The 855,000-nt window shown below is 33.0% G+C and overlaps 57 protein-coding genes, 24 long non-coding RNA genes and 5 pseudogenes across 165 annotated transcripts in view; 42 read left to right on the forward strand and 44 right to left on the reverse strand.

The window, feature by feature from the left end:
* Nucleotides 1–2,032, reverse strand: LOC147907957 (uncharacterized). Its single transcript, XM_087410922.1, has 4 exons — nucleotides 1,834–2,032; nucleotides 812–1,731; nucleotides 238–346; nucleotides 1–165 (listed from the first exon to the last, which is right to left on the reverse strand). Exons 2-4 carry the CDS (start codon nucleotides 1,054–1,056, stop codon nucleotides 133–135), a joined length of 387 nt encoding a protein of 128 aa, XP_087267048.1. The 5' UTR covers nucleotides 1,057–1,731; nucleotides 1,834–2,032; the 3' UTR covers nucleotides 1–132.
* Nucleotides 2,033–2,215: 183 nt separating this feature from the next.
* On the reverse strand, nucleotides 2,216–21,193 carry ave (sterile alpha motif domain-containing protein aveugle). Of its 10 annotated transcripts, none has more exons than XR_015546566.1 (5): nucleotides 21,052–21,193; nucleotides 11,891–12,004; nucleotides 6,154–6,297; nucleotides 4,468–4,715; nucleotides 2,280–2,450 (listed from the first exon to the last, which is right to left on the reverse strand). XR_015546566.1 is itself a non-coding variant. In XM_011070980.2 (3 exons), the coding sequence occupies exons 1-3, from the start codon at nucleotides 21,088–21,090 to the stop codon at nucleotides 2,262–2,264; spliced, it is 342 nt and encodes a 113-aa protein (XP_011069282.2). In that variant the 5' UTR covers nucleotides 21,091–21,193; the 3' UTR covers nucleotides 2,216–2,261. The 10 variants fall into 10 exon arrangements, 2 of the variants coding, with proteins under 2 accessions (XP_011069282.2, XP_087267049.1); XR_015546568.1 differs by having other exon boundaries at nucleotides 4,468–4,727; XR_015546567.1 differs by lacking the exon at nucleotides 4,468–4,715 and having other exon boundaries at nucleotides 2,216–2,450.
* Nucleotides 18,730–21,392, forward strand: LOC147907958 (uncharacterized). The gene is made up of 2 exons (XR_015546569.1): nucleotides 18,730–19,186; nucleotides 21,113–21,392. It is a non-coding gene; the product is annotated as an uncharacterized LOC147907958 (long non-coding RNA).
* Nucleotides 21,393–31,882: 10,490 nt separating this feature from the next.
* LOC147907959 (uncharacterized) lies at nucleotides 31,883–32,633 on the forward strand. The gene is made up of 2 exons (XR_015546715.1): nucleotides 31,883–32,310; nucleotides 32,346–32,633. It is a non-coding gene; the product is annotated as an uncharacterized LOC147907959 (long non-coding RNA).
* Nucleotides 32,634–38,303: 5,670 nt separating this feature from the next.
* hob (bridge-like lipid transfer protein family member hobbit) lies at nucleotides 38,304–47,013 on the forward strand. The gene is made up of 15 exons (XM_011069843.2): nucleotides 38,304–38,640; nucleotides 38,718–38,844; nucleotides 38,914–39,105; nucleotides 39,226–39,477; nucleotides 39,676–39,846; nucleotides 39,914–40,126; nucleotides 40,218–40,485; nucleotides 40,583–40,805; nucleotides 40,895–41,010; nucleotides 41,081–41,401; nucleotides 41,508–44,054; nucleotides 44,204–44,448; nucleotides 44,530–45,586; nucleotides 45,672–45,889; nucleotides 45,981–47,013. Exons 1-15 carry the CDS (start codon nucleotides 38,582–38,584, stop codon nucleotides 46,263–46,265), a joined length of 6,294 nt encoding a protein of 2,097 aa, XP_011068145.1. The 5' UTR covers nucleotides 38,304–38,581; the 3' UTR covers nucleotides 46,266–47,013.
* On the reverse strand, nucleotides 46,781–48,020 carry LOC105154365 (Inositol phosphatase interacting protein). The gene is made up of 2 exons (XM_011069845.2): nucleotides 47,435–48,020; nucleotides 46,781–47,356 (listed from the first exon to the last, which is right to left on the reverse strand). Exons 1-2 carry the CDS (start codon nucleotides 47,726–47,728, stop codon nucleotides 47,003–47,005), a joined length of 648 nt encoding a protein of 215 aa, XP_011068147.1. The 5' UTR covers nucleotides 47,729–48,020; the 3' UTR covers nucleotides 46,781–47,002.
* Nucleotides 48,021–49,909: 1,889 nt separating this feature from the next.
* Nucleotides 49,910–52,198, forward strand: LOC105154366 (corepressor of RBPJ and splicing regulator). The gene is made up of 6 exons (XM_011069846.2): nucleotides 49,910–50,133; nucleotides 50,246–50,340; nucleotides 50,403–50,653; nucleotides 51,139–51,265; nucleotides 51,400–51,531; nucleotides 51,635–52,198. The coding sequence occupies exons 1-6, from the start codon at nucleotides 50,062–50,064 to the stop codon at nucleotides 52,104–52,106; spliced, it is 1,149 nt and encodes a 382-aa protein (XP_011068148.2). The 5' UTR covers nucleotides 49,910–50,061; the 3' UTR covers nucleotides 52,107–52,198.
* Nucleotides 52,199–55,181: 2,983 nt separating this feature from the next.
* LOC105154367 (ribosomal protein S6 kinase beta-1) lies at nucleotides 55,182–57,856 on the reverse strand. Its single transcript, XM_087411029.1, has 4 exons — nucleotides 57,433–57,856; nucleotides 57,168–57,343; nucleotides 57,048–57,088; nucleotides 55,182–56,966 (listed from the first exon to the last, which is right to left on the reverse strand). Exons 2-4 carry the CDS (start codon nucleotides 57,252–57,254, stop codon nucleotides 55,664–55,666), a joined length of 1,431 nt encoding a protein of 476 aa, XP_087267155.1. The 5' UTR covers nucleotides 57,255–57,343; nucleotides 57,433–57,856; the 3' UTR covers nucleotides 55,182–55,663.
* A 6,517-nt stretch (nucleotides 57,857–64,373) lies between these two features.
* Nucleotides 64,374–71,350, forward strand: Dus1 (Dihydrouridine synthase 1). Of its 3 annotated transcripts, none has more exons than XM_011069848.2 (9): nucleotides 64,374–64,645; nucleotides 68,844–69,110; nucleotides 69,517–69,676; nucleotides 69,779–69,974; nucleotides 70,102–70,350; nucleotides 70,446–70,591; nucleotides 70,668–70,747; nucleotides 70,844–71,002; nucleotides 71,139–71,350. In XM_011069848.2, the coding sequence occupies exons 2-9, from the start codon at nucleotides 68,847–68,849 to the stop codon at nucleotides 71,295–71,297; spliced, it is 1,413 nt and encodes a 470-aa protein (XP_011068150.1). In that variant the 5' UTR covers nucleotides 64,374–64,645; nucleotides 68,844–68,846; the 3' UTR covers nucleotides 71,298–71,350. The 3 variants fall into 3 exon arrangements, with proteins under 3 accessions (XP_011068150.1, XP_011068152.1, XP_087266986.1); XM_011069850.2 differs by lacking the exon at nucleotides 64,374–64,645 and adding an exon at nucleotides 67,847–67,981; XM_087410860.1 differs by lacking the exon at nucleotides 64,374–64,645 and having other exon boundaries at nucleotides 67,994–69,110.
* Nucleotides 64,652–67,985, forward strand: LOC105154369 (uncharacterized). The gene has a single exon (XM_011069851.2). It carries the CDS (start codon nucleotides 66,051–66,053, stop codon nucleotides 67,983–67,985), a length of 1,935 nt encoding a protein of 644 aa, XP_011068153.2. The 5' UTR covers nucleotides 64,652–66,050.
* A 52-nt stretch (nucleotides 71,351–71,402) lies between the features above and the next one.
* Cox10 (Cytochrome c oxidase assembly factor 10) lies at nucleotides 71,403–73,975 on the reverse strand. Its single transcript, XM_011069854.2, has 7 exons — nucleotides 73,762–73,975; nucleotides 73,533–73,650; nucleotides 73,208–73,451; nucleotides 72,823–73,018; nucleotides 72,546–72,721; nucleotides 72,162–72,479; nucleotides 71,403–71,823 (listed from the first exon to the last, which is right to left on the reverse strand). The coding sequence occupies exons 2-7, from the start codon at nucleotides 73,608–73,610 to the stop codon at nucleotides 71,600–71,602; spliced, it is 1,236 nt and encodes a 411-aa protein (XP_011068156.1). The 5' UTR covers nucleotides 73,611–73,650; nucleotides 73,762–73,975; the 3' UTR covers nucleotides 71,403–71,599.
* Nucleotides 73,976–84,530: 10,555 nt separating this feature from the next.
* Nucleotides 84,531–119,345, reverse strand: LOC105154370 (G protein-coupled receptor Mth2). The gene is made up of 6 exons (XM_087410859.1): nucleotides 118,820–119,345; nucleotides 107,571–108,739; nucleotides 105,297–105,375; nucleotides 103,538–103,722; nucleotides 94,906–95,071; nucleotides 84,531–86,069 (listed from the first exon to the last, which is right to left on the reverse strand). The coding sequence occupies exons 2-6, from the start codon at nucleotides 108,610–108,612 to the stop codon at nucleotides 85,751–85,753; spliced, it is 1,791 nt and encodes a 596-aa protein (XP_087266985.1). The 5' UTR covers nucleotides 108,613–108,739; nucleotides 118,820–119,345; the 3' UTR covers nucleotides 84,531–85,750.
* LOC147907960 (uncharacterized) lies at nucleotides 87,038–92,067 on the forward strand (annotated as a pseudogene).
* On the forward strand, nucleotides 116,902–118,705 carry LOC147907961 (uncharacterized). 2 transcript variants are annotated; one of them, XR_015546554.1, is made up of 4 exons: nucleotides 116,902–117,255; nucleotides 117,345–117,441; nucleotides 117,581–117,940; nucleotides 118,177–118,705. It is a non-coding gene; the product is annotated as an uncharacterized LOC147907961 (long non-coding RNA). The 2 variants fall into 2 exon arrangements; XR_015546553.1 differs by having other exon boundaries at nucleotides 117,345–117,437.
* Nucleotides 119,346–122,216: 2,871 nt separating the features above from the next.
* LOC147907962 (uncharacterized) lies at nucleotides 122,217–122,837 on the forward strand (annotated as a pseudogene).
* A 773-nt stretch (nucleotides 122,838–123,610) lies between these two features.
* On the reverse strand, nucleotides 123,611–150,001 carry LOC105154409 (G protein-coupled receptor Mth2). 2 transcript variants are annotated; one of them, XM_087410857.1, is made up of 6 exons: nucleotides 149,878–150,001; nucleotides 146,555–147,747; nucleotides 144,320–144,398; nucleotides 137,065–137,249; nucleotides 133,996–134,161; nucleotides 123,611–125,140 (listed from the first exon to the last, which is right to left on the reverse strand). In XM_087410857.1, exons 2-6 carry the CDS (start codon nucleotides 147,618–147,620, stop codon nucleotides 124,819–124,821), a joined length of 1,818 nt encoding a protein of 605 aa, XP_087266983.1. In that variant the 5' UTR covers nucleotides 147,621–147,747; nucleotides 149,878–150,001; the 3' UTR covers nucleotides 123,611–124,818. The 2 variants fall into 2 exon arrangements, with proteins under 2 accessions (XP_087266983.1, XP_087266984.1); XM_087410858.1 differs by having other exon boundaries at nucleotides 149,826–149,922.
* A 13,323-nt stretch (nucleotides 150,002–163,324) lies between these two features.
* Nucleotides 163,325–181,276, forward strand: sxc (O-linked N-acetylglucosamine (GlcNAc) transferase sxc). Of its 2 annotated transcripts, none has more exons than XM_011069856.2 (12): nucleotides 163,325–163,674; nucleotides 167,140–167,290; nucleotides 167,459–167,702; nucleotides 168,040–168,108; nucleotides 172,666–172,862; nucleotides 175,998–176,087; nucleotides 176,231–176,411; nucleotides 176,493–177,095; nucleotides 177,253–177,767; nucleotides 177,920–178,370; nucleotides 178,440–178,816; nucleotides 179,084–181,276. In XM_011069856.2, exons 1-12 carry the CDS (start codon nucleotides 163,572–163,574, stop codon nucleotides 179,274–179,276), a joined length of 3,174 nt encoding a protein of 1,057 aa, XP_011068158.1. In that variant the 5' UTR covers nucleotides 163,325–163,571; the 3' UTR covers nucleotides 179,277–181,276. The 2 variants fall into 2 exon arrangements, with proteins under 2 accessions (XP_011068158.1, XP_011068157.2); XM_011069855.2 differs by lacking the exon at nucleotides 163,325–163,674 and adding an exon at nucleotides 166,193–166,651.
* Nucleotides 181,277–183,680: 2,404 nt separating this feature from the next.
* LOC147907963 (uncharacterized) lies at nucleotides 183,681–186,719 on the reverse strand. Its single transcript, XR_015546809.1, has 2 exons — nucleotides 184,576–186,719; nucleotides 183,681–184,366 (listed from the first exon to the last, which is right to left on the reverse strand). It is a non-coding gene; the product is annotated as an uncharacterized LOC147907963 (long non-coding RNA).
* An 11,780-nt stretch (nucleotides 186,720–198,499) lies between these two features.
* LOC147907964 (uncharacterized) lies at nucleotides 198,500–204,441 on the reverse strand. The gene is made up of 3 exons (XR_015546808.1): nucleotides 199,513–204,441; nucleotides 199,036–199,232; nucleotides 198,500–198,899 (listed from the first exon to the last, which is right to left on the reverse strand). It is a non-coding gene; the product is annotated as an uncharacterized LOC147907964 (long non-coding RNA).
* Nucleotides 204,442–218,131: 13,690 nt separating this feature from the next.
* LOC105154375 (uncharacterized) lies at nucleotides 218,132–224,376 on the forward strand. The gene is made up of 2 exons (XR_847175.2): nucleotides 218,132–223,502; nucleotides 223,666–224,376. It is a non-coding gene; the product is annotated as an uncharacterized LOC105154375 (long non-coding RNA).
* ND-23 (NADH dehydrogenase (ubiquinone) 23 kDa subunit) lies at nucleotides 223,816–225,561 on the reverse strand. Its single transcript, XM_011069857.2, has 4 exons — nucleotides 225,353–225,561; nucleotides 224,712–224,973; nucleotides 224,199–224,391; nucleotides 223,816–224,092 (listed from the first exon to the last, which is right to left on the reverse strand). The coding sequence occupies exons 1-4, from the start codon at nucleotides 225,393–225,395 to the stop codon at nucleotides 223,961–223,963; spliced, it is 630 nt and encodes a 209-aa protein (XP_011068159.1). The 5' UTR covers nucleotides 225,396–225,561; the 3' UTR covers nucleotides 223,816–223,960.
* Nucleotides 225,562–228,415: 2,854 nt separating this feature from the next.
* Nucleotides 228,416–232,015, forward strand: LOC105154376 (deubiquitinase DESI2). 2 transcript variants are annotated; one of them, XM_087411286.1, is made up of 7 exons: nucleotides 228,416–228,798; nucleotides 228,868–229,078; nucleotides 229,657–229,837; nucleotides 230,040–230,112; nucleotides 230,202–230,295; nucleotides 230,372–230,513; nucleotides 230,602–232,015. In XM_087411286.1, exons 3-7 carry the CDS (start codon nucleotides 229,712–229,714, stop codon nucleotides 230,776–230,778), a joined length of 612 nt encoding a protein of 203 aa, XP_087267412.1. In that variant the 5' UTR covers nucleotides 228,416–228,798; nucleotides 228,868–229,078; nucleotides 229,657–229,711; the 3' UTR covers nucleotides 230,779–232,015. The 2 variants fall into 2 exon arrangements, with proteins under 2 accessions (XP_087267412.1, XP_011068161.1); XM_011069859.2 differs by having other exon boundaries at nucleotides 228,416–229,078.
* A 1,735-nt stretch (nucleotides 232,016–233,750) lies between these two features.
* LOC105154410 (lipase 3) lies at nucleotides 233,751–253,750 on the reverse strand. Its single transcript, XM_087411283.1, has 9 exons — nucleotides 251,658–253,750; nucleotides 249,525–249,815; nucleotides 248,163–248,364; nucleotides 245,731–245,845; nucleotides 243,062–243,305; nucleotides 242,705–242,863; nucleotides 241,460–241,544; nucleotides 237,214–237,356; nucleotides 233,751–233,992 (listed from the first exon to the last, which is right to left on the reverse strand). Exons 2-9 carry the CDS (start codon nucleotides 249,717–249,719, stop codon nucleotides 233,843–233,845), a joined length of 1,293 nt encoding a protein of 430 aa, XP_087267409.1. The 5' UTR covers nucleotides 249,720–249,815; nucleotides 251,658–253,750; the 3' UTR covers nucleotides 233,751–233,842.
* Nucleotides 253,751–254,426: 676 nt separating this feature from the next.
* Atg4a (Autophagy-related 4a) lies at nucleotides 254,427–264,359 on the reverse strand. 4 transcript variants are annotated; one of them, XM_011069865.2, is made up of 10 exons: nucleotides 264,203–264,359; nucleotides 261,220–261,346; nucleotides 260,980–261,150; nucleotides 260,334–260,511; nucleotides 258,300–258,379; nucleotides 257,859–258,010; nucleotides 256,092–256,170; nucleotides 255,849–256,003; nucleotides 255,368–255,533; nucleotides 254,427–254,633 (listed from the first exon to the last, which is right to left on the reverse strand). In XM_011069865.2, the coding sequence occupies exons 1-10, from the start codon at nucleotides 264,221–264,223 to the stop codon at nucleotides 254,566–254,568; spliced, it is 1,197 nt and encodes a 398-aa protein (XP_011068167.1). In that variant the 5' UTR covers nucleotides 264,224–264,359; the 3' UTR covers nucleotides 254,427–254,565. The 4 variants fall into 4 exon arrangements, 3 of the variants coding, with proteins under 3 accessions (XP_011068167.1, XP_011068168.1, XP_087267410.1); XM_011069866.2 differs by lacking the exon at nucleotides 264,203–264,359 and adding an exon at nucleotides 261,811–262,174; XM_087411284.1 differs by lacking the exon at nucleotides 264,203–264,359 and adding an exon at nucleotides 261,586–261,778.
* Nucleotides 264,360–264,363: 4 nt separating this feature from the next.
* On the forward strand, nucleotides 264,364–265,091 carry LOC105154412 (uncharacterized). 2 transcript variants are annotated; one of them, XM_011069920.2, is made up of 2 exons: nucleotides 264,364–264,520; nucleotides 264,614–265,091. In XM_011069920.2, exon 2 carries the CDS (start codon nucleotides 264,615–264,617, stop codon nucleotides 265,035–265,037), a length of 423 nt encoding a protein of 140 aa, XP_011068222.1. In that variant the 5' UTR covers nucleotides 264,364–264,520; nucleotide 264,614; the 3' UTR covers nucleotides 265,038–265,091. The 2 variants fall into 2 exon arrangements, with proteins under 2 accessions (XP_011068222.1, XP_087267413.1); XM_087411287.1 differs by having other exon boundaries at nucleotides 264,382–264,520; nucleotides 264,600–265,091.
* arg (arginase) lies at nucleotides 265,051–266,932 on the reverse strand. Its single transcript, XM_087411285.1, has 7 exons — nucleotides 266,798–266,932; nucleotides 266,601–266,673; nucleotides 266,215–266,420; nucleotides 265,978–266,141; nucleotides 265,741–265,856; nucleotides 265,542–265,664; nucleotides 265,051–265,474 (listed from the first exon to the last, which is right to left on the reverse strand). The coding sequence occupies exons 1-7, from the start codon at nucleotides 266,897–266,899 to the stop codon at nucleotides 265,239–265,241; spliced, it is 1,020 nt and encodes a 339-aa protein (XP_087267411.1). The 5' UTR covers nucleotides 266,900–266,932; the 3' UTR covers nucleotides 265,051–265,238.
* LOC147907965 (uncharacterized) lies at nucleotides 266,680–267,191 on the forward strand. The gene is made up of 2 exons (XR_015546707.1): nucleotides 266,680–266,814; nucleotides 266,930–267,191. It is a non-coding gene; the product is annotated as an uncharacterized LOC147907965 (long non-coding RNA).
* A 1,369-nt stretch (nucleotides 267,192–268,560) lies between these two features.
* On the reverse strand, nucleotides 268,561–289,255 carry rempA (intraflagellar transport protein rempA). 7 transcript variants are annotated; one of them, XR_015546701.1, is made up of 15 exons: nucleotides 287,482–289,250; nucleotides 287,065–287,136; nucleotides 282,106–282,623; nucleotides 281,784–282,031; nucleotides 281,219–281,537; nucleotides 278,660–278,879; nucleotides 277,375–277,956; nucleotides 276,948–277,236; nucleotides 276,707–276,836; nucleotides 273,682–274,173; nucleotides 272,890–273,176; nucleotides 272,534–272,810; nucleotides 271,528–272,432; nucleotides 269,670–270,039; nucleotides 268,561–269,283 (listed from the first exon to the last, which is right to left on the reverse strand). XR_015546701.1 is itself a non-coding variant. In XM_087411276.1 (15 exons), the coding sequence occupies exons 4-15, from the start codon at nucleotides 282,367–282,369 to the stop codon at nucleotides 269,727–269,729; spliced, it is 4,326 nt and encodes a 1,441-aa protein (XP_087267402.1). In that variant the 5' UTR covers nucleotides 282,370–282,623; nucleotides 287,065–287,136; nucleotides 287,482–287,675; nucleotides 289,024–289,249; the 3' UTR covers nucleotides 268,561–269,726. The 7 variants fall into 7 exon arrangements, 5 of the variants coding, with proteins under 5 accessions (XP_087267402.1, XP_087267404.1, XP_087267403.1 ...); XR_015546702.1 differs by having other exon boundaries at nucleotides 268,561–269,047; nucleotides 287,482–289,249; XM_087411276.1 differs by having other exon boundaries at nucleotides 268,561–270,039; nucleotides 287,482–287,675; nucleotides 289,024–289,249.
* Nucleotides 270,046–271,356, forward strand: LOC147907966 (uncharacterized). The gene is made up of 2 exons (XR_015546708.1): nucleotides 270,046–270,287; nucleotides 270,350–271,356. It is a non-coding gene; the product is annotated as an uncharacterized LOC147907966 (long non-coding RNA).
* Nucleotides 281,479–282,069, forward strand: LOC147907967 (uncharacterized). Its single transcript, XR_015546706.1, has 2 exons — nucleotides 281,479–281,616; nucleotides 281,807–282,069. It is a non-coding gene; the product is annotated as an uncharacterized LOC147907967 (long non-coding RNA).
* Nucleotides 284,032–301,645, forward strand: not (ubiquitin carboxyl-terminal hydrolase nonstop). The gene is made up of 7 exons (XM_011069860.2): nucleotides 284,032–284,832; nucleotides 293,249–293,381; nucleotides 293,549–293,764; nucleotides 293,958–294,372; nucleotides 294,753–295,181; nucleotides 295,289–295,438; nucleotides 295,583–301,645. Exons 1-7 carry the CDS (start codon nucleotides 284,713–284,715, stop codon nucleotides 295,623–295,625), a joined length of 1,506 nt encoding a protein of 501 aa, XP_011068162.1. The 5' UTR covers nucleotides 284,032–284,712; the 3' UTR covers nucleotides 295,626–301,645.
* A 1,847-nt stretch (nucleotides 301,646–303,492) lies between these two features.
* On the reverse strand, nucleotides 303,493–308,842 carry LOC105154382 (hexosaminidase D). 2 transcript variants are annotated; one of them, XM_011069867.2, is made up of 9 exons: nucleotides 308,719–308,841; nucleotides 308,569–308,623; nucleotides 307,400–307,615; nucleotides 306,921–307,269; nucleotides 306,769–306,843; nucleotides 306,491–306,686; nucleotides 306,134–306,409; nucleotides 305,809–305,895; nucleotides 303,493–305,713 (listed from the first exon to the last, which is right to left on the reverse strand). In XM_011069867.2, exons 1-9 carry the CDS (start codon nucleotides 308,766–308,768, stop codon nucleotides 305,539–305,541), a joined length of 1,479 nt encoding a protein of 492 aa, XP_011068169.1. In that variant the 5' UTR covers nucleotides 308,769–308,841; the 3' UTR covers nucleotides 303,493–305,538. The 2 variants fall into 2 exon arrangements, with proteins under 2 accessions (XP_011068169.1, XP_011068171.1); XM_011069869.2 differs by having other exon boundaries at nucleotides 305,595–305,735; nucleotides 308,719–308,842.
* Nucleotide 308,843: 1 nt separating this feature from the next.
* Nucleotides 308,844–310,417, forward strand: LOC105154383 (uncharacterized). Of its 2 annotated transcripts, none has more exons than XR_015546705.1 (2): nucleotides 308,844–309,345; nucleotides 309,425–310,417. It is a non-coding gene; the product is annotated as an uncharacterized LOC105154383 (long non-coding RNA). The 2 variants fall into 2 exon arrangements; XR_015546704.1 differs by having other exon boundaries at nucleotides 308,846–309,345; nucleotides 309,422–310,417.
* A 2,516-nt stretch (nucleotides 310,418–312,933) lies between these two features.
* LOC105154384 (ejaculatory bulb-specific protein 3) lies at nucleotides 312,934–315,653 on the forward strand. Its single transcript, XM_011069870.2, has 2 exons — nucleotides 312,934–313,217; nucleotides 315,108–315,653. Exons 1-2 carry the CDS (start codon nucleotides 313,031–313,033, stop codon nucleotides 315,278–315,280), a joined length of 360 nt encoding a protein of 119 aa, XP_011068172.1. The 5' UTR covers nucleotides 312,934–313,030; the 3' UTR covers nucleotides 315,281–315,653.
* Nucleotides 315,278–349,594, reverse strand: Cdc10 (cyclin-dependent kinase 10). Of its 2 annotated transcripts, none has more exons than XM_011069875.2 (6): nucleotides 349,507–349,594; nucleotides 329,534–329,688; nucleotides 328,843–329,443; nucleotides 327,500–327,796; nucleotides 327,275–327,408; nucleotides 315,278–315,726 (listed from the first exon to the last, which is right to left on the reverse strand). In XM_011069875.2, exons 1-6 carry the CDS (start codon nucleotides 349,532–349,534, stop codon nucleotides 315,691–315,693), a joined length of 1,251 nt encoding a protein of 416 aa, XP_011068177.1. In that variant the 5' UTR covers nucleotides 349,535–349,594; the 3' UTR covers nucleotides 315,278–315,690. The 2 variants fall into 2 exon arrangements, with proteins under 2 accessions (XP_011068177.1, XP_011068179.1); XM_011069877.2 differs by lacking the exon at nucleotides 349,507–349,594 and adding an exon at nucleotides 329,886–330,043.
* On the forward strand, nucleotides 331,687–358,106 carry Sptz (zinc finger FYVE-type containing 26 spastizin). Of its 5 annotated transcripts, none has more exons than XM_087411269.1 (15): nucleotides 331,687–331,850; nucleotides 332,039–332,310; nucleotides 332,391–332,571; nucleotides 332,645–333,289; nucleotides 333,816–335,135; nucleotides 339,736–339,882; nucleotides 339,952–340,522; nucleotides 343,780–344,027; nucleotides 344,484–345,014; nucleotides 346,545–347,732; nucleotides 347,811–348,320; nucleotides 350,399–350,763; nucleotides 350,853–352,453; nucleotides 352,576–352,829; nucleotides 353,632–354,389. In XM_087411269.1, exons 2-15 carry the CDS (start codon nucleotides 332,141–332,143, stop codon nucleotides 353,797–353,799), a joined length of 7,899 nt encoding a protein of 2,632 aa, XP_087267395.1. In that variant the 5' UTR covers nucleotides 331,687–331,850; nucleotides 332,039–332,140; the 3' UTR covers nucleotides 353,800–354,389. The 5 variants fall into 5 exon arrangements, with proteins under 5 accessions (XP_087267395.1, XP_087267396.1, XP_087267397.1 ...); XM_087411270.1 differs by lacking the exon at nucleotides 331,687–331,850 and adding an exon at nucleotides 354,534–358,106 and having other exon boundaries at nucleotides 331,857–332,310; nucleotides 353,632–353,840; XM_087411271.1 differs by lacking the exon at nucleotides 331,687–331,850 and adding an exon at nucleotides 355,987–358,106 and having other exon boundaries at nucleotides 331,857–332,310; nucleotides 353,632–353,840.
* LOC105154385 (uncharacterized) lies at nucleotides 335,130–349,647 on the reverse strand. 3 transcript variants are annotated; one of them, XM_087411279.1, is made up of 5 exons: nucleotides 349,507–349,647; nucleotides 339,235–339,531; nucleotides 338,525–338,594; nucleotides 337,798–338,409; nucleotides 335,130–337,708 (listed from the first exon to the last, which is right to left on the reverse strand). In XM_087411279.1, exons 1-5 carry the CDS (start codon nucleotides 349,645–349,647, stop codon nucleotides 337,509–337,511), a joined length of 1,320 nt encoding a protein of 439 aa, XP_087267405.1. In that variant the 3' UTR covers nucleotides 335,130–337,508. The 3 variants fall into 3 exon arrangements, with proteins under 3 accessions (XP_087267405.1, XP_087267406.1, XP_087267407.1); XM_087411280.1 differs by lacking the exon at nucleotides 349,507–349,647 and adding an exon at nucleotides 339,618–339,734; XM_087411281.1 differs by lacking the exon at nucleotides 349,507–349,647 and adding an exon at nucleotides 339,613–339,696 and having other exon boundaries at nucleotides 339,235–339,544.
* LOC147907968 (uncharacterized protein C14orf119 homolog) lies at nucleotides 358,052–360,905 on the reverse strand. 2 transcript variants are annotated; one of them, XM_087411289.1, is made up of 2 exons: nucleotides 360,679–360,905; nucleotides 358,052–360,279 (listed from the first exon to the last, which is right to left on the reverse strand). In XM_087411289.1, exon 2 carries the CDS (start codon nucleotides 360,270–360,272, stop codon nucleotides 359,931–359,933), a length of 342 nt encoding a protein of 113 aa, XP_087267415.1. In that variant the 5' UTR covers nucleotides 360,273–360,279; nucleotides 360,679–360,905; the 3' UTR covers nucleotides 358,052–359,930. The 2 variants fall into 2 exon arrangements, with proteins under 2 accessions (XP_087267415.1, XP_087267414.1); XM_087411288.1 differs by lacking the exon at nucleotides 360,679–360,905 and adding an exon at nucleotides 360,366–360,641.
* LOC105154389 (uncharacterized) lies at nucleotides 360,905–361,543 on the reverse strand. The gene is made up of 2 exons (XM_087411290.1): nucleotides 361,161–361,543; nucleotides 360,905–361,061 (listed from the first exon to the last, which is right to left on the reverse strand). Exons 1-2 carry the CDS (start codon nucleotides 361,342–361,344, stop codon nucleotides 360,946–360,948), a joined length of 300 nt encoding a protein of 99 aa, XP_087267416.1. The 5' UTR covers nucleotides 361,345–361,543; the 3' UTR covers nucleotides 360,905–360,945.
* A 1,356-nt stretch (nucleotides 361,544–362,899) lies between these two features.
* Nucleotides 362,900–371,016, forward strand: LOC147907969 (uncharacterized). Its single transcript, XR_015546559.1, has 2 exons — nucleotides 362,900–363,028; nucleotides 370,859–371,016. It is a non-coding gene; the product is annotated as an uncharacterized LOC147907969 (long non-coding RNA).
* Nucleotides 364,129–380,542, reverse strand: LOC105154390 (proteasome activator complex subunit 4B). Of its 5 annotated transcripts, none has more exons than XM_087410917.1 (14): nucleotides 380,438–380,542; nucleotides 379,602–380,196; nucleotides 378,321–378,461; nucleotides 377,693–377,858; nucleotides 377,207–377,605; nucleotides 376,784–376,932; nucleotides 375,055–375,374; nucleotides 373,865–374,864; nucleotides 372,655–372,928; nucleotides 371,385–371,765; nucleotides 370,421–370,987; nucleotides 367,082–368,644; nucleotides 366,751–366,969; nucleotides 364,129–364,864 (listed from the first exon to the last, which is right to left on the reverse strand). In XM_087410917.1, exons 2-14 carry the CDS (start codon nucleotides 379,847–379,849, stop codon nucleotides 364,721–364,723), a joined length of 5,571 nt encoding a protein of 1,856 aa, XP_087267043.1. In that variant the 5' UTR covers nucleotides 379,850–380,196; nucleotides 380,438–380,542; the 3' UTR covers nucleotides 364,129–364,720. The 5 variants fall into 5 exon arrangements, with proteins under 5 accessions (XP_087267043.1, XP_087267041.1, XP_087267042.1 ...); XM_087410915.1 differs by having other exon boundaries at nucleotides 380,294–380,491; XM_087410916.1 differs by having other exon boundaries at nucleotides 380,420–380,450.
* Nucleotides 380,543–382,341: 1,799 nt separating this feature from the next.
* Nucleotides 382,342–383,241, reverse strand: LOC147907970 (uncharacterized). The gene is made up of 2 exons (XR_015546560.1): nucleotides 383,153–383,241; nucleotides 382,342–383,069 (listed from the first exon to the last, which is right to left on the reverse strand). It is a non-coding gene; the product is annotated as an uncharacterized LOC147907970 (long non-coding RNA).
* Nucleotides 383,242–383,415: 174 nt separating this feature from the next.
* Nucleotides 383,416–388,549, forward strand: LOC105154391 (myotubularin-related protein 10-B). 4 transcript variants are annotated; one of them, XM_011069883.2, is made up of 11 exons: nucleotides 383,417–383,703; nucleotides 383,845–384,039; nucleotides 384,140–384,295; nucleotides 384,508–384,632; nucleotides 384,790–384,942; nucleotides 385,055–385,128; nucleotides 385,213–385,359; nucleotides 385,442–385,588; nucleotides 385,743–385,915; nucleotides 386,008–386,178; nucleotides 386,280–388,549. In XM_011069883.2, exons 1-11 carry the CDS (start codon nucleotides 383,641–383,643, stop codon nucleotides 386,757–386,759), a joined length of 1,884 nt encoding a protein of 627 aa, XP_011068185.1. In that variant the 5' UTR covers nucleotides 383,417–383,640; the 3' UTR covers nucleotides 386,760–388,549. The 4 variants fall into 4 exon arrangements, with proteins under 4 accessions (XP_011068184.1, XP_011068185.1, XP_011068183.1 ...); XM_011069882.2 differs by having other exon boundaries at nucleotides 383,416–383,703; nucleotides 385,055–385,359; nucleotides 385,746–385,915; XM_011069881.2 differs by having other exon boundaries at nucleotides 383,418–383,703; nucleotides 385,055–385,359.
* Nucleotides 388,550–393,281: 4,732 nt separating this feature from the next.
* On the forward strand, nucleotides 393,282–395,410 carry jagn (jagunal). The gene is made up of 4 exons (XM_011069885.2): nucleotides 393,282–393,701; nucleotides 394,253–394,394; nucleotides 394,654–394,869; nucleotides 395,044–395,410. Exons 1-4 carry the CDS (start codon nucleotides 393,610–393,612, stop codon nucleotides 395,170–395,172), a joined length of 579 nt encoding a protein of 192 aa, XP_011068187.1. The 5' UTR covers nucleotides 393,282–393,609; the 3' UTR covers nucleotides 395,173–395,410.
* Nucleotides 395,411–395,694: 284 nt separating this feature from the next.
* On the reverse strand, nucleotides 395,695–420,144 carry magu (SPARC related modular calcium binding-like protein magu). The gene is made up of 9 exons (XM_011069886.2): nucleotides 419,462–420,144; nucleotides 415,765–415,924; nucleotides 415,091–415,465; nucleotides 414,683–414,907; nucleotides 404,450–404,536; nucleotides 398,642–398,866; nucleotides 398,379–398,551; nucleotides 396,353–396,518; nucleotides 395,695–396,269 (listed from the first exon to the last, which is right to left on the reverse strand). Exons 1-9 carry the CDS (start codon nucleotides 419,555–419,557, stop codon nucleotides 396,187–396,189), a joined length of 1,590 nt encoding a protein of 529 aa, XP_011068188.2. The 5' UTR covers nucleotides 419,558–420,144; the 3' UTR covers nucleotides 395,695–396,186.
* A 4,998-nt stretch (nucleotides 420,145–425,142) lies between these two features.
* LOC105154395 (hypothetical protein) lies at nucleotides 425,143–428,050 on the reverse strand. Its single transcript, XM_011069887.2, has 4 exons — nucleotides 427,488–428,050; nucleotides 427,204–427,334; nucleotides 426,340–426,550; nucleotides 425,143–425,817 (listed from the first exon to the last, which is right to left on the reverse strand). Exons 1-4 carry the CDS (start codon nucleotides 427,557–427,559, stop codon nucleotides 425,596–425,598), a joined length of 636 nt encoding a protein of 211 aa, XP_011068189.1. The 5' UTR covers nucleotides 427,560–428,050; the 3' UTR covers nucleotides 425,143–425,595.
* A 270-nt stretch (nucleotides 428,051–428,320) lies between these two features.
* Cdk9 (Cyclin-dependent kinase 9) lies at nucleotides 428,321–432,162 on the reverse strand. The gene is made up of 7 exons (XM_011069888.2): nucleotides 431,929–432,162; nucleotides 431,601–431,685; nucleotides 431,306–431,396; nucleotides 430,925–431,091; nucleotides 430,304–430,542; nucleotides 430,058–430,205; nucleotides 428,321–429,509 (listed from the first exon to the last, which is right to left on the reverse strand). Exons 1-7 carry the CDS (start codon nucleotides 432,033–432,035, stop codon nucleotides 429,201–429,203), a joined length of 1,146 nt encoding a protein of 381 aa, XP_011068190.1. The 5' UTR covers nucleotides 432,036–432,162; the 3' UTR covers nucleotides 428,321–429,200.
* Nucleotides 432,163–438,001: 5,839 nt separating this feature from the next.
* On the forward strand, nucleotides 438,002–457,314 carry LOC147907971 (uncharacterized). The gene is made up of 2 exons (XR_015546606.1): nucleotides 438,002–438,155; nucleotides 456,631–457,314. It is a non-coding gene; the product is annotated as an uncharacterized LOC147907971 (long non-coding RNA).
* LOC105154397 (uncharacterized) lies at nucleotides 439,057–441,270 on the reverse strand. Of its 3 annotated transcripts, none has more exons than XM_011069892.2 (6): nucleotides 441,128–441,270; nucleotides 440,493–440,607; nucleotides 440,195–440,414; nucleotides 439,865–440,000; nucleotides 439,555–439,788; nucleotides 439,057–439,219 (listed from the first exon to the last, which is right to left on the reverse strand). In XM_011069892.2, exons 3-6 carry the CDS (start codon nucleotides 440,411–440,413, stop codon nucleotides 439,074–439,076), a joined length of 735 nt encoding a protein of 244 aa, XP_011068194.1. In that variant the 5' UTR covers nucleotide 440,414; nucleotides 440,493–440,607; nucleotides 441,128–441,270; the 3' UTR covers nucleotides 439,057–439,073. The 3 variants fall into 3 exon arrangements, with proteins under 3 accessions (XP_011068194.1, XP_011068193.1, XP_011068192.1); XM_011069891.2 differs by lacking the exon at nucleotides 441,128–441,270 and adding an exon at nucleotides 440,738–441,119; XM_011069890.2 differs by lacking the exon at nucleotides 441,128–441,270 and having other exon boundaries at nucleotides 440,493–441,120.
* A 7,230-nt stretch (nucleotides 457,315–464,544) lies between the features above and the next one.
* Nucleotides 464,545–469,329, forward strand: Wdfy2 (WD repeat and FYVE domain containing 2). The gene is made up of 7 exons (XM_011069895.2): nucleotides 464,545–464,974; nucleotides 465,494–465,635; nucleotides 465,732–465,937; nucleotides 466,034–466,273; nucleotides 466,392–466,530; nucleotides 466,617–466,816; nucleotides 466,920–469,329. Exons 1-7 carry the CDS (start codon nucleotides 464,814–464,816, stop codon nucleotides 467,056–467,058), a joined length of 1,227 nt encoding a protein of 408 aa, XP_011068197.1. The 5' UTR covers nucleotides 464,545–464,813; the 3' UTR covers nucleotides 467,059–469,329.
* On the reverse strand, nucleotides 468,065–470,945 carry LOC147907972 (uncharacterized). The gene is made up of 2 exons (XR_015546820.1): nucleotides 470,299–470,945; nucleotides 468,065–468,792 (listed from the first exon to the last, which is right to left on the reverse strand). It is a non-coding gene; the product is annotated as an uncharacterized LOC147907972 (long non-coding RNA).
* Nucleotides 470,197–496,411, forward strand: ck (unconventional myosin-VIIa ck). 2 transcript variants are annotated; one of them, XM_011069894.2, is made up of 27 exons: nucleotides 470,197–470,268; nucleotides 476,351–476,397; nucleotides 482,235–482,348; nucleotides 482,556–482,702; nucleotides 482,802–482,986; nucleotides 483,287–483,408; nucleotides 483,491–483,747; nucleotides 483,992–484,157; nucleotides 484,285–484,415; nucleotides 484,511–484,906; nucleotides 485,097–485,477; nucleotides 485,566–485,721; nucleotides 485,845–486,438; nucleotides 486,841–487,050; nucleotides 487,243–487,620; nucleotides 487,738–488,778; nucleotides 489,045–489,289; nucleotides 489,904–490,264; nucleotides 490,355–490,473; nucleotides 490,556–490,952; nucleotides 491,105–491,287; nucleotides 491,391–491,592; nucleotides 493,623–493,751; nucleotides 493,852–493,948; nucleotides 494,032–494,129; nucleotides 494,208–494,377; nucleotides 494,554–496,411. In XM_011069894.2, exons 2-27 carry the CDS (start codon nucleotides 476,380–476,382, stop codon nucleotides 494,758–494,760), a joined length of 6,504 nt encoding a protein of 2,167 aa, XP_011068196.1. In that variant the 5' UTR covers nucleotides 470,197–470,268; nucleotides 476,351–476,379; the 3' UTR covers nucleotides 494,761–496,411. The 2 variants fall into 2 exon arrangements, with proteins under 2 accessions (XP_011068196.1, XP_011068195.1); XM_011069893.2 differs by lacking the exon at nucleotides 470,197–470,268 and adding an exon at nucleotides 470,968–471,078.
* On the reverse strand, nucleotides 477,805–482,226 carry LOC147907973 (uncharacterized). The gene is made up of 2 exons (XR_015546824.1): nucleotides 481,367–482,226; nucleotides 477,805–480,981 (listed from the first exon to the last, which is right to left on the reverse strand). It is a non-coding gene; the product is annotated as an uncharacterized LOC147907973 (long non-coding RNA).
* Su(H) (recombining binding protein suppressor of hairless) lies at nucleotides 496,309–502,530 on the reverse strand. Of its 3 annotated transcripts, XM_011069899.2 has the most exons (3): nucleotides 502,320–502,530; nucleotides 501,637–501,690; nucleotides 496,309–499,792 (listed from the first exon to the last, which is right to left on the reverse strand). In XM_011069899.2, the coding sequence occupies exon 3, from the start codon at nucleotides 499,672–499,674 to the stop codon at nucleotides 498,145–498,147; it is 1,530 nt and encodes a 509-aa protein (XP_011068201.2). In that variant the 5' UTR covers nucleotides 499,675–499,792; nucleotides 501,637–501,690; nucleotides 502,320–502,530; the 3' UTR covers nucleotides 496,309–498,144. The 3 variants fall into 3 exon arrangements, with proteins under 3 accessions (XP_011068201.2, XP_011068198.2, XP_011068199.2); XM_011069896.2 differs by lacking the exon at nucleotides 501,637–501,690; XM_011069897.2 differs by lacking the exon at nucleotides 501,637–501,690 and having other exon boundaries at nucleotides 502,269–502,530.
* A 444-nt stretch (nucleotides 502,531–502,974) lies between these two features.
* Nucleotides 502,975–512,191, forward strand: mus201 (rad2 superfamily protein mus201). 4 transcript variants are annotated; one of them, XM_087411594.1, is made up of 11 exons: nucleotides 502,975–503,081; nucleotides 506,459–506,732; nucleotides 507,069–507,288; nucleotides 507,426–507,601; nucleotides 507,855–508,280; nucleotides 508,727–508,943; nucleotides 509,037–510,286; nucleotides 510,374–510,472; nucleotides 510,564–510,777; nucleotides 510,947–511,183; nucleotides 511,274–512,191. In XM_087411594.1, exons 3-11 carry the CDS (start codon nucleotides 507,201–507,203, stop codon nucleotides 511,939–511,941), a joined length of 3,375 nt encoding a protein of 1,124 aa, XP_087267720.1. In that variant the 5' UTR covers nucleotides 502,975–503,081; nucleotides 506,459–506,732; nucleotides 507,069–507,200; the 3' UTR covers nucleotides 511,942–512,191. The 4 variants fall into 4 exon arrangements, with proteins under 4 accessions (XP_087267720.1, XP_087267719.1, XP_011068202.2 ...); XM_087411593.1 differs by lacking the exon at nucleotides 502,975–503,081 and adding an exon at nucleotides 506,256–506,363; XM_011069900.2 differs by lacking the exon at nucleotides 502,975–503,081 and having other exon boundaries at nucleotides 506,353–506,732.
* Nucleotides 504,498–505,956, reverse strand: LOC147907974 (uncharacterized). The gene is made up of 2 exons (XR_015546823.1): nucleotides 505,873–505,956; nucleotides 504,498–504,775 (listed from the first exon to the last, which is right to left on the reverse strand). It is a non-coding gene; the product is annotated as an uncharacterized LOC147907974 (long non-coding RNA).
* On the reverse strand, nucleotides 507,488–508,131 carry LOC147907975 (uncharacterized). 2 transcript variants are annotated; one of them, XR_015546821.1, is made up of 3 exons: nucleotides 508,042–508,131; nucleotides 507,803–507,876; nucleotides 507,488–507,578 (listed from the first exon to the last, which is right to left on the reverse strand). It is a non-coding gene; the product is annotated as an uncharacterized LOC147907975 (long non-coding RNA). The 2 variants fall into 2 exon arrangements; XR_015546822.1 differs by having other exon boundaries at nucleotides 507,790–507,876.
* Nucleotides 512,192–521,273: 9,082 nt separating the features above from the next.
* Nucleotides 521,274–532,801, forward strand: spas (spastin). 2 transcript variants are annotated; one of them, XM_011069904.2, is made up of 7 exons: nucleotides 521,277–522,283; nucleotides 522,428–522,598; nucleotides 523,987–524,259; nucleotides 525,427–525,782; nucleotides 526,526–526,857; nucleotides 527,561–527,871; nucleotides 528,225–532,801. In XM_011069904.2, the coding sequence occupies exons 1-7, from the start codon at nucleotides 521,737–521,739 to the stop codon at nucleotides 528,386–528,388; spliced, it is 2,154 nt and encodes a 717-aa protein (XP_011068206.1). In that variant the 5' UTR covers nucleotides 521,277–521,736; the 3' UTR covers nucleotides 528,389–532,801. The 2 variants fall into 2 exon arrangements, with proteins under 2 accessions (XP_011068209.1, XP_011068206.1); XM_011069907.2 differs by lacking the exon at nucleotides 523,987–524,259 and having other exon boundaries at nucleotides 521,274–522,283.
* Nucleotides 532,802–532,988: 187 nt separating this feature from the next.
* Nucleotides 532,989–538,501, reverse strand: Rox8 (TIA1 cytotoxic granule associated RNA binding protein Rox8). The gene is made up of 3 exons (XM_011069902.2): nucleotides 537,230–538,501; nucleotides 536,791–537,087; nucleotides 532,989–536,182 (listed from the first exon to the last, which is right to left on the reverse strand). Exons 1-3 carry the CDS (start codon nucleotides 537,815–537,817, stop codon nucleotides 535,886–535,888), a joined length of 1,182 nt encoding a protein of 393 aa, XP_011068204.1. The 5' UTR covers nucleotides 537,818–538,501; the 3' UTR covers nucleotides 532,989–535,885.
* Nucleotides 538,502–545,976: 7,475 nt separating this feature from the next.
* On the forward strand, nucleotides 545,977–547,918 carry LOC147907976 (uncharacterized). Its single transcript, XM_087411082.1, has 4 exons — nucleotides 545,977–546,392; nucleotides 546,469–546,808; nucleotides 546,966–547,514; nucleotides 547,634–547,918. The coding sequence occupies exons 1-4, from the start codon at nucleotides 545,977–545,979 to the stop codon at nucleotides 547,916–547,918; spliced, it is 1,590 nt and encodes a 529-aa protein (XP_087267208.1).
* Nucleotides 547,919–552,341: 4,423 nt separating this feature from the next.
* Naa40 (N-alpha-acetyltransferase 40) lies at nucleotides 552,342–564,113 on the forward strand. 5 transcript variants are annotated; one of them, XM_087410899.1, is made up of 4 exons: nucleotides 552,342–552,639; nucleotides 552,723–553,111; nucleotides 560,153–560,311; nucleotides 560,824–561,204. In XM_087410899.1, the coding sequence occupies exons 1-4, from the start codon at nucleotides 552,634–552,636 to the stop codon at nucleotides 560,861–560,863; spliced, it is 594 nt and encodes a 197-aa protein (XP_087267025.1). In that variant the 5' UTR covers nucleotides 552,342–552,633; the 3' UTR covers nucleotides 560,864–561,204. The 5 variants fall into 5 exon arrangements, with proteins under 5 accessions (XP_087267025.1, XP_011068217.1, XP_011068218.1 ...); XM_011069915.2 differs by having other exon boundaries at nucleotides 560,894–561,204; XM_011069916.2 differs by lacking the exon at nucleotides 560,824–561,204 and adding an exon at nucleotides 562,205–564,113 and having other exon boundaries at nucleotides 552,343–552,639.
* On the reverse strand, nucleotides 552,922–554,461 carry LOC147907977 (uncharacterized). The gene is made up of 2 exons (XR_015546557.1): nucleotides 553,275–554,461; nucleotides 552,922–553,140 (listed from the first exon to the last, which is right to left on the reverse strand). It is a non-coding gene; the product is annotated as an uncharacterized LOC147907977 (long non-coding RNA).
* On the reverse strand, nucleotides 562,719–584,779 carry alpha-Man-IIa (alpha-mannosidase 2). Its single transcript, XM_011069912.2, has 7 exons — nucleotides 583,937–584,779; nucleotides 568,696–570,050; nucleotides 568,275–568,613; nucleotides 567,691–567,999; nucleotides 566,981–567,512; nucleotides 566,720–566,872; nucleotides 562,719–563,714 (listed from the first exon to the last, which is right to left on the reverse strand). Exons 1-7 carry the CDS (start codon nucleotides 584,063–584,065, stop codon nucleotides 563,133–563,135), a joined length of 3,399 nt encoding a protein of 1,132 aa, XP_011068214.1. The 5' UTR covers nucleotides 584,066–584,779; the 3' UTR covers nucleotides 562,719–563,132.
* Nucleotides 584,780–586,627: 1,848 nt separating this feature from the next.
* PCID2 (PCI domain-containing protein 2) lies at nucleotides 586,628–589,519 on the forward strand. 2 transcript variants are annotated; one of them, XM_011069909.2, is made up of 5 exons: nucleotides 586,628–586,821; nucleotides 586,903–586,944; nucleotides 588,159–588,280; nucleotides 588,359–588,840; nucleotides 588,936–589,519. In XM_011069909.2, the coding sequence occupies exons 1-5, from the start codon at nucleotides 586,801–586,803 to the stop codon at nucleotides 589,451–589,453; spliced, it is 1,185 nt and encodes a 394-aa protein (XP_011068211.1). In that variant the 5' UTR covers nucleotides 586,628–586,800; the 3' UTR covers nucleotides 589,454–589,519. The 2 variants fall into 2 exon arrangements, with proteins under 2 accessions (XP_011068211.1, XP_011068213.1); XM_011069911.2 differs by lacking the exons at nucleotides 586,628–586,821; nucleotides 586,903–586,944 and having other exon boundaries at nucleotides 588,159–588,263.
* Nucleotides 589,520–589,640: 121 nt separating this feature from the next.
* On the reverse strand, nucleotides 589,641–590,796 carry LOC147907978 (uncharacterized). The gene is made up of 2 exons (XR_015546647.1): nucleotides 590,605–590,796; nucleotides 589,641–590,514 (listed from the first exon to the last, which is right to left on the reverse strand). It is a non-coding gene; the product is annotated as an uncharacterized LOC147907978 (long non-coding RNA).
* Nucleotides 590,797–591,636: 840 nt separating this feature from the next.
* Nucleotides 591,637–650,082, forward strand: Git (ARF GTPase-activating protein GIT1). Of its 6 annotated transcripts, none has more exons than XM_087411358.1 (15): nucleotides 591,639–592,094; nucleotides 592,360–592,493; nucleotides 592,593–592,705; nucleotides 592,932–593,118; nucleotides 593,241–593,371; nucleotides 593,443–593,632; nucleotides 593,715–593,787; nucleotides 594,048–594,242; nucleotides 594,338–594,504; nucleotides 595,240–595,410; nucleotides 595,511–595,687; nucleotides 599,986–600,216; nucleotides 600,292–600,423; nucleotides 616,459–616,532; nucleotides 649,811–649,977. In XM_087411358.1, the coding sequence occupies exons 1-14, from the start codon at nucleotides 592,037–592,039 to the stop codon at nucleotides 616,486–616,488; spliced, it is 1,989 nt and encodes a 662-aa protein (XP_087267484.1). In that variant the 5' UTR covers nucleotides 591,639–592,036; the 3' UTR covers nucleotides 616,489–616,532; nucleotides 649,811–649,977. The 6 variants fall into 6 exon arrangements, with proteins under 6 accessions (XP_087267482.1, XP_087267483.1, XP_087267484.1 ...); XM_087411355.1 differs by lacking the exon at nucleotides 616,459–616,532 and having other exon boundaries at nucleotides 591,642–591,847; nucleotides 592,008–592,094; nucleotides 649,811–650,082; XM_087411356.1 differs by lacking the exons at nucleotides 616,459–616,532; nucleotides 649,811–649,977 and adding an exon at nucleotides 620,976–622,276 and having other exon boundaries at nucleotides 591,637–592,094.
* On the forward strand, nucleotides 621,684–622,588 carry LOC147907979 (uncharacterized; annotated as a pseudogene).
* On the reverse strand, nucleotides 623,351–624,449 carry LOC147907980 (uncharacterized; annotated as a pseudogene).
* Nucleotides 635,197–670,120, reverse strand: Eps-15 (Epidermal growth factor receptor pathway substrate 15). Of its 5 annotated transcripts, none has more exons than XM_011051018.2 (14): nucleotides 669,702–670,120; nucleotides 669,128–669,172; nucleotides 668,600–668,833; nucleotides 668,257–668,529; nucleotides 665,527–665,751; nucleotides 665,279–665,439; nucleotides 665,042–665,201; nucleotides 659,660–659,905; nucleotides 658,880–658,942; nucleotides 654,145–654,488; nucleotides 652,848–653,025; nucleotides 652,274–652,390; nucleotides 651,715–652,020; nucleotides 635,197–639,740 (listed from the first exon to the last, which is right to left on the reverse strand). In XM_011051018.2, exons 1-14 carry the CDS (start codon nucleotides 669,726–669,728, stop codon nucleotides 639,000–639,002), a joined length of 3,120 nt encoding a protein of 1,039 aa, XP_011049320.2. In that variant the 5' UTR covers nucleotides 669,729–670,120; the 3' UTR covers nucleotides 635,197–638,999. The 5 variants fall into 5 exon arrangements, with proteins under 5 accessions (XP_011049320.2, XP_087267476.1, XP_087267479.1 ...); XM_087411350.1 differs by lacking the exon at nucleotides 669,702–670,120 and adding an exon at nucleotides 669,398–669,677; XM_087411353.1 differs by lacking the exon at nucleotides 669,702–670,120 and adding an exon at nucleotides 669,385–669,677.
* LOC105143038 (uncharacterized) lies at nucleotides 659,929–665,028 on the forward strand. Of its 2 annotated transcripts, none has more exons than XM_087411368.1 (8): nucleotides 659,929–661,529; nucleotides 661,755–661,938; nucleotides 662,012–662,183; nucleotides 662,503–662,845; nucleotides 662,916–663,106; nucleotides 663,470–663,651; nucleotides 663,736–663,891; nucleotides 663,967–665,028. In XM_087411368.1, exons 1-8 carry the CDS (start codon nucleotides 661,385–661,387, stop codon nucleotides 664,136–664,138), a joined length of 1,545 nt encoding a protein of 514 aa, XP_087267494.1. In that variant the 5' UTR covers nucleotides 659,929–661,384; the 3' UTR covers nucleotides 664,139–665,028. The 2 variants fall into 2 exon arrangements, with proteins under 2 accessions (XP_087267494.1, XP_011049313.1); XM_011051011.2 differs by having other exon boundaries at nucleotides 659,933–661,529; nucleotides 663,042–663,106.
* A 4,230-nt stretch (nucleotides 670,121–674,350) lies between the features above and the next one.
* Nucleotides 674,351–675,995, forward strand: mRpS16 (mitochondrial ribosomal protein S16). Its single transcript, XM_011051010.2, is given in 3 exon segments — nucleotides 674,351–674,614; nucleotides 675,637–675,863; nucleotides 675,865–675,995. Coding segments are annotated over 3 exon segments (381 nt in total). The 5' UTR covers nucleotides 674,351–674,491; the 3' UTR covers nucleotides 675,896–675,995.
* LOC147907981 (uncharacterized) lies at nucleotides 675,930–677,345 on the reverse strand. Of its 2 annotated transcripts, none has more exons than XR_015546694.1 (2): nucleotides 676,744–677,345; nucleotides 675,930–676,611 (listed from the first exon to the last, which is right to left on the reverse strand). It is a non-coding gene; the product is annotated as an uncharacterized LOC147907981 (long non-coding RNA). The 2 variants fall into 2 exon arrangements; XR_015546695.1 differs by having other exon boundaries at nucleotides 676,653–677,345.
* A 327-nt stretch (nucleotides 677,346–677,672) lies between these two features.
* On the reverse strand, nucleotides 677,673–680,289 carry LOC105143043 (uncharacterized). Of its 2 annotated transcripts, XR_015546719.1 has the most exons (5): nucleotides 680,153–680,289; nucleotides 679,752–680,074; nucleotides 679,522–679,650; nucleotides 679,019–679,433; nucleotides 677,673–678,916 (listed from the first exon to the last, which is right to left on the reverse strand). XR_015546719.1 is itself a non-coding variant. In XM_087411372.1 (4 exons), exons 1-4 carry the CDS (start codon nucleotides 680,287–680,289, stop codon nucleotides 679,201–679,203), a joined length of 822 nt encoding a protein of 273 aa, XP_087267498.1. In that variant the 3' UTR covers nucleotides 677,673–679,200. The 2 variants fall into 2 exon arrangements, 1 of the variants encoding a protein (XP_087267498.1); XM_087411372.1 differs by having other exon boundaries at nucleotides 677,673–679,433.
* Nucleotides 680,290–682,730: 2,441 nt separating this feature from the next.
* On the forward strand, nucleotides 682,731–685,349 carry LOC105143036 (pre-mRNA-splicing factor RBM22). The gene is made up of 3 exons (XM_011051009.2): nucleotides 682,731–682,915; nucleotides 683,024–683,077; nucleotides 684,103–685,349. The coding sequence occupies exons 1-3, from the start codon at nucleotides 682,862–682,864 to the stop codon at nucleotides 685,270–685,272; spliced, it is 1,278 nt and encodes a 425-aa protein (XP_011049311.1). The 5' UTR covers nucleotides 682,731–682,861; the 3' UTR covers nucleotides 685,273–685,349.
* Nucleotides 685,350–685,485: 136 nt separating this feature from the next.
* Nucleotides 685,486–724,008, forward strand: BBS5 (Bardet-Biedl syndrome 5 protein). 4 transcript variants are annotated; one of them, XM_087411369.1, is made up of 8 exons: nucleotides 685,486–685,720; nucleotides 685,814–685,962; nucleotides 689,018–689,067; nucleotides 699,256–699,383; nucleotides 699,461–699,596; nucleotides 702,199–702,300; nucleotides 722,417–722,608; nucleotides 723,194–724,008. In XM_087411369.1, the coding sequence occupies exons 2-8, from the start codon at nucleotides 685,818–685,820 to the stop codon at nucleotides 723,407–723,409; spliced, it is 969 nt and encodes a 322-aa protein (XP_087267495.1). In that variant the 5' UTR covers nucleotides 685,486–685,720; nucleotides 685,814–685,817; the 3' UTR covers nucleotides 723,410–724,008. The 4 variants fall into 4 exon arrangements, with proteins under 4 accessions (XP_087267495.1, XP_011049310.1, XP_087267497.1 ...); XM_011051008.2 differs by having other exon boundaries at nucleotides 685,486–685,592; XM_087411371.1 differs by lacking the exon at nucleotides 685,486–685,720 and adding an exon at nucleotides 687,308–687,369 and having other exon boundaries at nucleotides 685,834–685,962.
* Nucleotides 691,149–699,249, reverse strand: LOC147907982 (uncharacterized). The gene is made up of 2 exons (XR_015546720.1): nucleotides 698,782–699,249; nucleotides 691,149–698,684 (listed from the first exon to the last, which is right to left on the reverse strand). It is a non-coding gene; the product is annotated as an uncharacterized LOC147907982 (long non-coding RNA).
* adp (WD and tetratricopeptide repeats 1) lies at nucleotides 723,933–734,477 on the reverse strand. 8 transcript variants are annotated; one of them, XM_087411361.1, is made up of 16 exons: nucleotides 734,285–734,475; nucleotides 733,874–733,960; nucleotides 733,637–733,737; nucleotides 733,410–733,527; nucleotides 733,190–733,320; nucleotides 732,993–733,104; nucleotides 732,359–732,742; nucleotides 731,928–732,048; nucleotides 731,640–731,810; nucleotides 731,419–731,546; nucleotides 730,996–731,123; nucleotides 730,818–730,898; nucleotides 730,404–730,546; nucleotides 729,332–729,479; nucleotides 729,024–729,216; nucleotides 723,933–724,461 (listed from the first exon to the last, which is right to left on the reverse strand). In XM_087411361.1, exons 4-16 carry the CDS (start codon nucleotides 733,473–733,475, stop codon nucleotides 724,255–724,257), a joined length of 2,013 nt encoding a protein of 670 aa, XP_087267487.1. In that variant the 5' UTR covers nucleotides 733,476–733,527; nucleotides 733,637–733,737; nucleotides 733,874–733,960; nucleotides 734,285–734,475; the 3' UTR covers nucleotides 723,933–724,254. The 8 variants fall into 8 exon arrangements, with proteins under 8 accessions (XP_087267487.1, XP_087267489.1, XP_087267490.1 ...); XM_087411363.1 differs by having other exon boundaries at nucleotides 733,874–733,973; XM_087411364.1 differs by lacking the exon at nucleotides 733,874–733,960 and having other exon boundaries at nucleotides 734,339–734,475.
* LOC147907983 (uncharacterized) lies at nucleotides 727,359–729,013 on the forward strand. The gene is made up of 2 exons (XR_015546721.1): nucleotides 727,359–727,442; nucleotides 727,947–729,013. It is a non-coding gene; the product is annotated as an uncharacterized LOC147907983 (long non-coding RNA).
* Nucleotides 734,478–746,030: 11,553 nt separating the features above from the next.
* On the forward strand, nucleotides 746,031–752,566 carry LOC105143034 (hypothetical protein). Of its 4 annotated transcripts, XR_015546757.1 has the most exons (7): nucleotides 746,031–746,319; nucleotides 747,477–747,610; nucleotides 747,684–748,470; nucleotides 748,557–749,212; nucleotides 750,317–750,426; nucleotides 752,122–752,239; nucleotides 752,316–752,397. XR_015546757.1 is itself a non-coding variant. In XM_011051005.2 (6 exons), exons 2-6 carry the CDS (start codon nucleotides 747,481–747,483, stop codon nucleotides 752,530–752,532), a joined length of 1,908 nt encoding a protein of 635 aa, XP_011049307.1. In that variant the 5' UTR covers nucleotides 746,038–746,319; nucleotide 747,480; the 3' UTR covers nucleotides 752,533–752,566. The 4 variants fall into 4 exon arrangements, 3 of the variants coding, with proteins under 3 accessions (XP_011049307.1, XP_011049306.1, XP_087267591.1); XM_011051005.2 differs by lacking the exon at nucleotides 750,317–750,426 and having other exon boundaries at nucleotides 746,038–746,319; nucleotides 747,480–747,610; nucleotides 752,316–752,566; XM_011051004.2 differs by lacking the exon at nucleotides 750,317–750,426 and having other exon boundaries at nucleotides 746,039–746,319; nucleotides 752,316–752,566.
* A 6,982-nt stretch (nucleotides 752,567–759,548) lies between these two features.
* Nucleotides 759,549–760,595, reverse strand: LOC147907984 (uncharacterized). Its single transcript, XM_087411083.1, has one exon. It carries the CDS (start codon nucleotides 760,593–760,595, stop codon nucleotides 759,549–759,551), a length of 1,047 nt encoding a protein of 348 aa, XP_087267209.1.
* Nucleotides 760,596–774,062: 13,467 nt separating this feature from the next.
* LOC105143033 (uncharacterized) lies at nucleotides 774,063–776,881 on the forward strand. The gene is made up of 2 exons (XR_845648.2): nucleotides 774,063–775,886; nucleotides 776,069–776,881. It is a non-coding gene; the product is annotated as an uncharacterized LOC105143033 (long non-coding RNA).
* A 493-nt stretch (nucleotides 776,882–777,374) lies between these two features.
* Nucleotides 777,375–781,493, forward strand: LOC147907985 (uncharacterized). The gene is made up of 2 exons (XR_015546758.1): nucleotides 777,375–778,029; nucleotides 778,196–781,493. It is a non-coding gene; the product is annotated as an uncharacterized LOC147907985 (long non-coding RNA).
* Nucleotides 781,494–781,981: 488 nt separating this feature from the next.
* On the reverse strand, nucleotides 781,982–798,707 carry LOC105143032 (uncharacterized). 2 transcript variants are annotated; one of them, XM_011051003.2, is made up of 3 exons: nucleotides 798,517–798,707; nucleotides 798,242–798,400; nucleotides 781,982–784,249 (listed from the first exon to the last, which is right to left on the reverse strand). In XM_011051003.2, the coding sequence occupies exon 3, from the start codon at nucleotides 784,220–784,222 to the stop codon at nucleotides 783,308–783,310; it is 915 nt and encodes a 304-aa protein (XP_011049305.1). In that variant the 5' UTR covers nucleotides 784,223–784,249; nucleotides 798,242–798,400; nucleotides 798,517–798,707; the 3' UTR covers nucleotides 781,982–783,307. The 2 variants fall into 2 exon arrangements, with proteins under 2 accessions (XP_011049305.1, XP_087267592.1); XM_087411466.1 differs by lacking the exon at nucleotides 798,517–798,707 and having other exon boundaries at nucleotides 798,242–798,509.
* Nucleotides 798,708–800,540: 1,833 nt separating this feature from the next.
* Nucleotides 800,541–802,024, reverse strand: LOC105143031 (uncharacterized; annotated as a pseudogene). The gene is made up of 6 exons (XR_015546628.1): nucleotides 802,000–802,024; nucleotides 801,741–801,870; nucleotides 801,480–801,529; nucleotides 801,388–801,397; nucleotides 801,002–801,205; nucleotides 800,541–800,868 (listed from the first exon to the last, which is right to left on the reverse strand). The product of XR_015546628.1 is annotated as an uncharacterized LOC105143031 (transcript).
* A 7,439-nt stretch (nucleotides 802,025–809,463) lies between these two features.
* The window catches only part of Brf (Brf RNA polymerase III subunit), a 61,849-nt gene continuing 16,312 nt past the window's right edge, over nucleotides 809,464–855,000 (reverse strand). Inside the window, exons 6-15 of the mRNA XM_011051002.2 lie at nucleotides 827,153–827,302; nucleotides 826,953–827,046; nucleotides 826,691–826,823; nucleotides 826,192–826,288; nucleotides 822,425–822,580; nucleotides 822,268–822,347; nucleotides 811,560–811,791; nucleotides 811,340–811,487; nucleotides 809,816–810,006; nucleotides 809,464–809,691 (exon numbers count right to left, since the gene is read on the reverse strand). Coding sequence (XP_011049304.1) covers nucleotides 809,564–809,691; nucleotides 809,816–810,006; nucleotides 811,340–811,487; nucleotides 811,560–811,791; nucleotides 822,268–822,347; nucleotides 822,425–822,580; nucleotides 826,192–826,288; nucleotides 826,691–826,823; nucleotides 826,953–827,046; nucleotides 827,153–827,302 — 1,409 coding nt within the window. The 3' untranslated portion in view covers nucleotides 809,464–809,563. The remainder of the gene's footprint in view (nucleotides 809,692–809,815; nucleotides 810,007–811,339; nucleotides 811,488–811,559; nucleotides 811,792–822,267; nucleotides 822,348–822,424; nucleotides 822,581–826,191; nucleotides 826,289–826,690; nucleotides 826,824–826,952; nucleotides 827,047–827,152; nucleotides 827,303–855,000) is intronic.
* The window catches only part of lute (BTB/POZ domain containing protein 3 lute), a 23,292-nt gene continuing 6,893 nt past the window's right edge, over nucleotides 838,602–855,000 (forward strand). The window contains exons 1-4 of the mRNA XM_011051001.2: nucleotides 838,602–838,857; nucleotides 845,790–846,074; nucleotides 846,152–846,299; nucleotides 849,803–850,019. Of these exons, the coding sequence (XP_011049303.1) occupies nucleotides 838,761–838,857; nucleotides 845,790–846,074; nucleotides 846,152–846,299; nucleotides 849,803–850,019 (747 nt within the window). The 5' untranslated portion in view covers nucleotides 838,602–838,760. The remainder of the gene's footprint in view (nucleotides 838,858–845,789; nucleotides 846,075–846,151; nucleotides 846,300–849,802; nucleotides 850,020–855,000) is intronic.

The raw sequence follows: 855,000 nt of genomic DNA on the forward strand, positions 1-855,000 counted from the left end.
TTTTATTTAAAGTTTCATTACAGTAACTATTTTTATTTTTAGATGTTTATACATATATACATACATTTCTATGTTTCTCATAAAATTCTTTGTCGACGTATACTTCAAGACAGATGATGCATTTGTATACAGTCATAATCGGATCTTTGAACATCTCTGGTGTTTCTGAAAGTATGTAAGGACATGATATAATGCAATTGCTTTTTTTATATATAAATAAATTTTTAACAAAATTACCCATAAATGATGTGTCAATTTAAGATCTGTTGAGAATATTGCGTTGCAATATTTGTAATACTTGGCTATTCTGGAACACTCATCTTCATTATGTTCATTCCAAGTCCAGTTATGTGTAAAAAATTTCCCACATTTATACATTATTACACATTACTTTAACTGTATTTTTTAATATATTGTGTCTTCCACGTTTATGCAGAAATAAATCATATCCATACGAATATTTTGTAAAGTATAATACATAATACAAATCATAATTTTTTCTCATGTATCTTATTATGTACATTAAAATATCGTTCGTTCGCGAAGTAGATTTTGCAAATTTCACAAAACAATAGTTCTCTTGGCGTTTTGAGCGTTTTAAATTGTATCAAAAATTTTTTACTATTTTTTATTTCATCTACATCTGAGTCGAATCTATTATTAATTTGCTTTATTAAGGCCTGTATCAGATTGTTTTCGCTTTCTTTTTCTACAGTATCGATTTCAGCATTATTGCTAAATTATTGTTTCGATATATTTTATAAAAGTGACATTTTGCTTTTCATAACTAATGTTATTAATAGTTTCTTACTCTGTTTTCCAATTATTTTGAATATTCTGCTCATCTGTAATCTCCTGTTCAATATTCTGATAATTCTGAACATTCTTCCTGATTGTATTGATCTCTTGTTCATTTTGATCATTTTGGATATTTGTCATATCTATAAAATCTATAAATTTTTTACAATTTTTTATTTCATTTATACCTACATCAGATCTATTACCAATTTGCTTTATTGAAGCCTGTATCAGATTATTTTCGTTATTTGTTTCCATAATATCGATTTCAATATCTATCGCTAAATTAACTGGTGCTGTTTTTTGATACCTTTAATAAAATCTTGCTTTTCGTAACTAATCTTATTAATAGTCTTTTGATCTGTTTTCCAATTATTTTGGATACTCTTCTCATCTATAATCTCCTGTTTAATATTCTGATCATTCTGAATATTCGCAGCTATAATCTTCCTCTCATTAGTCTGATCATTCTCATCGATAATCTTCTGTTTGTTATTCTGATCAATAATATGTTTACTGCATATTGCAATATTACTGTTATGTCTTAATGTTTTGTGTGTTATTAGCTTATTAGATTGGTCAAAGCTGTCACAGAGTTTACTGTTCCATATGACTATCAAATGTATCTATATCTTGAAAGTTCAAGTCGCATAGATTCACATTCGATCGGGCCGACAATAGCTCGCTTTTTTAGTTCCTTTTTAATGACAATTGCTTGAATTTGATCCAGATATTTTAGGTTTTTCACAAGATGTTATGATGCTATGATCTTCACCTGTATAGCATCTTTCTGCTTTTGATTTTATTGAATTCGTAAAATCGCATCTACTGTTACATTAAGAATCAGTTTACTAATATTTAAATAATTTAAACAATGTCTAAATATTTCATTGGAATATTATCATTGGAAGGTAAATTGTTATTCGGCAAAATCTAAAAATAAGAAAAAAAACAATATTACTATTCGTACATTATGTATAATAAATACGTAAATTTAAAAGTTTAAAAAGCACAAAATATCACATTTTAACTTACAATGATAAACGTTTATTTATTTTTTCAGGAATGTAGTTATCTTTGTGTTCAAATATTGTAATATAATCTGAAGACTTTTCCTCACATAAACGGCATATTTCGAGTTTCTTGTGAAAAAGATTTACATTTTTATCGAAATAATCTATTTTTGTATCCATTTAGTCTATTTTTGTATCTTTAAATAAAATTAACAAATTCTCTGTTTATAAAATAAATTCTATTAAATAAATAAGAATAATAATAAATAAGATCAAATTTAATGTTTTATTCTTATATAAACTATATGATTTTATAAAGAATATTCTTAAAATAAGTATATAATAAATACATTTTTCATATAATACTGTATGTACATATTTTTACATACATATTGTATTACACATACCGTTAAAATATATTTAAAAAATATATCTGTGCAACAATAGGTTTTACATGTTTCGATCAAGGTTCATCATATTATCACGTCGCTCAATGTCCTTAAGCTCTAACATATCTGTTTTAAGATGTAATTTAATAATTTCCCTCCAAATATCCATCCTATGTTGTTCATTATCGATACCAATCCGCCTCAAACTATTTTCATTTATTCTTAACAATGTTTTTCCTGTAATGTCGTGCTTAAAAGATAGAGAAGATTTTTTTTATTTTATGCTAAACATACATTCAATAAAAAATCAATAAAAAAATCTTAATGTATAATTAACGACATAGAATAGGTCCGGTCTTACGAACTTCGATTAAGTTAATCGGTCGATTAGATTTCATTATTGTCAACTGCAAGACTGAAAATATAAGCTAATTTTCTGGCAGCTGTGAAGAAAGATGTGATAATAACAGCACAGATAATAACATCTTTATTAATGGCAATTCTCAATCGTGAAAAAATATTATACGAATCGAGCACGTACTCGGCGCTCCGCCAGAAAATAATGTTTTCAAGTCTTGTAGTTGGCAATATTTAATCGACCGATTAAGGTCACTTGATGCTACAAATTTTCTATAAAAAACTATTCTCCTGCTTAACATTTTCTATAAAAAACTATAGGAACATATGGAATTTGTAAGTATTTATAGTTTTCAATAGTTTCTATAGTAGCGCACGAGAACGACTATACAAATTCTACAGTTATCAATAAGAGTACAATTTTTTATAGTGTTTTACTTATTAAACTCTTATCAAACTTTATAAAGCTATTCTACAATGTGCTCTTTGTTTTCTATTCCTTGTTTTTTACGTTTTGTTTTTTTCTCTTTTGCAACCGTTTTATCAACAATTGTATTTTTTGCTACGTATTTCTTGTTTCGAAGTTCGTTAACTTTTATCTCGGGCGATATAAAACAAAAAACTGGATAAGAAGCAAAAAGACAAGATATAAAAAATAACAAAAGGCAAAAAACAGGAAACAAAAAACACATTGAATGGGCTTTATGGTGTTTCATGTACAGTACCGACCTATAGATTTTCAAATTATGAAAGTTGAAATATACTTTGGGAAACAACTTACTGGCCGTACATTGGCTGACCAATGTATTTCAACAGATTTTCTCTTATAAGTTTTTATGATGAATTTATTAGAAATCAATACTATTCTATGTGGAATTACATGCATCCAGTGGTCTATCGGTAATAATAGGAAATATCTCACTGTAATGCTTATAGTTTTTAATAGATTTTTTTAATTTCTTGGAAACAAAATTATGGTAGGTAATTATTTAGAAGGCACTTCTCACTTTCAATTTCAATGAAATTATTCTCATTCGACGCGTTTTTGCATGAAACGAAAGAATCCGATAAAATGTTATGCCTAGTCCTGTGAACCGAAATATTAAGCATTAAAGTTGACGACTATTAAGAGTAGGAAATCTGTCACACTGACTTAATGCAGCTCTACACGTATTTTAGTCAATATTTATTTAGAATCGTTACATATAAATGTTCGGCGTATCTCAATCATGAATATATAATGTTAACATGAGAACAAAAAATATTTGATTTTTTATTTTTTATATTTACATCATTTTTGCATTTTAGTATCTAATAGGTATGGAATCGAAGTGGAATTCCTGTTGAAAACTCTTGGAAACTATACATTACTTCACATAGAAAACTATTAGAGATAGGAATTTACCGATTCAAAACGCTCATTAAAAGCTATAGAACTTTTTCTATAGTTTTCTACAGTAAAATTTAAACAGGATAATGTTTTGAAGCATTTTTTATTGGACACTTAGTGAAATTCTTTCTTCTGATTGATTAGTCAAATCCAAAGTATTTGTAGCACCAAGTGAACCATCCCAGATAGCAAAGCGTGTCTAAGCAAAATCGCACAAATATGATGCATATTGCTTATGATGCAGGCAACTTGCCTAGATTTGTCTTCAACAATTTCGAATATATCGACATTGTAGCAACATGCAGGCAACAATATGTATACCAGTAATTTAACAACAAGATAGCAGCATCAATGTTATCTGGTGTTGTCGGTAATATGACAGCATTGTATGATGCTGCATATTATTATGGCAACACAATAGCAGTAGTATAAATTTTAATGATGACGACTTTAAAGTTGTAGGCAAATTCCTGGCAAGTTACTACTCAAAGTTATATCGTGAAGGCATCAAGTTGCTCACAAATGAGGATTCAGTTGCTGCAATTTTGGTAGCAACACATGTTTAACAATACTTAGCAAGCAATATGCCAGCAACAAGACGTTGTTCTGGAACACCCTATGTTAATTGAAGTTGATGAGACCGTCCCTTATGCCCATATCAGGACGACACCTATTATGGAAGTCATGAAGTCAGAGAGAAGGAGATCCAATTAGATAGCACGCGAACCGAAGAAGCTGATTTGTGATCCCTAATTAGGAGGAAGTCCACTGAAAGAAATTCTATAATTGCCATTTTAAAGCAATCGTAAAGCCTACAATAAAATTCGTAGTGGTTCGTAGGATTTTAAATCGTAGAATATTAATCAATCATAATCGAATATGAGAAGTATAATTGATTATGATTAGACATGATTTTTTACGACTTATAATTCTATGACTGCTATGACTTCTATTGTAGACTCCTGATATTAGACGTCCCTGGTAAAAAAATGTCTTTGCAAATTTAGCTGCAAATGCCTGAAAAAATTTTTCAGAGATTTTCAATATTCAAAGACTTTCTCAATAAAAGGAATTATTAGATTTCTCTGAAAATTATTTCCATGTGTTTAAAAGTTTCTGAATTTCGTTGAAACTCGGGAATTTATTAATGTTTCTAAAAATAGAATTTTAACGGCTTTTCACTTTTCATAAAGTTTCTACAAATTCTCTGAAAATCATTTCCAAGTGTCTAAAATTCCTGAATTTTATTGAATTTCGGAAATTCAGTGATATTTTTAAAGAGAGAATTTTCATGATTTCTCACTTTTCAGAGACTTTCAGCGAATTCTCCAAAAATCATTTCTAAGTGTCCAAAAATTCCTGAATTTAACTAAATTTTGGAAATTCAGTGACGTCTATTAAGATAGAGTCTTCATGATTTCTCACTTTTTAGAGACTTTCAGGGAATTCTCTAAAAACAATTTCCAAGTGTCTAAAAGTCTTTGAATTTCGTTGAAATTCAAAGACTTTTAGACACTTGGAAATTGTTTGGGATTTCAATGATATCTCTGAAGATAGAATTTTCATAATTTGTCATTTTTCAGAGATTTTTAGCGATTTTTTTGAAAATTGTTAAGGGTCTGAAAGTCCTTGAATTTCGCGGGAATTCAGTAATGTCCCTGAAACTTAAATAGACAATAAATAACATACTCATCAATTAAAGAAGGTGATGTAGTACATAACGCAGAAATCTTCAGAGGTCTCAGGTTCGAATCCCACTAGGTAAGTATTTTTCAAAATAATTTCAGGTAAAATCATTACGCATATCTTGCATGGAACAATTCTTTAAAAAAAAAAAATAAAATTTATAAACCTTACAATATAATTTTTTTTTTCGAGTATCGCAATGAAAATCTCTGAAAATCTCTGACAAATTCTGAAGGTCTATAAATATACTGTAAAAAATTTTACGAAAATCATTAAAAATCACTGAAATATTTTAACAGATCTCTAAAATTACACTGAAAAATTCTTTGAAAAACTCTGCAACATGTCCGAAAATACTAATGTTTTCAGGAAAATTTTCAAACTTTTTCAGAGAACTTTTCGAAGAAATTTTTTCATCAAGTGATATACGTAGAGTCGCTGCATGTATTTGTTGCTCCAATTTGCGATTATAAATCTAAATATCTTTATCTAAATATCTTTCTAAAAATGTAATGCTCACAGATACGACTTTTTTTACTGAATTCTCTTTCGTTGATGTCTCTTGAAGCAATTCCACTGGCATGTCAATTATTGAACATTTTTTCCGTGCGAGTTACAAAAAGATTATTCTTTCTTGAGCATTTTTGCTAGTACATCCACGTATCTAACATGCCATTTTATTATCAATATTACAAATGCTAAATGCACAAATAATATACAGAGATTGAGAAAATTTATGACCAGCAGGATCATGCAAGAGGTAAGACCGATCTGTTCGAATAAGATTAATTGAAAATGGCGCCTGATTATAGAAATTCTTTCTTTTCAGCGGACTCCCTCCCAATTAGAGGTCACAATTCTATTTCAGAGTTTGTGACTCCATAGAGTTTCTGCCTCCTTCTCTCTTATTTCAAGATGGAAATGTTCCGAATGGATTCCAATCGAAATTATTCCGTTTATCTCTAGATATTCCTAGATGAATTATTATGGACAGTCCAATTGTTTCCGAATCGATCGGAAAGTTTCCGGCATCTCAGCATGTTTTTAAAACAAAAAATTTGCATAGAACAGAATTTGTGTAACCCTCTATGTTATCAATATGACAGATTTTCTAATCTGTCAACTTTAAAGCTGACATGAGTCTACAATGAGTCGATAGTCGGTAGTGCCCTTCTAACACGTATTCTAAAATAAGCCATTAATCATAAATCAGAAGTTAGAAGCTGGAAATTGACTAATCATATTCGTCAATTTCCAACTTCTAACTTCTGATTTATGACTAATGACTTATTGTAGAATGGTCATAAGATGGGAAGCAAAGATTGTTGCATAACGCATAATATAATGCATAAGAAAATGCATCAATTAAGATTCTTCGTTTCCTTTCTTTCCATAACATAATGAACTCTGATTGGTTGAATTTCTTATGCTTATGCATTATATATATATATATATATATATATATATATATTATATATTAAATGTATAGAATATATTAAATGTATAGAATATTTTTTCCCAGGAAGACTAGTGGTAATAGCGAACTTTGGATAGTTCTAACACTCAAGAAACCTCTCCTATAAAGTTGAGCTAATGGAATTTTTTATTCTCTTTTGATATCTTAAAATTTTAGGCATGTCTCAAAGTTGTTCATCCGAGACCCAAATTCTCCTATAAAACTGGGCGTAGTTCTTTGTGTGGATATATACTGAATTAATCAATAGCCAACTTGTACGACTAAGACTACCGATTTTTTTAAGATTAATCAAATTTGACTTTATTCCTTCCCATTAATTGAGCTAAACGACTCGCACAACTAATAACTATCCAGCAAACATTTTTTTCCCAAATTGTTGATCCCCAGTCACCAAATTGACTTAAAATTTCAATAGAATGAAGTGTCAAAACCAGAGCCTGTGTCCACAAGGACATGCAATGTAAACCATATCTGAAAAATATATTCTCAAATTGGAGCCAATATCAAAGCAGATTGATAATAGCAATAAGATCACAGATCTACACCAGATCTGTAGTCAAATATGCTGACTACGAAGAATGGCACCAAATACAACCCAAATACAACCTGTGGCCAACAGAATGATATATAAAAAACAGGGTCCGGTAAAATGATCTCCCACATTTTGCACCGCCACTGTCCCCGAACCACTGAAGAAAGGGGGAGCTTAGCGTAGTCGGTTGGTAGCTCGCGCCTTGCCATTTCAGTTGTCGTCATGAATTTGACGGGCGAGCATCGTGCCTTTGTTATCAAAACATTTATGAAAAGTAACGAATCTATGATTACGACGCAAAGAACTTTTCGTACTCACTTCGCGCTTGGTAGACATGCTCCAGTTCCAGATCGCAAAACAATACTGTTGTGGGTTTCAAATTTTAGAGCTACAGGTTCAGCTTTAAAAAGAAAATCAACTGGTAGACACAGAAGTGTTTGGACACCTGAAAATGTTGCAGCTGTAAGAGAAGCAGTTGAACGATCTCCTAGCCGTGTATCGAAAAAAATGATCGCCACTTGGACTCTGTAATTTTTAAAACTCAATAAAAACAAATGGCATAGCATAAATTTTCAGTTAATAAAAATAAAATCTAAATAGCATTTACAATGGCGTTTTTATTAAAGATTAAAATGTGAGAGATCATTTTGCCTGTATAATGATACATATATAATGTTTATATTTGTAAAAGCATAATTTTGACCACGTGAATTAAAATAAATGATGTAAATGATAAATCAAATAATAAATTAATTAGAAATATGTTAAGAAGAGCTACAAATCATAAGAATAAAAATAAAATATAAATAATAAGCAAGATATTAAAAAGCGCTAAAACATATTACAAGAAATTAAAACAAACGGCATTTCGACTTCGATCAGTCATTCTCAATTAGACATGTAATATTTTTAAGTAAAATATTTATATAAACATATTTAAAAAATCAACAGCTAATGATAATTAAAAGATAATTAAATGTGACGGAATACAAACTTTGATGTAAAAAATAATGGCATAATTACATCCCATGGTTATCGCTTTGATATGAAAACGCATCCTGTTGTCTAATTCAAAAAGATCAATTTTTAGCAATGTCATTGTGCGTACGGAGATTACTCGCTATCGTGTTGCAATTACAATAGTTTGATAAAAATATATGAAGTTAAAAAAAAATCAGTAAAAACGATGAAAAACTCAATCTGTTAATATAATAATAGAAAGATGTAAAACAAATGAAGATAACTGATTTTGCTTATTATTTATATTTTATTTTTATTCTTATAGTTCGTAATCCTTTTTAACATATTTCTAATTAACCAAATATAATTCAATTTTATTGCTGAAATATTGTTGTGTATTTTAGAATGTGATATTAATCAATTACACAATGCGACAAAATAAATTATTGGAACGCGATTCCGAATCTGAAGGTTGATTGTGAGAAAATCAATAATTATTGATTAACATCACGCTTTAAAATACATGATAAAGTTATAAAATAGTAAAAAAAATCGTTTGCAGGCCCCATTCGAAAGAGTTTGGGAATCTCTAGAGGATTCCAACTTAATTTGCATATATCTTCTTATAGGACTCCTGGGCGTTTTCTTTTTATGAGAAGCGAGTCTATCTCGTGGCGGGATCGCGTATGACAATGGCAGATTTTGATTAATTTTTGACGACAATTTGCCATAAAGTTAGATTAGTAAGGTTTGCTCAGCTTTTGAACTGTGAACTTATTCACTGTCGTGAACTTACTGTTAAATTATTGTTTGTAAATCTTGCTTGGTTTTTGTTGACATTTGATCTCATGTTTCTTATTTGTCATCAATTTGCTGACAGCTTTGAGTACAACAAAATGTACATTAAATTTGTCTTCAAAACTTGTAGCAAGATTTTAGAAAATTTGTTTGCGATAGGATTTGACTATCTAGGAGCGTATTTAATGGAAGTTTACTAACAGTATTAACAATAACAAAGTATATTTCCTATTTAAAGCGATAAACATAATTTGTTGTCAATATTTGTGATTGCAGAGAAAATTATAGGAGTAGTAAATGCGAAAAATTATAGTTACCTATTTAGGTTGAAACTGATTAAGACTTAAGATTTCCGACTACCGACTATTGTAGAATCAGCATAATAATTAATATCTTGATTCGCAGGGCAAAGCGACACTTTTTTGCCAGATTCGTTTATTTCATATGAAATGCGTCGAATAAGTTTAATTTTATTGAGTTTTGAGGTGCTGTAACTAAATCTAATTACCTCGGAAACGCGACATTCTGACTGCGATTCCATTCATGTGTTTTTGCTATTATGTTTACGAGTGGAATGAGTTTTCCTATTTCTGTAGATCGTAAGCGAAAAGAGAGGAACAGAGGAAATAAATAATAACGATCAATAATGATGCAGCAAAAATAATTAAACTCAATAAAATGTTCGTTTGTATCGGCATGATAGCTAAACACGTGTTAAGGTATATCCATACAACTTGCACGCCGCATAAACGTATGCATAAAAAAATTATCGCATTTTTCTTATAAAGTCACACATAAAATATGATTGGATAAATTTCTTTTTGTGGATATATCTTTAACATATATTTTCGTCAGCAAAATAAAGTAAAATATTTCACCAGCCAGCGTTAACAACAGTAATTGTATTTTAAACGCAATTTTGTAATATGTATGTAGTTACATACTCGTTACATCGTCATTATAATTTATTATTTTACTTCAAATAAATTTTTCTAAAATAATAGTACCACGAGAAGAAATTTCATATAATTACCAAAAGCATGCTGTTTTTATATTGGAAAAAAAATTGCTGTTGCAACAATTGAAATGGTAAAATATGGCATAACATTTTTTATTTGCTGCAGTAGCCAATAAAAACATGCTATGCCATATTTGGCCATCTTTTTTTAAAGAATATGTATAGTGGAAGAAACGATTGGCACATTATCGCTGATTGATTATTATTATTAATTCATTTCGATCGGAATCGACATTTCGACAGCTCGAGAAGTGTTGGAAACTTTCCGATCGATTTGAAAATAATCCGACTGTCTAATAATTCATCTAGAGATAAACGGAATAATTCCAAGGTTGTGTACCGATACGTCTATTAATTCGTTTGGATCTTGCTTATTTCTAGTTTGCTAATTAGGCTATCAAAAATATTCAATAAAGTTCCACTTTTCAACTCACTATTCGCAGCTATGTCACATTTTCATAGTATAAATCGGACATTTTAACTAGGACGATTAAAGTATAGGACTATCTAGCGATATTTCTTATAGACTTACATTGATTGATCATAAAAATCCATTTTGCCCGTTCCTCTCGTTCATTCCAGATCTAGAGAAATACAGGGTGGGCCATCTATTGGTACGTTTTTAAAAATGCGATCAAATGAGCATACATTGATATTTTTTATTAATTTTTTTTTTGTTGTGAAGCTAAAAGTATCCGCGTCAAGAATGAAAAACGATTTCGTTCATGTGGCTCCCTCTACTGGCCTTACAGTATGCCATTCGGTCACCCCAATTATTAATGACATTTTGGACTACCTCGGCGCCAATTTCACTCAAAACAGTCGTAATGTAATGTCATCCACTAACATCCCTTTCTCACGAACTTTCCTCACCAATTTGCGTATAGCTCCTTCGGTGGGTGCTCTATCACGACCCATATTTCTTTTCAAAATTCGTACAGTTTCGGCGACACAGCACTGACTTTGAAAATAAGTTTTTAAAATTTCAAAACGCTCTTCAAGAGAAAACATGTTGTTTCGTGCCGCGGACGGTATGACTAATAAACTGTCAAAATTTCGGGTCTGTAGCTCGTTCGGTGTTGCCATACGACGAAATTCAAAAACGTACCAATAGATGGCCCACCCTGTAGATGGAAAGGCCATTCTGCTTGAAAAGCATAATAGCAAAAACATGAACGGAATCGCGATCGGAAACTCGCCAGTCGGAATTTCGCATTTCTGATTGGAATCGCAAAATTTCTATAATAGGTGCCCAGACGATGGATTAACGATAACGATTAACGGTTGCCCGGTTCCACTTCAACCAATCACGATGTAGCAAGTTCATCGTAATTGGCTGAAATAGAATCGGGCAACCATAATTATCAATCAGTAGTCTGATACTTCCCTTAATAACGCGGCAAATCTATGGAGAAGCAGGATTAAAAGCAAAATTTGGAAAACATATTTATGACAAAGTAAAAAACACTTACATGCAGAAACAGTTCATAGTATAACTGATAATAGTCACTGCAGTGTCGTCTCAACCATTTCTGCACATCTAGTACATTCCATAAATACACCGGACGTGGTCGAGTTGTCTTGCTCTGGAAAATGGAACAATTTACGCATTGGCATAATCGGGCCCTGGAGCTTAGCGACGCCAAAGTACTTCTTTTCGAAAGTTTGGCGGCACCAAGTATATATTATATTGTAGGGATGCATCGAACATTCCGGAAAATATCTGGTATCCGATATTATGCTTGGCGCAAGTTATAATGAAGTACTACGTGAGGCAGTCGTTTGCAATAGAGTTCTTATTGCAAAGATATACTGCTTTTCGCTATAAGATTATTTATTCCCCTTTCCGCTACATGGTGTCAAAAGTGGGATCATTCACGCGGAAGTAAAAATCGTGTGAGACTAGTTTTTGTGAAGAGTGTGAGAAGCAAGGAAAGGGACTTTCTTAAATCACGTACAGACTTGTATCAGAACGCCATTGGGAACTATTCGTCGCCGCGAACATCGGGCTCTCCTGCCAAGGCCACAAGGACTCAATTTTTTATCAAATAAATTATCGCAGTATACTTTCGTGCAGTTCTTTGTATACTATCGTTTGATTCGTTACTTCTTAGTTTGCATTCTCAGCATGAGTGCAGTGGAGTGGTCGAAGGAAAAAATTTTCTTGTTAATTGAAAAATATAGAATATTTAAATGTGTTATGGAACGCAAAGTATCAATTTTTGTTACATACATCTGTCACATCAAAAATTAAACTGAAACTAATAAAAATGGAACATCGTACACAGCGACGTTCGCGATGAGGTTCGTGACAGTTCGCGGCGATGCGGCGGCGATTACAACAAAGGTAGCAACGCGTTTGCGACGGCTTTCGCAACAGCGTTTACGAACGGTCAGATTGACTACATCAGTGAATAGATCATTTAAAACCTTATAACTGTAGGAAACATTTCTTTCGAAAATTCTTAGTTTTCGAGATATTTCACCGCCCCAGGACTTTTACTCACCCTGTATAATGCTTTAATAAACACGTCAGTGTAATAAATACTTGAATTGAATGTGTTATAAATATAGTGTCATAATTCATAAATACAACTTTATACAGCACACTGTGAAACATCATTTAAGATTATAAATATATATAATTATATCCAAATTTAGCGATTCAACAACAGCATTTAATATAATCTTATAAGTACTTAAAATACAAGATTTAACTACGCGCACGCGAACGGTGAGCTCACCATACAGAAGAGAAAATCTAATATGGAGTTATAAACAAAGAAAGAATCAAGAAATAAAAGTGATCTTCCTGATTTTCAATGACTTTTGTGTTTTCATAAAATTATCAAATATTGAAATGACGTTCTCTAAATTAGCATACAATTATTACAATCTAACAGTACATTTATGTAATAATGTATTTATGTAATAAAAAGCCTTACAGGGAGAGAGTGGCAAACTTCATTACCTGACCCAGTTTCCTCTGATTGGACATGATTATCAAAGCTATATAGAACATTCATGGATGCAGAAGTGCGAATAGATTAGAAAAGAATGGAAAAATTATTAAACTTGGAAGTACCTTCCTCTATTGTACATATACGTTAGACTACCAAGGAAAAAGAAAATTTTTTTTTAATCGATCATTTAGCTCAAAAGCTTCCTATTTCATATCAAAAGAATATCCCTAAATTTTTATCAAAAAATATTAAAATTTAGAGACGATTAGACGATTAGAGAAGTAGACGATTTTTAAATCAAAGTTTTGATTTTTTTTTTAATGCAAATAATTTCTTTAATTTGATGCAAAAATAATTCTTAATCTGGATTTCAAATGTGGTACTGTATGTTTTTTTAATCGCTGAACACAATGCAATAATTCATTTAATCCTACGCTATACGCCTTAAGAAATACAGCCCGATTAATGTGAAAAAAATGACCAAATTTCGAGTTCAAGGTCGATTTTAACAAGATCCTAAGCATCCAAATTGTGTCATTTTTTCATGGTGTGCTGCATAAAGTTGTATTTATGACGAACTATGACACTATATTTATAATACATTCAATTCAAGTATTTATTACACTGACGTGTTTATTAAAGCATTATACAGGGTGAGTAAAAGTCCTGAGGCGGTGAAATATCTCAAAAACTTTAAGAATTTTGGAAATCAGGGTTAGCAACGTTACCTCATAAAAATAATTCGTTACCGTTACCGTTCTTTTCCCTAAAAAATAACTCGTTACCATTATTGTTACTCAAAATATGCAAATCGTTACTTTTTTTTTTCTTGACAGTAATAGAATATTATATGTAGATTTTTGCGATAAATATAAAAAAAATGTCAAAATTTTTTAGTAGAGAAATAGAACAAAATATACAATAGTAAACATTGTGCGTTATTTTCATGAATGAAATAGGTACTGTCACATAATGTACTACATGGGCTGAAAGGTCCCGGGATTTTTCAATAGATGGCGCCAGTAGAAAATGAACATGATTCATTTCGAGAGGTTCATCTGTCACTAATTTATGTATGAAGTTTCATGACATTTCGTTCATTCGTTTACAAGCTACAATCATTTAAGTGGCGTTACTTTCGCCTTCGTAAAAAAAAATGGAAAAACAGGAATATCGCATCTTGATCAAACATTGTTTTTTGATGGGAAAAACTTCTGAACAATCATTGAAATGGTTGCAGAAATGTTATCCCACATCTGCTCCTTCGAGAACAACAGTTTATGGTGGTGGTTTAGTGAATTTAAAATGGGTCGTACAAGCACCGAAGACGCATCTTGCTCTGGAAGGCCAAAAGAGGCTACGAATGCGGAAATCGTAAAGCAAGTGCATCGAATCGTTTTGAGTGATCGTAAAGTGAAGTTGCGCGAGTTAACTGAGGCCGTGGGCATCTCAAAAGAACGGGCGGGATACATTTTGCACGATGTTTTGGAGATGAAAAAGCTATTGGCACGATGAGTGCCGCGTTTGCTGACCATCGACCAAAAATAGCAGCGCGTTGATGATTCAACGGTCGGTTTGGCGTTGTTGCAGCGTAATCGAGCGAACTTTTTTCGACGTTTTGTGACGATGAATGAAACGTGGGTCCATTACCATACGCCTGAGTATCCAATAGGCAGTCTGCAGAGTGGCTGAAAAGCCACGAAAGCCGACCAAAGCGGCCAAAAGACCAACGCTCGGCCGGGAAGGTTATGGCCTCCGTTTTTTGGGATGCGCATGGCATAATCTTCATCGATTACCTGCAGAAGGGAAGAACAGTTACGGGAGAGTATTATGCAGCGTTATTGGACAAACTGAACTACGAAATAAAGAAAAAACAGCCCCATATGGCGAAGAAAAAAGTTCTGTACTATCACGATAACGCACCGTCACACACGTCCTTGAAAGCGATGGTCAAATTGGACCAATTACGATTCGAATTGGTTGCTCACCCACCGTATTCTCCAGACTTGGCCCCCAGCGACTATTATCTGTTCCTAAAGCTCAAGCGGTGGCTCCAGGGAAAGAGATTCACATCGAATGAGGAAGTCATCGCGGAAACCGAGGCATGTTTCGAAGGCTTGGACATTTCGTACTACAGAAAGGACATCGAAATGTTGGAAAATCGCTATACCAAGTGTATCGCCCTCGAAAGCAACTATATTGAGAAATAAATATAACTTTGCCCAAAAAACGTTTGTTTTCATTAAAAATGCCGGGATTTTTCAGCCCATGTAGTATACTGCATTTTTTGTAATTTTTATATTTAAATAAATTTATTTTTCGTATTTTAATAAGATATCTTTAAATTATACGTTTAACTCTTAATATATATACAATTTTCATTTACTGTGCTTGATGGATCATTTATGTGTGGTTAATTTCCATAATTTTTCCAAATATTCATAATTTTTACAAAAATTATGAATAGATTCTTATATATTTTTTAATATCTTTAAAACACATTTATGAAGTTGTACATTTAAAAAGGAAGAAAGGATAGAATTATTTAGTCAGGTGCGGTATTTCGAAGAAAAGAAACAAGATACAAACGACTCATCGTGAATACTCTAAGGGTAAAATGATATTATAATAAAAAAATAGTATTATTTGTAATCTGCATTATAAACATATATTTAATTTGTAAGATATGACACAGAAAAAAATTTTATTTTAAGAAATTAAATATATTGTAAAGATTATATATGAGTTAGTCTATACATGTAAACACATACATATATATGTAAACTGTGAATACAATGAAAAAAAGATGTGATCGCGTGATTTAGACAGTCAATCAGACTGTTAATGTTTTATTTCTGTTTTCTAGAGTTATAGTTACACACGATTAAATTTTTACGTAGTTAGAAAAAGTAATGATAAAAGAAACTAGTAAAATCGTTACTGTTACTCCAAAAATGTAATTACGTTACCATGAACATTACTCAGAAAAAAATGTAACGTCGTTACCAAAAAAAGTAACTTGTTATAGTAATGACATTACAAGTAACGCGTTACTTGCCAATCCTGGTATAATGTAATCTTAATGTTAATACTTTTAAGCGATTTTAATATCACGTGCTGTAAGATTGCAAAAGTGTGAATATTTCTGATCCACAATTTGTGAATGTAGTATGATTATCAAATCAAATATCGATTTATCATCTACAGCTTCGAAAAGTGGATATATGTACCCTCAGAAAAGTGGATCTTGCTATACAGTTTACATCCACTTTTTCAGAGGGCAGTAGTGTGCGGCAGTATTTTGTGGTTATAGATTTTGGGCTGTCATGTCCTCTTTCAGGTTTCTCTCTGATAATACGTGCCCAACCCTGACTATCTCCATACTTTTCATGCTCACATTAGTTGCGTTCAGCAGAACATAACAGTTTTGCAACCATTTTATGCATGATATAATAAGAAAGGTAAACCATTCCGGTGGATGCGCAGTAAACTGAAAGGTTATGTCAGCCAATCAGAGTTTGGCCAATTTATCTGATTCAAAATGACCGACAAAGCAGTCAGTCGTGCTGTAAGCATTATACAAGATACAAGTTATTTTGTATTTACTATGAAGACAATTTCGATTGCATTATGCCGACGTAATCATGGAAAGTTAGGGGAAAGTCAGGGAATTTTCCCCGTCCAAATTTGTAGACACTGGAAAATGTATTAATAGAATGAATTCTTTACAAATTTCCTTATATGTAAACCTTTTTTCCTCAAATGCAGAGAAAAAGAAACATAATTCAGGAAATATAATGTTATTTATAGATATTATTTTTTTTCATATGTTTATTTTGTTTTATGAGCTTCGTAACTCGCGCCGAACGAATTGCCGAATCTCTGATTGGTCGAGATTGGTCATTATGCGTACTGGTTCTCCTTTCTTGTTACATCATGGTTTTATGATTGTTTGCTGAGATAGCACTATTCCTCTTGATATAAAAGCATAACTCAGCATCAATCAGCGCGAAGGAAACTTCCAACAGTTAAATAAACTTATATTAACAGCAAAATAAACGTTCTGCTGAACGCAACCATTGCATTGTTGCATGATCATGAGACAGATTTCCTAAATAGTCGTCAACTTTAAGACCCATATTCAAAACGCTTACAATGATGTTAGCGTGCTAACATGTTATAATTTACGTTACGCATACTATAGAATTTTAGAGATAAAATCGCGTTCTGATGAATACAGGCCTAAGGCTTAATATCTCGATTCGCGGAGTAGAACAATACTTTTTTTCTATTAGATTTTTTCGTTTTACACAAAAACGTGTCAAATGAGTTTAATTTCAATATTGGATGCAGAAGCACGACCGCTCTCTCTAAAAGAGCTCTGTTTGGTCTATATTTTTAGATCTAATGGAATATGTCAATCAAATGCAAGAGCTCACTGAGCGCTCACTGAGCAATCGTGCTTCTGAATGTACCTATTGAAAAAGGAATAGAATTAAAGTAAACATTTACGAAAGCTTCTAAGGGTGAAATCACACGGTGCGGAATAGGATTGCGGAATAGAGAATGCGTCATTGAAACAACCACTTAGCGCATTTGATGTTGCGGAATAGCGAGTGCGTTATTGTTCTTGTAATAAACTGTCATATTTTGAGAGGTTAAAATAATTTGATGCTGATTGATATGACGGAATTGCGTAATGTCGAGACGAATGAAGCAAAATGACAAAATCTGAGTGCATAAATATAGATACCAAGATCAAAAAAACAATGATGTATTACATGCGATTTCAGTGTGCCCTTTTCCACACTTTTCCATCACGCCAGTTTTGTGTGCTATATTCACACGATGCGAAAAAAAGATAGTAAATGCGTTAAAGGAGTTCAGAAATTGCTATAAGATTATAAATATTAATTGTAAAATTAATATTTAACATTAAATACTACAACAATGATGATTGTTTTAATTTGAAAAATTATATTTCATTTTAATAAACAAATTATTAACATAAAGTTAGTAGTTTTTAAATTATATTCATACTGGATACATCTTTGACGCATCATGTGAACATAGCACACAAAACTTACATGATGGAAAAGTGCGGAATAGCGCTGATTGGTTATTTTAATTATGAAATTATTTTGGTTATGAACGTATTCTCTATTCCGCAGTCCTATTCCGCACTGTGATTTCACCCCAAGTAAGCAATCAATCTCCGGTAAAATAGTCAAATGTTCAGTGCATGACCTTTGGGCTCTAATGAAATCGAATATTCAAAGAGGATAAAATGATACATCACGCATAGAATCACGCTCCAATACTTAGATGAATAAAAAAAGGTAATTATTTAGAATAGCTGTCTCACCTTCTATTTTAATGAAATTGAGCTTATTCGACTTATTTTCACTCAAAATGAAAGAATGTGGCAGAAAGAATGTGGCGGCGGTCTACTTCGCGAAATAAGTTATTAAGCGTTAGGCTGGATTCATACTGACGTCATATTGACGGAAAAACGGAAAGCGGAAAAGCAGAAGCCAATCAGAACTCGCGAAAAAACAGAAGCAGACAAGCGAAATGTACCGCCTACTACTGCGAGTCCCGATTGGCTTCTGCTTTTCAGCTTTTTCGTCAAGATGTGAACCCGGCCTTAAAGTTCGAGACTTCTGTCATACTGATCGAGGCAAAAGTTCACAATATCTCCGTCACCTCAAATTTTGATAAAAATAGATTCAATCGATGCGTTTATGTATGAAATGAACGAATCTAGCAGATAAAAAATGTCACTCTCCCCCATGAACTGAGATAGTAAGCGTTAAAGTTAATGACTATTGAGGTTAGAAAATCTGTCATAGCTATGAAATACTGCGATGCCAGTATGTGCTGCAGTCTCAAATTTGCTATTTTAAAATAAGTTCTCTGCTCAAAAACACAAATTCACTGCTTCAAAAACAAATTTACTGTTTTCAAAACACAAATAATATAAGAAAATAATTTATGTTTTATAAATAGTAAATTTGTCTTTTTAAAGCAATGAATTTGTTTTTAAAGTAATGACTTTGTTTTTAAAGTAGTAACTTTGTTTTTAAAATAGTAAATTTATTTGTAAAGCAAAGGATTTGTTTAAAAATTGTGAATTTGTGTTTTAGAGCAAAGAACTTGTTTTAAAGTAGCGAATTTGAGACCACCATTGATTGAAACGGTGAAAGGGAGACAATCTGAATATTAATAAATAAAGAAATTAAAATACATACGTGTGTGTGCGTGTGTATGTGTTTATATATATATATATGTATATATGTGTGTATATATATATATATATACATATATATATATACCTAAAGTTATTTTAAATTTATAAAATTAAAACAGTAAATTTAAAGGAAGTATTTAAGAATGAAAGTTCATTAAAGATTGAAAGTTCATTAGTGACACATATAATAACGTCTAATTCTGCTTATAAGCAATGTTTCACTTAAAATCGTATATTATTATATTGACTGTGTTTATTGTAAAAAATAGTTGCGTTTTAACCACTGGACTTATATATATATATATATATATATATATATATATATATATATATCACACTTTAGATTAACGGAGTGTTATCTATATATTCATTTCTCAATTCATATAACAAGAATATATTTTGTTACACAAGGATCAAGTAAATAACACAAAGAAGAAATATATTACACAAATTTCTAAATATGTATCCAATGGCCTGTTTACTTAATTATTGACGATTTAAATTAACAATACTGAGGATGACTTGATATGGAGGTCGAAATGTTTGCATTGTCAGAATAAACGTATATTGAATATTATTTCATTGGCTCATAGCCCTTTTTAAATACTTCCTTTAATTTAAAACAGTAAATTTGTTTTTAAAGCAGTGAATTTAGGTAATTCTTCAGAAGAGCTACTCACCTCCTATTTCGATGAAATTAGGCTCATTTGACACGTTTGCATAAAATGAAAGAATCTGGCAGAAAAAAGTTCGGGACTGCAAAGCAATATTGAGCGTTAAAGTTGATTAAAGTGTTACTATGTAACACGATCATTAATCTGTCATATGGACAGTGGAATGTATAGACTAGTACTTATTAGTTCGGAACGGCTACGCCACCCCAAACAAAAATAACATATTCTACCCGCTTGAGGCCTAATCGCCTAGGTTTTGCAGTCTAGACATGGAATATTGTGTCTGCATGGAATATTTCTAATCCTTGAAGACAGTGAAGTATGAGAATAGTCCTTTTAGAGCGGTCTTTTTACTGTCTGCAACTTCTAGGCAGTTAGACTCCAAGCGGATAGGATAGTTTATTTTGTTTAGCAGCGTAGCCGCTCCAAATCAATAAGCATTACATCTATACACCTTACTGTCCATATGACAGTTTCCTAACCTTAATAGTTGTCAACTTTAACGCTCAATATCTCACTTCGCAGGACAGTCGCGGACTTATTTTCTGCCAGATTCTTTCATTTCACGCAAAAACGCGTCGAATGGATCTAATTTCATCGCACTGTGACCACAATATTTTGCGAAATTTAATATAAATGCAACACTAGCATTATTAGCTGCATATGTCAACAATGTAATTCTGCGAATCTACTTTAAAACACAAATTCACTGCGAAATCCCGTTTATGCAATTTCAATGTTCTTACTTTCGTTCTAATGTTGGGATTAACAACTTCCTCTACCATTGTATGTACTTTACTTTTTTAGTAACATGACATATCGGATAGAAGTGATGCACATTCACCGGATTCAGCCAAAGCCATAGAGAATGGACTGCGCGATTAGCGCGATCCGTGTGTCAAAATGGCCGACAAAAATGAAAAAGAGGGACCGTGGAGGATGACCAATCTCTATCTCTTTCTATTCAACGGCAAAATTTTGATTTTCTAAGTCCCGAACTTAAAAAAGTTTTGAGGAAAGGATGGTGTAAACTGTAAAACGAATGAAAAATTAGAATTGTATCAGTAATATAAGATTTTATTCAAAATATTTTTTTATTAATTTTTAAATATAATAGTTTTTGTATTTTTAGCTCTTATTCTAACCTCTTTCGGAAAGTCACAAGTACTTTCGTGATGTAGACGTACATCAAAAAACATATTTAAAATTTTCTTAGTGACAAATTTTTTATGATTTCTTGTTTAATATTTTCTTTATTTTTTAAAAATATATAAGGAAATTCTCTGTATAGTTTTCTGAATCAATAGTTTTTGACATTTTCTGTTTCATAAATTTGTATTTCTCTTAAAGTACGCCTTGCGATTAAACATATTTTAATTATATCCCCAGCAAACGAGAATGGATTGAAATGAATTGAAATGAATTCAGATTTTCAGAAGTATTGATTCGCGAATGTTAAAATGAATGCTTTTATCCTGAATGCATTTTTATTCATTTATAGGAATTGCATGGAGCATATCTTAAATTTTTTTGAAGTGTCTACTTTTCGCAACATGTGGTCGAGCGTTATTATGCAAAAAAAATGACTTCGCATCGATTGTTGACTATGGATGACTTTTTTTTCATCGACTCGTCACTTAATCGGCATAATTACTGTTGGTAGTGATCAGCTGGAGCGGTTTCATTTGGACGCAAAGGCTCGTATGCAGCATACCCCTCTGGTTTCACCAAATGCAGGGCAAGGGACGTTCTTTGTCTTTCACGTCAAAATCACGTTTCAAAAGCTTTTAATCAAACTCTACATGTTTTTTCCAATGGAGTTTCATCACTATACACTTCAGATAATAAACGATGTATTGCAATTGCGGTTTTCTTGAGATCGAAGTGAAAAAGCACATGTCGGAAAAACAGCTTATCGCAGTTCATTTTCAATCAATTGGAAAATCTCTTTGGTGTTGAGAATCAAAGTTTAACCTGTGAAGATTAAATCACTTTCAGCAATATTTAAACTACAAGACATGCAATTTCATCGTTGAAATTCACTAGCGTTGGATCCAATACCTTTTTATAATAAGCGGCAGGAATTAAGTTAACCGCCTAATAGTATCATAAAGCTTTATTTTTTCTTTCGTTATACTTTGAATTCTTTCTACACATTTCATTACAATCTCTCAATAACAATATATAACAATACTATATAAATACTAATAATCTATAAATACTACTATCAATTATCACTTTTTTAATATATTTTTATTTTTTTATTTTGTGTTGTTGCAAAAGTACATAAGAATATCATTATTTATATTATTATTCTTTTGCATTAAACATTACGATTTTGATATTATCATAGCAATTATAATATTTACATGCATCAATTTTTTTCTGTTTTACTAACTTTACATTTTATATCAGATTTACTTAAACTTAATCGCCGAATTTGCCGTTTTAAAGAAGAAATTTTTTTATTTTTGACAATCATCTTCTTTCTTATATATTGTAAAGGCAAATTATAATAGATTCTGTGGAAGTAGATCTTTTCAAAGGCCGATTCGCCAAACAAATTTGTTTGTTTGAAATTCCACCTTCAATGATTTTGCCAGAACTAAACATAAAAATTCGTATCAACAAGAATTATAAAAATATATACTATATTCTCATAATCAGCAATGAATAATAAAATGAATAAATATTATACCTTTTTATAGCAATGTTCTTAGTAATATATTCAGGCTCAACAGTTGAAGATTCAGTTCTTTCTTCCTATACAAATATATCTGTTACATATAAAAATATAACGAAGCATAAAAGAATATAAAATCTTTTTTCACCATGTTATTATTTCATTCAATAAATTATTACCTGATGTTGGAAGATATATGATGAAGGCTGTCTTTTTTTTTAATAACGTCCTTCCATCGACATCATAGTGAAAGCAGTTTTCTTTAAAATGAACAAATTGTAGCTCAAGCTCCCAAAACTACATTATTAATTCTTATATATGTTCCCATTTTTTCTCTGATTTTCATCGGAAAGAAACCTATAATATTTATTTCATTATTTATTTTATGTTTTCATAAGATAATTATGACTATTTAATCTTTTCACAAATCTAGCTTAATCTCTTTATATTATGTATCTATAAAATGAGGTAAAGTACGGTCCCTCCTAGAATCTTAATAAAAATGTATTCAACGCGTTTTCATTCAAAATAAAAAAATCTGGCAAAAAAACGCGGCGAATCGAATTATTAAAGTTTTTTTAGATTTTAGAAGTTAACATATCTGTCATCTCAATTCGATTATCTGTCATCCCGGTTCTACATTAGTTGCAAGCTGATCGTAAGTTTGTTGCGATAGCCAATCTAAAGCTTGCATTTTGAAATCAATGCTTCATATTGGCTATCGTAACAAAGATCGGCTTTCGATCAGCTTGCAATTAATGTAGAATCGGCTTAATGTATTTATTATTTTGTCCTTTTTTATTATTTGGTGAATAATAAGGACAAATGATATATCATGCGCTACATGTAGCATGTTATATTATATTATATGAACCAAATATCGATTTATCATTTCAGCCTTAAAAACTGGACGATGTACCTTAAGAAAAATGGACATTGCTGTGTAGTTTACCTCCATTTTGTCAGAGGACAGTAATGCGTAACAGCATGTGGGGAATTCTTAATGCCTCACTAGCGCAGCGAGCGTAGTAAGCTTAAAGATTGTGTTGGTAACGAGTTGCCTAGCAGCGTAAAAAAATAATAAAAAAAGAAATATTATATTAACAGATCAATAGAGGTGTTCGTCCTGTACGGTCATATAAAATTGTGCTCGTGAAATAAATATTATATTTATAGTTACAAATTAAGTCTCGATTATTATTTTCTTTATCACATCACACGACAAGCGTGGGCTTGTCAAGAGAACTCTGACTTATCCATTGAGTCACATATTCCCACATTGGTGACCCTGACGCGATTATGTCTCTGGACGCAGAAGCTATCGCGTGCTGCAGAGATCTCATCGCAGAACCCGATATTAATGAACCATACACCAAATTAAAACAGCGTATCATTGATTTTCAGCGTCAGCAGAAAGTCAACTGCGACAATTAATAAAAGGCCAAGTGCTTACGTCAGAGAAACCGTCGCAGATTCTCAGTCGACTTCGTAACTTAAACTCTGACAAACGATGTGACAACGCCGTAATAAAAACTATGTTCTTTGAACATTTATCATCGCACATTAGAAGCATTCTTGCGACTACCGAAAGTACGGATCTGGATAAATTAGCCAAAATGGCGGATAAAATAGTTGAGACCGTGGGTGATTCTGCGCAGTGTGCCGCCGTATCGTCGTCAGAGTCTAAACCATCCGACTTAGAAGCTAGGATCGACGGTCTGGCCGCTGATATTGCTACCCTCGCTGCTGAGGGCAAGTGATACAGCAGATCTCAGACGAGAGACAAGGCAAATAAAAATCGTAAGCATTCCAAAAGCAGAAACTCTCGTGTCTGCTGGCCGCATCGTACTTTTGGGAAACAAGCGCGAGTCTGTAAGGGAAACTGAAAAATTCCCGTGCCCTTGGCCAAAGCCCAATATTTTAACGGACGAAAAGGCGGGGGAATAGAATCGCCTGCCACCGAGGAGACAGGTATGGCAGGCGTCGATTCTTCTGTCCGTCTCCACATCCGCGATCGAGTCACCGGAGAGTTATTCCTTGTAGATACGGGGGCGGAAATTTCGTTGCTTCCCAGCACTTACGCGAAGAACAAAACTCCGACCAATTTCAAACTTTACGCGGCAAACAATACGTGTATAGGAAGATACATATGGGGAGTCGTTCCGAACGCTACATTTAGGGATACGCCCGATCACATGGAATTTCTGCGTAGCATCAGTTCCGTACCCGATTATTGGGGCCGACCTGATTGCACATTATGGTCTCCTTCCGGACCTTAAAAGTCGTAGACTCATCGATTCACAAAATAATGTGTACGTGTCAGGCATTATTAAATCGGTACCACAGCTTACCATTAGCACAATCAAACCCAGTACGAAATTCGCGAGTATCTTATCTGAATTTCCGGAGGTCATCGGTTTCGAACAGGTAACTCCGAATTGCAGTAGCGATGTTCGTCATCATATCATTACCACGGGCCCGCCGGTTGCTGAGCGCCCTAGGCGGTTAAGTCCGGAAAAATTAAAAGTGGCAAAGGCTGAATTTCAACGGCTAGTCAAAGCCGGTATTTGCCGTCCGTCCAGTAGTCCATGGGCAAGTCCCATTCACATGGTACCGAAAAAAGACGGATCATGGAGGATCTGCGGCGATTACCGTCGTCTTAACGCAATTACCGTGCCGGATAAATTTCCCGTACCGCATTTGCACGATTGCTCCTCCAATTTGCGTGAGAAAGTCATTTTTTCTAAGCTAGATCTGTATCAGGCATACAATCAAATTCCAGTGGCGCCGGAAGATATTCCGAAAACGGTTGTCATTACGCCTTTCGGGTTGTTCGAATATAAATTCATGACATTCGGTCTTAGAAACGCGAGTCAAACATTTCAGCGTCAAATCTTCCGCGCTCTAGGCGATCTGGAATTTGTGTTTGCATTCATCGACGACATACTCATAGCGTCGACGTCTCTCTTGAAGAGCACGAAACTCATTTACACATAGTGTTACAGCGATTAAAAAAATTTTATTTACGACTCAATGTAAATAAATGCGAGTTCGGCAAGCAGGAATTAGAATTCCTCGGATTTACGATTAACAGCGAAGGGTGTAAACCAACACTCGATAAAATTCAGGCTATTCGCGAGTTTCCAAGGCCTAACACTATAGTCAAATTGCGTCGTTTTCTTGGGCTTGTCAATTTCTATCGTAAATTACTACATAATGCAGCTATCGTTCAGGCACCATTGAATGAGTACCTTCGCGATTCACGCAAAAAAAAATGACAAACGGCCAATCATATGGACGCCGGTGGCTGAAGAAGCGTTCAATGAGTGCAAGGAGAGTCTGGCCAACGCGACTATACTCTCTCACCCCTCCGACGCAGCCGAGACGCGCCTCGTTTGTGACGCGTCAGAGATTTCGCCATCGGGGCCGCCCTCGAACAACGTTTAGACGATTTGTGGAAACCGCTCGCATTCTTTTCGCGCAAATTAAATTCGGCACAAGAGAACTACAGCGCATACGATCGGGAGCTTACGGCGATCGCCGAGGCAATCAAATATTTTCGATATTTCCTCGAGGGGCGAAATTTCAAAATTGTGACCGATCACAAGCCTCTCATCTACGCGTTTATGCAACTTTCCGAAAAAGCATCACCTCGGCAACAGAGGCAACTTTCGTTCATCTCGCAGTTCACTACGCGTATCGAATACCTATCGGGTAAAGATAATATTGTGGCGAATTCCCTTTCCCGCATCGAAGCCATTCGTTTACCTGTCGAGATCGAACTTAATGAGCTTGCACAGAAACAAGAACAAGACAAGGAACTACGGTCTATTCGCGAATCTCCTGATTTTCCGCTTTCTATGAAGCGAATTCAATGGGGGCCGACGCATACTACACTGTACTGCGAAATGACTGGCGAGGCAATCCGTCCCTATATACCGGCATTTTTACGAGATCGTGTTTTTCATTTATTCCATGACGCGGCTCATCCGGGCCCTAAAGTCACGGATCGGGTAATTCGTCAACGATATGTTGTGGCCCAACATGCATCGCGATATTACAAAATGGTGTAAGAATTGTCTTGACTGTCAGCAGTCAAAAATATCTAGACACGTTCAATTACATCCTGAAAAATTTGTCGCACCCGACGGGCGTTTCGAGCACGTTCATATGGATTTAATAGGTCCCTTGCCTGAGTCGGACGGGTACAGATATTGTGTGACGATGATTGATAGATTTTCGCGTTGGCCAGTAGCAATACCTATGAAAGATATTGAAGCCATTACAGTGGCACGCGCGTTTTATGACAACTGGGTAGCAAATTTTGAAGCACCCAAAACAATAACTACTGATCAAGGTACTCAATTTGAAGCGCAACTGTTTACGGCACTTCTTCAGCTGATCGGCTGTCAACAAATTCGTACCACGGCGTATCATCCCGCTTCGAACGGTATGATTGAGCGGTGGCATAGAAGCTTAAAAGCTGCTATTATGTGTCATGCTAATGAAGGTTGGTCACGAGTACTTTCGACCGTATTATTAGGTCTGCGTACTCATGTCCGCCTTGACATCGGCGCATCGCCTGCGGAATTTGTCTATGGAACGACACTACGCGTCCCCGGAGAATTTATACTGCCGGACGACTTCACTCCTAGTCCGCAAATTTTCATAGAGGAATTCCGCGAGCATATGCGCAAAGTTAAACCAATCTCAATAGAGCATAAGCACAAGAAACGCGCATTCGTATTTAAAAATTTATATTCTTGTTCCCATGTTTTTCTACGGGTGGGCGGTACCAAGAGAGCATTAGACCGTCCTTACACCGGCCCTCACAAGATTATAAATCGTGTTTCGGATCGAGTTTTCGATATTGAAGTTAATGTGCACAGCGCAGTGTATCAGTCGAGAATTTGAAGCCAGCGTATGGCATACGCGATAATTTGTGTAGTGCGATTCTAGAAACAGGGCAAACAGCTAATTCGTCTAGCAACGAGCGACCAACTTTGAGAACGTATGCGCGCCCGAAGAGGAAGGTGACTTTCGCCTTATAATTGTAATAGATCTTCCAAAAATGTAATTAATTTTTGTCAGATACTTTTAAGATATTCTATGACACGTTGTACATATTTTATAAGGTAGACCTAAGTGCCGGATTCGTTGTCACTCGGGGGGGGGGGGGAGTATGTGAGGAATTCTTAATGCCTCACTAGCGCAGCGAGCGTAGTAAGCTTAAAGATTGTGTTGGTAACGAGTTGCCTAGCAGCGTAAAAAAATAATAAAAAAAGAAATATTATATTAACAGATCAATAGAGGTGTTCGTCCTGTACGGTCATATAAAATTGTACTCGTGAAATAAATATTATATTTATAGTTACAAATTAAGTCTCGATTATTATTTTCTTTATCACATCACACGACAAGCGTGGGCTTGTCAAGAGAACTCTGACTTATCCATTGAGTCACATATTCCCACAAGTATTTTGCGGTTACATGTTTTAATAAAAGCTTAAACACAACAGGCACAGGCAACAGGGAATAACGAGCCGTCCAATCAGAGTTTTGGTGTGTAAGTTCGATTGTTACGTCCCAAGGTCCAATCGTTGGTAATTGATACCTGGACAAACCGGGGACCAATGGTGGGTAACAAATCGAGAGTTGCGCGTCCTTTTGGTTAAGAAGAAACCTACGGTAATCCCTTCATGAATCTTGCTGGTGGTTCGGTCCGTGGTGCGGGACACGCGGCTCAGTCTGGACTCCGGTTGGTCAGGCTCCTTGTAGGTGCTCGATGATTGGCCGGTGCTGATTCCGCTCGTTCACACACACGATCTCCAAGTTCAACGATAAACGTATACGCGCGGCGGCGTTTATTGTAAAAGGAGAGGTTTCGTCAGATATTATTATATATACGTACTTATAATTGCTCAAAAGTAATTAGTGTATTTTATAACTTCTGCAGTTGCTACACACATATCCAGACTTATGTTATAACTAATAATTAGATGCGGTTAACTAGGAAGGTTAAATAAGATGTATCTATAATTAGATTGGATTGCTCACGCGAGTAGAATTTAGGAATTAAACTAGAAATCACGATACTCTGGAAGAGACCATTTCTCTTCGACCAGACCTGACCCCGGGAGGTTTTGAACTAACTCCTTAAAACACTCGCTGCTCGCGAGAGAGAGCAAGTCCCGTTTTTAGAACCCAAACGCTTTCAGGAAAAAGGTGCCCCTGCATGCTGGTAGGGCGCGTGAGGTGGGGAGAAGATATCAGGGGCGGTCCCTGCAGTTCTAATGCCCCGTCGGTTATTGAAGTAAGGAAAAATTTGTAATTTGGCCAGGGACATTCCTGGACAAGTTTTATAAGTACCGCTGATGTGACACGATATCATATCCCAGAGTTCTGATTGGATAGCTCGTTATTTCCTGTTGCCTGTGCTTATTATCTATGCCTGTTGTGTTTAAGCCTTAAGGCACTATAATATGAGTCATTGAACTATAAATACACTGGAATGGGCATCGAGGAAAATTCGTGGCCATAATTGATCAGCCGCCATTTTAGTTAGGATAATATTTGAGCGAATCAGAAGAGTTCGCGTACTGTGATCGATGTACTATCGATATATGGAAATCTAAGGTCTGTTTTCTGTGGCTGAATTAGTGTACACTTTTGAAACTTGAAGTGAGATAGATATATGTTTTGTAGCGGATTGCTACATATAATGAGTAAAGATATTGGAGGAAATTCGGATTTGTAAATAACAACTTTTCGTTTATTTAATAGCACATACAATATCTTATCGCGACAGTGTGACTTGATTTGATTCATGTATTCGGACCATTCAAGAACAAGGGAATAAAAATTATACATAGAAGGGGAATTCAGCATGGTATTGTGGGCATACGAGACTCGATTGACGAGTCTGCCTTTCAAGACAAGCCCATTCTTGACGTGACGGAAGGTGTAAAGATCGATCACTTTGCTTGGAATTAGTAACGATGAATTTATTACAGAAGCACGTATATACAGGGTTGGCCATATTCGACAGAAAGATCTGGCAACGCTGTAACTTTTGACAAAGATTGTTAGATCGAGTAACGACATTTCCCATGGTTGAAAAAAAAACATCTTTCCGTCGAATATGGCCAACCCTGTATATGACCGTACAGAACGAGCGCCATGCTCTAATCTTTCTTCCTTTTTTCAAGTACCTTTTTTTTTTTAACGCTGCTTGTAGGCAACTCACCACCTACAAAATCCCTAGCTTCCTCCACTCGCTATGCTAGTGAAGCATTGAGAACATAGTTTTCTACAGTGTGTGGCTATTGGTGCGGCTGCTGTGACCAATATGGCGCCGAGCGTATCTGGGCGCTGGCGATTACCAACTAACGGCGAAGGACAATTGGCGAGAAATCGTTAGGTTGCAAATGAATGCTACTCGCTGATTCTGATTCTTATGCCATAAAGCGGTTTAATAAAAATCTGACTAATTATTTAACAAATATAGATTACAAAAATAGAGACGTGATTGCGTGCGAAAGACGGCTCGGATAACGATATTGCGTTGCTAGGTATAGAAGTTAGTACAACTTGCGAGTTTCAGATTAGATTTTTTTCCATATAGTACTCACTTGGGTCTACATTCCTCTGGTAAGACCCACTCTCCCGCCCCTCCATGGCCAGGGGACATTTTTTTTTTTTTTGCTGGGAATAGAGTAAAAAATGTCGGAAATTAAAAATTTCAAAGATGCTATCTTATAAATCTCGATGGGCCAAATACAAAAGGTGGAATACATTTTTGGCCTAGGGTTCATGGTTTCTAGATAGAGGGCTCTGAAGTCACAAAAAAAAGTCGGAATTTCAAATATTTCGCATTTTTCCCATATAATAGGCCCCGAGAGAAGACGAAAATGGTCAATACAATTTTGTCGTATCTGTCACCGTTTGGGCTGTGGACTTTTTGTAAAGTTGACAAAACATTAAAAGAATCGTTTGAGGGGTCGAGGGTCACCGGAGGGGGGTGGTTATGAGGAACAAAGTTGTTCCTCTCGTTGAGATACATCGATACCCCCACCCACGAAAATTAAATTTCTGGTTTTTGAAAATTTTGAAATTTTTCAGTCCCACTCAAAAATGAAAAAGTGTCTAGACGACGTACAGAGACGAAATAGGCATGTAGGACCAACTTTAAGAATTTGAATTTATTTTTTTTTTTAAATTTTTTTTCAAATTTTTTTTTTCTTCTAAGTCCCACACCCTCCAAAATGAAGGAAAAATGAGAGTGTCTAATAAATCCGTACTATAGAAGTCTATAAAGTTTGGGTTAGGTCTGGAAAAATGGGGATTTTTTTTATTTCCACCATTTATCGATATTTCGGTCTGTTCGGGGACCATCGGGTGTCGATTAGATCGGAGTGACTGGCACGGGGTCAGGGTTACCGTGTTGCGAAGGAATTTTAATTTTTTTTTTTTTTTTTTACGGATTCCAGAAGTACCAGTCATGATCCATGCTCATCAATTGGAATTTTTGGAATATCTACTTCCGTTCCGGAAGTCGCCATTTACTTTTGAACGAAAGGTCCTAGAGCTTTGGAGTCTGAGGCAATGTTGTTCGGTTTAAAAAGCCGCTTTGAGTGCCGTTTGGACCATTCCGGTATCTCTTTTCGTTCAGGCTGTGTACTCTTGGAAGCAGTGTTCTCGGCGAATATTTTCTAACTCCCGTTCAAAAAATAAGAAAAATCGATCAAAATTTGACCATGCCAGACGATTCAGAATGTCGAGAAATGGATTTTGGACCCATGAATTTTGGACAAATTTTTGGAAAATTTGAAAATTTTTTTTTTTTTTTTTTTTTTTTTTCCTAAGTTCCACACATACTGACAAAGAATGACAGTGACGAAAAAATTCAAACTGCAGACATCAAAATTTGGGGAGTTTGGGTTATATCGGAAAGAATTAGGGACTTTTGGTTACATCCACTAGAAATTAGGGTACTTTTTGTTACATCCACTAGAAATTAGGGGACTTTTGGTAACATCCACTAGAAATTTGGGGACTTTTGGAAACATCTACCAGAAATTAGGGCTTTTGGATACATCCACTAGAAGATTGGGGACTTTTGGTTACATCCACTAGAAAATTGGGGACTTTTTGTTAATTCCACTAGAAAATAGGGGATTTTTGGTTACATCCATTTGAAAATTGGGGACTTTTGGTTAGTTCTACTATTTTACTAAGTTTTGGTTAGGTCGAGAACTACGGATTTGGTTAGGTCGGTGAAGTGACTGGCACGGGGTCAGGTCTTCGAAGACAACTCCAAAGGGTTAGGTTGGGTTGGGTTAGGTTAGGTTAGGTTAGGTTAGGTATAGGGGTTAGTACAACTTGCGAATTTGAGATTAGATTTTTTCCATATAGTACTCACTTGGGTCTACCTTCCCCTGGTATTGGTCCCCCCCTCCAGCCCCCCCCTTGGCCTGGGGACTTTTTTTTAGGTGGGGATAGGATCAAAAATGTCGGAATTTGAAAATTTCAAGGATGCTATCTCATAGATCTCGATGAGCCAAACACAAAAGGTGGTATACAATTTTGCCCTAGGATTCACGGTTTCGTAGATAGAGGGCTCTGAAGTCACAAAAAAAATAAAAATGTCGGAATTTCAAAAGTTTCGCATTTTTCCCATATAATAGGCCCTGAGAGAAGACGAAAATGTTCTATACAATTTTGTCGTATCTGTCACCGTTTGGGCTGTGGACTTTTTGTAAAGTTGACAAAACATTAAAAGGGTCGTTTGAGGGGTGGGGGGTCACCGGAGGGGGGTGGTTATGAGGTACAAAGTTGTTCCTCTCGTCGAGATACATCGATACCCCCACCTACGAAAATTAAATTTCTGATTTTTCAAAATTTTGAAATTTTTCAGTCCAACTCAAAAATGAAAGTGTCTCGACAACGTACAGAGCGACGAAATAGGCATGTAGGACAAACTTTAAGAATTTGAATTTTTTTTTTGAAAATTTTTTTTTTTTTTCTATGTCCCACACCCTCCAAAATGAAGGAAAAATGAGTGTCAAATAAATCCGATCTATAGAAGTCTATAAAATTTGGGTTAGGTCTGGAAAAATGGGGATTTTTTTTTTTTTTTTTTATTTCCACCATTTATCGATACTTCGGTCAGTTCGGGGACCATCGGTTAGATCGGACTGACTGGCACGGGATCAGGTTAGGTATAGGGGTTAGTACAACTTGCGAATTTGAGATTAGATTTTTTCCATATAGTACTCACTTGGGTCTACCTTCCCCTGGTATTGCCCCCATCCAGCCACCATTGGCTGGGGACTTGTGTTTAGGTGGGGATAGGATCAAAAAATGTCGGCATTTTGAAAAATTCAAGGAATGATAATCTAATAGATCTCGGGAGCCAAAACACAAAATAGGTGGGTATACCAATGTTGCCCTAGGATGCACGGTTTCGTAGAGATAGAGGGCTCTGAAGTCACAAAAATAAAAAGTCGGAATTCAAAGGTTCGCATTTCCCTATAAAGGCCGAGAGAAGACGAAAATGTATATACAATTGGGGATTCGTCACCGTTGGCTAACCTAACCTAACCTAACCTAACCGAACCTAACCTAACCTACCCTACCCAAACCTAACCTAACCTAACCTAACCTAACCTAACCTAACCTAACCTAACCTAACCTAACCTAACCTAACCTAACCTAACCTAACCTAACCTAACCTAACCTAACCTAACCTAACTAACCTAACCTAACCTAACCTAACCTAACCTAACCTAACTACTACCTAACCTAACCTAACCTAACATAACCTAACCTAACCTAACCTAACCTAACCTAACTAACCTAACCTAACCTAACCTAACCTAACCTACCTAACCTAACCTACCTAACTAAACCTAACCTAACCTAACCTAACCTACCTAACCTAACCTAACCTAACCTAACCTACCCTAACTAACCTAACTAACCTAACCCTAACCTAACCTAACCTAACCTAACCTAACCTAACCTCAACCTAACCTAAACCTAACCTAACCTAACCTAACCTAACCTAACCTAACAACTAACCTACCTACCTAACCAACGCTAAACCTAAACCTAACTAACCTAAACCTAAAACCTAAACCCAACCTCCCTAACCTAAACCTAGCACCTAACCTATAACCCCTAACCTAAACTAACCCTAAACCGAACCCTAACCTAACTAACCCCTAACTAACCCTAACCTAACCTAAACCTAACCTACACCCTAACTAAACCTAACCGAACCTAACCCTAACCTAACAAACCTAAACCACCTAACCTAACCTAAAACCTAACCTAAACCTAAACCTTAACGCTAACCTAACCCCCTAAAACCTAACCTAACCTAAACCATAACCCTAAACCCTAACCTACCTAACCCTAACCTAACCTAACCTAACTAACCTAACCTAACCCTACCACTAACCTAACCCCTTAACCCTACCCAACCCCTAACCTACCTAACCTAACCTTAACCCTAACCCAAACACCCTAACCTAACCTAACCTAAAACCTAACCTAAAACCTAACCCAACCCCCTAACCCCCTACACAACCCTAACCACCCCGACCTAACCAAACTCTAAAACCTACCAACCTCTAAACTAACACCTAACCCTACTAACCTAACCTAACCTAACCTAAAACCGAAACCCTAACCTAACCTAACCTAACCTAACCTAACCCTAACCTAACCTAACCTAACCTAACCTAACCACCTAACCTAACCTAACCTAACCTAACCTAACCTAACCTAAAACCTAACCTAACCTAACCTAACCTAACCTAACCTAACCTAACCTAACCTAACCTAACCTAACCTAACCTAACCTAACCTAACCCTAACCCTAACCTAACCTAACCCTAACCCTAACCTAACCTAACCTAACCTAACCTAACCTAACCTAACCTAACCTAACTTAACCTAACCTAACCTAACCTAACCTAACCTAACCTAACTAACCTAACCTAACCTAACCTAACCTACCTAACCTAACCTAACCTAACCTAACCTAACCTCACCTAACCTCACCTTAACCTAACCTGTCCTCAAAACAGGTTTGTCGACTGCGCGGCGCCGTGCCTGGGCCCGTTGTGTGTCTTGGTGGGCGAGAGAGACAGCCACTGGTTGGGCGACAACCGAGGAGCAGCGGAAAGAAGGTGTGCGTTACCGACTCTGCACGCCTAACTACCCCCAACGCCCAACCTACCGCCCATGGCAGTTGTCTTCGGAGACCTGACCCCGGGCTTCCGGCCACCCTTTTTTCCCAACCGACCCTAACCAAATCCGTAGCTTCCTCGACCATAACCAAAACTTAGGAAACATATGTGCGACCTTAACCCCCAAAAGGTCCCCCAATTTTTCAAATGTGTAAACCAACCATCCCCAATTTTCTCTGGATGTAACCAAAATCTCCTATGTCTCGCGTGGAACTAACTCTCTCCAAATCCCCAATTTTCAATGGGATTACCAAAAATAAAAAATCCCCCTAATTTTCTCCTCGGGACACAAACCAAACCAAAGTCCCCTAATTTCTAGTGGAGTGTAACCAAAAGTCCCTAATTGTCTAGTGGATGTTACGCAAAAGGTCCCCTAATTTCTAGTGGATGTAACCAAAAGGCACCTAATTTCTAGTGGATGTAACCAAAAGTTCCCTAATTCTTTCCGATGAAACCCAAACCCCAAATTTTGGATGTCTTACAGTTTGGATTGTTTTCCGTCACTCGTGTCCATTCCTTTGTCAGTATGTGTGGGAACTATGAAAAAAAAAAAAAAAAAAAAAAAAAAAAAGAATTTGTCCAAAATTCATGGATCCAAAATCCATTTCTCGACATTCTGAGTCGTCTGGCATGGTCAAATTTTGATCGATTTTTCCTATTTTTTGAACGGGTCTTGGAAAATATTCTCCGAAAACCCCACTTTCAAGAGTACACAGCCTGAACGAAAAGAGATAACGGAATAGTCCAAACGGCATTCGAAGCTGCTTTGAAAACCAAACAACATTGTCTCAGACCCTGAAGTTCTAGGACCTTTCGTTCAAAAGAAAATGGCGACTTCCGGAACGGAAGTAGATATTCCAAAAATTCCAACTGATGAACATGGATCAGGACTGGTACTTCTGGAATCCGTAATAAAAAAAAAAAAAAAAAAAAAAAAAAAATTAAACTTCCTTCGCAACACGAAGGAACCTAACCTGATCCCGTGCCAGTCACTCCGATCTAACCGATGGTCCCCGAATTGACCGAAGTATCGATAAATGGTGGAAATAAAAAAAAAATCCTTATTTTTCCAGACCTAACCCAAATTTTATAGACTTCTATAGTTCGAATTTATTTGACACTCATTTTTCCTTCATTTTGGAGGGTGTGGGACATAGAAAAAAAAAAAATATTTTCAATAAAAAAAAAATTCAAATTCTTAAAGTTTGTCTTACATGCCTATTTCGTCGCTCTGTACGTTGTCGAGACACTTTCATTTTTGAGTTGGACTGAAAAATTTCAAAATTTTGAAAAATCAGAAATTTAATTTTCGTAGGTGGGGGTATCGATGTATCTCGACGAGAGGAACAACTTTGTTCCTCATAACCACCCCCCTCCGGTGACCCCGCACCCCTCAAACGACCCTTTTAATGTTTTGTCAACTTTACAAAAAGTCCACAGCCCAAACGGTGACAGATACGACAAAATTGTATAGAACATTTTCGTCTTCTCTCAGGGCCTATTATATGGGAAAAATGCGAAACTTTTGAAATTCCGACATTTTTATTTTTTTTGTGACTTCAGAGCCCTCTATCTACGAAACCGTGAATCCTAGGGCAAAATTGTATACCACCTTTTGTGTTTGGCCCATCGAGATCTATGAGATAGCATCCTTGAAATTTTCAAATTCCGACATTTTTGATCCTATCCCCACCTAAAAAAAAGTCCCCAGGCCAAGGGGGGGGCTGGAGGGGGGGACCAATACCAGGGGAAGGTAGACCCAAGTGAGTACTATATGGAAAAAATCTAATCTCAAATTCGCAAGTTGTACTAACCCCTATACCTAACCGTACATTTTCTAAACATTTTCAACTGTCAATCTCGAGGTTGTAGGCGCAAATTCATCATCATTATGTTGATATTAACACAATAAAAACTTCTTCATATTTTTTTCCAGTTTATTATCAGTATCGTATTGTTAAAGTTAATGCCAAGTTGCTGTGTGCAAAAAAAAAAAACAGTATCGTAAAAGGTTACAAGTTATTTGGCGTGCTAAAAGACGAATAAAAATACGTTTGTCTCGGCCGAATAATCTCTTAAAAAAAAAAAAAAAAAAAAAAAAATACTCAAGCTCATGCGATGATCATATGTGTACTTTCCTATTCCTGAACTGTACTTACACGTATCCTTCACTTTTATGCACAAAACTTCTAAGATAAATAAATGGGTATTAAACTAAAGAACACAAATTGATTATTTACATTCTTTTATTCATAAATAAACTAATTACAACTAAAAAAAAAAAAAAAAAAAAAAAAAAGACATTGGTTTGACATACTTGATTTCATTTTCCCAAATAAAGTACGCAATACAAATGCATAAATTCGAAATAGCCGTTTCGCGTGAAAATACGAATTTGCGGTACTTTATAAATCTAGTGATTTTAGTATGTACTTATACTGTGATAGTCGATTTTTAAGGTAAATTTTCATGAGCTCCTTAAACAGGCTGTTTCTGCGACAAAAAGGATCATGTGATCATATTGATGAATATCAAGTGTCTATTTTGATCATGTAATCCTTTTCGTCGCTGAAACAGCCGGTTTAAGCAGCTCGTGAAAATTTATCTTTATGATTCCTGCACACAGAACGCGGTAACGTCTGCCGCGCGGCGAAAGTTATCGCACTAATAATTCTATGTTCTTAAGTCGTTCTCATCATGCAAAACTTCCAGAAATGATGTAATATTGGGTCATCTAAAAAATATCCGCGGTTTTTTTGTCACTAGATGTGTGTTGATGGTCATATATCTAGTGACAAAGTATCGCGGATACTTTTTAGATGACCCAATATTATTTCCTCCCTGCGGCAAAAGTTGGATTGAATTCAACTTTTGTAGCACGGTGGAAATTATATATCTATTACTTCCGAACAAGCGAGATATTGATTGCTATCGCGCCAACTTCCGTCGCGCGACAAGCGTTTCCGCGTTCTGTATGTAGAAGCCATTACATTTTGGATGTTGGATGACACTCAAGTGGGGAATTCGAACGCACTCTTGATGAGACTGAAATATCGATGAAGTCTTTAGAATTGCTATATTACCGATTGGGTTTATTACTATAATTTGTAAAATGTGCCACCAAACTGACTAAGCTCCAAAGTGTTTTGCTCAAATTTTCATGTCATTCTTTTAATGAAATGGAATGAAAACTCTGTCTGATTCTTTTGGTTAATACGTTGTAAAAATAAATAATATGTAAGCACGAAATATTGAACTACGCCTGCAGAATAATATCGGATAGTTGAATATATTTTTTGTTAGGAAACAATTTGTTTTTAAGTATATATTAAAAGTATGACTGGGTTATTTGCATTCTGCATAGTCTTTTTAACTCTTTATTGTTTCTTTACTCGGTAAGTATTGAAATTTATTGAAAAATAATATTATCTTAGAATGAAGTAGTTGTTCATTACAATTATTTGTTCAACAGAGTGGTACCAAGGCTATTAGCATGGATAGTGAAACGTCGTTATAAAATTCACTTACGAGTAGGCCATATATCTGTACCTTATTTTATCTTCCGTGATGTTAATGTAACTAAAAATGGCTTTACATTGGTGAGTTTTTCAAGTCGCTGTATAAATATGGTACATATAATACGATATGAAAGTTATATTTAATTTTAGCAAATTGAAGAAATAAGCATACGAAGCAGCTTACTTAGTAGTGATGTAGCAAAACTGTTAGCTGTTGTTATGAGGGATGTCAGAATAAATAAGGATATTCCAGTTGGTCCGACGTGTAAGATAAAGCAGTCCAATGAGTTATTAGATTTTAGGAACAAGAAAATACCTCCAATTATAATAAAATGTGTCCAGGTACATGTGCAATACTAAAGTTACAAGTCATATTTTTTATGTATTGTACAATTTAACTCAAACTATATATATATATATATTATATATATACACACATTTATAACTATTAATTCATTTTAGTTTACAGCTGTACATGTAGAAAATATTAATCTATTGGCTCTTGGCAATGGTTGGTTGGCTAATGGGAATGCAGAAAGTTTAAGTTTAGATGGCAGTATTGTACATGGTGCACGTACACTATTGGCATCTGCTTCTATTGTCGGTGGAACTATGAAGCTATTGCGACATGCTTCTGATGCATGTCTCTCTCAAATAACATTCGCTGGAACAGTAGAAGCCACATTTAAAGCTCAAGGAGAGCTTTCGGTTGAGGTATAGCATCGAGCTCTTGTTGCAATATTAAAAAAAATTGATAAAGGAAAAGATTGTTTTTTTTTTATAACAAAAGTTGTCGCTAAAATTATAAATGAAATCTATTTTATGCCTTATGGTAGTAAACAGATTTTTAATAAGTAAATCTGATTATCGAAAGGAATTTTCAAAAGGAATCAAGTGGGATCTCATTTATAGACATTATGTATCGGAGTGACGCAAACTGAAGGATCTGGCGGTGCAGGTCTCATTCAGTTCTTGAGAGATATAAGTTCACCAAGTACTACAGTTTGTACATGCAGCAATGTACATAATAATTCCTCTAATAATAATAACTTAATGACTAGAATAGCACCTATTTTGCCGAAAGTAAGTCTTCTTATTATAAACAGTAACAAATATTATTGTTTATCATGCTATCTCTGTATATTTGTAGGATTTTACTCTGAAAGTCAGTAATTTGTTGATAATAGCTGGTAGAGAGGACAGTAGTATGGTAGGTTTGGAAGGTACCTTACGAAGTCTTCAAGTCCATGCAAAGTTTCAAGCTAGTAGGACGCGATTGAATTTTACTGTAAGCTTGGATGGTTTGTGCATCCGTGGAAAGGTTCCTATTTTAACTCTACATTCACTGTCGATCGATACAAAGGTAAGAATCAACAACACATTCATGTAAAAGTAAATGACATGAGAACAATGATAATTTTTAATCATGTTCGCTCATGCTGTATTTTTTACAGATGGAGGAGAATATTTTGTGTGTTGATATACAACTGAATAATCTTTCAATACTATATGATCATAGAGACTGGGAGTTGTTGCTATACAGTAATGAGAATGACATTTCAAAGCCTGTTAGCAACATGTCATTAAAAGATAGATTACCGAGTTTTGAAATAGCATTAAATACCGAGCTATATGATTCTTCATTGAACGTAAAATTACCGGATGTACAAGAAGCATCTTGTGGCGTGACACATATGAAATTTGTTCTGAACTCATCTACAGGTGGGTCATACTTTTCTCTTTTTATTCTTGCTTAAGTAAATCATGAATTGAATTTAATTAAGTTAATTTTTGCGATTCGCAATTTTTTCTGTAATAGACAAAACCAAAAATCTAAATACAGAATTGGTCGTCGAATCTTTATATTGTGCATTGAATGGCGCCAATAACAATATCTCTGAAACCTCTCATCAATGGGGCAGTCCACTTTCTATTGGAGTATTATTAGCGACAACTCGTAGCAATGCCATAGGAATTGCAGTTGATGCTCTTATAACAGAATGGAGTTTAGAGCTCGCAAAATTTCTTGAGCAAGCTTACAAGTAATAATAAAATAATTTACGTATGCGATATTAATACTGAAAATGAAAAATATAGCGTGCAAGTGAAATAATTATAAAAATAATTGTAGATGTTACAATAAGTATCGACAACCAATGGAAAAAAAGGATACGATATCATGCAATTCTATCCAATTGAATCTTAAAGCAACAAACTGCAATCTATTCTTTATCGCAGAAAATGAGCGTAAGTGTTCAACTAATAATATCACGCCATCACAAAAAGAATTCTTTTTTTGTGTTATACTTATTTCCAGTATCTATAATGATGCGTTTGGATGTGGCGACTGTGGAACAAAACGCAAAGCGATTCGTAGGCGTAGCGGAAGGTATGAGTGCGATAACTCTCAACAAGAACGAGCCAATCATGTGCCAACATGCACAAACTTTAACGCATCCATTTCTGGCAATACGAAAGTGCAAAGCTGCGATTAATTCTGACGCCGTGAACATTAGTCTCGATGGGACTAATTTAGCATGGAGTCCTAATTTACATCTTCGCTTATTGCAATTCTGGGTGGAGTCTGAAGATTTTAGATCTATTGTCAGAAAAGAAATGAGCGTGACTCGTATCGAAGGTAATATCGAAGGTATCGCTAAGAATTAGTCGCGGTCAATGTTTTAGTATAATTACTCTTACAAGTAGCGCGAGACGCACAGTTTCACAGTCAGTTTTTTTTTCAGAAGTGCAGAAAAAGAAACGAGTTATAGATTTACTAGCCACGGGTGGAATCACCGTCTCTATAGATATTTCTACTAAACATTTTTTAATACTGACGTCCGATCAGCTGCGTTGGTCACAGGGCGAATGGAGACTCACCTACGTTCGAGTTACCTTAGACATGGCTGATGTAATTATGATCGAGGGTTTTGAATTGATTAAAATAACCGATAACGCAGAAGTGCGAGCAGAGAGACAAAGCAACGAGGGTTTTATATTGGATTGGAACGAATGCTGGGCAGTGAATATCGATTCCATCAAAATTTGCTTTCCGTATGAGCATCAGTTTACAAACGCGATACAAAATGAATTGCTTAGCATCAGAAAGTGGCTGAAAGAAATTCATTCCTCGAGCATACCTAAACAAGAGAGCTTGCCCTGCGATTTCATCGTCAAAATCAAAGAATGGACGTTCGAGCTTAGCGATGATCCGTTTGAGGTACGTCTGCGCGACAATTACGAGCTACTGGAGGATGAGTACAAAGAGAGCTTGAAACGACAGGCGATGTTGGATACCAAGGTACAGGAACTTTGCCGCGCACACTTATTGCTACCGCAAGGAAAAGTCGAAGAATTATACGCCAGCTTGAATAAGAAAAACGCAGAGATCTATGTGCAGAGATGGAAACAAATGCAACGAGCAGGCCCGGCGAGAACTCGATTATTCGCCTGGACTATGTTGGATTTAGAGATATTAGCGTTAGCCGATCCGTCGATAAATGGTACGGAAAAGGCGGTGAGAGCACTCCGAGAAATGGACTCGGAAACACCTTGGCCCGAGGATGGTCTGGAGTTCAACGCGGTATGGGTCCGCGGTATCAGTCTGAAATGCGCCGAGTGGAAGCTTCAACTTCGCGATTTTCCGCAGCCACTGCTTCTGGTGGAGAACTTGAATATATGGGGCAGATTAGCCGGAGCGGAAGCTTTAGCACCACCGAGAGCGAAGAGGACTGTTAGAATTGAAATCGGCGCGCCATGGGAAGATATAGTGGTGGAAAGAGGAATGACATCTCTCAAGTATTATCACGATCTCAATTGGGACATCGACAAATTCCGATATGCGTTCGGTCCATGCTGGGAGCCGGTGATAGCACAGTGTAATCTCAGTTTCGAGAAAATCCTTCATCCATCGAGAGATCCAAGCCCGCCATTGCCGTTCTGGGATAAAATGCGATTAGCTCTTCATGGTAGACTGACACTCTGCGTAAAACAGTTAACAGTACTGTTGCATGGCTCTCTGGATCCATATAACACCACGGAAGAGATGGAGCTCACATGGACCGGATTGGAGCTTGATTGGACGCAAGGAAAGATCATTATTAAGGGTGATCTCGATGTATATGTGCGTACAGCTAGTAAATACGACGACTGCCGATTACTACATTTGCCTAATGTCAGATTGAGCATTAAATTAGCATGGGTATGCCTAGGTGATCCACGTGATCATCATGCTGCTATACCCTGCGCCCCGGATCGATTGCCCGAATATTCGAGCAATCAGGAACACGATTCGTTTAGGGCATTTCGTTCTCAGAACTTGAATGTCAGCCTCTCATTGGAGACCAAGCCAACTGGCTCACCTACGTTGACTAGTGCGCCAACAGCACTGCTCTATGGCAGCACGTTGAGATGGTTCGAGAATCTGAAATTAATTTTGTCGGGCGCGACGAGACCTACGAGAAAAGGTCCGTTGTTCAAGAACATTCGGCCTAGGAAGAAACAACTTAGCAGACACTACAGGAAAGTTCGGTTGACCTTAGCCTTCCATCGTTTTCACGTCAATTACTGGATGTCGTTCGCCATGCAAAGAGGTTTTGAGGTGACCGGTGGTCGAGTTGCCTGCAGCTCGGAGCACAATCTTGCATTGCATCCAATTGATGATGGCCTGGTTCATCGACCGCGAGCAGAATGGTCCGTCATATATATGAATTGCGAACTGAGCGACGCCGAGATTTGGTTGAAAAGCGCACTACAGGAAGACGAAGTAGAGAGCGCATCGCTGCGTCAGCCGGTCGAGAAGTGTTATTGCTTGAGCGTGGCTCGCGTCAGCTACGGCAGAGAGGCGATGGTTGCTGGGGTGAGTGGTGACACGCCGATTCACAGATTGGTCGTGCACGACCTGCGCGGCGCCTGGACCAAGACCAATCGAGATGTTGCCTTCGCTCTCTTTGACTCCTTCATCAAGACGCAGCAACTGAAAAAGAATCTGTCAACTGCAACACTAAAAGGTTTCCACAGGGATAACAGCTCGATGCTCAATCCGCACAAAAATCGTGCTGGCAGACCGATCGTGGTCGATCAACAAGGTAGTTCCACGCAGGTCGTGACACCGTCGTCCTCCGTGAAGCCACAGCAAGGCGAGGCGGCGGGAATGTTGCAGAGATTGATAGCAGAGGCCACGAACAAGCCAGTGGCTTTCAGCGACGATCTGTCGGTGCAAACTAGAGGACAGCAACTGCGGGGATTAGCGGCGTGTCACCAAGACGATGTCTTGCATAAAAACTGGCTGAGTACGTAGATCTTGTCCTCTGTACGAAAACTCTATCCGTAAATGCTAACAAATGATATTTGTGTGAAACGAAGATTCGTTTGAGACAAGGACAATAATACCTTATAAAAAAAACAAAAGATTTAACAACTAAGACAAAATTCTTTTCAGTTGCTCTAGTAAACAGTCAAGTGCTGTTGAAGGGCATCGAAACCCGGGGATACGTGATTCTCTCAGCAGCCAAAGCGGAAATACTACAGAGAGTACATCATCCAGTTTGGAAGGAGCGATCTCTCGTGCCGAAAACGACTTGGGTCGGCTCGTTAGAATGCATGCAATACTATGCTACTGTAAGCGCAAACATCGACGACAACATTGATGACAATATCATGTGGCTGACATTGGATAACATTCAAGTACGTAGTTAGTACCGGAACGTAAATATTGGTATTGTGCGCAGAGCAAATTGTATTTCACTATATTTCACTGTATTTCAGGAGAAAGATTCTACTATCATAGTCGGTCTACCGGACGTCCCGGCTCTGGTGGGATCTGGTCAGAGTGTCGGTGGTGTAGTCAGTCAGACAGTAGGAGGTGGCGGCGGACCACAGCATCAATTGCAACGTATAGTGTCCCGATGCAAGTGCGAATTCTTTTATGTTGGTTACGGACAGACCTTAGATGTAGGCTCGGTCGACCAAGTGCCAGCTCCGCCTAGAGAAGAAGTCAGCCCGTGGGAAAGGAAGGATCTAACCGCGGCCGACGCGTTTACCTTGATGCATCATGATCTGGATGTGTGCACCAATTCGTTGCAATATGCGATGATCCTGGACATAGTCAACAATTTGCTACTCTATGTGGAACCTAGGCGGAAAGAGGCCTCGGAGAGGTTACAAAGGATGAGATTCCAGTTGCAGCTGCATTCTGTCGAGGATCAAAAGAGACCGATACAACAATTACAAAACACGGTGCGCGGTTTGGTGGCAAAATTGAGACGGTTGGAACGCGAGACGTACTTGGTGCAGAAAGCGTTGGCCGACGAGTCCAGTCCGGAATTACTGACCAAGATGGAACGTTTGGAAGCGAGCGTATTCGAATGTAAGGAACAACTTGGTGCCAAGGCGGAGGAATTGGACGTCATGTTGAGTTGTTACAAGGAAACCACCGCGCCAGCAACGGCATCAACTACGCTTAAAGACAAGCCGGCCGCGGTAGCCAGGGTAGCCGAGATTTGTTTTAAACATGCACAATGGAGGCTAACGGATGCGGACGGTCAGTTGGGTATCGCCGATCTTATTCTGACAAATTTTCTTTACACGAAAACTAGCAAGACCGATGACTCGGTGGAACATTTGCTGGAGCTGGGATACGTTCGGATGACGAATTTATTACCGAATCAGATTTATACGGAAGTACTTGTACCCACGGAGCTGCAGAGCAACATGCCTGTAGACCGACAAAGAGCTCTTCGAGTCTTTTGCAGAGAAAAGGCGCCAGTAGCAGGGATTTCTGTAAAGGAACACTTTGAAATCAATGTAGTGCCTCTTACGATAGGTAAGTAAATATATAACTTGTGTCAAAGACACAATCTATGTGTCACATTATATGTCTGGATCATATTTCTTTTTTCTTCACACAGGTTTAACAAAAAAGTTCTTTAATACAATGCTTAAATTTTGCTTCCCTGAGAGAGATCCGGAAGGCATAGAGGAAGCACCGGCACCACAACGTGATTCATCCTTCTACGTACCCATCGAGAGGAGAGACGATGTAGAGAAAATGAAGGAAAGAGCAGACAAGAACAAATTATTTATATATATTAAAATACCAGAAGTACCTGTTCGAGTATCGTACAAGGTAACATAATTTTGAAATAAAAAAAAATTATATGTTTGTTACTTTTATTCGCCAATTATTTGTAAAAATTTAATACTATTTTTGCATACAGGGAAACAAAGAAAAGAATCTTGAAGATGTACGTGACTTTGCGCTAGTCATACCGACTCTGGAATATCATAATGTGACATGGACATGGCTAGATCTGCTTCTGGCCATGAAGAGCGATTCCAGGCGTGTAATACTAAGCCAAGCCATTAAACAAAAATTGCAAATAAAACCGAGAGGACCACCCGAGGAATCTGTACCACAGGAGGAAGATAAGGCTCGTCTTTTGTTAGGTACCAGACATCTTCCTGGAGACGCGAGAAAAAAAAGCGTGTTTAAATTTAAGTAATTTATGCACCTGATGACTTATGTAACCATAATAATTTATTTGTCACAGTATTGATAAACATTACATTTGCAAACTCATATTTATCATCTAATTAAATTGTACATAATACATCTCAATTTATGGTATGTGTATAATATAAAATATATAACAAATACACGCACACACACACACACACACACATATACGTGGATGTGTATGTATGCATATACATACATATGTATGTATATATAGTCATAAATATTTTGAAATGAAACATCTGCATTTTATCTTTTCCATACATCTATGACAAAAAGAATTGAAAAGATGATACTCATATGAAAAATTTCTTTAAAATATGTACAACAGCTTGCAATTGTTCCTTTTATCATTTTATTTATAATTTTTTTTTCTATTATGTCAATATTTTTTATATATCATAATAATCTTAGCATAGTAATCATCATAATAATCTTAACAATCAAATGTTACTAAGAATTAAAAATTTAGAAAATTTTCTACAGAATAGAGAGAACACGTTGCATAAGTAAGAATTATATTTTATGAAATAAATCTATTTTTGTCTAAATTAGTTTTACATCTTTACACACATACATACATACATACACACATACTCAATATAACAAGAGTTACTTTCTCCATGTTAATGTACAGCTGACTTGACTGAACCAGTAATTCTCTTAGATTATGTACAATGTGGAAGTATACTTTGTTTAATCATCTACAAAATATATACAAAATTAGAGAGTTATTAGTGGTGCCTCTGCATTTTTCTTTGCATGTCTCCATGCATTCAGATCTGCCAAGATTCGCCTGCCATATGCTGTATGAAGCTCACGAAAAGTTATTCTAGTCCTAGGTACGTTCTCAGTCCTACCAGGCGCCGATCTGACACTCTGAGAACGATGATGAGAGTCTGGTCTATTGAACGGATTATGTCGTTGTCTCGGTGGAGCTTTAGGAGATTGTTGAATCGGCGTGGAAGCTGTTTCTTCCTCTACAGAATCCAACTGACGTTGCAATTCTGTCACCATAAGTTTCATATAATCATAACTGGCACATGCCAAAGCCTTCATCCATTGTTCCATAGATTCCTAGATACCACTGTCTATCATTAAAATGCATTTACTTTTAAGTACAAGTGTAAATATAGTATTAGAACATCTGTTTACCTGGGACTCTGCAGCTAAAACATAACTTCTATTATTTGGTCCATGAAAAACTATCTTAAAGCCAAACTGTTCTTCATCCTCTGCCAATTCAATCGTACAACCTTCGAGCACGATCATGCCTACCGGCTCTCTGTCACCACGGCGATCAAAATAGAATAATATATTTCCTTTGAGAACACACCATCGCTTGTGATACCCACGATTTATCTCTCCACGTTTATTCAACCAACCTTCACGATCTACTGGTGTTGCAGAGGTTGCAAACGCTACCATATTCTTCTCATTGATTTTCATGATTTTTATCAACGTACTATCATTCGATCTAGAATTTTCTGCTAGACAGCTGCAGCATGCGATTCAGTCAAATGACTTACATCAAATTGCGTTTAGAACAGTTTAAAACCATGATATATACGAGACATCTTCTTCTTCTTTAATTACATGGCTTGCGCCTCCGTAGAGATGAGTGATTTACATTCGATTATTTTGACATCAAATATTTTTTGGAGAAAAATCAAATTTTTGAACCGATGTTTCATTAACTCGATTATTCCCTAGATGCCAGTTTTTTTGTTCAATGTTACTAGAATTTTTAATACAATAAATTATTTGTGCGCGTATTGGCCGTTGCACAGACGCTTGCATAACGCATAAGGAAATCAACCAATCGAAATTCTTCTTTTCCATGGAATAGGAAGAAAGGAAAGATTCTGATTAGCTGATTCGCTTGTGCATGATGCGTTATGCATTATGTAAAAGCCTGTGCTGTGACTTTAGGATATATCCACACAATTTGCATAACCGCATAAACGTATGCATAAAGAAAATTATCCAATCACATTTTATAGTCTTTATAGGAGAAATGTGATTGGATAATTTTCTTTATGCATACGCTTAGAGTGAAATCACACAGTGCAGAAAACGACTGCGAAATAGAGAATGCATCATAGAAGCAACCAATCAGCGTTCTTCTGTGTTATTCCGAATAGCGCTAATTGGTTGTTTCAATGACGCATTCTCTATTCCGCAGCCCTTTTCCGCACTGTGTGATTTCACCTTTAAGGGTGCGTATGTAGCATGGTAATAAAAAGCTTTGCACAATAAAAGAAACAGAGAACAAAGAACAAAGGTCAATTACAATTTAGTATTCTCCTCAAGTCATTTGTTGGTACTGTAACAAGAGAATACTCGACTATAATTGGTTGGTTCTCACATTCTGATCCGGTTTAAACCTCGGTGGAAACTAGGCCTATGTTCCAAAACTTCTCTCCGAAAAAAATTTTACTCCGAATATATAGTACACGTAATGTATACTATATATAGCATATAAAGTAAAATCTTCGGAGAGGAAGTTTTGGGACGTAGCCCTAGAGAACAATTTAATTAAAAAACTAGTTTACGGCCTAGTTTACATGCTCTTGATAGATGTACTAGTAATTTTCCATTGATTTATCTTAATTTATGTAAATATATACATGATATATGTATTTAATTAATTATTTTGATACATATTGGGTCATCTAAAAAGTATCCGCGGTTTTTTGTCACTAGATGTGTGTTGATGGTCATATATCTAGTGACAAAGTACCGCGGATACTTTTTAGATGATCCAATAACTTTCTATTGAATGACCTTAATTTCAGCGATACGTTAAAACATATACAAGATATGTGTATTTAATTAATTTTTATGATGTATACTGTACCAATTTAGGTACAGTATACATACACAATACAATTTGGATTGTATCATTCTTTAAATATTGGGTTATCTAAAAAGTATCCGCGGTTTTTAGATGACCAATAGAAAGTTACTAATTAGTAACTAATTAGTAACTAATTAGTACTAGTTAAAGTATCAAGTGTACGATGCAAACTAAGCCACTTAATACGCATATTAACTAATAACTTTCTATTAAATTATGTTAATTTTATTTTAGTAATGTATTTAAAGAACAATATATTAAAGTGGTATAATATTGGGGTATAATATATCAAGTACACGATGTAAATTACACTAGTGTTCACTGAAAAAAGAGATTATTGGGTGCATTTAGTACTACAATCGCCCACTAAGCGCTCAGTAAGCTCTTGCATCTGATTGGCATATTCCGTTAGATCTAAAAATATAGACCAAACAGATACGAGAACTTATTGAGCGCTCAGTGAGCGGTTATAGTACTGAATGCACCTATTAATTCCGACTGGAATCCGTTCCAAACATTTCCATAATAAGTGCCCTGACCTTCTTACTTTTTTGGATTTTCCTCTCACCTTTCAAGCTTTACCTCGTTAAATTAAAAAGGATATTTCATGTTCCGTTCAGGTATCGTATTTCGTATGTTTATGTTTGCGCCAAAAAACGAAGTAACCTAACGAATCCGATTGGACTACGCTATATTGCAATTGCCTTTTAAAATGAAGCATGATCAGCGCTTGCAACTTAAGAAAAAAAATTCGTAAAGTCGATGATAGTGATGACCAGTAATGATCGATGGGAACTAGTCAGACCCGTCAGGTCAGACTAGTGCATGATTGTAAATTTCATGTTGTGCATTGAATGTTGAGGATTGCCGTTATTTTTGTAATAAAATTGCTATCTGAAATTGTGAGGAAAAATTTTTAAAGATGGGAAAGGGATTTAATAATTATATGTGTAAAAAGTTTTTTCATCCGGCGTCACGAGACAATTTGAAACGAGTACGAATGTGATCTAACCTCTCTTTATGATAACAGAATATTTTTAATTCTCTTGTCATATATTTGGAAAGGAAAATCATACCCTTTTGTTAAATGTATATTGTTGTATCAGGTATGGATGGCGGAACAACAAGCAGAGGCTTATAAGAAGAAGCAAGAGGAGCTGCGAGTGCAGTATGAGAAGGAGCAAGATCTTCATAATAACAAGTAATTAATTCAAAAATATCGTGTAATGAGCAGTTTTGTTCCTAATGCAAAGTTTTTTTCAGAGCACTACTCAGCAAAGAAAGTAAAGATAAACTTAGTGTCAATTTTATGTATGAACCACCTCCTGGAGCAAAGAAAGAACGGGAGAAGGAAGATAACGAGCCTGAATACAAGTTTGAATGGCAGCGGAAATACAATGCTCCAAGAGAGAGCTACTGCAAAGGGGATAGCGAAATTCGAGATCAACCCTTTGGTATACAAGTGAGGAATGTACGATGTATCAAATGTCATAAATGGGGACACATAAATACAGGTATTTTAAAATTTAATCTAGTAAGATACAAATATGTTTAAACAAATATAATAATATTGCTAATAAAATATTTTTACAATATAACTCTAATAATAAAAATAGCCAGAGATGAGTTCATAATATAGGGTGTTAATAGTAATAAAACTTACTGTGTTAAGCACATTAAATTTTATTACTATTAAAATTTCAAATGAAACTAGTTTCGACTCTAAAAAATTTTGATCACATACTAAAAATAAATTAATCTATCTGCAATGCAACTTCACATATTGAATTTATCAAAACTCTTAGTTGGTATCTTTCAATATCTCCCATTCAATAAAGAATATAATAATCCTTAATTATCCTAAAATTAAGCAAACCATCATGATTTTTCATTAATCAACATTAACTTTAACAAGAAATGTACTAAGATGTGTTACAATTTTTACATTAGAATATTAGATATTGCCAACAGCTAAGAATAAAATGAAAAATATTTTTAGATAAGGAATGCCCATTGTACAGTCAAGCAATGAGTGTTGTAATGGCAAATAATTCGCAGACGCCATCTGCACCAGATACTATGACTCTCGTGCAACAAATGCGAGAGGATGGTCTAGCTCTGAAAAAGTAAATACATGTATTATTTTCATATGTGTTGTGTTATATAATATTTAAATAAGTTTTGTTAAATAAATTATATTAAAAATGAATTAATATTGGTGTATATGAATGCTTTATGCTATTGGCTTTTTATATTATAGATCTGCATTGGATGCACAACAACATTTACGAGTTCCAGAACATGAACATCTTATGGTCTCTGAAGACGAGGAACAGTCAGAATTGTTATTTCTAAAATCTCTGTCAAAGAAAGAAAAGAAAAAATTATTATTGTAAGTTAATTCAACTACATAATGTTGTAGTATCCTCTTACTATTGATAAAGTATATTCGAAAACTGATGATTAAACAGGAAAATTTACTCTTATAATTACAGGAAATTACAGCTTTTAGAAAGGAAAAAACGTAAAAAAGAAAAAAGAAGATTGAAAAAAATAAAAAGCAGTAATAAGAAGCATAGTAGTAATAGCAGTAATAGCAGTAGCAGCAGCAGCAGCAGCAGCAGCAGCAGCAGCAGCAGTAGCAGCAGTAGCAGCAGCAGCAGCAGCAGTAGTAATAGTAGTAATGATAGTAGCAGTGATAGCGATAGTAGTAGTAGCAGTAATATTGATTCGGAAAATTTCCATTCCAAGAAGGACAAAAAAAGAAAGAAAAAAGCCGACTTTAAAGAAGAGAGCATTTACAAGATTTACAAACATAAAAGAAAACGAAGTTGTGACAAGCACAAATACATGTGTAAGAAGATGAATGGCCATGCAAAATATGATAAAAATAAGGATCGTCATAATAGAAAAAAAAAGATTAAATATAGAAATAAGGATAGAACTCATTCAAAACACAATACATAAAAAGTATCATAATTAATCACTTTAACAATACTCGTTAACTGTAAATGTATCATTTATGAAATTAATAATAAAAAAAAACGTTTATTGCTTAATGCATTTTGCAACATAATTTTATATTACCTTTTTAAAATTATTACGGATAGATATGAATATAAATCAATGTTAATATATATCAATGATACGTGCATATTAACAGAATAACTTGAATCAATTACAGTAATTTATTCAATGACAATGAAACATTTCTAATAACAATTTGTAATACAAACATTAATTATATGTTTTATTATAATAGCATGCACTTTATTACAAATCAATGAAGCACTTTAATATATTGGTATTTTAGTTGCGTGATACACACACACACACAATACACATATGTATATATGTATGATGTGTATAATGCAATATATATATGCACATACATATGTCTTTTGCAAATACATATATCATTGGCAATGTATGTGTATGTATATACATATATGTATATACGCATATGCACTCATATGTATGTATATGTATATATATGTATATATGTGTATATATGTATATTACAAATATTAGCTAGATTATTTTCTTATTTTTTTATACGGCACGCATTATTCAAATAAATCATAGATAATATGTGTATAAGTTTTTCTCACTCTATTTCGTTTCTAATACGGCTAGTAACAATCCGTTCTTACATATACATTTTTACATATATAATGTACGAATGTATATTATATACGTAATACTAGCCACGTTAGGCTTTGAACACTTGGGCACTTTGAAATCTGCGTGATTATTCCTTTTGCAAATGGATTACACTTTCAATGTAGTACAATACTATAACTTTGGGAAGTAATCGGATTGGCAGCTATATGTACAATTAATCTATTATATATATATATATATATATATATATATATATATATATATTTGATTATATAAACGCAACAAAACTCGATATATATATATATATATCTGGAGATACTGTAGTGTCTCGGTGCCAAGCTATAGCGCGAGATACGGATGTGCCTCCTTTACGTAAATCGGCGAGTTATACATATACAGGGATGGCATGTATTTGAAAAACATGTATTTGTAAGCAACTGTAATTTGTATTTTATGTTTCAGTAGAGCATACGAAAATATTTTGTAGTTTGTATTTTAAATACTAAGATTGATAATTAATCTTATTATTTGAATTACAAAATATAAAAAACTTTCAATCTTTTAATTTTAAATACAAAATGCGTACGTAATACTTTCACGTGCTCCGCTGAAATACAAAATACAAACTACATTTGTATTGCAAATATTATATTTTAAGTGAAAGTATTTCAAATATAGGGCCCAGCCCTGTACGTATACATGTTCATACTTATGTATGTATAGATAGTTAAAAAGAGAATACACCTATTACATTATTGAAACATTTCACATATTTTTATACTAAAGAGCAATTGTAATGAATTCTATCAGAAAAATGCCATTCCTTAAAGTGCATCATACAGTTGTGCTAAATAGAACACTAGGACCGATTTCATTTTTCATATATATATATATATATACACATGTGTGTGTGTGTGTGTGTGCGCGCGCGCGCGCGCGTGTACATACATATATACAGAATGACAGAATGGAGAAATTTCGTTTTCCTTTCCGATTCTATTGGGTAGACTTTTTGCACATATAAATATAGTTAAATAAACTATGCAGCCAATCAATTATGTCTAATACTATTGACAGAACAAGATAATCGTGGATCTACTCACTTTTATTTACATTTAATTCCTGATGTTCCATCTTATATACAGAGTTCCCATTTTAAAGGATCCACTCAATATCTCGGAAACACTGCATTAAATTAAAAAATGTTTCAGACAAAAGTTTTGTAATTTTGAGGAGAACATAAGATGGTATCATTAGTTTAACTCTGGGTGGCATTGTCAAGGTTACTTTGAATTTTTTTAATGAAATCCTCCCCCCCCCCATTTTTTATTGGATATTCTTGTAACTTACCTCGAGAGTTTTTCAGAACTCTATAATAAAATATTTTTTCATTAAGTACTTTGCGAGTTATAAGTTGAAAGTTACAGTACCGTTAACATTAGCATTACCCAGTGTTCAACTGACGGTTAATATTCCTCTTGAATGTTATTTAGGATCATGACCTGGATAACATTTGTCGAGATCAAGGTCATTGGAGAGAGGTTGTACCTCTTATTTTCATTTTTAAAAATGAATTTTAGTGCAAAAATGAAAATAAAAGGAACAATCTCCAATGACCTTGATCTTGAGTTGACAAGTGTTATTCAGATCATGATCCTAAACAACATTCAAGAAGTTTTAGCCGTCGGTCGGACATCTTGGGTAATGCTAATGCCAGCGGTGCTGTAACTTGCAAGCCTTATAATTCGAAAAGTACTTAATGAAAATAAACTTAATTAAGTGTTTTGGAAAGCTCTCAAGGTAAGCTACAAGAATATCTAATAAAAAAAATGGGTGGTTCTCATTGAATTTAAAAAATTGAAAGTGACCTTGACAACGCCACCCAAGATCAAACCAATGATATCATCTTATGTCCTCCTCGAAGTCAAAACTTTTGTCTGAAATACTTTTCAATTTAATGCAATATTTCTGAGATATTTGATGATGTGGATCCTTTAAAATGGGACATTGTACAAGTGCGAATCATCGTCGTAACATCCAGAATAACATCCGAAATATAGAATTATTCTTAAAAAGTCGGCATTAAAATAAAACGTGTCTCTTACATATGTATACAACATTTGTATATCCATTGCATGGAAAATGAAATTCTCCGACAGTTTAGAAAATTATTTCAATTCGCACATATTCACTCGAAGTGCACAATGTTTTACTTGAAATAAACTGATGTTGCAATCTTCTAAAGCACTAGAAAGAAAAAAAATATTATAGGAAAAATTGCCACGATCTAAAACAAAAAATAAAAGATTTAATCGCACAATGTGATTTTGAAAAGAAAAAGAGAAAAAGAAAAATATTTTCTTCTGTAAGCATTATTTCTAAAGCGTCCGTTAATTTAGAGTTGAATGAATCAATGTATATTGTTCGAAATAGTTTAATACTAGTCAATTACGTTACAATCAACGATATGATTGCGATATCTGTATATTACTATTGCGATATAATCTTTAGATTTGAACTGCATTCTGCTCATAAATATTTTGTAAAGAATGTACTTGCTTTCAATTATTCGCACGTATTTACATAGCAAAAAGACATACACTATTCGCTCCCTGGCATTGCGGAGAAACGTTTGGCTGTCTTTTGAAATTTGTTAGAGATTTAAGAAAAGTTGCACACACAGGCGCAAGCAATATCGCGATATCAGATAAGACTGATCACAAACTCACTGTGCTTATAACTTTTTGCTATACATAATATATTAAATTTGCTAAATATAACTCTGTTTGTCGTCACATAAATGTGAGAATAAACGATACAAACAGATTTATGAGCTATGTTCCTTTCGTCCCCTAATTTGCATTAAAAAGCTAATAATTTGCGCGCAATGGGTCGCAGCACTATAAACGGTTCGGTAATTGGCCGAGATCAACCATTTCGGTATCCTCTATGGTATTAGGTCCCATCATATGTTGCCTGTGTTGTTGTTGTAGATCTAACGATGGGCGCAAATGAACATCCATCGTTCTAGGCGAGGAGAAACCATGTAGACTCGCCGCTGCACCAAAACCCGTATTGTTTAATAGTCCTCTACGCGGGCTCCTAGCATTGACAACTCTTGGCTGTGCATACATTTCCTCCAGGACACTCGGCGCTACATACGTGAAACCCTGAAATATCATGTTTGCAGATTCACTGAGAGTACTCTCAACCGGTGAATCGACTGGCACAGTCGCCGTAAATTGCTCGTCGAATTGAGACGTGTCGTCGGCACTCTTTAGGGACGGCTTGAATGGTGGATCCAACTTCCGAGCAATCACGTCCTGCCAATTTATGTGCTTGAAAAAGTTGTGGTTTTTAATTTGTTCAGCATCCTCCGGACCTGAACCCAATCTTTGAACAACTTGTCTTTTTAAGAGTTTTCGAATGAGATCTCGGGCATCTGGCGTCAGATATTGTGGAAGACTCAGCTTTCCGCGTAAAATTTTTTCGATAGTTTTCCTTCGGTCGTCTCCGGTGAACGGTGGCATTCCTGTAAGCATGTCGAACATCAAAGCGCCTAAACTCCACCAATCTACAGCTTTACCATGACCGCTCCTAGTTAGAATCTCTGGAGCCATGTATTCTATCGTTCCACAGAATGTATGTGTCACTGTGCCTTCTTGTATGTGTTCTTTGCAAAGGCCAAAATCTGTTAGTTTAACATGGCCCTCGGCATCCAGCAAAATGTTCTCTGGCTTCAAGTCCCTATATATTATTCCCTGATTGTGAAGATGTTGTAGGGCCAGGATAATTTCCGACAGATAAAAGCAAGCTGTATCCTCCAAGAAGATACCTTCACGATCAAGGTACGTGAAAAGCTCTCCACCACATAGAAACTCCAAGATAAGATATAATTTACCACCAGTTTGGAAGGCATACATGAGATTTACGATAAATGGATGTTTTACAGCCTCCAAGATATTCCTCTCGGCCTTGGTATGTGCGGTATCTTTCTGATTTCGTATAATAGATGCTTTGCGTAGTACTTTCATAGCAAAGATACTGCCTTTATCCTTTCCAGTGACTTTCCTTACCTGGAAGACCTTTCCATAGCCACCCTCTCCTAAAATCTTACACAATTCAAAATCTTGTGGACCAGCCTTCTCTTGACCAGGATTCACATTTTGCTCAGACAATTGAACCCTCTCCAAGTTGTCGGATCTAAAAAGTAAGCCAATATTTCTGTTCTTTAATAATAATCAACAATATGAAGGAGATTCTATTAAAGAGTGAAATGCTTACTCTAATATAGCGCTTACGGTTGCGGCATGATTATATTCCTCCTAAGAACGAAGGAGAGATCAAATTAAAATATGTTGCTGTTGAATGTAACTTATAGCTTATCAGACACATGCACACTACTTCTCTATTGTCAATCACATCGTCATCTGACTCGTCCTGATTTGCAGCATCTCCATCGTGCAACTCAATATCGAATACTCCCGCCATCCTAGATAGGTCAAATCCACATTCAGGGAAATTCCAAATTAGTTAAGAAGAGCGCATTCAGTTTTTCAACGTGAAATTCTGCATCAAAGCTGGACGAAAATTCGAGTGACATAAGAGCATGTACTAGAATGTACTATAGAAACGTGAGAATCGCCAAGCGTGTTTCGAAAGGACTTACCTCAAACTAATCTGACGTAACGATAAATCGATCGTTTTTACTCAAAATGATTTTTAAAACGATCGCACAAAGCTGAAAAAGGCTCGCCGCCAGATTTTAACTGCGATACACGAGTCTACATATGTAATCGCAAATACACGCATGAACCACAGAGTTATCTATATTACCTATCATTACCTATATGCGAGGTTAATATCATAGTATAAGAATGGTCGCGTTCAGCAGACCTCTTCTTCTTTACTTATTGACTCTCGCCTCCAAAGAAAATGATAGGAGGACGATACGACCAAATCACGTCCAAATTTAGAGACCGAGCGGTTGTGTTGTAAACGGGCACAAAGGATACATTAGTATCTAGCGCGCCAGAGGTAGAGTAGGGTAGCGATCATGTAACTTTTTCCTTAGAGCGGAAATGTGAAAAGTGAAACTTCTTTGAATGTGTGTGTGCATATGTACGAACATAAAAATGTCCATAAAAATTTTCACTTTTCACGTTTTCGCTCTAGTGAAAAAGTCACATCACAGTTACAAGAATGCTCGCACCGGCAACCACGAGACGGAGTGCCGAGCAATTGTTGGATCCGACGTGCGTCGTACGACGCTCTACAATCAATCAAAAAATAGGATTTTGCTTCATATCATCGGTCTAGTTTCCACCGAGGATTTAAACCGAATCAGAATGTAAGAATTAACCAATTACAGTCGAGTATTCCCCTATTACTGTCAAACGACAAAATAAAATTCTGCTTTCTGATTGGTTGCAGAACGTCGTACGACGTACGTCGGATCCAGCATATTAATCCCATTCTACAATTAGTCGTATGTCGATGTCGGCTGTCGTTTGTCATATGACGTATGTCGCACATGAATACGACTTGCTATTCTATAATTAAGTCGTTGATGGAAGTCGGAAGGTCGGAACAAATGTAAAAAATGGATATTGAAAACATTGAATACATTAAATACAATGGATATTGAAAACTTTGAATACAAATAAACATTGAATACATATTCAAATTTATTATTAATTGGATGCAAATTATATTGGATCATCTAAAAAGTATCCGTGGTTTTTTGTCACTAGATGTGTTGACCATCAATACCATCTAGTGACAAAGAACCGTGGATACTTTTTAGATGACCCAATATGATTGTAGAATAATGCAACTCCACTTGCTTGACGACTACTATGCATTGATTTAATTAGTTTTATAATATTGAAAAGGATCAAAACGATGATCGAAACGTATATTATTCAAGTTATTAAACTTGAATAAATTTGTATATACAAATTCACTCAGTATCAGCTCTTATAGGCATTTCTTAAATTTAATACAAAAGAATTAAATTATAAAATATTTTTATATAATAATAATTTTATATAATAACTATTTTTATATAATAATAATGTTAAATAATAATAATTTAACAAATAAAAAATTACTTAACATGTTATACCATAACAGTTTCTCAAATTTGTGGATATTTTTTACCACAGATCTCTTTTTTTGCTAACATTTTTAAAATCCGCATCATTTATCATACAAGTAATAATTTTGGCGAACAAAATCAATAATTATTTCATCTACATTCAGTGATTCTATAATATAATATAAATATATCCATATATCCGTATAAAAATATTTGTTTATTCATACACAAATATTGTCCGAAGGTTATATTTCATCTAGTCGTAGTCGAAAAAGATGGGAATGGACTATCTTCTATTCCGACCACAACTACCGACTTATAACAACTTCATTCGCAGCTGACAATCCAGTGTCCATGCGTATGACACCGACATACGACTGATTGTAGAACGAGTCTAAGCTGATTTTACATTAGTCGCATCGCAGCGTCGCGCGAGTCGCAAGCATTACGGTCCAATCAGAGTCGAACTAGTTTGATGTTTATTGGATCTCAACGCTTGCGACGCTACGATGAGACTAAAGCCGGTTCTACATTAGTTAAAAGCCGATCACAAGTTTGTTGCGACAGCCAATATGAAACGTTGATTTCAAAATGCAAGCTTCAGATTGGTTGTCGCAACAAACTTGCCTTTTGGCTTGCAACTAATGTAGAACCAGCTTTATGGCTCTGCTAAGATTGGAGGAGGGGAGGGGTAAGGGTAGAACATTGCGCGATCATCTCGAGAAGGCGCGAAAAGAGATTCAGAATCAAAACAGTTTATTGCAAGCTTTACTAAAACTAAGAGTGAAATTACACGGTCCAGAATAGGACTGCGGAATATAAAATGCGTTATTGAAGCAACTAATCAGCATTATTCCGCACTTTCCATTACGCAAGTTGTGTGTGCTATATTCACATGATGCGTCAAAGATGTATCCAGCATGAATATAATTCAAAAACTACTAACTTCATGTTAATAATTTGCTTATTAAAATGAAATATAATTTTTCAAATTGTAAAAACAATTATCATTAGTTTTAATGTTTTACAATTAATATTGGGTCATCTAAAAAGTATCCGCGGTACTTTGTCACTAGATATATGACCATCAACACACATCTAGTGACAAAAAACCGGATACTTTTTAGATGACCCAATATTTACAATCTCAATAATTTTTTAAACTACTTTAACGCATTTACTATCATTTTTCCGCATCGTGTGAACATAGCACACAAAATTGGCGTGATGGAAAAGTGTGGAAAAGCGTACACATGAAATCGTACGTAATGCATCATTCTTTTTTTATCTTGTATCTATATTTATGCACTCAAATTTTGTCTTTGCTTCATTCGTCTCGACAATTCCATCATATCAATCAGCATCAAATTATTTTAACCTCTCAAAATACGGTTTATTAGAACAATGACGCATTCGCTTTTTCGCAAATGCGGAATAGGGAATGCGTCGTTGAAACAATCACTCAGCACTGTTCTGAATTGGATATATAATCAACATCTCTCCACTTCACAAGCATTCCCCGCAAACTTAAAAACATAAATTCACTGCTTTGAAAACACAAATTCTCTGCTTCACAAACACAAATTCACTGCTAAAGAATTTGTGTACTCAAAGCAGTGAATTTTTGTTTGTAAAGCAATGAATTTGTGTTTATAAAGCAGTAAATGTGTTTTTAAAGCAGTGAATCTGTGTAATTAATGCAGATCGTATATATAGCGCTATATTGAGTTAGGATGACAGATATCTTAACCTCTAAAATCTCCAACTTAAACGCTTAATAACTCGATTCACGAGATTGACCGCGTTTTTTTGCCAGGTTTTTTCGTTTTGAGTGAAAACATGTCGAATAAATGCATTTTTATTAGATTTTTAAGATTTAAGGTGTGGGGGAGGGAGGTATTCTAAATAATTACCAATAATTGGATACGCGGTTACGCGGCAAATACGTTTTATGGGACTTTACCCTTAAGCCGGCGGCACACAATGCTTGTTTTCCTGCTGGATTGCTAGCTGAATTAAGGTGCTTTTTCATGCGCAGCACGCCGCGGCAGCAAAATGTCACGTGATGCCAATAAACAATTGACGACAACAGAGAAAAATATCAGGACGCTCCTCATCTCGATCTCAGGCCTGTTCTCTCCTCCGAGTTGGTAAACTTTCGTTCTGTTACTGAGCCACACAGCCTTGACGCTATTGGTATCTCTGTTGTGTGTATATGTAGTGAATTTCTTACACAAGTTTTTCATAATTGCTTCCGCTACATTTGTTACGCATGAAAAGGAATAACGGCAACAGCACATGTATTAAAGTTTAATCTCAAATATGTGTCTTTTATTTCCTCAGCTCAAAAATTAATATGGAAAACTTAAAAAGATAAAAACTTGTGATTATATGTAACTGTTAGTGCAGTTACAATTTGGACAATTATCATTTTAGGTAATTATTTAGAATTTAGAATATCCTCATCACTTCAAATCGTAATAAAAATGTATTCGTTGTATGTAACTTATTGTAAATACTCATTGTAAATATACTTAATTTTCATATTTTTTGCAAATATTGCAGATTTTTTCGACTTCTTTTTTCGAATTCTTTGCTGTTCGTTGTTTGTTCGGTTGAACTTCAATGAGATGCGGCAAAATGTATTTTACGTCGGAAGTGCGTCATTTCATGTAAAATTTTTAACCAACGGATTGTTGCCACAGCGTGCTGCTGTTACGTCCCAAGGTCCGTCCGTTGGTAATTGATACCTGGACAAACCGGGGACCAATGGCGGGTAACAAATCGAGAGTTGCGCGTCCTTTCGGTTAAGAAGAAACCTACGGTAATCCCTTCATGAATCTTGCTGGTGGTTCGGTCCGTGGTGCGGGACACGCGGCTCAGTCTGGACTCTGGTTGGTCAGGCTCCTTGTAGGTGCTCGATGATTGGCTGGCGCTGATTCCGCTCGTTCACACACACGATCTCCAAGTTAAACGATAAACATATACGCGCGACGGCGTTTATTGTAAAAGGAGAGGTTTCGTCAAATATTATTATATATACGTACTTATAATTGCTCAAAAGTAATTAGTGTATTTTATAACTTCTGCAGTTGCTACACACATATCCAGACTTATGTTATAACTAATAATTAGATGCGGTTAGGAAGGTTAAATAAGATGTACCTATGATTAGATTGGATTGCTCACGCGAGTAGAATTTAGGAATTAAACTAGAAATCACGATACTCTGGAAGAGACCGTTTCTCTTCGACCAGACTTGACTCCGGGAGGTTTTGAACTAACTCCTTAAAACACTCGCTGCTCGCGAGAGAGAGAAAGTCCCGTTTTTTTGAACCCGTACGCTTTCAGGAAAAAGGTGCCCCTCCATGCTGGTAGGGCGCGTGAGGTGGGGAGAAGATGTCAGGGGCGGTCCCTGCAGTTCTAGTGCCCCGTCGGTTATTGAAGTAAGGAAAAATTTGTAATTTGGCCAGGGACATTCCTGGACAAGTTTTATAAGTACCGCTGACGTGACACTGCACATGAAAAGCTTTAGAATCTTGCCACCGTATTGGCTGTCAGTGCCAGTATGGCAGCCAATATGGTGGCAAGATTTTAATCCAGCTAGCAATCCAGCAGGAAAACAAGCATCGTATGCTGTAAGCATTAATATTATTCGTTTTATCTTTCGAGAGTTGCTCAAGATCGGTCCGAATGAACCCGTACTTAAAATATAGGATTCACACTAAGTATAACATCCGTCATACGACATATGACATTCAGTCCTGATCTACAATCAGTCGGGAGACGTCATATGCATGCGCATAATCTTAATTTTTTGTATCGGCTGTCGATGGCCTAATTTTCAATCAATCAATTACAGTCGAGCATTCCCCTATCGTTCGACTGTAACAGAGGAATACTCGACTGTAGCTGGTTGGTTCTTACATTCTGATCCGGATTAAATCCTCAGTGAAAACTAGGCCGATATCGGCTGCTGAACGTTTGGATTGGGTCCTATCTTTTACGACTAACGACATTCGATAAGCGTCAGCCAACTTGAATGTATACGAGGCCCCATTATTACGATGAATGTTGGACATCGTATGACGGATATCGTACATATGTGCGAATCCTACATTTCGAGTATGCTGGGTTTATTCGGAGCGATCTCGAGCAGCTCCTGAGAGACAAAACAAATAATACTTTTAGTTCGTGCTGCTAGTCTGCTCACCAAATGATTGAAAATGACTGGTTGGATCTATAAGTGCGTTCGGCATTGCAAATCGGAGGCGTCCGTTTGCTCTTTTACGAAAATCGTTCGACAATCTTTCTGCTATATGTCATCTCATCTGCGCTCGGTACTAACATTTCTAGAGCCAATCGAGCTGCTCGATCCATTCCGGATTCAAAGACCGAGCTCGCAGAGCTAATGCAGATTTTCGCGCTTAAATTAAATTCATAACCTGTATATTTACAGGATAATGTATCCAACTGATTCATTAACACATAACGTACATTCATCTCTTTGAATATTTTTACAAATAATGTATTTGAACTGTTATAATGTCTGAGTCTACAAACGCTCAAACAAATGCTCTATCAAATAGAAATTGATGGAGTACATTATGTACAATATTTAACGAGAAAAGTAAGTTTTTAATTCTTTTCCTCTTTCAATGAATTTGAAGTTACGTATTTAAAAACAAAGAATTTGCTAATTAATTCTTAGATCAAAGCTTATGTTGCATATATAGAATGAAATAAAACTGTAAAATCAAACTGTATTAATATTGGGTTATCTAAAAAGTATCCGCGGTTTTTTGTCACTAGATGTGTATTGATGATCATATATCTAGTGACAAAGTACCGCAGATACTTTTTAGATGACCCAATAAATCAAGTGATACAATTTATAAATTGCTGAAATTTATTTTGCAATGTAATATTTTTTTTTAAGAAAACACATTGCATATGAGTCTGCAATATTTATATGATCTATTTTTAGTATATAAGGCTATTATTAATGTCTAGTAAAGCGAAAGAAATTTTTAATTAATAGGGTTTTATTTATTTTATTTATTCATAAAAATAAACAATTTTATTTTATAATCTAACCTTAAAGGATAGTTTACAGCTCTGTAGCGTTCGGAATTAATTCTTGGCACTCGGATTGCTCGAAGATCACGTGATCAAGCTCGCCATCTGCTAGCTCGGCATCTCAGATTTACATTGCCGAACGCATCTTATAAGTTGTTTTCATTTGATCGGCAAGTAGGCTTAGGGTGAAATCACACAGTGGAAAAACGACTGCGGAATAGAGAATGCGTCATAGAAGCAACCAATCAACGTTATTCAACGTTATTTCGAATAGCGCTAATTGGTTGTTAACGCATTCTCTATTCCGCAGTCCTTTTCCGTACCATGCGATTTCACCCTTAGCCGCTTTGTCGATTTGAACGCACTCAATATTTCATCCTCGAGTTCGATCTTCTTCTTTTTATTCCATGAATATAACCAAATCGACTACTGCGCATCGCTCAAGTTATCTCACCTATCTTCTTCTACCATGCTGCCTGCTGTAGCGGACGACAATGATCATCTTCAGATATCTTTCTGAATGTTCCTTTTGAATTTTCATGATAAGTTATAATAAATCGGATAAAGATTGAGAATATGTCGAGAGAAAATCGTGATTGACGTATAATGCAATATTAAATGATATTTAAAACTAATCGATTCGAGGGATGTTGGTGAATTCATTCCATCTGCTGTTTGAAAAGATTGAATTACACAAAGTGAGGTTAGTGATATTTCGTTTTACTCGCATTAAATTTGATCGATATCTAATCGCGTACCCAGGATCACAGGCATTTTATTGGAATTTCGTACAAAATCTTTCTAAATACTTTCCGACCATAATTACGCCAATATTTTTTAACGCAATAATTTTTACTAGGCTAGGCTAGGCTAGGTTAGGTTAGGTTAATTGAAGTTAAGTTAATTGAATCACTCGAGGAGAATAGCGTCGACGTTCTAACGAACGTTTAATAAAAATCAAAATTATTAGATTAGCAGAAAATTAGGCGTAAACGTTTTCGTTTATTCATTAAATTATACATATCTGCAGTTTTCGGTCATTAGGTATCTCGTAGAAATTTCGCGCGAGCGCGAGTGTGCGCGTGCTCGCATTGTTCGTCGCATGCGTGCGCGAGTTCTGAAATGTTCTGAAAACAAAGTACTGGTTTCCGCGGCAACCGCGATTTATCGATTCGCTTAGGCGTCGCCGACAAGGACGGCGAATAGTCACCACTGTCACCAATGTATAGCCACTGCAGCTGCTACAGCACTCCGAGTTCCGCTTGTGGCCAATTAGAATAGTTGTTGCTCTCAAATCCCTATTAGTTTCACGGACGGCAAGTTTCTCGAGGCGATTCGTAAAATGACGAGGATCCGTTCAAGATCGTCTACCGTTAAGAGTGTGTCACGTAATGGAATGGCGAAGGAAACGCGAGGAGAGGAAGAACCTCGTCGAGGTTTACGTTACATTGTTAGAGGAAGAATAACGTTGTGTCGCGCGGAAACCTAATGGCATATCGTTTATCGTGCTTTTCTAAATCGCGAAGACATTACGAGTCGTATTTTATGTATGTATTCGAACTACCTGTACTAAAGCGAACATGGAAATTGTAGGTACAAAGGAAGGAATTGACATGCCCTTTCGGAGAATCGGTAGTGTTAAGAGACTATCATGTTTTTAAGATGATTATAAAAGTAAGGAAATGAATGACAAATGACAAGGAGAAAAAAGAGAGAGAAAGCGAGATAAGATCAAGTTTATAAATTACTATTCATAATGTGAAAACATGATGTGAAAGTGGGTAGGATTATTGGAAGAATATATAACTTGATATATATAAGATGAGAGTAGTGAGAGTATTTAAATGATGTACTGGCTGTTTAATATTAAATAATATTCGATAGAAAAAATGAAGTATAACATAGAGGTATATAGTACATAGGGATAAGGTAGGAGGAGAAGAAGAGAATGTATGTGGGAAAAAGAAGTAAAAAAATTGAAATGAAAAGAAACAAGGAGGGTGATGGAGGATTAAACATGGTAGAAGCAAAAAAGCACGTTTACACAGAAGGGTAAATAAGAGAAAGGAAATAAATGATCGAGTGGAGAAAGAGCGATACTAAGGGGAATGCTAAACGAGAGGTGTGTAAATAATAATAGGATTGGCCGGTGCTGCACCACCTGGCGGGATACGCAGCCAGGATACGTGCCACCGGAGCAGAGGAGATTCCGGCGCGTTCATGGGCTACAGCTGCCACTGCATCCTCAACAGATCGTCGGTTGGGTACTGCTGACTATCGTGTTCGTCGGTACCTTCATTGTGTTGCTGACTCTCAGGACGCCGCCGGTACTGCCCGACCTGCGCTCCGTCCTTTCATCACTGTTTGCCGCGTTGTTTCTGCTGCACCTGTCGAGCCATCTGACAGTGTTGCTGTTAGATCCGGCCGATCCCGAGGTACGCGCACGACCAGTTCGCGCGATCGTACCGGAGTTTGACCGTGCGAAGCATCGACATGTCATCGAGAACGGCCGATGCCACCTTTGCAACATAACGACGCGTGGTCGGCGTACCAAGCACTGTTCCATCTGCAACAAGTGCGTACCGCGTTTCGACCATCACTGCAAATGGTTGAACAATTGCATCGGCGGCCGTAACTATCCGGCATTCCTGGTGTGTCTGACGTCGACGCTCGTCGCCGCGCTCGCGGTTACCGCGCTCGCCCTCGGCGAGCTCGTGCTCGTTAACGCACACTTATTCGTCAACAATAACTGGAACAATAACGGAACATGGGCAAACGCGAGCATGAATAACGGCACGACGCCACCGTTGTTGCCGGTGCCTGACACCGGCTCGCTCGTCCTCGTCACCGTCATCGGTATTCTCTCGGCCATTGCCGCGGTGATGCTCATACACCTCTGCTTCTTTCACGGCTATATCGCCTGCCTCGGTCTCACCACATACGAATATGTGCGCAACAAACGGGAGAGAAACACTGCTACCGCCGCCGACTCTAGAACAACGTCTAGAACAACCTCTGGCCTGGTAGCTGCCGACGAGGAGGATCGCGTCAACCGGATTGGCGCGCGAGGTCTCTATTCTCGCTTCTGCGAGAATGGCCCTTTACGAAAAACTAATACTACCAGCGTGACTACGGACGTGTACGTTTGCTCGACGCATCCCGAGGAAACCCGGAACGACGAAGCAACGGCGAACAGCATTAAGGATGTCTCCTCCAAGACGAGAGGTGGCCGGAATTTTCGTCTTTGTTTCTCTTACGATTCGCGCACCACCGAGACCTCTATTCAGGTCTCTTCCTCGCAGACGACGGAGTTGAGGAATCATATGCGTGACTCGCCGGATACCAAATCATCCTCCACGCCCTCGCCGGTGTCTTGTTGCTTCTCCATCATGAACCATCCCGATGCCGGCAGCAGGCACGATGGAAACGGACGAAAGCGTCGCACCGACAGAGATAATAGAATCGAGCCCACGAAACGATCCTGCGGGACAATGAGAAGAATACAGACCTTTCTGCAGGCTCGTCTGAGGAAAGGCTCGAGACAACGGTTAACGACGACAGGCTCGTCCTCAGCGATCGCTCGTCATTGCGGCAACAAGATCATCCCGCAACCAGGCAGTCCTCCGGACGTCGCACTTGCTTTAACATCAGCCGAACATCAGGCTCGGAATGTCGAAGCACGGAATGTGACGATGGAACTGACGACACCACCGGATTATCCACGTCCACCGGCGAGGCTACCCGCCCTAGATTTTTCCCGCACCGTTCGGAAAGTTAGAAAAGTATCTTCAAACACCACTGATATTTCCGTCTTGGGGCAGATGCCGCCCTCCACGATATCTAAACGAAATCAAACTCACCTTCGCACACGACGGAGCGGGAGTTTTTCCAAGAAGAGACCGCACTTCAAGATCGGCTCGCATGTCGTAACGCAGACCGCTCAACTGTCGCCCATACCGGAGTCGGAGCTTTCGAAACCGGCTACGCCGAGATCGCCGTCGCGATCGAATTCTATATTCGCCTTCCCACCATTACACGAGTAACGTTATCGGCACTGAGCTGTTACTATTTAGGAATTAGGAATATCAAGCCGAACAAGCGATTTAGCAAGAGTCCTCCTCATAATCGAATATATACATTTATCGTATATACGAGTCTGCCTTTTTTTTCTTCTTTTTTTTTTAGAAAATAACATCATTTAATATTATTATTATTAATCAAACTTGTAAATTTAATGTTTTAATAATATATATAATTGTACATTTTAATGTGATACAAAAACTGGCAGATACAACGCAATGTGTTGGAAATAAAATTCGATTTCTTCTTGTGTACAAGATTCATATATACGATGTATTATCGATCAAAAATTTATTCAAGCTTTTTATAATTTTATATGATGAAAACGTCCGAGGGCATCCTGTATAATTGATAATGTGCCATGCCCAACCAATTACACTAATACAAATGCTTTGTCTCGTAAGAAAGAAACAGCCGGATATAACTTGCAAGAAATATCAGTTATAATATCAAGTTAGACATTACAGTTAGACATTATGTAAAGATAAGAAGTTCAATTTTATAGAAATTGAGACCATTTTAACGATCGGCCAAACATAATACCAAGTAGTTGCACGACGCGATTATAGTATAGTATAATAGTTTCAAATCGTACGACGTCAGTTTGTAAATGTGCAATATGGCGCAATTGATGTCACTTTATTGAATTTGTAATGCCAGCAAGTGACATCACATTATTGCATCGTGCATTAACATACGATAAGTTTCCTCACTTCCTTCTAGAGAGAGAGAGGGGGGAAGCTAAATGTATAACTTAGCCCCGAGTCTTGCGTAGTCGCAAATAATAAGTATCGCTCATGCGACCTTCATAATGCGCGCAGATAATGTCCGAGACTGTGGAATCACCTGACAAAGAGGATGCTGTCTCGAAGAAGAGGACTAACGTTTGGGAAGATTTGGGTTCACCGCGTTACATAGTCGCACCAATGGTGGATGCGAGCGAATTGGCATGGAGATTACTCAGCAGGCGACACGGCGCTCAGCTCTGTTACACGCCAATGTTGCACTCCTCTGTATTCTGTCGGGATCCCAAATATAGGCGAGAAGCTCTCGCTAGTACTAGCGAAGATCGTCCATTGATTGTACAGGTCTGCTTGACACAACTATAGGACTGCAATTTCATAGACTATAAAATTAATCCTCGACTAGTTACATGAGATTTTTCGGGATTATATACGTGTGTGTATATATATATATATACACACACACACACACACACACATATACAAAGGAACATTTAACAAAAGAACAAAATTTAAAAATGTAAGGAGGATATAACTCCTCGAAATTTAATTAGAATTCCTCCAAATCTCAAGTATGTGACCAAACAATCGACTGAAATAATGCGCTCGATCCAAGATTCAATAGATGAATAGTTTTAAATAATCTTTCAAACATTTTCGTACAAGTAAATATTTTAAATGCGCAACACTTAAATGAAAGAGAAAAGAACATTTGACATTAAATTTTGTGCAATAGTAATTCGTTTTCCAGTTTTGTGGCAGTGATCCAAACATATTATTGGAAGCTGCACGCTGGGCTGAACCATACTGTGATGCAATTGACATCAATATCGGTTGTCCTCAAGCAATTGCAAAGCGAGGACATTATGGAGCTTTCTTACAAGATGATTGGGACTTGTTAAAGAAAATCGGTATGCATGCATTTTATAATAATTATACACTTGAACAGATCTTCGACTTTCTGATAATGACTTCTACGATAATGTAATATAATAAATCTCTTATGTATGTAGTGTCGACATTAAAGAATGGATTATGCATACCTGTCACTTGTAAATTACGGGTGTTCTCAGAAATTAGTCGTACTGTACGATATGCTTGTATGCTAGAGAATGCAGGTGCTAGCTTACTCACTATCCATGGACGTACAAGAGAACAAAAGGGTCCATTAACTGGATTAGCGTCTTGGAAGCACATTAAAGCAGTAAGGTAATTCCTGTTTTCCATTTCACTTGAAGCATTCATTATACATATATGCTTTTTGCTATTTACAATCGAATCCCTGTATTTTGTGCTTCTCGTTTTTAATGTGTTTTTACTTGATATGCTTCATCAGGGATGCCGTGAAAATTCCTGTGATCGCCAATGGCAACATACAATGTATGCAAGATGTACAGCGGTGCATTGAGGAAATTCAAGTGCAAGGTGTGATGTCAGCGGAAGGGAATCTTTATAATCCGTACATATTTGAGTCTCGTTATCCCGCCTGTTGGGAACCTGCTCTGGAATATCTGGAACTTGCAGAGCAATATCCGGTACCAGCATCGTACATCCGTGGTCATTTATTTAAACTCTTCCACCATGTGTATGTATTGATTTTTCGATCATGTCAACTTATAAATAGCAAAACAATTCTCAAACGTATGCTTATCATACAGCATGCTTTTAACTAGAGAGTAGACTTTGTTTAGCAGAAAATCAAGAAGAAAGAGAAAACTTGGCCACCAACTCCACTTTGGAAGCTTTTAAAAGTGTTGCATATGCCTTGAGGGATCGTTATCTACCATATCATGAAGGACATTTGATATGGCAGACGGGAAAGACAGGTAATGATTTGACGTCTACAGAATATTATTTGCATTTGTTACACGTTCACATTAAAAAATCTTTTGATATTTTTAGATTATAATTTAGAGTTACCACCGTGGTTATGTCAACCTTACGTACGAGAGCCACCACAAGAGTACACACAAAAAATACAGGTAGATGAGTCAAGTACGATTAATTGCGTTTACTGTTAATCTTTCTATTATATTATGATTAAAGAAATGTTCTTTCAAAATAATGATAATTTTCAGGATGGTGCACCTCGGAAACGTGAATATAGAGATGAGGAAGGAAACGAAATATCACGAAAACGTTCAAAAAAGCTTAAGAGGATAGCGCGTAGACCGAATAGAACAACTTCGATTCCTAAAAGAAGTTCAGATCGGTGTCATGCCTGTCCGAATCCTCTGGTTAGTTGGAATATTTTCAGTGTGAACTTTTCTTATCTTACTCTTTAAAAAATTTTCAAAAAAGATAAAAATAAAAGAAAAAATAAAAATACTTTGAACAGAAAAAGTTCTAAATTAGCGTTATTTCAAATTGTAGGGTTTTAAATGTGAATATAAATTGTGTCGTCAATGCTGCAGGAACAAATGTTATATAGAAAATTTAGACTGTGCTGGTCACAGAAATCTAACTAAAACTAGAAGACAGATGGCGAAAGAATTCGAGGCAAAGCGTAAGGAAGTTGAAAATATGACATGACACTATGTATTAAAATATTTTAAATAAAACTAGATATATATAAATGTACATAATTTTGACTGTTCGTTTCTGGTGAATTTTATTATCACCTTCTGTGAGAACACCTGATATTATTTTCGTTTATTTTTTAAATTAATACCAAATACTACAAATCCAATTGAATATATCTACAGTATCTATTTTACACAATATCATATTTTGAAAAGTTAATGAGGTAATATAAGCTTTAAAATCTTCTACCTGAAATTTGACGATATTGTAATAATTTGTACTATTACTGGGACATGTCCAATGGAATAAAACTATACAGAAGAAGTAACGATAGGTGCAGTGAAAATAGTCAGTAAATCATTCTTCTTTGCTGATTCGTTATGAGAAGATTCGACTTTATCTCCCTGTGTGTCTGTGTTAGCCCAATACTTTTTACTCGACAATATCAGCACCATCAACAGAGGTAGGTGAAGTAACGAAAATCGAAATAATCTTCTAGAATTTGCACTATCCGAATGCTTATTAAATGTCCAAGCTAAAATTATGTAAATATCATGTACTTATATAGAAAAAAAAGTGTATACATATATATACGAAATATCTAAAAAGATTGAGATCAAATTTATACAGCATATTGAAATGTGTAAATAGTCAAATCATGTTTTAAGCAATAATTTATTCAAAGAGCTATAAAACTATACAAGTATAGCTTTAATAATTTAATTGGATAAACTATTGTCTTTTTCTTCTTTTCTTTTAATACACTGTAAAAATTTGACTTTAATTTTTAAATACATTGTGTATGTAAATTACATCGCATGTAAATTTTATATAATTAAAAAAAAATATATATATAATAAAAGTGCATTTTACCTAGATACAAAAAAGATGCATTGAGTGGTGTCGAAGCCAATGCAAACCACCAATAGGTTACATCCAATGCAGGAGCTAAATAGCATAGAGCCATTAAAATTACTGTATATCTAACAGTTGTTTTACGACATAAATCTGGATTTATAACAGCCATCATTCGATAGCCAGCTCGTGAATAATCTGGTCTTAAGTTCCATGAAAGAGCATTAAAGTGTGGAAATTGCCACGCATATAAAATAGCAGGCAATATCCAAGCACCTGGCGTCAGTACATTGCCACAACAACCTGCCCACCCCATAAGAGGAGGAATAGCTCCTACTGTAAATAAAATTATAATGCAAGTTTAGTTATAATATTATGATATATGTAAAGATATATACTCACCAACAGAGCCAATCCATGTATTGGCAATACTAACGCGTTTCATGGGAGTATATATAAGCGTATATAAAATAAGATTGCTAGCACCCAGCATTGCTGTGATACCATTTACTTCATGGTACAGTATGGACAATCCAATGATACCAGATACTGCTGCAAATGCTATTGCATGAACAGGCCTGATGATGTATATGTATATATACAATTGTCATTATATTTAGTATCAAGTTACATAAAATTAACTAATTATGTCAAAATAAAAAAGTTTAAAAAAACTCACGTTAAATGACCACGTACTAATACTCGATTTTTTGTTCGTGACATCTGTGCATCAAAAGAAACTTCAAAAAACTGATTAATTGTATTTGCAGTGGCAGAGACTAAGCCTGTTCCTAAAGAACACATTGCAAATGTATAAAGGTCAAATGGTGCAGGAGCTAGTGCATATCCAGCCATAGTTGTTGCTACAACAAGAGCTATAATAAAATAGAATTTTAATTTGGTTAGTAATTTTATATATATATTAAAGTGCTTATGAAACAGTTTGCAATGTATCAAATGTTTTAATTAAAAAAATATGTTTTTCCTAATTATAATTAACTATATTTTAAATTAGTAGTGTAATATGTATGTATGTGTGTGTGTGTGTATACTGATATACATACATGTCAATTTAATCTTTGATAATTTGAGATAATGCTTATGAAGCTTTATATAATCAGTTATTAAAGATGTCCTTTCTGACTTTTCTATTTTACATGGATCTTTTTCAATTTTACATACAACATTTTTCTCAGGAAAAGGAACTAGAGTAGTAAGACCAATTCGTTTGTGACCACCTTTCATAGTTTGTGCTAATTCTTCCATGCTTCCAGTCTTTGTAGATTTTCGTTTTGGAAAGCCAGAACACTAGAATTAAAGTTTTATTTCTTTTTTTTTCTTAAAAATATACAGAGCAATACGTGAGTAAATTTTATCGATGCTACGAACCATGATGACAGAACATTTTGGCACAAAACTGCATGATACGTGCCGACAGTTTCTTAATTGACGAATAATAAATAACATGATTAACTTTAATTTTAATTAATTGTTCATTTCCATTGACCTAAATGTAAAATAAAGTCTAAGTACACGAAAATAACCTAAACTAGTATTATAATATGAGCAGGAAAACATTCGTTTTCGCAATTTTCAGATAATATAATTTCGTACTCACAGACATTTTCATGTGCTAACATGATTCTTATCATTAGTACATATTTATTATTATGTAATTGTACCCAAACTTTCGATACGTTTCAATATTACTGAAAATGAAAAGTGAAGAAACAAACTATGTAATATTAAGCTGACTTTTCATGCGCAGCACGCTACATGCGCTGCAGCAGCAAAATGTCATGTGATTCAAATTTTCGAGAACTGGGCTGCGTTCGGAAACATTAAGGTACGTATTCATGATGTCGCTTATCGCTCATATTTAGCGTCAAACAAGTCACGTGATTTCATATGTCACTTAAAGGAGCATTTTCACGAGCTTGCCAAACTGGCTGTTTCAGCGACAAAAAGATCACGTGACTTTTATCGCAAAACAATTAGAGCGACAATTTTATACATAAAAAAGGGCAAGAAACGTGAGGGTGCGATTACATGGAGCGCGGTACGCGATACGTGGTACAGTAACTAATAGTAACTAACTAGGCAACTAGTTAGAAAACCGCGTACCACGTATCGCTTATTTCTTTCGCTGATATTTAAGTCAAAGTATAAGTTAAAATTAATTTTAATTCAAATTAAATGCGTGCGTTAGAAAGTATCGAGCGCGATACATCAGAGTGAGGAATAACAGCGCGTAAAGACGGCGGGAAAAAGAAGAGATAGGCGTGGGTAAGATAGGAAAGGGCAAAGTAGACAACAGCGTTTATTGACAGGAGATAAATCACAGATAGGTTTGAAAAAAGTGACATTTGACATGCCAGAACAGAAAAGTATAATGGAAAAAGTAAAGGTAGAAGTAAACGAAAAGATTAGGAAGAATTATACAGAAGTGAAGAAAGAAATGAAAGACTTAGTGAAAAGAGAAGTAGCTAGAATAAGATGGGAACATACAAGAAGATGTAAAGAGAGAAATTAAAAAATTTGAGGAGAAATTACAGGAGGTTATGAAAGAATTGGAAACAAAGATTTGTCAGAAAATAATAGGAAAATGGTAGAAAGTTTGGAGGACACAAGAAGCTTAGGCAAGGTAAATAGAGAAAGGAATGATTATGATAGCGAAAGAAGAAGTGTAAGTAGTTTTGGAAGGAAAGGAGGATAGCTCAAGGGTAAGATCTATGATAAGCGAGGGGAATTTAAGCTGCAGGAAGGTAAATGTTTTAAAGAAATGGATTTCAAATAATGAAAAAGAAGAGAGGAAAAAAAATATAATTATAAGAGGAACAGATATACCGAGGGGGATAGAAATATACAGGAAAGAAAGGGGAAAATAGATCAAAAGATTTATAAAAGAAAGATTGGGAGTAGAATGTAACATAGCCTTCTCGAGGATAAATGGAACAGTGATAGTAGTTAGAATAGAAAATGAGGAGGAAAGGAATGAAATAATGAGGAATAAGCAGAAGTTAAAAGGAGGTAGGATTTTTATTGAAAATGATTTGAGTTGGGAGGAAAGAAAAATTCAGGAGAGGATTAATGAATTAAGGACCAGAAAGAGGAAAGAAAAGATATAAAAAGAATATAAAGGATATAAAGGTTGAATTAGATAAAGTAAAAAATAGGTGGAATATGGAAGGCATGGAATGTAATTGAGAGGGAGGATGAAGAAAAGAGGAAGAATAAGGTAGGTAAGAAGACAAGGAAACAGAGACAGATGAAGATGAGAGAGGAGAAGCAAGGGGGATAAGGGCAGGGAATCAAAATCAAGAGCAAAATTTTGCATTAACCAAGAAGAATCAAATAGTAATTTAAAAAGAAGTAAGATAGTTAGAAAAGGAAAGAAACAGAAGTTATGGATAGAAGGAAAAAAGATTAAGAAAGAGTGGGATTAAGCAAACGGGTAAAAAGGAATAAACAGGAAAAATAAAGAAAAATATTATTTTGGAATATAGCAGATGTAGGAGGAAAGAGTTTGCATTTTTGGAGTTATGTCAAAGGATATGATTTCGTGAGTTTATGCGAGGCATGGTTAGACGAAAAAGGTTGGGATTGCAGTTATGCTAGGAAGGGAAGAAAGAGAGGCAAGGCAAACAGTGGTTTTATAATTGAAAAGAGGAAAGGATGAGGGAATAAGGACGATAGATCAATTAGCAAAGAGTGGGAAGGAGTAATCGTATCAGAGTTAATGATTGGTAGGGAAAAGATAGATATAGTCTCAGTATACGGAGAACAAGGAGATAAAAATTTGAATATAAGATTAAGGAAAAGATTAAGGAGGAATATATGGAAGATAAGAATGTAATTATAGGAGATAATTTTAATATTAGAATTGGAGAATTAGGAGGAGAGGATTTAAAGGAATGATAGAAAAGATAGATGTAGCATAAGGTGATAGGAAATGGAAGTAGAGATTTTGAGAAATTGGTAACGGAGGTTGGCACATTCTGAACGGAAGATTAAGAGGCGACTGGGAGGGGGAATATACATATGTACCCTGCTGAAAACAGCCGATTAAAACCGATTAAAACAAAAGTAATCTATATCGATCGGGATTCTTGCATTGCGAATAGGATATTGAAATCGATTAAAAATAAATAAATCGGATTTAATACTCGTATTCATACGGATTATAATTGGATCATATGGATCATATGAATCTGTTCAATCATAAATTCCTCTATTCCATGAATGAAAACGAAATCATATTTAATGCAACCTGAATCCAATTTTGTAATGACCAACAAAAGTAACTGAATTCAAATCGGAATTTTTCCCATTTTGCAGACGATATTGGAATCCATTTTAATGAAACAATAATCCGATTTTCTCGCAACCGGCAAAAGTAATCTTATTTAATCGGAATTTCTCCGATTTTGCAGACGATATTGGAATCAGTTTTGATGTAATGAGAATCTGATTTTGCCGTGATCAGCAAAAAATATTCGATTCAATCGGAATTTCTCCGATTTTTCGGTAAAAATTAAATTGTCAATGTATGTATTTTTATTTATAAAATTTCATTTTCATCGTTACAAATAGATCTAATAGAAACAAAAATTAAATTCTTATTTCTCCAATAAACAAAGAAATGCTAAAATAATTCGACTAAAAGAATCATTTTCAACTTTAATGATTTCAAAATTATTTATATATCCCACTTCTTACAAAGTATGCGATAAAAATACTTAATGTTTAATTATGAACATAATATATATTATTTGGTGGAAACGAGTATAAGTCTTAATACTTTTACCGCGGATACGAAAAAAGTTAATTCTCGTTGCATTAAAACAGATTTCAATATTGCCCGCAAAATCGGAGAAGTTTTGATTGAATCTGATTACTTTTGCTGGTAAGAAGAAAATTTGATTACCTAGTTGTGTATTAAAGATCCTTAGATCCGAGTTTTTATCCTCGTAATCGGAGAACTTCGAATTTAACCGGATTAATGTCGTCTTTCCTAGCAAATAGAATTAAAACCAATTGAATCGGTATTCCTGTAATTGAAATGGATTGAGTCGCTACAAGAAAAATATACAATTCGAATGGATTATTTTGGATTACATATTCATCCGATTAGTCGGATCTGTTTGGATTGATAACAATATGAATTAGAACGTGATGAATTCGGATCGGAAATAATCCGCGAAAGTGATACGAAAACCGATTACGATTCTTCCGGAATTGAAACTCATTATTTTTTCAATCCGAGCGCAGATTGAACCGATTAAAACTGATTACAATTGATTAAAATGGATTACATTTTAATCGATTTTAATCGGTTTTCGGTAGGAGCAAGGTAGCTCGGTAATAAATTATGCGATGGCTAACGATAATATTTGCGATAGAATTGTAGAATTTAGGATCGACGCGAGAGTGGACTCGGACCACATGTCCTGACATTAGAGGAAGGAACTGGGGAAGGATATGGGATTGGAAGAAAATGACGGAAGAGGACTGGAACGAAGAGGATGTGTCAGTATCATCAAGGAAGAAGAAATTATTGTATGGAATAAAGAGACCATAGAAAGCTACAATAAAAACACGGAGGTGATAAATGAAGAGGAAGATATGGATAAAGGCAAGAGAAATAATAAGGAAGAGGTAAAAGCTATGTGAGAGGAATTAAAACAGATTGTGTTCAACAATGTCGTGAAGAAAGTTAAAAAGAAGAAAAGGTATATAGGATACAAGGACTGGTGGGATATTAATTGCTCCAGGAAAAAGAGAGAGGTGAAGAGAATATGTAGGAAATAAAAAAATGGAAAAGAGACGGGAAAGAAATATTTGGAGAAGAGGAAAGAGTTCAGAGAATTATTTGAAGAAATAAAAAGAAAAAAGGGAAGAAGAGGAGCAAGAATTGAAAAAGTTGAAGAGGAAAGCAGACATATGAAAGTATATTAATAGGAAGAGAGGTAAGAAGATATGGAAAGAGAATATTATAAAGAACGAGGACTGGAGGAAATATTTTAAGAAGCTATTGGATAGCACTAAAGTGGATGAAAATAAAGTACAGCAGAGCATCGGTCAGCTTTTTAAGCTAGAGGAAGAAGAAGATAAATAAAGCAGCAAGGGAAAAAGAAGGACTGAAAGCTGAAGAGATTGGAAGAGCGTTACGCAAGATAAAGAAAAAAAAGACGGCAGGAAAGATGCCTATGGAAGCTTGGATATATGCAAGTAAGGGTTTACGGAAGAGGCTAGTGGAACTGCTATAAAAAGTGGAGTACAGGCAAGATATCTCAAATTGGAAGGAAAGTATAATTGTCTCTCTATATAAAAGAGGAAACGACGAGAAGGTAACAAACTACAGAGATACAGTGTACGACGTATAAAATATATGTAGAAGTAATAAGATATAGACTAGAAAAGGAGGTGGAAACCAAAGGTATGATTCCGGAAAGTCAAGTGGGATTTAAAAGAGGAAGATCAACAACGGATAATGTTTTCATACTGACGCATTTGATACAGAGAGAAAGAAATCAGGAACAAGGAAAGAGAAAAAAATATATATAATATTTGCAGATTTAAAAGCTACCTTTGATACGGTGGACAGGAAACTTTGAGAGACTTTTAGAGGCAAGGGTGTAAGTGAATATTTGATAAGGAAGATAGAGAAGATGTATGAGGAAACAGAGATGAGGATAAAGTCGAAGCAAGGCAATGAAAGGAGTAAGGCAGGCAAGGCTGTGTGATGAGTCCATTGTTATTCAATTTATATATTGCGGACATAGATAATGAATTAGAGAAAAGAGGAATAGGAGGAGGGATAGGATATGGTTGTTAGCATATATGCGAATGACTTAGTTTTAGTAGGGAGGCTTATAGGGAGACATTACAGGATATGATGAGCATGTTCAAAAATTTTTTGGAGGGAAGGAAATTGGAACTGTGCACAGAAAAGAATGGTGTCTGGAGGGAGGGGGAGAAAAAAGAAAGAAAATGTGGGAATAAGAAAAGAGAGAAGGTGCAGGAATTTAAATATTTGGGTTTTAATTTAGATAGAAATGGGCAATTATAAAAGAGGCATATTAAAGAAATAAGTAGAAAAGGAAAAATGGTAGCAAGAAAGATACGAGGCTTAGGGGAAGAGCTATGCAGAAATGATTTTAGAAGATGCATGCTATTTAAATATCTGATACAAAGTGTAATGGCATATGGTGTGGAATTATGAGGCTGGAAGAAAAAAGAAGAATTAGAAAAAATAATATTAGACTACGTTAGGTGGATTTTCAACTTAGATTTCTGCACCCCAAAGTATGTAATTATGAGAGAGCTGATAATGAATAACTTCAAAGTAGGATGGGGTTTGAAGGTAAGAAAATATGAGAAAAAGATTAAATCTGGTGTTACATCCAGGCCCTAAGATTCTTTTATTTCGAAGAAAAGAAAGAATTGGGAGGGGGCAACTGACCGCTCTTGTGGCTATCGCTCTGAGGCGGGTGCCACAAGTCGGACGCACTTGATTATGTCGCAAATGTGGATCAACATCGATACGCGATGCTATTATCCAACTTGAGATTGTGCATCAGTCCTCTTTTAAATCAAGGAACTTAATCCTTTTGACCAGAGATTGGATTTTTACGATCTTTGTCGAGACGCAGCGAATCGAAAGGGCGGCGAAATAAATGATAATCACTGTTCTATTGTTTTACAAAGATAATTGGTTACGTAATAATAATATTAAAAACTAAGCTAATATCTTTTTTCTGACGATGTATATATGTGTATGTTTACGTGGAATAAAGTGTTGTGGTCGAAGGGAGGGAGAACCTCGCCGATTCGGCGAGGCTTTCAAGTGATTGAAAAATCTCTTCGAAGGATCTGTTGTCCTTAAAAGGGACGAGAAAGGAAGAATTGCACGCTGTGGAAAGTCTATCAGAGTAGGAGAGTAAGAAGAGGAAGGAAATTCAAAATTCAAGGAAGGGTTTGAAGGTGTATTGCTGGGGAACTATTAATTGGTTTGTCAGAGGTGAGATCTTTCACAGGGACGTCGAGGGAGGATCTCGATATTTTTGGCGTAAATGAGCTCTTTGTAGTTGACGACGGGCTTGAGAGGAGATAAATTGCCCGGTTTGTATCCGCGTAATGATTGGAAAGTTAACTTTTTTGAGTTTCTCGAGCTTTGCCCGTTTTTTGCGTTCTGCTCTGTGTCTGTTCCACCAGACCATCTATTAAAATTTTCTTTCATTAGTACCCATGACGGATAATTAGAAGAACATAGAACGGGAAGATAATTCCGAAGAGAAGGAGGAGAAGAGATAGATTTTTCAGGAATTATGATTTGGTTCTTCAGGAAGAGTAACTGTGAGTTACTTAGGCCGTTTATTGATTAAATAATTGTGAATGCGGTAAAGATGAATTACTTAAAGCGTTTTACCGCTTAAGTAATTCTGAGTAGAGAAAGAGATGAATTACTTGAAGCGTTTTACCGCTTAAATAATTCGGAGTAGAGAAAGAGGTGAACAACTTGAAGCGTTTTACCACTTAAACAACTCGAAGTCGAGAAAGATAGGCAAGGTGCATCTGTGATTAAAGAGAGAAAAAAGGAATGGATCAAGGAGGAAACGAGAGAATATTGACAATCATATAGTCTTGAAATTAAAGTAACATGAGAAAGAGAAAGAAAAAGGAATTTGTTCTGGAAGTAGTGGTGAACGTTAGCGGGAGTCCTCGGTTATGTCTCAATGATGTGGACTGTTGATTTTGATTGGATTGTACTGAGACGAGAACTTGAAATAGTTAAACTTGTTAACTGATTTTGAATGTCACTTATGACTGCTCGAAAGATTCTTTTTACTGACTACGCTTTTCCGAAGGGTCACATATATATATATATCGGGATGTGATGCAATTCGATACTTGGACTTTGAATGGATGATTCATCTCTTTTTCTTTAATTGAGAAAGGTTTCTCAATTATTTCGAAAGAATAGGAGTGATTAATGTGTTTTCGTTTTATATTGGGTCATCTAAAAAATATCCGCGGTTTTTTGTTCAATTTTTGAATGAAATTTTTCTTTATTGAAAATCAATTATATGTTATAATCAAATATATATTGGCCATTATTATCTATAACGTTTTGCCATTTTTCGGGTAATTTCATAATTCCATCCGTGTAGAACTTTTGTGATTTATCAAAAAACTTTTTCAAGTGATTTTCAGCAGCTCTTTTGTCGGTCAATGTTTTTCCATCAAGAGAGTTCTGCAGAGATCGAAACAAATGGTAGTCAGACGGTGCAAGGTCCGGGCTATACGGTGATCAAAACTTCCCAACCAAGCTCCCTCAATTTTTGGCGCGTCATCAAAGATGTGTGTGATCTGGAGTTATCATGATGGAAGACAACACTTTTTCTGTTAATCAATTCGTTTTTCCTTAATCGCTTCCTGTAATCTATCCAGTTGTGAACAGTAAAGCTCTGAATTAATCGTTAGGCCATGTGGTAACACCTCATGATGGACTTCCTTCCAATCCCACTATACACACAACATCACCTTATTTGCCATCAATCCAGGCTTTGAAGTCGTTTGTGATGGTTCGCCGCGCTTATTCCATGATCTTTTACGAACAATATTCTTGTATTTCACTCATTTTTCATCGCCTGTGATGATTTACTTCAGAAATGGGTCGATTTCGTTGCATTTTAGTAGTGTTTCGCTGATGGAAATTCGATCAATCAAATTTCTTTGCGTTAATTCATGTGGCACCCAAACATCGAGTTTCTTTGCGTAGCCAGCCTTTTTCAAATGATTCCAAACTATCATATGATTGATTCTTAGTGCATTGGCTATCTCCTGACAGCTCACATGCCGGTCTTGCTTGACCAGTTGCAAAATTTCATCGACTTTTTCAGTAACTGGTCGACCAGAGCGAGGTCGATCTTTGACATCAAAATTTCCAGAATGAAATCGAACAAACCACTCCTGCGTCCTGCGTTCACTTACAGCATCCGCGCCATAAACTTCACAAATTTGTCGGCATGTTTGTGCTGCGTTTTTGCCTTTTTTGTAGTAAAAAAGCATCACATAGCATATTTCTTCAGATATTTCACTCATTTTCAAATCAATATAACTTTTGACACGATTGATGAATCATCAAACTTTGTTTACAAAAAATGTAACCTAAAATGTCATCTTTCAGACGCGTGTTCGTTTGACATAATCGGATTAGTGTTGCCCGATATATGATCAACACCATCTAGTGACAAAAAACCGCGGATACTTTTTAGATGACCCAATATATGAGTCAGAAAAAGGCTTATCTGTGAGTCTTAGGGCCAATACACGTGTTTTCAATCGAACGCTAATAATTATTTTCCTTTAATTGATGTCTAGTCTTTTATAATAATCAAAAATCAATATTCGATCCGCCATGTTACTGACTTCGCATTTGAGAAAAAAACAGATTTTCTCCACGAAAGAAAAGAATCGTGAAGTCAAAACGTAACACTAGAAACACAGGTAATTTAGTCAGGAAATACTGGGAGGAAAAATAAAGCTATGATTGGAACAATAGATATGGTATGGAGAAAGAAAGTTATTATAATAAGAACGAATGGGGAATTGAATCTAGAGAAGTAATGGGACATGGAAATAAAAGTTTTGAAAAAGATTTAAGTAAGGAAAGAAATTTACAGAGGCAATGGGAAAGGGACAAAATAGATAGGTCAAACTTTATAATAAAAGATATAAAGAGATAAGTATAGAGAATAGGGTACCAAATTATTTGAAGATGGAGAATATGGAATGGAAGAGAGGAGATGAGATAAGAGCATTATTTAAATTAAGATGCGGTAATTTAGAAGAGAAGAATAAATACTGGCTAGGAATAGAGGAGGGAGGATGTCTTTTCTGTTGTGAAAGCGAGGATAATCTGGAGCATTATGTTAAAGAATGTGAGGAGACAAGAGGTAGTTTTGAAGAGTTGGGGAAGGATAAGGAGATTGTAAGGAAATTATGGGGAGAAGATCTGAATGAAAAACTTAAAGGAAAAACGCTAATAAAATTATGGAAGGATGGAGAAAAAGAAGTAATAAAAAGAAGGAGAGAGGAAGGAAAAGACATAAATAGAGACTATTGTAAAGACAAAGATAATGTAAAGACAAAGAATGAGTATTTTGTAAGACTGCAAGGCTATGAGTATGAAATAAGATTGTAGTATAGTATTGTTACGTCCTACAGACGCCAGCTAATAGTCGCAACCATTTCCAGTCCACCTCTGCGTTTCCCCGCATGGAAAAACACATTCATTGTGCATGAATACATTTACACGCGTTTCCAACGAACACACGTCAAATTTGAGAAGTTTATAATGTATAAAACCCTTTATTTTATTATTATTTTGCATTTTATTAATAAATGTAACTTAAGATATTATCCTGTCTTTTATTAACATCACCTCTCGCATTCACTTCCCTCGAATACCTGAGATCGCACGAGGTCCAGTCCCGAGTCAAAAAGATTAAGTTCCTGGACTCGAAAAGTAGGACCGACATTCGCACTGTCCAGCGGAACAGATTTCATAGCGTCCCTTCGGACGTTGACCCATATTCCGGGACTGAAAAGATGCGTACAACTCACAGGTTCGCCTTCGCGCCTGTGAGATTGAGTCTAACCGTCCTTCCACACCCTCTCCATTCTCCCTCATTGTCTCCTTGACCAAATTTTCAAGAGTTTGGACGTAACAGTATATTATAGTTAGTTATAGTCAGTTATAGGTAATTTATTATCTGTTTACAAGTTAAGGAAATGCATTATAATGAGACCAATAGAAAATAAAAAGGGTAGGATGTAGATGGAATATGCAGTTAAAGAAAATAAGAGAAGATAGGGAGGTAAGTACGGGCAGAGAAATATTATGTAGAGCTAAAGGTAAATGAGACATGGAATATGGACAATAATAATAGACTATGATAGGATTGTAATATAGAGATTGTGTATAGGTAAAAGAGAATGTAATAATTTAAGTTTGTAGTTGTAAGATAAATGTAAGAGAGGAATGTAAGTATGAATGAGTACTTTTGTAAACCAAGTCCCCTTCTTGGCTGTATATGCTGAAGTGTAAATAAATTCTATATAATTATGGAGGAAAGGCCCCTATTATGAAATACCGAATTTATTTTGGGCAGATGGTGGAAATCTATGGGCAGAATTTAAAAAATAATAGATCATTTGGAAGGAAATTTAATAAATTTTAAGATAATGTTATAAAATTTAATTCAAATTTTATTTTTTTTTTATAAATTAGAGAAATATAAAAAGTAAGCAAATCGCTAAGTAAAAAAATTGTGCTCCTATGAGATGCCCCGAGATAATAAAACGCAAAGTACATCAATATTATAATTAAAAAATTTTATTTAATGTTTCTAAAATACAAACGAACACAGCCAGTGCGCGCGCAATATAAATATGTGATGCATTGTAAATGAGACCTAGAACTCGTTTTCAGATAGTTGGAACTAAGCATCGCAGAAACAGGCACTCGATGTTCATTCCGATTGTCCTTTTTATTATTGTATAGTAACATTTATACTTCAGCAACAATTTTTACTATGACATAGGAGCATAGGTTATTTCATATTAGAAATACCCTGAATATCTCATATTACCATTTCCTTACGGTTTTACAAAATCAACTTCTGTAATTAAGCAATTCAACGTATCCCGTATTTTTCTATTAGTATCTTACTCTATCACTACACGAAGAATTTATTGCCAACTATTTACTTATTAAATAATTAACAAGATTTAAAGGCTCATCTCAACGAAACTTGAAGACATCCAAATTCTAAAATCTTTTTTTATAACGACTACAGGCATGATCTAATAATTTCCACTAAATTTTCCACTAAATAGTTTTCATTCCAAGAGCAATAAATTCATGGTGCAACCAACAGATAGCGTTTATTAGTTTAGCGGAAACGCCGCTATCTCATATTAAGAAGCGCCCATCTCATAAAAGAAGACTTTCCTCTTTACATATTATATACGTATAATATATATAATTATATACGATTACATATAAAATATGTTCATTTACAGAAGTTATATAAATTTTATATAAAACATTTTTTCCCGAGTATTTATGCATGAAAAATTTTGTACTGTGATGTATTTCATAATAATGTTCGGGCTTTTAAATAAAAAAATCAAATAAAATTCTTCACACGTTAATTGAAAATTATATTTCACATTATTTACATTATATTCACTTATTATTTTACATTTCATTATTTTCACACTTAAAAAAAAAAGAGGAATTATTCGTAATCACATGTTTTTAATTTGAGATAAAATTTGAAACGCATTGTAAAGTGAAAGACAAAGAGAATTGTTAAAATTTGAGACAATCCCTCCTTGTATAATTTTGGTCTTTTTCTAAACCGATCAAAAGATAACGTGAAACAATGTATTCTGATATAGTATATATGTATGTAAGATCTTTGACTGAAGAAATTATGCTGCTAATTAACTGTTAACTCTCATCTATAATAGAATTTTTCCTTTGCATTGCAACCATCAGTAGGACTAATTAAATTTTGCGAGATGATTAGCTGTTAATTAGAGGGACTGATTTGTTGCATGGATATTGATTCGGACAGCGAAGTGGCTGTATTAGAGTTCGAAGCTATACTATCACTTATTGGAATCTTAAATGGACCGCAAGTCTTCCCGCGAAATTGTTTTAATAGCATTTCCTTGATCTTTCTTCTACACACAAATACAACGAAAATGATGAGACCTTGCAAGGCATTTATGATGTCGGTCAGATACCAGAAGTACTCTGGTAGAATATTGGTACCAATCATCCACGCTAGTATCTCCAAAACCCAAGTTATTCCCATCACTATGAATAGTTTCAAGTACATACTAAACCTATGATCAAATATATTTTTGTATTATTTGTAATTGTGACTATAAGATATATTAATAAAATGTATAATATTTTTTAGGGCTATTAAAAATACATGAAAAGAAATGTTTTTATTATTATTAATTTTATACATTCTTAATAACAATAATAGTAAACAATCTTAAGCATCTTAAAAAACAATAAGCTAAATTTTAATCACAGAGAATTTCAAAATTTCTTCTAAGAAATATTTAAGAAATGTAATATTAATTTAAATTTTATATATATATATATATACAGTGACTCGCATTAATATTCGGACATCATGATGCTTTAGAAATTATTACCATCTAAACATAATTTTTGTTGGAGTAAGAAATTTATGGCTTTTGTTTTAAATTGAAAAATTCATTATAGTTATTAGAAATATAAATTTTATTTCTATAATTACTATTTATATGATACAGTTTCGAATATATTAAATTATAGACAGAATTTTGCTTAATTCTTGTATCGCACAAATATTCGGACACTTAACAAGATATAATAATATAAATATCTAAACGAAATGATAATAATTTTAATACTTTGTTGGATAATTTTGTGTAATAACATACTGTAAACGTTTAGATATGTTAGAAATAATTTTTAAATAATCTGGTGTAATGCACGTTCATTCCTCTTTTAAATTTTAATTCTTCTTTTGATCTTATAGGCGTAATCCGAATGTTACGATCTAATAAATTCCATAAATTTTCTATAATTTAAATCTTATGACTGTGGTGGAGGATGTAATACTTTTGGACAGTTATATAATAAATATTCTTACACTATTCGCGATTTATGTTTTGAATCATTGTTTTGATAAAATTTGAAATTACCTCGTATATTTATTATATATTATTAGCACCTTTTATTAAATTATCTTTTAGAATACTTAAATATTTATTTTTATCCAAAATTCCGTCAATGAAAATTAATTCACCCACTCCTTTACTTGAAATACAACCCCAAACCATTAAACTTCCATCGCCGTGTATAGTTGGCTTCAAATTTTTCAATTTGAATTCTTCGTTTGCTTTTCGCCATATCATTTTCCGTCCGTCAGATATGAAAATGTTAAATTTGCTCTCATCAGTGAATATTACATCAGTCCACCATACTTGTTCTTTAGAAATAAATTCCTTGGCGAAAATTAATCTTTTCTTCCGATTCACTTATAAATGGCTTTTTACGAGTAACTCTACCAGCAACTAATCACTTTCTTTTAATACTCTACTGTATCAGGATATATCTTCTTGTTAGTCTCTTTGTATAATTCTGAGGTCAATTTTGTAGCACTTAATCCAGGATTTACTTTTATATTCCTAATAATTTTATGTTGATCCCGTGAGTCAAGTAATTTTGGACATCCTTTCTGAGGTATTGATTCAATGCGATCTTCACGAACATCTTTTTACAATATCTGCTACCGTACTCTTACTCAAATTTATTAATTTACCGATTTCTCGATATAATTTGCCTTTTTCATAATGAAAAATAACAAATTGGCATTTATCAAATGAACTATTTTTGCCTTTATGTCTCATTTTCACTGTTAACTTGTATGATCTTGAGAAAATTAGATTAACTTAATTCAACATGAAATAAATCACATATTTTGTATGACTTATTTCACGGTAAACAAGTAAGGAATAAACAAATTTGATTTCCAGAGGTCAGTAAATATAAAATATAATGAGTGTCCTAATATTTTTGCGATTTTAAAATTAAGGATTTACTTATTTAATTTTTTATATTGAAAACTACATTAGTTAAATAAATTAATTATTAAAATTAATATTTTATACATCTATAATGAGCGTTTCCAATGATTAAAAAACTGTAATTTCTTAATCCTATAAAAACTATACTTCAAAAATAATAGTTTCTCTATTATTATGATGTTGACGAATATTAATGCGAGTCACTGTGTGTGTGTGTGTGTGTGTGTGTGTGTGTGTGTGTGTGTGTGTATATATATACAATATATATACACAAGGTTTTTGGAAATTAGTGATAAGTCTTTCACACAAAGGCAGAATGCTGAGAAGAAAAATCTTCTACCATTTTTCAATTGTCGCAATGATTAACGAGTTATTAACTTATGAAAATAGTCAAATTCGCCCAGCCCATCGCCAAATGCAAGCGCGAACAACTTATCACTAATTTCTAAACGCCCTGTACATATATATATATAAATATAGGACTTCCGGTTAGCAAACGTTAGTGTGAAGATAGTGTGAAGACATATAGCTAATAGAGTAAATATTGATCGAGAAACAGCAAGAAACGAAAAGAAGGGTAAAATAATAAGTGGAGCATAAAAAAAGAAGGTGAGAAAGTGAGAAGGAAAAGAAAGCAAGTAAAGAAAGAAAAACCTGAGGGAATAAAGGAACTTAGAAGTTTCGGGAAAGCTCTTAGGAAAATAGAGCGGACTGGGAAAGAAGGAGGAGCGAAGAATCTACGAAGAGCATTGGTACCGTTAGGTGGTACCAATGCTAAGAAGATCAATAGGTAGTAAAAACAAACCTAAAAAAAAATATGCACAACGTAACAGAAAAAGAAGAGCCCATAATAAAAAGAGAGATTATGGAGGAGATGGAGGAAAATATATGCAAACAGATGAAAGAGATGAACGAAAAGAGATGACAAAATTCGAGCAAATAAGGAAAAAATGGAAAGAAAAAAAATTGGAAATAGAGGAAAGAAGAAAAAATAAGAATAAGGAAGAATACAATATAGAAAACAGGAAGCTGGAACAAAGAATAGAAAAGCTAGAATGGGAGAGAGAAAAGAAAGGTAGAGAGAGGAGAAGAAACAACATTATTATCAGAGGTATAAACAAATGGGATGCAAATAAGATGGAACAACAGGTCTTAGGATTCATTAAAGAAAATTTGAAGGTAGATGTAAGAGTAAGAAAAGCGTTCAAGATACATGATAGGGATAATAAGTGCATATAGTAGCTGAATTGAAAAGCTGGGTAGAAAAAAGAAAGATTATGATTTTAAAAAAGGACTTAAATGCAGGAATATTTATAGATAATGATCTAACAAAAATGGAAAGAGAAATGCAGAAACAATTGAAAGACAAAATAAAAGAGGAGAGAGAGAGAAAGCAAACAATGTGAAGGTAAGCTATGGTAAGATATTTATGAAAGATAAGTGGCTACGTTGGAATAAGAGAGAGAAGAGAATAGAAGAAAACAGAGGAAGAAGAGGAGAAAGAAGAGAATGAGAAAAGGATACGGGTAGTAGAAGTGTGATGGAAAGAAAGATAAGAATCTGTTTCTGGAACATTGCGGGACTATTTAATAAATATGAGAAAACGTGGGAATACCTGGAGGATTTTGACATCGTTGGATTACTTGAGACAAAAGATAGTAGACGAAGATAGGTGGGAAAAGATTAAAAATAGATAGTCGAGGGACCACTGATAGAACCAGCAAAAAAGGCATAAAAAAGAAAGAGTAAAAGGTGGGATAATCATTGCAGTGAGCAACAGAGTAAAGAACGTAAAAATTATGAAACTAAATAAAATTATGGAACTAAATGAACCAGCGATGGAGTGTAAAATAAAGTATAATGAAAATAAATGGAGAATAATTTCAGTGTACAGTTAAAAGATAGAAAAAACAATGGAGTTATTAATGAAACATATTCCAGAAAAAGAGGAAGAGTGTTTGATAATGGGAGGAGATTTAAACGCAAAAACAGATAGTGAAAGAGATTCAGAAGAAAATGAAAAGAGAAGTGAGAGTAGAGAATTCATAGATAACATAATAAACATATAGTAATAAGTAAAATAGAAGAGAGAGGATAAGCGATACTGGATAAAAACTTTGGAGAAAAGGAGGATGGATGTACATAGGGAATAGAAAATTATTTGTTATAGATTATGTGATAGGAAACGAGCAGGAGAAGAGATAAAAAGGGTAGAAGGCAACAGGATGGAATTAGATCACATACCGTTAGAAGTAGAACTGATGGGGCAATTAATCGAGAAAAAAGACAGAAAGAATACGGAAGTGGAAATAAAGAGAAGTGATTGAACGATAGAGGGAGTAAAAAGCTACCAGAGATGAGAAGAATGGAAGAGTACACAAAAGGATATAGAGGGCATCTAGATGGAAATGAAAGAAAAGATTAAAAGTGCAATCAAAAAATATAAGAAGAAGATACTCCCAAATTAGGAAAAAGACAATGGTATAATAAAGAATGGAAAGATTTGAAGATAATAGAATATGGAAAGCAGAAGGAATATCATCAGATTGGAATAAAGGTTTAATCTGTCTTACAAAGAGGAGAAAAAATATACGAGATTAAAAAATACAAAGGAATTACGTTAATGGACATATAAGACGCACAGCATATCTATGCGACTATTCTAAACAAAAGACTTAAAAATGAAACGGATGGAAAGTTGAAGGAAAGACAATTTGGATTCAGAAAGGAAAGAGGATCGATGGATCTGGATGATGAATTACGTGGTCAATAGGGAATTGAGCAGGAAAGAAGATGTTTGCATTTTTTTTGACCTACAAGCTGCATTTGATAATGTAGAAACAGAAAGCAGCTAAATGAAATGATGAAAAAGATGCAGATAGATATCTCAGACTTCGAGTTGTGGAAATGTATAAAGAAACAATAAATGTAGTGAAAATAGGCAACAGGAAATCAGAAGAGTTCTGGAAAAAAAGACCTCAGACAGGAATGTCCGACATCAGACAATATCGGATGTTCAATATCGGATTTGGAGGAAGAAATGGAAAAAAGATAGACAGAAGGAGTACTTTGCTTAAAAATTTCCACTGAAACCGATTGAAAGATTTCTTATGAATTTGAATACCAAATGAGCAACAGCAATCTCCGATTGATTTCTTTCGCAGAAAAGAAGAATCAATTGACAAGTTCCTACAACAATGTAATAAGTCCAAATGGAATTATCCATGATAAAATTTCCAATTAAAAAATAAGATTTAATAGATGTCATACAATCTTTAAAAGATCTTTATATGAAGATCACTTTTAAAATTAATAGGATTTTATTGAGGTTCACATAATGTACTTAAACAAATTTTATTTCGTTTAATGAGATTGAATGGGAAAGCCGCGCAATGACCCCAGATAATATTTATGTTGCATAAGATATCTAAAAGACGTCATTTAATGAATTTATAATAAGAAACACACTTTAATAAGATCTAATGAGAATCTATCAATTTTAAGTGGATACGCGTCCAATAATATTTTATTAGGATTCAATCAATTTTCTTATGCGTTTAATGGGTTTTAATCGGAAAATCGCTTATATATCGAGTTAAATGAAATTCTGTCGGATTTTGTACGCTATAAGTTCAATAAGTTTCAATTGCTTATACCGAATTGAATGGGATTCTATCGGATTTTGCACGCTATATAAATTCAGTTGGTTTTAATTGGAAATTCACTTTTACCGAGTTAAATGGGATTTTATCGAATTACAAGTTCAATGATTAAAATCCGTTTAAAACGTTAAGTTCCGATTAAAACCAATTGAATGCTACAATGGATACCATGTATAATGGGATTCGAGAAGTAAAACAAAAACGAGGAAATGGGGAGAAGAGGAAATAGAAGAAGTTAAAGAAATTAAATATCTAGGATAACTCTGCAGAAAAATAGGGGGACAGAGAAATATACAAGGTGCGTCCCAAAATTTTCCCAACTTTTTCAATAGGGATAGGTCGGGTGGCGCCATCCGTGTGTTCGATTGCGCGTTTGAAAGGTACATCCCTAGCTGACTTCCAGTAAAAATTTCATGACATTTGATTCAGTGGAAACGAAGTTATGGCGTCTCAAGTGTCAGTATGTTGTATACATCGGTACGAGAATGAACTTCGAACAAAGAGCCAATATTAAGTTTTGTTTTAAACTTGGTAAAACATTTACCGAAACCCATAATTTGATGAAACAAGTTTATGGTGATAATTGTGTAGCCCGTGCCAGTGTTTATGAGTGGTATACGCGATTCAAGAACGGTCGTGAGGACATAAATGACGACGCACATACAGGTCGCCCAAAATCGACAATTAACGAAAATTCCATCGAAGTTTTTATGATTCCAAGGGTATTGTGCACAAAGAATTCGTTCCAGCAGGCCAAACAGTTAATGCTGTATTCTATGTAAGCGTTTTGAAGCGTTTGGTGCACCGCATTCGTCGTATTCGGCCAGAATATCGCGAAGGAGGAAGTTGGCGCTTGTTACACGATAATGCGCCATCTCACCGTTCGACACTTGTCACTGATTTTTTGACTAAAAATCACATTTTAACAATCAACCATTCCCCGTATTCGCCTGATATGGCACCTTGTGACTTCTACCTATTCGGCAAAATGCATTTGTCCATGAAAGGAAAGCGGTATGTGGACGTAGAAGACATCCAAAGGGCTTGTACCACTATTCTGAAGGACGTGCCTTTGAACGACATAAAACACTCATTTGAAATGCTTTTAGATCGTGCCAAACGTTGTATCGACGGGGACTACTTTGAATAAACAATTTGAATTTGAAAAAAAAAGTAAACCGTTGTTGTTTTATTTCAAAAGTTGGGAAAATTTTGGGACGCACCTTGTATGTAAAAAAGAAAGATTAAAGAAAATAACAATGGCAATAAGAGAACGTAAAGCATCGGTGAAAAAATTTTCGAAGATGATTTCGAAAGGAGAATAAAGATGTTCAATGCTCTGGTGGACAGTATAGCCCTGTATGGAGCGGAGGTGTGAGGTTGGCAGACTGACAATAAATTAGATGGAATAAAAAGAAAGTACGTGAAATGAATTCTAAAACTGTGTGTTGTTTGTGGATTGGAGAATACCTAATTATATACTAATAGAAGAAACGAAGATAAGTAAAATTAAAATTAAAGCGATCAGAAGAGCAATAAAATATGAAGAAAAAAAATAAGGAACTCAAAGAAAAAACTGATACAAGAATGTGTAAAGATATGTATTGGAAAAGAAGAAGTATGGTTGGAAAAGGACTGTATGGGAAAAAAAGAAAGTAAATGGGAAAAGAAGTGAAGTTCTAGAAAGAGCAGGATTGAGTAAACAGCAAGTAAGAAAGGAAAGAGAAGCAGGGATTCAAAGTATAAAAGAAAACCTTAGAAGAGAAAGAAGAGAGAAAGTAGAAAGATAAATAAAGATAAAAGAATCAAGATATAATAGTGACTGTAAGAACATACGGCCAGAACAAATCTTGTTACCAAGATATTTGAAAAATATAATAGAAGTATAATAGTCAGATATAGATGTGGGAACGAAGCAAAAGGAAATCAACACTGGAGAGAGGAAGAAGAAAGAAGATGCAGAATTTATCAGGCTGCAAAGGAGATTATGATTTATGTACTCAAGGAGTGCAAGGAGATAAAGAATGAGATGCAGATGGAAGAATTTATAAAGGAAGAAGTTACAGGGCTGGATATAATGAGGAAGAGAGATAAAACAAAAAAAGAAGCAGAAAACAGAGAAAAAGGGAATAAGGAAGAAGACCCCTCCTGGATTGTATTTAAAAAATGAGAAAGCAAAGTATGGATTGTAAGTATAGTTTCCGGAGCAATTTCAAGCAATTATATATTTTTATGTTAATAGTCTTATTTTCAGAGCAGTTTCAAACAATGTTGTATAGACAATCTTGAAGTACCAAAACACAAGCAGTTATAGGTTTCTGATAGGTGTGATGTATTTTGCTTCATGTTATTTGACACATATATATTTTTATATTTCATATATTACATATTTTATTACTTTAACTACGAAGCGCCACTATGATCTGAATGTTGAGATGTTGAACTGTTATATATATTCATATAAACGTATTATTTTCAGAAATGATAATTATATCTTTTATATTTATATAGATATACGATTCGAGATGTAGACATGTATAATGTATATATAAAGAATACATAGTCAATAAAATGTAAACCATCCTAAACCATAAGGATTAAAATAAATAATAATAATAATAATAATAATATATACCCGAGAAAAAATATTTTATATGTAATTACATAAAATTTTATATATTGTATATATAATAAAGATATGAATAATTAACATATCAGATTCTGAGAACAATTGTCTTATTATAAATAGAAATAATAAAGCAAATATAATTTGACATGTGTGAGGCTATTTGTAAATGGATATACATGTTTGCTTCTTTCATTAAAACAAATTATACATATATATATGTAATGCAGATAGGTATATATAGAATTAGAAGCATTAATGTATGCTTATATATAACGATTATTATCCTAATAAAATAATTATATTGCCTATATAAGAATGGGAAGTATTGATGATCTGCATATCATGCAGATAATTCTTGTAGTTTTAATTCATTTTTAATAAAATAATTGTTTTTAAATTCTAATATGGTCTTTTTAATTTACATATTATGTTAAATATCGTATGTTTCTAATAATATAATATTAAGAGAAATTTTGAAATGTTCTGTGATTAAAATTTAATTTATTGATTTTTAAAATTGTTTTCAACTGTTTACTATTGTTATTAAATATGTGTAAAAATAATAATAATTTTTTCCTTTAGTATCAGTTAACTATACATCATGCAGTTTTTTGTAAATGCGAGTGCATTGAATAACATTAATTCTTTAGGGCCACTTTGACCAACTCCGCTTAACTTTAATCAATGGTTAGTCTATTGACCAATTGCATCCATCAAGTCAAATGACAAATATGATTGGTCATTCCAATCTAATCATCAATCCAAATTAATCAGAGTTGATTCCCTTAATTGTAATATATACCTCTGCTTATTTTCATCGTGACGCTTGCTCTCCGAATCTCTCAACTCACTAGCTGTATGTATTTTCTGGTGCAGAATCATTAGTGTTGTGCAGATGAAAAAAAAAACGTTACTAACGATAGTAATACTCATGGGTACGTAAAAATATAATGTTTTTGCTTTATTCTCTGAAACAAAAACAAATTCTTTGTATTACACTGCACTAATACATGTGGATGATGTGGAATGTCCATTATTTAAATTAAAAATTGTTGAAAGGAGGATATCAATTTTCGAGGGTTTCGCGACTACTCGGGGATCGATTAATTTCTATGTTTTCTTATACATATTCTCCTTCGTAAAAACCAAAAATAATTATTATAATAACGTTAGACTTAAGGAAAAAATTGGTACATTGAAATGAAATGAATAAAGACATTATTCACTATCAGTTATGTCTCAATGATTTAGAAATTATTTCCAAATTGGATAAAATGTGAATAATATTGCACTACAAAGCGTTAGATTATATTTTTCATTAAAACATTTGTTACAAAAAAATTAATAATGAAAAATATAAAAACTTGAAAATACAATAAAACACATTAATTAGAGCTTCCCAAATTAATAATTTTTTTACGAATCATTTTGTATTTTTAGATTTTATTCATATCGACTGTAATATTGATAACTGGCAACGAAAAAGTTTTCTTATTTAATTTTAATATGCTACGGATTATTTTTGGTTTACGGATTACCTTCTCGGACTCAAACCAGGGTAACTCTGCAAATCCCTTTATCACGCTATATCTCTGGACTGAATACGTATTTTTTAGCTCAAATCATGTGAAGTTTACACCTCAAAGTCAGACGAAGACAGATAAATATGAATCAAATAAATAATATTTTATTTTCAATTAATTACAATGCTTCAAAAAAATTTTATTGGAAAATTCGCAAAAAATAACTACTTTCGATAAAAAATTTAACTCAAATTTTTAAATTTAATGTCCAAGCAAAAACCCATAGGATTTTTTTAGTTGAATCTTTAGACTAACAAAAAAAAATAGTACGATATGAAGCGCTCAAAAAAAGTACAATTATTTAAACTATCGAAAATCAACATTTTTGAAAAATTTATACATATTATTATAAAATGATTATGTGTTTCATTATGTATTTCTCCGTGTCCAGATCCATTCGTGAAATACCAATGTTTCGTTAACCTTGTAATCCCCTTCATCAAGGCGAGCAATAGCCTAATACTGAGTTGTTCCTCCGAGCCGTTCCTTTTATATTGCACTGCGTGAATGGATTAACGAGATTCCCGCTGTCCCTATCTACTATCTAGCGAAATCACTGCCAAGGGAACGGGCTTGGAAAAATTAGCGGGGAAAGAAGACCCTGTTGAGCTTGACTCTAGTCTGGCACTGTAAAGAGACATGAGAGGTGTAGCATAAGTGGGAGATGGTAACATCGCCAGTGAAATATCATTACTTTCATCGTTTCCTTACTTACTCGGTTTGGCGGAGCGCGTGCCCCGAGGGCTTCGTGCCCCGGCGGTGTTCTAGAGCCAAGCGTATCAGAATGGCCTCGGCCAATCGCCGATGATACTCCCGCGTGATCCGATTCGAGGACACTGCCAGGCGGGGAGTTTGACTGGGGCAGTACATCTGTCAAAGATAACGCAGGTGTCCTAAGGCCAGCTTAGCGAGGACAGAAACCTCTCATAGAGCAAAAGGGCAAAAGCTGACTTGATCTCGATGTTCAGTACGCATAGAGACTGCGAAAGCAGTGGGAGAGAAGAAGAGAAATGAGGGGTGTGAGTGGAGGGGGGAGGGTGAAACATGGGGAAAATTGATTGGTCTTCAATAACCGAAAGAATGGTTTCCATATTTTATTTATATTATTATTGTAGCCATTATTTCTATTTAAATTGTTAGGGTGTTTTTTCTCTATAGCTTCTCTATACTTTCTTAGAAAGTAATGTTGGTTATTATGATCGTTTTGTCAAACAGTATTTGATGTCTCGTATAGATATTGTGTTCTGATGTCGACTGCGTGACGTATTTTAGCCTGACATCACGTTAATGTTCTTTTGTCCGTAGGTTCTGCGGTTTTTCCAATGTATACTTGCCCGCAGAAACAAGGTATTGTATTTTGTATACTCCTGCGGAGTTGAGTAGAGGTCTTCGATCTTTAGAATTTTTTAAGATTTGTCCTATCTTTTTGAGTGATTTTTGAAGATAGTTCGAATATTGTGTTTGTTTAATATCCTGCCTATTTGAAGTTTCCTTGACATATGGGAGAATGGATAGGATCCTTTCGTCTGATTATATGTTGATTGTATGTTGTTTGTGATTGTGATTGATCGTTGTTTTATTTACATGTTTATTGATTAATTTGGTTGTCTTTTTTGTTGTGTCCGTTTTTCTATAAGGTTAGTTTTAGATAGTTGAGTTTTGTTTGTAGATGTTCTTTATCAGAGATGGTGAAAGTTCTATGTACAAGTGAGTTGATTGCTGACTGTTTTTGTGCTAGGTAGTGGCACAACTCGGCATATGAATATCTATCTGTGTGTGTTGGTTTTCTGTACACTTGATGGTCTAAGGTATTATCAGATACCTTTCTTAGAGACATCTAAAGAAGGGGAGTTTTCTTCTATGTCTATAGTGAAGTGGATATTTGGATATTGATTGTTGAGGAAAATAAGGAATTTACAGAGTTCGGCTCTGCTGTGTCTCCATATGTATCCTCTACATAACGGAACCAAATATCTGGTTTTTTGAGTGTTTTTCTGAGGGCCTCTTTCTCAAAATGCTCTATGTTGACGATTACAGAAATAGGAGAGCCCATCGCTGCTCCTGAAGTTTGTTCATAAAATTGGTTGTTATAGGAGAAGTAAGTGGTTGTTAAGCAGTGCTCTATTAGCGGAATGAGATCGAAGAGGACTTCATGTGAGGCCTTTATTATGTTTAATGTGTCTTTTAATGGGACTTGTGTGAAAAGAGATTCTATGTCGAAACTTACAAGCAGGTCTGTGGGATGTAGTCGGATCTTTTGGATGAAGTTGAATTGGTTATGTGTGATCCAATTTTTCAGTGAGGGATTGTAGTGTTTGTGCTAGGAAGCGGGATAAGTATGTCAAAGAATGTATGGCGCTGACAATCGGTCTGAGGGAGATGTTTGATTTGTGTACTTTTAGTAATCCGTCTTAATAGGAGAGGATTTGTAGATTTAATGTTGATTTGGTTTTACTAGGAATGTTGCTTTTCTCCACTAAGATTTTTTCTGCGCGATTGTATTAGTTGAATCTTTGTCAAGCTTTTTGTATGCTTTGCCGAGAGAAGATTCTTCATCTTTTTCTTATAGTCTGATGTGTTCATGACAATACTGTCGTGCCTTTGTCGACTAGAAGCACAATAATGTTTGTATTCCTGTTCAGGTCTCGGAGGTGGAGGGGATTTTGCTTTAGAAAGAATATTGGTTACCTGTCTGATGTTATCTGCTTGTTCCGATGAGAGGTAGATAATTGACTCTATTTGGCTGATAATCTCTTCCTTTGGAACCCTAAGTGCCACTGCGAAGTTCAATCCTTTTTCAAGCGCAGATATCGTGTCTCGAGACAGGTCTTTGTTGATAGGTTCTTAACGTTAAGTAAAGAAGATTGTGGATTTTTGTGAGGGACAAGATTTATGTTTCTGTCTTTCAGAGGATTGCGTGAAGGATTGTCTTCATGGCTTGTTCATATGTAATACGATCTAGAATTTGCCAGATGTCATATCGCAACGTGGCGGATAGGAACAGATGGAGTTTAAAGATTTTATGGGAGATTTGGGCTATTTGTGACTTAGTGAAGTGGATGCGTTCTTTGATGAGAATCAGGCTGATTTTATAAATGATTTTTGAATTTGTGAGTTTCTAAGTAGTCCTTAAGTTATAGGATGATGTTATTATTCCTATATTTTAAGAATGCCAAGTTTGATAGTTTCTTGACTAGGAAAGACCTTAGTTTGTTGAAAGTGATTACTATAGCAACGTTACTCTCCCCGTAGAAGTATTTAATAATTTTCTTGAAGCTTTCCCCGATTCTCCCGATTATTGAAGACCGATCAATTTCCTCTCCCCTTCCCTCACAATTCCACCCCCCCCCACCATCACTCCAATAAGCAACATAATATAAAAGGAACGGTCCGGAGGAACAAGATCAGGTTGTCGCCCTGATAAAGTGAAAGACTATGAAAGTTCACGACCCTTTTTGCTTCAACATTGAATAATTGAGTAAAATAAAATCGTCCAGAGATCTATAAAAAAGCAAATTAGAGATAAAGATTCACTCTTTCGATAGCTATGAACCCCATATGTGCGCAATTTTTTAAAAATTAAACAGGAGTTGTAATATAATTATATTATGTTTGTATGGGCTTGGACGCGTGCGGAAGTATAAATACCTATAAATATATATACAATATCTATATGTAAATATATGCAGGATGTTTGATAAGTAACAATAAAACTCTCGATAGCCCTGATGAAAATTTTTCTCAAAATTTTTCATATAATTTTTTAAAATTTCTATATAATTTTATAATTTTCTCATATTTTTTATTACGAATTAGAACATTTATCAGAAAATTTATATCTTTCAAAATTTTCAATATATGTTAATTAATGTATACAAATTATATAATATATATTAATAGAATAATTAATAAAATATCGTATTAGGTGTATAAATAAGTTTCCGCCGTTTTTTATTAAAAATTAAGCATTTATTGTGAAAGAACGATACATAATGTTTTATTGATGTAAGTCAAAATATAAGTGCAAGTTCTTTTTGCGTTTGGCACGAATCTTCATTCAATAATGCTTCCGCATTTTCGTACACTTTCGGCCTTCCGCTACATTCTTTGTCTTCGACGTCAAATTCACCGTTCTTAAATTTTTGAAACCATTCACGACAACTTCTCTCACTTAAGGTAGCCTCACTATATGCTGCTACAAGCAATCGATGAGCCTCAGCTGCAGATTTCTTCAAATTAAAGAAGTAAATCAAAAGTTCCCGCAAATGACGCTTATTCGGCTCAAAACTCGGCATTTTCGCACCAAAAAAAATATATGATGCTGATACAAAATCGCTAGTATTTCAAGGTTATGTTGTTGACAGATGTCCAATCTTACGATATAATGTTTTACATCAGACAATTTTAACCTGCTAGTGGCATCGTCTTTTGTCAAACGGCGGAAACTTATTTGTACACCTAATAAGATTTCTAAGATTTTTTGTAAATATAATTTCTAATGACATGTTATAAAATCTAAAAAATTTCAAAATATTTTTTAAAAGTTATGGAATGAAAAATCTCAAATATTTCAAAATTTACATGTATGAAAAATTCTAAAAGAAGATGTGAACTTTCTGACTATTTTTGAGTATTTCTGAAAAATATTCCAATTCATATAAAAATTCTAAGAAAAATTTTTTCATCAGAGAGGGATAAAGCGGACTAAACTGAGTTGAAAAGTTCTCTACCATTTTGCAATTTTCGCAGTAATTAACGTTTGGAAGACAGGAGGCCTCTTTAGAGACTAGACAGTCGCCACCTTTTTCGCCACTCAACCCTATGACATTGACAAAAAAGTTCTAGTCTTTAAAATAAAAAAGTCGATTAAAAATAGCGTTGTTAAAATATTAAACAAGATATTACTAAAAAACACATTATATCAAAATATTGATTTTATTCCAAAATAGTGGACATATTATTATATAAATAATTTTTTATTCAAGTATTGTCAACTTTACAGAAAAACAGCTAGAGAAAACAATTTTTTATTTTCTTGTCATAAAGCTCTAAGAATTTTTTCAGAAGTTTTTATCAATTTTTAGTACTGCATTTTCTTATTGGCTATTATTTTTCCAACATGAAAAAAATGTAGTATTAAAAAATTCTAAAAAAATTCTCAGAACTCTATAAGAAAAAAATAATTTTTGCTGTTTTTCAATAAAGTTGATAGTACTTGAGTAAACAATTATTGAAAACCAATATTCGGCGATAATTAATATCTTGTTAACTATTGCGAAAATTGTATGTATTGCGAGAATTTTCTCGTTATCAAACAGTGTATATTTATACAATACATATATATATATATATATATACGACGAAGCGCTTTTTCCCCCTCTCTGCGCGCCGCCGCCACTGCCGCTCGAGGGTGGGCAGTCCTACGAATTCGCGCGGCGCGGCTTAACCGCATATTAAACATTTCCTTTTCTAATTCGAAAACTACAGCGAGTATCTCAAAATGATATAAGAATTTTTTGTTCCCTTTGATCCATTCTCCACCCCCAATGTGGCCCCGATTCATCTTAAGAGACACCCTGTATATATATATATATATATATATATATATATATATATATATATGAATTATATATATAAATTATATATTAATATTATAATTATATATAAAATAATCATATAATAATGCCAGACTTAAGGAAAAATTGGTACATTGAAATAAAGTGAATAAAGTGCTTATTCGTATGTAGGCTGCTGGAAAAGTTTCTGCAATCTAATAAGTTTCTTCCAATGGAGCCAACGTTCTATCATATAGTAAAATTAGACGTTTTTAACCTATAATTCAGTTGACAGTTTATACCCAAGCCAATTAGTTTTGTTTGCATAGTATTTTAAAAAATGTTATTTTGTGAGAAAATGGAAATTTCGCGTGAAAATTTTTGGGCAATGATTTTTTACGATTACAAATGTAATCTAACTCCTAAACAATGCATCGATCGACTTCATTTGGCTTTTGGGGATGAAGCATCATCCAATAGGATTGTTTATAATTGGTTTGCCGAATTCCAGCGTGGACGTACCTTTCTTTGTGACGAATTCCTGTCGTCCATCTACGTCTGTCATTGTCACTAATGTTGATGCTGTGTGTGAAATGATTGAGCGAGACCGGCATATGACAATATCGCGAGATTCAGGCATCCTTAGGCATTGACATGAAAGCAATACATACGATTTTGCATGATCACTTGGAGGGTACGGAAATTTTGCAGTCGTTGGATCCCACACAATTTGACTGAAGCTCAAAAACAGGCTCGTGTTAAATGGAGTAAAGAATTGCTCAAGAAATTCAACCGAGGTCGGTCAAATTTGGTCTACAACATCGTTACTGGGGACGAAACACGTATATATTCGTATGAGCCCGAAAGTAAATAATCCACTGTTTGAGTATTTCAAAATAAACCGAAACCAACAAAAGTTGTTCGTTCACGCAGTGCTGCCAAACAAATAATTGCTTGTTTCTTCAGTTATACCAGACATGTGGCAACTGTGGCTTTAGAGGATCGAAGGATTGTAAATACTGATTGGTATACAACAATTTGTTTACCAGAAGTCATAAATGAATTGCGTAAAACAAATCGAAATCGTCGCATCATCCTTCATCATGACAATGCCAGCTGTCACACAGCACGTCAAACCATTGATTTTTTTATCCAGTAAAAATGTCGAATTGATGACTCATTGTCCGTATTCATCTGATTTATCATCTTATGACTTCTTTTTGTTCCCAAACATTAAAAAGAAGATGCGTGATGAGCGATTTGAGTCACCTGAAGCTGTTGAAATATTTCGTACACTGATTTCTGAAGTTACAGCCTCACAGAGTGGAAAAAATGCTTCGAAAATTGGTTCGAGCATATCCAAAAATGTATCGATCTTAAAGGCGAATACTTCGAAAAACAATAAAGCCATTATTTATTTTACATATTTTTTTTCATATTATTTGCAGAAACTTTTCCAGCAGCCTACGTATCATTATAAAATCACTATTAGTTATGCCTTATTAATATATAAATTGATTCCAAATTGAATTAAATGCGAGTAATATTGCACCATAAAACATTAATTATATTTTTCATTAGGACATTTGTTATAAAAAAATTTACAAATTTACATATATATGTATATATTTACATATTTACATATATATATATATATATATATATATATATATATATATATGCATATAAATATGTAAATAGGAGATGTAACTTTATCACTTTCGGACTCAAATTCGAAAAAAAAGAGGGTATCTCATCATTTATCATTGTTTTTTAAATAAGAGAACTTTTTCGTTGCCCATTAACAATATGTTACAGTCGATATAAATCGAATTTAAAAATATGAAATGATTCGTAAAGATGATTAGTTGGAAAGCAATAATTAATGTATTATTGTATTTTCAAGTTTTAATATTTTTCATGAGATTATTAATTTTTTTATAACAAATGTCTTAATGAAAAATATAATCTAATTAATGTTTTATGGTGTAATATTACTCGCATTTATTCCAATTTGGAATCAATTTATATATCAATAAGGCATAACTAATAGTGATTTTATAATGATACGAATAAGCACTTTATTCACTTTATTTCAATGTATCAATTTTTCCTTAAGTTTGGCGTTATTATATGATTATTTTCGATTTCTACAAAAAAAACAATACATAAGAAAACATAAAAATAAAATGATTCCCGAATGGTCGCGAAACTCTTGAAAATTGGTACTCTTTAATCAAGATTTCAGTTAAATATTGATTTTCTGCTAACGTTAATATTTGTCGGTATCACTTACCACCGTACCAAAATCTTTTTTCGCAAATTTCTGGTCGAACCAAATTTTCTGGTAGATTGGGAATATTATCCATAATGGCGCAGAAAATGTTAAGAATGATGGTAACTCCCCATGCATAGCTCGAATATATTATAAGCTTCTTTTTTTCATAATGATTTCCTCCTCTTCGATGCGAACGGAGTTCTCTATAAAATGCGATTTATGTTTAATCAATAACAATTAAATTATTATGCAATATATAATACATGCGTTTGAAAATAAAAATATCTTATCTCTCCTTTTAAAATTAAAGCTTTATAAAATAATCATAAAAACTTACACACAACACGCATATGCCTATAGGCGCATAATATTTTTTAAAACTTATGAAAAGGAGAGCATAAAAACCACAGCACAAGATATTATTTGTGATATTTAATTATCATTACATTAATAAAACATTAGACATTTCGGCCACAATCTGGCCATCTTCAGTAAATTCACAATATTCTTAAAACGCAAAATTACAAATATCTGACATTACTTTTATATGTCTACTACTTAACTTTTTAGATGTCAAACTAATGAGACAAGAAGGAAAAATTATCTTCGATATTTCTAAAAAACCTACTAATTCAGGGAGATATTTAATTTATTTTTCGAATCATCCGTTAGTACATAAAAAGGGGAGTAATCATCGGACAATTAGATAGAATATTACTTTTATCCCATCCAAAATTTCAGGAAAAAAACATCTCTGACTTAATTCACTCTGTGTATGTCTATAATGTATATCTATAATAGTAACTTGTTGTCTCTGTGTATATCTATAATAGTAACTTGTTATTTTTTCTATTCAGTAACGAGTAACTGTAACTTGTTACTTTTAAAAAGTAACTTTCTATTCCCTGGTGAATATTGTGTTGTACATGGTATAACATTACTTCCCAGTGAGAAATGACAATGGAATCGGCTCAATCGACATCAATGTTGATTCGACATTGAAATCATCAAATTCGACATCGATTCGACATCGATTCCAGTGTCATTTCTCACAGGATTGCGTACGCTGATGAAAAAATTTTGCTTAAATTATTCTACGTTTTGGAACATTTCAGCGAAATTGCTGAAAATTTGTCGCAATTTCACTGAAAATTATTTTTTCAGCTAATATATAGAAAAATCTTTGAAATTTCTCTGAAGATAAACTGAAATTTCTTCAAAATTTTGCTGAAATTTTGCTAAAAATAAATTTTTTTTGTTAAAAATCACTGGAATTAAACTAAAATTTTTTAAAACGCTGAAATTTTGCTGAAAAATGTTCTAAAACGTTAAATAATTTCAGTGAAATTTTCTCATCAGAGTATAATCATGATGGAAGTGAAAAAGTGTGGTCACTAGGAGCGGCGCTCTTACACACAATTCAATTGCACACGTCACTCACATTACCCCGTAATAATTTTTCACTGCTTAATGAGATTATATTATTTTAAATTAGTCAATTAGTGATGTAGGCGATTGATATACACCCGTGCTCATTTCTCGAACACATTTTCGTCACATTCTGCGCAGTAATTGGAATCCGCCATTTTATGCACACATACATATTATATAACGAACATGCTCACATATAACAACTGTTAGTTTAAACATCAAGTTTCATTTAAAAAGCGTTTAAAATTAATTAAATTAATTTTACTAATTAAATTAAATTAATTGAATTAATTACATCTTATTATTTCCATCGTGCATATAATATTATATGAAACATATTACTTACCTAACTGTCCACCAAATATCGAAGCATGTTACATTTAGCCAAAAAAAACTTGACAAAAAGAAGAAGTTGAAGATATATGCTGAAAAGATACAATTAAATAATGTGTTAATCATCAAGCATATATTAGAATGACAATTATTTATAGTTTATAATTATGACTATATCTATTTGTGAGATCTTCAAATTAAATGCTTCACTGTATAATTTCTATATTTAAATCAGAAAATTATCTACATGTAGAAATGTGACTCAAACAACACGAAGTCGACTAAAAGTCAACTATAAGTCAACAAACAGTTACTCATGTTGTTTGGGAAGTTATTGAATACGTAATGTATAATTCAATATTTAAATATTTGTTAAATATTATTTTATATTATTTGTTCTTTTAAAAATTTAATAATTTCCATTTTATTGAATTATTAGAAAAACAGAAATACGTATACCTAGACTACTAATTTTATGTATATATATATATATATATATTGTGTATATATATATATATATATATATTGTGTATATATATATATAGAAGCTACACATTATTGTATTATTAGATCATTCCAGGCTTACTTTAAAAGTATCACAACTTAAAAATGTTATTTCTTAGTTATTATTATTATGAATAAATTAGATAAAGATTAATTATCTCTATTAATTATCAAAAGTAAATTAATTTAATGGTTCGTTGCCAAATAGCACTTGTGTCTCTCTCTTAAGATCTTCAACAAAATTATAATCACCTTCTAAAAGAGTAATGTATTTTGAATTATACTATTTTTGTAAATAAAAAGAGAATCTTTTACAAAAAATATTTAGAATCAAGACAGTTTTGATGATCGAAATTTGAAGAAATTGTTTTATTTTGAATTTAATCATTTTTAGAGTTCTAATCAAGGTAAATATAAAAACTGTTTAATAATGTTTTGAGTTATGTCAATTTTGATAAATTATTAGTATTTGTATAATTGTAACAATTCGTATTTATTAAAATTTTATAAGACATCAACATCCTCATAACTTAAAAGGGTATAAACAATAAGAATCTTATTTTAGACCATATATGTGAGAACACAACCAATATGAATTAGAAATTAAATGCCTATACCGGTCAAAGCTGTATCTTTAATGCTTTATATAATTCAATGTGAATTATACACACACACACACACACACACACACACAGAGTATGTGTGTATGCATATATATCAAATTTATAGTTATTCAAATTGCGCGCCGAATTGATTTTCCGGACTGTAATTAAACTACTGTAATAATACCACGAATTAAATTAAATTGACAAGCAATTTTGGTAATTATTTAGTATAGGAGAGCACTCTCCGATGACCTTGATCTTGACATATGTGGTTAAGATCATGATCCCAAGTGACTTTCAAAAAGTTTTAGTTCGCGGTCGTCCTTCGTTAAAAAATTATTAATAAAAAAAGATTTCAAAATTAATTGTGTATTGTATTGTTTCTGCTATACATACTTAAGAAGATTAGAATATTAAATACTATTCTACATAGGTTTTTACTTTCCACGCGAAGCGATTCTCACTCCTCCACTCCCTCCGTGCTTAAGGGGCGCACGACTTTTATAATTGTACTGTTGCACGTGGGTTTCAACATTGTCCTGTCTAGACTCATCCAACTTTTGATACAATAATTAACAACTTTGATTGTTAATAACTTTTTAAAGAAGGACAACCGCGGGTTAAAATCTTTTACAGGTCATGACCTTGATCACATATGTCAAGGTCAAAATCATCGGAGAATGCTCCCCTATACTAAATTACAGCAAATTTTTAATAATTTAATACTCAATTAGGCGTCATATTATAAAGTTGTTAATCTGCTGTAAATTTATACAAAATATTACTTCGGCTGGGAGTAGAATCGGCTAGATCTTTTATATACAAGCGTCCTGAGCCTTTAGACTACCGAGGCAATTTTATACATGTGTATATATATATATATATAATTCACATTGAATTATTTAAAGCATTAAAGATTCAGTTTTGACCGGTATAAGCATTTAATTTTTAAAAAGAATAGTTTTGTTGCGAAAACAAAATAATAAAAATGTCATTTGATCATGTTTTTAAAAATATATTTTCAAAGAAGCTTATTATTGTTTGATTGCATTATATTATTTGATTATTAGTTAATAATTTTCTGTCAAGTTATAAAAAATAGTTTGTCTCCTTTTCTGACACTTAATTTTTTGTGTCATTTTTGAAAAAATGGGACGATATAATTACATATGCTGTACCTAGTGCAACGCAATATTTCATTTCAGCTAATCCAGAAACTTGTTGGCCAGGATATATAATCGCGTATGTGATGAATAATGAACCCACGTGTGCACGCAATGAATAACCATGTATATTCCGGAGTTCTGGCAATATGGAATATACTATGAACGTCAACAGTAGGAACGGCAAAGATAGTAAGTGGCACGCGGATATATATACTGGAAGTCTTGTCTGATCAGTGCAGGCGATCACGTCATATACATTCCGAAATAAAATGGCAAAGCAATAAGATTTTGGTGAAATGAATTCGCCAGTATTCATATACAAAGAGCCATCGGTGAGAAACAAGTATGTATTGGCAGAAACAAGTTTGCGACCACGTTCTTCTGCAATGCATGGATCACGAACAGTCAAAAATAGTTCGTCAAGTATTTCATCCCCGGAATCATTCTTCTGTTTGTTTGGAAAAGCGTACGTATCCTCTCCATGTTCGACGCATTGTCCCTTTACCGTCAAGTTATAACCATAAGGACAACAGAGTTGAATGCAAGTAATGTTATCTTTGCACTCTTCATTTTTAACAAAGATAACTGTTCTGTTGGAATCGTCGCGTTTGTATGATATGGAATTGTTCTTGTCTTCAGTTTTGATGAAATTTTCATTAATTTCTGGTAACGTGAAATTATCGATCTCTATCGAATTCGTACAGAACTCCATAGATGTCTGATTATTGTCTTCATGATTTTTTATTATATACTCACGAGACTCATATCGCATCGAGTCATTCTTGCAATTATTTTTTGTAGAATTAATACAAGATTCATATTGTATTTGATTTTTATTCTTAACAGATTTTTCGTGATTTGCACCGTGTGATTTGCATCGTGTTAGTTCCGCCTCTTCATTTTGATATTTCGTAGAATTTATGAGAAAATCATACTGGACTGTTGAGTTGTCACTTTGCTCATTGTCATTCATAAAATCTTCCTGAAACTCCGAGAACGAAGCAACAAGCAGAAATACAAAAACAAAACAAAGTACAATACTTGGTGAATACATCGTTAAATTATTGAAGCGTCGAATTCACAAAATCAACTTGGTTTTTCTTTGTATTATAAATAAATATTTAGCGTGATATTGTTAATTCTGGAAAGAAGCACAATAACTTCATTCTGCAACGTTTTGTCTGAAAAACAAAAAAAAGAGGTTCTTAGAGTAAGCATGCGAAGTTAGAAAGATCGATGACATCAAATGAAGAAGGTATCTCGCAAAACAAGTACCTTCATGGCCTTTCTTTGATCATGAATAATGACAAAGCGACAAGGAAACTTTCGTCCTTTTAAAGAATTAATTTTATCATTAGAGAAGTCCAACACGATCTCTTTAGAATTGTTATGTAATATGATTCATAAAAAAGTAATACAACTAGAAAGCGATACATTTCGATTTAATAATTAATTAGGAAGGAGAACAGTTTTATTTGTTTAGAGAGATTAATTCCACGTAGGCATTCCACGTACTGCATAGTGATTTTTATCCTAGGCTAATACAAACAAATATCAAAATATATACATATAATGTATAAAGTGACATTAAGATATTCCTGTTGTCGATTGTGTAGCTAGAAGTGAACAGCTTAGTTCACTTCCAGTGATAGATGGAACAAAAGTAGACAGTATTACCACACACCAATTACACCAAAAATTTATAAATTGTGAGCTGTATTGAATATAAATAAATAAAGTAGAATTAAGATTGTTAATACTACTTCTTTCATTACATTTTATATAATGCTGTCGTACTTGAATTATGATCACATCGATTAATATTCATTAATCTATCAAATTTAAGTTCCAGAATGCAAATTTTTTATAAAGTCTTTAGCTAATTTTTTCTGATGTCATTCCATATTTATGATTATTATTCAAGGATTTTATTATTGATCATACGCAGCGTATACACAATAAAAATTGTATAGTATAATTACTTTGCTTCTTTATCCAGTTTTTATTAACCGGTTTATATTAAATAAAGAAATTTATAAGAAAAATATTCTTTCATCTATGATAAACGAAAATCATTTTTTTTCTTCTCATAAAGTTCTAAGAATTTTTTCAGAATTTTTTATCAACTTTTTAGTACTGCATTTTCTTTTTTTTTTACCAACATGAGAAAATATGATATTAAAAAATTTTCAGAAAAATTCTGAAAAAATTCTGAAAAAATTCTCACTTTATGAGAAGAAAATAAATGATTTTCGTCTCTTGCAGTTTTTCTGTAAAGTTGATAGTATTTGAGTAAAAAATTATTCAATATTTGGCAATTTTTTCTAATTAATATCTTGTTAACTATTGTAAAAATTGCAAAATGAGAGAAGAGTTTTCGACTCAGTTTAGTCCTCTCTACCTGCTCATGAAATATTTGGCGATTATTTCCAAACACCCTATATATATATATTATTATATAGAAAGTTATATAATTATATATATTTATGTATTAAATATGTCCATTTATATTACAATTATAATATAATTATGTAAAATTATATATATAATTTTATATAAAATATTTCTTTTTTAAGCAAGAAAAAATTTTTTTTGTGTCATACACTTTTTTCCGACAAATATAAAAATCAGAATTAAACATAACATTTATAATGTTATGATTGATTTTAAGCTAAATACATGATGATGGATAGGATGATAAGTATAATACTATGTTCAATTTCACTTCCGCGATTCACTTCCCGGCAAATGATAGCGCACAAGTGTACTCAGGTAAGTAACAAAACAAGACTACTGAACGACGAGTTGTTACTGCCATTTATGGCGTTAAAGAAAAACAATTTATCGTACTAGGAATTTACGCATGTATATAGTATGTACGTAGTAATGATGAAAAAAGATACTATATGACAAGCTTTTAAAAAGATGGGAGTTTATAGATCAGTTCATAGATAATATTATTATATAAAAATAAATTATACATATAAAGGATCAAATGTATGTAAGATCTTTTACACCATCTAATTTTTTATATCAATTTTCAACTGAACTGCTAGAATCGACTGATAAAAGATATGCACACGTCTGTAGCGTAATTTTGCTTGGCTACAAGGTCATTTATTTAATACTGCATACATATGCATTACATATCTCAGTTGTTTTTCTTGCATGATTATTTTATATAATTTTTTCTATATTGTTTTACATAAAAATGTATAAAACAATTGAGTTATCGAAAGAATAAAATAACTTGGTTTCTGATGTACCGTATCTAATGTTGTAATCTATCTATGTTCATTGTTATCGAATTCTTATCTTAAGAATGTATTATGTCGGATGCAAAATTATAATTGATATTTCATCGCATGATGTTTGGTGTACATGGACAAGGATAAAGGATGGTGCCGTCCAAAATGATATAATAGCTAACGGATATTAGCTAACATATTCATTATCATAATTCTCAGGCTTCTCTTTGATATTAGAATCGTATTTCGAGTAATCGCTACACAAAAAACTTCTCGCATCATGTAAAATCTTTTATTAGTACAAAAATTTTTTAAGTGATTTTAATAATCAATTTAAGGTCAATAATTTAAAAAACGATAATTTTTACAATTAAAGAGCCACCGCAAAAATCGCTCGTTTTCTAGACCTCGATTTTTGAGTCAAAATGATTAGTCATGATAAGACAATAATCGCATAAAATTTTTAAGTTGAGCATATGACTGGTTTGCGAAATATACGGGATCAAAATTGTGCCTATCCTTCGAAAATATTTGATACTATTGTGTTTTTATTGCCCTAATATTCAAATTAAAAAATAGTTACAAATATAAAATCTAAATTCCAAAATTTAAAATAGCGGATCCAGGATGGTGAACACTAATATATTGTAGTTAAATATATTTCATGAATAGTTCTCTTGCTTATAGAGGTCCTTATTACAAATTCTGAAAATAACTCTAAAATCTCGTAAATTCCTCGTAGAAGATCTTCCAGTATTTTTTTAGTCATCCATCCTTTAAAAACCCTAAACCATTCCTTGACTCTTTTTTATAATCTTTTAAAAACAACGGATGTGAACAACGCGTAGCTCTTCGATTTTCACAAAAAAATCTTGTTTTTGGGTATCTGCATCCACCATATTGGATCCGCCATTTTGAATTTTAGAATTCAGATTTTAGATTCATAATCAGCAATCTAAAAGATCCCCGAGAAGCAATATTTGTTCAGATTATTTTGAATTTCGTAATATCGGGCTATATTGGATTCGCTATTTTCAATTTTAGATTTTAGATTTTACGTTCGCAATCAGCAACCCAAAAAACATTAAAATACTATTTTTTAACATGCATATTAAGTCAGTGAAAATACAAATAGTGTCATACTTTCTTAATAGCAACAGGCACCACTTCGACTTCTACATTTCGTAAACTAATCATATACTCAACTTAAAAATTTTATGCGATTATTGTCTCATCATGATTAATCATTTGGCACAATATTTGTTTCAAAATTAGTCCAAAAAACGGAATGAAAAAACCTAATTTTGCGATGATTCTTTTTCTATCTAATATTATTGCTCGTTTTTTAAATTATTGATCTTGAATTGATTATATACACGAGCAAATATTCATATTTTGTTTTGGAATAGGAAAATTTTCCATAATTTCATAATTTTTCGTAATTTTTGTAATTTCTTCTATTTTATTATAATAAAAATTTTTTTAAATTAAAATTAGAACGATTATCTTTTAAAGAACTTTATTTAATCCTATAAATGCTCGATCTTTATTAGAGATAGGATTTTTTATATTAATTACTATTATGTTATTTGTAATATAAAAATATATGTTATTAATTTGTATCGCAAATAATTTCCATACTATAAAAACAAAATATGTTTTCATAGTACTAATAACATAGTAAATATTAGTAGCAATTAATAACATAGTTAATATTAGTAGCAATAGTTAATATTAATAACATATGTTATCATAGTAAATTATTTGCAATACGCAAATTAATGAAAATATTACATACAATATTCTACAGTTATACGCATGAAAATAATAATTCAACAAAGAAAAGATGTCAATAATTGCTTACTGATCTTGTAAATTCGTTATATATTCATGATTAATATTTCTATATCTAAATATAATTATAATATTATTACATATTTTTCTGCATAATTTATATCACGTCTATTATTTGTGAGTATATTTTCATGTCTTGCAAACTATGTCATTATATATTTTAATATATAATGTAAATACTATATTGAAATAATATATTCACAGAAGTATAATTAATGCTACCCGGACACGCCAAGTTTTTTTCTTCACTATAATACATTGATAATTTTAGTCACTTCCAGTCTACCTTATGTGTCTTGCGTAATGAAATACTTGGCTAATTACATTTATTTTATATTCATTTTTTATTAAGAAGAATTTATTCAATATTTTTTTTATACACTTGGCATATATTTTTTCTTTTCTTTAAATACGTGTTACCTGACATCTTGTAAGCAATTAAGTTCAAAACATGATGGGAGAGGGGAGATTGTATAATAAGATCATTACATAAGATCATTACATAAGATTTAAGCCTTAAGCCAAAAGAAATCGATCAATCATAGTTAATTATTCTTCTTATATTCTGAGAGGATCCTCGCTCAGGAGCCTGGCTGAGGTAATATTTTTCGCCATCAATTTCTTATTTTCTTTCTTACTTTGTTTCTAATTTAATTTAGGGAGATTATTAGCGTTTCAGAATGATTGTGTTGAAATCGAATGTTATATTTTGCTCGCAATTATATCTGGAATAAATTGATTTAATAAAAAAATATATAATGTATTATTTGTAACATGCAAAATTTGACCGATCTTGGCGTTCTCTATCGTATTTAAAACTTAGATAATTACTTATTGTAGAAAATCCATAAAGCACAGATTCTTACATAACGTATAACAATAATATGTAAGCTAATTAACTCTTTAAAGCACATATTTCTTTTTACGTAGGATTGAGTTGAAATTTGTTACTCGGGAATTTTCGAGGTAGCTGATTACAAATCTGACGTCAGATTTTCAAAATTTAAAATGGCAGACCGATTTGCAAGAAGTGACCTGATCAGGATGAAACCGGGTACTCGGGGGTTTTCGAAGTCGCTAATTATGAATTTGACCTCAGATTTTCGAAATTAATTAAAAATGGCGGATCCAAAATGATTCGATCTGCCATTTGGAATTTTTTAATTTTGATTTCAGATTCGTAATCAGCGACCCAAAAAAACTTCTCAGACTTTTTTTTCGGCTAATTAGCGATTATTGATTACATACAATCACATTTAAAAGGGATGAATTTTTCAAGTTTATTTATTATTAAAATATTTCGTCAATAATAGGAATGTTTCTACGCCCAGCAAACGAGAATGGATTAAAATGGATTGAAATTTTTTTTTATCCGAATGCGTATTTTATATATAAATAGCGAATACTTTTTTTAGATTTAATTAGATTCAATTGGATTCAATTAGGTTCAATTGGATGCAATTGTATTGAAAAACTGCATTTCCTATTCAAAATTTTGAATTGAACAGTATTCATAATTGTGTGTTGTGCACAGAAAAAGTTAATATTATATTATTTTTATATAGAAATATGCTCCATGCAATTCCCCTAAATGAATAAAATTACATTCAGGATTGAAAAGCATTTATTTTAACATTCATGAATCAATATTTCTGAAAATCTGAACCCAATATTCAATCCATTCTCGTTTGCTGGGCAGTTTTTTTATAACAACTGATGTTCTACAAAACTAATAATGTTCTTTTCATTGTAGTAATATATTAGAAATTTTATAAAAAACATAAAAAACTGAGGTTAAAAAAGTGCCATATATATAGGACACAAAGTCTGCTGTGCCGCAAAGGGAATCACAATCTTTCTTTTCCTCCCATTTCACAGAAAAGAATTTCGATTGGTTGATTCACTTATGCACTCTGCATTATTTTTGCGAGAATCTGTGCTGCGACTAACATATCCACACAAACTTGCATATTATAGCCGCATAGACATATGCATAAGGAAATTTATCCAATCGCATTTCTTCTATAAAGACGCACATAAAATGTAATTGAGTAATTTTCTTAGTGCATACGTTTTTGCAGCTATGCGAGTTTGTGTGGCTACATCCTAAACCATCACACACAAAATGACATAAGCTGTATAACATAAGACTTCTAGATCAATGAACATCTTTTAGTTACGCAAGAAGTGCATAATGTATCATTTTATCTTTCTTTATTATTCTATGAACAGAGATAAATGTTACATATACACTGCATGCGTTTACTCAGAACGCATTCTTAGGGTGAAATCAGACGGTCCGGAATAGGACTGCGGAATACAGAATGCGTCTTTAAAGCAACTAATCAACGCTATTCCACACTTTTTCATCACGCAAGTTTTGTGTGCTATGTTCACATGATGCGTCAAAGATGTATCCAGCGTGAATATAATTTAAAAACTACTAACTTCATGTTAATAATTTGCTTATTAAAATTAAATATAATTTTTCAAATTGTAAAAACAAGTGTCACTAGTGTAGTATTTAATGTGTTTTACAATTAATATTTACAATCTCATAACAATTTTTTAAATTGCTTTGACGGATTTACTATCATTTTTCTGCTTCATTGTGTGAACATAGCGCACAAAACTGGCGTGATGGAAAAGTACGGAAAAAGGTACACTGAAATCGCGTAATGCATCATTATTTTTTTTATCTTGGTATTTATATTTATGCACTCAGATTTTGTCATTTTGCTTCATTCGTCCCGATATTACGCAATTCCATCATATTAATCAGCATCAATTTATTTTAACTTCTCAAAATACGGTTATTACAAGAACAATGACGCACTCGCTATTCCGCAACATCAAATGCGGAATAGCGCTGAGTGATTGTTTCAATGACACATTCTCTATTCCACACTGTGTGATTTCACTCTTACGTAATACGCACTTTTCTTAAATTATGAACGTATTCTCATTTTACAATAATGCAAATGTGTTTCCTCTAAATCTCAATATTTGATTCTTCCCAACAAATATACTTGTTGCAACAGGAGCGGGAGAAATCTTAACTCTTTTGCTCCCTCCCAAGGGATTCTGTATCTTGAAACAAGATGAAAATTACAAAAGTGAACGAATTTACTAGAAAATTAATAATTTCATTGGTCAACATCTAGTAAATTGCTCATTTTTATAATTTTCACCTTGTTTGAAGATACAGAATCGACCTCCAGAATGGTAAGCGCCTAGCTGTCGGATTAAACACATGGTTGTTCATGTCTGGCCGTTCATGTCTGGCCAGAATCGCTGTCATTCCGATGGCGAGAGCTATACTAAATTAGAAGAAGAAGAAGTGCAAATGTTTCCGCGTCTATCTGCATGCAGTAAGAGTTGAATGTGAGAATTATATTGCTAATAGTTGTTGTAGATAAAAAACATTTTCAATATTATCTTATCAGATGTAAATAATATTATATATACATAAATTTCATACGAATCATTTTTTGATAAAATAAATAAGTAACGAGTCTAGATATTTCAAATGGCTTTTCTAGAGACATCCTGCAGTAATAATAAATTCCTATCAATAATAATAAATTCTTTAATTATAATTATTTACATATGTATACATATATGATAAATTTAACATCCACATCACGTCATTATTGCAAAGACTTATTAACGTATTAAAATTAACGTCGAATATACGTCACTTATTAATTGACGTATGACGTCAGTGACCAATTGTAACCAAATATATTGCTTCATAAATATATTGACATCAAAATAACGATAGACTGTTACCTGGGATATCCTTACGGATGTTAGCCTTATTAATATAGAAGTGATTAAGAGTAAAAAAACTGATATTTTATTAATTTTATGATTTATTAGTTTAGTAAACGTGTGCATTTAAAATTTATGCATTTAAAATTCAATTATACTCGATTTTTCTTTAAAATAATTGTTGAAACGTTTCAACCTTTCGCAGTTATCATCTCTGTTGATAACCAAGCTTTAACGATAACACTGAAATCACAATTTTAAGAATATTTTTAATAGTCGATGGCCAAACGGCAAACCCAGCATATACTATAGAAAAGTACAGTGGATGCTAGGTCTACTTAGTTCCAAAATTCATTGCCAGCGCAGAAATTATCTGGCAGTGAACTTTGAAACACAGCCTATATATATCTATGTGACAAATTTCCTAATCTCAATAGATGTTAATTTTAACTCTTAAGGTAAGTGTTCATGGTGTCGCCCGTCGCTCATATTCAGCGACAAACGAATCACGTGATTTCATATATCATTAACCTCGAATGTCGCTCATATAAATGGATTAACAGCACAATAAATTTTTGACGATAATTATATTAATTGTATCGTGTAAAGTGCAAAGTCATAATGTTATATCAAAAACGATATTATGATTGGACCTGTCAAGTTGATGTGATTATGCACAACAAAAATAACGTGAAACTACGGAAAAATAGACTAATAACATCTATATGCATTAATCATCGACGAGATATTATTAAAAACCAACATACCTACGGGAGTTCGCGTCCGTGTGAATATTGAAGTGATTAAAAACTGATAATATTGTACTAATTTTATGATTTATTAGTTTAGTAGATATATTTAAGCATTTAGAACTCGATAATACTTGATTGTTCTTTAATTATGATTTCAGTGTATCGTCAAAGTTTGATTATCAACAGAGGTGATAACTGCAAAGAAAAAATTGTAATTTTTCTGCAATATATAGGATATTACAGCTTTACAAGTAGGTATGCATATTTATTTATGGAATACATTTATGTAATAAAAAAATCATGAATTTAATAATGTATGAGCCGAATATTTATATTAATAATAGCAAATTTATATCAATTGTCGATAATGTAAGCATTTTTTAATTACCTCCAGGTGCTCTTTAGACCCTTTTTATACTGCCAAAAATTTGTCTAGGGTTAATGGTCTTTAATAGTATCTCGTCGGTGCATTAATGAATGTACAAATTTAAAAAATATATATTATATATAAAAAGAAATTTTGAATTGATCCTTTATTTGAAAGATGTAAATATGGATTTAAAAAAACATTGTTACATTATGTATTAATTGAATAAATGATTTATACGTGAACACTCAATGTTTGGCTCTCATAATAATTCTTTGATTAAAAAAAAATTATTAAAAAATTATCAATGAATAACTGTTATATGCTTCCATACACCCATAAGTCGAAATGCTGTTTTCGTCCAAGATCATTTCACATATGCCACAAGTACGTACAACAAATATGTACAATAACCCGGTAAAAATTTTTCATGCATGAATATATATAAATATGTATAAATATATTTAAATACGCATAAATATTCATAAACATGTATAATTATATATGAAATATGTCCATGCGTGTTCATTCTTTTTTCTTTTATAAAATTATTTTTTAGTGTAATAGTAATGTGAAAACATAAAAAATAATTAAAGGGATAATTTTCGCATTGTTTGTTTTAGAAAAAAACAAGTTTGGAAAAATGTAAAAAAATTGTTCGCATGTGAACTTGTCTTTATTGTTTACGGGGCGGAGGATGAAATCACATAGTGCGGAATAGAGAATGCGTCATTGAAACAACCACTCAACGCTATTCTACATTTGATGTTGCGGAATAGCGAGTGCGTCATTGTCCTTGTAATAAACCATCGTATTTTGAGAGGTTAAAATAATTTGATGCTGATTAATATGATGGAATTGCATAATATCGAGACAAATGAAGCAAAATGACAAAATCTGAGTGCATAAATATAAATACTAAGATAAAAAAAAATAATGATGCTTTACGTGCGATTTCAGTGTACCTTTTTCCGCACTTTTCCATCACGCCAGTTTTGTGCGCTATGTTCATACAATGAAGCGGAAAAATGATAGTAAATCCGTCAAAACAATTTAAAAAATTGTTATGAGATTGTAAATATTTGTAAAACACTACACTAGTAACACTTGTTTTTACAATTTGAAAAATTATATTTAATTTTAATAAGCAAATTATTAACATGAAGTTTATAGTTTTTAAATTATATTCACGCTGGATACAGCTTTGACGCATCAACGCCATTGTCGATAGACTTAAACCCGCTTATTTAATAATTCAAGACTCACTACTCCGTCCACTGCGTCCCCGTCTTCAAGTAATATTCCAATGCAATATGAACCAAAAACATATCCTGGTCCAGCAACCAAGCGAAAAACTATTAGACTTAAGGATTAATTCGCGCAATATTATATTAAGCGATCAACAGGCATAAGTTACTTACTGTTTGTTTCATTTAATTTTATTTTCTTTTATTTTTGTTCTAGCGATAATTTAATCAGTATTTCTTTCCTTAACGTTTACGTGGGAGGGGAGTACTGTCGCATTGCAAGCGTTAATTGCGGTGCTCGAGTTAGTTCTTTTTCCCAGCTTTCCTTTCTCTCTCTCTCTCTCTCTCTCTCTCTCTCTCTCTCTCTCTCTCTCTCTCTCTCTGGTGTCACGGAAAAAAAGGGAGGAAAAAAATATATATGATATTTGCGGATTTAAAAGCTGTCTTTGATAAGGTGGACAAGGACAAGACACTTTGGGAGACACTTAGAGGCAAGGGCGCAAGTGAATATTTGGTCAGGAAGATAGAGAAGATGTATGAGGAAACACGGAGATAAAGATAAAGTCAAAGCAAGGATACACGCAACAATTCAGAACAATGAAAGGAATAAGGCAGGGCTGTGTGATGAGTCCATTGTTGTTCAATTTATATATTGCGGACATAGATAATGAATTAGAGAAAAGAGGAATAGGAGGTAGAGGAAGGATAGGATATGGTCGTTAATGGACATGTGCGGATGACTCAGTTTTAGTAGCTTTTAATAGGAAGGCGTTACAGGATATGATGAGCAAAAAATTTTTGGAAGGGAGGAAATTGGAGCTGTGCACAGAAAAGACGAAAATAATGGTGTCTAGAGGAGGAGAAAAAAAAAGAGAAATGAAAATGGGGAAATAAGGAACTAGAAGAGGTACAGGAATTTAAATATTTTGGGTTTCAATTTATTAGGTGTTGGAATTAATTCGTAGCGTTTTTAATGAAAGAATGTTATTTATTTCACATGAGCATTAAAAAATACATTAATGAAAGTACTTCCCATCACTTGTAAAACGCTACGAATTAATTCCAACACCTAATAGATAGAAATGGGGATTATAAAAGAGGCATATTAAAGAAATAAGTAGAAAAGAAAAAATGGTAGCAAGAAAGGTATGGAGCTTAGGGGAAAAAAGCTATACAGAAATGACTTTAGTAGAAGATGGATGCTATTTAAATATCTGATACAAATGTAATGGTATATAGTATGGAATTATGGGGCTGGGAGAAAAAAGGAGTACTAGAAAAGATAATGTTGGATTACATTAGGTAGATTTTCAACTTAGATTTCTGCATCCCAAAATATATAATTATGAGAGAGCTGGTAATGGATAAACTCAAAGTAGGATGCGGTTTGAGTGCAAGAAAATATGAGAAAAAGATTAAATCTGGTGTTACGTCCAGGCCCCAAGATTCTTTTATTTCGAAGGAAAGAAGAAATTGGGAGGGGGCCAACTGACATCGCTCTTGTAGTTATCGCTCTGAGGTGGGTGCCACAGGTCGAACGCACTTGATTATGTCCCAGATGTGAATCAACGTCGATACACGATGCTATTATCCAACTTGAGATTATGCATCCGTCTTTTAGGTCAAGGAACTTAATCCTTTTGACCAGGAATTGAACCTGTACGATCTTTGTCAAGACACAGCGAATCGGAAGGGTGGCGAAATAAATGATAATCACTGTCCTGTTGTTTTAAAAATAATTGGTTACGTAATAATAATACTAAAAACTAAGCTAATATTTAGGTTTTCTGATGATGTATGTATTTGTTTATATGGGGTGTTGAGGTTGAAGGGAAGGAGAACCTTGCCGATTCGGCGAGGCTTTCATGTGATTGGAAAATCTCTTCGAAGAATCTGTTGTCCTCAGAAGGGACGGGAAAGCAAGAGGGAGAAGGAATTGCGGGCTATGGAAAGTCTATCAGAGTAGAAGAGTAAGAAGGGGAAGGAAATTCGAAATTCAAAGAAGGATCTGAAGATGTATTGCTGGGGGAACTATTAGTTGGTTTGTCGGAGGTGAGATCTATCACAGGAACATCGGGGGAAGCTTGATCACGATATTTTTGGTGCAAATGAGCCCTTTTTAGTTGACGACGGGGAGATAAATTTCCGGTCTGTATCGTAATGATCGGGATGTTAGCTTTTTTGAGTTTTTTGAGCTTGGTTTCTTGCGTCCTGCTCTGTGTTTCGTCAGACTATCTATTAAAATTTTTTTCTCGTTAGTGCCCATGATGGATAATTAGAAAAACGTAGAACGGGAAGATAATTCCGAAAAGAAGGAGAAGAAATCGATTTTTCAGGAGTTATTTGGTTCTAGGGAAAGTAACCGTTACTTAAGGCGTTTATTGGTTAAGTAACTGTGAACGCGGTAAAGATAAATTACTTAAAGAGTTTTACCGCTTAAGTAATTCGGAATAGAGAAAGAGATGAATTACTCAAAGCATTTTACCACTTAAATAATTCTGAGTAGAGAAAGAAGTGAACTACTTGAAGCGTTTTACCGCTTAAGTAATTCGAGTAGAAAAAAAGGTGAATTACTTGAAGCGTTTTACCACTTAAGCAATTCGGAGTAGAGAAAGATAGGCAGGGTGCATCTGTGATTAAAGAGAGAAGGAAGGAATGGATCGAAGAATAAGGGAGCGAGAAAATATTGACATTCATATAGCCTTAAAAATTAAAGTAATATGAGAAAGAGAAAGAAAAAGGAATTTGTTTTTATTATTTGCTGGAAATAGAGATGAACGTTAGCGGAAGTCCTCGGTGATGTCTCAGTGGTGTGGACTGTTGACTTTGGTTAGATTGCACTGAGCCAAGAACTTGAAATAGTTAAACTTGTCAAGTGATTTTGAATGTCACTTATGACTGCTTGAAAGATTCTTTTTACTGACTACTTTTCCGAAGGGCCACATATATATATATATATATATATATATATATATATCGGGATGCGATGCAATTCGGTACTTGGACTTTGAATGAGTGATTCATCTTTTTTTTTAAAGGTTTTTCTCAATTATTTGAAAAGAATAGGAGTGATTAATGTGTTTTCGTTTTATATGTGAGTCAAAAAAAGACTTATCTGTGAGTCATAGAGTCAATACACGTGTTTTCAGTCGAATGCTAATAATTATTTTTCTTTAATTGATGTCTAGTCATTTATGATAATCAAAAATCAATATTCGATCCGCCATGCTACTAACTCCGTTATTCGCATTTGAGAAAAAAGCAGAAAAAAGAGAATCGTGGAGTCAAGATGTAACACTGGAAACACGGGTAATTTATTCAGGGAGTGCTGGGAGGAAAAACAAAGCTATGATTGGAAACGATAGATATGGTATATCTATCGTTGCTGCGCGAACGATGTCACGTCACTCACATAACATCGTACAATTTGCACGCGTTATTACCCGCCTATACATATACGCCCCACTGCGGCCTTGTATTCGCGATTATCGGCACACGGACGAGAGAGAAGGTTATTACAATATAATAGGAACGGATGGGGAATTGAATCTAGAGAAGTAATGGGACATGGAAATGAAAGTTTTGAAAAAGATTTAATAAGTAGGGAAAGAGATTTACAGAGGCAATGGGAAAAGGAAAAAATAGATAGGTCAAGGTATAATAAAAGATATAAAGAGATAAGTATGGAGAATAGGATACCAAATTATTTGAGAGTGGAGAATATGGAATGGAAGAGAGGAGATAAGATAAGAGCGTTATTTAAATTAAGATGCGGTAATTTAGAAGAGAAGAATAAATACTAGCTAGGCTAGGAATAAAGAAGGGAGAATGTCTTTTCTGTGGTGAAAGCGAGGATAACCTGGAGCATTATGTTAAAGAATGAGGAGACAAGAGATAGTTTTGAAGAGTTAAGGAAGGATAAGGACGAGATTGTAAGGAAATTATGGGGAGAAAATCTGAATGAACTTAAAGGAAAAACTAATAAAATTATGGAAGGATAGAGAAAAGGAAGAATAAAAAGAAAAGAAAAGAAAGGAGAGAGGAAGGAAAAGATATAAATAGAGACTATTGTAAAGATAAAGATAATGTAAAGACAAGGAATGAATATTTTGTAAGATACTACAAGGCTATGAGTATAAGATAAGATTAAAGAGACAAGATATAATATAGTATATTATAGTTAGTTATAATCAGTTATAGGTAATTTATTATTTATGTACAAGTTAAGGAAATGCGACCAATAGAAAATAAAAAGGATGTAGATGGAATGTGCAGTTAAAGAAAATAATGGAAGATAGGGAGGTAAGTACGGATTATGAGAAATGTTATGTAGAGCTAAAGGTAAATAAGACATGGGATATGGACAATAATAATAGACTATAATAGGGCTGTGATATAGAGATTGTGCATAGGTAAAAGAGAATATATAGTAATAGTTTAAGTTTGTAGTTATAAGATAAATGTGAGAGAGGATTGTAAATGTGAATGAGTATTTTTGTAAACCAAGTCCCCTTCTTGGCTGTATATGCTGAAGTGTAAATAAATTCTATATAATTATAGAGAAAAGGCCCCTATTATGAAATACCGAATTTATTTTGGGCAGATGGTAGAAATCTAAGGGCAGAATTTAAAAAATAATAGATCATTTGGAAGGGAATTTAATAAATTTTAAGATAATGTTATGTAAAATTTAATTCAAATTTTATTTTTTTTATAATTAGAGAAATATAAAAAGTAAGCAAATCGCTAAGTAAAAAAATTGTGCTCCTATGAGATGCCCCGAGATAATAAAACGCAAAGTACATCAATATTATAATTAAAAAATTTTATTTAATGTTTCTAAAATACAAACGAACACAGCCAGTGCGCGCGCAATATAAATATGTGATGCATTGTAAATGAGACCTAGAACTCGTTTTCAGATAGTTGGAACTAAGCATCGCAGAAACAGGCACTCGATGTTCATTCCGATTGTCCTTTTTATTATTGTATAGTAACATTTATACTTCAGCAACAATTTTTACTATGACATAGGAGCATAGGTTATTTCATATTAGAAATACCCTGAATATCTCATATTACCATTTCCTTACGGTTTTACAAAATCAACTTCTGTAATTAAGCAATTCAACGTATCCCATATTTTTCTATTAGTATCTTACTCTATCACTACACGAAGAATTTATTGCTAACTATTTACTTATTAAATAATTAACAAGATTTAAAGGTTCATCTCAACGAAACTTGAAGACATCCAAATTCTAAAATCTTTTTTTACAACGACTACAAGCATGATCTAATAATGAATTTTCCACTAAATAGTTTTCAATCCAAGAGCAATAAATTCATGGTGCAACCAACAGATAGCGTTTGTTAGTTTAGCGGAAACGCCGCTATCCCATATTAAGAAGCTCCCATCTCATAAAAGAAGATTTTCCTCTTTACATATCATATACGTATAATATATATAATTATATACGATTACATATAAAATATGTTCATTTACAGAAGTTATATAAATTTTATATAAAACATTTTTTTCCGAGTATTTATGCATGAAAAATTTTGTACTGTGATGTATTTCATAATAATGTTCGGGCTTTTAAATAAAAAAATCAAATAAAATTCTTCACACGTTAATTAAAAATTATATTTCACATTATTTACATTATATTCACTTATTATTTTACATTTCATTATTTTCACACTTAAAAAAAATGAGGAATTATTCGTAATCACATGTTTTTAATTTGAGATAAAATTTGAAACGCATTTAAAGTGAAAGACAAAGAGAATTGTTAAAATTTAAGACAATCCCTCCTTGTATAATTTTGGTCTTTTTCTAAACCGATCAAAAGATAACGTAAAATAATGTAATCTGATATAGTATATATGTATGTAAGATCTTTGAAGAATTAAATTATGCTGCTAATTAACTGTTAACACTCATCTATAATAGAATTTTCTCTTTGTATTGCAACCAGTAGGATTAATTAAATTTTACGAGATGATTAGCTGTTAATTAGAGGAACTGATTTGTTGCATGGATATTGAACTTCCGGACAGCGAAGTGGCTGTAGTAGTATTCGAAGCTATACTATCACTTATTGGAATCTTAAATGGACCACAAGTCTTCCCGCGAAATTGTTTTAATAGCATTTCCTTGATCTTTCTTCTACACACAAATACAACGAAAATGATGAGACCTTGCAAGGCATTTATGATGTCGGCCAGATACCAGATGTACTTTGGTAGAATATTGGTACCAATCACCCACGCTAGTATCTCCAAAACCCAAGTTATTCCCATCACTATGAATAGCTTCAAGTACATATTAAACCTGTGAGCAAATATATTTTTGTATTGTTTGTAGTTTCAATTGTGATTACAAGATATATTAATAAAATGTATAATATTTTTTAGGGCTAAAAATATTTGTGAAATGTTTTTTTTATTATTATTAGTAATTTTACATGTTCCTAATAACAATAATAGTAAATAATCTTAAAAAACAATAAGCTAAATTTTAATCACAGAGAATTTCAAAATTTCTTCTAAGAAATATTTAAGAAATGCAATATTAACGTTTTATACATATATATATATATATATATATATATATATATATATATACAGTGACTCGCATTAATATTCGGACATCATGATGCTTTAGAAATTATTACCATCTAAACATAATTTTTGTTGGAGTAAGAAATTTATGGCTTTTATTTTAAATTGAAAAATTCATTATAGTGATTAGAAATATAAATTTTATTTTTATAATTACTATTTATATGATATAGTTTCGAATATATTAAATTATAGACAGAATTTTGCTTAATTCTTATATCGCACAAATATTCGGACACTTAACAAGATATAATAATATAAATATCTATAAACGAAATGATAATAATTTTAATACTTTGTTGGATAATTTTGTTTAATAACATACTGCAAACGTTTAGACATGTTAGAAATAATTTTTGTTAAATAATCTGATGTAATGCGCGTCCATTCCTCTTTTAATCGTAATTTTAGTTCTTCTTTTGATTTTGTAGGTGTAATTCAAATGTTATGATCTAATAAATTCCATAAATTTTCTATGGGATTTAAATCTGATGACTGTGGTGGAGGATGTAATACTTTTGGAGAGTTGTATAATAAATATTCTTATACTATTCGCGACTTATGTTTTGAATCATTGTTTTGATAAAATTTGAAACTACCTCGTATATTTATATTATTAGCACTTTTTATTAAATTGTCTTTTAGAATACTTAAATAATTATTTTTATCCAAAATTCCGCCAATGAAAACTAATTCATCCACTCCTTTACTTGAAATACAACCCCAAATCATTAAACTTCCACCGCCGTGTATCATAGTTGGCTTCAAATTTTTCAGCTTGAATTCTTCGCTTGCTTTTCGCCATATCATTTTCCGTCTGTTAGATCCAAAAACATTAAATTTGCTCTCATCAGCGAATATTACATCAGTCCACTATATTTGTTCTTTAGAAATAAATTCCTTAGCGAAAATGAATCTTTTCTTTCGATTCACTTCATTTATGAATGGCTTTTTACGAGCAACTTTACCGTAATCACTTTCTTTTAATGCTCTACGAACTGTATCAGGATATATCTTCTTGTCTCTTCGTATAATTCAATTTTGTAGCAATTAATCCAGAATTTATTTTTATGTTCCCAATAATTTTACGTTGATCCCGTGAATCAAATAATTTTGGACGTCCTTTCTGAGGTATTGATTCAATGTAATTTTCACGATCATCTTTTTACAATATCTGCTACTCTAATTCAAATTTATTAATTTATCGATTTCTCGATATGATTTGCCTTTTTCATAATGAAAAATAACAAGTTGATGTTTATCAACTATTTTTACCTTTATATCCCATTTTCATTGTTAATTTGTGTGATCTTGGGGAAATTAGGTTAACTAAATTCAACATGAAATAAGTCACATATTTTGTATGACTTACTTCACGGTAAATAAGTAAGGAATAAATTAATTTGATTTCCAAGGGTCAATAAATATAAAATATATTGAATGTCTTAATATTTTTGTGATTCTAAAATTAAGAATTAACTTATTTAATATTTATTACATTGAAAATTACAATTAAATAAAGAAAATTATTATTTTTTACATCTATAATGAGCGTTTCCAATGATTAAAAAACCGTAAATTTCTTAATCCTATAAAAACTATATTTCAGAAATAATAGTTTCTCTATTATTATGATGTTGACGAATATTAATGCGAATCACTGCACACACACACACACACACACACACACACACACACACACACACACACACACACACACACACACACACACACACACACACACACACACACACACACACACACACACACACACACACACACACACACACACACACACAGACAGACAGACAGACACAGACACACACACACACAGAGGATTTCCGGTTAGCAAACGATAGTGTGAAGACATACAGCTAACAGAATGAATATTGATCGAGAAACAGCCAGAAACGAAAAGAAGGAAAAAATAAGTGGAGCACAAAAAAAGAAGGTAGGAGAGTTCCGGGAAAAGAAGGCAAATGAAGAAAAAAAATCTGAAGAAAGGAAATTAGAAGTTTCGGGAAAACCTCTAGGTTAGATAGAAAATAGAGCGAATTGGGAAAGGAGGAGGAACGAAGAGTCTACGGCCGTTAGATGGCACCAATGCTAGGAAGATTTATTATTCATTATTATTATTATTCATTAGGTAGTAAAAATAAATCTATAAAAAAAACATGCAGAATGTAACAGGAAAAGAAGAGCCCATGATAAAGAGGGAGATCATGAGAGAAATGGAGGAAAATATATGCAAACGGATAGAATAGATGAACGAAAATATGACAGAACAAATAATATATATATGATCGAACAAATAAAGAAAAAATGGAAAGAAAAAAATTGGAAATAGAGGAAAGAAGAAAAAATAAGAATAAGGAGGAATACAATATAGAAAGGAGGAAGCTGGAACAAAGAATAGAAAAGCTAGAATGGGAGAGAGAAAAGAAAGGTAGAGAGAGGAGAAGAAAAACATCATTATTATAAACAAACAAAATGGAACAGCAAGTATTAGTATTCATTAAAGAAAATTTGAAGGTAGATGTAACAGTAAGAAAAGCGTTCAAGATACATGACAGAGATAATAAGTACACATAGTAACTGAATTGAAAAGCTGGGAAGAAAAAAGAAAGATTATGATTTGAAAAAAGAACTTAAGTGCAGGGATTTATAGATAATGATCTAACAAAAATGGAAAGAGAAATGCAGAAATAATTGAAGAACAAAGCAAAAGAGGAGAGAAAGAAGGAAACAATGGTGAAGGTAAGCTATGGTAAGATATTTGTGAAAGATAAGTGGCTACGTTGGAATAAGAGAGAGAAGAGCATAAGAAAAGGATAAGGGTAGCAGGAGTGTGATGGAAAGAAAGATAAGAATCTGTTTCTAGAACATTGCGGGACTATTTAATAAATGTGAAGAAACGTGGGAATACCTGAAGGATTTTGACATCGTTGGATTACTTGAGACATGGGTAGACGAAGATAGATGGGAAAAGATTAAAAATAGGTTGTCGAGGGACCAGCAAGAAAGGAGCATAAAAAAAGAAGAGCAAAAGGCGGGATAATCACTGCAGTGAACAAGAGAGTAAAGAACGGAGAAGTTATGAAACTAAATAAAGTTATGAAACTAAATGAAGCAGTGATGAAATGTAAAATGGAATATAATGAAAATAAATGGAGAATAATTACAGTGTACAGTTAAGAGATAGAAAAAACAATGGAGTTATTAATGAAACATATTTCAGAAGAAGAGGAAGAGTGTTTAATAGTAGGAGGAGATTTAAACGCAATAATAGGTAACGAAAGAGATTCAGAAGAAAATGAAAAGAAAAGTGAAAGTAGAGAATTCATAGATAACATAATAAACATATATTAATAAGTAAAATAGAAGAAAGGGGATAAGTGATACTGAATAAAAGCTTTGGAGAAAAGAGGGAATGGACGTACATAGGGAAGAGAAGATTATTTGTTATAGATTACGTGATAGGAAACAAGCAAGAGAAGAGATAAAAAGAGTAGAAGGCAACAGGATGGAATTAGATTACATACCATTAGAAGTAGAACTGGTGGGGCAATTAATCGAGAATAAAGACAAGAAGAATACGGAAGTGGAAATAAAGAGAAATGACTGGACGGAAGAGAGGGTAAATAGCTACCAGAGAGAGATGCGAAGAATGGAAGAGTACACAAAAGGATATAGAGGGCATCTTGATGGAAATGAAAGAAAAGATTAAAAGTGCGATCACAAATTATAAGAAGAAGATTACTCCTAAATTAGGAAAAAGAGAATGGTATAATAAAGAATGGAAAGATTTGAAAAGAGAATTAAGAAGAGAACTGAGGGATCTAAAGAAAGAAAGAACTAGCAAGGAGGAATATATGATAAAAAGGAGAAGATATAAAGAATAGTGCGAAGCACAGAAGAAATGAGGAAATAGAAGAAAAAAGGATAAGAAATATAAAAAATAAGGAAGATGTATGGAAATATATTAATAAGTTTAGGAAAAAGAAATCAGAAGGACCAAGCAGGGATATATTATACACATAGACAGCTGGAGGAACCACTTTATGGAGGTAAGAACGGTTTTGCAGCTAGAAAGTGATGAATGCGAAGAAGAAATGATAGATAAAGATAGAAGAAGAGTTTCGAAAGAAGAGTTAATAAAAATGTTGAGAAAATTAAAGAAGGCAAAGGCGCCGGGAGAAGACGAAAGAGAGAATAAATAGAGAATAAGGCGTGGAGGTTTATGTCCAAAGAAATCGGAGAAGAATTCTGGAAGCTGATTAACAGAGTATGGAAAGGAGAAAGAATACCATCAAACTGGAATTAAGGTTTAATCTGTCCTACAAAAGAGGAGAAAAAAACGAGATTAAAAAGTACAAAGGCATTACGTTAATAGACATAGCATATAAGATCTACGCGACTATTCTAAACAAAAAACTTAAAAATGAAACGGATGAAAAGTTGAAGAAAGGACAATTTGGATTCAGAAAGAAAGAGAAGAGGAAAGAGAAACGGAAGAGGAAGGGAAGAGAAACGATGGATACGATCTACATGGTAAATTACGTGATCAATAGGGAATTGAGCAAGAAAGGAGGAAAGATATTTACCTTTTTCGCAAAAAAATTACATTTGATAATGTAGAAACAGAAAACAACTAAATGAAATGAAAAAGATGCAGATAGATAACAATCTGACTTCGAATTATGGAAATGTATAAGGAAACACTAAATGTAGTGAAAATAGGCAATAGGAAATCGGAAGAATTCTGGAAAAAAAGGCTTCAGACAGAGATGTCCACTAAGCACGACACTGTTCAATATGTACATATCGGATTTGGAGGAGGAAATGGAAAAAGGATAGACAGGAGGAGTACCTTGCTCAAAAATTTCCACTGAAACCGATTGAAAAATTTCCTATGAATTTGAATCCGAAATGCGCAACAGCAATCTCCGATTGATTCCCTTCGCAGAAAAGAAGAATCAATTGACAAATTCCCACAATAATGTAATAGGTTCAAATGGAATTATTTATGATACAATTTCAATAAGATTTGATAGGTGGTCATACAATCCATTTTTCTTTATATGAAAAGATCTTTATATGAAGATCACTTTTAAAATTTAATAGGATTTTATTGGGATTCACACACAATGCGCTTAAATTTTATTTCGTTCAATGAGATTGAATGGGAAAGCCGCGCAATGATCCCAGATAACATTTATGTTGCATAAGATATCTAAAAGACGTCTTTTAGACATCTTTTAGATATAATACGCCTAAAAGACGTCTTTTAGATACCTTATGCAACATAATAAATGTTATTTGGGACGTAATGGGATTCTATCGATTTTCATATGATACGTGTATAACGGGTTTTAATTGGAAACGCGTATTAATAAGATTCTATTGGTTTTAATCGGAATATGCTTTTACAGTTTTTTATCGGCTTTCATATTATACGCGTTTAATGGATTTTGATGAGAAATTTTAATGAAAAAAATTTTTTTTTATTTTAACATGGTTTATTACTATTTTTTTATCTTTCTAGTTTAATTTGGGGTTATTTTTTTTGTCTGCATTCTATTTTATTAATTACAATTAATTTTTGAAAACGCATCGCCGCTGAGATTTAAAGATCTATAGAAACCTACAACCTATAATCCTTAAAACGTCTAATACACTAACGCTGAGCTAACGCACGCTTATGATTAAGTCAGCAACCTTAACGTCTTTTACAGTAAGAAGGGTTAATTCAGTTTCACCGACTTTAAGAGATCCAACTATTTCTTTACATGGATTTAATGGGTTTTAGTTACGCACACGCTTTCATAGCATTCTATTGGTTTTAATCGGAAATACACTTTCACAGTTTTTAGGATTCTATCAAGTTTTTTTAATGATATACATTTAACGAATTTTAATAGAAAACACACTTTAATAAAATCTATTGAGAATCTATCGATTTTAAGAGGATACGCGTCCAATAGTATTTTATTAAGATGCAGTCAATTTTCTTATGATATATGCGTTTAATGGATTTTAATTAGAAAATCGCTTATACCGAGTTGAATGAGATTATGCCGGATTTTGTACGTTATAAGTTCAATGAGTTTCAATCGCTTATACCGAATTAAATGGGATTCTATCGGATTTTGTACGCTATATAAATTCATTTGGTTTTAAATTGGAAAATCACTTTTATCGAGTTAAATGGGATTTTATCGAATTACAAGTTCAATGATTAAAACCCGATTAAAACGTTAAGTTCCGATTAAAACCCATTGAACGTGAATGCTACAATGGATGCCATGTATAATGGAATTCGAGAAAGGTAGAAGTAGAAAAAAAATGAGGAAATGGAAGAAGAGGAAATAGAAGCAGTTAAAGAAATTAAATATCTAGGATAACTCTGCAGAAAAATAGGGGAACAGAGAAATATATGTATAAAAGAAAGATTAAAGCAACAATGGCAATAAAGAGAACGTAAAGTGTTGGGGAAAAAATTTTCAATTTCACGATTTCGAAAAGAGAATGAAGATATTCAATACTCTGGTGGAAAGAAGAAGTATGGAAAAGGGCTGTGGGAAAAGAAACGAAGTCCTAGAAAGAGCAAGATTGAGTAAAAAGGGAAAGAGAGGCAGGAAATCAAAGTATAAGAAAAGACCTTATGAAGAGAAAGAAGAGAGACAGTAGAAAGATAAATAAAGATAAAAGAATCAAGATATAATAGCAACTATAAGAACGTACGGCCAGAACAAATCTTGTTACCAAGATATTTGAAAAATAGAAGTATAAAAGTCAGATATAGATGTGGGAACGAAGCAAAAGGAAATCAACACTGGAGAGAGGAAGAAGAAAGAAGATGCAGAATTTATCAGGCTGCAGAGGAAATTATGATTATGTACTCAAGAAGAGCAAGGAGACAAAGAATGGGATGTAGATAGAAGAATTTATAGGGGAAGAAGTTAAAGGATATAATATAATAAGAAAATAGATAAAATAAGAAAAGAAGCAGAAAAGAGAGAAAAAGGAAACAAGAGGAAGAGGACCCCTCCTGGATTGTCACATCGTATAAAAAATCAGAAAGCAAAGTATGGATTCTAAGTATAATTTCCGAAGCAATTCCAAGCAATATTTTATATTTTTATGTTAATAGTCTTATTTTCAGAGCAGTTTCAAACAATGTTGCATAGACAATCTTAAAGTACCAAAACACAAGCAGTTATAGGTATCTGATAGATGTGATGTATTTTGCTTCATGTTATTTGACACATTGTATATTTTTATATTTTATATATATTATATATTTTATTACTTTAAATACGAAGCGCCACTACGATCTTTATGTTGAGATGTTGAATTATTATATATATATTCATATAAACGAATTACTTTCAGAAATGATAATTGTATATTTTATATTTATATAGATATACGATTTGAGATGTAGACATGTATAATGTATATATAAAGAATATATAACCAATAAAATGTAAACTGGAAGCAATCCTAAACCGTAAGGCAAGGATTAAAATTAATAATAATAATAATAATAATATATACCCGAGAAAAAATGTTTTATATATAATTATATAAAATTATATATATATATATATATATATATATATATATATATATATGATAGAGATATGAATAATTAACATATCAGACTCTGAGAACAATTGTCTTATTATAGAAATTATAAAGCAAATATAATTAACATGTGTGAGGCTATTTGTAAATGGATATACATGTCTCTGCTTCTTTCATTAAAATAAATTATATATATATATACAGGGTTGGCCATATTCGACGGAAAGACCTTGAACCCTATTAAATGATTTTTAAAATGAACAGCAAAAAATGTGTTTTTTTCCCATGATTGAAAAAAAAACATCTTTCCGTCGAATATGGCCAACCCTGTATATATATATATATATATATATATTTATATATATATATATATACATGTAATGCAGATAGGTATATATAGAATCAGAAAATTCAGAAGCGTTAATGTATGCTTACATATAACGATCCTAATTTATAAAATAATTATATTGCCTATATAAGAATGGGAAGTATTAGTGATCTATATATCATAATAATTCTTGTAGTTTTAATTAATTTTTAATAAAATAATTGTTTTTAAATTCTAACATGGCTACTGGTCTTTTTAATTTATTAAACATCGTATTTTTTTTATAATATAATATTAAGAAATTTTGAAATTTTCTGTGATTAAAATTTAATTTATTGATTTTTTAAATTATTTTCAACTGTTTACTATTGTTATTAAGTATGTGTAAAAATAATAATAATAATTTTTTCCTTTAGTATCAGTTAACTATACATCATACAGTTTTTTGTAAATGCGAGTGCATTGAATAACATTAATTCTTTAGGGCCACTTTGACCAACTCCGCTTAACTTTAATCAATGATTAGTCTATTGATCAATCGCATCCATCGTTAAGTCAAATGACAAATATAATATGATTGGTCATTCCAATCTAATCGTCAATCCAAATTAATCAGAGTTGATCAAAGCCTTAATTGTAATATATACCTCTGCTTATTTTCATCGTGGCGCTTGCTCTCCGAATCTCTCAGCTCACTAGCTGTATGTATTTTCTGGTGCAGAATTGTTAGTGTTGTGCAGATGAAAAAAAAAACGTTACTAACGATAGTAATACTCATGGGTACGTAAAAATATAATGATTTTGCTATATTCTCTGAAACAAAAACAAATTCTTTGTATTACACTGCACTAATACATGTGGATGATACGTCCATTATTTAAATTAAAAATTGTTGAAAGGAGGATATCAATTTTCGAGGGTTTCGCGACTACTCGGGGATCGATTAATTTCTATGTTTTCTTATATATATTCTCCTTCGTAAAAACCAAAAATAATCATTATAATAACGTTAGACTTAAGGAAAAAATTGGTACATTGAAATGAAATGAATAAAGACATTATTCACTATCAGTTATGTCTCAATGATTTAGAAATTATTTCCAAATTGGATAAAATGTGAATAATATTGCACTACAAAATGTTAGATTATATTTTTCATTAAAACATTTGTTACAAAAAAATTAATAATGAAAAATATAAAAACTTGAAAATATGATAAAACACATTAATTAGAGCTTCCCAAATTAATAATTTTTTTACGAATCATTTTGTATTTTTAGATTTTATTCATATCGACTGTAATATTAATAACTGGCAACGAAAAAGTTTTCTTATTTAATTTTAATAGACCACGGGTTATTTTTGGTTACCTTCCCGGGCTCAAACCAGGGTATATGTACTAGATGGGGTGAAAAGTAACCTCCTTGACCGCCAGAATGCGCCACTACTGCAAAAAAGTTTATGGTGCCTTGTAGTCCGTTCATATTTAGACAGACATGCCAAGTGGCAGTGCGATACTGCCCTTAGTTTTATTTTGAGAGCTGATTGTTGTTGACGTGTTTGCGAAAACGATTTTCGTTCTCTCATAAAACATTATTTTTTGAGAGGCAAAACGGCAAAGGAAACAAAAGAAAAGTTGGATAAATATTATGTGGCTAATACTCCGTCAGATTACACCGTCAAATATTGGTTTCGAGAGTTTCGTGGTGGCCGCAACTCCACTACCGATGAAGTCCGCAGCGGCAGGCCCTCCGATGCGGTTACCGAGGAAAATGTTCGGACTAAAGTCGAAAGCAGACTGAGTCGAAAAGTCTCTGCCATTTTGCAATTTTCGCAATAATTAATATTTAGAGGACAGCAGGCCCCTTTAGAGACTCGACAGTCGTCACCTTTTTCGCCACTCAATGACATTAACTTATGACATTAACAAAAAAGGTCTAGCCTTTAAAATAAAAAAATCGATTAAAAACAGCCGGTTGTTAAAATATTAAACAAGATATGAATTATTAAAGAACACTATTATATCAAAATATTGATTTTATTCCAAAATAGTGGACATATTATTATTTAAATAATTTTTTATTCAAGTATTATCAACTTTACAGAAAAACAACTAGAGAAAACAATTTTTTATCTTCTTGTCATAAAGCTCTAAGAATTTTTTCAGAATTTTTTATCAATTTTTATGCATTTTCTTATTGACAACTATTTTTCCACATAAAAAAATGTAGTATTAAAAAATTCTAAAAAAATTCTCATAACTCTATAAGAAAAAAATAAATAATTTTTGTCACTTGCTGTTTTTCTGTAAAGTTGATAGTACTTAAGTAAACAATTATTGAAAACCAATATTCGGTGATAATTTTTATTATAATAATTAATATCTTGTTAACTATTGCGAGAATTTTCTCGTTATCAAACAGCCTATATTTATACATATATACACACATATATATATGTATATATACGAGGGCAAGGTGAAAAGTAACCGACCTCAATATGAAACATGAACATGAACGCAGTTTTCAGTTAAGTACCAAGTGTTATATATCAAATTACTCGCATTGAAAATATCTATAATTTCTCCTTTGACCACTTTGCTAAACAATTCACAGCTAAAAAGTTATAGCCAAAAAAACCATAAGAAGAAAAAAAGCAAAAAACGAAAATTTAAGAAAAAAAGTACGACTTGTTGTTGAAGATGCCGCCATCGAAGTCAAACTTTTCGGTATATATTCAAGTGTTATATATCATATTGCTCACATTAAAGGCGGCTACAATTTCTGCCTTGACCATTTTTCTCTACAGGTTAACATAGGCTCGGTAGGCTTATAAGTTGCTGCGGCAGATTTGAAAAAAAGCGCTAACATATTTTTTGACTCTAACTTTTTAGCTATGAATTGTTCAGAAAAGTGGTCAAAATATAAATTATAGATATTTTTAATACGAGTAATTTGATATGTAATACTTGGTACTTAACTAAAAACTTTGTACATAGTTCATGTTTTCATGTTGAGGTCAGTTACTTTTCACCTTGCCCTCGTATATATGTGTGTATGTATGTATAAATATAGGCTGTTTATATATATGCGTGTGTATAAATATGTAAATATGTACATAGGAGATGTAACTTTATCACTTTCGGTCCCAAATTCGAATAAAAAAAAAAAGGATATCGTCATTTATCATTGTTTTTTTAAATAAGAAAATTTTTTCGTTGCCAATTAACAATATATTATATTACAGTCGATATAAATCGAATTTAAAATGATTCGTAAAGATGATTAGTTGGAAAGCATTAATTGATGTATTATCGTATTTTCAAATTTTTATATTTTTCATGAGATTATTAATTTTTTTATAACAAGTATCCTAATAAATATATAATCTAATTAATATTTTATGATGCAATATTACTCGCATTTAATCCAATTTGGAATCAATTTATATATCAATAAGGCATAACTAACAGTGATTTTATAATGATACGAATAAGCACTTTATTCACTTTATTTCAATGTATCAATGTATGTTTTTCCTTAAATCTGGCGTTATTATACGATTATTTTCGATTTCTACGAAGAAAAATACATAAGAAAACATAGAAATAAAACAATTCCCGAGTCGCGAAACTCTTGAAAATTGGTACTCTTTAATCAAGATTTCAATTAAATATTAATTTTCTGCTAGCGTTAATATTTGTCGTTATCACTTACCACCGTACCAAAAGCGTTTTTCGCAAATTTCTGGTCGGATCAAATTTTCTGGTAGATTGGGAATATTATCCATAATGGCGCAGAAACCGTTGAGAATGATAGTAACTCCCCATGCATAGCTCGAATATATTATAAGCTTCTTTCTTTCATAATGGTTTCCTCCTCTTCGATGCGAACGGAGTTCTCTATAAAATGCAATTTATGTTTAATCAATAATAATTAAATTATTATCCAATATATAATACATGCGTTTGAAAATAAAAATATTTTATTTCTCTCTTTAAAATTAAAGCTTTGTGAAATAATAATCATAAGAACTTACACACAACACGCACACTTGTATATCCCTATAGGCGCATAATATTATTTAATATCAAGTAATCATATTTTAGACATATTCTCTTACAATATTAAATGTAACATTTTAAGCATTTAAAGCACGATATATTCTTAACTTTGTGAAATCGAAATAAAAAAACTCCATGCATTCTATTTCATTTATTTTTTTGCAATATTCAAATAATTTTTTAAATTTAGATAATTATGAGAATTGATTATAAAGTTTAAAAAATCTTGTCGCGCAGTGGCAACAACAAATGTTTCAATGAACACTATAATTCCTAATGCCCGCACATTGGACGCGAAAACACTTGTCGCACGGCAAATGTGATGAAGTAACTAGTAAGCTTACAGTTCCTAACATTTTCATTGGATACTGCGTTGGATACTCGCATTTTGCGCGCGGCAAGCGTTTCTACGTCCAGTATGCAGAAGCCATAAATTAATGGAAATAATCATATAAAGTATAACAATCATATAAAGTATAATTGATCTATGTTTCCACATGTGACAGCAGTTCAATTACTCAAAATGTTTTTTAACGTCTCTCTATAACAATGCTGCAAGATTTGTAAAATCTTATATGTATCATATATTATAATACAATTCCTAATACATATCATTTGTAGCGATATTACAGTACAATCTGCAATATTGCAACATTTCTGCAATGTTACAAGTTTCTGTACTGTGTGGGTAAGCATGTAATATTACCAGGAGTGAACATATAACCATCCATTAAATTTTTTAAAAATATTATTTAATATTATATAATTTCAGTAAAATATTCTTCAAACGTTACGTTTAATATTCTAGAAATATGTTTAAAATATTATTAATTTAATATAAAATAATATTCCTATACATCACAGAAACTTGCAACATTGCAGATTACGCTGTAATATCGCTATAACAATGTAGAGATCAGGAATTGTAATACATAATACATATTACAGAGCAAGATTTTACAAATCATGCATCATTGTTACAGAGATATTAAAAACATTTTGGTTTTTGAGTAATGAGCTGCTGTCACATATGGAAAGATCAGTTACACGTATAATTGTTATAATTATATAATTGTTAATTATTTCCATTAATTTAGGAATTATAATGTTCGTTGAAACATTTGTTGTCGCCGCCGCGCGATAAGATTTTTCGAACTTTACAATCAACTTTCATAATTTTTTGAAATATTTAAATTTAAAAAATTCTTTAAATATTATAAAGAAAATGAAGTAGAATGCGTAGAGTTTCTTATTATTTCCATTTCATCAGTTAATGTATAAAATAGGCGTAGCTGCATAAAATGTAAAATATATATTTGCGAAAAAGTTTAAAATGTATATAATACATACACGTAAACTTTAAAATATATCTGTACATAAAACATTTGCAATTAAGTATAAAATATAATAATAACTATATAAAACTATATATAAAATTATATATAATATAAAATATATGTTGATTAGTTTTTTCTGCATTTTTTTATTTATATCACGAATTGTCTTTCATATTATATTCAATAATAATAAATAAATTATTTTTAATAATAGTTACGACATTACAGCGCACAGTTATAATATTGCTACGATCTTACAGCGCAATCTTGCTGAAGGCAGACATTTTTATAATGCTATGACATTGCATAGCAAATACATTGCGCAATTTATTTGCAATATTATAACATTGCAATGAGATATATCTGTAATCATTTTGCAATCTTTCTGTGCTGTATGAGTTACGTGCCTATAGGAATAATATATACAGGGTGGGCCATCTATTGGTACGTTTTTGAATTTCGTCGTATGGCAACACCGAACGAGCTACAGACCCGAAATTTTGACAGTTTATTAGTCATACCGTCCGCGGCACGAAACAACATGTTTTCTCTTGAAGAGCGTTTTGAAATTTTAAAAACTTATTTTCAAAGTCAGTGCTGTGTCGCCGAAACTGTACGAATTTTGAAAAGAAATATGGGTCGTGATAGAGCACCCACCGAAGGAGCTATACGCAAATTGGTGAGGAAAGTTCGTGAGAAAGGGATGTTAGTGGATGACATTATATTACGACTGTTTTGAGTGAAATTGGCGCCGAGGTAGTCCAAAATGTCATTAATAATTGGGGTGACCGAATGGCATACTGTAAGGCCAGTAGAGGGAGCCACATGAACGAAATCGTTTTTCATTCTTGACGCGGATACTTTTAGCTTCACAACAAAAAAAAAATTAATAAAAAATATCAATGTATGCTCATTTGATCGCATTTTTAAAAACGTACCAATAGATGGCCCATCCTGTATAAGTCGTAGTAGTCGTAGAGTCTTAAGTCGTAGAAAATTAACCGGAGAAAATCACAGTCGGATATGAAAAGAATAATCGACTATGATTAGTCAATTTTCTACTACAGGGTGGGCCATCTATTGGTACGTTTTTAAAAATGCGATCAAATGAGCATACATTGATATTTTTTATTAATTTTTTTTTTGTTGTGAAGCTAAAAGTATCCGCGTCAAGAATGAAAAACGATTTCGTTCATGTGGCTCCCTCTACTGGCCTTACAGTATGCCATTCGGTCACCCCAATTATTAATGACATTTTGGACTATTGTTTTTCAAAGCTGGAATTGTCTCACACTTTGGGCCACAGCCTCAATATTCTCGGGTGTGCGCACTGTCCGAGCTCTGGGACCACTTCTGTCATCCACTAACATCCCTTTCTCACGAACTTTCCTCACCAATTTGCGTATAGCTCCTTCGGTGGGTGCTCTATCACGACCCATATTTCTTTTCAAAATTCGTACAGTTTCGGCGACACAGCACTGACTTTGAAAATAAGTTTTTAAAATTTCAAAACGCTCTTCAAGAGAAAACATGTTGTTTCGTGCCGCGGACGGTATGACTAATAAACTGTCAAAATTTCGGGTCTGTAGCTCGTTCGGTGTTGCCATACGACGAAATTCAAAAACGTACCAATAGATGGCCCACCCTGTATTGTAAATCCCGCATAAGATTTGAAAGTTACAGTACTGTCAGCATTAGTATTACGCAAGATGTCCAGCTAAAACCTCTTGAATATTATTCAGAATTACGTTCTGGATAATATTTATCAAGATCAAGGCCATTGGAGATTATTCTTCTTATTTTCATTTTTGCACTGAAAATTCATTTTACGTAAATTCCATTGGCCTTGTCTTAACATATGTTATCCAGAACATGATCTTGAACAATATTCAAGAGATTTTAGCCATCAGTCAGACGCCTTGCGTAATGGTAATACCAATGGTATTGTAACTTTCAAGCCTTAACTCGAAAAATACTTAATGAAAAATAACTTTATCAGTGTTTTGAAAAGCTCTTGACACCGCTATTAGATTCTGGCATCAAAAATAGGATATTCCATATATTTTTTTTAAAATCGATGTAACCTTGACCTGATCTTGACAGCGCCACCCAACTAATAAGATCTTTTTGAACTTTATTTTTTTGAATTTTTACCTTTAACGTTTTTTTCGATAACGCTTTTCTGTTACGTCGACATAATAAATTTAAATATTATTTAAATCAAGTATATATGTATATTTAAATATTTGTTGCTGCCGCGTGACAAGATTTTTCAAACTTATAATTAACCCTCATAATTATTTGAATATATGGATTTAAAAAATTCTTTAAATATGGCAAAGAAAGTGAAATAGAATGCATGGAGTTTCTTATTATTTTCATTTCACTAGTTGAATATATACAATATAGGTGTATCTGCATAAAGTGTAAAATATATGTCTACATATGCAAAATTTTAAATATATATATACCTTTAAATATATATATATATATATACCTACGTACAAAAATAGATAAGGGAGAATGAAAGAACTATTTTTTTTCAAAATATGAAACAAAATGTAACCTAGTGTTAAGCAAATATAGTAGCTTTCTTATTTAAGTGTACTCATTTATTGTATATAAGATCTATTATGTGTATAAGATCTTTAACAGAAAAATAATATTTAGTCATTAACAGAGATTTAATCACCACTTTTCATGAACAAGAAATTCAGCTTTTTCAAAACAATGTGGTTTTGAAAAAATCATTATCTGTTTTAAAAGGGCCACTGAATTATATAAGCTTTAATGCATATAAAATTAAAATGTCATCCTTTAAGAAATATTGTTTTAAATATTATTTTAAAAAATTAATAAATATGTGAAAAATGAAAAATATAATATTTCTAATTAAAAACATTTATTGCAAATAGAATAAAAATTTCCCTTATTGCCACATTAAGTATGAACCCAGTCAGAATACAATTTGCATTGATACCTGTCTAAATTACATCAGAATAATATATTAAACATAATAGATGATTGAAAAGAGTGAAATATGAAAGTTGAGTCGTAAAATGTTTCAGTATAGTTTAACCTAGTAGCATCATAATCTAGAATCAAAATGCTGTTTTATAAAAGTACAGAAATACACGAAAATCTATTCACTTATAATAAATATGTACAGGAATGCTTCTCAAAGAAGGAGACTGCATCTAAAAATAATCTTGTATAGAAGTGTTCTGACAGAATCATATATTGATGTATTGACCAAGCGAACGAAAATGACTCGACTGATCATCAGTACGATACATTTAAAAAAAAAATTACTGACATACTAAAATTGCCTGAATTGTACTAAAAAAAAAGTAATATACAAGAAGGGCAAAGAGCCAATAACGTATAAAAGAATTTTAATTTAAATAAGCAAAATTAATACAAAACAATTATAATAAATAAACGTTTCAACTCCAATCGAGTCATTTTCAATGTAATCTTAAAATATATTAGGTGTACAACTTTGCTTCCGCCGTTTTCCTATAGATGGCTTTGGCGGTAAGTGATCGAAATAAATAGATCATAGACGTCATACAATAAACTTGGGCATCTGTCAACATAAGAATTAGAAACATTAGTTTTGTGTCTGCATCATAAAGTTATTCTCGATTGAAAATGTCAGTTTACGAGCCAAATTCTCGTCATTTGCGGGAGGTTTTAATTTTCTGCTTCAATATGAAGAAATCTGCGGCTGAGGCTCATCGAATACTCTCAAATACTTATGGTGAGGTATTAGTGAAACCGCTATTAGTGAAAGAACGTGTCGTAAGTGGTTTCAACGCTTCAAGAATGGTGATTTTGACGTCGAAGACTGGCATAGCCGAAAAGAGAAGGTTTTCGAAGATGCAGAATTGGGGGCATTACTTGATCAAGACTCGTGTCAAAATCAAAAAGAATTGGCACGATCATTGGGAGTGACTGAACAAGCCATTTCAAAAGTCATGGGAATGATTCAGAAGCAAAGAAATTGGATGCCGTACAAGTTGAAGCCGAGAGATGTTGAACGGCGTTTGTTTGCTTGTGAACAGCTGCTTGAAAGGCAAAGACCGAAGAGATTTCTGCATCGCATTGTGACTGGGGATGAAAAATGGGTTCATTACGATAACCCCAAGCGCAGAAAATCATGGGGAGTTCCCAGCCATGCTTCCACGTCGACGGCCAAACCGAATATTCACGGCTCCAAGGTCATGCTCTGTATTTGGTGGAACCAGCTCGGCGTAGTATTATAAGCTGTTAAAACCGACTAAAACAATCACAGGCGATCGAACGCAAATGATGTAGTGATGAATCGAGCATTGAAAGACAAACGGCCTCAATACAACGAGAGACACGATAAAGTGATTTTGCAGCATGACAATGCTCGACCCCATGTTGCGAAGTGATCAAGACATACTTGGAAACGTTGAAATGGGAAGTCCTACCCCACCCGCCGTATTCAGATGTTGCTCCCTCTGACTATCACTTGTTTCGATCAATGGCACACGGCCTGGCTGACCAGTACTTCCGGTCTTATGAAGAAGTAAAAAATTGGATCGATTCGTGGATCGCCTCAAAAGATGACCAGTTTTTTCGACGCAGGATTCGTACGCTGCCCGAAAGATGAAAGAAAGTAGTGGCCAGCGATGGACAATACTTCGAATCATAAATGTATAACCAGTTTTTTACAATAAAGCCTCGAATTTCAGAAAAAAAACGGCGGAAACAAAATTGTACACCTAATGTAAACATCGTTCATCTAAATTAAAAATGCACATGGTCTTACAATATTATTATAATTCCTTAATATCAAATTTTTCATTTTGTGTAGTACAGTGCGAATAATTTTTATCAAGAATTAACAAAGTCATAAGAAAATCCCGGAAAAGTAATCGTGAACAAAAAAATTTCACTGAAAATTTTTCAGCTAATATATTGAAAAATCGCTGAAGTTTTTCTGAAGATAAACTGAAATTTCTTCAAAATTTTGCTGAAATTTTGCTGAAAATAAATTTTTTCAGCTAAAAAAAAAACGGCGTTAAAAATCGCTGAAATTAAAATATTTTTTAAACACTGAAATTTTGTTGAAAAGTGTTCTAAAACGTGAAATAATTTCAGTGAAATTTTCCCACCAGGGTATAATCATGAGTGAAGTGAAAATGTGTGCTCATTGAGAGCGGCGCTCTTACACACAATTCAATTGCACACATCACTCACATTGTCCCGTTCCTAATAATTTTTCACTGCTTCACTAATGAAATTATATTATTTTAACTTAGCCAATTAGTGATGTAGGTGATTGATATGCACCCGTGCTCATTTCTCGAACACATTTTCGTCACGTTCTGCGCAGTAATTGAAATCCGCCATTTTATACTCACATACATAACGACTACTCACATATAGCAACTGTTAGTTTAAACATCAAATTTCATTTAAAAAGCGTTTAAAATTAATTAAATTAATTTAACTAATATTAAATTAAATTAATTAAATTAATTACGAGCACACCTTATTATTTCCACCGTGCATATAATATTATAACATATTACTCACCTAAATGTCCACCAAATATCGAAGCATGTTACATTTAGCCAAAAAAAACTCGACAAAAAGAAGAAGTTGAAGACATATGCTGAAAAGATAAAATTAAATAATGTGTTAATCATCAAGCATATATTAGAATGACAATTGTTTATAGTTTATAATTATTACTATATCTATTTGTGAGATTTTTTTTCTTGATCTACATATCTGCAGCATTGCAAAGTAAAAAAAAGTGAATTTTGTTCAAATTAAATGCTTCACTGTATAATTTCTCTATTTAAATCGGAAAATTATCTACGTGCAAAAATGTGACTCAAACAACACGAAGTCGACTAAAAGTCGACTATAAGTTGACTGAATGTCGACAATAAGTCGACAAACAGTCATTCGTGTTGTTTGTGGGAAGTTATTGTATATGTAATGTATAATTCAAAATTTAAATATTTGTCAAATATTATTTTATATTATTTGTTCTTGTAAAAATTTAATAATTTCCATTTTATTGAATTATTAGAAAAACAGAAATAAGTACACCTAGACTACTAATTTTATATATTATATATAATATAAATAAGCTACATATTATTGCATTATTATATCATTCCAGGCTTACTTTAAAAGTATCACAACTTAAAAAATGTTATTTTTTAGTTATTTATATTATGAATAAATTAGATAAAGATTAATTATCTCTATTAATTATCAAAAGTAAATTAACTTAACAGTTTGTTGCTAAATAGCACTTGTGTCTCTCTCTTAAGATCTTCAAAAAAATTATAATCACCTTCTAAAAGAGTAATATATTTTGAATTGTACTATTTTTATAAATAAAAAGAGAATCTTTTACAAAAAATATTTAGAGTCAAGACAGTTTTAATGATCGAAATTTGAAGAAATTGTTTTATTTTGAATTTAATCATTTTTAGAGCTCTGATCAAGATAAATACGAGTAAAACTGTTTAATAATGTTTTGAGTTATGTCAGTTTTTTGATAAATTATTCGTATTTATATAATTGTAACAATTCGTATTTGTTATAATTTTATAGGACATCAACATCTTCACAACTTAAAAAGGATATAAACAAAAAGACCATATATGTGAGAATACAACCAATATGAGTTAGAAATTAAATGCCTATATTAGAAATTAATGCCCGGTCGAAGCTGGATCTTTAAATAATTCAATGTGAATTATATATATATATATATACACATATATATATATATACATATATATATATATATATATATATATATATATATATATAATTTTCCGAACTTATAAATGTAATTAAACTACTGCAATAATATCACGAATTAAATTAAATTGACAAGCAATTTGGTAATTATTTAGTATAGGAGAGCACTCTCCGATGACCTTGACTTTGACACATATGTGATTAAGGTCATGATCCCAAGTGACCTTCAAAAAGTTTTAGTTCGTGGTCGTCCTTCGTTAAAAAGTTATTAATAAAAAAATATTTCAAAATTAACGTATTTCTGCTATTTAAAAAGAATATTAAATACTATTCTACATAGGTTTTGACTTTCCACGCGAAGCGATTCTCACTCCTCCTCCTCCCTTCCTCCCTGCTTAAGGGCGCACGACTTCTATAATTGTACTGTTGCATGTGGGTGCAACTTTCCTGTCTAGACTCATCCCTTTTTGATAATTAACAACTTTGATTGTTAATAACTTTTTAACATAGGACAACCGCGGGCTAAAATCTTTTGAAGATCATGACCTTGATCACATATGTCAAGGTCAAAATCATCGAAGAGTGCTCCCTATACTAAATAATTACCACAATTTTTTTAAATTTAATGCTCAATCAGGAGTCATATTATAAAGTTGTTAATCTGTTGGAAAACAGTAAATACAAATTTATTGCAAAAAATATTACCTCTGGGAATAGAATCGGGTGGATCTTTTGTATACAAGCGTCCTGAACCTTTAGACTACCGAGGCAATTTTATATATATATAATTCACATTGAATTATTTAATTTTAAAAGAACAGTTTTGTTGCGAAAACAAAATGGTAAAAATGACATTTGATCATGTTTTTAAATATATATTTCAAAGGAGTTTGTTATTGTTTGATTGCATTATATTATTTGATTATTAGTTAATAATTTCCTGTCAAATTATAAAAAATAGTTTGTCTCCTTTTTTGAAACTTAATTTTTTGAGTTGTGTCATTTTTAAAATAATATGGGACGATATAGTTATATATGCTGTACCTAGTGCAACGCAATATTTTAATTCAGCTAATCCAGAAACTTGTTGGCCAGGATATATAATCGCGTATGTGATGAATAATGAACCCACGTGTGCACGCAATGAATAACCATGTATATTCCGGAGTTCTGGCAATATGGAATATACTATGAACGTCAACAGTAGGAACGGCAAAGATAATAAGTGGCACGCGGATATATATACTGGAAGTCTTGTCTGATCAGTGCAGGCGATCACGTCATATACATCCCGAAATAAAATGGCAAAGCAATAAGACTTTGGTGAAATGAATTCGCCAGTATTCATATACAAAGAGCCATCGGTGAGAAACAAGTATGTATTGGCAAAAACAAATCTACGACCACGTCCTTGTGCAACGCATGGATCATGAACAGTCAAAAATAGTTCGTCAGATATTTGAGATGATTCCCCGGAATCATTCTTCTGTTTGTTTGGAAGAGCGTACATGTTTGGAAGAATGTACTTATTTTCTCCATATTTGACGCATCGTCCCTTTATCGTCAAGTTATAACCATAAGGACAACAGAACTGAATGCAAGTAATATTATCTTTGCACTCTTCATTTTTAACAAAGATAGTTTTCATTGTTCTGTTGGAATCATCGTATTTGTATGATATGGAATTGTTCTTGTCTTCAGTTTTGGTGAAATTTTCATTAATTTCTGGTAACGTGAAATTATCGATCTCTGTCGAATTCGTACAGAACTCCATAGCTGCCTGATTATTATCTTCGTGATTTTTTATTATATGTTCACGAGACTCGTATCGCACGGAATCATTCTTGCAATTATTTTTTGTAGAATTAATACAAGATTCATATTGCATTTGATTTTTATTCTTAACAGAATTTTCGTGATTTGCACCGTGTGATTTGCACCGTGTTAGTTCCGTCTCTTCATTTTGATATTTCGTAGAATTTACGAAAAAATCATACTGCACTGTCGAGTTATCGCTTTGCTCATCGCCATTTGTAAAATCTTCCTGAAATTCTGAGAACGAAGCAACAAGCAGAAATGCGAAACAAAGTACAATACTTGGTGAATACATCGTTAAATTATTGAAGCGTCGAATTCACAAAATCAACTTGGTTTTTTTTTGTATTGTAAGTAAATATTTAACGTGATATTGTCAATTCTGGAAAGAAGCACAATAGCTTCATTCTGCAACGTTTTGTCTGAAAAATTAAAAAAAAGAGGTTCTTGGAGTAAGCATGCGAAGTTAGAAAGATCGATGACATCAAATGAAGAAGGTATCTCGCAAAGCAAGTACTTTCATGGCCCTTCTTTGACCATGAATAACGACAGAGTGACAAGAAAACTTTTGTCTTTTTGAATTTTTTAAAGAATTAATTTTATCTCTAGATAGGTCCAACACGATTTCTTTAGAATATGTTATATAAGTAAAATGATTCATAAAAAAGTGTTGCAGCTAGAAAGCGATATATCTCGATTTAATAATTAATTATACGCGAAAGAGAACAGTTGTATTTGTTTAGAGAGATTAATTCCACGTATTACATGGTGGTTTTTATCCTAAGCTAATACAAACAAATATCAAAAATATATACATATAATGTATAAAGTGATATTAAGATATTCCTGTCGAATCGATTGTGTAGCTAGAAGTGAACAGTTTAGTTCACTTCCAGTGATAGATGGAACGAAAGTAGACAGTATTAAACTACACACCAATTACACCGAAAATTTATAAATTATGAGCTGTATTGACTATAAATAAATAAAGTAGAATTAAGATTGAGTTGTTAATATTACTTCTTCCATTACATTTTATATAATGCTGTAGTACTTGAATTATGATAGTCACATCGATTAATATACATTAATCTATTAAATTTAAGTTCCAGGATGCAAATTTTTTATAAAGTCTTTAGCTAATTTTCTCTGTAGTCATTCCATATTTATGACTATTATTCAAGGATTTTATTATCATACGCAGCGTATACACAATAAGAATTGTATAGTATAATTACTTTGCTTCTATATCCGGTTTTTATTAACCGGTTTGTATTAAATAAAGAAATTTATAAGAAAAAACATTCTTTCATCTATACTCTTTTACTTATTTATGTATGTTTACACAATGTCGTAGTTACGTTGTCTAGTTATAATAAAAATAAAGAAAAAACAATTGTCCTATAAGATAAAAGTAATTAATTTAAGTGATACGTGTTATTTGAGAAAAATAAATACAGTTTTTGTATGATAAATGATACGGAGTTGATGAGTAATTTTTATTTAATAAAAAAAACTTTGTAAAAAAGATTTGCATCATTATCATCAAATTAATAACGCAATATATTTACGCAATATATATTATGTCAATATTTATTGAGAATGTCTGGGAAAAAATGTTTTATATGTAATTATATAAAATTATATAAAATTATATATAATTTTATATAGTTGTATATGAATGGACACATTTTATATATAATTATATACAATTGTACATATATATTTATATATGCAGGGTGTCTGGAAATAATCGCCAAATATTTCATGAGCAGATTGAGAGGAGTAAACTGAGTCGAAAAGTCCTCTACCATTTTGCAATTTTCACAATAGTTAACAAAATATTAATTACTAAAAATTGCCAAATATTGGTCTTGAATAATTTTTTACTCAAATACTATCAACTTTACAGAAAAACTGCACAAGACAATAACTATTTAGTTTCTTCTCATAAAGTTCTGAAAAATTGTTCAGAATTTTTTCAGAATTTTTTAATACCGTATTTTCTCATGTTGGTAAAAAAAATGCAGTACTAAAAAGTTGATAAAAAATTCTGAAAAAATTCTTAGAACTTTATGAGAAGAAAATAAATGATTTTTGTCTCTTGCAGCTTTTCTATAAAGTTGATAGTATTTGAGTAAAAAATTATTCAAGACCAATATTTGGCAATTTTTAGTAATTAATATCTTGTTAACTATTGCGAAAATTATAAAATGGTAGAGTACTTTTCGACTCAATTTAGTCCTCTCTATTTGCCCATGAAATATTTGGCAATTATTTCCAGACACCCTGTATATATATTATTATATATAAAGTTATATATAATTGTATATAATTATATATTAAATATGTCCATTTATATACAATTATATATAATTATGTAAAATTATATATAAGTTTATATAAAATATTTTTTTCTTAAGGAAGAAAAAATTTATGTGTCATACATTTTTTTTCGACAAATGTTAAAATCAGAATTAAATGACATTTATAACGTTACGATTGATTTTGAGCTAAATATATGATGATGGATAGGATGATAAGTATAATACTATGTTCAATTTCACTTCCGCGATTCCCGGCAAATGATAGCGCACAAGTGTACTCAAGTAAGTAACAGAACAAGACTACTGAACGACGAGTTGTTACTGCCGTTTACGGCGTTAAAGAAAAACAATTTATCGTACTAGGAATTTACGCATGTATATAGTACTACGTAGTAATGATGAAAAAAGATACTATACCGACCAAGCTTTTAAACATGGGAGTTTATAAATCAGTTTATAGATAATATTATTATATAAAAATAAATTATACACATAAAGGATCATATGTATGTAAGGTCTTTTACATGCACCATCTAATTTTTTATATTATAATATCAATTTTCAACAGAACTACTGGGGGAACTCGACTGATAAAAGATATGCACACGTCTGTAGCGTAATCTTGCTTGGCTACAAGGTCATTTATTTAATGCTGCATACATATGCATTACATATCTCAGTTGTTTTTTTTTTATATGATTATTTTACATAATTTTTTTTACGTTATTTTACATATAAAAATATATTAAGTAAAACAATTGAGTTATTGAAAGAATAAAATAACTTGGTTTCTAATGTATCGTATCTAATATATTCATTGTTATCAAATTCTTATCTTAAGAATATATTATGTCGGATGCAAAATCATAATTGATAATTCAATGCATGATGTTTGGTGTATATGGACAAGAATAAAGGTTGAGTACCAGGTGCCGTCCAAAATGATACAATAGCTAACGGATATTAGCTAACATGTTCATTATCACAATTCTCAGGCTTCTCTCTGATATTAGAATCGTATTTCGAGTAATCGCTACACAAAAAACTTCTCGCATCATGTCAAATTTTTTATTAGTAGAAAAATTTTTTAAATGTTTTCAATAATCAATTTAAGGTCAATAATTTAAAAAACGATAATTTTTACAATTAAAGAGCTACCGCAAAAATCGCTCGTTTTCTAGACTTCAATTTTTGAGCCAAATGATTAGTCATGATAAGACAATAATCGCATAAAATTTTTAAGTTGAGCTGGTTGTGAAATACACGAGATCAAAGTTGTGCCTATCCTTCGAAAATGTTTGATACTATTGTGTTTTTATTACCCTAATATTCAGATTAAAAAATAGTTACAAATATAAAATCTAAATTCCAAAATTCAAAATAGCGGATCCAGGATGGTGAACACTAATATATTGTAGTTAAACATATTTCATGAATAGTTCTTTTGCTTACGGTGTAGAGATCTTTTAAGATCTTATTACAAATTCTATCTGAAAATATTTGAACTCTAAAACCTCGTAAATTCCTCGTAGAAGATCTTCCGGTATTTTTTTACTCATCCATCCTTTAAAAACCGTAAATCATTCCTTGACTCTTTTTTATACTCTTTTAAAAACAACGTGTGTGAACAACGCATAATTCTTCGATTTTCACAAAAAAATCTTGTTTTTGCATATCTGCATCCACCATATCCGCCATTTTGAATTTTGGAATTCAGATTTTAGATTCATAATCAGCAATCTAAAAGCTCCCCGAGAAGCAATATTTGTTCAGATTATTTTGAATTTCGCAATTTCGGGCAGCTATATTGGATTCGTTACTTTCTATTTTTGATTTCAGATTTTAAAATACTTTAAAATACTGTCGGGACTATTTTTTAACATGAATATTAAGTCAGTGAAAATACAAATAGTGTCATACTTTCTCAATAGCGACAGGTACCACTTCGACCTTCTACATTTCGTAAACTAATTATATACTTAACTTAGAAATTTTATTATTGTCTCATTATGATTAATCATTTGGCACAATATTTGCTTCAAAATTAGAAGTTCAAAAAACGGAATAAAAAAATATCTAATTTTGCGATGACTCTTTTTATCTATCTAATAATATTGCTCGTTTTTTCAATTATTGACTTTGAATTGATTATATACAAGAGCAAATACTCATATTGTTTTGGAATAGGAAAATTTTTCATAATTTCATAATTTTTCGTAATTTTTGTAATTTCTTCTATTTTATTGTAATAAAAATTTTTTTTAATTAAAATTCGAACGATTATCTTTTAAAGAACTTTATTTAATCCTATAAATGCTCGATCTTTATCAGAGATAGGATTTTTTTATATTAATTACTACTATTTTATTGTTATTTGTAAAAATATATGTTATTAATTTGTATCGCAAATAATTTCCATATAAAAACAAAACATTTATAGTACTACTAACATATTAGTAGTAATTAATAACATATGTTCATAAAAAGAAGAGCATAAAACCACAGCATAAAATATTCTTTGTGATATTTAATATATAATTACATTAATAAATTTAGATGCTTCGGCCACAATCTGGCCATCTTCAATAAAAATTACAAATATTCATAAAATTTCACAAAATTCACATAAATCTGACATTAAATTCATCGGTCAAAATTTATGCTCTTGAATTCATCTTTTTAACAATCAAAAATAGAATAAAAACTTTAGAAAATAGAATCAATTTAAATAAAAATAGTGATTGTAATAATGAAAACGATTCTAATTCTAATTTAAGAAAAAAAGTTTTTTGTAATATCACATTTAAGCAAAGTATCGGAAAAATTTAATAAATTATCACATAGTCATGGTTTTAATGTTGCTTACAAACCTATAAATAAACTTAATAGATTTATAAAAACAGGAAAAGATCGCTTATGTAAAGAGAACCATTGTGGAGTGGTCTATAAGATAAATTGTCTGGATTGTGAGTCTTCTTATGTTGGCCAAACAAAAAGGAAATTAAAAACTCGAATTAAAGAACATAAGGTTGATATAGGAAGATCCATCTCCGATATATCAGTAGTTTCATGCCACCAAGTGAATGAGATGCATGAATTAGATTGGGATAATACTAAAATTTTAAATACAGAACAATCATTAGTTAAAAGAAGAATTTCTGAAATGATATATATTATATAAAAAGTCAAATAAGTAGTATCAATAAGCAAAGTGACACTGAAGGTTTGCTTGATGTTTATCTTCCTTTTCTAAAGAAAGATCTCTACACACTTAAAAATAATTCTAGAATAATCTAAACTTTTGACACACATATAAAATAGCGGACACGTATTAAGATATGGACAAATAATAATATACAATGTCACGAATTTTCATCTGCGTGAGGAAAGTGCTTAAGATTCATCATTTTGTCTGTAAAACAGGTAACGAATTCTTAATCCTCATCAAATTGATTAAAAAATATTATTGATAATATAATTTTTTTAATTAGAATCTGGAAATTCTTGTTCTACATAATTTGCAATGTGATAATTGGCGCTGCCACCACGTTTTATGATGTACTCTTACAAGAGGAAAGAATACATAGATGAAAATAATAATTCAACAAAGAAGAGATGTTAATAATAGCTTATTGATCTTGTAAATTCGTTATGAATAATATTTCTATATCTAAATATTATCAATATTATTACATATTTTTCTGCATAATTTATATCACGTCTATTATTTGTAAATATATTTTCATGTCCTACAAACTGTCACTATATATTTTAATTTATAATGTTAATACTGTGTTGAAATAATTTATTCATAAAAATACAATTAATGCTATCCGGGCACGCCAAATTTTTTCTTCACTATAATACATTGACAATTTTAATCACTTCCAGTCTATCTTATGTATCTATATATGTCTTGCATAATGAAATACTTGACTAATTACATTTATTTTATATTCGTTTTTTATTAAGAAGAATGTATTCCATATATTTTTTTGGCATATATTTTTTCTTTTCTTTAAATACATGTTACCTGACATCTTGTAAGCAGTTAAGTTCAAAGCATGATGGGGGCTTTCTACAATAAATCATTACCTAAGCTTTAAGTCTTAAGCCAAAAGAAATCCTAGTCAATTATTCTTCTTATATTCAACTGAGAGGATCCTCGCTCAGGATCCTGGCTGAGGTAATATTTTTCGCAATAAATTTCTTACTTTCTTTCTTACTTTGTTTCTAATTTAATTTATTAGCGTGTCAAAATGATTGTGTTGAAATCGAATGTTATCTTGCTCGCAATCATATCTGAAATAAATTAATTTAATAAAAGAATATATAATGTATTATTCGTAACATGCAAAATTTGACCGATCTTGGCGTTTTCTATCGTATTTAAAGTTTAGATAATTACTTATTGTAGAACGTCCATAAAGCATAAATTCTTACATAATGCATAACACATAGTATGTAAGCTTATCAATTCTTTGAAGCACACATTTTTCTTTATGTAGGATTGAGTTGAAATTTGTTACTCGGGGATTGCTGATTACAAATCTGTATCTGACGTCAGATTTTCAAAATTCAAAATGGCGGATCGATTTGCAAAAGGTGACCTGATCAGGATGAACTCGGAGGTTTTCGAAGTCGCTAATTACGAATTTGACCTCAGATTTTCAAATTCAAAATGGCGAATGCAAAATAGCTCGGTCCACCATTTGAAATTTTTTAATTTTGACTTTAGATTCGTAATCAGCGATTTAAAAAACCTCGCAGACTTCACTTTCGGCTAATTAGCTATTAGTCACAATCACATTTATATTGTTAAAAGGAATGAATTTTTCCAGTTTGTTTATTTTTAAATTGAATTGAAATTTTTTTCTATCCAAATGTATATTTTAAATAGCGAATATTTTTTTTTAGATTTAATTTGATTAGATTCAATTGGATACGATTGAAAAACTGCATTTTCTATTCAAAATTTGAAATTGAGCAGTATTCACAATTGTGTTTGTGTGCACAGAAAAAGCTAATATTATTTTTAGATTGAAAGGCATAGAAATGCTCTATGCAATTTCTATAATATAAATAAATAAAAATGCATTCAGAATTGAAAAGCATTCATTTTAACATTCGTGAATTAATATTTTTTCTGAAAATCTGATTCCATTTCAATTCATTTCAATCTATTCTCGTTTACTGGGCAGTTTTTGTTATAACAACTGATGTTCTATAAAACTAATAATGTTCTTTTCATTGTAGTAATATTAGTAATACTAGAAACTGTGTGAAAAGCATAAAAAAATTTAGGTTAAGACGGTATCATATATATAGGACATTGTGCCGCAAAGGGAATCACAATCTTTCTTTTCCTCCCATTTCACAGAAAAGAATTTCAATTGGTCGATTCCCTTATGCACTGTGCATTATGCTTTTTGCGAGACTCTGTGCTGCGACTAACATATCCACAAAAACTTGCCTTTGCTATTATAGCCGCATAGACATATGCATAAGGAAATTTGTCCAATCGCATTTCTTCTATAAAGACGCACATAAAATGTGATTGGGTAATTTTCTTTGTGCATACATTTTTGCGGCTATGCGAGTTTGTGTGGCTACACCCTAAGCCACCACACACAAAATGACGTAGCTGCATAAGCATAAAATAAAACCGCTGGATCAATGAACATTTCTTTTAGTTACTCATGAAGTGCATAATATATCATTTTACCTTTGTTTATTATTCATTGAACAACCGAGACAAATGTTACATATGCACTGCATGCATTTACTCAGAACGCATCCTTAGGGTGAAATCAGACGGTCCAGAATAGGACTGCGGAATACAGAATACGTCATTAAAGCAACCAATCAACGCTATTCCGCACTTTTCCATCACGCAAATTTTGTGCTATGTTCACATGATGCGTCAAAGATGTATCCAGCGTGAATTTAAAAACTATTAACTTCACGTTAATAATTTGCTTATTAAAATTAAATAAAAAAATTTTTCAAATTGCGAAAACAAGTGTCACTAGTATAGTATTTAATGTTTTACAATTAATATTTACAATCTCATAACAATTTTTTTAACTGCTTTAACACATTTAGTATCATTTTTCCGCATCGTGTGAACATAGCACACAAAACTGACATGATGGAAAAGTGCGGAAAAAGGCACACTAAATGCACATAATGCATCATTGTTTTTTTCTGATCTTGGTATCTATATTTATGCAATTGGATTTTATCATTTTGCTTCATTCGTCTCGACATTATGCAATTCCATCAATCAGCATCAATTTATTTTAACCTCAGAATACGACGGTTTATTACAAGAAAAATGACGCATTCGCTCTTTCGCAACATCAAAGCGGAATAGCGCTGAGTAGTTGTTTTAATGACGCATTGTCTATTCCGCAGTCCTATTCCGCACTGTGTGATTTCACCCTTACATAATACGCACTTCTCTTAAATTATGAACGTACTCTCATGACCGACATCTTGCAATAATGCAAACGTGTTTCCTCCTAAATCTCAATGTTTGATTCTTCCCAACAAATATACTTGTTGCAATGGGAGCGAGAGAAATCTTAACTCCTTTGCTCCCTCCCAATAGATCGATTCTGTATCTTGAAACGAGATGAAAATTACAAAAATAAGCGAATTTGCTTAGAATACTAATAATTTCATTGATCAACATCTAGTAAATTTGTTCACTTTTCTAATTTTCACTTTGTTTGAAGATACAGAATCGATCCCCAGGATAGTAGGCGCGCCTGGCTGTCAGATGAACACATCGTTGTCGTTCATATCTGGCCGGAATCGTCGTCATTCCGATGGCGAGAGCCATACTAAATTAGAAGAAGAAGAAATGCTATTTTCATCTATGATTATTTCACATATGTCACAAGTATGTACAATAACCCGGTAAAAAATTTTTCATGCATGAATATATATTAATATGTATAAATATACTTAAATACGCATAAATATTCATAAACATGTATAATTAATATGAAATATGTCTATACGTGTTCATTCTTCTTTCTTTTATAAAATTATTTCTCAGTGTAATAGTAATGAAAACATAAAAAATAATTAAAGGGATAATTTTCTCATTGTTTGTTTTAGAAAAAAACAAGTTTGGAAAAATGTAAAAAAAATTATTCATACATAATTATGTATAATTTTATATATAATTATATGTAAGTAATTTTTTTACATTTCTTTAAACTTGATTTTTTCTAAAAACAAATAGTGCGAAAATAATCTTTTTAATTATATTTAATGTTTTCACATGATTATTATTATTTCTATTACACTAAAAAATAATTTTACAAAAGAAGAAAAAGGATGTATGAATATGTATGGACATATTTCACATATAATTACACATGTTTATGAATATTTATCCGTGTTTATGTATGTTTATACATATTTATGCACGAAAAATTTTTTACCGGGAGCCATCTGAAAATTTCATGAAATTATCGCAAATAACGAATAATATGATAATTTAATAATACAATAATTAAATTGGTATAATGTATTCAGCGATCATAAAGAAAAGTCTGTATAAATAAAATGGAAAATTAAAATAAAAATAGTCAGAGTTAAATGAGGTAAACTTGCACGCAACAAACTTTGTATTGATAAGAAATTTGTATTTATTTATTTATATATGATAACTATTTATGATAACTATTTAGAATGTGGGCCTCACCACGAAATTTGATAAAAACGTATTCATTCAACACGTTTTCATTCAAAATGAAAGAATCTGACAAAAAACGTGGTGCTATGTTTCATGATTATTAAATGTTGAGTTGAGCTATGTTCGACAATATTACCCGAGTGCTCCCGTGTATCATTTTATTCTTGTATTTACACTGGATAATAAGATGTATTTAGACTGGATAATACACGAGATCACACCGGGTGACGTTTACATTTACGCAGCTCTAATAACTATTCAGGTAAAGAATGTGTAAATTATTCAAGTATGCAGTTATGTAAGACGGACATAATGTGTCGATTATAATGTATCAGCGAGCGTACATTATAATCGACACTCTATGTCCGTCTTACATAACTGCGTTCCATTAAATTGTATACATCTTAAATGATTTTTATACTTATAGACGTACTTGTCTGTTTTACTTATATGGACGTAAATTGTTTGAATAATTTACACATGACTTTTGATTTTTTTCCAAGAGATAATGAAAACACACTTGACTGTCCAATCGTATGCGAATAATGTCGAGTTCTATATCAAGACTCACTCGAGCTGTTATTATAAGGAATATACGGGTATTTTCGATAATTAATTTTGTACAGCGATCTTTCTGATAAACTAAATGTCTGAAGAGGGCTCAATCCGATAGCCGAAACTTGTAATGTTTTATATTTGAATTTAAATTGTTTTCTATATTTTTATTTTTCTTTATTTATAATTTATTCTATTTAATTGTGTTACAATTTAAAATGTGTTTGACTTTTACTTTGCCCTTTATTTATTGTTATTTATTTTGTATCCCAGCAAACGAGAATTAAAATGGATTGAAATTTTTTTTCGATCCATATTTTAAATAGCGGATACTTTTTTGGATTTAATTGGATTCAATTGGATTCAATTGGATTGAAAAACTGCATTTTCTATTCAAAATTTTGAATTGAATAGTATTCACAATGTGTGTGTTGTGCACAGAAAAAGCTAATTATTTTTAGATTGAAACGCATAGAGATATGCTCTATTCAATTCCTATAAATGAATAAGGATGCATTCAGAATTGAAAAAGCACAGACATTTGCTTTATGCAATTCCTATAAATAAATAAAAATGCATTCACAATTAAAAAGGATTCATTTTAACATTCATGAATCCGTATGTCTAAAATTTATTTTAATCCATTTCAATCCATTTTCGTTTGCTGGGAGACTAATCATGGCCAAGTGAGATTAGATTATTCAACACTTACCCAATGTTGTCTCATAGTAATGTAAATCGTTTATACTTTATTATATCTGTTAAATGATGATATTTTTATTATATCTATATAATTTTGTTACTACTTTAGCTGGTTGTAATTGAAGTAGAGAATGAATAACACATTTACCAATTGAAAAAGTAGTGTAGTGGATAATTTAGAAGACCCATAATATTAGAGGTCTCAGGTTCTCGAATCCCACTAAGGTGCGTTTTTTAAAATCAATTTGAAGTATAATATTATAGTTAATTTCAGATAATTATTATAAATGTCTTAGGAATAAAATTTGTAACCCTTAAATGTGATTGTTTTTTTTTTTCGAATATTAAACTAGTGTCAGCTCAGATCTAATTCATTTCAATCCATTTAATCCATTTTCATGGATTTAAAGTACACATTAAAAAAATGTTAATCCATTTCAATCCATTCTCGTTTGCTGGCTAATATTCGGGCTATGTTCGGACTTGGTCTGTGTGTGTTCACTTTGATCATTCATTTTACTTCTAATCAAAAAGAAACAAAAAAACGTAGCCAACTTCAGACGTGTCGCCAAGCTGGAAGATTAGGCTTCGCCTCGAACAGTAATTTTCTGCGGAAGTAAGGAATTTTTTTTTACTATAGTATATGCATGTTTACGGTGTGCAACGATCAGTAAAAGTCTCTGCTCCCCGAGAAGACTAAGAATTATAGAAAATTCAAAAGATTATAGAATCTATTAATTTGCATGGTATTGTGACTCTGTACTTGAGTCGGGAAATCAAATAAGGGAAAAACAGAAAAAGAAAAAGAAGAAGAACAGTCAGTGACGATGCGTATATAATATAAGTATGGCAACTTTCGTATTTGAACTTGCCGGTCTTTACTGTTTCGGAGTCTAAGGGTTAAATCACAGTGGAATAGGACTGCGTCATCGAAACAACCATTCAACGCTATTCCGCATTTGATGTGTGGAATAGCGAGTGCGTCATTGTTCTTGTAATAATCATATTTTGAGAAGTTAAAATAAATTGATGCTGATTAATATGATGGAATTGCGTAATATCGGGACGAATGAAGCAAAATGACAAAATCTGAGTGCATAAATATAGATACCAAGATCAAAAAATCAATGGTGCACTACGTGCGATTTCAGTGTGCCCTTTTTCGCACTTTTTCATCACGTCAGTTTTGTGCGCTATGTTCACACAATGAAGCGGAAAAATGATAGTAAATCCGTCAAAGCAATTTAAAAAATTGTTACGAGATTATAAATATTAATTGTAACATTAAATGTGATAATTGTTTTTATAATTTGAAAAATTATATTTAGTGTTAATAAGCAAATTATTAATGAAATTAGTAGTTTTTAAATTATATTCACGCTGGATACATCATAGCACACAAAAAATTTGCGTGATGGAAAAGTGCGGAATAGCGTTGATTGGTTGCTTTGATAACACATTCTGTTCCGCAGTCCTATTCCGGACTGTATGATTTCACCTTAATAATCTTCAGCCAATTTCAGTGTGGCGATTCGGTGATATCGGAGTATGCATTTCCTATAGCAAAAATGAAGTGCTAGCAGTCTATAGTCCATATTCAAAATGCGCTTTTCTTGATAAAAACGCGCTTTTATCTCTAAAATTCTATAATATGCATAACGTAAATTATAGCATGTTAGCGGACTAACATTGTTGTAAGCGCGTTCTTCTGAATACTGACCCATATATTATAGTCAAAGCGCTCTACACACTATAATATGATGTACACTTTTTATATTACTACCGTACAGTTATACCGTACACCGCCATCTCATGGTACAGTAACAATACGATAGCGGTATCTTATGCGGATTGGTGCGGATATCGCTTGGTTATCTAGGTTAGGTTTCGATGGTACGTTATTAAATTTGTGATTTTTTTTTATTATATAAAAGCTTTTATTATATAAATAAGTATGCATACTTTTAATGATATAATATCTTATATATTGTCGAAAAATTACAATTTTTCCTTTGCAATTATCACATCTATTGATAATCAATCTTGGATGATATCATTAAAATCACAGTTTTAAATAAAAATCGAGTGTTATTATGTTTTAAATATATGTACATGTCTACAAAACTAATAAATTATGAAATTAGTATCATATTACTAGTTTATTATTTTTAGGGCCGATTATTTCACCTTTTGATAAATTTTACCTGTAAGGTAAATCTGGCAATCCACGCAGGTGATTGGGTAATCTTGCGACTTATCCAGATGAAATTTACCATAAGGTGCAACAATCGGGCCTTAATCATTTAAATTTTAACAGATCCGTGAATAAATACCGAGAGTCTTTAATAGTATTTGCTCATCGGTGTCAGTGTTTACGTATATTAAACCGGTTCTACATTAGTTGATCGCAAGCTGATCGCAAATTTGTTGCGACAGCCAATATGAAGCGTTGATTTCAAAATGCAAGCTTCAGATTGGCTGTCGCGAAAAACTTGCGATCAGCTTGCAACTACTCAGATAACCAAGTGTGTGATATTCCGCACGATACCCGAACAAAATATCACTACCATACTGACACTGTATTGCCACGAAGTGGCGGTGTACAGCATAACTGTATGGTAGCAGTACAAAAAGTGATAATACTGATATTATAGTACAGCGTATCAACTGTATCTGTACCAAAGACATAGAGAATGGACTGCAAGATCCATGAGTAAAAATGATTGATAAAAGTAAGAGAGAGGAACCATGGAAGATGACTATCTCTGTCTCTTTCCATTCAATGGCATAATGGAAGAGAGAAGGAGAAGGAGATTGGCCGTCTTCCGCGATCTCTTTCTCTCATTATTGTCAACCACATTTGAATACTTAGATAGGGATTGCGCAGTCCATTCTCTATGAGTGCGTTCGGGGAGGCGTTATTCGCGAAGCTGCAGATAGCGCTAACAAACATGATCATGACGTCACTAATGATAGCGTGTTACGTCACAACTACGCACTATCAACGCTATTCTTTCCGAGATAGTATATTGGTAGCGTTAGCGTTTACAGATCCGTGAATGACCCTAGCGTAGCGTTGATAGCGTTTAATTCGTCAAAGTTAGATTAATATTTGACGGGATTCTGTTCTCGAATCGCACCAAACTTTTCTCTCTTAGAATTTCGTAGAGTAAACGTACGTATGTAATGTGTGAATTTCAAATTTTATCATAATGAATGCAATCTCAATTTTAATCTCTGCTGATGGCTTGCCACTAGGCTGGAGTGAACGTAATTCTTGCTTGTGTATCACCTTTTCAAAGTTTCTGCGAAGTTCAACTTGTGTATTTGATTTCATTGTAAATGTGAAAGTCGGTGGTTTCTTGTTAATATCAATTTTTAATTCCTGTATACGGAAAAAAGTTACTATTGCGATTCCAAAAACAGCATTGGTAGCGTTTGCGTCCATAGCGCGAATAATGTCTCCTCGAACACATCTATGTCTTTGATCTGTACTTACTGTTTAGATATATCATGGAACATAACCCGTATCATTTCAATACGGCGTATCATTATCGACAGAAGGGAGACTCTAGTTTAGCGTGGAGATCTCTAGTCGAAGATATACATGATAACTTATACTGCGAAAGTACAGCGTATGATTTTCTAACCTGAAAATAGTCGTTTTAACATTAAAATTAAATAATAGACAGTAACTGATTGGATGTTGCACTTGAATTGCACAAATTTCTATCAGAATCATATAGTATATTGAACAGATGTATCATAGTTATACATCCATGATTATATAGGTGTTCGTGGATCATCGAAGTGATCGCAGCGATTTCCAGACGATTTCAGAAGTCAAGGGTAGTGAATGACGATATGCAACCGGATAGGTGACACTTCGAAGTATCATGAAATTATAGTTTCCGAATTCAGAGAAAAACGTCATTTTTTAAATCATAATTTTATGATGTATATTCTAGAATAAAATATTAATTAATAATAATACTGATTTTAGTAATAAAAATATAAAATTAATTAAGTTTAGTAACATGCATGTACTTAAGGCGTATCAAAAGTACTGTAAGCTTTAAGTTCGCACGTACGTGACAGCCCAGCAAGCGAGAGTGAATTGAAATGAATTAAAATGGAATCAGATTTTCAGAAAAAATATTGATTCACGAATGTTAAAATGAATGCTTTTCTGAATGCATTTTTATTCATTTATAGAAATTGCATGGAGCATATCTCTATGCCTTTCAATCTAAAAATAATATTAGCTTTTTTTGTACACACAAACACAATTGTGAATACTGTTCAATTTCAAATTTTGAGTAGGAAATGCAGTTTTTCAATCCAATTGCATCCAATTGAATCCAATTAGATCCAAAAAAGTATTCGCTATTTAAAATACGCATTCGGATAGAAAAAAATGTCAATCCATTTTAATCCATTCTCGTTTGCTGGAAGATACATGGAAAGTACGCTCACCGTACCGTGAAGATATTTTGCTATCTGTTCTAATGTAGAACCGGCTTTATAGCAAAAATGCATACTAGAGTTATCTAGGCTTCAATTCCTGAACCTCTGAACGTAGCCCATATGTCGATAACGACGATCGACCGAAGATGGCCGAATGTTGCCGAAGACTCTCGAGTGTTTCCACCAAGATTCGCAACTGTCGCCATTGTCGCCATTGTCGCCAACTGTCGCTCATGGAAGATTGGATTCGTAATGGCGCGCGTGTAAAATTTGCGCTAACATGCGTTTCGAGCATATCTGGTATATCAGTCGTACGTTGACGTAAGTGCGTTTGTCGTGTAACTGTCTGTCGTCTGTCAGTCCCAGACGCAATTCCTTGAGTTCGTTGTAACTGCTCGGCTACTCGGCAATTACGTGAGTCGCGCACACATCTGCGGTTCGTCTCTCCTGTGTCTTCGTCCCTGTCTCTCGCCGCGCCGCAGCCATGCAGGCTCAACAGCAACCGCAACAGCAGCAGGGTCACCAGCAGATAGCGGGCACGAGTGTGATACTGAAGATGAACGAGATTCAGCAACTGTCGACTGTCGGTACGTCATTGACACCTTCGTAGATTTTTCGACCTTTCGAAAGATCGAAAAATCTACGTCGCATTTCTGCCCTTGCCTAAAAGAGTTTTAACCTACTCTCTTGTACTCTTGTCCCGATTTCCCGACTTGTCTTTCACCCTCGTTTGCTCTTTACTCTTTATTCTTTTCTATGGTTGCGAAGGGAATATAAAAGCATATGCTGCTCCAACATTTTGTACGTCTCGTCGTAATTTCTATTATTTTATGTCCTTCCCCCTTTCGGAGTTTCAATGTCTGCTTCATTTTCAGTACAGCTATTCGCGCAGTATAACCTGTCTAACAAGTGCAGTTAAAGGAGATAAAAACATATGTATATGCATGCAACACATGAGCGTGTGCATCAGGCGAGCAAGCGAGTAAGCATGTATGTGTGTACATTTGCTACAAGGCGTCTTACTTATCATCTTAATTCAGCGATAAATTCTCCATTTGGATTGATTCCAATTAGAAATTGATTTTCTTAATTGTCAAGATTATCATTTCTGTAAACTCATATTTTAATTATCAGCGCAACTAAATCAATTAAATCAATATATTTTATCAAAACCATTTCTTACATTAAAGAAAAAATATGAAAAATTCTATTTTTATCTTCAAAACTTATTTTTGCAAAAAATTGTTTTAGCTGCTTATAATTCAGAAATTTAAACTATTGAGATTTTGATGTCTTTGAAAGAAGTATAGTTTTCAAGTAAATCAATAAATATATCATTAAAATGAATATATATATATATACATCCTAACTTTAATTGTGTAACATATATATGCCTACATTGCATGCCGAAAAAATATAAGAGAAAGTGCAAGTAAAACGAGCTATTAGATATTGGGAGCAGTTGGAAAAAAAATTTTTTTTAATCATTTTAAATACTATATAACTGTATAACTATTACTAATATTTATAGGATAAGCATGTGTAAGGTTTTTATTATTTGGTCGAAGAGAATTTGATGGGATTTAAACAAAATTATTGGGGTATTTCGTACAAGGTCCATGAATATCATATTGGACAGAAACATCTGTGCTTTTAAACTCCATGTCTTGATTTGAATATCTTTATTAATAAAAGTATAACTCACAAGATATATCACTCTGATATTTGCATTTGTTAAATGCAATAGCATAGTCATGTTATATATGTTTATTTTTCAATTGTATATGTTGTAGCTAGCGATTATGAGTGAGCAAAAAAAAAATGAAATACATTAAAGAAGGATTAAAAAAGTTTAATCTATCGTATTGTAACATGAGATATTGAGGTATAAAAATAATGTCTCTATAAGATATCTTATTCTAATAGCAGTTCTGTTAAAATTTATCTTGTACATATATATATTTTTATTTTTTCATATTTATATTTATTTTTTTCTTTTTTAAGATAAAAAAGCAGGAAAAAAATTTGTTTTTTTTCCAGTTCTAGTAAATATATTTTTATTTTGACCGAACGGGTCAGCAATGTGTAGCAAAGTATTTTCTTCTTGGTTTTTTCACCGGCATCAACATCGCGTCGTCGGTAAGCTTTGCTATCCCTCCTTCTGTAGCGGATCTACCCCTCCTCGCTTCTTCCCCTTTTGTTGAACGCGACAATGGAATATTCCACTGCCTATTCCATCTGCCTTCTGCACAAGGAGGGGAGATCTCCCTTCTCTCTCTCCTTCCTTTTTCGTTGCGATAGCTTCTCCTGCCTTGGTCTCCCAGAACAGGAACGTGTATATCGATTGGTAGTAATGACGATATCAACTCATTTCCAAATAATCCAAATTTAATATTAAAATTTGTATTTCTTGTAGTTTCAATTCAAGTTTCAAGGGAGAGAAATCATTACTTATCGTGGTAGCTTTATTGTTATATTTTTATCTACAAGAGAATAATGTTGTTGCGTACGATGATATACTTCCAAGATGATACGTGTTACATCTATATAGGTGTGGTCGTATATCGGAAAGTCAAAGAGTATATGAAATTAAACTTGCTTCGTTTTGAAGGAAACGGACCTAACCTTTTATAATGAGGGCGACTTTTTGTTTCAGATGAAATCATTGTCGGAAGGTTATTTTTATTTTGGAGAATAATTCTTTTTTTTTCCAAATTAATTTCTCTTTTCATAAAAATCATAAATATCATAGAGAGCAGTCAAGACTTATTTCGAGCTATAATTAAATTAATTTTAAATTAATATAATTAACATAATGTTAATTGCGTTAATTTTTTAAGAAAATATACGAGCACTTTTACTCCATTTTTTATTAAATTAATATTGTAAATTAAATTGTAACTAATTTTATAGCTTTGAATTAGTTCGTTAAGTTTGAAATTATCAACAATTCTTTCTTTAAAGCGTGAAATGAGAAATTGACCTATTGAAGACATATTCGAATGATATACGCCAATATGCGAATATATACGGCCCTGACGTACCTCGCCTTTCCTCTCACCGCGCCGGCCATTTCTCCGTTCTTTCCGTTCGAATCTAACTAAGCGTCAGTCCGCTTAGTCCGCTATAGCATCGACCAATCCCGGACTAGTGAGTACTATGGACAGGAAGGGTAGTCAGGTAGAAGGGTAGAGGGTGAGTTAGAACGAAGCGTACGTGGAGCTCGATGTGGCAAAAGCAAGCGTAAGCGAGCGGAGGAGAATTTATGAATTTATTATTGCCGGAGTGTTGAAAGTGACTTTTTTGGGGCTAAAGTGCGTGAGCAAAGAAGAAAGTTGCTTCTTTCTGTACTCGCATCTCTGCTGTCGAAGATGAGCGTGCACGTTGCGGAGAAAAAGGGCAGCGCGCTCAATGGCATGATCGCGATGATAGACAAGGAGAACGATGACCGGCAGAATGCCGGACAAAACATTATGGTATTCGCGCAGGATTCCCAGAGCAAGGAGCTCATCACCCTAACCGATAATCAAACACCGATCATCAGCGTGACTATAGATACTTATTGTTCGTACACTTCCTGGATATTGCTTTGTCCTCAAAAACCTTTAGGTTCACGTCACGTTTTATAGTCGACGACGATCTGCAAATTCAGTTTAAATTTCCAGATATAATATATATAAATCCGTTCGTTAATAACAGTCCGTTAATTTAATTAGATTATTCTCGGTCATTTTTATGGCGATATTTAAAAAAATGGAAGGAGAGATCATCATTCTCTTTGTATAAGTTTAACCCTTTATCTTAACTTTAGTTCGATTGAGTATTCATTGGAACGTTCTTGAAATATTCTTACATAAAACTAGATACACCTTTCAATGCTATAGTATCTTTACAGCGAAATGCTTATTGAGAGCACAACGGAAGCATTTTCTGTATTTACTGTTAGATTCTGTGATATTAAATAAAGTGAACGAAATGACGACTTAGGAAAATGTTTTTCTTTTTCTGAAATCAAATATTGATTTTGAGTATCGTCTTGCTTTTTCTTTCAGGGTTACTAGAACTTGCTCACAGGGAATACCAGGCGGGAGATTATGAGAACGCTGAAAGACATTGCATGCAGTTATGGCGACAAGAGTCAAACAACACTGGTGTCCTTCTTTTACTTTCCTCCATACATTTCCAATGTAGGAGATTAGAAAAGTAAGAATAATTTCTCTTATCATACATTCAGTTTTTAATTGTAGATATATCATCATAAAAAGAGATGAGCACATATTTTTTTTAATTGTTATATTTTCCATGCGTGTGTATATCTTGACACAAAAGCATATACATGCATATATAAAATCATAATTTTGCACATTTCAGATCAGCACATTACAGCAGCTTAGCGATAAAGCAAAATCCATTATTGGCGGAGGCATATAGCAATTTGGGGAATGTATATAAAGAACGCGGACAGCTACCGGAAGCGCTGGAAAATTATCGTCACGCTGTGAGGCTAAAACCTGACTTCATCGATGGTTACATCAACCTGGCCGCGGCACTTGTGGCAGCTGGCGACATGGAACAAGCCGTTCAAGCCTATGTTACAGCTCTACAATACAATCCCGTGAGAAAATCGACATTACAAATATATACCATTACTATATATAGTTTAGCTATTATTTAAACGAAACACAAATCTGAATGGTTTTTTTCTTCTATCTGCAGCTCTTTTTTTTGAAGCTTCAGAAGACAAAGTTTTTGCTTAAGAAATAAAATCAAGCTTTATTCTTTGTATGACGGAGCTATTACATTAATATAATTTATTTAATATACATTGTAAATTCAGAAATGCGAAACTTACTCATTTAGCCAGCCAATGCTCTCCATTTCATAATATTTTTTTATTTTGAATGTGAGGTATAAGTTATGCGGAAATAATTTACATATTTTGCCTGTTTCAGGATCTTTATTGCGTGCGGAGTGATCTTGGTAATCTTTTGAAAGCATTAGCAAGACTTGATGAAGCCAAGGTATGTTCTGGAATCATTTCCACTAGTTAATAAATTAATCCAACGTGTTACGCACATGTTCGCGAGCGTCTTTACTTCGATCAAGCTATAGACGGCGGAACCATCGAGTAAGGGATAGCACACTTGATTTCTTGAATGAAAAAATTGCTGTACAAGTGTTTTAACTTTGAAAGGATACTTGGTTTATCCTATCTTGAAAATTACATTACCCTCCTTAAATCTTTTGTTCTAATTAGCAGGCAATGTTCCGCCATCCTTGAGTCTTTATTGACATTTCTTGACGGGGTACAAATGCATCGCGCGTATGTGCACGAGCTGCAGCGCTTAGTTCTCCGTGAAATGAGCGGACGGATAAATAAGAATATTCGTTACCACGAGAAGCTTTCAGTCTTTGCCAGGCAATTTGTAAGCGCGGTGCACGATCTTTTATTGTTGAAATTTATAAACTGAGCCGCAACTTTCGAATCTTTGATAGCTATCTTCTATGGAATAACCATGTGAGAAATATTGAGTGCATAATCGCGAGCTCTATAACAGATTGAAGATCGTGTACATTCTTTTATCTGTAACATCGAAAGAACCGCATTTTATGTTGTGAGCAGAATTTAATTTTTCTGAGCGACATTAAACGATGGTTTTTTTAATGTATAAAACCCTAAACAGTATAATAACTTCTAAACCAGATTCCAATCTGAATGCTTTGTAGAAACTTGTGAATTTTTCTTTGTTGAAAATATTTATTACGTTATATCAAAACGATTGGAGACTTGATCGGAAATTCTAAGAAAGGAATAAGATACGAATTTTATAAGTTTTTCTTTTAAATAATTTTGTTTTCTTTTTTTAACACTTGTTACAATGTAACATTTTAAAAGATTTCCTAGAGTCAAGAAAAAAAAAGAAATATCTTATAGTGTTTAGGGGATTATTATCAAAGTAACTGAAGAGAATATTCTTTCTAGCGTTGCGCGTTTTGCAGCAACACCAAGTGCGTTTTGACTATTTTGAGGATTTGTAATGTTGCCACAAATTATAAATTATTTGCCAGTTCCATCTAAGTGGATTTTAATTCCACTAAATCAATATTGATGGTTCTAGCAGCGCGCGAATATGAGCTGATTTTATCTCTTGTTTTGAATATGTATGTTTTGAATGTGCGACTGATTGTTATTACAGCGCACACGCGTTATCACGTGCGTGCTTAATCAACATTTTCATGTGATGACAGAAAGAGAGAGAGAGCGAGAGAATCTATAGTGTGTACGATAATATTGGCGCGAGATCACTTGATCAGTTATTTAAATTAAATGAGAAATTATTGTACAACGCGTTAAATTTACAACGCGATGATATTTCGTCACAGCGACTTTTGACTCTTTAAATTCGAGAACAGATTGTAATAAAAACAGTACTATATCATAAAACTATTACTTCCGAATGCTATCAATACGATCGAATAATAAAAGAAATGTGAAATCGTTAATTTATCATTAATCGGTCAAGTGATCTATTTTGCAGCGCGGCGCGACAACGATCAGTGAGGGTGTACTTATAAATGCACTTGTATTAGTTATGTGTGTGTATACATATATACATTTTTTTTTATTTTTTGATTGCTTCTGGCAAATAGTTTCCGATGTACGATAAACAAATATGATTTATAGATATGCCCTTATTCGATCCTGAAAATGACAGCAAAGCAAATGAGGAAAGCTTCCCGTTACGCTTCCCGCGAATTCCTGAGAACTAGCTAGTACGCTCGTTCGTTTCTTGTCGAGCTCTTCAGCCAACTACCTGCATCGATGAAACAACATAACAAACAACTCTTTCGCATTGTTCATTTTCCACGTAGAGAGATCTGATGATTGATAGAATCCATATAATATGAATGTTTATAAAAAAGAAAGAAATGTAGTCCGTGTTCCGCGATCGTGAGAGACAGGAACTAGCAGCAGTTGACTGATGAGTTCGATTAAGCGTGTCTTTCGCAGGCACGTGAATTATCAACTCGTTTGTGTAAACAATAAACAGAGAGTAGAGAAAAAAGAGATGATAAAACATAAAAGACAAAGATTGAGGCGAAGAGTAATCAGTGAAGAGACATTAACGCAGCTGTCTTATTGTTGTGGATGGGATGATCAACTCTAGGAGGGGATGTGCAGGAGCAATGTGAGGTTGGTCGGTTACCGTGCCGGTTCCTTCGTCAAAGGGTGAATCTGAATCTGGTTATTCAGTAACACACTGTCTCTCGGTCTAAGTTTATTATGAGAGCTTGCAAGCGGTACCTACTGAGTCAACCTACCGAAGGGTACACTGCAGGTAAAGTAATTCCCAAGGCCGGTCTCTAAAACCTTCCAGTTTCTCTCAACTCGTCTTATCCTTCTCAACAAAAAAAAAAAAACAAAAGTCCCTCGTCCTATCCTGTTGGATATCGCAAAATTATTTTACAAAGAAAGAGATAATCGTTACGATACGTTAATTGTTTTTAGATTTGCACATAACGTTCATTATTAGTATTATGCAAGTGTGCTTTTTTTTTATTTCGCTTAAATAAATTTGGAGATTTTATACAAGCAAAACTTTTCAATTTTTAAAACATTTTCATACCAGATTTCATACCATTCTGTATGACGCTATTATGTCATTTATGCCAGATTTATCGTTTGTCCTGCAGCAACGTTACATTCGATGCATTCAATAAAATTACTCTGTTATTGTCAAAGTGAAATTTTAAGACTGATATACTTTCTTTTGCACCGATATATTTATCAGTTATCAATACGAATTTCTTATAAATGTTTTATTATTATAATAGCAAATACGTTTTTGCTAAATAATTGATTTTTTTCATTATATTTCTTCTCTCTAAATAAGCTGTGTTCATTTAATTTAATATGAAATTTATTTATTTATCGGAAAATATAGATTGCTGTAATTGCAATGGTTCTTGTCCATTTATATTACATCGCATATTGCATATCGAGTATAACAAAATTGTACATTTTCCAACCTCCTTTCCTGCTCTTTTTTTTCCCCCTTTAATTCCAGGTTCCGCACCTTACAGAGACCGGTCAACTGTAAATGCCCTCTTATTGTTTAGGTACGGATTACTCTGTTCAATATCAATGCAGCCCACCTCTCGGCACGCGCGATGATTATCCACGCTGAATCCTTAGAGTCGTCATCCTATCGTCGAAAGTCTTTACAATTATTCTTAGTTAAAAATAGAAATCGTTCCTTGTTGAAAAAAACAAAAAGACTTTCGTTAATTGTGAGTTCAGAGACTAAGTCGACTTGATTTTAGCGTACGACTTTCAGCGTGCGGTCGAGTCCATCGGACGCATTTCGGGGATTCTATGTGCACCGAAAGTCGCGCGTTCCAAGATGACGACTCTAGCGCGCACCTTAATACCTTCGGTCCTGGACCTATCTGATTCCCATCCGAGAATGAATTGTTGACTATTCGCGAGGCAACCCTCGTTCATTCTGTTTCCATTCCTTGCCTTTTTCTTGCTCTTATCAATACAAGGAGGGCAAACGTCAAGATTGACAGAAAAGAATTAAAAAATGGAATGAATTACGAAGCTTGTCAATTATTTAAAAAAAAACCATGATATGATATAGCAAAGAAATGAATTTGCGTCCAACATTATGAATTTACATACACTATTTTTACATATATGGCAATTTCGATATGGTGTACTTTTGTTTTCAGGAAATTCATTAAATGATCGTAGTAGAAAACTTATTGGTGTGTTAATGCGTAATTTTAATGTATATGATTTCGTGCAGGTTTCATACTTCTGCAGGCATTTGGTTTGACGTATAATTTTATTTCCCTGGATTATTGTTTTCACAGATATCTGCCTGGATTTTTGCTTCCGCTGATCTTTGATTTCATGATGTATTAAATTTAATTTAAATGTCCTGTGACATATATATATATTTTTTTTAACTCTTTTATTATCTTTAAATTATTGCATTCACATGGATGAACATCGCATTATACAGGATATTGGAAAATGGTTCAGAATTCAAGATGTACTCGCTAAACTAATAGCAGTACAAATTGTTTAATCTACATTAACGAAAGATTCGTACAGGATTTAAAAAAAACAATTTTCGTTAAGTACTTCTAATAAACCTCTAACAATTTTCCTTATCTTCCATTTCTTAAAATCGCTATGATCCTGAAATCTGAAAAAGTAATTCCATCTATCTCACAAGTGCAATTATTCAATCACAAAAACTCATGGAGAGACTCTCGGGCAGCTCCAAAGAGACATCGAAACTATTCAACGTTTGAAGATGGGACGAAGAGATGGCGAGGAAAGGAAACAGAAGTGATATAGAGTGGTAAAAAAAAAAATGTTCTTTTTCGTTCGAGATTATAACGACGAGAGGATGAAGGGAGAGAAAAAGAAAGATGAAAAGGAAGAGAGCGTGTGAAAGAGAGAGAAGCTGCGGCGCGGCGATGGGAGGTCGGGCATACCGCGCGGCGCGCGTCTCTTTGAGTTCGCGAATAAAATTGCTGTAAACTTCATTCTGTTTCTCTAGGCCTGCTATTTAAAGGCGATTGAGACACGGCCGGATTTTGCGGTTGCCTGGAGCAATCTTGGTTGCGTGTTCAATGCGCAAGGAGAAATATGGTTGGCGATACACCATTTCGAAAAAGCAGTTGCCTTGGATCCTAACTTTCTAGATGCTTACATCAACCTTGGAAATGTATTGAAGGAAGCTAGAATTTTTGACAGGTTTGTTTCTGTGCAAATTGATTACTCGTTCTTCTTTTATTTCTTAAATATTATAATATAAATAGTAATAAGTGTAATAAGAGAGTCAAAAGAAGAATAGATAGTCAAATCTGTTAAGAACATGTTTTGCAAAGTATTTGCTACAAATTTTCTCGATAAATGTAAAGTACAGCAGAATCTATTAATATGATAGCAGATTGTCTTGTATTGATGTAAAAATTGAATTTGCCATTTAATATCACGAAATAGCCAGATCATATCGGATACAATCACTTTGCTACAATATTTTGATATTAGAATCATATTTTACTTATGTTGAACAAGAAGTGTTTTTAATCTTATTTTCAAATAATATAAGTAATATATATATATTAATAATGAAACGATTCGATTTTATTCATTTGCAAAGTGATAATTTTTTTTCTATGCTTGTACATTTACTGCTTTACTGTACATTTAATGTATATGAAAAAATATTTGAAAATTAAGTACGACGATTTGCCATAAGTTTACCAAATCGAACTTACAGTATAAAAGTTTTATCTCAATTCACTTGTCGCGATAATTTAAATGACTTTTAGATTTTCGAAGAAAATGATAGACGAAGAAACATTATACGCACAGTGTTGATCAACCAACGTCTTGAAATTCTCGTTGTCGTCGGTTTTAAAGTCTGTGCGAGATTGAAAATGGCTTTAGTTATTCCATTGATGTATCGCATAAAATCATCAATGGCTAGTCAAAAGTCACACAATTTATTTCGAGCAATGTTACTATCTATTGTACTGTTCTCTTTTTTTACGCAAGTTAGAACATGAAGATGTATATATATATATATATATATATATATATATATATATGTATGTATATATATATTTTTTTTTGCGCATTTTTCTGCGCGCGCGCGCGCACACACATTAATTTGCTATGTAATAAAATATTTCATTAGTTTGTTTTTAAAGTTTCCCAATTAGAAAAGAGAAATAATTGAATCATGTGCACTTAAATAAGTATTACGAATTGATATTTTCGTTTGATGCACTTGGAAAGAGAACATAGGTGGATATGGCGCATGAGCTGTCGAGTCAGTACTGAGGATCGATATTTATGTAACATCCTTTTCAAGTTCATCGTCCTCCGTTTGAACGAGAAATTCGAACAATGTACCATTTTTTTTCAAACGCAATTTTTAAATCAGAATATTTCGCGTGATTAACATCGTTGTTTATATTAATTTAGAGAGGAGTTTAGCTATTTTATCGAGATTTTTAATATAGTAAGATAATCTTGGTTTTACAAAGATTTTACTAGAGATATCCATATGTCTGCACGTTTATATTCTTAATTCCCACATTTTTACATGTAAATAGTGATAAAATTTCTTTGTAATACATTCACTTTTTTTAATTACATCTAGTGTCTCTTGACCTATTGATTTTCACCAAGATACGTAATCAAAGAAACAATAGAAATTTTAACATCTTTTGTAACACTTATTTTTTTGCCTACACAACCGACATTATACACACATATCTGTCTTTAGATATTTTAATATTCAGTTATTAGTATATTTTTGTTTTATATATATATATATGTACACGCGACTGAGATTAAGGCAATCATAATAATAAAGTCAATTTTAGCGTTTTTTTTAAATATTTTTTTAACGTTTTTTTCTTATTAATCTATAATAATATATATAAAAGCAAATTGAAATAAAAATGTCCAAAATTAATAGTAATTGATGGATAATAATGGATTCATTGAACGCGGCATTATCTGGCTCCGAGGTTTTCCTCACGCATAAAGTGGGAGAAATTCAAAGACAACTATCGATTCCAAAAGCCGCTCCGCCCCCATTGGAGCCCTTTGCCTCCTCCCATTGTGGGAGGATACGCGTGCCCGTTCAGCTTTCGTTCGCTCGCGAGTTAAACGGCTTTCCTCTGGCTGTTAGCATCTCCCGGCGTTGATCCACCTCCTAGGATCCGCACACCGAAGGATCCGTGCTTGTGTAATTCCTGCTTTAATTCCTGCCACCTAGACATTTATAGATCCTAGGATAAATCGTGAATCCTAGATCCACGTGGATTTAAGGATCTGCGCAGTTGGTGCTGAGTGATTTTTATTTCGATCTCTACGCTTGAATATGAGTGAATTCAAAAGCTGCGTATCCAAGGATCTATACTGATATATCCTTTAATAAATAAATTTTTTAATAGTTTTTACGTGTACATCGAGAATATTGGTGGACCCATGAAAATTATGCTCTCGCGCGCGTCAAAGATATCCAAATTTGTGTATGCAAAAGTTTTCCGTTTAAATCCGTATAGGTATCGGGAAAGCGTGTGTACAATTGTTTTGTACAATTCCTGCAATTTAAAAGAATTGTAGGAAATATTCAAAGAAATTAGGTCCAAGTGAATCTGATGGATATTATCGGAAGGATTCTCTCTTTCTGTGGATCCGCCGCAACATTTTGTGCTTTATGAAAATATCGAGTTCGCTCCAAGCGAACTCGAAAGAAGCTTTGGAAGAATCCTTACTTCCGCGCACCTTGCATGAAGTCACATGCTTTCAAAAATTCCTTTTCCCGAAATTCCTTAGAGTCAAGATTCTCTTGCATCCCTGTCTCTAAAGATTAAGAGATTTCAACGTATCGCGCGTCGTCAAAGATCCTTCCTTCGGATCCGTGGTCTCTTCCTTGGGATCCGCGGATCCAAGACAGCCGGGATGGAGAAGGAATGGACTGCCAGTGCGTGGTCGTCTATACGGTGATCTCGCCTTCGACTACTATCGCGCCCGCGCTTCGCGTTCAAATAGAAGATACTCTCGCGCGACCCTCTACGTCTGGATGCGTCTCCTGGATCAGGCGCTACGTTAAAAGGTTCAGCAGACTCGTCTATAGCGCTGGGAGCTGTATTAAACAACTACTCTCTATAATAATTACGATCGAATCGATAGATATGATCATAAATCATTTTTCTTTTTAATATAATATAGATTATAGATTGTAGAGAGAGAAGTGATGTTCACTTAATATTATTAAGGTCTTTTATAAGCTAAGCCTTTATCAAGCCTTTACTAAGATGATCTCTGAAGTCAACAACATTATTTTTCAATTACCAATTGTTACAGAGCTGTAGCCGCGTATCTCCGCGCGTTAAACCTTAGTCCTAACAATGCAGTCGTACATGGAAATTTGGCGTGCGTTTATTATGAACAAGGGTAAGTTAATGTTTCACATTTATACTTGTAAGGGAAATTTTCGAGGGGGGAGGGGGGGGGGGTAACATAATCTTGATAAAACAAAAAGTCGACGTGTTCCGAGAGAGAAAAAAAAAGTAATCGAAAATTGTGTAATATTATAGACTCATCGATCTGGCCATCGACACATATCGTCGTGCTATTGAATTACAACCCAATTTTCCTGATGCGTACTGCAATCTGGCGAACGCTCTCAAAGAAAAGGGACAAGTGGTCGAAGCGGAAGAATGTTACAATACCGCCCTCCGACTTTGTCCCACACACGCGGATTCTCTTAATAACCTGGTACGAAATTATATCATTTTAAATGTAATGTAAATGCTAGAAGAATAATTAAATAAGTTTATAACGAAATGATTTCTTTAGGCCAACATAAAACGCGAGCAAGGCTACATTGAGGAGGCAACTCGCTTATATCTTAAAGCCCTGGAAGTATTTCCCGAGTTTGCGGCCGCTCATAGCAATCTCGCCTCTGTCTTGCAGCAGCAGGGCAAACTGAATGAGGCATTGATGCATTATAAGGAGGCAATTCGCATACAGCCGACCTTTGCCGATGCTTATTCAAATATGGGAAACACTCTGAAAGAGATGCAAGATATACAAGGCGCTCTGCAATGCTACACTCGGGCTATCCAAATCAATCCGGCCTTTGCTGACGCTCATTCCAATTTGGCATCGATCCATAAAGATTCCGGCAACATTCCCGAAGCGATTCAATCATACAGGACAGCGTTGAAGTTGAAGCCAGACTTTCCAGATGCCTATTGCAATTTGGCGCACTGTTTGCAAATAGTGTGCGATTGGACTGATTACGAAGCCAGGATGAAGAAGTTGGTGTCTATTGTTGCTGAACAGCTAGATAAAAATAGACTACCTAGCGTGCATCCGCATCATTCCATGCTTTATCCTTTATCTCACGAGTTCCGGAAAGCTATTGCTGCTCGACATGCTAATCTTTGCATAGAGAAAGTAAGTCCGCTTATTTATTCAGTAAATCTTTTTTTTTTATAACAATTAATATACTTTATTGATTATTATTAATGATTATTATTCTATTCCGTTTACTACTCTATAAATATTTTCCCTATCGGTAATTATTATGTATGAATAAATCTGTATATTGCAGATTCATGTTCTTCACAAACAACCATATAAATACCCGCGTACAATTAGCACACGATTGAAGATTGGATATGTTTCGTCGGACTTTGGTAATCATCCGACCAGTCACTTGATGCAATCAATACCTGGCTTACACGAGCGTGAGAAAGTCGAGATCTTCTGCTACGCGCTTAGCGCAGATGATGGCACAACCTTTCGTGCGAAGATAGCGCGAGAGACCGAGCATTTTGTCGATCTCTCTCAAATTCCATGCAATGGCAAAGCTGCCGACCGCATTAATGCCGATGGCATCCATATTCTAGTGAACATGAACGGCTATACGAAAGGTGCTAGAAACGAGATCTTCGCTTTGCGACCAGCTCCGATCCAGGTTATGTGGCTAGGTTATCCTGGTACCTCTGGCGCAAGTTTCATGGACTATCTCATTACGGACGAGGTCACTTCGCCGTTGGAGCTCGCCAGTCAATACAGCGAGAAACTCGCCTATATGCCACACACTTATTTCATCGGCGATCATAAGTACGTAAATTTAGTTTTTATTTTTTTGCAAATTTTTTTAATAGATGATAAAGATTATATAAAGATCAAATAGCTGCATTCCTGTAAAATCTCATTTTACAAAAAATTGTATAGCTTGGCCATTTAACAAAATTACACCTATTTATTTTTAGGCAAATGTTTCCTCATCTGAAGGAACGTTTAATCTTAACGGACAAGTTGAATCACAAAGGCAAAGTAGCTGACAACGTTGCGGTAATCAATGCCACGGATCTCTCGCCGATGATTGAGAATACTCTGATAAAAGAGATTCGCGAGGTAGTTGTGCCAGACAAAAAGCAACCCGTTGAAATTTCACTCAAAGTTGCCGAATTACCGACCACTACTCCGATTGAAACGATGATTGCTTCTGGTCAGTGTCAAATGTCTGTGAATGGCGTCGTTGTGCAAAACGGTATGGCCACCACACAGGTGAACAACAAAACTGCTACAGGCGAGGAGGTGCCTCAGAATATTGTGATTACAACCAGGCAACAGTACGGCTTACCAGAGGATGCCGTAGTTTATTGCAACTTCAATCAGTTGTACAAGATCGATCCACTTACTCTTCACATGTGGGCACACGTAAGTAACAACAAAACAATTTCGTGAGACGTAAATTCCACATCAAATTGTCTATAACCTTGATTTTAGATATTGAAACACGTGCCAAATTCCGTGCTGTGGTTGCTACGTTTTCCGGCGGTTGGCGAACCTAATCTTCAAGCAACGGCGCAACAATTGGGTCTGGCGCCCGGCAGAATTCTGTTCAGCAACGTTGCTGCTAAAGAAGAACACGTGAGACGAGGCCAATTGGCCGACGTATGTTTAGACACACCACTTTGCAATGGACACACAACCAGTATGGATGTTTTGTGGACTGGAACGCCGGTAGTTACGCTTCCTGGAGAAACTCTAGCCTCTCGTGTCGCAGCTAGTCAATTAAACACTCTTGGTTGTCCCGAACTAGTAGCGCGAACACGACAGGAATATCAAGATATCTCTATTAGATTGGGTACCGATAGAGAATAGTAAGTATTTTGACATTTGTGACCTGCCTCTTTAAGACATTGTATAATTCTTTTTTTATAGAATTTAACATACATTAAGATTAAAATTAATATAATAAATTTAAGATTCAGTAAAGAATAACGATTCAAAACGGTTTTAACATCTGTATAAAATATTATATATATTGTTGATAAAAATAGTTTACATATATAACTTGAATGATTCATAGCCCTATATTATATTATTTAGTTTATCTAATAATATAATAACTTATTTCTTTGTGCCAGCTTGAAAGCAACAAGAGCTAAAGTTTGGAAGGCTCGATCAGAAAGTCCACTATTTAACTGCAAGCTGTACGCCATGGGCATGGAGATGTTGTACACAAAGATGTGGGAGCGTTACGCGCATGGAGAAAATCCTGATCATGTTTCAGCCCTTGATAAGAACGACAGTCAAAAGTCATCAAGCATTTCTTCTTAAGATATTTGACGATTACTTGAGCTTCAATTTTGCGATTAACGATTTCTCTTCCCCGAAAATTTTAGCATTTGCAATTATGGTTAACATATCTATATTCTCATCGTATATAAATTTCGTATCTCTGCTGAAACTATTTTGTACAATAAATTCACGGAGCTTAAACTAGACAGTAGATATTAATGTATACATTTACACAAGCTTTCTTACGATTCTCGCGCTCTGTACTTTTTTTAAAGATGATTTTCTTAATAACATTTGCGCGTTCGAGAAAAATCAGTTGAATCATATTTCGTAAAAAATTGACAAAATTATGGAAAAGCAATTTGAATTCACACATGTACGAAATTTTTTAAGAAACTGTCAAAAACAGTAACAATAGCAAGTATTAATGAATATTCTTGTCTGTAGAAAAACAATATTTCCAATATCTTATTTTTTATCTATGTTTTTCTGCAAAACATCTGTCTGAATAAAATATCATCAGTGGATTTATTGAATTATCAAAAATTATTTAAAAAATTTAAAATTTGAAATTTAATGACTTCTCAAAAATTTTAAAGAATTGCAACAAAAATTGGCAATTTCGAAAATTTAGACATCAAGAACTTTAAAAGAAGTTAATATGCAAAATTTTCTTTTTAATTTACAAATTTACCGCAAGTTGTACTATTATAAACTGCAATCGAAATCCACTATTGTACATTCTGCTTATATTATTGCAATTCACATAAATATGAACGTGCTATCTCGAGATATCTATCCTCGCTTTCTGTAGGTGACTTTTAATGCAGAGATGTGATTTGTTGAAGAACAAGAATACTTGACAAAGATTAGGCTTAATAGAATTAAACTTCACCATATCGTTCCACTATCGCAAAGGATATAAAGGCATAAAGGCTGCAGAGTTTGTTCTTTGAAATTTAGAGAAATCCTGAAAGATAAAAAGCCAGAAGAAAAGATCGAAAAATGCCAAAGATTTGCAAAATCTTATTAAATTTCAATAAATCAAGAATTGTGAAAGTTCAAGGATCCAATATATATGTAATTTAAACAAGGAACCAGAAATTTCCAAATTCAAAACGTTTTTTCAATCGAGATTTCAAAGACATACAAGTTATAAATTGATCAAGATCGTAAAGATGAAAAAATCGGAAAAATTTATAGAAGAAAGAGAAAGAGGAAGAGGGAGAAAAGAGAGAGAGAGAGAGAGAATGCCAAAAATGAATCTAAAAAACTATAAATCTAGAAATTTTGAATGCAAAGACTGAATATCGAAATAATTTGTTTAGTAATTGACGAATCACGAATTGAATCACGTATGACTTCTATTTTCATAAAATGCTAAAAAGCTTTAAAAAAATTTTTTGGTATTTGATGTCTAATGTCAGTACAATCAAATTTTTGTAAGGATAAAAGTATACACGATACAATTGTTGAAATCATTTCGATATTCATTCGTTGTAGTTAACACGGTTTACCATCTTCAGTATTGGGATTTTCCAAACATTTGAAAAATGATATTACTTATCGGCTACGGACAGCGTAACATAACTGTATTATATCAAACGACTAATGATAATGTTCATGTAAATATTAATAAAGATAATTGTTAATTATTTACGTTAGTCCAATAGCTGATATTGTGCGATTTGTGGTATTGACGAAATGTGTAGAGATAAAAAATATTGGACTATAGCGAATTGTTCTATGTGTAGAAAATAAAAATGATAAACGAAACAGTCTTTTACAGTTTGTGCGTTGACATTGTACATTCTGTGATTTGGAACATTGTGTCGATAGGTCATGCGATGATCTTATGGTAGTCGACAGAAACGTACCTCTCGAAGGACAGTGAGTACTAAGGAATAATTGCATCGTTCTTAATGTAATGATCGCTCAAGTATAACTGTATTATATTTTCAATATGCTCTGAATTTAAATATAATCCCCCCATCGTTGTATTTAATTAATTAAATAAATATGGGTTATGAGAAAAAAAATTACACAGTCAGTGAAGTTTATCACTATTCGAGTAATAGACGAATCACCGAGAGTAGCATTATCAAGGAATGTGCATACTTTATTAGCCATTGAATAATTGTTTTACCGTTTATACATGTACCAAGCAAATTGTTGGCAATATTCTAATAGTTTGTCAGTAAATTTGAAAATATTAAAATTGGCATATTAATTGTATCCACGATAAGTTTGTGTTCTGCTAGCAGAGCATGTAAACACAAGGTGACAGCAGATTACCAGCAGAAACTAGGCAGAATCTGCCATTTCGTAGCTACTTTAATATATATGCTCGATTTCTGCAGCCAGTCTACTACTATATTAGTTTTCAGAATATCTATGATATCTATGATATTCATTATATGAATATTACATTCTGTTGACAAAATTTGAAAAATACGCTTTGCAAAATCTATTTTACAGATTGACTTTGAAATACATGTACATTTTTCAGTGAAACTTGTTTCATAATCCTATCTAGTACCGATTAAAAAATGGCTATACTTTTTTTTCTAAAAGAGGTTGTTGAATTTAAGAAATTCGTGACTTTATGTTCAATAAATGCCTTTAAATAACCAATTAAATTAAAGCAAGTAAAACGTTACTTTTTTGCAGAGAGAAAATCGTATTGGAATCGATTTCTTTCTATAATACCGTCAATTTTAGATAGGTGACGCGCATATTAACCGTACGGTCGCAGATCGCATTTCTCTATCACGTTCAATAACATATCCGCCCACCGTGGCACGGCGTGTACCCCGTCGGGACTATCAGTATCGCTCTTGATAGTCGCTATTTGTTAAACGTCGGTTACGTGGCAGATAAAAGCATTGTAATGCGGGCATTTAGCTTTCATGACGTGCGCTTATCGCGCATTCACATGAAGTCCGTCGAATCGTTTCGCGCCTCATTGCGAGCCAATATACATGGTGTGATAAACTCAAAGAACCCTATAATGTCTTAAAATTTCGAAAATGTTTCGTGAAAAAGATATTTCTGTGGAAAAAAAAACATCATTACAAGGTTTCTAAAATGCCTTTTGTCTCGATTTATAATATTGAATTGAAATATTTAAATAGATTGAAGAAATATAGATACCGAAAAAATTCGCTTATATTTATCATGTATACACACACACACACACACGTGTGTGTGTGTGTGTGTGTGTGTGTGTATAATTCGATTTACAAAGTTGACTTACGAAGTTGAATGAAAATGGATTTTACAAATCAAGATTTACAGCTATATACTTGTTATAATCCACATAATGAGAAAGGAATATTTAATCATTTTGTGCTATTGAACCTTATAACGTAGCGATATGCGAGAAAGTTAATTTATTTCAATGTATAAGTAAATTAATGCAAGAGGAAATGATTCATATGATTTTTCGTTTCTGACATCATGATTCAATATGGCTGCGGTGTGCAGATGAGAGACAGAGTTGGAATCTTAAATGCCAAATTAAAATGACTTAAACGATAATGAATTCCGAAAATAAATTACGCCTTTCCATGGGTCATTCCATATAAACATGCGACATGCGTAAGTCCCTATTTTTGTTTTTGGCGCAGCAGCGGCACTGCGATCGCGTTTCATACGGCCCTTAGGCGCAGTATCGATTGCTGCCACCTTGCGAGGGTGAAACTGGGTCGCAAGTACCCTTCCCACAGGGAACAGTCGCTTGCTTTATTCCATCCTCCCCGTGCATGTCATTTTACATCATTCTCTCGTTCTTATCGGCTCATTGTCAAATTAATTCATGCCGTTGCTGTTGCTTTTAATATTAATGTAATTAATAATAATCAGATATCCTAATATTAATATCCAAATGCATATACACTTCATTCATGACTATGTTCATATATAATATATTTCTGACGTATTCATTTTTTTCCGACACAGTCGTTTTGTTTTTATTCTGACAGAATTTTTTTTTTTTTTGTAATTTGATATGCCATTTTTGTAATTGATTATTTAGGTATGAATGTCAGGGACTCGTCCCAGATCGTAAATAGACTTGAACGAGTTATATGTACCGTATATGTATATACGTGTACTCACGCGCATCCCATTTACTTTACCCTCTTCTCTTTCTAACCTATGTATTTCATTCGCTCCCCTCTACAGTCTCTCCTCTTTCTTTTTATCTTCTTTTATCTTCAATTGTAGTGACAGGCACAACAATTTTCAGAATTAACATCATGCTCAAATTAAATTGATTCATAATTGCACGACAGCTGTATTTCTCGAGATTATGAATTAAAATGTCTATGGTTAGAAATAAAATAATAAAATAAAGTAATAACGAGAATCTGTATGTAATAATAAGCTCTCTATCTAATTAATAAAATGTATGTTTTTTTCCGAGAAAGAAAACGAACCAACTTTTTGTCTCGAACTATGTCATTGGATTTATTATTCTTGACACATTATATTGATTACATCCATACTTCTTATCTCTCTTTCATTTAGCCACGAGTTAAATTATCCATTTCTTGGAATTTCTTGGTCTTCAGTGTCACACGGATGGACTAGTAGACCGTTGGATAGCGAGCGTTTCGCCCCTCTTCCCGGGGGTTAGTTTGCTCGCGTTTGCGTGCCTTGGAAGGTTGCTTGGAGTGGGTGGAGGAAGGGGCATCTTTGACATAAATAATCAGTAGTGGAGCACCACGGTGCCGGTCTGGTTGCCATAGCAACGGCATCGATCGAGGCCTACCAAGAGGTCGAAGCTGAGTACCTTCCTTTTTTTCTTCTTCCCCTTTGCTATCTTACTTCGTAATCCTTCTCTTGCTCTCAATCCGTCCGTTGCGTTGATAGGGTCGGCTAGGCTTCTTCCGCTCTGCTTTCTTAATAATTCGCCTCAGCCGTTTCCGTTTCCTGATTGTCTAGTCTAGCCATCCGGTTATAGGGACGGTACACAAATCTTGGTAAATTTTACCAGCCGCTTTTTTCATGTTACAGGAATATCGTGTCGTACGTGTAATTAATTATACATATATTATACAGATGTGTGATTTGTCTTTTACATATTATTTAAAAAATTGTTAGTATTTGTCGAAAATATTATTCTTCTAAAACAAAAAATAAGATTTAAAAGAATAATGTATTTTAAAAGAATGTTTTTCAATATAATGCCAAAAATTTTTCAAATAAAATGTAAAAACCAAATGTTGAAGAAGGTAATATAATGTTAACAATCTAAAATAATTTGATTTAACTGATTTAACTGACTCACTGAACTAAAATAAAGCAAAATTACATCAATATTGTTAATACTTACTAATCTACGGAAAAATACAACAAATAAATTAAATTGAGAATATCGAAAAGAGTTGTGCTGCAAAAGATTAATGAATATTTCAACTGGAAAGTTTCTCTCGAGGTTTAAAGTGTCTGTAGCTAGAAATATTTCAGACTGAAAACTAGGTTTTGCCTAGTAACCTACTTTATTATATATATTTTCGTATACATCGAATCAATATTTGATTTCATTGGATGTATGTGTGTGTGTGGTGTGTGTGTGTGTGTGTGTGTGTGTGTGCGCGCGCGCGCGCGCGCGCGTGTGTGCATGTGTGTGTGCGCTGTATCTCATCTGCATATTATCAGAAAGAAAGCTTAGAGTTAAATATATTTTATATATTTAAATATATTATATATTTGGATATTTTGAAATGGATTTTGATTTGGATAAAGTTCTCTCTCTCTCTCTCTCTCTCTCTCTTTCTGTCTCTCCTTATACGCTTTACATATCGCATACAAATAATGTTTGCCAGACGTGGGAAAAACGCAGAAAGAACCGCGGAAAGAGTCCGCGTAATCCGCAGCAAGTCCAACGTTCGTGTACGACGTTCGTGACGAAGCATTTCAAGGCTGAGCTGTTGTCCCTCTTGTCCGCCACCTCGTCCCAGTACGTCCACCGTTGGTTTCATCTTCGTCTATTTGCCGTGTAACCCGTCGCGCAGCGGCGGATCTATCCCTATCGCATGACTCCGCAGCGTTACGCAACAGCCTGTGCGCCCGCGCGCGTACACAAGCGTGAGGCGCGAGCGTCGTGAATGCGATGTTGCCGCGCGCACCGCACCGCGGCGCGGCGCGACGCGACGCGGCACGGCGCAACCGAGAAACGTTAGGCGTATACATATATCTATCAAGTATATTCACGTATCACGTATCTACACATATGCGTACATATATACGTAACACGCGCGTACGCTTTGTGACGTAGGGCCTGGTTTGCGACTGAGGTTGGTTATATAGGTAGTGGCCTGGTGGAGAGAATCTAGGTAAAGGCTCAGACCCGACCCGATTTAAAATCTCGATATTTCCGACGTGAGCGCATATACATATATATATATATCTGACAATTTGATAATTATCAAGTGAACGCAGTGTATATAAATCATTATGCGATATTATGCGAGTAACCGACAAGATTTATGATTTATAACGCTAGATCAGCTAAACATTGGATAACTGATATTGGAATAATAAATAAGATTCGAGATTGTAAGTCAGTAGCTATGCGAAATCGCCCACTGCCGCCAAAAAGTTCGTGTTTCACGCACTTTCATTACACTTCCGATGTACTTCCGCATAGCGTTGGACTCTCAAGGAGACTCGTAAATACTGTGCACCTGCAATCGCAAAAATGCACGCAATGTTCGCGTGCCACCGCTCGCGCTCGTTCAGCAAAATAAAGACCAATCGTTGTCCTATCGAACATTATAAACGTATCATCGGTTGTGATCATCAAAGAAAGTTTAGTAAATGTCGCTTGTAATGATAAAAAAATTACATATAGAAGAGAGACAATGGACAACAAACGTGCATATAAAATGAATATAAGAAGAATGAATATTACGACGATTAATTTTGATTTTTTATCAGCATAATACAAGCGATGATGTAAATATGCGACAATTTTTATTTATCAAAGATCTTTATATCTGTCATCTCTATTTAAAAATAAAAATAGGCTAAAGAAAAATAGGCAAAGATAGATCGAATAGATTATAAAAACAGTAGGAAAGAGAATCGGAAAGACGGCGATTCTAGCTCTTTTCATCGTTATACATTTCTCCGACATTCCATTATATTCCTACGGCATTATTTTCCCTGTTCGCACTCTTCCCTATCCCTACTCTTGCGTTTCCTTCGATCTCCTCGACGACGAAGAACAGTCTGACAATGGCTCTTTTTTCCGACAACGTCCGAAGGTCGAAACACGAGACGAGCCGGTATCGAATGGGAGTATAGTACGACGAAGCAAAATGGCGAGCCTAACGTTCACGTAACCGAGGCAGGGGAATCCCTCCACACGTTGGCTAAATCTAGCTCGCAGTTTTTTCTCGAGCGCCCACAAGGCCGGTTAATTATGCTCTCGTCTTTTTGCAACTCGTCGGTTATTATAAAGATCCTCTCTCTTTCTCGATGCATGCTTTGCGCGTGTCTAACTCGCGTGTATTGCGCTATAGGAAAAGATAAGAAGATAAGAAGATTTGCCTTGTTGAACAATTTTGCGATGGATATTTTATCTAATACATCCAGAAAGATGGATAAATAAGACGTGTCTTTCGAATGAAGTTTCACCGTACGATGATAAATGAAGATTTGAGCGATCTCAGTAATCTCACAGAAATTGTGACTTTTGTATTTTGATACTAAGTTCGCCAAATTCTCAAATATCTTACTTATTCGATCGAACGTCGTTCTAAGAAAGAAAGGAGCAATTCTTGCTGTATTAAAAAAGATGTTAATGGATAGTATACTGTATTACTTTGCCAACAAGGAAAGGAAATTCGTGACAAGTTATTCAAATTAAATAGAACGAAGATTTTTGCAAAAAACTACATTAACGAATCACGATACTTGATCTTTATGTTGATATAATAATATCTAAGCACTGTTATAATTTAAAAATTTATATAAATATACTGATGATGATTTAATATAAGATCGAAAAGTCTATCGTCTTATGTACACAAAAATTGTTTAGTATACATTTGCACGTACATCTTGCGAATTAACTTTTTTGCTCCTGTATGTAACTACAATATACAATATTTTTGACTTTGTTCTGAAAGTCATTATATTGTTTTAATTTTATTTAATAAAATATGATCTTCAATAAATGTGCGTTTCTAATCATACGATTGAATATAGCGGATGAGAACTCGCGTACTAAAAAATCATAAGCATCCGTGCTTGCATAACGTACACCGAGTAACAATTACTGAGTAACTATAATTCGCAGTCGGTTATGACGATAAAATAATTGCCGATGTTCTTTTTGCGCTTTACACAAAATGATTATTGACGCATAAGAGTTATAAATATATGCGTAAGCAATAGAAAAGCAGTAAATATTGTATATCAATAAATAAGTATGTGTAAGCCCTAAAGTTTTTAATATAATAATTTTTGTCTCTTCGGCTCTCTATTTAATTTCATATATTTTATATATATTTTATATATATTTTATGTGTGTGTGTGTGTATGTATAATTTCTCCACGGTTTATTTTATAATAAAATATCTACATCTTTTATAATAAAATATTGTAATAAAGAAGATAATAATAAAACTTTATCTTGATAAGTATTCATATTAGCACTATTAAATTATTATGCAAGATAGAAATGTAATAAAAATTAATTACATCATTATATAATAGTAATTTCTTCAATGTAACAAGAATTATATTGTGAATGTGTATTTTATATAAATGATAATTATAGTGCAAACGCATGGTAAGATTAATAAGATGCGACCATTTAACGCGGAAAGGTGTTTTCTTACGCTCGTGCGTAATTACTATTGCTGCTTGTAGTAAACAACTCGCGTGTATAGCAAAAGTATACGATGCTAGACATTTTTAAGAATAATGGAAAAATGTATTTAGATTATTATTTTACAATAAGTTATTATATTTTGCTGCAGAAATATTTTACTATATTTTATTGATCATGCGATTGAATGACACAACGTAATTTACGTTGCTTTATGATAGTTACGACATAGATATACACTATATAAGAGAGTAAGTAGCACGCTGGTGTTTCCTGTATACCGGGTGCCCCACATATTTTAATTATATTTGTTGTTTATAATTTACTACGATTAGTAAAAATAAAAGTGAAGGAGTGAAATTAATGAAAAGAAAAAAAATTGGAAAAAATTAATGTAATATTTATTACAAATAAATATTTGAAGAAATTAATAAAATAATAATTTTGTGAGATTATAGTATAATAAATAATATACAAAAAGAGATAATTTTTCGGTACCTATTATATTTTTGTAGATTCTTGGAGAGTACATATAATTAAAAAAATTATATAAAAAACTACGATTTAGATCGTGAAAATAAAAAATATCTTTATTGGAATTGGCAATAATTCAATAAATTGTAAAACTAGTAAGTATTACAACTATTGAAATTCGTAATAAATTATAAAATTACAAAATAATTTGAATTGAAGACAAAAACTAAAATTATTTCTCTTCAAGATCTATTGATGAAATTCAATGCAATTTTATATTATATATAAATGATAAAATTGTGAATATTCTACTATTCCGCGTTTAATAAGAGGGCCAAAAACAACGAAGAATGTGCGAACAGCGCGCGTGTGCAGTGACACAGATTTACGCCTCCAATCTCTTCTTCCTTCACGTTCCTCCTTTCATCAACCCCTTTGCAAACTGGGCCAATGCATATATACAGATAATTACATAAATTTATCCGTCAAGTTTCTCAGTTTGCAAATTTTCCGACTTTCATCTCGTTCGTTTTTCTATTCTAACATTGGACATTTCTATGCCATGAGAAATGTTAAAGATTTTTTACAGTAGATAGATATTTTTGCAGACTGATTAATTTGAATCTCCTTACACACAAGCTAATGCAGTGTTAATACACGTTATCGAAGGGATAACGTCTTAGAACATTAGAACGTAAGGAAGTTTTCTGAAAATGTCTTTAGAACATCTCACGAAATAATGTGCTGTATGGGAGGAGATTCTTCGACTGCAAAACTAACTAACTTCTTCAACTATCTTCGACTATATCTTGGGATTCTTGTTATATCTTGTTTTCATGAAGCCAAGAACCAATTAGATTAATCATCCAGTACCACATTAGTTATGTCATTGAGCGTGAGAACCAATCTATGATCTTTCCAGGACTCTGAATGTTTTCTTCCTGCTCGGTCGGAACCAGCCAAAAAGGCCGACCGTAAGAAATCAACTTTCAGAGAAGATGGAGGTAACTTGAGGGGCAAGGAAAAAGCAGAATATTGATATTTCCGTTGTTCGAATCTGTATGGCAGGTTTGGTCGAGAGCATGCGCGCAACGTGTGCCCACCTACCCACTCATCTACCTGCCTACTAATCTGCCTGCCTGGTTACCTGTCTACCGGTTTACCTTGGTCCTTTGAATAAGCAGTAGGTAGGTTCTTAAGTACATCTCTTACGTAAGTTAGTTTGCCGCAAATGCCGGATCAGCAAGATTGGAGGAAGAGAGGGGAGAGAAGAGGACGGGAGAAAGGAATGATAGGAAAACAACAAAAAAGAATGAGAAGAATTGATGATTTTCATGACAATCCGTTTATTTTTTTCTCTTCTTTTTAATTAAAAATAATTTCAAAGGATATATATCTTTCTTTTCTGAAGAGGAGAAATATTTTTTTAACTCGCATTTAAATAATTGTTTTGCATTGATAAGAGAGATAATTTGGGCGCGCAGAGATTTAAATTAATTTGTATATCACATTATAGATGCCTTTGAATTATAATTATGTATCGTATTTCGTGTGATTGCTTTCGTGACATAATTATTTCGTGGCATGTTATTTTGCCTTTCACAAGATTTTGATATTTCAATCGTCTATCGAAATGAGAATTAACGCAAATTTCCAAAGTGTATCTGTATTCGCATATCTTTTATAATATTTTACGGAGAATCGGGATGAGGAAACACTTAATCGTTTCCATGTACGATGACCAGTAATTTTCCTACATCATGCGCCATGACGCGCAAATCAGCCCGCTCGTGCGTTCACAATTTCCGGGAAGAGAGGAACGCGAGTGTCGGTCAGTACGCTTCCCGTAGGAGCGGCGCTTGTTGTCCTTGAGTTGTTGTCTTGATCCTCCCCCGACAGTTCTTCTAGCAGAAAGCTTCGTTTCGCAGGGCGTGGTTTAACGATGACCTCAGCGGCCATCTTCGGCCATGGAGTCGTTTGAGAATGGTGGGTGAGGGTGAAAGTCGGGGTGGGCTTTTGGCTGAACAGGACGAATACCGTAAAGGATCGGTAGAACGGAAATGGATGAAAAAGAAGATGCTATCCTCTGTTCTCCTTCCATGTATGTTTTCATTAAAAATATCGGAAGACTCGAATCTTTCTTCTTTTTTTTTTTTGTAAAAGATACTTGAAATATAGGATAAAAGATAATTGTTGTCTTCAAAAAAATATTTATCTTTTTTTTGTTCGAAAAGTATACCATATACATATACGCGCGATCGACCGAAGCAAAGTAATATTGATATTGGCGAATGCGAGGTTGCCGTTGACTCGAGGTTGCCTATGCTTCGAGTAGACTGCCTAATAATTGATATCATCGTCAATTACGCAACCTACTAGTCTATGCACTCACACGCATGCAATAACGATATATTTGTACATACTGAAATTGAATAGAAAAATTATTTTGCGGTAAAAAGAAAAATAATTAATAAGAAATTAATTAAGATTTGCAAATGGCTGTGCGTCCACGCGATTCAATGACAAGAGACAGCATTACGCATTCATTCGCTACAAGCATGCTCCTCTCAATGCTCACTTGATGCCTCGCCATGCGCGTAGCAATCGGCGCGTAACGCTAGGTTGTCTTTGTCACGCGCTTACACCCGTCAGACTTTCCTATTCAATTTAACCTACTTTACTTACTTTACTTATGAGAAATGATACGATTATTTCATTATACGCGCGTACACGCACACGCACGCATACACACGCACGCATGCATGCATGCGTATGTATTGACGATAAATAAATGAATTATGTACTCAGAAAATCGTATCTACTTATTATTAATCATTCACACAAACTTATTATATACTTTCCCATCATTATATTCTATCTTCGTTATTTATATCTTCGCAAAAAATCAGTATTTATTAATATTCAGATGTATGAAATATCCTCATTACGTAATAACCAAGCGACCCAATCTATGTATACATAAAATATGAGTTCTTTTCAGACTTTATGCATTCTACAAAGAAAGGTACGCTGACTTCAGCTCGAGAAATAACCGTGCTGACTTCAGCTGACTAGAGTTCCGTTCATAAACGATGCGTGCCTTTATCCGCTTAGTTTCTTCAAGGCCTAGCTACCCCCCTTTCGCTCTCCTTCTTCTATCCCCTCCAATTGGCAGATTCACTACATGCTCATATCACGGTACCATTTCGCTTCATCGTGACTGCGCTCTCTTTCTCTCTCTCTCTCTCTCTCTCTCTCTGTCTCTCTTTCGCGCGCGCGCGCGCGCGCTTGTATCTTTCATGTCTCTCCTTTTCTTTCTATTCGTTTCATCTTTGTCGTCTCCGTTGACTCCGTTCTTCTCTAACATCATATGCTTCACCTCTATCTCCTCCTTCTTGATCCATGGTCTTTACCGCTGTCTCTCTGCCCCACGAGCCAACTGTTTCGCAATGATGTCATCCGCGCCATTGGCGTCGACTCGGTAATATTTTTGAAAAATTCTTTTATTTGATAATATAATTGGTAATTATTGACCTCTGTCAGATTACGGCTATTTAAATGATATAGAAAGTAAATTTAATGTAAAAAAAGTGCATACTAAAGTTTCATATGGCATAGTATTATAATTAACACTTGAAGAAAAATTTAAAACGGCTGAAAAAAATGACGTTAAAAAAACTTAATCACTGAATAATATAATTGCGAGAATATATTTAATCTCTATTCTGTCAATCGCAGCTGTGAAAACTTGGTTTGTTTAGTTTTTACGGATAGCTAAAGTACTTTCTTGAAATCAAGTATGACGCGATGAAGCAAAACGATGCAATATCAGGGCCAGCGAGTAAAATTAGATAGCGAGGATAGAATCTGAGTACGATATATGATCTGAAATAAAAACGGAAATATTTCGACCATCTATATGAAAGAGTGCAATGTAACGTTGCGTAAGAAAATTGTAATTTTTAACATTTGTCTTACGTTCGCATAATTTCTTCTTTTAATTTGTTAGTATAGATAAATTAAAATCGAAAATTTTTGTATAATTATTAACACAACGTGATACATTATTTTCGCAATAGTCCTGTTACTAAATTTGCTAATATTATAGGAGACTTTTATTCTCCCTTTTTCTCTCTCGTTAATAAGTAGACATAATAATCGAAATCATAATTTTGATAATTTTTGAACAAAGCAAATTTGTCCCATTTTCTTTTCTTCCTTCACTTTTTTTTCTTCCTTTTTGTTTATCCTTTGCCATCCCTAAAATCAATTATTTCCTTTCTGTCACCTAGATCTTATATAATATTTACATCGGCCATATTGCATTATAATGATAAAAATAAGATAATGAATAATAGATTTCTTCATAATTAATTTTCAAAATTTTGTTAATGAAATATATATTGTAAATAGTGTTCAAATATGTCTATTTCTGCGTACAATTCATGGACACCATTGCCTTGCGTAACACATTCAGATACTAGTCAGAGTATGATTAACGCAAAGCGCTACTTTACTCGAATGTAAAATAATACATAGCTATACATGATGTAGCTATACATGATGTTTCTCTTAAAGTATATTTCTGAAAATATATACTCTAAAGAATAAAATTGAACAAGAAGAAATAGTAAGAAGAGTAACAAAACTATATTTTCGCTATTTAAACTTGATAATCTCTTATCAACACCGAAATATCAATATTGAGACTTTAGCTTTTAGTCCATTTCTACGAAATATTCTGTTCCGAGTAACATTTGCATGTATAAGTGTACGTTTAAGAATTAAAATTTTTATTGTAACATGTAAATTACTAGTTTATATGATTTATCGTTCGTTTGATTAACAATTTCTAACATCGCAAGTAATTATTCATTAATAATTGTATTATGCTGAATTGTATTATGCTGAAAAGAATTGGATATATTTGCAATGTTAGTCGTCGATATCATAATTAAAAATTAGATTATCGACTCCAACTCTTAGAACTTTATAGATCTAGAAAAAAAATATTGATATGTCCTTTGTAAATAGTAAGGCTACAAAAATTATAAATATACATGAGTTGCACATGATGCAATTAATATGCGTGTACGAATGCATTTCCAACTAACGGATTCTATTAAAATAATAGCTGAAATAAATATCTGGCTGAATTAAAAAGATTCGATAATATCTTATAGAAAAAATTATTATGTACAAATAAGTGATTTATATAGAAGTATATTAACAATGCGAAAGTTTTATTTATTTTTATAATTTTGCTGGAATACATATATAAAATAGATAATAATTACAAGTTTGAATAGATATATGTCAATACAATTTTTAAAACATTTTAGCTGTAAATAAAGAACTTTGGTAAATAAAAATGGAAATTAAATTTATGATATAAATTAAGAATCATACGTCAGTAAATTCATAAATGTGATAAAAAAAACGAAAAAAAAAACAAAATTTTTAAAAAAGGATATACATATACGTATTGATTGAGATTTCTTAATCGATCGCTGTATAATGAAAAAGAATTAAGTGCGGGAAAAATATGTGAAAACGTCATGTCGATCTAGTTAGTTTCCCGGCCAGTCGGAAAAAAAATCTGCGACAGCCGGTATTTGCAGAGTTACGAAAGTAAGCAGCTTTAGAAAGTATAGTACGCGACAAGGAGGTGAACGGCGACCTAAGCCTGGGATCTTGCGTGATTACAGAGTCCAACAACGTATTTGGACAACACTAACTCCGTATGTAGGCGGAACTTAAATTAAATTACGTAATTTATCAATATTTTAGTTACTTGACATTTAGTACCGCTGATAATAAAAAATAATTTAAAAAATAAATAATTGCATACACGTATATACATATGTCTATATTTTATGTCTATATATGTGTGTGTGTGTGTGTGTGTGTGTGTGTGTGTGTGTGTGTGTGTGTGTGTATCATGTATAATAAAATCCATATGCGTTTCCAAAACTATTAAAAATCATTTTTTCCCAAACACAATAATTTCACTTCAAAAGAAGCCCTCATAAAACGCTTTATAAAATTATGGACGAAATGTAGTGATAGTAAAAAATTCGAAATACATACAATTATGCACTTAAAATAATTTGTAAATTCAAGTATACATACAACATATCGAATGAATCGTAGCATTCCGCAGAACGCACATATTTCAATTTGCTAATGTAAGAATTGCAATATATATCAAATTGAAGCAATGTCGAGAAAAATCACTGAAGTATGGCCGGTACTCTCTCAGTGTTTTCCGTGATCCCAGAGCCTCTAATATTGTCTGTCACAGCTGGGGGAACACGGCTTTCACCGTTGAGTCCGTACTACGTCGAATTGTGAACGTTAAATCGTGAATTCGATAATCTGCGAAACCACGGATCTAAGATTACGGATGGAAGTTAAGAAATAGAAAATTTTCAAAATGAAAGAATAAAGTATACGTGTATTATAGAGTTAAAAAGAATTCAAATATCATCAGAATCAAAGATTTTTAATATTAATTTGATATATCATTATACTTTATCGAGTATTTAAAGATATAAACAACGTGTACAGCAAAATTGAATAAAAAATATAGTATGTTATGTGAAACTAAAGATTTATTAATTCATAAAATAAGAATCTAAAATGAATCTATAAAATTTCAAAGAAATATGTCAATGGAGCAATGAGTTGTTCCATGAGTTGTAAAAGTAATCGATTCCAAGTCGAACGTTCTCGAGTTCGACCCTGGTTCTCATCCTCATGCCTCGATTTTATAATATTGATTGAAGAGTTTGAAAGTTGTGAGTAAAGGGGTATAAATAGTAACCTATTTGTGGCAATGATTACCATATATTCATTTTTTATATATCAGGATCGTGGAATATAGAATTTTGAAGATCCGTGAACTGCAGAAAATAACAATATCGCGAAAACGCGTTTCGAAATAAAGTCTGAATCTTAAAATGTGTTGCGCCTCTAATCACTACTATACTATATTTTAATATCATAAGAAATTAATTTTTTTTATTTCCCTCTATCGAGACTCATATATAGAGTTAAGAATATTCTTTATTATTAAGCGTTCTTTCTTATATAAAAAAAACGAAAGAAAATGACGGTAAAGATTTTGGATCTTAACGATTCAATTTTACCGCGCGTGTCCCAAAAACGGATATACCATTATTTGAGAGAAAGAAAATTAGTTATTTTATGAAATTGTGCTTTGTCGTAGGGCCGATAGGAGAGAGAAAAAGACTGACTGTCGTTTTACATATAAGCCAAGCCAGTTTCTCACCCCCACTGACCCAGCGACCGAGAGTCTGCGCTGTCGCACAAGACAAGAAAAGTAGCTGGGATGAGCCGTTCCGTCCTCCGTTGCTTCCTGCTGCGTTCTTCGATATGTATTCTCTGCAGTCGGCCGCCGTAACAAACGTTAGATCACACACTGGCCCAGCAAGTCGGAGCTACAGCGCGGTCACGTGACAACGACAGTTGCGTCACATAGTTCAGCCCCTCTCGCCGAGTCTCTTGCTGAGTCGACTAAAGAGAGAGAAGGGGCCGCCATCTTTGTCGACCGAGTGAGCGACAATGTGCGAAAATAAGAGAAAGAGAGAACGAGAGAAGGATCGCGAACACACGGCACCAATGATGGACCACCATTTTTTTTTTCATTTTCTTTCCGCCTTTTCCCGTCTGTTACTTTTCTTCGAATTTCTTTTTATTGTAATACACATGCGAAAATAGAAATAAATTTCATCTATAATAGGAGAGTAGAATCTTGCGTGCACATAAAAAATGGAAACATTTTAGAATACGGTCCAAATATTAAAAATTAATTCATAGATTTTATATATATATATATACGATTTGTAAAATGAGAAATTCGCGAAGAAACTCACAAAGTACGAAATGTGAAGCTTAAAAACAACATTAATTGTACTTAAGATTTGCAAAATTGAAAAATTGTAATCGTCAATCAATAATCCGAAAAATGAAGGAAAGCTGTCATTAAAATAGCTTTCAGCCTTTCTCATAATACAGTTCCGAGCATTCGTAAAACAAAATCCACAAAGATAGATTGCTAGATCTCTATTCACTGCACTGCCTGCACTGATTGCGCGATCTTTGAGCGGAAATGTTCGATGATACCAGACTTGCGCGGGAAGTAGAGATGGAAAGAGAGGGGAAAAAAAGAAAGAAAGAGTCCAAAGGTTGCGGTAAATAGGTCAGTCGCAATCAATGGGTCGCGTATTTTTTTTTCCCCTGAGTTCTGCTTTCACAAGCAAAGAGAAGGAGGCAAGTACGGTGATATCTCTCTCTCTCTCTCTCTCTGTTTCTCGCGCGCGTTAAATCTCTCTTCTTTTTTCCCCTTCAATCTTGAGAACAGAATTTCTTTCGTCGACTGACAAATCATCTTGATACTCACACACAGGAAAAAATCAAATCCAAAAATATGTACGAGGTCGAGCGCGTAATCGGCACGATTCAAGTCAAGCACGAGTCTTGCTTCCGGTCACGCCACGCACGCAGAAATTGCGATTCGTGCAACATTACTCGTATAGGCGGCGCCTATTTCTGTTGGTTCCTCTTCTTTTAAAATGGACGTTTGTATCTTTACGACACAATGTTACCTTCTCGGCTTCCCGTTTTTCGATTTACTTTTATTTTTAATTTTTTCTTTAGTATACTAGGTTTTCTTTTCATGATCTTGATTGTTTTTTGAAAATATTAATTCCTCTTGATAATTAGACAAGTAAATAATTAGGCAAGAGTAAAGCCAAACTATAAGAGAGATCCAGCTCTCTCGTTACTAAAATAAAACAGATAAGTTTCGGGAAGCTAGTCTTGGGTACGTATGCTGGTGCAATGTTGATTAAATAGATTCTACTGGATTTCCTTCCAGCGAAGAATCCAGAGAACTCAGTATTAATATCCGCACTTTTTCTTTCGAGTCTTCGAAAAATAGATTTTTGGAAAACTCCAAAGAAAAATACTGTAAATACTCTTCCGTTAGTTTTCTGTCCAAAATGGATGGATGGTGAATCGATTTTCTCGCACGCGTAAAACGGCCATTCGAAAACGTTAGGCGCCGACGGATAGAACTTGTACGGATCAAGACTGACGCGAACGGCGAAACACAACCGAATCCGAGAACGAGCTCTGACGAACGAGAATGCGCTCGAGCGCGTAGCCCGTACCGCACTCTCAGTCTTTACCCCACCATTCACCACGATCGGCCGCATCCGGCGATGACAATGGCGCGCATTCGCAAGAGGACAGTCGCTTGCTACCATTGGTCGGACGCCGTTGCTACTTGGGTCGCCATTGGCTGACAGGCGTACAGACACACGCTAAATGCGCGCGCGAAATGTTGCACACTTGGCGGCTTGCCCGCCTCCCCTTTCTTTCCTTCTTCACTCCCTCTCCGTTCCTATACGGTTCCTAGTGTTCCTATACACGCGCATCGTTATATACGAGAGAGCGCGAGCGCGCTTTTCACATTTTGCACGCGCTCGCGCAATATTTCCATCCTCGGCGAGCTATGTATGGGCGGCGTGTATCAGCGTATATATCGTTAACGCGTGTATATCGTACGTGGACATAGATTCACTCTCGTCAGTACGATTCTATGACAACAGCCGAACAGAAATTGCGAGAAACTGCGAGAAACTGCGAGAAACGGCTGGCCGCCCTGGCCGCGCGAGAACCCGCTACTTATGCCGCTTAGGGTGGGAACGGAAAGAAACAGCGGAAGATCGAGCTGTACGGTTCGCCTTTGGACTCCAAAGGCGGACTGCTGCGAATAGTGCTACGATCCTCTATCTCCTATGGGCCAATCGTATCCTATGCGGCCATGCGTACATTCGAGTCACTAGATTGATTGGTTATGTAAAACTTGTATCGCATCATAGACAAGATTAGATGTTGTATTTACATCCTTTGCAGAATTTTGAAATAGAATACCGACAATCCTCTCTATAAGATTTTCTCTACTTTTATTTTTCAATATATCATATTCGATTTATAATATATTTATATGTATTATCCACCATCGTATATATAATATATCGTACATTTATTGTATATATATATATATATATATATATATATATGTGTGCGTGTAATGCGACGTGATATTTATCAACAAAAAAGTCAATTTTTCCATTTAAATTCTTTCGTATTTTTTTTTCCCCCGTAGTCGTGTATTTTAAAAATCACACTGCTCTTCTCATGAAAAATTTAATATATATATGTATATTCTTTCTGTTTTCTAATCTAATTCATACACATCGTTCGTATCGAATGTGAAAAATTTATTTTAATCACATTCGTTAAATCTGTAACTATAATGGAAAATAAAAATTTTGCATGCTTATTCGTGACGAAATAATTTATAATTTTATTTTATCAATATATGCTTTTCACGTAATGATTCGAGAATAAAAGAAGATAATTTTGCATGTTTTATTTTTTTCTCACCATTCCTATATCTTCCTAAATCCTTTCAATTTATCGCAAAACGCTTGCGATCATTTAATAGCAAAGGCGGTGGCCGAACCTTTGACCCATTTTTCTATCGATCTTGCCTGGTTCTGCATCTAGGGCATCTCGACGGCCGCGGCCCCGGCTGTCGAGATTTCCGCCACTCCCTAAACGTGGAATCCTCATGTTGATCTCTATTTATATTTAAGAATATCTAAATTTTAATTATTCTATGTATAGCAATACGTGTAGCAATTAATCGATAAGAAAAACGATTTCAATATGAATAACGTTTATAATAATTAAAAAGGAAAAGTATTTCCGTAATGAACAGTTAAAGTGTGTGATGTATGTATTATTCTCCTTGAAACTAAATTTACAAAAATAAACTTAATTTAACGTAAAATTCAAAACAAAACTTAACCACATCAAAGATGATTGATAATGAAAATAGTAATACGGTAAAATGTGTACCTATGTCGAAAACATTTGGATATCGTATTACTTTTTGTGATGTTTTTTCTTAAAAATTAATTGTGGAATATGTATTTGGTTTTCCATGATCAACCGTTCCGACAATACGTGTTTTTTTTACTAGACAGAGAGAGAGAGAGAGAGAGAGAGAGAGAGAGAGAGAGAGAGAGAGAAATGCTTTATTATCTCGTGTTATGTAACGCTCAATGGTTGCTGAATGAGCGATGAAGCTAACAAACAATTAACATTATTTAATAATTAAATAATTAAACGAAAGTGACATAAATTGATACTATCTATTCTTATATTCGAACAATTATTTTACGAAAATTTTTGTTAAACTCGATCACTCAATGAATTACTGCAATTGTATGTGTAATCGAATAATCTTACTCTCAGTATATCTGAATTTAAAATAGAAAAAAATATTACTTCTTCTAAATAAATATATTTTAAATATTTATTCTATATTTATCTACTTGCGTGCAAACGCATGTTCGAACATGTATACATATGCACGTACGCATATGTATATAAGCGTATGTATACGTGTAAGCTACATGTCGAATGTGGGATTTATTATCTTGCATATAAATATATACTCACACACACACACACACACACACATATTTACTATATGTAGTATTTATGTGTATGCAATTTACAAAAGAAAAAGAAAAATAAATTTTACATCCGAGTGCAAAAACTTAATAGAATCGAACGTTAACTGTAATGATAGCGAGGCATTCGAAAGGGTTAAGGCGATCTGATAGCGGTAGCGTTTAATCGCGGCATGGTACGATTGGAAGGTGGGAAAAGAGGAAGGGTTAGACTGATCCGTAAAATGTCGGGACTCGCCGACCGTCCTATTTCTGCGCTCGGGAAAGTTCGTGTATCGAAGCGATCGCGCACGAAGCGACAGAGATATAAGTAGGTCGTTCGTAGCCGCACGTGTCGTCCTTGACTCACATAGAGTGACGCGCAGGCGCTCGCTGTTGCCGCATTGCTGGTCGCTAGGGCTCTTTCTTTGTCGTCTCTGCGCGTCGTTACGTGTGTGTGTTGTGTGTGTGTGTGTGTGTGTGTGTGTGTGTGTGTGTGTGTGTGTGTGTGTGTGTGTGTGTGTGTGTGTGTGCGTGCGCGCTCTTTGTACGCTTGGATCGGATATTTGTATGCGTATGTGTGTTCGCGCGCTCGTTTGCGGATGGGAGCTTCCCGTTGCTCGATAGATGCGCGTGCGCGTATATACATATATAGGGTGACTCAAAAAGAATATGTTGCGCGGTAAAAATTTTCTTTTTTTTCTTTTTATTATTCTACTTTTGAAACATATGCGGCTCGAATAATCGTGGAGAATCCAGGAAAGAAGATCTAGTTAGAAGAGTACAGAAAACTTGTGAAAGAAATCTCTTTGAGCATATTAGTAAAATATTATCTTATTAAAATCAAGCTTTTTCGTTATAATTATCTAGCATAACATTTGTGCATGCACACGATAGTCGAGAGAGATTTAAAAAAAGAGAGAGGTTATCAGAGGATAATTTTATTTCCTCTTCCTCGCAAGACAGTGAATGCGATATACTGAACCATGCGTGACGCAACGCTCCAACGTAGTCACGTCGTGACAAAATTAAATTATAATGTTCGATTTTTGTTCTCTTCATATTCTACTATATTTATAACTTATAAACTATTAGTTGCGCGATATTATTACGGAAAAGTTAACGATAATGTAGTCTATAGCGTAGATTTAGATACGACCTTTGCATTCTACCGTATTCTACAGTCGCGAGACTTCACGACGGCAATTTATATCGTTGTCAAGGACATTCTCGCATCACGAAGACCTCAGTATGGAGAATCGGCGGTAGCTTGGCTTGGCTTTGGCATCGTGGCGTGAGTATTGATCGCAGCGGGAACTCAAAGGGGAGGCCACCACGTTGGGCTATTCGAACCCCAATTGGATCACCCTACCTCATGTAGTAGGCAACTAGAGGAGAACACGAGCGAGCACAACCTATTTTTCACTTACATCAGGAATGAGATATTTAAATATACCAGACAAAATATTGAAAAGGGGATTAGAATAAAAAGTGATATTCTATTTTTGCTATAGAATAATGATATGAGATGATTTCGAATTTAGTAACGAATCTAATAAGAGTAGATACGTTAATTTTCAAATATGATTATCCTAATTACAATGATAGATATGTTAAATAACTGAGATTGCGCATTTATATATCTGCAACTCGTTATGACAGTAATGATATCGTTATATTTCGTTGCGTAGCTTTTTTATCATGTATAAAATCTTGCACAACGACAATATAACAATATTATTATCGTAACGAGTTACAGAATACAAGGGCTGTTGCTGTGATATACCGATATAATCAACGTACAGCCCTTGATCAGGCAAAAAGATGTATAATCAACTTTGATGATTAAATTTCACGATTTATATTATTTATAGTGTACATTTCTTAGGTCAAGAATCAAGCCAAGATAGATGCTGTGGAAACTTGACAAAATAGATATATCGTTTTTCTATTAATTATTAATAACTATCTGAAATAATTAAAATTTAGAGTATTAATACTTATTACAGAATAATATTGAGTGAAATTGAAATTAAGATGAAATAAAATCAAAGAAATATAAATGATAAAATATCGGAGTAAATTAAAATAGATAAGAAGCAATAAATTAAAAATGAATTAGTGAAAAAAAAAACAGTAATATATGTATGTCAAATAATATCGAGATTATCGATACAGGAACTAAGAAAATAGTCAACTGTTTTTTCTGAAGTATATTTTTTTTGATGTGTAAAAAATGTAACAACAGTAAATAAACCTATACACAAAAAAATACATACTGCACGCAAATAATTAAATTACTTTTGTTTCAAGTATTGATTTCAAAAGTTCATATATCGCATGTCTATGTAAGTAAGTCTATGTAAATCTATTAGAAGTTCATCACAAAAAAACATCAAATTTAAAATATCTTCTGAATCCCCCTAAAAAGTTTAATACTTCAATCAATTATTAAATTATTAAATTAAATTAAAACAAATTCAATTTGCTTATTATACAAAGTCATTTCTTCGATCAATTTTATCAAATATTCTTCAAAAAAAGATAAATTCTTGTTTGGAGTACATATTAGTAATGAATTTTTTAAAAATTTGTAATATATATATTTTAAGATTATTATCAAAAAAATATTCTTTGTTAAAGATATAACCATTACTCGAAAGAAAGAAATTAAATTTATTGAAAATAAATTCTGTAATCACTTTTCTTACAATTAGCAATAGAATATTTTTCTGTGTACGCAACTCTGTTGCGCCAACTACATATATTACGTTTCATCTCTATATTAAACCTTTAATTACTCATACGACCTTATGATATTTTTCGTTGTCCTTAACACCGCGTACTCTCTATTGTTCTTTCCTACATCTATTACATATTGATATACTTATTATTTTCATTAATGCAGTTACGAAAAATAAGAATAAAAATTAATCGCGAGACTTTATTTATTAAATACAAATATATGCTAAAAGAGTGGAAAAGAGAGGAATTAGTGAACACTCACACACACATGTTCATATACGTATATTGATGCGCGCGCGTACATACATTGTACATACACGATTTGACTTCCTCTTTCATCAAAATCGTCCCATACTAAAGATATATTTTGTCTCTTGGAAATCACACCGTTATGATATTTCATACTTCGGCACGCGGTTACTCGCGCATGGCGACGTTCCTTAGATAAGCACGTTCTTATCTACACGCATGCTTACGTAAGCACACTCGTGCAAATCTTCACATGGATTTGTCCCGTTCACCTCTGCTGTTACTTATCTTTTTTTTTCTTTTCCTCGTATTCTTTCTTTCCTTATCGGTCTTCGCAGTTCTTCCTCGGAGTGTCGTAATCGGAATGCCCGACTCGTCGTGATTTTGTAATACATAATGTTCCCGAACTTTCTGAAGCGAGTTCTTGTTTATTCTTTCTCATCAATTCGATCGAATTTTTTAAAATTAAAGATTAATATTTTTCATATATATTAAGTAATGGGCATTAACAGCTTAAAAAATTTAAATAAATAGAGATAGTATATACTCGGATTCAGACTGTAACAGTATAATATGGAATTTAATTTGTAATTTTTTTTACAAAGAAAGTATCTCAGTTTTGAGATGGATATAATTCATCATTTCTCCGTCGGTAATATAAAATTTTCATCCTTTGTCTACACTTATTGTTAGAGCTTCAAACTTCAATGCAAATTTTTATATTGTTCCTGTATAAAAATTTAAACAAATTCTTACATACTTGCGAAAACTTTAACAGCGAGTTTTAATTATTATAAAAATTGAATTGTATTTTATTTATTTTTTAGATTTTATCAACTAGAATTCGTAAGTACACTGTACAGCCCTTAAAGTTCAACATTACCGGTGGAGGGTTAAGACAAATATAAATCAGATAAACCTGACAAATATTTCGCCAACATTTCCGCAATGTGCATTTTATTCGTATACATGATCTCAATGAAGTTAAAGAAAATATTATGTGCATATGTTTGTATATATTATTGTTATTTCTTCACGAAATTGTTTTGTCTTTTCTTTCATGAATTATTATACAGAAGAAAATGTTATGTACCATTTCCTATTTATATGTTATATTTGAAATAAATATATTCTTTTTTACGATATATATATATATATATATATATAAATCAATTTTAAGAAGCATAAACTAATTACTTTTTAAGATAAATGAGACTTGAGATTTGTTTTACTTAGTATTTTGTTAGACTAACGTGGAAAATACACGTCTTTCTATTCCTATTATTGTATAATACCACGTGTCCTACCCTCATGTGATTAAGGTACTAGAAGCACGTGGGCTTCCACTTTGTCAAGTGCGAAAGAAATAGTCTCGGTAATAAAATAGAGACAAAAGAACATGACAAAATAATTAAAGAAGAAAAAAAAGAGAATGACGAATAAAAATGTTTAAAATAGAATGGAAGAAAACAAATAGGATAACAGGATAAATAGAAAAAATTGATTAATAGATAGAGTGAGAAAAGAATAGTGATATTGATGAAAACAGACAAGAGACAAAATTGAGGCGGGGAGAGAAATGAAAAGAATTGGAACTGAAAGTGATAAAAAGAGAGCGAAAGAAATAAAAAAGATGCGGCGAAGGAAGATGAGTGAACGGAGCAAGTAATGGAAAGAGACATGCCTAGGTACCATAGAGAAGTCGAGGGGAATCATGAAGAAGAGAGAGAGAGAGAGAGAGAGAGAGAGAGTGTGGGAGCAGCAAAGAAGGAAGGAGGGAGTAACAGTGTGTGAGAAGACAGAAGAAAATGGAACGGGAACAGTGAGCTCTTGGTAGGGTCGATAGTTGACCGAGTTGCTGAGAATGTCGGTTGTGTAACAAAGGAGCGAAACGAGTAACGAGAATCCCTGGGGTACATTTGTTGGCTTCTTCGAATGAGACGATAACTCTACTTTCGCACGATAAATCGATTATTATCAAATATTATTAAATATATATATATATATGTATATATATGTGTATACATAAATACATATATATACATATAAAACATGTGTGTGTGTGTGTGTGTGTGTGTGTGTATGCGTGTGTGTGACATATACATATATGTACGTATAATACGAATTTCGAAAAAAATCAATCTATATAAACATACATAAATAAAAAATGCTCAGTCAATAATATTTCTTATGAGTTCATTCAATTTCCAGTTCAAGTTAATTGTGCATCGATTATTTGTCAGACTTGAAACACATTCCTAAACAGGAGTTTATTGAAGCTGGAGTAATATCACAAATTAAATTGATAAGCAATTTAATATTATTGCTTAAATAAGCATTAAAAAACTGTTAACGATTTTATGCTATTAAGTATTATAAAAATCGTAAATAATTTATTGCAAAAAATATTTAACACAATTTGTATAAGTTTAACAAACTTTATATTTAGAATAGCGAGTCATTCAGTACCTGAAATGCCAGTATTATCTAGTAAATAAAAATATGCAGAGATTATGATAATTCTATACTAAGCACATCAATCATCAATAGCGTATACCATAATTGCCATTTGATTCTAAGAAAGTGCGTGATGCTTGATAAACATTATGATTCAGTTCCTTGAAACGATATTGAGCTGGATTATAGTAACTTAATCAATTATATGCTCTTTTGATTATACTTTAATTTTTTGAAAATTATCAATCAATTTCACTAATATTATAAAATTATATTAGGTGTTGGAATTAATTCGTAGCGTTTTTTAATGAAAGAATGTTATTTATTTCACATGAGCATTAAAAAATACATTAATGAAAGTACTTCCCATCACTTGTAAAACGCTACGAATTAATTCCAACACCTAATAAAATATCAAGTAATATTTGAAAAAGTGCATTGTATGTGCCTAGAAATTTTTTTAACGAATTGTTGGCACGAATGACCAGCCGGCTGCACTTGACTCTTCTAAACGCAAAACAAATAGGTGTGGCTGATTCCTATTAATAGCGGACCATTTACGTGACTTTTATTATGAGCGACCGAAGTGCATTCGCACTGAAAAATTTCTCACGTAAATTGTCTATAATTACAATACTATAATTACGAATGTAGATGCGATAAAATTCATCGAACTTGAAGATGCGATTTTATTTTACAATATTTCCTGCACTATTCATTGCATACATATATATATACGCGCGCGCGCATACAATCACATTCCAATTTTATAATAAATATATGTTTTTAATTTCATAATAAACACGACAATAGACAAGAAACAATGACGTAAGATGATCCGTTAAACCTGTATGTTTTTCTAAACTTTCGTAATATTGACATAATTTGAATAAAAAAACTTATATATCCTATTAGATGTCTATGAAGTTTTTAAAGTAAGCGAGTGTATCTATGGAAGAATGGGAAGGAAGAGAATCAAATAAAATCCGGGTGAAGGGCATCGACCTTTCAGCACGTGTCCCACACCACATGTTACATTCGATGAATAGCTACAGCTTTTCCTTTTATCGCTGATTTTACTGCTAGAAATTTTAAGTATTGCTATATATCATTGTTGTGCACCGCCTATATTCTCTAAATGAACGAACAATTTATTTGAAAGTAATAATGCTTAATAAAAAAATTGTCATTACTGGACGCCATTTTCTGATATGTTGTGCGGTTTATTATTATTACCATAAATTTTTCTTCACATAATCTGTTCTGTATTTTGTTTGCCCTTGCTCTATTGATGTGCACAAAGACTAGCACGATGACTGTGACGAGCCTTGAAGTATTGATCAAACAGTATCCTAGCTTCGTGTTTCTATACCGCGTTACGACACAATGCGAACGGAATTGTAGGCGAAAGAGGGATTGTATAAATTACGAAAATTTTCTTTACTTGCATTTAATTTGAAAATGTACTATTTAAAAATACAATATTAGAACATATTATCTCGAAACGATACATCAAGCACTATATTTCACTTATTATATATGTATTATAATTTTCAATTTAGTTTCCTCATTTATTTACTAGGACTTGCATTCTTGTTCTTTTTCATTGAATTGTAATTTCAGTTTTATTTACAATTTTTTACATGTTCTGTGTTCTCTCGTGTTCTATCGTCAAATTGTAAGTAAAATATATTTTATCAGTTTTATATTAAACATTTATCCAATATTGGATATATTAAAATTAATTTTATATTATAATCATTATTTTTCTTACACAGAGAATTCTTTTTTTATATATCATAATTCAGTCTAACAATTATGTTATTAACTAAAAATTATGTTTCAATGATTCAATTCGAATTCGATTCGATTTGATGTAATTGAATATAATGTAATGGAATTATGAACGATAGCACAATATCTTGGCTTTGTGGCATGCGCTGAAATTATTCTAAATCTTTAAACTTATGGCACATACAAGAAAAACACGAAAGCAGTAAGCAAATTGGCCAATCGCAGTAGAGACCGTAAGGCCAGTAGCAAATCCAATGTTACGATTTCCTTACTGCTTACGTCTTACTGCCTTACATTTTTATAAGTATGTGCCATGGGCTTTAGTCGTTGGGTGGTAGGGAGGAACTGCGGTATAAGAGGTTAGTAATCAGAGATATTACTTCAATATACTGACCCATTTGGCAATAATTCTAAAACTGATAGAGGCGGAGCTTTCTCTGGATACAGATTAGGATTTCATACATTTTTACATTCCTAGAGCAATAATAATAATTTCTATAGATTCAAAGTGATTCAATTCAATAATATGCTGGATTTTATTATTTTGTTAGAAAAAAAATATACTATACACACAACTTCAAATAAATATTTATCAATACATTTTGAAATTAGTGTTAATTAAAATTATATGTTACAATTGGAGTTATCAAATTAATTTAAAATATAAAAAATTATTTTTAACGGGTGTCGATTTAAAATATTTAAAATTATATATACGTATGTAGGGTGGCCTATTTAAATCGACCATCTGAAATATCTCGCTTATTTTTGATGATATAAAAAAATGTTTCAAATGAAAGTGGAACTGTTTTGAGGAGGATGTATTTTGGTCATGTTTTTTTTTCTGAGTGGAGGCGCCAAAAAGATGAAGGTTACCTCAACTTTTTTAAACGGAATTGTATAATTTTTTTTACACAATATGATTTCCCTAATTATTCTGCATATAAAAGTATTAAAATAGTGATATCAAAATACCAATAATTTGATATTTTATACTTTATTCTAGCATTTATCGACATAAAATGTTAAATAACTCGTAAACTATTAATTTTTTGATAATTGTACCTTGATACTTTTACGAACAGAATAATGAGATGAATCAGTTGATGGATCAGTTGAAGAAAACAAGTAGATACTTATTTAAAAAATTATCCATTTTGCATATATATTTTTTTAAAGCAAATATGTGTTTTCTTAACATCAATTGATTCATCGTATTATTCTGTTCATAAAAGTATTAAGAATTATCAAGAAATTAATAGTTTACGAGTTATTTAACGTCAATATATGCCGGAATAAAACATAAAATATCTTGTAAACTATCGGTTTTTGATACCTCTACCTTTTAATACTCAGATATCTTAATATGCAGAATAATTAAAGGAATCACATTGTGTAAAAAAAATTATACAATTTCATTTAAGAAAGTGTGGAAGTAACTTTCATATCTTTTTAACGCCTCCTTATAGAAAAAAAACATGACCAAATATTGTATATCCTTTTACAAACAATTCCTTTTATTTGGAACATTTTTTTATATCATCAAAAATAAGTGAGGTATTTCAGATAGTCGATTTAAGTGGAACATCCTGTATAAATGCATCTAAGGGGATCCTAGTGAATCTATTTTATCAATTTTTTTCAAACAAGTATTTTTCTAATTGCCTTTACAGATTAAAAAATCCTTCTCCATTTCTTTTCTCATATAATCCAAACTGGTCGACTTAATGACAAAAACTTAATGAAAAAAAGCAAATTACAGTTTTGTTACCGACTTTTAACGTCGACTCGCAATAATGTTTGCTTTATATACGAATTTTAAGCCTATTCTATAATGTACTCTTTGTTTCCTGTTTCTTGTTTTTTATCTTTCGTTTTTTTCTCCTTTGTAACCGTTTTTTATTAACAATTGTATTTTTTACTACGTATTTCTTGTTTCTTTCGAAGTCCGTTAACTTCTATCTCGGGCGATATAAAACCGGATAAGAAACAAAAAGATAAGATGTAAAAAATAACAAAAGGCAAGAAACAAAAAGCATATTGTAAAACAGGCTTTATACTTCGTACATATAAAACAATCTTGATTTTTGGACTAGAGATATTACATGAACAATCAATATTGAGTATTTAGAATTAAATTTAGATACTTAATACGAAAGATTAAAGATTAAAGTTAGAAAATTTGTATGTATAAGTGCGATATTTATGTAATAGTATACAGGGTGATCCGAAATTCACGAAGTCAGAGTACTGGATATGATACTTTATGCTAAAAGAAATAACTTTTTCCTTTTGCAAAATTGCGTCTAACAGAGAGAAGTTTTTGCAGGAGAACAAGTTGAAGTTATACGAGTAAACGCAAAAATTATTTATCGAATGTAATTTTACCACAGGAAAAAGTTGTTTGTTTTAACATAAAGTATCATGTCCTGTAGTCCGAATTCGTGAATTTCGGATCACCCAGTATAAAGATATGTCGATGTGTCGTATTTTATCGGTAAAACAGCGACCTTATCGGAGTTCGAGTTACACTTTAGGATCTCCTTACGAATATGCTATTTATATATTTCTGTGATTACTCTTTTCATGAAAAAATAAGTTGTGAATAAAACAGTGGCATTTTTATAGTAGAGAGTTTTGCAGTATGTACTGAAAATTGATAGAAACATTTTTTTTAAGTAGCTTTTTTTAAATTTAAACGCATGCATTTATATCTGTAATACGTTCGAAGATTTTGTTAACTCGTCAGGTTTGTTAATACTATTATCAATGTCTACGTGTTCTCTTTTTGCTCTAACTCGCGCTATCTTCTACTGAAACTAGATCACGCGTATCTTTTGGTAAATGTGTCAACCGCCTAGACGCGGACACGGGATCAATACTTACGCCCTGGTTTTACCTCCCATCATCCTCCCTCGCCCACTATCCACAGATCTGCGCCCCCTTACTCCATCTCGTGTTATTCTGCTTCTGTTATAAAGTGGCGTGTTTTAGAGTGGTTTTTTTGTCTGGCGCTTATCGTCAAACGCGTTTGCTCTTGTTCGAGTATTTGCAAGCGACGTTAGATATTTACAAGAAATCTAGCAATGAAGAAGTTTTGAAGTAATCAATGCTTATCAATTACAATATATTCAATTAGAATGATATGACAAGAATGTGAATATTATTTATATATAAGGAAGACATGTATAAATTAAATATTTGTTTTTGTTTTATACACACACACACACGCGCGCGCGTGTGTATATATGTATGAAAGGAGTATCAGGAGCTCTAATCAAAATTAGAACTCGGAAAAGAAACCGAGTAACGTAACATTCGGATACCCGCCCGCGGATCCGTTACCCATGCATACGGATCTGGACCGGTTCCGCGAGTACTCGTAGAACCGTATATGATACGGGTACCCGTGGAATCATGTACAATACTGGTACCCACCTCAATGCGGGTATCCGCTATATGTTACAGATATTTGTGCGTAACTTTGTTAATTTTAAAGATTTGTGTTTTAAAATCATTTGTAGTGATTCTCATTTTATTTGTAGTTAATTAATTTAAATTATATTGTAATCTTTAAAATATTTAACTACAAACGAAAGGGAAATCTCTACAAACGATTTTGAATCAAGATATGTAAATAATTTTTCTTTACCTTAAAGTCGGATGTTAATCATCCTTTTAAAAATCTCTATTTTATTACGAGTTGAACTACAAACAATTGCAAACGAAATATTATAAGGTACCTAAGCCGAATAAGATCCCAGTACTAAATAAAGCTCACTTTTAAATTTATTACTTTAAAACTCGTTTTACGCTTGCAATATATGCTTAAAAGATGTGTCATAGGAAGTAGATAAAAAGAGATTAAAAAATCGGAATTGGTAGCAACACGTTTGTTTAACACAACAAAAACTTGTATGTACGAGCCATTTTTATAATAATCCGGTGTTTTAAAATTACCAGTATACAATGTTTCATAATTTATGATAATTCATTACAATATTATTCAACTTCCTATCTACGGAAAGTAATTAGTAAATCTCTCTCTCAATTTTTTAAAATAAGTATAAGTATTTTTTTTAAACATAACAACGTAACAACGTAAAGGGGATAAATCGGACTTATTTGCAATTTTTGCTCTCTATAAAACGTAAATAAGGTCGGATCGTAAAGTCAAAGGTGCCGTTGACAAGATCATTTAATTCCTTTCATTTTTGCTTTAGACCATTTTAACGTATATCTCACCTATGAACCGAATAATGGAAAATGTAAAAACGCTTTTTCCAGTCCGTTGGTTTCAAATTGGACACTCTTATTTTATGGACTTTTAGATAAAATTTTTTAATATTTTAATGTATTTTTATTAATATTGAATAAAAATGATCAATTTGACAGTCAAAGATAAAAATTTTATTTTATTTGTAGAAAAAAAAATTACTGACAGTTTATATTATTAGAATTGAAATCGATAAAAGTCAATCAATCTCTGAGTCTGATACCTCGTGATATTTTACTGATTTAATTTTTTGGACGAGATCTGGTCGGCCGATCACCAGTACAACAACCAGACCTATAAGTTATCTACTGTACTGATCTACTGTACTGTACTCTACTGTACTCCGATTTGAACACCTCAAAAAAGATACGATTTCGACACAGGTCCTTTCGAACTTTGGAAGAAATTTTACAATAAACCACAAAAGTGATCACAAAACGCTTGAAATTTTTGAATTCTATACTCTTTAATTATCTTAAATCAATTATCTTTCAAATTTTTACATCTTTTTTTTAAATAATGATTTATAAGGATTTCCTTTTTTAAAAATCAATTTTCGCGCGATAATACATATTTGCTGAAAATACATATTTGCATCTATTCCATGAATGTTATGACAGAGAGATCAACTGTCGAACTGCTGTCACGTGTTCGATGTCTTATAAAGACTTTACATTATAAATAGCACACAAATCTGCTTAATTGTATTCATTTAAATTAAAAAGGTCCTATTTACACACACATACGGTCCGATTTAGGCTACTCTTCCTTACTTATTAAATCAGGCCCACTTATGTGATTATTATTATTTGTTTGTTATGTGTAGAGTTTACACAGAAAATAACGATTTTCAATGCTGCTATCCTTTAAGAAGCCAAATTACATTCAAATTGCTAGAAATGTCCAAAGATTAAAGAGTTAATTACAAACAAAATTAAAGATAATTGTAATATTTGAGAGTAGAGTAAGAATTTCTTTTCTATGATTAATAATCATTTTAAAACTAATTTAAAAAGATAATGTTTATTTTTAATTTACTTTTGATTTGGGCCTTATTATATTCATATGCATGTAATAAAACCCAATCAGAGTTAATAAAATTTTGTTTTTATTTATTTACACATATTTTTTAAAAATATACAAAAAATATATTTTACTTTTAAAAATAAACGAAATGAAGATTTCATTCTCACTTAATTTATATATATTTCAATATCTTCATAAATAGAATTTAAAAAAAATAAAATAAATTAAGTGGGCCTCATTCGGCTCAGGTACTATATATTATAGAATATATACATAGAATACAATTATCTATAATAAAAATTATCTATAATAAATTGAAGTTGTTGTTGTAAACTTGGTAGCCGAATCTTAACAAAGTTTTCAATAAAATGAGTATAGTATAAAATATTTCGTTCGCAATTGTTTGTAATTCAATTCATAATAAAATAGAGATTTTTAAAAGAATGACTATCATCTGACTTTAAGGTAAAGAAAAATTATTAATATATCTTAATTCAAAATCGTTTATAAAGATTTTCCTTTCGTTTATGGTTGAATATTTTAAAAGTAACAACATAATTTAAACCAATTAACTACAAACGATTCTAAAACACAAATCTTTAAAATTAACAAAATTACGCACAAATATTTGTAGCATATAGCGGATACCCGCATTGAAGTGGTACACCAGTATTGTACACGATTCCACGAGTACCCGTATCACACACGGTTCCTCGAGTACTCGTATCGCACATACATGGTTCTGCGTGACTCGAATTAACGGATACCCGCGAAATCGGTTTAGATCTATGTGCACGAGTAAGGGAACGAACAGGCGGATATTCGGGTATTCCCCTCATAAAAATACTGACACATATTTCTTGAGGAACAATTTTACGCAAACAGGAAAATATGTTATACAAAATATTTTGATCAGAACTATTTTCCCTTGTATTTATACACATACATTAAATAAAAATTTATAGCTGCATTTTCTTTTTTTATTATCCCAAAAGATAGGACATGTAAAAAATCTCTTTTTTGCCTATCATAAGTACAGTTGCCTTATAAATTCTATATTTGAGTATATTGTGTTTTTCAAGAAAACGCCTATTAATTATAAATATGTAATCGATGTTATTCAATACGCGAAACTGCTAGTTTTCCTAATAAGACTTGCGAGCATTGAAATAAGCATTATATCTTTTAACTTGTATGCAGACAGCTTTTGCAGTGAAATGATCAATATCTTGAAAGAATATAGCATAAATATTCGCAAGAAGATACTCGATTGCAAGCATAATTTCATAACCGTTATTACTTCGCAAAGTTAAGACAAGCATGAGTTTTCACTTTTCAGCGTTGCTGTGATTTTAAAGACATTATTCGTAGATGTTTTTTTGATAAAAGAGAATTTCTTATTTATTGTATATATGCGCATATACTCTCATAAGCTCATTATGGGAAGGGGGGGTGAGAGAGAGAGAGAGAGAGAGAGAGAGAGAGAGAGAGAGAGAGAGAGAAAGAAAGCGTAAATTTATTAAAGCGCCCTGGGAACATCCTCTCAGACGTACAATAATATACATTAGTACCAACTTATTACAGACATATATATTTTTAAAAAATAATGAAAAAAATAAAAATATTAACAATATATATAAGCAAGAAAATTAAAATATTACAATTTAACATTGAAATATTGCAATAGATATTAAAGAATGATTATGAAGGCTATTTATGCGTCCATCTTAAGCAAACCAAGAAAAGTCTAGTGACAATCATTCACCGAGAGAGAGATTTGCATTTAAATAGTATATTCTTAAATCCATCGATTGATTGTGCATCCCTAACATCGAAAGTTCATTCGGAAGTTTAGATGCAGTGAATCCAATCAAAACGAACGTCTACGAAACTCAGTTCTATACTGAGGCAGGGAAAGAAGATTTTCAGCAGCCTTAGTATTTCAGCTTGATTGTGCAGATCTAAAAAGAAGAGAGAGAGAGAGAGAGAGAAAGAGAGAGAGAGAGAGAGAGAGAGAGAGAGAGAGAGAGAGAGAGAGAGAGAGATGTTCCTAAGCAAACATAAGATGATCTTCATTCGAGTGGGTTAACATAAGATAACCCTAATACCGATTAATTCTTTTTTTATCTATTTTATACATTGATAGAAATGAATCTTGATGTAAGATTCTAAAAGATAATAAACATATTAGCATATTAATAGATTTAAAGAGAAAGCAGCCCAAATTGTAAAGTAATATTTGCAAATATAGCAAGTCAAAAGTAACACGGATTATAAATAGGAATAAATATAATCGAGAGAAGTGAATCTTCAATAGCGAGGTCGGATCGATGAGGAACGCTTGACCCAATGACCTGGAACTGCACATACTATATAGTTTACAAAGTGCAACCTGGATCGAAGTGCGCTAGAAATTTGACCAGAATTAAATTTTTTCTATGTGTGAAATATCATGTAAAAATGTTCCTCTGTTTACTTATCACGATAATTACGATTATCATGTTTAAATTATTATTATATTGTAGAATGTTTTTAACGCATGCATTTCACAGACTGTTATCCGATAAATAGTTCAATTTTTTTTTAAACATTGCCTATTTGCTCTGCATCGTTATCATATACATATATGCACATAATAGTACTATGTATTTACACAGTCGTCAGTTTTTTAAATGACAACTGATTGTAACTGTAAGTTGCCACACTCATACATCTCGTTCGTCCACTTTTACCAGCGAGTAAGCGGAAGAACCCCGAAACAGGTCGATGACCCAACTGACGTATGACTTTCGATCTTACTTCACTCGATCAACCTGTCGATCTTAATCATCAAATCCATTTCGTTGTGAGATATAGAATAAATGTAATTTTATTGATAATTCTTACAAATATTCTATTGAAAGTATTGAAAGTATTATTTTATCGAGAGTATTAAATATTTTTTCCACTACTCCCTTTACAAATAAAATCTTTAAAAATAAATCATATAAGTAAAGTAAATTAATACTTGAAAGACAATGATGAACATATTTGAATTATAAAGGAGAGATGATTGTCTGTCGCGATATTGCTTTACATATCAATAATTAATAATATATTTACATAATATATAATTATATTAATTTATATAACACAAAAGTATTATTTTTGCAATAAAGATGTTTCTAATAGGAAAATATTATCTATATTGAGTGATATAGTTTGTAGAGTGATAATGGAAAGTCGTTGAAGTTAAATAACTCTTATTTTGTAATGAAACTGAACAGAATGAAATTAATTGAACATAACTTTATAGAAGAAGCATTATTTTAACTTATAGTGTATAAAAAGAATATACATTTATGGGAATTTTTTCTGTGTTCTTTATTTCGTTTCATTTTGCTCACTCATTACAAAATAATAATTACTTAATTTTAGCAACTTTTTGATTGTTATTCTGTATATAAAATATAATATTGTAAAAAAAATAGCTTTTACAGATATTCCAGCAAATGTTTCCACAAATTAATTCGTCAAGTGAGTATTACAGCGTTATTCACATATAACGCTCGTGCGAAGTTTAGAACGCCATAACTTTTGCTGATTATTAGAAATTTAATTAATTATGCATCATCGTCGTGCGCATATTGCGTGTATAAGCTGATTTTCGATGCAAAAATCCGAATATATAAACCGATTTTAGCATTATATCGATCCAACGTATTTAGTACGTAACAATAAGTATGAAATGTGTAGTGCTAAACCAGCCATATTCTCGATAGTTAATCTTTCAATTGCATAAGAGACTCTCGTTGAACATTCACAGGAACATAAGAGCGGAGGTCGCGAAGCGGTTGCCACATTCGAAAGTGACGGCGGCCTTTTCTACATAACGTCTTTCAATTTGAGAAATCTGTTCGCTACACCAATTTGATTTATACATTATGGCCCGTATTCAGAACGCGCTTTTATCAATAAAAGCGCTTTTATCTCTAAAATTCTATAGTATGCGTAACGTAAATTATAGCGTGTTAGCGCGCTAACATCGTTGTAAGCGCGTTCTGAATACGGGCCTATAAAAACTATAAAAAAGATCGCGATTTCATAAAAATATAATCGTTCAATAAATCGATGACAAGCAATAATTATTTTAATATTTTTTGTTCAAAAATTTTTTTAATTTATTACATTAGTAATACTATTTTTTGTCTCGAATTATATTTTTTTCTTTATCGTGGAAATATATTTCTTACAAATATATATATATATATATATATATATATATATATATATATATATATATATAATATAGGCAAAAAGTCCTTAAGAAAGACCTTAAGAAAGAAAAGGAATAATATTTAACTTTTAATTAATTACATTATTACATACATTATTATATACATATAATTAGTTTCACACGTTAATTCAATTTAACTAACATCACATTTGTGTAAATGAAGTACAACCAATAATTACAAAAACTTGGATGAGGAGAGTATGGATGATGTATAAAAATGAATTTGCAAAAAGGTGATATAATTTAAATATATTTTAAATTAAGTATATAATAGGCAGTGTTTTCCGTTATCTAGATAATTATCTAGATGAAAAAAATGGTTTCGTCTAACAATAAATTATTAAGAATATCGATTATCTTTATCTTATCTTAGAAATAAAAGAAATGTTATCTTTTTCAAATTAACTAAGATTGTAGAAGAGCATTATAAAAAATATCTATATAACTTTTAGTAGTGATGATGATTTTTTTCATGATAAAATAGATAAAAAAAAACTGGTATTAATACAATATACAACAACAGTCATAATTTGAAGCAACATTGAAGTATTTTCGTACTTAGAAGATAAATCTAAGAAATTAGATATTCTTAATGTGTATTTAAATGTGTGTACACACGTTAAAATCTTTTTTTAATATAACACATCATCTTCATCAGTAGAAATAAATAAATTTTTTTTTAACTTAAATCGTTTTACTACCTAATAATTTGGAAACAAAATTATCTTGAAAATTATCTAGATAAAAGTTTTTGGAAAATTTCATCTTTTATCTAGATTGATGTAAAGGTAATCATCTTCATCTTATCCAAGATACATTTTTGTGTAATTTGTCTTACCTATATCTAGATAATTTTTAATTATCTAAGCACAACATTGATAGATATATTTAGATTATTATTATCAAACGATACTACAATTAAAGATTATGATCGATTTGATTCACTTCTCTCTTTCTTTTTCAAGTCGTCGAGAAAATGTCGTAATTTCAAAGAGAAAAGATTTAAATTACACAATGCTATGCAACACGCGATATATACCTGTTTTCTCGTACATCGGCGATCTTTCGAAGGCGCGCACCACTTCGAAAGTTTGGTGAGGGGATAGAGCTAGGCAAAAGAGGACTAGAAGAGAGAACCTAGGTCGACGACCTCCGCACGTGGAGCCGTTCAGAAGTAGGCCACACCGTGACATCATGCAAATGGCAAAATGGCCGCCACTATCAAGAAACACATTTTATAGGAACGCTCTATGTACGCTGCGCGTCCGCTCTTCGGAATAGGCCTGTGTTGGCGCGCACGTTGCGTTGCGTTGCAGTGCGGTCGCGCATGCGTCGTCCACGTTTCAGTTTCTAGCTGTTCGTTTCGTAAAGCGAGTGTGGAGATTGGAGATCGTGGAGATTATACTCGCTGAAACCTAGTGCGCGCATGTTGATATCGCATTGCCGCGCACAATTCGATATATCTAATACTCATAAGTCTTATTCAATATGGCAGCTTATCGATTTACCGATCGATACCGATTGATGTCTCTACATTTTATGCAATAATTTTAATTTATAGCTATTTGGCTTTCGGTGCAAAGTTAATAGATAGAACAAAGCGAATGAACGAGTTCAAGTGACCTCGACCTAATTCCATTTAACTTAATCGATAATTAACATTCCAAGTGATATCCGTGCTATTTTGTTAACACGTGTAGAATTTATTCATTCTATTATTAATAATTTTATTTGACACATAGAAAAGATTAGAGATATAGTCAACATAAATAATGCCATTATAAATACTTTGAAGCAGTATTACGTTATATATAGTATTACGTTGATCTATATTTCTAATCTTTGGTTGGCCAATTCGTAAAATTTTTTCTACTGATTGGTCAATCAAATGCTTCAAAGCATTTGTAATGAGACTTTGACCACACCCTAGTTTAAATAACGAATTATATATTGTATTATTTATTGTACACACACACACACACACACATATATATATATATAATTATGTGTGTATATATTGTATATATTGTATATACATTATATAATAGTTGAAAATTTTGTTCGAAAATAAAATAAAATTTGGTACGGAACGCGATTGAATTAATTATCGATTAAAATAATCGGAATTTGATCGAATTTTTAATCCTTACTCATTCCAAACCATTTATTATTGTTTACCTAAAAAAATATCGAATCTAAATATAAATAATCAATCAAATTAATGGTAAGACATACATGAATAAATAAATGTTTTGTTTCTGTCTATTCTTAGATCTATTTATTCTTTTTTTTCTATCGTGTTTAAAATTGCATATCTCATGAATTGAAATATTTATTTCGCTTAATTGCGAAATGTATTTTGTTATTCATTCGATGTGCATTATATTGTTATTCGATCTTCATTTCCTTTTGCAAAGCATGTAAGGACAACTCGTATTGAATATTAGCGCATTGTAAGCAGATTGTATATACATAGTATTCAAAAATTGTTATATTTAAATATTTATTTAATTGATATGACATCATTAACTAAAAATAAGATATTGAACGTTTCGAAATCATAAATGATTAAAAACATAAATGATTAATAAATTTAGCATCTTTTTAGTGAATTAAACTTCCTATAAATGCTGCTTTGTAACCATGTAATACGTCTAATAGATATTATATGATACAAAATAGTTTGTGAGAGAATTTATAAAATTTATTAAATTACTGTTGAGAAGAAGTCAATTTCAAATCTCAACTAAAATAATCTTTTCACGTATTATATTATCATTGTTAGATCACCTTATATAAATGTATGTAGTGTATAGAAAATCGCGGACACTTTCTTTATTCGGCGCGCGTACATATGCGGGAATGCATTAACGCGGCATGTATGCGTACATATGCACCTGAATCCCATGGGACATTGTAAGACTTGCAGCCGAATTCGACATTACATATCTCAGCGAGAGTTTCAATTCATTATCAGTAATGTAGCATAACGTTTGCATCCTAATTATCATGACAATATGCATGCGTCTCTAAACCTATTCTTAAATTTATACGTAGCTGATTGCAATTTGTAGAAAATATATTTAATTGTGAATATACACGTGATATTTTCACTACTACACAGTTATCACGATTAAACTATAATATTTATTCTGTGAAAATACATTTTTGCGAATAGATTATTCATTTTAATCATTGAAATGTACAATGATTTGAATTGTGTATGAAACTCTTAATACAGACTTTTAGGTTATTCGTGTCCTGCGCATTTCTTTTCTTTGAAATACCAAGAGCACCTGGTCAAATACCGGTCTCTTTTCTATTCCTAAAAAAAAGTTTGACATTCAGAGAACAAGTTTTATGCGTTGTCGGCTTCAATTCGTACATATCCTTTAACTAGAATAACTCCGAAGTTCACCTCTGGGTCAAATGATCCATCGTGTGTATAGAGCGTACATTTTTGTAACTAAAAAAAGTTAAGTTTTATTTTTTTCTTTATTTTCAACTAATGTTCTCGTTTGCGAGAATATTTCGTGAATTATTAAAAAAAAAATTTAACCATAGAACAACATGTTAGTCCTTAATAAACACGATAGTTTTTGGCATTCTTATATCAAATATTGTCTGTAATATTATACAATATTATGTTGTTTATAATGTTTCAAAGAACATTTTTCTAATAAATTAAATTTTTTTAACACAATAACAATAATAAAATACATTGTTTAAAATGTAAATGCAATATATATTTTCAATTTATAGCGATTTATTTATGCATATTAAAAAAGTATTTTCAGATTACTAAATAACTAAATTTTTTAGACAGCCGACACTTGAACTATTTTTTCTTTTATAGTTTAGAATGTGAAATTTAAGATATTGAAACATATATTTCCTTCAAATATTTTTGTTTTAGAGTTTTACATTTTTGTACGAGAAAGTGCATTTTTCTCATTTTGTTAACTATATTTAGTTATAACAATTTATATACAATTTGTTATAAATATACAATTTTACAAATACTTTCTAAAGATGTCAAAATATACATAAAAATCATTTAATAATTTTCATATCCTTGTAAAAGTCCTAAAAATTAATCCAGAACACGAAACGTATGACCGAACGTATGTATAAGAGTGGTCAAAACTAAAATGTGTACTAAGGGTTAAATATTGTTTGATAAACTAAAACAATAAACATTGTTTTGGTTAACGAAAACATGAGTGGTAGGCAAGCCATAACAGGTAGCGGAAATATGTTACTGTCGAAAGCGACTGTAATTACGCATAACGATAGCGCTTACGTAATGCATATTTAAGTCGGTGTCGGTGGCGGTGTTGCAGGAATTCTCAAAGGAAATGGCGCTGTTTTCTGTTGTTGCATGATTTTTCACGAACGACATTGAGATTGCATAATATGCCTTTTGTACTCTTTTACATAAAGTATCAATGCAATAACTTTACAGTATACAATCATTAATAATTTTTCAAATTGAATAAGAAATAACTTTCGTTAGTTCTAATCAAAATATCGATTGTATCTTAAAATGTTATTTTTTATAAAAATTTAATTTTCAACGAATATTAAATTTTTAATTGTTGTAAAATAGATTGACTGGTATTATAAGTTTTTTATAATGATTAATTTGTTATGAAATTATTTTGTTATTTTATTAACATTTACGCAAATCGAAGAAACATTAATGATTCTCATTTAAACAATTTTAAAAATTTATTGTACAACAAAATTTTGAATAAATTGTAACAATAATAAAGAAAAATAACTTATCTTTTGAAAATGTCGATAAAGAAATTAATATTAATAACTGTTTTGCTATTTGTTTGCTTGGTGGTAGCACAAGTCAAACTTAGTTTCTTTACAAGAAAGCCCCAGGAGTCTGTAAAGCCATCTGTTTTATCGACTCGATAGGACTTATACATATACAATTTACGTATCACTGGCCTAATTTCCACCGAGGGTTTAATCCGGATTAGAATGTAAGAACCAACCAACTACAGTCGAGTATTCCCTTGTTACAGTCGAACGATAGGGGAATGCTCGACTGTAGTTGGTTGGTTCTTACATTCTGATCCGAATTAAACTCTCGGTGGAAACTAGGCCACTGACTTCATACTATTTCATACTACTACATCAATATTGTATTTATATACTCGTAGAAATTTTTGTAACGCATTTTCATATCGATTAGGATTGCGATCAAAGATCGGTATTCATAGTCAAAAATCAATATCCAATAAAAGCTTCTTCTCACGTGACGATGCAAAGCAGAGCTCTCATTGGATATTGTTCGTAGCTTATCGTTCATCGCGTCCAATATGTAGTAAGCATTAAGAGTTACTTCGATCAACTCCAATTAACTTTAATCGACGGTTAATCCATTGGAATTGACCAAGCGCATTTGTCAACGACAAATGAGAAAAAACAGAGCTTTTATTGGATAACGCTCGTCGCTCATCACTCATCGCGTCCATGCAGTAGTTAGAGGCCCCGCACAATAAAAGAAATAGGAAACAGAGAATAAGAATTTCAACCTATCAAAAATGTGAATTCCACAATACATGATTTCTGATAGGTTGAAATTCTTATTCTCTGTTTTCTGTTCCTTTTATTGTGCGGAGCTCCTAAATAGTGCAGGTTTAGTGCGATTCAATGGAACATATCGTTAGACCGTTTTATTGATATCCATTTTGACATTTGCGGTTCATTTGATGCTACAGATGCTTCGAAGCATTTTTTGATTGGTCGATTAGTAAAATTCTTTCTTCTGATTTGTCAATCAAAAGCTTGGAAGCAGTTGTAGCGTAAAATGGACTCCACTCTTTATAATACTCCTAAAGATATATATAACTGTGTTTAAACTTAAATTACTTATTTTACAATATTCTGATTCATTTATTTATTTAAAACATTTTTTTAAATTAAATTTTTATATTTCAAGAATTTTAAACGTCAAAATAGCCATGTCATTGCATAGCTATTATTAGAAACATTAAACAATGTCATTATTGTAACGTTAATTACAATAATGTATAATAATTACAATATTATATAACATAATACCAATAATTGAAATTTTCTCTGTTCTCTGCTCCTTGTTTATTGCACTAGTGTAGTTTTCATCTAAACCTAGCACGGCGCTAGTGCACCAGTTTTCCCAGTAGAAAACGCTATTAGAGAGACACCGTCCAATTGCACATACTGTGTTAATCCTTCCACCATAATTCAGACTAATATTCACTTGTTGCAAGATTTTCTGAATGTTTATCGACAAGCATCGATAAACCATTTAGAGAATCCCACTACTGAATAAGTACACGGGTTGCGTTCAGCAGAAAAAGCAGTTTTGCAATTATGTAAAATTCTTTAATACGATTAACCTTAGTTTCTCACTGGATCTAAGTGTATAAACCAATCATATTCACAAATTTTATAACAGTTGTAAAGTTGCTTTTTTTTTGCTGAACGCAGCCATTGTCTTCAACTTTAACGAGTAATATCTCAGAGTATCGATTATGTAACTTTTTCTGTAAAACGTGAAAATTTTTATGTATGTATATATGTATACACAGAAATACATATATTGGGTCATCTAAAAAGTATCCGCGGTATTTCGTCACTAGATATATGACCATCAACACACATCTAGTGACAAAAAACCGCAGATACTTTTTAGATGACCCAATACATACAAAAAAATTTTTATTTTTCAGGCATTTCCATCCTGGGGAAAAGATTACATGATCACTATCCAGTTCTCGGAGCAGAGTTTATTTCTGCCAAATTTTTTTCGTTCTATGCAAAAATACGTCAAATAAGCCTAATTTTACTGATTTTTGAGCTGTGTTAGCTAAACTACATAATTGCCAACTATGTATATCCTTTTATTTAATTTACCTAAACATGTCATATATTCACATATCTAGCAGTAGGGAATTTTCTTTGATATATATTTAATTCCACACTTTTTTACTTAATCATTAAGACTACGTTGTAACACAATAATGTTTAACGATACAAATGATCGGCATGAATATTACTAGCAATTTCGGATTCCCACTTATCTCCATTATTTAAAAGCTTTTCCTTGTTGTACAGCATTTCTTCATGAGTTTCGGTTGAAAATTCAAAGTTAGGACCCTGTGGAATAATTCACTTATTAATAATCCCATTCTTAAGATATATATATATGTATATATATTACTTTTTCCAATAACTCTGCCTCTTTATTAACAATAGTATCTACCTCAACAATGGCATCTACTGGACAAGCTTCCTGACAAAAGCCACAATAAATACATTTCGACATATCAATATCATATCTTGTAGTTCGTCGAGATCCATCTGCTCTTTCTTCTGCTTCAATTGTAATAGCTTGCGCAGGACATATTGCTTCACATAATTTACAAGCAATACACCTTTCTTCCCCAGAAGGATACCTAAAAAATCCTCAAAAATTCAATAAATTTAATATTTAAATATTTTGTATTTGGAAAATCTATTTAATTATGTTTTTCTTTTCTTCATCATATTGTAACATCAACACTAGACCACAAATGTCTTAAAAATTAGTTATCTTATTCTATAATAAGTTATAACATATATTTAATTAGTTATAAGTTATATTTTATTAATTATTATCACATATAAATCATATTAAATTGTCAAAATATTTTTATTTATATATATGTATATATATATATAAATATATATATAAATATTTACAATATATACTTTTGGTTTATATATCTATACGTACCTCCTTAATGCATGTTCTCCTCTAAATCTAGGACTCAAAGGTCCTTTTTCAAAAGGATAATTTATCGTTGCTGGTTCCCTTAATATCTGAGAGACAGCAAGTCCCATTCCTCGAATAATTTCAAGTAAAAACATATGTGTAGTCGCTGCTTCCATAATATCTGTCCAGGTTTTATCTTTTTCTTTGTTTACATAGAAATATTTACTTCGACTCAAACATATGTTTACACCATTAGAAACAATTTTAAGGAATCCTCCTGGTGCTAAAACATTTATAATTCTTAAAATTATAATTATTTCTTATTGAAGATATTAAGAAATCTCTTTATTACAAATTGAACGATTTTGATAATAAATTGGCAGTCTAATTATGTATATTAAAGAAATAAATAAGAAGACATAAAAAATTGTGCTTTGTTCAAGATCAGTTGATGTAGTAATTAAAATAAATTACATAGCATTACATTCAAATAGAGAGACACAAAGAATGCTTTAAGTTAAAGTCATTTATTATTCACTGAATGCCAAAAAAGATAGAGGTTTATGTTGATTTATATTACTAAAGAAAGCAAAATGAGAAAAGAAAAGAATGGAAGAACAATCAAGATCAGCTTCATCACAAAATTCATCTGAATATCATACCGATTTTTCCGGTTCGCGCGATTATCTGTAAAGGGCCCATCATGATCACTCAAATTTTTTAAAAGTTGAAAGGATTGACCATTCACGCTTCGTCAAGAAATTTTCTTAGAGAATATCCATCAGGACCTGCTAACAAAATCAGCTGAGGAACTGTGATAAATTGCGTACATACGTACGCATATATATATATATATATATATATATATATATACTAGTGCGATAATCACAAGGTCTGATCTTTTTAGCTGAATTTCTTGCACGGTTCATTTTTCATCCTTTTCTCTCTTTCTATGTTGGAGAGAAAAAGAGAAAAGACAAAGTGCAAGAACTTTAGCTAAAAAGAACAGACCTACTTTCCATATTGGCTGCGATCGATTTGGACACTTACAATACTTCTATTCTTATTTTACATCTAATGAACGATAAAGATAGAATGATGATTACAAGCTTAAAGCGCGTGAGCATCCAAATCGATCATAGCATTGATAACATCGCAGCTAATACGATGGCAAGATTCTAATCCAGCTAGCAATCCAGTAAGAGAACAAGCATCGTGTGCCACAGACTTGGCCGGGTTCACACATTGACGGAAAAGCGGAAGCCAATCGGAACTCGCAGTAGTAGTAGGCAGTACATTTCGCTTGTCTGCTTCTGTCTTTTCGCGAGTTCTGATTGGCTTTCGCTTTTCCGCTTTCCGCTTTTCCGCTTTCCGTCAAGATGTGAACCCGGCCTTATAACGTTTTCGACCGAGTTTGCACTAACTTGAGTTGGAAAATGCTTCGCTATTGGTTAACGTTACACATCTACCAATAAGAGAGCACAAAACGTCATTACTTCAACTTAGGTACAAAACTCAGTCGGAACAAAAATGTCATTAATAAGGGTGAAACCACACAATGCGAAATAGGACTGCGAAATAAAGAATGCTCAATGTTCTTGTAATAAAGCGTCGTATTTTGAAAGGTTAAAATATTGATTTGATGCTGATTGATATGATAGAATTGAGTAATATCGAGACGAATGAAGCAAAATGAAATAAAATCTGAGTGGATAAATATAGATACCAAGATAAAAAAAAATAATGATGCGTTACGTGCGATTTCAGTCCTTTTCCGTATTTTTCCATTACGCCATTTTACGTGCTATGTTCACACGATGCGGAAAAATGATAGTAAATGCGTTAAAGCAGTTCAAAAAATTGTCATGAAATTGTAAATATTAATTGTAAAACATTAAATACTACAACAATGATAATTGTTTTTACAATTTGAAAAATTATATTTAATTTTAATAAGCAAATTATTGGGTCATCTAAAAAGTATCCGCGGTACTTTGTTTGTACTAGATATATGACCATCAACACACATCTAGTGACAAAAAATACGCGGATACTTTTTAGATGACCCAATATTAACATGAAATTAGTAGTTTTTAAATCATGTTGGATACATCTTTGACGCATCATGTGAATATATATTGGTCCGCTAAATTGAGGCAAAAGCAGAAGTTGCATACCTGTATGTTATCAGTGTATCAGTCATTTACACTGTTTCCAGTTAGAGTCCCTAGAATATCAGAGTCTCTGGTCATGTCCTCAAAATGTCGAATAAAAGTGGTGGGAATATGTTCTTGGTGCTTGCATTTTAAATTTTCATTAGAAGTTGAACGAGACATGAATGGAAATCGGGATTGATTACGTCCACCATGGATGATCCATGTGTCTAATTATGAAAAGCTATATATATATATATACTATTGTATATGTATATACAAGATGTTATTATAAGAAAGTAAGTAAAATAAATTGAAATATATAGTTAATAATAAAAAATTATAAAATTGTTCATTATTACATGCTTTAAAAGAATAAAGCATATATATTGGGTCATCTAAAAAATATCGGTACTTTGTCTGTACTAGATATATGACCATCAACACACATCTAGTGACAAAAAACCGCGGATACTTTTTAGATGACCCAATACAATAAGCCATTAGGTTCACACCTTGATGGAAAAGCGGAAGCCAATCGAAACTCGCAGTAGAGTAGTAGGCGATATATTGGGTCATCTAAAAAGTATCCGCGGTTTTTTGTCACTAGATGTGTGTTGATGGTCATATATCTAGTAACAAAGTACCGCGGATACTTTTTAGATGACCCAATATTTTGCTTGCTGTCCGCGAGTTCTGATTGGCTTCCGCTTTCCATTTTTCCGTCAAGGTGTGAACCCGGCCTTAATCATAAATCAGAAATCAGAAGTTAAAAATTGATCAATCATAGTCGTCAATTTTTAGCTTCTCATAAAATGTAGCTTAGCTAGTCATAAATCAGAAGTTAGAAGTTGGAAATTGACGACTGTGATTGGTCAATTTCCAGCTTATTGTGCGTGTTATGGACCTTCTACAATAAGCCATTAGTCATAAATCAGAAGTCAGGGGATCGATTCTATATCTATATTTTGAAACAAGGTGAAAATTACATAAGTGAGCGAATTTACTAGAATACTAATAATTTCATTGGTCAACATCTAGTAAATTTGCTTATTTGTAATTTTCACCTTAGAGTCGATTCTGTATCTTTAAACAAGATGAAGATTACAAAAGCGAGCAAATTTACTAGGTGTTGACCGATGAAATAAACAATATTCTAATAAATTTGCTCACTTTTATAATTTTCACCTCGTTTCAAGATACAAAATCTCCAGAATCTACCCCCCCAGAGAATCTTGAAATGAGGTAAAAATTACAAAAATGAGCAAATTTAGTAGAATACTGATAATTTCATTGGTCACACCTAGTAAATTTGTTCACTTCTATAATTTTTATTTTATTGTATTTGAGAATACAGAATCGATCCCCAGAAGTTAAAAATTGATGATTGTGATTGGTCAATTTTTAGCTTCTGACTTCTGATTTTTGACTAATGGGTTATTGTATTGTAGAAGGCCCATAACACTATAGGCTGTCTAATTCATACGCGACGCAGACGCAATCGCCATGTTGCCAATCGCTAGTGTGAAGTGTATGATAAGGAAAATATAACTAGATGCTTATAAGCAGAGAGATTTGTAAGTATTTCGATAGATGACGCGGATTGACAAACACATGAACACATTCTTATGTTGAGATATAAGAGACCAAGCAAGAAGCAGCTGCGAGAAGTAACATTCATCTATTTCGAAGAAAAATTATCGCTGGAGAATTGTTTGCAAAATTTTTGACAGCAGCCTATGTTGATCAATGCTGATATTAATCTCATACTATAGTACACAAATTACTTATCTATATAACAACCTTGCAAACTTGCTGTGCATTATTTCAAAGAATTTAATGGGATGTCAGTTGGCCAATAACATATTCCTTATTTATGTTAATCTTATTTGTGTTGAAACGTGGTTAAAGCAGACGGTCGCTCAAATGCAGTGATATCTGATTTTTTTGTAAAGGTGCTTCTTTGTTACTTGAAGAAAATTTTCGAATTTTGACATGGAGTGAATCAACTTTATATGTTACAGTTGTAGAGATGACTGTAATGACACATCAGAACGATGTGCCATATTTAATATAAAGACAATTTGTTTGATATTAAGAAATCAAGAGGGAAAGAGAGAGAGAAAGAAAGAATAACATCCAAACACACAAATAGTAAAACATAGTTTTACAAGAATGGATGTATCTAGCAATTAAACTCAAAGCATTGTACTAGTATCGAGTTTATGTTATAAGGTATTTTGCTTGATGTTTATCGGTGTATACTTGTCATTGTTAATGAAAACAACTCCAAATTGTCCAAAGAATTTGTTGCTAAAAAATTAAAAGAGAGCTACTGTATATATACATACATCCTTTATATTACCTTTGAGGCTTTCACAGATATTTTTGTCAGAGGTGCCAAAGGATTTGTGTATTATGATCCATTGCTAATGCTATTGTTGTATGAACCTTGCCATTTATTTCATCAAGAGCATATTGATATCGGTATCAGTGTACTCCTTGTCCTGATAAAGTGAACAGCGAGGTTTACAAAAGCATTGATAATGGATTGCGACATGGCAATAATTTTCATATCCTTAGTATTATTATACATTTGTAAAAATATTGTATGTAAACATTTGTATGTATAACATTTTCAACACATGTAGAGAATGATCTAAGAATCAATTTTTTTTTAATTTTTATATAACTTATATTTTCATACTATTTACCTTCTTGAACCAATTGTCATATAGCAATTAATTTATATTTTTCTCTGTGAATATTTCTCTGAGACTGTGGAAAAATAAAATTGTATATTTATTTGTTAGGTTTATTAAGACATTAATAGTCAACTTTAATCTGTGGATTAATACAAAGTTTCCAATGATGTTTTCGTCTGGCCTTAACTGTAATCTCTCCTTCCCCAGTTGTTTGGGTTATCCACAAGATAGTGAGGAATTGATCCCAAAAATGGCACGTGAGCCAATCATTCTTAATGTTTATGATATGGTAAGTTACTGCTTTCAGTGTATTGTAAATAAAATGAATATTATTATAAATGGCTTCGTCAAATGATAGTTTTTATAAATTTATTTATGATTAATCGGTTTTCTACAAGAGCCAAACTATTCTATTCATAAAAAGAATATATAATCAGACACTGTTTTTAGATACATTTGATTTAATTTATTATATGTCCTGTTGTATATAGTACTGGATAAATGAATATACTACACCTATTGGTCTTGGTGTATTTCATTCTGGAGTGGAAATATATGGAACAGGTATGTGTTTTATATTTAAGAAAAAACGATTATGTACAATTACTAAAAAACAAAAATTTGATAATATATTAGATATATTTCTGCTGTAGAATATGCATATGGTGGTCATGCTCAACCAAAAAGTGGCATTTTTGAAATTACTCCAAGAGTAGCTGACGAACTAGGCGAACAGTTTAGATACAGGTAAAGTTTTTATAAATCAAGCATATATATTCTCTCAAGTACTATGAAAAATCAATGTGATTCTTTTATTTTATAGACAGTCTGTTCACATTGGATATACAGATTTTACGGAAGAGGATGTTTCAAGAATTATTACAGAATTAGGCAAAGATTTTAGAGGAGACCGTTATCATCTGATGAATAAAAACTGTAATCACTTCAGCAGTCAGTTTACATTGGTACGGTGCTTTCTTTAATAATATCAATGAGCAAATTACGGAATTATTATGGAAAGTATAATGGAAAACTTAATACAATGTATTTTAGATTTTATGTGGACAAGAAATACCTGGTTGGGTAAATCGTCTGGCTTATTTTAGTTCATGTGTACCATTTCTCCAACGTTGTTTGCCAAAGGAATGGTTAACGCCTGATGCTTTACAACATTCTCTAAGTCAAATTAGTCATCACGAAAGTACACCACCATCGGATACTTCGTTGTAACATTTGGCTAACACTATTGAAATGCACGGTCTAAAATGCCGTAGAAGTTATACATTTTAGATAATTAAACATTGTGAAAAGAAATGTTAATTAGGACTGATTATATTGCCAAGATTTGAAAACTTGAGAAACCTGAGAAACTGAACCGTCAAGACAAGGTACAAATTTGATATTGTACACTTGAATGCGACTGCTGATAATTAGTACTGAAAAAAATTGCCTTTGCTGCAGCACGTTGTTTCCTAAGATGGCGATCCACATGGTCGCATGTGTTCTTTGTTAAATAATACAGTCAAGATATGATAGTTACATAATGAATAGATAATTACGCATAAAAATTTAAACCATAATGAGCAGAAAACTCATTTGCCGATAAAAAAGAAACTTGTTATATTAGCAAGATGTGTATATTGAAATAATTTTTTTATAAAAATTCTTATTTCTTATGCTTGTAAAACCATAAAGCAGTATGTTTTAAGATAATATAATGCATGCACATAAATCAGATAAATATATATTATATATAAGATATATTGTATGCAAATGATTTAAATATTTTATGATCTAATTATTAATTTCTATAATTAACTTAAACACGTACACGCACATACTCGTACTTACACAGAGATACGTAAATAAACTTCCGCGTAAGTCTTAATATAGTTAACACTATATATTATTTTTAATCAGCAGAACTTTTCCATATATAAATTTGATTTTATCTCTTGCACCTTCTGTTATGAGCTTTCTACAATAAGCCAATATTTAAGCCATAGCCCGCAAACACAATAGATTAAACCGTAAGAAATTGATCGTTCACAATTGAGTGTGAAAAGAATAATCCATTATAATTGGTCAATTTCTTAAGGCTTAAGACTTATTATACTTACTGTGTTTGTGATTATTACACTTACATGTGCTTAGGATTTAAAGCTTAGATAATAGCTTATCGTAGAGAGCTCATTATATTATCTCTTGATTTATTACTTTAGGGATCGATTGTACACGCGTGACATTTCTATATTCTACATATATGCATTAAATCATTAAATAAATAAAAATTGAAAAATATATTAAAAATAGAGAAACTGCTCTTTTTCGATAGATTAAAAATATAATAAACTCGAATATAATTAATTTATGAGATACATGAACAAATATCTTTAATGAAATTCTAAATAATAAATGTATATTTTTTGTCGAATAAACAATCTTTCTGATTTTAATTTATACAAAATATGTCGAAAATAAATTAACTAACGAATAATGAGAAAGAGGAAATTTTTTTATTAATTTGAAAAAATGGACTTATTAATAAAAGTAATAAAATATCAAGTTTTGAAAAATCACAAATAGATAATAAATTAAATTTTAATTATCAGTTGATATCTTGTTTTAATAGAATTTTAATTTGAAAAATTTAATTAAAAGATATGTAATATTGATTGTAAAAATATGATGAATTGTATTCTTTGTATATATATATATATTAAAGAAATAGCTATTCCAATTTTTTTCTATAAAATTGGATTTAGATGTCGTACAAATTTAAGTTATTTATTTTATAAATTTTCTAAACAAGGCATCTCTTTAAATGAGCATATCTAAATATCAATAATTTAACATGTAATTTTGATAAATTTAAGATTTCTGGTCCAATTCTATCGAATTGTGGCATACATTCAAAGCAAAAAATTACATGTCGAATTACAATTCAATCTCCATTTATAATTTAATGCAGAGATTATAGTGATAGATGAAGAAGTGATAGATTTAATAATATTTTGCGATGCAGATGGATAGCTTTTCGTATATCTTATGTAATGAAAATATCTCTTCTCTTGTGAAAGTATACCTTTATTTAATTTCTTACATACATACATACATACATATTTATATTTATGATTAGAATATAATTAGAATTAGTAATTAAAAAAATGACTTCTTTTTTTCTTGGAGTTTGTAGTATAGTTTTCATTGTATAATGTAAACATATATTTGTAATAATTAAGTAAAAATAAGTATTTGTAATGCATTTAATAGGAAAGGTGCCTAAAGTCTGGATACACTCAAAAAATATCTCATAAACGATGCATTTTAGAAAAAAATATTTCTTACTCTCTTTAAAAGTTGTAAGGCTTAAAAAGACGCATTCAACGATAGTAGTTATTAACAAATGTTATTCAGGACATGATCCTGAACAATATTCCAGAGGTTTTAGCCGTCGGACATCTTGGGTAACGCTAATGCCGACGGTACTGTAATTTTCAAGCCTGATAACTCACAAAGTACTTAATGAAAATGAATTTAATTATAGTGTTTTGAAAAGTTCTTAAGATAAGTTACAAGAATATGTAATGAAAAAGAAGGAGTTCCATTTAAAAAATTCATGTTGACCTTGACCTGACCTTGACAATGCCATCCTGAGTTAAATAACTACTATTATTGAATGTGTTTTTTTAAGTCTTAGAACTTTTGTAAGAAATACTTTATTCTAAAATCGTTTATGAGATATTTGGGTGTATCCAGACTTGACCTACCCTGTATAAAGATGGCAGAATCAAATCGGAGCAACACCTATGCATTATTTGAATAAATATTCTCTTTATTCTTACTTGAAATAATCTCAGAATATAGAAATTTTTATTCGCTTAATAAGCGTTAAAAGTAGCACTGATTTATGATTTCACTTAACAAGACTTAGATAGTGATTTAAAATTGGGATATGCAAGATATGCACCTTTAAAAACATGTACAATCTACATATCATTTAATCATTTATGATTTAAATCAATATTAATTCAATGTTAAACATATTCTTATTTTAATCTTATCACATAGTAATGTTTAACAAAACAATAATTTTATATCAGTTAACAAATTTCATGCAAATTTAAAAAATGTGTATACACACACACACACACACACACACACATACACACACAAATTTTTCTAGCAATTTTCTTCGTTTATCATTTCAAATTATATAGAAGAGAAATTAGGATTTCTCTCCACTTAATTTACATTCGTTAATTAAATTCATTTTATGGATACTTTAGCTAGCTTAAAAGTTTTCTATTAATTCTAATATACGATCGTATAAAAGAGTTTTTCCATTAATTGCCCATATATAATCTGCATGGTTAAAGAATTCATATGGGACTTTTTCGATTAAAAAAACATTTGGTAAGCGTTTGTCAAGTTCAAACACATTCTGAAAATCAAAAATGTAATGAAAGAACAGTATTAATAACGACATAATTTATATTAAGAACAGAAAATAAATTATCTATATAAATCTACTGTTTTCCTTTTTACTTATGTTCCTTTTATTTTGCATTCATTAGATTTTTTATATTGTTAACAATTACGTGATGACCACTTCGTTATATTCATATAAAAAATTTTACCATTTTATAACTAATCTGTGCTTCGCGGGTTTTCTCCATGTCTTGGTCCATTCTTGATGTGCCAACGTTTCGTGGGCCTTGCAGTCCTCTTCATCAGGGCGAGGAGCAGCTGATACTGAGCTGTTCCTCCAGGTCCTTCCTTTTTATGTTACGCTACTTGTCGAGATGGGAGTTTTTTGGTGGTGGAGGGGGGGGGGGGGATTAGAGTGATGGGGGAAAAACAGATGGTGGAATCTTGGTCGGTCTTTGCTGGTCGGGAGGATGGTCTTCCATATCTTACTTATGTTATAGCCATTATCCCTGTTTAGATTGTTAGGGTGTTTTTGTATTTCTATGGCTTCTCTGTATTTTCTTGGGAAGTATGATGTGGTGTTGGTTATCGTGGTTGCTTGGTCAAACAATATTTGATGTCCTGTTTCGACGTTATGTTCTGATAGTGCCGACTGTGTGACGTGTTTCAGTCTGACGTCTCGTTGGTGTTCTTTTATCCGTAGGTTTACCATTCTTCCGGTTTCCCCGATGTATACTTGTCCGCAGGAACACGGTATTCTGTATACTCCTGCGGAACTGAGTGGCGGTCTTGGATCTTTGGGGTTTCTTAAGATTTGTCCTATCTTCTTGGGTGATTTGTAGATAGTTCGGATATTGTGTTTGTTCAATATCCTACCGATCCGGTCTAGTTCCTTTGACGTAAGGGAGAATGGTTAGGGTCCTGTCGTCTGTTTGTGTATTCGGAGCCGTTGTCTTGTTTGTGTATTTGTTGATTATTTTGGTTATGTCTTTTTTGTCGTGTCCGTTATTTTGTAGGGCCTGTTTTAGGTGGTTTATTTCTGTCCGTAGATGTCCTCTGTCGGAGATGGCGAAGGCTCTGTGTACCAGAGAGTTTATTACTGATTGTTTTTGTGCTGGGTGGTGGTGTGACTCAGCATATAAGTATCTGTCCGTGTGTGTTGTTTTTCTGTACACTTGATGCCCTAGGATGCCATTGGCCTCCTTTGACACCAGCACATCTAGGAATGGGAGTTTCCCGTTTTCCTCTATGTCCATGGTGAAATGGATATTGGGGTGTTGTTTGTTGAGGTGGATGAGGAATTTTCGGAGTTCAGATCTGCCGTGTCTCCATATCACAAATGTGTCGTCTACGTACCGGAACCAGACTTCTGGTTTCTTTGGTGCTTTTCTGAGAGACTCTTTCTCGAAGTATTCCATGAAGATGTTAGCGATACGGACTACCAAAAATACACAAACCCAACGTCCCTCTTAGACCAATTGTTAGCATAAAATCCCCGACATTTAACCTATCCCGCTTCCTAGCAAAAACACTACAACCTCTGACTGGAAAAACAGAATCACACATAACTAACTCAATGGACTTCGCCTGGCTTGTTGTTACGTTTAACTGTATCAGCTATTGGCTCCTGTATCTGAGGAACCGGTATATTTTCCAAAGCTAATTCCATATCTGATTCCTCCATCACCATACATAAAATCCAAAAAATCCGACTACAGCCCACAGATCTACTCGTTAGCTTCGACGTAGAATCCCTGTTTACACAAGTCCCAATAAAAGATACGATTAACATAATAAAAACCTCACAAAAAATCTCCTCCGACCTCATGCCACTAATAGAGCACTGCCTAACGACCACGTACTTCTCCTACGACAACCATTTCTACGAACAAACGTCAGGAGCAGCTATGGGCTCTCCGATTTCTCCTGTAATCGCTAACATCTTCATGGAAAGAGGCTCTCAGAAAAGCACCAAAGAAACCAGAAGTCTGGTTCTGGTACGTAGACGACACATTTGTGATATGGAGACACGGCAGATCTGAACTCCGAAAATTCCTCATCCACCTCAACAAACAACACCCCAATATCCGTTTCACCATAGACATAGAGGAAAACGGGAAACTCCCATTCCTAGATGTGCTGGTGTCAAAGGAGGCACCCTAGGGCATCAAGTGTACAGAAAAACAACACATACGGACAGATACTTATATGCTGAATCACATCACCACCCAGCACAAAAACAATCAGTAATAAACTCTCTGGTACACAGAGCCTTCGCCATCTCCGACAGAGGACATCTACGGACAGAAATAAACCACCTAAAACAGGCCCTACAAAATAACGGACACGACAAAAAAGACATAACCAAAATAATCAACAAATACACAAACAAGACAACGGCTCCGAACACACAAACAGACGACAGGACCCTAACCATTCTCCCTTACGTCAAAGGAACTACAGACCGGATCGACAGGATATTGAACAAATACAATATCCGAACTATCTACAAACCACCCAAGAAGATAGGACAAATCTTAAGAAACCCCAAAGATCCAAGACTGCCACTCAGTTCCGCAGGAGTATACAGAATACCGTGTTCCTGCGGACAAGTATACATCGGGGAAACCGGGAGAATGGTAAACCTACGGATAAAAGAACACCAACGAGACGTCAGACTGAAACATGTCACACAGTCGGCACTATCAGAACATAACGTCGAAACGACATCGAATACTGTTTGACCAAGCAACCACGATAACCACATCATACTTCCCAAGAAAATACAGAGAAGCCATAGAAATACAAAAACACCCTAACAATCTAAACAGGGATAATGGCTATAACATAAGTAAGATATGGAAGACCATGCTCCCGACCATCCTCCCGACCAGCAAAGACCGACCAAGATTCCACCATCTATTTTTCCCCCATCACTCTAACCCCACCCCCCCCCCTCCACCACCAAAAAACTCCCATCTCAACAAGTAGCGTAATATAAAAAGGAAGGATCTGGAGGAACAGCTCAGTATCAGGCTGCTCCTCGCCCTGATGAAGTGGACTGCAAGGCCCACGAAACGTTGGCACATCAAGAATGGACCAAGACATGGAGAAAACCCGCGAAGCACAGATTAGTTATATAGAAAGCACCCATGGAAGCATCAAGAAGATTTACCATTTTATGTAAAATTAATATATGAATAAAAATTAAGCGATTAAAAATTAAATTTTTACCTGTTTTGCGGCAACCATATCATTTGCCGCGTAAAATAAAATCATCGGAGCAATAATCTTTTCGAGATCATAACTCGGGGGTGTTTTCTGTTTATATCGTTTATAATTTTCAGCTGTTCCATAATCATAGCTTCGAAAATCATCTGTAACAATCGATATATAAAATATAATCGTAAAAATATGTATTTGAATATGTATTCAAATCTTAAAAGTACATTTGTAAAAAAAGGATTAAATGTATATATGTATATACAGAGTGTCCCATTTTAAAAGATCCACTCAAATATCTCAGAAACGTTAAATCGAAAAGTATTTCAGACAAAAGGGGAACATAAGATCCCAGCAAGCACGAGAATGGATTAAAATGGATTGAAATTTTTTTCTATCCGAATGCGTATTTTATAAATAGTGAATATTTTTTTTGGATTCAATTAAATTCAATTGGATGCAATTGGATTGAAAAACTGCATTTTCTATTCAAAATTTTGAATTGAACACTATTCACAATGCACAGAAAAAGCTAATATTATTTTTAGATTGAAAGGCTAGAAATATGCTCCATGCAATTTTTATAAATAAATAAAAATTCAGGATTGAAAAGCATTCATTTTAACATTCGTGAATCAATATTTCTGAAAATCTGAATCCATTTCAATTCATTTCAATCCATTCTCGTTTGCTGAGATGCTATTATTGATTTGACCTGGGTCACGTTATCAAGGTCAGGACAAGGTCACTTTGAATTTTTTAAATGGAACCCTCAATTTTTCATTGCATATTCTTAGCTTATCTCGAGAGCTTTTTAAAACACTACAATAAAATATTTTTTTCATTAACTTTTCATAGTACTTTGCGAGTTATACATTAAGACTTGAAAGTTACAGCACCGCCGACATTAGCATTACCATCGGCGAGATACTATTAAAGACCCAGCAAACGAGAATGAATTGAAATGAATTGAAATGGATTCAGATTTTCAGAAATATTAATTCACGAATGTTAAAATGAATGCTTTTCAATTCTGAATGCATTTTTATTTATTTATAGGAATTGAATGAAGCATATCTCTATGCCTTTCAATCTTAAAAAATAATATTAGTTTTTTTCTGTGCACACAAACACAATTGTGAATACTGTTCAATTCAAAATTTTGAATAGGAAATGCAGTTTTTCAATCCAATTGCATTTAATTGAATCTAATTGAATCCAATTAAATCCAAAAAAAAGTATTCGCTATTTTTTTTTAAATACGGATACAAAAAAATTTCAATCAATTTAATCCAATCTGGTTTGCTGGGATACACACACATACACACATACCTGCAAACACATCAATTTCATCAGTTTCGCTTAAATATTGTGAGTGATATGTAATTGTTGGATTGCTTTCGTTTTAGCTAGGAAATCTGCGTTCTGTGTGGTGCAATTCTAATAATTTACCCTGTAAACGAGAATGAATTAAAATGGATTGAAATTTTTTTCTATCCGAATTTTAAATAGCAAATACTTTTTTTGGATTTAATTGAATTCAAATGGATGCAATTGGATTGAAAAACTGCATTTCCTATACAAAATTTTGAATTGAACAGTATTCACAATGTACACACACAGAAAAAGCTAATATTATTTTTAGATTGAAAGGCATAGAGATATAATATAATTCCTATAAATGAATAAAAATGCATTCAGGATTAAAAAGCATTCATTTTAACATTTGTGCTAATCAATATTTCTGAAAATCTAAATGCATTTCAATTCATTTCAATCCATTCTCGTTTGTTGGATACTAAAACGCAAGCGATCTAGCAGGAAAACAAGCATCGTGTGTCGCAGTCGTCAATTAAAATATTTTTACAGTATAATATTCGTATCATACAACATTTATATAACTTTATATTTTCTTATTTTTGTATTTTTTTTGTTTGCAGTGCATTACAATTACGAATCTATTTCTTTTAGTTTTATTACATTTAGATTATATATATAAAAAAAATTTTATGTACGTCCAAGAACTTCGATTCTTTCCTTCGGTTACTTTTTTAAAACTTCCAAAAATTCAGATTATTTCGTCTTTACGTCAAATCTAGTTGTAAATGGACGTAAAGTTTAGTTGTTAATCGCGCATGGACTATGAGCATTAATGTAGAAAAGTGATCATTTTTTAGTTTGTGGAAATTTCCAAGGGAAAGAATCGACTTCCTTGACTACAAACGATCTAGAGAGAGAAAGAGAAAGCGGAAAAATAAAGAGCAACTAAAGAAGAAATTCAAATGATGTTACTAAGAAACTTACTTATTTCGTGCATGCGTACTCCATTTTGGCCAACCTTAACATCAAAGGTGCCAATAGAGAGTTGCGCTACTGTATATACTGTATATATATATATATATACTGTGGTATTACCTAAGGTGTCCGATCGACGGCTAAAACTTCTTGAATGTTGTTCATGTCCTAGATTTGTCAAGATTAAAATCATTGGAGGTTGTTCCTCTTATTTTCATTTTTGCACTAAAAATTCATTTTTATGTAAAAATGAAGATAAGAAATACAATTTCCAATGGTTCTTAATCTTGACAAATGATATCCAAGACATGATTCTGGACAACATTCAAGAGGTTTTAGCTGTGGGTCGAACATCTTGGGTGATGCTAATGCTGGCGGTACTACTACTGTAACTTTCAACTTTCAAGCCTTGTAATTCGAAAAATACTTTACGAAAAATAACTTTATTGTAGTGTTTTGAAAAGCTCTTGACACCAACTATTAGATTCTGCAATCAAAAAAAGTGTTTTCATTTAAAAAAATCGTTGTGACCTTGACATAACCTTGACGACGTCCAAGATCAGACTGATTAGATCAGTGAATAGATCTTTTAAAATCTTACAACTTTTGTAGGAAATATTTCTTTCGGAAATGTTAGTTTTTGAGATATTTCACAGGTTCGGGACTTTTTACTCATACACACACATACACACACATACGCACACATAATATATATACTAGTCCATTCAAATCGAACATCTTGAATATTTATTATTTTGGATGATAAAAAAAATGTTTCAAATGAAAGTGGTTTCAAGGGGGATGTATTTTGGTCACGTTGTTTTTTTTTCTAGGTAGAGACTTCAAAAAGAGACGAAGGTCATCTCCACTTTTTAAATGCATTTAATATATAAACATGTCAGAATCAAATCGAAGCTACACCAATACATTATTTGAATAAATATTCTCTCTATTTCTCTTAATTTATTCTTATTTCAAATAATCTCAAAATATAGAGATCATTATTCACTTAATAAGTAGTCACAAGTAGAACGGAATTATGTGATTTTTTTTTTACATAATATGATTCCTCTAATATATTATTCTGCATATAAAAATATTAAGACAGAAATATTAAAAAACCAATAGTTTATGAGATATTTCACACTTTATTTTGATATATTTTGACATAAAACATAAAATATCTTAACTATTACTTTTGGGATTAACTATTACTTCTGTACCCTAATACTTTTATATACAGAATAATAAGATGAATCAATTGGTGTGAAGAAAACACATAGCTGCTTTAAAAAAATATGGCTGCAAAATGGATAATTTTTTAAATAAGCAACTATGTATTTTCTGTACACCAATTGATTCATCTCGTTACTATTGTACGTTTATAAAAGTACTAAGGTACGCACGCGCGATTATCCCAAAATTATTAATTTACAAGTTATTTAACATTTATGTCAATATGTGTCAGAATAAAGTATAAAATATCTCGTAAACGTAAACTATTGATTTTTCGATACTTTTACCTTAATATTTTTATATGCAGGAATAACTAGAGGAATCATATTAAGTAAAAGAATTCATTCCATTAAAAGAAATAAAGTTGACCTTGAAATCTCTGAAACGCGCCTCTGAATAAAAATTATTATCATCATATGATATACCCCTTCATATCGTGCAATTTTATACAAATTTTCCTCTAGACCTTATAGATTCGAAGATATTTTAGATGCTATAAATAGTTATTGGAACACCCTGTGTATATATATATATATATATATATATATATATGCACATATATGTATATATACTATATGTATATACTGTATGCGTGTGTACGCACACAATTATATAAATTAATTTAGATTTTTCAATGATATCTTATTTTAAGTGATGGAAAAGCAATGGAAATTTTTATGCTTCATTTTACATTAAAATATTACTTTATACGAAAGGAAATACTCACTCATATGAGCATTTTGGTAATAATGTCCTAATGTTTGTACAGAAGTACCAGCTGGAAAATAGGAAAGTAAATCTGGCAGAGCTGTCTATAACAGAAATAATTCATTCGGATGAAAATGTCGTAGAATAATTAATAAGAGGAAGAGGACAGGAGAAGTGGATAGTATTTCTTATTTCTCTTTCACAATATAAATTTATATAACTATAAAAAGTTAGAAAATTTATATAATAAAATAAAAGGTATTTATACGCATACATTATCCACATTATATTTGTTTTATGTTTGATGTTTATGTATTACAGAGTCCATTATAAAAGTAATGCGCATTTTCTGGGAAAAATAGATTTATTGATCGTAGCGGTACAAATGCTCAAAATTCTTCAAAATACTCTCCCCCTGAATCAATACACTTGCGGAGACGTGTCTGCCACGCCTGGAAGGCACGCTGAAGCTCCTCGACGGGAATGTTGTATGCTTTTGGATGTTTTCCACGGACTCCCAATGCTTTCCTTTCAGCTCTCTCTTCAGACGGGGAAACAAAAAAAAGTCGCACGGAGCCAAGTCGGGATTGTAAGGGGGCTGGACCACCGGGGTGTTGCTCCGGGCCAGGTAGTTGGCAACGATGAAGGCCGTGTGGCTGGGGGCATTGTCACGGTGGAGCTTGATCGCGGCACAAGCTTTGCGCAGACCTTGCGCATTTGCAGATTCTCCGTCACTATCCCATGTACCGCAAATGTGGACATGTTTAGGGTGTCAGCGATGTACTGGATGCTCAATCGACGGTCGGAACGCAAAACTTCGCACACACGATTCACATTTTCGTCGGTTCTGGCCGTTGTTGGGCGTCCAGAACGGGGTTCGTCGGCGACCTCCTCTCGGCCCTCCTTGAACGCCTTGTGCCACCTCCCAGACTGTGACCTTGAAATGCAGTCGTCCTTGAAGGCCTCTTGAAGCATCTGGAATGTTTCGGTTGCATTCTTTCCAAGTCGCACGCAAAACTTGATGGCGTATCGCTGTTCAAGCGAACGCTCCATCGCGCCGTGTTACAAAGTCGAAAAACACACTTCACGCGGAGGCACGTCTTTCCACTCAGACTGCTCGGAGCAAACTGGCGACCGGCTGCCTTGGAAGGGCAGACCCCCCACCACATTTCCCGACCCATTTTACCCTGCTGCGATGGATATTCGCGTCACAATAAAATCATGCGCATTACTTTCATAATGGACCCTATGTAATAAAACTTACAGTATTGAGTTGTGTTGGATCACGACCAACGATAAAAAACAATATAGTGATGCAAATAAATTGAGTCATTGCATTATCATTACACAATAATCTTGCTATTGTAACAGTCGTTAAAGATTGTGGTAAAATATCATATATTTCACGTTCTCTTAGAACTTCCTGGAACATATAAAAGAAACATTCAAGAGTATTAGCTCAAGAGTAATAACTAACATAATATTTATAATAGCTCATAATAGCTAAACATAATATTTGTAACACATTAATTGATAAAATAAAAATAAATAATTATTTAATTTTCGACTGTATTTTAAACATTACTACTTGCTATAAAAAGTCACAAGTTTTAGCATTTACCTTCACTATTGGAAAACTGTTAAGAATTCTGTTAAATGTAGGTGTCACTTCCATCCAAAAAGCAACTGGAGCCAAACAAATAGCCATTTTTATTTTTATATTGTATTCTGGTTTTGTTGACAGAAGACTGAATAATGAAGTAGTTCCCATCGAATGACCGATATAATATAAATCTTTTTGGTCTGTATAATTAAAAATGTAATTGAACATAGCCGGCAGATCTTTTGTTCCAACTTCGTGAAAACTGAAAATAATAATTATGATAATATATTTTACAAATAATATTTGCTTTCTCCTCTCCTCCTCTTTAAGAAATTCACACAATTAATTTACAGTGAAAAAGAGAGCGATAAAAAATTTATAATCTTGATAAAAATCGGGTAAGAGATCGGGCATATCATGCAAATTTTAAGGAGATACTAGTGCGATGGGAATTACGGTGTATTAAAAATCTTCGAACTGGTTTCACGGATTATAAAATTTTGTTCAAGTAATGTACGTGCAATGCAGTCTTTTCTTTACATACATATGAACTATAAATTTTTTATATTAGGTGTTGGAATTAATTCGTAGCGTTTTACAAGTGATGGGAAGTACTTTCATTAATGTATTTTTTAATGCTCATGTGAAATAAATAACATTCTTTCATTAAAAAACGCTACGAATTAATTCCAACACCTAATAATAAGCAAATGTGTTAACCTCCTGTACGAGCGAAGTAAGTGAAATTTTTAATTTTTTTCGATTTTCTTGTAAAATTGATTGCATCGCACGTTTTTATGCGTATTTTAATTCTGTAAAAGCAAAATTTTGCGATCCGCAAAGCCAATTCGGGCAATTCTCATCACGTTAATATTCCCTTAAAGTTCAAAGAACGTATTGTAAATATTTTTCTTTAGTTTAATATAATGATGTCTACATTGCACATTCCTTTAGAAATTCCTTCTTCCTGACTTCGTATTACTTGATAAATATTCTATTCATTAAAAGTAACAATTACTACAATATAACATTTTGCTTAGTACATATAAAATCATTCATTTTTAGACAGTAAACCGCCTATATGAAATTAACCTTCCACTTTAAAAATTAACATATTTTGAAAATTGTATTGAATTGTGTTAACATTGTGCTAAAATATTACATTTAAATAATAATAATAACAAAAGTTATGACAAAATAATTTTTAAATTTGAATAAAACTAACGTTTACATTCGAATCAGTTACTTAAATAAAATATAGCATAAAATTCCGTATCTCAGTTGTGCTAGCCTAGCACGAAACAGCACAACCTTCAGAATCCTCAATAAAATAATATTAAGAGCACTGTATTTTATTCACGGCCCTTTGCGCTCGTCGTTTTTGTTTATAAATCGGGTTTATAATGTTTCTATGGCTGCGTTCCACTTAACGCTGACATCGTTCGTGGAATCATTTCATTCTTATCATTTATCGAATATTAAACAAGGACAAATGATGCTCACGAGTGTTAAATGGAACGCAGCCCATGTCGATAATATTGTATGTCTGAATTATGCTAGCTTAAGTCAGTACAATCTTCAAATTAGCCTAGGAAAATTAGATTTTTTTGGAGGCAAAATTGCCATAAAAGATTTATTTGAAATGACATGTTATACAACATATGGAATTGCATTCGAGGAAGGCGCTATCAGCGCCATTTATGTAATACTTGTTTCATGTCTAATAGACGATGAAGATAAAATGACACAAATAGCTAATAGCGTCTCCCCGAATGCAGCCTAAAAGTCCTGACCACCAGACTTGGAAAACTTATCAGTTTCAAAAAGCTGATAAAAAATGCAGTTTTTCAAAAATATCTCAGAAAGTATTCATTTTATCAAAACTGAAGACCTTATCAAAAAGAGAGCTGATAAAATTATGTACAATTTTTTTTTTAAGATCGTATGATTAATAGTTTCCGTGATAGAATTTTTTTAAAGAATGTTTTTCATAAAAAGTATTTTATATGTAAAAATCTACTGAACAATCTACTAAATCTCTTGAACAAGAGTGGCCGTACTTCACTCTTTTTTCAAAACAGATTAAATTTTTAGTCTCTTCGAGTCAGATTTCACTTCACGAGATTTAGAGAGTGTATTTTTGGTCATTTCTAAAATGAAATGATTTTTCACACTTTTATCGTAAATATAATATCTTGAATTTAGCTACTTTTACGTGTAAAATATTTCTTATGAAAAACATTAAAAAAATTTTATTATGGAAATTATTGATCGTACGACTTTAAAGAAAGAAAAAAAAAACGAAATTGTCCGTAATTTTATCAGCTTTCTTGGTAATGACCTTTACTTCGCTAAAATGAATACTTTCTGAGATATTTTTGAAAAACCTCATTATTGGGCAGTTTTTTTAAACTGGAAAGTCCTAACCGCTGAACTCAGGACTTTTAATATGTTATATAATATGTCAATTCTAACAACTTCCCGCAAACAAATCTTTTATGATAATTTTGCCTCCAAAACGCAAAAAAAACTTTAATTTTCCTGGGCTAAAATTCCTCGGCAATGATATTAAGAGTACTTTACTCTTGCGCGCAGCTCTTGGCTTTTCTATTTTGATGAATTTTTTAAAAATATCTTTCAAATAATATTTTTTCAAAATAATTTTTAATGTAATATTTTACACCTACCTAAACTGCCAGAATTTGGGATCGTATGTCGTCATATTCACGTGTGATCTACAATAAGAGTTTCCTCTCATATTTCCAAGCCATACATCATATCCTTGATCTGCCAATAAGAATGCTACAACATAAGATAATAATAAATTAATACACTATATATGTAAGATGTGCTAAATTCAACAAAATATGAATATGTATAGTAATTTTTCTAAAAATTAATTTTCCTAAGTGTCAGAAATATCATTATATTTTAAGACTTGTAAAACCTTAATATGCCATGTTTTAATGACTAAACTTTACATTCTATTTAATGAGTTGGAGAAGAGTTTTTGCGGTATTTTGTTAGCTCAAAATAATATATACAATATCCTCATAAAAAGAATAGAATTTTAAAAAATAATTAAAATTTAAATTTTAAAAAAAGATATGATGCTAATGAGAATCAAACACTGTTGTATTTGTATTATCAAATATTACAGAAGATTAAAGAAGTTATCGACACACTGAAGAAGACCAAACCTTGAAACGTCTGTAATTGATGATTGACACACACACACATATATATATATATATATATATATATATATATTAGGTGTTGGAATTAATTCGTAGCGTTTTTTAATGAAAGAATGTTATTTATTTCACATGAGCATTAAAAAATACATTAATGAAAGTACTTCCCATCACTTGTAAAACGCTACGAATTAATTCCAACACCTAATATATAATTCTATATATAATTTCTTACATATAATTCTTTCTATATATAATTCTATATATAATTTTGAATTAACAACATTCCGCAGAGAACTTTTTTTCCAATCCAATAATTCCATTTCTAATCCTTAAATGTCACTCAAGGTCCAAAAGATCCCAAGGCTTTTTCAATTGTATATATATTTTATGATCCCGTTGTAAATTGAATTTCTGACAAATTATTAAATATTAAAAGAAAAGGTAAATATATAGTTTAGGGGAGCCCCTCTCCCCCTCAATGACCTTGATCTTGACATATGTTGTCAAGGTCATGAACCTGAAAGATCTTAAGAAAGTTTTAACCGTCGGACGTCACTCGTTAAAAAGTTATAAACAAAAGAAATTTAAGAAATAACGTCTGTGATATTTCTTTTCCATCATATAAAATAGAAATGTTCTGCTTTAAAGTATATCTTACAATTCACATTGCTTGAAAGACAAATGTTTAAGTGGAATATTGAAACGCTTACTTAAATAGAGAGAGAGAAAGAGAAAGAGAGAGAGAGAGAGAGAGAGAGAGAGAGAGAGGATAAAAAAAGGAAGAAAAGAGACGGGACAACTTACTTATTTCACGTATGCGCACTCTATTTTGGCCAATATAAAATCAAGAGAGTGACGCTACTATATACTGTGGTTAAGTCATGAGGGGATCGATTCCTAATTGGTCAGATTTCGAGTTTCTTTAAACACCGCCATTTGCAGATTCGATGATAGTGAATCTGTGAATTGGTGTGAGGGATGTAGAAGGTGCGAACGCGAAATCGGACTATCAATTGTGAAATTGTGCTGTTTCCGGCCGATACTCGACACCGGCAATGGCGTCCTTCCGCTCTTATGTCTTAACTCTTACCAGAGGAACTCTAGGGATGAGAGTCGCTTTAGGTGAAAGTTATGTGCCCCTAAGCAGAGAAGGAGATGGGGTAAGAGCCAAAATTTTAATTTTATATAGCAGAAATGTGACGTTATTTTTTAAACTTATTTGTTTATAACTTTTAACGAGTGACGTCCGACGGTTAAAACTTTCTCATGGTCACTGAGGGTCACAACATACAATATGTCAAGGTCAAGGTCATTGAGGAGGGGCTTTCCTAAACTACATATTTATTTAAAAAAAAACGGTTTATTTAAAAAGAGTATGCTTTTTAAATTTTAACACTAAATTTTTTTTTAGTATATTTATATTATATATAAAATTTCACTGCAATTACATCTTTTAGAAGCTTTGAAATGTATCCAGACAAATTTTCAAAGCAAAATATTGAAAATTTTAGCAATAATATACACTTTTTCATGCCAATTAATCCCTTTTTCATCCCGCGTGATATCTGCGTGATTTTTTTGACGTGTGGCATTTAAATTAAAAGATAACTAAAGTGCCATTATCTCTTTGCACCTCTTTGAAATCTTACTTATGTGTGAAAAATATATTTATTTTTAACAGTATACAGCTTGCGAGTGTGCTTATATATTAAAATAATCTACTGAATACTATCGCTTTGACATTTTTGTATTAAACAAAATAAATTTTTTTTTAATGTAAGAACATTTATATAAAAACAAAATATTAATAATTTCAAGTTTTGCAAGTAAAATCTTTTTCACAAAAGTGCTGTATGATAAAATTTTAAAACACAGTGTTTTGAATATGTTATGATACGATACATATAATAATAAATACACACCAAGATCTTTACCAGGTCCGCGTAATATCCAGCTATCAGATGAAGCCAAAATACCGTGTTGGATAAAAACAATTTCCTTTTTTCCCTTATTGTTATCCAATAATGGACTTCCAGGTATCCTGTGTATTATCAAATTATAACCATCCTCTGTTGTGACATTATGTTCTTCAGCGGGATAACCATGTCGTTTTACTAAGCCAATCTACGTAAAAGAATAATAAGTAACATTCATAAGATATCATCGTTTCATTTCTGTGATTTGTTTTAAATGTCAAAAAATTTATACAATATTCAGAGACCGTTAGTTTAACAATGATAATTTAAAACGGTCAAGTTGTATATATATATAACTGAAACTATATATAGGGTAACTCCGATATATACGCCGCATCTAACAAAAACTTAATTTATTAAGTATTATTTACTATTTTTAATATAAATGAACTGTATCAGTAAAAACTTTGTACTATCTACTACTATGAAAAAAATATTAAAAATCCGAAATACTTATTTTTCGTTTAAAAAGAACTTTTTAAAATCCTTGCATTTTTGCCGTATATCCCATAGGAATGGGATATATGGCTATTTCTAGGGGGGAGGGTACGTATGGCTCATGAAAAATTTACAAATAATGCTTACAAAAAGACGTAAAATGACACAATAACTTATAAAATATGTTTACAAAGTTTTATTAAGAAATAAAAATGATAAATATGCATATCAAGTAATAGATAATAATAACAATCTTCTTACATATATGCAAGTGTTGTGACATGAGACATGACATATTTCATGTAATGCGTTTATTGCATTTAGTGCACTGAATTCAATCTGCGCATTTTGTATGCTTTGGGCATTTATGCGGATATAAATTCCGCCCGCTAAAAATGCCGCATATCCTAAACAGATGGGATATACGAGACAACAAACTAAACAAGGAATACAAGAGTAAAGTACTATACAACATGCTTTACTATTCCGCTACATTTATCACAAAATAACCACTAAATAACTACTAATCTTTTACGCGCATTAATCATTTTATGTAGATTATAATTTATAATGGCACTACTCACAGTGACTCAACTCATAATACAACTTATAATAATTTCATTAATATTAATAGTAAGAAACTGAAATTATAACACAATACTAGTATAACATAAAGACATGTAACAGTAGAACAGTTGCGGGAAAATTACCCCAACTTCTTCTATTTTTTTCTTTACTTCCGTGGTGTAAATCCCAACGCGACGTATTTGCCGGAGTTACTCTAATATGTTTATCACAGAGCTACAAGAACAAAATGAACTTAATACACATAAGATGCATTTAATATAATTAAAAACAATTTTTACACACGAAATCCAATATTTTTGCGTTATCTATTCTTCTGGTTCGATCCATTCTTCTTACTCTCACTAAACCAGGTTCTTTAGGAAACAGAAAACTTATAAAATCGTTTTGAAGCAGAAAGTTCTGCCAGGATTGTGACTTTCCTTCTGAGAATGTTATAATTATAAACGCAAACAGAATAAATTTTATATTTGATGTCATCGTATCAACTTATTTGCAACTCTAAATTGCAAAGTAGATTGTGAAAAAACTTAATGTTGACTTAAATACTTTTCATGAGGCTTGCTCTTGCGCAGTCTGCAATGAGAAACAGATACGATAAGTATACTAATAACAATAATCAACACTAATTTAAATGTGTTTGCATCGACACTAATTTAACAGAGTTTGTTTTAATTGTAGAACATAATTTTATAATTAAATAAAATTAATAAAAATTTAACAATTAATATTAACAATTTTTATAAATAAAACACATATGCAGTATTATCTCTAGATTTTTACAAATTCTTTAATTAATAATTCTTTAATTAATAATCACTGAAATCAAATTTTACATAAATATAATCCAAAATGGAGTCAGATTTAAAATAAATAAAATATGAGATTCAAAGATTTAACGCACAATATAAATATATATAAAATATAACACGCACGCACGCACACGCACACGCACGCACGCACGCACGCACGCACGCACGCACGCACGCACGCACACACAAAAACACACAGAGAGTTTCTAAAATAACGCCCACTAATCATATAGTGCTATTCCTAATAAAAACCTGTGTTGAAAAGTCCTCTATCATTTTACAATTTTGGCATATTTTTTTTTAATTACCCAATGAGCAAAATGTTTAAAATTGATGATATAAGGACAACTTTAAGATATTTTTAAGTGTTGTTTAAGAAACATTTTCGAAATGTTTCACAAAAAACATTGAAAGAAATCTTAAAATTATCTTATACATCGCGATTTTATTCGTTTATTTGGCAATCTTTAGAAATTAATATCTCCTTAATTATAACTATTGCAAAAATTGCAAATTGGTAGAGGACTTTTCGACTGAATTTTTTATTAGGAATAGCCCTGTATGATTAGTAATCGTTATTTCAGAAACACACGATATATATACATATACTATATGTCTCATAAGTTTTTGCTAAGCGCTTTTGTGTAAATAGAGCGGACTAAACTAAGTCGAAAAATTCTCTATCATTTTGCAATTTTCGCAATAGTTAACAAGATATTAATTACTATAAAATTGCCGAACATTGGTCTTGAATAATTTTTTACTTAAATACTATCAACTTTACAGAAAAACTGCAAGAGACAAAAATCATTAATTTTCTTTAAGAATTTTTTCAGAATTTTTTATCAACTTTTTAATACTGCATTTTCTTATTTTTACCAATATGCGAACATACAGTATTAAACAATTCTGAAAAAATCCTGAAAAAATTTTCAAAACTTTATGAGGAGAAAATAAACAATTTTTGTTTCTCGCTGTTTTTCAGTAAAGTTGATAATATTTGAATAAAAATTATTAAAAATATTCAGCGATTTTTAGTAATTAAAATCTCGTTAACCATTACGAAAATTGCAAAATGGATTTTTCGACTCGGTTTAGTTAGCTCTATCTATATAAAAGCGCTTGAAAAAAATTTATAGGATAATATATATATATATATAATATAATGTATGTAAAATACACTAGTGAAAATGAAAGCTGGAATTGAGAGAAGAGTAGATGAGTTGAATAAACTCCCGAAAATCATTCATAATATGTTATAAGAATATTTTTCATATCCAAAATATTTTAATATATTGTGCTAATATATTGTTAGTTTAAAGTAAGTATTCCATAAAATAGTCTTTTGACGGCCTTATTTTAATAATCTCTCTTTTGTATTTTATATATATCTTTAAATATCTTTCGAAAAATAACTTTGAATACAAGAAAATACCAACAAGTTTTTTCAAATTTTTACAAATCTATAAGCATGCATAATAAAAGATTTATAAACAATCTCCATAAATATTTCAGATTAATTCTACCATTCTCTCGTTTAATACAATTTTTTAATAAAAAATTGATTTAAATTCTGTTTATAACTTATAACAATATATGTATTTACCATTTACAAACTTAAACTTAATGTTAAAATCTTCTTTCCACGTGTTAATTTATCGTCGAAATGTGTAACGCATATATATCGTTATGAAAATTGAAGAAAATTGAAGAAAACTTTAAGTCTTTAGTCGCGTATGACAGACTGAGAAGTCTTAAGTATTACGATAATGATTTACATGCTTATCGCAGTCCACGTACATTCCACAAAGAGTATGCGTCTAGTACAAAAGACAATATAGAACTAACGAAGAATGACCAATTGCGTTCCTCAAAATACATATTCACAATAACGTGTGCAGTGACGAAACTTGAGATTGTCATTCTTCCATTTTTTTTTGTCTTTTCACACACTATTTCAAATATAATTATATAATTATAAATTATATAATTATTTTTCAGAATTTTTTTAAAAATCTTTTTTCTTCACTTTCTATTTCCCTTAATAGAACATTTCAGAATACCAAAATATTTTAATGCAATAATAAAAATTATAACGAATATTATGAATTGCAAAAAATTATCTTTCCTTTTATCAAAAACTTGTATACAAATATTTTGTTCTTACAAGTTTATTCTTACATTCCAATATTAGCGTTACAATTTCTAATTCCGTTATTACATTATAATATTAGGTGTTGGAATTAATTCGTAGCGTTTTTTAATGAAAGAATGTTATTTATTTCACATGAGCATTAAAAAATACATTAATGAAAGTACTTCCCATCACTTGTAAAACGCTACGAATTAATTCCAACACCTAATAATATGTATGTATGTATGTATGTTGTATATATGTATGTATGTATAACACAGTAACTTATCATACATATCACGTTGCCTTTCGAATATAAATAAAAAACCTTGATTATCAAGGACACAAGAAGTATTTCTGTAATCTGATCAATTGACTTTTATCCTTTAATACTTACGTATTAGAAGAGTCAATAGTCATGCACGTGACAACTGTGGAATTTGAACTCATTATTGTCTGACTGAGAGAGATTGTTATTTTTTTTGTGTTATTAACAAACTAAACAAACGAAATGAACAAATAGTTACAAATAGTATTAAGTGTTTTGTTCACTTACCACTACTATCTCAGATTGTGACATCAGAAATGAGAAAATTTTTGCAAAATTTTTGTATATTTATACCTAACAAACGAGAATGGATTGAAATGAATTGAAATGGATTCAGATTTTCAGAAATATTAATTCACGAATGTTAAAATGAATGCTTTTCAATCCTAAATGCATTTTTATTCATTTATAAGAATTGCATGGAGCATATCTCTATGCTTTTCAATCTAAAAATAATATTAGCTTTTTGCACAAAACACACATTGTGAATACTGTTCAATTCAAAATTTTGAATAGGAAATGCAGTTTTTCCATCCAATTGCATCCAATTGAATTTAATTGAATCCAATTAAATCCAATTAAATTAAAAAAAAAAGTATTCGCTATTTAAAATACGCATTCGGATAGAAAAAAATTTCAATCCATTTTAATCCATTCTCGTTTGCTGAATAATATGAAAATGTTTCAATAAAACAACATTTACAACAATCAATAGAACTTACTTGTAAAATATACCGAAAACTATCGTTTTGTTTTGTTAATAATAAATAACTATGTATCTGGAAATGAATTGTATAGCCAAAATGAAATAAATGATTTAATTTCTTCTCAAAATAAAAAGATAGTTTTCACAAATAAAAATATAGTTTTATAAGACTATTCCGTTGGCATTCTTCGGCATAAGTTTATAAGTCTCCTAAATATTATTTTATTAATAATAAGAATCTTATTTTTAGATCGTACATGTGAGAACACAATCGATAAATTAGAAGCGTATACCGGTTGAATTATTTTATTAAAAAATATTTCTATATATAATATTTTAAATATGTATAATTTACAAAAATTTTTATTGCGTAAAATCTTCTCGCTTTTGAGTCACAATCTACTGATATATATGAGCAAACAGGAGTTTATGCCTATTTCCACCAATGTAGATTAACTTTAATTTCAGTTCAACTTACTCTTCGTCTTTTTCTAGTTTTAAAGATTAGAAAAAGACAAAGATTAAGTTAAACCGAGATTAAAGTTAATCTCAGTTAGTAGAAATGAGCATCAATGTATAAATACCTAAAAAATAATTTGAACCATTAAAATTTAAACTGAGTCAGTCTTGAAATAGTTTATGAGAGAAGCTGTTACATTCAATTAAAACACCAATTTTTTTTTAATTTTACAATTTTATTTTTCGTATTTGATTATCTTATAAAATATAAGAAAATAACTAGATCGGATGTCGCCCATACATACAGTTAATTTCTCTTAGAACTTTATATTCTTATATATCTGTAGACTTACAGATATAAAATTATTGCATTTTTTATGTTCATAATTACCTACATTCAAAAACTTAAAAAAATTATTTATTCACTTTTATTTTAGAAATATTATACATGTGTAATCAAATGAAAATGATAAATAATCAATATACCACAGCGATGCAAAATCTTTGTAAAGCATAAACGTATGTATTTATTGATGCTTATTATATCGCGCAAATATAAACTTAAACTTATGTGTGTATATATATATATATGCATATATTTATATGTACAAAATATTTAAATATATATATTATATGCAATTTAATTATTTAATTTTATATATATATATATATATACATATATATATATATATATATATATATATATATGAACACTCGCATATATGTATATATATATATATGAAATACATACATGTAAATTTTTTATTATGCGTTTTAACTTTGCATTACAATTAGTTGAAAATACAAATCGTCTTTAAGAACACCATTGTGTAATATTTAATTGTTATTTCGCATCTTGTTGGAATACTAGATGGATTAGGTGTACGTCAACCAAGCAGTTCAAAGTCTTCATCAGATGTGTCGTATTGACGTTCAATGTGCTCAAAGTCCACAACTGCACAAAGAATTATATTTATATAATAATTGCTTGTAAATAAATTGTATTTTTTATTTACAAATCAATTATCAATAATCTTAAAATTATTTGAGACCAAAAAATATAAAGATATATGTGCATATAAAGTTTCCTATTTTGATATGAATCTAAAGGCAAAATCAAATAATTTTTACATTGTTCATTATACTAATTCACAAAAATATGTATGTAATAACAAATAGAAATATATCACGTCTTCCTATTCCAGTAGAATCTATCTGTTTTCCTTTTTTAATCGATTCTATTTTATGCCAAAATATGTTAGAATAAAATATGAAGTGTCTCATAAACTCTATTAACTTTTTATTTTATCTTAACATTTTTTTTGTATTATATAAAAAAATCATAATTGTATATTTCAAATATAGCATTATTCATGTTTAAAATATTCAATAACCTGTATAATATTCAATCTTTTAAAATATTATACTTTTATTTAAAACATTTTTATTGAAAAACAATTAGAATGTATTATTTTTGAAATAATATTTAAAAATGCTCTATTCTACATACTTTTTGTACAAAAATATTTCATATTTTACTCTTTCTAAGACTATAAGCTGCTGTTTATAACTACAATTATAGCTGCGTTCCATTATTCACTATAAGTATTGAAAACTTATAGTTCACGTTACGTATACTAGATTTTCAGTTACAATAAATAACGGAACACAACCTAGATATGTACTTACAACTAGAAGCTGCTACTGCTTCAGAAACAGCATCATCTGCTGATGACCAGTGTGCTAAACGTTCTGTACACAGTTCGAACAATGGCTGTTTTTCGGGCAAAATTAATTCCTCTTGCATTGATTTACATAGAGACTTAAATTCCTTTTCTGTAGCACAGAAGAAGCACTGGAATTTAATAGATCCATTTTTTATATTAATAAAATATAATCTTCACAGTATATCACATACAATTTATATGCATATGTGTATTTATAAAATATAACAAAAAATGATAACAATCCAATATATATTTCAAATATTCAATATGTTATTATACTTTTAAGATATAATTCTATTTCATATATAATATGTTAAAAATGTTATATTGTACCAATATTCTCTCCCTATCACCTCCCCTCATTCTCTTTCTGTCTCATAGAGCAACTCTTAAATTTTTATCTCTTGTTGACTTTTATAATAAAAGTCAAATCATATACTAACAAGTGCCACAGAAGGATCCATGCCCGTAATAGGAATACGACTAGCTGATTTGCAGTGATATGAAATATCCATCTCAATTTCTTCTTCGCTTATCTTGTCTTCAATACTACCTGATTTCTGAGTGGTATGAGGATCTAGATAGATCACTTCATCTCCTAAAATCAATCATTTTTTTTATGCATTCGTTTTATTGTTATGTCTTTTTCTCTTCGTGAAACGTAAAAATTCATAAAAATTACAAACCCACACAGCCTATAAAATACAGAGCAAGATTTGGTTTCCCTCCAATTACTCCAAGAGATTGTGAGATCTTGAATGATGTCTGAAAAATTTTTTACAAATTTACAATCTATATTTTAGACTTTTACATGTATATATAATAAGTATTATGATTTTATATATATATATATATTAGGTGTTGGAATTAATTCGTAGCGTTTTACAAGTGATGGGAAGTACTTTCATTAATGTATTTTTTAATGCTCATGTGAAATAAATAACATTCTTTCATTAAAAAACGCTACGAATTAATTCCAACACCTAATATATATATATATATATATATATAAAATACAAGATAAGAAAAAAACCAAGGATCTCAAAAGATCTCGAAAAATTTTATTTTGTAGGGTTTCCTACAACTTTTATCTGAAACAGTTTTCTATAAAACTTATATTTTTCGAGTTATTTCGAGGTTTTGGTATTTTTTCTTCACCCTATATATACAGAGTATTCAGCGTAACAGTCGGCATGATTTCTCAAATACTTCTAACAGTCAAAAAAAAAATTAAAAAGTGAATATTCATCTGTTTTACAAGCTACAACATGCGATAAAAGAATTTTAAAAAAAATTTTTTTTTCATAAAAAATAAAAATCTAATAATCTTAAATTTTTTAAATAGCACCATACAATTTTTTTCCATAATATTGTAAGGATCTTCAAGACAAATTTAATCACTACCGAAATGTTACTTTTATTGATTTTACTTTTATTGATTTTATTGATACTTAATATCATATTTGTAACATTATGTGTAACAGCAGTACTTATAATCTCTGACTAGACACAGAACAAACATACATACATGTACTTATTTAATAAAATATGCAATAAAATCAATAAAACATCAATAAAAATGACATTTCGACAGTGATGTGAATTCGTTTTGAAAATTCCTAATATTATGGAAAAAAATTGTATGGTGCTATTTTAAAAAATAAAGATGATTTTGATCTCTTTATGGAAAAAGATTTTTAAAAATTAATAATAATATATCATAAAGTAATATTGTTAAAAAATGTATTTTCTTTCTTAATTTAAATAGAATCTGGAAATTCCGTATGTTTCACACAAAGTCACACTTTGCTTCTTGTAATAAGAAATCCTAAACGTAATAGAAAATACTTCATAAGCGATTGAATATTGTTCAACTTCAATTTCTAGACTTCAACTTATTCTGTTAACTTGTGCCATAGCGATTGTAAAATTGTTTTATTATCTTTTTTGACTAACTTTTATCGTTTAATTTTATGTATTTCTTTATTTTATTAATATCTTGATATTGTTATGTACTGATGATGGTTAAATCTTGACCGAAACATCTACGTTATTACATTATAATTTTAAATATTCCGTTTAAAACATCTAGTGTTGTGGTTGTATACTCCCTATTATTCATATTTTGTATTTTTAAGCCACTTTCAAACAATTTAACAGTTAAAAAATTTTTTTATCGCATGTTGCCTATATAAAATAATTGAATACTCAATCCTTTTTTTTTTAAATACTTTCAATTCTTTTTTTTAACTATTGGAAGTGTCTAAAAAAATCATGCAGACTGTTATGTTGAACATACATATACACTCTATATACATACACACACATCTTGGAATTAGAGTACACATAGTAACATGGTTTTTTTTACAACTATCTGTATCATTGATATATTAGCATTTAAATTTAATATATTTTAAATTTAATATATATTTTATGCATGTAAAAATTCTTACCTTAAGTCCATTAATGTATACAGGATTAATTTCGCTAAGTCCAAGGCGCAGCGGGATTAATAATAACAAAGGTTTCCATTGGCTAGGTGCTCTTAGGGGAATTTCTCCGTCTGCTTCTGCTGTCACACCACCTTCTACTCTACATTGTCTCACTGTATAATCATTAAAATTATAACGTAAAGTATATAATAACTGTTCAATTATAACATATTTAAGTCTCTTTACGTAACAAAACTTTTATGATTAGTTTCAATTTATTTTTTATCTATTTGTTAATTTTGCAAAAAAGTTTAAAAAAATATATGATAGAATTAATACGCTTGATTTTTAATAATAGAGAGAGATTAGAGGCATATTTCTTGTTTAAATATATGCAATTGTAACTTAATGTAACTTATTCTTTGCTATAAAATAATATTAATACAACTAATATATACTTACAAATATCATTAACTATTAACGTATTATCTAATGCAACATGTATAGTGAGAGAGCTCCATTCGTCATATACAATTAATTTTCTAAAAAAAGAAAAATATTGAAAACTTCAATTTATTAAAATAATTCATTGAACTATAAAATATACTTCTCTCATAATATTTTTAATTGAATATAAATTTTTGTGATATTAAAGATATTTAAACATTATAATTTAGATAAGAAAATTACAATTTAGATATATCGGATGTAACAGAGCGACCGTGCCTGAATTATCCGTGAGGATAATTTCTTGAAAAATATACATTTTCTTGAAATGTTTCAGACAAGTTTTTCGACTTTAAGAGGGACATAGGACATGATATCATTAGTATCATTGGCCTTAGGTAGCATTGTCAAGGTCAAGGCAAGGTCACATTTTATGTAAAAATGAAAATAAGAGATATAATCCCCAATAGCTTTGAGCTTAATAAATAAATTGTTTTTACAAGATTCAAGAGGTTTTAGTCATCGGTCGGACACCTTAGGTAATATGCTAATGCTGGTGGTACTACTATAACTTTCAAGCCTTATAACTCGAAATGTACTTAAAAAAAATATTTTATTACAGCCCTGATGGAAAAATGTTGCTGAAATTATTCCACGTTGAAATTATTCTATTTTGGAACATTTTTCAACAAAATTTCAGCATTTTAAAAAAGTTTCAGTTTCAGTTTCAATTTAATTTCAGCGATTTTTAGCTGAAAAATTCATTTTCGACAAAATTTCGGAAAAATTTCAGCAAAATTTTTAGACAAATTTCAGCAAGAATTTCAAAGAAATTTCGGTTGGATTTCAATGATTTTTCAGTATGTTAGCTGAAAAATTCATTTTCAGTCCAGTTTCAGCACATTTTCAGCACATTTCGCTGAAATGTTTCAAAAGGTGGAATAATTTCAGCGAAATTTTTTCACCAGGGAGCGTTTTGAAAAATTCTCGAAGCTAATCATGGAGGATAGAGATCAGAACTTAATGGACGAAGTCGTTAAAAAGTGTCGTCAAAAGTGATCATCTGAATTGGTTCGCTCGAGATGTCGCTTTTCGAAATATCGTTCCATGACATCGTTTTCGCAATTTGCATGGTCATACCAATTTTACATGAATGCTCGATTCTTCATGCAGTTTTAATGATAATTTACATTTTTCTGTTACTATCAGAGCATGATGTCAAAGAATAACGTCTCTATTTTTAGATTATGTGTATTCGATTGTGTGTGCACAAGCGTATATAAATTTTGCGATTCGAACGCCGCCTACTGAGCATTACCAATACCAATTCAGAAACCTGATTTTGACGACATTTTTCAAAGTCTAGTTCGGTCTCCTGGTCTTTATCCTCCATGTAAGCTACAAAAGGCTGTTTTCCAGCTAGGACACAGAGACATTACACTGTGTAAAGTACTTATTGGAACGCAGTTTAGTTTCATAGTGTAACATCAGAATGCATTGCAGTCTATTCTTATAATTATATTTAGTGATACAATAATAGATTTATGATTATTTGGGTTTAAGTTATAATTTTTTCAATTGATTTTTGAAGATCTTATTATCAAAATAAATACCGCTATCAAATAACTTTTTGAAAAGTTGGTAACAGTTAACATATTTTACACGCTCATATTTAGCTTTTTACTGTGTCGAGCAATGTAATACTGTGTCATAGTTGGAATACTTTGTGTAAGACACAGTGTTACACTGTGTCACCTATGTACATTGTTGGAAAACACCCAGAATATAATAATGAAAAATAGGGGGTTCCGTTTAAAAAATTCAATGTAACCTTGAATGTTGCCTTGAACTTGACGATGTCACCTAAAGGCTAACCAATGATCCCAATATTGTCTCCCTTGAAGTGGGAAAGCTTTTATCTGAAACATTTTTCAGAAAATGCATATTTTTCAAGAAATTAGCCTGGTACGATCACTTTGTTACACCTGGTATAAATGCTTTAAAAAATAAAATTTTATTTAATTTAAAAATGCCTGCAATAATACATACTTTAATACTTGTGCAATAGTATTAGGACCAAACCATTGTCCAACTTCCTTTCCTTCAGATGCACCCATCAATGCGATTTGATGGATAGAGAAAGCAGCAGCCCTTTTATCCTCAAAACGCCTTAAAATTTTTAGATATGTGTTATTCTTTGTTTCTGGCATCCATTGCCAATCTTTACCTGTGACATAAGTAAAATGCTATATAATAATTTAATCATTTCTGTAATTATACATGTAGTTTCTTATATTTAATAGGATATACATAACCGAGAAGGTATTTATATATGTAAAAATAAATTTAAAAAATGAAATTTTCTTGAAGAAATCATCGGGAGAAATAATTTTGAGAATTACAAAGGTAATGTTTTTTTTTTCTTAAATGTTCAAACAATCATGGTCTTACAAGTTGTTGAACTTATTTTGACAATAACAAAGGAAGAAAAGAAATTTGATTATACAACATTAAATGTATTATCTATATATTAGGTGTTGGAATTAATTCGTAGCGTTTTTAATGAAAGAATGTTATTTATTTCACATGAGCATTAAAAAATACATTAATGAAAGTACTTCCCATCACTTGTAAAACGCTACGAATTAATTCCAACACCTAATAATAAATATATTGCATGCATTTAAATGATTACCTAAATGTAATGTAATTAAGGCTTGGGCCAGAACCATTTGTCCACATCTCAACATACAACCCCAACCTTTATCAGATGTAAATGTAGAATTGCAGCCTCCAATGGGAACAAATCCTTTGCGATAAGTAAACCATAGTTTGGATCGTATATCCCTGCGTATTGCATCGAGTTCTAAAATTTAAAATCTTACAAACTGTTTCATCAAAAATATTCATATTCTGATCTTCTCATTTATTAGACCTTTTATAGCATTATACTTCCTGCCAAGGATCCAAACTGGCTCATCCGTTGGCGGTATATCTTCTGCTTCATCGGGAACATTTGGAGTAAATAGAGTATCCATTATTACTGTTTTTATAATTAATACCTACAAAACGAAATGTAATTTAAATTAAATAAAAAATACGATTATGTGTACGTGATGAATGCACATGAATAAAACAAATATTTCATATGTAAATTTAAGAATTTAAATATTATTGTTTATACATGAACATGTGATAAATGTCTGAAATAAAATGTTCAATTAGCATTCCAATATTAGTTATCCATTGTTATTAGAACATTCTGTAGATTCACACGCCAAGAGAACATACTATTGCTTACAAAATTTTTATTGTAAAATGCAATAATTAATCTAATAATTTATTTGTGATTAATTTTTCAACTATTCATTAAGTAAAAGATAAGAATAGTCTGATAACATAAACGAAGAAAAGGTTAGGAATCAGAAAATCCGCTTGGGTACAGTATGTATGCGCGCACGGTGTGTGGTGTGTGTAGTGTGTATGCGTGTATATGTGTGTGTAATATATATACACCTTCACGCACCTAGAAATATTGGTCATCGCATTTGCGTTGTCTCTATATGCGAGGTTAAACACGCCATTCAGGACAAAAAAATATTTTGAGTAATAACAAAACACCAATAGTTTATGTCTAATAAATAATGTGGTTAATATGCAAACGAAGGCTGTATTTGACAATAGCGTTTCGAGTTTCCAGATTTCTATTCGAGAGAGAGGTTCTTCCATCTCCTCGACCAATTCAGAAACTATTTCTATAGTTCATGGTGGAATTAATAGGCCTGTTCTTTTTAGCTGAACTTTTGCACCAGTTCATCTTTCTTCCTCTTCTTTCCTCTTAGTGAGAAAAGGAAGAAAGATGAACTGATGCAAAAGTTCAGTTAAAAAAACAGAGAGTGTGTGTGTCGATTCTGTATCTTCAACAAGGTAAAAATTACAAAAGTGAACAAATTTAATGGGTCATCTAAAAAGTATCCGCGGTACTTTGTCACTAGACATCAACACACATCTAGTGACAAAAAACCGCGGATACTTTTTAGATGACCCAATAGTATGTAAAATTATAGTTAATTACAATTAGTGAAATATGATTAACTTTTCAGTTCACATTTTTTTCTCTGAATCAGCTTCAAAGCTGCGTTCGGCAATGCAAATCTGAAGCATCGGAGTGCTCTTTTTCTACAATGTACGTAACGCTATATTATATGCTATAATATAAGAGCCGACGCCTCAAATTTGCATTATCGAATGCAGCTTCAATTGAAATCCTGCAAAGTTACTAATGACTTTTGCAGATTGGACGCGGAAACGCTTGCTGCGCGGTAGCCAATAAGCTTGTAGCTTCTAATGTGTTCATTGGTGCAGGAGCCATAAGCCTGTTAAGTTAACTTAATCAGAGCTTAGTGAAAATGGCCCTTAGGGCGATTGTTACCAATGTCGATTAATTTAATGTACGACTAAGGGTGCCATTACATGAAACGCGGAAGACAAAATTAACTAAACTTTACTAGATTTCCGCGTTTCCGCACGTTCTGTTCTGTCTGTTTTGATCTCCTAACATTAAATGGAGTACAATTTCCGCAGAAAAGCGAATAACGATATAGTAATAAATACACTTTTATATTCATTAAAAAAAAATTGTATTCACTTAATTCATTGCAATTTTTATCAATATGCTTATCGTTTCAGCTTATGTATTGAATACAAGCATTTTAATCAATAAATACCGTTAAAAATTAATAATTTCTAATTCTCCGTTCTCTGCTTTTCCGCTCAAATTGTATTGTATTGGGTCATCTAAAAAGTATCCACGGTTTTTTATCACTAGATGTGTGTTGATGGTCATATATCTAGTGACAAAGTATCCACGGTTTTTTGTCACTAGATGGTGTTGATGGTCAACACATCTAGTGACAAAAAACCGCGGATACTTTTTAGATGACCCAATATTATGAAATCAGAATAGGAAGAACAGAATACGCGGAAACGCAGAAATCTAGTAAAGTTCAGTTAATTTTGTCTTCCGTGTTTCATATAAGGACGCGTTCACATCTTGACGGAAAAGCATCAGAACTCGAGCTGATAGTAAGTAGTACAAAAAGCCGAAATTGTAGATTACTGGCTAAAGTTCTGATTGGCTGCTGCTTTTTCGCTTTTCCGTCAAGGTGTGAACGCGCCTTAATGGCGCCTTAGATCATAGCGGAAATATATGGTGAAACATTATGCATAATGACAATAATGGAAATAACAATACTGGAAATAACCAATCAAATGTTCCCCAATATGCACTTTCCTGCGTATAAGCATAGCGTATTGCGCTGATTATACTGGAATAGCCAATCAAAACCCAAATTCACTCTCCTACTGCGCATCCACGAGTATTTCACCTTATATTCTTTTGTCTGAGACAACCATCAGGGGGTTGATTGTGCATCTTGAAATGAGATAAAAATTATTGTACAAAAATGAGCAAATATACTAGGAAATTCATAATTCAATTGGTTTACTAGAAAATTCATAATTCAACACTTTTGTAATTTTCATCTCATTTCGAAATACACAATCAACTCCCTAAATTCGATTAGGCTAGGGAATTTTTTGAAATGCATCTATGAGTACCATTGGTTGGTTTGGAATTTAAAATCTATCCCCTTACTATTTAATAAATGCGTTTTTGATATAAATATAAAAATATAACAATATAATATAATATTAATAAAATAAAGTAAAAAATAAAATAAATAAAATAAGAAAAATTAAAAAATAATAAAAATAATACATAAAAATAAAGCAATATAATAATACAATATAATAATATATAATATAATACAAAAATATAATATAACTTTTATATTTATTAAAAACTCATTTATTTGGTATAAAAACGCTTTTCAAATAATCGAGATAACACAAAATACCTGAAACGAAAGGAGGCACATGTCCGATCCGCTCGAGTGGTTTCATGGATTAGATTAGGTGACATGCTCACTTTTCTTAAATCCATTCGTGTCACTAAACATTGGAGCATGAATGGAACTGCTCCAACCGCCATCTTATCCGTGATTCAAGTGCTCTTTGAATTAATTTGGAGCATGCGACGCAACAAACCTTAGGCTACTGAATGCACCTATTATTAGATGGACACCGCTTTATGTGTTGAGCTACCGGTTTCAATAGATCTGTTCTTTATCGCTGCACTTTCTGAACTGGTACACTCAGTGCAATAAAAAACTGATGTGAGTTAATGGTTATATTGTCTATAAAACGAGCTAAATTGTTTATAAGGATATATAAAAATATATTTTTTATATCAAGTTATTTTATTCCAGTATGGTATCGAATCAGAAGCTCATGAAAATAGCAAGTTTGGGAGGATTTATAACAGCAAGTACAGGTTATATTTTCTATTATCGTATACAATATGATATTAAAAAAAGTGAGACTTATAAAGATGTTATGAATACCCTACATGCACATAAGAAAGCTGTACCATATCTTGGAGAACCTATATCGTTGGGCCGCATCACTTACGGTGATGGACATCGAATACTTGAACATGAAGATACAAAAATTACACAAAATTACAAATGGTTTAAAGTTCCACTTACAGGTTCTAATACTAAAGGAAAGTTATATTATGAAGTGACATGGAATCGTAAACTTGAAAACACACTTGAAGCATCTAAAATTGAAATTACATTTGATAATATACCTGGAAAAACATTTGTAATAAGACAATGTGAAATAAGTTAAAATTATAACAAACTTGTTTTCGAGAGAAAAATAGATTTGATATTTATGTCAAAATATTTTTAGAGATTTAATTAAATACTATATAAAAAAGTTAGATAATATTGTAAGGATAAATTTAAAATATTTAAAATTGAAAATAACCTGGAGATAATTAAAAAATATTACAATTTTAATATTTTAATAATTCATATAAAATAAAAATTAATGGAAAGTTTGTAAAGGCATGTCAGTAACACCTTCAGGTACTTTCAAACCGCGTCTTGAATAGCCCAAAGCTGCTTGGATAATATGTATGGCTGCTTGTACTGTCATTTTTACATCTTGTTCATTACCAATTTGTGGATTAACTTCTACTAAATCGATAGCATTCAATCTATGTGTTCTAGATATTTCTTCCATAAGATGAATTGCTTCTCTAAGAGACAGTCCTCCACGAACTATATGCAAATATAAGGATTTATAATACTATTTATGCATGCTTGATACAATACATACATTACAAACCTGGTACTCCAGTACTAGGTGCTTCGAGCGGATCTAATGCATCTATATCAAAGCTAACATGTAAAGATCTTGAGTTATGAGAATCTATTTTATTAAGTGCCATATGTAGCACATTGTGAATACCTAAAAACATTAGTATTAAATAGTTATTTAATGTTATATGTAATATAATCAATGTAAAATTGTTTTACAATCGAACCATAACGTTCTATGTCTTCCATTCCATAAGCAGTAATACCAAATTTTTCAATTATTAATCTTTCGTAACGATCTATGGATCTCAAACCAATATAAGCTACATTTCTGATAGATAATCTAAAAAAGTGATATATTGATTAAATTTATTGTTTATATTTGTTTTAATATAATAATTTTAATTCATTTGATATAGCTTAAAAAACAATAACTAATGTTCTGAATATCATAACATTCTTACATTGGCATTTGCCAGTCCATGCCTGGTAAATACGGCCAATAATCAGCTAGTTCCGAAGTCAATAATGCTACGGGCATTCCATGCACATTACCACTTTCACTGGTTTTGTTAGTATTTAAATCTGCATGAGCATCTATCCATATTACTGCCACATCTTGTTTTTCCTATGAAAAAAATGTAATATTTGAATTTAATGAAAATTATTGATTTTTCTATGAAAATATTTCTCTTTTGTACCTTGACATGTCCATCGATTGTACCAATGCTCAAACTGTGATCACCACCGATTGTTAATACTTGCCTACCATCACGTAAAACTTGTCGAATTTGTTCAGATAAGTTATTCATACAACTAGCCACGTGGCCCAAATGTGACATATTTTTTATATCATTCATATTATTTATATTGTAGTGCACGTCGCCATAATCTCGCACATCCAAATCTTTTTTTGTGGAATAAATGTAAATTATGTATACTTATGTTTATACAAAAGATATATATATATATATATATATATATATATGTTGCATATATATATATATATATATATATATATATATATATATGTTGCATATATATATATATATATATATATATATATATATATGTTGCATATATTTACCTAATATTTTCAATTTGTCTATCAGATTTGCTGCTCTGATTGTCTCGGGTCCACGAGCTACTCCTTCTTTTTTCTATAAAATTTACTATTTTTATAACATTCAATACTCTTGTTTATTATACTAATCCTTTATTTAACATATGCACTATTGGATATCGAAACTAAAATTATTCGCTGTTTGGCTATTTTATATTTACCTGGCCTTTATCAAAAGGTACTCCGATTATACCAACTTTTCTACTGTAATAGTGAATACTTAATTTATTAGAAATTATACGAACTTTAGTCAATATATTCATTTTGAAATTTATATCTCTTCTTTGTTACAGTTATTTGTGATTACATATAAAGGAATAATTTGTTCTTTGACCTCTAACTGTAGTCTGATATAGAAATCTTATTGACAACATAGATGGAATAAAAATATCATCAATGATAAATATGAGTATAAGAATGTATACAGGGATACCACAAGAAATAAATTGTAAAATTCCCTGACTTTTCCAGATTTTCTAAATGAAAATGGAAAATTTTCCATGACTAATATAGAATATGTAAATTTTAACATTTAGAATAAAGGATTATAGGAAAGCTAATTTATATTATTAAAACGCAAAAGAAGCTTAATAGCATAGTAAAATTTTGAGTGCAAATTCGAGCCAATAAACAATAAATTAGTATTGGAAAAAGAATGAAGTTATAATGAAAAAAGAGCTGTAATAAAAATACTGAACAAAATATATATAAATTTTAATTATTTCATTAAAAATCGTTCAAAATGCTCGAGTTTTAAACGTATTTGACTATAAACGTCAGATATAATATTCAAAAAATTATATTATTATTTCCCCTGACTTTTCCGGTTTGCCAGGTCTGTTGCAATCCTGGTATATGTACATACATACAGCATACAATTTCAATTTTTTTTGAAAAATTATACATACAATATATAAGATAAATTTTCGCCGGGGATATTTCTAATCTCACGTGTTCTACCTCTTGTAATACACTTGAATTAATTGTATTTAATCGACGTTTGTTTAAAGACTGAAAAGAAAACATTTCGAATGAGAGAGTCCATAAAAGATATTTTCTAATTTCCGAAAATCGGCCAGTGTAACTATAACTCTAGAAAGAAAAATGAGAGTAAACAGTCTCAAAATGGTTAATTATCTCCGAAATTATTTATCCTATGGAAACTGTTTCAGACAAAAACTGTATAGTTTGAAGGGCGATAAATATTCAAGGAAATCTCAATTTTCAATTATATAAGGAGATCGCCCATTTTTAATTATGTAAATTATTATATAAAGTATTAAAGTTGAGTTATCACAACATCAATAAGATATTTTATATTTTATTTTTAAATTTAGTATATAAAATATCTTGTAAAATATTCATTTGGTAACTATATCATGAGATTTTTTTGTATGTATATATACATACATAACATCCATAAAAATGTTCACTTTTCATGTTTCCGTTCTAAAGAAAAAATTACATGATCGCTACTCTGATCATACATTGTTACAGCCTCTTACGTCAGAAGATGCAACAATATATCACGCTTAGCCCTTCTTGAGCCAGAAACTACATTACATCTAGCATCTCTTGCGCCAAAAATTATAACAGTACATTTTCGGGATCGACGATAATGACAACGACGATGAGATATCTTGATATAAAAAAAGTTTCAAATCCGGACTGCGTAATATCTTTGCTCGTAGGATACATACAAAAAAGAAGCACTTTCATTATACAATCAGAGTGCAAGCTATCGATTGAGTCTAGAACTTGATTGATTTAGTTGAGATCTTTGCAACTCGCCAGCTCTTGTAAAGTAATACGGCCGATCTTATGCTATAATGTCGCTGCGCGAGCTCTTAGCGTCTAGACACTACCTGTGTCTTGATATAAATTTAATTAAAAATTATATACAAAATTAAATTAGACTATCATATGAAACGTTTTGTCATGGTATATTTGATAACATTTTCATTAAATACACTGTATTATAACTACACTCACAATTACATTATTCAGGCACTATTTATCTATAAACTTACTGAGCACGGTTTAAAATCGATTTTAATATGAGAATAATCATTTGGAGTAATTTTTACATCATAATAATAAGAAAATAAAGATAAAAAAATTTAGTTTTCTTTACTGATTGAAAATTTATACCTTTTTTTAACATTTATTCTTAACTTTCAGAAATATATTTTCAGAATAAATCTGTTATAATTATAGTATAAAAAAACGTCTAAATAATCAAAAGCAAAAAAGTACTAAATGATTACTCCTGGATCGATTAACGAATAATAAATATACTATATTATATGCTTACCGGGACTTTTTATGTACAAATTTATTAAGCAGTTTAAAGGATACTGGAGTAACGAAATTATGGACACATTATAGCCGTGTAAAAATCTCCGAATGGACTGAGAAATAAAAAATCCTTTTACAAGATTGAAGTAGATGCAAAGTTAGGAGACGGGGCAGTTGATATATATTAAAAGCGAAAGGAAAGTTAAAAATTTACATTTTTTCAATTCATAGAGATGTCACCTGACATAGATGTTTCCCTAATACAAAAGTTCAATAGTTTATATGGACAAATAATATTGCACTATCCACGTGAGCGAATTATCTGAGCTTATGGTACTAAGATTGAAACCTTAAAAAAAAATTTATATTCAATTGCAAATTATAGAGAATAGAATAGTATGTGTTTAAATGAGACAAAGCAATATAATGTAAGAAATGAATTACTTGATATTACGATTATTAACATTGTAAGAAATTTAGAGAAAATAGGCACAACAGAGAAGCTATCAGCATCAGGGCTGTACGTCTCGGTGGCAGAACGGAAGCACAACACGAAAAAAAATTAGGTTTCTCCGAGATTCGAACTGAGATCTGATCTCCTTCATATTTACTATAATATATGAAGGAGATCAGATCTCAGTTCGAATCTCGGAGGAACCTAATTTTTTTTTTCGTGTTGTCGCTTATTTCTTACAATATTTTAAAATTGAAATTTAAGAAGTCTGTACTACTGACATCGATCAAATTCGATCATCACTCCAGCATTCTCTTAAAGTCGATTTTAATGAAGTTTTACTCTCCCAGGAGCTCTTCGATTCCATCATCCTTGTCGGAACTGTCCTGTCGCTGCACTTTCATTTTATAGCCCAATGCTTCTAGAAGATTTATATTAAAGTAGTAAGTCAAATTGATTCCTGGCACTAGACGTTTTAGTTCTTCGATGGTCGCCCAAGCTTTCTCTGTGTCCCCTATATTGGCATAATGCTGTGTAATCGTTGCGAACAGATCGCCGCGACGCACTGACTGTTCTAAATTGGGTCCTTGAGAGTCGAGCAGATGACGAACCTGTTGCATTGCCGTTTCTGTCTCACCTCTATCAAACAATCTGTGTAATGAGAAAAAATAAGATATTTAAATATACAGAATAAATCTATATTCAATTAAAATACAATTCATATATTAGGTATACAATTTTGCTTCCGCCGTTTTCCGATAGAGAGCTTTAGCGATAAGTGGTGATCGAAATAAATAGATCATAGACGTCATACAATAAACTTGGGCATCTGTCAACATAACCCATAGAAATATTAGTTGATTTGTGTCTGCATCATAAAGTTATTCTCGATTGAAAATGTCAGTTTAACCCAAATTCTCGTCATTTGCGGGAGGTTTTAATTTTCTGCTTCAATTTGAAGGAATCTGTGGCTGAGGCTCATCGAATGTTCTCAAATACTTATGGTGAGGCCATTATTAGTGAAAGAACGTGTTGTGAATGGTTTCAACGCTTCAAGAACGGTGATTTTGACGTCGAAGACCGGCATAGCGATGGAAAAGAGAAGGTTTTCGAAGATGCAGAATTGGAGGCATTATTTGATTAAGACTCGTGTCAAAATCAAGAAGAATTGGCACGATCATTGGGAGTGACTCAACAAGACATTTCAAAACGCCTCAAAGTCATGGGAATGATTCAAAAGCAAGGAAATTGGGTGTCGTTCGAATTGAAGCCGAGAGATGTTGAACGGCGTTTGTTTGTTTGTGAATAGCTGCTTGAAAGGCAAAGACAGAAGGAATTTCTGGATCGCATTGTGACTGGGGACGAAAAATGAGTTCATTACGATAACCCCAAGTGCAGAAAATCATGGGGAGTTCCCGGCCATGCTTTCACGTCGACGACGAAACCGAATATTCACGGCTCCAAGGTCATGCTCTGTATTTGATGGGACCAGCTCGGCGTAGTGTATTATGAGCTGTTAAAACCGACTAAAACAATCACAGGCGATCAGTATCGAACGCAATTGATGCATTTGAGCCGAGCATTGAAAGACAAACGGCCGCAATACAACGAGAGACACGATAAAGTGATTTTGCATGCTCGACCCCATGTTGCGAAAGTGGTCAAGACATATTTGGAAACGTTGAAATGGGAAGTCCTACCCCACCCACCGTATTCTCCAAACGTTGCTCCCTCTGACTATCACTTGTTTCGATCAATGGCACACGGCTGACCAGCACTTTCGATCTTGAAGAAGTAAAAAATTGGATCGATTCGTGGATCGCCTCAAAAGAGGACCAGTTTTTTTGATTCGGGATTCATACGCTGCCCGGAAGATGGGAGAAAGTAGTGGCCAGCGATGGACAATACTTTGAATCATAAATGTATAACCAGTTTTTTACAATAAAGTCTCGAATTTCGGAAAAAAAACGGCGGAAGCAAAACTTAATAGAAACAAAATATTGTATCTAAAGGAATTTCTATTATATTTAAATAAGGATATGGATTATGATGAACGCAAATATGTTGAAAATATGATATCTACGGTACAATATTTCGTATAAAAATATGAGCCTAGATCTCTAATCATCTTGGATTTACCTTTTAATATCCAAATAGCGTTTAATTGCCGACATCCTATTGTTTACCAGCTCTATTGCCCGTTTGTGAACATCTGGATCTCGCGGCGTCACCACCTTGGATAAACACCTATTCGCTTGGTTCAATGCGTCCAACGCTTTTTCATAATTCTGAAACTCGTCGATCTCCACTTGCGCGCATGCCACATAAAAATTCGCCAATAAATCCATGGCTTTACCCCTGGAGTAGAAATTAATTATGTTTTTTAGAATCTCTGGTTGATTTTGCCAATCCAAAGATTGCAAATAATTGCCCGCCATGATGTAGATCTCGCGGTTCCTCGAAACCTGCGCGAAAAAGCAGATTTTTTCAGTGTCTCCAGATTTAAGCAATGCTTTCATGGCGCGTAACTTGTTGCCAGCTTGCGTGAATTTCTTAGTTGCAAGATGATAATTTCCCTGATCGAAGGTAATCTCTGCGATTTTCTCAAGCGTAGAAATTCTCATACGCTCGCGCTCTGCGTCGTCGTCGCTCCCTTTTTCAATCGTCAGCTTTTCTGCGAGTTCTTCGTTTAGTACGACATTATGTTGCTGGATCAGATCCAAAGCCGCCATATAATCTCTGCCGGTCGCGAGTAGATCCACTGCCTTATCAATTTGGTCGTTCTGCATGAAATAATCGGCGCACTTGTGAATTAATGCCGGATCAGAATCCGCATTTACGTCCATGATAATTAGTTGCAACGCACTGTACTGTCGCGTTCTGAACGCGACGTCTAAAGCTTTATGCAAGAGACCAGCTTTATGGTATAACAGTACTGCACGATCCGGTTGATCGTTGTTCTCATAAAATTTGGCGACATCTATCTGCGAGTTCCGTGGCGCTAATATAGTCAGTGGCCACAGTTCTTCCAGCATGTCGTGCTCCTACAGAGATAATAAATATTGCAAAGATTTACTAACTCTCGTCAAGTGATTCAAAATAGGATAAATAAAGGCATTAAGTTTTTAACAATTGAATGCCTCACCTTACATAACCGTATTGCATTAGTATAAGCTCTAGCAATTGTATAGAAATGAATCGCCTGTACCACATTATTCTTCGATTCATAATGCGCAGCAAGATGATATGCCGCTGCAGAGTGATTTGTTCTAGTTACTAGCTCACACACTTCATTCTCTCTATCGAAATAACAAAGCAACCTCGTCATCGACAGAGTATCCTTTGCTTGCTCATAAAGATGTAAAGCGGTCTCCATATCGCCGGTCGATTCAGTATACTGAGCATGCCAATTTTTAATCTCCCTACGATGATATTAATTTGACTACACTACAACTAATTATCTTCCAATCAACGCATTTAATTAATATTCCTGTTACTTACGGTTCTTCGGAATTATTCAGATATGTGAGTAACTCTCGGGGTCTCATCAAAAGCATTCTAGGCACTTCAAATCGATGGCAATCGGCTTTCGTGTACATATCGATAGCTTCTGCCACTCTATCCTGCTGCTCCAATGCACGAGCATAATTATAGTAACTTGTTTTTTCACGGATTTTATTCTCGTTACTAGCTAATTCGATTGCCTCCTTAAACTTATTCCGCCCTTCGTATAACCGTCCTAGCAGATCTAGACGTTTCGCTTCTCGAAATAGACGTTCAGCATCAGTCTATTAGTAAGGATTGAAGATTATACAATTAATACATATTTTGGATGTATACTCTCTATATTCACTAAAAATATACTAATATTATCTGTTTTACCGATTTAATAAGATCTGCATACATACGATTTCTGTTGTCATTGATACATCACTACTACATCAATACCGCAAGGACACATACAAATTTACTAACTAATTTTTCATATTACATACCTAAACCCAATTCTAACTTAATATTGTTTGTTCATGTAATCCTTGATCCAAATCAAGCTTGTTTTATACGTACAAATTATAAAACTTGTATATAAAGTAAATATTGTTAGGAATCGATGCCAGAAGCAAATAATAAAATTGTAATCTTTCAATTTTTTTTCGTTTTTTGCATAATCAACCGGTTTTAACTACATCGTTTATACTTTAATTATAGAAAAAGATTATACTTATTTAAAAAGTAATCGGTAAAACAGACACCTCCAGGATAACCCTATTAAATGTATATTTAATAACTTACATGAAGGCCAAGTTCGACGGCTAAAATTCCTACTTGTGCTTCTAAGCTTAGAGTATCATCTTGCATTGCTTCACGTAAAGCCCGCGCAGCATTAGCTTGCTTCATGTGACCCAGGCAAAGAAGAGCCATGTTCAGTTGCTTTGTTTTTACGCACATCTTGGCCAGACTCTTCCAGACAGCTTCGTTCTTTATAGATTTAATTGCTTTAAAGGCTTCCTCCATGTTCGCCACACTAATATGAAAACTGAAATCCATCACCGCTTTTCTGGTGATAGAATCGCACTCTCCTAGTTCTTCAAAGTCTCTCATTAATAATTGCATAATCTTGCTACATCTATCCAAGCTCTTTTCGGAATTTAAAATAATGATATGTGGCGAGTGTACACCTAATAATCGGCAATTCTCATCAGTAATTGGCTTCACATCCTGTACAACGATACCGTGATCCGATGTCGCGAATAACGATACTAACACCACAGAGGTTTGTACAATCTATAAAAAAAAATATAATTAATAATTAATCTTACTCTTAAATCTAAATTTTATAATTGATAATCACTTATAGCGTGTAGCGGGTTTTGAACCGATCTGGTTAGATGATGCTGCAATCTCTACAATTGATAGAACATGTAACGTCAACCAATAGCAAAGCCTTAATCCAACCCAGTTGATTCAAAATCTGCTACAGTTGATTATTACATTATCATATATACAGAGTATTCTTCGAGGAAATCGATTTAGTCCATTTTGTTGCTATGCGAGAATTTTATCATTAATTGTCAGACACCCTATGTGTATATGCATATACAGAATAATTTTATTTCATCACCCATCATGAGTAGGTAGAGTGAATCGAACTGAGATCAAAAAGTCATCTACCATTTTGCAGTTTGCAATAGTTGTAAGAGATATTAATTACTAAAAATTTCCAAATATTGATCTTGAATAATTTTTTACTCAAATACTATCAACTTTATAGAAAAACTGCAACAGACAAAAATCATTTATTTTCTTCTTATAGAACTCTAAAAATTTTTTCAGAATTTTTTATCAACTTTTTAGTATTGCATTTTCTTATTTTTACCAACATAAGAAAATACGATATTAAAAAATTCTGAAAAAATTCTCAGAACTTTATGAGAAAGAAAATAAATGATTTTTGTCTCTTGCAGCTTTTCTATAAAGTTGATAGTATTTGAGTAAAAAATTATTCAAGACCAATATTTGGCAATTTTTAGTTTGGCAATTAATATCTTGTTAACTATTGCATAAACTGCAAAATGGTAGAGGACTTTTCGAATCAGTTCGAGTCACTCTACCTGCTCATGATGGATGACGAAATATGTTAAAATTACCCTGACCTTTGGAATCAGGTAGAGTGGATTGAATTGATTGTGAGTCGAAAAGTCAAGTTTTCCATTTTGCGATTGCCTCAATACTTTAAGAAATATTAATTTCTAAATCAATGAATAAGCATGTGTCCTTGTGAAATGCGGTTACTTGGTAAGCTGTTTGAGTTATAGTGCTTAGCACGCGCAGCGTCTATTAAGCAGTCAAGTATCGGATAATCCCCGTGCGACAAGCTATCGTAAACCGATTTAGACCTGTTCTACAATCAGTCGTATGTCGATGTCGGCTGTCGCTAGTCGTTTGTCGTATATTGTATGTCGCACATGAATACGACTTGCTATTCTACAATCTACTGAGTTGATCGAAGTCGGAAGATCGGAACAAATGGATATTGAAACTTTGAATACATATTCAAATTTATTATTAATTTGGACGCAAATTATATGATTGTATTATAGAATAATGCAACTCCACTTGCTTGACAACTACTATGTATTGATTTAATTAGTTTTATAATATTGAAAAGAATCAAAACGATGATCGAAACGTATATTATTCAAATTATTAAACTTGAATAAATTTATATACACGAATTCACCCAGTGTCAGCTCTTATAGGCATTTCTTAAGTTTGATACAAAAGAATTAAATTACAAAATATTTTTATATTAAATAATAATAATTTAACAAACAAAAAATTACTTGACATATTTATATCATAACAGTTTCTCAAATTTGTGAATATTTTTTGCCACAGATCTCTTTTTTTGTTAACATTTTTAAAATCCACATCGCATTTATCATACAAGCAATGATTTTCGCGAACAAAATTAATAATTATTTCATCTACATTCAGTGATTCCATAATATAATATAAATATATCCATATATCCATATAAAAATATCTGTTTATCCATACACAAATGTGTCCGAAGGTTATATTTCATCTAGTCGTAGTCAGAAAAAATGGGAATGGACCATCTTCTATTCCGACGACAACCGACTTGCAACAACTTCATTAGACAGCCGACAATCCAATGCGCATGCGTACGATGCCCGATTCCGACATACGACTGATTGTAGAATGGGCCTACTTGGCGTATACTTGGCAACAGTCCGCGCGGATATGTTTATTCAATGGTCTTTAGAAATTAATATCTCCTAAAGTATTGCAAAAATTGCAAAATGGTACAGGACTTTTCGGCTCAATTCAGTCCGCTCTATTTGTTCACGAGAGACGATCTCGTAGGAGATGTCGGAGACATCCTGTATAAAGTCAAAACATGTTTCGCCTACGATGTATAATTATTTTATACTAATTTTTATTTTATTTTAATGTCGTATATATTCGGTTTTAGAAAGACTATTAAATCATATAAGATTATTAAATTATATTAAATATTTGATAAAAAAATAATAATATCTAACGAAATTATAAAATAAATTATTTTAAGCATTAAGATTCGCTTCGACTGAATATAGGATTTTTCTTATTCACACACGCACGCACGCACATTAATCTGTAAAAGGGTAATATATGTACGACATTATATGTATACATAAAGTAATAATGAGAGAACAATGCCAGTAGAAAAATTGAGTTATGAAAGTTTCTGCTATAAAGTATATAGATATTTAATCTACAATCTAAATAGAGGCAATTTTATAGACATTACCCAATCATTGTCCTTATTGAAGCTTTTAGAATCACGTTTTTCTAATTTTTGAGCTCGACATACTAATAGTCTGGGATCCTCAACGTCCCAGCAATGCGCTGTTACTAATCTTCCTTTGCATTGTGCAGTTCTAAAAGTAGTATCAGTATTATCAAGGACATACAAAATCAATTAATGGAAAATATTAATTCTGATCTGTGATTTAATACGGTTGTGTCGAATTTTCAGCTTATTTACTCACAACACAGTGTCATCATCAACGATGTCGTCTGACTCTCCAAAGTCAAATTCATAAATCTGATCGCTTTCAATATCCCAAATGTATAAAATCGAACTGGGCATGAGATTTGCCATGGCAACAGTGATTGAGACGCAACGGCAATCCGAATTACATCTAGCTTCAATGATTTCGGCAAAATCGCTAATCGCCTCATATGTCGCCATGGCGCGGGTGTGTAGCTTAGCCTCGTGTTTGCTCAGATTCCAAATCTTCAGAATGCCATTTAATGATGCTACCGTTAAATAATGCCCTACAAAATATTGTGTGTGTGTGTGTGTGTGTGTGTGTGAGTATAATATTTATAATGCAGTAATAAGAGTATTTTGTTGTTAAAATTTTAGATGATAAGAAAAACTCACGACACTTTATGTCAATTAAAGATTTTTACCTGTCAATTCCATCGTGATTGGTTCGCCCTCCTCCGGTAAAGTGGGAAGTGTCTGAATAATAGAGCCTTCTATGGATCTCAACTGAATGATCGTTGGAGTCAACACGATCAATGTGTGTTCGTAGATCAATATCTTTTCCGTGTCGCAGTTGAAGGTTGTCAATACATTCGTATTAAGATTGGCGCCTTTATTAATACAATTGACAACGATTTGTCTTCCAGAAGAGACGACGATGTATTCTCTTGATACAGCGATAATCTGCACCTGGATCTCCGTTTTTAGAATATATGTCTGTTCGTCCATCTCAAGCAGAATCTGTGTCGGAGTGAGCTGACTCGCGCAAACACTATTATTGTACACGGCGCACATTGGCTGTTGATGCAAGATGAACACATTGGTAATACAGTTAACAGCCAGGAGAGAATTCCGTGATAAACTAACACCCCATTCCAGTTGCTTTACTGTGCCGTGAATCGCGCAGGTCTCTGGGATTTTCGGCCAGGAATTCTCATCGCAATCAAGCACACATTTTCTCTTCCATAAGTAGATTGTACCTAGATTGGTGCCGGCGGCCAAAGTGTCTGAAAATCGTGGAATGTTTTTTAGTCCATTGTCCTCAAATTTACTTCAATGGATATGTTATGGACAAAGTCCGCTTAGTGGGCAATGTCGGCATTGCCCGGGCCATGTTAACATTGCACAACGCGATTGGGCAAAATAAAATGATTTATTAGCGAACATGACTCGATTTCATGTGAACAAAGTCAATACTGTCCACCCAACAGTGGTAATGTCAGCAATCATTATTTCATTGCGGACTTTGTTTATAACATAGTTCCAAGTGGACAATGTCAACACTGCTAAATCTATATGTGATAAACTGCATTGAATGGAGCTAATAGTACAATAGTTTTCTCAATTTTTAAGAAATCATTTATAATGGCCGTAATCTGTAAGAATTGACTAATCATAGTCGAGCATTTCCCTCTTACAATCAAATGACAGGAATATTCGACTGCCACGCAACATTGCGATGTGAACACATTTTCATGCTCTATGCCGACATACATATATGCATGTTATTGTAATGTAAGATTTAACTTATAAATAAATAAATAAGATTTGTGTTTATACGAGAGAGAGAAGAAAACCTTCCGGACATACAGTGTGTAAATGCTACTACTAAAATATTAGTACATGTTTATCAGGAAATATTAGTCCGTATACTTGATCAATTCTAGCCGAAGTCTGATTTAAAATTTCGAAAGCACATTAATGTCTTACCATTTGCCTTGCAAAATGCCAAGCTAGTACATATTTCCTGAGGAGTGGCGACATTTCCATTAGATGAATTCGGAGGCGACAGAATGTACGTGTCGCCTGTGTGAATATCCCAGCACCGTACAGCGAGCTCTCCTGTGAGTACAGCCAATGTATTTCTGCTAATCCAGCATAAGGTGGTACTAGTGGTACGTGATGTATCATTTCTGCCACTTAGTTTTACCTGAAATAAGTATAAGTATTGAATATAATAATTTCTTGATAATAAAATAAAGTTGCTCTGGAAAGGTGGGATAGATCTCGCTCTGCATGTCATTATTTAAGTAGGAAAGATCCTGGAAGGTGAAATAGTCCTCAATATCATATACAGCAGAAATAAGACAGAATTATTTTTTTAAATATTTTTTTATTAATAACTTTTTAACGAATAACGAGTGACGGCTAAAATCTGTTCGAGGTCACTCAGGGTCATGATCTTGACAACATATATCAAGATCAAAGATTGCTCCCCGTTTATGCGTTTTTTACAACAAAAGATGCTTATTAACAATAAAATTGTTTGTCAGTTTAATTTACGATATTATATTACAGCTTTTAACAATTTTGTTTTAACACTGTGTTTCAAAACGGATAAATAATCGGCGCGTAGTTTATTTGAATTAGAAATTGTAAAAATTCACATAAAAATATTATATATAGTATTAGTCACTAACAAGGAAATGACGCGAGGTGTTTTTCCTCAATTGCTCTGAATTTTTGCCAATATATTGGATATTGAAAAAAAATCGACACGTATTTTGCCGTTTGCTCAGACACTCAATAGTTTAAAAGACATTAAGCTATGAAACTGGTCGGACACTTTTAAAATTCTCGATTGTTGGTTCAAATACCACTAGTGACAATTTTTTTTTACCATTTAAAAAAAATTTTATCTATATAAAATACGTCTTCCACGTCACTTTTAATCAGAAAGACAAAGAATTAATTTTAAAGGACTTTTCATCTAAAAACATCTTATATATTAATTCTATTTATGTGCCACTTTCTAAATGTTTCTAAATTTTTCTAAAATGTTTGTAAATATTTTTAAACTTTCTAAATACTTATTATAAAACAAGCTAATATTAAAAAAAAAATTGTCACTGACATTTGAAGCAGCGATCTAGAGTTTTCCAACTATAAAAAGTGTAGTCCAATTTTAAAGCTTAATGTCTCTTAAATTATTAAGTGTCTGAGCAAAATACATATCCCTTGTAAGAGCCGCCTTGACCGAATATGATGCTCTTCACTCATTTGTGTTAAACATTTCTTCTCTCATTCATTTTCGCTTAATATCAATTAACTCTATTGTTTTATTTTAAATATAGAAAATCTATATATTTATGTATTATCATAATATTATTTGTTATCGTATATAGTTTTTTAAAATAAAAAAACTATATTGCGTCCTTATATATAAATTCTACAAATGCTCAATTAGGGCTTACTATTATACGTTTAAACGAAAACACGTTTATCAGCATATCCGTTTATTAGAAATGTTTTTCCGAGTATATATTAGGTGTTGGAATTAATTCGTAGCGTTTTTAATGAAAGAATGTTATTTATTTCACATGAGCATTAAAAAATACATTAATGAAAGTACTTCCCATCACTTGTAAAACGCTACGAATTAATTCCAACACCTAATATGTTTTAAGTAGGGCTCGTTATTGTACGTTTAAATAAACATACATTCACATGTATATTTAGCACATCCATCTATGAAAAACGTTTTTTCGAATATTTTTATGTTTTAATAAACGTTTATCCCTTTATTATGGAGTCATCCTAGTGTGATGGGTTTAAAAAATTGAAAATTGTTTTTGGGTGTAAAAAAGACGTTTAAATGTAGTAAAAACGGAAAAAATATGTATATAAAATAACATTAAAACAGTGTATTCGGAAAAATGTTTCTGATAAACTAATGTGCTAATTCTACGAATAAATGTTTACGTGGGCTTGTGTATAATGGCTTTAAAGTGCACTTTAAAATGTTAAACTGTAAGAAAATGCAAAAAGAATGAAATTAATTTTTAATTTTATAAAAAAAATATTCGTTAAAAAAAATATTCGAGAAGACTTCGAGGTTTTCATAGAAGGATGTACTAAATATATGTATAAATATTATACTATATATTCTCGTTTATTGTATAGGGTGGCCGATAAAGATCATAATAATACTTAAGAGTAGATTTTGTTTCATTTTGAAATAAAAATCCTGATACCAAAATATCGAAGCTATAATAATAATTTTTGAATTGTGAGCATTTAAAACTAGTGAATCATATCATCTAAAATTCGCGCGTTCAAATATTGTTAGTATTTTGCGTTGTGCCACACCTGAATGAACAAATTATACTCTATATATTTTCATGAATAAAATTTCTCGGAAAATTGAATCTGTATAATACATAATCAATAATATTGATGCAGAATTTGAATTTGTCATATATAGTATTTTTAAATTTTGAATAGAAATAACATGTAGATATAGCAGTAATAGAACTCAATAGCATAAACCTTTGTCAATTCGGTGAGCTCTCCAGTGATTGAATCTGCTTGAAAGTGCCCGATGTTCAATCCTTCTGTCATAACAATGATAGAATCTCTGTTTTGATGATACAATAAGCAGTGCAACACTGCACCATCAGTACTAAGAACTTCCTTGCATTGTCCTTGAACGTCAACATAGTATATGATACCATTTACAGTGCCAATATAAAACGAATGATTGTCCCGTTGTACTGGAACTGCTGTTGGTGCAGCTGTTCTTGGACGCCAGGAACTGAACATATCCCAGGCTCTCTCATCACCAGCCACTGTTGCCTTTGCCAAACCACTATAAACAATTAATTAACCAATCGCTATCCAATCAAATGATCAAAAAAAGAATATCATCAATGTTCATCTAATCATCTGTAAGTTTTATTTAAAACAGCTTCTTTGAAACTCAGTACTTTTTATTTCTATTATATTAGTTTGCAATAATTATGAAATAACCTATGTTATTAGAAAAATAATACACAAGTTGTTTTGTATAATTTAACCTGTTTTTACTTAAGTTGTTTGTATAAGTTGTTTGTACCTAACATCAACAACTGGTTTTAGCGGAACTGTCCTAAATACAATTTGTGAAAAAGATTCTTTTAGTTCATGATGAAATGTCATGAATAGCTGTCCTCTGGAATCTATCTTCCATCCAACTATAGATCCACCAGTATCTGCAGATACTAAGCAACCACCATACTGACTCCATTGCAGAATCGTGATGATATCTCGATGAGGGGTTACTATTATATTGAACTCCTGAGTTCCAGTGTCCCCTGGCCATACCTAATAATAATTTAATATATTTTTTATCTCATGACAAACTTGTCTTCTGTAGCTTGAAATATTGCGATCCTAACTCTTAAATCTCCGTTTTCCCATCCTGTCGCTAGCCACGTCTTCTCTGGATGCCAGCCAAGAGATGTGACTTGTGCCACTGGGTGTCCCGGTGATTCGATATCCTGCACGAGTTCACCTTGATCATCATAGATGATTACAAAGCCACCTTTGTCTTGAGAATACGCAGCAACAGCTAATAGGGGATAATTATTGTGCCAAATTGCAAGAGTGCTTATTGAAGCACTTTCAGGATTTTGCACTCGTATGTCAAAATACAAAGTCATTGTTTCAACATATTAGAATATTAGAATGCACTCATACATTTAATTAAAATTTAACATTATATAAATTAGTATAAATAAGTGTAATCATACATACTATAACACTCGTTTCAAAAAAGATATTTCATATTATTAAAGCATTTAAAAACACAGATAAAACAATTCTTTCTTAATTTGATGGAACGCAATCAATCCCTGTTTCTTCCATACATATTTATGTTGTTGACAGTTACCATCAGTTGCCTTGGAGATTAAAGCTGGAAACACAATGGGCGCGTTCAAGTCCGACAAAGCTGCTAGTCTGCTTGCCGAATGATTGAATGTGATTGGTTGGATTTATAAGGTCCGATTGCATCAATGTTACTTATTGTTGATTTTAAGTGAGATTTAAAACTCTTTCTGTTTCTGTCTCATTTTGGCTTTAAAAGAGACAGATAACGAGTTTTAAGTATCGCTTAGTCACAAAGTGACATTGGCCTAGTTTTCACTGAGAGTTGAAACCGGATCAGAATGTAAAAATCAACCAACTCCAGTCGAGCATTCCCCTGTCATTCGATTGTAACAGAAGAATACTCGACTGGAAACTAGGCCATTGGCTACGTTCAGCAAAGAAAGCAGTTTTGCAACAGTTGTAAAATTCTTTAATATGATTGGTTTTGCCCTTAGTTCCTCACTGGATCTAAATGTGTAAACCAATATTCAAGAATTTTAAATCTTAAAAAGAGTAAAAAGAATAAAAGAATAGAGTAAAAAAGTAAAGAGTAATCTGTAAAAATTGACTAATCATCTTCGAGTATTTCCTTCTTATCGGTATATAACAGGTTAGGGTTATTATTCAATAGCATATCTCTTATAAAAGCACACGTAATATAATAAATATAAATATAATTGGATAATTTTCGTTATGCATACGTTTATGCGACTATGCAAGTTTGTGTGGATATACCCTAATCTATTAAACCTAATTAATCCACTATTAAGCGAAGAGCACAGATTCTTGCACAATGCATAATACATAATGCATTATGAGAAAATGTACCAATCAAAGTCTTTCGGTTCTTTCCTTTAAAATAAAAAACTCCGATTGATTGGATTTCTTATGTGTTATGCGTTATGTGAGAGTCTGTGCTTCCCGCTTTAGTGTATCTCGTACATTAAATTCAATTTTAGTAAAATTACTGCTCAAACATATTAAGGCGAAATCACACGTTATTCCGAATAGCACTAATTGGTTGTTTCAATGACGCATTTTCTATTCCGCAATCCTTTTCCGCATCATGTGATTTCACCCTTAGGATGAAATCGCACAGTACCCGCACTTTTAGGGGTCACTTCAAGAAACTTAAGGTACAGTCCACTTGGCGCTACAAATGCTTTGAAACTTTTGATTGACCAATTGAAAAAAAGAATTTTACTAATTAATCAATGAAAAAATTCTTCGAAGTATTTGTAGCATCAAGTGGAGCGTAGCTTTAATCCATATCAAATTAGCCGATCGTATCTGCCGTCAAACGAAATGACGAATGTGATTGGCCAAAGGCCTCTCGCATAATCGATATCATGGTCGCATCCAGACAGATGTCGCTGCTGTATTCATTGCAATGACGCTTTCCTTTGCCGGCGACACGAGGCGCGAGGCGCGAGGCGTCGGCAGTGACCGGCAGGCTGGGTTTAGGGTTGGTTGGACGGCTGGTTGGTTGATTGGTTGGTGTCCGTGATCAGCTCATACGGCACTACGGCGTACCGAAGTAACCGAAGTGCGTTGGAAACGCAGTAGGCGCGTGAGAACATTGAAAATTGAAAAGAGAGTAAACGAGAGCACAAAGCATTCAGGGTGATTCAAGGTGTCATCCTATGTATTGATGGTTCCTCTAGACCGCATATCGCACCACTCCCTCTCCCATCATTGTGCTCTCGCCATTGCTCGCAATTGCTCGCTGCGTTTCTCCTCAATCCGCCGCGGTTGACATTTTGACAACGGTACCTCCACTCGACTGATCACCATTTCACATTGATCATTTCACATTTTCACATTTTTTTCCCACCCGATTGGAAGGAGCAAGTTTACACTTGCTTACGCTCCTATTCTCTCCCAAGGTCCACTCTCTTTTCCATGTCAACAACACGCGCGTTTCCGCCAAGGCCAGCAGCGAGTTATACTCCTCACGTCGTCGCTGTCATCCTCGAGAAATTGTTGTTATCGTACACGTCGCATTCGCATTCGCGTCACTGGGGGATCTCGACGAGGATCGCCGACGGCATCGAGTATCGGGACTGTCTGTCGGTGTCGCGAAGGAGAGGGACGTCGTGCGATCAGGTCGATCACATCGCTCCTACCAACCTGAGATGAGCGACCATGGCTGCATACATTTAAATAATTTTAAAGCAGCAAAAGGTATCCAACCGTATAAAGTGATACACTCGTTTTTCGTGACCAGTACATCGACTGAGGCACGCGTCAGGAAGGTACGTCAGTCTTTTTCTTTCTCGCTTTCTATTCGTGGTCAAGGTTCTTTGTCACGCAACTTGAGAGAAAGAGAGAGAGAGAGAGATCTTTCATCTTCTCTGCGTCTCGCTTTCACATTTGCATGAGCTATGTTTACACCCTGCACTTATTTAGGCAGTAGTCTGTACAATAGATGTCATCCTTGTTTATCCTGTAAGTTGCATGATATAAATGTAGCCATTATGTCTCTGTTTCTCTCTCTCTCTCTCTCTCGCTCTATCTAACTGTTTCTCTTCATTCTGTTGTGCCTCTTTTTATATACATACATTTAAAAAATTGTTTAAAATGTAGTCACAATAGAATAAAGATTTCAACCTATCAGATATTGGATACACTGGAATACATGATTTCTGATAGGTTGGAATTATTATTCCTTATTTTTTATATTGTAGCCGTATCATTTATACTGGCCGTAATGTCCGTAATCTGTTAGAATTGTCCAATCATAGTCGATGAATTTTATAACATACAGAGCTGTGTTCAGATTCCTCATCGGATGGGTGATCGCTGGATGACTGGATGAATGGGCGGAGCCTAGCAAAAAGTACCAGAGTGGTTTGGGAATCTGAACGCACTCTAAGATAAGAGAGTGTCCTACATGTATCGGTTACAGCAAATAATAACGTAAATGTATCAGATTTAATATAAATTACATATATAATCAATATAATTATATATAACTAAAATATATACAATAATGATAAATATATCCAATAATGATAAAAGATATAAGATAAATATCTTATCAGTATCTTAAGTCCCGACCTGTGAAACTTAATAGATGATTAAATACTTGACCTCTTTTGAGTTATGGTTTATATTGTTTATAATACAGGCATAACTTGAAATTTAAATTTTCGTATAGATATATTCGTATGATGCTCAAGGAACCAGATGATTTTTCCATTCTTCCGGGTGGATAGAGTAGGAATCTATACATTTCACCTAAGCGCCCTCAATAAAGGCACTCAAAAGGAATCTGAATGCTTTCTGGATGCACTCGGGTGGGGAATCTGAATGCAGCTCTGGAGCAAGCCATCGAAAAGTAGGGATGTCTCAATTCCTAAACAAGAACACTAATGCAAAGTTGATATTGTTTTCTTTGTCAGGGATTTGCTGATTGGCTGATGCTGTTTTACTATTATAAGTAGAAATCAGCCAAAAAAACCAATATTGCTTGCCTTCCTTTTCTTCATTAGGCCGCAGCTTTCTATAGTTTAGTAATTAGTATAAAAATGGCTTGCTCCAGTTTATTATAGAGCTTACTGATCAAATAATCGTAGTCGATTATTTTCCTCTCATTCAATTGTAATTGATCAATTCTTACCAGATTATTCTTACCAGATTAGGCATAAGTTAACGTATTACGGCCAGTATAAATAATCCTTAAGCCCCTATCCTGTAATTCTTAACGACAATAAGGATATTGTTGATATTGCTGTTACGTTTTATACTATATGATTAAAAAAAAGCACAACACGATATAATGATTCTGACATTATCGTTAAGGTTAACGGGATTTTTACTATTCTATTATGGCTTCTGCAACGTCACATTTTGTGTGACGCGCGACAAGCATATCCGCGCCTAATGTGTAGGAATCATAATAGCGTTTTCTACTATTCTACTGGAAAAACTAGTACAACACTGATGCAATTGAGTGTAAATCAATATATATATTTTTTCAATGTTAATAAATAATTTAATTCTTTTAAGGTTATAAAGTTATCGTGACAAATATATAATATAAAAAATATATAATTAAAATGTTTAAATTATCTATTAACTGAAAATATATGTATTGATTTGCATTCAATTGTACTCATTAATTGTGTACCAGTGTTGCATTAGTTTTCTCAATGGAAACTTTAACACTAAAGCTACTTTAAGCTTTAATACTACAACAAAGGGATCTACAATAGAAGTTGTAGTGGTGTAGAATTGTAAGTCAAAAAATTAACCAATCTCATTCGAATATGAGAAGAATAGTCGATTATGATAAGGGTCAATTTTCTATGACCCTTAAGATCCTTCGATCGCTACGACTTCTATTATAGACCCTGTATAAATACAATGACTATATTTTCTTAAAGAAAATAAAAGAGAAATCTGAAAATTTTGGGCTTTGTTCCCTATATGTTTTCAAACCAGTTTGTGATTGTCTGGATCTGTGTATTATAAAATTTTATTACCTAATATAATCAAATTGAGATGTACAGTTTTCTGATAGTTTGAAACTGGTTCGACTGGAACAAACCCTTGACCTGAAATAATAAAAGGTTCAAAATAATGAAAAATGAAAACAACTCTAGTTTGAGTAAATTTAATTTAAAAAATTAAGAAATCTAATTAACAAAAACAAATTGTATTTATATGCTTGAGATTGTAAAACATTTTTCATAAAAATTTGCTTATTAATATAATATGTTAGACATTGGAACGCTAGTTAAAAAAGAATTTCCCGTAATGTCAAAATAAAGGATAATAAAGGACAATATTGGAAAATAAAATTGGAAAACAAAATTGAATTTTGAAGAAACAAATAAATCTAAAAGATAGCTACTTGAAAAGGACTGTCCTTTACAATAAAGAATGTATAGTCACCGTACATATAAGGGAGTCCGCGCACATTTGAGAGGATCCCGCTTGTCTACATTCCCGATTACATACATCATAGATCATTAATTTCCTTGTAATTTTTCGCTGCTTTACCAATGAGAAAATTTTAAATTATCCATGAAGTGATATGCGCAAATGGAGCTCTCCCCACACTTTCCATATAATAGCAATTGTAATGCGTCGTCTACAATGAACAGTAGAGGCTGTAGATACGTCGGGTTTTCCGGCCAAGCCAGAAATGATTGATCGATCAACTGTTCATTGTAGACGATACTTAAAAATACATTTTCACGAGCCACTCCAACCAACCGTTTCAGTGACAAAAAGGATCACAAAAGGTCAAAATTTATGAATGATCCTTTTTGTCGCTGAAACAACCGGTTTGAGCTCGTGAAATTATACCTTTACTGTACTGTGTTGTCTACAATGAACAGTAGCAGTAGAGGCTAAAGTCACTAGATCTATAAAGTACTCGCATCCATTTTCACGCGAAACGCGGTCATTTCGAATTTATGCATTTGTATTACGTGCTTTATTTGGGAAAATGAAGCCGTCAAATATATAAATCAATGTTTTTTAGTTGTAATTAGTTTATTTATGAACAAAAGAATATGTACGAATGCTCAATTTATGTGTTCTTTAGTTTAATACGGATTTGTCGTAGAAGTTTTGTGCATAAAAGTGCACAAAGGATACGTGTAAGTACAGTTCAAAACTGTTCAAGAATACACATCACACGTGTGATTACACGAATTTGAGCATTTTTAAGAGATTATTCGGCCGAGGCAAACGTGTTTTTGCACTTAGACAACAACTTGGCATTATTAACTTTAACAACACGATACTGATAAACTGGAAAAAAAACCTTGAAGAGGTTTTTATTATGTTAATATCAACACAATGATGATGAATTTGCGCCTTCAATCTCGAGATTGACGCTTGAAAATGTTTCGAAAATGTACGGTTAGGTTAGCTGTACCCAATTGACCCAATGTGGACCCTGGTGTACTTCAAATCGTGTATTATATGCACTTCGGCCGTTTTTACGCGAATTTCTGAAATCAATTGCGGTACTTTATAATCTAGTGATTTTAGTAGAAGCTGTAGATACGTGTCGGGAGTAAGCTGGTTTTCCGGTCCAGCCAGAAATGATTGATCGATCAATGTCAAATCGTAAGCGATGATGCGAAGTTCAGTATCGATTTGACGTTAATCGATCAATCATTTCTGGCTGGGCCGGAAAATTAGTCTACTCCCGACGTGTCTACAGCCTCTACTGCTACTGTTCATTGTACGCTTTAAGCATCATCTATAATACACGGAGTAAGAAATAAGAGTAAGAAATTGAATCACCAATCACAATCGAATGTGAGAAGAATAATCGACTGTGGTCAATTTCTTACTCTTCTTACTCTGCGTATTGTAGATGACGCATAAGAATTAATCAAACTGAAAGTTTTAGACAATTCTTGACTATGATTGGTTAAGTCTTAAACCTATTTTATAATATGCTCTTTGTTTCTTCTTTTTACCTCTTGCTTTTTTCTTCTTTTTGTCGTTTCAACAACAATTGTATTTCTTGCTACTGTTTCCTATTCCTTCCGAAGCCTAACTTTTATCTCACGCGATAAGAGAACAAAAAATCAGATAAGCAAAAAGATAAGATGTAAAAAATAGCAAAAAAAAACAGGAAACAAGAAACAAAAAACACATAGACATGTTTACACGGCTCGATTTACGCCGAAGTTATAACATCGATGTTATAAAACTAGCTATTCTTCTGAAGAACGGAATGATTGTGATTGACCAGTTTCATAACATCGATGTTATAACTTCGTCATAAATCTAGCTGTATAAACATAGTCATTATAGAATAGACTTTACGATTATTATTACGGAAAGTGTGTGTGGCCATTCTAAGAAATTTACAGTCGAATATGAGAAGAACAATCGATTATGATTGATCAATTTCTTAAAACTTAATAATAAATGATTCATTAAGACATTAATGTGAATACACAACAAGTAGGAATTAGTAGGATTAAAACCTATAACGATCGAAGCTGGATTTTTAATGCTTTAAATAATTCAGTATGAATTATATTATACTTATACATATATATTATATACAGGGTATCTCACGTAACTGTGATCACAATTTTTCCGGCACTTTCGATGATGTAACAAAAATTATTTTGAATAAAAGTTAGTCAATTTTCAATCAACTACAAATTGCAATATTAAAAATTTGCGAAGTATTTTTTTTTTTAAAGAAAAAAGTCAAGGTCACCCTAATTTTTTAAAATGGCACTACGTATTTTTTACTTCACAATATTGTCAAGAATTCAAAGACCTGCTATACTATGACCTCGGATGGCTTTAAAGTCAGGCATGTGGAATCAATGAACGGAAACTTCGGAAATTTCGTGAAAAATTATTTTATTTGTATTAAATTTTATATGGACATATTTTACGGTAGAAAAAAATTTTTGTATCAGCTGCATATCAACTTTCTCATTATAAAAATACATTTTCGACAAATTGAGACTATTTGTTCAATGTCAAATTAAAAAAGAACACAAGTATAAATAAAGTCGTAACAGCGTTCGAGCTATGCTAAGTTCTACAAATTACGTTGGCATTTTTTTCTATGTTCACATTACATACATATTCACATTACGTATTCAGAAATGGTTACGTCGGTTCCTCAATTTGTTTACAGGTATATTTTTTCTGAACAATAAAAAACATGTAAAGTTTAATACAAAATAATTTGTCATGAAAACATTTCCGTTTATTGAATCCACACGTCTGACTTTAAGGTCATCTCAAGGTCATAGTATAGCAGGTCATTGAACTCGTCCTGACATCAATTACAATATGATGAAATAAAAAATACGTAGTGCCATTTAAAAAAATTAGGACGACCTTGACTTTTTTTCTTAAAAAAGAATATTTTGCAAATTTTCAGTATTGCAATTTGTAGTCGCTTGAAAACTGACTAACTTTTATTCAAAATAATTTTTGTCACATCATCGAAAGTGCCGGAAAAATCGTGATCACAGTTACGTGTGGAACACTGTATGTACATGCATATATACCATATTTATAGTTATTCAAACTGCGCGAATTGGTTTTTCGCATTTATAAACACGATTAAACTATTGTAATAATATTACAAATTAAATTAAATTGACAAGTAAATTTTAATAATTTGATGCTCAATCCGGTATCATATTAGAAAGATGTTAATATGCTGAGAAACTGTAAAATAATTTTGTAAGAAATGTAAATTAATTTTATTGTGAAAAATATTACCTCGGCCAGGAGGCCGAACCCGGAATTCTTATATTCCGTACAAGCGTCCTAAGTTTTTAAGGCCATGACATATAAAAAATTTAAAGGTAATAAGATGTAGGCAATAAGAAAATTAACATGCTGGATTGACTACTACTTACGTTATGGTCTTACGGATCGTGATTGGTCAATTCGCTTATTGCTTATGTTTTATTGCTTAAGTTTTTTTGTGTATCATGGCCTTTAGACTACCGAGGCTTTTGCAAAAGCTTTATTTATAGTTTTTCAATACGTTAACATTTTTCTAATGATATCTCATCCGATGTGTACTATAATGCAGTTCTGTATACATAATTTTATTAATAAAAAATTTTCAAGAATAAATTTGCAAAATCGGCTCTGTACCTTCCCAGCACCATAAGAAAGAAATTCCAAAAAGTTCCATAAGGAAATATTATTTCTTCGAGAAAAAATCAGCATAATTGACCTAGATCTACACTTATGTATGTGTTTCTTTATGCTAAAATTATGATTAAAATATTACATGAATCGCGTTTTAATTGCGATATTCGTAATCAGGAAAGACTCCTGAAGGTTCGTATAGAGAGATTTTTTGGGGAAAAAGGCAAAATAAAAATTTATTCTGATATCTCATTCGACATGTACTACATGTACTACAGTGCAGTTAAGATGCACATAATTTTATTATTAAACAATTTTCAAGAATCAGAATTGAAAAACTTTTAGAGAGGAAACAATACAAAATATAAATAATAAGGAGCATACAGCGACAAGATGTATTTAGCGAAAATCGTATATTTTAAATAATTATTTCATATGATAAGTAGACGTTTTAAGAATCAATTTGCAAATCCGCCTTTGTACGTACTTCATAAAGAAAAAAACCGAAAAAGTTTTACAATATTATTTCTTGGAGATAAAATATCAACGTAAAGATAGGTATCTGCACCGTAAATAAGAAGCATACCAATATAAATAATTATAACGAACGTGATTTATAAATCAAAAAAATCTTTAAATATAAAGATTTTGTTATTAATGTAATGAATTATTAAATTTCACAAATAACATCCAGTGCTGTGGTTTCATGCTCCTTTTTTTTTATTAGAAGCATTTTATTCATTAAAATGTTTTTAAGAATGAAATTGTAAACTTTAGTTCTTTAAAGCTTCGTAGTTTCGTAAAATGTAATCCAAAACGAGTTTCACATGGCAAAATATTTTTTCTACGAGACAATATTTTATATAATAAAGTCTGATTTTTTTATATAATAGAGTGCAGATATGTAGCTGCACAAATGAAATGAAAATGAATTGACTTGTCACTCCTATCGACTCTTAAAACCCTACAATTTTTGTAGGAAACATTTCTTTCGAAACTGCTTAGTTTTTGAGATATTTCACCGGTCCGGAACTTTTTACTCACCCTGTACATACATATAGTATGTATACAATTCATATTAAATTACTTAAAGCATTAAAAATCCAGCTTCGACCGTTATAGGTTTTAATATTCTTACTTAAGGTTTAGTTACTTAAAGCTTTAATTAAAACAAATTAAATTATTGTAAAGGGCTTATTGTAAAGGGTCATATATATAATATTTCATGTGTACGATAAACACAATAGATGTAAGCCTTAAATCTTAAGAAATTCACCAATCATAGTAATTGATTATATTATATTCTTTTCACATTTGACTATTAGCGTTTTCAACCTGAGCGGATTTGCACTGAGTTGGATGTTCTATACTATTGGTTGGCGTTATATGTTCTGCCAATAGGATACAATTTATTAATTCAATTCAGGTTATAAGAAACCTGTTCGGAATAACGAATTAGGAATAATGAATAACAAGAAAAAAGGAAAAATTTTCGACATATCGTCGTGAATTAAAATCATTAGACTGATGAAGACTTACAATTAATTTAGTCGAAATGTGTAGTTTTTGTTGTATTAATGTATAATTAGTTTAATTAGGCCCTTTGTTGCTCGTGGTTTAACTTATCTATCCAGTTTATTTTGTTACAATTCGGAGCGAATAATATTTATAATTATTATATTTATAATTATTATATTTATATTATAATTTTAATTTATTTTAATAAATATATTTAATATGACGCGCCCCTCTACCTTAAGAATAGTCGATATCGATATACTAATTATTTGAAAATTACTCTTTAGATAAAACAGAAACAATTTTTTATAAATGTTTTTGAAATAGTCTTAAAAATGATTTCTAACCGATATTTTGCAAAATATGAAATGAAAATGAAATTATTTTACTGAGCATGCTCAGTAATTACGTCATATCTAAATTTTAAAATAATTACTTTAAATTTAAATTTTGTTTAAAGTTTAAGTTTACTCGTTTGTTTTAATAAATAAGACAATGTGTAAACGTAAAACGATTAATATTAGGCATTTTATTTTGCAGGCTGTGAGTTGTTTATGTCACACATGTAAAACTTACAAGGATCGCCTACATTCTTGTCTTCATTGTATATTTTTTGGCTGTTATGTAAAAGGCCATATACAAGAGCATGCAAAAACGAAGAAACATTTTCTAGGTAATGGAATATTTTTCAGTTTAGATCTATTACATGCATTCAAATATTTTGTCAAAAATAAACATTATATAAATAAATAAAATTATATAACGTGAATCTTTTATATATGTATAATAGTTAATCAATTTGCCCTTTTATATCGTTTTATTTGTTCCGTTTTATCGCAGCCGTTGATCTGTGTTACGGGAATATTTTGTGCTTCCAATGCGGTGATTATGTATACGATAGAGAGTTGTTAAAAGTAGCAAAAGCGCAATGGAGCGAGTTGGCAAAATCCTTGAGCTTCGGGGAATTCTATCGTGCATGGGAACCCACGCAGACGGAGGCGGAGTTGCTGAGAAATCATCCGCGCCGAAGACGCGTTGTAGAAAATTCCACTATAGGTATTGAAAAACATTCTCAAGCTTATTGTTGGTTCAATTTCTAGATTACATTGTACAAGTTAAATAAATTTTATTAAATGCAAATAATGTTATAATGTATTGTATTATGTTAAAAAAATATAATTCGACAATAATGATTCAAATATTCTTTGTAGAATAATTATGCTAATGTAAAAATTAATGCTAATTTCAGGTTTAAGGGGACTCATCAATCTTGGAAATACTTGTTTCGTAAATTGCATTGTACAGGCGCTTATTCACACTCCACTGTTACGCGACTACTTCCTTGCTGACCGTCATCACTGCCCGCAACCGAGTCTCTGTTTGGTCTGCGAGGTATCCCATTTGTTCCAGGAGTTCTATTCCGGCAACAAAGCTCCATTGACGCTTCACAAACTTCTCCATCTGATTTGGACCCACGTCAGACATCTGGCAGGCTATGAGCAGCAGGATGCCCATGAATTCTTCATTGCTACACTGGATGTCCTTCATAAGCACTGTGAAGCCACTACGATACTGGTCAAAGACAACCCTCATCACTGCAAGTGTATCATCGATCAAATATTTACTGGGTGCCTTCAAAGTGATGTTGTTTGTCAAGCTTGCAAGTATGTTAGTCTCTAAATCTCTCTAAGAAGACACTTAATAGATGGAGAAGATATATATCATGTAGAAGCTATAAAGCACATTAAATAATGTGATAAATGCATATCTTACTTTATATAGAAATAATTATTATAATATTATATATCAGATTAAGGAGGATTTCGATTGAACCACCACAGTGTTACGATTATATAGCGCCTAGAGCTTTTCACTGGTCGAGTGCTGTTAGTAACTTGTGTCTAATTGCAACGTGATTAATCGATACTCGTCAGATTAATACAAAACTTCTCAAATATAATACATTGTAAAAATAAGCTGTTTAACATAACAAGAATTTTTATTATATCAGACTTAGCTCTATTATTCTTCATTTCCTTTTCAGTGGAGTGTCTACTACAATAGATCCATTTTGGGACATATCTTTAGATCTAACTTCGGCAGCTAGTACCTCTGGTTCTAATACACCCGGGCCACCCACTTCCTTGCTAGATTGTCTGGAAAAATTCACCAGAGCCGAGCATTTAGGTTCTAGTGCAAAGATCAAATGTAGCAACTGTGAGACTTACCAAGAAAGCACAAAGCAATTAACGATGAAGCAATTGCCGATCGTGGCGATCTTTCATCTAAAGCGCTTTGAGCACTTCATAATCCAGGATAAGATTTTTAAAAAGAAGATCTCTACATTTATCTCGTTCCCCGAACAACTAGATATGACGCCATTCATGTCGCATAGACGCAATGGTAACAACAACAGCGCTATGCTGAATGGTTTGTCGAAAAACGGAGAGGATATGAGTTTTAGCGACAATAGGTAGTGATATCTCTTGAATTAGAATTTTTTTTCTATTTCTGGGTAACCAACATTATATCGTTTTAAAAGAAATCTACGTTGAATTAAAATATGATTGCTAATAATAGGTACTCTCTGTTTGCCGTAATAAATCATGAAGGTTCTTTAGAGACTGGGCATTATACCGCTTTCATCAGGCAACAGAGAGATCAATGGTTCAAGTGCAATGATCATTTGATTACACGGGCCAAGTTAAAGGATGTCTTGACCAGCGAAGGGTAAGATAAAGTAGGGCGATATTGCAAGTGAATAAAAATCACCTGGATTTAGATTTTTTTATTACAATTTCTTAACGAATACACTGAAAACAAAAAGATATAAATATCGTTTTCTCAGTTGCTAAATAAATTTTTACTTTTCAGGTATCTCTTGTTTTATCACAAGCAAATTTTGGAATATGGATAAAATAATAAAGTCTGAAAAGTCAGAAAAGAAGATATGAATCAAGTCATGTAATTAATTTATTTAACAAAGAATTTAAAAATCGCTGCTGAAGTTAGACGTCAGTGACATTTTATGTTTATCAAATATAAATTATTGTCACTGTCGCTTTATAGTTTCCGTTGGCTTCTTTTGTATTCGATCAGGTATGTCGTCTGACAGTCCCAGTCGACATCTACATGAATGTAACGTAAGCGTAGATATTAAGATTAGCTCAATTTTTTTTAATCGACCGATCATAATTTTTGTATATCTGACCATTGTTATACTCCTGTTCTGCAGACAAATATATTACACACACGCGCGCGCGCGCGCGCGCGCGCGCACACACACACACACACACACACACACACACACACACACACAAAACATACAAAGTGTTCGTTAAAGCCATAACAACGCTTGAGAGTAGATTTCTGAAATCAATTTTGAAACTCAATATTTTTTGTTCTGTCTATATGTTTCGGATGGTAAGAAAATAATCCAGCTCTTTCACTCTTCACTTTCAACAGCTTACCAAAAAACATGGTAGAAAGAATAAAAAATATTTTTATTGTGAAATGACGATTCAAGAGTTAGAAAAAGTTCAAGCAAACTTTCCATGAAGACTACAGGCATGTTTAGCTCAACATAGTGAATTTTGATTTATTGCAATAATTATAATATTAATTCTAACTTATAATCTGTTTCTTTTTTAATTTATATTCCAAAGATAGTTGAATTATCAAAGAATTATTCTAATACAAAGAAATTCAACTAATTGAGTACCATCGATGGAATGACTAGAAAATACTCCTTTCTATTAAAAAAAAATCTTCATTTATTAATAATGAAAAATTAAGGACATTTACTCAACATCAAAGTATGTCTCTTACTTATTGTACAATTTTGATAATAGGTGTCTTCCTCTTATCTCTAACCGTTTTCGGGGAAAAAAACAAACTTTTTATCAGACTCACAACTTTTTATCATCCTGCACACGCTACTCACACACACACGCGCGCGCGCGTTGCACGCACGCTCGCATACACGCACACACGCATGCACACTATACGCCGGGAATGGGCCTCGTATATATTTCCTTCTTATAATAATTTCTGTGCTCTTGCCAACAAAATATTTATATTCAATCTCTAAAAGATCGTACCAGAGTAAACACGTGATATTGAGTTTAACCTCGGATTTTCTAATATATCCAATATGTTATTAATTAATTTTGCAAGAGCGAGAAAACGAGAATTTGTATATTTTCTATATTTACGAATTAGGCTTCCGAATAATTGCAGTTAATATTAATTAATAAATATTATCGGTGCAGAGCAATTGAATAAAATCTTGTTCGTTCAGAAAGACGAATCGATCCCTTTTTGTATTAAAGAAAATAAAAAAGTTTTTGAACTATGGAATTCAATATTCCATACGAAACAATTTGATATTTTTCAGTGCGTGATGTATAATTGTATACTGATATAATGTGATATAATTTATCTAATATCACCGACGAGATACTATTAAAGACCGCCGGTCTTACGGAAGTTGACTGTTAAAATTTAAGTGATTAAAATTTAAGCCGATTGTTCCATCTTTTGATAAATTTTACGTGTTGGGTAAGTAGCAAGATTACCCAATCACATGCGCGGATTACCAGATTTATCTAACAGGTAAAATTTACCAAAAGGTGGGACAACTGGGCCTAAGGCCCATTTCCACCAACGTAGATTAACTTTAATCTCGATTCAACTTACTCTTCATCTTTTTCTCATCTTTAGAACTAGACAAAGACAAAGAGTAAGTTGAACCGAGATTAAAGTTAATCTATTATACATTGCTGGAAACGAGCATAAGAGTAAGAAACTGACAACGTAATACTAATTTTATGATTTATTAGTTTCGTAGACATATATATGTATATGTATGTTTAAAACTTATAGCGAATTCGGCAGTATATACTAGTGCGCACTGAGTGCGAACTTTTTCAGTGTCACACATTATTGTTGTATTAGGCAAATGAAAATTGACTCAGTGTAGTGCTGAATTATATTCGGAATAAACTGAATGAGTTCAAGAAATGTTGCACTGACAGTGCAATTTGACATAGCATCAAAGTGATTCTGCATTCACATCATATCAGAGCAGCACTAAAGTAAAATCAGTGCATGTGTGCCGAATTTGCCATTAATAATACTCGATTTTTATTTAAAATTGTGATTTTAATGTTATTATCTAAGTTTGATTATCAATAGAGATGATAACTATAGAGAAAAAAAAATTATAATTTTTTTCATCAGTATATAGCATTAAAAATATGCGTACTTATTTATGCAGTATTTATATAGAGGCATTCTTTGTCAAAAAGACCCTCCCCTCTGTCAAAAATTTAGAGGAGCTTACGGGATTTGTTTCAGGCTTAAATTGTTGCTTGAGATGTCTACTTTAAAAAAAAAACGTGGCCTTTTCGAAAAATCAAAATGGCGCATTCAAGGCTCTCAGAATGAACATAATCGAGCGGAAAAAAAGATGGTAAACCTTCAGAAGAATACTACATGACCTAGAAAATTAATGGCAGCAAATTTTTCTGTATATAGATTGTATAGGGTGTGCTGTACAATCATAGACTTTTATAAGAAATTGAAAGGATCTCGTAATTCAAAGTCATATTACGCGTAAACGGTTAAAATTACGAAAATTATAGCATAGGACCTTCTTTATAAAGAATTTCAAGAACTTTATTTTTTATTAAACACTTTTTTTTAAACCAATATTTTCCGAGATATACGCAAAAAAGCGAATTTTTGCAGTTTTTCAGAAGCGGCCAATATATGGCCAAGTGCCAAATTTTATTATCAGATTCATTTTCAGCAGCCAAAAATTTGCTGCTATTAATTTTCATCAGGTCTTGTAGTTCTTCTGAAGGTTTGAGCGAGGAACACAGACTCTTGCATAACATATAACATAAGAAAATAACATAATACATAAGAAAATGTACCAATCGAAATCCTTCATTTCCTTCCTTTCTAAGAAAAAGAACTCTGATTGGTTCAATTTCTCATGCCTCATGTGTTATGCGTTATGTAAGAGTCTGTGCTCCCCGTTTTATCATTTTTTTTTCCGCTCGACTTTATTCATTCTGGCAGCCATCTTGAGTGCGCCATTTCGATTTTCTGAAAAGATCACTTTTTTAAAAGCAGACATCTCAAGCAACAATTTAAGCCCAAAATGAAAGGTCCTGTAGGCCCCTCTGAATTTTGGACAAGGAGGTGGCCTTTTTGACAAAAAATGTGAAGGGTTCGTGACATCAAATCACGCCGTGAGCTCACACGGCGACGTCGACATCACAGCGGCAGAAAACCCCGCCTATATCCGCGACAGAGTTGGACACTCGTCCATTAAAGGAGAGGTAATATCACTCACAATATGGACCAGTAATAAACCTAGCGTTCAACACTTAGCGTACGGATGCCTAGCTTACATTAACCTACCCAGACAGGGAAGAAGGAAGCTCGATGATAGGGCAGTAGTATGTTTCCTCATCGGATGTGTCACAGACTAAAAGATACCGCCTTTGGTGTCCAGAAAAAGCGGACGTACACGTAACGAAACGTGTACGGTTTGCCGAAGATAAAACGATTACGAGTGGATATATAAAGATAGCGCGATACACAGATACAAATATAATCGCGTATGGTCAGAGAGAGACAGCAAACCATGACACCCCAGCGCAACTATGAGAATAGAACGAAGAACGACGAATCACGAACAACGTTGAAAAACTCATCAGGAGACGCATCGGACGACACAAAGAACACTGTCAAAGCAAAACAGACAGCGGGGGCAGAGAACGAACGCCAAGAGAAAAGAAAAGCTGGCAGGAAGAAAGTAGTAGCTGGCCTAAGAAAATAGTGAGAAATCCATACGGCTGAAAAGGTAAACCGACGCAGACGAACAAAGACCCTCGGAGAGCGAAGTGGAGATAAACTTCGTCGAAGTGGCCGAGCCCCACATAGATGAGGTTTTAGCCTCACCACAAATGAAGAAATGGAAACGAGTCAGTCAAGAAGAAATTGAGAATCTGAAAGATCGAAGGACTTGGAAAGTCGCCGATCTACCGCCAGGCAAACGCTGCGTAAAATGTAGATGGACGTTCTCACTCAAGAACTCCGAAGGTAAAATTTCAAGATTCAAGGCAAGGCTGATGGCGCAGGAAGAAGGGAATAGACTACAGTGAAACAGAAAGCTCGAAGAGGAACTATACATGAAGGCCCCACCCCTGCTCGAAATCGAAAAGTGAAAAATGATTAAGCTCGAACGATCCATTTGCGGACTAAAATAATCCGGAAGAAGATGGAATATGGAAATCAACGAATACTTAACCGAAAACGGGTTTCAAAGACTACAATTGTCGAGTTGCGTGTACCGCAAAAACAGTCGAACAATTATAGTAATACACGACGAAGGAGATAGAAGAGAGATGGCCAGAGTATCATATCGGCAACTTATAGAATCATTAATGCATCTGGCTCTCAACACAAGACCCGACATAATACACGCAGTAACCAAATTATCCCAATTCAACGCGAATCCCGGCCGAGCACAGGCAAAGCACGTACCTGAGCGGAACCAAACTGAGCGGACTACGCGCTCCTATACCGAGTCGGACAAACGCCTACAATCCGGATCCACAGCGACGCAGATTGGGCAGGCGAAGTCGACGATCGCTCATACACTGGTATGACGATCCTCTAAGGAAAAACTTGGTACAATGGAAGTCAGCAAAGCAGAAGTGCATAGCCACCTCGAGCATGAAAGCAAAATACATCGCCCTGGCGACAGGAGTTAAGGAAGCCATGTGAATACAGATGTTCATCACCGAACTTGGCCTACCAGACTTACCATCCCAAGGACGCAAACTACGATGCGACAACCAAGCAGCGACTTTTCGAAAAACCACATCGAGAAAGGACGCACTGAACACATTGACATCGCATATCATATCATACGAGAAAAACTAGACGAGGGGATGATCGCGATCTTATGTTCGAACAAGAACCTAGCCGACTGTATTGAAACTGTTGAGACGCGTTGCTCACACGGAGGTATCCAGAGACTCGGATTGGACATCATGAACGCGGGGAAGCCCAGCAAACGAGAATAGATTGAAATGAATTGAAATGGATTCAGATTTTCCGAAATATTGATTATTTCACGAATGTTAAAATGAATGCATTTTTATTTATTTATAGGAATTGCATGAAGCATATCTCTATGCCTTTCAATCTAAAAATAATATTAGCTTTTTCTGTGCAATTCAAAATTGTAAATAAGAAATGCAGTTTTTCAATCCAATTGAATCTAATTGAATCCAATTAAATTCAAAAAAATATTCGCTATTTAAAATATGCATTTAGATAGAAAAAAATTTCAATCCATTTTAATCCATTCTCGTTTGCTGGGAGGGGTTCGTGACATCAAATCACGCGCCATAAGCTCACGCGACGTTGACATCACAGCGGCGCTATTGCGCCTTGTACATCGTTTAGTTTTTTTTTCCACACCACACCTCTTGTACACTTTTATATCTCCCGCGCTTTTCGCTTTGACAGAATAAAATGCCCCACATTCAAGACGTGCTTCGTGCTGCCCTTTTTACTCGATCTTTTGCCCACAGAATGCCCCATAATACAAAATCACGAATTTAATAATGTATTTAATATTATCGAAATATTTATGCTAATAATAGCAGACTTTTTATTGATTGTCGATAATGTCATCGTTCCTTCTTTAATTATTCCCGAACTCCATTGATATAATCACGAAAATTCGTCCAAAGGCATGTCGTTTTTAATAGTATCTCATCGGTGCTAATATTGGCCATTTATAGGCAACTTTGTACAGATGAAATAATATGTTACAACAAATATGAAGACATTGTCTAATTTGAGGCAAACTCTCACTAGGCTTTACAATAAAAATCGCTGCTCGACAAATTGTCGCTCTGGGGTTGTCCATTCCACTCTTAAATTCCTTTGTATCTTAAGGCTCCTGAGTAGTCAGCATGCGATTCTCAAAATCAGTCGGCGGCCTGGCAAAATGTGGCGAAATCGATAGCCCCACACACCCACAAGCACGAGCGCCTTGCCACGATAAATGACTGAACTTTAGGTGTGAAAAAGTGACGTTTTGATGACGAAATTGTGCATGCCATTTCATTATTATTTGCTTAATTGTGAAAATGTGATGTGTCTCGTACTTATGAAAGTCCTAAAAATGGGCAAAAATTATAATTATCTTGGAATTTTATACATAAAAGCATATATTTCATTCATTTCAACAGCTGTCCAAACCGTGTGTTTCTGCCCGAAATTAGGCTCACTTTATCTGTCTTTTATGACCATTTACTGACTATTAAGGGAGAAAAGGACAGTTTCTGCCCATTTTTACAGGTATTTTAAAGCAATCTCGTCATTTAGATTTATCTAAATTGTCTTTATTTACAAATGGCTTGTAGCATAAATTAACGTATCATTCCTCGCTTCGATATCACGATTCCAATATGGCCGCACATGATGCATAATTTCTTGCATAATGAGCTTACATGCTGCTGTGCCTGCTCTGATGCTAAACACCTTGGTGCATTGAGCAAACACTATATGAATCATCTTATTTCCTACAAATTTGGGGGCTCATCCGAGATAAGAGCTGGTTAGATGTTCAAAAACAAATATTCGGCAGTCCGAAGCAAATCGTGACGGATAAAGGCACAGCTTTTACCTCCCAAGAGTTCAAGGAGTATTGTCAGAGTCGAAAAATGGCGAACACGTGTGTAGTACGGCAAAGCGTGAAATGCGATTAGTATATCTCTCCTAAATTGTTATCCATAAATATTAGCTCACCAAACATTCCATCACTAGAATCATATTATTTCCTACAAATTTGGTATCACCAATCTAGATCTACCATCCTTGATTTTTGTGTTTGATGTGATGCATTATTTCATACTCCTTTTCTTGCAAGCAAGTAACATGCATTGATCAGCATGCAAGAGAGTAAGCATGAAAATCATGCATCGTGTGCGACCAGTTTAAAATACGTTGTAATCAAAGTGTGCCAGATACTCAAACACGGAAAATAGTGTCCAATTTTATATAAATCCCAAGTCAAATTCTTTTTATTAATTTAATATACGAAAGTAGATTGAAAAGTTTCGAAAAAAAATCTAAGGAAAAATTCTTTTTTTAACAGCAAATTTCTCAATCATAATCTCAACATAATCTCCCTTCAACTCAATACATTGATCCAACGTTTTTCTAGACTTTTTATTCCTTCAATATAATAACTTTTGTCTAAATCCGAAAAATAGTCATTAATGGCATTTATCATTTCAGCATCCGACGAAAATTTCTTCCCAGTCACAGCTATTTTTTTAATTTGGAAACAGGAAAAAATCACGCAGAGAATGTATATAATTCGTACTTTAGTTTATAATTTCGCCATTGCAACAGTCAATCAGCACTGCTGATCGAAGTAGATGACGCACTACAAAATTACGAAGTATTGAAAAAAAGAAGTAAACCATTAGGGAGTTTTTACAATACCGTATATCTAGACACAGTGAACACTGAAGCATGGTATGCGATCTTTACGATAATCGATATCTAGATAACTATTGCAAAAATTGCAAAATAGTAGAGGACCTTTCGATTCGATTTAGTCCGCTCTACCTATATCTATAAACGGTATTATACCTACCATTAAACACTCTGTATATGAAAAATGATGCACCATGCCATAGGTGAATAATTTCAAAAAAATTAATATACAAAAAAAAAATACATGTGCTATACAGTCTGATTTATTTTTCTAATTATTTTATATTATATTTCTGGAGACACGGTAGTGTCTCGTTTGTTTATATAATATACTAAACAATTACATTTATAGTCCAGAAGTATTATCATTTATCATAAAAATAGAGATACATACAAAATATGGAGTACACATTAAAGCTAATATACAAGTTAAAAGTTTTCTTTCACTACGATGAGATATGAAAAATATGAGCATAACACGTTATAATAAATATCCTCTAATATAAATGAATATGTGAATTATATATTGCTCATCTATTTATACGGGTGTCTTAAACTTTTTGACACACCGCTTGTGGGTAGATAAAGCAGACTAAAACTGACTCGAAAAATCCTCAACATTTTGCGATTACGATCAGTTTCCGTTCTATCTGCCCACAAGCGATGTGTCAAAAAGTTTGAGATATTCTATATAGAAAAGGCTGTAAAGGATGTATCTAATCATAAAGATAGTATATACAGAATGTTCCATTTTAATTAATCCAGTCGATTTTATTCAAAATTGATGTAAAAAAAAGTTTTTATATAAAAGTGAAACAGTTTCATGAGAGACGTATTTTGGCCAGTTTTTTTTAAGTAAAGGCATCAAAAAGATATGAAGGTCACCTTCACTTTTTAAAATCAAATTATATAATTTTTTTACATATGATTCCTCTAATTAATCTGTATATAAAAATATTGAGGCAGAGATATCAAGAAATAAATAGTTTATCAGTTTTTTATGCTTTTTTGGTATATTTTGACGTGACATACCATATAAAATATTTCGTAACTATTCATTTTTTATTACTGTACTTTAATATTTTTATGCATCAAGTAATAAGATAATTGAGATAAAAAGTTTTTTTTTAATTATGCAATATGCATTTTTTTTATAAATGATAATGTATTTTCTTTACTTGTTTGATTCGTGTCATTATTATACATAAAAGTATAAGATTATAGTTAGCACAAAATTTTTAGTTAGCAAAAACGAAATATTTTATATTTGATATCAAAATTTGCGAGAATGAAATATGAAATATCTCGTAAATTATTAATTTTTCTATTTCTCTACTTTAGTATTTATATACAGAATAATTAAAAGAATTAGATTACCTGAGATAAATTATATAATTTAGTTTTAAATTTAAAAAAGGGGAAATGACCTTCTCATATCTTTCTGACATCTCTACCTAAAAGAAAAGAACGTGTTTAAATATGTTCTCTTCGAAATTCTACTTTCATCTAAAACGCATTTTATATCATCAATACTTTTAAAGAAAATTGACTGAATTGATGAAATGATATCTTATATATGTATATGGAGTATATGGTGTTTCATTTTAAGTAATACCATGATGTAAGAATATAAGGTATTTCATTGTGCATAATAGCAGTTGAAAAATTGATTTTAACCCTTTTCAAACTTATACCTCCATACTTTTTTTATCTGAAACGTAAAAAAAAATGGTTTTCTTTCAAGATCGACTGTGTATCATTTCAAATAAAACACTGTATACCATCCATAATGCACATATTCTTATTTCAAGTCTATTAATCTCACAATCTTACTAAATCTACACAAGAAAAGAGACATTTGTTTATTAAAAATTGATAGTTGCAAATGTTTGAAATAAAAATACGGGGTTTAAACAACAAGGGATTATCCCTTAACTATTAAATATTGTTTGTAATTTAATCATAGTTACCCTTTCATAGCCAAGATATCACAGAGTATCTCATATATCGACAAAAGCTTCTTGCTTTTTGTATGTAGTACTAAAATAATTCGTATCTTCTTTAGAAAACTATATATGTTCTTTTAATTTTTCAGTTATATTTCTCTTTTTAAAAATAAGTTAACGTCAAAGTAGTAGACATTTTATACATAGCGATTTACTATATACAAAAATAATTTCATCCTACATTGAAGAAATAGTTGATTATCCAATCATTAATCGTAATTGCTTTTCAAAATCATATTGTTATATATTTCGGATTGATCGTCAATTTTTCAAGCGAAAGAATTATTACACACGACTATTTATTTTTAACTGATTCTCCGTCATCTGTTTTAGTTCTATTAATTTTATTTTCATCGGCTGAATATTGGTGCCTATCCATTCTTCAATCATCGACGAAAAGAAAATTGCTTCCATTTGAACTCTTAGATAACCTTCCAAAGAAGATAATTCTAATAATAATCTGGAATAATATGTATTATGTACTATGTATTATATACTTGCGAAATGCAGTATATCTTTTTCGTGAACAATTGTTATGAAACGATTGCTACTCACTCCGTAAAAGCAGGTACCAAGTTCTCCAGTTGCATGGGATTTGTGTAATTATTTGCCACTTGCCATGAATTCATCCACGTCATGATCCTGTCCGGGAATAATAATTTTATAAATACGATCGATACGCAACATCTCTCAGCTTCTTTGAATTTCTTAAGAGAAAAAGCTTTGGTTTTTTTTTTTAGATATACTGAAAGATATTTCATTTTGTATGCAAATAATCCTATTTCTTCTAAAGAAATTGTCAAAGGACAAAAAGTTACCAAAAATGTTTTACAAATTTAAAATAAAAATTACAGATATATAAAGAGTTCTCTATGCTTACTGATCGCTGGTGATAATATTGTGAAATTTTGTCTTGAAGTTAAGAAACCACTCCATGCCCACAGCTACTTGCCATCCGGGAAAAAGTAAATTGCTAGGGATCGGAACTGGTCTAAGCTGTGGAGTTATATGCAACGGATGATCAATATATCCCAAGCTCTTTGCAACCTGGGTGTGCGTTTGTTCCGAATAACCATAGAGCCAAACTTTCAAACATAGAGCTAATGATGGTATCGCTGTGGGCAACAATTCACACAGTGTGGCATAATGATCATACCTAAAATTATCATTGATCAATACATACAGTCAATGATCAATATTTCAAGATAGTTCTTGAACATTTTCTGATTTATCTTACCTTGACCAACCGGTGAATGCTGTACCACGAAATTCATGCACCTTACTCACATGAACTCCCAGTTCTTCCAACCATTTTTCATGATTGCTTATGTGATGTCGTATTATAGGTATATGTTGTACAGAACCGGTAGCTCCTTTGAATGCGGTTGCTGTCCAAATATTGGGAAAGACCGTGCTGTACTTATCCCACAATCCTAATAATTTAATATAACGGTTACAATCTAGCAAATATTTTTAAATTTCTTAGTATATAAAAAAGGAAAAAAGAAAAAATACCATCAGGTAATGCAAAATTGTCTCTGGGATTGTAATGCCACACCATGGGTTCCACATATTTGCCAATGTAATGTTCTACAAAAAGAAAGAAATATCGATCGCATGAAGAAGTCTGCGCGATCAAACGATGCAATTAAGCTGCAGCAAGATACCGTTCAAAACCTGTAAGTCTATCGATCTCAGCATGTCATCCCAGATGATGATCTTTAGGTATGGATAGGTTTCCTGAATGTATTGGGCTATCGTCAGAATATGTTCCAGATACAACGATGATTTGCCATATTTGCTAGCTGCAGCTCGTTTGGTACAGACTGAGCAAAGGCCTAGGTGCCATACTTCATCAGATCCTATATGCAGATACTGTATATCAGGATGAAAGCTAACAATCTGACGTATCAACGACTTCACCACTAAAAGAGTTCTCGGATTTGATGGGCAAATAGAACTTGGAAAAGGCTCCACTTCGCGTAATGATCTCCATTCGTCATGTTTCAAAATAAACTGGAATTTAAAATCATAATAAATAACACCATAACTGGAATTTGAAAATAATCTCTTGAATTTTAAATAGCTACACAAGCTTCGTATAAAATAATCCAATATAAAATCAATGAAATAATTTTTGCTATACCTCCATATGACCAAAAGTTTGTACCAACGGAACAACTGCTAAACCGCAATCACCCGCAATCTGCAGGATATGTCTAGCTTCCTGAACTGTGTATCCACTCGCTAAAGTGCTCGGACCATTGCTTCCTATTGGAGAGAGTTCTCGGTTGTAAGGAAACGTGTCTTCCCATTCCAATAATAGTCCAGTAGCTCCCCATGTTCGCAACAGTGGAAAAAGCTGTAAATTATATTCAGTCATAATTATTTTTTAATTCATCGATTAATCAAATACACGAAGTGCAAATGCAATAAGGAGTTTAATGTTTTTTTCATCAATGATATATATATATATTTCGTTCTTATTTACAGCATTAAATTTTCATTCATCACATATCCACCAGACCACCAGGAGTACATTTTTGGATTCAGTTGCATTAGTGCTTTCCAGCAAGAGACACAAACATCACAAACACAATTGATTGCGTTCAGAGAATTTATATTAGGGATTATGGCTGCGTTCGGTTTCGACGTTCACATGATTTAAAGTGTTTATAATCATCATTCTGTCTTTATCATTCATTAGATGTAAAACAAGAGATTTGTGTTGCTTACACTTTCTGCACTAAGCATCTTTGCTTTCTCTTTAATGCACAAATATATATTTATCTTATTGTACACAAGATTTTATCTGTGTACAATTGCGTCAACTTGCGTTCCATTTAAGGCTCATGGAATGTGATCATCAAATGTCATCATTGTTTATCAAATATTAAACAAGAACAAGGACAAACAATGTTACACTTTCTCTTGCTGGAAAGATAAAATTTTGTGTACAATAAGATAAATATATATTTGTGCATTAAAGAGAAAGCACCTCAGTAAGTAAACTACAATTTCTGACAATTTCCGAGGGTGTAGCATTCATTTGTATTTTGTGTTTCTCGTCATATCGTAAAAGTCCAAGTGTAAACAAAAGCCACGAGCGTGTGACAAGTTCAAAACGCAATTCGTAACGAGCGAAAGAAATCAAGATTATATACCGGACAGTGCTGAGGCGAAAGAGGAATGTGCCCGTCGCACGAATTTAAAATGGGAAAATAATAAACGGTGCGAGTTTCCGAATGCGTTAACGCACAGAGATGAGAGAAGAGGCTATTAGCCTTAACTTAAGCGTTCACACGCTGTGTGTACCTTTTCGAAGTAGCAAGTCCGCGGCGGTGCGCCTTTCAAGTCAAGGTGGACCAGCCTGAAAAAGAAAGGATGATTTACCAAGTTGCAACATTTCATTCACCGAGAAATACGCGGAGATTTATGTCAGTCTTATCAGTCGTGTTACCTTACCTGTGCGAGCCCAACGTCAAGGCGTCCATCTTTTCTCCCATTCCATTCATCGGTCAGACGACATTGGCCAAAGAGAGAACGACGGCTTTTGGCGCGGAATGAACTCAATAGGGATTTTTTTTCCAATATCGTGTTTCCAGGAGCGTGTTCGCCTGGAAACTGTGCGGATTCCGTAAGGAATCATGTACACGAAATCGGAACGACAGAACAGATTTCTTACTAGAAAATTGAGTTCACTACAATTCCGTTCTGTAAGAAATTTCTCTATCCGTCCCATATAAACGGAATGTTGCCTCGGTCGCAAGCTGATTTGCTTAATTTAATCGATATTTCGTTACTTTAATGCGACTAAAGCAGTAATGTGTGCAATTTATGCAATTCTATCTTACCTATAATATTATTTTGAATACTCAAAAAATACTGATAAGAGTAAAATATATTTTGTTACTAAAATTCCATTGCGTTCTGGCGACATGGGATGGGTAGAGACAATTTTTACGGAATGGCATGTTCAGCTGAGTTGGTTGAATCTAAAAATTGAAACGAATATTCAGAAACATTTTTTGTAAATCTACAACGATGGATGAAGAAATAGTGTTATTACTAATGTTAAAATTATTGCGAAAGGTAAGAAGTGTTGGCGTGCTATTTCGTTAAGAGTGTGCGAAAATTTTATTTCATTTATAACGTTTTATTGCAACAGCAGAAATAAACAAGAAAACGAAAATTCTAAATACAGTCAATATTTACACAAAGAATGAGGTGGCGTACCAAGGCTCAAATGACAATTTAGTCCTTGAAAAATGCAATCCTGACGAAAATGAGAAGTTTCATAAGTGTTTGTTTAACCTTTACATTGTTGAGCGTTTGCAGAAATTCGTTGAGAATTTAGAAACGGTCAGTAGAGTGTTCATAAAATGTATGAACGTACATGAACGTTCAGTTCAAGTTTTGAGCCTGCTGAACGCACATTTTATTAAAAAAAAAATACAAAATTTTTTATTGAAGTCTCATCATACCGCGCCTTTTATCCTACTTGATGTGGTTTTTTAAATGCGAGAAATTGAATTTCACTGTGTCCCTCTAGCGGCCATGTCGTGCACTACTTGAAATCGGATATGTAAAAGAATGTTTGCTAAATGGAAGAAAAACACTTGCGTTATGGAGTTGAGAAAAATGGTTTTTGGGCGTCTTTAAGCCGTTTGCGTAAAAGCCTTACAAAACATTTACTGAGATTCAATAATTCGCCATGTTGGAACAGCGTTTATTGAATAGAAGAAAAATATTTGTCGGTATTGAGAAAAGCATTTGCTAAATGTTTGAAAAATCTGACAGTGAACTCTCTGCACGAAGGCGCATCCACGTTTACTGAGCATCCTTTGGAAAGCGTTACTTTAGCATTACAGAACTTTCATAAAACGATATATACTGTATTTTATAAGCGTTCTAAAAGTGTTTAAAACCTAATAGTGTTCTGTAAGTGTTCTTATAAAGTTTGAAAACGTATAAACTCTTAAAAAATCGTCATTGAACGGTTGTCAACGTTTTATAAAGTTCCGTATTTTCGCCAGGGAAACAATCGAATGAGAAGTCATTCTTCAATTATTTCAGAATGACATCAATTATTTAAAGAATTGCTGGCATTATAGTTGAACTATGTATATATAAAACAAGAATATATCGTATTGAAAAATAAGAATTATTAATTTTTCTTCTTCGAAGTTGTCAAATTCTCAACCATCAACAATAGCCGAATCGATATAGCCTACAATCTACATGACATTCCGTTGATTTCATATCGTTTCTATACTGTTTCCGCCATGATTCCGGTGGTTCCGATACAGTAGAAGAACTTGTTACGGAACGGAATGCTAACGAACTGATTTTTAGTAAGAAATTTATTCCGTCATTCCGATTCTCTGTACATGAGATGACATCCTAACTTTAGACGCCTACGTTCCAAAACTTCCTCTCCGAGGAAAATTTTACTCTGTATGCTATAGTATACGTAACGTATTTCGAGTCCAAAATTTTCCTCGGAGAAGAAATTTAGGAAGCCTCGCAAATATATTAAACAAGGCTGACCTGGGGCGCGATTCCGTAATAAACAAAAGAAATAAATTCGAATCTACAATAGATATTTTAAGCTTAAGTCGTAAGAAATTGACCAATTACAGTCGAATGCGAAGAAAATAATTGATTGTGATTCATCCATTCCTTATGGCTTAAGGTCTAAAAATCTATTGTTTTCGGGCTAATGGCTAATGGTCGCATTCGAGTGGGAATACTGGAAATATCAACACGGTCAGTAACTTTTTCTCTAAGACGGAAACATGAAAAGTGAAATTAACTTTAGGGAAAAAGTTGTAATGACGTGAAAGAAAGATTTATGAATCTAAGCGAATGGACTTTTTTTTTAGAAATCGATTTTTTTTTTAAATCGAATAAATAGAATAAGTTGTAGTAATTAACGCAAATGTTCGAAAACTGTAAAATCGCTGCTATCTATTTACTAAAAACCACCGCCAAACGTAGGGATAAAAAGTTTATTTAAAAATTGATTTTCAACTCTTGAAACATAAATAATAGAAAATCTTAAAAATTATTAAACGATCAATCTGAAATATGATATGAATTAGGGAATGACATCTTATACCAGTCCTTAAAAATATTAGGTCATTTAAAAAGTATCCGCGGTTTTTTGTTCAATTTTTGAATGAAAAAACCGCGGGTACTTTTTAAATGACCTATTATAAATATAGCTTATACACGGCAAAGATAAAAATTATTTCATCGAAATAAAATTTTATAGGCCTGTTTCTATATATATATATATATATATATATATATATATATATATATATATATATTAGGTGTTGGAATTAATTCGTAGCGTTTTTAATGAAAGAATGTTATTTATTTCACATGAGCATTAAAAAATACATTAATGAAAGTACTTCCCATCACTTGTAAAACGCTACGAATTAATTCCAACACCTAATATATATATATATATATATAAATAATATATATTATATATATATGTGTGTGTGTATAGACTCTTGCTACAAATTTTCCAAATGCGCTATATCGAATTTTTTGTTTTTCCACTCCACTCTAGTAAACGCACGTATTAATTTTTATGGATACATTTATAACGGTTCATCGAAAAATTTTTCAACCACTTTCTCCTCATGAGACACGTGTTTCGACAGCTTGTGTCATTTAATGCGTTATTACTTCATGAACGATTCTTGAAAGCATTATTCATCACATTAATGTATTTTTATTAAAGTTATGATATTGATACGTAAAAATTCAAAGTGGAAAAATGTAACATAATTGTTTTTAAATATAATAATGTAGCATTTCTATCATGAAAAGTTTAATCAATAAATTATAACAAAAATATACGATTTTATAAACTTTATAGATCAACATCTTATAATATCAAATATTTTACATTTCGGGACAATAAAAAATTTAACAGATTAAGTACATGATTTTACCAATTAAGTTTCTCTCGGTGTAATCCGCTAATAAAGTGGGTCAAAGACTCGACGGGTTATGCATTTTAATAACTTACAATTAGATAAAAGATTCTAACGTTGTAACATACATACAAAAAGATTGCATATCATATACATTTTATAAGACAACTTGAAAATTCTCTGATAATTCAAGATAATTTTATTATAATTACTAATCGTATTTATTATATATTCTTGGAATTATATAATAATTAAAGATTTAGTTAAGATTATTACACCGACATGTACAGATGAAAGTTGATAGTTTTTATATAATTTATAATATATCTACTTTTGTTGGGAATATGTTGTATCATTTCAATCACAATCAAATCGATATAGATAAAAGTGAAATGAATAATTAAAATGTTGGTAGAGCACAAGCATTCAGATATATGATGCTTTCAGCAAAACGTACATCAATGTAACGTACATTATTAATCATTTCATCTTTGTTTAACATTGCAAATAACAAGAATATATAATTATGATTCACTATGTGTTACACTATATATATAATAAAATATCTATGTCTCTTGGAAATTTCTGAGAAAGCATCCACATTGTATACTGAGAGGCAATTGGAATGTTCGGGTTATTGTGCGACGAGAGGCCCCTCCGTTCGGCCTCCATCCTCCATCCTCCACTCGACTATATAAAAGCCAGTCGCCACTGATGGATCGCTTTAGTTTTTCGCTCTTGCCTGCGATCTCGTCAGCTAAAAAAATTATTCTTTTTTTATATTCATTGATTTTTCTGCATCTGTAATATCTTAACGTACGATGAAGGGATATTTTCTGATTTTATTGATCTCACTGGTGACTTTGGCTATTGCAAACGAAAAGTATACCAGAAAATACGACGATGTTAACGTGGACAAGATCCTCGAAAATAATCGTGTTCTCACCAATTACATTCGGTGCCTAATGGACGAGGGACCTTGTACTGCTGAAGGTCGCGAGCTGAGAAGTAAGTAGAAAAAAAGAAATTGAAGAGTCGAGCATAGAAGCATTTAATTGATTTAGACTTTAAAAGTTACAATAACGTTTCTGTTCTTATTTTTTATTTGGAATAAAACTAAATATTCAGCACTTTGCTTGGAATTTTTCAATTAGAAAATATTCAAACACAGAACGAACAAATATAGATTGTAATTGTAATTACAGTAGAGAATTCAACATGCACTCTCTCTCTCTGTTACATAATTATTGCTACGAACTTTCTCGCGCGTTACATCCGGGCTTTCTTTTACATGTGCGTAATAATGTGTGAAGTTTGCACATACGTAAACTCTATATTATTAAATTTACATAATTTTTGAATTGTATGTGTGTGTGTGTGTATATATATATATATATATATATATATATTGTATATATGTATTTATATTGTTATTCAATATAGTTATTATAGTTTATATGAGTTAGTTTATATGAGCTTTATCTTATAAAGTTTGTGAATTGCAAATTTCATTTCATATTTGCATCTATATATTATATTATATTTGTTAAGATACAGAATTTTTGTATTATGAAATTCATGTACAATAAATAGTCAAGTTTTAATCTTCATCAATTATTTTATTTATTATCTCTAATAAAAATATTCTAATATCTATAAGAATTTGTTATATTTCGAATTTATAAAGATTTCTGTAAAATATCTTCGAACTTTATAAGTCTTCTTCAAAAATTACAGAATAAGAGAAATCTTAGAAATAAAATATTTTATAGAACATTTTAAAATTCACTATCTTTTATATATAGAGTATATTACATTTTTAGAATACATTAAAACTTATATACAAATATATAAAAAAATTTAAAAAAAAAAAGATATAAACTTTCTCAGTAATTCTCTGAAAAGTATTCCAATTTATATAAAAAATTTCAATTACATAAACAATAAAACACAGCGTGCATTTAATTAATCATTAATACTGTTACATTTAAATATTAATAATTATAATAATGTTAATTATATACTAAATTTAAACATTTTATAGTAATATAACATAAAAAATTTTTTTAGAAATTATGAAGCCATGGAATGAGCAATAATTTTATAAAAAGTGTCAATTTAATAAAAGAAATTGATGAGGCTATATAAAAACTATAGTATACAAATTTATATAATAACAAATTTATATATGAAAATTAAAATTAAGATCTATATTAGTAACTAGATTAGATCTAGTTTACAAAACATAAAAATTCAGTTGGTAGTATTACATTTATACATGAGAATTCGAAAGAACTTCGATTGCATACATATTGCGCACTAATTCATTAATTTAATATAAAATATTCTTATAGATGACACACGCATACGTGAAAAATTTTTAGGTAAGAGCTTACGTGAGTCATGGTATGCAATCAGAAATGTATGCAAACGGGATCCTCCTAAGAATTCTTGAAATCTGAAATTAAAATTAATGTTTAGTCAGCAATTAAAAGTATATAATTCATCATTCGGAACTTTTAAAGACGAGAATTTATTAAATCACGTAATTGAAGGATGAACATTTCCGTACAAATATGTCAGAATTTCCTTTATTAAATATTGATAAAACTCATTGATTGTAAAACACACACACACACACACACACACACACACACACATAATATATAATTGTAATTTTTTTCCCAATTCTTTACTAATTTTACAGATTTTTTTCCAGTTCTTTATTAATTTAACAGATTTCTGCAAGAACTTTATTCGATTATGCTCTTATAAAAGTATAATTAATATTACAATAACATTCATTGAATATATTGTGCCGTGTGTTTGGAACTAATTTAAGTTTTAGCTAGTATTTAGCTAGTATCAAAATAATAAAATGTACTTTTTTATTTATAGAAACTCTGCCGGATGCTTTGTCGAATAATTGCAGTAAATGCAACGATAAACAGAAAGTTATGGCGGAGAAGGTGATAAATCATCTTAAAGCAAAACGATCTAGAGATTGGGATCGTCTCGTTACTAAATATGATCCACATGGCGAGTACAAAAAACGCTACGAGAAGTCGTAAATTCTTAAAAATTTTTTAATGTAATTGCTATTTTTATATGAGAATAAAAAAAATTAATGTAAGATATAATTTGTCCAAATATACAACTATATATTGTGAAATATTTATCATTGAGGATACAATTGGTATTTATTAAGCCATACATGATGACATAATCAAATGAAATTCAGTTAATATACAAAAGTTTATTAAAGGTTTCATTTTACTCGCTAAATCAGCACATTTCGCAAAGTACACGCAATTTATCATTCACTGACCATGTCATCATTATTTCTAAATAAAGATGTTATCATTACATAAATATTTGTAAATAGTGTATTTGGCAATAAGTATATATGTAGTTATCAATAAAATGCAATTAGAATAAGATAAAGACGACCAAGCATAATCTCTTTAAGTAGCAAATTTTTTCATTCAACACGTCTCTTCTTAACCAATGATCCAAGCTGAAACACATAAAATATACATAAAATTTGCATATACATAATGTGTACGTATATATATATATATATATATATATATATATATATATATACATACATATATATAATAAATCTACCAAAAGGATAAGAAATAAAAACGTAGTTTTGAAATGCAGTTTGTTGCAAAAAATAATCCTTCGTACTCATGTTAATGTTTTAGAAGCAATATCGCATTTAAAAAACAATTTTTTTGCATTTAAATGGTTATTTATTAAAAAGTATCTTGTAAAATAAAGAAATCTATCAATATATACTCGATATACATACAAGTCCTCAAAAAGTCCAGAAACGGTTAAATATTTCGAAAAAGAAGCATTTTTGACAAAAATGTTTCAGACAAAAATTGTAGGGTTCAAAATGTATTTACTGATCTGGTGAGTTTGACATCGAATGGTTTCGCCAAGATCAGGTCAAGATCATGTTGATTTTTTTTTTACTGGAACATCCTATTTTTTATTCCAGAATGTAATAATTCCGAAAAGCTTTGTAAAACGCTCCAATAAAGTTCATTTTTATTAAGTATTTTTCGAATTATAAGGTTTGAAAGTTACAGTACCGCCATTATTAGTATTACCCCCAGATGTTCGATCGACTAAAACTTCTTGAATATTGTTCTCTATTGTATCAGCGTTGTTACAGCGGATGCATTTCAGTTCGGAGGTCTTTCGCAGTTTAAAAGAAATTTTTTTATATTTCGGTCGGTTTTTGATCGTGCCTTGTTTGACATAACTTTGTTCGTTGGCTCTTCTTGAGCATATAGGAATAATTTTCACATACAAAAATGACAGTTTCTCGATTGTGATTAGTCGATTGTATACGGAATTGCAATTTTCGTATGCGATATTTGTTCAAGAATAAGGACTCTGGACAATTCGATCGTCCGTTCTAATCATGGTGGAAGGGATAACATGGTATGCTCAGTTTGCAAACGTCTCTCTCTAAATCTCCGCCGTTTTTGTCTATGAATGTTGCGTGAGATTCAAAAGCTGTAAACTGTGAAACATGAGACGGTATTCATAGTCTGTTTTTATTTTAAAACTATCTTAAATAATGTCTTAAGATGCTAATACAGTTCTCGGATTAACTCATGACATCTTAAAACTGTACTTAAGGAAGTTCTCCAATCATTTCATAATATAGGAATTCGATCAAATTTTGAGAATAAATTTATTTTAAAAATAGAGACAATCCTGAATTTTTTCAAATTTTTTTACCATATAATTTCCTTTACATAATTTTCTAAAATACATTATGAGAAAGAGGATTTTAAGTAATTTATTCAAAAACAAAATATAAGAAAATTTAAAATTATATTCTTGTGAAGGAATAAAATTTAAAGAACATTTCAGAATAAAAAAAATTGAAATTTTATTATTTTTATGTGAGACTATGAAATGTTCATAAATTATTCATTTCTCTTTAAATATGACGTCAAAACTGAAAACGTGGTAATGTCACACCATAATAAAAGCGCGCGTTGTTCAAATTACCAGACGCGGTCATGTCTTGGCATTTTTATAAAAGAGGATTTAAATTTCACTGGCTCGTTTAGTGGGTATAACAATTGAATAAGTAATGTTGTAATTGATATATTCTTCTAAATTTATCGTGGATTTAAAGATATACTCCAATCTGGATGCATTGAGTATAGAGAATAGGAGACCAAACTTATATGGACGAGGCCGTAAAAAAGCGTGATCAAAAGTGGTCATCTGAATTCGATCGAGATGTTGCTTTCGTTCTACCACACCGTTCTCGCAGTTTGCATAGTAAGTCATACCAATTTTATATAAAGAATGCTCTATTTAGTGACAATTTACGTCTTCCTATTACTGTCAGAGTACCTGATGTCAAAGAATAACGTTTCTATTTTTAAGTTATATGTGTGTGCGTAAGCATATAGGAGGAGTTTTGCGATTCGAACGCCGCCTACCGAGTATCACCAATACCAATTCAGAAACCTGATTTTGACTACACTTTTCAAAACCTAGGTCTCCTATTCTTTATACTCCACTTATTAGATGGCATGAGCATGTGCGTATTCAAGCGAATTTAGCGGCAAGTTAGATTGCGTTTTGAAGTGTGCAAGATATACTCCAATCACACAGACAATAATTACTCAGCACTCACTTAATTGTTATATTATATCCCTTCCACTTTTTTAAGATGAAGAACCTTCTTAAGATAGAGCAGACTAAACTGAGCCGAAAAGTCCTCTACCATTTTACAATTTTCGCAATAGTTAACAAGATATTAATTACTAAAAATTGCCAAATTGATCTTGAATAATTTTTTATTCAAATACTATCAACTTTATAGAAAAACTGCAAGAGTCAAAAATCATTTATTTTCTTCTCATAGAATTTTTTCGGAATTTTTTATCAACTTTTTAGTACTACATTTTCTTATTTTTATCAACATGAGAAAATACCGTATTAAAAAATTCTGGAAAATTTCTGAAAAAATTCTCAGAACTTTATGAGAAGAAAATAAATGAGTTTTGTCTCTTGCAGCTTTTCTATAAAGTTGAGTAGTATTGAGTAGTATTATCTAGTATTTGAGTAAAAAATTATTCGAGACCAATTAGTAATTAGTAATTTTTAGTAATTAATATCTTATTAACTATTGCGAAAATTGCAAAATAGTAAAAGAGTTTTCGACTCAGTTTAGTCCGCTCTATCAACATAAAAGCGATTGGCAAAAACTTTTGGGACATCCTATATAAAGAGAACATAAAGTGTGTTACAAACAAGGAAAGATTCAGTACCAATTTCACGACGCAAAACAGGTCAGTATTCACAGTCGATTCTTACATTTAAGACTTAAGTACAGTTTTAAGATGTCACAAGTTAATTCAAGGACTGTATTAGTATCTAAAACATTTAAGACAGTTTTAAAATAAAAACAGACTATGAATACCACCTCATGTTTTGTGTTTCACAGTTGGCAGTCTTTGAATCTCACGCGACATTCATAGACAGAAACGGAGATTAGAGAGAGAGGGGGGGAGGGAGAGGGAGAGAGGAAGAGAGAGAGAGAGAGAGAGAGACGCTTGTAAACTGAGTATACCATGTCATCCCTTTCACCTTCCATGGTTCTAATGCGTGTTTGAGCGATACCGTATGCAGGCGCCCGTGTTCGGCGGGCTGCACCATTTTCACGGGCATTACATCATCTTTGACTGAAACTTTCGATTCAGACTCGGATATTCCTTTGTTTCGACTTTTTCTATTATTACTGACCATGGTGGAATTAGACAAGGTGTTGTATTCCCGAAGATATGCAATAGAAAAAATAATGGCATTTCGCCCCTAAATGCAGCTGTCTGAATGTAACATTTGAAATTCGATTTTATTTTTTCGAATTTTTATCTATTTGACATATTAAAACATATATTTGACATATTTCACAAAAAAAAATCCTTGAAATATTTTTATGTCTGTGGTCTTAAATTTTAAAATATTATATACAAAATTATTCTATTATAATTTATGTCTGAAGTTTTCTAATTGTTATATAACAACCTCAAAATTGTGATAAACTTAACTTAATTAATATAATTTACACAATTATGGCTATGTTTCGAAATTCAACGCCAGCGCTAAAAATATACAATTTATATTACGTGATACTATAGATTTTCATATATTGAATGAATTTTAGAAGAGCCACATAATCATCTAAATAAAAATAGTCAGAAAGGAGACGTTGATACAACATTCACGACTTTTTCGATGTCGAAGAGGTTGATAGTTGGTTAATTGATTTCGATGTCGAACTACTGTTGAATCGACTACTTTTTAATTAAATAATTAGCAACTATATACACATGCAGTCAAATGTGTATTTGATATATATATATATATATATATATTAGTATATATACAGGGTGATTCAAAATGAATATATTATCCTTGAAATGTCATATTCCTGACTTAATTCTAAGATGATTTTTCCTTTGTCAAAATTTTGTCAAAAGCTTAGTTTTTATATTATAATAAGAAATAATTAGCGAATGACAGGGCGCGTAGAGAAGGTAGCCAGGAGCGGCGTTTCTCACTGTCCGACGCAGACCGTACGGGGGACCCTCGTTACGATCAGACGATCGCTACGCACGCATATGCGATCGCATTCTCTCTCTCTCTCTCACACACACACACACACACACACACGCACGCGCGCGCGCGCGCGCACACACACACACACACACACACACACACACACACACACACACAAATTACCTTGAAAAAGTTTGATGACTTCGACATGCTGCAGCTTGAGAAACAAGAAAAACTTCCATCGATCATTGATGGATCACGTACAGCTCCAAACTTTTGTCACTTAAACTTCCATTCCTCTAACAAGTTTAGAAATCACTCGTTCCCATTGATGCACGCAGATCGAGTAACCATTAAAATACTTTGTTTCTTATAAAACGCATCACTTTGATACGTTTACGCTCAGCGTACAGCTATTCATTAACTTAAAGAAAACGAAATATTTCAACGATTACTCAAAAAATTTATTACTGTATCTCTATCAGTTAAGTGTCCGTTTTACTACCGATGGTCCATTTTAACTATTATCAATTAATCATTCGGTGACCGAAAATCACTCGAAGAAAGATAATCACACGCCGCGTTTATTCGACGATAGCATGCACTTGATTTTAATAGAGAATCTGTTAGTCAATTATTATAAATCACTACCGATTAATTATTCGTCGACTGAATATCACTCGAAGAAAAAAGCATACGATTGTTTACACGACGCGTTCACTCAACGATAGCAAGCAGTTGATCGATTTTATTGATTATGTTTGTACTAGCTGTCAAAACACGGACGTCTCAGTCAGAATCGAATCGATATCGGTTCGATATCGTTCGATGTCGAAAGCATCAAATCGACAATATCAAAAAATCAATATCAGAATATTTCATGTTATGTTGTATAATTGATTTTTCTGACATTGATTTTTCTTCCAAACAGAGTAATGCTTCTTAACTAGTATTACATGAAATGTAATGCTGTACGATAGTGTTGCGTCCGCGGTGAATAATTATTAAATCTTTTACAAAATAAGTTATTATAATATTTCTTGTACGTTCTCTCCATCTCTTGATCTTTTTTACATAAGAGAGATATTCCATGTAAGAAAGTATTGGTCGCTCTTAAAAGGGCGGATTGCTGTCTGTCGCTCAAAAAGAACGGATTGATTGTAATGAATAAAGTAATTTTATAAAAGGTGCTCGAAATGTCCACCATCCATTCTAACGCAGGCTCTCATACGTCTCAATAAATTTCTTTGCACGTTTTGCATCACATCTTCTTCGATAGCCCATACGGCATATCGCAATCTTATATCAAGATCTTCCATGTCTTCGGGAAGCGTTTTATAAATTAATTCCTTGCAATATCCCCAAAAAAAGAAATCCAGAGGATTAAGATCTGGAGATCTTGCGGGCCAACGTATTGGGTCGTATCGACTCATCCATCGTCTAGGAAATTGCTGATTTAAATAATCCGTCACAATTCTAGCGTTGTGTGGCCCCGCACCGTCTTGCTGAAATACGATCTTGCTTCTCTCGAATAATGGGATTTTTTCTAAAAAATCTGATAGATTATCCCTTAAAAATTCCAAATATGTTTCGCTATTCAAAATATCTGGAAGAATAACTGGACCTAATATCTGCGTTCCCATAATTCCTGCTCAGATATTCATCTTTCAACGAATTTGGAAGTTTCTATTTCGCGTAAGTCTGAGATTTTCATCGCTCCATAAATGCATGTTATGTGAATTAAATATCTCTTCTTGCGTAAATAGCGATCTCGGCGATTTTCTCGGCTCTTCTCGAAAAGATCCGTTTTATAGCGATTTTCACTAAGCGGTTAGCACGGCGGTTTTACGAAGCGATATACACTACTGTAGTACAGATACAGTAATAAATTTTTTGAGTAATCGTTGAAATACTTCGTTTTCTTCAAGTTAATGAATAGCTGTACGCTGAGCGTAAACGTATCAAAGTGATGCGTTTTATAAGAAACAAAGTATTTTAATGGTTACTCGATCTGCGTGCATCAATGGGAACGAGTGATTTCTAAACTTGTTAGAGGAATGGAAGTTTAAGTGACAAAAGTTTGGAGCTGTACGATCCATTAATGATCGATGGAAGTTTTTCTTGTTTCTCAAGCTGCAGCATGTCGAAGTCATCAAACTTTTTCAAGGTAATTTGTGTGTGTGTGTGTGTGTGTGTGTGTGTGTGTGTGTGTGTGTGTGAGAGAGAGAGAATGCGATCGCATATGCATGCATGTGTAGCGATCGTCTGATCGTAACGAGGATCCCCCCGTACGGTCTGCGTCGGACAGTGAGAAACGCCGCTCCTGGCTACCTTCTCTACGCGCCCTGTCATTCGCTAATTATTTCTTATTATAATATAAAAACTAAGCTTTTGACAAAATTTTGACAAAGGAAAAATCGTCTTAGAATTAAGTCAGGAATATGACATTTCAAGGATAATATATTCATTTTGAATCACCCTGTATATACACACACTTATTATGTACTTACTATTTCAAACAGATATAAAAGTTATATTATGTTGTTATTCAGAATAAGTCGGTTTTTTTTCAATAAATTTGATTATCAATTTATTCGACGTTGAATCAACGTCACTTTTCTAAACTGGGATTGCAAGCATCGAGTATATATCAATTAATCACATAGCTAATAGGCTAATTTAATAAAATATATTTATATATAAAATATAATCTCACTAATAAAACAGTTAAAAATTACTAGGAATAGACCGTGAGTGATGTATGCAATTGAATCGTGTGATGTGTGCAAGTGCACCGCTTCTACATGCATCTTGGCGTCATAAAGACTCGTCTACATGACAAGGCATAACATGACGTAAGGGCATAGACGCAAGAGAATTGTTCCCGATCGTAAGCCGGTATTCAATAATCATAGTCGATTCTTATTTCAAGATCGTGTTAAGTAATGTTTTAAGACGCTAATGCAGCTCTGATTGGTTCATGACTTCTTAAGACGGTCTTGAATATAAAATCTGACTACGAATACTAGCCAAGGAGAGGGATAAGAAGAAAAAAGGGAAAGAGGAGAAAAAGTAGAAAAGGGGGAAGAGGGATATGGAATGAGGTGAGAAGAGAAACATTTATTATAAAAATAAGTTAGAGTGAGATGGAGGGATAAGGAGAGATAGGGAGAGTTAGAATGGATGGGAAGAAAAATAAGGAAGGCATTAGAAGTAACGGAAAGGGACCTTGTAAGGGAAGTAGAGGAAAAGAAGGAGCGAGATAGAGTGTAGAAGTTGTAAGAGAGAGATGAGAAGGGAAAAGTATGGAGGAAGGGAGTGGAGGAGAAAAAGAATATATAGAGAGAAAAAAGAGAATACTAAAATTTTGTGAAAGAAAAAAAAAAGAAAATGAAAGATGATTAAAAATAGTGGAAGGAGTGAAGACAGAGAGTCAAGCATGGAAGGTAGTAACCAAAGAGAGGAGAAAGTGGAAAGGGGTGAATAAGGATATAGAGATGATGAATGAGAAAAGTATTTTATGAGTTTATAAGGAGGAATTGAGGTAAGAGTAGTCAGAGGAGAGAAGGGAGAAAAGAGATGAACGGAGAGAAGAAGATAGGAAGGGAAATGGGGAAAGTTTTGAGGAGACTGAAAAATAGGAAGGTGATGGCAGAAGATGGAATACCGAACAAGGTATGGAAATATGGAGGAGGGGAGTTAGAGAACTGGGCGACTGAGAATTTTGTAATAAGATATGGAAAGGAGAGAGATGGCCGGAATGAAGGGATTATAATACAATTATAAAAAAGAGAAAAGGAGAAATAGTGCAGGAATATAGAGGGATGACTGATGCCCTTTACAAGATATATGCAGCAATTCTAATAAAAAGGATAAGAGAAGAAATGAAAAAGAAAGAATTAATTCCGGATAAGGATTAGACCTGATTCAGGAAAGGAAAAGGGATGATGGATAACATACGTGCTAAATTTTGTGATAAATAGACAGATTGCAAAAAAAGAGGCAGGGATGGTAGACAGAAATGTTAACGGACCTCAAAGCGGCTTTTGACATGGTGAATAGGAAAGTACTATTAGATTTGATGAGAAAGAGAGGGTTAAAAGAAGAATTGATAGGAAGAATGGGGGAAATGATAGGAGAAACTAAGAGCAAAGTAAAGTTAGGAGAAAATATGGGAGAAGACTTTTGGCAAGAGGAGTAAGACAGGGGTATTCGCTCAGCCCTCTGTTATTCAATCTATTAATAGCGGATCTAGAAGAGAAGATGAGGAAAGTGAAATGGGGAGGAATGAAAATGATAAGAAGGATACACATTAGTATACATAGACGACATGGTAATGCTAGCGGAAAATGAAGGAGAAAGTATGATAGAGTATGAATCTGAAGAATATTTAAGAAGAAAAGGACTGGAATTAAATGTGGAAGACAAAAATTATGAGATTCAGAAAGGGAGGGCAAAGATGGAGGGAAAAGAATTGAGGAAGTGAAAGAATTTATAATTCTTATTTATAACTCTTATCTAATTATTTGAGATACACACTATAAACGAATATAAAGCAAGAGACACATATAAAGGAAAGAATAAAAAAAGACAGGATATGGGACAGGTATAGGGAATCGGGAAGAGAAGGTTTGAGAAGGAATAGGAAAGGAGAATATGGTTTTTTGACAGGTTGATTTGGTCAATAATAGGATATGGAGCGGAAATATGGGGATGGGAGGAAAGAGAGAGTGGAAAAGTTGCAAGATTTTTAAGATGGGTCTTAGGGATGGAGAGGAAAACACCGGGAGAGAGGGACTTGGTGAGGGAAGAGCTGAAAAGAATTATAATAAATTAAGAAGGAATGCGATGAGGAGGGCGATGGAAAATTTGGAAAGAGATTGAAAAGAAGAGGGGGGGGAATAGCTTAGCACGAGAATGTTGGAGAGAGAGAGAGAGAGAGAGAGAGAGAGAGAGAGAGAGAGAAGTAGAGGAGATATCTAAGTGGAAGAAAGAGAAAAGGGAAGAGATAAGGCAGAGGGGATGTGAGAAAGGAGAATGAGGGAATTCGAAAGGGAGAAATGCAAAGGGAAGAAAGATGAGAAAAGATAGAGAAATTTAAGCCTAATAGATGGTATGGGAGGATAAAAGGAGAGGATATCCCAACATATCTGGAAAAAGGATAGGGAGAGAATAGATGAAAAAAGATAGTCCGGTTTAGACTAGAGAACGAGATAAAAGGGAAGTATTAGTGAGGAGAGAAGGAAAGAAAACGTTGGATGTGCGAATACAAGATAGTCATGGGAACATGTGTGGGAGAGATGCAGAGACTGAGAATGAAGGAATGGGAAGAGGGAAATGTGGTTGAGAGAGTTGAAAAGAAAGAATAAGGGAGAGAAGATAAAACGAGAGAGGGAAAGGAGAATGAAATAAAGGAGTGAAAGGAAGAATGAATGAGAGAGAAAGAAAAAGAATAAAAATTTTTGTAAACAAAAGCGGAAGTTCACAAAATAGGATAAGTAGATAGGGAGACGGCGATGTGCATGTGTGCGTGCGTGCGTGTTCATGGAGGGGGGGGGGGGAATAGAATAGGTAGAGTCAGGGTAATCAAGCGTAAGCGCAGTCGGACTGTTAAGACTCATTATTTATATGCATTAGTCTATGGCTGTGGTCAAAGCTACAAATGCTTTGAAACATTTGATGGACCAATTAGAAAGAATTTTACAAACTGACCAGTTAAAAAACACTTCAAAGCGTTTGCAGCATCGCGTTGACCGTATTCTTAATCACTTATTATCTGTTCTATTTTTTTTTGTAATTTGAGATTTCAACTGATGTATTTCTTTTGTTTACTTCGTATTTTTTGTCTATTTTGTTTCCTTATTTCTTATAATCTTTTAATTTTTTAATGTTAGTGCTTGATTAGGATCAATTTTTTTATAGAAGTGTGTAATAGCGAGATGATATTACATATTTGTAACCCTAAGCTTTAAAACTTCAATAGATTTTTAAGCTTTAAGCTATAAGAAATTATCAAATCATAGTCAATTATTGTCCTCGCATTCGACTATAATTGGTCAATTTCTTAAGGCTTAAAACTATTATATAGATCCAGACTAAGGGAAATCAATAAACATATCAATACCAATACTCTTCTACAGATTGGAAAATCTTCCAGAATTTTCGAATCTGTAAGAAGAAAAAGTGCTTTACAAAGCACGTAATTTTGTTTTAGAAATATTTTTTCTATGCTTTTAATCTTAATTTCACAAATGTATGAAACGAGGCTCGAAAGAATTTATCAGTAAAATACATAAAAAAAGCCAATCAGAATCAACATCAGCTGTTCGGGTGCACAGAAATCTCTTGATTTTCGTGTGAATGTAACAAAAACAAAATAAATATATTTTACTGATTAATTCCATAAACTCAGTATTGTTCGTTCAAGTAATCAAACTCACACTTATTTTCCATCTACAAGCTGTAAAATTTTCATATCAAGCAATTTCATGTTAAGCTCAGGTGACAGTTGTACATGCCAGAAAAAGTGAATTTTTAATTTTTTTTCTGATTTTCTCATGAAATTCTGTTTCCTGGGATTTCTTTTTATGCATTCTTTAATTCTGTAAAAAAAATTTTACAATCCGTGAAACCAATTCGGATCTTTTTTCTAAAACATAATCGTGGTAAAATAGGACGACTTTAAGATCCCCTTAACAAAATTAAGAATTTCAAATTTCCCACACAACACCTCCAAGGGGTGTCCTACAAACATTCTCAGGACATCAGGCTGCTCATTGCCCTGATGAAGTAAACTAACATTCATGAAATGTTGACATTCCAAGAATGACAGACACGGAGATAATCCGCGAAACATATAATTTCTATATTCTTAGGCTATTCCTTAGATAAATTGCTGTGTGGATTCTTAGATATCTTAGTTTTATAAAAATAAACAAAAATTTTGATGTCATCGAATCGATTAATCACTTGACAAGATAATTGATCTCAAGGAAAAATGGAAAAATATTAAATATTATAATATTTCAGGAGTAATCAACATGTTTATTCTATTCAGTATAAATATAATTCGGATTAATATAAACTTGTGTTGCTGTCGTTGTGTTGTCTGTATTGTTGAAGTAGTGATGGAAATACATTAATTCGAATTGTATTTATATACATGGAATAAAAGTTGATTAATCTTGAAATATGTAATATTCAACTTTTTTCTCTTTTTCCTGAGAACATCTTGTTAAGTGATTATAATCAATACAATAACTTGAAAATTTGTATATTTTTGAAAAAATTAAGAAATATCTGAAGTTAAGAGTTTAAGGTTTTTATTTTAATGTTAGCACATAAAGAAATTTTTGCAACAAATTATTTTAAAAGCATTTTAAATGCATTTCAAAAACATGCTTCTGGTCTTTCCTTTGTAATCATTATATGTATTATTTTCTTATAAAACATACCAAATCTGAAATTGCCGGTAGATTATTGGTTTGATCGGTAACAATAGGTTCTTGCTCACGATTTTCTTTCTGCGCAGCTGCCTTTTTCATGTTTCTATGTTGTGGGAAGGTAGGCATTAGTTTTGGATCGCAAGCTACAACATATCAAATCGATCTGTTAAATAAATAATTTGAATTATTAACTACAGTAAAAAGCAATTTAAGAAAAGTCTAAATAATACTAACGTAAAGGAGCTTCTTTAAAGTAGCTGCTCTGCAAACATTCTTCGGCAGTTGCTCTCTTTTTTGGATCATACATAAATAAGAAATTCAATAATCTAAGACCAGCAGCACTCAACCAGGGGAACCTTTGTTTCAAATTATTATATGGTTGCTGTTTAAGTGTAAAATTCTGTAGCGCTGGTAAGGAATTAAATTCTGGCCAAATAGCTTCGCTGGGTGTACCCAACAAATCGACAATTAACTCTAATTGTGCGATTTCTGATCTACCAGGTAATAAAGGTCTATGACCCAATAATTCTCCTAAGGATAAAAGAAGCAATATATAGTACACATATTTGTGAATATATTCTAATGTAATAAATAAATTATATATAACATAATTTTATTAGGGTTGGGTATTAATTAGTTAAAACGTTAAAAGTTAAAAAAAGTTAAAAAGTTAATAACTTTTAACTTATTTAATTTTAAATGCATTAATTTTTAACTTAATTTAATTACTTGATTACTTCTAAACTTTAATTTATTAACTTTTTCAAATTAAAAAATTTTTTCTATTTCTTAATGCTAATATTTTTTTCTATAAAATCTTAAACATTAGAGAATTAATATTAAAAAAAGTTTAATGATTTTATGATTAGAGACTCTATAATAAGAGCCATACAGTAGCCAATTTTTATTGGCTCGCTAGGTTTTGTCAATTCCAGCTTATATTTGAATAACACTAATTTTAGGTGTCATAAACATATTTCAGCAACATAAATATGAAATGAGCCTTAGATGAAGAATTGTTGTAAAACAGTACTGTACATCCACCTATTTTTTAAATTTTTACGTATATTTTTTGTAACAAATATCTAGTCGATGTAATCGTAAACATGCGTGAGTAGTTGTTTCTTCAGAAGTTAAAAAAAAGTTAGATAAAGGTTGAAGAAAGAGAGATAATGCCAATAATATATACCCTTCTCGCAAGATTTTGATAAAAACCTTATGATGTGACTCTTATATGTATATAAATAACTTACTACGAATAAAAAAATTAAATTTATCTATATTTTAAGTATTATTTAAAGTAATCTCATTTTAAGAAAAATTAGGACATTCTTATCTCAAAAATAATTTTTTTCAAAATTAACTTTTTTAAATTTAAGTTAATTCAATCTTAACTTTTATTAAGTTACTATTTTATTCCTTCAACTTTTAACTTAATTTTATTAATTTTATAAACCATTAATTTTAACTTTTTTTAATTTAAAAAAAACATTAATTTATCCAACCCTGATAATTATTATGATAAATTAATATAATTAAAACAACAATACACTGCATATACAGCATTGATTTCTTACCCAATATGCACCCTGCTGCCCACATATCAACTGAAGTAGTTTGTGTCTTAGCTTGCAATAGTAATTCGGGTGCTCTGTACCATAATGTTACTACTCTAGGAGTCATTGGCTTTAAAGGTAAACCAAACCACCTAGCCAGTCCAAAATCTGCGATCTTTACACAACCCTTATCAGTCATAAGAAGATTAGAAACTTTCAAGTCTCGATGAACGATAAAGTTATGATGTAAATAACGCAGACCTTTCAATACTTGCAATACTATACATTTGACCTGACTTTCTGAAAATGGCGCTTGCATGTTGTCTAATAAACTTGCTAGATCTTGCTCGCAATACTCCATTGCAAGAAATATGCTTTCTAAGCTTCTGCCTACCACTACTTCTCTTAGATGTACAATGTTTTCATGTCGGCATGATAATAAAACCGATATTTCCCTGAGACCGCTTACTGGTAATCCATCTTTTTCATGTTCCATTCTCACTTTTTTCAATGCAACAACTTTATCATTTTTCGTATCTCTGGCTCTATACACAATTCCATAAGTACCCTCTCCAATACGATTCAGTTTTTCAAACTCAGAGACAAACCTGCATTTGCCAAGCTGCAACACATAAATAAAATCTAGAGTCGTGTTTAATAAAATCTTAGAAATAAAAATTCACTATAAATGATAAAGTATTAAATTTATTACAATATCTTGCTCTGGTATTTCCATAGCTTTGCCAGTTAAAAAGGATGTTAATACTCCTTTTCTTGTGATTGGGGCAGAAGGATCAGGCCCAGAATCAGATACTGCTTTCTTATCACTATCATTACGTTCCACGGATTTCTTTTCTAAATTTTCGTCTGAAGAAAAACATAAATTATTCGAAACTTTAGTTGTTTCAATCTGTTTATTTTTTTTTATCTTATACTTTTAATAATATATTACTTCTCATATCTTTTAAAAATATCTATTACTTTTTAGAAGTGTAAATATAATCAATTTATATTATATTCGTATTTAATTAATTTAAAAATCAGAAGCGCAATCTCTGTTATACCTTTGGTCATGTTGGCTGTTAAATTACACGAAAAATATTCAATTATTTGATTTACGCAAAACCGACAAACTATGAAGGTGATGAAAACCAATGCGTCTATTTTTGCAGTTACAAGTGCATGGTCAGGATTGCCAACTCTTATTGTGAATGAAACCACAGTCACTGATTAGAGTTCTAGGGTGATTTTTTGTGCATTTAGTCACACGACAAATTTTTCAAGCCTGTTGATTGGCTATGGAATAGAGAGATGCGATCTCTCTGTACACGTTTGTCGTACGACAAAAATGCATAAAAGAAGTAGCCTAGGATGTGGTCTATTTGGCGCGACCACAAAATAATGGCTTATGGGTATCAATCATGAAACTTTATCCCTAGGATGGAAAGTGAAAGGTGAAAATTTTAACCATTTTTGTAATATTCAATAATGTAATAGTCCTTCCTTATTTTAAGAGTAAAGGAAGTCTCCATGAAGGATTCCTCGATTCTCCAAGGCCTCCTTGTTTCATAAACGGATCTCAAGTCTGCCTTCCCAAAGAAGAAATATTTTAGGGATTTTAGTAACCTACTGAGGGTAGCATGTCATAATATTGGGTCATCTAAAAAGTATCCGCGGTACTTTGTCACTAGATATTGACCATCAACATACATCTAGTGACAAAAAACCGCGGATACTTTTTAGATGACCCAATATATAGTATATGCATACCTAATATCATGAATTACGAATAATAAAGATTAGGCATTGTTGATTAAATAAGGTCGTGATTAAGCATTTTGCAACAATAATGGACAAAAATAAAACTAATAGCGAATTTGATTGGACGCACTCATTGCTCACTGATACGCATTAAAACCACCGTACAAAATAACGTAAATATATATTGGGTCATCTAAAAGTATCCGCGGTTTTTTGTCACTAGATGGTGTTGACCATCAACCCATCTAGTGACAAAAAACCGCGGATACTTTTTAGATGACCCAATATTTATAAATAAATATATAATCGATTAAATTGTGAAATACTCAATAGATTTTATTGTACTATTAGATAAAATATGTATTTTATAATTCGAAATATTTGCATTTTATTTTTATACTCAAATCAATGTACAACAGCTTTAATATGCATCAGTGCTTCCAATCGAATTCGCCATAATGTTTATTATAAGAAGAAGGAGAAAATGCTTTTAGAGGAGTTTATTTCCGAAAAAAGCTATCGAAAGTAAAAAGATCGGCGTGACGAATTAAATTTGGAGATTTGCCTGGTTATGAAAACTGCACCTCCTCCTCAAGGAAACTCATAATCTCCCTTGAGAAAAGGAAATTAATAAGGCTTCTTATTTGGTCAAGGAAAGTTTATGAAACGTGAAATGAAGAACAAGGAATCCTTATTCCTCAAAGAAAGACTATAAATATGAGTAACAGATTCTTGCATAAAGGTTTAAATACAATAGGCACAGACAATAGACATAACAACAGAGAATAACGAGCTGTCCAATCAGAGCTCTGATTCGATATTATATCCTAGAACTCTGATTGGACAGCTCGTCATCCTCTGTTTCTTGTGCTTATTGTGTTTAAGCCTTAACGCATAAAATATGAGGCATAAGAAAATAAACCAATCAGAGTCTTTTATTTTATGGAAAGAAAATAAATTAAGAAAGGAAATAAAGGACTTTGATTGATTCATTTTCTTATGCATTATGTGTTCATGAATAATAAATAGAATGAATGTTTTCCGATAGGTTGAAATCTTTTATTCCCTGTTCCTACTGCCTGTGCTTTTCATTGTGTTTCCAGCTTTAAACACAATGCGAAGGAATAGCGTTAACACGATTTCAATCTATCAGAAAGTGTATACTCCAGTGTATCTGATTTCTGATAAGTTGAAATCGTGTTTTGCTATCGCTATTCCTTCGCATTGTGTTTAAGGCTTAAAAGGAGGAAGGACTATGAATACGTGTGGTAGGGTGATATTTTATTTGTGTGTTTTTGTCATATAATAAATTTTTCAAGCCTGTTGATTGGCTATGAGATCCAAGGATCTCTCTATTCTGTAACATTTGTCGTATAACAAAAACGCCCGAATGAAATAGCGCACTCGCAATTTTATAAAATTAAAATGATGCACTGATATGACTAGTCTCTTTCAGCCCAGTGATCTTTACTTGGGAACGCGGTACTGTGGATTTTTATAAGAAATCAGAAATCCACCGGTCAGAAGAAGAATTTTGTAAAGAGAGTAATGTGGAGCAATGTCGATACAAACAAAAGGGCTGGAATTAAACAAATGCATTTTCTCTCGTTTATGGTACACATCTCTAAATATTTTCAATATAAACAATGATAGCAATTTTTTGAATGAATTCCATCACAACTGTTGTATTGACTTAACAGAATTGGAAACTGTAATCGAAAGTTTGATGTAAGTAAGCAATTAATTATATCACGAATTATATTATTGTCACTGCTTTTGTTTTTATATTTTGGAATATACATTTATAGACATTCCCCAAATGAAGAGCAATATCAATGGATCGCTTATGTATTACTGTGGAAACTTATAGATAACAAGTCAGCTAATGTTGACTGTAGTATACAGTCCAATATTCAGACACAATTTGATTGCATACAAATAAAAAATGCAATAGAGCTATGCAGTAATGTACCAGACTGTTTACGTAAGGTATTTCTCTCAAAATTAGTTTTTGTGACTTTGTGTTATTTTTATTTTTAATGACAAAAATTCTATTTTCTAGGAATTGTTATTATTTCTTCAAGAACTAAGCACACAATGTAGCATAAAATATACTTCGAGTATTATGTTCCAACAAATCCTTATATTCGTAAAAGATAACATATGTATCAATACTGAAATTGTGTGTTGGATTATAAACAAATTAATATCTTTCGTTCCAAGCGATACTGCTAGAGATTTACAAGATAGTTATTTTTCTACTTTGAAGTCATACTTAGAAGTCATACACATTCCACCTAGAAGAAGGTGGCACTTAAATGATATAATAGCTCATTCGTCTGAAACTGATTTAGCTACTCGCAACAAGTCTCTACAAATGGTTCTACACTTTTTGTCAAAAATAGATATAGATACAGATTCGCAGATCGAATTTCTAAAAACGGTTTGTCCTACACTTTCAAAATCGTATATTAAAAATATTAAACTTGCCTTATATTCAAAGAAAAATGATAAGTTGTTAAGTGAATGGCTCTTATTTTGGAATAAAACACACGTGTGTTTTGAAAGCACTGTTACTTTACTTACGGTATATAAAATATGTGAAAGTGTATTTGAATTAACAGAAGACTCTGAAATTCTTTTGTGCAAACAAGAATTACTTAAAAGAACAAGTGCAAAAAAATTACATTGGTTGAACGGTATTTTGGTAAGTTTTGCATTTTCCCAAAGCTTCCTTTAATTGATAAAACAATTTAACAAATTAGCAAATTAACATATATTATATATGGCTGTATGTGTATATATGCAGGGATGGCAAATAACATGTTACTATCCATCTGCATGTATGCATACTATACAGTATAGACTACATTGAGAAAAAAATGCTGTTGATTTAATTAGTCTATATTACGGACTGTCACTAACATAAGTGATTAATTCATGTATATTTTTATTGACATATAAAGGCATAAATTATTATTTCAATAATCAAGGCCTTTATGTCAGTAAAAATATACATGAATTAATCACTTATGTTAGTGACAGCCTGTAATATTTGAATCAACAGCATTTTTTCTCAATGTAGTATATATCCACATAATGCACACACACACACACACACACACACACGCGCGCGCGCGCGCGCGCGCAGTTTATGTGCTAGTATAATATATATGTATATGTATACATAATTTATTTTAATGACTATTAGAATAAATTTTTATATGTTACAGGATATATGTTGTATCTTGACTATGAAAGGAAGATATAGTGAAGTTGAATTATTGTTATCGTGTAACTTGTTAAAAAGATTATATCCAGTGTTATTATTTAAAGTATTAAATGATTGTCCACAGGAAATAATGAATACTCGCGAAAGCTATGACAATGGTATTTCTATCTGTGAGTGCATCAACTTCTTCTTGGAGAAGTGTCACCTCGATCTATACAATGATGATCATTTAAACAAATTATATGCGCTCTTAAAAAATTATATTAGAATTGTAGTATACATTTTACAGTGGAAGAAACAACATTTTATAGATATGAAATTAAGTGCCAAAGAATCAAAAAATTCGCAATCTGATATGATTGAGCAGACAGTATCTATAAAACAAATTTTATCTCTTTTGCAAAAACACAATATACTTTTTGTCTTGAAACTAATAACAGATATACATGATCAGGATTATAGTGACATTCAAGATTTAGTGAAAGAGGTGTCTCTGGATCAATCTATGAGTTTTCAAGCATATTGTTGCATAATAAGCGTCTTAAAAGCCATTTTTTTATGTGAATTTTATAACGTGGAACATAAACAAATTATTAAATACTTCTCTGACATGATGTCACACTTATCTTCTTTGTTTCCTCTGTCATTAAGAATAGAAACAATGGAGAATATATTTTCTTTATTATTTTTACGTTATGAAGATTTCAACGTTACAAAAGATGATTGCAATATTCGTAAATCAATAGAATATGAGAAGTCTGGCTTCATAGCTAATAAATATGCTGTAAGAGACATGCTATACTATTTATGGAAGAGTACTTTGATTGCAACAGAAGAAATTGATAAATTACAAGTACTCGGATCGCATAAAGAAATGCAACAGCTTCGCGAAAATGTATCCACCTTTACGTCAACATTGATAGATACTCGTTGGAGATTGAAATTTCATATGGGACTTTATTTTTTTGAAAATGTTGGTACGCCACAAGACGAGTCTGATAATCCCTCTGGTGTAAATAAATTAGAATCTATAATCTCTCAAATACCGAGTTTTCCACATCGCATCACAGGGGACACATTTTTTTATAAAGGAGACAGTACCTCCGATGAAATTAAAGTTAAATCTGACAGTAGTTCGGAGTCTGGTTTATTAAGTAAAAATAAACGCAGAAAATGTTCACGAATTACTTCAGAAAAGACGGATCATTTGATAATGAAAGATAAACTGTCCTTAATAAATTTAATGTTAGCCTCGAAAGAAAGTCTGATTGTACATTGTTTATGGAAAGGCAATTTTCAGAAAGCGCAAGAGGTAGTTGAGGTAATGTTGTTTTATACTAATAATGCATCATATCAAATAACTTATTTTCATATCATACATCAGTTAACTTGATTTTTAACTATTCTCACATTTAATCGGGATTAATAATTTGATAATTCAAGTCTGCGACTATAATTTTGTACAGAATGTCCAGTAATAACCGGATTATTTCTCGTGAGCAGATAAAGTGGACTAAACTAATAGCGAATTCGATTGAACGCACATTAAATCAATGCATTAAATTACTGATACATTAAAGCCGTAATACGCAAATTGACGTAAATAAATATGTTTATTATAAACATAAAAATTGAAAATCAAATTTTGAAGTACTCAATACACTTTATTATGCTGTGAGGTAACATATGTATTTTATAACTTGAAATATTTGCATTTCATTTTTAACACCCTTTAACACCTAATTGGGCGCACTAGTGTAAATCGGAAAGTCCTGTACCATTTTTATAATTTTCGTGACAGTGAAGAAGTTTCTGAAAGATCACGGAATGAACGTGTACGTCCGCCTTTGCATTTCACGGTGAGATAACCGAGCTGACCGAGCTGATACACACTCATTCGAAGATCTTTAGAAATTAATTTAACTATTACTTATTAACTATTACGGAAGATACAAAATGGTTCAGGACTTTTCAACTTAATTTAGTCCTCGACCATCTGCTCACGAGAGGTGATGTGGTTACTAAACACTCTAGCAGGGTTGGGAAAGTTACTTTTTAGATTACTTTATATGCTTTTGTTATAGAAATTGAATATAAAAGGTAATTCAAAATTGGAGGAAATGATAAAATATAATATAAAAAATAAAATACAAACATATTGTACTCAATTTGTATAATATTAGATTGGAGGAAAAGTTCTACGGTATTTTTTAGTTAAAAATTATATATACAATATCTTCATTAAAAATTATCAAAATTTCAAGCTTGGAATCTCTACTTTTGAATACTATATTTTTTTAATTTAAGTGAGTTTTATAATTTTTGCATATATATATACATATATAGAAACTACGAGCGGAAAAAAATGAAAAATTTTTAACTATCTATATAGTTTGAAGCTTTCCTTACAAAATTATTTTTTTTAAATATGCCTATGATTTTTTGTTCCTGAGTTACTCGCGGATAAGTAAAAAAGCATTCTGACTTTGATTGCTCATAAGTCCATTAAAAATCATCTGTAATAATGTATTGTAATTTAAAAAAAAAAAGAAAAAAACTCCAGATTCTTAAAGCTGAAACATTGTTCTATCAAATGATATAATTGCCTATTTAAGAAAAATAAAATATTTAAGAAAAATAAAATATATATAAATTTGAGCTGAAAATGACAATTACACTATTCTTATAATTATTGCGCAAAAGGATTAAAAGAAAAATAATGTCATTTTTAGCTCAAATTTGTATATAATTCTACATTTAAAAAATTAGTAATTGTATCATTCGATAGAGGAAAGTTTCAGTTTTAAGAATCTGATTTCTTAATTGCGATATGATGATTTTTAATGGAGTTATAAGCAAACAAAATTAGAATGCTCTTTTATTTAATTCGCATGTAACTTGATAATAAAAGTAGGAACATTTTTTAAAAACGAATTTTTAGGAAAAACTTTAAGCTTTTATGTCAGATAGTCGAAAATTTCGCAATGAATATATTCTGTAGATAATTTTGAACTAACGAAATACGGCAGAATTTTTCCTCCTCAATACAATGTAATTTATAAATAATTTGTAAAGTACTTTTCCCAATCTTGCATTCTATATAATAACTTATTTTATTTCTAGATATGTAATTTTACAATGTGTAATCACTATTTGAATATGCACCTTATCACTCCATTTGATAACAATTTACATGTTTTTTACTAATGTAATTTTATAATTGACTTGACACATTTAATTGTTTTTTAAGATTGTAGTAAAGAGGATTTTTAAGACAAAAGATCGAATCGTTTACATTTTTTTTATATCTTTAAATAACAAATTTTATGTACACATTCATCTAGTATTTACATCGTATTATTATCTAATATTTACTCGTATTTGCATTTTTATTGTGTTTGATTTACTAACTTTTTGTCTTCTATACAAATTAGATTAAAGTTAAACAAATGTTTTAATACTTTTTATGCCGCACAAACAAATTATCAATATATCATGATGTAAGATTTGAGTACAATTATAATTAATGAATATTAGCACATTCATCGTTTAAAAATAAACGTATTTCTTACTCGTACATCTAGGAAAATGTTTCTATTTCTGAATAAAAAAGTGTCGATAAACATAGAAATCAATGAATATCTAAATTGGATTTAAATTATATGCGATTAGCAAATAACGAATGTATTAATATTCATAAATTTCTTATTGCAGCTTCGAAAGACTTGTATGTGTCGTATTCATCTTTAGTAGCTTCATATTTAATAGACTCTTTCTCCTTTTTTAAATCCTTCACGAAAATGCCAGGCGGATTCATTGCGTAATATCGTTTGATGAACATGATCCTTTTTCGTGGAAAACAAAATTTACAACGGAAACACCAGCAACACCATCCTAAAATATAGTATAATTTTCATATACAATATTATAATATTTCCATATAATAATTTTTCCAAGAAAAGATACAAAATTGATGAAATTACCTCTTTGACACCAACAAGGAATTGCCACAGAAATATAAATTAACAACCAAACTCGGAGGACCAACCATGTTCTCGAAAGAATCATCTTCACGGCCATTATGTCTTTCGTGCGCTGAAACTCATATGAAAGACATTCTATTGCTCTGATTCCGATTTGGCTCATTTCTTCCTTCGTACAATTCTTCGATGGTTTTAAATCTATTAATCTTTTCAATACTCCTTTTGGCATATCCTTCGATTCTTTCTGTATACTATAATTCAGTACTTTTCCTTCCTTTATATCATATTCCAGTTGCTGTTCGTATTCCATTTTAAGTTTGTTGTATTCATCGTATGAATCTTTATTAGAATTATTTTTATCTGCAACTCTTCTTTTCGAAATTAAAAACTGATCCACAGTAATTTTGATTTCTTCATTTGCAGTTTTTTGATCATATTCATACAAGTTATACTGTGTCTCTGGCGTTACCACGAAATATTCCGTTGTTTCTGTCTTACTAGTTGTAATATTCCTATCTCTTATAACTTGGAAAAAATCCATCTCTTTGTTTATTACTCCATAATGATTTGTTGTCTCTTCGCGTTTTATTCTAACACTTTTTACACTTTTGTCTATTTATTTGCCAACAGAAGAATAGCTTATTTAACGCATATTTATTTCTTCTCTTTTCATTTATTATAATATAGATATAATATGATGTGATTAATTACACGTATTAATTAGTACCTGTGACAACGTTTGTTGTATCTTTTTTATAATTTTGTAATCTCTCAAAATTCCGTACATTTCTTTTGTTCTTATTAAAAAATTAATAAATATGATTAATATATGAACTTTATATTTTTAAAATCAATGAATGTGATTAATTGTTTGTGTTAATTGTATTATTGTTATACATCAGTGGCCCGATGGTTTTGGAAAAATACATTATATACTTAAAGAAAAAGCGGTGCAGTAAAATAGGAAAAAATTAAGAAATTTAAATGCTCATAAACCATTTAATAATTATGATACGAGTAAAAAAACGAAGATGGAGCTTGAAGAATGTATTTTGATAAACTTACTTTTGATACCGATTAAGATTCTTTAGTGATTAGTCATGTTGAATCGTGACGTTAGAAGCGAGAAATGACACGTTAATTGTTACGTGCCATTTGTAAATAAAGAGAATTATTCTTAAAAATTCTTGTAAATAAAGACAATTATCTCATTGGAAAATTATCTCACCTAATCAGTACAAAAAATTTACTAAAATACAAACTTCAAATTTCATTTCATCTTTTAAGCATCTTTGCAATAATTATATACTGCCTTGCAAGCATTTGAAATTTAAAAATTTTTTCCTATTTTCTACTGATTTTTTTTTGTAGTATTTTAAGTATAGATTTAATAATGAAAAACGTTTGACTTTTACTTTTTTTAATAAAAATATTTACCTTATCTAAATTATGCTTAAAACCAGCAATAAATGGTTTATTTTCTTGTTCCAAATTGAATATTTCTTTTATACGTGGTTGCAGCAGAAATATATCTGAATACCGGTTTTTACTTTCGGCGTTATGCTCATTGTAATATTTTACATGAGAATGTAATGGTTCATATCTGCTTTCGTCTTTTACAAGAGATTTCAAATCCGCAAGATCCACTGGTTGAATCATTTCGTTTTCATTCTCTTCGTCATAATTTGCATCATCCAACGCAATTTCAAAGACTTTGGTATCCCGTACATCAATCTATACTGAATAACTATTACAATTTTGATCAAGATATTATGATTTAAATTAAAGATTACAAATAAAGTTTGTTTTAATTACTTAACTGCATGTGAAATTGTTTGTAAGATACGAATCTGAATTATTAACAGTAATATAGCTGCTTTTTGATTTAGCATTTTAAGCTTCTTCTAATATCATTTAAAAATATATTCTATTCCCTAGATGTTTCACATGGAAAACACACAATTGGATGGTGAGATTCGATTTTCAGAAGCACTACACACGTTTAAGCAGAATCTATATAAACATATTCATACTTTAGACTCAATAGATTCCTTTAAAGAAAGCTCAAAAACTTCTACATTAGAGGTAAATATATTTTATGATTTATATGATAAATCTTATTGTAATATAAGTAAGATTACAATACGTTTACAGAATATAAAATTTGCTGCACAGGAAGGTGTACAGTCCTCTAAGTATATCAACCAACTTGAAACATTTTTAGCATCTCAACAAGTACATTTACTAATATTAGATACAAATATTCTACGTAGCAACGAAATATTAACTCTTAGCGCGCTGGATCTAAGTTTGACTATGGGTCAAACATATCAGATCTCGAGTAATCTATGTGATGTAGCGATGAAGTATCTAAAACTCTGTGAAACGTTTGACAGCACAGGGCATGCGAGTTTCTTTTCAAAAATTTATCAATTGTTTTACGAAAATAGAAATAATGTGTCTGTGAATGTTATACTGTGTGACGCCAGAATTCCATTATATGTAAAGGAATGGAGAGAAAACGATGCCACTTGGAACGAATTTGAGAATAATTATCACATGCTATATGATTTCAAAAAAATAGAGATTATGGAGACGCAATCTTGCAGCAATAATTATATTTTAGGATTAAAAACGATAAAAAAAATATCTGATATTTTTGATAGCAAAAAATATCTTTACAACATCTACTTGTATCTACAGCTTATATCTACTATCATCCCAGGTATTAATAAACTCGTTCATTTATTTATCTTATTTCATCCTTTTTTGCACAAAATTTATTTTTAATCATATTTTATTGAATGTTAGTATATGAGAGTTTTTGAAGTCGTTGATTACAAATTTGAAGTTGAAATAAAAAGTCAAAATGGCAGAACTAATATATATATAGTCAAATTAAAAAAAAATTGTCTTATACGCAATTGGAATTTTATACATTTTTTTAGACTTCTGATTTCAAATATGATCATAATTTAAGTTTATGTTTGAATATGTTAGATTTAATATCGAAAAAAAATTTATATTCTTTTTTTTTTAATGAAAAAACCTTATATTTTGCATAATCTAAAATTAACAACAAAGATATGGCGAGTTTCTAATTCTATCTTTCTTAATTTTTAAGATTTTTTAATTTTTTTTTGTTTTTAATATTTTTGTTTATTGATTTATTTTATTTTATTTTTCTAATATTAAATACAATCAAATAATGGCTTCTAGAATAAATCAATCCAATATAGAAAAAAGCATGCAAGCCAACGTTGATTCTTATTGCGAATATCTTAATATTGTTTATTCATAACAAAATGTAATAAAGTCTAAACGTTTCGACCATTATTAGATCATCTTTAATAGTATTTCTGTATTTGAATACAATGTTTATGTAAATTCGTCGTTAAATTCCCCTTATCGTTCTCCTATCATTATAAATAATTGTCTTAAGAAACTTACAAAAGACTTACAATTAAAATAGTTAGAGAATATAAATAATATTAGATGTTGGAATTAATTCGTAGCGTTTTACAAGTGATGGGAAGTACTTTCATTAATGTATTTTTTAATGCTCATGTGAAATAAATAACATTCTTTCATTAAAAAACGCTACGAATTAATTCCAACACCTAATATAAAATATAATTAAAAATATAAATTGAGAATCATTAAAAATTTCGCTTGTTTATTACTCATCGCTTTGCTTATAATCATATATATTCCATTCACAATGTGTCATTCCGTTTCTTTTATCAATTACTTAATTTTGCCAAGAAAAGGCTGGTATTATACATTTCTATTTTCATTTTCTTACAACAACCGTGATCAATATTGACATAGAAGTCGATTTTTGACAACATCAAATCAAGAACTCAACCTTTTGTGAGAAGTTTTGTGAGAAGTCAAATTTGTCATTAAGTTAAACAAATTTAATAAAAAAGTCATTAAAGTAATAAAATTAGTCTAATTAATTATTAAGTTAAACGAATTTATTAAGAAAGTCATTAAAGTAATACAATCGTTATAAATTTGAATAAAATTGTTTAAGATTCTCTAAAATTTTTTCAAAAAGTCATTAAAATTGATACGGTCATTATGAATTATCAATTTTTGAAAAAATGTTAGAGAATCTTAAACAATTTTATTCAAATTTATAACGACTGTATTACTTTAATGACTTTCTTAATAAATTCGTTTAAGTTCTTAATTTGATGTTGTAGAAATGACGACTTCCATGCAAATATTGTCCGCGGTTGTTGTAAGAAAATAAAAATAGAAATGTATAATACCAGCCTTTTCTTGGCAAAATTGAGTAATTGATAAAAGAAATGGAATGGCACATATTGTGAATGGAACATATACATATACGAAACAAAACGGCGAATAATAAACAAGCGAAATTTTTAATGATTACATTCTCAATTTATATTTTCAATTATATTTTATATTATTTATATTTTTTAACTATTTTAATTGTAAATCTTTTGTAAGTCTCTTAAGACAATTATTTATAATGATAAGAGAATAATAAGAGAAATTTAATGACGAATTTACATAAACATTATTCAAATACGGAAATATTATTGAAGATGACTTAATAATGATCGAAACGTCTAGACTTTATTACATTTTGTTATGAATAAATAATATTAAGATATTCGCAATAAGAACCAGCGTTGGCTTGCATTGCTTTTTTCTATATTGAATTATTTTATTTTTATTAATTTTTTGGTAAAAAGTTGACAAAAAGGGACCCAGCCTCAATGATCTTAATAACATATGTACGTCAAGGACAAGATCATTTCCCAATGGGTTTCCTTATGTCAATTAAATAATTTTTATCAATATTTTTAGTTAAAAGTATTGATTAGAAGCACAATAGAGATATTTTTTTTATCATTAATTCTTTGTATAAGATTTTTTTTATTTTCAACAATTTTTGAGATACAAAAAAATGTCAAAAACTGTTTTACATATGAGGATGATTTCCTTCCTTAATATTGTTTCTTAATCATTTCTAAATAAAATTTATTATTTATTACATATGTGTAGAACAAAGTCACCAATATTGACATACCACTTTGTTTTTAGATAATATTTTTTAAACAAAAGCTAAAAATAAAACTAATCAAATAAGAAAAATTCTATATTTGCTCAAAGTGGATCGTTCTTATAAACGTAAAATATTCCTAGAATGTTATATGATTATTATGATTATTATTAAAAAATTAAAATATATTATTTCGAGGTTATTATACGAATATTATACGAATTTTATTTTCGCATTGATTTGTATTGATAGAATTCATTTTTAGTCGATTTTATATACTACACAAAAAAACTAAAAGATTTTTAAATAGAAACAAACCACAAATATATAAATTATGAGTTTTTATTTCTTCAATTATCTAAACAGATTATGTTTAAAAAAAATTAACTATTGTACTTTATTAATACTAATAAATATTAATAAAGTACAATAGTTAATTTTTTTTTCTATGAAATAAGAGGATGTCTCTTTAGGAAATCTATGTTAGCTTTTTCTAGGATTTTCTTCTAAAATTTCATTAAAATCAGTATTTTTTTATATATTATGAGATTCTATTATTAGTTGTCATTTTGGTCGCCATATTGGATCGTTGTTTTAAATTATAAAATGCAGATTTAAAATGAGAGATCTTTTAAAAATATTAATATAAAGGATATTCAGGACATATTTATTATCTACATGAATTTTTTCTTTTTAACATAATTTTTTTTGTATAAAAAGTGTATAAAAAATTTTAACTGACATGTTATTTATTATTAATACAAAATAATTACATATTTATATTATTCATGCATACATATAAGAACATAAAAATATCAATACAAATTAATTGTGTTAAAACATAGAAAAATTATAAAAAGATAGCTGTTTTATGAGACACTATACAGTAAGAAAAAAATTAAACTAATTAGACATATACTAATTTATTATTTTATTTTTAGATGACACTAATATACAAATAATATCTGATTTATTAAAAACTCCATTACATCATTATTTTGGATATCAGATATTCGATTTGAATACAGAGCCAGATAAGCTCGAAAAGATCGCTTCTAATTTGCAAGTGAACTTAATATATAGTATGCTTGTAAACGCATATCCGAATATTTCTTGTTATGATAAAAAAAAGTGCAGTAGTATCAAAGATTCGGAATACATTATACTGAATAAAAATCAAGAAGAATTGGTAGGAAACTAATCGTGCTAAAAAACTAATAAATAATATATACAATGTTCCATAAAGACCGTAACAACGCTTAAGAGTAGATTCCTGAAATTATTTTAAGACAAAAATTTTAATATGAAAATATCGAAGCAATAATATAGTTTTTCAATTATAAGCATTTAAAGTTAGCGAATCATATCGCCTAAAATTTCGCGTTCGAGTGTGATACAACATACATAAAGTGCTAAAAGCGAAAGCTAATAGTCATTTTTTAATATTGATATAAAAATTACGTATGTGAAGATAAAATTGATATTTGTTAACAAATTATTATAACCTCGATATTTGGATATTAGAGTCTTCGTCTCAAAATATAATGTCTGGAATCTCCCATTAAGCGTTGTTACGGTCTTTACAACTTCTGTATACATATAATAAACAATATGTAATATAGTGTAATATGAAATATCTTTACAGGGTGTAAAAAATGTAATAAAAAGACCAAATCAATATATTTCGGAAATATTGACAGAGCTTCTACAGATTTTATGCAACGTAAGTTCAGGACGATCTCATCTGGATAATTCGTACTTGAGAAGTATTTCTGATCATACAGATATACGAATAATTCTAAACAAAACATCGAATCTTGCCAGTCTCGATCTCGGCGAATTATCTGTAGGAGACGAAACATTGACGTTTTTTTTGAATGTTTGGAACGTTATGTTTCTTCATGCGAATTTAGATGTATGGTCCAAAGATCCGCCTCTCGAAAGTTTGAGGCATACGATTTCATTGATGTCGATCGGTTATATAATTGGTGATTTGGGCCTAGTGACACTTGCTGCTCTTCGATCGAAATTACTGGGTAAGCTCGCGAATGATATTAAATTCTTCACGCGAGTGGAAGAGCTCAATGAATTGGCATGGCAGGATTTAGATCTTGTGCAAAATCCAAGGATTATCTTCGCCATGGCTAATGAGTTTTACGGCACGCCTGAGATTCGTGTAAGCTGACGCATCGATTAATTATACTGTTCAATAAAAATTTAATTTTTGACAAAAAATGAGGATTTACATAGTTTTTAGGTATTGAATACAATTGCGTTTGAATATAATCCAAATTACTCTATCACGTCAATTTTGAGAAATTTGCAATTATAGTTATGGAAGAGGAATATTTTAGAGTATTTTAGCATATTATATCTATACTGTGTAACATGTCAGAGAAATTTTATTATAATTAAAATTAATATTGTCAGGATTTTCAATCTTTTAAAGGAATTTATCATGCCGAGTATGATTAAAAAAATATTTATTAATAAATTTTATTGCAGCAAAGTTGCGACTTGTATAAAGCTTTTAAGAATCTCTCTCTGTATGATTTAATTATGTTATTCAAACTTAAAAATTATATAGGTTGCTGAATACTAATTTGCTTAATACATGATTCATCTATATCAGTTTGATAATTCAATATAAATTATGTGAAAAAAATTTAATTATTCCAAAAATTCAAATATTCTTAAATTTTAATATCTGCCATATTGATTAAATTTTGAATTTTATTGGTTATCAAATTAGTATTCAACGATCTGAAAAATCCTCAAGTTTGAATAATAAGTTTTTAAAAAATATTTTTTATACTTTTCATGTTTTGAACAATTTGAATATTTTTATATTAATAATCGCTAATAAAAAAATGGGTACACGGAACACCAGTAATGTCACGTGATACTTATTTTTCTTTATTTTTAATGTATATTTATCAAAAGTCTAATGCTTCGAACATATGTCGATAAAGTTTTAAGTGTACATTTGAGTAGCACGCACATATGTTCGCTCGTCCATTTGCTTTATTTAGCAAATTATCACATATTATTATAGTTATAAATTTATAGACTAGCACGTGATTAGTAATAAACTATTTTTTGTCACTTAACTACTTTTTTAAAAGTTATTTTAAAATGTGTTACGATTTTTCTGTTGGTTAATTAGTCACTGTTACAATAGAAGAGATATGTCCCGAAGGTAGGGACATAAATGATAAAGTCTTTTAAAAGAAAATATGTTTGACTATTTAAAAAATTTGTTCTTTAAAATTTTTGAATATTAAATGATAACTATAAAAATAATAATCTATCTTCTAAATATATGTATATATATATATATATATCATATCATATCAAAATGTAGCAGTATTTCAAAGAATATATCTCTAAACAGCACACAAATGTTTTAAATTCACACAAGAAATTTGTATTTAATCATGAAGATTTGATTGTGAAATATTTTGATTGTCTAATAATCTTAAATTTTAATAATTAAATTTAATAATTAAATTTTGGTTATTATATGTAAAGGACACAGAAGCTGTATAAAAATTGGAAAGATTCTTTCTCAAAATTGTGACATGATAGAGTACTTTGGTATGCGTATCCAGCATCTAAACAATTATCACCTATGCTCTTTTTTTTGTTAAACAATGTTATTTGTCGTGATAAAGGATGGATATGATCAATATGTTCAACATTATAGGTGTATGAAGCGCAGACATTAAACGATGCATTAAATGAAGCGACTAATGATTATATCGCGTATTATTCATTGGTGTCACTTGATGAGTCTGTAAATGAGCCAAAACAAAAAATCAGCTTACTCAATCTTGTGAGACAGTATCAAAACACATTTTCACGAGATACTGATGGTGAGACAAACACTAACAGGAGTTTGCCTTCAATAGCCGATTTCGAAAAATTAAACGAAGATATAAATCTGGAATACATGACGTCTAATTATACATACGAAGTGATACTAAAATATTCCAAATATAATATATCTACTGTCACAACCACAAATTTTATACAGACATCACTTTGGCAGACTCGTATATTAAGAACTAGTTTATTGCAATATCTGGAAAGACATTGTTGGCTCGTCTCTTATCTTGTACAAAGAATGCATAACGAAAATCCGACTATTTTGGAGAACAATTATGATAATGTAAAACGTATAATGTGTCTTGAGAATCTTGTGAATTCTCCGTGGACGAACAAGCTAAAACTCTTATTTAACAATAATCAAATTCTCGCCGCTATTCATGATAGCGTACCTGAGCACGAGTTATGGCATTATTTTGAATTTAGGAAAGATCACAATTGGCAGGATTCTTTGGAGGTATTAAATGCTCTAGCTGACATCATTATAAAATACAGTGCAGAGTTACAGCGCTTCAAGGATTTGATTTTAAGTCACATGCTCTCCAATTTAGGTGTACTATCTGTCACAAGTATGCTGCAGTATCTGTATCAAATCAAAGATATACATATATTAACGCAAACGATATTACACAATGTTAACAAGTGGCCTATGATTTTATGTGAGCACGCATTATGTCATGCATTGCAGCACGAGCACAATCATAAATTGCCAGTGCACTGCAAACATCGGATGAACGATATCTTGTGCAGAATAACGATCTTCCATAAAATGATTCCGTACTGTATGAATAAGTCAAACATTACGTGGTATGATATTGTATATTGTACGGGGAAGATCGATCCATTTAAAATTATTAAGTCCTTGATCGACGCAGATCAGTTCGAGTTATGTTTGGAATGGCTGGAATGTCAAGCGTTTTCTCTGGAGATGCAAACCCCTATGAGCCAAGACTTTTTAATAGGCCTTTTAAAAAATGAGCAGCAAGATTTCAAGCAAGCTTTAAAGGTAAACAAGAATTTATTTATAAAGATAATCATATAATCAGCTTCGAAAATACTTATTATTGATTCGATAATATTTTAGTTTCTTCAAGTGTTACCATTGAGTCAGCCAATGAAAATATGTAAAGGGGTGCTTAAAAAATTAGAATCTATCAGCGCATTACAATTTATCACTAACTATTTGTTAGACTACTGCAAAATAGCAGAGCGACCGAAGTATCGGAAAACTTTGATAGGACTACAAATTCTAAAGCTATTGGAAGATAAAGACAGATCGTTATATATCCATTTGATAAAAGAGCCATTATTGATATTGGAACAATTATTAATGAATTGTAAATTTGAAAATATTCAAAACATTTTGAACTCGCTACAAGAGAATTTACAACATCCCGATATAGGCATCAACAATTTTTATGAAGTTATAAAGTTTTACGCCAAAAAGTCGTTAGATTTTCGTGTATCGTTTCGGCGTGACGGTACAAAAAATAAAACTAAAAATATGTCACAACCTAATCTTGAGGCAGAAAATAATGAATTTGTTATGCCTGTCAATGTACCTACTAAGGAGGAATGGGTCCCGAATGATAGGGTAACTTGAAAACATTCTCTAAACTGTTCTAAAATGCTTTAATATATATTGTATTACACACACGCGCGCGCACGCACGTATACAGCATGTTCCAAAAGTGACAATAAATCTTTCGCACAGGGACAGAATGGACTAAACTGAGAAGGAAAGTCCTCTTTGCAATAGTTAACAATATTAATTTTGCTCAAAATTGCCGGAAATTGGTTTTTAATAATTTTTTACTCAAATCAACTTACAGAAAAACAAAAAAAACTGCAAGAGACAAAAATGATTTTCTTTTCCTAGAGCTCTAAAAATTTTTTAAGAATTTTTTCAGAAATTTTTAATATCGTGTTTTCTCATATAGTAAAAATAAGAAAACACAGTACTAAAAAATTGATAAAAAATTTTGAAAAAATTCATACAGCTCTACGAGAAAAAAAATTAACATTTTGTCTCTTGCAATTTTTCTGTAAAGTTGATAGTATTTGAGTAAAAAATTATTGAAAATCAATTTTCGACAATCTTTAATAATTAATATCTTGTTAACTATTGCAAAAATTGTAAAATGGTAGAGGACTTTTCTTCTCGGTTTAATATATTCTGTCCCTGTACGAAAGATTTATCGTTATTTTTGGAACACCCTGTATATATGTATACCGGGTGTTCAAAATAAAATGTTACAAATTTTTTATCGGAAATACGGCATTATTGAGAAAAATTGTTCAGAAAAAAGTTGTAGCATTCAAAAAGATTTATTTACTAATCTTATCTAATTTGACTTTGGGTGGCGTCGCCAAGATCAGATCAAGATCACGTCAATTTTTTTTAAATAGAATACCCTATTTTTCATTTCAGAATCTAATAGCCGATGTAAATAACTTTATTATAGTATTTTGGAAAGCTCTCGACATCGGCTATTAGATTCTGGAATCAAAAGTAGTATTCCATTAAAAAAAATTGACGTAACCTTGACCTGACCTTGGCAACACTACACAAAGTCGAATTGATGAGATCAGTAAATAGATCTTTTTGAACCTTACAACTTTTTTCTAAATTACAATTTTTTTCAATAATGTTGCTGAGATAAAAATTTGTAATGCTTTATGTTGAACACTCAATATAGAGCCTGGATTATCCGTCGATCGACGTACCGGTTTCAATCAACCGTAACATGTTCCTCATAATTCTCTTTATTTCCACTCACCTGAAGTCGTGACGACGCTCGGCGCCATGGCGATGAAGTGTAATGGAGATAGCTAGTAGCGATTGATGCGATCACTAATCCGGGCTCTATTTTATATATACATATACACACACACGCGCACACACACACATACACACACATTATATATATATATATATATATATACACGGTGGCTATACAGGGTGTATTCTAATTTATAAAAAAAAATCTGATAAAATTTTATAATCATTCTCGGGTGTTAGTATAAAATTTCGTTACCCACAGCTTGTATTAACACCAGATAATGATTAAAATTTTATCAAGTTTTTTCTTATGAATTAGAGTACAAAATGTCATTGGCCAGAAACTTTTGCACGCCACTGTGCGCGCGAGAGCATGCGCGTGTATACACAGCGTGTTTCAGACCTGTATCATTTATTTAAAACTGATGTAAACTGATGATTTTTATGATATGATTCCAAAATTTTAATAAGTAAATCGGGTATATACTGATGATATAATATTTTCAACTTCCGGTTCTGGCCATCCAAACAGGCCGGAATTGGGTCATCCAAACAGGAAGTCGGATTTTCAAGTAGAACATGGTATTTTTTATTGCAGATTCGTATTCTACGCGAAAAAATATATAATTTTTTTCAAAAATGCCTGTATTAACCATAATAATTTTGAAGTTCGATTTAAAAAAATCGACTTCTGGTCAAGATAGATAATTTGCGGTCGGAACCGGAAATATGAACGTTCAATAGTGCGTACTTAATTTACTTATTAAAATTTTGGAGATTTTTTTATAAAAACCATTTACCATTTACTTATATATATTATAATACATTATAAAAAAAAATATATAGTAAATTATTAGCAAATTTACATAATGAAATCTGATATTTAACAGGCTAGAGAGTGCAGTTGCTGCAAGGCTGTGATATTTTCAATGTTTAACAGACGACATCACTGTCGACGATGTGGCCGTGTTATTTGTGCTATGTGTTCTCGGCATCGTATGCAAGTCGCTGGTTATCCCAGTTCCGTGTTAGTACGCGTGTGTGATGATTGCCAACATCAAACGATATTACAGATGCGTGCGGCGCAAGATGTTCCATCGACATCCAGTAATGAGCTGTTTGATTATTGGCGATTGACAAAAGATGAAAAACACAATCGCACCATAAGAGAAGAGTTCTCATTTGAATACGCACCAAATATTTCGCTGTGTCTTGCTATTCTTAACTTATATTGCGATTCTAAAATATATACCAGGTAATAAGTATAGTGAGAAATATAAGAAATATAATAAAATAAATTATATTTAATTTATAAGAAATAAATAAAATAATTTCTTTGTATAGTTTCTTATTAGACCGTTGCGATGAGATGAAGCGATTACTCCAACCCGTTAGTGGCGACAGGATAAATCCTGAAATTGATCATGCGGTAATCATCAAGATGATACGTTCTCTGCTAACTGCGGCTAAAATGAAGTGCGCGAAATTTGGATTTAATACTGGCCTCGCGCACTGCGATCGATTCTTATCGCAGGTGGATCTAATTGCAACTCTAGTCCAATCCGATTGTGTGACTCTTATACCGATGGACGACCTCGACGAGCATACGCTGAGGAAATTGCGTGATCTCCTCACCGAGAAGGAGCGTTGGACGTTGGCATTGGACGTCAGCACGAAGGCAGGATTGGATACACAGGGCGTGTGGGCCGCTTGGGGAAAAGCTTGCTTGAAGGTGGGACATTTAGAACAGGCGAAAGAGAAGTTTCAACATTGCCTTGATAAAATTACACACGAGGATCTTGACGATTGGGTCATGCTGTTTTATCCCAAGGAGCTAATCGAAAGTCCTAAGAAAGAGTTAACGGTAAAGATGACGCAGTCATCCACGCAGAAGGGGAACGAAATATCGGATGAGGAAAAACAAGCGTGCAAAACTGGTCACTTGAGAAGAAACGAATATTTTAAATGTCGACCGCTAAAAGATCCACCATTGCTAACGGAGATCCTTCAAATATTAGATACTTTAAGCATTCATCGATCCCGAACACAGCAGTCAAGTGCACAATCCAAGTCTGATACTGCGCAAGAAATCCTACAAACGCTCAATAGTCTGAAAGCTGTTAGCCAAAATCAATTTAACGTTAAATATGTAATACCCGCTAATCAAACGGCTTATTATCAAGAAAGTTTGTATTATCTATTGGCATACGGAAGTTACACTTCTATTTTACAATTTTTCTTGAGACATAAAGAGTTCGATAAATGTCTTGTATATATCTTAGATAATAACATAGAACGTGATCTATTTCTTAACGGAGTTTATTTGTACTGTTTGAAGAACGGCCACGTCGAGAAACTTCACAATGCGATGAGAACGAAAGATCCTACTTTAGTTACTTGGCGGAAATACTTAATATCCGTCTGTCATTTCATGGAAAGAAAACAATATTGGCATATTTTATATCAGATACAGCTCTTTATGACAGACTATGTACGAGCATCGATGACGTGCATCCGTTTTTATACCAATGAAGCGAACACTTATTCAGACTTGCACAACAGGGCGCATCTGTTACAAGACGCTCAAAAGCACTTGGAGTTGGAATTGCAGACGGAGAGCTTGACTAAAAGAAGAAAAAACATAAACTTTGATCATAGCAGCCAAAATACTTTAGTGATGGAACCCTCGGAGATAGACAGACATATAAACACTATATGCAGACAGACGGAAATCGTCAAGTTTCTGGCAAACTGTGAAAAAGAGGAAAGACCTTCAACTGAATTTTTTAATCTCTTTCCAGATATTGACAGTGATCATTTTCAGACACTTCAGTTACCTACATTATTTGGCAACCAACAACAGAAAATACATCTAGCCGTTTTAGCTATATTGTGCGGCCGCGATATTGAAGAAGGATTTGGCATAGCTTTCAGGATAATGCAAGGTCGGTGGCAATCAGCGCGATGTGGAATGAAATATATATAAAATATATATGCAATAAACTCGTAATAATATGTGTTATAGATGAACTAATATTTTGTCAATGTGTGTGTACCACTTTTACAGATTATAATCTCCCACAACAGAAGGTGTATTCTTTAGCTGGCCATGTGTTAGCTTTAAAAAATAATATAGCTGCAATCGAGCAATTAATCAAGTGTTGCCGTAGCTCTGGAGCACCTAATGCCCACATTATTTCGGATCATGTTTTAGCACACTGTGTGAAATTATTGTTGACTCATTCATACACTGAACAGATTCCAACACTCAAGCATCATATAGATATTTTAATCAGACTGATAATCGACACAGAACTGAGAGTAAGATTCTTTTCAATTATATCAATATACAAGATGATTCAGCTAAATTTTATGATCTGTTTTGACTCTGACTTTTGTCCCTTTGATGTGAGATCAATTATATTTGAGATATGGATTTACGATAGTAGATTTTATCTGATAAAGTTTCCAGGTCATCTAAACCATGTTCTCTAAAAATCGTTAAGAGATGATGGAAGGACACTAGATAATCATGGATTTTGTTCCACAAAACTTGTCATACTTTTGAGAGTAATTAAAGTTCTTATCATGCTTTTACTATAAATTTAAAAAATATTCACGAATTTGAAATTTGTACTTTTTTGTAAATTTTCGTTTTACAGTGTAAAAATTAGAAATCTTAGGATGAAATATGTTGATTGATCAATGTCTGAAATTTTTTGGTGGTCAACAGAATTTTGGTTTTTTGTAAAATTACATCGATTTTTGTTTGACTTTGAGATAATTTTTGGTTAGTACAATCCCTATGACTTTATCATTTTTAATTTTAAAAATAAAGAAAATGAATTTTTGTTTGATTTTTAGATGACCTTTTAGTCCTAGAAACATTATCAGATAAAATTTGACACCATAATAAGCTCACATCTTAGATATAACTCTCCCTCAAAAGTCAAAAGTTATGTACTAAAATAAATCATAAAATTTAGTTAAATCACTCTATATCAATATGTCAATATGTGAGCACATGCAAATATACGTAAACTTTATAACACTTTTTAAATATGTCAAAAGAGATTTCTAATGTATTTTATATATAATATTTTGCAATATTATTCTTTTCCAGATAAATGCATACATTGAAAATAAACAACTGAAAGCTGCATACCTGCTTGCAGTGAAGTATTCTAGAGCACAAGATATAAGGAGGATCTTAAAAGAATCAGATAGACTTGGTCAAAGTGCAATTAAAGCAATATGCTTAAAATGGCTGCAACAAAAACCAAAAAAATAAAATTCGGATCTATTCTGACAAAAAAATTGAAAATAAAACAAGTATGTAATAATCTATATGCAGGATGTTCAAAAATTTCGAGATTTAAAGGCTTGCTGAAATATGTCTAATCAATATAAAAAATTAATCTTTATCAGAAAAAAAAAGTTTTTTTGTTTTGATAATACAGTTTAATTTGCATTTTTCATAAAATATGTAAATCAATATCTCCATTTCATGTAAAAAAATATTAAATCCCAAAATGAATTACTTATAAGAAATATATTTTATTCCAAAATATATCAATTAAATATATTTTTGATGCATAAAATATCTTATGAAGTATTTTTCATGATTTTATTTTAATATTATTTGCGAAATGCTTAAAAAAAATCAATTTATAAAAATATAGAAATACAAAAACTATCTGTATTATTTAAAAAAAAATATTGTTTCTATCAAAAAATTTTTTATATTTCTATATTGTATATTACTGTTTTTCTTAATTTGATTATTGTTTAGAGATTACACTGAGAAACAAAATTTTATCGTTCTTATTTTGTTTCACATGTTTATGGCCATTTTTCAACATCTGTAAAAAAAAAAAATAATAGGAGCTCCTAGAATTTTCTAGTTGGAATAAAATGTACATTTAAATCTTGATTAGGTTTAAACCCTTTTAAGTTATTGATCGAAATATTAAGTGCTATTAACTTAAAGTACTTTTTTTATTAAAAATTTATACTATTTCACAGTACCCCTATAGGGCATTCTATTGAGAAATACGAGGGTAAATCAAATATAAATCAGAATTATTTTTGTACGTGCCGTGAAATGAACAGAAAGGTGCGGCTTCTAAGCCATTATAGGTAGGGATGACTGAAGAAGATTAAGGACCTCACACTATCGCTCCTTTAGTCAGTATCATGATCAGAGCAAGAGCCTCATCCTTTACCCTCATCCTTTGACTTATATAATCAAAGCCCTCATCCGTCGTAAGAAACTTTATAATAAGACGTTCCCCGTTGCGTAACGGATATTATTATAAAGTTTCTTATGACAGAGAGCGTAAAACCGTCCGAAATTTTGGGAAGGCACAGTTCGGGGATAACATCCTCAAGAAGGCTCAAATGAACGCGTGATACAAACAATTTTTAGGACGAGAAACAGTTGAAAATAAAGGTCACGTCGACGTCGCCCGAAGATCAGCGTGACTGAGAATATTCGATTATTTTATATTGGACTGTTAGTTGAAACTTGGGTGCATCATTTACACCCTGAAATCCAAACAAGCCATGGAGTGGCGAAAGAAGGAAGAATTTGCACCCGCCAAAGCCAAAACTTAGTTTTCAGCTGGAAAAATTTTTGCAACTATTTTTAAAAGAGTGTTGCATCGATTTTCTTCACGAACGTCGTACCGTGAACGCCGCTATTACTGCCAACTTTTGAAACAAAATTCGCATATCAGAAAAGAATTTCCAATATAAGACGTTATCCTGTTGCACAACAATGTCCGGCCAGTCCACTATAACTATCCAAACTCGACAAAAAATTGAGAATTTGTTCTGAATTACACTGGACCACCTTCTCTATAGTCATAGGGATTTATCGCCCGATTATCATTTGTTTGAATCACTACAAGAAGCACTTGGAGAACAGAGATTTGATGATGATGTTGCTGTCGAAGCGTTCGTGCACGATTGGTTGGTATCAACCACCTTCATTTTACGAAAGCGAGATCAAAAAACTACCTATCCGTTGGGAAAAATGTGTTTCTAAGTCCGGAGATTATGTAGAGAAATAACTGTATGTTTATGGTGCTCCAATAAATTAAAAAGAAATAATTCCGATTTATATTTGATTCACCCTCGTAATAATATTAACCTTCAGTACATACACTTCAAAAAAGTCCCTATCTACACACATCCGGGTATACAGAGTGCGTCCAAATCCAGACAAATTGCAATTTAAATTTTCCGCTATATTGTGCCTCCATCAGAGGTTGTTGTTGGCATCCGAGAAAGTCTGATGCTTCTAGTAAACAGTCATATTCTCCAAATGGCCGCGTTGAAACCAAGTGCGGAATATAATCGAAGAGTCGCGATCATCGAAGGCCTTCGCGCTGGCACTCAGCAACGGAAATAATTCGGTTCTTTGGATACCCGAGATCAATCATTTATAATGTTGTAGCAAAATATACGGTTTCAGAACAGTCCGACGAAGGTTCCAGTATGCCAGCGAGGAAGAGTCACTCGAAAAAACGCACCGCAGTCGTTGAAAGAGCTCAAGCGCTGATTTCGGATGACCCAAGGCAATCGTTGCGAAAATTAGCATCGATTGTGTATAAGCGAGCCAACAATGTGTCGAATTATCAAGGAGGACCTTCGATACAATCGTTAAAGATACGATAGATACTCTCCGAGGCTGCCAGGACAAGCAAAGTTGCTCGCCTCGACTCCCATTTTGGTCTTTTAACAGCTCAGATTTTAATTCCTTGGACTACGTATGGAACGTAATTGAAAGGGTCACAAACAAGTCTCAGCATCCTAATGTGATGTCATTAGGACCGCTATTGAGGCAGCATTTGTCGGCGTGGAAGAAAAAGTCTTTTTCTGATATTGAAAATAAAATTGACTTAAATAATTTTTTTATGATGTGCACTCATGATTAAAATCATAAATAATCCAATTAATCATTTCGTGCAATAAATCCGGATTTTCTGTACGTTGTACCTACAAGGAGTTAGGGTAACCCTAACACGCACTTTACACCATACAATTACGTAGTTAATGGCGCATTAGTCGGGAGGGTTAAAGTGTTTTAAAGCAATCTCATTATTTGGTTTTACCTAAATTCTCTTTATTTATAAATGTTATGCAAGAAACTTTAACGTGTCATTTCTCACTTATGACGTTATGATCCAATGTTGCTATTGCCACAGCGACTAGGAGAGTCTTAAAGAGGAAAAGGATTTTAAGTAGCAATATTACATGGTATCCACGGAATGTTGCTTTCTTATTTTCTTGCTTAATTATGATAATTTACGTAAGAATATGTTATTTTATAGAAAATTATCAAAAAGCTGTAAACGATCATTGGCGACGCTACAAATCGCTGATGATAGTCGACATAGATGATGTCGCAGAAGATAATAAAAGTGAAGCAGCAGCAAAGAAAGAAAAAAAATGATCTCTTTACTTTACACTAGTTTAGAGTTAGAGTGCTTATACCCGTTGCTACCAATGCAGTTTAAATTTAATCTCGGTTCAACTAACTCTTCATCTTTTTCTAATTTTAAGAATTAAGAGTAAGAGTCTTAGCAGAAAGGCTGACTTATAATCTTAAGACAGTATTTTATGATTAAGACTCAATTCCACAATTCATAGTTAACTCTTAACCGTGATTCAACTTATTCCTCATCTCTTTTTAATTTTAGAATTGGAAAGAATTAAAGAATAAGTTGAACCTCAGTTAAGAGTTAACGGTGAGTTGTGGAACTGGGTCTAAATCTCATGTCTTTAATAACATACAAGAACTGTCTTAAGATTATAAGTTAGTCTTTTGCAGTCTTGCCCTAAGTTGAACCGAGATTAAAGTTAAACTGTATTGGTAGAAATGGACCTTACACTATTTAGTGCTTACATATCTCCAATTCAATATTGTCTTAAGATAAACGAATTTCTTTAAATATACAATTTATACTTGTTGTATTATCTTTCTCTTCAGTAGATAATTATCTATCGTAACCGAAAAAACTTAAATCCAAATGGTTGTGGTTATCATTATCGGTAAAAGAACTGAAACCGGAACCGAAAACTGGGTGTAGCCTCTGATCGTGACCGTAACCGGACCGAAATGAAATTTCCGAGTCCTTGATAAAAATCATAAAAAATTGTATATAATTGTTTTTATTATTGTATATAAAAAATTGTTACTGGGAGTATTTTAAGTTAACGGCATCGCAATTTTCAATCTGTAATCTAAAATTAGGAGCAAAGTTTAAGCTTTTAATTAGGAAATTCTAGGAGCTCCTATTGTTTTTTTACAGATTGAAGGATGACAAAAATACGTTTTTTTGTACTTTTGACCCCGTTTTGTTTAAAAACTAGAGCCAATCCGCTTCGTTTCGAGATTTAGATTCGGAAAAAAATCTATCGGAAACAGTTGCCTTCAGTTACCCTACAAAAAATCCGTGTTCTCAGTGTTATTTTTTAAAATATTCTAGGACTGGAGTAGATAAAAGTCATTGAAATATATTTAAGAATAAACAATATTTAAGGAACGTATTTATTGTAATATAATAAAGTTTTTTTATATCCATTGCAAAAGTTTTCATTTTTGTGCGTGTGTGTGAGCGTGTGTGTGAGCGTGTGCGCGACACAAAATATATATATTTACATACTTTACACGCTGATATATTATAAGGAAATACAAGTGTAAACTTTTTTAAAATCTAAAATTAATTTATCTAGAAAAAATTATCTTTTTCTAAAAATTAAAATTAAGCTCGTGAGAAATGTACAACAGATTTGAGATTTAGAGTCATAAACTAGATTTTCAATTGAAGAATTACTCTCGCGTCTTATTAAAATTTATTAAAAGTTCTTGAAACTATATAATTACTATTAATATACTAACATTAATTTTGAAAATTATATTATGTTTCTTAAAAAATTAATTACGTCTTCTTAAATCTAAACTAATTCCTATTTCGCATAATTTTATTTTTACAGCCGTTTACGTCATATCCGTGTATATATACGTATGAAATCTATAATAACTAATAATAATTAATGTAAATGAAATGTGACTATAATGATAATGTTTTAAGTATATAAAATATGAAATGCAAACACAGAGGAATGTATATAGAATAAAAAAGATTTCTATACATCTAAAAAAAAATTAAAAAAAACAAGTACAATTTTGTAAAGATCTGTATAATTGTCTGACTGATTTTAAGGAATTTCTATTAATTTGATATCTTAAAATAAATAAATATAGTACATAAGAGCCAATCACAGAACTTGATGCGTAAATTAAATTATATTTCTAATGTTTTTCATACCGAAAATAGTTTTTATACAAAAAGAGGTAGTCTCTTTATTACAAAATTTTTATTGCATTCTGAAGAGGATTCAATCACGTAGACGAAACATATCAAGCAACAATGTATTTAATTCTTAAAGTCGGACATCATTCTTAAATGTTCTTATCATCAATGTTAGAATAATAAATAAATCAATTTACGCAAGTTCTGCAATTGGCTTTTATATATTCTATACTATCTTTATTTATTTTAATATTTGTTATTTCGAGCCCTTTATTACTTCTCCATTCTTATTATTTTTGATATTATCTTAGCTACATCTATTTCACAATGATATATATTTTTATAAATATTTTATGATGTCAATGTAAGAGTTAGAAAAAATTCTTTTATTTTGAAAGCGACATAAATTAAATTTTGATATACAGGGTCTCCCATTTTAACTTTCGCATCGAAATATTTCAAAAAGTATAAAAAAATATGGAAAAATGTTTTAAACAAAAGTTTTATGACTTCATAGGGGACATATCTAGGATAGTTCCATTTTTCTTTTGAATATGTTACACAAACAATCAAAAGATTTTAGCCATCAGTTGGACATTTTGGAAAATGTTAATAATCAATGGTACAACTTTCAAACATTATCTCGAAAAGTACTAAATAAAAAATATTTTGTTTTAAAATATAGTGTTTCTCAAAATAATCTAAGAAAATGTGCAATGTGAAAAGTAGGGATTTTATTTAAAAAATTCAAAGTGACCTTATCGCCACTCAAGATCAAACTAACAATACCTTCTTATGTCTCCCTCGAAGTCATACAATTTTTGTCTAAAATTTGTTTTATATCTTTTGTACTTTTCAAGATATTTTAATACAAAGGTTAAAATGAGACACTCTGTATAAAGAATATAATTATGCTGTGGGAACGACTTGATATATAATTAACATGGTTTTATTTATGACACTTTCAAATTAAATGCTCATATGTATATATAGGAAATAAATATACAATATAAAAAGCCCTAAATTTATATTAATTTTTAAAAACAGAATGTCTCTCTGTCTGGAATTTGTAAGTTATGCAGCATAAAATGCTTGCTTATTACTGTTTGTCTTCTCCTAATGATGATAATCTTTCTTCATACATTTCAGCAAACTTACTGTCTGTATTCTTAATAGCTGCCAACAAAGAATTTTTCTCATATTGCGACCAATTGCTACTCCATTCTCTGAAGAGCTTGACGCGACATTGAAACAAGCTAGGTGGCCTGTTAGATTCGCAATTCAACTTCTCTATTCCGGTCACCAATCCATTCACAAGTCCTGCAGGACCACAATTCTCCAACAACACGCCCAGAAAATCATTCCGCTGCATCTCGGACCATTCTTGAAACCATTCTATCATGTAACGTAGTTGAGCCTCGTTTGACAACATAGTAGACATATTTTCCCTTAAAAAAACAAAAATTTCAAAAGTCAGCTGCGAACTTTGGCAGAAACAAGATACATAAACTTTTATGAATACGTTTTTATTCACTTTTTTAAAGATAAAGAAAAAAGATGTATAAAATTTGTTAACATAAACATTTAAAACCAGTTTTTTTTTTAATTATATTTTCTACACACAACTTCTAAATAGTCAAATAAATACAACTGTCAGCTTTCCATTTTTTATTTATATCACATCTTCGTAATTAGATGGACGAAACAATATCGAGGGAAAGGATTGTGCGAACGTTCTCGCTAGGTTATGAACGCCATTCTCGGTAGACGTAGCTAGACGACCTGAGAAATACCTATGTAGAATACCGAACAGAAACGGAAAAATAATTGACTTGACGGGAAATTACCAAGTCGTGTACGTGGATCTTGGCCAGGCTGTTCGCACCGCCACGTCCGTCGTCGTTACTTAACAGTTAACGGCTGTTGTTCTCACGCAGGAAACGCGTGTTATCTCGCTCTAGCCGCTAGCCAGTTGTCATCATCGGTAGAGCGAATTCGATAAAAAATGACACGCTTCGGAATCATGCAGTTGGAAATGAGGACATATTTATAAAACGACACTCGTACGCTATATTGAAGTATTAACAGTTATATTTATTAATGGACTACACAATTTAGGACAATTTGGATTTTTTGGGGTTAGCCCGTATCTCGTCTTCCTTCTTCTCTTCCTTCTCTTCTTCGAGGGAATCCGAGTCAACGTTCGAAGAGATCAATTGATTCATCCTTTCTGTCAAATTGCAAAAATCGAGCTATACATAAATTATACAGGAGGAAAAAATTATTTACGATTACAATTTTTACGCGACAATCAAGCTATTAAGCGTACCACTGGACACATCTCGCCATTGAATAAGTGTGGTTAAAAAACAGTTGATCTCCGACTGCACATCCCGTAGATTTTGCATCAAAGTCCTCAGGTCGTCCCCATCAGACCGGACAGTCTCGTGCTCGTGGATGCACCTTTCCTCATCATATATTCTTACTCGTACGCCAGTAGTAATTTCATTCATTGCGCCCCGATGAATATTTGAATTTGAATTTTACGTGCACAATGCCTCTAGGCTATCGCACACAAAGGGTGCGTTCTTTAGGCATCGAATTTGACGGCCACTGCGCATCGAAATCTGCCGACAGTGCGATTGCGCAATTGATTTGAGAGAAAACCAATTAAATTTCCTAACAGCACAAAGTCGACTCTGAGTCGACTCTGACTCGACTCTGAGTCGACTCTGACTCGACTCTGACTCGACTCTGACTCGACTCTGACTCGACTCTGAGTCGACTCTGAGTCGATATAGTTTGTAGACGTCTGAAAAATGGACGTCCGTAAGTCGACTTTAGACGACTTGGAGACGTCTCTAAGAGGTTAGATAGGAGTCTGATATTATGCCCTCTAGTTACGTGTCTGAACAGTTACGTAACTGCCTCAATTCGTCACAGTTTTTCTAGGCAAAAATGGGCGAAAGGAATCCCCTATTAAGCTAGTCTCAACACACACATACACACTTTCCATAACAGTACCGAAAAAGTAATGTCGGTTTTTAGCCAATCACGTTGCTCGATTTGATCGTCTGTAATTGTAATCGTAACAATCAAGCAACACGATTGGTCGATAACTTTACTGTTACGGAAAGTGTGTGTGACTAGTTTTATGCATGGTTTACAATGAGTAGTAGCAATAGTGAATTAAGGAATAAGCGTAGAAATCGATCAATAGTTGATTATCTTCCTCACATTTAACTATGATTGGTCGATTTCTACGCCTACTCCATAATTCACTACCGTTACTGCCCATTGTAGATCATGCATTACATCGTTAACTTAACCATTCTCAACTTTGCAAGATTCCAATTAAAGTGATGAAGAACGTCTCTGGAAACCGTCTCTGACATCTATCAATCATGAAACTTTATCCCTAGAAAAGTGAAGAGTGAAAAATTTCTCCATTAATTTCAATAGTAAAAATTTTCACTTTCCATCCTAGGGATAAAGTTTCATAATTGATACCCTGTTGTACTGGAACAAAAAACACCGTCGCTGACGCCATTTTGAGAACAGAAAATATTTTAGTGTAGACTTTGTAAGAAATTTACTAGATATAGATACAACAAAGATACCAACAGCGTCAGGGCTGTGTGATTTAGTGGCAGAACGAAAATCTACCATATCAGAGGAGAGAACAGGTCTGGGATCGAGACGAGGAGCGCCCTGATATTTTTCTCTGTTGTCTCGTCAATTGTTTCCAACTTTTTGAACTAGTGCAACCAGCGCAGAAACAGAAAACAAACCTACAGTATAACTTCTTTGTATTCTAGCTGGAAAACAGTCCCGTATATTCTCAAAGCAATTTAGAATCTGCAAATCCGCATTTGAGTTCTTCTAACATCGACAATAAAATATACTATTGTATTAAAGACCGACAATCCTGGATAAATTTTTGTCCCCACGGACAAAAAAGGCCCCAAGATACAATATAACATACAGTATGGACACTGAACTTTTTATGGTCCCCAATTTTTAGTGCGCATTCGTCGATTTCCAACCAGGAGCGTGATTGCCTTTAGCAAGTTGAAATTGCAGGTTAGGTTACATTAGCTGAATTTCCTTCTCATAAAATATAATTAACCCTTTCGTCTATTACAATATTGTGTGAGATTCGTGGTAAGGAAATCGGGCCAAGCATGAGTATCATGGGTGAGAACGTCGTTCATACAAAGCTTAATTTTTTTTTAATTTGTAAGAGAAAAGTACAACAAACGGTTAATAAAATCAAGTTTACTAAAAAATTAAATCAAATTTTTCGGAGACGTTATATTATATAGACTGTTATATTTGTATACGATGAAGTATTCTCATGATAAAGTATGCATGTTGTGTACGTGTGTATGTGTGTATTGAATTACAACTTCACATTTAATTACAATTTTCATGCAATATATTATTTTTTCATACATAATTATTCAATTACAATTTTCATATAGTATTTAATCAATTATTAGTTTTAATTTATTTATTACTGTTTAATATTTTATTATTATTAATGTGATTATTTTTATATAATTAGTTCGTTAACATTATATTATTATATAATTCTGATTTAAAAGTATATTTGCTATAAACAATTTTCATAACACGACCGAATTGTCCTTTTTTTAGAAAAATCATTCTGTAGCTTCATAAAAACTGAAATTTATAAGCACCTTTCTAACCCTACATGACGGCGAGTCATGTGACCTGAGATCGATTATATCAAAAGTGCCTCAGTATCCATACTATATGTACTTATACTGTGCCCAAGAAGGCAATTGAAGAACGCCGACATCATTGACAATTGATATAAATTTGCGATTATATTAACATAAATATTTGGATAATATGTCATTAAATTGATAATTTTTTATTATATAAATGTTCTATAAATAAATATCCATACTTATAATGCTTTAATATCATATATATCACTGCAAAATTACAATTTTTTAAATTCTGTTAAAAAAAAATTCAAGGTGACTTTGTCCTGATCTTGACGATGCCTTATCAAATTGATATGATCAGAAAACAGATATTTTTAAACTCTACTTTTATCTGAAATAGTTTTCTATAAAACTCATTCTTCGAGATCAGTATCTCAGTATTTTTTCCTTACTCTACATGAGTTCTTTCTTTTAATAATAACCGTAAACAAATATGATTCGACAATTATATGTATAAAAAGATCATTATATATTAGTAAAAAAAGTATTATGTATTTATATCACTGAAGATAAGAATCATATATTTATATAAAAACAATATTATATTTGTGCATTAAGTTATTTATTTATTTGTGAATCTAACAAGATTTTATCTTGATAAAAAATTATTTCTCTATTTAATATTATTACTTAAAATTTAATTAAAATCTAAGATATAAAATTTTTGCTTCTAAATTTATGTATATTTTCATATACATTTCATATTTTTAACTTAAATATCATTAGATGTCACTTTATAGCATTAATATATAAATAAGAAATAAATTTTAACTTGATATATAATGTTCTTAATTCACAATATTTGCGAGTATAAATTTTGCTAAAACTTAGAATATTTTGATACGGTATTTACGCTTTATAAAATTATATTATGTATCAAATTATATTATAATTATATTGTATATCAAATTATATTAGGTGTAATAAAAATAATGGATTTCTTTTTACTATACCTAATATAAAAAATAAGTATATAAATGTCGACTTGAATTCCATTTGTTAAATTTTTAATGATTTTTAAAATTCTTAATATTACAATCTTTATAAATGTAATTTTCATTACAATTGACGTTACAATAGTCAATGCAGTTCTGCTATATTGCTATACTGTATTGTAAAATTCCATCTCTGATTAAGCATAATACGATGGCGGCACTGTTAAATCTTGTAAGACGGCTAATTGTTCTTCCGTAAAACATTGGGCATGACCTCTCATTCCTGTCCAACCATCGTAATGCGTCCGTTTGAAATCACTTAAAGTTTTCCTTATTGTCATCTATAATTCAGATATTTATTTTAAACAAATTAATTAATTGATTAATTATATGATTATTGATAGTCATATAATTAATACAGCATTACTAATTAAATGTAATTTTTTATATATATGGGATACCAAGAAAATTTTACATGTAAATTTTATATGAAAAACTTAATTTCTTTTCAAATGAAATAATCCTATTTTGAATCAAAGCGGATCTTGCATAATATTCTTATGCAAGGGATGATAGGTATAATAGCTGACTTTTGCCTAAAAAATTATATATGTAATCTTATCGGTTTTTGATTCGATGAATACCGAGACTAATGAAGCAAAATTCCTTTCTGATTATGTCAAGAGACACAAATGACGGAATGTAATCTCCAACGAATACTTTCCAATTGCTTAACACATCTTGACACAAATTTAGCAAATTAATTCACATATTTTCAGTGCTAATAATTTTTAATAATTTGTTTCACAAAATTTTTTTCTTTACAACTTTAAAGTACTCTTGAAATCGCACAATTTTTGTTTAAATCTTTTATACTTTCGATGATGTTCAGTTTGAAAAAGAAATATCGTTTTTTTTCAAAAGGATGTTGCACCTCTTAAACATGAACTGCACATGTACAGAAAAATATGTGTTTCTTAGATTTTTGTGTTTAACAACATATTTCGAGGAGAATCAAATCGGTTCCGGAGAGTTGTGACATGTTCCTTGTGAATTCTCTGAATACTTAGAACGTTGACTTAGCACACAAATAATAATTTAAACAGACATTTATTTGATATGAAATTGTGAGCACGTTTCTTAACTATAACGCAGTTTTGAAAATCTTGTAATTTGTGGAATTAACAAATGTATTTCAAATTTTTTGCAATTATTCTTCAATCCTATGAAGGTGAGTCATTCTAGTTTTTATTTCTATTTATTCAATTATAGAACTAATGTTACTTAGCATAATCCATAGATATTTATGCTATACTTAGAATTGGCAACCTATCGATGACTTCTATCAAACGAACTGAGGATGCACATGGTGGATCTGTTTTGAAATTGATCAGGGCTCCAAAGTGAGTTGAAACACTCATTGGATATGACGATTTTGTAATAAACCAGTAAAATTCACTCTATTGTTTGTGCATTAACTGCGCTGTACTCTCATTTGCCTTTTTTCAATTAATATTTTTAATTTCGAGAGTTCATACCAAAGTTAAAGCTTTTATTAAATTATTTATTAACACTGAAAATATGTAAACTGATTGCTACGTTTGTTAAGATGTATTAAGCAAATGAAAGGCACCCAATTACTAGTGATACAAGCATAAATGTTTTTATTTTTCCTCTACGTGTTCTCTACGTGTTCGGAGATATTACGACGCGAAAAAATTCAAATTAAAAAATTTTGCTTTACGATTAACGTCATTATCGTCATTATTAATGTCATTCCACAAAATCTTGTATCGTTGCAATTTCTGACACAAGAATTGCATTTCTGTACTAATGCAGAATTAAGCTTACAGCGATATCTTACTGAAAAAAATCAGGTCACATAATGAAATCATGTAATTAAGATAAGTAAATTACATAATAGATTGTTCCAAATCAGTACGTAATTTTTTTTAAATCATATAATTTGAAAAGTTACATGATATTTTTTTTCTTCTATTTTTCATTTTTTATTAAAATAAAAATTAAAATTAAAATAAAAATTCGATAATTATAAAATCATATGAATGAAAATTATTTCTAATATCGTAATTTTAAAAAATCTAATTACGTAATTTTAAAAAATTACATACTGATTTGAAACAATCTGTTACGTAATTTACTTGTCTTAATTATATAATTTTATGTAACTTTTTCATGTGATTATTATAATATATGATTAAATTACCGGTATAGGCTGTGGATCATTCATGTGAAGGCCGAGATGTTCGAAGACTGAAGGCACATATTTGGGCACATCGTAAGGATGAGCATGAATAAAAGCACACAGTCCAAGAACACCACCATGACGTATACGCATCGCATCATTTTTGTTTCCCAACGCATCTGAATTGATAGAATTATTTTTCTTTTGCAATCGAGTCCTTGCTTTTCTCTTAAACTCTTCCTAAAAACACAATGGCAAATATTCAGGTCTCGAATTTTCTCAAAATTTAAAGTTGGAAAATTAGAATCATTAGAGAGGCTCGGCATTATGAGCAATCTTTAGAATTACTTGCCAATAATTGTTCATGATCTGTGATAAATGTGCAATGCAATAATCCACCGAGTACTTGACTAGCCTTCTCTCTAACTTCTAAACGATCATCTTCTAACAAGTGCAAAACGGTATCTTTAACGCAATTAGTCCACAACGTGTTACTAAGAATTATGCCCATGTTATGAAAAACCAATACTTGAAGAAATTCTAAGCTAGTGAACCTGGCAGACCACGATGAGTGCTCGGATACTTTTTTCACTGCTGTTAACGCTATTGACATATCTTCCGGCAATGTGAATGCCTGCGCAAGCGTTGCTAAGGTACGTAAACATGATTTATTAAGCTCTTCATCCGCTTCCGAGTTTTCTAATTGACATATAATAGGAAATATCTGGTAAAATCCTGGTGACATGATATACTGTGAAGGAGCCAGGCTAATCGTAATCCATTTGCAAACAGTTTTCAACAATCTTATAGGCGTCTCCTGTTCTTCTACTCTGGACGTTTCTTTTGATTCATCGACCGAAACGTTAGCCACCTTTTCTAATAAAGTTTCATCTTTGTCAAGATTACTTAGTTTGTCTATATCATCATCCTTTTTAAGTTGTTCTAATTTCGGCACAATTTTGTCGATTAGAGTCTGCATTCGCGGAATCACAATGTCAGTTATATTATGCGAGAATCTCAAATCAGCATTGAATATAGTAACTAGTACTGATCCCAGACGTTCTCGAACATTCTGAAACGGATTCGTCAACAATCGGTTCTCCAAGCGCACCAGCAAACGTTGCAGTAATTCCATTACCCGCCACGATTGTTGATTCAAAGCGGATTGTAGTACATAAAGACGACCGCACTCCACGAACGAGTCTTTTAACGGTGGATCCTCCATCAGACATTCAAGTAACCAATGGTGCCTATTAGGATCCCTATGTTGTTGCATTGTAGCGAAGCATACACCCCAATCTATAACGGTTTCTTCTGTTAGATTCGCGATTGCGATTCTTATGATGGGCAATAATGCCTGCCACAAGTCAAATGTCATTTGGAACGGCCAATGTTTGGCGCCTCTGACTATTCCAGCTGCAATCTCCGCAGCACATCGCTGGCTACTTTCATGCTTGTCCATTACCAGTCGTTGCAAATGTGGTAGGAAACGTTTCAAATGAACAATCCCATGATTGCGAAATACGCCCTTAAACAGAACACACCTCAATGTGCTGAATTTGTCCTTGCCTTTCTTCTCCTCCAAACTGAAATAATTTACAAGCTTCTCAATGTTTTGCGGATCATCGAAAAAGGAATAGATCTCCCTCTCACAATCCGTCAGCTCACGCATTTCTGGATCAAGGCAGGGTTGTTGGGACGAAGGTGCGTATACTTCCAAAATTTTTGGCCAAACGTAATAGCCTATGTATGGTTGGTGAACGTATCTGGACTCGTCCCATTGTTTAGCGGTTAATGGACGAGTTTCGTAATTATACTGAAGCCAAGAATTATCAGCTCTTATACCGGGCATGATATTTTGCGATTTTCCTTCCTTTATACTTTCATTGGATAAATTGTGTATATCAACCGTTATCTGGAAAAAATAAATGTTTTAATATGTATATTAATTTAGGAAAAACTCTGTTACGTTTAGCCTACAAATTAATTGATCCCTACAATACCGTTTGTCTTAAACATCATATTTGCTGACAGTTCGTTTACGTATAAAAATTATTCCGGAAAAGATTGTCTACATATACTTTTGCACAAATAGAAATTTCAAAGAAAAAGTCATATGTATTATTGCCTACAGCTTAATTGCCCACAAGCTCTTTTATGCATAAATATAAAATTAAGGTAATTATTTTAAATAAGAGTCACTACAAAACTTACTAAAAATCATGCTCTATGACTATATATGCATGCATTTTATATATTAAATTTTCATCTTACTAAATTAACGAGCCTACAATATATAAAAAATAAGGTAATTATTGCGAAAAAGTTAAACTTCGCCAACGACTTTGACCTTGATATGTTGCCAAGGTCATAACCCTGAGTAACTTTCAACAGATTTTAGTCGATGATCGTTATTCATTAAAAAATTATTAACAAAAAAAAGTTCATCCATAAAACTTAACTTTTGGATACAACTGTACTGCAATGAAACAAATTCCCTGCTGCAAAATATTTTCTTATATAATTTTTGTTTTTATGCAAAAATGCATTGTTGAAGCAGAGAATTTGTTTCATTGGAGCACAGTTGTGTTCAAAAATTAAGTTTTATTGATAAACTTTTTTTATTAATAACTTTTTAACGAATAACGAGTGATGGCTAAACTTTGTTGGAGGTCACTCAGTCCTGACTTTGACAATCAAGATCAAAATCGTCGGCAAGGTTTAATCTTTTCGCAATAATTATCATAAATAATAGCTACCAAAAAGATTAGATCGACTCCTATGCCTACAAAGGGCATATATTGAATATAACCCTTTCGTACCTCCGGGGTTCCTAAAGAGATGCCTTTCATATGAAGACGGTTTTATAGGTTTTATAGGTGCTGATTCCAAATAAAAATTTAAATTCAAAATGGCGGATTCAAGATAGCGATCATGAAAACCTAAAATATCAGTATATTTATCATACAAGTTCGGATTTTATTTTATTTTTAAATATATATATCGTAGCACGCACGCACGCTCGCACGCAACTATTCAACCCAAAATATATTTGGAATTGTAAAAGTTCTCTGAATGTGACGAATTGTGGGTTGCACACACTTTGATTATATATATATAAACTATTATAATATTTATCATAATAAAGTTGTAATCATGTTTAAATAAGATTCCAAGTATATAATTAGGATTAATTTTGTAATTTTTCAATATAATATATGGTCTTCACTATACAAAAATTTCATTTTTAGCAAAATTTAGAAAACTATATTTTATTGAAAACATCTGAAACAAGTCAAAATCAAAATCGATAGGATTACTTGCTTAAAAGTATTTTTTTTTCTTTCGTAAGTGAGATATATATCCTGGAGGTACGAAAGTAAAATCTTCACCTTAGTTTTTTTTTCATGTTTCTAATGTATACAAAAAAATTATGGTATAAATTTCATTTTTTGAGCATTTGTTGGACAGTTACATTAATTCTGATCTTTAATAACTGATAAGTAAAATTACTTAGAATCCCATAAGTTTTTTTTTAATTTTAACAAATTTGTCAAAATTGTGAAGTGATAGAATTTTTAAATTCAACTTTTACAAACTACAAGAAACAATTACTTTTGTCTTTGCGCATTTTTTTTTGTTTAACGATATAATAATGTTTGCTATACAAAATCTTATAAAATTTATGTACCTTCAAATGTTTTCGTTTCTGTTGTTTCAACATAAATGTCACTACTCTGGTGGCAATTTTTCTTTCTTGCAAGGAATCGTGTATAAGTGCTTGCAAAAAATAACGCACTAATTTTGCGGAATAAACTTGGTTCGGGTGAACCAAGTCTCGTATGAAAGTCATCGCCATTAATCTGTGCCGCCAATGTAAAGATTCCTCGAGTATACAACGCAAAAGTTCATCGAGCAGATTACTATATGCCTTCAGATTAGATTGATTAAGTTGCTTTAAATTCCATGCACCCTCTTCTATTTCGTTTTGATCAGGCTGTAGCAAAGCTGGTTGCGGGAAGTGTTTCCACAACGCTTGTGCAGCCGTCAAACATGTGTCGGATATTTCGAGCTCGAGCGTATTTAAACAGAAATATTTACTTATAGTATCTACAATGTTCTGTTTCAGGCGAATTACAGAAAGTTTTTCGGACGGCTTGGAAAGCACAATGGCTGGCCATAATGATGTCAATATATCCAAATCTCCCTGAGTAATAATAGGAGCATGTTGCGGTCCGAGCAATATATACAGAACACCCTATTTTGAAATATAATATTTTATAAAAATTTATTATTATTCAATATTTTCCTAGTAAATCATTATTTTTATATATAGTGTTTGCTGGTATCTAGATGAAATGGCTTTTTTTATTTTAGCTTTATTAGAATATATATTATCTTAAATAATCAAAACGGCTCCAAAAATGTACAATTAAAGGATATAAGGTGTGAACCAACGCTAGATGTTTGTTGCTAAATATTTTTAATACAAATCTAAACAAACATTTCAACCTATATTAGATCATTCTCAATGTAGTTAACAATAATTTTCCATTACTAGAAGCTGAAAAGCACACCTACATATTAACAAACACTGTTTACATATTTATATTATATTGTCGTTTCTAATATCTAATATTTCTAACAACTCTTACCTTATATGCATCGTGATGTTCTTCGGTATCTTTCCTCAAAATATCGATAAAACGCGGCATTATAAGCGTGTAAGAATATGGGAAAGTTTTAAAAGCGGAGAAGAGACTGGCTTGAGCTTTTGACCGTACGTCCGCGTATCTGCCTACGGCCAAAGTGAACAGTTCAAATATTATTCGTTTATGAGTTTCTGTAAGTGCGACTGATTGCGCGATCGATCTAATTTCGTGCTGAATGTCACAGCGATCCATTATCACCGAAGCTATGTGACTCTTATTTCCTACCAATCTATCTTCAAATGTCTTTTTAATGGCTAAGAAACCCTTGCGTCGTCCATCACGTTCGCGTAATCGTATCTTTCCCAGCAATAGACTAGTCCAAATCTATATATTAGAAAAATATTCTTAAAAATTTCACGTGATTAATGAAGAATGTATACAGGTCCATTTTAATCCATTTAGTAGTGTCTCAAAATTAAATCCTTAAATTAAAAAAAAAACAATATTTTAGATAAAAGATGCTTAGTTACAAGAGGAGAAGATGGTGACTTTGATTGACCTTGAAAAAATATCCCGAAGATCAAGTCAAAATTAGCAAAAATTTTTTTAACAGAATTATATTTTTTTATATAATATGATTCCTCTAATTATTCTGCATATAAAAATATTAAGATAGAGATATAAAAAAACCAATAATTTATGAGATATTTTATACTTTATTCTGACATGAAATATTAAATGTGAGCAAAATGGATAATTTTTTAAATAAACTTAAGAAAACTGCGTTTTCTTTATACATCAATTGATTCATCTCATTATTCTGTTCACAAAGATATTAAACGTAATTATCAAAAAGTTAATACTTTACAAGATATTTAATATTTCTCGTCAATATATGCCACAATAAAATATCCAATCTCTCGTAAACTATTGGTTTTTTTTTTATTTATAATGTTAAAAAAACGTTGTTTTGTCATCAAAATGCAATTTTCTGAAATTTTATGTAAAAAATAAAAATATCTGTGTACCTAGGTACTTTTAAGATACATTTAAGGTATCTAGACAGTGAAAATAGAGTACCTTGCACAATACTGGAAATGACTTTTATGTGAGCTTGAAAAATTGACTTTTTTCGAATATTATTATTTATCCCTTTTCGGACCGTATATTTTTTCTGAATCATTTTTTTGTATTTTTTATATTTTACATATTTCAGTATCAAAGTTAAAATGGAACATCGTGTATATTTTCACAGTGGTTGATATATGCATACCCGTATTAATCCGAAGAAACTCTTGGTATTGTCTTCCGCGTTTTCGAGCATTACCCGTTGGATTTGGCTCATGACCTCAACAAGATAATGTCTAACATTGCTTCCATCAGGCATGGTAATAAGTCTATTTATTCCACATGTGGGTATTATAGATACATTCCATTTTACGGAAGATTTGACCAATTCGAGTGGTGTTTCCGTCCATAATGGTAGGACAGATTCGGAACCTCTAATAATACTACATACGATGTTCAAACTGGCAAATAATTCTTCCCTGCAGTTTATTTATATTTATTAACAGTTGAAATTTTTATTTTTTTAATTTAAGAATTTTGTGTAAAAAATATACAATATAAATAATATCAATTCTTTTCGCTTGTATAACTTACAACAAATTAATAAATAGTAGTAAAATCCAGGTCAATACATTAAACGAGCTGTAGTTAAGTGTACTAAATAATATTTATTAATCACAAATTATATAATTTTCCGATAAGTTTCAATGGTACGTTTCGATTATACTTAGTCCTTATCAGCAGAAATACATAAATACTCAAATATCTAATTATATTAACATATTGATTAACATTATGGTTCATTTATTCACATTGATTGCCCTTTCTCGCTTAATGAATTGGTTCGGAATCATGACTCTTCACTGCATCATTTATTATCAAGTTTAACTACATATAGTTTAACTACATATGATATGATTGCGATATATCATTCTTTGTAACACGAAGGTGATTCTTAGAAATCGTTATATTATCTATTGTAATTCGAATGTGAGATGTTCTTCATAATATGTTAATATAATTAGATATTTGGATATATATATATATGTGTGTGTGTGTGTGTGTGTGTGTGTGTGTGTGTGTGTGTGTGTGTGTGTGTGTGTATATATATATATATATATATATATATAATATGTATTTCTGATGAGGACTAAGTATAGTCGAAACGTTGAAATTTATCGTCGGAAAATTATAATTTGTGATTAATAAATATTATTTAATACACCTAACTATAACTCGTTTAATGTATTGACTTGAGTTTTACTACTATTAATTTGTCGTAAAAAATATGTATTTTTAAATACCATTTTATATGTATGAGGTTAAGATGTGTGCCTCTATTTTTGTTAAAAATTTGAATCTTAAGATTATACGTAATACAAGATAATTGAAATAAAAACCATATATGAACTGACCTACTTAATATACTAGTATCTTTGCAGTATCTATTAAGTTTGTCAATTTGAACCATTAAATATCTTGAGAATATTCGTTGTATAGCAGCGATTTCTTCTTCGCCAGGAATATACCAATTGATGCAGAAATTATCAAGATCCACACTTTGACCCCATTCTCTAACATAAGGATAGTTGGAATCATTATAGTCTCTCTTATTTGATCTATACTGCCATGGAGTTATCATCGATAATGACGATAGAATAGACTTCAACAAATGACAAGCCAATTTATTGCCGTCCATCGATCTCAAAAGAAGAACGCGGTCGAGAACTTTGAATAGTGTATCCATATGTGGTATCAAATTATTGCCAGGTGTATCAACGATAGCAGACAGTATGAGCATAGCATGTAAGAGACGATGATCTAGATTTTCTTCTTTCAAGATATCCTCTTCCTCGCTTACTAACGACAAAATCGTTTGTGCGAGTGCAGGCAATAGCGCACGCAAAGTATCGCATCCGTTAATGTGAGAAAAAGTATTGTACACAGCTGCCGCTAGTTGGCCCGCGACTTTAGTCTCAAGAATTCGCTCAGTCATAAATGTACGCAACTTGTGCAGGGCGCTTTCGAAGATTGCATCACTCATTTCCCTCAGAAGGGTCGCGCATACGCCGGAAAGCGCTACTTCCGCTATCGACTCTAATTTGCTCTTCGAATTACCACTGCGGTTCTCGAGTCGCACATTCTCTGACGAGCTAGAATCTATGAACATGAACACTCTGTCCAGGAACTGCAATACAAAATCTTCAAAACGCGACGTTGCCTCACAGACTATCCTTTCTTCCTCTGTCATGATCGCGGTCGATCTGGAAGAATCTACAATGGGGATTAACGTGGCGTAAACGGAAATAAGACGGAACGTAGCAAAAGTTTTTCCAACATCATTTGGATCAATTCCGGGTAACAACGAAAATAGCAGTGGCAACACATGCATCGGTCCTTCTGAATAAGCATAACCTGTGAAAGATAATAGTTATATTGCATTTTGTTGATTCGATTTAGATTCGAAAAAAGAACTAAGAATTTGATTCGACATAAAAAAAACCTTGAGTCGAAGAACATTCCTATTTTGAATTTAGAAAAAGTATTTTAATTTTAAATTAATGTGTGTGTCTATGAAACACAACTGTAAGTACAAATTTTATACCTTTGTTTATATTCCTAGAACCTTGCACCATTGGTCTGGCAACAGCTACCATACAAATCATTGAAGCTGTAAGTTTATGTGGCTCAGTCAAGGAATCAAATGTAGAGTGCATTCTGTCCAACATGTCCGGTATTACTAAATTCGGTCTCATAGTAGCTAAATACTGTAGAGCTTGACATGCATCATTTATACAAAATTTATTAAACATAGCCGTCATAGCTACTGGCAATATACTCTTAACGAAAGCATCAACGTCAGGATCAGTTAATTTGTAATTGTCAGGAATTGGAGTTTCCCATGTCGGTTTAGTATATCTCTCTCTGAAATCGCATAAAAAATGTATTTTACATCAACCAATTCAATAGTCTATAACATATACATAAAAATATTTATTTTAATATATAACAATAATTAAAGAATGGTATAAGACTCCCTTCGGCATTTAATAAATTACAGTCAAGAATGTATGAAAGTCAGCGCGGTACTTTGCGCGTAAGTATAATAATAAGAAGATTTAGAAGTCTATTTCTCTGATAAAACAATTTATCTTGTCTTTTAACAGTTTATTTTAATATTTATCCTTACGCGTTTTGATTTTTTTAAGTTATTCTTAATGGAAATTGAACATATTAATTCGACTGACCACTGTAGTGCTGACTCTTATTTTCTTATACATTTTTATCTGTAATTTATTTTAATATTTAGTCCAGTAGAATTAGACTGAAAAATAACCGTTTCAGAAAAAGATTGTAAACTAGTATTTCTTTTCATGAAAAGGTCAAGAAGGATATGTATATGTTTGAGTTATGATTCGTGTGAAAAATATGCGAAAAAAATTGGGCAAATTGCAAACAGCAGATTTTTCGTTCGTATAGAATATATTGATTATATGGAAGAAAGTTTACTACAAAAAATGTAGATAGGTATCTAGAAATTTCTATAAAATGTGACATATAACGTTAAGATTGGTCTATTAGTTAAGTTGAAAAAAAATTAAGATCCCCCCCTCCAAAGGCATTTTTTCACTTGCTCTATTTATCGAGATGTATGCAAGATTTTGAAATTCTTATAAAACGTAGCTTTCGTTATGATAAAAAAATCACCTCTGTTTCAACTTCAAATGTTTATTAGTTTTTGCAAAAAGTCATTTGTTTTTAAAAAACTTATATGCGAAAAATCTAATTTCTTCATCTTGAAAAATCAATTAATTCAATTCTTTTCTCTTCTGAAAAATCAACTAGCACAATTCTTTTCGCATATTTCTCACACGAGTCACGAATCTCATACTACATTTCTTTCCGAAACTTTTCGTAAGAAGAAATTTCAGTTTTGTGTACAATTTTTTTCCGTTCAAACCCTAATTCTACTAAATTTAAAATTATAATTATATAATTATATTTTCTAGATATTGTAATAATTAAAAAAAAGAAAGAAGAAAGGGAAAGAAAAGAAAGTAAGAAGAAAATAAAGGAGAGAAAAATGAAAGAAATAGGAGAAACAGAAAAAAGAAAAGATAGAAGAAAAAAAAATATTAATATATTTTAAATATATATTAATATACAGGGTTGGCCATATTCGACGGAAAGATGTTTTTTTTTTCAATCATGGGAAACGTCGTTACTCGATCTATTATGACATCTCTGTCAAAAGTTACAGTGTTGCCAGATCTTTCCGTCGAATATGGCCAACCCTGTATATTAAAAAATTAATATATTAATCGTTTACGTACACGTGTAAACGTATGATAAAATGATATGGAAGTTTGACAAGGAGTTCCTTTAACTTTACCATCCATCGTCCAAAATTTGCTGGATAAAAATATGTTTCTATAGTTTTCAAGAACTTTTCCAAATATGTCTGTGTACTTGAGCCATTTCCCTATAAAGCATGAGTATATGTATAAGATATGAATATGTATAAATAAAGTACAATAAGTACGAACATTTTTCACGGAGTTATGCTTACTTGAAGTTATGCAAAATTTTGTTAGAAATTTATGTTGTGATAATTTTGTCGACGTATGTGTGTGTGTGTGTGTGTGTGTGTGTGTGTGTGTGTGTGTGTGTGTGTGTGTGTGTGTGTGTGTAGTATATATAGATACATATGTATCCGCACATATTCTTTATCCACAATTATACATATAATATCTTACCAAAGTCGCTACTATCCACATAGTTATTGACGACATTTCAATTTTGTGATTCAAGTTGTTTGGCGTCTGCTTATATGTTACTGGCAAATTTAAGCATCGTATAAATCTAGTAAACATGAAGGGAATATATGCTTCCCAATCAATATACCCAATATTAAAAGCTGCCAATCTTGCAATTAAACACATCATATTGTTTTCCCATTGTGGACCATTGTGGCATACCTTCCACATGGTCATAAATTCATCAAACCATAATTGATATCCAATGGAATGATGCTCAGGAGATAGTTGTAATGGCAAAAAACACTCTAAAATCTGAAGAGTTGTGCACATTGTTAATCCATCATGAGGACAGAGCTTCGGTCTCAATTCATCTAATATTTCTTGCGTAGCGCTCAACTGTTACAATAATGTTACAAAATTAGTCCTATGTCGAATCTGATCAGAATGTTTCTTTTCCTTAAGAAAAAAATTGTTCGTTCTTACGGGAAAATAAATTTTTACGGAATAGATCACGCAATGTAATAAAGTTTTTAACCACAAAAGGTTACGATGTATTCCAATTGTATTGCGCTGTAAACAATGTGTCATAATCTCATATAAAGGTCTCCATGGAAGTTCTAATTCATCTGGACTAATTAATTTCTTTTTCCTGAAAAAAGTGGATTATATTAATCAAGGATTAAATAAATTCTATTTCATAACAACTTTTGTAGCAAAAAATTTGTTCATTATGACTAGATCTTTACATTTTCATCTCAATGTTTAAATTACTTGAAATAATAAAATCAATAACACATTAATTGTTAATTGTTAATTGTTATTTGTTAATTGTTTCTGTTCAAAAAAATAAAGAAACAGATTTTCTAATCAGAACTTATATTAAAATTATATATAAACTATTTTTTATTAATTACAATCTTTTAGAATTTTCTTAAATGTATTGGGTCATCTAAAAAGTATCCGCGGTTTTTTGTTACTAGATGTGTGTTAATGGTCATATATCTAGTGACAAAATACCGCGGATACTTTTTAGATGACCCAATACTAAAATATTTAATAATATAATAAATAATAACTTAATCGATAAATCTTCGATTTTCATTTCACTTACTTTAACAATAAAACCAAAGTAGTAGAAAATTTATTGATAAGGTTTGGATCCAAATTCGGTATGGTAACAAGCTCATACATTAATTTTATAAACGCTATGTGATCTATTTTACTAAACTTCATTCCATATAGTTCTATATATCTGAAAAACAATTTAACTTAATGTCATAATATATAAAATAGGTATAATACAAAATATAAAAAACAGATTAAAGAAAATAACATATTAGAAAGCAGATGGTACTCAATAAATTGACAATGAGCAAACGGTACTTAATTAATATAAATTAAAAAACTACGTTTATCAATGGTAGAATCAGTGGTAGAATCTTCTGTAAAGCAGGTAATTTACTTGCCTTTTTGTAATATTATTCTTTTTATACAAATCAATTCTGTCATTCTAGAGAATTTCAATCTAATGAGTATTATCTGCTCCAAATCCTACCAGGGTTCTTTTACAATGAGTCAATAGTCAAAAGTCCTAAGTGGTTCTAAGTCAGTCTTAATTAATACAGTCGATCAAATCTTGTATGTCTAAGGCCTCCATTTTCACAATATATGGTTACCAAGAAATTCATTAATGAAATTCATTTGTGAATTTCTTGGTTACCTTCGATTTTTAAGTAACCATATATTGTAAAAACCTAATCGGACCTAAGGAACTAGTTAAGACTTCTGATTACTGACTACCTCATTGCAGAATCCTCACTAAAAATTTGGATTTTTTTCTTTTTTTAAAGGGCTGCACACAGAAAATAAGAATTTCAACTTATTAGAAATTATGTAATGTGCAACATATTTAAGACAAGGATTTAAATCCTTATTCTCTATTCCTTTGACTGTGCGCAGTCGCTACAGCCTAACTTACAATGAGTTCTTTGCTTCTTGTTATTTGCTTTTTATTTTATGTTTTCTTCCTTCTTTGCGATCATGTTACCAACAATCGTGTTTCTCTTTACATGTTTCTTGTCTGTTCCAAAGTTTGTCAATCTCAGACAACAGAAAACGAAAAATCTATTATAACTGCATAAGAAAAACTGCGAAAAGTAGTAAAAAGTAAGAGACAAGAAACAGGAAACAAAGAGCTAGAGATTATAGATTAGGCTTAACACTTGAGCTGCTTTTCTATTAGAAAACACAATTGATATAAATGTCATTCAAACTTTGTTATTCATTGAATATCAAACAATACATAGAATGACTGTGTCTTCGAAAAGGAAAACAGCATTCGTATACTATACAAAGTATCTCTATGCTCTAAAAGCAAAATCTCGTCGCTTACAAATTCAATCTGTTTGACCAAAAAACGCATCCAGGTGTTAGCTCACGTAGCATGACCGCGCGTCCTAAATTTCCTTTGATCTCAGCGAGCCATATACGTGACTCTGCGTCAAGCTCATTCGCGTAGGGCAACAATTTATTGTACACTAGCTCCTTTTGCGGACGAAATTCCGCAAAATCCGTCTTAAATGATGATAAAGACGACATCATTGAATCGTTCTCCGCATCACGATCACACTCGTTCATCATAATCCCGTCACTTATTTAACAGTCAATAGTTAAAGCTGATTAACTAAAGTCACGTTCGATGAAGAATAATGTAGTAATAACTTGCGCGCAGTTAAATCAGTGACAACTTGCTTATTCTCATTCATTTTCAACAAGTCATGTTTGCGTTCCAGGAGCCATGTTTAGCATTCAAATAATCTGAACTAATAGCGTTTTCCACTGAGAAAACTGGTGCAGCACTAGCGCCATGTTAGATTTAGATGAAAACTGCACTAGTACAGTAATAGTGATTTAGCAGATTTAGTGCGAACATATTTCAGATTCAATGGAACGTATCATTAGACATTCATTTTACATTCATAACACCCCTAAAAAAATATGTATATAATTATGTTCAAACTTAAATTATTTATTTTACAATATTCATTAATTTATTTAAATCATTTTTTTAAAATAAATTTTTACATTTCAAGAGTTTTAAACGTCAAAATGTCATTGCATTACTGTTATTAGAAACATTAAAAACTAAACAATGTCAATGTTATAACATTAATTACAATAATATAATATAACTTAACACGCAAACATAACCTCAATTTCAATTTGCACCTTGATTGCACCCTCTCCACTGACTTCGAAGACAGTGGAGCAAAAGTTGAACTCAGTGCAAATTTATTGCACCGGTTTTATCAACATTAAATACTAAACTAAGCCTTAAACACAATGCGAAGAAATAGCGATAGCAGTAGAAGTAACACGATTTCTAATCTAATTAACCTATCAGAAAGGATATATTCTAGTGTCTCTGATTTCTAATAGGTTCATCTTGATAGGAAATCATGTTATCCTATCGCTATCGCTATTCCTTCGCATTGTGTTTAGGGGTTTCTAGTTTTCACAGTGGAACAATTGCACTCAGTACATAGCAGTGTTGCACCAGTTTTCCCAGTGGAAAACGCTGTAGGGTGCTTTTCATCTACGACACAGCAATCATCTCTGTTTAATATTGGCAAACAACAAAGATGTAACTTGCCGTGTTAGGGGCTCTGCGCAATAAAAGGAACAGGAAACAGAGAATAAGAATTTCAACCTATCAGAAATCATGTATTGTGGAATACACAGTTTCTGATAGGTTGAAATTCTTATTCTCTATTCTCTATTCCTTGTTCCTTTTATTGTGCGGAGCCCATCACACCGTGTCACTTCTGTTGTTGGATAATAATTTTATGCGTAGATACAATTTTTTACATTAAAATGATCCAGATGACTTATGTACCCTATGTGTAAAATGGAAATACTCTAAAGCTCCAACCGAAAATTGGCAACCACAATCAGGGACTCTATTCTTGAAAAGAAATGTGTACAAAAGTCTAGCGAAATACTATAGTATACGTTTCTTTTCAAGAAGGGGCCCCAGAGTGTTTTTCTGCTGTGTTTAATGATGTCGTGGAGTGGAAAGCACCCATAAACTATTGGGTCATCTAAAAAGTATCCGCGGTTTTTTGTCACTAGATGGTGTTGACCATCAATACCATCTAGTGACAAAAAACCGCGGATACTTTTTAGATGACCCAATATATCCAACTGATTAACACATTAACGTACATTCATCTCTTCTATTTTACAAATAGTGTATTTGAACTGTTATAATGTCTGAGTCTACAAACGCTCAAACAAATGCTATCAAATAGAAATTGATGGAGTACATAATGTACAATAATTAAGAAGGAAAGTAAGTTTTTAATTCTTTTCCTCTTTATGAATTTGGAGTTACGTATTTGAAAACAAAGAATTTGCTAGTTAATTTTTAGATCAAAGCTTATATTGCACATGTAGAATGAAATAAAATCAAACTGTATTAATATATTAAAGACTCTAACGAGTATATATCAAGTGAAATAACTTAGAAATTTATGTTGCAATATTTTTGCAGTATTTTTTTTTAAGAAAACGCATCTTACATATGAGTCTGCTACATTCATGTGTAACGATCTATTTTTAGTATATAAAACTATTATCAGTTTCTAGTAAAGCGAAAGAAATTTTCAATTAATAGGGTATTTTTTATTTATTCATAAAAATAAACAATTTCATTTTATAATTTAACCTTAAAAGACAGTTTACAGCTCTGTAGCGTTCGAAATTAATTTTTGGCACTCGGATTGCTCGAAGATCACATCAAGCTCGCCATCTGCTAGTTCGCATCTCAAATTTACATTGCCGAACGCATTTTATATTGTCTAAAATGGAATGCGCATGCGTTAAATAAGTAAATTGAATTTATGTTTCATTTCCTCCTTTTTTATTGCTCTCTTTCTCTCTCTCTCTCTCTATTTAAATGAGAGTTTCAATGTTCCACTTAAACATTTGTCTTTCACATGGTTCAGAAATTTAGAGGAAAGTTTACGTGTATTGTCTATTTGGTGAAATGTTGTGTGAGAAACCTCAAGAGATTGGTCTAATTTTTATGAAAAAGTGAACAAGAATAACGTAGAAAACCGAGCAAGAAAGACTTCTTTTTATTTATTATATTTTAAATTTATTTTTTGGACATATATGTATACAAATTTCTTTTATATCAGCTTTCTCATAATATTTTCATAGATATATAATTACATAATATTTTTTACACAAATATACATTTTTAAGTTAATTTAATATTTTTCCTAATTTTTCTATATTTTTTTCTTTATTTTTTTAATATATTAGATGCGCAACTAAGTTCTCGCTGTTATTTTGATGAAAATGCAACTTTATTGTGAAAAAATGGCTTGGAAATGGCTTGGCGGGTAACTCCTAATACTGAAGCAAGCTCTTCTTGCGTTTGGCACGGATCCTCATCGAGCAATGCCTCCAATTCAGCGTCTTCGAAGGTTTTTGGCCTTCCTTCACGCGGACGGTCGTCACATCGAAATCACCGTTTGAAGCGACGGAACCAATCTCGGCACGTTGTTTCACTTAGAGCAGCATCTCCGTAAACTTTTGGAGCTCTCTATGCGCTTCAGCCGCCGTTTTCTTCGAATGAAAGAAGAAAATCAATACTTCCCGCATATGACGATTATTTGGCACAAAATCAGACATTTTCACACAACCAAAAGAATATGACGTAAAAACAAAATCACTAATGTTTCAAAGCGGTTTGTTTACCATATGTCTAAGCTTGGTTCATGACGTTTAGGTTATGTCAGAATCTACCAGCACTTACTGCTGAAGCCATCTGTTGACAAACTTAGTTGCGCACCTAATATTTACAATTTATTTTTATTAATTTTCATAAAGTCTAAATTATTTCATTGCAATATTGGGTTTATTCGCGTCGCTTGCTTTAATATGCTCCAATATGTTCCTACAATAGCACTTACTCACTTCAACGAATTCGTTGGATTGCGATGCGAATAAATCTAGTGAGTTTTGCGAGGAATTTTGACAGAGTGAAAAAAGGATGAAAAGAGAAAGAAGTTTAGGTGGTAACCGTGGCAACGCTAGGTAACTTATTTATTTCACGCATGCGCACTCCATTTTGGACTAATTTGCGCACACTAACATCAAAGGTGCCGACAGAGAGTTGCGCTACTGTATATACTATGCTTCCACCATGGCCTGCAAGTGGAGTTTAAATTTCTAGCTTCCACGAACGATATCGTAGTCGTACTCTGAAAAAGTTGTCAAGTGTCAACTGGATTTTGGATTGAATTATGCGAGAAGAAAATTAAATGAAGCGTTATATCACTTACGCGCTTGTCGGTATTTTGCAGGAACCATATTAAACCTGCAAATTTTGATTTTCTTGATCGATCTCGAGATCGAATATTATGGAAAACAAAAGTAGCAACAACTTTATCAGTTACGTAGGATTAGAGGAGCACGAGCTACAGGTAATTGTCAACTGTATTTAAATTTGTATAAATATTCTCTCTTTTAATTAATCTCGGCTTGTTATATAAGCTCTCAATCAAGCTCGAAATTAGAGAAGCATCTGAATATTCAAATCGCTAATGGACATAACCCTTTTGTAGACCTTTAGTTCCAGCCGACGTAATTCATTAGTTGAAAATAGCATAAAATTATTGCCAGGAGAAGTTCTTATTGCCGAGGCGCAAAGTGTTCTTATGTTTTTACCCGTTAGTGATCTAAAACAAGGTATATCTGGTGTTTTATCAGTCACCAATTTTAAACTTACCTTTGTTACCAGTGGTGATTCAAATGGAGAGGTATATATACACGAAACGATATGTAACTTTGCAATCGTTGATTTGATTATCAAAGCGTGAACCGATATTTAGACATGATATTCAAGAATCCGTGTTACAGAATGTTACTCGCCAACAAAATCATTTGTATGGATATACGGATACGTGTTTGACAAATATCGATGAAATTTACATTATGATAGGAGATAAGAAAAGGAAGTTAGTTCCTGGTAATACAGTACCATCAAAAGTAAAAGGGATATTTATTATTTGCAAAGTAAGTTTTCCATAACATACATAAGATCGATCATGTATTGATATTAGAACGCTCTCTGATAATAGAATGAGTGTCGAAAATCGATTCTCTAGCTTAGAAATTGCAGAGCACAAACTAATGATTGTTTGAAGTCAACAACTAACTTTGTTATATATAAACATTTACAAACGTTTACAAAGAAGAAAAATTACGTATTGCATTATGAATTGCAGAATCTAAGAACATGGTCGTTTTCTTTCAAATTTTCACCTCTTGGACATGGTAAGAATCTTCTGACTGCACTACTACATCATGCTTTTCCTAGCAGGCACCAACTGTTATTTGCCTACGATTACAAGTTAGTATTACACCATCAAAGAATTACAAATATTATTATATTATTAAAGTTACACTGTTAAAAAGATCCTCTCTTCTTGTAATATAATATACAACGTATGTGCATAGCACACACTCACATGTGCGCTCAAAATAAATTTTTGTATATCTAATTACAGAGAGGCTTACTACAGTAGTCTTGACAAAAATGTACAACTGTTTCGGGATATTTCAGACTGGCAAAACGAATTGAAAAGAACGTTGTGTAGCGACGAGACGAGAAAGGGCTGGAGATTATCTATGGTTAATGCCAAGTTTCAACTTTGTCCCAGGTAACTTGCTCATTATACGAATACATTTATATAGTTTGCATAATTAACGTAATTACGTACACATTTGAAACGAATTCGTTGAAACCGAATTTTAATTCCGTTATCTCTGTAGTTTATCGCAATATGTAGTGGTACCTGCGTCTGTGACGGACAGTCAGTTGACAGATGCAGCTAGACATTTCCAAGGTAATAGACCACCAGTATGGTCCTGGACGAGTTCCCATGGTGCAGCATTAGTAAAAATGTCTGAATTATTACCAACAATTACAGAGAGGATGCAGGAGAATATTATGTTTGAAAATGTTCGTAAAAGCCATCCTCAAAAGATACCACCGGTTGTTATCGAATTGAATAAAGAAATTAATGTAAAGTTAATAGCAGCAAGTTTCACTAAATTTATTAATTTGTGCACACCAGGTAAATCTTTATCATATGCCATACTAATATTTGCAAGTGGAACTAGATTGCAAAAAAGAAAATGTCTATATATTTATTTCAGAAAACATCAGGCAATTCTGGATTCAAGATAATAATTTTTATTCATTGTTAGAAAACACAAAATGGCTTAAATACATATCGTATTGCCTACAAAAGACAGTTGAAGTTTGCGATCGTCTTAATTTAGGAATTTCCGTCATCTTACAAGGTAGTTGTTCAGATAATCTGCTTGCAGACGTAATGTAGCGGACGTAAAGGAATCTTTTAACAGAAGTAATCGACTTATTGACGTTATCGTGTGGAATGGAAAAGTCGAGAGTTTATCAAAGTCGACTTGTGTCATAAACGAAAATCGTTTTTAGAAGGTGCTGCTAGAGACTTGTGCTGCGTTATATCAAGTTTAGCGCAACTGTTGCTGGATCATCACTTTCGTACTATAGCAGGCTTTCAATCGTTATTACAAAAGGAATGGGTCGCTGGTGGCCATCCGTTTTGTGATAGATTAGGCCACATCGTGAAAGCTAATTCAGAAAAGGTACGCAAGTTAGAACTTGGCTTACCATTGAGAAACACTTAAAAAACTTGAGATACTAGCAATGGCAAATTATCTTGATTTGATTTACACAGTCTCCATTGTTTCTTTTATACCTCGACTGTGTGTGGCAATTGTGTCAACAATATCCAACAGAATTTGAATTTACGGAAACGTACTTGACCACACTATGGGACGCGGCACATGTTTCCATTTTTGATACCTTTATCTTTAACTGTGAGAGAGATCGGGCAGTGGCAGCTATGGTAATAAATCTTATTTGAGGTCATCCTCTTCTGAGAAGATCTCCATATGTGAGATCGATAACTAATAAGCTTACGAGCATTACATAACTTGAATTTTTCAGGATCCCAACACACCTCTTGTACTTCGTAGCGTTTGGGACTGGCGAGAACAATTCAACGATCAAGACATCTTGTTGTTTTATAATCCTTTATTTATTCCCTGTAGTTCCACCAACAACAAGATAAAAACGGAAAATGAAACAATTATAAAGCCTTTGTATGCGGTTTCTAGTCTCGAGCTTTGGACGCAATGCTATTTTCGTTGGATACCGACACTTGAAATTCGTAACGGCGGACAAAGACATATCGAACTTTACATTAGGTTACTTCAAAACGACATAAATCAACATGGAATAAACGAAAGTTGCGTTTCATCGATAGATAAGGTCGGTACCTGTTCTCTTCATACAAATATCGATAGCTTTTATCCCTTTAGTAACAATAGGTCAGGGAATACTGTAAGTGCGCCGATTATGAATAGTTCGATCCTTCTAAGTGAGAGTTTATTAGACGCGCAATCAGTAATAACTGCGATCGATTGACAGTATCTCAACACGCTGTTTTTACGGCATTCGAAATGCGTACCTGATTACATTCCCTTTCCTTCTAGCATAAAACAAGATGTTTGTTTCGAAAGATCTTTCTAACAGATATAACTTGTCAAAGCATTTTTGTAAAGGAAAGGGCATTTTCCAGGAACATTGGCTACATTTACACCGTGTATTTAGGCCTATATAATAGGTGTCCTTTGTTTATCCTAAGTAAGTAAGTTAAACAAAAACACCTATCGTATAAGTCGTAGATTAAGTACACAGTGTAAACGTAACTATTATAGGTATATTTGACTCATCAGATCATATTTTTCAGCCATTATTCAATGTAAATTTGTATTAAAGAATAGGAGCTTTATAAAATATATGTCCATGAGAAATTAGAGTTACGTTGCATTATTGAGAGCAGCTCGAGTTCTTTTCTATGTAAAACCGGTTTTACATTGGTTGCAAGCCGATCGACAGCCAATCTGAAGCTTGTATTTTGAAATCAACGCTTCATATTGACTGTCGCAACAAACTTGCGATCAGCTTGCAACTAATGTAGAATCAGCTTAAAGCGATAGGGATATTTATATCTTGAATTTTATAAATGCTATTGGCGGACGTTAGCAAAAACGGATTAATTTTACACACACACACACACACACAATCTCAACAAATACCAATTATAAAGCCGGTTCTACATTAGTTGCAAGCTGATCGTAAGTTTGTTGCGACAGCCAATCTGAAGCTTGCATTTTGAAATCAACGCTTCATATTGGCAACAAACTTGCGATCGGCTTGCAACTAATGTAGAACCGGCTTAACACAATTGTTATAATTTTCCATTCAACATAACTGTAGTATAATATAATAATTATATTATTGAATGAGAGGAAATTATAACTAATAGTTATGTTATTGTATTTGGTGTTTGTTGGGATCATAGACATAATAAGAATAGACTGAGCGTGTCCTCTACTTTGGCATGAAAATCAGGTAAAAAAAGGACAGAGAGCAGATGCCATGTAGCTTTCTTTCTCTGCTCGAGCATACTCAACTATTTCTCTACTTTCTTTTTTTTCACATTATTTTACTCCCCCCTCCCCTCCCACTCTTTCCTCGTCAGAAAGAGAATGCTATACGCATGGAAGAGATAACATTGTGTGTGCAATTTGCAAGTATCTCTCTCTGAATCGGGTCTTTAAAGAGAAATAAAATGTGTTAAATACAGAAAGATTCTTGCATTTAAGAACAACTGTCTTAAGTACAATCTTAAGATGTCATAAGTTAATCCGAGGACTATTAGCGTCTTAAGACATTAAGATAGTTTTAAAATAAAAACTAAATATCGTTATCCAATGTTTAATGTTACATAGTTGGTAGCCTTAGTCTTATCGACATTCATAGACAGAGACGGCGGAGATTCAGAGAAAGATGCAAATTACACACACCATGTTATCCCTTCCATCCATTTTCTGTCCTTTTCTAGGTTGCAGTCAAGTCTCACTACAAATGCTTTGAAGCGTTTGGTTGATCAATTAGAATTTTATAAATTGACCAATCAAAAATTGCTTTAAAACTTTTGTAGCATCTCGTTGATCATACCCTTCTTCATGTTTCAAACCTCACGCTCGGTCTATTCTTATTGTGTTTGGGATAGGATTAAAGAAAATATAACATCTGTACATAAATCTCAATGAATGAAAATAAAGAAACAGGTGTCTGCATGTGTAGTTTGATACCTTTGGAGACATCTATGTTGTTACGAATTGATAAATAAAGTTTATAATTGAAAATTTGTCGAAGAGTATCTCCTAACCTACAGTAATCAGTATTATGAAAAGAATCTAAGAGTCAAGTTTATGAATCGATGATGAGACGATGGTCGACGGTAATATATATTAGTACAGTAATTTATACCAATTTATACTCGCTTCTTATCCGTCACAATGTATGTAGATATATGTAGAAACACATTAAGGAGATTCTCGCGTTTGTTGAAATATAAAAAAAGTCTATAATATACATGTAATACAAAAGTTAATATCAATAATATTTAGAAAAAATTTCATTAACTTTCACCATACCATTTTGATAATATTTAATTATAAATTTAGAATTTTACATTACAAGTTGAAGGTATAACTTTATTCTATAGTTATTCTTTTAAATTGAGACACTTGTGTATAAGACAGCAATTTCAAAATCGTTATAATTATAAAGTAAACATTTAAGTTTGTTCTCGTAAAGTTTCATTTAGATTCACCAGTTCACAAGAAATTTATATTCTTCAATGAAAAAAGCTAAAATATATGTCAAATGGACGATGTGTATGTACATTAAATGAGCATCTTACAACTTTTATTTTGTCATTTTGAAAATATTTAGTAACATAAAATTAACAATAATTATGTATAATGACATAAGATATTGTTAGTATTAATTGTTTTACACATTATTATGAATAAACTGTCTATTGATTAGGAAGCCTGAGAATCTCCTTGATACGCATGCACTCTGACCAATCAAATGTCTCTGCAATATTCAAGAAATACAATATATATCTTATCCCACTTCCATACTCTTATACACTACGACTTTCTTCTTCTTCTTAGTTAATGGCTCTTGCCTCCATAGACTATGCGGAGACAATACAGCCAGATCACGTAAAATTTTCTTGTAGCGATGAGAGTCAAATGTTCAAAGAAATTTCGGCGCTATATGTATACGTTTTGCCACTGTTTTCGAAATCTCGATAAGCTCGATTCTCAGGAAGACTAGTGACAGGAATGTATTATATTCTTGGAACGGAATTCTTGGATATCTATTATATCCTATGTATCATACATAGATATTCTACGTATGATACTGAAGTATGACACCACTTCACTATCATACATTTATGTATTATACGTCACATAACTTAATTTTTTAATTCGATGATCTTATTTAGATGTTTTGGACTGGCAAAATTTATTTTACTGCGATATCAATAATATGAGGATAATATGTAATTATATTGGAAATTAATTAGAAAATTATGGCATAATCAGATTATATGTACTTTCAAATTAAATCCACGCGATCATAACAAAAATTACAACGAATTACTAATATTATTATATACCAAATTCATGTATATACTGCACTTACATTTTGAATATTATTTCCTTTCCGTTTTTTATTTGCAAACTACATTTTTAATAAAACTGGAAAGTTTTTGGAGTTATTCCCAATCAGTAATATACTTTAAGACTTCAAAAATCTAAAAACATTGTTTTTTTAGTCAATAAGATTAAATTAGGGGTTAGGGTTATGTTAAAAGTATCATACAAGTTTGATACATATTTATACGTATTAAACTTCCAGAATATGTATCAAACCCAACCCTGATTAGCGATCTAATGCTGCTTTTTCATACTGACTCGATGCTCATTTTCAGCGTCAAAATGAATTATGTGATCAAAATTGACGCTTGATATTCGACAATTTCTATCACGTGACTTATAGCGGCCTGACAGGGTTTGCACCAACTTGAGTTGGAAAATGTTTCACTATTGGTTAACGTTACACACTCTACCAATAGGAGAGCACGAAACATCATTACTTCAACCCAACTAAGTGCAAACTGGACCGAAAACGCCATTATTTTGACGCCGAAAATGAGCGTCGAACGTCGGCATGAAAAAGCATCTTTATTTATTTCTCTCTCTATAGAAATGACGCGAAACAGGTTGGTATTCATAATCGATTCTTACATTTAATAGAATCGCATGATATCCAATGACGCGATATCCAATGACAGTATACCTTTAAAATGAAAATATCGGTAAAGCTGTACACTCATTGGATATCGCGTGTCGCCCGCGACGAACATCGCGTTGGTTTGTCGAAGGCATAAGTCTGAGCACAAGAATTGTCGTAACATTTACTTAGGCCTATTTTACAATAGAATCATCAGCAGTAAAGTCCATGGCACATACAAAAACGTAAGGTCATAACACGTAATCAGTAAGCGAATTGCCCAATCATGATAGAAACCATAAGAACCAGTAGCGAATCCAATCTTACGATTTCCTTACTGATTACATGTTACGGCCTTATGTTTTTGTATATTGTATGAGCTTAAGCCATAAGAGATTAATCAATCATAACCAATTATTTTTCTCACACTTAACTGGGACTGGCCAATTACTTATGGCTTACGACTTGCGACTCTATTGTAAAACAGGCATAAGAGACTTACGTTTTAGACATAAACTTTGGCATATGACGTACGATTTATTGTCGTCTCTTGGAGATACGGCAATAAATTGTACATCATACGTGAAAACTTGTACGTTACTTACGTCTACAATTTGAGTCTAAGTAATTGTTACGACAATTCTTGTGCTTATACCCTATGTAAGTGTTAGGGTATATCCACACAACTTGCATAGCTGCATAAACATATACATAAAGTAAATTATCCAATCACATTTTACATACGTCTTTATAAGAGAAATGCGATTGGATAATTTTCTTTATGCATATGTTTATGCGACTATGCAAGTTTGTATGGATATATAAGTCTTACGACAATTCTTGTGCTCGGATATATAAATCAATGCAAAGATTGTATTAGGATGCGCCTAGCAAACGAGAATGGATTGAAATGAATTGAAATGGATTCAGATTTTCAGAAATATTCATGAATGTTAAAATGAATTATTAGTTATTGTTTCTGAGCATTTTAGAATAATGACTATAATTTCTATCTCATCGCATTGTCTAAAAATAGATGACTTTTAAATTATTTTGACACGCAATAGAAGAAACAAGTTATGTTTGTCTATAATCTACATACACAATCAAGAGGAATACCTACATGGTTTTCGATTACAATATTTATTCTAAATTGAACAAGTTTGATTATCAATGATGTGATTGAGAGCGAACCTTGATTTTTGTATGTTCTTAACTATATGTTTTGGGGGGATTATTAACATTTTCGGATCAATTGCGTTAATGTCGACAACCATATCGACACGTAATTATTATTTCTGAAATTAATTCATTCGTTTGAAAAATATATATATTAGTTCAACATCTTAATACTTAGACCGTAGTGGCGCTTCGGATTGTAATGTTATTTAATATGAACGGTCTTGTTTCCTATCTTATTGTTTATAAACGTGCGCTGAAATAATGCGTTATTCTCGATACATATCGGTTATTGCGAAAAATTATTGCTAAGGTCTCGGTAGTCTAAAGGCTCAGGACGCTCGCACGGAATGCAAGAGATCCGGGTTCGACTCCCGGCCGAGGCAATATTTTTTCGCAATAAGTTTATGATTAATTTGGGGAATTTTGGGGGAATTATTAACATTTTCAGATCAATTGCGTTAATGTCGACAATCATATCGACACGTAATTATTATTTCTGAAATTAATTCATTCGTTTGAAAAATATATATATTAGTTCAACATCTTAATACTTAGACCGTAGTGGCGCTTCGGATTATAATGTTATTTAATATAAACGGTCTTGTTTCCTATCTTATTGTAATATTTCCACCGTTTTTGTTTACATTGATAATGATCCAACAGGGATCGAAACGTTTGTTTCGTTTTGTTTGTTACCAGTAAATTAAAGTTTATATTTTCATTTGGATAACATGTTTTATTTATTAACGGTTTAAAAATTTTTATTTTATAACAATTGTTTTAGGCTCGTAGCCCTTCCTTTTTTTTAAATTTATTGAGCCTTATTACTATTATAGGTTAAAATGAATGCTTTTCTGAATGCATTTTTATTCATTTATAGGAATTGCATGGAGTATATTTCTATGCCTTTCAATCTGAAAATAATATTAGCTTTTTTGTGCATTGTGAATACTATTCAATTCAAAATTTTGTGAATAGGAAATGCAGTTTTTCAATCCAATTGCATTCAATTGAATCTAATTGAATCCAATTGAATCCACAATTAAATCCAAAAAAGTATTCGCTATTTAAAATACGCATTCGGATAGAAAAAAAATTTCAATCCATTTTAATCCATTCTCATTTGCTGGGCTGTCAACGCGATGCTACAAATGCTTTAAAGCAATTTTTGATTGGTCAATTTGTAAAATTCTTTTTTCTAATTGGTCAACCAAATGCTTCAAAGCAATTGTAGACTTTGACCTTAGCATCTTAAAATATTATTTAAGACAGACATTTTTAAAATAAAAACAGACTATGAATAGCGCCCCATGTTTCACGTTTCACAGTTGGCAGCCTTTGAACCTTAGGGACTCCGCACAATAAAAAGAATAAGGAACAGTGAATAGAGAATAAGAATTTTAATTATTGTGGAATACATGATTTCTGATAAGTTGAAATTCTTATTCTCTGTTCTCTGTTTCTCTATTCCTTTTATTGTGAGCCTCTAAGATTCAAAGGCTGCCAACTGTGAAACGTGAAACGTGGAGCGGTATTCATAGTCTACTGTTACTTACACGACATTCATAGACAGAGACGGCGGAGATTTGGAGAGAGATGCTTGCAAACTGAGCACACCATGTTATCCCTTCCACCATGGTTCGCTCCCCAGTTCGCCTTAGCGCGCTCTCGGAGGTTTTGGATAGTCGGGACCCTCTTGATATTCTGGGTTACATCGTCCTGGGTAGATACTTTGAAATACTCGGGACTGTTCCGGAATCACAGGGCCTGCCAAAGCCCGACGAGGCCACTTCGTTTCCCATCTGACTGCGTAAAGTTTAAAAATAGTTAAATACTCGTTGAACCACCGCGCATAAATTGCCTTGGATTTAATTTCTCCGCTCGAATGAATCTTGTGTTCATTTAAAGAAGAGACTGAACCTTACCGATTATGGCTTCAAAAGTTACGCTTTCCCAGGCTCTGGGAACGGATGGGAGCGATTATAGTCACCGACAAAAAATCGCGACACACTACCAAGTCAGGTAAGAAAACGCGAAAGAAGCGCAGAAATTACTTTTTCATTATTTTCATTCATCCAATAATATAATAATATCAATTTACATTTGGTACCTTTTTGAACAACTGCATATATATATATATTTTTTTTTCTTTGTTTACACCAACTATTAATTTATATCATACATATATATACATATTTTTTTGTGTATATCAATCGCGTCAAATGAAAAAAAATTAGAATTATGTAGTTCTTATGTTGTTCTTATATATTAGGTGTTGGAATTAATTCGTAGCGTTTTACAAGTGATGGGAAGTACTTTCATTAATGTATTTTTTAATGCTCATGTGAAATAAATAACATTCTTTCATTTAAAAACGCTACGAATTAATTCCAACACCTAATATAATATTCTATATAATATTAGATGGGATCTATATTCTATATAATATTAGATGGGAAAGACTTTGAAGTAAAAATTACATTGTGAATTAATATGAATTATAAAATATGAGATATAAAAGGATATATATCAAAACTTTTTTGTTAAAATTTATAAAAATGTATTTGTTTCAGTGCGACTAACAAATCAAGACTGAAGTATTGTATATTTTTTCACTATCTATTATTTTTCGTCATGCTCGCCAAACTATCCGCAGACATATTAGATCATCTGGATATATTTATTTGGGAAATCGAGGAGTTACAAGTACCACAGGTATAATAAAATATCTTAATATAGATGTAAAATTCGATATAATCGTTGTTTATAATTGTATAATCTATATTTTAAGCAATTATGATATGAAACTTTAATAAAAAATATCTTTGTAGACTCGTAAAGTTAATGCAATAAATCATGTACTTCTGTATATTTTGTCTTTTCCTTTATAACATATGTCATATTTAGATTAGCGATATTGAATGTATGATGAGTTTTTTAATCATCCAACGAATTAATTTTCCTTCTGTTTCAGCCATTATGGTGGGAGTATATATGGTGCATTAGTTTGTCGTTATCTTTTTTCGCTCTCTCTGCGATTAAAAAGAATAGGATTAAAACTCTGCAAAAATATATGATAGGTATCATCTTGTTAGGTTATGGCCCATTAGGTTATGCTATAGTTTATTACTTCAAGGATGTCTGGACATATTTAACTGTAGGCAAATCTGATGACATTCATTTGTGGCAGGTATGTTCATTTTTTAAATGTCATTAAATATCCTTAACTAAACTTTTTGTTTAAACAAAGATGTGTGTATTAATTATATTTGCAAGATTTCCTTATGAAAAAAAGGAATTTTATATTTCTTGTATTTTGTTTTTAAACATAAGACAATCATACTTATATTATTTTACTTTTCAGAGTCTGCCATATGGTGTACTTTGGTACGCTTTTATTCTTTTAGCTTCACAAGTTCATTGTTTTTCTTTGTACTTTTCTTGGAACCTGCTAGTTGCATGGAGAACAAGAGGTGCCAAAAGAATGGACTAAACTCAAGAGGCAACTGTAACTATCCACAAATTACATTATGGACATCTATTTTGACTATGAGCCATGTTTATTGTTTGTGATAAAAAAGGAAAGATATATAATTGTTGTACAAGAAACAGCACTCAGACTCTGTAAAAATTATACGTGTGAGATGTATATAAATGAAAGAGTATCATTGTACTCAACATGTATATATGAAAATACACCGACGCACAAATTAGGTTTATATTTTTTCAAACGTTGGACTTTTTGTGCCATGATTCCTATTTGCCATCTCTGTGACACGTAGCAAATATTCTCTCTATATTATTTTTAAAAACTCCATATCTCAATGTAGATTGCGTAGAGTATCATATGTTCATAAAAGAGTATCTATGTATAAAGTATATTAGATACATTTCTGAATTACAAATCTACACTTTCGTAAATTAAAGAAATGTGTAACGCTTGATTAAATAACTTTTGTGGTTAAAGAGAAAATGGATAAAGATACGATATAATAAAAGTTCAATATTAAGAAGATTGCTATAAAAATTACTTTATTGTACATCTTTTTCTAAATTGAATTTGTTTTCAGTATAAGATAGCTTAATTATTTAAAGAATTATTTTTATGGACTAGGTGATACACAAGAGTACACACATACTGATTGTACAGTGTTGACAATTACCAGTATAAGAAAATTGTCTGTAAGTATTTTATAAAATGCCAACATTTAAATTTTCAGAAATAGCCAAAAAGAGTAAGCCGTTAATTCAATTAATATAAAAGATTACTTTTAAATTGAAAATTCTAAAAATTCTAAGACTTTTAAATATAAGAATTTGCGAGAAGAATTGCTAAAATTAAAAACTCGAAAGTTAATGAAATGCTAAAGAAATATTATTACATTGAAAAGATGGCTCACGGTGATTTCAGGAATTTCTGCAGTCGTACTTATGTTAATGCTTAAAAAAAAAAAAAAAGTTGAGTGTCTCTTTATGGGATAGCGAACACAAATTATCACATAATGTGCTAGTCATCATCATTGAGAAACTGATCTAGTGGATTTGGACCTATTCTTTTCGGTGTAGTTAATGATTTCTCCGGATCATTAGCTGAAATGCCCATTAAAACTTTATATATACAATCGTTATATGTACAAAACAAAAGTAAAATAGAAAATACAACGTTATATCACCTATTGTTGGACGCTGAGCATTGAGACAGCTTAGCCATTCTGTCATACTGATCCTTCTATCGTTGTTGATGTCACAATATCTCGGTAATTTTTTACCACATCTCCGGAGTTGTCTGTTATTCGCTACCATTGTGCGAAAATTTTTCCACTCTTTTTTTTCTAAAACCTATAAATATATGTAAATACATGTATATTTACGCGATAAAATAAAGCTTAGAGAAAGTAATTAGGAAACGTTCATTTCAATTAAAAAACCAATAAGCAGAATTTAGGAAAAAAGGAAATCTTTTATTTATACACATTTAGAATTATATGTATATCGCACAGAAAGCTAGTCCGAATTCGACTCCCGATCGAGGTAATATTTCTAGCAATAACAATTAATTATTTACAGATTTTAATATGTTATTCAGCATTATTAAGATCGTTCTAAGATACGTAAGAGCATCGAATTGTCAAATTACCTATTTAACTCGTGATATTACTGCAGTAGTTCAGTAAAGTTTGTGTTTCAATTGGAAAATTTTTTCAGTGTGCAATTTAAAGGACTACATGCATAGTATAATATATAAAATATTACACACGGAATTATCTCAACCATTAAAGGTATTTATTTCCTATAGATTGTATTCTTACATGTACGATCCTATAGATTTAATAATATATATTATGCGATTAATTGAAAAGTTTTACTAGTATCTTTATGTTAAACTCCGAATATAAATAATGATATATTATATGTTACATATTTATTATGTATATGTATATTAGGAGGGCCGAAAAAAAAATTTTTTAAATCGATTAGTAATACTCCCTAAAAGTTAGCTATAGATGAGCTACTTCAATGATTTGAATAAAATTTCATTAAAATCGATTAATATCTCCAGGTTACCTCTCGACTTCGAAATTACATGTGGCAAAATTCGAAAAAATATTTAAATTTCAACACAATTTGGTACTACTGTTGTTTTTTTGGTCGCTGAACTTGAATCCGAGATCAGAAGTACACATTTCAAAATGGCGAATCCAATATGACGACATAAGTGAGTAAAAAGCCCCGGACTGGTGAAATATCTCAGATAGTATTGAAATTTAAATTTTTTTCGAATTTTGACACATATATTCAAGAAATGCATAAATTAATAATTTCAAAGTCGAGGGGCAACCTGAAGATATTAATCGATTTCAATTTTCAAATCATATTGAGGGCCATAACTTTTGAGGGGTATTATTAATCGATATATAAAATTTTTTGTTCGGTCCATGTTAATATAGATATATATATCGGATGTTTTACATTCATACTTCCCTTTTATGTTCGCAGGATAAGCTCCAATCGTAAAAGTGTTCAGATAAAAGTTATAGGGTTTAAAAAGATCTATTTATAGATTTTACTTTCATTTTTACGTAAAAATGAATTTTTAGTGCAAAAATGGAAATAAGAGGTACAACCTCCAATTGATTTTGATCTTGACAAATGTTATTCAGGACATGATCCTGAACAACATTCAAGAAGTTTTAGCCGTCGATCGGACACCTTGTGTAATGCCTGCAGTACTGTAATTTTCGAGCTCTATAACTCGAAAAGTACTCAATGAAAAATAACTTTATTATATAGCTTTTAAAAAGTTTTTGACATCGACTATTAGTTATTGGAATAAAAAGGTGAGTGTTGTATTAAAAAAAAATCGATCCTTGACCTGACCTTAGCGAAGCCACTCAAACTGATAAGATCAGTAAATAAATCTTATTAAATTCTACAACTTTTGTCTGAACACTTTTACCCATTAGATCTTATCCTGCAAGATAAAAGAGGTGTAAGATGATCTGACACCCAATCTATATGTGTATATATAGGGTATCTTAGAAATAAGATAGAAGCCGAATTGGGGGCATAGAATGAGTAAAAGGGAACAAAAAAGTCTGATACCATTTTGAGATATTTGCTGTAATTTTCGAACTAAAAAAGGAAACGTATAAGCTAATAAGCTAATGAAGCCGCATAATACTTATATTATAAAAATACCTTATTTTTGTTCTTATCAAGCATTACAAAATGCCAAGTTGCTATTCTTTCCTCCTTAGAAGCCTGCCATTTAACGGTAGTTTCATTAGAATCGATGTTGGAAGCTTCCATTTTTTCTTGCATGAGAGTCATCAGATCTCGGAGGAATAATTGTTTTTTTAACTCTGGACATCCTATAAACGTTAAAGAATTATTTGATTTTGAAATTTATAATAATACATATGTGAGTATAGTTTTTGAGAAACAACTTTTATTTTAATTACCTTTCATAGGTCTGCTGGGAGTTGGAACTGGATTACAATTCGGTGTACGATCCTTCGAGGATGTCCCTGGTATTGGCTTACCTGTATCTTGATACACACACCAACAATAACCCGAATAGCATTGCACTCGATGATACCTTCCATCGGACATGCATTGTGGAACGTACAAATTTTCTCGTTTCTGATCTTCCAACACTGATCTTCTATCCGATATGCAATCATTTGCTATAAAAGAAAAAAAAATTAATAAACGATCCATTTTATACGCAGAAATTTGCAAAAAAATGCGCTGTATATGGCTTATCTGACAATAATAAGAAAATTAATATAGGATAATCTAAAGAGAAAAATGTAAACAGAAAAAGGAGTTGGTGCATTTTAGGCGATTTGGGGAGAGGCACGCAGGGATTATTGTTACCTTTTTTTCTTATTCAATTTTACTTGCTGAATTCGAAAATCGCTGTTAACCCTGATAACATTTATATTGCATAAGATATCTACGTCTTTTAGGTGTCTTATATCTAAAAGATGTCTAAAAAATATCTTTTAGATATCTTATGCAACATGTATGTTATCTGAGAAATATTTTTTTTTCACATTTTGAACAAAAGAAAGCAACAGTTGATTTTATCACTTTCTTGAACCATAATGCGAATTTTTCTTTGTTTTTATCTTATTTTTTATTTAATAAGAGTGCCCCTCTCACAGATGTACATTTTGTATACATGCGCGAGAAAGAGAGAACGCATTACACAAAACAGAAAACGTGACTGACGAGTAGGAGTCGACTCGTATATGTAATGCAATATACAGGGTGTCTCAAAACTCGCGTACCGCCAATTACTAACATATTCTCCGTAAAACTCTAAGACGAAAAGCTTTATATCAAAAAGTGATCTGATCAGTAGAATTTGAATGGTGAGATATTGAAGTTGACGAATGGACGCGCGTGGAATTCGCGCGTGGTCGACACAACCGAAATTGACGCGAGACACTTTAGAGACTTGCAAAACGTGCTTCTCATTACTTTTTGTATTTAATTTAACTAATTAGTTAAAAATTATTTAAAGTGTATCAATTTATTTTATTTGAAAATTGTTTGAAGCATACGCAAATTATTTAAAAACAATAAAAATTGTTTATAAAAGGTTAATATTGTTTAAATATTAAAACGGTTTAACAAATATCAAAAATTATGTAAGCAACTTTTTTAATGTTTGTTAAACAATATTAACAAATATTATATAAACAATTTTTATTGTTTTTAAGTAATTTGCAGATGTTTCAAACAATTTCCAAACTTTTGAAACAAAAATAAAACAATTATTTTAAATAATTTTAAACTAATTAATTAAATTCAATGCAAAGAATAATGAGAAATACACTTTGACACGATCCAAGTGTCTGAGTGCCAGTCTCGGTTGTGCCGACCCTGGCCGCGCGAATTCCATGCGCGTCCATACGTCAACTTCAATAGGCCTGTTCTTTTCAGCTGAATTTCTTGTATGCTAAAAAGAACAGGCCATCTTTTTTCTTTTTTTTCTAACACGAAAAGAAAAGTAAAAAAGATGAAGTGCAAGAACTTTAGCCATAGTATAATCATGGTATCAATCATGAAATTTTATCCCTAGGATGGAAAGTGAAAAGTGAAAATTTTAACTATTGAAGTTAATGGAGAAATTTCTACTTTTCACTTTTCATCCTAGGAAAAAAGTTTCATGATTAACACCCATACTTAGTCCTTATAACAGAGTCTGGACACTGCATTCGCGTGCATGCCCGTCTGCCATTAACAAAAACCGGAAATGTATCGCCGTGTTTGCCGTGCAATTCAAATGACTGCTTGCTGTTATACGCGAATTGTCGCTGCGTAAACGAATGCAGGGATGACACGCTGTCAGACATATTTTTGCTCGCTTGTATAATTCTATTCTACTGTATCTTTCATCTTGGATCATTTAAATAGTTTGAATTCAACTTTCAATATAGTTTTTTATACTTAAATAAATTTATTTTTCATATTACTTTTAATAAGATATTTTTAAATTATACGTTTAATTCTTAATACATATACAATTTTCTTTTACCGTGCATGATGGGTCGTTTGTGTGGGTTAATTTTCATAATTTTTGCAAATATACAAAAATTATAAATAGATTCTTATATATATTTTAACATCTTTAGAAAACATTTATGTTGTATATTTAAAAAGAAGGAATTAAGGATAGAAAGAATTATTTAGCCAAGTGCAGTATTTCGAAGAAAAGAAACAAGATACGAATGATTCATTTATGATGATATATCTAGTGAATACTCTAAGGATAAAATTAAGGGTATATTATAATAAAAAAATAGTATTGTTTGTAAAACATTACTATTAATTATTACTATTTATTACTATTATTTGCTCCACTGTCTTCGAAGTCAGTGGAGACTAGAGTGCAAGTTGAAATTGAGGTTGTGTTAAGGTATGATATTATGTTATGATATGATGTTACATTATTATATAATTAATGTTATAACAATGACATTGTTTAGTTTCAATACTTCTACATAATGCAATAACAGTAATGCAATGACATTTTGACGTTTAAAATGAAACTTGAAATGTAAAACTTTAATTAAAAAAAAATGTTTTAAATAAATAAATGAATCAGAATATTGTAAAATGAGTAATTTAAGTTTGAATACAGTTATATATATTTTTAGGAGTGTTATAAAATGGATGTCAATAAACTGGATGTCTTATGATATGTTCCATTGAACCTGCATTAAACCTGCATTATAAGGTTGCCATCCCATGTACACGGAATCGAAACAACAGAACAGATTTCTTACTAGAAATTAATTCACTAGCATTCCGTTCCGTAAGAAGTTTTTTTTCTCTACTGTATCGGAACCACTGGAATCATGGACAGGAATGGTATAGAGACGATACGGAATCAACGGAATATCGATTGCAAGCTATATCGATTCGGCTATTATTGATGATTGAGAATTTGACAACTTCGAAGAAGAAAATTAATAATAATTCTTATTTTTCAATACGATATATTCTTGTTTTATATATACATAATTCAACTGTAATGACAGCAATTCTTTAAATAATTCCGATGTCATTCTGAAGTAATTGAAGAACTTCTCACGATCGGTCATTTGCATTTCAAGGACTAAATTGTCACTTGCGCCTTGGTACTCCGCCTCATTCTTTGTGCAAATATTGACTGTATTCAGAATTCTCGTTTTCTTGTTTATTTCTGATGTTGCAATAAAACATTATAAGCGAAATATAATTTTCGCACTTTATTAAATATCAGAATAGCACGCCAATATTTCTTGCCCTTTGCAATAATTTTAACATTAGTAATAACACTACTTCTTCATCCATCGTTGTAGATTTACAAAAAATGTTTCTGAATGTTCGTTTCAATTTTTAGATTCAACCAACTCAGCTGAACATGCCATTTCCGTTCCGTAAAAATTTTCTCTATCTATCCCACGTCGCCGGAACGAAATTTTAGTAACAAAATATATTTCACTCTTTCAGTATTTTTTCAGAGTATTCAAAGTAATGTTATAGGTAAGATAATTGCATAAAGTATGCATATTACTGCTTTAGTCGCATTAAAATAACGAAATCGATTAAATTAAACAAATTAGCTTGCGACCGAGGCAACATTCCGTCTGTTTCCGTTCCATCTACATGGGACGGATAGAGACATTTCTTACGGAACGGAATGAATTCAATTTTCTAGTAAGAATTTGTTTTGTCATTCCGATTCCGTGTATATGGCACCCTTATTGCACTAATGTAGTTTCCATTTAAACCTCGTGCTGCACCAGTGGGAAACGCTATTAGTTTATACGTGTGAACTATACTGTGAGTACAATGAAAAAAAGACGTCGGTGTGTGTGTGTGTGTGTGTGTGTGTGTGTGTGTGTGTGTGTGTGAGAGCCAATCAGACCGGCTCCGTCCCAATAAAAGGAATGGAGAACAGAGAATAAGAATTTCAACCTATCAGAAATTATGTATTCTGGAATACATAGTTTCTGATAGGTTGAAATTCTTATTCTCTGTTCCCTATTTCTTTTATTGTGCGAGGTCCCTTAATGTTTCATCTCTGTTTTCTAGGGCTATAGAATTACGACTAAACTTTTACGAAGTTAGAAATAAAGTAACAATAAAACTAGTAGAACCGTTACCCTAAAAATGTAATTGCGTTACCATGAACGTTACTCAGAAGAAAATGTAACGTCGTTACGCATTCGTTACCGAAAAAAGTAACTTGTAACGGTAACGACGTTACAAACAACACGTTACTTGCCAATTCTGCATTTGAGATATGTCAAATTGACATATGTCATGTTGGTTATGAACAATTGGACATATATTGGGTCATCTAAAAAGTATCCGCGGCCACTAGATGTGCGTTGATGGTCATATATCTAGTGACAAAGTACCGCGGATACTTTTTAGATGACCCAATATCATATCTCAAACAAAAAAAGTTTAAAAAACGTTTAAAGAGTCGTATTCGAAAAGTTCAAGGAGTTCGTGTTCAGGCCGCTTACGGTATAAATGGGTGGTGCCTAAACCTTTTTTTGAATCGCATTATGGGTCAGGTCGCATATAAGTCTCTCTAAACGTAGCCAATAAAAGTTACTTTAATAATAATTGATTTGCATAAAAGCAAAGAGAAATTCGCAAACATGGTTCAAGAAAGTGATAAAATACAGTAATAATCGTATCTAAATCATTAAAAATTGCGAAAATATATACTTTAATTGTTCAAAATATATTTTTTATTTATGTTTTATGAATTCTAAACAATTGCTTTAAAAGTATTTGTTCATTTCTTAATAAACATGAAGTGTGTCCGAATGTATTTTAATTTACTTTTTCGAATATTAAATATATTCATCGGACACACTACTTTCATCAAAATTTTTTTAAATGCCAGTATGAATTTCATTATCAAATTGAGAAAGAAGAAAATATTATACATACTATCTCTTTTCAATACTTTTAATAGCATAATTCTAAGTACGTTAGTGAATAGAGATACTATATACATCTAAAGATATTAAAACAGAATCTTCTTGTAATGTCATACTTTCAATGTATTGACTAATCGGCTATTTTTAACAAAACTGCATGGATGTCTCAGGGATTCGACTCCTCCTTACAATTCTATCAACAAAGCAAGCCAAACGATATAAAGAGGCTAGTAATATTATAAATCTTCGGAGTACCAGTAGAATTTTCTTCATCATTTGAACAATTAATATGTGGACAATTAATATGTTTGCATGTCTTTTATAAATTTTTTAATGTATGTGTAAAGGAAAGATTGAGTTCAAATTTTTTTAAAAAATCGCATTATAGATAAATATCGCCTTAAACATCTTTTATATAACAATCAAAATCATCTTCTCTTTATTTAATTGCCGAGATGTATACATTCGTAAAAAAATGTCTGGTTATAGCCATCAAATATTGAACGAAATAATTTTAACTAAATATGTTGAGGTAATATAACTAAATATTTACCTTTACTAAATTTTACCTTTACAAATATTTAGTAAGTATTACCAATAAACGGTATTACCAACGGTATAAATACTTATTAAATATTTAGAAAGGTAAAATTATGTTTAGTTATATTACCACAACATTTAGTTGAAATTATTTCACTTAATATTTCGTATAGCTGTAACTAATTAGACTTTTTTTCAGTGTATATATTTTCCAAAAAAAAAAAAAAAAAAACTAAAACATATATTATAACGACAAATTGTGGAACTTACCATCGCTTTCCTCCTTAGTATCCGCATGATCATCATTAAACGGTAGAGATTGAATAGGACTGCCAATGGCTGGGCTGCCTTTCAAAACTAAGAAAATACATAAATTTATTACAAGTTTATTCTTTCTACATATTTAATTTTTAAGGATAGGAAAACCACTACAGTGGCGTTGAAATAGAGTTTGAATTTGAGGCAAAGAATATATAATGAAATAATAAATTATAATAAATCTTAATCAAGGAAAAATATACTATAAGATTTTTTAAATAGACTCCCACCCTCTGAAGATTAATGTGAAACGAGAAAATTAATTGATTTTCTTGCTTTTCTTCTTTCCTCCCACTACTCTCCCCCCTCTTTCTCTCTCTCTCTCTCTCTCTCTCTCTCTCTCTCTCTCTCAAATTGTTAAAGAAAAAAATACTCTTTTAAATATGGCACATTGAGGAAAGTCGTCGTTTATTATTAAATGTTATAATATATTATATTTGATATTAAATATTACCTTCAATATAAAATAAGTAATCCAATTAATAACAATGGAGGTAAAAATATGCATAAACATACTGATCGAAGTTAAATATTGCGCGTTAAATATTGATATAAATATTATAAATTATATGTGATGTAAATAGTATTTGTATTAGTCTGTAATTCATATTTAAAAAAAACTTTTCTAAAAAAAGAAAATTGTTTGATTAAAAATCATTATTAAAAATGACAAGAAGTTTTAATAAAGTTGAACTTTGAAGAGTTGCGTCATTAGAAATAGGTTTTTTCGAAGAAAGAAGTGTGTGCAGTGCTTTCGATGCTTTCGAAGGATGCAAAGAACTCACTTTTTCCGTATCCTTTGGGTCTCAAGGACCGATCGGTACGCTCGTCTGCGAGATTCAGCGATAAAAAAAAACAAACGTAAATAATAATAGTAATCATATCACTCATTGTCAGCCGATCAGTACCTTACCTATACAAGATGGTCCACTTAAATTGAACATCCTGAATATTTCGTTTATTTTTGATAATACGAAAGAATATTTCAAATGAAAGTAAAACGGTTTCGAGGGGAATTCTAGTCACGTTGTTTTTTTTTTCTAGGTGTAGGTATCAAAAAGATGTGAAAGTTATCTCCATTTTTTTAAATGACCGATTACACGATTTTTTTTTACATAATATGATACCTGTAATAATTCTGCATATGAAAAACATATCAAGGTAGAGATGTATGATCAATATATGAAAAATCAATATAGTTCACAAGATATTTTATTTCGGCCAACACATATTGATATGAAATATTAAGTATCTTGTACACCATTATTTTTCAAACCGTACTTTAATACTTTTATAAACAGAATATTAATGAAAGAAATTAAAGTTCCGTGACTAATCGCGGCGACCATGTTAGAATCGTGACATCAGAAGCGAGGAATGACACGTTAACTTATTTATTATTGTATGCCATTTTTAAATAAAGACAATTTGGATGAAACGAAATAACGAAATCGCTTTAAAACACTTGTAAAAATAAATGAAACTGTCCTTTCCTCCCTTGACAGTCAATAATAAATGGTCGTAAAAGGCACGTAAGTGAATCTATATTCGGGCAGAAACATACGATCTGACAGCTGTTGAATTGAGTAAAATATACCCTTTTACATATAAAATTCCAAGATAATTTTAGTTTTCATCGATAATTACAACTTTGATAAGAGACAAGTCACACTTTCACAATTAAGCAAATAATAACAAAATGGCATGCAACATAAATTTCATCAAAACATCGTCAAAACGTCATTTTTCCACGCTTACAAGCTCAGTCATTTATCGTGGTGCGACGCTGTAACATACAAGCAAGATGTACGTGTGCTCGCCATCGGCACGCCGAGAATGAACGAGACAGCGAGCTTTTTAAGAAAGATAGTTGCAAAATATTTTTCATGTAACATTAATTTATTTTTATATTTGCGAAAGTTAGTGTTATATCTTCAAGAATTACGCTAACATTTGGTAAATTACTTATTAATTATTTGTTTATATGTCATATTTGCATCTGCAATTAAATTCACAAAAAAAATTTTGTACTGATAATTCTGTAAGGGAGATCGGGGTTAATAGACTCATTTTTCAGTTTCGAATTTTTACAGACAAAATTATCGAGAGATTTATCGAAAAAATGAATTCTACACCAGTTACTGCATACATTTGACTACCTAATAAATATTTTAATAATAAGGAGAAATTGATAACTAATATGAAAAAAAAATGCATTTTTCTAATGCATTCCATTTGATTCAACTAGCCCCGGGACCGGGGTAATTCGACTAAGATTATTAAAAAGAAAGATTAATGTATTTTAAGCTACATCTTTGACTACATATTAATAAAACTTTTATAAAAATATATTTTAAACACAAACATTCGCTTCGCAGGGCAAATAATACTTCTTTTTGCAAAATTTGTTCATTTCGTGCAAAAACACATCGAATAAGCCTAGTTTTCGAGATTGGACATGAGAGAACTAATAACTAAACTTATAACATTTGCCACTGAGGAAAATCTCTTTAAAGAAATAAAATTTTGAGTAAGTATTATAAGAGTCGTCACTAAATGAGTCATACAGTTCCATGCTATGTTAGTCTACTATCCCCATCCGTTCATTTTTTAAAAACATTAACAATATACGATAACAGAAACATATAAACAAAAAAAAATCTGTTGGACTTTATTAAGTAAGGATTACACTTACTATCTAAGTAGAAATCAAATATCTCAGACAATTATATACGAAAGTAAAACAAAAACTTTAAGAATAAAAATATTTATTTAAATGTACGATTTTTTAAAATTGTGACATAACTTCTATCATAGATATGTTAGCAACAAGATGTTACAGCAGACTTAGCGGCAGTCACTGCTGCGTGCTCAGACACGTTTACGCATGTCTCGCGTGTTTTGTTTTTAATGTAGCCTCGATTATTCTACTTACCCCTACATTCAACTGACCCCGGTCTCTCCTACATATAATTATCCAATTGAACACTTTTTATAGCATATTAAATATAAAGAAACATAGCTCATGTGACTTAAATTTGTTAATGAAACATGCACTCCAACATCCACTCAAACGTAATTTCTTAGTAATAAACTGAAAAAATAAAAATTCAAGAAAAGAAAAACTAAAAATTTCATGGTTACAATTATTTTGCGAAACATTTAGTTAAGCTATGTGTTTATATATCGTCGAGCTATCCCAGATTAAAAAAAAATCATGTTTCTACGTCAATTTATTGCTGAAAAAATGTAAATTTAGCAAATTTTAACACACGATTTGCCGAGTGGCTCGTTCTTCTTTATTCTACTCGGCGCTGCCGACCTTTGCGTTCCTCAACTTTTCATTCTTTCTAATGGTTTTAAACAAATTTTTTCGGTAGCAAAAAATTTGAGAATTTTTCAACAACAAATTCAATTCTTCCTTGACAAATTGATGTCAGATAGAACTCTTAATCTTAAAAATTAGAGCCACAATGATTTTTTGAAAAAAAATTGTCATCTCTCGGCTCCTAATAATCGGAGGGTAACCTTTTTTTTTTAAATTCGTAGAAAAATATCATATAAATATATCTGTCGAATGCTTTACACGACTATTTAATATGATGCACATTAACAGAATTATTCCATTTTTTCTACGAAAAAAAGATACCCACTTTTCAAAGTCATTTTATAAGTTTAACTGCAAAAAATCATTTTGTTACTAAATGTACGTGATAGTGCAACTTTTGAAGAAGAAAAATCAACCTCTGTAAATTGTTGTGCGATTGCTCAAAAATGAAGAAATTAAGTTTTCCGCAGACAGGTTTTTAGTGAACAAATGGCTTTTTGCAAAAACTAATGAACATTTCAGACTCGTTCAAGGCTAGATTTGTTGTCAATACAATACGAGAGTTACATTTTACGAGAATTTCAAAGACGCTTTACGTTTCTCAATGAACAGAGAGCGAATGAAAAAACGGCCGTTTTTGGTGTTTTATATATTTTTTTCTACTTAATTAATAGATCGATTTTAATGTTTCCACATCTTTTTGTAGATATTTCGAATATCTACATTTTTCATATCGAACTTTTTTCTATTCAATATCTTTCGTTTTATAAGCGAAAAACGTGCTTTTTGCAACTATTTGATTTTTTTCGCATATTTTCTTCACAAATCTCGAAACTCAAACATACGCATTTCTTTTTTGATGCTTTTGAAAATTTTCACGAAGAGAAATGCTGGTTTATAATTTTTTTCCGGTAAAATTCTACTTCTAATGAACTATTCTTGCTACTCGAGTTTATGAAGGAGGTATATAACGCGCATGAAAAATTGTAAACAATTAAATATCTCGTAAACTGTTGCGTTTTAACATATATGATTTATACTATTCTGGATTAATGAGAGAGGTATTGTAACACTATTACAATAATTTATTAAAACTTATATGTATTTAAAATGTCCCTCGTCCCTTATTGATACCGAGAGTCACCGAGCGGTTGAGATTTGAGATTGACGAGAAAGCATTTTCGGTCGCTTGAAACAATCGACTAGTGTGAAAAGAAGCTCGCAGTCTTGTTTACTCTCGTCGTCGAAGGCGAGCACATGTACATGGGCTCGTGCTTGAATGTGACTACTGGTTTCGCCAGACCGCCGTCTGATTCTGGGTCGCTACCGTCAACGCAAAGTTCTTGGCTGAGTAGTCAGGAGCCTTAATTGGCAAAGAAAACAGTAGCTTATTTAAAAAAATTATCCATTTTGTTTACATATTTTTTTTAAGCAACTTTGTATTTTCTTTACATCAATTGATTGATGATCAATTAATCTCATTATTCTGTTCATAAAAGTATTAATAATATAAAACAATCAAGAACTCTTAAAAATTCGATAACAATATAACGATAAGACAGGCAAATAACCGATTCTTTAAAATGTAGACGTATAAAAATTATTAATAGGAGTTAAATACATACATAATAGGAAAACAGAGATATTATTACATGTTTCGGCTCTTATATTGAGCTATCTTTAGATATTATCCTCTTCACATCTTACATTAGTTACCATCGTCAAAGAGAAAATATGATGTAATGTGTTCCAATTTATGTAGCGATCTTGATGAATGTTACATGGAAGACGTCAATTACTCACAAACGATTAGATGATCGAATGTTATGGAATTTCATGATGTTCTGATCAGAAAGACAAGTCGTTCACCAGTAAATAGATAAATAATTTGATAAAATAAAATTATTTCAAAAATTGTCTTTTTTATATTCTGTAAAAAATAAGCAAACAATCATTGCACATCATCTCGATGAAATACTCACCATCATGATCGCAATTATTGTTTCATATGATGAATACTTCGTCAAAATTATTATGTAAAAATGTATAAAATATAATGACAAATATGTGATGATAAACATATTTCATAGTGAGTGTGAGAATGAAATTAATTTTATGCAAAGATCGAATCATCCAGAGATATTATTTGAACGTTATGTTAACGACACGGCACGACAGGTCACTATCTGAAGAACGACTAATAGATTAACAATACGATTCGATAAGAACAAAGTCCCCAGCAAACAAGAATGGATTAAAATGTATTGAATTTTTTTCTATACGAATGCGTATTTTAAATAGCGGATACTTTTTTTTTAATTGAATTGGATTCAATTGGATTCAATTAGATTCAATTGGATGCAATTGGATTGAAAAACTGCATTTCCTATTCAAAATTTTGAATTGAACAGTATTCACAATGTGTGTACAGAAAAATTGTGCACAGAAAAAGCTAATATTATTTTTAGATTGAAATGCATAGAGATATGCTCCTTGCAATTCCTATAAATGAATAAAAATGCATTCAAGATTAAAAAGCATTCATTTTAACATTCGTGAATCAATATTTCTGAAAATCTCAATCCATTTCAATTCATTTCAATCCATTCTCATTTGCTGGATAATGAGATGCTTTCGAGGGTTTATGCGGTGCCAAAGATTTGTAAACCGAATTATCTTTTTAAATTCATCATTGTGTCGTCAATATTCCGTATTTCGTTATATTCATTAGCCATATCTTCAACAACATGTTCGAAAGAATTCCCAAAGCTAATAATTACATAAAAAATGGCTTTCAATTAGTTAAAAATCTAAAAGAAATAAGAATGGATAATAATTTCAAATTAATCTCACTAGATGTTGTATCTCTTTTTATCAACATTCCATTAGACATGACTATGGATTGTGTGAATGAAAATTGGAATTTCAAAATCTCAAAAAAATGTGACCTACCTAAGACAGAGTTCCTGACGATAAAGTTCGGTTCATTCAACATATTTTATATTCAATAATACTATTTATAAACAGAATTTCGACACGCCCATGAAATCTCTATTCTTGCCCATCATTGCAAACCTATTAATGCTAAAATTAAAGAAAACGTCATTGTTGTCTAATAGTCAATTTCTTTTCTATTATCAATACGTTGATGATCTATTTGCTGTTCGTTCTTTCTTCTGAAATTAATTCGTTTTTTGATTGTTTTAATTCTTTTCACTCATGACTACAATTCATAAAAATAGGTTCAGATTCTTTAAACTTTCTTAATGTCACTATCATGATCAAAAGTAAACATCTTTGATTGGTTAAAAATCGACATTCTCGGGGCGGTTTTTAAACTATTTTTCGAATCATCCTATCTCCTAGAAAAGAGAGATCATTTTTAATTTGATTGACAGAGCTTTACTATTGTCTGACTCGAAATTTTACCAAAAAGATCTTACATCAATTAATATACTTATTGAAAATGATTATAAGATTCATTTTTGATGTAATCAATGATAGAATTAGAAACATACAGCGTACATGATTATAATAATAAAAATGAGGAATCAAATGTTACTATAATACATTATGGCTACATTTGCTGTATCATTTATTCCATCCATAACCGATAAATTCAATAAGTTTAATAGAGAAGACATTAAAGTCTCATAATATAGTTCGAATAAATTGAGCAAATTTATCAAGGTACAAAAGAATTCTAAACCAGACCTTTCAAAGAACAATGTAGTATACAAAATCATGTGCAACGAACAAATTGTGATGCATCATATGTCGGACAAACGGGTAGACAACTTAAAACCAGAATTGCAAAATATCGCAATCATATTGGAATACATCTACCCGTTCTGTAATCATCGAATATAGAATGCAGGTGACACATAATTTTGACTGAAATAACATAGAGATAACCGTGTTATAATAAATGCTTAATTTCCGAGATGTTAAATATCAAAAAGCAGAAAAACAATCTCAATTCAAACCGCGACACCGAGGGTCTTCACAAAGTGTATACATCTATTATAAACAAAATTTGATTTTGTTCTTATCGAATTGTTTTGTCAATCTATAATATTAGTCGTTTCTCAGATAGTGACAGTCTGTGCCGTTTATAACGTTCAATTATCTCTAGATGATTCGATCTTTGCATAAAATTAATTTCGTTCTCACACTGACTATGAAGTATATTTATCGTCACGTATATTTATTTGTCATTATATTCTATACATTTTTACATAATGATTTTGACGAAGTATTCATCATACGAAACAATAACTGCTGGTGATCATAATGGTGAGTATTTCATCGAGATGATGTTGTTTGCTTATTTTTTATATAATATAAAAAAGACAATTTTCCAAAGAATTTTATTTTATCAAATTATTTACCTATTCATTGGTGAACGAATTTGTCTTTCTGATCAGAACATCATGAAATTCCGTAACATTCGATCATCTAATCGTTTGTGAGTAATTGACGTCTTCCATGTAACATTCATTAAGATCACTACATAAATTGGAACACATTACTTCATATTTTCTCTTTGACGATGGTAACTAATGTAAGATGTGAAGAGGATAATATCTAAAGATGGCTCAATATAAGAGCCGAAACATGTATAATATCTCTGTTTTTCATTATGTATGTATTTAACTCCTATTAATAATCTTTATACATTTACATTTTAAAGAACAACTCTTATTTGCCTGTTTTATCGTTATTAAAAGTATTAAGACGCGATTGTAAAAAAATTACTAGTTTTACGAGATATTTAGTATTTCATATCAATATATGCCAGAATAAAGTAGATATTTCTTTCTTTAGAAATCTTTACTTTACTCATTTAAATACAAACGGACTTTGCTACGACTTGACTAGTTCATCGAGAAATGACACAGAGAAATTTATGCAGCGATTTACACGTTACATATTAGACAGTCATAAATAGCAAATAATCATTGTCGTCATGACGCATGGGCGAGAATTTAGCTCGTACATACATGAGGTCAATTACTTCAATTCCTTAGCAGCCGGTCGCACGCGTGCATTTGTGTAGGCAACTTCCGGCAGGATTCACGAATGTTAAGCTAGTCGACACAACACAGTACATACATATGGTCCTTGACCGGGCGGCGTGACATCCTGTTGCAGACGGCGGTATCATCGTTAATTTAAGCCGCGATTTAGATGCCGAAATGACGTTCCTCCTCTGTCTGATTACATTCATCAGAAAAATAATGAGAATTATCCTTTCTTTCTCTTTTATTCGGTTCAACTAAGTACCATAAAATTTTTATCTCTAAAATATTTTCCCACGTGTTTCGTATATCAGTCTTGATACACATGATATCTTCAAAATCAAACATAATAGAATGGAATATAAGAGAGAATAACATCTCAATTGCTCGTAAATGTAATTTTTCGATGTTTAATTCTCTATCACACTCTGAACTGCTCGAATATAATCGGAGAAAATGAGGAGGAGGAGGGCACGAAAACCAATTAGTAAAATCAAAATAAGTTTAAATGTGAAAGTTTTAAAAGAGCAAGTCAGCTCTCTTTGTAGTCAGACGAATGTTAACTAAAAAACCATTTGTAAAGTAGATTCTTCTCACTAGCAATCGACTTAGGCCGGACTCAGACTACGCATTGAAAATTCAGATTGAAGATCGAAGATTGAAATGACCAATAAGGACAAAGAAATGTTAGCTCCTTTTGTTTCAATTTTTCATTCTTCAATCTCAATCTTCAACACGTAGGCTGATTCGTAGGCTATGGCATACAAAAAAACTTAAGCAATAAGAGGCATAAATAATCAACATTTTAGATTTACTGCTACTTACATTATTGCCTATACGTCTCTACTTTGACTTGTCAATTCGCTTACTACTTAATTTTTTTTTTATATGCCGTAGTCTTTAGTCTATGTCTATGGAAGTCAAAGAGTCGCTATGAATGAGAATTTGGTTTCCAATAAAAAAAAATCTATGTAAGTGACATAGTAATAAACGATATGAGGCAGCATGAATACAGGAACTAACAAGGGACATGACCCAAGTCCAGCGTCGATTGTTTTCTCCTTGAAATATGTTATTAAAGTATTAAAATCTAAGAGATGTGTGAATGTATGTACGTTATATTAGCTTCAAGTTTCAGTTTTAAAAAATAGTTAAAAGATTATAGCTAAAATTTTTCTCGGTTTTCGAACATTTTACTACATCAAAAAATACTTTAAACAAGATTCTTATTCAAGATTGACTGTAAGACTACCAAAAATAAAAAAAAATGTTTAGCTGCATTCTTGATTTGATATCTTACGAAAAGACATCTTTCATGTTTCCATATGTTTCTTTTAAAGTTGTGTAGACTTCATCACAATTGTACATATGAATTATTTTTATTTAAAGATTTAAAAAATTCATCTTTCCCCAACATGTATTTTTTTTGGACAGTTAATGTTTTAAGTTTTAGCTTTTAAAAATTTTCGTTACACAAATTTATTTATTTATTTAAATTTATTTATTTATTTATTTAAATATTAAAATTGTAATAATATTTAACACTCACATGAAATATATATGTATGTATATACAAATAATAATATTGTATGTACGTACATATTGTATATAATATATATATACATATATACATATGCGAGTATATAGCCGAATATATAAAAGCAACTATATCCAAAAATATCAAAAAAATTAGATACAGGAATCCTGACCTGGGGTTCCATCTTAGCTCCTTCGTGACGAATTGAACGTTTTAAAAATGTACTTTGTGCTGAGCCATTGCCCAACAAACTAAACACTTAATTAAAAGAAGACATGTATGATATGTATGTAACTTACGAGTGAAATCATTGACAAGACAAGCACCCCATTCCTGCTTGGATAGTTTTAAATCCCGATTTAGGTCGCACGTGCGAGCGAATGTGCGTGCGCACTTCTTCGGTCTCACCGCCTTCTTGGCGAGTCTTCTGAGCTCCTTGTATTCTGTCTTATCTAAGTAGCCGTCCGCGTTCTGGTCCAGCTTAAGAAATTTCCACGACAACACCCGTTCAACATTCTTATCATCTATCAAGAGGAAAGCAAAATACATTTGTACTCATACGATTATATAATATTACATACAATTTGAATTATTATATTTTAAAGTTATAAGCTCGCTTTTGAGGACTCCCAATTGATCGGATTAACCGTATTAATCGAAAGACCGCGATTAATCGCATTCTTAAAACAATTACTCGTGTCACTTACCCTCAGCGGATATATTAGTCCGTCTGTATTCAATTTTGAAATTCTCGATGAGGTTTCCATTGAATTTTGACTTTTCGGTACGATCGCAGGTATTTCGATGCCTATTGCTGACATACTGTCTACGTTGTTTCCTAGTCGGTGAGCGTCGCCTTTGGCCGCTCCTAGTAGAAGCAGCAGATCTGGAACCGGCTCTCAAACATCTTGGTTTTTTATATCTTACCGTTGTATCGGGCAACGGCCGGCCTTGCGGCGTTACACACCAACAATACTCGGTCTCTGCGTGACACTGAACTGGCGCGTACGTCCCATCGTCTCGGCAGGCAGGCCGTACGCCATGTCGAGCGGTCAGTCTTGCCGAGAAGCACGCCGGAGTCTCTGAATAAAAGTTATGCAAAGTCTCATCACTTGTTCAACTTGACTTTCATCTATTATACATGTGATCAGTCATGACAGATGACTTAACAGGAAGTAGATGTTCTTAATTTTGATTTTGATATCTAATAGGCAACTGAGGATCTATTGCAATTTGAGAGAGAGAGAGAGAGAGAGAGAGAGAGAGAGAGAGAGAGAAAGAGAAGCAAAACATAGACTGTAACTCCGACTCCTAGAAAAATTCCACAGATTTTTTGCAGATACAAACTTGTGTACGTACGGCATGAAACAGAGATACAAACCTGGACAAGGTCCAGTGTGTTTGATGAGGACAGACACGCCTTGACATTGCTTAGAAATGACTTGACATTGATTGGAGTATGTGACTCCATCACTTCCGCACACTGGCGTGCTTCCACCACCATTCATTGTGCATTCAGCTATTCTTTTCCTACATTCCTCCTGTAATAAAGGAAAATTTCACGAGTTCTGAAAATACTGATGATGCCATTTTTTCTACAACAAGACACAGGCACGAGAAGAGAATATTCTTATTGTCAAATAACTGGACGCACACGATTGATGTTTTTTTTTTGCATACAAGGAATTAAATATTATATTCCTCCCCGATAGAAAAATGTTGCTGAAATTATTCCACGTTTTGGAACACTTTTCAACAAAATTTCAGCATTTCAACGAAATTCCAGTTTAATTTCAGCGATTTTTAATTGAAAAATTCATTTTTGACAAAATTTCAGAGAAAATTCAGCAAAAATTTCAGAGAAATCTCAGAAAATTTCAAAGAAATTTCGGTTGGATTTCAGCGATTTTTCAGTATGTTAGCTGAAAAATTCACTTTCAGTGAAGTTTCAGCAAATTTTCAACAATTTCGCTGAAATGTTCCAAAACGTGGAATAATTTCAGCGAAACTTTTTCACCAGGGCTTACATGCGATTATGTAAATGGACTTTGCTTTAAACAGAATTCGGAAAGATCTTATGAATTACGGATTTATATCTCTCTATACAGGATGTCTGGAAATAATTGCCAAATATTTCCAAAAGTTGCAAGAGACAAAAATCGTTATTTATTTTCTTCTCATAAAGTTCTGAGAATTTTTTCAGAATTTTTTCAGAATTTTTTAATACTGTATTTTCTCATGGTAAAAAAAAAGAAAACGCACTAAAAAGTTAATAAAAAATTCTGAAAAAATTCTTAGAACTTTATGAGAAGAAAATAAATGATTTTTGTCTCTTGCAGCTTTTCCATAAAGTTGACAGTATTTGAGTAAAAAATTATTCAAGACCAATATTTGGCAATTTTTAGTAATTAATATCTTGTTAACTATTGCGAAAATTGCAAAATGGTAGAGGACTTTTCGACTCAGTTTAATCCTCTTTACCTGCCCATGAAATATTTGGCGATTATTTCCAGACACCTTGTATATACACAAGAAAATATAAAATAGTTTGAAATTTGCCGTATAAAAAAACCTATATGATTCCTTTTAGCAATTTTCAAATTTTTTAACATCAGATATTCATCAATAGGCTCTAAAATTGAATTTAAATTATAGATTCATATACCTATAATAATAAACAAAATTCATAATTACTTCAATCTCGATGTCATTACAGATTACAAAGATGTTAGATACAGATGCTAATAACGTAGACGGTTTTAATATACGTATGGTTGACGTACTTGTCAAACTTGTTACACACACACACACACACACACACACACACACACACTTGTTATACATGCATGCTATGTATGTATGTATATTTGTATGTATATATATATATATATATATATATATATATATATATGTGCACGTTAAAAATGTCTAATTGTACAATACATTCGTTAAATGATATATGATTGCTCGTACAATGTGACTGGCGGAAACCTCGACGGGAAGGGAATAGTTACTCGGTATGATTACTTGGTCGCCTTTTATCAGAATTAATTTGATAAGGAAGAAACGAATGGCGCGATATAAAGGAAAATGATTTTCTCTTTAACCACTGCTTCAAGAATCAACCCGATCAATGTCTTATACATGTGCAATCTCGCATTCTCTCGTACAATTTTGAAAACGATTCATCGTCGCGTAAGAATATTTAACTACTTGATTGTTGCGGTATTTTCTTATTTGAATAACGACATGTCTCATTGTTTGTAAAATTTTTATAAATTCAAACGTCATCTTTCTATTCTTTTCTCTTTTTCTTTTTGCGACTTACTTAATATTAATAAAAATGCTAATCATTCTTGAAACTTCTGTAGGAAAATCAGGCAAATGAGAGTGCGATGCGATACTTGGTCGGCATAATCACTGATTACACATGTAGATAAGTTATATTTTAACTTGCTTTACATTCGAACGTTTCGACCAACACTTCGGTGTCATCATCAACGAAATCACAACGAAAAAAAAAAGAAAGAAAGAGGCTCCACCCTCCTGTGTATCAGGAGAATCCTCACTCACCTGTATAATTCTGAATCTTTCTCATGGTGATGATTATAAAATTGGCAGATGCCTGTGAGGTGCTAGGCAATAAGTATTTTAAAAATAATGTCAGCTAACACGTTATAAAGACTCACCTGAAGGTAGAAGCGTGAAATACAATATATTGCAAATATTAAAAGCTTATAGGTTCCATGTCAAATTTCAAGAAGCAACGACATACAATTAAAGATGTTAGCTGTATCGGCGTTAGAATCGTTATGATTTAAAAAGATGATTTGGCAACACGAAGGTGAGAGTCAATAAATAAATACATATATATGAAATAAAATGTTACTATTATAAAAGTCATGTAAAACTAACGCATGAAATTTAAAACTTATTCAGAATATCTACGTACGTACGATTGAGATATTCAATATTGAGATATTCTGATTGTAAGTTTAAGCTAATTTTTTATAATTTAATAAATAATAATAAATTTCGGATATTAAGCGATTTATTCATTTGTTTAATACTATTATCTTTTCACACATCGGCGTAATACATAAGTGAATTTACAGTTTATTTACAGTTGAAACATGTGTATAGCCAAATTGTCTTCTTCGAGACAATTTGCTGCGTTGATAATTAAAAATGTATTTTCTATTTACAAATCTTTTACACGTCCGAAAAGCCTGTAATTTATTGTAATTCCTTCGATTGTTTATTTCTTTTACAATTATAAATATGGTAGCAATAAATATATGATCACAATTATCATCTAAAGCATAAATTGAAAGCGTGAATCTTATAGGTTTTCTTCCTCGTTTCATGTTGCGGCGCGAAATTCGCGCCAATCGACAGCGGAATTGGTATAATTGCTAAATTGATACAATTACTAAGAACAGTGAAAGTTTCTCTATCTCAAGTTTCGTCTTTCAAATATTACGTTATAACATATTTTATTATATTATTATTTTAGTATTTTATTTCTTACAATCCTTAACTTATAACACACTTTTTAAAACTTGAAATTTAAAAAATATTTTGCGAACAATTTCTCTCTCTCTCTCTCTCTCTCTTTAGTTTATTCTATAATAAAATATTCTATTATTTTACGTTTATTATAGATACTAATTAGTAGACGCTAATGAAAAAAATCAGAAAAGAATAAAATGCAATAATTTATTCGGCTGCGTATCTGTAAGTTGTACAAAAATTTATAAATTATTTACAAAAGTTGTAAGCAGCAAGTATAAGCATTATAGTGTATATACATATCAGTAATGTTTGGTAAGCGTGGCGAAAATCGGCAAATCCACACCATTGTTATAAGGCCACACCATTGTTATTATACTCTATTTGTGAGAGAAAGAGAGAGAGAGAGAGAGAGAGCATGTCTCATTGCAGCTTGCAGCATTATTAATAATTATTTCAATAATCGAACGCAATGATGGCCAGGTGTAATATTTGAGATAAAATCTCTTGAAAATTTCTCGAATTTCTCAAACGTGAAAGTAATCAAATAAAAATCTCTCGAGTACCTTAGCCGATGTAACAGTGTTAGGTACCGCAGCATCAAGATCGAGGATGAGCAATAATAAGAATACTGCAGTGGCTCGTATCGTCGGGAACACCATCGTGTTCTTCTCTCCAGTATTCTGAATGCGTTTCTTAGAAAACGATGAAAGAACGGAGGAACTTGTCTGGAAAACACGCCCGCGCGCAACACTTTACACACATACACTCGCTACATTCCCATGTTCCCAGCATACAACGCATTCCTGTTTATCTGTCTTTTTATTCGACCGGCGGTATCATCCACGAGACTCATTAGTTTTCCGATCGACGATCTCCCGAGTTTTTTTCTCGATAAATTTCAGAACGTGAAAAACGTGGGGCACGGTTGAGAGATAATAAATAAATTTCTTTTAGGAGAAGGCGTGAAACATGCTACGACCTACAGCGAGCATGCAACCGTAGCGAATGCCGCGGATCAACTGGCACTGCTTCTTGTCTCAACTCAGTTGCCACTTGTCAGGCCACTTGCCGCGCGCTGGAGCAACCGAGCAACCGAACAACCGAGCAACTTTTGCATGCAACAGTCTTGTACTTATTCCGGCACTCTGCCATTGCTCCGTTGCTCCTCTAACTAACACTGTGCTTCCGCACACTTTCAATAGTTTCAATGTTCCAGGATCTATCTACAGGCTCCGATCCCAGCTATCCTCGATCTTTATCGGAATTATTGGGAATAAGGATGCACAAGATACACACGCGCGCGCAGGCGCACACACATACACACAAAGAGAGAGAGAGAGAGAGAGAGAGAGAGAGAGAGGAAAGACCCCTATTCTGAGATACCGAGTTCATTTTGGGTAAATGTTAGAAGTCTATAGGCAGAATTTTAAAAAATGATAGGTCATTTTAAAAGGAATTTAATAAGCTTTTTTAAGATAACTTTATATAAAATTTAATTCAAATTTCATTTTTCTTTATGAAAATTAAAGAAATGTAAAAAGTGAGCAAATCGGAAAGTCAAAAAATTGTTCTCCTAATATGAAATGACCCCGAGAAATCGATAATAAAAGTATATCGGTATATCAGTATTGCAATTAAAAAACTTTATTTTATATTTGTTTCTAAAATACAAACAGATACAGCCAGCGAGTGTGAAAAATGAGCATGCGATAGATTATATCCAGAACTCGTCTTCAAGTAGTTGGAATCAAGCATTGTAGAATTGAAATGGATTCAGATTTTCAGAAATATTGATTCATGAATGTTAAAATGAATATATTTCAATCCTGAATGCATTTTTATTCATTTATAGAAATTGCATGGAGCATATCTCTATGCTATTTCAATCTAAAAACAATATTAGCTTTTTCTGTGTATAACACAATTGTGAATACTGTTCAAACTTTTGAATAGAAGAAATGCTAAGGAAAGTTTTTCAATCCAATTGAATCCAATTAAATCCAAAAAAAAAGTATTTGCTATTTTTTTTTTAAATACGCATTCGAATAGAAAAAAATTTCAATCCATTTTAATCCATTCTCGTTTGCTGGGTAATTAAATAATTCAACATATCCCGTATTTTTCTATTAATACCTTTTCTATTAATACTCTATCATTATATAAAGAATTTATTGCCAAATATTTATTTATTAAATAATAAACAAGATTTAAAGGCTCATCTCAAATTATTATTACAATTTATTATTAATAATTGTATTTTAAATACTTTTTTTGTGGATTTAATTGGACTCACTTGGATTCAATTAGATTCAATTGGATGCAATTGGATTGAAAAACTACATTTTCTATTCAAAATTTTCTCAATGAAACTTGAAGACATCCAAATTCTAAAATCTTTTACAATGACTATGCATGATTTAATAATGAATTTTCTACTAAATAGTTTTTTCAATCTAAGAGCAATAAATTCATGGTGCAACCAATAGATAGCGTTTATTTTCAGATAGTTCAGCAGAAACACCGCTATCTCATATTAGACGCCTATCTCGTAATAGAGGGCTTTCCTCTATATAATTTAGAAACCAAACAACTCAAATTATTTAGCCCTTTAATGCATTAGTATTTTTGACAATTCGGTTTATGTAAAATATTCCGATAACTTTAATACATCACGCGTTAAACTTTTTTTTCAATCATTTTTTCTCTCAATCTTTAAAATTACATATATCATTTTTTAATTTACTTAAAATAGAAGCTACAACTATTTACATGACGCGTTACAAAGTACATGCAGATTAAAAAGAAACTTGATAAAGAATAGAAAAAAAAAGAGAAAATTAACAAACTAAACTGAATTAAAAATAAATTTTGAAATTAAACTAAATTAAACTAAAGTATAGAAATAAGCTCAAACTAAAAACGATATGTGAATCTTTTAAGAATAAATCCGATCTTCTTTCAAAGAATGTTTCTAAAAAATACAGATGAAACAATTTCCGCTATCCTTTCGATATAAAAAATACTTTCGATATAAAAAAAAAAGGTAATGCAATGATCATGCATGGCCGGTGTATCCAGAAAAAAGGGTAGGGGATTCAACTTCTCCTCGAAATTGTTTATTTATTTTCTCATTTTTAATTATAAAACACGATGATCTAAATCTGGCAAAATCTGGCTAGTCAATTCAAGGATAATTCTAGGATATTACAGGAAAAATTCTGATTTTTCCAGAATTCATCCCATCAATTAATTTTCATTTATACAATATATGCTTTGTATTCTTTGTATTCAAATTATTCTATATAAATGAATTAAAATGCTAACATTTGGAGCAATATTATTTATAAGTGATATCAAACGAATATTCCGTCAACACAAATGATTTTTCTATGTTCTATTTTAGACATTAAATTCAAGTTTTTTATTGATAACTTATTGCATCTCTTCATGACAGAACTTGTACCTAAACATAACTTTTCTTTTTATTATTTCTGTCTTTTTTCAGGCTGATTTTTTTGGAATGAAAGAATGATGGATAAATTCCAGATCAACCTTGAAATTTCAGGGGTTTTCCAGGAATTCTTCAGAATAAAATTCCAGTATAATTCCAGGATCCAAGAATATTCAAAGATCGTTGGACACCATGTAAAAGAATACAACTTCACTTTTTGACTCGCCGAGTAATTTTTTGTTGTCGCATAAAATATTTCTTCTCCTTGTTACAACTACGTAAATGATTTCTGGAACTTTTGTTAGTGACAGATTGTTTTGATTGCAGAGTGTCTGATATATAAGGAAAATTTTTGCAAGATTTTTGAGCCGAAAAAACAAAACATTATACTCGTATACTATATATGTGTATATAGCGCTGATACGTTAATAAATATTCCATTATTTACATTTCGTTTTTAATATAACCGTATTTCGCTCATATTTTATTGAGGAAACAAAAGAAAATTTATAATTTACAAATTAACTTAATATTTGTTTCCATTTAAAATCTATTTAAAAAGAAAACAAAGAAGAAGACATTCAAAGCTCTAAAATATTTAAAGAAACAATTCAATAGTGCAAAAAATGACTATTTATGTGATAACAGAATTGATAAAATCCTCCTTCTCCCAAAAATCCTGGATATGTCCATGTTGATGATCCATGTACGCGAGATAATTTCTTATCAACGAGATCCTTAAATTCATTACCCGCGAATCGTAGTACGGATGTAAATTCAGAACGCGAAGAGTGCATGTTCAACAGACACAAATTATGTCCGATGTGTGTGCGTGATTATTTTCGTTTTCTTCTTTCCCGTTCATGCAATGCGGATGCACAACGTGCCGGATAAGATCGAAGATCCATGAGTCATCGGGAATTCGAAACCCATTCAAAACTGGTTGTTTGACCGATGGAATGTAGCTTTTAATAGAAGGAACAAGCCTGCGGTTATTGATGGCTTATATCGCTTACGAGAGCGCGAGGATACACTCTCATGAAAGGAGAACGTTGATTATCGTTATCGCGTTAATTATCATTGCAATATGCCACACTATGAGAGAATTTTTCAAAATCAATGTAAAGAAAGTCAACGAGATCAAAGAATAATTTTATATTGATGCTTTTTAAATTATTGTTAGATATCTGACAGAAGATATCGCTATACTTACCTTCGTTTAAAAATTCGCATCTTTCGAGAGACTATCAACAACTACTTCTTGTTATAAATTAGGATAAAATGGCACATATAGAAAATGGAACGCGATTTGGAGCGCTTTTATTTTCATCCGATGTTAATTATCCAAGCGATGATAATTTGCTAAAATAAAAGAGAGCACAAGACAGCAAGGAAAAGTGCATACACGCATACACACAAATGTGTAAAAACAATTCAAAGTAAATTATAACAGGAGATTAGTAAGTACGGCCTTCCCAGCAAACGAGAATGGATTGAAATGAATTGAAATGGATTCAGATTTTCAGAAATATTGATTCACGAATGTTAAAATGAATGCTTTTCAATCTTGAATGCATTTATAGAAATTGCATGGAACATATCTCTATGCCTTTCAATTCAAAAATAATATTAGCTTTTTCTATGCACAATTGTGAATACTGTTCAATTCAAAATTTTGAATAGGAATGCAGTTTTTCAATCCAATTGCATCCAATTGAATCCAATTAAATAAAAAAAAGTATTCGCTTTAAAATACGCATTCGGATAAAAAAAAATTTCAATCCATTTTAATCCATTCTCGTTTGCTGGGTTGAGAGATTTTGAGATAAAATATAAATGAGAGAGAGAGAGAGAGAGAGAGAGAGAGAGACATGAAAAATTGTAAGCCATTTAATATTTATACGAATGTAATACGTTAATCGTTTTTTAGTTAATTTACATTTTAATTGAGGTGCGTTTTTAAAGCACGAATCTCAAACGCGTTTCTTTTTATTATTAATTAAATCACTAAATCGTGCGGATGCTTAAATCGAGTTATATTTGCTTACGCGAAAGAAAGCGCGGCATAGAACAAAGGGAAAAACCTAACTTGATTGTTTGCGCCATATTGTTGACACAGCTTCCGACTCGCTTCACTGCAATTATCGTTGTGTCAACGATATAATGTACATATGCAACATACCTACTTGCGCTTCTTTCTTCTTTTTCTCCTTTTTATTTTTTTGAACTTGTCTCAACTTGCGTTGTCGTCTGCACTTTACAAGTTCGCACGGGTAACATTCAATTCAAACGCTTACTACGCGCTTATCTCGCATACGCCGTATGCAAGCGTGCAAATGCAGAATCCAAACATACGGAATCTAATTGGTATTGATATCTCTTGCTACGTCAGACAACTATTCCAGACCGACAATGAATCGTAGATAAATCTTTTTTGCATTGATATTATATCGGCAGAGTAATCCTAATTTGTCCCTGTCTCTTATTTCTTCCCTCCTCCTGTCGCCCGCCACTATCATTCCACTTTCAGAGATGGATCAATTCCAATGGTCGATTTTAGCTGCTCTATGTAAAAAAAAAAGTATCACAATTGATAATAACACCTTGCATAAACATGGCTCAACAATGTTTTACGGTATAGAAAAGGAGATAGATAGATAAAGGGAGGAGACATTTTTTTTAATTCTATTCTCATTTTGTTTAAAAAAAAATCTTTATACAAATCTTATTACTTATGATACATAACGTCAGCCAATAACGTAGCAATTTTAATGCAATTTATTTCACACGCAATAACTTTTATAAAATTTTTATTCCATTTCCATATATACTGTTACAAAAATAGTAAGAACGAAGATAATTAATACATAAATACTTAATAAAAATTAGAGATGCACCGGAAGTCTGGAAAGTATCTTGTATCCGGTATTATCCGGTACTTTTTATTTTCTAACCGGATATTATTAGTATCCGGGAATATATCCGGTTGAAATTTCATATCATTAAATTGTTGATTTTTTTCTTATACAAATGTTCTAGAAATAAGTATGCATATTCATGATGCTACAATATTTTGTACATTGTTGCAAAATTACAGTCTTTTTCTCTAGACTTTTTTTTTAGAGGACATTTTCTCGGATTTTAGAGGACATTATTCGATCGGATATCTGACTCGAAAAAATTGCTTTCTTGGATATTCGGAATCCAATAATTTTACGATCCGGTGCATCCCTAATAAAAATATCATTAAATCTCCACTGAATCGCCTAATATTTGTTGAAGAACTCGCATCCCATCTTGGAATTTGTAATATATGTATGATTGTTCTAACGATGATCTAATGGAACACCTTTCCACCAAAATCACTTTTCCATCTTCCTTCTCCGTTAAATTCCAGATATTGCGAAAGTAAATTGTTTGAATAAAGTTATTGATGAGGCTAGAACTGGTCCATATGCACACATGTACCTATAATATAATCGTTATTTATTTTATCATAAAAACAACATCACGATTGAAAAAGCATCAAGACTAAATAACTCTCGAAATTTAATTTTCCGACAATATTACTTATGGGATTGTTTACTAAATAAAACTATCCAAGTTAATTTTTTTTTAAGTTGGAGAAAAAATAGATAGAAGATGAATCAAAGTCGTATGTTTATTTAGATGAATGAATAATAAAATATAGATAAAGCCGATGGCACAAGCTGCATGTTTCCTTGCTGGATTGCTAGTTGAAATAAATTTTTACCATCGTATTGACTACGATGCTGACTCTGTTAGTACCGCAGCCAATACGATGGCAATATTCTAATCCAGCTAGGAATTAGGAATCCAGCAAGAGAATAAGCATCGTACAGATTAATATAGCGGAGACCAAAGGTGTTTTATCACGTTTTATGTTTTAGAGAAAATACAGATTTTTTTCTTTATTCGGAAAAGCAGAAATCTGTTTTTTCAAAGCTATAAATAATATTTCTTCCTTACATTCTTTTTTAAAATTCGTGAACACGAATTCATCGAATGGAGTATCAAGGCGCAAATTCTAGCGATACGCGACCTCGAATTATCATCTCCAGGAGCTTCGTCATTCAAGAGATAATCATCCAAGTCATCTATCAAAAGCACAGAAGGTACCGCTGCATAGGTGTGCAGTTTACAAAGTTGTTCCACGAGAGCTTCGTAATCCGACAAATATCTGCGTAAAATAAATAATATATCAAGATGGCTATGCGCGCTGTGTAAAATATCGATGGATAAGATATTTACTCTTTTTAAATAACAATTAAATCAAGATAAACATAAAAAAGTTCCCAGCAAACGAGAATGGATTGAAATGGATTCAGATTTTCAGAAATATTGATTCACGAATGTTAAAATGAATGTTTTTCAATCTAAAAATAATATTAGCTTTTTCTGTGCATTGTGAATACTGTTCAATTCAAAATTTTGAATAAGAAATGCAGTTTTTCAATCCAATTACATCGAATTGAATCTAGTTGAATCCAATTGAATCTAATTGAATCCAATTAAATCCAAAAAAAAGTATTCGCTATTTAAAATACGCATTCAGATAGAAAAAAAATTTCAATCCATTTTAATCCATTCTCGTTTGCTGGATTGCAGTGACAACAATTGTTGACAAATAAGAAACCTTTAAATATTAAAGTAGTGTCAGCTCAGATCCAATCCATTCCAATTCATTCAATCCATTTTCATGGATTTTAAGTATGCATTAAAAAAATTTTAATCCATTTCAATCCATCCTCGTTTGCTAGGAAGCCTGCAGATGTAAAAAAAAAAATATATATTATTACATAATATATAATATAATATAGTACTAAATCTTACATGAATCTCATTAGCTTGAGAGCGGTGACTGATGGATTCCTTCTGTCGTGACAAGCCGCCGGTTGTTTTTCCAAAGGTATCGGGGTAATGTAAACAACCCATTGTCCCTCCTCCGCCCAATACGTTGCAGCCTAGATGTAGGAAGATGTTTTCTTTCCACTTTAGAAAATATATCTTGTAGGAATGTTGAGAGAGACAGATAGATTATGACGTCGCATTATTACGTCACTTACAGTCATTTATACGTAAGTTTGAACATTGTCTACGTGCAAATATCTACATACCTCAAACATAAAGGATTTACTCAAGTCTTTCGATCCGCACAACAACGTTGTCTTGACATTTTTCGGAAACATAACTAATTAATGGGTTAATGTGTAACCCTGCTGATAGTGACTTGTGAGCGACTGCTTTATTCGCGACTGTTCGTGACTCGACAGGATGGCTGTGGTCAAAATCTCGCTACAAATGCTTTGAAGCGTTTGATGGACCAATTAGAAGAAAGAATTTTACAAACTGATCAATTAAAAAACACTTCAAAGCGTTTGTAACATCCGAACCCATATTCGTATTATTTGAAATAGCCTAACCTCACTTCTACCTGCACTTCTACTTCGTCTAGCTGTTTCTACTTCAGTCGTTATAGCCAGTGTTATACAATTTCATAACTTAATTATTACACGGTACTTGTAAGTATGTATATTGGTTGAAAAACGTAACAGTTTTGCAACCGTTTTATGATTCTCTGCTGAGACTGGACTATTCCTCTTGATCTAAATGCATAATCCAATCAGCGCGAAGAAAACTTTCAACAGTTGCAAAATAAACGTTTTGCTGAACGCAGCCAATGGGCGAGTTCAAGATGGCAAGCAGCTAAGTATGCTTACCGAGTGATTGAATATGATTGGTTGGATTTATAAGTAATAACCAATTATGTTTGCTCGACGAGCAAGCTAGCCGCTTTGTTAACTTGAACGCGCCCAATGAAAAGCGAAAATTTGACGTATGATAAACATTATAAACGACTTCGTAATTCGTAATCGTGTATGCTCGTATATGTAAATTTTTACTTCATTGCATTTTTTGAGTGTAGAAATGATATAGGCAACTCTACAGATAGATTTTCAAATATAACTTTATTGGAACTTTATGTTAGAACAGTCATGAAATTTGGTAACATTATGATGGAATTGTATAGCGCGATAGCTATTCGTATAAAACTTGTACTCTATGTATAAAATACGAGGGACATTCAAATTTTTATTAGTTTAAATTCACACATCTCTGACGATGCCCGTTGTGACGCTAGCTATGTCATGGAACCCTAGAACTGTATTTTCTCGAAAAAAAATTGGTAGGAGCAAAGTTTGGTAGAACAAAGTTCATCCGAGACAATGCATGCAACGACTCATTGATGTATCATTGCATCCTTATTTACTATTCGGTGAACAATAATGACAAATGAAACAATTTGCAGACCTAATCTTCGGGTAATCTTCGGTAAAAGCAGCAGACATAAGCGAACTGAGATTGAGCCAAATGTAGAACAATACACAACAATTACATCGGAAAGAAAAGAAAGGCTTTCAGAGATGACTGACGATATCAAACCAAGAATGAATCACATCCCTGTGGCATTCAAAAATATATATTGCGGTAATGGCAGAAAATACTGACTGAATTGATGAGTTTATTCGTTGCGTGCATTGTCTCGGATGAACTTTGTTCTATTAAACTTTGCGTCTACCAATTTTTTTCAATGTGCTTCATGTGTAATTTGAAATGTACCCTATACATTCTAAAGTGACGTACATGTCTCATTATCTGGATATCATAATTATAATTTGAATTTGAACGTTTCTTGCATATCACACGTTACATATGTACATACACACACACACACACACACACACACACACACACACATACATACATACATACATATACATTATATATACATATATATATATACAAGTATATGAATAGAAATAAATATGTTAAAAGACACGATCCTGATAGCCACTATCGGCCATACTGGAACTAGGTTTGGCTGGTCCTCCAGGTACTTGATGATGCGGATGTCGCATATGACCAGGTCGTCTCGGTGGTGCCAGATATTCAAACATACTCTGAGTATGTTGCGCCAGCATCTTGCTGAGATCGCATGGCATTGGATCAGTCCAGAAAAAATCATGATTTAGCGCGGAGTCAGAGTCACATCTTTTGCTAGGATCGAGTATTAAAAGTTTATCCAACAAGTCACAGGCATAAGGATCCTTCAGATATGGCTTCAGTCTGTCTTTGACCTATATATAAAATCATTAATCAATTAATATCATTTATTGACTGATTCAAAATTTAAATATTTATTACTTTAAATACGAAGCGCTACTACAGTCTGAATGTTAAGATGTTAAACTAATATATATATTCATATAAATAAATTAATTTCAGAAATGATAATTGCGTGCCGATATGTTTGTCGGACTTTCAATGCAATCAATCTGAATTAATTTCAGATAATATTTCAGATTGATTGCGTTGAAAGTCCGACAAACATATCGGCATGCAATTATCATTTCTGAAATTAATTCGTTTATAAGAATATATATATTAGTTCAACATTCAGATCATAGTGGCGCTTTGTATTTAAAGTAATGTTATTTAACATAAACGGTCTTGTTTCCAATCTTATTGTTAAATATTTATATTGCAATATAAAAATGTGTTACACGTCTGATTCAACGTACGTTTAATTGAATAGAATATCAATTTACATGAAATTTTTAAATCAAGTGTAGCTTGAAATCATGTTACTAATTACATTACTTCCTCAAAACATACAATGCTTTACCTTTCTTTTCTGCCCCTTGGGAAGATCCATTTTGGTAAATAGATCTAAATTTTCAACGCCAGGCCACACCTCAGTCGTTATCGAGCCACACAATTGTGAAATCAATATAAGCTGTTGTTGCTCGGTACTTCCCTGCATTATAGGAGATCTGTAGATTTGAAAGACAAAGTATATGATTACGCGAACATAAATCACAAAACATAATCACAGAACATAGCAAGAACATAATCATAGAATAATGTAAACCTTGTCCACATTTCTGCCATTATACAGCCAGCGCCCCATAAATCCACTGGCGGTCCATAATTTCTGTCACCAAGTAGGAGCTCTGGTGGTCGATACCAAAGAGTAACAACTCTATTGGTATAACGATTCGAATGACCGTTTTTTGCACTGAATGCTCGTGCCAAACCAAAATCAGCTAACTTTAATACGCCATTCTTTGTTATTAAAACATTAGCGGCTTTCATATCTCTATGTAAAATCTGTGAGAAATTAAATACTTTTTGTGATGCTGAATGTAATAATTATTATAACAATGTCAATAGCAACAATTAATGATATCACTGAATAACTTTATTCTACAACTATAATAAACCATACTATCGCAATCGTCGTTTTAATAACTAACAATTTTTAAAATATTATATTATGTATACTTATAACAAGAATATTAAAATGTTTAAAGATAAATGTACATGCACATATGCAGATTGAAATATAAAGTATGTAAAGATTATTGTTATATTTTGATGGAAAATAATCTTGAATCTATTTATTACTTTCTATTAATAAATACTGATTAAACTTTTTTAGAACTTGATATCTTTAAAGGGACGTAAAATGAATAAATAAATCTTTTCTCACCTTATTACTATGTATATAGTAAAGACCATTTAGTAACTGTTGCATAACCTTTTTTATTTCGCCTAAACTAAATTTCACATTTACATTTGACAACAAGCCAGCCAAGTCATGTTCGCAGAAATCGAATATCAAATAAAAAGTAGACCGATATCGATTATACTGAGTTGCTGAAAACATTATGAAATTAATTAAATTAGATTATACAACATCGAAACCAATTGTTTCAATTACTATTTAACGCTGTTTATAAAATCATTTTTTATAATTTTTTATTTTCAGATATTTATAGTTGTAGTTTCTTTACATATTCCTCTAAGAGGTATTCTATCTAGTGAAAGAGTAAACTCCTACGTGTACATATATATATATATATATATTTACCTCGCGTCCTGCAAATCTCTATAAGGTTAACTACATTCTCATGTTTCAACAATTGTAATATCTTTATTTCACGTAATGCCGTAATAGGAAACTGTAACAAAATTTTAATATTCACATATAACAAATAATAAATTTTAAAAAATCTTGAATAGAGTAAAAGGAAAAACATGTTTGCGTTAATATAAAGATTATGTTAACACAAGCATTAAAAAATTTTAGTACAACATTTCAAAGCAACCTTGACAATCATAGAATTAAATTAAATGATATACTATATAATTTAAAGTAAACTTACTCCTTCTTTCTCATTGTCCATTAATACTTTCTTCATTGCAACAAACTTTTTGTTTGTTTTCTTGTCCTTAGCCTTAAATACCTCTCTATGAAAAAAGAGAGTACACATATATACAATACAAATTAGAAAATTTAAAGCAGACGCGATATTTATTCAGAATACTCTCCTCGCATCTCAAATCTGAAGAGTACGACTATGCTTACTTGATTGTTAAATGAAATAATTGTTATTGAAAAAATATTTGGATCGGACAAATCGTCCGAAATTTCTCGATAATCGGCCGTAACCTTACAACATCGCATAATCTAAACTTAAGATTTTTGCTTACCCGAAAGTTCCTTGGCCAATTTTCGCAACTTTTTCATACTTGGAAGATTCATCGCAATATGGAAAATCGAATTCCTCGATGTATTTTTCCTTTTCCTTCGTATTCATTGTAATCGCATATATGTATCTACGCACTAGTGTCAATATGAGATACTTGTAACGGACGAGTTCGAACTAATCAAGACGGCAAAGCTATGGTGGAAGGAATTGATTTGATATAGGGTGCTTTTCACCATGAGATGCATTCGTTTAAGGTGTCTGTACATAACAGCGTCAGACGCTCGACGCTCATTTTCGGCGTCAAAATAAGTCACGTGATAGAAATTGACGAATACAATATTAGGGCTTCGCACGATAAAAGGAACAGGAACAGAGAATAAGAATTTCAATTTATTGAAAACTGTGTATTTCACTATACACAATGATTTGATATACACAATGATGAAATTCTTATTCTCTGTTCTTATCCTCTGTTCCTATTTAAGCCTCTTAGAGTGAAATCACACGATTCAGAACTGCGGAATACAAAATATGTCATTGAAGCAACCAATCAGCGCTATTCCGCACTTTTCCATCACGCAAATTTTGTATACTACGTTCACATGCATACGATGCATCAAAGATGCATCCAGCATGAATATAATTTAAAAACTACCAACTTCATGTTAATAATTTGCTTGTTAAAATGAAATATAATTTTTTAAAATTGTAAAAATTGTAAAAATAATTATCACTGTTGTAGTATTTAATTTTATAATTAATAATTAATAAAATATAAAATTTATCTCATAACAATTATTTGAACTGCTTTAACGCATTTACTATCATTTTTCTGCATCGCGTAAACATAGCAAACAAAATTGGCATGATGGAAAAGGGCACACTAAAATCGCACGTAATGCATCATTGTTTTTTTTTTATTTTGGTATCTATATTTATGCACTCAGATTTTATCTTTTTGATGCTGATTGATATGATGGAATCTCGACATTACGCAATTCCATCATATCAATCAGCATTAAATTATTTTAACCTTTTAAAATACGACGGTTTATTACAAGAACAATGACGCAACATCAAATGCGGAATTGCGCTGGTGGTTGTTTCAATGATGCATTCTTTATTCCGTAATCCTATTTCGCACTGTGTGATTTTACCCTAAAGGTGCCATCCCATGAGTGGAAATTTAAAGCGGAACGGAATAGCGAGACCAATCACAATCGCAAAAAAGAAAGGAGAATAATGACTGCAGAGTTGTGATTGGTCGTGCTGTTCCGTTCCGCTGTAAATTTCCGCATGACACCCTGAAGGTGCAAATCCATGCAGCGGAATAACGGAACGAGAGCGGAATCAATCACAAGCGTTCCATAATTTCTCAATAATTTTTAACAAAATAGATTTTGCGCAGTTGCGTAATATACGCACACATTTGTGTTAATATGCATATGCATACTGTGTATATGTTTACTGATTATGTCAGTCCAATTTGAGCTCCGGAGCCAAAATGCAAAACATCTACGTAAAAAAATTCAATATAAGATTTAAGGAGTATATAATATTTATAAAGTGTCACTTAGATGCGTATCAATACTTTCCAAGCCCCCGAAATCTTATCCACAACAAATTTTTTTGCGTCGATGGCTTTCCGTTTGGACTCTACAGTTCAAATTGGATACTAGTTATGTGATATTAGGTTAGTTATAAGTAACCTAAGATCACATAGACAACCAGAGTCTCAAAAAGAAAAAGGAAACTTTGTTCCGAACAGGAAAATATTAAACCATCGAGAGAAAGACAATTTCGATGTATCCCTTTCTGTAGTCGAGAACGGAATACACATATTTCATTTTGTTGCGTTAAACCGAACTCTCAATACCCATAAGCGCTTTGCGGATTTTGCGCAACCAATCACAAGTCATTATTTCATTAGGGTCAAAATCACATTAAAACTAATTTTGAAAGATTTTAATATCTTTATTAATATCAAATTTCCAATAAGAGAACATTTAATTTAGTATTTATTACATGATGATAAAAAACGAATGATAAAACAATATTTAAAAGATTATATACGGATTTGCTGTTCATTCCGTTTACGCTCATTCCGTTCTATGGGGATAAAGGAATTCAAAGCTGCGTAATGAAAACTACGGAACGTTTGGTTCTGCTGTCGTTCCGCGTTATGCTATTCTGCTGCATGGGTTTGCACCCTAAGAATTTCAACCTATCAGAAATCATAGGGTGCTTACCAATTGCTTAATACATACGTACATAGGAATGAACAAAGTGTATCGTTGTGCACGATTTAATTGGAACAGAATGTGTACGCTGTACATGATTAAGATCCGTTTTGGATAGAATTAGATTAAATGTAGCTTTTTCTGCCTGCATTAAATAAAAAAAAGTAAAAGTGCCGGCCACTCAACGTCTTGCAATCTCATTTATAGTCGCCGCAGTTAGCAACATGTAATTGTCACTGGAAAACACAAGCTTACACAACTCTCATTGAGATGTGTAACGTTGTGTCGACGATAACGGACAATTGGAACGCAATTGTGTCGCCGTGTGCACGAAAGTGTCTAGAGATATTGCGATTGGAAAGCACCCATAGTATGAATACCCCAAAAGTAGAACATTTAAAGTTAGCTTAAATAATTATGGGGTAAATAAATAAATGCAATATATCTAAAAAAAAATTACTTGTCGTTTCTTTTAGTAGAGCGCACTTACAACCTATTGATATATCATGCCAGCAGATAGCGGCAGAAATCAAACAGAAATTGTAAATCTAACTCAATCATCTGCCTCTAATCTTCTGATATATCATGTCAGCAGGCTTTTTCATATTAAAAATTAATTAGTTTTAAAATCGTCCTTTTTTAAATTTTTTTACTTTTTTTAAAATTCATTTTAATTTACCTTAATTTTCCTTATTCATAACATTTAATGCTTTAAATTACGCGGCTGTTTTGTGGTCGGTTATTGATTGGCTGTCCTACAAGACTGCCGCCATTAAGTGCAATAATATACTTGATATTCTTACATTATAAGGTCTGTTCGTGTTGCTTGCACTTTTTGAATTCTTCGTTATCTCTTTTTTCAAAGCTAAATAATATATATCTATCTAATTTTAAGTGCAAAAATATTTGGGGATTTCATGCAGCGCGAACAGACCTATGGTTGAAACAGTTCAAACTACAAAATTTCAACCGCTGGATAACGAGCGACAAATCTGTTATTCCAATTGCTTATTTTAGTAGCACGTAAAATGTACTTATTAAGGTACCTTTTGATGCTGTTGCTCGATGCTTATTTTCAGCGTCAAAATAGGTCACGTGGTCAAAATTGACGCTTGAGGGGCTCCGCACAATAAAAGGAACAGAGAACAGAGAATAAGAATTTTAACCTATCAGAAATCATGTATTGTGGAATATACAGTTTCTGATAGGTTGAAATTCTTATTTCCTAATTTCTTAGTTCCTAATTCTCTGCCCTCTCGCTTACACAGTGATTGTTCGTAGATCCAGTTTAACTAACCTTAGTTGTTGTCTTCGTCGCACGCATCATTAATTAATAATTACATCGCATGCTCCTACCCTAGTTCCTACTCACTTTAACGCGTTCATTGGAGTAGAAGATAATAAGAATTGAAAAACATTTCAGAAATATATACTCAAAATATCTATACTTTTTTATAGAATTTTTCATATACAGGGTGGGCCATCTATTGGTACGTTTTTAAAAATGCGATCAAATGAGCATACATTGATATTTTTTATTAATTTTTTTTTTGTTGTGAAGCTAAAAGTATCCGCGTCAAGAATGAAAAACGATTTCGTTCATGTGGCTCCCTCTACTGGCCTTACAGTATGCCATTCGGTCACCCCAATTATTAATGACATTTTGGACTACCTCGGCGCCAATTTCACTCAAAACAGTCGTAATATTGTTTTTCAAAGCTGGAATTGTCTCACACTTTGGGCCACAGCCTCAATATTCTCGGGTGTGCGCACTGTCCGAGCTCTGGGACCACTTCTGTCATCCACTAACATCCCTTTCTCACGAACTTTCCTCACCAATTTGCGTATAGCTCCTTCGGTGGGTGCTCTATCACGACCCATATTTCTTTTCAAAATTCGTACAGTTTCGGCGACACAGCACTGACTTTGAAAATAAGTTTTTAAAATTTCAAAACGCTCTTCAAGAGAAAACATGTTGTTTCGTGCCGCGGACGGTATGACTAATAAACTGTCAAAATTTCTGTAGCTCGTTCGGTGTTGCCATACGACGAAATTCAAAAACGTACCAATAGATGGCCCACCCTGTATATGAATTATAAAAATTATATGTATGTGTAATTATACGAATCTCTTATAGAATAATTTATATATATATATATATATATATATTGGGTCATCTAAAAAGTATCCGCGGTACTTTGTCACTAGATATATGACCATCACACACAGTGACGTCTAGTGACAAAGTACCGCGGATACTTTTTAGATGACCCAATATATATGTATTCATTTTGAATATATGTATGAATTCTGAAATATTGTACGTAAGATTCGTATAAAAAAATTTGAGATATTATATTTTCTGAATAGTTATCAAATGATACAGAAATTCTAAAAATTCAGAATTTTTTTATATGTAAATTATAAAATATTATAACATTTATATAATTTTTTATAATTTTTTATAATTTATATATGTTATGAACATATTTTATATATAATTATATTGTGATGTTAATATATATATATATATATATATATATATATATATATACAATTATATATAAAATAATTTTTCCTGGAAAAATGAACAAATCAATACATAAATATAAATAAATAAATAAGTACAATTTGTACCAACAATACTTATACCAACGTATAGCTCGGCGGAATTCTCAGAGCAATACGGAATTATTCTGTTTTTCCTAAAACACACAATAGAAAGAATAATTCCTCCATTTCGAATAATGTCGTAATATGTACTCTAATAAATTCTTAAAATTACGTTTGACACTTGATTGACAATTGATGTTTCACGCTTCGAAACGAAGAGAGAAAAGGACACATATCGGGATCTAACGAAGATGCATAAAGATCAGTTTTAACATCATTTATTTCGTCGCAGTTGGCAGGTTTGGATCTAAGAACGATACCACGTATAAATATTGTACATATTGTATTGTATTGGGTCATCTAAAAAGTATCCGCGATACTTTGTCACTAGATATATGACCATCAACACACATCTAGTGACAAAAAACCGCGGATATTTTTTAGATGACCCAATATAATATGAACACTTAACTTTTTATGTGTCGATATCTTCAATTTTTAGTGCGCATGCGTCGATTTCCAATCAGGAATATGGCTGCTTTCAGTAAATTGAAATTGCAGATTAGATTGTAGTTCATACAAAACTTAATTTTTTTTAATTTGTAAGAGAAAAGTAAAGCAAAGCGTTAATAAAATTAAGTTACAGAAAAATTAAATCAAATTTTTTCGGAGACACTGTATTACGTAAACTATTATATTTGTATACGATAAAGTATTCTCGTAATAAAGTATGCATTTGTGTGTGTGTGTGTGTGTGTGTGTATGTGTATGTGTGTGTATACATATATTATTAAATTACAACTCCATACTTAATTACAATTTTCAATATATTATTTTTTCACACGTAATTATTCAATTACAATTTTCATATAGTATTTAATCCATTATTATTTTTAATTTATTTATTACTGTTTAATATTATTATTATTATTAATTTTAATTAATAATAATTATTATTAATGGAATAGAGTTGATAGCGCACAGTTATGATATAGCCTTAGTTATAAAAAATTAACTAATCATAGTCGAATGTAAGAATAATCGATTATGATTAGTCAATTTCTTATAGCTTAAGACTTAAAGCTTAGGCAAAGCCGTAATCAGACTACAAACAGCAATAAGAAGATTGCATTGAAGATTGAGATTGAAATTAAGATTGAAGCTCGACCAACGAGAAGTCAGAGCAGGCCGAGATAGAGATTGAGATTGAAAGGGCTCCGTCTATTTTTCCATTCTTCAATCTCAATCTCAACCAATAAGCTTCCACTATTTCAGTCACATTACTAACCTCATGTGTCTAAATTCATCAAACGTATTGTGTATGTACAAATTTTATAAAGGGTTATAAGAAGTACAAACATAGCAATTAAAACATGTAAGTGCAATTAAATGCATATTCAATCATTTTTGTTATGTATAATTCTAGCTATCCGATATTCTTACTAATCTCAATCTTAATTGCTGTTGGATACAATTCATAGTAATTGAGTAATCTTCAATTTTAATCTCAATCTTAATCTCAATCTCAATCTCAATGTATAATCTGATCACGACTTTATGGACCTTCTAGAATAAGTTATTAGTGATAAATCAGAAGTCAAAAGCTAAAAATTGACCAATCTTGGTCAATTATTCTTCATATATTTGATTGTGATTGATCAATTTTTAGCTTCTAACTTCTGATTTATTACTATTAGGTGTTGGAATTAATTCGTAGCGTTTTTAATGAAAGAATGTTATTTATTTCACATGAGCATTAAAAAATACATTAATGAAAGTACTTCCCATCACTTGTAAAACGCTACGAATTAATTCCAACACCTAATAATTGCAGAATGGACATTACGCTTAATATCTCTTTAATATGTAAGTTGGCGGGGCCGACATTTTTCTGTCAGATTCTTTGGTTTTAAGTGAAAACGCATTGAATGAGCCTAATTTCATTAAAATCGGAAGTAAAGTAGGTATTCTAAATGATTACCCTTTTTTGCTAGATTCGTTAATTTCTTGCACGAATGTATCAAATAGACCTAATTTTATCAACAGTGAAGGTAGGGACAGAGGCTTATGTTAATAAGATTTATCCAAAATTATATAAATTTATTAATCAAATATTTAAATACTATTCAAATATTGGAATAATAAATATAATCATTAGTATGTCTCGTAATTAAAGATAATAATTAAAGATAAGCATTTAAGATAAGTAAGAAAAAATAATAGAAATAAGTTAAAAATAATAATTAAATATAATGGAAGATAATAATTAAAAATAATTAAAGATAAAGTTACTTTAATATAATTTGTCAGGCAATTTTTCAGCATAATTATCAATAGCGATGCACAATTTCTCCCACAATTCTACAAGACTGTTTTCCGTCAAGCCAAATTCGCAAAATTCTTTTAATAAAGAACGATTTTCTTCAGAAAATTCCATTCCTAAATCAATTCCGTTTTTAAATTAATTAATAATATTTATCATTTATAGAATGATTTTGATCAAATCCACAATCAACTTTAGCGATCAATTTAATCAGAAATTATAAAATTTTTATTATATAATTTGTAGTCCCTAATTTAATCTAATGTACGATGTATATGTGTATGTATTAATTGGCAAAAAATTAATAATTCTATATATTTACAAAATATTGGAGATATTATTTGACAATTAAATTTACATTAATTGTCGATAAAGTTAATCAAAGTTTAATCAAAATCACTACTATAGTTTCTCTTTATTTAGCAATACTAAGAGGTAAACAATTTTTTACCTATGTCTGTAGATTTTACTGTAAAGAAATGTTCAATCTGCCATGTCAGGTCCAAAAATTTCATTGTCCATTGAAATATCACATAGTTTTTCTCTGTATCTACAGATGAATGTACATATACTAATATACCTCCGTTTTCCTGAGTACATTGCTCAGAGCTTGCATATTTCTGTATTTCTAAACTATGCAGAATTTTAGATCTAAAAATATTCTTTGCATTGTAATCAGAAAGTGCTAAAAAGAAATACAGCTTTTACTGATGAATAATATTTATATGATCATTAGTAATGATCTTATTGTGATTACTTACCAGACATAAGAAGAGAAAAGTTTTTCATACTTGTAATTTTTTGAAACCAAGGGGATATTTCCAATATATAACAATCATGGATATTTTTATTGAAATAACATATTATGTTCTCGATTTTAAAATCATTATTTAAATACTGAAAAAAAAGAAATTGAGATAAGTAAAAAAAAAATAGTTGCTCATAGAATTATCTATTTTATAGATTGCGTTCGAAAACATCTGTATAGTTCCATGTATCATCTTATCTTTGTTTAACATTGGGTGAACAACAAGAATAAACGATACACAGATGATGTTTCCGAATGCAGCCCTAATCCATCCTACGTATACCTTCAAAATCACTGTTAATTCAATATCAAAGGAGATTGTTTTTGTTATTACTTTAGCTGTATATACATAAATATCATCACGTAACAATTTTCTATCAACATTTTCGAATGTTATTCCTATCACTTGAGCTGTAATTTCACATAATTTAGCTTTGTACTTGGTAGATAAGGATTCTGACAGTTTGTGATCATCATCATCATCATCATCAGGAAACAGCATGCTACAATCATCCATAGATCGTAGTTTATCCATAGATCAAAATAAAAAATTTACGCATTTATATTTATAATTTAATTACGTGTTGAAATTGATTGATTCTTTACGTCCATTTTCTTCTTGATCCTTCAACTTGTCTTCCAAGTAAGTAATCTTTTTCAGGAGTTGTTTTTTCAGAGCACGCAATTGTATTATTTCTTCGTCATCCATTTAAAATAAATGTTAAGGTGTGTTTAGGTAAATGTTAAGAAAATTTGCTCCCTCAACTCGAATTTTGACAAAAATACACTTAATCGATGCGTTTTTACATTAAAATATAAAATTTACAAGAAAAGAGTGTTACTCTGCCTCGCAAACCGAAATATTAAACGACTATTGAGGTTAGGAAATCTGTCACAGTCACGAAATACTGCGATGCAAGAATGCGCTGCCGTTAAATTCGCTATTTTAAAACAAGTTCTCTACTCTAAAATACAAATTCATGACTTTGAAACAAATTTCCTGCTCTAAAATACAAATTCTACTTTAAAACAGATTCTCTGCTCCAAAACACAAATTCACTATTTTAAAAACAAATGTATTGTATTGTTTTCAAAACATAAAAATAATATAAGAAAATAATTTGTATTTTCAACGTAGCAAATTTGTCTTTTTAAAGCAATAAATTTGTTTATAAAATAGTGAATTTGTTTAAAAAGTCATGAATTTGTGTTTTACAGCAGAGAATTTAGGTCTGTTCTTTTTAGCTAAAGTTTTTGCACTATTCATCTTCTTTCCTTTTCACTCGTTGAAGAGAAAAAGAGAAAAGATAAATTATGCAAGAAGTTCAGCTAAGAGCGATTCACTTCAAATCGCAAATGCTTCGAAGCATTCTTTGATTGGTTAATTCATAAAATTCTTTCTTCTGATTGGTCAACAAAGTATTTGCAGCATTTAGTGGATCATACTCTTATATTGGGTCATCTAAAAAGTATCCGCGGTACTTTGTCACTAGATATATGACCATCAACACACATCTAGTGACAAAAAACCGCGGATACTTTTTAGATGACCCAATATATAGTCTACAATAGGGCAGTAACAGTAGTTGATTAAGGAGTAGGCGTAGGCGTAGAAATCGATCAATCATAGTTGATTATTTTTCTCATTCAACTATGATTGGTCGATTTCTATGCCTACTCCCTAATCCACTACTGCTACTGCAAAATTGTAGACCACGCATAAGGCCATGGCACACAAATAACTTAAGACAGTAAGGCCCGATTGCACCAACGTTACTTTAATTTTAAGCGAGGCTTAAAAAACTCTCTTTTTCCCTGTCTCTTTTTTGTTTTAAAACGAGATAGAGAGAGTTTTAAGTTTTGCTTAAAATCAAAGTAACGTTGGTGCAATCGAGTCTAAAACATAAGCAATAAGAATTCAACATGTTGGATTGGCTACAGCTTACGTTATGGCCTTACAGACTCTACCGTGATCTCCATCATGCTTTCCAAGAAAATATAGAGAAGCCATAGAGATACAAAAACACTCTAACAATCTAAATAGAGATAATGACTACAACATAAATAAAATATGGAAAATCATTCTCCCGGTTATTGAAGACCGATCAATTTCCCCCTCCCCCTCCCCCCTCCCCACCCACAATTTTCTTCTTTCTTCCCATTACTCCAACAAGTAGCGTAATATAAAGGGAATGGCTCGAAGGAACAGTCAGTGATGTGTCGTGGGAATTATTCCTACACGGGAATGTTCGTGAGCATGAGTAAGCTGCCGTTACAGTTTCGTATTACCTGCTTTCACAGTGCATCGGCGATACGCATGCGCACGAACATTCCCGTGTGGGAATAATTCTCATAACAGTGCATCACTGGGAACAGCTCAGTATCAGGCGGAACTGTTCCTCGCCCTGATGAAGACTGCAAAATTTACGAAACGTTGGCAAGAATGTTTCCAAGAATGGATCTAGACACGGAGGAAATCCGCGAAACGCAATCTTTATATAGAAAGCACTCGTGAATGCCTCATGAATATTATTAAAAACTCATTTATTTTGTATAAAAAAGTTTTTCAAATAATCGAGGTAACAGAAAACACCCGAAACGAAACGAGGCACATGTCCGACCCGCTCGAGTGGTCTCACGGATTAAGTTAGATGACAGACTCACTTGTCCTAAATTCGATCGTGTCACTGAACGTTGGAGCACATGAATGCAACTGCTCCAACCGCCACTTTACCTGATCCAAGTGTTCTCTGAGTTAATTTGGAGCATGCGACGTGAACAAATCTATAGTGTGCTTAGTTTGCAAACATCTTTCTCTAAGGATGAAATCACACGGTGCAGAAAAGGGTTGCGGAATAGAGAATGCGTTATGGAAACAGCCAATTAGCGCTATTCGGAATAATAACATAACGCAGAATAACTGATTCTGACGCATTCTCTATTCGTTTTCCGTGTGATTTCACCCTAAATCCACTATCTTTGCCATGAATGTCGCGTCAGGGAAAAAGTCTGCCAACTGTGAAACGCTAAACATGGAGAAATATAAAGTGTATTAAACAAGGAAAGATTCAGTACCAATTTTACGACGCGAAAAAGGCCGGTATTTATAATCAATTCTTGCATTTAAGACTGTCTTAAGTACAATCTTAAGATGTCATAAATCAATCCGAGGACTGTATTAGCATTTTAAAACATTATTTAAGACAGTGTTAAAATAAAAATGAACTATGAATATTGCCCCTTGTTTAAAATTTCACAATTGGCAGCCTTTTCCTCTGACACAACATTCATAGACAGAGATGGAGATTTAGAGAGAGATGCTTGCAAATTGAGCACACCATGTTATCCCTTCTATTATCGACGGCACCCTTATAAGATAATATATACGAGACTTTGTTTGCCGATCTGACTGTAAGCTGTTACATTTCAGTTCCTTGTTCACTCTTTCTATCTTCTCTCTCTCAGGTTGATCCATCTTTTGATAAATTTTACCTGTTGGATAAGTAGCAAGATTACCCAGGGTGCTTTCTATCAAGGCTTTTAGACGACACAGCGTCGGATGCAGTGCTTTCCAACATGGCACGATTAGACATCCGTCGATCCTCTTTTAGATCAAGAAACTTAACTGCTTTTGACTAGGGATTGGACCCATACAATCTTTGTTAAGACGCAGCGAATCGGAAGGATGGCGAAATAAAATTTAAGCAATCATTTAGAAATATTCATATATAATTTTTCTATTTATTATTTTTCTTTTAAGTAAAGTTGGACACAGATGTATGCGTGTACATATATAATCATGTATATATATATATTAATATATGGAATTTACAATAATATAAAAATATATATTAGGTGTTGGAATTAATTCGTAGCGTTTTACAAGTGATGGGAAGTACTTTCATTAATGTATTTTTTAATGCTCATGTGAAATAAATAACATTCTTTCATTAAAAACGCTACGAATTAATTCCAACACCTAATATATGAAGAGTAAGTACCGTGTGTGTGTGATGGATGTTTTTTTTTACAAAAATCGGTACTAGAGACAAATATAATAGAATTTTGTGTAAGTATGTATGTGTATTAAAGGGAAGGAAAGAATCTTCTTATAAATGAGATATTCAAGTGATTGAAATATCACTTCGTAGGACCTGTTGTCTTCCGGAGGGATTGGGGAATGAGAGGGAACAGAAAGTTCTGAGTTTTGGAAATTATGAGTAGAAGAAGTGGAATGAGGGTAGGAGAATAGGAGAGGGAAGGAAATTTAAAATCCAAGGAAGACTCCGGAGATGTATTACTAGAAGAATTATTGGTTGAATTGTTAGGGGTAAAAAGTCTATTACAAAACGTCGGGAGAGACTCGATCTTAATATTTCTGGCGTAAATGAGCCCTTCTAAATTGATGACGGACTTGAGGGGAGATGAATTGCTCGGTTTGTATCTGCATAATAATTGGGACGTTAGCCTTTCTATGTTTTTTTGAGCTTGGTCCGTTTCTTGCTCTGTGTTTATTTCCAGACCATCAATTAAAATTTTCTCTCCTTAGTGGATAATAAGAAGAACGTAGAAGGAAAAGATAATTCCGAAAAGAAGGGAGAGGAAGATAGATTTTCCAGGAGTTATGATTTGGTTCTAGGGAGAACAATCGTGGATTACTTAAGGATCGTGGATTTTATCGCTTAAGTAATTCTGAATAAGGAGAGGAGGTAGGAAGGTAGGATCCCGAGGAGAGATTAAGAGCAAAGTTTTTTAAGTTTTATATGGCAACAACAGTTAGAGTATGTATAGCAATATTTATAAAAAAATTATGCTTCTTATTCATTCATAAACTATTTCCTTTATTATAATTTATCAATCTTTTTTTTTTTAAATAATTAATTAGCATATTCTATTTGGTTTGTAGAAATGCCCACGTGTTGTGTTTAAAACTGTAAGAGTCATACATTAATCATACATTTAGCCGATCTTAAATATCAAATTATATTTATTAAAATTATTTTATCAAATTATATTTATTAACATTATTACCTTTATTAACATTATTGTCATTAATTTTCTTAACATTATTTTATTTCATATTCCATTATTTTATTCATTTTCGAGCTTTTATATTTTTTCAAATTTTAATTTTGTTTTTACAATTGTTATATATTGGGTCATCTAAAAACCGCGGATACTTTTTAGATGACCCAATATGTATTTTTATCAACATGCTTTGCATTTGAATTTAGCGCTAAATTTTGAACAAATTTCTGATTGGTTATTCTAAGTACTTTTTCGCCATTATGCGCAATGAAATACCATATATTCTTATATCATGGCACTGAAGAGATTACTATTAAAGACCCTCGGCTCTGGGCAAATTTTTAGCTATCAATGAGGAGCCAGGAGATAATTGAAGAACGGTAACGACAAATTAATAAAAATTTATAATTATTATATAAATATTTCGAGATGATACGTTATTAAATTCGTGATTTTTTTATTATATAAAAGCTTTAAATAAGTATGCATACTTTTAATAATATAATATTTTATATATTGCCGAAAAATTACAATTTTTCCTTTGCAGTTATCATCTCTATTGATAATCAAACTCGGATGATATTATTAAAATCAGTTTTAAATAAAAATTGAGTATTATTAACCCAGATAGCAAGTTTCCCGCATGTTGTTACAAATTGTGTCGCTTGAGTTGCGATCTTTTTTGAGAAAAGCGGTTTCCGATTTTGCTTATAATATTAGGCGACAATATATACCATCAACGGTTATGCACAACCGTAGAAAAACAATTTCTCTCTCCTTTTGTATAAATTTTGTAGGTTAGGACAATCGCGACAACATAATGGAAACTAATTCTACATAAAACAAATTTGCTAGCAATTTGACAGTAATATATTTAAAAACTGTTGTAGTAAACAAGGTTAACCTCTAACAATGCTTTTCTGTTTAAAATCGACTCAAAAGAGAACTTTAAGATATCTTTAAGAGTTCTTTAAGAAACATCTTTAAGATATTTTATAAAGAACTCTGAAAGATATCTTAAAGTGACTTATGAGTTGATTTTAAACATTTTACTTATTTGGTTGACAGGTGTAAGTTACTATGAATAAAATTACAATGCAGAACAAAATACACATTAAAGTATTAGATTTCATTAACTCGATAAACATTTAAAAAAAAGTATTATATCTTTTATTTTAGACTCACTCCCCCCTTGAGGGCTCATTTCAAAAAATTATTTTATTAGAACACAGCTGAAAACTCTTCTAATGTTACGTCTTTTATTTTATTCTATGTTTAGTTTTTAAAATTAAGAAATTTAACTCGATGCATCCCTCTGGTGGTACCGCATACTGTTCGACGACACTCCATTTCCATTTAATTGACTTGAAAAATGTGGATTAAATATTTTACAAAAACGATTTTCAACAGATTGTAGCAACATTTATGGGAATAAGTTTGTTACAGCATTTCCGCTCGTTTGCGCAAACAAACGTTGTCCGCATAATTCCTCTAAGTTGACCTAAACGAAATTATTATTTCTCTGGTTACAGCAACATGATGACAATTGAAGAGAAACTTATGCTAAGCACCTATTTCTTTTCTTATGCCAAGGAACGTTTGTCTATCTGGGAAGTTTTAAACATATCTACAAAACTAATAAATTATAAAATTAGTACCGTGTAACTAGTTTATTACTCTTAATCACTTAAATTTTAACAGATACGCGAATTTCCATAAACGTCGAGGGTCTTTAATAGTATTTCGTCGGTGACCATAGTTAAGCTTAGAGAGCCTCACAGGGAAAGAGCAAATTGCATCATGTGACCCAGTTTCCTTTGATTGGACCTGGTAATTAATCTCCGTAGAGCCATGGTGGGGGTATGCCATTTAAGTTAGATGACTGCAAAAGCAGTACGCTATTATCACCTTGTGCTGCAATTTCCGACTCAACGAAACTAAATAATTTATACGCGGATTCGTGTAATCTTTCCAATCGGGAAATCAGCGGCTTTACAATAACGTACGCTACGCTCGTCTTACCACAGGATCCATCACTGACAGCCCTACTTTCATACTCAACGTCGTTACGAAATTTGGGGTTGTCCTGTGTCTTCGCGTGCACGTCTCTCTCTATCGTTCGCTACAGCACAAGTGGCAGCCCGAGCCTGAGGTCCTTCCGGGAGCGTGCAGGCAACGCAGGCTCACGTGATGAGTTTTATCGCGCCTAATTGGTTGCGAACCCTCTCACGGATTCCGTGCGCCCTCACGAGTCGTTGTCGCGTCGCGCACCCTGGATTCGGCCTCTCATACCGCATGTCTCGTTCCCTTTTTGGACAATTTTTTAGAAAGAATCCGGCAAGAAGATCACACGCTAGCAACAGAATTTTATGGTAACGAGTAAAGCGGTGTCACCTGCGCGTTCTTCCTCCCGGTAGTGATCTCGTGTAGGTGCATCTCCAATCCTCTTTCTCGACGTCCGCTGGAGGATGATGAGACGTAGCTTCATCGTAACGCAGCCGCTGATTATAAAATTCTAAAGAAACGCTCAAGAGAAAATAATATTTGGCGAAATGCAATAGTGAAACTCGCCTAAAAACCGTGATAAGTGCTGGCATGACCGTCCTCCGCGACGGCAGGACAAAAATGCCGCGCTATTTTCGGTCAGATCAAACGACGGATGGTGTAAACGTCACGTCATACTTTTTCATTGGAGACGCACTTATGCTATATGAGAAACCACATTGCTGGACGTACCGGAAATCCAATTGAATCAATGGTAGAGAGTAGAACAAATGAAACATTTTTGGTCCAAAGACTATTTGCATCTTCAACAACGAAATAAATAGATGAAACAAGGGATTCTCATCCAGCATGATTTGATACTCTTGCGTGAAGATAACACCCCCCTTCCCCCCCAATGTATTGGTCTGTCGGACGAGTTCATGAGGGTCATCCAGGGGATGATGGCAGTTAATTAAGACATCCAAGGGATTCTTCAAAAGACCAGCTAAGACCGAATTTGTTTCGTTGACGAATATTCTAGGTTTGATTGTTGAAGTCTTCCTCCAACGCGGATGAAGCCTGCTTGGTAAAAATAGATTGAGAGATAAAAGTTTGCTATCTCTCAGTAAATCCTTGTTGAGTTGATAATTCCTCAATTCTTGTGCGAAGGCTTGAACATTCTTGACTAAACGTTGAATTGCAATCTCTAATTCGAGGACTCCAAGAGAACCCCGTAACTTAAGTTTGTACTTTTAGTAGTTGTTGATGAAATGCATGCAATAAGTAATGATTTGGATGAATCTGTGAAATTGTATGTGTTGTAAATGTCCTAGATTGATTGAGTAGTAGATGAAATGAAAACTGTTTTATGTTGTTCTGGTATCTCCCCTTCACTTGATGGAGTATTGTCAATTGCATAAATCATCTGCAAATCATGACAGCTTATTTCACTAGAGCCTTCAATTGAGCAAATGATGCAGATGACATACCTCTGGAAATTATATCTGCTGGGCTCTAAGATGATTCTACGTAAGTCCAATTGTCAGGATTTGATAGTTCTTGAATGGCCCTGACTCGATTTGCCACAAAGGTAGTCCATCTTCTTGAATATGATTTTATCCACGATAGATTGATGGTCGATAGATTCTGATCAGTAATACACACGTTCAATTTTGATAGATTGTAGAACCTTGTATGTTAATTAAGCTAATAATTCTGCACACAGTTCTAGCCTTGGAAGTAACAAATTCTTTAGTGGTACCACGCGTGATTTTGCACATGATTAAGCTTACATGATGGTGACCGCTAAAGTCTGTATTGCAAGAATAGATGCATGCGCTATGTGCCCTTTTACTCGCATCAGCGAAGCTATGTAATTCCACTTTCTTGAAGTCCGTATGCACAATGATGATTCGTGCAATACGGAGTGCGTTTAATTGCGGCAGTTCTTGATAGTGAAATCATTGAGTGTGCATGTCTAGAGGAACTGTTTCGTCCCAGTCCAATTTTAACTTCCATAACCGTTGCATGAAGATCTTCGCTGTTATGATGACTGGTCCAATGAGTCCCAAAGGGTCGAATATGTGTGCAATACTTGATAGAATTGAGCGTTTCGAAGTTCTGATTTGATTAGCTTTATCGATGGAAAATCTAAATTGATCTTTTTTGGAGTTCTATTGCAATCCTAGTATCGATATGTTGCAATCCTTGTCGAAGGTTAATGTGCCATCTGATGATGCGTTCCTGACAATTATAAAGTAATTAGAAGCCCATTTATGTAAAACAAATCCAGCTTTATTCAAAATTGTATTAATTTCTTCTTTGATGACTACGAGTTCCTGGATTATGTTTGCTCCTGTAATGAGATCGTCGACGTAGAAATCTGTTAAGATCCTTAATGTTCCAACTGTCTCCTGTAATGCTCTTACAGCTAGATATGGTGCACATGCTGTTATACTTTTTTTTGGTTCGAAAACTTGCACGTCATCTTCTTTATTAGCGCTCCACAAAATTTTTTGTAAGCTTCGTTGTTTCTCACGAATCAAGATTTGTTTATAGGGGAGACAGGGACTAATAAACTCATTTTTCAGTTTCGAATTTTTACACACAAAATTAAGAGATTTATCGAAAAAATGAATTCTACACCAGTTACTACATACATTTGACTATCTAATAATATTTTAATAGTAAGCAAACTGATAACTAATATGAAAAAAAAAATGCATTTTTCTAATGTATTCCATTTGATTCAATTAGCCCCGGGACTAGGGTAATTCGACTAAGATTATTAAAAAGAAAAATTAATGTATTTTAAGCTACATCTTTGGCTACATATTAATAAAACTTTTATAAAAATATATTTTAAACACAAACATTCGCTTCGCAGGGCAAATGATACTTTTTTTTGCAAGATTTGTTCATTTCGTGCAAAAACACGAGTAAGCCTAGTTTTCGAGATTGGACATGAGAGAACTAATAACTAAACTTATACCATTTCCCACTGAAGAAAATCTCTTTAAAGGAATAAAATTTTGAGTAAGTATTATAAGAATCGTCACTAAATGAGTCATACAGTTCCATGCTATGTTAGTCTACTATTCCCATCCGTTCATTTTTTAAAAACATTAATAATATACGATAACAGAGACACATAAACAAAAAAAATCTGTTGGACTTTATTAAGTAAGAACTACACTATCTAAGTAGAAATCAAATATCTCAGACAATCATATACGATAGTAAAACAAAAACTTTAAGAATAAAAATATTTATTTAAATGTATGATTTTTTAAAATTGTGGCATAACTCCCATCATAGATGTGTTTGCAAGATGTTATAGCAGACTTAGCGGCAGTCGCTGTTGCGTGCTCAGACACGTTTACGCATGTCTCGCGTGTTTTGTTTTCAATGTAGCTTCGATTATTCTACTTACCCTTATATTCAACTGATCCCGATCTTCCCTACATTTTTTGAAAGCCTGCTGTGAGGACATATTGCCATTGACGAAACCTGATAAGCAATGTAAAGACATCTTGTTGCAGTGTAGGTCCTACCATTATCATGTCGTTGAGTGACATTCGATTAGTCAGATTCGCGTACCGTATTTGTACGCCCTTTTCAGGACGAATATTCCTATATTTTCTTTCTTATATATTAATTATGAATCGTATAGCTTGCTTAGCCTTGCTTAAATTAAATCTGAGGCACTATGGTCTCGTTTTCCGAGAGGAAGACGGAGGCGATGCATTTGGTGCGTCTTTCGCGCTTATCCCCTCATAATGTAGAATCTCCCTCTTCCGGCGAATGCTTCCTCTCTTGGTTCTTCTGCATCTACTCAATCTGAGCAAACGTCCTAAGGTCTCTTAGAGAGTCTCTAGAAAGAGGCGGGAATTGTAATGCCGCCTTCCTTGCGTAACAAAATAGTTCCCACTATACCCACTATATTGTATTGGAGTAGAGCGAACTTTCTTCTGTAAGTATAAATTGCCTGTCTATGATCCAAAGCAACTTGGACGAAACACTCATGGACATCGATGAACATCAGTCTCAAATCAGAAAGAGTCCCTTGCAGGAAACCTTAGAGGAAAGTTCCAAACAAACGGGACAAATACCTCCCGCCAAGAGGTGCGCAAGCACGCCTCTTTCTGACGCGCCTACAGTGCCGCAGGCTCAAATAAGTCATGCCAAGAACAGTGGCTCGCCACAAGTCAACCAAAATCCAGGTGACAAAATTCCATTACGATACGGAACGCGTGACATGGGTCCCTTTGTGGTATATATGTATCCTAATAACAGGGACAGCACCATACATCCCATGCTTATTAATAGAATTATTGCTAAAGTCAGCATTCTAGACATTCTGGAAATAAAAAAGATTGATAGAGGAAAGATTTTAATCGTAGTCAAAACAGCCTCTGTGGCAAATAGGTTAGTTGAAAACACGATTTTTCTTAAACATAACCTTCGTGCCTTCAATCCAACTTTTAAGGTTCTCAGAACCGGCGTTATACAGGAGTCCTCAGCAACTTGACTTAGAGATACTTAAAGAATGCATCGAATCACCGAAAGCTAAAGTTCTCAACGTTCAGAGACTTGCAAAAGTGTAAGGGATAGTAAAGTAGAATATATTCTAGGACAATACGTATAATTTGCAGATAAGTGCTGCAAGAGGTCTTCTATACAAGATTAGACATGAGGTTGAGACTTCGTCCTTCATTCCTAGACCGAGAATGTGCAATCTTTGCTACAGAGTGGGACACATTAATGGATAACTTGCAAGTGGTACCTCCATGCAAGAGTACCTCCAGATGTCTGTATTGCGGCGAAAATAAGCATGATTTGTGTCGTACTCATGAAGAAGCCCCTAAATGTATTAATTGTCACGGTAATCACTGGACTAATGATTATAACTGTTCCATCATTAGCAAACAGCGTGCTATTATCAACATAACAGCTGTTGAAAATATTTCCATTGCCGATGCTATCAGTGGCAAATTTTGCTTTTTCCACTCCTCTCTCGTCTTACAGCAGTAACTACTTTAATCTTTTTAGTGGTAAGGAAAATACGAATACATTTGAAAACTTCAACAGATTTGATCTCCTGGATGGGGGGAGCCTGAAGAAGAACGTTTGATTTATGGGAATGTATTAAAATCTCGTTCTCACTCTTCTTCATAGAGGTTAAAAAACAATATCCAGAGGATGATGCATGATGAATTACTTCGTCGTGCATATCGCCCAAAGGTAGCCCAATCTATCAGGGCTCAATACAACTCAGAAGTCCATCGCAACAACTTAAATGAGGTTAACGGTAGAACAGCTCGCACATCTGATAATGGAGTGGTTTTCTAAAACGATCCACCTTCCCAAGCGAATTTCCGTGGGACAGATATGAATAATGACAACGGTATTGGCATCACAGAACTAATTTTTCTGATTTCAGGAATTTTCATTCACTTTCAGAGTAATAATTTTACTGAAGCATTCAGTTGTTAAATTCATCAAAAGATTGAACTACATCCTTCGTCCCTCTCATTCTCCACATTTCTTTTTATGAAGGAAAAAGAAACGTCCCTCCCGAAAGAGATCTTTTCAATGACTACTATGCTTACTATAATCATCCCTCGAATAATATTCGAGGGATTCACGAACCTACTTCTGAAACGGATTCCAGTAGATTTTCGGAACTAATTCAATTAACTCTCATAAATATTGCACTTCATCCGTCGCAGGAGAATATAGCTCCTATCCCATAGTTAGGAATTCTTCCTGTCCTAGTGGCGGCATCCTCGCCACTAAGATATAAATGTTCAAATACGCAAAAAGTTACTCCTGACAAGAGTTCTAATAAACAATTAAAAATATTTCAGTGGAATTCTCTAGGAATTCGGCATAATCTCTCTTCATTGCTTGCTGTAGTTAAGGATTACGACATTTTTTTGTATGTAAGAGACTCTTCTTAAGCAGCACAATGCCTTTAAAGTTAAAATAATTAGAAAATATTATATTATATTTCAAAATAATTAGAAAGGACATCGTCCAGACATAGAAGATAGAGGTTTGTATTCTCATTCGGGACAATATAAACTATGAGGTTCTCGGTTTTAAAGATACTGTCCATCCATCCGCAGAGTTCCTAACGATTAAAATTTTTTATTCTAATACAGAATCTGGTTGTGATCAATATCTATAGACATCCCGGTCAAAAAATTCCCGTCGCTTTCTATAATTCTTTAATCAATGAATTGCAGGATTACAAAAACTTCATTATTTTAGGCGACTTCAATGCTCACCACACTTTGGAGAGGCAAGCAATAATCAACAGCGGGGAGGAAGCTCCTTCAGATCATAGACGAACATGACCTCGTCATTCTCAATCGGAAAACACTCACTTTCTTGTGATTCTCTTCCACTGCGGCCTCGGTGATCGACTTGGCGTTTCCGCGGTTAGCACCGCTTTGTAATGCTTCCGTAGAGTCCGACACATTCGGGAGTGATCATTTCCCTATAGTTACTACTATAGGTATATAAGTTATCTTAAAATCCAAATTTTCCTATAAATTATCTCTGTCTAAGGAAGAGTACCAAATCCTATTTCATAAATTGCTTTCTTCTGCTAAGAATTTACCATCGTTAGACAGGAAAGATGTACTAGATTGCTATGATGCATTCACGCAAGCTATTATTGAGTCTGCCAGAAGTTTTCTTCCGGAAAATAAGTGCTTTCCATGTATTTCTGTACACCACCAAAAGCTCGAACCTTCTCCCCTAGAACGAATCCTGTTCAGAACATGCTGTGCAGAACAGAAAAAAGGCTATTAAGGACTTCATATCTAATCCTATTAATGAGAAACATATCAAATTCGAAAAGGCCCGTATTGCTTGTTTTAAAAAGCTTTCCGAACGTGAAAGATAGCGCAAATTGGTGAACAGTTTTAATGATAAGACTCCCACTAAACAAATTTGATCATTAATTAAAAGCTTTAAAAGGAATATAACTAGCAATAATGGAATAACGCAAGACCTTCGGGATGCCTCATTAGAGATTATTTCTCTTCCATTTTCTTACTGTGATCGCTCTAAAACCCTTGAAACAATGAAATCTGAAGACAGTCAGAGTTCGTGCATCTGCACCTGGCTTGATGATCCTCTTACTTCCGAAGAACTTAAAAACGCGCTTAACTCAGTTCGTAAGAATTCTGCCCCTGGCTTGGATCACATTAGTTAGAACAAATCCCTATCAAATTTAAGACTTATCTCTTATCCATATTCAATATAAAATTTTCTCTAAGGGTGTCTTCTCATATTCCTGGAAAAGTTCCCTGGTGATGCTTATTCCCAAGCCGGGTTCTAAAACGGTTAGGCCCATTTCGCTTATGTCATGCGTATGCAAGCTCATGGAGCGTATTTTATACCGAAGACTGAACTGGTATGTTGAATCCAGGCCTATTTTGTCACAATCACAATCAGATTTTAGACCTTTTAGAGCCTGTGACGACAATTTGGTCACAATTTAGTCACTTCGGTGAGAACTGGCTTTCTGAACCAATCTCCTATGGCTGCCGTTTTTTTGGATATAGCGGGCGCATTCGACAATGTATGTTTTATTGAAAGACTTAAGAGAGATTGGCGTTCCTACTCTTTTTAGAAAATTCATTAAAAATCTTAGCGTCAGACATCTTAATTTTGTAAATAGATGAGCTACATGGACCATAAGATGCCTATAAGGGCACACCCCAAGGGTCTACATTAAATCCTTTTATTCGACATTTATCTCAGGGACTTTGGACAGCATTTACATCAAGAGACCGATTCCTTCAATACGCAGACGATGTAATCCTATTCTCCACATATCGAGACATAAATAAAGCCATCAGATCCATTCAGCATTCTTTAGATCAAATATATGGTTATCTAAAATTCAAAAATCTGGAAGTATCGTCCCAAAAATCTAACTGGATTATCTTCGCACAAGGTAACGCAATAAAGATCCCAAAGAGCCTCAGCATTAATAGAAGCATAATTCCTAGAATACACTCGCACCGTTTCTTGAGTGTTATTTAGACCATAGGCTTGACGGTAAGCTACATTTGAGATATCTTATTGACAAAGGGAAAAAAATCTCTGCCATTACTTCAGCTCTATCAAGCGTCACATGGGATTCGTATCCTGAACTCATCTTCTTCTACAGAAGCATGTTTCGTAGTGCAGTGGAATATGGATGCCAATTTTTTACCTAGAAACCTGCGATTCTCGATTTCATCAAGTTACAGCGATTACAATATAAATTAATCAGGAAGGCAATGGGACACCGCATTTCAATTCCAATAAATGCTCGCTGAAGCCAAGGAATTTAATTTAAACATCAGATTCAATCTCATTGGCTCCAAGTTTATATATAAAGCTATGGCAAATAAGTACAGCCTATAGTTCTTTAGAAGAAATGGAAATTACTGCCATTAGAAAGAACCATCAAGTTGAAGCCATAAAGGATTTTAGACTTTTCAAATATTATGTTACTAGCCGGCACGAAAAGCGCATCATTCATAGATCCACATATCCACCAGCATATAGGCACTCGTACGAGATCTTTTCTTTAAAGATCAAATATATCAAAGTCATGCATGATTGCGATAAAAATGATAACTCTAGTAATACTGGCGGATTTCTATCACAAATCTTCACGTTTAGACAAAACACTACAGCTTTCTATATCTTTGATGGATCAAAGGACTCGGAGAATGCCGTCGGAGCTGCAGTCTTTTCACTTAAAATGGAGAGTAACATTAAACACAGACTTCCTTCTGAAACTTCTATCTTCTCAACTGAGTTATAGGCTATCTACCAGGCCATACAGGTTATCAACGATCTTGACCTTCTTAAACGCGTTATTTTCTCTGATTCAGAGAGTTTGAAACACTTTCAAAATTCTTCAAAAGTACAGTGTAACTATATAGTATATTATATTAAACGAGTCTATCTGGACATTTTAAAAAAGGATAGAGAAATTTTTCTGAGAAATTTTCCCGCACACTCAGGTATATTTAGTAACGAATCTGCTGATCAAGCCGCAAAGTTGGCCACATTGGAAAGATATAAGCTTAATTTTTGAGTCCCTTATGAGGATCTTTTAGTAGTATCATCTGTTCAGGCAAATAAACAAAGCGTAGAATAGAATACTTGAAGGAAGTCTCTATCACTAAGGGTACACTGTACTTCGAATATTTCTACACAAGTTCCACGAAAACATCATAAGACTGCTTTAACGAGAGATCCTTATCAACCGACTCAGATCCAACCATGTTAATATTAATGAGAATTTACATAGAGTAAACATGGTAGCCTCGCCGGATTGTTTCTGCGGGGAATCTCATTAAACGGTCAATCATATAATCTTTCATTGTGAAAAGTTCGCTACAAATTCTACTCCAATCCGAAACTACATTGCAAAAGAATTTCCAAACTCCCCTCAAGACCTCCTCTCTGCCCTGCATTCCTCTCCCACCAAGTTGTGTCGTCTACTTTTGGCCTTCATCAAGGCCAACGACCTTTTCTTTTGATCTTCCTTTACTCCTCTCCCTTTCTCCCATGGCGCGCTATTCACCGCTGGATAGCAGCAAGCGTTCGGATTCTGGGGGGGGGAGGCAGTCATATCGATTTGTAGCTGATGCTTTCTTTAAACCTAACCGCAATAAATTTTATTTACAGTGGACTTTAATGACCTAGTATCAACCTTTGCCTGGCCAGCATCTAAGAAGAAGAAGAAGTTAAATGACATTCCTGAATTAGTCTTACATGAGGCGTCGAAAACGACTTGAACTTTTGTGGTCGTGCTGGACTTCACAATCGATGCGATAAATAACATGTGAGATTTGCGTCTTGCGTGTCTGCATCGATTAGTCCCATATGACTAAGAATTTGATATTTATTGATGAATTGTGTATACTGTTCCTTCAGTTATGGATTCTTGCTCAGTTTGCGCTTTAGCGAATAGAAACGTTTCAATGCGAATAAAAAAAAAATTGCCTAATGATTGTGCGGCACCTTGTGTGCATTTCCACTACGAATCTGCCTTGAACTAGATAGAAGATTATTTGTTTCAATACACGAGACAATCGATGGTAACGCATGATGCTTTGTTGAACTTATGATTTTAACCATTTCTTGTATGTGAGTCCATGACTGATTAATTCCTATCACTGGAATGTTGGTAGCTCTCGTAGTAAGACCTAAACGGCGAAGGTCAAGTCTTCTATGGCAAAATTTGATTGGGAACCCGAATGTAGTAATGTTCGACATGTTTGTGCTACTCCCTGGCAGTCCTTTGCGTTTATCAGTGACGTCGAAAGAAGCACTTGTGTAAATAAAGAACAATTCATTGTATGCGAAACATTTGTCAATAAGGGTGGTGGTGTTTCTTTTTCTTGCGATGAGCCCACAGATTCTATACTATTTGGTTGCTTTATATGCAGCAACATATTATGACGTTTACCACATATCTTGCAGTTGCTTGCCCTGCACAATTTGGCTGTGTGGGACGAAAATCGAAGACAATTTAAACATAATTTACGCTCTTTAATACATTTAAAACGAGCTTTGGATGAAAACTTGAGAAACTGTTCGCATGAGAAGATGAAATTATTGCCCTTGCACACTTGACAGGTTGCCTTATTTGTGGATACATGTGTTCTTGTGTGTGCGCCCTTGAGTTGCGACGATGCAGTAGACTGCCCTTGTCCCTTTCGATCGATTGCTTCTAAGATGTGACACCTATGTTCCAAGAACTCTAAGTATGCGCCATGTGGGAATGTCATTGCCCGTGAGACTGTTTTTCCACTCCCTGTTCATTGTGACATCCAACTTTCCAGTCACTAAAGGTCGGTATTCATAGTCAGATCTTATATTCAAAACCGTCTTAAATACGAATAAAAACGAATATAAGAAGTCATGAATCAATCAGAAAGCTGCATTAGCATCTTAAGACATTACTTAAGACGCTCTTGAAATAAGACTCGACTATGAATATCAGCCTAAGTAAGAGGATATCATCCCAAGAATCAATGGGATAATCAATTGTTTTCAATGCTCGCAAATGCATTGTATAAATAGCGTTGTCGAATTACAAAGATTCCTAGGTCTTGTAAAGGATTCTGTACGAATCTTATGAAAATTTAATTTCGGTCGAATTGGCTGAAAATTTGTGTCGTAGATTTTGTCGCCCTGATAAAAAGTCTCCACAGGCACGACCCCCCGTAATGGACAGTTTGACCTCTATGAGGTATCAATTTCAAAATGGACTAATACCACAATATGTTATTTTCAACGAGTACGTTTTCAACGAGTGCATTCCTACGTCATTATTTGCACTTTCTATGTATATTTTTAAGTAAAAAAAAATGATAAGGATAATATTGACTTGATTGCTTCTTATAAATCGGAGATGCTTGATTATTGCAATCCTTCTATTAATCCCTTCTCACAAATGAACGATGTTTGACCCAAAACATTAAGTCTTATACAAGATGGATCCTTTTTCTAAAATACGTAACTCTTGACATATTGATATGTTATAATTATTGCTTATTCAAGTTTTATCCACGATTTCCATAGCAGATCTACTTGCTTCTCTTTGTCTGTTTATAGCAATTTCTTGTTTTACAGCATTATCTTCATCAATCAGTTTTACTATAACACGAGGTATTAAGGCATTATTGCATATAAAATGCGTGGAATTAGATTTCTTCAGACCATGATGAAAGAAGACAACCTCAAGAAGAAAATAAAAAAACCTCGTATTATACAAGATTTAATAGAAAAATAAATCTTTATCTCTTATTAAAATATATGATTTTTTTACAAGAAAGAAATATTTAACTGATAAGAACTGATAATAAGAAATGATGATAAGACTAATATGAGTATAGTTGTGAAAACAACTGATCGGTGCGTTGATCCCCTTAGTCTATTACAGTCAATCCACCAATGAAGCGGAAAGTTCATTTTTTCGAGCTGGAGATGCTGGCCATATCGTAAAGGACAAGGAATGTTTCCATTTTTACTTGGCGGGAATACCATTTAAAGTCAGATTGTAATGCATTGGTTCACGCTATAAATAAGGCAAATATTAATCCGCGCGTAGCTTGTTTGATTTTATAATTGCAAAATTATACGTTTATCACTGAACAGAGTGGACAAAAAATGACTCATGTGGACGCGTTAAGCAGAATAGCGTCTACCGCGATAATGCTTCTCGAGAAGGAGCTTCAGCTCAGGCAATTAGCCCCGAATATTAAATCAATCGCTCAGCAATTAGAAAAAATAACGATAATAAATATGATCTTATTGATGGGCTAGTTTTCAGAAAAGAGTCTGATCAAGTTAAGTTTGTAGTTCCAGACAGTTCATAAAGTTTTACATATCTATCATAACGAATGCGCATTGTGATACAGAGAAAATCTTTCAGAATGTTAACGCTAATTATTGGTTTCCGTTTATAACAACATAATAAACAATTTTAGGTTTAAAAAAATTTTATGTTTACAAACAACATAATAAATAATTTTTTATTACAAATAAATAATTTTATGATTTATTAGTACATTTATTACACATGATTGATGGGACAATTAGGGAAATCATGAAAGTTGTGGAAGAGGATATATGCTGTAAATTTTAATCATAAAAAAAAACACCACTTGAATGACTGTAAATTGAATAGATTACAAAGGCCATTTAGGTATGTTGGATCATTATGCCCTCTAAAATTACGTATCTGAACTATTTCAATTTCGTCACAGCTTTTCTGGGCAAAAATGCGTGAGTGGGATCACCTATTATTCTTACACCGTGTTTAAGATGGTTTTGAAATAAGAACTGACTATGATTTAGTTTACATCATGCATTTGGTACGGGTAATAACTTTCTATTGAATGATCCTAATTTCGGCATACACAATGCGCCAAATATGTTCTCGGACACGAATTTTGGTCGAGGTAGAAATTTACCAATTACTGGTGCATATTATCTTGAAGTTTTAAAGCGATTGATGGGCAGAATTCATCGTATTCGTCCCGAATATCGTGATCCAGAAGATTGGTCTTTGTTGCATGATAATGCACCGAGTCACTTCATTGATTGTCCATCAATGTTTGGCTCGAAATCGTGTCTCTGTGTTAAACCATCCACCGTATTCATCTGATTTGCCCCCTGCGACTTCTTATTATTCCTAAAATTGAAATTGAAATTGAAAGGACGCTTTTTTGATAACATTCCGACTATCCAATCAGCTTCTACACAGGCAATAGAGGCAATTCCGCAAACTGAGCTAGAACATGCATTTGAATCACTATTGAATCACTGTAACAAGTGTATTGAAGCCAGAGGAGAATATTTTGAATAATAAAACCAAAAAATATGCATATTGTTGTTTCAATTATGATTTTCAGGCCCTGTCCGGGAACATATTTGTCGCATTGTGTATAAAGATACGATATGTATACTTGATTAATCATTTTGATGCATATTGTACTAATTTTGTATATCATTCTTTAAATACAAAAATTACGCTAAAATTAATAGCGTTTACGGCCCGATCGAGTTTGCATCAACTTGAGTTGAAAAATGCTTCGCTATTGGTTGACGTTACACACTCTACCAATAGGAAAGCACAAAACATTATTACATCAATCCAGATTGGAAAACATCATAAAATAATTTAATAGAAAGTTACTAGTTAGTACTAAAGCACTATAATATAGGTATTCGTATCCGCCATTTTTAGTCACTTCCCCACTCTTTAGTCTCTCTTCAGTTTTCTTAATTTAGCGACGGAGTGGGGGGAGAGAGAGAGAGAGAGAGAGAGAGAGAGCAAAGGATTGAAGAAAGGAGCAAGACAGTGAGAAAAGGACTAAAAATGGCGGATGCGAATACTCATATTATAGTACTTTAGTTAGTACGTGTATCAAGTACGATGTAAACTAGGCATATAAATATATGTCCATGGCGTATGTACTATTCCTGAGGATGTGCAATAGAGCTGATATTCATAGTCGGCTCTTATATTTGAAACCGTCTTAAATGCGGTTTTAAGAAGTCACGAACCAATCAGAAGGCCGCATTAGCTACTTAGAACTTAAGACGTTCTTAAAATAAGAACCGATTATGAATACCAGCCTAGGAGAATAAATTGTGGTCAAAATTTGATTGGTTGTTTCTAGTATTGCTTTCGCCAATAGTCCGAATTTAATCGATAAAATCGCGTTTTTATCTTTGGAGTCTTATCTTCTATAATATGCATAACATAAAGTATAGTATGTTAGCGCGCTAACATCGTGTTGTAAACGCATTCTGAATACGGACCATTAAGGTTTTAACGAACTGCTCAAACTGGCCATTTCAACGACAAAAAAGCTCACGTGACGTCTTTTGTCGCAAAACTATTAGAACGACAATTTTATACGTAAAAAAGACGAGAAGCGCTAAATTTAACATTTAAACGACAGATTCAATGTTTTTCGTATTTTTCATGTATCATTTGCGATATTAATACGCTGAATTAAACAGTTATTAGATTATTCTGATTGCATCGAATCCTCTATCAGCAATAAAAAAAAGAATTAGGTTATATATATCGCAATGGTGATCAACACGGTCAATACAGTATGAGTGCTTTCCAATTGTTTAACGCATCTTAACACAAATATACACAGGAATATACAGTGTAACATTGTGCACGATTCAATTGGAACAGAATATGTACGCTGTGCACGGTTGAGATCCATTTCGGGTAGAGTTAGGCCGAATTCACATCTTGAGGGAAAAACGGAAAGCGGAAAAGCTAAAGCCAATCGGAACTCGCAATAGTAGTAGATGGTACATTTCGCTTGTTCTGTCTTTCCGCGACTTCTGATTGGCTTCCGCTTTTCCGCTTTTCGTTTTTCCGTCAAGGTGTGAACCTGACCTTAGATTAAATGTAGCTTTTTCCGCCTATTATTAAACAAAAAAAAAATAGAAGTGCCGGCCACTCAACGTCATTTATATTGGGTCATCTAAAAAGTATCCGCGGTTTTTTGTCACTAGATGTGTGTTGATGGTTATATATCTAGTGACAAAGTATCGCGGATACTTTTTAGATGACCCAATAATTGCCACAGTTAGTAACATATAATTGTCACTAGAAAACACCAGGAGATCGATTCTGTATCTTGAAACGAGGTAAAGATTACAAAAGTAAGCGAATTTACTAGAATACTAATAATTTCATTGGTCAACATCTAATAAATCTGCTTTTGTAATTTTCACCTTGTTTGAAGATGCAGAATCGACCCCCAACTTATACAGTCCTCGACTGAGTACAGGGAGTCGATTCTGTATCTTCAAACAAAGTAAAAATTATAAACAATGTAATTAAAAAGGCATACACCACGAGTGCAAGCTGTTAGCAGCGAAATATTTATATTTTAATAGATTACAATAGAATAAAAATAATACAATATAATAGACATATCAAGCCATCTTCTATTACAAAATTATAATAATATGTGTAACTTAATGTTGAGAATAACATAATGTTGAGAACAAAAAACTTAATTTTGCATAAATTTTATTCATGTTATCATAATGATATAGAACATTTTACACGCTCGATTACAATTATATTTTCGAAGCGCTTGACGCTTAGGTTATTGTTATACAACAATTTTTTTTAATCCATAAAATCATGTCAAATAATTCAGAAGCCAATTGTCGTTTTTTTGTCACAAAAGTTTTTTTGTCACGAACTTATTAAAACACATAATTTCCAGATTCTATTAAATGTGAAATTTATAAATAATGTTAATAGTTCTTCAATTGAAAAAATAAATTTAACTTTGATATATTGGGTCATCTAAAAAGTATTCGCGGTTTTTTGTCACTAGATGTGTGTTGATGGTTATATATCTAGTGACAAAGTACCGCGGATACTTTTTAGACGACCCAATATATAAAAATTATGATGCCTGCGTTAACAATAAATTGAGTTGTGGAATCCAAGACTTGGAAAACATATTCACTGTTCAAGAATCAAAAAGAAAATATCTAACTCTAATCATAAAAGACGGTTTATATACAATTTATGTCCTGCGAGTGGAAAATTCTAGAATTATGTGGAAGAAGTTATGTTTATCAAGGCAAGAATGCTTCTGATAATTTTTCGACCGTTTTGTTATTTATTTCGTTATTTTATTTCTTTATGTAGATCATTTCTGACGTTAGTCTCTTCTGAAAGAATGGTTTTATATCTAATATCTGGATATTATCCCAATTAAATTTGTGACAATATTCAGATTGATGTTGTGAGACAACATTATGAGCGCTATTTAATTTTCTAATGTTAGTTTTATGTTCATTTATTCTAGTTTTAATTTTCTTTTTAGTTTGGCCCACGTAGTGGAGTCACAATCAAGGCAACTTTACTATTTTATATACGACATTACATTGTTCCATTCTTTCTAATCGGTCTTTACCCGATTTAATAATGGAATTTAACGTATTGATCGGTTTGCTATTTTAAAATTATTTTTTTTCCGCAATCATTTTAAATTTCTCCGAGATATCCTTCATATAAGGTATTGTAAAATATTTGTTTATAAAATTCTTATTATAGTCATAATCATCCCTTGTATTATTATATAAATTATTCCGTTTTGATAAAGTATTAATTCTTTTATTGATTGTGGAAAAAATTATGTCCAAGAGGTAATCATTAGACAATAGAATATTAATCATGGATTCAATGTTATCGCTATGGTATTTAGGATGTGACAAAAAGAGAATTCCATCGAGTTGATTGACTGATTATGACCTCTTTTATGTTCTACAGGATAATTTGATTTGTAACCAAGATATCATCCCGAGTTCGTCGGTCTTTTGTAATTGTCAAACTTAATGCATCTATCCTCCACTTTTAGACTCACATCAAGAAAATTAATAAAACCGTCATCATTGTGTTCAGAAGTGAATTTCAGTCTGTTATGATACGAGTTAAGTTTATTTAGAATTCCGTTCATTTGGTTGATCGGAACGGCCAAAATAATATCATCCACATATCTATAATAGATTGTAATGTTGTATATTCATACTAGAAAATATGTTTTTTTCCAGGTCTTGAATTACTATGTCAGCCAAGATAGATGAGAAGGGAAATCCCATGGGCAAAGATCTGTTTGAAAAAATGGTTATCAAATTTGAAATAAAAATTATAAAAGTGAGCGAATTTACTAGAATACTGATTATTTCATTAGTCAACATCTAATAAATTTGCTCGCTTTTGTAATTTTTACTTTGTTGGAAGATATAGAATCGATTCCCAGATGTGTAGTGTTGTGTCGATGACAATTGAAATGTAACTTGGGTCGAATCTATATCTTCAAACAAGGTGAAAATTACAAAAGCGATCAAATTTATTAAGTGTTGGCCAATGAAATAATCAGTATTCTAGTAAATTCGCTCACTTTTATCATTTTCACCTTATTTCAAGATACGATTCTTTTGTGCACGAAAGTGTCTAGGGATATTGCAATTGGAAAGCATCCTGTGTGTCAGCACTGTTAACAATGTTTGAGCGTTTGACGCTTGTAGTTGAAACTGTTCAAACTACCAATTTTCAGCCGCTGGATAACGAGCGACAAATCTATCGGTCCAATTGCTTATTCTAGCAGCACTTTACGTGAAAATGTACTTTTATGGGCAATGGTACACCTTGTATTCTTACAACACGGTCCCTGCTGTGTACATCTTTATACCGTGTTAGAGTCCCTATCTCAGATCTGCAAGCACCGTGCTCAGCATCTGACAACTGTCAAATGGCAATTGCACTTGTGAACTTGTTGTAACGTTCGCGCGGTTAAGAAATGGCAGCGGAAATAAAGCCCGCCCCGGGAGTAAATCATGATAAATTCAGCAGCAGCCGCAAGCCGATCCTCTTGTCAAAATTGGAGGGCTGCAGCGACGACGTTAATGCGGCTATCATTATCCCACGGGAAGAGGGTGTAATCAGTGTTTGCGATGACAGGTATCTATCCGTCCAAGATATTTTCCAAGACTGCGTATTTTCGATATTTTTCTTAAGCGCACGCTCTTTTATACGTCTCTTATTATCGTCTCTATTTATATTTTCCATCTTTAGAACTTTCTTATTTTCGTTGTGAAAATTGCGCGCAATTTTTTTACTACGTGGACACACCTTGAAACATCCATTTTTCTATTTTATACGTTACGTATAAAATATGTATATTACGTAGTTCTTGTATATTAAATATTATCGAAACTCCATCAAATTGTATCAGCATATAGAAAATTTTGATACACGCACACATACATCTGCATATATTCGCGCGTGTGTGTGTGTGTGTATGTGTGTGTGTGTGTGTGTATCTGAGCGAGCACTCGCTCTCTCTCTTTCTCTCTCTCATTCTTACTTAAACACACACACATACACAATCCTTTTATATATGTATCCTTATATCAATTGCAGGACTCTTTTAAAAGGCGATGTTTAATCGCTAGTTTTACTTTGACTTTTTTTTTACAGGACAGTTAGAGTATGGCTGAAGCGAGATTCTGGTCATTATTGGCCGAGCATTTGCCAATACATGCCAGCAGGTGCTACCTCTATGCATTATTGCGTAGAAACGAGGCAGTTATTTGTAGGCCTGGATAATGGAAGCATTAATGTATGTCATGTCATTGTTACGTCACTTTTACTCTGTCCATCGTTAGAATAGTACTTGACTGGGATTATAGGTATTGACTTGCCTTTTCAATTATAGGAATTTATCTTGGAACAAGATTACAATCGAATGACGGCTATGCGCGATTATCTAGCGCATCAAGCAAGAGTCACAGGAATCATTTTTGCAGCAGATTTCGAATGGGTCTTGAGTATAGGCCGTGATAAATTATTTCAATTACACAGCTCCGAAACAGGACAAAAATTGGGATCGTACCAAACAGACGCGTGGTATACCGCCCTACAGTATCCTTTTACAAAAAGTCTTATGTGTTTGTACAAATGAAAGATGCTTTGGTAGAACGTACTCATCTATGAGAAACTTAACTCGCGCGTCTACAGATTTGACGCCCAATCCAAACACGCTTTCGTAGGAGATTATTCTGGTCAGATAGCCATGCTAAAGCTGGACAATAGTGGCGTTACCTTCATTACTACATTAAAGGCGCACACGGGAAGTATCCACACGTTGGCATGGGACTCGGAGAAACAATTGTTGTTTTCTGGTAGTTTTGATCAAAGCATCATCGTTTGGGACATTGGAGGTCGTCAAGGCACTGCTTATGAACTTCAGGGACACCAGTAAGCGCGCACGTGAAAAATTCTTTCAAAAATTTTGGTTGGTCGGAAATATTACTTAAGTCACTTTTGAAACATGTTCTGAAAAAAAAAAAAAAAAAGAAAAAATTCTCTCTTTCAGTAATAAAGTAACGGCATTATGCTACGCGAGCGCCGAACGCTTGCTCTTGTCTGGAGGCGAGGACGGTGTGATCGTTTGTTGGAATATGGCGGCAAATAGGAAGGAAACCGCCGCTTGGGTCGAATCCGATGTCTGTCAGGTATATATTTCGAGAGAAAGTCTTTAAATATAATATCAATCGCCCCGCTTTACAACATTACTCTAAGATGCTCCAACGTAATCCAGGCTTGTGGAAGACCCTTCTTCTGGAATATAAAAGCTATGATGGATCAACGACAGTTGGGATTGAGGCAGCATCACTGTCGCTATTGCGGTCGCGCGTTATGCGCTCGCTGTACATCACAACGAATACCGATTCCGGCGATGGGCTTCGAGTTCGAAGTGAGAGTTTGCGATCAGTGTCACATACAGCTCAAGTCGGAAAAGTAAGTTGTCAGATGAGCTCCCATCGTGTTCTCTCTTAAGACATACTAATAATGAAAAGTATTGCAAAGCGAAACATACAATATTTGCTTTTTATTCACATAGCCAATCATCGTTGGCCTCCTTCCATGATGCCAAGCACAGTGTCATCGGGATGGATTTAGACGCTCCTAGGCGAAGATTGTTGACTATCGGCCAAGATCGCGTTATTAAGATTTGGGACGTGTCCGCGCTCTTTCAGTGAATTTCTACGTGTATGTATGTCGATAATCTAAATTGCGTGATATGAAAAAATAATCAAATCACCGAGAGATATCGTCATACTCGGAAGAATACTCTGAAACGTATTTTTGTGATTATATATGTAATTATGCCTGTTTGTGAAGTCGGTGATCGGTGATTACGTAACTTGAGTTGGACCGACGAGCTGATAGTGACGATATGAAGCGATCATTTGTCAGTTTGTCGGTGATAACACTAGAATCTGCTTAATCCATATCCATATTTTCTGTATGGGAAATCAGGAAATAATTGGAGAGATAATGAATATGACGTAAGCCTGTTAATTCAGTGGCATTGTCTTTAAACCGATGTTGTATATTGATGTAGAAAAGTATTTACTTCCAGAAGAGCGCTTGCGCGACTGCGCAACGTAATTACACAAACGTAAAAAGTACTATATATGCAAGGTACATGGACTCCCTTTGGAAGACCAGGATGACGACATCGTGATAATCACGACGCAACACAACACAGATGTAATTAGCAGTATTAAAATATCTTTCCGAGAGTATATATATATATATATATATATATGTGTATATATATATATATGTATATGTATAAAATTGAATTTTTTTTTATATAACATATTTATATTACTCGAAGATGGTCTCGAGATGAAATCTTTTCGTTAAATATTCGAATAAAACTCTTTGTGCAATCACCGATTTTTTTTTTGCAAAATTTGCAAGATTACACATTGCGAATCGAGGGGCCCATATCTCAAGATCGTTTTGCAACTTTATACATATACACCATAATCGTCGTATATATTATACATTTTGTTATTATCAGAATCTTAAAAATATCTTTACGTTGTTTAAATAAATTTTTGATTTAAAAAATAATCAAGAAAGTACTGATTGATAACCGACCAGTGATGTAAGCATCGAAACTATTTTAATGTTAATATATGTGTTTTTATCTGATAAAAGAATAGAGGGAGAAAATCTTTTAAGAATTTCCAATTCATTTTTTACATATTTTAAATTCTTATATATTATTAAACTACTAGCAATTTGAACATAAAAATCTTAAACTACTTATACTATCTTTGAATCGACTCAGATAAGTAGCATCTTGTATCAAGTCCTAATCTTATTTGTTATATAACTCATACAAGATTGTTTAATGTTATTGTATCGTATCGTGAGAAAACGCGAGACCAGACGGAGTATCCACAGTGCAGTTAATAGTACTAGTTACTTCTTGACTCGCATTCAAGTCTCCTCAAATAATATCAATAGATAGATACAAGCTGTGCAAAGTTAATTCGCCTTAACTTGACACAATTTCTTGCAAATATTTTAATTTATTTCTTTGAATACAAAGAAAAAGAAAAATGTTACTTTATAAATATTTCTCTGTCGTGTATCTTGCTGGCTGATAAAAATTTTATCAACATTTGTGAAAAACGGTCAATGATGAGCTTCCTTCGAACTATGTGTCGAAAAATCTGAAAATTCATAGATAGATAAGATACAGTAGCAAAGAGCTTGATCGTTTCATATATACGCCAGGCAATGTATACTGCATGCAATTTAATCAGTTCATCCTCGTATGATAAATGTATATACATACATACATACATACATAAAATGCATATATTGTACCTAACATATATATGTTAATTATTTCATCAGTATCACCATCGTCGCGTAATTTTTCCACCGCAATTTTGCAAGAGAGACGATCACTAGGAAGAAATCATCCTTGTTATCAAAATGTATCTAGATTTATTCGCAGGATAAATCTTGCATTTTGAATAGCTAGACGTGCGAATACAATTCGTACGGTCCAAATTATCTATATTGAATACAAATACAAGTACGTTTGTACAAACTCGAATGGAGAACACATATAACAAATTATCGCATTTTTATATGTTTTGCTAAAAAGTATGTATATGTTTATATTACCTAAATAATATATGAACGTGCTTCTTATTATATAAACGTTACGTCACACGTGTTACACGACCAAGTAACTGTGTATATTATTTATGTCGACTATGGATGGCTTGAAACTCTTTGAAATTCGTAGTTGGCATGTGTAAAGAAACAGACGGATAAATATTAAACTGTATGCTGCGACGATTGCTATTCACTACCGAAACACAGTATATAGATACATATAAACTGCGAAAAATGTAAAAAGCGATTAAGTCACGTGTATGTATTCTACTCACACGTCGAATTGATACAAAATGGAAATATATTTTCAATGTAAAACAGTTGTGCAATCTTGTTGATTTTTTTTCGAAAATGAATAGGATCAAGTTTGCAGTTTTCTTCACACACACATACACGCGCGCACAGAGAGAGAGAGAGAGAGAGAGAGAGAGAGAGAGCTGCTCGATCCATATTTATGATAATGTATTCAACTGATTCGTTAACACATAATATATTTATCTCTTTTAATACTTTTATTTTACAAATAATGTATTCGAACTATTATAATGTCTGAATCTACAAACGCTCAAACAAATGCTATCAAATAGAAATTGATGGAGTACATAATGTACAATAATCAAGGAGGAAAGTAAGTTTTTAATTCTTTTCCTCTTTATGAATTTGAAGTTACGTATTTAAAAACGAAGAATTTGCTAGTTAATTTTTAGATCAAAGCTTATGTTGCACATATAGAATGAAATAAAAGAAAACTGTATTAATATATTAAAGATTCCAATGAATATAAAGTGATATAATTTATAAATTGCTGAAATTTATTTTGCAACGTAGTATTTTCTTTTAAGAAAATACACCTTGCATATGAGTCTGCTACATTCATGTGTAACGATCTATTTTTAGTTTCAACAAGATTATTATTAGTTTCTAGTAAAGCGGAAGAAGTTTTCAATTAATAGGATATTTTTTATTAATTTTTTATTTTATAAAAATAAACAATTTCATTTAATAATTGAAGGACAGTCTTTAGGTACAACAAGTTTACAGCTCTGTAGCGTTCGGAATGAATTCTTGGCACTCGAATTGCACTCGAAGATCACGTGATTAAGCTCGCCATCTGCTAGCTCGCATCTCAGATTTACATTGCCGAACGCACCTTATATTATCAGTTTCTTTTGTTGGTCGAGCAGGTCGAGGGTCGAGGCCGATAGCGCCGATTTTATATTAGAGACGAGATCGCATGCACGGGGTATACATATCAGCAGGTGAGAGCGGCGAGATAGGTAATCTGTTACCTGACTGCAGGAAGCGATTCGACTTGGCGAACGCTGACGACCGGCACCAGTCGGTCCGTCTGGGTCCGTCACAGTTGGTTGTGTACGCAGTACGTACAGTGGTTGGATGGTTGGAGTCGGTTGGACGTGGTATCAAAGTACCATCCCCTCGCCCTCGCCCCCGCCGCGCCGCAGCGAGCGTGCGAGCGCGGTGGGGACAGGGGAAGCGGCCCGAAGCGGTCCGAAGCGTGTAAGACCTTACCACTACCTTCGCGCTCAGCCAGCTAGCCAGCTTCCACCTGGCACTTGGGCACTTGGCACTGCGGACTGGCACACCCGATCCCAGCCGAACCGAACTCCGAAGCAGCCGAGCGGACGTGTTAATGTGCCGGTTCACCGTGGTTCCATCCTCTGGAACGACGACGACGACGACGACGACGATCGCTCTTCGTGACTACCGCGCGACTCTCCAGGTCGCAACCGGTTGTGTTCGCTCCTGCGATCTCACCTCGACATTATCTTGTGCTCGCTTACATTTAGTCTCCATCATCGCACGAACGCATCTCGTCCATCTGTCCGTTCGTTCGTTCGTTCGTTTATTTATTTATTTATTTATTTATTTATTTACTTATTTATTCACTCGCTCGACCGTGCTCGCTCGCTCATCGTGCTGATCTCCAAAGAGAGCGGATATGAAAATCGAGCCCCTCATCGGAAGTCTAGTGCCAGTGTAGTGTCTCTTAATGGAGCGTGCCGCCGACATATAGCCGCTCTCGTCGTGTTTCTCGTTACTCGCAACAGGTATGTACGTGCTGGTAGCAAGTTGGCGATTCATGCAAGGATAACGTGTTCCTTCGTGCCCTCTCTCATTGCTCCGAATACTCCGAATACTTCGAATACTCCGAATACTCCGAATACTCCGATTGCAGTCTCGAGAATCGACTTATTATTCCTACAGTCCACCAAACGGGGTGGATGCGCATATTTCAGATGAACGAAGCGGAATGGAGGAGCATTCGGTTGCTTGATCGTTTCGGGAATGAATACGCGCGATCGAACGATAATCGGTTTAGAAAATACAACAACTTACATGTTACTTGGGAAAAATAACAATTGAAGTTTCGAACGTTTCGAACGTTTTCTCATAGCTTATTTCTCTCGATAGTTTGTTTCTCAAGATATATAATTGTAACTCCTCAAAGAACTTGCACGAATGTTGAATTATTCCTCGAATGGAAGTCGTTCTCGGAAGTAAAATAAGTTTCAATTCAGGTTCAGGAGAACCGATTAGTGTGGCCACGCCAACTATCGTTGCAGTAATTAATAAAATGCTTTTTCCAGATAATGATTTCGTAAATCTTCATTTAAATGTGCGAAAACAAACTTTATTTAATACCGCGTCGCATTTACCGGTAAATCAATCATTCTCGAGTTTTGTCCTTTCTAATTTTAAATTCTAAATGCCGCGTAATAGTACTTCACGCTTTCCACGACTATTGTCGCGTGAATCGAATGCATCTTATTGCAGAGACGGTCGCTTTAATAAAAAAAAAGTTAAGTGTGACGAATTACTTCGATACAAGTACGCGTGCGAATGTCGCAAGCGATAGGTATTACGATAGTAGAGATAAGTATGACGACGAGAGTGAGTGAGTGAGTGAGTGAGTGAGTGAGTGAGTGAGAGAGAGAGAGAGAGAGAGATAAAACTATAATTACGGGCTCACTTGACTCTTCTTATCTATACACAGTGTCTCAATTTATTTTTTATGTGTCACAAATTGTGTGTCATTATTTTTTAATAATTGATTCTTTGACAGGATCTAAAGTGATCGTTTCTTCATAAATAGAAGAGATCTCTAAGTGATCGAAAAAATCTTTTTCTAATAGATTACGTTACGAAACATATTTATTACTCTATTTAATTTTAGTTCTGAAGTTCGCTTTAATAATTTAATATTTTAATTTGAAATTTGACCGTAAGAGTATATATACGACCATAACAATTGAAAATATACTATAAACTGAAATTGGTTTCTTCGATAATTCTTCTCGTAAAATACAAAGGTAAATCGAATTGTTGAAAGAATCTATGGCAAGTGAGATACCCTGTACACACGTTAACACTGATAACAATATTCGCATTCCTCAGAATAAACGTCATCTTTATCTCTTCTTAACAATTTTTTATTGACCGCGTATCGATACACCATTAATTAATTAAAACGCGATTAATCACTACGATATCAATACGTATTAATACTGATTGCTGTCGATACAGATTATGCTATAGCAGATTATAACTAATGCAACTGAAATATGGCTTCCGGAAGACAATTCCTTGACTTATCCCTGCAGTGTATTTTTATGTCTTCTCGGGAGGGCGAGTTATAAAAAGAAAAACCGCGTAAATTGTATGGGCTCTCCCGATGTGGTCTCGATCCTCCGCGTCTCGTTTGATCACCCGTTAAAGTCTCCCGCGTGGCGCCTACGCCACTGACCGTTCTCCACAGATATTTTCAAAGTCAATGACTGCGACTGCGACTGCGACTACTCTGTGCTCACGCCCGTGCTTCAAGTTCATGGCGAGACAAGAATGCCCGCCTATAAAATTAAAACAGTCATCTTATAATTCAAACGTTCGCGAAACGAATCGACATGAACGTATACACACACGCATCACACACACACTCTCTCTCTCTCTCTCTCTCTCTCTCATTTCTTCTCTATAATTAACAACGCAATAATGATTTAAAATTGACAGAAATTTCATGATACGTATTGTTAACGGTAACAGATAATATGTAATACAAAGTATGAAATTAAAATGGACTTTGGATCGAATGATAACATACAATATTAAGATGCTCGCTCGCATAAATGATAATGTAACGTATTCGTAATTAACGGCAGAAAGATACTAGATTTTAGAATTTTAAACTAAACAAAATAGTTAATCAAATGATTCTCATCATTTCTCTTTTTTAATTTTTATACTGCAGTAGTAAGATTTAAAAAATAGACCTATATTTTCTAAAGATAAAGAATGAAGTTTCTTCTCGATTAAATCATTTTAGGATTGTAGTGACAATATGGAAATGAAATAATCAAGAGAGAAAGATAATTTTGATTTTTAAAACTATTATGTAATCGTGTTATTCGAATCTTAAAAAGGTCAATTCTCTCTTTTTGTCTCGCTAAAAGCAACAAATTATCAAACTACCTCGATAATAAACACACACACACAGTTGACGCTAAATATTCCTGAAATATTCATAAGATTTCTACAATTCCCAAAAAACATTTCGAGAATATTCCATATATATTTCGCAAAATTTTAATTTTTCCAGAAATTCCAAGTCCGATCCGTCCTTGAATCAATTTTTAAACAAAATTTTGCTTTGAGAAACACTTCACACTTTTACCTTGGAATCCAATTTTAGGATTTATTTTTACAGGCGAAATGCTGCGCTCCTTATGTTCTTTCCCAAATGATTCTTGTTAACGAGTAAATGCTCTCCGCCACGGCCCTCTGTCGGCGGAGATGTGTACTGTTCGCTCACTCGCGATTTTCGTGAAATATACAAAGAATATTCGTAGAATATTCTGAACATTTCGTCGACATTTGTATATTCTGTGACGATTCTTTCACACTGTGTCGCAATATTCAGCATATTGGGAATATCGAACTTTCTATGAATATTTAGCTGGGTACAAACGAAAAATGGAATAAAATGGATTGGAAATTTTCAATCCATCCGAATTCATATTTTAAATCTATAAAAATGAATTGGATTCCATATAAAAAATTTTTATACATGTAAAAGTTTGAATAAATTAAAGCAGTAATTACATGAAATTCTATAGTTATTATTTTGAAACTTTTATACAAAAAATATACGCTAGCTGTACAATAAAGGAAACGTATTAATATAAAATATGCATAAAAAAGCGATTAATTTATAAAATTATTAAAAAGGAATTTACATATTTATTATACACTTATTATACATTATTATTTACGTTGTTCTTTTTATGTTTCTTTTAACTATTAATTGAAGTAGAATTCATGATTTATATTTTTACGATACAACTTTTTTTAACTCAGTTGAATTAAAACGAAAAATTTCTTATTCATAATTCTGAATAAAATAGTATTCATGATATACTTTTAAATGAAACAATGAATTTTTTTACAATTTTGAATAGTATTCATGGCCTATTAAAAAAAAAAATTTTTTTTATTCAATTGGATTAAAAAATTGCATTTCCTCTTCAGAATTTTTAATTAAGCAATATTCATAATGCGCAGAAATAGCCGATATTATTTTTAGATTCAATTGGATTGAAAAACTGCATTTCCTATTCAGAATTTTGAATTTAACAATATTCACGATGCGCACCACACTACAAAATAAAATACTAAAATAAATACTATAATATTATTTTTAAATTGAAAAGCATAGAAATATACTCCATGCCATAAATGAATAGATAAATGCATAAAATTGCATTCAAGATTGAAAAGAGGAATAGACATTTGTTTCATGCAATTCCTATAAATGAATAAAAATGCATTCAGGATTGAAAAGGATTCATTTTAACGAATTCATGAATCCGTATTTCTGAAAATCTAAATCCATTTTAATCCATTTCAATCCATTCTCGTTTGCTGAGTATGTACCTATTCGCTTAGATCAATCTATGATATTATCTTTTCTATTTCTTGCTATACCCATATAATCACAAATCAATGGATGGATACATCCAATTGACACGTTCAAGATTAATTTCCAAACGGATTGCGCTGACAGAATTTATCGAAACGAGCTATAAATTCTGTCAGCGCAATCCGTTTGGAAATTAATCTTTTGTCGATTTCCTCGTAACATCAAGTGTACTTAGATTGTATAACCTATAGAGTATGTATCATTGTATGACACATTATCGTGATAAAGTCCAAATGCTCATTGTTACATGATCTCGACGAGTATGAAATCATAAATCTCGTCCTCACGCGGGATTGAAATAAAAGTGTACATCGTATAAGAAATTTAAATTAATCCGAAGAAATATTTTTTAAATTTACAATCTACTTATTACATAAATTTTAAACTGAAAATTCTGGCTTATGTGAAAAGAACGAAAAATAATATAACATCGCACCTCTAATATCGCGCCGCGATGGATCTTATTGGGAAGATTCATCGCGCTGAAAAGAATGCCTTTTCCGCTTGAATTTCTTGGAATATACGTATATTGTATGAAGCTCGTTGGTTCATGATAACGCGGTGCAGTGGTATTGGAACTGCAGATGGCTGTGCTAGAAAAGAGAGAAAGACACAGAGAGAGATCTTGAGAGGATTCTCGATGGATCTCTCGACGGAGAGCCGTATGGCACGGTAACGCAAACTGCCTAACCCACTTTTGCGAACAGGTTTGCGATGCTTCCGCACGCTAACGGAATCGGTCTGATCGACCAGACATCTCCGACAAGCGTGGCGCAAGACGCCTCTCCTCTAAAGCCTGTTCTACAATAGGGTCGCAAGCCGAAAGGGCCATGGTACACAAAAAAACTTGAGCAGTAAATTGAGCAGTAAGCTAATTGACCAATTACAGTAGAATCCCTAAAGTATAACGTAAACGGTAGCCAGTCCAACATGTTGATTTCCTTACTGCTTACCTACATCTTACTGCCTCAAGTTTTTTATGTGTCATGGCTGTAAATCTTAAGAATTTGGCCAATCACAGTTGAATACTGAAACAAATAATTGAGTATGATTGGCTAATTGTTTATACGGCTTACGGTTTGCGATCCTCTATTGAGGATTGAGTATCCTTGCAGGATTGAGTATCCTTGCAGGTAGTAGCTTCTGATGAAATTCTCACTCGCGAGTATCTTTCCTTACGTCTTTTAAGCCTTTATTACATATACATATGTATATGCGTAATAGGCCATTTGTAAAATTCACAGATCTCTGAGTCTGTGTGTATCTACCATTAGATAAAATTGTTGTATATGAATGTACACCCATCACTCGATATATTTATATATGTATTTTTTATTTGTTTTTAGGCGGAGTGCCGACAACCACGACTTAAGAGATGGTCATCGTCACACGGGTAGGTTGATTCTTAAGCGCTCATGTAAATATTTCCCTTATTTGCGTATTATTTTTATCTTGTTGTAATTTACACGAGATAAGGGCACATTTCTACTCGATTAGAAATTCTAATCATTTCTAATCGCCGCAAAAACGCATTGTACTCAAAACAAAAGTATTAGTACGCGTAGTCTACAATGGGAAGTAGCAGTTATAGTTTATTATCCTTCTCACAGTCGATCATGATTGATTGATTGATTTCTATGCCTTAATCCACTGCTGCTGTTGATTGTAGACGACGCTTCAGATAGGTTCGATGTCCTCCGATGCGGAGGACACGCTTCAAAACGCGTTTGCAACTTGTACTTTGTCGATGATATGTACAGCAAACAATTTCCTGCGGGAGAAAAGCGCTAGAGATTTACGTGTAAGCGCGTTAGCCAATCGAATACCGCGAAAGGGGAAACTAACAATAAGTAAATTCGATAAAGCCTGCGCGCGCGCGCACGGTAGATCTCTCGTGCGGCTTAATCCATTACATTTACCGCTTTCCTCGTCGTTCTCCTCGAACACGGTCAGTAGGAATCTGTGACGAGTGAAAATAACCGAACAGCCAAGAATCGTCGCATTCTCTCGCGTTGTAAACAATGATAATGTACCGCCGCGCTAATTGCAAGTCACACTAGTCACTCCGATGCGATGATGTGACCCAAAGCGCTATGTACGCGTATTCCTTATTCGCAATTTCTTTTTATCGCTTCATGTTTTCGTATATTCCCACAAATGTGAATGTGCATCTCCAGATTTTAAAATCTATGAAATATAGGGAATATTTGAATATTTAATTGCAAGAGCAAGAGCTTAGCGTACCGGACTTGACTGGTTATTTCATATGAACGTTTTATAAAAAAAGATAACGCGTCACATCGCGTTATGCCATATATCATTCCAACCTTTCGAACGAGGTAATTGCCATGCCGACGAGGGCAATAATTAGGGAATATTTAGATATACAGGGTGGGCCATCTATTGGTACGTTTTTGAATTTCGTCGTATGGCAACACCGAACGAGCTACAGACCCGAAATTTTGACAGTTTATTAGTCATACCGTCCGCGGCACGAAACAACATGTTTTCTCTTGAAGAGCGTTTTGAAATTTTAAAAACTTATTTTCAAAGTCAGTGCTGTGTCGCCGAAACTGTACGAATTTTAAAAAGAAATATGGGTCGTGATAGAGCACCCACCGAAGGAGCTATACGCAAATTGGTGAGGAAAGTTCGTGAGAAAGGGATGTTAGTGGATGACATTATATTACGACTGTTTTGAGTGAAATTGGCGCCGAGGTAGTCCAAAATGTCATTAATAATTGGGGTGACCGAATGGCATACTGTAAGGCCAGTAGAGGGAGCCACATGAACGAAATCGTTTTTCATTCTTGACGCGGATACTTTTAGCTTCACAACAAAAAAAAAATTAATAAAAAATATCAATGTATGCTCATTTGATCGCATTTTTAAAAACGTACCAATAGATGGCCCACCCTGTAAATGGCTGAAAATAATAAATAAGGCGCAACATCATAAAGCACCTGTTGAAGCGAAGCGCGTTTCAAGAAGAGGTCAGCGTGACAATTAACCGCGGCGATAAGACCATAAGAATAAATATTTACTTAATCGAATTTAAGAAAAATTTTCGCAGTAAATTAATCGAGTACGACTTCGAATTTGATAACTTTTGTGTCTCGATCGATGACGATTGAGACAAAATGATGGGAGGGCGCCCAGCAAACGAGAATGGATTGAAATGGATTCAGATTTCCAGAAATATAGATTTATGAATGTTAAAATAAATTCTTTTCAATCCTGAATTTTCATTCATTTGTAGGAATTGCATAGAGCATATCTCTGTGCCTTTCAATCTAAAAATAATATTAGCATTTTCTGTGTATCATGAATACTACTCAATTCAGAATTGTGAATAGAAAGTACAGTTTTTTTAATTCAGTTAAATTCAAAAATAATGTCAGCAATTTCTGCGCAACGTGAATACTACTCAATTCAATATTCTGAATATGAAATGCAGTTTTTCAATCTAATTGAATAAAAAATTTTTAAAAATGGACCATAAATGCTATTTAAATTATTCAAAATTATAAGTAGAAAATTTTTCATTTTAATCCAACTAATTGTAAGTTCAAAAAAATTGTAACGTAAAAATAATTGAGCTATGTTCTTTTGTTTCTCTTTGATTAGAAGTAAAATGAATGATCGATGTGAACACTCACTCGAGTCAAACACAGCCCGAATATTAGGCTAATCACGGCGCGCGACATCGACCAAGTGAGATTAGATTATCCGACACTTACCCAATGTTGTCTCATAGTAATGTAAATTGTTCATACTTTATTATATCTGTTAAATGATGATATTTTTATTAAATCTATATAATTTCGTTACTAATTTAGCTGGTTGTAATTGAAGTAGAGAATGAATAACACATTTACCAATTGAAAAAGTGGTAACGTAGAAGATTTATAATCCAGAGGTTCCAGGTTCGAATCCCATTAAGATGCGTTTTTTAATACTAATTTGAAGTAGTTAATTTCAGATATAATTACTATAAATGTCTTAAGAATAAAATTTGTAACCCTTAAATATGAATATTTTTTTTTTCGAATATTAAATTAGTATCAGCTTGGATTCAATCCGTTTCAATCTCTTCAATCCATGGATTTAAAGTACGCATTAAAAAAATTTTAATCCATTTTAATTCATTCTCGTTTGCTGACTGTAATCTAACATTGTAACTCGATGATGGGTATCGTATAACGTGATATAGACGCGATGCCCTGTTACGTTAACAGTTATTGCGGATTGAGAAAGAAAGAAAAACATTTTCGGAGAAAAGGAAAACGGGATAGAGAGCGTCGTGAGATTTATTTATAGAAATCAAGAGGACTCGGTCCATTGGCTTCCTTGACGTCAATCGGTAAATCTACGAAGCGGTAGTAAGCGGGAGATGAGAAGCGACGCGTTTTTCGCGAAGGCAAGTGAAAGGCGACGATTACCAGCAGCAGCCTCACGTTTATCCTCGACAATTCATGTTGTACATCTTCGTCTGACGACCAATGAAACATATGCGTTATTACATTCCAGTCGACAGAACAAAGTGACATCAATATATAATTTCGCACTCAATAATGTAACTGTTACAGTAAGTCAAGTAAGAGCGGGATCGACCAGCGTAGTGTTGCACCATTTCATGTTATTAGCCTTGAGATAGGTTCGAATAGTTTCGTATGATATATCTAAACCTTTCTTCAATTTTGCTTGTCCTTGACGCAGTGTAAGCCAGGATTCCGAGTTAAAACAGATTCATTATTTTTTTATCGTCTTTTTTGTCCACTTTGCATATCGAGCCACGTTCCGATAAATCATCGACATTTTTTGCCACATTATATCGCTGCATCTACTTCTGTACGAATGATTTCGACTTTTTCATATATTTAGCAATCGCTAATTGTGACATTTTTGGATGAGTGCAGAGGAACACAGCTTCATAGCGTGATGCATATTTGGTACTCATAGCGCTTAATGTGATTCTCTTAAGAAGTTCAATGACAACTGAATCTTCCTTGATAGTACATCAAGGATAAAGATGCCCTCTATGGATTCATGATAGATTTAGGGCGATATCTTTTATTAGCTTTGAGTAAGGCCGACCACGATCTTACTTGACTTACTGCATATAACAATAAGAGTCGTAACTTAAGGAGCATATAAGCTGGATGTCTTTGCCTAATTTTCTTTTATTTCAAAAATAATATATTTATAACATTTTCGTTTTATAATCATTTATCTGATCATCTTCAGTATATAAAATAACTAAAGCCTTTGTTGATTATATTGTATTGTTAAACGTATAACACCATGTATTATCAGGAGATGCGGTAGCGTATAGTTTTTGTAGTACATAATATATCATGTTCATGAAATACTATTTACATTTAGGATTGCCAAGTGCGAAATTATAATTATAATAAATTGATGTTATGATATTTTTAATTTGTGTCGATCGGAATGATTGGCTGGGTGATTGCATGATGTCCTTGTAACTCGAGAATTTTGCCTCAAACGCTTTTTGTCGATGACACGTTTCAAACGGATATAATAATAGTCTAACGATGAATGACTTTGTGGAAAATGTCAAAGTTGAATTCTACCGATTCCGTCTCCTATGAAATGGAAGTTGGTCCACTCGTCTCACCCGTCAATCACGAACGATGGACAGACGATCCACGATCGAATTAGGCAAGGTGGCAGGTATAAACCTCCGACTTGAAACTCCCACAAGATGCTTCGCGCGCAGTTTCGCGTGCGCGCGCGTGCACGATATGCCGCACACACCACAATCGCACCTGATACACGTTTACGTTTACGTCCCGATTGTTCACTTCACCGGAACATCGGAAGAGCTCCATCCGTTCCTCGCTCCGCTTCGCCTCGCCTCGCCACGAAATGAGAGCCGCTTCTCGATCCATCTTTTGCTTCGACTAGCAATTTTACTTTCGCTCGTTGAATCCTCGATCGCGTCTGCAATGCACTAGAACGTTTAATGTTTTTAATACGATTTTTCAAAATACTTCATTTCTAGGAAGAACGAGCTTTAGTGGATAAACTCTGATAACATTACGCAAGATTCGATTGGATTCGAACCTATGAATCTTACGAATGAATCAGCCACGTGTTTTTCTTGATTTTAATTGTTCTTAAATCTCATTGTAAATGCAAATAGAGACGTATTGTATTGAATCGATCTACCGAGACCGCGTGTGTGAAAGAATTTGTATATACATATATATGTATAAACTGTACGTGAATAATTGTATGTGACTGTCGAGCGACAATTGGGAAATTGTTACGACGAGACACCTCATCCTTGCATCGAGCCGCATGCCGCGCGCCACGCCGAATGGCAAAATACTTACGGTTATTACAACGGGGTAACGGTACATCATACAACTCAATTTAGATCTAATGCTTGCGTTAACACAAATTCCATACAAAACTCGCGACTGTGAAACCCTCATGTCACATCGCGTCGCGTCGCGTCGCGTCGATCGATTTTCTTTTCGCCGACAAAATTTAATTTGGCCGACTTATAAGTATCCCATTACATTAGGGTTGGGTAAGTTAATGTTTTTTTTTTAACTGAATAAAGTTAAAATTAATGCTTGACAAAATTAATAAAGTTAAGTTAAAAGTCGAAGGAATAAAAAATTAACTTAACGTAAGTAATTGGTCAATTTCTTATGATTTAAGGCTTAAAACACCTATTAGATTCGGACTAAAACTTATGACATAAGGCATAACCGCATAAACCAATCAGAGGGCTGTATTAGCATCTTAAGAAATTATTTAAGATGTGAACATATTACGAATATACGCCTTTAGTCTTATTATTTTTCTAAGATATTTAAAAGAGATAAAAAAATTTTTAACTTAAAAAAAAAGTTAAAAAGTTGACGTTTAAAAGTAATTTGGTTAAGTTAAAATTTAATGCATTCAAAATTAACTAAGTTATTAAAAGTTATTAACTTTTTAACTTTTTTTTTAACTTTTAACGTTTTAATTAGTTACTATTTGCCCATTATCCATGTGAATTACCAGTTTATATTCATTAATATCATTGAAGATAATCGAATGTATATACACATTCGCTATCTTGAGCAACTACATATTTAACTCGCGTCTTCGCGTAGGCAGCATTAATATACAGACTACAGATATATAAAGAATCTAGCTTTTTCTATTAAGAAAAATAATAAAGAAAATGTGTCTCTTCATTTTGCACAGGGGGATTACATATGGATCGAACCAATCTCAGGAAGGGAATTTGATGTCGCGATCGGAGCACGAGTCATCTCGGCAGAAGGCAGACGTATTCAAGTAAAGGACGACGACAATAAGGTAATTACATTGAATACACGTCATTAAAAAATTGTCTAAAACGCGATACTGCACAACAAGTCGCGGTTTCGAGAAATATACAATAATACAATATACCATGTATTATCACCCGCGCACACATTTATTATTTGCCTTTTTGCTCAAAAGGCAGCATTTAACTATCCATCGTTCCATCATTAAACCATTGATGAGCGAATAATTCTGTAGGAACAATGGCTAACGCCGGAGAGACGAATAAAGGCCATGCATGCCACTTCGGTGCAAGGTGTAGAAGATATGATCAGTTTAGGAGACCTCCATGAAGCGGGCATTCTGCGAAATCTATTGATACGCTATAACGAGAATCTCATTTACGTAAGTAAATTCCCTCGGCTGACGAAATGCGATTGGTTAAGCAAAATACAGATTGATACAAGGTTTGATCTCACGACGATCCACGACATAACTTTACAGACGTATACGGGCTCCATCCTGGTTGCCGTGAACCCATACCAGATATTGCCTATTTATACCGCGGAGCAAATTAAACTCTACAAGGATCGTAAAATCGGAGAACTGCCACCGCATATATTCGCCATCGGCGACAACAGCTACGCGCATATGAACCGATATGGCCAGGATCAGTGCATAGTAATTAGGTACCAATCAAAGAGTCTCTTTCGAAACGCATTAATGACGCACGAATTTTCAAACGCCGATTTTTGTAATATTCATCTTTTTTATTTAATCTTTACAAATGGATTTGTAAAGTATCTATATAAGTTTAAGTATTGTACTAAAAGTTCATCAAGAGAAGTTAATTTATGTTTATTATTTGAGAAGGAACAATTATTATTAAAAGCTATGCGTATAAAGTATAAACACAAACCATTCATATGAATCGCTCGCTTTTCTTTCAATCAATTGGAATTGTTAATAGAAATTCGTTCTTATTTTAGTGGCGAGAGTGGAGCGGGAAAAACGGAAAGCACGAAATTAATTCTGCAATACCTAGCAGCAATCAGCGGAAAACATTCGTGGATCGAACAACAGATCTTGGAAGCGAATCCGATACTCGAAGGTGAATCTCGTGATAAGACAAACTCCTAAATGAACACCTAAATGAAAGAGGTTGATCGAATTTCTTTTCTAACGTTTTCTAGCTTTCGGTAATGCAAAAACCGTGAGAAATGACAATTCCTCCCGATTCGGCAAGTACATCGATATTCATTTCAACGAGCAAGGCGTGATAGAAGGGGCCAAGATAGAACAATACCTTCTAGAAAAGTCACGGATCGTATCTCAAAGCTTGGACGAAAGGAATTATCATATTTTTTATTGTATGCTAGCTGGTCTTTCCAAAGATGAGAAACAAAAGCTCGAGTTGGAAGATGCGTCCACGTACAAATATCTCATAGGGGTAAGTGCGTGAGTTAGCACTAATAGCGATACTAATTAATAAGTATAACAACGTTTCTATCTTGTTCTGAGAACACGCACACGCAAAAAGTGCATACATAAAATCTAAACAAACATCTAAGAAAACAAAAATATATCGAAAAGAAAAATACATTATGAAAAAAATTATTTACATGACCTTTCGTATGTATGTACTCTCAATCTACGTACGTAGTACGTGTAATTGTTATTACGTTTGTCTTTAGGGTGGCGGCATTACTTGCGAAGGACGCGACGACGCAGCCGAATTCGCCGATATAAGATCAGCTATGAAGGTTTTGCTATTCTCCGATATGGAGATCTGGGAGGTGCTTAAATTACTCGCGGCTTTATTACATATGGGCAACATAAAGTATAGAGCCACTGTCGTAGGTATGAAATTTCAATATAAGATTTAAAAAAGAATTTAAAATCAAATTCGCCGCGCTAATCTCGTAGTTGGAATTGGATCGTTTCAATTTCGATCCTATGAGATTCATTCGTGTATGATGTGTTGCAGATAATTTAGACGCTACGGAGATTCCAGAGCAAACGAATGTACAAAGAGTGGCGTATTTATTGGGAGTACCGGTACAGTCTTTGATAGATGCGCTCACTCGCAGAACTATATTCGCGCACGGTGAGACAGTAGTAAGTATTTTTCCGTACATAAAAGCAATATCGTTGGCTATATTAAAAATACTATCGTATCGTATCGTAAGTAAATCTTTCGTCTCTTTCAATAGGTATCCACGTTGTCGAGAGATCAATCGGTCGATATTAGAGACGCTTTTGTGAAGGGCATATATGGTCGATTGTTCGTACACATTGTAAAGAAAATTAACGAGGCCATATACAGGCCGAAGAACAATTCCCGCAGTGCTATAGGCGTGTTGGACATCTTCGGTTTCGAGAACTTTAACCACAATAGTTTCGAGCAATTTTGCATCAATTATGCCAACGAAAATCTCCAGCAATTCTTCGTTCAGCATATATTCAAGTTGGAACAAGAGGAATATAATCACGAGGGCATCAATTGGCAGCATATAGAGTTTGTTGATAACCAAGACGCTTTAGATCTGATAGCTATCAAGCAGCTCAACATTATGGCGCTTATCGATGAGGAATCGAAATTTCCAAAAGTATGGGTGCTAATTTAATAAGGAAGGATATCGAAAGTTGAACTTTGATACGTCTACATAAAAAATAATTAAAGAATTCACATGCACGCACGTCAGCAACATTAAGATAATTACATTGTTATAAAAGTGGCATCATTCTAATCTATTGGCTATTTGCAGTGCTTTTAATGTGGCGTTTGTCAATTTCTAGGGCACGGATCAAACCATGTTGGCGAAAATTCACAAAACTCATGGCAGTCATAGGAATTATTTGAAACCTAAATCGGATATTAATACGTCTTTTGGCTTGAATCACTTTGCGGGCGTCGTCTTCTACGACACGAGGAGTTTCCTAGAGAAAAACAGAGACACGTTCAGCGCAGACTTGCTGCAACTTATTCACATATCGTCAAATAAATTTCTCCAAGCTTGCTTCGTTGAAGACATTGGCATGGGCTCGGAAACCAGGAAGAGAGCACCCACGTTATCGACACAATTTAAGAAATCATTGGATTCACTTATGAAAACTCTATGCAGTTGTCAACCCTTCTTCATAAGATGCATCAAACCGAACGAATATAAAAAACCAATGGTAAGCATTCCCAACCCGCGTGGTCTCGCGATTTATTTAATTCTGTTCTAGTGTCATAACGTCTTGCAAATACAATACTTGATTGCAGATGTTCGATCGTGGTCTCTGCTGTCGACAATTGAGATATTCCGGTATGATGGAAACCATCAGGATTCGCCGAGCTGGCTATCCTATTCGCCACTCCTTCCACGAGTTCGTGGAAAGATATCGATTTCTCATCTCGGGCATTCCACCCGCGCACAAGGTGCAGGAAAATCCATCGAATAATAATCAAATTTATTAATCGTTACTGGTTACTTCGGTCTACCATGCGTCTTTAATTTTTTTAAATTTCTATTCGATCAAAAGTTTATGTTGTTAACTTCAGGTGGACTGCCATATAGCGACATCGAAAATCTGCTACGCGGTGTTGGGTCGGTCAGATTACCAGCTTGGTCACACCAAGGTCTTTCTCAAGGACGCTCACGATTTATTCCTCGAGCAAGAACGCGATCGCGTATTGACACGCAAGATCCTGATATTGCAACGTAACATCCGCGGTTGGGTTTACAGGAGAAGGTTCCTCAGGATGAGAGCGGCGGCGATGATTGTGCAAAAATATTGGCGGGGCTATGCGCAACGTCAGCGATACAAACGCATGCGAATCGGTTACATGCGGTTGCAAGCGCTCATCAGATCGCGCGTGTTGTCGCACAGATTTAGACATCTGCGCGGCCATATCGTCGCGCTTCAGGCACGAGCCCGAGGCCACCTGGTACGTAAGATGTACCGGAAGAAGTTATGGGCCATAGTGAAGATACAAGCGCACGTGAGAAGGTTGATCGCGCAGAGACGGTATAAGAAGATCAAATATGAATATCGTTTGCACGTAGAGGCGCTACGATTGCGGAAGAAAGAAGAGCGCGAACTGAAGGATCAAGGCAACAAACGAGCCAAGGAGATCGCGGAACAAAACTACAGGGTATATAAATATTATGACAAATATTAATATTAATGAATTTTACATTCGTTACTTTAACCGCTGAAGGAAACGAAAGTTTACGATAAGCCAATAAGTATCGAATGTTGAAAAGACTCTCTGATATTAAAATCGCGACATGATGTTAAGGAGGACTTTCCTTTCTCTTTTTCTCAGTAATGATTGTCTATCATCATCACTTGCAGTGATTGTGACTGGCCTGCTCGCTGTATAATAAATAAAAAAATATAATATAATGAGAATTTAGCCAAATCATATTTATGCGAAAACACTAATTGTCCGTCAAGAACTATCGACTGAGTCCTTCCTTTTAACAAGTCACGATCGCAATTCCTGTAACGCAATACGTTGTAAAGTCTGCAATGTGACATGCATAAATTTCAGGAGCGCATGCAAGAACTGGAAAGGAAGGAGATCGAGATGGAACTAGAAGATAGGCGACGAATGGAAATAAAAAAAAATTTGATCAATGACGCGGCCAAAAAACAAGATGAGCCGGTCGATGATAGCAAATTGGTCGAAGCTATGTTTGATTTCTTACCAGATTCTAGTAGCGAGGCTCCAACGCCGGCGAGAGAAACGTCTGTGTTTAACGTAAGTCGTAATAATTTGATCCTATTGATGAATTCGTTGATATCTGATTACAAAACGAATCTATCGTGAAGATATTATAGATTAGAACTAGAATAATAAAATAATTTAATACTTAATAAATTAATATTAGAAAAATCTCGCTGTTTCTTTCCTCACACGAAGAAAACATTAATCTCTTCTTCTTCGATATAGGATCTTCCCGCACCAAAAGCCGATCAACATCAGGAAATAATTAGCCCAATTCAGATGGCATCGGAGGATGAGGAGGATCTGTCTGAATTTAAATTTCAGAAATTCGCAGCCACATATTTCCAGGGCAACATCACGCACCAATACTCTAGAAAACCACTTAAACATCCACTGTTGCCGTTACACACGCAAGGCGATCAATTGGCCGCACAAGCTCTATGGATAACTATACTTCGATTTACGGGTGATTTACCCGAGCCGCGATTCCATACAATGGATAGGGACACGACTTCGGTAATGTCGAAAGTGACGGCGACACTCGGACGGAATTTTATAAGGAGTAAAGAATTTCAGGAGGCTCAGATGATGGGCATGGATCCTGTACGTGGAAGTCTTTTTTCGTAATTAATGTTATAAATTTACACACACATTAAAATTTTAAATTTTAAATAATTATGCGCGAAAGATGACTACAGCAAGATTCATATTCCCTTCCAGGAAACATTTCTCAAGCAGAAGCCGCGTTCAATCAGGCACAAGTTGGTATCGTTAACTCTGAAGCGAAAGAATAAGTTGGGCGAAGATGTACGTAGAAGGTTGCAAGAGGACGAATATACCGCCGACAGTTATCAATCCTGGTTAGAGGCTAGGCCTACGTCAAACCTCGAGAAGCTGCACTTCATCATCGGCCATGGTATACTGCGCGCCGAATTGCGAGATGAGATCTATTGCCAAATTTGCAAACAACTGACAAACAATCCATCGAAATCGTCGCACGCCCGCGGTTGGATCCTGTTATCCCTCTGCGTCGGCTGTTTCGCACCCTCTGAGAAGTTTGTCAACTACCTGCGAGCCTTCATTAGGGAGGGACCACCCGGTTACGCGCCTTACTGCGAGGACAGACTCAAGAGAACCTTCAACAACGGGACTCGTAATCAACCTCCGAGTTGGCTCGAACTTCAGGCCACGAAATCAAAAAAGCCAATCATGTTGCCAATCACCTTTATGGACGGCAACACAAAGACCTTGCTAGCTGATTCGGCCACTACCGCTAGAGAACTGTGTAACCAATTATCGGATAAGATCTCGCTAAGAGACCAATTTGGCTTTTCTCTATACATCGCCCTATTCGATAAAGTCTCGTCCTTGGGTAGTGGCGGCGATCACGTGATGGACGCAATCTCGCAATGCGAACAGTACGCCAAGGAACAGGGTGCACAGGAACGAAATGCGCCGTGGAGATTGTTTTTCAGAAAAGAAATTTTCGCGCCCTGGCACGAACCGACCGAAGATCAAGTGGCTACGAATTTAATCTATCAGCAAGTAGTACGCGGTGTCAAATTCGGCGAATATCGTTGCGATAAGGAGGAGGACTTGGCGATGATCGCGGCACAGCAATATTATATAGAGTATCATACCGATATGAACGTCGACAGACTATATACCCTTCTGCCGAATTACATACCGGACTATTGTTTGACGGGGATCGACAAAGCGATTGATAGATGGGGACACCTTGTCTTGCAGGCATACAAAAAAGTGAGTCTTATTTTTACAAGATAAAACAAGCATGATTTGCGTTTAAGGATTACGAGGTAAGTTTGGACCAAAGCGTGGAATGATAGATATCTTAAGGAGCGAGATAAGAGCAGCAGTGTCGAAATATTTTTTTTTCTTTTATCTCCAGAAAGAAATTTCAACTTAAAACTGAATTTCAAGTTGTTTAAAAGGCATGCGCAGGTGCGTGTACGCACATACACATCTCTAAATCCTCACTCTTATTCTTAATTTTAACTTGATTTCAGAGTTACTATTTGAAAGAGAAAGTACCGGCGCTACGTGTTAAAGAGGATATAGTCGGATATGCAAAGTTCAAATGGCCCCTGCTGTTTTCTCGTTTTTACGAAGCTTACAGAAATTCCGGCCCGAACTTACCGAAGAATGATGTTATCATAGCCGTCAATTGGACCGGGGTGTACGTTGTCGATGATCAGGAGCAAGTGCTCCTAGAGTTATCCTTCCCCGAGATTACCACCGTATCTAGTCAAAAGTATGTACTTTGTTTCGTGGATCACAAATGTATGTTATCATTAATTATTTAAATTTAAGGAAAGTGACATTTTATATATAACTACAATATAATGGAAGAGCAATAACGCAGTTTTTCTCTTTTTCTGAGAGTAAAGCAACACTTAAACGTTTTGATGAAAAAAGCAAATACGCATAGTGTCGATAGATTTATTTTTAATAAATATGTGATTGTTTAATCTAATACGTAACATCACACAATCAGTAAGGAAATAAAATTCCTAAGCCATGAAAGCTGAATTCTTGGTATTCAAATAATTCGGTGTGAATTTATATACTATATTACGTATCAAATGACTGAGACATCTTGAAATGCTATATCAAATTATACAGAATCATGCAATTTGGCAGAAATTTGATACGCAGTAGTATATATAAATTCACACCGAATTATTTAAGTATCAAGAATCTAGCTTCGAACATTATCTACTTTCCATAGATTACAGTATTATATTCACATGAACGAGATTCTAATGAGATTCTTATTTTTTAATACGTAATATAAAAAATTCGAGTTTTGTAATGTTAAACTAATATCCGAATATTACATTCTAAACTTTGCGTTATTTTTCGCAGAACAAATAAAATGTTTACACAAACATTCAGTTTATCGACGGTACGGGGAGAAGAATTCACATTCCAAAGCCCGAACGCGGAAGACATTCGTGATCTGGTAGTATACTTTTTGGAAGGACTGAAGAAACGCAGCAAGTTCGTTATAACCTTGCAAGATTACAAAGCACCGGGCGAGGGCTCGTCATTCTTGAATTTTCAGAAAGGTGATCTCATCATCCTCGAAGATGAAAGCACCGGCGAGACTGTACTTAACTCGGGATGGTACGTCGGGACCTGTGAAAGGACTGGTGAGAAGGGCGATTTCCCGGCTGAGACAGTTTACGTTTTACCTTCCTTAACGAAACCTCCAAATGATATATTGGTACGTCAGTTCAACGTATGGATTAGTTTTATTGATGAGAAATGTTGACATCTTCTTTCTAAACAACTCATCGATAATAATAATTTTTAGGCTTTATTCAGTATGGAAGGTACAGAGAATAGTCGCAGACTCTATCCGCAGCAAATGAATGGTGTGGACTCTCGTGATAAACCTCATACTCTTCTAGAATACGCAATCGATCATTTCCGGTAAGAGAGCTACAGCATGTGCGTAGCATTTGATATTCTAAAGTAAAAAAATGTGATGATATTTTGATTAAACTTGTCTTAGAACACCACCAAAGAGAACAATGTCCAAAACATTGACTTTAACGTCCGCGCGACGTGGACACACGGACGAATTGTGGCACCACTCTAGAGATCCTATAAAGCAACCTCTTTTGAAGAAACTCGTATCGAAGGAAGAATTAGCTGAAGAAGCATGTTTTGCCTTCAATGCCATTCTCAAGTATATGGGTGATCTGCCAACGAAACGACCGCGCATTGGAAACGAGTACACCGATCTGATCTTTGACGGGCCATTGAAAAATGAGATTTTACGAGATGAGATTTATTGTCAGATTATGAAGCAGCTTACTGATAACCGCAACAGATTGAGCGAAGAGCGAGGATGGGAGCTAATGTGGCTCGGTACTGGACTATTTACTTGTAGTCAGAGCCTCTTAAAGGTATAATGTATAACAGAACTTTACATATCTCCCTTTCTCTCTCTCCCTCTCTACCTGTTTGCCACTAATATTTTGTAGAATATTTTCGATGCTGTGCTTCTTCAAGGAAAATTCACAAGCATACATGGGTATAATACTATTTTACATTGCAGGAATTAACTCTGTTTCTACGTACGAGACGTCATCCCATATCTCAAGACTCTTTACAAAGGCTGCAGAAAACCTTGCGTAATGGTCAACGAAAATATCCGCCACATCAAGTGGAAGTGGAAGCAATTCAGCACAAAACTACGCAGATATTTCACAAAGTCTATTTCCCAGACGACACGGACGAGGTGCATATCTTATTTTTCATTTCTTCTATAATATATAGATAGTCCTATAAATAGAATAACGTTTTTCTTTTTTGATTGTAACTTTTGTAATTTCGGATTACAGGCATTCGAGGTCGACTCGTCTACCAGAGCGAAAGACTTTTGCCAGAATATCGCGCAAAGACTCAATCTGCGATCTGCCGAGGGCTTTAGTTTATTCGTCAAGATTGCCGATAAAGTTATTTCCGTCCCGGAAGGCGACTTTTTCTTCGATTTCGTACGACATTTGACTGATTGGATCAGAAAAGCTAGACCATCGCGAGACGGTACGCATCTTTGCAATTTTTAATATCTTCGTTTCCTTGTTGCGACTGTATCGAGTTGTCGAGTCAATAAGTTTTTAGAGAGCAAGTCAATAAGTTTTTAGAAAAACACATTTTTTTTATCGATTCATTTTTATTTCTCAATATAATCTCCTTTCAGCTCGATACACTTGATCCAACGATTCTTTAACTTTTTCAAGCCGAATAATATGATTTGTCTAACCTTTCAAAATAAGCCTCCGTTTCGGCGATGAGCTGCTCTCTGGTGGTGAATCTCTTTCCTCTGAACCATTTCTTTAGATTTGGAAACAGGAAATAGTCGCAGGGGGCTAAATCTGGCGAATATGCTGGATGGGGAAGCAATTCGTAGCGGAATTCGTTGAATTTGGCCATCGATGCCGGGCACGTGTGAACCCGTGCATTGTCTTGATGGAAGAGCACTTTCTTCTTCGCCAAATGGGGATGTTTTTTCTTTAAAATGTTGTTGAAACGGTCCAATAGAGCTGCGTAGTAATCGCCATTGATCGTTTGCTTCGACGGAAGGTAATCGATATGAATTATACCGCATGCATCCCAAAAAACTGTGGCCATCACCTTTTCGACTTCACGGTCTTCGCCTTCTTCGGAACTGGTTCACTCGGTGAAGTCCATTGTTTTGACTGTTCCTTCGTCTCGGATGTGAAATAATGGATCCATGTTTCGTCCACAATGAATCGACGCAGAAATTCATACGTTGAAACATTTCCAAACATTGTTTTGAAACACGGTCGCGTTTATGGTCCACAGTGTGCAAACACGGCACCTATCTTGCCGATAGCTTTTTCATACCCAATTGTTCGTGCAAAATTGAAATCACTGTGATATGCCTGTGGTCTCAACAAGCTCGCACTTTCACTCGTCGATCAGTCAAAACAATATCGTGGACTTAATATGATTTCTGGCGTAGCAGTCTCAATTGGACGTCTCGAACGAGGTGTATCACATGTGGATGTATGATCATGTTTAAATTCATTCATCCAATTGTATACAGTCGCAAACGTTGGTACAAATGTACTATGAACATTATATAACTCGGCTTTGATTTCTTTCGGTGTTAAACCTTTCATATGTAGATAGTTTGATCACTGCACGAAACTCGTTTTTTTTTCATTTTGCAAAAAATACAAAGATTGTTCGCTTTAATCGTCTACAGAAATGAAACCATATAAATTCCGCTCAAAATTTGATAGTAATCAGCTGAAAGATGCTACTTGTCAAAAAGTAATGTGACACTGCGAGTATACGCTCTGACAGATTTTTTAAGAACTTATTGACTTGCCCTCGCATATAACTATATTGAAAACAGCAAATCATATAAACCTTTCTTTTTGATCTCTCTCTCTCTCTCTCTCTCTCTCTCTCTATCTATCTATCTATCTATCTATCTATCTATCTATCTATTTCTATCTCTCTATATTAGAAAATATAATATATCAAAAAGTTTATTTTCATTCATGGATTAATAATTATGCACATGCAGATTACATTATCTATGTGCATTTGTTAAAGTTGAAGAATAAAACTAAACATTTCGATATTTTTATGTCATCTGTATTGCACAGTGGCATAAAAGAATTAATTTTTATAATACAATATCAGGACAATATCAGGTAACATCGTTCTCTTGACCGAGAAGTTATTACTTACTCACGAAAAAAAATCCATCACAATCAAATTAAATCGGAATTCAGTTGAAATAATTTCAACATCAAATCTTAAGAAATCAAATTCAAATCACATAGTTAAGCATGAAATCATACAAAAATTCGTTCCAAATCATTTCAAATTTATAAAAAATCGAAATTACTCGATAGCTCGTCCCTCCTCTCCGCTCTTGACACGTCACAATTCAAACGTAGTAATAGATACAATTTGAAGCGAGGAAATAGGAGCTTTAATTGTTAAAATTTCTATTCATATATGATATTCATATATGTTTGGACGCATATTTTTACATTAAACATTTTTATATTAGCATTATGTATATTATCTAGGAGTGTCACCACAGTTTACATATCAAGTCTTCTTCATGAAGAAGCTTTGGACAAATACAGTTCCTGGTAAAGATAGAAATGCCGATTTGATTTTCCATTTTCATCAAGAACTTCCCAAATTATTGAGAGGTAAGTAATGGTCATGAAATTATTAATTCTGGCAATACACGCGTTGTACATAATAATAAATGGTGCATCGTATTATATCATTGCCCCTATTGAAATATAGGCTATCACAAATGTACAAAAGAAGAAGCATCAAGATTAGCGGCCTTGGTATATAGAGTACGATTCGGCGAGAGCAAACAAGAATTACAAGCGATTCCGTAAGTATTTCTCGATACATTATTTACAGTTTTGCAAAGGACAGACATTAATAAATAACAAGAGAACTCTCTTTCGATTTCAGACAAATGCTAAGAGAACTGATACCAGGTGATTTAATCAAGATACAGAGTGCTAACGATTGGAAGAGATCGATAATCGCTGCCTATAATCAAGATGCTGGTAAGTAAAAAGCGCAAACGATGAAGGTTCGCATGCATGAAAAAAACAAAAATTGAGACACTGTAATCGAAATCCCAGGTATGAGTCCAGAAGATGCGAAAATTACATTTCTGAAAATCGTATATCGATGGCCGACGTTCGGCTCTGCGTTCTTCGAAGTGAAACAGAGCACGGAACCAAATTATCCCGAATTGTTATTAATCGCCATCAACAAACACGGCGTGAGCCTCATACATCCTCAATCAAAGGTAATCAAGATGCGTTATTTTCTTTCACTAAGAAATGTAGAGTTACAAATAAATATTATAAATGTACATATAGAGAGTTATAAATATTATTAATTTTTTAATTTCAACGTATATTTTACGCATGATGGAAGCTATCAATAATCTAACAATAATCTACAATTTATTTATATGTACAGGACATACTCATCACTCATCCCTTTACAAGAATCTCCAATTGGTCGTCTGGCAATACCTACTTCCATATGACGATAGGGAACCTTGTGCGCGGCTCGAAACTTTTATGCGAAACTTCATTGGGTTACAAGATGGACGATCTCTTGACGTCTTACATTTCATTAATGCTCACGAACATGAACAAGCAACGCACGATACGAATCAAATAACAACAAAAATAACGTATGTACAATTGAAATATACATTCCATAGCGCGACTGAATGCGCAAATATATCTTACAAGGTGCTGAAAAAAAATGCGTTAAAATTGCACACGAATTTCCTAATTTCATTGTTCTCGAGCATACAATTGCGTATTAATTTAAATATATTATTGACGAATTCTGTTGACAGTATCGTTTCATCATTCGATGGATTTATTTCTATCTGATTGATGAAACGTAACTTAAATTCCCATTTTATGTACTTAATGCATTTGTCTATCATATTGTTCATTTATTTTATATTGTACACGATGTGAAATTTTTGTGGAGATAACTTTAGAATTATATTCATACTAGAATTTATACATATATACATATATATATATATATATATATATATATATATGTATAAAATAAAATATAGATATAGATAGTATTGATATTATTTCCATATCTACCTGTTAATTTATAATTCATAATAATCTATACAAGAGAAATAACAATTTATATATGTACACAAGTTGTAGCTGATAGATTTGTACATGATTTACTTATGATTAGGAATTTTTCATCGCTTTGTATAAAATATAATTATTCCCTTTATTGTATCGTAAATATCATTGATAGATTCTGTAACTGAAAATTCGTATTTTATTATCTCTCCAAGCAATTATCGACGCACTCTACGTATGTGCGTGACACGGGCATAATAGCGGCTATGCTTAATTCGTATTTAAGGAAAAGAAAACGCGCATTCGCAATAGTTTTGCGAATCTACTGCCGATCATTCCAATGGCGAATGCTTGAAATATATTATCCGTCCAGTGAATTTATTATTTTAAGTACATATGGCATAAGTCAAATTTTGAGAAACTACGAATTCTCGCAAAGATACGGTGGAAAATAACGCGATGTATCCGTAGAACAAAAAGTTTCTCCAAATTTGCCTTGCTCTATAGTCTACAGAATATAATTTCGAAATGAACGCCTCGCGCAAGAGTATAATTACTATTAATTCGTTTTTATAATTGTGAATAAAGACGACCATACTTTCCACGCGCAAAGTACAAGCGTTAATCGTGGGTAAATTCCCATGGAATGTATATATACCAGCGTTCCCCCTTTCCAACACAGATCTCTTCGGGAAGACATTCCCAAGGCGATACTATCTCACTTCCTCTCGAAGATGACGGTGTTTCGATTATCTTCCGTGAAAAAAAAAAAGAAGGTAAAGGACCGAGTATGTATACATACATACATTGCACACATTAATGATTGAAAGCATCGCGTTTTGCTTGGGAAGGAATTTTTTTTAATCACGTGCATATCTATTTACTAAAATTTTTCTATTACTAATATTTGTTAAATGGAAAGTATTAAATTTCAAACACAACTGGAATTAATTTCTAAATTCAAAGGAGTCTGTGAATAAAAAAGATTCACGCGACTATCGATAATATGTATGTGCATCTGTATACGCAAAGATATTCGCAAAGAAGTCCCAACATTAGGTTTGGAATCGGGGATTAAATCAGGAACTTAATAAACATCATGTAATATAAACTTTCTGTTTATTCTAAATGTGTAGGAGCATAAAACTTTATATGCGTCTTCATTGTACTTATCGATATAACTACAATAAAGCACATAAATGTAATCTTTAAAACATTTTTTTTCCACGAAAAATCCTTAAAAAAACGCTCCAAATTATGATACAGAAGATGCTCGATCTATTTAAAAAAAAAACCTCAAGTATTATGAATACAAGTCACTTCAGATATAAGCGTTCGGGGAGCTGTCATCATTATTGTCATTCTAGCTTTATCATTTTCATTAGACGTGAAACAAGTATGATAATGCAATAGTTCTGATAGCATTCCGAACGTACCATTCGTGTACAACGTAATTTGAAGATCCGCCATTCAATATTCACATTTTTTTTATGAAGAAAAATACGTAAAAATATGTGCAATGCCATATAATCTAATGCTAGAGGAATTTGTTTTGTTTTGTCTACATATTATTTTATTTACGAAAGTTGGATAATCAAAAATTAATTTTACGCGAGCATCTCTAAAACATTTAACGCAATTGTTACACCGGGATTCACATAATTGTAATCACAATAAGTGCTGTACGTACATTGAGATACTATATACATACAATAACGCGCGCACACACACACACACACACACACACACACACACACAGACATACATCATCTACTATCAATCTCTGATCGTTTTCACAATCAGCGCCGATTCACGCACGTTTTCATTCAATGAAAGTATATGCATTTATCATGCATCTCCTAATAAATAATGAAGAAACTATGGACATCGCGCGCGTAGTAATGAATTTACAAATGTACCAAATGTCGAGGCCGTCGTGCGCGGGTTCAAAAATACATCACGTACCTTGTCCCTATCTAACTTTGTACAGGATAGACCATTCACGCGAAGCAACGCTCGGATTTCGGTGCGAGTTCTCGACGAATTCTTGTAAATCTGTTTTTCTTTCGTTTTCTTTTTTTACGAAATGATATTCTGTCGATAAGATAAAACGAATAAAACTGCTGTGTATTAAAAAAAATTAGAATTTACGGCAAACAGTTGTAACTTCGAGATTCGTTATACCGAGTTCCAAGCGCCGCAGCAGCAACAGCAGCAGCAGCAGCTTCTTTCGTAACAAATACAGTGTTAAAAGCACAACCATCGTTCGGTGACCGATATGCGGATGTATAGACCAAGACTGTGTTGCCTTTATTACTCGTTATTAACGTTACTAATCGTTTTGTATCTTTCTTAAAGTGCTAGATGAGACGAGGAGAAAATTACAAGGGAAATGTTTCCCTTGGAGACATCATAGAAACGATTAAAACTTTTTTATCATGTAAATGAAGTATTACAATTTCGTTTGCTTTTCCCAAAAATTCCATCATCCGTCATTGTATACTCAATCGCGACTCAGTCTATACACACTATAGCGTAAGCCGTTAAACCAATAGGATTGCTATGATAAATTATTATCTCTGTAAATCTGTATCTCAACAAGTTGCAAGTCTAGTTCCACGATCGTCGTCGCATCACCACGTCGGATGCACTGAGCGATACGCTACGTTTTCGTATTGTCCAAGTTGGCACCGCATCGCGCCGCATCACCATTGATTTCGAGAAATAAATCTTTCGTCAGATACGAGCGATCATCATCGTTCTCACTCGTGTCGTCATCGTCGTCGTCGTCGTCGTCGTCATCGTCGTCGTCGTCATCGTCGTCGTCGTCGTCGTCGTCGTCGCCGTCGTGAGACACGGCAGTGGACGTTATACCGTCCGTATCATTATTAGTATATCGTAAACTTTGGTTCGCGTTAAGACGATTGTCTAGGAGACATCAGAGACCCGATTGCGGTGGTGGTCCATGAGTGTTCCAGGGCACGTCGGCGGGCATCGCGGCAGGTGGTATACTGGCTTGATTGTGCATGGCACGTGGCGCCCGCATAATCTCGTCGGCGGGCGGACAGTGCGGACGCGGTCCTGGCTCGGGCGTATACGTAAAAGTTAGACCAGTCGCGTAAATGATGCCATCGTTGCGTACGAGAGAGACCGGCACTTGCGTCGGCTGACGTACCCAGAGCCACTCGCCACGGAAGAGCGAGATGTCCGGCACGACGCAGAGCATGCTCTCTTGGCACCTGTACATAGTCTCGGCCTCCACGTCGCCAAACCAGACTTGCAGGTTTGGCGTGAAATTGTCGCCCGTCAGCTCGAGCATCGCGACGTCGCCGCCGCCGTTGAGATGCAGGCTGTGGACCAGGGGTACTGGCGTCACCGGTGACCGTACCGGGCCCATACCCTCGAAGAATTGGTATTCTGCCTTGTCGGTGCTGATGATGGTCCAGCAGGCGCCGTCGTTGATCATCTCCTTGTTCGCTTCCTTTGGACAAGGCGTAGCCTGAAATTGTATTATACGTTCCTGCGACAGGCACAGGTACATATGATCCGTGTCCTTCATGTAAAAGGCACACTTGTGCAACTGCGATACGGGATCGTCCGCCTCCAGACTGGCCATTTGCTTGTCTACCTTGCGAATCACCAGTCGCGGCAGAGCCATTCCTGTGACGGAGCATACCAATTTGACGGTGCTACCGTAGTGGACGTAACCGTCGCGCACTTGAAACTCCTCCGACTCGCTCTCGTTATCGTCCAAGAGGTGGATGGTAAACGCACCCCATTGCGTCGAGCTCGCGTGAAAATTGCCGTTCTCCACGTGAAGGTAGCGCGTACTAACCGTCTGCGATCGCAGCCGATTGAAGAGCGCCACTTTCGTGCCACTGGCGATGCACAGGTCTGCGTTCTTCAAAGACTGTTTCTTCTTCGACGGCTTCGAGATGACCTTGATACGCTTGCTGTGAAACACGCCGATGTCGTGGCCACTGCCGTAAAACATTTTGACAGAGAGCATAAAGTGCTTGCGCTTGTCCGAATCAGAGATGTAAAGGGTCTTTGCCGCGCAGTACTGTTTACCGTTGTTCAAATCCAGCTGCTGCATGTCCTGATCCGAATTACCAATGCCGATGAAAGCGCACAGCTGAGCGCTCTGCTCGCTCTCGCCTTCGCGCAACATTTGTTCCTGACGCATCCTCCAACCATCACCGAACAGATAGATACAGGGTGGCGGGCAGAAGAAACGTTTCTCATTGCCGTATGACTTTTGCGCGACCTTGGCATGTAGGATTACAATCACCATGTCGCTACGGTCGCGTAGATAACGTTCCATCGCCTCCCGGGTAAGTCGCTGGTCCTGGTGATCGGCCCTGTAGATGCCGGAGCCGAATCGAGGATAAACGGACATGACCGAGGTCGGCGAGGGCGGGGATTGCATACCGTGTGCCATCGTTGGCAGTCCAAATTGGTGTGGCATATTTAAAAGTCCGGATTCGACTCTCGTGCGAAATGAAATAACAAAATTGCCTTCGTTGACCGATCGATTTATATCATCCTCATCTTTCAAGCGTGCCTTCCCAAGCGATCTTTTTCACCTACGGCGAATTAAATTATCTGAGTGATATAAAAATATATAACGATATATGTATAAGCAAAATTATAATTATAATACAACATTATATATATTATATATGTATGTACATAAAAAAATCAGTTGCCAATGCAATTGGTTGTGCAATTGGAGTTTACCATGATCTCGTGCAGGAACAAGTGAAATAATAACGCGTAGCGTGCTATGTAGATAAAGAGAATTGGAGATAATAAAAATTAGTAATTGATAGATAAGCGAAATTAGTCGAAATCGTGTAAGAAATGTAACTCGGTGAAAATCGAAGCGATCGCAGTGACTGAATAAAGAGAGCGGTAGTGCTTTAAATTAAAAATAGTGTCGACAGAATAGCACACTTGATTAATCATGTCTCTTTACATATGTATGTGGTGTGTGTGTGTGTGTGTGTGTGTGTGTGTGTGTGTCTGTGTGTGTGTGTCTGTGTGTGTGTGTCTGTGTGTATAAAACAATAAGTGCGGCGTGCGCGGGTGCGCAAGATTATAAAGATGTGTAAAAATTATGTGTATACAAGTAGACGATATCGTGACTTTAAATGCGTGCTTTAATGTATTCGTACAGTAGCGTCACCATTAGTTATTCGCGCGATTAAGCATATACCAAACTGCATACAAATGTCCGCTATTCGAAGCTTTAGCGTGAGAAAGATTTTTGCTTTTTACTGGGGACAAGACGTAATTAACTCGAGATATCTTTCTTCAAACGAGCTATCAAGAATTGCTGGTCTTGGCACAGGAAAGAGGAAACAACGTATACAGACGTACATGCACGCACGTCGTGAGAACCAAGCCGGACTCATTTTTCCTGCATGAATTAAAAGCGCTTCTATTCATTGTGACTATACAGGTAGAGTTTATGTTTGTACACTGGGAAAAAAAAAACGTACACATCACAATTAATAGCATAATTTTTACCTCGTTATACAAAAGTTACATTAATTACACGAAATCAACTGACGCTACGAAACAAATTTTACAATTTTATTAATCACCTATCTTATGGATTATTATACTACTTCTTTTTTAAGCCCCTTCTTTTCTGTCTTCTTTAGCAATTAACTTTTCATAAAAATGCTCTCTGTATACATACATTCATGCTTCTTACAAGTTTCTTATTTGAATCATCATGTTTATATATACTGCTCTTTGAGAAATACTTGTGTGTCTGTTTCCATCAACGTAGATTAACTTTAATCTCGATTCAATTGACTCTTCAATCCTTTCTAATTCGTATAGAAGAATTCTACGAATTGGAATAGTTAGAATAAAGAGTGAGTTGAATCAAAATTAATTAAAATAATTAATAGTTTAATTTACATTAAACTATTACAATCGTTTATGTCTCCTTCTAGATGAATTCAGTCATATGGACTTGCTTGACATCAGATTATACTCCACAGTAACGCAACTCTAATCTACAGGAGCTAATAATCATTTTTGGCTTTGACCAATGGAAATAATTTCTCATTGAGAATATGGATCAGAATGTAATAGTACGACACAGTGATATTGTTGGTTCATATGATATCGTGTACATATATATAGTTTCTCACCAAATTATATAATAACTGTTCTAATCCGCTCTGGTTGCTATATCCACTTATCAATATCCTGCTAATGTCATGATCTGTAGTGTGCACAATATACAATATTGAACAAGGACAGAATAGAGTAGGACATAATAAAGTAGCAAAAGTTGATAAATTAGCATTGCAAATTGGACGCGAGCTATGATCATGCCAGAGTGCGAAAGAGAAAAGTATCTGTCGAGTACCATAATAAAGGTAATCGTAATGAAAATCATAGAATTTACCTATTGATTTTACGTAATTCAAGAAGAGAGTCTACAATCGTGTCTGATCAAACACTAAAAGAATAGAAATGCAAATGTATTATTCAGCAAGAAAAATTGAATCCATCGTTACATTGCACGATATAAATAGTAGAGTATAATAAAATGTACTTTGACTCACCTCATGTAATCCCTCACGTTATGACGTGCATTTATATATATATATATATATAAATGCACACGAAATGCAACGAAAAATGTGACACCGTGTTCTATTTTGTACTCATGCAGGCTGCGTGCAAAGTGGAAGAATCTAGATTATGAAAATGGAGCAAAGATGAAAAAAAGTGTAAAGCAAAAAGCACTTTTTAGGAAAGGGAAAATAAGAAGTGGCGTCTCTTGGACATTCCGAACATTCCAGTCGCCAGAAAAGACACAAGGCAACGTAACCGTTTCCTCGGCTCGATGATGTCAGGATTGTCAGGATTGTCAGGATCCTCAGGATTGTCAGGATCCTCAGGATTGTCAGGATTGCAGGATCGTCAGGAGACGTAGTGGCTGCAGGGTTATGAAAGCAAGATTGATGGCCAAGATCGAGAGAACGCGATCGAGCTGTGACATGTGCGAGGAAGCCAGGCATTTTGTTTATTTACCTTTCGACGCAAGCGAGGTTACGGTTACGATTTTGGCCCGGCTCGACTCACCTCTTCATTCTTGGCGGGGCGTCGAGAACAGCCGCGTAGCCGCGTGCATCCTCGGCGTGCAATCGATCATCCGGAGCGACTCGGGCTGCCAAGTCCCGGTGATTTGCGGCGATTGGTGATTGTTCACCACGGCGCGGCCGCGGCGAATCCTTCCTTCCTTCCTTTCTTCCGCGTTCTCTCCCTCCCACCCTCCCTCCCTCTCCCCCTCCCGCCCTAATCCATTCAAAAAACACCTGTTCACTTTCCGAATTTTCCGAACAGTCCTACCAACCGCGGTTGAACGCAACACGACGGCAGCGTCTGTGGCGCGATGCGCGCGTAACTTGAATTATATTCGAATCGGGGGAAACGGCGTGTCTTCTCCTTTTATAATAGTGCAAAGTAATGTACGAGGGGCGAATGAAATTCATGCGGCTAACGCGACGTGTTCCACGGAGATCACCCTCAATCCGCGACTGCAGACGGATAACTAACTTGGAAGCGTTCGGAGGCCAACAGCGAGCACTGTAAGCGTGGCTGCACCACGAACGTGGCGAGCGAAGGAGAGGGGGAACTTGGTGCTCTCGGCAAATTGAAAACAAACGCACCGCGATGCAGTGGCGTGCAGGCGACCGAGTAGTCGGAGCTGTCGGGCGATACGCGGCAACGTTCACTCCGGTGTACGAAATTTGCGCGCGAACGTCGCTGGCGTTTGAAATTTCGAGAGGGACCTCACCTCACTGTATTCGTCGCGCGCGACGAATCGTATCAAATATTATATCGGCGAGTATTATTACATCGAGCAGACGTGAATGAAATCAGATGTGACCGAAATTCATAGTTTAATTGCACGAGCCCTGTATATCCCGACATCGCTCTCTACAGCATAGTTCCTCGATTTCATAATGTCTCTCTCTCTTTCTCTCTCTCATTAATCGGAATGACACTCTTTTTTCAAATCGTCTACGACACACACACGGCAGCCACGCAGATACGTCACTGATGCTGTAGATTCTATTGTTTGTACAATGGCCCGGTCGACCCGAGCGCCTCCAGCTCCCTGCCTGTCTCCCTCCACCTGAGAAGCGCGCCGCTTCTCTCCCGTCGTTTCCATCCATTCCCCTCTCCTCCCCCCACCCCTCCCCCACGTAACGGCGCCCCCACGGAATTGCTGCCGCAAAAGGATGTTGGGGTTATCCTGGGGGGCGTGGGAAAAACCTGCTGTGGGAAAGAGTGGGTGGCCTCTACCTCACTCCACTTTTGCGATCATGACGATACGATATATATATGTATGTACATACATACACACACACACATATATATATATATCATATATATCGCGTCTATATGAGGCATTCACGCGTGCCTGTATTACATTTGTATATGTGTATGTGTAACACTGTAATAATACTACAGGAGACGTGCAATATGTGCGTATAATGAGAAAAAAATAGATATAGACACATTAGAGGTCTGTTTTTTATTCCCATCACTAGACAGTTGCACTTTATTTTACTATCTGTTTAAGTTCCAAAAGTGTACATTATAATTCAGTCACGGAAAACGGACCTAAATGAAAAAAAAGTACATATATAATAGAAAAAGAGATTTTGAAAAGTTTTCTTCGAGATTTCGGTCGATTTTTATTCGATAACTATTGCTAAAGATGAATGTTACGCACAATTGTCAGGCGTCTCTGCATAGAAAAAAAATTAATTGGATGATACAGCAAATCTGTACTTATTGCACGAATTCAACATAACTAAGAAGATTTGATGATTTAACAAATCACTAATGTTATTCGGTTATCAACTTTGCTACTTTAATATAAAAAAATTGACTGTCTATATATTACGACTATAGATTTGCTAAATCAGTAAAGTTTTTCAACTGTGTTTTTTTTTCCGTGTACGGCATTTTATAAATCTTTATAAATTTTTACTGAAAAGAGTTTATTACTTTCGGCTTTAAATTTAAATTGCAGATTTATGAGATGGGAAGGGGTAGATAAACAAAATTTGATCTCAATTTTATTAAACTGAAATGGAGACGCGATCGTTTTTTAGACAACAGATTCGCGTTTTCACATGAAAACTCGAAAAATTGTCGATTTATAAAATCGACAATTATAATATTATATAATTAATTTTTTAACTTTATTTTCCGAGACATTTATATTTATCTTAGCGTGGTCAAGAATTTTTCTAGCACAATCTTTCATTTTACGTGCGATTAATTATTGTTACTCTATTTTGCGTGTAATTTCCTATCGTTCTCGTGTGGCTCTTTACACTTACTTGATGGCTGATTTGCTGATATAATTTTCAACATTTTTCCAACTCGCGATAAGTATGACTTTCCCATTCGAATAAATTCGCCTGATGTCATTTCAGCTGCTTTCTATTTAATTTGTATCGTTGCGTGTCTCGCAACGACTCTTCCTCTCTGCCTGATCGGCTGATTGTTATAGCAGTCCGCTGAATTGCAAAATGAAGGGGAAGATAATTTAAAGTCATCGAGAAACAAAAAGTCTCTGTCTCTCTCTCTCTCTCTCTCTCTCTCTCTCTCTCTATATATATATATATATATATATATATATATATATATATACATATATATATACATATACACACATATATATGTGTGTGTGTGTGTGTGTGTGTGTGTGTGTTGATGCAGGTCACACGTAAACAATTACGAAATAACGCAACTAACAAACGAGAATGGATTGAAATGGATTGAGATTTTTAGAAATATTGATTCACGAATGTTAAAATGAATGCTTTTGAATCCTGAATGCATTTTTATTCATTTATAGGAATTGCATGGAGCACATCTCTATCAGCCTTTCAATCTAAAAATAATATTAGCTTTTTCTGTGTAATTCAATTGCATCCAATTGAATCCAAAAAACGTATTCGCTATTTAAAATACGCATTCGGGTAGAAAAAAATTTCAATCCATTCTAATCCATTCTCGTTTGCTGGGCAAGTATATGTATTGATAATATTCAACTGTAATAATAAACAAAGAAAAGTTTTCACCCAGTTATAAAGAAATTAAATATATATATCTGTGCGTTAAACGCTGCGACATAAAGTAGTACTTAGGTAGATGTGTAAGAAATAAAATCGCTAAATCATGCTAAATGGCGCTCCCTAATTATCGACTTGTGCAACGTGCTATGTATGGGCGCGACGTGTCCATTCTTTTTTCTATTTTTGCTCCTTTTGGCTTGTTTCGACGAACGTAACTTCTTATCGTAATAACGTCATCTTATATCGTCTCATACGTGTGATATGACGACGCGCCATCCGCGCCGCGAACTAAGTTTTTACAAAACCCGATTCCCACGCTCCTTCTTTCTATGGAGGCGCGAAGATACCAGCATGAAATTATACCGCGAGCGTGATCTCGATACGATCTACTATCGTAATTATCGCGCGATTCTAATTATTATCGTTGCCTCTAAGGAATAAGTAAGATGCGAAACAACGACGCATAATTAACTTGAATAAGCTGACTTCAAAACGCTCGAATGCATCGTCTAATATAGATTATAGATTATACATACGTTTGATACGTCACGTTCGAAGTTTTAACCTAACCCGGGTTGGATCGATGACGTCACAGGCTTTACTTTAATTTCTGATTGGACGAGATCAAAGCGCTTATTCTACTATGTGCTCTTTGTTTTCTTACCTTTTCTTACCTTTTCTTACCTTTTTTTCTTACCTTTTTTTCTCCTTTGCAACCATTTTATCAACGATCGTATTTTTTGTTACGTATTTCTTGTTTCTTTCGAAGTTCGTTAACTTTTCGTTTTATCTCGGGCGATATATAAAACGGAAAAACCAGATAAGAAGTAAAAAGAAATAGGAAACAAAAAGCATTGTAGAACAGGCTTAAAGGTAACGATACTTTCGGATATCCAAACATGAGTTGTCTGTTTTCTGTGGCTGAACTTTAAAGCGAGAAAGAGAGTTCTAGAACAGTCTAGTGCAGGAATAGAAAACAGACAACTCAATGGATTAACTAACTGGGTTGAGTTCCCAAAAACCCACTGTATGTACATAAACTCGAGAACGCTTGCATTTTTTCGCCATTACGGTCGTTAACAGAGAGATATTTTTTTTATGTAAATTAATTCGCGTCTCCAGCGTCTGCAAAAAGAAAAAAACAAAATAGGCGCAAACACCGCGGCGAGATCAGTCGAGCTGAGTCAAGTGCAGCTGACTTAGTGCCGTAATGATCGTTTGCTGTTTGTCGTTTGCTTCCTTCGTCAGCTGATTGCAGCTGACTGCGAAACAGTTGGAAACAGTGTGAACTACATGAACCGTTCGACCTAAGTCGACTCCACTGGACACTAAAATATTAAACGCGTGCTTTCATGCATGTGTGGATTTCTATACACTTGTGGATGATATTAATCATGTAAGTGTCTACGTATGAGTGTGATATGAGTAAAACTGATTCTACAATGAGTTGATAGTCGGAAATCTTAAGTCTTAACCAGTTTTAACCTAAATGACTGTTTTTTCGCATCTACTAGTTGTTAATTGTACAACGAGTCGTTTTTAATTCGACTAATGGGAAGGAATAAAGTCGAATTTGGTCTTCAGTCTTAAGAAAATCGGTAGTTTTAGTCGTACGAATTGGCTGTTGGCCAACTTCACCGATTCACCGACTTAAGACTTACCGGCGGGACTACCGGCTACCGACTCATTGTAGAATCAGCTTAATGAATTAATATTAAACGCGTATTTTCAGGTTAATAATTGAAGATGATAACAGTTGACATTTATGTAGACAATGGAAGAAAAATGTATCAGGAAAACGTTCGCATGTCTTTTAGTGTGACACACATGCGTATGTTTCCCTATCGTCACAATCTATGACATAATGGGAGTATACGGCTTGTGGAAGTTGCTCGAAGCATCCGGAAAGTCGGTACCCTTAGAAAGCCTCGAGGGCAAAGTCTTGGCAATCGGTGAGTATCGAGATATATATATATATATGTAATAAGTCTGATTACGAAAGCTTAAGTATAATTTTAATTATATTTAATTTTATTTTGATTATATTATAATATAAAATGAGGCAAACTTTATGATGTATCTCTTACAGATATATCGATATGGATATACCAAGTGTTGCAAGGATATCAAGATCGTCATGGCGTTTCTAGACCCAATGCCCATTTGCTTGGATTATTCACTAGGATATGCAAACTTCTGTATTACAAAATTAAGCCCGTTTTTGTCTTCGATGGAGGAGTACCTATGCTCAAGAAAAATACAATTGTAAATACGCGATAGATTATATCCTCTCTTTTCAACTGATTACAAATTAACAAATAATTAATCATCTCTAACTCATGTATTTAATGAAAAGAAGATATGATTCATTATATGAAATTTTAAACTTTTGCACTATGCATTTACGTACAAACTAAACTGTTCTTCTATCTTGATTATAATATTGTTCGTACTTAATTAGCTCACCGTGGGAACCAGGTAGTGAGAAAAGAGCCTTCTCATTCTTTTGTGTTTGCAGGCCTCGCGCAGGAAGCAGAAATCTATTGCCATGAGTAAGGCGCAGAAAATGAAGGCGGATTTGATAAACAACTTGATAAAGCACAGAGTTGTAAAAACTGTTCTTAATAAAGATTCCAAGGATCAAACTAGTAAAGCGATACAAATAACGATAAATACGCAAACCAACGAAGATATGTTTGTTCTACCTGATATGCCTAGCGTTAGCAACTTGCAGAGTTACGTTGATGACGATCAAGACGATTCCGATTCCCCTGTCGAACTAAGTCCACGGAAACAATCCAAATGGATGGGAAACATACATAATGTTGACGTAACCAGTAACGAATTTAAAGCATTACCTGCAGATGTCCGTTATGACATACTCACTGACCTTAAAGAAACGAGAAAACAAAATTCCTGGGGTCGTTTATATGAAATGCCTCAAGTATGTACAAATGTAAAACAATATCTAAACACTGTATATATGTTGAGTATCCCACAATTCGAAATTTTAATAACATTATTCTTGACTTAAAAATAAGACAAAAATCCTAATATTAAAATATTTCACTAATCATTATTTCATGTTTAAACATAGAAAATAATTATATATGCGACGTGTACATAACATAAAAATATTACAGGATATTAAAAATAATAAATATATATAACTAATTAAAAATTATTATACCCTCAACACTTTGGTATTAGGATATGTCTTATTTTTAAGTCAGGAATATGTTAAAATTTCAATCACGAATTGTAGAACACTCTATATATATATTATATATATATATATATATATATATATATATATATATGTGCGTATGTATGTATGCATGTATGTATGTATGTGTGTGGGAGTACAAATGTATATCATGTTCGATGTAGGAATCACAAGAGTTCTCAGGCTTCCAGTTGAAACGTTTGCTTAAACGTAGACATGTGCAAACATCTTTAGAATCCGCTGAAAAGGAAATGGGTGGAAAGACACTTACCTTGGAAGAGTTGGACAAGTTACTGACTGAACAAGGTGTTGATACAAAGAGTAGAGACGCAGCTTTTCGAGTAGCTATGGATAGCACAACCAGATTGATTTATATCAGTGGTACGTGCAATAAATGTTGAAATATCATTAATTGTTTCTTGTTATCACATCGTGAATCTATTTAATAATGAATTTTACATTTATTTCATACAGACAAAAATGCATTAGCAAAAAAATCTATTACAAATGAAACAGAGCCGAACAAAAGTGATATGTTACAGAATGTAAATGAAGAAATTGAACCTGTTGCTGGCCCAAGTAATCCTATGCCAATCGTAGAAAATATTAATGAGTATGAATTAAACGATTCCGATAGTGAGAATAATGTATCAATCTATGATGATGCTCTACCCATTGCAGAAAACATAAATGAATACACATTTGATAGTGAGTGGGAATCTGAAAATGATATAAACGAATCATTGACATTATTGGAGAAAAATATGATAAATCCTGCATTAACATATATGTTAGAATATAGCGATTTGTCCCAGAATCAAATTATGCAACTTATTAAACGTAATAAGGATGAAAGTCGCAAGACGGTAAGCAAAAACATTAAAGATACCACAAAAAAAGATATTTACATAGAATTAGCAAAGCCAGATGATAAATCGGTATTAACATTTCCTGAAAATTGTGAGCAAGTTTTGAAATCCGTAGAATCACAAAGTATGAAAGACGCATGCATATCTAAAGAGAATACGGCCGATGAATTAATTTCAAGTAGTCCAGAATCGGATAATCTCACTCAAGTTAAACTATTGGAGAATAATATCAAGACTTCAAATATTACTATTACATCTGATGTTTCAAGTTTGGATAAAGAAATAATATCAGACAAACATTATCTTGCCCCAAAATCTAATAATATAATACGAATAGATACATCTGAATCCGATTCTGACGATTTCATTGAAATTCAAGATGTTCCGATACATGATATGAATATTTCAAGAAAAACGAAGAAAAAAGATATCGAGATAACTTTCAAAATCGATAAAGAATTAGAAGATGATATATTTACCGATATATTTAGGGAAGTGAATAAAGAGAAAGTTATACCAGTGAGTCCGGAACAAGAACAATTTGTTGATATGGTAAATGGAGAACAGCAAACACAATTAATTTCTGAAAACAGTAGTGAGAGAGAAGATACTCTTATCTTAGATACTATATATGAAGAATCAATCAGGGAAAAAACAAAAACTAAATTGCCAGAAAATATTGAATTAAGCAAGAATATACTGGATGGCGAAGACATAATATGTGACAGCGAAAATTCGAGTAAATCGATCGAGCATAGTACGGATACGTCTACTCGAGTTAATTCTTTAGACGAATGTATACAGAAAAAACCACAAGTGTTACCTACTAATAAAGAAGATTTGATAGAATTGAAAGTAAGCTTAACATTATTTCTATAAACAAGTGGATAATAATTTTATTGCATTTGTATTTATTTATCTGATATGATTATGTAATTACAGGAACAATTAGAAGATCAGCAGGAAGAACTTGCGAGAGACATTGGCAAATTCGAGAGACAAGCTACCAATATTTCTGAGCAAATAAAAACCGATGCACAGGTATACTCGAAAATGTATAGGCAGCTGTGTGTGTTTGATTATAATACAATATATTCATTGTTGCATACTATTATATTATATTCGTTTATAGGATTTACTACGTTTATTCGGAATACCATACATAATAGCTCCCATGGAAGCGGAAGCACAGTGTGCATATTTGGAACAGATTAAACTAACCGACGGCACAATTACAGATGATTCCGATATCTGGCTTTTTGGAGGTCAATGCGTATACAAGAATTTTTTCAATCACAACAAAAGAATGTTGCGATTTCGTGCCTGTGATATTCAACATCATTTTAGTAAGTACTGGTAGATTCATTGTTTTCTTAAGCTAATGTAGCAATAATATAATACTAATTAATATATATATGTAATATATATATATATATATATATATATATGTATATGTTATTTCTGTGAAAAAATCAATTATTATAGATCTAACAACAAAATAATTATATATCACAGAACTTAACCGCAATCAATTGATACAATTGGCCCTTTTGGTTGGTAGTGATTATACCACGGGAGTGGCTGGCGTTGGACCAGTTACTGCGCTAGAAATATTAGCCGCGTTTCCTGCCGATGGAGATAACGTATTACATGGGTTACATAATTTTTGTTCGTGGATAAAGAAGGGAATGTTTGTTGCTCCTGGGAAAACAGGCTTACGTAATAAATTGCGAAACCTGAAATTGAACAAAGGTAAGCGGTAATTTCATCTATAGACTGATAAGGATGAGTAAAACTAAGTGGAATAAGTGATTATGAGTAACATAACTGATTACTTGACAGATTTCCCAAATCAAGCAATTGTCCAAGCGTATCTTTTTCCTACGGTTGACGAGTCGAAAGAAACTTTTACCTGGGACAAACCAAACGTTGTGCTTCTCTGCGACTATACCAGGCAGAAATTTGGATGGACAAAGGACAAGTTCGATAATACAATGATACCGGTATTGAGGAGAATGAAAGAAAATAAGAATCAAAAATTATTAGATATGTACTTGATAGCAAAAGCGTCTCCGCACTCGATTGAATCAAGCTTAAGTAAGAGAGTGCAGAAGGCTTTACATAGACTGAATAGTGACGATGTAGAGACGGATAGCAACATAAATGGCAAACCTCGACTTAAGAAAAGTAAAAAAGATGATGTTGTCCAAAAATCAAATACAGAAAAGAATTCAGAATTTGAATTTACTGAACTTGAGACACCGACTGATAAGATTAAAAATGCTATCCATGAGAAAGAGAGACCTATTAAAGCCATTAATAAAGAAAAATACAACAAGGAATATATACCGCAACGAGAGAAAGATAAGAAAAGCGCATTAGAAAAGAAACTGCATGCTATAGAAATATTTAGGAAATCAAAACAAGGCTTAAGCAAAACAAGAAAGGTAAAATACAAAATACGAAAAGTCAAGGAACAGGCAGAACTATCGGAAAGTGATAGCAACTAGATTTATTTGATAAAAGAGATGGAAAAATGCACATTTTTATCAGACTGTATCAAACTCTATTACACGCTTTTTTGAAAGATATTACTTAAGTATGTTGTGCGAGCGCCCACTTGTGTGTATACATGCGTGTGTCATTATTGTAAATGTAAAATATTTATGCACATAATTTATCTCTATAATAATGGCGTAGCTATATAGATTAAGAATGTCTTGTAAATTTTTCTCCATAATTTAATGATTATGCTTTCCATTTTTTATACAAGTTGACACAAATGTTATTCTATCTTGTTTAACATTCAGAGAGTAACAAAGATAGAAAGACATTTTTGTCGACTTGTGCCATCTTCTTTTTCCTCGTTAATGACTCCCGCGGCAATACGCCACGATACGACCAGTAGCGACGGTAGTAAAGGGGATAGAAGCCCAAGGAGTAGGGCACGCTTCACGCACCCTCGAAGAAGGAGCGCCAGTGAGAGAAAGTCTAGTTATATTTGTATATTCGCAGCCAATAGGAGTCGGCATAATTTTGGAATGGGATTAACATGGAGAGATATCATTATTGGATTCGGGGAATTTATTACGAAGGTAGTTAACGATTTTGTCAGCCTAGTCTGTTGATAAAGAATATTACGTGATTAATGTCCTGAGGATCTCCGCAAGAAGAGCTTACAATGTTCTTTCTATAGAGACTGTATTGGAGACTATAGTGATTGGATCTCATGCCATTGATCATGACAATTTCCTCTCTTTTGAGTGATTTTTGAAAATATCAGGAATTAACAGCGAGGCTTGAATAATATTCTGCGTATAAGCTGTCCTTTGACATGCGCTTGCTCTTCAAGAAAGGTGGAGAATTTCATGTTCTTATTAAAAACTTAGAGTCCAGGAAATCCGCACATGGGATACTGTGGACGGTCACCTGGGGTACAAATATCCTTGGCGAGTTGATCTGTTATTTCATTTCCAACAATGCCCTTGTGGGAGGATACCCAGAAGAGGGTGCAATTTTCTTGAAGCATTGTCCAAAGCAGAGATATTTAAGCAGGGTAGTCAGGTTGCTTGTACCAGAATTAACGTGACTGATTGCCTCTAACACGCTTCTCGAGTCCGTATAGATAATGATATCGGAGCAGCTGCGTTCTGCAGCCATGCGCAATGCCGAACGGTCGCTCAGACTTCAGCCGAAAAAGTGAAGGTTTCAGGCGGTAACGAATGCATAATGTTGATATTGAGTTCCGGGGAATGATGCCGGCACCCGCCGCTGCCATATTGTCCAGTTTAGATTCGTCAGTGTAGAATGAGACGTAGGAGAAAGTAAATTCTGTTCTAAGAGCGAACTCAATTTGGAAAGTTACTGGAGGATTAGAATTATCGATCGAGGACATACAATCGTTGAAGGGGTAGATGAAGATGTAGACAGGATTATAAGAGAGAAAAGGAGAAATATTTGAGCGATGGATGCTAGTGTTTACATGTTTTTGCACAGCGTAGACGCGCAAACCCAGAATTTTCCTAAGAGCATCAGCTCGTTTGGATTATATGTAGCGTCTTCATGGCTTTAAACCTATCGGGGACCGGGTTATCAAGGATAGCGAGGTTTTTATATAAGAATTTGGAGGTGAAGCGAATGTAGAGAGGAATTCCTTTTAATTTCGCGAAGAGGACGTTTGTAGGTGTAGAGATCCTGTAACCACCCGCACATCGAAGAGCCTTGAATTATAGTCTTTGAAGTTTGAGGAAGAACCTTTGATGGTCCTTTAGCTGAAATTTGGCTGCCATATTCGATTGAACTGCGGAAGACTGTGCGATATATCAGCAGGAGTGAATGGGAGCCCCACCAAACCCCAGCCAGGAAAGAAATGGTGTTAATAACCTTTCTGAATGAGGTATTCTAAGTGCATTTTACCGTTGAGAAATTTTATTGACTTGACCAACTGCAAGTCCTGTCTATTGATGTGAAGAGGTCTGGACATGTTCAGCTTCTGTTTGTTTCTGGTGAAAACTGTAAACGTTGACTTGCTAGGAGACAGATATAGTCCACGGTTTCTCAGGAAGGAGAAGAGTTTATTGAGCGTAGCCTGTACTGCGATTCTAGTTTATCTGTGTTTATCTGTTTGTGGAGAAAACGACAATGGCGTTAGAGTATTGTAGAATGTGAGCGCTTTCGAAGATGCACTGGGTGATATCCTTGGCGTAAATATTGAAGAGAAGAGGGCTTAACGCAGATCCCTGGGGAGTGCCCTTGAAGGGATCAGGGCCCTTTGAGTAGATCATCCTCTACTGAAAAGATGTGGCGTTCATATATTAGATTGCCGATAAATCTTCTAACTCAGATCGAAATCCCCATATTCATCAAATCATTAAGGAGGATTGACGGGATTACATTGTCGAAGGTTCCCATAATGTCGAAGAAAGCGCTCGACTCAGTAGATACTCTTTTTTTCCGCGAAGCCGGCATAAATATGGTTCGTTAGAGTGACTGGATTGTCGGCACAATAGCATCCTGGTCTAAAACCCAGTTGGAAACGAGGTAGAATGCGCTCTGATTCGAGCCACCTTAGTAAAGTAGATGACTTTTTCCAAGATTTTTAATAGGCAGGAGATAAGCGAGATGGGGCGGAGGTCCCTCCCCCCTAGTTTGGGGATAAAAATTATAAAAGATTGTCGCCAGCTTTCTGGGAAATCGTCTTCCGCGAAGAGATCGTTGAGGATGGCCAGAAGGCATACAAGGTGAACCATTGGCATAATGGCGATAGCAATACTGGAGATGACCAATCAAATGTTACCCAATATGCAATTTCTTGCGTATAATAGCGTTGGTATACTGGAACAGCCAATCAAATTTTATCCAAAATTCACGCGCAACCATGGGAATAGCTCACCTTGTATATTTCCATCATGAGTAGACTCGGTCAGAGCTAGAAGGATCTTTACTTCGACTAAAGCGGTGGAGTTTCTTACAAATTCTAATCAATAACGTGATTTTCAAGTACCAAAAATACACGTGATAAGGATAAAGGAAACTAAGATATGTGATGATGACTCTAGAATCCGTTTAGAGATATCATAAAATATTTGTAAGATTGAATTTCAAAAGGGTCTTTAGAGTAGATAAAAAAAAGATCAAAAGGAAAAAATGATAGGTTAGCAAATAAGAAGAATAGTCGGAAATAAGATTGTCAGGAATGTTTAGGAAAACATGTTTAGGAAAACTCATGTTTAGGAAAACATGTGTAAAAAACTTTATATTAAAAATGTAACAATTGTTACGTGGCACGTAACAGCTGACAAAATCGTCAAATTGCATCAGGGGAACTAAAATTGAGGAGGGACGGCATGCCGTCCTCCGGGGGATCACCGCCGACACCGGCCGGAAGATCTGGCATGGCGCCGGTGGAACAGAGAGATGAGGGTTGTTACTTTTAGAGCAAGGAGAAATCTCGGATGGGATCTGAAGACAGGCCCCCCGCACCAACAATAACCGTCTCGACGGCAAAACCCCAGTAATCATGAATAATAGCGAATTAGCTGAGACAACCGAACACGTACCATAACACGATTCGGCGTAAACTCGACTTGTGCCGCCAAATGGACAGCACCCCATAGCCCCATAATCCTCATAATTCGTCGTGTGTACATAATACAATTAATCTGCTAGGACTCAGTTTCACAACTCACGGTTAACTATGGTCACCGACGAGATACTATTACCCATACAGCACAGAAAGGTTGCAAAAACATTGCAGAATAATTTCACTGAAACATTGCAATATTGCATGGTGGTTGCGAAACATTGCTGAATAATTGCTGCAAGATTCCAACAATGTTAAGATATCCGCTTTCTGTTATATGACAATGAAACGTTCCAGCAATATTGCAATGTAATGTATTTGGATAAATTTTATGACTCGCAGCGTATTACACAGAAAGAAAAAATTTTATATTAAGGAATTGTAAGAATATTGTAAGACCATGTACGGATTTTTAATTTAGAACGATGTTTATATTATTGTAAGATTGCATTGAAAAGGATTGTAAGGTTGAAACGTTTGTTTATTTTAATTATTTTGTATCAATTTTGCTTATTTAAATTAAAATTCTTTTATACGTTATTGGCTTTTTGCCCTTCTTTTATACTATCTTTTGTTTAAAATAAAACTTAGCTATGAAATGACCGTCAAATAATAGATGAATGAATTTTTTATTTAAATATAAAATGAATATTAATTATTATATCACAAAAATGACTGTTAAACTAAAAGACTGTACTACATAAATATTGTAAAAATTTATATTTTTATATTAGTGTAACAATTAAAGAATTACAGTTTTGCAATATTTGTGGAATATTACAAGCATATTATTGATATTTTGCAAGCATATTGTTAATTTACATTTCTGTAATATCTCTGCAATGTTACATTGCAATCTGCAACATTGCAGCAATCTTCCGTGCTGTATGGGTTTATACATGCTCATATGCACTTGTAAGGGATGAAACACAATAATCGTTATTTTTATTGAATATATCTAAATCATATTTGTCATTTCTTAGTGAAACGTTCCTTTCATTATTCAATCTAACGAAATAGCTTTTCTTTACATCACATCTAAACTATATAAATATATATATAATATATGATTAATTACATCGTACGTATTTTTTGTGATTATTCATATCGGATCATCTAAAAAGTATCCGCGGTTTTTAGATGACCCAATATTATATCCAAATTTCAAATAATATTCTAGTAATAATATTTTATTATATAAATCGTAATACAAGTATTATATATTAATACTGTATTATTATAATATTCCTGCACTTATTATCTCGGATTATACTAGATTCTATTATATTATGATAACTTACGTCTCTCTTACAATATTATAATACATTGTCTTTTCGATATTTATTCAGTTTTGTTACAAATATACACATACTATATACATATACTTTATTGTTCTTGGTAACCTACTATCCTTGATAATCTATTCTTTTATTTAGTACTTTATATTAAATAATAATATTAATAGATCTTGATTTTAAAACATTTAGATATTTCAGAATTTTCTTGAATTATATTACGTCTACACGTTACTGCGTTATATTTACTATTCCAATTATATCAGATTGAATAGATGGAAATGAATTATCTTATTATATTCATTTAATATATCAGCTGAATCTTTTTATAATACTCAATCATAGTCCATGTTAACTAACCACTATTAATCATAGCCAATGTTAACTAACCACTATTAAATAAATATTGGGTCATCTCAAAAGTATCCGCGATTTTTTGTCACTAGATGTGTGTTGATGGTCATATATCTAGTGACAAAGTACCGCGGATACTTTTTAGATGACCCAATATTTAATACATATATTTATACATATTTTCACACATACTGTCATTTCATGTTCCGTCATTATTATTAGACTTATTTAATAATATATTTAATAATATTTTATAATAATATTTATAATAATATTTTATAATAATATTTTATAATAATTATTTCACCTTACAGCTACTTTCATTTACTTTAATAAGTTGTATCGAAAGCGATACCCCTTTTTCCCTTAATTATTTTCTCGATCAGTGTCATCTATCATTTCGATAAATTAAAAGTATATTGCCACTTTGTCAATCAATTTAACGTTACTTTAATTTTCATGTTTCATGACTATTACGTCAACATCGAATCAACATTAACTAAATTACCTAAGCTTCAATTATTATCGAGAAGAGGCTCCGTAAGTTTCCGTTCGGCTTACGGATTCATTTTCGTCATCTCTAACTAAATATAACAGTTGTAATTTTAATTTGAATTTGCTGGGATGTCGCTTGTTCGTGCTATCTCATCCTAACTCGGCATCTTCACCCGGGACATAACAATAGCATAACGCCGCCTCCATATGAAAAAGATTCTAATAGCTCTTGCACACCAGCGCGATACGCGACATTCGATACGCGATATCCAAGTTGCCTTCAGTGCATCTATGTATTATTTTATCCTTGTTATTTACCAAATGTTAAAGGATAAATAATATTGTACATGGTCCGGATAAATTTCCGAATACAATCCAATAATCATATTGGGTCATCTAAAAAGTATCCGCGGTTTTTGTTACTAGATGGTGTTGACCATCAATACCATCTAGTGACAAAACCGCGGATACTTTGTCACTAGATATATGACCATCAACACACATCTAGTGACAAAAAACCGCGGATACTTTTTAGATGACCCAATACAATTTTTCCAAGTATCGCGACGTCGCAGCAAAAGTTGAGCAAAGTTGAACATTTCTCGTACGAGACAAGCGAATGGGTCGATCTGCGCATGGCTACACAAAAAGCAAAATTAATTGAAAAATATGATTTTGGGATCAATCAAAGATGGAAAGTGAAAAGTGAAAAATTTCTCCATTAATTTCAATGGTAAAAATTTTCACTTTTCCTAGGGATAAAGTTTCATGATTGATATCCTTATACATACTCTAGTACATACACCTTGATATACAATATGTAACAAAATATAATTAGAGTGAAATCACATAGTGTGGAAAAGGACTGCGGAATAGAGAATGCGTCATTCAAATAACCAATTAGCGCTATTCGAATAACGCTGAATAACGCTGAATGGTTGTTTCTATGACGCATTTTTTATTTCGCAGTCATTTTCCGCATCATGTGATTTCATTCTTACAACCTCTACTAGAAAAATTATATATATGCTTATTGAACTATGTTCGGAAATTTATCCGGGTGCACCCATGTATTATTTATCCTCGTTTAATATTCGGTGAATAACAAGGATAAAATGATACATAGATGCATTTGAGTGAAAACAATCTGGATGTCGCGCATCGCGCAAGAGTCATAAATGATATGGACTGTGGTCAAAGTCTCGCTACAAATGCTTTGAAGCATTTGATGGACCAATTAGAAGAAAGAATTTTACAAATTGATCAATTAAAAAACGTTTCGAAGCATTTACAACATCGCGTTGACCATATAAGTACATAGTATGGACACTAAACTTTGTTTTTTGTAGTCTTCAATTTTTAATGCGCATGCGTCAGTTTCCAACCAAGAATATGGCTGCCTTCAGTTGAAATTGCAGGTTAGATTAGGTTAACTAGATCTTTTTCCCATAAAATATAATTAATCAAATTAAGTTTTACTAAAAAATTTTTTTCGGAGACGCTATATTGTGTAGACTGTTATATTTGTATACGATAAAGTATTTCTCGTAATAAAAATAATATGCATTTGTGTACGTATATTATTAAATTAAAATTTCACATTTAATTACAATTTTCATGCAATATATTATATTTTTATACTTAATTATTTAATTACTTAATTATTTAATTATTTAATTTTGATATAGTATTTAATCAATTATTATTTATAATTTATTTATTACTGTTTAATATTATTATTGTTATCAATGTGAATATTGGCACTTACAACGATTTTAGCACGCTAACGTGCTATAATTTACGATACTATAGAATTTTAGAGATAAAAGCGGGTTCTGAATACGAGCCATTATCTTTATATAATGATTCGTTAACATTATATTATGTAATTATTAGGTGTTGGAATTAATTCGTAGCGTTTTACAAGTGATGGGAAGTACTTTCATTAATGTATTTTTTAATGCTCATGTGAAATAAATAACATTCTTTCATTAAAAACGCTACGAATTAATTCCAACACCTAATATTATGAATAATTAATGATTTAAAAATATACTCGCTATAAATAATTTTCTTAATACGATCGAATTATGTCTTTTTTTTAGAAAAATCATTCTGTAACTTTATAAAAACTTAAATTTATAAACGCCTTTCCAATCTAGAACATGGCGGCGAGTCATGTGACCTGGAACCCACTACATAAAAGATGCTGACACTTAGTGTCCATATTATATATATTTATACTGTGATGATGGTCGATGAGCGCGTCGTCGCGCGTAGAATCCGCCTTAAGGAAAAACTCCCCTTCCTGTTGCGCAAGAGAGGAGTTAGAGTGGAGGCGTGGGACGCCTAAGAAAATTATCCAATCACATTTTACGTGCGATTTTATAAGAGAAATGCAATTAGATAATTTTCTGTATGCATATGTTTATGCAGCTATGCAAGTTTGTGTTGGATATACCATGAATCAAAATGAGGTAAATCTACTGCTAAAACAGTAGAATTGACAGCACTGATCCTGGCATAAAGTTTCTCTAGTAAGACAAGGAGCACAGACTCTTGCATAACGCATAAAACATGAGGCATAAGAAAATTAACCAATTAAAGTCTTTTATTTTATGGAAAGGAAGGAAATAAAGGACTTTGATTGGTTTATTTTCTTATGCTTATTATATGTTATGCAAGAGTCTGTGCTCCCTGTCTTACTAGAGAAACTTTATGCCAGGATCAGTGCTGTCAATTCTACCGTTTTAGCGGTAGATTTACCTCATTTTGACTCATAAACCTACTGCCTACTGTTTCAGCCAGGTTATCTACCGTTTTTTTTACTTGTATGTAATATCCTATGTTACTGCTCATTTTACTCAAAGATTGGTATCTCCTATCCGCCATGTTGTTGCGTATCTCGCGCATCCTTCTGATTGGATGTTAGTATCGTCGTATACACTACTCGTGTGTCATTGGTCCAACGTCCAATAGACTTATTCTGTAACCTGTAACTTTTTAACGATAATTTTACTAGCTAGGGATGTCGTTGCGCAGGTATTTTACATGGCGAAGATTAAAGCAAAGCAAAATAACAGTAACACATAACGTTATAATTTTCACTCAATAATGTTACTGCAATACGTAAGGCATACAATGCAGTTGCATTGTTGAGTGAAAAATTATTACATTAATGTTATTTTTTTATGTTTCCTGCAAAACAAAAAAAGTATATTTTAATTATAAATATTGGGTCATCTAAAAAGTATCCGCGGTTTTTTGACCATCAACACCATCTAGTGACAAAAAACCGCGGATACTTTTTAGATGACCTAATATAAATTCTGTTCTTCCTACTATTAAGATTATTGAACGTTGTATTATTTTTTTATAATAAGTATTTGAATTACTTATTTTATCCAGATTGGAATATTTTTTTCTGTTACTTTTTACAAAATTTGTAAAATGAAAAATAAAGAAAAATTATAATTACAATTACAATATTTTCTTCGCAGCTATTTTCTAATCAGTTTTAAATTTCTCGAAATTCCTTGAAAAAAAGACTCTACCGGTTTGAGTTTGAAATCTACTGCTTTTTTGGCGTACCATCTACCGTCCAATCTTTCAACATGCTAAGGACTGGCAGGCCAAGTGCTGCCAACTAGGATGGGAGGGAGCGATGGAGGGAGCATCGACGGAGCGTCGAGGAAGCATCGAGGAAGCGGGTGAAAACAAGCGATGCTCAAGCTGAACGAAGGCTCGTGTCGCGTGCCTTTGTTGGTTGCCGCTGTTTCGCGAGAGCGAGAGAGGGAAGCGCGTGAGATCGATTCGTTCCTATCTCAGCTTTTCTTCCAAGAGATAGAGATCCTCCTAAGTCTTACGCGTTAGTCGCGTAACAGAACGTGGTTCTCCTTGGCGTCTCTTGCCGCCTGTCACTCCCAATCCTAATAATAATCGCGCCGGCGCGATTATTCGAGCAACGACGATGTAGACATCCTCGACCGCCGCTTGCGGAGATGTCGACTTCGGCACGGCCACTCGCGAATATCATCGTCGACGACCGCAAACGTACGGAATCTTATCTTTCTTAGGAGATGTCTTGCAGCGATGGCGCGCGACCGACCCGTAAGTTCGGCACAAAGTCGCCGAAGAAGCTGTGCGTGACCAAGAGCGAGAACGGCGACAAAACCACGACGACCATCAGCTGTGTCGGCCACCGTCACAATCATCACTATCATCACGGGCATCATCGCTTCCTAGACGGCTCCTCGCAGCCCTCGGTACACAAGCGCAATCTCTACATTGTCTCCTTTCCCCTGATACTGCTGTTCAATGTGCTGCGCACTCTGCTGTATCAATTGTTTGTGGTGTTCAAGTACCTGTACACCTCTACGTCTCAGCTGATACAGCGCAGACAGACGTCCAAACAAGCCTGTCAATTGGAGATTGTCGTGGGACAAAAGCCAACTGATGGGCGTTTGATCAATGGTAATCGGATAGAAGGCGAGGCCATGTCGCAAGTGCCTAGACGTCCTATCGGGCCAGGACCCGGGGATCCATTGCTAGCTAAGCAAAAGCATCATCATCGCAGAGCGTTTGAATTTATTAGCAAAGCACTCAAGATCGACGAGGATAATGAGGGTACTTACATTGGGACAAGTTATTTTATATATGTGTATAAATTAAAAATTTATTTAAAGGTCTCCTTGCTAATAGAATTTATATATAGCTTTTGTATGGTACTTTGATAATTAATCTTGCTCTCTTACTTACTCATTGGGACAGGACAAAAGGAAATGGCGATAGAATTGTACAAAAAGGGAATTGGAGAATTGGAGAAAGGAATAGCCGTAGAATGCACTGGTGGACACGGCGAAGTATGGGAGCATGCGCAAAGACTTCACGACAAGATGTGTACAAATCTGGCAATGGCAAAAGATAGGCTTGATTTCCTTGGTTAGTACACTCGTTCTGTTGTAGTACTTCGTTTTGCCGCACATTGCCGCGTCCAACTTAAAGCTATTCCAAGCTTGTTTACCTATGGTACAATGACAATTTTGTTTCTTGCGAATAATAATAATTATTATTATTATTATTGATATGCCCAGCAAACGAGAATGGATTGAAATGGATTCAGATTTTCAGAAATATTGATTCACGAATGTTAAAATGAATGCTTTTCAATCCTGAATTTTTATTCGTTTATAGGAATTATATGGAGCATATCTCTATGCCTTTCAATCTAGAAATAATATTAGCTTTTTCTGTGCATTGTGAATACTGTTCAATTTAAAATTTTGAATAGGAAATGCAGTTTTTCAATCCAATTGCGTCCAATTGAATCCAAAAAAAAAGTATTCGCTATTTAAAATATGCATTCGGATAGAAAAAAAATTTCAATCCATTTTAATCCATTCTCGTTTGCTGGGTATACATCCACTTTATTCGGCAACAGTGTCCACAGGTAAACCCCCAGCAAACGAGAATGGATTAAAATGGATTGAAATTTTTTTCTATCCGAATGCGTATTTTAAATAGCGAGTACTTTTTTTGGATTTAATTGGATTCATTTGGATGCAATTGGATTGAAAAGCTGCATTTCCTATTCAAAATTTTAAATTGAACAGTATTTACAATGTGTTGTGTGTGTGCACAGAAAAAACTAATATTATTTTTAGGTTGAAAGGCATAGAGATATGCTTCACGCAATTCCTGTAAATGAATAAAAATGCATTCAGGATTGAAAAGCATTTATTTTAACATTCGTGAATCAATATTTCTGAAAATCTGAATCCATTTCAATTCATTTCAATCCATTCTCGTTTGCTGGGCCTTTGGCAATGGCAAGAGAAAGAATTTCAATGTGTACTTAGCATGCTCGTGTGCAATTTACTTTAATTTTTTTCGAAAAATACGCACGTACGTGCGTGCATGCACGCGCACGCGTGTACGTATGTGTGTGTGTGTATGTACGCATGCCCGCGTATAATTATAATTTCCTACATTATTTACCTTGAGCACAAGTCAATCTTTATTTTGCATTTTTTTGCGTTTCTATTCAGAGAAATGTAAATCAAAGAAAAATTGGCGCGAATCTGTGTCGATAGACAAAGCACTAAGAGCAAAAAATATTAAAAGCCCAATCTCATTAAATCTTACGTGACAGCATTTTGATAACAATCGAAACGCGTGCTTTTTGCTCCGAGACATTTAGCGATATCGATTAAATTTTGTTACGTATTACATACTTGCGCGATACGACTGAAGGATTAGCCTGATTTTCTTTTTTAGCTGTCAATAGCCTTACTGCAGCATGGCAGAGAATGTTTTTTTCCTTTTTGTAGTGAGTGTGCGTGAGCTGAGAAAGCTGGGTATCAACAATAATATCAACAATCGCGCACCTGGAAATAAAACGGACGGCGAACATCCGGGAAAGCATCTGAGGGCTCGCCGCAACACGCACACTTTTCAAAACGCTCGAACTTCACCCAACATTAATCACAATAAGAACACAAACAATATACACACGACAATTAACGCTGGACAGACTATGTGTACCCAGATTCCCAAGTTAAGGCCACGTTCACCAAAAAACTGTTTCGCTCATACTATTGAAGGTATTGTTTGCCTGAGATTCTGAGCCTGAATGCGAAAGAAAGTCGAATGCAAGTAAATAACACAGTAATGCTATCTAGTCGTTGTTCATTTGGAAGAGATACTTGTTTTGTTATAGCTGTATACACATCTCTCGTTTCACATGTACGTACAAGAATGAGATAGAGTAGCTGAATGTGGGCTTGCCTTAATTGCTTCTTTGTGTTTTTTTTTAACGTAGATTTTTAAATACTGCTGCATTTCACTTATTATGTACGATAAAGTTTTTCGTAAAGCGCCTTACAAATTAATTTAAAACATTTATACGTTATTTATCAAATACACATCAAGACAGATTAGACGATGAAGGGTACAACACATGTACACTATCATGTTATATCCACATATGCTTCACACACATACACACACACACACACATATACATTCACAATCACGTATTGAAAAATGATGTATAATTTGTTCATAGATTTAATATTTATGCGATTTAGTGATAGCTAAAGATAATGTATGACGAGGCAATGTATCTTTATTTCTCTTCAAACTTTTCAAATCGAAACAAAAGTTTAAAAAAAATCGATATATTTTTTAATACATACAGTAAAATTACAGAATTAAAGAAAGGATACTTGTTTGCTAATTAATTTTTATTATACCTGTCGCATGAATATCGCAAACGTAACTTATTTTGTTTCATTGAATTTTACATTGCATCTTATTAAATTATAATTCTGCTTTCGACTGAAGCGAGACACCACACGATACACGTAGTGTAATTGTAACTTTATTAGAGGATGCAAATAGTAGGAAATATTTTTTATTTGAATGCACATAAAAATCCTAACATAAAATTAGTTTCAACAACTTAATTATGTTATATTAGTGAGATAATATATCGCTGTTGCGATAAACATTTTAGTACACTCCTACTATTTATTACTAAATCGAACGATACAGATAATAATATATTGAAAATAAATCCTGGCTGTGAAAATATTTTTTTCTTATTTTTACCTTTGCGATAGACCCTCTTATCCATTAGACTGATACGCAGGAGCTGCCTTTAATCATATCAACAACTCTAGTAGCGATTCTTTTACATCATTAAACTGCATTAAATTGTAAAAATTATCATTTTTAAGATTTATTTCTAAGTACAGGCATTGTTTCAGCATCTGGTAGGAAACTATCGGTCCCTGGTAAACGAATAATAGGAACACCCCTAAGTAAGAGCCAGACATTGCCTCGAAGTATGGGTAGATCGATGCCTATTCAACCTTGCCACAGAACCATGCCTATCAAACCGTCCTCCACACCACCCTCTGTAAAAAGACAACTATCTGTACCGGGCAACGGTTCACCTATAAGACGTCCAGGAACACCGACCACTTCGAACAGTAACAGGAGCACGCCAACGAGAAAAGTACCCATTTTAAAAGGCGTAGATCCAAAACTCGCGCAAGTGATTCTCGATGAGATCTTGGAAGGAGGAGCACCAGTGCAATGGGAAGACATTGCTGGCCAAGAGGTATGTCACGAATTATCGTCATCACTATTGTTGCTTGATGCAGATTATATTGCGAGAGAACATTGTCATCGATTCCTAATTGTCTTGTTAAATAGATAGATAGATAAATATTTATTTCTTGCCTTAAGGCTTTGAAAGGAATTCTTATGTCGATTTGACATAGTTTTTTTTAACATATAAATACTTTTTCAAAAGATTTTATTTGCTTAAATTTATTTTTCGCTCTACACAAATAGCTCTAATTGAGTTATTCCTGTGCTATTTTTTTATCTCTATTATACATTTTGTCGCTAAATATTCCAAAATTTCAACTTTGCTATGGCACAGACTACAAATATTAAAAATTCAAGAAAAAGGAATCAGTGATAGGGATATTTTTTTTAATTTAACATTTTTCAAAAATATAATCACGTCGTTAAAAATACTTTCAACCATGAAACTTTTTAACAATAATATAATTTTTGTTTGAAACATTTTCTCGTATTTCCAATTATTTCCGAGATATTCGTTTAGAAACATAAAAACCGATTGTATTCAAGAGGATGCTATACCTCTAAAACTGTATATCAGCTGAAAAAATTTTTTTCGATTTAGCCATCTAATTTATGCAAAATTTCAAATTTTTTTATACCTGCCGAATTTTCCTCGTCTAAAAAAATATTTTCCAGCTACGTCTTACTTAGCTCCACTTTTGCAATTCTCCCTTGTTTTAATAAATATTTTCGTTCAACTTTGACTTTCAGACCGCAAAGCAGGCTTTACAAGAGATGGTAATCCTACCATCGCTGAGACCTGAGCTATTTACCGGTTTGCGAACACCCGCGAGAGGATTATTATTGTTCGGGCCACCGGGAAACGGAAAGACATTGTTGGCGCGCGCCGTTGCAACTCAATGCAACGCAACATTTTTTTCGATCTCTGCAGCTAGTCTCACGTCAAAATATGTTGGAGAAGGTGAAAAATTAGTGAGAGCTCTGTTTGCCATTGCTCGGGAATTTCAGCCCTCTGTTATTTTCATCGACGAAGTGGATTCATTATTGAGCGAGCGTAAAGATAACGAGCATGAAGCTTCGAGGTATGTCTATTCGTGTATTCTCCCTAGATAATCGCACACACACATTAAATAAATAAGGAAAGTACCGATCAACAGTCGGGGCTAAATTTTGATATCTAATTTTATAAATAAATTCTCTTTTTTTTTTTAATTATATAGAGTGCCCCATTTTAATCGATCACTTCAAATATTTCTTGAACAGTACATTTTAAAGAAAAATGTTTCAGACAAAAGTTTTGGGACTTTGAGGGGCACATAAGATACACATAAGATGCACTCCTCAATGAATTCTTCAAGAGATATTTAAGGTGATCGATTAAAATAGGACACTCTATATAAACTGCACGTCAGACTTAAAACAAAATCATATAAACTAAAGTTAAAATAATATCACAATTAAATTGATCATTTGATAATGATGCTAGTAGCATCTTCAAATAAAATATTACCTCAGTCGAGTTTCAAATTTCCTCAATTATTTGAGGATGATCTTTCTCGGTGATAGAATTAGAAAAGTCATAGTTCCGGATAGATAGAAAATGAGAATTTTGGTAATATTTTTCCCAAATACAGCAGTCTAATTAACTTATTATTGCGTGCGTGCGTGCGTGCGTGCGTGCGTGCGTGCGTGCGTGCGTGCGTGCGTGCGTGCGTGCGTGCGTGCGTGCGTGCGTGCGTGCAGATAGCATGAACATAGTGTTGACGAGAGAAACATGTATTTCAGGAGGCTAAAAACAGAATTCTTAGTCGAATTTGACGGTTTGCCATGCAATCCGGAAGAAAGAGTACTCGTTATGGCTGCTACAAATAGACCGCAGGAATTAGATGAGGCTGCATTAAGGCGATTCACAAAACGCGTGTATGTTACGTTACCTGATTCGCAAACGAGGATTGTGTTACTCCGAAGACTCTTGGCCAAACACAATGATCCATTAACGCTCGAAGAGTTGAATGAGATGGCAGTTTTGACGGAAGGATACTCGGGAAGCGATTTGACTGGACTAGCTAAAGACGCAGCACTTGGGCCTATTAGAGGTAATACTAAAAATTCCTTGTATTTGTTTTCAATTTTATATTAGTGATTTTATATGAGTGAAGATATGCAATTTGGCCACTCATTTTATATAGCACAATTACAATCCTACAAATGTATCCCATCATTTTAATGAATATATGCACGCGTACTTGTCTAGCATTAGAAATTAATTTTATATTTATATATCACACAAGTGTCAATTTTATTTAATTTATTCAATTATGTCAAGTCTAACAAAAATATGAAGAAGATTCCATCAAATTTATGTTGTGTCTTGAAAGTCTTGTGTATAGAAAAGATCTGTTTCTTGTGCAATTTCACTACATTATATGTTTTATCATATTATTCTCAGAATTGAATCCAGATCAGGTGAAAGAATTGGATCTTAATTCCGTTCGTAATATCACAATGCAAGATTTCCGTGATTCTCTAAAGAGAATTCGTAGATCCGTTTCACCGGCAAGTCTAGCTGCCTATGAGAAATGGAACTTTGAATATGGAGATGTAAGTCTTTGATTTGAAATAAATCGCTCAGGCAAGAAGCTCCAGAAAAATTTACGTTTCAATCGAATTTAAATTGCAAAACGTGATTAGAGAAATATTTCAAATTATCGAAAAAAAACCATATAATACCGAATGTCGCCACAATAGTCAATTCTCATATTTTTATTCTATCTTGGAACAATATTGATGTGTTTACAAAAAAAGACGGTAAAAAGTTAAACAAGAATTTATCCTTTAAATCTCATAACGTGCTTTTGTCTTAGTGATGAAAAATCAATATATTTAAGGTCATTGTTACTTCACTCAAGTCGTATTTCACTTAACTTTACTAATTGTCTGATCTTTATTTATAATTTAACAATGACAGTAGAGCGATCTTTTACGATAAATAAAACTCATGTTCAGGGAATGATTGATTTAATATCAAGTGTCTTAAAAAAATATCGCATTGATTTTATGAAGTATAATACTCCATGTGTTCTACATGTTATATCCAGTGATCGAACATTATAATTTACGGTTCAATACGTAGCTTTAATGTTATCTTTAAGTTTAATATTAAAGAAACAGTATTTATTGTTTATGTTTATTTATATATGTATATGTTCAATTGTCCTTACGATTTACATAGTTCCTTTGTAATAGTTGATATTTGAAATCTATGATGAAATGCTATTTATTTTACAATAATTTGCAATTAATATTAGGATGCTGATTATCGCAACTAGCATGTAATACTTGCAATTAAAAGAAAATATGCATTTAAAAGAATACATGATTAAGCACAGAATCTGCAATTAGAGGGAATGTATCTTTTTAAACTTGTAAATATTTTCAATATTATTATTTATAAAATTGACTCGAGTAAGTTGAACACAATGGCATATTATAATCCGATTCATTATTGCAATAGTAGAAAGACTATATTTGCAAATGGAACAGTGCACGTCCTATCAGATAATAAAAAATAAGGTCTATCAATATATATGCAATACGTATGAGAAGAGGATATTATATGTAATTGCGTAATTACTATATTCGTACGATATGGTAGAGAATATACACATACAAATATGCAAACAGGTATCTGTAAAATCGAGCAGAAATATTAAATTTCACTTTACACGCGTTAATTTTATATAAAATGCAAAAAAGTGTAGTATCTTCAAGCGAATGTTAAACTTGTTACGTTTGATATACTATTTCGAAGATATGTTTGTTATTTATTAATATACTAATGCGTGTTAAATTTGCGTTAGACTATGTACGATTCGTGATTCGAAGCAGTTTGAAATTCGTAATTTGTTATGTATAAGATAAGAATAGTGATATATTCGTCGAATTCACATTTGTCGTTTACCATTCGTACAACAATTCGCCAAGGGAGAAATGTTTTTTTTTTTTTATGAAATCAAGGGACGCGAATCATCACGAATCGTACATAATTTAATGCAAGCTTTAGAAATCACGCGGCCATCATGACGCACAGAACCACGTGTAAAGGTAAAGAAATATGATCTGGGAAAGGAGAATGTGACATTCAGTTTTAATATAAAATTCTATAAGAGACAACGAACTGAGAATCCAATATGTGCTGTATGAAATCCCAAGCATTTATATCTATAAGGAAATTATGTATAAGCTCGATAAACATTGCTATCGTATTCACAAAAAAAATGAAAATTTGCTAATATATGTGTATGCACATGTCACGATTAAAGTGTTAACTCAATAAATGTATACGTTGATTAGTAAGTATATGCATATATTAAAGTTAACATTTTGACTGTGATATGTACATACATATAGATGTGTATGCGTACAGACACAAAAAGTATGATATTTTTGTGACATTTATCTATTGCTTCCGATGCTCAAAAGTAAAATAATTATGCATGTATAATTAAACAAATTATATATTCAACACGAAACTATATCTTATAATACTCTGCAATGTGACACAAATTTATTGATCATTCCAGATCAAAAGCGATCATTCGTGATATAAAAATAGAATCTAACGTCCCTATAGTTTTGTAGTGTAAGACTTATCGTGTAAAGTAATAATATTAAAAACAGCAAATTATTTTCCAATGAGTTTTAAGCAAACAATGCTTCTTTGATACAGTGGAAGAATAGAAAATGTTATTTGCAGTCGAAATTAATAGTTGTTTAATACTGATCTCTCTCTCTCTATGTAGGAATAGAATACGATGCATTTGTTAAATAGATATTCCATAATAATAGATAAAATAAAAATATAATAATAACAGATAAAATGTAATAATTCCGACAGCTTATTCTGCGACGCGACGCATAAATATGGCATTTCGAGATTCGCACTGTTGTTTGTAATTATAAAAATCGTGTGATGCTGAAACAGCATTCAAGAGCTGTGATGTTACTGCGACGATAAACTTGATATTTTCGCGGAACTTTAATATGTACTTAATGCACAAGAATGCGATATACAAATATTCTCTTTAATCATGATTCTGGGTCTTTCTAGAAATTGTGATTTTATTCGTTTTTCTAGATGAGAGCGTATCTATGATGCCGCGATGAGTTCGATTTTTAAAAATTCTAATTAACATGAAGCAGCAACAGTATCGCTGTGAGTGGTGCTGACTCAAATTTTATCTCCAAATTACTTTGTGATATTAGTTTTTTATATTAATCTTTATGCACTGCCTATGTAGATTATAATATTTTATATATATATATATATATATATATATATATATATATATAGTGTGTCGTATACATTGCAAAATATGAATTATGTTAGGTCTATTAGTTTGAAATTTATGATAATTTTGCAACAACAAACTGTTCGCATAAAGCTAGATCATTAAAAGACCCTGGCCTTCTATTGTGGAACACATGCTGAGCCTTGATTAAGTTATTTTGCTACTTTTATAACGTATAATGGTAAAAATTGAGTAAGAATAATAATCGGGTATAATATTTATGCTAAATATTATATTTAATACCATTTAGTATAATGGTAAATATACACGAGTTACAAGTTAAAAAAAAAACTTTGTGCGTGACTACAAGGTTTTTCCTTTTAAACATTATCTTTCTAATTTTAACGTATCAGTTATATTTGGTTGTTTTATAAGTAATTGCATTGACAGCTTTCAAAAAATAATTCATAATCCATTAATCAATATTATTGTATCCTTTTGTGACAAGCTTGTCAAATTACTCCTATGATTTTTACTAATAAAAAGTAACCCGTTCCACGAGAGATGTATGATCCATGTAAACAATAATTGGAAATAAGACCGTTTAAAGTAATGATCCATATACATATATCCAGCAGTATTACAGAATATTTTCAGTAAGCCGTGTTGTAAATTAAAAACGTTAGATTATGCCATATATACATTTTTACTAAATATCCTTTGGTAGTGTATATTATATGTATATCTGTTGCGCCGCCAACGATACAGAAATGAATCCGAATCTGTGTCATTGGCGACACGGCATACCGTGATCGTAAGTTCGTGAGAACATTGAGAACGATAAAGATAATGACACTTGTACTGAAACATAAAAATATAACGTATATCCTTTCCCACAAATTTTTTCGTCATTTTTGCTACATATACGTAGACATATTTTTTCTTTTATAGGGTACGTTTCGTTTTCACGCTGACACGCTGTAAGCATTCTTTGTCTATCAAATGTTGAACAAGGACAAATGATGCTTACAAGCGTTATATAAACGCAAAAACGGAACGCATTATTTAATATTTATCTACATTCGCGAACTCACGAACAATAGGATATATCATCATACAATGGTAGTCAACGTCCAATAGAATAATTATACATATCTATTTAATAGATGTTTACCAAAATAACTCGATTTATCGAATAAATCCCTAATATAAGAATAGCACAACAGAATTGTACAGAAATGTAAAACATTCTGACAGTATTTCATCAGCGTATGATTGATTCGAGGAATGCATCTATGAAATATGTAATAAATGTATGTACAGTACAAATTATTTCCCTCATATTTGTGCTCCCTTTTATGTAAACAAAAGTTGGAATCTTTAAAGATGCTTGAATCTCAATTTCCTTTCTTTTTTCTTTTCCTTTGTTTAGTTTGTGAAAGTGATTAAAAGGTATCTTTTCTGGATTGAAATGTATTTAGAGGTAATGTTATTTGTAACGTCCAAACTTTTTCATTTATTAAATAATATTGTTATATGCGAATGGTGAAATTTACCAGAAAAAATCGTAAACTTGGACTAATAAAAAGATACGAATGTTATTTTTCGCATGAATTGTCGCACAAGTGTGTTGGAACGTTTGCAAGTAATTCCTCGAGAATGTCTTTCCAACTATCGTGGATGGTCGTTGTACAAGTATGTTGCAAAAAAAAATAAAACCATATTATACATGTAATTGAGCATTGTGTTAATTTTACGCCACACACAATCGTGTCATTTATCATAGATTGATATACCATACATTACCATACCTCGCTCATTCTCTATTCAGTAATTATAAGGATCATGAGCAGATAGATTTCACGCAAGTGGAAGAAATTACTGTTGAAACAAACGGTAACACGAAATAATGCACGATATCATGTATTTTAAATATTTATTCCTTTTTTTTTCATTCAAAAGGACAATTTGTTTTTATTATATAAGATAACATTATCCTAAGCATCTTCGAGGGTTCGACACCCTACCGTACCTAAATTATTCTTTATATAACATCTTTTGTTTCCTCTCTTACGATTTTCCTACCGATTACATCGCAGGCAACTCCGCGGTTTCTCTTAAATTGGCTTTTCGTCCGTTATCGTTTTGTCGCAGCCAATCGAATCGTCACCATGCTCGGCTTTATTCATTTCCCTCGTTTACCTCTCGCATCTCGTTTATATACTGACTTTATACAAATTGGTTTTGAAATTTTTTATGGCATTTTACCGTCGGTGGTGAACTGAGGTGATAAGCATTCTCACATGTCAAGCATCATTGGATATAATCCATTTCGAGCCTCTTTACGAACATTCGCAATTACAAAATAAAATAATAAGCTCCATTATTCTTGAAATGGGGATATTTATTATTCCGTTGGTACGTTCCGTAGATACTTGAACTCGATCTTTTTCCGAAGAATGCAATGGACGCAATCACGCATACAAATCTCGTAAAACAAGTTGTTTCGCAAAAAAAAAAAAAAAACAACCATGTAATAGGGCTCGTATGTCTAGATACTAAGGCACCGACCAAGATCATTATGTTTATTAATTATATAATTTCATCTTGTAATTAATTATACATAACATCATTAAATAATTAATTATACAATTTCATCATGTAATTAATTATATAATTTCAGATTAGAATTGTCAATAAAAGTGCAACATTCGAAGAAAGATTGCAATCAACAATGTTCAACAAACTGAGAAAGGAGGGCGATGAACGACGTCCATCTGCGATATATATTATGTCATTATTACATGTTAGGTAATTGATATTTTCACAGTAAAATTCTCGATTCATATTGATATGTCGCGTATATAAATACACAACGTATAGTAAAGTTTCTTCCGGAATAGGTAAAGCCTGAGAGACTAGTCACCCGAGCCCTAACGAGAACACCGGAGAGAACAAAAAAAACTATCGTCAATAGTAATACGCGAAAAAAAAACTTGAGTTACACGTTAACTTGGAAGACACGAAGGAATCGAATCGTGTCATGTATAGACTACGATAATAATAATTCACAAATGTATGTATATTATATCACGATTTGATTGTCAATCGAATCGTTTCATGCTATGTTACGAAAACAAGATACCAATTAGCGACGTTCGCATAACAAGTAACAAATATGCATATGTACGTTTTCAATTTTCATACGCGTGTCTTAATCCCGAGACCAAGATATCAATGACTCGTCCCTTGCTGAGAAATATCCCGATGGAAGTATGCGTGCGTTTATCGTTATTATTATCGTTAGACTTAAATTACATTTATTTATTTATTTATTTATTATTCTTCGGTCGGCTAGGTCGTCTATACAAACGGCGAGGAGTTATTAACATTATGATATACGACGGAGTACGTTAATACCGATATCTCTTCGGATCTCCAACTATACTCATTTTTAGCGATGCGATCAATCCCTATATTTATTCTGTTTCTTTTCCAAAACCACGGCGGATATTTAGTACAAAAAAAATAACATAAAAACAAGCACATCGCGATTTTTATTCGTTTCACATTCAAGAATGTGATCCACTTGACAATGCAATGCAATTTGTTGACCAATTAGAAGAATTTTACGAATTAACGAATGATTTCTGAAACTTTTACAGCGTTAAATGGATCGCATTCTGAATATAATTTTTGAGATACTCTAAAAACATGATGGAAATTTATTAGAAGAGACCCAATACTAAAAACTAATTAACGTACAACGTCGCAGCAATTAATTGAGCTTGCACTCGTACAAGGGAATCTCGGTTCACTGATGTCTTTAGCAAAAAAACACTCGCACGCACGCACGCACGCACACATACACGCACATGCGGATGCACACGCATACTTTTTCTCTTTCTCCCTTCTATTATTCCTCTTTAAAGAGAATTATAGCAAAATTTTATACATTAACCACCGACGATAAATATCACACAACGAGATAAAGTTGTAACTCGTTACTCAACTCTCGCAGAATTTATTTGTTAGGGAGCCCCGCACACCTTAGCATACACGCGTCCAAAAGTCTAGCTACATCACAGGCGCCGTGTCTAGCTAATCGCTCTTCTACCTTACTAACTATGTCCAATATTAGCAATACTCTCCTTATTTATATCAAATGAACATTTTGTCGCGCGCGTTGTTCGTCGACAATCCGAAATTGATTGAGGGAGAAGTTAGAGTCGGAGATATCAGTGGCAAAAATATTAAAAAGGTATTAACAACGCAAAATTGCCGCATACGTACGTCACTTGCGCAGCACAACGGATGCGGGGCTCGGTTGAGTGTCGGGGAGGGGCCGCGAGGAAAAGTTTGGAGATATACCTGGTTCAACGCCTGGTCGTATATGTATGTATATTCGAAGCCAAAACCGTGATCGACCAAATTCTAGCACTAGGACGCGCAGCGGTACTATGGTGCCATTATACAAGCATCATCGCAAAGCATCGTCATTACGTGAGACTTGGTGTGCCTCAATATTCCATGACCGAAAAGAAAACTATAATAACGTCCTGAGCCACGTTCGAACAAATCGATTGTGTGCAGAAACACAGAAAGGAGAGAGAAAAAACCGCCAGCATACCATATCCCTTTTTTTTTCTATTTAAAAAATTCGACTGAAATGAAACCGCATTAATCGTGGAAATGATTAGTTACATCATCGAAAGAACTCGAATGTAAATGTTGAAATAGGTATATGTCGGAAACGATTTTCGCGATAACCCCGAGACAACTATATCGTACGTAACAATTAGCCGGTGAATGATCAGTTTCATTGCGTAGGGTACTGATGTGGCATGGTATATGTTACCATAGTGGGCTGTTGGCCCGGAGGCAAGGGTGCACTCGCTGTCGGCGGTGCTGCGGTGGCTTGCGTCGGTTGCCAGGCTCCTGCGCCTGGAGTGGGCATTCTCATGCTGTTCATATACTGCGCCTGTTGCCCATAATATTGACCGTAATATTGTGCAGGCTGCAAAAATTGTCCCTGCATCTGCGGATAGCCCTGTGGATACCAATAACTCATCTGTTGGCCATAGCCATACGCGTATTGTCCTGCTCCCGCTGTCACCTGTTTGACGAAAACAATTTAAACTGTTATCCGTCTATAGTTTTTATGACATTCCATTATATATATATATATATATATACATATATATATATACACACATATATATATATTACACATATTATACATTATATATATATATATATATACACACACACATGTAAATTTTTATACTATTATTGTACGAGTTAATATATAATGAGATAATTGGGCTATTCATTATATAGCTAATTTGGCATTTGGATAAAGAAGAGTAAACTAAATAATTGTTGAGAATCAACTTGGAATTTTTGTTACTTATGTAATTTTGATTTATATTTGATTGATTTATAATTGATAAGGACCCGAATTGAAGGATTGAAACGTATATTTTATTCGTTTGTTACATTGACAGGAAAATAAAGAATTTTCTGTGTATCCGAACAGCTGATGCAGGCTCTGGACTTTTTTACATTTTTCACTGGTAGATTCTTTCGAGCCTCATTTTATATATTTGTATATACACATATGACAAATGATGTAAAAAATGTATAAAGTATTAGCCAATACAAGATGAAATAATAGACTGTGAGAGAGAAAGGGAGAGAGAGAGAGAGAATGTAAACAATAACCTGTTGAGCTTGATGATTCGCATTAGGACCCACACTGTTTGGATCACCATTTTCTTTTCCCCAAAAACATTTAACGATGCTGCCGTTGATTTCTGTATTATGCGTCGATTCAATGGCATGTGTCGCAGCTTCCTTAGTTGTAAACTTGATAAAGGCATATCCCTTGTCTTTGAATACTCTTATGTCTTGAATGGTACCAAAAGGAGAAAAGGTTTTCTTTATCAGCTCATCCGTGATACCATTCGTAAAACCTCCACAATATACGGTACAATTGGTCGGACTACTTTGGTTATATACCTGTTGAGAAAAAAATCCAAACTAAGATTAAAGAATTAAGATTGAATTTGGCTTTTCTCGCTTTTTCAATCATCGAGGATGATTGAAGAGAAGCAAAGGAGGAAAGGAGGAAAAGGAGAAAAAAGAAAGAAGGAACCGCTACCTCTTCGTAGTTGGGTTTACTATTGTTGGAATGCCGCGGCCTCTCAGACCTCGGTGGCGGCGGTTTCCTAGTGGACCAGTTGGTCCTGATGCTGCGCGAACCCAGCCACTGACCGTTCATCGCGTTGATCGCCGCTTCGGCCTCGGATTTTTTAACAAACGACACGAACGCGTAGCCCTTGCTCTTGAGCGTCTGCGGGTCGCGGACGATCCTGCAGTTGCTGATCTCGCCAAAGGGCGCGAACGCCTCCTTGAGAGTCTGCGTCTCGATCTCCGGCGAGAGATCGCCGACGAAGATGTGATGGTGGTTGCTGGTGTCGAGTTTCGGCTGATTGCCTGGACTGGTCGCCCAGTTAACCTTCATCTCCTTGTCGAGGAACGAGCGCTTGTTCATGGCGGCCAGCGCCGTGGCCGCGCACTGGTGGTTCGTAAATTCGACGAAGGCATACGGATCGTTGCCGGGCTCGCGGATTATCTTGCATCCCTTCACGGCGCCGATTTGCGAAAAGAGCGCACACAAAAGGTCCTCGGATACCGAGGTGTCTAGGTTGCCCACGTACAGCGTACGTGGATTACTTTCCTCGCTCATGTTCGCACGCGCTCAGCGCTGCTTGGCGCTGATACGGACGCACTTTCACTTTTCGCTCTCTCGTTCTCTCGTTCTCTCGTCCGTCCGTCCGTCCGTCCGTCAGTTTGTTTCGATCGTTCGATCGTTCGTTCGTTCGTTCGTTCGTTCGTTCGTTTGTACGTATGTACGTACACTTTCCCCTCTCGCCGAAAAAACTATTCGCTCTTACCCTCGACGGACTCCACGCGCGTTACAACACGCGTTACACGCGTCACACAGCTAAACGGCACGACGACTATCCACGGGAAAGCGATCGCTGCGGCGACAGTGGTAACTTGACGTCACTCGCAGCTGAGCGTTCGCGATGATCAAACATTCGGACACTTACCAGGCACCGAACCGTTAGTTTTTTCCTCGCGCACAACCGAGAATAAGAACACTCGCGCTAAGCTACACCCAGCCTCTACGTCATACTAATACATAAAATGGCCGCCCCGCGCCTCACCGCGCCACGCCGCTTCGAAACCAGCTTTCCCTTTGACTCGCGCCGCATCCGCGCCGCACCACGTCGGGCCGCGAGTGCAATGCACAATACTAATGCACTATACTAATTGTAAAAGTGCGCGACAAACGCACTCGCTTTTCCGCGAATTTTTTCACAAATACCGGCACCGCGATCGAACTCGCTCGCGTGTATCGCGTTCGCGTTCGCGTGCGCGCGCGCTCGCGCTCGCGCTCGCGATCAACCCGATGTGTGATTCTTGGCGAATAAAAATCGGAACTACCGACTGTACTGACTATACTGTCTATACCGACAGTATAGACGCTTAAAATTCGCCCAAGAGGAGACACGTGTTTTCGTATCACCCGTCGAGCTGTTGTAATTGTAACAGGTCTCGTAATCGTACATACATTACGTGAAAACTTACGCGACCATGCCATTGGCCTTGCGAAACTCACTAGATATATCTGGTATTCCAATTTCCAATCTAACTTCTTCGACAACGGAAATTGTCACAACGGAAATCTTCTCGCTGTGGAAATGATGCTTTATGAAGGTTTTAGGCTAATTCTACAATGTGCTTTTTATTTTCTGTTTCTTGCTGTTTGTCTCTTGTCTTATTGACCAAAAAGGCAAGAGACAAACAGAGACAAACGGCAAGAAACAGGAAACAAAGAGCACATTGTAGAATTAGCCTTAAAGTGGGTCACGGAACTAAGATTCTTGCATAATACATAATTACGCTTAGTGCATAAGCGAATCAACTAATCAGAATTTTTTCTTTCCTCCCATTCCGCAGAAAAGAACAATTTCGATTGGTTGATTTCCTCTAGGTATTATGCGTTATGCAAGAGTCTGTGCTCCCCGCCTTAATGGCCATTCTACAATACAATAAACTAGAGAGCCTATAATCAGAATGACGCCATACGGATATCATTTGTGATTGGTTCGCCATGTTTTAGCCATTCCCTCCAGTTTTTTTAAACGTATTATTTTTTAAATTTTGAATTCATGTTAAAAAATGCTCAAAAATTGTGACAAATTAAAACATGATAATAAATAAATATTATATATAAAATAATAAAACTTTTACATACATTATTTGTTATAAAATTTCATTTATTTTGTACTGTTGCAATATTGTACATTTTGTAATATTACACATTACTTTATACAAAACGTTATATATTGCACATTATTTGCGCTATTAAATGCGCTAGTTTATTATCCATTCTCTGTTTCTACATTTTAGCAAAATGCATCTGTAATAATATAAAAGAAAACAAAAATTCAAAAAAATATTATATTGGGTCATCTAAAAAGTATCCGCGGTTTTTTGTCACTAGATGGTGTTGATGGTCAACACATCTAGTGACAAAAAACCGCGGATACTTTTTATATATACCAATATATATACCATTACATAAAATATTATATTGGGTCTTCTAAAAAGTATCCGCGGTACTTTGTCACTAGATATATGACCATCAACACACATCTAGTGACAAAAAACCGCGGATACTTTTTAAATGACCCAATATATTAAATTTCGTAATTATCATATTATTTAATTGAGACTCACAATGCAATGATACATAATTGAAAAGATTATGACAAAAAGAGAAAGAATTAAATTCGTAACCAATGACTATACATATACTTAGTGCCAAGACACTACCGTGTCTTCAGATATTATAATTAATCTGTGTATATTTTATGTTACATTTTTATTTTAATATTTTAAATACATTATTTACATATAAAGAATAAATTACTTTACCTCATATACAGATGAATTTTTTGACGGTGTCCAATTTTTATATTTGCCATTTATACTCTTTAACCAATTCATTCGGCGTTCTATGTCTTTCGGAATTATTTTCATAACATATCCTTTTTTTAATGAATTGTTACAAAACCGTATTGTACATCCAACCATATTTCTAAAATAATTTCGATAATTTTATTTTTATCAATATACCTTTATGTATCTATGTCGTTTAATGCTGTTGCACCTAACTCTAAAACTGACAATCTGTTGGATATACTAAGACCGTATATCTCTTTCTCTCTCGCAGAATTTCGCTAAAATACGACGTCATCTCTCGTATGGGGCCACTCTGATTATAGGCTCTCTACAATAAACGACTCTAATAGCACAATGTCGACTGTAAGTTGACTTTGCTAAGTCAGGCCTTTAGAGTTGACTGTAAGTCGACATTTACTTTTCAGACATCTAGAAGTTATAGTCGACTCAGAGTCGACTTAGGCTATTTTCTTTTTAGGAGACACAAGTATCGTTCTAGCTTTGTCATTCATTAAATGTCATAGGATAAAATAATGTTTGTATCGAGTGTGTCCTCTAAAAGGAAAGCAGCCTTAAAGTCGACTTTGTGCTGTTTCTTTTTGCATATAGTTATGCGACTAATAATAAATTGCGGCTGAATGTAAGAAAATATACCAATCAAAGTCCTTTATTTCCTTCCTTTCCATGAAATAAAAAATTCTGATTGGTTGAATTTCTTATGTCTTATGTATTATGCATTATGCAAGAGTCTGCATCATGTTTTACACCTTTGTAATGTCACGTCAGTGGTACTTATAAAACTTGTCCAGGAATGTCCCTGGCCAAATTACAAATTTTTCCTTACTTCTATAACCGACGGGGCACTAGAACTGCAGGGACCGCCCCTGACATCTTCTCCCCACCTCACGCGCCCTACCAGCATGGAGGGGCACCTTTTTCCTGAAAGCGTTCGGGTTCTAAAAACGGGACTTGCTCTCTCTCGCGAGCAGCGAGTGTTTTAAGGAGTTAGTTCAAAACCTCCCGGGGTCAGGTCTGGTCGAAGAGAAACGGTCTCTTCCAGAGTATCGCGATTTCTAGTTTAATTCCTAAATTCCACTCGCGTGAGCAATCCAATCTAATCATAGGTACATCTTATTTAACCTTCCTAGTTAACCGCGTCTAATTATTAGTTATAACATAAGTCTGGATATGTGTGTAGCAACTGCAGAAATTATAAAATACACTAATTACTTTTGAGCAATTATAAGTACGTATATATAATAATATTTGACGAAACCTCTCCTTTTACAATAAACGCCGCCGCGCGTATACGTTTATCGTTTAACTTGGAGATCGTGTGTATGAACGAGCGGAATCAGCGCCGGCCAATCATCGAGCACCTACAAGGAGCCTGACCAACCGGAGTCCAGACTAAGCCGCGTGTCCCGCACCACGGACCGAACCACCAGCAAGATTCATGAAGGGATTACCGTAGGTTTCTTCTTAACCGAAAGGACGCGCAACTCTCGATTTGTTACCCGCCATTGGTCCCCGGTTTGTCCAGGTATCAATTACCAACGGTTGGACCTTGGGACATAACAGTAAAACTTTGTAAGAGAAATGTGATTGGATAATTTTCTTTATGCATATGTTTATGTTTATGTGACTATGCAAGTTGTGTGGATATATCATAAGCAGAGAGACTCTTGCATAATGCATAACACATAAAGCATAAATCCGACAACCATATCGCACGCAATTATAATTTCTGAAATTAATTCATTTAAATAAATAAATAAATATATATATATTAGGTGTTGGAATTAATTCGTAGCGTTTTACAAGTGATGGGAAGTACTTTCATTAATGTATTTTTTAATGCTCATGTGAAATAAATAACATTCTTTCATTAAAAAACGCTACGAATTAATTCCAACACCTAATATATATATATATATATATAATAGTCAACATCTTAACATTCAGACCGTAATGGCGCTTTGTATTTAAGAAAATGTTGTTGCGGACGTGACATTACATACGCAACAATTGTGTCCTTAATGTTCTATGGAGCGGTTCGTGCGTAAGCGGATTAACGGATAAAATATAAAATCGTTCAAACATAAAATCGTTCTGTTATATCTGCTTGCAAATTTTGCAGAAGAAAATAAACAATTTTTGTCTCTTGCAGTTTTTTTATAAAGTTGATAGTATTTGAGTAAAAAATTATTAAAGACCAATTTCGGCAATTTTTAGCAATTAATATCTTGTCAATTATTGCGAAAATTGCAAAATGATAGAGAACTTTTCTTCTCAATTTAGTCCATTCTGCTTCTGTACGAAAGATTTATCATTATTTTCCATACACCTTATGTATACGAGGTCTGTCCCAAAAGTATCCGACCTACCTCCATTTTTCGGCGCTTGGCTTATTCTTTGTCATCCGGTTGGTGGCATCCTTCGAAGTAGTCCCCATTTGATTGAACAACACGCTCATATCGATGCTTCCACTTCCCAAAGCAGTCTTGAAAGTCAGTTATTGGAATCGCCTTTAGTGCATTCGTCGCATTGATTTCAACAGTCTTCTTGTCGAATCGGTGTCCTTTAAGCGGCATTTTCAATCGAGGAAATAGCCAAAAGTCGCAGGGAGCTACGTCGGGACTGTACGGAGGCTGGCGAAGCTGTACAACACTGTGTTTTGATAAATACTGCTGCACAAAGTTTGATGCATGCGCTGGAGCATTGTCGTTTCGGTCATTTTTAGCTACTTAAAAATCCGACGAACGTGAAAAAGACACTGTAAACAAATACACACTGCATATGAACTATACGTCCTACTAGTGTCGGCGACCAACCGATAAGTTCGTAAGGTCCTACTGTTGACGTGCCTGCCCGATAGAGGTCGCTAGTTTACTTGAAGATATTCCATTTCAACTACGTCTAAATATGTGGTTTCAACAGGATGGATGTCCAGCCCATATGTCTGTCATTGCTCGTCAACACCTGAACCGCATATTTCGCGGCCAATGGATAGATAAATATGGTCCACATAACTGGCCACCACGATCACCGGATCTTACAATTTTGGATTTTTATTTGTGGAGAAGAATAAAAGACCTCGTATACCGCGAACGACTTACGACTTCAGAAGACATGAAGAACAGAATTCGAGAAGCCATTCAGTCTCTAGATCCTGTCGAAATTCGTCGGGTGACGGATGATTTTCAACGAAGAATAACAGCCTGCATACATGCACGTGGAGGACACTTCGAAAATCTAGACTGAACACATGCGTACGAACAAAGGTGACGGCAAGGGGAACTACCTTAAAAAAGCACCCCGACGAGGTGTAAGTCCGATCTTGTGACCTCCACGTGGTACATCTTGGGTAACGTTGACACAGGCGGCATCGACTGTTCAAGATCTTGATAATTAGAAATCTTTAAAAATCGATGTACACGACTACAAATGAATCTAAAGGTAGAATTTAAATTCACCAGCAGATGGATGCATCATAGCTATGTAAATACCTAGTATTGTTTGAACTATTATTTGTACAAACACATCCATATCTTTTAGAAGGTTGGTACGGGTGCTCTAAAAGTAACTTGACCTCCACATGACCTCTAAGGGTAATTTTGACCTAGGCTTGATAACGTATTCGGACGTAAAATTTTCCGCTATTTTCATTTGTGATGTCATGAATAAGGGTTTACATTTGTAAAACGGTACTTTGACCTTGAGTTATGCCCAAGGTCGACCTCAAGATCAAATTCAAGGTCACCATCAGATAGATCTCCCGAAATCCTGCAAATTTTGTTTGAACCATTTTTTTGTACAAACACATCCCTACCTTTTAAAAGGGTGGTACGGGTGCTCTGAGACACCCGGTATATGACAACAAAATTGATTTGTTGTGCTTGCTACTAGTCTGTTATACCAACTAATTATAGTAATAGAAACAAACTATATAGAATCTAATCTATCTTTTGGGCAAATTTTAGGATCGTTTATCATAGAAATCATAAGGTTTGTTCATAAGCTTTAACATGCTCCTACCATAGCTCCTACTCATGCTATCAAGCGCGTTGAAATGAGTAAGAGCTATGGTAGGAGCATATTGGAATGTGTTGGAACATGCGATGCGAACAAATCTATAGATAATCGTGGGAGCTTAAGTCGAGGGAAACTGACCGGTCACAGGCATATATAGGAAGAATACTTCACTAGAATTGGTCAATTTCTTACGATTTGAGATCCTACGACCGTCGACTTCTATACACACACACACACACACACACACATATATATATATATATATATATATATGAGTGTTTTATTTACTAACAATACTATTGATTGTTTGTTACATTGACGAATGAGAAATAATTAATTTGCAATAGTAACTAATTTGCAATCGATCGTTTTCTTAACAAATATCACATTTATTTTCCCTTGATTTAAAATAAGAAACTTAAAATAAGAAACCGATTATGAATACCAGCCTTATATTAATTTAATTTAAAAAAAAACATTAACTTACCCAATCCTGATTGTATCCAAACTTGATATTATACAATCTTTTGATTTCATATTTAAAATAAATATAAAATTTAGCTAATGAAATGGCCATCAAATAGTAAATTAATAAATTTTTTATTTGAAATATAAAAATGGATTATATTAATTATTATATCATAAAAACGACTGTTAAACAAAGATTGTACTACATATTACTATATATTACGATATATATTACTATGTACTATATGTTGGGTCATCTAAAAAGTATCCGCGGTTTTTTGTCACTAGATGGTGTTGATCATCAACACCTGTGGGGAATTCTTAATACCTCACCAGCGCAACGAGTGTAGAAAGCTTAAGGATTTTGTAGGTAGCGAGTTGCCTAGCAGCGTAAAAATAATAAAAAAAAAAAAATTATAACAACAGATTGATTAAGGCGTTCATCCTGTACGATCATATTAATTTGTGCTCGTGAAATAAAGATTATTAGTTACCAGTTATAAATAAAGTCTCGATCATTATTTCTTATATCACATCACACTACAAGTGTGGGCTTGTCTAGAGAATCTGACTTATCAATTGAGTCACATTATTCCCACATTGGTGACCCCGACGTGATACGAAAGGCTGTTGTGATACGAAAGGCCACTGTGATACGAAAGGCCATCGTAATATGAAAGGCCGACGAGATCGAAAGGCCGATGTGATCGAGAGGAAGAAGCGACTAACCGGTAACTATCGTTCGAGCAACATCGAAACGAACTTGGTTTCGAACCGAGCAGAAGTGCACATTGCCGACGTCGTAGCCGATAAGGAAGCTCGTCGCCGACGTCGTAGCCGACAAGGAAGCTCATCGCCGACGCCGTGACCGACAAGGAGGCCCATAGCCGATATCGTGATTTGTCGTAAGGCCCCATCGTTGAGGCCGGGGCCGGCGGAAAATTCTCGCCGGAAGCACCGCAGGGACATATCCAACGACAGGCGCACAGCGTTCCGCCGACGTGGGAACGCACGGGCCAGCACAGGAGCCGGCGTTCAGGACGTCATCGCCGTCGCCGCCATTGTGACCTGTGAAGGACGACGTCGCCGCCATTGTGACCTGTGAAGGACGACTTCGTCACCATTGTAGTCGGGCAAGTTGTATACGCAGTGCGTTAGTTTTTAAGCGTGCGTAATCCGGTAAAACAGAAAAGTAGATCCTCCGCGCTTTTCTTCACGAGGTCAATTGTACGAACGTCAATTAACAATTTCTCCATTATTGACAGATTAGCATTGAGCGATCGAAATTTTTATAGCGTGCGCGTAAGCGATTAATATTTAAGGCCGTTAGGAAGTACTGATTGTTCGCGAGCTTCGTCACGTATAATCATGGCTCCTCCCATCAACGAAGAATTGCAGGAGCAAGTGATGCAGCTGCAAGCGATGCTTCGGCAGATGCAGGGCAATGTGGTCGACAATATCGCGCGCGTGGATTCATATAGAGTTCCGAAAATTCCGCCGTTCTTAATTAAAGATCCCGTGATATGGTTCATTCAAGTCGAGGCCACGTTCGAGGCCGCTCGAATCACAGAGCAAAAGACTAAGGCGCATCACGTGATTATGTCTCTGGACGCAGAAGCCATCGCGTGCTGCAGAGATCTCATCGCGGAGCCCGATGTGAATGAACCATACACCAAATTAAAACAGCGTATTATTGAAAATTTTTCAGCGTCAGCAGAAAGTCAACTGCGACAATTAATAAAAGACCAAGTGCTTATGTCAGGGAAACCGTCGCAGACGACTTCGTAACTTGAACTCTGACAAACGATGTGACGACGTAATAAAAACTGTGTTCTTTGAACACTTATCACCGCACATTAGAAGCATTCTTGCGACTACTGAAAGCACGGATCTGGACAAATTAGCCAAAATGGCGGATAAAATAGTTGAGACCGTGGATGATTTTGCGCAGTGTGCCGCCGCATCGTCGTCAGAGTCTAAGCCGTCCGACTTAGAAGCTAGGATCAACGGTCTGGCCGCTGATATTGCTACCTTCGCGGCTGAGGTCAAGCGATCTCAGACGAGAGACAAGGCAAATAAAAATCGTAAGCGTTCCAAAAGCAGAAACTCTCGTGTCTGCTGGCCGCATCGTACTTTCGGGAAACAAGCGCGAGTCTGTAAGGGAACTGAAAAATTCCCGTGCCTTTGGCCAAAGCCCAAGGTTTTAACGGACGGAAAGGCGGGGGAATAGAATCGTCTGCCACCGAGGAGATAGGTATGGCGAGCGTCGATTCTTCTGTCCGTCTCCACATCCGCGATCGAGTCACCGGAGAGTTATTCCTTGTAGATATGGGGGCAGAAATTTCGCTGCTTCCCAGCACTTACGTGAAGAACAAAACTCCGACCAATTTCAACCTTTACGCAGCAAACAATACGCGTATAGATACATATGGGGAGTCATTCCGAATGCTACATTTAGGGATACGCCCGATCACATGGAATTTCTGCGTGGCATCAGTTCCGTACCCGATTATTGCGACCTGATTGCACATTACGGTCTCCTTCCGGACCTTAAAGGTCGTAGACTCATCGATTCACAAAATAATGTGTACGTGTCGGGCATTGTCAAATCGGTACCACAGCTTGCTATTAGCACGATCAAACCCAGTACGAAATTCGCGAGTATCTTATCTGAATTTCCGGAGGTCACCGGTTTAGAACAGGTAACTCCGAATTGCAGTAGCGATGTTCGTCATCATATCATTACCACGGGCCCGCCGGTAGCTGAGCGTCCCAGGCGATTAAGTCCGGAAAAATTAAAAGCGGCAAAGGCTGAATTTCAACGGCTAGTCAAAGCCGGTATTTGCCGTCCGTCAATGGGCAAGTTCACATGGTACCGAAAAAAGACGGATCATGGAGGATCTGCGGTGATTACCGTCGTCTTAACGCAATTACCGTGCCGGATAAATTTCCCGTACTGCATTTGCACGATTGCTCCTCCAACCTGCGTGGGAAAGTCATTTTCTCTAAGCTAGATCTGTATCAGGCATACAATCAAATTCCAGTGGCGCCGGAAGATATTTCGAAAACGGCTGTCGTTACGCCCTTCGGGCTGTTCGAATATAAATTCATGACATTCGGGCTTAGAAACGCGAGTCAAACATTTCAGCGTCAAATCTTCCGTGCTCTAGGCGATCTGGAATTTGTGTTTGCATTCATCGACGACATACTCATAGCGTCGACGTCTCTTGAAGAGCACGAAGCTCACTTGAAGCACACGCATAGTGTTATAGCGATTAAAAAAGTTTTATTTATGACTCAATGTAAATAAATGAGAGTTCGGCAAGCAAGAATTAGAATTCCTCGGCTTTACGATTAACAGCGAAGGGTGTAAATCAACACTTGATAAGATTCAGGCTATTCGCGAGTTTCCAAGCGATATCTTATAAGTGTCTGTCTGAAGTTAATTATATTTTGTCGTTGGGAAGATTTATTAAAATTATATGGCGAAAGTTACCCTCTTCTTCGGGCGCGCATACGTTCTCAAAGTTGGTCGCTCGTTGCTGAACGAATTAACTTCTTGCGCTGCTTCTGGAATCGCACTACATAAGTCATCGCGTATGCCATACGCTGGCTTCAAATTCTCGACTGATACACTGCGCTGTGCACCATTAACTTCAATGTCGAAAACTCGATCCGAAACACGATTTATAACCTTGCGAGAGCCGGTGTAGTACTCTCTAACGCTCTCTTGGTACCGCCCATCCGTAGAAAAACATGGGAACATGAATATAAATCTTTAAATACGAATGCGCGTTTCTTGTGCTTATGCTCTATCGAGATTGGCTTAACTTTGCGCATATGCTCGCGGAATTCCTCAATGAAAATCTGCAGACTAGGAGTGAAGTCATCCGGCAATATAAATTCTCCGGGGACGCGCAGCGTCGTTCCATAAACAAATTCCACAGGCGATGCGCCGGTGTCAAGGTGGACATGAGTACGCAAACCTAATAATACGGTCGAAAGTACTCGTGACCAACCTTCATTAGCATGACACATAATAGCAGCTTTTAAGCTTCTATGCCACCGCTTGATCATACCGTTCGAAGCGGGATGATACGCCGTGGTACGAATTCGTTGACAGCCAATCAGCTGAAGAAATGCCGTAAAAAGTTGCGCTTCAAACTGGCTACCTTGATCAATAGTTATCGTTTTGGGTGCTCCAAAATTTGCTACCCAGTTGTCGTAAAACGCACGTGCCACTGTAATGGCTTCAATGTCTTTCAGAGGTATTGCTACTGGCCAACGCGAAAATCTATCAATCATCGTCACGCAATATCTGTACCCATCCGACTCAGGCAAGGGACCTATTAGATCCATGTGAACGTGCTCGAAACGCCCGTCGGGTGCGACAAATTTTTCAGGATGTAATTGAACGTGTCGGATTATTTTTGACTGCTGACAGTCAAGACAATCCTTGCACCACTTTGCAATATCACGATGCATGTTAGGCCACACATACCGTTGACGGATTACCCGATCAGTGACTTTAGAGCCCGGATGAGCCGCGTCATGGAACAAGTGAAAAACGCGATCTCGTAAAGATGCCGGTATATAGGGACGGATTGCCTCGCCAGTCATTTCGCAGTAAAGTGTAGTATGTGTCGGCCCCCATTGAATTCGCTTCATAGAAAGCGGAAAATCAGGAGATTCGCGAATAGACCGTAGCTCCTCGTCTTGTTCTTGTTTCTGTGCAAGCTCATTAAGTTCGATCTCGGCAGGTAAACGAATGGCTTCGATGCGGGAAAGGGAATCCGCCACAATATTATCTTTGCCCGATAGATATTCGATACGCGTAGTGAACTGCGAGATGAACGAAAGTTGTCTCTGTTGCCGAGGTGATGCCTTTTCGGAACGTTGCATAAACACATAGATGAGAGGCTTGTGATCAATCACAATCTTAAAATTTCGCCCTTCGAAATAACGAAAATATTTGATTGCCTCGGCGATCACCGTAAGCTCCCGATCGTACGCGCTGTAGTTCTGTTGCGCCGAATTTAATTTGCGCGAAAAGAATGCGAGCGGTTTCCACGAGTCGTCTAAACGTTGCTCGAGGGCGGCCCCGATGGCGAAATCTGACGCGTCACAAACGTGACGCGTCTCGGGTGCGTCGGAGGAGTGAGAGAGTATAGTCGCGTTGGCCAGACTCTCCTGGAACTCATTAAACGCTTCTTCAGCCACCGGCGTCCATATGATTGGCCGTTTATCGTTTTTGCGTGAATCGCGAAGGTACTCATTTAATGGTGCCTGAACGATAGCTGCAGCAGCGTAAAAATAATAAAAAAAGAAAAATTATAACAACAGATTGATTAAGGCGTTCATCCTGTACGGTCATATTAATTTGTGCTTGTGTGTGAAATAAAGATTATTAGTTATCAGTTATAAATAAAGTCTCGATCATTATTTCTTATATCACATCACACTACAAGTATGGGCTTGTCTAGAGAATCTGACTTATCAATTGAGTCACATTATTCCCATACACCATCTAGTGACAAAAAACCGCGGATACTTTTTAGATGACCAAATATTACGAAAGATTATATTTTTATATTATTATTATTGTATATTAACAATTAAAAAGATTTACATTTCAGTTTTGTAATGTTTCTGGAATATTATAGGCATATTGTTAATTTATATTTTTGTAATATTTCTGCAATATTACATTGCAATCTGCAATATTACAACATTGCAGCAATATTGTTTCAATCTTCTGTGTTGTATGGGTGGTGTAACTTCCGCCGATAAAATAAACGCAAACGTATTTCTACTTAACTTTAAGAGATCGCATCACACATACAATTTCCAAGCTGGTGCACTCCGGTGAACATAACATTATGTTGACAATATAAAGTTGCTATAATAAATGAAATATTGCCATGATTGAAAATATATAACTAATTAATGTAACACAATATCTATAATAGTACAATAGTTATGCTTCCATTTATTTTCTTTTCTCCAATTCGTTAACAATAAATGAAAAAAGTTAATTAACAATAAATGAAAAAAACAAGAAAAAGGAACGAGTTAATAAATGTAGCCTTTAACACATTGCACAACAATGCTAAAGACTAAAATATAATAATTCCCAAATATTGAACGCCAAATAACCTAATGTTATTGCTCATAGAAATATATATATATTTATATAAAAAAAGGTATTGTATAAATATATATATATATATATTTATATATTTATACAATATCCTTTTTCTATATATAGCAATATATTTCTATAATCTTGAGAGATCTAAGTTAATAAATAATTACCAAGTAGTAATAAAATAATCAAATATATCCATTAAATCTTTTTCTCTTAGCGAGTCAACATAGACGACACAAAGGAATATCGTGCACTTATTTCTAAAGGGAGGTAATTACCCCGAAAGAATTCGTAACATAAACTAATCGTAAGCACTGGCTTATAGAAGTCCCTTTCGAAAATCAAAATTTAAAATCTCTCAAACTTTATGAAAATGAATTCCACTTTCATTATTGCAGTTACGACAACAATTGAAGAAATTTTCCACAGTTATAATTATTCTTAGTATTTTATATACATATATATTATATATTTCCTATTTAAATACTTTATACACTATAATAGTAATAGTTTAACTCTAATGTTCTAGTTTACTACAGTTTAACCTGTATAACATCTAAATATATTATTATCGTAATAAACAATGAAACTATTACCTAGCGATGAATTGAGCGTTCATAAAGAAGTACACGTATTCGAATTTAAATATATGGAACTAATCTACCGCTTTACAAGGTAAAAAAAGGAAATTAGAAGAATAAAAATCGAAATCTAAAATTACAGAATAATTATTTTATTTTTCTGTATTATTTTATTGTTCAAATAAAAGAATAGACGCTCGATTGATTGTCGCATTACCTTCTTTGTCTTATCCGAGATTCGAAGACGGTAACTCGTCGCGGAGCACAGTTGTCTCCGAACACTCATCTCGTTAAGACGTCCTATTCCATGTCTCAGACGCAGATCTAACACGGAATCTTATTCTATCTTGTACGCTATTTCTTGCGCTGATCAACTTTAATCCTAATTCTAGTTTATTCCAGATTTGAAAGGTAATTAGTTATTATTATTACGCATATCCTAGGTTGAAATATATATATATATATATATATATTTAAGCCTAGGATATGCGTATAATAATTATAATTAATTACCTTTCAGATCTGCGATAAACTAGAATAAGGATTGGAGAATATATATATATATATATATATATATATATATATATATATATATATATATAACAGTAACTCTAATTTGAATTTGCCGGGACATATCCGTGCTACCCTGTTACCTCATCCTAGCTCAGCATCTTCACCCGAGACGTAACAGTAATAAGGTTCTAGTCCAGCTAGCAATCCAGCAGGAAAACAAGTATCATGTGCAGCAAACTTTAAGGTGCCTTTTTATGCTGGGAATCGATTTTATATCTGGAAACGAGGTGAAAATTACAAAAGTGAGCGAATTTACTAGAATAATGATAATTTCATTGGTCAACACCTAGTAAATTTGCTCACTTTTATAATTTTCACCTTGTTTGAAGATACAGAATCGACCCCCTGATCTCGATGCTTATTTTCGGCGTCAATTTTGATCACGTGATCTATTTTGATGTAGAAAATGAGTGTCGAGCATCATGAAAAGGCACCTTTAGTTACGAATATACCATATCTAATTGCATCATGGATTATACTATGATCTATGATCTGTATACCGGTTCATTGCAGGGTAACGCTTTTTTGTTGTCAAAACTTAATTTTTACGCGAAATTTTTACGCATCGATTGAGTGTATTTTTATCAAAATTTGAGGTGATCGGGACATTCCCCTCTTCTGAAATTTTCGAGTTAGAATACATGTATAACGGAATATAGAGAAGAATAACATAACCTATACTTGAACAGAAGAGGCGCAACATCCGGAATTTAAACGTCAATAATGCCGGTTAGTTATGTGATCGCGTTTAAAGTGTTCCCATAAAATGTCAGAAAAATTTAATTTTAAATTCTTGCATTTTTTTTTTTAAGAAGAGTGCTAGAAAAACAAGGCGTCAGCTTTTGGCAGAAAAGGCAATGGTACAGCGACGACTGATAAACAAAGCAAATGCCTTAGCAAATCCTTTGGAGACTTTGCATAAGTTCCACGAGTATATCACGAAGGATAATAACATGATCAAGCTTGCTTGCGTTAAGGCAAAGGATGCACCATCAGATTGTTTATCATGGATTTTAAATATTATGGAGAGGAACATGAAGAAAATGTATGAACAATCTAGTTGGGGCTGGAACGCAACTGAGAAACAGACGGAATTAACAGAAGAAATGGCATGGTACTTGGTAGCATCGTGTGATGACAAATTTCTTGGCTTCTCACACTTTCGATTTGACATTGACAATGGTGACGTGGTATTATATTGGTGTGTGTATTCCTATTGCCTATTCTCTTCTTATATTAGGTGTTGGAATTAATTCGTAGCGTTTTTAATGAAAGAATGTTATTTATTTCACATGAGCATTAAAAAATACATTAATGAAAGTACTTCCCATCACTTGTAAAACGCTACGAATTAATTCCAACACCTAATACATGCATGCATGCTTGGGTACTTAATAAAAAAAATTAAATTCTTAGTATGAGATATTATTTCCTCTATTACGAATAACGTCCATTAAATGTTTGTGCATGTTTATCCATCATTGGATTGCTGTCAGTGGAATTTGGCATTAAATTCCATAGACAGTAATCTGATGAGGCATAAACATCAATGTTTAAGGTATATTATTTATTTAATAGAGGCAACAATATCTTATATTAAAAGTTTACTTTTTTTTATTATGTATTTACATAAGTATTCACACAGATGTATGCATAAGTAAATCTGACTGCAAAACTTCCACATGATACGTTTTGGATAATGCCAATGTCATTAATGATCATCTGCTACAATACAAAATAGAATCAGTAGAACGATTGCCAAAGTCGTAACTTAGAACATAAAAGACATTAAGTAAAAATGTTGTAACCACTTTGTTTTTGGTCTTATTAAAATTGGTAGATTCTAAAGTTCAAAATCTACGTTAATATCATAAGGCTCTTTTCCTTTTGTGAATAGATTTTATATTAAAACACATAATTATTTCGATTTTCAACTTTACTTAAATTTTTGTATAAAAAACTTATTAGTATATAAAAAATCATGAGAGCATTTTAAAATCTGTAAGAGGTTAGCTTCCACTTCCCCTCCCCCACTTTTGGAATTAACTTATTTCGAGAATTGTGCTGAATTGTATTAGGTTTCTGCTATAATATATTATGCCTGAATATTAAAGTCAAAATACGAAAAATACGTTAGAAAATAAAAAAAAGGCCAACCCCACTTTGTGATTTTTTTCGATTTTCATGATTGTGCTAAATTGTGCTAATATTGTGCCAAAATGATACCTTTAAATAATGACAACAATAGAAATTATAATAAAAAAAATTTTGACAATTTGGAATAAAAATGACACTTATATAATAATTAGTTATTCAAATACGTGTGTGAAGTTGGCACCTCATCTTTTACTGTACTGTAAGTTTTGATAACAATTCCAATGGCATCCGCAATAGTTCTATAATTCCTGATAGGTTTTATAAATAGTTTTATAAATAGAAGTTAGCTTCTAGTGGCACCGCAAGATTCGGAAAAATCAATTGAAAACTATGAAATTTTATAGTTCTCGATGAGTTCTACAGTTCCTGATAGGTTTTAACGATAGTTTCGGTCTCTAAGTTATTTTAAATAATAATTAAACCCGCACGCTGGCACCGCATCACAAGAGTAAAGTACCTTTTAACAGCCAGTTCCAGCCGACTTTTTAGCATTTTCCAATATAGTTCTACAATAGTATCAACGATTTTTATAGATTTTGATCGGAGTCTTTAAGTACTTCCTAATAATAATTAAATTTATGGACTAGCACCGCACCACAAGAGTAAAGTACCTCTTAAGAAAGTTGTAAGCATAAAACACATTAATATTTACGCTTTAAACAAACTACATATATGTGAGTTGTGTTGATAACATTGTTTTTATTGAGCAACACATTTTTATAGATTTTTTAATATTATTTGTTATTTATTATTATGAACAGAAATTTTAAAAATAACAAAAATCTAAATTTTTTTATATAAATATTTCATACTAAAAATGACTTATGCAAAATTTCATTAAGATTCACCAATTAGTTTTTTTTTTATATATATATAACACACAAATAAATATTTTATTTATTTACTAAACAATTAATGTCTTCATTTCAATGTAACTTTGCATAAATTTTTTTGTACTTATAAAATACTCGTATAAAAAGATTGAAATTTTTATCTTTATTTTATAATACATTTTCATATATTTCTATTAGAGTACAAATTTAAAAAATACTTTTTATTGAAATTAAATAAATCCAGATTTTGATCCAGATGGTCAACTGTCTCTAATTTTTTTGTATTATACTTTTAAATGTAATTTAGAATAATCTGCAATTTTCTCAAATTATTCTTAATATATTGCATTTGCCTTACAGCCTCCTTAACAGCCAGTTCCAACTGATTTTTCAGCGTTTTCCATTAGTTTGAACGCTTCTGTAAGAAATATAAGGATATTAACTGATTATATGTAAGGCAAGCGGCAACTGCGGTCAAACTTGGAGAAAGTATACTTTTACAATTTTTAAGTTCTTTTAATATGTTAATGAGCATTGATTACTTTCGTATTTGCAACACAATCAAATTAATAAATAATAATTTTAGAAATTAAATTTTTTTGTCAACTTTTTTGCCAACAAGTTGGCTGGAACTAGCTGTTAAAAAGTATTTTATTCTTGTGGTGCGGTGCCAGCGCGCGGGTTTATTATTTAAAATAACTTAGAGACAGGAACTATTGTTAAAATCTATCAGAAACTGTAGAATTCATCGAGAACTATAAAATTTCATAGTTTTTAAATGATTTTTTCGAATCTTGCGGTGCCACCGGAAGTTAGTATCGCAAATTTTCAAGTATTATTTTTTTTAACTAAATCAACGGAATATAAGTTATTTATAAAATCTATCAGGAACTATAGAATTATTGCGGGTGCCATTGGAACTTTTATCAAAACTTGCGGTGCCAAAAGATGAGGTGCCAACTTCACATACGTTGTTTAAATAAAATTTCATATCTGAATTGTACTAGCCTTTTTTTTTAAGGTGAGGAAAATCTTCTGATCCCCTTCAAAGAGCGATGGTCCCCTAAAGGAGATCATCCCACCATGAAAGGGAAGACCCCGGGATTGGTCTAACTCACTAGTGGGGGATTCGATGCCCTTGTCCTCTGAAGAGAAGATCCAAGGACGCATACTAAAAACCTCACCACTGTCGTCTGACAGACTAAATGGGGAAGGGCCTGAAATCATCGATCGACATCTTCCAGTTCGCCCCCAATCTGGCGCCCGTAAGCGTCACCGCTTTTGCCAATTTAGCTATCTTGTCGCGGAAGGTCAACGATCGCCTCGTGCTCTTGGGTCATCGGCAGGAACTTAGTATTGTTGCCTTCGTCGCCCCCTTATGGGGGGATGACGTCGCGTCGACCTTCCTACGAGGCTGGGGGAAGGATCCAATCCTCCTCCCTTTCTCTTTCTCCTTCTTCTATCACATCATATTGTCGCAAAAGGAGGAGATCACCTTCCAGTTCCCGTCCCCTTCCTCCAACTATCTTTTAGATGATGTTCGGGAGGAACAGATCATCTTCTCAGTAAAGGTACAGCGCTCCATGTGCTATGTTGGACATTGTACTAGCGTGTGGAGCGTCGTATCCAACCCGGCGTCACAATGATGACTCCTCCCTGTCTATACGGTGCAGAAATTCCCCGAAGTACCCATGACCGGAGAGTATCTGCACCGTATAGAAGGACAACTCGCTTCACCTCGGGCTCGATCCACCTACTGCCTGAGACACGGCTGGATTGCTTCGACGGTCTGGCAGAGTTTAGGAGTAACTTCTCCCACTCTTTGAAGTCCTTTCGCGAGTTATGCTAGTTTAGCACAAGTCAGCACAATCTCCAATCCTTGATACAATGATATTAAGGGCACTTTATTCTTGCGTGCGGACTTTGGCGCTCGGCTTTTTTTATTATAGCATATCTCAAGATTAGGGGATGAAATCTCCTCGAAAAAATGAATTTTATCGTTTTTAGTGAATACGTCAAAAAAGTGAATACGTCATTATATAGAGCTATAGAGATACACAAAATATCATAAAACTTTTGTATTAAACATTTTTTTATATATCGCATAGTTTCGAAGATATTTGCTAAATACAATAATTTCAAGGGGGTGTTTTATCCCCTTGAATGATTTTTTTTATCGTAACTTCTATTATTGTCTATTATTTGAACTACTTTGACACAATATTAGCACAACCTAGCACAATTATGAAAATTGAAAAAATTGCAAAGTGAGAGACTGGACTAAAAAATCGTTTTTTTTTTAATTTTCTAACGTATTTTTCATATTTTGACTTTCATATTCAGGCACAATGTAGCACAAATCTAGCACAATTCAGCACAATTCTTAAAATAAGTTAATTCTAAAATGAGGGGGGGGGGCTAACTTTTTACAGGCTATTTTAAAGAAAAAACTTTGACGGTCTTTTTTTTGTTATTTTACAAATATCGTTTATTCCTATGTCTTTTATGAACAATCAATATCAAAAAGATATATTTTTTCTTTAACGTTGAATAACTTTCTCAAAGAAGAAAAATCGTGCAATACTCAACAAAAAAGCAAATTAAAGGTAATGATTTACGCTTTCGAAAGATATAAGCTGTATTTGTGTCCGATTTCTTATTACAGCACGAAATTTTCCAAGATTCGAAAAAAAATTTCGAAATTTTATGGATTTTTTTATAACCGTATATCTCCATAACAATTTATCAAATCGTTTTAGAGTACAGATCTGAAAAACAAAGATTTTAAGCTACAAAATACTTTTTCGTACATCTCTCATTCTGACCATTTTTGTAAAAGTTACTCTTATTTCAAATTTATCTATTTTTTGGAAACACGAGAAGTGATGTTTCAATTTCCGCATATAGTGTATACAGGGTATCCCGTAAGTTTTTGCCAACTGCTTTTGTATAAATAGAATGAACTGAACCGAATCGAAGAGTCCTCTACCATTTTGCAATTTTTGCAATGGTTAACGAGATATTAATTATTAAAAATTGCCGAATGTTGGCCTTCAATAATTATTTTACTCAAATACTATCAACTTTATAGAAAAACAGCGAGAAACAAAAATTGTTTATTTTCTTCTTATAAAGTTATGAGAATTTTTTCAGAATTTTTTAATACCATATTTGCTTATGTTGGTAAAAATAAGAAAATAGAGTACTAAAAAGTTGATAAAAAATCGTAGAGTTCTATGAGAAGAAAATAAACAATTTTTGTCTCTTGCAGTTTTTCTATAAAGTTGATAGTATTTGAGTAAAAAATTATTGAATACTAATATTCGACAATTTTTAATAATTAATATCTTGTTAACTATTGCGAAAATTGCGAAATACTAAAAAACTTTTCGACTTAATTTTTAGTGCGCTCTATCTATAAAACAGCGGTTGGCAAAAACAGGACACTCTGTATATATAAAAGTATACTTTATGTAGTTTTACATATAAATAGAGTCAAAATTTGGACTTTCGTATTCCTACGCAATGTGTCAGAATATTTGATATCATTAAATGTTTTCTAGCTACTCAAATAATCGTAATTGCAGAATTGATTTGAGAAAATAACTAATCTTAGTGTGAAACAAATATCAACAGCCACGTGTACAATCGATATAATCAATTAGCTTAACGATCAACAATTATATATTTCTGAGAATAAAATATTGAATCTAATAATGTGCGTATTGTTGATGTACAATATTAACAATTTTTTATCAACTTTAGACGCAAGATTGCAAACTTATCTGAATAATATTAAATGCTAGTCTCTCCTCGCCTGTGAACTCACCGGAAAAAAAAGATCGAAACAAATTCCGCTAGTAATTTCGCAAATACGGTATTCACGTCTGTTGAGCTATTCTACATACTACAGGAATCAAATAAACAAATCAAACTTGAAACGTAATTATTTTCAACATATAGTATTATAAAAAAAAAAACAAATTGCGTTCAAGAAGCGAATCAATCTTGAGGCTTTTACAAAAAAGCGACAATTTGATTGGCTACAATCGGCTACATGATCGAAAGATCGATTTTTCTGATACTGTAGTATTGACCGTAGGATTAGAAAAAAAGAATCCTAATTTTTTTACTATTAACAAGTTCTTAGGGTACTATTCCATGATAATCAGAATTTCGGAAAACGGAATCTTGGAAAAATAATGGAGTGGGGATCAATCAATCTGAATTATTGGTATACATTACTGTATCTGCAAGTATACGTTAAATACAAGTTATCGAAATTGAATTTTTATACGTATAAAAGAAATTCATTATTAATAAATAATTGTTCGATAAGTGTTCATTAATGTATGAGTATTCATTTTTCCAGTATATAAATATAATCATTTATATCGTTGGAGATAAAATTGCATGCTCGTCGGTCCGAAATTGTGGCTGGATTGCCCATGAATGAATATTTCTGAAATTGTGAAAAATCAGAAAATTTATTTTAAACATTTTATGAAAAAAGATAATTATTATATAGTGGAAGAATCCGCAAGAAAATAAAATTTCGAAATTTTTTTTATTATAGACAGAAGATAATGAAGGAATCTTTTAAATTAAAAGACGGTTTGAGGTTTGAATAAAAACCTCAGTCCGTTTTTCGAAAAAATCTCCCAATCACGAGGAACTCAGCCACAAATTTCGGGCAACAAGCACGCAATTTTATCCCCAACAATATAAAATGATTATATTTATATGCTGGAAAAATGAATACTTATTGAACAATTATTTATTAATAACGAATTTTTTTTTACATGTATATAGAAATACAATTCGATAATCTTGTATTTAATGTATATGTGCAGACGAACAGTAATCCCAATAATTCTGATTGGTTGGTCTTCACTGTATTACTTTTTCAAGATTCCATTTTCCGAAATCCGATTCATCATGGGACAGCATCCTTAGTCAGTATATTTCCCAGGCTATCAAAGAAACCGTTGAAATTATGCAAATAGATTTGAAATGTATAGAGTAATCGTAAAAATAACTGTTTAAATTGTTGTGACAAAATGTAATATTACTGTTAACATTACAGATGAGAAAAACTGACATCGTACTAATTCATTACCAGAAAAGAAATAACTGTAACAGTAACGTGTTTATTTTTTTTTAACTGTATATATTTTATGTAAGATTACGTGCACACACGTAAAAAATAACATTTACTATGTAGAAAAAATTAATTATTTATGTATATGTAGCTATGAATTACAATTGGAACCATCGACCAGGCGCAAGGGACTTGGTCGCTTTATGATGTCAACTCTGGAATCCATGGCATATCATAATCAAATGACGAAAGTTGTTTTAACCGTTTTCAAACACAATTCATCAGCAATACAATTTTTCTACGCTCTTGGGTAATGAATTTTTACTAACGCTATTATAAATATACAGATTAATATGATTGGTTCTTGCCTTTAGTTTTTTGCTAGATCTAAGTGTAGAAATCAATTATATTAAAGAATCACTCACTGAGTTTTCTCTGCTGAACGCAGCCACTGAGAACCCGTATCCGCGGTTCATTTAAACATTTGAGTTCCCTTATATTATATTTTCTACGCTATTAATGTTAGTTCTTAAAGCGTATTCTTCACAAAAATTGATCTAGACGACTTTTCTTTTTTTTTTACCTTGTTTGAGACCTTATACGTCTCATTTAAACAATTAGATAAATTGCTAAATTAAAAAATGAAAACAACTATTGCATTTTTTAATTATTCGAGCAGGAAAAATTGATAGATTAAAAGTGTTAGTAGTACGTTTGAGGGACTGAGTTTAAAACATGATGAATTTCATATTTTTATTAATGTGACTTTTTACATTAACATTACATAATAATTAATAATTACACTAAAATCATAATTCTTAGGGTCACTTTAACAAGCCTTATTGGCCGATTAGTCCATTGAGATTGACTAATCACATTTATCATTCGACAGATGTGACTCGCCAATTCCAATGGACTAATCGACCGATTAAGTTTGTTAAAGTGATCCTTTAGGTCCTCTTTCACCAATTCCAATTAACTCAACTATGACTGCCAACATGAGAACTAAACACAGTTTGTCTCCGAAGAGGAAGAGAGAGGAGACGTTTTGATACATTAAACTGCTGGTGCTTCTGCGAGTTGATCGTCAATTAATTTAACCAGAAGTTTGTGAAAGAGGCCCTTAGTCATTGTGTTGTTGTGTATTTTGTTTGTTTTGATGTCACCATCTTAAATAATTTCATACTGAAATAATATTGTACTACGAAGTTACTTCAGAATGTACAATACTTCACAGTATTGTAATCACTGTATTATAATACAATATATTGTTCATTCCAACAAAATCGTAACAATGCTCCAATGTTTTAATGAAATTTAATGTGTGCAAATCATTATTCGTATGAAAAAAAATTGAATCAGAGTTATCAAAAGATGACTCTGATTCAATTTTTTTTCTGACCAGTAATTTTTCCATGGCTTCGGATAATGTTGGCAGTAAATTAAACAAAAATGCATAAGTAACTTTGACATACTGTAACTCCGCGAAAAAATCATACAAACTTTTCCTTTTTTTTTAATTTGTAAGAAAAAGTCCAAAATTTACGATGATGCTTGTGAGAAAAACTTATTTTGCTCCATACAATATGTCAAAGTATGTACAATTGATGAAACATGTACTTACTTTTTAAACGGTGCTGGAATACGGGAAGATTCGAATCACGTTTCTTTAAGTAAAGCCTCTATCCTTGAAAGTGTAAAAAAATTTTTAAATAATTTTTCACACAATTATGTTTATTTGAAGTTACGCTAAATTTTTATATAATTTTAATTATGCGTTAATTTTGTGGACAAATGTCTATGTATATATAACTGTTGTATAACCCAAATCTATTTTACACTGTATATGATTGACTAATATCAAAGTATTCACTTTTGATGAGATAGTTCTGTATTGGTTTGTATCGTTACTCAATTTGCATTTTGGCTGTCAAGCTGATTTCATAATGTATTATTTTAATACTTTTTGTATTTTTTATACAAAAATACAACTTGTATTGTTTCTTTATAAATAATACTTATAAATATCTTAAATATTTAGTATTAGTATTCTTAATCAGGTAAATAAAACTATCCACAAATAAATAATGAAACTCTTGTGAATTTAATGCGTCACTCAAATACGAATGGCAATCAAAATGTTACTATTAAATTTAACTATTCGGATCTTTACTTTGTGTTTAATATTTTTTCTGTTCGATAGATAACTCAAATCATATTTAAGGAGAAAATGTACAGTGAAAATACTACTTATGTTTACTCATCCACAATTCGTGAGCAATCTAGTAACATCTTACAAAAGCATTTTTCAACTGAATACACATGAAATATATAGGATTTACATTTCACATTGTACAGAATTAAAATATCAAATAAAGAATGATAAATTAAATAGATGTACTATTCGACTTTGTAACAGTAAAACGATACCTTACCCAATATAAATTGTATTTTTTAAATGCTTCATTAGATATATCATCTATCAGTTCTTAAACATTATCAATGTCTTATATACACATCGTCTTATATATATATACACACACACACACACACACACACACACACACACACACACACACAGCTTTAATTGGAAATGTCAAGTCATAAAAATTGCTATAAAATTAATAATTATCAAAATAATAAAATAAATAATACATGAAAAAAATCACTTTTTTAACATGTATGGTAATAAATATTAATTCAAATTAATATCACAATTACGAAGAACTATTGTTTTTTTTTGTTTTCAGTTGTTAATACAATGAATTTTTGATACAATATATGCGCGCACGAGACAAACTAGACTATGCAATTATATGTATACATAATACACATATATTTACGAATATCTTCATTTCTTAAATATACTTAAATATATATCGAATTTCTTGTTGCAATTTAATTTGAATTGTGCACTTGTTATAATATGCCAACTGTACTAAGCCAGACCTTTAATCAAAATGATTATAATTTTGTTATTGTAACTGTTATGTAATTATAACTTTCAGATACAAATTGGACAATTCATATCCACCGGTCTCAGATTTAGACTATATAATTTTGAGTAAACAAAATTTATGTGGATAAATGGAAAGTAATACATTACGTTATGTATTATATCTTCTCTCTGATTAAGACTGCGTCTTGTGAAATAAGATCGGCAGTATTTGATGCGGGCATAAGTTTACAATGGGCGATTTCAGAGATGGTCCGACATTATGAAACGTAAGAGGCGCTTTACTTATGGTCCAATCTTCCATATCGTTGAATAGTTTCGTCAAATCTACTTCTCCTGATTCCGAAACATTGAAGTGTCGCAAGAAAGAATTGTTAAAACAAGTATCCAAAGCTGACTGATGCAATACCATACCGATACCTTTGCCAGCACCCTCAGGAATGGGAAATGCTCGAAGACTAACAATATTTAAATCTACTGGAAGATTGTGACGAAGTGGTGAGAAATAAGCGTGCAGATCGAATGGTAGAGAATTATGGGGATGCAGTACTATGATTGGATGCAGTAACTCTTCCGAAGCTAAGTGACCGCTTAAAGATAATAATCCCGCCGGATGATTTTTTGGTACTGCAAAGGGGCAATTTGTTTCCTTCTTTTCCAGAATTAATGTAAATATATGATTTGTCAACAGATTGTCCATTACACCTTGTCCTAATCCTCGATTGTCATCCTGAAGTAATCTTCTATCTTGCATAATCTATAAAAAAAATTATTATTACGTTCATAATTATTGCGTTCATGTAAATTGAAAAATATCATGAGAGTGACCATTATGTTGTACTATCTCATATTAAAGAACGTAATGCGATGGGAAACATTTTAACATTGTTGATGTAATCATATTTGATTGACTTTTCTTACATGTAATTTATGTTCATTTAATATTATGTAATAATTTTTGCGACTGAAGGAGACATTGTAATGTTAAATCTAGTTTCGCTCGAATTTTAATGTTCTGAATACATTAAATATATAATTTATTGTCAACATTTTGTTTATCGCTAGTTCCTCTTTAAGCTTTTTTGATAATTTTATTTTCATATTGTTATACAAAAATGTTTATCACACAAATAAACACGATTATAAATTTTTGATATATATCGTAATATCTCACTAATGAATTGACATTTTATGATATGTTCCGATATTATTTATTATAATTATGCGTACGTAATAGATATACAAATAGATCTTATATAAAAGCAAGAACAATTATTTAATAAAAATATTGTATATCTGTATAGATAATCTAGAAGATGCCAAGAGGACCCTTCATGATATACCTTCACCATTGTCATATTATCATGCCTAAATGCATATGTCAGCTCTGTGATTAGGAAACTTTAATCACTATTAATTTAAAAACTATTATGGCATACATACATATTAGAGCCTTATTTCCCGATTTTTCAAATTCTTTTCATTTTACCTCTTAGAATGGCTCCACCCACAAAAATTTCTGTAAAATTTTAGCTCGAAATGATCGATAACCTGTTCCCGGCTCGTTAAATTAAAGCATTATAATATATTTGCATCCGCCAATTTTAGTCCTTTCCCCACTCTTTGTTCTCTCTTCAACCTTTTCTTTTCAATCTTCAAAGTTTAGCGGCGAAGTGGAGAGAGAGCAAGGGATTGAGGAAAGGAGCAAGAAAGTGAGAAAAGGACTAAAAATGATGGATGCGAATATTATAGTGCTTTACTTAAACTTTCTGTTCAAAGATATTGGGATTAAGGGAATGATAAATACTCATATGAATGACAGTCGATTTAGATATATCACTGCCTTTATTTTTAAAAGATTGATTAAAAAGTTGTCACTTGTGCGTAAGACCTTACTTCTTGCATCACTGAAAGGGATATATGTTCCCATTCAATTAGCATTAGTATTTTAAGTAAATACTTTTAACAATCAAAGATAACCGTGTGAGGGAAAGGAAAAAAGAAGAGGGAAGAGGAGATAGATACGCGCGAGCACATAAACATGACTGAGGCCCAGTTCCACAACTGACGGTTAACTCATAACTGAAGTTCAACTTCCCAGCAAACGAGAATGGATTGAAATGAATTGAAATGGATTCAGATTTTCAGAATGTATGTATGCCATAATCTGGGTTATTCATTGTCTTTTTCACTAACCTTGGTTAAGCTAACCGATGGTTATATGGGGCTCATTTAGACCCTGTTTCAACTCATTATTACTTAAAATAAGTTAAACTTCGGTTAAAAGTTAACCATGAATTGTGAAATTGAGTCTAAATCTAAATAAGTCCCATGTAACCTTCAGTTAACTTAACCGAGATTGATGAAAGAGACCCTAAATCTATATAGAATTAATAAGATGAAGTACACACTTTTGTGGATGCATAGTAAGAAAATGAATTTGAATAACATCTGATTGATTGTTCCAGCACTATTATATGCAGGAAAGTACATATTAGGATACATTTGATTGGTTATTTCCAATATTGTTATCGCCTTTTGATTGGCTATTTCCAATATTGTTTATGCGCAATGTGTATATGTGTGCGTGCGTGTGTTTCACCTTATATTAATTCCACTATGACTAAATCCGACCAGAGCACTTATTAAGGAACAAAGTTGGAATGGATTCCAATCGGAATTATTTCGTTTTCCTCAGAAAACACAATAGAAATCTAAGGAATAATTGAATAATTCCGATTGGAATTCATTCCGATTTTGTTCCATGATATCCAAATAATCTTCACGCGATACACCTTAGGTAATGTTAATGTCAAATTATATTGTAAGAAATTTGGAGGAAATGGACACAACAGACAACATCAGGGCTATGCGGGTCAGTGGCAGAACGGAAGTCTATTAATATGCAGGAAATCTGGGAGCCCGGAACATCCTGATATTTTTCTTATGTTATCGCTTATTTCTTACGATATTGTAACTTTCAAATCTCATAATTCAAAAAGTACTAATTAAAAAGAGGTTTTATCATAGTGTTTTGAAAAAAGTTCTTGATTCCAACTGTTAGATTTTGAAAAAAAGGATGTTTTATTTTTAAAAAGTCGATTTAATTTTGATGGCGCCATCCAAAGGATCAAATGATAAGATTTTAATAGATTATTTAAAACCCTACAACTTTTGTACGAAATATTTTTCTCAGAAATGCTTACTTTTCAAATACTTAAAGAATCCGGGACTTTTTGTATACCCTGTATAGGTATCTACATGTACGTATGTACATGATGCATATGTTTTTAAAATTAAGGTGTAACAAAAATTATAGCGTTTTTCACTGACAGAACTGTTACTTACAGAGGTGCGCACTCGATGCACATTAAAGCTGTTGTACACTAACTAATGTAAAAGTGTGATACCTCAATTAATAAAATACCCAATATTTTATCAAATACCACAATAAAATATATTGAGGATTTCGCGGTTTAATTCGTTTTTATATTTTTATTAAACGTTTTTTACATCGATTTGTATACAACGGTTTTAACGTGCATTGAGTACACACCAGCTCTACCAGTGAAAAACGCTATGATACTGCATATTTAATTTTACTAAATTTTTAATGAATATATTTTTCATTCAAGAAAATTACTATTACGTAAGTAATGTTGTGTAAGTTTTTAGTATAGCTTAACTTTTCATTTTACTTGTTTGCACTAATTGTAAGATGTACAATATTTTCTGAAGACAAAGTTCTGAAGACTAACTTACCTCAAGTTGACCAGACGCCATAGAGGCTACTCCTAATGGTTGCGCTGTAGCAACTGTTAACCTAACTCTTTTATCTTCTATATATGCGCTTGCTGCCATCGGATAATAATTCCCTTGTGTGGGGAGCTTAGAAAATCTTTGCCGTTGGATTATCTAAAATTAATTGGATAAAGTATACATCACAATTATATCTCAACAAAAAAGTGTAACAAATCTTGTTTTAAGAACTAAAATTTTTAATTCATTACATCACATGCTTACATTGAGTCCATTTAAATCTGTGAAGAATTGGTTGCCGGATGCAATGTCTGTGTTGAAACGCATTGCAAGTTCATAGTTTTGTGTCTCCGTTATGTCGACTTCATTTAATATATGTAATCCGAGCCCATCACTGCCAGGAGAATTAAACAGTGTACAAGTATGCCGTACGTACGGTAATTCTATAAACACTTTCGATAAAATTGGTCCAGTTACTAAATGAATAATTGCCCTGCCGTCCATAAACACCACATCTGGTTCCGATTTGTCAGGCAGGAATAAGTAAGCGCCACTTCTATCTTTACCGGAACTTCTAGTACCATATTTTACGAAATCTAAATGCACAGGAAACATAGTATTGTCGACTCGTAAAGCCTTCAACAAACCAGATTTCCCAAAAGAAGCGGATAAATTCGGCCGTTGAGAAATTGAAAATTCTTGCGAATGTGACATAATTGTCAAATGATTGAAACCAGGTATCGATGGAAAACTTATGTCAGTGTTGAAAATCGTGACATTAGCCAGATATACTTCCCTGTTCGAAAAAGAAAAAAGTCTATAATAATTTTATTTTTTAGTATGTTAAGGCTCATGCAATATTTTATAAAATGATTTTAAAAAATATATTTAATAGTTAATAAAACTTTGTACTACTGTAGTATACAGCATATAGTATTGTATGATCAATGTTTTTATATAATCATTGTGCTTACTTCGTATATGACGCTTTGTGTAATGTGTGAACTATATATGTAGTAATACCAAATCCTGGTACAGTGACTAAAAATGATAATTCATATCTAGCCGTGGACAATGCAGCTGGACCAATCCAAACAGGAGACACTTGGCATTTAACAGTCTGTCCTCTTCGATCTGTAACTCTAACGAATGGCGTCGATACAATTAAAGTTTGCACTTTCGTTCTCTCTCTTGGGAGAGAATTGTATAGGATAATTTTTCTCGACGGCTTATCGTCTCCAAGATTGAGAACATGCTTCTCACCCACACTCGTGTGATGCGACCTTTGAAAAAAATAATTACATATATACTTTATATTGGTATAAAATGTATATGAATTCACTATATGAATGCATAAAATCAATGGGTGCAGTACTATGACCGCTTAGAGCTCTTGTATCTGTTTGGTCAATATTTTTAATTCTAATGGAATATGCCAATTAGATGCAAGAGCTTACTGAGCGCTCAATACTGAATGCACCCAATATTTCGTATGTAAATTCATTATCATGAGTTCATATACAAAATATTGATTATTCGTTATTAAATATTTTAATACCTAGTTTCATCCAATGAGAAATACACAGCTTCTACATCCATAGGTGATGTTTGAGGAGTTCTCAATAAATGTGCTATAGATTGTTGCAGTACATGTGCTGAGTTATTCAACGCCATTATCATCTTCTGGGCATAATCTATTACAACATTGTCTCTGGCAGTTCCGGTAACTCCGTCGTGATGTTGAAACAGAGAGTGCCACATCCTAGCTTTGCTTAAACGAGACGCAAGACTTCCTTCTACTAATTGATCATTGCCTCTAGCCCAAGCTATAGCAGCTAATGCTTCTGATCCTCTTAAGGAACCCAACAATACACGATCCAATCTTTTATGAAAAGGTCTATACAGATTTAAGAATTTTATTAGATGATTTATTTAAATGCAATGGAAAGATTTTGGTCTAAAGAAACTTTTGTACACACCTAGAAGTATAGTAGCCACTCCAATAATGATCATCTCTATCGGAATATGTAAAGAAATCGCCAGATAATGTAGGAAATTCATTAAAATTGTGTTTTTCTCTGATCGCCTCAAAATAATCACTCAATGTTCCAAATTGTATTTGAACGTTCAAATGTTGATTTTCGTTCATATAATTGAAAAGTTTTTGATAATTGTCATATTGAGCTTCCCACTCAGTGAGATGTGTATACCTGAAGTCATCGCCTAAAGGCGCAAGTACTACATTGGTCTTGAAAAGTTGCGCTTTCTTGCGATACTGATCCAGTAAAAGCAACGCTCTCTCTGCTACATTTGCTCTGGTAATGGTTTTCGGCGGAATTTTCCATGGGCAGCTGAGACCAAAATTCTGCATCCTATAAAAATCAAATTGGCAACATACTTTTGGATCCGGGCCGCATGTATGAGGAACATCGTAGCTATAAAATGGCATAACATGAGTTAAAAATTCTGTAGAGCCGTCATCGTCCCATAATTGTCTCCAACGAAATTCGAGATTTTTATCCTTGGCAAGTCTCTTTTTCACTGAATAATGAACCCTTTGTATCAAAAGATTCTCCAAACCTGAATTCTTCAAAAGATACGGCATAGTGGGAGAAAGACCAAAAGGATCAATGGCCCATCCTGAATTTGGTGTATAATCCAGATTATATTTTAGCCACTGATGACCCTCAGTTAATTGAGTCAATTGAGCGATCCAATGAGATACAGATTCATCTGGCATCACCCATCCTCCGGACACAATTTCCAATTGTCCGTCGTGAATTAGACGACGTACTTCGTCTTTTATTTCTTTGGACTGATCGTCCCACCAAAGTTTAAAGAAAGATATTTCCGCCCAAATAAATTTGCGTCTCCTGTCTTCGCTCAGTTTTATCACCATATTGTTCAATATGCTCCTTGTTTGGAACATATAGTATTTTTCAAAAGTATTTAACCATCCAGGATCGTTGTGCGAATGAGGTACGACAAAAATTTTTAATTTTCTATTAGGATGCCATTGTTTTTCATCGTACATGATGTTCCAACCTTGTTTCCAAACCCCACCATCTGGATTATCAAACTCTAATTGCTTATACAATTCTAACATCTGTATATCAACCTTGGGGACTTTCTGAATATTAAAATTACATGTGAAACTTTTTTCTAAACGTGAATTCTTAGTATTAGAGTGATTAAAATGACTTGGTTGTATAATAGGTACAAAATTATTTTTTATTTTTGCTGCTTGCTCCTGCAAAGCGTTCATAACTTTGTGATGTTTGTCAAAGTCCTTTTCTAATTTTGCCAGTCTGTTTTCCAAATGGAGCCACTGATTCTAGAAAAAAAAAAACCAAATATTTTTTTATAAACTGCATCAGATCTAGCTTAAGAGAGAAGATGTATTTGAAAATTGTTAATTTATCTTAAAACATAGATTTTCTGTACATTTTAAGTTATATAAAATAATTTTTGCATTTTAATACTTTCACAGCTGGTAATTCTTTCACCTTTCAAAAACTGGAAAACTAGCAGTGTTTCGCTTGAATATAATTCGAAATTATTTAGATAAAGATAAGATATACGTAATATTTTAGATAAGATAAAAATGATTTTATTTCAATTTGTAGATAAAAGATGAAATTATAAATTATGTCATAAAGATAATTTTAATATCGCTTTTAAACACAAGGATAAAATCAATATATTCATATTCTCATTTAATTGGGTGACAAACAGGGTGAAAGAGAAGAAAGGAGAATAAATTTTGTTATTAAAGGAATAAATATTTATAAGAGATAAAGAAACTAAAGATAGGGAAGAGAGACAGAGAGGAAGAGAGATAAAAGAGTGGATAAAGGAGAAGTTAGAGGTGGATTGCAATATAATAGCGATTAGAGAGAATGGTGTATGTAGTCAAGATAGAGAGTGAAGAGAAAAACAAGGAAATTATGGAAAATAAGCATAAATTAAAAGGGGAGAGAGTATAGGTACTTACAGAAAATTATTTGAGCTGGAAGGAAAAGAAAATTTAGGAAAAAATGAATAGATGAAGAAAGAAGTAAGGGAAAGAGATAAGGGAAAGGAGGTAAAAAATAGGATTAGGAAGATTGAGAGTTGAAAGAATGTAGAAGGGATGAGCAGAGATAGAAAAGAGGTGGAGAAATAAAGGCATAGTAGGAGAGGTTAAAATGAATAATAATGCTAGGGAAACGGAGAGAAGAATTTCGGCTGAGTCAAGGAGAAGCAGTAAGAAAGAGGGAAGAAGACGATGGGGAAAAATGAGAGAGGGAGAAGAGGCAGATAAGAGAGCAGAGGGAGCAAGCAAAAGAAAGAGGAAGGGGAAATGTAGAGTGAGAAAGAAAAGGAGGAACAAGAAAATAAAAGAAAATAGGTGTAGGTGAAAGGAGGAAGGCAGAAAGAGTAATAAGAGGAAAAGAGAAAGGAAGAGGGCTATGTTATTTTGGAATTGTGTAGGGATATGAAATAAGGATATGGATTTTTGGAGATGAGAGGTTTTGATTTTATCAACCTGTGTGAGACATAGATAAAAGAGAAAGATTGGGTTAAATGGCAGATTTCCAAGAACACATGTATGGGAGTGTTATTTTGCTAGGAGGGAAGGGAGGAGAGGTAAGGTTAGAGAGGAAGTTTTACAATGGGGGAAAAGAAACGGTTAGAGATCTCAAGGAGATAAGCTAATATAAGAGAAGGTAGAAGGTATATAATAAGTACGAATTTAATAATAAATAATGAAAAAATAAGGGTTATCTCTGTTTATGAAGAACAAGGGGGAGAATTTAGAGGAAAAGTTGGAAGGATTTATGAAGGAAGAGGAAGAAGAAAATTTAATCATAAGTGGGGATTTTAATATAATAATAGAGGAACTGGGAGGAATGGAAATGGAAGGGGAGGGTGTGGAGAGATGTAGCAAGGATAAAACTATAGGAAATAGAGGTAGAAGCTTTGTGGGTAAGAGATAAAGGTTATACATTGTAAATAGAAGTACGCCAGGTGGGGTGTATATCAATTGCTCACATTGCTAATTGGCTAATTTAAAATAATATAATCTCATTGATAAAGCAGTTAAAAATTGCAAAAAACCGGCCGATATGTGTAATTGAACTGTATATGCAAGTGTTCCCCGCCATGTGACTGGGAGAGTGAATATACATATATAGGAGTGAAGGGTAATATCACATAAAGAATGAAAACGTAAAGAATGATTACGTAATGAAGACGTAAAGAATGATGAAAGGAAGATATAAAGAAGGATTATATATTTTAAGGTTGATAATAAGAATGGACTCAGACCACTTACTTTTGTGCCTGAAGATCAAAAAGCATGGGGAAGAAAAGGATTCGATCACAGAGCTGAACGACTATGGGAGGAAGAAATAATAGCCTGAGATGAGGAGGCAATTAAAAGATACACAAACGCAACAGAAGAAGAGAAGTGAAAAGAAGAAGGGACACAGAAAATGAAAAGTATAGAAAAAAGTATAGAAGAAAGTTGGGAAGAAATTAAGCGAATTGGATATGGTGCAATGATAAAAAGGGTAAAAAGGAAGAGGAAAGAGCTAAAGTACAAAGACTGGTGCGATAGGAACAAACTAAAGGGAAGAGGGAAGTTAGGAAGTTATATTGGAGATGGAGGAAAAAAAAGTAGAAAGGGAAGAGAGAAGAAAATTTAGGGATTACTGGAGAAAAAGCAAAGAAAAAAAAAGCTCTTGAATTGTTCAGGATCATGTCCTGGATAATTTTTTAAGATCAAGGCCATTGCAGATTATTCTTCTTATTTTCATTTTTGCACTAAAAATTCATTTTTACGTTAAAATGAAAATAAAAAATACAATCTCCAATGGCCTTTGATCTTGACAAATGTTATCTAGGACACGATCCTGACTGGAACAGCATTCAAGAGTTTAAATTCAGAAATGCTTCATATCTACATGCAGAAAAATGGACTTAATTTAAAAACAGAATGTTTGCATTACTCATATGCTTTCTTATTAGATACATTAAAACAATAGTGAGATTTAAAATGATTATAGGTTGACTTATTATTATTATTATTATTTATTATTATTATTATTATTTATTGTCATTGCTTGTTTATATTAGGTGTATAACTTTGCTTCCGCTGTTTTCCTATAGATGGTTTTAGCGATAAGTGGTGATCGAAATAAATAGATCATAGACGTCATACAATAAACTTGGGCATCTGTCAACATAACTCCATAGAAACATTAGTCGATTTGTCTGCATCATAAAGTTATTCTCTATTGAAAATGTCAGTTTACGAGCCAAATTCTCGTCATTTGCGGGAGGTTTTAATTTTCTGCTTCAATATGAAGAAATCTGCGGCTGAGGTTCATCGAATGCTCTCAAATACTTATGGTGAGGCCGCTATTAGTGAAAGAACGTGTCGTGAGTGGTTTCAACGTTTCACGGTGCTTTTGATGTCGAAGACCGGCATAGCGGTGGAAGAGAGAAGGTTTTCGAAGATGCAGAATTGAAGGCATTACTTGATCAAGACTCGTGTCAAAATCAAGAAGAATTGGCACGATCATTGGGAGTAACTCAACAAGCCATTTCAAAACGCCTCAAAGTCATGAGAATGATTCAGAAGCAAGGAAATTGGGTGTCGTACGAGTTGGAGCCGAGAGATGTTGAACGGCGTTTGTTTGCTTGTGAACAGCTGCTTGAAAGGCAAAGACGGAAGGGATTTCTGCATCACATTGTGGCTGAGGACGAAAAATGGGTTCATTATGATAACTCCAAGCGCAGAAAATCATGGGGAATTCCCGGCCATGCTTCCACGTCGACGACCAAACCGAATATTCACGGCTCCAAGGTCATGCTCTGTATTTGGTGGGACTAGCTCGGCGCAGTGTATTATGAGCTGTTAAAACCGACTGAAACAATCACAGGCGATCAGTATCGAACGCAATTGATGCGTTTGAACCGAGCATTGAAAGACAAACGAGAGACACGTAAAGTGATTTTGCAGCATGACAATGCTCGATCCCATGTTGCGAAAGTGATCAAGACATACTTGGAAACGTTGAAATGGGAAGTTTTATCCCACCCGCCGTATTCTCCAGACGTTGTTCCCTCTGACTATCACTTGTTTCGACCAATGGCACACTGCCTGGCTGACCAACACTTCCGGTCTTATGAAGAAATAAAAAATTGGATCGATTCGTGGATCGCCTCAAAAGATGACCAGTTTTTTCGACGCGGGATTCGTACGCTGCCCGAAAGATGGAAGAAAGTAGTGGCCAGCGATGAACAATACTTTGAATCATAAATGTATAACCAGTTTTTTACAATAAAGCCTCGAATTTCGGAAAAAAAAACGGCGGAAGCAAAGTTGTACACCTAATACATTTTTTCATCACTTTTCTCTACTCCTTTAATTTAATTGTTTTTCTCATTCAGCGATCGATTTTATGGAAACATGTACATAATGTTCAGACAATCGCAAAATTTCATCTTGCGCCACAGACGAAGTGACCTCTAAACTTCGAACGTACACAAAAATCACAAATGATTTAATATCAAATCAAATTAAACGCACGTCGGTACTAGATTTCATCTCTACTTTTACAAAAAATTTGAGTTTTTCATGTATGAAAAATGCTGTCGCGTAATATATACGAATATAATTAAATAATTATATCAGTCTATGAAAAAATATAGATAATATTACACTTAATAATTGCAATAGTACTATAAAGTAGACTATCACTAGCCTGATTTAAAAAACAAACATAAATTATATTACTTTAAATACGAAGCACCACTACGGTCTGAATGTTAAGATGTTGAACTATTATATATATTCATATAAATAAATAAATTTCAGAAATGATAATAGTGGCGCTACGTATTTAAAGTAATGTATTTAACATAAACGGTCTTGTTTCCAATTTTATTGTATAAATTATATTAATAAAATCCTTGTCTTAAATCCTAATAGTATCCATTGGACGACTTTTTGAGGACGACTTTTATGTTTTTGTCAAACAGATATTATGCTTTTAAAATAATAGATGGCTGTACTAGAATTCTAGAACAAAAACCCACAAACTACAAAAACTCCCAAAATTTAGGTTTTTTCTGAAAAAATTGGGTTTTTGCCAACTTTGCTCGGAAAGTTCAAAAACGTTAAAGTATCTTGAAAACGATTAATTATAGCGAAAAATAATGTAAGAAACAAAATTATAGGGTTAAGAAAATGTACTGTAATGATTATATAAAGTTGTTACAATTAAGTGAAAATTTCTGCTTGTCAACGTTCAACATTAGAAATGATTGAATTTGTTAAATACATCGAACATAATTTTGTCAGATTAAAATTACCAACATTAGAGAAACTAGACTAGGAATAGAATTTTTTCTTTGATCAAGGGGATAAAATAAGCATGTTCTAGAAAGACTGGCATAGAGAAGCGAATTTTTTCTTTGATCACAATTACAAAATTATTTGTTAAAAATAATCCACAAATTCTTTTTACAAGGATGGATAAGAGTAATGTGGTAGTGGCACTTGATGAAATACGTGCAAAAAATGGAACCGTTACTGTCTGACACCGAGACTTATAAGATATTGACACACAATCCAGTTAATAAAATGATAACACAACTTAAGACTATTGAAAGGATGAAAGCAACGCGGTTTCGTAACAAATTCTGTTTATAATAAATTAAACTCTTCTAACTTGTTTCGCCTCTTGCATATGGTCTTCCCAAAATACACAAAATAGGATACCCACTTTGTATTATAGTTTCTTTAATAGAGAGTCCTCTCTATGACTTAGCCTCCTTTTTATATGACATAATTCACGAAAGCATATCAGTAGCTAACAATTTTATCAAAAACAGTTTTCACTTGACTAAACATGTTTCTAACTTGACAATCTCTGATAGCAAAGTTCTTTTATTTGTTGATGTGGTTTCATTATTCACAAATGTATCTATCGACTTGATGATTAAAGGCATGGAGAGGATGGTATCTCATTGAAAGAAACCCGAGCAAAAGGGAATTTTTTTAAAGCTTTAGAATTAGTTCTCAATTCAACATATTTTAACTTCAATGACAAATTTTACAAACAGACTTTTGGTGTACCGATGGCACCATTATCGTTGTATCAGATAAAGATCTAGAAACGAAAGCATTACAGGATCTTTTAATTTCACCATTCTTTTATGTGAGATATGTTGATGATATTGCGTTAACATATGATACGTCACACACTAATACACTGAAGAACACTTTTAATTTATACCACCCTCAGATTAAAATTTACAATTGAAATGGGCGGGAATAAGTTAAACTTTCTTGATGTTAACTTAATTAGAAAAGGAAATTCTCTCATTCATAATTGGTATTCACAAATCCACATTTTCTGGTCGTTTCTTAAATTATTTTTCTAGACATCCTCTATGCCAAAAAATGGGAACAATCGTTGGATTAATAGATAGGATTTTTTCTTTGTCCCACTCTTATTTTCATCAGGAGAACTTCGAATTAATAATTAAAATTCTTATAAACAACAGATACCCATTGAAATCAAAAACTGAGGTCAAAAACTTTAAACAAAATGACCAGTTAACACACCTAAAGACAAGATAACAAAGGGAAAATTAATCACAGATTTTTTACAATACCTTTGATCCCATTTTTACTAGAAAAAAATAAAAAAATTTTTTTAAAAAGACTTCGTAATATACATGGCATACAAGGGGATTAATAATCTTAAGAAGTTCATCAGGGATCGTAAAGACGTTCGTTCTAATCTATTTCGAACAGTTGTATATAAAATTGATTGCCAAGATTGTGAAGCATCGTATGTGGGCCAAACAGATAGATGAAGATTTGAAGAAACGCATAAATGAACATAGGAATCACATAAATTGGAACACGACACAACATTCTGTAATAACTGAATACAGAATTAGTCATCAGCATGAATTTGATTGGGAAGATATTAGACGAAGAAAGAGTACTCAATAAAAGATTAATTTTGAAATGATCCATATAAAGCAACAGAAAGAGTTTAAATTTCGTGAGGTTTCCACGAGTGCTTTCTATATAAAGATTATGCGTTTCGCGGGTTTCCTCCGTGTCCAGATCTATTCTTGGAATTTCGTGAACCTTGCAGTCCATTTCATCAACGAAAAACACCCAAAAAACCAGAAATTTGGTTCCATTATGTAGACGACATTCATGATATGGAGACACAGCAGAACCGAACTCCGTAAATTCCTTATTTTCTTCAATAACATCCAAATATCCACTTCACTATAGACGTAAAGGAAAACGGAAAACTCTCCCCTTCCTAGTTTTTGTCTCTAAGAAGCTGACGGTACCTTAGGCCATCAAATGTACAAAAAACCAACACACAAAGATAGATACCTACATGCTGAGTCGTATCACTACCTAGCACAAAAATAGTCTACAATCAACTCACTTGTACATAGAGCTTTCATCATCTCTGACAAAGAACATCTACAGACAGAATTCAACCATTAAAATTAGTCTTACTAACAATCAATAAATATGGAAACAAGACAACGTCATGACACACAATCAGACGAAAGAATCCTATCTATTCTCTCATGTGTCAAAGGAACAACAGATCGGACTAGCAGGATATTAAACACAATATTCAAACTATCTTTATACTACTCCAAAAGATAGGACAGATCTTAAAAAATCCTAAAGATCAAAGACCTCTACTCGCAAGAGTATACAAAATATGTATACTTGTTCCAGGCAGTAAGTATACATTGGAGAAATCGGGAAAATGGTCCGAAAACCTACGGATAAGAACTCCAACGTGATGTCAGGCTAAAACACGCCACGCAGTCAGCATTTTCAGAACGCAATATTGAAGCAGGACATCAAATACTGTTTGACAAAACGACCACAATAACCAACATTACATCATACTTTCTAAGAAAGTATAGAAAAGCTATAGAGATACAAAAACACCCTAACAATCTAAATAGAGATAATGGTAACAATATAAATAAAATATGAAAAACCTCTCAGTTATTGAAGATCGACCAATTTCCCCCACCTCCCCCCCCCAAACCCAAAATTTTCTTCTTTCCGCGCGCCACTCCAACAAATAACATAATATAAAAGGAACAGCTCAGTATCAGGCTGCTCCGGCCTGATAAAGTGGAAAGTTCATGAAACGTTGGCATTCCAAGAATGGACATGGAGGAAACTCGCGAAACGCATAATCTTTAAGAGTTTAAATTTACAAAACGATATTTATTCTTTAGACCCACTATATATGGATTTGTTTGCAGAATCGCACGTGTTTCTTCCCCTCCTGTTTTTAGTTTTATTTTTATTTCAATAATTACTTGACTTTATTATTTTGATTCTCATTTTAACTCTGACCGCCGACACAAGATCTAGACCGTCGAGTCGTGAGAAACGTGTAAGTCTAATAAAATTAAAACTCAGACAAATAATTTGAACAATTCTCAATTTTTTCGTTTTTCATTTTTCTTATGAATAATTACATAGAAAATCTAACAATTTGATGAGCGAGGTGGCTTTACCTATTGACGCAATGTATACGACATTTTTATTTTATGTAAGTTTTTATAATATAATTGTACAATTTCAATATTTATGGTAATCACTTGGCTATTCATTACATAGCAAATTGGCATTTGAATAAAGAAGAACAGCAAATTTATCATGTTTCACCACTCTGAAAGATTTATTGTACTGGCTGTAATTACATTTTTAGATAGGTTTATTCATGTAATTTAGATGTATTTTATATTGAAAAGGACTTAAAATGAAGGGTTGAAACGTTTATTTATTTCTTATTGTTACATTCACACGAGAATAAAAAGATTTCTGTATTCTCGAACAGCTGGTATTGGTTTTGATTGGCTTTTTTATATATATTTCTTTGATTATTATCTTTTGAATCTCATTTCATACTTTTGGTTATATAAAGGTCAAAGTCAATTTTTTTTTAATGGAATCCTGTATTTTTTATTGCATATTGTAACTTATTTCAGAAACTTATCAAAATATAACAAAGTATTTTTTCATTCAGTACTTTTAAATTATGAGATAAGTTACAGTGTATTGCAGTGTTTATTAGTATTATCCAAGGTGTCTGACAATAAAAACCTTCTAAATGTTGTTTAAAGCGATTTCATTTTTTTAGTGTAAAAACGTTCGAACAACTTTCAAGTCTCATAACTGAAAATGTTACTCAATAAAATACTTTATTATAGCGTTTTGAAAAAGAAATTTAAAAAGCAATAAACTACAATAAAAATATGCAAAAAATGGGGCTTCCGTTAAAAAAATTCAACTTGATCTTCATATGAATCCTTGTGGATCATAAGGTTGACAAAGACCCAGATTTTGGGGGGTTTTTGTGAGTTTTTGTGATTTATGGGTTTTTGTTTTAGGACTCTAACACAATCTGTTGTTTTAAAAATATAGTATCTGTTCGACAAAAACATAACCTCAAAAAGTCCAACCGATATTACCAGGATTTAGGATCAGGGCCAGACCAGCGATCCAACATTTTTCTAGATTTGAATTCAGATTTTTTCCTGGTTTTCCAGTCTAAAAGTAGTGATTTTCAGGGTTCTTAACCCTCATGGTATACGTTTTTTTATCCATTAAATGTATACGGGGTTATTCATATGTCCGATGTATTTTTTTTAATGGATTAAATGGCTTAAAAAATATTTAAAAATTCACATAGCTTCTTTAACTATTCCAAATGAAGGATTTATACATCATTAACAAATCTATTTGTTTAAATATTTTATTTTTGCAAATATGTAAACATAAGTGAATATAGTAGTGGTACGTAAAGATATACAAAAAATATATATCTTTTGTTCAAATCAATGAAATCTAATAATTAAAAAAGGAAAATAAAGTTTAAAGTTTATATTTTAGAAAAAAATATATGCCAACAAATTTTTTTAATTTAAATTCGGGACATAAATCTTATAATTTCGAAACTTATAAAAATACGTGTTCCTATGAAAAATTGACATTTAATAACTTTAAAAAATTCATTTTTTATTCAAAATCTATAATCTCATACTTTCGTAAATAAAAAAATATATGGGATGATATTGTAAGAGAACGAAGAAATTGTTCTCCTACAATGTCATTTCTTCTGCAGAACGATTTGACATTTTTATTTTAAGATAACCCTGAATAAAAGTTTTATTCTAAGATAACACTGAATAAAAATTTTTTCGTTATATATATAATATGTGTTTTAAGAGAATAATCTTAAAATATCATAAGGAAATAATGTACAGAGATGAATAAAAAGGTTTTACTCATTTTAAGGAGAAATAATAAAAATTATTATAACTCTTAACATTATTTATAATTTGTAATGTTATAATACAAATATCAATCACGTCAATTTCCTTACTCGTTGATTTATGTATTTTATTGTTCCGACAATTACTTACGCATATGAACATGGATATCATATATACGGAAGCGTTAATAATTAATTCTCAAAAATGATGTATCGTAATATAATGTTACACATGATTGAATTTGTAAAAAAATAATCTTTAATCTGATAAAAAAAAATTTGAAAATTTAAGAAAATTATGGTGGTATTTTGTTAAACAAAAAATAAAAATTTTTTTTTCTTTATGCGGTTTCAAGAGTACTTTAAAGTACTCTTGAAACCGCACAACTTTTGTTTAAACATTTTTTTTCTATCTTTTATACTTCCGACGATATTCGCCTCGAAAGAAAAATATTGTTTTTTTCAAAAGGGTGTTTCACATCTTAAACATGAGTTAGGGCACGTATAAAAAATACGTGTCTCTTAGATTTTCGTGTTTAACAACATATTTCATGGAGAATCAAAACGATTCCGGATAGTTGTGAAACTTCCTTTGAGTAAGAATGAGAAAAGAATGTAAACAAACAGGTCCGACGATGCTCAGTCTTTTCTCCGACATTGCTGTGTGTAGTTCGTATCACAATTTACGTTAAAATATGGCAATAAGGCAACGTTTAACTGAAACTGAAAAACAAAGAATAATTGAAATATTTAACAATAGCCAAAAAAAAATTGATATTGCAAAAGTGAATTGTTGTATTATCACGAAAATTATAAAATGTTTTCAAGATTACGGATTTGTTAAAACGGAGGGAGACCGCGAAAAACAACTCAAAAGCAAAATCGTCGAATTACAAGGCTCTCTGAATCCAATCCATTTTACATTGCTTCCGAAATTAAAAATCATTTGGGTCTGCACAGCATTAGCAACAGGACAGTTAGCCGTCGTTTAGATGAGAATCTTTTTCACGCAAAGCGTGTAAGAAACCATTTATTTCTATATTTAAAAAAAAAAAAGAGTTCGTTTGGAGTTTGCCAAAAAGCACATTAATTGGACCGCTACTGAGTGATCAAACATTTTATAGAATGATGAGAGTAAATTTAACTTATATGGAAATGACTCCAGAAATAACGACGCCCTATCGGACAAGTAATGTTAAATATCTAAAACCGACCGTAAAATTTGGTGGCGATAATGTGATGGTGTGGGATTGTTTCTCGTAGAGATCCTGGTCCATTAAACAAATAAAGGAAACAATGGATAAATTTGTGTATTGTGACATGTTACAAAATTATATGTTGCCATTTGTCAACGAGAAAATGCTATCAGAGTAGTCATTTCAACATAATGACTAAACATTCTTCTAAATTAATTAAGACATTTCTTACGGACAAAACGTTAATATAATTAAGTGGCCAAGTCAGTACCCAGACTTGAATAATTTAACATTTATGGGATTACGTCAATTGGGAAATCATTCTTTTATTAATAAAGCAGAATTAATGGAAACAATCACGAAAATATGGTCAGAAATACCGGCCAAATTTTGTATTCGACTAATCGAATCAATGCCACGTAGATGTCAGGCAATCCTTAAATCCAAGGATTTTCCAACATTCTATTGTACTAATAACCTAAGATTATTACAAAAATTACAGACATTTATACATCATTGTTTATGTTATAAGTTGATATTTAATGTATGTTTCTTAACTTTTGTCACATAATTTTTGTTTTGTTTCTTCAATTTAATTTAATTGTGATCTTCATATATAAGTATGATATATTTGAGAAAAAACTTATTGTTTATTGGTATATGAACTGTTATCTCATTATATGATTTCTAAGCTATGTATCTTAGAAAATAAATAATATAGAGTAATTTTCGAACAATTACTTTGTTTCTTAACTTTTGTCAATAAGTGTATATATACATATACATAGGATCCCTATCCAAAGCTTATTCGAAAATGTCTTTTTATTCACTATAAAAAAGTTTTTCTTAACAATTTTTTTTAAATAATGAGACATAAAACTTGATATCACAAGGAATAATATGAAATTTGTCTGAATATGACTTTCGGTTCCTTTTTAAGAAACCATTGAACAAAATAAGTAAAGTTGCTATTTTTTAAATTTTAATAATGAAGGCGACAATAATGAAGGCGGGAGGCATTTTATATTGTATAAAAAAAATTTGTATGAAAACATTAAACTTATGGAATATCTTATACTATATAAAAGTGAAATAAATTTTCATAAAAATTTTCATAATGGTGAACACTAAAAAATGTGCTTATTACGTTGAGCATAATTGCAATCGAGGAACATCCTTAATGTTAATTTTTGAATCAAGCTGGTGATATATTGTATACACTTTATCTTACAGTATTATTACAATTATTAAGTATAATATCATCTTTATTTTTTCGAGAATGTATAATATTTCAGTTATTAATATATTATATTATAGAACTTTATCACTACACATATGTATATAGTTTAATTATATATATATATATATAGTTTAATTATATAACTTATATCACTTACATATGTATATAAGTTTAATAAATTAGTAATCAAGTAATAAAGTAATATGTTATTTTTATTAAATTTTTGCTTAAAGATGCGAAGGTATATTAATATTATATAAAATAATGAAATTTGGCATGCATCTAGGTTTTTGTAATTTATACTTGGATTTTTCTGTGACAACTGCTCTCAAATATTAGATACAAATATTAGAGCAAACATTAGATACATTTTTTCAGCCTTATAACTTTGCTTCTTACATTTTTTTTCGCTATAGCTGAATGTTTTTGAGATATTTAGTGTTTCTTGACTTTTATAGAGGAGTCTGTATAGGTATAGGTAGGTGTTCAAGAGCATCCACTAGCAACTAGCTATAGTGAAACATATATTATTATACTATGACTGTGTTCATATATCAGCAATGTCATTTTATCCTTGTTTTATATTCCCTTCCTCCCTCTCCTTTTAATGAACAATAGTGACACAATAGCTTTAAAGCCTATCCTACAATATGTTTTTTGTTTCTTTTCTTTTTGCTTCTTATCCAGTTTTTTGTTTTCTATCGCCTGAGATAAAAGTTAACAAACTTCAGAAGAAATACAATTGTTGTTGCAAAAGAAGAAAAAGCAAGAAATAGGAAACAAAGAGCATATTGTAGAATAGGCTTAACAGTGTTTCTCCAATACAACCTATATCAGTGAATGTATTAAAAACTTGGAAAAAATAGAATTATATATAAAGATAGATATCTTCTGGCAGTTGAAATGATTAGAAGCAGAACAAACAACTAAAAAATGTGTTTTTAATTTTTATTTGATTGTCATGTAATACAGAATTTTTTACTTGTAATTTTGATTTGGAATAGACAAACAAAAAGTCAATCATTGTAACATCAAAAGTTTTGAAGTATTTCCTTGAGAATTTGTCAATTTTTTAAGTAAATACTAAATCGAATTTCATGACTTTTTTATTAAAAAAAATAATAATTAGACTACATTTTGTTCGTTCTTTTAAAAAATTATATTTTTATAAAAAATTTTGAGCAAAATTACAAAGAAAAAACGGACTTTTCACAAATCATTAATTTGAATCCAAAAATTGCTTAAAAAGGCATTAATGAAAATACTGCCTAAATTAAGAAAAAAGAAATAATTTGAAGAAAGATAATTTGAATATGTTGATCAAGCGATAAGAAAAAGAAAATATAAAAATAGATTCTCTATAATTTCACAACTACTACTCTTCTCCTTAATTAATAATAAAATTATTGAAAATCGTATATATTACTAAACGATAACTTACGTTGCTCATGGAAAGTTTAGGACCTTGTCCAGGAGGAAGAAGAGTTAGGTCCATCATTAAATAGATCATCACACAGCAAGCCAGGATCAAACCAGCTCCGAGAATGGCAATAGTCTTTCTAGTCCTCATTATTACAAATCTGATTTTGCATTAAATTTAAATTTAAACTCCACACCAATTGTAAATATTAAATTCAGCAGTTCTCGTCAACTTCAACCGGTAGTTCGATATTGACAGAAAAAGTAAATTAAGTCTATTCGGTCTTAACCTAACTTATCCACCGTTACGAAGAAGGACTACATATTAGGGACGGAATTTATATTCTCACAATTATTCGACGTTTCAGATCCGATAATAAGAGTCTGATTAACGATTTCCATAAATCCAATTGCCACTTTGAATTCGCTTTACAACGAAATGATTTATCCATCAACCAATATATTGTCTAGTAGCCATTTCACCTTATTTCACTGTTCATCAGAGTTCATCAGTAGTGATAGTCATCGTTACGAAAACATGTACATACACAATCGTTTTTTTCAATCATTTTCAATCATGTGGATTATTTATCATGTGGACTACGTCGATGCTGCTATTTTTGCTTTTTCCTTTTCAATATTAAGACTACCTCATCCACCTCGAATCTTGACAAAAATGCAGTTAATTGATACGATTTTGCGTAAAAATTAAAATTTGACAGAGAAAAAGAATGTTGTTTTATCTCGTGAACCGAAATATTAATCGTAAAAATCGACGACTATTCAGGTTAGAAAATCTGTCATAGCTACGAAATATTGCGATGCAAGCAGATGCGAATATGAGCTGCGTTCTACTTAAAGGTACGTATTCATGATGTCGCCCGTCGCTCATAGGCCGAAATCCCATAGAGTTTAGGATGAAATCACATGATCGGAAAAGGGCTGCGGAATAGAGAATACGTCATTGAAACAACCAATTAGTGCTATTCGGAATAACGCAGAATAACGCTGATTGGTTGCTTCTATGACGCATTCATTCTCTATTCCACAGTAGTTTTCCGTACCGTGTGAATTCACCTTAACAATTCATTCGATCATCCGCTCATACGCAATGGAAAGATGCCGGCTCGCCATGAGGTATACTTTTCGAGATGCATAGGTTAGGAAAACCAATCATAAATTTGTTTAGCATTTCTGTTAGAGTGTACAACAGAGGATCGATTCTGGGGATTCTGTATCTTTAAATAAGGTGAAAATTATAAAAATGAACAAATTTATTAGGGGATCGATTCTGTATCCTGAAATGAGGTGAAAATTATAAAAGTGAACGAATTTACTAGAATACTGATTATTTCATTGGTCAACATCTAGTAAATTTAATCGCTTTTGTAATTTTCATCTTGTTTGAAGATATAGAATCGACCCCCTCGTTTTAAGATACAGAATCGATCTCCTGTATTCCAGTCCAGACCCTTAAGATGAAATCATGCAGTGCGGAAAACGACTGCGGAATAGAGAATGCGCATAGAAGCAATCAATCAGCATTTTTCTGCGTTATTCCGAATAGCGCTAATTGGCTGTTTCAATGACGCATTCTCATTTTACCTTTAAGGTAAAATTATAGTGAATGCATCATTGTTCTTATAATAAACCGTCGTATTTTAAGAGGTTAATTTGATAATGCTGATTGATATGATGAAATTGCGTAATGTCGAAACAAATGAAACAAAATGATAAAATCTAAGTGCATAAATGTAGATACCAAGATAAAAAAAACAATGATGCATTACGTGCAATTTTAGTATGCCCTTTTCCACACTTTTCCATCACGCCAGTTTTGTGTGCTGTTCACACGATGCGGAAAAGTGATAGTAAATGCGTTGAAGCAGTTCAAAAAATTATTATGAGATTGTAAATATTAATTATAAAAATACTACAACAGTGATAATTGTACAATTTGTAAAATTATAATTTGAAAAAGTATATTTCATTTTAATAAGCAAATTATTTACATGAAGTTAGTAGTTTTTGAATTATATTCATGCTGGATACATCTTGACGCATTATGTAAACGTAGCACATAACTTGCGTGATGGAAGAGTGCGAAATAGCGCTGATTGGTTGCTTCAATGACGCATTATGGAGATCGATTCTATATCTTGAAACGGGATGAAAATTACAAAAGTGAGCAAATTTACTAGGTATTGATTCCATATTTTGAAACGAGGTGAAAATTATAAAAGTGAGAGAATTTACTAGAATATTAATAATTTCATTGGTCAACATCTAGTAAATTTGCTCACTTGTAATTTTCATCTTGTTTGAAGATACAGAATCGACTCCTTGGTTTAAAGATACAGAATCGACCCTCTCGTTTCAAGACACAGAATCGATCCCCTATATTCCGCAGTCCTATTTCGAACCGTGTGATTTCACCCTTAGAGTAAAATCACACGGTGCGGAAAAAGGCTACGGAATAGAGAATGCGTCATTGAAATAATCAATTAGCGCTATTCGGAATAACGCAGAATAACGCTGATTGGTTGCCATAATCTATTCCGGAATCGTTTTCTGCATCATGTGATTTCGCCCTTACGCAGGTTCATGTGACGGCACCTTGAGCGAAGCTTCGCTAGTTACGCATTTTCGCACGAATCGATGGAGTGGGAAATTTTCGCCAACAAAGCTTGGCTGTACAAAATTGATCTTACTTTTCTAGTACTTTTTAGTCCTTTTGCGATATTGACATAAGTCAGTCGCGTTTCTCTCTCTGATAAAAGAGAACTATTCTAGAACTCTATAATATCTCCAAGATAATTTATCACATTTGATTGAAAATTTATTTATCCGCAAAGATTTATTATTTATATTTTAATTACAATTAAAATGGATTCTTATGTAATGCAGGTGTGATGTAAAGTTGAATAATAAACACCGACACAGTAATGTATTACATTAAAATTATTTTTTGTCTTGTTTATTTTGCAGATTCGGCGAGTATGGCTTAATCAAGACGGAGAAGGATTGGCGGTAAATAATGCACGAATATTTTCATCTAGGATTGGTAATTATAAAGTTTAGCACATTCATCTCAATCAATAAAAATCAATAAAAGGCTTATTCGATGCGTTTTTGCATAAAATGATAGAATCTGGCAGAAATAAGCGTCACTCTGCCCTGCAAACAGAGATATTAAACGTTAAAGTTGGAGATTTTAGAAGTTAAGATTCTTGTCTTCCCGATCGATACAGCGCTACGTATACATTTTGCATTACACAAATTTTCTGCTTTACAGACACAAATTCACTTTTTTAAAAATACATTCACTGCTTTACAGCCATAAATTTATTGCTTTAAAGACATAAAATTCACGTTTTTTAAAAACATAAATTCTCTGCTTTACGACCACAAATTCACTGTTTTACGAACAAAAATTCACTGTCTTAAGCACATAAATTCTTTGTGTTCAATTGAACTTTCTGTTCAATTAACAGTGAATTTGTGTTTTTAAAGCAGTAAATTTATGTTTTTAAAGCAGTGAATTCGTGTTTATGAAGCAGAGAATTGATTTTTAAAGTGAATTTGTGTAATTGAAGTAGAACGTATACATGGTGCTATATTGAGTTAGAATGACAGATATCTTAACCTCTAAAGCCTCTAACTTCAACGCTTAATAACTCGATTCACAAGGCCGATCGCCGCATTTTTCCCTCAGATTCTTTTTTGAGTGAAAACGCGTGAATGAGTATATTTTTATTAAGATTTTAGGTTGAGAGAGGGAAGAAGGTTATTCTAAATAATTGCCTTCAATAGTCGTCAACTTTAGCGTTCAAGCCTATTCTACAATGTGCTCTTTGTTTTCTGTTTCTTGTTTTTTACCTTTTACTTTTTTCTCCTTTGCAATCGTTTTATTAACAATTGTATTTTTTGCTATGTATTTCTTGTTTCTTTCAAAGTTCGTTAATTTTTATCTCGGGCGATATAAAACAAAAAACCGGAAGAAGCAAAAAGACAAGATGTAAAAAATAATAAAAGGCAAGAAATAGAAAACAAAAAGCACATTGTAGAACAGGCTTTAATATTTCGATTCGCGAAGAAGAGTAACGCTTATTTCTGGATTCTTTCATTTTATACAAAAACGAATTGAATAAGCCTGATTTTATTAATTTTTGAGATGATTGTGCTAAACTGTGTAATTACTCTAGGATTACATCAATCATGTGAATGTTAATTTTTTGTCATAGGATCTCTTGTCTCTGCGACATAATCATGTTTCAATACCTCAAATAGGGTCAGAAACTGCCGTAAACAAAGCGATGGAGCATATATCTGCACCATTAGACGACTTGGTACTTTGTCACTTAAAGTAAAATACATTTCTTTTTATAACTTATTCAAATGTTGTACTTTACACTGCGTGCAATCAATTTTTTGTTCCTCATAGAGCTGTATCTGTTATGAACAAGAACGATCCTTTAGCTATGTACAATTATCAAAGCTCTGCTGTACAGTATCTTGCAAAGATTCTACAAATGCAGAAAGAAGAAAATTGGATGTTACCAGTAATGAACGTAATGTGTTTGGAACTAAGATTATCGGCAATAGGTGCAGAAAATTCTAAAAACAATAAAAATGTAAAGCCTGGTGAAGTCCTGGAGAAATGTGCGGAATGCTTGATGGCCTGTTTCCGAGTTTGTGCGGCTGACAGTAGAAGTTCAGAAGAAGACACAAAACGATGGGGAATGCTAGCCTTAATTAATCAATTACTGAAAGTTTATTTCAGAATTAATAAATTACATTTGTGCAAACCTTTGATACGAGCTATAGAATCATCCCCTTATAAAGATCACTTTGCATTAGCGCAACAAATTACTTATAAGTTTTTCGTTGGCCGGAAAGCCATGTTTGACAGCGATTATAAGATTGGTAAATATACTTTTCTATTTTGCTTCTTGCAAACTATAGTGATTGTTACTTTTACTTAAATAATATTAGAGAAATACTCTATCAAATTGTTTTAGCCGATGAATATCTGACTTATGCATTTGAACATTGTCACATACAATGCTCAAAAAATAAGAGATTGATCTTGACTTATCTTGTACCTGTCAAGATGCTACTGGGATATATGCCCAAGCAACATCTCTTAGAGAAATATAATTTAATGGAATTTTGGGAGCTGATGGAATCTGTAAGGAAAGGAGATTTACGTTCTTTAGAAGGAGTAATGGCAAAACACGAAACTTTTTTTATTGACGCAGGCATATATCTAATCGTGGAAAAACTCAAACTGATCGCTTATAGAAATTTATTTAAGAAAGTATACTTGGCGTTAAATACACATCAAATACCAGTGCTGAGTTTACTTGTGGCGCTACAGATGTATGGAATGGAGGATATAGATATGGATGAAACAGAATGTCTTCTTGCCAATTTAATATTTGAAGGCAAGATTAAAGGTTACATATCTTATCAGCATAAAAAATTAGTTATATCAAAACAAAATCCTTTTCCAGCATTATCTACCATTATACCGTAATTGATTATAACTGTAATTGTAATTATTGTTACTTTCACACAATAAATATTATTTTATGCAATACAATATTGTGCGATATTGTTAATGGTAAAAGAAATTTTTGATAATTTTTTAGAAAAAGGTTTTATTCTCTACTTTTGACTCTTATTAATTTCGCTTCCAAGAAAGGAATAGAGAACAATAAAAATTTCAATCTGTCAGAAACTGTGTATTTTATAGTACATGAGGTCTGTTTTTTATTTCTACTCTAACTGTAGAGAAAAAAATATAATTTTGTGGCAATAGATCTGTTTGCCTTGCTTGAAATCTCCATTTTGAACTTAAAATGAAATAGATTTATGTCTATTAGTAATAAGGCTAATAAAATTTAAAAATCAATAAAGAAAAATGGCTACGAGTCAGAAATTATTTTACAAAATTAAACATCGTTAATGTAAAAATTTGAACATAAGTAAAAGAAACAATTATATCTTTTAATTTTATATCTTTTAATACAATGTGCTAGCAAACAAACAAACGTTTCGTTCGCGATCGAAATTATTAATGTTATTATTAATGTTAAAAACATATAATACAATATTACAAATGGTAAAAACAAAACCTAATATAAATTTATACTTCGTTCTCTCTAACAAACGCTGGTAACATAAAAACGATTATCCTGTTCACAGTTATAATGTAGCTTGGAAAAAGTCGTCGCATGACAATAGCTAATTGCAGTCAATCATTAAATTGCTTGAATAATGTCATTGATTAGCTTGAATAATCTCCTTTGATATAATGTAAATCAGAGAATATAACATGTAAAAATGAATTTAGTCCTGTAGAAAAAATATAATATACAAGAATTATGTCAGCGCAAGATTATTGTTACAGTTACAAAAAGAAGTTGCTATGAATAGCAAACTGGACAATATAATACATTGAGATGATTTTAATTTTTGTAATGTATCATATTCGAAAATTTGCCCAGGGTTGACAGTCTTAATAGTAATTTGTTGATGACAATAGAGACAAGCAGCGTCGGCACCATTGATCTTTTTTAGACGAGTTTTCAGGATCTGCAATGTTTTTGGTGACTAAATATCATATCAATAGTATTAGGAACCACAGCCTATATTCAACAAAAAAAAGAGATAAAAAATCTTAACTTTTCAGAATCTTCCACTAAATTGGTGATCAGTCAGATACACCCACGCACAATCACGTTGTTTTATAAAATTAATTGCTGTAATCAGTTATTCAGGAGACATGGTAGTGTTTCGTCGCTAAGCAAGCGCAGTGATATGTCATGGCGCGATTACAATTTCCCTGTTGACATGATAATCTCCCTAGTTTTCCCTATTTCCGTTTTTTCCAAAATTCCTGCTTTTCCAAATTTTCCGTTAATTTCATCTATTTCTCTTAAATTCATAAAATTTTTGTTTTTTTTTTTTACAAATTTTATTAAAATAAAATCATAAATTATTTTTTTATTAATACAATATATCACAATTTGGAATTATAATAAATATGAAATAGAACATAGATGTGTTTTTTACACGACATTGGTAAAACCGTTTTATGAAACTGGCCAATCATAGCTGTTCCTCAGGGTTCGGAAGAATGGACGATTGTGATTGGCCAGTTTTATAAAACGGTTTTTATTCAAACGGTTTTACCATTGCCGTGTAAACGTAGTATAAAAGAAAATATATTGTATAATACAATACTATAAATTAATGAATAATATATTTTTATTGTGCAATATTGGAGAAGTTTTAAAGAAACAAATAATGCGTATGATTTTAACATAAGTCTAATACGGGATCTACAATGGAAGTCGTATAGTAGTCGTCTTAAATCATAAAAAATTGACCAATCACAATTAAATATGAGAAGTATAATCGACTCTGATTGGTCAATTTTCTACTAAAGACATTATTATTCGCTACGACTTCTAGTAGACTTCGTATTAGAAATTAGATTAGTAAGGCTAGTAATTAACATAAATTGGTGTTCCATACATAATTTATCTCCACCGTGGTGGCCGACCACCGAATTACCGATCGAAAACCGAGCATAAAACAAAATTTTCATTTACTGTGAAAAACTTTTAAATTTTAAATTATTTTCACAAAAAATCCCTTTTTCCTTCTTTCATTTTTTTTCTTATAGTTCTCCCTAGGTTTCGGGAAATTCCCTTACATCTGGCAACACTGTTGTGGGTTCTCTGCTTTGATCGGAATTGGTGCTACCAAAAACTATAGTCGCTAATAATGCGCAAGCAAATATGCGCAGCTGAATGGAAACCATCATGTCCCTACTGTATATAGTGTATATCATTATACTGTGGTCAGACTCTGTTTTTTTAGGGACTATAAGCAATCATGGTAGTAGGACTAGTAAATGGTAGTAGGTAGTAAATGGTATTAAAAGCGTAATGAAACGATCTGTCTTACATTTTTATTTCTCTTTACTTCAAATTGTTATTCTTGTCTTCGTTTCTGTCCATCTTCACCGTCTCAAATCGCACAATCGAGTTAGAGCATAATATACTGTAATGTATGTACAGAAGTGATTGCCATCGATTGAAAGTCTAGTATGGCGCGTCCTAAACACAGAACGAGTGCAGATTTATGTGCTGACTGCGGGACACTTGGTGAGCACAGCATCATCTTTTCAATCATTCTTGTTACAATGACTCGACTCGGCTCGGCCACGTATGGCTTCAGTGGGACCGCGTCATTCTTTTCTTACAACATAACAGACGAATACGCATGTCTTGTAATTTTCTTACAGAATTCTGACCAATGCAATTAAGATAAACTTAAATGTTTCTTTATGTTTATATATTACAAGTTTGCAAAACAAGCTCTCATTTAATTATGAGAACATCATCGATCTCTGTTATTGCGCTGTTTCAGAGCCAGGATGGGCATCAATAAATAGAGCTATTTTATTATGTGACGATTGTTGTGGGATTCATCGTAGTTTAGGACGTCATGTGTCACATATCAAGTCATTACACAAAAGCGTTTGGAATACATATCTATTGAACGTTAGTATGCAGTAGCTATTGTTATGTAGAGAGATGCTCTCTTATTGAAATTTTCACATGTGTATAAATCACTTTTAAAAGTACTGAATCAATATTCAGATGGTGCATACATTGAGTGACAACGGAGCCAACAGTATTTGGGAACATTCCTTGCTAGATCCCAGCAACTCCAAGATTAATAGACGAAAACCACAGCCCAAGGATCCTTTACAGTTAGTATTTCATTATGTACAATACACAATATTTATTTTGTTGCTGAATATATAATTTTCATTAACAGATACTTATTGATGTTTTTGGAATGAATCAGATTTAAATAGAAATTGTTAGTTATTTGTTAGTTTTGTAGATTAGAATTTATTCTGAACAATATATGGACAAAGTTTTTGTGCATTTTCTAGATGTATAACTATTTCTTACTTTATTATTTGCTTATAGTCCAGTAAAAGCAGATTTTATTAAGGCTAAACATCAACACTTGACTTTCATATTACGGCCAAGTAAGGAGGAATGTTGTACTGAGGAGGAACTCGATAGACAGTTACATAGTAGTGTTCGTACAAGTAATTTAGAAACTTCATTAAGACTGTTGGCACAGGGAGCTAACCCCAATTATTTTTACAAGGTATATCTTATAATAATAATTTATATATATTCAAGTATAAAATACACATCAATGTATTACACATAATTGCTGTATCGTAGGAAGATGCTTTTGTTGAATTACACATGTTTATGTATGTATAGGAGAAAGGAACCACACCCTTACACGTGGCAGCTCGTGCCGGACAAGTTCTCCAAGTAGAACTTTTAGTAGTTAATGGTGCAAACCCAAGTGTAGTAGATTTAAATGGGCAAACAGCTGCTGATATTGCCAAGTAAGTATAGATAATAATATCTATGGAGAATATTTCAATATTTATTTTAAGCATTCTTTCTATCATTTCAGAATGGCGGGACATATGGATTTATCTGAACGTATAATTGAATGTATGTATGAAGTAACAGATAGATTGACATATCATATATGCTCTCGTAAGCCAAATCATCGAAGAGATCAACATCTCATTAGTTCTGATTTGTCTTCTTTTTTGGATAAAAACGAGTTAGTTCTGGAAGGAAGAAACAGATTACAAACGGTATATAGACATTCATATATTTTATTATTTATTTTTATTCTATGTCATAAAATTTATTTATTTTTTTTTTATTTTTTTTTAGTTACCAAATCATTTGCTGGAGGAGTTAGCTATGGACATTTACGATGAGGTGGATCGCCGGGAAACAGAAGCCAGTGAGTATCACTTTTCTTTTATATTTTTTTTCTATTATAAATTTGATTAAATATGCTATAATTGCGAATAGAGAGCATGAGTTTTGTTACTAATTTAGATAATTAATGATACATTTCTTTGTCGTGCTATTCCTTTGGAAGGGTGAGTAAACATTTAAACCTCAGCAAAAATTTAGTAATATGTTGTACAAGGTATATAAGCAATAACTGAAACATATGAAATATGCTCAGACAAGTAGATTTTCGTATTTTATGCATAGTTTGGTTTTCAACCGCATCTCTCCCGGAGAAATGTACCGTTCCATTTCTGCCAGTTAATCCACAATTGTCATCTACTAGAAACCAAGGGAGACAAAAATTAGCGAGATTCACGCCGAAGGAATTCACCACTCTTATCGTAGATTTACTGGTTGAAGCAGGTCGGAGACATACGCTTGCTAACAATGCACTTCAAAGTAATATTACCAAATTATTAACACAGTTATTTTATGATAGAGTACTTTATACATCATTTATTATATTTTTATATCTTCTGTACTTTTTTTTTTAGATCCTGCAGTATCTATGCTTCGTAAAGAGCAACTTGGTAAGCATGGATCGCAAGTATCTGATGATGAACCTTTGTATGACAGTGTTGCGTCTGACGACGACTATGCTGCTCTAACATCTACAGATAATACTTCATCTGACATTTCAAACCAGCTGAAAACTAATGAGGTAAGTTATTCATCAGGTAATTAATAACTATAAATATAAATAAATCATTAACAAACATGACTATATTCATCCTTAGAATAACAATACAAAATATTAGACATTTTTGTATAGAAATAGAATGTTTTATTTTTTCAAACTATACAACACAGTACGACTATACTAACACTATATATCTATATATATATTCCTATATATATAATATATATATATATATATATATATGGAAGTATATACAGTTTCACAAATTTACTTTTCTTTAACTCGCATCAGTAGAGATGCAAAAAATATATAAATTTACCAAGCTCGGGGTATTAGTTATATTTACCTGTTTGTGGTAAAATATTAATTAAAGGTACCAACACTATTAACAAAAAGAGGAATAAGGAATTGGCTGAGCACATGGCTTTTCTGTAGGCGATGTTACTAGGCAAGTGCACGGATCTATTTGTGCATGTGCAATCATTGCCAAAAGTGTAAATTTTGATCATTGTAAAACATTAATTGGACTGACTGATTCATATAACGATTCGCAATCTACTAAACGCCATGATTTAATAACATAACAGTATAATGATTATATATTGTATATATATATATATATATATATTATATTATATATATATATATATATATATATATACATTAATTTGTAACAATTTGTTTGCGTGATCATTATAACGTGTTCTATACTTGTTGCGATATGTTAATTTAAAGCAAAGATTATTATTGTTTCAGGAAACATTTACACCAATCGCTAAAGGTCTTCCGTCCATGGTAGAAGTTTTAAAAAAACAATTGACCTTATCCGAATCAACCGTACGAGATCTTCGCGAGCAGGTACACACCCTGCAAACTGCCATTGAGCAACTCACTCAAGAGAACAATGAGTTAAAGCATATGCTACAAGTAATTATTACAAAATATTGGAGATAACGTTATCTATTTTATAATGCATCAATGTTCAATCGCATGATAAATGCTGTAAATAAAAATTTGATTAATTTAGATCAAAGGTTCCAGTGATGGAAACATGAATGGGCATGTTGTTGGAGAACAGGAACCTGAATTAGAGCCAGTACATGATATCAAAACGTCTACTATACGTGGAAATCAACGACCAGCATCTATGTATGAGACTAGAGAAGGTCTACGAAAACCAGCATGGTCAACAACCATTTGTCAAGTAATTATCTTTTTTTTTTTAACAAGTTGACAAAGTATATCCAATTTTTTTAAATAAGAAAAATCCTATACTTGATCGAAACGGATCTTGTACTTAAATATATTTTTTTTGTGAATTTATATACATTCTGATTCTACATATTGCGCACCGAAATGTTTTCCTGAACTTAAATAGGGTGTCCTCTATCTGGAAAAGCCTGGAAAACTTGAAATTTTCAGGGAATTTTGTTGAAATTGGGACAGTTTTTCAAATTGTATTTTTAAACAATAAGATCGGCCGGGAGTCGAACCCCGGGGAAAAATATTGTCTCGGTAGTCTAAAGGCTCAGGACGCTCGCACGGAATGCAAGAGATCCGGGTTCGACTCCCGGCCTAGGCAATATTTTTTCGCAATAAGTTTATTACAGTTTTTTAAGATTAATTTGGGGAACTTTGGGGGGATTATTAACATTTCAGATCAATTGCGTTAATGTTGACAACCATATCGACACGTAATTATTATTTCTGAAATTAATTCATTCGTTTGAAAAATATATATATTAGTTCAACATCTTAATACTTAGACCGTAGTGGCGCTTCGGATTTAAAGTAATGTATTTTTAAATTTAAATTCTATTTTGTTTGATTAGATCCTAATGCCAGATAGTAGCCGATCAACTATTTGTAGTATGCTAATAGCATGTGAAGGAATAATACATGGCTTACAATAGAAGTCGTAGTGGTCGTAAAGTCTGAAATCGTAAGAAATTGACCAATTGCAGTCGAATGTGAAGAGAATGATCGACTATAATTGGTTAATTTCTTAGGATTTCAGATTTTAGGATCACTAAATTTCTATTGTAGATCTCGCATATGCTGCTTCTACAATAAGTCTGTAGTCGGTAGTCTTAAGTCTTACCAGTGAATCAGTGAAGTTGGTCAAATTGTGTACGACTAAAAATGCCTTTTCATACTGATGCTCGACGCTCATTTTTAGCATCAAATAGATCGCGTAATCAAAATTGATGCTTGATATTCATTAATTTTTATCATGTTATCTATTTTGACGCTAAAAATAAAGATCGACCATCAATATGCTGAAAAAGCACTTTAAGTAAGACCGATTTTCTTAAGACTGGCTAAATTCGAATTTTAGAAAATGTTCAGAAGAGAATTGATGCACTTAATGAACAAATTCAAGCTTTAAAAAGATAGATTTTAGTATTTTGTGTTGTCTAAATGTTATCTACTTATAAATATTATTTATATATCTTTTGTTTTTTTTTAATATAAGAATTATATTTATTATATTGTAAACAAGTTATATTTATATAGGAGAGACCATGAGTTTTGTAGTATTTATTATTATACACAAAAATTCAAACTCTTAAAAGTGCATCTAAGTATAAAAATGTTTGTATCATTTTTTAAAAATAATTAAATCATAATACATATTTTAAATTTTAATAAGTATATTTATATATGTATATTTTGTATATAAGTATATTATATAAGTATATTTATAATGTTTTTATTTTTTTCTTAAAAACTAATAAATATTTAGTAAATGTTTAAATTATAAATGTTTAGTAGTTTTTAAGAAAAAAATAAAAACATTTCTTAAGAAATGATCCATGGTGCCCCATACCCGGGGTATCATAAGTCACACACAAAATAATAGGATTATGCAAGAAATAACAGTGACTAAAGTTGAAAAGTATTTTCAATTAATTTACACATTTTTAGTCACTAATATAATAAAATATAATTATAATTAACAATTATTAAATAATAAAATAGAAAGTTATAAGAAAACAAATGAGAAACCTTTAATATAAGGTAAAAAATTTATTACGATAAAATAAAATTAATTGTTTAGAAGTATAAGCTGCCCTTTAAGTACATATATTGTACTTTCTGTTAGAGATACACTGGATATCCGGAAAGTATCCGATATTATCCGGCACCTTTTTACTATCCGACCAGATAGTCGGATATCATTAGTATCAGAATAGATTCGGTTGAAATTTGATATTATTCAATTGTTGATTTTTTCTTATACAAATGTTATAAAAAACAAGTATGCATATTTATGATGCTACAATATCTTATACATTGTTGCAAAATTAGGTACAATTTTTTTCTCTAGGCTTTTTTTTTAGAAGACACTTTATTGAAATCCGGTCAGAATATCCAAAAAATTGCCTTCTTGAATATCCGTTCGGATATTCTATATTACATTCTGTCGGGATATCCGATATTTGGTATCCGGTAATTTTACGATCTGATGCATCCCTATTTTCTGTATACATTCCGTTTCATCATGAATATTTAATGTATGACCCATGATACCCCAATTATGCATTTAATTATACATTTAATAATAGAAAACTATAAAAAATAAATGTTAGATTATTACTTGTAACGTAATGAATTGAGAAAAGATGCGCAGAAACTTGCTCTTTATCTTCATACATATATCTTTTACTACAAAAACATTTTTATGTGATTAAAAAGTTATTATTGCACCATATTGAAAATCATTAATGATCGATCCTTTTCGATACAATGGAATTTAATCACTGCCACCTAGATAAAAAGTATGGGCAACGTAGTAACAGTCGTATTGTACCAGTAGTATTAATTTAAATATTCTAGATTATGTTAAACAATCGATGATTTATGGTATTCTGTGATCTATGGTGCCCCGGTTTCCCCTATATAATTTTTGAACTATTTATTGGAATGTTTCTAATGTAACAATATCTCTAATCTTACCTGAAATTTCGAATAAAATTCATGGAAAAACCTGAAATTCTCAGGGAATGTTTCTAAGATTTGAGTACCCACCCTATAATAAAATACATTCATGAGTAGAACCAGAATAGTATAATAATATCACTTGTTAAACAAAATGATTGGATATAATAGGGCAATAGAAGGGCAAGCACGATAATTCTTGTGTAAATCAATATGGTTAAACAACTTTATTAATAATTAATCCGCTTACATGTTTCGGCTCATTTTTGAGCCATCCTCAGAGACAATATGATGTAATTACAAAAAATTAAAAAATTGTTTTTACAAACTAATTAATTTCAGTGAGCCACCTGCCCCTATTAACGGAAATTATAATATAAAAAACGAACTCTAATAACAATCTAAAATGTATTAAAATTATTAAAAGATAAATTTGTTGGGGGAGGGGGAGGGGGGGGCAAAAACGATTTATTGATAGAAGGTAGCTCACTAAAACAAAAATTCAGCACATCGCAAACACTTTATTCGGTTTAGTCAAAAATCAGTCCTTGACCATTCAGCGAATCAGTGTCAATTATGTTGAAATTAATGAATAACTTTTAATACACCTAAAACGTTAATCGCAAAAAAAAAAGGAAAAAAGAAGGGAAAAAATTCTGATATTAATTATAGTCCAGACGGACATTAAAATCAAAACTGAATTTTTAATAATTATTTAATCTTAATGTAACAAAGAATGTACACTGATTCAATCAGAAAGATTCAGTTTTGGTTTTTAGATTGTTATTATTATAGAATTCGTTTTTATATTATAGTTTCCGTTAATAAGTGGAAGTGGCTCACTGAAATGAATTAGTTTGTAAACAAAATTTTCTGTAATTACAACATTATATTGTCTCTGAGGATGGCTCAAAAGTGAGCCGAAACATGTAAGCAGATTAATTATTAATAAAGTTATTTTGTTAACCATATTGGTTTGCACAAGAATTACCGTGCTTGACTCCTATTGCTCTGTTATATCCAATCACTTTGTATCATTATGGAGTCTTTAGGAATTAATTTATCTTTAATATCACTTATTAAATTGTACAAGCAATTCAATAATTTTTTGATGCTAATAAGCATCTTTTAAGAATATTAATTGTCATATGTTGACGAAATCTAAAAACTGTGAATAATTTATTGCGAAAAATATTACTTCGGCCGGGAATCAAACTTATCAGTAATCAGTCGAAAAAGGCTTGTGAAGTAAAAATAGACTATGCGCATTGAGTAAAAATTAGTAAACGCACTTTACATGTCTTTTATGGTCATTTACTGACTCAAGGGAGATAAGGATGGTTTTCATTCATTTTTATAAGTGTTTTAAAGCGATTTTATCATCTTATCCAAATTCTCTTTATTTACAAATGAACGCAAGAAAAGTCAATGTGTCGCTTATGACACATTTCTCGCTTATGATGTCACGATTCAATATGGCTGGAGCGAGTACTCAGGAGCCTTAAATTATCGAGGCTTATTATATCTATCTACCGTATTTACTTGTATTGTTTCATTTAGACAAAACGCGACACTGAAGTATTATCACGGAATAACACGCAAAGTTTGTGGGAATGTGGCCTACCTAATCTGCCACCCAGTGAAGAAGTAACTCGACGGACAGAACAAGTTACCAGGCGAATTCAAGAGCTATGGATGGCTATGCAAGATCCAAGCCAACGGGAAGCCTTCGTTCCTTGCGCTGAGAGAATACGTGTTGCTGTGGCCGAATTAACAGCTATATTTCCTCAGGTAAAATTACTGTTTATTCTTTTATTTGTTCTTCTCTTTCGCTGGTAGAAGCAATCTCTACTGTATCTGTTGTAGAATCCAATTGAGGAGAATATCAGGTCTGCCTTACGCCAGTTAAATGGCAATACCGGAAGACTTCAAGCAGAATGTTCCGGTCTTCAAAGATGCACCAGTGATGCCGAGCACATGGATCGTTGTTTGCAACAAGTACGTTCATGTGCTTACGATATTGCCAAAGCAACTAAGCTACTCGTCACGCAATTTCAAATGTAGATTCTTTCAATGTCACAGAAAAGTTTACAGAAGTATTAAGGAGTGCCTTTATTTCTTACTGAGTCTATTAGATGTTTTTTCTTTTTGAATCTCTCTTATCCTTAATGGGAGGGTGGGGGGGGGGGGTATTTGGTCTGAAATTAATTGGTATTCGTGAGTTTACTTTAAATTAATATATCTTTGTTTAAAATTAATGTAATTGAACAATTGTTTTTTTATTTTGAAAGTCAAAATCCATGGAATAAGATTATGTAACTTAAAATTATGCAATTTGTAAATTGTGAAAAATATTTGTCATTACAACAATTTTTCACAATATAGTTGAAGAAAATGTCCAGGTCTATTAGATTCGCGAATACCAATTAGAGTATTGATAGTTGAAAAGCTTTATATAAATTTACTTTGCAACAATAATTCATTCATTCATTGTTCTTTTGTCAAGTTTAGTAAATACTAAGCGAAATAATTTTCTCTTTTATTTTTATTATTTTTATTATTATTATTATGAGAGAGAGAGAGAGAGAGAGAGAGAGAGAGAGAGAGAGAGAGAGAGAGAGAGAGAGAGAGAGAGAGAGAGAGAGAGAGAAGGAAGAGGGAGGAAGAAAGAGAATTATTAAAAATATATTTAAACAATTATGATTGAATACAATCTAACACAGATTTGAAAACATGACATTGTTTGAATATATACAGGGTATTTGATAAATCTTTTGCACAGGGGCAGAATGGATAAACTATTAAAGAGAAGGCTTCTACCATTTTGCAATTTTCTCAATAGTTAATAAGATATTAATTGCTAAAAATTGCTGTTCAATGCTTGAAAATTGGTTTTCAATAATTTTTGACTCAAATCAATGACTCGGGGCGAAATGAAATTTCAGTCCGTTTACGGTCACGGTCAGAGGCTGTACCCAATTTTCGATTTCGATTCCGGTTTCAGTCTTTTTACCGATAACGGTTTCAGTCTTTTTCGGCTCGAAAAAGTCTGAAATCCAAGCAGTTTTGGTTCTTTTACTGATAACGCTGATCATAACCAAATTTGCATTTAAGTTTTTTTCAGTATATGATTATCTACTGTAGAGAAAGGTAATACCAGCATAAATTGTCAGATAATACTTGGCTCCCCACTGGAAACAATAATAGATTCATGGAGACCCTGTGTATACGGAGTGAAGTTATTGGGATTTTTATTGCTGAATAACAAAACAAAATACAGAGCTTGGTTTTCGGCGCGTGCGAACAATAATAAAAAAGGTAAGGTTAGTACGAGAAGGATGCTCACGCCATCTGTCTGGTAACAGATATAATAAAAACAAGAACACGTGATATATATATAGTGGGACTAACGGCATACAATCAACACCCCCTCTTGACGTAGTCTCACTCGATAAAAAGAAGATTACAGCAATGGAGCAGCTTTGCATGGGGTAGAGGCTTCGTTAGCATGTCCGCTGGGTTCTCTGTGCCCGCAATATGTTTAACTTCTACATTGTTGTCTCCAACAGTCTGTCGTAGAAAATTAAAGCGAACATTGACGTGCTTGGTTTTCTTCTTTATTTCCTCGGATTTTGACAGCTTAATAGCCGCTTCATTGTCGCAATAGATTATTATTGGTTTCTCAGAAGACGTTATGAGTTCTTCCAAGAGATCTTTAATCCATATGGCTTGTTTCGATGCTTCATAAGCAGCCTGCAGTTCAGCAACAGTTGTGGAGTCAGCGACAATCGTGCTCTTCCGTGATTCCCAGGATATTGGTCCACCGTTTAATACGAACACATGTCCATAAGTACTTTTAGCAGTGTCCGGACATCCTGCATAGTCTGAATCACAATATCCAACAACTTCGTTTTTACCTTCACCAAACTGAATTCCTACTGACATTGTGCCTTTTAAGTAACGGAAAATTCTTTTCACTTCCTTCACGTTATACGGTGTTGGTGCTTCAACAGCGCGAGCAGCATGATTAACCTGAAACGAGATATCTGGTCTCGTATGCGTCGCTGCATATAGTAAATATCCAATAGCCTGTCGATAAGGGAATGGAACTCCAAATGTTTCATCGTCCGTTAGTTGATGTTTCCTAATTTGAACTTCTCCCGGAGTATGGGCTTTGTTACAATTTTCCATTCCAAAACGAGCGAGCATATTACGAATATATCCCTGTTGATTTACGCGAATACGTCCTGATCTTCGGTCAACATTTAGTTCCAAACCTAGGAAACAAGTTGGCTCTTCGATCTTTATCTCGAACGCAGCCTTCATGAAATCTAGCAATTCAGTCACAACGTTTTCTGGTTGTCCAGCAACGAGGATGTCGTCTACATATATTGCCAACAACAAACGCCCCTTCTGACCATTTCCATAATATATGCAAGGATCAGCTATAGAACGAATCAAACCGAAGGTTGTGACAAGCTTATTAAATTTCTTGTTCCAATTCCGAGGTGACTGCTTCAGACCATAGAGCGATTTTTTTAATTTCCAAACTTTTCCATCATCAATGTCTACTGCATCAGGAGGTCGCACATAAATTTCTTCCTCGATGTCTCCGTAGAGAAATGCCGACTTGACATCGCATTGCTTGATCACCAGCTTCTCATGAGCTGCAATAGCTAACAAAATTCTAATTGAATCCATACGAACTACAGGTGCGAATGTCTCGGTAAAATCAATCCCGCGTTTTTGACTGTATCCACGGCAAACAATTCTAGCCTTTAGCTTGTTGATTTCACCATTTGGATATCGTTTGATCTTCAATACCCAGCCTGTGTCAATAACATTCTTTCCCGATGGTAAGACACATGTCTCAACCACATCATTTTTCGCGAAGGAATCGAGTTCATCTTGCATAGCCATTTGCCATCCATGTAAGGTGGAGTCCTTACCCTCAAGAGCCTCTCTTGCTGTCTTGGGTTCTTCCATGTTTAACGCCATCAGGACTTCATGCCCTCCTTGTTGCTCTTCGTCAAGAACATCCTCACTGATGATGCTACGACTTCGGAGCTTCATGGTTAAAGGTCCACTGGGTTTGCGTACATTTGTTGACTTCGGATGAGTAGATACTTTAACGATCTCATTTACAATCTCAGTAGAATCATTTTCTTTGACTTCATAAGTTTCGTCATTGGATAATGATTTTATCTCGTCTTCTACATAGAAAGAATTTTGCTTTCCTTCATTGAATTTTACATCACGTGCGATGCGAACATCTTGAAGATCCTGAAAGTAAACTCGATACAGCTTCGTACTCGGTCCGTAACCTATCAGCTGACCTTTTCGAGCTTTCTTGTCGAACTTATTTCGCTTCGGTTTTGGGATGTGCACAAAAACATCACAACCGAATGCACGCAGATGTTTAATGGACGGCTCCTTCCCATGCCAGAGTTCATACGATGTCTTCTTTAGATCACGAGTGGCGACGAGATTGGACAGATAACAAGCAGTCGAGACACACTCGGCCCACATAAACTTTGGCAAGTTTGCATCTGCAAGTAGAGATCGAGCCTTTTCTGTAAGAGATCGAATGGCACGTTCGGCCATACCGTTCGACTGTGGTGTATACTCAACACTCATCTCATGCTTGATTTTATATTCTTTCAGAAGATCTTGAAATGATGTACCAATGAATTCAGTGCCTTGATCAGTCCGCAAAATCTCAATTGGATGACCCGTCTCTTCCTTGACTTCCTGAATCACTTTCTTGAATTCTTCGACAAGTTCCTTCTTTTTCAGCATGGCAACTTTCTTGTATCCTGAGCTCTCGTCAACAAAAACAGCAAAATATTTGCAACCACCTGCCGATTCAATTGAAACCTTTCCACTAAGGTCGCAGTGAATTTTTGCACCTGGTTTGAAATCCTTATTAACGATTTCCTTGTATGGTCCTTTGGTCATTTTTCCAAAAATACAGGCTTCGCAGAAGAAATCTTCTTTTCCAGTTGCACAATATCCTTTAGATTCTAATAGAGCTTTGACCTTGTTTTTTCCTGCATGTCCAAGTCGACGGTGCCAGGTTTCCCATGATGCGGAGATCTCCTTCTGAGCCGTGCAAACCTTAGCTGGTTTCTCGACTTTGATCAGCATTCGATACGTCGAGTGTCCTTTTTTAATACCACGGACAATCACCTCGCCTTTTGAATTCTTTACAACAACCTCTGACTTACTAAAAAATGCTTCGTAACCAAGGTCGGTCGTGGCTACAATAGAGAAAAGATTGAATGATCCAAAATCAGGAACTAACCTTACATCCTTGAGACATCTCGGTACCCACTCTTTACCGTTATGGACTGTTACATTTATTTTGCCAATAGCCGTCGCCATTAGAATCCTGCCATCCCCTATTTTCACTTCTTCCGGAGGATTCAATGCCTTTGATTCTACAAACCAATCACTATTACGAGTAATATGGCTGTACGCACCTGAATCACCGATCCACTCATCAATATCTCCTAATTGTTGTTTTGCTGGCATTGCCACACGATTGCTAGACGAACGTCCTTCTGAGCTCGTGTCTTTCTTCTCGGATGGGCAGTCACGAGCAAAATGTCCAAAACCTTTGCAGTTGTGACATTGTAGCTTCTTTCGGTCCTTTTTCCAGCCTGCTTTCTTCTTATCTTTGAAAACTTCTCGGTCTTTCTGATCTTTCTGACCAGATAACGCTACACCATGATTTCCGGATGACGTCACGTTAACGTCACGTTCGACATCTAACAATTTTGCTTGTAATTGTTCCACCGTAATGTCCTTCGTAGGACAAATCCGCCATACTTGCTTGAAGTTATCAAATTTTTGCGGTAGACCACGAACAATTTTTGTAATAATCATTTCCTTTTCGATGTTTAATTTTTGCGCCTTGAGCTTATTTTCAATGAGCATAAGCCCTGAAATATACGACGTCACAGTCATATCGTTTTTCCAGTGATAGTCGTTGTATGCTTCCAATGCAGCTAGCTTCGTCGTGTTTGAAACCTCATCATAATGTCCCACGAGAGTCTTCCACATATCAGCGGATGATTTACAGGCGACCACCAAATTAAAATGTGCATCATCGAGAGATTTACTTAACAAAGACCTCGCCAAGGCGTCCTTCTTTTTCCAATCAGCCAGTGTGGCATCTGTTGGTTGCTCTCTCGATCCATCAGCCACATCAAACACATCGTTTGCTTCGAGATGAGCCTGAATTTCAAAACGCCAACGAACGTAACTGCTTGAGTTCAGTTGCGTAACAGACTTCAAGTTTATTTCCATCCTTGCAGATTCAAGCGATGTTACTTGGACCTCTGTCTTCCTTGCACACACTATCACTCTCCTTTTTTCTATTTATTATTATAGCCGTTCACACTCCTGGGCTCATAACCTATTGGGATTTTTATTGCTGAATAACAAAACAAAATACAGAGCTTGGTTTTCGGCGCGTGCGAACAATAATAAAAAAGGTAAGGTTAGTACGAGAAGGGTGCTCACGCCATCTGTCTGGTAACAGATATAATAAAAACAAGAACACGTGATATATATATAGTGGGACTAACGGCATACAATCAACAGAAGTGAACTATAATTTACGGTCCGACCAAGTAGAATTTAGCGAAGATTTTTTTCTATTTATCAGAAAGTGATTTGTTTCGTTTCGCTTGCTTCAGATGCAATTGCTCTGTCGCTCACTTCACTGCACAAATCACTCTTCATGTATACATTGAGCGAGATTCCAACATCGCTCTGTAGGTATTGAGGTTTACTGCATCCTGGAGATTTGCCTTGACGTGGCGATGCGGCTTTCCACCAAAGACTCTCCAACTGAAAAGCATTTATAAAAACTCTCACTAATAAATAATGGCACCAAAATCTAGCCGACGCAGACGACCCAAAAATTGTTTGGCAATTCTAGCATATCCGTTCTCCTACATCTTTAACACTGCCAATGCTAATGCTGTTGCAGTAGTTAACTCCTTTTTGCAACTCGGGATTGATACTTTTCGGTCTCTTAGGGTAAAAAGGGCTTCGATAGAAGCAGTATGTGCTAATAGAGCAATAGGATTGTAATTAGAAATCTATGGTCCTCAACAGAACATCGTTAAAAGATCAGTAGTAAAAGCAATTGGATCAGCTCAAATCACTAGATTCAGTGCTTCGATTCCTAATAATACGAATTTCTATACTACTCTACTGCGACTAGTGATGAGTTTGCAATTCAGTTGGACTCTTTACATGGACAAGCTCAAGGATCAGATTCTATACATCTGATCATCACCGATACTGTCTTTGTAGAGTACAAATGTCAAGCTTGGGCAACTTTAATCAGAAATAAGTAAGTGAAACTGACAATTGTTGGATTCTCTTAACCGTAATATGACCTTCGGTCGCTTAGTTATTCGCCCCTACTGAGAATTGACAACTCTCAGAAATCTCAGGATATTCTACTTGGAATTATCGGACTTGTCAGATAATACTTGGCATATTTTAAGGAAATTCATGTTTATTTCAAGACAACATTGAATTGGAGATGTGTAAGCACTAAACAGTGTAAGGCCCTACCAATGCAGTTTAATCTCGGTTCAACTTAGGACAGAAGGCTGACTTATAATCTTAAGACAGTTCTTGTTTATTACTAAAGACATGAGATTTAGAGTTCCACAACTCATGGTTAACTCTTAACCGAGGTTCAACTTATTCTTTATTTCTTTCCAATTCTAGAATTGAAAAGAGATGAATTGTGAACACACCGTGAATTGTGGAATTGAGTCTTATAGCGTTTCCTCTTGGTTGCACTATCGCTCATCAGTGCAACACTCAGACAGTGTAGCATGATTTCCTTGGCTGGTGGTAGGCAAACATTTAGTGTAACGTGTTTTCGTGGCTATAGTGCAAATTTTATGCACGAAGTGGAATTTTGCTACACGATCTCAAAGAGACGGTGTAGAGTCAGTGTGACATTAAAAATTTGAAAATGGAAGTCAACCGCAGAATTACCAGGTGTATGCATAAGTTTTTTCCGGTTTAACTAAGAGATGGCGCCAGCGAAAAGTACGCAGCGTATTAATTTGACACATACGCCATTTTGTTCGTCTGACATTTAACTACAAACACACACAAGTTGAGTCCGCCAAAAACTAGCGTCTTTGTTTTTTCGTTCAGTGATCATGTCGAGTTTTGTGCCTGAAAAAGAACGTTTGCGACACGCATTGCTTTTTTTATTTAATCAAAAGAAAAAGGCTGTTGAAAGTCATCGTTTGCTGGTAGAAACATATGGTGAACACGCTCCATCGATTAGAACATGTGAGACATGATTTCGACAATTTAAAAATGGTGATTTCAATGTGAAAGACAGTGAGCACTCTGGTAGATCACAAAAATGCGAAGACGAGCAATTGCAGGAGTTATTGGATGAAGACCCAATTCAAACTCAACGGCAATTAGCAGAAGCATTACATGTATCACAAGAAACAATCAGCAGACGTTTACGAGCAATGGGAAGGATCAATAAACTCGGTAAATGGGTCCCACACAATTTGAATGAACGTCAAATGGAAAATCGCAAAGTCACTTGTGAAATGCTGTTTCAACGCTACGAAAGGAAATCATTTTTGCATCGAATTGTGACGGGTGACGAAAAATGGATTTATTTTGAAAACCCGAAGCGGAAAAAATCGTGGCTTTCACCTGGCGAAGCCGGTCCATCAACACCAAGGCCAAATCGCTTCGGTAAGAAGACCAGTGCTCTGTGTCTGGTGGGACCAGAGTGGTATTGTGTATTATGAACTCTTGAAGCCCGGCGAAACCGTTAATACACAACGCTATCGCCAACAAATGATTAATTTAAACCACGCATTAATCGAAAGACGACCGGAATGGGCCAGAAGACATGGCAAAGTGATTTTGTTACACGACAATGCGCCGTTTCACACAGCAAAACCAGTGAAAGACACTTGAAATCGCTTGGATGGGACATCCTTCCGCACCCGCCGTACTCCCCAGACCTGGCGCCATCTGACTATCACCTCTTCGCATCAATGCGGGCACGCGCTCGCAGAACAGCACTTCAGCAATTTCGAGGAAGTTGGAAAATGACTCGACGAATGGTTTGCCGCAAAAGACAAGCAGTTTTTCTGGCATGGTATTCATAAATTACCTGAAAGATGGGTGAAATGTGTAGAAGCCGATGGCCAATATTTTGAATAAAAAAAATTTATTTCCCTTGAAAATTACGTGTTTTTTTTTTACCAAAAAACCGGAAAAAACTTATGCATACACCTGGTAAACATGATAGTATGTAGTGTACACCATGGTGTATGTATGTTGTGTAGTGCAGCACGCAACTAGTGTAGTGCGAGATTACACTCGGTGTATCCCAAGAGAAAACACTTTTAATTATAAAATACTATCTTAAGATTATAAGTCAGCCTTTTTGTTAAGACTCTTACTTGTAATCTTTTTCTAAAACTAGAAAGAAAAACTAGAATCTTTTCTTAAAACTAGAAAAAGATAGAAGAGTTAGTTGAATCGGGATTAAAGTTAAACTGCAGTGATAGAAACGGACATAAGCCTTCAAACTCTAAACTAGTGTAAAATAAACAGATCATTTTTTTTCTTTCTTTGCTGTTGTTTTATTTTTATTATCTTCTGCGACGTCATCTACGTCGACTACGTCAGCAATTTGTAGTGTTGCCAATGATCATTTACAGCTTTTTGATAATTTTCTATAGAATAACATATCATTCTTACGTAAATTATCATTATCAAGCAAGAAAGTAAGAAAATAACACTCTGTAGACACCCTATAATATTGCTACTTAAAATCCTTTTCCTCTCCTGAGTTGGATTATGACGTCATAAGTGAGAAATGACACAAAGTTTCTTGCATAACATTTATAAATAAAAAAAATTTAGGTAAAACCAAATAATGAGATTGCTTTAAAACATTTGTAAAAATGAGCGATGACTATTTTCTTACTTCCCTTCTGAGTTAGTAATGACAAAAGAGAGAAACGTGAAATGAAAATAGGTTACGTATGCGCATTGAATAAATTTTGATAAACTTTTCGATCTTCTCGTGCCTTTTACAATTATTTATTGACTGTCATGGGAGTTAAGTCTTCATCTATTTTTACAAGTATCTATTTTTACAAGAACCGACCAACCACCAACCAGGCGAGCATTCCTCTCTTTTTCGACTGTAAAAAGGGAACGCATTGTTCTTGTTGTTCACCATAGCCGACACTCGGCCGTAGGGATATGTATGATTACTATATCATGGAGGTATGTTTGGTGGCTGTAGACTGTAATCAACGATCGTACATACCGAAGAGGTTAAAAAATCCAAACCGAAAACTGGACTGAAACCTAATCGAAAAACATTTTTGGTCCAGTTATGGTTCCGGTCCATTAGCCTGCACAACATTTCGGTCCGATTATCGATTTCGATTTCGGTCCGGTCCGAGTCCCTAACTGAAATACTATCAATTTTACAAAAAAACTGCAAGAATTATTTATTTTCTTCTCATAAAGTTCTGAGAATTTTTTCAGAATTTTTTCAGAATTTTTTAATACCGCGTTTTTTTGTTGATAAAAATAAGAAAATGCAGTACTAAAAAGTTGAAAAAAATTCAGAAAAAAATTCTTAGACTTCTATGGAAAAAAAAAACAGTTTTGTCTCTTGCAGTTTTTCTGTAAAGTTGATAGTATTTGAATAAAAAATTATTGAAGACCAATATTCGGCAATTTTTGTTAGAGGAACGGGACGAAAATCAAGCATAATGGAACTAAAATGCTGATAAATATTTGTTTAATAGCCTTGTACAGAAGATCCACACTTTGGCTGCGAGAGATACACACAAGTAATAGCACGCGTATAGAGATATATAAAAAGAAAAAGTAATGACGAAAAGTAAATGACCGAGAGCGTTATCGCGCCATCCTTTCCGTGCAAATCACTCTGCCAATTAGGACTACCAACAATTTTTAGTAATTAATAATATCTTGTTAACTATTGCGAAAATTGCAAAATGGTAGAAAATTTTCGACTCAGTTTAGTTTGCTCTATTTTACGACATGCCCTGTACACAAACACACACACACACACAAAATCATGTAATAATATATGATTTAATATTTAACAAAGACTGAATAGCGGCAAGCCAATGAATTCTACATGTGTGCAAGTTAAGTTTGTAAGTTTCGTTTAATAAGTCTTGCTCAAGCAAAGGACCCCGCACCAATCTTATGGAAAATGTCTTTCTGTGGATTTGGCTAATTTTTGGATATGTTGTAGTTCTCAAAAATTCGCAGAAAGACATTTTCCATAAGATTGATGCGGAATCCTTTTATATGTGAATTGTCACTGAAATGTAGGTCTGTGTTTAGAAACGTTAGGGTGCCTTTGTGTGTCATCTTATTCTTGTTTAACGTTATAAATGACAAAGATGAAATGACACATAGAGACATTAGGGCTACGTTCCGAAACTTCCTCTCCGAGGAAAATTTTACTCGTAATGTAAAGTACACGTATCGTATACTATAGCATATAGAATAAAATCTTTCTCGGAGAGGAAGTTTTGGAATGTAGCCTTGGATAATATTTCCGAAGCCCGGTAAAAGATTATTTTGAAGGCTGGAAAATTCCTGGATATAAAATGTTAACAGATATTTTTACTGTATGTATAAGTCTTTCTTTGTATATGTTTATGTTTATCGTGTGCCAAAACTTGCGTGCACGCGAGCTCTTATTGCATTATCATTGAAAGAATTTAATAAATGTATCATATATAAATATCAATTTTAAATCTGATTGTGAGATAACTCATGTAAGATACAGATAAAAATTTTTTTACATCTGTACATTTGAAATATTTATTAGTACTATCAGTTTCTAACAGTGTAAAAATTGAATAAAATCTCGCATACTATTTTTCTACAATATATGAACCATTTTAATGTATCCAGTCGATTTTCTCAAAATCTTTGTAATAAAAATGTTTTTCACAAAAATCAATAGTTTACGAGATATTTAATATTTCATGTCAATATGTGTCAGAATAAAATATAAAATATTTAGCTAACTATTGGTTTTTATTTAATACTTTCATATATAGAATAATTAGAGAAATCATATGTAAAAAAATTATATAATTCTATTTAAAAATTATAATATTATATTACATTAAAATTATAATATAATTCTATTTAAAAGGTTTAGATAACCTTGAGTTGACCTAAAGGACATCTTCTCAAGGTCAAACATCCAAGATCACCATCTTTATTCTCCCTCTCGTAACTAAACAACTTTTCTGAAATATATTTTTTTTAAACTTAAAGATTCAGAGGTGCCAATGATTTTGCCATGTTATGATTCATCGCTGTCAATGTTTTCGTAAATAATACTGTTTACTTTATTAGGATGAGGAGAGCTAAAACTGAGTTGCTCCTCCAGAGACTTCCTTTTATACAAACTCTGTTATGGGGGAGGAAATGTTTGGAGAGAGGGAAGAAGGGGAAGAGCTGTTTTCTATAATTTATTTACATTATAGCCCATGTCTCTGTTTAAATTATCTGGATGTTGAATTTCCAAAGCCTCTCTGTACTTTCGTAGAAAATATGCCGTTGTAACTGTAGAATCGTTTTCAAACAATATTTGGTGTCCTGACTCAATGTTGTGTTTAGCTAATGCTGATTTATGCTGATATATTTCTGATATCCCGTTGATATTCTTTCATGCACACATTGATCATTCTCCCAGTTTCATCGATGTATACTTTCCTGCAAGAGTAAGATATTTTATATACTCCTGCAGAACTGAATAGAGGCCTTTAGTTTTTAGGATTTTTCAAGATTTGCCTGAGTAAATGCCTTGGAAGCTTGAAAATTGTTCTGACATTATGTTTGATATATTTTTTCAAAATTCTGTTGATCCGGCAAAACTTAAAGATTTTGAGAAAATTGTCTGAATAAATTAAAATGGTCTAATTTTAACAGCCAAATGGCTGTTCCAAAATTCTGCCAACGCTGAAAATCTATAGTTTACGTTACATATACTATACATTTTCAGCACTGGCAGTGAATTTTGGAATACAGCCCTCGTATATTTTAATATTAATTTGTATAACGAAAATGATACAATGATATTAATAAATTATAATCTAAGTTTATACTATTTTATGAAATCTATTGTATATTATTGTATATTTCATATTTCATGTATTATTACTAAATCCACATAACTTTTTAATTAGTTTAATAAATATCTTTATATATTTTATAATTTTTTGCTATCGAAAACAATCTGTGCAATATTGCAGATACAAAAATAATTAAATGTTAAACATTATTTTATTTGACTTGTTAAATTTGGACAATAAAATATGTTATTAATGCTATAAAGTAAGGTAATATTACAATGATATATCTATGAATTTTTATTATACATGGATGTGTATAGTAATAATGAAAATATTGTACTACTGTACTGTAATTTGTATAGTAATAATCTATATAAATTATAAAACAATGTGAACCACTATAACTGTAATTGTAATATATGATCTCAGAAAATGGAATGTATTTTCGCAAAATAATTGTATTAATTATCTAATGAATGTCTACTACAGGTGTTAATACACGCACGCACGTACATGCACACGCATATTTAATGCATAGAATACACTTATATGTGAATACATCAATGGCATATATACCTAAGCATTCTCTTCGTAGCTTGAAACTGGAAATTGACAGTTTAGGTGGATCACTTCTATATACTACTAGACTGAAAAAGTGATCCCCAATTTTGATGTAATACGCATGCGTGTTATTATACACATGCATCAAGAACTGTGACATATATCTGCATATGCGCACACATAAGCACACTATTTTGACAGGTTAACCTATTTAATAGTATTAAAACCATCAAATACTTATTTTCATAATCCAGCTATTATAAATTATTCTAATTTATAAGATGAATAGGATTTGAAGATTGCATTTGAATAAGGTTGCATCTTTTATACACATTTATTAATATTCAATTGCTTTTTCAATATCTTTATCTTTTTACTTGTACTCTTTCTCTTTCAAAAGAAATAAAATTTTTCGCTATGAAATCACTATACTTTCTCTTCCAAAAGAAACAGTATTTTTTTGCTATGAGATTACACTTTTATAAGGCTGCTTTTTTATGCTGACGTTGGATGCTCATTTTCAGCGTCAAAACAAGTCATGTGATCAAAATTGATGCTTGATATTCGCCAATTTTGATCACGTAATCTGTTTGACATTCGAATTGAGCATCAAAGCTGAACTCAGTTAAGCTTTAAGCGTTTTCAATCACATGATCAGTTTGTCGCTCAAATCGAGCGTCAGCATGAAAATGCAGTCTAAGGTTATATGTTTAGCATGTGAATAATTGATGCAAAACACAGCCATACTACATTCCTTTGAATATATTTGTGATGCATGCGCAGAATTACCACACAATTTCGCATAAGCTTGTCTTAAGGAATTAACAGTCTAGTAGTATTGGGAGTGTGCATTAATTTTAAAGGATTTTCAAGAAATAGCGTAACTGGTACTATTGCATCGGACCATATTATTGCTACTTTCATGTTCAAAGCACCATGTGGCTTTAGTTTTCAGAATATGCCGAAGTGTAAATAACATTGTTTTTTTGAGCATTGAATATGTCGAATTTTGTGCTAACAAAACACAATTTGCGGGAAGCTTTGCTTTTTTGCTTCTATTTGAAGAAAAGTGCTGCTGAAAATCAACGAATGCTGTCGGAAGTTTATGGTGATTATATTCTATATGGCGATTTCAACATGTGTATTGGTTTCAACGTTATAAAAAAGATGATTTTGACAAGGAAGACAAGGAACGTCCAGGTCAGTCGAAAAAGTTTGAAGATGAGGAAGTGGAAGCTTTACGCGATCAAGATCTGAGTCAAACGTAAGAAGAACTTGCGGAATCATTAAATGTTGATCGATCAACGATTTCCAGACGTTTGAAGGCCATTGGAATGATTTAAAAGCAAGGAAATTGAGTGCCGAGAAGCCGAGGAACGTCAAAAGGCGCAAAATGGCCTGTGAATTGTTGCTTCAAAGACATAGAAGAAAAAGTTTTTTGCATCGTATCGAGTGATGAAAAATGGATACGCTACGATAATCCGAAACGCGAAAAATTATGGTGCAGGCCAGGCGAACCATCAACATCGATGGCAAAGCCGAATATTTATGACGCCAAGCTCATGTTCTGTATTTGGTGGGATCAGCTAGGTGTATTATGAACTGCTCCAACCCAATGAAACCATCACTGAGGAACGCTATCAACAACAATTGATGCAATTGAGCCGAGCAAAAACGGCCAGATTACGCGAAAAGACACGACAAAATGATTTTCCAGTACGACCAACGCGGCCACATGTTGCGAAACCAGTCAAGGAAATGTTAGAAGTGCTTAACTGAGATGTCCTATCACACCCGCCGTATTCTCCAGATATTGCTTCTTCTGATTATTACCTATTTCGATCGATGATTCATGTCATCGATCATGGCCTGTTTGAGCAGCGCTTCCATTCTTATTAAGATACCAAAAAATGGGTCGATTCGTGGATAATCTTAAAAGATGTGTCGCTCTTTCAACGTGGAACCTATTACCAGAAAGATGAAAAAAAGTAGTGGCTAGCGATAGATAATATTTTGAATAATAATTTTGATAATAATTGATCAATTTGTAACCATTTTTTTACAATAAAGTCGTATTTTTACCAAAAAATCCTTTAAATGAGGCGATGAAGCGCTTCTTCCTCCTCCCTGCGCGCCACCGTCGCCGCTGCTCGAGTGTGGGCTGTCCTACGAATTCACGTGGCGCGACTTAACCGCATATTGGCTTAGACATTTTCTTTTCTAATTCGAAAACTACAGCGAGTATTTCAAAATGGTATATTTTTTGTTCCCTTTGATCCATTATCCGCCCCCAATGTGGCTCCGACCCATCTTAAGAGACACCTTGTACACACACGCACGCACGCACGCACGCTCGCACGCATGGTAATCCAGACCACCCGTATGGACACATACATATTTCTTACGACAAAATCGAAAATATCAATAGCAAAATGTTGTGATATCAATAGTTTTTAAACGATGCGCTCTAGATGTCCAACATAAGGCATGCAATTCGCACCGTTAGAAGCGGCGAACTAAGCAGCTAGCGAACGCTTTAATGGATACCACTAAACAGCACGATACTGAATGAATATTGCAAAAGTTCGTGAAATTTCTACATTAAGAGGATCCTAAAGCCGTTTGTATTACTGATTAAATCATGTAATTTTTGTATAACAAATACTTTTTTTCTCTTTCACAGATTCGAAAATCCTTTTCCAGAATTAAAGTACGCATTAATACGTGTTTGTAAGGTGAAGTTTATGCCGAAAAAGACAAAAAATTTCGAAATTGATATATTTTCTATCATTTCTTAGTGTAACATGGCGTCTCAAGCTATCAAGTCGTGACAACATTTGCTTGATACGAAAGTTTTGCAACCTGTATTTATGAAATGATAATTAACGAACATGTAGTTTGCAAATAACGTCGAGTTTTTAGAATTAGACTGAGACGCTTCATCGCGACGAATTTGTTATACGAAAATTACACGAATGTATGACTGCGTATATCATAGGTGAGATATTAGTATGGTAGTACATAATGTTACGTCGCAGAACGGCCGCGATTTTTATTCGCGATTACTATTCCTACTAAAATCTTTACTAAAAGTATTTCTACATGCGTGTGATATATATTTGGTTTTTACGCGTATTAAAGTTACACAGATTAATTAACTACATTTATCTAATAGGTTTGTTAGGAATACGTGGTACTGAATTATGTTATTTATTATACTATACTATATTATTACTAAGTGTTATTTATTAGAACGCAATTTATTAGCACGCAATTACTAATGTTAAAATATAATTTATAGGATACTAGCAAAAAAATTACAAGGCATTGAGGAAGCTCGTTGAGAAAATGTGAATGAAGATGCGGAGGGATTGGGTAAGATTAACAATACTTAACTGGACAGCGTGTGTCTTACGTTTGTGTGGCTCAGCAGGAGTCGTTAACAGCTAGATTTTAGTCTGGAAGTCCGGAAGTAGAGAGAGCGAGAGAAGCTTCCTTCCGAAAAGAGTTGGCGTCCTATTCCTACGCATTTTCTTACGTAATTGAGGGGGGAAACTTGCCTTAAGATAGATCTCTTATGTGGTGATGCATTCACCGCTGTGATGCTCGGATCGCTCTTATGCGGGGGGTGGCGTCGCTCTAGTTGTAAGAAATTTACTAGCAGATATAGGCACAACAGAGAAACCAGCGTGCGACTCAGTGGTAGAACTGAAGTCTACTAACTCGGAGGAGAGGCCAAGTCTGTATTCAAGAGGAGGAGTGCCCTGATATTTCTTTCTATTGTCGCCAATTGTTTACTGCTTCAGAAGTGGGATTCAACTCGCTATCCCTCTGGGAGAGAGGATTAGAAATTAATATTTTTGTTAATCATGGTTAATTCGGAGTCGGACCTAATATCGGATTCGAAAATAACAAAGCGCTCAAGATGACTGATGGATGCCTAGAAACACGAATCGGAGTTGTTATCCAGTAGATGGCAGTTGTGCCTAAGGAGACACTCGACGACTTCTGGAAGAAGATCCTGATTATAGCGGAAAAAATGCCATGGATACATTCCAAGTCGGATATGTTGTCAGGCGGGTCGAGCTTATATAGGGACTTCGTGTGCATAAGGACTTAATATCCAATATTGTGATCTGGATCATCTGGGTCGGATGTAATGTCAGGCTGGCCGAACTGTAAGAAATTTATTGGCAGTTATAAGCACAACAGAGAAATCACCAGCGTCAAGGCTGTGTAACTCAATGGCAGGAAGTCTACCAACTCGGAGGCGAGACCAGGCCTAGATTCGGGACAAGAAGTCGCCAATTGTTTACACTAGTAATGCTAGTAAGAAAGAGAATTGTCGTGTGGACGTAACACCTCCCCCCCTCTATTTTAAAATGTTGGACGCTATGTTCTAATATTTTATCGTACTTAAACTCTTGGTTACCTAGCACGGTTTATGTTTTACCTATTCTGGAGATACTAGTGTTTGTATTAATGTTTGTTTAAGTATTTCCTGAGTTCACGATATGAGCGCGCACAATTTACTGGCCGAATTTCATATTCTCTTACGTGGTGTTCGAGTGATGTCAGCGGGATTGTCGCAAGTAGTAACGTCATAGGGAAATTTGTCACATGTCGTAAGTATCGCTCAATGAGCGTCTACAACAGTCGCAAAGATTGTTTGCGACAGTCAATCAATCGCTATTAGGTTAGTAGCGTTGATGGGTCCGTCATGTTTCAGCCCAATAAGGTTGTACCACGCAAGTCTAATTATCTTTATTCCGACACGGATAAATCGCCTTATGCATCGGTTTATATGTATTCAGATAAATCTTCCGTCATACATTTCTCTGTTTATCCAAAATAATATTCGAGATTGCTAACGCGGATATTTTATTCATCAAATGACTAGGTAGTGGCAAGACCATAGTAGAGATTAGATTGGCGAAAGCCGTTAACCTCTTAGTTACCAACCCCGCTTTTGAAAAATACAAGATTAGGGCTTTCATTCCATCGTATCGCGTTCTCAGAACGGGTATCGTAAAGGGTATAGATCACTCTCCTTAGAATACATCAAGGACAGTAATCGATCGTCGGTTAAAATTTTAGAGGTTCAGAGATTGACGCATGACTGTAAATCATGAAACGATTTATATTCCTTCTAGAACTCTTTGTATCAAGTTCGCAGGACAGTCATTGCCTGGAAACATCACTTTATTTAACGCTAAATATGCCGTTGAATCGTATATGCCCAAGATCAGAATATGTTATGTGTGCTACAGAGTGGAACATGTAGGAAAGGACTGCAAAAGTTCAAGACCGAGATGCCTTTACTTACGGTCAGGAACACGACAAATTTGTTAATTGTGAGCACAGATTACTACTTAAAATACATTAACTACGGCGGAGAACATCTGACAACTTTGTTTGACTGCCTGGTTCGAAAGTACAAGAATGTCATTAACCTTGCTACATATGAGAACATGTCCTTAAGCAGGATTAATGCGTTATAAAAGAAGCTAAATTTCTTCAATACGCAGATGATATAGTCATCTTTGCTGCAGATAACAATCTCTTATAAGCGCTCTTCAAGGTGCAAAGAACTCTGGATAATGTTGCAATCTTCTTTAGCGACAGAGGCTTGGACCTTTCCCCTTCCAAATCCAAATGGATGGTCTTCACATTCAAAAAGAACAAACCATTCACTAACCATTTGCTTATGATGGAACACCATTCCAAGGACTGAGCAAGTCAGATTTCTGGGAGTGACTCGGGACAGCAGAATGAAAGGTAATTTTCACTTCAAATATCTTGTTCAAAGGGGATGAGCAATTATCAACATCATTTCCTCGCTCACGGCTGTATGGTGTGGTTCCTATCCTCAGTGCTTGCTCTCTATTTACAAATCGGTATTCAGGGGCGCCGTAGAGTATGCCTGCTCTATTTTTGCTTGGCATGGCAATTCCAACATCTTCCTTCAATTGAAAAGATTGCAGTACAAGACCATCAGAGTGGCACTGGGGTACAGACAATCGACTCCAATTAATATAATGTTATGTGAGACAAGAGAACTGCTTTTAAAACTTAGATTTAATCTCTTGAGTGAGAGATTTCTATTAAATCAAAAAAAAATTATCCGATCATTAATAATCTAAAGCGTTTGGAGAGGATATTGTTTACTGATAAGTAAAGAACGCTCATTCTCAAGAAATCCTCTTCTTTTACATCACTAACAAACATGAACTGGCGTACATGCGTAGATCTTACACTCTTCCAGCATTAAACCTAAAATTCACAATCTTAATATTATTAATATTATTGAATAATAATTAGACCCCAACCCTATAATAATATTAAATCATTTTACGTCTTTACATATAAATATAAAAATCATTATAAATCTAAATAACATAAATTATAATAAAATATAATTATACTATTTCTATACATAATCATAAAATTTATAAATATAATTATTATATCAAATTTTATCATAAAAATAATCTATATCTAAATATTATATATTAATTTAAACACATTTTATAATTTAATCACAAAAAACCCCCTTCCCCCTATTCTCCTTATCTCCCCCACCTCTTTTTTATTTTTCATTATTTAAAATTCGTTCCACCCTTTGAACACGACTATTCGGCTTTTATCTTTCATAAAGAATTCCGCGAATTTTGACATGCTGCAAAGATAGTTCTAATTGTGAAATCGTTCAGGAATTTAGTCACAATTTCCGGGATCTTGACAGTTCTTACAATCTATACAGATGGATCTAGAATATCGGAGGATGGCTGCGCAGGTGCAGCCTTCTATTCACCAGAGCTTGGTTACTACTTTACTACTTTTAAATACAAATTAACCTCGAATTCTTCGGTATTATACAGCGGAAGCCTGGGCTATTTTGCAGGCCCTAATCCTCGCACTAGATGCGGGTTACTTTAAAATCATAATTTTTTCCGACTCTCGGAACATGGAGGCTATCAACTCGGTTAAGCTGGTCAATGGCAATTATTCACAGAATCGAACAATTTTTATTGCAATTGAAGAGGAGCGATATCAAATGCTCTCTCTTTTGGATTCCGGCGCACAAGGGTATTCTAGGGAATGAGGTGGCTGATAAAGCGGCTAAGGAGGCATGTTCCTCGGGCCCAAGAGGATTCTTTTTAACTCCCTACCTGGACCTTCAAGCGGAGGCTAGATCTAGATCGCAGCTGCGCTTTCACAACTATTTTGAAAGCAAAGTCAGAGATACTGGCGCGCATTATTCCACTCTATATCCATCAGAGTCAATAAAATTCTGATACTTTAAATTTCCCCTTAATAGAAGCAAGATAGTATTGATCAACAGACTGAGATCCAACCACTATAATTTTAACTACAGTCTTCATGGGCACGCTAATGAATCTACCATGTTCTTTAGAGAGAACATAGTAGATTCACTAGCGTGTCCATGCGAGGGCCCTAGGCAGGATGCCAACTATATCATCTTTAATTGTCCGCTCTAGGAACAAATCCTTCGCACCTTTGTCTGCTTATCTTAAGAATTTCTACCCTCAAAACCCTCCAGACATTTTTCCTGTCTTGAAATATCTAAACTCTGCAGACTGCTCCTTTCCTTTTTTAAGACTATTGATATTTCCATGTGAACTTTGCTGCGCCAGCGGTTGCCGGGGCTCGCTCCCTCTTTCTCTTCCCTTCTGCGGTTCCCTTTCGTGGCGTTTCGTGGGGGGGGGGGGGAGAGTTTGCGTAGCATTTGCTTCATCTGTTTCAAACTCCGGAAATTTCACAGTAGTCCTGTTTTCATTTCTTTTTCTTCCTGAGGAATTCCTGTGGAAGGTTGGAGGCGTATTGAGTAAGACTGGCCATGTTAATTCGACTGCACCGGAACCTGGGCCATTCAAATATAGAAGAAGAAGAAGAAGAAGAAGAAGAAGAAGAAGAAGGAGAAGGAGAAGAAGAAGGAGAAGGAGAAGAAGAAGAAGAAGAAGAAGAAGAAGAAGAAGAAGCTAGGTTACAATGGACCAACAAAGAATATTAATGCAGTTTTTACAACTTTGCTCTCAATTTGTAAACATATTATCTCTATAGATGGTGGGTGCGACTAGTGAACGGAATTCCAAAGGGTTCCATTTAATTGGTAAAATAAACCTATTTTCATGAACTAATGGAAACAGATCACGAAGAATTTTTTGCCAGGACCAGAATGTGGCCACATCAATTTAGAAATCTCTATGAACTTGTTCGCCCTCGACTGTTAACGAAGAGTCGTCATCATTCATCCAGAGTGAAGGCTGGTTTTGACCTTATCGTAAGTATAGATTATGTTCTTAGTGCCTAATCTCACTTTTGACTCAATGTGTATCCTTAAATAGTTTTTTATTCAGCTATTTAACTTAGGGGACAGCATGTTTTCAAAAAAAGCTGAATTTAGAATTGGGAGATCAACGGCGTTCAAAATTGTACCTGAAGTGTGTCGAATATATTGGATGTGCTGCAATCTCTTTATCTGCCGCAACTAACGCATGAAGTATGGAGACATACATTGCTAATGAATTTATGCAACAATGGCAATTTCCTAATTGCATTGGGGCATTGGATGGGAAACACATTCATATTCAGTATCCTCCAAATTCTGGCAGTCAATATTAAAATTATAAAAAATATTTTTCATTAGTTTTAATGGCTGCATGTGATGCAAACTATAAGGTTACAGTGATAGATGTAGGACAATTCGATAGTATTAGTGATGGTATTCGATAGTATTAGTTTGGGCACACTCGGACATAGCTCAGTTTCTTCATGGTGGTTTGCTTGATGTGCCTCCAAAGAAAAAATTGCCTGGTACATCAATAGCAATAGAATATGCATTTGTAGGTGACGAAGCTTTCTCCCTAGTAAAAAAAAAGTATTTGCTGCGTCCATCCTCGTTCTCAATTGACTGATAAGGAATGAATTGTCACGATTGTCACGAGCACGTCGAGTAATTGAAAATGCTTTTGGCATTTTAGTGTCAAAATGGCGAATCCTTACAAAACCTTTATGCTATTCTCCAGAAAATGCTGATCATTTGGTCAAAGCGTTAATCTGTCTTCACAATTTTATTATGACAATAGAAAGAGAAATTGTGCCAGTTTACAGGAGATACTGTCCATAGATAGTTTATAGACAGAGAAATAGCCGATGGTGTGGTATTGGGAAGAGCTTGGCGAGAACATGGACAACAGAGTGATCTGATAGAAACTATTGGTCGACTGTCTAACAATAATTCAGATGTTGCTGCATGTGTCTAATGTGATGTGCTACGGGAATATTTTGTAACAGAATCCCAAGGGGAAGCCCAAGTCCCATTTTGGTCTGCTAAAATATCCAATGTATCCCACATCATCTCCTTTTTGATTGTACAATTACTATATTATGAATTTATTAACAAAAGATTATGATTTAACAAAAGAAATGGTTGTAAAAAGGTTTCTATTATCGTTGTATTGCAAGCGGTATTGCAAGCTGAATAAAATATCAATTTTATATAAAGATTATGCGGTTCGCGGATTTCTCCGTGTTCAGATCCATTCTTGGAAAGCCAACGTTTCATGAACCTTGCAGTCCACTTCATCAAGGCGAGGAGCAGATAAACACGGAGGTAACCCGCGAAACGCATAATCTTTATATAGAAAGCACTCGTAGAAGCCTCATGAATATTAAGATATCAATTCTTTTGTATAGAAAACTCGATAATCTAAATAAAAAAAGATGATGATTTGATTTATTTAGCTTTTATAGTTATTTATTCAACTATATGCACGAATTATGAATCCAACATATATGTAAGTTTCTAATAAACGATTAATAAAACATTGATTGATATCTTTAATCTAATATTAATTGATTAATATAATATAACACATATTAACTTTGTTAACATATATTTTATTAATTAAATGAAATGAACATGAATACTGTTTTCATTTATCAAACTACAAAGAGAGAAAAAGTGATATAAAAATATATGATAAATATATGATATATTATAAAAACTATAAAATAAAAGATAACATTTTTTTTGTATCATAAATTATATAGAATAAAACGAATATATGATAGAACTCTTCAATATTTATACTTTTAGTATAACAACCTTAAAAAGAAACATTGCATAAAAGAAAAAGTGATTTAGAAAAAAGAGTAAAGAATACTTATCAAGCACTAATTTCGCTCAGATATTTAAATTGCACATTTGAAGCAATATTCTTAAGATCGTTTTTAATTAAGGCCAGGGCAGGATCCTCTGCAAACGGAGGCAGTTTGAATACTCTGAGGTCGTGTTAAGATGGCACAAATAGTATCGCAGGTAGAACTTAATTTTGTTGCAGTTTTGAATTGCGCTCTTTATCTACTGCAGCCTTCTTTTTATTGTAAAAATGATCAGATGGAGGAATAGTGGACCAGTGACTCACAGAAGACAACATACCCGACGAGCATGTTGATGCTGCATCTTCTTTAGGTAATTCAGCAATTACTGTACTCATATTTTCTTTATTTTCATCCTGTTCCTGTATATTCCATAAGTTGAGATATTGCTCATCTTTAAGTGTCTAAATGACCGTTTCATTTTCTTTACAAGTGGATGGAATAGATAGATGGAATAAGTAGATGGAATAACAATGCTGCTAGCAGAACTATCATTTGTGTGTCTTTACATGACTTTAATTTTTTACTACTGACATTCGATTGCGTCCTAGAAAAACAATGATCAAGAAAATTTGAATATGATTAAACCAAGTCAATAACATGAGTAGATTTAAGTAAGACATATGTATAAGTGACATATGCTTCACTGTAAACTGTAAGCAATAAGACAAGAACAATAAGCGAATTAATTAATTGTGATTAAAACACACAAAAAACTTAACAAAATATATATTTTTATATGTCATTAGCTAATAATTATCATAAGGTATATTTAAATAACATGCAACGTTAGTAGAGGACACAATGCATATAAATGCATATGCATCATACGTGCATATGCAATCGATTTCACATATAACTTTTCTGTTTGTCATTCTTTTCACCATGGTTATTGTTCTAAACTATCTTCTAACATCATTGCCACTGGTCTTACTTTCTAGATTTAATGACATCCTTGAGAAATGATGATTCATTAAATAGAAGCCATGTTGACTTCTAGCATTCGTCACTTCCAGCACTAGAACGAGGCTGTGTTCGAGGCAATTATCTTAGGCATTTCTCTAGAATATTGGTCTCGGAGACTCTTCCACTGAGTAGAACCTGCATCACTTACTCAATATGCATTTAATTATAGGGAGATGACTAAATATATTAGGTGTACAACTTTGCTTCCGCCTATAGATGGCTTTAGCGGTAAGTGGTGGTCGAAATAAATAGATCATAGATGTCATATAATAAACTTGGGCTCTGTCAACATAACCCCATAGAAACATTAGTCGATTTGTGTCTCTCATCATAAAGTTATTCTCGATTGAAAATGTCTGTTTACGAGCCAAATTCTCGTCATTTGCGGGAGGTTTTAATTTTCTGCTTCAATATGAAAAAATCTGCGGCTGAGGCTCATCGAATGCTCTCAAATACTTATGATGAGGCCGCTATTAGTGAAAGAACGTGTCGTAAGTGATTTCAACACTTCAAGAACGGTGATTTTAACGTCGAAGACTAGCATAGCGGTAGAAGAGAGAAAGTTTTCGAAGATGCAGAATTGGAGGCATTACTTGATCAAGGTTCGTGTCAAAATCAAGAAGAATTGGCACGATCATTGGGAGTGACTCAACAAGCCATTTTAAAACGCCTCAAAGTCATGGGAATGATTTAGAAGCAAGGAAATTGGGTGCCGTACGAGTTGAAGCCGAGAGATGTTGAACGGCGTTTGTTTGCTTGTGAACAGCTGCTTGAAAGGCAAAGATGGAAAGGATTTCTGCATCGCATTATGACTGGGGACGAAAAATGGATTCATTACGATAACCCCAAGCAGAAAATCATGGGGAGTTCCCGGCCATGCTTCCGTCGACGGTCAAATATTCACGGCTCCAAAGTCATGCTTTGTATTTGGTGAGACCAACTCGGCGTAGTATATTATGAGCTGTTAAAACCGACTGAAACAATCATAGGCGATCAGTATCGAACGCAATTGATGCGTTTGAGCCGAGCATTGAAAGACAAATGGCCGCAATATAACGAGAGACACAATAAAGTGATTTTGCAGCATGCTCGACCCCATGTTGCGAAAGTGAGCAAGACATACTTGGAAACGTTGAAATGGGAAGTCCTACCCCACCCGCCGTATTCTCTAGACGTTGCTCCCTCCATCACTTGTTTCGATCAATGGCCTGGCTGACTAGCACTTCCGATCTTATGAAGAAGTAAAAAATTGGATTCGTGAATCACCTCAAAAGATGACCAGTTTTTTCGACGCGGGATTCGTACGCTGCCCGAAAGATTGGGGAAAGTAGTGGCCAGCGATGGACAATACTTTGAATCATAAATGTATAACCAGTTTTTTACAATAAAACCTCGAATTTCGGAAAAAAACGGCGGAAGCAAAGTTGTACACCTAATATAAACTCATTTTGCTAATAACCAATAATCAGTATGCAATCATACTTCTATAGCATAGAAGAGTAGAACTTATAATATTATTAATAATATATTACTTTAACTATATTTCCTTATCTGTCAATGGCTTTGAAAATAGGGAACTAATCTGCGAAAACGCTTTATTAATAGTATCTTTGTTTTTTTTATCAACTTTTATACGTTTTTTCCACAATAGAGGATTTGAACGGACAAAGGTTATTATTTCCCAATCAACTATAATACATACTCCTCAAATTCTGTTTCATTCATTTTTACGAAAATCACAATTCGATAAATTCTATCGCCAAACTTGTGCTGTGATTATTGCCTGAGCTTGTGCGACACGCTCGTCGCGATCGCAGGAAGTTGAAGTTGATTCTACGACAAGAGCTTTTGCGACTGCAACAATCATGCGACTAGATGCAACACTTATGCGATCGCAACTAATGTAGAATCGGCTTTATATTGGCTGTTAACTTGCAATCAGTTTGCAACTAATGTAGAACCGGCTTCATACGACATGCGATACACTATGCGACTATTGTAGATGAGGCTTAACGGGTTATCCTAAATTTCCGTGCCATTCCTCGCATGAGACTGTTGATAAAATTGGTTCCTTGATCGGTAAGAATCGCTCGCGGAGATCTGTACAAATGAATTTACTTGTGAATATGTCTGCTATATCGACTGCGGTGGTGCGTTTCAACGAAATTGCCAGCGAGTACTTTGTCAGGAGGTCTTGGATGGTAAGAATATATATGAGTTCGCTCGAGGTAATGAACCCATGATGTCCATTAAAATTTTATCGAAGGCTGCATCAGGTGTGTCCGTAACAACCATGGATTGGCCCATTTTTATCCTAACCAGCTTTTTGATTTGGTAGAGACGACAATTAATTTCTTATACAAATTTGGATGTCAGATGTTGAGCCAAGACTATCGTTGCCATAGTCTATCATAGGTTTTGATTATGCTTTTGTGATTCCCGATGCATGATTTTTTTTCAATAACTTTCTGACATTCGCTTGGTGGGGAACGGTGATGCTGTTATGGCAGATGAAAATCTTTATGTCTGTTTTGCAGAATATTTTGCATAGTAAATTATGGATTGTTGGCCATGCCACAGCATCAACGCGTTTCCTTTACAGAAAACATTTATTGAAAACGTACGCAAGTCTAATTCTTCGGCTACATCCAAGAGCGAGATGAGTGCTTCTTTCAATACTTCCCCATTCGGCTGATTCGGATTCGCGTTCTTTGATAATTAACGCGATAACATGTCTTTTCCGCAAGGGATTACTCTAGCGCGACCCAACATGATCGATAATTGGTGAGAGGAGGTTTCGATCAGCTAGCACATGCCCATCCAGGTCGCTAGACTCGCTGCTTTCTGATGCGAAGATAACTAAGTTGTCTTTTCGCGTTGCGAAGTTATCGCGGATATCTTGAATGTCTTCGTTTGATCGTTCAAAAGTTCACGGGTACGAAAAGTTCGATGTCGCTCTCCTCGTTTTCGCTGTCGCTTTCTAACTCATGTTCTTGCTGACGTTATTATTAGTGATTGACGTGAATCCGTTCGGCGATTCGCGTTGGTCGCTCGCCTCTTCGGCTTGCGGGGCGTGTCTCCCATCCAGGCCTCGCTTTGGGGGACATCATCCTCAAGCTCTTTGCCGCACTCTTCGCCGCACTCTTGGTCGATCGATTGAGCGACTGGGCGGTTACTCACGGGAAGCTCCGCGCAGAAGGGATTCCTGCGGGGCGAGGGATGTTACAAGCACAACTTCGTCCTGCAGGAGATCCTGACGTACGTCAAGCGCACTAAGCGCCAAGCGGTCGTCGTATGGCTGGATCTGTCCAATGCGTTAGGATCGATCCTGCATACGACGATCCGCAATGCGCTTATAAGATCCACGGTCTCAGAGCGATATGGGAGTCCATGTACGATGGTTACACGACAAAGATGTGAACCGCCGAGGATTACACAACATCCATCTCCATCCGGTCGGGCGTTCGCCAGGGTTGTCTGTTTAGTTCAATTATCTTCAACCTCGCCATCGATTCAGTTGTCTGCGTGGCGGTCGAGTCAGATGACAGGTACGTCTTACATGATCAGTGTTGGTCTATGCGGACGACATCGCAGTACTGGCCCAAACGCCCGAGGGGATGAAGAGGATGCTAGTCTCTGTATCGGCGGAAGCAGCGTCGGTGGAGTTGCAGTTCAACCCTGCGAAGTGTGCCTTGCACGGTGCGGGGAATGGCAGCAAGGTCCTACCGATACCATTCCAAATCCAGGGGAGACGATCAATTCCTTGGCTCAGGATGAGTTACCCACCTTGGTGTTCCAACGGAGTTCTCATTGACCAGACGCCGTCGGAGATATCTTCTTGGACCTGCGCGCGGTCGATCACTCACTCCTTGCCCCGTAATAGAAGATAAAGATGCTACCTTCCTCCTACCTAGATTAGACTTTCTCCTTTCTGCTCGGGGGCCTATAGTGTTTAAGGATCCTCTTACGGCCGTTGGCCTTAACATCCGAAGGCACGTGAAATCCTGACTTAACTTCCCTCAGCGAGCAAGCGCGGAGAGAGTCTACATGCCGTCCCGTTGGAGGGAATGTGGAGTCCTGCCGCTCTCTGACCTCGCCGACGTCCTTACGGTAGATCACGCGTATCATATGTTAATGGTACATGATCGCATCGTGAAGGAGTTGGGAATCGTTGAGGGGAGTAGTTAGGCACAGGATCGGCAACGCTCCTAGTAGCGAGGATATCGCCTTCTTCCTATTCGGCTCGCTGGATGGAAGGATGAGGAGACAGCGCGGAAAGGAGATTTCGCTCTGGTCGAGTGCGCGGAACGTCGCGCTCAGGCAGTCCGAGAGATTGTCCCTGCGTTGGCGGTGAGTCGAGGCCATGGAGAAGATGACTTTGGAATGTCAAAGGCCCAAAGGGGCAGCGATTAAGATTCTGCTTCACGCGGTCAAATAGTGAATTGATTGCGCTCAGCTGTAGCAGAGCATTACGCAAGTAGATTACTCAGTAAGTCTGATCAAAGTAAGATCTTCGAGGTGTCCCGGAGTCGGGTGAGCAATCATTTTATCCGTGGCGGCAGCTTCACTTCGCCGATTGGCGCTTTATTCATAAGACCCGATTAGACGTCCTTTGTCTCAACAGTGCACGACGTTGGAAGGCAAATGAGCTATCGGCGGTGCGATGAGATATCGGAGACTTTATCACATGTGCTCTGTCACTGCAGTATCCATTCCGCCGCAATACAGCTAAGGCACGACGCTGTCCTGCACCATCTCTAGAAAGCCACTAGACTTTCAGGGATAGTGCGGGTTAACCAGCGGATGGAGAGCGTCAAATTGGAACGCTACAACCTGATCTCGATTAGACACGAGTCCTCCAAGAGTATCATCATATGCGATGTCACGGTGCCATTTGAAAACCTGGATCGCTTTCGAGAATGCCAAGGCGAGCAAAATTGCCAAATACTTGCCTCTGACAGAGGAGTTACAACGGCAAGGATACCGTATCGTCGTGACGGCCTTCGTCGTCGACGTCCTCGGCTCGTGGGATCCAAGAAATGAGGCGGTTCTGAGACTGCTACGGGTTGGCTCCCAATACGCAGCGATGATGCGACGTCTCATCATCTCGGATATCATTCGCTAGTCACATATCTATGTGGAGCACGTGTCCGGCATCCGCCAGTTCCTTGCTCCTTCCCCTCCCTTTGGGGACCATCCCGCGACACCGCCTAGAGCGGTTCGACACTAATTCGCCGAGAACAGAATAACGCAGGATGCGGCGCGTCATGTTTTTTTATCGAACGTTGCGAGCGTCACGTAAATTATTATTCTTGTGTTTGTCTTGGATTCCCCTTTTTAAACTTAGCAGGAGAAAGTGGCCTGAAAAAAATGTTCAACTTTATTTATATAATTGTTTTGTCTGTAATGCTGGCATTATTCGCCTATGGTATCTATACTTTTTAATTTTAATTTTAATATATAATATTTTGACTGTTGGACAAGACCCCCTCTCTGCTGGTTTTTAATTATTTTTATATTTATTCAATCTTACTTTTGTAACCTTTCTTGTTCTTAGCTATGCTATTTTACCTCTATTTTTTTTCTATCTTCTATTTTTTCCTCTATCTCTTTTCTTTTCGCGTACTCTTACAGCACTAGAAACGTAGACGTATTCGCGTCCATTTTTATTCCTTTTCTCATTCCTTGCTCTGTCCTCATTCCATCGCTGAGCTATGACAGATTATGATCATTTTAGGTTGTGATTTATATTTGCTGCTTGAAATTTCGTAGCTCCTTTCATTCCATTTTTGCTCTCAAAATCAGTTGAATATCTATCGTAATATTAATGTAGAATCTGAAGAGTATCTGACGTTCAGGTTATTTCTGGTACCATAATAAGGTATAAGGTGCCAAATATATATGTTAATTTGAAGAAAAGGATTGAAATTTCTCATCTGCGAGACAGTAATAATGTTTTTTCACAAGTCATTTATTTTACAGCAATACAGCAAGTTGTTGACGAATATTATTCACAGAAAATTCAAATAATCGAATACCTTTTTCTAATCTATTGATACAGTTTATCGCAACGCAACAAGGCATTTTATAAATTTTTTGCCTTCGTTAATATATTAGGTGTACAACTTTGCTTCCGCCGTTTTTTTTCCGAAATCTGAGGCTTTATTGTAAAAAACTGGTTATACATTTATGATTCAAAGTATTGTCCATCGCTGATCACTACTTTCTCCCATCTTTCGGGCAGCGTACGAATCCCGCGTCGAAAAAACTGGTCATCTTTTGAGGTGATCCACGAATCGATCCAATTTTTTATTTCTTCATAAGATCGGAAATGCTGGTCAGCCAGGCCATTGATCGAAACAAGTGATGGAGGGAGCAACATCTAGAATACGGCGGGTGGGGTAGGACTTCCCATTTCAATGTTTCCAAGTATGTCTTGCCCACTTTCGCAACATGGAGTCGAGCATGCTGCAAAATCACTTTATTGTGTCTCTCGTTATATTGCGGCCGTTTGTCTTTCAATGCTCGACTCAAACGCATCAATTGCGTTCGATACTGATCGCCTGTGATTGTTTCAGTCGGTTTTAACAGCTCATAATACACTACGCCGAGTTGGTCCCATCAAATATAAAGCATGACCTTGGAGCCGTGAATATTTGGCCGTCGACGTGGAAGCATGGCCGGGAACTCCCCATGATTTTCTGCGCTTGGGATTATCGTAATGAATCCATTTTTCGTCCCCAGTCACAATGCGATGCAGAAATCCTTTCCATCTTTGCCTTTCAAGCAGCTGTTCACAAGCAAACAAACGCCGTTCAACATCTCTCGGCTTCAACTCATACGGCACCCAATTTCCTTGTTTCTGAATCATTCATGACTTTGAGGCGTTTTGAAATGGCTTGTTGAGTCACTCCCAATGATCGTGCCAATTCTTCTTGATTTTGACACGAGTCTTGATCAAGTAATGCCTCCAATTCTGCATCTTCGAAAATCTTCTCTCTTCCACCGCTATGCCGGTCTTTGATGTCAAAATCACCATTCTTGAAGCATTGAAACCACTCACGACGTTCTTTCACTAATAGCGGCCTCACCATAAGTATTTGAGAGCATTCGATGAGCCTTAACCGCAGATTTCTTCATATTGAAGCAGAAAATTAAAACATCCCGCAAATGACGAGAATTTGGCTCGTAAACTGACATTTTCAATCGAGAATAACTTTATGATGCAGACACAAATTGACTAATGTTTCTATGGGGTTATGTTGACAGAGCCCAAGTTTATTATATGACGTTTATGATCTATTTATTTCGACCACCTGTGGCGTTGCGAGCGTTAGTCGCGGCGCTGCGAGCGTTGGTCGCGGCGCTGCGAACGTTAGCTGCGGCGCTGCGAGCGCCAGTAGCGGCGCTGCATGCGTCCGTCGCGGCGCTGATGCGGTCGTTCTTTCCGCTTCTTCTTCCGTTCACTCTCTCTGATGTCATGGCGTGCCGCGTACGGACCTCGTGTAAGTCTCTGCGATTGTCAGTAAGTTAGAACTCAGAAGTTGAGGTTCCGAATTACTTTGTGTATTCCGCGAGACCGATACCGATCACTGTTCATGTCTGTGATAATTGTTAGCGTCGTCAGATAATTTCTTAGAATTTATTTTCATAGTTCTTGTATTGTAACTCCGCGACACAATGCCGGTATCCGAGCCGTCTTACACGCGCAATCACGTCTCCATTTTCTAATCTATATTTGTATTTGTATTTAGTTATTTTAATATTAAGTTTGTATTAAATCACCTTATGGCATAAAATCAGAAGCAGTGAGTAGCACTCATTCTCAACCTAACGATTTCCCGCCAATTGTCCTTCGCCTTTGGTTGGTAACCATCGGCGCCATACTGCATAGCAGTCGCTCCAATAGCCACACACCACTTACCGCTAAAGCCATCTATAGAAAAACAGCGGAAGCAAAGTTGTACATCTAAATATATATATAATACATACGTTTTTATAAACCTGTGCATAAGTATAATATTATATATAAATAATATTGTTTATATATAACTTATTTATATATATTAGGTGTTGGAATTAATTCGTAGCATTTTTTAATGAAAGAATGTTATTTATTTCACATGAGCATTAAAAAATACATTAATGAAAGTACTTCCCATCACTTGTAAAACGCTACGAATTAATTCCAACACCTAATAATATATATAAATAAGTATATAATATGTATATATACACAGTGCGACAAATATGTTCCCGGACACGAACTACATCTCAGCAACCAGTGGCGACATCTGTGCGTTTAAACATGCATTTTAAAGGTTGAACATTTTGCTATCATCTGTCAAAGTTTCATTCATTTTGGTTGACATATAACGAAGATATGATAGTTCATGTTAAACAAGATTTTGGTCGAGGTAGAAATTTTAATATGGAACAAAGAGCAGTGATTAAATTTAATGCAAAACTTGGTAAAAGTGCATCAGAAACATTCCGATCGATGCAACAAGTTTACGGTAGTCAATGTCTAGGTCGTACAGCTGTTTTTGAGTGGCGTAAGCATTTTTTGGAAGGCAGAGAGACCCTTGAAGATGACAAAAAATCAGGACGGCCAATTTTGGTTCGAACACCCGAAATGATCGAAAAAGTACGTGATTTTGTTGCAAACGATCGCAATGCATCACTAAAAATGATGGAGGAGGCTTTAAATATCAGTAGAAAAACGATTCGAACCATATTACAGACGAAGATTTGGGTAAAACGAAGGTTTGTGCGAAGTTTGTTCCACACACATAATGCACCGAGTCACACTTCATTGATTGTCCGTCAATGTTTGGCTCGAAATCGTGTCTCTGTGTTAAACCATCCATCTGATATTCACCTGATTTGGCCCTCTGCGACTTCTCATTATTCCCAAAATTGAAATTGAAATTGAAAGGACGCTTTTTTGATGACATTCCGACCATCCAATCAGCTTCTACACAGGCACTAGAGACAATTCCGCAAACTGAGCTAAAACATGCATTTGAATCACTATTGAATCGCTGTAACAAGTGTATTGAAGCCAGAGGAGAATATTTTGAATAATAAAACCAAAAAATATGCATATTGTTGTTTCAATTATGATTTTCAGGCCCTGTCCGGGAACATATTTGTCGCACTGTGTACGTACTTATTTATATTATACTTATGCAATGTCCCATTTTAATTATTCCAGGCAAATATCTTGAAAAGAAAAATACATAAGAAAATATATTTTAGAAGAAAGTGAAATGTTTTTAAGAGGGAGTTTAATTTTGTTATCTATTTCTAGATGTAGGGGTCAAAAAGATATAAAGATCCACTTTTTAAATGGAATTATTTTTTTTTACACAATGTGATCCATTAATTATTCTGCATATAAAAGTATTAAAGTAAATTTATGAAAAAATCAATTATAAGAGATATTTTATACTTTGTACTAGCACATTTTGATATAAAATGTTCAGTATCTCGTAATTTTTTTATAATCGTATTCTAATACTTTTATGATATATTAGGTGTAGTAAAAAGAAATCCATTATTTTCGCAATAGATAGCTTTAGTAATCTGTATCTCGTCTACGCGTGATACAGATTACTAAAGCCATCTATTGGAAAAATAATGGATTTCTTTTTACTACACCTAATATTTTATGATATAAAACTTAATTGATATAAAGAAAATACAATTGTTTTAAAAACAATGCAGATACTTTACCAAATGGATACTTTTTTAAATAAACAGCTATGTGTTTTCTTTATATCAATTGATTCATCTCATTATTTCTATTCATAAAAGTATTAAAAAATTAATAATATGAGATATTATATGTCAATATTATATTTAATATTATATGTCAAAATATGTGCTATAAAGTATTAAATATCTGCTAAATTATTATTTTCGATAACTTTATTTAAATATTATTATATGCAGAATAATTATAGGAATCATATTGTGTAAAAAAAATCATATTAAAATTATTTCAGTATGACAAGGAGCGCGAAGCGTGAGACAAAAACACTCTCCGAGTCAGTGCGAATTCTGGATTCCGGGCCGCTTGCAGCACGATTATTAGCATGAAGGGGGCATAAGAAGGTACATACACTATGACGAGTCCATATCCGTGTATACTTGCGCATGCGTTGTGTACCCCTCTATGCTTTCTTCATGCTAACAACCGTGCTGCAAGTGGCCCGGAATTCGCATCACTGCTCCGAGGCAGTCCAGAGCTTCGACATGTATGCTTACGGACATGTTTCGTCAATTGTGTGTGAGCGGCTGAGTATGGCCGAGGTTGCCCGAAATTATAAGCGCTCACGAACATGCTTCATCAATTGTGTGCATGTAGTGACGCATCTCGGACTCCCTGACTCCCGTCTCATTTTTGACACCACTGATCAATACATGTATGCCAACTTCGCCATTAATGAACTATTAACTTTTTTATAATCTCATCTTAATACTTTTACATGTAAAATAATTAAAAGGGTATATTATATACAATTAAAAAATCATAATTATTAATAAATAATTTTTAAATGATGATTCAAATAATCTTGAAAAATTGATTTTATTATTGTCCTCCTTCAAGAGACCATAAATTTTCATCTAGAACATTTTTGTTCTGCCAGTCCTGATTTTTGAGATATTCAACTGTTTCAAATAAGATATCCCATACAGATAATTAGATTCTCACTTTTTTGTCAGTGAAATCACTGCCTGTCGTAATATTGATGAAAGTGAACATCGAATAATATCGAATAAAAAAAAAATGAAATTCAGAATACTAATAAATAGGAATGTTTTATCATAAACTTTCACTTAATTTATCGATAAAACGAGTATGTATAAATTAAGCAATAGATGTTTGAAATCGTATATTTATTTTGGTGGAATATTTTCGTAGATGTACGATACTATACGAGTACATACACATACTCACGTACACGACATACATAAATATCTAAATGTGAAAATAAAATAAAAATTACATAATGGACAGGAGTTAAACTGAATAGAGGCATGTAATACAAGGATATATCGACATAAATTTTTTTGCACTGATATTATTAATGATATAACACACATCTGCGCATACAATGTATGTGTACTAACTTACAATTAAACAATTACCACGTGATGATAAAAACTTACGCAATGAGAATTATCGTGACTTAATGTATCTCAATATATTAATATATACATCATATGAAATATATATATATAATGTCGTTGTCAAATTATACAATATTATAATGTAGTCAAGACATGTGATTCTTTGTGCTTCGTTTTTTCAAGTCCTATAGAATAACGAGCTCTTTTCACCAAGCATAAAGAAACGTTTTGCCTTCGATTACATTCTTTGGGACGTTCTAAAATTGAATTAGACGCTGTCACAGAAATTACTTTAATACTTCGCTCATCGATTGTACATGAATATATGCACGCACGCACGCACGCACATACAGGGTCTCACAACCAACATACAATAATTTTATAGCATGTTCTAGATAAAATAGAGTAAAATATCCTAATATGAAAATGTCGACAATAGTTTTTGAATTATAATTAATTAAATAATCTGTGTGTGTGTGTGTGTGTGTGTGTGTATAAAATAGTTTTTACTTATAAACATTAAAAGTTAGCTTATAATTATTTTAGTATCGACATTTTCGTATTAGGATTTTTATTCTAGAAGATGCTGTAAAAGTATTGTACGGCGTGACACACCTTGTATACACATTACATACATATACACACACTCACATACACATACATACATATAGGTTGTCCCATTTTAATTTCCTTAATTTGACAAATATCTCAAAAAATATAAAAGATACAGAATAATGTTTCAGATGAAAGTGGAATGGTTTCGAAGAGAATGTATTTTAGTTACATTTTTTTTTCTAGTTATAGGCATCAAAAAAATGTAAGGGCCATCTCCACTTTTTTAAATGGTATTATATGATTTTTTTAAAACATAATACGATTCTTCTAATTATTCTACATGTGAAAGTGTTAAGATAGAGATATCAAAAAATCAATAATTTACGAAATATTTTAGACTTTATACTGACACATATTAATATACAATAAAATATTAAATATCTCATAAATTGTTAATTTTTTTATAATCGTATCTTAATAAACAATATAAAAAGATAAATATAGTAGGCTAATGAGAGTCAGCAAAGATAAACGGCACAATTATTTAGTGAACAATCAATAATCAGATATTGATGTCTTTTATTTTAAATGTTTCGACTCTCTTTGGAGTCTTCCTCAGCAAGAATAATGCAAGTCCAATGATGATAATGTTCATAATGTAAAATGTCACTCGCAAATTGACAAAGATGTAGCGTTGTTAATCATCGGAACATGAAGCATTGTACTGAAGCTTTGTTGAACATATTAAAAACTTAAAAAATAGAAATGTTAAAATTAAATATAAAGATCACACATTTTTAGAACACACATCCGTATACGATGTGTCATTCAGATATATGTATTAAAAATTCGAGAGTCCTAATATAATTATTGCATATTTTAATACTTTTATGAACACAATATACATATAATGAATCAATTGTGGTGGTTTATTTTAAAAAGTTTTCATTTTGTCTACATATTTCTTTTAAGCTATTATGTTTCTTTTACACTAATTGATTCATCTCATCTATTATATTCATAAAAATATAAGGATTATAAAGAAGATAATAATTTACAAGATATTCGATATATCATGACAATAATGCCAGCATAAAATATAAAATATCTCGTAAACTATTGTTTTCGACTTATCGTTTTTTGACATCTCGACCTTAATACTTTTGTAGACCGACAAAATTTAGGGAGGGTCTTGTGCTTTGAACTTTGAAAGATGTTTCCATAGGATTTTGATACGCTGAAAGCACAACTACGTTGTCCGTTTTTTTTTCATTATCCTCATATTGATTTTCATGTACAGATTTTTTAAAATTCTTGTCCTCCATATTGGATCCGTCATTTTGAATTGCACATTTTTTACTTCAGATTTAAAATCAATGACCACACAAAAAGACTACACAACATGCTCCTGTATTCGATGGCTATGTCAGATTCGAGAGGATATATCACGCACTGTAGGTGACGCGCGGGCTGCTTTGGCGTTTTAAATTCAATAACTTTTGAACAAATGGTCGGAAATTAATTTTAAAAAGGATTTAAACTAGAAACATACAGCTAGTATAAATTGTCAGATATTTTTTACAATTTTTTTCGGTTTTTTAAGATTTTTCCAAAGTATTCTGTTTGCAATTTACATAAAACATTTTTTATAAGAATCGAAAAAATATTTTTAGTATTGTTGGAACATTTCTAAATTAAATGTCGCAAAACAGACAATGCCTCAATATAATTTTTTGTTTAGCTGGAAAAAATTAATAAAGAAGGTACTTCCGGAAAAAAACTGTTTTTGCGATTATTTAAAAATTGGAGGGTAATAGAAAAAAAACGGACAACGTAGTCGCTTTCAACGCATCAAAATCCTACGGAAATCTTTCAAAGTTCAAAGCACAAAATTCCTCCTAAATTTGGTCAGTCTGTGTAATTAGAGGATGTAATTAGAGGAATTATATTATGTTAAAAAAATCATATAATCTTCATATCTTTTTGGCACCTCCACTCCACCTAGAAAAAGAAACAACGTGACCAAAATAAACCCTCGAAACCATTCCACTTTCATCTCAGGATCTCTTTCACCAACCTCGGTTAAATTAACGACGGTTACATGGGGCTCATTTAGGCTCAGCTTTATAACTCATGCTTAATTTTTAATAGAGATTTAACATATTTTAAGTTAAATCTCGATTAAGAGTTAACCGTGAGTTGTGGAACTCTGAAAAAGATCCTGAAAGATTTTTTTCGTATCTATATTTTTCGAGATATTTAGGGAAATTAAAATGAAAAACTCTGTGTGTATACATATCTTTCTTTTCTTTCTCTTACATGAAGTTATTAAAGGCTGGCGCGAAGTAAACTTCATGACTTAGATTCTCGTATGCCGAATTAACAGCGACAAATATCGTAATATTCGAAATCTTGTAATATTCGATTATTATATAGGCATTTATATATTAATAACGATACTTTTAACGATGCTGTATTATTGTGTGCTTTAATCGAATAACTTTTACAACTTGAACTTTTCATATTTATTTTTATTATCATTCGTACATTTATAATTGTAACTCAGAAAAGCCGTGTAACACCCTCGGATCACGTTTAGTCATGTGCGAGTCGATCATTATAATCAATAGAAAAAAAAATAAAAATAAAATAAGTTTCCTCCTTTTTATAAATTTTTCCAAACAATTTGAAAAATACTGAGAGATATGTGACATTTCAAAGTTATACTTAATCGAAAATCATCTGTTTACATATAATAACATTTATGATAATTTCTTTTTTTCGTTCGAGTATATTCTTTAATATCTGTATACTCGATATTATTGTCAATCTGATAACTTGTGTCTACATTTCGTTTCTATACCGTGATTATGCTAATGCATAATAATGTAAACTTGCACAATGTCATTTATTATGAAATACAAAACTTTTTCATACAATTTAACAAGTTAACGGTAATATCAATAAAAAAAAAGAGATAATATTATTCATTAAAGGTTAAACATTTTCCGATTTCCCCTGTTTACTTAATTCGAGAGCGAGAGCTAGTTCGGCGTCTTCCTTCTCTTTACGCCTGAGCCTCTCTTCTTCTGCTTTTATACTCTGCTTTTCTGCCCATGCAAGTTGCTCCTCCTCCGATAAATTAGTTATGTTATTATCGCTCCACATCTTTCCGAAATTGTTCGTAAATTTGTCATCGTTGTAAGGGATATTAGACTTTGAAATGCGCATTATATTTAACTCGTGCCTCGCGATAGTTTTTGTGTCTTTAGTTGAAAAGGCTTCGTCAAGATTGATCGTTCTTGACTTGACATTAGCAAACGCTTGGGAAAAATCATTATCCTGAACGTTTTTGTTATCAATGGAAAACGCTTTTCCAAAATCGACATCGAACTTGCTTGCGCTACTCGTATCGCTTACATTATTCTTTTCGGCTTTTGCTTTAACGAGCGGAAAGGTATTAGAGAAATTATTATCGAAAATTTTAGTCGGAGTATTCTTACTCGAGAACGCAGAAATTGATTCAAAACCAAAAGGATCTGTTTTGTTTGTCCCCCTGTTCGCGTTCAAGTCCTCTGTCATCTCATCGGCGAATGGGTCCGTTATATTGAAAGGGTCTTCATAACGGTAGTCTCGAAAAGGATCCTCCGTAAAGTCCGACAGCTTTGGTTGCGCCATTGTTACGTGGATTTTACTCGTTGCTCTTGGTGGAGTCGATTGATTAGCCGTCGGTTCTGGCTGAAGCAGGTTTTTGTCACTGGTCAATTGTTTTACTGAAAAGGTAGAAGAAAATAACGCGGATACCGCCGACCGTCCTCCGGATGCTGATTGGTCCTAAATCGCTATTTTTACTTACAAAATTGTCAAAAATGCTGCAATTTTATGATATTCAAGCTTCGAGAAAAAAACTGTGACAAGGTGAGAAACCTTGTAAATCGTCATCTATTAAAGGGTTATAGGATTTTAAGAATTCCAAAGATCTTAAAAAAGAATTTCAAACATCTAAAAAAGAATTTTAAAGATATACAAAAACATTTGTTTTCCGTTTGTCTTTGGAAGCTCTCAAAATGTAACTGATATAAATAATGTGAATATCGTTTAAGTAAAAAATTTGAAGTTTGAAAGCAATATTTTTAGAAATATTTCATATCAGTTCACGAAGGCTTCTCTAGCCTTTTAATTTTTTCCTCAAATTAAAAATTTAAATAAAAATAAAAATAAAATTTTTCAAGAAAACGCAATTCCCATGTTAAATGTGACTAATTTCACGAAAAATAAAGTTTTTTAAAATTGCTTCTTAAAATAGAAAAAAGTATAAAAAGTATAAAGTTAAAAAGTCTTTTTTTAATTTCAAGATAATTTAGTAAAGCTAAAATCTAGCTACTGCAACACGGATTGTAATGATTATTTAGGGCGTTATTATTTCAATAATTTCGTTATATTAATTTTTGCATTTTAATCTTATTATTAAAAATAATTTTCCAAGAAAAAACGTTAATGATCTATTTTTTGAATAAAAATTTTATATGATGTTGAAGAGTACTTTAGTCTTTAATTTACTACTCCTATAACCCCTTAAAGCGGTTCGATTATAGGTATGCGTGCGTACGTGCGCGCGAATGGACATACGCATGAATGGACGCACGCATGCACACACGATTTATTTTTAAATACATTATGCCCAAAAAATAAGAATCACACATTCTATCTTCCAAAAATAGACACTTTTCAAGAGTCTTTAACAACTTTATTTTAAGAGGTCATAAGTCGTAAAGCCATAACAAAATGATCAATCGCAATTGAATATGGGAAAAATAATTAACTGTGATTGATCAATGTTATGTCTTACGGTTTTACGGTTTATGGCCTCTTAAAGTAGGGGTATGGAGTAGACTAACGATCTGACTGATTTTTTTTATAAAATATTTGTGAAATGTGAAAATTTTCTTACTAATTTTACAAAGTTTCATGGCATGAATTAAAAATCGCACAACAGCAGTTTATAGTTTTTAAAAGAGTGGATCTTTAATTCGCATGCTTCTTGAGTATTATATGATTTTTTTCATCGAGTTATTCAACATTAAAGCAAAAAGTGTCTGTTTGAGAATAGAAGACGAATGAGATAATGTTCAGAATTTTTATATGATATAGGGGATGTAAGCTCTATATTAAAGGAATATGTTAGGTTGAATATGTTTAATTTTTAGCCTTACTTAAACGAAGTTTACAAATGAAAAGTTTCTTTATATCAAAAAAATGATAGTTGCACCTTCATAAGAAAACTGAGACCTTCCTATTCGTTTTTATTTCAAATAATACCGAACGCTAATTCGTTCGTCTCCTATGAGCAATCAAAGTAAAAAAAACTTCACTTCACTATTGAATATATTTCGTAAAAAGAAGTCGTATAACGCTTATAATAAATACGCAAATTAAAAATAAAGATTCATTCTTTCATAAATTATAAATTTCTTTGTATACGATTTAATTGACGCTATGAAATTTGTAAAGTTCGTAAAAAAATTTTCAGATTTGACGGGATGTAATCGTGTAGCTTTGTAATCGTGTAACTCTGTAAGAAATCATAAATTATTGACTTAAAATATGTTCTAGTAGATTCAAAACTCTAAATTCTTTTATATACGATACGTTATATAAACACATTTTTTTTTATTGATATTTTTCAATTGAATTATGTCTTAAGTTATCTTTTCTGTAATTTCCTTATGAAAATTGTTCTATTTAACATTCCATAGATTCCATAGATTATATTAAAAATCCATTTCTTAAAAAAAATCTAGAAGATGAAGGAATAAGAAGCACGTGCAGAAATGTGAAACAGAAAATAAGACAAGTTTATTCACTATCAAAGCACGAAACTTTTGACATGTACGAAAAATACTTCGTTTTATATTAAATTATTGTCTAAATAATGTCTGTTTGATCAGAAATTTTTGCGTTAACCTGTAGATTTTAACCGTAGATTTTAAGTAGAAACAGATTACTGAGATTGCGGCGTTCCACTTAATTCTTGCGAGTAACATTTATCTTTGTTTAATATTTGATAAAATGACAAGGATGAAATAATTCCATGAGCGTTATGAGCGTTAAGTGGAACGCAGCTTCTTCCTGCGAATACTCTTGTCCATGAGTTATACTAAAATAATTTTTAAAAGAAACATTAAAAACAATTTATTATATCAATTACACGTTCAGGTAACTCCATATATAACAGGAAGTATGTAAAATGACATAAGATATCTTTTTTTAAAGAAACATTTAACTTTTCTATATAATATTGAACAGAATTACAATTCATTATTTTATAGAATATTGTTTAAAGAAGGAAGAATATTTTACTTATTTTTATAAAAAAAGAAATGTCCTGGAATCTAAAAATATTAAGTCTGAAAAAATTATTTTGTAATATCTTTTTTTTGTTAACTCTGAAAAGTACTATTATTTAGTTCTGAAAAGGAGATAGTTACTAGTTTTAAGTCTTATTTTTTTAGTGACAGACCATAAAACGATCTATTTATAATAATTACTCAAAATTTGTGTCACAATGTACACACGAAGAACTTTAGAACAAGTTTAAACACAATTTTAATTAAATAAATTATTTTAATTAAATAAATTATTATTATGTAAGAGATCAATAAAAATTATTATTATATATTATGTCAAGATATAATTTTAATTCGTAGAATTTTTTATTATGTCTTAACATAATTATAATTCGTTGAATATTATTATGTAACAACGTAATTATAAGTCGACAGCTAAAAATTTAATTTGTTCAATATTAGCCTTAGAATATTGTTTTATGTTGTTACAACATAAACAATAAAATGTAAATAAGTATATCGTTATTAATGTTTTAATAATAATAGGGAATTTTTGCAATACCGTTTATTCAGGTGAACGCTAAAATCAGATTATCTTCTTCTTAACAACTAATTAAGAAAAAGATAACTTTAGCCGTATCTGAATTCACGTTATTGCGAAAATTCCTAATAAAAAATTAAAACGTTTTTATTCGGAACTAAAATTATGTCACAATATAATAATAATAATAATAAATTTTTATTATAATTTTAATTTGTAGAATTGTATTATAATTCATTAATATTAATTTATTAAGATAGAGATCGTAATTTCTTTAGATAATTACTCTTTAAGAATTTTATATTAGAATTAGGAATTAAATGTTTATAACGGTCGGATCTTTGATGAGTAAATAATTCAATATGAATTATACATAGTGTTTGATAAGTAACGATAAAATTCTCGCTTAGGAGTAGAGCGGACTAAACTAATTCGAAAAGTCTCTACCATTTTGCAATTTTCGCAATAATTAACGATCAATAAATCGAAATATCAATTACTAAAAATTATTGAAAATCAATATTTTTCAATTTTTAATAATTAATATCTTGTTAACTATTGAGAAAATGTGTGTGTGTGTGTATACACACACACACACACACACACACACACACACACACACACACACACACACATATATATACACATATATATTGTATATTTTCTCAATAGTTATAAGATATTATAATTATATATATACTATACAATTATATATATTTTATATATATATATATATATATATATATATATATATATACACTATACAAAATAAATCAGAGTCGTTAAACCAACTTTTTACCCTATGAGAAAATTGTCGACTTCATATCTAATTGAATTATAACGTGTGCAGTCAATTATTTTCTTATAGGATAAAAAGCTGGTTCAACGACTCTGATTCACCCTATATACTATGTACAAGCATCTATACTACATTTGTAGTCATTCGAACTGAGCGTGGCTGGAAATTGGTTTTCCGGACTTATAAACACAAGTCGATAGTCTAAATAAAGGACTCTCGCACGGAAAACAAGAGATTCGAGTTCGACTGCCGATAATATTTTTCGCAATAAATTTATTTACAGTTTTTCAGCACATTAACACCTTTTTTAATATGACGCTTAATTGAGCAAATTATTAAAAATTGCTTGTCAATTTAATTTAATTGTAATATTACAGTAGTTTAATTACCTTTATAAGTCCAGGAAACTAATTCGGCGCGCAGTTCGAATGACTACAAATATAGATATATGCTGTTACATCTATAGTATATACACATATATATATATAGATATACAATGTGTTTCATTTTAATCGCCTCAGGCAAATATCTCGAAAAATATGGTAGATACAAAAAAAATGTTTCAGACAAAAATTGTATGATTTCGAACAGGACATAAGATGGTATCATTTTGACCTTGGGTGGTGTTGTCAAGATCAGACGAAGGTCACATTAAATTTTTTAAATGGAATCCTTATTTTTTATTACATATTCTTGTAGCTTACCTCGAGAGCTTTCCAAAACAATATAATTAAGTTCATTTTCATGAAATACTTTTCGAATTATAAGGCTTGACATGTTACAGCACTGCCAACATCAGCATTACCCAAGGTATCCGACAACTAAAACCTCTTGAATGTTGTTCAGGATCATGATCTGGATAACATCAAGATCAAGATCATTGGAGACTGTTCCTTTTATTTTCACTAAAAATTATCATTTCTATGTAGAAATGAAAACAAGAGATACAACCCTCCTTGATCTTGATAAATGTTATCCAAGTCATGATCCTGAACATTCAAGAAGTTTTAGCCGTTGGTCGGACACCTTGGATAATGCTAATGCGATGCTGTAACTTACAAACCTTATAACTCAAAAAGTATTTCATAAAAATGAATACTTAATTATAGTGTTTTGGGAAGCTCTTGAGATAAGTTACAAAAATATCTAATAAAAAATGGAGGATTCTTTAAAAAATTCAAAATGACTTTACCTTGACCTTGACAATGCTAAATCAACGACCATCTTATGTCCCCCTCGAAACTATACAACTTTTGTCTGAAACATTTTTTTGTATCTTCTATATTTTTCCAGATATTTGTCTGGGGCGATTAAAATGAAACACACTGTATAATTCATATTGAATTATTTAAACATTAAGGATCCAGCTTCGACTGTTATAGGCATTTAATTTCTAATTCTTATTGGTTGTATTCTTATATATACGATCTAAAATAAAATTCTTATTATTTTATATTAGAGAAAGTATTTTCGTGCTGTTAAAAAGTAAAACAGCTCCTGATAAAATTCCCTTCAATATTATGAAGATAAATCGATAATTATTCGGATTACGGGACACCGCGCCGATGACTTTGACCTTGATTAAGTACTTTTCAAGTTGTAAAGCTTGGAACTTTAGAGATTATTCCTCTTTTTGCCCTAAAAATTCATTTTTTCGTAAAAATGAAAATAAGAAGTACAATCTTCAATGATCTTGATCTTGTCAAATATAATATTATCCAGGTCACGATTCTGAACAACATTTAAAAGATTAGCCGTTGGTCAGACATCTTTAGTAGTGCTAATGCCAGGTACTTTTAAGCCTTATATAACTCAAAAAGTATTTAATGAAAAATAATTTATTATAATGTTTTGAAAAGATCTTAATATATCAGCTATTAAATTCTGGCATCAAAAATAGGGTATATCATTTTTAAAAAATCGATTTGACCCTGACCTTAGTGTCGGTGCCATCCAAGGTCAAATAAGATCAGTAAATACATCATTTTAAACTACATAACTTTTGTATAGAACATTTTTCTCAGAATGCTTACTTTTCAAAATATTTAAGGGGTTCGGGACTTTTTGACTCAAGTTTTGATCATAAATAGTGTTGTAATATCCGCTATTTAGAAGACACTCTATACATATATACAGGGTATTCAAAAAAGATTGGAACCCCGAATTTATTCGAAACGATGACGTTTTTGAAAAAATGTTCCAAACAAAAAGTTGTAAGGTATAAAAAGATCTATTTACAGATTTTATCAGTTTGATCTTGGGTGGCATCGCCAAGATTAGGATAAGTTTTAATCTCCGAAAGCAAGACCGATCGTCCGTTTTTCATCTCCTCGCAATCGGCCCTCAACTTTTCGAAATCCTTCAGTTCAAGAGTGGCAAAAGTATCAAGATCAAATCGATTTTTTTAAATAGGACACTAGTTTTGATAGAATAATAACTGGTATCGAGAACTTTTCAAAACCATGTAATAAAGTTATTTTTCATTAAGTATTTTTCGAGTTATTCATTTTTACATAAAAATTAATTTTTAGTACATAAATGAAAATAAAAGGAATAATTTCCAATGGCTTTGATAAACAAATGTTATCCAAGACATGAGATTCTGAACAATATTTAAGAGGTTTCAGCCATCGGTCGAACACTTTGCGTAATGTCGGCGGTACTGTAACTTTCAAGTAGTATAACTCAAAAAGTACTTTATTACAGTGTTTTGAAAAGTTCTAGATTCTGACAACAAAATAGGGTGTTTCATTAAAAAAAATCTATTTGATCTTAATCTGACGATGCTACTCAAGATCAAATTGATAAGATCTATAAATAGATCTTTTTATACCTTATAACTTTTGTCTGAAACATTTCTTTCAAAACGTCATCCTCTCGAGTAAATTCGAGGTTCCGACCTTTTTTGAACATCCTGAGTAGATATACTCCTTATTCCTTATTCTTTTCATTGCTTCTGAAACCTTGCTCTCTTGAAAATTATTTATTTTTAGAGAACAGAACATGTGATCTCTTAATTTCTTGTCGTAATGTACATTTTTAAAATATATATACATTCATTGCAGAAAAAAATTAAAATTAACAATCATCAAATATATTCATGCACAACAATGCAAAATAAAATTGAATGTCCTAGAAAGAAAGAGAATGTACGAATTAATTTGCAGACGGTATGCCCCAGAGCAGCTCAACAGTAGGAAAACTCAAAAAATTGTGTAGCTTCTACCTAAATACGAAACAAAATTTAAAACACAATTAGTATATTGATACAAAACTGTAATAAAAAAATTCAAAAATTGCATATTCTCCAATTATTTATAATTTAGAAAATTAAGAATTGTAGCTGCATATGTGTGTGTTGTAAGTACATATATATGTATGTGTATAGAATAGCATCAAAAAATTTTATAAAATAATTTAACAAAAAACTTTAGATAAAAGTTTTGTTTTCATATAAAAAAAAATCCTTTAGCAACGCACGCACGCACGCACGCACGCACGCACGCACGCACGTACGCACGCACACATGTTGCTAAAGAATTTTTCCTTTATATGAAAATAAATAATTTATATATATATATATGTGTGTATATATATATATATATATGTGTATGTGTGTGTGTGTGTGTATATATAATCGTTGTTGCAAATTCAACTCCATTTTTAAAACTGTAAAAAATCGAAAACACGCGCAGAGGTAGATGTACTCAAGACGGCGTAATTTTTACAAATGTCAAGCTATGGCGATAAAATTTGATGGAAATGTCAATGATAGATGTGGCAACCTAGCCAAAAAAAAGAACTCAAATCAGCTGACTCAGAGCATCACCTGGTGGTTTCTTCCGGAAACTTTTTGATCAAGCTAGTATATATATATGTGTGTGTGTGTGTGTGTGTGTGTGTGTGTGCGTGTGTGTGTGTATATATACACACACATATGATGTTATTGTTAAAGCACATCTAGGATGTTATTGTTAAAGCTTTGAATTTTTTAAGTAAATTTTTTTCTTATTTTTCTTGCATATTTTTTAAAAATAATATTGATTGTGAGATGTTTAAAAAAAAAATTCTTAAAAGCAAAACCAAATCTTTTCAGGAAGAATTTTTTAAATTATGAATCATGAAAATAATGGCACCACTGACATTCTGAATTTAAAATATAGAAGCGTATAATTGGATTCTCTCTCTCTCTCTCTCTCTCTCCCTCCCTTTCTCCCTTCCTCCCTCTTTTCCTTTCCCTTTTCGCTCTCACTCTCTCTCTCTCTCTCTGTGTTTCAAATGCATCTTTGTTGTATATTATTTAGATATATGAAATATTAATCTTTCTTTTTTTAAATATTTTTGCCTACACATAAAGGATCACAAACTGCGGTTAATTCTTTTATAATTTCAGAATAGGCTTATTAAATTCTATTTTTCATATTTTTCTTCATTGTAAGAATAATTGGCATAATACGATTTTTAACGTGTATCTCTATAAATAATAATCTATCGATGGCAAATTTGATGTAGGACATCTGACCTTAGATAAAAGTATCGCTTATGAAGAGTGGACTTAATTAGATCGGAAAGTCCTATACACCATTTTGCAATTTTCATACTAATTAACGAGAATTAATTACTAAATTAATTATATTGTCACAAGCTATGTTTCCTTTCGATTCATATTTTGTATAACAATTTCCAGATCATCTTATCTTACAATCCATTTATTCTTTGATAAATAAATTTTGGGGTTTCGTCTTGAACCTTTGTCCATCGAACTTTTGTCGAATGTTCTGAATTTCCAAGCAGCATGAATTGGACGCAGCATTATTGGAATGTTGAATATCTGTAGAATTTTATTTGAGAACAAGATTGTTAAAACAATTTTTTATTTATGCGAAATGTCATATTTACACTTCTTGTAAATTTTTTCACTTACTGACAATAAATGTGAACCAAAATGTTTAGGATTTTAATTTTGTAAGTTGAGTTTTTCAATAGATAAATTTTAATTTTAGGCACATACATCTGGCTCATTGAGTTGTTACTGATACTTGTTTGAATTTTTAATTCTCTGAGCCTTTAGATACTTTAGTTAATTTTCGTTAATAATTCGTTGAATAAACGCGTATTCTGCCAACGTCGTAGATTGCTAAGCATGGGGAATTGTTTATTACAAACTGCAATGGCAACACAAAAGCGGTCAAAAAGAGAAAATCTTCCCGCGTTGTATCTCGCCGCGTGTTTGTATTTAGAGGTAAATCTGGTGAACATGCGCTCATTCAACGATCTTTAATAATTAATTAATTTCGTTAATTACTGTTAAAATTGGAAAATGATACTTTTCGACTAAATTCCGTTTTGCTTATCCATAAGCAATATTCCACCTAATATCAGATATCTTATGTACAGATTCTTCACTTTTCTTCATTAACCATTTATTTAAAGAAAGGATCATTTTTTAATTCATTTTTCAATAAAAAGTTTTAATATTATGAGATAAAGCACCATCGTGTTGCCTCTATATTTAAATAACGCTCTCTACATGAATGTAGGAAAATATTTACGTAAAAATAAAAATAAGAGTAACAATCTCTATGATTTTGATATATATTGTCAAAGTCATGATCCTGAAAACAATATTCAAGAGTCATAAAAAATCTTGATGTCAGCTACAAAAATATTTAATGGGAAGTAGGCATTTCCATTAAAAATTTTGAATTTTTTATTTTCACAGATTCTCCACATTTGCGCTCAAAATTAAAAATTTTGATGCATTTGTTGAAATCTTACAACACGTGAGATATTTTTTTCTCGAATGTCTTGTTTTCAAAATATTTTGGTCCGATACTTTTCAGTCACCCTATATAATATAACAAACATTTTTTCATACATAGAGTGTAAAGGAATAAATTTTTGAAAATAATTTTTTTTAATGTCATTGATGTGATTAAATAGAAGTATTTTTATTACAAAATACTTAAATATAAAACATTTTTTGGTACTTCGAATAGTTTTTGAGATATAAATAATGAAAAATCCTTCGGCATCTTTTTTATCTCTTAAAATTATTTTTGGACCATAACTAATAATACATATAACTAATAATTTCTAACTTCATCTATTTATTTCCTAGATACTAATGAAATCGAGATTTGGCACTTCACGAGATTCCCTTATAACTGGACTTATTGGTAATCGAACACCGAGAAGAATAATAAATGCTAGACATTCATTAAAAGATAGATTTAATGAGCAATGCACTATTCTATGTAGCATTAAATATATATATTTTATCCGTACTCTTGTATTATTTTTGTATTTAGAGTCTCTCTAAATTTGGCCTATGGGGTGATAAAAGTGGAATGCCAAAATTATAGTCTACAGCACAAGTCTACTAATCACCACGTACTTGCGCGAATGCAGTTAAACTGAGTCACACACACACTTTCTGCAACAGTAACAATACGATTTTCGATTAATCGCGTTGTTCAATTCAATTGTCCGTAACCGTAAGAATCAAACAACGCGATTGGTCGAAAACCTTGCTGTTATTGTACGGAAAGTGTGTGACTAGCTTTACGCACGCTAACCTGTCGAAGTGCACTATAGTGTACATAACCTTAGCAGGACAAGTCATATATACATATGTATCACAAAAGAATACATTACACAAATAGTTATATATAACCTGCTAATGGAATTACATAGCATACACTGTGAGAACCTAGTACAATTAGGTGCAGATGCGCGCGCAACACATGCCCAGCCCATCATGGCATCATAACATTCAGGGCATGGAAGGGGCATGACATTAGGGCCTGTAAAAGTACGAGAAATGTAAAGATTACAGAAGTCAAATTTAGAGAGATTCTACTGTAGTTTTGTCCTTTTCTATCAATAAACCTTTGTTTTGGAGCAAAGGCATTATATAGTTACTCAACCAAAAGATGAGCCATTGAACAAAACGTACTTTTGCTTCAATAAAATATTTTTTGAATAAAATATTATATCCTGAACTTACATTAGAAGATTTGAAATAACTTTTAAACAACCTAATACAAAAACATTTACACAATATAATATTAAGATGAAACAAAATGCCTCTTCTGTATTTTCATAAAGAAAGAGTTATTTTTAAATTGCTATATCTCGAAAACGACAAATCATACCGAAATTTTGCATTTTAAAACTAAAAATTGATATTTTTTGCATAGCCTTAATGAAATTTAGAAAAAAAAATTGCTGTCGGTATTATATATATATAAAAATAAAATATGTGTATATGTGTGTGTGTGTGTGTGTGTGTGTGTGTGTGTGTGTGTGTGTGTGTGTGTGTGTGTGTGTGTACATATATACATATATATATGTACACACACACACACACACACAGGATGTCTCACACTATCACATTTCCTCTTAAGAGCATATTCTTGAGGTAATTTTGAGACGAAAATCTTAATATAAAAATGTCGAGACTATAATAATTTTTTGAATTATAACTCTAAATACTTACAAGTCAAAAACCATTTTACTTTTATTAGCCTCTGAATTCTTTTGAACATTCTAAGACGAAATTCCTAATACAAAAATATTGAAGTTATAATAATTGTTGAATTATACATTATCTTTAACCAATTATAATTCAAAAAAACTATTGTAGCCTCTACATTTTTGTATTAAGAGAGAAATTTTCGTTTCAAAATTACCTCAAAAATATATCTTTAAGAGGAAAGTGCGATAGTTGTGAGATATCCTGTATATATATTATGTTATAAAAATTCTCAAAATCATCATTTTTGGCGTCTTTGGTTTTTTCTCAAAAAATAGTGACGTAATAATAGCTAAATTTGACCAACAGATTCCTATTCGACAAACAAAAATACATCAAAAACTGACTATTCATACCGGTATTGCAAAAAAAATGTCATATTTTGTCAGACAGTGTTATTAAAGGATGATGTGCCATTAAAAGAAAATAACACAAAAGAAAAAAATTACAAAAACTACTTAAAATAAAGAATACTATTAAATACATACCTTAGAATCAAAATTGGTAAAGTCGGCGAAACCGGAAGATGTAAAACTATTATTGTTATCGATTGTTTGTTGAGCGCTAAATGGATCTGAATTTGCATTCGCAAATGGATCTGGAGTTGGTGAAGGCGTTGGAGGTGCAGGTGCTGCTCTCAATGGCCCAGTAGGGCCTTGACTCGGTCGAGGTGGAGCTGGACGTGGCGGTGGTTGCTTCGCTTTCTTTGGCGGAAGAGCGGGACTAGGGCTCTCGGGACGAGGAGGAGCATGAAGATTGGCAAATGGATCTTCTCCAAATGGATCTTTTGCGTTCTTAACAGAAAATCATCAGTATTTTATTTAACGTTTCAATAAAGCATAAAATATATTAAGCATGGTAAAATATCTATATTCGTAAAACTAATAATTATTATTTTTCTACGCTACTTCTCAATTTCATTACTATTAGCCATTATCATCGCTTAAAAGTTAAAAATGTGAACTAAGAAGTGTTGAGAATAAGATTGCTTAATTCAAATGTGTTAATATGGAAATTTGAATCGTTTATAAATAAAATTTTACATACCAATGTAGTTGTAGACGTTTTATTCTCAGCTCGCTTTCCATTATCAAATGGATCAAAAGGATCTTGCTTTACCATATTGGTATTATCGAACGCAGTAAAAGGATCTGCTGTAAAATTCTATGGGATGGTTTTTTTTTTTACTATCTAGTGACTATGCTTACAGAATAAAAGTTTAAAATATGAATAAATATCATTCATAAATTAAATTGTTATAGTCAAATATTAAAGTCCAACATTTTCTAGGTGCATTATGCATGATACGCATGATGCATCATTTATTCTTGTTATTCAACAAATATCAAACAAAGATAAGTGATGCATTATACGCATCATGTAAGAACAGGAATGCAATCCTACTGCCAGCTTCACTTTCCTCTCGTTTTTGTTCTTACATTATACTTTACTACTTCATGTTTGTATGACCATAACCGTGTCTTCTATTCTATTTATCTATCTACATATTGTTGCATGGATACATTTGCAAAATAACAACAGAATATCACAAGAGAAAATGTAAAAGGCAGGAGAGCAAAGAGTGAAAGATACGTGGATATAATCATAGAAAAAAACTTACATTAGATTGCTGCGCAGAAAACGCACTTCCAAATGGATCGGATATCGGTGCGCTAAATGTTTCTTTGGCTTTATTCAATGCAAAAGGATCTTGATCTCCAAATCCGTTTAAAGTGCTAGTTCCAGTTGTATCCGTTTTCATTTCATTCGCTTCATCTGCACTCTTAGTTGTTTCATATCTAGAGATAAAAAATTACCGTCAAATTTAATTTAACAATTACTTACGATAAAATTACGGTAAAATAATAATTTATTAGTAAGTTTGATAAAATTTGTTGTTTTTTAGTTTTTGCATAAATAGGTTTTATTTATGTTTTTTAAATTTTATTTATATTTTTCACATTAATGCATAATATAAAACAATATTCTTCTAATATTCTCATCGAAAGTATAAATCGCTGATAGAATAATAATAGGACTGTTCACTAAATTTAAACGTAAAATCTAATCGATGCTAAAATCCGTTTTCAATATATGATTCCCTAGAAATTTAATAGTGACCAAAAAATAGAAAGAGATGCAGATTAAAAATTCCAGTATTTTTATCTTGTTTTATATTTTGAAATCTAACTTTTTATTGAATTACTTAATTATTCTGTATTTCTATTTAGATATTCCGTAGTGCAATTACAGAAATATTGTTTTATTTTTTATGTATAATTGTCTATGTTTTTACTTTAATAAAAACTTTAACGATCTAAATCACTAAAATAGCAAATAAATAAAAGTTTTATTAGTTTAATTGTAAAGTAAAAAATATAATACAAATAAAAAGATTAAAATATGTACAAAATAGCTTAAGATTATTGTACTGTTACATTTTTTCAGACTCCTAATAAAAAAATTTATTTGAAATTTCTTTAGTTTATATACCAAATCTTTTTGTCATATATAATAGTTGTCAATATATAATAATTAAAAGAAATAATATTACATATTGATATACAATATATTATTGGGTCATCTAAAAACCGCGGATACTTTTTAGATGACTAATATATTGTATATCAATATGTAACATCAAAATGAAAATATAAGTTAAATGAAGCATTTAATAACTAAATGCAAACATCAAATTATTTTATTTTTATTTATTCTAAATTACCATTTTACCAGCCTCCAAAAATTACTGACTAATTTACCGTAATTTATCAAATAATAAATAAATTAAATAAAATAAATTATCGTAAAATTTGATCCTTTTAATCTCTATTCATATCTATTTTTTTTTTACATATATACAAAAACGTCATAATTCTAATGAGGAAGATTTGTTTTAAATAAAATATAATACGCACTCTATATCTTCAATCTCTGGTACAAACTGCAGACTAGTATCAGGTACAAGATTGACATCTCCTGCAGCGAGTGCAGAATCATAAAGTGCAATTGCATCACTCATCTGACGCTGCTGTTCTTGTAAATGAGTAATTTTAGCCTTCGCTTGACAGATTTCTAACTGAGTATTTTGCAATTTCTTCGTCAATTCATTTAGCTGGTCCCTATTTTTATTCTGTTGCTGTTCTAATTGCTGCTCCTCTTGTCGCAGTCCTTCAAGTTCTTGTCTCTTGAAGTTCAACTCTTCTTCTTGACTCCGCAGCACCGATTCTTGTTCTTCAGCTTGTTGGCGAAGTTTATCGACCTTAAAAAAATATAATAGATTTATAAAGAATTCAATTTGCTTGTTGTAGACTTCAAGTAAAAATAATAAAACTTGCTTAATAATATTAGCAGCTAATATGCTTGTATCTGCTATTATGTTTATATAATTGATAGAGTTAAAACGTAAGAAGATGTGGAATTTAATTAGAGATGTGCAAACAATTTTGCGCAAGTATTGCCATTTGCAGGCCGATTTGCCTGTAAAAAATTAACACCCTACTTTTGGAATTAACTTATTTTGAAAATTGTGCTGAATTATGCTAGATTTGTGCTAGGCATTAATACCCCAATATTAAAATTAAAATATTAACATTAAAAAATAAAATTAAAAAAAAAAACGATGTTTTAGGCTAGTTCCCACTTTGCGTTTATTACAATGTTTATGATTGTGCTAAGTTATGCTAATACTGTGCCAAAGTGGGACCTTTAAATAATGACAACAATAGAAGTTATAAAATAATTTTTGACAATTCGGAATAAAAATGACGCCCATGACTGCTGTCATGTGCTAATCTAGCACATGACAGCACAACCTTCAAAATCTTCGACACAACGATATTAAGAGCACTTTAATTGAATTGACGTCAATTTTTAATAATAATAACTATTAAAAACATTTGTGTTATTCACTTATCGATTCATGTCCTCACTTATTATAATTCATATTATTCCCTTCTAATCAGACAATTACAATCCGAACTATGAATAAAGAATCCGCTAAAGACCGCGCGTAAGAGCAAAGTTCTCTTAATATTATAACTTAAAAATATGTAGGCTCTGAGAATAAATCAGCTAAAGGAGAATACAAAAGCCAATTAACCCTTTGAAGCAAGCATTTTTCTTTACATAAGATTCAGTTGAAATTTGTTACTCGGGGGTTTTCGCGATCGTTGATTACGAATCTGACCTCAGATTTTCGAAATTCAAAATAGCGGATCGAAAACCAAAAAGTTACTTAATCGGAAACGGAACTGGGTACAAACTGGGTACTCAGGGATTTCTGAGGTCGTTGATAACGAATCTGGCCTCAGATTTTCGAAATTCAAAATGGCGGACTCAAGATGACGGACAAAAAAATTTAAAAATTTAGACTTCAGATTCATAATGAGTGACTCAAAAAACCTACTTGATCCCATTTTACAGCCCCAGAACTAATTTTTAAATTTTTTGTTCACTATCTTGGATCTGCCATTTTTAATTTCGAAAATCTAAGGTCAGATTCGTAATCAGCGACCCCGAAAACCCGCGAATAACAAATTTTAACTAAATTCTACGTAAAGAAAAATGTATGCTTCAAGGGTCTGCCATATTGAATTTTTTAATTTTGACTTCAGATTCGTAATCAGCGACCCAAAAAACCTCTCGAACTTCATTTTCGGCTAATTAGCTATTGTTGATTAGTCACAATCACATTTATTGTTAAAAAGGGAATTTTTCCAGTTAGTTTATTTATAAAATTTTGTCAACAATAGGAACCCAGCAAACGAGAATGGATTAAAATGGATTGAACTTTTTTCTATCCGAATGCGTATTTTAAATAGCGAATACTTTTTTTGGATTTAATTGGATTCAATTAGATTCAATTGGATGCAATTGGATTGAAAAACTGCATTTTCTATTCAAAATTTTAAATTGAACAGTATTTACAATGCACAGAAAAAGCTAATATTATTTTTAGATTGAAAGGTATAGAGATATGCTCCATGCAATTCCTATAAATGAATAAAAATGCATTCAGGATTGAAGAGCATTCATTTTAACATTCGTGAATCAATATTTCGAAAATCTGAATCCATTTCAATTCATTTCAATCCATTCTCGTTTGCTGGAAATGTTTCCACGATTTTTTTATAACAATTGATGTTCTACAAAATTGTTAATGTTCTTTTCATTGTAGTAATATGTTAGAAACTGTGTGAAAAACATAAAAAACTGAAGTTAAAAAACATATGTGTGACATTGTGCCGCAAAGAGTTAAGAGCCTACACAATTGTTGATGCGCAAATACGGATTAATTTGATAAGTAAATAAATAACTTTGCGCACCAACAATCGCATAGACTCTTAATTGACTTTTTTATTGTCCTTAATACTGTTGTGCCAAAGATTTTGAAAGTTGTGCTGACTTGTGCTAGGCTAGCACAACTCAGATATGCAATTTTATGGTATTTGAATAACTGATACGTATGTAAGCGTCATTTTTATTCCGAATTGTCAAAAATTATTTTATCATAACTTCTATTGTTGTCATTATTTAAAGGTCCCACTTTGGCATAATATTAGCACAACTTAGCACAATCATAAAAATTGAAAAAATTGCAAAATGGGGAGCTGGGCTAAAAAATCGCTTTTTTTTTAATTTTCTAATGTATTTTTCATATTTTGACTTTAATATTCGGGCACAATGTAGCACAAACCTAGTACACTTCAGCACAATTCTCAAAATAAATTAATTCCAAAAGTGGTGGGCAACCTCTTATAGGCTCGATTTTCTTTTCTTGAATCGCAGTGCGATGTGTAATCATAGTAAGATTTATGTAGAGATCTAGATAATTGATTGTTTAATCGCGAAATCGCATGTGATTTAAAATCCCCAGCGATTAATATTCTATACTTGTTCTTTAATTCTTTTAAATTATGTAAACAATCGATTAATGCCTAATTAGAAAAACGATATATTTTTCTTCATGAAAGATTTTTTCTTTGAAAACAAATTTCAAATTTTATTAGAGATTTTTCACTGAAAAACAAATACTTTCATATCTGTTGCGTTCTAAAATTAATATTATTTATTATTCAGTTGTCACTGTACTAAAAAATAAATTTACTAAAGATTTTTGATGCGACAAAAATGGACAGTTGAATAAATGTATTGGCGGGAGCAGTGTATAAAGCACAGAGTGCATAATGCATAATGCATAAGAAAATGAACCAATCAAAATCCTTGGTTCCTTCCTTTTCAAGAAATAAAAAACTTTTATTAATTTTCTTATGTTTTATACACTATGCGTTGTGCAAAGGTCTGTGTTTCGATCTTGTAATATACTATAAAAACCGCAATGCAATATATCATATTTATCGATTTATGAAATCGATTTTTAAAGAAGATCGCAATTTTGAAAATCGCACATCCCTAGATTTGATTTTGTTAATTTAATATTATATTTAATTGTGCTATGTTATAATTATTTTGTATCAATAAAAAAAGTTTTCTAAATCTAAATAATTCATTTCTTGAATAGTTCCAAGTAATAAATCCAAGCTACTTGTAACAAGTAATATATATTTACAAGTAATACATATTTACATTTAATAAATGTTTACTTGCAGTAAAGAAAAGTTTACATAGTGGAACTATTCAAGAAACAAATTACTCAGATTCAGAAAATGTATTTTTTTCAGTATATATCACAAAAAAGAATGTAACAAATTATGCATGCCAGCAAAGCATCAATAATGTGTTATTGTGTACGTTTTGAACAATTGTAGAATTTGAATTGCATATATTATATAATAGATATTTTGTAAGTTTTGTTTACGTCAATATAAAAATACATATTTTTGGAAGATATATATTTATCTATCTTAGAGATAATATTAACAATATTGTACACACACGTACGCACGTACGCGAACGTATATAGTGTGTCCTATTTTAAACAGTTAAGCCAAATATCTCGAAAACTAAACTCGGCAACAAATACAAAAATATTTCAGATAAAAATTGTATCGTTTGAAGAGAGATAAATAATAGTAAAATAAATTTTTGAAAAAAATCAATAATAAAATAAATTTTTGAAAAAAATCGATTCTTCAAGATTACATAAAAATTATTGCAATTTTTTAAATAGATATATCATTTTTGTATATCTGCTTATTCTATATAAAAATATTAGAATTATCGAAAAATAAATAGTCTATTCTATAATATAATATTTTATAATTTATTCTGGCGTATTTTGACATAAAATATAAAATATCTTATAAATTATTAATTTTTTAATAACTCTTTAATATTTTTATTTGCAAAATAACTAGAAGTATCGTATTATGTAAAAAAAAATCATATAACTCCATCTAAAAAATGATAATGACTCAGGCAAAAAATTTTTCGAGCATTGATTTTATTCGTTCCCTTCAGACAATACATTTTGTCTGAAATATTTTTCTTTGCCTCAATTTAAAAATTCGCCATTCTAATATGTAAGTACATACTTACACATGCATGTACATACATACACCATAGAAAAATAACAAAATATTCCGTAAAAAAAAAAAGAATAAATTTATTTCCTATCGCGACAGACATTATGTATCGATTTTCATTGTATAAAGATAAAGATCCACTTTAAGCAATATTGTCATCATATACCTTCTTCTGTTCCTTTTGAATCTTCTCTTCGACCTCATTCAAATCTCTATCTACTTCAGTCTTCTATAAGCCAAACATAATAAAACAAAATCATAAAGAAAAACATAAAAAACATAACTAGATGAATAATAAATCATATCTTTTTCCATTTCTATCTTTTCTCTCATTCCCTCTTTTTCGTAATTAATTTTTAATAATTAATAATGTGTTAAGATAAACGTCAGTAAATACTACAACTAATTCTTATTTATGTATAAAACAAATTTTATTTATGTATCAAATGAATAATAATAACATTTCAGATTCACAAAATAATATATGAATAAAATATAGTGACTAAAAATATAGTAAAAGAATGGATTACGATAAATATAATCACTATTTATTTTTTATTATTATTGTATCTGCTTTCTATGTATTATTCATATATAACGAAAAGTATCCGTAAACTCAAAATACGCAATATGGCATATATTTATTATTACTTTATTACGTTTATTAAATATCATTTAAAATATTAGCTTTATTTTACAAGGTCAATGTATAAACGACAACTATATATTAGGTGTTGGAATTAATTCGTAGCGTTTTTTAATGAAAGAATGTTATTTATTTCACATGAGCATTAAAAAATACATTAATGAAAGTACTTCCCATCACTTGTAAAACGCTACGAATTAATTCCAACACCTAATATGTGTACCGCATATAGTTGTGCCTAAAAAGCAGTGGCGCGTACATTCAATAAGCAAGCCGGTATATTATCGAATTTCCATTTACCTGGGCTTTTAAGTCGTTCAATCTCTTCTGTGCCTCACCCTTCTGATTTCCAAGTTGCTTCAATGTTGCCGCAAGCGTATCCAATTCGCTTTGAAGACTTTTGATTTCTCCATTTTTTATCTTAATATCGGCTTCCTTTTGCGCAATATCCTGTTCCATACTTTGTCTTTCACGTACAAGTTCCGCTATGTCTTTACTTATCATATCCAACTCTGGATTCGAATAGCCTGATATGTTATTGTTTTCCTGTAATAGAAGCATATTCAAAATGTTAATATCTGATCATTGTTATGATATTTCCTATTATACAAAGAAACAGTATTTTTATTTCAATTTAAAATTCATTTTTCATTGTATTATGTATATTGAAAAGGAAAGAGAATACAAATTATACTTTATATCTAAAAAAAATTTTCATATCACATATATTTTTAAGAATTTTTCATATTTTAAATTTGTGAAGATTTTTGAAAAATATCTTAAATTTTTGCAAATTTTTGTAGGTTTTCTTTAGAAATTATAAAATAAATCATTAATAAAAATCTTAAAATATATATATTTTAGAATTCATATATACAAAGAATTCTAGAAAACATATAGATATTCTCAAAGAAATGTTGAAAAATGTTCCATTTCGTATAAAAAAATTTGAAAAATTTTCTAAAAAGTTGTGAAACTATACGGAATTCTAAAATTTATAAATTCTGAAGAATTATATAAAAAATTATCAGAATTTTCGCTAATTAAAAATCTTAATTAATGATACAATTCAAATTACAATTTTTATATAAAGAATAAAATGTTACATAATTCTAGTGTAGATGAATTCATACAATATAGTGAATTTTGGGGTGCATTCTATTTCATGATGCGCATGATGCATCATTTATCCTTGTTGTTCCGAATGTAAACAAGAATAAATGATGCATTATGCACAAGATATTAATTACTAAAAATTGCCAAATATTGATCTTGAATAATTTTTTACTCAAATACTATCAATTTTACAGAAAAACTGCAAAAGACAAAAATCATTTATTTTCTTCTCATAAAGTTCTGAAAATTTTTTCAGAATTTTTTAATACCGTATTTTCTCATGGTAAAAAAAAGAAAATGCAGTCTAAAAAGTTGATAAAAAATTAATAGTAATTAATATCTTGTTAACTATTGCAAAATAGAGGACTTTTTGACTCAGTTTATTCCTCTCTACCTGCTCATGAAATATTTGGCGATTATTTCCAGACACTCTGTATGGGGCATTCTTTGTTAAAAGTTATCCTCTCATCTGTCCAAAATTCAGAAGGGCCTTCGGGATTCGTTTTGGGCTTAAATTGTTGCTTGAGACTTTTAAAAAAAGCGTGGCTCTGTGTGTGTGTGTATGTGTGTGTGTGTGTGGGGGGGGGACGGGGTGGTGTGTGTGTATACATACTATATAAACATATAAAATTGCTGTCACAAAGTTTGAGTTTTGTTAATTCTTGTATATATTGCTCGCATTTTTTGTGTTTGATTTTTCCAAGATTGCTATTTAGCAAGAGCTATAGTATTTAATTGTTCTATGTCTTAATTTTTAGATTTCATTTTCGTTCGCGTAGAGTTTCATAGTAAGTGTTTCATAAACATTCTGTTGAACGCAGCTATTATATTAGCATATAAAAAAAATGACAGGACATTATACTGGCATTTCATTTCATTATATTGCGATACTTCACGACGCTATACACAATGATAATGATGAAAACATGTATAATGTTAATTTTAATCTATTATTTCAATAATGTATCTTTAGCATTACTACAAGCAAATTTATTAACTAAGCATTACAAAGAATTACTAAAAAAAATTCATAAAGTGTTTAATGGCAAGTATGGTAGGTAAATGTTTTAATTACTTGTGAATAATTAGATATACAGATGTCAATCTATCTATCTATAATGCGCGCGCGCGCATGTGTGTATGTGTGTGTGTGTGTGTGTGTGTGTGTGTGTGTGTGTGTGTGTGTGTGTGTGTGTGTGTGTGTGTGTGCGTGCGTGCGTGCGTGCGTGCGTGCGCGCGTGCGTAATTATATATAAGTATTTGTTATTATAATAACAAGGTGATGAAGTTCTTTTAAATATCAATGAATATGAATATCCGAAAACTAACAAGACCTTAAGACAGCTACACAAACAACAATGGCTAGATTATTACAAGTGTCTGAAAGAAATATACGCAGATATAAAGCAAGACAGAATTATTTATCCGAGTGCGCTCATAGCGCTCGAGGGAACATCCGTAACGTACGATTAAGAAAATTAGCACAAAAATTTGCCATGAACAATTACAATAAAACTTTAATAAATTGATTCACAGTTTAGAATGTCAAATCTGCATCTCGCCACTGGAAATGTATACGACTTCTCTAATAGAATGGTACTTTAATAGCAGCAACAGTAAAAGCAGTAAAGTTAAAAATACGCTACACAATGGGAAAGGCATTGTCAATTCACCAGATAATCGATATATCATCATGTATAATGTTAAGGTGTAAATTTAGGAAGTATGGCGTATATGATACATAACTGCAAAAGATAACTTGGAGAAATATTTTTTTTATACATAAATTATACACATATTATTAAAAAATTAAATTTTTTCAATATTAATGAGAAATGTAATAATTATAAAGTCATTGAAAGGCCGAAACATGTAAGAATTTTAATTGATTATAGATTATAATAATATTCATTATGCAATATACTCTTTCATTGTTCTCAAAACTGGTAATTTAAACTTTTACATGCCTTTTATTATATTGTTTAATTAATAATATTGTTAAATTAATAATAATTAATGATTTTTAGTTAGAGCAAGCTGGAGCTTATTGGTGTGAAGTAGGACATACTGTAGGATCAATTTATTATTTACATGTCGATAGCAATATGGAACCAGTTAATGTATATCCGGATAGAGCGTCTTATATATTGCAAACAACATTGATGAAAAATGTGTCGGAATACAAGTTGAAGGTTTATACCACTTGGACAACGTGGAGTTCTTGCTCCACATGCGATGCAGTTGGGATAAAACTGCGATACGGTTATTGCACCGTTTCTCTTTTAGAAATGTCAGATCACAAATCTTTTATTAACAAAGGTGCATCGATAATGAATAAACTACAACATGTGAAACAAGATATAAAGAAAGGTAAATAAAAACAAGATATTTTTTAATTCTTTCTCGCCAAGATTTTTACTAAATTTTAAGTTACTTAAAGAACGGAATCAAACGCAAAACGACATAATCCAAATAGAAGTGATAAATACAACTTTGGAAGTTCAATTAAAAATGGCGTTAATGCTATTTAAGAACAAATTACCGTGTAAATCGAAATTTCTTCCAGAACAAGTGCGACTAATTCCCATTATCAAAAATAAAAAAATTGAAATTATGAGACAATATTGCAAGGTATGCATATTAAACAATACTTAAGATTTTTCATTACAATCACATAATATTAAAGGAAAAAATAATGAATCTTTTCTTCTTTCTACGATCTATGTCGATTAATTTTTTTACAAAATGTTATTCATTTTTATTTAAATTAACAAGATTATATTCAATTAAATTGTTATTACCTAATGTTATTAAACTAAACTTAGCTTAACGGCACTAGGTAACAATAATCTAATTGAAAATAACATTAATATGCAAAGAAACTATTTTTATACAATGTAAAGAAAATATCTATTTTCTTTGGTGCACTTCGTAATTATTATTGCAATAAAGTAGAAATTTTAATGAAAATCGAAACAAATGCTCTTGCAACAGAAAAAATGTCGAAAGGATGTCATATTTGAGGTGCGCGATAAAATGGGTAATATTCTGGAAAGTGCAAACAATAGTGCAGGTATATTTTCTATGATTCAAGAAATGCCTAAACTATTACCATCAATTGCACGTAATGTTATTTATGAAAAACATAATAAAAAAATCGAACTTGTTTGTCCAGGGTAAAATTTAAAACATAAATTCTAATCACTTCACTAATAATGACAAATATCAAATCATGATTTAAAAATCTTCTCTCACTTTAGAAATTTGAATACGGATGTTCCGATTGTTTGGCGGATCAATGATAAAATAATTATTCCGTCTCACATTAAATCCCAATCAAATGGAAGAATTCATATTAATCCTCAGATGCAAATACTATTTGAATCTTTGAAGTTTGAGGATGCTAATATATACAGGTAAATAAAATTAACGAACGAGAACACATAATAATAATCTAAAAATTTGTTTCATTAAAATTTGTTTAATTATAGTTGTTGGCAAAATAATGAAATTGCTGGAATAATTAAGCTAAATGTAATTGGAGAAATAGAATTCAAGTTGAACCATCATGTTATTTTAATGGGCGCTATCGTCATAATTAGCGTCTTTTTCATAATATTTTGGAAAGCATTCAAGCAACGAATGCGATATACGATGCATTAATAAATACTATAAACGCTATTTTATAAATATACTAATGTATAGATTAAATTGTTCATTGACAATTTGTAAAATGATGTGTTTATGTTGTGTATGAAGAAGAAAAGGAAAGTGGTGAACCTCAAATAAGCTTTAAATTAGAGCTCGAAGTACTCGAATATTCGCTTGCCTACTACGTTATCTGTAATACGGATCTGGATCGATTCCGCAGGAATTCGGGTACCTGCAGAATATTGTACAATGTGAGTACTTGTGGAACCGTATACAATACGGATATTCGAGGAATCGTGGGCGATACGAATACCTGTTTCGATGCGAGTATCCTACAAATATCTGCGTGTAATTTTGTCAATTTTAAAGGTATGTGTTTTACGGGTTTTATGGGTTTTACAATCATTTGTAGTGATTCTCATTCCGTTTATAATTAAAATATTCTGGAGTAAATTGTTTCACATTATAGATATTAAATACATTTCTAAATTTAATTTGTTTTGCAGAAACTGTACGATCAATACATCCTTAATTCAAACTGTTTAACTATAAACAAATTAATATAAACAAAATTACAATAGTATAAACAATTCTACCTTTTAACAATTCTACCCTAAAACGCCTTTAAAATAAATAAAATTACACGCAGATATCTGTAGCATATAGCGGATATCCGTATCGAAATGGGTATCCATATCGCCCACGATTCCGCTAGTATCGCGTATTGTAGTTTTGCGGGTACTTGCATTATACACAGTTCTATTGTGGGTATCCACATAACTGGTCCAGAGCCGTATGCACGGATAATGGATCTGGGAGCGGATATTCAAATTTTACGTTACCCGATTCCTTTTCTGAGTTCTACTTTAAATATAGCATGTTATAAGTACGTCAGAAAAGAATTTTAATAATTACCACAATAGTTTCCCCAACTTTCCGTATAGAAGGCGGTATCATTTCAGGAGTTAAACTTGTCGGAGGATCTATACCGTTGAGTTTCTGCTTGATAAGCCACATGGCTATGGCAAATTGTTCTTTATTTAATTTTCCACTTTGACAAATATCGCATAAACTCCTAATTCATAAAATATTTTCGTTAAAACCATGATAATTAATTTTTGATAAATTGTTCACAATAAAATATTGTGTTACCATATATGGGCTAATACAGAATGTGGAAGTCCACTTTGTAGGAAGACATCCTTGATTTCTAAACCAGAGACAAATCCATCTCTGTCCATGTCAGCTTGTAAAAATAACTTTTCCGCAGCTATTTGATCTTCAGCCGAAACTACCCAATGTTGCGCGCTTGTCTAAGAATATACAGTACAAGAACATTAGCAATTTTGGATGCGGAAATACAATAAATTCTTAAATTACAGAGTTTAAAAGATAAATACTTTTACAGCATCTAATCCAGTCAAGCTCTTAACGGTCGTCGTATTTGATAAGGGTGGTGCTTGTGATTGCGATGACGGTGGTGCAGTAACTGCCATGCCTATCAGTGTAGGAGACTTAGTCTTAGAGATAATAATGTCTTTCCTTTTATTAGGCGGCATTAATTCTGGTGGAAGTACACTTGGTATCGCATATTTTTCCAATGCTTTATATACAAGATGCATAGCCTGCATAATAATACAGTTAGGCAGAAAAAAAAAAGAAAATATAATTTGTGATACAAATATTGTTAAAATACATAGAACATAAATAATGTTTAATATCATTCAAGATAATCTCTTAACTTAACATTATATTGTTATCAAAAATTGTTTCTTCAATCAATATACGAGGGCAAGTCAATAAGTTCTTAGAAAATCTGTCAGAGGGCACTCGCAGTGTCATGTCACATTACTTTTTGACAAGCATCTTTCAGCTGATTACTGTCAAATTTTGAACGGAATTCATCGCGTGGTTTCATTTCTGTAGACGATTAAAGCGAACAATCTTTGTATTTTTTGCAAAATGAAAAAAAACAAATTTCAAACATCTTCATATGAAAGGTTTAACGCCAAAAGAAATCAAAGCCGAGTTGGATAATGTTCATAGCACATCTGTACCAGCGTTTGCGACTGTATACAATTGGGTGAATGAATTTAAATGTGGTCATACATCCACATGTGATGCATTGCGTTCGGGACTTCCAATTGAGGTTGCTACCAAGCCAGAAATCATCGATAAAGTCCAGAATATTGTTTTGACTAATCAACGAATGAAAGTGCGCGAGCTTGTTGAGGCCACAGGCATATCACATGGCACAGTGATTTCAATTTTGCACAAACAATTGGGTATGAAAAAGCTATTGTCTTATCAATAACTTTGCACTCGCCGCTTTGCTCACTATGGACCACAAGCGCGACCGTGTGATGATTTCAAAACAATGTTTGAAGATGTTTCAACGTAATCCAGATGAATTTCTGCGTCGATTCATTACTGTGGATGAAACATGAATCCATTATTTCATACCCGAGACGAAGGAACAATCAAAACAATGGACTTCACCGAGTGAACTAGCTCCGAAGAAGGCGAAGAGCGTGAAGTCGATCGGAAAGGTAATGGCCACAGTTTTTTGGGATGCACGCGATATAATTCATATCGATTACCTTCCGTCGAAGCAAATGATCAATGACGATTACTACGCAGCCTTATTGGACCGTTTCAATAACATTTTAAAGAAAAAACATCCCCATTTGGTGAAGAAGAAAGTGCTCTTTCAAGACAATACACAGGTTTACACGTGCCCTGCACCGATGGTCAAATTCAACGAATTCCGCTACAAATTACTTCCCCATCTAGCATATTCGCCAGATTTAACCCTCTGCGATTATTTCCTGTTTCCAAATCTGAAGAAATGGTTCAGAAGAAAGAGATTCACAAAGAGCAGCTCATCGCTCAGAGGCTTATTTTGAAGGGTTGGACAAATCATATTATTCGGACAGCTTGAAAAAGTTGGATCAAGTGTATCGAGCTGAAAGGAGATTATGTTGAGAAATAAAAATCGGTAAAAAAAAATGTGTTTTACTATATTTTTCTAAAAATTTATTGATTTGCTCTCATAGTATCCATAAATTATACAAAACGGATGAGTGAAGAGGACTACATTCAGTCAAAATGAATCTTAGTGTCTTACTTTCTTGAAGATTTTTACAATTTTCAGTTTAAAAATACTATCCTCCAATTATATACTTGCCGATTCTAAAACACAATTCTAGACTAAAGTTAGAGTACATAATCAAATTAAATAATATGCTTTAATAGAATTTAAGGAGGTTCTCGCGCTACTTCCTAGTCAATAGACAGTTTATTCATAATACTATGTAAAACAATTAAAATAATAGATTACTAACAATATCTTATGCCATTAAACATAATTGTTGTTAATGTTACTAAACATTTTCAAAAAGACAAAATAAAAGTTATGAGATGCTCATTAGATGAATATGCATTTGACACATATTCTAGTTTTTTTTCATTGAAGAATATAAATATTTTATAAATCGTATGGTTAGTTTAAATGAAACTTCACGAGAACAAACTTAAGTGTTTACTTTATAGTTATAACGGTTTTTAAATTGTTGTCTTATATGCGAGTGTCTCAATTTAAAAGAGAATAGCTACAGAATAAGGTTATATTTTCAATCTGTAATATAAAATTCTATAAATTTAGAATTAAATATCTTCAAAATGATACGGTAAAAGTCAATGAAATTTTTTCTAGATATTTTTAATATTATTAACTTTTGTACTACAGACTTGTCTTATATTTCTTCAAACGCGAGAATCTCCTTAAATAAGAGATCCGAACAAAACGAGAGAGATGCAGATTCAAATTTTGGTTGGGATGATATTTTTTGCAATAAATTCCTTATAGTGTTTTAAAAATGCTCTTTAGACTCAATAATATTAATTCCTTGTCAATTTAATTTGTGATATTACTCCAGCTCTACTCTAGAATTATTTCAAGAACAACAAATAATCGGTGCTTGAACTGGAAATTATAAAAACATTATTAGGCACTAAGACCAGCCTCTTTTCACTTGCTTGTGTTGAATCTTTCTTGACTTATTTTTATTTAATATTCATTTATGCAAGAGTTAATATAACATATATAAAAAAAAACAATTAATACTTACAACTACAAATTCGTGTCTATCCAGCATACCATCCTTGTCCATGTCTGCCAAGTCCCAAATCTTACCAAGAGTATCCAAGGGAAGTTTGCTATCCATAAGAACACCTTTTACTTTATTTCCAGATATGTAACCATTAGATGGCTGTAAGCTATCAAAAAGCTGATCGTATTTCGCTCGTTCTGTAGGATTAATTGACCAATCTCCATTATTGACAGATGTTATTACAGGCAAAGCATTAGTCATAGTCTTCTGTGGAATGACTGGAATGTCTCCCTGATATCAAAGAAGACAGACAATGTAATGCTTGTTCCAATTGCAAAAATGTGTCTATATGTAAATTTACCATCTTCGGTGGTGGCAATTCTAGACTTAGATTAGATATATTCAAATCCTTTCCTGTTTGTGCCAATGCACATAATTTGAGTGCAACAAACAAGCCAGATTTATCTAAAGAACCTCTCGATTGTGGATCAGCCATATCCCATATTTTACTCAGAATAACATCACTCAACTGGGATTTCTTAAGAAATCTTGCAGCATCCATTGCCTCAATTCGTCCATATCCATTTGGATCAATCTAGGAACAAATGTATGTGTGTATATATATATATATATATATATATAGATAGATAGATAGATAGATATATAAATATATATATTTGAACATCAATAATTGAAAGGCTTCCCAGAAGAACATTGCAACCAACTTTTTTAAAAATTTTATTGGAAATAAAGCAAACAAGATACGATACAAAAGCAGGTTTTTTTATTAAAACATTACATACAACTGATGATTGCAATGTCTTTCCTGGAAGCTCTTCAGTTATCAGTATGTCTACAAATATGCCTCTCCCAACGAATGATATAATACCTGATTATAATAAGCTTCATATATTGCAGTATGGCATCCAGCCACCTGTAAAAGCAGCAAACTCAAATGCACTTTTTATTTTTATCTGCACAAGTTTTAACGATCAATATAAATAATACATATATTCAATTGTTTGTCATAAACTGTCAATATAATGTTTAACAAGTAGATATTCGTCAACATGAATAATATAAATAAGTAATATATATAATAAGCGTTGATATATAAAAACACTTATTATCAAAGCTTATTCATACCAGATAAACAAACCGTTAAATTAAAAGAAAGTCTAATTCGCGCGTTTCTGGAACAGCACATTAATCAAACAACAAAGGCTTCCTTCCTGACGAGTAAAAATTTATCAATCAAAATAGGTACAGATAAAATACTCCGCCATCGAAAAGAGGACGTTTCGACCTAGACCGCCCGAGATAGATAAGATATCGCAACGAAGACGCATAATACTGCGACAGTTTAGTACAAATCATGGCGAAACTTTACGAAAGAAGCTGTCATATTGTGCGAGTCATATTAAACGTTATATTCTCGTAAAATCGTGAAAAACGTTCCGTACCTGCGTAGGTGACGGCAAAGCGGCCATACTTGCGTTAAGCACTGGTTTAACCAATCAGACACTCAATCGATACTGTACGATTTTTAACAATTTCGTTTAATATTTCGCGGGGATATCGCTTTTAATCATTGAATATTCCAGCGAATTATAATGGTTTCATTCTCTATTATCTCTTGTAAATTCAAAATCAAGGAATGCACGACAGAAAAAATTTATTTAAGAATTTAAGAAGCACTAATTTATGAGACACCTATCAAAATCACTTCTATCGTTTATTCAAAATCGATTGCACTAAACATTCATATTAAGTCTGTTCGCATTGCTTGCACTTTTTCAATTCAGCAATCAGCATCTTCGCTTTTTCCACAGATTTCTATATATTGTCAAAGAGAAACCTGAGGAATCTGAGAAAGGACATAACAACCTTTTGTCTGTTATCGCAAAATGCCCTAGCCCTAGAGTAAAGAATAAGGGCGCATTCACACCTTAACGGAAAAGCAGAAAGCGGAAAAATAGCCAATCAGGGGCCACTGATGGGCTGCATTCGGATTCCCACCTGGGGAGCAATTCCGTAATTGTTTTATACCTCCTACCACGCTGGATGTGATGCGGTAGCCAAAATAAGCTTACAGCTCCTAATGTGTTCATTGGTTACGGCGTCTCATTTTGCCGCGCAACAAGCGTTTCCGCGTCCAGTGTGCAGAAGCCATTAGAGTGCGATTGCATAGAACGCGATACGCAGTATGCCTACTGCACACTGGACGCGATAAGCTATGAGTGACGAGTGATATCCAATAAGAGCTTTGCTTTGTGTCATTACGTGAGAAAAAGCACAGCTTTTATTGGATATCGCTCGTCGTTCATCGCCCATCGCGTCCAGTGTGAGCTAGGCAGTATGCGATACAGTAACTAATAATGACTAACTAAGTAACTAGGAAACCGCGTACTACATACCGCCTATTTCTTTCGCTGATATTACATGAAGCGCGGTTTGCGACACGGGCTAGCGTAACAAACTCACATTATTATATACTGCTATGGTATACTTTTTAATGGAATTAATTGATTTAAAAGCAATTATTAAGTAAATCTGTTAAAAAAATATGAGTATCGATAAAGTGTGCATAAAAATAAGTTAATATATTTAAAAAAATTCATACTAATGTGAGTTTGTCATTAGTCCGTGTCGTAAATCGCGCTCCATGTAATATGGAGTTCCTCACAATAAAAGGAACAGAGAATAAGAATTTCAACCTATCAGAAATCATATGTTGTGAAATCAACCAACTACAGTCAAGCATTCCCCTGTCGTTCGACTGTAATAGAGGAATACTCGACTGTAGTTGGTTAGTTTTTACATTCTGATCCAGTTTAAATCCTCGATGGAAACTAGGTCAGTGTTACTAATCCATACAAATTAAAATTATTAGGTCATCTAAAAAGTATTCGGTTTTTTGTCACTAGATGTGTGTTGATGGTCTAGTGACAAAGTACCGCGGATACTTTTTAGATGACCCAATATATTGCTTAGGGATTTTTGTACCAACATTTTTCAGTCTAGGGTCTACGAGTTATGACAGTCGACAGATTCGAAACCCTTCTCGGTTAAACCTTCAGTGGAAACTAGCCATTGTTGAAGTAGTAAGGGGTTCCGCACAATAAAAGGAACAAGAAACAAGAGATACAAAGAATAAGAATTTCAACCTATCAGAAATCATGTATTGTGGAATATACAATTTAAGGTTAAAATTCTTATTCTCTGTTCTCTATTCCTTTTATTGTGTGGAGCCCCTAATAATTGAGCTAGCGAGCTAGTAATTAGCCGTAGTAACTAGCCGTAATTAGCTTTAAGCTATTCACACACTTTCCGTAACAGTAACAGTAAGGTTTTCGATCAATCGCGTTGCTCGATTGTTACAATTACGGTTACGGACGACCGAATCGAGCAACACGATTGGTTGCAAACCTGTGTTACATTTACGGTTACTGTGTGCAATTAGTTTAAGTCCATAAGTTCATCTATAAAAATAAATTTCAACAAGCTGCTCTAACCGGCTGTTTGAGCAACAAAAAGAATCATGTAATCAAAATGGACGCTTGATATTCGTCAATTCTAACTTAGGTCCGTGAAAATTTACTTTTAGTCTATACCACAAATTTATAGATTTAGGGGCTCCACACAATAAAAGGAACAAGGACCTATCAGAAACTCAATACATGATTGTGCGGCGCTCCTTATTCTCTGTTCTCTGTTCCTTTTATTGTGCGAAGCCCCTTAGAGTGAAATCATATGGTGTGGAAAACGACTGTGGAATAGAGAATGCGTCATAGAAGCAACCAATCAACGTTATTCTGTATTATTCCGAATAGCAAGGTTCACGAAACGTTGGCATTTCAAGAATGGATTTGGACATGGAAGAAACCCGCGAAACGCATAATCTTTATATAGAAAGCACCCGGAAGTCTCAAGAATATATTGGGTCATCTAAAAAGTATCCGCGGTTTTTTGTCACTAGATGTGTGTTGATAGTCATATATCTAGTGACAAAGTACCGCGGATACTTTTTAGATGACTCAATAATAGTAACTAACTATATATTGTATTGTATAATATTGGGTCATCTAAAAAGTATCCGCGGTACTTTGTCACTAGATATATGACCATCAACACACATCTAGTGACAAAAAACCGCGGATACTTTTTAGATGACCCAATATATTGGGTGATCTAAAAAATTGAAACCCTATATAAATTGGGTTGACCATCAACACCATCTAGTGACAAAAACCCGTGGATACTTTGTCATTAGATATATGACCATCAACACACATTTAGTGACAAAAAACCGCGGATACTTTTTAGATGATCCAATATATATAGTAACTAATTAGGCAACTAGGAAACCGCGCACCACGTATTGCCTATTTCTTTCGCTGATATTACATGAAGCGCGGTTTGCGGCACGGATGATAAACTCACATTAAAATAGTATGAATTTTTTAAAATATATTAACTTATTTTTATGCACACTTTATCGATACTCTTATTTTTTAACAGCTTTACTTAATAATTGCGTTTAAATCAATTAATTTCATTAAAAAATGCATAGCAGTGTATACTAGCCCGTGCCGCAAACCGCGCTCCATGTAATATCAGCGAAAGAAATAGGCGGTAGGTACTTTCTACGATCATCTCATTCTTGTTTAACATTGTCGAACAACAAGAATATAACGATTTACCGTGTCACATCGTGCCACTTCAGTGTCTCTTGTTGGATAATAATTTTATGCGTAGATACAATTTTTTACATTACAATGATCCAGATGACTTATGTACGTACTTCTTATTTCTTTCTTATTTACCTTATGTGTAAAATGGAAATATTCTAAAGCGCCAACCGAAAATTGACAACTATAATCAGAGTATGTTCGACTATGCTTTTCTGCTGTATCTAAAGGCTTAAACGAACTGTCCAATCAGAGCTCTGGTGTGTAAGTTCGATATTATATCCCAGAGATTATATCAGAGATTAAATGGCTCGTTATTCCCTATTGCCTGTGCCTATTGTATTTAAACCTTAATCGTGTCATGGCGTTTCGTTGGAAAACATCGCGTCCGACGCTGTGTCGATGTGTGTCGCCTAAAAGCCTTGAGGGAAAGCACCCGATGGTACGCGGTTTCCTAGTTGCCTAGTTAGTTATTATTAATTACTGTACCGCGTATCGTGGTCCATGTAATCGCATCCTAATGCATGGTCTACAATGGCAGTAGTGGATTAAGAGCCATTCCACACAAACTTGCATAGCCGCATAACCATATGCATAAAGAAAATTATCCAATCATATTTCTGTCATAAAGACAAACGTAAAATATGATTGGTTGATTTTCTTTATTCATATGTTTATGCGGATATGCAAGTTTGTGTAGGAATGGCTCTAAGGAGTAGGCGTAGAAATCGATCAATCATAGTTGATTATTTTTTTTTACATTCAACTATGATTGATCAATTTCTACGCCTACTCTTTAATCAACTACTGTTACTGCCCATTGTAGATATGCATTACAGTTACGTTATGGACGACCGAATCGAGCAACACGATTGGTCGAAAACCTACGTTACGTTTACGATAAGCAGGGAGAACAAACTCTTGCATAACACATAACACGTAATACATAAAAAAATGTACCAATCAACGTTCTTCATTTCTTTCCTTACTATGAAATAAAGAACTCAGATTAGTTAAATTTCTTATGCATTAAGCTGATTCTACATTAATTGCAAGCTAATCGCAAATTTGTTGCGGCAGCCAATATGAAGCGTTGATTTCGAAATGCAAGCTTCAGATTGGCTGTCGCAACAAACTTGTGATCGGTTTGCAACTAATATAGAACCGGCTTTACGTGTTATGCGTTATGCAAGAGTCTGTGCTCCCCGGTTTATTGTTACGGAAAGTGTGTGTGACTAGCTCTTCTATTTCAACGGTGTTACTAATCCGTACAAATTGAAATCGTGTTGCCTAGGGATTTTTGTTAGTACCAACATTTTTCAGTCTAGTTTTTCGGGAAAATGTCATGTAACCAAATATTAGTTCTTTTATGTACAATACAATATATTCGCCTAGGTGGCGTTCAAAACACTGTTCCAAGTAAAATATGAGAATTGTTATCTATTTTCTTAGGTAATCTGTGGTGAATAGAAGCCCTAAGCCAATTTCTGATTTGAAAGATATCTAATGTAAACAAGTAATTGTATAAAAAAGGTGATTTTTTAATATTAACACACACAAATATGCCACGATTACCTTTACACTGTTCATCTGGAACAGGTATTATTACGCCATTCACTAAAGCAATAAGATTTGCTCGTTATGGTTGCACTAATAGACCGTTTTTTCATATTGTTGTGATTGATGTAAGTTGACAATTTTCTTTTAAAATTGATTCTGCAATGAGTCGATAGTTGGAAATCTTAAATCTTAACCCGTCTTAATCTAAATAGGTGACTATGATTTTTTTGCATCTACAAGTTGTTCATTGTGCAGGGAGTCGTTTATCTCGATTAATGGAAAGGAATAAAGTCGAATTTGGTCAGTCTTAAGAGAATTGGTAATCTTAGTTGTACAAGTTTTATCGGTGAATTGTTCAAATTGGCCAACAGCTAACTTGTATGCTAAGGTCCGATTGCACCAACGTTTGACTTTAAGGAAGACATAAAATTCTCTTGGTTTCTGTCTCTCTCTTTTGATTTAAAACAGTTTTTCTTATTGAAAAAATCACATACAATTGCATGATGAAATTCATGTAATTAAAACATGTAAATCATGTAACGGATTGTTCCAAAAATCAGTATATGATTTTTAAAAATCACTAATTTGAAAACTCACATGATGACATATTTCTTTTTTTCTATTTTTATTATTCAATTCATTAAAATTTAAAAATTATAAAATCACATGATGGATAAAATTATTTCTAATATCATGTGATTTTTCAAATTATCTAAACTTTTGACATAATTTTTTTCAGTAGAGTTTTTTAAGTCTTGCTTCAAAGTAACATTGGTGCAATCAGTCTTAAAGACTTAAGCACAAAGATGTCCCTAACTGAAATATGAAACATAAGTTATAGTGCAGATTGATCAAAACATAGTGCGTTGACCTGTGACTACGACTAAAGTTTCAACTTGTTACAACCATCTTTGTGCCGAGGTCCTATCACTATCGATTTTCTCAAGACTGGCCAATTCAACTTTATTCCTTTCTAAGTCGAGCTAAATAACTCATTGCAGCTGTGAAAAATTGTTTTACACTTTTTTAAGACTTAGGACTTCTGATTCAACTATCAACTCATTATAGAATTGGCTCAAATATAAAAATCTTAATTAGAAAGAGAAAAATTCTATAGCTAGAATCAATTAATTAATTTTTGTTGTAGGTAAAAGCAGCAGAAACAAAACCACCAATAGAACAAGTTGGTGTATATGATCCTATTCCAAATATGCATAATGAAAAATTAGTGTCCTTCAATTTTGAAAGAATACAATATTGGATTGCCAAAGGAGCACGAATATCCACGCCTGTTGCAGATTTATTAGGGCTCGCTGGATTTTTACCTATTCATCCAAGAACATATATGAGAGCATGGAGAAATCGCAGAACTGTAGAAAAGTGTTCTTAAAGAAAGTATGTGCTAAGAATAAACAGTTGTATTTTATGTAGTTAAGATAATTGTTACGTTATGAACATTTATTTTGTACAAATTTTGTTTAACAATAAAAATATCAATAAATGACACCTTCTAGACAATAATTTAGATTTACATTTAGGAACTAAGTGTGTTTAATTTATCTAATATATCGAGCGCTCACGTGATACATGACTTTTTCATATATTAGGTGTTGGAATTAATTCGTAGCGTTTTACAAGTGATGGGAAGTACTTTCATTAATGTATTTTTTAATGCTCATGTGAAATAAATAACATTCTTTCATTAAAAACGCTACGAATTAATTCCAACACCTAATAATATATAATTTGTGTCACTTGATTTAGATTAAATTTATGTGGTATGTATTTATGTTAACTTCTTTGTGCAAAAACCTATTTCAGATAACGCTGGATGACAGTTGTCAAGGTGGATCTCTTGTATTTTTTTCATTTTTTTTTTTGCAATAAAAAAATATTAATTTTGAAAATATGTGACATAGCTAGTAGTCTAATCATAGATTTTATAAATCTAATTAGTTTCAATTTAATTATTTACAGATTCCCATTTTATATTTTGCTTCTATGACAATATGCTTATTAATATAATTATTATTTAAAAAAAAGTTTGGTATGTAAAATACGGTCCTCACCTACGATTTGAAATCGGATTCATTCGACGCGTTTTTACATGAAATGAAAGAAGCTGTAAGAAAAAAAGTTAATTATTTAGAATACAGACTGCACCTCCAATTTTGATGAAATTAAATGAAAGAAGCTGTAAGAAAAAAAGTTAATTATTAGAAAAAAAGTTAATTATTTAGAATACAGACTGCACCTCCAATTTTGATGAAATTAAGCTCATTCGACACATTTTTGCTCGAAACGAAAGAAAAAACATAGGTCGGTCAAATCAAGATATTGAACGGTAAAGTTGATGAGTATTGAGATTAAGAAATCTGTCATAGCGACGAGACGCAGCGACACAACAAGATTGGACACGTCTATGCGCCGCGGTTATGCACAACATACAATATAATCGAGGCTAGAATAAATATTTTTTACTTCAATTACACAAATTCTCTTAAAAGCAAATTCTCTACTTTTTAAAAACACATTCTATGCTGTAAAAATATAAATTATTTTCTATGTATTCTACAATATTTTTGTTTTTAAAGCCACTTTCATCAAGCTCCGATTAACTTAACAGACTTAGTAACTTTGCAGGATTCCAACTGAAGCTGATGTCAGAGAAAAAATGCAAAGAGAGAAATTATTCAATATATATTGGGTCATCTAAAAAATATCCGCAATTTTTTGTCACTAGATGGTGTTGATGGTCGTATATCTAGTGACAAAGTATCCGCGGTTTTTTGTCACTAGATGTGTTGATGGTTAAGTATCCGCGGTTTTTTGTCACTAGATGTGTGTTGATGGTCATATATCTAGTGACAAAGTACCGCGGATATTTTTTAGATGACCCAATATATACTGTATATATATATATATATATATAATAAAATAAAATTACAACGGTATAAAATTAATTTTATATTAGCCCAATATATATATATATATTTATTATGTACGTATATCACATTTGTAATAATTATATATGTAATAATTATATATTTAAAATATTAGTTAATAAAAATATTGTAACTTTTAAATTAAAGATCTTAATAAATATAAATATTAGACATCCAAAATGTTTACAGTTAAATATGATAATATATTAAAATATGAATGTAAATAAATATAAGCGTGTTTATAATTTGAACATAGTTTTATTATTTTATCAATAATTTTAAAACACATACAATATATCAGATGTAGTAAAAAGAAATTCATTATTTTTCCAATAGATGGCTTTAGTAATCTGTATCTCGTCTACGCGTGGATTTCTTTTTACTACACCTAATATTATATATTAGGAGTACAAATTAGTTCGGTCTGTTTTTTGTGTTCAAAATTTCAAAACAAATGAATGAACAGATTAATTAAAGTATTGTCCATCACTGACTACTACTTTTTCCTATCTCTCAGGCACTTTTCGAATTCCATCTCGAAAAAATGACTCGTCTTTGGAGGCGATCCAATTTTGGAGCCAATTTTCAATTTCTGCGAAAGAAATCAATCGGTGACGTACTGCATCCTTCGGAACAATCATAATCAGAAGGAGCAATGTCCGGAGAATACGGCGGGTGCAGTAAAACATCCCATTTGAGCGTTTCCAAATATTTTTTTACGACATGAGGCCGAGCATTGTCATGAAGAAAAATAACTTTATCATGTCTTTGCCGTATTCCGGCCGTTTTTATCGCAATGCACGGCTCAAACGAATCAATTGTAGCCGATACCGATCGCCCGTAATGGAATCGCCAGGTTTCAGCAGCTCATAGTAAACAATTCTTTTAGTCCCACCAGATACAGAGCATGATCTTCGAACCATGAATGTTCGGCTTTGGTATTGACGTTGAGGTCGATGGCAACGATTGACCGGGCTTAGCGTATTATTTTTTCTTCTTGGGGTTGTCATAGAATATCCACTTCTCATCTCCAGTCACAATCCGATGCAAAAAACCTTTTCTTTGTTGTCTTTGAATCAGCTGTTCGCAAGAAAAATCGCCTTTCAACGTCTCTCGGTTTCATTTCATAAGGCACCCAATTTCCTTGTTTTTGAATTATTCCCAAAATGGCTCTCAATCGTGCAGAAACGGCTTGTTGAGTTATTCCCAATGATTCTGCAAGCTCCTCTTGCATTCGATTTCAAGTTCCTCTTTTCTGATCTTCTTCGAGTAATGCCTCTAATTTTTTGTCTTCGAATTTTTTTGGCTGTCCAGAGCGAGGCTTGTCTTCAACGCTGAAATCTCTATCCTCGAAACCATTCCCTACATGATTTATCAGTTATCATGATTTGGAGCAATGTCATAAACTTCGACAAGCATTCAATAGGCTTCAGCTGCACTTTTCTTCCAATTAAAGCAGAAAATTAGAACCTCTCGCAAATGCTGCTTGGTTAACACAAAATTCGACATTTCAAACATAGTAAAAATCAAGGTTTTTGTATGAAACTCAAAGCAATATAAACTGAATATTAGCAGATATCTAACCTCTCTGAAAACGCCAAAATCAGTTGTCACTATGAACCATTCACAACAGCCGGAGCTATCTTTTGGAAAATGGACCGAATAATAATAATTTGTACTCCCAATATATTAAAACTGAAATTTTACACAATCCTAATTATAATTAATGCTACTGATGATGGAATAAAATAAGTTTTGTATATTTTTTACGAATAAAATCGTCTTAATCGCAATGTAGTAACTCGCTTTCGAAGTCTTCTGTTTTCATCTTGTAAAGATTTGATTTGTTTGCTTTTCTTTTGATTCATTTTTTTAATAAAATTGATTAATCTTCTCGTTTTTCTCGGTGTACTAACGTCACTGATATTAATTTCTGAAATATATCTTGGCTCTGCAAACGAACGTTTCTTTCGAGGAGGAGAAATGTTCTCTTTAGAAGCTAAAAATATAAAATATTTATCAAAAATAATACTTATTTTCTTTTATAATCAGTGTATGTATTTCTATTTCTATATAATGTAATTTACGTGAATAATAAGTGAAAACTTCAGATATTATCTGAACTTCATCATCAAAATCCATTTCATTAGATACAATTGGAGATGTAATATTCACTTCAGATAAATTTGACATACTAGTACTTTCTATTACTGGCACTGAAAGAATAAAATATTTATCACAAAAATGACATTTATGTTATTTCCTCTTACAATCAGTGTATATATTTTTATTTCTACATAATTTGTATGTAACTTACATGAATGATAAGTCGAAGCTTCCGATATTGAATGAACAGCGTTAGCATAATCCATTATATCAAAATTGGAGATGTTCACTTCAGATGATTTCGATGTATTAACTGTAGTACTTTTTATTGTTGACACATTTGATAATTCAACTGAGTGATTTGGTACAGCTATTTCTACAGTGGGTATAGTCCCAGAAGGTAACCTCTTTAATACAACTAAATTATCAGGTAATTCAAAGTGATGTGAGCAAATATAAATTCGGGATACATCTTTTTTATGCAATCCGCAAGCGTCGATCCATTTTTTACGTATTTCTGATGTTTTCGGAAATCTAAAAAGAATAATTTAATTTTTATTAACTATTGTAAGCAATCGGACATGTACTTTCATCATTTGTAATTAAACTTACTTATGTAAAGTTATCTTTTTATCCTCTGTGCTTTTTCTTTTACATAAATAACAAGATAGCGGCATTATTAGGAGTATAAATAAGTTTCCGCCGTTTTTAATCAAAAATTGGGCATTTATTGTGAAAGAACGGTACATAATGTTTTATTCGAAGTATTGTCCATCGCTAGCCACTACTTTTTCCCATCTTTCTGGCAGCATACGGATACCGCGTCGGAAGAACGCTTCATCTTTTGAAGCTATCCACGAATCGATTCAATTTTTGGTATCTTCATATGATGTGAAGTGTTGCTCAGACAGGCCATGTGCCATCGATCGAAACAAGTAGTAATCAGAAGGAACAATGTCTGGTGAATACGGTGGGTGGGATAAAACTTCCTAATTGAGTGTTTCCAAATAGGTTTTGACCGGCGCCGCAACATGTGGATGAGCATTATCATGCAGAAGAATAACTTTGTCGTGTCTGGAGTAGTAGTGGGCGCGTTTTTTCTTGAGTACTCGGCTCAATCTCATCAATTGTGGGTAGAGAGCCCCAGTAATGGTTTCGTTCGGTTTGAGCAACTCATAATATACGACACCAAGCTGATTCCACCAAATACACAACATGAGCTTTTTTCCATGAATGTTCGGCTTGGCTGTTGATGTTGAAGCATGGCCAGGTGGTCCCCATGATTTTTTCTTCTTTGGGTTATCGTAGTGAATTCATTTTTCATCACCAGTGACTATACGATGCAAAAAACCCTTTCGTTTGTGCCTGGCAAGCAGCATTTCACATGTGAAAAATCGGTGTTCAACGTTTCTCGGCGTCAGTTCATATGGAATCCAATTTCCTTGCTTTTGAATCATTCCTAATGATTTTAAGCGATGTGAAATTGCTGGTTGAGTCACTCCTAATGTAAGTGCAAGTGCTTCTTGCGTTTGGCACGAATCTTCATCCAATAATGATTCCAATTTCGCGTCTTCGTACACTTTCGGCCTTCCGCTACGTTCTTTGTCTTCGACGTCAAATTCACCGTTCTTAAACTTTTGAAACCACTCACGGCAACTTCTTTCACTTAAGGCAGCCTCACCATATGCTTCTACAAGCAATCGATGCGCCTCAGCTGCAGATTTCTTCAAATTAAAGAAGTAAATCAAAAGCTCCCGCAAATGACGTTTATTCGGCTCAAAACTCGACATTTTCGCACGAAAAAAGATATATGATGCTGATACAAAATCGCTAATATTTCAAGGCTATGTTGTTACCAGATGTCCAATCTTACGATATGACGTTTTACAGCAGACAATTTTAACCATAACATACTGGTGGCACTATCTTTTGTCAAACGGCGGAAACTTATTTATACTCCTAATACCTTTTTTTAATTAGTACTTTTATATAGGTCAAATAACAAACTCAACTTCATTATTGAATATGTCGGACACAATAACGTGATAAAGTATGATAAAATAGGTTGGAAACACTCGCATGTGCATTGCGAATCCCCTGTCGTTCGACTGTAACAGGATTTGATCCGGATTAAACCCTCGGTGGAAACTAGGCCAATAACACAAATAGCGCTAATAACGTCTCCCTGCATCCAGCTCATGTCGAATTTTGAACAACGTCTATGGATTCCGCTTCTTGTTCTCTTACATCATGGTAGACTCTGCTCGATTTCTGTCACCAATTTGCTGGTATAGCATGTCATCAGTCATATTTTGTCATTTGTCATATTTTTGGCAGCAATTTGTTTGTCGACAGTAGTGGGTTGGTTTTTACATTTTGATCCGGGTTAAAATCCTCGGTGGAAACTAGGCTATTGTCTGATAGTATAAACTTTGTGTACAATTGCTTTTCTGCAATCAGAAATTGATAGCAGACTCTACTCAAAATTTATCTCTTTAAATTTGGCTATCTGAGAAATATATAAAATTATATAATATATAACTTTACATAATTATATATAGAATATTTTTTCATGGGAAATAAAGTAGATAAACTATAATAATGCGTTTATAATAATAAAAATAAAATGCTTAAAACACAATAATTTTATAAAATGGGTATAATATATAACTTTAATGTTAATCCTTTTAAGTGAAATATAAAAATCACGCCCATGTAAAAAGACATATAATTGCAGAGATGAGTATTTCTGATCTACAATTTGTGGATACAGCACGATTTTATGAACCAAATATCGATTTATCATCTGCAGTCTTGATAAGTAGATCTGTGTATATTGCAGTGCATTAATTCGCTCATAGTAGCGGCCCGATGTCCGATTTATCGATGTTTATTTTTTACTCAAATACTATCAACTTTACAGAAAAACTGCGAGAGACAAAAATCATTTATTTTCTTCTTATAGAACTCTAATAATTTTTTCAGAATTTTTTATCAACTTTTTAGTACTGCATTTTCTTATTTTCGATAAGTAGGACCGCTACTATGACCCAGTGAATTAATGCACTGCACTGTACTCTCAGAAAAGTGGATCTTGCCATATAGTTTGAATCCTTTTTATCAGGGGGCAGTAGTGTGCGACAGCATTTTGCGGATACAGATTTTGAGCTGTCATGCCTTCTCTATGTCTCTTTGTCTTTCTCTCTGATATTGTAATCGTTTTTTTACGGAGTAAGTTGCATTCCAAACTCATTGAAAAAACAGTGTTGCAAGTAATTTTGCAAATGGTGGAAGTGTTGTTTTAAGATAAATTAATATATAATGGCAACATCAAAGACTACCAATACATATAATAGACAAAATTGGGAAGATGCGGTGAGCATAAAAAAGATTTTTCACGTTCAATTCAAGCCTTTATTTTGTAACACTGATGTCATTTTTATTTTATCATATTGCCTTCGTTGACATGTTTTTCTTGTATAGGAATTCCCAATATTGTGTCAGACGTGTTTGGGAGATAATCCATACATTCGTATGGTAAGTAAAAGTCTGGATAATTATCAAAAATTTATTCAATTGTTATCTTTTATTACAAAGTAAAACATAATAAATTGTTTGAATTACAAAGTAAAACATAGTAAATTGTCTGAATTACAAATGATGAGATGTATATATGTGACATATACAGTGTCCTGTAAGTTTTGACTAATCGCTTTTGTATAGATAAAGCGGATTAAACTGAGTTTATCCTTTACTTCTTTACCATTTTGCAATTTTTGCAATAATTAACAAGATATTAATTACTAAAAATTGTCAAATATTGGTCTTGAATAATTTTTCAAATACTATCAAACTTTACAGAAAAACTGCAAGAGACAAAAATCGTTCTTTTCTTCTCATAGAACTCTAAGAATTTTTTTCAGAATTTTTTATCAACTTTTTAGCACTGCATTTTTTATTTTTACCAACATGAGAAAGTACGATATTAAAAAATTCTGAAAAAATGTTCAGAACTTTATGAGAAGGAAATAAATGATTTTTGTCTTTTGCAGTTTTTCTGTAAAGTTAATAGTATTTGAGTAAAAAATTCAAGACCAATATTTGGCAATTTTTAGTAATTAATATTTTGTTAACTATTGTGAAAATTGTAAAATAGTAAAGGATTTTTCGATTCAGTTTAGTCCATTCTATCTATACAAAAAAGCGATTGGCTAAAACTTACAGGATTTCCTACACACACACACACACACACACACACACACACACACACACACACACACACACACACACACACACACACACACACACACACACACACACACACACACACACACACACACACACACACACACACACACACACACACACACACACACACACACACACACACACACACACACACACACACACACACACACACACACACACACACACACACACACACACACACACACACACACACACACACACCTTATATATGAAATGTATATATGTACACACACACACACACACATTTATTATAAACAAAATTGTTAATATTATTATTATGAATTGATTTATAGACAAAGGAGAAATATGGAAAGGAATGCAAGATATGTATGCGACCATTTACAGTATTTAGATGGTGTCCAGGAGCAAGAATGAGATTTAAGAAAACCGAAGTTTGTCAGACATGCAGTCGATTGAAGAATGTTTGCCAAACGTGTTTATTGGATTTGGAATATGGTTTGCCTATTCAAGTTCGCGATGCTGCTTTAAAAATTAAGGATGATTTACCACGTTCGGATGTAAATAAGGAATACTATGTACAAAACATAGACAATGAAATTGGAAAAATTGATCCGACAACACCTGCCGGTGCTGTAGGCAAGTCTGCTGCGGCTAGTGATCTGCTGATGAAACTGGCTAGAACGAGTCCTTATTATAAGAGAAATAGGCCACACATTTGCTCGTTTTGGGTAAAGGGTGAATGCAAGAGAGGCGAAGAATGTCCTTATCGACATGAGAAACCAACAGATCCTGATGATCCATTGGCAGATCAGAACATAAAAGATCGTTACTATGGCGTAAACGATCCAGTGGCAGATAAATTAATGCGTAGAGCAGCAGCTATGCCTAAGCTAGATCCACCAGAGGATAAATCCATCACAACGTTATACATTGGTAATTTGGGTGACGTATTAACGGAGAAACAGCTGCGCGATCACTTCTACCAATATGGCGAGATTCGTTCAGTGACTATGGTGCCGCGTCAGCAATGTGCCTTCATCCAATATACGCAGAGAAGCGCTGCCGAAGCGGCAGCAGAAAGGACCTTTAATAAACTGATATTGGGTGGAAGACGGCTCACTATAAAATGGGGCCGTTCACAGGGAAGACAGACGGTGTCGGCGGCAGAAGCAACGAGAGAGATTCTTGAACCTGTCCCAGGATTACCTGGCGCATTACCACCACCACCACCATCGGAAAGCATGAGTAGCAACTTCTTCAATCTACAAACTACTCCTGGTATGATGCCGCCGATGATGATTCCACCACCACCAGTTGCTCCTCAATTTATGTTTCCACCGCAAATAGCAACTGCTGCTGCTGCTGCTGCTGCTGCTGCTGCCGCTGCTGCCGCAGCTGCACCAATTTTTCCTCCAGGAACTACTCCCATTCATTATCCAAGTCAAGATCCGTCCAGGATGGGTGCGTCACAGGGTATAGGCAAACCTTGGCCAGAGGAATAATATCATAATGCTATATGTCAATTTTTTATCTAATTATATAACGTTATTTAAAGAAAAATATATCATTTTTGTCCAGACTGATTTTCTCTTTTTTTATATGTTTAATTAATGATTCAAATATATTTGTCGCAAAGTATTTGCATTTACGCGAAAGAGTATGAGACCTACGTCATTTTTGTTGTATATTTGTTGGTATGACAACAATATTGATTTTCAGCCTGAGCTAAGTCAAGTTCTTTCTGTACTATCCAGCATTATCCTGTTTAGCTGACGCCCAAAATGTGGCAGGACAACCAAGTGAAATTTGATGTTTCTCATTCGTAATTATAAAATTTAATTATCTTTAAATTATTATTCAGCTTTTAGCTTTTACTAATGCAACTATAAGTTTTGTTTTGTAACTATGTCAAATTGTATGCTCCGCGCATTTGAACAAATGCGAAGTAAAGTAATTAAATAACTACATTTAGTGCTAAATGTGCTGAGTGAAAATAAATTATTAAATAATACGGCGAAAATATTAAATCTTTTTTGCATGTAGTAATATGCAATTACGACCTGGTGAACTCACTGTCGACAAACTTGATATGATAGAAGATACAAAAGGCAATGCTGGGGATCTAGGAAGACTAATTGTCACCAACTTGAGAATCATATGGCATTCTTTATCCTTGCCACGAATTAACTTAAGTATGAAACAATTAGCGCACATATATTATTTTAAACAATAAGTGAAAATATTGATGGATATATACATATATGTGAACAATACAAATAAACGAAGAAAGTTTTATTTGAATAAAGTAAATCTTGATGTCTTTTAAATATTTTTTTGCGTGAATTTTACAATTTCCAGTTCCCCAGTAAACGAGAATGAATTGAAATTGATTGAAATGAATTTAGATTTTTAGAAATATGTTTTCGCGAATTTTGAAACGAATTCCTTTCAATCCTAATGCATTGTTATTCATTTTTAGAAATTGCATTTCTATGCCTTTCAATCCAAAAATAATATCGGCTTTTTTAAAATGTATTGTGAACGCTGCTCAATTAAAAAATCTGAATAGAAAATTCAGTTTTTCAATCCAGTTGAATCTAATTGAATCTAACTGAATTCAATTGATTCCAAAAAAGGTTTTTTATTTAACATATGCATTTGAATAAGTAAAATTTCAGTCTATTTTAATTTATTCTCGTTAACTGGGTCCTGCAAATTAGACGCTGACTATTTATTAACACTACATTATAGTGTTTTAAGATGCTCATCCCCAGCAAACGAGAATGGATTAAAATGGATTGAAATTTTTTTCTATCTGCGTATTTTAAATAGCGAATACTTTTTTTGGATTTAATTGGATTCAATTAGATTCAATTGGATGCAATTGGATTAAAAAACTGCATTTATTATTCAAAATTTTGGATCGAACAGTATCCACAATTGTGCACAGAAAAGGCTAATATTATTTCTAGATTGAAAGGCATAGAGATATGTTCCATGAAATTCCTAAATGAATAAAAATGCATTCAGAATTGAAAAACATTCATTTTAACATTCGTGAATCAATATTTCTGAAAATCTGAATCCATTTTAATTCATTTCAATCCATTCTCGTTTGCTGAGTCATCAGCATTTGACTGACAAATAATTGACATGCAGTTTGCATAAATTGCAAATTGTAAAATTCATGTAAAAAAAGAATATATTATTAGGCACCTACAAGATCGGCTGTTTTGTGACTAATCAAGGCTTTCTTCAATTATTTGTTTTATAATTTTTTAAGTTATAATCTGTCACATATAGTAACTTTCCAGTACCCAGCAAAGAATGGATTAAAATGGATTAAAATTTTTTTAATGCGTAGTTTAAAATGGGTTTCATGAAAATGGATTGAAATGGATTAGATCCGAGCTGACACTAGTTTAATATTCGAAAAAAAATTCATATTTAAAGATTACAAATTTTATTTCTAAAACATTTATAATAGTTATACCTGAAATTAACTACTTCAAATTGGTATTAAAAAACCCACCTTAGTGGGATTTGAACCTAGGACCTCTGGATTATGAATCTTCTACGCTACACCACTTCTTCAATTGGTAAATGTGTTATTCATTCTTTACTTCAATTACAATCAGCTAAATTAGTAACAAAATTATATAGATATATAATAATAAAAATATCATCATTTGACAAATATAATAAAATATAAACAATTTATATTACTATGAGACAACATTGTGTAAGTGTGGATAATTTTAATCTCACTTGCCTGATGTCGCGCGCCGTGATTAGCCTAATATTCGGGCTGTGTTTGATTTAGTTTGCGAGTGTTCACTCATCGATCATTTATTTTACTTCAATCAAAGATAAACAAATGAATATAGCTCAATTATTTTTATGTTACAATTTTTTTGAACTTAATTGGATTAAAATGAAAAATTTCCTATTTATAATTTTAAATAATTTAAGTACAATTTATGGTCCATTTTTAAATAAAAACTTTTTTTATTTAATTAAATTGAAAAACTGCATTTCATATTCAGAATATTGAATTGAGCAATATTCACGTTGCACAGAAATTGTTGATATTATTTTTGAATTTAACTGAATATTATTTTTAGATTGAAAAGCATAGAGATACGCTCTATGCGATTTCTATAAATGCATTCAGGATTGAAAAGGCATAGATATTTGCTTTATGCAATTCCTATAAATGAATCGAAATGCATTTAGAATTGAAAAAGATTCATTTTAACATTCATGAATCCGTATTTCTGAAAATCTGAATCCATTTTAATCCATTTCTATCCATTCTCATTTGCTGGGTAAACAAGAATGAATTGAAATTGATTGAAATGGATTCAGAATTTTAAAAGTACGTATTCGCGAACGTTGAAATCGATCCTTTTCAATCTCAATGCATTTTTTTATTCATTTATAGGTATTGCGTGAAGCGCATTTCTGTCTTTTTACTCTCTAAAAGTGAATCAGTAGTATATATTAGGTGTAGTAAAAAGAAATCCAATTAAAAAGAATTATTTTTTCAATAGATGGCTTTAGTAATCTGTATCTCGCGAACGCGAGAGCAGTATTCACGATGCACTTAAAAAAGCTGATACTAAATTTTACTTTGTAAAAGTAAATTATCAATGTACATATTATCACTGACTTCAGTGCTACACTTATTACTGATGTAATCATCAGCGAATATGTACTGTTTTACAGTAATATTTATTGTTTTACTGTAAAACTGATTCACTTTCAGAGGTTATGATTTCTGCAGATTTCTTCAGAAATCATAATTTCTAAAAATGAATCAGTTTTAGAGTAAAACAATAAATATTTGCTAATATTACAGTTATAAGTGTAGCACTGAAATCAATGATAATACATACATTGATCATTCACTTTTATAGAGTAAAAGTTAATATCAGCTTCTTTAAGTGCATCGTGAATACTGCTCTTTTTAAAAAATCTGGAAATAGGAAATGCAATTTTTTTAGTCTAATTGCATTCAACTGAAGCAACTGTGTTCCAAAGCTGAAAATCTACAGTTTACATTACGTATACTATACATTTTCAACACTGGCAGTGAATTTTAGAACACAGTTTGAATAAATCAAATTTTTAATTTTAAATCATCGGTTAGAGATAAAATTACAATCCATTTTAATACATTCTCGTTTACTTAGTTATGTTTTTCTAAAAGAAAAAAGTCATGCAAATCATGCAATGATTTTATAGGTATAGGCTATAATACGTTTATCACAGTGAATACGAAAATTCTTCATACGGTAAGAATTATTTTAGCATGAGTATTAATAGGGAGTTTGCATAATTTTTGAAAAATATTTTATAATTTACACACACACACACACACACACACACACACACACACACACACACACACACACACACACACACACACACCTTTAACTTCAATTTTTTAATAATTTTTTAACGCAAATTATGCAAAAAAAAATAAATAATAACGTATTGCATTATTTGAAATGCCGAAAACAACCGAGCCCTTCCGAACGCGCTGTGACGTTGCACAAAGAAACCATAATTATTCAGTAAGAAATTAATTTATTTTAAAAATGAACAAAGGAAACACGTAAAAATGTGTTTCGTACCTGTGTGTAAAAGCACAACAATTAAAATACCGGAAAAATTGTTCTTTTATGTGCCTCAAGTTGAAAACGTGAAAAAAGAATGTTTTAAAAGTGTACATCATATTGACGAACCAGGAAAATGGAATTATTTTTGTTGTGAAGATCATTTCGATATAGGTATTATACAAAATACGAGATCTGATAAAAAAATGCGAACTTTTTGAATTACTCGGCAACGAAGTATCCTAACGACGTGCAGTTTGTAGCACTACAATCGTTATAATCTTCCGAATAACTGGCTTTTTAAAAATTGTTTACATCTCGTTTAGTTTCAGAGCTATTGCTATTTGAGTGCAACGTGTAGTATTCGTGGCGCTTCAAACTAAATTTTTATTTTAGGAACTGATTTTAATTTTGGGAACAAGAAAAAGTCGCAGGGAGCAAGATTTGGGGAGACAAGGCTGAATGGGTAGGTTATGTAGGACAACATGAGTTGTCTCGCCACTGTGGTCTCTTTACGAATTTTTTCGCATAATCTTTTTAAAACATCATCATAGTACTGGCGGTTGATTGTTTGACCTTGAGGCAAAAATTGCAAAAATTCATTTCGAGGCGAAAACCCGCCAACCTCGCCACAAACACTAAAACACGTTGCACTCAAATAACAATAACTCTGAAACTAAACGAGATGTAAACAATTTTAAAAAAGCCAATTACTTGGAAGATTATAACGATTATAGTGCTGCAAACCGCTCATCGGACACTCCGTTGCCCAGTAATTCAAAAAGTTCGCTTATTTTTTTATCAGACCTCGTATTCTTTATGCTCTTTAAATATAACAATTTATAAAAATATTAATCATGTTCATGTCACAATATCTAATATAACTTAAAATGTAAACTATAACAACAATGTTAGCGCGCTAACATGCTGTAATTTACGTTACGCATATTATGAAATTTTAAAAATAAAAGCGCGCTTTTATCGAGAAAAGCGCGTTCTGAATACGAGCCTGAATGTCAAATGTAAAGGCATTTTGCAAAGGTATTTTGGGAATTTATGTATAAAATTATTCTACATCTAAAATTATTTTAAAATTATAATTCATAATTAATAAAAAAAAAACATGTTTTTAATGTGTAAATTTTTTAATGTGTAATCATTTTTTAAATGTTTATAATCTTAAATTAATAAAATTTATTAGAATACTTACTTTTCTAATTTTCAAACATTTTTTCTTTTGCAAATGTTATGAAATTATCAATTAGCAATGAATCCTTTTTAGTATAAAAGTTAAACATTAATTGATGAATTAATTAATTGATAATGTATAAACTGTTCTTTCCTATTGATAATGTATAAACTGTTTTTTCCTGTTTATATCTAGTAATATCTTGGCAATTGATTATCTAATTATTTTGCTTTAGCTTCGATTACTTTATAAAATTAGAGTTGTCACCTAAATTTTCAGTCGTAGATTCATTGTCATTAGTTATAATAAATTTTTTTGAATTTGCAACATTAGATAAGGCTGATTTTCTCCAATAACATTCAACTTCAGTTGGAGATGTAGACTCATATGGTCTATTAATCCACATTAAGAAGGCTACCATGCTTACATTCTTCTATAATTAAATTCAATTTATTTATAAAAATTTATATATTGGGTCATCTAAAAAGTATCCGCGGTTTTTTGTCATTAGATGTGTTGATCATCAACACTATCTAATGACAAAAACTGCGGATACTTTTTAGATGACCCAATATTTATATTATTACAAATATTCTCAATCTTGATAAATCCAAAGAATAAATCGTAGGAAGATAGAAAGCCAATGCGAGTTAGCACAGGTTGTTGATGTGCAAGAATATTATATATTTCGGAATGAAATAAAATTACAGATGTTTCGATCCTTATTATTGAATCATTTTTAATATAGTTTTTGAAAAAATTCCATTTTGTGTAAATTTAAGTACAGACTGCTTACTATTTCATCAAATATAATAAATATAGAACTTGTCCTGTCGTATTTAATTGAATACTCGAACGAATTACATTATCTGCAATATACAATAATATGAAAAATAATAAAAGACATAAAATACTAATACAAAAAATATTAAAGAAACTGAATACGCTTACATTACATATTGATGTATTACTTTAAATACGCCACGGTCTGAATGTTAAGATGTTGAACTATTATATATATTCATTTAAATGAATTAATTTAAGAAATTATAATTGTGTGCCGATATGATTGTCGGATTTTCAACGCAATCAATCTGAAATATTAATAATCCCCCCAAATTTCCCAAATTAATCTTAAAAAATTAATTGTAATATTATTTAACATAAAACGGTCTTATTTCCAATCTTATTATTATTATATATTGACGATGATTTATAATCAGATAATTATATCAGATAATTTATAACGTGTATACAGTAAGACATTTCAAGAGTGTGTGAAGAAGTCAAAATAAAATTGTCGTTACTAAGTGGGGGAATAATACAATAAATAAAAAGAAAACGAAAAATCAAATGAGTTATAAAAACAAAGTATGCGCATTAACTACAAAATTTGAAAAAATCATTCTTTTTAAAATAAATCATGATATAAAGAATCCAACATTTCAGTATTCTCTTGTAGATTTAAACCATTCCCCGTTTCTTAATATAAATAGACTCTGAGATTAATCGCTTGTTGTAATTCTTTTCTTCATCTTGACATTGTTCCAATCAAATCATGATTAAATTCAAGTCTATGTTCCATAATAATCGAATGTTGATTAGTACATCTATTGATGTGATTACGATGTTGATGATATCCTGGTTTTTAATAATCTTTTCGTTTGGCCTATATATGAAGCGTTATAATCAGAATCATTAATTTTATATATTATTTTATATATTACGTTAGAATGTAAAAAGGAATGTAATTTGTCCTTTTGAACTCTAATGAAAGAACTTAATTTATGTAATCCAATGTAGGCCAAGCTAACAGTTTTGTTATTTTTAAAAAATCTTTTGAATTTTTCGGATATTGACGGAATATAGGGAACAGTAAAAAAGGTTGTTAAAGATTTAGTTGCAGAGCGTGAATTTTTATTTTTACTAATTTCGTTGCTGTTAAGTTGTTTAAATTTTACGTAAAGTCTTTTTTTGATATAATTAAATATTATTAGGTGTAATAAAAAGAAATCCATTATTTTTCCAATAGATGGCTTTAATAATCTGTATCTCGTCTACGCGTGATACAGATTATTAAGCCACCTATTGGAAAAATAATGGATTTCTTTTTACTACACCTAATATATTGAGATGGTATCCGTTATTCAATAAAATGTCTATTATTAAATCGCGAAAGTTTTTTTCATGGAAATTAGAATGTGATAATAGTAAAACTCTGTCCGTTAGACCAAAAATCATTCCCATTTTCTGGTACATTGGCACGAAAAATAATTTAAGTATCGCACTGAAAAAGTTGGTTTATGATATCAATCATATAACAGAGAGTATTATCTTTCTTTATCAGCGTTACATCAAGAAAGTTTAAACTATTACCATCAAGCTCTACTGTAAATTTTAATCTAGGATGAAAATTATTAAAATTATTTACGGTCATATCAATGTTGCACTCTTTTGAGTTGAGAGTCAATGTCATCGACATATTTATAATAAAATTTCAAAGAAAACGGTAGTTTTTCAAGTACAAAAGTCTCTAAATCTTGCATGACTAAATCAGCTGAAATGGGAGATAGCGAAGATCCCATTGGAACACCAAAGGACTATTTATAGAATTTGAATGCACATTAAAGCTAAAGTATGTGGAGTTAAGTACTAAAACGATTTCTTTGAAAAATTCATCTTTTGGTAAATTTTACCATTAAGGAAATGCCAACGTCGATCAATACTTTTTATCACTATAGGTGTACAAGTACGTTTGTAAAAAGTGAGACGACGTCCAACGATATCAACACCGAATCATTAAATAAATTTACTTTAGTAAGATCATTCACAAGTTAAAAACAGTTTTTATATAACCGTAAGGTTTTTCTAAGTTAGCATCCACAATTTTGTGTAAAAAGATCGCAAGATTATGTAAGGGACTGCCTATAGAAGAAACTATAACACATAATGGGTTATTCTATTTGTGTATTTTCACAAGGCAAATCCTAGGTAATGTTGGATTTGTTGAGTTTAAAAAATTATGAGTATGATCAGAAACTAATTCTCGATTTTTCCAAGTTTTTAACAAATCTTTTAAATCAGATAATATCTTATTTGAAGGATTGAGTTTGACAATAGTGTAACAGTATCCGAAAACAAAAATTCCATTTTATTTACATAATCAATTTTGTCAAGAGCTACTATTACATTTCCTTTGTCAGCATGTGTTAAAATTATTTGTAGATTATCCATAATAAAAACTACATTGAAAATGTTCCAATACTAAGGATCGAAACGTCTGTAATTTTATTTCGTTCCGAAATATGTGGTATTTTTGCAACACCAACAATCTGAGCTGACTCGCATTGGCTTTCTACCTTCCTACGATTTATTACAAACAGAGCCAGTTTTAGGCTCTGTGAGTACAGCGCACGCGGTCTCGCGTTTTGATCAACATGTTTTACTTATTGTAACGATATGACAACGAGATAGAGAATAATTGGACCTCTCACTTTCACACGTGCGAATAAGATTAGATCTGTTCTTTCACTATCTGTTTCTTTATGCACCATGTGCACCAATTCAGACAGGAATAAAGAAAAGACCTATTGGTTAAGAACGCCAAGCGTATTGAAGCGTATTGAAGCGTATTGATACGCCATGCGTATTGAAGGTTTCAAGAATTATCCCCATATATAATTCTTAAGATTATTATTTTATCTTCAAAGGTTTTATTATAAAATGTTTTATTATAAAAGATTTTATTATAAATTTTATCATAAAACATAAAACTTTTATGTTTATTTTATGTTATTTTATGTTTATTTTATATATTTAAAATAAAATAATTATTATTTGTAAAATAATAATTATTATTATTTGAAATAAATTATTTCATTTTCAATTTTTTAAGAATTAGTCTCGCATTTTTATGCACCCAGCCCCGCATTAATTACCCTGGTAACATTTATGTTGTATAAATATCTAAATGATGTCTTTTAGATGTCTTACGTCTAAAAAATGTCTAAAAGATGTCTTTTAGATATTTTATGTAACATGTATGTTATCTGGGTAGAGCCGGCTCTGATTACAAATATATATTACTATATATATAAACTTTTATCTTGGATTTATTTTTAATTTGCATCTTTAAAGTCGTAAATGTCTGTACTATAAGAATACTTAAACTGTTTATTGAATTATTAGAGGAAAACCTCCTGTTATGAGATAAGCACCTAATATGAGATAGCGGCGTTTCTACTAAATTAATAAACGCTATCTATTGGTTCCACTATAAATTCATTGCTCTTGGATTGAAAACTATTTAGTAGAAAATTTATTATTAGATTATGCCATTGTAAAACAAGATTTTAGAATTTGGACATCTTTAAGTTAAGTTTCTTTCATTGAGATGAGCCTTTAAACTTTGTTTATTATTTAATAAATAACTATTTGGCAATAAATTCTTCATGTGATAAAGTACTAATAGAAAAATACGGGATATGTTGAATTGTTTAATTATAGAAGTTAGATTTGATGATCGTAAAACCATAAGACGTGGAAATTGTAATATGAAATACCTAGGGTATTTTTATGAAATAACCCATACTCCTATGTTATAGTGAAATTTGCTAAAGTATAAATATTATTGTACAATAATAAAAAAGACAACCGGAATAAACATCGAGTGCCTGCGATGCTTGATTTCAACTACCTGAAGACGAGTTCTGAGTATAATCTATCGCATGCTCATTTTTCGCACACGTTGGCTGTGTGTTTGTATTTTAAAAACATGAAATAAAGTTTTTTAATTGCAATACTGATATATTTTGCGTTTTACTATCAATTTCTCGGAACATCTCATATTAGGGGCACAATTTTTTGACTTTGCAATTTGTTCACTTTTCACATTTCTTTAAAAAAAGAATGGAATTTGAATTAAATTTTATATAACGTTATTTTAAAGCTTAAATTCTCTTCAAAATGACCCATTATTTTTTTAAATTCTGCCTATAGACTTCTATCATTTATTCAAAATGAACTCGGTATCTCATAATAAAGGCCTTTTTTCTATTTTTATGAAATAAAAATTTAGTTTTTTAAACTATTATTCTCGAATATTTTAACCTTCTGATGCTGCACATTTAAGCCCGGTAAAACATTTTTCATGCATGAATATGTATAAATATGTATAAATATACATAAAATTTAACATTTCTTCAAACTTGATTTTTTTCTAAAAGAAATAGTGTGAAAATTACCTTTTTAATGTTTTCACATTACTATTATTATTTCTTCACTATTATTATTATTTTTCACATTTCTATTACACTAAAAAATAATTTTACAAAAGAAAAAGGATGTATGAACATATTTCATATATAATTATACATACATGTTTATGAATATTTATGTGTGTTATGTATATTTGTACATATTTATACATATTCATGTATGAAAAATTTTTTACCGGGAGGCATTATGTGTTAAACTATTAATTTTTCTTCGTCGACAATACAGCTATTATAATATAATCTTTTTGTCGAACTCGGTGTTCAGAGCAGATTCTTGCTCTTATTGTATAAATAGAACCACGGAGATGGTAATAAAAAGGAGACCAAACTCGAGATCTGAAAAGGAGTTCGAAACGGTGTCGGAAAATCCATGGAAAATCGGGCCGATATGATTTTAGTGTCATGCCTTGCGGGAAAAGTTAGAAGTATTGACTGGCACGTGATCACAGGTCACACGTACGTACATACCACAATGTATTGGGTCATCTAAAAAGTATCCACGGTATTTTGTCACTAGATATATGACCAACATCATATAGATATATGACAACACCATCTAGTGACAAAAAACCGCGGATACTTTTTAAATGACCCAATATTTTGCGCGCATATGATATACGAACTATTGGAAAATATTCTGGTTCAGTTTTCTCCGATAGGAGCGCTCGAATTTGTTCTGCTATACAACACTTTTTCGACACTGTGTTTCGAACTTATTTTTTTCGAAAATAAGTTAAAAAATTCACGTGGTTATCAATTTAAAAAACAAGATACAAAAAGAGCATAAAGAACCACACCACAGGTTATAATTTGTGATATTTACTTATTATTATATTAAAAGACATTATTGACAAGAATAACATAACAAATTTCAGTCACGTAAAAAATAGTCTAGATTTGGTACATAAGCTTAACGGCAAGGTAATCGATGATGATTTCAGTATTGTATCTTTTGATGTGGTCTCTATGTACACGAACATTCCGACTGAATTAGTTGTAAAAAGTATTGAGCGTAGATGGGAACTTATTGGATGCAAGACTTCGATTCCTCTGCAAGAGTTCATCAGGGCAATCACAATCATTATTGATTCCACATTTTTCATCTTTGACAAAAAAATTTTTAAACAAATTTTTGGCTTGCCCATGGGTTCTCCTTTGTCTCCGATACTGGCAAATATTATTTTACAAGATTTAGAACACGAAATTATTACCAGGAATAACATTAAGGCATCGTTTTATTTTCGTTACGTGGATGACATTTTATTAGCGGTACATGAGGAAAAGGTTGAGGAAGTTTTAGAATTATTTAATTCATATCACGAAAGGCTTAAATTCACCGTTGACCGTGACGATAAAAATGGTATAAATTTCCTAGATGTTAAATTAATTGAACAAGAAGGAAAGATCATCTTTGATATGTACAAAAAACCTACCAATTCTGGGAGGTATTAAAATTATTATTCCAATCATCCGTTAACACACAAAAGGGGAGTTATTATTGGGCAATTGGACAGAATTCTATTTTTGTCCCATCCTAAATTTCATGAAAAAAACATCACGGAACTAATTCGCATTCTTTTAAGTAACGGTTATCCCTTAAAGTTTATATTTGCAACAATAAAAAATAGAATTAAGACATTACAAAATAGAAGTAAAAAATGTAATAAAGAAATCGATTCTAATGTTAATTCAAAGAAATTTCTTGTGGTGCCGTATTTGAGCAAAGTGTCGGAAAAGTTCAAAAAACTCTCACATGTGCATGATTTTAACATAGCGTACAAACCCATGAATAAAATGAATGCATTTATTAAGACGGGGAAAGATTCTTTGTCCAGGGATGACCAATGTGGAGTTGTCTACAAAATCGATTGTTAAATTGTGAATCGTCGTACGTAGGCCAAACAAAAAGAAAATTAAAGACTCGATAAAAGAACATAAAGCGGATTTAAGAAAATCACCTTCCGAAATTTCAGTGGTTTCACGTCATCGTTTGAACGAGATGCATGAGTTAGATTGGGGAAACATAAAAGTTTTAGACAAGGAACAATCTTTAATAAAAAGAAGAATTTCCGAAATGCACATAAAAAGACAAATAAGAGGTATCAATAAACAAAGTGACACAGAAAGTCTACCAGATATTTATTTTCCTTTTCTTAAGTAAGATTTCTCTTTCTTTTCAATAGTAACTCTAGAAATTTCTAATTTGTTTGACTCAGACGTATAAATAGTGGTATAATACGCGATATAACAAACAACAACACATAATGTCACGAAGAAAGTCTTATTGTGTAAAAGTGTCATTTGATATTCTTCGCTCAGTTTTTTGGCTGTAAAACAGGTAACGATTATAATTCTTTATATTCGACTAGGAGAAATCGAGGAGAAATTAATGTCATATAATTTTAATTTAATCAGAATCTGGAAATTCTTGTTCTACACTTCTTGATATGACTATGGGCGTTATAACATTTTGTACGAAGTATCTTCACACTAAAAAGAACATGTTATTTTTATTACAACAATGGACTGTTGAATTTAATTTCAACTAAATGTATTTTTGCGGTTTATGAAGACTATTGTATTACTGAAGATGGCCAGATTGTGGCCGAAACGTTTAATGTTTTAATTAATATAATAATAAGTAAATATCACAAATTATAATCTGTGGTGTGATTCTTTATGCTCTTTTTGTATCTTGTTTTTTATTTTTTTCGGATCGGCCGCTTGAGTTTGGTCTCATTATTCCATGAATAGAATCTTTCCGTTTGACACTAACCTACAAGTTGTACTTCGCCAAAGCGGAGTCAGTGTAATTTTCTCTTGATGATCTATGATAGATACATTAATTATAATATTTATTCATGCTACTTATAATTAGAATAAAATTGAAAAAAATTACCACTATAATAATAAAAATGTACTTACACAGTTGCTTTTATTCCTCGAATTTCTGGAGCATTATATCGCTCATCACTAACAATATACTCCCAAACCATAAATACAGTTATTTTTGATAAATTTGTTGACTTTAATGAATCCTGAATCCAGTTGGTTTTGCATTTTATTTTAATATTTTTAATTTATAAAGAAATTTTTAAGAAAAGAATTTTAAGATTTTGCTTTAGCCTTCCAGCATAAGCAAACGGTTGCAGATGATTTATTGCAGTGTAACGTCACGCACTTCTTAGCCAATCAAAATTGTTTTCTCAAATTCCAAATATTATTAAACTTTATTTTAGTTTTTTAATACCTATCTATTGCTAAAAATTACAAATTTTATTATACATAAATTTATAATAATGCATATTCCATAAATATAATAAACAAAAAAAATGTATTATTTTTTTCATGCAAACTCCCTATTGTTGAAATAAAAATAAACAAAAGTTTACTTTTTAGGTTCATGATGTATATATACAAGCTCTTCACATATTAACTTCATTTCGAAATTCTCGATATGAATTCATATTTACAAATCATGACACTAAAAGTACGAGACACTACACTTCGGTTATAGGTGTTTATAGGTGATGAACATTTTTTTAATTATACTGCAATTACTGCCGTAATGATGGTAATTGTTCATGCAAAGCATTTATTATAGAGCTTATGTGTCATCGAAAATCTATAGAGAAATTAAATTGAGGAGTGGTATTATACGTGAAAATCGACTGGTCTTATTACCTCAAGAAAAGGTGCACTCCTCTGTGAAGGATGTTTGGAATTTATCTATTGAACAGGTCTCTTTGAATAATTATCTATCATACCCCTGGTAAAAAAAAATTCTCATGTCTTTAAGAATTTGTCATATTTTAAATTTATATATAATGAATAGATTTTCAAAAAAATATCTTAAACTTCTTTCAATTTTGAATAATAAAAAAGCACTAGGAATCATCGCTAGATATAATTGCGCAATGTCAAAAATTAAAATTATCTTACATACTGTGTTACAATAATTCGAACGGCATGTACATACTGTGTTACAATAAATTAAACGGCCTGAACATTTCTGCCCATATTTGGGCCATTTTCAGCAGAAATAATGTATTATATAATTCTATGATTACGTCTGTGAAGAGAGATGAGAGTCTTCCTTGATAATTACAATTTTTGTTGACTATTACAATTCATAGGCTGATTGGTAATCGAAAATCTCTATAATACAATATTTTTATTGAACTGTTATTGAAAAATTAAAGGATAGTCTGATTAACTTACCTCAACCGACGAAATCACAAACATATGTAATTATAAATAATGTTTGATTAACATCGTCAATTTAGAATAAAACGACGTAATTATACATGAGTCAAAATCACACAGAATAAAATAGTAATTATCGCAATGACATTGCGATCAATATGAAAAGGAAAAAGAAACAAACACATAACAATTTACTGAGAATTTCCATGTAATCATTGTTTAAGCCGTCCGTTTTTACGTTAGGACCAACATAAAAACGGATACCGACGGATTTAACGTCGGTTGAGGTGAGTTAGTCAGATTATTCTTTGATTTTCATTAATAACGATTCAATAAAAATATCATGAGGCTTTCGATTACTAATCAGCCTATGAACTATAATGGTCAACAAATTATCAAGGAAGATTCTCACCTCTTCACGTAATCATAGAATTATACATCATTTCTGCTGAAGATGATCCAAATATGGACAGAAACGTTCAGACCATTTGAATTATTGTAAGATAGTATTATAAGATATAGTAAGACATAGTAAGATAATTTTAATTTTTGACACTGCACAATTATATCAACTCCTATTACTTTTTTATTACTATTTATTATTGTTCTAAATATAAGGAGTCCATTAATTTATTGCTTTTTTTTATTGCAATTTTTCCAATTTTACTTCATTGGAAATTATAAAATGAAAAATTTTTAAGAGAATATCTCAGCATTTAGATATATACATTTAAAAAATTCTAGAAAATATATAAATAAATTTTTGAAAAGCTATAAAATTATGCAGAAATTCTTAAATAACTTTTATTTATAAAAGGCTTTTATAAACAGGCGAATAACTTTTACTTCATTCATTTTTTCGCAGTTAAAAAACACGAATAAAAATATGAAATACGAAGAAAGATTTCGATCACAATAATATACACATTAATAATAATTAATAATATTGTTCATAAATATTGAAATATTATTTTATAAAAGTTTAGTTACAGAAATGTTTATGATATACTTAACAAATATGATTTGGCACCTAAATAGAAGGATTTGACTTGCTCTCAAGACATAGTTATAATTATATCGCGTTATAATGAATCATCGTTATGCTGAGTACAATTTAAATTACTAAATTCTTGTTTGTATCCAGCTAAGTACAACAGATGACAATGAAGTATTTAATTTTGGACAACAGCCTAACGATGATTCAATTATTGTATCTGCCTATCTTTTTACAACGTATTAATTTGATTCCGATATTGTTACTTATACACTGAGGAGGACTTAATCTTACGGTCAAAACAACTATAATTGATGACTGACATATATACAGTGAAAACAAAAAGTATTCGTACAAGGAAATTTATTATAAAAAAGCCTTATTTGTAGAAAATAAACATTAATTAGTAATTTTATATAATGAATACATTTTGTTCTATATAAACAAACGAGTATGTATTTCTGATTTTAGAGTATGTATTTCTTGTCTGTCGAATATTTTTTGAGCATTTAAACAATACAATTTTTAATTTTCGCTTATTTTTTGGATGATATATTTTGTATAATTAATACATATCATTTTGATATAATTTTAAGAAACATACAGTCTGTTTTATTCTTTATGAATAAATTGTTAATTATCCAACAAGAAATGATCGTTAAACGTCATTAATTAAACATCAAATCGACATCAAATTGGTGTTAAAATCATCGAATTTATATCGATTCGACATCAATTCGATGACTTCTTTCTCGCTGAATAATATTTACTTTTTAAAAATGAAGTTTTTTAAAAAATATTTTTTCTGTACGAATACTTTTTGTACTCACTGTACATTATACAACTGTGTCGATTCTCATTGGCATTAATTTTCCTTTATTGATTAAATAGAAGGAGTTATCAGTTGTACAGATTGTTGATTTTTTTACGTAAAATATTAACCATTTAGACTGCGAAAGGATTACGTGCAATTTTCTGTTTTAGATATTAAATTAGATATATCGAACAAAATCTTTTCATGTAACCGAAAATGTTTAGAAAACAATCTTAAACAAGAAGATATTTTGATCATTTACAAATGCAATTTTTTCCTTAAATGATTACACATATTATCGTTAATAAAAAAAAATATTGCTTTTAAGGGGAATATTGGAACTTTTATTATAACAAATATACGTTTGGTATGGTATGCGGATGTAAATTATCAGTTTAATGTATCGATTCCTTATCTTACCATCGGAAATGTAAGTATTAAATTATGAATATGCATATAATAACGATAACAAATGATTTTTAGTTTATCAGAAATATACAATGTGTTTGGTTATAATAAAGTTTGGGATGTGTGCCAGCTTACCAAAAGTCTTACCCAAAATCACAAATATATACATATACATATATATATATATATATATATATATATATAAAATTTGGATAAATATTAAAATTACGTGTATATTTTAATGCAGTGCTCGCAAAAATTTGCATATTTTGGGCCGGTGAACGACCCCCACTACCGCTCGAGGCTCGGCGGCCGAGCCGCCGGGCGCTCACGTGACGTTCTGGCTCAGGAGCATCTCTGTAGCTTAAACTTGCGGAAGTCGTTCCTCATATTATTAAAAAATATTTTTCTTACAAAATAATTTTTATTTTCTTAAAAAATCAAATACTAATTTTCTAAAATATTTTGTCATAATAATTCTTGCCTACTAGAAATAATTGCCTATTCAATAATTGTTATAAATTTACATCGAGAAGTTTCTAGAATAACTAACACGTTTTGTCATAATAATTCTTGCCTATCAGAAACCATTCAATAATTGTTATAAATTTACATCGAGAAATTTCTATAATATATCGAGAAGTTTCTACATCGTCTTTATGTAATTGTTTAACTTTTTTTTTTAAACAATTACATAAAGACGATGTTACATACGTTAAAAAGAATGTTAACAATTAATTAATTCAATTAATAGTTATTGCAATATAGAATCCTTGTTACTTGAAACTTTGTAAGGCTGAAAAACATGGAATTTCCAGATTCATGTATTTCCTAACTTCAATCTTCGCAAGTCTATTATAGAAACTTCTATTGTAGAAACTTATCGATGTAAATTTATAACAATTATTGAATGATTTCTGGTAGGTAAGAATTATTATGATAAAATGTGTTAGTTATTTTAGAAACTTCTCGATGTAAATTGATAATAATTATTGAATAGTTTCTGGTAGGCAAGAATTATTCTAATAAAATATTTTAGAAAATTTAGTATTTGATTTTTTTAAGAAAATAAAAATTTTGAAGAAAAATATTCTTTAATAATATAAGGTACGCACATTTAAGCTACAGAAATGCTCCTGAGCTAGAGTGTCGGCCGCCGAGTCTCGAGCGGTAGTGGGGATAGCGTGCCGGAATCTGAAATCAGTTCGAAATGTACAAATCTTTGCGAGCATTGTTTTAATAAAATAGCATGAAACGATAGTAAATCGAGCTGCATCTTCATCAAATAAAAACGACGTGATATTACTTTTTGAAGTTAAATTTGTATGCGTGTACTTAAATATTGATCCAGAATGGCCGTTACCTATTTTTTGTGACCATTATAATTGTAATTTTTTAAATCTATTATAATCTTGTTTTTTTTATAGCGAAGTCTATGGTAATATTTGTATGCAGTTAATCAAAGAAGCGTCTCCGATTTTTACTCATCATTAAATAAATTAACGTTAAAAGTTACATTTTCAACATTTTTTTTCTCTTATCTTAGAATTTTACATTGCACATCAAGTTCCGATATATATATATATAACCAAGGTGCGTCCCAAAATTTTCCGAACTTTTGAAATAAAACAACAATGGTTTACTTTTTTTTTCAAATTCAAATTGTTTATTCAAAGTAGTCCCCGTCGGACTCAATACAACGTTTGGCACGATCTAAAAGCATTTCAAATGAGTGTTTTATGTCGTTCAAAGGCACGTCCTTCAGAATAGTGGTACAAGCCCTTTGGATGTCTTCTACGTCCACATACCGCTTTCCTTTCATGGACAAATGCATTTTGCCGAATAGGTAGAAGTCACAAGGTGCCATATCAGGCGAATACGGGGAATGGTTGATTGTTAAAATGTGATTTTTAGTCAAAAAATCAGTGACAAGTGTCGAACGGTGAGATGGCGCATTATCGTGTAACAAGCGCCAACTTCCTCCTTCGCGATATTCTGGCCGAATACGACGAATGCGGTGCACCAAACGCTTCAAAACGCTTACATAGAATACAGCATTAACTGTTTGGCCTGCTGGAACGAATTCTTTGTGCACAATACCCTTGGAATCATAAAAACAAATGAGCATTGTCTTCACTTTTGACTTCTCTAAACGCGATTTTTTGGGTTTTGGGTCGTTTCGCGCCTTCCATTCCGCGCTTTGACGCTTGGTTTCTGGATCGTATTGAAAACACCACGTCTCGTCACCAGTAACAATGCTATAAAGGAAGTTTTGGTTCTTTTTTGCTTCCTTAATAATGTCCTTTGAATGTTGAATTCGATGCATTTTTTGGTCGTCAGTCAACTTGTGTGGAACAAATCGTGCACAGACTTTTTGTAGGCCCAAATGTTCGGTCAAAATGCGATAAATCGTTGATTTGGGGATGTTCAATTCCATTTCCATGTATCTCACTGAAGATTTTGGCTCATGCTTGATGAAATTACGCACAACTTCGATGGAATTTTCGTTAATTGTCGATTTTGGGCGACCTGTATGTGCGTCGTCATTTATGTCCTCACGACCGTTCTTGAATCGCGTATACCACTCATAAACACTGGCACGGGCTACACAATTATCACCATAAACTTGTTTCATCAAATTATGGGTTTCGGTAAATGTTTTACCAAGTTTAAAACAAAACTTAATATTGGCTCTTTGTTCGAAGTTCATTCTCGTACCGATGTATACAACATACTGACACTTGAGACGCCATAACTTCGTTTCCACTGAACCAAATGTCATGAAATTTTTACTGGAAGTCAGCTAGGGATGTACCTTTCAAACGCGCAATCGAATACACGGATGGCGCCACCCGACCTATCCCTATTGAAAAAGTTCGGAAAATTTTGGGACGCACCTTGCCTATATATATATACGAGGGCAAGGTGAAAAGTAACCGACCTCAACATGAAAACATGAACTATGTACAAAGTTTTTAGTTAAGTACCAAGTTATATATCAAATTACGTATTAAAAATATTTATAATTTATACTTTGACCACTTTTCTGAACAATTCATAGCTAAAAAGTTAGAGTCAAAAATATGTTAGCGCTTTTTTTCAAATCTGCCGCAGCAACTTATAAGCCTACCGATCCTATGCTAACCTGTAGAGAAAAATGGTCAAGGCAGAAATTGTAGCCACCTTTAATGTGAGCAATATGATATATAACACTTGAATATATACCGAAAAGTTTGACTTCGATGGCGGCATCTTCAACAACAAGTCATACTTTTTTTCTTAAATTTTCGTTTTTTGCTTTTTTTCTTCTTATGGTTTTTTGGCTATAACTTTTTAGCTGTGAATTGTTTAGCAAAGTGGTCAAAGGAGAAATTATAGATATTTTCAATGCGAGTAATTTGATATACACTTGGTACTTAACTGAAAACTGCGTTCATGTTCATGTTTCATGTTGAGGTCGGTTACTTTTCACCTTGCCCTCGTATATACCTCTATTAAGATGGTTCTTTAGTAAATCGAGTTACATTGAAATATTTAATTTTTTTTTATAATAATTTTATAATGAAATTGAATATATATATATCGATATATATGAGTTCATAACGACAGTTGCGCAACTTTTTTACTACATAAAATATCTGCGCAACTGTCGTTATGAACACATAATGATTACATAACGAGTTACAGAATACAGGAACAGATATCCTATAATGTAATTCGTTAAAACAGAAACGACATTGTTACGCAGATATTTTATGGTACAAAAAGCTGCGCAACGAAGTCATTACTGTCTTAATGAATTACAGAATAGGATACCAGCAGTGAAATTCTATAATTCGTTATACAGTCGTTATGTGTTCATAATGACAATCGCGCAGCTTTTTTACTATTATATATAAACTATTTGCGCAACTGTCGTTATGAACACATATAACGACTACAAAACGAATTACGGAATTCCAATGCAGGAACGATACAAAAGCTTGCTTTGAACCTTTTATCAGGCTTTGTGAATTACAATTACTGTATCTCTCTCTTAGCGTTGGTTAGTTAAAGTTCGTAACAAAACTGTGATTGATGACGCGTGACATATATACGTGTATACGTGCGCGGTGCGCGGTATATTTGCATCATTTGCAAATAATAAGTCGACTATGTCTCGTGATGAAAAGGATAACATAGTGTATGCAGTTGGACATCTCTCTAAATCTCTGCCCTTTCCATCTAGGACTGTTCATAAGGAAGAAAAACTACCAACTATGAAATGCTAAACATGGAACGGTATTCATAGTGTGTTTTTATTTTAAAACTGTTTTAAATATAATGTCTTAAGATGTTAATACAGTCCTTGGACTTATGACGTCTTAAGATTGAACTTAAGATAGTCTTAAATGTACGACTCAACTCAATAAATGCCGATCTGTTTCGCGTCATGAAATTGATACTGAATCTTTCTTTGTCTAAGGACTGTATTAGCATCTTAAGACATTATATTTAAGACAGTTTTAAAATAAAAACGGACTGATGAATATCGTTCCATATTTCACGTTTCACAGTTGTAACCCTTGAACCTCATAAATAGTTCATAGATAGAGAGGACAGAGATTTAGAGATTTAGAGAGAAGGAGGAGGAAGAGGGGAGAGAGAGAGAGAGAGAGAGAGAGAGAGAGAGAGAGAGAGACTGTACACACATATATGTAATATTACTATATTGCTAACGCCAATTAAGAACTGGCGAAAACACCACGATGCAGACGATATTTACTTCTCACTTAGATAGTGTACCCGCTTCAGTACGCATGCACGCGTTTCTAAACAATTTTATCACGTACATCTGCACTGGCCCGCGTCCGCATGTATTTATTACATAGTGCAGATTACATATATGATTATACGCGTGTCCAACATTGTTGTTTATATAAAAGTGTTTAAAAAAAGAAACAAAAATGCGACTTTGTTACTTATGCCAGCGCAGAAAGTCTGTCATCTTGACAATAATATTTCTTGCAGTCTAATATTTTATTACAAACATTGTCACAGGAAAATGTATCTGCGACATTGACGTAGCAAATATGGCAATACAAATGCTGATCGGAATGTGCTGGAAACGATGACAGCCATATTGAATATTATTTCCTCATTTCTGGTTGTCATAGCTATGAGGGCTACAAATGCTATAACGCAAAAACCATGACAGTTTGATGGCCCTGATAATATCGCATCGCGAAGTGCATTTTGTGTTTTATTTGAACCTCTTAGCCGCCTTTTATTAATATTATCATTTACGCGCTTCCCAGATTTCAAATCTTCGAGTGGAAAAAACTTGTCGCAAAATTATTTTTTAGGCTTCGGCCTCGGGGGGAGGGAGGTGGAGGCGACGATAATTGCGTCCCCTTTTCCCTCAAGTCTTAACGCCTGTTCTCACCCTTAATTTCCAGACTATTAATCCGAATCGTGGCATTCTTCACGACGATAAGTGCTTTAAGAATGCATCCAGTGCGCTTTTGAAAAACCTCATAAGTGAAGCGGGCTTAGCGCTTGAACTGTTTCACAGTTCCAAAGGCGCTATTACATCATAGAAATAGCATACTAAGCTACGCAGATTGATTCGATGCACAATCTGATCTTGGCTCATGTTGGATGGATGTTAACGAGGTGACGAATACCAGGAAGCGATCCTTATCCAAACAGACGGATTCTTTCAGTCCCATCCGAAAGATTTTCTCGAAGAAGTCTGCTAAAGATTCGTTGGAATTAACATCCTCAAGTAAATCAAAATCCAACAATAAAAGTAAAAAAACGTAAATAAGGATAACTTCATTGTTGACTTTAATTCAAGCTCCAACTCGATAACCTTTCTAGTAGCAACACTACTGTTAAGTATGACTTCCGTGACAATACGCTGTACATATATGTTTATATACAAGATCGTGAAAATTCAACTCATACTATGATATTCAGTATCATCGCTAAAACTAAAATCTCTGACATATTAGAGATTAAAAAAATCGCCAAGGGCAAAATTCTCATTGAAACTAAAACTGTCTCTGCTACTAACAAACTAATTGACAATCTCTTATTTAGGAAACGTAATTTGAAAGCATTCATCCCTTAATTTCGCTTAGAATACGTATTATCCGGAATGATCCGGAATGATGAAATCGATCTAGATTGTATTAACAAACACATTAAATCTCTTTGTTGTAAAATCCTAGATACTCAAAGATTCAATCGTAGAGTTATGAGAGATGGCAAAGTTGAATACATTCCCTCTAAATCAATTCGCATAAAATTTGGAAGTCAAATTTTTCTCAGGGAAATGTTCCTATTCAAAATCAGGTAGAAGGTTAGTCCATGCATCCCCAAACTTCGTATTTGCTTTTCATGCTTTCGAGTTGGCATATAGCCAAGACGTGCAAAAGTGGTCCCAGGTGTCTACACTGTGGAGAGAAAAGACACAAGGAAACCGAGAGTTGCCCTCATGAAGAATTCCTCAAATGTATTAAATGCCGTGAGCAATTGATTACTTGATCAAAGAACTGTTCCATCGTCCGAAAGCAGAATCAGATTATTACCTTGGCGGTTACCGAGAATATCTCTATCTCGAATGCTAGGAGAATAATAATCCTTCTCCCAGCTCTAATCTAGATACACGTAATTTCCCATATCTCAAGGAGCGTTTGGGTGTCAGTGGTTTGACGCCTTGTGCATTTCAACTTGTGACTTATCGTTCCAAGTTCGAGTTTTACCGGCGTCCCACATAAGGTCGGTTTGTTACGATAAAGCATGAGGCTATCTAATTACTTGATTGCCTCAGGATCGTGGATAAGCCAATATATTTTTTAGCCTTCGCAGGGAGGAGGCTGATCAGGTTGAAAGTTTGGCACCCTGCCTCGGAGCTAGACTCGGAGTCGGGTTGCTGAGCGATTCCTGTAGAGCGTTCTCGAGGAGTAGCGTCTCCCGGCGGCTCCCGACCAGGGCGAAGCGCTGGCCGAGTGTCGCGTGTATAGGCGACGCAAACTGGGAGTAGCCTAGGCTATGAAGATCAGACCGATGACCGAGATTGATACTACGGGAACTGAGCAATTGCCCAGGCTCAGTCATGGGTAGGATTCTCAGAGGTAATGCTACATGAGGTTAATAGCTACATGCTGCCTAGGGGTCTCTGGCCCCGACGGGTGAGCTGCGTTACATACTCGGAAACCAGCCTGCATAGCTGGTAGAGCATGGATAATCGCTCGCTCTAACCAGTGAGTTTTTTGTTGGGATCTATATCCCGCGAGCGCAACTGGGAATCTCGGCATATCCGTGACGCGCTGATCGGATGTATTCCAGATTCGCGCTCATGAGGGCCGTGTAAGTTAAGTTTAATTGCAGATATCGCACGTTAAATACTTCTTTCTTCTGTCTCTCTTTTGTCTCAAGGAGCGCTTCAATTCCAATAACGAATATAATTACTTAAACCCTAACCAATTCCATGTTTTAAACAATGACGTGCCTGATCTTATCTATAATTCATATGCGAACACTATTGGTTTATATCCGAGGGCGTCTTTCAGTGGAAGTGGTGGGAAAGCGTGTCTATCGGAAGGCATCTCAACTCCTATCAAGACCTGTTTTCAGAGGCCTCAGTCCTCCACAAGTGATCAATTGCAACTATGATAGAGAGACTCATCGCAATGCCTTAATCGAATCTGTCGATAAATATTTTTATCAACGATATCTCCTTTCAAGGTATGTCCTCTTCGCAGAGCTCAAAGAGCAAGAACATCTTCGCGGATTTGATACAGCTTCTCTTCGAGCTATTTAAATACTTCCAGCACAAGATTTTACTAAAATTTGGGATAATTCTCTCTTTCGTCAAGAACCTTAGCAATTCCTTTCTAAATCTTCTAATTTCTTTAAATAATCTCGAAGCCTTTTCAAATCCTCCTTCTAGCTATAACGCCTATTATCATCAACAATTTGAATCCACGTCACTATTCTCTAATTCCCCGTCTCTCTCTGCTACTCAGAGCACCAATTTTAGAATCTAATTTCACAACAACGTTCCCGGGCCGGGAAATCTCCCCTCGATTCTGTGAGAAAGGGGAGGACCTGGGCTAACTTCGAATAGTATAAGAATTGGGCAATGGAATTGCAGGGGAATTTGTGGTAACCTTATTTTTCTCTAGCACATGGCCAAAGATTACAATGGGAGCTTTCCAACAAGAGACACAGGTGACATGATGTAACATGATGAATCGTTGCCTCCTTGTTGTTCGCCAATGTTAAACAGAGATAGGATAATGCCATGTTGCACAGTGTTGCTTGTTGGAAATCTCTCGACATTATCTGCATTCAAGAGTCCTTGTTAAGAGAAGGATCCAATTTTAAACTTAAAGCTTTCAGGCCATCAGAAAAGATATTGTAATTCCCAGCCAAAGAGGCATTCGTGTTTTAATCCGTGAAAACCTAATCTGAAATAATCATATATTGGGTCATCTAAAAAGTATCCGCGGTTTTTTGTCACTAGATGTGTGTTGATGGTCATATATCTAGTGACAAAGTACCGCGGATACTTTTTAGATGACCCAATAGTTGGAAGGCATGGTTGGAGACTAATCATAGAGTTGGAAGGCGAGGTTCATCCCGTACTGTCAAGCTCCTTTCATTCAAAGATTTCATTATCATGATAATTTTGTACAGGCATCAAGGCCAAAATACTCTCATGGCGTTTTACACAACTTTAATTAACGGAATTAAAAAGTATAATTTTATCTTCTAGTCGTCGGGGATTTTAATGTCCATCATCACAGTTAGGGATGCATCCGACAATCTAGTGCTGTTGTGGGATTCTCTAAACGTTTATCGACAATTGTCGCTATCATTAACTAGCGACAGCCAATAAGAATCGCGCTTTCTTCTAGGATTGTCCTGCTATTGGCTGTCGATTGTTAACGATAATGACAATCATCAATAAGACGTATAGAGAATTCCGCTACCGGTAGAATACTAATCACTATCGAGGAATGCAATTTGGTGATTCTTAATCGGGACTCCTCTACTGTGGCCCTCCCCTCTCCTTCGGTCGTTTCTAACATCGAAACGGCTTCGTGTGAATAACGGCTCGGCCGTCTCGAATACTCACAAAGACGTAGCTTTATTCCAATCGCGTTCTCTCGAATCTCTTTGCATGGAAGACAAACGCCTCGAGGCGCTTGTCGACAAAGCGTTTCTGCATCCTTCGCTATTACACCTACTAATCGCTTCGCTGTGTTAGTCGATAAATCCTCTTCCGTCACGTTCTTCTCATATGGAAACTATGGAAATCAATGTCCCATCCGATAAGATTAATGTCTCGGGTCCTAGTGGTTCCAAAAAATCTCTTAAGAGACAATTCCGCTAACAAAATGCAGGCCCTCTCTCCTATTTCTGCCGAACGGCACTTCGAGCAGCTTCTCTGTTAAATATCAACATATCGATTCATCCCTTTACGTTGTTTATTTCTGTCGCGCTTCGGAGATCCCGGGCGAAAGAATCAATGCACTAAATTTATGTAAAACGCGACTAACATTTAGTGCATTGATTCTTTCGCCTGGGGGACGAAACTAGGAATGTACCTTCTCGCACTATCCTGGTTAAATTCGCTGGTCAAAGTTTTTTCCTCACTCGGTATCATTTTTGCATATCCGTTTCCCAGTTCTCCACTATATTCCGCGAGTTAGACTTTGTTTTATTTGCCTTAAATACAGACACATTAGTGCGGATTGTAAGAGCACCCCTCGTTGCCCTCATTGCGGAAACACATGGCATGAATTCTCTAAGGATTGTCCCCGTGCTAATCTACCTCCGATCTATTGTAACTGCCATCAGGAACACTTTCCCTTTTCTCCGTTCTGCCCCCTTTATATTAAGCAAAAACAGATCTATGCTGTGGCTGCAATCGAGAATATTTCTTACACGGACGCCCATTTTAAACTAGGCTACGCCGGGTCTTCGGATTCTTCATATCTTCCCTTAAACTCATCATCTCTCAGTGCTTTTCTTTCCCTCCCTCATCGCTCCCGCCTTCTGGCTCAGACATTCGATCCCAGAGCGAGGATCCATATGTACCCGTTCTTTTTTGATAACAATTCTTATACGCTGCTCAGCCGATTACTGGATGACGAACCCACACCCTCTCCCTCTCTCCCCCCCTAGTTCCGATGCAGCAGCCGTACGGTCTTCCAACCGGGCTCCAGCGGTCATTTCCTTTAATACCCATCCCAAAACGGGTAGCGATTTATCTCGGCAGCGAACCGCCACTGACTGCGTTACGCCCCCCCACCCCATCCCCACTCTTGGAACGAAATCCGAAATTTGCACAACTCATTCCTCTTTGCCCTAAATGAAAGACCTGTTCCTATTTCAGCTGATGAGAGTCCCCATGATCCTCTCACAACTTCTGATCTCCCTCCCCAGACCTCCTTCACTTCCTCCTATTACTCATCCTACTCCCTACTCCCTCCCTATTCTTATAAACCAGCCTTCCTTTACACTCCACTTATCCCCAACCCCCACTACAATTCATTTCCTCCCTCTATTTCTTTCTCTCAACCTTGTTTAATTGACTCGTAATCGGATGAGACCACTTTTCTCAACGCACTTTTCTCATTAATCACCTTTCTGGCATAATTCCCCCATCATTAAGAAACACACAAATTCAAGCGGGCATACACACCTTCCGAAGCGCTTCAGGATCTTTCAACCAATTCTAACCATAATGACCAATACAACCCCAATTAATAACACTATCTCTAGAGAAGAACTACGCGTCGTTCATTGGAATTGTAGAGATGCTTTAAGTAATAAAGGAGATAGTATAATTGTGAAAAAGCTTATGATCATAGTTCTCTGTGAAACGTGTCTCTCTCTTGACCGTGAGTTTCGTTCTCGAGGTTTCGATTGTGTACCGATAGCAACTACTTCTCCCGCAACTCGAGGCATAGCCATTCTGATTAAAAATCCTATTATATTGGGTCATCTAAAAAGTATCCGCGGTATTTTGTCACTAGTATATGACCATCAACATCTAGTGACAAAAAACCGCGGATACTTTTTAGATGACCCAATATATTCTATGCTTGATCTCTCAAATAAATTTGATACCTCTGTTGAAGCTATTGGCTTACAGCTTCAATGTAACTCAAGCACTCTTAATATTAGTAGGCATGTACCGTCATTCTAATTCATCAACTTCTCAAGCAAGTCTCAATAATTTTATCGCTCTTACGACGACTCAAGATGTGACTCTCTTGATCGGTGACTTTAAAGGACATCGTCCTTTTTAAGGTGCCTTTCGACCGAATAGAGCGGGTATCATCAGCGAGGCTGTTGATCGACATAACTGCGTTATTCTTAATCTTAGTTTACCTACTTTTTATTCCCATCCTATCAGAAATTCCTTTCTCATTGATTTGGCAATCGCCTCGTCCTCCTTGGCGTCACTGTGTAAATATATTCGAGGACACACGTGGCCGCAATCATTGCCCGGTTCTTGTCCAAATTGACTGTGATGTCAAACATGCTTTTTTTTCTCTAATAATCTTAGGTTTATCAAAGACCAATGGAATCAAGCGTATATTGAGCTCTCTAAAGCTTCTCCTCACATTGTTGAATCCGTCATGAGTCTCCCTGTCAACGATCCAATTTCCCAATACAATCAATTTTACTCTAATGTTCTTGACATCTTCTCATATCACTCTTCATCTCCCTCACACTCTCATTCCTCAGATACTAACAACAACAACACTCGCAACGTTTCTTCTAAGCGGACTCCCCCTCCCCTTGGTGGACTCCTGCAATTGAGTGCACTCAAGCAATTCGTCGTCGCTCGGAATTTTGCAAGGAATATCGTTCGGTCCCGACTTTGGAAAACTACGAACTCTAAGAGTGAGATCCGCGAATATCGTAAGATCCTTAGAAGAGCTAAACGTCATGCCTGGCGCGAGTTCTGTAAATCGCTGGATGGCAAGACACTGACTGCGGATGTTTGGCATATGCTCAAACAGTTTCGCAACCGTATACTATCAAGTACTAAAAACAATGATAATACATTCTGTGACAATCCGGTACCATCCTTGAAATCATTAACAAAATCTGTTCTTCTTGCTCGCCCCCTCCTTGCAATCTCCCGACTGACTCTTCGAGACTAAGTCCATATTCATGATTGGATTCTCCTTTTGAACTTAGTGAATTTTGAGCCGTTCTCACCTCAGTCAGATCCTCCTCTAGCCCTGGACTGGATCGCATATTACAAAATCTTGAAGGTACTTCCGTCTGAGCTTCTTGAATGTCTCCTATATATTTTTAATAACCTCTTCCACTATTCTCTCTTTCCTTCTCAATGGTCACATTCGCTTATTCATCTTATCAATAAACCTCATGGAGGGAGTGTGCACCCCATCTCTCCCACCTTTTGCTTTCTTAAAACTCTTGAGAAATTCTTAACCGTGTTTATTAGCTAATAGAATCTCCTCTCCATCCTATTCTTTCCAACTCTCAATTCGGCTTTAGAAAATTTCGTCGTGCCAGGACAACCTCACTATATTAACAGCCGCAATACACGAAAGCTTCGCCTTGGGTTCGTCTACGATTGTAGTTTTCATTGATATCAAATCTGCATTTGACAATGTTTTGCCTCACATCCTAATGGATGATCTACTGGCACTTCAACTCCCTCTTAAAATTATTAAATTTATCGAAAACCTCATGTAGACATGTTCAATTTGTCATCCACGGGTCTCTCACGACACCGAAAATCTCTCGCAAAGGTACCCCCCAAGGGTCGGTTCTCAACCTCACTCTTTTTAATTTCTACCTTCGCAAGTTGGACTAGATTCATCCTCAGACCAAGATTCTTCAATTCGCTGACGATCTTGTGATCTATTCATACATCTCCGGACACACGCTCTGCTCTCCAATCGGTCGAGAACTCGCTAAATCGTATTACCGAACACTTACAAGACCGCGGACTTGACGTCTTACTATTTAAAACACAAATGATGGTTTTCTCTAAACGCCGCACTCCTCCCTCCCCCGAGTGGCAAATTGTGTCGGGCGCGCACACATTCTCTCCCGTTCCAACCTATCGCTTCCTCGGTATTATTCTGGACTCCGGCCTCACGGGCCGCCCCCACCTCGAGAGCAATGAAAGCAAAAAAATTCTCGAAGTTCTATCCGCAATCAGAAGCACATATGGTGGGGCGCTCACTCTCAGCTTCTCTATCGTTCTATGCTCAGAGCCTCCATTGAATATGGTAATCTTGTATTTGGTTTATCGCGATCTCGTACATTCCGGAAACTAGAAGTTATTCAGAATCACGCGGTTTGCACCTGTCTGGGTTGTCGTATTTCCACCCAATTAACGCTCTCTTTGCAGAAGCCAAAGAACCTCCTCTCCATTTCAGCTTCCAATTTCTTGCCACCAAATATTTTACCAAAATTCTTTCAGTTACCGATCAACAGCAGTATCCTTATTCAGACTGGCAGATGCTTCTAATGATGCCAGTCTCTTTTCCTATCTGTTAGCTTACTTCCCTGCCCCTTCTTTTCAAAGGCTAATTCTTGCATGCATAATATTGACCAATCCTACACTCTTCCTGCATATAGACACACTTTCTCCTCCACTCATCTCACACCTACCCTTGTCCAAACTTCTTCCTCCCTACTGACTCTCAAAAAGAAACTTCCCGACACCGCTGCTCGCGTGTTTGACGAACAGCTCTCTCTGATTACTGAGAGTTCTATTGTATTTTATACCTAAATGGCTCTAAAATTGACGTTATGTCGGATCGGCAGTATATTCACCGCAACTTCAAGCCCCCCTCCTACACAAGTTCCCCGCTGACACATCGGTCTTTTCTGCGGAAACCTGGGCAATCTATAACGCTATTCTTTCTGCCATTGATCTCAGTCTAAAATCCGCATACATTATCATCGACTCCCAGAGTGTTCTCAACGTTCTTTGTAGCTTCAATAATAATAATAACTACATAATTTCTCGTATCAAATCTATTCTGGCCGAGCTCAATATGGATATCAAGTTCGTTTGGGTCCTCTCTCATACGGGCGTCGCGGGTAACGAGAAGGCGGATGCTTACGCGAGATTAGCTACTTTGAGAGGCTCATGATGCTATTTTAAAGTCCTCTATTTTGACTACTTTTCCTCGCTGAAGGAAATTTGATAAAATCGAGCGCGTACTTATTGAATCCTCGAATATCAAGGGAGCCCGTTACTTTCAGCATATTTATAAAAAAATAAAAAAACCATAATACTATCGACTCCCGCTCCGTAGGGAGAATATTGTCATGGTTACGCGTCTTAGAGTTAATCATTATAACCTAAAGCATAGTCTCTTTAGGAAAAACTTTATTGAGGACCCGTCACGCGATTGTGGATACCTTGTCCAGGATGTGGATCATGTCTTATTTCGATGCCCGGTTTATGCTGGCCACGCCAAATATGTACGCTCTGCTTTGTCGAACATTATTAATTTTTAATTTGAATGATCTCGTTGTTCAAGGCCTGCAGAATCCTTCGCTTAAACTCTGCCGCCTCTTATACAGCTTCAGCAAAGCATCCAATCTGCAATTTTAACTTTCGTTTGTGGCGCGTGCTGCCGCTCAGCTGACACACAAGAGCAGGGATACTCTCGGTATCCCTCCCTCCTCTTCCATCAGCGGCCTTACGCCGCTTTTCCAAACAGCTGCTCTCTCTCGGAGTCATCACTATGGCCCGAGTTTCTGGAGGCGTTACATTTACCTCCATCATTCATGCGCCAGTTTTCACTTTCATCAGTATCTATGCTTCACTTCACATCCAGTTCATATGTCCACTTTTTGCTCTGGCCGTATTGACCTCCACATTCAATAGGAGGCAGGAGCCATAAATAAAGAAGAAGAAGAAGAAAACGTTTACGCACACATAACAGAACACACATAATCTAAAAATAGAGATGTTATTCTTTGACATTATTTTCTGATAGTAACAGGAAGACTAAATTGTTATTAAGGATCTGAGCACAAGAATTGTCGTAACACTTACTTAGACTTAAATTGTAGATGTAAGTAACGCATAAGCTTTCATGTATGTGACGTACAACTTATTGCCGTGTCTCCAAGAGACGGCAATAAATCGCCATACACCAAAATTGAAAAAATAAAAATAATCAGAGTTAAATGAGATAAAATCACATGCAATAAATTTTTCATTGATAAAAAATTGTATTTATTTATGTTTGAGATCGTTAATTCGTAAAAAAGTAATAATTCTTTCGTTCGATTAATAGTAATTGTTGTTAGACGCATGCATGAAATGAGTTTATAAATTCATCTCTAGCATCTTAATTCTCGCTAAAGTTATCAATTTGTCGTTTTTTTTCATTTCAAATTAATTCATTACACACACACAAACAACGGCAACGGACCATCGAAGGTTCGAGAATTCAATTCACGCACGCGAGCGCAACGCTCCGAACACGTCACGCGCAGCCACCAATCCCACGCGCGGATTTTCTGTCGCGCATGACTGTTACGTCGAATGTCGTTAGAAAAGAATCCGAGGCGCCAATCAATTTTATACAAATGTCACGTAAAAATTACAATTGTGACAAAATTCTATTGGATTTTATCAAGAAGAGAGCCCAGGCCACGAAAGCAATATATGCACCGATCTCGCTCTCTTAGTCTTCAGAGTCTCGCTATTATATCGTGTCGAAAACCGCCGTGAAAAACCACCTAGTAAAACCGCTGTAAGGAAGATTCCTTCGAGAACCGCCGAGAAAATCTCCGCGATTTTCTATTACTTCTATTACTAATATAATTCGGAAAAGGTGATTGTATCGAATATTCTGCGATAATTATTTCTGTATACTGAATTTGTGGTTGTAAAATTTGAAATAAAATCTTTAGTCAAACTACAAAGAAACGGAGTTCTCTTCACTGTTTTGCGTTATATCAGCCGTGTGCCGTCCTCTCACTTTAATCTTTACGCGCGGTGTACTCCCGCACAATTTATTTATTTATTTATTTATTGTGATAATTGATAGAATATGGGCATCACTACGAAATTTGATAAAAATATATTTATTGGGCACGTTTTCACTCAAAATAAAAGAATCTGGCAGAAAAACGTAATGGTATGCTTCGCGAAGCAAATTATTAAATGTTAGAGTTGAGCTATGTTTTTTTTTTGGAAACATTATCCGAGTGCTCCCATGTATCAGTTTATTTTTGTGTTTAACATTGAATATAAAAACATATAAAAAATAAGAGCATAAAAAATCACAGCACAAGTTATAGTTTGTGATATTTAATTGTTATTACATAAATTAAAACATTAAACGTTTCAGCCACAATTTGGCCATCTTCAGTAATTCAATAATATTCTTAAAACGCAGAGTTACATCTAGTTGACATTAAATTCAACAGTCGAGAGTTGTAATTAAATAAACATGTTCTTTTATATGTGAAGATGCTTCATACAGTAATGTTACAATGCCAGTTGTCATATCAAGAAAAGTGTAGAACAAAAATTTCCAGATTCTGTTTTACCGCAAAAAAACCAAACGATGAATCTCAAATATTTCTTCAACACATAATGTCACGACAAAATTCTAATTGTGTAAAAGAAATACTTGAGATTCATCGTTTGGTTTTTTTGCTGTAAAACAGAATCTAGAAATTCTTGTTCTACACTTTTCTTGATATGACAACTGGCGTTGTAACATTACTGTATGAAGCATCTTCACATATAAAAGAACATGTTTATTTAATTACAACTCTCGACTGTTGAATTTAATGTCAACTAGATGTAACTCTGCGTTTTAAGAATATTATTGAATTACTGAAGATGGCCAGATTGTGGCCGAAACGTTTAATGTTTTAATTTATATAATAACAATTAAATATCACAAACTATAACTTGTGCTGTAGTTTTTTATGCTCTTATTTTTTATATGTTTTAATATTAGAACCACGTTAGTTTTCTAGATATACATTGAATATAAGATAATACATGGAGATACTCGCCATTGGTCAGATGACATTTATGTTACGCTCTAATAATTGTTCAGGTAAAAAAAAACATTTTCCTAACCTAAAATAGTCGCTTTGTAAGGCAAACTGTCGCATTTTTTTCTACTACATTCTCTCATTTCGAATGGAAATGTATCAAATTAATATATTTTTATCAAGTTTTGCGATGACATTCATATTCTAAAGCTATATTCCAAAACGTCCTCTCCGAGGAAAATTTTGTTCGAAATATTGTAGTATACATTACACGTCCTATGTATTTCGAGTAAAATTTTCCTCGGAAAAGTTGTTTTAGAATATAGCTTAAGTAAATACTTTTATTATACTTACATCCTGCTGTTCCATGTTTAAATCTTTGCGTAAGAGCGATGTCGCTAAAAGTTGGATTAATCTAACTTTTCAACAGTGTCGCTGGCGACAAGAAAGTAAACAAAAACTTGAGGGAGAATTCGGTCACGTGATCATTTATCGCTGCGATACCATGAAATTGTACCTTAACCACAGTAAGTACATACAGTATCGACACTGAACTTTTTATGTGATCTCCAATTTTTAGTGCGCATGCGTCGATTTCCAACCAGGAATATGGTTGTTTTCAGTAAGTTGAAATTGCAGGTTAAGTTAGGTTAGATTAGCTAGATCTCCTTCCCATAAAATATAATTAATCCTTTCGCCTACAATATCGTGTGAGACTCGTAAAGAAATCGAGCCAAACATGAGTATCACGAGTGAGAGCCATGGTATGTCGTTCGTACAAAGTTTAATTTTTTTTTAATTTGTAAGAGAAAAGTAGGGTAAAGGGTTAATAAAATTAAGTTTTACTAAAAAATTAAATCAAATTTTTTCAGAGACACTATATTGTGTAGACTGTTATATTTGTATATGATAAAGTATTTTTGTAATAAAGCATTTGTGTACATATATTATTAAATTACAATTTCACATTTAATTACAATTTTCAATATATTATTTTTTCATATATAATTATTCAATTACAATTTTCATATAGTATTTATTCAGCAAACGAGAATGGATTAAAATGGATTGAAATTTTTTTCTATCCGAATGCGTATTTTATATATAAATAGCGAATACTTTTTTTGGATTCAATTGGATTCAATTAGATTCAATTGGATGCAATTGGATTGAAAAACTACATTTCCTATTCAAAATTTTGAATTGAACAGTATTCATAATTGTGTTTGTGTGCACAGAAAAAGCTAATATTGGGTCATCTAAAAAGTATCCGCGGTACTTTGTTACTAGATATATGACCATCAACACACATCTAGTGACAAAAAACCGCGGATACTTTTTAGATGACCCAATATAATTCTGATTTAAAAATATATTCAATATAAACAATATTTGCATGATTTGTATGACACGACCGAATTATGTCTTTTTTTTTACAAAAATTATTCTGTAACTTTATAAAAATTCAAATTTATAAGCACGTTTCCAACTCATAACATGGCGGAGAGTCATGTGACCTACTATATTAAAGGTGCCAACGCTCAGTGATCATACTATGTATTTATACTGTGCCTTAACACATAATACGTAATACATAAGAAAATGTCAATCAATATCTTTCATTTCTTTCCTTTCTATGAAATGAAGAATTCTGATTGGTTGAATTTCTTATTACGTGTTATGCGGTATGTAAAGCGAGGAACACAGACTCTTGCATAATACATAACATGAGGCATAAGAAAATGAAGTAATTAAAGTGCTTTATTTCCTTCCTTTCCGTGAAATGAAGGACTCTGATTGGTTGATTTTCTTATGTCTCTTGTTTTATGCGTTATGTAAAAGTCTGTGCTCCCTGTTTAAGCCTATTGCACATGAAATACATAGTTAGAATTTTCATGTTAAATTCTCTGGGCTTTCGATCGCATTTTGTGCTTTGCAAAAAGAAAGCAACCTTTAATGAATGATCCTTTCCTTTAGGGATTTATTATGGAATTTTATTATCTATTGGTGTCATTTATTTGAAAATGCAGGAAAATGGGAGAAGTATATTCGCGAAAGTATACAGAAAATTGCAAAAAAAAAAGAAATTGAAAGGTAAATTTTAACATAATTCTTCGTTTAGTTTTTATGGATAATATTCTTATTACTTTTACATATTTATGAAAAAATTAATAGAAATATTTAATTTTCTTTCACTAAACATCAAGGCTTGGTAAAATTTTCAACAATTTTTTTTTCTCATTATGATTTTCTTTGATTCGTAAGGAAATATTGTATATGTATTGGGTCATCTAAAAAGTATCCGGTTTTTTGTTACTAGATGTGTTGACCATCAACACCATCTAGTGATAAAAAACCACGGATACTTTTTAGATGATCCAATATAACATAAAATTTACATTTTATTTTGTTTGCTACACTGTTTTCAACGCTTCATTTTAAAAAAATAGCACATTTGTCATATTTTGTGATTTTGGGTGACTTGAGCGCGCTCTGTATGCGATTTTACGTATTATATATCTGGCAACCCCCGTTACGAATTCCTATTGTACCTGCGCCTTAATAATAATGATGATAATTGAAGTATATTACACAATGTTATTTATTTTTTATGTGCATAATACGGAGAGAAATTGATTTATCTATAAAAATTCATATAATTTTGTTTAGAAATATATAGATGACATTAATATGACTCTGACAAATCGAAAGTTTTTTTCTTTTGCTGTAGCAAATTTTAATATAAAAATGATGAAAATTTTGTTACATTTTCACGTTTTCTACCGATTTGTAACGACTGCTTATGATAATATTGTTTAGCAATGATTTAAAATGACCCAAATTCTTTTATTTTATGATAATTGTTTTAGACTCATAGCTTTTCTTTCTGTTTGTTTAATTTATTGAGCCTTATTACTATTATAATTTAAAATGATGTTTAATTATATCTAGAGACGTCTTGTACTTTATACGTATATGTATATATATACGTATATGTATTTATATGTATATATATCTTATGTTATATTTAATATTTTTAATAACAAAAAATCTACGAAATATGAAAAATTGTATGTATGTATCATATAAATAAATTTTTTTAGATTACTATAAGGACATCGAAATTTGGACCAACTTTAGTAATTTTAAGTACAGAAGCCAGTGGAGGATACATCTTAGGTTTTCGCGTTAATCCTTTGCAACAGCTTCACATTACATACAAAGAAATATCAATACTCCGTTCAGAATTTGAAAAATTTCCTATTTTTGGTGTGGAATATACATTTGAGCATCAGGTATTTTGATATTGAAATTAATATTCCAGTAATCGAGAATGGATTAAAATGGATTGAAATTTTTATGCGTATTTTGCTCATTAAATCCAATTGAATAAAAAAAGAACTTTTTTTTGTTTAATTTTATTCTCTTTATTATTCTTTTTTTTTTAATCTTATCTATTTAGTTCTCATTATTTTATTCTCTTGAATCATTTGAATAAAATGTGCTTCATGCCATTCCTATGAATGAATAAAAATGCATTTGGATCAAAAAATATTTATTTTAATGTTCGCGAATGTGTACTTCTGAAAATTTGAATCCATTTCAATCCATTCTCGTTTACTGGGGTGTCTTATATTTTATCGATGTCATAGAGAAACTGAAGTTCATCTTATTGTTAGTCAAAAGTAAATAAAAGTCAAATGTTTGAGTGTTATTTTTTTCTCTGCTCATAACCTGATTATAATTAAATTTTAATTGCATCTTAAATTTGTCTCAAAATGTTTTTTTTTAAAGCTTGTAAAATCTTACAAGTTATTAAAATTTAATTATCAATAAATTTTGTCCAACGTAATAATAATCAAGTATCCTTGCCATTACAGGCACCTGTGCAAGAAGAGATTAGTATAGAACACTTCACTGAGATACAAGATAATCAAGCTGAAATATCAAATATATTTGGTTATTATTTCTCTGAGAGAGAAACAAGTCAAAGAAAGCCAAATTATTCGATTCATTTAGGACTTGCGACGGAAGAGCCAAGAGAAGGCAGCACATTACAGAATTTATGGGAACTTGTACCATCATCTGTTAATTGATTTCTTTAAATCAGTGCTCGGCATTAAATGCATATCTCGAGCCAATTCCGGCGAGCGATCCCCTACCGCTTGAGACTCGGCGGCTGGGTCAGTCTGTCTGAGCCAGAATGACCATTCTGGCTCAGGAGCGTCTGCTGCACTGACATATAATTTATCTTGAGTTTATATGCATTAATAAAATTTAACAATATTTAATGATTTAAAGCAATGCTCGGCATTAGATGCATATTTTGAGCCGATTCCCCACTACTGCTTGAGACGTAGCAGCCAGGCGCCGGGTCGTCGAGCGCTCACGTGACGCTCTGGCTCAGAAAAAAGCTCTGTGTAGCTTAAACATGCGAAGATCGTACTTTACATTATTAAAGAATATTTTTCTTGCAAAATAAATTTTATTTTCTTAAAAAAATAAAAAACTAAATTTTCTATTATTAACATATTAATAATTTTTGATTTTTTTATGCATATAAATTCAAGATAATTATGTCAGTGCAGCTTTTTTACCATAGGGGATAAAAATAAATCATTTTGTACAAAGAAATATAATATGATATATTATTAACTACATCTTATAAGACTCGGAATATAATTCTTATTAAGTTTTTCGCTATTTGTTATCAACATATCCACAATGCCTAGTAAATAAGCTTCTACTTCGTCTTTGATTTGATTGACAAAGATATTTTGACTGAATAAATTATTATACAACAAAAGTGCTTTGAGATACATTTGTGAAAGAAGAAAATAAATAATTGAGATTGAAATAATTTTGTGACAGATATAATACGTATGTAAATTCTCAATTATCTAGCCACTGTTAGTATGTTTTTCTCTGTTTCTTGCAAAATTTAACTTGGTCTACAATTTAAAGCTTGTGTTATCGGCTGATCATGCTGATCTTCACTGTCTTCATCACTAAATTCGTGCTGAGGAACGGGAAATCTGTATCCCATGTTCATGAGCATTAATTCAAATGGATCACTGTTCATGCGTATTTGGTTGGCTGATGCAGCATCATCTAGATTCTGAATTTCTCTTTCATTCACACTACCATCCTGTAACATCAAATTTAAATTGAATGGAATTTGTAATATTTTACATGCTGTCCTTTGTGTTAAATAAGTTTTTATTTAATTCTATAAATTTGAAATTTATTAATATCCGTAAATTATAGTATGTGCGTTATGTCTTCCTATTGTGTATATGTATAAAATACACTGTAACATCGGTGTGAGTGTATATGTGTAAAATAAATATGAGAATTTATACAGGTTTATTTAAAATATATCATCAATTGAAGTGGAATTTTTCTTTAAAATTTCAATCATATAGTGGTACATCCAACAATAACAATGACGGAATATCAAAAGTTTTCTAAATTCAAATCTTTTGTGCAAACTGAAGCCAGCGATTTAGGATTGTGCCGTTAAATACCATGAATTTACAGTATTGTGAAACAATCTGCCACATAGCAATGAGTATTATGTCACTATTTTTTTTTGTAAAATTTTTTTGTAATATTTTTTTTCAAAATTGATGTTCGACAAATTTCTCATAAGATAGAAATGACTGATATCACAGTACAACACATATTCCCTCCCATGAAAAAATCGAAGAGATTCTGAAAGTAGATGTAAAAAAAATATCCGTGTCTCGGCTTTTTATCAGATCAAGTCGTTAACATTTTTTATGCAGCCATTTATCGTATTTGCTTCAGATTGGCTTTTTACAATTGTTTTAAATTATATAATAATTTTTTAAAATAAATAATTGACGTTTTTGCATGTGAAAAAAAACTGAGAATTATTTTTTGTCACTATTCATTATACAAAAATTTGAAAATATATGAAAAAAATAATTCTGTTTTTTTTTATATTCGGACTCATCATATAATTTCAAAAACGTAAATTATTTATTTTTAAAAATTATATAATTTAAAACAATTGTAAAAAGCCTATATAAAGCAAATATGATAAATGGCTGCAAAAAACGTTAATGACTTGATCTGGTAAAACGCCGAGACACGGGTTTTTTTATATCTATTTTCAGAATCTCTTTGATTTTTTTGATGGGAGGAAAAAAAATCGATTTTTGTTACTTACCAGTTAATATATTAACTAGTTTGGCATCGACGTATCATACAGTAACTCGAATAACTCGAAAAATTTATCAATATTTTTTAATAAAATACCAATTAATAAATAAAATACCAATTAATTAAGATCTCAAGCTCTACATTTTGACGTATGTCATCATCTATTTCTATCAATCTAAAAAAAATGTTCATACATACAAAAATCATTAGAATTTATAGTATTTCAGTATATTTCAGATACAATAAATTGTAAAAATTATATATTGTATCTCGCGTTTCATTTTTTTCTACGCATTTTCAATAATTTAGGATTCATGGTATATTTCAGTACAATTCAATGTTAAATATCTCTGAATAAATTAATATGAATATTAAATATATTTGCACATTAGTTTTCATTATCATTAAAATTATCATAGTATTTCAATATTAAAAGTATCACACAATTTAATATTTTCAACAATATTTCAGTGATTTTCACTTCTCATTTCAATGATTTTATTGTTGATTCTAACAATTTCAGCAATTTCTTTCCCCAAGGTTCTTATACACAGGGTGTAAGTGGCCATCCTTTTTTCATCTCGTATAGACGTATACTAACAAAAGTAGACTATGTTCCAAAATTCTGCTAAAAATCTATAGTTTATGTTACGTATACTATACATTTTCAGCACTGGCTGTGAATTTGGAAACACAGCCCTAATAAATTAAATTAAGGGATAACATTTAAGTGAAAATTTTCAAAAAATCGAAAAAATTTTATCTGAAATGATGCAGTCTTAAAAATAAAATTCAATTGGTCTTATACGTAAAAAAATTTTTTTAAGTGGTTTTACAGCGGTTTTTTTTAAAGCACAGTGTGACGCTATCTAAGCGTATCGAAGAAGCGTGCAACAGTTTAAGGTTTTTGCGTTCTGTAGGTACATAATATCGATGTTAATTCGAAATGTTTTAAGAAACTAGCTGAAGAGGGAAAGAAACTATCGACAGTAAAAGGACATATTAGAATTACTGTATCTGGCGATAGGACATGCAGGAAGCAAGGATTTTAGTTAATTTAATTGTGTGGTCGCTCCGAAAACGTCTTCAAGTAGCAAAAAAATAATCGACCTGATGAAAATAAAACGTAAAGCGAGTGTCAATAAAGCGTTAATTGGAGTGTAAAGGAAGTGTGAGGAGAGAATAACAGAAACATAAATGAAACTCGTAAGAAGCGAAAATTGGAACATGAAACATAAAGGAAGCGTCAATTAAACGTTAAAGAAACATAAATAAAAGTATAGATAAATTCTTCGGTGAGTATGAGTAGAATGTCCATTAAATGTAAACGGAGAGTGATTAGGCAGTCTAGAGAACGTAAACGGAGCATCGTCGAATTCTTAGACGAACGTGAATGAAATATAATCGAGGTCCTTGGCAAGCAAATAATATTTTAAAATATATTTCATTTATTCGGTAAATATCTAAAAAAAAGTGCTATGCTTTCTTCTTGAAAATCTAGGGCTCACTTCAAAAGATTATTTCATTAGAACACAACTGAAAAATCTTTCAATGCTACGTCTTAATCTGTGCGATTTTTTATATTCACACTAAGAGTCAATGGAAAGTCAATGAAGTGTTTAAGAAACGTTAAAATTCTTTGTTCACACTTCTTTGATGCTTCGACAAACTTTACATTTTCATCAGGGCGCTGCAACTTGCATTTTCAATGATGGATTGTCAAGTATAATGAAAATTATGCAATTATGTTACAACTATAGGCCATAATTGCTATAATCTCTTTTTCAATGCTGACGCGCGCCGCGTCAAGTTTGCCGAGTGCTCGCTTATAGATGCCACTAAGAACGCTCGTAGAGCTTCCACATCCTTCAGAAAGAAGGAAGAGGAAGTAAATATCAATGCGGAAGGACAGTTGTATGATGTAGACATCGTAGACTAAAGGTAAATTAACAATTTCTGCAATTAAATATGAAATAATGTTACTCAAAACTTTAAACACGTTTTTCTCGAAATGTTTTTCTAATTGGCTTGCAGCATAACTTTAACAAACGTTATCCGATCCACTTGAAATTTTTACAGCAATTGTTAAACTAAATTTTCTAGAAAATTTAACACATGATTTTTACGATCGGTTAAAAATTTTTTTGTTATAAATATTTTTTTATTGAATTTTTTAGGTGAAAATTTTGTAGCCACTGTTCACCATTTCTACAAAAATCAATAGGTTTGTTCGCGTCGCATGTTCTAATATGCTCCTACTTCTTCCAACCGTAGCTCCTACTCATTCCAACGCGCTTGTTAGAGTAAGTAGAAGCTATGGTAAGAATATATGTTGAAGCATGTTGGAATATGCAACACGAACAAACCTAATATTTTAATATATAGGTGTGTACTTTTCTAGCAAATTTAAGTAGATTATAAAAAAATTTTATTTTTTGCTCTTAGTGAAAATATACGGCACTTCTGCTGCAAATCCCAGAGGCCTATGAGAAAAATGCAGTCTCACTTGCAAAGCTTCAGCGCCGCCATCTTGACACAACAAAATTAAGCAAAAATTGTTTTGTGTCCTTATATGTACATTAAAGGCTTTCAATCCGAATTTCATTTTATTATTTGACTATACAAAATTCACAAAGCTACCCTATGTTTTCAGGCGTTCACCTAGATGTATCCCTTAAATTTAACGATTCTAATTAAACTCCATTGCAAGCATGATAATCATTGATCAAATGACAACATGTTAATATGTTAATCGTCAATCGTCGAGAGTCGGGCTAGAGTCTCATGAGGTGTATTTTGTCACGTATCGCGTAATCAAGTCCTCTATTCTTGAAAAAAAAAAAACATACGAAATTCTAGTAAAATATTATAAGTAAAATAATATGTATATGTAGTATTTCCCTAGACTTTTTTTTGTATATGTTTCTTTTCAAGAAGAGGCCCAGAAGCAATTGAAATCACTGTTGAGGTTTCGTGTTTTACTGACTAGTGATTGGTTACGCTGGCAAATACGCCTCATGGAACTTTATGTCAAAAGTTAGCCACATCGCAGGATCGAAATTGAAAAGTCATTAGTTGGCCACAAAATTTTTAACCAAAATAATTTATATAATTTGGATAATCATTTTGTTATATCTTACATATTAGGTCATCTAAAAAGTATCCGTGGTTTTTTGTCACTAGATGTGTGTTGATGGTCATATATCTAGTGACAAAGTACCGCGGATACTTTTTAGATGACCCAATATTTATACACCGTTAGCTGTTAGAAAAACTTTTATTACATCGTATCATTTATTTTACGTGCAAAAAGTATGTATATCTCTCCGTTCTCTAACATAGATAACTTTTCTAAGTGATTACTATACTTGTAATGAATGTAATTAGAATGTAATTTAATATTATATTTATTAGGTCTGTGTCTGTTAATTTACGAAATAAAAAGGGATGGCTGTATATCTAACCGAACAATAACACAATAAATATACAATAAACAATAATAAAATAAAAAATATGATTTACCTCTGGCCATGGACTCCATAATCTGATCACTGGATCAATGCCACTAGTAGCTAACAAGCACATAGATGGATGTGGTTGTAAACAATTAACGATTCTTTCGTCTCCTCGCAGCACACGTACGATATTGGTAGTATTACGATCCCAGATAAAAAAGGAACCATCATCTGACCCAGCTACTATGTATTGACCATTACTTAAAAAAGAAGATAATATTACAATGATTAACTTAATCTTATGCAAATAATGTAGATTTTGGAAAAAATGAAATTAATCACTATAATTATATCATTGTTTACAAATCTATTTACTTTCCGAAGAAGTTGGCTTCTTTTATGTCAGTTGTAGTATTACAATGTCCACAGAATCTCATTTTGTAGTCGATTGTATTATGCCTCCATTCTTGTTCATATTCTGATAGTGGAAGGAATGTCTGCCTAGTTTGGGTGATATCTTTCCCTAGTAGATAAAATGCGTTAAAATTAATTTTTTAAATAATAACAATATAATAAGTATCAGCAATGATAAAATACTTATCTAAGTCTATACATTTTTATTATAGAATTATTAAGTGGATTCAACAATAATTAAATAGTCAACATTTTATGATTGCTTCGATTATATAAATATTCAGATAAGTCAATATTATATTTATGATTTCTTATTATGCGTTATCTGCATACACTTTGCAGAAAAAAATATGACATATAACGAATAATAAGGTAACTGTTTCCATTACATTATTAAATATTACTGTGTTTGTTCCTATTATGTGTGTGAATTTATGTGAGTTCAGTAATACCACAAGATGTTAAGCTTGTTCCTATTAGCATATCCTGTATTGAAGCTGAGAATGTTATGTACATTAAAATTGTAAATATAATTAAAATAATGATTTATGCAATATTAACTTAAATAATTAGCTGTTATCTGTTTTAGTAATTACATGTTAAAAGAGATGTGGATTTTTATTGTGACAAATTTTGACATAAAATTTAAAATATTTTGTAAATTATTTTTTGGTAACTGTATATTATTTTTATGTAGAATAATGAGATAGTTCAATTGGTGAATTATTTTTACGCTCAATTGGCGTAAAGGAAACACATTGTTGGTTTTCAAAAAAGATGCGCAAATTTTACATTAAGTGATTCTTATTATTCTATGCATAAAAATATTAAGATATGGTAATAAAAAAAAAATAATAATTTACGAGATATTTTATATTTTGTGTTCAAATTTGCCAGAAAAATAAAATAATAAATATCTCGTAAAATATTGATTTTTTTTTAAACTGATTGAAATTAATTAAAGTAAGCATCCTATACACGTATATTATAAAGTATTTTTATATAGAAAAATGATAAAATTAAATAGTGTTACCGGCATCGATAGCTTCCTTTATGTCCATCTTTAACGCTCTACATGCTGAATTAGATGCATATTCTGGAAATTTTTGTTTAAAACTCTTGAGCACCTTGTCTGCTTCAATTGATCGATTTAAATCAAATAGGCAACGTGCCAATCTACACACATGTACAAACAATGAATTATATTAATAAATTTCATTAGTGTATATTTATCTATTAAAATATAAAATTTCATATTGAAATATACTCGTATATTGAGAATATATTGATGTATTAAACCACTTCAAATAATATGAATAAATGCGTTTTTTTTAATATAAATTGTAATTAATATTGTAAAAATACATTTCATACAGTTATGGTTGAACTATCTATGGTAGTTGAATATTCAAATTCTTCAATTATAACCAATATATGTTAAGTTTACCTAAAATGAGCTTTTACATGTTCTGGATCAAGAAGTAATGTTGTCTTACAATCTCGTAAAGCAGCATAAATATCACCATCCCTAAGAATATCATAATTATGTACACTTATATACACGTACATATAATAATTTAACAATTATTTATCTTATACATACTGTTATGAGCGAGAATAGTTACCAAGCGCGTTTCATATAAGCAGCTGCTCGATTAGCAAACAATACTGCTGCAGTTGGACAGTTTGAAATTGCTTTATTATACAAATTAATTGCTAATGAATATTTCTGCTGCTCAAAGCCTTCATTTGCCTGTTGACCATAAAAAGCATTATATTAAATATTCTACTAATATCAAAAAATTAAAATATTTTTATATTTAAATATAACGGAATATATATTACAAACTATCATCAAACATGAAATCCATAATTCAAAAAAATATAAACTCATAAAAATAGATAAAAAATGTTTAGAGATAAATTCAACATTCGAGGGCTAGTATAAAAAAAAATAAAATAAAATTTTATTACGAAAAATATTTATTTATGCTAAATATTAATTTTTTTGTTTAATATATACATAAGGAATGACTGTACAAACTTACAAGGCGCTTTATTTCTTCAACATGTGGTGGCAATATCTTTACATTTTTATCTACAAAATCTCCTGTTTCGTCTACATCATTCTGTTTCATATAATATTCATCAAGTCTTTGATCTTGCTCAATTGATCCTATTAAAAAGTGGATTATCATTCATTAGAATAGTAATTCTAATTATACATACATCTATATATACATACAACAAAAACAATAGCATTACTTACCTGGAGATCTCCAGGATGAACCGAAAATTTTTTTCGAACTGTTCGAATCGTTGATGTCAAATAAATAAATTTGTTCTCCTCCCATATTCACGAGTAACTCATTTCCATCGTCGCTGAATGTCAAATAGGTGGTTGTAATGCTCCTGGTACCATCACGAGAGCGGAGATGACCTACAATATTAGATCGAATAATTTTTCGGTTAAAACGATTGTGTAATATTGAAAAGGAAAATAGAACTAAAGTAGATAGCAACTGAAATAGACTATGCTATCTCTGTAGGAACAAACCTGCAATGAAATATTGTGCACTACCCAGTGGAATATTGTCATCTGGATCACCTTTACCTGCTCGATACGTGCTAATATTTCCCCCATTTGAATTATCATGTATAGAAGGAGATGGAGGAACCTATAATTTCATGGCCAGAATGTTATAATGTAAAAGTTATTAGCATTAAGATTTCCGAGTCACTATAGCTATATTGAATAGTAAGTCGAGAAGCAAGAAATGATATGTTAATTTTTATTATGTGTCATTTATAAATAAGACAATTTGGTTAAAACAAAATGATGGGATTGCATTAAAAGCATTTGTTAAGATGGACAAAAACTGTGCCCTTCTAAGTCAGTAAATAATCATAAAAAGTGATAAAGTGCTTTTTATTTATGATTATTTATTGTTAAGTGTTAAAGTCGATCAAGAATAAATGGAATCTCACCTGCGAGAGTTTTATCATTCGTCGATCATACATTCGGATGTAAGCGTCATTAGCACCGATGGCTATTAGTTCAGGTTTCCTCGGGTTTACAGCAATGCACTTGCCCTCTGCATAACAACCCGTATGATAAACCAGATTCACAAGTACACTGTGATCATTACTTTTGCAAACATGCGGTGTACGAATGTCATATTGCAAAAAGAGACCATCTTCTCCAGCGCTCCAAAATAAAAATGGTATACTGGGAACGGTAGCGATGCGCTTAATACGTTGTTTGTGACATTTACACGTAAATATTGGTTCGGAGAGTGTAAGATCATGAACTCGAATTCTACAATCGGCTGCACCTGACACCAGTACACTGTCATTTGATTTTGGCATAAACTAAAAGCAAAGTACAATTATCAAAATAAATCTTAAGCGAAATCTCAAACATAATTTAATGCTCTGAATAATCATAGTCTTACAAAAATGTAAGAAGCTTAATTCTAAAAAAATCTATTATATTTTTTTGTAATAATGTACACAAGCCTTGAAAATTATTTGACATCTAATCCATATTTACAAGATATTACATTTGATAAAGTTATAAATCAATAAACGATGCAGAAGAAATAGATTGATATTAACTTACTTTTACAGAGAAAATATTTCCGCGATGGCCTGAATGAAGTACCAATTTTTTTTCATAACGAAAAGGATCCCACAATATAATATCTTTGTCATCTGATGCTGATGCAAGCACTCTGCACAAAAAAAATATGTATATATTTCATACATAGTCATTGATTAAATCATACCTAAATAAAAACATAGATAATAAATACATACTGCCCAGTTTCATTCCATTCTAAACAATTGACACATCCCGAATGACCATTTAATTCTTTTTCTAAACCCAGACGTGATATCAAATTTTCAGTAACATGTAGTTTTTGTAAAATTATGTGTGTTACTGAGTCCTATATTACATTGTACACATCCATAATTATATACAATTGTAAAACATTAGTAAACATACTTAAAAATATTCAAGAATTATTTAACTCACTTGTATTTCTCTTTGACGTATTAAATCCAGGACTCTATAGTCCTTCTTCTGGATATTAGGAAACATTTTAATACAAAATATTATTTATTTATTGTGGCACAATATAAATTAATATTTCCTGAAAATATATACAAAAATATATAATTAAAAAAACTTAATTTATAAATATAGAAATTAAATATTTAAAAGATTTATTAAGAAAATATTAGGTAAAAGGCATATTTCACCTCAATGTACAAAACATAAAATCTGACTTATAGCGCATTACTATTGTAGCGCAATATACTACTGCACACCAGTGTATATAGCCGTTGAAGAATGATTTAATCTGTACAAAATGCAAATATTTCAAATTATAGAAGATTTTAGCTAACAGCACAATAAAATTTATTGAGGATTTCATGATTTAATCCATTTTTCTATTTACGTTGAACATATTTTTATATGTCAATCAATTTCTTTACCACAGCTTTAATGCGCATCAGTGCTGAATGCATCCAATCAAATTCACTATTAAATACCTTTATTTATCACAATTATTTTAGAAATATCTGCAAACATTAGCTAACATAATCATTAATCCTGAATTTATGTGAAATAATCTGTTTTTATTGTTTTAATAAATTGACAAACATTTTAATGCTAGATTAATGTTACCAAAGTTCTTTTTTAAAGCATAATGTTTCACTTTATTATCTCGATAATATACAGGCTGATGTAACCAAAATACCAATAAATGTGAAATAAAAGTATATAATACAAATATATGTATATAAACAAAATAATTTTCAGAATAATGAAGATTATATATATCAAAACAATAATATTTAATATTATAACTATACTTGGAAATATAAAAATGCAAAGAGACTTACTCGCTTATTTAAAAGTCTTTGCGCATAAATTCTGCATCATTGATCGATACGTACTTTTTATCCAATTATTTATTCCTCGCATGATGCATTAAATGCACATACAGAATGAAAGAATAAGAAGCTATAAACAGCTATAAAGCGGTTATCTTACTCTCCGTATTAGAACATACAAAATACTCTAGAAAACATAAGGTCCTGCGCACAATAAAACAAATAATAGGAACAGGAATAAGGGCTGGTTTATAATTCTGTATTTCCATAACCGTAGTGGCCTTAATTAAGCAGCACTTTTCCGCATTGTGTGATTTCACTTTTAGGATAAAATCACACAGTGCGGAATAAAGAATGCGTCATTGAAACAACTACTCAGCGATATTCTGCATTTGATATTGCGGAAATTATAGCGAGTGCGTCATTATTCTTGTAATAAACCGTTGTAGTTTGAGAAGTTAAAATAATTTGATGCTGATTGATATGATGGAATTGCGTAATGTCGAAACGAATGAAGCAAAATGACAAATTTGAGTACATAAATATAGATACCAAGATAAAAAAAACAATGATACATTAAGTCGATTAGTTGCAAGCCGATCGCAAGTTTATTGCAACAATATGAAGTTTGCATTTTGAAATCAACGCTTCATATTGGCTGTCGCAAAAAACTTGCGCAACAATCAGCTTGCAACTAATGTAGAACCGGTTTTACATGCGATTTCAATGTGCCCTTTTTTGCATTTTTCCATCACGCCAGTTTGTGTGCTATGTTCACACGATGCGGAAAAATGATAGTAAATGCGTTAAAGTAGTTCAAAAAATTGTTATGAGATTGTAAATATTAATTGTAAAACATTAAGTATTACAACAGTGAATATTATTTGTATAATTTGAAAAATTATATTTCATTTTAATAAGCAAATTATTAACACGAAGTTAGTAGTTTTTAAATGATATTCATGCTGGATACATCTTTGAGGCATCATGTGAACATAGCACACAAAACTTACGTGATGAAAAAGTGCGGAATAGCGCTGATTGGTAGTTTCAATGACGCATTCTCTATACCGCAGTCATTTTCCACACCGTGTGATTTCACCCTTAGGATTCCTGTACACAGAATACGGCAACGCTTGCCGAGAGACGGAAGTTATCGCACTAACCAATAATTCTATGTTCTTAAGTCGGATTCACTATGTAAAATTTCTAGAAATAATGTAATATTACTTCCGCCGCGCGGTAAAAATTGGATTGAGTTGAACTTTTGTCATGCGGTAGAAATTATATATCTATTATTTCCGAGCAAGCGAAACGTTGATTGAACATCGCACTAACTTCCGCCTCCGACTCACTAGCGCGATGTTCATCGCGCGCGACACGCGATATTCAATGAGAGTATACCTTTAGAAAATCATCAGTAAAGCTGCACACTCATTGGATATCGCGTGTCGCGCGTGACGAAATCGCACCAGAGCTATAAGAGTGAAAGATGCAGAAAAGGGCTGCGAAATAGAGAATGCGTCATTGAAACAACCAATTAGCGCTATTCGGAATAAAGATCGTAGCAGAACCTTTTGCATAACGCATAGTGCATAAACGAATCAACTAATCAGAATTTTTCCTTTCCTCCCATTCCATAGAAAAGAAAATTTTCGATTGGTTGATTCCCTTATGAACTATGAATTATACTTTATGCAAGAGTCTGTGCTCTTCGCTTGAAACTTCTTTCCTAGGATGAAAAGGGAAAAGTGAAAAATTTCTTTATTAATCTTTATTAATATTTCAAAAGTTAAAATTTTCATTTTTTATTTTCTATTCTAGAGATAAAGTTTCATGATTGATATCCAGTTACCAGCCTGATATTCTCGATTTTGATTTGGCCGCTATCAGCTATTCAATAAGCGAAATCCATTTGCGCTTCTCTTAGGCCAGGTTCACACCTTGACAATAAAACGGAAAGCGGAAGCTAATCAGAACTCGCGGAAAGATAGAAGCAGATAAGCGAAATGTACCGCCTATTACTACTACGAGTTCAGATTGGCTTCCGCTTTTCTGCTTTCCGCTTTTCCGTCAGTGTGAACCCAGCCTTAGGCTGCTTTTACATGAAGCGTAACTTACGTAAGCGTAACTGCGTCAGCCAATCAAATCGTCTCAATTAGAATAATGTAGTAGCTGATACAATTTGATACGATTTGATTGATTGACACAAGTTACGTTATATATAAAAGCATCGGCGTCCCATGGAGCGGAAATTTACAACGAAACAGAGAGACCAATCACAATCTTAGAAAAAAAAGTAGAATAATGACTGAAGAGTTGTGATTAGTCGCGTTGTTTTGTTTCGCTGTAAATTTCCGCTCCATGGGACGCCAGACTTATATCGAGTCATCTAAAAAGTATCCGCGGTACTTTGTCACTAGATATATGACCATCAACACACATCTAGTGACAAAAAACCGCGGATACTATTTAGATGAACCAATAATATTGTATAGGACTCAATGGCGCTGCGCTCAACAGCAGGAATAAGAGTGAAATCACATAGTGCGGAATAGGACTGCGGAATAGAGAATGTGTCATTGAAATAACCACTCAGCGCTATTCTGCATTTGATGTTGCGGGACAGCGAGTGCATTGATCTAATTTCCATCGAAGGTTTAATCCAGATCAGAATGTAAGAATCAACCAACTACAGTCGAGCATTCCCCTGTCGTTCGACTGTAACAGGGAAATACTCGACTGTAGTTGGTTGGTCCTTACATTCTGATTCGGATTAAACCCTCGGTGGAAACTAGGCCATTGTTCTTGTAATAAAACCCCTAAGGGTGAAATCACGATCGGAAAATGACTGCGGAATAGAGAATGCGTCATAGAAGCAACTAATCAGCGTTATTCTGTGTCACGTCCGCAATAACTTTAATTTTGTCCAAGAATAATTTCTAATAAAATCACAAGACACGAACGCGTCGAGCCATTTAGACCGCACTTGATATCTCTCTCACCACGAGCGAACTAGCAATACGATTATGGAAAGAGTTTTAGGAATGTCCACGGGGCAAAAGCTAGGAGAGAGAGAGCAAAGAAGTAGCGCATGTCGTACAGGGTGGACGCGCGGAAATTGAAATCTCTTTCCACTCTAACTTACTAAAAATATCGTGGGCGAACATAATGCTAAACCGAATGCGATATCGTCGCAATTTCAATTTCTAGGAATTTCAATCTCGGTCTTAACTCAAAACGTCAATCCAATTTCTAAATCATAAGTCCTAATTATAAGAGATAATCTCTATGTTAACTTAGAAGTAAAGCTATCCTAGTATAAAATTAGTTATTAAAAGTTTAATCAGCGTAAGAATTATTATTAAATATACATTCAATTAATCTTATTAGAGCGTGTATTCCATGGACATCTCCATACTCTTAATTAATTCATTCTAACGCTAATAATAATGACCGCTATCGAATATTAATAAAAGATAATATTAATAAAAGATGATCGCGCGCATCCTTTAGTGTGACTAAAATCGGCAGCCAAATCTTTCCAAGGAGCAGTAGAAGCCTAGACGCACATCTTCGCTGGCATTTGGAAACATCCCAGAATATCCATCCGAGGTATCTCAAGGTAATGAAATCTCTACATCTCGCTAATCAATCGAAACTCGCTATAAATGAACGATAGAACATGTCCTATCCTCTCGCGTTCGCGCACCTCTATCGATGCTCGACTTTTATTCATTGATCCGTACATCGCGTGAGTACGTAGCGGCCGTTGTGAGCCCACCTTATTCCACTAACATAAAGAGAGCGGAATAATTAAAGCATCGAATGTGTTACACCGCATTATCGCTTTTCGAAAAGGAGAATTATTACGGGATTCTGCATCATTACATCCATTTGGGTTATCCCGAACGGCTCGAGACCTGTAACGCACGCTTCTTGATATTAATTACGCTTCGCGCGGTTACAACTTGCTCCGAGTGCCCCAGAGTATTAGAAAGATTCTTCGTATTCTTGGAAGCGACAGAAGAGCAACCGTGAAGCGACTCCGAATCCATTATAATCGTTATATCCAGCGTTCGCGTCTAGCTAATCAGTAGAGTAAACAACCTCGGCCACTTTTTCCTTTAGCGCGCGAAATCGCGAGTTCAGTCACAGGTTAATTCGAAATCGTGAATCGGTCGGATCACCCTGAGACGTGACACGATAGTAATAGATTGTTACGTCCCGGATGAGAACGCTGAGCTAGGGTGAGATAGCACGAACAAGCGACATTTCCCGGTAAATTCAAATTAGGATTACAACTGTTATATTTAGTTAGAGATGACGGAAATGAGTCCGTAGGTCAAGCAGAAACTTACGGAGCCTCTTCTCGATAATAATTGAGTTTAGGTAATTTAATTAATGTCTCGATGTTAACGTAATAGTCATGAAACATGAAAGTTAAAGTAATGTTAGATTGGTTGACGAAGTGGCGAACATACCTTTAATTTGTCGAAATGATAGGTGAAACTGATCGAGAAAATGATTAAGGGGGAAAGGGAGTATCACTCTCGACAGTTTATTAAAATAAATTAAAATAGCTGTAAGAAAATAATTATTATATTGAATGAAATAATTATTATATTAAATGAGTCCAATAATAATGACGGAACATGAAATGACAATATGTGAAAGTATGTATAAATTGCATATATTTATTTAATAGTGGATAGTTAACATGGGCTATGATAATTGAGCATTATAGAAAGATTCAGCTAATATATTAAATGATAAATATAATAAAATAATTTATCTCTATTTACAATCTGATATAGTTGGAATAGTAAATATAATGCAGTAATGTGTAAATGTAGTAATATAATTCAAGAAAATTCTGAAATATCTGAATGTTTTAAAACAGACCTATTGTTTAATATTCAAATATCGGATAAAAGAAAGAGTTGAGATTACTAAAAAAAATAATAAAATGCATATATGTATATATGCATATATGTATGTATTGGAAATAAAGTCAAAAGGTAATTTAAATAACGAAAATCATTATATGAAATCTTATAAACGAAGATAATGAATGTAGAAAAGTAATAAATGCATACTCAGCAAACGAGAATGGATTGAAATAAATTGAAATGGATTCAGATTTTCGGAAATATTGATTCACGAATGTTAAAATGAATGCTTTTCAATTCTGAATGCATTTTTATTCATTTATAGAAATTACATGGAGCATCTCTATGCCTTTCAATCTAAAAATAATATTAGCTTTTTCTGTGCACATAAACACAATTGTGAATACTGTTCAATTCAAAATTTTGAAAGGAAATGCAGTTTTTTAATCCAATTACATCCAATTGAAACTAATTAAATTAAAAAAAAGTATTCGCTATTTATAAAATATGCATTCGGATAGAAAAAAATTTCAATCCATTTTAATCTATTCTCGTTTGCTGGGTTTTCTTGTTTCATTTGTTGTTAATTAATTTCGAATTGGAGACAAAAAAAATGAAAATAAATGGAAGTATAACTATTGTACTATTATAGATGTTGTGTTACATTAATTAGTTATATATTTTCGTAATCATTGCAATATTCCATTTATTATAACGACTTTATGTTGTCAACGAAATGTTATGTTCACTAGCTTGGAAATTGTATGTGTGGTGTGATCTCTTAAAGCTAAGTAGAACGTTCGCGTCTATTTTATCAGCGGACATTATAAGATGGTACATTCCGCTTGTCTGCTTTTGTTTTTCCGCAAGTTTTGGCTTCCGCTTTTCCGTCGATTTGGCGCGTGTCTTCGATCGGTGCGGACGTGTCTGCATTTAGTGTCGCGTCGTGTGTTGCATCATCCGCTCTTTTCAGAGCGTCCTGTGTCTTTCTGAGTCATTATTTGATTCGCATTCCTTCTTTATCTTCTTTCTATTTGCGCCTAACTCTCCTATCCTTTTAGCGATGTTTTGAAAAACTATGAGTGTGCCTCCCACGGGAGGTGGGATGGGGGATCCCGGCGGGCCCTTCTCCCCTGGTTCTGCGAATGGCGTCACCCTCACTAGCGTTTCGGTTGAACATTTTGATGCCTTCGCCAAGGAAAATTTGGCAGGGCGACGAACGATTCACGCGAGCAGATGGACGTTACAATGGATCGCACGGCCAAAAGAGTCAATGAGGACTCGGTACTCAAGCATGAGCATGAGTATGCCAAACGTCGCAATGGACCGGGCCTAAGCCCGGACAAAGCTGCTTCTGTCTCTATTTCTGTCTCTCTACCTGATAATGCGACTCGTGCTCATCAGGTTTCTCATAATCTCTCTGATAACAGGTATGGCCCGACTGATCGCGCGCCTTTTATTGTCCATATGCAAGTGAGCAATGATTGCATAACCGAGAGTGCATTCGAAGTTTTAATGAAAAGACAAGTTGCTAAGGTAGTGCACTCAGATATAGTATCTATGAAAAAGGTCTCACGTGGCAAAATTTCGATTGAAATGCGCACTTACGAAACAGCTAACAACCTTGTGATTAACCCAGACCTCATCAAGGCAGGGTACTCTATTTTTATTCCTACTTTTAAGATAATGCGTTCAGGTATAATAAGGGGCATTCCGACCTCTGTAACGGATCAAGAACTCAAATTAAATCTTAAGTCTTCTTGTCCCATAACCGAAATTAAAAGACTTAACAGGCGCATTGTTAAGGAAGGCGGTGTTGAATATACCCCTTCCACCTCGGTTAACATTAAATTTGATGGACAGATCCTCCCCAGGCAAGTATTTCTTTTCTACGATTCTCACGAGGTTTTACCTTTTGTCCCTAGAGTCAAAACGTGCTTTTCTTGCTTCAGGGTTGGTCACATCCGAAAGTTTTGTAAGAATCGACGAGATGCAGGCTGTGGTAAAGATGCTCACAGAGAGGACGAGACATATGAGAGGCAAAATCTCCCCCCTCCCCTCCCCAAGTATATCAATTGCTCTGGAGATCATATCGCTACGTCGACAAATTGCCCTCTTTTTATCAAACAGAAAAAAGTACGATCGCAGCCACCGAAAATATCTCTCTTGTGGATGCTAGGAGTAGGCTATCGTCTATTGACTCTCGATCTATTTTTAGATCCAGTGCTGACTTAGGTAGTACCGGTAGTGTTCACTTTGCGGATGATGATTATCATAATTTCCCTTTACTTCCACCAAAGAATGTATCCCTCATTCGTTCGCCAGTTATAATAAGTTTTCCCCTCTAGAAAATGCAGACATCTCTAGATTATCGTACGCCAAAGTCTCTGCTAAAAGTTCTATTCCTCGCACTTCATCCGAACATCCTCAGTCCCTACATCAGAGAGCAGATGTTTCCCGACTACAATTCCCTCTCCCATCTTCGTCGCGAAATAACTATAAACTCGTACAGAACCTCCCTGATATCCAAGTCATTCCCTCTCGTAATACTAATAATACTAATAATAACTCTAAGTCATTGGAAGAAGTCAGGAGGGAATATCTGATATCTCCGAACGGCAGATCTCCCAATATATCGAGAGACGGCGTCCTTCTCAATCATGATCGAGCTAATCATCCACGAGATAACTATCATTATGAACATGATGCCCTTCCTGCCGGAAGATAGATGTGGCCATGTTCTCTGTGCTCCTTAAACAATTTTTAAACCATATAAGCTCATATATAGAACCGCACCCTCCTCGCTTCTACCGACAGCCGATTGATTATGACGACCCGCGCACTTATTATGATAATCATCAAGCTGACCCTCCAGCTGTTTCTAACGATCGCGCTTACAATTATTACTAATTTTTCTGTTACTTTATTTTAAATCACTTTTCACTTTCATAACCCAATTTTACTTATGTCTCCTAACAAGCCTGTTTCTATTGCTAATTGGAATTGTAGGGGTTTACGGGGGAAGCTTCCGGAAATTCAGGCTAATGATTACATATACGATCTCTGGTGTCTCCAAGAGATTATGGTCACCGAAAATACTTACTTACATTCTAACATCTTTAATTTTGTTACAGGTGACATCCGCCGCCTCGGCCAACACGGGGTAGCTATTGCTATTAAAAAATCTCTCCGTTTCGATCTTCTTGACCTTACTCATCTTGGCCATCATTCAATCGAGCTCATCGGTATCAAGCTTTACACTCAAGGTCCCTCCTTTATCATTATTAACATACAGACATCCGTCGTCATGAACTCCTCCTATGGTTATTGAGGGCCTGCTTGATTATGTTGCGAATCAATCCTATGCCATCCTCCTAGGCGATTTCAACTTGCATAATGTAGCTTGGGGCTGTTCGATTACTGATTCTCTTGGTAGATGTCTTTTAAACTTCCTCGAAGATCGTCATCTTATTATCTGCAACGATCATAAACCTACCCTTTTGACTCCTCCCGACTCGCAAATATCAGTCATCGATCTTATTGTCGTAATACCTCCTGTCCTGACTCTTAGTAACTGTTATACAGAACTCAACTCCATTTCTAGTGATCAATTTCTATTGTTATTAACCTGAATATTCTTCCTTGCATAAAAACTACATTTAAGTATAAAATTAAACTTAATTCTCTTCAAGGTCTTTATTCACAAGTTAACTTGTATTGACTTTGCCTCTATTTTAGTAACGATAGACGATGCTACCTCTCAATATGATAGTTTTGTAAAAGAGCTCAAAGGCACCCTAAACTCTCTGTTCTCTCCTGGATCACATACTCCGAAATCAAAACCGATGGTTGAAAAACGTCTCCCCCCCCTCCTTGGTGGACCGAAGAATGTCAGGCCGCGGTTGACGCCAGATGCGAGGCAAAGAGACTCTGGAACCGCCAGTCAAGTTCAGAAAACTATAACGCTTATAAGCGCACTGCTTCGGCATGTAGATGCGTCCTCAGAAGAACCAAGAGAAGGAAATGGAAGGAACTATGCAACAGTTTTAACACTCATATTCCGTCTGCTAAAATTTGGAGGTTGGTCAAAGTTTTAAAAACCGACGTTTAGCTTCCGTTATGTCATCTGGCCAGTCGCTGTCGGCTGCACAGGAAAATGAAATTAATAAAATCTGTACTCCCTCTTGTAGTCTCGAGATACCGTCTCAGAGTGTATCCTTCTTGAAGGAAATACCCATTCAGAGCGAAAGCGCTAAATTCTTGGACAATCCTTTTACTATGAAGGAGTTACTCTTAGCTATTGATTCAGCCAAAACTAAATCAGCTCCAGGGGCCGACCAGATTGACTATAACATCATTAAGAACTTAACACCGGATAGTCTTTCCGTGCTATTACAAATCTATAACAATCTTTTTTGTCAAGGAATTTTCCCTGCGGAATGGAATAAGTCAATCGTCGTCCTTATCCCTAAACCAAATAGAAAAGGTGTCAGACCGATTTCTCTTCTCTCGTGCCTCTTAAAGATTATGGAAAAAATTATCTATCTGAGGTTGAAGTGGTTTACTGAATCTAATGCCATACTGCCGCTTAACCAAACAGACTTCCGCCCCCAGTGTGCCTGCTCTGACAATCTTGTTGCTCTGACAAATTATATTCAGGGCGCCTTCATTAATAACGCCCTTACTATATGTGCGTTTTTGGACATCGAGAGAGCGTTCGACAATGTGATTCCTTCTATTTTAATAAAAGATTTACAACGTCTTGAGATCCCGTCCAAAACCGTTAAATTCATAAGTAACCTTCTTTCCTACAGACAAATCATGTTCATTTGTGATGGCGTGCTTAAAGGTCCATACATTGCTTTGAAAGATACCCCTCAAGGGTCCATTCTTAGCCCTTTGCTCTTCAACCTCTACTGTGCATATATTAATAAATGTCTACATGAGGACACCCTTCTCTTACAATATGCGGACGACGTCGTTATCTTCTCAAACCAAAACGTTGAAGATGCTAGATCGTCGGTCCAATCTTCACTAAATAATATATATGCTTACTTGAGAAACAAGGGCTTGGAAGTTTCCCCCTCAAAAACCCAATGGATGCTCTTTACAAGGAAGAGACAGTCACATCCGGATATTAAACTACACATTCAGAACGTAGAAATTCCTAGAGTACAATCTGCCATCTTTCTGGGCTTCAATCTCGACCCCAAATTGAACGACAAAGAGCACCTAAAGACCTTGGTCAATAAGGGACGCAATTTTACTAATATACCAGTTGTTCTCGTAAGTACTAAATGGGGATCTCATCCAAGCTTACTTCTTACCCTTTATAGAGCTGTTTTTCGCTCTATCGAATACGGATGTCAAGTGTTCAAGCTCAAGGGCAAGACTGAATTTTTACAACTAGAAAAGTTAGTTCAACAGAAACCTGCGTCTTGCTCTCGGATATCGACTATCTACACCTATTAGCGTCATTGTGGCCGAAGCAAAGGAAACCCCTCTTAACATCAGATTTGACTATATGACCTCGAAGTTCATCTATAAGGCTTTCTCCAGGAAGAACTCCCCAGTGCTGCACAGCTTTGAAAGTTTGGAACAGGCTGCATACTCTCCCTCAAGAAGACAACGGGCCCTAGCTACCTGCGTTCAAGTACTATGTAATACAGAAATACTCACTTAAAATCATCCGCAGATCCAACATGCTTTATGCTTATAAACACAGTTATGAAAGCTGTACTTATGTCCATCAATTTGACAGTTCCCTCACCAATGTTCCTAAGAAAGCGAATAACCGAATATACCAAGCCCGATTCCTAGAAACTATAACCACATACGCCAATCGTGGTCCCATTATTTACACCGATGGCTCTAAGTCTGTTAGCGAGGATCGCGTGGGCTTCGTAATCTATTCAGATCTTAACGTTGCACTCAAGTTTAAGCTTCCCCCGGAGACTTCAATTTTCTCGGCCGAGTCTTGGGCTATTCTTCAGGCGATTAATCTTATTGAAGATCGATATTGAAGATGTTGTGACGAGGTTTCCATCTGTTCTAACTCTTTAAGTGCTCTTCAGGCTATATCGTCTTACAACTCTAGAAATGCGAACCATATTACATTAGATATTAAGGATCGTCTGTCCTTTTTAACGCAACATGATTTCAAAATTAATTTTATTTGGACTCCTGGTCATAAAGGTATAATCGGTAACGAGACCACAGACCATCTTGCCAACGAAGCCGCCCTTAGTGGACACCGACCTAAATTTAAAATACCATTTCAAGACCTTTTTATGATCTCCAAGCAATCCCTCAACACTAAATTTCAAACACACTTAGATCACTGCGCAACATTTAAAGGGCAGCTATATGATGATTTTCATAGAAGTAACTCAGCTAAGCCTTGGTTCTATCATAAGAATCTTAAAAGAGAGGAGATCGTCACCATCTCCAGAATTAGATCTAACCATTATAATCTAGCATACATAATCTAGCATCCTGGATCGTAAAAATATTGTCAATTCGCCTGCTGTCCCTGTGGTGACCCAAATCAGAACATTAATCATATTCTATTTTATTGCAAACTTTGTATTCATAAATCGACTAAATTTCGTGATTACCTGAAAAAACACTTCCCGTTTCATCCCCTTAATATTCATTGTATGATTAACAATCCCCCCCCCCCTATCTTGTGTTTAATTACTGCATATCTCAAATCTTTAAACCTCAGTTTAAAGATTTCTATCCTCTGATTTCTATGAATATGTCTTTGTTTTAAGGGAGGAGTGGGGAATTTTGTTTTTCTCCTCTTCTCCCAGGCAGTGCCCCCGCCTGGTTACTTGTTTCAGCACTTTCAGCTATAGATTCACTCTGGTCGGAATTGCTGCTACTCCGCGGCAAGGACCAATTAACATCAAACAAGAAGAAGAAGATGCTTTTCCGCCAAGATGTGAACAGTCCCTTAAACTTTGGTCGAGCATCAGTATGAAAAGCGCCTTAAATTGTATATGCACCATAAATGCAGTTATTATAATTGAAGCATGTTTATGTATAATTTAGAAATAATAAATTATCTAGTTAACCAATTTTGTATTGTGTAACGCCGCTAGTATCGTTCATAATTTTTCACAGTACAAAATAGAGACTAGCAATTGCGTAAGTACACAAATGACATTTAAGTGTTTCTAACCTTTTATTCTCAATTGGAGATTATACACCAGTTGTTCATTTATAATTAGCACACTGCTTTACAAATGCTTTAACACACGAATTTATATTGTAAGATTATAATTTAAGTTATAATTGCAGTAATATTTCGTTTTTGTTCATTATACTTTCAGTAATATTTCATTATCAATCATTACACTTCAAGAAAAAATTTCCATCAGGACAATTTTATTATAGATATTCAAAATCGAATCCAGACATTCTGTAGAAATTTTCCAATTTCCCGGAATATTTTTTTTCATGTATTCATTAAATTTATACCATTATGTCTGAAAAAAATTTAGCTTTTATTAGGTGTTGGAATTAATTCGTAGCGTTTTACAAGTGATGGGAAGTACTTTCATTAATGTATTTTTTAATGCTCATGTGAAATAAATAACATTCTTTCATTAAAAAACGCTACGAATTAATTCCAACACCTAATATATTGACAAATAAAGTAAAAGTTTAATGACACACATTTAAGAAGTTTCTCCTTTAAATAAGTTACTTATGCAGATACTTCTTTTAAGATAAAAGTTTATTTGAGTTATTCGAATAATGAGATACACTTCAAATATAAAGAAAAACAGTATAGAACAAAATTCTAAATGACTAAAAAATTGAAATTAAGAATAAATAGAGGTTAAAAATAGATAAATTATAAAAGTTGATATATTATATATATAATAAAATTTTTATCTATTTAAAGATGTCATCTGTCAGTCTTCTTTTTTTTTCATTTTTTTCTCTTTTTATTACATAAAAATTATGCACAAGGAATAACCACAATTCCAGTTATACAATTGTCTCTTCAAATCTCTATACTGTCCATCTTTTCTAACATTACCACATATGTTCTTTAAACACATGGCCTACATTCATATAGCAAACTATGCATATGTGTCATACTGCATATTTATATATGGCCAATATTGACCTAGCATCGGTTATCAATGCATTAACCAACATTAACAGACATGACCATATCTCCTAGAGATGCCTTTATGAAATTGATTATATTCTAAATGTATCATATTATAAAATTAATATTTTTTAATTGTTTGAAATTATTGTCACAACGCAATAACAGCTTTATTTATCAGTAGAATGAACGGAACTTTAAAGGGACTTCTGCGATTATATCCAATAGCACGCAATTGGACAGTGCTATCGAATTATATAGTACCGTTACAAACGATACAAAAAGTATCACGAGTTTATAGTACCAGTTTGACAGGTAATCTAATATTTTACATACAACATTTGTAATATAAATATAATATTTCAATAGAACATATGTATTTTTTTAGATTATACACAACTGGAGGATTGTATATCACCAGTAGAAAAAAATTATGTATTCAATGATGTCAAATCATATAAATCTATGGAAATATTGGAGAAAGTAACAAAAAATTATACAAATATGACTGTACACAATGCTGTTGACATAATGTTTACATTATTTAGAGCTTCTAAAAACACGGATGAAGATTTGCAAAATATTAAGCAGCATATAGGTTTTATACACCTGTGCGAAATATTAAATACAAATATTAGACTTTTGCAAATCACTGAAATTATTAATAGTCTGAGAATGTTGACATATTTTAAGATTCCAGCTAACTGTGTTTTAACTCAGTCATTATTGCAAATGATTCGTGCAAATGTAAATGACATATCGCTTCAGGATATAATTAGTACAGTTGTGATACTGAAGAAAATGGATAGTACACCATTGAGAGATGCTTTATCGATAGCACTACCTGTTGTTTTTGAGGCGCAGTTACCTACAAAATTGGATCCAGATAATATTACTATGCTGACACAATCTTTAAGACTTATAAGTGAAAATAATATTAATAATCCAAAAATACAAAATATAATACTGAAGTCATTACAAAAATTTGAAAAGGACCTAAATGTACTAACAGCTTGGTCTATATTTTGTAGCTTATGTTCTGCCTCTCATCCATCTCCGATGGCTTTTGAATTGTTATTTAACATTCAGAAGATTTTAATAAGTGATGCAAAACAATTAAGTATTCAAGAGATAAAAATGGCGCTACATAAATTAGTGCTGGTCACTGTAAGGAAGTATGTCCTCTTTATATTATAAGATTCTCATATTAATATTTGACATATTGTGAAAATAAAATATTGATATTATATTATTATTGTAGCAAAGAATATGGATGCAAGTTTTACAATGAAGCACTGGTGGATGCTTTTGTCAATTCAGCATTATCTGCAGAAATTTCTTTTGACAATAGTATCTATCTGCTGAAATATTTGAATGAGCTAAATTATGCTCATATACCCTTTCTAGAATATTTAGCAGCGAAATGTTTCGAACAGCCAAATTTATTAAAAGACGGGTCATATTTTAGAGTATCTATTTTCTTAGAAGGATTAATTAATGCTGATTACAAACCAGTATTTTGGGATATTATACGAGATGCAATATTGGCGAATAAAGTGGAGAACAAAATTTTTAACAAATCTATGATTAAATTTGCTCTACATTTGATTGCATTAGATTGTTATAGCCCAAGTTTAATCAGCAAAGTCTTTTCTCAGATTATAAAACCTAATGATCCAATGAAGAATATTCATGCGAGAGAGTTATTACTTTTGTACCAGAGTGTTAAGACGCTGTATCCTATGTATAATGGACCATGGCCATCGCAAGATCTACTTGAACACGCTGTAAACATACACAGAACATTGCTTAGTTCTATACTTTCTCCATTTTCCTTAAAAACGGCATTAGAATTAGCATTAGGTGGTCCTCAGTATGTTCATAATAACTTGGGGACAAAACTTGGACATTACATTGGTAAGTTATTAATAAAAATAAAGTTATTCTCTGTACATTGTTAAGGAAAAATCTTTTGTATTAGGTGTTGGAATTAATTCGTAGCGTTTTACAAGTGATGGGAAGTACTTTCATTAATGTATTTTTTAATGCTCATGTGAAATAAATAACATTCTTTCATTAAAAACGCTACGAATTAATTCCAACACCTAATATATGCAACTTAAGAATATTTAATCTTTAAATATGTTAATTTTTCATAAATTAATTGATGAACATTCAAAATGATAATATAATTTAATTATTAATATTATATGCCGACATGAATTTTGATCAAGAAATAACAGTATATAATACCGAAAATTTTTAATATGCTAATGCTAAAACCAAATCCTTAGCCCAATTTGTTTCAACACGTCAGGTTTCTGAGATACTCGTATTATTCCTTAAAGTATTAAAAGGGCCTACTTCAAGCGTTTTTGAATTAGGATATCTTATAAACCTGATATAATGGAGAAATAATGGGCTGCGAGTTTGAATTCAATATGAAAAAATCTATGAAAATCTATAATTATAAATGAGTTCACGCAATATAATAAAAAAAATATATTGCAAGTATGTTATCATCCTTAGCCGAACAAAGTTACGAACGTGAATGTAATGGTTATGAATTCCATATTCTTTTTATTTTTTTTTAATTTTCGAAGTTTTTACTTTTACTTTTTTTAAAATCTTTTTTGTATTTTTCGTTTTATATATATATAGGGTCATCTAAAAAGTATCCGCGGTTTTTAGATGACCCAATATATAAAACGAAAAGTACAAAAAAGTATCACTGACATTAGCATTATGCAAGGTATCCGACCGACGGCTAAAACTTCTCGAATGTTTTTCAGGATCATGTCCTGAATAATATTTGTTAAGATCAAGATCACTGGAAATTGTTTCTCTTATTCATTTTTGCTGAAAATTCATTTTTATATAAAAATGAAAATAAGAGAAACAATCTCTATTGTGACCTTGATTTTGGTGTCGGACACCTTGCGTAATGTTAATGTCGGTGATACTATAACTTGCAAACCTTATAACTCGCAAAGTACTTAATGGAAATGAACTTAATTATAGTGTTTTGAAAAGCTCTCGGAGTAAGCTACAAGAATATGCAATGAAAAATTGAGGGTACCATTTAAAAATTTCAAAATGACCTTGCCCTGATCTTGACAACGCCATCCAAGGTAAAATAATAACCAATAATATCATCTTATGTCCCCCTCGAAGTCACAAAATTTTTGTCTGAAATACTTTTCGATTTAACGTAGTGTTTCTGAGATATTTGAGTGGATCTTTTAAAATGGGATACCCTGTGTGTGCGTGTGTGTGTGTGTGTGTGTGTGTATATATATATTTGCACAGGATGTTTGGAAAGTAATCTTTTGCATAGGGGCAGAATAAGCTAAACTGAGAAGAAAAATCTACCATTTTACAATAGTTAGATTTTAGCAATAGTTAATAAGAAATAGATATTAAAAACAAATAGATATATTAGATATGCAAGTGTACTCACTGCCCTTAGTTGAAGTCCGCTACTACAACCATACCCTTAAATTCCGCCATCAAGCTAATACGAATTATGCAAGTATATTTAATAATCGTCATTTTCTCGTAAGAGAGAAAAATGGAGCAAAATTTACAATGTGTGTGTATGTGTGTGTATATATGTTTGAAAAATAATGATAAATCTTTCGCATAAGGGCAAAATGGACTAAACTGATGACTTGTGAGAAGAAAAGTCCTCTACCATTTTACGATTTTAGCAATAGTTAATAAGACATTAATTGCTAAAAATTGCCGAAAATTAGTCTTCAATAATTTTTTATTCAAATACTATCAATTTTACAGAAAAACTATAAGAGACAAAAATTGTTTATTTTCTTCTGATAAAGTTCTGAATGTTTTCAGAATTTTTTAATACCGTATTTTTTCATGTTGGTAAAAATAAGAAAATGCAGTGCTAAAAAGTTGATAAAAAATTCTGAAAAAATTCTTAGCGTTCTATAAGAAGAAAATAAACAATTTTTATCTCTTGCAGTTTTTCTGTAAAGTAGTATTTGAGTAAAAAATCATTGAAAATCAATTTTCGACAATTTTTAGCAATTAATGTCTTATTAACTATTGCTAAAATCGTAAAATGGTAGAGGACTTTTCTTCTCACAAGTCATTAGTTTAGTCCATTTTGCCCTTATGCGAAAGATTTATCATTATTTTCCAAACATATATATATATATATATATATATAATACACACACACACACACACACACACACACACACACACACACACACACACACACACACATTGTGAATTTTGCTCCATTTTTCTCTCTTACGAGAAAATGACGATTATTAAATATACTTGCATAATTCGTATTAGCTTGATCGCGGAATTTAAGGGTATGGTTGTAGTAGCGGACTTCAACTAAGGGCAGTGAGTACATTTGCAATATATCTATTTCTTTTTATTTTTTGTGTTGACCCATTTATAATCATAGGTGATTTTCATAGATTTTTCATGTTGAATCCGCATTTTCATTTTGAATCCGCAGCCCATGTTTCTCATATTCATCATATTAAGTTTACGAGATATTCTAATTTAAAAATGCTCAAAATAGATCTTTTTGACACTTTAAAATTAGTATATCAGATATCTCAAAAACCTAACGTGATGGAGCAATTTTAGTTACGGATTTAGTTTTAATATGCCAAAAACTTTTTAGGATATATACTGTCGATTCTGGATAAAAAAAATTTTTTTGTAGGCCTGTGTAATTATCTAACATTATTTTTAATAATTTTTCATGTTCATTAATTTTTTCATAATTTTTTAAACTGCGATTAGCAACTTGAAGTTTATCTAAAATTTTATCATTGTAGATCATGTTATTGTAATGAGAAAAGGAGGATATCCTATTGCAATTAATACTATTAATACATCTAATGCAACTAACATGACGTACATTGAAGATATACAAACTCCAAACGAAAGTCAGATGTAAGAGTACATACGACTTATTTAATACACTACAATTGATTTTTTGCATTGCTTGTTACTAATGTATACATTTTAGGATACTTATCTTCAATTTACCTGAAGCTGCGTATGCTATGAATTCTCAAAGACTAAAAAGTACATGGTCGTTAAAAATAAAATCCGTTGAAGCATTAATGAAAACAAATGCAATTGCGATAAATTCTAGTTCTTGGATGAAATTACCAGAATACGAAAGACTTCCATATCTAATGCGAGCTATAAGATTAAAATGTGAAGATAACTCATTTTCTTAACGAAATAAAATATATTTTATGATCGACAAGAAAATGTGTAGAATTATTGAATATATTCTGAATGATATTTTTTGAATGTGACTAATATATGTATATATAGAGTGTTTCTTAAATAACGCCCACTAACCATATAGTGCTATTCCTAATAAAAAACTGAATCGAAAAGTCCTCTATCATTTTGCAATTTTCGCAATATTTTTTTTTAGTTACTTATTCAGCAAAATGTCTAAAATCGACATATAAGACAACTTTTAAAATATTTTAAAGAGTTCTTTAAGAAAAATCTTCAAAATATTTAACAAAGAATACTGAAAAATATTTTAAAATTGTTTTATATATTGATTTTATTCATTTATTCGCCAACTTTTAAAAATTAATATCTCATTAATTAACTATTGCGAAAATCGCAAAATAGTACAGGATTTTTTGATTCAATTTTTTTTATTAGGAATAGCACTATATGATTAGTGGGCGTTATTTAAGAAACATTTTGTATATTAGGATGAGCTGAAAAAAAATTTTTTGAAAATCGAGTAGCAATATTCAAAAGTTAGCTATGGACTTACTTCAATATGATTTAAGTAAAATTTCATCGAAATTCATTAATATCTTCAGGTTGCCCCTCGACTTTGAAATTAGTATTTATATATTTCTTGGATACATGTGTCAAAATTCGAAAAAATATTTAAATTTCAATATAATTTGGTACTACCTGTACTTTTATGGTCGCTGAATCCGAAGTCAGAAGACATTTCAAAATGGCGAATACAATATGATGACATACAGAATGAGTAAAAAAATTCCGGACTGATGAAATATATCAAAAATTAAGCATTTCTGAAAGAAATATTTCCTACGAAAGTTGTAGGGATTTAGATGATCTATTCACTAATCTAGTCAGTCTGATCTTGAGTGGCGTCGCTAAGGTCAAGACAAGAATATATCGATTTTTTAAATGCCACACCTTATTTTTGATTCCAGAATCTAATAGCCGATGTCGAGAGCTTTCCAAAACACTAATGAAGTTATTTTTTAGTATTTTCCAAATTTTTTGACTATTTTTCAAATTATAAAAAATTAAAAATTAAAAATTTATTTTTATGTAAAAATGAAAATAAAAGGTACAACCTGCAAATCTTCTTGACAAATGTTATCTTGGACATGATGTTGAACAACATTCAAGAGATTTTAGCCATCGGTCGGATATCTTACGTAATGCTAATCCCAGTGGTACTGTAACTTTCGAACCTTACTTTCGAGCCTTATAACTCGAAAAATACTCAAAAAATAATTTTATTATTGTGTTTTAGTGGAAAATTCTCGACATCGATTATTAGATTCTGGAATAAAAAATTGGGTGTGCTATTTAAAAAAATCGATGTGACCTTGATCTGATCTTCGCGACGCTACCAGATCAGTGAATAGATCATTTAAAACTCTACAACTTTTGTAGGAAACATTTTTTTCGGAAATGCTTAATTTTCGAGGTTTCACCGGTGCGGGATTTTTTACTCACCTTGTATATCGTCATATTGGATACATCATTTTGAAATGTGTACTTCTGACTTCGGATTCGTGTTTAACAATCAAAAAATAACAGATATTAAATTGTATTAAAATTTAAATATTTTTTCGAATTTTGACACATGTATCCGTACAAGAAATGCATAAATACTAACTTCAAAGTCGAGGGGCAAACTGAAGATATTAATCGATTTCGATTAAGTTTTACCCAAATCAGATTACGATCCATAGCTAACTTTTGGGGGATATTGCGATTTTCCAAAATTTTTTTTCGGCATCCTAATACATATCAGAGAGAATCGAGGGAGAGTGGAGCGGACTCACCCAGAAACCGCCATTTTTAGTGCATCGTTGAAGTGAGTAGGAGATATGGTAGGAACGTGAAACATACGGTGCTGTACAAATTAGTATTGTACTGCATTAGTATTGTGTGTATGACATGTATGTACATCCATACACACGTACATTTGCGGAAGTTGCACTATAAATGGCGGAACCAATCAGAGAAGAGAAACAATATCCGCTCCACTCTTCCTTAATTCTCTCTGATACATATGTGCGTGCGTGCGTGGCGTGCATATTCATTACATTGTTTACAAATTAAAATTTTTTCACGAACAGAACAAAATAATTCTTATAGATTTTTGTCGCTGAAAATTAATTTGAAAATGAAATTACTCTGTTATGTCACATTTTTTTTTCAAGAAAATTGAATCTAAAAGGACTGAAAATGGCATTTTTAGATACTTTTGAGCTAAAGTGTTTCAGAAACGCGATGTGATAAAGCAATTTCATTTACGGATTTGTTTTTAGCTATAAAAAAAATCTATAAAAGTCACTTATTGTATTGGCTGCTTTATACAAGAAGTATTAGATGGAATGAAAAGAAAAGAACTAAAATCTGTAGATAAATATGACCTTTTGAGGGAGAACCGGTTATGCAATGAATGATTATCTGCACGGTTTGTGCGATCGCTATATATAATTACGAATCTGAAATCAAAATTATCACATAATTTATTTAAACAATTAAAAATTTGATTTAAATGAAAATAATAATACTATTCTATGAACAAAACGTACGTATCTAGTACATTGCATTATTTTTTAGCATCATTTATTGTAAAAAAAAATACAAAACATGATTATTTAAATTGCATAAGCGATATATATATATATATATATATATATATATATATTTATCTACGGTTTTAAGTTCTTTTCTGTTCTTTATAACTGTTTCTTTTTGCATGAAACAGTCAATACAATAGGCAACTTTTATAAATTTTTTGCCGCTGAAAATGTATATGAAATTACTTACTCTCATACTTATGTCACACATTTTTGAGATTCTTCAGCTCAAAAGTATAAATGCAATTTTCGGCACATTTAAGCTCAATTTTCTCATAAACGTGATGTGATGGAGTAATTTCACACGGAATACATTTTTGAAGTCTAAACTCCATTTTAGACATTTTAAATAATGTTTAAAAAAATGTACTGTCATACAAACAATTGAAATATACATATATGCAATAAAATAATTTGTTATTCATTTATGAGAAAATAATATAAGAATATATATATATATATATATATATATATATATATATATATATACAAAACATAATTTATACAAGAAACAACGTTTATTGTATAATTACTTTTGCGCGGAAATAGCTCGTCGGTTTTTGATCGGTCAGAACGCAAAGAAGGTTTGTGCGGGAGATGAGAAAAGTAAAAAAAGGCAGTGCTATTTACAATGAAATAAAAAGGTAAATATCCTGTTTAGGGAAATCCCATGGAGAATCCCAGGGAAATCCCAGGGAAAATTCAATGACCTTGACATATGTTGTTAAGGTCATGACCCTTAATGACCTCTAACATGTTTTAACCGTCGCTTGTTATTCGTTAAAAAGTTATTAACAAAAAAAGTTTGAAAAATAACCCAGTCAAAAAGATATAGTTTATACAATGTCGAATCAATGTCTCAAAGCTGACATTGAAATAAAGTCAAACTTTAGATCGATTCGACATTGAAATGGTATAAAATATCAATGAGTTCTTAATATTCATTTTGATATCATTTCAATGTCGAATCGATCTTATTTTCATATACAAATCTAATAGGAATTTCAATTGATTCATCTCTTATGCGTTATGCGTTATGCAAGTCTATTCTGCGGTCTTAACTCAATGATGCATAGACACTTAATGAAAAAGTTCGATTGATCAGTTAATATTACTTTAAAGCTAACTTTAATCTCGTTCAACTTACTCTTTGTCTTTTTCTAGTTCTAAAGTTAGAAAAAGACGAAGAGTAAGTTGAATCAAGATTAAAGTTAATCTTGAAGAAGAAGAAATGAGCATAAGAGGGTTAAATACTGGTTTCTTTTCTATTCCTAAAAAAAATTTAGTATCTAGAACAAGTTTTATGTGTTATTGGCCTCAATTGCCTCATATCCTTTAACTGGCATAAAAAAAAATTCGAAATTCATCCCTGGGTCACAAATGACCCAACGTATGTATATTTTTTGTAACAATTATTTTTTTCTTTATTTTCAACTAATTCTCGATTGTATTGTGGGAATATTTCGCACATTATTAAAAAAAGAATTTAACTCCAGACAACAAAAAGTGTTTAAAATTAGATCATAAGACGATTTCTGCGTCTAAAAGACAACTTAAAGATGTCTTATATCATAATTTTGACTTTGTGTTGTTTGGGATATTAGTGATGGTCAACACCATCTAGTGACAAAAAATCGCGGATATTTTTTAGATGACCCAATATAATTTTCCTTTAAACATTTTTGTTTCGGAATTTTACATTTTTACGACAAATTGCTGCCAACCGAAAGTTGGAAAAACGGAATATGCGTTTCACTAAGGCGGATCGATTGTAAGCACATATCTCTATAACAATGTATTGGGTCATCTAAAAAGTATCCGCGGTTTTTAGATGACCCAATATATTCTTATCAGCTTTTGGCTATAGATTTCTTATTGATCAAGCTTGGTTTATAGCACATAATTATTAATAATTGTATTTTGTTAATAAATAAATTTTCATTCACATGAGTTTTTTATTATAATAGTTAGAAATGAATTCTCATATGCACGTTCTTTGATTGGATGAATCTAGGAACTAAATCGATTAATCAATGAGATGTCAGTAGGGAACTTTAGTAATTTTCAGTTATGGTTAGCACATGTCATAAGCAGAGAGAAAATATGAAAACCTGAGAGAAGATATGACGATCCAAAACTAAGAATAAAATCACACGGTACGGAAAACGATTGCAGAATAGAGAATGCGTCATAGAAGCAACCAATCAGCGTTCTTCTGCGTTATTCCGAATAGCGCTAATTGGTTGCTTCAATGACGCATTCTCTATTCCACAACCCTTTTCCGCATCATGTGATTTCACTTCCTTAAGGCACTAGTCCTGCGCACAATAGAAGGGATAAGGAATTAGGAATAAAGAGTAAACGATTTCAACCTATCAAAAACTGTATATTCCGATGTATCCAATTTCAGATAGGTTGAAATTATTTATTGTTTATTCCTAATTTCTTATTCCTTCTATTGTGCGCAGGGCCTAATATAAATATTCGCATCCGCCATTTTAATCTTTTTCCCACTCTCTCTTGCTCCTTTCCTCAATCCCTTGCTCTCTCTTCACTCCGTCGCTGAATTAAGAAGATTGAAGAGAGAAGAGAGAAAGTTGTAGAGAGAACGAAGAGTGCGGAAAGGACTAAAAATGGCGGATGCGAATATCTATATTATAGTGCTCTACCCAAAACCTGTAATCGCTGCTAAAACGCTGCCGCGCTTTCTGAAGAAGTAGATATTAACTACACAATAATATCCATTTTTTTGCGGTGCTCCTGGGGCTTGATTGTGTATTTTGAAATAAGGTGAAAAAGTGAGCAATGATTACTAGGTATTGACCAATTAAATTATGAATATTCTAATGAATTTGTTTACTTTTGTAATTTTCACCTCATTCCAAGATACGCAATTGATCCCCTAATGGAAACAGATAGTTGAAATCGCTAAAATAACTAAAATCTGTTAAATTAATAAGGATTTCAACGATTTCAACGATTTCTATCAGGAACACTGCAAAAAAAAGTGGATATTATTATGTAATTAACATTCACTTCTTCAAAGGGCGCGGCAGCATTTTGCAGTTACAGGTTTTTTGGGCCATTATGTCATCTCTCAGGTTTCTCTCTCTCTCTCTCTCTCTCTCTGGTCATAAGTCGAGTTCAGAATAAAAAAAAATTAAAATAAAAAAAAATTTTGAAAAATTTAAAGAAATTTTGAAAAAAGTTTAAAAATCTGTTTTCTTTTTTAAAATATATATACTTCTTACTGCTGTCAGAATACAATATAGATGAAAATCTTAAAGAACAAATTTAAATAAAAAAATTTTTTAATATATATAATTAAAAGTAAAAAATAAAAAAAACATAATTTTAAAACTTAAAAACGAAAACTAATAAAGACAAGTAACTTAAAAAGTAAAATTTTTTTTTTAAATGAAGATTAAAGATAAAAAATTACTTTTTAAAACATACAAATGTTTTTGCATGAGGCATCATAGAAATTCACATACAACATATATATATATGTTGCTTTTAAAAGTATAAAATAAAAAAATTAAATAAAATTTTAAAATAAAAAAATAAAAAAATAAAAAAATTTTTTGATTAAAAAATATATATAAAAATTAACATTAAACAAAAAAAAATTTAAAAACTTAGAATTAAAAAAAAAATTTAAAAAAATTTTTTTAATTAAATTTAAAAAACAAGAATTTTGAACAACTTAAAGAAGAAATTTTAAAAACGCTTAAAAATCTGTTTTTTTTTATTTTATTCTCGACTGCTGCTAGAAATTAATTACAATATAGACAGAAATATAATACGAGATCTAGGCTCTATATCTAGGCGAATAAAATCACAAGTAATCATGCCAATAACAGCCGACACATGCTGTTGGTGTGTATGTATTTATTCAAGTATATATAAAAGATTAATTACGCAAACGTTTAGATCCTTTGTTAGGATCATCTTCAATACTATTCAAATTAACGCTTTCGTCGCGAATGTCAAGAATTAAGAATTAAAACTTGAGTTACAATTAAGTTCCATATTACATAGTTTCTACAAATTATCAATGCGTCAAGCTGTAATGCATTTCTTCATCCAACATATGGATCCTCATAAAATTGATAGATTAAATAATAAATTAATTACATTCTTCTTGATGCTTCCATGGGTGCTTTCTATATAACTAATCTGTGCTTCGCGGGTTTTCTCCATGTCTTGGTCCATTCTTGATGTGCCAACGTTTCGTGGGCCTTGCAGTCCACTTCATCAGGGCGAGGAGCAGCCTGATACTGAGCTGTTCCTCCAGGTCCTTCCTTTTTATGTTACGCTACTTGTTGAGGTGGGAGATTTTGGTGGAGGGGGGGGGGGGGTTAGAGTGATGGGGGAGACAGATAGTGGAATCTTGGTCGGTCTTTGCTGGTCGGGAGGATGGTCTTCCATATTTTACTTATGTTATAGCCATTATCCCTGTTTAGATTGTTAGGGTGTTTTTGTATTTCTATGGCTTCTCTGTATTTTCTTGGGAAGTATGATATGGTGTTGGTTATCGTGGTTGCTTGGTCAAACAGTATTTGATGTCCTGTTTCGACGTTATGTTCTGATAGTGCCGACTGTGTGACGTGTTTCAGTCTAACGTCTCGTTGGTGTTCTTTTATCCGTAGGTTTACCATTCTCCCGGTTTCCCCGATGTATACTTGTCCGCAGGAACACGGTATTCTGTATACTCCTGCGGAACTGAGTGGCGGTCTTGGATCTTTGGGGTTTTTTAAGGTTTGTCCTATCTTCTTGGGTGGTTTGTAGATAGTTCGGATATTGTGTTTGTTCAATATCCTGCTGATCCGGTCTGTAGTTCCTTTGACGTAAGGGAGAATGGTTAGAGTCCTGTCGTCTGTTTGTGTGTTCGGAGCCGTTGTCTTGTTTGTGTGTTTGTTGATTATTTTGGTTATGTCTTTTTTGTCGTGTCCGTTGTTTTGTAGGGCCTGTTTTAGATGGTTTATTTCTGTCCGTAGATGTCCTCTGTCGGAGATGGCGAAGGCTCTGTGTACCAGTGAGTTTATTACTGATTGTTTTTGTGCTGGGTGGTGGTGTGACTCAGCATGTAAGTATCTGTCCGTGTGTGTTGTTTTTCTGTACACTTGATGCCCTAGGGTGCCGTTGGCCTCCTTTGACACCAGCACATCTAGGAATGGGAGTTTCCCGTTTTCCTCTATGTCTATGGTGAAACGGATATTGGGGTGTTGTTTGTTGAGGTGGATGAGGAATTTTCGGAGTTCAGATCTGCCGTGTCTCCATATTACAAATGTGTCGTCTACGTACCGGAACCAGACTTCTGGTTTCTTTGGGGCTTTTCTGAGAGCCTCTTTCTCGAAGTGTTCCATGAAGATGTTAGCGATTACAGGAGAAATCGGAGAGCCCATAGCTGCTCCTGATGTTTGTTCGTAGAAATGGTTGTCGTAGGAGAAGTACGTGGTCGTTAGGCAGTGCTCTATTAGTGGGATGAGGTCAGAGGAGACTTTTTGTGAGGTTTTTATTATGTTAATCGTATCTTTTATTGGGACTTGTGTAAACAGGGATTCTACGTCGAAGCTAACGAGTAGATCTGTGGGCTGTAGTCGGATTTCTTGAATTTTATGTATAAACCACCCACGAAACGTTGGCACATCAAGAATGGACCAAGACATGGAGAAAACCCGCGAAGCACAGATTAGTTAAATTAATTACATATATAAGCAAGAAAAATACAGATTATATTTTAAGAAACTTACATGTTAAACTATATTAGATTGTTGTTGTCCGTTCGACATGTGGATCTCGTGTGAAGATACGATAAACAATCGATGTTTTTCGTGTGATATAATTGTTGTGGAAAGGGAGAAAATCTTACGTTGTGTAAGTAATATATTTGAATATGCAGAATCTAACAGATCAGTATTATTTTTTAAATTTAAACCATTTTTTTGCTATTTTACATAGATTATTTTAGATATAAGCTGTTCTTTGTAAAATACTCTCTCCATCCAAAATCTTTACTCCTTCTCAATCAAATTCGTGCATTGAATCCAATCTATGCTCCGTTATAACCGAGAATGTTGTTAGGTGTTCCAATTTATCTGGTCCTTATGTTCTTTTATTCGTGCTTTTCTATTCATTTGGCCCACGTATTTGGCGTCACAATTTTTATATTCAATTTTGTACACTATATTCATATGTGACCATTTAGATAGTCCTTTAATTTATCCTTTAATACTCTAATATATTTACTCAATTTATTAATTTTCAAATACGCCATGCATATTATTTAATTGTTCCCAGAAAGATGACTTATTTTTTCCGATGTGCCTGAGATGAAAGGTAATATTAAATATGTTTTTTTCTTTCCTTCTTTCATGTTTTTTTCATGTTTTTTAGAAGGCACTTTTGTAGCATGTATTATTTTATTTAGCATATCAATTTTTTAATGAAATCTCTTCTTGATTGTAGAAAAAATTAAATCTAATGGGTATCCATTATTTAAGAGAATTTTTATGATCATGTCAAAATTCTTATTTTGAAACTTAATAAAAAGTTTAAAGGACGAATGAGGGTTAGAATGTAAAAACATATTTTTTAAAATATCATAACGAATATATTATTACGTAGATCTTAAAAATTATTGTAATAACAAAATTAAAAAGATTATATAAATTAAATTATGTAATATTATCGATTGTTTATCGTATCCTCACGAGATCCACATGTCAAACGGACAATAACAGTCTAGCATAGTTTAACATAGAAGTTTGTTAAAATATAACCTGTACTTTACTTGTTTATATATGTAATTAATTTATTATTTAGTTAATCTGTCAATTTTGGGGATCAATATGTTGGACAAAAGAACGCATTACATCTTGACGCATTCATAATCTATAGGAACTATGTAATATGAAAAAGCGACTCAATTGTAACTCTAGTTTTAATTTTTAATTTTTGACATTCGCAACGAAAGCATTAATTTGAATAGCATTTAAGATGATCCTAAACAAAGGATCAAAACGTTTATATAATTTATTTTATATATTATATTTGAATAAATACATACACATCAACAGCATGTGTTGGCTCTTCTTGGCATGATTATTTGTGATGATTATAGACGGAAATCTTAAAAAAACGAATTTTAAAAAATTTAAAAAAATGAAAATTAAACAAAAAAATTAAAAAATTAAAATTTTTTAATTAAAAATATATATAATTAAAAATAAAATAAAGAAATATAATTTTCATTTTTGTTTCTAAGAAAAACTCAGAAACAAAAACTAATAAAAACAAGAAATTTAAAAAATAAAAAATTCATAAAAACATCGCGCCTCACTCGACAGCAGCGGCGGTGGCGCGTATTAAGTTGGGGACTGTGACCGTGAGGGTGGGGCTGACGATGAAATATCTGAGATACACTCGGTGGGAGTTCATCGCTCACTTCAAGTGGCTGACTCCTAAGCTCTGCGGACTCTTGCGAGCGTTATGCCAAACTTGCACGGTCTGGGAATGGCGATGCGATATATATGCATTCTGTCCTGGCAGCGTTCCTCTATGGAACGCCGGTTTGGGATCAGGACGTATTTATACAGAATTTTTTTGAGCTGGGTGCAGCGCTGACTGGTCCTCAGAATTGCGAGGGCCTATTGCGAGGGGACGGTGTCGCATGCCGCCGCAATGGCCATCGCCATTCGAGTTTCTCCCGCGGATTTGATGGTACACGGGCGGGCGGAAAACTTCCGCTGGTTAGAGGCCGCCCACATAAGGGGGCGCATATCCGCCCCCTTGCGTCATCGAGATCAGAAGGATGATGATGGACCTCTGGATTGTAGAGTTCTGGCGCAAGCGCTTGGAGAGTGATCCGGAAATTTCCGTCAAACGGACTATGCGAGTTATTAGTCCCCATCTTAAGGAGTGGATCGAGAAGGATTGTGCCCTCTCATATCGCTTGACGCAGGTGTTCTCTGGGCATGGATGCTTTGGGGAGTACCTGGTGTCGGATAGGCAGAGAGTTGATCACGGAGTGATCATCATTGTGATGCTGAGCTCAATTCGGCGCCGCACACTATAGAAGATTGTCCGGCACAGACGAAAGAGCCGTTCTAGTCCGAACAATCAGAGAGGATTTGTCGTCGCTGGCAATGGTCGCAGCCATGCTGTGCAACGACGACCTGTGGAGGGCGGTTTCCTCCTTCTGCGTGGCTGTCATGCTGCAGAAGGAGGGGGAGAAGGAGACGGTGTCCCCTCTTCGGTTGAAGAGAAGCTCGCTTGAAGAGAGGTGAATGCCTCTTTCTCAGGGATATTGGTGGGCCTGACTGTAAGTTAGATTTATCGAAAATCAAGATCGACCAGTCAGGTCAGCAAGCCTGGGTGAATGCTGTACGCATGCCCAGGGCGTCCCCGTATATAGGCCAATAAAGAACACTGGCGGGGGTTTTAAGTGGGTGCAAGTCTCATATAACTCTCGGTTCTGTTCCCGAGAGCCGAGAGTATGCGTAGACATTTCTCCCGCCTTATAAAAAAAAGGGTTAGGTTATTGTATACTCATATATAATAACCTAACCCCAACCAAATTATAGTACATTCTTATGTTGAGAAGGCCCCAATCTTCATCCGGGGCAATAGGGATTCCGTCAAGGGCGCTCGACTGCCGGTGCTATTCGACAGGTGCGAACCCTCGGAATTCGTGATAAGCGAGAGGGGGGGGAGGAGTGGGCTGTGACGGTATTTATTGATATCGTTAATGCCTTCAATACCCTCCTCTGGGACCGGGTGATCGGTGCACTCGCCTACCGTGACTTGCCCGACGCCATGATCGAGGACTACTTCCGGCACAGAAGTTGGTTTATCAAGAAACGGTAGGGTGCATGAGAGCAAGTTGTCGTGCGGTGTCCTGCTAGGATCGATGTTAGGCTCCCTGCTATGAGACATCGCATATGACGCAGTGCTCCGCCAAGCTGGAATATCACACGGTATGCTACGCCGACGACACCCTAGTTATCGCAGGGGGAGGCGAGACTGGGGGATGCCGTTAATGTTGCGGTTGATATTGTGGTCTGTGAGAAACCTAGGAGACTGGAGATGGCGCCCCAAAAGACGGAAGCGATTTTCGTCGATAGGAGGGGCCGCCGCCTCTGGAAGTCTGGGTGGGAACAACAGTGCAGGTGGGGCTCCAGATGAAATATCTGGATCTCTCTCCCAGGTTGGGCAGGTTGGTTGATGCTTTGGCTGGCATCATGCTCAACCTTCATGACCCTGGTACGGCAGTGCGGCGGGGATATATGCACGCCGTCTTGGTGGCGCTTTATGGGACTGGGATAGAGAGATGGCCCGGCTTCGTCAATGCATTAATCGGGTGCAGCGTCGTCTCGCCCTCCGATTATCGATGTCAGGACGTTGTCGTATGTCGCCGCGACGGTCCTCGCGGATATTCCTCCCGCGAACCTCTTGGCTCGGGACGAGCCGATAACTATCGTTGGCTGGAGGCCGCCCATATACGGGAGGAGCATCTGACTCGCGCTATTGAGATCACGAGGATCGTATGACATATTCCCGAGTTATCGACTAATGCAGGAGCGCCTAGAGTCGAGTACCGACCCGGAATCCGCCGGCAATTAGGTCGTAAGGATCGTCGTCCCCATCTTCAGGACTGGGTCGCGAGAGGGCACGATGTCCTCTCATATCGTCTCACGCAGATACTCACCGGGCATGGATGCATCGTAGTGAGTACCTGTGGAGAATTGGGAAGGAGCCGATCACGGCATATCATCACTGTGACGCCGAGGTAGACTTGGCGTCGCACACCGTGGAGGAATGCTTGGCGTGGAGCATAGAACGCGTTCTTCTCGCCAAGGGGATGAGTAACCTCTCGCTACCGGCACTGGTGAAGGCCATGCTGAGCGGCAAGGAATCGTGGAAGGCGATCTCCTCCTTCAGTGAAGCTATCATGCTTTGGAAGGAGAAGGCCGAGAGTACGTGAACGGGACAGGCCCGATCAGAGAGGTCGGGGAAGACGTCGTCGGCGCGGAATTCTAATGCGCCTCGATCTGGTGGTTAGATCTCCGTTTTTTCTTGTAATTTTTGTTTTATTTCTAAATTACATATTTCAATTCATGTTTTTGATAACAATTATATTTAACATAATTATTTCGACATGCTATGTCAAAATTTTTTCAGAATTTTTTTCTCATGTTGATAAAAATAGTTGCCAATATATAAAATGTCTGGAATTTAAATGTCAAAACTTCGGGAATGTGTAGGGGATCTATAAACTAAGAAAAAAAGTCCTGTATGATAGAAGATTCGTTTTTGCTTTGTTTTAGAGAAAATCGTAGAAAAGACAAAACATAATTTTCATTTTTGTACTTTCTCATTATTTATTCACATTGCATTTATTAACTTATTTAATGTAAATATTGTTCAAAATGTTGGCTTCTTACAGCAGTGCGTTGTATCTAGTAGGAACAGTTCGTGTTGCAGCGAAACACTGATCTGATTTCTCAATTGTTCTCTTGAGTTGATTGACTACGAATAAACTTCCTGCTTCAGGATTCTCATACAAAGAAGTCCAATGGTATCAGATCGGGATAGCCAAAATACTATTTCTCCCTGTCTAATCCATCGTTGTGAAAAATATCTGTCTAGCTAAGCTCGAGTAGTTCTGCCATAATGAATTGGACACCCTTTTGAGTTGAAACCACATTTCAATCAGTTGCTAGAATGTCTTTTAAATAATCAAAGAAGTCAATTGTCATAAAATCTATATATCTGGCTGCATTTAATTTGTCGGATAAAAAAATGGTTCCTAGACAAAAATAAACAAAAAAAGTTTTTACCTGGAATTATCATTACTGTCTTCACATACAATTTTAGCGATAATGTTTTAGGAGCAGTGTAAGAATGAAGCAACTACGTAGTTTAAGTAATGCTAATGCCGCAACAGTTCCATAACTTTTAACTTCCATTACTTGAAAAGTATTGATTAAAAAGAGTATTTATTTCAGTGTTTTGGAAAGCTCCCAACCTCAGCTATTATATTCTAAACTAAAAAATAGGGTGTTTCGTAAAAAAATCGATTTGACCTTGATTTGATTTTGATGGCGCCATCCAAGATCAAATTGATAAGGTCAGTCAATAGATCATTTTCAACCCTACAACTTTTGTAGGGTTGTATAAAACATTTTTCTTAAAAATGATTACTTTTCAAGATATTTAAGGGGTCCGGGACTTTTTGCTACACCCTGTACATATTGTATATATACATTTATCAGGTTTTGAGCTTTATTCCTCTACTAAAGGATATAGAATTCTGACATCTTTTTTATATTTATCACAAAAATTTGCATAAAACGTTTTTCGTTGGCAGAACTAGTGCGCACTCAGCTCACTTTAAATTCATTATATACAAATCGACGTAAAAATGTACCAGGTGTACAAATATGAAATGCGAATTTTTTTTCAAAAAAAAAAAACACGTTAAATTCGGAAGAATGATAAAAAGTGGTTTATAAAGTATGCTCCATTGCTAGTTACACATTTTTCCCATCCTTCGAATAATTTGTGGATACCACGCCAGTAAAAATCTTCCCCTTTTGCCGCGAACCATTCATCGAGCCATTTTTTCACATCTTCGTACGAACCAAAGCGCTGCTCAGCAAGTGCGTGACCCATCGATGCAAATAAGTGGTAATCGGAAGGAGCCAAGTCTGGTGAGTAAGCCGCATGCGCTAGCACTTCTCAGCTGAGTGCTTCTAACGTGTCGCGAACCGGTTTTGCCGTATGCGATGGAGCATTGTCATGGAGAAAAATGATCTTGTGTTGCCTTTTTCGATATTCTGGTCGTTTTTCGAGTAGCAAACGGTTCAAATCGATCAATTGTTATTTGTAGCGTTTGGTATTAAGCATTTCAGCAGGCTTTAACAGCTGATAATAGACCACACCCTTCTGGTCCCACCAAACACAGAGCATCGTCTTCCTGCCAAAGCGATTCGGTCTTGCGGTCGATGTGGATGGTGCACCTGGATCTATTCATGATTTTTTGCGCTTGGGATTCTCAAAATATATCCACTTTTCATTCCCAGTAACGATACGATGCAAGAACGACTTTCTTTTGTATCGTTCGAGTAAAATTTCACATATGTTTTTGCGCCTCTCCATCTGCCTCTCGTTCAACTCATGTGATATCCATCTGTCGACCTTCTGAATCTTTCGTAGGCGATTGGAAATAGCTTGTTGACTAACGCTTAATTGCTCTGCGAGTTGTTTTGTGTTTGTGAATCGTCTTCGTCCAACAATGCTTGCAATTTTACATCTTCGTACCTTTTTGACGGTTTTCCGTGTTCCTTGTCTGCAACATCGAAATCACCACTTTTAAAACGTCGAAACCATCGTTCTTGCGATGGAGCATGTTCACCATAAGCTTCTCGAAGTAATCGGTATGATTCAGCAGCAGTTTTCTTCAAATGAAAACAAAAAATTAATGCTGTCCGCGAATGCTCTTTATTTGGCACAAATTTCGATATATTGAACACAGTAAAACAATATTATGCAAACACTTTTTCAATTTATCACTTATGCGCGTTTGACACTTGTTGATGGCACAACAAAATGGCATATACGTCAAATCTTTATACTACACACTGCAGTGATGCACCATCTATTGTCTCAAATCCGCACTTCGTACTTGTACACCTGGTATGTTTAATAAAAATATAGAAACGAGTTAAATCGCGGAAAAATCCTCAATACATATTATTGTTATTTGATAAAATATACTTTAGGTATTTTATTTATTATTCAATTTAGATATCTCTCATTTTTACATTTAGATTAAAGTATACAAAGGTGCACTGAGTATGCACAAGTTCTGCCAATGAAAAACGCTATTTTAAAGCAATATTTTATTAATGTCAAGAAAAAAAAGTAATGAAAAAATAATGATTCGTTACATTTTGAGTAACAATAACAGTAACGAGTTACATTTTGAATAACGGTAATTGTAACGAATTACTTTTGCAAATTAATAACGAGTACTTACTTTTTAGGAAAAAAAAAATGGTAACACGCGGGCGCGAATCATTTTCATAAGGTAAGGGGGGAGTACATTCTGTCATGGAAATTTCCGTTGGTGCAGTCGCACACGGTGCTCGCTGATCGGCGGTCCAGAACGCTCGGCGAGAGTACGCTCTGCCTGAGAAATTCCCGTCAATGCAGCGGTTTTTAGGATATGCCGGTCAATTGCGATCGAGAACGTTCAACAATATTCTCTATCACCTTTTTGTGCTCGCAACCAGAGGATTCGGATCTGGAAGATAGCGGAGTAGGATCGGTACGGAAAAGAAAAGAGAGCGAATAAAATATTACGTGGCTTTTATACTAATTGTTGTTCCTACTTGTATTGTTCCGGAATCGTTCAACGATTCCCGCCGGTTAACAATACGAGCAGAAAAAACGGCATTCGGTGGAATTCGAACATGCTCGGATATATCCGGCGGAGCGGCTGTCACCCATGAGTTTCATGCGGTATTTTGCATACAATCCGGACGCATCACGCCCTCGTCAATTGTCGCAGCGATGTCCGGCTGGTACTTATACTCGGAACGATACACACCTAGTATCGTTACAACCATAATAGTATATATATCAAAGTAAATAATATATTATAAGATCTTTATTAATAATCACTATATATTGTAATAATACTACCTGTAAAGTTTCGAATCAGTTCAATCAAAGGAGTTCAATTTGGAAAAAAATACATGCATAAAATATTATGTCGATAATAATAATAATAATGATTAAAAATTAAATTATTTTTCATTGATTCTATGCGATTGAATGATAAATAAAAAATACGACGATGCGATAATAGACCTCCAATGTAATTCCGTAGATACCTACTTGAGTCGCAAAATTGATGATTGGAACAGAAAAAATAAAAAGGCTTCAAAAATAGGTAAAGAATGTTTCGAAAAATCATTAATTGTTATTACATAATATTCGCGTATGATATAATAAAGAAATAATTTTTTACACAATTGAAAATAAAAATGGCAGTGGGCCATTCTGATGATATAAATGAGTTAGACATAAAAATATTCAGTACAGCAAGAAAACAGGATATTGAGAATACAGAGTAATGACGACAAAGAAAATACAAGAAGTAATAGAGATAATGAAAATAAGAAGAAAAATATCAAAGATAGCGATCAGGATTACATTAAAGCGGAAAATAAATGATTCTGATGTTATCATACAGAACGAAAAAAACAGAAGATAATGAATTCAGTGGAAATAAGAACGAAAGTACTAAGGATAATGAAGAAAATGAAAATATTCTATGATCATTTCCTGATCAGTGAAAGTAGTAGGAAACATGGGAAATATTAGGTGTTGGAATTAATTCGTAGCGTTTTTTAATGAAAGAATGTTATTTATTTCACATGAGCATTAAAAAATACATTAATGAAAGTACTTCCCATCACTTGTAAAACGCTACGAATTAATTCCAACACCTAATACATTAGTAGGGTAATTTCAGCAAATACGCTGGGATTTATGCCGCAAAAGTCAGAAAAAATAGAAGTGGTGGTAATTTTCCCGCAACTATTCTGTTACATGCCTTTATGTTATATTAATATTGTATTATGATTTCAGTTTCTTAATGTCTGTTAATATTAATGAAATTATTGTGAGTTGAATCGATTTATCACTATAATAAGTAACGCCATCATAAATTGAAGTCTACATAAAATGATACTGTAGGGAGTGTAAAAGACTTAACGATTATTTCGTGATACATATGTATAGTGGAATAGTAAAGCATGTTGTATAGCAAAATACAAGTGCTTTGCTTTCGTGTTCTTTGTTTAATTTGTTGTCTTGTATATCCCACTTGTTTGGAATATGCGACATTTTTAGTGAGCGGGATTTATGTCCAAAACATACAAAGTGTGCAGATTGAATTTAGTGCACTAAATGCAATAAACGCATTATATGAAATATGTACTTCATATCATAATATTTGTAATATATTATGTACAAATAAGTTTCCGCCGTTTTTTATAAAAAATTAAGCATTTATTATGAAAGAACGATACATAATGTTTTATTGATGTAAGTCAAAATGTAAGTGCATGTTCTTTTTGCATTTGGCACGAATCTTTATTCAATAATACTTCCAATTCCGCGTCTTCGTACACTTTCGGCCTTTCGCTACGTTCTTTGTCTTCGACGTCAAATTCACCGTTCTTAAATTTTTGAAACCATTCATGACAACTTCTCTCACTTAAGGCAGCCTCACCATATGCTTCTACAAGCAATCGAGCCTCAGCTGCAGATTTCTTCAAATTAAAGAAGTAAATCAAAAGCCCGCAAATGACGCTTATTCGGTTCAAAACTCGGTATTTTCGCACAAAAAAAATATATGATGCTGATACAAAATCGCTAGTATTTCAAGGTTATGTTGTTGACAGATGTCCAACCTTACGATATAATGTTTTACATCAGACAATTTTAACCATAGCTTGCTAGTGACGCCGTCTTTTGTCAAACGGCGGAAACTTATTTGTACACCTAATATATAGAAAGATTGTAATTATTATTTATTATTTCATATATATATTTACCATTCCTATTCCTTAATAAAACTTTATAAACATATTTTATAAGTTATTATGTTATTTTATGTCTTATTTATATGCATTATTTATAAATTTTTCATGAGCCGTATATACCTCCCCTCCCCCTTCCACTATGAGTAGCCATATATCTTATTCCTATGGGATATACGGCAAAAATGCAAGGATTTCAAAAGTTTATTTTTTAATATGAAAAATAAGTATTTCGAATTTCTAATATTTTTTTCATAGTAGTAGACAGTACAAAGTTTTTACTGATATAGTTCGTTTACTTTAAACATATTAAATAATACTTAATATTATAAATTAAGTTTTTGATAGATGCAGCGTATATACCGGAGTTATCCTATAGATTCCAATTCTGTTAGAAAATAAACTGAAGTAGCTTCTTTCCTTTTTATTTATTTTTCAACGACAGATTTGTGTATTTATATTTGTAAATAAAGATGTAAAAGCAAATAATTAGCTATTTTTAATTTTGCAACACATTTCTTTCCAGAACTTATAAATAAAATTATAGGCACTTACCTAGGTTTGAAAAGAAATAGCTAAACTGTAAATTCAACGATGTAAAATTAAAAGAAACACAGTTTTTTACTTTTACATTATTAAATTTACAATTCATTAATGTTAAAATGGAAATTCTAAAAGAAAGGAAACAGTTGAGAATCCTATATATGACTATGAGGTGTATGCATAAGTTTTTTCCGGTTTTTTGGTAAAAAAAAAACACGTAATTTTCAAGGGAAATTAATTTTTTTTAATTCAAAATATTGGCCATCGGCTTCTACACATTTCGCCCATCTTTCAGGTAATTTATGAATACCATGCCAGAAAAACTGCTTGTCTTTTGCGGCAAACCATTCATCGAGTCATTTTCTTCGAAATTGCCGAAGTGCTGCGAGCGCGTGCCCCATTGATGCGAAGAGGTGATAGTCAGATGGCGCCAGGTCTGGGGAGTGCGGCGGGTGCGGAAGGATGTCCCATCCAAGCGATTTCAAGGTGTCTTTCACTGGTTTTGCTGTGTGAGACGCATTGTCGTGTAACAAAATCACTTTGCCATGTCTTCTGGCCCATTCCGGTCGTCTTTCAATTAATGCGTGGTTTAAATTAATCATTTATTGGCGATAGCGTTGTGTATTAACGATTTCGCCGGGCTTCAAGAGTTCATAATACACAATACCGCTCTGGTCCCACCAGACACAGAGCATGGTCTTCTTGCCGAAGCGATTTGGCCTTGGTGTTGATGAACCGGCTTCGCCAGGTGAAAGCCACGATTTTTTCCGCTTCGGGTTGTCAAAATAAATCCATTTTTCGTCACCCGTCACAATTCGATGCAAAAATGATTTCCTTTCGTAGCGTTGAAGCAGCATTTCACAAGTGACTTTGCGATTTTCCATTTAACGTTCATTCAAATTGTGTGGGACCCATTTACCGAGTTTATTGATCCTTCCCATTGCTCGTAAACGTCTGCTGATTGTTTCTTGTGATACATGTAATGCTTCTGCTAATTGCCGTTGAGTTTGAGTTGGGTCTTCATCCAATAACTCCTGCAATTGCTCGTCTTCGCATTTTTGTGGTCTACCAGAACGCTCACTGTCTTTCACATTGAAATCACCATTTTTAAATTGTCGAAACCATGTTTCACATGTTCTAATCGATGGAGCGTGTTTACCATATGTTTCTACCAGCAAACGATGACTTTCAACAGCCTTTTTCTTTTGATTAAATAAAAAAAGCAATGCGTGCCGTAAATCATTCTTTTTCAGGCACAAAACTCGACATAATCACTGAACGATAAAACAAAGACGCTAGTTTTTGGCGGACTCAACTTGTGTGTGTTTGTAGTTAAATGTCAGACGAACAAAATGGTGTATGTGTCAAATTAATACGCTGCGTACTTTTCGCTGGCGCCATCTCTTAGTTAAACCGGAAAAAACTTATGCATATACCTGGTAACTTATATCGAAGTTATTGATAGCAAAAGTTGGTTAAAAAGAAATAAAAAGAAATGGTGTAGATAAGTTCCAAATAAATTAAAATATTCGGAAGAAGATGTTAGTGGAAGTAAATAGAAAGTGGATGCAGAAAGTAGTGCAGGTTCCGAATGAATCGATGTAAACGGAAATAAATTATTACGAAAGTAGGTCGAAAATGGACAGAAATGCATACCGAATAGATGGAAGTATTCGGAAGTATATGTTGGCAGAAGTAAATCGGAATGCAGGTGCCCAATGAACTAAAATGAATTACATGTTAGCGAAAGAAATAGAAAAACATTGACTTCGATGAATTTGAAGTAGTCGGAAAAAAATCACATCTCTTTCATCGGAAGTAGAAGGAAGTAACACTTTACTTCTGTCAAACAAAAACTTGAAGTAGATTGGAAGTAACGGGAAAATATTGACTTCCATGAATTGGAAGTAGTTAGAAAAAGATCATATCCCTTTCGTCGGAAGTAGAAGAAAGTAATCATTTGCTTCCATTTACATTCGATTGTTTGAGATAAAAATTTGAAGTAGGTCAGAAGTAAATGAAAGTCCCATTTTTGTTTCCATTTCCACTGTTTCACCAGGAATGACATGTGATCAACACTATCGCGACCTAATTGGTAAATAATACGAGGTTGCTATTTGTAGTCTGTATAATACAGTTCCTTTCAGTGTCCTTCCCAAAGACACAAAAAGCACCAATACTTTTAAGCTTATTCTACAATGTGCTTTTTGTTTCCTGTTTCTTGCTTTTTACTATTTTTTACATCTTGTCTTCTTGCTTTTTATCCGGTTTTTTGTTTTATGTCGCCCGAGATAAAAGTTAACGAACTTCGAAAGAAACAAGAAATACGTAGCAAGAAATATAATGGTAAAACGGTTGCAAAGGAGAAAAAAAGCAAAAGGTAAAAAGCAAGAAACAAAAAACAAAGAACACATTATATAATAGAATAAATATGAGTATCCTTTTTTAGACCAGTAAGGAGGACAACTACTTTGAGATTGCAGTAAATTATTCAGCCGTGCAAATCATAATTTATTAATTGAAGTCTAATTTTCATCGTTTCATAATTTTTTGACACGTCTGCACCATAGACGATCGGAACGGCAGGATATTTGTTGCCTATGGGAAGCCACTATGGAAGAAAAGTCGAATTAATAGCGAGAATGCAGGAAGCTGACCCGACCAGAAGGTTGATTAGAGGCCGCCCTGCAGACAGGGGCAAACGACGACACTGAGGAAGTAGCTCAGGAGAGCGACGCAAGAATGCGAGCAAATCGGGCAAGAATCGGCGGGCTCTCTTGCTCGTTGGTAAACGACTCTTCAAGCGCGAAAGAGAGCTGATGCAGAAGAAATAGACTTATTACGCAGAGAAAATCAGTTGCTACGACCTCCGTGGCTAGCACATCGATAATGTTAAGAGCCACAATGAATATCAAAAGTATAGGTGAGCTACAGTGAGTACACTGGATCGAGCGAGGACTTCGAGCGCTGGGAAGCTCAAATTAACTTGACAAGGAAATCGATTTTGATGAGAATGCTATCAAAATTTTAATTAGTTCCAAGTTACGTGGGAAACCGCAATAGTGATACTACTCGCTGGTCGATAATTTAATTTTGCCGGTGGATACGCTGCTAGACAAGATGGACATCATGTTCAAGCAGTCAATCAGTTGACTAGAAAGGAGGCGTCAGTTTGAAGCTAAATAATGAAGAAAGGATGAGACATTTAGTGATTACTGCCACAATAAGCTCATTCTTGGAAATCGTGTTGCCAATGACGAACTAGTAGATTATGTAGTGGAATACTATCGGTAATCCTAAGAAATTAAGCGAAGATGCACTCCTCCTCGGTATTACTGACAGCTTTTCGCAAGATAACATTAAACACAGCAGACGCGACCACATCTCGCCGCGAGTATAGCAGTATTAAATCAAACAAGTACAGAGAAGTGAATCCAGAAGCGGCGCAGAAGGATCCAAAGGAATTTAATAGAGTTAAACCGGTCAGCTGAGGTATCATCAAATGCTACAATTGTGACGGGTCACTATGCCAAGGACTGTCCTGGTAGAAAAGGAGGATTCGATAGCAGCAAGGACGCAAAAACAAACCGGCAGGTGGAATTGATAGATAATAGTCGCATGGCCGAGCTGAAATGAGATTTGAGGACACCGAGCAGGCGGAAGAAGACGAGATCCAACTTGTAGACGGAGACAGCGCATCATCGGTTGGAACAGGAACTGAGGACGAGGGGATCTATTTTATCGACACGTAAAGCAAGCTCCGCGACGAGTTTCAACGAATAGTAAATCTCCAGAGTCAAAATGAGGTCGATAATTTTTGTGTAGCCAAGATAGACACTGGATGCCCAATTACTCTTATTAAAGAACAACTTTTTCGAGATAGAGATATGCGTGTCCCAGGGCATGAGTGGAACAGAGTTCGGAGAATCAATAATTCAAAGCTCATTGTTAAAGGATTGATAGATATAAAAATTATTGACGATACGATCAAGGTGATTACCATAGGGGTTGTCCCCAATTCCACGATGCTCTATTCTTACTAGACCGATGCATTGAAACTTTTCGAATATAAATTGACTAAAAATCTCGGTTTTGATAAGGTAGTTAGCGGACTTCTCAATACAGATCATAATCAAAGTATAATACCTAATGATTTTGATATTAATTTCTTTATTCTTAACAGATACAAATGCGCAGTAGAGAACATCTTTCCTGAGCATTATAGTGAGTCCAGCGGGCCCGAGTTATCGAAGGTTCAAATGGAAGCCTCTCTAGTTTTAAAAGAAAACAGGTTTGTGTAATTTGGGCTCAGAAGGCTGGGATTCGTTGAGAAAGAAAAGGTTCAGGTAATACTCGACAGATTATTAGAGAAAGGAATTAGGGGAAGCACGTCTGAGTATGCATCGCCGATCATCCCAAGAGAAAAAAAATGAAGAGATCAGAATGTGCGTCGATTTTCGAATTCTTAATAAAATCTAGCACGCGATAATAATTATCCGCTCCCGCTGATTGAAGACCAATTAAACAGTTTAAGAGGTAAGTACTTCTTCAGCAAACTAAACTTGAAGGATGAATTTTATCACATCGCGATATTGCCGAGTTCAATGAAATACGTCATTTATGACCCCAACGAAGCAATTTGAATTTTTGCGTATGCCATTTGGTCTCAAAATCGGACCTCAAATTATTTCAACGTTTTATTAATGAAATTTTTGCAGACCTGATCAAAGCCAAGACCGTTGTTGTATTATATATGGATGACATATTAATTGCCACTGAAACAATCAACGAACATTTAAAAGCTTTAAAACAGAGCTATGGTGGAAAACAAATTAGAATCGGAAAATGTTCTTTTCTCTATCGAAATCGAATATCTAGGATATCGAGTAATGAAGGATAGAGGCATTATGGCCGTCTCAAACTTTCCAATACCGAAAACAACGAAAGAAGTCATTTGTAGGATTAGCGTCATATTTCCGTAAATTTATTCAAGGATTCTCTACGATTACATAACCACTACATAATTTACTAAAGCAAAACACTACATTCAAATTTGAAGATTTCGAGAGACACGTTTTCGAGGAGCTCAAAGCCAGACTAACTAAGTCTTCAACTATACGATCCAAAATCCTATACTATAATTGCATTGCGACGTGAGCGCGCAAGAATTTGGAGCAATTCTGCTGCAACGGCAAGCAAATAATAAAATGCACCCGGTCTTCTATTTCAGCCGATGTATCACAGCGATCGAATCCAAATATCACAGTTTTGAGCTCGCGACCTTGGCAATCATTTACGCGTTGCGTATTTCGAATATACCTACAGGATGTCCCATTTGTTGTAATTTCTGACTGTAACGCAATCACCCAGACATTAGAGAAACGTGATTTAAATGCTCGGATAGCCAGATGGAATCTCGAGCTACAAGACTACGACTTTAAAGTAATACATCCTGGATCCAGATGGCTCACATAGATGCTCTGAAAAGATTTTGGGGTGTTGATCATCGAGGACAACCCTTTCGAATGAAACCTGTCAATAATGCAGTCGAGGGATCCAAAAATTCAGGAACTTGCTTTAAAACTAGAGTCAACAGAGGATCCTCATTATGAGTTAAGAAATGGACTGATTTACAAGAAGCATGGCGGCAATACCTTGTTCGTAATACCGAAATCAATGGAAGATCACGTATTGTTTCGTTATACAATGAGATGGGACACGTGGCAAAATGATTGAGGCTATCCGACGCATTGGTTTCCTCGAATACGGGAAAAATGCGAGGAACATGTAAAGAACTGCTTGAAGTGCATCTTATTCTCTCCTACTTCCGGAAAAAGGAAAGGCTGCATCCCCAAGGGGGAACTTCCATTTGACACTCTTCACATTGATCATTTCGGGTCAGTCAGTAAGCAAAGAAATATATTTTCCTAGTCGATAAATTTTTTAAATTCGTTCGGCTATTTGCTACGAAAATCACGAATTCTAAGGAAGCTATCTCTTGTTTAACCGAGTATTTTCAAAGTTATAACAAGCCGTCTATCATCATTTCCGATAGAGGCACAGCGTTGCGGGACTTCGAACATTTCCTACGTGAACATAGCGTTCGTCATGTGAAGATTGCAGTTGGATCTCCGCAGGCGAATAGTCAAACCAAATGGATAAACCGAGTTCTTACTCCATGCCTCTCATTAATTGACGACATGCTGACGGCCGATGCCGGTCAGCACTGATATAAGACACTCCCTACAATTGAACACGCCATCAACAACACTGTGAATAGATTCACAGGAAAAACTCCAAGCCAATTAGCGTTTGAAATCGACCAGCGTGGTTGCCACACCGACCACTTAGAGAAGTAATTCGTAAGGGATATACTAAACACACTGCTTCTGAATCTGACAATTGCGTGAGCAAGCCAAACAACATACTCAGCAATCTCAACAAAAGCAGAAGTCAGTCTACGATTCCAAGCGCAAGGCGCCCAAGCAGTACAATCTTGGTGACCTCATAATAATTAGAAACTTCGAAAGCACACCTGATATCAGTAAGAAACTGATCCTATAATTTCGCGGATCTTACGAAATATCCAAGATACTCCGTAACAACCGATAATTTCGGATCCCGCTGGATTTCAAAACTCGCAGAAACCGTACGTAGGTGGTACGTAGGTATTTGGGAGGTGAGTAATTTGCGATCCTGGACAAGCTTTGCAGATCAAACATCTTCCAAATTATAGAGTTCCTTTGTAGCTTACATAGTAACTCATTTATATATAACCTAGTTTTTAGCTTCGCAATCTAATCCAAATTTTATACTAATATATAATAATTCATTGGTGTCATTAGATTCATCACATGTTATAACACTCAGACGTTTTCTTAATCTCATACCTGATGTACAGCTCAGCTAGCAAGCTCACTGAGCCGATTACATAATTTTGGTTTGCGGGACTAAATCCTCGTCAGCATGGCCGAATTGTAGCGCGCCTACTTAAGCCCGTCAATCCCTATCGATTATCAATTAGCGTAATTCCGACGCCATCGCGATGCACTCGAGGAAGAAGAGATAAATATATCGAACAAGAAGATGGCGAAATAAAGAGAACGAATAAACATCGATATCTGCTGTGTGTTTTCATTTTCCCATACAAATTAGGTCACAAATACGTCATTTCAAACAACTTCCCGCAAATAAATCTTTTGTAACAATTTTACCTCCAAAACGCAAAAAAAATTTAATTTTCCTGAGATATATATATCATGTAAAAAAAATTATATTGTACAAATTAAAATTAATTATTTTAATAAAAACGCAGGTTATTAGTAATAGGTTAGTAATACATTAGTAATAGGTTGTTAATTATTGTTATGATAGACGATAAACGTTTCGACCTTAAATTAGGTCATCCTCTGTATCCAAACAAAATATATTAGGTGTACAAATAAGTTTCCGCCGTTTGACAAAAGACGGCGCCACTAGCAAGCTATGGTTAAAATTGTTCGATGTAAAACATTATATCGTAAGGTTGGACATCTGTCAACAACATAACCTTGAAATACTAGCGATTTTGTATCAGCATCATATATTTTTTTTGTGCGAAAATACCGAGTTTTGAACCGAATAAGCGTCATTTGCGGGAACTTTTGATTTACTTCTTTAATTTGAAGAAATCTGCAGCTGAGGCTCATCGATTGCTTGTAGAAGCATATGGTGAGGCTGCCTTAAGTGAGAGAAGTTGTCATGAATGGTTTCAAAAATTTAAGAACGGTGAATTTGACATCGAAGACAAAGAACGTAGCGAAAGGCCGAAAGTGTACGAAGACGCGGAATTGGAAGCATTATTGAATGAAGATTCGTGCCAAACGCAAAAAGAACTTGCACTTACATTAGGAGCGACTCAACAAGCAATTTCACATCGTTTGAAATCATTGGGAATGATTCAAAAGCAAGGGAATTGGGTTCCATATGAACTGAAGCCGAGAAACGTTGAACGCCGATTTTCCATATGTGAAATGCTGCTTATCAGGCATAAACGAAAGGGTTTTTTACATCGTATAGTATATCACTGGTGATGAAAAATGGATCCACTACGATAACCTAAAGAAGAGGAAATGGGGATCACCTGGCCATGCTTCAACATCGACAGCCAAGCTGAATATTCATGGAAAAAAACTTATGTTGTGTATTTGGTGGGATCAGCTTGATATCGTGTATTATGAGTTGCTCAAATCGAACGAAACCGTTACTGGGTTACTCTCTACCGAACACAATTGATGAGATTGAGCCGAGCACTCAAGGAAAAACGCGCCCACTACTACTCCAGGCATGACAAAATTATTCTCCTGCATGATAATGCTCGACCACATGTTGTGGCGCCGGTCAAAACCACTCATGGAAACACTCAATTGGGAAGTTCTACCCTACCCGCCGTATTCACCAGACATTGCCCCTTCCGATTACCATCTATTTCGATCGATGGCGCATGGCCTGTCTGAGCAGCACTTCACATCATATGAAGATATTAAAAATTGGATCGATAATTGGATAGCCTCAAAAGATGAAGCGTTCTTCCAACGCGGTATCCGTATGCTACCAGAAAGATGGGAAAAAGTAGTGGCTAGCGATGGGCAATACTTTCAATAAAACATTACGTATCGTTTTTTTCACAATAAATGCTTAATTTTTGATAAAAAACGGCGGAAACTTATTTGTACACCTAATAAATTAAAATTCTTATTTTGTATTAAATGTCTTCAACATTCCATGAATAGCTCGAATATGACAATTTAATGTTTCGCACAAGTTCCAAATTCTGCGAGAATAAGATTGTCAATTTCTGTACAATACTTCAAAATTTATTGCAACTAATCATGTCTAATCAAGAGACATGATTAGTTGCAATAATCAGTAAAAAAAGCCCATCAAAGTCTACATCAGCATCTGTTCGGATGCACAGAAAACTCTTTATTCTTGTGTGAATGTAACAAAATGAATCAAATAAACGTTTCGATTTGGGACTCTTCAATTTCCTTATCAATATAAAATATAAATTACATAAGTAACGTAAATTCCAAGATGGTGATTCCTGACAATTTAATTCGTTTTTCTTTATCCGAATGCCAAATTAGCTATTATATATAATGAATAGTCAAATAATTATCAAAAATATTCACTTATACAATAATAATTTGAAAACTTACATAAAGTAAAATCGTCATATACATTGAATCAAAAAGTAGAATCACATCGCTCATCAAATTGTAGATCGTACATATATATATATATATATATATACATATATATATATAAATTACGTTGAACAACCTGTATTTGACTTTTATGCTCCTGAAATAATTAATTTTGATTTGTTTCGAAAACCATTATATAAAAATTTTTTAGAAATTATACAATTCCATTAAAAAAAAATGTAGGTAACCTTTATATCTCTTTGATCTTTTCGTTTAGAAAAAAATTAAAATATATGTAAAACTAAAATAAATGCTGACTAAAATACATGCCCGCTCCTCAAAACCAATTCCACTTTCACCTAAAATATTTTTTTTGTATCAATAATTTTGATCCAAAATTATTGATCAATTTTCTCTAAAATTTTTGGAGAATGCTGACAGGATTGATTAAAATAGAACACCTTGTACAGGGTGGGCCATCTATTGGTACGTTTTTGAATTTCGTCGTATGGCAACACCGAACGAGCTACAGACCCGAAATTTTGACAGTTTATTAGTCATACCGTCCGCGGCACGAAACAACATGTTTTCTCTTGAAGAGCGTTTTGAAATTTTAAAAACTTATTTTCAAAGTCAGTGCTGTGTCGCCGAAACTGTACGAATTTTGAAAAGAAATATGGGTCGTGATAGAGCACCCACCGAAGGAGCTATACGCAAATTGGTGAGGAAAGTTCGTGAGAAAGGGATGTTAGTGGATGACATTATATTACGACTGTTTTGAGTGAAATTGGCGCCGAGGTAGTCCAAAATGTCATTAATAATTGGGGTGACCGAATGGCATACTGTAAGGCCAGTAGAGGGAGCCACATGAACGAAATCGTTTTTCATTCTTGACGCGGATACTTTTAGCTTCACAACAAAAAAAAAATTAATAAAAAATATCAATGTATGCTCATTTGATCGCATTTTTAAAAACGTACCAATAGATGGCCCACCCTGTACAATAAACAATTTTTTTAAAACAAATTCTAATTAAACTGTATAGCTTAAGATTTATTAAAGATATATTTTTTTTTGATATATTGGCACATAATGCACCATTAGATCTTATAGTGAATTTGCATCAATATTTTTACATCAAAATCATTTATCTATATATTACAATACATAATAATTATATTGTTAATAATAATTATATTGTTAAAAGTTATGTTTCAATGATTCGATTTGACTTAATTCAGTTCGATTTGGATAAAATTTCAATTCGATTTGATTCGGATTTAAAAAAAGGAATAATATTCAATTTGATTTGACACATAAAAAAAAACTTTAAATTCGCATCTAAAAAAATACACATATACGTAGGTTGTTTGGAAAAGTTTCTGCAAACAATATGAAAAAAAATATGTAAAATTCGGTAAATATGTAAATATATCATGTAAATTTCGGCTTTATTGTTTTTCGAAGTATTCGCCTTTAAGGTCGATACATTTTTGTATACGCTCGAACCAATTTTCGAAGCATTTTTTCCACTCTGAGGCTGTAACCTCAGAAATCAGTGTACGAAATGTTTCAACAACTGCTTCAGGCGACTCAAATCGCTCACTACGCATCTTCTTTTTAATGTTTGGGAACAAAAAGAAGTCATTAGGTGATAAATCAGATGAATACGGACAATGAGTCATCAATTTGACATTTTTACTGGATAAAAAATTAACGGTTTGACGTGCTGTGTGACAGCTGGCGTTGCCATGAAGGATGATGCGACGATTTCGGATTGTTCTACGCAATTCATTTATGACTTCTGGCAAATAAAGTGTTGTATACCAATCAGTATTTACAGTCTTTCGATCCTCTAAAGCCACATGTCGAGTATAATTGAAGAAACAAGCAATCATTTGCTTGGCAGCACTGCGTGATCGAACAACTTTTGTTGGTTTCGGTTCATTTTGAAATACTCAAAGTGGATTGTTTACTTTACTCATACGAATAGATCCATATTTCGTCCCCAGTAACGATATTGTAGAAAATTTGATCAACCTCGGTTGAATTTCTTGAACATTTCTTTGCTCCATTTAACATGAGCCTATTTTTGAGCTTCGGTCAAATTGTGTGAGATCTAACGACTGCAAAGTTTCCGTACGCTCAAGTGATCATGCAAAATCGTATGTATTGCTTTCATATCAATGCCTAAGGATGCCTGAATCTCGTGGTATGTCATATGCCAGTCTCGCTCAATCATTTCACGCACAGCATCAACATTAGTGGCAACAACAGACATGGATGGACAGACCTTCACGGAATTCGTCACAAAGAAAGGTACGTCCACGCTGGAACTCGGCAAATCAATTATAAACAGTCCTATTGATTGGGATGGTGCTTCATCCCCAAAAGCCAAATGAAATCGATCGATGCATTGTTTCGAAATTAGATTACATTTGTAATCGTAAAAAATCATTGCCCGAAAATTTTCACGCGAAATTTCCATTTTCTCATAAAATAACTTCTTTTAAAATACTATACAAACAAAACTAGTTTGGATACAAACTGTCAACTGAATTATAGGTTAAAAACGTCTAATTTTATAGATATGATAGTAGCAGAATGTTGGCGCCATTAGAAGTATTAGATTGCAGAAACTTTTCCAGCAGCCTACGTATTATGGTTCCAGATAAAGCTTTATACTTATTATTTTAAAATTTAATTCCATTGTCATATAGCATCTTATGCACAACTTAAACTTAAACTCTGAAATTGTAAGTATTGTTATCATTGATTTAAACCAAATAATTTTAAAGCGTTGAAAGCGGTAGCCAGCGCGACTTGTTCTGGCGTGATTCGCATAAACGCCGCTACCATTTCCACGATTGCTGGCAAGGCACATGGTTCGTTACGTTGGAAAGTGCAGTAACGATGAAGAAACGTCATAGACCGTTCGGTTAAAGCATCTTTCACGTGCACGGGTAATTTACTGGCTCTGGTATTTGGATACATAAATGGCGCGTCAGTTTCCACTAGAATCTTATCTAATGGTGCTCGCCCTCCTTCCAGCAATTGTCTAACTCCACTATCGGATTTATCTTTGCACAGATAGCCCGTGATGCCTAGATAAAAGCCTTGATCCAAATAAATCTGTGCCTCTTCCGCAGTGCCGATAAAGGAGTGAATCAAAATAGGCGGCAGACGATTCTTATACTGGTCAAGAACTTTTAATACGTCCTTCTGCGCGCCTCTTTCATGTATTACTAGTGGCTTATTTAATGTACAGGCTAATTCTATTTGCTTGTGAAATACAGTGCGCTGCGCCTCCGGAGCTGAGAAATCACGGCTGTAGTCTAAACCACATTCTCCGATCGCAACGCATTCTGGATTACTGGCTATACCTTCCAATTCACGCAAGGTATTTGGTTCCTCCCAAGACTTGGCGTCGTGTGGATGCACGCCGGCGGTTGAATAAAGCGTCCCGGGATATATTCTGGTCAGTCTCAGCGCCTCTTTACTAGAACGAATGCTAGCACCGGTTACCATAATCTTTTGTACACCGGCGTCCTTCGCTCTTTGTATTACACTATCCAAATCTCGACTATACTTCTTATTCGTTAGATTGGCACCCACGTCAACTATAATATAATTTTCATAGCACTGAGTCATAGATGAAGGAACAGCTTTTTCTTCCTCGGCCATTCTTTTAGACTTTTGCAGAACAATATGCTGAAAATAGAAAGATAATAACGAATATTAGGCACATGGCAGCTCAACTATTTTGTCAATGTTGCATAGAAATAACAGATATATTTGTCATCGCTTCATTACAAAATAAGATCAGTAATGAGCATCAGTAGCATAATGATCAGTAGTATAAGGATAAACTATTTTTGGAAACACTATGTACGTACGCTTTTAAGAAATATAATTCACAGATATGAGGTACATAAAATTTCGTAAATGCGCCTCCATTAATATTTATCACACTTTTAATTAAACAATTTAATTAAACAAATATTTAAATAAAAAAATCTAAAAAGAGACCAAAAACCATGACTATTTAATGCGAGGAATGCATCATTATTGTGTAAAATTCATCAATATAAATTCCAACGTATACGTACATGTATATTAATTCTATGTTTTTATTATAACAAATCATTACATATACATAATTGATTGTACACATAAAGCCCATTCTACAACTGCGTAAGCGTAATTATAAGTTACAATTGTAGAGAAACTTGTAGAGAAAAAGAACTGACTAATCACAGTCGAATATTTTCTTCATTTGATTGTAATTGGTTAATTCTTACAATTACAACCACGCTTACACTTTACAACTACGCTTACGTAATTGTAGAATGGCCTTGAGATCATATACAATACATTATCAGACAGAAGATATCAATGCTCGAATTAACTATGTAACAAACAATTTAAATATTTAATCCGGAAATAACTTCTTGGTATGTTTTAGATAAACGATCATCTAGAATGCTTTTTATATCCTAAATTAAAAATCATTGCTATTACACTTTGTATGTTATTGATTGTTTTTCAATTTATTAGTATTTAAAATCATATACTATATATATATATATATATATATATATATATATATATAATATATATATAGTGCGTCACCAGAATCCGGACAAATTTCAATTCAAATTTTCCGCTATACTGTGCCTCCGCCAGAGATTGTTATTGGCGTTCAAGAAAGCCTGATGCTTCTAGTAAACAGTCATATTCTCAAAATGGCCGCGATGTTGAAATCAAGTGCGGAGTATAATCGAAGAGCCGCGATCATCGAAGACCTTCGCGCCGGGCGCTCAGCAACGGAAATAATTCGGTTCTTTGGATACCCGAGATCCACTGTTTATGACGTTGTGGCAAAATATACGGTTTTAGAACAGTCCAACGAAGGTTCCAGTATGCCAGCGAGGAAGAGTCATTCGAAAGAACGCACCGCGAGGATCCCTGCAGTCGTTGAAAGGGCTCAAACGCTGATTTCGGATGACCCAAGGCAATCGTTGCGAAAATTAGCATCGATTGTTGGTGTAAGCGAGCCAACAATGCGTCGAATTGCCGAGGAGGACCTTCGATACAAATCGTACACATTAAAGAGGCTCTCTGAGGCTGCACGATAAGGAATTGTTCGATTTGTCCGGATTTTGGTGACGCACCCTGTATATGATGACAGTAGTTTGCACGAACAAATAACGAATTTCTTAGAATTAAACACTTTCTTTTTACGAATTTCTTATACAAAAATTAATACGAAAGTGAGACTGCGTGTATCATAGATTGCATGAGATATTGGCGTGATAGTATATAAAGATGCGCTAGAAAAACAGCGACCTTTGATGACTTCATCAGAATTCGGGCTTCACTTTAGAATCTCCTTAATAACTAAAAATCGCTGAAATTATTTTTAATAATTTTTTATTCGAATACTATCGAGTAAAAAGTTATTGAAAATTAATTTTCGGCGATTTTTAGTAATTAATATCTCGTTAACTATTACGAAAATTGCAAAATGATAGAGGACTTTTCAACTCAGTTTAGTTCGCTTTATCTGCACACAAAATATTTGGCGGTTATTCTGAAACACCCTGTGTATTGTGACGTGTGTTTTTCACCGTGCATCATAAGGGTCAGTCGACTTGACCGAAATAGCGCGACATTTTCGTCCTGTGTCTTCCCGACGCGGAGGGTAAGCGTGTCTGCGCTTATTGCGATTTTCGAGCGATTTCTATTGCTATATTTCGCGGAATGTTATTATTTCTTTTTGCAAATTTACTTTAGGATTTTATTATCGGTGGTTTCGAGATATATTTTGTTATATGAAGCTTCGTCTCATCATCTCAATTGATGACAAGGAAGAAGACAGGCGACACACATCGGAAGCACGAGGTGACTCCCTGGTCACTCCAGGGAGAGATAGCACGCAGGTGACACCACTTTAACTTTTTCGAAATAACGTTCTGTTTATGAACTTGTGATCCTGTTGCTGAATTCCTTTCAGGCAATTATTAAAAAGGAAGAACTCGAACGGCATGAGGGGATGGATCCACTCTCCGTGGAACCATAGAATGAGTGAAACATCTTACTGTCGGTAGAGCCGCAAGAGAACCTCTACTGAGAGAGGGCGTCCAACTCGGAAGTGGAAGAAGGAGGAGTTCAAAGGAGTCCATCAAATCCTAGAGGCACTCCGCCCATATAGTACAGAGAGGAGTCTCTTGCTAGCAACCGAAAAGGATGCCAAAAGTCATATCCCGCACGCAAGGATATAGGGCGCGCAATACTATAGCGATTCGCGAGGGCTTGTGGAACTCGCGAGATGGTTTGCAACCAATCAGGCGCAATAAGATTTATCACGTGGTGCCTGCGGTGCCAGCATGCCCCCGAAAGGATCTCGGTTGGGCCCGGCACTTGTGCTGTGACGATTGACGAGTTTTGGCGCAGGACGTGCATACGAGAGGACACAGGACATCCCACTGTCGACATTATTGAGATCATGTGTAAAAGCCAAGTTAAGAGGATTTCGTGGTGAGGCGAACGTAATGTAACATAAAGCTGCTGATTTCTAGATCGGAGGGATCGCACGTATCCGCAATTAGATCATTTAGTTTCATTGAATCTGGCATTTTGTGAGTAACGTTGCCTTAGCGAGCACGCAGCGCGTGATCATGTCATCCCGCCCGACATTATATTAATCCCGTTAACTTCGAGTCAACTATTTACACGCCCGACGCGGCCATAGCCAGGTCATTTGGTATCATATTGTTGGGTCATATATTTTTATATCGCGTCTTAATGTGGAGATTGTGTTAGATTTCAGATAATATTCTCATATGTTCCAGAATCTCGCAACTTTTCATCATAACAGTTCTCGTTATCCTCGCGGTCGGATTCGTCGACGCGTTAAGCAAAGCCGATCACTTCCGTGATCTTTGTCTCGCGATTAATTCCCTTAATTACGACATCCACTGCTCGTTTATTCTAAGATTTGGAGCTCGTACCGTTGAGAGAAAATTCTTATATCTAATATCGCGTGCCGAGAACGTCATTTGGAGGGGCAATAATGCCCCCTTTAACGCATGATTGTTAATTTGTCAATCAGCGGGTGCGGATTGTAAACCAATGATAGAATATATGTGTTATCATTTATTGATATGAATTCCGCATATTTTATTGCTATATCACCCTGCTTGTTCTCCAAGACATCCTTCGTTCCCAACAAACCACTCTCTCTACCATTATTGTGGCTGAGCAGTTGGTTATCAGAACCGTTTGCGTTTGCGATTCTGTAAAGATCTTTATATTTTGAGTAGAATCTTCTTTTTAATTCTGTGAAAGAGTAACACGTTCATTCATGCCTAGCGCCCAATTATTAGCATTGAGAATTGAGAGTTGGAATTTGTCAGATTATCTGATATATTGTCGACTTTAAGTATAGAATTATAATTATTAAACAATGAAAACAATGCAGAACCATAACCGCGAAGGCACGACGAAGTTGCATCACGCACGTGAGTGCGGTCGCAAATTTGGCGTCCAATATGTAGGGCTCAATGTACTAAAATAAAAATTTTTTTTACACCGAGTTATTTAACATTAAAGTAAAAGGGATCATTTTTGCTTCAATGTTGAATAATTCGTTAAAAAAAAAATCGTACAACATTCAATAAAAAAATAAATTAAAGATAAAGAGGAGCCTTTTTCGACTCCTGTAAACTGCATTTGTGTGCAATTTTTATTTCACGCCTTTATAAAGTTTCTACAAAATTTTCATTTGACGGATATCCATTTCTGTTCGTAAAAAAATTAATCTGATCAAAATATCAATTACTGATCTTGAAAGTAGATATTTCAAGCTTTAAAATATTTTTTTTAAAACCTCGTTATGATCATTTTTGATGAAGTATCACTCTTTTAAATATTTACCTATTTCTGAGGACGGACTAGGTGATCCTTTAATTTTTTTGCGTAATATATACATACAGGGTGTCCCAGTTTAAAGTCCCATCAAATAACTTTCTTATTTTTGATCTTAGGAAAAAATATTTTAGTAAGAAAAGTTGTATGATTTAGAGGGGGACATAAGATGGTACCATTGGTTTGACCTTGGATAGTTGTTTAAAAGTAATGTGAAGATAACCTTCAATTTCTTAAATGGGAACTCATTTTTCATTGCATATTCTTATAGCTTATCTCGAGAACTTCCCAAAACACTATAATAAAATATTTTTTCATTAAGTACTTCTCGAATTATAAGGCTCGAATATCACAGTACCACCGGCATTAGCATTTAACATTACGCAAGGTGTCTGACCGACGGCTTTTGAATATTGTTCAAAATCATGTCTTGAATAATATTTGTCGAAATCAAGGTCATTGGAGGTTGTTCCTCTTATTTTCATTTTTACGTAAAAATGAATTTTTAGTGTAAAATTGAAAATAAGAGGTACAACCTCTAATGATCTTGATCTCGACAAATGTTATTTAGGACATGATTCTGAACAACGTTCAAGAGGTTTTAGCCGTCAGACACCTTGCGTAATGCTAATACCGGCGGTATTGTAACATTCAAATCTTATAATTCGAGAAGGTCTTATATTGTCAGAAGGTGCTGATTGATATATTCATGTCGCAAGTCATTTTTTTGAATGTGCATTTAAAAATCAATCACCATCTGATGAAATATTTTCTATTCTAAGATTAATTTAAAAGTTTACCTTTTCACGTTCGGGATTAAAAAGCTTGGGAATTAAAAGAGAGGTCTAAGAGTATAGGGCTCAAGATTTCGTACATTGGTTACCATATTGGATTTACTATTTTAAATTTCGAAATTTTAACAGCACATTCAGCAATTTTAAAAGCAAAAACTTAAAAGTAATCATTTTCAAGCCAATTGGGGATTAGTATATTAGTTTAAACAAGAAAATATTACATTTGCTTGCGATGTTTTGCAGCGCTTCTCGTCATATTGGATCTCTCAAAATAGCATATTTCTTTCGAAAGTACATTCACATACGAATGATGAGATTTTGAACATTTATTTTCATTGCACTGATTTTTGGACACGCAGGTGATCCGGTTGACATGGAATATCCCACATATATGTATATAGTATATTAGACAGCCAAGGAAAAAAATTTTTTTTTTTAAATCGACCACTTAGCTTAAAAGCTTCCATTTTATGCCAAAAAAAACACCCCTAAATTTTTATCAAAAAAAATTAAAATTTAGAGGTCCCTAGTGAACGATTTTTAAATCAAAGTTTCGATTTTCCTTAATACATGTTTAATTTGATGCAAAAATGACTTAATTCGGATTTTAAATGTAGTACTGTATGTTTTTTAATCGCTGAACACGATAATAGTTCATTTAACGATATATACCTACGATATACACCTTAAGAAATACAGTCCGATTTATGTTATAAAAAATAACACAATTTGAACGCTTAGGACTTTGCTAAAATCGACCTTGAACTCGAAATTTGGTCATTTTTTTCATATTAATCGGGTTATCGGATACATAACCCTGTGCCCGCCTAATTATCGATGCCTGAACTTTCGGCAACGTATTTTAATTTTTTAATTGCTCGAATGCGTGATTAGTTACGTGATTAATCGCTCGACAAACCGTAGCTTAACCGTAACAGCATACGTACGCAACGGATTTTCAAACTCGATTTTCTCAAAAACTAAGCAGAAAACTATGAAAATTATGCACCCATAGAAACAGAAAACCTACAGAAAATCATGCATATTATGCACCCATAACCAAGAAAGTCAGTAAGCTGTTTGCCATACATAAACACATGTTGTGTTGTATACAGACTTCTAGAAATTTTTCTTCCTTCGTGTGATTTTCAATCGCCGAATAATCGTTTGTGATTGTCAGTGGTTAATTAATAAATCGATTAATAAATTTCTCGTTTTATCAAGTGAATGTAATCAAAGTGTCAATATGTTGAAACGTGACAATTTATAAAAGAAGAATCTCATTGTAAGAACGTGTGACTTGATATCTACTTAAAATACATTTAATATTTGAGTGAAGAAAATGAATTACAGTAAACCGTTGTGTCGAGTACTTATTACGCATCCAAATTTATTCCTCTGACTGTTTCAAGAAACTGAAGCAAAATGGAATCATTGAATATCTACAAGTACTAATAACAATTCTATAATTAAGATAATAAGCTTTTAAAGTGTATTTGACTTACGTTTTTGTTTTAGCATCAACATTATCTATACATATATAATTATATACCTATCAATCTTATGTACATATGCACATTATCTACTTATGTTATCTATCCACCTATTTACATTATCTGTTTATTTGTCTATGTTACCTATCTATTTATATACGTTATCTATGCATATCTATTTCCCTACCTACGTTATCTATTCACTTATCAACATTATCTGTATACTTATTAACTTTATGTACATGCGCATAATATCTATCAACCTATCTATGTTATCTATTTACTTATGCACGCTATCTATTTACCTATATATGTTATATATTTAATTGTCTACTTTATTTATTTATCTATGTACGTCACCCTATTTACCTATCTACTTTATGTATCTATCTGTATTAGCTATCTATCTATCTACATTTATACACCTATCTATCTATCCTTCTATGTTGTACTTTTCTGCACTTTCTATATCTTTTCTGTATCTTTTTCATTTGCACTTTTTTGCACTTATTTTCTGTACCCTTTCTGCACAAAAAAAAACCAATTGTAATGCGGACATTATTCCTTAAAGATATTCTCAATCCTGTTAAATGCAGAGAGCAATTGTTTTTAAATTCATGTGCATGTACAGAAATGTCATCAGGGCCTAACAGCGACCCATGCTGGGCGACTGGACTGAGCGTGATGACGCGCCGGCAGGGTGACGGAGCGACATTGCCTCATTTTCTCTTACTCTCAAACAAATGCGTGTCCCATTATGTCTTTTTAGAATAACAAAATAGAGACTTGGGGATTTTGAGCTATATTAAAGGAAATCGACCTTTTAGTCGTGCGGCCATTTTGAAAATTTAAAAACGGACAGAAATTGTCGAAAATGGTATGATCGAAAAAAAAGAGTATTTTTACGTGAAAGAATATAAATTTTCTATAACAGAATGTCAATATTTCATTTCCAAACTTGCTTTTTATGCCCATTAATGACAAGCGAAAAGAGCGCTGCGACGAGAAAGTCCTAAAATTGACGACCCTACAGTTCGATAACAAGTTAACCTGTAGGTCTATTATTTGGCATAGAGTCTTTATTCATCAAACTGTTCAAGCTCAAGCAATATGAACGAAATCCATGAAACTTCGCAAAATGAGTAGCTAATTTGACATGGAATGTCCCATATATTACCATCTTTTTTCAATACTCTATCGCTAAGTCTATTGGTACATTTGTGAATGACACTACGTCTAATAATATTAATTTATATTCTTTATCCAAATGTATTCCATCTAATTTATTAATTGGTAACTATTTTCAATATAACTGAAATGTTTCGGAATATTTTCCTTGATAATAATTTCATGTAGGAATGAAGCTAATGGATACAAAGAACTCTCAATGCAAGAAATAATGATTCTAAGAGGATTCCTCTCTTTGTATACTTTCGGCAACCCATAGGTTTGTGGTAAATTATCATCCGAAATATGTAATTTGATACAAGTATATTGGTCTATATAATTTTTATTTCTTCATTTCGATAAAATATTTCGAGTATCATTACTTAATTTTTTAATAGGGTCTTTTTCAATTATTGTGTAAATATTGACATCAGCTTCATTCTTTCTTTGTAATTATTTTTGTCTAAAGCTACTGTTTCCCTTTATCTGCTTTAGTAAAAAGGATGATTCTTAATAAAGTTTTTTTTTTGCATCGCGTCCACTATCTTATTAATTCATTATTTTTGTTATGTGTAATCGTTGGTTTATATTCTATATGGTTGATTGTTCATATTCTAATTTTCAATAAGGAAACGACGAAGATTACAGAGAGAACGAATTTATAAGATGACTGAAACGAATCATTGACAGGTGAGAATTTATAGTATGTATTGCGGCGAATTTGAATTGTAACTGATTACGGTGAATGTCAAATTATTGATGGCAAGCATTTTATATACTGAAGATGACCCGATAAATAGTCGAAAACCATATATTATTATAAATATATTAGGTGTTGGAATTAATTCGTAGCGTTTTACAAGTGATGGGAAGTACTTTCATTAATGTATTTTTTAATGCTCATGTGAAATAAATAACATTCTTTCATTAAAAACACTACGAATTAATTCCAACACCTAATATTATTTTTGAAATAAAGGAAAATTAAGCAAAGACATCCAGCACTAGGCTTATATGCTCCTTACTACAACTCTTATTGTAAAAAATATAATATTTAGATTTTATTTCATGATCAAGTATAATCTGATTAAGACAATAATATTATGTCGTATAATAACTACTATAAATAAATACTACTATAAATATTACTGTAATAAACTTCAGATTTTATTACTACAGTAAAAAAATTTAAGAGTATCTCATAGAAAAATATTTGTATTTGTTGAATATGAAATATATCAATATTAAAATAATAACTTGAATATACTCACACACTCACCAACAAAAAAAACGAGCCACTAAATTTTAGCACAAATTTTAATATTTTTAAATAGGGATAACTCAATAAAAAATCATCGTATCGAGAAGAATTACAGTTCAAATTAAACATTCCCCTTGATGACCATCGATATCAAATTTGTATTACATAAAATGTAATACAAAATGACGGACGTTATAGGCGGCATCGAAAAAATAGTTTTAAAAAAATGTTTTCTTTAAACTGCTGCAATGTTTTATGCCTTTTTATCAACTCTTAATTTTAATCTTGATTTAATTAACACTCCGTCTTTTCCTGATTGTAAGATTTAGAACAACATGAAGAATAAAATAAATCGACACTAAAGTTAATTTACATTTTTAGAAATGAGTATATTTGTGGTTTATAAAAATTACATAATATATTTATTCCTTTTATAAAAATGTAAAATTGCACTCGATAGTACTTATAAATAATAATAAAGAAAACCGAGCTATCGAGAATTTAACAAAATAAATAGATAATTGCAATTGAGAACAATAATAAGTCCGATGTCGAAAAATTTTTTAAGAGTTCCAGTAGTTCTGATTAGAGTTCTGTGTAGTTCTCAACGAGTTCTGTCGAAATTATGTCACAAAGCGATTGGATGATTACATAAGGAAATACTTCTGCAACCGATTTTTCAAATTTCGTTTTAAATGTATATCTTTTTTATTTTTGAGTTTGTACTGGTTTTAATCAAGAACTCTTCGAAATTGTTAGAATGACAATTAATGTCACAGAACTATTTTATAAAAAAAATTTTTTAAATAAATTTTCTTGTGTGTCAAAATTGTTTTTTATATATCAGGAACTTTAGATATTCACAAAATAGAGCTATTAAGCTGCCCAGAACTATTCGATCTCGAATTTCGCTGAGAAGCATCCCATTTTTTAAAAATTATTTAAAAATAGTTATTAAGCGGAATTCTTGTTATAAATTATAGAGAACTCTTCGTCTCGACAAAAGGACATGAACTCTAATCAGAACTATGGAATTTCAATGTTGAGGTGCTAATTTCACAGACGCAAAAAAATCGTAGAAAAATATTCAAAATATGATTTGTTTAGAAATCAATGAGCTTAAAGACTTATATACTTTTGTGCCATGCAGCCGATTCCCCTGAATAGCACAACAGTTTAAAGAAAAAAATTTTTTAACTATTTTGTCCGCCATTGTATTACATTTTGTGTAACTCAAATTTGATCGTGATGGTCATCAAAAAGAATATTCAAACTTTAATTTGAGCTGTGATTCACATTTTGATACGATGATTTTTCATTGAGTTATTACGATTTAAAATATTAAAAATTTGTGCTAAAATTTAATGGCTCGTTTTTTTTTTTTGCCAATTTTGAGTGTATATTAAATTTCTTTAATTTGCGAAAAATAATTTATAATTATAATAAAAGATTTATTGAATTATTTGCATGAATTGAAATATGAACAAGAAATATGAATAAGGACGCGTCAAGTATGCTGCTTCTGGAGATACTGCTAATTTTCGATTTTTTTGTCTCTACAATTTTTTACTTATTATCGATGTAAAAACCCCTTTTCAATTACTGCATCTCTTATTACTTTATTGCATTTCATTTCTTATTTTAATGTATTGTTATACTTTATACACTTTAAATGTCATCCATACTTTGTAAAATCTATTATAATTGTAAGAAATTATCGCATATAACAATCTTAAAGGTGTCTTAAAAGATGTCTACATCATAAGGATGTCTTCAAGATGTCGCTCGGAGAACTGTATTTACTTTTTTATCTTTGATTTTTTTTTTTGCAAAATATACTTGATGCCTTTTTTTATATTCTTTGGTGGATCTAATTGAGAGGAGGGGTGGAATATACAGACCTAATTACAAAATCTTGATATTAATACAAATTAAAATAACTTGCTACTTTTTTATTATACACAAATGGGTACAATATTAAATGAATTTATGTAATATCTTTAAGAAGTTACATGTTACAATACTTCTGTATTACGATAAATATTACATGAAAAAGCTAATTGCCGAAAAAAGGGCCTAAGTAGAGTTGTGCCTTTATTCCGCCCATCTCCTCAATTATTGTCAGTGATGCTCTTTCCTAATAAACTCCTTCTGAAATTCAATTATGTTTAAAAAGTCGATTTTCTTTGATTGGTCACATAAAATTTGATAAAATTATAAATTTTCTAAATCAAAAATTAAATCATAATCATAATCATAAATAAAAATTGGTCCAATTTTCCAAGCAAACAAACGTAAAGGCCAAAAAGTATCATTTAAGAAGAGCACATGACAAAGATTTTAATGCTATTTGATCTCACAATCATTTTTTGCAATGATTTAGCTTTTTCTCATCAGCTATTTCAAATCAATGTTTGAGAATGGAAAGTTTGACATTGATATATCAAAATATCAATATTAAAATATAAAAGGTTGTAGAAAATCGAATTTCGAAAGATAAAATAAATTCAAAAAATTATTTTTGTTTCATTTTATTTACTATAATACTCATTACAGATTAATTTTCATTCACATTTTTATAGCATTTATATTTATTTACCGTTTTTATTGATATTTGATCTTTTTTATAAATTTTATTATAGAGTTTAATTTATCTTCTTTTTCTTCTTTTGCTTCTTGTCCTTCCTCTTACATCAGGCTTCTGACCTGTGTTACGCACATATGCTTGTGAGCACGTCAATTTATTCAATTGCTACAAGCATTATGGAACCTACAGTTTTAATAATTCGGTTCCGAACGACGGATTTTTCTGTAGAGAAGTGTTTCTGTGGCAAGGATACTCTGCGGGTCCTTTCCGAGATGAGACACCGAGAGCAGCATAAGTATTTTCTACCAGGATCGAATCCGGGACTTTTGGCATGACAGACCAGTGCGCTGTCTGCCATATCACGTTCACTCAGTTTAATTCATATTTATATAGTAATAGTGCAATAAACTGATACAAACAAATGCATTTCGTTTTAAAGGCATTTCCTCTTGAGATAAAATAATTTAGAGACAAAAATCTTAATATAAAAATGTCAAGACTACAATAGTTTTTAAATTAATAGCAATCACAGTAATGTCTCAGCGCTAAGACATGGCATGAGACATTGAAGAGTGAGACATTCATTAAATATATATATATATATATATATATATATATATATATATATATATATATATATATAAGGCGTATGACTTTGCTTATGCGGTTTTTTTCCGAAATTCGAGGCTTTATTGTAAAAAACTGGTTATACATTTATGATTCAAAGTATTGTCCATCGCTGGCCACTACTTTTTCCCATCTTTCGGGCAGCATACGAATCCCGCGTCGAAAAAACTGGTCATCTTTTGAGGCGATCCAATTTTTGACTTCTTCATAAGACCGGAAGTGCTGGTCAGCCAGGTCGTGTGCCATTGATCGAAACAAGTGATAGTCAAAGGGAGCAACGTTTGGAGAATACGGCGGGTGGGGTAGGACTTCCCATTTCAACGTTTCCAAGTATGTCTTGACCACTTTCGCAACATGGGGTCGAGCATTGTCATGCTGCAAAATCACTTTATCGTGTCTCTCGTTGTATTGCGGCCGTTTGTCTTTCAATGCTCGGCTCAAACGCATCAATTGCGTTCGATACTGATCGTCTGTGATTGTTTCAGTCGGTTTTAACAGCTCATAATATACTACGCCGAGCTGATCCCACCAAATACAGAGCATGATCTTGGAGCCGTGAATATTCGGTTTGGCCGTCGACATGGAAGCACGGCCGGGAACTCCCCATGATTTTCTGCGCTTGGGATTATCGTAATGAACCCATTTTTCGTCCCCAGTCACAATGCGATGCAGAAAACCCTTCCGTCTTTGCCTTTCAAGCAGCTGTTCACAAGCAAACAAACGTCGTTCAACATCTCTCGGCTTCAACTCGTACGGCACCCAATTTCCTTGCCTGATCCTTCTGAATCATTCCCATGGCTTTGAGACGTTTTGAAATGGCTGATTGAGTCACTCCTAATGATCGTGCCAATTCTTTTTGATTTTGATAAGAGTTTTGATCACGTAATGCCTTCAATTCTGCATCTTCGAAAATCTCTCTTTCACCGCTATGCTGGTCTTCGACGTGAAAATCACCGTTCTTGAAGTGTTGAAACCACTTATGACACGTTCTTTCACTAATAGCGGCTTCACCATAAATATTTGAAAGCATTCGATGAGCCTCAGCCGCAGATTTCTTCATATTGAAGCAGAAAATTAAAACCTTCCGCAAATGACAAGAATTTGGCTCGTAAACTGATTTTCAATCGAGAATAACTTTATGATGCAGACACAAATCGACTATGTTTCTATGGGATTATGTTGACAGATGCCCAAGTTTATTGTGTGACGTCTATGATCTATTTATTTCGATCACCACTTACCGCTAAAGCCATCTATACGAAAACCGAATGAGCAAAGTCATATACCTAATATATATATATATATATATAGATACAGATAGGACAGTGCGCTCATAACAGTGGCATAACAGTGTGATAAATGTAAAGGTGATCTCTCAAAAATGTGTTTTTAAGAGGATATGCAGTAAAGGTGGGATATCTTGTATACAAAAGAAACTGAACGAAAACGATGTAATGATACTGATGAATTGTCAGTAAGAGTTACAGAATCAGGACATATGTTCAATCTCCAATCTCGTTTTTTAGAAATTAGATTAGACATGTTCAAAATTGTATATATAACTTGAAATGCATAAGAAACAATATAAATTAATTTTTCTCTAAAAATTTGAATTTAACAAATTAATATTAATATTTTGATCATTTTCAAGCGCACTCCTTTCTTTTCTTAACCTATATGCAACGCGACGATAGGTAATGCGTCGAGAGCGAGAACATTTTTGTAGATCATAATTATTACGAAACGAGAGAAAAGTACAATCGCGAAAAATACTAGCGTCGAAAAATAAAAAAAAAAAGAAATCAACTATCGCGCGCGCTTCAGACGAGATAATTAACTACTCACCACGAGTATAAACTTGCATCAATCCCAAATCCCAACCTTTGATGCTGGATGAGACAATATATTTTTTCTTCGATGATTATTCAGAACACACCTCTCACCTTCGTTTCATTTCGATGAAATTATGTTCATTCGACGCGATTTTGCACGAAATGAAAGAATCTGAAAGAAAAAAGTGCGAACCTGCCGTTAAAATGATATATTAATCATAAAAGTTGGTCACTATTGAGATCAATTCTTGAGATATTCTTCTTGATTTCTTTTCAATTCTCAATCACCTTTATTTTTGTCAAAATAAAGCTGTCGCACACGCTCACATCACATTGTCATTCATTCCGAGTGGAGAATACGTAATACGTTAAGGGTATATCCACATAACTTGCATAGTGTGTACATAGTGTAATCCTACATTTCAACACTCCTACGCTGAATTCATTTCGAGTGATCCCGAGCAACTCCCGAGAGACAAAACGAACAATGCTTGGTGTGTAGTGGCCCTTAAGGGCTTCACACATGAAATGCATAACAGAGCATAAACATAAGACTGTTCGGCCAATGAGCATCTAGCATAATGTCGCCATATTGATTTATATAGATGCTCATTGGTTTAACGGCCTTATGCTCTGTTATGCATTTCATGTGTGAAGTTCTTTAGGGTCATTCCACACAACTGGCATAGCCGCATAAAGAAAAATATCCAATCACATTTCTGTCATAAAGCAAACGTAAAATATGATTGGATGATATCTTTATGCGGCTATGCAAGTTGTGTGGAATGGACATAGGGTGAAATCACACAGTGTGGAATAGGATTGCGGAATAGAGAATGCGTCATTGTTCTTATAATAAACCGTCGTATTTTGAGAGGTTAAAATAATTTAATGCTGATTGATATGATGGAATTGCGTAATGTCGAGACGAATAAAGCAAAATGACAAAATGAGTGCATAAATGTAGATACCAATATCAAAAAAACAATGATGTATTACATGCGATTTCAGTGTGCCTTTTTCCGCACTTTTCCATCACGTCAGTTTGTGTGCTATGTTCACACAATGAAAAAATGATAGTAAATACGTTAAAGCAGTTTAAAAAATTGTTATGAGATTATAAATATTAATTATAAAACATTAAATGTGATAATTATTTTTACAATTTGAAAAATTATATTTCATTTTAATAAGCAAATTATTAACATGAAGTTAGTAGTTTTTAAATTATATTCATGCTGGATACATCTTTGACGCATTATGTGAACATAGCACACAAAACTTGCGTGATGGAAAAGTGCGAAATAGCGCTGATTGATTGTTTCAATGACGCATTCTCTATTCCGCAGTCCTTTTCCGCACCATGTGATTTTACTCTTAGGGCTGCGGTCCGATTTACACTCACAACACTTAAAAATCATTTCATCCTTGTTGTTTGTCAAATATTAAACGAAGACAAACGATGTTCATGAGCGTTGTTAGTATGAATCGGACCACGGCCTATGATATATCCACACAACTTGCATAGCCGCATAAACAAAATGCGATAAAATTATCCAATCGCATTTCTCTTATAAAGGCACACATAAAATGTGATTGGATAATTTTCTTTATGCATATGTTTATGCATTTGTGCAAGTTGTGTAGATATACCGAGGTATATAGATAAAGCGAGGAGCACAGACTTTTGCATAACGCATAAAACATGAAGCATAAGAAAATTAACCAATCAGAGTCCTTTATTTTATGAAAAGGAAGGAAATAAAGAATTTTGATTGGTTCATATACTTTATATATTTCTTATACTTTATGTATTGTGAATTAGGGTGAAATCATATGGTGCGGAAAACGACTGCGGAATAGAGAAGATGTCATAGAACTAACCAAAATTCTCTCTTCGAGTTGCTGAGCGATCAGAGAAACTCCAAAGAATATCTATAAAAACAATAAAAATTATGTAAGCTAAACCGTATTGAAAAATTGTAATGATAATTTAATAATATATGAAATTCAGAAAAATAGTAATGAAGAAATCGTAAATACGCTATTTTTTTCATAAAAATAATTCAATAAATCTGCTTAAAAAGAAAATATGATTTACTTTCCCAAACGGGTTTGTGCTTCTGTAATGTATTTATTACTTATGTCATGCATGATATCTTTACGTATGCATGTTATCTTTACATTATGTCCTTCTGTTAACCTTGCAATATTTGTCTTTTAATCGATTACTAATTCATCTAAATTATTTACAAAAGGATAAACAAATTATATTAATGAAATGTATCGATATTACACGCTCGAGATTTACAATTTATTGCGATAATAAGCAATACATACGAAAAAATTGCCAAATATAGGGATGAATTCCATTAAATTTGTGAAAATTCGTATTGTGGAAACTCCGCAAAATTGTTCATCCGTTTAGGCATGCCAAATACGGAGACATATTGTTTCAAAGGAAACCAAGTACGTGAATTGTAACACAGTCCAATATTCTATAGATGTCATATCAACTTCTTGAATTATTTGTAATCCTGTTTCGAACGCATCGGCTTGTGTTAACGATAAGGCCATAGTAAGGTCGAGAACTTTTCTAGGTGCTACCGTTAATAGGACGTTCTAACATTTTAGAACGATCTATATAAAAGATCAAACAATAATCAAAAAATAATTGTGGATTATGTAACAATAAATAGTTTTATAAAAAATATACAATAGTATATACATTTCTAAATTCTTTGTTATTCTATATCAGATATTATATACACACCTGACTGAAATGAAACCAATAGTCGATTAGTTGTGCTTCTGGGAAGATCTCCCTTACAGTCTTCATAGCCGCATATTCATAATCACTGACAATCAATTGTATTCTTTGCAGCGCATCCGGACTGACTTCTTTCACTTTTTGCCAAATTACACTGTACAAATCCAGTATATATTTCTCACACAATATGAAAAGGATAGCTATATCCTAATAAATAAAAAACAAATTAATGTTTAGAAGTGTGAAATTGTTTATATTATGTAAACAATAATTAAATATAATGTTTAGAAATCTTTTGACATTAATTGTTACTAAAATATGTTACAAAGAAATAATTATAAAGCTATCAAATTTGTAAATTTTATAGCATTTTACAATCACCTTATCGCGTCCATGTATCTTATATTAGGTCATTTAAAAAGTATCCGCGGTTTTTTGTTCAATTTTTGAATGAAAAAACCGCGGATACTTTTTAAATGACCCAATATAATTAGTATATAATTGCGCAAAGGACAGTGTTCTGGCAACAACCTAAATATACAAATATATAAATATATTTTCAGCAAGTGACAAATTTCAGTATCCCTTCTGTATTATTTTTATTGTATTGTAATAGTTCTTAGGCTAGTTCTACATTAGTCATTGATAAGTTGATCACAAGCTTGTTGCAACTGATGTAGAACTTTACATAAAATACTTTATATAAAATAATATCATATTTTGAATTTAGAACATTACTCACTGAAAATGTACCATCTATGTATTATAAATTTTCGTGGTTGTTGCCATATAATCAAGTAAATTATCACTTGTAAATATTATTGCTCTGTAGCCGTTATTAGATATTGCTGTGCCTTTATAAATAGATTGGACTGGGGATAATTTTGCAATACAAAAGCAGTAATAGTTCGCGGTGTTTCATATATACAGGTCTGTGACTTGTTCTTTGTAGAAAAAACTTATGATGATGCGATAAGACATTTTTGCCACTACTGTTATACCCTTGTAAACGTAGATAAATCCCATTTTAAAATGGAATAAAAAATGCTCGTATATTTTCTTAAAAAATTAACATAATGTCATGGCTTATTTCGAGTTATAATTAAATTAACTTTAAATTAATGTAATTAACAGACGTTTCGGCTTACAAAGCCTTCTTTAGTGTTACAACGCAGAAATACAATCTCACATTAATGAATAAAGAATAACGCATACAAGATTAAAAAACCCAATGGTGAAGTGTCAAAGTATAAAAAAATATAAAAGAATATAAAAAAATATAAAAAAATTCGAACGTCAATAAGTAGTCCCGCCAGATGAAAAAGCTAGGAACATTTGGATACTTCAGTCAACAGATCAAACGATTTGAGAATTCTTTAATTACGAGTATTTTATGATATTCTGTGGAACAAATAGATTTAAGATAATTTTGATGTTATTATAAATTGTTCTACTTTAATTGCAAAAAACTTTTGTACATGAATGGCTTGTTCTGCTTTAATTGCGAAAAACTTTTTATATGAATAATCCCACAAATGTAGTGTATTTGCTAACATGTTCCCGAAAACGTTGCATGAATTTCGACAAACTTAGGATAAGATCAGACAGCATTACGTCTGCCGTTGAACTCAATGAAATTCGAATTCTTGCGATGACAAATTGATGGCAACATGTCAGCATGAATATTCTCGACAATAATTAAGGAGATCTTAAAGCCGTCTGTATTACCGACTAATCATAATTTTTGTATATATAATAATTACTTTTTTCCTCTTTTATAGATTTGAAAATCTTTTTCCAGTATTAAAGTATACGCATTAATAAGTGTCTGCAAAGTGAAGTTAACACCGAGACGACCAAAAATTTCAAAATTGAATTTTTTTTAAGCTTTCAATTTCGAAATTTTTTATCATTCTCGGCATGAATCTCATCTCACAAACACGTATTAATATGTGTACGATTTAATCGATAATATAGAAGGCTTTAGATCCCCTTAAATGAAAACGTATCGAATGAATAAATTTTTTTTTAATTTTAGATGAGAACCAACGAGATACTTAAAGTTGAAATATTTATGTTAATAATCATAAATTGTTATTAATTGTTGGTAACGTCGTTCTTCAATTATCTCCGAGATAATTGAAAAAGCCCCCCAGGTCCCATTGATAGTCACGAAAATTTGCCCAGGGCCGACAGTCTTTAATAGTATCTCGGCGGTGGAAGGTATCCTAAATATTTCTTACAACACATTCTACTGGAAGGGAAATTGTCTATGCTGTACCGAGGTGAAGAATACCTTTCTCTCTTGTCAACATCTGTGCGAGAGAGAAAGGTAGAGCTTGCGATGCGAACGAACTTTCCATATATCGTTTTATTCTTGTTGTTCATCCAATAGGTCTGTTCTTTTTTTGACTGAACTTTTGCATCAGTTTATCTTTCTTCCTCTTCTTTCCTCTTAGATATTAATTATGTAACTTTTTTTCTAGAGCGAAAACGTGAAAAGTGAAAAATTTTATGTATGAATGCATGTATTGAATGCAATACATGTACACATATACATATAAAAAATTTTTACTTTTTGCGCCCTAGAGAAAAAGATACATAATTGATACCTTGGAGAGAAAAGGAAGAAAGATGAACTGTTACAAAAATTCAGCCAAAAAGAATAAGCCTAATGTTAAATAAGGATAAGATGATATATGAGGGCAATTGGGTGATGTTTCCGAATTAAAGTCACTAGATCTCTAAAATACTTGTAATATATTGGGTCATCTAAAAAATATCCGCGATACTTTGTCACTAGATATATGACCATCAACACACATCTAGTGACAAAAAACCGCGGATACTTTTTAGATGACCCAATATATTACAAGTATTTTAGATCAATATATAATATTACTCTAAAATATTAATTTCAGAAGCGTCAAATAACATTGATTGGTTGCTTCTATGACGCATTTTCTATTCCACAGTCGTTTTCCGCACTGTGTGATTTCACCCTTAAGAGGATGCTGGAGTGACTCAATTTTTTATGGAATAAAGTAAACGCAAAATCCTGATAGTGAAGTGGATGTTATACTAAAATCGAAAAAAAGTGAAAAACTTTTTAACTTTTTTTTTATTTGCATCACATCAGGAGCTTGCGTTTATTTTAATCCAGTAAAAGGATTTTTTATTCCATTTAGTCAATTCAGAGATTTTTATCAAACTGAAATGTTGATAATTGAGTCACTCCAGCATCCCCTTAAGGGTGAAATCACACGGAATCATTCGGAATAACATAGAATAACACTGATTGGTTGACTAACACTTCTATGACGCATTCTCTATTCCGCAGTCGTTTTCCACACCGTGTCATTTCACTCTTAGGCTTAGAACTTTATAAAAAATACATAAATTAAACATCCGCATATATTCTTTTGGTCATAAATAAAATAACTACAATTAAAAAACATTGATTTACATATTTGACGGCTTCTTTTCATAAATAAAGTACGTATATACAAATACATAAAAACTACCGCAAAAATCGCCCGTTTTCTGGACCTCGATTCTTGAACCAAATTTTGTACCAAATGATTAGTCATGATAAGGCAATCGCATAAAATTTTTAATTTGAGCATGACTGGTTTGCTCAATATAAGGGATCAAAGTTGTGCCTATCCTTTGAGAATGTTTGACACTATTGTGTTTTCATTATTCTAATATTCAGGTTAAAAATAGACAGTATTTTATTGTTTTTTGGGCTAGTTACGAATCTGAAATCTAAATTTCAAAATTCAAAACGGCGGACCGATTTGCAAAAAGTGACCTGATCAGGATGAAACCGGAATTTTCGAAGTCGCTGATTATGAATCTGATCTCAGATTTTCAAAATTCAAAATGACGGATCGATTTGCAAAAAGTGACTTCATTAGATCACTTTTTGCAAATTAGTCCGCCATATTGGATCTACCATTTTGAATTTTAGAATTCAGATGTCACGTTCGTAATCAGCGACCCAAAAAACATTAAAATACTGTCGAGACTATTTTTTAACATGAATATTAGGTTAATAAAAATACAATAGTGTATACTGTCTTAAGCGATAGGCACCACTTCGATCCTCTTGATGGTCAACACCATCTAGTGACAAAAAACCGCGGATACTTTTTAGATGACCCAATATTTCGAAAATCAATCAATCATATGTTAAACTTAAAAATTTTATACGATTATGTCTCATCATGACTAATTATTTGGCATAAAATTTGCTTCAAAATTAGAAGTCCAGAAAATGGACCAAAAAGTACCTAATTTTGCTGAGAGTCTTTCAAATGGTTTTGATGCGTTAAGCATCAAAATGGGTTCGAGTTTGCAGTACTTCATAGATCTAGTGACTTTATTCCGAATGCAGCGCTATAGACATCTGTAGCGGTACTTTTGAATCTAGTGACTTTATAATGCCTTATTTGTCCCGCATTAAAATTTGAAAATCTGCGACGAAGTTGAAACAATTAAAGAGCGATGTAAGATGTGAATGGCGAGTGGAACGCGTCTTAAAGGAAGCATTTATTACAGTGTAATGTACTCATATTCGCTTTCGATCGTCAAGAATAAGCAAAAATTCGATTGTTCAGTAAATAATATTATTAAAGTTGTAGTTAAATTAAAGGCGGTGCTTCTAATTTGTTGCTCACAAACTGATTAAATTGTACTGAGTAAATTGATTAGGTAATTTACCTGATTAGGTAAATTAACAGTACAGAGATTTTCAAAGTGTATAGGTATCCTTTTCAAGGTCAATTTGCCATTTTTTGCTACTTAAACTTATATTTACTAACGTACTTTCCATTTCATGTATAATGCGCGTGATATACTATATTTATCCTTGTTCAACGAATATTAAGGAAGACTATTTCTCTAAACTTTTAGAGCGGAATCTTATTCCAAAAAATGTAGAGAGTATTAAACGAATAATGCATCGTGCGCATAATACGTGAAAAGAAACGTATCCTATATTTCATGTGATAGCAATATTTGTGCTTAAATGTTTAGGGGTTTTATTTAGAGGGGGTTATTGAAATGTCTCATAATGATTGTGTTAAAAGTCCGACAATTATCGGCGCGCAATCACATTTGGAACAAAAAATTAAATATATTCGTAACATCTAACTTTGATCGTTCGGCGTTCTTTACTTTATTTGACTTAAATATTTAACTTCTTAGCATAACCTTTGAGTGATCTTATCCAATATTAAGAGAAAATCCAATTTCTTGTACACATAATTATGGAGATGGTGTCAGGTAAATGTAATGGCACGTTCATCTTTCTATATAATGGATATTTTTATCATGTTAATAAGCGATGCAAGCGAGATACATATCGGTATTCGTTACGCCGAAGGATTGTTATACGGTACTAATCCAGAACCAGGATGAAACATTTATTTTGAAGACGTCACATAATTTTGTGGCAAATGATGCAACACTGCAAGAAATTGCAATGAAACAGGAAAGGTTGCGAATTAGAAAATAATTGGCTGGTATCAACCAGTCAATAAATTTGTACACAATAGGGGAAATATACCGTCACATTGACGTGATAATTGATGTGCTCTGCATATTAACAATATCTAATTTATATCATTTTCTAATGATAAAATGTTCTGCTTTAAACTGTCAATAGCTTCCGATCTTCGATTTCCTGCTGGCAAAAGACGATCTTTGAATTGTGGATCCAATAATATAGTATGCATCAATGTTTTGCATTCTATAATAGATTCAAAACGCATCTACAAAAGAAATATTGCATTCTATATACATATTTTCTTTTTAGTTTCTGTTTCTGTACGAAAATAAACTTACTTTCAATGTATCACATAAATTATTATAAATTTCTTTAATTGTCCCCATTAGAGTATTATCAGATTGAAGAACATTTTTTAAACCTATGTAAATGGGAAGATAGTGAGAGAGTTGAATAAGTCTACCCACTCATTAACTCTGTTGCTTCTTTAAATGGTTATAGTACCGTAACAATAGCTTCCACAAACTTCCATTCTTCGTTATTTAAATTTTCCAGCATATTATGTTCGTATAATGCAATGCTCAAAGATTTTCGCAATAATGCTAATCTATGTAACATGTCGTATGTTGAATTCCACCGCGTGTTTACGTCTTGTATCAATTGTAGAATAACTTGATCGGATTTATGAATTTTTTGTATTTCTAAAAATTTCTCTCTTCTAGACGCGGATCGCGAAAAGAACCCAACTATGTTTTTACATTTATCTCGTAACGCCGAATATTCTTTAAATTTTTTTCATCGCATCCTTCATTACTAATTGTAAAACGTAAGTGAAGCAGGGAATTCGTTTCCATTTTTCATATATCTCAATCGCTTTTACAATATTGCAACTATTATCCGTAACAAAGAAAACAGGTTTCGAACTAATTTCATTGTCTAATTTCTACTCACTTAAACGCGGTAAGTGCAAATTTTCCTTCCTTCAATTTGTTTAATAAGTAAAGTGAAACATTCAACCGGTTATTTATTATTGCATTTCTTAATATCAAACAATTTTCTATTTTGTGTAAAAAGTGGATTGCTTCCACTAGAAATATAAAAATTAACATATTAATTAAGCGAATGCAGTCACTGTGAAGCAATATCCATAATTTGATAACTCGAGTTTATAAAGAGGAGAGAGAGGGACTAACGTTCGACATTTATTATAAATATATATAATTTGATAAAAAATTTGTCGTGCCTGAGCATGTATATTCAATCTAACATTAGAATCTGACAGGATCTCTAATATATACATACAGCTGCTTTGTCATAAATCCGCGGCTGCAGATCCGATATTCCCGGTTTCGATGATTGGTGATCGCTCAGCAAGCGAATTTCATTTGCGCTAATCTGATATGATAGGATTCTAGAAAAAGAGTGGCAAACTAGTAATTTGAATAGAGCTGTAGTGACGGCCTTCAATCAGGATGGAGGCATGTCAACCGTTTTTATTTCAACCTCTTCAATGGAATTCTGATGACTACCTTCAATCAGTAAAAACTCAATTTGCCACTCTCTTAAAGCAGTAATACGTTATAATAAATAAAATACGTAGAAAAAACAATTATATCCTATATATGCGTAAAAGAATTATACTGTTGTGACAAATATTATTCATTTTTTATCTATATATATTTTTTAAGATATTAGTCACAATATGAAATATTATACATATAAATATTCCTTTACACTTCGTAAACCGCTTTGGTTGCGTTTGGTTTAGCGCTTTAAAGCGTGCAAAAGTACGTAAACGTACAACAACGTAAACAAATAGAACTCAGCCTTTATCTAAACGTACTTTCGGTTTCAATCCAGACATGGCGAAGCCAATCAAAAATCAGACACACATTGGCCATACTTTTATTATAGGTACTGTAACGTCAGGGAAAAATCGAACTACGCATGTGTACGGCAAAAACTGCCTATTGTTCTAATGTCATGTGTACAATGCTGTGTGCAATACGCTGTGTACAATGTCCTGTGTGCAATACGCTGTGTGCATTATTGTCCTGTATGCAATATTACTCTGTGTGCAATAATATCTTGTATGCAATATCTTGTGTGCAATACGCTGTGTGCAATAATGTTCTGTGTGCAATATTACCCTGTGTGCAATGTGCTATGTGCAATAATGTCCTGTGTGTAATAGACTGTGTGCAATAATGTCTTGTGTGCAATATGCTGTGTGCAATATCTTGTATGCAATACGCTGTGTGCAATAATGTTCTGTGTGCAATATTACCCTGTGTGCAATGTGCTATGTGCAATAATGTCTTGTATGTAATAGGCTGTGTGCAATATGCTGTGTATAATATTGCTGTGTGCAAACGAAGCTGTAGGCAATCATTTTGTAGACAAAATGGAGCCCTCCCCTGCTGCATGCTCAAACTCTTGACTTTTTAAGCTATGTACTATCTTTCCGATCGTTTTAAAAATTAAAGATGTTATACTAGATAAGTTGAAGATCATTTTAATAAAAAATGATAGTAATATGTCAAGTACATCCTATATTTAAAAAAATATATTAAAACTTTGGGAATTCTTTCAACCGATTTTTTTCGAAAAAATTTTTATAATTTTTTTTAAACATCGCACCATTGAATCCTATAACATTTTTTTTTGTCGAAATCGATTCATCCATTAAAGAGGAAATTCGTTTCATCGATTTTCAATTTTATCTCTATAATTCCAACAAGAATTTTTTTCAGATATAATATTTTGCGAAATTCATTCTTGTATTACTGCTAATTTATAGTAAAAACTTCGACCAGATAAATGTGGGAGCAGCATACACATACTTATCTTACTAAGTCCTTTAATAAGATATAAGATGCGGGTAAATAATTTGTACTATTATAATAATTATTATAAAAAAATATGGGTTATTTTTTCGAATTACTGCAGATAATGTGTTTCTCTATTTATTTATTTTAATTTTTATAATAATAATAAATAATAGTATTAAAAAGTTTAGGTTTAGGTAAAAGTTTAGGTAAATGTTTACATTTTCATTCATATTCATAACCATCATCACAAAATTCACTCTCAAATGTTGCACGAGATTCGAGCATCTGTCCAAGTGACATTTCCGTAGCATCAGATTCTTCTTCATCAAGGTAATCATCATTATCATATACTGTAACAAAAATAAAAAGCTTAATAAAAGCTATGCTTAATATTTAATTCTGTTATAATTCAAGATAAAATAGTAAAGATTATAAAGAAAGGGTTACGCAACCCTTATTACGCAAAAGGGTTACCTATTTCGGATGTGTCCACTATAGGTGTATCCGTTTCCATTGAACTGATTTCTTTTTTTGTAACTTCATCTTCTTTTCTGTGTGCATTATCTAATGTTTTATCCAATGGTGTTTTTGGGGTATTTGGTTTAATAGAATATTTTTTTGTTAATAAAACCTCTGCAGACTTCAGTGTAGAGTTAACTGTTATCCTATTGTATACAAAATAATTATTATATACTACCTATTGCTTATTAATTTCAATATATCTCCATATTTGATAATTTCACTGTAAAGGAATGTGATACATTAATTGTTTTGTACAGAAATATATCTACCTGTTGTTATAAACATTATCAGCATTCCATAATATATTATATTTAAATATTGGGTCATCTAAAAAGTATCCGCGGTACTTTGTCACTAGATATATGACCATCAACACACATCTAGTGACAAAAAACCGGATACTTTTTAGATGACCTAATATATATATATTTTTTTTAATTGGCCTCTCAGCTCAAAAGCCTTCCATTTCATGCCAAAAGAATATCCCTAAATTTTTATTAAAAAATATTAAGATTTAGAGGTCGCTAGTGAGCGATTTTTAAATCAAAGTTTCGATTTTCTTTGATGCAAAAATGGCTTAATCCGGATTTTAAATGTGGTACTGCACTAGCGGCCTCTAAATTTTAATATTTTTTCAATAATAATTTAGGTGTTTTTTTGGCATGAAATGGAAGCTTTTGAGCTGAAAGGCCGATTAAAAAAAAATGTTTTTTTCTTGTCAGTCTAATATATATATATATTGTATATATATAGCCCGATATTATTCCGAACCGATTTGTCAATTATACATCACAATGAAAGAACTTCATGGTATTGTTTGCCTTGTATTATGATACTGTGAAAATTTATGAAAACATATAAAATGCTTTCGTATAAACATATAAATGATAACTCCTTCCAGGAAGGAGTTATCAATCGAAAAGCGATCGATCTGCTATAATCATAATAGGTGGACTCATTTTTGTGCTAAACACACGTACCATTATTGTCCTTTACAGAGAAAAAAAGGAAAAAAAATTGGAATAAATTCATTAGAAATGTTTAAAGATTCAATCTATGAAAAATACTATTTGAAATAAGTAAATACGATTTGCTTTTTTTATAATTACTATGCAAAATACTTATTTTAAATAGTATCTCTATATAGGCATTCTTTAAATAAACATTTCTATTATAAATCCCTTTCAATTTTTTCCCTGTATCGAAAATGTGTATATTTACTATTTTGTGATTATTTATGTGATTAATTATGTGACTTATTTATTGAAATTAATAAGGGTTAATGTATTAATCAATTAATTAATAATAAAAATCATAGTGTTAGTATATCTGTTACGGGCAAAGTTTGCATAGTGGGCAGTATCGGCATTACCCAAGCTGCCTGCTATAAATACAATGTCAGCATTGCCCGGATACTTGCGGACTTTGCCCGTAATATATCGATTTGGTTGTAATCGTAAAATAATCTGCACTAACGGTTTTTTAAAACTTATTGTGTCCAATTCCGATGTGTTTGTGACAGGTAAGTCTTCATTGCTTTGTTGATTATTTAAATTTTTCAAAACTTCGTAATTGATTTTGGAAGATATCTTTTTTTCTTGCAACATTTTTTCAATTGCTTCGCCTAAAGGAAAAAAAACAGCTTGATAATAATGAATAAGTTAATTAAATGAAAAATAGAAAATAGAAAATTTACCTGCAGTATTCGCAGGCGTTTTATATTTTTTGGTCGTTCTTCTTCTTTTCTTTTCAGGTTTACCTTCTTCTTTTTCTTTCAAACGTTTTTCTTCCTTTTCTTTTTGTTGAACAAGATAATCAGCGTTTACTTTATTCCAAAGAGCAGATTTAGACTGCGATTCTTTTTCCGAAAGAATGTAACTGTCCAATTCCTCATCATCGATATCATTCGTGTAGATTTCTTCAGAAGACTAAAAACAAAATCTTAATTATTTCAAATATTTAAGAGTACATCCACATAAATTTGCATAGCCGCATGAACGTATGTACAAAGAAAATTAATCGTATTTCTCCTATAAAGATACACATAAAATGTGATTGGATAATTTCTTTATGCATATGTTTATGCGGCTATACAAGTTTGTATGGAACCTTAAATGTAATATAATATTGCATACTCCTCTATGATCCCATAAATAATAATAATAAAGACAAAAATATAATATTTAATATATTCAAAAATTCAGAAAATGAGTCTACAAATCTATAGATTTTTAGATAAGTATACCCATACAGCACCGATTATTGTGGAAAATTTCCAGAACTGTTTCACCCTTTCACATTTCATGTGCAACAATTCTGAAAAGCTTCTGCAGTATGTCATATGAAATATTTTAATAGAAGTGTTTCTAAAATCTATCATATGTAATAAATTCAAAAACATATTTAAATAGAACAAACAATCATCACGATGTTAAAATCCAAAATGTTTGCTAAATCATTTTTTTGATCAATTACGATTCAATTTAATAATTTCATTTCATTTTGATGTTATTGTGATTTGTTCTACTTTAAGGACATATTAGAATAACACATTTTTGCAATTTATTTGTTTTATTATTTTTATTATTAAAAATGAAAATTTTAAAAATTATTAAAAAATTTATATTTTTCTTTTATAAATACTTTAAATATTTAAAATAATTTATGCAAAGTTTCATTACGATTTATTGATTTATTACAAAGATATATATAGAACAAATAAATATTTTATTTATTTATTAGACAACTAATTCATGCATCGTAACTTAATTCTACGCAAATAATCTTGAATACATATTATACTTAAAAAATTAAAATTTTTATCATTTTATAATATATTTCCATATATTTTTATTGAAACACAGATTAATAAAATACTATTATTTATTAAAATAACTTATAATCTAGATAGTAAACTGTCACCAAATTTGTCATATTGTTTTTAACGTGATTTAGAATAATTTGTAATTTTTTAATAATTTTGTTTGTCATTTCAAAAATGTATATAAAACATTAATTGCGAAAAAATTTGTATATAAATAATGATTGTGTGAAAACTGCAGGTGTGATTTTTTAATAGCAATTATGTATATATGCTTATACATATAATATAATATGATTAATTAATCAAAATAGTTGGCGATATAATATTATTTTTCAGAAATACTTTAAGTTTATTTCAATAAGAATCTCTATTTTAGACCACATATGTGAGAAACACAATCAATACTAGAAAAATGCTTATTATAATCAAAACTGGATCTTCATTGCTTTAAATAATTCAATCTTGTACTAATATACATTATATATGTACTTGCATATATACCATATTGTAGTCTTTTTAGCAGGGTTAGGTAGTGTTAAGTTAAAAGGATAAAAGTTAAGTTAAAAAGTTAATTAATTTTAATTTAACTTAGTTACAATTTAGACTCTTAACTTCTTAACTTTAATTATATTTTATCCGTAACTATTAATTTTTTATTTAATTTTTGTTAAGTTAAGTCTCAGACATAATACGGTAATAGCGATAGCTTAAAAGGTGAAAATTGTAAAAGTGAGCAAATTTACTAGATGTTGACCAATGAAATTATAAATATTCTAGTGAATTTAGTCACTTTTGTAATTTTCATCTCATTTCAAATTACACAATCGGCTTCCAGATTTTAATCTGTCAGAAACCGTGTATTTTAATATGTCTAATTTTTGATAAGTTGAAATCTACTATTCTTTATTATTAAAATATACTCGTAACACATCAATATCATCTTTGACTCATGTGGGCTCACGTTGGCCGGCTGTTCAATGTAGAAACTCATTTTCGATAACTTGCGAGACAAGATGTCCAAGATGCCAAAAATTTCGAAATGGCTTTATTACTTATATTTAATGAGTATATATGAACAAAACATGTAAATAGAATATAGAGTATTTTCTAAATGAAGTATATATTTATCATTTCCCGTTATTTATAAGACTGAATCATGAAATAAAAAAATATAAAAAAACAAATTTAACTTTTAACTTTTCGGCGATGTAATATAAACAATATTAAGAATCTCTATTGTATTTTAGACCGTATATATGAGAAACACAATCAATACTAGAAAAATGCCTTTTTCGATCGAAGCTGGATCTTTATTGCTTCAATCGTAATAGACATTTTTCTAGTATTGATTATGTTTCTCATATATGCGGTCTAAAATAGACATTCTCAATATTATTTATATTATGTCGCCTGAAAGAAAGAAAGTTTCCTTATTGTACCGATTATTGCAAAGAATATTACTAAGGCTTCGGTCTAATGGCTTAGAATGTTCGTACGAAATATAGACAATAAGAGATCCGGGTTCAAGTCCCGGAGGTAATATTTTTCGCAATAATTTGTTAACAGTTTCAACATATTAACATCTTTATAATATAATGCTTGATGGTAGCATCAAATTTTTTAATTGTTTGTCAATTTAATTCGCGATTACTAGAGTAGTTTTAATTGCGTAGTCCGGAAAAATAATTCGGCGCGCAGTTCTAAAAAGATTACAATATGGTATATACGCAAGTACATATATAAGGCGTATAATTTTGCTTATACCGTTTTTTTCCGAAATTCGAGGCTTTATTGTAAAAAAACTGGTTATACATTTATGATTCAAAGTATTGTCCATCGCTGGCCACTACTTTCTCCCATCTTTCGGGCAGCATACGAATCCCGCGTCGAAAAAATTGGTCATCTTTTGAGGCGATCCACGAATCGATCCAATTTTTTACTTCTTCATAAGACCGGAAGTGCTGGTCAGCCAGGTCGTGTGCCATTGATCGAAACAAGTGATAGTCAGAGGGAGCAACGTCTGGAGAATACGGCGGGTGGGGCTTCCCATTTCAACGTTTCCAAGTATTGTCTTGACCACTTTCGCAACATGGGGTCGAGCATTGTCATGCTGCAAAATCACTTTATCGTGTTTCTCGTTGTATTGCGACCGTTTGTCTTTCAATGCTCGGCTCAAACGCATCAATTGCGTTCGATACTGATCGCCTGTGATTGTTTCAGTCGGTTTTAACAGCTAATATACTACGCCGAGCTGATCCCATCAAATACAGAGCATGATCCTGGAGCCGTGAATATTCGGTTTGACCGTCGACGTGGAAGCATGGCCGAGAACTCCATGATTTTCTGCGCTTGAGATTATCGTAATGAACCCATTTTTCGTCCCCAGTCACAATGCAATGCAGAAATCCCTTCCGTCTTTGCCTTTCAAGCAGCTGTTCACAAGCAAACAAACGCCGTTCAACATCTCTCGGCTTCAACTCGTACGGCACCCAATTTTCTTGCTTCTGAATCATTCCCATGGCTTTGAGACGTTTTGGCTGGTTGAGTCACTCCTAATGATCGTGCCAATTCTTTTTGATTTTGACAAGAGTCTTGATCAAGTAATGCCTTCAATTCTGCATCTTCGAAAACCTTCTCTCTTCCACCGCTATGCTGGTCTTCGACCACCGAAAAAAAAAATCACCGTTCTTGAAGCGTTGAAACCACTTACGATACGTTTTTTCACTAATAGCGACCTCACCATAAGTATTTGAGAGCATTCGATGAGCCTCAGCCACAGATTTCTTCATATTGAAGCAGAAAATTAAAACCTCCCGCAAATGACGAGAATTTGGCTCGTAATAAATTGACATTTTCAATCGAGAATAACTTTATGATGTAGACACAAATCGATTAATGTTTCTATGGGTTATGTTGACAGATGCCCAAGTTTATTGTGTGACGTCTGTGATCTATTTATTTCGATCACCACTTATCGCTAAAGCCATCTATACGAAAAAGGTATAAGCAAAGTTATACACCTAATAAGAGTGGCACCACTAATAATTTATGGCCCCATTCGTCTTGAGCAAGTAGAGCGGACTAAACTGAGTTGAAAAATCCTCTACCATTTTGCAATGCTCGCAATAATTATCGAGATATTAATGTTTGAAAATAACCAAATACGTGTGTCCGTTCGACCTACTATTGTCAAAGGTACGGCCCATCAAGCGGACGGCGCATGGGCCGTGAGGAGTGGGGATAGCCTAGCAGGCGCGGCACGCCGTCCGAGCTTAGAGACTCACGGCGGTGAGCGCGGCGCTGGCCCACTCTCCACGCGCCAAGCTATCGATGGCGGATATTCAGCGCTTTAAAAATAATATCTCGATTGTGAAAATTGGGAAATAATCAAGAACTGTTCGAAAAAACTCTGTTTAGCTCGTTCTGAAGCGCACATGTACATACAGAAAAATGTTTTATATTATATATATATATATTATATATATATACACACACATAAATATTACTTGTTTCAAGTAAATAATAAGAGTATTTTAAAATTATTTTATCAAGAAAATATTCTTTGTAATGATATAATCGTTACTCAAAAGAAGAAGAATAAAAATTGCGTTCTCTCTTAGCACTAGAATGATATTTTCCTGCATTTTTCTACACTACCGCTCATGAAAGTTCGGACATCCGCATAAATTTCATCAAGTCGGCTTCACCATGCAAAATAGAAATGATGTAAATATTACTTCCACCGTGCGGCAAAAGTTGGATTGAGTTTAACTTTTGTCGTGCGATAGAAATTATATATCTATTACTTCCAAGATGCTGAATTGATTGGCTATCGCGACAACTTCCGTTGCCCCAATCAGAAATGATAATGGAATCGACATCGTTCGACTTGGGCGACATTATTCTGATTGGGAAGCGTTGCCGCGTTCTGTGTGCAGGAGCCATAAGCATACATGATATTTCACTTCGTGTCCAATTGAGCGTGTCCAATCAAGCAATATACAATCGAACTGTGTCCAATTAGGTGCCCTATTTCCGTCCGCCATATAGAATCAGACATTTTTAATTTTCAAATTCTAAGTTTGGATTCGGAATCCACGATTACGGATTTGTAAACTATTAGGTGTACAACTTTGCTTCCGCCGTTTTTTTCCGAAATTCGAGGCTTTATTGTAAAAAACTGATTATACATTTATGATTCAAAGTATTGTCCATCGCTGGCCATTACTTTCTCCCATCTTTCGAGCAGCGTTCGAATCCTGCGTCGAAAAAACTAGTCATCTTTTGAGGCGATCCACTTTTTTACTTCTTCATAAGACCAGAAGTGTTGGTCAGCCAGGCCATGGCCATGTGCCATTAATCGAAACAAGTGATAGTCAGAGGGAGCAACGTCTGGAGAATACGGCAGGTGGGGCAGGACTTTCCATTTCAACATTTGCAAATATGTCTTGATTACTTTCGCAACATGGGGTCGAGCATTGTCATGCTGCAAAATCACTTTATCGTGTCTCTCGTTATATTGCGGCCGTTTGTCTTTCAATGCTCGGTTCAAACGCATCAATTGCGTTCGATATAATCGCAATGACTGATCGCCTGTGATTGTTTCAGGTTTTAACAGCTCATAATACACTACGCCGAGCTGGTCCCACTAAATACAGAGCATAACCTTGGAACCATGAATATTCGGTTTGGTCGACGTGGAAGCATGGCCGGGAACTCCCCATGATTTTCTGCGCTTGGGGTTATCGTAATGAACCCATTTTTCGTCCCCAGTCACAATGCGATGCAGAAATCCCTTCCGTCTTTGCCTTTTAAGCAGCTGTTCATAAGCAAACAAACACCGTTCAACATCTCTCGGCTTCAACTCGTACGGCACCCAATTTCCTTGCTTCTGAATCATTCCAATGACTTTGAGGCGTTTTGAAATGGCTTGTTGAGTCACTCTCAATGATTCTTCTTGATTTTGACACGAGTCTTGATCAAGTAATGTCTTCAATTCTGCATCTTCGAAAATCTTCTCTTTTCCACCGCTATGTCGATCTTCGACGTCAAAATCATCGTTCTTGAAGCGTTGAAATTACTCACGACACTAATTCTTTCACTAATAGCGACTTCATCATAAGTATTTGAGAGCATTCGATGAGCCTCAGCCACAGATTTCTTCAGATTGAAGCAGAAAATTAAAACCTTCCGCAAATGACAAGAATTTGGCTCGTAAACTGATTTTCAATCGAGAATAACTTTATGATGCAGACACAAATCGACTATGTTTCTATGGGATTATGTTGACAGATGCCCAAGTTTATTGTGTGACGTCTATGATCTATTTATTTCGACCACCACTTATCACTAAAGTCATCTATAGGAAAACGGCGGAAGCAAAGTTGTACATTTAATACGCTACATTTCACCGAAATCTTTTTCCATTTTAGCATATTGATTTAGCCATTTTGAATTTTCAAATTTGGGATTCGGATTCGAAATGAACGACTCCAAAATCCCTTCAACGCTTTCGTTAAAATCGAAAGACTTTTAATATTTTTATAACATCTGCCATATTGGTTCAGTGAGTTTTCAAATTTTGAACTCGGATTCTGACTGAAAAATTGGATTTGGAATTCAGAAGTCTAACAATCTTTTAACGCTACATTTCGCCAAAATTGGAGAATTTTTAGCATTTTTGTCCGCCATATTGGTTCAGTCATTTTGAATTTTCTAATTTTTGTTCAAATTCGAAACCAGCGATCATAAAAATCCTTTAACCATGAAGGATAGAGAACAGGAGACCGAACTTATATGGATGAGGCCGTCAAAAAGCGTGATCAAAAATGATCATCTGAATTAGTTCGATTTAGATATCGTTTCCGTTCCACGACACCGTCCTCGCAGTAGATCATAGTTTTAGGTTGAAACTGGTAAATTTAGAATTTCGACTCTTGACTTATGTGGCCAAAAATAAAAAAAAGAAAATTTCAATTCATGGCATCATCAAATTAATGGAGAGGCCACAATTCATAATTATAAATTATAATGACGCGTGTATGTTCGTTTCTCGATTGTAAATCGGGAAGTGTAAGTGATAAAAGAAATAATGAATTACATAGTTGAAAGAATAAAACAATGTTTAAAGTCCCACGAAGGATTTGTAATGAAAGGGTTTGAAATGACAATTTATGTCTTACTGTTACTGTTAAACAATAACGTTTGTGTGTTCGGTTGTGTATATGCAAGTGTATATAAGAGAAGTTTTGTGATTCGAATGTCGCCTACTGAGTAGGCGATAATATCAATTCAGAAATCTGAGATTTGTTTTCTGTTCCTGCACTGGTTGCACTAGTTCAAAAAGTGCACACTAAAACGTTTTCTGTTCCCAAAATGGCGTCAGCGACGGTGTTTTTTGTTCCAGTGTAACAGAACTTAGTAAAAATTCAAGTCATTGTACTGGCAGCACTAAGTCTGGAGTCAGTGCAAGCACTGACTGTGTACACTAGTGTACACTAGTTCAGCCACAAAAAACAGACCTTGTACAAATAGTGTAAGAATTGATAATTATTTAGAAGACACCCTTTACCTTCAATTTCAGTGAAATTATGTTCATTTGGTGCGTTTTTACATGAAACGAAAGAATTTGACAAAAAATATTATGCCTAGTTCCGCGAATCGAGATATTAAGTGTTGAAGTTGACGACTATTGAAGTTAGGAAATCAGCTGCGAAATATCGCGATGAAAGCATGTGCTGCGATCACATTTTTATGCTTCATAATTACATGTGCAAAGGTTTTTTATTAACTTGTTTTTACAGCGATATATTAATATTTGTTTATTAATATTCAAATCGTCTTCCTTTTATCGTTTAGAGATTTACAACTTTTCGCACATAGCAAGAACAGATTAGGCTTTCGTTTTGAATAAAAATGCATCGAATGAGCCTAATTTCATTAAAATCGGAGGTGAAGTAACGATTCTAAATAAATATAGACTAAAATACGTGTACATAGCGCTGCATTAAGTCAGTATGACAGATTTCCTAATCACAATGTCGTCAATTTTAACGCTTAATATCTCGGTTTGCAATATAATATCTATGACATTTTACTGCCAGATTCTTTCCTTTCATGCAAAAATGTGACAAATGAGCATAATTTTATTAAAATTGAAGGTGAGGGGCACCTTTTAAATAATTATCCGAGAATTTATGAGTAATAATAAAATGATGTATAAAGTGATATATTATATATATATATATATATATATATATATATATATATATAATCCTCGTACAAGTACAGAAAACAAACCTGTGATTTTGACCATATTTTTCAAAGCCTAGTGATTCGGTTTCTTATTCTCTATCCTCCATGCCTTTAACGTTACACTTCGCTAAAATTGGAAGACTTAGGATCTGAGCACAAGAATTGTCGTAACACTTACTTAGAGACTTAAGTTGTAGACGTACGTAACAAGTACAAGCTTTGACGTATGACGTATGATTTATTACTGTGGATCTGAGCACAAAAATTGTTATAACACTTACTTAGGGCTGCTGCATATAAAATTTCATAACAATATGCGTAAGGTGTAAACTTAAGCCAATGAATCAATCAGGATATTACTTTAGATTACGTAATCTAACGGAAATGGAAATAACAGTAAACTTATCCTTAATCTCATAAAAAGGTGAATTTCAACGGTTGAAACTCATCTTATGAACAAGTTTACTGCTCTTAAATTGTAGATGTAAGTAATGCACAAGCATTCACGTATGACGTACAACTTATTGCCGTATCTCCAAGAGACAGCAATAAATCGTATGTCATACGCCAAAGCTTGCGTTACTTACGTTTACAACTTAAATCTCTAAGTAAGTGTTACGACAATTCTTGTGCTCAGACTCTTATCATTTCCATAACGGTTCCGTTTGCCATATTGGTACAGCTATTTTTTATTTTCAAAATTCGGATTCGAAATCAGCAACCCCAAAAATCCTTTAATATTATATCTTATTGGAACCAAAGAACTCTATCATATAGCCTGAACGAAAAGAGGTTTCAGTTGCGGGATTCTTTTGTCTACAATTGTTGCTATCGTTAATTAGCGATAGCCAATGAGTGCCGCACTTTCTCAGGATGTCCTGCCATTGGCTGTCGCTAGTTAACAATAGCGACAATAATCAACAAGACGTTTAGAAAATTTCGCTACAGAGCCCCAATTTTGTAACTTGTTAAGACAGTAACGGCATCGTTGCGCAGCTTTTTACCATAAAATATCTGCGGAATGATGTCATTACTAGAGAGTTTTTGCAATATCGTTTATCCACCAGATATGGTGAACGCTAAGATCACGTTATCTTCTTTTTAATAACTAATTAAGAAAAGGATAACGTGACTTTAATGTTTATCATATCTGGATTGTGGTGGAAGGTGTGTGCAATTGAACAGTATCTCTTTCTTCAGTACAATTTCATGATGCGAAACAGGCCGGTATTCATAATCGATTCTTATATTTAAGACTGTCTTAAGTACAATCTTAAGATGTAAGTCAATCCGAGGATTGTATTAGCATCTTAAGACATTATTTTAAGATAGTTTTAAAATAAGGATGAACTATGAATACCGTCCCATGTTTAGCATTTCACAGTTGATAGCTTCCGTGTTATAGCTGGGCAGATAACACGGCAATTTTAAGATAGGATTATAACTTCATACTTTGATATCAAAATTTTTATACAAATGACATATATCACTTAAATTTTTTAAATTTGATATTATGGTTTTTTGTTCGAGCAATACCCATATCTATTTGATCTTTCGTATATATGTCATTTAAATTCTTTTTACTGTGCAATGGTTATTCGTTCAACTGTCAGGCCAGCATTTCCATAAGAATACTTATAAAAGAGATATGTTTTATTTGTATGTTATTTAATCTATACTAGTTCCTATTTTATTTTAAGCTATACTAATCTAATTTATATACGGTGCTTTCTAGCAGACAAAAGATGTCAGTGTAAACAGATAACACAGTACATTATTACGTTTCATATTGGCAAACAAGGTGTAATAATAGTTGCTTTCCATTTACACTGATTTTCAGATAATTCTCAATTGTGACGTCATAATTCAGTTGAACATACATTCCTTTTGCATTCTGACAAGTGAGATTTAACTGAACTTTTGTCTATAATCTGCACAAAATCGAGACCAATCAAAGCAAGCAAATAATGATGTCATTAATCTGAGTATTAAATACTCAGCTCACTTCAGACTCAGTTCCACTTGTGTGCAAATGGAAAGCAACTTATAATTCACGCATGTGTGTGCGTGTGTGCTTAAGTGAGTGAGTGAATGAGTGAGTGAGTGAGTGAGTGAGTGCGAATGTGTGAGTGAGTGCGTGAGTGAGTACGCGCATTCTACATTGTGTCATCTTATCTTTGTTATAAAGCACCCAATACAATAAATCCAAAGCTTATAAAAAAATAAGATATTGGTCTGTATTTTCTTGTAAGTATAAATGGAATATTTATAAATAAACTTTATAAATAAAATTTGTAATTTAACTTTGAAAAAGGAAAATACTTACATTTTCAAAATTATCATCTTTCTCGTTGAGTTCTTTTGAATGATCATGATTTGCTGATATCATAGATGCTATGTCCGGACCTGTATACAATTCATAAAATTAAAAATATGATGACAAAATATAAGTAATACAATTTTTTATATAAATATATGCTCACCTAACCCAGTTATAAGTGTACTATTGTTTTCATTTAAAATCACTTCACGAATTTTCTCATCAGAATCACCAATATTATTCTCAACATATTGTTGGATTATGCTCAAATTACTTTCCCGAATAAATTTATCTGCATCCTCACTCTCTATAGAAGATGCTGTAAATTTATTTATACTGTAAGACAATTACTAATACAAAATCTATAAATACGATTATATAATTATCTGGGTAAAACTGCAGAAAAGGGAAGCAACTGCTAATGACCTTGACTTTGACATGTTGTCAAGATCATCACCCTGAGTGACTTTTAACAGATTTTAGTCGTCGCTCGTCAATCATTAAAAAGTTATTAACAAAAAAAGTTTGGAAAAATAACATTTTATTTTCGCTATAATATTATTATTAAAAACTATTCTTATACCCATCCTTGCTTATGTAATAACTTTTCACGCCCAGCGACTCTCACCCCCATCTCTTTCCCTGCTTAGGGATGCGCGGCTTCAACACGAAGTGACTCTCACCCCACCTGCTCCCTTGCTTTAAGGGCACACGACTTCCACATCAAGCGATTTCCTCCACCTCACTTCCCGCCCTAAGAGGCACATCTTTTTATATAGTAGAAGAGAGACATAATTTTTCAAACTTTTTTTGTTAATAATTTTTTAATGAATGATGACGGCTAAAATCTGTTTGAGATCACTCAATCGTAACCTTAACAACATATGTTAACGTCAAGGTCATCAGCGGATGCTCCTCTTTTCTGCAGTTTTACTAAATATTTTATGATTAGCATCTCTTAAAATCATATTAAATTAACTTCATATTTACTACTATAATATTTCTATATTCTTATAGTAAAATGATGAGAGAAATTACACAATTGATACACAATTGAATTACAATTCTATTCTTTATACAGTGTTAAAAAACCATTCAGCATATATTATATTATATTTATATGATAGATAGTATACCATACTGATTGTGAGTAAAAAAAAAACCTTAATGAACATAGATTGAAAGGTCAACTGTTTCTGAGATGTAAACATTTTTTTATGTTAGCATCATGAATGCGTTCAGCAGAAAAAGTAATTTTATAACTATTGTAAGCTTCTTGAATATGATTGATTTATACATTTAGATACAGTGAGGAACTAAGGACAAGAACAATTATATTAAAGAATTTTACAACAGTTGCAAAGTTGCTTCTTCTACTGGATGCAGCCAATGACTTACTGGCCAATGGTTTCTATGTATTGCATGCGATGTTTGCCTCAGTATTTATAAATTGCGTTCTGTTATGTGCTCATTCAATTTCCATACATACTTCATATGCCAAGCATGTATGGAAATGGAAGGAGGAACATGTGAAATACCTTCTATAAATATAGTAAGTAAGAATATTAAAGTCTATAACGGTCAAAGCTGTATCTTTAATGCTTTAAATAATTCAATGTGAATTATATATACATATATATATATATTAGGTGTTGGAATTAATTCGTAGCGTTTTTTAATGAAAGAATGTTATTTATTTCACATGAGCATTAAAAAATACATTAATGAAAGTACTTCCCATCACTTGTAAAACGCTACAAATTAATTCCAACACCTAATATATATATATATATATATATATATATATATATATATTAGGTTGGTGCATATGAAATGTCGGATTTTCTTTACATATGACGTTTGTCTCCCTGTTTCGTTATGTTTTTGTTTTTGGCATAACCTCATTTATAGTCGTATTGTCCATTGCCAGAGTTACATTTCAACAAAGAAGATTTTCTCAAAAGTATTCCATTTTGTTATTTGTTTTGAATTTCGTAAGGATATGAATTCAACCGATATTCATGTAATTTTTTTATATGAGTATAAACTTGGTAATAATGCTGCAATATAAACCAGGCATTTGGGGAGAATACTGTTAACGATCGAAAAGTGCAGCGTTGGTTTGAAAAATTTCGGTCTGGTGATTTTTCCCTACAAAATGAACCGCGTGGAAGATCCAAAACGTCTGTAAAAAATGATGCTCTGAAAGCTTGGTGGAAACGAATCCAACTATATCTACAAGAGAACTTGCTACCAGAATGAAAGTTGATCATACAACGATATTGCGATACCTTCTGAAATTGGCAAGGTGAAAAAAATGGATAAATGGGTACCGCACGAACTAACCGAGCGAAATAAGCTGGATCGATTGAACGTATGCTCATCATTACTAACCCGATTTCATCGAGAGCCATTTTTCGATCGGATTATTACTTGTGAAAAATGAGTTCTTTACGACAATAGGAAAAGATGTGCTCGGTGGCTTGATAGGAATGAGGCTTGTGCTTATACTCCAACGCTTCGCTTCATCCACGGAAAATTTTAATAACAGTTTGGTGGAATGTGAACTGGAGTAATTCATTACTCATTCCTTCGAACTGGAGAGACAATTACAACCAAAAAGTACTGCCAGTACATTGATGAAATGCATGAAAAATTGAAAATTATACGTTCATCACTTGTTAATCGGCATGGCCCAATACTTCTCCAACGCTCGGCCGCATACGTCGTACAAAACAATTGCGAAATTAAATGAATTAAAATATGAAATTTTGCAGCACCCAGCTTATTCACCGGATCTTTCGCCAACCGACTTTCATTTTTTAAAACATTTAGAACAGTTTTTACAGGCTAAACAGTATGAAAATGAAGACAAAAAATGAAGACTAAAAAATTCCATATCAGAGTTTATTGATTCTAAAGATCAGAATTTCTTTAAGACAGGCATTTATGCATTAAAATCTCGTTGAGAAAAGTGTATTGAAACAAATGGAGCATATTTTGATTAAATAAACAGTTTTTGAAAAAAGATATGCAGTTTTATATATTCACTTAAAAATCCGACATTTCATATGCACCAACCTAATATATACTATATATATACATATATATCATATTTATAGTTATTTGAATTGTGTGTCGGATTGGTTTTCTGAACTTATAAACGCAATTAAATTATTAGTTTAATTGCATTTGCTTCGGTAGTCTAAAGGCTTAGGACACTCGTACGAAATACAAGAGATCCGGATTCGCCTCTCGGCCGAAGTAATATTTCTTGCAATAAATTTAGTTACCGTTTTTCAACACTTTATCATCTTTCTAATATGATATCAGGATTGAACATCATTATTAAAATTTACTTGTCAATTTAATTTAATTTGTGATATTATTACAATAGTTTAATTGTGTTTATAAGTCTGGAAAATCAATTCGGCGTGCAATTCGAATGACTACAAATATGGTATATATACGTGTATATATACATATATAGTGTATATATATATATATATATATATATATATATATATAGTTTAATTAAATTATTTAAAGCATTAAAGATCCAGCTTTGATCGTTATAAGCTTTAACAGTCTTACTTATTAATGATTTATTAGTATAGCAAATAAGCCATTCATGCTAACATACGAAAATGTTTATATGTCAGAAAAGGTTGAGCTTTCGATCTATGTTTACTTAATATGGTGTGTACTATCTACCATATAAATGCTAAATGCTAAATTTTTTTAACACCCTGTACATAAATTAAGAAATTATAAGGCAATTGTATCTGTTATGTCCTTTACATTAATGAATCCCTCTCATTATTCCATAAATGTAGAAATACAAAAATATTTTATCTCGTATCACTCGATTTTATAGTATAAACTAAATCTATTGTTAATAGAGAATGTATGTTATAAAAACACAATTACCATCCTTTCGTTTTTTTACTTTTCCTACTCTATAATCTTCTAATTGTTTATCAATTTCTGCTTGCAGCTCACTTATTTCCATATCTATATTTTCTAACTAAAAAAATCAGAAATTTTATTAGAATATAAAAGTATTATATAAAACAGGCTTATCAGATAGTGACTCGCGAGCCTGCTGCGCCGCCAAGCGCTTTCCTCTCCAACTCCACTGGCCTTCAGGGACTGTCAGTTATCGCGATATAGGCTCTACTCTTCATAGTAAACTATTGGAAACTTCTACGTCATGTAACAAAGAAGAAAAAAAATTGAAGCTTCTAATAGTTTATTATGGAGAGTAAGATAGGTATCATGACGACAGCCATTTCCTGAACGGCTGGATCGAGTTGGAGGAAGCGGTGCGACTGGCTCGCGAACAATTACCTCGCAGGCCTGACATAAAATAACTCAATTTTAAGCTTTCACAAGCAAAAAATATTACAAATTAAAAAAAATGATATACTTTTTGTAAACGTTCTCTATCCTTTTTACGTGCTGCTTTAAATGCTGGAGGATCCTGTTCTTCTTCTAAATTCACTGTCATAAATTCGTCTAGTGTTAAGGCACTGGATGGTGTATCGCCAAATTCCAGTAACCTATATATAAGAAAAATCCATCATTGAAGCATTTCATCCTTGATACACTTGATAATTAGAATAAAAATAAGATATTATACAAGTATATAGATGTCTGAGAAAAGTGTTACTTCTCGTATGTTACATTACCTTTTACGTAGAGTAGATTCATGTACCTTAACAATTTTTATAATATCAGCAGTTGATCTGCTAAATTCATGTAATCGCGCAGCTATTAATAAAGCTATTGCAGAAAAAATTTAATGTATTTAATGTATTTAATGTATTTAATATATACATTATATATACACACACACTCGCATAATACATTAAAATAATAAAATATTTACCTGCGCCACATAGACCTGATGGCCTACGGCCACTATGAATACTATCCCTTTTCATTCTTTGAACGACTCTTAAAGCTGTCATAGATACGGTGTGAGTTTTATCACCAAACTCAAGTTTATGCGCAAATCTCATGATGTATAAAGAAGGATCTAAATGAGATAAAGAATATAAATTTGTACAATCTATTTCATTCTATATATTGGGCAAAAAACTTATTTGAAGTATTTTATTTTCTCATTTAAATAACATAAGTAATGTGTTCTATTTTATATACATTTTAATTTTAATACGATATTTTAGTTTTAGGGTAAGTTTGCTCCAGTTAGCAGGGGATGCTGAAGTGATAACTTTTTTAATTTCATATTATAAAATTTTTTTAATTTCAAATTAAAAATATCAACAATAGCGATATTTTTAATTCATTTCCCTGATAGTAAAGCCTGTACAGATAGATTTTGAGCAGAGTCTGCTACCAATTTTTGATTGCAGAAAGGCAACAAATTATACATAGAATTTGTATTTTGACATCGTAAATTGCTGTCAGAAATATGACAAAGCCTACTAGACATGCCAGCAGATTGATAGCAGAAACTGAACAAAGGCCTGCATACCCTGACGACAGATTGAGAGCACATTGAGAGCAGAATCTAATTCGAGCAAATTCTGCTTGGTTTCTGTCACCAATCTGCTGGCATAGCCTGTCAGCAGGCTTTGTCGACAAATCTATAGCCAAATGCGGACACAGATGGCTATGGTTTTGTAGTCAAAATCTGATCGAGTTTGCTATCAATTTGGCTCCATCAAATTGCTGACATTTTGCTATCATTCTTATTATATATTATTACTCTGTCAACTTCAACAGAAATTCATAGTTCATACATCTGTGTCTCATTCAAACTCGTACATCTATCCTTATATAACATATTGCAGCCTTCTATTGAAAAACCCGGCACCTACTAGAGACACTTACTTATTTTCGGAAAATTACTAACTAATAAATAAAAAGTGACTCATTTTGTCTGATACTGGCCAACATTATCAGGAGCCGGTTCTTGATTTATTTTTATAGTGTTTGCGATATGGTACTTTTTGAGCATGATGAGCGTCCTTATATTTGCTGAATAATTAATTATAATCTTAAAATTGTTTGATATATATTAGTTCTCCATATTCTATTTTATGATATTTCCTAATTTATTTTCTTTATTTTCTTTTCTTTTCCTTTTTCTTTCACTCTTTTTGGCTTTAATTCCGACATTTAAATTCTCGATGTAAGGGAGCTCACCATGGCAGGATAATTTTTGTTCACAGTTTTTATATTAGGTGTTGGAATTAATTCGTAGCGTTTTTTAATGAAAGAATGTTATTTATTTCACATGAGCATTAAAAAATACATTAATGAAAGTACTTCCCATCACTTGTAAAACGCTACGAATTAATTCCAACACCTAATATATGTTAGTTTATGTTGTCTCTGAGGAAGGCTCAAAAGTGAGCCGAAATATGTAAGCGCGTTTTAATGAATAAAGAAGTTTCACACTTTATATATATATTATTTGCGCTTGACTCCTGCCCGTATCCTTTCCAATTCTTTGTTTATTCTTTTATTATTAATTGAAAATTCTTTTAAAATATGCAGAAAGTATTGATTTATGATATCATGCAATTATGTATTAGACTATTGTCTTTTTTGCTTAAGATGAGATTCAAAAAAATTGAAATTTTTACTTTCTGTGAGATTCGAGAAAATCACAAGCTTTTCTGACAATGAACTTTTGAATGATAGTGTACATTGTACCGATTTACTGTAAAAATAAAAATTTATTAGTGTAATAGAGAGAGGGGGAAGGTTTTAATTCGGGAGCTCCAAGGAGAATGCGGGACGCGGGGGATTCTTCGGAGGTGAGGGTATGACGTCATGCGGAGTGGCAGTAAGATATTACAGATTTTGGGGACTACAGTCACGTACAAGACAACAAAAAACATCACAAAAAGGGAATATTGCCAAAATCAATGAACAAAAAAAAAATGAACAAAAATAATACAAAAAACAAATGATTATAAAATGAAAAGTGTTGCAAAGGGTATTCGCCGGTATATGTTCCAACCGTTTTTTCAAGCCAAGATATGGCCAAGATATGGCGTAATGTAATTTTTCTAGAAACAACATTTATTAATTATTTTAAATAAATACGATCAAGTTTCAATTAATCGAGTGCCAACATCTGACTATCGAAATCGATGATATTGAAACGCAATGTCTCCCTCCCTTGATAAAAATTTTTTCCCGTTTATTCTTTTTTGGGAGAGGACATAACAATCGAATATGTTTTTTACAATATGATTCAAGGTTAATAGAAGTGTAAATGTAAGTGAAACTCGATAGAATTATATTTTCATAAATTTTTATGAGGATAGAGCGTTTTTTCAAGCATACTTTGAAAATGAACGCATAATGCTCTATTCTGAAAAGAGAGGGTTACAGACAAAATAAATTCAGTCTAGAAATGTGTCAGATAGTACGTTGAAATCTATGAGAGCGAACTCATCTTACGTTAGTAAATCGTTATAAACATGGGTCGAGATTTCAGTTAAGCAGAGCGCGATTTGTTGAAGCGATCCCACCAAGTTGTTACCTTGAAGGATCCTTTCACGTGGATAGAAGAGTGCAATGAATTTATTAAACATCTTGAAAAATGCAATCATGTCAAGCGTCGGCTCTCCATTAGATACAGACAATTTCTAATCGCTACAATTGCATGACTCGAGGGTACAAAGACTCAATTAGAAAGATAATTTCTGCATTTTGGTGGTGATTACGCGAGCACTAGCAATAACAGTGATAATAACGAAAAGATCTTTTGTGTGGCGAGAGATCGATACAGCGTTTGAAAATCGAATTTTAACCGGTGCGGTAATTAACGCGGACTATATCGCGACGATTTTTAGAAGACATCAGCAGTGTAATGCTCGAGCGAGTGCAAGACACAATAGAAAGACAACTATATAAAATTGAACACTATATTTAACAGCGAATTGATGATGGATCATAAATGTATTAATAAAAGTATTAATACTAAAAACTATGAACTCTTTCACATATCGAACTTGCGTGAGTGATATGAGAGACACATCGAACCCATGTTGGCATCTCTCGAGGAGTGCGTTCTTTTCAAGAACGTGCGTGGGTAGGCGTTGTTGCGAATCGTGAATCTTACAATAAACATCAATAAGTGTAATCCAATGCGCGTGGGATGTGCTTCGAAGATAATGACAAACCCAGACAGCACACAACGTCCATTGGACATCCAAATCTGGTTTTTATTTAGTCCGAACGTCCATGAATTTAGTACGAATGTTTTAAAAACGTACATTACGCAACGTTCACATTTGGACATTTTAAAAATGTTCATCTCATGCAAAAAATTTTCTAAATCTGCTCGCGACGTGTTGTTTTCGCTGACTTGACAAGTGAAAAATTTTTTTAAGATCGCACGAGGAGTTTCACTTTTGTTAATATGTACGGATGTCTTCTGAACGTCCTATGGACGTTCCTAGGACATCTGTGTTGTGTTGAAAATTTTCAATGAAACAAAAGTCTATACTACATACTGTTTAGGTACATTATGGTACATATCAATATGCCGTACTATTATCGATAGGAGAGAGACTGTGGAGATCTCTAATCGAAGACTAGATATACATGATAATTGGTACTGTGAAAGTACAGCGTATGATTTCCTAACCTGAAAATAGTTGTTATATTGGGTCACCTAAAAAGTATCCGCGGTTTTTTGTCACTAGATGTGTGTTGATAGTTATATATCTAGTGACAAAGTACCGCGGATACTTTTTAGATGACCTAATATTAAAATTAAATATTAGACAGTAACTGACTGGACGTTCAGTTGAACTGCACAAATTTCTGTTAGGTCCATATTGAACAGATGTATCATAATTATACATCCATGATTATCTAAATATTCGTGGATCATCGAAGTACAGCGGTTTCCATATGATTTCAGAAGTCAAGGATAGTGGATGGCGGTATGCAACCGGATGGATGACCGTTTCAAAGCACTATGAAATTAGTTCCTGAATTCAGGGAAAAACGTTTTTTTTTTATCATAATTTTATGATGTGTATTCTGGAATAAGATATTAATCAATAATAATACTCATATAAGAATCATTTTGTTTTGATTGTGGCTTTAATATATTAATTTAGACCAGTTTTAATCCATTGCGATTTAAAATGGATGTTTTTAAGAAATTCAAAATGGTAACACTGGATGACTTTAAAACATTTTTTTAATATCCATGAATCTAATCTGGATGTTTTTAATATGTCCAAAACATCCAATATGTACGTTTTAAATATATTTTTAAAACGTTATTGTGCTATCTAGGAAGAGAACAGTAGTTAATGCGATCGATGGATTATGCATGCTTCATGTGGTCGCCGCTCTGTACCCAGCCGAAAGAAACGCGGATCGCAAATCTTCCTACCCACACTATACGATGGTGCAGGATTTCCAAAATATAGAATTTCTTATAATGTTAAAAAACGTAACGAAATTCGAACGTCTTAACGACGTGTCCATTAATGTATACAGCATCGAAAAATAGAAAACGTGCAGTAACAAAATATATCTCGCACTATGTCATCCTTTCGACATTCAGAATTTGAGTGCAAAGCAGTTGTAATATATACTGAAGGTTGTATTCTTACGCGTGTACGGTGACTATATCAACCGTGCGTGAGACAAGCTTCCGGAACACGTGAAATCGGATCCGGAGATTCGAACCTATCACTGGACGAACACTACAATCAGTCGTGGCAGTGGACGCACATCGATGGTCCGGCACCGAAGATAAAGGACTGTAGCGAATATCGACGTCGCCCGTTCTGAATCGAGCGATAAACGCGCTTCCTTTTGAGTTACATATCCCGGGCTACCAGTTTTGGTGGTTCAGGCACTCGGCTTACGAAGCGATTAGCCAGAGATAACACGGGCATAAATCCGTTGGACGCGGCGTGCCGAGAACACGACATTGCGTATTCTCGATGATCTCATGATAGATACAGGCGGTGGACAAGATGCTCGCCGATAAAGTCACGAGAGATTCGGCTCTGAGCGAGAGAGTCGCCATTGCTACCGTCTGGACAGCAAAGAAAGTCAAGATCAGCATGAAATCGAAGAAGAAGACGACGAGAAAGAAGGTGACGAAAGAGCGGATACTACCGACGGCGAATCGAGACGACGCGTTATCGTTTTTGCCAATGTTGGGCGCGTTTGAGTCCTTGATTGGCGGAGCGGCCAGCGTGGCGAAAGTGATAAACAATAGCAAAACCGCGCGACAGCAAAATCAGCTCGAGGAGCTGCAACATCACGATCGCGCGATGGAACAGGGCCGCGGACTGTATCTCAGCTCCTACAAACGCGAACAGAGTGTAGCAGTAAAGAAGAAAAAAAATCGCCTAAGAGACGATAAAAATGCTCTGGTGCAACTACCAACATGCAATTGGACATGCTCACGAGATGTATACGCGTACTTTAGAGATGTTTTCATGCGTAACGCGTTATCGATAAGCGATATGTGTCGAAACGAAAATGGTATCGTGCATCTGGACAATGCGACGGGGCCAGATACTCATTGAGTAATCTATACGAAAAGGAACGACCACGTAGTGGTATTTTGACAGTTTCGGTAATCTTCGACCGCCCAAGGAACTGGTGCGATATTTCGTGTTACGACGATAGAGTATAATCGCACGTCCTATCATACGTACAATCAAATTACTATCTGCGGATAGATGCGCTCGCGGTTTCTACGAACGGTCGACGCGCGCGAATTTAAAAAGCCCGATGAGGTGCCGCGAAATTTCAGTATTCATCGAACACTTTTTCCGTAATGTCGTTGACACTTACGCTGAACGGGAAGAGTAGTGTTCTCACGACAAACTACTTTCCTGCTATAGAGTTGTGTGACGACGACTACGAGCTCGGTCTGATGATCTTTGAGACTCATCACACGATACCGAACGTGAATGAATCAAACAAAAAATTTTATTTCGATAAAGACGACGCGGAAATTATAATTTCCAAGAGTTCATACAAAATGCGAGACAACAAATTTTTGAAACATGATTTTATGGAAACATCCGCACCGCGACGCGCTTGAAACTGTTGACATAGTGCGTGGTGACAATAGCAACAATAACATCGATAATGACGACAATGGCGAGAGTGGAGAATACCCGCTAACGCTCCGCGCAAACTACAACACGATGAGATGTGAGATTAAATGCGCCTACAGAATTAACTTTGGCAAGCTCAACAGCATCGCTGCTGGGATTCTCGTCAAATGTGACCGCGAAGATGCAATACGAATTGGATGTGTCGATCAACATAATGAATGTAAATGTTATTCGCGTAAAGTGTAACGTGATCGCGAACGAGTACTGCAACGGCAAAAACGCGCACACGATACACGAATTTTCGCCGAGTGTGCCGTCGGGATATAAGATATCAGAAAGGCCTGCACAAGTTTTTTATCTGCCAATCATCGCAAGGAGCATTACCGATCTAATGGTACGCGTTGTCGACGAAAATGGGCGATTGCTCTATTTTCGAGGAGAAGAGATTATCGTCAAATTGCATATGTGACGATGACAGTGCGAGCGTAAGATGCTCGTGTTGAACGGAGCGAAGCGGATGGAACGTGCTCTCGTTTGTCGAAAAAGAACCTTTTGCGGTCATTGACTGCTTGCGACAAAACGAATCCGTCAAGAGCGCCACCGTGGATGTACGCATAGAATTTGATTGCAAGGAGAATGTGCTTGCAAATACCATAGCCTATAGAACGCAGGGAAATAACGCATTCTTTACAAGACTGGTAACGTCACCGCTCGACAACATTCGCTCATCCAGCTGCATCAGGAAGAAGAAGCTCAGCGTGTCGAACGTTAAATATTTAAAATCTTTGGTGTTCACGGTATGCAATTTTCGAGATGACTGATATCCTAAACATCAAGGATGATCCAATCTTCGACGATCGTAAAGTTTGAGACTCACACGTACAATCCGTTTGCCAACACAACGTTTGGGTACAGCGAGATAAGAATACAGCAATAGGATTTATAGATGCCGTGCAAAAGCTTTTTATATGTTGAAGGAAAACTGACGAGGAACAGAGGTCCAGGATGCTACCGCGATATTGGCAAATAATTGCGTCCCGTTCATATTTGATGAAATTCGATATAAACTCAACAGTGTGAAGATTGATCGCAATAGAAACGTCGGAGTTACCAAAACCATTAAGAACTACGTATCGTTGACGTATGACAAATCTTTGATTGCGATGAATGCTGGATGGAACATTAAATCTGACACAGGGGAAGGACACTATAATTTTTGCGTACTGCTCAACATGCTGTTAAGCTTTTGCGAGGATTATAAACGCATGGTCGTTAACGCTCGCCACGAGTTGATTTTGATAAGTTCGTGCAACGACAATAATTGTCTGATTGGAGATCCGGCGATAGACCCAATGCTTGAATTATTCAAAATGCAGTGGCGAATGCCGCACGTATTATTGAGCGACATAAATAAGCTGATGCTACGAGCATTGGAAAGCGGTTGTTATCTGAACATGAGTTTTCGCTCGTGGAATTTGTACGAATATTCTCTGTTACAAAACACGACCAAACATTCATGGGCCATCAAAACGGCTGCTCAGCTCGAGAAGTCGCGATACGTTATCTTTGCTCTGCAGACCGGTCGAAAGAACAGCATATTTCAAGATGCAACTGTAATTTGAATAATGTGAAACTCTATCTAAATTCAGATTTTTATCCATACGATGATTTGAATTTGGATTTTGATAAAAAGAGATACGCCATTCTGTTTAATATGTACGTGCGTTTTCGTAAAACATATTACCGAATGCTTCAAAAAAACGCTGCTCAACGTGCTCTCGTTTGTCGAAAAAGAACTTTTTGTGGTCATTGACTGCTCGCGACAAAACGAATCCATCAAGAGCGCTATTGTGGATGTACGCGATAGAATTTGATTGCAAGGAGAATGTGTTTGTAAATACTATAGCCTATCGTTTCATCATACAGGATCGCGTGGTTCAGTACAATCCGTTAACCAATGTTGTGCGCAAAATAATCTAATAATAAGTACATTCTCCGACACGTTATAAAATATACGATTCATCGAAATCGATTATAGTCTCAAAAAATCGTTTGCTATGACCGTAGCAACGTTTATAGATCTGCAAGGATTTATCATTAGAAAGAAATTTATCATGAAGGAAGTGGCGGTGTTGAGAAAAGGAGCCATTCTCTTTTATCACATTTTTACATGTCCTAGGCCATGGAATTTCTTGACAAAATCCGAAAAGTATTGCACTTCATGGTTGAGTGCTTATCACTATGGATTGCAATGGGAAGACGGGATCCCGTACAGCATAGTGAAAAGCCTGATGGTTGTAATTGGTGCGGAAGAAAATGACGACAATAAGGCTCTCGTATACGTTAAAGGATGTGAAAAATACAAATGGTTAGTGGATATACTCGATTGCGATGATTTGATCATTGAGACCCTGGATCCTGATTACGAAGATATAGATTCTTTGAATAATCTAGATGTTACTAATACTATGTGTAAAACATGATAAGAATTGTGCGTTACAGAATGTATTTAAAATATACAATTAGTGGCAACGCCAAAAAGAAATGTATCAAGTTTAAAAAAATAATAAAATAAGATTTTTTTTAAAAATACGTTCTAAATTTTTTTTCCTTTTCCTTTCCTTGTTGTTAAAAATAATAGCTGTTCAGTAGTAGTAGTAATAGTATGATTTAATAAGTGTTGAATTAGTCGATAAGAAAGTGCGTTTGACCATTTGTATTACATTAATAAAAATATTATCATAATTAGCTACAATGTTATATATTACTTTTTCTTCTTTTATTAAATACTTCATTCTTTTATTAAATATTTTTATTAAATATTTATTTTACATTAATTATTCATTTGTAGTAATGACTTGAAAAAAAAAACATTTAACGTTCATTAAGATTAATTCAATATTAATTTCACATTAATTATTTAACAATCCGTACGCGGTACCGCTGCTAGTTGAACGCGAATTCTATTTCTCGTAAGTAAAAAATTATGTAAGATAGAATAAGTCACAACATTATGAGATTTCTAATAAAATGACATTTTGAAAACAAGTCTTCAAAATTAAGCCCCAATATGAAAATAAATAAAGTATTTTAATAATTTTATTCTAATTTTATTCTAATTTTTTTGCACATTAAACTGTTCTTTAAAATGTTAAAAACTAAAATCTTTATTTAATATTAAAAAGACGTTTATTGAACGTTAAAAAATATATTTTTGTATAATTATACATTACAAAACTTTACACGGTTACAGATGCATTGATATTAATATATATTAATTTTGCTTATATTAATTTTGATTCACACAAGGATCAATTCAATTTTTTTTTGTTAATTAAGAGAATATTTAGAGAGAGATATATGAGAGAGAATATGAAGGTGAAAACATAAATAAACACCACTATTTTATATATATAAAAACAAAATATTACTAGGAGCTGTAAAGTGTTACTAACACATGAGAATTAAAACTTATTCAGAATGTCCATATACACATGATTGAGACATTCAATATCTGATTGTAAATTTATACTATTTTTTTGTAGTTTAATAAATAACATTTTGGATGTTAAACGTTTATTTAAATATCTAGAATATTTAAATTCGTCCAATCAAATTCCTGATCGTGACGCAATCTATGATCTGTGATTATTGATTGGGCAATAGTGTTTCTATTTATGTGATTTCTTTTTTGGTTTTAAGTTTTCTGCCCGTTTGTCCCATATAGGTTGCGTCGTAATCTTTACATAAGATTTGGTACACTACATTTTTCTTTGATTCAATTGGAAGCACATCTTTGTGGACTTTAATTAATTTATTCATTTTGTTGAGACTATAAAAAACTAACTTAATATTTAAATCTTTTATTATATTTTTAAATTTTTTCGATATGTTCTGAACATATGGAATCGTAATCCAAGGGATTTTCCGTATCATCAGAATTTTTGTCATTATTTTATTTTAAAGTTTGTTTATAACAAAGAGATTTTAATCGCGTATTTATATTATCAAATATAAAGTCTAATGAGTCGTTATTGAATAGAGTTTCAATGACAAAAACAATATTCTCATTGTAAAATTTCAGATGTGACAAAAGGAAAGCTCTATCAATCATTCCAATGACAACACCTCTTTTCTATGAAATAGGATGTGAAGACATAAAATTTAAATATTTTCCTGAAAAAGTTGGTTTAACCAATCAAATTCCAGAATGTTGTCATCATTGATAATTGTAACGTCCAAAAAAGGACTTCTTAGAATTTTTTTTATTTTTCAGGTAAGTCCTCACAATTTCAGCTGAGTCCTCACAATTTCAGCTAATATTTTAAATAATAATTCTTAATAACTCATAGGCATCTGTTTATTCCATTGTAATCGTCATCGGTTTTGGACCGTAGTGAAGCATTTGAAAATATGCAGCTGAGTAGGGATACGCAGGAGGGTGGAAATTTTATTATGTTTCTTTTTCTTCGTTGATCTCGCTGAGGATGACTCCAAGAAGTGGTCGAAACATTCGAGTGTACAGCAAGTCAAAAATATAATTTATATATACAAAGAATTAATGATTATGCATTACGTACCGCATCGAAATCTCATTTGTCTAATTTTCTACACATTAAATGTTAATTTTTCAAAGTAAAATTTTGTTTAAAAACTGATTCACGGACAATCTGACCTGGAATTTTTGAAAAAATAAAAATTTTGCGAAATACATATATATGGAATATATATGGAACATTATCGAAATATGTAACAATATACAAATGAAATTTTTTAACCGACATTTGAATGTTCTTTTACGTAAATATTCGGAGTATTTTGGAGTATTTCTGGAATGTTTTTTTTTAGGATTTTATGAACATTTTATGAATATTTCAAGAATATTTAGCGTTTGCTGGATGTATTGTAAAGTGTAATTTTAAGATGTATCATCCTTTTTAAGTTAAATTCTGATTTTTTTTTTAATATTTGCACTTGTGCTTTTCCGTGACTTCACATCATTTATTACATAATTATAAAATAAAAACGCTATGCTCATATATAAAACATAATATTTTCATTTTAAATTTGTATCAAAAGAATAAACTAGGAACTAAAGATTACGAATAATAAATTATTTAATTATATCTAATTAAATTATATCTATATTCCCCCTTAATTAATTCTATATGTAATTGCCTTCTTGCGCGTGTGTATCCCTTCCATTTTCTCATTATTCGATGTCTATCGACCGACACAGTTGCTTGTGATAACGGTGGCGGCACTGTTCGACCAGCGCCCGTATGGAAAATGGCGGCCGCCTAACCGACAACGCACGATCTCCTGATGTGATTGTGAGCCGAGCGTGCACAAGAGGAGATTACGACGGAAAAGGGAGACTAACGACATTATACGAAAGTGACAACAATGGCAATGTCGAATCTCTACTCGAAGATCTCTACTAAGCCAATGAAGCGTTTTCAGGACAACGTCACGGTCAAACAAACCAATGCTTGGATGAACGGTGAGAGAAACAAAAATAGAGTGAAGAAAAAAAAAAGAAAAAACAGAGAGACTGCTTTCACTTGATGTGTGTGCGAATGAGTGAGAGTGTGTTGTTTATACTTTGCACCTGTTTCGTGAAGATAAAAATCTTGCTTATGATTATCAAAATCTATACTGAGATGTGCTGGAAATCCGTATTTATAAAGAAAATCCTACTATTTAATATAACAAAAACTCGTGTAGGGGAGGACTGGGGCACTATGAGTCATAGGGTACCATAGGTCATCGACTGTTTAGGATAATCCAGAATGTTCAAATTGATGTAAATGATATACAATTACTTTATTGGCCATACTTCGTATCTAGAGTGATTACACTCCGTTGTTTTGGGACGCACGTGCCATTAATGATTTTTGTGATGCAAAAGTAATTTTAAAATAATTTAGAAATGTTTTAATATTGTCTTTGTAATAAAAAATACACATATATTTAAGGTCAAGTGCAAATTTCTATACATCTTTTCTTGCACCTTGTTACATTACAAATAATTATCTATCACTTAAATTTTTGGATATATATTTTCCGTTTCATTATTTTCCATAGTATTCAGGGCATCATGGGTCACTTAAAAAACAAGGTAATATAAACTAATATATGCGCTAGAATGGCAGCTTATAAGTCTAAGCAATTAATCTTATTTTACCTCCATAAGTTTTATATTCTATATATATGTATATATAGAATATAAAATCTATCTATAGACTATTCACTGATCTATATCTATTCACTGATCAGTATGGGTTTATTTATGAACTTTTTTTCTATTGGTTATGTTTTATTATATTCAATGACTATGCTAAGTCTGTAAGTTAACTGAAATTTCCTTTTCAACTTTTATCATTGTCATTTCTTGAATAAACTTACTTTTTGTATGTGACCATGGATATAAGACGTCTTGGGTCTTTCTTTAAAAATAAGTTTTTATTTTCCCCCCCCCCCCAAAACCAATCAATATTTATCAAATACAATGCATTTTTAAATATACATAATTATATTTTTTAATTATATTTAAAAAATGGGACAAGACATTTCATATTTGAGTTGAAATTTTTGTGGCTCATGGTACCCTAGTCTCCACTATTCTTTTTACTTTCTTCGGAGAATAATTCGCACGAATATGCAACAGTGAAAATAAAGTGTATAAAATCGATTTATATCAAGCTAAAGATTTATATGAGTAAAAATTGTTTTTATCGTTATTGATGATAAATATCTTGTGATCTCGGATTTCAAAATTACAGTGTCAATATAAAAAACACTCAAATATAACACTACATTATTAATAAAGGATTCTCTCAAAAAATGAATTTTGAAATTCCATGACTTTTCCAGGTTTTCCAGATGACAGTGGAAAATTTTCCACGACCAATATCAAATATGTAAATTTTAACATTTAGAAACAAAGATTGTAAGAAAACTATCCTATATTATTAAAAACAATATACATTTAGAAGTTTAATACTCTTAGCAGCATAATAAAATTTTGAATGCAAATTCAGACAACAAGAAATAAATGAGTATTGAAAAAAAGAATGCTACTATAACGGAAAAAGATGATAATTAAATAAAAATACTGAATAAAATGTAAATTTTAATTATTTCATTAAAATTGTTTTGATCATTTCAATTTTATAGCTTGAAGTAAAAAATATATTTAATAATATATGTATCTTAATTAAATTAATATATTTTCAATTAAATAAATAATTAATAATAACAAAATTTAATTACAGTGAATTAAGTTTCATACTAAACTGTATGAAAATTAAAACAAAAAATAAACTTGACATTGTGAGAAACGTTTAATTTTTACATTAAAAAGAATAATTACACTTTTTAACAACTGATGCATAGTACACACACACACGCGCGCGCGCGCGCGCGCGCACACACACACACACACACACACACACACACACACACACACACACACACACACACACACACACACCATACATATATATATATATAGAGGGACCGATTTTGTAACCTTTAACGAGTTATTGATATTGTAGAGTAAAAAGGCTGTGCAATGACATCAACTATCGTTAAGAGTTGCAGAATCGGTCCCATAGTTTCCAATAGTATTGACTAAGAATATCCCCCCCTCTTTTAAAGACCCCATACTGACTAGAAAATTAGTATATGTATTTGATTATAAATGTTAGATATATTATTTTAAAAAAACTATAACAATTGTTTGGTAGAAAAGTATTTTAAGGGAATTGAGCAAAGCTTTCAAACTTTTTTATTTTTCCTTCACTTTTTTCATGACCAATTTTAAATTTTCACAACTCTCACAAATATGATAACCCTGATAAATTAATTATTAAACAATAATAGAGGAAATTTATAAGAAAATTTTGTCTAAATAATGAAACATGACTTTAATTTTAATATATCGCAAACTTTACGAGATATTTAATATTTTATGTCAATGTGTGCTAGAATAAAGTATAAAATAATAAATAAAATGTCAATTTGAGCCAACACTGGTTATTAGTGTGTATTTTATACCATTTATTCAAAATGAATAGTAAAGCGTATACGTTTCAACAGTCAAAGTCCTCTTCAGCATAAAAAAAATTAATTAAAATATTAAATATGAATTATATAATGATAGCGCATACAAGTATAAACTATTAAAGTATAAAATACGAAAAACTGTGGTGATAATGTTCGAGTTAATCTTGGTCATCAGTTACTAAGTTTACTTAAAAAAAAAAAAAATTTTTTTTGTTTTGAATCGAATGACTCAAAGGAGTTAAAAAATATTTTTAATTGCTAACATAAAGTTATCCATACAAAATATGATAAAATAAATTTATATGATTGTCAAGATTTGACTGTTTCTATAAGGTTTTTTTTGTACATGTTCCATTTACTGTGTAATACAATTATGAATAAATTAAAAAGTTAATATAAATAATGGTTAAAATTAAACTTTAGTTCACTTACGTGAAACTAAATTAAGAGTTATTAGACGACATAACTTGGTAGACGGATGTAAAATGAAAATTGAGAGAAACAGTGGACAACACAACATGACATTTACAAAGACAATAAATATAAATAATAAATAGCAAAGAATAAATGATATAGATTGGAAGCATTACGTCTCTGAAAATAAATCTATATATAAAATATAAAATATCTTGTAATCTATTGATTTTTTGATATCTCTATTTTAGTACTTTTATATGCAGAATAATTAGAGGAATTATATTATGTAAAAAAAATCATATAGTTTCATACAGTTCAAAAATCAAAAATCATACAGTTAGTTTAGTTAACAAAGATTGAGTAACTTTCATACTTTTTTGGCACCTCCATCTAGAAAAGAAGTGATATAGCCAAAACACATTCGCCCTCGAAATCGTTTCACTTTTGTCTGAACGTTTTACCGTATCTTCCACATTTTTCGAAATATTTGTTAAAATTAACCCTTATCGTATAAGATCGGGTCAATAGTAACTGAGCGATTCCTGTTCGTGCAAGTTTCTTCGAGTCTTTCGGTAATTCTAAAGTATACTATATTTCATTATTTTTCAAAATTATTTTTTAATATTTATTCTAGAAAATTGAAAGTATGTTAGTGAATTCTTAGAAATTTTTTGAATCATTCTGCATAGGTGAAAAAAAACGGACGGATTCTAGTGACCCATGTTTGGATGAATGAGGCACTAAATTGTACCTTGTATTGTAAGAGTTAAAATGAATCTCTCTCTCTCTCTCTCTCTCTCTCTCTCTCTCTCTCTCTCTCTCTCTCTCTCTCTCTCTCTCTCTCTCTCCCCCCCCCCCTCTCCCTCTGTGTGTGTGTGTGTGTGTGTGTGTGTGTGTGTGTGTGTGTGTGTGTGTGTGTGTGTGTGTGTGTGTGTGTGTGTGTGTGTGTGTGATATGTCGCAATGAAAGTGTTAACTTTAATAAATATATACACTTACTAGTCAACGTATACATTGATTACAGTAGATTATAACAAATTTATACTTTTACTGAATTAACATTTTGATCATGGTATACAGGGTGAGTCATTTTAATCGCCCTAGGCGAATATCTCAGAAACTAAAAGAAATACAAGAAAAAGTTTTATATGAAAGTTGTAGGTTTTCTTGAGGGAAAGAAGGTGGAAATAACGCATTTTGGGCACTATCAAGGTCAGGTCAAGGTCAACATGAATTTAAAAAATAGAATCTTCCATGGAATTTTTATTGCATGGTATTGCATGGCTTTGTAGCACACTTCGAGAGTTTTCCAAAACTCACTATAATAAAATATTTTTTTATGAAGTACTTTTCGAGTTATAAGGCTTGAAAGTTACAGTACCGCTGACATTAGTATTACGCAAGGTGTCTGACCGACGGTTAAAACCTCTTGAATGTTGTTCAGAATCATGTCTTGAATAATTCGTTAAGATCCAGATCATTGGAGATTATTTCTCTTATTTTCATTTTTATATAAAAATGAATTTGCAAAAGCTCTCGAGGTGTGCTACAAAAATATGTAATAAAAAATGGAGGGGGGAAGGTCCATTTAAAAAATTCATGTTGACCTTGACCTGACCTTGCTAGTGCCTCCTATCTAAACTCCGTTATTTTCTCCTTCTTTCCCCCAAGAAAACCTATAACTTTCATATAAAACTTTTTCTTGTATCTCTCTTAATTTCTGAGATATTCGCCTGGGGTGATTAAAATGCCTCACCCTGTGTGTGTGTTTGTGGCAGATTCCTGAAGTCATTTACATACATCTATTTACTTTACGTACTGTTCATATCGTGCATATTCGTATGATGTCACGAAAAAGTGCTACTATCTGACATCCGTATAATCCAGAATACGTGAATTAATAAATAGAACAATAAGAATCTTATTTTTAGGCCGTGAGAACACAACTAATAAGAATTAGAAATGAAATGCCTATAACAGTCGAATCTTTAATGCTTAAATAATTCAATGAATTACATACATACATACATATTGGGTCTAAAACCGCGGATACTTTTTAGATGACCCAATATATATATATATATATATATATATATATATATATGTGTGTGTGTGTGTATGTATATATATATATGTACATGCGTATATACTATATAGTCATTCGAATTACGCACCGAATTTTCTGGACTTACAAACGCAATTAAACTACTGTAATAATATCACAAATTAAATTAAATTGACAAGCAATTTTTAATAATTTGATGCTCAATTAGGCATCATATTAGGAAGATGTTAATGTGCTGAAAAACTGTAAATAAATTTAATAAGAAAAATTAAATGAAAATCAAGCAAAATCGTGCTCAATTGTTGTAATAAGAAAATTAAAATAAACATTCTTCTGGACAACATTCTAAATAATGTATACTTACGGTAAATAATATGATTAATGTAGTATCGAAGATAACAGATATTGTTTTGAATTTTTCAGTTTTTACTTAATTCGTGGAAAAAGAGATGTGTGATTCAAATGTGTGCTCAGAATATCTCAAAAATATACAAAAATATTGAATTTAAGATTTTATCTAATTTGACCTAACTTACATCTCTAATACACAGGCAAAATTATCTTTGTTGAATTTAATATTACATTTTCAACACAATTTTAAAATGATTTAAATTTTTTAATAGATTTTTAAATTTGATTTAAATGGATCACAAAAAGTTATGAGATACACGTTAATAATAAAATAATATATAGCATTTGCAAAGATAAATAAATTAAGTAATTAAACAAAGTGTCTTAGAATAGCAAATTTAACATTAATATAATTAATATGTAACCGAATAACGAAAACTTTATCGATTTAAGCTGGATCTTAATGTGTATCATATCTTCGGAGTGAAAATTTGTATACATATCCAGTTCTGCTAATTGTGCGTCGAAGTTATTTTCAATATTGAAATGTAATTACAAGCTGAACTGGCAGTAATAGTGTAATAGTGTAATATCGCAAGTTAAATGGACAAGCAATTTTAATAATACTCATGCTAAATTATTGATTTAAGATGCTTATTAACATTTAATATTGTTAAAATTGCTTATCAGTTTAATTTGTAATATTATTACGCCAGTTCAGCTTATGATTACGTTCAAGACAAAATGATTTTGGTGCGCAATTTGCACAACTGGATAAATTTACAACGAAAATATTATTTAAGCACTAAGATCTAAATGAATCGAGTTATTAAATTTATCGAGAATCTGCAAAATATTTACTACAAATTGTTGACAGAAAGATATAGATTTGATACGGAATCTCGCTGTTATATATAATGCTGTTGTATACAAAATGCCGATTGATAGCAATATAATCAAGTTTGTCTGGAAAATATGACAGCAAATTTATAATAAAAATTATGTAGACTATAGTTGCTATACAGTTTATGCAGACTGGCACCAGAAATAGAATGACATCTACATTTAGCAGATTCTGCATAATTTTTGCGCTATTTTGCTGTTAGATCAGCAATTTTGTAATCAATTAAGAATTAGCTCTGTCAACAAAACACAAGCTTGATGCAAATACTGTTGATGAAAATTTGTTAGCAATTTCTGATTGAATTTGTTGCCAATTTGCAAACATATTGCAAATTTGCTTATTGAAAATATAAATATATGCTTATTTTTAGAAAAATTTAAACAAATTTCATTTTAATTTCTGTCAATTATTTAACATATTAATTAAAAATTTGAATATAGATTCAAATTACTTGCATTATTTATAAATCTTATGATTATTTTGCTTTGAGCTCACTACATAGCTATCTGTCTTTTAGCTAATGATATAGAAAGCGACTTCAAAATTTAGTATCCTGATATTTTAAAAATTTTTTATGTTTAATATATTTGATTTATCTGACATAATAAAGTTTTTTTTTGTAATTCTAGCGGAATCTCCAAGTAATACATCAGATTCACCATCATCAGTGAGTCCACTCTCTTCATCTATTGTATTACAACGCGAAGGAACTACAGTTAATCAACCATTGAGTGCACCTGCGTCACCTTTGTCTTCCTTATCATCACCCGTGACTCAATTAAATTTACCATCACCCGGAGATTGCACCCAAGATCCTAATTGGCAAGCAACAAAACCTACAGTTCGAGAACGAAACGCGGCTATGTTTAATAATCATCTCATGGCCGATATTATATTTATCGTTGGCAGTCCAGGTACTTGTTCAAATTACCTTATACTTTTTCTTAATTACTACTATCCCAAAATATTATATCGCATATTAATATCATAGGTCACACACAAACAATACCAGCACATAAATATGTTCTTGCTACTGGCAGTTCTGTATTTTATGCTATGTTCTACGGAGGGTTACCTGAAAATAAAAGAGATATAGAAGTGCCTGATGTTGAACCAGCAGCTTTTCTTGCATTATTGAGGTAAAACACAAGAAGCCTAAAATAATTTGAAAACATCTTGTTCAAAATTACTATTGCTAAAAAAGTTGTTTGATCCTTTAACTTTCTAAAGAACTGAAATGGTTTTCTCCGGTTCATATTATGCTATTTGTTATTATAAAATATGATGTATATATGTGTAAGAAAGTAGTAAATAAGTATATAGAGTGGATCATTTTTTAATCAATCCACTGAAAATATCTCAAAATATCTCTTTAATAACAAAAATGTTTCAGACAAAAGTTATTCAGTTAGGGAAAAAGAAGATGGTGATTTTGATTAACCTTAAGAAGAAGCTCTTAGGATCAAGATCATCATCTAAAATTTTAAATTGAAATTCCCATTTTTATTTATTTCGTTAATAAATTATTATTTTATTATTATTTTATAAATTATTATTTTATTAATATCGTACAAAACAGATGTGCGTGATATTTAACTTTTAATATTATACAGGGTGTATCCTGGGTTAAATGGCCAAATTTAAAATATGAATTTAAAACCTCAAAACAAATAAAATTTTCGTCTGGAAGTATGTTCACAAACACTTCAAGAGATATTGACTTCTGAAATTACAGAACTGTAGGAATGATAATAATGTCGAAATAAGGTCTAGAAGAAAATTTTGTTTTGAGGTCTTAAATTCATATTTAAAGTTTAGCCATTTAATTGGAGAATATACCCTGTATATTTACACAGAAAGTATACATACTTATAAGTTTATAAATATACCGATCAATCACAAAAAAATCTAACCTTTGTGAGCTGTCAGAACATTTTATGCTGACAGCCTCGCAACACGAAGAGCGAGAAAGAACCAACCACCATTACGGCAATTAAATTTTTTACGTGCCTTTTTTATATGTCAGATTCATTCATTCATGTAACTAATTTCAAAGACTTTTTCAAAATATTACTCTTTAAATCTCGTGGAATAAAATCTCATTTGAAGAGACTGAAAATTTAGCCTGTTTTGAAAATATGGCCATTCTCGTTCAAGATAGCAGATTGTCAGAGAATGACCATATTTTCACTTTTTTTCAAAACAGGCTAAATTTTCAATCTCTTCAAGTGAGATTTCACTCCATGAGATTTAGAGTAAAAATACATTTTCCATTCTAATTTTACTTTTAACACTATCCAGGAATAATGGCGTGACATAATAGCTTTCTGTTCCTTTTGGGATATTTTATTGACACAAGTTTCTCTCCCGTTGCCTCTCACGATGAATAGATATAAGAAATGTATTTGAAATAAGGTAGAATAAAAAATTCAAGCTGAGCTTAAATTCAGCATCAAAATTAATCCTTTCTTCATTGCTTTAAGAGGATTTTAAAGTCGTCTGTTTTATCGACTCAATAGGACTTATACACATACGATTTATGTCATTGACACATCATTACATACGCTATGGTAGTTTCAAACATCGCCGCTCGATCACTTTCTGAAATTTTGGGAGTATCGACAAAAGTCGAAAACGAATAATATATTCCAAGTTTTTTTATAATTTATTAAAAAAAAATCAAATCGGAAGGTTATGTAATAGGATGTTTCAATAGTAAAAACGAAACAATTTTGAGCTACAATTTTATCGATTTCTTAGATGTTTACAGGAAGAAGAGAGAAGAAAAAATAAACTGTGTTTAACTAAATAATATTTAAAAAAACGATACAAAAGTAAATGTGCAAATGAAAGTCACATACGGTTCATGTTGTGCAATTACCTGCATGTGTTAACAAAATCATTTATTTCAAACATTTCGACACTTCTCCGGGCTATCATCAATGAATTCAATTGATAAATTTCAAGATATTCTCAACAGTTTGGAAGAAAGCAGAACACATCATTGCCAAATGAATGTGTGTCACTTGTTTAAATTTTATCTCCATAAATGACATATTCCATTAATGTTATACATTAATAATAAAAATGACACGCTCTAACTCGCTAGCTAGAGTAAAGAAATCCTGACATGAACCAAAAATTTAAGAAATTACATAAATAATTAATTAATGTACAAATAATCTTAAAATTCTCCTTAAAGTAATTATAGTGTTATCATTATGAAATTCAAAGTTACAATGATATACAAAGCAAAGGTTAATCATGTATAATTCAAGGCGGATCACTGATTCTAAATCTTTTGGTATCTTTGAAAATATCTTACACTTTTTTAAATCAAATTATTTTAAATAATAAAACAATTACAATATAGATGAGTCAGAAAAATTTAATATTTTATTTGTAAATAAAATAACAAAGTTATCCTGTACAAAAAAAAAACTGATTTTTAGTACTTTTACATACAGATATTTTCATATTTTGATATTTATAGTTACAAAAAAAAAATAAAATTTAATTTTTAAAATGTAAGTAATCTTGTATTTCTCTTTATGTTGACTTTGCCGGCACGACGCTTTGAAAATTTTTTATCGCTCATTAGACGATTAAAACAAGGATAATATGATGTAATAGTACTGATAGCATTCTTTAAATACAGATCTAACCCATTTTTGGGCGTTACAAACATCGTACTCATCACACAATCATTGAGCTTTTTCCAAAACTAATTCTTTATAATGTTTAAAATTTTACAAAAAACGATATTGGCATTAAAGAGATAAAAAAACTTTAACCTAAAAAGTTAAAGTTAAAAAGTAACAAAATTAATCTCCATTTTCGACCGAGCTATCTTGACTCTAGACGCAATTGAATTAAGAAATGATAAAAATCTCAAGTGCTAGAATTTTTTGTCTTCGATATAAACTCCACAAATTGTATTAATGCGCATATATATTTTTAAATCTGGAAAAAGATTTTCAAATCTGTAAAAGAGGAAAGAAGAAATTGCGACACAAAAATTATTGTATTTAATGGGTAAAATAGACGATTATAGGATCCCCTTAAAATATTAGGTGTTGGAATTAATTCGTAGCGTTTTACAAGTGATGGGAAGTACTTTCATTAATGTATTTTTTAATGCTCATGTGAAATAAATAACATTCTTTCATTAAAAACGCTACGAATTAATTCCAACACCTAATAGTAAGTTAACTAAACGTTAATCTGTTAACTTTCAAGTCTCATATAAAATACTTGTATGAAAAATATTTTCTTAGTGTTTCGAAAAGATTTTGAATCAATATGAATGTGAAATAAAAAATAGAATTTTCAATTAAAAAAATTTTAGATGTCCTTGATTTAATCTTGAGGACATTTTTTTAAGGCCAATTAAGATCACAGTCTTTTCTCCTAGTAACCAAACAACTTTTATCTGAAACATTTTTATCTCGAACTTAAGAATTTTGAAATATTTTAGTGGATTGATTAAAATAAACCAAAATAAACATTTTTATTATCAAAAGAAAATTATATGATATTTATCATGATGATTCATGATTATATAATACGATATTTATTATTCAGCCTTTCTTTCTAAAGATAATTATAGTTTATATGATCATAATATTTGTTTTTTTTTTAGATATATGTATTGTGACGAAGTGCAGCTAGAAGCAGATACAGTTCTAGCGACATTGTACGTCGCGAAAAAATATATAGTTCCACACCTGGCACGGGCGTGTGTCAATTATTTAGAGACGAGTCTTACAGCAAAAAACGCATGTTTGCTTCTGAGTCAATCTCGCCTATTTGAAGAACCTAATCTCATGCAACGTTGCTGGGAGGTGATTGATGCACAAGTAAGTCAAATGCAACGGACGCTAAGAACCATTACTTTGAGTGACAAGAACTTGGACAGAACGCTCGAAGATGACTCAAGTCTTTTCAGTGACTCAGTCAATCATATTTCGAGTTTACATTCTTGCGTTTATGACAATAAATTTGACAATTTGCGATATCGACGTACCTGTAAAAGCAGTGGCGGATTGAACGATGACAATTGCGAAGGTTTCAAAGGCAGATCGATACCACATTGTTTGAGTCTCTCGGAAAACGATTGCTGTACAAACATTCTCGCAGATGATAATTTGTCTCTTTCGCTTTTTCGAACACGAAGTGAACCTTATTTTCCGGATAATAAGTTAGATCAGATTGAAGTCACACAAAATATCATGTATCAGGATAATTTAATAGATGAATTCGAGCGCGGTAAAATCGATCATAATGATATCTCTAATACAGCAATATTAATGAAATAATTAGTTGAATAAAAAAAATATTATATAATTTTTATATACAATTATATTGAATCTCTTATCCGCATGATTGCATACTCATAGAATAATATTATTTGTTTTATATCTTTTACAACCCAATTTATATTAAAATGTTATTTGTCGTAAACACTCCTCTAAATAAGGGATTTTCAGTTAATATTTATGTTCAATTAAAGAATATTTTGTAGAAAGTGCACGACTAATGAAACAATTTTTGCATGTTTTAAAGATATAATATATCAAGTGTATAGTCTCTGCAAAAAAAGTGACTGGAATTGGAAACTTATACTTTCCATATAAAAATGAACATGATATACATATGAAACAGTATAATAAGATCAATATTCATATTTAAGAATACAATTATAAAATTTAAATGACATTTTTCTCATTTTATCATAATTATTTTTTAAAAATATGTCTCCTTATTGAAATAATATTTCATCCAGGTTCTAAATCGCTGCCAAATTTTCTTTTAAAGTATTACTTTCAAATACAATATAGAAAAATCTGTAAATTTAATAATTTTTTCGATTTGTTACAAAATATGTGTAGGGAAGATTGGGGTCAAAAGTAACACGGGTAAGAGTTGTAACACTTATATAAAAAACCGTTATAAACAAAATATGCAAGTGTAAAGAAGAGATAGAAGTTTGTGATAAATATATTATAAACTTCTATCTCTTCCTTTTGTGTATTTTTTTTATGTAAGTGTTACAGTTTACCCGTATTACTTTTGATCCTAGTCTCCCCTATATAATACATCCCTACGTTTTTCAAATAAAAATAATCGACAAAATTTCTTTAAAAAGTAATATTTTTATAAATATACCGCAAGTATTTAAAATATTGCACATTATATGTATATATCATCTCCACAACTGGTCACTGACAATAGTTCTAATAAATTTTTACTTTTCTTTAAAGATTTTTATTTATAATGTTTTAATATAAATATCAAATGAGTTCATATATTTAATTATAGCATACTAATATTAATTTTTGTTTCAAAAACTGCAAATTTTTTGACTGTTATTTATTAGTATTTTTTTGTCAAGAATAATTTCATACAGATCTTTGTATTAAGTGTATTAATTAAATAAAACGAAAAATTTCAATAAAATTGGTCGTTTTTTAATAATGTTATATTTTGTGACGAATTTTGCAACAATTCCTTTCACATAGCATATATGTATAATAATAACATATATGATAATAAAATATAATATATAAACATATACAATATGAAAATATTTTATAATTCTAAGATATACTTTAGTAATTCTTTATTGCTACGTAATTAATTTTCATAATTATTTCATGAATTGTATTAGTTATTTTCATAAAAATATTTCAATCTAATATACTTATTCATAATTTTTGTATTAATATCATTAGTATTTATTAATGGTATTTATTATAAGCTCTATTATAAATATTAACATGGATTAAATGAGAATATAAATATGATATTGTTGGGACTATTGTTGGGATGTTTGAAATTATAAAATGTAATTTATTAGGATCGGGTAAATATACAATTTAAGAACTGGAATAAAATCGGCACTCTATACCTTATAATGCACGAATAGAAAGTAAAGAACGGGGAAGTAGTATCATGGCAATCATGATGTAAAAAGACAAGATATATCATTACGCATAATAATAGCGACACGATGAGTGGAGCCAATAAAATTTCCAAATACATCCGCGCAATTTGAACACGAAATAATCACATATAATCATATATATCTAAAATGTTTGAAAAAATAATATAAAAATATTTAGAATAATATAAATGCGCAAAAATAATGTAAAAATACTTGGAATAATACAGGCGCGCAAAAATAATGTAAGAATAATGTAAATTGTCAAAATAATGTGCAAAAATAATGTAAAAATGTAAAAATACTTGGAATAATATAAGCACGCAAAAATAATATAAAAATACTTGGAATAATAGAAATGTACAAAAATGCCTTTATAAACACAGAATTATTTCTTTGATTAAAATATTACGAGTAATTTCATGTACTGCTATTTCTCAATTGCTTGATGCCAATGGATAAAACATGAATTAATGAACAATGCATAATCAGATTATCAACTTTCAATATAGCACAGATACAAATATTTCTAATTACAAAGTATTGTTACAATCATAATAATTCATGCTGCACTACATGATACTTTGTGATTTTATAATAAAATCGAGAATATAAACTATATAAAATTCAAGTCTGTTATAACACACGATAATTTAACGGCAATGCGATACCATCGCTTTTTAAAGAGATTTTATAATATATTCTATAGATTCTATAAAAAATATTCGAAGAAATAAAAAAAAAATCAAGATTGAAGCGTCTGAATTTTACCAATATTTAATTAATTTATGTGAAAGAAATAATCTGTGATTATTAACCCTAAATTCTTGCTCGATTCATTTGTCTATTACAATACTGGACATTTTTATTCGGATAAAATTGAAATATTGTGAAAAAATACATTAATTTCGAAAATATCGAGGTGCAGTGAACTCTGAAAATTACAAAAATTAATGTAAAATATTACAATTGCTTAAAATATATATGAATAATGATCATCGCGTAATTTATCAATTCCAGTTATACACCGAATACAATTACTCTTAATACAATCACTTGATCACTTTATAAATACTTGACAGCTATGCACAGCTATTTTGATATCAATTATTGTCCAATTTAACTGTTCAATTCTGACTGTTCCGATTCAAATAAATGGTCTAATGTATGTACACATTTCACTGAAAATTATATGCATTTTGTCGTCATGATTGGGATATCTTTTTGTTAGTATGTACATACAATATATCATGTTCATATCATGGCAGCCATGATTGCTTTTGAACATTTGGACCCAATTCTTATTGATTGAGACCATGGACTATTGCGTGATGTTGATACATCTTGTCTTTTTACATCATGATGGCAATAAGAAATAGTTGAAAAAAATAATTAAAAAAAAATGTGTTTAGTACGAATGCTATTATGTAATCTTGTGACGTGCGCGCACGAATACAAAGCTTAAACGTTATTCAAAAGAATTCTACTATTCTAACAGATACTTTTATTTTCTATCGATAGTAGTCAAGAGCGAAAGTTATCAAATTACTTCAATATTGTATAAAAATTATGATAAAGAAACAGATCTGCATACTTGCGTACGTTTATACATCTCTAATTATTCTGCATATAAAATACAAGGTGTCCCATTTTATATAATGCATTACGATTTCTCGAAAACTATAGTAGATACGGAAAAATATTTCAAACAAAAGTTGTATTGTTCGGAGGAAGACATAAGAAGATATCATTGATTTGACTTTGGGTGGTGTCGATTAAAGCTATTGGAAGTTATACTTTTTACTTTCATTTTAACGTAAAAATAAATTTTTAATATAAAAATGAAAATAAGAGGAATAATCTCCAGTGGTCTTGATCTTGATAAATGTTATCCAGGACATGATCCTGAACAACATTCAAGAGGTTTAGCACTTCGGTCAAACACCTTGTGTAATGCTAATGCGGTATTGTAACTTTCAAGCCTTGTAATTCGAAAAGTACGTAATGAAAAATAACTTTATTACAGAGTTTTGAAAAACTCTTGACATCAGCTATTATATTCTGCTATTAAAAATAAGATGTTCTATTAAAAAAATCGATGTGACCTTGATCTGACTTTGGCGACACCATTCAAAGTCAAATCAATAGTATCTTCTTATATCCCCATATTGTAAATTGCATATATTTTTTACAACTATATATGTTCTTCACACATTAATTGATTCATCTCGTTAATTTATAAATGGATTAAGGTACAGTTATCAAAAAATGAATTATGAGATATTTTATATTTCATATCGCAAAATGTGTTAGAATAAAAAATCAATATCTCATAAACTTTTGATTTTTCAATATTTACCTTATTTATATATGCAGAATAGTTAGATAAATTATGTTACAAAAAAAATCGTGTAATTTCATTTAAAAAAATGACGGTGACTTCCATATGATTAAAAAAAATTTATTTATTTCGAATAATGATTTTATCATTACTGTTTATCTCAAATTATATTTTGTTTGAAATATTTTTTATCAAAATCACTTCCTTTTTATTTAAAGCAAGTGGTCTCAGATACCCTGTATATGTTACTTACACTTTTACATCTGCTATCTTCAAAACCGTAATACAACCAGAAAAATTAAGTTTCTCAGAAAAGAAAAAAAACTATGTTTCAGATTTATAAAAATTTAATTAAATAATATCGACAAAAGAATACATTTTTAACACGATGAAATATCATTTTTATCATTTTCGTTTTATAGTTCTTTAAAGAATTGTTCCCTTTGATTTTAACGATTTTTTTTAACCTTTTGGAGTTATAATAATTTTGACAATTTTTATGAAGTTAAGTTAGTGCGTACGTGCGCGCGCGCGTATAGAATTTTAATATGTATAT

The sequence above is a fragment of the Acromyrmex echinatior genome, chromosome 11 (assembly GCF_024713525.1).
Source record: "Acromyrmex echinatior isolate Ae372 chromosome 11, ASM2471352v2, whole genome shotgun sequence".
Classification (NCBI taxonomy): Eukaryota; Metazoa; Arthropoda; class Insecta; order Hymenoptera; family Formicidae; genus Acromyrmex; species Acromyrmex echinatior.

Excerpts from the sequence above, each read along its gene's own strand:
- LOC105154376 (XM_011069859.2), top strand. The coding sequence starts at position 229,712 with ATGATGTTTTCGTCTGGCCTTAACTGTAATCTCTCCTTCCCCAGTTGT. Across the intron at positions 229,838-230,039 it reads TTCTTAATGTTTATGATATG|TACTGGATAAATGAATATAC; the intron begins GTAAGTTACTGC and ends TGTTGTATATAG. Across the intron at positions 230,514-230,601 it reads TCAGCAGTCAGTTTACATTG|ATTTTATGTGGACAAGAAAT; the intron begins GTACGGTGCTTT and ends AATGTATTTTAG.
- LOC105143043 (XM_087411372.1), bottom strand. The coding sequence starts at position 680,289 with ATGTACCGTTCTTTCACAATAAATGCCCAATTTTTGATTAAAAACGGC. Across the intron at positions 680,075-680,152 it reads AAAAAGATAACTTTACATAA|ATTTCCGAAAACATCAGAAA; the intron begins GTAAGTTTAATT and ends TATTCTTTTTAG. Across the intron at positions 679,434-679,521 it reads AGTTTTCACTTATTATTCAC|CTTCTAAAGAGAACATTTCT; the intron begins GTAAATTACATT and ends TTATATTTTTAG.
- ave (XM_011070980.2), bottom strand. The coding sequence starts at position 21,090 with ATGGTAGAGGAAGTTGTTAATCCCAACATTAGAACGAAA. Across the intron at positions 12,005-21,051 it reads ATCCCAACATTAGAACGAAA|AGCAAGACAACTCGACCACG; the intron begins GTAAGAACATTG and ends TCCATTTTCCAG. Across the intron at positions 2,451-11,890 it reads ACTATGAACTGTTTCTGCAT|CACGACATTACAGGAAAAAC; the intron begins GTAAGTGTTTTT and ends CTATCTTTTAAG.
- LOC105154384 (XM_011069870.2), top strand. The coding sequence starts at position 313,031 with ATGAAGGGATATTTTCTGATTTTATTGATCTCACTGGTGACTTTGGCT. Across the intron at positions 313,218-315,107 it reads TGAAGGTCGCGAGCTGAGAA|AAACTCTGCCGGATGCTTTG; the intron begins GTAAGTAGAAAA and ends TTTTATTTATAG.
- magu (XM_011069886.2), bottom strand. The coding sequence starts at position 419,557 with ATGGTGTTCCCGACGATACGAGCCACTGCAGTATTCTTATTATTGCTC. Across the intron at positions 414,908-415,090 it reads GACTAATATATCCGCTGAGG|ATGATAAGAATGTTGAACGG; the intron begins GTAAGTGACACG and ends TCCTCTTGATAG. Across the intron at positions 404,537-414,682 it reads TCTTGTCAATGATTTCACTC|TTTTGAAAGGCAGCCCAGCC; the intron begins GTAAGTTACATA and ends GTATTTTCTTAG.
- PCID2 (XM_011069909.2), top strand. The coding sequence starts at position 586,801 with ATGGATTCTTATGTAATGCAG. Across the intron at positions 586,822-586,902 it reads TGGATTCTTATGTAATGCAG|ATTCGGCGAGTATGGCTTAA; the intron begins GTGTGATGTAAA and ends TTTATTTTGCAG. Across the intron at positions 588,281-588,358 it reads TTGGTACTTTGTCACTTAAA|AGCTGTATCTGTTATGAACA; the intron begins GTAAAATACATT and ends TGTTCCTCATAG.
- ck (XM_011069894.2), top strand. Across the intron at positions 485,722-485,844 it reads GCATTCCACCCGCGCACAAG|GTGGACTGCCATATAGCGAC; the intron begins GTGCAGGAAAAT and ends TGTTAACTTCAG. Across the intron at positions 488,779-489,044 it reads TCTTGCAGGCATACAAAAAA|AGTTACTATTTGAAAGAGAA; the intron begins GTGAGTCTTATT and ends ACTTGATTTCAG.
- hob (XM_011069843.2), top strand. The coding sequence starts at position 38,582 with ATGACTGGGTTATTTGCATTCTGCATAGTCTTTTTAACTCTTTATTGT. Across the intron at positions 39,478-39,675 it reads AAGGAGAGCTTTCGGTTGAG|ACATTATGTATCGGAGTGAC; the intron begins GTATAGCATCGA and ends TCTCATTTATAG. Across the intron at positions 44,449-44,529 it reads TGACATTGGATAACATTCAA|GAGAAAGATTCTACTATCAT; the intron begins GTACGTAGTTAG and ends ACTGTATTTCAG.
- mus201 (XM_087411594.1), top strand. The coding sequence starts at position 507,201 with ATGGGAGTATACGGCTTGTGGAAGTTGCTCGAAGCATCCGGAAAGTCG. Across the intron at positions 507,602-507,854 it reads TGCTCAAGAAAAATACAATT|GCCTCGCGCAGGAAGCAGAA; the intron begins GTAAATACGCGA and ends TTGTGTTTGCAG. Across the intron at positions 510,473-510,563 it reads AAATAAAAACCGATGCACAG|GATTTACTACGTTTATTCGG; the intron begins GTATACTCGAAA and ends ATTCGTTTATAG.
- LOC105154409 (XM_087410857.1), bottom strand. The coding sequence starts at position 147,620 with ATGTATTCACCAAGTATTGTACTTTGTTTCGCATTTCTGCTTGTTGCT. Across the intron at positions 144,399-146,554 it reads AAAATATTGCGTTGCACTAG|CATATGTCTTCAACTTCTTC; the intron begins GTACAGCATATA and ends TTATCTTTTCAG. Across the intron at positions 125,141-133,995 it reads CACGATGAAAATAAGCAGAG|GTTTAATATGTACTTGAAGC; the intron begins GTATATATTACA and ends ATTTGCTCACAG.
- Rox8 (XM_011069902.2), bottom strand. The coding sequence starts at position 537,817 with ATGAGCGAGGAAAGTAATCCACGTACGCTGTACGTGGGCAACCTAGAC. Across the intron at positions 537,088-537,229 it reads GTAAACCCAACTACGAAGAG|GTATATAACCAAAGTAGTCC; the intron begins GTAGCGGTTCCT and ends TTTTCTCAACAG. Across the intron at positions 536,183-536,790 it reads CGAATCATCAAGCTCAACAG|GTGACAGCGGGAGCAGGACA; the intron begins GTTATTGTTTAC and ends TTCGTCAAACAG.
- LOC105154382 (XM_011069867.2), bottom strand. The coding sequence starts at position 308,768 with ATGAATGGAATGGGAGAAAAGATGGACGCCTTGACGTTGGGCTCGCAC. Across the intron at positions 306,844-306,920 it reads AGACTTACAGGTTTTGAACG|AACATTACATTGGCAAATAT; the intron begins GTATCTTGCTGC and ends TTCTTTTTGTAG. Across the intron at positions 305,714-305,808 it reads TTGGTACCTGCTTTTACGGA|ATTATTATTAGAATTATCTT; the intron begins GTGAGTAGCAAT and ends ATATTATTCCAG.
- arg (XM_087411285.1), bottom strand. The coding sequence starts at position 266,899 with ATGAATATATTGACTAAAGTTCGTATAATTTCTAATAAATTAAGTATT. Across the intron at positions 265,857-265,977 it reads ATGGACTGGCAAATGCCAAT|ATTATCTATCAGAAATGTAG; the intron begins GTAAGAATGTTA and ends TCACTTTTTTAG. Across the intron at positions 265,665-265,740 it reads GGAAGACATAGAACGTTATG|GTATTCACAATGTGCTACAT; the intron begins GTTCGATTGTAA and ends TAATGTTTTTAG.
- Git (XM_087411354.1), top strand. The coding sequence starts at position 592,037 with ATGGCGCGTCCTAAACACAGAACGAGTGCAGATTTATGTGCTGACTGC. Across the intron at positions 593,633-593,714 it reads GAAGAAACAGATTACAAACG|TTACCAAATCATTTGCTGGA; the intron begins GTATATAGACAT and ends ATTTTTTTTTAG. Across the intron at positions 594,243-594,337 it reads TGCTAACAATGCACTTCAAA|ATCCTGCAGTATCTATGCTT; the intron begins GTAATATTACCA and ends TTTTTTTTTTAG.
- jagn (XM_011069885.2), top strand. The coding sequence starts at position 393,610 with ATGGCTTCAAAAGTTACGCTTTCCCAGGCTCTGGGAACGGATGGGAGC. Across the intron at positions 393,702-394,252 it reads GCGACACACTACCAAGTCAG|TGCGACTAACAAATCAAGAC; the intron begins GTAAGAAAACGC and ends TATTTGTTTCAG. Across the intron at positions 394,870-395,043 it reads ATGACATTCATTTGTGGCAG|AGTCTGCCATATGGTGTACT; the intron begins GTATGTTCATTT and ends TTTACTTTTCAG.
- LOC105154366 (XM_011069846.2), top strand. The coding sequence starts at position 50,062 with ATGGGAAAGGGATTTAATAATTATATGTGTAAAAAGTTTTTTCATCCG. Across the intron at positions 50,654-51,138 it reads ATGGGGACACATAAATACAG|ATAAGGAATGCCCATTGTAC; the intron begins GTATTTTAAAAT and ends AAATATTTTTAG. Across the intron at positions 51,266-51,399 it reads GATGGTCTAGCTCTGAAAAA|ATCTGCATTGGATGCACAAC; the intron begins GTAAATACATGT and ends TTTATATTATAG.
- LOC105154390 (XM_087410917.1), bottom strand. The coding sequence starts at position 379,849 with ATGATGAACGAGTGTGATCGTGATGCGGAGAACGATTCAATGATGTCG. Across the intron at positions 377,606-377,692 it reads CCGTAAAAATTTATTTTCCC|TTGAGCGCTACGCAAGAAAT; the intron begins GTAAGAACGAAC and ends TTATTGTAACAG. Across the intron at positions 372,929-373,864 it reads GATACTAGTATATTAAGTAG|GGAAGAATTATTTGCCAGTT; the intron begins GTCAGTTCATAT and ends AATAAACTGCAG.
- Naa40 (XM_011069913.2), top strand. Across the intron at positions 553,112-560,152 it reads GGTGACGTGGTATTATATTG|CTATGAATTACAATTGGAAC; the intron begins GTGTGTGTATTC and ends ATGTATATGTAG. Across the intron at positions 560,312-563,009 it reads CAATTTTTCTACGCTCTTGG|ATACAAATTGGACAATTCAT; the intron begins GTAATGAATTTT and ends TATAACTTTCAG.
- spas (XM_011069904.2), top strand. The coding sequence starts at position 521,737 with ATGTCTTGCAGCGATGGCGCGCGACCGACCCGTAAGTTCGGCACAAAG. Across the intron at positions 522,284-522,427 it reads GATCGACGAGGATAATGAGG|GACAAAAGGAAATGGCGATA; the intron begins GTACTTACATTG and ends TCATTGGGACAG. Across the intron at positions 522,599-523,986 it reads AGATAGGCTTGATTTCCTTG|TGAGTGTGCGTGAGCTGAGA; the intron begins GTTAGTACACTC and ends TCCTTTTTGTAG.
- LOC105143034 (XM_011051005.2), top strand. The coding sequence starts at position 747,481 with ATGAACGGAACTTTAAAGGGACTTCTGCGATTATATCCAATAGCACGC. Across the intron at positions 748,471-748,556 it reads GTGCTGGTCACTGTAAGGAA|CAAAGAATATGGATGCAAGT; the intron begins GTATGTCCTCTT and ends TTATTATTGTAG. Across the intron at positions 752,240-752,315 it reads ACTCCAAACGAAAGTCAGAT|GATACTTATCTTCAATTTAC; the intron begins GTAAGAGTACAT and ends TATACATTTTAG.
- LOC105154369 (XM_011069851.2), top strand. The coding sequence starts at position 66,051 with ATGCTAAACGAGAGGTGTGTAAATAATAATAGGATTGGCCGGTGCTGC.
- Wdfy2 (XM_011069895.2), top strand. The coding sequence starts at position 464,814 with ATGGCAGCGGAAATAAAGCCCGCCCCGGGAGTAAATCATGATAAATTC. Across the intron at positions 465,636-465,731 it reads TGGATAATGGAAGCATTAAT|GAATTTATCTTGGAACAAGA; the intron begins GTATGTCATGTC and ends TTTCAATTATAG. Across the intron at positions 466,817-466,919 it reads ATACAGCTCAAGTCGGAAAA|CCAATCATCGTTGGCCTCCT; the intron begins GTAAGTTGTCAG and ends TTATTCACATAG.
- sxc (XM_011069855.2), top strand. The coding sequence starts at position 166,459 with ATGAGCGTGCACGTTGCGGAGAAAAAGGGCAGCGCGCTCAATGGCATG. Across the intron at positions 178,371-178,439 it reads CTCTTCACATGTGGGCACAC|ATATTGAAACACGTGCCAAA; the intron begins GTAAGTAACAAC and ends CCTTGATTTTAG. Across the intron at positions 178,817-179,083 it reads TTGGGTACCGATAGAGAATA|CTTGAAAGCAACAAGAGCTA; the intron begins GTAAGTATTTTG and ends TCTTTGTGCCAG.
- LOC147907968 (XM_087411288.1), bottom strand. The coding sequence starts at position 360,415 with ATGTTTATGTTAACAAATTTTATACATCTTTTTTCTTTATCTTTAAAA. Across the intron at positions 360,280-360,365 it reads TTTTCTTTATCTTTAAAAAA|GGAAAATATGTCTACTATGT; the intron begins GTGAATAAAAAC and ends TGTTTTTTTAAG.
- LOC147907976 (XM_087411082.1), top strand. The coding sequence starts at position 545,977 with ATGGCTCCTCCCATCAACGAAGAATTGCAGGAGCAAGTGATGCAGCTG. Across the intron at positions 546,809-546,965 it reads GCCTTTGGCCAAAGCCCAAG|CACTTACGTGAAGAACAAAA; the intron begins GTTTTAACGGAC and ends GCTGCTTCCCAG. Across the intron at positions 547,515-547,633 it reads CGGATCATGGAGGATCTGCG|GCATACAATCAAATTCCAGT; the intron begins GTGATTACCGTC and ends GATCTGTATCAG.
- Eps-15 (XM_087411350.1), bottom strand. The coding sequence starts at position 669,445 with ATGTGCTGTTCCAGAAACGCGCGAATTAGACTTTCTTTTAATTTAACG. Across the intron at positions 659,906-665,041 it reads AAGTTGGGGAAACTATTGTG|GAAAACAATAACATATCAGG; the intron begins GTAATTATTAAA and ends CTTCTATTACAG. Across the intron at positions 653,026-654,144 it reads CCAGAGATTGAAGATATAGA|ATATGAAACAACTAAGAGTG; the intron begins GTGCGTATTATA and ends TTTTATCTCTAG.
- Sptz (XM_087411269.1), top strand. The coding sequence starts at position 332,141 with ATGTCGATACAAACAAAAGGGCTGGAATTAAACAAATGCATTTTCTCT. Across the intron at positions 348,321-350,398 it reads AATGGGTCCCGAATGATAGG|GCTAGAGAGTGCAGTTGCTG; the intron begins GTAACTTGAAAA and ends GATATTTAACAG. Across the intron at positions 352,454-352,575 it reads AGCTTTCAGGATAATGCAAG|ATTATAATCTCCCACAACAG; the intron begins GTCGGTGGCAAT and ends CCACTTTTACAG.
- LOC105143038 (XM_087411368.1), top strand. The coding sequence starts at position 661,385 with ATGATAATGATGAAAACATGTATAATGTTAATTTTAATCTATTATTTC. Across the intron at positions 661,939-662,011 it reads CTCGAGGGAACATCCGTAAC|TTTAGAATGTCAAATCTGCA; the intron begins GTACGATTAAGA and ends ATTGATTCACAG. Across the intron at positions 663,107-663,469 it reads TTATGAGACAATATTGCAAG|AAAAAATGTCGAAAGGATGT; the intron begins GTATGCATATTA and ends CTCTTGCAACAG.
- LOC105143036 (XM_011051009.2), top strand. The coding sequence starts at position 682,862 with ATGGCAACATCAAAGACTACCAATACATATAATAGACAAAATTGGGAA. Across the intron at positions 682,916-683,023 it reads GACAAAATTGGGAAGATGCG|GAATTCCCAATATTGTGTCA; the intron begins GTGAGCATAAAA and ends TTTCTTGTATAG. Across the intron at positions 683,078-684,102 it reads ATAATCCATACATTCGTATG|ACAAAGGAGAAATATGGAAA; the intron begins GTAAGTAAAAGT and ends ATTGATTTATAG.
- LOC147907957 (XM_087410922.1), bottom strand. The coding sequence starts at position 1,056 with ATGGAAACAAATAACGAAAATAATCTGATACAGGCTTCAATAAAGCAA. Across the intron at positions 347-811 it reads CAAAATAATTGGAAAACAGA|CTGGACTTGGAATGAACATA; the intron begins GTAAGAAACTAT and ends TTTTACACATAA. Across the intron at positions 166-237 it reads AATTGACACATCATTTATGG|AAACACCAGAGATGTTCAAA; the intron begins GTAATTTTGTTA and ends ACATACTTTCAG.
- LOC105154395 (XM_011069887.2), bottom strand. The coding sequence starts at position 427,559 with ATGTTTCCGAAAAATGTCAAGACAACGTTGTTGTGCGGATCGAAAGAC. Across the intron at positions 427,335-427,487 it reads GTAAATCCTTTATGTTTGAG|GCTGCAACGTATTGGGCGGA; the intron begins GTATGTAGATAT and ends TCCTACATCTAG. Across the intron at positions 425,818-426,339 it reads CACGAATTTTAAAAAAGAAT|GTACATGTGTGCATATGGAC; the intron begins GTAAGGAAGAAA and ends ATTATATTATAG.
- LOC105154385 (XM_087411279.1), bottom strand. The coding sequence starts at position 349,647 with ATGTGTGTGTATGTGTGTGTGTGCGCGTGTGTGTGTATATGTATATAT. Across the intron at positions 338,410-338,524 it reads TACAACAAACGTTGTCACAG|ACAAAAGTGTAAAAAGTGTT; the intron begins GTACTAATTAAT and ends GCAAATAAATAG. Across the intron at positions 337,709-337,797 it reads TCCTTGTTGGTGTCAAAGAG|GATGGTGTTGCTGGTGTTTC; the intron begins GTAATTTCATCA and ends ACTATATTTTAG.
- LOC105154370 (XM_087410859.1), bottom strand. The coding sequence starts at position 108,612 with ATGTATTCACCAAGTATTGTACTTTGTTTTGTTTTTGTATTTCTGCTT. Across the intron at positions 105,376-107,570 it reads GAAATATTGCGTTGCACTAG|CATATATCTTCAACTTCTTC; the intron begins GTACAGCATATG and ends GTATCTTTTCAG. Across the intron at positions 95,072-103,537 it reads AAAAAGATTTTGGTACGGTG|AGAATAAAGCAAAAACATTA; the intron begins GTAAGTGATACC and ends TTTTTGTTTCAG.
- LOC105143032 (XM_011051003.2), bottom strand. The coding sequence starts at position 784,222 with ATGGCCGAGGAAGAAAAAGCTGTTCCTTCATCTATGACTCAGTGCTAT.
- ND-23 (XM_011069857.2), bottom strand. The coding sequence starts at position 225,395 with ATGATGGGCCCTTTACAGATAATCGCGCGAACCGGAAAAATCG. Across the intron at positions 224,392-224,711 it reads GGAGAACATGCATTAAGGAG|GTATCCTTCTGGGGAAGAAA; the intron begins GTACGTATAGAT and ends AGGATTTTTTAG. Across the intron at positions 224,093-224,198 it reads CAGTAGATGCCATTGTTGAG|GGTCCTAACTTTGAATTTTC; the intron begins GTAGATACTATT and ends ATTATTCCACAG.
- LOC105154397 (XM_011069890.2), bottom strand. The coding sequence starts at position 440,620 with ATGGATGACGAAGAAATAATACAATTGCGTGCTCTGAAAAAACAACTC. Across the intron at positions 439,789-439,864 it reads CTTTTCTCTTCTTATGTCTG|CACTTTCTGATTACAATGCA; the intron begins GTAAGTAATCAC and ends ATTTCTTTTTAG. Across the intron at positions 439,220-439,554 it reads AGTAAAATCTACAGACATAG|GAATGGAATTTTCTGAAGAA; the intron begins GTAAAAAATTGT and ends GAATTGATTTAG.
- Cdc10 (XM_011069875.2), bottom strand. The coding sequence starts at position 349,534 with ATGGCGCCGAGCGTCGTCACGACTTCAG. Across the intron at positions 329,444-329,533 it reads AAATACCAGAGCAAGATATT|CTTGGCAAATGCAGGTTTGT; the intron begins GTAATAAATTTA and ends TATGTGTTGCAG. Across the intron at positions 327,409-327,499 it reads CTTTAAAGAAGCTCCTTTAC|CTTGCGATCCAAAACTAATG; the intron begins GTTAGTATTATT and ends GATATGTTGTAG.
- Atg4a (XM_011069865.2), bottom strand. The coding sequence starts at position 264,223 with ATGTGCCTCCTTTCGTTTCAG. Across the intron at positions 256,004-256,091 it reads GTATTTTATAGGCTGTGTGG|GAGATGAAGTGATCTATCTA; the intron begins GTTTGTAATTTT and ends GATTGATTTTAG. Across the intron at positions 254,634-255,367 it reads AGCAGTAGCAGCTTCTAGTT|TTGTGGACTTTGAGCACATT; the intron begins GTAAGTACATAT and ends TTCTTTGTGCAG.
- Dus1 (XM_011069848.2), top strand. The coding sequence starts at position 68,847 with ATGTCCGAGACTGTGGAATCACCTGACAAAGAGGATGCTGTCTCGAAG. Across the intron at positions 70,351-70,445 it reads TTTAAACTCTTCCACCATGT|ACTTTGTTTAGCAGAAAATC; the intron begins GTATGTATTGAT and ends ACTAGAGAGTAG. Across the intron at positions 70,748-70,843 it reads AGTACACACAAAAAATACAG|GATGGTGCACCTCGGAAACG; the intron begins GTAGATGAGTCA and ends GATAATTTTCAG.
- Cox10 (XM_011069854.2), bottom strand. The coding sequence starts at position 73,610 with ATGTTATTTATTATTCGTCAATTAAGAAACTGTCGGCACGTATCATGC. Across the intron at positions 72,722-72,822 it reads TTAGTACGTGGTCATTTAAC|GCCTGTTCATGCAATAGCAT; the intron begins GTGAGTTTTTTT and ends ATACATCATCAG. Across the intron at positions 71,824-72,161 it reads TGCATCTTTTTTGTATCTAG|CTTGGACATTTAATAAGCAT; the intron begins GTAAAATGCACT and ends ACATAATTTTAG.
- BBS5 (XM_011051008.2), top strand. The coding sequence starts at position 685,552 with ATGTGGCAGGACAACCAAGTGAAATTTGATGTTTCTCATTC. Across the intron at positions 685,593-685,813 it reads AAATTTGATGTTTCTCATTC|TAATATGCAATTACGACCTG; the intron begins GTAATTATAAAA and ends TTTTGCATGTAG. Across the intron at positions 722,609-723,193 it reads AATATACATTTGAGCATCAG|GCACCTGTGCAAGAAGAGAT; the intron begins GTATTTTGATAT and ends TTGCCATTACAG.
- alpha-Man-IIa (XM_011069912.2), bottom strand. The coding sequence starts at position 584,065 with ATGAGGACTAGAAAGACTATTGCCATTCTCGGAGCTGGTTTGATCCTG. Across the intron at positions 566,873-566,980 it reads CAGATTTAAATGGACTCAAT|ATAATCCAACGGCAAAGATT; the intron begins GTAAGCATGTGA and ends AATTAATTTTAG. Across the intron at positions 563,715-566,719 it reads TGGCGTCTGGTCAACTTGAG|ATTATGCAAGATAGAAGATT; the intron begins GTAAGTTAGTCT and ends TTTTTTTTATAG.
- LOC147907984 (XM_087411083.1), bottom strand. The coding sequence starts at position 760,595 with ATGGGCTCTCCGATTTCTCCTGTAATCGCTAACATCTTCATGGAACAC.
- LOC105154391 (XM_011069881.2), top strand. The coding sequence starts at position 383,641 with ATGGAAAACAAAAGTAGCAACAACTTTATCAGTTACGTAGGATTAGAG. Across the intron at positions 384,633-384,789 it reads TTATTTGCCTACGATTACAA|AGAGGCTTACTACAGTAGTC; the intron begins GTTAGTATTACA and ends ATCTAATTACAG. Across the intron at positions 385,360-385,441 it reads TATTAATTTGTGCACACCAG|AAAACATCAGGCAATTCTGG; the intron begins GTAAATCTTTAT and ends TATTTATTTCAG.
- rempA (XM_087411277.1), bottom strand. The coding sequence starts at position 282,369 with ATGACTTTGTATTTTGACATACGAGTGCAAAATCCTGAAAGTGCTTCA. Across the intron at positions 277,237-277,374 it reads AATCACGATGGAATTGACAG|GGCATTATTTAACGGTAGCA; the intron begins GTAAAAATCTTT and ends AATATTTTGTAG. Across the intron at positions 274,174-276,706 it reads TCAATAAGGACAATGATTGG|ATTGTACAAACCTCTGTGGT; the intron begins GTAATGTCTATA and ends TTTTTTTTATAG.
- LOC105154410 (XM_087411283.1), bottom strand. The coding sequence starts at position 249,719 with ATGACATCAAATATAAAATTTATTCTGTTTGCGTTTATAATTATAACA. Across the intron at positions 243,306-245,730 it reads CCCAAATTCTGGCAGTTTAG|TTTTCACGAAGTTGGAACAA; the intron begins GTAGGTGTAAAA and ends TATTATTTTCAG. Across the intron at positions 237,357-241,459 it reads TTACCAAAATGCTCATATGA|ATGATTTTCGAAGCTATGAT; the intron begins GTGAGTATTTCC and ends CGATTGTTACAG.
- not (XM_011069860.2), top strand. The coding sequence starts at position 284,713 with ATGAGCGACCATGGCTGCATACATTTAAATAATTTTAAAGCAGCAAAA. Across the intron at positions 284,833-293,248 it reads CTGAGGCACGCGTCAGGAAG|GCTGTGAGTTGTTTATGTCA; the intron begins GTACGTCAGTCT and ends TTTATTTTGCAG. Across the intron at positions 295,439-295,582 it reads GATGTCTTGACCAGCGAAGG|GTATCTCTTGTTTTATCACA; the intron begins GTAAGATAAAGT and ends TTTACTTTTCAG.
- LOC105154412 (XM_011069920.2), top strand. The coding sequence starts at position 264,615 with ATGGTATCGAATCAGAAGCTCATGAAAATAGCAAGTTTGGGAGGATTT.
- LOC105154389 (XM_087411290.1), bottom strand. The coding sequence starts at position 361,344 with ATGAATGAAATTACTACTGGCGTACGAGTAAGAATATATGATGAGGAA. Across the intron at positions 361,062-361,160 it reads ATGGCGAGATGTGTCCAGTG|AAAGGATGAATCAATTGATC; the intron begins GTACGCTTAATA and ends GCAATTTGACAG.
- LOC105154365 (XM_011069845.2), bottom strand. The coding sequence starts at position 47,728 with ATGAAAATCAATGAGAAGAATATGGTAGCGTTTGCAACCTCTGCAACA. Across the intron at positions 47,357-47,434 it reads TTTTAGCTGCAGAGTCCCAG|GAATCTATGGAACAATGGAT; the intron begins GTAAACAGATGT and ends AGTGGTATCTAG.
- LOC105154367 (XM_087411029.1), bottom strand. The coding sequence starts at position 57,254 with ATGGCGGGAGTATTCGATATTGAGTTGCACGATGGAGATGCTGCAAAT. Across the intron at positions 57,089-57,167 it reads ATGTGATTGACAATAGAGAA|GAGGAATATAATCATGCCGC; the intron begins GTAGTGTGCATG and ends CTTCGTTCTTAG. Across the intron at positions 56,967-57,047 it reads ACCGTAAGCGCTATATTAGA|ATCCGACAACTTGGAGAGGG; the intron begins GTAAGCATTTCA and ends CTTACTTTTTAG.
- adp (XM_087411364.1), bottom strand. The coding sequence starts at position 733,475 with ATGTTTCCTAATATCCAGAAGAAGGACTATAGAGTCCTGGATTTAATA. Across the intron at positions 733,105-733,189 it reads GAATGGAATGAAACTGGGCA|AGTGCTTGCATCAGCATCAG; the intron begins GTATGTATTTAT and ends TTTTTTGTGCAG. Across the intron at positions 729,480-730,403 it reads AAAGGAAGCTATCGATGCCG|GGAAAGATATCACCCAAACT; the intron begins GTAACACTATTT and ends TTTATCTACTAG.
- Cdk9 (XM_011069888.2), bottom strand. The coding sequence starts at position 432,035 with ATGAATACGAAGGAAAAGGAAAAATACATCGAGGAATTCGATTTTCCA. Across the intron at positions 431,092-431,305 it reads AGAGATTTGCAGGACGCGAG|CAACTCAGTATAATCGATAT; the intron begins GTAAATATATAT and ends TAATGTTTTCAG. Across the intron at positions 429,510-430,057 it reads CCAAGGGGCAGAAAAGAAAG|GTCAAAGACAGACTGAAGCC; the intron begins GTAAAGCATTGT and ends TTTTATATATAG.